The 1146672-nt window shown below is 36.3% G+C and overlaps 6 protein-coding genes and 1 pseudogene across 7 annotated transcripts in view; 3 read left to right on the top strand and 4 right to left on the bottom strand.

Annotated features, from left to right (window-relative positions):
• The window catches only part of LOC150104572 (uncharacterized), a 32536-nt gene extending 30829 nt beyond the window's left edge, over positions 1 to 1707 (top strand). The window contains exon 4 of the mRNA XM_090395582.1: positions 1 to 1707. This exon is cut by the window's left edge and continues 83 nt beyond it. Coding sequence (XP_090251708.1) covers positions 1 to 110 — 110 coding nt within the window. The 3' untranslated portion in view covers positions 111 to 1707.
• Positions 1708 to 8500: 6793 nt separating this feature from the next.
• On the bottom strand, positions 8501 to 27760 carry LOC150104571 (zinc metalloproteinase nas-14-like). The gene is made up of 5 exons (XM_090395983.1): positions 27743 to 27760; positions 18993 to 19068; positions 14310 to 14427; positions 10240 to 10418; positions 8501 to 8754 (listed from the first exon to the last, which is right to left on the bottom strand). The coding sequence occupies exons 3-5, from the start codon at positions 14393 to 14395 to the stop codon at positions 8519 to 8521; spliced, it is 501 nt and encodes a 166-aa protein (XP_090252109.1). The 5' UTR covers positions 14396 to 14427; positions 18993 to 19068; positions 27743 to 27760; the 3' UTR covers positions 8501 to 8518.
• A 27054-nt stretch (positions 27761 to 54814) lies between these two features.
• LOC150104570 (peptidyl-prolyl cis-trans isomerase-like) lies at positions 54815 to 108658 on the bottom strand. The gene is made up of 5 exons (XM_090395203.1): positions 108458 to 108658; positions 86801 to 86831; positions 74887 to 75072; positions 69215 to 69290; positions 54815 to 55056 (listed from the first exon to the last, which is right to left on the bottom strand). The coding sequence occupies exons 1-5, from the start codon at positions 108647 to 108649 to the stop codon at positions 54921 to 54923; spliced, it is 621 nt and encodes a 206-aa protein (XP_090251329.1). The 5' UTR covers positions 108650 to 108658; the 3' UTR covers positions 54815 to 54920.
• Positions 108659 to 172861: 64203 nt separating this feature from the next.
• LOC150104569 (2-oxoglutarate dehydrogenase complex component E1-like) lies at positions 172862 to 739926 on the top strand. The gene is made up of 22 exons (XM_090395786.1): positions 172862 to 173313; positions 245361 to 245612; positions 255506 to 255623; positions 310479 to 310579; positions 321913 to 322067; positions 330685 to 330831; positions 385537 to 385624; positions 438974 to 439082; positions 470073 to 470143; positions 490323 to 490451; positions 508611 to 508790; positions 579491 to 579643; positions 592754 to 592856; positions 626375 to 626645; positions 641626 to 641753; positions 649561 to 649739; positions 690164 to 690235; positions 696736 to 696861; positions 725689 to 725761; positions 730078 to 730241; positions 734620 to 734774; positions 738349 to 739926. The coding sequence occupies exons 1-22, from the start codon at positions 173077 to 173079 to the stop codon at positions 738446 to 738448; spliced, it is 3111 nt and encodes a 1036-aa protein (XP_090251912.1). The 5' UTR covers positions 172862 to 173076; the 3' UTR covers positions 738449 to 739926.
• Positions 739927 to 767320: 27394 nt separating this feature from the next.
• LOC150104568 (nucleoside diphosphate kinase 5-like) lies at positions 767321 to 890132 on the bottom strand. 2 transcript variants are annotated; one of them, XM_090395785.1, is made up of 6 exons: positions 889551 to 889608; positions 866781 to 866946; positions 851364 to 851569; positions 818711 to 818814; positions 796816 to 796934; positions 767321 to 767560 (listed from the first exon to the last, which is right to left on the bottom strand). In XM_090395785.1, the coding sequence occupies exons 2-6, from the start codon at positions 866823 to 866825 to the stop codon at positions 767504 to 767506; spliced, it is 531 nt and encodes a 176-aa protein (XP_090251911.1). In that variant the 5' UTR covers positions 866826 to 866946; positions 889551 to 889608; the 3' UTR covers positions 767321 to 767503. The 2 variants fall into 2 exon arrangements, with proteins under 2 accessions (XP_090251911.1, XP_090251910.1); XM_090395784.1 differs by lacking the exon at positions 866781 to 866946 and having other exon boundaries at positions 889551 to 890132.
• A 25477-nt stretch (positions 890133 to 915609) lies between these two features.
• On the top strand, positions 915610 to 916038 carry LOC150104567 (KRAB domain-containing protein 2 pseudogene; annotated as a pseudogene).
• Positions 916039 to 943908: 27870 nt separating this feature from the next.
• On the bottom strand, positions 943909 to 1140477 carry LOC150104566 (S-adenosylmethionine synthase-like). The gene is made up of 9 exons (XM_090395782.1): positions 1140257 to 1140477; positions 1117315 to 1117392; positions 1055812 to 1055934; positions 1042007 to 1042119; positions 1029262 to 1029405; positions 1009968 to 1010186; positions 987736 to 987918; positions 948467 to 948600; positions 943909 to 945575 (listed from the first exon to the last, which is right to left on the bottom strand). Exons 1-9 carry the CDS (start codon positions 1140429 to 1140431, stop codon positions 945473 to 945475), a joined length of 1272 nt encoding a protein of 423 aa, XP_090251908.1. The 5' UTR covers positions 1140432 to 1140477; the 3' UTR covers positions 943909 to 945472.
• Positions 1140478 to 1146672: the final 6195 nt, after the last annotated feature.

Genomic DNA, 1146672 nt, shown 5'->3' with positions numbered 1-1146672 from the left:
CAGTGCACCCGCAAGATGCAAACCGAAGCCCGGTAGTTGCACTGTTCAAGTTCCCTGCAGGCTGTGCGTGCAGGGTTGATCCCGTAAGAAAGAACAGTATTAAGAAATGAAAGTGAATTGGATATCATGCAAATATGGACAGTTTTGCATCAACTTCTTTTTCCTAATGAGAAATGTTCCAGGTGTGTTTTCGAAATCGCGGAACATCGATTACTGGAAGCATTTTTGTAATAACATTGTCTGTTATTTCATCAGCATCCTGGAGACAAATAGAGAAAGAAAGTGTGTGTGTGTGTGTGTATGTGTGTGTGTGTGTGTGTGTGTGTGTGTGTGTGTGTGTGTGTGTGTGTGTGTGTGTGTGTGTGTGTGTGTGTGTGTGTGTGTGTGTGTGTGGATTTGTTGTTTTATCTGAAAAAAAAAGTGCCTTTGTAAATCGTGCTAAACTAAACTCCTCCAGGACATCAGAAGCAATTCTCATAATTATTTCTTTTTCTCTTCACGTGATGAAAAAAAAAATCATAAAAACGAAATAATAACCTTTGTACTTGTTTATGAGAAGTAGCTGTTTATTCGCTTTGCATGCGAAGCACTTTGATTATCATCCAAAAGTATTTACTTTTATGGAAGAAAAATCCACGACTGGAAATGTTATGGCTACTCGTTCTTATGTTAAATTATTCTTAAGATCTGTTTGAGTCTCTATAGAATACTGATCCTACAGATTTGTTTTAAGAATTAGCAATATTTGAAGCAATTACGATATTTTCAAAGATATTGTGGTATTCTCTTAGAGAAATTTTCTCAGAATAATTTTTAATGAAAATTATCAGACCAGATAATTCTGTAAATATATGAATCTTCATTTGTTTTATTAACAAGGCGCACATACATAAAAAAGAAAATAAATCAGTACTTTCATCGGTAATTCAGATGAATTATCATTGGATTTATGCATCTATTCATTCAAGTCTCATAAGAGCATTGGCACTGCCAAACAGCCTTCTAATTTCTTTATTTAGAGCTGGAAACACTGCCTATTTCCAGAGCGCATGTGAAGAAAAACCTACGCGATTCTACGGAATGAATTTAGTACACATATATGATTGACTAAAGAAGTACTTAGGGCGAAATTTTGGTTTATCAGACCTTTGGCCGTCACTAGTGACGAATTTCTATTGCTTGCATTCTTTACATTCTTAAAGATTAAAAATGACAAATCCCGCATTTGAGCCTTTATGGAATAATGATCCCACAGATTTGTTTTAAGAATTAACGTTATTTGAAAGAAATTAAGATATTTTCAAAACAATTTTTCAACTTCACATGTGCACATTTTATTTATATACATACAACACATCATTTTTATGTAATTTTTTAAGTTAATGTCAGTGGAAATTCTGGTAATAGTCTGAAAATGGTCTGAAAATTCATGCATTGGTTTCTCCCTGTGAACACGTATTTTCTCTAAAATTATTATACAAAACTTTACAACTATGGGATGATGAAAATCATCCCGTAGTTCTACATGGATTTTGCTAGGTTAAGATGAATCCAACAGTGTAGAAAAGAAGAGGCGAGGGGTCAGGAGTGATTCTCTTGGGCTTTGGATAAATAAATACAAAAAGGAGATGGAGGTATAGACCAGTAGAAACGCTAGGCTTGTTATTGCAGGAACAGTATTTTGAATTTTTTTAGAGAATTCAGAGATACCGATCGGCTTCCCCCCCCCCACCACCAAGTCGCCAAGATTGTTTGTTATAAGAATACCCTGCGCGATATTGCTTGTAAAGAAAAAAAAAAAAAAAGAAGAAAAATATTTTTAGCCAGAATCAAAGAAGTAAATGAATTTTATGATGATTTTTAAGCCGAGTAAATATTTCATATTCATCTTAATTTTTTTATTCTATAAAAAAATTAAGAATCCATTTAAAAAGTCTTTAATGAGCACACTGCTCTGAGGAAGGAACAAATCCTTTACAAGTTAGCCGTGCTGCATGATGATGTATACTCTGTATAGTTAATCAAATGGTAATTACTAAATCTTGATAAAAGATGTAAATGTTATTGTGGTGAGTAAGTGATTCTGAATTATTCCTAAGGCAAAGTTTGAAAGAAGCGTTTGTCGTGTGTGTTGAAATCTTGTTGAATATGCCATCAAAATGTTTCTCAATGTAACTGTCAAAATCCTTGTCAACTACTTGTCTACTTTATCTTGTATACAATAAATATCTTTTCTGCACCTAAAATTCGATGCATTTGTGTCCTGATATAATTTAATTTTATTACAAAATTAATTTAATTACAAATAAATAATTTTATATAAAATTTAATAATTTTATATTAAATTATTATTATACTCTATTTATATTAATAAAGATATAATTTAGTTTAAATACAAATAAAATCAAATTGAAAATAATTAAAAACAGGTTCAATCAATCCATCAACCGTCTACTGCACTTAGGAAACCTATTTTTACTGATAATTCTTAATAATGCAGCTTTTGTTTCAGACGGGAGCCTTCAGTGTTTTCATGAAAAAACCTCTCATCACATGACATTCTACAGTATGTAAAGTAACTACCATGAAATTTTTTACTGCTGATACCAACTAATTTAAATAGGCTTCAGCATGTCCATACCTATATAAAATAAATACAGCATGCTAAAAGAACACGTGCAGTCCGAGAATAAATAAATCTTTTTTTTATTGTGCTATTTTGATACACATACTACTCTATATTTCATGTTTTCATCCACGAGATATACAGTACATCCTAAAATCAAAAAATTAATATTCGCTATTACAAATCTAAACTAACAGTGAGCTAATAGTGAATGATGATACTGGAGTTGGCCGCATTGACAAGAAATATCAACAGTTCCATCCGTAACAACAGGAAAATTATTGAACTTCTGGATGGAGAATTCTGTCAACAATGGAAAACTATCAGTGCATGAAGGGCAAATAAAGTGATCCTTTCACCAATACAGTTGATGTGCGACAAGAGCTGAACCTAGTTGCAGCTCTTGTGAAAATAAACCACATGATTACAGCTTACATGGCATTTACACAGGAGATCTTGCCCAATACCCAGTGTCGGGATCTGTATTGGGAACTGTTTTTAGTTGAAAGGTTTCTAGGCAGTGTACAAATTTCTTTAATACGTTAGAAAGAATTGAAGTGCGCTGTAATTCGAAGGTAAAATTTGCACATGATAGTTCAAATATCTAATATCGTCAAGACCTTTCAATTCTAATTATAGTATCTGTGCACATACAATGCAATGCAATATGAAATCCAGGCTTCTGTCATACGATGGTGGCAGGGGTTTTACCCTACACAAAGCAGGGACAAATCCATTCTTTCACCTGCTCACATATATATCCAAACTTTTGCTGCTGACTGTACACCGCAGTCGCCTGCCTGTAAAAGTACCAAAATCTCTGGATAAGACGAGATTTATCTTTTTGGGAAAAAGAGTTTGCCTCCATCTTTCTGAACATGAACATATCACAAATATTTCCTCCTTAGCATCAAAAAACCACGTTTCTCTTACTTTCATGTGTTACTTTTAATTCTGAACAGCTGTTAATATTAACTGTATACAAATCACATATTAAATTCAATCATTGAATTCTGCTCTCATATTTGGAGTGGTGCCCTAAGAGCTCCCTAAATAGAACAATTAGGCTGATTAATGACTCATCACTAACCAATTTACTCCATTTCTCTCTCTCTCTCTCTCTCTCTCTCTCTCTCTCTCTCTCTCTCTCTCTCTCTCTCTCTCTCACACACACACACACTCGACAAATATTCTACAAATATTTCCATAGTCACATCAGAAGTGACATCAGCAGCTTCCCTCGGTGTTCCCGTAAATCTATTAGAACTTGCAGTAGCTATTCAACACTCTTTTGTAGTTCAACCCAAAAACTCGTCGAACAAACTTTTTCTCAACCATTAATTCCTTCTAAATGAGTTTATATATATATATATATATATATATATATATATATATATATATATATATATATATATATATATATATATATATATATATATATATATGGGTCTACTACTCCCATGGTGACTCAGTCCGTATTGAGAGAGTGTATTTATATTTGGGTGAATGAATATATGAAGGTAGAAGACAATCACACACATCCATGCCTACGCGGGATTCGAACCCGCGTAGGCATGAATATATATATATATATATATATATATATATATATATATATATATATATATATATATATATATATATATATATATATATATATATATATATATATATGTTAAAGATACCAAGATATTTTATACTTGGTTTTAATCCTTTTCCCAAGTAAGCAAAACAATGTTTTGCGAGTGTAATATATTCACGTCTGAGCTACTTGTATACAGAGGCAGATGACTTCATATCACTTGCCCTAGTATGTATCGCATAATGCAAAGCACCCCCCCCCCTTTCAGGTGTGTGTATAATGCAATGCATAATAGGAAGGGCCACTACCCAGACCGGTTTCGACCTTTATTGAGGTCTCTTCAGTGGGAGCCAGACCCGGGAGAGATACCAAGGTCCTGCTTGGTTATCTTTATATTTTATACTTTAAATTTTCTACTTGGTTATCTTTAACGTATAATACACCCAAGGTAAAAAACTTTTTACATTTTTCTCTCATCCAGAGATTTATATTAAGAAGGTCAAGTACCTTTTGTCTACTTGTATATGAGCTATATATGACTTCTGCATTACTTCGACCTTGGTATCTCTCCCGGGTCAGGCTCCCACTGAAGAGACCTCGATAAAGGTCGAAACCTCAATAAAAACCTCGAGACCTCAATAAAGGTTTGTGTAGTGGCCCTTCCTATTATGCGTTGCATTATACACGCCTGAAAGGAGTGTGCTTTGCATTATGGGATACAGGGTCGTCGCCAGATTAGATCGCGCCCTGGGGCAAACAATTAAATATCGCCCCTGATGGATTATAAGAAAAAAATATAAGAAAATCTCCAATTGCTATTTTTTTTTATTACAAGAGAAACATTAATGCAAAAATAAAACATTAATGCAAAAATAAAAAATAAATTTACATTAATGTAAATTTATTAATTATAAATTTAATTAATATTATTATTTCTCATAATAATATTAATTAAATGTTTGCTCTACGCGGATATCGCACAAGAAAACTGTTTATAAGCTCTTCTAAATTTAAATTATAAGCTACGTCCGCCTCTATCGATATAGTTGCTAGACCAATCAATCTTTCTTGGGTCATTGCTGTTAGCAAATAAATTTTAATCAGTTTAAGCTTCGAAAAATTTCTTTCCGCACTTGCTATGCTAACAGGAATTGTTAGCATACCGATGGAATCTACAGCAATATGGCTGAACGTGCGCCCTTATTAAGCCGCGCTGTGAGACAGGTTGCCTCTATGCTACACCCTGTCGACGGTACTGATGGGATACTACTTAGGCAAGTGATATGAAGTCATCAGCCACTATATACAAGTAGCTCAGAAGTGAATATATTACACGCGCTTACTTGGGAAAAGGATCAAAACCAAGTATAAAATTTCTTGGTATCTTTAACGTATAATACACCCAAGGTTAAAAATTTTTACATATAAAAAAAAAAATTCCTACATATATATATATATATATATATATAAACCAATACTATCTCTGTTGACTGTAGTTACAGAAAGCAAAATGGCTGTAGCAGTGGGTATAATAGTCAGTCAAATAAATAAATAAATATATTAATTAATGTGAATTACACCCATGAAGTGCTCTAAACGTCTAGTACGTTGGTCTTAGTACCAAAATAAACAATCAAGAGAGTATAAATACAAATTGATACTGCTTATTGTGGACAGAGAATGAAAAACGACTGTAGTTTATAATTATTCAAATAAGTCGACTGCTTTTTTTTAATTGAATACTACCAGTATTATGATTTATAATTATTATTAAAGAACACGTCATGGAGTTCCGGGATCTGCTGCAATTGCTCTACAATACAAACACTACAAGATCCACTGTCTGCCGCATTGCTAAACACTAGGTGTGTGTGTGTGTGTGTGTGTCCTCTGGCCGGTGTTTTCCTGATATGAGGAGAAACACCTTACTATCTCCGTATGCGATCGGCTAAATAGCTTATGCTACAATTTTGAATGAAAGAAAAGAAGAATAGAAAGTCTTAGCATTTCTTCTAGCATTAGATTTTAATTTAGAAGTTGTTAGAGTTCCTTACCAAGGAAGAAAAGCTGTTTTTTTATTTTTTTCTACTTTCTCATGTAAAATAATAAATAAATAAAATAATACATTGCATATTTTAAAATTGAAAATATATTATAAACTGATTTAGGGATATATTTGTAATTTATTATTTGAATCAGGGAGACTTTACTTCTCTTTCTTTCTTCATTTCCTATGGTATTAGATGTCATTACGCTGAATCGATACAGTATTACTCAAAGCTAATTCCGGAGGTGCAAGTCCTTACTGCTCGCAAAACTTAACAATAAACCGTTCTGTCAGCAGATAACTCGCACATCATTTCTATAAAAACGAAAATCGAAATGTAGAAACGCATTCTGTGCGTGTTACACCCAAGGGAAAAATGAATGCTAAGTCATCCAGAAACACGAATAACCAAACGTGCGACTTCAGATCGAAGCAGAACGGGGGGGGGGGGGGAAGAGCTGCGATCGTGTCACTGATATTTCCATATTTTCTCACAAAATTTCCAGTGTTCGTATTCATTTTTATGTATAATAGTATATTCAAAACTTTATCCCTTCTCCATTCAATGCGTACTCTACCATTTGTGAAAGAAACTAATAAATTTATTTTAAAAAAACGAAGAATTTAAAACTAAGAAAACCTCTGTTAAATAGGTTTTCATAGATTTATAGGTGTTCAAAAATTATTTAACTTCTGTAGGTTATTTATTATTTTATTTATTTATTTATTTTATTTTTATTATTATAATTTTTTTTTTTATTATTATTATTATTTTTTTTTTGTGAATTACGATTAGGCATTTGCCGTTCTTTTTATCATTAAAACAAGAAAAATGGTAAACCCAGACGATTGTAATGCTTGAATTACGACGGAGGCAACTTAGCCACGTAAATTCGTGAATAATTCTTCATTTGAAATAGCCAACTGTTATCTGCATAAGTTAGTAAACAGTGAAAATACAGAGATACTAGATGAGTGTTATCGACCGGGGAATACGGTACTTAATTTGGCGATCGTATTCCTCACCCACTGTTGTTGGCAAATATGAAAATCTTGGGAAAGAGATCCTAAAATTTACATAGAATTTTCTAATGATATGTTTCGTTTTCTTTCATACGTGTAAAGTAAATATTTTCTTCATCTTCCAAAATATAATAAAACCGACGTGTAAAACAAAAAAAAAAAAAAAAAAAAAAATCTCATCATGAAGAAAATTTCGTGTTAAGTCATTGTAGTTAACATGTCCGTCAGTGTGAGTTGCAACTCGGCAGTAGTAGAAATTTAGAAACAGAAGGTGATTTTAATTTATTGTCATGAGGCAAAAAGCTGATAAGAAGACAGACCAGTACTTAGGCGTCAAGCACCCTTAGAAAGTTCACTTTTTTGGTTTGCATAGTACCAAAAAAATAATACACTATTATTACAAAAGTCGTGTACACGAGCATATTTATATTTATATATAAACATGTCTTTATTGGCACGCATTAATAACGTGCTTTCTCGCCTTTCTTCGCAGCAACGTACGACGGCTTTGGTACGATGATAGTGTATTTTGAGGTTCTCAATCTTTGGTGGGTCTCATCTATGCGAATAATTATTCTCAATAATGACAGTCAGATAAAACTTCAGTTTTCTTAGGGAAAATAATTTGGTTTAGGGGATAGTTAATTTCCGAATGACCGTTGACATAGATGAAACCCACCAAAGAGTAACACTAACTTTCTTAAAGAGGGAACGTTGAAGAAACACTGTATAACAAATCATTAGTTGCATAATCGCATCATCATCTACACAAGCCGCGAATTATAAAAGCGAAATAAGTTCATTAATTTCAACTGAGAAAGAAGAAACACAATTATTCGTGTACTACATATGTTATTGGTCATTGAAATGAGATAAATTAGTTATATCGTAGTTATATAGGAATTAAAGTAGGACTTAAATTACAGAAAATGTAAAAGCTAACTAGTTCTTAGTCGACATATTTGCGTATCATTCTACAGCTGCCCGTACAGGCTTCTACATGATTAGTTCTGACTGTGGTGTGAGCTGTCTTCACGATCCTGGTGTAGATCGTTACAAAGAAAAGTTTATTCAAAGCACTCATCCAAATTACTGAACAACTAAATGGAAAGATTATTTTTTTGCATCCAACAATAATAAGAGTAATTTAAAAATTTTACGAGTGAATTTATAGTCGCATACCTTGACCATGCCTGATAATCAATTAAAACCATTGTTTAATGAATGCTACATCTTTGTATTAATCTCCATAAAATATTTTCAGCTTCTCCACATCTGTATCTGTAAGCATTCCGGAGGCCTGTCCATAGCCTAGATCCTTTACATCAACGTCTGAATCTTTTGGAATTATTGTTGGTATCGTGGAGTCGATAGCAAATGCCCACGCTTGGTAATGCATCACTGACTGGTAATCGTAAAGCAGACCGAAAGTGTCACTTTCGGATTCGAGGTATTTTACAAAATTAGCTCTCATTGCTGGAAGAAGGAGAAAAGGGCTTTAGTAAGTGACACCATAACGCCATATTACTTATTCTAACTGAACTAAAAATATGAACATATTATTCCTCTCTGATAAAGAAAAATACAATGAAAATTAAATTGCATAATTAGTTACTTTTCTTCTGCAAATACACGAGAAGATTAAAGGGAGTGCATGAAATATTATGCGAAGTATACTGTCGCCATTATTTTTTATCTTTAATAATAAATAATGGTATAATCAGGAAGTTAGAGATTAATCTTTATTAGTTTGTGCTCTCCAGAAAGTGCATTACCTCTAATAATGACATATACGAATTGTTATTATTATTATTATTATTATTATTATTATATAACCATTCTCATGTTTGCAATGTCAAGGCGATCGTGGTTTGTTTGGTTGAAATAATGGTCAAAGCAACCGAGAATATCAGTTCGGTGGATTATGCGTTTTGATTGCATGTATTCGCCATCTCATATGCGTGTTTTGCGAGATTAAATACCCTTTCATTTACGTATGAGGTCGATTGTTTGAGCGCTATTTGTTAATTATTTATTTAATTACTTTGTATATGAATTCCACCTTAGAAAGGACGTGGGCGAACTAAGGTCGAGATAATCCTGAGACACCAATTCACGCCTGCAGTAAACGGGGTAGTAGTTACACAAGAGTCCAGTCGGTGAAGATGAAACCCTTTGGTTGGAAAGACTTAGGTTCGAATCCCGTCTAGGACGAGAACCTTAATCAGGGTTTCTCAACTAAAGGTGAGTTAGCCGGTCTCATTCGAAAGTAGATGGATTTTTTCTCCGGAAAGTAGACGGTTTTTCGTCCTTCAGAACAGGCAAACCAGCCAGTAGAACACGCAATTTAGAGACAAGAATACTTAGATGCACAGGACCTTATATTCGTATTACGGTTAGGAAATCCAAGGATGCTTGGAAGGCCGTGGGCGCTTAAGTGTCTGTTAGAGCCTGATAGGTTTTACGCCAAGCGATAAAATTCATTTTTGACCGAAACAGAATTCTGTAACTGAAATCTGTAACATTCATAACACACACACAAATGACAGTTTTCAAAACTCGCAGAATTATGTAGAAATTAATAAAAATGTACTTTTTTACGACTGTATCATGCGTGTAATAAAGATGAAAATTAATGTGACAATATTTTAACCTTTTAAGAATTTAAGAATATTTAGCCTTAGCACTCTTTCTCGCAAACCCGAGAGAAAGAAATTCAAGGCTCTTCAAATGTCTATTCAAAAAATAAAAAAATAAATACAAAATTATAATTAATTTTTTTTTAAAGAAACTTGTCAATGAATGTTAAAATAAATAAATAAAAATAAATTTTTATTTATTTATTTTGCGTGATCACTTGCATCGAGGTATTTCCTCTATTAATGCTAACGATTGATATTGTGATCATCTCTGCTAATATTAAACCACATCACTCTTCAGTAGAAAGTCAGTTTCACTTACCTTCCTGTATATTGTCATAATTGATGGAGATATACTCGTCGCGATCATGCCTTGAATGCTCGTGCATAAATCCAAGAGTGTGCATTAATTCGTGAAGTACGATTCCTTTGGTCATGCAAACAGGTGACTCGAGTGATAATGTCTGGAGTCCACCTTGTAATCCTATTTCCGACCAGCATCTACGAAAATATATTTCAACTCCTCTTAGTTGTACGAACTGCTGTTGGAAAAATTTTAACGTTTTTTTTTTTTAAGTAAAAGATATCGGCTATCAAAAGAAGTAGACAAATATGCACTTGAGAGAGAGAGAGAGAGAGAGAAGCCAGCTGCAAGATGGAAATACCAGTAAAGCCGGAACAGGCAAATGCCTAATCCTTGATGAGAAGAGGACGAAGTAAACTTTTGTATTTTATAAACTTAATGTTCTGGCTGAGTATCACCCTGCTTGGCTACAGCAGGCTGTAAGTTTCAATCCTGCTTTGGAATGGAAAGTTATTTAGTAAATAATTTTCACCGTTATTGTAATATCGCCATCTTGTTTAGAGGATCTGAAATGGCACAGAAAGTCCATGACAGGTCGGTCCAACTTTACATCCGACCGCGATAATTAATTACTACATTAATATAAATTTTCAGTTTTTCATGAGTGTGACTGTCACGACAACAACAACAAATAATAATTATTATTATGATGATGAAAATAAAGAAATGCCTGTTGACTCTTTAAACTCCAATATACAGTATGTGTCCAGAGAAAACAGCAAGAGGAAATAAAATAGCAGGGATATTCAAAATAAAATTCTGAATTTTCAATAAAGACAGTGAATAGTACTGTATTCTGAATTTTTCTGTACAAACCAGCCAGATGACATTGTAATTATAAACTACAGATGGTAGATAAAAAGAAAAGATTATTATCCTCTTTCTCTCTTCACAGTTCACGAATATTTCATATATGTTGTTTTTCCTAATCCTTTATCTTTTTAATTGAGTTATCATGGAAACCGAAGAATCTCTCAGACTTCCATTGGTCAGTTATATGAAATAAAAAATAAAAAAATAGGAAAAACTTGAAATATTAACTTTCCTAAACTTTCTATCCTGAATACAGTATACGAAAATAATAATAAATCATAGGCAACAAATACTATGATGTAAAAATTATACGGATACCTGAGTGCTTCACAAATCTCAATGCACTTCTGCACCATGTTTGGTGCCGATTGCGAATACCACTCTCCTGAGAATACTTTTACTAAATGATAAACGGACATGAGAATGGGAGCCCTGTTTTGATCAGTTCTTTGCATTCGCCAATCATTTTGTTAACCCATGCTCTTGCGGTAGTTGCATCATATATTAATGCACAATGCGGTCGTTTAAAGAGCATGTCGGTTAGCTAAAAGTAGTATCGGACTGAAGCATCCCATATATTAATGCCATGCTACCACACTTAACTGTTGAAACAATGTTTGATTTGGAGATGGTAACTCTTCCATGGAAACCGAGGTTAAGGAATGAGACACATAATGGTCTGGCACAAAACCTATACAGCTGTTGGGCCTCTTGAACTTCTGAATTGAATAGCCCACTAACTAATATACGACTAGCTTCGTTTATTCCTTTTCGGCGCTGTGTTTCCATATTTGATGACGTCAGCTAAAATTGATCTCGGATGGTATAATTGTGTTGCTCTCACCAGAACTGATTTATGATTAATATGACAGCCGAGATGATGAGACATCTCTAGAAGTTGGTTAACTGTAAAACCAGGCAGCACAGCACAGAACTATTACGTTATCATTCTTTGTTGAACTTTGATGTTCATCCCTTGCCATTTTCATACATCGCCATGCTATGATTTGTCTCTAGTACGAGGTATTCGAGAAAAATAGTTTGTCCACGTACTTTTTGCAATATAAGCGTATTTTTGCTAGAGAATCCAAACTGAGATAACCAACTATATTTCGAACTTTCAGATTTGGTAAAATTTTCAATTCATTCTTCTCATTATAAGGAGATATAAATAAACAAAACTCGTTATCTTCAAATTTTAATTATATACTCAAAAATAGTGCAGGGAAAGTACGAGGGTGGTCTGAAAAGTTCTCGGTCTAACAATGAAAAAACGAATTTATAATTTCAAAATTATTTTTATTTTTCAACATAATCTCTCTTAAGACTAACAAGTATTTTCCAGCGATGCTCCAGCGCCATTATCCCATCCCTGTAGTGGTTCTCAGTAAGATCTGCAAAATACCCCTCTACAGCTACAATCACCTCTTGATTCGAAGAAAAACGCTAACCAGCGAGGAAGAGTTTTAGTTTTGGAAAGAGAATCAGAGGGAGAATCAGAAGTCAGAGGGAGCCAAATTTGTGAACAGGGTGGATGTTCCAACAATTCATAGTGCAGATCCCTTAATTTTTCCATTGCCAAAATACCTCTGTGGGCAGGTGCATTGTCCTGATGAAAGATGATTTTTTCTTCTGCAAACCGGGTTTTTTCTCACGAATTGTTTCGTCTAGTCTGGTGAAAAGATCGGAATAATATTCCCCGTTTATTGTTTTACCCTTTCCAAGATAATTAATAAACAAAATGCCTTTAGCATCCCCAAACCAGGATGCCATGACCTTTCCTGCTAATGGGACCGACTTTGTCTTCTTTGGTGCTGAACAACCGGCTTCTGTCCACTGTTATTTTGACTGCTGTTTGGATTTTGGTGTGCAATGGTGAATCCAAGTCTCATCCATAGTAACAAATCGACGCATAAAATCAGTTTTATTCTTGTTAAAACGCTGCAAGCACTGTTCCGAGATTTTCATGCGAGTGCGTTTTTGATCTGCTGTGAGCAGGCGCAACACCTATCTTGTGCAAAGCTTTTTCATTTGCAATTCTTCATGCAAAATATATCCTACACATTCTTTTGAAATACCTATAGTCTCAGCAATTTCACGACTTTGACTCGCCGATCATCCAATACCATATCGAAAACGAAGGAAAAGAGTGCCCACAAACTTTTATGAAGTTCGAATGAATTTCTTTTGGCGTTAAACCTTCTTTTACAAAGAATTATTTTATAACCGCACAATACTCAATTTTATCCATTTCAAGGGATACAGACAATACTTTTGCTTCAGACGGTTGTATAAATCAAACTACTTGATAGAATGACTTGCAATTTGACATGGATGCTTATGACAGATGTACCAAATTAGAAAAAAATAAAAAATAAAAAATCTTGCCGATAGTGTTGCCATCTATGGTCGAGGCCGAGAACTTTTCAGACCATCCCCTTAAAAAAAAATAATAATAATAACAATAATAATAATAATAAATATAAAATGTATACACGATTCGTTCTCTGGTTAGTGAACTTATGTTGAGTCACTTTAAAATTAAAAATTCTAAGAAGTGAGTTCAACAAAGCATGGAAAAGATATATTTAGCCTATTTGATGCATAATAAATATCCCAGTGTTGCAAATATACGCTATATAACAAGAGCATGGCATTTTATAATCTGCCGAGTTTGCCGACCCTTATAGATAGCGTATCTGCTCGCCAGCTTACAGTCCTGATTGTGAATCCATTTGTGATATGATTGTGAATATCGTTAAGTGATAGATGACTTCATTCCCTGTTGTCCGACCATCATTATTCCGTTTATCGAAGTCATAAATTGGTTTGAAAAAGTCTCATATTAGCTTCGAGAACAGCGTTATCGCATAAAAAAATCACACAACAATTTTAGCATGTTTTATTTATTTAAAAATCACCCATTATATGGTCTAATCAAAAAGCGGCAAAGTATTTTCCTCCCGGGAAGACGGAATTTTCATTCCTCGAAACAGGAAATCCAAACATAGAAGCATGCCGACATAAGACATTGACCTCATAGCCTTAAGATACTCCGGCCATAAATAAAAAGATATTTGTATTATAAAAAAAGAAGCGGAAGAAATGTAGAGGAAATAACTGAATATGGTTCCGTCCTTATGGCTAGCCAAAATAATTACAATCCACTATTTATTTATTATTAAAATATTAAATGAAACGTTAAAAGATTTTACCCTAATTTGTTTTCAATTTCTATATAATCTGATTCTGCGGTTCGTTCAAGAAAACGAATAGATGAATGCGCTTCAAATTCTTCCATGGCGCTCTGGATGACTTCAATGTCGTAGTCACCTGAAAAGGTAAAAAAATAATAATAATTAGTACTGAAGTAGTTAAAATTATTTACTGCACTTCTTTTAAATCCCATCTTAAGAAGCTCGTCATTAATTACCAATAGCAATATTTGCGATAATTCACATTAAGTCTATCAACTATTTATAAATGGATTGAACTGATGCCCCTTAGCAATAAAAATTATCTCAAAAAAAATCCTTTGCTCATTTCGAAGATAAAAGCGAACTGTGAACTTAATAAAATAAATAATTACTAAAATAAAGAGCCAAAAGGCTTCAGTTCGGCGATGTAAAATTATGAAAATCAAGTGGATTTTGGGCGGCGCCTGTCTTCTAAGTGGCCCATACTAAGGGACTGTATGCCGGGAAGTGTATTCCCGTAAGCTCTCTGGTCAATTTACCTAATGAAACTTTCACAATTTCTACATTCGGTTTTGAAATAATGCTGGATCTAATATCCATTTGATTTATATAAATAAATAATTAATTGCTAGCTTTCTTGAACAGTTTTAGGATAGACTGCTGTCTGGAATTGTCTAAGAACTTCACTCTGCCAACCTACTAATGACTAATGAAAAAATATCGTCCTTGAGCGATCCGCTTTGTTTAGAAAGTGGCACCCACACGTTTAGTGAAGTGCATGGAATCTTCGAAGGATTTTTTTTTCAGTAGCGATGATTCAAATAATAATAAAAATAAAATAAAATAAAAACTCAAACAATTACCATGTAATAGAATCTTTTACTCAATCTTTCACTGATTTTCATGTTTTAATATTTGTGTTGCTTAATATTGCAATACCAAAACAATAAAATGATAAACAAATGCAATTCATATGCAAAAATGTTCATATTCAATCATAGCTAGAAGTATATTATTGAGAAGCATGTCTTCTTCATCTACGAATATTAACTTGGCGAATTTCGATGACCACCAATCTTCTGTCTTTACATTATTCTTCACACACTCATTTTTCCAAAGCATAGAGGATATGTGTTTCGAAAAGGCTTTCCACCTGTCGCGCATGGTTACTAAGAACAATAGAAGCAAATGTTTGGATGATGTTACGAAGCTACCATCTGGAAGGATGAAAGGTAGTGGGACACAGAAAACCAATAGCTAAACTTAATGACACTGGGGAAAGACCAGAAGTTACGAGTGCCTTTCCAGCAGGCGAAGGAGGATGAGGAGAAGATGGCAAGAGTTCTACATTTCGTCCTTTTAACTCGAACCAAATTTGAATTTGTTCATGGCTTCCAGTTGTTGCGAGGTGGAATGTAAGCTAATCACTGAGCTGGAGTTTTGACTTTGAGCCTTTGATATGCTGAATATTTTTTCTTGCTGGTGGTTGTATATTCTCAGCGGAATAGGGATTAAGCCCTTTATTCTATTTAAAATTATTTTTGTTATTCGATCAGAGCAGGTGTTTGGGCAGCTCATTAATAAAATCCCAAAATAAGAAAATGTAATGAAATTCACTGAGGATAGCGAATTTGTGATAAATGTAGTCGAACATAAACATTCATTAAGCTTTCCTATTGAAATACCAAGTAAGACAGTAGATAACTTTTAATAAACAAAAGTATTGAATATCATGAAAAATCTGTCCTACTAAAATGATCCTTTATATGACTACAGACAAAAAAAAAAGAGATAAAATATCTTCTGAAAGCATTTCATCAATTGTAACAGTAAACTAGTTGTTTTAGCAATGAATCGCCTATGTTCGAAAGAACAATTACTTTTCGAAATGCGCTAATTCCGAAGACTCATCGCGGGAGGACACCCACTGTACAACTCATCGTCTCCACTACTATACCGAACTTCTAGTACCAAGCATCTACACCAACGCCATCTACCGCCCACAACCACCACCACCACAACTAGTATTTTTTTGTCTGTAAAGTGCGTGTATTCTGAAGGGCCGATTTGTCTGTATGCGGGATGAAAAACCCGAATTTCCAGGAGAAAAACCCTGATGCCTCCTTATGAGATCGGCTAACTCACCTTCAATTGAAAAAGTCAATATAAAGATTTCTCCCGTCACGACGGTAATCGAATTAGTTATATAAATACATATACCGCTTACGCGAGTCTTATATGATGGAAAAAGAGGTTTACTTCTGGAAACGCAGACATTTCCTCCAGAAACCAAACCGGTCAGATAATAATCGTAGTTAATGAACAAAAGTGCATTTAATGGACAAAAGTGTATTATTATATGTCGACATATAATAATAATAATAATATTTTTATTGATTTCTAAAATATGTAAGCATATACAATGGTCATCTTCAGTGACATTCCAACTTATAATTTTTACAAAATTCGGCACTATGTGCTGCATATGTGGTTCATTTTCTACATTGTATTTCAATTAAATTTTTGTGTATAATATTCACAATGAAGATTATACAGAATTTTTTGTATAATGAATAACTAATATGATAATAATAATAATTTTTTTATGTTTTAAACAATGATCTTTATTTTCATTATAACAATTATACGTTCCGTAAGCATTTACTAATAACATATCAATTCACAAATCACCTTCTGTTCTTTTGGCAGTAACTGATGCAGAATACTTTTCTGGTCCTCATGATCTAGTCTTGTGCTGCTAAGCAACTACGGTATGTGTACAAATAAAATGTTTAAAAAGCAAACAGGAATGAGAATGCCATCATCAAACAGAATAAGCCCATGGCTTCGGACAAGGCAAATCCTAAAATGGCATAGGAAAAAAAATTGCTTCAATGAAGTATTACGGGCATAGCCGATGATTAGACTTCCAAATACACTGCCAATACCAACAGCTGATCCTGCGACTCCAACTGTAGCTGCTCCAGCACCAATAAACTTTGTAGCAGAATCAATGTCCCTACAAGCTAAACTGATATGTAGATTACAGGCAACCTATGTAAGGGTGTACTCTTAAGAGGTGATGCTTCTAATAATCTGTTTGTATTTACTCCAGTTCCAATAGTAATTACCTGATCTTTGTGGTTAAGTGCTGAAATGCTACTTAAAGGTCTTACAAAATATCTTACAAAATAATAATAATAATAATAATAATAATTTGACAATGACAAGGTTTATTTTCATACAAAGTATTTACATATATAAACATGTGAAATATTTTCTGTACAGTACAAAATGCAGAGTACTTAATTCTTTATAAATATAGTTATACACTTTTTAAAAGTAATTAAATATTTATCCACCTATTTACATATGGATTGGCTTGAATGTGCATACAATTCACTATATATGCAGTATTCACAATGCAGTAATACAACTCAATTCAATAGTAATAATAATAATGGAATGATTTTATATTAATATATATATTTTTCTGCATTTTGTGTTTTTTTTTCAATATTTTTATACATTCTGCGTTTAATAGATATTTTACTTCTCTACAAAAATTCAGTTACTGAGTACATTATTTTTGGCATTTCTGCTTTCTTCCTCGAAGCTTCTACAGAGCTCATCTGAGGAAGATAAATGGCGGTGGTTTCGTGGTTTTGTTTCAATCCCCGTTGCGAGCCAGGTCTCATCATTTATCTATTTATATGTATGTATGTGCATGAAAACATATATATATAATGTGTGTGTGTGTGTGTGTGGAAAGTCTTTTCACCTTTGGTGTATTATGTGTTAAAGATACCAAGAAATTTTATACTTGGTTTTAATCCTTTTCCTAATAACCAAAAGAAAGTGTAGCGCATGAAATATATTTGCGTCTAAGCTACTTGTATAGAGAGGCCGACTTCGTATCATTGCGTTATACACCCCTTTTAGGGGTGTATAATGCAATGCATAATGGGAAGGGCAACTACCCAGACCGATTTCGGCCTTTATTGAGGTCTCATCAGTTGGAGCCAGACCCGGGAGAGATACCAAGGTTGAAGTAATGCAGAAGTCATATTTCACACGTAAAACTTTGTTTTGCTTACTTGGGAAAAGGATTAAACCCAAGTAAAATTTCTTCGTATCTTTAACATATATAAATACGTTTTTCCAGTTAACATGTAGAGACGAGTACACGCGCCCACGGACTACCACTGGTTGAGCACGGTTTAACTTTTTTTGCAGGAGAGAGGGATTTGGATATGGCGTGTTTGTGTCCTTATAATGGTGTTTGAGCTGTGTGTGTGTGTGTGTGTGTGTGTGTGTGTGTGTGTGTGTTAAACAATAATAATAATCTATCAACCTCAAATATGAAAAGTTGTGAAAGCTATAGCACATCAGTCTCTCTTGATATTTTTTTCTTTAAATGCTTTATTGACTATTTCTGCATTTAACTACTTTTGTTTTCATTCCGTATAAATGTGATTAAGATTCAAAGTTTACTAAGATTGTATAACATCATGATGTGTGACAAAAATTATGCATTGATTAGACCCGATATATATGAAATCGTAGCATACCAAGCTGCATTAATAAGTGGTTTGACTGTGGTGTGTAGACTACAGCTTCATGTTTATTTATTTATAATCAGACAGTCTTAACAGGGAGCTATGAGAGAATGAATAAATGGAGAAGCGTACTCATACTTACTAAAAGTAGGATCTAAAGAATAATAAATTATTCCTTCGGGCCATGGCTCCGATTTATGTGCTGCGAGGGCTCTCTCCTACATGTTGGGAGAAAAGATGTACGAGCATTATATTTGCGATCACAAATAACATAGGAGTTCGTTAAGATATATTTTTTCTCAATAATTCAGTACAAATTATATTTATCATAAGTTCATCAGTAATTCGGACTAAATGCATATAATTTTGGATTTTTTTTTAATAGCATAATCTGAGAGAGAAAGAGAGAGAGAGAGAGATGAAATAATTCGGAATGATAAACACATCCAGTTTCTGAATGGAAGATATTAACTTGGATAATTCCATTTGATACAGAGATTATGCAAGCATATACACAATAACTAAGCACACTCAACAAATGAAATTAGTGAATAATATTAAGCTATTTTAATATAGTCATTAAATTATTATGATCTTAATAAAAGTTGTAGAAATAATATTCACAATACTTTTATTTCCATTATTAATGATTTTACATTTATATGATTATACTTATTAACATGAAGAAACACAAATAAATCTCCGCCTTTCTATTTTCAGAAATAGAGAGAGAGAGAGAGATTATACAGCATTCTTTTAGCACTAACTTTTTTTTTTGGAAATTGAAGGGCAGCTAAGTCACACCTTTCGCCATCGCTGCAGTTGCCTTTTTCAGGTACATTGTTAATTTTAACTAGTATTTATTTATATGTATTCGAGTGTGTTCTAAGGTCGATTTATATTTGCAAACTAAAAAGTATTGCATATTTTTATTATTACTTGGCGTCTCAATGGCGTCCGAGGATTCATCGCGGGAAGCCACTACATAACACTGCACTACACTGTACACACCGCACGATCCACACTCTATTCTGACAAACTCACCGTACTTCCTAGCACTAACACTTTATTACGTGTGTTTTTTGGCTGATTTGCCTGTTTAATTGGAAGAAAATCTGAATTTTCAGAATAAAACCCATAATCTCCATATGAAACCGACTAGTTCATCTTACTTGAAAAAGACCCTATAAAGATATAATTCCAAATGAAATGCATATAATTTTTCTCATTACGAGAATCCTGCTGTGAGATGTAGTCGCTAATTTCAATATTTCAAATCATCCGACAAGAAATGTGCATGCAGTGGGAGTTCAGCTAAATATATGGCATTAATTTTTGACTGTCTGAATGATGTGAGTCACTGTAGATATATTCTCCTATAAAATTGCTTTTCCTTAAAATGGCTGAAGATCCACAGAAAAAGTATTATTGGTTTCCTTTTCAATAATGCATCCTATTCTTTGATTGATGGATAATGTTTACAGAAATACATCATACAGTTAGTGAACAGCAGTATCAAAATTCCAACATATTGAACTAGCATAATTTTCTATAAACAAAACCTCTCTGATGTATTAAACGTTAAAGATAGCAAGCAATTTTATAAACTTGGTTTTAATCCTTTTTCCCAAGTAAGCAAACAAGCAGGTAGGTCAAGTTTGCGCCTGAAGTATTTTCAGGTCTGAGGCAACTCGTCGTAAAGGTAGAGTAAGCTCTGATCATTTTCCTTAGTATCTCTATAATGCAAAGCACATCTCCTTGCGAACATGTTGACGCTATTCATTAAGGGGAGGGTCTATACCCAGACCGGTTTAGACCTTTATTGAGGTCTCATCAGTGGGAGCCAGATCCTGAGATGTCAAGGTTGAAGTAATGCAGAACTTATAAATTTTACTTATACAAGTTGCCACAAGGTGCTTAGACCTTATTAAATAAAAATCTCAGGATGAAAGAAAGATGTAGAAAGTTTTATTTTTTTACCTTGGGTATACTATGCGTTAAAGATACCAAGCAATTTTATAAACTTGGTTTTAATCCTTTTTCTCAGGGTCTGACTCCCACTGATGAGATCTCAATAAAGGTCGAAACCGGTCTGGGTAGTGGCCCTTTCCTCTAATGCATAACATCATACATGTCTTAGGAGATGTGATTTGCATTATGGAGATACTAAGGAAAGTGATCAGAGCTTACTTCACCTTTATCCACGAGTTGCCTCAGTTCTGAAAATACTTCAGGCGCAAACTTGACTTACCTGCTTGTTTGCTTACTTGGGAAAAAGGATTAATACCAAGTTTATAAAATTGCTTGGTGTCTTTAACGTATAGTATACCCAAGGTAAAAAACTTTCTACATCTCTCTGATGTATATTCAGTGATGATATATTCAGTCGCTTCTCTCCCCTTAACGATTTCAATTCAAAAATATTTCGCAAAGTTTATTTGAAGTGTTAAAAATACAGACGCTGGCAATCGGTATCAGAAGGAATTATTCGAATTCCCATTCTTGTGTGACGGACATTTCTCGAATACAGCAAATACCGTAAGAAGAATCCACTTCTACGTGTACCTTTCTAGAAAATCCCCATCCTACGTATGCTTAAACATAAAATTCATTCGTGGTCTCTTCTTTCCAGGTAATTGAATTTATTTATAGAATTCCTTCTTTGCAGCATCTGTCGCAGTACTACCTGCGATATAATAAGAGAACACATGGATCATATCGATTTCTTCGACATGAGACATCCTACAGAGCTGATCCGCGAACAATGTAGATCCGAATGAAGTTGCTTCCTTGCAGTTTTTTTTTTTCTTTCATGATTATTAAAAGAGTATTCGCAGTGTTCCTGCTCTCCTTCATATCGTTCTAATCTTAACAAGAATGATTACGTGTCTTTCAAAAAATACGAAGTTGTTATCCGAAGTGTTATCTGAAGCAGAAACATGTATTTACTTTTTAATTTTTTTTAAATCTGATATTTAACTAGGATCACATTATTAGTGTTGATAATAGTTATAGTAAGCTAGGTTCAGAACTATATAAATACGCAGGAACAAGATTCAAAGGAAGACTCTTATTATTTTTAAATAAAATTTACTCAACTGGTATCCCCCCAATAGAATGGAAAAAAGCAATTGTGATTCCTATCTTTAAGAAAGGTAATAGAGATGACCCTAAAAACTATAGAGGTATCAGTATACTAAATTCATGTTACAAAATATACAGCAGAATCTTAAATAACAAACTAATGAAATATTCCGAAAACTTTATTCTAGAGGTACAAAATGGATTTAGAAAAGGACGATCATGTATAGACCCAGCCTTCTGCCTAAAATGAATAATAGAGAAAAGAAGATAATATAATTTAGAAACACATATTGCATTTATTGACTTTGAAAAAGCATTTGACAAAGTTAAAAGAAACATATTATTTAACATATTAAAAGAAAGACAAATACCAAATAATATCCTAAAACCTGTCACACGTATATATGAAAATAATCAAATACAAATAAGATTAAATCATGAGCTATCATATACAAGAGAAATAAACCAAGGGGTTCGACAGGGATGTCCCCTCTCAGCAACTCTTTTTAATATCTACTTAAATGAAATAATAATAAAATGGAGTAAAAATGTACATCAAGGAATTAAACTTTCACCTACAGTTAACTTAAACACTCTCCTCTTTGCAGACGACCAAATAATAATTACAAATTCTGAAGATAACTTACAGAAAGCTATTTTAAATCTAAATGAGATATCCAAAGATTATGGTATGATAATATCAACGGAAAAATCAAAAACTATGGCCTTTAAAGGACAAGATCCAGCAAGAACTAAAATAGTATTAGATAACAAGATCTTAGAACAGGTGAATTCATTTAACTACCTAGGATGTATGATCACTTATGAAAATGAAAAAGATATAAACATAAAAATTGCAAAATATTTAAAAATAACAGGAGTAATTAACTCTATATTTAAACCAAACCTAGTTCAAAAACAAACCAGGCTAAAAGTATACAATACATTAGCTCTACCGGTCTTAATGTATGGAAGCGAAATCTGGACAATAAAACAAAAAGACAAACAAAGATTAACAACAGCAGAAATGAAGTTTATGAGAAAAACTGCAAAGTATACCCTATTTGATCACAAAAGAAACGAAGATATTATGAAAGAATTAAACCAAGAACCAGTAATTGAAAAAATTAAAAAATATAAACATAGATGGATGGAACACGTTCAAAGAATGAAAACAGAAAGATTACCAAAACAAGCCTTAAAGTACAAGCCATTAGGAAAAAGAAAACCAGGACGTCCTCTTAAACGATTCAACGATGACTTCTAAGGCCGGAACAGGCCATTCTAGGCCTAAATCCTTGATACGTATGATGATGATGATGATGATGATAATAGTTATAATTGTATTTGCATTCGATAAAGAAATGCTTTTATAAATATATCATTTATTACGAATATAGCAGTCCGTATCGGGATTCAGTTTAACTTTATATCACAAACTACATAAGCAGCCAAGTTTCTAAGTGTGTTCATGTTAGATTTAATAGAATTCTAAAGATACATTTTTGTTTTAATTTCAAGACGATCAAGATGAGTTTTTGTAAATACTTTTTGCAAAAAACTCACATTGTTATAACAGTATTCTAACATAATACTCTTAAAATAGCTATACCGCTGATACTAATATTCTCAAATTACAACGAGTGCAAAATAAATGTCTAGGTATGATCCTAAACGCTCCACGATTCGTTAGAAATGTTCAACTCCATCGGGACACAGATGTCCCTTATATTTCCACTTTTCTGCAAACTATAGCAACAAAGTTCTTTTCAAAAGCATCTGCACACCCCAATGAACTGATTCAACCAGCTGCAAATCGATGCAACGGATTTCTTCGAACATGAAAGAGCCTGTGTAGCTCAGAGAGCCTGTGTAGCTCAACAGAGCCTGTGTAGCTCAGAGAGCCTGTGTAGCTCAGTGGATGTGGCGTTTGCACACCACCGCGCTTAGCCGCACGAAGGAAGGCTTGGTTTCGAGTCTAGTCGGCGACTAGAGGAAATTTTTCTAAGCCTTTTTTCGACCGGTTCCCGAGTTAGTCGATCTCTGGCACGGGCAAGCAGGTTTTTCCTCCCGGAAACTCGGGTTTTTCGTCCTGTAAACTCAAGAAAATCGACCGTAGAACCCACATTATTTCAGACATTAAATATATTGTGGTAGGATTAGGGACCACGAGATGGCGGCACATTTGAGCCGTCACTCTTCACTGCGTACCGCTTAATTAGTGATAGCCTTGGGCCATCTGTCTCTGATTGGGTACCAGTGGAGATTGAACTGCCCACTCAGTCTCCAAAAGTTAGATAGGGCTAAATGGCCTCGCCTACTCCCGTATACGGGAATAAAAAAAAAGGCGTTAGCTGATTTTTTTTTTTTTGATGAAAGAACAAAAGCCATCTTAAACTCCAATTCTGATGTTGAATCTCCAAGTCCTCTGAAGGCGAGCAATTGGCTCATTCATTTTTACACTTACTGTTATCAGATAGCAGTGAGTATGAAAAGCATTTTGCTTCACCCTTGAAGTCAGAAAGGCTAATCGTTAATCCTTAGTATCACCTCTGGGTCTGGCTCCCACTCATGTGCTTTTGTGCGGTAGCCAATGAAGTCTTAACTGAGGCTCAGATATTGCTCTTTCCTGGTGTGGCTCTCACGGATGAGTTTTTGCGCAGAAGGGGCAGGGCTTTCCCTGAGCGGCTCTGCTTGGGGATAGGGTTTTGCCTGTCTCTGAGTGGAGCCACCACTGATATTATGGCTCTGCTCGGTGGTGGTGGGGGGGAGCCAACGTTGAGTTAAATGATCACTCAAGTCGCTCATTGTTGGGTGACCTGAGTGATCGCACGAATCTTTGGAGAGGTAACCCCGCACTTAAACAGGGAAACCGTTGATAGCTTCATTCGGGGGGGGCAGAGTTTTTTTCTCTCTTAAGGTTTTTGCCTTGAGGAGCTTAGGAACATTCAGGGATTTGGATCTGTTCGGGTGGCTTGTATTAGGGCTCCCTTGGCAGATGCATTTCCTTGGAATATGAGCGGTTCTGCTTGGTGGTAGGGGAGCCTGTCACTGATCAGAGCCAACGCTGAGTTAAATGATTACTCAGGTCGCTCATTGTTGGGTGATCTGAGGGATCTCACGAGTTTTTGGAGAGGTAACCCCCACACATAAAATGGGAAACCAGTCTGGGTAGTGACCCTTCCCATAATTCATAGCATTATGCATACCCATAAGGATATGTGGTTTGCATTATGGGATACTAAGTTAAGTGATATGAAGTCATTAGCTTCTATATACGTGTTGCCCTGTCCTGATTATATTTCAAGGGCAAACTTTGTTTGCTTGCACTTGGATAAAGGATTACACCAAGTACATTATTTATTGGTATCTTATTCTTAGCGAATCATAAGAAATGACTAGATTCTAATTTTGCTTGAACAATGCCATCTGTAGAGCTGTCTTCGGTTGAAGCATCCTATGCCCCATAATCTCTTCGTTTTAGTTAGATCGTGCCGACATGCTCAGGGTATTTTAAGCATCGAAAGAAATAATACATTCTAGATTGGGTCGAAATTAGATGAAAGATACTACCTGTAGAGGTATTTCTAATGTTGCACCATATCTCTTGATCTGGTGCAACATTAGAAATAATTATATTCCAAATATGATAGATCGGCTTACAGTGTGATGAGATGTGTTTGAAGTTTCGTTTGCGGATAAGAAAAAATTTTAGGCTGTATCGCGTTGAATACTGGCTTCATCCAATGAAGCCAGTATTCATAATATTCAACTTGGAAGAGTTGCAGCAGATCGAATATGAATTTTAGTTCTGATGATTGTTGTAATGAGTGTCTACTCCGCGAAGTTCAGGTAATAGGCAGTGCAGGACATCTGCATAGATAAGCTTCCCTACAAAAATATTATGTATTGCTTTTACTGATGATACTGGTAGTGGATTCCTGCTACGAATATCTCGTTCAAATACATCCTAAAAATGCTGAAAGTGGAGTCTACCACAAAAAGAAGGATGGATAGGGAAATTAAGTCGTTATAATGTATCATTTGAAATGACCAAAATCGCATTTAATATCGCTTGAAAGCACGCACCTGCTCTCAAGCGATATTAGGATTTTCGAAGCATCCCAGAATTCAGTCCCATATTATGGATTGAAACGCTGCTAAGCATCGTGTCGAAGAGCATGTGACAGTAATCAGCTGAAAGGCCTGCAGAAAGATATTCCAGCCTAGAAGGGATTCGAACCTAGGTCAATATATATTTTTTATTCGAACCTAGGGTTCCCCTTCAGTCAGTATATATTTAAAAAAACAAATGTTCACTGTAAAGAAATGTTCTGAGGTATGAAGGATGATTACTTTCTTGTTAAATATTTTAGTAGATTGCTAAATGGTTTGAGGTTATAAGATAAGTGCTAAACTGGTTTCTTTATTAAACCGGGGTGTTATTTTAAAGAAAATATTAGTTCGGTTTTGTAGTTTCCTTGTGGGATCTTTATTCAGTAGTGCACGTCTGCTTGGAAATGTTGTTCTACAAAATGTAGCATTCTCTTTATAGAGTGTTAAGACAACTCTTACGAAATTATTACGTAGACTGTTGAAGAGACTGTTCAAACAGCCAGATTGCCTGTAAGACATTAACCATATTTTATATAAAATCGAATTTAAAAAAGGGCTCCTGCTAATATTTTCATTCACGTGCTTATAAAAAGTGACTTTAGGGTCGATTTGAGCACCTCCTCTATCTAAATGGTCCATAATTTAGCACTAAACCAGTTATATTTAACACTGGTGTAGCTTCCTGAGCAGGTAGGAGCGTAGCCAATTTTCTATTTTTGTTAGGACTATTGCAAAAGTATTCTTTTCTGCTGACGATAATGGGTATTTCAACTTGTTTACTGTGATTTTATGGAAATGTTTTTAGATTTAGTCATTCGCAGTTAATCTTCCTTTTAAAGGAAGTATTATACGTTCATATTAGTTTAGCTTTATTATCAAAGAACTATATCGGCTTATATTATTCAGCAAAGAATTATGTATTACCACATCTGTGTATTCGGTATGCTTTAACCTGTCGGGCAAATGAATATTGTTTTTTTTTTCTTTTTTAAAAAATTTGCAGCCGCTTTCATGCTACACTTTTGTTTAAATTTCATGACACAAATGTAGGATCTCTAGTTTTGGAGTTTTATAAATGTAGGAACTCTATTTTAGTTATGTACTAACTCTAGGATTATTACATAGTCAGTTATGTAAATAAAGTTATTACATAACTAGTTATGTCAAAGTTATTACATAGCTAAAGTAATGTAGCAAAAGTTATAGCATAACATTATCAAGAACCATCAAATTATCAGTGTCTCATAATTAATATTTGAGGTTGGTCGATTGGTAGAGCCTCTGCTACTAATGGCTCAAGCAAAAAGTTAAGCAAGTTTGAGCGCGGTTAGTAGTTGGAAGAGGTTCAATCGTTCGATGCTGTTGGCACGCTCTCCCTCGATGAGTCTTTGGACTCCATGGAGGTGTCAGATAATAATAATAATTTTAAATTACAAATCGACTTCGTGTATATACTATTGATACTCGACCAGTTAACATTAGAGAAAGCTAGAATGGATGTCATACAAAAAATAATTATCACAGAACTATATGACTATTGAGATAAGCCACTGTTTATCTCAATTTGTTTAATAAGGTAAATTAAACTTCGTGGTTCACTTCTGTAACTTCATAATATCACAGGGTTTTTTATTAATATTTTTTTTCAGATTCACTTTTTATTTCCAATTTTATTTTTTTTCGGAAACTTACCGTCAAATTTTTTCTTCCTCGAACCATGATATCTCCTTCCAATAAATCTGATAAAAGAAATGACACGTAATATTACATTTCAGGAATGATAAATTTATGTGAAACACTGGCTAATATTGTTTTTATGTGGCTCCAGTGGCGTATTTAGGTATTTCCCGCCCCTAGGCCAGAAGAAAGTGCTCCCCCCCCCATATTTAATGAACATGTTGATTTACATGCATAACCTATTTATATCGTAAATTCGTAATATATATATAATTACAAAAATGAGAGCCCGGAAATTTCCGCCGCCCCTCAAAATTTGCCGCCCTAGACCCGGGCCTATACGGCCTACACTAAATACGCCACTGTGTGGCTCCCTACCTACCAAAGGTTATTTGTAAAACAGCTCATTTGTACCGTGGGTAAGTATTTTTTTCTATTTTTATCAATATTATATATATATATAATTTTATTTATTATTATTTTCATTTATTTTTTACATAGTCCGGAAACTCTGCTCTAGAACTTTTTCAAGCCACTTCAGACCCCCAATAAGCGGGATGATAAAATTCATCTTCCACATAAAAACAGTCACAAACATCCATGTGGACATGGATGTTTGTGACTCGTTGAATGGAGAGCGGATACGGTAACCACCATCTTCTTTCACGTATGAGCCAATAGTTTAATATACAGAGGCCAAGTATCGTGACGGATTTTAAACCTAACTTTGGTAATGACAGGGCAGGTAATCTTATCTCTGTCGCCTTCAATATCTGTCAGTGGGAGTAAGACACTCACACTCCAGTCCCCGATGTTTGCCTAATAGCTTTTCTTGTAAAGCGATAAAAGCCTCCGAAGTGTGTTTAAGAATTTTAGTTGAAAAGCACTTATAAAGAAGAAGAAACACACTTGTGATATATTGAAAAACAATCACAATGAAGGGATGTACTCGATCAGCCACTATTGATAGGCACTTTGTAGTATTCATGGTATCAGAGTTCCAAGAGATTCCAAGGAAAGCATTCCCTCATATCACAAGGCTACCGCCCTCTGCGTAAGCACAGGTACCTTGACTGGAAGCAACTCGGAGGCCCTTATGGAGGAGAGCAAGTTGGACTGCTGCCATTTGCCTATTAGTTAAATTTCGATTATCTCTTCCACATTTCAAGGTATAAGAACTCAAAGAAGGGAGAAAAGCTACATTGAACAACAAGCATCGATGAGACGAGGGCACCTCCTATTGACCAGGAGACAACTGCTGTACTCAGTATCCTTCAACTCTTGGAACACCTTAACTATAGAATTCCACGACCAGATTACAGTATTGGTAATTTCCTGGATACTGCCAAGAAATCTTGGCAGTATCCAGGGAAATGCAATTCATCTTCCTAATGAAACATCTATTTCCGCCCTTGGAGTCGAATCCACGTCATCTAGTTGGATAGCGGAAGTCATATCCATTGGACCATCCCAGAAATATGTGAAAGAAAGACTTTAGCAGAAGATGTTTAATAAGCAATGTCCCTCCCGTCTAAAAATGTGTAATATGAGCCTTTATAGCTTAGTCGATATCGAAGATATCCTTTGATTGGAGAGATTCGGGTTTCAATCTCCTCTAGGAGACGCTAGTCACTTTTATCAAGACTTGTCAACTGAAAGTGTCTTTGCTGCTCCCATGCAGAGGTGATAGAGTTTATTTATTTATTTAGAAACTCGGGTTTTTTATCCTGTAAAGCAGACAAACGAACTAGAAAAACACACACGCAATTTAAAGACATGGCAGACAATGCAGATAGGATTAACTACACTATTGTAAGCAGTTTTCTAAGAAGCCAAGTTACCTGGCCGTGACAGACCATTCAAGCCTAACGCGAAGGATGGAATGGAATAAGTACAATTCTTTTTTTTATTTATGATCCAAGAACAATGGATTAAGCTTAGAAAAAGATACATTTTGTAGCATTTTTATCTTTAATAAAATAAAGTTAGCTACTGAATTTCCAATTTTGATCAAATTTCAGTCAAATTTTCCATTTCGTGAGTTTCTTGAAGAGTCCTTTTTACACTATTTTTTAAGGGAAACAGTGTGGAAAAGGTTGTTCCAAAAAATAGAGATGAGGGAATGAAAAATAAGAATGAGAATTGGTTCGGTGTGTGTATCCACATACTTCGAAAGAACTAAGAGAAATTGAACAAAAAATAAATTTTTTTTTTGTTTAAATGAAATCTCCATGGAAATGACTAAAAGAATAGAGAAATTATGCACTGCATAGGCTTGTTGCAGTATTTCAACAATCTTTTGCTTTATTTTAATGACTGCAATTCTTACTTCGTATTTTTCTATTATTCTCAAAATCTTGCGAAGAAGTCGTTCTTGAGGCTTTTTCAGCAACACTGAGAGAGAGAGAGAGAGAAGAAGAAGGATGGAATTACATGATTTTCAGTAGATAATCCCATAGCACATCTTTCTCATTATGGATAAAATATATCTTGAATCATTGAGTGATTAACTATGAACACGTAGTTCGAAATACATAAATGAACTGGGATATATACCACACTGAAAGTAAAAATAAATAAAAATAATAAAAAAATAAAATAAGATTCAGGTAATACATTTTTTTCCTTTTTTCTTCTTCTTTTTTTTTTTTTTTTTTGTCATCAGTAGTAATAAATAATGTGGAGAATACCAACGACGTAAAAATAAATGAATAAATCTTCTAACGCTTTTTTTACCCAAAAGGAGTTGGTGGAGCTCCTTCAATGCTAGTTAACGTTTGGAAAGGGGGGGTGGAAGCTAGTCTCCATCCTTAGCCTTCACCGAAAGCTGAACCGGTGGTATCATGATTTTAGAGGCATTGGGATAGGCAACTGCCGCCATCTCGTGATCTTATAGTTCAACACTCGTGCCGTTGTTTGAAACAGTGGAAACTACGACCATACTCTCTGATATTGGGTGTTAGAAAGCTTCTTCAGAGATCGGCTACCTTGGAAACCGACTACTGTACTACAAAGTTACACACACACGGAGAAAGAGAGAGAGGAGTTCTTTTTTTTTTTTTTTTTGTTAAACGATGGTAGTTTATTCAGAATTTCTCAGTAATAGCAAATAGCCATTATTCTTATTCTTTCATTATACAGTAACCTTTCTGTTGGAATATTAGACGAAAAAGATGGATTACCATGGTGTTTATCGTGAGTTAAACTAATTGGCACAAACCAAAAGAATATTTTTTTAGTTTATCTACGGAATAAATATAATGAAAGAAGGTATAACGTATACTAAAATTACCCAGTAATAAAATCTGAGAAATAAAACAAGAGTTCAAAAATAACTGTTCTAAGAAGTTCGAACATGACTTTTATGGCAAAAGTAAATATGAAGATAAATTATAAACCACAGAACTGAATTATGTGAATATGTAAGAATACCCATAATCTGCTGCCTGATCGGCCGAGTAGTCAGCGTATTCCCTCTCCGAATAACAGCTGCGGATTCGAATTCCCGCCATAGGCATGGATAGTTGTGGAAGCTTTTAGGTTGGAGACGGATTTCATCGCGGGTATAAGTACATTGCCCTATTTATACTGAGGCCTGAAGTGGCTTCAAAAAGTTCCATGTTTGGCCTCTAAAGCAGGGTTTCTGGATCTGGTAAAAATAAATTTTAAAAAAATACAAAAAATATGTAAAATCAATAAAAATAGAAAAAACTCCTTGCCACACACACACACACACAGTACGAATGTACTATAAGGTCTATAGAAGCCTTTCGTAGGTGGGAGTCACATAATAATAATAATAATAATAACGAACAAAAATAATTCTGGGTAAGAACAATTTATTAAATTGCATGAGGCGAAAAAAATATAAAAAAAAAACGTTGCCTGAAAACTAGAAAGATGATGAAGATGTAAAAATAGCGTAACAAACAGAAAATATTTTAAGAAAAATTAGCAGCAGAAAAATAGCCGGGATATATAAAATACTGAGTGTTCGAACTATTAAAATAAGAGACATAATATTACATTACAACAAATCAAATTATTAGAAAATGTATTTTCTAAAAAAAATAAATACGATAAATGAAGGGGAAATATTATAGGGCCATTTAAAAAAAAAATGAGTTAAAACCAATCCAAATAATTATAGAAATTAAACTACTACAACCACGCTGAAAATCTAGACAAAATACATTCAAGAAATTAGAAATGAATCTGATATTAAAGGATGAACACTAACATCTTAGATACGGAAGATCGTGTTCTAACGTAATATTTGCAGTGAAACAACTAATAGAAAAATCAGTAGAATACAACACTCCAGTTTTTATTCGTGCAATCGATTTGTACAGGGTTGCGCAAAAACAGCGAACGGGTTTATCATAATAACTTTTTAAATTGTAAGTTTTGAATTTACTTCTCTTCAAAACAGTAATATATAATCCATGGAGAATTTTATGAGCTAGGTATGGAAGACTATGTCCTGTATGTGACGCCATTTTCAGCTTCACAAAGTTGGGCTCTTTTGAGAACATTTTCCATTACGCGTGTCAGAGCATCTGGCGTTAATTCACGTATTTTGGCTCGAATGTTCTCCTTGAGCTTCTCTGTGGTTCTCGGTTTATTCACATACACCTTCTCCTTAAGATGTCCCAAAAGGTAAAAGTCAGGGCCGTTAAATCTGGCAAACGAGTGGGCCAATTGAATGCAGAATTTCTTAAAATTAGACGTTCGCAAAAAACTCCCTTAGAGCTTCTACCATGGCTCCAACAGTGTGTGCAGTGGCCTCATCCTGTTGGAACGACATCTCTGGAGTATCAGTAAGAGCTGGTCTTAAAAAATTGCTGATCAATCGCGATATCGCTCACCGGTTACAGTTATTGCATTGCCATTGTTGTCTTCAAAGAAAAATGGTCCAATAACACGTCGTGATGCAACTGCGCACCAGACCGTACACTTAAGTGCAGAAAAAGTCCACCAAGATACGGATCATCGATTCAGAGGGTGCATTTCGCCATTAAAATGACAGCGATAGGCTCGTTGGGTCTGGATTATTGAACGATGATGTTCAAAATAAAGCTCTATGATCTTGGTTCGTTGCATAATGGTGTAACGTTCCATACTGAATCTCTCAGGTTCTTCGCAAGCTCTGAAAAGAAAAAAATTAGAACACTGAATTTCAAAAAAGTTATGATTTTTTAAACTCCTTCGCTACATTTGCGCCACCCTGTATAAAACAGTTGATATTGCAAAATTGTAAGGTATGTTAAATATAATAGTGAACATAACAATAAAGAGACAGAAAACAAGAGTTATAGATATTTATACAGATAATAAATGCGTAATAAAGATTATAAGAGCCTTTATATAAGAGACTAGTTGACTAGTTTTAACTTATGCCTTATAACTTATGAAACAAGAGCGGAAACAGTAAATTCTAATAATACTCAAAATCTTACCTTAAATTTGATAATTTAAACATTATTTGGAACCAATTTTCCTCATTTCTGTAGAAAAATAAATATTCTTTAATCAATACTTGTATTTGTTTGGGATGGTTTCATTTCTCATTGTTAGAGTGCTGAATATTGGCGCTAAATATAAATAGTGTATATGAATGGTTTCTTTATATGATTAGGGAACTGGATAATTCATGTCTTATTGTCTACCATTGTAGTCAGTCTACTAAAGAAAATATCTTGTTTAATATTTACGTATTTATTACCGTTGTGAGGAATAATTGTAGCCTATAAGCATATAAATATCTAAGAGGTAATATATTTAGTATTGTAAATTGAATGCCCATTTCGCTATCCTTATATTTGTTTCTAGTTAAGATAAGAATTATTTTAACTCGAAACTAGAGGTTTCGGTATAATACGACAGATTCTTTCCCAATTTCGAATCTATTCTGTAGTGTGCCTTGCATCCATGCAGTGCATAATACTTTTAATATATATATAATTTACGAATCTATTCGTAGAGTAAAGCATGCTTAACACAATGTCAAAAAGAATATTCTCACTTCCGATGTTATTGTGATCCACTGGAGATTACGTAAAAAATGGTCTAGTTTTGTTTATTTGTCAATAGAAGATTTATGATAAAGCACTGGAATTATATGGAATTTCTAGAATTGCCACAAGTAGAAATTTTTCGAAAAACTACAAGCTAACTTTTACTTACTTAGGTCAATAGTGGAAGTGATATTCATGGGAAAAGATAAACCAAATGCAATGTGAGCTGCAGAAAAACAGTATAAAGTAACCGCGTACCACATGGTGACAGTTTGAGGCTATTATGCTACTTTACATTAAAAACTTAGGATATCATTAATTCTTATCTGTGTCTTCCATCCGTGAGAATCAGCAGATGTGCTCACATCGTTGTCTTATAAAATCAGCATTAAAATGAACGCTTTCAAACTGATAGGAAAACGTTAACTTAAAAGTGACACCAGTGAAATATAAAAATCTAAAAGCATCTATAATGACGTCCAAAACCATTAAAATTTTTGTAAGTCACTCAAAGTTTTCAAGTAGAACGGCAAGTGCATCCACTCAATAATAGCTGAAGGAGACATTCCACGGTTTTACTTTAAAAAAAAAAAAAATCGCCAAAACTTCCTCGCATACTTGCATAAAATGACAAAAAAAATTTCCGTTTTTATATTCATAAGGTATTTATTTTTGAATCCTGTGTTCAGAATTTCAACAAATGTGGAAACAAAATGTGGGAAAAAAGTGGAAACAAAATGTGGGAAAAAAGTGGAAACAAAATATTTTGACAAAGTACAAAAAAGAATCTAATTATATGATGGGGAACTTTTTGACATTATTTTGATAGTAGTTACTAACTCCTAACTCGGGGTACTTCCCTATACTCAGTCCCTGATAAACATAAAGCCTTTAGGAACAAGAGGTTGGTTGGTTGTTAGAATTACAAAGCAACCAAGACCATTGTGATTATGAAACCAGTGTAATTATGTCCGTTAAGAGAGGTTGTTCTTCTGCTTGGTATGCCCGCTTTCCGAAAGAAATACTGTCATATTCTTATGAGACCGGTTAACTCACTTTATAGCCGTTATAAAAGTTCGTACTTCCAAGACGAGATTCTGACTCAGTACTTTTCAACCAAAGGCTCCTAAGGAACAACGGAGTAATCGTGGTGATCATTTCATTTGTGAATTATATAAAAGAGAGCTATAGAAAGGATATTCTTTTCGTGGTCAAGCAATGCCTACTATATCAGACATAACATACTAGAGTCAAAGCTTCCGCCATATTTGAAGGATCACAGCAACACAGTGAAAAAAAAAAATAATAGAAAAATTAATAACGTATTGGCCAAGCGTCAAGACAGCGATGTTTTCTATGATAATTGTGATCAATTTACAAAACATTATGGATTTCTGATTTGCTTGTTCCTCCTGATTCAATGTCTCAATCACAATAATGGAAGCAGTGGATCGTTTGAACTGGCGTACAAACTGATTCTCTCTTTAGAGATACTTAACCGTTCACTGTACTCTGTAATCAGGGTCGTTGCCAGATTAGATCGCGCCCTTAGGCAAACAATTAAATATCTCCCCTGATGGATTATAAAACAAAAATATAAGAAAATCAGCTAAAAAAAAAATCAGCTAAGGCCTATGTTGTTCCTGTATAGGGAGTAGGCGGGGCCTTTTACCCTATCTAACTTTTGGAGACTGAGTGGGCAGTTCAATCTCCATTGGTAGCCAATCAGAGAGATAGCTGGCCCAAGGCTATCACTGATTCAACGGTACGCAGTGAATAAGAAAATCTCCAATTGCTATTTTGTCTTTATTACAAGAGAAACATTAATTGCAAAACGATTACATAATAAATATTACATAATTCATATTAAACGATATTTTTTCTTGACCAGAGAAGCTATGTGAATTGACTGTTTGGGAAATGTTGATCAAGAATCTGAGAAAAAACTATTTTAATACCAACTAGTTTCGTCAATTTAAACTGTTGGCATCTTCATTGGTACAGGACTGATGATAGGAACTAAAGCTAACAAAACATGTTACAGACAAGACATTAACAGAATTCTAATTATAAATTACAAAACATTGAACGTGTGCAATACAAGTGGGGCGCGTACATGATTTCACTTGTTTAGGAACGTTTTATAGTTGGTACTAAAGTTCATTTCTTGTGTGTTTAGAGATGTAATTAGGGTCTTCCAGATCTCGGATAAGATTAAACCTTGGTTCCTATTAAGATTTTCTACAGAACGGGCGACTGTTGTGGCTTCTTTAAAAATACGAGAGCGGTAATCCTCTTCTATGTATGGAGTACAGCTTTTATCTCGCTCAATGACATGGTTGGTTGTGGAGAAATAGGAAGATAAGCCCGATATATCTTGTCATAACAGCACTTTAACACTTGCTCAAGTCATATGATACAATAGACAAATTCATTTAGTTGCACAGTTTTGTCACTAAAAGTTTCTAACATCCGAAATTGAATTAGCACGATAATTTTAAAGCAGATCTTCAAATCACTGAATTCTGTCAAGCCAAAGAAGAATACTTAACCTCATTTCGGACCAATTTGCCAGCAAGCATGGAAATGATTGCAGACAATCGCATAAATGTGCTTTCGACTATTCTTATATTGTAACACAGACTATTATCACAAGAAATAAACCTATAGCTGTTGCAGAATTTAAAAAAAAAAAAAAATGTCATATTTAAAAGTGATTTGCTGTCCATACAAAGCAAGTCACTGTCATCAGAGGAATACATTCTGTTAGAGATCAATTATTTGGATATCGTTTTCGACAATGGCATTTATTAATTCATATTTTGAACCAAATAATAATGGAATTTGTTACTGCTGCGAGCACTGGCATTTTTTTTTAAATAAGATTTGCGCTTCTTTGAGGCTCTTACAAAGCAAACTAAAAAACCGTCTTTTTTTGCGTAATATAGTAAAGTGAAACATTTCTTCCACACATCATGTGCTTCAAGGAGACTGAAAATACGTCCACATTGATGGAAGTAATAAAGCAAAGACAATCATTGGAATAATTGTGCCCCTCCCCCCTAAAAAGTAGCTGATCGTGCAAGGAAGATTTACCAAAAATTGCTGATTTTTGTGCTTATGGGACATCAAAACAACGACGGAGCATTATGTAAAATATATATACCCATTCTTTCCAAAAACGAGTTTTCACTCGGAAGGCAGAAGAATAAACATTCACCGACTCCAAGAAAGTCATCCTGTCACCACTTCATATTAAACTTAACTTCATGAAAAACTGACTGCAGCATTATGCAAAAAAAATGGATCTGCATTCCAGTACTGCCTGGTTAGCGTGCCCGCTCTCCTGCCAAGAGGCTGCGGTTCGAATCCCTCCATGGATGGTTGTGATTATCCTAGAGACACTAATTCCAGCAGAAGACTTCACTCTCAAAATCCTGTGAGGTACGGGCATACAAGCTGCTTAATGGTCTTTAACAGCTTGCATGTATATCCCCAATGATGACATGGTCATCACTGAGAGTTGAGTAAAGTTAATTATCAACGATATGAGGTTTAGATGGTGACAAAAAAATCATCGCATGATAGGTAGTTGTGTGAATAATAGCCAGTTTGTGCCTCTCATAGTGAGATATTGGACGCATGTGGGGAAATATGATAGGTATACTGAGAATAACGTTTGTGGGCCTCACACGATGAGGCTTTGGACTACTTAGAAATAAGGGTTTAACATTGGTAATAATACTTCACACGCTAACTTTGCCTACGTGGGTAAAGAATTAAAACAATATAATTTCTTGTCTGAGTGATTTAATTTCTGTAACCTTGTTACTTCTTCCAACCGTGGGCGCGAAAAATATTTAATGGCGTCCAGATACAATTTCGCATAATATTATATTTTGTTTGAAAGATAAACTAAACTTTCATTTATGTTATCAGTTTTGTTTGCGATGTGTACATGAACTAGAAAGATTTTTTTTTTTTTAGAATTTCTTGCACATTTGATGCATGGTTTTATTTTTAATTATTGCCAATTTAAAATGAAATAAATTCTGTAATGCTTTTTATTTTCAATGAGAAGGGCATCACTGCTTTAGCATTAACTTTTCTGGAAAACTATAGGCTGCTGGTCAGGCGGGTTAAACGAATTTCTGCAGGTGCTAGTAGAAGGCGACCTTCCACTGGCGTGTCGATTAGATCAAGTTGTACAATTAAAAACTCTAGTTTACGTCTAGGAGAAAAACACCCTAAAGGCATTGCTCGTGTTTTCATCGACGGGATGGAATCGGCTAGAGGGGGGGGGGAGTAAAAAGCTATTTTAGAATTCAGTTCGATTCAAACTACTTTGACTGGAATCAGACCTTTAAGTCTTTCTCCTATAAAATCTTTGTTTCCAGATTCCAAATCGAACTTGACGCCTGCTTAGAAGATGGCTATTGAACAATGTAATTTAAAATTAAATATGTAATCAAAAGTGTCTTAACTTTCTAAAAAATAAACTAAATCAATCCGACATTATTATTTTTTTTTTTGGTACCACTTGGAATTGATTATGTCTGTTCCTTGATTCTTTTTTTAATTATTGATAATCCCCTCATTTTAAATTTAAACATAATGGATCTGCTATGAATGAAGGTTTACACTCGGTTATTTAATAGGGCAGAGGGGAATCCTTACCGGAATATAACATTCACCGAAATGATGACCGCTGCAATGGGAGGAAACGTACTTTTCCCAAAAAACTTCATACTAGATATTTTGTTTTTACTTATGTTGGTAGTTAGCTAGTGGTAACTGAATGTATTTAATTTTAATGAACATAAGCTGTAATATCAGAGAAGTGTTTATTTACTACAAATCATGCAAAGCTGAAAATGAACATGCCGAAATTAGTGACAGCAAATCGCCCAATCTCAAAAGTGAATTACACAAGAAATAATAAAGATAAAAAAGAATAGTGACAGGATTAAATTTTATCATTGGACATTAACTATCTGAATATGGAAGCACTAAAGAGGGGGGAGGGGGGGAATTACAATCTTGGTTTACAACCACCGTATATACGAGGGTGGTCTGAAAAGTTCTCGGCCATAGATGCACCATCGGCAAGATTTTTTTTTTTTTCTAAGTTGGTACATCTGTCATAAGCATCCATGTCAAATTGCAAGTCATTCTATGAAGTACCGTAGTTTGTTTTATACAGATGTCTGAAACAAAAGTGTCCATATCTCTTGAAATTGATAAAATTGAGTATTGTGCGGTCATAAAATTTTGTAAAAGAAGGTTTAATGCCAAAAAAAATTCGTTCGAAGTTCATAAAAGTTTATGGGCACTCTTCTCTTTCGTTTTCGACAATTAAGAAATTGGCTGCCGAGTTTAAACGTGGCCGTACCAGTATTGAAGATGATCCACGTAAAGGACGTCCAAAAAGTGTAACAGCAGAAATCATCGATCAAGTGCACGATATGGTACTGGATGACCGGCGAGTCAAAGTGCATGAAATTGCTGAGACTATAAGGCATTTCAAAAGAACATTGCAAATGAAAAATTTTTGCACAAGATGGGTGCGGCGCTTGCTTACAGCAGATCAAAAACGCACTCGCATGAAAATCTGAGGTACTTGGAGCTTTCTAACAAGAATAAAAATGATTTCGTGCGTCGATTTATTACTATGGATGAGACTTGGATTCACTATTACACGCCAGAATCCAAAATCAGTCAAAACAGTGGACAAGCCAGTTGTTCAGCGCCAAAGAAGACAAATTCGGTTCCATCAGCAGGAAAGGTCATGGCATTGGTGTCTTGGGATGCTAAAGGCATTTTTTTATTAATTATCTTGAAAAGGGCAAAAAAATAACCGGGAAATATTATTCCGATCTTTTAACCAGAGACTAGACAAAAATTCGTAAGAAAAGACCCCGTTTGCCAAAGGAAAAAATTCTTTCATCAGGACAATGCACCTGCCCACAAAGGTGTTTTGGCAATGGGAAAATTAAGGGATCTGCACTGTGAATTGTTGGAACATTCACCCTATTCCCCCAGATTTGGCTCCCTCTGACGTGTGTATCTCTTCCCAAAACTAATACACTTCCTCGATGGTCAGCGTTTTTCTTCGAATCAAGAGGTGATTGCAGCTGTAGAGGGGCATTTTGCAGATTTTACTGAGAACCACTACAAGGACAGGATAATGGCGCTGGAGCAACTCTGGAATAAATGTATTAGTCTTAAGGGAGATTATGTTGAAAAATAAAAATAATTTGAAATTATAAATTCGTCTTTTCATTGTTAGGCCGAGAACTTTTCAGACCACCTTCGTGTGTGTGTGTGTGTGTGTGTGTGTGTATATATATAACACTGCATGGAAAGAAGTCAACGACACCCTAATAAGCAATGTGCATCGTGCCATGTTTGTAGGGGGTATAAATTAAACTAATTACGATGCTTCCAGATCAGTGCAAACGTATCCGCTTGAAATGGCAGAGAGGAGGGAACTGTCGGAGTTTAAAAGAGGCGTTGTGATAAGATGCCATGTTGCACGCCTATCAGTTCGGCAAATTGTTGACAAATTGAGCCATCCCAGGTCAACAGTCAGTTATACCATACTGACATGGAAGCACAGGGAGTCAACAGGAGGTGCTACCCACAGTGGACGACCCGTCACACTCACCGAACGTAACTGTAGTGTGATACAAAGGATAATACGTGAAAACCACCATTCATCGGCCGACGCGTAGAATTCGGAATTCTGCACAAAAACATTCAGAACCTCGCTCACAACATGCGGATCCACTGTAGAACCGTAACATGCAAGCCCCACATTACTCGAACCAACATGCAACGTCGTCTTCAGTGACACAAAACGTGTACAGTGGGACTGGAAGCTGGAAAAGCTGTGTTATGGAGCGACGAATCACGCTATACCGTCCAACGAGCAGATGGCCTGGTATGGGTGCCAGATACCGGTGAACGTCTCTTACAAAATTGCATAACCTCAATTATGAAATTCGGAGATGGCGGTGTAATGGTATTGTGCTGTTTCTCCTGGTTTAGCCTCAGACCTCTGTGGTGCCAAAAACATTGAACTCTGACAGGTATCGAAAATTCTGGATAATGCAATGGTTCCTACTTGGTATTTCTAAGGAACTGACCATTCTCTTTCAGTGAGACAATGCACCATGTCAAAGGCTGCTGTAACAGCGTGGTTTTTGGACACAAACTTCACCACACTTGACTGGCCTCCACATAACCATGATCTCAACTCTACTGAACATCTTCGGGATGAGCTGTTGCATCAGGTGATGTCCAGGACCTCATTACATGCAGTAATAATAATGGTTCAAAACTCCAATTGATCGCTATCGTACTCTTGGAAACCATTGCAGCACAAGGAGATCCTACATCTTAAGGCGGGCACTATGGCTGCTTTTTCTTCACACTATGTTCTGTTGATTTCTTTTCAAAGTGTATATTAGCTCCAAATCAAGAGACTACAGAATCTGAGGTTCATTATCTGAAAGCAGAAAAGTTTTTGAATTTCAGGTTGTGTTCCTTGGAGAAATGGTTTATGAAAACTGTTACAAAGAAATTGAGTATTAGGAATGAAATGGGATCACGAATAGTTAACTGAGTTTGAAGCTGCACATTCAATGGAGTCTGTTGAGGGGAGAAAAGGTTCATTAATCGAATCATGCCGCTTCTGAATAACAAGCATTTTTAGATGGCTTGGTGCATTATCTCAAACAGTTCTATGGGTGGAAAATGTCATATGTCATAAGGTGAAAGAGACGCCTTTTTGTTTTATTTACAGCTGTGATCTGCTTATACCTTCAGTATTTCATCTTTGAGGCCACTGTATTTATGTCTAAATAGTATGCGTTCTGGATGAGTTACAAGATGGAAAATAAAAACCTTGCCACCTGCGTGCAAGTCCAGCTGAGAAAACTCAAATATAGCTTAGAATATCGCGAATGTTTTATAAACTGGTTTTCTAGTCTTAATTTAAGACAGCATGCTATTTAGTTCTTTGCGAGTCAGTCATTTCCAACTTGCGAAATTTCCTCATTTCCAACTTGCGAAATGAAATGTTGACTGTAGCAGTCAACATTTCATTTCGCAAGTTGGAAATGAGGGTTGGGGGTGATATTAAGTACATAAGAATACACACACACAATATGGAATAAACCTATTTCAAAGTTCAAATTTCAGGTGATGTAGAAGTTGCTGTAGAGGGTCATCTACAGCAACTTCTATATCACCTGGAGGCCTACCAGCTAATTAGTGACCAACAATATTGATCCTGCCACTGTTGATTCAAAGCTGTTTTAGCATTCAGCTCTCACCTAAGCCATGAAAAGGTTAGATGAAACTCACGAGGTCGTTCTCGACATTCCTAATGCATTTGATTGGATATGGCAGAGGTCTACTTGGCAACTACCATGGTCTGACTTCAACATCTTCCAAACTGGGTTGCCAGCTTATCATTCACAACAATATCATGGCAAATGGCTTCCTCTCTTCAGATTTCCTCACGAATTTTTTCTCGTACTTCCTTCTGAATATATTCACACACACATTATATATATAAAACCTGCTCTCAGACTTCGTATCATATCCATAGCTATGCTGATAACAGTACACACTGCAACAACGATTCTAGTCCCCAGTCAGAAGTTTTAAGAAGGGTAAAAATGCTTTCCCACCATTCTTCAACAGAGTGAGGATAACCTTATGAACTTCATTTGTGTATATATAGAGACATAAAAAATTACCATATAGCCTATTCTTCTAATGCAATCTATATGGAACAATCCAATATATACATACACACACACACACATAGTCCGTCGGAAATATCTCAAGTAACTTCACTTTATTTTCGTTAACCCTCGGATATCAAAACGCGATCAATTTCTTTCACTCAACTGATCTGCATTTCTGGCTTTTCCTCGTACTCGATAGCATATGGCACACAATGCACAGCCCTAGCTTCCACTGCCAAAACATTCAGTGTGCTTTTCACCTATACAATTACTAACACCCTATATATATAAACCCCCAAATCTGCCAAACATTTTTGTGTGGTGCACAGAAGTACAACTAATATTACTTCTGAATAGAAGCAAGGAATTAGATCGATATATCTTACAATCACTCATGTACTACTCTTAGACGTTCAGGCAAGCCTTAACGTTTCTACAAGCGTTTTCATGATCAATGTTTGGCCAACATCATTCTGCCACTTTCTTTACAAACTAAAAAAATGGGCAGCTAGCTGATTGTCAACATCCCAACCGGTCTTCCTCTAGAACAGTCTGCCTCATCAATTATTCAAAATAAATTTCCTCTTTCCCAACTCTTGTGTTATAAGGTCTAAACAATTTTTTCCCGTCGGTCAGATAAAATAAAAACTAAGGAGAAATACTATAAAAAAGTATCTGAATTGTCAAACATTTAAAGTTGAATTTTCTTCTAATGACGAATTTTTTATACTTATTGTGCTGCCAGTAAGTCTCAAACTCGTTCACTGCCATTTCTCTATATACCAGGGTGGTCTGAAACGTACTCGGCCTAACAAAAAAAAAAAAAAGGGATTTATAATTTAAAAAAAAAATTTTTTTTCAACAATCTCCCTTAAGACTAATACATTTATTCCAGCGATGCTCCAGGGCCATTATCCCGTCCCTGTAGAGAAACACCTCTACAGCTGCAATCACCTCCTGATTCAAAGAAAAACGCTGACCAGCAAGGAAGAGTTTTAGTTGGGAAGAGAGAAGTCAGAGGGAGGCAAATCTAGGGAATAGGGTGGATGTTCCAACAATTTGTAGTGCAGAATGAAATTAACAGGTGATTTAAATTTATATGTATATATTTTTATATATTTTCTGCATAATTCAGATATTAAGATCCAATTTTTAAGGTATTGTTCACTTAAATATTTCCTTACTTTGGAGAACCAATTTCATTTTTTTCTAATCGCTTACTCGACAAAACATTTTTTGTTCTCGAAGAAATTAATTCACGATAATTGTTTTAAATATTTAAAAAAGAAACCGGCTGCAGACATTCCAGATTATATTTTTTGTTCAAAATCATCGAATTCGAATAATACTTCAGAGCCTTTAGGACGCACTTGATCGACTTTGCTTTATAGAGAAAAACATGAAATTCTTAAATCATCTTTTTTTCTTTATATCGCAATCTACTGTTCTTTGCATTTTCACTTTCTTGGTTTTCCTGTATAATTGGTCATTACAAAATTAAATAGTTATGATTTAAATTTATATGTATATATATTTTCTGCATAATTCAGATATTATGCTCCAATTTTTAAAGCAAGCAATATATTTTTGCTTATATTCTATCATTCAAAATATGCACATGAATCAAATGTGAAATTTCATTTCCATATTTTTACAATAGAATTGAACTTTATTTTGCCTTTGATAGTTTAACCCCCACCCCTGCTGCATCACTACATACACCTGAAAACTGCTATGATACATAGGTAGTTTTTAATTCGTTTTTCTCTAGTAACTGTTCCACATAACTAAATTTTTCAATACAGAAACTGGGTGGTGATTATTATAAATCAGGAAATTGTGATATTGGGTAACAGGGAAAATTAATATTTAAAATCACTGTCATCCTACAAATGCAATATCAGAATAAATAAAGAAAGATGGAAAAACCAAACAAGAAATTTCTGCCTGTAAAGTATTCAGATTTTGTTTGAGACTCTTTTTTGGTTTACTCCATGGGAAGGCATTGTAAGGCTGTAATTAACGCTCAAGGTTACCCAACTAAGTATTATCTAACATTATGAGAATTTTTGTGTTTCACTTTTCTTCTTTATAACTGCTGTTCTAATAAAAAATCCTTCATAAAAGTTATTGCATTACATTCTTGATTAAATTATCTTTCCATTGATATATAATTTTATGGTATTACACCAAAAAAAAAGTGGGCCATCAAACCTCAAAAATCAAATTGTGGCAACCTTTTTTCCAAAAGGTTTCCACAATTTTGGCCACTAGAGTATGTGTGTGTTTTGTCTTATTTCCGTTTCTTGTGTGGGAGAAAAACGGTTGTTTAAAACCATTATAACTGATATAAAATGTCACTCTTATATCAGATGTTATAATGGCAAAAATAGTAAGAAAAAACATTTGCACTTTCTTTTCAAAACAAATTGTAAATTCGGTCAAGGAAAAAGAAAATACTACATATTTTTCTTGTTAGCCAATTTTTTTTTTTCTTGTAGTACGAAGAAATCACTGCATATAACATGGGGTATGCAAGAGGGCAAAAATCTGGAAATTGATTACATTATAATGAATAGAGAAATCATGTCAAAAATTATTCACATAAAAGTTCTAATATCAGCAGACATAACTACATTTTGTTCTAGGTTAGATATGTGCCATTGTTGAAGTAGCTAAACCTTTGCTACTATTTTACAAATAAAATGAATGGCATGTTCCCCAATTTACATTTGTAAGTTGTCTTGCAAATGATTTATAAACTAAATTCTCTGAAATATCTGCAGATTGAATGTCTATAACACTTCCCCCCCCCCCAAAAAAAAATCATGTAACGCATATGCTCCTTTTCTTTTAAAATAATATAAATCCTCGTTTTTCAAGATTATTTTATCAAATAATTTATAATTTTTTGATAATAAAAGTGAAACTGATTATGAATTAAATAATTTTGGCATCAGAATGTAAAAGAAATTTCTGTTAGGATATCTGCTAATCAACAATTGAAAAGGAAACACCACCACACTAAAGTGTCGCAAGCTGTAGTCTGCACTACAGCTTGAGACACTTTAGTGTTCTCTCTTCTTTCTCAATAGCAGTGAGAGTAATAAGCCTTTAGCTTTTCCTCCAGCTAAGAGGATATAATCTAGTATTTCTAAGACAGATCATTTCAGAAACACCAACCAGCAGCAGAAGTAGTAATATTTTTTCAAGTAAAACAAACAAAAATAATATTACTGAACTTTCTGTGTGGTTTGTGTGGTATGCATATAAACAATTTTGCATGGTATTTCTAAAATTTCAAATAATTTCAGCAAACAGTAGAACATCTAATTTTAGATTGCAAACAAATATAGAATTAGAAGCTTCATGGTACAATCTTATTGCCATATTTCTTTTGTCAAAATGGTAAAATGAAGCAATAATTTTGAATACAATCTGGAAACGTTTTCAAACCTGTAGAAATTTAGAGTAGTTATGCAATTGAGTTCCAGGAGAAGATTGGGGGGGGGGGGGGATTAGAAAATCTTCAAAATGAGCAAAAAAATTTTGAATCAATCTCTGTATATGATATCCTTGATATTATATTTTCCACATATCTACCAGGATAGGCACTGAATATTATCGTAATGTGCATAATACAAAAAGACTCGCAATCGAAAAAAAACAGTAATGCAATTTAACATTTGTTCATAAACACAAAACAAAAAAGATCATTTCTAAAACTGAAATGTGATGATTTTGCTAGGGAAGAAAGCAAAATGTCATTTCAATAAATATTTAAAAATATATGACATATTTTCAAAGAAAACATTTGAAAATTCTCGAAAAAAAACTTTCTATATTATACATAAAGTGAAAGAACAATCATTGCAACTCTTCCGGTGCACCGATTTGAAAAATAAAATACACCAAATTTACTATCACTAAATAGATTCGTTGCAAAGGCTGAATCGGTGGTGTTGTCATGATCGATTATTTTCACACATGTGAAATTCGTTTCAATTTTTGGTAAGAGACATAATAAATCATTTCAGAGGCAAAAAAAAGTCAAATATCTAAAGACAGTAAAGGAAATTCCACGTAATAGAACAGACGTAACTGTTGGTGAGTGACACAAAGGTCACTCACCAACAGTTATCCACTAATGGCATGATAAAAGGTAGAATGTTGAAGTTTTAATTCATGAAAAAAGCCAGGGAGATCTGGCTATTTCATCACACCTCAGTCGGTTTGGAGGAGGAGGGGGGGGGTTAAGCTGTCTGAACATCTCATCTAGAAAAAACAAAATCCTATCAGTAGACATCATTTCAAATGTTTCTGCAATTAGCTTTCCTTTCTTTTAGATAGAGAATGCCAATATCTGCTATGGGCCTTTTACCTCTTGCACAGATGAGAAAATGTTTGTGTACAGATATTTCTATCAGAAGTTTCTACAGCACCTGTATTTGGTTGCAACCTTGTCAGTGCTTGGAAAATTTTTGGGGAAAAAAAAGGAAGTTTGGCACTCAAAAATCTTGTCCAGGACTGCATGCAGATACCCACTATCCAACAAGTAATAAATGCACTCAGAGGCAGAATGCCAGGGTTACCTTGGATGCTATTTCAATATTGTACCAAACTTGGACCATAGGAAAGGAGACTTGCGCCACTGATCCTTCTAAGGAAGCATATAGTTGGATAATGCTAGCCCATCTTTCCAAAGTAAGGATGAAGTCAACAAGGATTTCCCTTTCACAATACCCATGGTCACACTAGCTAAGCAGCAGAAAACTGCATCCCAGTGGTTATCTAGAAGTTAGGTTAAAAACAATTCAGAAGTAGAGCAGAGGTATAGAAAAGAGGAATGGAAAGATTAGTGCCATTCACTGGGTACTCTCAACTACAAACATAAGTTTACAACATAATTTATCTCCATCTCAATGACAGAAGTAACACCCTCTACATTTGCAGGATGCCTTGCAACAAGATAAATGCATTTTCTGTAATTTAAAAATAAGATCTCTTCTTTGGAAGTCATGCTTAAAGACTAAATTTTGCATATGAAAACAGAAATTTTCTTCCCTTCTCCCAAATTTCTATTTGACAATGTATGGCAGCTGGTATTGATTGAAACCAGTCTGAGAATACATAATTAGTCAACATCTATTTTCCATGCACAGTACTAGTTAGACTAACTTCATGGATCACCTGAATGTTGAGGTGAGATTTATATTAAAAACAGCAAAGATTTACCAACTGAAGGTTTGATGCAGACCCAATGGCTTATAGCCCTTGCATTAACAGAATGCAATTTGTCTGCATAAGTTTGCCATGTGTAGGCAAGGCATTCCCAGTTTATTATGGCTACAAATTTATATTATTGTTATGTAACACCTCAAGGGAGTCCAAAGACTCATAACCAAATGTTTCCAAACTAAGATAATCTCCCCTACTCAAACTTCACAACTTACTCTAAAATCTGGTATTAATTTTCCCTTATAACTGACATGCAAACATTCATCTTTAAAATTATTCGTTTTTACATATACAAATCACATATTCAACCAAAACAGCTATTAGTCCAACTCCCACCAAACATACGTCCTTCCATAGTTACCCTCACCACTACAATATCAAACTTCTTGGGACAAACAGCTCATTATAATGACAGCTGTTACAATGGATTTCCTTTAGCAAAGCACTGTCTATGGTGTTTTGGTCAAGTTAATGGTATCTGCTATACTAAGAATTGCAATAAGTAAACCAAACAGATAAACCTAGTTGTCTACACCAATTTGTCAGAGTACAACATATCCATTTGTACAATTCCAACATTTAACATATTTCAGAGAATGAGAGGACAAAGGATCTTGGTAAACACCAGAATGTTGTAAGTTGCAAAATATAATGTACTTATCCAGTCTAATCTCAGATGAATTAATTAGATATAATATTCATTTCACATGCAGTAACCAATGGGTAGATCTGGTAAAGTATTCTATAGATCAGGCCTGCACAACATACAGCCTGCAATGCTATTTATTTTGGCCTATCTGCTTGATTGAATTATTTAATCATATGGGGGGGTATATGAAATTAAACTATTTTTTCCTAGCGTTGAATTTTTACTAAGACTCTGCATGATTAATGTTGCAATCATGTTTCTTTCAACTCGACAATAAATTGCATTCGGAGTTATTCCCACTGTTGTATTTAATAAATTATTACAATCGCTTCAAGGTTTTGTTAGTGCTAGTGTCGCTGTAGGGGAAATTCAGTTACATCTCCTTGATAACAACTTTATGTCTATGAAAGAGACATATTACACAAAGTTGGCCGTGCCATGACTGGCTTTGGAAGTGTAGTGGTTGGTTGTAGCTGGATTAATACATTACATAATTATAACAAGCATTATTGGGAGTTTTTCATCATTAGTTTTTTGTAATTAATGTTGTCAATCTCGACAAGAGCTTAGGTAAAAAGCATTAAAATAGATTCTGAACATTGAGCATTTAACCCTGAGTGGACAAACAAATACTTTTATATTGTCTAAGGATCCAAGGACAAAATAGCATGCATTGTTTGCCGGGAATCTATCGCTGTGCCAAAAGAGTACAATCTGAGACGTCATTTTGAATCGAAACATCTAAACCTTGGCAAGTTGGATGCACATGAAAAGCAAATGAAAGCAGCAGTTATTAATGAGTCCTTAGCAGTGAGCAACAAGCCTTTAAAAAAGTGACATATGCAAATGAAATTCCACAGAGGTAAGCTTAAAAATATCACAAGAAATAGTTCATGCCAGCAAATCATTTACTGAGGAAGAATTGATGTGTCTGATGATTAGTTTCTGAATTGTGTCCTGATAAGAAAAATAATTTTGAAAATATCAGTTTGTCCCATATGATTGTTCAGTGCAGGGTGGCTGATATTGCTGAGGATCTTCAAGATAACTTGCAAAAATCAGCTAGTGAATTTGTCTATTATTCGCTTGCTGTGGATGAAAGTACTGCACAGCTTTTGATATATGTAAGAGGCATTAATAAGAATTTTGAGGTGACATGAACTTGCTGGTTTGTGTTCAGTGAAAGGAAGAACAGGAAAGGAGATCGCAGAAAATGCAAAGATGTGTGTAACCGAAAAACTATCCTTAAATTTCAAGAATTTAGTAGCAGTTTGCACTGATGATGCCCCATCTATGTGTGGAAAAAATGTTGGTGCTATAACATTTATTGAACAGTATGCAGGTAAACTATTGACAAAAATTTCACTGTCTAATTCATCAGCAGGTGTTATATTTAAAGGTTTTGCAGTTTAATCATGTGATTCAAGTAGTATTTGCTATAGTCAACTATATTCGAGCTCGCGGTTTCAAACACGTTTCAAGCGTTTCTAGAAGAAAATGATGCCAAGTACGGGAGCTACCATACCACGACATTTCGGGTCACTTGAATGATCTTAACTTACAGCTTCAAAGGAAAAATAAGTTTGTTTTTCAGTTAATGTCTCTTATAAAGGCATTCAAAATGAAATTACGTTTGTTTGAAAATCAACTTGTTGGGGGGTATCACATTTCTTAACTTATCGACAGAATATCATTCAATGGTGGGTGGAAAATATAAGAAGCACATGTCACTTCTACGTGAGGAGTTTCAGAAAAGAATGCCATCATTTAATAATAAGTGATTGAGGATCCATTTTCTGTTGAAGCAGGAAATCTACCTGTCAAACTCCAGATGGGCGTTATTGATCTCCAGTGTTCTGAAAACTTTCGGGTCAAGCATAGGGAGAGTACTTTACAAGAGTTTTATTCTGGATAAAGATAAATTTAAGTTTGTTGGATACTGCCTACCAGGTACTTTGTATGTTTGGGAGCACATATACTTGTGAACAAACATTTTCGGTCATCAACTTGAACAAAACCAAACAGCATTCATATTTAAGTGATATCAATTTAGAGACCATATTAAGAATGGCCACTTCAAACATGACACCAAACTTGGATAAAATAGTGGAAACAAAGAAATGCAATGTGTCAAATTGTGACATTCTGAATGTCACATTCAGTAACTGATATTTCACCGAGAACAAGTGATATTCTCAATGAATATTATTAGTAAACTTTGTGTTTATGCTTCAATGGTTTTGAGAAATTTTGCAGCTATATCTGTTTGTAAATAATTTTGATTATAATTTTAATTGTAACTAAAAAATTTAAATATGCATATTAATTAGTATTTACTATTGACCTAACAAATTTACTTAAGTTTAGCTGCAGTGGATTAGTCCAAGATTCTAGGACGAAGTGATCTGGCCCTTGGTCAGGTGGTCCAAGTTGGGTTTGGCCCTCAAAGACAATCAAGTTGTGCAGGCCTGCAATAGATGCCGTTTTTGTAAACTTAGATTCCTAATGTTATGTATCCCCTCCTCCCTTACTGAACACAAAATTATTTAATGGCATAAAAACAGTTGTGTCATTTGCTTGAGCAAAAGTAATTTAGATGCTGTAAGAAAACCTTTTCCCAGATAGGGAAAAATCAATTGAGTGTTTCCAACATGCATGTGTCCATAACTAACCACCTTATCTTGTCAAGACCAGATAAATAGCACATTGAATAATAAGACAAAAAAATCAATTTTTGCAGCATAAAAGTGAAAAGACAAATTTCTGTTCCAGCCCTTTTAAAATAGTTTAAAAGTGATTTGAGGTGCTCCTTAAAGATCAAATCTCCATAAGTGGAGAGAGTCATCTACATAACCTGTGAGGAATGTAGATAGAAAAATAAGGGATTTTGAAACAATGCAAAATCCTAATTTTGGGTGCATTCTGTTTATTAAATATCTAATGATTGCTAGATGAATGAGGATGGAATGACAATTCAGGACATTGTTCTGAACTGGCTTAAACTACAGATAAATATGTACAAGATATACCAAGCAAGCTAGTGTGCCACCAGTTAACCAGGTGGAATATCCTGTTGATTCAGTAGTTAATACCCTATGAAACAAAATGGATAAATATGTCAGGATTTATGCAATTTCAAATTGAAGATAGAACATAGAAAACTTCAGACAAAGACAACTGCAGCTTTTTTTTTTAAAGATAATCCTGAGGCATTACTATAAATGATTTTTTAATTATTTACTCAGTAAGTGTATTCTAAGCCTAAAGCAGCATGCATGCACAACAGCTACAAAATTGCAGATCTTTAATACTTGCATGCCATTAAAAATACATAATGGTTAGCTATCAAACAGTTAACTATGCTGCAAAGTTGATTTGTCACCAAAAAAAAAAAACCTTTGATCTCCAAAGTATTGCAACTAAAAGACATTACTCATGAGGAAATAAAGACTAAAGATCCCTAAAGGCTAAATTTTCCAAAACAAAGAAGTGCATCAAGGAAAAATTGAACCAACACAAAAACAATGCTACTAAAATGATCCTACTTAAGAAACAAAAAAGAAACTGACAGCAACAAATATGCAGTGTTAACAATTATCCATGTTTCAACTTTATTCTTTAGGCTGGAATGCCACAATCCTAGCAGTTTGTTTTGCAGAATGAAAAAAAAAAAAAAAAAAGGCCTAAATTGTTACTCTTTTTCTGAACATTTTTATACTCAAAACTGCTTTCCCATTAGTATTGGCAAATCACTTTAAACCAATTTTAACCTCTTAATTTATTCTTGTCGAATTTTGTGATATGCACACCCCTCATACTTTTTTTTTTAAAATGGATGACGAGATAACATTGCTCTCCAACCAGCAACATTGGTTAAATCTGTGAATGCCTTCAGATGTTAGGATTATCACCTTGTGAGAATACCATCCTATTTACTGGCAGCCTAAAAGTTAGTCTAGCTAACCCATACTACTAATAACCAATGATAAATCTTATAAGATTTACTTTCGTGGATTCACATGAAGTGGAAATAGGATATCCATCACTTATAGAAGATGTGAAAATTTGCAGTAAATATATACTGATGGATTATCCTTTTATTTCTGATCACCTTATATACTACTAAAATGGTATATATTTGTGTCTTAGCAAAATGTCTGGTGAAGTTTTAAAGAGCAATAAAAATTAAAACTATCCAACAATACAGTAAACCCTTGCCGAGCACGGATTTGCACATGTGTCATCTTGATTGTTTCCATTTAATTTGTCCAATGCTAGAATTTCATTCATACGTGGTTAAGGTGCAGAGCGTCGACAGGAAACCCTGAGTAGTGCTGCTTGCTAGCTGAGTGACCAAGGCCAAGCTGCGATCATTTCACTCGTGTTAGCAGAGCTGTAATCATGTATTTATCAGTGTTTATCTTCTCCTTTTGCATTTGTATTTCTTTTAATTTCAAAAATTCAATGGCATCTAAGAGGAAGAATGAAGATGATAAAGCAGCAAAAAGATGCAAAGTTGTGACATTATCTCAGAAAATTGAAATTTTAGATAAGTTGAAAAATGGTACACGTTTCATCGCTTGCAAGAGAACTAGCTATAAATGAATCAAGCATAAGAACATACGGGGGAATGAAGAAAAGATTCGGTCTAGTGTCAAAGCTTCAGGCGATACTTCGGCAAAGGTTGCTCAAGTTTCAAGAAGAATTCTGCAATGGGAAAAGATGGAAAAAACATTAATAGCTTGGATTGACAATCAAGTAAACAAAAAACACTCAGTTGTGGATGGTGTTGCCATTAGAAACAAAGCTTTAGATTTGTTTTCTTTCGTTTTAAATAAAGATGGCCAATCGTCAGAGAAAATCGACTTTCAAGCAAGCAAAGGTTGGCTTGAAAACTTAAGCGTCGTTTTAATTTGCACTATGTAAAGCTTCAGGGAGAAGCTGGCTCTGAAGATAAATAAGCAGCAGAGAAATTCAAACCCCAATTTTTGAAATTCATTGGAGAGAGGGCTTATGTTCTGCAACAAGTTTTCAATGCAGATGAGATGGGCCTATTTTATAAGCAAATGGGACAACAAACCTACATCACAAAGACACAAACGGTTGTTGCCCCAGGTTTTAAAGCTTTTAAGGATACTCACTTTTCTTTTGTGTGGAAATGCATCACTGCTCATTTATCGATCTAAAATGCCTCGTGCATTCCAGGGAAAAAAATTTTGAGCAATTGCCCATTGTGTGGAAATGGAATAGAAAAGCTTGAGTAACAAAAGCCCTCTTTAATAAAAGAGTTGAAAATTCATTTCTTAAAGAAGTCAAACATTACTTAGAACAGCAAAACCTGTGCTTTAAAGTTCTAATTCTTGATAATGCTCCAGGACATGATACTGAAGCCCTCACAACATTGCACCCAAATGTAGAGGTTTTATTCCCCCACCTAACACCACTTCCTTAATCCAATCAATGGATCAAGGGACCATAAAAACATTCAAAGCCTATTATGTCAGACATGACCTCTGCAAATAAAGCATGACACACTAATGGCATTTTGGAAGCGATTCAACATAAGCCACTGCATAGAAATGATTAAACTCACATGGGAACAAGTGAATTCATCAACACTGAATGCTTGCTGGCATTAGCTCTGGCCAGAAGTTGTTAACAATTTCAAAGGATTTCCATCGATTGAAAATGAAGCCAAAGAAATCGTACAAATTGCAAAAGCAATTTGCAGCGAAGGATTTTCAGATATGGAAGGAGAAGTCAAAGAATTAATCGAGAAATGGATGATCTTGTAACACCAGCCAACAGTGAAAGCAGCGATAGTGAAGATAAAGCACCTTTAACTTACAAGAAGTTGAACGAATTGTTAAAAAAGGCACAGGAACTGTCTGATTTTGCAATGGAGATCATCCCAAATGAAGAGGACACTTTATGAAAGGCATTGAAAAATTCTGCCCTCCTTACTGCAAAACTTTAAAGAGTTGTGTCGGTCATTGTCCCAAGCAAAAATCACTAGCTTTTTTTTAAAAAAAATTGTATCATGTACCTACTTAGCAGTAATAAAAATCCATTCAATTAACATTTGTTTCATTTTTCCCTTTTAATTACAACAATATTTAGGTTAGTTTAAATTATACATACTTTCTTAATTTGAACTATACCTAACACATTTTCCCCCCATAGAAAGTTAACTTTGCAGAACGTGATTTTGCCGTGCACACAATGTATTAATGATGTAACCCCCTCTTTCGGCAAGGGTTTACTGTATTACTCAATTATCCTTGCCATACACTTGTATGCAACATTTGCTGCTGTTCATAATCATTAAACTTCAATTGCAAAATGAAAGTGCTCAAATTTAGAGTCCAGACACTAGTAAACTTACTATCTAGTTTTGCTATTTAAAACAATGCATTTCAGACAGTTATCATTTAGTCACTTTATTAATATTTCTGATTCAAAATAAAAACAGCAGTGAAATTTTGTTCAGACAACATAAAGAAACTTCAAGGAATGATAAGAAAGCAAATTTATGACAGCTGTCCAGAGTCAGCAACAGTTATTTTCTTGCTTGTTTTACCACTCTGGCTACCATAGCCTTCAATCTTTTTGATGACATCCATTCCCTCCACTACTTGGCCAAATACTACATGCTTTCCATCCAACCTAAGGGAGAAAAAAATAAAATATTTCAATACTAATGAAGAATACCTTCAGCTATTTCAAAAATTCACACAATGTTGGCTTGTACATGAGATAAGAGCATACTTAGAGGAACCCTCTCCACAGTAGTAATAAATCACTGAAATATGAATACTTCTCTTGAAGTTCATCCTACATTTCAGTACCAAACTGCCCAACAAACAGGTCACTTGGCTTCAGAGAAGCCAAATTAATGTTATGACAAGGCTGTAGTTTGTACCTACAGCCTGTTTAAAAATGAAACTTGTAAGTCTTCTCTAGGTTTTAAGGACAGGAGCTGTTCCTAATATTACTTTGAAGGTAGTTGAATAAAAAGCTTCTGACAAAGAGGGTGCTTCCCTCTGACTAGCTGTGTAAGTCATTCAGTAAGCTAATCTCCAAGCCACATAATTCTGTTCAATAAGTAAGAACATGATCCAGAACAAGGTAAAAAGATATTTAACTACTTCATTAATAGTGTGAGTGTTAGCCGTTCAAGAACAGCAAAGTAGCTTTGTTTTGTGAACAGCCTGTTCTAATCTTCCCGACTATTCAAAGAGAATAGAACCTAATATTTCTGGCTTGCTTTCTTTGGCAAAAACCTGAGCAGCACAGATCATGTTCATTCATTAGCATGAATAACATTAAGGTATTTATGCTTATGAATAGTGAATATCACCCCTCCACTGGTACATAGAAAAAAAAATTCTACTGTAGTAGGAAATACAGCAAAATACTCAACCTATTTCAAGATAATGAACAAAGGAAATTAAGAATCTCACACCTGCTTGTTTCAATCTTTAAACCACACCAAGAATAGAAAACTGCTTTTCAGAATATCTAAGATTAGCAGGTTACTTTATTTTTGGAAATTAACAGCAAATGATTTAACACATTGCTTTCACTAAACCAATCTTGACTTACAAAGTTCTACTCCAACAATCCCATCTTAAGTCGGAAATCACGATACACATTCTGTTCACAAATTCACCCTTGTCTCAGATATGCAGTGCATAAAACATTCAAATCACTGCCAAAGTATTTCAACAGCATCTGAAGCATGAAGTTGTCAAGGTAGCCATTAAATGTCATGGTTTTGGCAAGTCCACCAATGGTCCAAGCCCCATACAACTAAAACACCCCCATATCATTACTGAGCCTCCACCAAATTAGACAGTTGGAATGATGCACTCCCAAACTGTTTGGGACAGTGACTAGTCAGTTTGAAATAGTTTTACTAACTATTCCAACAAACATGCATAAATTCAGTGAGAACACACCATGTCAACAACAAGAAAAGTCACTGAGAAACCTACTGCACTTGACATTATCAGGGAATGAAAATTCATACAACTCGCTTAGAGCAGCATGAGCGAGTAATACGTAACATCTGCATGGAATCTAGAAGACTCAGCTACTGGAGGGTACCAAATAACTTGTGATCTATAACAATCATTATCTGCCTGCCTACAGCATATTTGTTATTGTATGTTTAGTTACATGTACCCTGGACAATGCTATGGCTAACTTCCACATTAAAGTGTTAAAGCAAAAAAACTGGAATGTACTTAGTGTCCTGGAATGTACTTAGTGTCAGAAGCATACGGAACAGGCATTTTATCACTGATAACATGACCATAAAGAAAAACAGATAACTAAGAAAATCTTTTTCTCTATTATTAGTTGTCCAATAGTCACAAGTAAAAACACATTTAAACTTTGAGAATGAAGATAAAATCTAATGCTTCAGGTTTTCATATCCATTATAAATGGTTCAAATTCTGCATATTCCATCAGCAAGTATGAAATAAAGGAATTACTATCTGATGTGCATCTAAATTGGCTGACTACACAGATGAATAGATTACCAGCTGTATACCACATTGGTGGAACTATAATCCAGAAAATTGATGAAGGCAGAGACTTGGGAGTGTTAGTGGATAGGGAGCCAAAGTTTAGGGGACATATAGCAAAAGTGGCTAAAGCAGCTCATCAGATTTCTTGGTTACTGAAGAATACTTTGAAATATCCAGATGCTTACTCAAACTCAAATATGAAATATCAAATATGGGGCACCCTTCACTGCATGCATTTCACTAGTTGTTTTGCACTGCAGTAATTCCCTTCAATTCTGTGTGAAGGTAGCAAGGTTGGTCACTGATGTTGGGCATTGGCCTGTTTATAATTAGTGTTCTAATTCATCACCAGGTGTTCAATGGAGTGAGATAAGTGGCCAGTAAGTTCATCTATCTCAAACTCTTGCAAATGGGAATTGTCTTGATATTGAAAAGGCCCTTCAAAATATTGCCACAGATTGTTTAGCATATTGTTATAGGATTCAGCATTAAGATTCCCCTCATTGAAACTATGGGGAGGGGGTCCAGCCTGAATAATGCTTACTCCAAACTTCAGTTGGCATAGAACCTAGATAGCAAACCTATGACACTCATGCCAGAGGCGGCACCTCCGAGAATTTTGCTGACATGTCAATGATTTACAGGTGATACCTTTTCATACGATTATAAATTATTCAACCTTTTTTTTTAATTGTTACAATACCTACAAGTTAAATTTTGTTTCACAGGAGAGAGCAGCTATGAAGATATGCCAATGATTTGTGCGGAATTAAAAAAAGACCGCACGAGCCAAACACAAAAGGCAACCAATAATTGTCGAGTTGAAATGATAATTCTCTACAACCGAATTCCATGACATCCGAAACTGTCATAACATTCACTATATATATTTCTTAGTTTTAACACGTTCACAATGGGATGTCATTTATCGTTCCAACTGAACTTCTCATTACTGGTGGGCTCACACACAGTTTCAACCTTTGGTTGAATTTTATTTGAAGTTAGCCTTTGTGACCTGTCATAATGACTGAAAATTTCAAATGCAATAAAACAAACATTTTCATGTATTAAAATAAAAAACTTTTATTGTTAAAAGACCAGAAAATAAATGATAAAATATACAAAAAGCCAACAAGTTTCAATAGCCACTGTAACATTTTCAAGGATGAACTGGTGTGAAAACAAATGCATTAAGTTACATGTAAAACACACTTTAGTAACTGTTAGGCCGTTACATTTGATCATGCGTGTTTGATGGCGTGCATGCATTCGAATGCTTCAGTCAGAATCCAGTACATGACCACGTGTCGTGTAGTTTTTTGCATATTGTAGTTCTATTGAACTGAGAGAGATGAGATTTTTCCATGTCTTTAAGAATAATACCTTGATTTCTATTTGAATCATTGCCTGTGCATAGTACCACAGCTGCTTCTTTGAAAGTTCTGTCTGTAGTCATTCTTGATGTAAGGCATAGAACTGTTTTTCCAATCTATAACGTGATTTGATGTTGAGAAATGATGAGCTAAACCAGATGTGATAATTCTATTATAATTGACATCCCCCCACATGTTCCTTCTGTCTTATTCAAAAGGCCACACGCGCATGGAATTTCATATACTCCAGGACATTCGAAGAAAATAGCTAACGTTCCATCTCTGAATGGATACCCTTCTAACATTTTAAACAAATCAAGGGTGTCAGAGTTGGGTTCTTTACTTTTAGAGTGGTAAATGAGGGTGGCCCTAAACATATCCACACAACTATACAACATTCTCACAGTACCTATCATACCTTGCCTTGAACTCATTCACTGTCATAGCACCCACTACAGACTGTGGCAGCTTATTCCACTCATTCTAAAAGTAAAGAACCCAGCTCTAACACCCTTGCTAACCACACTCTTGCCACACTTCCATAGGTGTCCCCTAGTTCTCCAACCACCAGTCCTGATCTCAAAAATATCCTCTGAATTAATCCTACAGAAACCCTTTAGCAATTTGAATGTCTCAATCATATCTCCCCTTTTCCACCTATCAACTAATTTCTGCAACCCACAATTCTTCAACCTATTCTCATAAGGTTCATTCTATAGAACTGCTATCATCTTGGTCACTCATCTCTGGATCCTCTACCTCCTCCCCATCAAGAAGAAACCTAGGTAACCAAATCTGGGCACAGTAGTCGAGATGAGGTCTTATCAAGGCTCAGTACAGAGGTGCAATAACTTGCTTGTCTCTGCTCGTCAAAGTATTTTTTAACAACCAAGTGAGTTGATGAGATGATTTAGCCACTTTTGCAATGTGCCCCCTAAACTTCATCTCCCTATCCACTAACACTCCAAAGACCCTGGCCTCAATCACCTGGAGTACAGTTCCACCAATGTGGTATACTGCTGCTAATCTTTTCACCCCAAAATGCATAACCTTACATTTTGTCACATTAAATTGACATCCATTCTCCTTAGCCAAGTACTCCAATCTATCCAAGTCTTCCTGCAAGATTTTGACATTTTCTGCATTCACTATTGACCTACCCAACTTTGCATCATCAGCGAACAAATTAACCGTTCCTCTTAGATCCTTCCCTATATCATTAATGAACAAATTAAACAGCAGTGATCCAAGAGCAAAACCCCTGCAGCACACCACTAGTCACAGGCAGTCTTTTGGACTCTACTCCTGAATAAACTACTCTCTGATATCTCTCCACCAACCAACCACCTGTCCATCTCGCCAACCCTATATCCATTCCCATATGTTGTAGTACAATGATTAGAATTCCTCCTCTATGCAGTGGAACTATTTTCCCCTCTTTCCACACCTTCGGAACCAAACCAGACCTAAGACTCAGATTAAACAACATGGTCAAGGGCACTGATAATTCTTTAGCAGCTTCACGTAACACCTGTGCCAGTATACCATCCAATCCCACAGATTGTATTCACATTAAAGTTCTGCAATAGACTATTCACGTCCACTTCATTCATCACAATTCCCATATAAGCTAATGGTTCCTTCATGTTTTCAATGTCACCAAAACAGGATGATATACAAGAGTATATCATCCTCATTGCAAGAGGATGATATACTCTTGCAAAGTGCTCACTCAGTAATTCCACTATATTGATCTGATTCATGACCTCCTTACCATCGTCATTCCTTAAAATCATTCTGTCGTGTAGTTTTTTTTTTTTTTGCTTGCAGCATATTGAAAAGAGCTATTTGGGATTCTCTTTAGCTAGTTTTCTTTCATTATCCACATTTGCGTTTTTTTTTTTTTTTTTTTTTTTTAACCCCTCGTTACCCTTCTGGCCTGCACTTTATACCATTCGTGTGCCTGCAGGTCATCTTTCTCTTTAAATTCCCTCTTTTTTTTTTTTTCCAGCTCAGGCTTAATGGTGTTATTCATCCATTTAACCCCTACTTGTTTTACTATTTGGACCCTAGGTATACAATCAGCGATAACCTCCTGTAAATGCTCCTTGACCACTTCCCATGCTGTCAACATCCAGCCCTTGCAGCTTTACATGCCATGGCACTAAACTAAGCAATCTCCTAAGCTTGTCATACTTGCCAGCATGGTAATTCCACATATACCCTATCTTAATTGAAAATTCCACACCTTTAACCACCTCCCAGGTCAAGAGCTTACGATCACACTCACCAATAGGTGACAACATGGTCATATTCATTAGTCAAATTCTCAGATGCTATTACCAGGTCAAGCACTCTCAAACCCCTAGAATTTTCAATTACATGCTGTCTCAGATAGTTATCCCTTAATAATTGAATAAAATCCAGTTCCTTCCTCACGTGTCCTCTCCTCCTTCTAATCAATTACCATTCGCCCCATAATAATTACCCTCCCTCCATTCATTGCTTCTATTTGCTTATGCATACTATCTCCACCATCTATTCTGTCACCTGGTCTATAACAGCATCCAACTGTATATTTTGTTCTGCCAGTCTCAATCTCACACCAAATAGCCTCAAATGAGCTCTTTTCACTATCCTGCAATACAACATCAGTTCTTCTTGGCTGTAGTTCACCAGCTATCATCAATAACACTCTTCATGAAGTGCAGAGGTCCCTTTGTCCCACCCCTATCTTAATGCGTTATTCTAACTATCCCATTCCGATTTCTTGTCCTTAGTACTGGCTCGGGTACATCATATACGTTCTTACACTCAATTGTCTCACTGATGTCTGCATATCCACACCCCCTTGGTAGTTCTAGTTTCCCTGGTTCTGCACATCCATTTTCACTTCATTCAGCAACACTTTTTCCAGTTTCTGCACACCAAATCCATTCAAATGCAGGCCATCCATCTTGTATAAATCCTTTCACCCATCAAACTCATTCCACACCGTCTGCATAACCTGCGCATAAAGTCATTTGCGATTATGGCTTTGCTTGAGTTTATACAGCATAGTTTCTGTGATAGGGGACACGTGATTTAGCAGTTAGCAGTGTTTTTTTTTATTCAAGCTGTCTATAATTGCACTATTTGTTGAGAAATATTATAGGCTGCAAAAGCCCCTATACATTATTCAGGGAAACAATAAACTACTAGTTTTTCTTGCATCTGCAATATAATGGGTGGGAAGCGAGTTACTACCGCCTCGACATGAACATGTTTAAACATTTTCCGTGCGTGAGGTATATGCAAAACTTTGTCTTTTTTTCGCAAAGTAAAACCAGGGGTGCGAGTTATATGCGAGGGCAAGTTATATTCCAGTAAATACGGTAAGTTTCGCTGACAAGTTGACATCCTGCTGCTTCCCCTGCTCAGCCGACTTCTATGGTGAGTTACAATGCTTAAATAATACAATATTTAAATATTGTATTATTAAAATACATTTAATAATACAATAATCAATTTTATTGTATTATTAAATTACAATAAAATTGATTCTAGTCTGATCATCAAACATAATTTTTGGTGATCAGAATGGGATGTCAATGAAAATTAGCAGAAAATTAATTTAATGAGATTGGCCTAAGGAAACTACAATATGCTACACGATTTCATTAGTCCACTAATTGATAACTAATTTAAACACACTTATATAAGTGTGTTTTTGTTAAATTAATTTTCTATTAATTTTCCCCTATTAAAAACTGCCTGGCACATCAGCAACTCTATTTGTGAATTTCTGGTACATGCACATAAAAAGGTTTGCCACCACTGGAATAGAACATTCAGTGTTCTCTTGGTATATGTTAAACCCATTTGTTTGATGATAAAACAGCATTCAAATCCAGGACAAGTTTCCACTGCTATAGAATACAATGGTGGTGAGCTTTACACCACTGATGCTAGGCTTGCATGTGACTTTGCAGCCATGGAAATCCATGTTCTTCTGTCCTGAGAAGATGGTTGTGGTGCTGACAGAGGCATTTCAGAACTTGGAAGTATTTCAACCAAGGATAAGTGATTTTTCCCCCCCAACCACAGGCTTCAGTGCCAGTAGTCCTGCACCATTTTGGAGACTTATTAGTTACATCCAATATGACAAAATCAGAGAAACAAAAACATTGCCTCAAGTCACAATAAGGTAAAAAAATACAAGACAAATGTGTAAATGAATTGACATTACATAAACAACACAAGTGCCAGTTCTGATTTCTTTACTAGTCAAAAAAAATTCTGGTATGTAGCAGTGTGGCCATGGAAACCAATGTTCTTCAGCCTCTGATAGGTGTTATGCTAACACTGCTTGCATAGGCATTTAAGAATTTGGCAAATATTTCAAAAAAAAAAAAAAAAGATTTTTTTTTTTTTTTTTGCACCATGGGCTCCAGTACTCATTGGTCCTGCTCTGCAATCTCATGTGACCTAATAGGTTGAGGTTACAATACGTAGAAATTCAATTTTGTTTTACATGAGAGAGAGCAGCTATGGAGACATGCAAATGATTGGTGCGGTATTAACAAAAGATCATGTGATCCAAAGACAAAGGCAACTGACAATTGAGTTGAAATGCTAACTCTTTTCAACCGAATTCCAACCAACATTACTATATATTTCTTAGTTTTAACACATTCACGACGGGGTTGTCGTTTATCGTTCCGACGGAACTTCTCATTATTGGCAGGCTCAACTCACACAAAGTGTCAACCCTTGGTTAAATTTATTGCTAGTTGTTTGAGCTAGCAGGCAAACTCACATTCAATATTATTATTATTTGACACCTCCAGGGAGTCAAAGGGCTCATCGAAAGAGAGCACATGCTCTACAACTCCGTCTCCACCATTCAATCACCAACTACACCAACGTTATCTATCGCCGACCACCACTGGTATTCCCACAGAGAATCGCAAACATCTATGCCCACGGCAGCATTCGAACCCCTAACCTTTTGGCTGAAGAGCAGATACATTACCCACTCGGCAAACCAGGCTGGAATATGGCATGTTCCATGTTCCAGCCTGGTTTGCCAAACAAAGAGGCTAACTTCAAATAAAATTCTTGGTAGAATTTTATTTGAAGTTAGCCTCTGTCATCTGTCAAATGACATCGAGAATTTCAAATGCAATAAAACAAACACTTATTTCATGTAACTGAAAAATTGGACAATAGTTTTTATTTAGATATTGTGTTTCGGTGAAACATGGTTTTGCTCGAGTCTATAAAGCATAGTTTCTGTGAGAGGGGACATGTGATTCATTAGTTAGAACCGTTTTTATTCCAGCTGTCTCAAATTGCACTATTTGTTGAGAAATATATTACACATACTGCAAAAGCCTCTATGCCTTATTCAGGGATACAATAAAACTACTTGTTTTTCTTGCATCTGCAGTATAATGGCTGTTGGGAAAAAAATGTTACTGCAGAAAGCGAGTTACTATCTTACTATCGCCTCGATGTGAACAAGTTTAAACATTTTTCATGTGTGAGGTATAGGCAAAACTTTTTAATGTCTTTTTTCGTGAAGTAAAATCAGGGGTGAGAGTTATACGCGAGGGCAAGTTATATTAGAGTAAATATGATAAGCATTTCACCGACAAGCTGACATCCTTCTGCTGTTTCCCCTGCTCAGCTGACTTCTATGGCGAATTACATGCATAAATATTTTTCTCACTACCGTTTCTTTTTCTTCAAACCAACATCATTAAAATCAATTTAATAATACAATAATCAATTTTACACTGATTATATATATGACAGAATGATCATTCAATTTTTTTCATAAAACTATATATATATATATATATATATATATATATATATATATATATATATATATATATATATATATATATATAATTATAAATAAAATAAAATATTTATAAAATTATTATTTATAATATTATACATATTATAAATTAATTTTCTATTAATTTTTCCCCTACTAAAACTTGCCCAGCACATCAGCAACTCAATTTGTAAACTTTTGCCAGACACACATAAAAGTTCACCACCACTGCTCTAAGGCATCCACTTGTAGTTGAAATGCCTTAGAGCCAGAAGGGTCTAAGGCATTAGACCCTTCTGGCTCTAATGGTTAAAAGATTTAAATAATGGTTAAAAGTTAATGGTCGAAAGATTAAAAGCATGAACAGGTGGCATCAATGGCAATATCATATTGAAAACAAGGATATTAGGAAAGAACTTGACATTGTCAGCATCCAGGAATGCGTTAGCAGAGCTAATCTCAGGTGGTATGGTCACTCAAACAGAATGGGCGAGGAAAACGAACCAGCGGAAGACCAAGATAAAGGTGGATTGATACAGTACAAAGTGCCTTAGACAATAGAAATATAAGATCTGATAATGTTGGAGTCTTGACAAGTAACAGACTGATTTGGAGGAAAATTGTAGATAGGAAGTTAGTTATGATGTAAATTTTTCATTTAGTATTGTACTATCATATCTATACACCCCTTGAGAGTACATGGCATGAATTTGATCATTATGATAATACAAGCATTAAAATGAGTTAATGAAATATTAATAGAAATGATAGTTTAATTGCATTTGCAATAGTATTGTTCCCAAAATGGCAAAAATTTAGAATTTTACTGGAATATAGAGCTAATCACAAACAACTAAGATGAGAAACCACCAAGATCAAACCATGTTTGTAGTGCTAGCTAGGTGATAGGATTTTGTTCATGAAGCCTAACTGCTACACCTTTGGCAGAAAATCCCATAATTTTGCATAACCACTCATGAACTTTTCTCCTTTGATATATTACATCCAGAAAAGGTCACTGCCAATATTTACATCAGGATAATTAGCTAGCATCAAGCCAGACCACAACTCATTTCTTTAGTGATGGTCATAACTTCTTTCAGGTAATAACAAACAAGAGCATTTACATTAGATGCTCTGAATAAGTATTTCTACAGGTTTACAAGCCTTTATAATAGCTGAACCATTTCACAAAAAGTGAGCAATATCTACATAGAACAGAATATTCCTTTGTCTTGGATAAGGAATGTAGTTTGGTGGTGGTATTTAATGCCAACCCTATATATCCCTTACAATGCATGAACACTTTATTATAGCAGTTCAGCTCTAAAAACAGTTGTTCAGAATAAGAATTTTGTAATCTTCCAGTAGGTCCTACAAGTGCAGTGTGCTCAGGATTCAGGGAAAAAAATAGCCTTTTTCAAACCATTCTATAACTTTTCTCTGTAGTAATGCAGATTTATTTGCATAGTCTCAGGGTAAATTAATGCTTTCCAAGGGCATCTAGTCCCCCCTATTGCAAGCAGCTTACATCAGTGCATAACTGCTGCATGTGAGCCATATGTAACTATCCTTAATCTGAATCCTGTGGACTGTTTATCCTCTGCTGTCAATGTCATTTGCAGCATGCATCACCAGTATAATACAACTGCATCAGCATTATACACATGATCAGGATTAACAGACTCAGTAAATTTGACCGCATGCACCTTCATGGTTTTTAGGCAATTTTTTCACCACTTCATGGATGAAAATTACATTAAACCTTTAATGCCAATCTTAATTATACTTACACATGCCTGGAATACCTTAAGCTATCTAAACAAATTCACCTCACAGTCCACTATCAAAAACTATTCATCACTTGATCCTGCTCTGTACTGTTACCATTTTTCATTAATTTTCTATCACTTGCCTGCTTCTTGGAATCTCTCTCTACAAAGAATTTCAGCATTTTCTTTGCTTCTTCATATCATAAATAGTTGTAAAACTAGTATAGCAAACATTTGTTATACCAGAATAGCACAGTTGAATCACTTCTGCCTTATTTTATATTGATATGAATTGTGCCCTAGTAACACTGAATTAGATCTCACTTAAGATTTTATTTGATCACTTTTAAGTGAGTGATGTTAAAAAAAAAACACTTAAATAAAAGCAATGAGATTAAATATAAGTAAAATAAGCTAAAAATCATTCAAAACCAAGGGATCAACACCACAAATAACTATAAGTGTTAACAACGAAGAGCATTCCACACTTATTTTATTTCGTGTGCGAACTATAGAAAATGTAAGAACATACATATGATTAAATGCATAGGTATTAAAAGCATACATTAAAAGACAAAAATGCCACTTGTATGAAATATTAAACAAAAACATAAAATATCAAATTTCACTCATCCAGTGACTAATATACTTTAAAGCTGTTTCATTACACTGCATTAAATCTTCTCAGGTACATATTATTGTCTATTAAGCAGCATTGCAGAAGATGATCCATGGTTTGTTTCACCACAGGAACAGCTGTCATTGTCTGTGTAGCCCCACCTGGCCATATTCTGCTTTAATCTGTCCATTCTGGAACAAAGTCTATTCAATATCTTCCATCTTTGCCAGTCAAGATGTAAGCCAGAAGGAAGAGATTTGTTTAAGTTCAGAGCCTCTGGAGATTGCTCTTGCCACATTGTTGTCCTTGTAGATTTTATGGAATCAACAAACAGTTCCACTGAGTGAATAAAACTTTTCCTTGAGCTTAGCCTCTTATGTACTGCAAGATGTCCATACAAAGGATGCCGTTCATCATTTAGTTGTTTCCGCTCATATCTACTGTGTAGTCCTCCTGATGTGAGGAGGTGCAATACCAGACAATAAGTATTTTTGTAGGCTTAAAGGAAGCTGGTAATGTGCTGACATGTTTCATGAAGAACCTTATCAATAATTCTGACATGTGATGATCTTTCCCAAACAGGGCTAGCATACTCGGCTGTCGAAAAGCAGAGGTGCACAGTACCCCACCAAGATTATGTTAATCGGCACAGAATATTACGTTTGAGTTTTAGCTGCCATCTTCTCTATGTGTCACTTATAATTTAGGTCCTATCTAGTGTAACACCTAGGTAAGTTGGATTTGGATAATTGACCAGTTTCACACTGTTCCATTCTATATTCAACTCTCTCCTCACTTCCCTATTATTGAGATGGAAAAGACATTTGGGTTTTACTGGGATTTGGTTTCAGTTGGCTTTCCTTACAGTAAACAGCAAGGGTTTCTAGCTCTTTCATGAGCTGCTTCTCAATGTCAAAGGATTTTGCTTGATAAGCTATTGCCCAGTCATCTGCATATAAGAAGTTCTTGACCATGTGTTTATAGATTGGTTATTAGTATATATATTGAAGAGGGGAGATTGCACACTTCCCTGAGGTAGACCATTTTTCTGGATACACCATCTGCTCTTTTTTCATTGAAAATCAAGCAAGAATCTCCTCATGAACAGCAGCAACCCCTAAATAGCTCCACTAACTGATAGCTGTTTGTCATGCTGCAAATTTTGAGTATAAGCTTTCTAAGATTTAGTGTCATATGCTGCTGTCAAATCTATAAATACAGCTCCTGTTGCTAATCCTTCTTTCAAAGCCATCCTCAATAAGCTGTGTTAAGTTTAATACTTGTCCAGTGCATGATCTTCCTGGTCTAAATCCTGCCTGTTCTTTTATCAGCACTTTATTTCTGGACAGTCTGTTCAAGATTAACCTCTCATACAGCTTCAGTGTTATACATAGGAGAGCTATAGCTCTCCTATGTATAACACTGGAGAGCTGTAGCTCTTTGGATCCTCAGCAGGTTTACCTGGTTTCAGGATAGATATTTTCGTTTGCCTCCATATGCTGGGTGTTTTAGTAAATTTCCAACAAAAGTTGAAAAAATCTAACAACCATTCTGTTACCTTTTCTTCCAGATTCCTTAGTATCCCATTTCTGATCATCTATACCGGCAGGTTTTCCTAGTTTTAAGGCTTTTTCTAGTTCTTTAGTAAATGGTGCTTTGAAGATTTTCTGAATCCCTAACTTTTTTAATTTAATCTTTAGATATTTTTCCTTCGGTACTTGGTTTACCATTCAGAGATAGCTGAGTTGCATTTGGTTTGCATTTATGGACAGTCTTCAGTTGCTGCTGTTGTGGGGGGTCACCAAATAATTTTTTGAGTAAGAACCAGGCTTTCGTGCTATGTTGACTTCTTTTTTTAGACAGTGCTGCTATAAGTTCCTCTCCTGCATCAATTGCTTCCGATGAATATGGATCTTTATCACATGTCACAATATCTTTCATATATTTCCAAGTTGTGCTCTGTAAAACCTGGAATATAACATGTTCTACAATACAGCCTCTTGGGATGTGCCTGGTATGTTCTCTAGAGGATTGGACATAAACCTGGTTTGGTGAAATGTTGGTCAGGTTTGTCTAATTCTCGAGAACTGTTCCCAGTTGGCTTTTTTTTTTTTTAAATTAAAACGTCTAGGTGGGATCTCCTTAATTTGGACTGGTGGGAAAACTCGCAGCATTATTGGTCTATGTTGTGAACTTGGGATTGGTGCTAGTACCTGTTTAGTGCACAGATTAGATATTCTATTAGCTAACAAATCCAAGGTCTGAGTTATAACCTCTTTTCCATCTTCCACTGTTTCAGGTTGCAGGAATTGAAGTTCGCTCTCAATTTTGTCAGACTATTAGTGGTATACAAAGGGACCCGGATCTGTTATCTGGTAAAAATTTCAAAAATTACAAGTTCGCGGAGTCTAGACCTCTGGTTCCAGTTGGATGGTTGGTTTAGATGATTAAGCTATGGAAGCAAATGTCTGGATATTCTCTAGCAATTTCATAGGATTTACCATTATTGCCCACATAACCTTTAAACTGCAGTTTCCAACTGCCTGCTCACCCATTTTTGAATCCTTAATCAGGCTTCTAAACCCAGGTTTCTTCCCACTCCAAAAGGGCATCCTTTGATTATGTTAGAAAGGCACTACATTGGAAGAAAATCATGTGAAAACTATTCAATCATAGTTTAAAAAACCATCACTTACCATGTAGTTTTTGTAGTGGTAACAAAGAACTGCGATCCATTTGTGTTGGGTCCTGCATTTGCCATTGAAAGAATACCTATAATAAACATACCATGCAATATCACTTACTAAAAACAATTTAAACATGCAGTTGGTGAATAGACATTGTAATGTTCAGATTTTATATTATCACTATTTTCCAAGTTTTGGAGCTGAAAGACCAGTTTCCATGTAATTTTAGTCCCCCCCCCCCCAATAAAAATTCAGGAAATCATACACACACACATGCAAAAAACATTCATACACTTTTACAGGTATCCAATATTACTGGCTAGACAACAGGCCCTAGTTCATACCTGTTGTCCAATTTAAAGTATGCATGTTATTACACTAACAGGTCACGTCATTTTTAATTATTTAGAGCTTCAGAATTCATAGAAACTCATTTTCTCTAATAACTTAGAAACCTTATTCCTGATGACCAGTACCAGGCTATGGATCAAAGTATACCGAGCACAGCCTTTACCAAATACCAACAGCTAAATAAGGCATATCACTAAAAGTTATTCTTACCTAGTGATATTGGGCATAACTGTAGATTTTCTCACTGAACAGAAGAGTATTAACTGCTGCTTAAAAAAAGACTAGACAACTGCATTTCGTGCACAAGCGAAGTGCTCCAAAAGCTAGCATAAGCAGCTAATTTTAGCTCTTTCTCCCCAAAAAATAAATTCTCTAAAACAGTTAAGAGATAGTAATACTGCTAACTAATTGTTTAAATTCATGTAACTGTAAACTCAAAGTGCATCTGCCAGGTGAAAAATGCTTTTTCTATTGGTACAATGGAGGAAGAACAAGTTTCTATAACTACAGATTGAGCAATGTTTCCATAGAAACTCATTTCTAATGAATACAACAAAAAAAACAATGGAGTAACTTCTATTTTATTCAAAACCTGATCTTCCAACATCTACGGATGTACCTGAAATACACCCTGAATAGTATTATTGGACAGATATTTGTTACATCTTGCTGGCTTTCCCAAGAATCAACTTCATCTTCAACATGCACTGCTTGTTGATCATTTCTCCAATCGTGTAAGATTTTTTTTTTGTCTGGCAATTTCCAATGCAACTTCATATGATGCTTGCACAGCTGCTGAAAACTTCCTGTAGGATCAATGTCTGAGATCAGTTTCTTTAGATTTTAGGAAGTACAAGCAGTAGCTAACCCTTGTTTGATAGCAAGTGGCTGGTTTCATCATGGCATCAACTAATGGTGGTTGACTATCAGCAAACTAAGTTCATACCAGTTTGCAGACTGCCCACTGTGGTCATTTGCAAACATGAGGTATCAGCAAAAATTAAAGTGATCTTCAACACTACATATTTGACCAGTGTTATTCAAACATTGAGACTGATTTGATATTGAATTTTGCACAGTGAATATTTTTCAGTTGTTTTTTTTGTAATAGAATTTTATTCTAATTAGTGAATCTAGGTCCAACATAGCAGAAATTTGAAAAAATATTAAAGGCCTACCATAGAAAGTAATTAAAATATGAAATATTTAATATGTATGAACATGGCAGGCCTATGATATTGTTTTAAGTATCTGGGCCTTAATCACTTCTCTTCATTTATAATAAAAACAACATTACAGTAATAGAATATTGCAGTGTAATTGAAATAAGTGGAATTTCCTATAAAAACAATTGCAGCTAAAAATAACCATGCAATCCCCCACCACCAAAAAATACTGACCCCTTGGGGGTTGCGACCCCAGAGACTAAAGGTTATAAATCAAACCTATAGATTGGTACTGTGCATATATTCCTGCCACACACTGATTCTAAACCCACTTTTTCCTACTGGATAGATGCTAACCACTCAACCAATGAATCTAGGATTATTCAAGATGTACGAAGGATATTGTTATATTTCTGGAATTTCCCCATATTAATTCAGTGGATATAGGAAGTATCCACATTCCTGGTTGTATTCTTGCCATTATTTCTGGAGTAGTGGGTTTTAGTTTACTAAATGTTAGTTGAGCAATATAACAGTTCATATGTTATAACATCCTCCACTATAGAAAATCCCAATCAAAGCCTATTATTCTAAACATTTTGTTAGTCACTTCAGCATCAGAAATCTATCTTCTTTCTAACTTTGGAATATTAAAAAGCTGGACATTCTCTGTTGCAATTCATATATTTAGCCTTTATGCAGAACAGAAACTTATGCTCCTTGATCGTACAACAGTTTGAACATGGTTATTAAGTGGATTAGAAATGGAAATCCTAACAGCATGCTTTTACAGATGTTTTAAGGAAGTTTATATGAAAAAAAAAAGGTAGTCAGAACTAAAGCTGTGCCTATACCTAAAATGTCAATCAAAATATCCCATTTTGATTGACATTTCTACAAGAAATGTCAAAATGTATTTCTTACATTTTTGGGAAATCCCATATCAAAAAGACATTTCCTCTATTGGTCATTCCCTGATTGTAAAGAATGATGACAGTCAGGATGTAGGATATCTGTTATTTCGCAATACTAGATTATCTTTTTTTTTCCAGCAGAAGCCAATTTTGATTAAATAAAAAAAAAGGATAAGCTTTGGTTTTATTATTTTTTCAGGTATGTATAAACATTTCCTAAATGTATAGCAAAAAATACATTTCTTGTAATTAGAAATGTTTAAACAATCTTTGTATACTTAAGGCCTGTCGAAAACCGCAATTGCAATATTTTAAAAAAAGGATTTATCTAATTTAATTTTTAGTTCTGTAACGTAACCTCGAGAAAAGGAAATAATGAGCTTACCAACATTGAAGAAATGCAGTCTTGTTTACAAGAGACTCATTTCAATGCCATGATGCTTACGTCAGGCAGTCACACACACTTGCAAAGATGGCACTTCCAAAGCATAAGTTGAATTAGTGAGTGAGAAAATAGAACAGCTGTAGCACTGATTAGAACAGACTACATTTTAAAAAGTTGGAATGTTTAGTAGAGAAAGAGTTAAAGGATTCTTAAGCCAAAAAGGGAAGCAATTATCCCAAAATTAATGGAATTTAGTTCTTTTTAAGTTGTGGCATAGATAAAAGGAGTTTCTTCCAAAGCAATGAACAGTTCTTTTTGATACAGTATGCACTGTTAAAAGTGCTGTAAAACCAAAGGAGAAGTTTCCACAAGGAAAAAGGGAACTTTAAAATTATCTTCATATTTCAAGAAAATATGAAAAGAACTGATATTATGCAGAATATAAAGTATGTTCTCTTAAGTCATTCACAAAACTTTGTTTTAGAAGAAACAGGTATGGGCTAAGTAAATGTAATTTAATGGCCATTACTGAAAGCAGAAGAAACTGTACTTTCTAAGTTAATTGTTTTAATTTGTGTATTCTCAAATCATGTGATTTTGAAGACGAGGAATTTTGCATGATGCTTATGTTCTTTAATTCTGTTAAGTTTGTGGACCTTTCTTTTGGAGTTATTTATAATGGAAATTTGAATATAGTGCTTGCAAAACAACACTTTACATACTGTTAAAGCAATACCATAAATCTATACTAATAGTAAATGTGTAGATAGATGTTTTTGAATTTTCTTGGTTTATTATTATAGTGGTTTATTTGTACCTTAATTATTGTGTGCAGATTTGGTCTCCCAGGTTCCAAGGGGATAAAGAAGCCATGGAAAGGGTGCAAAGAAGAGTTACAAAGATTATATCTGGATTATGGGATTTAGATTATGGGGGCAGATTGTGAGTATGTGGATTGCAGACTGGGGGGATTTGATAGGTCTATAAACTTTTGAATGGGTGTTATAGGATATCAACTGTTGAAATTTTTCGTTATATGAAAGGTGAGGAGGGAACAAGGGGGAATTCATGGAAGTTAAATTTATTTGCAGTCAAGGAAGGGGGGGGGGGGGTTAAGTTTTTCTACCAGAGAGCAGCGAGCAAGTAGAATAACTTGCCCTTAGGGGTAGTGAGTGCATCTAGTATGAATTAATTTAAGGGAAGGTATGATAGCTAGTTTGGATGATTTATAGCCTCTCTTGATGAGTCCTTGACTCCCTGGAAGTCTCAATATCCCAGATCCAAATCAGATATTAACCACTCAGACAGGTCAACTCTGGTATATAATAACCAGAGACAAGACAGACCATAAGTCATTTTCTCTTTTTGTTAAATGCTATATCAAAAGACTACTGTACTTGGAGTCTCATAAGGGCTCTAAAAAATTTGAGGGAAAAAAAAAAATCACTCAAAGGGTTACACACTGTGTGGTAAAGATTGCTACCTAGTCACCCTTGAAATCTGCCAACCAGCAATCAAATACATATGGAAAATCAAATTACTCCAGACACATCAACAAGCTTTGAGTGCTATCTCCAGACTACAGTGAAAAATTCAACACTGACCCTTCAGACAGATCTGGGAGATTAGTGGTTCTGGCAATATAATGCCATCTAGGATTAGCCCTCTTATGAAAGCAGTGCAACAAATCCCAGGATTATCTAATGTCCATACAGATTACATAAACATTGTAGTAGAACATCTGAATGTTCTAAGAGAAAAGTTAAGACTTAAGAAATAAACAATATAACAAGGAAGAGATCCGTGTGGAACTGTTCCACATGGAAATTAAGTACCAGAAAATTTAAATGTTTACCACATGAGCAGTTGCAAAACCCTAATGGTATAGTACCAAATGTGAACAAGTGATATTTTATTGAATGGCTAGGAAATTTGTACAAAAGGAACATTACATGAAGGTCAATTCCAAAGAGAAAAGGTTAATTAAATGAAAGTAAATGAAAAGTGGTTTGAGGAATTTGTAGCTACACTGTCAATAGGTGTTGATCAGCAGCAGGATACCTGCATTGACATGGGTGAATGATACATTTCAACAATTTAAGTTAATTATAATTATAATGTATATAAAAAAGACAAGAAAATACAAAAGACTGGAGTAAGCTGGTAGAAGATTTATCCTGATTCTCCCTTCTGAATAACAATCAAAAATTTTATAAAGGGTCAGTGTATTACCAAAAAGTAGCCTAAGGCAGATTTATATAGGTTAGCATTTATAGCAAGTTTGTAGAACCAGTTTACTGCAGTGGACTCAAATCAGAAAGTTCTTGTCATGCCCTCAAAAGATACAAGGAAATAGAACAATACTCTAGAAACAAGATAAATGCAGCCATTTTGGGCTACTAATAAGTATAGTAGTAGCAGCAGCAGCAGCAACATTTCAGTAGACAGTGATGGTAATTAAAACACCAATTTCCCATTTTATATTTGTTTATGAGCAACATACCATTATGCCATCACAATCATTTTGGCATATGGCCTGTACTCTTGTTTTAAATAAACTGAACAGTGGGTATGAAATGTTAGAGTAGTTCTTAAATCAAAATGAGATGATTTTCTATGTCATATTTTGGACTGCTATATGCCAGATCAGCTAGAATACTTTGGTACATTGCAAAAATTGGAAATTTGGCATAATGCAAGATATTATGAAGTACTTCAGAAATTTTAGATATTTAAATAGAAAAAGAATTGATGTAAAAACTAGTGATATATCCTATTTCCTTATAGCAAATGGAATATACTAACAATTGCACAAAATTTCAATTTCAAAGCTATAAAAACAATGCAAATTTCTGAAAAACAAACCTGGTCCAGTATGCTTTAGTTGGAAGTTTTCATCTTCAAATTTCATCCCATAAATAGACTTTCCTCCAGTTCCATTATGATTGGTAAAATCTCCACCTTGACACATGAAATTTGGAATTACTCTGTGGAAAATGCTTCCCTTGTAGCCAAAGCCTCTTTCACCTGTACACAATGCTCTGAAGTTTTCTACATTGAAAGAAATTTTGATTTAATGTTTTTTGTAAATGCAACGTTCTGAAAAGTAAAGCATTATTTATGTTCAATAACTTAAAATTCTCTGTATGACACCCTCTCCCACCAAAGAAAAAGGACATCAGGTGAATTTACAGCAGTCTAAATTATCTAGTTTCTTTGGAAGAGTTCCCTTATGGGTGTGGGTTAATTACATTAATAAGTACTGAAATCAGTAAACTAATTTCCATTCTCTTCCCAAGGAAGGAAATATCAGAAGTTACTCGTTTTCTGGAATATACAAAAAAGATGTACTGATGCTTGACTAATACTATTAAAAAATTGTATTAAAGCCACACACGACTACAAAACCATCAAGAATGCTTTTTCTCTTGACAGTTTTTGCAGATTGTAATGTTTAGTTAAAACTAGATGCAGACTATTTAAAAGTTATGACAGGTTTATTTAATAATGACATTCTAGGAGCAGTGATTTATCAAAATAATTAAAATTTGTAGCATAGTGTAGATAATGTTGACAAAATAGTTAAGTTATAAAACAAAAGAAAAAGTTATTTAATACAAATGAAAAACTAGTAATCATGAACCTTAGAATGATTTAATGACAACTACTGTCCAATATATACATGGAAATACATCAGAGCCTGCTAAGCTTGTTGAATTTATCAGGGTATCATGACTAAGTCTTGGCTGAAACCTTCAGTAGCTTTGTAGTAGCATTTGCTGGAGTGAGTTGACCAATTTACATAGTTCAAAACTGTTTAATGATGATTTTTGCAAAGACCATAATCAATTTGTTACCCACATTGCCAAACTAAACCCAAAACTGGATGGCTTGAATTTAAAGATTTTCAATGTCTTCTCTTTTCTGTTCCAGCTTCACTGGTCTATATTTATTCACCTCTTTTAGTAGCTGATATCTTTCTATCCTCAATAGATGCTCTTTCCATTTTTTCCTTTTAGTTTACATTGTAAATCTCTTCTGTTTTTTTTTTTTTTTTTTTTTTTTATATGTTCCAATTTTGTGTACGAGATTTTTCAATATTTCTGCAGCTTATATTTTACTTTCATCTTTATTTTTTTTTAACAATTCATGTTTCTGAACCATACAGAGTGAGTGTGGCAATTTTGTAAAATTTTAGTGAATTTGTCATTTATTCAGTGTTCTTTTAATTGTTCCACAGATTTTAATTTTTTTTCCCCATTTATCTTTTACTTAGCTGCATAATATCTAAAAAGATATTATGCAGCTAAATAATTAAACTATACACACCTGTTTTATTTTATTTTTTCTGACTACTTTTGATCTAATATGATCAAACCTTATTTCCAAGACTTTCATTTGCAAAGTTCTGAATTATCTGAGTTTTGTATGTCAGAAAATAAGTCTACTGTCCAATGGTACACTTTTTCAATGTGCCCATCTTCATCACAAATGTTCAGGGTGGACTGAAGCCTAAAATCTGAGTGCATCCCCTGCTACACTCTTAAATTCCCATCCCATATCTAAGCCCTGGTTCTCCCACAGGTGTATCAAGGCCATACAAAAAATTGTATTCAATAGCATTTGCTTAATTCATTACTGATTTGTAAAGGATTAGATTGCATTGTCTTGTAAAGCAATCTGATCAATTGCATACAGCATTATACTGATAACAGCTCTTCTGGCTAACCAGATAGCTTGTTTTATTTATTGCTTTTCCTATTTTAATAATTGGATCTCTCTCTCTATGTGTGTGTGTGTGTGTGTGTGTATATATATATATATATAGTGAATAGAATTGGAGATAAGCTACATCGCTGTCTGACACCTTGATTAGTTTCAATCTTATTAATTTATTAAGAAACTATTTTTGTATCTATATAAACTACTATGGGGGCTATGTCCCTTGCACTTACAGCGCCAAACCCCCCCCCCCCAGTGTTCTGGACTGGTAGGCCGGTTCTCCTTGAATTTTGAAGACTCTAAAGGGGGTTTCACCCCCTGGTGCCTACGACACCAACCTTGTGGCTGGAAAAACCAGACTTCAATTCTTGTTGCAGTATGGCAGAAGTTCATAAAGACCTTTTAACCAATGGATGAAGAGTTAGCCACTCCCATACTCATAAAAAGAAAACCCTGTCATCTTTGTACCTTAGGTGTCTTCACAAAACAGATATCAAACACACAATGGCATAGTATCTACCAATGTTTGTTATTCCAGCAAGAAGATTATGAATGAACCAAATTTAGTGCCAGACCGTTTTGTCTCCGTGAAATGTTTATGAAATTACATGAGTAGTCCCAATTACCTGACTAACGGAACTGATAGGTGGTCAGAAATGAAAAATGTCAAATGAAAGTTAATTAATACTAGCTTTAGTTTATTGTACAAACTACACAAATTATAACAAATGCATGTTTGTAAATAAAATCTTTTAAGGTTCACTCTCTTTAGTATAGCTAGCTTACAATCACATCAATAAGCACAGTTAAAGCTTATTTTTCCTTTGATAAGATGGTGCACATTATCAGTGAAAGATTGCTTTAATGTCTTTAGCTTTCATGATCTCAAAATGCTTTTCTAATAAAGGCACAAGCTGAAAAACCAGCTTCAGATGCCTACACACTATGCATTCTGATTATTATAAGAATGCCACAACAAGAACTTGCCTTTTAACTTTCCAATAAAAGAGCTGAAGTTAATGGTTACTAATAGTATTACAAATAGTAATTTATATACTAAAATTTGTCAAACTTTTAATACCTACATACCCCTTTTATAATTTTAGCAATGCCACACTCCTTCAGGTAAAGCAATCGATAAGAAATTAACATTACAAACGAGAAAACTTTTTTTAAAATACAAACATTCTTGGTTATAGAAATCCAATATACATATGGTAGAAACAAGAAATTTAAATTTTTAGTAATAAAGTAATGACATTCTGTTTGTTGAAAACAAGTTAACATGGCAAAAGTTAGTTCTATATTTGCTATTATTCTACCATAAATGAAGATGCACACTAAGACAACTTGTGACAAAAATGTATTATTAAATATGGTTTGAACTATTTGAATTTAAACTTTTAAAATGCAGTTGGAATGCAATCATGCTGTCAACCAAATGCAACAGTGTCAATACATGCCAAGACTTATATGAAAACTAAAGCAAGTTTTTAAAACCTTCATATCAGTAAGCACACTTAAAAGCTGATTTTTCCTTTGATGTTTTAAAAAGGCATACCCTGTTCCTCTCCATGTGAATTTATGCACATTCTTATGTTGGAATGTTGTGTTAGTAACAACTTATACCTGAGTGTCTAGAATAAATATGGGTCAGAAAAAAGGATAGAATAAGAGAGAATTAACAAAATAATGCAAAGAAAGAATGCGAACTATTTCAACAATATAGGGCAAAGATCACCCTAAATGCAGTAAGGTCAGAAAAATACCCGAGGGCACTATATCTTAGAAAGCACGCCGACTCATACATTTCCCGAACCAAATAGTCCCGTATGTAAAACGGTCTAGTCACCCGAACGGAGACCAATGAGTGAAGAGTTGGAAAATTTCAAATGCGAAAAGGTGCCGCTCTTGAAAATGGTATATAACCAGTAACACGGAAGGAAATCCCCCCCCCCCGTTTTTCTTGATCCTGATTTTTCTCTCCGTTGTGCTTCGAGAAGTCTTCGCGGCTCAGCTCTCATATTTGAGGGCTGACTTTCGACAGAGTTCAGTATGTCACCGTTGTAGAGTTGGCAAGATAAAATCGCAGGCAGTAGAAGTCCATACTAAGTAAAATTTAGGCAGGAGACTAGCATCCACCCCAATGAGCACGTGTAAACCACAAGGCATTGGTATCGAGAAATCAGGATTTGAAAACAAAGGACGGCAAGAACCGAACACAAAAGAATTAGATAAGTACTCTCACTTATTCTAGCCCTTCTGAGATTAACTTACATTTAAGAGTGTGGAATTTAAGATTGTGTTACAGGAAAGAGTGAAAAGTTTAGATCTGAATATAAATGATTACGTTTTCCTGAGATGAACTTTTGGAACTTTCAACCCGATAAAGATTCTGTATTGATTGTTCTAAGAGAATTCGAAGAGTATGTTAAAGTGCCTTAATGAGAGAAAATGAATTGTAAATTTTATCATCAAATTCCTGCCATGTACCCTCAAGGGGTGTACAGGATATGACAGTACTACATGAAAAAAATTACATCATTAGTAACTTCCTATCTACAATTTTCCTCCAAATCAGTGTTACTTGTCAAGACTCCAACATTATCAGATCTTATATTTCTATCGTCTAAGGCACTTTGTACCATATCAATCCACCTATATCTTGGTCTTCCTCTGGGTCGTTTTCCTGCCAACCTGGCAGAGAACACTTGTTTTGCTAATCTTTCCTTACCCATTCTGTTTAAATGACCATACCACCTGAGATTAGATCTGCTAACGCATTCCTGGATGCTGACAATGTCAAGTTCTTTCCTAATATCCTCATTTTTAATATGATATTGCCATTGATGCCATCTGTTCATGCCTCTAATCTTTCTCAGGAATCTGATATCTGCAGTCTCTAGTCTTTGGTCAAGTGTTTTACTTCTGATCCAGCTCTCAGATCCATAAGTTAAAACTGGTTTGAACACTGTCTTGTATACAGCTAATTTAGTGTTCTGACTAATTTCTCTCTTATTCCATATGAATTTATTCAATTGACTTCCCACCATACCAGCTTTGCTGATTCTGTTGTCTATTTCTATATTTAATTTACCATCTTCACTAAAAATCGTGCCTAAGTAGCTGAAATGTTTTACTTGTTCAACAGGTTCTCCATTCACAACACAATTGACATTTCCAATGATTCTGCCTATTTTCATTGTCTTTTTATTGTTGACCTTCATACCATATCTATTACAACAGCAATTGAATTTAGTCAGAGAATCTTGCAGACTTTTAGCAGATTTATTTAGAAGTATAACATCATCTGCATAAAGCAAAGAGCTGACATTAACATCTCCAATTTTGATATCAGGTTTAATACCACTTTCCTTCATAATGTGATCCATATAGATAACGAATAACAGAAGGGATAATGTACATCCTTGTCTCACACCAGATTTAACATTAAACCATCTTCCTGTACTTCCTTCAATTCTAACTGCTAACTTACAACTCAAATAAAGACTAAGTATTGCTTGATATAATGACCCATTGACACCATATAACTGCAGCGTATTGAATAGCTTCTCTCTTGGCACCTTGTCATATGCCTTTTCCAAATCGACAAAACTTAAATACAGATCTTTGTTATATTCCCATGCTTTCTCAACTATTTGTGGTAAAGTGAAGATCTGATCCTGACAGCCTCTATTTGACCTGAATCCAGCTTGTTCTTCACCAAGCTTTTCTTCCACAATTCTTCTCAACCGTTTCTCAAGTATACTTGCATAGATCTTGCCAGGAACACTCAGTATGGAAATATCTCTGCAATTCTCACATTCAGTTTTATTTCCCTTTTTATATATGGGTACTATGAGAGCTCTATTCCAATCATCGGGAATTCGTCCCTCTGTCATGGCTTTCTGAACTATGCAGTGCAGCCACTGTAAGACTTTTATACCACCATACTTCAGCATTTCTGGTCGAATATCATCTACTCCTGATGCCTTTCCACATTTCAAGCCTTTGATGGCTTTTTCTACTCCAAGTATGGATATGTATTCCTGACTGCATGCCTGTCAGTGTTTTTTTAATCACTATGCTGTCATCACTGCTTGTTTCATTTAGCAGTTTTTCAAAGTAATTACTCCATACTTCAAGGATATCTTTTTCTCTTGTTTTCATATCACCTTTATCATCTCTAACTCCTTTTACAGCACTCTTTCCTCCATTCCTAAGCTTCTTCAACAACCTCCAGAATATTTTGCCACCTTCTTGATATTTATTTTCTATATTCTTACCAAAGTCCTACCATGATTTTTTTTAGCTAGTTTTACACACTGTTTAGCTTTTTAACATTTGTCTCTATATTCTGTAAGAGACAAAGCTGACTTATTTGACAGGAACTTTTGATATGCTTTCTTCTTTTCCTTCACTGCCTCTAGCTTCCTGTGTCCACCAGGGAGTTCTGATTGTTTTATCCTTGCACACAACCTCACCACATGCCTCTCTGGCAGAATCAATGTTTTCTTCAGAGTTTGCCACTGAATCTCCAAGGTTTGATTCCTGTTCTCAAATTCTTTCATTTTCTTTTCAATAATCTTTCTGTATTTTAGTCTACAGTTCACATCTGAGAGCTGCTCAACTTTTATTCGCTTTAAAACTTTCTTACATGTTATTCTTTTCAATATGAAATTCAATTTTATCCTGCTCAAGACTAAATAGTGATCACTATTTAGAATTGAGCAGGTTAGAATTGAAATTGAAATCCATCAATTTCAATTCCTCTGTACACCTCTGGTGTCCTGCACCAGGGAGAAAACATCACTAAGAACAATAACATACTCAATGAGACTTTTCTTATTCTAGCCTCTTATCTCCATGTGAATTTGTACACATTTTTATGTTGGAACATGGTGTTAGTAATAACCAGTCCATGTCCTGAGCTGAAATCCAACAGGTATTTGCCATTATTAGCTTTGCTCTTTTCTCCAAATTTTCCCAAAATATTTTTGTATGTCTCACAATCATTTCCTACCCTGCTGTTTAGATCCCCAACAATGGGCAACTTTTCTCCTTTTTCATTGTGTCAGTTGCTTTCTAAAGCGTCAAAAAATTCCTCCACTTCTACCTTAGTAGAACCTTCTGTGGGACCATAGGCACAAATAAGTCTCATTGTCCAGTTCCCCATTCTCATTTTTGCCCACATTACTCTACTTGAGACTGACTGCCATTCAAAAGATTAGCCTCGTATTTTGTGTTGAATACTATGGCTACTCCTTTTCCTTGATTGTCATTGCCTGAATATAACATTTTGTATTTATTGCTCAGAAAGATCTCACCAGTTTTGGTCTTTTTGTTTCAGTCACCCCTATTATGTCGATCTGGTACTTAGCTAATTCCTCAGCTAGCTCCATTTCTTTGCCATTCAGGCTTCTTACGTTGATAGTACCGATCTTTAACTCTGGTGATGTTGAGTTGGGGTTTGTTTTCAGATTTGTTCCAGTAGCTGATGTTTCGCTGTTAACCCTTGTTCCCTGGCGAAAACAACGGGGGCCTTGTTTAACCGGGCGACGCCCCAGCCGGCATAAAATTTTGTCATGTTGTACCATCATTTTTTATTTTGGTTTAACCAATGAGAATACAATTTGGTCGGCTAAATCCCAAATTGCCAGCCCATCCTCGTTCGTTCAGTATCAAAGTAGATACCCAACAGGGTGCACCACGAGAAGGTGAGGATTGGACATTAGGTCAGAAGCCCTGGTTGGTTCTCCACATTCCTTGAAAGGCTATGTGGAGGTCTCCTCTCAGTTATACAGCTTTGACCCTTAAGCACCGGATACCAAGTTAATGAGGTACTGAGTTTTGCTGATATTTTGAATTTAATGTATAAGATAAATTATAAACTTTAAGTGTAACATGTTCTGAGTCATTGAGATATTGAAACTTTGCTTATATTCTAAACTTGGTGTTAATATTGAATTGTAATCGCAAGTGTATTATGTATTATTGTGTAGTGAAATATTAAGACATAGAATTGCTGATATTTAAGGTAGAACATTGAAATTAATTAATAACAGAGTGAATGAGAGCTAACAAATTTTCTTTAGAATTTGATAATCAATTTAATTTGTGTAGTATCATCAATTGGATTTAATAAATGTCTGATTCTTTAAATTTGTGTAACTGATCATATGGACTGACTCTAAACCTTCATAAAATTCGAACCTGAGTAAGTGTGAGTGTGCAGGAATACCTCAAGTGAAAGTAAGGGCACGACTGCAAACAAGAATAAGATTATGCCAGAGATTCCAAGTTTCTAGAAATTTTATTATATTGCTAGTAACATCTGTGATTCTATAGTTAACCTAAAGCTAGAGTCTATCCCTAACTTTAATGCTCAAGCTGATGCAGCAAAAAATAAATTTGTTTGAGTAAGAAGGATAATGTATAAGATTCAGGGAACAGAATCTTCTGGTGGCCCTAAAGATTAAGTCAAGTAAGAAAATCATAAAAGAAACGCGACATAAGGCTTAGTTTGTTATTACTAATGTGGAACACATAACTACAACGCAAGTCTACTCAACATAGACACGCAACAGAACAATTAAGATAAATAATAAAGCCTCCATCCGCAACAACAGTAATGTTTTCTCCCTGGTGCAGGACACCATAATGTACAAAGGATTTAAAATTGGAAGTGATCACTATTTAGTCTGGAGCAGGATAAAATTGAATTTCATATTGAAAAGAATAACATGTAAGAAAGATTTAAAGAGAATAAAAGTTGAGCAGCTCTCAGATGTTAACTGTAGACTAAAATACACAAAGATTATTGGAAAAAATAAATAAATAAGAGTTTGTGAACAGGAACCAAAACTTGGAGATTCAGTGGCAAGTCTTGAAAAGAAACCCGACTGATTCAGCCAGAGGCATGTGATGATGTCAGCAGGGATAGAAAAATCAGAACTCCATGGTGGACACAGAAAGTTAAACAGGCAGTGAAGGAAAAGAAGAAAGTATATCAAAAGTTCCTGGCAAATAAGTCAGCTGGTGCTCTTAGAGAATACAGAGACAAATGTAAGAAAGCTAAACACTGTGTGTAAAACTAGCTAAACAAAAGTCATGGGAGGACTTTGGCAAGAATATAGAAAATAAATATCAAGAAGGTGGCAAAATATTCTGGAGGTTGTTGAAGCTTAGAAATGGAGGAAAGAGTGCTTAAAAGGAGTTAGAGATGATAAAGGTGACATGAAAATGGGAGAAAAAGATATCTTTGAAGTATGGAGTAATTACTTTGATAAACTGCTAAGCTAAATGAAAGAAGCAGTGATGACAGCACAGTGGTAAAAAACACTGACCAGGCTTGCAGTCAGGAATACATATCCATATTTGAAGTAGAAAAAACCATCAAAGGTTTGAAATGTGGAAAGACAGCAGGAGTAGATGATATTCAACCAGACATGCTGAAGTATGGTGGTATAAAAGTCTTACAGTGGCTGCACTGCATAGTTCAAAAGGGCTGGACAGAGGAACGAATTCCCGATGACTGGAGTAGAGCTTTCATAGTACCCATACACAATCATATACAAAAGGGGAAATAAAACTGAATGTGAGAATTACTGGAGATATTTCCCTACTGAGTGTTCCTGGCAACACTCAGTAGGGAACACTAAATTAGCTGTATAGCAAGATTTATATATGTATACTTGTATAAACGGTTGAGAAGAATTGTAGAAGAAAGGCTTGGTGAAGAACAAGCTGGAGTCAGGCCAAATAGAGGCTGTCAGGATCATATCTTCATTTTACGACAAATAGGTGAGAAATCATGGGAATATAACAAAGATCTGTACTTAAGTTTTGTCGATCTGGAAAAAGGCATATGACAAGGTGCCAAGAGAAGCTATTCAATACACTACAGTTATATGCTGTCAATGGGGCATTATATCAAGTAATACTTAGTCTGTATTTGAGTTGTAAGTGAGCAGTTAGAATTGAAGGAAGTACAGGAAGATGGTTTAATATTAAATCTGGTGTGAGACAAGGATGTACATTATCCCCTCTGTTATTCATTATCTATATGGATCACATTATGAAGGAAAGTGGTAATAAACATGATATCAGAATTGGAGATGTTAATGTTAGCTCTTTGCTTTATGTGAGAGATGTTATACTTCTAAATAAATTTGCTACAAGTTTGCAAGAGTTCCTGACTAAATTGAATAACTGTTGTAATAGATATGGTATGAAGGTCAGCATTAAAAAGACAAAGACAATGAAAATAGATAGACTTGTTGAAAATGTCAATTGTGTTGTGAACGGGAAACCTGTGGAACAAGTAAAACGTTTCAGCTACTTAGGCACAATTTTACTGAAGATGGTAAATATGGAAATGGACAACAGAATCAACAAGAGGTAGGAAGTCAATTGAATATTCATATGGAATAAGAGAGAAATTAGTCAGAACAATAAATTAGCTGTATACAAAGCAGTGTTCAAACCAGTTTTAACTTATGGATCTGAGAGCTGGGTCAGAAGTAAAACACTTGACCAAAGACTAGAGACCACAGATATGAGAGTCCTGAGAAAGATTAGAGACGTGAACAGATGGCATCAATGGCAATATCATATTAAAAACGAGGATATTAGGAAAGAACTTGACACTGTCAGCATCCAGGAATGCGTTAGCAGAGCTAATCTCAAGTGGAATGGTCACTTAAATAGAATGGGCGAGGAAAGATTAGCAAAAATAGTGTTCTCTGCTGGTATAGGTGGATCGATACGGTACAAAGCACCTTAGAAGATAGAAATATAAGATCTGATAATGTTGGAGTCTTGCCAAGTAACACACTGATTTGGAGGAAAATTGTAAATAGGAAGTTAGTAATGATGTAAATTTTTCATGTAGTACTATCATATCCTGTATGCTGAGGGTACATGTCAGGAATCTGATGATGATAAAAAATGATAGTGCACAGGAACATACATTGCCTGTTCCTAACATGTCAGTTTTACATTTCCACTTGAGAAAATTTATTGGTATTTGTGATCTCAAATCATCCAATTTTATATCATAAATACTTAAACACCAATAGATCCAAGGCACCCAATATCAGAAATAAGAAATTAGATGCAAATATTATATAGGATGAGTAATATACAACATACTGAAACACTGAATTGCATCTTAGGCGATACCAATAAGTACATTCCTGCCATCACATATCTGTACTGCCACATATAGTTCAAATTGGCTGGATACCATAGCAATGGCACAAGGAGAAAATGTTACTGTTGGACACCATATCAGTAATAAATTTGAAGAACAAAATGCCATAACTCAAAGTCAATTATAGAACATTACTACCTAATGTAGGGACGAAAGCACTACCTCAGTTAAAAACTAACACCAAGATACTATATAATATTTGAAAAAGCAGGCTGAATAAGCAAGTCTGATAGGGAAATAACCACCAATAGTTCAGTTAAGTGGTAGAACAGTTTCAGTGTTACTGACCTAATGGCATTAAGTCAACTGCTTATTGACATAAGCCAAACATCAACCATTCTAAACATTAAGGAAGACGAGCAACATTAAACATTTAGAACAAATATTTACACTACTCAGATCAGGTGGGAAAATTGTAGGTGCAAGAGAATGCATGAGAAATAATCTTATAGTTGAAGTATACTTAGGGTCATTTCTTCTGGACTGAACCTTTCAATGCTGCTGGAAGGATGAGACATTTCTAGATAATGAATGGTAGCATGTTAAGCTATAGGTCATTCTTTGCAGAACAAGTCCAGATCTCATCCTATAAAACACCTCTAGGAACAAATGGAAACATTAAGTTCAGCAATGGCAATTCGGCTATTTACACTACAAAATAGCCAAATTGTCTAAAAGAGCTGAAAATGATCATGGCTAAATGAGGATCCACATGTTAAATGAGATGTCTGAAATTGCTTTATATTACATTGCAAAGAATTCAAAATACACTCTTGCAGTTATCATTAACTAACTAGGATATCAAAATTTCCAAATGAAAAAAAAAGAAAAAATGTTACTTACCAGCCGTTTTGGGAACAACATCAGAACGAAGCTGTTGAAATAAATAAATTTATATAGTTTCACAACTAGATAGCTCAATATTTACATTTCATTATCAAAATAAAAATATTTTAAATTCTATTACAGCAAGATGGTGCATCTTGCTATGGAAATAAAGCAAACATTTCAAATGTAATACTGTTATACACAAAATGGTAAGAAAACATTAAACAGCCATTCCTCTTCCCATCATTTCAATACCATGAATTATTGTACTTGCAGGCTATAAATAATGTCAGCCCTCCATATATATAGCAATCAGTACTGTTTGGTGTAAATTTTAAAAATAAGTATATCTATATAAAGTTAACTTTCTCTAAAGCTACAAATAATAGCTCTTAAATTTTCTGATGGCAATTCATGGTTTTATTAGTATTTTACAAATAGAAATACAGAAAAATTTGAAAACAGTTATGCTTAACAGAAAAATGATTTTTTTTTTTTTTTTTTTTTTTTTTTTTTTTTTTTAACATAATGTGCAGGTGACAGTTCAATGAAGTTTTCTTGAAAATGTCAGTTGTTGGGGAACATTTCAAGAAGTAATCTTATTAAATGTAATAAAACAGAAAGCATTAAGATGTGCTATAATTAGAATCAAAAAGAGCATTAGACAGCAGCTATTGGTTTTGTATTAAAAATTGTGAAGGAATGATGGTAAGCCAGTTTGGAGCAGAAAAGAGCTGACACCAGACAGGTTGAAGTGACTGAGAAAGAATGTACAGTATTTTAAGGATAGGAGAAAAGTAGCATCTTATAGAAAACAATACCTTTTTTGGAGGCTAGGAAGATATTAATACAGTGTGTTTATGACAGTTAAGTCTGGAGGTAAATGTACATTCACAGAAATCTGATCCTATCAGGTGATGTGTACATTACTGAGAGTAGGCTAGATGACTTAAGATACCTTTTATGAGAAAAGGTAAGACTATTTTGGTAATATTTAAAGTGAACAGGTTATCCTCACTCTACTGAAGTGATGGTATAGAAATCAAAGATGGTTACAGATGATCTTAAAGCTTAGGAAATATTGCCTAATTTGTCAGATTACTTTTTTTTCTACCAACAACAGCAGGGCTGTGGATAAGATTAATGATATACACATTTATATACAAGGGAAAGATGGCAGGCAATAGAAGGAAGCTCTGGGACACTATGCATTGGTGGTGAAGCCTTAAAGATATCCACCATGGTGCAAAGTGACCAGAAAGAAAGATGGCTAACTGATGACAGGCAGGGCTCAATAAATTATGCAAAATCCTATCAAAAAAAACGTGTCAAGCATTTTCAAAAAATGTTTGACACATTTTGATTTACTTTTTACATTTTGATTACACTAATTTACTTTAATATCCCAATTAGTCAATGAGATTTTCATAAATTAAATTAGTGATATTGCATGGTTGGAGAAATTTGTGTGAGAACCCCAAGGAAATAAAAACTAATTTTTTGAGAGATTTAATTTGTGCACTTTTTTTTTTTTTAAAGTTGTTTAGTTTTTTCCCTATTATTTAGTCAATATTTTATCTGGTCTGCAGCTATGCCAGGTGGAAAATCTACCTGCCATGTGGATTTGTCAATCCACATGGCAGGTAGGAGAGGAAACAATATAATTCACCATGTCACAAACTTACTAAATTTATGCCTAGAAGAGTGGAAGAGACCAGAAAATTGGAAAAATGCTACTCTGATACTGTTATTTAAAAAAGGGAACAAAGAAGTAGTAAAGAACTATAGACCAATTAGTATTCGTTCCAATCTGCACAAAATTCTCACAAAAGTAATAACAAACAGGCTAACACCTCTTCTAGACTCTAATCAACCAGTAGAACAAGCAGGATTTCATAAAGGCTTCAACACAGCTGATCATATTCATGCAGTAAAACAAATAGAAAAAGCAGAAAAAACCAATTGCCTCTCTGTTTAGCCTTCATTGATTATGAAAAAATGCTAATGCAATACTCCAGAATCAGGGAGTTCCTGGAGAATATATAGACCTCCTCCAGGCAATATACCTCACTGCAACAGCAACAATCCAACTTCAAACTAGTAGCAATAAAATATCAATTGAAAAAGGTGTCCAACAAGGAGTGACTATCACCCAAAATCTTTACAGCAGTCCTTCAAGAAATATTTATTAATATAAACTGGACAAACCTTGGTATAAAAATTAATAACAAACTTAACACATCTAAGATATGCAGATATAATTTTTGTAAACACTCCAGAAGAGCTTAATATAATGATAGAAGATCTATATCATGAAAGTAGAAAAGTCAGTCTAAAAGATAAACAGAAAAAATTAAAATCATGTTTAATCATTTTAACACCAAAAAACAAAATAGAAAACAATTTCTTGGAAAGAGTCTTCATATACATACTTAGGTCATCCCATTGATCTAAACTGTGGACTCCAAAAGCAAATAAATAGGAGAGTTCAACTTTACTAGAATGCATTCAGAAAATTGAAAAGCTTTTTTCAAAACAATGATGTCCCACTCTGTTTAAAAAGAAAGACATTTAACCAGTGTATACTTTCAGTCATTTCATATGACTGTGAAACCTGGTCGCTAAAAAAATGTGGCAAATAAATTAACTCAAAGCAAAATGGAGAGGTTGATGCTGGGCATCACATTAAAAGATAAGAAGCAAAACACTTGGATAAGAAGCAAGGCTCATCACTGACATCATTCTTCACCATAAGCGACTAAAATGGAAATGAGCCGGACATCTATCCAGAAAAGAAGATGAGCGATAGACCACCATATTAACGAACTGGATTCCTAAAGAAGGGAAACGACGCCGAGGACGTCCTAAAAGAAGGTGGAGTAATGAATTGTCAAATTTTGTTGGGGAAAATTGGTCAACCATTGCCAAGAACAGAGAAAGGTGGAAAGAACTGGAGGACTTCATCCAGCAATGAACAGAAACTGGCTGAAAAGAAGAATACTGCTCCCAGATATTTCCTATTGTAACAGTGTTGTTTTCTATATTTTCACTACTATTATTTCTCTTGTGCCTACTAAGAATATCTCAAATGCAATGGTTGTGATGTGTTTTATGCCAGGAGAGGCCTGATGTTAAGATAATTCGAAGAGAAGAAATTTCATCTTGTCTGGGAATTTGAGTTATCAAAAATAATACTGGGGGGAAAAATTTTTTGTGGGAATTAATCATTGATTAATCATTCCAGGAATGCAGAGGACCCATCTACAACCAGAACAAGTCCAGAAGAAAATCTCAATGAGAGGACTTGAGAAATGCTTAATGTAGTTCCTAATTTTTTTTCCCTACAAGGTCAGGCTAGGTTAAAGGATTAACAATTTAGATTCATTTTACTTTTGTACAGTAGTGTCATGTAGTTTGTATCTTATACATGTATTTTTCCTGATTTCCTAAGAAATCATTCTAACACACGTATTGTATTGTCTCTCCATAAATTCTTCACTATGAATGCTGACCACCGTGCAACTTTAAGAATACAAAAAATAATATGATTAAACCAAAAAGCAACCTCTGATGTATTAGGGGTTGATGTGATATTAGGATCAAGCTAACAAACCCAAATACTATAATACAGGCCAGCATGCAGATTAGAAATTTACTTTCAGATGTAGTCAAGTTGAAAAGTAGACCTGACAAATCATTTATTACATATTTTACCCAAATACATGCATGAAATATCTTTGTCTATGCTCTTGTACATAGAGCAGTTTTATACATAGTAATCCATCTTAATACAGTTGCATCCAAAAATTATAATTAAGCAAATATTTTAATAAAAATAATTATAACTGATCGTTAAAAAATGTTGCATTAGATTTTTAATTGCAATATAAAAAAGAATAAAAATTATTTTTTTTTTATATTGATCCATACACAAGATCAAAAGACCTATAAGAACACCAAGTCTAGGGTGCAGGTGAGAAATCAAGTGACATTTATTTAAGCAGTTACCGATTGAAAACACTTCTTAGTAAAGCAGGTTTGGTATGTTTGCAGTTGTACAGTAAAAGGATGCTGAGTAGCCACTGCGCTTGCATTAACAGATGCAATAAAGTGAAGGGAACTGTTGAAATTAAGAGCTATTGCCAGCTCAGTGAAGTACATATAGAATAGATGGAGTTAAAAATACTGCATCTGTGAGGTAAAGGTTATAATGAATCTATAACAGGGAGATCACCAATGAGCATTGATCAGAGAAAAATATTTTCATTAAATCTTTTTTTTTTTTCTATGCACATTTGCAGAAGTATCAAGTTCTGGTGCACTTGCATACAATGTTAAGATCAGCAATTTTATTCGATGCATTTCTAAAGTGCAAAGAAAATTCTTTTTACCTCATTTGCCTGCAATATTTATCTACATCTATATGCATGCTGTTCATCAAGTTAAGATCACTAAATTCTTCAGAAAGCGATTAAAGTAATTTGAAAACATTTATGTCTTATTTCAAATGTTAGTTTTTATTTTGTTATATGCTTGCTTTGAGAAGGAAACAAAATCATATGCACAATATAGCAGATGACAGCAATGAGCTGACAGAATATAAGTGTTATAAGAGGGTATGAATATACTAGATTTAAGGTGACTAGTGGTATGCCCCACAGATCAGTCCTCGCACCATTGTTCAATCTATAAGTGAATAACATCGAACAAATGCTCGATGATTTCCTGATGCAAGACAAGCCATGGTTGCTACTGATATGCTATACTTGTAGCATGATTTAAATTGAAAAGGCTGTCAAATTCAATAGAATCAAGTAGCCAAATACAGTACTTTCAGATTCGACTGAGGAGTTTAAAGGGTACATAGCAAGATTTACAAATACAAGTCAAAAGATAACTGCAATGCTGGAATGAACTGATGTATACAGATAAATGATTTTGCCTCTACAAAACCTTGAAGCAACTGCCAGGACTGCTGTGCAGATTGTTTCCTGGATTCCAAGTGGATAAAGAAGCCATGGAAAAGGTGACAGGTTACAATATGAGTATTGTAGACAATTAGACAGGAGGAAAAAGGGCTGGAGGCCTATAAATTTCTGAGATGTTATAATCAGATGAAATTTTTATATGGAAGGTAGGGAAAAACAACAACTGTGGAAGATGAAAAGTGCAGCCAAGGAATGAAGTTTGATATAGAAGTGTAATAAGGAGACCAAGTCTATTTAGAACTTGTAACATGCCATAGAATTATTTTGTAAATAAAAACTGATGATTAAACTAAAAAGCATCTGATTTACCAATCAACTAAAAATTCTCACACTTCATGGATGCAAAGACAAGTGCATTTTTCAATTTCCTCAGTGATATGCTTCATACTAAACACCTCCAGAAGATCCGCATAAAAACAATGCAATCAATGAAGATATCTTAATTGTAAAGCAACTGCCAGGACTGCTGTGCAGATTGTTTCCTGGATTCCAAGTGGATAAAGAAGCCATGGAAAAGGTGACAGGTTACAATATGAGTATTGTAGACAATTAGACAGGAGGAAAAAGGGCTGGAGGACTGCTGTGCAGATTGTTTCCTGGATTCCAAGTGGATAAAGAAGGCCATGGAAAAGGTGACAGGTTACAATATGAGTATTGTAGACAATTAGACAGGAGGAAAAAGGGCTGGAGGCCTATAAATTTCTGAGATGTTATAATCAGATGAAATTTTTATATGGAAGGTAGGGAAAAACAACTGTGGAAGATGAAAAGTGCAGCCAAGGAATGAAGTTTGATATAGAAGTGTAATAAGGAGACCAAGTCTATTTAGAACTTGAAACATGCCATAGAATTATTTTGTAAATAAAAACTGATGATTAAACTAAAAAGCATCTGATTTACCAATCAACTAAAAATTCTCACACTTCATGGATGCAAAGACAAGTGCATTTTTCAATTTCCTCAGTGATATGCTTCATACTAAACACCTCCAGAAGATCCGCATAAAAACAATGCAATCAATGAAGATATCTTAATTGTAATTATTTCTGTCAAAAGGCTTCAGCAACAAGTCCACCCTTATTAACTTAAAGCAGGTTAAGTTCAATTAAAAAACATTTCCCAATATTTTTCAGAGTAGCTCAAGTATTCAATACTAAATACATGTATACTCCATTTTAAATGGTAAGAGTGGCAAGCAATGCAAAGAACGTAAAAATTATGTAGGAAAATATCAGAACAAGGAACTGGACAATGACACATTTATGCCACAGAAAAGTTCTAAGGAAGAAACAAAAGAATTTTTCTGAGACTAATGCTGAACTTCATACCAAAACTATTACAACAGTTATTCAATTTAGTCAGGGAATCTTGCAGACTTGTAGTGGATTTATTTAGAGGTATAACTTCATCTACATAAAGTAAAGAGCTGAGATTAACATCTCCAATTTTGATATCAAGTTTAATACCACTTTCCTTCATAAAGTGATCCATATAGATAATGAATAACAGAGGGGATAACGTACATCCTTGTCTCACACCAGATTTAACATTAAACCATCTTCTTGTACTTCCTTCAATTCTAACTGCTGACTTACAACTCAAATAAAGTTGCTTGATATAATGCCCCGTTGACACCATATAACTGTAGCGTATAGAATAGCTTCTCTCTTGGCACCTTGTCATATGCCTTTTCCAGATCGACAAAACTTAAATACAGATCTGTGTTATATCATGTTATATTCAGAGAAGGCAGCTAACAAAAAAGGAAAAGCTGGACCTTGAAAATCTAAAGAGCAGAGTAGGAAATAATTACCAAACAAATTTGTTGGGAAAATTTAGAGAAGAATAAAGCAAATAAATGCCTGCCAGATTTTTGCTCAGTACATGGAATAATTACTAACACCATGTTGCAACATAAAAATGTGCACAAATGAAGCTGCAAGGAATTTTTTTTGGCTGATGCTTTCCACTGATTCAGTAATAAGAGTATAGAGAGGATTTGAAATTGGAAGTGATCATTTAGTATTGAGAAGGATAAAATTGAATTTCATAACAAAAAGGATACAAATTTTGAAACAAAGTTGAGCAACTATTAGGTTACCTGCAGACTAAAATAGACAATTATTCAAGGGGAAAAAAAAAAGATTGAAAACAAAAACTAAACCTTGGAAATTCAGTGGCAAAGATGAAAAAAAGATTGTCAGAGAGACATATGGTGAAGTAACACACAAGTACAGAAAAATTAGAACTTCATAGTGGACTAAGGAAGTTAAAAAAGTAGTCAAAGGAAAAAAAACATTGAAAGCTGCTGGCAAGTAGGCTTGTGCTCTTAAGATAATACAGAAAAATGTAAAAAAGCAAAACTAACCAAATAAAAGTAATGGGATGACTAGGATGGGAAGAACACAGAAAATAAATATCAGGAAGTCAATAAAATATTCTGGAGGCTATTGAAAAGCTTAGAAATGGAGGAAAGAGATGTAAAAGGAATCAGATGATAGGCATTCTAGATATGGAATAATTAATCTGAAAGATTGTTAAATGAAACAAGCAGTGCCAACTGATAGAAAACAATCACCAGGAAATGCAATCAAGAATACATATCCATACTTGAAGTAAAAAAATCAAAAACCAGAAATATGGAAATGCAACTGGAGTAAATATATGCCCAGAAATGCTCAAAAACTGGTTACATAATTCAGGTCTAGTCAGATGGTCGAATTCTGGATGGCTGGAGTAGAGCTCTTACCAATCTATCAAAAGTATGTTAGCACTATGATGCTAACTGGCATATATGAAGTTCCACATTCTTGTAAGATGAAGTTCCACATGCTTGTAAGATCTAAGTAAACATCTCTGAACACCAAGACCACATCTGTCTGATCAAACCACTACAAATCTGGCTTTGCTCAACATGGAGTTGAAAACCCAAACCATGGGATTCAATGAAAAACACCAAGCTGCTACATAGATCCTTATAAACATGGGTCTTTACACAAAGAAAGTGCTGAAGCCTTACGTCACAGACCCAATCGTAACCATAATGACTGTCTCACTATCCCAAAAAAAGTCTAGGAAATTATCCTCAATTGTATAAAATAAATTTCAAATATTTTAATTTAATTTAGAGCCAAATATTTTAATCCTCAAACACTGCTAAGCATAGAGGGATTCCAATATAAGCATGGGCATTAACTGTTCCTTTGAATGTAATTCCTAGCATTGTAATAACTGTACTGATGATGTCTTAAGATAAAATATCTACATATTATTAAAATTTAATTAATGTGGTACATGTGTGAATTTTTATTTATGAATTTCACATTTCATATTCCACAGGTTTCACTATATAACAGAATATAAAAAAGGGAAATAAAACAATGCAAGAATTAGAGGTATTTCCTTACTCAAGGTCACTGGATTTATGCTAGTATACCTGAGCAATGACTAAGAAAAATTGTGGAAGGGAAGATTGAAGAACAAGTTGGATTCAGGCCAAACAGATTGTCAGGATACGATTTATTTTAAGACAGTTCAGAAACTTGGGAATATAAGGATTTGCATTCAAGTTGCATAGATCTGAAAAAGGCATATGCCAAGATGCCAGAAGGAAAACCAGAAGGAAGAACACCTACAATTATATTGGTGTAAATGAGACAGAACAATATAGTATTTCAGTGGTTAGAATTGAAGGAGATACCAGGTAAAAGGTTTGATAATAACTCCAGTCTTGCTGTGCTGTTATAACTTCCACATTACTGCACTACCTGCAAAACTACATGAACTTGGTTCCATTAATAGTGCTGTGCACAGTAATATATACATGTTTATCAGTAGAGTTGTCTAGCTGTACAGGTTAAGTGAGGAAATTATGAGAACTGTGTAGCTATAATAGCACTTCACAAGGCTGGAATGCACCAACCTGTTATTTTCAACAGGCTAAAATCACTCAGGATCAGTAGAATGTTACTGGACTATTAACCATTATAACAATACAGAAGACTTATCTAACAGCCAAAGAACAGGTCGACCACTGTGTTACAATGCAGCAACCCTGTAACAACAGAGAAAGCAATATTGCAAGAGAAGAACATTTCACAGAAAATGTCACCTGTACTAACTGATGACTGGGGCTGAGAGCTTATCGTTCTACTGGACACTTGTGGCAGTATGCAAACAGACATCCTCTTCACAGAAGATTTTCACCATTGAAGAGAAACTGCCAGTGATTGGGTATGCATAGCATGTCACCTAGCACCCAGGATTCAGGTCATCATCCTATAGTGATGGTTTGGGGGAGGGGGGGAGGGATAGCATTTCTATTGGATGTAGTGCATGCCACCAGTATGTGGCCTCTCAGACTTCAGATGTGTGAAGGCAATAGGGAGACATTTCTAACATTGAGTGCTGCTATATGCACATATGGTTTGTATGTGCTATTCGAGTTGTGTTTATGGCTCAACTAAGTATATGGGTCCCATAATGAAAGAAAGTAGTATTAAACCTGATATCAAAATTGATATTAATCTCAGCTCTACTTTATGCAGATGTTATACTTCTAAATCTAATTTAAGTCTGCAAGATTCTGACTAAACTGAATGGCTGCTCTATTAAATTTGGTATGAAAATCAACAATAAAAAGAGACAAAAACAGGCAGAAACATTAAAAACAACTATCCTGAATGGAGAACCTAAAAACAAGTAAAACATTTCAGATATTCAGGAACAATTTTTTTTAGTGAAGATGGCAAATTAAATATTGAAACAGACAAAGAGAATTAGTAACATTCATATGGTTGCAGTCTGAACTAGCTGTATACAAGACAGTCAAACCAATTTTAACTTATGGATTTGAGAGCTGGGATAGCAGTAAAAACACTATCAAAGATTGGAGACCAGACATTCAAGTCCAGAGAAGATGGCAATATCACATTAATAATGTTGGAGTCTGGAAGAAAATTGTTGACCACACATTAGTAATGATTTATCTTTTCATATAGTATCAACATCCTGTGCATCCTCCTTAAGGATATCAAGAATTGGATGTTTTTCAATTTTGAATAACTCCTGGAATCCTCAGACCACATGCTATGGCACTAGTTAACACCTTTACTGTTCAAGATATTCTTGTGGCTAATGAGAAAAATATAAATAACACATTGTAGTGTGCTAAAAGGGAGATTATAATTCAACTAGGAGTTGGATAAAGAAGTACTTTTATTTTCATTGCAGAATGTTTTGACTAAAGCCTTTGTATGAGACAAATGGCATTGCTGCCAATGACTGAAAATGTTTATAATAGCATAAACAATTTGCACTACTACTTTGAAGTTCATTGGTTGTCTTCTTGGAATGAACTGATTGGATTTAAATTTAATGATTAGGTTAATTAGTCATGTGAAGAGACAAGATTTATAATGCTATGGAAGAACTGGCTGTGCTTTTTTTTCCCATCCCATCAGATCCACAACAGTTCAAAAATGCCAACATGATCAACATTTGAGCATGGATGTTTGTGAATGTCCTATTTACCATAGGACATACTGTAAACCTGCATTCTGGTACAGTATGACCTTTGATGTCTTTGCACCATAAAAATCAGAATCTATACGGGCTATAGACTAGCCTTGACGCTGTCCCCAATACATTATCCCATCTTCATCTATCCATTCCTGTATTTTTCTCTTTGACTTCTTTCTCCAAAACCTTGACAACGACTCCTGATATGCTGATCAGTCGGTAATTTGCAACAGCAGTCTTGGAATCTCCTTTATGCATTGGAACTATTTTCCCATCTTTCCACCCCCTCAGGAATGACCCATATATGAAGTTCCACATGCTTGTAAGATCTAAGTAAACATCTCTGAACACCAAGACCACATCTGTCTGATCAAACCACTACAAATCTGGCTTTGCTCAACATGGAGTTGAAAACCCAAACCCGAGACTCAAATTAAACAAAATGGTCAAGGGGCACTGACAATTCTTTAGCCACTTCACGTAAGACCCGAGCTGGTATACCATCCAATCCCTCAGATGTCCTGGACATTTATTTCTATTTTAGCAAATTATTTTATTGCTGGTAACTTCTACATGATTGTATGAATCCATTTTTGTAGTTTCAAACTTCTTAAGCTACACTATCACACGCATGTATCAAACTCCCAAGATACATAAAACTCGAACCACGTTGTATTGCTTCACAGTAGTTTGGTTTTACTAGTTATAATTATATTGCATTTAATTCTCTCCATAACTTTCAAAACATTTTTTGAAATTCCATTTTCAAATCACCAATTACTGTTACTGTATACACATCCTTTGCAGCATACAACTATGGCCTATGAGAACATAAGGACTAAGAATTAGTTTCCCAAATCTTGGAGTTTTGCTGAACACAACCATATTTATTAAGATTGGTCTGGTTTAACAAATGTTTGCCAATTTTGAATAACTCCTCTCAAATGTACATCATCTGCTGCAGCAAATCATAGTAACTTCTTTCCCCAATGATTCTGTGCAAGCTACTCAAAGCATGGTCTGCTAGACCAGATTGTTCAGTTATTCTCTGAACAATCAAGCCTTTACACATGGTAACTGATATTTCCTGTTCTTCTAGACAGATCTCAGTTTGACCATAACAAGATCACATGCAAGAACAAGGAACGTTGTAAAACACCTGAACAGAGAAGAGAGGATCCTTAGAGCAGCCAGCTTCAGATAACATTTGAAAGCAGAACAAGATTTTTTTTAAGAGTTGCGACTTTTTTTTGTCTGAGGTGTGGATACATAGAACAATGAAGTCTGTACAAAGGGATACAAGTAAGAAAAAAAACTAATTTTTAGTCTTAACATTGTAATCACTAGACATGGTCTGACAAATAAGTTCAGCTGAAAGGCAAGCCTAGGTGGAACAGTGGATGCCATCGGGTAGGCATGATTAGAATATCTAAAAAAGGAAAGGCTATTTTCTCAAAATGTTCCATAAAGAAACTGGTCAGAGGGAGAGGCCATGGTTACACCTTGTTTATGAATCCCTTCATAGACAACGAAATTGAAAACAATGTCAGAATCAAAAGCATTTTTCAATAAAGATAGTTTTCTAAAATTACTTCTTTTAGTCCAAGCATATATTATAGACAAAAATCTAATAAAAAGTGGTTTAGTACTGTTTATAATATATGCTTGTATTAAAAGAATGTAATATTGTTATATTCACAAGATCCATTAAAGTGCAAAAATAATGTCAGAAAGGAGGATATTGGTAAATAAAGAGCTGAAAAAGCTCACCACCACCATATTTGAAACTAAATTTTGAATTAGATTTTAATTGAATGAAATTTAATATAAGATGAAGTATGATCAGTAGCATAGCTTCAATAGTGGGGTTTCTGAGCAACAGCAATTTTCTGATTGTAATCACTAGTACTGATGACTACGAAACATTACCATTGTCAGATCTAGTGATTATGCTATTGTCTGTGTAATTTATGGAGAATCTGCAACAGATTTCTTTCAGGCAGCAATGCTTGCATTAGGGATGCTAATGTCAAACCCTTGTCAACATAGCCTCCAACCTCTGCTCCACATAGGTTTCTCAAGTGAAAACTAGCACACCTTTATTTTATTTATATGGTTACAATGCTAAAAAGATTAATAAATTCATTGTTTCTCCCTTCTCACATTCCTAAATAAAACAAATAGCAATGCTATTACTATTCCCTATAACTGGAGCACCTCAAAGAATAGCCACAACTCAAATATATAATCTTTCACTACTTTCAAACCTTATCTGATCACTTAAGAATCCACTCCCCCACTGTTCTAGGTTTTAAGGTTCCTTGTTCTGTGGAGATCTGCCTAGAACAAGAAATATATATGCTGCCATCTGGCTTAGCTGATCTTGCTTCATCGGCTAAGCCAGATGAGACCTTTGCACAGAATCAAATCAAGCAGCAAATACAACTTACTTTAGAATCAGATTTGTTAAACCAGCCTAATCTTAATATGGTTTTGTTTAAATGTAGAAGTTTGATAACTTCATAGCCATAACATATAATTTCTAAACCAGAATAAATGGTAAATCTGCTACTGAACATGTTGGAACGTTGCTAGTTGTTGCTATCACATGTTATATCCTAGGTCCGTGGCAGTTAAATTTTTGATGAAAGCAGACCATACATTTTTCTTGCATTGTGTAGAGATTCTAATCATTTGCAAGGCTTCATTAAAATTTCTTGTAAAATAGTTACGATCAATATTTCGCATTTTTGTTTGTTGCTTTGTTACCAAGTACTTGCTGGCCAGTAGCAGTGTGGAATGCCAGGCCTGATTTATGTTCTTTTTTTGATATCTTTTATATGTTCAGACATGCTGATCTCCCTCCTGTCTTTCTTGTAGATAAGACAATGCTGGTAAGCCATACTTCTAATTGATTTTAAAGAAATTAGAACATAATTATTAATTATAAAAATTTTAATAACTTTAATTATCGAACTCACATACATTACTATATATTTTGGCAATGTTACATTGCCTTCAGGGATCACAAAACAATGATGTGCACATATACACTGTTGCTTTCAGCCTCACTTGCTAAGGCTGAAGGCAGCAAGTCAGTCCTGGAGTCCTAAGGTACTATCACTTAACGAGCTAAATTAGGTTGCCTAGGCCAGTGCTTCCCAAACTTCTGGATGTCAGCGGCCCCTTTGCAAAAATTAAAATCTCACGACCCCCCCCCTAAAAAAAAAATCGTAATAGAGATATATTATTATAATATTTATTGTATTTAGATTCAATACAAAACATACACAGCAAATATTGCAAAAATCAAATGCATATATTACATTTTTTGCCTCTTACCATTTGGTTCTGAAGACGATACGGTCTGTTCTGGTAAAATATGAAATACTGTCCTTTTTTTAGTCTGTTTCTGCTTCTTCTGATTGTTCGCAGGATTTTATCAACCACTTATCCATCTCAGGGTTAAATTTTTTAACGTAGAATAGATCAAATAACATCACCACTTACCAATACTGGCACACCACAGACTGATGACATAAAAAATTAGTGAATATTACCTGAATAAGGGAATCCCCCGGACAAGGAACATTTTTCACTTTTGTGACTTTTCTCCTTTTACGGTAATTAAGCCTAACATGAAACAGACAGCAAAGGCAGTATGTTTATTAAAACGTGTATATGATTGGTGCAGTATTAACAAAAGATCGCACAACCGAAAGATAAAAGTATAGCTGACAATTGAGTTGAAATGCTAACTCTCTTCAACCGAATTCCATATGTGAAACTGCCATAACATTCATTATTAGTAACACGTTCGGTTGAATTTTATTGCTGCCTTGGTAAATCGAACTCACATACAGCTAATTAATAACAATAGTTTTTAGTTAGATACTGTTTTTGCCCATATGGTTTTGTTTCAGTCTATACAGCATAGTTTCTGTATAAGGGGACATGTGATTCATTAATTAGTATGTTTTTATCCCAGTTGTCTCTAATTGCACTATTTGTTGAGAAATATATTACAGACTCCTCATACCTTATTCACTGGCATAATAAAAGTACTTATTTTTATTGCCTCTGCAGTAGTGGCTCTTAGGGAGGAGGTGTTGTTTACCACTGCAAGGAGTTACTATCTCCCCACATGAACTTGTTTAAGCTTTTTTTCATGTGTGAAGTATATGCGAAACTTTTAATGGTAACAGAAAACTAGCTCGAATGACAGTGATAATATAAACCGAGTTTTGATATGTATATAAAGTCAATATCAACAGTCCCCGATTATGAACGCGTTATGAAAGGGACAGAAAGATTCTGAACTTCCCTGGAGAGCATTCGAAGTAAATACAATTAATCACTGCTTTGAAATGAAACATGAATAAGCAATATTTACTTATATTCGTTAAGCGCCGAAATACGCAGGAAGCAAAGTTTGTGAACCAACACCAATGTGTGAATTTTTCCATTAAAATATAAAAAAATAACAAAAAAGAAATAACAAAAGTTAAATATGTTTCTTTTAAAATAAAAAAAAATATACTTAGTCTTAAAACATTTGAAATTTGTTTTCATTATTTCACGGGCCCCCTCAACAAAACGTACGGCCCCCAAGGGGGCTGCGGCCCGCAGTTTGGGAAGTGCTGGCCTAGGCTGTTAGGCTGATGATCTTAGAATGCAAGCTTCCCAAATTTGGGACAGTCTCATGATGGAATCCTGAGAATGGAATTCGGATATCCTGATATTGGCTGTCCTGCCTGTTTGGCCATAGTATGACAGTTTGCAACTGTAAGGAACCTGGTATATTCCAAGTAGGTCTAGAGAAAGTGGCCCATTTTGAGTGGAGCAGATAAGAGATGCCAATTTATATGGTTTGTAACTAGTTGTGAGGTTATATTTCTTAGGATTTTTGTTATTTTTCAGATGTATCCCAGATATATGGAATGATGATCGATTTAAAGTAATCTCTGTAATGAAGAGAGAGGAAGAGGGGGAGTTTGTGGTTAACTAGTCTAATGTTTGTTGGGTTGTAGCCATTAGCTAAGAAAGTGTTAATGATATGGTCAAGTTCAGTAGAAAAGGCGCTGTTACCTGAACCAATCAATTCTGCCGTATCATATAGGGTTTTTATAATCCCATATTGTTGGAAGAGGGGGGGGAGGGGACTGCTGGTGTATGTATCTACCTGTATGTATAGGTTTTCTGTAAACAGTAAGCCAGGGATAAATCAGACTGGTGTGTAATCAGTGTCTAAGAAAGGGAGACTTGTCCTTTTCCAAGGTAAACTGGATCCTGGGGTGTTGATGTGTTCGCCATTTGGTCGCATGCCATGGATACACTCCACAATTTCTAGCAAAAATCTTAAGAAAATATGACCTCACAACTAGTTACAAACAAGAAATTGGCATCTCTTATCCACTCCAAAGATCAGCCCCTTTCTCTAGACCCATCTGGAGTACACCAGGTCCTGAGTAGCTGTATTGGTGGCAGGACAGCCAATATCAGGAAATTGGAACAAGGACTACACTCGGTTCCACCAATACAGCCATTCAGGACTTGATGAGCATGCAGACACCCACCACAGAATATGCTGGAAGGCCACTTTATTACACCACAGCAATTACAAGCAAAAGATTATCCCTTGAATCAGCCTCAACTCTGAAAAAGTTCCAATTATCAACAAATTTGGTTAGCTTACATTTCTGAGACTGTCAGCCACAATAGCCAAGACAACTCAATTTAGCCTGCTTGAGAGGGGGGGGGGAGACCTTTAGGATTCTAGGACTGACTTCAGTTGCTGCCTTTCTTCAGCCTCATTTGCTTAGTGAAGTGGTGCCTGAATGCACAGTTTTGTGGTCCCTGAGGATGGCAATATAACATTGCCAAAATATATAGATAGCTATTAATTAAATTTTATAATTAATAACTTAGTTTACTTTGCTAAGTTATTAATTATTAATAACTTAGCAAAGTAAACTAAGAAGTAAGTTAATTAATAACTCAGTTTACTTCATTTATTAAAAAATCAGAACCTTCCTGTCTGGAGATACATAAATGAAAAGAGCAATCAATCTCAATGACTTATTTAGCTACTTCTGCTATCTTTATTTTTTTAATATAAAGAAGGTACACACTGATTTACTATTCAGAAACAGTATCAAATTAATTTTTCCACTCGAGTGTCTTATAATTTTGTGATGTGCCCCTGACTGTGACAAAATATAGGTTCTAAACTTTTATTTTATTGATCCTCAATGCTGCATTTGACTTATTTAGCTACTTTTGCCATCTTATTTTTTTATGACTTATTTAGCTACTGTAGAAGTAATGGATGCAAGTTTTTGGTGGAGTGAGGATTGAATCTGTATAAGAGGAACAGACTACACCTGAATGCATTTGGTATCAAATAAGTGGTATGAGCCTAGCAGAGTCAGGGAAACTAAATTATAAAGGAAGGAATGGTGTAAATGTGAGCAAGAGCAAAAATGTTATAACTGTGTTAATGATGGGAATGGGCTTTGTCATGGAAATGTTGACGAGGAGAGAACGGTTTTGTTTGTGTTCATGGGTTTGGACCCATCAAACGTGTGCATAGATGTCTACATGTGTAAGGCATTAGAGAAGAATAGAGATCTGCAAGTTGTCAAACTGTGTCAGGCAGACTGCAGACAAGACAATACAAAAGAACAAACAGATTAGCATGTCTGTACACAAATGCTAGGAGTATCACAAACAAATGGATAGTTTCCAACTTCCAACATCTTTCTGTAATCCAGAGTAATTTAATAAGTTGACACCTTTTAGCAACTGGCATATGGAAATATGAGTTCTGCATTGCTTCAACCTTGGTATCACCTCTGGGTCTGGCACCCACTGAAGAGACCTCAATATAGGTCGAAACCGGTCTGGGTAGTGACCCTTCCCATAATGCATAGCATTATAGATGTCTGCAAGATGTGCTTTGCATTATGGGATACTAAGGAAAGTGAGAACTTAGTCCACCTTTGCCATGAGTTGTCCACTAAATAATTTATGGATAGTTTGTTGCTTTAGTCAATATGTTGTGACCTCAGATTGTAGATATTAGTGAGACCAGGCTATCAGAATCAGAACTACCTGCTGGTATCGAGCATCAAGGATACAGCATTTTTAAGAATAGGAGAGGAGGGAACGTGCTGCTAATGATATTGGAAGACTAATCAAGATAGTATCAGAAATGAGTTGAGACTAATGATTATAGTACTATTACTAACAATATGTCATGTGGCAGTGAGTTTAAAGCCATCTGGCATGAGGTGGAACCTAACAAGATCGATTATATAGTGGGGTGTCGTTACAGACCTAGTGGATCGGTTGCTAGTGATGAAGAAATGCATTACCAAACAGAAAAGATGAGCATGAAGAGTAATCATAATGGGAGATTTTAATCATCTAAATATTGATTGGGTAGCAGTAGAATCTCATGAGAAGAACGAAGTTACATTTATTGAGCTGTCGCTGGACAGCTTTCTGAAACAGCATGTGACAAAAGGAACTTGAGGGCAAAGAGCATTAGATTTGATTATAGTGTCAGAGGGCATTTCAGTTAAAGACTTAACTGCTCTGCCTGCAGCTTATTGACAGTAATCATGTGGTACTCACTTGGGAAGCGAGTAAGTTTATGAATGTTCTATTCAAAAATATGGAACTACAAAGATCTACAGAAATTCATGAACTACAAAGCAGAAAATTATGACCAACTGAGGAGTATACAGAGTTTAGTGGAATGGGATATTCTGCTGCATGGAAAAAACATCGACAGTACATGGGAAGCATTTAAACAATACTTAAATGATGCGAGATCAGAATGTGTCCCAAGAGTTTGAAGAATAAAAAGAACAGGAGTTGAATGGATGTGTAATCTTAATAAGCAAGAGATTCATAAGAAAAGGACAATGTGGAAGGAATACAGTGTGCATAAGGATGACATATGTTATGAACATTATAAGCAGCACACTAGAATAATTAATTGTTGTGTGGAAAGCAAAGTTTGGGTATGAATAACTGGCTCTGCATGCTAAAGACAACCCACAAGAATTCTATCGATATGCTGCAAATAAAAGAATAAATGTAAATGAAATAAAAATGAAAGAATAATTCTTCCAAATCCAGATGGCATGAGGGTTACAGATGCATAAGAGGTTATTTCAGTTAATGAATGCCCATTTTGTTACCTTTTCATTAGATGAAGAAATGCAGGTGTATGAGAACAATTGCATTAGAACTGTTGCACAAATTGAATAAGAATTCAGCAATAGGGACTGATGGGATATAAGCATGTGTGGCTAAAAGTGTTCAGCTGAATTGGCTATTCCTTTGACCAGGCTATTTAATACAAGTCTCAGAACAGGGAAGATTCCATAGGAATGTATGCTAATTCTATTGCACAGGGGTGGTGCAAAGACTAATGTATCCAACTATAGACCAATCAGTATCTCAGGAGTGGTGGTGAAGATTATGGAAAAATTGGTTAGGGCCCCACATTCAGAAATGGGTTGACAGTGAATCTACTTTGCAATGAACATCGGTTTACTAAGGGAAGGTCATGTTTTAGCAACTTGCTCACATTCTATAAAAATGTTACCATTGAACTAGACAAGGGGAATGGATACCCGATGATACTTTTGGATTTTGCTAAGGCTTTTGACAGGATACAGCATGGTAAACTTTTGCATAAATTGGAGAAAATGTGTTTGGGTTATAGAATATTAGCATTGGTAAGAGGATGGCTGACTAACAGATATCAAAGTGGTTCATCAAAGTCATTCACTTTGGTGTGATTAGTTATCCAATGTTGTATTATATTGGTGGGATTAGGCTAGAAGAAACTGATGAGGCTAGGAATCTTGGAGTGTTAATAGAGAGGAAGTTTAAATTCAGGAAACCATGTGGCAAAGATCGCAAATACAACAAGATAATTGCAATGCTGATACGAATGTTCACATGTGATAAGGATGTTATTTTGCCTCTTTACAAGTCCTTGATAAAACCTCACTTGGACTATTGGGTCTGGTCTCCATTGTGAGTCTGATATATTGGAGAGAGTACAAAGGAGTATTAAAAATCAGAATTGTGGAATACTGATTATGAAAACAGATTGAGAATTTGTAGACTGCAGAAACTAACAGGAGAAAGAGGAGAGATATGATTGAGACTTACAAACTTATGTTAGGATCATACAGATTTTCAACTAATGGAATTTTTCAATTTATGGTGGATGGGGAAAGGACATCCTTGGAAGCTGATAATAAAGGTGGGGGGGGGGGGGCTAGATTTTTCTTTCAGAGGGTTGTGCATGAGTGGAATGAATTGCCATTGGATGTTATGAGTACAAGCACTGCAAATGAATTCAAGAATAAGTATAATAGCTGGTGTGTGTAGTATATGACCTCCATCGAGGAGCGATTCCCTGAGGGATGGCAATGGCACCCTAGTCAAATATATAGCATATTTATAATGTAAATCCTATTTTTGTGAACTTGCAATGGATGATTAATAAAAGGTAACTTCTGTAAAAAGCAACTGTTAACAAGATTCCTAAGTCTGACTTTAGTATACCAATGCAGATTCAAGTTTACTGAACTGAATACAGAATTAAATTATTCTCTAGGCTTCAGCACCATTTTTACGTCACTAAAAACTCATGTCCTCTGAAGCAGTGTTGTAAGATTCAATACTGAAGTGTATGTTATACACTCCTTTCCACTATCTATTATTAGTATAAACCAATATGCTAATTTTTTCAAAGTTGTGATGTACAAATCGCCATCTTTGAGAACTAGCAGTGCTGATAATTTTGAAGATTAAATCAGAAGTTCGATAATAATCGAGGATTATTATCAAACTTAGTTTCCAATTGCCAGATGATGAAATGTAACTCATTTTCTGATAGAAATTGAGCTGAACATGTTCATGAACAAAAAACTGAACTAGTAGGGCCACTTTTTTTGTGTGGTGGGGGATGAGCTCTGTGATGTTCCCAGTAATTCATCACAGGTAAATAAAATTTTAGATTCTCCTGTGTGTAGCTGTTTCAATTCGATTGATCTGGAATTTTAATCCCTAAAAACACCCAGCACTTTTGTCTGTAGTTGGCATACATAAAAAAACTCATAATTGGAGCACATTATTTGAATAGGTCTTTAAAGAATGATCTGTAATAAACGTTACATTAATATTGATTAATTTCTTTTGTTACTTCCTGTTATGCACTGACCGAACAAAATGGCTTTAATCTCAATAAGAGGAATGAATTTATCAATGTATTCATTTCAGTAAAATTCTACGCAAAGTTACTTTATTTGAAAAACATGTAAATAAATAAAAAAACTCGCTTCGGAATTTTAACAAAAACCGGATTTTACAACATATAATTTGTAAAATTTAGTGCAGCAACTACAACACTGCAATTCGGCTCAAGAAAATCCGCCATTTTCTGGAAAATGTCCTTGGACGACGCTACACCACGCGCTATTGACGTAGTCCTCTATCGAGCAAAGTCATGATCGTTTACGCAGAATGCGATAGCTTACGGCAAAGATCGGCCACACCCTATCAATAGTTTCGACGATCGCAAAATACGAGGTTCTGTAGCAAAATTATACTTAAAATCAGTGAACTGGGTTAACAAATAATTATCGAATTTATTCAATTCAAGTAGCTAGACTATACGAATAACCATAAGTGATAATTTACTCCCCTTATTACAACAGAAACGGTTTGTAATAATAATAACAGCATTTACGAACAAACTAAAAATGCGCCCGACATTGTTTGCTATGAACAGATAATTGATATGCATATTTAAATATGCCTAAGAGCTAAATCTAAACCCCCCCCCTCCCACTTCTCCAAGAGGAAGTTTGAATAGGGCATAGTGATAATTTATCAATTGTTATTTCAAAATCATAAATCCTTGAACCGCCAATGCACTAGTTTACAAAATCAGTGGTATTTACAACTGCATTACGCAGCCATGTACATAATTACCGGAATTGTGCCCCTACGTAAAACACAATAAACCGGTTAACCTCCCATTTCATCATGGCGGCAGAAAGAATTTAGGAAACATGACTAATACACAAATGCATATAATTAAATACCTTTCCTTACAAGTCAATTTATTTACCTCTATAACAATTCGTCCAGCAGGTTGTCCATCGATAGTCATATCGAAGTAACACCTTGGAAGCCGAGACATCTTGGAGAGAAACGACTGCTGCGTACCAAAGACACAAGTCCTCTTCGCAATAGGGCTGACAATAGAATGAAATCTATGGCGGGAAACAACGCTTATTACCACGTGGACCATTGCTAGCATAATGGATACTGAAAATGAATTAACCAACAGATGGAGCAACAAAGTCGCCAATTTTTTCCCTGATAAATAATTCACAGATGTCTTGAAAATAAATACTAATAACATATCACTAAAGCCGCTTTTTTAAAGTATTTTTTAAAAATACCAGATATTTTTTTAATTTTAATATTTCATATTAATATTTAATCTAAATCAAAAGCATTGTTATTTCAATATTGTTTTAATCGCTGCTATGCCTTTCACAAGAACAAATATGTATATGCGTATTAAACGTGTTCACTAGTATAAGATCTCCTAAAACACAAACTGGTCTGTTTGTGTCCATTTTATAAAACAACAATTTTAATCATAACGGATTATAATCGTTGCAATCTGCGCAGAATGCTATTCATGTAACTGCATGTCTTAAAATGTTTTCACATAAAGCCCTATAGATTAGTAATTGTATGTATGTGGGAGTAGTGCCTTTTAATCGGTTAGTTACTTGATATTATCTGGAGTTTTTTCTGTAGATGAATTCTTTTAGGTATTTCCAGCATGGAAGTGTCGAAGTGAAGTCCGATATGACGTTGGTTTTAATAGAATTGCTACCTTGTGTATTGGGATGGAGAGCTTATGAGACTCTTAGTTTCTATAGGTTGGTTCCATGAGTTTGAAATTGGCCGAGTGGTTAGCGTGTTCGCTCCCCAGCCAAAAGGCTACGGATTCGAATTTCGCCATGAGCATGGATGTTTGTGGTTGTCTGTGAAAATACTAGTGGTGGGCAGTAGATGGCGTTGGTGTAGATGATGCGGTTCGCTCTAGTTGAAGAATTGAATGGTGGAGACGCAAATTTGTAGAGTAGATGCCTCCCTCGATGAGTTCATCCTTGGAGCTGTCACATAATAAAAATAATAATTTGCTATTTTTTTTCAGAGATACCATCCTCAGTTAGCTAGCTGGTGACTAGATTATTGTTGTGTTACATGTTTGTGTACGCTGTGATTGCAAGATTATAAATAGATGCTATAGTGGTATGTTGATGCATATTGCAAAATTATATTATTTGATATTATGATGGTTAGCTACCAGAGGAACCTAAACCCCCCCCCCCTCAGTTTCCAAAGGATAGATAAGACTAAAATGGCATCGCCTACTTCCTATAAGGGAATTAAAGGCGTTAGCTGGGTTTTTTTTTTTTTATGCAATGCTTTTAAGAAATGTTTTCTCATAACATCATCATAACACTAATTACGGGTATAGACCATATTGGTCTGTTCCGGTCTCATTATCCATCCAATATTCTTTTTTTGAGATCTACCCTGCCATCTCTTTCCAATTGGCTTATATTTTAGTATTTGTTTTGGATGTCAGGTGGTGGCCATTCGGTTTACATGTTCAATCCATTTTCTTTAACATATAAATAGTCTGTTTTGCCATAAAAAGCATGATGCTTAGTGGCTATGCTGTTGCAGTGCGCATAAGTAAAATAGATAACTTAATATTAGTTCTTATTATAACTTAATAATAGATAACTGTAATATTAGTTCCAGCCATCTGCTGCTAATTGGTTTGATACTATCTTCATTATCAAGACATGATTCTTGCTTAACACGCAAGGATAATATTGATAATCATTCATTGCCATGTACATAAATTAAATTCCAAAGCTGTCGTTACGTGCAATTTTCCAATTGAATTCACTGCAAACCCTGCGAAATTAAAGGCATGAAGAGTAGCTTTCATTTTAAAAAAATGATAGCAGTATGATTTTCTCACAAGATATGATATTATCACAAGATAAGTGAGCTGCTCTCCTATTAAAAAATAAATAAAGATTACATCAGGTGAAGAAGAGTTTTCTATCATGGTAAATGAACAGGCAAATTATGTAATTCCGAAAATAATTATCGATGATGTGTCATAAATAGCACTGTATCATTTAAAAAATAAAAAATAAATAAGTCAGAACACCTTCTAATCTTGGCGATCAAATCTACTGAAAATATTACTGCAAATATTTAATATAATTGCTTTGTTTACATTTTGACTACTAAATGATTCAATAATCTGAAATGCTTACAAGATTCAGTTGTGAACTCTGGCGAAGTTATTGCTAATATGATTATTCATATCCGCAAAAGCTTACCAATTTCTTCAGATAAACGAAAATTCCTTGAAATCTGCAACTCTTCCTAAAATTGTTTTAATACTCACAGAATGTTTAATATTATTTTTTCCCTTTCATTTACTAGCAATAAAATTAAGGAAGTTATCAGAACGCCATTAAAGATTGATTTGCAGGTCAGAATTTAATACTGGGAGTTGATATTCTGAAAGTTTGGTTATTTGTGTAATAATTAATTAATAGGCTCTCCTATTAAGAAAACTATCGATTTCAACTGCAGGCTGGAGGTTGCCTGTCGTCGTTGTATACAAGGACACATAATTGGCAAAGGAACAGAACATTGTGAAACACTTCACCTAAAGCTAAATACGGCTGTGAGACCCATAGATTTTTTTTTCTAAATGTTAAAACTTGTAAACTTCATATTACAGTAGAGAATTTTGTTTGGATAATCATATGTGTAACATAAGATTAACAGCACATCCAGGTTATGATATGCATATAGTTAGAGAAAGTCATGTAATGAATCATTATTATATACATATGAGTACATCGAAATAGAAAAGAGTAACATGCTAATATATACAGAAAAAAAATGATATTAGTTAGGTTTTGGAACAAAATAAAACAAACTACTTAAATAGCATTTACATTGTACACATGAAAAGTTGAAAAGAAATTTGAAGTGAGAGTTCACGAGTATTGGAAGCCATTCAGAAACATAAGGATGTGCCATCGAAAGCAAGAAGTGCTGGGAAAGGAATTCAGTCAGCAAAAAGTTGGGCTGATGTTGGTCGAACGATGGACCACTCCACAACAGGGCCAGAGTCCTTTCGATTGTTTACGCACTTCATTTTGCTAGTAAGACGCCACAACCAGTTGGGTTTCAACTCGCGGGAATTTGTCAGCCATAAGGGCAAGCGACCTAAGGTGGCCGATGTCGCCCAAAGAGTAGCGGTTGTTTATTCGGCCTACCTGGTGCGTGAACGCCCAACCACTTTCGAACATTCCCATGAGCGGAAAATCCTGGAGCACTCCTGAGCTAGCGGAATCTTTAACTGACGCCTTTCAGAGACGTCGTAAACGTTCATATCACATGAGCTTGTGGGCGTACACAGTCGGTGGCAAGTAGGTCGTTTGAGCACCCGACTAGTCTTGAAACACAAACCAATGAATCTTATATGTGCGAGAGTCATTTGTCTTCAATTAGTCCATAGGCTGAATGAAAGTGAAGGTCGATCTCCGCTTCAGTTTTGTTCATATCTTCTGTGGCAACCACGAAGCACCAACGGTCTGTCCTACCCACATTGTCGGTAGGGCGGAAGGTGAGCTTACTCGTTGGGATTTAAAAGATGATGAACTATGTTTCAGCAGAACAAAACAGGACGAAACTCTGGTGAGTATCTGAAGCGGTTTTAACGTGCCATTCGATCATCAGATCCAGGTACAAGGTAGAAAGACTAATTGAACCATCTAGTAGCTGGTTCGCTCCGAAGATTCCATGAGGTAGCTGGCGTTCGAGGGAAATACGTCTCGTCTGATAAATTGAATGATTAGGGACTTTGGGGCGGAAATAACCTCATCCTAGTATCAAAGTTTAAACGACTGGGAAGTCCGGATTGTCGGACTAAATCCAGGATGATGGAATGAGACCAAGTGGACACCTTAAGGACTGAGATGCAGGTTTTCTGTGTACAGCAGTTGAACATATGTCAGTTGGTCATACAGAATTCGTGAAATCCGTTCATTAGCGGAATGGTACAAGCAAAAAGGCTGTTCTCTCCGGTAGACTGAAAGGGAATCAGGGAAATATTCCGAGACACGGAGATCAGCCCCTTTGAGGACGATTGCAGTAACACAACCGAACTCAGAGAAGTCGACAGGACTTCTGGGGACAGCTATATTTTCTTTCTAAAGAATTTGCCCCTTGGGATCGGTTCATCCAGATATATGGATGGTATTCACATAAAGTACTTCTCCTCCTGCAGTGTCCTGAGTGCTCATGTCAACTCTTGAAAATAAGAGAGAATGTCTGATTTCGTAAGAAATCGTACTCATATCTGCAGTAGGTCTCCAAGATGAACAGCCTGTAGTCGACAGAGTAATGTAGGTAATTGAATTTGGCAAGACAGATCCGTAACATTGGGACAAGGATTGGCTCTGAGGATCGGATCGGTCGGGCTGGAGTACGAAGCGAGATAGCATTTCACCGGGACTGGGCGAACGTGTTCAGTGATGGAATGGATGAGCTAGGACCATCGTCCTGGACTTCTCGTGGTGTGCCTCAGCAGTGCAGCATGCTGAATGACGAGTGTGGCGGATGGTTTCTTCCAGCAACAAACAACTCAGAATTATCACAGGCCAAGTGAACATGCCAATCTAATTAAAACAAATCATTATGATTGGCATAGAGAGCAGTTCACTCAATGTGATTTCTGCTGAGTGCTCTAAATGGAAAAGTTCATTTAGAAGGACAGATACACTTGTTTATGTCTGTATATACACTGCTTGGAAAAAGTCAACGTCTACCCCCATGGGCAAGGTGCATCGCTCTAATTATCGATTCACATTTTTGTAGCCTGTATGAATTGGAGGAATATGATGCTCCCAAGTCAGTGCAACTGAGTCTGGGTGAAATGACTGCGAGAAGGAGAACCAATCGATTCAGAATCTAGACTCACACATGAGATTCCATTGTAGGATCACAATATGCAAGTCCCAAATTACCCGAACCAACATGCAGCATCGTCTTCAGTGGTGTAAAGATCGAGTACAATTAGATTTTGAAGCTAGAAAAGCTGTTATGGTGCGATGAATCACGTTACACTTCCTATTGAGCAGATGGACGGGTGTGGAAGTGGTGCATGCCTAGTGACCGTTTCTTACCAGAGTAAGTAACACCAACTATGAAATTCGGAGGTGGCAATGTGATGGTATGGTCCTATGTTTACTGATTTCGCCTCGTATCTTTGTCCGAGGTCTCTTTGGGGTGCCACGAATCGAGAGATATCTGAACATTCTGGACAACTGTCTCATTCATAAAGACAATGCATGCATCATAAGGCTTCTGGAACTACATGATTTGTGGACATAAACGTCACCACACTTGAGTGGCCTCCACAGAGCTCTGATCTCAATCCAATTGAACATCCGTGGATTGAACTGCATCAGGTATGGTCAACAGAAGTTCTCCCCACAACAGTTCAGGACCTTATTATATGTCTACAGGATGAATGGTCCAAAAATCTCATTGATTACTATGGTATGCTTGTGGAAAGTATGTCCCGTTGGAATGCTGCAGTCATCGCAGCAAAAGATGGGTGCCATGGATGTTCCTCATTGAGACTATACTGTCCATTGACTTGTTTCCAAGCAGTGTATATAGCATATTGAGCATTTCTGTGTCGCATGGCATTAGTGTGACTGAAAGTATGAAAGGAAGAAGGAATGAACGACACCCAAGATTCGATAGCTTTTTAATAAATGTTTGACATAATTCTAGTTTGAAAATTATTCTATTTCTTGGCAATTCTGTTCTTTAGTAGCAGTGGAGATGAAAGTATTCCACTTCATTATAGCGCAAATTTCTTTTCTCTCTCTCTGTTTTCTTCTCTTTTTTTTTCTGTACATATTCAACTCGATTGCATTATCGTAGTCATTTTCCAAGTTATTATTATTATTATTATTATTATGATAATGATGATGATGATGATGATGATGATGATGGGGAACCTATGTAGCTCAGTGGATGTGGCGTTTGCACACCATGGTACTTAATCGCACGAAGGAAGATGTCTTGGTTTCGAATCTAGTAGACGAATAGAAGAAATTTTTCTAAGCCTTTTTTCGACCGGTTCCCGAGTTAGTCGATCTCTGACATGGGCAGGCAGGTTTTTTCCGGGAGAAAAAACCCGCCTGCCATAAACTCAAGAAAATTGACCTTAGAAACTACATTATTTCAGACATTAAATACGAGTGTTAGGGAACACGAGATAGCGGCACTTGTTGAGCCGTTTCTCTTCACTGTGTGCCTGCTAATTAGTGATAGCCTTGGGCCAGCTATCTCTGATTGAGTACTAATTCAGTTTGAACTGCCCACTTAGTATCCAAAAGTTAGATAGGGCTAAACAGCCTTGCGTACTTCCTATATACGGGAATAAAAAGGCATTAGCTGATTTTTTTGTGAAATAATTATTAAATAATTTTTATTTAAACTTCATGAAGGTGTCCATATTGTAGGCATACGAACGGGTGCACGATGTTATCGCTGCTCCCATTTTTTATAGTTTTAAAGTGGTTCTAACTCCTGTTTTTAATGTGAAAGTGTTCCCAGGTAACTACTTGTCACGCCGAAGACAGTGATATAAAAGTCACCGAAATCGGCTAAGAAGAAACCAAATTTCGAAGTATTGAGAAGTGAACAGAGAGGACCGAGGTCAACAGTGAGCGAAGAACAAAGGACTTCGCCATCTTTACAATCATGCCACAATTGCTCAATGGAAGAAAGGTGAGTCATGAAGTGTATCAAATGCCTGGAAGATTTATCGTCCGACGGAAATCAAATAATCTGTACGAAATGCAGTAGGATTCTACACTGAAAATGTGCCAGCTTTTCAGAAACAGCCTGGCAACGTAAAACCAATCCAACAAGTGAGGAATGGAAGTGTTTAATCTTCAGGAGGAACAAAGAAACGCACCTAAGGCAGTCACCTACAACGCAGCCGATTATACCGGAGGCAAAATCAGAAAACGAACTGAACAGACAAAAAAATGCAGGTGAGTCCTATAATTTCAACTCTTTATATATACTAATAAAAACAGTCTAGAGATTATAGAAGCCAGCTTATTAGATCTTGTGGAAGAACTCTTTGACAAACAGAAGGAACAAATAACAAAAAAACCTAGGCATATGAAGAATTGGTCAAGCATAATAATTTAGCAGTGATAGAAGTATTGCAAACGGTGAAAGACATTAAAATCAGCATTAACGCACTAAATGACAGGCAACACAATTTGATGAAAGAGACATCCGAACTCCGTCATGAACTTCATTCTCTAAAACTACAATACGAACGTTTAAATCAGCAACAACATAAAGAAGATCTTGTCATAAACCGTCTTCCTGAAATTGCACCTACAGAAAACCTCAGAGATGGAGATTTAAAATTAGGCCATGCAATTGATATCCCTCTACAGCTTAACGACATTCAGACCGTAAATCAGATTCCTAGAAAGAGCAAAAATCAAGCCTTTCCACGACTACACCAGTCATAGTTCGTCTTCCAAGCAAGTCCACAACAGACAATCTCATAAAAGCCAGCAGACAGAAAAAAAAAAGTTGCCAAGGATTTAAGCGCATTGCAAATCAATATACCAATCTTCCTATCCAAATATTTAACACTGTTCCACCAGAATCTGTAGTACGAAGCAAGAAAATAAAAAACAGAAAAAAATTGCCAATTTTTGTGGATCAGAGATGCCAGGATATTCTTGAGGAAGTCACAAACTTTAAATCCGATACAGATTAAAATCTCAAAAGATATAGAAAGGCTGCCACAGTGGAAAAAAAAAGTCTCTTAATTAGTTCAAAAAAGAAGACCACAATAAAAAAAAAGAATGTGAACCATCAAGACTTATGCAATAACACCAGAATATATATCGGCAATTTCACTTTGATCACACCTTTCAGATCATTCATTTGACCTCCCAAAACATCAGCCTGCTTCCAATACAGCAATCAAATCAATAAAAAATAAATAAATAAATAAATAAATAAAAATTGTTATTATTTTACGGGAAAAGCAATACACCAATCTTCCTATATGAGTAATCTGTTGTACCAAGCAGAAAAGCAAAGAAAAAATAATAATATATATATATATAAGATGACAAGATATATTTATAAAGATACTACTAGTTTACTAGTTTCGTTGAATAGATCACCATCCTCAGGTATCACAATCAAAGAAATATATAAAAAATTACAGAGACTTAAAATTGTAATAACAGAACAAGTATAAAAAACAGTAGCGTGTTTGAAAAACAAATGCGAGTATGAGTTCCAAACAAACGTATACTACGCGCTGTCGCGAGTGCTCCAATACTGAACAGAAGCAACGTGTGCGTCAGAGAGAGAGATTGTAACTCAGGCTGTTGTTGATATGAGAGGAATCTAGAGAAATTTCCCTGGATTCGACAATCATCGAGTTCATCGTAGCACACATTGATGTTAGACGTTTGAGTCCAGTTTACAATGTGTTGGCGGCTTTCGTCTGAGTTTGCTGAAAAGAGAACGTGGATAGAGAGAGCGCTAGCTCTAGTCCTGTTATAGGAGATATCTCTACGGTGTTCATCCAAACGTAGAAGGATGGATTTGGCAGTCTTCCCATAGTATGGTTTTCCACAATCACACAAAATCTTCATTCATTACTTAGCAAACATAAACAGAAACATCTTCCTACTCAATTTCCAGGAGTAGGGAGATGTTTCTTCCTACGGCCACTTTCTTTCCCTTTCTGCCAACGGCCCCGCGTACTCCCTATACGGGAACGACATAGGCGTTAGCTCATTTTTTGTTTTTTTGATACATCGATTTTTGTGGATCAGAGACAGCAAAATATTCTTGAGAATGTCACAAACATCAAAGTCGATACAAATAAAAAGCTCGGAAGACATAGATAGGCTGCCATAGTGAAAGAAAAGACTCTGAATTAGTTCAAAAAGAACACCTCAACACAACAAAAATGAATGTGAACCATCAGGTAGATGCAATAACACCAGAATACATCAGTAATTGTACTTTTGATTCATGGAAACACACAAGTACAAACCAGAGAACTCTCCATCCTGCATATTACAATAACCAATGGTTTCGGATGCTTCGGTTTATCTGAGGAATTACACCGGTTTTATTTATATATGGGTCCTAACAGAAGTATCCATATCTAATGACGAAGCCACTGTTTTCCTAATTCCAGGCTTCTAACAATATAGATCATGCCGCCAAACAAAAAGACGGGTGGAATAATAATATCTATCGAACATAAATTAATAGTAAAAGAAACCGTTTATCAGTTGCATGCTGCACCCTTTGCATCAAAATAATTAATACCACCAATAGATAGCTTCCCATAATACTAAATGCTATTTTCAGGCCACCAAACTTAAACGTGATAAAATTCTTTCACGAACTCAATTGCTTCACACCAAGAAATATCCTCAACCGAATACTTGATGATAATCGGCGACATAAACATAAATATTGCAAAAGAAAACCAGAACAGCACTATACAATACTAGACACGCTATCCATGTATAACCTAATACCAACAATAACATCATATACTAGAGAAGAAATATTCGGAAATATTATCACTGCGTCCTGCCTAGATCATATAAACATACGATCACCACCAAACAGTTACACTGCATCAGTCATAAAGTGCAAAGTAGAAGACTATTGCTTCATGGCTCTAAACCTGCTCACTAAGTCAATATCCATGCAATGCTCCACATATGAAAAACAACACAGAACAATAATAGACGAAGAAATAGTCAATCACGAAATAAGAAAATACCCGACAGGGAACACATGGCATCAACAGATATCCTATACAACAACATTAAACCCACACTGGAGGAAATATATAAGAAAGCTGCAAAGAAAGTTGGAATTCATTCAAGAAAAATCGAAAATACTTGGATAACCAAAATTTAATCCTAGAAACACACAGAAAGGACGCTTTATAGAAACAATAAAAAGCGATATTCGAATAACGCAGCTTTAAAAATCGAATATAAGATAACAAGAAATCACCTTACAACACAAATCAGAAATGCAAAAAGAAGCTACAACAGAGTCAAAATAACCTCTGCCACAATACAACATGAAACAAACCTGGCATCTGATCAATCTGATAAATGCTAGATTTTGTTCCCAACACCACCGCCTCCGAAATCATAAAACACAGCTTCATGAAAGACACAAAACCTATCCAACAACTAGCAAATGACTTTAACCAATACTTTGCAGACTCCATCCAAGAACTGCACAGAAATATTCCCCCAATCACAAAACGAGACCCTCCACTTGGACCATAATCAAAACAGACATTATGGTTCCCAACCATAAAAGAAGCAGAACTTCTCTCAGCAATACATCAAATCAAACCAAACAAAGGCACAGGAATTGATAGTATCAGAGCTAAAGATATAAAGCAACATGCAACTAGTTTAAGCCCTATCCTACTAAAATTAATAAATAAAATATTTAAAACAGGACAGATACCAAGTATGTTAAAGACTGCCATAATTACACCCATATACAAACATTGAAAAAGAAATTTAATGAGCAATTCCAGAGCGATAGCAACATTACCAATTATCAATCAAATTATGGAACGGATCGTACTAAAGAAACTCACAGCATATACAGAGAACTTTTATGTTATCCCAAAACACAAAACGATTTTCAGAAAAATAAGGCAAATATAAACAAAATACCATGCTCCACCATAGTAAATTCAAAAAAGAAAGACTATTCTTTGAATCTGCATCTACACTCAGGAATCAACCTAATTTAAATAAATACAGTTGCATTAAACTTCCCAAAATTTGGGAAACTTTAATTATCAGAGATCCCTCTTTATATCCCAGGCCACCTGCAAATGCCTATAGAGGGCGCACCACCTAGATAGGACTTTAGTTTCACTTTGTATTGTATTTGTGTGTGCGTTGTTACAAAAAGTTTTTGTAATCCCGAAGATGTCTCTGTGACGGAAACGAAATATTGAAAGTATTAAAATTAGTTTTAATCCTTTCTCAGTGCTGCTAATATTCCATTAAACCTCTAACATGGTCAACAGTCTGTTAAAGTTGTGGATTGCAAATGCACGATGATGATTCCAGGATATGGAATCTGTGTAAGTAGTGTCTTAGTTTTCCGTGTCCCTTTAGTATCGTGATTAAACCTGGAGAAATGACGTGTTTTTTCAGCCGGAATCTGCTTCTGATGCTTGGAAAGAATTATTTTGTTGTTGATGTGTTTTTTGATGTTTTCCATTCTTCTTCTCATATGTTTAGGCTTTTCTCTTCTGCAAGTGTTTTTATAGCAGATTTCGAGAATTTCTGGTAACTTGTTTCTAGACGTTCGTTTTTAGCTGCTTCTTTAGCCAACTGATCCGCTCTCTCGTTTCCTGCTATTCCAGTATGCGCTTTCACCCAGCAGAACTTGATTTCCCATCCCTCTAAAGTGAGATTTCGCACCAGATTTCTTCTCTGTTCTATCAATGCAATATGGTTGTTCTGGTATTTTATGCCGTCTATGATGCTTCTACTATCACTGTAAACTGTCACTGTCTTTTGCTGAGAAGTGTTGAGTTCTAATTCCTGGAGATATGCGAGTGACTGAAGTATAGCAAGTTGTTCTGCTTGGTTGTTGGAACAGAGAGGATGCAGTCTAGAGCAGCGTTCTTGTATAATGGACTGTCTGTTGTATGCAGTGAAAGAACAACCGACGTTCCTTTCGGTTTTGCTTCCGTCAGTGTATATTTGGAATTCGCCACTTTCAGAGCTTTCCTTCTCCTCAATATTTGTTTTCTTTGCTGGGTGAGGTCACTTACTGTAGTGAAGCGGACGTTCGTAGCAATTTGGATCGATGTTGTAACTTTCGATATATCTTCCGGAAGTGACTTCATATATATGAGATAATTCTTGTATTTTCGGGCAGATTGGTGTTAGAGCTGCTTCGAACGATATTGTCAACTTTGCAATAATGCAAAGCTGTTTCGAAAGATATTGTCCTGTATCCTTTAATTATGCATATAGCTATAAGGCGTTGAACTCTGTTTAGTTTTTGTCGGTTTACCTTTGATTTTAGTGTATGTTTCCAGGCAGGTGCAGCATAAGATATCAGTGGTAGTATAGCACCGGTATATATCGTTTTCAGCGCTCGTTGGCCTATTCCCCACTTAATCCTTGTCGACTTAGCTAGGACGTTTACTAAACCTCTTTTTAATTATTAAACCTAGGTAAGCTTTTTTCGGCAAAATATGAGATGAGCTTATTGAAGGTGAATTTTTTCGTCTATTGTTACTCCTAGGTATTTTAGCTCACTGGCTACCTCGAGAACTTCTCCGTTTAGGAAGACTGTTATAGGTTGTTTTGATTTTTTTAGTGAGATGTGGAGCACTTTAGACTTGGTGCTATTGAAGGTCACTTTCTTCTTGCGTGCCCACTCTGCAATTTTAAAGAGTTCTTTGTTGGCCGTTACTTCAAACTGTAAGCCGTCGCGTCCCCAAATCATTAACATCGCATCATCGGCGATGGCCATGACTTTTGTTTCAGTATTGACAGGAAGTCACTACTGAAACAAAGTCGTACTGGATATTCCAGAAACCTGGCCCACAGCAGGAACCTTGCGAACAGCCTCGTTTGACTTTTTTCGTTGCAGTTGTGGTTTTTGGTGTCATAGTTGCTCTTCTGTCTGAAAAATAATATTTTGTAAGGCAGAGTAAGTTTTTAGGACATTTTAAATCTATTAATTGATTAATTATGGCTGGCCACCAGGCGGCATCAAAGGCTCCTTGTACATCGAGCGAGATCAGTAGTACGTCTTTTTTTTTTTTTTTTTTTGCTGTAGACTGTGTTCTGCAAACTCTTTCACCTCCATAATTGCGTCCACTGCGCTGGACGAAGGTCTGAATGCTTATTGATTGCTGCTTAATAAGTTTCTTTAGTAGACGTAGTACATTATTGGATTTATTAGACGTTTTTCTAGTGCCTTACCAGCAACTTTTATGAGGCTTATTGGTCTGCATTTGTCAGTTTCGTTGGATGTCTGGTTTGATTATAGGTATAAGTTTTGAGTGTTTCCATATTGAAGGAAATCGTCCTCTTTTTAGACATTTGTTGTAAACTGTTGTTATGAATTCGGGGAATTCGCGTATGTCGCTGCTTATCCGTCTTCTCCAGGAGTTTTTCTTGGATCCATTGATCTTAATATTGATTCGATTTCATTAATTGCAAATGAGTCGTCGTCAGGAAAGTCTATATCTGTTTCCATTCTTTGTAAATTTTGTGGATTTCTTCATCTGTTGATTCATCGTCATCGGGAATAAACTTCTCTATCATAATAGCTGCAATTTCTGCTAAGTTTTTAGTGTAGGTACCGTCTGTTTTCTTGATAGTCGATAGTACAGATGTTGTTTTGTTCTTGCTTGCTGCTAATTTATATATGAAATTCCAAGGATTCGATACTGTTGACACTGTACAAAATTTTTTCCATGATTCTGTTTTCGCGTTTGTAATTTTGGACTGATAGCTGTATTTGGTTTTATAGTAGTTCTGTCTTCTGCTCTCTCTTAAATCTTGGTTATTATATGTTCTTTGGTATAGTCGTCTGAGCGCGTTGACACGTTTTCTTAGGACTGTTAGTTCGTCATTCCACCACGGTACTGATTTTATTCCATCGATGTTTAGCTTCTTGGTTGTTCTAAGTGTTTGAGCTGTTTTTTGCTGTACGCATTAAAGTAATGTTCTGAGATTAAGCATGAAAATTCTCTTTTTAATGTTTTTATAAATTTCTCTAGGTTGGTTTTCTTGGTGAAGTATTTGAGTTTAATGCGGTCGTTTTTGTTGTCCATTCCGTTTAAATTTTTGTTACCGATGATGAAACATTATGCGATGGTCAGAACAGCTTTCCTCTTCATCGTATTTCCATTCAGAAACGCGGGTAAAATAGCGTTGTTTGCCATTGTTAGATCGATGAAGCTGCTTCTTCTGCTATTTTCGAATGATGGAGTGTTACAATCGTCGTTTAGTATGTGTAGGGAATTTGATGCTATAAACTCTTCCAAATTTTACCTATATTGTTTGTGTTTTCGTTAAACAATAATACCGAATGGGCGTTGCTATCTGTTCCAAGTATTACGCCGTGGTTGGTGGTAAACTCCGCGATGTTGTTAATTTTTCTAAGTCGTGTTTTATGTCTGTGTAATAGTCGAGATGCATACTCGCAGCAAACGTTTTAATCCCTCTGTACGTAATTTCAATAAGTATCGAGTCCTCGTTGATGTGCTGGGTAATTAATATTGCCTCGACTTCAGGGTTTACCACTTGTATTGCAGCTTTCTTTCTTTCAGATGCTTTGGAAAATATTTTAAAATTAGTTGGAAAGCCGCATATTTTGTTGTTGATATTGTAGAGTTCTTGTATTAATGCCATTCCTATAATTTACTATTTATGAGTTCTGTTAAGTTATTGACAGCCTTGATAGAGCATTGTAGATTTATTTGAAGAAATGCCAGGGAAGTAGTGCTGTTTCTACAAGCTTTATTATTACTTTCCATAATCTACGTTTTGAATTTTTAGCTGTTTGTAATAGTTATATGTCGGGCAGTCTTTGCTTAATGCCAAGTATTTGCAGTCGTTTTTGGCATGCTTGTTGTGATTTTGGCAATTTATGCAAATAATCTCGGACTTATTTCGTAGACACTGGCTGAACTTATGTTCTTTCGAGTAGAATGGACAGGTGCTTTTTCCCCTGCAGGCTCGTGCATGATGGTGAAATTTATTGGAGTTAAAGCATCTCAGAACGCTTACGTAGTCTGAGCAGTGGAAAATTCTCCATAGAATTTTGACACCGGTTTTCAGCAGTTTGGTCCTCGCCGTTGGATCGACTTCTATAATCAAGTTTTTTTTATTTTTTTTTTTTTTATTTGTCATGATAAATTTCTGTGTCATCTTTGTGTCGCCAATGAAGAGTTCTTCGTTCTGCATGCGGATTGAGTCAATTGTGTTGTCCGTATCTATCTCACTGGGAATATCATGTATTATCAGCCTCGGAAGATGTTTCTTACTGGGATTTGCTACTAATGTGTCGTTGCATTCCTTAGATATTTCGTTATGTAGCAAGTCTATATCGGTCTTTTCTTTAGATTCAATTAACACTCCTCGATTATTAATACTTTTCATTTTTGTGATTCCGATTTTTATTTTTCTTGGGTCTATGTTTTCTTTTATAAGATTTTTGGTTTCCTCACTGTTTAGTTGAGCTATCAGTTTGACTATCAATTTATAGCAAGGATTGTTTTCGGATTCGTCTTTGTTTTTAGCGTTGCTTTTAACTACTTGCGGGTATAGCTCAGTAGGTTGAGCTAAGTTAGGCTGTCCCTGGTTGTATGTAGTAGTTTGTTGTTCTATCAATGCTTTAGTTGCATTTTTCATTTTATTAAATACCTTTGTTATTTCGCTCACTGCAGTTAACATGTCCTTTTAAACTCACTTCTTAGATTGCCGCTTACTTTGGCAACGTTACAGCAGATCTAGGGCTTTTTTGAACTCTAATTCGTCCCGTTCCGTCATCTTAATATTACTCATTATTAATATTAATTATTAATATTATTAATAATAAAATATTAATAATATTTCCTATTGAACTGCTAAGATACAAAGTTTAAGATAGTGTACTTCAGTGGTGGCCCATACATAAGCACTGACTGCGACACTGCAGCACCCCGAAGGAAAAACTGAAAAAATTAAAATTTGTTTGTGTTTATTAATAATAACAATGCTTACAACATTATATAAATGCAATACAACATGTTAAAGGCTTATGTTTTGACATTGATTGAATAGTTAATAATTTGAATTGCTTGATTAATGCTTTAGATTACAAAACAAATGCACTGTGATCTAACGCCAATAGTTTGCGCTTGTCATTGCACGTTACGTCATTCCCAACTATAACTGCTCAAACGGCAGTGTATTTTTAGTATACTTATGCACCTTATTTCTGTGAGATATGAAACGTTTATTATTGGTGTGTGTGTGTGTGTGTGTGTGTGTGTGTGTGTGTGTGTGTGTGTGTGTGTGTGTGTGTGTGTGTGTGTGTGTGTGTGTGTGTGTGTGTGTGTGTGTGTGTGTGTGTGTGTGTGTGTGTGTGCGTGCGTGCGTGTGTGTGTGCATGGTGAACTATTTTTTGTAAATCTTATTTTATTTTGTTAAAATAACATAAAATTATTTATTTATAATAGATACAAGGCTGGATTATGACGAGTGTCACTGTTGAAAATATGAAAATAATTATATTTTTCAATTATCATTACACAAAACAAATGCACTGCGATCTAACGCCGATATTCGTTTGCCTTGTCATTGCACGTTATGTCATTGGATACACTGCCGCTTGGGCAGTGTATCTTACGCCTGCACTCGTTATTTCTGTGAGATATGAAAAGTTTTTTATTGGCACGTGTTGTGGTGAACTATTTTTTTTTTTGTAAATTTTATTTTATTTTGTTAAAATAACATATACTTATTTATTATAGATACAAGGCTGAATTATGACGAGTATACTGTTGAAAATATGAAAAGAATTATATTTTTTCAATTATCGTTACACGAAACAAATGCACTGCGATCTAACACCGATATTCGTTTGCACTTGTGATTGCTATTGATACGAAACTTTTATTATTGGTGTTTGTTCGTAGTGAGGATGAAATATTTTTAATAAAGCAATTAATATGCAAATTTATTTATTAATAAATTCGTTACTGATTAGGAAAAAAAAAGTTTTTTTTTTTTTGTATATGCAGCACCCCCACTTAAAATTTTCGCCTGCCGACACTGGTGTATTTACAGTTTTTTCTGCTTGTTCCTAGAAGTGACACTTCCATTGATTTAGGCTTCAGAGAGTTGTTTCTTGTGTCCTTTGTACCTCCCAGTGGCAACAGCAGTTGGGAGGTGGGGGGTGGAGGAGTTAGCCCTTGCTGTAGCAGCTAATCCTATTATGACCGGTTTGAGATAGCTGAGCAATAGATAGTCTAACCACAGCAGTATTCAGAATTCAGTTCAAAAAGATGGAATAAAATTTGTCATACATGCATAGAGCTATGAAACTATAAATTAATCACTGTTAGATAGAGCACTGTACGAGCTATCAGTCGATAACTCGTACAGTGCTCTATCTAACAGTGATTACTGTTAGATAGAGCAAAAAACTAGATAAAAGACTAAAAACTAGAAAGCATAAAAACTAGATACATCCAGTTTTTCTGTTCGATACCGCACAAAATCAAGGTAAAAGCAGGAGCGATTTCAGGCACGTCTGCGCTTGTGCGACTGTGTCTGTGTGTGTGTGTGTGCGTGCGTGTGAATTTCTCAACCTACGGCTGTAGTGGAAATAACCGGTATCATCATCAGATAAGTTTCATGAATAAGCTTCTAGGATGAAAGGTGAGAAATTACATCTCAACCAAGATCAACAAAAAAAATATATATATACCCATATATATTTATCCTTATATTATATATAAGTGCAGTAGTTGCAGCGCATAAATGCTGTAAAAAAAAATAATAATAAAATAAAAAAGCAATATTATTCAACCGCAGAAACAATAAATTATCAACTACAGTAACTATTATTAATACATTGTAAAAAGAAATATCTGTACGAATTTCATTATTACAAAAAAAAAAAAAAACAGAACTAAACCTGTAAACCTGTTGTAAATATGTAATCACAATATATGTAAATAAAAGGATTGAATTTAAAAAACAAAATATTTAATCAATGTATGTATCATATGTAATCAAATGTATGTAATGTAAGTATAACATGTAATTTAAATATGTAATCACAATATGTAATCATAATTTTAATGAAAAAAATATTATTATATGTACGTATGTAATTTAGCTGAGAAATAATAAAATGTTTAAAAAATTTAGACGACGGGGATGGAGGAAACTCTCCGTCTCCGTCTCCTCCTCTCAAGGCCGTATTCATGGGTGTGCGAACTGTGGTGTGGCACAGAGCCCCACAAAGCGCAAAAAATTGAAAAAATAAATTCAATTAATTTTTTAAAAAATTATTATATAAATTAATATTGTAATTATTATATAAAAGAATATTATTATATAGAAAAATTATATAATTTTACAACCAACTATTGTTGTTATAGTAAGCGAAATAAGATCGTACCGTTAGAGCGGTAGTATTTGAAACTACTCTAAGATATATAACAATATCGTACAACATAGTGTTAAATAGGGAAAAGTGCATTTTAAAACAGGTGTTTTTAATAATTTTAAGGAGTTTTTTTATTTTAGTTTATGATTTTATGAACAAGTAAGTATATACACGTACTGTCATGGCAATTATTTTATGTGACATTACTTGCAAAACATCTGAAAAAATATATTTTAGTTATCCGACATCAGAATTTTTCTTCAATAGCAGTTTTCAATCTATATTAGATTTATTTATTTTCTAATATTATCTATTTTAAATATATTTTATTTATCAGGTAAGTAATTTTGTTTTAATTTATTAACTTAATTTATAATTAAATCTAGTCTATTTAATTCTAGAGTATGACTAGTCCTGAGAAAGATTATTTAGGAAGAAAATACCCAAGTGGGCATGAAAAACGAAAGCAAAAACAAGAAAAAGAATTGGCTGAGGAACGTCAAAGAAATTCACTGTTTAAATTGATGAAGTTATATTCATATATTTGTTCAGATATATCAGTTGATAACGGGAGTTCTGAAATAACTACAAACAGTTCTTCGGCTTCAACATTAATTAATAATGAGAGTTCTGAAATACTCAAAGGAAGCGGAAAACATGACGCGTTTGGTCAAACAATGAGCATTGAAGATCCTAAAACTGAGACACCAGAGGAAAGTAAACTATTTACTATTGATGATCCACCAACATGGCCCAAAATTTTGAACAACGCAACACTAACTCAAATTGTACAACGTGGTCCTCCGTTTCCTCCGACTGAAAATGATTTTCCAGAAGATGACAACAAGAGGTGTTTTTCCACAGCTCACTATGTTAGGACAATTGCAAACGGAGAGAAGCAAAACAGAAGATGACTTGTATATTCAAACTCCTCCAACTCTATTTTTTGTTTTTGTTGCAAATTATTTTCTTCTGATGATAATTTTTTATCTAATAATTGCTTTTCTGACTGGCGACATGTAAGTGAAAGATTAAAGTTGCAAGAACGAAATCCAGTGCACATGAAATGCATGTATTCATGGACATAAATGGAATGTAATTTAAAAAGTTACAATACAATTGATCACGCAAATCAAAATGTCATAAAATTTGAAGCAGAACGGTTAAGAAATGTTTTAAGACGAATAGTAGCAGCAATTCTTTATTTATCTGAACATAATTTAGCTTTTAGAGGTAATTTTGATACTTTTGTACACAGCCCATAATGGTAATTTTTTTGGGAATCATAGAATTAATTGCAGAATTTGATCCACTTTTTAAAAATCATTTAATGCGATGTTCGGTGGGAAAAATCATAGGTAATTAATAAAATTCGTATCTATCACACATTGTGCAAATGAATTAATTGTTGATATGGGAACCAAAATTCAACAAAATATTGTAAATCTGATACGACAGGCAAAGTACTATTTAATAATTCTCGATTGTACTCTTGATGTTAGTCATCAGGAGCAAATTCAGTAATTTTTAGATTTTTACATATATTTCAAGCAGATATTGAAATTCGTGAACACTTTTTGACGTTTTTAACAACTAATGACATTACTGGTAAAGGTATACATGAAAATATAAAATCACTTATGAATAAATTAAATCTTAAATTGTCAGATTGTAGAGGGCAAGGGTATGATAACGGAGTGAATATGAAAAGAGTATATAACGGAGTCCGTGTTTACATTTTAAATGAAAACTAACAGGCATTTTATACTCCTTGCCTGTCATAATTTAAATTTGATTTTAGGGGATGTTGCAAAATCATCAATTATAGCAATAAATTTTTTTAATGTTATACAAAAAAATATTCACATAAAATATCCTCAACTTCACGTTGGGACATACTAAAGAAATTTGTTAAACAATTAACTCCAAAACCGTTATGTAATACAAGATGGGAATGTAGAATAGCATCAGTTAGAGCTGTACGTTTTCAAATTCCAGAATTTTTATATGCACTAAAAGAATTATTTAAAACTACATCAGATAATACTATCAAAGTAGAAGTGATTTCAATATATGAACAAATAGACTCATTTGAGTTTATACTAAGCCTTGTAATTTGGTATGATCTTTTTGTGAAAAGTTAATTTAGTAAGTAAAGTATTACAAAATGCAAAAAAAAAACTTTTCCATTTCGAACAGGGCCCCGCAAAATGTAGAAACGGGCCTGCCTCCTCTCCCTCTCCACTGCACCGAATCTCTACTACCAATTATTTACATCAACGCAATCCACCACCAGCAGCACAACTAGTATTTTTTTTTTTTTTGTCTGTAAAATATATGTGTTCTGAAAGGCCGATTTGTATGTATGTAGGATGAAAAACCCGAGTTTCAGGGAGAAAAAGACCCTGCTACCTCCGTATGAGATCGGCTAACTCACCTTCAATCGAAAAAGTCCATATAAAAATTCCTTCCGTCACGACGAGAATCAAACTTAGGCCTGTTCCAATCCAAGGGCGCCATGTACCATCGCTCTTCTAATTGTGCTACGAAGGCACTTCTTTCTAAGGTCATTACTCTCGCTGATAGCGATCACGAGTCTTACCCCCAATTTTATGTTCAGAACTAACTGAATGTCGTAGGGTTGCAAATCTGTGTGATATACTAGTTTATGAATTCATACCATTACCTGAGTTTCTGGGTGAAAAAATTCCCTACCTTCGTATGAGACCAGCTAACTCACATCACTGACGGTAATCGAACCCAACTCTTTCTGACAAAAAGGGCTTCGTCTATATTGATTGAGCTGCAGAGGCTCTGAATTCATGCCATACGGTCAGGGCCGCCGAGAGGGGGGGTGACATGTGAGACTTTTGTCACGGGCCTGGCATCGAACAGGGGGGGCCGACCGTCGGGCCCCGACTTGTCACATAACTGTGTTTATAATGCATGGTTTTAATTTCGTAATAATACAACAATGATAAAGGATAATGGCATATCGAGAATGATACTGTGTGGCTACGCTCTTTAGCTCGCCATGAGTGTCCAGAAGACACTGATTCTCTCGGCGCGGATCGCTGTAGTTATAGCGGTTGATGACGTCCATAGGCGTTCGTGCAAGGTTGTTGCAGTCAGCTGCGCTAGCACTAGCTAGTAATTGCATTCACGGCCTAGCTTTTCTATCAATAGAACATGACCTGGTATTGAAAATTGATTATGACGAGGTGATTAAAGATTTCGCTAACCATAAAGTGAGGAAGCGGATGAGACAGATGAGGCAATAAAAATTTAAAAATTCTCTTTTTATTTAATGTTTGTATTTTGTATGGTATGTAATTTATCGAATTTTGAATTTATTGTATACTTTTTTTAAATAAATGTTTAATGTTTTATATGACATTTTTTATTAAACAAAACTGGTGCACTTTTTTAAGTGGGGCCCAGACCACAGACTTGTCACGGGCCCGAAATTTCTCTCGGTGGCCCTGCATTCGGTGCAATATTTATAGCATTACTTTGCTCTCTCTTGCAGCGATTCTTTCATGCTTGGCTCATATAATCGGACACTTATATATTATGTAATAATATATTATACACTTATATATTATACACTTATATATTATACACTATATATCATACACTTATAGAATCGGACACGTATATATTTAACGCAATCTTACGCATAAATAATTCGGCGCTTTTCTAGTTCAAGAAACACCTACACCAAACATATCATTGACAGTGAATCATTTTATAAACATACCATAGTAATGATGCATTGATATGATTTCAATTTCAGATAGCAGTTCCTCGATGTAATATCATGACTTTCTTATAGTGCTCATTTCAATGTTAGGATTTCTGTGCTCGATAACACTACATTGATCATATAACTGGCACTATTTTGATTTTCGGAAGATTTTTTTGGAAGAGAATGAACAAACGAATCTTCTATGCAGCGATTTTATTATTATTATTTTTTTTTTTAAGGCGTAATTTCGCCTTCCGTTGCTTATTGCTCAACCTTACCGTAACTGACTTTGTTTCCACTAGATAGCAGCAGCAGCAGCTATATCAGACTGGTCGCATGAAGCACACACTACTCATAACAGTGTTGTAAACTAAGCATCTCTGTGGTCGAAAATAGTTCAAAGATCTTTATTTATTTATTTTAATAGACGTTGTGCATTTCAACGACATCTCAGCAAGTTTGTGCTCTGATGACATTTATAAGTATTCTTGCATGAAAAAAATCCAAAGCAAAGAAAGAAATTTTTCAAAAATCATTTGAGGACGTAGCAACAGGGAGTGAGCTACATAAACTGCCTAATGAATTAAAGTTTGTAACATCAGGTTGTACTTTTTAGGAAAAAAAGTTTAAGAGACTGCCTCATGGGACTAAATAATATTGACTTTTATTTTAAATGCTCTTATAGAAAATTACTGTAATTGTTATATATTGTCAATTGTTTTCTGTATGTATTCATGTGCCCTGATAGATACAATCTTTTAATTTTTCTTACTGTCTGTATCGCCTACATTGCATTTTTTAGCAACCTGTATGGCTTTCTAATCTATTTCATTTTCTTTCTTATTCCTAAGTCTTTCCTTTTACTGTCAATCTCTGTATTACAGCTTAGAAAATAACTGTTGGATATATGGTTACAGTAACCAGGGGTTTACACTAACGCGAACAATGTTACTTGAGGTTCAATAATTCCTTTCGACACATTCTTGCTATTCAAAATCACGCCGTGCTACACGATTTGCTTTCAAATGACAATTTACATAACTGTCCTGTCGTTTTCAGAAACCTTCATTCTCGGGAAACAAACGTTCATCATCATCATCATCATCATCATCATGCGTATCAAGGATTTAGGCCTAGCATGGCCTGTTCCAGCCCTTAGAAGTCATCGTTGAATAGTTTAAGAGGACGTCCTGGTTTTTTTTTTAAAAAACTTTTTCTTTTTCTTTTTAATAACTTTTTCTTTTTTAATATACTGAAAGTCGTTCAGCCTCAAAATGTTTTAGAATGCAGCGAGGGACATTACTTCAGGTCCAACGACTCCTTGCGAAGCATTAATGCTATTTAAAATCAACGCCATTGCACACAGTTTGATTTCAAATGCACATTATAGGATCAAATATCGTTTTCAGAAATATAGGATGAAATATTGTTTTCATGAAACCTCACAATTGTGAATTCATCAAAAGTCGTCGAATCTAAAGATTGATAAATTAGTGCGCGCTTTATTTCTTGAGCTCAACGACTATTCCTTGAAAGGATTTTTGGCATTCAAAATCAATGTCATTGCAATTAATTTCGTTTCAAATGAAATAAAAAAATAAAAATAAAAAATCGCCTAATGAATTTTATTCCCCTATAAGGAGTATTAAGACGCATTTTTTTTTTTTTTTTAGCCTTATCTAGCTTTTGAAGAACGAGTGGGCAGTTCAGCCTTACCCGGTAACCGATCAGAGATAGCTAGCCCATGACTATCACTAATTATGAATAGCAACCGATAAAGAAACGGGCAAACAACTGCTGCCCTCTCATGGTCCCTAATCCTAACACTGTTTTACTGTCTAAAATAAAGTGGGTTCTACGAAAACCCGATTTTCAAGGGAGAAAAAAAATCCACTTGTCTGTGCCGGAGATCAACTACCTCGAGAACAGGTCGAAGAAAGGCTTAGGAAATGTTCTTCCAGGTGGTGACTATTTGAACTTAAGTCTATCTTCGGGCGACCTAGCTCAGGGGATGCAAGCGTTACTTCCACTGAGCTACACTGAACTCACGCTTTCGAACGATAGTATGAATATTGTTATATCGTTTTCAGAAATTTAAGAATTTTGGAAAGGTCACAAAGTCTTTAATTTACATAGTCTTTGAGCCTCGAGGTTAAATGAGGTTTACACTAGCGCCAGTGGTAATTACTTGAAGTTCAACGACTGTTCTTTGCGGTGCATATACGCTTCACAATCAGCCCCATTACAAACTATTTGTTTCCAAATGAATGTTGTATGCTGTTATTTCGTATTCAGAATTTTCCATCGCAAGAAATATGGAAATCGTTAATTTACAAAAATCTGTCGTGCCTTAAGAAGCATACAAATAATAGTCAGAATACCGTTATATCGTTTTCGGAAATATTCGATCTTGGGACAGGTTACAATCTTTAATTTACACAAATTAGTTGAGCGTCAACAGAGTTACACTGTCGAGTATGGTATTACTTGATATTCATCTACTATTCTTTGCAATCATTTATGATATATTCAAAATGCATCCCATTGCTTAATATTTGCTTTGGAATCGATGTTGTGAGCTTTTATATAGTAGTCAGAAATTTCCATCTCCAAGAGACGTGAAAATCGAAAATTTACTAAAATTCGTTCAGCCTAAATTCTTGGGGAAAGCGCTATTAATTGGCGTTCAACAAACTATTGCTTGGAATGCACTTCTTCTTCTTCTTCTACGCGTTATTCCCGCTTCCCATGCAGGCTCCGCGTGTTACTTTAGATGCGACTTCTTGTTAGTACTACTCCCAACAGACCCGTCGCCTGGTCTGCCGCTGGGGGGATATATTTTGGATTGTAGAGGCGTATGTTCACGGGATGAAAAACGCCAGATAAACTGGCGAAAAAAACCCTACTGACCGCGATCAAGACCGGCTAACTTGGCTATGCCTGAGGAAGATCCTCAAATTCCTCACGTCTACAACGGGAATCGAACCTGGGACACTCCTTCCCCAAGCATATGGTTGCGAAGCGCAAAGCCACTAGGCTAACCGCGCGGTATTGCTTGGAATGCACTGATGCTATCAAAATCAACCGCATTTCTTACGATTTGCTTTCAAATGATACGTATTGTATTATTCTATCGTTTTCAGGAATTTCTGCCTCGTGAAGCGTCACGAAAGTAATTTGCTGAAATGCGATGAGCCTCGAGTGGGTTAGAAGAACGCTTACATTATTACTTGAAGTTCAACGATCACTACTTGCGATGCATTGATGCTATTCAAAATCAATGCCATGGCAAGCGGTTTGATTCCAAATGCGCGTTAAATGATGAAATATCGTTTTCAGAAATTTTTATCATCAGAAAATCTCACAATATTTAATTTGACAAAAGTCGCCGATCCTCAAGAAGATTAGCGTATCCCTTGGTTTATATCTTGAGGTCCTTTCGATTCATTCTTGCTATTCAATTAACCTCATTGCACACACAATTTGCTTTTAAATGAATGTGGTATGTTGTCGTTCATGCTATTTGTGTATGCACGAACGGTGTTGTTCGTGAATGCATTCGCGATATTCAAAATCAACCGTTATCAAACAACCGTTAATTTACCAAGAGTCGTTTAGCATTAAGCTTTCCATGATTCTGATTACATCTTCGTTCAGTTTATCCAAATCCCTGTTCTGACTGAACGACACCAATAATTCTAACCGCAATAAATATTTCATGCTCCCTCCCACCGAAAATTTAAGAAATCTGCATGAGGATGCAATAGATAAAAACTCTCATGTTCTTAATGCTAAACTAGTATCATACTCTGTAATCATGTGAGATTGATTTTTCCAAGTTATGGGATTCTTTTCTTAATTTTAATACTTAACTAGCGTTACTATGTGAAATCGTATGGTTTGCATTTGATTTTTCCGTCACGGCTTTAAAACCTGTGTTTCGTAGAGTACATATATTTTAGTTACCTAAAGGAAATTGATCGAACTAACTTGGAAAACCTGTCACAAATTAATAATGCTTCACAATGGAATAATTTATGTTAACCTTGTATTGATTATTAAACTACATAATATAAATATGATAGTTCTTTAACAGTTGAGATACTACTATGGAGGAGAAATGGGATATTCAAAAGACTCAACGGTTGTTTCGTGTTGGACCATAAGGCAGCTTCAAATTCTACGGAAATTGGATGATAATGCAAAGTAAATACAGAGTAGTTTTTATGGTATGAGATTCGCATGAGAAATAAAGTCAGTACCCACAAATTGAGCAATAATATAAGTAGCAGATTTTTTTTTTCGTGTGAGCTATCTGGGATATCTAGAGTATTTCTTCCATGATGAGAATAGAACTGTTAATTCATGTAAGTCATAATGGTGATGATTATAACTTTATTATTATTATTATTACAGCAACTTTCACAAACTAAACAAACTCCTAGTTTATTTGATATAGTTTGTGGTAGTAACAGTTTGCTTCAGTATTGCATTGTACTTATGGAGCTCTGGTAAGGAATTTTTTCAATATTTACTGTAATAGTTTCTGTTTAGTAGGCTAGTTTGTTGTAACGAAAATCAAATGTATTAACTAGAGGGTTCCGGCTAATAATACTTGAACTAAAATAAATTATTAAAATAAGGAACAAAGGCTTCAAAGATAAAGACATTAGACGATATCTAAGGTTAGAAAGGGTTTGGGCCATCTTAGGTTTTTCTCTCTGGTTCCAATGAGAACCAAACAGTCCAAAACAGCTATCAGACCAGTTAAACATAATCAATGCACTAATAAAAGGCGAATATACGAGCATAGTTCTTGTTTCGGCAACGTTTTAAAAAAGTGAGATGGTTTATTAACCTTGCCTTTTTACATTTTAGAATTTCAAAACGGTTTTGAAATCCTAAAATGTAAAAATTTCAAAACGGTTACTTACAGAGTATGTAACCGTTTTGAAATCCTAAAATATAGTTTGTTTGTTTGTTTGTTTTTTTTAAAGGGACAAGCAGGATAATTCCCATGCCAAAGGTATATTTGCATAGGCTCTCAGGAAAAGTTGAATGTGACTGAGAAATCTAAATGGATAAATAATATCCTTTTCATACAACCAAAATAATTTATTCTTTAAAAAAAAAAACTAGCAAGCACAGTATTTTCTAATTGTCCGTTCTTATTCTATTCAAGAATGAATGAACGAATGAATAATAATAATGCTCATTATATTATACTATTTCTGTATATAGTGAAATTGACTTGTTGGACAATAGTACCGATAAATCGAGAAAAACTATGAGGTGTGTGGTATATGTTGTGACTTTACAGGACGATTTAAACAGACTATCTAAGTGAGAACGAGCGTTGGCCTTTACTTCACTGTTGCGAAGTGTAAGGTTTTCAACTTGGAAAGCAAGGATGGATGGCATACAGAGTATGTAACTGGTGGGGATAGCGAAGATTTGAAAACTAAGTGATGGCGGATAACATCTTGAAATTTAGGGGTTACATTCTGAGGTCTCCTCAGTGAGTAGCTAGACCCTAAATACCAAGGTTTTTAGGGTCTAGCTACTCACTGAGGAGACCTCAAAAAAGGTTGAAACCGGTCTGGGTAGTGACCCCACGCATAATGTATTGCAGTGTACATCTTTTTGTGAGATGTGCTTTACGTTATGGGAAAATACTAAGAACAGTGATCAGAGCTTTACCCACCTTTACAGTGAGTTGCCCTGGTGTTGTATACCATCTTTAGACTTGAACTATGTTTCAGGCGCAAACTTAATTGTTTGCATACTTGGGATTAGGAGTTAAATAACCAAGCTTATAAAATTACTTGGTAACCGTAATATACAATATCCCCAAGTTAAAAAATGAATTATATATATATACATATATATATATATATATATAAAACACAATACAAATATAAAAAAAATAACATATATATTACACCATGTGGGTTAAAGGTATGTTCTTTCTTCTGGTTATATCAGTTGCTTCATCATCATTTTCGTTCCACGTGTTTATCAGAACTTTTCAGCCTCCCTTATATACCTAGAGAGAGAGAGGGGGGGGGAGAGACGGATATATATATACTGTATGTTTGTGATTGCATTTTGTCTTTCACTCCTCCCCCATATATTCATTCACATACAAATATACGAGGGTGGTCTGAAAACTTCTCGGCCTAGACCATAGATGGCAACACTATCGGCAAGATTTTGTTCTAAGTTGGTACATCTTTCATAAGCGTCCATGTGAAATTGGAAATCATTCGATCAATTAGTTTGTTTTATACAGCTGCCTGAAGCAAAACTGTTGCCTGTATCCCTTGAAATGGATAAAATTGAGTATCGTGCGGTTATACAATTCTTTGTAAAAGAAGGTTTAACACCAAAAGAAATTCATTCGAAGTTCATAAAAGCTTATGGGCACACTTCTCCTTCGTTTTCGACAATTAATGAATTGGGCTGCCGAGTATAAATGTGGGCGTACCAGCCTTGAAGATGATCCATTTTTGAAGGACGTTCAAAAAGTGTAACAACACCAGAAATCATTGATTAAGTGCACGATATGGTATCGGATGACAGGGTCAAAGTTCGTGAAATTGCTGAGACACTAGGCATTTCAAAAGAACGTGTACGATATGTTTTGCATGAAGAATTGCAAATGAAAAACTTCACGCTAGATGGGTGCCAAGCATGCTCACAGCAGATCAAGAACACACTCGCATGACAATCTCTGAATAGTGCTTGGAGCGTTTTAACAAGAATAAAACCGATTTTATGCGTCGATTTGTTACTATGGATAATATTTGGATTCTCCATTACACACCAGAATCCAAACAGCAGTCAAACACAGTGGACAGAAGCCGGTTGTTCAGCGCCAAAGAAGGCAAAGTCGGTTCCATCAGTAGGGAAGGTCATGGCATTGGTGTTTTGGGATGCTAAAGGCAATTTGTTTATTAATTATCTTGAAAAGGGTAAAACAATAACCAGGGAATATTATTCCGATCTTTTAACCAGACTAGACAAAAAAATTCGTCAGGAAAGACCCGGCTTTCAGAAGAAAATAATCATCTTTCATCAGGACAGCGAACCTGCCCACATAGGTGTTCTGGCGATGGGAAAATTAAGGGATTTGCACTATGAATTGTTGGAACATCCACCCTATTCCCCGGATTTGGCTCCCTCTGACTTCTGTCTCTTCCCAGAACTAAAATTCTTTCTCACTGGCCAGCGTTTTTTTTTTTTTTCAATCAAGAGGTGATTGCAGCTGTAGAGGGGTATTTTTCAAATCTTACTGAGAACCATTACAGGCTACAGGCAGCGCTGGCCCGAGCAAATTTGTGAGTGTGGGCAAGATTTTTTTTTTTTTTACCCTTCGGTCGAAATTGTATATATATATATATATATATATATATATATATATATATATGTGTGTGTGTGTGTGTGTGCGTGTGTGTGTGTGTGTGTGTGTGTGTGTGTGTGTGTGTGTGTGTGTGTGTGTGTGTGTGTGTGTGTGTGTGTGTGTGTGTGTGTAATGAGTACATAATTCCAACACAATTTCTAAATACTACATAAATCACGTTAAATATGACAAAACAAATATGAAAAAATCTAAATCAAGAATTAACAGTTTTAATTATTTAAAAAAAGAAACCTTTCTAGCCTTAATTTCGGCAAAAGACTTTACTACTTCTTCTAGATCTAATGTCGGTTATATTAATTTACTACTTCTAGATCTAATGATCTCGGCTATATCACTTTCTAGATAAAGTGGCTAAGCCATCTAATCTCTCTTGGGATATTGTGAACCTCAAATAATTTTTAATGTCTTAATTTAGAAAAACTGCGCTCTGCACTGGCAACTAGTTGGGATTGTTAAATGAATTCGTAGTGATGTGTACACATTAGGAAAAAGACTTATGCAGTTATTTTCACAAATATAATTTAATATTTCTTTGCGAGAATAATTATTTGATATCCTCCGAGACAATATCTTTAATTCATCTAATAAATCTATTGCTGAAATATCGTTTTGATCACCATCAGACAGAACAGTTTCTAAGTCGAAACAAGCTTTATTTACTGTATCATTATCAAATTTTAAGTTACCAGTGTTAAAGAGAAACCCAAAAATTGATTCATATTTATTTAGCTGTTCAAATCTCTCAGTAATTGATGTTATTGCTGAATCAAGAATTAATTTTAAAAAATTAATTTGAAACTGTTGCTCAAAATTAGTAATTGATTCGTCAGGACATTCATTTAACTCATTTAACTCAATATTTAGAGCAAAGGTATGGGCTTGGTGCTTAACTTTCAACAAATTATTTTCGCTTCTGAATGACTCAAGAATTTTTTCGTGACATTTAATGATTTCAAGGCTTCCATAATATTGCAATAGATATTTTGCAATTGTTTGCTAGATGCATTGACTTCAGTTAGAATGTCATACCAAACAAATGTGCGAAATATAAACTTGAAAGAATTAATTGTTTTGCTAACGAACTAGCTTCCAATTTTGTTTTAATGCCTTATTGCCCAATTAAGCTGTCATCTTCTGTGATGAAAATTAAAGCTTCATGTATTTCTTTTACTTGATTTTGTATTGCTTTTACAGCTTCAACGCGACTTTCCCATCTCGTCCTGCATAAAGGTTTTTAAGTAAAATTTTGGATGTGGTTTAGAACTTCCCATCGATGACTTGATGAATAAAAGAAATTATAGATTGACTGAATAATGTCAAAAAATAAAACCGTATCTACATTGCAGCTTGCTGCATCGCTCAATACCAAGCTCAAGGAATACGTACAACACGGAACAAAAAATGCTCTAGGATTTTTGTTCCTTAAATGTGCTTGTACCCCTGCATTTTTCCCCTTCATATTTTGACCCGTTGTCATATCCCTGACCACAGATATTTTGAATATTTAAGTTTTTTTCTTCTATAATTTTAAAATCACTTCAATCATACCACTTCCTGTTGTATCATTAATTTTAATAAAATCTAGAAATCTTTCCTCTATTTGTATAATATCTTGGGTTTCTTCATTTTTTTCTTTTATAGAAACATATCTTACAATTAAGGACATTTGCTCTTGCGGCAAAATATCAGTGGTGCAATCAACAATTATTGAAAAATACTTAGCATTCATTATTTTAGATACATTTTTTTTTTAAATTTCATTACTCAATATATTAATGATTTTGTTTTATATACATTTCCCTAAATAATGAATGTGAATTTCATTGTTTTTTATGCGTTCTACATGTTTTTGTAATACGCTGTCAAATTCGGCGAATAATTCAATCAGTTTCAAACATTTTCCATTATTATTTGTATATAGAGTATCTGAACTTCCTCTGAACACAATGTTTTCTTTTGCAAGAAATTTAATAACCGATATTATACGTTTTTAAACATGCATCCAGTGTTCTTGTTCTTTTTTGAGTAATTTTAGCTGATGGTCAATTGTAGTTTCATTTTTTAAACGCTTTTCCAAATCAATCCATTTTACAAAATTATTAAAATGTTCTTGAGATTTTTCGTGGCGCTGAAGAACTTGGGACATATGTTTCCAATCGTTATTTCCTTCCGAAATTAAGTTCATAGTTCGAATATTAGAAAATAATTTGCAGCAGAAACAAAATACTACATTTTTTGAACTTGAGTAAATTAACCAAGATCTTTTAATGGTTTCTCCGTTACTCTAAATCCTATTATAATGCGATACATGAAAACTTCTATTATGGTCATCGCGTGGAAAAAAAAAGTCTCTTTTGATTCAGCAGGAGGACCTCGTTTTACTAATACAGTGATATCTCGCTAATCCGAACCTCTTTAGTCCGAATACTCCAGTAATCCGAACTGGGGTTTGAAAGAAAAAAGTTTTATTTATTACGTATTATTATATTGTGTACTATTATTTTTATTTAATAATTATTATTTTAACTATTATTATTATTTTATTATTATTACAGTAGAGTATTTTTTTATGTTGTCGATTTTACGGTTATACTGTATGTCTATTTTAGTTTATTGTGTGTTCACGTTTGCCTGGGAAGCCGTCGAACCTGAAGCAATTCAAGCGTCATGGAAAAAACTGTGGCCTTCTAGAATTTACCAAGATAACTACGGTGATACACAAAAAGAGGAAATTCAAAACATGCATAATTTGGTTAAAAATATAAATCCAGATGTTGAAATTTCACAAACAGATGTTACGGAATGGAAAAAGAGTAACACATAAAGAGGCAGTTGACAGTTTTAATATGTGTATAGAATGGGATAAGCAGAATGATATGCCATTCCACAAAATTGTATTGCTAATGCAGCTCCGGGAAGAAGCATTCGAAAAACGTTTAGCTTCCAATAAGCAAAAGAAAATCAGTGACTTTTTTTACAAAGAAATAAAAAACTTTTTCGTGCTATTTTGTGAATTTTTTTTGTGTTGCGTACAAGAAAGTGATATTTTTTACACAAATTAAGTTACGCACTGATAGTTTTTTTTAACTGCAGTTTTATTAAATCAGAATCCTCAGCAATACAGGTACATATAAACTAATTTATATACAAATTTATTTTTTACTAAAATAAATTTGTGTACTGTATTATTTTTTAAGTTTTACATTACAATACAGTAGCTTTTTTTTCTATCAGTTACTGCATTTATTTACAGAATTAAATTGATGTACCATTAGAACTGATTATTTTTGTCTTAAACGCTAGTTATTGTTGTCTCTTGGGCGAAAATTCGCTAATCCGAACGAGCATTTTAATTGTTCGGATTAGCGAGATACCACTGTATATCAATTATTGAATCGGACAAGTTTGTTCATCGTCTGGATCGTCAAAAAACTCTTAATTTAGTGTTGAGATATTTGTATTTGAAGTCGAAGCTATTGGATGTTTCTCAATAGCCTAATTATCACTAAACACAAATTCGAATTTTCAGCCTCATTGTCGGTGAGGGGAATTCCACAGGAACGTCGCTTTCACTGACTCTTGTTTCTGATAATTTTAAAAATTTCCGCAATTGATTTTCTTGCCGAGCTCGAATAACTTCTCATTCTGCTCATCTTTTTCTGTATTGATGACTAGAAAGGGTTTTCATTTTGTTTCTCTGGTCTGCCATTTTTGTCTGTTTCTGAAATCATAAAAAACTTTATTTATTTTTCATAAAGTATGGGCCCAAAAAACAAAGTTAAAAATTTAGAATTGAATCGTCATTTGCCAAGTCTAACCCCTTTACAGAATAATTTTTATCCGATTTTAGTGCATTAAGAAAACAAATAAATTAGCAAAATAAAATTAAAAATTACCTTGTTTAATATTAACGTAAAACTCAATATAGTAGTCAATGGACACCATTTCAAATATATGCAAGAGTTTGTAAAATAACAAGTTAAAAACAAAACGGCTATAGCTACAAAGAAAATGAAATGAATAATTTATTTAAAAAATCATTACTAAGATAAATCACATATTTAACTACAAACTTACCTTCATAAATACGAAGTAACAAAATTCATTCAGCAAGCCAATAATATAATACACATTAATACAGGGAGAGCGAACTGGCATGTTAAAAAACTTTGCGGATATGTGAAAGATTTATAATAATAATAATAATAATAATAATAATAATAATAATAATTATAATTATTATTATTATTATTATTATTATTATTATTATTATTATTATTATTATTATTATTATTATTATTATTATTATTATTATAAAAACCTTCATGGAGTCAAAGACTCATTGTGGGAGGTCTACTATTATACACATAGCTTATCATACCGGGCCTTAAATATATTTACTGTCTCTGCGCTCACCACACTCTCGGGCAATGTATTCCAATCACTCACCACTCTCCATGCAAAAAAACCTGCTCCTGACTCCATTTGTATGAGCAAGGTGAGCACACCTTGCTCACACAAATTCCAAATCTCCTTATATCGCTTGTTGCTTTCTTTACTTGCTCTTCCTTTTCTCTTTACCTTTTGAGAAAAGTAGCTCCCGATAACTTTTTCTCTTTCAAATTACTGATATAAATAACTATAAATTTCCTATTGATAAATTATTCTATTTCTATTAATTATTAATTTTGAGTTAATTTATTATTTTTAAGAGTTTTAAAACAATTAAATTTTATTTTAAAAAATCGATTTAAAACAGTTGCCTTCTACAGATTTTTACTATAAATAATTAATTTGTACAATAATTTGAAAATTTGATAATTAAAGGTTAACTATAATTATTGAGGGCAATGTAAGATGTAAAGTATGCTACCACGAGCGATTTTGGCATTTTAGCAAAATGCGCCTCTGATTAATATGTTTATAATTTATAAACTATTATCTATAAAATTTTATTTGTCTATCAAAAATCAAAAATAAGTATACAATTAAATACAAAGTCAAAAATTGTCCAAAGTCACTTAAACACAGAATACACAATACACTCGATATGTTTCACATTCAAAATCGAAATGACGCTGAAAAAAATGTAAGTGCATATCACGCTGTTTCGTCTATCCAAATTTGAAGCAGAATTTAAGAAAACGAACAGCGTAATATACACCTATGTTTCAGACTAAATATTTGGATAGATCAGTGTTTCTGAAACTTCAGATATCCGTGTACCCCTTCTTTAATTTTCATAATTACCAAGTACCTTATCAAAATAATAATAATAATAATAATAATAATAATAATAATAAATAAAAATATATTTCATTGTAAATGTCTGTTTTATTTGAATTAAGATGTACATTTAAACAAAAAAAAAGATTTATTTTTAATAGAACAAAATTTATAAAGATATTATACATTTTTACTTAATATAAATAATTTATCATCAATGAGAAGAGTGAAATTGTTTATTTCTATATCTGCTATATTGCTCTCTTTTGTTCGTTTTATAAATCCAGTATTTAACGAATGATCCATACTTAAGAATTTGAAAGCTAAAAAAATTACCGTATTTACTAGAAAATAACTAGCACTTTTTCCCAAAATTAAAGCTAAAAAGAAATCGTGGTGCGAGATATATGCGGGGATTTTCGGAAACTAAAGTTTTCAGGGAAAAAAAAAAACTGAAAATGGGTATGACCCATTTTCAGTTTTTTAACAAGAAGCTTCTATTCTCCATCACTTCTTCTGTCCTCGAGAGCAATTCCTTGTGCGCAACGTCAAAATTATCTACCCAAATAGAGACATCTTCTTTCCCATTATATCAAGCAAAAATTACCAGTAATTTAAGACTTGAGATACGTAATGAACAACCCTTGACAAATTACTAATGAGAAGTGAAAGATGTGCGCGATTGTAGGCCAATAGAGAAAAAGCAGCTATTAAGAAGTGCATATGATTGGTGTGGTATTAACAAAAGATCGCGCGACCCAAACAAAAAGCAACTATTGAATGGAAATGCTAATTCTCTTAAACCGATTTCCATAATATCTGAAATATATTCACTATATATTTCTTAGTTTTAACACGTTCGTGTCGGGGTAGTGTCAAGCAAAACCTTATGTTGCATCGGCAACATGTGGTTTTGCTTGGGTCTATATAGCAGTTTCTTTTGGAGGGGAGATATAATTCATTAGTTTCAGTGACATAATAAAAGTAATTGTTTTTCGTGTTTCTGCAATATAGTTGCTGTTGTGGAGGGCATATTGTTTACTGCAGGGAGCGAGGAATTCATTCATAATATAATTTAATATATATATATATATATATATATATATATATATATATATATATATATATATATATATATATATATAGACTATAAAAGTTATGAGATTCACATCGTATGAATGATATTTTATGGGTTGTTTCCTTCGGTATCTAATAAGTAAGTTCTAAAATGTTTAGTTTTAGTATGTATGACTATAATCTTTTATTAATAAAATATAATAAGCACATATTTAACTGTCAATGAGAAATGGCGCCTTTTTTTATTTAGTAAACTAAATGCTGTATTTTTGTAAAATATTGTTGCCGTAATGCGGCTGAACGAGTGCCCTTATTAACACTCAGGAGCTCGCAGCGGTAACTTTGCAGCGTACGACGCGGTATATCTGAGAGATACATTCATTACTAGTATATGCTAAAATGCAAAAAACATAAAGAAAAAACAATGCAAATATAATACATGATGGTAAAAATTAAGTGAATATTGAATCCACATTATTTCATAGCCGAATATAGAAACTACAAGAGTTTCGTGCCGAATATATAGAAACTAAAAGTTTCGGCGGATGCAAGCATAAGTAGTGCCTTATGGTTAACTCGTAGTAAAGGTTGGGCAAGCCCCAGACCACTTTCCTTAGTATTTTCCATAAATGTAAAGCACATCTTCTAGAGCAGTACTTCCCAAACTTATAGATGTAAAGCCCCCCTCCTTTTTGGAAAAATTAAAACATTTCACGGCCCCCATTGAAAAAAAATCGTAATACAGACATATATTATTATAATATTTATTGTATTTATATTCAATACAGTTTTTATATTCAAGATTTTACGTTTGTAAGCTTTTTTTTGTGCTTCCTTTGAAATGAAACTTATATGAATAACCATATATTTACTAATATTCATTAAGCGCCGAAATACGCAGGAAGCAAAATTTGTGAACGAACACCAATGTGTGATTTTTTCCATTAAAATATAAAAAAATAACATAAAAGAAATAATAAATAATAAAAATTAAATGCGTTTCTTTTAAGATTAGAAAAAAAAAAAAAAGAACCACTTAGTCTTAAAACATTTAAAATTTGTTTTCGTTATTTCACGGATCCCTCAACAAAACTTGCTGCCCCCAAGGGGACCGCGGCCCGCAGTTTGGGAAGCGCTGTTCTAGAGGACATGTATCATAAATAAGCCTTTGGCTCTCTTTTCAGTAATACATGATGGTTTATTTATTTTCAGTTACAATCTAGAAATTATTGAAACAAAGAAATATAAAGAATAAAAATTTTTGTTACAAAATAACTCAAACATCGATAATGAAAGAAAATAAAACTAAACAAATGCATTTAACATTAATTAATCAGAATCTTCAATAGTTTGATTTACATAACTGTCATAAGTCATCGCAAACAATATTGCTATGCTGAAAGCATAATACTTTTTACAATACTTGCAAAAATATTTTGAAAAGCGACTCGTTTTGGATGCATAGCACATAAAACATCTTTTTCTTTTTCTGTTTGTCGAGGGAGCCGTATCTGTGTAGTCATTAGAATTTCCTTCAAATTGTGTCTGAAATTGATGAAGTTTCAGGTGTAAAGGCCTATTCACACCTGTAGAGATTTCTGAACGCGTTTTTATTTGTTCTGACACTAACTGCATTACGAGATTTCTAATAGATGTTCTGCGCCGTATATTCACATTGTTGTTCAGCATATGAATAATCTGACCATTTATATTTATATTGATGAGCTATACAGACATCGGAGCTCGCGGTATCTCTCAGACACAATTTACTATCAAATATCACAAACCTTTACAAAAAAAAAAAACGTGTTCAACCAAACTGATAGCAAAAAAAAAAAAAAAAGTGCGGAATATCACTCGTAACATACGCACGCGCAGCTAGTCATGATCTTCAACATATACAATAAAATATCTATGACAATTAGCAAGTATCTGCCGGGACCTCCGCAAGGTCAAATATCACAAATCTTTGCATAACACGTGTTAAACCGAACTGACAGCAACAAAAGTGCAAAATAGCACTGTAATATACTCACGCGCAGCTACTCATGACCTTCAACCTATACAATAGATAGGTTAAAGAATATTCATGTGAACAATTAGCATGTATCTGTCAGATCAGATGCAAACGCCCGAGTGTTAAGCAGAGTCATGAGGCAGGCTGCCTCTGTACTACACCCTGTCGACGGTACTGGTTCCAGGGATTATCAAAATAAAAATAATTATTTGGAGCTTATATAATTAGAACAAAATATAATTATCTTTATAAATATGTATATATAATTTTAATATTTTTTTAAAAATTTTTCTGCCTCCAGTATAATTGTAACATAAACTCTTAAGTTTTCCGCCCTTTTACTTTTCTGCCTGCGGTGTTCGCCCATTTCGCCCCTGCCTCGCGCCGGGCCCGACTACAGGGACGGGTTAATGGCCCTGGAGCATCGCTGGAATAAATGTATTAGTCTTAAGAGAGATTATGTTGAAAAATAAAAATGATTTCGAAATTATGCATTCGTTTTTTCATTGTTAGGCCGAGGACGTTTCACACCGCCCTAGTTGGCCGAGTGGTTAGCGTATCCGCTCTCCAGCCAAAAGGCTGCTGGATCGAATCCCGCGTAGGCAAGGGAAATTTGTGATTGTCTTCCACCTTCAGACATTCATTCACCCAAGTATAGATACATTTCCAATATGGACTGGGTCACCATGGGAGTAGTATACCCGAAAACTTCCTCAGTGGGAGAGGCCTTCACCCTGTAGTGGGTAGAAAAATCGGCTGTTAATCATCATCATATATAACGGAAGCGTTATATATGAATATATATCAGTGGCGAATTCTCCATGCTTGCTGCGCAAGCTCATTAATTTAGAAATTAATTAAATGCTAATAAATGCATGCATTTATAAGCATTCCATTTATTCTTTTATTTTTGTAGACAGAAGACGTCTTAAGCATGCGCGGCAATAATTGAGCTTTGCGTTGGGTATAGAAGGCCGATGCTTGCTCGTCTAGTGCAGAGGCTCGTCAGTAGTGTCCAACGCCAGTGTGCAAAACTTTAGTTGGTACCCGTTTACCCCTCTCCACAATAAAAAATCACTTTATGAAAACGTATCAACGAGTAAAAATGAAATACGAAATATATTAATTATAAGTTTATTGAACAAAAAGCAGAAATTATCAAAAAAATAAAAAATGTATAAAAAACAATAAATATACAAGAAGGGTACAAAAACAACAAAAATAATTTGGAAAAAATAAAGTAAATAAATAATAAGTAAATAATAGCAACTTACAAGAATATAAAATAGGAACATATTAAACATTATTGGGGGAAGAAATAGGTAAATAAATATTTAAACAGAAAGAAAAATCGCTTAGTGAATTGAACTTTTCTAGTTTTCATTAATGAAAATTCTCGAATAATATCATGTATATCAAGTTGATCCAAAATATCTGACTCTATTGATGTAATGGCAAGGTTTGAAAGTCTGTCTTGTACCATTGTGGAGCGTAATATATATATATATATCGTTTTTAAAATTAGAAATAAATGGTTGACAATGTAAAATTTCTTTGCATAAATCGTCTGCGTCAATGTCTGAATGATTCTCATGTGTTAATTTTTGTCGTAAGTTTTTACAACAAGATAATAAATATTGTTTATTTTGCGAAGTATAAAGTAAATCTTTCCTGCAAATATTGTGATATATGATCTATTATGGAGAGAAAAAAAATTACTTTAAATGAAATTTCAGGATCTACTATATTTACACTTTCATGTTCGTAATCAAATTGTGTTGTCTTTTTACGTCGCCTTAGTGGTCTACTACTACAAAATACGGATTCTGCGTCAAATTTTGCTGCAGTTAATTTTGAGCTTTTTACAATTTCTTTGAAAGTTTCATCAGACCTATAATCATTTAAAAATTTATTTAGATCATTCAATGCATCTAAAGCAAGTTGGAGATTCATAGATGAAGACTGCAGTATTTTGCTGACAAAATTCACTTTATTTAAAATATCATACCAAATCTTTGGCGCCTTTACTATCCTGGCGCCTGTGTGCGTCGCACACATTGCACATATGACCGGCGCGCCCTTGCTTGCTCGGTTGTAGGAGTTTCCAAGTCCTCGCTGCAGCACTGTGATTTCACGAGCGCGCATAGCCATATCCGCTCCCTTCACGTCGTATTAAACATAAGGCCATACTCAGTCAAAGTAGCTCTAGCCAGTGAGCTTCAGCCAGCCTTTACAAGTGTGCGTGTTGCTTCGGAAAATTAAGTTACAACCAACTTTTTATGACGATGTTATTGACCAGTTCATAAAGAACAACTGTAGGGTAGCATTTGTATTCAAGTAGCTAAATTGAAAAGACAGAGTATCATTTGTAAAATAAATGTTATATTTGTATGATTAAATGTACATAAATTTCTAAATATATAGTTTTAAATGGTCAGTAATTCATTATTTCGCTAATATATATATATATATATATATATACAGTATATATTAGATTCCGGTTAACTGGGACACATCGATGCTAGAACATTTGAGCCCAATTATGTGCTGTTTCATGTTAATAGTTAAAAAGATATAAAAAGACAATAACATTTCACTGAGCTACAAATAATTTGCTGAAATTAATAATAATAGCGAAATATGTTATATTTTCCTTATCGTCAATATCAACAGAGACACTGAGCTGTTGTCCCTAAAGGCCTTCAAGGTAGTAACATTTAAAATTATCACTATCCACTTCTTAGCTATCTCCTCTGGCGTCTTTTTTGACACTTGACACTACTGACGCACACTCTATGGTTTAATTATAATGGACAACACAGATATAGAGCGTACTCAACGTATTGATCCTTACCTTCACGCTTCCGTTATTAAGATGTTCCCTGTTTTTCCTGGCGTGTCCATTTATCTCACAGTTCATCTTGCTGTTGTATCAAGCGTAGAATCGGAGATCTCGGTACTTCAGTTATCTCTGCCAGACAACGATGGGCCAATGGCCTTTGATTTGGTCTAGTCAGGCAATTTTTAGCGTGAAATATTTTTACGCGGCATCTTGGTAAGGGGAAAAAATTTATTAAATTAAAATAATTTAAAAAAAATATTATCCAGAAACAGAGCATTGAAAAATCTCTTCACTTTTCGGATCTGACGTTGATTCAGCATGAAAGATTACAATTGCATGCAGTTGATGCTATGTCAGAAACCGTTCTCCCTTAGAAGATAATAAATTATATTATTATTATTATTGTTGTTGTTGTTATTATTACTATTATTACCCAAGACCACAAGGAGTCAGAGACTCATCTGGGAGGTCCTTTCATTATACACATAGCTCATCATCCGTGCTTTAAACACACTCAAATTCTCTGCAGACAAGGCATTCCAATCATTCGCAACTCTGCATCAAAAAATCTGCCTCTCATTCCCCTACTCACATACGCTGTATATTCTGAGTCGGTGAGAGGAATGATGAGTCATTCACACGAGTTACCTAAAAAATGTGTGGAACAAAGCTGAGTTTACAAGTCATAGTTTGGCACAGTATGAACTTTGCTTCCTTTTGTGTGTGTGTGTGTGTGTGTGTGTGTGTGTGTGTGTGTGTGTGTGTGTGTGTGTGTGTGTGTGTGTGTGTGTGTGTGTGTGTGTGTGTGTGTGTGTGTGTGTGTGTGTGTGTGTGTGTGTGTGTGTGTGTGTGTGTGTGTGTGTATTACACACACACACACACACACACGCACCTAATAAGCATCATGAAGGCCTTAAAAAAATTAGTAATAAACAAATCATCTTACACCCTTAGTCCGGAAGAAGAGCATATTCTCTCAAAAGGTCTTAATTTTGTTCCTTCGCCAAAATCCATTCCTAGAGAATTGTTTCTTACCAAAATAGTAAAAGCTAGCTCACTGCTTCCTACAATAGACCCAAATTTACTTCGTATGGAGGCAATATTTGCAATTAACAATACAAAACTACCAGTCGACAACATTTCTCCTGGTGAAAGACTAGCCATCAAAAAACTTAAAAGGAATAGAGATGTTATTATCCTCCAAGCAGACAAGTGCAATGCAACGGTCGTACTAAATAAAACAATTTATCGCGAAAAAATCCTGGAGTTACTAGAATCAGATACTTGCTCTGAACTAGACCGAGACCCAACGAGAGAAATACGTAATCGAACAAACAATCTCCTTATGACGACAACAGAACTTGTAAGAAACAGACACGTCTTTCTCTTCGGGCTTTACATCCACTTATTCCAAGATTATACGGCTTACCAAAGGTGCATAAATCAAATTGTCCACTCAGGCCAATAGTTGGTAGTATTGATTCACCAACATGTAAATTATCGAAATATCTAGCATCCTCCTTAAAAGGTCTAGTAGGAAAATCTTCCTCTTACATTAAAAATTCAACGGTCTTCGCTTCTAAAATTAAAGATATAAAACTGAAGAATTCCGATATTATGGCGAGCTTTGATGTTGTGGGTTTTTTCACAAATGTTCCATCCCAAGATGTTCTCAGTATTTAAAAAAAACAAGATATCTAAAAAGATTTTTGCTCTCCTCTCACACTGTATTAATTCGGAGTATTTTAAGTTCGAAGAGAAAATTTACAAACAGAACAAAGGACTAGCTATGGGTAGCCCCCTGTCTCCAATACTGGCCAACATTTTCTTCGAGGAAAAAGCTATCTCTAAAGAAACAATAAAACCTAGAACATGACTCCGCTATGTATATGATATATTCCTTATTTGGGAGCATGGTGTAGAGAATCTCCATATCTTCCTAAATCATTTAAAGAACTTCCACCAAGACATGAAATTTACCATTGAGATTGAAGAAAATGGTTCCCTTTCATTTTTAGACATGAAACTTACTAAGATGTCTGATTCTTTAAAAATCCCAATCTTCAGGAAATCAACACATACTGATAGATACCTACATGCATCCTCACATCACTATCCCGCACAAAAGTTAGGTATCATTTTCACACTGGCTCACCGTGCTCGCTCAATATTGTCCGATGAAGAACTAAAAAATGAACTGACATATCTAGAAAGAACTTTCTTAAATAATGGATACTCTTCCAAAAACATTAAGAGGCAACTATATCAGCGCCCTCGAAACAATACAGAGATCCCTAACAACCCCAAGGGTTATATTTTTTAACCTTGCATTAGCTCGCTCTCCCGGAAACTAGGAAGAAGTTTGAAGAAATTTAATATTAAACGTGTTTTTCAACTCTTCTAAAACTAAGGTCAGTTCTAAGCCACCCAAAACAGGATCATAACTTCAGTTCCCCGGTGTATATAAGGTAATATGTGATTGTGGGAGGCCATACTATGGCCAGACTGAGAAGTCAATCCTCCTACGGCAAGAGGAACATCAGAGAGACATTTCATATAATAGAGTCAGAGCAAGCGTAAAGCAGAGCATTACGAGCCACTTCAGATCTCCAGTAAGCGAGATTGCGATCTGAAGTGGCTCGTAAACGTTCCATGTTTGGCCCTAGAGCAGAGATTCCAGGATATGTAAAAAATAAGAAAAATATGCAGAAATAAACATAAAATCAATAAAAATAGAAAAAAATCCTTAACCTGTTTATGTTACGAGCGTACAAATATAAAAAGGTTTACAAATAAACCTTTCGTGTTAGAAAGCCACATAAAAAACATAAAGTTTCTATAAAAATTAAATTAAGGAGATCAAAATCCCTTATTATTTGACAGCCAGTATGCGAAACTCTGAGATCTAAAACTACGATCTAAGAGTTTCATGCCAAAGAACTATCGGCGAATCCAAGCGTAAGTGAACACCTGGTAGTATAACACCAAGGCAACTCGAAGCAAAAAAAGGTTGAAACCGGTCTGGGTAGTGACCTCTCCTCATAATGTAAGGCAGTATTACAACTCCTAGGAGCTGTGTTTTACATTGTGAGAAAATATCAAGGATAGTGAGGGAGCTTGCTCCACCTTTGCTTCGAGTTGCCTTGGTGTTGTTCACTTACGCTTGGATTCGCCGATAGTTCTTTGGCACGAAACAATTAGATCGTAGTTTTCGATCTCAGAGTTTCGCATACTGGCTGTAAAATAATAAGGGATTTTGATCCCCTTAATTTAATTAACTTCGCCAGAAAAAATAGCCGTTTGGCTTTTTATCTTAATAAAGTTTCTATCTTCAGATTACATTTAAAATAAACGATGGTAAATATATACGAGCTATTTTTAGGCTATTATGTGGGCTATTTTTCTTGACGCATTGTTAACGTATTGCGCGGACACCGTGACTTTGTAATTAATTTCTGGGTTATCATAAAACTGTTCATCAGAAATAAAAGTTCTTTTAGTACCTTTTTTAAGTATCCATTTTGGAAGTACTGATTAAACAGGATTTGAAGTTTCTGTTTTCATTTGATTTCATTATTATTTAGTATGTTTAAAGCTATATTTTTCAAAGTTTGATTATAACTAACTTTTGTTGAGGGCGATAGAATAAGCTTGCTTGTGGGTACCTACCTGTGTGGGTTGCATTACTATAGGCTTCCAGCAATGTCTTTGTTGACAAGGATATCTTGGAACGATAATTTTCCATTCTTTTCTACTTCTAATATGAATTTTATTTTTGGATGTCGATTATGTAGAAAATATACAATATCTTCAAGGTCTTTGTGAGTATGTTTCCAAATAATAAAGATGTCATCAATATATCTCCATCATACATGTGGTTTTAAGGTCGCCTTTGCTATAGCTGATTCTTTAAAGTTTTCCATGTATAACCATGTATAAGTCAGAGGAGATATAGGTGAGCCAATTGCAACATCACCTATTAGATAGTAAAATGTTCTAGTAGACACATAGCAAAAGTGGCTAAAGCAGCTCATCAGATTATTTGGTTACTGAAGAATACTTTGAAGAGCAGAGACAAGCAGGTTATTGTTCCTCTTTGATAAGATCCCATCTTGACTGCTGTGCACAGATCTGGGCGGCAGGGTTTCTTAGTGACGAGGAGGAAGTGAAGAGGATCCAGAGGCGAGTGACGAAGATGGTTGCAGGTCTATGGAAGGAACCTTAAGAGAGCAGTTTGAAGATTTGTGGGTTACAGAAATTTGCTGACAGGCGAAAAAGGGATGATATGATTGAAATATACTGAAGGTTTTTTACAAGATTAATTCAGAGAAAAATTTTCAGAACAGGTCTGGTGGTGGGAGACCTATGGGCCATTCATGGAAACTGAATAAGATTGTAATTAGGAAGGGTGTTAAAACTATGTTTTTTTGCTTGGAGAGTAATGAATGAGTGGAATAAGTTGCCAGTCTGTTGTGGGTGCCATGACTATAAATAAGTTCAAAGCAAAGTATGATATATACTGCACAAATGTTGGATAGTTTGTGACATGATGTTTAGGGCTTAACCCGATGAGGCTAAGGATTCCTTAAAGTTGCCTGTAATAATAATAATAATAATAATAATAATAATAATAATAATAATAATAATAATAATAATAATTTATTTTTAGAAATATCACCCAATACAATTTTATATATATATATATATATATATATATGCATCAATTAGGATCCAAGGATGAAGATCTTAATTCTTTATAAATTATACACTGTGACCAAAAACCGTCTGCAACTGCAACACCATACCTTTTAACTGCATGCAACAAACTTGCCTTCCTAACTCAAATTGCCCAATGTGCACAATTTCCATCTGCAAGAACTGCTATTGTGGAAGATCTCAGTGATGAGGGACATAATCTGATACTCTGGCTCTTGGAGGGCCCCGAGGTTTCCTAGGCTTGTCAGCATGCTTTACAAAATGGAATAAGAGGTTGCTTCAATCAATGCTGGTAGGACATTTGAATTCCTTTGCCTATACTGCATATCTAACTGCTGATGAGAATAATTCTGATGGTTAATTAGAGGAAGCCTTGGTAAACGAGGTTGCTGATGGTGATAGTGTTGGTTATAGCTTCTTCTGTTTTCTACATAGCCACCCCATTCTCCATTCATTCTTTCACCATGTCTAGCATTTTCACTTCGACGTGTGCCCAGCAGCTCTTTGTATCTGCCTTAATGTTTCATTATATTCAACAATCTTGGGAGAATGACCAGTGGGTATCGGTGCTATGTGTCCTTCTGATAGGATTGAATTAGACGATCTATGATAACCTCCAGATCCTCCGATTGCAAAGTAATGATCCCTTTTTAATAACTGTAACTGGTTTGTGAAGCACGTATTTGTTTTTAGTGCTTCTTTTAATGCACTTCTCATTTTTTTTAACTTCCTTTTCCTGTTTCCCTAACGTTTCTTTCAATTCTGAAGGAATTTCTTTCTCATTCTTCGATTCAGTGTTTTGTTCTGGACGAGGTGGAAATACAATTACAGGCTGAAATTGAAGTTCTTTCTTAGTTATTTTTAGTTGTGCTACTTCTTCATGAAGACTTTTAAGAACAATTGTATGGCTTTCTTTAACAAATGCTAGGCTTCTTTCTAACTGCCGAGCTTTCTGAATTGGATCAGCATCCTAACCTAATCCTTTTCTTGAAATCACTGGTGCAGACATGGCGACAGAAGATCTAATTTTGTTGGATGTTGCCATCACAGATGCAGGTAGAGGAAGTCTCTATAGGCGTTCTTGATGGATTGGTTTTAAAGGCGAGTGCTCTGGAATGCTAAAACGACACCACTGGGTAATGTGCGGATGTGGAGGTGCTGATACAGGCCCAAAGGGAAATGCTAATTCCGGTGATGCCAGTATAGGGAGAATGACATACGTGCAAGTCACACGCCATTTGGACGTGTGACTTGCACGTCTGTCTTCTCTTCAGAACCATTCATTATCTCGCATTGTAATAGATCTTGCTCATATCAGACATTAATACACCTTCAAACGCATTAATATCTGAAAGCAGGGAAAAAAAAGTAAAATAATTGTAATTTAAAAAATAAAATAAAAAAAATCAGCTAACGCGTATGTTGTTCCCTTATAGGGAGTAGGCGGGGCCGTTTTGCTAAAATATTTATACATACAATAAACATCTTGTGTGACATTGCACCTTACAATTTTACAGAGTTCAGCACTAAGTGCTGCAATTCCTACATTGGATTTCAGTTAAAATTTTTAATAATACTTTTTTGTCTTTGTATTATGTATTTACCACACATGTTCTTCTAATATTAACAATGAAGATTATACAGAATTTTTTGTATAATTTTTTATTTTATTTTTATTATTATAATTTTTTAAAATTTGAGAAAGAGTGATTATACATACAAATTTCTGCATTTGCTTATAAGGATTACTTGAAGATGAGTGAGGAAAGTTAATCCCACCTACTTCGAAGCTTGGGTTAGCGTTTATGAAGAGAGTGGGATTTAGCCTTCACTATTTGTGTTGTTGCTACTGTTTATGTATGGGATGTAGGCATTGGATGCTAGTGATTTGTGATGTGTGTATATTAGTGTTAATGGTTTCTTAACTTTGTTGGTATATTTTCCAGAGTTCGTTTTTTAATGTTCTGTAGTTGTCTACGTGTTTTAACTTTCTTGGTAGGTTGTTGAATTGCGTGGGTATCTGATGTGATCTCACAAAAGAACCGTATGAGTTGTTGAAGGGTGTGGGGATGTAGAGAGTTGTTGTAGGTCATGTTATACGATATGTGTCTCTGTTGTTTCGATAGGTGATGTTGAAGTAATTCCTTGTTAATGTCATGTAGTGTTTCAGGTTTTTAATGCTCAGAATTATGTGTATCGCCATGTGCTTGTCGGATATTGGTTGTTGGGTGTAAGATGTCCAGATCACTATTGTCACGATTTTCCTCTGTAGTGTTTCTAATTTTGTTAGGTGGCTGTTTGATATATTTGCATAGACAGTTATTCCGTATCTGAGTAGGGATTCGCAGATACCGTGATATAGGAGTTTTTTTATGTTGGGTGGAATAATGTCTTTAACTTGGAAGAGTTTTGCTGCGATGATCCGGAGTTTGGTGTGTAGGTATTCTATATGTTTTGTCCATTTAAGGTGGGAATCTATATAGAGACCGAGGTATTTTGCGTGTGTTACAGGTTTGATTTCGGAACATTAGCAGGTATTTTCGTTGATAATGCAGTGGTATGTGTGACAATGTATCGATAGTGATGCGGGGCGTATGATTCTTGGGTTGTATATTATCAACATCTGTGTTTTGGTGGAAGTATGTTGTGATTTCGTTTAGGTCTTGTTGTGCTTTGCAGAGAGCTGTGTTAATGTCTGCGTGGATTGGTAGTAGTGCAGTGTCATCTGCGTATTGAAATATTTGACTTCTTATGGATATGTTATGAACATCGTTAAAGTGTATGTTGAATAGAGTGGGTGATAATATGGCACCTTGAGGTACACCTTGTTTTACTTCTATAATCCGACTGTGACATGTACCTATTTTCGTTACTTGTGTTCTGTTTGAGAGGTAGTTCTTGAACCATGTATGCAGTGTTCCTCTTATACCTATTGAGTATAGTTTGGTGAGTAGTATGTCATGTTCAAGTGTGTGTCAAATGCTTTGGTTAGGTCCAGCAGTATAAGAACGGCGTACTTGTTTTTGTCGAGAGCTTTGTTTATTGTGTCGGCGATGTCTTTTAATAAAGTAATGTTGCTTTTTGTTTTCTGAAAGCAGTATTTGTTTTGTGAGATGATGTTGTACTTCTGTAAATAGTTCTGTAGTCTGGTGTGTGTTATTTTTTCTAGAATTTTTGAGATGACTGGTAGTGTAGCTATTGGTCTGTAGTTCTGAGTATCTTTTCTTTTGCCGTGTTTGTATATTAGCGTAATTACTGCAGTTTTTAGTTGTGGAATAATGCCTGTGTCGAATATTATGTTCACGAGTTTCAAAAGTATTGGATTTATTTGTTCAAAGTGTGTTATAAGTGTGTCTGTGAGTCTTATTTTACTATTCCTGGAGTGGTCTTTGGTTTTAGTTGTAGGATTGCTTCTTTCAGTTCCTGTTTTGTTATGGGTGGAAAATATATCGTTTGTTGTTGACTTTGTGTCGGTAGTTTTTTGTTGATCGTTGGTAGTTTGTCTTTTTTGAGTTGTGTGATGTTGTTTGTGAAAGCATAATAATAATAATAATAATAATAATAATAATAATAATAATAATAATAATAATAATAATAATTATTATTATTATTATTATTATTATTATTATTATTATTATTATTATTATTATTATTATTATTATTATTATTATTATTATTATTATTATTATTATTATTATTATTTACAAACTGGTAGATCTCTATAGCAGAGAGCTACCAGTAACCTGTGGAGTACCACAGGGAGCTGTACTCTCCCCAACTCTATTCAACATTTACATGCACGATATTAATCAGCTACCACTCAAAGGTAAGATATTCCAATACGCAGACGATACAGCAATAATATCCATTAACAATAATGCAAGCATAGCCCAAACAAATATGCAACATGACATAAATCTGATCATAGACTGGCTCACGAAAAACTCCATACACCTAAACTCAGAAAAGACAAAATTGATGATATTCAAAAATCCACTGACGTGACCAGTTGATAACAAATATATAACCATCCAACATCCACTTTCCAACATAAAAAACACACAGAACAGCAAAGCCTCTACAGTCACTAAGGTTGAGACAATACGATACCTTGGAATTTACTTCGATGCAGATATGAACTGGAATAGTCACATAAACCATCTACACAACAAACTCCGAACAATAAGTGGCAAACTCTACAGGTTAAAAGTCATAGTTCCCATACGCCTAAAAACACTAATATACAAAGCACTATGCCAAAATATACTAAGATACGCTCTAACAACGTATGCTTTCTGTGCACCCTACAAATTAAATAGATTAATGTCGCTACAGTACAAAATGATAAAACTGATATTTTGGGAACAAAGAGAAAATAACGACTTTATATATACTGCAATGTCAGAACACAAAATACTGACAGCAAAACATTTATGTCACTATGCAGCTTTGCTAAAACATTATTTCGATGCCAACTACAAGACAGTCAGAAATACATACCTTATAACAAGACCTCAGACAACTAATTATATTACATATAAATACAATAATCACTACGAAAAGGCCACGCGAAACTTCTCCATCCCAGAAATGACAAACAAATTACCTTTTGAACACAGAAACCTTACAAACTACAATAGCCTGAAAAGAGCTCTAAGGACATACTATGAACAAGAAACACGCACCCAAAATACCATACAAACTTAATGAAACACAATGCATTCGTTCAGGCTTCCAGTTCAGCGACTCATCAATACATTCCAAGTTATTGTGTGTGTGTGTGTGTGTGTGTGTGTGTGTGTGTGTGTGTGTGTGTGTGTGTGTGTGTGTGTGTGTGTGTGTGTGTGTGTGTGTGTGTGTGTGTGTGTGTGTGTGTGTGTGTGTGTGTGTGTGTGTGTGTGTGTGTGTGTGTGTGTGTGTGTGTGTGTGCGTGTGTGCGTGTGTGCGTGTGTGCGTGCGTGCGTGCGTGCGTGCGTGCGTGTGTGGGTGTGCGTGCGCGTGCGTGTGCGCGAATTTCTCAATCATAGATTTTGTAGCTTCCCAACATACACAAAAAAATAATAAAATAAATAAATAATAACCAACTGGTGTCATCCTCAGATAAGTTTACATATAAGCTTCGAGGATGAAACAGAGAAATTAGTTCTCATACAAGATGTATCATATGTAACCAAATGCATGTAATGAACTTATCACATGTAAACCAATGTATGTAATGTAAGTATCATATGTAAACAAATGTAAGTAATGTATCATATGTAATCAAATGTATGTAATAACTGTAACAAAAGTATGCAATATAGAGTGATTATATCCATTGATATTGTATATATAGAGTGCAAAATTGCAAAGAAACATCTGTAATAATCATCATTATGAATATAATAATAATATACGTTGTAAACAGTTATTGTTGTTATTATTATTTAAAAAAACTTTATGTACGAGATAGTATTTGTTATGCATGATTGTGTTCCTATAATGTATGTAATTTATCTGAGAAATAATAAAAATGTTAAAAAAAACTTAAGTATAAAGAGCTAATAAGCTTCATTTCGGCAATGAAAACATTACTTAAATTAAGGGGATATTAAATCCCACATAGTTTCAAAACCGAATAAGAAACTCAAAGATTGGAATCAGAGAGTTTCTTGCCGAATATAGCAAACTATAAAGTATCGGCGAACACTTAGCGTGAACTAATGTAAGTGACCCTAGCACGTAGTACAATACCGGACGACTCGTTGGGGAAAGTTCAGATCGCTATTCTTAGGTATTTTCCATAATGTAAAAACACATTTCTTAGGAAATGTATGCTGTTATTACATTATGGAGGGAGGTCACTACCCAGACCGGTTTCAGCCTTTTTTGAGGCTTCATCAGTGAGTAGCAACGAGTCGTCCTGTATTGTACTACGTACTAGGGTCACTTGCATTAGCTCACGCTAAGTGTTCGCCGATACTTTATAGTTTGCTATATTCGGCAAGAAACTCTCTGATCCCAATCTTTGAGTTTCTTATTCGGATTTAAAACTATGTGGGATTTAATATCCCCTTAATTTAAGTAATGTTAAAAAAATTAAAAATTAAATTAAAATTATTATTATTATTATTATTATTATTATTATTATTATTATTATTATTATTATTATTATTATTATATATTATATTATATAATATTATATTACATAACATTATATAATATAATATTATATAATAATATGATATTTTATTATTATATTATCCCCGAAGGAACACGGTCTTGTCGTGATGGTGGGGCTTGCGTATTTCAGTGATTTTGAGAGCTATTCTGCGGTAGCATAACTACTGTTATATCGTCACTTTTCCTAAAATAATTTACTTTCTTTATGAATTTACCTCTCTATAATGACTACAAGACTCACAAAATTTCCCTGACTCTAATATCTGTATCACTTCTTACATAAAGCAAATTCTATATCTCTAGCCGATTCCTAATTTTACCCACGTGCTTACCATGACTGTTAAAGGTTATTCCTTGTTAAAAGAAACGAATCCTCTCATTTCTTTCTGGGGCAGTCTCCTCTTCAGATATTGACAAATTTATTTTTTATAGCTGCGCCAGCCAATATCTTAGAATAGAGGGGACTCTTATTCAGGGAGACTTTTCCAGACCTTATGTGCACATAGGTGAAAAAATTTAGTACTTAAACTCATAAATTAAACGCTTTACTGTGGCTAAGTAAATTCTGGTTTGCAGTCGTAACCTCTATAACAACATGTTATACCCTTCTTTCAATTCTCCATTGCTATGGTTCAGATTAATGAGTGGTAGTTTAGCTTCATATCACAGGCAAAACTCAGGTATAGAAGAAAAAACATATTTTTGAAATCTAAAGACATATACACTTAGACCAATCTCACTTTCAATTAGTTCAATGACATGCTAAATCAAACTGTATCAAACTGATTAATACTGTAATGCATGAACAATAAATCCTTCTTTTGAGTTAGAGATTAAACACACATAATGTACACATTATACACTTCTAATCAATATTATACCTACTATGTTAGTCTTGCACATTAAACTAGTCACAATCATCTATGATCATTCCAGAAATTTGTCTTATGGACATTAACCGCTGCTAAATAATAACTTAAAGTTCTTAAATACTGTCCATACTCGATTATTACACTAAAATGATTTTTCCCGTTTACTGACTGGGTAATTATACAACAAAATCTGTACTTTACCATTTCTTGGGGAAGGGTCTCCAGGTCCGTCTGAACTGTCCTTCTTTGTTTGAATTACCTCTCGATACTTCCATAAGCCTGCGTCCACTTAGTGGGTCACTATGGTCATCAGATTAAGCTATGCTCTGCACCTGGCGTTGTTCTCGCGTCCATTCGCGATCTGTTTCGGGCCATCCTCGTTTCTACTGCCGGGTCATAGGATACGTCCGCGATATTATTCCGTCATAACTTTCAGCGAAGGAGCGAAGACAGCATATGCCGACATCTCATGCTTTAGTACCGGCAGAAATTCAGACATCGAAGGGAAAGGCGCACCGTCTGATATCGTACTATCGCCAAGAAACACCACCAAGAACTTCCAGTCCACAGGAGAAGTCGAATCATCATTCAGCAAAATAGGCGAAAAAAGTTATGAGAAAAGGGTGCAAACCCTTTTTATTCTCCCTTCACTTCCCTCTTTTTAGTACCCTGTTACTAGCTGCGATAGCGTCCTCTTACTTTCTGCGATCTTTTCCCACCCGCTACTTTCTTTGTCCGCGGGGATTTCGGCACATCGCGAGATCTCTAACAGCATCTTCTGAGAAACGAATGTGCGTCGCTTTCCAAGATTGCCAATGCCTCAGGTCCGCCCGTGACCTTTGGACTATTGTTTACATCTAATTTACCCTAATTTATACACGAAGTTCTTTACTCGGTATTACAATTCTACAAAAAGGAGATAATTCTATTTTTATTTACAGCTAGTACTTTATTTCTTCTGCTCGAGTACAAGTTTTTTCTCTCAGCTGATTTTTCCGACTTGTTAAATCCTGAATGAATTGTTTCCTTTTAAAAGTTCTTAATTCAGGATGTAAAACTACCAGCAGGGCCACGCTTGTCAGACTGGTCTTAACTGTGGAGCCAGACTAAAAGTGTTCCATCTCCCATCTTAATGATGAAAAGAAAGAAGAAATTCATACCGGATCAATCGACGCCCGGGTCCTCAAGGACTGCCTCAGATGTTGGGATCCTATGCATCAGGCAACAAGTGGGCTACAGGACTCAGCTCTCCTTGCTGGGAAATCAGGGCAGGAAGCTGAAAAGCAACTGGAAGAAACCAAACGTAAAAAATTGACTGTAGAAGAAAACAGAGAAGTTATGAAATGTTTTTACAGATAAACACCAGATAAACAGGGTTTTAGAAAGCGTATGGATTTAATTTGGAAACAAAAATTCCCAGAATCTGCAAAAACAGAACAAAGACTTATTTTCCATAATAAAATATTTACTGACCTTGAGCTATAAGAGTTACATAATAAACCAACAATTCCAGTAACAGATCATCAGGAGATAGCTATATCAAACGTTGGAATTCAACCCAGTAAGAAACAAACTAACGACATACCTCAAAATGTTTTGACAGAAGTGCAGTGTAAAATGAAGACATGGATATTGGAACATATGAACTCTATAAATGACCATATAAGACTACCACCATTAAAAGTTTTACATAAATCTAAGCTAAAACAGCACCTCTTGGATGCAAATGCTGTGATTAAAACCATTACAACCAACAGCATAAAGGAAACAAATCAGCTCCTATACACCACAGCATATTTCATTACAGTGAAGGTTGATTGCAAAACTGCAAGAGCAAAAGCTGAGGATGAAACAATCTGCACCATGGAAAATCCGGTTGGAACGAAAAGTCAACATCGAGCTGATCTGAGAAACTTAAAGAGTTTTAAAAAAGGACGGCTGAAAAATAATAACATCAAAAACAAACTGATTAACACATATAATTTGGTCAACAAAACAATTGCTGAAGAGCAATTTTCCAAAGAGCTAAAACAAAAAATTATAGTGACTGCACAGAAAATTAAAAGATATGAAGCAAGAATAAACCAATATACACAAAATATGCAATTTCTACAGAACCAACGTCAATTCTTTCAGTCTCTCCAGTGAAATACAAGTGCAAACAATCATTCGCCAGCAAAAGAAAAAACACTCACTTTTCGGATAATCCTATTGAACATAATAAACTTGCCTCATGGACTTAGGAAATAGAATCAGAAATGAAACAAAAACAAATGCAAAATTTCATTATCGCTAAAGAAATTGTCAGTGTACAAGCTAGAAAATTAAAAAAAATAAAACTGGAATGCATGTGGCAAATTCGAACTACATGGATTTTGGTTAAAGCATCTAACCAGTCTACATGACCGAATGGCAGAACAATTTAATTATTTGTTATAGTCAGGCTCAGTGGAAGACTGGATGATATCTGCGCGCACGTTTCTCTTCATGAAATATAAAGATAAGGGTGCAGACCCAAGTAACTATCGTCCAATAACATGCCTACCAATTATGCTTAAGCTGTGAACTGCAATCACAGCAGATTCCATACACCACTGCTTATCAGATAATCAGATTTATCCGATTGAACAAAAAGGCAATTTTCAAAAATCTAGAGGAACAAAAGACCAAATCGTTATTAATAAAATGATTATAGGAGATTCAAAATGACAAATAACTAACATGGCATGGATAGCATTCGATTCCCTCCCACACTCCTGGATCCTAAAATCACTACTAATATTTGGAATTAGCAAAAAACTTATGTTCGTTTCTGGCTGCTGCTATGAAATCATGGAAAACAACTTTAATAGTCGCTAATTCAAAGATATTAGCATTGTATCACCTTGGAATTTTCCAAGGAGATTCCTTGTCACCGTTGCTCTTCAACATTTCTTTGATATATTTGACTATGATTTTGAAGAAAACAAAACTTGGATATGAAATTCCTAAATATAATCTTAAAATTCCAATCTGTTGTATAAGGATGACTTGAAGTAATATGGAAAATCGGTCCAGCAAATAGACCCTTTACTGAGCACAGTTCGTATTTTCAGTCTGGACATCAAAATGGAATTTGGTTTATATAAATGTGCAATTTTATGAGTATCTATTAAACGAGGAAAATTATATAATGACACTGGCAATTTTAATTTTGATCAAGAGAAATATATAAAAGCAATTTCAGCTGACGAACACTATAAATACCTGGGAATATTAGAAGCCAGTGATATTCTCCACTCGAAAGTTAAATAACAGGCAGCAGCAGAATACACCAAAAGAGTTAGAAATATTCTGAATATAAAACTAAATGGATTTAACACAATTAGAGCAATGAATTCTTGGGCTATGTCAGTGATCCTATACACAGCTAGCATAATAATAATAATTATTATTATTACATAACACCTCCAGGGAGTTTAAAGCCTCAACTAGGGAGGGTAGCTACTCCACAACTCTCCATCTCCACCACTCTACCAACCGCAACTACCATCATCATCTACACCAACGCCATCTACCGCCAACCATCACCATCACTCGTGTTTCCACAGACAAACATCCATGCCCGCGGAGGAATTCGAACCTACAGCCTTTTGGCTGGAGAGCGGATATGCTAACCACTCGGCCAACCAGGCTGGCTAAATATAGATTGGACAAAAGTATACCTGGACAAATTGGACTGTAAATCTAGAAAATTAATGACTATGCTTCATGCATTAATCCAGGAAGTGATGTTGACCGGTTTGTACCTATCAAGGAGAATAGGTGTACAGGGTCTGCTGCAAGTGAGACAGAATGTGGAAGAATAAAAAATTAGCTTAAAAAGTTATATCGACAATAGCTCTGAGCAAATGCTTCAAGCAATGACACAAGAGGACCTTCTAAAAGCAATAGGAAACAAATTCAGTTACAAAAAGGAACAGCCAAATAACCGATATGTGCGCTGCTAAAATAAACCTGTGCATCGCCAATTTCTTATAGATACTGAGGACAAAATTGACGTGAACAAGATGTTGCAATGGCTACAGTATAGATATATTAAAAAAAGAAACAGAAGGATTTATTCTAGCAGCTTAAGAACAGGCATTACAAACTAATGCAATGAAAGCAAAAATTTTTAACATCAGTAATAACAGCAAATACACATTATGCTATCAGAAAGATGTGACTGTAGGACATCTAATCAGCTCAAACTGACTCTAAATACCGCCATGATCAAGTGGCCAAAATAATTCATTGGCACGTATATGTTCGTTTCTGGCTACGTATGCAAAAAATATTGCTCTCCTACTTCTGATAACTGGTTGCACCATAAAATGGAGACAGTACTGCAAAACGAAACAGCAAAAAATCTCTGGGAATTTATAATACAAACTGATCGGCGTTTGGAACGTAATAGACCTGACATCACACTTATTGAACATCTGCAGGTTTTGATTATTGATATTGCAGTACCCTGTGATAACAACATTAACAACAAAGAACTGGAAAAAATTACTAAATATCGAGATCCGGCAATCGAAGTTGGCCGGCTGTGGCTTAAACACATCAAAGTCTTCCAAATAGTTATCGGTGCACTTGGTGCAATTTCAAAAAAGCTATCCAACTATTTACAGAAATTAAACATCAACGAAGTGACCCCATATGATCTACAAAAACAGCATTACTTGGAACAGCCCTTATTTTACGAAGCTACCTGACAGACTATTTTTAGATTCTTGAGTAGAATCTGAATTGTTTTGTATTACCAGTCAAATTTTTGTTTAAATGATATCTTGTTTTGTCTCTGTATCAATTATGTGAATAAATAAAATAATAATTATAATAATTATTATTATTATACAATTCATCATGAAAGTATGGTTTTGAGATGTCAAAATAAGGAAAATCTGTTCTACATTGGTAGAGTCAATGCTTAAGAGAATTAATGTACTATAAATTAGGTAATGATTGAGTTGGATCTTCTTTTTTTTTCTTCTTTTTACTTACTTACTTACTTTCTTGTGAAATTAAAAATTTTCTTTAAAACGTGAGTGTTCAGACTAATTTGTTCACTACTGTACGTAGATCAACTGGGAAAGTTTCGAAATTTGCAACAAAGAACATTTAGGCGATATTGAAATACAAAAGGGGAGATAAAAGCGGACTCGTATCGCCCATCCTCAAAGAACATCACACGGTAAATCAGCAAGCATCCCCCATCCAAATTGTTGAAGGGGTTCTCCGCTCAAAAGGCACAGGATGATTCTTAACATCATTTGGATGTCACTGATTAATATGCGTAACATTCAAGACCTCTCCCATGGCGGCAATCACATACGGTTTGCACAATAATGTAGAAACTGCACCTAAGATGCCTAATAATACTCGTAATTGAATTATTCCAATCTTTAAGCGGATGTTAGGAAATGTTATTTATTTTTATTTATGTTAAGCAACTGCATGAAGATGCTGTTAGCTATGAAGACTGCGAAAAATGTCTAGAAAAAATCCGGTATAAGAAAAAAAAAGTTTTAAGATTGATTAATTTTAGAATGGTGTATAAAAAATTAGCATCATGGCCAGTGTTCCTCAACTTCCAATAATAACAAGCATATATGTACACACACACACACACACACACACACACCAAAATCTTCAGTCAGGTGGTGCGTGGACTTCGATATAAGTTCACTGGATGATAATCAGTGATGTGATCATTTGATTTTTCAATATATATAAACTGTTCTATCATCGAAGGTCAACAACTCATCCAAAAATAGCTTATTATTTTGACGTTAAAGCACCAGCAGCCAACTGATAATCACCGAAGTCTGTTATCGGCTGTGAGAGTATGTGTAGTGGCTCTGCTGAGTTTATTTACCTTATCCAGTCGACGCAAAGACAAATAAACGGTTTTTTCACTTTATTTATTTATTTATTCGTATGGAATTTCCTCCCTTTTTCTCCCCCGTCCCTATTGGGGGCCAGTTGATCCCCCTCATGGGGGATTAAGTATTTATGGCTGTAGATCTGTGTGTGTGTGTGTGTTAATGGGGCCAGTTTGCCTGCTTGCGGGATGAAAAACGCCAGATAAACTCGCGGAAAAAACCCTACTGGGAAGATCCTCAAATTCCTCACGTTTTATTATTATTATTATTATTATTATTCCTGATACCTCCAAGGAGTCCGAAGACTCATCGCGGGAGGACATCTTCAACTATCTCTACACCTTACCTCTACTACGAATCAACGCCATCTACCGCCCACCTCCAACACCACCACAACTAGTAATTTCTGTCTGTAAATTGCGTGTGTTCTGAAGGGCCGATTTGCATGTATGCGGGATGAAAAACGCCAGATAAACTCGCGGAAAAACCCTACTGGGAAGATCCTCAAATTCCTCACGTTTTCTACGGGAATCGAACCTGGGACACTCCCTCCCCACCCATATGGTTGCGAAACGCACAGCCACTAGGCTAACCGCGCGGATGGTTTTTTCACTGATGTGTAGTAATAAGGGTGTGTGTGTGTGGGGGGGGGGAATTGTAGGGCATGTTCCCGTTGCGAAAAAAAAAAGTTAAAGCTCATGTTAAAATGATAAATTTAGAATTCAAGGCCAAGAGCCGTGGTCTTCTGCGATAGCAAAATCTAACTATATCAGATACAAAATTTATTTAATTATATATACAGTATTCCCTCGATTAGCGTTTTCGATTAGTGCGTCAGCCCGGCTGGCCGAGTGGTTAGCGTATCCGCTCTTCTGCCAAAAGGGTGCGGGTTCGAATCCCGGCGTAGTCATGGATGTTTATGATTGTCTGTGGAAATACTAGTAGTGGTGGTCTGCGGTAGATGGCGTTGGTATTGTTGCAATAAGTTGGTGGATTGATTGAGTGGAGACAGTTGTAGAGCAGATGCCTTCCCTCGATGAGTCCTTGGACTCCCTAGGGGAGTGAAATAATAATTTTTTTTCGATTAGTGCGCCTCTAAATTCGATTATGCTCCCATATACATCTTAAAAATAAATGTCACAGATTTTAAAAATTTTCTATCTAAACATTTTTATGGCTAACTATTTAAAAAAATCACTCACCAGAATGAAATAATTTAGTTACCAATTTAAAATATTTTACAAAGTTATTTTTAATGGCATACTACACTACTTCCATGTACACCATATATACTATGTTCTAAATTTTTACTGCCAAAATTTATGTCATCTGCTATAGTACGCCCACAGATTCTAGACCCTTCGACACTTCTGCGCATGTTACAAAAAGAGAATCCATTCCGATAATAAAGTAATCAATCAGTCTTCTGGGATGAGTTGTTTATTATTACACGTCGGAAAATTAACCTCTCTTTTAGGATCATTGTAATTTTTAAAGTGGTAACTATTTCGCTTGTATAACAGTTGGGAAATTTTATCTACAAAGTACGTGATTTCGCGTGTTGGCGACCAATTCGTACGTCCTTCATTTCTTTCTCCCCTTCAATGATAACGTCCAAGAGTTAATTAAATCTCATTCTGAAGAATTGAGTGATTCCGACCTGCTTAATTTAGATGCACAGCGGGAAGGTCCCGAAGAATATCAAGAAAATTTAACTACTGATAGTCAGCAAAAAGATATTTCACAGAAACAATTTGAAAATATTTTTCATACAATTGAAAGTTTTAAAAGCAGCAATGCTTAGAGGCTAACTTTGATGAAGAGAGAGAGAGAAGCAGTAAAATTTGTAGAAGAGTAGAAGAGGCAATAGGGCCATACCGCCAAACTACGTTAGCTCAATTCCTTGTTAAGAAGTAGAATAATATAATTTATATTCTGAATATACTTTATTGTCTTTCAGTTTCATGGTTTTCCTTTAACTAGGCACTGAGATATACCTTAATTCTTTTATTAAAAAACTAAGTTTCAAAAAAGAAATTTGAGGAACGAATTATACATTTTTCCATAGGTTATTATATTCGATTAGTGCGTTTTCGATTAATGCGTCTGTTTTAAAGAACGCATTAGGCGCACTAATCGAGGGATTGCTGTAATAACAATGTATATATATATATATACTGTGCGTAAAATTTTAGCAGGAGTGAAACAAGGACCATAAAAATAAATAAATAAATAAAATACAGATGAGAAAAAAAATTAAACAACAGAAATGACATTTCTCAGAAAAACATGGACCGTAAAATAATAAAATGAACAAAATTTGCAATTTATGAAAATAAAACCAAGACATTATTACAACAAAATAAATATAATCAAAAAATAGATAGAGCGTGTAAACCGAATGGGCAATTGAGGACTACCAAAATTACTATGCGAATAATGTATATTAGGGTTACCAAGCAATTTTATAAACTTGTTTATTTTACTCCTAATCCCAAGTAAGCAAACAGTTAAGTTTGCACCTGAACGTAGTTCAAGTCTAAAGGTGGTGCAACACCAGGGCAACTCATTGTGAAGGTGGGTAAAGATCCGATCACTATTCTTAGTATTTTCCATAATGTAAAGCACATCTCACTAAGAGATGTATACTACAATACATTATGGGTGGGGTCACTACCCAGACCGGTTTCAACCTTTTTTTGAGGTCTCTCAGTAAGTAGCAAGACCCTAAATACCAAGGTTTTAGTAATACAGAGCCTTATCAACTTTACCTATACAAGTTGCTACAAGTTGTTTTTATTTTGAATAAGAATCTCTGGAGGAGATTCATATAATAATAATATATATTATATTATTTATATTATAAAATAACCAAGTTTATAAAATTACTTGGTAACTCTAATATATCTTATTCCCAAAGTAAAAAAAAAAAACTTATTTACATCTATATCTCCTCCAGAGATTCTTATTCAAAATAAAAACACCTTGTAGCAACTTGTATAGGTAAAGTTGATAAGGCCCTGTATTACTAAAACCTTGGTATTTAGGGTCTAGCTACTCACTGAGGAGACCTCAAAAAAGGTTGAAACCGGTCTGGGTAGTGACCCCACCCATAATGTATTGTAGTATATACATCTCTTAGTGAGATGTGCTTTACATTATGGAAAATACTAAGAATAGTGATCAGATCTTTACCCACCTTTACAATGAGTTGCCCTGGTGTCGCACCACCTTTAGACTTGAACTACGTTCAGGTGCAAACTTAACTGTTTGCTTATTTGGGATTAGGAGTAAAATAACCAAGATTATTTATAAAATTACTTGATAACTACCTAATGGCATGAGACCTGAACGGAAAAAGGGAAGAAGAAGAAGAAGAATAGATAATTAGCTAAAAATACCTTTTATTACACTCATTCTCCATAATCTGATTCTACCATTATGAGAGTTGGGGGACACTTTTTAATGGGATAGGTAACTTTTTTGTCCTTATCTCGGAAGATAATTGTTATATTACTGCTTATATAGATTCTTTCTACAAAAACCTGGCATGTTTGACTTGAGCACAATGTAATGACTCCCTTCAGTTTATCGTCATCAATGGCATGTTGTTTATTATTTTATTTAGCGCATGATGATACAATGGCCGTGTGCCCATTTTTACGGGGAGGTACAGGCATCATCTCGATCCTCCTCCATTTTTGTCTGGGCTCGGGACCATATAGCTGACGAATCAGGTCCATGTGGCTTGGTTTTAAGTATTCCTGACTGTAATCCGTGTGAAAACCCCCTACCTCCATATGAGACCGGCTAACTCACCTTTGGTCGAAAGAATCTTTCATAGCAGTGTATTTTCAAGTGACTCTCTCTCACCTAGTGTCTTGAAGCATATTATTAAAACTACATTTGAGCTGTGCTCCCACTCACTCTATCATCTCCAAATGCCAGGCATATTTTACCTGTTGTTTGTTTAACGTTTGTGTACTTTCTACATGGATGCTGAAATAATTGCATTTGAAGTAGCCATTTTTTCGTTAATTTTCATAATTTTTTTTCTAAACATTCTTCACACTTGCAAGGTATGGGATATACCTTGCAAGTGTGAACATTATCGTTTCTTGTCGACTTATCGTTTCTTGTGCTCTCAAGAACATCAAACTATGCCCATTCCTTTTTTATGGGCATAGTCTGATGTTCTTGAAAGCACAAGAATGAAAAGTTGTAAAGCTATGGTGTATCAATACCGTTGGTGGGCTAAGAATTTTTCTTTTAAAAAAAAATTGTGTTTTTTTAATTAATCCGGAAACCCTGCTCTTAAGACCAAATATGCAACATTTTCAACCCACTTCAGGTCTCCAGTAAGCTGGGATGTCGTCTAACACCAGGCGATGAAATTCATCTACAAGACAATCATAACATTCATGACCATGGAGGTATTAGAAACCACAGCCTGTCGGTTGGAAAACGGGATACACTAATCACTCAAAAAACCTCGTAAGCCGACACAAAATTTTTAGAAAATATTGACTTACCGACTTGGTTGGCAGATTTGTTTCCACTGTCTAATAAAAAGGCTATTCGTCCATATCTTGCTATAGCATTGGATGTTTGTCAAATGCTTTAGGTTCATAATTTGCTGTGAAATCTTGCAACTTATTTATTATGCCATCTGCAAGTTATAGTTATTTTTCTATACGTTCTCACAGTTTACCTATCTATCTTTTGTATGCAGTGCCGACTCGAGTATATGTGGCGCCCCTAGGCCAGTTTTATCAATGCACTGTAAGACAAGACAGGCACGAAAAATTATTTATTGTTAAAAGCAGTTTATAGTTATTGTCAAAAAAGTGCCTATAGAGCATTTTGGGGGCATTGCTCGTACCACCAATGCTTTGACTCTTACTATTATTATTTTTTTTACTATATTGGCACCCCAAAGCCATTGTGTCCCTAGGCCGATGCCACTTGTGCCTAAGCCTAGAGCCGAAAGCTAAAAGTTATAATAAATTTAGTTTAATCCTTTATCCAAGTGTTAGCAATTAAAGTTTGCGCCTGAAGTATCTTCAGGACTGAGGCAACTCGTGGTAAAGGTGGACCAAGCTCTCATCGCTCTTTGTCTTAGTATCTCCCATAATGCAAAGCACATCTCCATGTGGACATGTATAATGCTATGCATTATACATGTCCACATGGAGATGGGAAGGGCCACTATCCAGACCGATTTCGACCTTTATTGAGGTCTCGTCAGTGGGAGCCAGACCCAGAGGTGGTGATACCAAGGTGGAAACAATGGAGAAGTCATATTTACCTATACCTTTACTTATTTACCTTCAGTCCTGAAGATACTTGAGGCGCAAACTTTGTTTGCTTACACTGGGATAAAGGATTAAACTAAATTTATTATATTCTAACCAAGTGGGAAAAAACTTCCAGTTAAAATCCAGACCGATTTCGACCTTTATTGAGGTCTCGTCAGTGGGAGCCAGACCCAGAGGTGGTGATACCAAGGTGGAAGCAATGGAGAAGTCATATTTACCTATACCTTTACATATTTACCTTCAGTCCTGAAGATACTTGAAGTGCAAACTTTGTTTGCTTACACTTGGATAAAGGATTATACTAAATTTATTATAGTCTAACCAAGTGGAAAAAAACTTCCAGCTAAAAGTTGTAATCTAGCTTTTAGCCCACCCTGGTACTAAAAGTGCGATAGGTTTCACGGGTTGGATTCACGTACAAATAGTAATTAAATAAATAAACAATAAAATAAATTTGAATTGGAAAGTGTTCGGTGAGGGTGGGGGCCTCCCGTGATGTTCTAATGAGACTTATGGTAATAATAAATAATATTAATGATTCAAACCATATTCAATCGAGAAATGCATACTGATCCGTTATTGATTGTAATTGGAGTCGCAAATTAAATTACTTCTCAGTTCTATATACGTATACTGTTTCGTATCCTTGTTATTTCCGCTACCATACGATATTGCTGCTAACGGAATGACGCGTTGATTATAAAATCTCCGCTAGATGTGACATCACTGTTGCTTGCTATTGGGAGAGTCGAGGGGCTTGGTCTTAATAGCATGTGACGTCAAAAATTTTTCTGTAGCGCACTCTCTCCATTAGAGTAGTAGTGCTCTTTGCTACGACTGTGTTGGTGCATATGAATTATTTGTTTATTCGATTTTGAGACATAAATATAGTGCACTCAATATAAAATTCGGCTAACTTTTCAGAACGTGTTTGTGGAGGTGATATAGTAACTGAACTCATCTTGTTTTTGTACATGTTCTAGCTATATTTTGTTTAAATAATCATTTGCTTAACAAATATAGCTTAAAATACAGACATGCAACGTGTTAGGACGTTTTCCACCCATTTATGGCCCATGTTGCCACATCAGACTTTATTTCAAAGGACAGAATCCGTTAAATTATGGATTGCAAATGCACAATTTAGTGATATTTTATCATTTAGAACGTATATGACACGTGCGGCTCAGGAACCATTTTTAAACGGAAATTCCTCAGTTTATGTGGAAGAAATGTACAGAAACTGGCAGAAGGATCCACAAAGTGTCCATAAGGTATAGTGCGAGCGATATTTAAAATTTTAAAAGCATGTGCATCCCTGTGTATATGTATTACTACATGCAGAAATGTATGTGCTGCAATTTCCGCATTGCTATTAAAAATTGCATACAGCATACACAAGGTGTTCGTCTTCAATACGTCAAATCTTAATAAAATATTAATCACCTGAGACACAAGAACCGTGTTTAACTGATGGTTAAACATTTTTTTTTTTTATCACTATGGATGTAAATAAAGAAAAGCTTTCCCCTTTGCACATATATCACCTATTACAAGAAAAGTATACTACTCGTTCTCCGCCCTCAAGGACACAGTCTTAAGGATAAACAAGGTCTCCTTCACTACCCCAACCTTTAGGTGTAACAATGTATACCTAAAAGTTAGGTTTAGTTGAATAAGTGCTACAGAACAGTGAATTTGGGCTATAATGGACAGATACTCACTTCTGCTTTGGTATTTCACTTTATTGGTCATTCTTAAACTATTCGATTTTCCCCCTGTTGCAGTCATGAGCTGCCAGTGGATTTCCATTGATGGGCTGTATTTCGCCAACAAATTAAAATATTATTTCACCTGTTCATTTCAGCTGAACTTTCTTTTCTTTCACACATTCACCATTCCGTGCAGAATTGCTAATCTACACTCATTTCTATATTATTATTATGTGACACCTCCAGGGAGTCCAAAGACTCATCGAGGGAGGGCATCTACTCTACAACATTCTGTCTCCACCATTCAATCTACCAACTACAGTGAACTGCATCATCAACACCAGCTACTACCCACCACTAGTATTTTCACAGACAATTACAAACACCCATGCCCATGGCGAGATTCAAACCTGCAGCATTTTGGCTGGAGAGCGGATACACTCGCCACTTGGCCAACCAGGCCGACAATTCCGAAGAGAACCTTAAAAAATTACATTCTTGACTCGAACAATTTTTTCCCAGTAAATCTTCTGAAATAAACAGTAGCAGCTTAATGTTGGTATCATTATATTGCAATTTCTTCAGTTCATCAGATGAAAATAGAGTATCTTTATGGACATTGATCCCTCATGCATGTGTGCTTGCAGGCACACACTTATGCACAGAGTTTGTATCTTTTCTTTAAGTAGAAACCAACAACCCGGTTAATAGACTTTCAGTATCTGTTGATGGGATTGAAATTCTTAGTTTTCCAGTTAGGCAGTTACACGTTGAACAGTATTTTTTGTTATTGAACATTTCTTTGAGAGAGAGAAAAAGATTGTTTTTTTTAAAGCAAATAGTAGGTAGTAAGTTACTTTTCTGTTCCGGATAACTTTCTAGTAAGTGATTCACCCCACTAGAACACACTCCTGATAGTATTTGAGAAATTCCTTACATATAGCAGCAGTCTGAATATATCATTTTGTTAATTTTATAGATTTGAATATTGTTGAAATTTTTTGTTTCCTGACATATGTTTTTAAATTTTTTTGGTCATAGATTGTTCCTAGAATAATGAGTTGGTACACCTTATCACCACTTATCAGTTACTACTGAAAAAGTTGTAAGTCATATAGATACTCTCTCACACACATGCACGCACGCGCACACACACACACACACACACACACACACACACACAATTTATGTATTTTTATTTATTTGTTGATTTTTACAGTTTCCATTTATTTTAATTTCTTGTATACATGTTTATAAACCAAAATTACCAAGACGTTTTTATGGTATTCCAGAAAAAATTCCAAATTTTGTTCAAAAAGGATGTCAGTACTCTGAGGCTTCTAGGTAGGTATATTGCATCCAGTCAGCCTTATGGAATAATATTTTTACCAACTTGTTAAACGCTAATCATTATTCATAGAGTTGAAACATTAGTGATGGATTAAAAGAGAACAAACTGAAAAACATACTATGATAGTAATAACTCAAAAAATTGGACTGATATTTTATGGTCACTTGCAAGGCACTAGAAAATAATTTTCTTCTTTTCTTTCAAGCCTCTGCTACTAATGGCTCAGTTAAGTAAGTTTGAGCGTGGTTAGTAGTTGGAAGGAGACCAATCGTTCGATGCTGTTGCACACTCTCCCTCGATGAGTCTTTGGACTCCCTGGAGGTGTCAAATAATAATAATATCATTTGGTGGTACAAGAATTTAATTTAAAAAAATATCAAAAAATGAGTTACATGACATGGCATCCTAATTCTTCAGTGTTCTGGGGGTTGATGCTGAAGAATGTTACAAAAAATTAAAAGATAGCAAGTTATTGTACCTCTGTACCGAGCCTTGATAAGACCTCATCTCGACTACTGTGCCCAGATTTGGTCACCTAGGTTCCTTCTTGATGGGGAGGAGGTGAAGAGGACCCAGAGGCGAGTGACCAAGATGATAGCAGGTCTACGGATTGAACCTTATGAGAACAGGTTGAAGATTTGTGGGTTGCAGAAATTAGTTGATAGGCGGAAAAGGGGGAGATATGATTGAGATATTCAAATTGCTAAAGGGTTTCTATAGGATTAATTCAGAGGATATTTTTGAGATCAGGACTGGTGGTGGGAGAACTAGGGGACACCTATGGAAGCTGGGCAAGAGTGTGGTTAGCAAGGGTGTTAGAGCTGGGTTCTTTACGTTTAGAGTGATAAATGAGCGGAATAAGCTGCCAGAGTCTGTTGTGGGTGCTATGACGGTGAGCGAGTTCAAGGCAAGGTATGATAGATACTGTGAGAATGTCGTATAGTTGTGCGGACATGATGTTTAGGGCCTCCCTCAATGAGTCTAAGGACTACCTGGAGTCGCCCATAATAATAATAACAATACTCAGTTCAGTGGAATGAGATCGGTTGCTGGATGGAAAGAATATCGACAATGCATGGAAAGCATTTAAACAATACTTAAATGATGCGATATCAGAATGTGTCCCTAAAGTTTGAAGAATAAATAGGTTAGGAGTCAAGTGGATGTATGAATCTTATTAAGCAAGAGATTTGTAAGAAAAGGAAGATGTGGAAGGAAGACCTTGTGCATAGGGATGACGTCCGTTATGAATGTTATAAGCAGCATACTAGAATAGTCACAACTGTTGTACAGAAAGCAAAGTCTTAGTATGAAAATAAACTGGCTCTGCATGCTAAAGACAACCCACAAGAATTCTATTGATATGCTGCAAGTAAAAGAAAGGATGAATATGAAAGAATAACCCTTCTAAATCCAGATGGTGTGAGAGTTACTGATGCAGAAGAGGTTCAACTAATGAGTGCCCATTCTGTTAAAAGTTATCAACCTGGTGTATGCATCATTGAGCTCACTGCTACCTCTTCACTGGATGAAGAAACGCAGGTGTGTGAGGATGAGTTATTAGAGCTGTTGCACAAATTAAATAAGAATTCAGCAATAGTGACTGATGTGATATCAACACAGCATGTGCTAAAAGAACGTTCAGCTGAACTGCTATTCCTTTGACCAGGTTGTTTAATATGAGTATCAGAAAAAGGAAGATTCCACAGGAATAAATGTATGCTAATTCTATTTGCACAAGGGTAGTGCAAAGATCGATGTATCTAACTATAGACTAGTTAGTATCTCAGAAGTGGTGGTGAAGATTTTTAAAAAAATTGGTTAGGGCTTGCATTCAGAAATGGATTGACAGTGAATCTCTACTCTGCAATGAACAACATGGGTTTACTAAGGGAAAGTCATGTTTTTGCAGCTTACTCACATTCTGTGACAAAGGGAATGGATACACCATGATACTTTTGGATTTGTGCCATTCAATTGGAAAAGGCCTAAGTTCGAGTCTCGTCATGATGGGAGGAATCTTTATATGGACTTTTTCAATCGAGGGTGAGTTAGCCGATGTCATACGGAGGTAGCAGGTTTTTTTTCCTCCTGGAAACTCAGGTTTTTCATCCCGCATACAGACAAATCAGCCCTTCAGAACACACACACAATTTACAGTAAAAAATACCAGCTGAGAGGTGGAGATGGAGAGTTGTACAATAGGTGTCCTCCCACGATGAGTCTTCGGACTCCTTGGAGGTGTCACGAAAATAATGCAAAGGCTTTTGACAGAATACAGCATGGTAGACTGTTGTATAAATTGGAAAAATGGGTTTGGGTTATAGAATATTAGCATGGATAAGAGTGTAGCTGACTGACATATCAAAAAATGGTATACGGGGGATGTGAGTCTGCAAGATTTTATTATTATTATTATTTCGGGCTACTCCAGGGAGTCCTTAGACTCATCGAGGGAGGCCCTAAACATCATGTCCACACAACTATTCGACATTCTCACAGTATCTATCATACTTTGCCTTGAACTCGCTCACTGTCATAGCACCCACAACAGACTCTGGCAGCTTATTCCACTCATTTACCACTCTAAAAGTAAAGAACCCAGCTTTAACACCCCTGCTAACCACACTCTTGTCCAGCTTCCATAGGTATCCCCTAGTTCTCCCACCGCCAGTCCTGATCTCAAAAATATCCTCTGAATTAATCCTATAGAATCCTTTTAGCAATTTGAATGTCTCAATCATATCTCCCCTTTTCCGCCTATCAACTAGTTTCTGCAACCCACAAATCTTCAACCTGTTCTCATGAGGTTCATTCCATAGACCTGCTATCATCTTAGTCACTCACCTCTGGATCCTCTCCACCTCCTCCCCATCAAGAAGCAACCAAGGTGACCAAATTTGGGCACAGTAGTCGAGATGAGGTCTTATCAGGGCTCGCTACAGAGGTACAATAACTTGCTTGTCTCTGCTCGTCAAGGTATTTTTCAACAACCGAGTGAGTTGATGAGCTGATTTAGCTACTTTTGCAATGTGCCCCCTAAACTTCATCTCTGTATCCACCAACACTCCCAAGTCCCTGTCCTCATCAATCTCTTGGAGTACAGTTCCACCAATGTGGTATACTGCTCCTAATCTTTTCACCCCAAAATGCATAACCTTACATTTTGTCACATTAAATTGACATCCATTCTCCTTAGTCCAGAAATCCAATCTATCCAAGTCATCCTGCAAGACTTTGACATCTTCTGCATTCACTATCGCCCTGCCCAACTTTGCATCATCAGTGAACAAATGAACTGTTCCACTTAGATCCTTCCCTATATCGTTAATGAACAGATTAAACAGTAGTGGTCCAAGAACAGAACCCTGCGGCACACCACTAGTCACAGGCTGTCTTTTGGACTCTACTCCTGAATAAACTACTCTTTGATATCTCTCCATCAACCACCCACCTATCCATCTCACCAACCCTATATCTATTCCCATATGTTGTATTTAAGGTAACAAGTGGGGTACCACAAGAATCAGTGCCTGGTCCATTGTTATTCAATCTGTACATTAATGATATTGGGTTTTTTAATGATATTTTATGATATTTGCTGATGATGCAAAGGTAGGTTGGGTAATCAGGAATGCTTCTGATATGCAGTACTTGCAGAATAAGAAACTCAAAGATTGGAATCAGAGAGTTTCAAGCTGAATATAGTAAACTATAAAACTATCGGCGATTACTAGCATGAACTAATGCAAGTAGTCCTAGTACGTAGTACAATCTCGGACAACTCGTTGCAAAAGGTGGGTAAAGTTCTGATCACTATTCTTGGTATTTTCCATAATGCAAAAACACATTTCCTAGGAAATGTTTGCTGTTATTATATTATGGTGGGAGGTCACTACCCAGACCGGTTTCAGCCTTTTTTGAGGCTTCATCAGTGAGCAGCTAGACCAAATAGATACCAAAGGGTATAACGAAAAGAACTTATATACTCTGCTATACGAGTTGACAAACAGGTGCAACCATTAAGTTACTTAAATATAAAGAGCCAATAGGCTTCATTTCGGCGATATAAACATTATTTAAATTAAGGGGATATTAATCCTATCTTTGAGTTTCTTATTCAGTTTTAAAACAATGTAGGATTAATATCTCCTTAATTTAGATGATGTTTATATCACCGAAATGAAGCCTATTGGCTCTTTATATTTAAGTACCTTGCAGAATGATTTGAATAGGCTGGAATTATGGGGATTGGGAAAATGGTTGTCAGTTCAGTGTCAGTAAATGTAAAGTCATTCACTTCAGCATGATTAGATATCCAATGTTATATTATATAATTTGTATTTTGTTTAATTTGTATATAAATGATATAGGAAATGGCTTAAAGGGAGATATTCAGTTGTTTGCTGATGATGCAAAGTTGGGTAGCGCAATAAAAAATCAAGCTGATGTTGAAAGTTTGCAGGATGATTTAAATAAGGTGGTAAAATGGGCAAAAGATAATGGACATCAGTTCAATGTGGAAAAGTGTAAAGTCATGCATTTTGGGATTAAAAGATTACCAGCTGTGTACTACATTGATGGAAAGGTACTCCAAGAGATTGATGAGGCTAGGGACTTAGGGGTGTTGGTAGATTAGGGAGATGAAGTTCAGAGGACACGTTGCTAAGGTGACCAAGATTGCACATAGGATTACTTGGTTGTTGAGGAACACACTGACATCCACAGATAAAGAGGTTATTATTCCCCTTTATAAAGCGTTGATACTTCCACATTTGGATTACTGTGCTCAGGTCTGGTCACCTGGATTCCTTGGAGATGAGGAGACTATGGAGAGGGTTCAAAGAAGAGTGACCAAGTTGGTGAGTGATGTAAAAAATGCTCCCTACATTGATAGATTGAGAGCTTGTAGATTACAGAGATTAGTTGATAGGCGAAGAAGAGGGGATATGATAGAAACATTTAAATTACTGAAATGTTTCAGCTGTGTGATAGTGATGGAAGAACAAGAGGTCATCCCTGGAAATTAAAGAAGAGTGTGGTTAACAAAGGTGTCAGAACAAGGTTTTTTGCCTGGAGGGTGGTGAATGAGTGGAATTCATTGCCTGACTTAGTTGTGAGCTCTTCGTCTGTTAATGAATTCAAGAAGAGATATGACAGATATTGTTTTGCTAGTTTGGGTCTCCTGCGATGAGTCTACGGACTCCATGGAGATACCTGTAATAATAATATTGGAGGAATTATGCTAGAAGAAACTGACGAGGCTGGTGTCTTGGAGTGCTAGTATAAGAAGTTGAAGTTCAGAGACTGTGTAGGAAAGATTGCAAATATAACTCAAAAGATAATTGCAATTCTGAAATGAATGTTCACATGTAAAGAGAGGGATGTCATTTTGAAGTTCAGAGGCTGTGTAGGAAAGATTGCAAATATAACTCAAAAGATAATTGCAATTCTGAAATGAATGTTCACATGTAAAGATAGGGATGTCATTTTGCCTCCTTACAAGGCCTTGATAAGGCCTCACTTGGACTATTGCATGCAGGTCTGGTCTCTTGGTTTCCTTTGTAATTCTGATATATTGGACAGAGTGCAAATGGGAGTGTTAAAAATTATATCATGATTGTCAAATACTGATTATGAAGACAGATTAAGAAATTGTCGACTGTAGACACTAGCAAACAGGAGAAAGAGGGGTGATATGATTGGTACTTACAAACTTCTGAAAGGGTCATAGAGGTTTGAAATTGATGGAATTTTTCAATTTATGGAGGGTGGGGAAAGGACAAGAGGGCATCCTTGGAAGCTGAGCATGATGGTTGATAAGAATGGCGGTGAGGGCTAGATTTTTCTCTCAGAGGATGGTGCATGATTGGAATGGATTGCTACTTGATGTTGTGAGTGCAAGCAGTGTGAATGAATTCACGAATAAGTATGATAGCTGGTCTGTGTAGCATTTGGCCTCTCTCGATGAGTCCCTGACTCCCTGGAGGTCTCTCTTAATAATAATAATAATAATATAAGAACTTAAAACTACAGAAAAAATGGCAGAGAGAAAACTCCACCATTCACAAAGCATTATCCCTCTCCCACTTGAACCGGAAGCAAATCAGATATTGTTGCTTCCAGTCATAAGAGAAGCAGAACTGTTTTTGTGTGACCCATCAATGTAATCCACACAAAGGTCAAGTTATCAATGACGTCAGACACCCCAAGGTTTTAAATAGTACTCGATCTGTATCTGATCATACTAAATAAGTATAATCTTTGAAACTAGACATATATCCAGCATGTTAAAGACTACAATAATTACACCTATATACAAACTTGGAAGAAGATTTTCATTCAGCACTACAGATCTATAGCTATACATACTGTCAATTATCAACTAAATTACACAGCAGAGCATAGAAAAAACTTGTTAAATATGCAGAAGAGTTTCATATTTTGAATTTGCTACCAAGAATTTGGTAAGCAACAATGGGATGCAGAGTATACACTTAGTGGGGAAACTTTAAAGGAAGTAGAGGAGATGAGAGATCTAGGAGTGATGGTGGACAAGGACCTGAAATTCAGGGGCCACATTGCAAGTTGTGAAGATGTCACATTGGATAATGGCAATGATGTGGAGGTCCCTGACATGCAGAAATAGAGGTTATGATACCATTGTATAAGGCCTTATATGGATTATTGTGCACAGACTTGGTCATTGGGTTTTCATGGTGGTGATATGTTGGAAAGGGTCCAGAAAAGATTCACAAAGGTGGTCACTGGTCTTTGGAATGTGGAGTATGAGGACAGATTGAGAGAATGTAATTTGCAGAGCCTGGTGAAGAGGGGGAAGATATGAGAGACATATAAGCTAGTCAGGGATTGTTATCAGGTTGACACAGAGGAGATTTTTTATAGAATGGGGAGGGGTAGGACAAGAGGCCATTGCTGGAAACTGTATAAGGAGGGTGTGAGGAGCAGATTCTTTGCATGCAGAGTGGTTGGTGAGTGGAATGCATTGCCTGAGTGTGTTGTGAATGTAGTTTCAGTTTAAATTGAATAGTGTGTACCTTCTTCCTCAATGAGTTTCCGACTCCATGGAGGTCAGGTGGTAATAATAACAATATTCTAAAAACAGTATGGTTTCCAGAAGAACAAGGGAAGGTCTCTTCTGAGGATTTTACAGACCTAAATAATGCTGTCTTAGGTAAAAATTGCCATGGTCATCTTTATCAGCTTGTCTAAAGCATTTGATCACACATTATTAGATGCTATTAGAAAAGAAAATATTTTAGAAATCTTAATGAAAACCAGTTGATCATAAGTATATTATTGACATCTGCTTTCTTACATACAGGGGAAACCTCATGAAGAATGATATTTTTTCTAGGATTAAGTCAAATATGAATTATCAGAACTAGATTTTTAATTTAAGAAAAACACTAGAAATCATGTGAAGATAATGAGAATGATTATTTAGATTTTGTAGATTTGAAAAAGGCAATGATAAGGTCCTCTGTCTGTCTTCTCTTCAAACCTACAGTATGATTAAATGAGAGCAGAATTGATATAGTAAAATGAGATATACCCATCCAAGGAGATGCAAGGGGGGGGGAAATAGTTGTAATGGTTTTGAGGTATTACGGTGTGAGATAGCAGGACTGAATGAAATATTTATTTGGCTGTTACAATACACTTGGTAGTATGGGGCAACGAGAAAGAAATGAATTGGTAGATGAGCCTAGTAAATAAAAGGGTGATCATTATAGGTCATTTTAATTATGCTAATGTTAATATTTGTTGTTTCCAGTCATAAGAGAAACAGAACTGTTTTTTGTGAACCATCAATGTAATCCACACAAAGGGTTACACATTAATTTATTTAATGGTATTAATTCACAACACAAGAATAATAAGAAAATAATTAATATTTAACTGATTTGCTGATATTATATTCACTGTTATTATATCCAACAACCTCACAACTATTAATTTGATCTTAAAAGATGATTGTCTCCCAGATTTCTGGTAAATTGATGCAGCCATACTTGTTGAAGTTTGAGAAATGTTTTAAAGATTGACTCCAAAACAGTCTCTTGGACTTATGACTTCTTTGTAGCACTTTTGTTTTCTTTAATTTGATCCTCTGTGAAGGAGTATCCAAGGCATGGTCTGCTAGTCCTGACTTGCTGTAACGATAATGGCAGATGTCAACAGTTCTTCCTGTCTGTCCATGGTAAGCCAATTCACAAGTACAGGGCACTTCATATACTCCTGGATGTGATAAAGGGGAGTTTGTCCTTAGGTGAATGGATAAGAGTTGCTAATTTGATATATGGTTTAAACATGGTGTGGAGATGATATTTAAAACAGTTTTGCTGTTCAAAACTAGAACAGTTTTGCCCTGGTCTTGTGTATTAGGTGATGAAAGGGAATTTCCTGAGAGTGTTTAGTATTTTTTTATTTTTTGGGGATTATAGTCATTGCCTAAAAAAAAGTGTGATTAGAGCTACCTGTTTCAATGATATTTGGAAGAGATAACCCTGGCTGTGACTTATTGTTTTTAGGATACTATATTTTTTTTAGCTGGATGAAGGTGTGCTTGTTTGCGCAAATGACTCACCGTATTAAGTTGAGGTCATAACTTTGCCATTAGACTTAGGCATGTTTTCAAAGTGAGAATAATGGTGTCCATGGAATATATATGACCTGCTTCCAGTTATAACCAGTAATGTTGTTTATTATTTTAACGGTATAATAGAACACAGAAACTAAGTAAATAATTAATTTATTAACTTGATGCTGATATTTCGCTGGTATTATAACCAGCATCTTCAGAGCACAAAAACCACTGTTTGTCACAATACGCTAGACTAAAACAACATGGTGTACTTAAAATTGTAACAGCAACACAAAGACTAGAGTCCTGATTTTGGCGCCCTCTATTTAAAAAAAAAAAAAAAAAAACCGCTATCATATATTACTAGAGTCCTAGAAAAGTGCTAGTTTTTTCTTAATATGACTGTCTCCCAGATCTTCGGCAAGTTAATACAGCCATATTTGTTGAGATTTGGAGTGTGTTTTAGGGCTTCTGTCGCCTCTAAGAACAATCTCTCTGATTTATATGGGTTTCTGTGTAGTACTTTTGTGTTTTTCCAGTTGATCCTGTGTGCAGGGGTATCCAGAGCATGGTCTGCTAGGCCCGACTTCCCATAATGATATTTCCGGACGTGTCGTTTATGTTTGCTGATGCGGATATTCACAGTTCTTCCTGTTTGACCGTAGTAAGCTTGATTGCATGAGCAGGGTACTTGGTGGACTCCTGGATGTGATAAAGGAGGAATGCTGTCCTTGGGTGAGCGGATGAGGGTGGCTAATTTGCTATATGGTCTGAATGTAGTGCGTAGTTTATGTTTATTGAGAATTCTTGAGATCTTTTCGGATGTGCCTTTAATGTAGGGGATGGTGACTGTTTTGTTGTAGTTCTCTGTGGTGGCTGGTGGGAGGGGTTTCTTGGGAGTGTTTAGTATTTTGTTTATTTTTGTGGATTGTAGCCGTTGGCCAAGAAGGTGTGGCGTAAGTGAGTGAGTTCAGCAGTAAGAGCCTTGTCATTTGAACAGATTGCTCTCGCTCTGTGGGTTAGCGTTTTTAATATGCCATATTGTTGAGAAGGATGATGGTGTGATTGTTTGTGTAAGTATCTGCCTGTATGTGTGGGTTTTCTGAAAACTGAAAATGATAAGGAACCATCTGGGAGACGTGTGATGAGTGTATCCAGGAAGGGCAGACAGTTGTTGGCTTCCAGTTCCATAGTAAAGTGGATTTTTGGATGTTGGCTATTTAAATGTGTTAAGAATGTTTTCAATATCTCAGGGCCATGTGGCCAAATAGCAAGCACATCATCAACATAGCGTAGCCAAAGTGTTGGTTTGCGAGTGGCTGTATTGATTGCTTGTTTTTCCAGGTGTTCTATGTAAAAGTTGGCTAGGGGGGGAGAAAGAGGGGAGCCCATGGCTGTCCCATCAATTTGTTTGTATATTTTCCCTTTCCATGTGAAATATCCTGCATGTATTGTGAATTTGAATAGTTCAAATATATCTGGGGGGAAGTGTGACTTCAGTAGATTGAGGGTTTCTATTAGTGGTACATTTGTGAATAGTGAAGTGATGTCAAAGCTTACTATTAAGTCTGAGCTTTTTAGGGTGAGGTGTTGTAAGATGCTTTTTAGGTGTACTGAATTTTTGATAAAGGAGGGAGAATTGTTAGTGAGAGTGGCTAGTAGCTTCGCTAAATGTCTAGCCAGTTTGTATGTGGGACTATTTATACTGTCCACAATTGGGCGTAGGGGTGTGCCTGGTTTGTGAATTTTTGGTGATCCATAGATCCTCGGTGTTTTAACATGGAAGGGTTTGAGTTTGTTAACTGTGTCTTTGGGCCAGGAAGTGACTTTTTTTAATAATTTTTGGGCCTTATTCTTTTGTGTGTTGGTGGGATTGCGATCTATAATTTTGTATGTTGACTGATCTTGTAATAGTGTGTGCATTTTGTTTTCATATTCAGTTGTGTCCATCACCACGGTTGCATTTCCTTTGTCTGCTTTTGTTATGGTAATCTGGCTGTTGTTGTGTAGCTCTTTTATAGCAATGAATTCCTTATGTGGGATATTATTTTTTGGAGGCTTGGACTTGATTAGGATGTTGGCCACATCTAAACATATGTTGTTAGCTATTGTTGGAGGCAGGTCGTAAATTCCTCGTTCGATGGACGCCATTATTTCAGCTTTTGGAACTTGCTTGGGAGTTATGGCAAAGTTGTGCCCTCGACTTAAAGCAGTCGTGGCTTCTTTGCTTAAGGTGAGTGACGATAGATTCACGATGACGAGGTCTTGTTGTACTTGCGGTCTTGGGTAACGGGAATTGGCACAAGCAAATACAACGTCAGTGCATTACGAGAATCACTGCATAATATTCTAAATACGGAACTTTGGCAGATCTTAGAGAACATCACCGACGCAACGGCAAAAAAAGAATTCGACAGAGTCAAAAACCGGCACCAAAAGAAGTTCGAAAATCTACAACAACGGAACACCATACAACGACCGCAATTACAACAAGACCTCGTCGTCGTGAATCTATCGTCACTCACCTTAAGCAAAGAAGCCACGACTGCTTTAAGTCGAGGGCACAACTTTGCCATAACTCCCAAGCAAGTTCCAAAAGCCGAAATAATGGCGTCCATCGAACAAGGAATTTACGACCTGCCTCCAACAATAGCTAACAACATACGTTTAGATGTGGCCAACATCCTAATCAAGTCCAAGCCTCCAAAAAATAATATCCCACATAAGGAATTCATTGCTATAAAAGAGCTACACAACAACAGCCAGATTACCATAACAAAAGCAGACAAAGGAAATGCAACCGTGGTGATGGACACAACTGAATATGAAAACAAAATGCACACACTATTACAAGATCAGTCAACATACAAAATTATAGATCGCAATCCCACCAACACACAAAAGAATAAGGCCTGAAAATTATTAAAAAAAGTCACTTCCTGGCCCAAAGACACAGTTAACAAACTCAAACCCTTCCATGTTAAAACACCGAGGATCTATGGATCACCAAAAATTCACAAACCAGGCACACCCCTACGCCCAATTGTGGACAGTATAAATAGTCCCACATACAAACTGGCTAGACATTTAGCGAAGCTACTAGCCACTCTCACTAACAATTCTCCCTCCTTTATCAAAAATTCAGCACACCTAAAAAGCATCTTACAACACACCCTAAAAAGCTCAGACTTAATAGTAAGCTTTGACATCACTTCACTATTCACAAATGTACCACTAATAGAAACCCTCAATCTACTGAAGTCACACTTCCCCCCAGATATATTTGAACTATTCAAATTCACAATACATGCAGGATATTTCACATGGAAAGGGAAAATATACAAACAAATTGATGGGACAGCCATGGGCCCCTCCCTTTCTCCACCCCTAGCCAACTTTTACATAGAACACCTGGAAAAACAAGCAATCAATACAGCCACTCGCAAACCAACACTTTGGCTACGCTATGTTGATGATGTGCTTGCTATTTGGCCACATGGCCCTGAGACATTGAAAACATTCTTAGCACATTTAAATAGCCAACATCCAAAAATCCACTTTACTATGGAACTGGAAGCCAACAACTGTCTGCCCTTCCTGGATACACTCATCACACGTCTCCCAGATGGTTCCTTATCATTTTCAGTTTTCAGAAAACCCACACATACAGGCAGATACTTACACAAACAATCACACCATCATCCTTCTCAACAATATGGCATATTAAAAACGCTAACCCATAGAGCGAGAGCAATCTGTTCAAATGACAAGGCTCTTACTGCTGAACTCACTCACTTACGCCACACCTTCTTGGCCAACGGCTACAATCCACAAAAAATAAACAAAATACTAAACACTCCCAAGAAACCCCTCCCACCAGCCACCACAGAGAACTACAACAAAACAGTCACCATCCCCTACATTAAAGGCACATCCGAAAAGATCTCAAGAATTCTCAATAAACATAAACTACGCACTACATTCAGACCATATAGCAAATTAGCCACCCTCATCCGCTCACCCAAGGACAGCATTCCTCCTTTATCACATCCAGGAGTCCACCAAGTACCCTGCTCATGCAATCAAGCTTACTACGGTCAAACAGGAAGAACTGTGAATATCCGCATCAGCGAACATAAACGACACGTCCGGAAATATCATTATGGGAAGTCGGGCCTAGCAGACCATGCTCTGGATACCCTTGCACACAGGATCAACTGGAAAAACACAAAAGTACTACACAGAAACCCATATAAATCAGAGAGATTGTTCTTAGAGGCGACAGAAGCCCTAAAACACACTCCAAATCTCAACAAATATGGCTGTATTAACTTGCCGAAGATCTGGGAGACAGTCATATTAAGAAAAAACTAGCACTTTTCTAGGACTCTAGTAATATATGATAGCGTTTTTTTTTTTTTTTTTTTTTTTTTTTTAAATAGAGGGCGCCAAAATCAGGACTCTAGTCTTTGTGTTGCTGTTACAATTTTAAGTACACCATGTTGTTTTAGTCTAGCGTATTGTGACAAACAGTGGTTTTTGTGCTCTGAAGATGCTGGTTATAATACCAGCGAAATATCAGCATCAAGTTAATAAATTAATTATTTACTTAGTTTCTGTGTTCTATTATACCGTTAAAATAATAAACAACATGTTCGACGAACACATAAGTCTGTCCACACGTATAACCAGTAATGTTCATTTGTGGTCCATCTTAACCAAACCTCCCAGAAGCATATGCCAAAAAAAAAAAAAAAAAAGAAAGAAAAAAGAACAAAAAGAAAACAATGCTTTAAAAGATCTATACAGTGATAATATTATAATAACCAAAGCAAAGATAATACAACTGTGATTAAACAGAAATGAAAACAAAATGCATGTTCTTTTAAAGATCAGTCTACACACCATTTCATAGATTATGATTCTATTAACTTACAAAAGAATAAAGTCATAAATTACTGAAGAAAGTGAGTTCCTGGCCTAAAGAAACTGTTAACAAACTGAAGCCTTTTCATGTTAAAAATACCCAGAAAATATGGAGCACTAAAAATTCACAAACCTTACGTCCAATTGTGGATAGTGTGAACAGTCTTACATATAAACTTGCTAAACATTTGGCTAAATTACTAGCCCTCTCACAGGTAATTCTTCCTTTTTTTTGTTAAAAATTCTGTTCACCTAAAAAGTATATTAAAAAACCACAACTTAAAAACTTCAGATATAATGATTTGTTTTGCTATTGCTTCACTATTTATCAAAGTACCATTAACTTGAGGCCATTGATTTGCCAAAGTCAAATTTTCTGCCATATACGTTTGAATTATTCAAATGGGACAGCTGTGGGGTTTTCTTCCCCCTCCTTTATCCAGTTTGTATATAGAACATTAGAAAACCATTGTGTTTAGGCTTAAATGTTGATTCTCTGGCATTGTATTGTTTAAAGGAAATTAAAAACTCAGGTAGATAATAACTAAAAATATTTAATTATTACCTCCTATATTTCACCAAAGTTAAATTGACATCTTCAGGGATTAAACACGTACACACAGGCACACTTCAGTAACAAAGATGGAACAGGAGAGATACAAGAAAACCTAAAGTCTATAATTACACTACTTATTGGCTTTGGGTGGGTGTTCTTTGCTGTTGGGCTCCCTCATGTTTATGGTGTCTCATCAGAGGTAGCCGAGATCTAAAAAAAAGTACAATCTTGTGACCACTTATAAAATGCACAAAAAGCTAGCAATCCTTTTCTGATTCCCCAAAGACCAGCTACAACCTCCGGAATTTACCAGGTATTCTGTACCTGCAGTTGTCTGTATATTGGAGCATCATGATTACATCTGTTTCCACCACCACAGCTACTCATGATTAGTAGGCAGTACTGTGGATGCCTGACACAGGATCCATTGGGGAAAAAAAGCCACCTTTCTTCACCCAAGTAAATTTAAAAACACTAATGCACAGAGCCAGTTCCAATCATAATGCTCTACTAGTGACCTTACCTGCTTCACACTTTTTAGCTAGTGGCTATAATCCTCAAAAATTAGACACAATACTAAATGTTCCCAAGAAATTCCCTTCATTGTCTAATACACAAGATTAATAGCAAAACTATTACCATCCCATATATTCAGGGTACATCTGAGTGCTTCATAAATATCAGCTCCACACTACATTTAAACCATATATATCGACATATATAATTTAAACCAAATTGGCTACTCTCATTTGTTTGCCCTGAGGACAAAGTCTCTCTTTTATCGCATCCAGGAGTGTATGAAGTGACTTAGCTTACTATGGATAGATAGGAAGAACTGTTGACATCCACCTTGGAGAACATAAAAAATATATTTAGCACAATTAAACCAAGTTGGGACTAGCAGACCATGTCTTGGATACCTCTTCACATAGAATCAAATAGAACAAAACAAAACTGCTGCACAGAAGTCATAAGTCCAAGAGATTGTTCTTGAAATCAGCAGCAGCTTTAAAATATTCCCCAAACCTCAGCATGTGTGGCTGTATTAGTTTACCAAAAATCTGAAAGGCAGTCATTTTAAGATCAAGTTAATATTTGTTTTCATTCTCTTTATCCAGCAAGAGATGGTGCAAAATTAGGACTTTGGTTCTTTTTGTTGCTCCTTATAACAGTTAACATTATTTCCTTACAACAGGTAATAGTATGGAAAATTTTTTAAACTGGTCCACTGTTGACTAAATTGTTGCTGTTCATGTACTGTGACGAACATTTTTTGTGTGTGTGCTTTGAAAATGCTGGATATAATATCAGTAAATAAGTTAAATAAATATTAATAAACAGACTAAGAATAATAAAATCTTATGTATGGTTTACATTGAATTATGGATGTGTGACGTGGACATATACAAAATCCATAATAAGGAAATTTTAGCATTTGAGATGTGGTGCTATAGGAAAGCACTGAAGAGTTTTTGGGAGGAAAAGAGTAATGAAGAGGTACTGAAGTCAATGGGAACCAAAAGAGCACTCGTGGAAGACCTTATAAAGATAAAGTGCAAGATGGCTGGACACATATTATGAGGATCAACAGGGAAAACATCTCTGCAAATACTGGGGGGGAAATTAGAGGGAAGATCTCTGATAAACCAAGATTCGATTGGGCGCGGTCAGTAGGGGTTTTTCCGCCAGTTTATCTGGCGTTTTTCATCCCGCAAACAGGCAAACCGGCCCCATGAACATACGCCTCTACAGTCAAAAATATATCCCCACCAGCGGCAGACCAGGCGACGGGTCGGTTGGGAGTAGTACTAACAAGAAGTCGCATCTAAAGTAACACACGGACCCTGCATGGGAAGCGGGAATAATGCATAGTAGAAGAAGAAGATCTCTGATAAACCAAGAACTTCTTGGGTAACCAGCTATTACAAGATCAAAAGGATGGCAGAGGAACAGACACTCTGTTATACCATCCCATCTGGTTGTTATCTTATTAATAAGATGACAACCAGAAACATCCTACAAAGATGTCCAAAATTATTCTTTCCTTATATTCTTCATACATCCATATCTTTAAAACATCAGTAATGCCCTGAAAATTGAATAAAAAGCCAATGACAGTATAAAAAGAGTTGTTCCTAAACAGAAATAGGCGAAATAGCCATAAAAATTAATAAATTAAACAGTATTGGCCCTAGTACAGAGCCTTGAGATGCTCCATTAATTATCTCCATTCTCCGATTCCACTCACCATATATTAATACTCTCCAGTGTCTCTGTCAGCCACCCTTATCTATACTACCAACTTCATATCTGTTCCCATTTGCTCCAACTTAATTTTCCTGTAGTATTCTGTTCAATATCTTTGCACAATTCAGCATTATCATGGTGTATTTCCCTTATCCAATTCAACTGTTATTATTATGAAATGTAAATAAATTAAAGCAGAACCACCTAGCTTTTGCTGAGCCATACTGCTCACCATACAGTGTCATATTGCTATCCATCCATTCCTGAACTCTATCTTGAAGCAACTTTTCTGCTACTTTAGCCCACACTCATTTGTAGATACAGTTGTAGATAGCACCATAGAATAAGTATGCTTCTGCATTTTATTATTTTATTAAATTATAAAATGCAGGAGCATTTTATTATAAAAATTGACAAAACTTGCCAAGCGAGAACAAAGTCATCATCTTCGTAAACAACTAGAAGAAAAATGCCAAAATGGAAAAATCAATTGGATCATAGACTATAAACAAGCTAAATTAGTGCAAAAATCAAGTGATGCCACTAGTAGCCACCATGGAGACCAGTATGAAGGCACTGCATATGAAATGTGCAAGCCCCTTGCAATCAAATATATGTCTCACAGAACTTTGCATATCCACTTCACCAACATCCGTGGCCTCAACTCCAACCTTAATAGTGTCCACTACCATCTTCAGTCTACCAAATTCCACCTACTCTTTTTGGCAGTAACTTAATCCCCCCCCCCCCCAGTACTATTCATATCAACCTTCCAAACTACATTCTCTTTAACTCCTTTTGACAGGGCAGCATCTGTGCATTCATCCACTCTGACATACCTTGCGAGAGAGCACCCAACTAGAATCGCCCAACTTGGATCTTCTTTGGTTGAAAATATCCTTTCCCCACTCAGTCAAATTCATTTGCTATCTCTATTGCTCCCCTAATGCCACCAACCACTGTGAGCTCTTTAATTTCCTCTCCTTAAAAATTGATTTTCTCCAGTACCAGTTTCCCAATTCCCAACAGCAAAATCATTCTCCTAGGAGATTTTAATGTGCACAACACCAACTGGCTTTCCTCCTTCAGTTGCACAGATCTTGCAGACAGAGATGCTGAAACATTTGCCGTCACCAGCAACTTTACACAACTTGTTCACATGCCAACCAGAATCACTCCCTGAACACCCTAGATCTCTTCCTCACCAATGACCCTTCCAAATACACAGTGAATGTAGTCCCCCCCCCAGGTAATTCTGGCCAGTCTAGTGCTCATCTCCTCCCTCATGCAACAACGCTTACACAGCCACTCCCATACAAGAGTAGTTTGACATTATAACAGTGTCATGCGGGACAACCTCCATGACTTCTATGTCTCATTCCAATGGTTGGATTATTGCTTCCAGCCTTCCAATCCAAACATATGCACTGAATTTATCACCAAAGTAATCCTCACTGGCATGGAAACATATATTCTCCACACTACTCTGAACTGCTGTTCCCTAACTAAACCCTGGTTCTCCAAAAGATGTGCAAACTTGTTCACATGCATACAAGGCTGTACAAATGAAAAAGCAAACATAGCATAACTGGCTCACATCAAGAACTTCATTCTCCTTTAGAGCTTATACTCAAGTCCAAAATAAATGCAAAAAAACTATCGATACCAAAAGAGTTTGAAAGAGCAAAAAGCAGGAAACAAGCTGCCTGTCAACAGCAGCCGAGCCTTTTGGTCTCTCACCAAAGCAATTGGTTATAACTTCTGCCTGACACCATTCCCACCCCTATCATACCTAGATGGTGCTAATGAATCTTCACCCACAGAAAAAGCCAGTCTTCTGGCTTCACACTTTGTTTCCAATGCTCGTAGAATTAACAATGGTAAATGCCCCCAACCATTACAAATGCTCAACATACAGTGCCTCCCTATATCTTTTTCCAGAAAGAGATCAGAAAAATGCTGTCCAAATTAGACATAAAAATTCTCCTGGCCCTGATAGCATTCCTCCAATTGTCCTGAAAGCTTGTGCACCAGAACTGACTCTTATCCTATGTCACCTGTATATGTTCTGTTACTCCACTAGTATCTATCCCACTGCCTGGAAATTGGCCTATATTCAACCCATTCCCAAGAAAGGTGGCAAATCACTGCTGTCTAACTACTGCCCTATCTTACTCACCTCAGTTCTGTCCAAAGTAATGGAAAAAAGCATCAATTCTTAACTCTGACATTACTTTGAAGGCACTCGCCTAATAAATGACTTCCAGTACAATCTGTACTGGAAGTCATTTATTAGGCGAGTGCCGATTATCTGTCTTTGCCGATCAAACACAAGATCTACTCACATATATCACCCATCTTCGGACAAATGTCATGGTGAAGTTTGGCGAATCTCAAGTGGTTGCACTTGATATCGCCAAAGCTTTTGATTTGTCTTCACAAAGGTTTACTAAGCAAATTACCATCATTTGGTATGTCTCATGACTTCTGTAGTTGATTGCCAGCTTTCTGTCTGGATGCACACTATGTGTGATAGTAGATGGCTCCTTATCCTTTCACCATCCAACTAATGCTGGGGTTCCACAAGGTTCTGTTCTCTCACCAACCTCCTTCCTTCTGTATATCAATGACCTGTTTCAGTTGACCTCTAACCCAATACACAGTTTTGCAGATGACAGCACATTGCACTCCTCTCTTTCATTTGAAAAAACCATTCTACACAACTCACTTCAACCTACAGAACATCAACCACCACTGCTCTCAATTCCGATCTCCAAGCTATCCTCCAATGAGACTCAGATGACCTTGTCAGTTTCAATGCTAGTAAAACCCAGATGTCTTATTTCTCACAAAAAATAACCATTTTTCCTCCTGTATTATTTTTGATAACACTCAAATTCCCAGACGAGATGAGATTTCTCTTCTTGGAATTACTCTGTCATCAAGCCTCTCCTGGCAGCTTCTAAAAAATGAGGATTTATCTTTCGCTCAAGACATTACTTTACTTCGAACAGTTGTTAACCTTATACAAATCACAAATCCACCTAGCTATTGAATATTGCTCTCACATTTGGAGTGAAGCCCCTAAGCTTTTGCTCCCTCAAAATGTTTGACTTCATACAGAGGAGAGCAATTAAACTTATTAATGACCCATCTCTTACCAACTCACCCCTCTCCCTTTCCCACAGATATTTGGTTTCTGCAATATGTGTATTCTATAAATATTTCCATGGGAAATGTTCATCTGAAATAGCATCAATAATTCTCTCACTTAGTACTAAGCTTGTTGGAACACCTGCAGCTGCTGCTGCTCAACATCACTTCACAATGCACCTTGAAACCCACAGAACAAGTTTTTTTTCCTCCTCCTCCATTCCTGCTATTGCCATATTGTTGAACAGTCTTCCCCCTGATGTGTTTCCCAAGAAATATAATATACAGTCTTTTAAATCAAATATGAACAAGTTCCTCCTTTCCCAAATCACTACCCATATATGGTACTAATGTACTATAGGTTGATCAACCAACCTCTCATGTATGGGCTCAACATAATATGAATTTGTTGTGAATTGCCCAGCATTTCTTCTGCCCACTGTGTAAAATGCATTGACAGTCTAGAGTGCCTTATTGCTATTGTTGAAACTTTCTTCTGCAAAATTAAATCAATAAGAGCCATCCTTGAAAAGATTCATGATTCAAGTGCTTTGATGAAAATGCATCCACCTGAAAACACCAGCAAACTCCATAATCTCATTAAGGCACGAAACTCCGTGCCTTAATGAAAAATCTTTGTGCATTAATTGAAATAACCTTGTTAGTACTTTGCCCCTGGAAAGCCAGCAAATTTCAGAATGAAGTAAACGTATATATTCACTGCCCATTTCATCTCAGAGTACTGAAAATAACCTGTTATTTAACGGATGAGCTTTAATAAAATTAACTAGCTTTATAGCATTGTATGGCACAGTTTTAAATTCTGGTGGCATTCCTTTGGAGGCTAACGCTTCCCTATGTGTTAAACAATGTACCCAATTCATATCCAGAGCTACTTCCTTGACCATAGAAACAATCTCACTATGCCTGCCTGTAAAGGTGCGATCTCCATCCCAACAGAAGCCTATACATTTTTCCCACTGGATCCCTTTGTGTATTATGTAATTATTGAGAGTGTGAAATATTTCTTCTCCACTTGTTCAGGATGGCAAAGTTCTACAAAAAAGAATATCATCATGAATGTTGTTATAATGAGCATATCTTACGTAGCATATTAAGTGCACATCATTTGTAACATCAGTGGTCTCGTCTATTTGTAACGCATAATAAGGGCTTTTCTTAACTCTTTCGATTAATTGAGATTCTACGTCACCTGCCATATCATTAATTTTGCAATGACAGTGTCATTTGAAAGAAGAATCAAATCAACATCTTTTAGTAACTTGTTGCCAAACATAATTTTTACTACATCCTTTATAGCTGGAAGTAGCAAATTTTCCCTGATATGAGGTTTCCCTGTTTTTGCTATACACAAACTTAACACATAGGATGCTTCCAGTTCCTTGCTATTAATGGAACCCATGGCCGAAACTATATCTTTCCCATGATTTAATGTCCCTAAGCACCGCTGAAAAAATTCAATTGGCTTATTTTTCACATCACAATGTTTAGTTTCTAAATGTGTTCAGAATTTTGCAGGTTTCATACACTCGTTCGACAACACTTCATAACACAAAACACATTGAGGTTCCTGTTCACTTTCATCTCCACACCAAGTAAACCAGAATTCCAAATATGAACTGTTATATTTCCTACTGCATTTTTTCTTAGAACTGCTTGTTTCTTCTACTTTAATAATACCAGATTTACTCACCATTACAACATGTTTATCACAATTAGGATTAGCATTACCTGTTTCATTTGCTCTTCTTTTTAAAGTCCTAGTTCTTAGCCACTTTTCCATTATTGAAAACGTTTCCGAAAAATATATAAATACTGGGTTTAACTCACGGCACACTTTGTCCAAGTATCACGTAGCACTTCTGAAGATATACTGAGCCTTGGTTAAAAGGAGGGAAACCTTCAATAATAAAAATCAATAAACAACAAGCAATTGATTGAAATGTGGATAACACATGTTCACTTCAAATCTGACAAAACAGCAAGGGAAGGCAGAAGCAATAAAACTATATTGTTGCTCACCTCACCTCTTTTTTATTATTCATCATTCTGCCACTAAAAAGAATGACGAATAACAAAAGTGGATGAAGTGAACAATAATACAGTTTTATTGCTTCTGCCTTTGAACATTCAATGCTATTTGTTGGTTTTTTTAAGTCTCCATTTGATTTCAATAATTTTTACTTACTTATTCAATTTTAATTTGTTTTGTTTGGATAATTAAAAAATATATATTTATTTAATTAATTTAAGTTTGCCTGTGGACTACCTGTCCCATCATCACAGACCACAGGTTGAGAAACACTGCACTAGATGATTGTGTGAATCTGTCAATAATTGCTTCTGCATTCAATACATCTAACAATTCCTTTTTAATGGATATCAACACGTATGATTCCAAGTTCTCCTCAGAATTTCTTAGTCTTGTCTTTATGATCTTTAGCTTTGAAAATGTCCCCTCACATTGGACGTGAGTAACTGATAGTTTGCAGATGACTTTACAAAGTTCATAAAGGTTATCATATGCCTTGTCATGAAGTCTGTTAAATGCCAGAATTTTTAGTACACATGATTGGCAAGTGCTACAAATTTTACGCATATTGCAACTGGAATCCATATTCTTACCATCAGCAATAGCTTTAATACATCAAAGTTCAGAGCAAAAGAAAACAATTCCAATATTACTTGATCTTTGCTGATTTGTGGAGACAGCTTAATAATACCTTCCAATGCTTCATCTTCAAGGCATCTTTGATGCAATAGTTTTAAACTTTGCTGGGTGCAAGCAGGATAAATCTTAATACAACTTTTTGTGTTGTACAAAGCGTAAATCTAGTGACTGGACGATGCAGTTCATTATTAGGTTAAACACATTTACTCGAAAATCAGCTAGAGAATCTGAGGAATTTCCTTCATCATCTATAAGCTCATCTGCCATTCTTTTCTTCTTCCTCTGCCTCTTACCTGGCAATGCTGTTTCCAAAGAGTCAATTTCCAATGTTTGATTTTCATCCATATTCAACTGTGAAATCTTGTCATTACATTTATATTTTATAATTTATAATTAAAGGAATGCAGAGAACCGACCACGGCTTCTTACCTAATGTCCAATCCTCACCTTCTCGTGGTGCACCCTGTTGGGTATCTACCTGGATACTGAACAAACAAGGATGGGCTGGCAATTTGGGATTTATCCGACCAAATTGTATTCTTATTGACTTAAACCAAAATACAAAATGATGGTACAACATGACAAAATTTCATGCTGGCTGGGGCATCGCCCGGTTAAACAAGGCCCGTTGTTTTCAGCAGGGGACCAGGGCGAACAGCAAAAAGTCAGCTACTGGAACAGATCTGAAAACACATTCCAATTCAACATCACCAGGGTTAAAGATTGGTACTATCAACATAAGAAGCCTGAATAGCAAAGAAATGGAGCTAGCTGAGGAATTAGATAAGTACCAGATCGACATAATAGGGGTGACTGAAACAAAAAAGACAAAAACTGATGAGATCTTTCTGAGCAATAAATACTAAATATTATATTCAGGCAATGACAATAAAGGAAAAGGAGTAGCCATAGTATTCAACACTAAATACGAAGCTAATATTCTTGAATGGCAGGCAGTCTGAATTAGAGTGCTGTGGGCAAATATCAGAATGGGGAACTGGACAATGAGACTTATTTGTGCCTATGGTCCCACAGAAGGTTCTACTAAGATAGAAGTGGAGGAATTTTTTGAGGCTTTAGAGAAAGCAATTGACACAATGAAAAATGAAAAGTTGGTCCTTGTTGAGGATCTAAATAGCAGAGTAGGAAATGATTGTCAGACATGAAAACATATTTTGGGAAAATTTGGAGAAAAGAGTAAAGCTAATAATAATGGCAAATACATGTTGGATTTCTGCTCAGAACATGGACTGGTTATTATTAACACAATGTTCCAACATAAAAATGTGTACAAATTCACATGGAGAGAAGAGGCAAGGAATAAGAACAGTCTCATTGGCTATTTTCCCACTGGTGAAGGACACCAGAGTGTACAGAGGATTTGAAATTGCAAGTGATCACCATTTAGTCTTGAGCAGGATAATAATGCTTTACTGATTGATGATGAATTATCTTCTGTTGAATCAACTTGAATAGAATAATGTTTTGCTTGAGAAACTTCATGACTAATTCCTTCTTTTATCATATTCTCCATAATTTGGATTAACATGTTAATCCAAATTATGGAGAATTTATTCAGGTATGTAAGAAGTCCAGTAGCAGAGTAGGATAAAATAGCAGAGTAGGATAAAATTGAATTTCATATTGAAAAGAAGAACATGTAAGAAAGTTTTAAAGAGAATAAAAGTTGAGCAGTTCTCGGATGTGAACTGTAGACTAAAATACAAATATTATTCAAGAAAAAATGAATGAGTTTGAGAGCAGGAACTAAACCTTGGAGATTCAGTGACAAGCCCTGAAGGAAACCCTTATTGATTCAATCAGAGAGGCATGTGCTGAGATTGTCTGCAAGGATAGAAAAATCAGAACTCCTTGGTGGACACAGGAAGTTAAAGAGGTAGTGAAGGAAAAGAAAAAAGTATAAAAAGTTCCTGGCAAATAAGTCAGCTTGTGCTCTTAGAGAATACAGAGATAAATGTAAGAAAGCTAAACATTGTGTGTAAAACTAGCTAAACAAAAATCAATGGGACTTTGGCGAGAACATAGACAATAAATATCAAGAAGGTGGCAAAATATTCTGGAGGTTGTTGAAGAAGCTTAGAAATAGTTCACAAGGCCTGGACATAGGGACGAATTCCCGATGATTGTAGTAGAGCTCTCATAGTACCCATATGTAAAAAGGGAAATAAAATTGAATGTCAGCATTACAAAGGTATTTCCCTACTGAGTGTTCCTGGCAAGATCTATACAAGTATACTTGAGAAACGGTTGAGAAGAATTGTGGAAGAAAAGCTTGGTGAAGAACAAGCTGGATTCAGGCCAAATAGAGGCTGTCAAAATCAGATTTTCACTTTATGAAAATAGTCGAGAAAGCATGGGAATATAACAAAGATATGTATTTAAGTTTTGTCGATTTGGAAAAGGCATATGACAAGGTGCCAAGAGAGAAGCTGTTCAATACTCTACAGTTATATCAACCAATACTTAGTCTTTATTTGAGTTTAAGTCAGCAGTTAGAATTGAAGGAAATACAGGAAGATGGTTTAATGTTAAATCTGGTGTGAGACAAGGATGTACATTATCCCCTCTGTTATTCATTATCTATATGGATCACATTATGAAGGAAAGTGGTATTAAACATGATATCAAAATTGGAGATATTAATGCCAGCTCTTTGCTTTATGCAGACGATGTTAAACTTCTAAATAAATCCACTACAATTCGCAAGATTCCCTGACTAAATTGAATAACTGTTGTAATAGATATGATATGAAGGTCAGCAATAAAAAGACAAAGACAATGAAAATAGGTAGAATCGTTGAAAATGTCAACTGCATTGTGAACGGAGAACCTGTGGAACAAGTAAAACATTTCAGCTGCTTAGGCACGATTTTTAGTGAAAGTGGTAAATGAAATATGGAAATTGACAACTGAATCAACAAAGCTGGTATGGTAGGAAGTCAATTGAATAAATTCATATGGAATAAGAGAGAAATTAGTCTGAATACTAAATTAGCTGTATACATGACAGTGTTCAAACCAGTTTTAACTTATGGATTTAAGACCTGGGTCAGAAGTAAAACTCTGGACCAAAGACTAAAGACCGCAGATATGAGAGTCCTGAGAAAGATTAGAGGCGTGAACATATGGCATCAATGGCAATATCATATTAAAAACAAGGATATTAGGAAAGAACTTGACATTGTCAGGTCCATTATTGTGGTGTTTGCTCACCACATCTGCTGATGTGGTGTTTGCACACCACGGTGCTTGGCTGCATGTAGGAAGATTTGATTTTGAATCTAGTCGGCGACTAGAAGAAATTTTTCTAAGCCTTTTTTTCGACTGGCTCCTGAGTTAGTCGATCTCTGGCACAGGCAAGCGGTTTTTTTCTCCCGGAAACTCAGGTTTTTTCGTCCCGTAAACTTAAGAAAATCGACCGTAGAACCCACACTATTTCAGACATTAAATGTATTGTGTTAGGGACAACGAGATGGCAGCACTTGCTGAGCCATTTTCTTCACTGCATGTCGTTTAATTAATGATAGCCTTGAGCCAACTATCTCTGATTGGATACCAGTGGAGATTCAACTGCCCACTTAGTCTCCAAAAGTTAGATACGGCTAAACGGCCTCGCCTACTCCCTATACAGAAATAAAAAGGTGATAGCGGGTGAGGAAAGATTAGTAAGACAAGTGTTCTCTGCCAGGTTGGCAGGAAAATGACCCAGAGGAAGACAAAGATATAGGTGGATTGATATGGTACTAAGTGCCTTAGATGATAGAAATATAAGATCCGATAATGTTGGAGTCTTGACAAGTAACAGACTGATTTGGAGGAAAATTGTAGACAGGAAGTTAGTAAGGATGTAAATTTTTCATATAGTTCTGTCATATCCTGTACATCCCTTGAGTGTACATGGCAGGAATTTGATGATGATGGTTTACTTTGTAAATCATTTTGCTGGCCATGTTAGCTTGCATCTCCATCTGTATTATCAGATAAATATTTTTTGGGATCAATTTAAGATGCTGTAATGTTTCAGTCAGTAGATCAAAAAGTCCTTGTCCTGTACCATCGTTACTTGGCACAACTGAAAGTAGTCACTCACAGATACACCTTCAAGCACATATCGAATAATAATGCTTTACTGATTGATGATGAATTATCTTCTGTTGAATCAACTTGAATAGAATAATGTTTTGCTTGAGAAACTTCATGACTAATTCCTTCTTTTATCATATTCTCCATAATTTGGATTAACATGTTAATCCAAATTATGGAGAATTTATTCAGGTATGTAAGAAGTCCACCACAGCCCTTACTTTGAGCCTTTCTCATTGTTATAATCGTTTGATCCTTTGTGTAGACTTGTTTTGTACTGCAGAAATGTGAGCTGCTGTAATGGGATCATATTTTGCCATCAACTGCACTGTAGCTAAAAAAAATTGCCATGATTGAGAACCACATTATCCAGAGTATAGGCCGATTCATTTACTTGACCTCGAAAAGGAACTGCTTGCTTGCCTAACATCTTTGTCTATAATCCTCATGAAAATACTTCTCTGCTTCAACACTTCTTTCTTTTTAATTAGTGAAGATGCAAAAAAATTATCTAAGGTGCCATTATTAACCACACTAATTAATTGCTGAACATTTCTGACGTGTTGTTGTCGATTCGTGTAAGCTAAGTCTGGCTAATACGCCCATAGTCACTAAAGCCACATATAAAGGGTGATGGATTACAAGTGTTGGGGGACTCAAAGGCTAAGCAGTATGAACAGTAAGCACCTGTTTTCTTTTTTATATGTTAGCCATTTTCTTGAGACTGAGTCATTCATAATTTTCCTCTCATACAAATGAGCATCAAATGGCAGATCAAGTGGCTGAAATAGAGATGTTCAGCAGAAAACTATTTCAGATTTGCTCGTGATGGATATTGGAAGATTCCAGCAGTTGATCTTTCATTATCTTGTGTAGGTTCATTTATAGGATGTGCTTCAGAAACCAAGTCATTTATGCCTGAAGGTATATCTGATTCCCTGTAACTAGTTGAAGCTATGTGTTCAGATGTTGCAACTACAGGTAGTAAAGATACTGGAATAATGAAGCCAGAAGTAGTACTGGGCCTGGGTTGGTAAGAAAAGGATGCTATTGTATTTGTTTCTACATTCAAAGTAGTTCTTCCCTGTTCTTGTAACTCGCAAGTCATTGCATCATCACCACCATGTTTCTTGCTTCTCGATTATTTGTTGTGGAACTGTACATTGATGTGGATAGTGGTTGTGATATTATAAAATCTGTAATGGACCTGTGTCGCTTGACTTGATTCCTGCCTTTCTGCTTCTTGTCGCTCTTTGCATTTCAGTGATCCAGATTTATGCTTTTTCTTTTTATTCATGCTAGTAGTGGTAATATTCCTGAAATTAAAACTTAAAAATAATCCACGTTGGGAAAAATGAACATCTGCAATTACATTTACTCCACAAGAACACATCAATGGAAATATGCTTTATAGATGCATCTATTATTAACAACAATTTTAACAGTCACACTAATTTTAACTGTAGAGTAAATAAAGGTATCATTATTTATTGAATTTGCATTATGCATATATATTATTATTTGAGACTGCAGTTTAAATATACAGTGGTACCTCGACTTACAAATTTAATACGTTCATGACCATGGTTCATATCTCGAAACCCAATTTTCCATGATATCTTATGGGAAATTAATTAATCCCTTCCCAGATTCAAACATTTAAAAAAAAAATTAAAAAAAATAAAACTATTCACAACTAAATGAAAAAAATGCAAAGAAATGGAGAATGAGTGAGAAGGAGCATTTTTTCACTATAAATATGCATTTTGTATACCATTACATATTATTTTTTATTTATGAAATCTTTGATTTTACATGATTAGTATGAAAGTTATCTTCCATTAAACTATAAAAAAAAAAATTTCTTGTGGTTGGTTTTGTGGTTCAGGAGTTGTTGATTTGTTGTCATCAGTTGCTTTTTTTTGTCTCTTAGGTGAGGGAGGTTTAAAAACCTATCCAACATTGACTGAATCTGTCATTTCCTTAACTCCCTTCTAAAGTGATTAATGACATTGTCAGAAGATATTGGTGGCTCTAGAAACACCTTGATTTGGATGCCACTTGTTAACCAATTCTTGCAATTTGCCCCAGTGCTGCAAGATTTTTTTACATCACTTGTTGAAATTGCTCCCTTTTTGTTGCTGTCTTCTTCGTCCTCTGAAGACATTTGCTTTCCCTCCTCATCCTTTTATTTTTCCTGCTCTCCTCTTAACTCCTGTAGCTCTTCAGTGGTCAGCTCAACGTTGTGCTCCTTTACCAGCTCCTCTACATCTGCTTCATCAACTTTCAAATGCATGATCTTGCCCAGGGAGACAACTGTATCCACAATGTCAATTTCGCTTTCAGGTCCTTCCAGTGCAATTCCTCGGACACCGTTGGGCCATAACTTTTTCTAGGCTGATTTTAGAGTTCTCACAGAAACATCTTTCCATGCCTGACTAATAAGATGGAGACAATGAAGAATATTGAAGTGATTCCTCCAGAAGGAAGAATTCTGTGTTAATTCTGAGGGTTAATTCTCTGTCGGTGATAACTTCGAAATTTGGAAAAGAGCTTTGGTATAAAGCTTTTTGAAGTTGGAAATAACATATTGATTCATTGGTTGTAGGATTGGTGTGGTATTAAGAGGCAAGAACTTAATTTTGTTGAAATTAAACTGTTCATCCAAATCTTCTTCCAACTGTGGTGGATGTCTGGAGCATTGTCCATTATAAGAAGAACTTTCTCAGTCAGACCCTTTTCTTGTAGATACCATGAGTGGATGACAGAGGAATTGCCTGGTTACCCAAGCTCTGCTGTTACCTCTCCACATAATGCTAAGTTTGTGCCTATTAACTTTCTCTAGACTCTAGGATTTTCAGAGTGGTAAACCAACAGAGGTTTTATTTTCAGGTCACCACTGGCATTGGCACAAAAAAGCAAAGTTAGTCTATCTTTCACTGGCTTGCCTGGCAATGCCATTTTCTCTTTAGTGATGAACGTTTTCTTAGGCATTTTCTTCCAGTTCCATTGCAGTTGAAAACTTGTTCTGGTCTGTAACCTTCTGACTCCATCAGTTTCTGAAATTCTTTCACGAATCTTTCAGCGGCCTCTTTGTCAGCACTAGTACCTTCTCCATGTCTAACAACACTATGGATACCAGTTCTATTCTTGAATTTCTCAAACCATCCTTTGCTAGCTTTAAACTCTTCGCTGGTGTCTTTGTGTCTTTGTAAGTGGATGGCAAGTTTTGTTGAAGATCTTTGTAAATAGTCTGAGCTTGTAAACAGATCATGTTTTGAGATACACTATTTCCTTTCAGTTGCATGTCATTAATCCAGACGAGTAGTAAAGTTTCCATTTCTTCCATAACTTTATTTCTTCGAGATGACACGATAGATACTCCTTTGGCCACATCCAGTTTCTTTTCAAAATCTGCTTTCTTCACAATTGTAGCTATGGTGGATTTGGAAGTCAATACTGCTTGCACAGATCACTTTGCCCTGACTCCTTTTTCAATTTTTCCACAATCTCTTTCTTAATTTCTATTGTGATTTTCTTCTTCTCTTCTTTCTTAGTTTTCTTCTGCCCCATGTTGAAAATAATATGCTGATCAGTGAAATGACGCTTATTTGGTAGATTATTCGGAAAATAAACGTGAAGCTACAATAAAACACGTCACTTATAAATAAAAAGAAATACATACAGTACACATAATAAATACAAACCTAAAAAAGTCTTCACAAAGTGTATTGTTTGTTTACACAAATACCGAAATAGATACACAAAAAAGCAAATATGTGCAGTGTTCGTCGTATTTCAGATATGTACGATGTAGCAACAACAATCATTACGCTAGACAGTTCAGCACGTGCTCAGCTTAATGTGCATAAAAAAGTTAAAAAAAAATATAATGTAAAACAGGCTTTAGTTCATTTGAAAAGAAAAGCATCATGGTTCTTATCTCAAGTCTAGGTTTGTATCTAGAAGTCAAAATGGGGTATGAAAAAAGTTTGTATCTCATATACAAACTTTGATTGAAATATCTAATATTTTTATACTAATTTTATACAATGAAAGAAAATACATAATATTTAAATTAAAGGGCATTGGGTCACAGTATATAAGAAATATTAATTAAATGCATACCTTTTATAAAACACATAAAACATAGCAAGCACAAGGTGAAGAGCTGACGAAGCACACTCAAACTGAGGCCGATGCAACGAAAAATATTTGCTGTCTTTGCAATATATGCAATAGCTCAATACAAAGTTGACTCTGGCTGCACATCACTATCCCAGGCTGGGATTTCCAGCTAAGCTTCATTGTGCAGTCACAATATTAATAAAGATCTGAGCCTATATAACATATGTGTTGGCCTCACATAACCCGAATCAGAGTTATTTATTATATTCTTAAATATAAAGTATCCTCGAAAAATTATTTTATTAAATTTTTTTTTTATTAAAATATAACACAACATAAATTTTAGTTTCATACAATAATAATATCGGAACTTCTATTATATTTTCAAGCTACTAAAAGGTCATTAACATTATTAACATATTGTCTAATGTTTAAGGAGACCCACTTGCCATCGGGCTAGTTGACACCCTAGCCAGTCCTATTCTATCTTTGTTGCTTTCTCTTAATGCCATTAGCTGTTCTTAACTTTTCAACTTCTCTTCTTAAATGTGAATTTTCTCCAGTGCAGCTTTCCTAACAGTGAAAGGTTATCTTCCCTGAAGATTTCATTGTTCACAATATCACCTTGTTTTCCTTCTCTGCCTGCATAAACCAAACAGGTAGAAATGCTAAGATATTCTCCAATCTCCAAACACCCTGAATTCCTTCCTCACTAGTGACTATTTCAAGTACACTGAGAAGGTTGTAAGTTCTTTAGGTAATTCAGAAGACAGCTGGTGCTTATCTGTTCTTCCATTGAGAAATTCACAAAACCATTCCCAACCAAGAGTTGTGTGGCATTATAACAGACAAATGAAATAATATTTGTGACTTCTATAACTCATACCCTTGGTCAGGTTATTGCTTTTGGTTTTCTGACCCAAGCATATGCATTGAATTCTTCACTGACAGTGAAACCTACTTTCCCCATTCCATGGCAAATTCACATCCCACTAACTGAACCTTGGTTCTCTAAACAGTGCCAAAGCTCTACAAATGAAGAAGATGGAGTTCTAAAGAACTCCTTCTAAAGAACATCTTCTTTTACTGTTTACATTTAATCTTGAAACAGCTACAAGAAACCATCAATTCCTCAAAAACTGATTTTGAAACATTCAAAAGTAGGAAACTTACATTATTCTCAAATGGCAATCATGCCTCTTGCCATAAATTAATTATAACCATTACTTCCTTGGCATCCAAAAAAATTGGAGTTTCTTTTTCAATCAAGACATTGCTATATCTCTGAACAGCAGTTAACCTTACAAATCTGCCTGTTCATTGAGTATTGCTCACTTTTGGTGTACTGCCTCTAAAAACTCCATAAAAATACTTGTCTTTACAAAATAGAGGCATTTAGACTGATAAATGTCCTGTTATATGTGTCTTTACATTAGAACAAGCATCAGTAATCCCCCCCCCCAACACACACCAAATCCATTGCGTCCACCATCCAGCACTCGTTCACAGCCCATGCTTGTTTTTGTAAGCCCAACTCCATACTTACAAAACAAGTTTCTCTCCCTCCTCATTCATATCTTATACTGCCATACTCTGGAATAGCTTCCCTCCAATGTGTTTCCCAAAGAATATGATGCATGGGTCTTCAAATCTAATATGAACAAGTTTCTCCTTTCTCAATTTATCCATCTATGGTAGTACCTCTTATGTATGTGACCAACATAAAACAAAATCCTGATATACTAATTGGTCTGTTGTTTTCTGCTTCTGTCCTGAAGTAATGGACTAGTTCCAACAGAGTGGAAAGTGGGCTCTTGCCCACTTTCCACTCCATTGGAATCTCCGTTGGTCAGTGGCATTGTCAGTTCTTATATATTTTCTAATGGTTATTTTTTTAATAAACTGAGCACAATTCAGTGTGTCTACCTCATTTCTCACACCAGCTTCTGTCGTGTTGGCAACTCTAGTATCTCTACCTGAATGATACACCCTTGAAAAGTATTCACTTGGTAGCAGAAAAAATAGTTGACTTACTATCACTTTCCTACCATAAGCATTGATTAAAGTTATCCTGCCATAATGATTGTTCCGCTTACTTGCTAAAAAAAAAAATTCCTTTTGCCTGCTTATTTAATTTTCCCTCATTTCTTGCCCTTGTTTTGTATTATTCATGATTACAATGATCCCCCCACCCCAGTTCCTGCTTTATATTACTGCTCATCTGTTTAACATTGACTCGGTTTATCTCTCTCTTTACTTTGGGTATGCAGTCTAATTCTGCTTCATTCAAACAATTCCTGCTCATTTCCCCATTCATTATTGATATGCCATGGCAATGCTCCAAGCTCTCTCCTTAATTTTTTTCATAACTACTAGCTTTGTAGTTCCACGTGTGCTCTTTCTTAACTAAGAATTCCGCATCTTCAGCAACTTCCCAGAACAGGACTGCATTGTCTTTTCTTTTGCTGATTGGAAGCAGAGCATGTCTTAGTTATGGACTGTGCTATTACTTCTGGTGCTATTACTAGATCCAGCAGTGTCAAATGCTTGTTCTCTCCATCAGAATTGAGCATAATGAATAACCGAGTAGAATGCTATGCAAATCAGCCATAAAAATGCAAAAGCTATGAAAATAGGCTGGAATATGGAAAACATCATCTACATTCCCAATGGAGAATCCATAAATAGGTAAAACATTTCATCTTTTCAGGTATAAATTTCTAAGACAAGATCACCTGAATTAAATATAGAAAGAGTTGAAAAATTTATGGGGAATAAGAGAGAGAGAAATTAGCCAGAACAACACTAAACTGTAAATATACAAGGGTGGTCTGAAAAGTTTTTGTCCTAACAATGAAAAAACGAATTTATATTTTCAAAATTATTTTTATTTTATAACATAATCTCCCTTAAGACTAATACATTTATTCCAGTGCCATTATCCCGTCCCTGTAGTGATTCTCAGTAAGATTTGCAAAATACCCTTCTACAGATGCCTCTTGATTCGAAGGAAAAGCTGACCAGCGAGGAAGAGTTTTAGGAAGAGATAAAAGTCAAAGGGAGCCAAATCTGGGGATAGGGTGGGTGTTCCAACAATTCATAGTGCAGATCCCTTAATTTTTCCCATTGCCAAAACACTTTTGTAGGCAAGTGCATTGTCCAGATGAAAGATGATTTTTTTCTTCTGCAAACCAAGTCTTTTCTCACAAATTTTTTCATTCAGTCTGGTTAAAAGATTGGAATAATATTCCCCAGTTATTGTTTTACCCTTTTCGAGATAATTAATAAACAAAATGCCTTTTAGCATCCCAAAACACTGATGCCATGACCTTTCCTGCTGACGGAACCAACTTTGTCTTTTTTGGCACTGAACAACTGGCTTCTGTCCACTGTTTTGACTGCTGTTTGGATTCTGGTGTGTAATGGTGAATCCAAGTTTCATCCATAGTAACAAAATCAGTTTTATTCTTGTTAAAACATTCCAAGCACTGTTCAGAGATTCTCAAGCTAGTGCGTGTTTGATTTGCTGTGAGCAAGCGCAGCACCCATCTTGCGCAAAGCTTTTTCATATGCATTCTTCATGCAAAACATATCCTACACGTTCTTTTGAAATGCCTATAGTTTCATCAATTCCATGCACTTTGACTCGGCAGTAGAATAGATGAATTGAATGTAGAATAGAATACAATTCATCAATGATTTCTGGTGTTATTGCACTTTTTGGATGTCCATCACGTGGATAATCTTCAATTCTGGTACGGCCACGTTTAAACTCGGCAGCCGATTTCTTAATTGTCGAAAATGAAGGAGAAGAGTGCCCATAAACTTTTATGAACTTTGAATGAATTTCGCTTAGTGTTAAACCTTCTTTTACAAAGAATTTTATAACTGCACAATACTCAATTTTATCCATTTCTAAATATACCGACAACACTTTTGCTTCAGACAGCTGTATATATATATATATATATATATATATATATAAAAACAAATACTTTATAGAATGACTTGCAATTTCACATGGATGCTTATGACAGATGTACCAACTTAGAAAACAAAAAAATCTTGCTGATAGTGTTGCCGTCTATGGTTGAGGCAGAGAACTTTTCAGACCACCTCTGTATACAAGAAACAATTTGAAATTTTATATAATAGATTTGAAGGTTTGAAAATAAGTTAATTGAAGACTTAAAGATCATGCACATATATTGAGAAAAAATAAAAAATGCTAATGATGTCATGAGAAACATGAATACATAAGTGTGAACTGGAATAGTTTGGGACTTCAGAGCATTTTATCACTTTGATATTGGCTATATTGGAACATGACTTAATTCCTACATCAGAGCTGGTTCATTATAGAAAGACTATTAGGAAGATGGTGAAGCAATTTTGTATGTTTTCTTAATCTGAACAGATTTTATGGACTTCATTTATCTTCATTACTGTTAGCAGCAATAGTGATTAATACCTCACCATTGTTTTATTACTATTTATTTATTCATGGCAACAGCTTCATATCAGTTTCCATTTGCTGTAAATTATGTAATAATTTTCCATTGATATTCTATCAAATACCTTTACAAAGTCTAGCAGCATCATTATGGTATAACCATTTCATTTATGTGGTTCCAGTGTCACTTTATTATAAAATGTGAACAAATTACTAAGACACGACCTAACTTTTACAAGCCGTTATGCCCACCATAGAATATTCTGTTCATATTCACCCATTCTTGTTTAGCTTTAACCAACTTTTTCAGTACTCTAACCACACTCCTGGGATACTAATTGATCTGTAATTTGCTACTTCTGTCTTGGAACTGCCTTTATGTAATGCAACTATGCTATGTTCTTTCTATTCCTTTGGAACCTTTCCAGAGCTGAGATATAAACATCTTCATCAGATGCACTGCCATTTCTCTTGCACTTTCTTTTAGCACACAGACTGACATGCCATCCTCTCCCACTGCTGTATTCACATTGATATTTTTCAACATGATGAGCACCTCTGGTTGGTCAACCTTAGTTCTCACATCATAACTGCATAGTCTCCACCTTGATGATACACCTTTGCAGAGTGATTGCTTAGTAGCTCTATTTCTTCAGCTTCTTTCACTTTCTTACCCTCAGCACTGAATAAAGTTATTCTTCCACAATCATTGCTTCTCTTACTTGCTACATTGCCAAATAACTCTTTTGGATTTACTTTGGTCTGCTTATCTAATTTTCTCTCCAAATCTGATTTAGTCTTCCTTATTTATCATACTGTTCACTTGTCTTGACTGCACTTTGTATTGCTTATGAGCATGCTGATATATATTTTTTGTTGTTGTTGTTTTTATTGCCTCTACAATGCTGTCATTTTTTTAGGTGGTTCTTGTTTATATCTCTCTCATCCATTTGGCTCCTACTCGGTTTATCCTCCTGATCCTGGGTAAGCAGTCTGATACTGCCTCTTTCAAAGAATCCCTGATCACTTCCCATGCACTACTGACATTCTTACCTTATAGTTTCTCAAACCATGACACTCTCCAAGTTGTCTTTTAAGTCTGTCATAATTACCAACTTTATAGTTCTACGTAAACTCTTTCTTGAAAGCGATTCGCATGTGTAGCAACCTCCCAGAATAAGACTGTGTAGTCACTTTCCCCAATTGGATGCAGAATGTCTACATTGGTTATTAATACATCTGATGCTATTACCAGATCCAACACTCTCAATCCCATGGTCTCATCCATCACATGCTGTTTCTGGTAGTCATCCCTTAGTAACTGTATAAATTTCCATTTACATTGTGATATGCCCTCATTGTGCAATTCTGTCGATGCGTGGCATCCACATCTTCCTGTGGTCCCCCCCCCTCAAATCGAAAATCCTCCTTAACTTCTCTTTTTGTTGGTTGAAGTTCCTCAGCTATCATTAAGTAATACCTTTCCTCCTATCCTATTTCCTTTAGCCTCTGTAAATATAATATCCCTTACACTCTATCCCTGTAACTATATAATTTTCTGTCAGCCAGGTCTCTAGGCTGATGCTGCTAATTTTTGGCTAAGTTGAGATGACCAGTGACACAAAATCTCCTTTATTTCTAATGCATCTATATGCATTTTGCACCCCATCCCTGGGCTCGTAGTTACTTTTGTGTGATGTCATTACCAATCAATTTATTTCAGCCAGCACTGTCATTTCATTCACATTTTTGCCTCTCTTCATTACCATTTTCTTAGACAGTTCTCTAGTATTCTGTTTGCCACCCTTTGAAATCGTAGAATTTTGACACATTTCTTCCCTCTCGCAACATTTCATGACCTCCTTGCACTTCCACTCATTCCCTTACTCCCATGCTGTCTATCTGCATTTCATTTCACCATCTCCTTTGCTCCTACACATTCTCTCACTCTTTCATTCTCACTTTTTCCATCTTTTTTTCTGAGGCTCACATCTTCCTTCAACTTCTACTCCTCTCTTTGCACTTTCATTTATATTATCCAATTCTTTCTCTAACCTTCTGATATCTCCATCTTCCTTAAGTCAGACTTCAAGTGCTCCACTTCTTTGCTCACCTGTTTCATTTCTCCCTCCAGGTTGTTGGTGTAGTATGCCAAGTGGATAACACACCCTGTTTTCTAATCAGTAGGCAATGGGCTTGAATCCCACTGTGTGACCACAGAGGTTAAAGAGATGACATCATTATATTGGCATCACTTTTACCTCTGTTGCATTCATATTATTGATCAAAGTGTCCCTTGCCAGAGTTTATTAGAAGTTTATTATGGCACAGTTATGCCACTCAAGTCTCCAAGGCCTGAAGTTGCTGGAAACGTTTGGTCTCTAGAGATGGTTCCTACATTATCTAACTCCTTAACCCACTCACAGCACTAATGTGCATTTCATGGGTGTGGGATTTACATAAAGAAAAAAAAATCTACATTCATTTATCACTTTTACCTCTGTTGCATTCACATTCTTGATTAAAGTATCCATTGTGAAATCCCTACTTACCTTTGTATTCTTAGAGTTTATTATGACACAGTTATGCCAACTCAAGTCTCTCAGCTGGTATCGATTCGCATACTCTTTAGACAAACTTCAACTGTAACTCATTTTTTTCTGCTTTAATTTAAAAAAGTTAACCATATCTTCTGACATTTCTTACATTTCACATTGACATATTTGTACTTTACCAATCGCATTTTGAATGAGTGTATGTGCTGAGCATGCTATGAAGTTTTAAACTATGTTCTCTATTTATGTTCCTAGGGAAAAGCATAATTTTTGACTTTAGTCACATTAGTCAATTAGACTCATTAGTCAATTTGTGTATTTCAAAGTTAGCAAAAATCTACATGAATTGCTTTGGTCAGAAGTGCCTTAGAAGCACATTTTGTGCTTCTAAGGCACTTCAATATGACAGTATTAGAGTGATGACAAGTAATAGACTAATTTCGACGAAATTTTTTTGATAGGAGATTAATAATAATGTAAACTTAATCATTTAGTGCTGTCATTATAGCCTGAACACTCCTTGAGGATACATATCAGGAAATTGATTTTGATGACATTAGCAAAAATAGGAATGTATATAAAAAGAACTAGTTGGAAATGTTTCTCCAGTAAGCTTCTGCATCTGTTGTTCATCTCATAGACTGGTACTTCTGTAGTAGAATATGTATATGTATCAACATTAACATTCCAATATTTTCAAAATCAGCACATCATAAGAACAAAAAAAAACATGCCATTATGAAAATGCTGTCATGCAGTACAACTGTAACCTTATATACCTTATTCTGTTGATAAATGCATGAATAGCATTTATCAACAGGCAGCAATCAATTAACTATGCTTTTAGTAATAAATTGACTATAGGAATGATCACAGTATGTATATAGCCAGTTGCAAAGGTGTTTGAGCCATTTTTATTTTATCTGCACAATAACAATAAATCATTGAGCTGTTTTATACTGTTTATCACTGTCAATTTAGATTAGTTACTTACTGTACAGTTAGCCCCATGAAGATATAATGGGTGTGTGTTATTAAAAGAGCATATTATCATTAGTTGTGATGTAATTTTATCACTGGCCTGTATTCTCTTGCTGGCCTGTTTGTATTTGGGATAAAAAACCATTTTCTCAAATGGAAGAAATTTTGCCATCTACATGAGACCAGCTAACTCTCCTTCATTTGAAAGTGGTCTCATAGTACCAGTGCTGTAACTTTTCATGGGCCCCTGTGCAAGATTTTTGCCGCCCCCCCCCCCCTGGAAAAAATAAAAGAAAACAAATACGATAGAAATCGATTGGTTAATTTTTAACTTTAACTAAAAACATTATGGAATCAGCCTCCATGCTGTCAAAATCTAAAATTTGAAAATGAAAATTTAATATTGATTATGTTTTTTATACTCCATTTCAGGCTCCCTTCGTCCTGGATGCTGCGCCCCTGTTGCACCTGCCTAGTTATGGCACTGTATAGTACCATAGTATTTTTAGTTTTTCTACATAAAATTGCACATAAAGTGTTTTATATACAAGTTGCAATATTCTGCATATTTCATAAGGAACCAAACTTTTTTCAATAATGTTTTTAGTTCCTTGAAGAAAAAAGTTGCAAGGTTGTATAATGTAGTAGTGTAAAATTCGATGTAGCTTAAAAATACTAAAGCGCTTTACATTGATTTTTAATAGGTCAAGTCTCATGAGAACTGTAAATAACCTTTTTTGTTTCTATGTATATTTTACTAAATATTAATGTAGTTAACCCTATGGGAAGTGATGTATTTACTATTTTAACGTCAAAAACAAAGGCATTGCTTTGCCATCGGAACTTTGTATATAGTTCTATACGAGAGCACAAGAAAGACATTTACAGTTATGCGTTTGAGAAAGTTGTTTGCGAGCTCTGTGCATAATACCTTTAAAGTTAGTATCTAAGAGTGCTGCTAGGTTCAGACAAATTTCTGCTGACTGGCAAGATAAAAAAAAAAAAAAGGGGAGTGCTTGGAGGAGAACAAAGAATGGGTCGAACTTAAAAGAAGATGAAAGAGTCATGCCGAATTCTCCAGGGTTTACAACCCTCCTTAGTGCAAGGTCCAGAGAATGGGAAAATAAAAGGGGACTGAGACGAGCAAGAGGGGCTTCCAGTCGTCGGCAGAGGAGAGGCAGTCGGAACCAGAGCAGTGGCGGCAGAGAATGAGGAGAGGTAAGGCCCCAGTTACAAAGCAGGAGTGTCCAGGTCCAGTTACTGACAGAGGAGTGCCAAGTGAGCAAAGGCGAAGCGCTGTTACCGAAGAGAGCCAGAGCCAGTCGGTGGCAGTTACAGTCATCGGCGGTTGGCAGTTAGAGACACAAGTTCCCGATGTAGGATCCAGAGGAGAATTTGTCCGTATGCTGAAACTTCTTGCATGGGCTATTCGAGTACCGCAGATTGTAGTCCAAAAGCCCGCCAATATCCTGATGTGATACCGCTGAAGCAAGACACTCCTGAAGGACACCCAAAATTCCAGATGAAAGAAATGCCAGAAAGACTTTAGTGTAAGACACTTGACTGAATGTGCGACACAGCCTCTGTAAGTTCCATCCCTTTTGTAATTTTTCTCTTATAATCTAGGAGATATGTTATATATGGACTGTTAAGAATTAGTTTAATAGTTATAAGAAGTGTCCATAAGAGAGTCAATTGGCATGTTAGAAGTTGAAATCAAATTTGTAAAAATAACTTAGCAGAGAGTTAGCTAACCTCTTAGCGCATAAACTAGAAGTTTAATAAGTTGAATTTGTAAGCAGAGAGTAAATAAGTTTTGCAGTTAAAGAGATTATTTAGTGTTGAAGTAAAAGGGTTCTAATTTATGCTAAAGATTTTTTTTAGAAGGGTAGAGAAAGCACTCTCCCTGTTGTTTGATTCATGTATATTTCATATTAATGTAAATAAATGTGTTTTAATTATTTGTTAAAAGTGTGCTGCCTGATCCTTTATCTTACAATGCACTGTTTCTAAAAATAAATCGGACTTGTGAGCGGGAAACAACTAAGGCATTAAAAGCGCAGTTTTATTACTTAAGAACCACGACTGTTTATGTAAACTTTGTTGAAGGAATTTACGCTAGTGAGAGAGAGAGATCTACCGGACATTTTATTGAGTCTTATGCTGAATATTGATATATTGGATGGCGCAGTCTAACAAATAAATTTTCCAGTGTTCATAGGCATATGACTGGTAAATACGGAAGGTGGATAAACATAATATGCAGTAGAGTAAGTGAGAAAGGTTACGAGAGAAAAAGCGTGCACTGCCAATTAGTATAAAGAATAGAATAAAGATAATTATTCTATTCATTCTATTTATTCTATTCTATTCTAGGCACAGATATTGTTTTAGTAGCATATATGTTCACCAGCACAATTGAGTCAAACTTCAAACTAGGTTAAATAATCATTTCAAGGATTTTTTTTTTTTTAAAATTAGTATTCTTTTTTAATTTTATACAATTGAATTTTTAATTCAGTTGTATAAATTGGCTACAAATGGATTTCAGAAATGTTTTGCTCTTCAGAAATAAATTACTGGAAAAGGGAATAATCATAAACTTAATGTTTATAAATCTTGCTCCTTAATAGTATTGCTCTTCAAAACCAGCAAATCATAAATATGGCTATCTGAAAGTTTTGAATATGTATTTCATGTAAGTTTTTATGTTCATTTATTTAATAATAATACAGTATAACCTACAATAAAGAGCCAAGAGGCTATTTTTTGGCGGCGTAAATTAAGTTAAGGGGATAATAAATCCCTCATTATTTTAAAGCCGGATACGAAACTCTTTCCGATCTCCGAGTTTCGTATCCAGCTTTAAAATAATGAGGGATTTATTATCCCCTTAACTTAACAGTATGACCTCTAAATTATCTATTAGCATTGGGAAATAAAATGCTGCTGAACACCTTAACTGAAATGTAGTCCCCATAACTGTTTGGGAACTCGTTTTTTGCTAAGCCATTCAAAGTTCAGTTCACTGAAAATTTGGTTATTTGAGAGTCAGTTAATTGAGAGGTCAGAGTAGATTTTTGTTTGTACTTACACCATCGTAATCTACGAAGTATAGTAATTAATACCATATGACCTTTGGATCTGAGAATGGATTAGAATAGTTGATTATAGATAGTTAAAGGAAGTGAAAAGATGGCATAAATGGAAGAACTGTATTAAAAATGAAACTATTATGAAAGAAGTTGACATTAATATTTGATAATTGGTGTAAGATGGTGTAATCACTTAAACAGAAATTGAGAGTAAAGAGGTGTTTGTGAGGGGGGAGGGAGAAAGGTAAAGCATACCAAGAGATAGATTGCATTTAGGATTTCTTTAGAAATGTTTTTCTGCCAGAGCTGATCAAAGCACAGCCTGAAAAATAACAGGACAGTTTGAAAGCAATTTTTGATAATAAATGAGTAACAAAATTGAATTGGATTATCTCAGTATCTATTACAAAACTTAATTAATTTTTTGTAATCAGTGTTTTTGTATTCCCAAAGTTAGTGTTTAGTTCTTTGAATCAATGCAAGCAACACAGTCTTCTGGCATGGAGAATCTTAGACATACTGTTAATACTTCACAAATTAAGTCATTAGATTATCCTTTTCCTCATTATGTAATTGAAGCATTATTTACTTAAAAAATTTCTGCCTGTCAAGGTTTTCATAGCCGAACAAAATATTTTGTTTTTCAAGGACAATCTTAGAAGCACTGCTTCTTGAGAATGATATTTATAGTACAAAGCTCCATTCTGCTTACTCTTTTGGACCATTTCCCATTACAGTAGAGCTAAATAAAGAAATGGCTTGGAATTTAAGTGGTGTGTTATGAACCATTTTTTTTGTGTTATTATTCTTAAAAATATTTTAAGAATAGCAACAAGGAAACTGAATGCCATTTTTATTTTAAGGATAATAGTGGTGATATGCATTTAAAATATTTTAATATTTTGGAAGTGTCATAGGATATATTTAAGATCTTTCAGAACTCTTTTTCAGCATATTTAGTAATTGGTTTCTCTCCTGTCCTGTAGTGATACTAATTTCCTGATGATGAATTAACAGTAACTTTCCATTGGTGATGGTGATTCTTATACCTTTCTTTTGCTCACTTTGTGTTCATCTTGCTCATCCTGCAGGAAGACTGGTTTAAAAAAATTTCCTGCTTTCAAAAGAAAATATTATATTTAGATGTTGACATGAGTGGCCAGGAAGATAAAATTTCTGCTTTGACCAACCGACTTGAGTTTGAATCCCATTTAGTATGTCTTTAGGTGATGGATGATTTTCAGCATCCACTGTAAGATTGTTGCCTTGTTTATTATGTGCCTGAAGTGGCTTAAAACTAATGCAATGCTTGATCTCTATTGTAATATTTGTGGATTTCCTTATCCATTGGCCATTGTACTAAATGTGCTATTTAGGTTTACATTCCTTTGGGAGGGATTACCATTTAAAAAAATCACAAAAATGTGATATATTAAATTACTATTATAACAAACCAAAGAATCTACAGATGCATTGTGAGAAGTCTCACTTGTTGAGGAATGCATTTGCATTATGGCCGTAACTTATTCATGCTTTTGTCATTCACCAGTCTAGCAATGTATTTCACTCACCTACCACTCTCCATGTAAAATATCTGCACTTTGCTCTCCTTTTTGTCACACCTTTATCCAAGTTCTAGGAATGGTCTCACTTCTTCCTTCTTATCTTTTACTTTATGTATAACAAACCTGGGCCTGGCTTCCACTGAAGAGACCTCAATAAAGGTCGAAACTAGTCTGGGTAGTGGCCCTTCCCTTAATGCATAACATTAGACATATCCGCAAGGAGATGTGTTTTGCATTATAGGAGATACTGAGATAGGAGTGTTGGTATCTTGCTCCACCTTTGCAACGAGTTGTCCTGGTGTTGTACCACCTTATCCCAGTCCTGAAGATACTTTCAGGAGCAAACTTTGTTTGCTCACACTTGGATAAAGGATTAAACTAATTTTACTATACTTTATGTATAAATTCCTTCTGCATTAATCCTGTAAAATTCCTTCACCAACTTAAACACCTGCCATAATCACCTCTTTTTATCCACTAGGTTCTGGAATTTACATTTCCTCGCTTTTCCCATTAACCAGAGTTGTGATACTGCTGTAGTCAGTTGTTTCCAAAGTTTCCTTATTTAATGGAAATTAGTTGGCTATATTTGCCAACTTTTTATGAGCAATGCCTTATGCAGTGGCACAACCACTTATCAGTTGCAATGTGATAAGGTGATTGTGCAGCCTTCTCAGTATTTTCATCTTGTCCACTGAACTTAGGCCTCTGATACTCTTACATCCTGAATCTTTTTACTTCTTGAAGTACAGTTCCTTCACTGCAGTACACAAACCTGTATCTTATACAGTCCATTAGTGCTGCAGCACTTTGCACTTATTAACATTAAAATTACAATCCCTATCATTTGTACAAGTTAAATCTGTTCAAATTTTTCTTATGGGAGTTGACATCAGCATCACTTAACTCTCCCAACTTTGCATCATCAAAATATTAACAGTAGAACCCAAGAATAGAATCCCAAAACACACCATTAGTTATTTTTCTTTTCTGGGACATTGTCCTTCCATACACAATGTATTGTTGTTCAGATAGCAATTTCCAATCTGTTTAACCACTCAATTATTCATTCTCTATCTTGCTTTGTACACCAACTTGTTATGTGGCAGTTTTATCAAGTAACTTTGCAGAGTCCACGAATATATATGAACTTCTCTTGTCCAACACATTTATGACTTTATAAAATGCCAATAGATTGTTAAAGCAAGACTCACAGATACTCTCCATCATAGAGGATGCTGTGTCCTCTGCTCTATTCCTGGACACTTCGTCTCCTTCATGTTGTTCAGCTGTGTAAAAAAGATTGTTCTTTGTTCTAGTTTCGCCTTGTGATTATGCTAAAGCACCGATGATGGTTTCTGAATTTCTGGCCAAAATGTTTGCAATAACAAAATGATTTTTTATGTATGCTTGTTGCAGACCCCCCCAACCTGGGGACAGGATCCAAAACTTACTGTGATGCTATTATGGCATTTAGCATACAAAGTTTCTGGCACTTGACACATCTCAAAGGATTTGGGATGTCGTCTTACAGGGTAGTTCTAATGCTCAAATTTCCTGTCATAGCTTTACCATCTGTGCCTGATGTGGCAGTTCATAGCATGAAGCCGAAGACACTCAGAACATTAGGATTCATCAATTGTGAAGGAAGAACATCCAGGTTACTCTCAAGGGCAGAAGGATGAAAAAGATTCAAAAGATGGACAGAGTAGAACATTCCATATCAGGAAATAAAAAGGAGTTTTACCATAACATTATCTAGTGTAAAACTCTTGTGCTAAGAATGTAACAAAGTATGCCACTTTGTGTCCACTCTCCAGAAAACACATCAAATAATTCATTTACACGAAAATCCTCTAGTGAAAAAAATAATGGCATGAGTGCCACACAAGGAAGAACTTCCAGACATCTCAATAGAAACAGTGGACACTTTCATATACATATAATGAATGAAATTATTAAAATTCAGTGTGATATACAGAGTACAATGTGATGTCTTGAAATTTTTATTGAGGAAGAAGACATAGTTACTGGACTGTCCACAGTTCTTCAGTGGAAAAATCCTCACTGATGAAAGCAAGACATCACAAAATCAAAACTGGAAGCCAGCTGAATCCACCAAACATAAATACTTTACACATTTCTACAATGGAATTGTTGTGGATTCCACCCAAACATCAGTGACACCAAAGTTCTTCTACAATAGTATAACTAGTAGTTTTGTCCGTAGGAGACCAATTTTTAACCTTATGAGGACACTACATTATGCTATCATTATCATCCAAAAGGATAGGGGTTGATATGCCCACAGAGGAGTTGCTGTCCTTGTGAACAGCCACTGCACATTCCAACAAGGCCTAGTACCAGCCTACAGGCAGTTGCCATCTTCTACTCAGTAGGACCTCATATTACAGTATGCTGATCTTTCACCTGGTTCAGATGATTCCAGAATGACCTTGATGATGTTATCTCTGATCAAACTTTTCTCATTTATCCTTTTGAGAGAACTAAATGTCATTTCACACTGTTATAGGATAATACGTAAACATCAGTGGGAGGATTGTTAAGTGAATACTTGATAACAGTAATCTCTCCTTCTTAAAACACTGATGGTAATATCTTCCAAAAAACATCTCTGGAAGCAACCATTTTCCCCTTAACATCCACTTTTTAGGCTATTATATCACATGGGCTATTACATCATATCATATCCACATGGACTATCACATCATATCATATCGTATGGGCTATCATATTGAAAAATATATCAAGCTTAAGGATATTCTCATCCTCAGCAGAAATTGCTTCTGCAGCAGTTAACTTTTTTTTTTTTAATCTACAGACCAGTGAATTAGATTACAGATTGTATAATGCAAGTATCCATAATTATAATACTCAAAACACTGAATCAATTTCCTCCTTTCCTCAAGTGGTTAGAAAAATGAGTTCTGTTTAATGAATTTCTTGAAAAGTTGGCAGTTGTATTCATTGGATTTGCCTTTTAAAAATTAAATTACCAATCATCCCCCCCCCCAAATAAATAAAATAAATTCTTCTCCACCCTTTTTAATTCTGATTTTATGTAATGAAACTCCTTCCATTCACTCTCTGGAACTCTGCCAGTGCTTAGACTCATGACATACCAATTCAAGATTTTATATGTTAAGCACTTCTAGTTGATCTAGCTCTCCATTTCACATTAGTCACCCCCATTGCATCAGTCATTACACACTTTCATCTGGATCACACTGTTACACAGTGACCACTCATTAATTCAATTATTTCTTCAACTTTTATTATGTTCTACCATCTACATTCATTATTATTATTAGACCTCCAGGGATTCAAGAACTCAAAGTGAAGCCATGCATCATTCACACCAGCTGTCATACCTTATCTTAAATTCATTCACACTAGATGCACTCACTACTCCAACAGGTCAACTGTTTTACTCACTCATGGTACTGCAAGAAAAATTAGCTCTCATTCCTTTCATAACCACACAAAACCTTAACTTCCATGGATGCTTCTATATAAATAAAAATTTTATGAACTGTTATTCTATAATGCCCCTCAAAAGTGTATAGACCTCTATCATATCACACCTCTTTTTTTTTTTCATGTGTACCAGTGTCCACAGCCCAAATGCTCTCAATCTGTCCTCGTAATTTACATACCATAATCTCAATATTATATTTGTAACTCTTCTTTGCACCCTTTCCACAGCTGCTTTATCTCTTCTGAAACCAGGAGGACCAAATCTATGCACAGTAGTCAAGGTGTGGTTTTTTATATATATGAAGGCCTTGTAAAGAGGTAAAAATGACTTCCATATCTTTACATGTCAATATTCATTTCAGCATCACAATTATCCTCTGGGTTGTATTTGCAATTTTTGCTATGTGACCCTTGAACTTCAAATTCCTATCAACCATAACTCCAAGATCGCTATCCTCATCAGTTATTCCAGACATAATCCCACCAATATAATGTGTCATTGGATTTATCATCTTGACATAACTTTACAATTACTAACAATGAATTGATAGCCATTATCATACCCATACTTCTAGCCCATTCAAATCATTTGTAAATACTGTATATCAGTTTTCTCTCTGATTGCCATGCCTATCTCAGCATTATCAGCAAACAACTGAAGATCTCTTAACCACTTAATAACTACTAACTCTATTTCTACATATCAGGGTTGTACTCATCATTGTCATTATCTGATGTGACGTCTTCACAACTTGTGCAATGTGGCCCTTGAATTTCAGGTCCTTGTTTACATCACTTCTAGATTTTTCATCTCCTCTACTTCCTTTAAAGTTTCCCCACCAAGGGTGAAGTAGAAAAATCCATCAAAAGCCTGAAATGTGCAAAGTGGAAGTAGATGATATTTGACCAGAAATGCTCAAGTATGGAGGTATAAAAGTGGCTGCACTGCATAGATTAGAAGTCCTGGACAGAGAGATGAATTCCAGAGCACAGCTCTCATAGTACCCATATAAAAAGGAAAATAAAACTGAATGTGAGAATTACAGAGGTATTTCCCCACTGAGTGTTCCTAGTAAGATTTATGCAAGTATATACTTGAGAAACAGTTGAGAAGGATTATGGAAGGGAAGCTTAGTGAAAAACAAGCTGGATTCAGGCCAAATGGAGGCTGTCAGGATCAGATTTTCACTTTATGACAAATAGTTGAGAAATCGTGGGAATATAACAAAGATCTGTATTTAAGTTTTGTAGATCTGGAAAAGGCATATGACAAGGTGCCAAGAGAAAAGCTATTAAAAATGCTACAGTTTTATGGTGTCAATGGAGATTATATTAAGCAATACTTAGTCTTTATTTGAGTTGTAAGTCAGCGGTTAGAATTGAAAGAAGTACATGATGATGGTTTAATGTTAAATCTTATGTCAGGCAAGAATGTACATTATTGTTATTTATTATCTAATGGAACACATTATGAAGGAAAGTGGTATTAAAACTTGATATCAAAATTGGAGATGTTAATCTCCGCTCTTTACTTTATGCAGATGATGTTATACTTCTAAATAAATCCAGTACAAGTCTGCAAGATTCCCTGACTAAACTGAATAATTTTTTAAATGGATTTGGTATGAAGGTCAGCACTAACAAGACAAAGACAATGAAAATTGGCAGAAGCATTGAAAATATCAACTGCATTGTAAATGGAGAACTTATGAACAAGTAAAACATTTCAGCTACTTAGGCACGATTTTTAGTGAAAATGGCAGTGGTGGCCCATGAAGTTTTAAGTGAGGGTGCTGCCTATACAAAATAATGAAAAAAAAAATTCATTTTTTCCTAATCAGTAACCAATTTATTAATAAATAATAAATCTACAGATTTATTTATTAGCAATTAAATCTGTAGATTTATTTATTAATAAATTGGTTACTGATTAGGAAAAATACAATTTTTTTAAAAATTATTTTGTATAGGCAGAACCCCTACTTAAAACTTCATGGGCCACCACTGGAAGATTATTATTATAATTATATCACACCTCCAGGGAGTCCAAAGACTCATCGAGGAAGTGCATCAACTCTTCGTCTCACTACTCCACCAACCTTCATCATCTGACACCAACGTCATCTATCGCCGACTACCACCACTAGTTCTTTCACAGCAATCACAAACATCCATGCACACGGCAGGATGTGAACCCGCAGCCTTTTGGCTGGAGAGTGGATACACTAACCACTTGGCCAACCAGGCCGGCATGATGGTAAATTAAATACGGAAATAGACAACAGAATCAATAAAGCTGGTATGTTAGGAAGTCAGCTGAACAAATTTATTTATATGGAATAAGAGAGAAATTAGTCAAAACACTAAATTATCTGTATACAAGATTGTGTTCAAACCTATTTTAGCTAATGGATCTGAGAGTTGGGTTAGAAATAAAACACTTGACCAAAGACTAGAGACCACAGATATGAGAGTCCTGAGAAAGATTAGTGGCATAAACAGATGGCATCAATGACAATATCATATTAAAAATGAGGATATTAGGAAAGAACTTAACATTGTTAGCGGGATATGTTAGCAGAGCTATTCTCAGGTGGTATGGTCACTTAAACAGAATGGGAGAGAAAAGATTACAAAACAAGTTTTCTCTGACAGGTTGGCAGGAAAAAAAACCAGAGGAAGACTGAGGTATAGGTAAAAAGTGCCTTAGAAGATAGAAAAATAAAATCTGATAATATTAGAGTCTTGATAGGTAACATATTGATTTGAAGGAAAATTGTAGATGTTTTTCATGTAGTACTATCATATCCTATATACTCCTTGAGGGTACATATCAGGAATTCGATGTTGTTGTCGTTGTATTTTTTTTATCTTGTTTTTTATTGATTACTTGTTTGTTATCAGATGTTTGTTCGCATGAAACAGAATCTGTTGAGTTGGAAGTTTTTTCACTTTGTTAGACTATATATTTAGTTTAATCCTTTATCCAAGTGTAAGCAAACAAAGTTTGCACGTGAAGTATCTTCAGGACTAGGGCATCTCTTGGTAAAGGTGGTATAAGTTCTCATCACTTGCCTTATTATCTCTACTATGCATTAAGGAAAGGGCCACTATCCTGACCGGTTTCGACCTTTATTGGGGTCTCATCAGTGGGAGCCAGATCCAGAGGTATACCAAGGTGGAAGTAATGGATAAGTCATATTTACCTATATGAGTTGCCAAAAGGTGTCGCACCTTATTATTAAATTACTCTGAATTAGAGAAAGATGTTGGAGGGTTTTTCACTTGGTTAGACTATAAATTATATATTTCGTTTAATCCTTTATCCAAGTGTAAGCAAACAAATTTTGCACCTGAGGTATCTTCAGGACTGGGGCAACTCGTGGTAAAGGTGGTATAAGTTCTTGTCACTTGCCTAAATATGACTTCTCCAGCACTTCCACCTTGGTATCACCACCTCTAGGTCTGGCTCCCACTGATGAGACCTCAATAAAGGTCAAAACTGTCTGGGTAGTGGCCCTTCCCTTAATGCATAGCATTATACATGTCCGCATGGAGATGTTCTTTACATTATGGGACATACTAAGGCAAGTGATGAGAACTTATACCACCTTTACCATGAGCTTCCCCAGTTCTGAAAGTACTTCAGGTGTTTGTTTTCTTACACTCGGATAAAGGATTAAACTGAATATATGATTTATAGTCTAACCAAGTGAAAAAACTTCCACCATCTTTAAGACTGAACAAGCACATGTAATAACCACAGTAATAAGTTTTAATAAGTAAATATTTCATCCTAAGTATCTTAGGACATCGTCAGTACAGTTAATTCAAACAATACTAGAAATAACATACAGTTAGGGCGCATGATTACAATAGAATCCCAATATGTGTGCTGTAGCATGTTATAGAATTAAATTAAAATATATCTAGAGGGGAAAAAAAAACAGATTACTTTAAAAAAGATAACATATATAAAAATTATTTTACACAATTTTGTATGACAATTTCCCATACTTTAGAACATCATTACGGTTTAGATTTGGTCTGTAAAATAGGGCTTCAGCACTTTCTTTATATACACGTTCGTGTTTATATAAAGATCTGTGTAGAAGTTTGGTCTTTTTCCAATGGATCCTATGGTTTGGGTTTTCAACTCCATGTTGTGCGAGGCCAGATTTCTGTGGTTTGATAAGACGGATATGGTCTTGATGTTCTGAAATGTGTTTATGAACAGACCTACCTGTCTGTCCATAGTAAGACAATTTACAGGATCATGGAACCTTGTACACACCAGGTGACATAAGAGGTGAGAGTTTGTCTTTAGGAGAAGGTAACAAGTTATAGATCTGGTTGATCGGTTTGTAGGTAGTAGCAAACCCAAACCATAGGATTCATTGGGAAAAGACCAAACTTCTACATAGATCTTTATATAAACATGAACGTTTATATAAAGAAAGTGCTGAAGCCCTACTTCACAGACCAAATTTAAACCGTAATGATGTTCTTGCTATTCCTAAAGTATGGGAAATTGTCATACATTGTGTAAAATGATTTTTATATTTCAGAAGAGTTTTTGGCCATGGTTGGCACTTCCAGACCACAGGTTATTGGTATTAGTGAAACATGGCTGACTGTAGATGATATAGCTAGTGGGATTGAATGTGATGGGTATAGTGTGTTCAGGAATGACAGAGAGAATAAAATGGGGGGAGGAGTATTGTTGATGATAGCTGATGAGCTACAGTCAAGGAGAATAGAAGTTGAATTGCAGGATAGAGAAAAGAGCACATTTGAGGCCATTTGGTGTGAGATTGTGGCTAGCAGAACTAAATATACAATTGGGTGCTGCTATAGACCAGGTGATGGAAAAGATGGTGGTGACAATATGCACAAGCAAATAGAAGAAATTAGTGGAAGGAGGGTGATTATTATGGGAGATTTCAACTATGGTCGCATTGATTGGAGTGAGGAGAGGACACACGGGAGGAAGGAATTGGATTTTATGCGGTTATTAAGGGATAACTATCTGCGACAGCATGTAATGGAAAATACTAGGGGTCAGAGAGTGCTTGACCTAGTAATTACATCTGAGGATTTGGCTGTAACAAATATGACCACATTGCCACCAATCGGTGAGAGTGATCATAGGGTCTTGACTCGGGAGGTGGCTAAAGGTGTAGAATTTTCAATTAAGACAGGGTACATTTGGAATTATCGGGCTGGAAAGTATGACAAGCTTAGGAGTTTGATTGGCTCAGTGCCATGGCATGTACAACTGCAAGGACTAGAAGTTGATAGTGCATGGGAGGTAGTTAAAAAGTGCTTGCATGAAGCAATGGCTGACTGTATACCTAGAGTACGAATAATAAATCAAGTAGGGGTTAAATGGATGAATAACACCATTAAGCTTGAGCTGCAAAAAAAGAAACAACTATGGAGGGAATTTAAGGGGAAAGATGACTGGCAGGCACATGAATGGTATAAAGCGCAGGCCAGAAGGGTGACGAGTGTGGTAAGAAAAGCAAAAAAGGATTACGAAAGAACATTGGCCATGCAGGCTAAAGAGAATCCTAAACAGTTTTTTAGATATGTAGCAAGTAAAAGGAAAAATGTACATGGCAGAATGATTTTAAAGAATGCCGATGGTAGGGAGGTAACTGAATCAGTTGAGATAGCTGAGTTACTGAGTGAGCACTTTGCAAGAATATATCATCCAGGTGGTGACATTGCAGAAACAAATAAACCAGTAGATTATACGGGAATTGTGGTGAATGAAGTGGAGGTGAGTAGTCTATTGCATAACCTCAATGTCAATACATCTGTGGGATTGGATGGTATACCAGCTCGTGTAGTACGAGAAGCAGCTAAAGAATTGTCAGTACCCTTGACCATTTTGTTTAATTTGAGTCTCGGGTCTGGGTTAGTCCCGAGCGGGTGGAAGGAGGGGAAAATAGTTCCACTGCATAAAGGTGGTTCCAAGACTGCTGTTGTAAATTACCGACCGATTAGCATATCAGGAATCATTGTCAAGGTCTTAGAGAAATTAGTCAAGAAAATAATACAGGATTGGATAGATGAAAATGGGATATTGTATGGGGGACAACATGGTTTTGTGAAGGGTAGATCATGCCTCAGTAACTTGCTCACGTTTTATAACACAGTGACGGCTGAACTGGATAGGGGTAATGGGTTTACAGTGATACTACTGGACCTTGCCAAGGCCTTTGACAGGATACCACATGGAACATTAATCAGTAAACTGGAGCAGATGGGGATAGATATAGGATTGGTAAGATGGATAGGAGGGTGGTTGAAGGAGAGATACCAGAGAGTGGTTTATTCAGGAGTGGAGTCAAAAAGACGTCTTGTGACTAGTGGAGTGCCGCAGGGCTCTGTTCTTGGACCACTGCTTTTCAATTTGTTCATCAATGATATTGGAAAGGATTTGAGAGGAAGTGTTCACCTGTTTGCTGATGATGCAAAGTTGGGTAGAGCAATTGTGAGTGCACAGGATGTCAAAATTTTACAGGATGATTTGGACAGTTTGGAGGACTGGGCTAGGAAAAATGGATGTCAGTTTAATGTGGCAAAGTGTAAGGTTATGCACTTTGGGGTGAAAAGAATAGCAGCAGTATATCGCATAGGTGGAACCGTACTCCAGGAGATTGATGAGGCCAGGGATTTGGGAGTGCTGGTGGATAGGGAGTTGAAGTTTATGGGGCACATTGCAAAAGTAACTAAAACAGCTCACCAAATCACTTGGCTTATGAAAAATACTTTAACATGCAGAGAGAAGCAAGTTGTTGTTCCTCTGTATCGAGCCTTGATAAGACCCCATCTGGACTTCTGTGCCCAGTTATGGGCACCAGGGTTTCTTCGTGATGGGGAGGAAGTGGAGAGGGTCCAGAGACGAGTGACCAAGATGATAGCAGGTCTGTGGAATGAACCTTATGAGAATAGGCTGAGGATTTGTGGGTTGCAGAAATTGGACGATAGGCAAAGGAGGGGTGATATGATTGAGACATTCAAATTACTGAAGGGTTTTTATAAGATTGATCCAGAAGATATTTTTGAAAATATGACTGGTGGTGGGAGGACTAGGGGCCATGAATGGAAGCTGGGCAAGAGCGTGGTTGACAAGGGTGTTATAGCTAGGTTTTTTACTTGGAGAGTGGTGAATGAGTGGAATAAGCTTCCAGAGTCTGTTGTGGGTGCTACGACCGTGAATGAGTTCAAGGCAAGATATGATAGATACTGTGCGAATGTTGAATAGTTGTTCCAGACATGATGTTAGGGCCTCCCTCGATGAGTCTGTCGACTCCTTGGAGTTTCCCGGAATATTAATAATAATAATATATGTTATCTTACTTTAATGTAATCTGTTTTTTTTTTTCCCTCCAGATATATTTTAATTTAATTCTATAACACTCTTCTGCACACATATTAGGATTCCATTGTAATCATGCGCTCTAACTGTATGTTATTCCTAGTATTGTTTGAATTAATTGTACTGACGATGTTCTAAGATACATAGAATGAAATATTTACTTATCAAAACTTATTACTGTGGTTATTATGTGCGTTTGTTTAGTCATGAATTCTCCACAGGTTTCATTGTACAATAAATTCCAACATCTTTCTCTAATCCATAGTAATTTAATAGTAAGGTGTGACACCTTTTGGCAACTTGTATAGGTAAATATGACTTCTCCATTACTTCCACCTTGGTATCACCACCTCTGGGTCTGTCTCCCACTGATTAGACCTCAATAAAGATTGAAACCGGTCTGGGTAGTAGCCTTTCTCTTCATGCATAGCATTATACATGTCTGCAAGGAGATGTGCTTTGCATTATAGAAGATACTAAGGCAAATGATGAGAACTTATACCACCTTTACCATGAGTTGCCCCAGTCCTGAAGATACTTCAGGCACCAGCTTTATTTGCTTACACTTGGATAAAGGATTAAACTAAATATATAATTTATAACCTGTTGAGGTCTTTTTATCAGTGCAATCCTATCTAATGATTACCAAGTACATCTGTTGTCGTAGTTTAAGTTGTAAAGGATGGCTTTTCAGAAGTTCAATCAGTATAGGAAAACATTGTCTAAAGGATTGATATACTTATGAATTAAAAAAAAAAAACGTCTTAAGAATGTCTAGAATGCCCTCATTGTTCAGAATAGTTTACTGAAAAAAAAGGCATAATAGTTTTATTAGTACTGGAAGAACGACTGGTTATTTTTGAACTCTTCTGAGAACAAACACGTACATGCTAATTTTGTTAGGTAATCGAACTGCAGATATACCTGTTATTTCGCTTACTCATAATCCAGTGTAGTGAAAAATTCAGAGACTTTTCCTTTATACAGAGATGAAAAGCACCACTTATGGCAGAGAAAAGAATTTTAGCTCATCTAAGAAATTTCATTCCTGTTAAATTTTGGATTGGTGATATGTTGCTAACCTGCTCAACTAGTTAGTCTTGGGAACCTACTGTAAGATTTTTTAATTATTGAAAGACTTTATCTGGACTGTATCATCTTAATGAAGTCTTTGTAGTTGTCATCAGCGAAAGGAAAGAGTTGTTACTCTTTTCTTTCATTGATGGAATTAATAGAATTCAGATAGCATTTGTTTTCTGAAAAATTTGTATTTTTGGAACTTTCAACATGTATTCCGCTTTTCATAAATTAAGGAACAAATAGAAAAATCACAATAACTGGGGGTTGGGGATGGGGAAAACGTGAAAGTTGGGTGGGTACATCGCAGTGTATGCAAATGACCACAGCATAAAAGTGGACATTTTGGAGTGGTTTTCCATTTCATGTCTAGAGTGAGAACAAGACTTTTAATGATAGCAGAATTCTTGGATGTGGCTGTAAGACATTTAACAATGGTGAGCCACTGTAAGACTAGAGGCTGGCAGGGGTAGCCAGATAGTTGCATATGAGTCATTCCATGGTTCACTGACTGTGGAGCCAATTCCAACATTCACAAACACATTCTGAAGCACAACAGCATCCCAAAGCGATGCTGTTGCGACAGGTATAGGTATGCTCTGATTTGGAGACAATCAGGGACAAGTTATCTTCTCTGTAATATCAGTGAACTGGGACATTTGTGATGGTGTGATGGAAGCACTGACCTGTATGCTTTCTTGTAGAATCATGATTACTGCTTCTTATAGAAATGAGGTCCTGGACCCCTTATTTTTGTTTGTATGCTCGTGTGATAGGGGAGACATTTATCCTACAAGACGATAACACTCATCTTATTAAGTGTAGCTTGTGGACCAATATCTTTAAGAAGAGAGTATCATGTATGTACTGGCTTTCTAGGTCTTGATGAACTTAACATATTAAGCAATTCTTGGATGCTTTAGGTAGACATGTTACTGCTGTCAGTCCCCTCCCTCCCCAAAACCTTGAGGGATTTAGGGGAGTTTTGCAGGAATGGTTATTACCAACTGAGCTCCTGGACACTATTATAAAAGTATGAAATATTGTTGTGGGAGATGACACATTCCTTATTGTGAGTCACTTTAGCAATCTCACTTTGACCTGTTATTTTTGACCATTGTATTCATGAACCTGCTTCTTACCGAATTATGCAATATATTTACAGTTTTTATTATTATTATTATTATCATCAAGAACTTATTGACGGAGGCCACATGCACCAGCTACCATACTTATTCTTGAATTCATTCACAATGCTTGCCCACCCAACATCCAGTGGCAATCCATTCCAATCAAGCACCACCCTATGAGAGAAAAATCTAGCCCTTACCCCCATTCTCAACTTCCAAGGATGCCATCTTTTCATTTTCCCACCCTCCATAAAATGAAAAATTCCATAAACTAATATCCTGTATTACCCTTTCAAGAGTTTGTAAGTCTCAATCATATCATCCCTCTTTCTCCTGTTTGCTAGTGACTGCAGTCTACAAATTCTGAATCTGTCTTCATAATCAGTATTCCACAATCCTGATATCATTTTAAACTCCTTTGCACACTCTCTCTGCACTGTATCAGAATCACAACAGACCAGAAAACCAGACTTGTAGACAATTATCCAAGTGAGGTCCTATCATGGCCTTGTTGTTGTTATGTCCTTTGAAGAGTCTTAGATGTTTCCATGTGCTCCTTGAACTGCTTTGGCTATGTCGATGATTTTGTTTGTATAGAGCTGTTGTTCAGGATTAGGATCTATTTCTTGCAAGGCTGCTGTAATTGCTGGACAGGTAAAGATGCGAGTGAGTGTCAGTTCAGTATTGGGGCATTGTTGCAGTTTCTATATGTTCTCGTATCATCTGTATTGATCTTCATTCCTCTATAATGTCCTGTTAGTAGCCTTGCTATCGTGGTGGAGGTCTTTCTGTCAGCATTGATTTTGGGAATTTGATGTTGTATCACTGATTTCGGTGGAATTAGTTTAGCTTTTGCTAGTGCGTTAGCATCAGCAAGAGTTATTATGCGAGTTTCTTGGTTGAGTTCTCTGGCCTCTTTTGCTAATTTATCAGTTGCTTCATTGTAATCAATGCCTACATGAGCAGGAATCTATTGTAAGATGCAACTTTTTCCTGAACACTTGAGTTGATTTAAGAGTTTATGGGTGTCTTGTGTGAACTTGGTATTGCCTTGTAAAGAGGCAAATTGACATCCTTAGTTCATTTCACATGTATGTGAAACGAACTATCACATACATGTGATAGTTCATTTCAGCATTGCAATTATTTTATGAGTTGTATTTGCAATCTTTGCTACATGGCCCCTGTACTTCAACTTCCTATCTACTTGCACTCCAAAGATCCTTAGCTTGATCAGTTTCTTTTAGCATAATCCCATCAGTATAATACGACATTGGATATCTCATGCACTTTGACATGATCAGATATCCAATGTTGTGATTAGATATACAACATTGGATATCTAATCACACACCAATGTGCATGACTTTACATTTACTGATATTGAACTGACATTCATTTCCCATGCCCACAGTTCCAGCCTGTTCAAATCATTCTGCAAGTACTGCATATCAGCAGCATTCCTGATTTACCCTACATATCTTTGCAGCATCAGCAAATAGCTGTATGTCACCTGCCAGATCTTTCCCAATATCATAGATGTATAGATTGAATAACAATGGACCAAGGGCTGATTCTTGTGGTACGACAGTAGTGTACCACAAGAATCAGCCCATATACTACTTTTTGATATCTGAGGAAAATGACTGTCACACTTAGAGTGGCTCTACAGGACTGTATACTCCTGACTTTCTTTATTATTCTGCCCAGGGTCCCCGCTCCCACTATAAGACAGCTATTAGGATTGGGGGGGGGGATAATAAATATAGAATGTTATATTTGAGTAATAATGATAAAGGAAAGCAAGGAGAAGTTGATAGCATTCAACACCACATGAAGGAAATTGGAAGTGAATTTCAAGAAATTCAGCATTGCAAATATGTAGGCAAACATCAAAATAAAGAAATGGAAGATGAAACTTACTTATGCCTATGAGAATTTCTTCGAAAGAAGAAGTGGAGGAATTGTTTTGAGTCAAGATAGCAAGCAGCTGACAAAAAATTGGGAAGGATAGTTCTTATTGAAGATCTAAATGTTTTGGGAAAATTTGGAGAATAGGGCAAGGCTAATAATAATAAGTACCTGCTTGATTTCTGTTCAGGATATGGACTAGTCATTATGAACACAATATTAAAACATAAAAATGTACATGAGTTAAAGTGGAGTGAAGATACAGGAAACAAGAAAGCCAAAGCCTCATTGTTGTTAATAATGATATCTTCATGCTGGTTTAGGATACAAGAGTTACTGAGGATTTGAAATTGAAAGTGATCATCACTTAGTTTTAAGTAGGTTAAAAATGAATATCACATTGAAAATAACATGTAAGAAAGTTTCAGAAAGAATTAAAGTTCAGCAGCTTTTACAGGTAAACTCTAGACTCGGCTATACAAACATTATTCAAAAAAAAAAAAAAAAAATTAAACATTTCGAACACAAGAACCAAAACTTTTGAGTTTTATTGGCAAACTCTTTAGAAACATTGATTGGTTCTGCTAGGAAGGTATGTGGTGAAGTCATTTGAAAGGATAGAAAAATAAGAACACCATGGTGGACATAAGTTAAAGAAGCATTCTTAGAAAATAAGAGAGCATACTGAAAGTTCATAGCAAATAAGTTGTCAGACACTCTAAAAGAACAGAGAAAAATGCAATATCTGAACGATATGTAAAAGTAGCTAAACAAAAGTTATAGAATGACTTTGATAAGAAAACAGAAATTAAATATCAGAAAAGTGGTAAAATGTTTTGCAATCAAAGAAATCAAAGATGATGAAGGTGACAGAAAAATTGAATATAAAGATATTCTAGATGTCTGGAGTAATTAGTTTGAAAGGTTATTGAATAAAACAAACAGAATAACAGAAGTAGAAAATATTCATTAGAAAATCAAACACAATATGCATCAATACTTGAAGTAGAAAAAGTTATGAAAAGCTTGAAATGTGGAAAGACAGCTGTTATGACATGAATGCAGAAAGACAGCTATATCTCTTGATTGAGAAATGCTCCAGTTTGAGATATAAATGTTTTGCAGTAGCTACAGTGTGCATAATTCTGTTTGGCCGAGTGGTTAGTATATCCGCTCTCTATCCAAAAAGCTGCGGGTTCAAATCCCGCCGTGGGCATGGATGTTTGTGATTGTCTGTGAATATACTAGTGGTGGTGGTTGGCAGTAGATGCCGTTGGTGGATTGAGTGGTGGAGACAGAGTTGTAGAGTATGTGCCTTCCCTCGATGAGTTTTTGGACTCCCTAGAGGTGTCGCGTAATAATAATAATAATAATAATTCAGAAGGCCTGGTCAAATTACAGATGATTGGAGTAGAGATCTCATAGTTCTCATTCCATAAAAACAGGAATAAAACAATGTGAGAAGTGAGAATTACTGAGGAATTTCTGTATTAAGTGTTTCAGGTATAACTTGTACAAGCATACTTGAGAAAAGGCTAAGAAAAATTGTGGAAGAGAAACGTGGAGAAGAACAGGCTGAGTTGAGACCAAATAATGATTCCCAAGATCAGATTTCATTTTGTGACAGATGTTGAGAAATCACAGGAGTATAACAAGAATCTGTACTTAATGGAACATTGTACTGAGCAATATATAGTCTATATTTTTGTAAGCCAGCATAGTTTGATGTAAAATCCAGTGAAAGACACACCTTCTCCAACTTAATTTATCAGGTGCATACCATCTCCATCTTAATTTATCATTTGTATGGATCACATTATGAAAGAAAGTGGCATTAAACCTAATACTAGAATTGGAGATATCAAACTTAGGATATAATAAATTTAGTTTAATCCTTTATCCAAGTGTGAGCAAACAAAGTTTGTGCCTGAAAATATCTTCAGGATTGCTTCTGCCTTAGTGTCACCATCTCTGGGTTTGCCCCCCCCCCCCCCACTGATGAGACCTCAATAAAGGTCAAAACCGGTCTGGGTAGGCCCTTTCCTCAATGCATAGCATTATACATGTCCGCAAGGACATGTGCTTTGCATGGTGGGAGATACTGAGACAAGGAGTGATGAGAACTTGGTCCAAGTTGCCAACAGTTGCACCACCTTGCTACAGTCCTGAAGATATTTTTAGGTGCAAACTTTGTTTGCTCACATTTGGATAAAGGATTAAACTAAATTTAGTATAGTCTAACCAAGAGCAAAATAAACTTCCAACATCTTTCTCTAAATCCAGAGTAATTTAATAATAAGGTGGTACACCGGTTGGCAACTCGTATAGGTAAATATGACCTCTCTATTGCTTATGCTTTAGTGTCACCACCTCTGGATCTGCCTCCCACTGACGAGACCTCAATAAAGGTCGAAACCGGTCTGGATAGTGGCTCTTCCCTCAATGCATACCATTATACATGTCCGCAAGGACATGTGCTTTGCATGGTGGGAGATACTGAGACAAGGAGTGATGAGAGCTTGGTCCAAGTTGCCAACAGTTGCACCACCTTGCTACAGTCCTGAAGATATTTTCAGGTGCAAACTTTGTTTGCTCACACTTGGTTAAAGGATTAAACTAAATTTATTATAGTCTAACCAAGTGCAAAATAAACTTCCAACATCAAACTTAGGACTTTACAACTACGTTATAAATAACTATTTTAATTTCCTGATGTTTCGATCTTCATATTAAGATCATCATCTGGAGTATATACAAATATACAAGGACAAGCTGAGTTACATTACACACAATAAGCTAAAGAAACAATGATTTCATCACGGGTTATTCTACTGGCATGACCTGTAGTGAAAAAAAAAAAATTTACAACTTAATTATTTAGAAACTACATCAAAGCTAAATTCTATTTAACATAACATGAGCAAGACATTCTTTTTTATATAGATAGTCTTCTTTCAGTAACGATGATGTCCTATTTTATCATTGCAATTGGTATTTTTGATTTAGGATTATCTACAGTCCTGTTTATAGTTAACTCTTAGAGAGAGAGGTTCTATGGGTAGAATATGTGCCTTCCATATGCTTGGGATTTTTAGACCATCATTATTGTTCAGATTGGGATGGTTAATAAGAATCTCACAGGCTTCCTTAAATTTGCTTTCATACCACGTTTTGGTGTGATGTAAACAACTGGTGCTTTTCCAGTCAATTCTGTGTAGAGTGTTCAGGGTGTGATCAGAAAGGCCATCTTCACCATAGTTATTATATTTAATGTGCCATTTATGTTCCTTTTGTCTGATAGGAATTGTGCATCCTGTTTCTCCTATATATGGTATATTACAGTTGCAATGAATACGATATACTCCGGGGTGGGCCAGGGGAAGGAGTGGGTCTTTGGATGGGTTGAGTAAACTTTTTAATTTTGCAGGAGGTTTAAAGGTGGCTTTTGCGGTTGTATTTTTTTTTTTTTTTTAAACCTTTAAACACCTTTAAACCTCCTGTAAAATTAAAAAGTTTACTCAACTCATTCAAAGACCCACTCCTTCCTGCTGGCCCACCCCAGAGTGTACTGTATTTATTGCAATTGTAATATATATATATATATATAGGAGAAATAGGATGCACAATTCCTATTAGACAAAAGGAACATAAACAGCACATTAAATATAATAACTATGGTGAAGCTGGCCTTTCTGATCATGATCAATAAGATAGTTATTTATAACACGGTTGTAAAGTCCATAATTTCTAAAATGAATGCTGATCACCGTGCAACACTAAAAGAAAGGAATATCAAACTTAGCTTTTTGCAGTATGCAGATGATGTCGTACTTCTAAAAAAAAAAAAAAAAAAAAAAAATCAAACTCAATTCTCCAGGATTCTAACTAAATTGAATGACAACTGTAACAAATTTGGCATGAAAGTCAGCAATAAAAAGACCAAAATTATGAAAATAGGCTGGAACACAGAAAACTTAAGTGACATTCTCAATTATGGATTATGGAGAACCTAGAGGACAAGTAAAATATTTCGGCTATTTAGGCATAGATTTTAGTGAAAATGGAGAATTAAATATGGAAAGAGACATAGAGAATAAGCAAAACTGCAGGGAGCCAATTGACTACATTTTTATGGAATAAGAGGGAAATTAACCAAAACACTCAACTCACAGCATACAAGAAAGTGTTCAAACTAGTTTTAAATTATAGATTTGAGAGTTTGGTTAGAAATTAAGCACTTGATCAAAGACTGGTGACAACAGATATGAAAGTTCTGAGAATAATGAGGGGAAGTGACCAGTTGCAGAATCATATTAAAAACAATTGGGATACTTGTGTATAGAAGCTATGCATAGCATTTTAAGTCAGGCTGATGTAATGCAATACTCATGTCCATAAGGATATGTGTATTGCATTATGGGATACTAAGGCAATTGATGTGAAGTCATTAGCCTCTGTATACAAGTAACTCAATCATGAAGTTACTTCAGGTGCAAATTTTTTGTTTGCTTACACTTGGATAAAGGATAAAGCCAAGAATGTATTTTCGTGGAATCTTTAATTTATAGTATAACCAAATTAAAAAAACTTGCAAACATTATGGTAAAGACATTTTTAATGCTAGTTGAGATACAAAAATCAACTTCAAAAACTTATGAATATGCGACAGAACACATTATGTAGTGCAGAATTTTTTAGTCACAGACTCTATACAGGAATCATCATTAGGTAGTGGAAATGGAGATGCGGTATCCTTAACAAGGTTCAGTCTCTGCAAGATGTAGCAGAAAAGAAAATTCATCAATTTCCTGATATGAATCTTCAAGGGACTATTAGGACAATACTACTGGCTAGTATGATACTACTGTGGTGAATAAGTTTACTTTATTATTAATGTAAACAAATTAGTCTATTGCACTCCAACATTGTCATATCTAATATTTCAATCTTCTAGGACACTTATGATTGAATCAAGCCACTTAGTTCTTTGTGATCTACTGGGTATTTTTCCTTGCCATTTTAGCATCAAACATCTATTTTGCTAACCGTCCCTCTCCCATTCTGTTTAAGTGACCACATTAAATTAGATCTGTATGCACATTTTGGAATGCTAAATAGAGGCATCTTTAATTTATAGTATAATCAAGTTAACAAAAAATTCAAACATCTCTCTCTAATCCAGAGTATTTAGTAGTAAGGTGTGACACCTTTTGACTACTTGTATATGAAAATATGACTTATGCATTACTTCAACCTTGATATCACTTCTGAGTCTGGCTCCCACTGATGAGACCCAGTAAAGATCGAAACTGGTCTAGGTATAGTGGCTCTTCACATAATGCATAGCATTATACGTCTGATCCATAATGATATGTGAATTGCTTATGGGATACTAAGGCAATTGATGTGAAGTCATTAGCTTCTATATACAAGTAGCCCAGTCATGAAGTTACTTCATGTGCAAACTTTGTTTGCTTACACTTGGATAAAGAATGAAACCAAGAATATAATTTATTGGCATCTTTAATTATGTCTACTATAAGTTCCCCTTGTTATGTGCCTGTGCATCTTGAACAAATGCATCTGTGATGTAATGAACAGATGCATTTGTAATGTGACACTTTTTCACCTTGCTGTTGTAAAGATTTATCGATGTTTTGAGAGAGAGAGAGAATATTTCTTCTTCTTTCAGGCATCTCCATTTGTTCTCAGATACCACACTGTATGATTCTTCCAGTCCTCATCCTATAAGCCTCTTTTCTCCATCGCTCTCACAATTGTCTTCCAAGAGGGTTATCGGTTCATAATTCTTGATGGCCATCATTCTCTGGACATGTCCATACCATTTCAAAGCATGTGCCTCTATCCTCTTTGTAACAGGCTGTTCAGCTTTCATCTCTGTTTGAATATGTGCATTCCTCAGATGATCCATATGGATGGATCACATATTTCGTCTGAAGTAATCCATTTCCACAACTTTTAATTGTCTCCTTTGGTTATTAGTGAGTATTCAACATTCACATCTAACTCAGAATCTGTTGTCACCCTCCTCTTTTTAATGATTCCTGTATAGTCTACTTATCATAATTGTTTGCGACCAAAAAAATCTGTACCAGGTACATAATGTGTCCCATCACATATTTATAAATTTTTAAAGTCGATTTTTGCATCTCGACCAGCATTATAAAAATGTCTTTACTGGCTTGGTTTGCTGAAAGGGTTAGCAACCTGCCCTCCACCAGTAGGATTTAATCCAGCTGTGGGCATTGATATTTATAATTATCTTTATGTGGAGATTAATTTCATCACCTAGTGTGAGATCACTGCCCCTCTCATTAGAGACCTTAAGTTTGAAAAAGTTCCATGTTTGGTTTCTAGAGCTGAGTTTCCAGACTGAGTAAAAATAAATAAAAATTAAAAAAAAAAATAGAATGGGGGAGAAAATCCTTAGCCCACTCACAGTACAAATGTACAGGCGGTCCGCGGGTTACGAACGAGGCCTGGCTGCTACAAGGCCATTTATGATGAAAAAAAAAAAAAGAAAAAAGGCTGTGAAAACAACCTAAATAACTTTTTTCAAGAAGCTGACTTAAGTGGTAAGCTTCCCTCCTCCAGAAACCGAATCAAATTCTGATTCTCCAGCACCAGGTCCATTCTCTCTATCACCATCTTCATTATCATCATCGGATTAATGCAAGCCTACCTTAGTGCCTCAGAAATGCTCCTTCCAGTAAGCAAGACATTGACAACCTTTAATATTCTTTTGAAATTTCTCCTGTCTCAACTTTCTGTATGAGTTTGTTTTTATGTTCTGTTTGTTTGAATTAAAAGAAAGAGCACAATAGTTTCTGTAACTTATTATTACAGTACAGTGGTATTATTATTATTGTTATTATTATTACAGTATTACACTGTATTATTATTGCCACAATGAGCCATTATAGTATTGTTATTATTATTATTACTGTATATGTGCTGTTCATCAGGGATCCAAGTTATATTCAAATCCGACTGAAAGACATTCTCATGAACATCTCTTTCATAACCCAGGGGACTGCCTTTACTATAGGTTTATTAATAACCTTTCATGGGTGAGAACCAAAAAAAAAAAAAAACTACTTGATATTGGTTTTTAACAGATTAATTTCAGGCCTCAATGTTTTTATGTATCCAGCAGTTTTGTTATCTGGTATTCTGCATCCTCTCTATCCTGTGCAAGAATCACGTAATCATCAGTAAAAAGAAGAGAACGTATTACTTGTTCTCTTATGGGCACACCCATTCCATGGCATTGCCTGTTCCAATCCTCCAAGGCCATCCAAGTGGATCTTAATGTTGGTGATGTACAACATCCCTGCTTTTGAGCCCCTTGCTAATAATAAATTCCTCTGAAAGTTTCTTTTATCAGTCTATATAGCAAATCTCGATCCCTGGTACATTTTCAGCACCACCTCCACTGTTTCTTCATCTATTCCTGCGTTCTTCAATACGCATTATCTTCCTTGGAACAGTATCATAAACTTTTCCAGATCTACAAAAATTAAATGGAGTTCTTTATTCTTAGCAACCATTTTTTGAGATATTTGTTATAAAGAAAATATGTTATCCATGCCATGCAGGATCTTCCTCCTGTAAAACCAGATTGTTCTTTCAATATAATTGGGATGCCTTAAATTCTATTCTACATTTTGTGATTCGATTAAATATCTTGTTAACTGAACTATAACACTTATTAATCTGTAATTTTTAAGGTCTTTCTTATTGCCCTTCTCTTGGATGGATGATATGACAAGTTAAACTCATAAGGGATATCCTCACTTGTGATCACTTTGTGAATATTATTGTCAGGAATGTAATATTTTTCTACGACCATCCTTGAACATCTCTATTTTCCACCAGGGCCAGCTGCCTTTCCATTCTTTGATGCTTGAATAGCCCATGTCACCTCCTCCTCTAATGTCACTTCAAATGTTCTTTCTCTTGACAGTAGCCTCTCATCTTAATATTCCACCCTGTCCTCATATGATAAACCTTCCTAATATCTCTTAAAATATTGAAGAGAAAGTCCTCCTTAAGATGCATAAGGGGCTCCTACCTATCCCATGAACTGCCAGGACTTGGAAGAGTGACTGTATTCCACTGGGTGTTCAGTTTCACTGCACTTTCTTTCCCACATGTCTTCCTTAGTCTTAACCTCCATTCCTTTCACTTGTCTCTTAAATATTGTTGTATTCCTCTCTCTCCTGAGGGGTTTAACTTGCTTAACCATCTCTTATATGCTGAATTTTTGACGAATCCAGCACACAGTGATATCCCTAAAAAAGCATCTCTGTTTTTAATGGTGACAGCAAGGACAAAAATACCAGATATAAATGGGTATATGGAAGCAAAGAACCATTACAGCCATCCATTTTTTACCCATTGCATACTATATAAGTGCAATTAATCTAAGTTGCAATTTTAAAAAATAACAATTTTCACATATGGTAGATTTTTGTGTAAGGTGTAAGTTATAACCTGTATGCCACAAGTCGCTCAATACCTAAACTTCAGCTGCTCACTCCATCTATATCGCAGCTTGCAACAGCTGTAAAAAAAAAACCATCAACAAGCCCAAATTCGATTTTGAAAGGGTCAAATGCTTTGAACTCTTCTCTGTCCAAATGACTTTGAGCTTTCTGGTCCCTTGTCAAGGACATTGGAAACTTTAGTAACATTTCCTCCCCCATCCAGATACTGCTATAGTCGCATCACCCAAAGACAAGGTCATCTTACTGGCTGTCTTTGGATTATGGTTTATTGGTGCAAGGACAGCAAAGGTCATAACTGGGACATGATAGCAAAGGTTGCAGCAGTATACAAGACTTTTCTTACTAGCATCATTCTTCCAATTCCTGCATAGATGACCAAAGCAAAGACTTCTCCCACATACACTAGAATGACAATTGCCGACTTCACCATCCATAGCCTTCCACCAGAAAGAAATCCAAACAAACTTAATTACCGGAACACAAATTTGCATTTGGTCTTTATGGCATTCTACCTATTGTGTTAAAAACTAACTTATTCTGTATTGCCTCTTGTTGTTTTTTGTGCTGAAGGGTAGATGGGATAGATTGAAGAGGCAGTATAAGTAGGCTTACCATACATCCTGGTTTGACTGGGACTGTCCCAGTTTGAAGGCATGGTCCCAGCCAGTTTGTCATTTTGTCCCTGTTATTTGGTAAAAATTTAAAAGTGCAGAATATACATGCAGTACAAACAGTGCAGCCTCGGAAAATGGCAATTAGGCAACATGAATACCCCACTTTGACTCTGGCCTGTATGTTGCGTCGCAAGTCATTGTTGAGCATGCACAATCTTAGTTGAGTTGAGATTGCGAGTCGGTGTTTCTTTTCCGTGTTGTTTGTGTTTTTTTTTTTTACTTCATTAAATTAATTTAACCCCAAAATGCCACAAAGAAACTGTATGTTTATGGATGAATTAAAAAAGGATTATCTGTTTTTGAAAAAGTTTGTGGTCATATTGACAAAGTGAAATGTGAACAGTGCTCTTCAGAATTTTCTGTGGCTCATGGTGGGCGTTTGGACATAAAAAATCACTTGACATGTGTGAAACATAAGGCTAGTCTAGCAGCGGCAGGAACTTCCTCAAAGATATTGTCATATTTTAAAGGTGCCGATCCAAGTGACAAAGAATTTTTAATAGCTGCTAAAGAAGCTACTTTTGCATTTCATGTTGCTGTTCACAATCTCAGCTTTAAGTCTGCCGATTGTTCATCTAAATTGATGTCAAAGTTTTTTGAAACAAAGTTTAGACTGGGTAGAACAAAATGTGAAGCTATCATTGTTAATGTGGGTTAAGCAAAAAAGCTTTTTAGAATACTGGAAAATAATGGAAGTATTAATATTAATACAATACTACAAGAGTTTACAAAATTTTATAACCGATGTCTTTCTTACATTGAGCTCTGGGAAAACAGTTTTGGTGGAGCATAATCTTTTACTTGGATAAACAACAATGAATTAACTTGGTCGGAAATTGAAGCTTCAGGTGAAAAATTTAATGAAACTCTTGCAAATAATGCAATAAACATGGATGAACTGTTTGATGAAGTGGGGATTGCAAAAGCTTTTTGGTCGGCAAACTATGACATTTTGAAAAATACAAGTTGCAAAGAAAAATGGATACAACTATTCAGTCATTTCAAAAAAAAAAGAACATTTCATTGTCCAATCTTGTCCAAATTATGGAATGCATTTTCAGCCTGCCAGGTACATCTTCAGCTGTTGAAAGGATATTCTCAATAATGAATAACATATGGTCTGAAGAAAGAGGTAGAATGGCTGAATCAACAGTAAAAGCTGTATTGCACTGCAAACTTAATAGTGAACTAAATTGTAGTGAATTTTTTGACGCGATTAAAAATAACAAAGAATTTTTAAAGAAAGTTCACGCTAGTGATAAATATTAATAACTTTTTAATAAGTTATATTCAATTAAGAGTAATTAAAATTACTACAAAATGTTGTTTTTTGTTAACCACTGTTATTTAGCCTTTTGAATCATAAGTACTTAGCATAGAAGGCGTTACTTTCTGTTTTGAGCAAACTCTCAAAAATTTCCCGGTTTGATAAAAAAATTTTATGGTAAGTCTAAGTATAAGATATGTTTTGTTAGTTCTAAGGTGCAAGTTTTTAACACAGCAGAATTTCCAGCTTTCTCACTGCTCACTCATTATGAGTCATGTTGGATGGTTTCCTTTCCTCAGATTTCCCCACCAGTGCAGGAGTACTCCAGGATGCTATACTTTCACTCTCTCTTCCTCCTGTATATAAATGACCTGATCTCTGACATCAAATCCTGTTCATAGGTTTGCACAGATAATAGTATACTCCATTTCTCCTTTTCATTTGAGAAACCTTGTAGTACTCAATTATTAGAACCTTCAAGATCCATGACCAGTGTCCCGAACTTTGTTCTCCTGGTGTATTTTGGGGGTAAGGACAGCCTTTTAGGCTTCAGTGCCACCAAAACATGTTCCTGTGTGATCTCTCACAATAAAGAACTCTGTATGTAATTTTCACTAATATTCAGATATCCAAATGCGTGGATACACTTCCACCTTTCCTGACACAAATACATGTCAGCCATAGTTTCTGCAGCTGACAAAAACTTGGCTGCTCAAGACACTACTTAATACCTTTACTACTTCACAGCTTTACAGGAAATTCACCCAACCATGGAATATTGTTCACATGTCTGGACTGTTGCACCAAAATCTTTTCTTAAGATTGTACGCTATCCAGAAGAGGGCAGCTCCTTTACAGAAACCATTTTGTTTCTCACCAAAAATATTTTCATAATATTTGGTTAATTTAGTCTTTAAGAGACTCGAATATATTTTATATTCGGAGTTTAAAGAGCTAGGGCAAGTCATAAAAGATGGGGTGTCCTAAGTTCAATTCTAGTCACCAACTAGAGGAACTTTTTCCAAGACATTTTTTTGATTGGTTTCCAAGTTACTTGATCTATGGCAAGACAAGCAGCTTTCTCTCTCACAGATCCACTTCAGCCCCTCTCCCATAGACGTTTAGTTTTGGACTTATGCCTTCTACAGATGCTTTCACAGACAGTGCTCTGCTGAACTGGCCAGTATCATTCCTTCACTTTCCTCCAAATCGTAAGAAAAAGAGCTGTTGCTGGTCACCAACACCCATTCACAGGCTAACTTGAAACTCACCAAACCAACTTCTCTGCTTTTTTGGTTCCTTCTATCAACTGCTCACAAAAAAATAAATAAAATAAAAGAAAAAAGTCAATAGAGTCCTCCTTTCTTCTTACCCTCTTGCCTAAACATGGCACCTGGAGTGTTATAGGTCTTATGAACTTTCATGTGTGGGTCAGATATTTAATAAAAAGCTCGAGATAAATTTTTCTAATGAAATGTAAGAATTACTTTGGATTAAAGGGCTCATATGTAACGTCTTTAGTGATAGTGAAAGGAAGGATACTTTATTGAAGCAGTTCTTTTTAGGCTGTACAAAATGTATAGAGGAATGGAGTTGAATGATATTATTATTATTATTTTATACATTTAAGCATTTACGATTTTAAGGAAAGTTAGAATTAAAAATTTTTCCATTTCATTGATAATTTGCATTTTTTTTTTTTTTACATTTCATGTAGTCATGGGACACATTCTTCCGCAGTGCAACATCAGGAGCCGAGCCTGGTCAAGCATATCAAAGTCCTCCCCCTTTAATAACAATTCCTGTATCATACTTCCAGCCCACAGGAGTAGATCTAGCTCCTTCACCTGTAGCTTCAAAACCATGGCCAGTAACTTCTGCAGCAGCTACATTGCCTAGAGAAACTTCTCCTCAGCAGAGAGATATTGAAGACCATTTGTCAGTACAAGCTATTATTAGATCATATCAGGTGATGGCAGTTTTAAGGTTTTTATGAAACTGATTTTAAATATTTTAATACTTCTGTAGGTAAAATATTATTTGTGTTCATTATGGTTAAATTGTGAATATAAATTTCCATAAATTAATGTTTTTGTAGTAACTTACCATTATGAAGTTATTATTATGAAGTTTCAATATATTGTTAATATTTAATATTTATTTATGTTCTTAAATATTTGTAATACATATTCAGTATAATATCAAAAACTGTTTCTTTTTTTTCCCTCCCTAAATTGATGGACTGATCTTAACTGTTTGCTTTCGTTTTAATAGCAGTTCTACTACAGAAACATAATAGAACACTGGTTCTTTAGGTAGGCATTTCTTAGGGAAAAACAAACATTTTTAAATGAATGTTGAATCTGAAAATAATATTTCTTGAAATACTATAAAAGGACAAATCCTCAGATTTAAAAGATATTGTGGGGGAAAAAATCCTTCAGAAATTCCCATTATACTGAACTACCCACACAATCTAGAAATCCACTCACCACAGGCGAGTTATCAGAGACAAGTGGCAAGTAAATTTTCAGCCATTATTTTCTCATTCACTGTCAAGTTATTTGATCAGGGGCAGCAGTTCTATTTCTAACCAGGAGATAGTATCTTTTGTAATTACGAAGGAAGTAACTTATTAAATTAATTTAGCCAGTATCAAAATGACATGTCAGTTATTGCTGATGTTATTAAACAAGAATTAGTTCAGGAAATCAAAGACTCTAGTAGCATTGGACTTCTAGATGCTTTTACAGATATTTTAAATGAGGATGAGCTGGTCCATTGCATGAGATATATAGATAAAAATTAGAAACTGAAAGAGGAGTTATTACTGTAATTTTGCTGCAAACTGCAGGGTACTTTGATATGTTAAAGACTGAAATGAAAGTTATTCTTGCCTCAGTAGCCTATAATGCACATTACACTCTCTTTCAGGCCAGGAAACAAAGTCTGCACATGAAGTATCTTTACAACCTGGCTACTGATGCAAAGCAAATAATAAGCTAATGCCTTATTTTATTCCTCATAGCGAGTAGGTGAGGCCTTTTAACCCTATATAGCTTTTTGAGACTGAGTGGGCAGTTCATTCTCCATCAGTAGCCAATCAGAGATAGCTGGCCCATGACTATCATTAATTATAAGCAGCCACTGATGAAGAGATGGGCAAGCAACTGCTGCTGTCTCTTGGTACCTAACCCTAACATGATATATTACTGTCTGAAAATAACATGGGTTCTACAGTTGATTTTCTTGAGTTTAAGGGAGATGAAAAACCTGATTTTCTTGAGAAAAAGCCCTCTTACCCATGCCAGAGATCAACTAACTCGGGAACTGGTCGACGATAGGCTTAGAAAAAGTTCCTCCAGTCGGTGACCAGACTTGAACTGAAGTCTGTCTTCAAGATGGACTAGGGCAGAGGATGCAAGTGCCACATCCACTGACTGCACAGGCCTCTTGATGTAAAGCAATTGATGTGAATTCAACAGTCTTTGTATGTAATTAGTCTAGTCATGAAGATACATGACATGCAGACTTTGTTTGCTTATGAAAGACTTGTAATCAGTAGTAGGCATCGGAACAGATGCAGCAGGTAACATGCCGGAAAAAATAATGGTCTAATCTAATGTAGATCTTATATCAACATTGCACATGGCTGTTTTAAATTATATTAAAGATGTTTCCTTTAATATAAAATTTGCTGAAATTGAAACAGCAGTAAAAATTATATACCTTTTACCAGAATTCACTAGAAAGACTGAAAGAATTGGGAAATGTTAATAGCCATGTTACAAACAACCAAAAATCTTGAAGTATCGACATCGAGTAAAATGGATGTTTAATATAGTGGGCACTGACTGCATTTGTTAACAACTTACTACTCTGCAGTGGCAATGCACTTGAGGGAAATAGCAATGGAAAAGGGGGTGAATCTGCAAAATCAAAGAAATATTATTAAAGACTTATTAAAGAAAATGAAGACATGGAGAAAATGCATGCAGAGAGCTATTCCAGTATTGAATGGGGAAAAAAAAATTGAATAGATGAAAGAATAACATCTTTAAAAGCCATCTCAAATTTATCTGTCCTTAAGATCTGAAAGATTTAGAGTAAATATTTCAGCAAATATTTTGATGATGATGAAGAAACAGTTTCAATATATTTGAACAAGTGGTGATGAGTTAAAAGTTGTCGGGAAGCATACAAGATCTTTATGAAAGAATAGTGAGTAATAAGAACAGGTTACCAAAATTACTCTCCAAACTGCTTGAAGTGGTATGCCAGCAAATATGTCATAATGTGAACAAGGTTTTAGTCAAATGAATCTAGTAAAAGGGAAGTTGAAATTCATCAATGAATCACTCCACTCTGAATGATTTATTGATGATAAATATAAATGTCCCATCTCCGTAGTACTTTATTCAAGAAAAGACACACTGCAGGCATAAGTCTTCATTTACATAGTGACTTATGCCTGCAGTGTATCTTCTGTATAATTATTTAATTCTTACTATACATTACATAATGTATTACTTTATTTTGTCATCATAACTTTTAGTTTTTTAAAACATCATTATAATAATATTTATATAAAGTAAACTGATACATTTGGGTAAGTGTTTTATTTATTTATTTTTATTTTTTATTTTTTTGTGACTAGTAGATTTAGGTTGGATTTCTGGAGCTCTGTCTGTGTGTGTGTGTGTGTGTGTGTGTGTGTGTGTGTGTGTGTGTGTGTGTGTGTGTGTGTGTGTGTGTGTTTGTAAAACAGCATCTGAAATCTAGATATGGAGCATCCATTCATATATGGTATTGACATCTGTTAAGTGTTAAATTCATAAATCTGCAACTTGTCGCTAGAGCAGAGCTTTCCAAACTGTGTGTCACGACACGTTTATGTGTCGGCTGCAGTGTGAAGGTGTGTCGCACGAACATAAAGCGTTAAACAGAATAATTGCTGAAAATTTCCACAGCAGAATCCATTTCGCAAAGTACCGGTATGACTTTTAGTTAGTGCCTTCAAAATTCTAAATACAAACTATCTTTTAATTATTTTTAACCTTTAAGAATATTTCATAACAATATATTTCGATAAATAATGGAGAATAAATGCAGCCGAATTCATCCCTGTAGTTTTATCACGTAGTAGTCGCTCGGTTTTATTATCGTTCGACCAATAAAAATAAAGCGCACCACTTATTCATACAAATGTTATTATTGATGTTTATTCTAACTGCAACATGAATAAACGAAGAGCTGGTGCTTTTATTTTATGTTTAGTTACTGTTAAAGCTTTACAATAAATTCGCACAGTTTTATTTATCAAATTGGTGTTGAATTACCCATAAAATGGATAAGTTTCTAATTAATAAAAGAAAAGCTGAAGGTGATGTTTGTGATGAACAAAATGTATCGACTATAGAGGAAACTACGCAAGAATCAACTGTTGAACGGTCTGCATTAATACGGAAGAAGTGTAAAGGAAAATTTTCCATGCCTCGTTTATACAATAAAGATTATATGAAATTGGGGTTCACATTTTCTGATAATGAAAACCATCCTTGTTGATTTAGGCAACTTTTGGATTCATGTTTCAAAAATGCATCCAAACATAGGTAAAAAAGTGTTAAAATTAAAAATTCTTTTTCAGTTTTCCACTACATACATGTGTGAAGTATCCTTTTCAACGTTGGCAAACTTGAAGACATTGAAACGTGGAAGCTTAAGATTGCTTGATGACGAAATGTGAGTGTCTTTATCTACTATTCCACCAAATATTGAAAAGCTGTGGTTCATCCCATGAAGCGCATATATCTCATTAAAATTCTAATATAAACAGGAGGAGATTTTTAAATAAACCTTCTAAAAGTTATACAAAATTTAATTGTAAAAGCATATACTTAAACTACATCCGATCTGGCCACTGACCCATGAGAGGCACATCAGACTGAATTACTGTGCCGCGAAATTATGTTTGTCTAAAAAGTGTATCACCAACATGAAAGTTTAGAAAGCACTGCACTAGAGGATGCTTAGCAAAATCACTGCTTTTGCATAACTTATCTGAAAATTTCTCATTGATAGTGATATCTTAATGCTGGTTCAGAACACAGAAATATACAGAGGATTTGAAATAGGAAGTGATTGCCATTTAGGTTTGAGCAGAATAAAATTGAATAGAATTTTGAAAAGAAGAGTGTATAAGAAACTTTTAAAAAATAATCAAACTTCAGTACTTTTCAGAAGTGAACTGTAGAAATATAGAAATATTATTCAAGAAAAAACAAAAGTTTGGAAACTGGAGGGAACCTGGAGGTTCACTGGCAAACTGAAGAAAACTGATTCAGCCTAAGAAGAATATGATGAGTTTGTCTGCAAGGATGAAAAACAGAACTCTTTGGTGAACTCAGGAAGTTAAAGAGGCAATCAAGGAAATCAACTTCTTTTCAGAAGTGAACTGTAGAAATATAGAAATATTATTCAAGAAAAAACAAAAGTTTGGAAACTGGAGGGAACCTGGAGGTTCACTGGCAAACTGAAGAAAACTGATTCAGCCTAAGAAGAATATGATGAGTTTGTCTGCAAGAATGAAAAACAGAATTCTTTGGTGAACTCAGGAAGTTAAAGAGGCAATCAAGGAAATCAACTTCTTTTCAGAAGTGAACTGTAGAAATGCACAAATATTATTCAAGAAAAAAACAAAAATTTGAAAACTAGAACCTGGAGGTTCACTGATAAACTGAAGAAAACTGATGCAGCCTAAGAAGAATATGATGAGTTTGTCTGCAAGGATGAAAAACAAAACTCTTTGAACTCAGGAATTAGAGAGGCAATCAAGGAAAAGAAGGAAGCATATCAAAAGTTCCTGGAAAGCTAGTCAGCTTATGATCCGAGAGAACACAGAAAAAAAGTAAGAAAACAAAGCAGTGTTTAAAAGCAGCTAAACATGGGAAGAATTTTATAAGAACACAGAAAATAAATATCAGGAATTCTATTGAAAAAAAGCTTAGAAATGGAGGAAGTGCACTGAAAAGGAATTTCTGATTCCTTTTTAGTACAGATGATAAAGGTGAAAAAAAATGAAAATAAAAATTCTAGATATCTCAAATAACAATAATAATAATAATTATTATTATTATATAGGTATATCTCCATGGAGGCAGAAGACTCATCGCTGGAGATACATTATTCACACAATACCTATCACCCCTCTCTTTAAACTCATTCACTAGCAAAGGATGCCACTCAGACACCACTCTAAATCACCTCTAGCAACGCATTCCACGATTTACTACTCTCCAAGCAGACAATACAATCTAGTCCTAACAGCCTTGCTAACTAGCCACACACTTATACGATCCATGGATAACCTCTTGTTCTCTCCCTTCCATATACTGAAAATAAGTCTTCAGTGTCAATTCTGTAAAACCTCTTTAGTAACTTCTTTGCTTCCATTATGTCTCCTTTTTTTTGCCTGTTAGCTAGTTTTTGAAGCCCAATACCTTCAATCTATTGTCATAGGGAGCATTTCATAGACCTGCCACAATTTTTGTGACTTGCTTCTGGATCTTCACCACCACCTCTTCATCTTCCTGGAATCTGGGTAACCAGATCTGCATGCAGTAATCCACATGTGGCCTCATTAAAGCCTTATACTGGAGAACAATAACTTTTCTTTTTCTTCCTAGAGTATATCCTCTTACACTTGGCCACATTAGACTGTTAGCCATTTACCTTTGCCCATACTGCTAGTCTATTTAAATCATCTCCTGCAGGATTTCTGCATCAATTTCATTTACTATTGCTCTTCCCAGTTTGGCATCATCAGCAAACAACTGAATATTTCCCATCAGATCTTTTTCTATGGCATTGATATATACAAATTAAACATCCTTCCCTAATCATTTCTCCTTTTATTTGAAAAATAGAAATTTTACTTGCATAATAGAAAAAGACCTGTTCTGGATTTCTTTTGGTCTCATCATCTAGCTTTCTCTCATAATTAGCTTTGGCCCTCTTACCACACGGGTCACCCTTCTTGCCTATACTTTGAACTGCTCATGTACTGCAGCTCCTGCTGAATGATGCTGTTCATCCATATAACTCCTACTTTATTTACCCTTCTGATTCTGGATATCCAGTCTGATATTGCTTTCTTCAGACACCACTTGCCGTGCACCATCAACATCTCTCCTCTGCAAATTCTTATGCCATGGCACTGCTGGAAGCTGACTCCTCAGCTTGACATAATCAACTGCTTTGTAATCCACATGTATATCCCTTCTTTACAGAAAGTTCTGCACTTCTGACAATTTCCCAGATCAAGAATATATTATTACTTTCCTCAAGCATAGGCAACATTGCTAGATGGTTACTGTTAAGTTCTCTGATTTATGACCAGATACAGCACTCCTGAACCTCATGCCCCCCTCCATTACATAAATTATGTCTCACATAATTATCTATCAGCAGCAGTATAAATTTCATTTCCTTGCCTCCCTATGACCATTCCTCCTCCCAATCTATATCTCAATAGTTGAATTATTCTCGTAAAATGCCAAATGAAATAAGGTAGTAACAGCATAGTGGTAGAAAACATTTAAAAGAAACAAAATCAGGAGTGCATATCAGTACTTGTAGAAAACAAAAAAACAACATTAAAATCCTGAAAGGATAAAAATATATAATCTTCTTCAGATTAAGCATCTGAAGAAGATTATATATGACCAGAAATTCTCATATATAGAGACATTCAAGTTTTACAGTGACTACATTGTATAATTCAGATATATACTGGTCAGAGGATTAAATTCCATATGATTGGAGAAAAGAAATTTCTATAGTGAGTATTCCTGGTAAGATTTATGCAAGCATACATGACAAAAGGCAAAGAGCAGTCATGGAATGGAAGCTTGCAGAACAACAAGCTGGTGTCAGACCAAATAGGGGTTGTCAGCATCAGATTTTCACTTTAAGACAAATAGTTCATTAATCATCATGGAAATATAGTAAGGATCTGCATTTGAGTTTAAGATCGGAAAAGACATATGACAAGGTAAAATAACAGTAAAGCTGTTCAAAATTCTACAGTTATACGGTATTGTAATAATGTAGTGGACTGCACTTTTTGTAATAATTAAGACTATGCCATTTTGTTATACTATGTTCTATATTCTGTTTTATGTACTTCCATTACCCTGTTCGTGAATGGTTGACTGTCTTAATTATGAACTGTCACCATGTTCATTTTTTATTGTGCTACCCAACTTTGCATCATCAGCAAACAACTGAAAACCTCCTTTTAAGCCATTTCCTATATCATTTATATACAAATTAAACAACAATGGCCCAAGCACAGAGCCCTCAGGCACACCACTGGTCACCTGCCTCATCATGGACTTGGCTCCTCCATACACCACCTTCTGGTATCTCTCCCTTAGCCATTCTCCTATTCATATCACCAATTTAGTATCTATTCCCATCTGCTCCAATTTGCATAACAGTGTTCCATGGGGTAACTTCCTTAGCAAAATCCAGAAGTACCACTGTGTAGCCAGTTCCTTTGTCCAACTCAGAGGTCATTCTATTATGAAAAGTTAATAGATTGCTAAGGCAGAATCTACCTTTAATAAAACCATGTTGGCCTCTATAGAGTATCATATCCTGATCCACCCATTCTTGAATTTTGCCTTTAACCAACTTTTCCAATACTTTTACCACTACTCCTGAGATGGTGATTGGTGTAATTAACTACTGCAGTTTTAGAGCCACCCTTATGCAAAGGAACCACTTTGCCTAATGCCTAACTTCCACTCCCTAGGGACCATACCAGAGTTCAAACTTAAGTTAAATATCCAAGTAAGAGGGGTTGACAATTACTTTGCACATCCACACAACACCCGAGCTGATATTCCATCTAAACCTGCAGCAGTGTTTGCATTTAAATTTTGCAATATATTAAATACCTCTGATTTCTTAGCTTCAATTCTCACATTAGTTATTGCTACAGGTACAGAGATATTGTCATTTGGGTGATAGTTCATCTTCATTTCTTGCTAGAAAGACTGTTAATTGACACAAAATAACAGAACAGTAGTAGAAAATATTCAAGAGGAATGCAAACTTTTTACCACCTTAATACTTGAGGTAGAAAATGCCATCAAAAACTTAATGTGGAAAGGCAGTGGAGTTGATGATATTTCACCAGAAATGCTCCAATATGGAGGTATAAAAGTTTTGCAGTATCCACTGCATAATTCAAAAGACTTGGTCAGAGGATTGGAGTAGAGTTCTTATAGTTCCTATATAAAAGAGAATAAAACTGAATGCGAGAATTACAGAAGAATTTTTCTACTAAGTGTTCTAGATTAAGATTTATGAAAGATACTTGAAAAGAAGCTGACAAAAATTGTGGAAGAGAAACTTGGAGAACAAGCTGGGTTTAGGTCAAATAGAGGTTGTCGAGATCAGATTTTCGTTTTATGACAGATAGTTGAGAAATCATGGGAATATGTCAAGGAGCTGTACTTATGTTTTATAAATCTGGAAAAGGCTTATGACAAGATGCCCAAAGAAAAGCTTTTCAAAGCACTATAATTATGTGGGGTAAATGGAATGTTATGTAGCGCAATACATAATCTATATTTGAGTTATAAGTCAGCAGTTAGAATTTAAGGAAATATAGGAAGATGGTTTCGTGTAAATTCAGGGGTTAGACAAGGATGTACATTATCTTCCCTCTTATTTATCACCTGTATGGATCGCATTTTAAAAGAATGTGACATTAAACCTGATATTACAGTTGGAGACAATTTTTCTGTGTTTGTTATCATGTATGCTTGCATAAATCTTACCAGCAACATTCATTAGGGAAATTTATTTTCAATTTAAAAAATCGCAATGGCACATGATAAAGAATGAGTTAGGATGCAGATACTTATGCTAATTAATACTCTGGTGCCCTGATTGTGCATCCTGCACCTCTGATTAAACTCCAAAATGTTTTGAAGTTTTTCTCAACCAAATTTGTTCAAAATTTGGTTGCAAAATTTCATTTAAAAAAATACACTATGTGGGATTGGTGAGAGGCGCCTATCAAATAGATACAGGGGAAATTATTGCATAGGATAATGGCCGATACGAGAGCCTTTTGCATTAAACAGACTGGTTTTTATTAAAGCTACCATAGCAGGCTTTTTTTCAGCAAGTTTTTTTTTTCTTTTTAGCTATACAGATTTCCTTGGCAGTTCATAATTGGCATGTATAATTATCCTCTCTCTAAATTTATAAATATAGAATAACTATGGCCATTACTAATCTGTCTGCAGTACTAAACACTTTCTGAGGAAGGTTTCTTCTTCTTTATACCCATTTATCCTTTTTATTGTAATTTTCTGTGAAACATTTTTATGTTTAAAATTTTGAGATCTGTAAAATGTTTATTAGAAATATTCCAAAGAAACAGTTTAAAAAAAAAAAAAAAAAGAATAAAACTTCAGAGAGTTTGTCGTGCTGTAGAACATGGTAACTTATTAGTACAATTTATTTGATACTTATTAACATCACTGTTAATAAATTTATTCTTTCTCCCCAACCTATACCTATGTTCAGGCATTGTAATAGTTCCATAGATTTTTAACAACGTATGTTTGAGATTGTCATAAAAAAAAAACAAAAAAAAAACTGCTAAATAAATTGATTTAGAACTTTAAAAATTATTTAAATTTCAGAAATTTAATTTTTTTCCCTTTATTTATATAAAAAAAAATAACTTTTGTATATTTAGCAATCTCTTATGTTTCTAAAAACTTTATTTTATTTTATTTACAATTTGTTCAGTTTTGTTGCACTTAACAATTCAAATAGGTTCGAGGCCATCTTGTATCCAGATTGGATCCTTTAGGTATTTCAACGACTACCCAAGCCCCATATTCAGAAGGTGGACCGAGATCACCTCAAATAGTATTACGTAGTTATAAACTAGGTAGCATTTTATTCTTTATTTTATTATTTTATTTTATGAGGTTCAGTTTCTTTTTTATTTTAGTAATAAATATTCGCCACCCCATAGTTGCACTGCATCAGGACAGTGTTTATAAACATGTATTCAATTTGTGTGCATGTAAAAATATCAAGATTTAATTTACCTGTTGACTACCATGAAGATTGTTTCAGAAAGGATCATTTCAAAGCATGTTTATATTGGAACCCAACCACAATGCATCTTCATTAAAAATTTTTTTTGATTGTTTTTATATTAATCTCCACCCTGCACAAGAGGTCATAAAACATATAATACAACAGTACCATCTAGATAAGAGGTAAGAGGTCAAGGAGAAAGAAAGAAGCTTTATGGAAGTTTTTTCACATGGCTGTGCTGCTTATTATATATTGGTTTTTATCCTTTATCCAACTGTTAGCAAACAAAGTTTGCGCCTGAAGTACTTTCAAGACTGGGGCAACTCGTGGTAAAAGTGGTATAAGTTCTCATCATTTGCCTTAGTATCTCCCATAATGCAAAGAACATCTGCTTGCAGATATGTATAATGCTATGCATTAAGGGAAGGGCCACTACTCAGACCACTTTCGACCTTAATTGAGGTCTTGTCAGTGGGAGATAACACTTGGATAAAGGATAAAACCCAATATATAACTAAAGAAGGAAGCTATTAAGTTTCTTGAAGAGCTGGGGATTATATCAATTGAAAACAAAAACAGTATGAGGAAGGCCATTCCAAAAAAAAACAGTTGGAATGAAGGGGGGGGGGGGGGATGAGAAATGGGTTTGATATGTTTGGAGTTCAACTGTGTGTGTGGATTGTTTGGATGCTGAGTGGCTTTTTTGTGTTTTTACATGCTTAAAGAGAGTGAAGGAATGGTAGTGGCCAATTTAGAAACAAAGAAATGTAATACGAATAAACAGCAATTCTGAGAAAGTGTCTGCGAAAGAGAAGCAGTTTGTGATGAGAGAGAGAGATATGTCACCTATTAGGCAAATTGCCATCTTCTGTATACAATCTAGAATTCTTAGGGAGATTTTTGAGTGCCACCCCAGGGAGAAGATTATTCTAATTTAAGTTGGACTTGGCATTTGTAAAGTGTTAGGAATTGAGCATTAGTGAAGCAGTGTTTTGTACAAAAAAGAGCAAATTTTTTGGAGGAAACTGGTAATATATTTATGCCACAATAAGCTAGATGAGAAAGTCAGCCCAAACTGATCTTGACTGAGAATTTGAACATTCTCAAAAGTGAAGTAGGATCTTTCTTTCATGGTAAAGAGACAGGAAAGGGTTTTGATATAATTGAAATTTGTGGCACTGTGATCTGGATTTTATGGCATTCTCCAGTAGTTGAAGCAGCAGTCAGTGTAATCACATTGACTTTGATATGATATAAATCTGGATTATGATCTGGATGATCAGCTGCTTAGCTGATCAATATGGCAGCAGTTGTATTTTGACTAAACAAGGTTACCTTGCTTAGTCACAATACAACAAGGATATCTATACAGGTAGCCTTCCATGCCTCATCAGTCTTTAAAAATCTTCCTAGGTAATTTCAGCTGAAGCATATATGAAAAATAATGAACCAAGTAACAAAATAAATTAAATTTGCAAAGAAATTAATATTCTTGCTTAATCCTTTATCAAAGTGTAAGCAAACCAAGTTTGTTCATGAAGTATCTTTATGACTACATGTGTATAGATGACATCAGTTGCCTTTTCTTCAAGTAATAATGTTGTAAATTTTTAAAGTTACTTCTTTAATAATCAGATTGAAACATTTTGGAAATACAATATTTGTAATCTATAAGATTACAAATATTGTATAGAAAATGTTAGTAGAAATAAACTTTTATTAATACAGACCAGTATTTTACAAATAAACATTTATTAAAACCTACCAGTTTCGCCAGCAAACTGTCTGGCTTTTTCAAGGTATTACGGAGATATGAAAGTAAATGCAAATTAAAAGGAACATAAAAAAACGTTGTAAACCAAACTAGTATCTATGGTTACACGTTTCGCGTGACAAAGATGGCTTATTGTTCTTATTCATTATCACGCATGCGTGTTTGTTGTAGACTTGTAATGTGATTACTGGCTAGCTGTAGTTCAGATTGATTGAGAGAGAGGATCAAGTTTTTCCACGAACTGTTGATAATTATACCCTGATTTCTGTTGAGGTTTCCGCCGGTTATTAGTACTATTGTGGTTTCCTTAAATACACGATGCCTGTAGTCGTCATCGAGATATGGCATGGAGCTGTTTTGCCAAGCTATCGTGTGGTTAGACGTGCAGAAATGATGTGCTAAGCCGGAAGAAATGCTTCTGTTGTGGTTTACATCACCAACATGTTCTTTTTGTCTAATTTCTAAACTTCGTGAAGTTTGTCCAATGTAGGCAAGACCACAGGAGCAGGGAATGTAATATACTCCTGGATATTTGTAGAACGGAACTTTATCTTTTGGTGATCCTAAAACTTGTCTGATGTTGGTGGTTGGTTTGAAGACCACTCTGATGTTGTTGGCTCTTAGTATTCTTGCTATTTGATAAGAAATTGACTTGATGAAAGGTATCACTACAGTAGAAACGTGCTGACGGTGGGATTCTTCTTGTCTGGGGTTGTCATTGTATAGATATTTTTGATGATGTTTTGAGGGTATCCATTTTGTGATAATGTGTTGCCTATTAGTGAGAGTTCATTCTGTGTATCCTCCTCTTCTGATATAAACTTTTTGGCTCTATGTTTCAACATGTGGATAATACTCAGTTTGTGTGACATGTGATGGTTTGAAGTATAGTGAAGATATCTTCCAGTATCTGTGGGCTTTCTGTAAATGGATAATTTGACACTGTTAGGTTGTTTTTTTATCAAAATATCTAAAAAATGCAGTTGGTTGTTGTTTTCTACTTCCAGAGTGAATTTTATCTTGTTATGTATTGAGTTGATTTTATCCACAAACGATTTAAGGTTGTCTAAGCTGTCTTGCCATATGATGAATATATCATCCACATATCTCCACCATGTAGATGGTTTCGGAGAGATTGCAGAGAGAATTTCTTTTTCAAGTTTTTCCATGAAAAGGTCTGCACAAGATGGTGATAGTGGGCTTCCCATTGCTAGGCCTTCTTTAGACACTGCCTTCAATCTAATTTCTTCAAAGTTAACAACACCATATACCAACAATTAGAAGGCCTAGCAATGGGAAGCCCACTATCACCATCTTGTGCAGACCTTTTCATGGAAAAACTTGAAAAAGAAATTCTCTCTGCAATCTCTCCGAAACCATCTACATGGTGGAGATATGTGGATGATATATTCATCATATGGCAAGACAGCTTAGACAACCTTAAATCGTTTGTGGATAAAATCAACTCAATACATAACAAGATAAAATTCACTCTGGAGGTAGAAAACAACAACCAACTGCATTTTTTAGATATTTTGATAAAAAAAACAACCTAACAGTGTCAAATTATCCATTTACAGAAAGCCCACAGATACTGGAAGATATCTTCACTATACTTCAAACCATCACAAGTCACACAAACTGATTATTATCCACATGTTGAAACATAGAGCCAAAAAGTTTATATCAGAAGAGGAGGATACACAGAATGAACTCTCACTAATAGCCAACACATTATCACAAAATGGATACCCTCAAAACATCATCAAAAAATATCTATACAATGACAACCCCAGACAAGAAGAATCCCACCGTCAGCACGTTTCTACTGTAGTGATACCTTTCATCAAGTCAATTTCTTATCAAATAGCAAGAATACTAAGAGCCAACAACATCAGAGTGGTCTTCAAACCAACCACCAACATCAGACAAGTTTTAGGATCTCCAAAAGATAAAGTTCCGTTCTACAAATATCCAGGAGTATATTACATTCCCTGCTCCTGTGGTCTTGCCTACATTGGACAAACTTCACGAAGTTTAGAAATTAGACAAAAAGAACATGTTGGTGATGTAAACCACAACAGAAGCATTTCTTCCGGCTTAGCACATCATTTCTGCGCGTCTAACCACACGATAGATTGGCAAAACAGCTCCATGCCATATCTCGATGACGACTACAGGCATCGTGTATTTAAGGAAGCCACAATAGTACTAATAACCGGCGGAAACCTCAACAGAAATCAAGGTATAATTCTCAACAGTTCATGGAAAAACTTGATCCTCTCTCTCAATCAATCTGAACTACAGCTAGCCAGTAATCACATTACAAGTCTACAACAAACACGCATGCGTGATAATGAATAAGAACAATAAGCCATCTTTGTCACGCGAAACATGTAACCATAGATACTAGTTTGGTTTACAACGTTTTTTTATGTTCCTTTTAATTTGCATTTACTTTCATATCTCCGTAATACCTTGAAAAATCCAGACAGTTTGCTGGCGAAACTGGTAGGTTTTAATAAATGTTTATTTGTAAAATACTGGTCTGTATTAATAAAAGTTTATTTCTATCTATAAAAACGACCAAAAATGTATACCTAGAAAATGTTAATATTACTGATTTTCATCAACATGTATGAAAATATGACCAGAACTTTTTTTGACTGCTACTAAAAAGGTTGTAAACTTAAAGAATTATTTAAGTTTACAACTTAAATAATTAAGTAAAATTTATTAATTTTAATAAAAATTAATAACTTTTTATTAATTTTTATTAAAAAATTAATAAAAACATATTTTCTCTTTTTATTAATTTTTATATATTTGTATGTAATCCAGAAGCCCTACTCTAGAAAAAACCAAACAAGGAACTTTTAAAGTTGCTTCTGGTCTCCAATAAGCAGATCATTGAAATTCATCTCCCACTTAAAGACAGTCAAAAACATCCATGATCAAGATTCTTGTGATTGTGTGTTGGCTGGAGAGAGTGTGTGTGTGGGGGGGGGGCTAACCACTTGTTCAACCAAGCTGATTTGGTTAACTGTACAAGCAAGCAAACTGTCAGTTTTGCTTGCTTGTGCTGTACATGTTTAATCTGAGTTGGTTTGTGTTTGGAGATATATAGTGATCAGAAATTTGCTAATTAGCATTAAGTTTAAACTTTTTTTAGATATCAATCCTATACATACACACAGTTGCAAACACTATAGCACTTCAGTACTGTATACAGGCAAAAGGTTAAGGGGAAAGTAGAAAGTAGAAATGTAGCTGTGCAAGAAACATGTATTCATGTTTCTTGCACAGCTGAAGACAAGACAGCATGAAGGTAGCTGTTTCAAAGAAAGAGAATTAGATAAAAATTAGGGACAAGAAGTTGGTTCATTAAGTTTGAAGATGGATATAAGATGGATGTTTAACTGGCAGCTTGTTCATATTCTTAAGTCTTACAAGAAAGTGAAGGAATGATGGTGGTTAGTTCAGTGGTCTAAACTATTGATCATGAAAATATATAAAGAAGTATAAAGCAGATACAGAATATCTGAGAAATAGAGTGAGAGGAGTCATAAATTAACTGTATTTGCTCTTCTGAATAGTATCAAGTATTTTAATGAAGAGCTTTGGTCCACTTTCCAAAATGTCTGTTATTTTCTATGGTTGAGTATATTAGGATTTAGTGTTAAGGAGCCATACAGGTGAGTAATGGATGTGATATGGACGTGATTTGTTTATGCAGGGAAAGGATAGAGCTGCAAGTCATTCCAAGAAGAAAAACATCATCTTGCCTGGAGAACTGAGTATTATCACTGTGTTTTGGTAGCATATGAATTTACAAGATTACCATGCCTTATTGAAGAAGAGCAAGCAGATCAGAGTTTAAGGCAGATTTTCATGTTTGTAATGATAGTGCAATGCAAGATTGAGGATCTTGGATTTGGTCATCTCATCAGAGGATGTAATTATAAACGAGGTATCAAATCATCAACTCGTTGGTGAGAGTGACCATGAGGTGATTACCTGGGTGGTTGCCAGCAGTGCGAGGACCTCTGTGAGAAAAGATTATATGTGGATCTACAAGGGGGTGATTATGAAGAGCTCAGGAGATAGCTTGTGGATGTAGTGTGGAATGTGGAGTTAGCTGGAAAAGAAATCAATGCAGCTTGGGGGATTTTCAAAACTGTTTAGTAGATGCAATGTCTAAATGTATTCCAAGGGTGAGAAGGTTAAATAAGGTAGATGTGAGATGGATGAATAAAGAGATTAAGCATGCGATACAGAGAAAAAGGGCATTGTGGAGGCAGCATAAGAGAAGTGGAAATAACCAATTCCATGAGGTCTACAAAGACAAAGCAAGGAGGGTGACTTGGTTGGTGAGGGTAGCTAAAGAGAGGTATGAACAGCAGTTGGATAATGAAGCCAAAAAGAATCCTAAGGAATTCTTTCGATATGTAGCCAGCAAAAGAAAGAATAATTATGAAAGGATGACATTGATTGGAGAAAATGGTATAAAGACAGCTGATGCAGAATGTGTGGTGGAGATACTTAATGATCAGTTCATAAAGATCTTTCAATCTTGTGAATGTGACGTCATGGAGGGATTGAGAACAGTTGATGATGGGGAGGAGAGACTGACTGTAGGTGAGCAAGAGGTGTATGGTGAGTTGAGTAAACTAGATGTTAATAAGGCTGTGGGACTTGATAATATATCACCACGTATTCTGAAAGAATGTGCCAGGAAGTTGCTACCTGCCTTGACATATTTTTTTAATATGAGTCTTGCACTCGGTCAAGTTCCTAAGGAGTGGAAGGAGGGCAAGATTGTGCCACTTCATAAAGGAGGTGATCGAACTCAAGCATCAAACTATAGGCCTATTTCTGTGTCAGGTGTTGTGGTTAAGTTGTTGGAGAAGCTTGTGAGAACTAGGATCCAGAGTTGGGGTTGATAACAATGGTATTATCTTTGATGGACAGCATGGATTTGCTAAAGGGAGGTCATGTTTTAGTAATCTACTTACTTATTACAATAAAGTGACTGCTTCCTTGGACAGAGGAAAAGTTACACAGTAATATACTTGGATTTCACAAAGGCTTTTGATAGAGTACCTCATGATAGGTTGACAGTCAAACTAGAGCAGATGGGGTTGTTGGATATTAGATTGGTTCTTTGGATTGGAGACTGGCTATCTGATAGGTATCAACAAGTTGTGTATGGAGGAGTGATATCCAGGAAAAGGAAAGTCACTAGTGGAGTGCCTCAGGGGTCTGTTTTAGGCCCATTACTGTTTAACTTGTATATTAATGATATAGGTGAAGATTTGGGTGGAGATATTCAGTTGGTTGCAGATGATGCAAAGTTGGGAAGAACCATGAAGTGTAGTGAAGATGTTGTGGCCTTACAGGAAGACTTCAATAGATTGAGTGATTGGGCACAAAAATGGGGATGCGAGTTCAACGTTGCAAAATGTAAGGTTTTAAAATTTGGAAAACAAAGATGGGATGCAGAATTTATGCTTGGTGAGAATATATTTTTGGAGGTAAAGGAAATAAGAGATCTGGGGGTGATAGTGGATAAGGATCTAAAATTTAGTGGACACATCGTCAAAATTGTGAAGACAACACAAAGGCTTCTGGGAATGATGTGGAGGACACTGACGTGTAGAAGTAGGGAGATTCTTGTTCCGTTGTATAAGGCTTTGATTAGGCCACACATGGACTATTGTCCCCAGATTCAGTCACTGGGTTTTCAGAAGGATGAAGAGATGTTGGAAAGGGTCCAGAGGCGACTGACTAAGATAGTTTCTGACCTCTGGAATGTCGAGAATGATGAAAAATTGAAGAGATGCAATTTGCAGAGTCTGGTGGACAGGAAGTAAAGGTTAGATATGATATAGACCTACAAGTTGGTAAGGGGTTGTTATAGGATCAGTGCTGGAGAAGTTTTACAGAGAATAGTGGGAGATCAGGGGAGAACCAGAGGTCATCCCTGGAAACTATATAAAGAGGGTGTGAGTAGGGGAGTGATAGGCAGGTTTTTTTCGTGCAGAGTTGTGAATGATTGGAATGCCTTGCCTGAGAATGTGGTGTCTGCAAAGAGTTTGAATGTGTTTAAAACACGCTATGATGAGCTGTGTGTGTGTGTGATAAAAGGACCTCCCAGGTGAGTCTTTGACTCCATGAGTTCTTGGGGTGGTAATAATAATAATAAGATTTGTCAAATGAAGAGGAGAATTGGAGTGTACTGTCATCAGCAGAACTATGGATTGTTCTGCTGATGACAGTACACTCCAATGAGAGAGAATTTATATTCATGAATAGATTGGATTACATAGTCATAGAATGGAAAAATCAGATTATCAGAAGCCATATACCAATGTGTATAGTGAATGATCAAAGTGAAAGTTGCTGGTCTAATTGAATTGTAAGAGTAGAAGTCAGACCATAACATGGTAGTTTAGTGTAAAGGTCACTCGGCAAGACCTGATCAAATACCCAGGAAATTTCAAGGCACAAATTTCTCCAACCTTTGCATTTGTCTAGGGAAAGTGTGTGTGTGTGTGTGGGGGGGGGGGATTGCTTACTATTTCATCTTCAACATTTGACATTGCAGTGGTGTTATTTGATTATGCTTTTATTTTCATTTTTAATGTGATAAATTAATTTTAAACATACCCAATTTTTATTTATTCTAAACTTTAAAATGAATAGATATATATGGTAGATGAATCCAGCATTATGGATCTCAAATTTCCAAAAATTAATCTAGCCTCATAATAGATGAATCCAAAATTATGGATCCCAATCTTCCAAATATTAATCTAGCTACATGCATGATTTTTCCATAGCTGTCATCAATACAGAACCTTCATACTTTTGTATGAAGGTTCTGTATTGATCAGCTTGTGAGCTTCATTCTGGACTACCTATCTATAAGATAAGAATGTAGTTTGTTTTTGCTGCTATCATTATAATTTATCTACACTGTAACTGGCTATATCCACACAGTCTTTCATTCTCTAATTAAGATAGAAGCCAAATTATTTGAGAATTATTACCGAATAATTCTCATAATTTCCTTAAGAGCCTGGACCTTTTTTTACCCCTTTCTTTCCAAGTATGCAATTGATGTTAGCTCTCCACGTGGCAACTCTGATCATAACCTTGTCAACATTTCCTTTTCTATAAATTGAACCTTACCACCATATCTCAGCCTGGTGTTCTTTGGCGTAACAGCAGTACCAGTTGGGATGATCTTAGGATTTCTATGTTTTTTCATGGTCTAATTCCATTTTTTCCAAACACCTATACTGTGAAGCCGATTCTTCAATAAGTGTCCTGAAACTATCAAAAATGAATTCATTATATGTTAAATAGCTCAAATCAAAAACCTCCAGCTACTGCAACATCTATGTAAAAATAAAAATTCCAAAGTAGACATTCAGAATGCTAAATGAAAAAAAAAAACTTGCTTTCTGTTCATATGGCAGTCAAACTACTGTCTGTCCCTCACTAAGGCTATTAGATGCAACTTCTGCCTTTGCACCTTTCACATCCAGATGGCACCACACCATCAGTCTTCTACTTCAGTTCTTGTGTTCAAGAGAAATCACCTTCAGCTTGACTGGGTGCATGATCTCTTGGCATCAGTCTTCTCTAACTCTTGTTTAGATGGCCAAGACAAATCTCCTATTCCACAAACTAAATAATATGCCTACTCTGATCTTTGAAGATCAGAGAAGCATACTATGGATACTGTCTGGGTTGAAGCCCAGATAGTATCCTTCCAGTTGTACCAATAGCTTATGCTCCAGAACTAATACCCATCCTGTATCACTATGCAAGTTAAATATACTCATATGGCAGCTACCCAACAGCATGTAGATATGTTAGCCTTCAAACTATTGTCCCTTTACCTTCACCTAAGTACTCTCAATAGTAATGAAAAAATCTTTAAAAATCTTTAACTACCTTGAATTCACCACTTAGTGATTGACAGTATGAATTCTGCCATATCACTTCCCAGCAAACCTAGCCAACCATACCTACTTTACACATGCCAACACAAGCCATGGAAAAGTTTTGAGAAACTCTCATTTGATCATGTTCACTCTTGATATTTCTAAGGTATTTGATTATGTTTAGTATAAAGGCCTTCTTACCAAGCTACCATCTTATAGTCTCCCTTTGTGAGTAGGTTGCTGATTTCCTCTCAGAAAATATGCATTAAGTTTCATGAACCTGAGCAGTCTGGCCCTGTGAAACATGCCATCTCCTCTAAATGCTGGGCCTTTTGGAAAACCAAATTTTGCACAAGAGGAGATTTCTTATTAATGGTTTTATAAAGGATCTGTGAAGTATTACGAATTTGTACTAATTGTAATAGGTCCTATAACTTACATTTAATTTTCTAATCAAAAATAGTACTTCTTCGGTCTGTTATCTTTACTAGTTTTGTTTTTTTAACTCTAGGAATTTTTTTATTATTCTTGTTATTCTGTTCATTTTTATGCTGAACATGCTTGTGAAACACAGGTGAATATTTTATACCACTAAATGATTTTACATAAGTTATTCATATTAGTTTAGCTATATCTATGTCAACTTATGTTCATGTTATGGAACAGATTATCGAATTTAGATGTTCGAAAATTTTGTCCATAGTAAAGAATTATGCAATTTGTTCCATCTAATACTTACTTCCTATCTTGCATCTTGATTTTTCATTTCATAAAAGTGAAAAGTTAGGTAGTATATGGATTGAGTGATCTGTAATAATTTTGAGAAATTGGCAGGTCTCTGGTTAAGGGTTAACAAATGTCATACAAATTATTCTTTCTGAATGCATAATCTGAATCACTGCATTAAATAATTTGTCTGTTACAGATATGTTATAAAGTGGATTGAAAGAAATAAATCAGTATGAAGTGATCTAAAAATCAGGTGTGCAGATGTAATTATCATTTTTGCTGAAAGCAAATATGGTGTTTGCATTTTTTATGCAGTTGTATTCATGTTTAATCAGCATGTACTGATTTACAAGAGTCATAGCACTTCTATAAATGATTCACATTGTTTTTGTTAATATATCTGTTAGCACTGATATATCTGCAAACATTGGGAGATTTTACAGGGATCTACAACTAGTAATTGATGAGATGTCGAAGCAGGATATACTCATCATTGGAGGAGACTGGAATGCAAAGATTGGCAAAAATAACACAGGATGGGAAAATTTAGATATGGAGAAAGAAATGAACGTGGAGAGATGCTTCTGGAATTTGCCACTGATAACAACCTGATGATTTGCAATACCAAATTCCAACAAAAAGATTGTCGTAAATGGATGTGGCGCTCCTTCGATGGCAAACACAGGAATATGATCAATCTGATATTAATAGACCAGAAATGGAGAACCTCAGTTCAACAGTGCAGATCATTCCAAGGAGCTGATATTGATTTGGACCACAGCTTAGTGATTGCGAATATAAGACTAAAACTGAAACAGAAGTACAAAGGAAAGTTCCAAAAAGCTAGAGACATCTCAAAACTAAATGAAGACAGGCTAAGAACAGCATATCAGAACATATTGGAAACTAAGCTTAAACCCCAAGTGAAAAACAAAATATAAATACAAGAGCAGAACGATGACTGCAGTGCTTAAAAAAACAGTAGAGGAAGTAATTCCCGAAAGAGAAAAGATCAACAAGAAATGGATAACTCAAGAAACCCTAAAATTGGTACAAGAGAACTGAAACTTAAAAGAAATAATTCAGAGGCAGCAGATGAGTTATACTGTCAAAAATGTAATGAAGTATGGAAAGCAGCAAGATCTGATAAAACCAAATGGCTGGAGGACCAGTGCAAAGCCATTATTATTGTTATTATTCCTGTTACCTCCAAGGAGTCTGAAGACTCATTGTGGGAGGACACCTACAACTCTCTCAACCACTACGCCGAACCTCTACTATGAATCACCTCCATCAACGCCATCTACCACCCACCTCCACCACCACCAGTATTTTTTGTCTGTAAATTATGTGTGTTCTGAAGGGCCGATTTGTCTGTATGTGGGATGAAAAACCCGAGTTTCCATGAGAAAAAACCCTGCTACCTCCGTATCAGCTAACTCACCTTCGATTGAAATCGTCCAGATAAAGATTCACAGTACTATGGAGAACACAAAACTAGAGAGGTCTACAAACTTATAAGAAATGTCAATAGGAAGTGGCAAACAAGATCAGTAGCAGTCAAGGATGAAAATGGTAAAGTATTGATGGACAAGACAGAAATCATACACAGATGGACAAGATATTGCAGCGAACTATATAAAAATCAACTAAATGATACTGCAACAGAAGTAATCAAAGAACTAAAAGCAATTCTCTCCACCAGCAGAGATCTTTGAAAATTACATCTTGGAAGAGGAGGTGAATAAGGCTATAAAACATCTCAAGAACAACAAGAGTCCTGGAGATGATAACATAATAGGCAAGATGCTAAAATATGGGGGGGGGGAATCAGTTGTAAAAGAAATGCATAAGCTGTGTAATGAAATATGGAGATCAGGGTATGCCCCCTCAAAGAGTGGAAAAAATCAGTCTTGGGTGTTCCTCATAAGAAAGGCAGTGCTTTAGAATGCACCAATTACAGAACTATTGTATTAATGAGTCATCTTGGCAAAGTGCTGATGAACATACTAACAGAATGCCTGAAGGGGCATACGGAGGCACATCTTCCGGATGAGCAAGCCGGATTTCGACAAGATCAAAGTACAGTGCAACAAATACTCGCACTAAGACTAATAGCAGAGAAAGCTCGAAGAAAGAACAAAAAGATATATTGCTGTTTCGTGGACTTCCAAAAAGCATTTGATAATATTGACCAAAATGTAACATGGGCTGTCTTGGAATCCTATGGTGTGGACAATAAATTGATCTGCCTGCTGAAAGATATAAACAGCCAAGCACAAGCAAAAATCAGAATAGCAGGTGAGACTGCAGATTGGTTTGCCACAAGTCAAGGCACAAGACAAGGGGACCTAATATCACCAATCATCTTCATAACACATCTGGGAAGAACACTAGATAAGATTAAAAAAGAAAGTGGAGGCATTTCAATAAATGGGATGAGAATAAACTACCTCTGCTTTGCAGATGACATCATCCTGATTAAAGAAGACGCAGCAAGGCTGGAACAGACATTGCAAACACTATACACAGAAGGAAAAAGATATGGACTAAATGTCAACTTTGAAAAAACTAAAACAATGATATTCAGACAACAGGATTTATTGAATAGAGTTACGATAGACAGATTTCAACTGGAAAATGTGGAACACATATCTTGGATGCCACATGATGTAAGACTTGGATCCCCAAAAATGATATAAAAATTAGAATAGCCAGAGCAACATTTTATTTTAAAACTATTTTAAAAGCCATGGACAAAATATGGAAGAGCCGAGTTATAAAGATACAAACTAAACTGTGCATTGTAGAAACCTGTATATTCAGCAGCATGCTCTATGGATGTGAGGCCTGAGAGAATCTGAAAGAAGGATATTGGCATTTGAGAGGAAGTGCTATAGAAAGATCTTGAGACTAAGCTGAATACAGAAAGTGAACAATGAGGAAATCTTCAGACGAATATACAACCAAAAGAAAACCTGATCCAGAAAATAATCAAAAGGAAACTACATCTATTTGACCATATATGTAGAATGAATGATGAGAGAAAATTAAAAACGTTGCTGTTTGGAATGATTGAAGGAAAGAACAAAAGAGGAAGACCAAACAGAGAATGGGGCGATGACATCGTGAAATGGTGTGCGAACTCTATACACAAACTGAGTCATCTTGCACAAAATAGAATGCAATGGAAGAATCACATCAAGATGGCAGCAGACACCTACTGGCACTGGACCCATGGTTGTTGTTGATGATGATGATCTGTTAGCAAATCCATTATTATGTTCCAGAATGAGTATTTTCTCTTTGATATTTCAGTTAATTGCAGACATTGATAAATTAATTAAGCTAATTACCAAAACAGTTAAAATGAGCAATATCAGCTTTCCAGTAGTTGGTTTAGAGTTAGATTATGAATGAAGAAATTAAATATTAATATTATTGCCTTAATATGAGATGCATATTGAGTTTTAGGTTATTACATATTTCATTGGCAGATTCAAAGTTTGTTGGAAGGGTTTCATTATTTTTACTGTGAATTATTTTTGTGCTGATATGACTTCACATACAATACATGCACATAAACATAAGTTTTTGATTTTTTTTGCATCACTTACTGGTTGTTACAGTAAGTTTATATACTGTGATATGTGCAATTCATTTCCCTCTCGGCATACTAATTTTCATCTCTACTTAATACTGTACTAACACCTTATTCTAACCTCCTGTCTTACCAGATTCGTGGACATTTCTATGCAAAGCTTGATCCTTTAGGGATAAGTGTAGCAAACTATGATCGCTCTCATCTTGAGGGTTATTGGCTAAAACTTCATAAACTGGGTAAGAATAAATTTCAGGCATTCCTAATTATTATATTTATAATTTTCAGCTATTGCTATGCTTCAAGAATTCTTGCTTAATTATTAATAACCTTGCTGATTGACCTAATAATCTTGCAAGTAATGCATGGTGTTTTATTATTTTGGCAGGTAATAATTGACATGAATTTTGATCATGTCAATTATCTGTATCTGCATTCCAAAGTACCCTTTGGAATGCAGATACTGAGACCACATGTAGTAATTAATGTTGTGATGCAGTTGCATGCTTTTAAGAATAGGATTATGTAATCTTAGGCTTGAAGTTTCTTTAAGACCCTTAATCCTGATCTTGTCCCTCTTTATCCACTGTCCTCCTAAGGACAGTGGATAAAGAGGGACAAGATTAGAAAAATGTCAGTGTTCTGTATATCACAAAATTATAAGTATATTTCACTAAAATCCATTAAATGGATTTTTTAGATGGTGGGCTTGATATTTTGAACAGGTGACACTACAGCCATATGTACTATACTGTTTCAAACATTTTCATAATAAATTTTATTAAGCATTCCATATTACATTTCAACATGAAGCTATACAAAATTAAGAGTAACATAACTAACAAGTTTTCTGCTGAATAGCTGGTAGCTACTTCTGGGTTTGCAGTAGATGTCTAATGAGATTACACTGGATGGTCTTTAAAATCACAGACCTACCCAAACTGGATGCTGTTTTCATAACAATGTCACAGGCAAAAGTTTGGCATTATCAGTATTTTTAACAAGAGAGCATTTAACATCCTAGGAGACTAGAATAAAAGAAAGGCAGAACTAGGTTTGTTATTCACTAGTTTATCCTCAATGGTTATCCTGAAAATTCATATGATAAACTTTTATGGACATCCTAAATTCTCAAATATTATGTGCAATAGTGACACTTTCCCTTTCATACTCTAGTTGACTGTCTACTTGTATTGGTGCACTGTTGAAAGAACAACCTACCTGTCCAGAAAATTAATAGCCTTTTGAGGATTTCTAAACGATAGCTCCTTTCCAGAAATAACTAGTAGATGATAAATTTTTTTTCTTCCTATAGATTGCCTTACATTAGTGAAAAAATTAGTGTCTTATTGATGTTGCTTGTAAAAGCAAATGATAAATCAAGCCTAACCTCGTATATCCTTTTCACTAATCATAACAGAGGGGAACGCAGCCACCATGAATTACACAGAAGAGGATTTTTTTATCATGGTTCATTTGAGAATTTACTGAAGTGATCCATTCACATAATTTCCTCAAGAGGAAATTACTGATTAATTTTGCCTGACACATGAAATTAAGGATTAATTTCATGTGAATGGATCTCTGGTTCAGTCTCTAAATGTCAAAATTTTAATTAGGCCAATGATCTCATATTGGGAACTCTCTTACATTTTTGGCCATTTTCTTGCAAAAGATAAACTTTTCATATCGTCTAATTAGTGTGATTTTGCTATTTCTTTCTCCTCGGGAAGTTCTAATTATGGATTTCTTATACACTAGAGAGAAAAGATAATAATTTCTAAAGAAATAATTTCTTTGGAATTCAAGTAGATTTGAACATAAGATATATATATATATTATAGGAAGGTTTCTGTTAGGAGCATGACCAAATAGCCTATCACACGATGTCAAAATTAACAAGTTAAAGATTTTTAAGTAACTTATTTACTGGATTGCGAAATAAAAAAAAAATTACATCTATTATACCAGATCAAGAATTACGTTTTGAAGATTCCCAAAAATAGTTCTCTGCTCCAATCTACAGTAGAGTAGGTAGCCTATATAGGCAAGTATAGTTAGCTATGCATGTCTTTGTTGGCAACTCTCCCTCACATTGAAAACTGTCTGGATTTTAAAAAAATGGTGCACCTTCATTTTTCTCCTTCTGACATTAGTCATGATTTTATATTTATGACCATTTCATTGGCATTTGCTCTAGATTTATCATTAAAGATTTTCCACAAGACTTGAATACAAATTCAAACAATTTAAAATAATTTAAATATTCAGCTAAGCTCTATAAACCAGTTGACAGTACCTTTTGCTGACTACTTCATGCAAAACTCTGAAACAAGTATTGAAATGGGTTTGAACCAAAATAAAATGTTCCTCTCAGAACAATGCAAAACTTTTTTTTCTCCTAATCACATAAATTAATAATCTTAGAATTTTTTTTGTTATCAGGAATTTATCTAACTGGATGAACAGTTCCTCTGAAGATATATTTCCAGGTTAGAGCAAAAAATTTCACTTCCGGAAAATAATGCTCCTTCTGAAAGCACACACACAAATTTATATATATTTATTTATATTAATTTTTATTTATTGACTATTCGATTAACTTAATAATTATGATAGTGAAAAAAATTATGCAGAAGTTGTTTCTTTTTTTTGTTGTTACTATTAACAATGAAAAAGAATATTAATAATCTAAATTTATTGAAATACAAAATGAAAATAAAATAAGAGGTTTTTTATTTATAGATATGATATATATATATATATATATATATATATATATGGATTGCATGCGTATGTATTGTTGAATTTTAAAAAACAAATATATATATTTAAAAATAAAAGTTGTCTGTGTGTGTAATATAATGTTTTTTATTTTTTTTTTTAGATGGAATATAATTTTCTGAGAGTAAACTTTTTTTGCTCTGAACCAGAATGATTTACCTGAGCAAAAAAAATTTTTGCTCCCCTGAATTAAATCCTCAAAGATAGATATCCGAGCAACTAAACATCACTTGTTTCAGTAGGATAGAAATATATTTACAAAAAAAAATTTCGTTCCACTCCTGAATATTTATTTCAACCCCTTCTCTGAACAGCACATTCTAAACACTGTCAGTCCCCATCTTTCCATTTGGATGAGATATCTTCAGCATTTAAATTTTTGCTGTATCTGAATTATAAGTCTTCTTTTCAGAGATTAACTCTGTCATAAATTCAGTTAAGTGGTTGAAAATGATAATCGCTTTCTTTTCCTAATCTTATCATATATGTTACAAAGATGGTGACCTCAATTTTTCTGTGCACAGAAGGAATACTCATATAGGAAGATATACTGATCTATATTATCTGTGTCATAAGTCTCGTAATGCTCATCCAGTAAACAAGCATTTTAAAGTGCTCTACTGCAACATGAATTAAATTTTACTAATTACTCTTTTCTCCCAGACAGTTCAGTAATTTCATTGAGAAAATAATGAAAGACTACTTAAATCATATTGTTCCCTTCAAAAAGAGATCTTCAAGGTTTCTCTCCCATACATCAAGGTATTTCAGAGAGAGAGAGAGAGTGAATTGCCAACTTTTTAGAGTCTGTTAATTTGGTTACTTTCCACTCAGTATACAAGCTACTAGCTTTCTTCTTATGTTTCCTGTTGGATAAATTTGATCTATTATCTCACATGCTGGTATTGACTAAGTTCCTTGTTCATATAATTTGTTATTCTTTTGTGAAGAATGGGAATTTGGCAAATGGGCACTGGATTATATGAGAAAACACCAGGTCTAAATGTGATCTTGTTCAGCATGCATTTTCATCTAGTCAGTCACCTACTCAAAGCTGGGGTATTCACAGGAGCTGACTCTTGTTGAGCAAGTCCTAAAAGGATTGCTGCATATAAAGAATAAGAAATCATGAATCAGTGGGTATTTCACCCATTCTGTGGAAAAGGCCTCTGCATCCCCTACCACTTCTTGCAGTGACTTCACTCCAAAACTTAATATGATTTTGCTTTATAATGCGCACCCATGTGAGGCATCTCTTCATGGTGGAAGTGACTGTTCAGTGATGGTACTTGTTCCTTTCAATTTCATTCTTTTCTTTCTATGCTTTTCCTTCTATATTCTGTGGTCTAAGAGAGTGGTCTGGAAAGTTCTCAGCCTCAATCATAGATATCAACACTATCAGCAAGATTTTTTTTTTTCTAAGTTGGTACATCTGTCATAAGCATCCATGTGAAATTGCAAGTCATTCTATCAAGTAGTTTGTTTATATACAGTTGTCTGAAGCAAAAGTGTTGTCTGTTCCTTGAAATGGATAAAATTGAGTATCATGCGGTTATAAAATAATTTGTAAAAGAAGGTTTAATGGCAAAAGAAATTCATTTGAAGTTCATAAAAGTTTATGGGTTTTCTTCTCCTTTGTTTTCGACAATTAAGAAATGGGCTACGGAGTTAAAATGTGGCCGTACCAGCCTTGAAGATGATCCACATGAAGGATGTTCAAAAACTAGAAATCATTGATCAAGTGCATGATATGGTATTGGATGACTGGCGAGTCAAATTGCGTGAAATTGCTGAGACTATAGGCATTTCTAAAGAACGTGTAGGATAAATTTTGCATGAAGAATGCATATGATAAAGCTTTATGCAAGATGGGTGGCACACTTGCTTACAGCAGATCAAAAATGCACTTGCATGAAAATCTCTGAACAGTGCTTGGAGCATTTTAACAAGAATAAAACTGATTTTGTGCATCAATTTATTACTATGGATGAGACTCAGATTCACCATTACACACCAGAATCCAAACAGCAGTCGAAACAGTGGACAGAAGCCGGTTGTTCGGCGCCAAAGAAGACAAAGTCGGTTCCATCAGTAGGGAAGGCCATGGCATTGGTGTTTTGGGATGCTAAAGGCAATTTGTTTATTAATTATCTTGAAAAGGGTAAAACAATAACCAGGGAATATTATTCCGATCTTTTAACCGGATTACTGGTTTAAAGACCCAGTTTGCAGAAGAAAAAAATTATCTTTCATCAGGACAATGCACCTTCCCACAAAAGTGCTTTCCCACAGAAATGACTATGGGAAGTAATGAAAGTAATAGGTTTTCCTTAATTTTCAATGGAAAAATTAAGGGATCTGCGCTGTGAATTGTTGGCCATCCACCCTATTCCTCAGATTTGGCTCCCTCTGACTTCTCTTTCCAAAACTAAAACTCTTCCTCACTGGTCTATGTTGTTTCTGCTGCAGATATTTTCCAAGATGAGCTTCATAATGTCATATTGCAGTTATCACCCCTTTCCTTTTAATTGGGGATTTAAATGGGCATAACACTCTGGGGGGGGGTGCTTGAACAAGCATTAGGGGAAGAGTTGTTGAGCATATGCTCGATAACAATAATTTTTCATTACTATGGGAGGTAATGAAAGTAATAGGTTTTCCATAATACATTATCAGGTTGATAACTAACTTGTAAAGTGAGCAAGAACATGTGTTGGATTAAGGGATTGGCTTCAGGTTAGCAAAGACGTTAGACAAGGACGCCTTCTTACTTTTCATCTGTTTAGTATCTGTACTGAGGACATCATGTGTGTAGCACTAGATAGGCTGAGGATAGGAATTAAGTTATGTAGCAGATGGTAAGCAATCTGAGATATGCTAATGATCAGCAAGGACATACTGACTTAGACTCAGTCTTAGTGAAACAAAGATTATGGTTCTTGAAGAAAATATAGACAGAGAAGGTTGTGAGAAAGAGGTAGATAAATAACTGAGGAAATCAGCAAATTTTTGAGTGCCTTGGATGCCATTATCCATAATTTGCTATTCAGAAAACAAGATGTTAAGAATAGCTATAACAATAGACTTCTTTGAATTCTGGAAGAATAGATCTATCACTACAAGAACAAAGTTGAGGGTTTCTGGATGCATCTGCTTTTTCAATAGCTGCTTGCTGATGTGAAACCTAGAACCTGAAGGAGTCTGATAGGAAAACAACAGCTGAATCATTACTTGGCCATCACAGGCCATTTGAGTCTGACATATTTAAGGGGAAGTTGAGATGCAGTATATACATTACATCCATTCATAATTGTGAAGTAGCTGTACAGTTCTGAATAATATAGTAGAATGCATAAATTTAAATTATTGAATTTCTTGAATTTTAAGATTATGATGTAGCTTCTGTTATCCATAATTAACTTAACAGACGACATCACAAACTATAGAAAGAATGAATGAAGACAGATGGCCAAATATTGCCTGGAAATATAAACCAAAGGGACACCAATCAAAAGGAAGACCCAGGAGGAGATTAGTCATGTCACAGACAGAAGATGTAGCTTCTGTCTGTGACATGACTAATGCTCATCAGCAGTCACTTTCTTACCAGATGTGGCATGTTTTCCATGACTTCTGCACATGTGATTCTTTTCTGTAGAACATCAGCAGGTAGCATGCCCACAGAATCTTTTTTTTTTTTCTTTTACAAATATCGATAGTAGGAAGGGTGTGGTGATCAAAAAATTAGAACAGCTCAACCAGTTGATTCAGTAATAATACACTGACGTGTCTTTGCACATTGCTTTCATCATAATTCCAAAGCAAGCAACCAATCAGAAATGAATTAGGCACTGTCCTGCTGAGAAAATATGCATTCTTGATTCTTTTCATCATTCTCTAAAATGAGAGAATGCTTTTAAGTATATGGAACTGGTGACATTCCTTTCTATGAAAAATAAGCCATACACTTTCTTGTTACTCATGATCATCATCAATTTTCTGATAGACCCTCAAGGAGTATTCAGGTGACTTATGACAGAACTACATGATTAAGTTTACATTATTATTAATCTCCTATCAACATTTTCCCTCCAAATCAATCCATTACTTGTGAGCACTCTGATATTGTCATATATAACATTCCATGCTTCTAAGGCACTTCTGATTGAATCAATCCATGTAGACTTTTGTTTTCCTCTGGGTCTCTTTCCTGCCATCTTGGCATCAAACATCATCAAATGGGTGAACCTTTCCTCACCCATTCGATTTAAGTGGCCATATCACCTTAGGTTAGCTCTGCTGACACATTCTTGAATGCTATAATGTCAAATTCTTTTCTGATATCTTCATTTTTAATATGATTCTGCCTTTGATGCTAGTTCACTCTCCTCAATTTTCTCAGAACCCCCATATCTGTGGTCTCTAGTCTTTGATCAAGTGCTTTATTTCTAATCCAACTCTCAGATCCATGACTTGTGGTTTGAACTCTTTCTTGTATACTACTAGTCAGGTGGTTTGACTAATTTCTCTCTTATTTCATATAAATTTATTCAGTTAGCACCCCCATCATTCTATCTTTGATTATTCTGCTGTTTATTTCCAAATTAAACTTTCCATCTTCACTAAAAACTGTTTCTAAATAGATGAAATATTTTACTTGTTCTGTGAGTTGTCCATCAAGAATGCAGCTGAAATTTTCTATGTTTCTGCCTATTTTCTTAGTTTTAGTCTTTTTATTGCTAATTTTCATGCCAAAGTTGTTACAGAGATAATTCAATTTAGTTAGAGAATCCTAGAGACTTGTGCTGGATGGGATTTTAGGAATACATCATCTATATAAAGCAAAGGGCTAAGTTTAACATCTCTAATTGTAATATCAGGTTTAATGTCGTGTTCTTTTAAAATGCGATCCATACAGATGATAAATAAGAGGGAAGATAATGTGCATCCTTGTCTTACCCGTGATTTTACATAAAAACCATCTTCCTGTATTCTTAAATTCTGACTGCTGACTGACACCTTTAAATATACATTTTGTATTGCTATGTGTAATAATGTTCCATTTACCTCATATAATTGTAATGCTTTGAAAAAGGTTTCCTCTGGACACCTTGTTTTATGCCTTTTCCAGATTTACAAAACTTGAGTACACATCTTTGTCATATTGTCACAATTTCTCAATTATTTGTCTTAAAGTGAAAATCTGATCTTGACAACCTCTATTTAGCCTGAACCCATCTTGTTCTGCTCCAAGTTTCTCTTCCTCAATCTTTCTCAACTTCTTTTCAAGTATGTTTGCATAAATCTTACCTGGAACACTCAGTAGAGAAATTCCTCTGTAATTCTCACATTCAACTTTATTCCCTTTTTTTTATAGATAGGTACTATGAGAGCTCTATTCCATTCATTGGGAATTCGACCTTCTGACCAGACACTCTGAATATGGACATATGCATTTATAGTCAAATTTCATCTACTCCAGCTGCCTTTCCATATTTCATGTTTTTGACTGCTTTTTCTACCTCAAGTATTGATATGTACTCCTCTTTGCATTCCACTTGAAAATTTTCTAGTATGGTTCTGTCACTGCTTGGTTCGTTTAACAGTCTTTCGAAATAACTACTCCAGACATCTAGGATATCCTTATCTTCAGTTTTCATGTCCCCTGTATCATCTTTGATTTCTTTTACAATACTCTTTCCTTCATTTCTAAGCTTCTTCAGTAGCCTCCAGAACATTTTGCCACCTTTTTATTATAATTATTATTATTAGTGACCTCCAGAGAGTCAAGGACTCATCGAGGGAGGCTATAAATCATCAAAACCAGCTATCATATCCTCCCTTAAATTCATTCACACTAGATGCACTCAATCCCCAAAGGGCAAATTATTCCACTCACTCACTGCTCTCTGGGAGAAAAACCTAGCTCTTAACCCTTTCTTGACTGCAAATAAATTTAACTTCCATAGATTTCCCCCATGTTCTCTCCCCACTTTCCATATAATGAAAAATTTCATCAGTCGATATCCTATAATGGGATAACTGATTTCATCAGCTGATATCCCATTCAAAAGTTTATAGACCTCTATCATATCACCCCTCTTTCTCCTGTTAACTAGAGTCTGCAATCCACATACTTGAAATCTTTCCTTATAATCTAAATCCCATATATAATCTTTGTAACTCTTCTTTGCACCCTTTCCACAGCTTCTTTATCCCTTTGGAACCTGTGAGACCAAATCTGCCCACAATAATCCAGGTGTGGTCTTATCAAAGCCATATAAAGAGGCAAAATGACTTCCTTATCCTTGCATGTCAAGGTTCGCTTCAACATCGCAATTATCCTCTAAGTTGTATTTGCAACTTTTGCTATGTGACCTTTGAACTTTAAATTCCTATCCACCAATATGCCAAGATCCTTTGCCTCTTCAGTTTCTTGTAGCATAACCCTGCTAATATAATATGCCACTGGAACTCTAATCATGCCATAGTGCATAACTTTAACTTACTAACATTAAATTGACAGCTATTTTTGTTTGCCCAAATTTCCAGTCTATTCAAATCATTTTGTAATTGTTGAATATCAGTAGCATCCCTGATTTCTTTGCCTATCTTCACATCATTGGCAAACGATTGCACATCTGATGTTATATCCTTTCTGATGTCATTAATGTACAGATTAAACAATAATGGTCCAAATACTGATTTGGACCATTTTTAAATATTTAAGGTCAAAATGGTGAACCCTGAGGTTCACCATTTTGACATTAAATCTGGCAGATTCACACCCACTGTATTCCACTTTTGAATATCTGTCTGTCAACCATCCCCTGATCCAAGTCAAGAGTTTATATTCCAACCCCATGTTCTCCAGTTTATGCAACAGCCTTTTGTGGGGTATCTTATCAAATACCTTAGAAAAATCCAACATTATCATAGTGTATCCATTCCCTTTATCCAACTCGGCCATAACATTGTTATAAAGTATGAGCAAATTACTAAAACATGACCCTCCTTTAATAAACCCATGCTGTTCCTTGCAGAGTATAACATGTTTGCCTACCCGTTTCTGTATGCAAGTTCTTACCAACTTCTCTAAAATCTTCACTACCACACCAGAGATACTGATAGGTCGGTAGTTAGACACATCAGTTTTTGCACCATCCTGGTAAAATGGAACTATCATACATTCCTTTGGTATCATTCCTGAGCTGAGACTCAAGTTATACAAACATGTGAAAGGCCTACCCAATTCTGCTGAACATTCCTTTAGCAAAGGTTGATATTCCATCTGTCCCTATAGACAAATTCTTATCCAGGTTATGCAAGAGCTCTTCAACCTCATTTTCATGAACCTCTTCCCAAAGTCTTTCCATAACTTTTGTTTAGTTACTTTTACACACACACACATACACAGCTTAGCTCTCTTGCATTTTTCTCTGTATTCTTTTAGGGTGTCTGCCCACTTATTTGCTAGGAACTTTTGGTATGCTTTCTTCTTTAACTTCTTGTGTCCACTATTGTGTTCTTATTTTTCTATCTTGCAGAGAAAGCTTCACCACATATCTCCCTAGCTGAATCAGTCAATGTTGTTTTCAGAGTTTGTCGCTGAGACTCCAAGGTTTGGTTCTTGTTTTCAGTTTGTTTAAATTTTTCTTCAGTAATGTTTTTATAGTTGAGTCTACAATTACCTGTAAAAGCTACTCTAATTATTTTTAAAACTTTCTATATACCATTCTTTTCAATGTGATAACTATTTTTATCCTGCTTAGTCCTAAGTAATGGTCACTTCTGATTTCAAATCCTCTGAGCACACGTGTATCCTGAATCAGCATGATGATATCACTATCAATAATGTTGTAGTTAATAAGTTTTTCCCTATTTCTTGTGTCTTCTCTCTCTCTCTATGTGAACTTGTGCACATCTTTATGTTGAAACATGGTATTTATAATGACTAGTCTGCATCCTAAGCAGAAGTCCAGTAAATACCATTATTATTAGCTTTTGCCCTTTTCTCCAAATTTTCTCAAAATGTTCCTTTATTTCTGGTAAGATTCATTTCCTACTATGCTGTTCTGATCTCCAACAAAGACCACTTTATCCATTTTCTTTATGTCCACTGCCTGTTCTATTGACTTGAAAAATTCCTCCACTTCTTCCTTAGAAGAACCTTCTGTGGGACCATAGGCACAAATAAGTTTGATTGCCCATTTCCCCTAATTTGAAGTTTTCTGAAATTATGTCCAATTATGTCATAATTACACAATTGGTAATACCAATTATGTCCACGTGGTACTTTTCCAATTCTTCTCTAAGTTCGATTTCCTTTCCATTAATACTCCTTATATTTATGGTTCCCTCTTCAGTTCCTCTGATGTTGGGTTTATTCTTCTTTGTCTTCTAGATGTCTAGTTGGAGTTTGTTCCAGTAGCTGACTTTTAATGTTCACTTGGTTCCCTGATGAAAACAGTGCATGGGGGGGGGGGGGGGGGGGCTTGTTTAACCGGTCAATGCCCTATTATGAAAGCTGATATGTACCATCATATGCATTTGTGGTTTAAGCCATTAGAGAGTATTTTGGTTGGCTAAGTTCCAAATTGCCAGCCTATCCTCATTCATTCAGTACCCAGTAGATGCCTACTAACAGGGCACACCATGTGAATGTGTGGATTGGACATTAGGTCAGAATCCCCATTGGCTTTCTGCATTCCTGAAAGACAATATTGAGGTCTCCTCCCAGTTATTTGGCTCTTGACCCTTAAGTGATCCACATGATGTAGAAATAATTCAATTTTGAATGTTTTTGAATGAAAGATGCAGAAAGCATCATGGGTCATTTTTGCACATACATGAGAATTTTAATTTCTTTAAATCTTGACATTTCATTATAATGAGACTTGAAACCTTTATTTCATCATAAGATATTGTCATAAAATATCTGATGGATGCACTTCATTGATTATGCAAACCTTCACAGATGCTAATTGATGGCCTTGCATAGTTAATAAGTTGCATTGTTTTAGATGTAAACTTTTTTTATACATTTCATACATGCACACTAGTTTACAACTTTCAAGTCATTGACTTTGGATGTACTTAATGTTAAATTTTTTCCAAGTTGATTCCCTTTTTCCTCACTTACTAATGGACTACTGCTTTCCATGGTAGGACATTTACAATACCTTGATGCAACAAAATTCTTGTACCATTCATAAACCTATACCATTCATTCTCTACCCAAAAACATGCATACTGAACTTACTCTGCACTGTTAACAATATCCATGTTTCATTCAGATGCAGGAGTGCTCATGTGGTACTGTGACTAAAATATGGTTCAACATTTCACACACATGCATCACAAATCCAGATACAATTACTAAAATATTTAAAAGCTACTATACCATACTTATAGTTTGATATAGTAAGACATTTTCATTTCTGCTGTAATGAATTGGAAAATCATTCACTGTAGTAGAAGTTTGTTATTATAGTGAATTTCTTTTAGCATAGTATTCCACCTGTGGGGATTTGATTGGAATGTTACAGCAGTTTATATTATACTTGACAAGAAATTGTGTTCTTGTTTTAATCCTACACCCAAGTGTAAGCATAAGTGTAAAGTGGCTTCACATGTAGTCTACTTGTATATAGAGGCTGTTGACATCAGTTGCCTTATTTAACCTTTGTATCATCTTTTGTCTGGCTCTCACTGATGAGACCTCAATAAAGGTCAAAACTGGTCTGGGTAGTGACCCTTCCCATAATGTTTTTGTGTTATGGGATACTAAAGCAACTGATATAAAGTTAAAAACCTCTATATATATAAGTAGACTAGTCGTGAAGTTAATTTACACTTGGATTTGGGATTAAAACAAGAATATAATTTTCAGCAGTTTGTTATAGTGGGTGAATTTGCCATAGTGGTGTTAGTATAGTTAGCATTGACTACATCAGCTAATGCCTTTGGATTGATATATTTTAGACTGACTTCTCCTGCAGCTCTATCACATATGTTAGTATTGGTTAATTATTATTATTATTAATTTTTTTTCTTCCTTGTTACAATATGCCAATTGTTTGTAGTTTGCACTAAAAATAATAACACTTGACTGAAAATTATTCTGTTAAAAATATTGCTTTCGGAAATCAGTGTGCTGATTAACTGGCTGCTCAGTCAGATGACATGCTAACCCATTGTTTGACTGAGTGTTTGATTATTGGAAGGTTGATAATTGAGGGATAAAAATCCTGTATGATAGGTGTGTATATATATATATATATATATATATGAATATATTTTGGAATTTTTTCTCCTTTACATTCAAGATAAATAATATTGAAACCTTATTTAAGAGATTGAATTGGGAAACTTTTCCACCTCAGCCAGCCACCTCAGACCTCCAGTAAGCAGGGTAATCTCACTGGATGATATTTATCTGCTACTGAAACACATACAAAAATCCCTATCCATAATATGATTCAAACCACAACCCATTATTGACCTTACAGCAGAATCATAATCTATTTGACCATCCTGACCAGTGTTTGGAGTAATTCTTGTTTTCCCTTACACGTTAGGCTCAATATCCTGTCATGGCCTAATTAATTAATTGAGACCTAATTAATGCTCTGATAAGGTGCTTAATCCTTTTTATATAATGTATTATGTCAGGATGGAAAACCCAAGTTTCCAGGAAGAGAAATCTTGCCACCTCTGTATGAGACCGACTAACTCACCTCAGTTGGAAAGCCTTGATGGGGGGTTTGAACCCTGGTCTTGCAGCCAAAGGCTTCATTGAAACTGACTGGGCTACAGAGTCTCAGCTTGGAGTAATTATTTTGAAAAATTATTAAATGAGGTTGCCAGTGATCGAACCACCATCACATTAATCATTCCTGATTAATGTCATTCTCATTTGTGAAAGAGAAGATCAAAGCAGGATTGTTTTATGATGGTTCGATCACTGGCTACCTCATTTAATAATTTTTCAAAGTAATTACTCCAAGCTGAGACTCTGTAGCCCAGTCAGCTGAGACTCTAGCCCAGTCAGCTGAGACTCTAGCCCAGTCAGCTGAGACTTACATCTTCTCAAGGTGTGAGTGTGAATTTCTTGATCATAAGAATATCGCACATTACATTATGAACTAAATTGTAAATAGCAGACTTGCTATAGTAAGGCTAAAGGGAAAGCCATTAAATATCTCCATAATTTAAGTATTTTCACTGGTACTTATATTAAGTGAATATCATTAAATGAATTTAATCTACAAACAGATAATTTTATTTATTAAATATTCAACAGAAGTTTCCCCATAGTACACAGAAATTGGAACAGATATAAAATGAAATTTCCTTCTTTTTATCAGACCTGACCAGAGTCTGTAAAAGAGTAGGTTGAAACTAATGATTGAAGTATCAGCTTGATAGAATTTGCTTCACAGAATAACCTTACCATAATTAACATCTATTTCCATATAGTCATGAAAGTGGAATTTGATTTCTTTTTCTCTTGAAAGAACTTACCAAAAAGCTTATATAAACCTGTAAAATTGTATATAGAAGGATTTTTATACAAAAATGCCTTATATACCAATTTTACTGGAAAATGAAAATCCATACAAAGTACTTGTGGTTAATCAGCAAATTTGTTATGTTTAGTAATATGGAAGTAAATTTTAGTGAATTGTTAAATAATGTAATCGCCAAAATTTAGTAAAGAACAAAGAAAGTTAAGTATAAATTAAAAAGTACAAAGGAAACTTCCAGACAAAGAAATATTCCAAACAGATTAACTAATGACCTAAGGCAATTACTAGGTGGAAGGTCAAGTATGTACGGGGGTTTCCCACCTTAACGCAATGATGAAAAAGGTGGCGGGTGCAGACCCAGGAAATACCCAAGGGTTTAAAATCGGTAGCAGTTCCAAGGTTGAAAGAAGAGAATAAAAAAGGGATGGATCGAGATTTCAGGCGCGCTCCTTTTCCCACAGGTAGTAAGAAGGCTCTTTCTCATTGGTGGCGTGTAGCACTTTGGCGTGCACTTTTTGGTTTTGTCATCGCCTTTTCAGACATTGTTCCGGCTTATAATAAAATTAGTTTAATCCTTTATCCAAGTGTGAGCAAACAAAGTTTGCGCCTGAAAGTATCTTCAGGACTGGGGTAAGGTGGTACAACACCAAGGCAACTCGTTGCATAGGTGGGGCAAGCTACCAACACTCCTATCTCAGTATCTCCTATAATGCAAAACACATCTCCTTGCGGATATGTCTAACGTTATGCATTAAAGGAAGGGCCACTACCCAGACTAGTTTCGACCTTTATTGAGGTCTCTTCAGTGGAAGCCAGGCCCAAGTGGAGATACCAGGCAGAAGCATTAGCAGGTCATCTCTACCTATAGGAGTTGCCAAATGGTGTGCCACCCTTTTTAATAAATTACTCTGGATTTAGAGAAAGATGTTGAAAGTTTATATTTCACTTGGTTAGAGTATAATAAAATTAGTTTAATCCTTTATCCAAGTGTGAGCAAACAAAGTTTGTGCCTGAAAGTATCTTCAGGACTGGGGTAAGGTGGTATAGGTAGAGATGACCTGCTAATGCTTCTGCCTGGTATCTCCACTTGGGCCTGGCTCCCACTGAAGAGACCTCAATAAAGGTCGAAACTAGTCTGGGTAGTGGCCCTTCCCTTAATGCATAACGTTAGACATATTCGCAAGGAGATGTGTTTTGCATTATAGGAGATACTGAGATAGGCGTGTTGGTAGCTTGCTCCACCTTTGCAACAAGTTGCCTTGGTGTTGTACCACCTTACCCCAGTCCTGAAGATACTTTCAGGTGCAAACTTTGTTTGCTCACACTTGGATAAAGGATTAAACTAATTTTATTATACTCTAGCCAAGTGAAAAATAAACTTTCAACATTGTTCCGGCTCTTGATTCCAGCCCTAGATGCAAGGAATTCCACTGTCTCTTGCTGACTCAAAGTCACAGATCCACGTCCTGCCAACAGACATTCGGAAGTAATAGAAGGCTTGATTATGCAGTAACGACAATCAGTTCTGAGTTTTTTCAGCCGCCAAGTTATCGAAAGGTTTCCGTTGATGAAATATCTTCGATATCGTAATAGGCACCCGGTAGTGAGCTATAACAGAAGGTAAAAGAAGGATCAACAATTGCAGACTATACAACCAAGTAAGGCCTTCTAGAAATTTCTAGAAGTGAAATGTGCAGAAAAGATTGCTATTGTATTGAAAATTTTGTTTAGAGTTAAGATCATTAATAAGGACTCTAGGTCGTGAGTTTAATTTTGCGAAATAACCTGCTGAGTTATGTGTGTTAAGATAGAGTTAGCATATGTGAAGGTTTGAGTTAAAAATATGATGTAGTATGCACAAATCTGTTTAGTGTATGAATAAGTTATAGGAATAATTAGTGCATTAGTCAATTTGTTTAAAGAAGAATTGTGAAGCTAGGTTGATTAATTTGAATCCAAGCTAATATTGGTGAAAAGTATAGAGCCTGAGAGATATTTTGATTTTAGTATTGACCCTTTTGTACTTTCTTTCAATTAGAATGAATAAATTGTTTTGTTTGCCAAATAATTTGCCTGATTCCTGCATACCAATGCACTGCTCATAAAAATTGAACCTATATGATCTAAGGGGATAGTTTGCCACGACTATAGAATAGTTTTATGTTGCTTGATAGTGTGTGGAAAGTTAGAAGTATTTCTGTGTTAAGCAAATTATTTTTTTCTTTAGGAAGGATATTAAAATCTTATCTGAGACTCCTGATGGTGCAGTCGAGATAATAATATAAATTTTCAGAAGTCAATATTGAAGAAATATGCTTGCTGTTATAACAACGGAATTTGGCACTAACCCGAGGCAAAGTTCTCAAGTTATAAAAATTACGAGCACGTGAATAGCATAGATACAACTTTGAGAAAGGGGGAGGGTCAAAAGTTTACAAATAAGGATTAAAAATAAGTAACTAGATCAAGTAACGGATTAAGAGCTTGGAATTACGACTGTTAAGATTGAAATCAAATTTAAGTTAGAGTTAAGTTTTGAATAAGATAAACATAGATTTTAACAAAGGTGCAGCAGACATCAATGATTTAATAGGATATAAAATAATTTAAACGACATAAAGTTTACAAACCCAATGAAAATTAGTGCTGACATGTCATAGCAACATTAAAACTGAATTTAGGAAGTATACCATCAACAACAAACAAGATCAATATTATTTATCAATATCATCGATATTATTTATTTCTGGGATTAAGTTGTAAATTAAATACCTTGTTGAACCATGATGTTGGTAGAAGAAGAAGAATCATCTGAAGTTTCTGATTTATATTGATATTTTAGCTGATAATAAAGCAGAGCTTCAAGAGATTTATCACGCATTTATCATTAGATCAGATTTTTGAACATGTCTACGCTTAATATGCATCCAAATATCTAAAATAATGACAAAAATCTATTCTTATTCAGTGATTCAGTTCACTAAATATTTGGTTTAATATTCTTCTTTCTAGTTCTTTGCAAAAACAACAACATTGATCTTTAAGCTACAGCAGTTCCAGTTGGACAAAAAACTACAATCAGTAAATTACACACTAAGGATTATATCTTAAGCTGTAATGATATAATTACAGCTTAAGATATAATCCTTAGTGTGTGAGAGTGACTACGAGAATGACGTCTTCTTGGTGAGACGGGACCCTGATCTTCTGTTTCCTCCATAACCACCGCTACACCAACAAGGTCCAGGCTGGAAAGCCAATTCAAGGTCTCATCCGTCACTTTGTGAATGTCCTGTAGGCCACCACCGTGAAATTGGCACCTTGTGCAGTCGTATGCAATATGAGTAATCGTCTGAGCCACGGGAGAACAATCACAAAACGGGTGATCTGACAGTCCCCATTTATGTAGAAGGTAGCCACATCTGCCCTAACTAGTTCTGATCCTGTTTATTAATGATCAAATCTTCCTATGAAGATCAAAACCAGGCTGCAGAGTACAGGGATCTTCTACCAGGAAGCTGTTTGTTGGTAGATTGTTGGACCAGCGTTCTCTCCATATGTCAGATATTGATGGCAGAGGAGCTGAAGAGAGTTTGTCCATGGACCAGAGAGGCTTTCTAGATTTGAGATGTAGACTAGGTTTATGAGCGTCTGATGTAGGGGCAGGAGTGGATTGCTCGCTGCTTTATTAAATTCCTTAATCGAGGCTTATCTTCTCCATATGTGTGGTGGAGCAATGTTAGATAGAACAGGCAGCCAGGTGAGAAGCAGCCCTCTCTCCTGTTCCATTAATTGTGCGCATGGTAGAGTTTAGCTGGGTGTCTATAATGCTAGTGTGTGTACTTCTTTCCCAGACAGGGGCACAATATTCTGCTGCAGAGAATGCAAGGGCTAGTGCAGACGACCTTAGGACTTCTGCACCACAACCCAGGTTGTTCCAGCAAGCCTTGAAATGATATTATTTCTGATTTTAATTTTATTGGAGAGGTTGATGATGTGCCTTTTATAGGTTAGGCTTCTGTCCAGGCTCACCCCAAGGTATTTTGGGTGAGGCTTGTGTTCTACCATTTTTCCACAGAAAGAAAGGTTGAGTTGTCGATTCGCCTCTGCATTGTACAGGTGGAATACTGAGGACACTGTTTTCATTGGATTTGGCTTCAAGTACCACTGCTTAAAGTACTCTTCCAGGGTGTTCAGGTCTGTATTCAAGGTTGATTCTAGGTTTGTAAAGGAGGTGGATTGATGTAAGATCGCTAGGTCATCGGCATACATATTATCACTTGATCTGGTATGAGGTAGATCATACATGTAGATGTTAAAAAGTATAGGGGATAACACAGAGCCTTGAGGAAGACTGTTGTGAAGGAATCTGGGCCGCCAATATGGACCCGGATCTTTCTGTTGGAGAGAATAGAATCAAAAAGTTGGAAATTTTTTTACACTTTATAATATTTCCTAGTTTTAGGAGGAGGCCCCTGATCCAGGCAGTTCATAAGCAGATGTTAGGTCAATGACGGTGGCTCCAGATTTAAATTTCTTCTGGAAGCCTGTTTCAATTTGAGTTGTCAGGTCCAGGACCTGGTCACAGCAACTTCTTCCTGGCCTGAAGCCAGCTTATTCAGTCGGGAGTGCTCTTTCGATGAGTGGTGAAATTCTTTTAAGGAGAATTCTTTCAAAGAGGTTAAAGGTGGTGCAAAGCAAGGAGATAGGTCGCAGGTATAACACTATGAGCATGTTAATTATTCTTGAAATCCAAAGAAATAAAAACAGCTACTTAACAAAAACTCTTCTTTAGCAGGGTTTTTTTTCCTGGAAACTTGGGTTTTTCATCAGAACATGTGCAATTTACAGCAAATAATACTGTTGTAGATAGTGGGTGATAGACTGCATTGATGGTAGTAGTGTCATTATGTTATAATTAGAGAATTAAGTGGTAGGGGAAATGCCGAGATGTATATAGTGGTTGGTATATAGAGCAGATTGCTCTCTTATGATATGTCCTTGGAGGTGTCACATTGTAGTAATAATAATAAAATTTTATCGTTCCATTCATCACATGTGGAGTTGCTACTCTCAGTAATTCTCAAAATGACTAGTGCTCTCAATGCTTAATCCTTTAAGTTGGTATTCTGCATACAAATGTCCAAACATTATCAATTTCCTTGTGACTTTAATGTCCCCAACTCCAACTGGAGGAGGTTGCTTAAGTATCAGAGCTGATTAACTGGGAGGAGACCTCCACATAGCTTTTTAAGGAATGTGGAGAACTTGCAAAGGCTTCTGACCTAATGTCTAGTCCCCGTAGCGTGCCTTGTTAGTAGGTATCTATCTGAATACACGAATGAAGATGGGCTGCCAAGTTGGGATTTAGTAGACCAGATTGTATTCTTATTGGCTTAAACATAAAGTAATGATACTACATGATAGAATTTCATGCTGGCTGGGTCATTCCCCAGTTCAACAAGTGCCCCCCCCCCACCTTTTTTTTTTTAGGCAATAAGTCAACTATTCTGTCAAAAGAATGATCCAGTCATAATATTCATTATTATAAATCATGGAAATAACTACTGCATTATGATAAAACTTCAATTTAATAAAAATCAAAATGCATGGGTAAGTGATTATGGAGAAAATATAGCCTGTTGGTATGTTTCTTAAAGAGTGAGAGTTGTACTTATGGGAAAAAAACAGTATGGGAGGCAGGGGGGGGCAGAGGGAGGAGTATTCCAAAGAATTAGAGATGGATGAAATGAAGGAAGCTGATGAGAAGTTAGTTTGGTGTGTTCAGAGCTGGACAGTGTATAGATGTTGGCCAGGCTGCTCTAGTTCTTACATGGTTAGAAGAAAGTGGAGGAATGGTAGCAGCCAATTCAGAGCAGCAATGCTCATGAAAGTACTTATAGAAAAAGCACAATGCTGGCACAGAGCTCCTATGATAAAGTGACTGAAGGGAGTCTGTGGGGAAAGGGTCATCTATTAAGCAGATTGCCCTCCTCAGAATATCATCAAGAATTCTTAAGGAGGTCTTGGATGCACATCACAAAGGTGGGAACAATATTCCATGGTTGGTCAGATCTGAGACTTATGAAGTGTTAGGAGTTGACAGGAAGAGGTTTAATGTTCTGAACGGAAAAGAACTAAAGCTATTTAGAGGTTGAGAAGGCTGTGTGTAATATGTTTGTGCCAGGATAAATTGGATTTGACGGTCAACCCAAGAAGAGAAAGCTGATCTTGAAAAGAAATTGCAATATTATCAAAAGTAAGAGAGAGTGAGATAGGATCTTTCTTGCAGTAATAAGGCATGCTCAAGTTTTTTTTTTTTTTTTTTTTCTTTTGGGCATTGAAATTGACTAAGTTGTCTTCACCCCATTTTGAATATGTTGAAGAGATCAGTGTTTAAGTCATTGGCTATGGAAGATTTTGAGTACTTCTATCATTCTAAGTACTACAGGGTTTCTCAAATGAAGTAGAGTAGGGATGGAAGTGTACTGCCATTAGTGAACTTTGAATAGGATTTGAAATCAGAGAAAGGTTATTGATGTAAAAGAGGAAGAGTGTGGGTGAGAGTACAGAATCCTTTGGTACTATAGAATTGATGGAGAAAATTGTTGAGAGGAAGCCATCCACTATGACACTCAATGAAGGACCAGTGAGGAAGCTGACAGTCCACTCACAGAGTGCAAGAAGGAGGCCATAAGATAGTAGCTTATTCAGGAGGCCTCGATGCTAAACATAATCTAATGCTTTTGAAACATCAAGAGCAATAACATGGGTTTCTACAGATCTTTCTATAGCCTTCATATAGTGCAATTGGAAGAACAGTGGAACATTGCGCCCTTCAATTGGAAAAGACCTGGGTTTGATTCTCGTCATGACAGGGGGAAACCTTATATGGGCTTTTTCAGTTGAAGGTGAGTTTTCCAGTGTCATATGGAGGTAGCACGGTTTTTCATCCTGCATACAGACAAATTGGCTTTCAGAACACATGCAATCTACAGACAAAAAAAATACTGTTGTTGGTGATGATGGGTGGTAGATGGCACTGATGGTAGAAGTGTTGTAGTAGGAGAATTAAGTAGTAGTGAAGAGGGTGAGATGTATTTAGTGTCCTTGAACTCCCTGGGGGTGTCACATAATAATGATAAGAGCCTGTGTCCTAAGGTGGATGAGATTAGCTAGATCAGCTGTGGAATGAAAATGGAAAAATCCATATTGGTGATTTCTAATTAACTGTTGAGTGTCCAGCTAATGAAGCTGGTTGTTGATAATCTTCTCCATCAGTTTTTAAAGAACTGAGGTGTGAGAGCAATGGGTTGGGTTGATAGATTTGCTTCCATGCTGTTGGCCAGATGCTACTATATTATGGTAGTTTATATATATGATACAGGATGGGTATTAATTCTGAGCACAAGTTTTAGAGTTTTACATACAATTGAAGGAATACCATCTGGACCAGAAGCCTTATTAGTTTTGAGATTAATTGAGTATTTTACTGATGTCTATCTCAGTTGCCACAACAGTAGGGCCACAGGATACAAGGTTGAGATTGGTTGAGAGCAGGATGAACTGCAGAGAAGGAGACTTGAATAAGATTGTCAGAATTGCCAACAGGAAAGCAGACATCCACTGTATTTGGAAGGAGAGATGGTTAAGAAAGGTCCAGAGTGTTGGAAGAATGATGAGGATTGTCTGGTATTCTTGTTGGTAGATTAATTATTTGTATTAGGTCATGACCGATGGAAAACAATTCAGCTTCGCTTCCAGCTTGATCTGTGAAGTTGGAGTAGGTGAGTCAGTTTGTGTTTTTAGTGATAAGTAGTCAAAAAAAGGCAGCTTGGTTGTCAGAGTTATGGGAATGGTAAAGGCAGAAAGAGTAAAGAGTGAAAGCTGTAAAGTGAGGTAAGGAAATCTTGTGCCAGAGCAGATTGAAAAGTAGGGATTCCAAGTTGAATAGCCTTTCTCAAGAGATATTAGATTTTACTAAAGCACATGTTACTCCTGTTTTTGCAGAAAGCACCATGCAGTATGTAGTTGGGATAGTTGAGGTGGGCTGTGGTCATGGAGGATGTCATTTGGGGTTCTGTTAGGAATAAGAGATTAGGTTTTGATGATTGTAAGTGGTGGTGTATATCACTGATGTTTATATTGATGCCATGAATGTTGGTGAAATGAATGTGGAAGTTTTTTTTTTTTGAAAGAAGTTTTGGTGTTATTTTGGAGGGAGGCATATTTTTATTGTTTATTCCTGTTATTTTTTATGGAAGATTTTTTTGTATCAATAGTTAAAATGTTAGTATTTCTATGATTGACTTTTATGTATAGAGTTGTTGATTCAGGAAACATAAAGAATAGGGCACATAGCTGTGTTGATGGACGTGTACATGACTTACACAAATAGAGTGCCCAGACTCTAGTTAAGTGTGGTATCAGACAGTATCCCCTGCATACTACTGACCTGGCAGGGTAAATGGCAGCAGGATTATTTACTAGCTGATTGGAAAGCTTCCAAGAGATGTCTTACCATTGGGTTTGGTTCTGTGTTGGTTTTATCATTGGTTTTGGTATCTGGCAGCCAGCCTGCAGAAAACTTTACTGCTGTACACATGAATGGAATTGAAACTGGCACTCTTTTTGAATAATATAATGGTGTGTTGAGCATGCCCAGCAAGGCCATCACCTACATTGCATATGAAAATTAAAAAAAAAGGGGGAGATAGAAACTGGAGGCCCCTACTGTGGGGATGAAGCAAGGCAGTAGCCACTTCTTCAACAATATTGTTGAAAGTTTATTTTTCACTTGGTTAGAGTATAATAAAATTAGTTTAATCCTTTATCCAAGTGTGAGCAAACAAAGTTTGCGCCTGAAAGTATCTTCAGGACTGGGATAAGGTGGTACAACACCAGGGAAACTCGATGCAAAGGTGGAGCAAGCTACCAACACGCCTATCTCAGTATCTCCTATAATGCAAAACACATCTCCTTGTGGATATATCTAATGTTATGCATTAAGGGAAGGGCTGCTATCCAGACTAGTTTCGACCTTTATTGAGGTCGAATGGGAGTTCATGCCTTTCATCACTGGCCTCTTTAGATTTAATAAAAGTTGTGCTGAGAGTCAGCCTGATAGTGAGAGAGGAGGAGAAAGATAGAGTGGATAGTAGTAGATAGTTAAAAGAGGCATCAGTCGATCTACTTGGCCTGACTTAAATGCCCGCACCAAGCAGATCTCCGACATTATCTCCCTCCATCTGTTCTTTTCAGCTCTCCTCGGTCAGTCACCTCTGCCTGAGGAAAGCAGGGAAAAACAAATGAAAGAAGCAACACATGAAAAAGGAAACTGGTGGTAAATAACATTAAAACGTACATATAACAATTTGTAAGACAGACCCAAAGAAATAAGAAACTAGGTGAATTTCGGAATTTCAAACTGAATGATCAGAAGAGCGGGGGAAGAGCCTGGCCTGGGTGATGCAGCCCACAAGGAGCTGCACCGCCTCGATGTAGGCCTTTGCAGCCCAGGTTCTCAGGGTACCCCCTCCTGTGTGGAAAAGACCTTTTCAAAACAAAAATTCTAATTTGAAAGAGAACAAAAAAAAAAGGACCTTTCTTTCCCCCCCCCCCCTTCGGCAGCTGTATGCAACAAGTCGACTGACTTGTCAGCGTGTTAGGCAGGGCTTGAATCCTCCTGCTTTCTATTGTTGTGGGTACTAAGGATGTGATCATATAACTTATCTCCGCGGGAGTAGTTTAGCATTCCTAGGCCTCTATACAATGCTGCTCCCACGTCATCCTTTGCATCAATAAATTCTTCGATTTGTTCTGGAGTGATTTCGTCTATGTCTTCGACAAACATATCATTCCACTCTGCGCTTACCACTTTAGGCCCATTTTTCCCTGTGAGAATAAGTAGGATATCCCCGAATGTTTCTATTCCATTTCGTAAAACCTTCGCATCCTCGGGGAAGTCTTTTAGCAGATGCAGTATCGGTGCATTGGCTTTTGCATAAGGGTACTTTGTGGGTTCTGCTGTTACTTTTCCAGTTTCAACTACACCCGGACTCCCTGGTTTTGGTTTTTTTACATTCCCTTCTTCAGGGCTGCCTGGCCTTTTTTGTGTGGTTTCTTCACTGTGAGTTTCCATTTCTACTGTTTCTTCTGCTGTTGTTTCTTCAACTACCGTGCTAGAAGCTTCTTGCTGGTGGTTCTGTTTAATTTCTATGGTGGCGGTTTGGTCGTTGGCTGGTTCCTCCTGCTTTGAGTCTTTCCTGGCTGCTTCTACAGTTTTGGCTGTAGGTTTCTCTGTTGCTTCAATTTGCGATGTGGCAGTATTATTCTTTGTTGCTGCCCTTTCATGTGCGGTCTTCAGGGTTGGGAAGTCGTTCTGCTCCATGCCACTGATATTGTTTTCTGGTGTTGGAGTGTTGGGTGTGATAGTGCCTCCCACTCTTTCGGCATGGTTTCTGCTTGGGCAGGTGTCCACTTTGTGGTCCTTGTTGCCACATTTTAAGCAGGCCGACTGGCATTTCTCCAATGTATGGCCCGTTGTAAGGCAGTTGCGACATTTCATTTTCGGGCACTGAGCCCCGAGATGAGTGAGGGCACCGCACTTAAAGCATTGTCGCTTTACGCCAGGGTAGCTAACCATTACCCTGGCCGATCCTATTTTGACGAAATTCGGAATTTCTGCCTTCATCATGACAGAAAAAGTGACTTCTCCTGACTTCCATTGAGGGAAGTCAGCGTCCGTGCCAATTTTTATATCCCGCAGGGATCCCCATTTCAAGAAAACTTTAGTGATGATGTCAGTGTCTTCTTCAAGATATTCAATTGGGAAACGATCTATTCTTACACTTTTGGAAAGACTTCCTACCACAAAAGGACGAAAAACTTTTCCCTGGCGCTCGACTCCTTTCAGTAATTTTTCTCTAGTTGCAACGTTAGTGCATACAACTTGAAACCTTCCCCCCCCATAAGGGGTAAAACCAGAAATGTTGTCTTCCCCGACATAGTTAATTATAGTCTTCGCAAACGTCCTCTTCTCAATATTAGCATCAATTTCGAACCCGAGGGGTCTTACCCTCAGTAAAACCAAAGACATTATTACTTAAAGAAAGGAAGGAAGTAGACTTTCCAAGGATAGTCTATTCCTATAAAGTAGCAGAAGGCAATGTATAGGCCTAAAAAACCCACAAAAAGAACAAGGAATCTTACCAAGGCAGGACCCTGTTGGTAGCAGGACTTCAATCGGAGCTCTCTTTTCGGTTCACGTAAACTGTTGCTGGAATCTGCTGGAACAGGTTTGAAGAAGGACTGGAACATGGAGCTTTCTCTCGAGGCCGCTGGAAACAGGTCTCTTCAGTGGGAGCCAGGCCCAAGTGGAGATACCAGGCAGAAGCCTTGTATGATTAGAATTCTTGTGTAGAGGCTTAAGTGCTGTGAGGACATTATGTTGAGGACATAATAACCAGGCAGAAGCATTAGCAGGTCATCTCTACCTATGGGAGTTGCCAAATGGTGTGCCACCCTTTTTTAATAAATTACTCTGGATTTAGAGAAAGATGTTGAAAGTTTATTTTTCACTTGGTTAGAGTATAATAAAATTAGTTTAATCCTTTATCCAAGTGTGAGCAAACAAAGTTTGTGCCTGAAAGTATCTTCAGGACTGGGGTAAGGTGGTACAACACCAGGGCAACTCGTTGCAAAGGTGGAGCAAGCTACTGCTAATGCTTCTGCCTGGTATCTCCACTTGGGCCTGGCTCCCACTGAAGAGACCTCAATAAAGGTCAAAACTAGTCTGGGTAGTGGCCCTTCCCTTAATGCATAACATTAGACATCTCCGCAAGGAGATGTGTTTTGCATTATAGGAGATACTGAGATAGGAATGTTGGTAGCTTTCTCCTCTTTGCAACGAGTTGCCCTGATGTTGTACCACCTTACCCCAGTCCTGAAGATGCTTTCAGGCGCAAACTTTGTTTGCTCACACTTGGATAAAGGATTAAACTAATTTTATTATACTCTAACCAAGTGAAAAATAAACTTTCAACATCTTTCTCTAAATCCAGAGTAATTTATTAAAAAAGGGTGGCACACCATTTGGCAACTCCTATAGGTAGAGATGACCTGCTAATGCTTCTGCCTGGTATCTCCACAAGAAATGAATACCCTTGGAGGGTAATGGATGATAATGCTGTAGCCAATGAAGTTCTAACTGAAGCTTGGCTATTGCTGTTACCCTCCTGCCATGATCAGAGCTTTAATTGCTCAATAACACCTTATCCCTACACTGTCCTCTACAGATAACGGGGAAGATGAAAAGCATTCTTGCTTCGCCCCTTTAAGCCAGTCCTTATAAGGACTATAGTATCTCCACTTGGGCCTGGCTCCCACTGAAGAGACCTCAATAAAGGTCGAAACTAGTCTGGGTAGTGGCCCTTCCCTTAATGCATAACATTAGACATATCCGCAAGGAGATGTGTTTTGCATTATAGGAGATACTGAGATAGGAGTGTTGGTAGCTTGCTCCACCTTTGCAACGAGTTGTCCTGGTGTTGTACCACCTTACCCCAGTCCTGAAGATAATTTCAGGCACAAACTTTGTTTGCTCACACTTAGATAAAGGATTAAACTAATTTTATTATTAGTCTTCAACAATAGTAAGTACCTGAAGCTTGTCATAATCACCTTCCTTGTAGCTGTAGTTCCACATATACCCCTTCTTGACAGAATATTTCTCAAGTTGTATGGGGGTAATATGATGAGATTGTCTGCAAGAATTAAAAAAAAAAAAAAAGAACTTAAACTCTGGTTGACTCAAGAAGTTAGGAGACTTTGAAGGAAAAAAAGAAAGCATATCAAAAGTTACTAGCAAGTCAGTCACTTGTGATCTAAGGGAATACAAATGACAATGTAAAAAAAGGTGAAACACTGTGTAAAGCTAACTAAACAAGATTCCTGGAAAGACTTAGCTAAGAACATAGAAAACAAATCTCACGGAGGTGGCAAAATATTCTTTAGGCTATTGAAAAAGTTTAGAAATGGAGGAAAGAGTATTGAAATAGAAATCAAATGATCCAACATAAAAATGTGCACAAATTCACATGGAGAGAAGAGGCAAGGAATAAGAAAAGTCGTCTCATTGACTATGTTATTGTTGATAGTGATATTTTCTCCCTGGTGCAGGACACTAGAGTTGACAGAGGATTTGAAATTGGAAATGATCACCATTTAGTCTAATGGTGATCATTTCCAATTTCAGCAGGATAAAACTGAATTTCATATTGAAAAGAAGAACATGCAAGAAAGTTTTAAAGTGAATAAAAGTTGAGCAGCTCTCAGATGTAAACTGTAGACTAAAATAGACAAACATTATTCAAGAAAAAATGAAAGAGTTTGAGAACAGGAACCACACCTTGGAGAGTCAGTGGCAAATCCTGAAGAAAACAGTGATTGATCCAGCCAGAGAGAACATGTGGTAAGGTTGTCTGCAAGGATAGAAAAATCAGAACACCATGGTGGACACAGGAAGTTAAAGTGTTAGTGAAAGAAAAGAAGAAAGCATATCAAAAGTTCCTGGCAAATAAGTCAGCTTGTGTGCTTAGAGAACACAGAAACAAATGTAAGAAAGCTAAACATTGTGTAAAACTAGCTAAACAAAAGTCATGGGAGGACTTTGGCAAGAACATAGAGGAAAGAGTGCTGTAAAAGGAGTTAGAGATGATAAAGGTGACATGAAAACTGGAGATAAAGATATTCTTGAAGTATGGAGTAATTACTTCAAAAAATTGCTAAATGAAACAAGCAGTGATGACAGCACAGTGGTAAAAAACACTCAAAAGGCATGCTTTCAGGAATACATATCTCTACTTGAAGTAGAAAAAGCCATCAAAAGCCTGAAATGTGGAAAGGCAGCAGGGGTAGATGATATTCGATCAGAAATACTCAAGTATAGAGGTATAAAAGTCTTACAGTGACCACAGCATAATTTAGAAGGCCTAGACAGAATTCCAGATGAATGGATAGAGCTCTCATAGTACCTGTATATAAAAAGGGAAATAAAACTGAATGTGAGAATTACAGAGGTATTTCCCTACTGAATTCCTGGTAAGTTGTATATGCAAGTATACTTGAGAAACGGTTGAAAAGGATTGTGGAAGAGAAGCTTAGTGAAGAACAAGATGGATTCAGGCCAAATAGAGGCTGTCAGGAGCAGCTTTTCACTTTACGACAAATAGTTGAGAAATCATGGGAATATAACAAAGATCTGTATTTAAGTTTTGTAAATCTGGAAAAAGCATATGACAAGCTGCCAAGAGAGAAGCTATTCAAAACGCTACAGTTAGATGGTGTCAATTGGGCATTTTATCAAGCAATACTTAGTCTTTATTTAAGTTGTAAATCAGCAGTTAGAGTTAAAGGAAGTACAGGAAGATGGTTTAATGTTATATCTGGTGTCAGACAAGGATGGACATTGTCCCCTCTGTTATTCATTATCTATATTTGCGCCTCCGTAGCGCAATTGGAAGAACGACAGTACATTGCGCCCTTCGATTGGAATAGGCCTAAGTTCGATTCTCGTCGCGACGGGAGGAATCTTTATCTGGTCGATTTCAATCGATGGTGAGTTAGCCGATCTCATATGGAGGTAGCAGGGTGTTTTCTCCCGGAAACTCGGGTTTTTCATCCCGCATACATACAAATCGGCCCTTCAGAACACACACAATTTACAGACAAAAATTACTAGTTGTGGTGGTGTTGGAGGTGGGCGGTAGATGGCGTTGATTCGTAGTAGAGGTAAGGTGTAGAGACAATTGAAGATGTCCTCCCACGATGAGTCTTCGGACTCCTTGGAGGTATCAGGAATAATAATAATAATAATAATAATAATATGGATCACATTATGAAGGAAAGTGATATTGAACCTGATATCAAAATTGGAGACGTTAATCTCAACCCTTTGCTTTATGCAAAGTGTCATAGTTGATAGTTGTCACAGATGATAGTTGTCACTTAGTAGTTCAACATTTTCATCTGCCTCTGTCACCTCTCTACCATCTGCACTCATTAAAGTTATCCTCCCATTCTTCTTCCTCCTACTTGCCACATAGTAGAAAAACTCTTTGGTATTTCCTTTTGCCTGCTTGGCTAATTTCTTCTCATAATCTGATTTTGCCTTCTTTATCATGCTGGTCACCTTTTTTTTCTGAGTCTTGTACCATTCATGAGTTAATTGGTCACCTTTCTCCTTATATACTCTCCATAACAATTCCTTTTTTTTTTTTTTTGCAGTTCATGCTTAATGATACCACTCATCCATCTAACTCCTACTTGATTTATCCTCCTGATCTTGAGTATAGTATGATATTGCTCTTTCCACATATCTCTTGACTATCCCCATGCACTGTGTACATCCTTCCCTTGCAGATCTTGATGCAGTGGTACTGCTTCAAGGTACCTCCTAAGATTATCATAATCATCTGCCTTGTAGTTCCATATATAGTACTTCTTAACCAGAATTTCCACATGATTTTCTACCTCCCAAGTCAAGACCACCTGATTACTTTCCTCAATTGGAGGCAGTGAAGCCACCTTAGTTACAGACAGATCTTCTGATCCTATAACCAGATCCAACACTCTCATCCTCTAAGTCCCCCTTCATCACATTTTGCTTAGTAATTATCTCTCAGTAAGTGTATGAATTCCATTTCCTTCCTACCAAGTTAGTTGCTGTGGAAAATATCTTCAAGTTCAGAAAAGGTACGAATGTCACAGATCAAGATGATACTTGTTTTTTTCAATCATAACGGCATAGTCCATTTCAAATTCATTAAACAAGGACAAACAGTGAATAGCAATATACCAACCAAATATAGCATTCTCCTTCATTGTTGTTTTCTAATCAATCATAAAACAGATTGTTCCCCAGTAGTAGAGTGCTTATCATGTTTACTCCATCTCTTTAAATATTTGGACATTACAATTAAAGGATTTAATTGTAATGTCCAGAAATTGTAAATCTATCCTTTAATTACAATTAAAGAAATGGATTTTATTTTTAAGTAATTTTGAATTATACTAAACTGTATAATTCTATCGATAATAAACAATATTTTTTTATTATCGATAGAAACTGCATATAAACAACAGTGGAACTCCGTGACGGACAGTGCTGCATTACGCTAATGGCTCTCATCTCGCTATAACGTGCATATGCTTGTGCACATAGCAATATGACACTGGTAAACACAGTGCTGCTAGTGTCCTTTGCCCTCCAAGTGCTACAAGATGGATTTTTATTATTTTTTATACAAAATATGAGAATTGTATAGGATTGTTGATGATAAAATTAAATATTACAAGAAATATAAATAAATTAATAAATATATTTATATGTTGAGAAAAATTGGGGGTACTGCAGTTCCACAGTGCCTTTGCACGAGCTGCCCCTGCTTAAAATATCAATTGTTTTAACAATTGCTCATTTCAATTTAAAATATCAATTGTTTTAACAATTGCTCATTTCAATTTAAAATATCAATTGTTTTAACAATAATTTAGTTATTTGTAAAAAGAAAATGTCTAAGAAATGGAACAAAAAAAAATTCATTTCAAATTATGTATTTTTACATTAAACTATTGTTTTACAAATGCATAATTAATACTTTTGTATCAATTAATAAGAGAATAACTATTAATGAGGGAACAGAAAAGGACATTGTGTTTAATTAATCTAATTAACTTTTAATTATTCATTTTTATTATATTTGTAGTAAAGTAATTTCCTTCAAAAAACATTAAAAATTTATAACTTACGAAAAAAATAACTTGCAGATATTCAATTACATGCACATTTACAAAAATGCATTATGTTTGTAGTTTGGGCTTACATGTATATTTATTTAGTATAAATAAAATATTATATTTAATAATATATGTCTACTTAAAATAAAATTCTCCCACACTTTCAGCATGGATAAGCTATCATTCTGATTTAATTTGGGGCTAAGTAACAAGGACCTGGATTTCTCATTGAATAAATTCATGCTTAAAATAACTTTTCTGAACAAATATCTTTTATATTTTGGATGAACCTGCCTTTTTGTGAATATGAAAAGTATATTTGTTATGGTGCACCTCAGAAGTCCAGGCTGAATCAGCATGGCATTGACACAGAACACAGAATTCTTGAGAAAGCCATGCACACGTTTATTTTAACAATGAACAAAAGGATGTGGCTCAAGGAGAGCCACATCCTTTTGTATTGTCCTCACTTAACTTAAAAACAGTTTATCCATCTTGAAAGTTTGGGAGATTCTTAAGTGGGTGCAATTATTTTATTATTTTTAATCTTATTTCTTATAAGATTAAAAATAATAAATTTCTGTTAAGTCTCCTAAACTATTATCATTTTTGTTTTCTCTGTATGACACTAAGATGGTTAGCCGATTGTAAAATGTTCTTTGTGTGAATTAGTTTTGCTATAATGGTTATGAAGGTGAATTGTATGATTCAGTCTGAAATATGTTTAATTGTTAAGTATCATTGAATATTTTGGTTACTACTCCTTTCCATGGCTAGATTACAGTTTTTACTATCCTGATCCAAGATATTTATAGTTAAAAATAATCCTGTTCTGTTAAATCCCTATCCACTATATATCATGCTTCCAGTTCAAAAATCAGGGTGTTAAGGTACGCAAAAAATGTCATTATACATGAATGGTTCCATATACATTCCAAATTCATTATACATGAGTGGTTCCATAACTCTCAGTCTACATTTCCTCCATTTCCTACATTTCCTCCAAAATCAGATTGAAAGGGCAAACAGAAAACTTGACTTTTGTATAAATGGCAGTCATGTTCTTGAGTTCCAAGGGCATGAGTGCAGCTTTTGTCATCTATCTTCTTTACTTCTCTCATATTTAGAGGATACCATAGCATTAACTAAAGTTAAATCTGACAACTCCCTGGAATCATTTTTTTTCTCTAACTCCTACACAGATGATCCAGGCAAATCTTCTGTATTAAAGATGCTGCTGTTCTACTCTCTTTCCCTAAAAGAATAACACAGTTTAGGCTGGTGGATATACTATCATGCTGAAAAGGATGTCTTGATGGTTAGATTTATAACTCTTGTTGCATATTTACTGATACTACTTAATGGCACCTCATAATAGATCATCTACCTTGGTTCTTCTCTGAGTTTCCCAGAATGCATCATCTTACTATCATATTGTAAGGAATTAGTATGAGGAACACACACATGCAGTTTGTGAATACACTAGATTTCAACCCAATCAAATGCTTGCTGAATATTCTGGAGAATGCTGTGAGAAATATAAGCATTATATCCTGTTCATGGATTATTACATGCTTGCCTATATGATAGTTATAGATTTGTATGCTATACCAATGTATTCTGGCTTTTTGAAATCTGCTAAAAGTCTACCTTTAAACTATTGATCTGTTGTTCTCATCTCAGTTTTAAATAATGATCATCATTAATTAATTTTAATATCAAGAAATTTTTAGCTTTTGCTTTTTCTGAATGGAACTTCTGTCTGAATCTTAGACAGTTTGGAATGGTATTTGTGTCCCCAGCATAATTTAAGGAAGGCCAGCTGATTATGTTTTCATGACAATTTCAGTTTCGATTTACCTATTTGAGATGCTTTACATGCAATTTCTTTTCCATGCAAAGTTTGATTAAATGTATTTACATGTGTGCAAGCTTAACACTAATTCTAGAACAGATCCCAGCGCTTACATCAAGTTGGCTAAAATTAACACCTGCCATCTCCACTGCATTGGAGCCCCCCATAGCTCAGTTCATTTAGATGAGCCCTTTGGTTGGAAAGACCCAGGTTTGAATTCCTTCTATGACATAAAGAACCTTTATCAGGTGGTCGCAATCAAATGGTGAATTAGCTGATCTCATATGGAGACGGAAGGTTTTTCCTCCCAAAAAATTGGAATATTTGTCCCTCAAAACAGGCAAATGGGCTGTAAGAGTACGCACAATATACAGACATAGGACCCTTCATGAATAAGATTTAACTACCCTATTCCACCAAATATAGTTTCAAACACCTTGTCATGTGGGTCTGCACACAGAAGTGTACAGACCCACGTGACAATTCAAACACATCTTCCACACACAGAAGTGTGCAGAAGATGTTTGCTATTTGGCTTCATGGTCCAGACACATTGGATACATATTTAGTGCATCTTAACAGCCTACATTCTAAAATAAACTTCCATAGAAATAGAAAGTAAGTTATCTCACCTTTCTAGATACACTAGTGACATGACTTCCTAATGGCTCATCATCTTTTTCATTTACAGAAAATTCACTCTTACTGGATGGTATTTACATAAGCAGTCACGCTACTATTTCCCAACAATATGGTCCTCAAAACACTTAGCCATCAAGGCAGTATATCTAGGTTAACACTATATCTAAGATATAATTTTGATAAAATACTGCATGCACCCTCCATTCCTCTTGAAACCAACAGACAGGATAACAGCAAAACTATTCCCATTCTATATATTAAGGATACATGAGAAAAAATTGCCAAAGTTCTCTGTAAATATGATCTCCATGCCACTTTCAAACCTCTCATTCAATTAGCTACCCTTGTCTGCTGTCCTGAAGATCAACTTCTTCTCATCCTCTTGTACTTCTGGAGTGTATAAAGTCCTTGTGCTTATGGTTTAGCTTACTTTGGACAGACTCATAAATCAGTTAATTTCTGCCTTGACGAACACAAAAATTACAACTGCAATCATCTGTATGGCAAGTCAGCATTGGGAGACAATGCTTTGGATACTCCTTCACATAGAATTGATGGAGATAAACATTGATACCACTTAGACGTTGTTATAAGTCTGAAAAAATATATTTAGAATCAGCTGTGAAGCACTCTCCCAACCTCTTTATTATTATTATTATTATTATTATTATTATTACCTAAGACCTCATGGAGTCAAAGACTCATCTGGGAGGTTCTTTTATCACACACACAGCTCATCATACCGTGCTTTGAACACGTTCGAACTCCCTGCAGAAACCACACTCTCAGGCAAGGCATTCCTATCGTTTACAACTCTGCAAAAAAAAAAAACCTGTCTCTCACTCCCCTACTCACACCTTCTTTATACAGTTTCCAGGGATGATCTCTGGTCTCCCCTCCCCGATTTCCCACTATTTTCTGTTGAGCTTTTTGATCCTATAACAACCCCTTACCAACTTGTAGGTCTATATCATATCTCCCCTTTTCCTCCTGTCCACCAGACTCTGCAAATTGCATCTCCTCAATCTTTAATCATTCTCGACATTCCAGAGGTCAGAAACTATCTTAGTCAGTCGCCTTTGGACCCTTTCCAACATCTCTTCATCCTTCTGAAAACCAGGTGACCAAATCTGGGCACAATAGTCCGTGCGTGTGACCTAATCAAAGCCTTATACAACGGAACAAGAATCTCCCTACTTCTACACGTCAGTGTCCTCCGCATCATTCTCCTAATCCTTTGTGTTGTCTTCACAATTTTGGCGATGTGTCCCCTAAATTTTAGATCCTTATCCACTATCACCCCCAGATCTCTTATTTCCTTTACCTCCAAAAATATATTCTCACCAAGCATAAATTCTGCATTCCATATTTGTTTTCTAAATTTTAAAACCTTACATTTTGCAACATTGAACTCACATCCCCATTTCCATGCCCAATCACTCAATTTATTCAAATCTTCCTGCAAGGTCACAACATCTTCACTACTCTTCATGGTTCGTCCCAACTTTGCATCATCTGCAACCAACTGAATATCTCCATCCAAATCTTCACCTATATCATTAACATACAAGTTAAACAGTAATGGACCTAAAACAGACTGCTGAGGCACTCCATTAGTGACTTTCCTTTTCCTCGACATCGCTTCCTCGTACACAACTTGTTGATACCTATTAGACAGCCAATCTCAAATCCAATGCACCAATCTAATATCCAACCCCATCCACTCCAGTTTGACTATTAATTTATCATGAGGTACTTTATCAAAAGCCTTTGCGAAATCCAAATATATCGCTGTATCCTTCTCCTCTGTCCAAGGAAGCAGTCACTTTATTGTAATAAATAAGTAGATTACTAAATATGACCTCCCTTTAGCAAATTCATGCTGTCCATCAAAGATGATACCATTGTTGTCAACCCAACTCTGGATCCTAGTTCTCACAAACTTCTCCAACAACTTAACCAAACATCTGACACACAGATAGGCTTATAGTTTAATGCTTGAATTCGATCACCTCTTTTATGAAGTGGCACAATCTTGCCCACCTTCCACTCCTTAGGAACTTGACCAAGTGCAAGACTCGTATTAAAAAAATATGTCAAGACAGGTGTCAACTCATTGGCACATTACTTCAGAATACGTGGCGATATATTATCAAGTCCCACAGCCTTATTAACATCTAGTTTATTCAACTCCCCATGCACCTCTTGCTCACTTACAGTCTGTCTCTCCTCCCCAGCTGCTCTCAATCTCTCCATGAAGTCACATTCACAAGATTGAAAGACCTGTATGAACTGCTCATTAAGTATCTCCACCACACATTCTGCATCAGCTGTCTTTATACCATTTTCTCCAATCAATGTCATCCTTCCATAATCATTCTTTCTTTTGCTGGCTACATATCGAAAGAACTCCTTAGGATTCTTTTTGGCTTCATTAGCTAACTGCTGTTCATACCTCTCTCTTTAGCTACCCTCACCAACCAAGTCACCCTCCTTGCCTGGTCTTTGTAGACCTTATGGAATTGGGTATTTCCATGAGGTCTACAAATTATTTGCTGCCTCCACAATGCCATCTTTCTCTCTATTGCATGCTTAATCTCTTTATTCATCCATCTCACACCTACTTTATTTAACCTTCTCACCCTCGGAATATATTTAGACATTGCATCTACTAGATAGTTTTTGAAAATCCCCAAGCTGCATTGATCTCTTTTCCAGCTAACTCCTCATTCCATGTTACACCCACAAGCTGTCTCATGAGCTCTTCATAATCACCCCCCCCCCCCTTGTAGTTCCACATATACCCTTTTCTCACAGAGGTCTTCACAATGCTGGCAACCACCCAGCAAATCTCCTCATGGTCACTCTCACCAATTGGTGGATGATTTGACACCTCATTTATAATTACATCCTCTGATGAGATGACCAAATCCAAGACCCTCAATCCTCGCGTGCCCTGCGTTACATGCTGTCTGAGGTAGCTATCCCTCAAAAACTCAAGAAATTCATTATCTTGCCTTCCCATTGCTATCTTATCATTCCAGTCTATATTGCCATAATTAAAATCACCCATAATGACACCCTTTTCTTATTTGCTTGGCTAATTTGGTTTATACATTTCATTATCACCACCACCACCCGCATTTCCTGGTCTATAACAACATCCAGCCATTTGATTCCATTCACCTCTATCTCACACTTTACTACCTCAAAACCACTGGCACTATTTCCTCTTGCATCTCTACTTTGTTTTGACATAACTCTTTCTCTATCATCAATAGCACTCCCCCTTAATCTTTATCTGTATTAATTTGCCAAAGACCTGCAAGGCTAATTTTGAGACCTGACTTCTCCAAATTATTGGTTATTCAGCCCATAGAGGGTGTCAAGTAAGGACATTAGTTTTTTTAGTTATAATTTGAATCTTTTTCTCACAATTATTTCGTTCAGTGCTTGTCACAGTTATAAATGTTTTCTGAAGATGCTGTGTAGAACAACCAGTAAAATATCACTAAGTTTAATAAGTGTATTTTTTCCTCTTTTGGTAATGCTTATACTGTGAAGCACTATTATGGATAATCGACACCTAAGTCTTTCTATACATATAGAACAGTGCACTCAAGAATTATAAGTTAGTTTTTCATAAAGAACATCAGGGTCTCTTTTCAGTCTGTGGTGCATTCCCAGCCGTATGCTGCTAGTTTTACATTCTTGTGTATGGTAGTTAAGATATATGCCTTTGATAGCCTTGACTGACCTGTGATTTTAGTCAGAAATTTTCCTTGACTGCAGGTCGTAAAGAGTCCAGCTATTCCCATCTTGAACCTTTCTTCTCCATTTTCTTCCAACTTTCTTGATCATTGGGTCTTCCCACCTTAGGGCCAGTCTTTCAGGTTTCCTTTTGGTATCTCCTGGATACCAATTTCTTACTCTGACTGTCCTCCACTGTTGTCTCTCATTCTGGCAAGATGTCCTGCCCATCTACTTTTGCTGTTGTAGATTGCTTTTATTATATCTTTGAGTCCAGACTTCTTCCTAATTTCTGTGTTGTCTACATTGTCTATTTTATTTATATTGCACATTCTTCTTTCTATTGCACGTTGAGTTGTTATTAAGCTTTGCTCTTCTTTTAAAATTGTGTTCCATGTTCAGCTCCATACGTTAATGCTGGTAGGATGTGACTATTGAAAAGATGGGCTCTTATTTCTATATGTTTTGGTTGGTAATTGTTGATTTTATTTTGTTGAAGGCCATCCAAGCAGCTCTTTTTCTCCTTGCTATTTCATTTGATATGTCATTATTCATTTTTATGGACTGTCTGAGGTAGATGTAATCTTCAACTTTTTTGGCAGTGTGAGATTCTAGAGTGATTGTATAATCTTCATATTCGTTGTATTCATTTTTCATCCATTTTGATTTGTCCGGCTGTATTTCCAATTCAATTTTTTGGCATTTTTGGCTTATGTCATTAAATATTGATTCTAAGAGTTCGGGGGAGTGAGATAATACCACATCATTGGCAAATAATAGAATATATGACATTTTGCCAGCAATGTTTATTCCACCTTTTTGAATGATGCTGTCCAGAGGAGATGTGAAGGGATTAGGTGATAAGACATAACCCTGACGTACCCCTCTACTTAAGTTAATTTTAATCGGGTGATTGAAAAGAGTGATATTTGGTGTGCCTTCTTTGTAAATATCTTTTATGAGTTGGATATATGCTATTTCTACTCCTTTTTCTGTTACAGCTTGGAATACTGCATTATGTTTAACATGTTAGATGCCTTTTTAAAATCTATAAAAAGAAAAAGAAGTGGAATCTGGTATTCTCTGCATCATTCTGTTAGTTGAGTAATAGTTTGAATGGGTCTGTTGTCGAAAAGCCTCTTTTGAGACCTGTTCTTTGCAGCTGTTTTCCTTGATTGAGGTTTGTATTTTGTTTAGGATGACTCTGGGAATATTTATATGTATGTGATAATAGACAGATGGGTTTGTAATTACTGATGTCTTCTTTATTTTTTTATGCAGAATTATGGTCTTTGATGTTTTCCATTCAGTAGGTGCTTTTCTTAATTGTATATATATTGAGTAAATCTTTCTGCTAGAGCTTTAAAGAGTACTTGTCCACCCATTTTTAATTCATGAGATTTTATACCAATTCCTGGTGATTGGTCAGTTTTCATAGCAAATTTTCATCTGGTACTGGAGCTGTGACTATAGTTTAGATGAGTAAAAGTTCTCATAAAACGATTTTATTATTTTTTTCATTTCACCTCTTTGTATACCTGTTTCCTTGATTGTCTATGAAGGCTGATGGTAGTGCTTACTTTAGACTTATTTCTTTTTCTACTTTTTTTAGGCTACTGCAAAGCCTAGCTGCTTCTGCCAATTTTGTCATTCTATATATCTACCCTATATATATATCAAATGATAAGCCTTTTTATGTCACGTTTTTTGAAACGTTTTGAAACTTGGGCTACCCTGAGTGTCAAGTCTTCAAAATTCGAGTCATCAGAATTCAAGGAGAACTGGCCTACCAGTTCAGAACTCGAGAGGGGGTACGGACTTGACACTCGGGGGGGGTACCCTAGGCACTAAGTATTCGAAATTCTAGTCATCAGAATTCAAGTAGAACCGGCCTACCAGTTTGGAACTTGGGCGGTTGGGCAACATAGGTGCCAGAGGGCAGACACCCCCCCCCCCCCCTTTCGAGTCTTAAATTCGTGTCATCAGAATTCAAGGAGAACCAGCCTACCAGTCCGGAACTCAGGGGGTTGGACGCCAGGGGGAAGAACCCCCCCCCCCTTTCGAGTCTTCAAAATTTGAGTCATCAGAATTCAAGGAGAACTGGCCTACCAGTCCGGAACATGGTATATATATAGTGTGTGTGTATATATATATATATATTAGAATCGTCTTTGATATTCTGCTTCAGTTGTTTATAGATAATTTTATATTCGAAGTGGTCTTTTCCTGTCTTTCAATATTCTTCAATAGTTCTATTGTTCTAGCTGATAGGCATTCCCTGGTTATTATTATTAAATGATTATTAAAATTTGTTAAATCTTTGTTGATGTTGTTGTTTTAATTTCTAGTCAATTTCTTCCAGATTTTGTCTAAAATCTAAATTTATTTGTTTTGAGCATTTTTTATAGTTGGAATGTGCTCATGTGTTCTTCATTTTTTCTATGTATCCACCGCCACCTGAGGGACTTGGTAGGGGTGAAATCCATCCCAAGTTAAGGTATATATAATATAACATATGCACCTATAGCAGTAGAGAAAGTAATTTATGAAACATTTCATTTACTATTCAGTCTCTCTTTAAAGTATTTTATAATATATAGAATGATCTTCAAAATACCTCCAACTACATACAATATACTTCATTTCCTGAACATTATCATTGCTTTCATCAAACGCACAGGCGATATATTTCATTAGTGAACCACTTTCCATGCATAAACCTGTTTCTTACACTGTCCTTACATAACTTCTACTTGTTCCATAACTCCTGCTCTGTGAAAAATTTCTTCCACACAAAGGTAGTACAAAAACCTTCAACTTAATGTCTTAATCATATCACACTCCAATGGACTCTGCAACTGCATTTTCTCATTATGTCTTCATACCCAACATTCCACACACTTTCCATCATATAACTTTCTTATATTTCCAGACATTTTTAGAGATTTTGGCAGAAAAGGGATATTGAAAAAATCTTTGTAGAAAAGGGAATATAAGTATCGTGATGCTTTTCATGACACATTCCATTTCTTACTAATACTTTCAAGTGCCACCTAAATTAATTTTGCTTACATTGCTTTGAAGACGGCACTAAAAGTACCAGTTCTTTATTTTGTTTTTAGTTTATAATTTTAACTTCTTTCTACAAAGAATAAATTTGTGGTATTCGCATAATTTTAAATAATTTTATTCAGGAAAACTTAATAATTCTGCTATTTATTATTTTGCATTTTATTTTTACTTGCATTTATTTGCATTTACATGTGAATGTTTCTTTCATAGAGGAAAAAGATATGGATCGCATGTTTAAGTTACCTGCAACAACATTTATTGGTGCTAATGAAACTGTTCTGCCTTTGAGGGAAATATTAAAAAGGCTAGAGGTACCACTTAAATGATTAATTTGAATTTTATTGCAAATTTTATTGTTTCACTCATTTTATAAATTTATTTTCATGGTTTCCTGCAGCACTCAGAATATCGTGAAACCATTCCTTTTTTTTTTTTTTTTGGAATTGATTATTAATAATAATTGTCTAAACTATTAACCTTCTTACCAGCTAGGACATATATACATGTCCTGCAAAACCTGGATATGATGCATACTATCTGTTTAAAGAACGTGGATAAGAAATGAAAATCGGCTCTCATATCCATTACAAGGTGCAATAATTATTCACAGTGAAGAGAACACTCAACCAGATTACATTGCATTCATAGCCTGCGTTTCAGTAACCTGTAGCAAGAAACAGACGTCCTTGCCTTATACACAGTAACTGGAGTGTCAGTTGTATTCAAGACTGAATACTTACAAATTATTTTAATTTTTTCTACCACTTCTTTTATTGTATAATTATAGTTTCTAAAACTAGGTGAAATAAGACATCCTTTCGCACTTCAATTAAATATTACATCACCTTGGAAACTCAATGTCACTATCAATTTTTGGTGCTGATTGTGTTTAATTGCTTAGTCAACAATACATTTTATTCTCCAATAACTTGATTCAAAATAATTATTTTTGTGAAACAGTTATTTTATAAATTAATGAAAATCCGAACCTTAATAAAATACAGCTCCCATGTGTTTCAAATTAAGTTTTGTTTATTTTTTTTATTCATAATCATAGTTCAAAGACTACTTCATAGATTGCAGGAAGATCTGCACCCTTATGTTTTTACTTTACAGAGAACATTACAGGTATCAGTTCTTTGCACTCCAACTTTCTTGGTTTCTCAGAATTTCTCATTACAAATTGAAATAGACAATTATGAAATAAATTGTTATGTGCATATTTTCTGCTAGTTTATTATGTGTCAATTTTGAAGAAGCGATACTTTGCTATAGTATATCATCCAAAATATATATAAGTGTATATGTTAAAAGTGAAATTTCAGTTCCACATTTTTTACAATAGGATTAAAATTGAATGTTATACTTTTTTTTAGAATTGATTAACTCCAAGATTCCCTGACTAAATTGAATAACTGTTGTAATAGATCTGGTATAAAGGTCAGCAATAACAAGACAAGGACAATGAAAATAGGTTGATATTTTGATATCACAATGCAGTTGATAACGTTAACATTCGTTTACTTGTTCTATTAGGTTTTCCATTCGCAATGCAGTTGATATTTTGAATGCTTCTGCATTCAAAATATCAGCTGCATCGTGAATGGAGAATCTAATAGAACAAGTAAAACATTTCAGCTACTTTGGTGTGATTTTTAGTGAAGATGGTAAATTAAATATGGAAGTAGACAACAGAATCAATAAAGCTGGTATGGCAGGAAGTCAACTGAATAAATTTATATGGAATAAGAGAGAAATTAGTCGAAACACTAAATTAGCTGTATACAAGACAGTGTTCAAACCCATTTTAACTTATGAATCTGAGAGTTGGTTAGAAATAAAACACTTGACTCAAAGACTAGAGACCACAGATATGAGAGTCCTGAGAAAGGTTGAAGGCATGAACAGATGGCATCAGTGGCAATATCATATTAAAAATGAGGGTATTAGGAAAACACTGAACATTCTTAGCATACAGGAATGTATTAGCAGAGCTAATCTCAGGTGATATGGTTACTTAAATGGAAAGGAAAGATTAGCAAAACAAGTGTTCTCTGCCAGGTTGGCAGGAAAATCCCAGAGGAAGACCAAGATATAGATGGATTAATATAGTAAAAAGTGCTTTAGAAGATAGAAATATAAGATTTGATGAGGTTGGAGTCTTGACAGGTAGCAGATTGATTTGGAGGGAAATTGTAGATAGGAATTTAGTAATGATGTAAGTTTTTCATGTGGTACTATCATATCCTCTATCATATCCCCTTGAGGGTACATATCAGTAATATGTTGATGATGATTAAAATTGAATTTCGCCTTTGATGGCCCCCCCCCCCTCCACCACACACACACACAACACTTATCACACATTTTTTTGAAATTTGTCTGTTAAAGACTATTTTAAGTAACTAAGAATGCAGTCTACCGATAGTGAAAGTTTGTCTTTTAAATTTTTATAACAGTGTGGTGTGTCACAGATAAGAAAATTTCAAAGTAGCACTAATAATATTTTTTATTACAAAACAGCAGAATAAAAAAAAAATAATGTGTTATGGTATATTCAGGAAAGACAAAGAAAAAAATTAAGATTCTGTGTGAACAGAAGTGCAGAAAAATTATTTTTTGTTGTTCGGCTTTCTTACTTCCTTTCTAAATAGCAGAAAATAACATTAATATTCATGTCTAAATTTCATGATATACTGATGACTTTTTTAAGTATGGACAATAACAGGTAATCTGTTTGTAAAAATTTAACTCATTGCTATTCCCTGAAGAATTGAATACTGTCACCCAGAAAGAAAACAATTGGAATAATCAAACTGCGAAGAAATAGTATGGATATAGATAAGAGAATAATTATTTCATTTCTCGATGAGTAAAATGAAATGTAACACAGTTCATTCTTCTAAGTCAGGAGGTCATAAAGGTTGCAACTTCGCTACAGATAAGTTAGTCATTTTTATAATTATTTCAATTGTTTACTTGGCAAAAACAGCAAGAAAATAATCATGGTCTTTCTTTTCAACAACAAAAAAAAAAACCCAAAGAACATTGTAAATTCACACGATTAAAAACAAAATATTTTTTATCTCATTATTGTATGTTTTTTTGTTGTAGTACAAAGAAGAAATCACTGCACATTTGAGAATACATTTACTGCTAGTTTAGTTATGTGGGATTTTTGAAGTAGCTAAACTTTTTCTACTATTTACACTAAATCACATTTGTAACAGTTGTCTTGGGAACAGTTTCCAAAATAAATTATCTGAAATATCTGCAGGTTGAATTGGGTGGGTAACTCCCTAAAAAAAAGTCAGACAATTATGTAAGATATATGCACCTTTAAAAAAAAATTATTTAAAATAAAAAAATGTAAATATTATTTAAATTAAGGGGATAGTAAATCCCACATTGTTTTAAAACCGAATAAGAAACTCAAAGATTGGAATCAGAGAGTTTCATGCCGAATATAGTATAATAAACTATAAAAGTATCGGTGACTACTAGCGTCAGCTAATGCAAGTAGTCCAAGTACGTAGTACAAACTCGGGCAACTCGCAGCAAAGGTGGTAAAGTTCTGATCACTATTCTTGGTATTTTCTATAATGTAAAACACATTTCCTAGGAAATGTATGCTGTTATTACATTATGGTGGGAGGTCACTACCTAGACCAGTTTCAGCCTTTATTGAGGCTTCATCAGTGAGTAGCTAGACCAAATTAATACCAAATGGTATAGCAAAAAGAACTTATATACTCTGCTATATGAGTTGTCAAAAAGGTGCACCCATTAAGTTACTTAAATATAAAGAGCCAATAGGCTTCATTTCGGCAATATAAACATTATTTAAATTAAGGGGATATTAAATCCCACATTGTTTTAAAACCGAATAAGAAACTCAAAGATTGGAATCAGAGAGTTTCATGCCGAATATCTTGGGCTGTAATGCTACCAGCCCAAACTGCATGTAAGTCTCGTGTTACTCCCCCCCCCCCCACTATGTTATCCCCACTAGGTAGCGGTTTGGTGCGGTCTGCATTGAATTCAGCTCCAGTATTGAGTATACTAGACATCGTAAAACAAGTGGCGCAGCCGACAGGATGTGAATTGTAATATTAAATTGAAATTTTAGACAGTTCACATTGAGTAGGTTTTGGATTCTGACCGGGCATTTGAAAAGCAAAGGTTAAATTTTGAGTAATTTGAATATTTTCTAGTGTAGTACATTGTAAACTCAGGTATAAGCATATCCACTCCTACTAGTAGTTCAGGAAGGAATGATGCAGAATTCTTTAGGTGTATAAATCCACAACAGGTGTTCCTGCAATTTTCGGGGGAAGAGACAGACGATGTCATAACGTTCTTTTGCTATATTGAGGAGCTAAGAAAGGCTGGAGGATGGACAGACTTTCAGCTATTGGTGCTACTCCACAGTAAGTTGGTAGGGAAGGCCAAAACCTTCCTATACTCCTCCCCTGTTCTAAAAGAGACTGGAATATTCTAAATTTAGGAAAGTCCTAATCTCTCAATTCTCTAAATTGAGAAATTTGGGGCCTAACTTGTGGAAACTCCATAGATGCTCTCAAAAAGACAGAGAAAGTGTGTCCGATTTTCAGAACAGATTATTAACTGTGGCAAGTACCCTGAACGTCTTGAATGAGGAAAGATCCCACTTGGACTGGGCTGTCTTCCAGCATTTCAGACTGGGGGTTAGACAAGAGTTAAGAGAGACAGCTTTCAGCAAAAGAATATTCAATCTGGATGAGTGCTACAATACTTTGAAAGAAAGGGAGCAGATGCTTGGGGACATCCGTACTACATTTACTGCTGGCCTTGTTAACATCGTTGAGGAAGATCACAGCTCAATTAAACAACTAGAACAGGAGAAAGAAAGTAGGGAGAGGAAGGATAAGTCCAAGAATAAAAGGGGAAGTGATGGAAATGGTGTTGAGACAATCAATCGATTAACAGAAACCATTCCTGAATTATCTAATGTCAGCTCTATAATTAAACGAGAAGTAGAACGTCTCCAGCAACCTTTTATGGAAAGACTAGACGAAGTATGAAACAACTGGGAGCAATATCCATGAGATTCCCAGAACCATCCATCAACACGAGCGAAGGAACTACAAAGCTGATTCTTGAAGAGGTTGAGAAGTTACCAAAGCCTCTGCTTGATCGACTGGACTCAGTCATGCAGAAACTGACAGCAGTGACCTTACAGAACATCTCTGAACATCCATCAATTCTAAAAAGGACCAGTGATCAGAATGAAAGAAGAGAACCACCCAGATGTTACAATTGTGACCAGATTGGGCACCTTGCCCACAATTGTTTCAGCAGTAAGAGTTGCTCCAACAAAGGTTACAATGAGGAGCCTAGGTCCCATGTATATGTGAATAGGACTTGGAACAGAGGTCAAAGACGTAAAGGGCAATCATATGGAATGATAGTAGAGGGAGGAGTCTGGGGGAAATATTGTAAGGCTCTGATAGACACTGGTTCTCAGACCTCCATCATTTCAGGGGATTATTTTAGAATATTAGAGCCTTATGTAAAAGGGGAAGTTTCTTATCTCAGGAAGTCTGTGAGAATATCTGGAATTACGGCCTTCACAATTCACCTGACCAAATCAGTATACTTAAAGGTGTACTTACCTAAATTCAATCTGTGTGTTTGGCATGAGTTTTGGGTTCTGCCTAGAAATTCTCCCCCACACATAAAGTTGATTCTAGGGAATGATTTCCTGATAAGATATAACTTCGCATGTAATTACGCAAGGAGGGAGATATGTCTTCTTGGAAGAAGCTGAATCACCAAGGAAGATTGTAAATCACGGTCTTACAGTGAGGACATGGACTCATTCAGCTTTAAGCTTCAGAGATAGAGTAACAAAGAGCAGGCTGATAGATCTCAGATTAACCAAGTATGTAATCAATTGAGCATGGAGTAGGCCTCTTTGTCAAAAGAGACAGGTCATCCAGCTTGCAATAATTCGTTAATTGGAAGGGTATCAGAAATAAATAATGACTCAAACATGAGTTTGGATGAATTTCAATCTACAGTGCTGGGGGTTAATTAGGTTCGCATCAGAAAGAGGATTAGGAGCACCTGCAGTGAAATAAATCATATTCAGAGCATTCTACAAAAAATAAAAAAGCAACCCAGGTAATACAGTTACTTTTATAATCAGAGGAGTTCACAGCATGATGTAAAAAAAAAAAAAAAAACAGAAGGAAGGAATTCTGAAAACATAGTCATGGCTAATGGCAATTTTTAAGACGAAGACACCCCCCCCCCGGAATTGAAAGGGGGAACACAAAGAAAAAAAAATTTTGTAGAAAAATTTTAAAAAGGGAAGGGAAACCTTTGTTAAATTGTGGATGAATACAATTCACTAAGGAATGTTTCATTCATAATTTGACAAGTTAAAACCCTTGAAAAGGATATGCTTGTATTTTAGTATAAGTTGTATATAGCCTGACAAATATTGGATACCCTAATTAGTGTAAAACTTGTGAATATTCCTGTGTAAAATATCTACTAAATTGTATGTTAGACAATGAATTTGTTATATACATATTTTCTGTTAGAATTGATATAAAAGAATTACTGTGTAAATTGCATATAACCAACTGAGATTATAAGGTCAAAGTACGTGGGCAAGACACCGGATTAGTAAGTTGCCTCAAACGGTCACGCGTGCATGTGGCGACCTAAGTTTTTGGGGAAGATACTACGAAAAGGCAAGACCGACAAGTGCAAAGGAATAACGTGTCGGGTGAAAATTTACGGTTAAGGAGTCCCGGTAGGGGTTGATATAAAAGGGCTGGAAAACCCTCCCAAAAAGCCTTCTTCTCTGGAGTCTCTGTTCTCTCTCTCGGTGGCAGAAGCCAGAGGTGCCGGGTCGTGATTAGAGGGATCACAGATTCCCAGCTCTACGATGAACGAATAGTGGATTTTCGAAACAACGGGCAACTCCCGGAAAAGATAGCGGCCAGGTAGTGTGCCCCATGGATGCAGAATCACCTCGCGCTAAGAATATTCTAGGCATAGATGATCGGTATGCAGACTCCATGAGGATTAACCTAAGCTGACAGGAAATTTAGCCTTAACATAGACGGAAGAAAATGTTTGGAAGGAAAGGAATCCAAGAATCGAAAGGACAAGCATGAGTAATCCTTGAGTTCAGTATAGTAAACCTTTAATCAAGTAATGTGAGAGAGGAAGGTAATTGTAACTCAACGATCTTAGACCTTCGTAAAGTTTTGAGACTCCATCTAAAATTAAGACAGAACTGTGATATTTTAATTGTAGTCGGTGAGCAATAAGTGTTATGTATTATAATTGTACTTGTGTTGATTGCTAGCTATGGGGAAAAAAACACTTCAAGCCTTCTTGTATTGCGATTTTTTTTGGCTTGTTCTGGTTGCTATAAAGGTTGCAAATAGGTCCTCCACATTCTTGGAATTGTTAGACATCATTTTTGTTCAGATTTTGATTATGTTTGAGCATTTCACATGCTTCCTTAAACCAGGAATACAAGATCATGAACCATACATTTATAAAAAATGGATACAGTAAAAAAACTATTCACAAAATATATTCACAATATATATAAAAAACTCCACAGAGATACCACTAAAAGCTCACGAATGCTATTGCCATACCTTATGTTAGAGGTATTTCTGAAAAAATAGACAGAACACTAAACAAATATAACATCAAAACCACCTTTAAACCCCTGACAAAATTAAGACACCTACTCGGTTCTTCCAAAGATCCTCTTCCACACCTAGCCCACCCAGGGATTTACAAAATACAATGCACATGTAACCTACCATACATAGGGGAAACAGGGCAAACTATTCCAATTAGGAAGAACGAACACAAACGACACATTAATTACCTCTATTTTGGAAAAACTGGCTTTTCTGACCACGCACTCCAAACACACCACAGAACTGATTGGAAAGGTACCTAGTCCCTACAAAACCTGGTTCAAGCGGAAATTTAAGGAAGCATGTGAAATGCTCAAACATAATCCAAATCTGAACAAAATTGATGGTCTAACCATTCCAAGAATGTGGAGGACCCATTTGCAACCTTTATAGCAACCAGAACAAGTCAAAGAAAAATTGCAATACAAGAAGACTTGACTTAGTGAAGTGTTTTTTTTTTTTTTCCCCTTAATATTCAATAGCAGCTTGAACTGTACAAGTCCAGAAGAAAATCGTAGTATAACAATCTGAACTATACAAATCCAGAAGAATCTTAGTACAGGAGGACTTTAGCAGAGTTTATTGTAGTTTTTTATTTATTTTATTTATTACTTATTTTATTTTATTTATTAATTTTTAATTTTTAATTTTTTAATTTATTTTTTTAAATATATTTTATTATTATTTTTTATTTATTTATTTTACTTTTTTATCACTAGAGGTCAGGCTAAGAAAAAGATCAATTAACAGCATAGATTTAATTTACCTTTATAGAGTGCAAGAGCAAGTAGCTTGGTTTCCTATACACATGTATCTTTCTGATGATGACCCCAATATAGGGGTTGAAACGTCAAGTGTTATTTTATTAATAATAAGTAAAATAATCATTTCAACACATGTGTTTTGTGTCCCTAAATTCATAAATACGAATGTTTAACCATTTAAGGTATGTTTCTTTTATCTTTCTTATTAAAGGTTTTATTTCTGGGTTCCAGGTTCTGAGTCCTTTCCTTTTTTCTTTGCAGTTTTGCCTATGGCTTCATATGCTGCTTGTTTTACTATTTGTTTAATGTTTTGCCATTCATTTTCTATATCTGTATCTTCATTTATTTTCTTTGTGTGATGTGTAAGTCTTCTTTGATATAGTCCTCTGATACTATCTTGCTGTAACAATTCTATCTTGAGTTGTTGCTGTTTTTGTGTTCTTGTATTGTTTCTATTTCTCTAATTTGGGATCTCGATAGTACTGATTAATAAATAGTGGTCTGAGTGAATATTGCATCCTCTGTATACTCTGCAATTTCTTACCATCTTCTTTAGTTTTTCTCCCACTATTATATAGTCAATGATGCTGTTATATCCTCTGACTTCGCATGCATATCTTTATATTTAAAGAAGCTGTTGGTGATTTTCTAAGTATTATAGGCCACAAATTCTCTGATTTCTCTTCCATTATTATTTAGGGTGCTTTCTCTTTGATTACCTAATAAATCTTTAAACGTATCTGACCCTATTCTAGCATTGAAATTGCCTTCAAATGATTAAGTAATCTTGTTTATTTGTGTTCTGAATTATATTTTGGATGTTTTTATAGAATTCTTCTGTTTCATATTTTTACACTCCTATGATTGTAACGAATTTCTTATTTAATTTAAGTCTAGCCGTTAGTATTCTTTCAGAGATTCAGTTATATGATTCAATTTTGTCTTTCCATTCATTACTGATAATAATGGCTATACAGCAGCTGCTCGTTTTTCGTTGGATACTCCATTTTATATTGAACTGTAGTCTTGAAGTGCTGTACAGCCTTTTGATTTTGTCTTTGTTTTTGAAGTTACTGCTATTTCTGTTTTCATTTCTGTTAGGACTTTTTGTATTTCTTCGATCTTAGTCCTTTTTTTCCAATTCCGTTTCATTATCTGATTGGGCTATTTGGTTTTTATTCCCTTGAAATTTGCGAGTATAAGAATTTGTCAGCTGGACTGATTACTAACCATCCACGGTCTAGTCTGGTGATGGGGCTACCATCTTAGGGCCTCCAGACATGCCTGCTTTGGTCTTGGACTGCTTATTGGGTATTTGCAGCTAACCACCATTTCTGATGGCCATTCCTTTATCCACCATCTGGATAGGGGAATGGCCACTTGATCACAGTAGCTCTTCTCCAAGATTATATCATCTGTTTTGCTATTTTCTTCCTAAAAATACTAGTATGAGCCATACTCCAAATTTAATCAAAATCAGTTGAATCATGCAACTTGTAAAGTGTCTGTCGCAAATGGGGGAAGGGGGATGAGGAAAATAATTTTTTAGGAGTGAGGATTAGAGACAGGCCTTTTATGCTGTATTCAAAGTGCACCAGTTGTTTATTAATTGGCCCTAACATTAGAATTTAGCAGGCTGCATTTTATTGAATACCTCTCGCAAATATAGCTTATATTCTTCTTATCATTTTGAAAAATAAATAATAAAATAAATCTCCTGCTTCTCTGATTACATATATATATATATAATAATTTTTAGTAATATCCATATTCTCAGTACAAAAACAAATTTTGGTTCTTGGAATAACTTCATCCCACAGTATGTTCATACTGTATTTGGCATGAACATATTAGTTATCTTACCCTTCTTCTCAAGTTGCCACTTTTTTTTTTTATCTGTCAGCTGCTTATTCTCTAGTAATCCCAATTATGGATTATTGTTCTTATATGTGGGAGAGTTCCTTCAGAACTTCTTAAAAATCCATAATACATTATTCATTGAACTACAATTAGATTGGTTAATGTTCCCCTCACCTTTAATAACTTATTTAATCATCCATATCATATGAGTAATTTGTTTTCTGTTCTATTTCTCTCTTCTACCCATTTTCAACTTTCTTCCTCTTCAGTAGATAGTTCCACAGTCACTGTTCAACTAAATTGCCCCACCCCCCTCCAAATCTGAGTAACAGTTAATCACCATTTATATTCAAACTTCTCATTCATTAGGGTAACTACTCTTCCCCTTAATTCATGCTGGTAGCACTGCTTTATCAAAGTCTCCCTTGTTAGTCACCATCCATTTTCAATCAAACCTCATGCTTTTTCTGTATTGTTCATCTTTGCTATTTTTATAGTATTTTCATAAAACTAATTTGCAGTTGTTTGTGACAGAAGTCAACTTATTTTCACCATCTGATCTTTAATTTGTTTAGCCTGTCAAATTCTTGTGTTGATGGGATAAAAAAAAAAAAAAAAGCTGTGTCCTAACATTTCCAGCTTGTTCATTCATTATTGAAAAGAATATCCTATTAGAATCCTGTTTTTTTAACTCCCAACTGTTTCAGCTTTGCATTATCAGCAGAAAACTGAGCCTGCTGAAGTTTCTTTCTCTATATATACATACTAATACCTAAAAATTTTCAGAATTGATAGTTGATTTTATTGAATGCTGTATACAAATAATTAACCATAAAATTATTAATTTACTTTTGTAAATTTTGATTTACAAAATACTTCATGTTCAAAGTTGCTGAGGAATCAATGGCCATAAATTATTCAAGGATCACAATAAAGTTCATTTTGGTCTAGTTCTAGTTTCAGTAGAATAAATTAAACTAATGACCAAATTTTGGAAATAATAAAACATCAGTTTTTATCAAAATTTATCCCACAACAGTTCTGTTTTATATGTAGATACATGCTTATGCATTCTACAAAATATTACCAATAAGAATATTTATGGCTCTTACATTAATTTTTTTTTTTTTAATTTCAAACAATAATGCAAAATACACTTTGCTTTAATTCCAAGTTAATGGTTATACTTTGACTCTGAGTTAAAATTTCTGCTTTACACGATATAGCTTCAGTAGAAAATTTTACACAGCGTGAAATCACGATTTCAATTTAAATGTGATTTTATCATTTGTATTTTTGCAGAAAGTATACTGTCAACATATTGGAGTGGAATATATGTTTATTAATAGTTTAGAACAGTGTAACTGGATAAGGCAAAAGTTAGAGACTCCTGGCATAATGACACTCAACAAAGACCAAAAAAGACTTCTCCTGGCTCGTCTTGTTCGAAGCACCAAGTATGCTTAATTCTTCATGATTATATTAAAATTTTCATATGTAGTAATGTTTGATTATAGTGAATTCAGTAAAATTATAATAATTATTAGTAGCAGGTACTTAAATGCAGAAATGAGCATTGTTTTCAAACTTTTGTCTGTTTTAGCATTGCAATACCAAAATGCTTATATCTCTAGATGTATATGTTTTCCCATCTAAGCCTGATAATCCTAATACCCAGATAATCTAACCCTTAGCCTACCTATTATACTGATTTATTGATTTTGTCTCTTTGCATTGTAAAAATCAGCAGCTAAATTGCACACAGGTCACAATAAAAGAAGCAAGGTATATTGTATAAAAACATATTTGACCCAAAAAAAGAAAAGCAAATATATTCTTTAATATATTTTTATTTTTATACCAAAATATATACTTTAAGGATATGAATGTGCAATTTTATATTGTATTTCAGAACTTTGCACACTGGATAGCAATATCAGTTGCAGGCTTATCAAAAGATTATCCATGGTTTCTATTTCAATACAAGCAGAAGGCTGAATCCTTTATTGCATAAAAGATTCAGACTTCAACTTACAAGCTCTTAAACTATAAGCTCTTCCTGGAATACTCTACCGTAAAGAGCTTATGGTTATGAAAGAGACAATGGTCAGTTCCATAGGAATGCCACAAAGTAGGAAGCATTGCATCATCCAGAATGTTCAGATATCTCTTGGAGTTCAATGTTTATGGGTAGAGTTAAACAATGAACACACATTAGTTTATAGTTCTATAAACTAGTGTCCTTTTGTCTGCATGAAATATGCCAATGATGATCTGGCATTACAAAATGTAGACATCACAAGGACAGGATGGACGGGAAGATGGACTTACACACGATGATGTTACCATCCTTGTAAGTAACCATTCCATTTTCTAGAAAGTCCTACTTAATGCAAACATAGAGGTGGTTGTTATCTAACTCTCATTTGGATCTCTTATAACAGTGTGCCACATTACCTACCTCCTGCTGCAGATGTCTCTCATGATGACCTTGATGAAATTATATTGCAATTACCATCTCCTCTACTTTTAATGGGGGGATTTAAATGGGCACAATACTCTGTGGGGTAGTGTCTGAATTAACATCAGAGCAAGAGCTGTAGAGCATATGCTCAATAATAATAATAATCTTTCCCTTTTGAACACAAGAATCAGCATCTTCCATATGCCAACTCAAACATTCCTTTGACTTAACTGTTTGCTTACTGTCATCTTCCCACTATTTAATGAGAAACTGAGAACTTATTTTCCCAAATATGATCATTTCCCCTTGACCTATTCTGTTTTGCACGAACAACCATATATTATATCATGGATATTACAATGGAAAATTGAGCAAACTATGAATTCACAGAAATTCTGCAGAATTTTCTTTGAGGTTTCGAATGGCTGCAGGCAGTTGAGCTAGCCATTATGAAAATCATTAAAAACATTAGTTCACAATACAAAAATTGGCTTATAGGACTTTTTTTTTGTTCGCTGAAAGATTAGTTGGATATTGGGTAGATTTCAAGCATGCATCTTCTCAGTTTATGCTGTGCATTACCTTACTGAGTGGAATGCACTTTTTCTCTCCAACCAATAGGTCACAGATATTGAATCCTATTTTGGGCTTGGGTGTTTATGAATATTCATGGTGGTGTTACATGAATTTCATTACCTGGTGTGAGATTACCCACCCAGTTTATTGGAGACTTAAAGTGACTTGAAAAAGTTCTTTGTTTGGTCTTGAAAGCAGGGTTTCTGGTTTATCTCATTCCCATCTCACCTACAATATTAAATTTGCAATATATTTCATAGCTTTGCCAACCTTTTTTTGGATGGAATTCACATAAAAGGGTAGGAAGAATTCAATTCACTGGTGGACTAAGGATTTTTTCTTTTTTAATTTATATATATATATATATATATATATATATATATATATATGACAGAATGATCATTGACTCGGTTAACATACATAGTTTTATGAAAAAAATTGAATGACTAGAACCGAGATTTAATTAAAAAGGTTTTAATATAAACACACTACTAGTTTCGGCCTGTAACAGCCTTCTTCAGGTGACATTATAAAAGAAAAAACACTAAACATTGAGGGTTAAAAGACTATGAACATCATAGACAGTCTTTATACATAATTAGCATTAAAACGTTGTAGTTGTATTTGAAGCTGTTCTTTCATTTGTTGCATTGTTGGGAGAGTGCATGCTTGCTGCATCACGTGAACGCCAGTACATGATTACAGCTGAATGACTATCCGGGAGGTTGTAGCTTAAGTTGTTATTTAGATGAACAGGATTGAAGATGATTTCTCTCGATTCCACAATTTTTCTCTCTATTTCGTCACTGCAACGGAAGATGTTTGTAGATTTTTCCCAGCAGACTTTGTGACTTTGGTTATCATCATTAGGATTAGCCGAGAAGAGGATATGACTTGATAATGCACTTGCTCGCTGTCTCTTGTAAGTAATGTCTCTCATGTGTTCTTCCATACGCATTTCGACAGATTTGTCTGTCTGCCCGAAATAAGGAATATCGCAGTCACATAATATTTTATATACGCCAGGGTATTTGAGTTGATGATGACAAGGTTTTGGGTGGCTAATTAAGGAACGGATCTTTGGAAGTGGAGTGAACAAGGTTCTGATATTGTATTTTTTTAGAACTTTTGCTAATTTATGTGAAACAGTACTTATGTAAGGAATAGATATATTGCTTTTGATTCTATTTGTTTCTTCTGAGTGATGTCTGGGAGGATTAAGAAGGAATTTGTTAATGATTTTCTTGGAATATCCATTAACTTCGAAAGAAGTTTTCAGATGGTTTATTTCTGTAAACAGTTCATTTGGATCATCAAGAAGAGAACGGGCTCTATGTCCCAAGGTGGAAATTATTCCAAGCTTATGAGGAGGGAAATGATGGGATTGACTGTGCAGATATCTGTTGGTATGTGTGGGTTTTCTATATATCGATATTTTTAGTTTACCAGCAGAAGAGCGAGTCAGTTTGACATCAAGAAAAGGCAAGGAATTATCCGTTTCAAGCTCAGCAGTAAACTTAATACTTTGATGTCGGCTATTGAGATGTTCGAGGAAAACCATAAGGGATTCACTTTTCTTCAATTTACTTCAACAAGAAAAAGAACTAAAAAGCATCTAGATCACTCTAAAGTAGTGATTGATGTATCTTCACTAGTCCTTTCAAAAGCAGAAAACAATCTTCTAATGAAAGGCTTCAATTTCACATTCCAAAAGTAGATATCATTGCACAAATTAAAAAAGGAATCCGCAATTTGCCTAGTGATACAGCAGACCTCATCAGCATACAAAATTCTGCATTACTATTAAAATGCAAAATACCACACAAGAACTTATCAAAACCGCAATCTGCAGCACCTAAAAAATTGAGACTTGACAACAACATCGTGATAATTAAAGCAGATAAAGGGAATGCGACAGTCGTCATGAACTCCGAAGGTTACACAAGAAAGATGAACACGCTCTTAGAGGATTCCACCACCTATTTGCCTATTACCAGAGATCCCACATGGCGAGCACATAATAAAACAAAAGATTTAATCAAGAAGATACCTAACTGATCTGAAGAAGTTAAAAGAACTCTATCATCTAAACACCCATTATTCCCAAAAATTTATGGAGCACCAAAAATACATAAAATAGATATCCCGTTAAGGCCGATTGTAGATGGAAGAGATTCCCTGACATCAAATCTGGCGAAATATTTGACAAACATGTTAGCGCCACATATAGGAAAAACATTCATTCATAAAAAACAGTTTACAGTTCATCGAGAAGATCAAGGATGTTAATATAGAACCTTCAGACATTTTAGCAAGCTTAGATATAGTCAGCCTTTTCACTAATGATTGAGAAATGATACAGTGACTCTTCTTGGAAATCTTTTTCCACCAGACCTTGTAGAACTATACAAACACTGCATGAATAATGCATTTTTCACATTCCAGGACAAATTTTGGGAACAAAAGGAAGGACTAGCAATGGGCTCCCCCTCTTCCCAGCTTTAGTCAACCTCTTCATGGAAAACTTTGAAACTAACACTCTAAAAAACTATCAAAAGAAACCTAAGAGATGGCTACGGTATGTGGATGACATTTTTGTCATTTGGTCACGAATGACAGATGAATTAATTGTCTTTAAAGAATATCTTAACAGAATACACCCAAATATAAAATTCACTTTGGAAATAGAGGAACATAAGAAATTACCTTTCTTGAATATCCTCATAGAAAAAAAAATGAAGAAGAAAAAAGTTTAACCTTTTCCATTTACAGAAAATCGACAACTACAGGAAGATTTCTTAATACAGCCTCACACCACCACCCCTCACAAAAAATAGGTATAATAAAAACCTTGAGAGACAGCACATATAAGATATCCAGCACGGAAAAAAAGCAAAATGAGGAATTACACTACTTAACACAGAACTTCACACTTAATGGATTTGAGCCAAAAACAATGAAGAAAATCCTGAACACAGCTCCCACAAGTAATGTAAAAAAACAAGATTTCAAGAACCCTATTTCACTACCATACATCAAAAATGTCACAAATAGATTAGTGACATTGCTCTACAAGTGCAACTTATCAAGATTCCTACATCCACCGAAACCTTCACACCATCCCTTAAAAAAACCAGGGTTCAATCAGATTTATTGTTCTTTGGGGCATTTGTTATGTAGGCCAGACGGGAAGGTCAGGAGAAATCCATATGGCAGAACATAAAAAATATGTAGGAAAAAAAAAAGAGAACACAAATCTGACCTAGCTTTCCATACAACTTCCACTGGCCATAAAGTACTGTGGGAAAAAACGACCATGTCATATGATAAAGAACCAAGAGGCTATTTTTCCAGCAGCATAAATTAAGTTAAGAGGAAAATAAATCCCTCATGATTTCAAAGTATTTTAAAGCCCAATACGAAACTCGGAGATCAAAATCTATCGATATCTAAGAGTTTAATGCCAAAGAACTATCGGCGAGTCCAAGCGTAAGTCAACACCTGGGTAGTACAACACTAGCACTACCCAGGTGTTGACTTACGCTTGGACTCGCCGATAGTTCTTCGGCATTAAACTCTTAGATATCGATAGATTTCGATCTCCTAGTTTTGTATCCGGCTTTAAAATAATGAGAGATTTATTATCTCCTTAACTTGATCATGTCATATATTGATAAAACCTGTTTTGATATTACACCAGGGGGTGCTTAAGGGTCAAAGCTGTATAACTGAGAGGAGACCTCCACATAGCCTTTAAAGGAATGCAGAGAACCAGAGCTTCTGACCCGATGTCCAATCCTCACCTTCTCATGGTGCACCCTGTTGGGTATCTACTTGGATACTGAATGAATGAGGATGGGCTGGCAGTTTGGGATTTAGCCCACCAAATTTTATTCTTATTGGTTAAACCAAATTAAAAAAAAATGATGGTACGACTTGACAAAATTTCATGCCGGCTGGGGCGTCACCCAGTTAAACAAGGTCCCCGTTGTTTTCGCCAGGGAACAGCGAAAAGTCAGCTACTGGAATAAATCTGAAAACAAACCCCAACTCAACATCACAAGAGTTAAAGATCAGTACTATCAACATAAGAAGCCTGAATAGCAAAGAAATGGAGCTAGCTGAGGAATTAGATAAGTACCAGATCGACATAATAAGGGTGACTGAAACAAAAAAGACAAAAACTGGGGATATCTTTCTGAGCAATAAATACAAAATGTTATATTCAGGCAATGACAATCAAAGAAAAGAAGGAGTAGCCATATTATTCAACACAAAATACGAGGCTAATCTTCTTGAATGGCAGTCAGTCTCAAGTAGAGTAATGTGGGCGAACATTAGAATGGGGAACTGGACAATGAGACTTATTTGTGCCTATGGTCCAACAGCAGGTTCTACTAATGTAGAAGTGAAGGAATTTTTTGAGGCTTTAGAAAAAGCAAGTGACACAATGAAAAAGGAAAAATTGGTCCTTGTTGGGGATCTAAATAGCAGAGTAGGAAATGATTGTCAGACATACAAAAATATTTTGGCAAAATTTGGAGAAAAGAGCAAAACTAATAATAATGGCAAATATCTGTTGGATTTCTGCTCAGGACATGGACTGGTTATTACTAACACCATGTTCCAACATAAAAATGTGCACAAATTCACATGGAGAGAAGAGGCAAGGAATAAGAAAAGTCTCATTGACTATGTTATTGTTGATAGTGATGTTTTCTCCCTGGTGCAGGACACCAGAGTGTACAGAGGATTTGAAATTGGAAGTGATCACTATTTAGTCTTGAGCAGGATAAAATTGAATTTCATATTGAAAAGAATAACATGTAAGAAAGTTTTAAAGCAAATAAAAGTTGAGAAGCTCTCAGATGTGAATTGTAGACTAAAATACACAAAGATTATTGAAGAAAAAATGAAAGAGTTTGAGAACAGCAACCATACCTTGGAGATTCAGCGAAAATGATTGATTCAGCCAGAGAGGCATGTGGTGAGGTTGTCTGCAAGGATAAAAAAATCAGAACTCCCTGGTGGACACAGGAAGTTAAAGAGGCAGTGAAGGAAAAGAAGAAGGCATATCAAAAGTTCCTGTCAAATAAGTCAGCTTGTGCTCTTAGAAAATACAGAGACAAATGTAAGAAAGCTAAACACACTGTGTAAAACTAGCTAAACAAAAGTCATGGGAGGGCTTTGGCAAGAATATAGAAAATAAATATCAAGAAGGTGGCAAAATATTCTATAGGTTGTTGAAGAAGCTTAGGAATGGAGGAAAGAGTGCTGTAAAAGGAGTAAGAGATGATAAAGGTGACATGAAAATGGGAGAAAAAGATATCCTTGAAGTATGGAGTAATTACTTTGAACTGCTAAATGAAAGAAGCAGTGATGACAACACAGTGGTAAAAAACACTGACCAGGCATGCAGTCAGGAATACATATCCATATTTGAAGTAGAAAAAGCCATCAAAGGCTTGAAATGTGGAAAGGCAGCAGGAGTAGATGATATTCGACCAGAAATGCTGAAGTATGGTGGTATAAGAGTCATACAGTGTCTGTGCTGCATAGTTCAGAAAGTCTGGACAGAGGGATGAATTCCCGATGATTGGAGTAGAGCTCTCATAGTACCCATATATAAAAAGGGAAATAAAATCATTTTCGCTGAATCTCCAAGGTTTGGTTCCTGTTCTCAAACTCTTTCATTTTTTCTTCAATAATCTTTGTATATTTTAGATTATAGTTCACATCTGAGAGCTGCTCAACTTTTATTCCCTTTAAAACTTTCTTACATATTATTATTTTCAATATGAAATTCAATTTTATTCTGCTCAAGACTAAATGGTGATCACTTCCAATTTCAAATCCTCTGTACACTCTGGTGTCCTGCACCAGTGGGAAAACATCACTATCAACAATAACATAATCAATGAGACTTTTCTTATTCCTTGCCTCTTCTCTCCATGTGAATTTGTGCGCATTTTTATGTTGGAACATGGTGTTAGTAATAACCAGTCCATTTCCTGAGCAGAAATCCAACAGATATTTGCCATTATTATTAGCTTTTATCTTTTCTCCAAATTTTGCCAAAATATTTTTGTATGTCTCACAATCATTTCCTACTCTGCTATTTAGATCCCCAACAAGGACCAACTTTCCATTTTTCATTGTGTCAATGAAAAATGTTTTCTATGAAACCTCAAAAAATTCCTCCACTTCTACCTTAGTAGAACCTTCTGTGGGACCATAGGCACAAATAAGTCTCATTGTCCAATTCCTCATTCTGATATTTGTCCACATCACTCTACTTGAGACTGCCTGCCATTCAAGAAGATTAGCTTCGTATTTAGTGTTGAATACTATGGCTACTCCTTCTTTTCCTTGATTGTCATTGCCTGAATATAACATTTTGTATTTATTGCTCAGAAAGATCTCACTAGTTTTTGTCTTTTTTGTTTCAGTCACCCTTATTATGTCGATCTGGTACTTATCCAATTCATCAGCTAGCTCCATTTTTTTGCCATTCAGGCTTCTTATATTGATAGTACCGATCTTGAACTCAGGTAATGTTGAGTTGGGGTAAGTTTTACGATTTGTTCCAGTAGTTGACTTTTCGCTGTTTGCCCTGGTTCCCTCGCGAAAACAACGGGGGCCTTGTTTAACCGGGCGACGTCCCAGCCGACATGAAATTCTGTCATGTACCATCAATTGAAATTTTGGTTTAAGCCAATAAGAATACAATTCGGTTGGCTAAATCCCAAATTGCCAAACCATCCTCGTCTGTTCGGTATTTAGGTAGATACCTAACGGGGTGCACCATGAGATGGTGAGGATTGGACATTAGGTCAGAAGCCCTGGTCAGTTCTCCACATTCCTTTGAAGGTTTTGTGGAGGTCTCCTCCTCTCAGTTATATAGCTTTGCTCCATAAGCACTCCGTTAGTTAGTGATTTGTATACTTAAGTGTTTTAATAATATGTAAATTAAATTGTTATATTTCAAGTTTAATATTAAAGATATTTTCTAAAATTTCTTTATGTATTTCGAGGTTTGAGGAGTTCCTTGCTAAAAAGTGGTCTTCTGAAAAAAGATTTGGCCTTGAAGGGTGTGAAGTGCTAATTCCAGCAATGAAAACAATCATTGATCGTTCCAGTGAGTTGGGTATTGAGAGCATTGTAATGGGTATGCCTCATAGGTAAGTCAGACTTGTATTCTTGCATTTCATTCAGCTGATTATGGATCATACTATCATATAGTTTGATCCATAATCAGCTGAATTAAATTTAATAATTAATATTATTAATAACCCTTCACTCACTAATACACTTCACTCACTGTCACACAGGTGATTAATTTCTGCTGCTTGCATCTTCTACTTATACTTCTACAGCCACTGTCCATCAGAATTAGCATCCATAATACTCCCACGCTCTGTCAAATCCATTCAAACATGTGCTGCAACACACTCACACAGTGCATCTCCAAACCCACAGGAGTGAATTTCTCCTCCTCTTTGTTCATCCTCTCCACTGCTACCTTCTGGAACAGTCTGCCATCTTATGTTTTATCCAGGGAATACAATTCACAGCACTTCAAGAAAAATGTGAACAAGTTCCTCCTTGCCCATCCAATGTACTAGTGTACTATAGGTTGACTAACCTCTCTTGGAGGGTTTAAAAAAATGCTCATTGTTAATGTGCATTGTCATCACTAGATTGTGTAATTGCAATGGAATTGCTGTTCACTCCCATGTAATTGCAATGGAATTCAATGTTCAATCCCATGATTTACTGAAGCAGTTAAAAGATACATAAATGATGCAGTATCTGAATATGTTCCTAGAGCTAGACATATAAATAGGGTGTGAATGAGATGGATATGCAGCCAGTGTTAAGGAAGAGATCTATGAGAAAATGATAATGTGAAATAAATATCTTGAAAAAGATGAAAGTAATTATGAAATATATAATGAGCAGATTAGAAAAGTTGAGTATTGCAACTCTAGAAAAGTTGAGTTTTGATGTGACCCCATAAGAAAAAGTCTAACGGAGTGAGGTCAGGTGAGCAACGTGGCCATGCAAGAGCACCTCCTTCTCTGCCGATCCACCTGTCTGTGAAAGTGTCATCCAGAAACTTTCGTACCTATGTTGCATAGTGACAGGGTGCCCCCATCCTGTTGGAAAATGCTATTGAGTGCTGTACACATCAAGACATGAAATGAGAAAGACCATATCGACATCAAGTTAACTCGGATCCAAACTAACTACCATAGCTATGAACATATAGATCGACATTCCCAAATCTAACTAACAGGAATATTTAAATTGAGGATTCTGAGTTTCTTTTTCGATATTTCTTAAGCTAAATTTGCGAGCATTGCAATTGCAAGCAGTAAAATGGCTATCAGTAATACAAAGTTCGTCATAATTAAGATATAATGACATTACTCAAGAAAAAAGGAGTTTGAGAATGGGAACCAAACCTTGAAGATTCAGTGGAAAGCCCTGAAGAAAACATTGATTGATTCAGCCAAGATTAATATCTTTAATTCGGGAATAAAAAAAATTCTGAAGCATTGCTAAATAAGATTCACCCTTGACAGTGGGCTCATCGAAAAATAATGGCCCAATAATGCTCCACCTCCTAACCATGCACCACACAGTAAATTTTGGTGAGTAAAGTCAACATGTCAATAACATCTGTGTCATTTTCCATTTGTCCATTTTCCAGTTGACAGAAATCCAACCTGGCATGATAATCCTCTTCTTGTAGCATTTGAACAGTTGTAATTTTGTAAGCATGTTTATGGAGTTGTCTGGTTAGAATTCTGTGTACTGTGATTTTTTTGGTACATTTAACTCAGCAGCAGCAGCACGTCGCACTGATTTTTGGGACTCTTATCAAATGCCCTTTCAACTTCGACCACATTTGCTTCCCTTGATGAATGCCTCCCTGATCTGGGTTTGTCATGAATTGATCCAGTTTCTTGGAATTTTTTCATCCAGTTACTAATTTAATTTCTGTGGGGAGCTTCCTTGTCATAATGGGCAGAGAATTTTCTTCTTACTGCTTTATGGACTTGAGTTCAGCAAGCACACAATTGACTTTTTCTTCAACATCCTTCTTCAATCACACCCATCTAAAAAAAAAAAAAAGAAGAAAAATGTAGTGAAATAATATTCGTGCATCAAAAATTCTAATATTTATACTTTCAAATGATATTTATTGCAACTCGCACTGCATCAAAACTGCACTAAGAATTATGGGACATCCTGTATGTGTGTGTATTCCAGATGATGATCTTAATATAAAGATTGAAATGTCTGGAAATGAAAGTAATTATTCTTAACACAGTAGTAGTTCATTAAACCTCCAACATGATGTCCTCCTAACACTTAAGCCTTAACACATGGATATGAGAAGTGCTTTACCATACATCAGTGGGACTTCCTAACATATACTTCCTGTATTAAAAAATTAAAATGTCACCTGCCTTAAGCTAATGCAAACTTCAGAGACATTATGATCCCAAAAGACAGTACTCCATTCCAAAAATATCATAGTATCTACAAGATTTGCATAGGCTGGAAGAAATTAGTGAACATCTCAGTGACAACAAATTAGGTCTTAGTTATAATACCACATAATACCACATTTTTGTGGCAGATAGTTAAAATCTCAATTTTTAGAAAGTCTACTCATACTGATAGATACCTTCATGCTTCCTCCCATCACTATCCGCCACAAAAATGTGGTATTATTTCCACTTTAGCTCACCGAGCCAAATCATTACTTACAGAAGAAACAGAAATTAAAAATGAACTCCTTTTTCTTAAAAAAACTTTTATTAACAATGGTTTCTCTCCAAAGAAAATTGACAAATTTCTTTCCCCAAGACACTCAACTACTTCTGAAGATCCCTCTTCCCCAAGAGCCTTCATCTCCTTGCCTTACATCAGCTCTCTTTCACCAAAACTGGCCAAGATTCTCAAGAAATTTAACTTCAAAACTTGCTTCACTATGCTTCCAAAACTTCGTTGATTACTTAGCAAACATAAACAGAAACATCTTCCTACTCAGTTTCCAGGAGTGTACAAGATTTTGTGTGATTGTGGAAAGCCATACTATGGGCAGACTGCTAAATCCATCCTTCTACGTTTGGATGAACACCGTAGAGATATCTCCTGTAACAGGACTAGAGCTAGCGCTCTCTCTAGCCAAGTTCTCTTTTCAGCTAACTCAGACGAAGGCCGCCAACACATTGTAAACTGGACTGAAACGTCTAACATCCATGTGTGCTATGATGAACTCGAAAGAAAGATTGTTGAATCCAGGGAAATTTCTCTAGATTCCTCTCATATCAACAACAGCCTGAGTTACAATCTCTCTGACGCACACGTTGCTTCTGTTCAGTACTGGCGCACTCGCGACAGCGTGTAGTATACATTTGTTTGAAACTCATACTCGCATTTGTTTTTCAAACACGCTACTGTCTTTTTTTTATACTTGTTTTGTTATTACAATTTTAAGTCTCTGTAATTTTTTATATACTTCTTTGATTGTGATACCTGAGGATGTTGATCTATTCAACGAAACTAGTAAACTAGTAGTATCTTTTTAAATATATCTTGTCATCTTTTTATCTCTCGGTATTAGTCATTAAAGGTTTTTCATAATATTCCAACCGAGTAAAAATGAATTCTGAAATATATATATATATATATATATATATATATATATATATACAACTGCAATAAACTGCTAAAGTCCTCATATATGAATATTCTTCTGGATAGTTCTGATTGTTATAAAATGATTTCTTTCAGTTGCTGTTGAATGTTCCTGAGAAACTGAGAAGGAGAGACAGCCTCTGGTTGTCTCTCCTTCTCAGTTTACCGCAAACCTACACACACACAGGCCAATACATACACAAAAATTCTTACCACCACCCAACATAAAAACTAGGTGTCATAAGCACCCTTAAACACAGAGCCCTAACTATTTGTTCTAGTGAACAGGCTCTAAACCAGGAATACAAGATCATCAACCAAACATTTATCAAAAATGGATACAGTAAAAAAACTATTTACAAGATCCTCCATAAAGATACTAGTAAGAACAAAAAAGATTTCAAGAATGCTATTGCCATTCCTTATGTTAGAGGCATTTCTGAAAAAATAGACAGAACACTTCGCAAATACAACATTAAAACCACCTTTAAACCCCCAAATAAGTTAAGACACCTACTCAGTTCTTCTAAAGATCCTCTTCCACACCTAGCACACCCAGGGGTATATAAAATACAATGCACATGTAACATACCATACATAGGGGAAACAGGGCAAACTATCCCAATCAGACAAGATGAACACAAACGACACATTAAATACCTGCATTTTGGTAAAACCGGCCTTTCTGACCACACGCTCCAAACATACCACAGAATTGACTGGAAAAATACCAAGTCCCTACACCGCACCAAAACCTGGTTTGAGAGAAAATTTAAAGAGTCACGTGAAATGCTTAAACACAACCCAAATCTCAACAAAAATGATGGCCTAACCATTTCAAGAATGTGGAGGATCCATCTACATCCTGTATAACAACCTAAACTAGCCTTAGAAAAATCCCACTACAAGAAGACAACCTGGTGAAGTGTTTGGAACAAACAGGAACTGAAAGAAATCATTTTATAACAATCAGAACTATCCAGAAGAATATTAATACATGAGGACTTTAGCAGTTTATTACAGTTGTATATATTTATTAATAATATATATATATATATTTTTTTTTTAATAAATTTATTTTATTTTTTTTAATTAATTTTATTTTATTTATTTATTTATTTTATTTTTTATTTTATTTTATTTTTTTATCACTAGAGATCAGGCTAGGAAAAAGGATTTATTAACTACGTAGATTTAGTTTACCAGTATACAGGGCATGAACATGTAGCTTGGTTCCTTATACAGTTGTATTCTTCCGATGATGACCTCGATATAGAGGTCGAAACGTCAAGTTTTATTTTATTAGTAATTAATAAAATAATCTGTTCAACATGTGTGTTTTTGTGTCCCTAAATTTACAAATATGAGTGCTGATCACCGTGTAACCTTAAAAGAAAGTATATATTTAAGATCATTATATGAATTTCTGAATTAATATCTTTAATTATGTTTTTTTTTTTTAAATGTTTACTCTTCTAATACTTAGCGATATGACATCACACGGCGTGTTCTATGTATGAATGATCAATTGTTTGTATTCCACTTTGATTTGTAAAACTATTCCTATGTAGCCACTGAAGATGGTCTGTAATATTCAGACCGAAATATTTGGCAAAATAAACATTATCCTTGTGCTAACGTGCATTTTTCTAAGTACTTTTGTTTCATTCATATTTATTTTAAGCTCAACCTTTTCAGCTATTTTATACCATGCTTCTAGTTTTGCTTATATGTGTATCAGTGTATTTTGATTATACCTATAACTTTTCTCATCATCCAATTAATGACTGTTAAATAGAATTCCAGACATGGAACTCTATTTCACACCCGTCCTTATTGCAAACCATTCTGATGTTTGCTGAGCAATAACCCAACTTTTACTTCCTTTATATATTTCTTTTTATTATTCTCACATATTTGTCAGGAATTCTAAACTCTGATAATTATCCATAACGTTACTCTGTCAATATTTTTAATTGCTGGTGAAAGACATGCTGTTAGATAGCTCCTGAGAGATCTGTTATTTTTGTTAATTTATTAGTGTTTTCTTAGATTTAATTGTGTATTTTTAGTATATTATTGTAGTTTTTTAGTGTAATTATTGTACTACAGCATTTTATAACATAATTGCAGAAATATTATTAGTTTTTACTACTCTTAAAAATGGCGCTGAAAACTTGTCACAAGAAGGTGGTGTCTAACGCTCAAGTTGTTACTACTGAGGAGAGCGTTTGTCCTGATAAACAAAAGCACTGCTGCTGTGATGATGATAATTTATCTGAGGATAAGTTGACATTAAAAATATCTTGATTAAAAGACATTATTAGAAAATCGACCAGAGAATTGGAAAAGGTAAAAAAATGTTTGACTAAACTTACACAGGATATGAAAAAGGATCAGAACAAGAACAGGCAGGAAAGTACTGAACTAAGCAATTATAATATTAATAACAACAAGGTAAGTCAGTTAAAATCTAAGAAAAAAGAGGTGATATGATATGGTGACTCAATCTTAAAATTTGTGCTTGCCGAGAGAGTCACCACTTCCGGGTTCCCTGGGGCAAAAATTAAAAATATGACAAATATAACTGAAAACCAAAAAAAGAAAAGAGATGGTAGTTATGATAGGTAATCATAATTTAAATAGTGACAAATATCATATGAGAGAATATATGAAAGGTCTGTTGGAAGAAGCGAGAAAGAAATGTGAGAGAGTAAAAATTGTAGGATTGCTACCCAGATATGGTAGTACTCAGTTAAAAAGGAGGGCGATGATAGCAAATTGGGTTTGAACACTGTCTTGTATACAGCTAATTTAGTGTTTCGACTAATTTCTCTCTTATCTTATTCTATATAAAGTTATTCATTTGATTTCCTACCATACTGACTTTGTTGATTCTGTTGTTTATTTCCATATTTAATTTACCGTCCTCACTAAAAATTGCACCAAAGTAGCTGAAATGTTTTTCTTGTTCTACAGGTTCTCTACAGTGCAGTTGATATTTTCAATGTTTCTACATATTTTCATTGTCTTTGTCTTGTTATTGCTGATTTTCATACCAGATTTATTACAATAGTTATTCAATTTAGTGAGGGAAGCTTGCAGACTTCCAGACTTCTACTTTTAATAGTAAAACATCTGCATCAAGTAAAGAGCTGAGATTAACATCCCCAATTTTGATGTCAGGTTTAATACCACTTTTTTTCATAATGTGATCCATATAATGAATAACAGAGGGATAATCTGCATCCTTGTCTGACTCCAGATTTTATACCAAATCATCTTCCTGTACATCCTTCAATTGTAACTGCTGACTTACAACTCAAATAAAGATGAATGATTGCTTTATATAATGTCCCTTTGACACCATATAACTGTAGCGTTTTGAATAGCTTTTCTTTTGTCACCTTGTCATATGCCTTTTTGCAGGTCTTCAAAGCTTAAATACAGATTTTTGTTATATTCCCATGATTTTTCTACTATTTGTTGTAAGTGAAAATCTGATCCTGACAGCCTCTATTTGGCCTGAATCCAGCTTGTTCTTCACCATGCTTCTCTTCCACAATCCTTCTCAACCGTTTCTAAAGTATACTTGCATATATCTTACCAGGAACACTCAGTAATGAAATGCCTCTGTAATTCTCACATTCAGTATTATTTCCCTTTTCATAAATGGGTCCTATGAGAGCTCTACTCCAATCATCAGGAATTCATCCCTCTGTCCAGGTCTTCTGAACTGTGCAGTGTAGACACTTGCAAGACTTTTTTACCTACATACTTGAGTATTTCTGGTCAAATATCATCTACTCTTGCAAGACTTTTATACCTCCATACTTGGGCATTTCTTATCGAATATCATCTACTTTTGCTACTTTCTGCATTTCAGGCTTTTGATGACTTTTTCTGTTTCACATATAGATTTATTTATTTATTTATCGTATGGCTTGTACACATGGTTAAAAGACAATAAGATATGATACACATGAGTATAGATAAGATACACATATATGATTAAAAAAAAGTCTACATTCAGGCAAATACAAATACGAACTTTATCACAAGCATCAGACAGATACAAATATGATACAGAAACATATTTTAACATTTAGGTTTTTGATCCAGTTGATTGCCTCTGGGGAATAGGTCAAAGATGTCCTTAAAGTCACCTGGATATTCTGTCAGCTCGTATTCCTGTACTATATGGTAAATGGTTTGGGTCTCGGCTCCACAGGGACAGTGGGGATTTGGTATCTTACGTCACTTTGAAAGTAAGTCTTCACATACACCATGGCCTGTATGAATCCTGTTAGCCATTGTCCATATATTCCTGGGCAGGTCAAATCCAGATGGTTTTTAGAAGATGTTTATGTGATTGCGAACTTCAGGTGATACTGCTTGGGACCACAGTACATCCCACCTACTCACTACTGTCATTCTGGCTAAGAAGGTTACAGGCAGTTTTTATGGCAGGTCTTCTGGATTTTAGTCTATTGGATAAAGCATCTAGAATAAATTCATGTATTAGGTGATTTTGGTTATTTAAAATTCTTTTATATTCATGAAGCAAGGCTTCCTGGCATCGCAGTTCCAGAGGAGCAATATGGCTCCCCACTTTGAGCCATATTGCTCCCCACTATACATTAGGAGTTTACCCTTACAATGGTATACTCCTAATGCAACCTGTTATTAAATGCAGAGTAGAGTTAAGTTGAGTATCTAGTTTATTGACATGGTAACTATTGAGCCAGACAGGAGCACCATACTCTGCTGCACTGTAAATTAGACCCGTTGCAGTGCATCGCAGAGTTGTGGCACTTGAGCCCCATATAGTACCACAAAGCTTCTGAACTTTGTGGTACTATATGGTTATTTCTGGTGCGAACTTTAGCAGTGATATTAATCATGTGCTATTTATATGTCAGAGTTCTATCCAGAGTTATTCCCAGATATTTAGGTGTCGGATTAAACGAAATTAATGTTCCATCAGCATATATATCTGGTTTTTGATTTACAAGACTATTGTTCAGGTGAAAGCAAGAACATTCGGTTTTATCAGAATTTGGTGTTAATCTCCATTTTTTATAGAACTGCCATAAAGCCAACAGATCATTTGTCAATATTTCTTCAGTTCTTTTGATAGATTTGTCGCTGATCGCCAAAGCTAGATCGTCTGCACAAGCAAACTTCCTGCTGGCTGTTTCAGGAATATCTGTGATGTAAAGGCTAAAAAGCAGTGGTGCGAGCACTGAGCCCTGAGGTAATCCATTCTTAAGCACTCTCTGTTTACTGATGCTTCCTCCGGTGACTACCCTGAAATATCAATCACACAGTGAGTTGTTTAGGAGATGACCCAATATTTTACATGGGATGACCTTAAGAAATTTATATATGAGTCCCTCCCTCCAAATAGTATCATTAAGCTGCAGTTAAGTCAATAAAGACTGCAGTAGTCTTCAGGCATCTTTGAAATCCTGCTTCAATGTAGGTTGTTAAGCTGAGAACTTGATCTGTGCAGCTGCAATCTCTTCTGAACCCTGCTTGTTCTGTTGGAACACGTTCCAAAATTTTATCACTGATCCTGTTCAATATTAGTCTCTCCAACAATTTGTAGGTTTCACTTAAAAGGGCTGTGGGGTGATAGTTTTCAGTTGGCTTACCTGGTTTTAAAACAGCAATGATTTTTGTCCTTTTAAATTCTTTAAGAACGCAGCCACTTTCAAGTATATCGTTAAAGAACTTAGCTAGCCATGATCTTGCATAAGGTCCACAGTGTGTCAGGAATTCATTATGAACATTGTCAAATCCAGGAGCTTTCCCCATTTTGATATTTTGAAGTGCCGAGGATATTTCCTCACGGGAAAAAGGCAAAGAGAAAATTGTTGATTCTTTTGAGTTACAGACTTCATAGCCTTTAGTTTGCATTTTACCTCTTTAGTATGTTCTTTATCTATCGGAGCTCTAGAAAGCGAAACAATATGAGAGCTATCTGATTCGGATCGACAAGAGGAGATTTGTTTGGTACAGAGGGGCTTGAACCAAGCTTTTTAAGTAGCGACCAGGCTTTTCTACTAGAGATCCACTTTGCCCTACGAGCAAAGTTGAGACTATGGAGCAGTTCTTCTCCTATCTCAGGATCCTTACTTTCAAGGAATTCCTGATGCAGGGATTCGCTTTCATTGGTCCATCCAGGCTCGTATTCTTTTCGGTAACCTCGAGGAATGTGTATTTTTGTCACCGCTCTAACTACTCCAGTGAACCGTGTATAGTTTTTGTAAGTTGGGGGAATTCTTCTAAGGCGTGCTTCTAGATCCGCAGTGAAGTTTCCCAGTCGACTTTTTGGAAATTCCATCTTGGTCTAGGAAATGATGTTATCACTGGAATTTGGGCTCCTAATTCCATAAAGATGGGACGGTGGAGGCTATTTGGAAAAACCTCAAGAATAAAAACTCTGAAAGTCTGTAGAGGCTGATTTTCACTATCAGTGGAGACAAATGTCAAATCTGGGTTATATTCCTTATTCCAGGCTCTTGATTTAAAGGTGCCCTTTTTCTTTGGCATCAAAAACCAAGTGAAGACAGTGTTGATCTGTCCATTCAGCTAATATTTCCCCGTTTTGATCATTCTGATCATATTTCCAAGAAATATGATGACTGTTGAAGTCCCAAGAGTACACCGTTGGGTGGGAGTATGTCTGTAGAACATCATTTGGCCAAACAGTTGCAGGTGGTTTATATGCATTCAAAATCATAATGTCTGCTATTTTAACAGTGATCTTATGGATTTCGTCATCAGTCGAAGAAGATATCAGCACAGCATTCTCAGTAAAATTTTGGACATAAGTTATGTTGCTGTAGCTACGACTGTAAGTTATCCCGAGAATGTCGTAGCCAGGGATTATTGCTCTAGATTTAACTTGATCTTCAGTTTCGATATGTGATTCTTGAATGAGAAGTAGATCGACGTTTTTTTCTCATAGAAGTTTAGAAAGACATTGACATTTTGATGCACTAATACCCTCAACATTTAACTGGAAGATACGGATATTATGTCCAATATTCCTTATCAGCTGGTTCAAAGAAGAACTGTTGTGAAAGTTTTGAGTTTCCATGTGTAGGTATGATCAGGAGATTGCACAATGGTCTGGCTGCCAGTCACTCTAGCTCTTTACATGACCCAGAGTGCACCATGAGGAGGCAAGCTAGAATTGCACCCCTTCATGTATAGATATGTATTCCTGATTGCATAGCTGTTGAGTATTTTTTACCACTGTGTTGTCACTGCTTGTTTCATTTAGCAATTTTTTGAAGTAATTACTCCACACATCAAGGATATCTTTTTTTTTCTCTCCAGTTTTTATGTCACTTTTATCATCTCTAGTGGTGGTGGTGATCGGTGGTAGATGGTGTTGGTGTAGTTGTGGTCAGTTGGAGGATTGAGTGGTGGAGACAGAGCTGTAGAGTAGGTGCCCTCCCTCAATGAGTCTTTGGACTCACTGGAGGTGTCAAATAATAATAATAATCTCTAATTCCTTTTACATCACTCTTTCCTCCATTTCTGAGCTTTTCAGCAACCTACAGAATATTTTGCCATTTTGCCTGAAATTTATCTTCTATGTTCTTGCCAAAGTCTTCCCATGACTTTTGTTTAGCTAGTTTTACAGTGTTTAGCTTTCACATTTGTATATGTATTCTCTAAGAGCACAAGCTAACTTATTTGCCAGGAGCTTTTGATATGCTTTCTTCTTTTCCTTTATCGCCTTTTTAACTTCCTGTGTCCACCATGGAGTTCTGATTTTTCTATCCTTGCAGACAACTGTACCACATGTCCTCTCTGGCTGAATCAATCAATGTTTTCTTCAAGGCTTTCCACTGAATCTCCAAGGTTTGGTTCCTCTTCTCAAATTCTTTCATTTTTTCTTGAATAATATTTGTGTATTTTAGTCTGCAATTCACATTAGAGAACTGCTCAATTTTTATTCACTTTAAAACTTTCTTACCTGTTTTTCTTTTCAATATGAAATTCACTTTTATCCTGCTCAAGACTAAATGGTTATTACTTCCAATTTCAAATCCTCTGTACACTCTAGTGTCCTGCACCACTGAGAAAATCACTATCAACAACAACATAGTCAATGAGACTTTTCTTATTCCTTGTCTCTTCTCTCCATGTGAATTTATGCATGAATTTTTATGTTGGAACATTGTGTTAGTAATAACCAGTCGATGTTCTGAGCAGAAATCCAACAGGTATTTGGCATTATTATTAGCTTTGCACTTTTCTCCAAATTTTCTCAAAATATTTCTGTATGTCTGACAATCATTTCTTACTCTACTATTTAGATCCCCAACAAGACCAACTTTTCTTTTTTCATTGTGTTATTTGCGTTCTCTAAAGCCTCAAAAAATTCTTCTGCTTCTACCTTGTAGAACCTTCTGTTCGACCATGTGGGACCATATAGTTATAAGAACAGGCTAGGTGGTAATTTATTATGTCTATACACAAATGCCATGAGCATCAGAAACAAAGAGTTGTGTTCGCTGTTTTATTGAATATTGCAATAAAACAGCAATTATGGTCTAAGATTGTTGGCATTAGTGAAACCTGGCTATCAGAAGCAGATATGGTAACTATGATCGAGTGCAATGGGTATCCTTTTTTTAGGAATGATAGGAGAGGAGGAGGATTACTACTAATGATATCATATGACTTAAGTCCAGTTATGGTAAAAATGCAAGAAAACAGTGATGGTAACAATGTCCCATGTAGCGGTGAGTTTGAGTCTATCTGGTGTGAAGTACAGGTTAACAGAATGAAATATATGACAGGGTGTTGCTACAGACCTGGCAACTCAGTTGCAAGGGACAAAGAAATGTATCGGCAATTTAGCCTTATTGGGTACCAAATGAGTGATCATTATGGGTGACTTTAATTTTCCAAACATTGATTAGGTGGAAGAGAAATCTCATGATAAGAAAGAAGAGGAATTTATTGAATTGGTGCAAGACAACTTTCTCAAAGAAGGAACTCATGTTGGATTTGCTCATAGTATCAGAATGGGTCGCTGTCAAGAATATGGCTATTTTTACCACCAATTGGTAACAGTGATCATGCTGTTCTTTCTTGGGAAGTATCTACTTGAAGCTCCAATTAAATCAGGCTACATGCTGAATTACAAAGCTGGAAATTATGATCGACTTAGAAGAATACTATCTTTGGTCCCATGGTATCAGTTACTGAATGGAAAAAAAAAATGACAGCAATGCATGGAAATCTTTAAAAAAGTGCTTAAATGGTATCTGAATGTATCCCTAGTGTTTGAAGAATAAATAGGTTAGGAGTGAAATGGAAATGCAATCTTATTAAGCAATAGATCCACAAGTGTGGAAAGAATATCATGAGAGTAAGAGGAGTTATTAAATATAAGGCTCAGGCCAGACAAGTAGCAAGTATTGTGCAGAAAGCAAAATTGGAGTATGAAAAGAAATTAACCATGCAAGCTAAAGGCAATCCAAAAGAATTTTATCGTTATGCTGCAAGCAAAAGAAAGACTGAATGTGAAAGAATAACTATTGAATGCAGATGGCACTTGAGTGTCAGAAGCTAATGAGATTGTTCAGTTAATGAGTGGTCAACTCTGCTAAGATATATCAACCAGGTGTATGTAACATGGTGCACAGTGCTACTGCTACATCGGATGAAGAGTTAGAGGTTCATGAAAATGACATTGAAGAGCTGTTGCATAACCTGGATAAGAATTTGTCTGTAGGGACAGATGGAATATCAGCCTTTTTGCTGAAGGAATGTTCAGCTGAATTGGCTAGGCCTTTCACATGTTTGTATAACTTGAGTCTCAGTTCAGGAATGGAAGGAATGTATGATAGTTCCATTGTACAAGGGATGATGCAAAAACTACTGACCTATTAGTATCTCTGGTGTGGTAATGAAGATTTTAAAGAAGGAACGAAGAACTCACATACAGAAAAATGGGTAGACAAACATGTGGTATTCTGCAAGGAACAGAATAGGTTTACTAAAGGAAGGTAATGTTTTAGGTTTGCTTGTATTTTATAACAATGTTATGGACGTGTTAGATAAAGGGAATGGATATACTATATATATTATATATATAGGAGGTGAGAGAAGATGCGACTTGGACAATGTTGTATGCAGGTGACATCTTGCTGTGTGCAAATTCTAGAGAAGAAGCGGGAACTAAATTGGAAAGATGGAGAAAAGTACTGAAGAGAGAGGTATGAGACTGAGCAGAAGTAAGACAGAGTATATGTGTTGCACAGTCGGTGGCGGCCAGGAGACAGATCTGGAAGGAAATGTCATCAGGAAGGTGAGGGACTTTAAATACTTAGGTTCAACAGTGGAAGAAGATGTAGGAGCTGAGAAGGAAGTGGGATGCAGGATACAAGCGGGTTGGAGGAACTGAAGGGAGATGGCTGGAATGTTATGCGATAAGAGGGTGCCGATCAATCTGAAAGGCAAAATCTATTGGATAGTAGTGAGGCCAGCTATGATGTATGCTATAGAAACTGTGGCCCTGAGGAAAAATAACATCAGCAGGATGGAAGTAGCAGAAATGAGAATGCTTAGGTGGATGTGTGGTGTGACCAGAAAGGGTTGTCTGAGAAATGACTGTGTGAAAGGAACAGTGAAAGTTACGAACTTAGGAGTGAAGATACAGGAGGCATGGTTGAGATGGTTTGGTCATGTGATGAGGAGGGAGGACGAATATGTGGGAAGAAGAGTCATGCAGATGAATGTGCAAGGAAGGAGGAAGCTTGGGCGGCCAAAGAAGAGATGGAGGGAGCTGGTAGAAGAGGACTTTGAGGATGAAGAACTTGGATGTGGTGACAGCCCAAGATAGGAGGATGTGGAGGAGACTCATCATCAACAGTGACCCCACTTAGTGGAAGAAGCTGCAGAAGAAGAAGAAGAAGATACACTATGATGACATTGGATTTTTCTAAGGCATTTCATAGGATACCACATGAAAGACTGTGCATGATCTGGAGAATATGGGATTGGAATATTAATTCTTGACTTGGATCAGGGGATGGTTGACAGATATCAAAAAACGGTACACAGTGGGTGTGAATCTACCAGATTTAAAATGACCAGTGGCATATCTCAGAGTTCAGTCCTTGGGCCATTATTGTTCAATTTATACATTAATGAATCAGGCAGATTCTATATCAGACGTGCAATTGTTTGTCGTGATACAAAGATAGGCAGGGTAATCAGGGATGCCACTGATATTCAGCACTTACAAAATGATTTGAATAGGCTGGAAATTTGGGCCAACAAAAACAGCTGCAGTTTAATGTTAGTAAGTTTAAAGTTATGTACTTTTGCATGATTAGAGTTCCAGTGGCATATCTTTGCATCACTTTGCATATTATATTAGTGGGGGTTATGCTACAAGAAACTGAAGAGGCAAGGGATCTTGGCATATTGGTGGATATTAATTTGAAGTTGAAAGGTCACATAACAAAATTTGCAACTACAACTCAGAGGAAAATTGCAATGTTAAAGCAAACCTTGACATGTAAGGATAAAGAACTCATTTTGACTCGTTATAAGATTTAATAAGACCACACCTGGATTATTGTGTGCAGATTTGGTCTCCCGGGTTCCAAGTGGATAAAAAAGCTGTGGAAAGGGTGCAAAGAAGAGTTGCAAAGATTATATCCGGATTACGGAATTTATATTATGAGGACAGATTGCGAGTATGTGGATTGCAGACTCTGGGTAACAGAAGAAAGAGGGGATGATATGATAGAGTCTATGAACTTTTGGATGGGTATTATAGGATATATTATATGAAATTTTTTATTTATATGGAAAGTGGGAATAAACATGGGGGGGGAGGCATTCTTGGAAGTTAAATTTATTTTCAGTCAAGAAAGGGAATAAGAGTTAAGTATTTCTCCCAGAGAGCAGTGAGTGAGTAGAATAGTTTGCATCTAGTGGGAATGAATTTAAGGGAAGGTATGACAGCTGGTTTGGGTGATTTATAGCATCCCTCGAGGAGTCTCTGACTCCCTGGAGGTTTTAGATGATAATAATTAAAAAAATATATATAAAATTCAGGTATAATGAGCTTCTAAATTCTATGCTTTGTTGAGTGATGTTCCTCAAGGTGTGTGATGCACACTACTCCTATGTGTTCTAAAACCAACTTGCTTATGCCTTAATATTTTTTCTATTGCAGTTTTAATCCTGTTTATCAATATTTTACGAAGTTTTTTTGCATGTACTGACAATAGACTCATTCCCTTCCAATTTTCATATCTAGTGAAATCTCCTTTCTTTAGAATTTTAGTTATCATTGCTCCTTGGAACCAGCGTATCTTTTCATTTTGCAGCACATTGTTAACGATCACTTGCAATTTATCAGGAGTAATTTTAGTTGTCTGAAGCATTTTTATTGCTGTATTATCATTGATTCATGCCATTTCACTTTTCATCTTTCATGTAATGTATAAATTTTTGCTTATAGGAGGTTCTTCCATTATTGAACTTCTTATCCAGTGAGGTATATTGTTTTTTACATTTAAAATCTCATCAAAACGTTCTTTCCATCTTCTAGGAATCATTATCCTCTTCACTCTTTCTTTTAAGGTTACACGGTGATCAACATTCATGTTTATGAATTTAGGGACACAAAACACACGCGTTGAAAAGATTATTTGACTGATTAATAATAAAATAATAACTTTACATTTCGACCCCTGTATTGAGGTCATCTTCAGAAGGATACATGTGTATAAGAACAAGCTACATGCTGTTGCACTCTATCCAAGTAAATTACATCTACATTGTTAACTAATCTTTTTTCTTAGCCTGCCCTCTAGTGATAAAAATAAATAAATAAATAAAATAAACAACAAATAAAATAAAAACTACAATAAACTCTGCTAAAGTCCTCACGTACTAGGATTCTTCTGGATTTGTACAGTACAGGTTGCTATTAAATGTTCAGGAGGGGAAAAAAAAAAAAACTTCAAGTCTTTTTGTATTGAAATTTATTTTCTTTCGTGGTTGCTATGAAGGTTGTAGATGGGTCCTCCACATTCTTGGAATTGTTAGACCATTTTTATTCAGATTCGGATCATGTTTGAGCATTTCACATGGTTCCTTGAATTTCCGCTCAAACCAGGTTTTGGTGCGGTGTAGGGACTTGGTACCTTTCCAGTCAATTCTGTGGTATGTTTAGAGTGCGTGATCAGAAAGGCCGGTTTTTCCAAAATGGAGGTATTTTATGTGACGTTTGTGTTCATCCTTTCTGATTGGGATGGTTCACCCTGTTTCCTCTATGTATGGTATGTTACATGTACAATCTATTTTGTAAACCCCTGGGTGGGCTAAGTGTGGCAGGGGATCCTTGGAAGAACTGAGTAGGTGTCTTAATTTTGTCGGGGGTTTAAAGGTGATTTTGATGTTGTATTTGTGTAGTGTTCTGTCTGTTTTTTCTGAAATGCCTCTAACATATGGTATAGCAATAGCATTCTTGAAATCTTTTTTGTTATTAGTGGTATCTTTGTGGAGGATCTTGTGAATGGTTTTTATACTATATCCATTTTTTATAAAGGTATATTTGGTCTCATATTCATGGTTAAGTGCTTGTTCATTTGAACAAATGGTTTGAGCTCTGTGTTTAAGGGTGCTTATGACCCCTAGTTTTTGTGTTGGGTGGTGATAAGAAGTTTTGTGTATGTACTGGCCTGTGTGTGTAGGTTTGCAGTAAACTGAGAAGGGGAGACAGCCTTAAGGAAGACATGTGACAAGTGTGTCTAGAAATGGAAGAGAGTTGTTTTTTTCAATTTCAATGGTGAATTGGATGCGTTTGTGTTGTTTGTTTGTTCAGGTGTCTAAGGAATGTATCTAGTGCTTGGCAGCCATGGGGGGCCAAACGGCGAAAATATCTTTGACGTATCTTACCCAAATTTTGGGCTTTGGCACCAAATTTTGGGCTGATTCTAGAGCTCATTGCTCAAAATCTTCCATATAAAAGTTTGATATTTAGGGGGAAGAGTAGTGAGCCCATGGCTGTACCCTGTTTTTGAAGGTAAAAATTGTTTTGCCACACGAAATATCCGGAGCGGAGTACGTGGGAAAAGAGGGCCGTGATGTCGTGTGGTAATATGTTCTGTAAGAGTAGGATAGTATCATTGATTGGGACATTGGTGAAAAGGGAAGTTATGTCAAAGTTGACTAATAGTGCTTGGTCGTTGAGTGCAAAATTTTTAATTTTGTTTATGAATTGTTGTGTATTTTTTATGTAGGAAGGGGAATGACCAACCAATTCCTTGCGTGTGGCCGCTAATTTTTTTGGCTAAGTAGTAATTCGAACTGTCAGTTCTTTCCACAATTGGACGTAATGGCGTGTCTGTTTTGTGTACTTTTGGCAGGCCATAAATTCTGGGCGTGCGGGCATACTGCGGTATTAATTTTTTAATTGTTTCTTCCGGCCACGTGTTAACTGATTTAAGTAGTTCAGTAGTTTTCTTTTTGTTATGTTGCGTGGGGTTGTTATTTACCATTTGGTAGGTGTTGTGGTCCGATACCAAATGGTTAATTTTTTCAATGTAGGTTGTCCGATTTAAAACAACAGTGGCGTTCCCTTTATCTGCTTTTATGATAATAATGTCACGGTTATTTTTTAGGGATTTGAGGGCCAGTTTATTCGCTTTGTTTAGGTTGCCGCTTAATTTTTTGGTTGAATTTAATAAACAGGCAGTTTCCATCTGTATTTTGTCAGCTAAATTGGCAGGGAAGTATCTTAAACCTCTCTCAATATGATATATCTAGTTTATTTATTGACCTCGGAGCAATGGCGTAATTTAAACCTTTCTCCAGTGGCGAGAGTTCACCTTGTGTGAGGTTGTAATCCGATTGGTTGATAACCAGACAGTGGTCCAATGGTGGTTGGTTGCTCCTAACTGCATTTGTGGGTGATTGGCTGCTCCTTCTGTTATGGCGTCTTAATTGTCTTGTGCTTTCCTGTAGTTTTAATGCTTGAAACTTTGTTATTAATTGTTCTTTTTTTGTTTTTGAGTAATAGGTGCTTGGCCGAGTCGTCTGTGATCTAGAATTGGCCTAAAGCCCAAAATTTGGCTCAGATACGTCAACGATATTTTCGCCATTTGGCCCCACGGCCGCTAAGCACTAGATACATTCCTTAGCCACCTGAACTGAACAAACACAAACACCATTGAAATTGAAAAAAACAACTCTCTTCCGTTCCTGGACACACTTGTCACACGTCTTCCTTCAGGCTGTCTCTCCGTCTCAGTTTACCGCAAACCTACACATACAGGCCAGTACATACACAAAAATTCTTACCACCACCCAACACAAAAACTAGGTCAGAGCCCTAACTATTTGTTCTAATGAACAGGGTCTAAACCAGGAATACAAGATCATCAACCGAACATTTATCAAAAATGGATACAGTAAAAAAAAACTATTCACAAGATCCTCCATAAAGATACCAATAAGAACAAAAAAGATTTCAAGAATCCTATTGCCATTCCTTATGTTAGAGGCATTTCTGAAAAAATAGACAGAACTTCGCAAATACAACATTAAAACCACCTTTAAACCCCCAAATAAGTTAAGACACCTACTCAGTTTTTCCAAGGATCCCCTGCCACACTTTGCCCACCCAGGGGTTTACAAAATAGATTGCACATGTAACATACCATACATAGGGGAAACAGGGCAAACCATCCCAATCAGAAAGGATTAACACAAACGTCACATGAAATACCTCCATTTTGGAAAAAACCGGCCTTTCTGACCATGCACTCCAAACATACCACAGAATTGGCTGGAAAGGTACCACATCCCTACACTGCACCAAAACCTGGTTCGAGCGGAAATTCAAGGAAACATGTCAAATGCTCAAACATGATCCGAAGCTGAATAAAAATGGTCTAACAATTCCAAGAATGTGGAGGACCCATCTACAACCTTCATAGCAACCACGAAGGAAAATAAATTTCAATACAAGAAGACTTGGGGAAGTTTTTTTTTTTTTTTTCCCCCTCCTGAACATTCAATAGCAACCTGTACTGTACAAATCCAGAAGATAATCGTAATATAAACTGTATAATTCCAGAAGAATCCTAGTACGTGAGGACTTGAGCAGAGTTTATTGTAGTTTTTATTTTATTTGTTGTTTATTTTATTTATTTATTTTATTTATTTTTTTAAATTTTTTTTTATCACTAGAGAGCAGGCTAAGAAAAAAGATTAATTAACAATATAGATGTAATTTACTTGTATAGAGTGCAACCGCATGTAGCTTGTTCTTATACACATGTATCCTTCTGAAGATGACCTCAATACAGGGGTCGAAATGTAAAGTTATTATTTTATTATTAGTCAGTAAAATAATCTTTTCAACACATGTGTTTTGTGTCCCTAAATTCATAAATATGAATTATCCTCTTCAGTTAGCAGCAAAACATTTTTATCCCTTATAGCATTTACACTTTCTTTTTTTCAGAGCATATTTCCTTGTCACCTCATACAGTTTTCCAATGTGTCCTAATGCTCAGTCTTTTGTAATTTTCTGCCATACTGTCCACATAATTCCTTTTATCTTCTTTTGCAGATCTTTTAAGTTAGTTAGAAGATCTGCTTATCTTTCTCTGTATAATTGCCCAAATGGATTTCTTTAATATTCTATTAATTTTAAGCTTTTCCTCTCTGAGTTTCCAGGTCTTCCTAGAAATTTCACACACTCTTTTGTGTATGAAATTTAAAAATTATAGTCTTATATGTAATTTCTGTTGTCACTGGTTGCATGCTTGTTGTGCAAGGATAGACAACTCAGCATCCAAACTCCTGAACTTTGGGACATGCATCCACAGCCCTGAGTAATATATTAGTGCTGTTGATGAGATATTTTTGCAAAATTAAATCATTAGAAGCCAACCTTGAACTCCTTGATTATCATCGCTGCACTGTAAATGCATCCTTCACTGATAATACCATCAAACTCCATGACTTCATTGCATCAGTGGTTCATGACTCAATCAAGACCAAAAATGAGAGTTTCAAATCTGTCATTCTGAACTTTCACCCAGAAATTGGTGAAGCACTAAAGGATGACATCAAGTTACCTGAAGAACATGATTTCAATCCCCAAAAAAATTGTTAGGCACCACTGCTTTAGACCAATAGGAAATAGGTAGGAAACTTGAATGAACCATGTAGACAACCTTGCAAATCATCTTCATAAAAGATGGAGTTAACTTCCCACACCTTATAAATATGACCTCAGATGATACATTGACAAGCACATCTGATCAAGTAGCAGCAAACAAGTTCAAAAATGCTTCTTCCCAATTGCACATACAGGCATGACTTGACCTTTCTTCCTTATCAGGAACAGAGTCATCAACTATGGCAATAACTAGAAGAAAAACTCCAAAGTGGTGAATCATATAGTTGGATAATTAACTAAAAAAAAGGAACGTTAGTGCAGAAATCAAGTGCTGCTATTGAGCCACTGTGAAAACCAATATATAAGCACTGCCCAGAAAAACCTGCATGACTCATGTAGGCAACAACAAATCCCCATAGAGCCCTCTACTTCACAAAAATACATGGTCCCAGTTCCACCCTCAGTAGTATTCGCTTCTTTCCAGTCTCCAAAACTCCAAAATCTCACCTATTTTTATGAGAGAAAACTAAATTTCAACTACCCCCCCCCCCCAAGCATTACTCATCTCAGCTTTCCCAGTTATATACTTTTTGGCTCCTTTCGAACCAAATGCAGCATCTGTGCATATGTTGGTTCTGAAATACCATGTCAGAAGCATACAATCTAATGCCTGACTTTGAAAATCTTTCTGCTCCACTGAGTCAAATTCATTTGCTGTCAGTCACTTTTCCAGTGCCCCCCCAACCACTCTAAACTCTTTGATTTTATTTTCTTAAACATTGACCTTCTCCAGTCCACTATCCTAATAGGATAGGATATGCATGTGATGTGATGTGATGATATTGGCAGTGGATGGCTCTTTTGTACAATAACAAGAGCGTGTACTCCATTCTCTTTGTTGAATTTACTGTTTTTGGTCTCCCAACCTAAACTTATGCTTTGAATATATCACCGAAGTAATCCTTACTGGCATGGAAACATACAAGGGTGATCTGAAAAGTTCTCAGCCTCAACCATAGATGGCAACACTATCGACAAGATTTTTTTTTTTTCTAAGTTGCTACATCTGTCATAAACATCCATGTAAAATTACAAGTCATTCTATCAAGCAGTTTGTTTTATACAGCTGTCACAAGAAAAAGTGTTGTCTGTATCAATTGAAATGGATAAAATTGAGTATCATGCTGTTATAAAATTCTTTGTAAAAAAAAAAGGTTTAATGCCAAAAGAAATTCATTAAAAGTTCATAAAAGTTTATGCGCACTCTTCTCCTTCATTTTCGAGAATTAAGAAATGGGCTGCCGAGTTTAGATGTGGGACACTACCAGCCTTGAAGATAACCCACGTGAAGGATGTCCAAAAAGTGTTAGACGCTAGAAATCATTGATCAAGTGCACAATATGGTATTGTATGACCGGCGAGTCCAAGTGCATGAAATTACTGAGGCTATAGGTATTTTAAAAGAACGTGTAGGATATATTTTGCATGAAGCATTGCATATGAAAAAGCTTTGTGCAAGATGGGTGCTGCACTTGCTCACAGCAGATCAAAAATGCACTCACCTGAAAATCTCTGAACAGTGCTTGTAGCATTTTAACAAGAATAAAACTGATTTTGTGCATTGATTTATTACTATGGATGAGACTTGGATTCACCATAACACACTAGAATCCAAACAGCAGTCAAAACAGTGGACAGAAGCCAGTTGTTCAGTGCCAAAGAAGACAAAGTCAGTTCCATCAGCAGGAAAGGTCATTGCATCAGTGTTTTGGGATGCTAAAGGCATTTTGTTTATTAATTATCTTGAAAAGGGTAAAACAATAACGTGGGAATATTATTTTGATCTTTTAACCAGACTAGATTAAAAAATTCGTGAGAAAAGACCCAGTTTGCAGAAGAAAAAAATTCATCTTTCATCAGGACAATGCACTTGCCCACAAAAGTGTTTTGGCAATGGGAAAATTAAGCTCTATGAATTGTTGGAACATCCACCCTATTCGATTTGGCCCCCTCTGACTTCTATCTCTTCCCAAAACTAAAACTCTTCCTCGCTGGTCAGCATTTTCTTCGAATCAAGAGGCAGCTGTAGAGGAGTATTTTGCAAATCTTACTAAGAACCACTACAGCGACTGCATAATGGCACTCGATCATTGCTGGAGTAAATGTATTAGTCTTAAGAGAGATTATGTTGTAAAATAAAAATAAATTTGAAATTATAAATTCGTTTTTTCATTGTTAGGCTGAGAACTTTTCAGACCACCCTGATATTGTATATTCCACAGTCCATCATAAACTGCTCCTCCCCCCAATCGAAACTTTAGCTCTCCTGCAGGTGTACCAAAGCTGTACAAATGCAGAATCGAGCATACCACAATCACAATCGGCTTTTTTCAAGAACTTCCTCTTTTACTTCTTATACCAAAGCCTGAAATAGTTGCATGAAAATTATCAACACATCCAAACTGTTTATGAAAGAACCAAAAGCAGGGAACTTGCATTATGTCCAAATGGCAGCCAAGCCTTCTAGTCTCTTGCCAAACTCACTGGCTGTAACTTTTGCCCAACCCTTCTTCCATCCCTTTGCACTCAGATAGTTATGTTGCATTGTCACCCACAGAAAAAACCTATTTCCTACAATGCAGGTGTAGCTGATCTTTGTAAATGTTTTCCAACCCCTTCAAATGATCAATACTTGCTTGCTCTATCCTTTTGCTCGAAAGAGCTCAGAAGAATCTTATTTAAATTAGACTCTCAAAAGTCACCTTGTTCTGATAGCATTGCTCTAATTGCTCTGAAGGTCTGTATTCCATAGCTGACTTCTATCCTATGTCTCTGTTTTTTATACTTATTCCACTATTTTACCTTATTTGGCCTATCTTCATTTTCTTTCCTTATATTGCTCTTATTGCCCTTAGCTAAAATAATGGAGAGAATCATTGATACCCAACTGCTGGGCTACCTTAACACCATTCAACTAATAATTGACTGGGATATTTTGGAATATTTGGAATCCAGTATGGATTCCAACGTTGCTGATTAATGCAGGATCTGTGTACGTGTATCATCCATCTCTGGACTAATACCATAGAAAAGTTTGGTGAATCTCAATTGATTGCACTTGATATCTTCAAGGATTTCGAATGGGTTTTGCTCAAGGCCTATTAAGTAAGTTCTCCCATCATTTGATCTTTCCCTCAATTTCTGTGGTTGGGTTGCTAGCCTTCTGACCGCATTCCTTATCCTCCTTCTCATCCTTACACTTTCAATTTATGAAAGTGTGAAAAAAAATATCCCATTCCCCTTTTCAAGTTATAATAATTCATTTTCACCATACTTAAAACAGTGTTATACTACAATATTAATGTACATTTTACTTTTTCTTTTCTCGTATTAGCTTTTTACCTTTTTCATGCTAACTTTTCATACTTTAATTTATGTTTTCAACTAAATTGCATCTATATATTGCATTTTTAACTTTTTCTAGTATTGTAAAGAAAATTTTATAGATATCGGACAACATAGTTTCCATGATATCCCTATATAGGACTGTCAAAAAACATAGTAATGTACAGTAGTTTACTTTCCATGAGAAATGCACACATTTTCTCTCTTCTCGAAGACTTTTTTCAAGCTGAGTTTTGTTTATCAGCATTTATTTATTTTGTACTGAAATTTTAAAAGTACTGTTTTATTTTAATTTTAACTGAAGTAGGTGCATCTCAAAATATTTTTAAAAGATATTTCTTTTACATTTCACATTTATCTTTTATGCTACTGTTATATTATCCTGTCCTTCTCATCTGTCTAGGATGGGTTGAGTTTGGTGTATTGATACGACCAGTTTGCCTGCTTGCAGGATGAAAAACCCAGGATAAACTGGAGGGGGGGGGGGGGACCCTGCTGTCCACGCCCATGACCGGCTAACGTGGCTATGGCTGAGGAAGATCCTTAAGCTCCTCATGTCGTCGACGGGAATTAAACCTAGGACACTCCTTCCCCAGGCATATGGTTGCGAAGCACATAGCCACTTCTGTACGGACACTGTTAGATTAGTATTAATAATTTTAAATTTCATCTTTTCTGACTTGTTTCTTATTGTCCATCAATTACTGTATATTATGGCACATAATGAACTCCAATAATTCTCTTTTCTTGCTATTTTAATATTCTGCTCTGATTTTCTATCGTTGTTCTCTCTTCAGCTCTCTGTTACTATTATATACCCCCATGGAGTCCACAGACTCATCATGGGAGATTCATTCAACTGACAACATATTTATCATATAGAATCTTAAAATCTATAATACTCCTTGCATTAACAACACATTCTGGTAATGCTTTCCATTCACTGACAATTCTCCAAATAAAAAATCTACTCCTCATATCCCTCTTCACCACACTTCTACATATCTTCTAGGAATGACCTCTGGTTCTTCTCCTCTCACCTTCTACTCTTTTTATAATTCCCCCTGGATTAATCTGATAAAATTTGGCTCTAAAGCAACATGTTCATAATATTTAGTATTGCCCTTAGGTATTTGTTGCATTTCAAATTAGAGAGCTTTCTGTCTTTTAAATTTATTAGTAATTAAAAATCATTCTACTAAGAATTCCATGATTCCTAGTAATTTGAAATTGTAATTGATGATGTATCTTTGCATTTAAAAAAGTAATTATGGTATGAAAATGATTCTCTGTCTCTCACTCTCTCTGTGATGGCATTTCTCCCTCATACACACATACTCATCTCATTCATTCATTCATTAGCTTTTATATAGTACACTGACGGTATCTGGCACATATATTACATCATGAAAATTTGGAAACAACTACCATGTTAGAGTAAAACTTTGGTTTAATATAAACCAAAATAAACACTTGACGTTTCGACCTTCACATTAAGGTCATCATCTGGAGTATACACACAAGCTGCACTGCAATCTACATGGCATGCTAAAGTTACTGACCAACCATTACAACTATTGTCCTGACCTCTGGTGAAAAAAAAAAAACCTTACTATGTCAAAGCTAGAGTCCTATTATTATTATTGTTATCTGTTAGGTTACAAAATTAAATTAAGCTAGAGAGCAACATGTTTGCAAAAAGGAAAAAAATAATAAATAAAAATAAAAGATTACTTATATAGGTCTATATATAAATTACAACCAATTAGCATGGTTAGTGGCCATAAAAGCTGAAAAATTGCATAGAGTCCTAAAGTCAGGGTTTGCTGGAAACTAAGTGAGCTGAATGTGTGCCATTCAAATTTTTGGGATTTTTATGCATTATTATTGTTAAGATTAGGGTGGTTAATCAAAATTTCACCAACTTCTTTAAATTTTCTTTAAATCTTCTTTAAATACAAAAACCTGGTTCATACCAGGTTTTTGTATGATAACGAGCAAGCACTTTTCCAATCAATTTAGTGTAGGGTGTTAAGAGCGTGATTTGAGAGGCCTGCTTCACTAAAATTGCTAAATTTAGATTTAGTTAAATTTAATGTGTCGTTTGTGCTCTTTTTTGCAGATAGGGATTGTACATCCAGTTTCCCCAATATAAGGTAAGTTACAGGTGCAATAGATGCAATAAACTCCAGGATGTGCCAATGGGAGGGTGAGGATCCTTAGAGGAGTTGAATATGTTTTTTAATTTTAAAGGTTGTTTAAAAGTGGCATTAGGATTATAACAGTGTACTTACTTACTTAATCCTCTTCACTCCACCTGGGAGCATAGGTCTTTCACCACCATTTTCCACCGGACTCTGTTTTTTGTTTGCTTTTATTTGGTTCCAGTTTTTATTAATATTTGTTATTTCTTTCAGTATTGTTCTTTTCCATGTTTTTCTTGGCCTTCCTTGTCTTCTTTTACCCTGTGGGTTCCAATCTAGAGCCTGTTTTACTATTATTTTATCTTCTTTCCTCAACACATGCCCCAATCATCTCCATTTCCTTTCACATATCTGTTGCAACATGGGTTTCTGCTTTGTTCTCTGGCATAGTTCTTCGTTTGATATTTGTTTTGGCCAATATATTCCCAGTATCATTCTTAAACACTTGTTTAGGAAGACCTGGACATACATTGTTAACTATCTTTTTGTTTAACATCCACATTTCTGGTCCATACATTAGTTTTGCCTTTACATTTGAGTTAAATATTCTCATTTTAGTTTTTATAGACAAATTCTTGTTTTTCCAAATATTTCTAAGTTGGTTGAAAGTTGGTCTTAGGATAAATAAAAATAAAACAATGTTGATGAAAATAAATGCAAAGCAAAATAAACAAATAACAATAGAAGAAATACCACTTAAAGAAGTAGAACAATTTATATACCTTGGTTCAATAGTATCAATAAAAGGAGGAACGGATGATATAAATAGAAGGAAACAGCTGTTCCTCCTTTTATTGATACTATTGAACCAAGGTATATAAATTGTCTACTTCTTTAAATGGTATTTCTTCTATTGTTATTTGTTTATTTTGCTTTGCATTTATTTTCATCAACATTGTTTTATTTTTATTTATCCTAAGACCAACTATTTTGGCTGTTTCTACAAGTGTTGTTGTTTTTTATTCTATATGTTGGTTATTCTGTGAAAGTAAGCAGATATCATCTGCAAAATCTAGATCGCGGAGTTGGTTTTGAAATAACCATTGTAATCCTGTATTTCCATGAGATACTTTTCTCATCACCCAGTCTATGACAATTAAAAACATAATAGGGGAGAGGATACAACCTTGCCTTACTCGTGTCTTTGTTTTAAATAGTTCTGAGAGGGTATTTCCATGTATTGCTTTAATTTCAAAATCTTCATACATTTTTTAATTATTCTTATTATTTTTTCTGGGAGTCCATAATTTCTAAGTAATTTCCATAGGGAAGATCTGTTTATACTGTCAAAAGCTTGTTCAAAATCGATAAAATTTAAATATAAGCTTGCCTACCATTCCAATGATTGTTCTATGATAATTTGTAAAGCAGCAATGTGGTCAGTGCATGATCTATTGGCTCTGAATCCTGCCTGTTCTGGTCTTAGTTGTTTTTCTATTTCTATTTTGATTCTTTCTAGTATTATCCCTGCTAGTATTTTACTTATAACACTCAGTAATGTTATACCTCTCCAATTTTTGTATTCAGATAGGTTCCCTTTTTTGGGTAATTTAACCAGTATTCCATTCTTTAGGCCACTCTTCTTTCTGCCATATCTCATTTAGTAAGGGATATAATATCTCTGCTATAAGTTTTGGATTTGCTTTTAGTATATCACCCGGTATGTAGTCTGCTACTGGTGCTTCCTGTTTTGATTTGAGTTATTGCTTTTTTAATTTCTATTTTTGTTATTTCATTCAAATTTATATTTAATGATGTATTTTGTTCATTTAATTCTAGGCTCTGGTCACCATCAGTCATTTCTTGAAATTTCTCTGAGAAAAATTCCACCCATCTATTTATCTGTTCTTTTTCATTTAATAATAGTTTTCCTTCTTTTGTAGGAACTATCCATTTGTTTCTTTTTCCACTTAATTTCCTTGTAATATCATACAACTTTCTAGTATCATTTATATATGCAGCATCCTCTGCCTCTTGTGTTAGATTCTCTATGTATTTTCTTTTATCATTTCTTGCACTTGTTTTTATTTCTTTGTTAATTTCGCTATATCTTTCTGCTTACAGATTCTCTTTTATTCTATCTCTCTCTCCTCTATTTTTAATTTGGTGTTTTCTGATATCCATTCGTTGTCTGTGTTAGTTCGAAATCCCAATATCTTTTCTGATGTGCTTATTAGTATGGCTTTAATCTTAGTCCATTTTCCCTTTATGTTATCTCCTCTTTTTTCAAGTTTATCCCATTTATCCTGTAGAGTTGTTATAAATTTATTTCTAATCTCTTTGTTTTTGAGTTTTTCAATTCTAAATCTCTACCTGTTGTGCACTGTTTATTTTTAAATATTTTTACTTTCATGGTAGCTGTTAGGAGAAAGTGATCTGAATATGCCTCGGCTCCTCTTTTAACTCTGACATCCAGGAGTTAAATTCCTTGATATGAGTACATGGTGTCCACACGGTTAGCCTAGTGGTTGTGCGCTTCGCAACCATATGACTGGGGAAGGAGTGTCCCAGGTTCGATTCCTGTCGAAGACGTGAGGAATTTGAGGATCTTCCTCAGCCATAGCCAAGTTCGCCAGTCTTGGGCACGGGCAGTAGGGTTTATCTGGCATTTTTCTCCCTCAAGCAGGCAAACCGGCCCGTGAACACACACACATGGATTACAGCCATAAATACTTAACCCCCATGAGAGGGCTCAACTCTCCCCAATAGGAAAGGGAGGAAACTCCATAGGAATAAATAAAGTACATGGTCTATTTGGTTCTTTGTCTTTCTATCTGGTGCTATCCATGTCCACTTGTTTATTTTTTTATGTTGGAAGAGACTCGCTCCTATTACAAACTGATTGAACATACAAAAGTCTATAAGTAACTCTCCATTTTCATTTATTTCTCCTTCTGTATACTTTCCCATAACAGTTTCTTTATTAGTGTTATCATTTCCAACCTTAGCATTAAAGTCTCCAATTATAAGTTGCATATCTTTTTTATTTGTTGTTTCTATACTTCGCTGTAGCATGTTATAAAAATTATCCTTTTCTTCATGGATGGCATCATTTGTTGGTGCATATATAGCAGTTGTTGTGATGTTCTGCTTCTGGCTTAAAATCTAGCGTTTAGTATTCTTTCGGATATTGGGTTCCACTCCAATAGTGCACCATGAGTTTTCTTTATCATTATTAGTGCAACTCCCTTTGTGTGGTCATTCGTATTTTGATTCCCAGAGTAGATTAAGTAGTGAACAGAGTTTAATTTGATTTTTCCAGTTCCTATCCATCTCGTTTCACTTAATCCCATTATTTCTAGTCTGTATTTTTCTAGAACTCTCAAGACTTGGTATGTCTTCCCAGTTTCGAACATGGTTCTAACATTCCAACATCCCAGTCTGAACTTGTCTTTTGGTAAGGTGTCTGTCACTTTCTTCTGCACCTCTGCTTCCCCAGAAGGGCTTTCACAGAGGTGCCTCGTGTTTGTGGCAGTTCATGTTCTATTTTCTTCATCTGGTATCACATTTTGGAAGGTTTCAGTTTGCATAGCAAAGATTTTTTTCTGAGACTAGGTTGCTAGCCCAGCGCTCAACCCTCCCCATTTATCCGGACTTGGGACCGGCATGTCAAGTTTTCACTAATCATGGCTGGGTTTATAATGGTGTAAGATTCTATTAATTTTTTCTAATAACCTTTAATGTATGGGATATTTATGGTTTTACTGTAATCTATATTATACTATTCAAAATAAAATACTAACATTGCTAGACAGTAGCTAGTGAAACTGGTAGGCAATTTGTATTTTATTCATTAAATCATATGGTCTCTTATTATAAAGTTTTCAGATAACAGTAATAATAATAGAACTCTAGTTTTGATATAGTAATGTTTTTTTGTTTGTTTTTTTTCACCAGAGTTCAGGCCAGTAGTTGTAACGGTTGGTCAGTTACTTTAGCATGCCATGTAGTTTGTAGTGCAGCTTTTTTTTTGTATATATGTGTATACTCCAGATGATGACTGCAATTTGGCTTATATTAAGCTAAAGTTTTACTCTAACATGGTAGTTGTTTCCATAATTTTCATGATTTATTCTGATCACCTTGTAAGCATGAAGAAAAGGAGGCACATGTAAATGGCATTTAAAAATTATAAATGTGCTGTTAACCCTGAACTATAACTACTTTTTAAAGATAAAATCATCATAGAATATTAATTCTTCCAGGACATGGGATACAAAAACTTATGAATGTGCTGTTAACCCTGAACTATAACTACTTTTTAAAGATAAAATCATCATAGAATATTAATTCTTCCAGGACATGGGATACAAAAACTGCTGCAAGGACAAAATATTTGTATTGAGATCACTCTTGCACTTGGTTTATCTTTTATATTTTTCAAACATGAATATGAGTTATTTTGAAATGCCTTGTGCTTGAATGATGGACAATTACGATAACTTAAAATTATTTTAACTGAAATAGATGCATCTCAAAGATCTTAAAAGATATATTCTGCCTCTTTGTTCAGTAAAACATTTCTTCTTGTAAGGCAATACCATAATAATAATAAGTTCTTATCGCATTTATTACTGTAAGTTTTCATTGCCAGCAGAAAATATACAGAATTTTTCTAGTACTTTTAAAGATGCAGAAGAAATATCTTCATTTGCTTTAATTGTATACATATCAGGGATCTAACTGAATGAGTATCATTTGAAGTATTCTTCTATTATACTACACATATTAATGCATTCACATAAAGACAATCAGCTCTCTTTCCCTCTGCCATTACTCTAACGATCTGAGAGAAAACACTGTGCTCTATAGAAATTGTATTTTGTCAGATGCATCACATATTCTAATGGTTCTTTGATTGTAACAAAATCTGTGTGTGTGTGTGTGTGTGTGTGTCTGTCTGTGTCGGGGGGGGGGGGGGCAGTTGTGTCTGTTTTAGGGTATATTAGAAAACAATAATTAAGTGGAATGCTATATTTGTTTAATATATTTGAATTACTAATAAGTGTAAACACACTGCTTGAAAAGCAGTCAACAGACCATAGTGAAAAGATCAGACAGCCATGATTGCAGCAATCCTATGGGGCATACTTTCTACAAGCGTACAATAGAAATCATTGGGAATTTTGGACCATTCTTCCTTTAGGCATGTCATGAGGTCCTGGACTGTTGTAGGGCAGACTTTCCTTGATCTCATCTGACACAACAGTTCATCCCACAGATGTTCAATAGGGCCGAGATCATAGCTTTTAATTTTTCAGGAAATAACAACATATACTATAATATTAATTATATAAAAAAAAACTTGAATACCTTCCTATATTTCAGCAATGTTACATTGCCATCATCAGGGATCACAAAAAACAATAAGTGCATGCAGGCACTAACACTGAGTAAATGAGGCTGAATAAAGGCAATAAAAGTCAAGCCCAGAGTCTTAAATGGTGCCTCCTAGTGGACTAAATTGAGTTATCTTGCTCGTTGGGCTGATGATCTTAAAATGTGTGCGTCAACATTTTGGGCAGTCCCATGCACCCAAATTTGTTGAGATTTGGAAAGTTTTTCAGACTTGAGGAATAGTCTTCATACTTGTATTTACTGTGGTGTAATAGAGTGGCCTACCAGTATATTTTGTGGTGGATGAGCCTCAGTAAGATATGACATGGTCAGCAAGTCCTGACTGGCTGTATTGTGTTCAAATATCCTGATATCCTTGTTTTCAATATCCTGATATTGGCTGTCCTGCCTGTTTGGCCATAGTAGGACAGTTTTCAACTGCATGGGACCTGGTATATTCCTGATGGGTCAAGAGGATATGGTTGGTCTTTGGTGGAGCACATAAGAGATGCTGTAACTTGTAAGGTCATGTTTCCTTAAGATTTCTGTTAATTTTTCGGATATGCCCCAGATATGTGGAATGGTGGTAGATTTTGAGTAATCTGTACGTTGAGGGGAGAAGGAGGTGCTACGTGGTTTTAATATTTTTTAGGGGTTGTAGCCATTGACTAAGAAAGTGTTAAAGATATGGTCAAGTTCAATAGTTAGGACACTGCTATCTGAACTGATTAATTTTTATAATCCCATGACTGCTGGTGAATGTATTTACCTGTATGTTTAGGTTTTCTGTAAATGGAGAATGCCAGGGATCCATCAGGCTTGCATGTGATCAGAGTATCTAGGAATGGGAGACTGTTCGTTTTCCTTTTGCAAGGTAAACTGAATCATGGAATGTTGATTGTTTAGGTGTGTTAAGAAATTGTGTAGTATCCAGGCCATGCAGCCAAATAGAGAACACATCATCCACGTAGTATAGCCAGACAGTGGGTTTAAGAGGGCAGAGTTAAAGGCTTTTTCTTCCAAGGTTTCCATAAAGAAGTTGGCCAAGGACGAAGCAAGTGGAGAACCCATGGTAGCTCCATCTATCTGTTTGTATAATTTTCCTTTCCAAACGAAATAGCCTGAGTTCGTGGTGAATTGAAATAGTGCTGAGATATTGGGAGGAAATACGGTTTGGGGTTGAGATTAGGGCTCTTTGGAAGCCAGTCAAAGTAAGAAACATTGCATTGTCCAGAATGTTCAGATATCTCTCTGAGTTCAGTGCAGCACAAACAGAGGCCAAACCAGGAAAAAACATACCATCACCTCTAAATTTCACAGTTGGGGTTACCCACTCTGATAAGAGACATTCACCAGGGATTCACCACACTCATACACCCATTCATCTGCTCAGAATACGGTGTATCGTGATTCGTTGTTTCATAACACAGCTTTCCAAACTTCCATGTCCTGCTGTGTTCAGGTAGTGTGGAGCTTGCATATTGCAATGGAACCCATATAGTCCTTGGTTCTGAATGTTTTTATGCAAATTCATGTTCTAATTATTGTCCAGAACTCTGTATTCAACATGTCGGCTGATGAATGCCAATTTTTACATGTTATCCTTTGTAGCACCCTATGGTCACGTTGTGTGTGTGTGTGTGTGTGTGTGTGTGTGGTGGGGGTTTTCCACCTTGTGCATCTCTTGCAGTGGACTTCCTGTGCTTCCATCTCAGTAAGATATGACTAATTGTTGACTTGGGATGGCCCAATTTGTCATCTGTTTGACAAATTGGGCCATCCCAAGTTAATCAGTTGCGATAGCATGTCATATCTCTTTCAAAATCCATCAGTTCCCTTCTCACAGCGATTTCACACAGTTGCACTGATTCGTGAGCAACATATTCCTCCAATTAATACCAACTACAAACACATGACTCATTAAATGGAGGATGCACCTTGTGGGAGTGTCTGTTTCCAAGCAGTGTATGTGAACCATTGCTAATAAGCCATCTGCAAATGGGAAATATAAGCAAGAAAAAGAACAGGTGTGAATAGAAATACTTATTAGTAATTAAAATTTGTGATATTATATTTCTCCTATAAGTTGCTGGGGAGAGCAATTTTATTATCTGATCCTATAAATTCTCGATCTGCATACATGTATTTAAAAAAAAAAAATTAGGAGAGGAAAAGAGATTTGCTTGCAAAGTGTAAATAACTAACCAATAATAAACAGCTACTGTATACATTTGGTAGCTCGGTAAATAACTATACGGAGGGGCTAATCCACTGAACTAATAATGTCAAACAGATGATTCATCTAGTTGTGACAGAAATGTGTGGGTTGGTGGAGCAGAAAATCATCTTATAAAATTTGTTATACTTCTTATATGTATTTATTTGTCTGTTTTATTTATATTTCACATGGTTTTCTAAGAAGTTTCTTTTGCTTACTGATGAATGGGATACATAAATAATTTTCAGTCATCATCAGAAATGAAATTATCCACCCTTTTGCAAATACTATAGTTTTTCTGTCAGTGGCTCTTCTGTCTTATGAACAATAGTTATCTGTAGCATATGCTAGTATTTTATTGTAGATCAGACACTTCCAGAGAAGTATTCATTTTTATTCTACAAATAAAATTATACTGAAAAAAGATGCGACTGAAGTGTCTTATAAGCATTTGTGAAAATGCGACTTCCTGATAGGGAAGCAGCATATATGCACTGAAGCTGGTTTCTGCCAGTGGTTTCTGCATGTGCAGACACGGCATGGCAGGAATGTGTTAAAATTATGCATCTAAAATACTTACTTTTCATCAGTGTGATTATAATCAAACAACAATTGAGGATTTTTTTTTTTTTTATCTTATTGGTAAGGAATTAACTTTTCAAAGACAAAACAAGCTGTTACCGTGTACATATCATAACTTTTAATTTAACTTCTAATTATTATTCATATCAAGCACCATATAAATTGTATTGTTTTATACCTGTACGAAGGTGGAACACAACAAATTGTTTCATGAGCTTTGTAGGGAAACCACATCAAGTAGACTTCGTGTGTAGAGGCTTAAGTGCTGTGAGGACATCATGTTGGAGGCTTAATGGATTTTTTATAACAATCAAAAAGAATTAAAATAGAATTGAATACTTCCTATATTTCGTCCTAGTCACTAGGACATCTACAGGGATTACAAAAATAATTAATGTAACATGCATACACAAATCTTACAATACTATGCCCAACCACATGGGTGACACTAAAGTCCTATCTAGGTGGAGCGCCTTCTAAGGGCGGTAGTAGGTGGCCTGGAATGTAAGGTGGGATCTCTGGTGATGAGTGTTTCCCAAATCTTCGGAAGCTTAATGCACCCATATTTATTAAGATTTGGTTGGTTTCTGAGAGCTGCTGCTGCTTCTAAGAAAAGTCTCTCTTTCTTGAACTTGCTGTGGTGGAGCATGGTGGTTTTCTCCCATGATACTCTGTGGGTGGTGTCCAAAACATGGTCAGCCAAGCCTGAATGGCCATAGTTGTGTTTACAGATGTAAGACTTGTGTTCCTCCAGGCAGATGGATGCTGATCTGCCTGTCTGTCCAAAGTACGCCAGCTTACAGGAACAGGGTACTTTGTAAACTCCAGACAGTGAGAGAGGAGGGAGCTGATCTTTTGTAGAATGGATAAGGGTAGCAAGTTTGCGGTAGGGCTTATATGCTGTGTGTGTAGGTTGTACTTTTTTAGTATCTTGGCTATTTTTTCAGATGTGCCACAGATGTAGGGTATGGTGATGGCATTTTTAAAATCTTGTTGACGAGAAGGACGAGGAATGGGGGGAGGAACTGATTTTTTTTTGATACTGTGTTCGCTGTAGCCATTGGAGAGGAAAGTGTTGTGTATGTGGTTAAGCTCAGTAGTAAGGGCGGTTCCACTGGAACAAAGATTGTGGGCTCTCTTAGTAAGAGTTTTGATGATGCCATATTGTTGTGAGAGGTGGTGGTGGGAGAGTTTGTGAATGTATCTGCCTGTGTGTGGGTTTTCTGTATACAGCGAAGGTACGTGTATCATTAGGCAGGTGTGTGACTAAGGTGTCTAGGAAGGGTAAACAGTTGTTCTTTTCCTTTTCCATATTAAACTGGATTCTTGGATGTAGGCTATTAAGATGACTGAGGAAGGAGTCTAACGTGTCCGTGCCATGAGGCCCGGACACGTTAGACTCCTTCCTGTTAACTATAACTCCTTCCTGTTAACCATAACATCGAGCACCGGCACTTCCTTTGGAGCAACAACAAAATTACGGCCGAGGCAAAGGGCGCTGATGGCATCGTCGTTGAGCCTTTTGGAAGAGAGGTTTACTACTGTCTGGAGCGGTTGAATTTGTGGTTGTGGTTTATCTTTAACCAGGTTGCTATATTTCTTGACATGTTTATTTTTTATTTTTTGAAATTCTCTCTGTGCCGAGGTTTCCGAAATGCCAGAGAGAATCAGCCAAAGTTCAGAGTTAAGAATGGTGGAGAGCTCTGAATGTAAGGAGCCAATGGTGGCGTTCGTCACTGAGAGTGTGGCACGAGTAGAGGCGATTTGCTCACGCAGTAATGCCAGGCTGGCACGGTTATATATACGGAGTGCTCTTTTGGAATGGAAATTGATCTTCATTTTAACGCAGTTCGGTATCACTCTTGTGTCCCGACATTTTTTTTAAAAAAGGCCAGCCTATTTAGTTGCCTAGATAGTCGTAGTTTTGATTTAACGTATTGCTTGGATTTGCATGCTAAATCTTCTCCATGAATGATTAGAATTTGTGTGTAGAGGCTTAAGTGCTGTGAGGACATCATGTTGGAGGCTTAATGGATTTTTTCAACACTCAGAAAGAATTAAAATAGAATTTAATACTTCTTATATTTCGTCCTGGTCACTAGGACATCTACGGGGATTACAAAAACAATTAATGTAACATGCACACACACACACAAATCTTACAATACTAAGCCCAACCACGTGGGTGACACTAAAGTCCTATCTAGGTGGAGCACCCTCTAAGAGCAGTAGTAGGTGGCCTAGGTAACTAAAAAGGCCAGCTTATTTAGTTGCCTAGATAGTCGTAGTTTTGACTTAACGTATTGCTTGGATTTGTGTGCTAAATCTTCTCCATGAATGATTAGAATTCATGTGTAGAGGCTTAAGTGCTGTGAGGACATCATGTTGGAGGCTTAATGGATTTTTTACAACACTCAGAAAGAATTAAATTAGAATTTAATACTTCTTATATTTTGTCCTGGTTACTAGGACATCTACGTGGATTACAAAAACAATTAATGTAACATGCACACGCACAAATCTTACAATACTAAGCCCAACCACGTGGGTGACACTAAAGTCCTATCTAGGTGGAGCACCCTCTAAGGGCGGTAGTAGGTGGCCTGGAATGTAAGGTGGGACCTCTGGTGATGAGTGTTTCCCAAATCTTCGGAAGCTTAATGCAACCATATTTATTAAGATTTGGTTGGTTTCTGAGAGCTGCTGCCTTCTAAGAAAAGTCTCTCTTTCTTGAATTTGCTGTGGTGGAGCATGGTGGTTTTCTTCCATGATACTCTGTGGGTGGTGTCCAAAACATGGTCAGCCAAGCCTGAATGGCCATAGTTGTGTTTACAGATGTAAGACTTGTGTTCCTCCAGGCGGATGGATGCTGATCTGCCTGTCTGTCCAAAGTACGCCAGCTTACAGGAACAGGGTACTTTGTAAACTCCAGGCAGCGAGAGAGGAGGGAGCTGATCTTTCATAGAATGGATAAGGATAGCAAGTTTGCGGTAGGGCTTATATGCTGTGTGTAGGTTGTACTTTTTTAGTATCTTGGCTATTTTTTCGGATGTGCCACAGATGTAGGGTATGGTGATGGCATTTTTAAAATGTTGTTGACGAGAAGGACGGGGAATGGGGGGAGGAACTGATTATTTTTTTGATACTGTGATCGCTGTAGCCATTGGAGAGGAAAGTATTGTGTATGTGGTTAAGCTCAGTAGTGAGGGTGGTTCCACTGGAACAAAGATTGTGGGCCCTCTTGATAAGAGTTTTAATAATGCCGTATTGTTGAGAGGGGTGGTGGTGGGAGAGTTTGTGAATGTATCTGCCTGTGTGTGTGGGTTTTTCTGTATACAGTGAAGGCAAGTGTATCATTAGGCAGGCGTGTGACTAAGGCATCTAGGAAGGGTAAACAATTGTTCTTTTCCTTTTCCATAGTAAACTGGATTCTTGGATGTAGGCTATTGAGATGACTGAGGAAGGAGTCTAACATAGAAAGTATTTTTAACTTGGGTATAGTTATGTTAAAGATACCAAGCAATTTTAAATCTGGTTTTACTCCATTTTTTAAACCTGGTTTTACGCTCAAAGTACAACCTACACACAGCATATAAGCCCCACTGCAAACTTGCTACCCTTATCTGTTCTATGAAAGATCAGCTCCCTCCTCTCTCTCTCTGCCTGGAGTCTACAAAGTACCCTGTTCCTGTAAGCTGGCGTACTTTGGACAGACAGGCAGATCAGCATCCATCTGCCTGGAGGAACACAAGTCTTACATCTGTAAACATAACTATGGCCATTCAGGCTTGGCTGACCATGTTTTGGACACCACCCACAGAGTATCATGGAAGAAAACCACCATGCTCCAACACAGCAAATTCAAGAGAGAGAGACTTTTCTTAAAAGCAGCAGCAGCTCTCAGAAACCAACCAAATCTTAATAAATACGGTTGCATTAAGCTTCCGAAGATTTGGGAAACACTCATCACCAGAGATCCCTCCAGAGATTACATTCCAGGCCACCTACTACCACCCTTAGAGGGTGCCCCACCTAGATAGGACTTTAGTGTCAACCACGTGGTTGGGTTTAGTATTGTAAGATTTGTGTGTGCATTACATTAATTGTTTTTGTAATCCCCGTAGATGTTCTAGTAACTAGGACGAAATATAGGAAGTATTAAATTCTATTTTAATTCTTTTTGAGTGTTGTAAAAAATCCATTAAGCCTCCAACATGACACATCAAGTAGAAGGGGTAAGATTTTATTGTTTTCAGCATATATAAGTAATGGATAACTTAAGGAAATTTCTATAATTGGTTGGTATGTTTAAATTTCTAAGCAGTACAAGTAATTATATTTCAACCTGCATTAACCAGATAGGAGAATTTATGTATGATCAGCCTTTTATGAAAAAAAAGAATAGTCATGAATATAAATAGATTTGTAACAGATAAATAAGTATCCAGTTTACATTTATGGTATTATGGGTAGTACATATCATATATAAACTAAAAAGTCAGTTAAAAGGGTGAGGTATTTGTGAATAAAAAGACTACAGTGAGTAAATCTTCTTCTGCTCAGGTGCGGTGCAATGATGTACGAGGGTGGTCTGAAAAGTTCTTGACCTTGACTATAGATGGCAATACTATCAACAAGAGATTTTTTTCCTAAGTTGGTACATCTGTCATAAGCATCCATGTGAAATTGCAAGTCATTCTATCAAATAGTTTGTTTTATACAGCTGTCTGAAGCAAAAGTGTTGTCTGTATCCTTTGAAATGGATAAAATTGAGTTTCATGTGGTTATAAAATTCTAAAAGAAGGTTTAACACAAAAAGAAATTTATTCAAAGTTCGTAAAAGTTTAGGCACTCTTCTTCGTTTTCGACAATTAAGAAATGTATAATAAATTTAGTTTAATCCTTTATCCAAGTGTGAGCAAACAAAGTTTGCGCCTGAAAGTATCTTCAGGACTGAGGTAAGGTGGTACACACCAGGGCAACTCATTGCAAAGGTGGAGCAAGCTACCAATACTCCTGTCTCAGTATCTCCTATAATGCAAAACACATCTCCTTGCAGATATGTCTAATGTTCTGCATTAAGGGAAGGGCCACTACCCAGACTAGTTTCGACCTTTATTGAGGTCTCTTCAGTGGGAGCCAGGCCCAAGCTGAGATACCAGGCAGAAGCATTCGCAGGTCATCTCTACCTATAGGAGTTGCCAAATGGTGTGCCACCCATTTTTAATAAATTACTCTGGATTTAGAGAAAGATGTTGAAAGTTTATTTTTCACTTGGTTAGAGTATAATAAATTTAGTTTAATCCTTTATCCAAGTGTGAGCAAACAAAGTTTGCGCCTGAAAGTATCTTCAGGACTGAGGTAAGGTGGTACACACCAGGGCAACTCATTACAAAGGGTTATACTCTAACCAAGTGAAAAATAAACTTTCAACATCTTTCTCTAAATCCAGAGTAATTTATTAAAAATTGGTGGCACACCATTTGGCAACTCCTATAGGTAGAGATGACCTGCGAATGCTTCTGCCTGGTATCTCAGCTTGGGCCTGGCTCCCACTGAAGAGACCTCAATAAAGGTCAAAACTAGTCTGGGTAGTGGCCCTTCCCTTAATGCAGAACATTAGACATATCCGTAAGGAGATGTGTTTTGCATTATAGGAGATACTGAGACAGGAGTATTGGTAGCTTGCTCCACCTTTGCAATGAGTTGCCCTGGTGTGTACCACCTTACCTCAGTCCTGAAGATACTTTCAGGCGCAAACTTTGTTTGCTCACACTTGGATAAAGGATTAAACTAAATTTATTATACTCTAACCAAGTGAAAAATAAACTTTCAACATCAATTAAGAAATGGGTTGCCAAGTTTAAACGTAGCTGTACCAGCCTAAGATGATCCACGTGAAGGACGTCCAAAATGTGTAACAACAGAAATCATTGATCAAGTCAAAGTGCGTGAAATTGCTGAAATTAGTCTTAAGGGAGATTATGTTGAAAAATAAAAAAAAAAAAAATTTGAAATTATAAATTTGTTTTTTCATTGTCAGGCTGAGAACTGTTCAGACCACCCTCGTAAAACAAAGTAAATGTTTTACTGGTGGTAGGAAATGCAATTTTTAAAATACCTTAAAAATCTATTTTGCAGTAATGAATAAGGAAAATTTTTCTCGTAGACAGGCTTATACGTTGGTTATGCATTATTAAAACACTTAAGGAATTGAACAACGTAGTTAAGAATATAAATTAAATTATACTTTAATAAATATTTCCGATATTTCGGCAACGTCACGTTGCCATCTTCTAAAGGAACTTACAAAAAAAGGCACGTGCACGTAGGCACCACATCTCAGTTACTGTGTTGTAGTGCCTACGTGCACGTGCCTTTTTTTGTAAATTCCTTTAGAAGATGGCAACAACAGAATACACGTTGTTCAATTCTTTAAGTGTTTTAATAAGGAAAATTTTTCTTTAATGACAATGTGTATTTTGTTGTTAAGAAAGAAAAGCCTTTAGTTTTCAGGTTTCAAAAGTTAAGTATTAATTCTGTACATTCATTTTTAGAATTTCATACTCTTCTGTTATACTTTTATTCTCCCATTATTGGTTGAATTTGTTCTTTTTCATGATGCCTTTTTTTGCATATTACTGTGCAGTTTCTGCAAGTTTTTTTCATTCCACTATCATTATACAATTTCTTTTATCCCATTTGTTTACTTAACTCAGCTTCTGCTTCTTTTCTCTAAATTGATCACTCTTCACTAGATCATGTGTTGTCTTGGTTATGATGTTGGATATTTATTAGCCATTGCTGGCAAGGTTAACATATCTGCTCCATGCCACAGGTTACTGGTTCAAATCTCACCATAGGTATGAATGTTTTTAGACTGAGAGATGAATATCATTGCCTGGCAGCAGAACGTTACACTGCTTACTTGGACACCTGAAGTGGCTTGAAAAGGTAAATTTGGTCTCTAGAGTAGAGTTCATGATTATGATCAAAAATAATAATAAAATAAAAAATAAATAAACAAACTTAGCCCACCCACAACAACTACAACACTAATGTGTACAATTGGTTATAAACCTATAGTGGGAGAAGAAAGCCTTTTTTTACAGTATAAGTTCCAAATAGCAGTGTGTAATGTAGAGAATTTTGAAACAAAATCAATAGTTTACAATGATTCTCCACCCCTAATTATCATTGTGGTGGTAAGACATGAAAAGTTTACACATTACTAACTTCCTACTGGCAATTTTCCTCTGAATTAATCTGTTACATGTCAGAGGGGGTCCAATATTTTCAGATCATATATGTTGGTCTTTTAAGGCATCTCTTATCTTATCGGTTGACCAAAATTTTAGTCTCTCTCTCTGGGTCTTTTTCTTGCCATTCTAGCAAAAAACACTTGTTTTTGCTAACATTTTATCTCCTGTACTCTGCTCATACACACACATTCCTAAATGCTAGCAATCTTAAGTGTCCATGTTTTAATGATATTGATACTGATATCATCTTCATTCACTCCCCTAATCTTTCAGAGAACTCTCATATCTGAAGTATCAGGTATTTTATTTATAACGCAGCACTTAGATCCATTAGTTAAAATTGGATTGAACACTGTCTTGTATATAGCTAATTTCATGTTTCAACTACTTTCTCTCTCATTCCGTATAAATTTATTCCTTTGACTTTTGACTTTCTACCATACTAGTTTTGCTGATTCAGTTGTCTGTTTCCATATTTAATTTGCCAATTTCACTAATGTGCCTAAATAGCTGAAATGTTTTACTTGTTACCATAAGTTCTCCATTCAGAAGGCAGTTGATGTTTTCAGTGGTCTGTTTGTGTTTTTATTGCTGATTTTCATACCGGAGTTATTACAGTTTTGTTCTTTCTTTTAAGATTATTACACAGTGGTCAGCATTCATAGTGAAAAATTTATGGAGACACAAACATACATGTTGGAGTAATTACTTCACTTATAATTAGGAAAACATACATATGCAGAGAACACAAACTACATGACACTATGCAAAAGTAAGATAAATCTAAATGCTTTATTAATTATTTACCCTAGCCTAACCTCTAGTGGAGGGGAAAAAAACACCAGAGGTCAGGCTAGGGTAAATGATTAACGAGCATTTAGATTTATCTCACTTTTGTGTAGTGTCATGTAAATTGTGTTCTGTATATTTTCCTGATAATGACCTCAATATAGAGTTTGAAACATCAAGTGTTATTGTCTTAATTATAAGTAAAGTAGAAAGTATTTTACCTTGGGTATAATATATGTTAAGAATACCAAGCAATTTTTAAAACCTGGTTTTACTCCATTTCCCAAGTAAGCAAACAGACAAATAAGTCAAGTTTGCGCCTGCAAGTGATGCAAGTCTAGCTGATCCTACAGGTACTGCAAGACCGTAGTATAACGTGGTATAACGTCACACATTATACCCAAGGTAAAATACTTTCTACATTTATATCTCCTCCAGAGATTTTTATTTAATAAGGTTAAAACACCTTATGGCAACTTGTTCTGGTAAAATACTTACGAGCTCTGTATTACTAAATCTTGGTATTTCTAGCCTAGCTCCCACTGATGAGGCCTCAATAAAGGTCAAAACCAGTCTGGGTAGTGGCCCCTTGCCTTTAATACAAAACATCATACATCCCCTTATTGGAGATGTGTTTTTGGCATTAAGGGAAAATATTAAGATTAGTGATCGGAGCTTGTTCCACGTCTACCACGAGTTTCCCTGGTCTTGCACTACCTGTAGGATCAGCTAGACTTGCAGGTGCAAACTTGACTTATTTGTCTGTTTGCTTACTTGGGAAATGGAGTAAAACCAGGTTTTAAAAATTGCTTGGTATTCTTAACATATATAAGTAAAGTAATTACTCCAACACGGATGTTTGTGTCTCCATAAATTCTTCACTATGAATCTCATATTTTGTAATCAGGTTTAATGCCACTCTTCTTCATAATGCAATGATCTGTATACATCAATAACAGTAAAGATAACGTGCACCCTTCTCTCACATCTGATTTAACATCAAGCCATTTTCCTGTACCTCTTTCATTTGGCTTATGCATTGCTTGATAAAACATGCCATTTATGCCATGTGGTGTTTCAAACAGTTTTTTCCTTGGCACCCCTGCCATGTTCCTTGACAGATCTACAAAACTTAAATATTTAACTTATATTCTCATGATTTCTCAGCTCTTTCATCCTGATGATCTCTATTTAGAATGATTCAGCTTATTTTTCAAGTTTCTCTTCCCAAAATTTGTCTTAGCCTCTTCTCAAGTATGCTTGCATAAATCTTCCAGGAAAACTCAGAACAGAATCGTGTGGAAAGGCTTATGTGTTCGTCACACATGTTGATTGGATTTTCACGGTATAGATGTGAACACAGATTGATAAGAAAATGACTTCGCTGGTATTATATCCAGCATCTCCAGAGCATACAAAGTTTGTTACAGTTGCGAGACAACCGCAATCTAGTGTAACACTGGGACTAGTATGAGTAATTGTAGCATGCAACACAAAGATTAAAGATGTTGAAAGTTTATTTTTCACTTCGTTAGACTATAATAAATTTAGTTTAATCCTTTATCCAAGTGTGAGCAAGCAAAGTTTGTGCCTGAAAGTATCTTCAGGACTGGGGTAAGGTGGTACAACGCCGGGCAACTCGTTGCAAAGGTGGAGTAAGATAACATCACTCCTATCTCAGTATCGCCCATAATGCAAAACACATCTCCTTGCAGATATGTATAATGTTATGCATTAAGGGAAGGGCCACTACCCAGACTAGTTTCAACCTTTATTGAGGTCTCTCCAGTGGGAGCCAGGCCCGAGTGGAGATACCACCTTACCCCAGTCCTGAAGATACTTTGAGGTGCGAACTTTGTTTTCTCACACTTGGATAAAGGATTAAACTGAATTTATTACAAAGATTAAAGTTCTAACTAGGTGCCATCTAAGTTTAAAAAAAAAAACATATTAATTTGGTCTTAGGATGACTGTCTCCCAAATCTTTGGTAGATTTATACAGCCATACTTTTTGAGGTTTGGAGTATGTTTCAGGGCTTCTGTTGATTCCAGGAACAACCTCTCTGACTTGTAAAAACTACTGTGCAGTACTTTTGTTTTCTTACAAATGATCCTGCATGCAGGGGTATCCAAAGCATGGTCTGCCAGACCTGACTTACCATAGCGAAAGTGCCGGATATATTTTTTGTGTTCACCGAGGTAGATGTCCACAGTTCTTCCTGTCTCTCCATAATAGGCTCGATGATATGAACAGGGCACTTCATAGACTCCTGGATGTGATAAAGGAGTGAATCTATCCTTAGGTGAAAGGATGAGAGTTGCAAATTTCACATGTGGTTTAAATACAATGCATAGTTGGTGTTTGTTAAGCACCCAAGATAACTTTTCAGATGTGCCTTTAATGTATGGAATGGTGATAGTTTTCTTGTAGTCTTCTGTGGTAGATAGTGGGGAGGGATTTTTGGGGAGCATTTATTATTTTATCTATCTTATGGGGATTATGGCCATTGGTCAGGAAGGTGTTACGCAGGTAAGAAAGTTCAGCAGTCAGAGCAGTGTCATTGGAACAAATTGCTCTAGCTCTATGGGTTAGTGTTTTTAAGATACCGTATTGTTGAGAAGGGTGATGGTGTGATTGTTTGTGTAAATATCTCCCTGTGTGTGTGGGTTTTCTATAAACCGAGAATGATAAGGAACCTTCTGGAAGATGTGTGATAAGTGTGTTCAGGAAAGGTAGACAATGACTGTCTACATTCCAGGAAATGTAGAGTCATTGTTTAGTCATTGGCTTCTATTTGCATTGTAAAGTGGATTTTCGGGTGTTGACTATTTAGATGCACTAAAAATGTATTTAATGTGTCTGGACCATGTGGCCAAATAGCAAACACATCATCAACATAGCCAGAGACTTAGGTTTGAGAGTGGCTGTGTTAATAGCTAGCTTTTCCAGATGTTCTATGTACACGTTGGCTGGGGGAGGGGAAGGGGGATCCCATAGCTGTCCCATCTAATTGTTTGTATATTTTCCCTTTCTATGTAAAATAACCTGCCTGTACTGTGAATTTAAATAGCTGAAATATATCAGGGGGAATTGTGAATTTAGCGAGTTAAGAGTTTCAGTTAATGGTACATTTGTGAATAATGAGGCGATATCAAAACTCGCCAATAAGTCTGAACTTATTTAAGGTGTGGTTTTCTAAAATACTTTTTAGGTGGGTAGAATTTTTAACAAAAGAGGGAGAATTGTTTGTGCAAGTGGCTAGTAGTTTGGCTAAATGTGGGACTGTTTATACTGTCTACAATAGGGCATAAAGGTGTACCTTGTTTGTGAATTTTTGGGGCTCCATATATCCTGTGTGTTTTAACATAGAGAGGTTTGAGTTTGTTGACTTTCTTTTGGCCAGGAAGTGACTTTGTTCAATAACTTACACACCTTATTCTTTTGTGAGTTGGTGGGATATCGATCTATAATTTGATGTTGACTGGTCTTGGAGAAGTGCATGCATCTTGCTTTCATATTCTGTTGTATCTATCACTTCAGTTGCGTGTCCTTTGTCTGATTTGGTTATGGTAATGTGATTATTATTGCGTAGCTCTTTTAGAGCCGTGATTTCTTTATGTGGGATATTATTTTTGGGAGGCTTAGGATGTTGGGCATGTCTAATCGAATATTATTGGCTATTGCTGGAGGCAGGTTGCATATCCCACATTCAACGGAAGCCATTAATTTGGCTTTTGGAACTTCCTTAGGAGTAACGGCAAAATTGTGTCCCTAACTTAATGCACTCGTGGCTTCTTTTGTTAAGGTTACCGATGATAAGTTCACAACAACGCCATCTTGATGTAATCGTGGCTGCTGCATTATTGGAGGATATTAAATCTCTTCTGGTGCCGATTTTTAACTTTGACAAATTCTTTATTGGCTGTAGAGTCGAGGATGCTATCCAGTATATTCCATAGTTCTGGGTTCAAAATGTTAGATAGCATATCACGTAGTGTACTGATGGAAGAATTTATTTTTGATAGTTTTCGGCAAGTAGTATATAACTGTTCCTGTAATAATGCTGAACTCGCTCTTTTATAAATACGTTGGGCTTTGGCTAAGTGAAACTTGTTCTTGATTTTTATACAGTTTGGTATTCAATTGGTATCTCGGCACCTTTTCAAGAAGGCTAACCTGTTCAGTTGCCATGCTAATTTTACTTTCCACTTACCATATTGTCATGCCTTGCATACGATATCGTCTCCGTGAAGAATACTTAATCGTGTGGAAAGGCTTATGTGTTCATCACACATGTTGATTGGATTTTCACAGTATGTGTGACAACATGTGTGGCGAACACATAAGCCTTTCCACGTGATTAAGTATTCTTCACGGAGACGATATCATATGCAAGGCACGACAATACTGTAAGTGGAAAGTAAAATTGGCGTGGCAACTGAACAGGTTAGCCTTCTTAAAAAGGTGCCCAGATACCAATTTAATACTAAACTGTATAAAAATCAATGGCGAATTCTCCATGCTTGCTGCGCAAGCTCATTAATTGAGAAAGAAGTACTACTTATTTGTTAATAAATGCATGCATTTATAAGCATTCCATTTAGGCTTTTATTTTTGTAGACAGAAGACATCTTAAGCTTGCGCAGCAATAATTTAGCTTTGCATTGTGTATCGAAGCTGATGCTTGCTCGTCTAGTCAAAGCTACCTTGGCTTGCTCGGTTGTAGGAGCTTACAGATCCTCACAGCGGCACTGTGATTTCATGCGTCCACATAGCCATTTCACGCATCTCACTCTGTTGCTTAAACCACAGGCTATACGCAGTCAACGTACCTCTAGCCAGTGAGCTTCAGCAGCCTTTACAAGTGTGCATGTTGCTTGGGAAAATTAAGTTACAACCAACTTTTGATGATGATATTATTGACCAGTTCATAAAGAAGAACCATAGGGTAGAATTTTTTTTTTTTTTTTTGAAACTAGTAAAATTTATTTGTAAGCTTCGTATAATAGTGCAAAATGTTAAACAATCATATGTGTAACTGAAGAGCAACAATTCATCCAGGTTGCAATATGCATAAAGTTACAAAAATTTATGTAATTCATTTTCATTATATACATATATGTACATTCATATAATATACATATTATAATATAATTACATAATAAAATCGCAGGAGAGATGCTAATATGTACAGAGAAAGTTGCATAACAATTAATTAGGAACAAAATAAAGCAGTTAAATAGCATTAAAATTTTTATGATCTTTGAATACAAATATGCTAAAAAGCAATAATTTATACAATTATTTTGAACAGAGATTCCTCATTTCTTATTGTTAAAGGTAGTGTGTTGAATACTTTTGGTGTTAAATAAGTATAATGTTTGTGTATTGCTTCTTTATGTGATTTTGGAACTATATATTTTAGGCCCTTATGTCTACTAAGGAAAGCATCTTGTTTGATATTTACATATTCATTGTTGTTTTTTATGAATAATAGTACCCTATAGATGTATAAATATCTAAGGGATAGTATGTTTAGTATGGTGTATTTATTACATATTGCAGTATCTTTATATTTGTTTCTAGTTAAGATTTTAATTACTTTATGCTGAGTCGAGACTAAAGGTTTCAGCATAGTGCAATAGATTCCTCCCCAACTTAATATTCCATATTGTAGTGCGTTTTGAATCCAGGTAGAATATAATATTTTTAGGATATTTAAATTTAAGAATCTGTTTAGGTAGTAAAGTCTGTTTAACATAATCCTTACTTTATTTACGACATCGGTAATATGCGGTTTCCAGCTTAAACTACTATCAATTTTTAATCCCATATAAGTTATTACACTGACTTTTTCTATTTTCTCGCAGTTGCAATTTGAATTTGTCCTGCAATTCCAGTCATGCAAAATTAATTGTGCAGATGAAGTTCATTTTGCAAGTTAAAATTTGCGTATTTAGTTTTTGAGACATTCAGATTGAGTTTGTTTGACTGGAACCAATTTGTTACTTTCAAAAGATCAGCATTCACGATGGTTTTCATTTGTTCGGCTGTGTCTGTAGAGAAAATCAGTACTGTATCATCTGCAAAAGTATTTATTTTGCTGTTTAGTTTAAGATTGCAGAAGTCATTGATATAAATATTAAATAAAATTGATCCTTGTGGTACATCGCAGTCTACTGTTTTGGAGCTGCTATAGCTGTTGTTTATTTTTACAATTTGTGATCTGGCATTTAAGTAATTTTTGAACCAGTTTAGGGCAGTACCTCGTATTCCTATAACTTCTAATTTTTTTTATTAAAATTTTATGTGATACGAAGTACAAAGCTTTTGTGTATATCTAGAAATAGTATATTGTGTATACAGGGAATCTTCAAAATACATCGGAGATCCGTTCCCTACGGACCGACGTAAAGCGATTTTCGATGCAAGTCAGAATTACCATAGTCTAAGTTACTTACCTAACCTAAAGCACCCCAAAGTCATATGTATATATCAAGAAACAGAACTAGGCCATAGGAAAATGAAATGGAGAACACAATTACTGTATAGCACAGAAAAATGACAAAAAGGAAACTGTAATAAAAAAACAAACATAAAAATGAGAACAATCCCCAAACTGACAAATGTTCACATCCTATCATTTGTTCAAGGATGCGAACTTTATCCTTGATAATAGTCCTGACTGTGGTACGACTTAAGTTCAATGCGCGGCTGATGTTCGTTGGCGTTTCTCCCTTTTTTGGCCTTTTAATATTTCTAATTTCACTTCTAATGTAATGGCTTTCCTTTTCTTCGACACACTGCCATCGAAAATGTCTGCCTTACATTTGGGAGCCATATTGAAGGGTAAAAAGTCACAAAAAAAACACAAACACAAAAGTGAGAGAGCGGATGTAAACAAAGCATGTGGTACCCAAAGAGTGTATGCTAGGACCCAAGCGATGCCACCTCTCCCAAACAAATGCCGTGTAACGGTGTATTCTTCACACCGCGCTCACAAACAAGTTCGCCCGCAATGTTTTAATTTGAAGTTGCGCTGTTTCAAGTCTAAATTTATTTTTTAAATTATTTATGGGATTACCGCCGTAAAGTTGAAACGACGCATGTCGAGGACCCCCCTGTATCTAGAAATTGTGTATATCTCATCATCATCATGCGTATCAAGAATTTAGGCATAGCATGGCCTGTTCTGGCCTTAGAAGGCTAATAAATTTAGTTTAATCCTTTATCCAAGTGTGAGCAAACAAAGTTTGCGCCTGAAAGTATCTTCAGGACTGGGGTAAGGTGGTACAACACCAGGGCACTCCTTGCAAAGGTGGAGCAAGCTACCAACACTCCTTACTCAGTATCTCCCATAATGCAAAACACATCTCCTTGCAGATATGTCTAATGTTATGCATTAGGGGAAGGGCCACAACCCACTGAAGAGACCTCAATAAAGGTCGAAACTAGTCTGGGTTATGGCCCTTCCCCTAATGTCCTGGTGTTGTACCACCTTACCCCAGTCCTGAAGATACTTTCAGGCGCAAACTTTGTTTGCTCACACTTGGATAAAGGATTAAACTAAATTTATTATACTCTAACCAAGTGAAAAATAAACTTTCAAGGCCTTAGAAGTCATTGTTGAATCGTTTAAGAGGACGTCCTGGTTTTCTTTTTCCTAATGGCTTGTACTTTAAGGCTTGCTTTGGTAATTTTTCTGTTTTCATTCTTTGAACGTGTTCCATCCATTTTTGTTTATATTTTTAAATTTTTTCTATTATGGTTCTTGGATTAATTCTTTCATAATTTCTTCATTTCTTTTGTGATCAAATAGGGTATACTTTGCAGTTTTTCTCATAAACTTCATTTCTGCTGTTGTTAATCTTTGATTTTGCTTCCATACATTAAGACTGGTAGGGCTAATGTATTGTATACTTTTAGTCTGGTTTGTTTTTGAACTAGGTTTGGTTTAAATATAGAGTTAATTACACCTGTTATTTTTAAATATTTTGCAATTTTTACGTTTATATCTTTTTCATTGGAAAATGAAAGGGATCATACATCATAGGTAGTGAAATGAATTCATCTGTTCTAAGATCTTGTTATCTATTACTATTTTAGTTCTTGCTGGATCTTGTCCTTTAAAGGCCATATATCTAGAAATAGTATATTGTGTATATCTAGAAATAGTAAATTTGTATTCAAGTAGCTAAATTAAAAAAAATATATAATTTGTAAAATAAATGTTGTATTTGTAAGCTTAAATGTACATAAATTTCTAAATATATAGTTTTAAATGGTCAGTACAGGTAACCCCATATAATGCAGTACTTATACAATGCGGTTTCAATATAACACGATCTACAAATTGTAACTCTTGTTCAACACGGTACTTATACAACGCGGTTTTGACAAAAACACAGTCTGGAAATTGTAGTAACCCTTTATCTTTTCATATATTTTTCACAGCGTAACTTAAAAAACAAATTTTATCTTCGTTAAATTTGTGTCTGCCCATATCGTGTAGGTAGTTATAAATAGCGAATTTATATTAGGGGAAACACCCTTTAGCATGCATGTACGTCAATTGCATACTGTATAAAGTGCTTATTGTTGAAAATTGTCTTCGTTTTCTGCCAGGAAAGCTCATTAAAAATCATAAGTGTGTTATTTCAAGCTGAGCACTTTATTTTTTGGTGAGTTACGTAATTAATATGTAATGCTTTTTTACATAAAAAAAAAAAAAATTATAGTAATGGCCACAAATTGCATTGAAAGGGGAAAAAATGAATATCGAAAAGAAAATTCATCTCGAAGAAAAAAAATTAAAATCATGGATCGGTTGAAAATGGAGAAAAACCAGTTGTTGTAAGGACTCTGAATTTAAATGAATCAACAATTCAAACAATCAAACCCAATGAACATAAAATCCGAGAAAGTGTTTATTGCTGGATCAACGTAAGTGCAAAGCTCGTTGCTTGTGTATGCAATTTTCTAAGAGAAAAATGAAGAAATCTCTAATGATATGGAAAGAAGATGCACTCAAAAGAAAATTCCTTTGGATGGAAATCTTATTAAACAAAAAACTCTCAATGTTTATAAACATTTATAATGCAGACCAGGTGTTCAATGCTGATGAATCTGGGTTATATTGTAAAAAAATGCCAAAACGTATCTATATTTCAAAAAATGAAAGATCAGCTCCTAGATTCAAAGTTTCCAAAGACAGAATTACTCTACCATTTTGTAGTAATGCATCAGGTGATTACATGACAAAACTAATGTTTATTAACCAATCCTCAAATCCTTGTGCTGTGAAAGATTAAAATATGCACATTGTTATTTTGCCTAAAATGTTTATGCATTATGTGTAATGAAGCTTAATTACAATTTGTAATTTTTATAATTTTATACTATGTATTTGTGTCATAGTTTATATGTTTTCTTAACTTACATGGAATTATTGAACAAAGTCACTTCCTGGCCCAAAGAAAAAGTCAACAAACTCAAACCTCTCCATGTTAAAACACCCAGGATGTGTGGTGCTCCAAAAATTCACAAACAAGGTACACCTTTATGCCCTATTTTAGATAGTATAAACAGTCCAGCATATAAACTTGCTAAACATTTAGCCAAACTACTAGCCACTTGCACAAACAATTCTCCCTCTTTTGTTAAAAATTCTACCCACCTAAAAAGTATTTTAGAAAACCACACCTTAAATAAGTTCAGACTTATTGGCGAGTTTTGATATCGCCTCATTATTCACAAATGTACCATTAACTGAAACTCTTAACTCGCTAAATTCACAATTCCCCCTGATATATTTCAGCTATTTAAATTCACAGTACAGGCAGGCTATTTTACATGGAAAGGGAAAATATACAAACAATTAGATGGGACAGCTATGAGATCCCCCCCCCCCCCAGCCAACTTCTACATAGAACGTCTGGAAAATCTAGCTATCAATTGGCCCAGACACATTAAATACATTTTTAGTGCATCTAAATGGCCAACACCCTAAAATCCACTTTACAATGGAACTAGAAGCCAATGACTGTCTACCTAGACACACTTATCACCCATCTTCCAGAAGGTTCCTTGTCATTCTCGGTTTATAGAAAACCCACGCATTTGCGTTCATCGCCTCGGTGAACACAAAAGATGTATCTGGCACTGTCGCTATGGCAAGTTAGGTCTGCCGACCATGCTTTGGATACCCCTGCACACAAGATCATTAGTAAGAAAAGAAAAGTACTGCACAGAAGTTTTTACAAGTTAGAAAGGTTGTTCCTGAAATCAACAGAAGCCCTGAAACATACTCCAAACGTCAACAAATATGGCTGTATAAATCTACCAAAGATTTGGGAGACAGTCATCCTATGACCGTTACCCCAGATTGCGGTTGTCTCACGACTATAAAAAACTTTGTTTGTATGCTCTGAAGATGCTGGATATAATACCAGCGAAATATTAGCGTTTAAGTTAATAAATGGTTATTTTCTTATCAATCTGTGTTCACATCTATACCATGAAAATCCAGTCAACTCAGTACAGAAATTCTGCTTTAACTCACGCATTCAATTTTATTTATTTTTTTTATAGATGGTTACTATAAGCCCTACATCTGGAATTTGGCCACCTGACCTGGCTGTGTGAATTATGCAGTGGCATCTGCTCAACTTCTATTCTTCCATACATTTGAGCATTTCTTCGAATATCATCTATTCCAGCTGCCCTTCTATGTTAAGTAGTGATATGTATTCCTGACTGCATTCCTCTTGAGTGTTTTCTACTAATGTGCTTTCACTGCTTATTTCATTTAGCATTCTTTCAATGTAATTACTCTGCACATAGAGAATATTTTTATCTTCGTTTTTATGTTGCCTTCATCATTTTTGATTCATTTTGCTTTTCCCCATTGCCCTTCCTTTTTTTATAAATAGCTTCTAGAATATTTTGCCACTTTCCTGATATCTCTTTGCTGTGTTCTTACAAAAGTTTTCCTATGAATTCTGTCTAGCTAGTTTTACGCAATGCTTTTCTTAGATTTTTCTCTGTATTCTCTCTCTAAGCACACGCTGAGTTGTTTGCCAAGAACTTAATGCTTTCTTCTTTTCCTTGACCACTTCTTTAACTTCCTGAGTTCATCTTTCAGTTCTGATTTTTCTATATCACATGTCTCTGGCTGAATTAATCATTTTCTTCTCTTCAGGGTTTGATATTGAATATCTAAGGTTTGGATCTTGTTTTCAAATTCTTCATTTTTTTCTTGAATAATATTTGTGTATTGGGGTCTACAATTCATCTTTGAAGGCTGCTCAACTTAGAATGTTTTTAAAATGTTTACACTTTTTTTTTTAATATGGTATTCAGTTTTATCCTGCTCAAAACTAAATGATGATCACTTTCTATTTCAAATCCCCTGTATGTTCTTGTTTTCTGAATTGGCATGGAGATATTGTTATCAACAAAACATTGTCAGTGATGCTGTTATTTCTTATTTCTTCTCTCAGCGTTAATTTGTGCACATATTTATCTTGAAACATGGTGTTAGCAATGATAAGTCCTTGTCCTGAACAGAAATCCTGCAGGAACTTTACTATTATTATTATTATCAGTTTTGCTCTTTTCTACATATTTTACCATAACATTGCTATATGTCTAGTGATGATTTCTTTGTTGTTTAGCACCTAACTCACTGAGCCTGCTACTCTCAGTTGTCTTTTTTCCATCTACTTCAGTTCAATGGAACACCCTACTCCGTGAAATGTTCTCCAAGGGCTACAACTTCCAGCTCTTTCAGAAGACCAACAGATTATTTTGCTCCTGATTTCCTAACACACACACATCAGACATTTATTTGTTGTGTATGCTTGGCATATTTTCAAGTGCAGAAATGATATATATTAACAACAACAACAAAAAAAAAAAAAAAAAAAAAAAAAAAAAATTCCTGAAGCACCATTCTTCCAGTACAGTACATTGTACATGGTCTAATGTTAAAACTATAACTCAACTTATTTATCCAAGCTAAAAATCTATTCAAATTTTCTTGAAGGAAGATTAAGAGGTGAGCTTCATTTTGAGCTATAAAAATTTAAATTGTTGTTAATGTGCTAATGTGTTTTAGTTAACAATATAGTTGTCATTTTCTTTCTTTTGTTATTTTCTTTTCTTTACATCTTCTCCTCTGAAGAGGTCGATTGAATGTTTTAGCCAATGTTTGCCGCAAGCCATTAGAACAAGTGTTCACTCAGTTTAGTGGTTTGGAGCCTGCAGATGAGGTAATTAATATACATGTTTTTATTTAATCTTTAAAGGTATAACTATAAACTACAAATTACGCAATAACCACAGTAATTAATATTAATGAAATGAAAGTACAGATGTTTCGTATTAAATAACAATACATCATCATCAGTGTGTAGAAACAAGCAAATCAAAGAAATGAGAATACATTGTACATACAACGATTGGTTTGCCAATTAAAAACATTTGCCATACTCTAGAAATTAATATATTCATAAATAATATTAAAACAATTTTTGATTTTTACATAAAATGAGAATCTTCCAAACTTTTGGGAGATGATTCAGATTTGACTAAGGTAAAAGGGCCTTGCAACTTTCTTTGAAAAGGCGTAGATTAAACCAAGTATATAATTTCTTGGTATCTTTAATTTATTGTTTTGCCTTTAGATAGAGCAGGGCTTCAAGACTATGTACTAAATAAATAAATAAAGTAATAATAAAAAAAAAATTTTAAAAATCCTTAGTTCACTCACAGTACAAATGTACTAAAGGTTTACATATAAACCTTTCATGGGTGGGATCCACTTAAAAAGTAAACATAGTATTTAGTTAAGTAATCACAGAACTGCTATGGTTACATACTGTATGCATTTTTAAAAAAAAATTAAGGCATGTATATAATTGAAAACAGACCTCAAAGGTGTATCAAAATATAGACAGATCTGCACATTGAAATACACTCAATGGACAAAACATTAGCAGTACTTAATAGCATGTCGGCCCCCCTCTAGCATGAATACAGCCTGTAGTAACTAATAATTGAGGGTTGCTGAAGGTAAATTCCTGCCATGCCTTTTACAGCATTGTCCACAACTACTCCTTAGATGTCAGTTCTGAATACATGGCATCCCAAAGTGATTAGATCGGATTTAAATCGGTGACCTTGGTGGCCACTGGATGGTCCCAAACTCAGATGAGTGTTCCTCAAGCTATGACTGGTGGTGCAGTGTATTGTCTACTAAAACAGACCATCAGCTGCAGGATGCACGAAGGCTATGAAAGTGTGTAGGTGATCAGCCAGCACATTCTGGTAGCGTGCAGCATTTAGGACCTCTCCAGACAACCACCACCTCCTTGAACAGAGCCGACCTGTCGTGTTGGGGCCATGATCTCATGTTGTTGGCACCACACTTTAGGGGACTGTACCCTAGCATATCCAACAGTTCAAAGATGGGTGTCAAAGTTTAAAACTAGGCATCCTGAGACAACAGATGCTGCCAGATCAGGAAGACCTTCCACAGTGATCACACCTGAAAATATTGATGCAGTGCATGCCATGATCGTTGATAGATGAATACCAGCCAGAAACATTACAGACTCTGGAGATATCCAGGGAATGAGTTGGGGTAATTATCCACCAACATCTGTACATGCAGAAGTTCTCTGCAAAGTTGATCCCCAAATGTTTGAATACCAACCAAAAGAGAGAATGTGTGCTGTCGTGTCAAAGTATTTTGGGTCATTTTGAGAAATCCGGTGCAAATTTTTTGGCCTGTGTTCTGATTGTTGATGAAACATGGCTTCATCGCTATGAACCAGAGACCAAAAAAGAGTCACTGGAGTGGAGACAAGGTTTTCCACAGCCAAAGAAGTTCCGAACCCAAACGTCAGCAGGCTAGGTTCTTGCCATTGTCTTTTGGAATATGCAAGTTATGTGGTTCTACCTCAATTCCTTCATGGTGATTATCACAACTTTTCAGCACATCGTCGTATCTGCATGGCATATTATGGCTGTCGATTGCATGCATTCTTCTGGCTAGTTTGATGTTTTGTGAGACAAAAAATATCAGTTTCCAGGAGGGAAAATCCCTACCAGCATATGAGAGGGAATAACTCACTTTCAGTTGAAAAGACCTGATAAAGGTTCGTGTCCTAGACAGGATTCAAACTGAGACTTTCCAATCAACGGGCATTGTTGAAGTTGACTGAACTATGAGAAACATTAAACCAATATTACAAAGCATTTGAAATTATTTTATCTCATAGATATGAAAAAAGGTTAGTTGACTGAAGACTAGAAATTCTTGCTTTAGTCACATATATGACAGATGAAAATTATTGGAGTGAACTGATGGCATCAATAACCAGAGGCGTAGTGAGGCTATGGCCAGTGTGGCCCCAGCCATAGGCGCTTATTTTACATAGGTGCAACAATTTTTAAAGTTTTTTTTTTAGAACGGTGCAGTTTTCTTTCTTGGTCATAGGAGTCAATGGTGCAATTTTCTTTCCTGGCCATAGGTGCCAAAATTCCAAAACTCTGTCAATAACAGAATTTTATTAAAAATGTAAAAAATTACATTATGAAAGGTACGTCATATGATTAGCATTCAACAGTACATGATCAAAGCTAATGCATAATTAAATTAAACAAAATGGGAGAGGAAAAGTTACAAAAGCAGAAGTTTGACAACAGGATAGGAAGAAAAAGACTCAGAACAAAATTTAGATAGACTGATGCAGCTAGCAGTAGTGCTTAAGAAAACTAAAATGTCACTTCTGGGGATAGTAAAGACTTGACAAATAAGAAAAATTGTTAATAGGAAGCTAGAAATGTAAACTTCATTATATTTACATACATATTTACAGACAAAAAAAATACTGTTGTTGGTGATGATGGGCGATAGATGGTGTTGATGGTTAGTAGTGTCGTAGCAGGAGAATTAAGTAGTAGTGGAGAGGATGAGATGTATTTAGCAAAGTAGAGAGCCCTCCAGCGATGAGTCCTTGGACTCCCTTTAGGTGTCAGATAGTAATAATAATAATAATTTTTGAAGTTATATGGAAAATCGGCACAGCAAATAGACACTTTACTGAACACAATTTGTATTTTTGTACGAATATATACAAAAACGATAAAATAAAGGATTTCAAGGCTTACCCAAGATGGATTAATTTTTTGGATTTATGAAGATAAACAATTTAAGTGTGTGCTCCTCCACTAATGTTGGACAAAATTTGCCATGCGACTGGGAAGCAAAAGTAGCTAAGAAAAACTGTTAAATTGTGTTAAAAACAAAATTTTTAATGCAATTGATTCTTTATTCAGATTCAATATTGAGTCTGATGAAGAATTTTTTGGATTTGAATAGTGTAATGTTCAATAAATATTAAGTAATACTTTTACCTTAGTTTTGTTATTACATTTGATTTACCTTTCAAATGTATACTGGACATGTTCATTTCTAACGAATTTAGACTTTTTTATATAGATAACGAGCGCGTTATCTGTCGAAAAACATAATAATAATAATGCTACAATGACAGCTGGTATACGAGATGAGGTTACTTATCAATAAATTATTCAGATTTTTATTCAGTTTTGAGGACTACTTTTTTCAATTCTTATTTCTTTTGTGATATTTTTTCTCCATTTTGAGCATTTTCAACAGCCTGTAGAACTGAAGAATATTATGTCAATGAAATTTTGTGAAACTTGTAAAAAAACTGTTAACAGTAGTATACTAATTTGTATAAAGAAATCCCACGATGTTACATTGCTCATTGTCATTTTTCTTTATTAGACTAGGAATTATCTTTATAATTATATCTTTAAACTGTCCTATCATTTACACTAACTGGCTTGCTAAACAATGTACAATTCTGCATAAGCAGTTTATTTGCACAGATAACTGTTATCGTTTCCTCCCGCAAGCAGGAAAACTGGCCCTGTGAAGACACAAGATACAGCCACAGGATATACTGGGAGGCATAGAGCTAGTCACCTTATCCTCGGGACAGTCAGCTCTGTAACAGGCCTTACTAGCCTGTTACAGAGCTGACTTGAGCTCTTCTCATCTTGGGTAGGCCTTGAAATCCTTTATATTATTATTTTGTGCAATTCTTTTCGATTCCTGCAACACACAGGCAGTAGATATTCTCATACCCTTAGCTCTTTCACTAACAACCCAATCAAACAGTTTTTTCCTATGGTTGGCCACAAGCACCTTGTAAACCTGTTGGAAGTTTATTTTCCACTTGGTTAGACTATAATAAGTTTAGTTTAATCCTTTATCCAAGTGTATGCAAATAAAGTTTGCGCCTGAAGTATCTTCAGGACTGAGGTAACTCGTAGTAAAGGTGAACCAAGCTCTCATCACTCTTTGTCTCAGTATCTTCCATAATGCAGAGCACATCTCCTTGCAGACATATATAATGCTATGCATTAAGGGAAGGGCCACTACCCAGACTAGTTTCGACCTTTATTGAGATCTCGTCAGTGGGAGCCAGACCCAGAAGTGGTGATACTAAGGCCGAAGCAATGGGGAGGTCATTCAGGTGTAAACTTTGTTTGCATACAAAGGATTAAACTTGGATAAAGCATTAAACTAAATTTATTATAGTCTAACCAAGTGGGAAATAAACTTTCAACAGCTTTCTCTAAATCCAGAATAATTTAATAATAAGGTGGTACACTGTTTGGTAACTCGTATAAGTAAATATGACCTCTCCATTACTTCTGCCTTAGTATCACCACTTCTGGGTCTGGCTTTCACTGACAAGACTTCAATAATGATTGAAACCTTCCCTTAATGCATAGCATGTCTGCAAAGAGATGTGCTTGGCATCGTGGGAGATACTGAGACAAAGAGTGATGAGAGCTCGGTCCACCTTCACTACGAGTTGCCTCGGTCCTGAAGATACTTTAGGCGCAAGCTTTGTTTGCATACACTTGTATAAAGGATTAAACTTCTTCTTCTTCTTCTACGCGTTGTTCCCGCTTCCTATGCAGGGTCCGCGTGTTACTTTAGATGCGACTTCTTGTTAGTACTACTCCCAACCGACCCGTCGCATGGTCTGCCGCTGGGGGAGGGAAATATATTGTTGACTGTAGAGGCGTATGTTCACGGGACCAGTTTGCCTGTTTGCGGGATGAAAAACGCCAGATAAACTGGCGGAAAAAACCTTACTAACTGCGCCCAAGACCGGCTAACTTCGCTATGCCTGAGGAAGATCCTCAAATTCCTCACGTCTACAACGGGAATCGAACCTGGGACACTCCTTCCCCAGGCATATGGTTGCGAAGCGCAAAGCCACTAGGTTAACCGCGCGGTCGGATAAAGGATTAAACTAAATTTATTAAAACCTTCTAAACGTCATAGCACATTTCCTCATATGTAAAAATTTCAGGACTGTTTCAGTCTTTCGCCATTCACGAACACTACTTTCTCCAACACTGAACAATCTACCAGCTTCACGATTCCCTTTTTCCTTTGCTACTTCTACCACTTCAAGCTTGAACTGCGCTGTGTAGGATTCTCTCTTTGATGTACTTCTGTCTTCCATTGATAATTCAGATCTAATAACAAAATATAAACAAATAATGATTTACTTTAAAAAATGTATATAAGTATGTCTGAGGAGAGAAAAGAGAAAATTCTAGAACAAGATCAAATACATTGCATATGCAATTATAAGAATAGGCTAAGTCATAATTTATTATGTCTATACACAAATGCCAGAAGTATTAGAAACAAAGGGGTTGAGTTTGTTGCTTTATTGAATACGATGTGGCCTAAGATTGTTGGCATTAGTGAAACCTGGCTATCAGAATCAGATATGGTAAGCGGTGTAAACATAATGCTGTGCCATTGTAATCATATGCTGTTAATTTCTCTTTATTTTAAGTGTCTTTTTTTTTTTTCTATAACTTACTATATGTGTAATGTGCCGTTATTCTAATTTAGCTGCACGTGCTTTCTCTCTGAATCTTTCTTGCTTATATTATTACGTACTATGTTTATCTACTCTTCGCACTACGAGTCTTATGCCTAAGATACTAGAAAATTTATTTAATTTAGACTGCGGCACTAATATCATTTAATTAGCATAAAACTCAATAATACGGCCGGCAGATTTCTCTCTCTCTAACACAAATTCCTTCAATAAAACTTTACACAAACAGTCATGGTCTATTCTTTTACTTAACTTTACGCTTCGGCTATCTCACTTAGTTTCCTGCTCACAAGTCCGATTTTTATTTAGGAACAGTGCAGTTGTAAAAATAAACAATCAGGCAGCACTCCTTTAACAAAAAAATCAAAACACATTTTCTTTACATTACTATGAAATATACATGAATTAAAGAATAGGGAGATTGCTTTCTCTATCCATCTATAAAAATTCTTTACCACAAATTAGAATCTTTTCACTTCAACATTAATTAATCTCTTTAACTCAAAAACCTGTTAACTCTCTTCTTACAAATTCAACTTATTAAACTCCTAGTTTACTTGCAAAGTGATTAGAGTTATTTTTACAAATTTGATATCAATTTCCAACATGCCAATTGACTCTCTTAAGGACACTTCTCATCACTATTAAACAAAAATCTTAAATGGCCTTCTATAACAACTATAAGAGGGAATATACAAAAGTGTAATTTACAAAGGCTCTGTATCGCACATTCAGTCAAAAGTCTTTGACAAAAAGTTCTAAGGCATTTCTTTCATCTCAGATCTTGAGCTTCCTCAGGAATGTCTGGCTTCTGTAATAACTCATTCAAAATATAGCGGCTGTAAACAGTGACCTGTGGTACTCATACAGCTCCGGCAAAATGTTGTTCTCCCACGGCAAAAAGAAAAACTTCCGAGCGAAGCTGCATCAGCTAATTTACGTTGCCTTTTCTCCTCTACTTTGGCTCGCCGAAGATGCCTGGACGACTGCCGTCTCAAATAGCTTGAACTCCTGCCTCTAAGAAACTGTAATTGCTGCCAACTGTCAACCGGAAGCCCTCTCTAGCCTGGAAGCTTTTTTCCGACAACTGCCGGAAGTGTGGAGCTCCGTCTGCAGCCTCTGGAAATCCTCTCTCTGGCCTAGAAGTCGTCTCTTTCTCTCTCTCTCTCTCTCTCTCTCTCTAGCGATGCCTCGAACCGGGAAGCTCCCTATGCTTGGCTCTGTCCCTTTTTATTATGCCTTCTCTAAGACCTCACACGAAGTTTGTAACCCCCAAAGAACTCGGCATGACTCTTTCATCTTCTTTCAAGTTCGGCCCACTTTCTTTTGATTGTAAGTTGCCGGCCATCGGAAAGTTGTTTGAGCCTTTCTGACTGACTTCGGAGGTATTTACGTGCAGAGCTTGTAAGCCTTTCACATACACACAAAATTTCATAAATAATCTTTCTTATGCTGCCATGTAGATCTATTACATACAGCTCCGGTGGCAAAACATTGCCTTGCCATTAACACTCTGAAATATTCTTATTAAAGGAGTATATACAGTTAACTTCCAAAGGGTTATTTACAAAAATATCTAGTACAAAATGTACAGAGACAAACAAGTTATTTTTTACAACATTCTCATGGGACTTGACCTCTATAAAAAAAAAAAATCAATGTAAAGCTCTTTGGTATTTTTAAGCTACATTGAGATTTTACAGTGGGATCGAGTGTAATGAATATACTATTTTTAGGAATGACAGAAGAGATAGGATAGGAGGAGGAGTGCTACTAATGATATCAGATGACTTAAGTCCAGTTAGGGTTGAAATACAAGAAACAATGATGGTAACAATGTCCCATGTAGCAGTGAGTTTGAGTCTATTTGGTGTGAAGTGGAGGTTAACAGAATGAAATATATGGTGGGATGTTGCTACAGACCTGGCAGCTCAGTTGTAGGGAACGAAGCGAATGATCATTATGGGTGGCTTTAATTTTCCAAACATTGATTGGGTACAAGAAAAATCTCATGATCAGAAAGAACAGGAATTTATTGAATTGTTGCGGGATAACTTTCTCAAGCAGCATGTGAAAGAAGGAATTCGAGGTCAAAGAGTGTTGGATTTGCTCATATCATCAGAAGGGATCTCTGTCAAGAATATGGCTATTTTACCACCAATTGGTGACAGTGATCATGCTGTTCTTTCTTGTGAAGTATCTACTTGTATTGAAGCTCCGATTAAAACAGGCTATATGCTGAACTACAAAACTGGAAATTATGATCGACTTAGAAGAATACTATTTTTGGTCCAATGGTATCAGTTATGGAATGGAAAAAATGTCAGCAATGATGGGAATCTTTGAAAAAGTGCTTGAATGAGGCAGTATCTGAATATATCCCTAGTGTTCGAAGAATAAATAGGTTGGGTGTGAAATGGATGTGCAGCCTTATTAAGCTAGAAATTCACAAGATGATGATGATGTGGAAAGAGTATCGTGAGAATAAGAGTGAGAGGAGTTATGAAATATATAAAGCTCAGGCCAGAAAAATAACGAGTATTGTGAGAAAAGCTAAAACAGAGTTTGAAAAGAAATTGGCCATGCAAGCTAAAGGCAATCCAAAAGAATTTTATCGTTATGCCGCAATCAAAAAAAAAGAATGAATGTGGAAGAGTAACTTTATTGAATGCAGATGGTACACGAGTGTCAGAAGCTATGGAGATTATTCAGTTAATGAGTGCTCACTTTGCTGAGATATATCAACCAGAACTGGTAATTAGCTTACGGAATTAACAACGCATAAAAAGGATATTAATTAAAGGCAACTTTAATGAATAACTTCAATATTTTGGCAACATCACGTTGCCATCTTCAGGAACATAAAAATATGGTATGTGCACGCAGGCACTAACAAAAGCAAATGAGGATGAAGAAACTAATATTGTTCCTGAAGTCCTATGATGCCCTCTGTTGGGCTAATTTGGTTGTCTTGGCCGTTGGGCTGAAGTTCTCATAATGTAAGTCTCCCAAATTTGGGGTGGTTTCATGCACCCAAATTTGTTGAGGTTTGGAACATTTTTTAGAGCTGCTGATGATTCCTTGATCATACTTAGACTTGCTGCGGTGTATTATTTTTGTTTTCTTCCAACGAATTCTATAGTGGGTATCTAAGGCATGGTCTGCCAGCCCAGAGTGGCTGTACTGGAGAAACCGGATGTAGTCTTTGTGTTCTGAAATCCTGATATTTTCTGTCCTGCCTGTTTGGCCAAAGTAGGACAATTTGCAGCTGCAAGGGACCTGATATACACCAGATAGGTCTAGGGGAAGTGGTTGGTGTTTGGTAGAGTGGATAAGGGATGCAAACTTTTTATATGGTCTATAACAAGAAGTCAGGTCATATTTTTTGAGGATATTGGTTATTTTCTCAGAGGTGCCCTGGATGTAGGGGATGGTGATAGATTTGGTGTAATCTTTATTGTGGAGGGGTTTTTGGATGTTTTGGGGTTATAGCCTTTGGCTAAGAAAGTGTTGAGAATGTGGTTTAGTTCAGTGGTTAGGGCATCGTCATCTGAGCAGATTAATTTTGCCCTGTTATACAGTGTTTTTATAACCCCGTATTGTTGTGAGGGGTAGTGGTGGGATTGCTGGTGAATGGGTGGGTTTTCTGTAAACAGAGAAAACCAAAGATCCATCAAGCTGGCGAGTGATTAAAGCATCTAGGAAGGGGAGGGTGTTGTTTTCCTCTTTTTCTAAGGTGAACTGGACTCTGGGGTGTTGGTTGTGTAAGTGTGTTAGGAAGGAGTGGGGGTGTATCTGAGCCATGTGGCCAAATAGCGAACACATCATCCACTTATCGAAGCCAAATAGTGAGTTTTTATGGGGCGGAGTTTAAGGCGTTCTCTTCAAAGGAAAATTCTACAAACAGATAGATGGGACATCTATGTGTTCACCACTTTCCCCACCCTTGGCCAATTTTTTATGGAGACCTTTGAAGAGAAAGTCTTTTCTGCCTATTCTGCTCTACCTGTTTAACTTTCAAGTGGAGAATATCACTGGCTTCTAATATTCCTAGGTATTTATAGTATTCATTAACTGAAATTGCTTTTATATATTTCACTTGATTAAAATTGTTAGTGTCATTAATTTTTCTTTGTTTAATAGATAATTTGTCTACACCAAATTCCATTTTGATGTCCTGACTGAAAATACGAATTGTGTTCAGTAAAATGTCTATTTGCTGTGCCGATTTTCCATATAACTTCAAAAATTATTATTTTTACTACCTGACACTTCCAGGGAGGCCAAAGACTCATCACTGGAGGGCTCTATACTTCGCTAAATACATCTTATCCTCTCCACTACTACTTAATTCTCCTGCTATGACACTACTACCATCAACACCAACAACAGTATTTTTTTTGCCTGTAAATATGTATATAAATATAATGACGTTTACATTTCTAGCTTCATATTAACAATTTTTCTTATTTGTCAGGCCTTTACTATCCCCAGAAGTGACAATTTAGTTTTCTTGAGCACCACTGCTAGCTACATCAGTCTACCTAAATTTTGTTCTGAGTCTTTTTCTTCCTATCCTGTTGTCAAACTTCTGTTTTTTGTAACTTTTCCTCTTCCGTTTTGTTTAATTTAATCATGCATTAGCCTTGATCATTAGTGTTGAATGCTAATCATATGACGTACTTTTGATAATGTAATTTTTTATATTTTTAATAAGATTCTGTTATTGATGCCATCAGTTCACTCCAGTTATTTTCATCTATCATATATGTGACTGAAGCAAGAATCTCTAGTCTTCAGTCAACTAACCTTTTTTCATATCTATGAGATAAAATAATTTCAAATGCTTTGTAATATTGGTTTAATGTTTCTCATAGTTCAGTCAACTTCAACAACGCCCGTTGATTGGAAAGTCTCAGTTTGAATCGTGTCTAGGACATGTACCTTTATCAGTTCTTTTTTGAACTGAAAGTGAGTTATTCCCTCTCATATGCTGGTAGCAGGATTTTCCCTCCTGGAAACTGATATTTTTTATATCGCAAAACATCAAACTAGCCAGAAGAATGCATACAATCAACAGCCATAATATGCCATGAAGATACGACGATGTGCTGGAAAGTTGTGATAATCACCATGAAGGAATTGAGGTAGAACCACATAACTTACATGATTCTACTTTACATAACTTACATATTGCAAAAGACAATGGCACGAACCTTCCCTGCTGACATTTGGGTTCGGAACTTCTTTGGCTGTGGAAAACCTTTTTGTCTCCACTCCAGTGACTGTTTTTTGGTCTCTGGTTCATAGTGATAAGCCATTTTCATCAACAATCAGAACAAAGCCCAAAACATTTGCACCGGATTTCTCAAAATGACCCAAAATCCTTTGACATCACAGCACACGTTCTCTCTTTTGGTTGGCATTCAAACATTTGGGGACCAACTTCGCGGAGAACTTCTGCATATCCAGATGTTGATGGATAATTACCCCACTAATTCCCTGGATATCTCCAGAGTCTGCAATGTTTTTGACTGGTATTCATCTATCAAGGATCATTGTATGCACTGCATCAATGTTTTCAGGTATGATCACTGTTTAAGGTCTTCCTGATCTGGTAGCATCTGTTGTCTCAGGATGCCTAGTTTTAAACTTGGACATCCATCTGGGAACTGTTGGATATGCTAGGGCTCAGTCCCCTAAAGTCTTGCACAAAGTTTAGTGCATATCCCATCTTAATTGTGGACTTTTCTTGCAGCGTGAAAAACTTGACGATGGCCTGCACCTCTGTGTCTTTGAATTTTTTCAAAATCTCTGACACGGCTTCTTATATACCCTAAAAGAAATGGAACAAACTATTATAATTTGATTAAACATGGAGGTTAATGTGTTATATGATATGTTTTTTCTTGTGGTTATATCAGTTTAATATCATTTTGGTTTTAGTAATTATTGAAATAAGGAGCCAAAAGGCTTCAGTTTGGTGATGTAAAATTACATAAGTAAAGTGGATATTAGATCCAACATTATTTCAAAGTCGAATGTCGAAACTATGAACATAAGTTAATCAACGAGCTTACGGGAATACATTCCTCAGCATCCCCGAGTCTATCTAAAAGACTTAGGTGCTGCTCAGGTGTCTATATATTCACCTTTTATTAGTCTATTTTTAATAAGGTTTCACTGCCAGACATATTCCCACAAGCTCTCTGGTTAATTTAATATTTTTGTAATTTACCTTTTCCCCATCCTCCCCCTTTCCATTACTCATCATGAAATCATGTGTCAAGAAGTTTATCTCCATGTTTAGTTTTGGATACTACAGCTCGTTCTTATTTTCTGCGATCTCAGTTATCTGTTACCTGACTATAATATCTCATTAATCTTAATATTTAAGTATCCTGCCTGTTGTAATCTTCATCTTGACATCAGTTATATTGACATGGTGTGTCTGTGGTCCCTCTGCCAGCTCTCTTCAGTTCTGTTGAGTTTGAGCTCTTTCATTTGCGCTTACTTTTTTTCGCCTTGTTTTCTGATGAAAACAGCAGGGTCCTGTTTAATTGAGATGTTCTATCAGGCATGACATTTGACTATGTTGTCCTCTCATTTTTGTTTGTGGGTTAAGTTGGTATGAATACAGTTTCATTGTTGCAGTTTCAAACTGCCAGCCTGTCCTTGTTCATTATGTACTGGATACTGAATGAACGAGAAATTTGTACGAGTAAATTTGAACTGATACACATAGTGAACATTGGACATCAGATCAGGAGCCCAATTGTTTTCTTACATTTCTTGCAAGATATGTGGATGTCTTTTCCTAGTTAGAACCTTGATTTTTTAACCCGTATATTTTAGATATCTGAGGTATTTTTACTTCTTTTTTTTTTACTGAAAAAATCATTAAATGAGGCAGTCGGCAATTGAACAGTGGTAGAAATTTGTAATACAAATGCAATTGTAATACTTAGTAATAAAGCTAGTGAAAAACTGTTAGAAATGTAGAAAAGGCAACTTCTGATTGATAATTTATTTAGAAATACTGAATATATGAAAGTATAAACATTTTGTAGTAGCTGGTGTAGATAATGAAGATGGCTTACTGTAAAAGTGAAAATAAAATAGTGTTTTGAAAGAACCATAAAGGAATTTCTCTACTGAATGCCCTTATAAGATTATATAAGTCAAGTGGATATTAGATCCAGCATTATTTCAAAATCAAATGTAGAAACTATGAAAGTTTCTACATTTGGCTTTGAAATGATACTGCATTTAATATCCACTTGACTTATATAATTTTGCATTGCCGAACTGAAGCCTTTTGGCTCTTTGTTTTAGTAATTGCCCTTATAAGATCTATGTGTCGTACTTGAGAAGTAAGGGAAATTATTGATGACCAAGTGAGAGAAGCAAACAAGATATAAGAATATATTTCATCCAGAAATGTCATAACCTCCCCCCCCCCCCAATTTATTAAACATAGTATCAAAATTGGAATAGTAATTAGGTTTTATTTTTATTAATTTTTTTTTATGCTGATGATGATATACTTTTTACAAACATCTGTGGATATGCCAACCAGTCTGGCTGAAACTAGAGTCAATTTAATGTAAGTTTTTTCAGTAAAATAACAAATGGTGAAAAAGAGCAAATTAGATAAGTAAAGAGATAACAGTATATAAACAAGACAGGTGTGGAAAACCTCCATTACTAGGCATATTTTTGGATGTTGAATGAACAAGGATGGGTTAGCAACTTAACTGGAACTGCATTGGCTGTGCAATTGGTTGAAACTGTGAAACTCTGTGGAATTGTGGTTAAAACTGAAAAAATGACTGCTGGAACAGTCTCAACTGAATTGAAGATGGAAGAGAGAGAGAGAGAGTAATGGCAGACTTATCATAGGAATACCATGTTGATATAGTGGGTGTTATCAAGATTAAGAAATGTAAAACAGATGCACAGTCTTTCTAATAAATGTGTAATGAGATGATTAATTTAGGCATTATGGATTAGGTAACTAATATTCAGTACTAAACACAGATAAATTTCTTCAGAGGGATCATTTTTATATATTTAGACTTTCATATAACTGTGCATATTACTTTAATGGTTTAATGATGATTTTCACAACAATAGAACAAATAAAAGAAGAAAAGGGAAAAAAAAAGCAAGAAGTACCAAGGTCTTGAATTTATGTGCTTTCATTTATTCATTTTAAAGTGATTCCCTTCAGATCTCACACCAAATGAAAATACACCAACAAGTTTTAAGGGACTGAATATCTTCAGACAAAACCATAAGTACTCTGAGCAGTCAACAAATAAAAATAAATAAATAAAAATAAAATAAAAAAATAAACATTCCCCAATTATGCTTGCCATGCATAGCAAAGATGGCAGCGATAAAGCCCAGTGATGTCAGAGCACTTTGAGTCTCACTACCACAGAGAATACCAGTGGCTAATCAAATGCTTCACATGAAGTGCTGTATCTGAACTCTGGATGTCAAGGAATCATAAAAGAGCTTTATACATGATTTTTGTTTCTGTTGGACATGCTAACTGTGCAAGTATCAATGAATCAGTGTGCAAACTTGTGGCTAATCTAAACAAGCTATTTTTATATTCTTCTCCATTTAACCATTTCTAAACCTAACAAAGTGCATGACCAGTGGCTGGTCACTCTTGAAATTTTTGCTAGCAAACTTGATTTAATAGAGAGTAAATTCAAAATGACTCTTGACCTGTGCCTAGACAGTGACATACCCACCAACAAACACACCATTAAACTCTGTACCCTTACTGCATCAGCAGTTATAACTTGATCATGGTAGATATGAAAAATATAATGCCCTCATCCTCAACTTCCCAGAAACATATGACAATAAAAGGACAACATTAGGCAAGCTTGCTGAAACATGCAACTCCAAATCCAGAAAACTTGTCAGGTCCTGCCACTTCAGGCTCCATGAGTACATGGAGAGACACACTGAACTTGCCATGTCTGATTAAAGTGACCCGTAATATGCTGATGAGAAAATCTGATTTCATAATGGCTGTGAATAGTGAGTTCAAAGGCTCTTCATCCCTTTCAAAACTCATCTGGATCTTAACTTTGCCCAGAAGGAACAAAGTCACCAACTTAGCAACAGGATGAAAAAAAAAAGCATCAAAATGGTGATGAAGTATGGACTATAGACTATAAAAGAGAAAGAGAGAGAGAGAGAATGCTAATGTGCTATTAGTACTACATGATGGTTATTAGTACTACTAATTGCCATCGTGTAAACGAGAACTCACCCTGCATAGAGAACATGCTTGATCCATGTGGTCAACAGCAAACCTCTCTGGACCTATCAAATCCACTTTGCAAATATATGAGGTGCGACAATTTAATTCCCAGAACAGAGGCATAGTGTCACCAGTGTGGTGATTTGTTTGGAATCACATGCTTTGTATATGGTTTAACTAATGCGTGCATAAACCTCAAGCTGATAGAGTTTGCTGGTTGGCTATTGCAAAAACAATAGAGTCTGCATGTAAACTTTAGTGTAAAAATATGTGATTGAAATTTGGAGCATCATGTCAACATTAAATTTTGTGTGAAAATTGGCAAAATTGCTACTAAAACATTGGAGTTGTTGAAAATGGCATCTGGTGTGGATGCTCTGAAAACATCAAGTGTCTTTGAGTGACATAAGAGATTCAAAGGTGTGCAAGAAGATGTGAACGATGACCCCAGAAGTGGCAACCAAAAACAAAAATGACAGAGGCAAATGTGAACAGAGTGCAAGATTTAGTACAGTCGTATATGCGAAGTTTGTGCCTCGGATCTTGATGGATGAACAGAAGCAGCGGCAACTTCAAGTTGTGGCTGATCTTTCTGCAAATAAGCATGTTTTTGAGAGTAATTACAGGTGAAAGAAACCTAGTGCTTCCAGTACAATCCTGAAACAAAATGCCAGTGCAGTGGAAATTCAGAGTTCACCACATCTGAAAAAAAAGCATGCATGTCCCATTTCGCAATTCAAGACCATGCTGGTGTGTTTCTTTGATCACAAGGGAGATAGTCCACTATAAATTCAATGAACAGGGACAAACGGTCAACGAACAATGCCGTTTAGAGGTGCTGAAAAGATTACAAGATTCTGTTTGGAGAAAAATATCTGAATTGTAGCCTGACAAGTGGATCATCCATCATGACAATGCGCCAAGCCATTGTGCACTCATCATGAAAGAGAGAGATTCTGGCCAAAAAGTCAATTACCGAATTAGGTCATCCTGCTTATTCACCAGACTTAGCTTCTGTGCTTTCTGGCTGTTTCCAAAATTAAAGACTGCACTAAAAGAATGAAGATTTTCTGACATTGCTAATATCAAGCATAATGTGTTAAAGGAACTCAAGAGTATTCCAGAAAAAAAGAGTTCCAGGCCTGTTTCCAAAAATGGACACCATCTAAACAGTGTATAAATGCACAAAGTGATTACTTTGAAGGCGACAGTAGCCACTAATGTATAGTTCCGAATGTAGGTTTTTTGCAGGTGCATTCTGGGAATTACATTGTCGCACCTCATACACAGTTTGTTCCAACCTTAACATTGGTTTCTATCTCCCTTCTGCCTAATCTCATCTACTTTTCCTAACAGTAACTCAAACTGCAACTTCCAACATTTATTCATCATAACTTTCCCAATTACATGTTCTTCAACTCAAAAGGTAGCATCTGTGCATTGTATGTCAAAGAGTATCCAGCTTTACATCTCCTGATTTTGATTTCCTGTGGCTAAAACTCTCTCCTCCCTAATCTGTTGTTAATCTGTTGTTTTCTCTCTGTTACTCTCCTAATATCCAACCATTCTTAAATTTTTGATTTGCTTTCTTTAAACCAGTCAAGCAGGTAGAGATGCATTTGTCATCAACATTGATATCATGCAAATTGTTCACATGACTACTCAAATATTTGATAGTCCCAACCACTCTCCAAACACTCTAGATCTCTTCCTTGCTAATGACCTTCTAATTTTATGAGAACATTATCTGTCCTCTAGGAAATACAGACCATAGCCTAGTGCTGATCTCTTCCCCTCCTGGAACACAGCCACTATCACTCATATGTTATATGGCATTATAAAAATGCAAACTAGGATGAAATTCTGTTAATGTGAGTATAATTCCTGGCCTTCCAGTCCAAACACAAGTACTTAAATGCATCTTTGAAATTTGCATTGGTATGGAAGCGTTTATTCCCATTCCACTCTACATTTTTAGTCCTCTATTTAAATCTTGGTTCTCTAAAAGGATGTGCCATGGCTTGTACAAGTGAAGAACCAAATATACTGTAACTGGTTCTTATCTAGAACTCTATTGATTATGCCAAAGTATGAAACAGCTTCAAGAAAATTATCAACTCATCTAATATGGAGTTTGAAAGAGTGCTAAAAACAGGAAACTTTTATCCTGCTCAAATGGTACTCATGTCTTCTGGTCTCTTGCTAAAACTGTTGATAGTAACTTTTTGTCCAGTATTTCTCTCACTTTGTTACACTCAGATGGTTTGGTTGCATATCACCAAAAAAAAAATTCTTCTACCTGCTTCTCTAATTCATGCATGGATGACCTGCACAAATATCTTCCAACTATACCAAGCACTCAACACACAATATCCACTTGTCCATATTGGATACCAAAAAAAATCCTCTTGTTCTACTGGTGTTTCATTTTATGTAGCTGTTTTTTTATGCTTTCATACCCCACTGGTATCTATCCAGCAACCTGGAAACTAATCTACATACATCCATTTCACAAATCCTTACCTGTCACTACTCAATTTTTTCACCTCAGTTATTCCTAAACTCCTACAAGTCACTACTCAATTTTTTCACCTCAGTTATTCCTAAACTTTCCTATTCCTTTTTTTTTTCACCTCAGTTATTCCTAAAGTAGACAGAAGAGGAGATGGGCACCATCTGTCTTAATTTACTGCCCATTAGACATTCTTAGCGAAGGATTTAACACAGCATACCATGCCAGCTCGGACGTCACCTGGTTCATCATGGTCAGCATTGCAATTTTTTAGTAGCTCCAGAAGTGGCAATGAGAAATTAGCAACTAGCGCTACCACCACCACTACTATCACTGACAAAAATAATGAAAAAACTGGATCCAGATTCAGACTCCGCAACCATGACCGGAACCTGGAATATTAGGACTTTACTACAACCAGGTCAACTCAGACTACTACAGCACAAACTAAAATATATGAATGGACTGTTATGGGACTTTGTGAAATTCGATGGCCCAAAACAGGAGAGCTAACAACAGATGAAGGACATTTGCTTCTTTACTCTGGATGTGATTGGTGGAAAAGAAGGTGTCAGGTTTTTGATACACAAATCATCACGAAATTCTGTCATGGAATCCAATCCTATCAATAGCAGAATTGCTTTAGTCTGCCTAAGAGGAAACCCACTCAATATCACCGTCATACGGGTCTATGCCCCAACCACAGGCCACGAAGACTCCGAAGTAGAATAGTTTTATGGTCAACTTAATGCAACAACCACTGGAGTGAATAGAAAAGACCTTTTGATTGTACATGGCAATTGGGATGCCAAAATTGGAGCAGACATCAGTAAGGATTTTCCCCCATTTGTGGGACCATATGGCTATGGGGAGACAAACGAAAGAGGTTTTGAATTGATCAATTTTGCCTTACAAAATGAGTTCACCATTACTAACACTATTTCCCCATAAACCTTCCACAAGATGGACATGGACTTCCCCTGATGGTATAACACATAACCAAATCGACTTTATCCGTGTAAGCACAAAATTTAAAAACTCCATCAACCTCACAAGAACCAGATCATTTCCTGGAGCCGACATTGGCAGTGACCACAGCATGGTCATCACAACTGTGAATATGAAAATGAGAAATATTACCTACAAAATCAACTCATAAAAGATATAATATAGAAAAATTAAAAGACCCCCAAATAACTACATTATAGAAATACAAATTAAAACATATTTTTGACACAAGCTTCAAAAAATATAATAATATCGAATCTAAAACCAAATGCTTCTCACAAAAGATAACTGAAACAGCTGAAGAAATTCTTGGATACAAAAGGAAAGTCAATAAATCATGGATAACCAAAAATATTTTGGACCTATGCGATGAAAGAAGAAATTTGAAATTGCATATTAATAGCGGTGATAATAGAGAACAGTATAAAAATATTATTAAGATTATTAAAAAAGAAATCAAACATGCTAGAAACTTATGGATACTAGATTGCAAAAATATAGAAGATGACTTAAGTAAAAATAATCCTAAAAGTGCTTTTCAAATTATTAATAAGTTAACCAAACCTTTCACTGCAATTAATTGGAGTATAGAAGATGGAACTCTTATCATGGATAACCAGAAAATAGTTGATAGATGGAAATGCTACACAACCAAGCTTTTTCAAAAGGACCCTGAACTGACTGACGATATTTTGGACGGAATTTTGCCAGGAGGTTCAGAGGAAGGAGATTACCCGATATTAAAAGAAGTCATTGCAGCAGTTAGATCCCCAATAATAGGAAAATCACCAGGAATTGACGATGTTACAATGGAACTGATACATGAAGGAGGTGACATCGTCATACACACCTTGCTAAATTTATTCCAAGATGTATGGAACACGGAGACTTGGCCTTCTAATTGGCAGACTTCTGTCCTTGTTCCTATTCCTAGAAAGGGAAACAGCAATTAATGTAGCAACTATAGAACAATAAGCCTTATTAGCTATCCAAGCAAAATCTTGTTAAAAATATTATTATCAAGAATTGAAAAGAAAATAGAAAGCAGACTATCAGATGAACAAGCAGGTTTCCGGAAGTCCAGAAGTACAATCAACCATATTTTTACAATATACATACTAGGTGAAAAATACATAGAACATAAAATAATCTGTCACAACTTTTTAGACCTTCAAAAAGCTTTTGACTCAATATAGCACTAGGCATTATGGAAAATTTTAGAACATTATGGTATAGACAATAAAATCATCAGGATTATTAAATCTCTCTATTCCTCATCTGATATGAGAATTGAAATTAAAAATTTCAGCAGTAAACCATTCCAAGCAGAATGGGGGATAAGACAGGGATGCATCTTGTCCTCTCTTCTTTTTAATTGTTTTCTGGAATATGTCATAGATGAAGCTCTTCATGAATATGACACTGGATTAGTAGTTGACAGACTAAGAATAAACAATTTGCATTTTGCAGATGATATCGATCTTCTGGCAGAAAGTGAAGAAAAATTACAAGAGATAACCAGTCGCATTTTCAGCACATTAAAAAAATATGAATTATACATAAACCTGCAAAACACAAAAACAATGATAATCTCAAATCAGACATTGAGCTCTTAAAGATACAAATTGACAACAAACAAATTTAGAATGTAAACAAGTTCACTTATCTAGGAAGCACGTTGAGTCAAGATGGTCGCTCAAAAACTGACATTAAATACAGAATTGCTAAGGCAACTGTGGCCCTACAGAAGTTAAAACCATTGTGGAGAGATAACAGAATAGCAGTCACAACCAGACACAGGATAGATATCATGGAAAAGTTTGGCAAATTTCAGTTGGTTGCTCTTGATATCTCCAAAGCTATGACCAGGTCTGGTAAAAGTCTGTTATATAAGCTCCCATCATTTGGTCTGTCCTGTGACTTGCAAATGAAGGGCTCTTCATCCCTTTCAAAACTTATCTGGATCTTAACTTTGCCCAGCAGGAACAAAGTCACCAACTTAGCAACAGGATGAAAAAAACATCAAAATGTGATGAAGTATAGACTATTTAAAAGAGAGAGATGTGGTGATGTGAAAATCAAGTACTACTGATAGCTATCATGTAAACAAGAACTTGCCCTGCATAGAGAATATGCTTGGTCCATGTGATTAACAGCAAACCTCTCTGAACCTATCAAATCCACTTTGCAAACATACACAGTTTATTCCAACCTTAGTAACATTGGTTTCTATCTGAACCATCATCTGAGCTGGCATCAATAATTCCTCCACCCTTTGTGAAATCTGTCAGAACTTGTGCAGCAACTGCTCAGTCCTACTTCATAGTTTAACTCCAAAACCAACAGAACAGATTTGCCTCTTCATCCATTCCTTTTAACTGCCACTATCTAGAACAGTCAAGCATCTTATATGTTTTCCAAGGAATACAATCCACAGCTCTTTAAAGCAAATGTGAACAGGTTCCTTCTTGCCAATTCAATACTAATATACGAGGGTTGTTTAAAAAGTTTGGTAAATTTCCAATAGACGGCAACACAGTTCATTCGTTCATACCAGTGTCAGCATGTATAATCTTTTTCATGACCCCTGGCAAAATTTTACACATGTGCGATGTGTAGTTCTCGTTTAGCAAGCATTTAAAATGACCGTGTTCACATTTTTCATAAAAATGGAAAAAGAATTTCATGCAGTGATAAAACACTTTTATTTGAAGAAGTGGACAGCCATGAAGATCAAAGCCGAATTACATGCAGTTCATGGGGACTGCACCAGCGTTAAAGACTATTTATTTTTGGAAAAAGGAGTTTAAACTTGGTCGTAAGTCCATCAAAGATGAAGCGTGCTCTGGAAGCCTGACTGAAGTCACTACGAAGGAAATGATTGACAAAATCCATTGTATCGTTATGGGAGACCGCCGAGTGAAAGTGCATGAGATTGCTGAGATTGCAGGCATCTCATCTGAATGGGTGTATAATATCCTACAAGAAAAATTGCACATGAAAAAGCTGTATGCATGATAAGTGCCACAATTGTTGATTGTTGATCAAAAATGCATGCGAAAAGATATTTCACTGCAGTGTTTGGCAATGTTTAATCACAGTTCACAGAATTTTTTGCATCGATTCGTGACTGTAGACACAACTTGGATCCACCACTACACACCTGAGTCCAAGCAGCATGAAAACAGTGGACAATGCCTGGTGAAAGAGCACCAAAAAAAGTGAAGACTGTTTTGTCAGCTGGAAAGGTGATGGCCAGTTTTTTGGGATTCCCAAGGAATTATCATGATAGACTATTTGGAAAAGGGTAAGACAATAACAGGAGTCTATTATGCATCATTGTTGGATGACAGTTTAAAAGAAGAACTGAAGAAAAAACGGCCAAGATTGGTGCACAAAAAAAGCACTCTTTCATCAGACAATGCACCGTCCCACATATCAGCTGTTGCAATGGCAAAATTGCACGAATTGAGTTTTGAATTGGTTCCACATCCACCATATTCTCTGGACTTCTCTTTGTGGCCTACTTCTCCTTGTTCCCAAACTTAAAAATTTGGCTCGGTGGGGAAAAAAAATTTCTTAGAACGAGGATGTCATCAAGGCTGGCAATTGCTATTTTGCTCGATTTGACAAATTCTACTTTTTAGATGGGAAAAAATTGGAAACTCGCTGTACCAAATGTGTAGACCTTGATGGAGACTATGTTGATAAATAAAGGTGATTTTTTCCAAAAAAAAAGTGTTTAACTTATTTTTTTTTTTACCAAACATTTCAAACAACCATCGTACTATAGGTTTACCACTCTTGTATATGGGATTATCATTCAAAAACAATAATAAATAACATTCTTACTATGACATTCCTATGATAAAAGCAATAGCAATGTGTAAGCAAGTGAGAGCATGAAATATTCATGCTGTTGTCCTAATGCATTGCATGTATCCAGAGGTTAGTTATGATTAAAAAGAAAAAAAAAAGTAACCCCCCTCTCTTCCTCTCTCATAATCTTTCCGAAACATTAACATTCTTTTTCATTAGTGAAACTTCTGAAAGATTGAAAAATAAATAAACAAACACGTACAAAGTATTAAACCACTTTATAAACCAGCATTCATATTAGCTTCTCTTATCTGTTCTCCTAAAGATAGAATCTGATTATCATCAATACCAGCAGTTTAACCTGCCCATGTAAACTTTACTTTTATGGATGAACTGGCAGAACTATAGCTAAAGGAATACCAAACTACATATATTTGAATTAATAAGGGGGGGAAAAAAGTAGACTATGACAGAGAAATCAGCCAAAATACTAACTTGCAGATTACAAGACAGTGTTCAAACCTGTTTTAAGTTATGGACCTAAGAGTGGTGTTAGAAATAAAGCACTTGATCAAAGACTAGAGACCACAGCCATTAGAGTTCTAAGAAAAATTAAAGGAGTGAAACAGATGGCATCTGTTCGCTCCTCTTGTTACATGGCCATGCTACCTAATGTAAGGTGGTATGTCCATGTAAACAGAATAGGAGAGAGAAAAAGTTAGCACAACAGGTGTTTGGTGCTAAGATGCAGGAAAAAGACCTAGAGATAGACTAAAATCTAGGTTGATTGATTCAGTTAAAAGTTTCCTAGAATACCAAAATAGTAGATTTAACAATATTGAAGTGTTGATAAGTAATAGTAGTTTGGAGAAAGATTGTTGATAGTACTTTGGTAATAATGTGAAAATAATCATGTAGCATGAGATAGGTTCCAAAAGTTTCTGGCCTGACATACAAAATTCGTAACAATTTTAAAATGTTAAAGAGGAATGTAATAAAGGACCATGCACCATCTATGGGGAGCTTAGTGTACCAGTTTCATCTCTCTACCTGAGTCATTCAGTTGGAGGCACTTATTTGACTAACATGTGGCATGCTAAGTGGCTGTACTGTTAAAAATTGAGTACCATGCTGTGATAAAAAGGTTTTCACCAAAGAAGGGTTTTCTCCAAGTGCTATCAAACAGCAATTGGATGGTGTTTATGGGGAAGCTTCTCCTTCATATTCCACCATGAAGGAATGGGCTAAACAGTTTCGCCTAGGAAGAGAAATCATTGAAGATGATTCTTGTGATGGTTGGCCTGTGGAAGTGATGACTGAGGAAAATGTCTCTCTCTTGTTGAGGAGGAACTTCCCAATGACAGATGGCTAAAGCTCAAAAAAATCTCAGCAAGGTTGGGGCTTTCTATAACAACCGTCTTTCACATTATTCATGAGAAGTTTCACATGACAAAGGTCATTGCAAGATGGGTGCCCCGACTTCTCTTTTCAATTCAGGAGCATTGTGTCACCTGTTCCCGCACGTTTTTAGAGCTTTGCCAAAGGAATCAGAGAGAAGTGCTGGAATCAGTTGTCTTTGGGGATGAAACCGTGGTTCTTAATTATGATCCTCTTTCCAAAAGGGAATCCATGGAGTTGTGCAAACCAGGCAGAGCGCTGCTGAAAAAAGCCAAGGTCACTCAGTTCACCAAGAAGATCATGGCAACAATCTTTGGGGATTGCTGGGGAATTCTCTTGATTGACTTCAAGAAAAGGAATACCACTGTGAATGCAGAATATTATGCTTCACTTCTGCACAAACTGCATGATGCCATAAAGGAGAAGAGATTAGGAATGCTGAGTCATGGTATTTGCCTGCTTCACAACAATGCTCCAGTTCATACAGCTATTGTTGCAAAGGCTCCAGTGAAGGACTGTGGCTTCCAGGTGATTGAACATTCACCTTACAGTCCAGATCTAGCACCCACTGACTACTACTACTTCTCAAAACTGAAGAAAGATCTTCAAGGAAGAAAATTTGCAGATGACAATGAGGTGAAAGATGCAGCTTTAGGCCATTTTGCAGACAAAATGTACAGACTGTTTTTTTAAGGACATAGAAATGTTAATTCAAAGATGTGAAGACTGTGTTGAAATAAAGGGAGATTATGTTGAAAAGTGACATAGTTGTTTTCTTTTTATTATCTCTAAAAGTTAGTCAGGCTGGAAACTTATGGAACCACTCGTACTCTTATGATATCCTTTACACTCCTTGAGGGTACATATCAGGAAAATGATGGTGGAAGAAGAAAAGCAGACTGGTAGGCTTTGCATGCCTAACACCCTTCATGACAGAGGAAAAAACCACATATTAAAAGATGTTGCTTAAAAAGTGAGAATATCTACTTTACAGAACACTCCTAATTTGGCTGCAAGAAACTACAAAGAGACGAGAAAGCATTGTACCCTTTCTAAAATAAAAAGCATAATGTAGCAACTTGTAAGGGTGAAAATATTTAAAATATTCAATATTTTCACTGTTACTTTGTGATCACATCATGATTACTTCTTTTACTCACTTTGAAATAAGGCATTAAGCTTTAAAGTAATATTTTTTTAATCGGAGTAAATATTCAGTAGTGATGTTGACAAATTTCAAATGAGAAATTTTTGTGCATATATTTTCACAAAATTGTAATGAGCAAGAAGCAGCAAGGACAATTGATATGAAAGAAAGGAAGGAAGGTTCTTGTTGGTGACCTCAAGACTAGAGTAGGAAATAAATCCCTACTCTGGAGATTTATTTCCTACTCTAGGAAAATGAAATAAAAGGTCTACATATGTATAGATAATTTATAATAGCACTTCATGATATCAACAAACCAAGAGAGAGAAAAATGCATTTATTGAACTTGATAATATTTTGCTGGTTTTCTACTCAGCATCTTCTGAGCACAAATTATAACCATGTAAGAACTAATGTCCTTACATGGTGGCTTCTATGGGTATAACCATAAAGTTAATCTTGATTGAGATGACCAAACCCTTAATCCTCGTGTGCCCTCTGTTACATACTGTCTGAGGTAGTTATCCCTCAAAAACTCAAGAAATTCATTTTCTTTACTTCCAGTTGCTATCTCTTCATTCCAGTCTATATTGCCGTAATTAAAATCACCCATAATGATCACCCTTTTCTTATTTGCATCTCTGCCTTGTATGGACATAACTCTTTCTCTATCATCAATAGCACTCCCCCTCCCTTTTTACCCCTTCTATCCTCATGAAACATATCATACTCTTCCATCTCTATTCCTGTCAGGATGTCGTCCTCATCTAACCATGTCTCACTTATTCCGACAAGCTTTGGATGAACAGACGCAATTAGTGCAACCATTTCATCCGCCTTGTTTCTTATACTTCTAGCATTGGTATACAAACACAACAGCTCATTTCTGGATCTACAGCTAGTTCCACTGATACCACTCACTCGATGTTATCTCTCCATGCAGGACTGGTGCCATTTCCCTTTCTGCTTCTTCATTTTAGAACCCTTTTCAATTCCATCTGTTTTTTCTTGATCCCTGGTCATCCCATTTCTTTCCTGCCTACATATGTTCTCACCTCCTCTTGGAGCATCCACCTTTCTCACACTGTGTACCCATCCACCCTGAGCCTCCCCATTTCCCTGCTCCTCTTGCACACCCATTCTCTCATTTTCTATACTCATACCACTCACTTCCCCATTCATATTCACTTCTTCAATCTCTTCTGTCTTACTCTCCTGCTCTTCCACATCACTTCCCTCTTGATCTGATTTATTCTCTCTCTATTCACTTCTCTGCCTTCCAGCAGCAGTCTCTCCAAGCAACTCACACCATAACCACACCAATGCAGGTCCATTGCTCCCATACAACTCACTTCGTCCCTCAAACTCATTCCACACATTAACAAAATGTACTCTCATCTCCTCACACATTTCAGCCAGAATATCATTCATAATCCTTGCTCTCCGCCTCATTTCACCACAGTCATACCTAGGCAACACACTGACTATCCTTCCCATCACACTATTCTCTTTTATCTTTCCAAGCAGCCTCCTGATATTCATTCTGACATGTTTAAATCATTTGTACCAATTAATACTATTAACTCTTTTGCTCGCTCTCACCTCATATCCAATGCTTCAATCACTCTACTCATTTTACCGCCCGGACAACATACCTTGTGCATTTTATCTTCTAGCAGCACACCTTTAATAATGAAGTTGCCATACAACGCCACTCTCTCACATATATATATATATGAGTATAGTTTTATGAAGAATTAAATGACTAGAACCGAGTCAATGATCATTCTGTCATATATGAGTGTGTGTATATATACACACACACATATATAAAGGGTGTCTCAAAATTCACGCAAGATTTAAATTTAGAGCCATTTGTGCAGTAAAGTGTTGCCAACAAGAAAAAAAAGACAGCACGACAGCTCAGGGTTATTAAAAATGGAGCACTACACGAAAGAACAACGCGTTTTCATTGTTGAGCAATATTTTAAAAATAATGAAGGTTTGGCAGCTACAGTTCGCAATTTTCATACAAAATATGGTCAGAATAGTGATTTAACTTCATCAACTGTGAAAAGATTAATTAAAAAATTAATTAATCTTCAATTAGTGATTGAAGATTAATTAAATAATCTTTTAATTAATTAGTGATCTTATATACTCTGGCCGTCCTTCAACAAGTTGTTCAACAGAAAACATCGAAGCAGTTCGTGAGAGTGTTGCTGAGAGTCCAGGAACATCAATTCGGCACTGTGGTCTTGAATTGGGCATTTCGAGAAACTCTCTACAGTGTATTCTCACGAAAGAGTTGCATCTTTATGCTTACAAAGTTCAATTGGTTCAAGAACTGAAGCCTACCGACCACACACAGCGAAGAGAGTTCGTTGAATGGATTATGGAACAACAACAAGCGGATGCTTATTTTTCGAACAAAATCATCTTCAGCGATGAGGCTCATTTTCATCTTGATGGCTTTGTTAATCGACAAAATTGTCGCATTTGGGGTTCAGAAAATCCACGAGTGATTGTTGAGAAACAAATGCATCCACAACGTGTCACTGTTTGGTGTGGATTTTGGGCTGGAGGCATCATCGTTCCATTCTTCTTCGAAAATGCGGCTGGTAAGGCAATAACAGTTAATGGTGCTTGCTATCGCGACATGATAATCCAGTTTTTTGTGCCTAAATTGCAAGATATGGATGTGGACAACATATGGTTTCAACAAGATGGTGCCACATGCCATACAGCCCGAGAAACAATTCAATTACTGCACGAGTCATTTCCTGGTCGTGTAATTTCCCACTTTGGTGATCAGAATTGGCCGCCCAGATCATGTGACTTAACGCCGTTGGACTTTTTTCTTTGGGGTTTTTTGAAGTCTAAGGTTTATATCAACAAGCCTACGACCACCCACGCCTTGAAGGAGGAAATTGAGCACTGTATCAACGAAATTCAGCCACATTTATGCAAAATAGTCATGGAAAATTTCAACAAAAGAGTGCGTACGTGCCAGCAAAGCCATCGAGGCCATTTACCTGATATGCTATTCCACGCATAACCCTATACTGTATACTTTATGAATCAATAAGAAATTACAATTTTTAATTAAAAACGTGTTTTCTATCAAAATTACTTCTTGCGTGAATTTTGGAACACCCTGTATATATATATATATATAAAAAATATGATGTTAATTATTTACGTGAAAACACACAGAATAAGTAGTACTATTTATTTAGATAAAGCCAAATATTTCAGCCTGAAAATTACTTTATTTAAATAAATAGCATTATTTATTTTTTTTTTTTTTCGTGTAAATAATTAATAGTAACTCGGTGGCACAAGTATCTCTAAAAGAGCAAATGTGATGAGTAAGTAGTCTGTAAGATTTATTTTTTCTCTTGTAATCCATTTCATCCATATTAATAGTTGCATATCCCTTGTCTGCTTTTGTTACAATAATTTGTTTGTTCTTATTTAATTTTTTAAGTGCTGATATTTCTTTAGGTATGATATTATACTTGGGAAGTTTGGGTTTCATCAGAATACTGGCCACATCCAAATGAATGTTATTAGTCACTGTAGATGCTAGATCATAGATACCCTGTTCCATGCAGGTAATTATTTCCAAAACTGGTACTTTTTTTGGAAGCAGTGGCTGTGATGACAGATTTATCACTGTTTTCTTGTCATAGCTGTGGTCGGGAATTACTTTGTTGTTGAAGAGCTACAAATTTTTTCAGACAGCAGTTCTTAACCTTTTCAATTCTTTAGTGACAGCATTTGAAGAGATGGTGTACAGAATAAACCACAGTTCTGAATTAAGGATTCCTGTAATGCAGTGATGATGACATTGATTTCAGCAAACTTATCACAAATCTGTTCTCTAATTTGCTAAGCTAGCCCACTTGTAAATACATTTAGATTTTGCTGAATTGAACTTCTCAGAAAATGCTACTCTGAAAAACTTGACAAGGTTATGAACTGCCATCTGAAACAATTTGAGGAAAAAATCCTCGACATCCAAACATCCAGAACAAAAAATTCCATTGCCATTTTTTTTATCTGAAGCACTTAAAGAAAAATTGCATGCATTCCTAAAAGGTGTAACATACAGCCCGCCTTCAAGTCATACCCAAAATTAGCTACACTTGTCCATTCACTAGAATATCATCTCGATCATATAGATCATCCTGGGATCTACAATATCCCTTTCTCCTGCAAACTTAGACTTCAGAGAAACTGGAAGAACTGCCAATATCTATGAAAGAACCACAGTAACTATGTCCATCATCTGCACTACAGCTGTTCTGGGGTAGTAAACCATGTCATGGACAGAGATCACTCGATCTCTGTGGGGAAATTCATAATCTTGTGCAGAAGCAGATATATATATATATATATTTTATATATGTATCCCATACACGAGAGGTACAAGAACCTATAGCAGGGGTGTTCAACCCGTTGGTCGATCGCGGAACAATTTTTGGTTGATCTCCTGTGTATTCCTCCTTACTTGCAAATTTAATTAAAACGGAAAACATAATATTTTATTTATCATTATTTTGTATTTTTTTTAATTCGCTTTAAGCGTATTGCTATTGTTTATTTATTTTTCGTTAAAATTGTCAAATCAGTAATTCTCTTATAAGTCTGGGTAAATGAATTAATTTGGATCAGTGGAAGTCAAACAGTGAGACGAGTGAATACGATTATAAGCAAAGTGTAAAAACTCGATTGTAGATTAAATATTAAATATTCCAAAGCACATTACATCAATTTTTTACTTAGGTTAAGTTCCATGTGAATATTGTAAAAAAATAAACTTTGTTTGTCTCGGTATAGTTTGTATTAGATGTTTTTGTAAATAACTCTTTTGAAGCTAACTGTATATACTTCTTTAGTAAGAATATGTTAGAGTGTTAAAAACAAAGGTAATGTTTTTTTCACTAAAGCTGTACATGGCGGCATTAGAAAGATTGTTATTGAAACTTGTATGTATGAAAAAGACTTGCAGGTTCTAAGTGTAAACATCTCTGAAGTCAGTTCAGAAAGAGTTCAAACAACTTTCCGATGGCTGGCTCAGCAGAAGTCAATTTTTAGAAAGATTTCTTTTATTATTATTATTATTATTCATGACACCTCCACAGAGTCCAAAGAATCATCATGGGAGGACACCTACAACTGTCTCATCCACTACACCGAACCTCTACTATAAATCATCTCCATCAACGCCATTTACCGCCCACCTCCTCCACCACTACAACTGGTATTCTATGTCTGTAAATTGCATGTGTTCTGAAGGGCCGATTTGTCTGTATGCGGGATGAAAAACCCGAGTTTTTGGGAAAAAAACCCTGCTACCTCTGAATGAGATCGGCTAACTCGCCTTCGATTGAAAATCGTATTAATTAACCATGTAAAATTTTTTCTTGATGAAAAAGGAGATATTTATCCACAATTGAGTGATAAAAGATGGTTGTTACACTTATCATTTTTAGTAGATTTCTGTACGAAATTAAGCAATTTAAATTTAGAGTTACAAGGTAGAGGTAAAAATTTAATTAACATATTAAGTTCAATAAAAACTTTCCAACAATATTTACTTTTATTAAAGAAAAATATAAATGACCGTGAATTTAGACATCTCCCATATTTATTAAAATTTTTGAACAAAATCGAGAAATGCTTCCCTATGATTTAAAAGAATTTATTCGTGAAATAGAATTAGTTGAGGAAGAAATAAATTCAAGATTTAAAGATTTTAATAAAACTGAAATGATTGTATCTTTTATCAATAATCCATTTCAAGAAAACTTGAACATAACAGAAATTTCAAATAAAATTAGTGGGCCGTTTGATATAAACCAAGATGAAGTAGAACTTGAGATAATAAACATTCAGAATAGTTTACATTTAAAATCAATAAACAATGAAGTCATTTGGAAGTATGCACATGAAAACTTCCCAATATTAACTGATATTTCTAGTAGCAAGGCTTATACGTTGGTCATACATAACTGGTAATTAGTTTACAGAATTAACAACACATATAAAGTATATTAATTAAAGGTAACCTTAATGAATAACTTCTATATTTCGGCAACGTTGCCATCTTCAGGAACATAAAGATATGGTATGTGTACGCAGGCACTAACAAAAGCCAATGAGGAAGAAAGCAAGAAACTGATATTGTTCCTAAAGTTTTAATGATGCCCTCTGTCGGGCTAATTTGGTTGTCATGGCAGTTGGGCTGAAGTTCTCATAATGTAAGTCTCCCAAATTTGGGGTAATTTCATGCACCCAAATTTGGGGTAATTTCATGCACCCAAATTTGTTGAGGATAGGAACGTTTTTTAGAGCTGCTGAAGATTCCTTGAATAATCTTTCGTATTTAAACTTGCTGCGGTGTATTATTTTTGTTTTCTTCCAATGAATTTTATAGTGGGTATCTAAGGCATGGTCTGCCAGACCAGAGCAGCTGTACTGGTGAAACCGGATGTAGTCTTGGTGTTCTGAAATCCTGATATTTGTTGTTCTGCCTGTTTGGCCAAAGTAGGACAATTTGCAGCTGCAAGGGACCTGGTATACACCAGGTAGGTCTAGGGGAAGTGGTTGGTCTTTGGTAGAGCGGATAAGGGATGCCAACTTTTTATATGGTCTGTAACAGGAAGTAAGGTCATATTTTTTGAGATATTGGTTATTTTCTCAGAGGTGCCCTAGATGTAGGGGATGGCGATAGATTTGGTGTAATCTTTCTTGTGGAGGGGAAGGGGGGTTGTGGTTTACTGGTTTTAGTATTTTTTTGGATTTTTTTGGGGTTATAGCCATTGGCTATAACCCCAAAAAGTGTTGAGGATGTGGTTTAGTTCAGTAGTTAGAGCCTTTTTATCTGAGCAGATTAATTTTGTCCTGTTATGTAGTGTTTTTATAACCCCATATTGTTGTGATGGGATGTGGTGGGATTGCTGGTGAATGTATCTGCCAGTATGGGTGGGTTTTCTGTAAACAGAGAAAACGAAAGATCCATCAAGCTGGCGAGTGATTAAAGTGTCTAGGAAGGGGAGGGTGTTGTTTTCCTCTTTTTCTAAGGTGAACTGGACTCTGGGGTGTTGGTTGTTTAAGTGTGTTAGGAAGGAGTGGAGTGAGTCTGAGCCATGTGGCCAAATAGCAAACACATCATCCACGTAACGAAGCCAAATAGTGGGTTTTTGTGGGGCGGAGTTTAAGGCTTTCTCTTCAAAGGTCTCCATAAAGAAATAGGCCAAGGGTGGGGAAAGTGGTGAACCCATGGCTGTCCCCTCTATCTGTTTGTAGAACTTTCCTTGCCAAATGAAATAGCCTGAGCTCATTGTGAACTGAAATAGGGCTGAGATATCGGGAGATATTGAGGATGTGGTTTAGTTCAGTAGTTAGAGCCTTTTTATCTGAGCAGATTAATTTTGTCCTGTTATGTAGTGTTTTTATAACCCCATATTGTTATAAACTTGGCTTGGATGAGCTCTAGGGTTTCTTTGAGTGGGACATTAGTGAATAGGAAAGAGACGTCAAAACTGACCATTATGTCAGTGTGTTGGAGTGAGAGGTTTTCTCTACTGGCTTTAAAGTGGGCTGAGTTTTTTATGTGTGATGGTGTGTTGCCAGTATATTGTGCGAGCGTTTTGGCTAAATGTTTGGCTAATTTATATGTGGGGGAATCAATGCCATCCACTATGGGAAGTAATGGCACATTTTGTTTATGTATTTTTGAGAGTCCATATAATCGGGGGGATCTAGAGTTATAAGGTTTTAGTTTGTTAGTGACTTCCACAGGCCAAGAAGCGACTTTCTTAAGGAGTCTGTGGAGAGTTCTAATCTGAGAGCTGGTAGGATTATATTCAATAGGGAGGTATGTAGTATGGTCTAATACTAAAGCATTAAACTTACCTTTGTAGTCCTTTTGATTTAGCACCACAGTGGCGTTTCCCTTATCCGCTTTGGTGATGACTATTTTTTTGTTATTCTTCATTTCTTGTAGGGCTGCATATTCGTCTTTGGATAAGTTGGTTTTAGGAGGTTTGGGTTTAGTGAGAACACTGACTACATCCAGTCTGACGTTGTTGGCGATATGGTTAGGAAGGTTGCGAATTCCACGTTCTATTTGGATCATGATTTCCTCGGCAGGTATTCTTAAGAGCTAGGGCGAAATTATGACCACGTATGCCTGTAACCTCTCTTGTCAACTTATTTTTACGAATCTCTCATAGTTTCTGCATTCAGCTTTGAAATAATGCTAGATCTAATATCTAATTTACTTATATGAGTTTGCAGTTATACTTAAAAGGGATATTTGACCATCCTGCTGCTGCTGCTCTTGTTTAAAACAGGCCCCACACAAGCAGAGGAACAATGTTTGGGTTCACTGAAACCTTGGAAGTATCTGTATAAGGTACACAGAATGTTAACATTGGTCTGCAATGGAAGGGTCATTTATGAACCTATTTGCTCTCCTCTGGACAGCATCAAGAATTTTTAGTGAGGAAGGCTAAGAGGTCCAAGTGTTTCTCAGAGTTATAGAGACTGGTAAATGCAGCTAATGAATGAATGTTACTAAGTGGACCAGGAAACTTTTCGCCAGAGGAGATCAAAAGCAGGGGATTCTAAATTTGGAATTCTCAGGTAATGTCAGATCACAAAAAGGTACAGGTGCCACCCTTGTGGCAAAATGAATTTGGATATTGAAGGTAGACTGTGATTGTGATTGAGTTTCTGTTAAGAGCAGGTGGTCTTGGAAGGTAATAAATGTCATCATCACATTCCTGATATGTACCCTCAAGGGGTGACAGGATATGATGGTACTACATGAAAAACTTACATCATTACTAACTTCCTGTCTACAATTTTCCTCCAAATCAATCTGTTACAATACCTGTCAAGACTCCAACATTATCAGATCTTATATTTCTATCTTCTAAGGCACGTTTTAGGAACTATATATGTATTATATATAGTATAATCCTTTATCCAAGTGTAAGCAAACAAAGTTTGCACCTGAAGTAATTTCAGGACTGAGCAACCCATGGCAAAGGTGGTATGACTTCACATTACTTGCCTTAGTATCCTATGATGCAAAGCACATCTCCTTGTGGGCATGTATAATGCTATGCATTAAGGGAAGGGTCACTACCCAAACTGGTTTCAACCTTTATTGAGGTCTCATCAGTGAGAACCAGACCTAGAGGTGGTGATACCAAGGTGAAAGTAATGCAGTAGTCATATTTCCATATATGAGTTGCCAAAAGGTGTCACACCTTATTATTAGAATTCTCTGCATTAGAGATAGTTGATGGAAGTTGTTTTCCACTTGGTTATGCTAGGAATTATATATTTGGTTTAATCCTTTATCCAAATGTAAGCAAACAAAGTTTGCACCTGAAGTAATTTCAGGACTAGGGCAAAGGTGGTATGATTTCATATCACTTGCCTTAGTATCCCATAATGCAAAGCACATCTCCTTGCAGACATGTATAATGCTGTGCATTAAAGGAAGGGTTCAAAACCCAGACCAGTTTTGAACAAACCACTTCCATCAACTATCTTAATAATAAGGTGTGACACCTTTTGGCAACTCGTATATGGAAATATGACTTCTGCATTACTTCCACCTTGGTATCACCTCCTCTGGGTCTCACTCTCACCGATGAGACCTCAATAAAGGTCAAAACCAGTCTGAGTAGTGACCCTGCCCTTAATGCATAGCATTATACATGTCCGCAAGGAGATGTGCTTTGCGTTATGGGATAATTGGGCATGTGATGTGAAGTCATACCACCTTTGCCATGAGTTGCTCCAGTCCTGAAATTACTTCAGGTGCAAAGTTTGTTTGCTTACACTTAGATAAAGGATTAAACCAAATATATAATTCCTAACATAAATAAAAGAGTGGAAAACAACTTCCATCAAGGTACTTTATGTTATTGGTCTTCCTCAGGATCTTTTTCCTGCCAACCTTGCAGAGAATGCTTGTTTTGCTAATCTTTTCCCATTCTGTTTAAGTGACCATACCACCTAAGATTAGCTCTGCTAACACATTCCTGAATGCTAACAATCTCAAGTTCTTTCGATATATCCTCGTTTTTAATATGACATTGCCATTGATGCCATGCGATCTGTTCACACCTCTAATCTTTCACAGGACTCTCATATCTGTCGTCTCTAGTCTTTGGTCAAGTGTTTTACTTCTAACCCAGCTCTCAGATCTATAAGTTAAAATTGTTTTGAACACTGTCTTGTATACTGCTAATTCAGTGTTTTGACTAATTTCTCTCTTATTCCATATAAATTTATTCAGTTGACTTCCTACCATACCAGCGTTATTGATTCTGTTGTCTATTTCCATATTTAATTTACCATCTTCACTAAAAATCGTGCCTAAGTAGCTGAAATGTTTTACTTGTTCTATAAGTTCTCCATTTGCAATGCAGTTGATATTTTCAATACTTCTTATTCAATTTAGTCAGGGAATCTTGCAGACTTGTACTGGATTTATTTAGAAGAATAACATCATCTGCATAAAGTAAACAGCTGAGATTAACATCTCCAATTTTAATTTCAGGTTTAATACCACTTTCCTTCATAATGAAATCCATATAGATAATAAATAACAGATGGGATAATGTACATCCTAGTCTGACACCAAATTTAACATAAAACTATCTTCCTGTACTTCCTTCAATTCTATCTGCCGACTTACAACTCAAAGACTAAGTATTTCTTGATATAATGTTCCATTGACACCATACAGTTGTAAGGTTTTGAATAGCTTTTCTCTTGGCCCCTTGTCATATGGCTTAATAGTCTCGATTCCTAGATTTTTTTTTTTTTTAGTGAACTGTATTGATTTTGCTACATGAATCACACCTGTCAGTCCTCAAAATACACCCATTATTTACTCTGTTGTATTTTGAGCTTGGCTTTGTCAACTTCCCTTTTCCACTTGCCATGTAGGATTCTTGGGAGAATTCTATAAGGGACTCTGTCCCTGAGATGTATTATCCTTCCCTCTTGATTAATTTATATGTAGTAGCAGCTTAATGTAACAACTTGTGCGTAACACTGAAGTAATAGCTGACTACATTATTCACACTGGTAATATTTTCTAATAATTGAATGATATTCCTTCATATTCATAGAATCTACATCACCTTACATATAGTTTTTAGTAATTAAATAGTCATTTTCATTGGTTTATCATTAGATATTTCATTGTATTGCATCATCTATCATACCCACGAGTTTCTGTATAATGTAATAATTGCTGCTATTGCATCAGAAATTTTTATGCTGTAAATAGACAGAAAGAGCTAGTTTTGCATTTTTGTGCTGAGATTGCTATGACTAGTTACGTACAGTTAACACTTTGCAGAAAAGTGTGATTCAAGTTTTGAATAGAGAAGGCTTTTTCTTTTGTAAAATAGCAAAAGGATGCTCTGTAATCAATCTACTGTGGTACGGCTACTGTCAAAAGTGAAGTAAACCAGATCTGCTGAAAGAAAGAAGAGAGACAAGAAGAAAACCACTGTCTACACCAATGCAAGATTTAATTCTAAAGTGGCTGTGCCTCAAAAATCAGCATGTGTTATCTAGAAAACTGAAATGAAACTTGGAAGAGCAAATAGTAATTGTGGCAAGCTCAATAACTGTTAGAAGAAGACTCATTCGAGGACTGAATGTCAGGCATCCTAAAAAGAAGCCCTTGTTAACCAAAAAAATGAGATTGGTTTGGTTAAATTAATCAATTTAACCCATGGAGACCTCAGAAAAGGTCAAACCCAGTCTGGGTAGTGTCCCATAATGCATAGCATTATACATGTCTGTAAGGATATGTGCTTTGCATTATGGGATACTAAGACAAGTAATGTGAATTCATTAGCCTCTATATACGAGTTGTCCAGTCGTGTAGCTACTTTATGCACAAATTTTGTTTGCTTCCAGTTGAATAAAGGATTAAACCTAGAATATAATTTATTTTATAATCAAGTGGGGAAACTTTCAACATCTTGATTATACTTTTCTCTGACTCCCAAGATTGTTTCATTAACGATTTCAATTAACCTTTCATTAGTGAGAGTTGCATAAAAATAAATCTCACAATTTATGGAATTATATCATCACCAAAAATGTAGATTTAGTTTGCTTAGTTCATTTCTTCACATGAATGTAACATATTAAAAAGAAAAGAGAGAGAGAAATAACATAATCAGTTATTTAGAAAAGCAACAAAAATACTTTGAACTACAAAAAGCAATAGTACATACTTAAAATATTAGTTCAAAATTTTATTACAGCTATATTTAACATAGGACACTAAAGTCATAAAGAGTACCATCCAAGAAAAATTAGAAAAAATGAAATTTTATATGTGGAGTGTGTAAACTAAAATCGATTCTGCATTTCAGAGGATGTATCAACAACTATAAAGTAGTACATATGAAGTAGTATGCCGGCCTGGTTGGCCGAGTGGTTAGCGTATCTGCTCTCCAGCCAAAAGGCTGCAGGTTTGAATCCTGCCATAGCATGGATGTTTGTGATTGTCTGTGAAAATACAAGTGGTGGTGGACAGTAGATGGCATTGGTGTAGCTCAGCACTTCCCAAACTGTGAGCTGTGGTCCTCTTGGGTGCCATTAGTCTTGTCGAGGGGGTCGTGAAATAATGAAACCAAATTTAAAATGTTTTAAGACTATGTGTGCCATGTCAAATGTGTATGCAAGATGCTGAAAATGTAATATTTGCATTTGATTTTTGCAATATTTCCTGTGCATGTTTTGTATTTGAATATAAATACAATAAATATTATAATAATATGTATATTATTTCTGGGAAAACTCCCATGTTATGAAGCAGGCAAAATAGCTGTAATTATAATAATTATAATATGTCTGCATTACGATTTTTTTTTTTTTTTGATCTGGGCCATGAAATATTTTAATTTTTCCAAGGGGGCCTTTACTCCATAAGTTTGGGAAGCACTGGTGTAGATGATGCGGTTGTTGGATGAGGTTGAGTGGTAGAGATGGAGAGTTGTAGCGTAGATGCCCTTCCTCAACGAGTCTTGAATTCCCTGGAGATGTAAAATAATAATAATAATACACATTACAGAATAATATATTAAAATACAATACAAAATAATGATTCAAATTCATGGACTATCTATGTTGTCTGCATCTTAGGTAATATTAAGGAATTTTAGCAAAAACTTTAAAACAGTATTTTACAAGAAAGCTTTCAGGGAATTATGAAAGGAAATCATTGAAAATTATCAGTGAATTGTTTATTCAATGAATTGTGTTTTTAGTGAATTGCTATTTATAAACCCTTTGAATGAAATGTTTTTGATGAATTTTCATGGAACATAAGAAATCATATATAAAGTTCCTGTCTAGTAAGTCATTATGTATTCTTAGAGTATAAAACACTGTATGAAAGGAAAGTTAGGTAAGGGACAAATTGCAGAAAGAATACAGAAGATAAATATCATGAAATTATGACACTGTTTTTGGATGCTATCTTTAGAGGAAAGTGTCTGTGAAATGAAAGTTCCTGGCTAGTAATTTAGTATGTGCTCTTAGAGCAGGGTTTCCCAAATTGTGTTCCGTGGAAAGTGAATAAGTGTTCCGTGATGTCGGTGACCAAGCTGTGTATTTTTAAACATGGAAGTCTTCTTCTTCCTAACATAGAGATTTAGGCCATGTGGCATGTTCCGGTAGCGATGCCATCTCTTTCTTGTTCTTCCGATTCTTCTTTTTCCACTTGTTTTATCTGTATAATATTTTTGGTAGTCTGCTGTTGTCCATTCGATTTAAATGTTCTAGCCATTTTTGTTTATACTCTCTTATGTAGTAATTAATTGGTTTTATTTTCAGGGATTGTAAGATTTCTTCATTTGTTTTGCGGTCCCACTTGGTATATCCAGCTGTTTCCTGAGGAACTTCATTTCTGCTGTTTGAATTCGTTTTTCATCTTTCCTTTTCATGGTCCATGTTTCTCTTCCGTATAGTAGAGTTGGTTTTGACAAGACATTATATAGTCTGATTCTAGTGATTGTAGTTTGTACCAGGGATGGCTTAAATATATTATTTATTATGCCATTTACTTTGACAAAGTTTGATATTTTAGTGTCTATGTCTTTTTCTTCTTCATATGATAGATGGAAGTAAAACATGGAAATAATTCCGGAAAGGGAATACTGCTGTTTATGACCGGTCATAAAAATTGCCTGCAAGCCAATTACAACAATGAGCGGTGTATCCTCTGTTCTCAGAACTCAACGAAATAATGTGTTGCAGATGTCAGTGACCAAGCCAAATATTTTTAAACATGGAAATATTCATGAATTATTGTTAATTTTCGCACATTGAAATCTTTCAATATTCGGGAAAGGGAATACGGCTGTTTATGACCAGTCATAAAAATTGCCTGCAAGCTGATTACAACAATGGACAGCATATCCTCTGTTCTCAAAACTGAATGAAATAACATCTGTGTTGCAAATGTTAGTGACCAATCAGCAAGGAAGTATAAAGAAAATTTTTCCACTGAAATTGAAGATCAAGGTAGTCTGTATCCAGTTCTCAAATCTAGTAATACTGAATACTTTCTTCACAAGGTCGTATTGTAGGGTGAAAGTGCTTGTTTCGAAACCGTAGTGCCATGATTTTTTAAAAGTAATAGGCCTATATATTTAAATTTTAGTATGAATAAGAGACAAGGGACTTTGTTTAATTTTGGTGTTAAGAAATCTCTTATTGAAGGTATTTGTGATGCAACAGATAGTGATACATCCACCTCCGGCCTACACAGCGATTTCCAGGATGTACAAAAGGAGGGGAAACTACCAGCACACAGGAGGAAAAAGTCTGCATTCACTTGTAAGTACTTATAATAATATTATAAATTTTTGGTGATCAGCATGGGATATGTCAATGAAAATCAGCACAAATTAATTTAATGATGTTGGCCTGAGGAAACTACAATATGTTACAAGATTTCATTAGTCTAGTGATTGATAACTGATTTAAATGTAATTTTATATTTGTCAACATGTCACACCATATACATAAGTGTACTAATACTCTTTATGATTATGCCATAATTAATTATTAATACATTACAAAATAACCAAGGTATTCCGTGGAAATTTCAGGATTTGTGAAGTGTTCCATCATAGGAAAAATCTGGGAAATGCTGTCTTAGAGAATGGAAAGAAAAATCATAGGAAAGCTAACTTGTGTGTAGAAGTAAATAGAAGTCATAAGACGAGTTTGAAAAGCATACAAAACATAAATATCATGAAAGAGTAGTTTCAAAATGTTTTTGGATGGAAGAGGAAAGAGTACCAGAAATAGAATCAAAGATCATAAAGATTATGTAAAATCTGAAGATAAGGACATTTCAGTCTGGAGTAATTACTTCTTTTGGAGTGGGAAGGGGTGAAAGCATTTTGCTAGTTAATTTGATGATAAAATAGTGTTTAAAATGTCTGTGAAGAATACATTTTGGTATATATATCAGTGCTTGAGGTAAAAAAGTTATCAGAAACGTAAAGTGCAGATGTGGTAGCCCAGCAAGAGGATTTGAATAAGCTAGATAGATGGGCAAATGATTGGGGGTGTCAGTTTAATGCAGCAAAATGTAAGGTCTTGAGGTATAGGACACATCGATGGGACGCTGCATACTCTGTGGGAGGAGTTTATTTCTGCATATTTCTACAATTTAATAATCTTGTTTAATAATGGAAATTTTCATACTACTTCTTCCATAACTGCAGCTGTGTATGCAGTATCATTATCCTCCTCACCTCCATATGCCTGAGTCACATCACTTTGCCATCTTTGGATGATCCCACTGTAACTTGAGCCAGCCTGGTTGGCCAAGTGGTTAGCATATCCACTCTCCAACTAACAGGCTGCAAGTTCGAATCCCACCATGGACATGGATGTTTGGAACTGTCTTTAGGTTGAATGATGAATTTCAGACCACCCCACTTATTGGAGGCCTGAAGTGTCTTGAAAAAATTTCCATGTTTGATCTCTAGAGCAGGATTTCCAAATTGTGTAGAAGATGAATTTTAAAAAAAAAGTATATATAATTGATAAAATAGAAAAAAAAAATCCTTAGCCAACCTATCGTACAAAATGTACTATAGGTTTGAAAATAACTTTCATGAGTGGGAGCAACGTGTGTGTGTGTGTGTGTGTGTGTGTGTGTGTGTGTGTGTGTGTGTGTGTGTGTGTGTGTGTGTGTGTGTGTGTGTCTATAAAATTAGTTATTGAAATGTGGTAATTTTTCTATCACCTTTTTGCATCAACCTAACCTGAAAATTCACTCAAGTGAATTTTCAGGTTAGGCTGATGCAAAAAGGGCTAGTGGATTTCTGGAGTTTTGATTGCAGTAATTGGCTTTTGAAAACACCCTTCATTTGTGAGCTGTGCTGTAAAATAGTGCCATAGAAAGAAAACTAAAAAAATTAAGTTTTAAAACTAGAAAATAAATATGTAGTTCAAAATATTGAGATTTTAACCAGTGGACTTAGCATTAAGATAAAATCTGAAAAATTTGGTTGTTGAAGGCATCACTAAAACACCCTTAACATGCTTCATGTGCTACCAAATTGATTGGTTTCGGTTGTTTCACCATTAAAATCAAGTTTGCAAGAGTGTGGTTTACGTCCCCTTTTGCAGGAACCAGTTAAACCACCAAGATCTTAAATCACAGTAAGATATATGAAATTTGGTGTTTCTGGTGATTCATGGACAAGAATCGACTAGGCAATGGGACATTTGGGCAAAAGGCAACTACAAGTATCCCCACCAGTACATCTATTATCTGCTGAACTGGTTGTCGGACTTTAAAAGGTTTGATGCAAGAGGAGATTGAGCTGCTGGATCACGGTTTCTTGTGACTTCAGAACTAGTAGAATTAAGATGGCAGTGCAGTAAATGCTAAGTTGCAATAGGAGTGCCTTTTGTCACACTGAGGTTGTGGAAGCATTTGAGCTGTTGTGTGACCAGCTGAATGATGAAAAAGTGAAAATTTCATAAAACTTCAGGATGGTGCAGATTAGAGGAGCATGTTGATGTTTTTTGTTGTTAGACAAAATACAGAATGAACAGCAGCACACTGCTATACTTCATGTTTAAATTGGCCGAAGAGACATAAGGCATGCAAAAAGACTGTAGGTGAGTGTGTCTTTAATGGGATACTTCTTGTAAGTTGGAATACAGTTTTATTTAAAGATTAGGTTTTTCTTTTCCTAAAAACAAATCACAGATATTTAGTTCATTTAAATATATCAGGTAAGAATTATTATTATCATTATTATGGGCTACACAATGGAGTCATTAGGCTCATCAAGGGAGGCTGTAAACACCATGCCAAGCACTGTCCAACATTTGCACAGTATCTATCATACTTTGCTTTGAACACATTCACAGTCATGACACCCACAACAGACTCTGGCAACCTATTCCACTCATCCTGTTCTTGTAAGGTTCATTCCACAGACCTGCTACCATCTTGGTCACTTGCCTCTGGATCCTCTTCACCTCTTCCTCATTACCAAGAAAACTAGGTGATTAGATCTTCATGCAGTAGTCAAGATAGGGTCTTATCAAGGCTTTATAAAGAGGAACAATAACAACCTGCTTGTCTCTGCTCATCAAAGTATTCTTCAGCAACCAAGTGATCCGGTGAGCTGCTTTAGCCACTTTTGCTATGTGCCCTCCAAACTTTAACTCCCTATCCACTAACACTCCCCAATCTCTGGGAGTGTTAGTTTCACCCAAAAATGCATAACCTTACACTTTGCCACATTAGACTGACATCCATTCTCCTTTGCCTAGACTGCCAGTCTATCCAAATTATCTTCTGTATTAATTATTGCTCTACCCAATTTTGCATCATCGGCAAACAACTGAACAGTTCCTATATTATTAATGTACAAATTAAATAGTAGTGGCCCAAGAATAAAGTCCTGTGGCATGCCACTGATCACAAGCCTTCTTCTGGACTCTACTGCTGAATAAACTACTTTTTGATATCTCTCCATCAACTACCCTCTTATTCACTTTACCCACTTTATATTCATCCCCATGTACTGCCGTTTCTTGATTAGAATTCCATGTGGTATCCTGTCAAAGGATTTTGCAAAGTCCAGCAGTATCACTCTAAACCCGTTACATTTGTCCATCTCAGCTGTCACTGTATTACAAAACGTGAGCAAGTTACTGAGGCACGACCTACTCTTCATAATTAAATCATCATAACATTTCAAAGCTTAATTGTTAATTAATTTCTTTATTCACAAATTAATATAATCCATTCACTACATTTCATATATGACTAGGTTTTTCTTAAAACAAATCACAAATATTTAGTTCATTATAAAGATTTCAGTGAATAATTAAACCATTATAACATTTTGAGGCTTAATTGTTAATTCATGTATTTGTGCACCAATTAATATAATCCATTCACTACATTTCATACATGACATCCTTTTTTATTTACAAATTAAACTAACTGTAATAACACTCTTTTAATTAATGTCATATATAATTATTTCATAAGAAATGCTAAACAGAACAGTGGAAAAGCATAGCAGTTGGCACTAGTGTTTGCAATGTGCATTGTGAGTGCATCGCAGTACTGAATTCTGCTTGCCAGTGCAGACTTCACGCTGTTTAAGATTGTTATTACCTTGAATTACTGTTACCTTCATTTTTCCCCTGCTGCTATAACTAACAATTACATCTTAGAATCTACATTCATCCAATAGTGTTTCTGTTTAAATTGGTTTAAAATATGAATATACAAAAATTGCAAACAAAAATTAGTAATGTTCATGAGTTATTATTATTATTATGTTACACCTCCAAGTAGTCCAAAGACTCATTGTGGGAGGGCACTCTACTCCACACCACTACACACATCTCACCATCTCCCCTACTGCTGCACACAACTACCATCAATACTATCTACCATCAATCACCAACAGAATTTTTTGTCTGTAAATTGTTACCTCCATGTGAGATTGGCTAACTCACCTTCAGTTGAAAAAGCCCACATAATGATTCCTCTCGTTGTGATGAGAGTCGAACTCTGGTCTTTTCAATCAAAGGGTGCAATGCACCATCATTCTTCCAATTGTGCTATGGAGGTGCTAATTATTTAATTTTTTTTTTTTTTCAGATATAAAAGTAAATATAAAACTAAACATGAAATCAGAAGGTGACAAAATAACTCTAGATTAGCCTTTATATATTTAGAACTTTAAATACTACATCCATAAAGTTGCAATCAAGTTTTCTATGGCAAATGGATATAAGATATTATTGAACTTTGTTAAGGTATTTTATAGTATACATACCTGTCACTGAATTAAAAACTTTTATTTAATACCGTATTGGACTTTCAGTACCAATCCTCTTCAATTTCCTGTGCATAGTTTGGTGAGATACGAGTCAGAAATAAACTTCATTAAATGCTTTTGTCAGTTGTCGCACACAGCAAGTTCTGTTGGCATACAAGCCTTCTCAGATGACAGCGAAATCCTTCCTGACAGGCTGTCTTAGGACCACAGTCACTCCTCTTAGATATGCAATGTGGGTTATTTTTCCAAAAAAAACACCTGAGATATTTCACGTTTTGAGCAGCCAGACAGGCACCCACAAGCCCTTTGTTGAACTCCAAAAGGTCCTTTGTTTTTCTCATTGTGATCAACACTACTGATGATTACTGACAGCAGCATTCTTAAATAGTGTCTTAGAACACGTGGTGATGCACATGACCAAGTATTTTGCATATACACTGTGTAAGTGATGTTTACATACATTTGCATAAAGGTTTCTGATTCAGTGGCCAGTATGTGTAATCCTGGATTGAGGGATAACTGTATAAATTGAAGTTTGAAGATCAAAAACAAGTTATTGACATGGTAAAGAGGGCAGCTGAGTAACAGGTAAGACATTAGCTGCCTTCACTCAGAAATTGGTCTTAATTGTCTTAAAAGCAGTGAATGTGCAACATTACAATTATTGTTGTAATGTAGCACAGTGAATGTTATCCGAATAAAAATTGCAAATACTGCAGCATCTTAAAACTCAGAAAGTGAAAATATCTTTTGCTGAATACTTGATAAATTGTGTGGTTTGGAACAACGAGCTTTAAACACATTACTTGAGCAAGGGTTATCAAGAAGCATGTGTGTTAATGTTTTTATTATGTCAATCCCATCCATGAGAGATGGTTAATCCACACTACCAGATTTAAATATTAAATCTGGTAGTACTCAATGCCACAGGAACAACAAATATTATAAACCCCTGGTTTTTTCATTGGGTGATATGGGGGTTTCGGAGGATGAAGAGATCTTGGTATTTTTTCAAGTGGCAGGAAAGTCATCTTTATGTTGTACTTGTAGAGTAATTTGGCTAATTTATCTGTTACATTCTTAATATAAGGTAGGGTGACTGCGTTCTAGGAAGTTTTGTTCATTTAAGTGTTTTATAGGTGTTGTATTGAGAATTTTCTTAATTAATTATCTTAGTTGTGTAACCATTCAGTTGTAGGATCTGTGTTAAATATTGCATTTCTTCTGTACTGGGGATGGTATGTGCTTTATCTTTTAAGATTTTTATTAGGCCTATTTTTTGCTTGGGGTAGTGGTGTGAGGTAGCATGAAGAAATCTTCCTGTGTTTGTTGGTTTTCTATAGATGGAGAATGATAACTTGTTTTTTCTTTCATTTATTTCTATAAGGGATGTCTAGGAAAGGAAGTTTTTTATATTCTTCTAGTTACAGACTGAATTTTTTGTTTGGATGTAAGTTATTAAGATAGTCTTTAAATGCAGTCAGTTCTAGTGCTGTTCCTGGCCAAATGATGAAGATATTGTCCACATAGCGGAGCCATATTTTTGGTTTTATGTGCCAGTTTTGTAAAGCATTATTTTCAAAATTTTCCATGTAGAGGTTTGCTAGAGCTAGTGAGAGGGGTGAACCCATTGATAGTCCTTTTTGTTCCCAGAGTTTGTCTTGGTATAGGAAGAACGTGTTTTCTATGCAATGTTTGTAGAGCTGTACAATGTCTGGTAGAAAGAGATTCTCCAGGATGTTTACTGTTTCATTTCTTCGAATCTTTGTGAAAAGGCTGACAACATCTAAACTCGCTAATATGTCTGAGGATCTATGTGTATATCTTTTACTTTCTATATGAAGTCTGTGCTGTTCTTAATGAACAATGTTGTTTTTCCTATATGTGGTAAAATCAAGTTTGTAAGGTGTTTTGCCAGATTTCAGGTTGGAGAGCTCCTTCCGTCCACTATTGGTCTTAGAGGTATATCTTTTTTATGAATTTTAGGAACTTCATATATTCTAGGCACTAGTGGGTGTTTTGATTGTAAATTCCATTTTAGTTCCTCAGACCAGTTTGGTATATTCTTGATCAGTTCATTAGTTTTGTTGTGAGTTAACCAAGTGCTCCGTCTAATGCTGTATAAGTATTGGAATCTTCAAGGAGGCTTTTCATTTTGTTGTTAAAATCTTCTGAGTTCAAAATCACTGTTGTATTGCCTTTGTCTGCTTTTATTATGACTATGTTTTGATCTGATTTGAGTTTATTAAGGGGCTGCGAATTCTGTTTTTTGTAGGTTTTTTGGTGGTAATTTGCAATTTAATAGTAGTGTTGTACTTTGAATGCAGATCAGGTCTGCTATATCTCCTGATACATTTCTTATTCCTTTTTCAATTTGGGCTATGATAGAGATTTTTGGGACTTGTCGAGGCTTCACAGCAAAATTAAAGCCTTTCATAAGAAGATTTGTTTCATCTCTCGTTAGAACTCTTGAGGAAATGTTAATTACTACTTTGGATTGATCCAACTGTTTCCTTTGGTTTTCTCTTTCTTTTAAAAGAGAATAGAATTTTTTAATTAGACTACCTTTTTTCTTTTTGGCCACCATCGTAGCTTTATTGTTTGCCTATATCTGGATAATTTCATTCTTATAACTTTAACAAGAAAAAGTAAACATGTTTTGTTGTAGTAAGTCACTTTCATTCTATATTGATGTCACATAACAAACCAGATGAAACCAGTGCATTAGGTTTTGATAGTTGAAGATATTTGATCTATCTCTTTACGTGTGTAGAGGCTCAAGTGCTGTGAAGACATCATGTTGGAGGCTTAATGGATTTTTTTACAACACTCAAAAAGAATTAAAATAGAATTTAATACTTCCTATATTTCATCCTAGTCACCTAGGACATCTACGGGGATTACAAAAAACAATTAATGTAACATATGCACAAATAACAAACAATACTAAGCCCAACCACGTGGGTGACACTAAAGTCCTATCTAGGTAGAGCGCCCTCTAAGGGCCGTAGTAGTTGGCCTGGAATGTAAGGTGGGAACTCTGGTGATGAGTGTTTTCCAAATCTTAGGAAGCTTAATGCAACCATATTTATTGAGATTTGGTTGGTTTTTGAGAGCTGCTGCTGCTTCTAAGAAAAGTCTCTCTTTCTTGAATTTGCTGTGGTGGAGCATGGTGGTTTTCTTCCATGATACTCTGTGGGTGGTGTCCAAAACATGGTCAGCCAAGCCTGAATGGCCATAGTTGTGTTTGAAGATGTAAGACTTGTGTTCCTCTAGACGGATGGATGCTAGGAAGGTCCCCTTCCTATATAAAAAACTCGACCCACTTTAAAGCCCTCACAGAAAATTTAACCTTGAAGAAGACAGACATATTGGTAAACTTTGATATCTCCTCTTTGTTTACCAATATTCCCTTAATTGACACCTTATCTCTCTTAGAAAACGTTTTTCCCTCTGACATCTTAGATCTCTTTTCCTTTGCCATTAACTCTGGGTATTTCTCTTGGAACAACAAAATCTACAAGCAGATAGAGGGAACTGCCATGGGTTCCCCCCTCTCACCCCCCCCTTGCCAATTTCTATATGGAAGATTTCGAAAAACAAGCCATAGACTCAGCCCCACTCAAACCTTCTATCTGGCTAAGATATGTAGATGATGTGTTCTCTATTTGGCATCATGGCCCAGACACGTTAGACTCCTTCCTCAGTCATCTCAATAGTCTACATCCAAGAATCCAGTTCACTATGGAAAAGGAAAAGAACAATTGTTTACCCTTCCCAGACACCTTAGTCACACGCCTGCCTAATGATACACGTACCTTCACCGTATACATAAAACCCACACACACAGGCAGATACATTCACAAACTCTCCCACCACCACCCCTCTCAACAATATGGCATTATTAAAACTCTTACCAAGAGAGCCCACAATCTTTGTTCCAGTGGAACCGCCCTCACTAATGTTAACCACATACACAGCACTTTCCTCTCCAATGGCTACAGCGATCACAGTATCAAAAAAATAATCAACTCCTCCCCCATTCCCCTTCCTTCTTGTCAACAAGATTTTAAAAATGCCATCACCATACCCTACATCCGTGGCACATCTGAAAAAATAGCCAAGATACTAAAACAGTACAATCTACACACAGCATATAAGCCCCACCATAAACTGGCTACCCTTATCCATTCTACGAAAGATCAGCTCCCTCCTCTCTCTCTCCCTGGAGTTTACAGAGTACCCTGTTCCTGTAAGCTGACGTACTTTGGACAGACAGGCAGATCAGCATACATCCGTCTAGAGGAACACAAGTCTTACATCTTCAAACACAACTATGGCCATTCAGGCTTGGCTGACCATGTTTTGGACACCACCCACAGAGTATCATGGAAGAAAACCACCATTCTCCACCACAGCAAATTCAAGAAAGAGAGACTTTTCTTAGAAGCAGCAGCAGCTCTCAAAAACCAACCAAATCTCAATAAATATGGTTGCATTAAGCTTCCTAAGATTTGGGAAACACTCATCACCAGAGTTCCCACCTCTTACATTCCAGGCCACCTACTACGGCCCTTAGAGGGCGCTCTACCTAGATAGGACTTTAGTGTCACCTACGTGGTTGGGCTTAGTATTGTTTGTTATTTGTGCATATGTTACATTAATTGTTTTTGTAATCCCCGTAGATGTCCTAGTGACTAGGACGAAATATAGGAAGTATTAAATTCTATTTTAATTCTTTTTGAGTGTTGTAAAAAAATCCATTAAGCCTCCAACATGATCTGTCTCTTTAGCCTACAGTTCTTATGAAAAATTAAAATTTTAAATATCCTTTCTATTCCTAGTACTTGTTGAAAGTTTATTTTTCACTTGGTTAGAGTATAATAAATTTAGTTTAATCCTTTATCCAAGTGTGGGCAAACAAAGTTTGCACCTGAAAGTATCTTCAGGACTGGGTTAAGGTGGTACAACACCAGGGCAATCTTTCTCTAAATCCAGAGTAAATTATTAAAAAAGGGTGGCACACCAATTGGCAATTCCTATAGGTAGAGATGACCTGCTAATGCTTCTGCCTGATATCTCCACTTGGGCCTGGCTCCCACTGAAGAGACTTCAATAAAGGTCGAAACTAGTCTGGGTAGTGGCCCTTCCCTTAATGCATAACATTAGACATATCCGCAAGGAGAAGTGTTATTATAGGAGATACTGAGATAGGAGTGTTGGTAACTTGCTCCACCTTTGCAACTAGTTGACCTGGTGTTGTACCACCTTAACCCAGTCCTGAAGATACTTTCAGGTGCAAACTTTGTTTGCCCACACTTGGATAAAGGATTAAACTAAATTTATTATATTCCTAGTACTGTTGCTTTGCACATTGGTTAAACAAAAAAATAGTAGCCCTTCTACCTTGTTTTCATGATTGATTCCACACCTTGTGTGACATTAATCAACAAAACAGCATGTGTATGAAACTATGGTGTCTATGCTTTATTTTGATCTCCATGTGTCATCTGAAAATATTTGTAATATGAATTGTTGACAGATTCCATAATGTTCTGTCTGAAGCATGTTAGATTATTCATAATACATAGTTCTCAGATTTATTACTAGAAATGGAAAATATGTATATACATATATTTTTTAATTTCTAGCTATATATAAATAAATATATATGGAGGCTATTCAATAAGTAATAAGACTGCATTTATATAGAAAACAGATTACCTTTAATCATCATCATTTACATGGTCTTTTTCGAAGTAACTACCATGAGACGCGATGCATTTGTCCCAACGTTGCATCCACTTCTTAAAAACATGTGAAAGTCCGTTTTTTGAGAGTTCTTTCAAAACTGCCCCCCCACAGCTTTTACACATGCTTTATTGCTTTCGAAATGGCGGCCTCTTAATGGCTTCTTGAGCTGAGGAAACAGCCAGAAATCGCACGGTGCAAGATCAGGACTGTATTGAGGGTGTGGTAGGATATCTATGTTGTTCTTCTGCAAAACGTCCACTACACCACCAGCAGTATGTGGCCTTGCATTATCGTGGTGCTATAAGAAGCCATTCTTCAGCAATGGACGCTTCCTTTTGACTTAGTGTACCATTGTCCGTAAAACATCTGCATAGTATGAGCCGTTTACAATATTCCTGGGTTCTACAGCATGTTGATAAACAATGCCTTTGTAGGCAAAAACACATTATGGTCATAACTTTACCAGCCAATTTTAGTTTTTTCTTTCTTGGGGGTAGGCAAAGATGGATGCTTCCATTCACTGCTTTGTTGTTTCATTGTAGGGTCATAGTGATACAACCAAGCTTCATCTGCTGTAATGATGCGTTTTAAGAAGTTGTCACCTTCTTGTTCCAGTCTTTCTTTCCATTCTGTGCACACGTTCGCTCGATGCTGCATTTGCTCCGGAGTCAAGAGTTTGGGAATCCATTGAGCGCAAACATGTTTCAGTCCCAAATGTTCAGCCATGTTTGAGTGAACACTTCCCACAGAAATATTCAGGACAACATGCAGCTGGCATACTGTAATTCTGCGATCCTCCTTGATGATAATCGCTGCTGTGTTGATCATTGTCTCTGTAGTGGATGTTGAAGGTCTTCCCTCACGTTCAAGATCTTCACATTTTGCCTTCCTTCCTTAAAAGTTTTATGCCAGCGAAAAACACTTGCCCTCGACATTGCTTCATCGTGGAAAGCTTCATGTATCATGTTAAAAGTGTCCGATGCCAATTTTTGCAAATGCACACAAAATTGAATCACATAGCGCTGTTCCAAAGACGCTTCCATTTCGACGACTGGTCGCGGGCCGTAGGTGCGGCGAAACAAGCTTGCGTTTAGTCACGTGACACTCTGGCACATCAGTCCGTATACGCCATCTATCAACCTCTTTGTTAATACAGATGGCAACATTTCTTTATTCCACAGAAATTAATATTGTGATGAGTGGTTTCGCCACAGTAAAATTAGTCTTACTACTTATTGAACAGCCTTCATACATGTATTTGTGGTAATAGTTTTATTGCAATATATGAATCAACATATTTGGTGAAGTAAGGAAAGAAATTTTTTTGCTTGCTTATTTTCCAGAAAGATAGCTAAACCTTTCAGACTCCATAATTATATAGACCTATGTTCTGTTTTAAAGATCTTATATACATGCATTTTATTATTTATTACCACCTTTAAATTTTGTCACATATCAAGGATAGAGTTAAAATGGTGTGTGAAAACTGATATTATTTATAGATGATGACTGCTTAGTTGATTTATATAACATAGGACTATTTATATAACATTTTTTGTTATATATATTTTGTTATAACATTATATGTTATATATTTATATAACATATAACATAGGATAGGACTGGTACGAGGTCTGGAGGTACAGGAGGAGAGTGTGTTTCAGATACTGAGTACTCTGGATGTCAGTAAAGCTGTGGGACTGGATGGTATTTCGCCACGAGTTTTGAGAGAATGTGCTAGGGAATTGACAATACCTTTAACGTGGCTTTTCAATGAAAGTCTGGCTTTGGCAAAGGTGCCCAGGGAATGGAAGGAAGGTAAGATAGTGCCATTGCATAAGGGTGGTAACAGACTGGAAGTGTCTAATTATAGGCCAGTCTGTGTGTCATCAGTAGTTGTTAAGATCTTGGAGAAAGTAGTGAGGGACCATGTACAGCATTGGGCAGATGAGGGTAATGTTATCTGTGAGAATCAACATGGATTTGTGAAAGGACACTCTTGTTTTAGCAATATGCTAGCCTTTTATAATAAAGTTACAAGAGCATTAGATGAGGGAAAGGCATATACTGCAATTTTCTTAGACTTGGCGAAGGCATTTGACAGGGTGCCACATGATAAGCTGATATTTAAGTTGCAGCACATGGGTCTGGATGTCAGATTGGTCAACTGGATTCAGGATTGGCTGTCTGATAGGTATCAGAGAGTTGTGTATGGTGGAGCAGTTTCCAGGAGGCAGAGGGTTACAAGTGGGGTCCCACAGGGCTCAGTACTAGGACCTATATTGTTTAACCTTTATATCAATGACATAGCCAGTGGATTGCAGGGGGATATTCAGTTGTTTGCGGATGATGCGAAGCTTGGAAGGATTATTAGTAATAGTGCAGATGTGGTAGCCCTGCAAGAGGATTTAAATAAGCTAGATAGATGGGCAAATGAATGGGGGTGTCAGTTTAATGCAGCAAAATGTAAGGTCTTGAGGTTTGGGAAACATCGATGGGATGCTGCATACTCTATGGGAGGAGTTATACTGGAGGAAGTAGGGGAGACAAGAGATCTGGGGTTGATGATTGATAGAAACCTGAAGTTTAGGGGACATATTGCAAAGGTGGTGAAGGTAACACAGAGGATTGCTGCTATTATGAGAAGGACACTGACCTGCAGAGATAAGAGGGTTATCATTCCGTTGTATAAGTCTCTGATCAGACCACACTTGGACTATTGTTCTCAGATTTGGTCCCCAGGATTTGAAGGGGATAAATTAACTGTGGAAAGGATACAAAGACGGATGACAAAGATGGTTTCAGGACTGTACAAGGATAGTTATGAGGATCAGCTGAGAGAATGTGGACTGCAGAGTTTGGTGGATAGAAGAAGGAGAGGTGATATGATTGAGACTGTTGACACTTTTAAACTGTTGAGAGGTGGTTACAGGGTTGACACTGGGGAGTTCTTTCGCTTGGTTGATCAGCGGGAAGGAGTGATGACAAGAGGCCATCCCTGGAAGTTACGAAAGGAAACTGTGAGCAAGAGGGTAAGGAGTGGTTTCTTTGTGTGGAGGGTGGTTGAGCCGTGGAATGCATTGCCTGATGGAGTGGTGGGAGCGAGAACGGTCAGTGGGTTTAAGGAGTGGTATGATAAACTTTGTGTTTCTCAGGGGGGGACCTCCCCTCGATGAGTCTTGACAGACTTTATATCTTAGAAAGGACCTCCCTCGATGAGTCTTTTGACTCCTTGGAGGCCTGAATAATAATAATAATAATAATAATAATAACATGGTTTTATATTTTAAGCTAATCTTCTTTTCTTGTTTAGGGCTCTGGTGATGTAAAATATCATTTGGGAATGTCGCATGAGCGTTTAAATCGCATGACTAATAAAAACATAAAGTTGGCAGTTGTAGCAAATCCATCCCATTTGGAAGGTAAGTTTCTTTGTCATATAATATACACCCAATTCTAAATGAAAACCATGTAAAAAAGAATACAGCGAATATGAAAAAATAGAAGAATGGTTCCAAATGTGAAAACCCGATATGAACAATAAGTTATTTTCAAACAAAACACACACACACACATACACATATATATATGCATCTCTTAAAGAAAATAGTGTGTCACTAATAAAACAGAAATTCAAAAAGGATCAAATACACCAGTGCATATGGTTATTAGTTAAATTTTAATTCCTGTCACCTTCTGATAGTAGCCGCATTCTTTTATGTGAGACTGGAATTGAATCAATTCCATCACTAGAAACACTTTGCCTGTCCTGTTCATACTCCCTAATTTCCATTAATTCTAAAGGTCAATTTTTTTTTTACCACAAACTGTAATTAATCGTTGAAATCCTGTTTTGATTAGATCTTTGTATAATTCTTCATATCGCACCATACGTGACTTCAGTTCACTTTTAAACTGTTCAGCTCATTCAGTATTTGGATTATGTGTAAGAAAATGACTAAAATTTTACTAGAATTAGAGAAGGGCCATTTGTAGGCCTTTCTCTAATTAATCCTGCAGTGAGTAGAATCTCTTCATCATCATCATCACTTTTTTTTCTTTTTCATTAAGATTCTCAAGGACAGCTTCTATTATTTCGGCATTACTAACAGCCTTGTCAACCATCAATTCTTCAATATCTGCAGACGAAAAATCATCAAATCTTTCTCCGCCAACTGCATTTGCTAATCTGATAATATTAGGATATTCAGTTGTATGCAAAGGTACAGGGTTTTTCTTTTTCACACATTCTGGTAGCTTTCCAACATGCATTTAAAGTTGATGGTTTCAATTCTGGGGTGCTTAAGGGTCAAAGCTGTATAACTGAGAGGAGACCTCCACATAGCCTTTAAAGGAATGCGGAGAACCGACCAGGGCTTCTGACCTAATGTCCAATCCTCACCTTCTCGTGGTGCACCCTGTTGGGTATCTACTTTGATACTGAACGAACGAGGATGGGCTGGCAATTTGGGATTTAGCCGACCAAATTGTATTCTTATTGGTTAAACCAAAATAAAAAATGATGGTACAACATGACAAAATTTCATGCCGGCTGGGGAGTCGCCCGGTTAAACAAGGCCCCCGTTGTTTTCGCCAGGGAACCAGGGCGAACAGCGAAAAGTCAGCTACTGGAACAAATCTGAAAACAAACCCCAACTCAACATCACCAGAGTTAAAGATCGGTACTATCAACGTAAGAAGCCTGAATGGCAAAGAAATGGAGCTAGCTGAGGAATTAGATAAGTACCAGATCGACATAATAGGGGTGACTGAAACAAAAAAGACCAAAACTGGTGAGATCTTTCTGAGCAATAAATACAAAATGTTATATTCAGGCAATAACAATCAAGGAAAAGAAGGAGTAGCCATAGTATTCAACACAAAATACGAGGCTAATCTTCTTGAATGGCAGGCAGGCAGTCTCAAGTAGAGTGATGTGGACAAATATCAGAATGAGTAATTGGACAATGAGACTTATTTGTGCCGATGGTCCCACAGAAGATTCTACTAAGGTAGAAGTGGAGGAAATTTTTGATGCTTTAGAAAAAGCAACTGACACAATGAAAAAGGAAAAGTTGATCCTTGTTTGCGATCTAAATAGCAGAGTAGCAAATGATTGTCAGACATACAAAATTATTTTTGGAATATTTGCAGAAAAGAGCAAAGCTAATAATAATGGCAAATGCCTGTTGGATTTCTGCTTAGGACATGGACTGGTTATTACTAACACCATGTTCCAACATAAAAATGTGCACAAATTCACATGGTGAGAAGAAGCAAGGAATAAGAAAAGTCTCATTGACTCTGTTATTTTTGATAGTGATGTTTTCTCTTTGGTGCAGGACACCAGAGTGTGCAGAGGATTTCAAATTGGAAGTGATCGCTATTTAGTCTTGAGCAGGATGAAACTGAATTTCCAATTGAAAAGAATAACATGTAAGAAAGTATTAAAGTGAATAAAAGTTGAGCAGCTCTCTGACAATGTGAACTGTAGACTAAAATACACAAACCTTATTGAAGAAAAAATGAAAGAGTTTGAGAACAGGAACCAAAACTTGAAGATTCAGTGGCAAACTTTGAAAAAAACCCTGATTGATTCAGCCAGAGAATCATGTGGTGAGGTTGTCTGCAAGGATGGAAAAATCAGAACTCCATGATGGACACAGGAAGTTAAAGAGGAAGTGAAGGAAAAGAAGAAAGCATGTTGAAAGTTCCTGGCAAATAAGTCAGCTTTTGCTGTTAGAGAATACAGAGACAAATGTAAGAAAGCGAAACACTGTAAAACTAGCTAAACAAAAGTCATGGGAGGACTTTGGCAAGAACATAGAAAATAAATATCAAGAAGTTGGTAAGATATTCTGGAGGTTGTTAAAGAAGCTTAGAAATGGAGGAAAGAGTGCTGTAAAAGGAGCTAGATATGATAAAGGTGACATAAAAACGGGAGAAAAAAGATATCCTTGAAGTATGGGATAATTACTTCGAGAAATTGCTATATGAAACAAGCAGTGATACACAGTGGTAAGAAACACTCAACAGGCATACAGTCAGGAATACATATCCATACCTGAAGTAGAAAATGCCATCAAAGGCTTGAAATGTGGAAAGGCAGCAGGATAGATGATATTCGACCAGAAACGCTGAAGTATGGTGGTATAAAAGCCTTACAGTGGCCGCACTGCACAGTTTAGAAAGCCTGGACAGAGGGACTAATTCCCGATGATTGTAGTTGAGCTCTAATAGTACCCATATATAAAAAGTGAAATAAAAATGAATGTGAGAATTACAGAGGTATTTCCCTTCTGAGTGTTCCTGGCAAGATCTATGCAAGTATACTTGAGAAATGGTGGAAGAAAAGCTTGGTGCAGAACAAGCTTGATTCAAGTCAAATAGAGGCTGTCAGGATCAGACCTTCATTTTACGACAAATAGTTGAGAAAGCATGGGAATATAGCAAAGATCTGTATTTAAGTTTTGTTGATCTGGAAAAGGAATATGACAAGGTGCCAAGAGTGAAGCTATTCAATACGCTACAGTTATGGTGCTAATGGGGCATTATATCAAGCAATACTTAGTCTTTATTTGAGTTGTAAGTCAGCAGTTAGAATTGAAGGAAGTACAGGAAGGGACAAGGATGTACATTATCCCCTCTTTATTCATTATCTATATGGATCACATTATGAAGGAAAGTGGTATTAAACATGATATTAGAATTGGAAATGTTAATGTCAGCTCTTTGCTTTATGCCAACGATGTTAAACTTCTAAATAAATCCGCTACAAGTTTTCAAAATTCCCTTACTCAATTGAATAACTGTTGTAATGGATATGGTATGAAGGTCAGCATTACAAAGAAAATGAAAATAGGTAGAATTGTTGAAAATGTGAACTGTGTTGTGAACGGGGAACCGGTGGAGCAAGTAAAACACTTCAACTTCTTAGGCACGATTTTTAATGAATTTAATTTTAATATTAAGTTAAATATGGAAATATACAACAGAATCAACAAAGCTGGTATGGTAGGAATTCAATTGAATAAATTTATATGGAATAAGAGAGAAATTAGTCAGAACACTAAATTAGCTGTATACAAGACAGTGTTGAAACCAGTTTTAACTTATGGATCTGAGAGCTGGGTCAGAAGTAAAACACTTGACCAAAGACTAGAGACGGCAGATATGAGAGTCCCGAGAAAGATTAGAGGCATGAACAGATGGCATCAATGGCAATATCATATTAAAAATGAGGATATTAGGAAAGAACTTGACATTGTCAGCATCCAGGAATGCGTTAGCAGAGCTAGTCTCAGGTGGTATGGTCATTTAAACAGAATGGGCGAGGAAAGATTAGCAAAACAAGTGTTCTCTGCCAGGTTGGCAGCAAAACGACCCAGAGGAAGACCAAGATATAGTTGGATTGATATGGTACAAAGTGCCTTAGACGATAGAAATATGAGATCTGATAATGTCGGAGTCTTGACAAGTAACAAACTGATTTGGAGGAAAATTGTAGATAGGAAATTAGTAATGATGTATATTTTTCATGTAGTACTATCATATCCTGTACACCCCTTGAGGGTATATGTCAGGAATTTGATGATGATGATGATGGTTTCAATTCTGATAACGCCAACTTTGCAAGTTTGTTGCAATCCAAAATAGAAAATTTCTTCCTCACATTAATAACTCTCAGTAAATTATCCTTATCTAGTTTATCCAAAATGTATTGGAATGTTCTTCTTATGTGGTAAGTTTTGAAGGTAGCGATCACACCTTAGTCTAGTGATTGTATTAAAGATGTTGTATTAGGTGGCAGAAACAAAATTCCACATTTGGGTGTTCTAAAACAGGATGGACAGGCACATTGTCTATAATCAATAAAACTTTTAAGTCCAGATTTTTTTCCATCAAATAGTGTTTAACTTCTGGAACAAAACATTGATGGAACCATTCATTAAAAATTTCTTTTGTAACCCAACCTTTTCATTTGCCTTCCAGTGCACCGGTAACATGTTAAAATCCACACACTGCATTGCCTGCGGTCTTTGGGATCGATTAATGAGTAATGGTTTTAATATATGATCTCCTGAAGCATTGCTGCAAAATAATAGAGTGAATCCTTAGCTGCTTTAAAGCCACCAACACTGTTTTGTGATTTCGCTATATAAGTTCTACTTGGCATTTGTCTGCATTCTGTAGTTTAGAGTAATCCCAGATATTTAAAACATCGAGGGATTCTCCTAAGTTTAAGTACATATGTACTGTACTAGGAAACGATGATTATAATGGAAATACCCTTTTTAACAGAACTGAATTCAAACAGAAATTTTAAAAATAAGTGCCATTTGAATCGTGTTAAATCAAACATATAGTGTAATAATAGAATTGCTTTTGTTTTCTAAATTGTGGTATTTCGAAATTGTGTAAAAAAAAAAAAAAAACATACAAAGAGAATTAACTGTATTTCACATTGTATTGAGTTATATCTGACTATCTCACCATTGGACCTTGAGCAAAATATGTGCGAGAGGCATGATCATAGTTACCATCATCTGTTAATAACTATTCAAATGATTGCTAAATACATGTTTTTCTTTTAAATATGATTCATTATTATGAATAACTGCTTTTATATCCAGCTTAAAAACATTTGATATCAAGGCGACATTGAACTACATCTTACCAAATGTATTTGCTGCATGTCATATAAACATTCTTTTAGTGTGACAATAATAAAAATTAATTTTTTTTTTCTATTTTGTGGAGTGCATTACTGTTGGAAGATTATTAGCATAAGAATTTGATCACTTCATTAAATAAATGGATGAATAGAGCTGCATATGGGGGGGGGTTCCTTTTTAAATATCAGGTTAAAAAATACACCACACACACACACACTCCATTTGAAAGGTACCTGCTTAAGGGAATAACTGACATTTCTTCCTCATATATGTTGATTGTGAGATAAGTGTTGAAGAAAGCTGAACATCCTTGATATCCTAGTGTAAAATTTATATAGCTTTATGATATATAATGTGTAAGAATTTATTTTTTGTTGTGTTTACTCCTCTGTGATCTTATATCCTTTCCTTAAATCTTGGTTTATGTTGTATAATTTTTTTTTTTACTTATTTCTTCAATACAATTCTTACAGACTCTACCCTTATTATTACCTCTAACCCTTGGCCGCTATTAGTGTATTTGCCACATGTGCAAAACTCGATAAACAAAGGAAATGCCTCTGACCAGAGCCAGTTTCTTTGTTAAAATACTAGTGTTAGCCCTGTTTCAAATTTTGGAAAATTTATTTGTTTACGCTGCGCCAACAAAATTCTATAGATAAGACAAATTTCTTTATCTAAGAGCAAACACTTAGTATGGCACACGATCCTGTATCCTTTCCTTATCTATTTTATTCATTACTAATAAAGCAAGTTACAATTATCTTCATAGCTAACTTAACCAATGTTTGTTTGAAAGGTAAATAAGATAAATAGAAGTAACATGGATATTCTAGTTCCCTTACAACATGAAATATTATCAATTACTATTAAAATGGGATGTCCTTCTAATTACTTAACACTCCTAGATTATTTTCACACCATTATTTGTTCAAGAACTACCAGACAATGACAAACAAAATTATTTTCACACTGCACTTTTCCAAGTATTCTGACTCAGATTAATCATTCCCTATTCATGGTTCAACTCCTAAAATCCTACAACACTTCATAAATCACAATTCTACTTAGTCCTTTTACCATCTCAATCTGACTTTCTTTGTATACAAAAATTGAGAAGTTCTTACTTTACCGAGGTGTCGGGATCTCGCTGGCTTATACTTGCGATCATCAATTGGAATTATACGGCTCGCGTTTTTTTCATCTGGTCCCTTTTCGGCGAGGTTACCTGGCTGATACGTTCCTTAGGTTCTTTCTTCTGGAAGGTAGATGTGCGAATACGATCACAATTCGTCGCCTACAATGTTCACGAAGCACTGTTGTCGATGTTGGTCCACGAGGTTCTGCATTTCTTTCTCATCCCACACTGACCTTCTGCTATGTCAAGACCTATATGCACGTCGGCATTCTACTTGGCCGCATCGCTGCTCTCATTCATCTCATCCCGACCTCACTGGAACTTTCTTTCTCCAGGAATGACTGGAACAGGCAAAAGCCAAAAACTTATTTTCATGTCGCAAAAAACTATATACCTCCTCGATAACCTTTACACGGCACCTAAATTCCTCTGCACTCTTTCTGACGCTTCTTGTTCTCGTCCATGGGAGACCTCCCCCCCACGCAACGTAGACCTTTGCGTACATGATGGCCTCAGGTCATGATTTAATCTTCTTATCTTGTCTGGGATTTTAGCCTAATGTTCGCATACTAACACATACTTCACCCATTCCAAAATACCTCCCCCCCCCTTTTTTTTTTCACATAAGATATTTGACAATACAATATTCAACAAATTTCAAATCAAGGATGTTATTATCATTTCATTTACATTTGATTTCTTTTTATTAATATACAAGTATTACATCGAGAATTTAGATACTTGTTAAATCTGAATGAAAGGTTATACATTATAAATTCTCTTTCATTCAAGATTTAACAAAGGTTTCCCCTTCCAAAAAAAAAAAAATTTTTTTTTCCTAACAAAAGATTGTTTTATCTTTTTGTCATTCCTGCATACCTTCTGGAGGGGACTTGACCAATCTTTGCCTGGGCCTCAAATTGTATCTAGTTTGAATGAAGTTTCTTGTTTCATCACTAGTCTCGCATCCTTTCCCTTTTTCACCTTCCAAGGGTCGCTTATCACTATGATCTGGGCCAGCATGAATTTTATATCTGTTGTAACTTGTAATCTGTTCATCCAGGGCCGGATGGCCTTCCTTTTCTTGATTGCTTCAATTCTTCTGCTTGTGGGCAGCATACTTCATCCCCATCAGTTTTCTGCGTAAAATTCTTCCTATGATTGTTTGTTCTATGTGAATTCCCCCCTCTTCCCCATACTCTTTCCAGTGAGTCTCCCAAACAGACCAGTTGGTCTGATCTGCTCTTGTACAATCTCAGTCTGTCTGAGTGCACAGTCAAGGTTCTTCCTCGGCTCGTCTTTTCCCTTATTTTAAATTTTACCGGGGATAATTTCTCCAAGATCTCATATGGTTCTGCAGCACTCCTTCCCAGCTTCCCGCCCTTCTTATTGACAGAGTATTGCTCTAGGAGGACTAGATTCCCTGGTTTTAGATCCTTGTATTTTCTTAGTCTATTAACAAATTCTCTAGCTCGCTGAGAACTATTGTTAGATTCGGCAACTATCTCATACTCTATTCTCCATTATTATGTTATTAAATATTCATCGATATCTGGAAATCCAATATTGACTCGGGAGCTTCTAAAATCACTGGGAAACAAGGGTTCAAATCCATAAAGTACTACTATGGGTGCTTCTTTAATTGCAGCATGAAGAGCAGTCCTACATGCAAATAGAGCGTGGGATAGACAATCAGATATCCAATTGGATATCTGACTGTTTGCCAACTTGGAGAGGGTGGTAAACAGTCAGATATCCAATTTCCTGTTTAATCTTTCGCACACATTCCGTTTCCCTGGGGATGATAGGAAGTGGTGAACAACTTTCTTATCTTTAGCAACTTACATAGCTGCAGCATGACTTCAGCTGTAAAGTTAGAGCCTTTGTCTGAGAGGTGAGTTTGGGGCATTCTTTATCTGGAAATGAACAGCTTAAAGAGTTCGCTGCCACGGTTGTTGCTGTTTGATCTTTCATCAACATAGCCTCTGGTTATCTGGAGAACATATCTATTATTACCAATATATATTTGTTTCCTTTCGAGATAGTGGGAAGTGGGCTTATAATGTCCATGGCCAGAGACTGAAAGGGGTACATGGGGACTGGAAAAGGTTGGAGAGGTGTCTTCCCTCCGATGCGTGATTTTTGCTGGCATAAATGATACATAGGAGGACACATAAGACGCAACAGCCTCTCTCATGCCTTTCCAGATATACCTATCTTTCACTCTTTTCCACGTTCTGTTGAATCCCTGATGACCTGCTAAGTCCAAGTCATGAAACATGTAGAGCACCCAAAGAATCATGATTTCAGGAACCAGGATTTTATCCTTTCATCTCCCTGTGACATCTTGTTTTAACAACAGAAGATCATCCTCGTCTATATGCAGGGTATTAAGAAAGGAATATTCCTCTGAGAGTTTCTCACCCTTCAGCACTTTCTGATGCACAGGAACGGGACCCACTGTGGGTCCCATTTCTGTGCCTCTACTATAAGGGATTTTTCCCAGACTTGGAAGATGAGGGGTTTGTTTTTCTTTTGTTCTCTTCTTCTTCCCAGGGATATAATTCACTTCTACGTTGAACTCCTGCAGTTCCAGAGTCCAACGAATTATTCTCTGATTCTTGTCCTTCATGGATGATAGAAATGACAGAGGCTTGTGATCCGACCGTAGGATGATCTGTTGCCCCAGCAACATATATCTAAACTTTCTAAGGGTGTATACAATTGCTAGTGCCTCCTCCTCTATTACTGAGTAATTTAGCTCAGAGGACGAGAGCCTCCTGCTAATGAATGCAATGGGCCTGAAATCCTTCCCATCCCTCTGTTCTAATACTGAGGCAATGATGTCATTGGAAGCATCAGCTGAGAGGTAAAATGTTTCTCCGAGCTTAGGGTAAGTAAGAACTGGTGACCTAGTTAAAGCGAGGTTTAAGGATTGGTAGGCACACTGTTGTTCTTCCCCCCACGTAAACCTCACCCCTTCCTTGTCAGCTTCACGACGGGTTCCATTAACTTCGAGCCTCAGGAATGAATTTCCTGTAGAAATTAACCATTCCTAGGTATCTCCAAATTTGCTTTACAGTTGTGGGGATTCTGGCCTTCAATATTGCAGTCACGTTATCTTGAGCGGGGACTATTCCAGCCTCATTAACAATGTGTCCCAAGTATTCGACCTCCTTCAGGAAGAATTGACACTTAGAGCACTTTAAAGAGAGATGCGCTCTGTTCAACCTATCCAGAACACTTAGCAGAATTTCCCTGTGTTTCTTCAATTCTGATGAGTAAATTAAGAGGTCATCCTGGAAGCATATGACTCCCTTCCCTAATATGTCTGAAAGGATGGAGTTAATCAGGCACTGACAAAGTTGATACTTTTGCCACCTTGTGGTGAAAGCAAAGTATTTTCTGTCTTCCTTCCCAAGGGGGATCTGAAAATAGCCCGAGTTTAGATCCAACTTTGAAAAGTACTTTGCTCCTTCCAGACCTATGAGCAATTCCTCGATCTTACACAAGGGAAAATCAATGGGTCTGGTGATCTTATTCACCTCTCGCAGATCCAGAACAAACCTCAAGCTACCGTTTGGTTTCTGTACTAGAATGAAAGAACTGTTCCATTGGAAGTTAGATTTCTCAATGATACCTGACTTCTCAGTCCTGTAATAACTCCTGTAGCTTATCTATGTGTTTTTTGTTGGGGGGGGGATATTGCTTAACTTACACAGGAAAATCTGACGTGATCTGGACAGCATGCTCTACTCTGTCAGTGCAGGATAAGGAACTAATCTTTTCGGTGAAGACTCTAGGGTAGTGCTGGAACATCAAGGAGAAAAACATCTTGATCTCGGTCTTCTCCTGCTCTGACTCCGTCAAACTGGTGGCATTGTATAACAATTTTTTTATAACAAAGGGATATTGTTCTGTTCGCAAAGTCGCACCTGAACTGGTACTTCTGCAAGAAATCGAGACCCAACATGATCTGATCACTTGTATCTGTGACGTCAGGGAGGACCAGCAGTTCATGTGAGAGAGACTCATGGGGAAACACGGTATGGAAAGCTTCACATTCAATTTCATCATTGTGAGGAGCTCAACCCTGGCAATTCCGTAATCTTAATGGGCCTTTCCAATTCAACGATGCCATCAGGGGAATTGAAGTTTTTGACCAGTGACATCGGAAATATGGATATATGAGTCCCAGTGTCAAGGAGGATGTTACATGAGATCTCTTCAACCAATCACTTTCACAAGTGACAATGGTAGCCATCCTCTTACTTCTACCACCACCACACTCTGCATCTTGCAGGAATCATAGATAGATGATTTGGGTCTGCCAATCGACTCATCATTGAGCACAGCAAGGGCCTTTTCGGTCCTTCGTGAATTTAAACCTTCCTGATTTCACATGCACTGTTGATTTCCTTGTATGGAGGAGTCTATTACCACATAGTGATTAGTACGATTATTTGGCTCACATCCTGTCGCAATCTCTAATTTTGATGATGTGTTTAACCCCACCTCCTTCTTGCACCCCTTACGATCTAGCATCCCCAATTTCTTTTCTATTGTGATGTGATTGTATTCCAGTGGTCTCTGATGCTCTGTGCTTCCTCCAGATTCTGAGTGGTCGGAATTATTCTTACATCCGGAACATAGTGAGACTGGGATACTGAACCTTTCCAGTAACATTTGCCTTAGAGAAGAGGAATGAGATATCTCTCCTAGTATTCTTTCCTTCTCTATAGGCAATCTATAACATCTTTCCAAATTCCTAGCTCATTTCTTGTAACCCACCTTCCTTAGCTCATTACATAATCCCAATCTAAACTACTGGAAGGTTACCCACTCAAGGTGAGATTTCTCCTCCATGGATACGCTCATAGACTGTGTAATCGATAGCAATCTATTAAAGAAACTGTTTACGCTCTCCTCGTCACCTTGTACACACACACACACACACACACACACACACACACACACACACACACACACACACACACACACACACCTGTATAGTTTCCACAAGGTTTGGGTGGGACTTTTCACACAAGAGAACTGAGAAATTAGTACATCCTTAAATTTTGAATACTCCAAAGTTGCCTTCAAAATAGGAGAGGAATATAGGAAGTTTTTTGCCTTTCCTATAAGTTTGCTTCGCAGCAAGATGAAGAGTTGGAAATCAGTCCACCTGTCCATCTTCCTTAACTCTTTGACATAGCCAAAGAAAGCCAAAACGTCATCTGTCTCCTCTCCAGAAAATTGCAGGAACACTTGCTGTGGATTAATAGTCCGGAAGAATTCACTATCGTCCATTCCAGAACTAGATGGTTGAGTCATACTTGTATATTAGCTTACACTACAAAATTCTCTTTCTTCCACAATTTTACAAAATTATACTCTTTAACTGCCTGATCCCAATTTCAAACCTACTCACTTTAATTCACCTCACTGATTGATTTAACGAGTGAATCAAATTCTGTTGGCTCCAGCATTGTAAAATTTATATAGCTTTATGATATATAATGTGTAAGAATTTATATTTTGTTGTGTTTACTCCTCTATGATCTTATATCCTTTCCTTAAATCTTGGTTTATGTTGTATTATTTTTATTTTTTACTTATTCTTTCTTCAACTCTAAAATTTTGTCCTATATAATTCTTACAGACTCTACCCTTGCTTTGATGTGGTACTACCAAGTGGTTGCTTACACTTGAATTTGCCAATAGTTCGTCAGCATGAAATGCGTAGATCGTAGTTTTTCGATCTTAGAGTTTCGCATATTGGCTGAAAAATAATAAGGGATTTTTATCCCCTTAATTTATCAACTTTGCCAGAAAAAAATAGCCATTTGGATTTTCTTCTTAATTATAATATGTTATAATACAGTATAGTGGCACACCTTTCTGGCATTCGTATAGCGAAGGTATGTAAGTTCTTTTCACTCAAAACTTTGATATCATCTAGGTCTAGCTACTCGCTGATGAGACCTCAAAAAGGGTTGAAACCAGTCTGGGTAGTGACTTCTCCTCATAATGTAAAGCAGTATTACATCTCCTAGGAGCTGTGTGTTTTTACATTATGAGAAAATATCAAGAATAGTGAGGGATCTTGCTCCACCTTTGCATCAAGTAGCCTTGGTGTGGTACTACCAAGTGGTCATTTACACTTGGATTCGCCGATAGTTCGTCGGCATGAAACACGTAGATCGTAGTTTTTCGATCTGAGAGTTTCGCATACTGGCTAAAAAACAATAAGGGATTTTTATCCCCTTAATTTAATTTAGACTCCACCCTTATTATTACCTCTAACCCTTGGCCGCTATTAGTGTATTGTCCACATGTGCAAAACCGATAGACAAAGGAAATGCCTCTGGCCTGAGCCAATTTCTTTGTTAAAATACTAGTGTTAACCCCTTAATTTATCAACTTTGCCAGAAAAAAATAGCCATTTGGCTTTTCTTCTTAATTATAATATGCTATAATACAGTATAGTGGCACACCTTTCTGGCATTCTTATAGCGAAGGCATGTTGTTTCAAATTTCGGAAAATTTATTTGTTTATGCTGCGCCACCAAAATTCTATAGATAAGAGAAATTTCTTTATCTAAAAGCAAACACCTAGTATGGTACACGATCCTGTATCCTTCTCTATTTCTAAACACAATAATCTAATAAGTCTTATTTCGCACTGCAGTGGTGACTATCCCCAATATATTTACGCATAGGTTCTCTTTATGAGTGGCGCATTGAGATTAGTGATCAGGCAAGTTATTTGGTTGACAAGAAAAATTTTATTCATTACTAATAAAGCAAGTTACAATTATCTTCATAGACACTAACTTAACTAATGTTGGTATGAAAGGTAAATAAAATAACTCAAAGTAACATGGATATTCTAGTTCCCTTACAACATGAAATGTTATCAATTACTATTAAAATGGGATGTCCTTCTAATTATTTAACACTTCTAGATTATTTTCACACCATTATTTGTTCAAGAACTACCAGACAATGACAAACAAAATTATTTTCCCACTGCACTTTTCCAAGTATTCTGACTCAGATTAATCATTCCCTATTCATGGTTCAACTCCTAAAATCCTACAACACTTCATAAATCACAATTCTACTTAGTCCTTTTACCATCTCAATCTGACTTTCTTTGTATACAAAAATTGAGAAGTTCTTACTTTACCGAGGTGTCGGGATCTCGCTGGCTTATACTTGCGATCATCAATTGGAATTATACGGCTCGCGTTTTTTTCATCTGGTCCCTTTTCGGCGAGGTTACCTGGCTGATACGTTCCTTAGGTTCTTTCTTCTGGAAGGTAGATGTGCGAATACGATCACAATTCGTCGCCTACAATGTTCACGAAGCACTGTTGCCGACGTTGGTCCACGAGGTTCCACATTTCCTTCTCATCTCACGCTGATCTTCTGCTATGCTGAGACCTATATGCACGTTGGCATTTTACTTGGCCTCATCGCTGCTCTCATTCATCTCACCCCGACCTCACTGGAACTTCCTTTCTCCAGGAATGACTGGAACAGGCAAAAGCCAAAAACTTATTTTTGTGTCGCAAAAAACTATATACCCCCTCGATGACCTGCGGCACCTCGATTCGTCTGCACTCTTTCTGACGCTTCTCGTTCTCGTCCACGGGAGACCTCCCCCACGCAATGTAGACCTTTGCGTACGTGATGGTCTCAGGTCATGATTTAATCTTCTTATCTTGTCTGGGATTTTAGCCTAATGTTCGCATACTAACACATACTTCACCCATTTCAAAATAGCTTATCCCCCCCCCCCCCCTTTTTTTTTTCAATATTCAGCAAATATCAAATCAAGGATATTATTATCATTTCATTTACATTTGATTTCTTTTTGTTAACATACAAGTATTACATCGAGAATTTAGATATTTGTTAAATCTGAATGAAAGCTAATACATTATAAATTTATAATACATTATAAATTCTCTTTCATTCAAGATTTAACACTAGCTGAGATCTCTTGTGGTGCAGACAGATGTTCTCTGCTAATATCGTGCACTTATCAGATTGACTTGATTGTGGATCTCTAGTATATGCTTCGTGTACACTTTTATGGCTGGATTCAATCCAGCAACAAGCATTTCGAACATCGCCTATTTCTTGTCTGTGTGAAAGCAAACAAACCTCCTGTGCCATGTTGGCATCAGCACTGTCTTTATTACATATACCCATAAAATAATAATTGCACATGGACAATTATTTTTTGTCCTTGGTTGGTAAATCTATATGACATTTGTTCCTACCATATGTTCCTTTTGGTTTGTAAATAAAATCATTACTACAAGCTCTAGACATCAGGATAGCAGAAATATATCACAGTGTTCTATCACCATAGCACAGCTGCACTCCATCATGCAGATACTTGTGCAGACCTTTGACACATTTCATCCCCACCTGTCTAGTAGTAACTCTTTTAGACACACAGAAAAAGAAACTTTGATTTTGTACATGTATGCTGTTCAAAATTAGTGTTGAGTGGGAGTGTATTGCTGTCTTCACAGACAGCATAATATCTCATCAGATCCTGCAAGAATATACCAACAATTGCTGCATGCATGCATGCAAAGCTGTATGGCTTACATTAACATAACAGATGAGAACATAGGTGTTGATGGTTATTTGTAACTTATTTTTAACAGTATTAACAACGCCAAATGAAGTATTTTATAAAAAGATGTTTTATTAACTTTCTTATATTTTGCTGAATTTTAAATCAGCATCATCAGAGCACAACACAGCATTATACGTGGCAGTGAGTAAGTGAAACAATACAGTTGCACCAGACAGAAGATCTTAATTCCTATTTTGGCACCCTCTAATGTTAAAAAAAAAAAAAAATTACAGTTATGTGGGAGTTGCTCTTAAAATAACCATCTTCCGGATTTTTGGCAAATTAATGCAACCATATTTGTTCAAGTTTGGAGAATTCTTCATAGCTATGGCTGACTCCAAAAAGAATCTTTCGGATCTGTAACGACTTCTAAATAGCACATTAGTTTTCTTCCATCTAATCCTGTGTGAAGGGGCGTTCAAAGCGTGGTGTGCCAGTCCTCTTGCCATAATAATCGTAGCGAATGTATATTTTATGTTCTTCCAGGTGGATGTTAAGAGATTTTCCTGTCTGCCCATAGTAAGCCAAGGCACAGTCACAGGGAATTTCATACACTCCAGGGTGTGCTAGAGAGTGAAGTTTATTTTTTTTTAATTTAAATTGTATTATTAAGTTTTTCAGTATCATGTCAGCAAACTGAATAGTTGATAGCTTGTTGAGATCATTATCTCTAGATACTTTTAAATATTATGTTTTATTTTGGTTAATATTAAGACCTATTTTTTTGGAAGAAGTTTTAAGGTTTATAAAAGTTTCAGTTATATCATCTGCACTTTCTCCTATGACATCAATATCGTATGCATGCCCCATAAATGATGCATAGCATGATACAGTACTTTTAGTTGTTTCTTGAATTAGTTTTTCCAAAGCTCTGTTGAATAATATAGGTGATATCACATCTCCTTGTTTTAAGCCTATGGAGATGTTGAATGTTTCTGACAATGTTGTTTAGTGAGGGCTCTACATTGATTTTCCTGTGCACACATTTTAACCAGTCTGATTAATTTTTCTGGTATTCCAAATTCCTTTAAGATTTGCCATAGACTTTCTCGTTGTATGCTATCATATGCTTTTTGGAAGTCAATGACGAGATTATGACTTTCTTTATTATATTCCTAATTTTTCTCTAGAATTTGTCTCAAGGTAAAAAGGTAATTAATGGTTGATCGACTTCTGAATCCTGCCTGATATTCTCCAAGAATCTCTTCTGCATATGGAATAATTCTTTTTAGAATAATATCAGACAGGATTTTGCAACTAGTATTTAAAAGTGAGATGCCTCTGTAGTTTTCACATTTTCTTTTATTGCCTTTTTTGTGGATGGGGATTATTATTGATTCTTTCCATCTTTTAACAGTTTTTCATTTTTCCATGAGTTTAATTAGTGTGAACAGTTTGTTAGTTAATTCTTTTCCTCTATATTTAATTTGTTCAGATGTTATTTTATCAAAACCTGCAGCTTTATTATTTTTAAGAGTTTTAATGCTTGTTTCTGTTTCACGTTTGCTTGCTTCATTGACTGACTTGTTTGCTTACACTTGAATAAATGATGAAACCATGAAAAGCTCTTGGCATCTTTAATTTATAGTATAACCAAGTGAAAGGACTTTCAATGTTTGTGGTACTCTACTTTTAACTTTCCTGTTCCATGATACTGCTTTCCCATATACAACTCTCTGATATCTAACTGAAAGTCAGTCACCAATGCAATCCACTAAACTGATGTTCATACCCACATGTTGCAAGTTAAAAAAAACCAACTTGTCATGTGTCACCCTGTCAAATGCCTTTTTTTTTTTTAAGTTAAAAGACTTTATGCCTTACTCTCATCCATTACTCTTGTTACTGTATTGTAAAAGGTAACCAGACCGCTAAAACAAGAGATTCCATTACAAATTCACACTGCCCTGCATAAATAACATTGCCTTCATCTTCCCAATTCCGTATATGAGTTCTTACCATTTCTCCAGAACCTTAATAGCCACAGAAGAAATAGCAAAGTGGCCTATAGCTTGATACCTCCATTCTATTACCATTCTTATTCAATGGCACTATCTTAGCCTCCCTTTTCTCCTCCCTTGAAAATTGGTGAAATCCCCCCCTCCCCCTAACACTGATGTCTACCATACTGAGTATTTGGAATACACCCTTTCTATTCACTTCTAATGCTTCACCCCTGTTTATCTTTCTAGGAATAAAGCTCTCTTTATCAAGATGAACCACATTAATAAAGTGATCATTAAATAGCTCGATTGTCATCTTCCTTAGTCACCCAAGTTCTGTCTGCATCTGCAGTCCTTTTTCTTCCTACTGGCTACATAGTGGAAAAATTCATTGGGATTTTCCTTGGAATGCTATGCCAGTCTCCTCTCATATTCCAATTTTCTTTCATTACTGTACTAGCCACCTTCCCAGCCTAAGCCTTATATTCCTCATGCAACTGTTCTCCACTTTATATGTCTTCCATAATCTGTTTCATCTGCAATTCCTGTTTAATATCTCTAGTTGTCAGTTTGATTCCAAATTTGATTCCATTGTAATGCTCTAAGGTTTCTAATCTATAATAGTTGCTTGCCTTATAATTCCATTTAATTCTTTTGAAATCAATATTAAATTTTTATTAAATTTATTAAAATGTATTTAATATTTAATTTTTTTTTTACATTTTAAAATTTGTTTAGTAAATTTATTAAATAAAAAATTAAATTAATATCACATTCTACTAATAATACATGTTGGCATCAATAAATTGATAGCAGTAAAATGTCTTCCACCAGGTTTTCAACTTGCGATATAAATTTTCCCTCATCCATTGTCAGTAACGAATGTATTGTCATTATTTTTTCAGGCGTCTCGATAAAATGGAGTCAACGACTCATCATGGGTGGTACATACTAACCATTATTCGCACAGTATCTATAATATTTCTGGAACTTATTCACTGACAAAGAACTCGCAGCTGCCTCTTGCAACCCATTCTATATATTTACCACCCTCCAAGCAAAAAAAAATTAGTCCTCATATGTTTACTTTGTTTACTATTGCTCTTTCCATTTTTTGGCATTGGGGGACTACTGGATATATTTCCCCTTAGTACTGGTGTACAAATTAAGTAGCAGCAGCCCAAGTATGGAGCCATGCAAGACATCACTGGTCACCCACCTTCTCTTGGATTTAACTATCCCATATTCTACTCTCTGATGTCTGTCCAACAGCCACCCTCCAACTTCATTTTTATTCTTATTAGCTTTAATTTATATAACAGAGTTCTATGTAGTATCCTGTTGATTACCATTGCAAAATCCAGTAGCCATTTCTGTTATCCATCTCATTATCACTTTATTACATAAAGTTGAACAGAATACTAAGACAAGACCTATCCTTCACTCTTCACCCCCCCCCCCATAGTCCCTCATAGAGTATCATATTCCTGTCCACCCATTCCTAAATTCTGCCTTTTACCAACTTTCTAATACCTTAATTACTATTACTCTTGAGACAGTTGTCTATAATTTGTTACTTCTGTCTTGGGGCCTCCTTTATGCAGCAAAACTATTTTACTTTTTTTTCACTCCCTTTGCATCTTTCCAGAAGTTAGGCTCAAATTAAATCATTTGGTCAGAAGAGGTGCCATTTCCATTGCACATTAACTGATGTGCTATTTAATCCTGTAGCTGTGTTCTGCTTATATTAAGTCTTCATTATTAAAAATTATGGAAACAACTACCATGTTATAGTAAAACTTCAGTTTAATATAAACCAAAATAATCACTCGACATTTTAACCTTCACATTAAGGTCATCATCTGGAGTATACACGTAGATATACAAAGAAAAAACAAGCTACATGGTATTCTAAAGTTACATTAATTTGGTCAACTGTTAAAACTACTAGCCTGACCTCTGCTGAAAATAATAAACCTTACATCAAAGCTCTAGAGTCCTGTTATTATTATCTGTTTGTTAACAAATCATTAAGAGATATATTAAGCTAGAGAGCAACATGCTCTCACATAATTACTCATATAAGTACAGCTATAAATTAGAAAAACATTATGAATAATAAGACCAGTAAGAGCTAAAATTATTGCTTGAATCCTAAAGTAAGGGTTGAAGGACTTACGTGGGCTGAATGTGTACATCCAAATTCTTGGGATTTTTATGCCACCATTATTGTTCAGATTAGGATGGTTGATCAAAATTTCACAGGCTTCTTTAAATATGCATTCATACCTTACATGATGCAGGTTTTTGCATCATGTAAGGATCAGGTATTTTTCCAGATCAGTTTGATGTACGATGTTAGGAGCATGATCTGAGAACCTGCTTTATCAAAATTGTTAAATTTAATGTGTCATTTGTGTTCTTTTTTACAGATAGGAATTGTATGCCCAGTTTCACCAATATAAAGTAATTTACAGGTGCAATGGATATGGTGTATACTCCAGGGTGGGCCATTGGGGGGGGGGGGGGGAGGATCCTTAGAGGAGTTGAATATGTTTTTTAATTTTATAGGTTGTTTTAAAAGTAGCATTAAGATTATACTAGTTTAGTATTCTATTTATTTTATCTGATAACTATTTAATGTATGGGATAACTGTGGTTTTACTGTAATCTATATTATGTATTTTTTGATGAAGTTTTATGAAGAACTTTATTGATGGTATTTTTGCTATAGCCATTATTTATAAATGTATTGCGAATAATTTGTAATTCTTGTTCACAAGATTATTCATTAGAGCAAATTGTTATAGGTTTTTGAGGGTGTTAATGACCCCAAGTTTTTGCAAAGGGTGGTGAGAATTAGCATGTATATATTGGCCTGTATGTGTAGGCTTGAGGTAGACAGTGAAGGATAGACTGCCCGAGGGAAGACATGTGACCTTGTATCCAGGAAAAGAAGTGAGTTCTGATTTTCAATTTCAATAGTAAAATGTATGTGCTCATGTTGTTTGTTCAGGTGGCTGAGGGAGATGTCTCAAGTTTGGCTACTGTGTGGCCAAATAATGAAAACATCATCCATGTATCTAAGCCAAACTGTAATTTTTAAAGTAAAGGAAGCTTTTGAGCACATTGCTCAAAAGCTTCCTTATGAAAGTTAGCAATTGGGGGGAGGGGGGGGGGTGATAGTGGTGAGCTCATGGCAGTACCTTCTTTTTATAGGTAAAAATTATTTTGCCACGTGAAATAACCAGAACATAGTGCATGGGCAAAGAGAGAGCCATAATATCGGGTGGCTGAAACCCGATATACTATCTTACAGAAATTTGTTCTGTAAGAGAATTAAGTCACTGATTGGGACATTTGTGAAGAGAGCAGAAACGTCAAAACTGATTAATAAATCATATTTATCGAGCGGCATGTTTTTAATTTTGTTTATGAAGTGTTGTGTGTTCTTTATGTTGCTTGTTTCTTTGTATATATGTATTTACTCCAGATAATGACCTTAATCTGAAGGTTGAAATGTTGAGTAATTATAATAAATTTAGTTTAATTCTTTATCCAAGTATAAGCAAACAAAGTTTGTGCCTGAAGTATCTTCAGGACTGAGGCAACTCATGGTAAAGGTGGACTAAGTTCTCATCACTTGTCTTAGTATCTCCCATAATGCAAAGCACATCTCCTTGTGGACATGTATAATGCTATGTATTAAGGGAAGGGCCACTACCCAGACCAGTTTCAACCTTTATTGAGGTCTCGTCAGTGGGAGCCAGACCCAGAGGTGGTGATACTAAGGTGGAAGTAATAGAGAAGTCATATTTACCTATATGAGTTGCCAAAAAGTGTCTCACCTTATTATTATATCACCTTATATAAATATGACTTCTCTGTTACTTCCACCTTAGTATCACCCCCTCTGGGTTTGACTCCCACTGACGAGACCTCAATAAAGGTCGAAACCGGTCTGGGTAGTGGCCCTTCCCTTAATGCATAGCATTATAATTCTCGTAGAAAGACTTAGACGTTGGTTAAACATGCTTATTAAATAACTTAAGGAATTTACAATGTACAAAGGGTATAAATTAAATTAAACTTTAATCTATATTTCCAATATTTCGGTAACATCACGTTACCATCTTTAAGTCTCCTCAAATTTGGGAGACTTACATCAGAAGACCTTCAGCCCAATGGCCAAGAATACCTACATAGCCCGCTAGGGCACACCATCAGGACTTTTAATAGAAACAATAGCTTCCTGCTTTGTCCTCATTTACTGTGTGTAGTGCCTGCATGCACGTGTCTTTATTTTAAGTTTCTGTGAAGATGGCAATGACATTGCCGAAATATTGGAAATATAGATTAAAGTTTAATTTAATTTATATCCTTTGTACGTTGTAAATTCTTTGAGTTATTTAATAAGCATAGCATTATACATGTCTGCATGGAGATGTGCTTTGCATTATGGGAGATACTAAGACAAGTGATGAGAGTTTAGTCCATCTTTTCCACGAGTTGCTCAGTCCTGAAGATACTTCAGGCACAAACTATGTTTGCTTACACTTGGATAAACGATTAAACTAAATTTATTATAGTCTAACCAAGTGGGAAAAAACTTCCAACATCGAGTGATTATGTTGGTTTATGTTCAACTGAAGATTTACTATAACACAGTAGTTGTTCCCATAATTTTTAATAATGAATGCTAATCACTATGTAACAATGAAGGAAAGGATGCATATATTGTAAGTACCTCCATTTCATCTATGTCTCACATCAGTGTCACAAACAGCACCTTATCATTTCCATGGATGGTATATGGTCTTGTTAATGATCACTTAGTAGCTATTTTTCTTTTGCTGTCACTTCCCTACCATCACCGCTCATTAAGGTTGTCCTTTCATAGTCATTTTTCCTTTTAATTGTGATATAGTGAAAGAACTTTGGGATTTTTTGCTCAGTTAGCTTTCTTTCATAATTTGCTTTTGGCTTCCTTACCTTACTTGTCACCTTTCTTGTCTGTGCTTTGTACTGTTCATGAGCTTGCTAATCACCTTTCTCTTTATATACCTTTCACAACTTTTTAACTTTTGCTTCAACTCACACTAATGATATCACTCATCCAGCTAACTCCTTCCTGATTTATCTTCCTGACTCTGGGTGTACTATGGTTTGATGCTACTTTCTTCAAATACACCTTGACCATCTCCCATTCATTGCTAGCATCTTTCCTCCTCCATATTCTTATATTATACACTGCTCCAACACTTCTCAATTTGTAATAATCAACTGCTTTGTAATTTCGCATGTACCCCTTCTTAATAGAAAATTCTGGATGTCTGGAAATCTCCTATCTGCTGACCACTTGATCACTTTAATTTGAGGAAGTATGGGTTCTCACACCCCAAGTTCCCTCCATTACAGTCTCAGGTAATTCTCTTATTAACTATATAAATTTCAGTCCTTCCATCCCTGTGATCATTCCTTCTTCCAATCTTGTCCTCATAGTTTAACCCCCCCTCCCCTTAATCATTGCTCAAATTAGCACTCATTGTGCTATGTTATGTCTCGTGTTTCTCTCTCTCTCTTTAATATTTTATTATATTTTATTATTATTACTCCTCCTACTCTTTAGTTCCCTATTTTGTATTACCTTTATTTTGCTCCTAAGTCGACTGCGCTATTGTTATGTCTCTTATCTAGCCCTTGTTACATCTTGTACCTTCTTTTTATTCTTTATTTACTACTATTATTATCCTATATTCCTGCATACCAAAAAATTTCGTTTCCAACAAATTTGTTTTAGAATGACTGCGGTAACTGATTCCTGATACTTAATTGATTATCTTGGTAACATTAGTTAACATAGGGACCACGTAGTGAGCAGTCGTGGCTCCCCTCTCTACCTTGTATGAAATGTTTCCCCTCACTCACACAGGTCCGAACGTTCTTTATAAGTGGTAGGTCAGTCTCAAAACAACAGAACTTATAAACTTTGGCTTAAAAGAATACATTTATTATAGCACAAGAAAAGATACACATTCAATTATACATTCTAAATATACTTGAAATAATAACTTCATTACTAAATTACCCGCTCGTTCAGAATTGAAAGTCTGAATCTCCCCCCCCCCCCCTTTTAGATTAGGTGATCCAAAATTTCATTCTCTAAGCTTAAGTATTTGAACTCGATCCATCTTTACAGAATTAATCAATATTCATTCCCTATGTACAATTGTAAGTAAGGTTTACACATGGCATATCAAATTCACACTATTTTAAACTCTAACATGGAAGACAAAGTTCAACTCTCTAAAGTTTCTATGCCCACACTTTAAGTGTAAGTCAGGCTAACATTCAATACTACAGCTATCAGCTTCTTCCTAACAAACTGTTCAAAAGTTATGTTCCCTCTTTGGCACAATTTTAGAATAGCACTAGTCTTCTGACACAATTAGTCCAACACAGTCACTGAGGCACTATGAGCAAACAAATGCATGGGACTCTTCAAATCCTTGTCCCCCCTTTTCTTCTTTACAATTATAAGATAGATAAAAAGGTTGTACTTTACCATCTTGTCTTTACTAATGGGGTTTCCGTGACTTCTCCACGCTTTCATTTCGGATATGGCAAGACTTCTGTATTCACTAGCCACTTGCTTCTATGGCTGCTGCGACTTACTTATTTCTTCTTCAAAGGTTGTCCTTCTGTCTTTACATTGGTGTGGTTTACCAATGCCGGTGACCAGCAACTATCCGGGAGATAGTTACTGGTCACCGGCGACAAGCTTCATCAACCATCCAGGCTTGAATGGGAACACAGGAACAGAAAAAACAAGAGAGCGCGTTTGAATTGTGCACTGCTCCTTATATCTTCCTCGTGAGCACCCTCTCTCATTGTCTACGTCATACACTTAGCTATAGCCAATTGGTCACTTTAACTCTAAGCTTAAGTAAACAGTTTAACATGGTTCTAAAACACAGTTTTCCTTAGCTTATTTTACAAAAATAATTTTAGTCAAGTTGACATGATAATATGTTCAGTACTCCCTCAGCCCTGTTCTTGGGAGTATAAGCATGTCCTTTCCTTAAGTTTCTCATGTTGGGTCTGAGACAAATGGCCTACGGATAGTGGGTTAGTTATTTCCGACATAACAGCTAATTTGCCATTGATTGCCATCCTGATTCTCCTTGTACCCCCATCCTATAGCAACAGCCAACTAGATACTTCATTCCCTGATCTCTGTCTCACACCAGATAACCTCAAGTGCAGGAATGTAGAAAAACAGAAGATAGGGATGCAGAAGACATCCTTTTCTTCCTGCAGACTTCTTGGTTCCATTAAACTTCTAAGTGTTTCCTCAACTGAAGACACTTCTCCAGTATCTATCTTGAAAATAAATAGGTTAAAGCAAGAATATGAAAATGGTTCCAAAAAACATCCTGAAGAATTTTACTACAACAACTCTGAAAAATTTGTTACTCAATGAGGAAATGGTATTGAAAGAGAGGGAGATTTTGTTAATAGATGGAGTAAGAAAATAAAGTAGAGACTTCAAGCAACATTTTTTATTTCATCGATGTGTCTCTCTTTGGTAGGAAACTGTTACAATGGTGATATACACTTGTTTCAATAAATAAAGGAAAATAGAGAAAAATCATGACATCTCAAAAACTGTGATAAATTTTGGTGAAATATGATATGAGATATGACAGAAACAGCCCCAAAAACTGTTAATAAATGGTTTAATTCAGTAACAAATGGATACATGAAGACAATACTCAAAAACAAGAGTTCAAAATGAGATTGTCAGCATACCTCAATATGGAAGTGGTAACCCTTCACAGCACTCACAACAGTGTTTCATACTGTTTATAATGGTGGCATTTAATGATATTTTCTTTATTTTTTGGTCACTTCCTACTGGTTCCAAAACAGACCAAATAGCTTTGTCATGAAGATTTGGAGACACCACAGTAATATCTAGGGCATCTTTTGTACTATAGGAATGAGATAGATAAGTGGGTTCTCCACTGTTGAGGATTATTAGTCCTGTTTCATCTAAGAAATTACTCAGGTTTTCTCCACTTGAGTTTATTTCCTTAGAATCCCATAACAGATATTTGTTATTCATGTCTCCTAAGATAATGGAGTTTTCTTCATTGAGATAGGATAGGCTGGAAAGATTTGGTCCAGGTTTGCTAGGAGGATGATACCAACTGAATATGTTTAATGGCCTTTTACTTGGTTCCAGTATTTGGATTCCTTGTATTTTAGTTCCTTCTGCTACTGTATCTAGTTCAACAACTTTATATGACAAGTTTCGGATTAGTGTCAGAAGTCCTCCTCCAAAAATTGTGAAGTTTTCAAAATGTTCCATGTAAAAGTTTGCTAAGGTGGGGTGCAGTAGGACCCATAGCCATACCATTAATCTGTTTGTAGATTTTTCCTCCCCATGTAAAGTAACCTGCACATATATAGTGAATTTGAATAATTCAAAAATATCAGGGGGAAATTTTGATTTGATCAAATCAAGAGTGTCTATAAATGATACATTGGTAAATAAAGAGGTGACATCAAAACTAACCATTATGTCTGAATTTTTAAGGATATTGTTTTTAACTAGTGATTTGAAATGGACTAAATTTTTTACAAAAGTAGAGGAGTTTTTATTTATTCATACGGGGTTCCCTCTGTTCCTCCACTGTCTCTTAGGACTGGTTGAGCCCTCCTGAAGGAATTAAATATGTATTTTATGACTGTAGATCTATGTGTGTTCACAGGCCTGTTTGCCTGTTCTGAGGGATGAAAACCCGAGTTTCTGGGTGAAAAAACCCTCTACCTCTGTATGAGACCAGCTAAACTCACCTTTAGTCAAAAGAGAATAGATAAAGGTTCCTCATGTCATGGATGGGAATTGAACCCAGGTCTTTCTTGACCAAAGGGCTTCGTCTATACCGAGCTACGGAGACTCTTGGGCAAGTTTATATGCAGGACTATCTATGCTATTGACTGGGTATTAGAGGATATTAGATTTATGCATTTTTGGTAATCCATAAATGCAGGATGGTTTAACATGAACCAGTTTTATTATTATTTTTTTTGCGATTTTTTTTTGGCCAAGAAGTAACTTTTTTCAATAATCTGCAGACTTTTTTCCTTTGAGACACAGTGTCAGAAGTACATTAGAAAAGATAGCAAAAGTACTGATGAAATGTGGCCTTCACACCACATTCAAACCTCATCTTAAATTAGCCACTCTGAGCCTAAGGATAAACTTCACCCTCTTGCACACTCTGGAGTGTATGAAATACCCCGTGACTGTGACTTGGCTTACTATGGGCACACAGGAAGATCTCTTAACATCCACCTGGAAGAACATAAAAAATACATTCACTATCATTATTATGGCAAGAGAACTGGCACACCACGCTTTGAAATGCCCCTTCACACAGGATTAGATGGAAGAAAATTAATGTACTATTTCAAAAGTTGTTAAAGATCCGAAAGATTATTTTTTTGGAGTCAGCCATGGCTATGAAGAATTCTCTAACCTGAACATGTATGGTTGCATTAATTTGCCAAAAATTTGGGAGACTGTTATTTAAGCGCAACTCTCACATAATTGTAATTTTTTTTTTTTTTTTTTACATTAGATGGTGCCAAAATAGGACTTTGGATCTTTTGTCCATTACAATTGTAATGTGTCACTTACTCGCTTTTGCATATATAGTTGTGCTCTGATGTTGTTCCCCAATTTGAAATTCAGCGAAATATAAGCAAGTTAATAAAACATCTTTTTATAAAATAGTTCATTTGGTGTTGTTAATACTTTAAAAATAAGTCATGAATATGCTTTGCAAGAAACAGCATGGGTTTATTAAAGGGAGGGACGTCTAAGCAGTTTTTTTTTATTTTATAATAATGTTACACTTGAGTTAGATAAAGGGAATGGATACACAATGATATTGAACTTTGCTAAGGCATATGATATGACACCACATGAATTGCTTTTACATAAGCAAAAGGAGAATATTTGGTGAACATTGTCAATTTGTAATTCTGCAGAAAGATAAATCATTTTTTTCAAATTTTTGCCAATACATCCTCTGTCCAAAAAGAAACCGAACTTTTGATAGAAAATAAAACACAGGCCAATTATAATTATTGAAATCATTTATTTCAATCAATATAATCTCCCTTAGCTTTGATACAGCATTTGGCATGGTCAATTAATTCATTAAATGAGTTTTTTATATCGGTTTTTGGGATACTGTTGAGGGTTGTACTGCCACTTGAACATTTTCAATGATGTCATATCGCTTCCTTTTCATTGGCAAATGAAGTCGGGGATAGATAAAGAAGTCACAGGGTGCTAAATCAGGTGAATACGGTGAGGGATCCAACACACAAACTTGGTTTTTGCTCAAAAACTGTCTCGCAATGTTCAAACGATGAGATAGTGCATTATCGTGCAAAACTGACCAGCTACCTGCATCACAATATTCATGCCGCACGACGAATTCTCGCTATCAATCGCTTCAAACTTCGAGATAAAATTCACCATTGACCATTTGTTCAGACAGAACGAATGGTCACCATTGACCATTTGTCCAGACAGAACGAATTCTTTGTGGATAATGCCATTGGAATAGTAAAAACAAATCATCATTGTCAACCATGTTCTCCAAGCGACTTTTTTTTTCGGATGCCCCCCCCCTCCCCCTCTTTTGTTGGTCTCCACTCAGCACTCTGTCACTTTGTTTTGGGCCCATACTCAAAACACCACATTTTGTCACCAGTAATGATCGTTTCAAGGAGGTTTGAGTCCTTAAGAGCGGTTTTAATAAGGTCCTTGCAGTGTTCAATTGGATACATTTTTTGGTCGTCGGTCAACTTGTGGCGAACAAATCGCGAATTCAATTTATGAAAGCCCAAACTCTTGGTCAAAATGTTGTACACAGTTGATTTTGGAATCCCCAATTCATCTTCAATCAATCTCATGGACGATTTCGGGTTTTCTTTGATGAAATCACGCACTTTTTGGATGTCAACTTCGCTCAATCCAGTTTTTGGACGGCCTGGCTTTTCGTTGTCCTCAAATGTCTCATGATCGCTTTGAAATCACTTAAACCACCCGTAAACTTGAGTATGGGATAAGCATTCATAACCATATGCTTTTTGAAGCATTCGGTAAAACTTTTAACACAAAAGTCAGTTGCAGCTCTCTGTTTGAGACTCATTTTCCGACCATTCGTCAAAACACACTGTCACTTGGCACTATAATTTGGCTTCTAATGAAACAAATGTCATAAACAGTTGACACAACACTAATGAAGGTTTCCATGTAGAAGAAACTAGTGGCACCACTAGTTTCTTCTGTTTTCGAAAAGTATGGTTTATTTTTGGACAGAGGGTAATACCGAGTTAGTTTATTGTATTTATTTGTTTTATAAGCGTGCAAGATAGACAGAATTATTTAGAATTAAATAAAATGTGTTTCTTTCCTTATATTGTCAGTATGGTACCTATGTGTAGCAGAACAATGGTGGTCAAGACATCTTTTTTTGTTGGGCCACATGTGAGCTATCTAAATCCTTGGAAGTTTCAGGCCTTGCTAGCTAATAACATTTCAACAGAAATTATGGCCTGAAACTACCAAGGATCTGGAATCAGAATACTCATCACAGATGACCCTACATTGACACACTAACCATTAAAATTTAATTGGATAAATACAGTAACTCTTAGGTAGCTAACAGAAATTAAAAGTAACAAGACTTGAAGAAACGAGTAACTGCTGATGTAATTTTTACTAAGGGAATTCTGTTTTATTGTACTGTATTTTATTATTATTATCTGTAATTTTTTATTTATTTTTACCAGAGAGCAGTCTGTGGTCAGCTGTTGACCAAGCATTGTATGTGTGTGTATTCCTGAAGATGACCTATATATAAAGGTCGAAACATCAAATTTTATTTTAATTTTAATTAAAGTAAATTATTAAACATGGTAATGTGTCTCAAATTATTCATAATGATTGGACCATTGTTGTTTAATCTATATATTAATGATATAGGGAAAGACCTGATGGAAGATGCATCAGTTTTGCTGATGATGCAAACAGACAGGACAATCATGGATTCTAGTAATATACAGCAGTTATAGGGTGCTATGAATAGGATGGAAGTATGGGTAAATCATAATGGCTATCAATTCAATGTTAGAGATCGAAAAGTAATGTACTTTGGCTTAATGAGATATCATATTGGATTGGTGGGATTATGCTCAGAGTAACTAATGAGACTAGAGATCTTGGAATTATGGTGGATAGGAATTTGAAGTTCAGAGGTCACATAGCAAAAATTGAAAATACAGCTCAGAGGATAATTGCAATGTTGAAACGAACATTGAAATGTAAGGATAAAGAAGTCATTTTGCCTCTTTACGAAGTCTTGATGTGACCTCATCTGGACTACTGTGTGCCTATTTGGTCTCCTTGGTTTCAAGAGCATGAAGCTGTGGAAAGAATGAAAAGAAGTGTAACAAAGATGATATTGGGATTATAGAATATAGATTAGGATGATAGTTTGAGAGTACATGGACTGCAAATGCTGAAAGACTGGAGAAGAAGGGATAATATAAGTGTGATTTAAATATGTTATAACATTTAGGATATTTGCTTGATGAACTTTTTCATTATATGGATGAGAACTAGATTTTTCTCTCATGGAAATCTGAGTGAGTGGATTTGCTTATCGAAGTAGTGAATGTATCTAGTGTGAATGAGGTTAAAAGAAAGTATGATATCTGATATGTGTATATGGCTTCCCTTAATGATTTTACTGGAGACTGATGATGATATAAAAAATTCACGAAGTGGGAGGGGGATAAATAATGCTATAGATTGTTTGTGCTATAAATCATTTTTTTAATAACCTGAAGCAGTCAAGTAAACAGATCAAATATTTCAAGTCAGTGTAGTTTATAATATACATTAATATTATGCGGGGGAAAAAGCATTTTATTATAGAAAAAATACCAAACTTATATATCTTCACAATTTTTACGAAGAAGGGAAATTTTCTTAAAAATCCATATTGATTTCATTATTACCATGTGGTGGTAGCTGAAAGTTGCTTGAAGGTAGGAAGTAAAACAACTTTTCTTAAAGTTGCGCTAAGGTGGAGGGAGGGAGAGAGAGAGCAAGAGTGACCACATATAACTAACACTTGCACTTAGTAAATCGCATATGATTTGTAATTCCTTCTTTTCAGACCGTAAGAGAGCCATCAGTGATTTATTTATCCTATTGATATTTAATGAGCACACACATGGATGTGTTAAAGTAATATAGTAAATAATACATAATTTGCAATTTATCTGTTATAATTTTTAATTAAAAATTTCTTATTCCATTTAAAGTTTCTGAACATGAAGTATTAAGTGATATCCAAAAGATAGCAAAGCTTATTAGGTGATGAAACTGCCTTACTTACAAACCAATGGCAAAATGAGATTTGAAATTAGGTCTTTTAATTCATCTTAATTTATAGTAAAAGAGTAATTAAAAAAGACATACTTGGTTGTGTATTTTTACAAGGTAGGTTTGGCATGATATTCAGAGCCAAACTTGATTGAGTTGAAAATAAAGCTCAGTACGTGAACTTAAATATTTGTTATATGATCTGAAAATACACAACTGGTATGTCTTTTTAATTTACTCTTAATATAAATTAAAAGTTTATAGAGTGAGATCTAATTTAACCTTTGCTTGGTAAGCAGGGTAGCTCCATCATCCAATAAGCTTTGTTATTTTTTGGATATTGTTTTCAACAAGCAGTAACATGAAACAGTTTCAGGAAATATCTACATGAAATATTACAGTAGCTATATAGTTGTATATTCTCATTCCATTTTGATCATGTCTTATCAGCCATGATCAAAAATATAAGTTTTGTGTACTGTAAAATTTTAAAATGTTTTGCATCCTATATTAGCTGTAGATCCTATAGTGCAAGGGAAAACAAGAGCTGAACAGTTCTATAGAGGCGATACCCAAGGCAAAAAGGTAATTACTAATTCTTATATAGATCTACATGCATAAATGTCTGTAAGGAAAAGAGGTTAAAAAAAGCATCAAACTGAGAAAATTTATCAGCAGTAATTCAAAATAATAGTCTTCTATAAAATATTGAACACCAATGCTTTGCATACAAAATTAATGGGGGAAAAATTGAACATAAATTCTGCTTATCATCATCAACTTTCCCCCAAATTAGTGTTGTACTGTGAGCATGCTAATATTGTCATATCTGACATTTTGATCTTCATCTGGTCTTTTCTTGGCATCAAACCTGTTTTGCTAATTTTCCTCTTCCATTCTGTTTAAGTCATCATACTACCTTAGATTAGCCCTGCTTACACATTCTAATGACAACTGTACCTTCCTAACGTATTCATTGTTAATATGATTTTACCATTGATGCAATCTATTCAGCCCTAATTTTTCTCAGAACACTCATTTGATGTCTCTATCTTTCATTAAGTGCTTTATTTCTAACCCAACTCTGAGATCCAGAACTTAAAACTGGTTTGATGAACACTTTTTTGTATACTACTAGTTTGGTGTTTTGGCTAATTTCTTTCTTATTCAAAATAAATTTATTCAGCTGTCTTCCCTACCATATCAGCTTTGCTTATTCTGTTGTGTATTTCCAAATTTAATTTGCTATCCAAGCTTGTGCCTAAATAGCAGAATTATTTTACTTGTTCTGTGAGTTCTCCATCAGGAATGCAACTGAAGTTTTCTATGTTTCTGCCTATTTGCATAGTTTTGATCTCTTAATTTTAACTGATTTTCATGCAAATTTTTTACAGCTGTAATTTTGTTTAGTTAGAAAATCCTGGAGATTTGAATCTTATATGTTTAGGAGTACAATATCATCTGCGTAAAGCAAAGAGCTAAGTTCAACATCTCTGATTTTAATATCAATGTAACCCCACTTTCTTTTGTAATGCAATCCATATTAATGAATAAGAGTGGGGATATTGAGCATCGTAGTCTTACATCTGATTTTACATCGAATCATCTTCCTCTATTTCCTTCGATTCTGACTACTAACTTACAACTTAAATATGGAATATGTATTGCTGTGTATGATGTTCCATTTATCCTATATGACTGTAGTGTTTGAAAATCTTTTCTCTGGGCACCATGTATTCTTTTCCAGATCTGCAAAACATACAGATCCATGTTATATCCCCATGATTTCTCTTCTACAATTTTTCTCAGCCTCTTTTCGAGAATACTTGCATAAATCTTATGTGGAACTCTTAGTAGAAAATTCCTGAGTAATTCTCGAATTCAGATTCATTCTCTTTTTTATAGAAATTATAACAATTATAGGTGGAAGTTATAACAGCTCTACTCTAATCATATGGAATTCGATCTTCTGAGCAGGCCCTCTAAAGTAGCAGTGTTGTCACTGTAAAACTTTTTTTATATAGATACCTCCATATTTGTGGTTGAATATCATCTACTGCAGCTGTTTTTCCATATTTCAAGTCTTTGACTTTTCTGCAGTTTATTCATGTTTTCTGCATATTAGTTCATGTATTAAGGCAGAAAAGTCATATTTTCTGCTACGTATGTCACCGCTTGTTTCATTTAACAGTCTTTCAAAGTAATTACTCCAGACATCTAGGATATTCTTAGCTTCAGTTTTCATTTCATCTTTATCATCTGCAATTCTTTTACAGTCTTTCCTCCATTTCTAAACTTTTTCATTTGCTTCCAGAATATTTTGCCACCTTCCTGATATTTATCTCCTATATTCGTACCAGTCTTCCCATGAATTTTGTTTAGCTACTTTTATGCATAACTTAGCTTTTTTTACATTTTTCTCTATATTATTTTAGGGTATCTTGCCTAGTTTTAGTATGCTTTCTTTTTTTCTACAACTGCTTCTTTAACTTCTTAAAGTTAAATTACAGTAAATACACCCATGGTGTATTTACTTTTCTATCCTTGTAGATATCTTCACCACTTTGAGGATATAAAATAAGTAATTACCTTTGAAATAAGAAATGATATATGCAGCAGAAGTGGGAGAGGGACAAAAGGCAGGAAGCAGCAAAAGGGATGTATAAGAATGGAAAGAGAGAAGCTGATCCACAGACATGTGGACATGTCATGTAGCATTGCTGTTGTAGTACTCAGTAAGAAGGTATAAACATTGTCTGTCTGTCTGTGTTCACTGGGCATCTACAGATGCCGTATGGTCACTCCGATGCTCGATGATATTCCACACTAGGCCTCGCCATGTAGTCCTGTTGTTTGCCCTTCTGGCAGCCTCAACTCTCTGAAGATCAGTCACTCCACACACGCCATCCATCTATCTCATTGATGGTCTACCCCTGCCTCTTTTTCCAGGAACTTTACCTTCTATTACTGTTCTGAGAAATCCTCCTTCCATCCTTTCTATGTGTCCAAAATATTTTAATTTTCTTCTGTCAATATCCTTAAGGAGCCTTAAAGTTCTACTAATCTTTTCTAACATCCATTCATTTGTACGCCTTTCAGTATATGATATCCTCAACAGCCTTCTGTAACACCACATCTCAAAAGCAGATATCCGTTTCTTATCTGACTTCTTTAGGTTCCAAGTCTCGTATCATAAGTTGCTATTGGAAAAACAACTGCATCCAAAATCCTCAACTTTGGATGCAGTTGTTGGATCTATCCCATGAAGATAGATCCATCCTTCCAGATTTTAGACAGGTCTCTGACTGTTGTTTTAGCCATTCCTAACCTTTTTCTGACATCTTCTGAACAACAATTCTTCACATTAATAATGGATTCCAGGTACTCAAACTTGCTGACTTGTTCAATTCTTTCTCCATTAAGCTACATTTGTTTCTCAAGAGCTTCTCTGTTTGTTTTTCCTTTGAGAACCATGATCTTTGTCTTGCTAGAATTGAGTTGAAGTCCTCTGTTATTACTGATCTTGTTAACTTTGTCAAGAATTAGTCCTAGTTCTTCCATGTCATTCCAAAGGAGTACCGTATCATCAGCGTACCTCAGATTACTGATCAATCTACCTCCTATCGTAATTCCTGTCTGGAGCTCATCCAGTGCTTCACGCATGATGTCCTCTGCATATATACTAAACAAGTGAGGAGAAAGTAAACATCTTTGCCTAACTCCTTTTCCAACTTGAAGCCAGTCAGTCAATCCAACACCTGTTCTTATTGTGGCTTCTTGCTCCTTATACAAGTTGGCTATCAACCTGATAGTGTGTTTTTGTCTGAATTCTTAAATTAAACTTTGAAAGAAGACAAATAAGCTTGAGCTGCCAGCTGAATGCATGGTAAAGAAAAGGTTATGAAATTGCTCTATTTAATGTTAAAAAGGAAGCTGTCTTGGAAATCTTGTTAGTAGGGACATCTCCTGTTAAAAACAATAATATCAATGAATTAATTGGGCTGTATGCTTAGAAGTATTTGGGAAAGTCTAAAAGAGACAAGTGCATGAAATAAATACCATACTCCCAACAAGTTTTCTCTAATATCTCTGTCAACAGAGAAAACAAGGAAGCTAGTGTAATTATACATAGCTTGGTCAAGCCATAAATAGAAGGGAATAGTCTAATCTGTTCAGTCTGTAGGCCATTAAAAATGTCCAAAGAAGAAAGCTAGAAATTTGTCACTAAAAATATCAGATATATTCAAACCAGGTGTGTTATTCTGGTGATTTCATGGCAGGCTAGGGCCTGAAGAAGTTCTGTCTTGTGAAGAATGCTTCAGAACTAATTCTTTTAACTGATGAGCAGAATTAATATGCTGACCTGCTTGATGCTATAGTGTGACAGCTAATTTCCCTGTGCTAGTAAAATTTGTGCTCACATGGGAATTTACTTCCCTGTGAGCAACAGGTCAACACATGGGTGGGTGGGTGTAATTTAATGTCGAAAATATATACTAATTTGTCGAGTAGAATTTAGGTAGCTGGATCTCAGAGAAAAGAACTTCAGAGTTGGACATTAGTAATAGAATAGGCAAAGCTAAATTGGCATTTATGGAAATGAAAAGAATTTTAATAAACAAGAATATTAAAATAGGTGTTAGAATTGGAATAGTTAAAGCAACATTTTGGAGTATTGCAAGTTATGGAAGTAAGTCATGGACACTCAGAAAGAGAGAGATAGAAAGAATTAATGCATTGGAAATGTGGTTTTATAGAAAGATGGAAAAGATTAGCTATACAGAGAGAATATCAAATCAAGAAGTTTTAAGAAGAGTTGTAATGGAAAGAACACTGTTCAAGAATTGTATGCAAAGAAAGAACAGATTTGCAGGACATCTTCTGAGAGGTTCTTCGGGACACCTGACAAGAACTGTATTACTAGGGAAAGTTGAGGGGAAGAGAAGACGTGGAAGACCAACTAGAGAATGGTTCAATGACATCGTGGAATGGACTGGTTTAAGAATGATGGAGTCAACAGACAGAGAGAAATGGAGAAGAGCTGTTCATCTGCTGCAACCCTCTTGCTAGAGGATGCTACTGGACGATGATGAGAATTTAGATATTGCTTTAAGTTTAATACTCTAAAAAAAGATATAAGCTGTTAAATGTAATGAAATGAAAAGTTGGTTAATGCACTTAACCAACTTTATATCTAATCTAATCTAATCTAATGTTGGTTAAGTGCATTAAGTAAAGAAGCTGTTTATCTGCTTATTGAATTAAAATTTACTGTTTGAATTGTTTAAAGATTAATTGAAATTTGGCAGAAGGTTAAGTATTATCTATTGTAAAATTTTTTGATTTGTTTTGTTGTTATTAATTTGTCATATATTACTAAGTTATTTCTGAATTTTACTGTGACATCTCAATGCTTGTTCTTTAGAGAAGGAGTAACCCTCTTTCATGATAATCAGGAGGCAAACTTGCTTCCAAAGTACTCAGCTCAATGTTGCAGAGATGGCCTCATGTGGGGATAGTGGCTTGAGAAAGGAGGGGTGTACACTATATTGCAGAGCCAGGCGGACTATGAAGGAAGTAATAATCGCTATAAGAACACTGGCTATACACTGGTTTTTCTGTATACAAATGTTAGGAATAAAGGGAATGAGTTTGTGGCACATTGATTGATTCAGTCTCTCCAAAGGTTGTTGGTATCAGTGAAACTTGATTAACTGAGGAGGATGTTCTAACAGGAAAAGAAATTGAAAGGTATAGCATATTTTATCAGGATAGGGAAGGTAAATATGGTGGTGGAGTGTTACTTATGATAAGAAATGAATTTGCACTCTCAGGGTGAAGAGTCTCATTGGAAATAACACTAATGGCTTTGAGAGTATATGGTGTGAGGTGATATTTAGTAGAGTGTTGCTACAGACCAGGGTATATAGATGGTAATGAGCAGGAAATGTTTAGGCAAATTAGTTTGGCAAGCACAAAGCAAGCAATCATTATGAGGGACTTCAACCATAGTGATATAAACTAGGCAGAGGAGATAGCATGCAGCAATAAGGAAACTAAATTCTTGGATTTCTTGAGGGACAATTGTCTTAGGCAGCATGTTATGGAGGAAACACGAAGATCGAGAGTTTTGGATTTGGTCATAGCACCAGAGAATCTGATTATGACTGAGATGACATACTTTCCAACCTGCTAGTGAGAGTGATCATGTAGTCCTGACTTGGAGGGGGTGAATAGTAATGGGAAGGGAGAAAGAAGTTATGTGGAATTATGAAGGGTGACTAGCATAAACTTAGAAACCAGCTTGCAGTAGTACAATTAATCCGTGGGAGATAATTAAGAAAAAATTGTTGGCAGCAATGATAGATTGCATACCTCAAGTGAAAAATATAAATCAATTTCAAAAGATATATTTCGGTGATTACACCACATTTTTTTTTTAAATTCAGTTATATAAAACACTGAAATAATAGTTCCTGCCAAGTTTCGTAAATCGTAGGATTTACATCTTCAGGGGGTAAATAGTATAACTTAAAGTTTAAACAAGAGAATTAATAAATACAAATCATAACTGTCTGGCTATTCATAAAACTCAAATAACAGAATGCAAATATATAACGTTATTGACGTTGAACAATACTGGATGAGGTCACGTGTTCTTGTTCTCGTTCATACAGTCCGAGCTCAGATTGAGGTAGATTTTTTATTAGAGCTGACTACACTTGATGGAGAATTAAACCTTGATTTTTATTGCATTGGGTTGGGTTTTTTAGCATATTAGCAGCTTCTTTAAATTTTCTTATATAACTGTTGTTTTCTATGTATGACATCATTGTTTTTTGCCAGAGTACATCGTGTCCAGTGGAAGTGGTATGGAAAGCAAGACACGTTTTTTGTTCTCTTTTGTATTGTACATCTTTTTTTGTGTTCAGCCATGCGTATTTCTCCAGATTTCCTGTCTGTCCTACATAGTAAATCCTGCAAGAGCAATGGATTTTGTAGACTCCTGGTTTTTTAAGAGGATGATGAGGTGGTTTTGGTGGATGTAGGAATCTTGGGATTTTTTCCAAAGGAAGGAAGGCTACTTTTATGTTGTGTTTGATCATTAATTTAGCTAGCTTATCTGTAACATTTTTGATATAAGGAAGCGAGATTGCATTTTTGTAATCCTGTTTTATTGTGTTGTTAGCTGGAGGCATTTTAAGGATTCTCTTGACGGTTTTTGTTTCATATCCGTTCTGTTGGAGGATTTGTGTTAAGTATTTTAGTTCTTCATTACATCTTTCTTGTGTGCTGGAGATATTGTATGCTCTGTCTCGAAGAGTTTTAATTAAGCTTTTTTTTTGTGAAGGATGGTGGTGTGAGGTTGCATTTAGAAATCTTCCAGTGTTTGTCGGCTTCCTATATACTGAGAAGGAGAGTATACTTTCTTCATTAACTTCTAATAGAATATCCAGAAAAGGAAGTTTTTTATTTTTTTCTTGTTCTAAAGTGAATTTTATGATGTTGTGCAAATTGTTGGGATAATCTTTGAAATTGTTAAGTTCATCTGTTGTTCCACTGAATATGATGAAAATATCGTCCACATAGCGTAGCCATATTTTTGGTTTTTTATGGTAATTCTTAAGAGCATTGTTTTCAAATTTTTCCATAAATAGGTTTGCTAATACTGGTGATAATGATTAACCCATGGCCAGTCCTTAGGATTCTTTGTGGACTGCAGTGTTAGTTTCTGTTGATATTCTAATTTTTCTCTCCTTAGAATACTAGTCACTTTCCTAGCCTGCCTATATAATAAACAGAAAGAGAGAGAGAGGGAGGGGGGGGGGGAGAACCTCTCTCACCTTCCATAATCCCTTTTTCTTCTGCAATTCCCTCTTTTCTTTCTTTTGAGATACATATGAGTCAAACTGATTTATTGCAGGCATAGTTTTTTGTGGCTAATTGGTTCAAAAGATATATTTTGGTGATTACACCACATTTTTTTTTTTTTTTTTTTTATTCAGTTGTATAAAACACTGAAATAATAGTTCCCGACAAGTTCCGTAAATTGTAGGATTTACATCTTGGTAAATAGTATAACTTAAAGTTTAAACAAGAGAATTAATAAATACAAATCATAACCGTCTGGCTATTCATAAAACTCAAATAACAGACAAACAAGGCCTCCAAAATTTATCATAATATGGAACTAGCTTTTCTAAGAGAAAGAATTACAGTCACTAGAGCTGAATTAGCATTAATTAGTAATAACACTGCAGTCCACAAAGAATCCTAAGGACTGGCCATGGGTTAATCATTATCACCAGTATTAGCAAACCTATTTATGGAAAAATTTGAAAACAATGCTCTTAAGAATTACCATAAAAAACCAAAAATATGGCTACGCTATGTGGACGATATTTTCATCATATTCAGTGGAACAACAGATGAACTTAACAATTTCAAAGATTATCCCAACAATTTGCACAACATCATAAAATTCACTTTAGAACAAGAAAAAAATAAAAAACTTCCTTTGAGCCAATTTTTCCCTCCCTCTCTCTCTCTCTCTTTCTGTTTATTATATAGGCAGCTCAGGCTAGGAAAGTGACTAGTATTCTAAGGAGAGAAAAATTAGAATATCAACAGAAACTAACACTGCAGTCCACAAACAATCCTAAGGAGGTTTTTCGCTATGTGGCAAGTAGGAGGAAAAATAATAGTGGACATATTATCTTGCAGGATGGAGATCGGAATCTGGTAACCAAAGCAGATGACGTAGTCGAGTTATTTAATGATCACTGTATTAAAGTGCTTCATCCTGGTACTACAGCTTTATTCTTAGAAGCCAATTATATATTTGGTTTAATCCTTTTTCCAAGTGTAAGCAAACAAAGTTTACTCCTAAAGTATTTTCAGGACTGGGGCAACTCGTAGCAAAGGTGGTATAACTTCTCATCACTTGCCTTAGTATCCCATAATGCAAAGCACATCTCCTTGCAGACATGTATAATGCTATGCATTAAGGGAAGGGTCACTACCCAGACCGCAAATTTTGCTTGCACAGACTCGGATAAAGGATTAAACTAAATTTATTATAGTCTGACCAAGTGAAAAATAAACTTTTAACCTCTTTCTGTAAATCCTGAGTAATTTAATAAAAAGGTGGCACACCATTTGGCAGCTCCTATAGGAGGAGATGACCCTGCTAATGCTTCTGCCTTGGTATCTCCACTTGGGCCTGGCTCCCACTGAAGAGACCTCAATAAAGGTCGAAACTAGTCTGGGTAGTGGCCCTTCCCTTAATGCATAACATTATACATATCCGCAAGGAGATGTGTTTTGCATTATGGGAGATACTGAGATAGGAGTATTGGTGGCTTGCTCCACCTTTGCAAGGAGTTGCCCGGTGTTGTACCACTTTACCCCAGTCCTGAAGATACTTTCATGCGCAAACTTTGTTTGCACACACTTGGATAAAGGATTAAACTAAATTTATTATACCCAGACCGGTTTCGACCTTTATTGAGTGGTCTCTTAAGTGGGAACCAGACCCAGAGGTGATACCAAGGTCGAAGTAATGCAGAAGTCGCATTTTCCAATACCAGTTGCCAAAAGATGTCACATGCCACACCTTATTAAATTACTGTGGATTAGAGAAAGGTTGTTAGAAGTTTTTTCACTTGGCTATGCTACCAATTATATATTTGCTTTAATCCTTTATCCAAGTGTAAGCAAACAAAGTTTGCTCCCACTGAAGAGACCTCAATAAAGGTCAAAACCGTCTGGGTAGTGACCCTTAATGCATAGCATTATACACGTCTGCAAGGAGATGTGCTTTGTATTATGGGACACTAAGGCAAGTGATGTGAAGTCATACCACCTTTGCCATGAGTTGCCCCAGTCCTGAAATTACCTCAGGTGCAAACTTTGTTTGCTTATACTTGGATAAAGGATTAAATCAAATATATAATTCCTAGCATAATCAAATGGAAAACAACTTCCATCAGTTGTCTCTAATCCAGAGAATTTTAATAATAAGGTGACACCTTTTGGCAACTCGTATATTGAAATGTGACTTCTGCATTACTTTCACCTTAGTATCACCCCCTCTGGGTAGTGACCCTTCCCTTAATGCATACCATTATATATCTGCAAGGAGATGTGCTTTGCATTATGGGATACTAAGGCAAGTGATGAGAAGTTATAAGACCTTTGCCACGAGTTGCCCCAGTCCTGAAAATACTTCGGGCAAAGCTTTGTTTGCTTACACTTGGATAAAGGATTAAACCAAATATATAATTTGTAGCATAGCTAAGTGAAAAAACTTCCAACAAGCTTATTCTCAGAAGGATAATGAGTGCTGAAGTGTTAGAAATGAATGAAGAGGATGTATTCCAAATACTGAGTATACTGAACGTCAGTAATGCAGGGAAATGACATTAGCTTGTCTGTTTAATGAAAGTCTTGCAATGGGTGAAGTGGGTGAGATAGTATCACTGCATAAGGGTGGCAGCAGAATGGAGGTATCAAACTATAGGCCTGTAGTTATTAAGATTTTGTAGAAATTGGTAAGAGCTCGTATATAGAATTGGGTAGATGAGTGCAATATTATTTATGCAGGCCCGCATAGATTTGTTAAAGGGTGTTCTTGTTTTAGTAATCTGGTAACCTTTTACAATAGAGTCACAAGAACAATGGATAAGGTTAAGGCATATGCTGTTTTTTTTTCCCAAGAGATTTTGACAGGATGCAGCACGACAAGTTGATTTTTGATTGTTATAAGTTTAGATATCAGGTTAGTGGATTGGATTGCTGATTGGCTCTCTGGTAGATTATCAGAGAGTTGTATATGGGGGAGCAGTATCAAGGAGTAAGAAGTTTACTAGTGGAGTTCCACAGAGTTCAGTAACGGGACCATTGCTGTTAGATATTTATATCGATATTGTCACAGGACTATAGGGAGATGTTTAGTTGTTTGTGGATTATGTGAAGCTTGGGAGGGTTATTAGTAATAGTGCTGATGTTTTGGTTCTTCAAGAGGATTTGAATAGGCTGGAAAGGTGGACAAATGAACGATGTCAGTTTAATGCACGTAAATATAAGATTTTAAATTTTGGGATCCACCAATGGGATATTTCACAGTCACTTGGTGGGGTTATACTGGAAGAGGTGGAGGAAGAAAGCAATCTTGGAGTGATTGTGGATATTTGATGTTTCAAGGACATATTGCAGAGGTTGTGAAGACATCTCAGAGAATTGCTGCAATTCTGAGGAGGATATTGACTGCAAGAGATAAGTGTAGTGGTCCTAGTGTGTAAAGCTTTGATCAAACACCTGGATTTCTGCTCAGATCTGGTCACTGAGATTTAAAGGAGATGAAGTAACCTTGGAGAGCTTACAGAGACGGTCAAAAATGATATCAGGAGATCATCGAGAAGATATAGAAGACAAAGGGTGTGTAAGGTAGGGGGGCTTCCCTTTGTCTTCTATCCACCAAACCCTGCAGTCTGCATGGTGGATAGATTATCCACCATGCAGATTTAGCCTTTCTTCCAGATCTTCAAGATTATCTGCAATTAGGACAATATCATCTGCAAATTTCAGATGATGCAGACTGCAGGGTTTGGTGGATAGAAGACAAAGGGAAGCCCCCCCCCCACACACACACACCCTTTGTCTTCTATATCTTCTTTGTATGATCAAGAGATTTAAGCTGTTGAAGGGTTATTGTATTAACACTGAGGAGATTTTTCCTATGTTAGAACAAGGGAAATGAGTCAGGACAAGGGACCGTCTCTGGAAGTTGCAAAAGAGAGTAGTGAGAGGGTGGTAAACTTGCAGACAGTGGATGAATTTAAGATGTGGTAGACTTTTGTTGACCTCCCACAATGAGTCTTTTGACTTCATAGTCACAATGAGTCTTACAAAATACCTTTGAAAAAGTCACAATGAGTTTTTCCAGCTAGAGGAAGTCTTTAGAAGCCTTGATTAGGAAATAAAAGGAATAAACGTAAATGGAAAAGGGCTGCATCATCTGAAGTTTGCAGATGATATTGTCCTAATAGCAAATAATCTTGAAAATCTGGAAGAAAGACTAAATCAGCTAAATGAAGCCTCCAGAGTAATTGGATTAAAAATAAATAGAGAAAAAACAAAAATAATGATGAATAAATACATATACCATAGAACTGTTAAAGTTGAAAACCATGAAATAGAACAAGTTACTTCATATGTATATTTGGGCCAATTGTTATCCTTTGAGGATTGCCAAAGAAAAGAGATTGAATGAAGAATTCACCTTAGACGGATGGCTTATAGGAAAATGAGAGACATATTCTGAAGTCACATCCCTGTGAGTCTAAAAAGGAAAGCTTTCGACCAGTGCATACTTCCTGTCCTAACATACGGAGGAGAAACATGGACCTTCTCTCCAAGCGATGTTAAGAACAATGCAACATCGCTTGGAGAGAAGTATGCTAAAAATAACATTAAGAGATAGGAAGACAAATACCTGGATAAGATCTCAAACAGGTGTCATTGATATTGTAAATACATTAAACAGGCTAAGTGGAGATGGACTGGCCATATTGTCAGATGCAGTGATGGGAGATGGACTAGAAAAACAACAGAGTGGAGACCAATGGATGGAGCAAGACAAAGAGGAAGACCGAGAAGAAGGTGGAGGGATGAACTGGAACAAATTGCAGGAATGAGATGGATGGGAGAGGCAGAAAACCGAGTGGTCTGGAAAATCATTGGGGAGACCTTCGTCCAGAAGTGGATAGAACCAAAAGGTTGAAGAAGAATTTTGTTGACCTTCCACAGTGAGTCTTGTGACTCTATGGAGGTCAGGAAATAATGATATTAAATACTTGTTGTCATTCATTAAAAGCCAAATTGTAATTTTTTTTTTTTTTTTTAAATAAGGAGCAGCGGTCCTCTCAGTTCAGAAGAAACTGTGTGAATCCTGTTTTTCTGCTATGAGAAGAATATTATTATTATTATTATTTTTTTTTGGAAACTAGTTTTATTTTCTCATATGATAATTTCTCATTTAAAAATGACAACAGCAAAATAAAATAATATATATTATTATTATTTGAGGTCCTCCATGGTATCACAAAGTTCATTGTTTTTGACCCATCCTCCTATACAACACAGTTTGTCATACCACTACTTAAACTCATTCACTGTTTGTGCTCTCACTACCCTATCAGATAATGCACTCTACAGTCCAATCAGCCTCCTTACAAAAAAAAAAAAAACACTCTCACCTTCTTGCTCATCATTTCCATTTGTAACATCCAGAGATGGCCAATTGTCCTCAATTGTTTTACCATATGAAAGAACTCCCTAGTGTCAGCCTCATAACTGGTACCTCTCAAATATCTCAATCATATTTCCTCTTCTTATCTCTTCCAAACTTTTCAGTTCATATGCCCCCCCCCCCCCAGTCTAGTCTCATAATTAACATTCTACAGTCCCGATAATTTTGGTTATTTGCTTCTGCACCCTTTCCAAGGTTAATTTATTCACTTCAAATCCTGGTGTCCAAATCTGAGCACAATAATCCAGATGTTTTTTGATCAGGGCTGTCTTACATTCCTTAGGATTTTCCTTGGATCTCAGGACTTATCTCTTCTTATATTGAAGTTTCACCTTTGCCTGAGTCTTATATTCTTCATGCAACTGCACCCCCCCCTACAATTTTTCCATAACTTCTTTTTCATCTACAGTTCCCATTTGATATCATTAGGCATCCACTTGGATGCCGTCCACTAGAGTGAAAAAGAGAAAATTAAATTATGTTTTCGCCTGAGATATACAACCTTGCTATTGCCATTAATAAATGTTTCTTCATTAGAACTAATAAAGAAATACTGTTGGAACCCATGAAGTTGTGATATCATGCCCTTCAAATTCTTCCATCCATGGAACTATCCCAAGCTGATTTCTAAGATTATTATGTACATAACTTTCTTTCTCCTAGATATTTATGCATGTCTATTCATTCCAGAAATCAAGACTACATGGTCACTCTCTCCAACTGGGTGCAGGAATGATATCTCAGTTATGATCAAATCCAAATTTCTTGAACCTTGTGTTCCTTCTGTTATATGTTACCAAAGATATTGGTGTCTCAAGAATTCCAGAAATTCCATTCCCTTACCACCATATGCGGGGTGCTTAAGGGTCAAAGCTGTATAACTGAGAGGAGACCTCCACATAGCCTTTAAAAGAATGCGGAGAACCGACCAGGGCTTCTGACCTAATGTCCAATCCTCACCTTCTCGTGGTGCACCCTGTTGGGTATCTACTTGGATACTGAACGAACGAGGTTGGGCTGGCAATTTGGGATTTAGCTGACCAAATTGTACTCTTATTGGTTAAACCAAAATAAAAAAATGATGGTACAACATGACAAAATTTCATTCCGGCTGGGTCGTCGCCCGGTTAAACAAGGCCCCTGTTGTGTTTGCCAGGGAACCAGGGCGAACAGTGAAAAGTCAGCTACTGGAACAAATCTGAAAACAAACCCCAACTCAACATCACCAGAGTTAAAGATCGGTACCAATAATGTAGAAGCCTGAATGGCAAAGAAATGGAGCTAGCTGAGGAATTAGATAAGTACCAGATCGACATAATAGAGGTGACTGAAACAAAAAAAAGACCAAAACTGGTAAGATCTTTCTGAGCAATAAATACAAAATGTTATATTCAGGCAATAACAATCAAAGAAAAGAAGGAGTAGCCATAGTATTCAACACAAAATATGAGGCTAATCTTCTTGAATGGCAGTCAGTCTCAAGTAGAGTAATGTGGGCAAATATGAGAATGGGGAGCTGGACAATGAGACTTATTTGTGCCTATGGTCCCACAGAAGGTTTTACTAAGGTGGAAGTGGAGGAATTTTTTGAGGCTTTAGAAAAAGCAAGTGACACAATGAAAAAGGAAATGTTGGTCCTTGTTGGGGATCTAAATAGCAGAGTAGGAAATGATTGTCAGACATAGAAAAATATTTTGGGAAAATTTGGAGAAAAGAGCAAAGCTAATGATAATGGCAAATGTCTGTTGGATTTCTGCTCAGGACATGGACTGGTTATTACTAATACCATGTTCCAACATAAAAATGTGCACAAATTCACATGGAGAGAAGAGGCTAGGAATAAGAAAAGTCTCATTGACTATATTATTGTTGATAGTGATGTTTTCTCTCTGGTGCAGGACACCAGAATGTACAGAGGATTTGAAATTGGAAGTGATCACTATTTAGTCTTGAGCAAGATAAAATTGAATTTCATATTCAAAAGAATAACATGTAAGAAAGTTTTAAAGTGAATAAAAGTTGAGCAGCTCTCAGATGTGAACTGTAGACTAAAATACACAAAGATTATTGAAGAAAAAATGAAAGAGTTTGAGAACAGGAATCAAACCTTGGAGATTCAGTGGCAAACTCTGAAGAAAACCTTGATTGATTCTGCCAGAGAGGCATGTGGTGAGGTTGTCTGTAAGGATAAAAAAATCAGAACTCCCTGGTGGACACAGGAAGTTAAAGAGGCAGTGAAGGAAAAGAAGAAAGCATGTTGAAAGTTCCTGTCAAATAAGTCAGCTTGTGCTCTTAGAGAATATAGAGAGAAATGCAAGAATGCTAAACACTGTGTAAAACTAGCTAAACAAAAGTCATGGGAGAACTTTGGCAAGAATATAGAAAATAAATATCAAGAAGGTGGCAAAACATTCTGGAGGTTGTTGAAGAAGCTTAGGAATGGAGGAAAGAGTAAAAGGAGTTAAAGATGATAAAGTTTTTATTTTTTTTTCTTCACCAGAGGTCACTCTAACAATTGTGGTAGTGGTTAGTCAGTGTCTTTAACAAACCAGTATGATTGTAGTATAGCTTGTTTCTTGTGTATGTTTGTAGGCTCCAGAAGATGACCTTGACATAAAGGTCGAAACGTCGAATTGTAAAATTTTAGTAATATTAAACTAAAGTTTTTATTCAAACATGGTAGTTGTCTCCATAATTTCCAAAAATGCATTCGGATCACCGTGCAAGCCTAAAAGAAAAGAAAATGATAAAGGTGACATGAAAACGGGAGAAAAAGATATCCTTGAATTATGGAGTAATTACTTTGAAAAACTGCTAAATGAAACAAGCAGTGATGACAGCACTGTAGTAAAAAACACTGACCAGGCATGCGGTCAGGAATACATATCCATACTTGAAGTAGAAAAAGCCATCAAAGGCTTGATATGTGGAAAGGCAGCAGGAGTAGATAATATTCGACCAGAAATGCTCAAGTATGGTAGTATAAGATTCTTACAGTGGCTGCACTGCATAGTTCAGAAAGCCTGGACAGAGGGACGAATTCCCGATGATTGGAGTAGAGCTCTCATAGTACCCATATATAAAAAGGGAAATAAAACTGCATGTGAGAATTACAGAGATATTTCCCTACTCAGTGTTCCTTGCAAGATCTATGCAAGTATACTTGAGAAACGGTTGAGAAGAATTGTGGAAGAAAAGCTTGGTGAAGAACAAGCTGGATTCAGGCCAAATAGAGGCTGTCAGGATCAGATCTTCACTTTACAACAAATAGTCGAGAAAGCTTGGGAATATAACAAAGATCTGTATTTAAGTTTTGTCGATTTGGAAAAGGCAAATGACAAGGTGTCAAGAGAGAGAAGTTATTCAGTACGCTGCAGTTATGTGGTGTCAATGGGTCATTATATCAAGCAATAATTAGTCTTTATTTGAGTTGCAAGTCAACAGTTCAAATTGAAGGAAGTACAGGAAGATGGTTTAATGTTAAATCTGGTGTGAGACAAGGATGTACATTATCACCTCTGTTATTCATTATCTATATGGATCACACTATGAAGGAAAGTGGTATTAAACATGATATCAGAATTGGAGAGGTTAATGTCAGCTCTCTGCTTGATGTGGACGATGTTATACTTCTAAATAAATCCGCTACAAGTCTGCAAGATTTTTTGACTAAATTGAATAGCTGGTCTAATAGATATGGTATGAAGGTCAGCAATAAAAAGACAAAGAAAATAGGCAGAATCATTGAAAATGTCAACTGTGTTGTGAATGGAGAACCTGCAGAACAAGTAAAACATTTCAGTTATTTAGGCATGATGTTTACTGAAGATGGTAAATTAAATATAGAAATAAACAACAAAATTAGCAAAGCTTTTATGTTGGGAAGTCAATTGAATAAATTCATATGGAATAAGAGAGAAATTAGTCAGAACACTAAGTTAGCTGTATACAAGACAGTGTTGAAACCAGTTTTAACTTATGGACCTGAGAGCTGGGTCAGAAGTAAAACACTTGACCAAAGACTAGAGACCACAGATACGAGAGTCCTGAGAAAGATTATAGGTGTGAACAGATGGCATCAATGGCAATATCATATTAAAAACGAAGATATTATGAAAGAACATTGTCAGCATCCAGGAATGCGTTAGCAGACCTAATCTCAGGTGGTATGGTCACTTAAACAGAATGGGCGAGGAAAGATTAGCAAAACAAGTGTTCTCTGCCAGGTTGGCAGCAAAACGACCCAGAGGAAGACCAAGATATAGGTGGATTGATACAGTACAAAGTGCCTTAGACGATAGAAATATAAGATCTGACAATGTTGGAGTCTTGACAAGTAACAGACTGATTTGGAGGAAAATTGTAGATAGGAAATTAATAATGATGTAAATTTTTTCATATAGTACTATCATATCCTGTACACCCCTTGACGGTACATGGCAGGAATTTGATGATGATGATACCACTATATGCTGTTTCCTCTTTGCAGTTTATATTGCAGCAGGTAAAATTTCCCATAATGATCAGTCGTTTTGCACTGTCCAAGCTCAACTGCCTAAACATCTCCTGCTCTTCACCATCTGTTCCCTAGCTTATGGTAACATTCTCCTACATATCATGTTCTGCCCACTTCTACCTCACACCATATGCACTCAAAACTATTATTACCATTTCCTTCCAAATCATCACTTATCCTAAGCAATAGTCCACCACTGTGTTTTTCTTTTCTATCCTGCCATAATATGCTACACCCTGCAATTTTTTATTCCTGCCAATATATCATTTATCTACCATTCTGATTTCTCATTTCATATTAAATTATTCAACTTGCTTCTCTCCACACTAGCTTTGTTTATTCTATTATGTAATTCCATACTATTTTAGCATATTCACTGAAGACTGTCTTTCCTTCCCCACCATACCCTATAGGCTTTTGAAATAGAATCTGACAAAATAGAGTGGTTAATCCATATTCCTTTCTGTGGGTTCTCCAGTTGAATATAGTTGATGTTTCCCATATTTTTACACTTTATTTTTACACTAACAGCACTTATTCAAAGTGCTGGATTAATTTAGGAGAATAATATCATTTGCATAAAGGAGGAAACATCACAGTTGACTATATCTGATTTAATGGCACTTTCCTTCATAATGTAATCCATATATATTTTTTAATTTATCATTATTTTATCTTATTATTTTTTTTTTATAGCTTTCACCCATGAAAGGTTGTAAACCCATACTACGTTAATACCATGGGTGGACTAAGAATTTTTGTTCAATATTTTATTATGTCATTTTTGTATTTATTAAAATAAATAGCCAACGGCTTAATTTTGGCGATGCAAAATTACATAAATTATGTGGATAATAAATCCAACATCATTTCAAAGCTCAATACAGAAACCATAAAAGTTTTGTGCAGAAACTATAAAATATATCCATCCTGTAAATCCAGAGTAATTTAATAATAATGTGAGACACCTTTTGGCAACTCACATAGGTAAATAGGACTTCTCCATTGCTTCCACCTTAGTATCAACACCTCTGGGTCTGGCTCCCACTGACGAGACCTCAGTAAAGGTTGAAAAACCAGTCTGGGTAGTGGCCTTTCCCTTTATACATAGCATTATACGTCTGTATAATGGAGATGTGCTTTGCATTATGGGAGATACTAAGACAAGGAGTGATGAGAGCTTGGTCCACCTTTACCATTAGTTACTTCAGTCCTGAAGATACTTCATTTGCAAACTTTGTTTACTTACACTTGGATAAAGGATTAAACTAAATTTATTATAGAAACTATAAATGTTTTGTGCAAAAATTAACCAGAGAGCTTGCGGTAATACACTGCCGCCATGTTATGAGTTTCCCTAGAATCTAATTGGAAAAGCACGAACTCTAAAAGCTCCCGTATATTGCCGTTTATTGATCCATTTTGATAGATTTCATTAGTGTTACAGCTGTTTAAAATTCATTGGTTTTCGTCAGAGACACTATTTAAGTAAAGGTCTCTCTAAAAAAAACGAGGTCCCCCCCCCCCCCGGACTACTCCCTACAACTGCCCGAAAAGATCGTCCAACTCAGTTGCTTCCACTCAGTGACGGGCTCACCCCACAACTTAGAAGAACTGTTAATATTCTAGGGACAAGTATCCATCGACAAGTCCCCTCGCAGGCCATGCCGGAATACACTCTCCCTGAGACTCAAAATGCTCTCTCAAGATACCCCCTTCCCGAAATCTAATCCCCTCACCGGGAACCAGATTCGGAAGAAACCTAAGAGAGCAAAAACTCTCAGTACTAGGGAACTTGAAGCGTGGGAGAGGTGTATTTTCTGTAAGCGAACTCTCAGTGCGTAAAGTATTTACTAAAATAAAAAGCCAAAGGCTTATTTTCAATGATGCAAAATTATATAAATTAAGTGGATATTAAATCCACATCATTTCAAAGCCGAATGCAGAAACTATAAATGTTTTATACGAAAATTAACCAGAGAGCTTGCAGGATTACACCACTGCCATACTATGAGTATGGTGGCGGTGAGAAAAGCACGAATGTTAAAAGCGCCCATGCTTTCAAAATTCATATATTGCCTTCTATTGGTCCATTTTGATAGGTTTCACTAGTCTGATGGCAGTTTCATACTCATTGGTTTTTTGTCATTTTAATAAATACTTTATTCACTGACCGAGAGTTCGCTTACGGAAAATACACCTTTCCGACGCTTCAAGTTCCCTAGTATTGAGAGATTTTGCTCTCTTAGGTTTCTGCCTAGTCTCTAACGAAAACCAATGAGTTTGAAACAGCTGTCAGACTAGTGAAACCAATAGTAGGCAATATACGGGCGCTTTTAGCATTCATGCTTTTCCTATTAAGTTTGGTTAGGGCAACTTGCAGTATGGTGGCGGTGTATTTCCGCAAGCTCTATGGTTTTAATATCCACTTAATTTATATATTTTTTTATTTTATTTTTTGCATAATCTGGAAATCTGTTTGAGTGACCAAACATGGAACTTTTTCAGGTTAAGACAATCAGAAACATCCATGCAGGATTTGAACTTGCAGCCTGTTTGTTGGAGAGTGAATGACCATTAAGACCAACAAGTAATATGCACAAATCTATTGGAGGAGAATATAGAAGAAATGCATCAGTCTGGGAAAGAGTGTGACCTTGCAAGTTGAATAAGAATGTGATGTATAGTAAGAGTATAGGGATTCTCGTGAAAAATAGGGACTAACAGGAGAAATGTTTGGATGAGAGATGCTAAGTCCATTGTTGATAAACAATTTGGTAGTTATAATAAAAAATCCCATCATTATGTTCTTTATCTGAATATTTCCATTGATGTAAATCAAGTATCGAAATATTAGATTTCTGGATATTTGATATGTTTGATTTCAAAGACAGTGAAAGTGATTTAATAAATCATACAATTTAAATTTTTGTTAGGTGATGAGTATCTTGCTTCATGGTGATGCTGCATTTTCAGGCCAAGGTATAGTTTATGAAACATTCCATCTGAGTGATCTGCCTGATTATTCGACACATGGAACAATTCATATTGTTGCTAACAATCAGGTTAGTTATCATGAATTCTCTTTAGTTCAATCTGATTTTACTATGTAATATATATATATATCATCATCATAATAAATAACACTATGCTGCAATTAAAAAAAAAAAAAAAACAACTTGGATTACAATAAGAGATGTTATATTGATAGAAATTGCCAATGGGTCATTCCAGATAAACTCACCAGGGATTGAAGCTGCATAATTTTTGATTTTCATGAAAGTGAGTTTGCCACCCTACCCTTTAGATCGAAGAAAATATATTTTTAGAATTTTTCCCAGAATCCTCTTAAATTCTGGTAGCCATTTTTATTTAGTGAATCCATAGGATTTTCTGACTAGTCTTTGATATATGGAATGGATACTAAATTGAGAAAATTCACAATTTTCTCAAACAGTCAAATGGCCACAAACAGCAATCCTGCATCTACCATGATATTTTGTGCTCTGAGGGCTGCATTCATTAAATTCCATAATATGCTTGATATTCAGAATTTCTTAAAGTAATGATGGATGTCATGATTATTGTATCACCTTGCACAGTAATCTACCATTTATCCAACACCTCCAAAACAGTAATACTTCAAAGTTTTAAACCTTAAGTCAGCTGATCTCATGAAATTGCACTTGCTCATGATACCCTTATGCTTCTGTGTAGGCAGCTGAATTTAGTCATGTTTTCATTTTTTCCCTTAACCCTGGATACCACTTGTTATACACAGGTAACCCTCATATAATGCGGATGTTAGGTTCCATAGAAATGCCGCGTTATATAAATCGCATTATGCGAGACTCAGATCACATAGAAAAAGTAGGGTTATGTTCCGGAATCTTTTTTTTTTTGTTTGTATTTAAATTACATAAACAACAATGACATATCCAACAAAAAAAAAAAAAAAATGATTTAATTCAAGTAATTCATGTAAGTTAAGAAAACATAAACTATGAAACAAATACATAGTATAAAATTATAAAAATTACAAATTGTAGTTAAACTTCATTGCACATAATGCATAAATGTTTTACTCAAAATAAAATAAAGCGCATATTTTAATCGTCATCACTGTCTTAAAAAAATAACATTTCGTAGATGTTCTTTATTTCCGAGTGGCCGGACATCTTCATCACTTGAAATTTTCATTGCATACTTTGGCTGGTTTAGTTATCAAGAAGTCAGTAATAAGGCATTGCTTACCACTATGCTGCGGTTTTTTTATTAAGTTCATAATATGGAGCTAAACAAATATCCAATTGTCTCGTGAATTTTCCAGAGTGCTCCATTAAGGGATCATTATCCGTAAAATAACTTCCTAACTTTCTTGCCAAGTGCAATCCTTCTGCTAATTTCTTTAAACTGAATTCTTTAACTGATTCATCAGAATCTTTGGCAGAACTTTATCTGCCATTTGGCTCGAAATCATCTATTAATTGTATTAGTTCCTCCTCATTTAAATCTGTTTCCCCATCAATTAATTCACTAATTTCGTTTTCAACCATGTCGCAAAAGCCCTCATCAACAAAAATGTGTGCGATGTTTATTATACAACTTAGCTCAGCATCCATTGGAGATATGAAATTTTGTTGTGGAATGGCTTCAGACCATATTTTTTCCAGCCAGCATTCACTGTAGAGGGTTGTAATTCCTTAATGGACAGAGAAATAATTTTCACCCAATTCCATATTGAAAATTCTTTCCACGCTTGAGACAGTGTCATGTTTGGATTGGATTCCATTTTTTCCAAAATTAATTGGAATGTTCAACAAATATAATATAACTTAAATGTTGATATTATTCCTTGGTTGAGTGGTTGAATAAGTGAAGTATTAGGCTGCAAAAAAAGTTATTTTAATATTCGGATGACTTAAATTTGTTGGGTGGCCTGGTGCATTATCTAAAATTAATAGAATTTTGAAATCGATATTCTTTTTCTTTGTGTAACCTTCTACATCAGGTACAAAACACTTGAAAAACCAATTTTCAAACTGCTAGCTGTAAATCATGCCTTTTTTGTTGGCCTGCCAATAAACTGGTAAGGTAGACTTATTGAGCCCTTTCATAACACGAGGATTTCAGGATCAGTTAATAAACACTAGTTTTGTCTTGTAATCACCTGATGCATTACTGCAAAACTTTGAAAACTTTGAATCCAGGAGCTGATCTCCTCGTCTTCACTATAAGCACCTTCTTCAATGATTTTTAAAAGTTCTCCTGGGTATATCTGGGCAGCTTCTACTTTTGCTGATGCGGATTCTCACTGGATTTTAAGATTATGCAGAGAAACCCGCATTTTAAAGTTTTCAAAAACCAATCCTTACTGGCACAAAATCCATGCAGAGAGCATTCTTCTGAAGAATCTTGATCAAATTCTTTTAAATGTTTATAAACTTTGAGAGCTTTTTGTTTAATAAGATTTCCATTCAAAGGAATTTTCTTTCGAGTGCAATCTTCTATCCAAATCATTGGAGAATTCTCCATTTTTTCCCCATTAGAATATCATGTACATGAGCAACGTGCTTTGCACTTAACGTTGACCCAGCAATAACACTTTCTCAGATTTCATGTTCATTTTCTTTGATTTTTCAAATTGTTGATTCATTTAAATTCAAAATCCTTGCAACAATTACTGGTTTTTCTCCATTTTTCAACTGATCCAAGATTTAAAATTTTTCTTTGCCAGAAATGAATTTTCTTTTCAATGTTGGTTTTTTCCCCTTTCGTTGCAGTTTTAGTGACCATTACTATAAAAATAAATTTTTTATATTAAAAAAAAAAGCATTACATATTGATTATGTATGTAACTCGACAGAAAATAAAGTGCTCAGCTTGAGATTAACACTTTGATTTTTAATGCGCTTTCCAGGCAGAAAACGAAGACAATTTTCAACAATAAACACTTTATATGGTAAACAATTGATGTACATGCATGCTAAAGGTATTTCCCCTGACATAAATTCGCTACTTATAACTACATGCGCAATACAGGCAGACACAAATTTAACGAAGATAAAATTTGATTTTATCTTCATTAAGATAAAGGTTAGGATGAAAAGATAAAGGGTTACTGCAATTTGTAGACCATGTTATATCGAAATGGCATTGTATAAGAACTGCGTTGATCAAGGGTTACTACAATTTCTAGATTGTGTTATATTGAAACTGCATCGTATAATTACTGTGTTATACAAGGGTTACCTGTATATGTAGAAGTACGCTAGACTGTAGTACAACATAAAATAGATAAAATAACTGTAAGAATAAATATATAAGTAGATATAAATATATATATATATATATAATTACATATAAATATATGTAAGGACAAGAAATAAATAGTATGGCACCTTAAAATTCATCACTTTCTTTGGAATGACATTCTTATCGATATAATCGTGATTTATATATGAAAAGTCTTGTTGCAGTTACTTACATGCAATGATGGTGATGTTTGTTCTTCTTTTGATCAATTTTTATATTGCTCCCACCCATGAAAGGTTATTAGCAAACCTATAGTACATTTTATACCATGGATGGGCTAGAGTTTACCATGTAAAGTGCAGACTATCATTTGCTTTTAGATGGCTAAGAAATATTGTTGTTTATTCTGACTTTCTAATGCAAAAGCGAAGATTCTACAGTCCATATCTGTCATTCATCAGTGAATATAAAGAAATTTCATAGTGCATACTTTGCTTACTGTACGCTAAAAATCTAGCGGGTCTGGATTAGTCCCGAGGGGGTGGAAAGAGGGGGAAATAGTTACACTGCATAAAGGAGGTTCCAAGACTGCTGTTGTAAATTACCAACCGATTAGCATATCAGGAATTGTTGTCAAGGTCTTGGAGAAAATACAAGATTGGATAGATGAAAATGGGATACTGTATAGGGGACAACATGGTTTTGTGAAGGGTAGATCATACCTCATTAACTTGCTCACGTTTTATAACACAGTGATGGCTGAACTGGATAAGGGTAATGGCTTTACAGTGATTCTACTGGACCTTGCTAAGGCCTTTGACAGGATACCACATGGAACCTCTAATCAGTAAACTGCAGCATATGGGGATGGATAAAGAGTTGGTGAGATGGATGGGTGGCTGATGGAGAGATATCAGAGAGTGGTTTATTCAGGAGTAGAGTCCAAAAGATGGCTTGTGACTAGTGGTAAAGTCGTACCTTCAGTTTTGCAAAGGTTGGAATAAGATTATCGTGTCTGCACCTTTTTAAAAAAGAGATTCTAGCTCGTTTTAAAAAGCAGTTTTCCTAGTAAGTTTGTCTTCTGCGCTGTCATTTCCCCATGAAGGAATAAAACTTTTTTAAATAATGAAACCTGTGGTGGGATCATAATTAAAAGAAAGACACGTATTAACCACAGTGAAATATTATTTAATTGTAAATATTTCATCCTAAGTATCTTAGGACATCATCGGTACAGTAGTTTAAAACATTAATAGGAATAACAACAGTTAGGGCGCATGATTACAATAGAATCTCATTAAACGTGCATAATGTGTTACAGAAAAAAAAAAAAAAATTATTATTTAATCCAATTTTGTATGACAATTTCCCATACTTTAGGAATAGTAATAACGTCGTTGCGGTTTAAGTTTGGTCTGTGTAGTAGGCTTCAGAACTTTCTTTGTATAAACTTTCATGTTTATATAAAGATCTATGTAAAAGGTAGTGACCTCCCTCCATAATGTAATAACAGCATACATTTCCTAGGAAATGTGTTTTTACATTATGGAAAATACCTAAGAATAGCGATCAGAACTTTACCACCTTTGCAACGAGCTGCCCGGTATTGTACTACATACTAGGATCACTTGCATTGGCTAACGCTAGTGTCGCCGATGCTTTATGGTTTACTATATTCGGCAAGAAACTCTCTGATTCTGATCTTTGAGTTTCTTATTCGGTTTTAAAACTATGCGGGATTTAATATCCCCTTAATTTAAGTAATCTATGTAAAAGTTTAGACTTTTCCCAAAGGATCCTATGGTTTGGATTTTCAATTCCATGTTGAGAGAAGCCAGATTTCTGCAGTTTAAAAAGATGAATGTGGTCTTAATGTTCCGAGATGAGTTTCTGAACAGACCTACCTACCTACCTGTCTGTCAAAAGTAAAACAATTTGCACGAGCATGGGATTTCATAAACGCCAGGCAACATCAAAGGTTTGTCCTTAGGAGAAGGTGACAGGTTGTAAATTTGGTTGATAGGTTTGTAAGTAGTGGCAAAATTGTATTTCTTCATAATTTTAGAAAGACGTTCGGAGATGCCTTTGACGTACGGTATGGTAATCCTTCTTCCTTATGGACTTCTTCCTGTCTGGCTTGATGTATGGCGAAATGACTGATGATTTTGAGTTGTTTTTGGATTATATCCATTTAGGATGGCTGTATTTTTCATTACTTCTAATTCCTGGTTTAAAGATTCTTCAGAGGAGCAGAATTTCTGTGCTCTGGAAACTAGTGATTTAATAATGCCAGATTTCTGAGATGGATGATGAGCGGAAAAATTGTGAATGAGAGATGAATTTTAGTTCTAATTCCTGAGAATGTAGGCTTGCGAAAGACAGACATGGCGACGGAACCATCTTCTTTTCTTTGGATGTGTAAATCCAAAAAGGAGATACCCTGTGGAGATTCTTTTTCTAACGTAAAGTTGATGCGATGATGAAGAAGGTTAATTTTATCTAGAAACAGTTGTAATTCATGTTCGGGATGATCCCAGACTGCAAATATGTCGTCGACATATCTTAACCAAATTTTTGGTTTGGGTTCAAAAGTGAATATTTTTTCTTCAAGGTGTTTTAGAAACAAGTTTGCTAGGTTTGGTGATAAAGGAGATCCCACTGCTGTTCCTTCTTCTTGCTTGTAAATTTGACCTTTCCAGGTGAAGTAACCTGATGCAATAACAAACTTGAACAATTCAACTATATCAGACAGAAATTTTTGAGTTAGTAATTCTATTGTTTCTTTATGGAGAATGTTGGTAAAGAGGGAGACAATGTTGAAGCTGATTTACAAGTCAGTTTTTGATAGTTGAATGTCTTTAATTTTTGTGTGAAACTCAGCAGAATTTTTGATTGAAGAGACTGAGTGGCCTATGTGATGGCGGAGAAGGTTAGATCAGAATCTTGATAACTTATAAGTTGGACTACTGATACAGTCTACAATGGGTCTAAGTTAAACATTAGTTTTGTGTAGCTTAGGTAAACCATAAATTCTAGGAGGTCTTGTATGTCTTAAGTTTTTTGATTGTTTCTTCATCTAAGAAGGAAGTTTCATTAAGTAGCTTATTTAATTTTCTGAGTTGATATTTTGTAGGATCATAATCCAATTTGGCGTAAGTATTACGATCTCAAAGAAGTAAATTCATTTTTCGGTCATATGAGTTGGTATCTTTGTATCGAGAACCACAGTGGTATTTCCTTTATCAGCTCTGGTAATGATTATGTTTTTATTACATTTTAAGGAAATAATAGCTTTCAATTCTGATGGTGGGATATTTAATTCTGAAGGTTTGCATTATAGATCACTTTAGCTACTTCAAATCGAAGTCTGTTGGCTTCAATACTGGAGAGATGAGTGATGTTTCTTTCTATATTATGTATGAAGTCTAAATATGGGAAACATTTTGGTGAAATCGCAAATTTATGGCCTCTTGCTAGAACATTTATATAATATATATATATATATATATAATACGCCCTAACTGTATGTTATTCCTATTATTGTTTTAAACTACTGTACTGATGATGTCCTAAGATACTTAAGATGAAATATTTACAATTAAATAATTTTCACTGTGGTTAATACGTGTGTTTCTTTTAATTATGATCGCACCACAGGTTTCGTTATTTAAAAAAAAAAACTTATTATTGATTACTATTCTTTCAAATTTTGCATATTAATTTTTATATAAGAATAAGATAAACTAAAATGACACATGATTTGTAATATAAAATAAAAAAAAAAAAAACATGATTTCCCACTAAAACAAAAAAAAGTCGTTATTACCTTTTCAACACTTCTGAATAATATTAGTTGCTGCTATATGGCAATCAACTATAAAAAAATTTCACCAAAAGTTGTTACTTTTTTTTTTGTGAAATTGACCCAGATTTACTTATTATAATGTATTTATTTACATGCAAGCACAAGTACCATGAGGTTTGGAAGACATCATTATTAAGTGCAAAATAAAAGCATTCAGAAAAATATTGGTGTCCTTTTAGGAGTAAAACATTGTCCAATCCAGTGAGTTGCAATTAAATGGCTTTGTAGTGAGTGTACTGGAGAAAATGTTGCTGGATGAAAGTACAGTGTGTGATGATGCTTCCAGGAGATCTGAAGAAAGAGATGAAGGGAAAAATCAAGAGAGTGGTACTGAAGAGACAGAAGTACTTGGCAGTGGAAACAGTAGTAGGTAGTGTGAGAGATGAAGAGAGAACAGGAATGCAAGAGGAACAGAGAAACGTGGGGGAGCTCGGGTGGACAGGGAGACATGGCATACGGAGAGTGGATGTTAAAAGCAGCAGCGAAGGTGTGTATAAAGATGGGGTATACTGCAAAGTGGGTGAGGAAGTTGAGACTGAGTAGATATATGTGGTAAGTGGCGATAAAGGGGGATTGGGTGGGTGTTGTGGGGAAATCACAATCAACACATGGCCAGGACTGCCTTTAGACCTAAAAATGAACTGCTGTGTTTGTTTATAAATGCCAGAAGTATCAGAAATAAAGGGAATGAAATGGTTTCAATGATTGAGTTTATTTGTCCAAAAAATCATTGGAATAAGTGAAATATAGTTGAATGTAAATGATATCGTAACTGGAATAGAAATGGAAGGATTTCACGAGAGGATAGAAAGGGCAAGAAGGGAGGAGTAGTGCTGCTGATGATAGCAGTGGAATTAAGTGCACATAAAGTAGACGTGAAAAGGAATAATAGTGCAATGGTTATGAGGCAGTGTGGTGTAACGTGGAGGTTGAGAGGAAGACATATTTAGTTGGATGTTGTTATAGATCTGGGAATGTGGAGGGTGGTGATGAAGAAATGCATAAACAACTTGGATTAGTGAACAAAGGAAGGTGTAATTATTATGGGTGATTTTAATTATGGCAGTGGTATAGATTGGAATGAAAAGATATCATTTGGGAATAAGGAAAATGAATTTCTCGAGTTCTTGAGTGATGACTATCTCAGTTTACTACCTCCAGTTGATGAAAATGATCATGAAGTAATCACCTGTCTTGTGGCTAGTCATATACAGACTTTTGTGAGGAAAGGATTTATATGGAACTATAAGAGCGGTGATTATGACAAGCTTAGGAAACAGCTTGTAGCTGTAACGTGCAACAAGGAGTTGAGCAGTAAGGAAATAAATTCTGGCAAAGAAACTAACAAAAGCAGACAAAGAAATACATAACAGCATCAATGTGTGAATGTATTCCAAAGTGCTGAATAAGGTAGGTATAAAAATGAATGTGGAGCTTAAGCATGGAATAATAGTAATAATCAGTCCTGTGAAAAGTATAAAGAACAAGCCAGGAGAGTGACTCAGTTAGCAAGGAAAACAAAACTAGATTACGAGTAGAAATTGGCAAATCAGACAAAAAAAATCGTAGATAGTTTTTTAGATATATGGCAAGTAGAAGGAAGAATGATCATGGTAAGTCGAAGTTAATGAATGAAAGAGGGCAGAATGGTAACTGCTGCAGAAGACATTGTTGAGGTATTCAGTGATCAATTTATAATGGTGTTTCATCCTGATCAAGGTGGAATCCTGAGGAACTTAAGTGTAGAGGACACAGGAGGGGATGGCTTAATTGTGAGTGAACACGAAGTATTTGAGGAAATAAATAAGATTAATGTCATTAAGACGATAGGATTTGATGACATATCACCATGGATCTTAAGGGAATGTTCCAGGGAATTGGCAGTAGCATTGGCACCTATTTAATAAGTCTTGCAACAGTACAGATTCCAAGGGAGTGGAAGGAGGGTAAAATTGTTCCACTGCATAAAGGTGGTGATAAGGCTGTAGCTTCAAATTATAGGCCAATCTGTATATCTGGAGTTGTGGTGAAGGAACTGGAGAGATTAGTGAGAAGTAGGATACAGAAATGGGTTGATGACAGCGGTATTCTCTGTGGTTATCAGCATGGGTTTGTTGAGAGATCATGTTTCACTAACTTATGTACTATAACAAGGTGACATATACCTTGGATAGGGGAGATGCAGTGCAATACAATACAATACAATAGATTTTGCAAAGGCTTTTGATAGACTGCAACATGATAAGCTCTTATATAAATTGAAACAGATGGGATTGGATAACAGACTTCTGAGTTGGATCAGTGACTGGCTATTGGGTAGGTATTGGAAAGTTGTATATGGAGGTGTGGTATCCCAAAAGCGAAAGGTCACTAGTGGTGTGCAGCAGTGGGTCAGTTTTAGGGAACATTTTTGTTCAATTTGTATGTTAATGATATTGGGATGAGTATAACTAGTGATATGCGGCTGTTTAAAGATGATGAAAAACCGGGGACAGCAATGCAGAGTCAAGCAGATGTTATGGCCTTACAAGAGGACTTGAATAGATTGCATGAATGGGCAGGTAAGTGGAACTGTCAGTTCAACATTGTCAAGTGTAAGGTTTTGAGATTTGGTAAGCAGCAATGGGATGTAAAGTATTCATTTGGTGGGGAAACTTTAATAAAAGTAGAGAGATGAGCGATCTAGCAGTGATGGTGGGCAAGGACCTGAAATTTAGGGGCCACATTTCACGAGTTGTGAAGACATCACATTGAATAATGGCAATGATGCGGAGAACCCTGACATGCAGAAATAGAGAAATTATGATTCCATTGTAAGGCCTTGATCAGGTCTCATGTGGATTATTGTGCACAGATTTGGTCGCCTGCTTTTCATGGTGACGAGTATATGTTGGAAAGAGTCCAGAGAAGATTCATGAAAGTGGCCTTTGGAATGTGGAATATGAGGAGAGATTAAGAGAATGTAAATTGCATGCCTCATGAATAGGAGAGGAGTGGATATAATTGAGGCATATAAGGATTGTTATCACATCGACGTGGAGGAAATTTTTCATAGAATGAGAGGGGGGGGTGCTAGGAAGAGTCATCACTGTTAACTGTATAAGGAGTGTGTGAGCAGAGGAATGAGGAGAAAATTGCATCCTAGGTCGCATGTATCCGAGAGATACATTCATTACTAGTATGTGCTGAAATGCGATAAAACCTAAAAAAAAAAAACACTACAAACACTAAAAAACATATAATACATGATGGTTTATTTATTTTCAGTTGCAATCTAGAAATTATTGAAAAAAAAGAAACAAATAATAAAAAAAAAAACTAAACCAATACTATACTGACATCGGAGTTCGTGGTATCTCTAAGATACAATTTACTATCAAATATCACACCTCTACATAGCACGTTAAACCAAACTGACTTCAATTTTCTAGAGAATAATGCTTTCAGCGAATTTTTTCTGCATTGATTTTTCCTACAGTGAATTTTCGCTGCAATAAATTTTCCTCTCGATGAATTTTCCCGCAATGAATTTTCAGTGAACCCCTGAAAACATTGATGCAGTGCATGCTATGATCCTTGATGATAGACAAATAGCAGCCAAAAATATTGCAAAGACTCTAGGGATATTCAGGGAATGAGTTGGAGATCATTGTCTACCAACATCTGGACATGCAGAAGCTCTCAGCAAAGTGGGTCCCCAAATGTTTGAATGCCAACCAAAAGAGAACGTGTGCTGTCATCTCAAGGCATTTGGGGTCATTTTGAGAAGTCAGATGCAAATTTTTTGGCTCATATCGTGATGACTGTTGATGAAACATGGCTTCATCATTATGACCCAGAGACCAAACAACAGTCAGTGGAGTGGAGACACAGGTTCTCCACAGCCAAAGTTGTTGTCATTGTCTTGGGATATGGATGTGTAATCCTTACCAAGAACCTCAAAAAAAAAAGTGAAACTGTTACAGGAGCAGTTTATTCTACAGCTCTCAAGGAATTGAAGGAGGAGTACTGAAAAAAAAAAATGTCACAGGAAAGTGAGCAGAGGCATGTTGCTTTTGCAGGACATGCATCTGCTCACAGTGCTCATGAAACCCAACAGACAATACACAACTTGGGCTTCCAGTGTCTGCCTCACCCACCCTTTTCTCCAGACCTGGTTTCATCTGACTATTTCCTATTCCCAAATTTAACGAAACACTTGAAAAGAACAAAATTTACCACAGATGATGAAGTCATGTCTGCAGCTGAGGACTGGCCTGTGCAACAAAGGAAAGACTTTTTTCCTCAGAGGATTGCAAATGATGCAGCAGCTTTGTAACAAGTGTATAGCACTTTGTGGGAATTATGTAGAATGATGTGAGAGTTACGTTCCCAGATATTAATCCGTGGTTCTACCTCAATTCCTTCGTGATGATTATCACAACTTTGCAGCACACTCTCGTAAATCCATTTACTTTGTTAGATTATAAATATATATTAATTCCCTAATTCTTCCATTTAGCAGTTCGTGATATTGATTATACTAAGCAACAAATTAATAATTTATGTTTTGGCTTGAAGTAAAATAGGTAATTAATTTTTTTATGTGCTAAATTCCAATAAAATTTACAGTTGTCCTAAATCATCTCCAGATTTTTAGGAATAAAATTAATTATGTGGTACTAATCTTGTTTCGTATGAATGTCTAACCTACATTCATGTAAATTTAATTAGTTTAAAAAAGTCTTCAAGCTTTCGGCTGACATCAAGGGCTTCTTTGAGCCAAGACTGCTGGAGTTTTCCTTTTCTGAGTATCATTATTTCATACAACAAACTTCCTGATAGAATCATTCACCATGTGCATCCCTCTAAATACCCAAACTAAGAAAGGAATACAAATATGAATGTAGGAAGTAAATCTTTATTCATATGTTGCATTCCATGCTTCTAGGTTGCCTTAAGGAAATTTTCATTAAACCAGGTTTAATAGAGCAGTGGCAAGAGAACTTTATTCAAGCATTATACAGTGATACCTCGACTTACAAACTTAATTCATTCCTGACTGTGGTTCGGATCTTGAAAAGTATGTATTTCGAAACCCAATTTTTCATTATATCTTATGGGAAATCAATTAATCTGTTCCCAGATTCAAAAATTAAAAAAAAAAAATTTAAAAAAAAATCCAAAAAATAAAAAAACTATTCTCAACTAAGCTCAATATACCATTGCATATTAATTTTTATTTATGAAATCTTTGGTTTTACATGATTAGTATGAAAATCATCTTCCATTACATTGTAAAAAAGAAATCAATTTTCTTTTGGCTGGTTTTGTGGTTCAGAAGTTTTTGATTTGTTGTCATCAGTTGCTTCTTTTTGTCTTTTAGGTGAGGGAGGTTTAAAAAACCTATCCCACATTTGACTGAATCTGTTGTTTCCTTAACACCCTTCTAAAGTGATTAATGACATTGTCATTGAAGATATTGGTGGCTCTAGAAACAATACTTTTATTTGAATGCCACTTGTTAAACAATTCTTGCAATTTGCCCCAGTGCTGTAAGATTTTTTTTACATCACTTGTTGGAATGGCTCCCTTTTTGTTGCTGTCTTCTTCGTCCTCTGAAGACATTTGCTTTTCCTCTTCATCCCTTTCTTTTTCCTGCTCTCTTCTTAACTCCTGTAACTCTTCAGTAGTCAGCTCAATGTTGTGCTCCTCTACATCTGCTTCATCAACTTCCAAATGCATGGTCTTGCCCAGGGAGACAGCTGTCAATTTCACTTTCAGGTCCTTCCAGTGTAGTTCCTTGGACACAGTCGGACCATAACTTTTTTTTCAGGCTGATTTTAGAGTTCTCACAGCATCATCTTTCCATGTCTGACTAATAAGATGCAAACAATGAAGAATATTGAAGTGATTCTTCCAGAATTCTCTGAGAGTTAATTCTGTGTCGGTGATAACTTCGAAACATCTTTGGAAAAGAGCTTTGGTATAAAGCTTTTTGAAGTTGGAAATAACATATTGATCCAATGGTTGTAGGAGTGGTGTGGTATTAGGAGGCAAGAACTTAATTTTGATGAAATTAAACTCTTCATCCAAATCTTCCAACTGTGGTGGATGTGCTGGAGCATTGTCCATTATAAGAACTTTCTCAGGCAGACCCTTTTCTTGTAGATACCGTTTCACTGTGTAACCTTCTGACTCCATCAGTTTCTGAAATTCCTTCACGAACCTTTCAATGGCTTCTTTGTCAGCACTAGCACCTTCTCCATGTCTAACAACACTATGGATACTGGTTCTATTCTTGAATTTCTCAAACCATCCTTTGCTAGCTTTAAACTCTTCGCCGATGTCTTTGCTACTGCTAGTGGATGGCAAGTTTTGTGAAAGATCTTTGTAAATAGTTTGAGCTTGTAAACATATCATGTTTTGAGATACTATCTTCTTTCAGTTGCATGTCATTAATCCAGACGAGTAGTAAAGTTTCATTTCTTCCATAACTTTATTTCTTCGAGATGACACGATAGATACTCCTTTTGCCACATCCAGTTTCTTATAAAAATCTGCTTTCTTCACAATTGTAGGTAGCTATGGTGGATTTGGAGAAGTAATACTGTTTGCACAGAGATCACTTTGCCTGTCTCCTTTCTCATATTTTCCCACAATCTCTTTCTTAATTTCTATTAAGATTTTCTTCTTCTCTTCTTTCTTAGTTTTCTTTGGCCCCATGTTGAAAATAATAAGCTGATCAGTGAAATGATGCTTATCTGGTAGATTATTCAGAAAATAAACGTGAAGCTACAATGAAACACGTCACTTATAAAAAGAAATACATACAGTACACATAATAAATATAAACCTAAAAAAATCTTCACGAAATGTATTGTTTTGTTAACACAAATACCGAAATAGATACACAAAAAAGCAAATACTTGCATCGTTCATCATATTTCAGATAAATACGACGTAGTAACAACAATCATTACACTAGAGACTGTTCAGCGCCTGCTCAGCTAAACGTGCATACATATATGCTGATACTGTACTCTGCATTAAGCCTGTTTCTAGTACTGGGGGGAAAAGTATATTGTAAAACAGGCTTTAGTTTATTTGAAAAGAAAAGCATCACGGTTCAAATCTCGAATCTAGGTTCGCATCTCAAAAAGTTCGTATGTCGAGTGGTTCGTAAGTCGAGGTTACACTGTATTAATCTTTATCAAATTGATTGACCTTAACTTTTTTGTTCCATTTTCACATTTTTTTTTTTTTTAAAAACAGCAATATTAATATTCAAGTAACTTGCTTATTAAATGTGTCACTAGCTCTTTGAGGTTACCTCAAATGTTCTTTCCCTATACACATCACTGTTAATGTATTTAAGAAGCAAAGCCATATTCATATAGAATTCCCATCAATAGCATACTACTGGAATAGCAAAATGTTTATCTGTATGTAGAAGCACAAGCTTAAAACTAAAAGTTTTGATGCATCTGATGAAATTGATCTTGTCAGCCTTATCTTGCAACTGCCTGAACACATACATCGTATGAGTGACTGTAATGGTCACAATACTTTGTGGGGTAGTGCCAACACGAATAAACGAGGTCGAATCATTGATGATTTGACCTCATCTATTCATGTTGGCACTACCCCACAGAAGAAACTTTGACAATAATGACCTCTACCTTTTGAATAATAGACTCAATACTTTCTTCCATATACCTACCTGCACATATTCTACAATCGCTTTTAAAATCTGCTTCCCGTTCCGTTCTTTCACTGCTCACGTGGGATGTCGAAGAGAACATATTATGGAAGCGCTCACTTTCCTGATCTTTGCACAGTATCATCACAGAAACCATGTTCCCATGCAGAGATGCCCATGTGGAAAATGGACCAGGATGACTGGACACTTTTCCCCATCTTTGCCTGAGCAAGCTTAAAGTTAATTTTAAGCTTGCTCAGGCTGAATCACATTATGTGAGACATCAATAAAAAACATTCTTCGATCCAGTTTAATTCATCAAGTAATTAAATAAGCAGTGCAAAAATTGTATAGGATAAAATCCAGAAAATGAAAGATAGATGCAGAACATACCATTTATCTACCTTAGACCATAATAGAAGTGTTATTGCTGATCCCAAAGCTATTGCAAGACACCTGGGGAGAAAATTTTGCCAGAATTTCAGCAACAGCTTCATATCCTCCGGAATTTTTTATATTGAAAGAGTAGCAACAGAAACAGCAGCCAAATATTTCTACAAATGTGCTTGAGCCATACAATCACCCATTTGTTAAGGAGGAACTAAAAAAGAATTACTCTCTTGCAGTAGGGCCTGATGACATTCATTATGATAAAGCATCGACCATCATCTTTTATGGATCCTCTTAAATATACAATGGAATACTTGCAGACGAGAGTTTCTAGATTCTTTACATAAGTCAGTTGTTATTGCTATTCCAAAACCAGGAAAGGATTCAAAGCAAGCAAATAATTATCTGCCTACTGCTCTGACCAGCTGTCTTTGTAAGATATTAGAGAACATGGTTAATCTTAGATTTCTCTGGTATTTAGAAAGCAACAATCTTCTCTCCAGTACACAATGTGGCATTCATAAGCATCGTTCAACTTTAGACCATTTGGTCCATTTAGAAACTTGTAAAAGAATCTTGAAACAAGAACATCTGGTTTCAGTTTTCCTTTGACATGGAAAAAGCTTATGACACAGCCTGGAGATATGGCATATTAAAATACCTCCATAACCCAGGTCTCAGAGGACACCTTCCTGTATTTATTAAAACCTTTGTCTGGATGAACTCTCCAGGTCAAAGTTGGAAGTACGCTATCTCGTCCATGTCATCAAGAACAGGGTATTCCCCAAGGCTCTGTCTTAAGCATGACTTTTTGCTATCAAATTTAACTGAGTTAACTCTGAACAGCTTCCCCTCAATATAGACTGTTTGTTGATGACTTCACAATTTACTGTCACTTATGAGGGTAATTGAAAGACAACCTCAGCAAGCAGTTGATCATGTTTCTGTATGGGTTCCATAATTCTCTAGTAATAGGTTCAGGTTTTTGACAGATAAAAGTGCCTGTGTACACTTCTGTAAAAAATGCATTTTTCATCCAGATCCTGAATTAAGGATGTGATAATTGTTATTCCAGTGGTAATAGAAGCCAAGTTCTTTGGACTTATCTTTGACTGAAAACTTACATTCCTTGCAAACATATGTCAACTAAGAGAGAAAAGTGCAAGAGAGCATTGAATCTTCTTCGTACTCCATTTTGTACTGAATAGGGTACAGATCGATCTTCATTGCTTTAACTTTATCATGCACTTATGCATTCAAAGCTGGATTATGGGTCTCAAGTTTGTGGTTCTGCAAGGCAGAATAACCTGCAATTGTTGGAGCTCTTCCATCATTATAAGGGTATATAGATACTACTGGTGCATTTCTCACATCACCTACTCATGGTTAATGAGTAGGGGATGTCGAAACAAATGAACTGGTTCTATCACTTAAATGGAAATAGTTGTCTCTTAATTATGGCCTAAAGGCAAAGTCTCTTCCAGACTATGCTACATGGACTATTATTTTCTCTACATTGGGAAGCTCAATATCACATTATGTCAGACTTCCATATGCTCTTTTGGTATGTGTGTCAGTGTGCAAGTTGTTGACATGAATGTTGACAACCAGCAACCCTCCATGGCAGGTTCGCACTCCATCCTACAGCCTTTCACTTTGTCAACTACAGAAGTTTCATACTCCATCATCTGTCTACCTCCAATTGTTTAATGTGCACAAAACAGCCCACTCTGTTTTATTGCTCATCTATATTGATGGCTCAAGAACTGACATCTGTGTTGGCTATGTTTCCTGACATTACTATCTCCAACCAGATATCATCTGATTGCAGTAATTATGCAACAAGGTTGCATGTCATTCAGATTGCACTTGTGCATATAAAAGAAAATCACTACAGAAAAGTGTGTAATTTATACAGACTCATTGAATTATTTATAGGCTATCTCCTCTTCTATAAATAATCCACATCTGGTGTGTATGAGGTGTTACACCTGTTGTACAAAATGAAAACGTTTAATTTTGATATTCGGTTGTGATGGATTCCCAGCCACATTGGAATTAAGGGGAATGAGACTGCAAATGCAGCTGCTAGATCAGCTCATACTTTCTCCACATACTATTTGAAAGTACTATATACAGACTACAGACAGTTTACAAGATCAAAAGCTAATTGTTCAATGCAGTCATCATTGCAGGAAGCATTGATAAACAAATTGTATGACATCAAGTTTGTAATTAACATTCTAGTCAACATAGAAAGAGAAGAGAGGAAGTTATTCTTGCTGGGATCCACATAATTTAGTCTTCTTATACATTCTTATTTACAAAATAAAGTTAAACAAGGCAGTATCTACATATAAACAAAATTACAGTCAAATGTGTTTGTACAGATTTATTCTTTGTAGAAGGTTAAAAACATCATGCAATCTGTCTGAATCAGATAACATCTGCCCGAGTATATATTGTTTGACCATATAGGTAAAAATTTCATTACTCTCTTGTGTAAAGTGCTGGTGTCTTGTGTAAATACGACTAATAGTAACCTTTGTCCTTGTGTGTTGCTGTAACCTTTGCTGTAATTTTATTTATATATAGATACTGCATTGCTTGGCATGGTTTTTTTATATGCATTTTGTTTACTAAAATGTCTTTGACTATTTATGTACTGTTGTAACATTTGACATTGTGTATTGCTGTAACATTTTGCTGCAGTTTTATTTATATGTAGATACTGCATTGCTTAACTTAATTTTTGTAATCAAATAGTAAATAATATGTATCTTTGCCTATTTATGTTTTGCTGTAACCTTTGCTATGGTGCAGTATGACCTTTGCTGTGCTTGCACCAATAAATCATAAACCAACTAATCAGTTCTCCTTCTGCTTGTCCTCTTTTGTAAAGTCTTTGTGATATATATATTTTTCATCCTATTTAATGATTTCTTAGCATCAGGCAAGATTGTCCATTAAAAAAGGGAAAAAAAACAACAGAATTTTTATTGAATTAAATAATGAATTTGTTTTAATTTTCAGATTGGCTTTACAACTGATCCTCGAGTAGCACGGTCATCACCTTATTGCACGGATGTAGCTCGAGTCGTTAATGCTCCTATTTTTCATGTTAATGCTGATGATCCTGAAGCTGTTGTGCATGTTTGCAATGTTGCAGCCGAATGGAGAGCCAAATTTGGAAAAGATGTAGTCATTGATTTGGTTTGTATGCCTATGTCATTACATGGAAATGTAAATTATTTTCATGAATACTGTTTTATGCCATTTCTTTGAAAATGTGTTTTTTCTTAAATTTCATACTTTATTTTTTTCAGAAAGAGGTACAAGCATATTATTTGATCATTTAGAGATTTATCATTATATCTTTTGAACTTGCTATTCTGCCAATTTAAAATTTTATTTTAGCTCATTATGGTAATCATGATGATGTTATAAAATTTAACCAAAAGTTAGGAAAGTATTTTAGATAATAAAGAGCCTTCAGAGACTTCACAGTATAAATTAATTACCTCATCTTATTATCCACTTTGTAAGATAGTGTTGTAAGTAAACAGTTGTAATTTACTATACTGTAATTTGCTTTTGTGGTAATCACATATTCCATAAAATTTAATCAATCATATAACCTGTGTAGCTACATAAATTGTAGAGCTAACTTGGGCTGTCATATATCCTGCTACTATGTATTCATTTTAATGCCGAATGAAGAGGAAATCGATAGCTGTATGGGACTTAACTGACTGAATTTTATTCTATATTCTCTGAACTGCAGATATATATATATATATATATATATTATGGTACAGCATAGTCAGTTTTCATATTGGTTGGACATTGTCCCCTTAAACAAGACAATTGGAAGAATCATACTGAATAGAATTGAAGGTAGGTATGTTCCATCAACATAACATCAGGGGGAAAGATGGAGTGCTAGCAGATGAATTAGAAATACTATGTCACTAAGATTGGTATCTCTGATACTGAGAAGAACAAATCAAATGAGACTGTTTTAAATAATAAGTATTATTATCATCATCCAAAGACTAATCACATGAGGTCCACACATTAACTGTCATACCTCATCTTGAACACATTCTTATATAGTATTAACTCATTCCACTTATGTGCCACTCTAAGAAAAAAAATCTGATTCTAATGTCCTTTACTAACCACACCCTTACTTAATTTCAGGGACATTCACAGAGGGAGTAAACAAGGGGTCTCCTTGCTCTGTCTCTTATGGGCAGAGTATGATGACACAGTCTTGTCTTGCTCCTCTAGCCAACTGCTAAAAAATTTCATCTGCTTGAATCCTATAAAAACCTTTTCAGTAACTTTAGCATTTCTGTCATATCTCCCCCCCCCCTTTTCTGCCTATCAGCTAACTTCTGCAACTCAACTGTTTGTCTTTGTATGGACATTCCACAGTGCAGTCACCATATCAATCACACACTCTGAATCCTCTCCACTACTTCCTCATCCCAAGAAACCCAGGTGAACAGACAGTAATCCAGATGTGGCCTTACTAAAGCCTTGTAAAGAGGAATAATAAAGTCCTTATGTCTGCTTGTTAATGTGCTCCTCAATAACCAAATAATCCTGTGAGCTATCTTTCCAACTTTTGCAATAGGCCTTCTGAACTTCAATTCGCTTTCCACCAGTAATCCCAAATTGAAAAAATTTGGGGTTAATAATCAATTTCCTTGAGTACAGTTCTGTCATTCTAATATGTAGCTTGTAATATTGTCATCCTAAAATACACACTCTACCAATAATTCTCCGGATACCCCTGTTATTTGAAGTTATGGAGTACTCCAGGTTTGTTAATAACATAAAATTAAAAATAGCTACTTGGAATGTCCGTGAAATCGCAGACAAAATTGACAAGCTAAAACATTGGTATAGCAACAATAACTGAGAAGAAAAAAAAAGAAGGGATCTCATTCTGGAAGATTATGACATGATCTTCTCCGAAGTTCTAGAAGACAAATGGACTTCATCTGGAGTTGCAATTTGGATTAATAAAAAATGGAAAAAAGAAAAATTTGGATTATACTTAGGTATCAGACAGAATAATCAAAGTTAGAATGAAAATTATGAATCAAACATTCAATATTTTCAGAATTTATGCACCAGTAAATGGAAGAGATAGAAGAATTTTATGGAAAACTTCAGGAATACTGAAAGAAATAATAAAAAATGAAGCAACAATCTTGATAGAGATTACAATGCTAGAGTGGGAAGTAACTCAATAACAGGATGCATTGGATCAAAGGGAGAATCAGTAATTAATAACAATGGAATTTTATTAAGAGACTTCTGCATATTTAACAATCTAAAATTCAGCAATACTTTCTCAGGCATAAAAATGTGCATAAGTACACATGGGGAAGCAAGAGGAACTAAATCAATAAAGATTACATTATTATTAACAACAAACTAAATAATAATATCAAGGAGAGAAGAGTTTTTTAGAGGGAGCAAAATTGATATGGTCACATGTTAGTTGAACACATATTTGAATTCATAAAAAGAACCACATACTTCAAAAGAAAAAAAGATAAAGAATCAACATCTAATAGACGGTTTAAAATTCACCTCCTAGAAGGAGAGTGTTAGAAATTTATATAAAAGCAGAATAAGAGAAAATAAAACCAACTACAAACAATATTGAAACTGACTGGAATAATATAAAGGAAACCATACTAAAAGTAGCAGAAGAAAGTTTAGGACAAATCAAGGAAAAACAAAAAATGGCTAAGAACTTTGAAAAGCAATTAATCGAGAGGAAAAAACAGGCTTTTAAATATCTGCAAAGTAAAAACTTTACTGACTAATACAGTATAAGAAACTACGGGCTGAAGTCTGAAAGCTTTCAAGAAGAATATGCAGAAAGATTGGAGTAAATATGTTAAATCATTACAGCAGGATATCACTGGACCACAAAGAACAGGTTTTAAAATTTTCAGGCAACTACAAATGGCAGAAAATAACCAATTAAGAAATAATCTAATTTCCAAAGAAGATTGGATAGAACACTATAAAATATTGTAGAATGAAAAACAAGAAATAGAAAACAGTGACAAAATTGAAGATATCAATATACAGGAAAGTACAGAAGAAATAGTAATGGAAGAATTAGAAAAAGCATTTAAAAAATCAAGAAATAGAAAAATCCCAGGCCTGGATAGAATATGTGTTGAGCTCTTTAAATATGCAGACAATAGCTTAAAAGAAAACCTACTTAAACTCTTGAATAATATTTGGAAATACCAAAGGATCGCAAAAAAATGGGAAACTGGAGTAGTAATAAATATTCACTAAAAAAGTACCCAAGAACAAATGTGGAAATTACATAGGCATTACTCTCCACAGACTCATCGAGGAAGGCCCTAACATCATGTCAAGAACAACTATTCGACATTCACACAGTATCTATCATACCTCACCTTGAACTCATTCACGGTCGTAGTACCCACAACAGACTCTGGCAGCTTATTCCACTCATTCACCACTATCCAAGTAAAAAAACCTAGCTCTAACACTCCTACTAACCACACTCTTGACCAGCTTCCATGTATGGCCCCTAGTCCTCCCACCACCAGTCCTATTCTCAAAAATATCTTCTGGATTAATCTTATAGAAATCCTTCAGTAATTTGAATGTCTCACCCCTTTTCCGCTTATCAACCGATTTTTGCAACCCACAAATCTTCAACCTGTTCTCATAAGGTTCATTCCACAGACCTGCTATCATCTTGGTGACTCGTCTCTGGATCCTCTCCACCTCCTCTCCATCAAGAAGAAACCCTGGCACCCATATCTTGGCACAGTAGTCTAGATGGGTCTTATCAAGGCTCGATACAGAGGAACAATAACTTGTTTGTCTCTGCTTGTTAAAGTATTTTTCAGAAGCCAAGTGATTTGATGAGCTGATTTAGCCACTTTTGCAATGTGCCCCATAAACTTCAATTCCCTATTCACCAACACTCCCAAATCCCTGGCCTCATCAATCTCCTGGAGTACGGTTCCACCAATGTGATATAGTGCTGCTATTCTTTTCACCCCAAAATGCATAACCTTACACTTTGCCACATTAAATTGACATCCTGTGCACTCACAATTGCTCTACCCATATTTGCATCATCAGCAAACAAGTGAACACTTCCTCTCAGATCCTTTCCTATATCATTGATGAACAAATTGAAAAGTAGTGGTCCAAGAACAGAGCCCTGCAGCACACCACTAGTCACAAACCATCTTTTGGACTCAACTCCTGAATAAACCACTCTCTGGTATCTCTCCATCAACCCTCTTATCCATCTCACCAACCCCGTATCCATCCCCATATGCTGCAGTTTACTGATTAGAATTCCATGTGGTATCCTGTCAAAGGCCTTAACAAGGTCCAGTAGAATCACTGTAAACCCATTACCCTTATCCAGTTCAGTGGTCACTGTGTTATAAAACGTGAGCAAGTTACTGAGGCATGATCTACCCTTTACAAAACCATGTTGTCTCCCATACAATATCCCATTTTCATCTATCCAATCCTGTATTATTTTCTTGACTAATTACTCCAAGACCTTGACAACGATTCCTGATATGCTAATCGGTCGAATTTACAACAGCAGTCTTGGAACCTCCTTTATGCAGTGGAACTATTTTCCCCTCTTTCCACCCCCTCGGGACTAACCCAGACACAAGACTCAAATTAAACAAAATGGTCAAGGGTACTGACAATTCTTTAGCAGCCTACTCACCTCCACTTCATTCACCACAATTCCCGTATAATCTGTTGGTTCATTCATTTCTGCAATGTAACCACCTGGATGATATATTCTTGCAAAGTGCTCACTCAGTAATTCTACTATATCAACTGATTCAGTTACCTCCCTACCATCTGCATTCTTTAAAATCATTCTGCCATATACATTTTTTCTTTTACTTGCAACATATCTAAAAAACTGTTTAGGATTCTCTTTTGCCTGCATGGCCAATGTTCTTTCGTAATCTTTTTTGCTTTTCTTACCACACTCGTTACCCTTCTGCCCTGTGCTTTATACTGTTCATGTGCCTGCTGGTCATCTTTCTCCCTAAATTCCCCCCATAGTTGTTTCTTTTTTTTTTTCTACTCAAGCTTAATGGTGTTATTCATCCATTTAATCCCTACTTGATTTATTATTCTCTAGGTATACAGTGAGCCATTGCTTCATGCAAACACTTCTTAACTGCCTCCCATGCACTATCAACTTCTGGCCCTTGCAGTTGTACATACCATTGCACTGAACTAATCAAACTCCTTAGCTTGTCATACTTACCAGCCTGATAATTCCACATGTACTCTGTCTTTATTGTAAATTCCACACCTTTAGCCACCTCCTAACTCAAGACCCTATGATCACTCTCACCAATTGGTGGCAATGTGGTCATATTTGTTACAGCCAATTCCTCAGATGCAATTACTAGGTCAAGCATTATATGTCCCCTAGTATTTTCCATTACATGCTGTCGCAGATAATTATCCCTTAATAACCGCATAAAATCCAATTTCTTCCTCCAGTGTGTCCTCTCCTCACTCCAATCAATGCAACCATAGTTGAAATCTCCCATAATAATTACACTCATTTCTTCTATTTGCTTGTGCATACTATCTCCACCATCTTTTCCATCAACTGGTCTATAGCAGCACCCAATTGTATATTTTGTTCTGCTACCCTCAATCTCACACCAAATGGCCTCAAAGTGCTCTTTTCTCTATCCTGCAGTTCAACTTATATTCTCCTTGGCTGCAGCTCATCAACTATCATCAACAAAACTCCTCCTCCCATTTTATTCTCCCTGTCATTCCTTAACACACTATACCCATCACATTCAATCCCACTAGCTATATCATCTACAGTCAGCCATGTTTCAGTAATGCCAATAATCTGTGGTCTGGAAGTGCCAATCATGGCCAAAAATTTCTTCCTTCTTGTTCCTAATGCTACTAGCATTAGTGTACATGGATTTCAGACCCCCATTAGACCCATCCCTACCTTGATGCCTTATACTAACTCTCCCATTCTGATTTGTTGTCCTTATTTACTCGGGCATATTATACTCATTCATACACTCAACTGCCTCCCTAATTTTGCATATCTACTTCCCCCCCACGCCTTAATAAATCTAATTTCCCTGATTCTGCACATCCCCTTCATTCAACAACACTTTTCAAGTCTCCTTACACCGAATCCATTCAAATGCAAGCCATCCATCCATCTTATATAGATCCTTTTGCCCATTGAACTCACTTCACACGTCCACAAATTCCACACCACTCGTCATACATAACCAACCATAAAATCATTTGCAATTATGGCCCTCCTTTTAAACACTTCACTGTCATATCGCGGCAAAAGACTTATCATCCTAACTCTCTCACTCTTTTCTTTTGCTACCTCAAACAATTCATTCATTTCCTCTTTTTGGATTTGGAAGTGAAACTTGGATTCTAAATCAAAGAAACAGACAAAGACTGGAAGCAGCACAGATGAAGTTTCTAAGACCTCTCCTGGGACGCTCTAGATTTGATAAAAAAGAAAAACACAGAATTAAGAGAACGATTAAATACAAAAAACCTTATACAAGAAATAGAAGAATACCAGTAAAATTGGTTAAACCACGTAGAAAGAATTAATAATAATAGGATTCCTAAACTAGCACTAGAATATAAACCCACAGGAAGAAGAGACCGTGGACGTCCAAGATTAAGATGGAAAGATTAACCTTATCTGCAGAGCAGGAACAGTACATAAAACAGCAAATACCTAAATTTGTTCAGATGGTAACAAAACATTCCAGGTTTATTAATAACATGAAAACCGGTTACAGATTGTAAGAAGCAGTATTTCATTGTAGTAGTTGAATACAGGTGAATGGCAACACAATGTGAACTCAGTGACTTTGAGAGAGGTGTCATTTTGGTCTGTCACATTGGTGGCATGTCCATACTTCCTGCTCAACTTGAGCATCCAAAATCAACGGTTGGTGATGTGATCAACAAATGGAGACATTCTGGCATCACTAGTGCAGGAAAACACCCAGGGAGGTTACCGAAAATGACTGACAGGGTCATGAGGGTGTTAAAACGAGTGGCACATAAAGAAAGCACTGCCAGGATACAAACCGATTTAGGAACAGTTAACTCTCTTGTTGTGTGGTAATGCTAGTGGTGACTATAAAATTAACCATTGTTAGTATTTCTCTCAGAAAATCCCAGTGTTTAATCAAACAATGCAGCAAAAATTAAACTAGATGCAATGTGGAGATCTAACAGTAAGTCTTGGGCAACAAAATAGTTTTCTATAGAGTGGATCCACGAAGTTTGCACCCAGTGTAAAAAACTACCCTGAAAAGAAAAATCTACTTTTGAAAGCAGTTCTTGTGCTGGACAATGCCCCTGCTCACCCCCCCCCCCCCAAGCTTGGAAGATGATTTGGCAAGCAATCCAAACTATAAAAGTCAAATTTCTACCTCCTGATACCACTCCTCTTATCCAACCCATGGATCATCATCATCAAATTCCTGCCATGTACCCTCAAGGGGTGTACAGAATATGATAGTACTACATGAAAAATTTACATCATTACTAACTTCCTATCTACAATTTTCCTCCAAATCAGTCTGTTACTTGTCAAGACTCCAACATTATCAGATCTTATATTTCTATCGTCTAAGGCACTTTGTACCGTATCAATCCACCTATATTTTGGTTTTCCTCTGGGTCATTTTGCTGCCAACCTGGCAGAGAACACTTGTTTTGCTAATCTTTCTTCACCCATTCTGTTTAAGTGACCGTACCACCTGAGATTAGCTCTGCTAACGCATTCCTGGATGTTGACAATGTCAAGTTCTTTCCTAATATCCTCGTTTTTAACGATATTATCATTTATGCCATCTGTTCACACCTATAATCTTTCTCAGGACTCTCATATCTGCGGTCTCTAGTCTTTGGTCAAGTGTTTTACTTCTGACCCAGCTCTCAGATCCATAAGTTAAAACTGGTTTCAACACTGTCTTGTATACAGCTAAATTAGCGTTCCAACTAATTTCTCTCTTATTCTATATGAATTTATTCAATTGACTTCCCACCATACTAGCTTTGCTGATTCTGTTGTCTATTTCTATATTTAATTTACCATCTTCAGTAAAAATTGTGACTAAGTAGCTGAAATGTTTGACTTGTTCCACAGGTTCTCCATTCACAACACAGTTGGCATTTTCAATGATTCTGCCTATTTTCATTGTCTTTGTCTTTTTATTGCTGACCTTCATACCATATCTATTACAACAGCTATTCAATTTAGTCAGAGAATTTTGCAGGCTTGTAGCGGATTTATTTAGAAGTATAACATCATCCGCATAAAGCAAAGAGCTGACATTAACATCTCCAATTTTGATATCATGTTTAATACCACTTTCCTTCATAATGTGATCCATATAGATAATGAATAACAGAGGGGATAATGTACATCCATGTCTCACACCAGATTTAACATTAAACCATCTTCCTGTACTTCCTTCAATTCTAACTGCTGACTTACAACTCAAATAAAGACAAAGTATTGCTTGATATAATGTCCCATTGACACCATATAACTGCAGCGTATTGAATTGCTTCTCTCTTGGCACCTTGTCATATGCCTTTTCCAAATCGACAAAACTTAAATACAGATCTTTGTTATATTCCCATGCTTTCTCGACTATTTGTTGTAAAGTGAAGATCTGATTCTGACAGCTTCTATTTGGCCTGAATCCAGCTTGTTCTTCACCAAGCTTTTCTTCCACAATTCTTCTCAACCGGTTCTCAAGTATACTTGCATAGATCTTGCCAGGAACACTGAGTAGGGAAATGCCTCTGCAATTCTCACATGCAGTTTTATTTCCCTTTTTATATATGGTACTATGAGAGCTCTACTCTAATCATCGGGAATTCGTCCCTCTGTCCAGGCTTTCTGAACTATGCAGTACAGCCACTTTAAGACTCTTATACCACCATATTTTAGCATTTCTAGTCGAATATCGTCTACTCCTGCTGCCCTTTCCACATTTCAAGCCTTTGATGGCTTTTTCTACTTCAAGTATGGATATGTATTCCTGACTGCATGCCTGGTCAGTGTTTTTTACCACTGTGCTGTCATCACTGCTTCTTTCATTTAGCAGTTTTTCAAAGTAATTACTCCATACTTCAAGGATATCTTTTTCTCACGTTTTCATGTCACCTTTATCATCTCTAACTCCTTTTACAGCACACTTTCCCCCATTCCTAAGCTTCTTCTTCAACAACCTCCAGAATACTTTGTCACCTTCTTGATATTTATTTTCTATATTCTTGTCAAAGTCCTCCCATGATTTTATTTAGCTAGTTTTACACAGTGTTTAGCATCTTGTATTTGTCTCTATATTCTCTAAGAGCACAAGCTGACTTATTTGACAGGAACTTTTGATATGCTTTCTTCTTTTCCTTCACTGCCTCTTTAACTTCCTGTGTCCACCAGGGAGTTCTGATGTTTTTATCCTTAAAGACAACCTACCAAATGTCTCTCTGGCTGAATCAATCAATGTTTTCTTCAGAGTTTGCCACTGAATCTCCAAGGTTTGATTCCCGTTCTCAAACTCTTTCATTTTTTCTTCAATAATCTTTGTGTATTTTAGTCTATAGTTCACATCTGAAAGCTGCTCAACTTTTATTCACTTTAATACTTTCTTACGTGTTATTCTTTTCAATATGAAATTCAATTTTATCCTGCTAAATAGTGATCACTTCCAATTTCAAATTCTCTGTACACTTTGGTGTCCTGCACTAGGGAGAAAGCATCACTATCAACAATAACATAGTCAATGAGACTTTTCTTATTCCTTGCCTCTTCTCTCCATGTGAATTTGTGAACATTTTTATGTTGGAACATGGTGTTAGTAATAACCAGTCCATGTCCTGAACAGAAATCCAACAGATATTTGCCATTATTATTATCTTTGCTCTTTTCTCCAAATTTTTCCAAAATATTTTTGTATGTCTCACAATCATTTCCTACTCTGCTATTTAGATCCCCAACAAGGATCAACTTTTCATTTTTCATTGTGTCAGTTGCTTTTTCTAAAGCCTCAAAAAATTCCTCCACTTCTACCTTAGTAGAACTTTCTGTGGGACCATAGGCACAAATAAGTCTCATTGTCCAGTTCCCTATTCTCATATTTGCCCACATTACTCTACTTGAGACTGACTGCCATTCAAGAAGATTAGCCTCGTATTTTGTGTTGAATACTATGGCTACTCCTTCTTTTCCTTGATTGTTATTGCCTGAATATAACATTTTGTATTTATTGCTCAGAAAGATCTCATCAGTTTTGGTCTTTTTTGTTTCAGTCACCTCTATTATGTCGATCTGGTACTTATCTAATTCCTCAGCTAGCTCCATTTCTTTGCCATTCAGGCTTCTTATGTTGATAGTACTGATCTTAACTCTGGTGATGGTGAGTTTAGGTTTGTTTTCAGATTTGTTCCAGTAGCGGACTTTTTGCTGTTCGCCCTGGTTCCCTGGCGAAAACAACGGGTTCCTTGTTTAACTGGGTGACGCCCCAGCCGGAATGAAATTTTGTCATGTTGTACCATCATTTTTTATTTTGGTTTAACCAATAAGAATACAATTTGGTCAGCTAAATCCCAAGTTGCCAGCCCATCCTCGTTCGTTCAATATCCAATTAGATACCCAACAGGGTGCACCACGAGAAGGTGAGGATTGGACATTAGATCAGAAACCCTGGTCGGTTCTCCGCATTCCTTTAAGGGCTATGTGGAGGTCTCCTCTCAGTTATACAGCTTTGACCCAGGTCATTTCCAATTTCAAATAACTTTATACAAAGGCTTTGTTTCAGAAGTGCTTCATAGTGACATCTGACACCTAACTGACCCTCGGGAACTTTTGGAAAAAGCTCTTTAACTTCTTGCATTCTTTGAGGCTTATAAATAAAGCATGGGGTGGGGTCTTTGAAAACTATGAACTGAGCCCGGAAAAAATTGTGGCCTGACGGGCAGGCACAGATTTTGAAGGTTTTCTTGCAGAGCCAGCAGAATCTGTACTAGATAAAATTGTGTGTCCGGGCAGAACCATGGGATTAGAACCGGACAGTGCTGATGTAGAGAGTTGGAAGATCATCAAAGAGAGCTCACAACTGAGGAACTGAAAGATCTGTAAAAGTAGCAGCATGAGGAAGTTGTTAAGGAACTTTTTTTCAGAGGAGGAGGGGGGTCCAGTAAGCAAACCATTTCCACCGCTGAGATTAAAGAACTGTGCTTTCATTGGGAAAAAAATCCAAATCACTGTAGAAAAATGGCATCCTGATCTAAAATGTGCAATGATATTAATTATAATATCATTGCACATTTTAGAAAAATTTTAAGAAAAAGACAAACCCATGCAACTCTAGATAAGTTTGTAATCAAAGCTGAAGAATCACTATCTAGTTCACCCACAAAAAAGACAGAAAAGAGCAGTGACACTTGATATATATCTTCAGTAAAGGTAAGGTTTATGTTATATTCTTATTTTTATTTTATTTTTTTATTTTAATTATGATAAAAGATGAAAAATTTTCATATGGAACAGATTAATTTATTTTACATTAATTACTATGGAAAAACAATTTCACATTAAGAACTTTTCATTATATGAACAGCCTTCTGGAATGAATTAAGTTCATAAAATGAGGTTTGACTGTATATACATATATACATGTTTAGATATGGCTGTATTTAAAAATCGTATCAAAATGCAAATTATCCATGTCTCACTTTAGTATTTCTCAGTGATAATGTAATCTCACCACAAAGCATAAACCCTTTGTGCACCTCGCATAAACGGCACATATGATGCATAGCTATTGTTCATCTGGCCTTTATGCTTACCATATTTAAACTTACTTTAGTTGATAAATTAAAGTATTCAAAGTTATCCAGAGAGGCATGTGGTGAGGTTGTCTGTAAGGATAAAAAAATCAGAACTCCCTGGTGGACACGGGAAGTTAAAGAGGCAGTGAAGGAAAAGAAAAAAGCATATCAAATGTTCCTGTCAAATTAGTCAGCTTGTGCTCTTAGAGAATATAGAGGCAAATGCAAGAATGCTAAACACTGTGTCAGACTAGGTAAACAAAAGTCATTGGAGGACTTTGGCAAGAATATAGAAAATAAATATCAAGAAGGTGGCAAAATATTCTGGAGGTTGTTGGAGAAGCTTAGGAATAGAGGAAAGAGTGCTGTAAAAGGAATTAGAGATGATAAAAGTGACATGAAAACTGGAGAAAAAGATATCCTTGAAGTATGGAGTAATTACTTTGAAAAACTGCTAAATGAAAGAAGCAGTGATGACAGCACAGTGGTAAAAAACACTGACCAGGCATGCAGTCAGGAATACATATCCATACTTGAAGTAGAAAAAGCCATCAAAGGCTTGAAATGTGGAAAGGCATCCGGAGTAGATGATATTTGACCAGAAATGCTGAAGTATGGTGGTATAAGAGTCTTACAGTGGCTGCACTGCATAGTTCAGAAAGCCTGGACAGAGGGACGAATTCCCGATGATTAGAGTAGAGCACTCATAGTACCCATATATAAAAAGGGAAATAAAACTGCATGTGAGAATTACAGAGGTATTTCCCTACTGAGTGTTCCTGGCAAGATCTATGCAAGTATACTTGTGAAATGGTTGAGAAGAATTGTGGACGAAAAGCTTGTTGAAGAACAAGCTGGATTCAGGCCAAATAGAGGCTGTCAGGATCAGAGCTTCACTTTACGACAAATAGTCGAGAAAGCATGGGAATATAACAAAGATCTGTATTTAAGTTTTGTCGACTTGGAAAGGCGTATGATAAGGTGCCAAGAGAGAAGCTATTCAATACGCTACAGTTATATGGTGTCAATGGGGCATTATATCAAGCAATACTTAGTCTTTATTTGAGTTGTAAGTCAGCAGTTAGAATTGAAGGAAGTACAGGAAGATGGTTTAATGTTAAATCTGGTGTGAGACAAGGATGTACATTATCCCCTCTGTTATTCATTATCTATATGGATCACATTATGAAGGAAAGTGGTATTAAACATGATATCAAAATTGGAGATGTTAATGTCAGCTCTTTGCTTTATGTGGATGATGTTATACTTCTAAATAAATCCGTTATACTTCTAAATAAAGCCTGCAAAATTCTCTGACTAAATTGAATAGCTGTTGTAATAGATATGGTATGAAGGTCAGCAATAAAAAGACAAAGACAATGAAAATAGGCAGAATCATTGAAAATGTCAACTGTGTTGTGAATGGAGAACCTGTGGAACAAGTGAAACATTTCAGTTATTTAGGCACGATGTTTACTGAAGATGGTAAATTAAATATATAAATAGACAACAAAATTAGCAAAGCTTTTATGTTGGGAAGTCAATTGAATAAATTCATATGGAATAAGAGAGAAATTAATCAGAACACTAAGTTAGCTGTATACAAGACAGTGTTGAAACCAGTTTTAACTTATGGACCTGAGAGCTGGGTCAGAAGTAAAACACTTGACCAAAGACTAGAGACCACAGATATGAGAGTCCTGAGAAAGATTATAGGTGTGAACATATGGCATCAATGGCAGTATCATATTAAAAACTAAGATATTAGGAAAGAACTTGACATTGTCAGCATCCAGGAATGCGTTAGCACAGCCAATCTCAGGTGGTATGGTCACTTAAACAGAATGGGCGAGGAAAGATTAGCAAAACAAGTGTTCTCTGCCAGGTTGGCAGCAAAACGACCCAGAGGAAGACCAAGATATAGGTGGATTGATACGGTACAAAGTGCCTTAGACGATAGAAATATAAGATCTGATAATGTTGGAGTCTTGACAAGTAACAGACTGATTTGCAGGAAAATTGTAGATAGGAAATTAATAATGATGTAATTTTTTTCATGTAGTACTATCATATCCTGTACACCCCTTGAGGGTACGTAGCAGGAATTTGATGATGATGATGAAGTTATCCTACAATTAATTGCATTGGACTAATTAAGATGAGAGCTGTGCCCTCTCTGAACTTTCATACATCAATAAAAATGCAATCATATGGTCAAATTGATGTGAATTTGTAGCACAGATTGCATAAGCTACATGACAGCAAACCCAACCTAAGTGGAAATACTAGTGGTGGAGACAGAGTTGTAGAGCAGGTGCCCTCCCTCGATGAGTCTTTGGACTCCCTGGAGACATCAATTAATAATAATAAATGTGCATGTGATGCCACTGATATGTGTATACACACACACACTCACAATGGGGCAGGGGGTAGCTGAGTAGTTCTGATAAATACTCAGAACAAAAATGATATTTTCTGATGAGACTCTTTTCGAAGAGGAATGCAAATGATACAGCTGCTTTGTAACAAGTTTATAACAATTCTCGGGGGATATATGGAATAATGTGTAAGTTACATGGTTTTTCCTCAATTCATTCATGGTGATTATTAGAACTTCTCCTCCCCTCCCCCTCTTATATATTAAGCAAAATCCCTAATGTCCAAATGCATTAAGCTTGCCCTTCTAGTCCCTTTTGAAAGCTGGTGGACAAAACCTTTCTACTATGGTACCACCTCTCTCTTTCTCTCTCTCATCGTGATGGAAAAATTCATCCTTTCCTTCATGGTTACATGATTACCATGTAACCATGAAGGAAAGGATGGTAGTATCTTGTAAAGAAAGGAAAACCTCTTGGTATCAGTTTCTCTTCTGAAAACTGATAACAAACTGATCTTGCACAAACCACTCTCAATATGCCTTTTCTGATCTTTCATGAAAAGAATATCAGAAAAATACTTAATAGTACTGGTAAGTCCTATTGCCCAGATAAGTATCCCTCCCGTTGTACTAAGTGCTTATGCTCTAGAACTAACACTCATCCTGCATCAGCTTTAACACATTTGCTCTGGGCAGCACCTGTACCTGCATAAACCACTAGAAGGAACTGACTTTACCATGTGCATTTTCACAAAGCTTATACAGTTGCAACTTTTTGGTAGAATTTTATTTATAAAATTAGCAATTTTGAAATGTCTTAATGATATTGAAAATCTGAGATACAGTTTGAACTGACACACACACGTGTCTTTAGAAAATTTGCTTTACATAAATTGTGAGTTTTCTCTATCAAATGACTGCATTATAAATAGCTGTTACATCTATTTTACAAGTGAAATTTTGAAAGAGAATTTTAGGCAAATGTGTTTGGTCATACTCTGTTTGGAGTTCCCGAGCACGGTCTTTGTTTTCTGGTCATTGGACATTCATTTGCTTACCATACCTGTATGGGGGGTGGGTGGGGAACTCTAATGCTGAATCCTACTCCATCTGAAAACCAACACCTCTTCATCCTGTTTATCAGGGGCCTCAACAATCTTCAACCAGGTACAGAAACCATAGAATCATCAATGAAAAGCAAAGTAAAATACAAAAACATGAGATGCTGCAACAAATACACCACTGTTCCCAATTATATACTCACCCTTCTTCATCCAGAAGGGTTGGCAGGAACTCCAAAAATAAAAATAAAGAAACTGCATTCAGGAGATATTCTTATTGAAGCATCTACACTAGCATAATCAGAATAATTACAGTCCGATTACAGTCATCTCCCACAAAACTTTAAACTTTTCTAGAGCCTGTGACATCTGGGTGGGACTTGATTTTCCATTGAGATATATTCTCCAAACTCTACCATCTCTGCCCAATTTGACAATAAAGAACATTAAAATAAAGACTATAATGGCAAAACACCAAACTGCTCTAACTATGAGGTAGAAGGATGAAAAGGAGATATAAAAGTAAAAAACAGAGCATTGCATCACATACCAGGAAGCGAAGAAGCAGTATACCACCACAATAGCAACAACATATGCTAAACCTTCTTATGCTGACAAGGCAACTCCAGAAGAAAGTTTCAGTTGGGATGTTGATCCTGACTTGCAACTATGACATTCCTGACAGTTAGGATTTGCTCACAATCTCCTTTGAGTGAATGAAAGAGAGAAATCATTATGAACTCATGCTTTGAAGATATGCCAAAAAAGGTCCTACTCCATGAAAATCCTCTTATTAAAAAAAATATTGGAATGTGCACCATAGAGGATCAAAGATATGCCTCCAGATCCTTTATTAGATGGCCCATCAACAGACAGCATGGATACTGAGTGCTCTAGTGAGAATTTGCTGAAGTCTTAGATTTTTTCCAGAAGAAGAAGAAATAATGAATACTGGCTGTTCACAATTCTCCAAAAAGGAAAAAAAAAATCCATTACTAATGAAAACTAAACTACCCATCATAGGAAGCTAGATGATACCAGTAAAAAATAAATAATGGAAACATTCCTACAATGGAATTGTCATGGATTCTGACAAAACATAGACAACATCAACACTCTCTCTCTTGCAGAAATGTAAACCAATATGCTTCTGCCTGCAGGAAACATACTTGAAATCGAGTGATGATCCATTTCTACATAACATTACTATTATTTATAAGGACATGACAGAGGATGGACCTACCCATGGAAGAGTCGCTATATCTTTCCAATAAATCCAGATTAACATCAATGTAGAAGTAGTTGCTATAAGACTCTCTGTCAAAAATAAAAACAAGGATGTTGCCACTATTTCCCTCCTGCTGCAGATTTTTCACAGGATTACCTTGATGATTTTGTATTGTAGTTACCATCACTCTTACTTTTGATGGGGGATTTAAATGGACTTAACACTCTGTAGGGTAGTTCCCGAACAAACATCAGAAAAAGAATTCTTGAGCATATGCTTGACAACAATCTCTCCCTCTTTAAATACAGGAAGCAACACTTTTTTCCATATGCTTATCCTAACATTCACTGCCCCTGACTTAACTATCTGCTCACTCTCTCTTTTCCCACTGCTTAAGTGGGAAACCGATGACAACCTATTTGGAATGATCACTTTCTCATGATATCCATTCTTCATGGGCAACCATGTACTACATCACAAATATCATGATGAAAAATTGAGCATGCTGACTGGTACATCATTACCTCATTAGCAGCTTTTGATTCTGAAATAGTCAGTTCATCTCCTATCAGTAATGCAGTGAAGAATCTAAAGGAGTGTATTATAGCAGCAGCCACAACTGCAATTCCTAAAGCATCTAGTTGGTTCCCACATTCTCCTAAGCCATAGAAGCCCAGAAGAAAGCTTTCAGTATTTTCCACAGATACCCTACAACAACAAACCTAACTGCTTTCATTTGAACTTCAGTCCAAGCTAGACACAGGCATCAGAGCCAAAAGGAATCCTGCATCCAATTTACTTTTTTTATATCAAAATCCATCGACAGCAAAAAAGTGTGGGAAGAAATCTGGAAAATGAAAGGCAGATATACCACCCACTAGCTCTCTTTCCTTGAGCACAATAGTTGCTCAGTTGCTGATCCAAATTGCTGACACACTTAGGGAGACTTTTGCAAAAACATCATCAACATCTTCTTATCCCTGCAAGTTTCTTGTCCAAAAATGCAAAGCAGAAAAGTAGAAAATCCATTTTTTTCTTCGAATGGCAATAAAAGAAGAATACAACAGATCATTTATCAAAGAAGAAATGAAGTCTGCTTTGCTTAAATGTCATCCAACTGCATCTTTGCAACAGAATTTTCTGTGAGAGTATATTTATAGATATGTAGCAAAAGGTAATTATAATTGCCTTTCCTAAGCTAGGAAAGGCAATTATACAAGCAACTTGTTAGAGCAATTTGATAGCAGTTATTTGGGAAGGATCCAAAATTCCCAAATAACTGCTATCAAATTGCTCTAACAAGTTGCTTGTACAAGATTTGGGGAAAAAAAATTGTTAACTCTTGCTTCTATGGTTTCTGGAGAGAAACAAACCATTTTTTCAGAACACAAACTGGCTTCCTAAAATATAATTCTACCACTGATAATTTTGTTCGGCTGGAGCCACCCATTACCTTCCTACAACGCAAGCATCTAGTTTCAGTTTTCTTCAATATGGAAAAAGCATGTGACACTACTTGGAGATTTGGAATACTGAAAGACAGTTTTGGTCTTAGATGGAATCTCCCTCTTTTTATCAAAAACTTACCTTACCGAACTTTTCAAATCTGAGTGGAAACTGTCCTCTCCTGCCCCTATAACCAAGAAGAGGGAGTTCCACAAGTTTCCTTGTTAAGTGTTACACATTTTGCAATCAAGGTCAATTCAATAACAGAACAATTTCCTCCAGTAGTAAGGAACAGTTTATATGTGGATGACTTGACCATCTTGTGTCACAAAAAGACAGCTGTAGCAAGCCTTTGACCGTCTCTCAAAATGGGCACTTTTAAATGATTTCAGATTTTCACAGCAAAAGACTGTGTGTGTGTGTGTGTGTGTGTGTGTGTGTGTGTGTGTGTGTGTGTGTGTGTGTGTGTGTGTTTCCATAAATGTGGTCTTCATCCTGAACCAGAAGCCAAGTTCTTGGGACTGATATTTGACAGTAAACTTAATTTCCTTGCTCAACATGTGTCAGTTATGAGATAAGTGCTGTAAAGCAATGAACATTCTGTTGAAAGTTTTTTCCACTTGGTTATATTATAAATTAAAGATGCCAAGAAATTATATTCTTGGTTTCATCCTTTATCATCCTTATTTCATTATCATCCTTTATCATCCTATTTCATCCTTTCATCCTTAAGTTTGCACGCGTGAAGTTTACTTAATGCACAAACTTTGCTTACGCTTGGATAAAGAATAAAACCAAGAATATAATTTCTTGGCATCTTTAATTTATAATGAATGTTATATACACCCTAGTATTAATCTTTCACCCTCTGGGATGCTGACATGTTCTTTGCTTCATTTGTATGTGGCATTGATAAGATCAGAACTTGACTATTGGTTACAAGGCTATGCTTCTTCCAGGGAGAGTATCCTTTGATGGTTAGACTCTGTACACCATCAAGCCATCAGAATTGCACTGGAGCATTTCACATATCACCTAATCCTAGTCTGTACGTCAAGGCAAATAAACCACCTTTATCTCTCTGACACCAACAGCTGTCTCCAGTACATACATGTTACTAAAATAAAATTCCCTGCCGGAGCAGGGATTTTATTTTAGTAACATGTATGTACCCACATTTATTATTATTTGTGACACCTCTAAGGAGTCTGAAGACTCATCGCGGGAGGACACCCACTGTACAACTCTCCGTCTCCACTACTACCAATCACCTACATCAGTGCCATCTACTGCCCAAGACCACCACCACAGCTAGTATTTTTTGTCTGTAAATTGCATGTGTTCTGAAGGGCCGATTTGTCTGTATGTGAGATGAAAAAACCCTGCTACCTCCGTATGAGATTGGCTAACTCCCCTTCAATTGAAAAAGTTCCATTTCCAACTATCTTTCAGCCACAATGCAAAAATCTCTATAACACTCAACAGACCTCCCATAAAACCCTTTGCTTTGAGGATAAAAACTCTCCTACAAGTTCTAGAAATAGCGATTGACAACTTAGCTCAAACACCACCACACTCACTTCCACTGTGGTAATCATACCTACCGACATGTAGCTTTTCTTCAGCAGGCCACCGAAATTTTCTGCCTCTACTGTCATCTACCACACCTCATAGAACTGAATACTTTGATCTTGTGTCTGTCTGCACAGATGGCTCAAAATCAGAGGACCTAGTGGGATTTTCTGCTGTCGTTTTAGAAAACATGATATCTGCACAAATCCCACTAGAATGTAATACTTTACAGCAGAGCTGTATGCTATAGAGGTTGCATTAAAATACATCAGATTCCACTTCTACCAAAGGTGCATAATATATGCAGACACACAAAGTTCTCCTCAGGCAATAAGAAGTCTAGAGCTACAGCAACATCCGATGATCTCTTCAATTTAGTACTTACTCTTTCAGCTATGAAAGCTGCACTTTGATGTACACTTCTGTTGGATTCTAAGCCATTTTGGAATTAAGAGAAACAAGGCTGCAGATACTGCAGCAAGGTCATCTGTTTTTCTCAAACATCTACCATCTGCCTATACTGGAGGCCAGCAAAGTGGTCGATATCAATCCATGGGGGTCGATGTGGCTATCCACGTTCTCCCCGATGAAGACTTCTAGAACAGAGATGATCAGGGCTAGTGCGCATTTATCGCCCATAGCTACAGAGTGGTGTTCAATGATCTGATAGCTCTGAATTTATTGTGTAATTTTTTTAAAGTTATAGTGCCCATAATGGTGAGGCCCCTGATAGTAAGAAGTGCCGACAGTATTCGCAAGAGTATTTAAAATTTGGATTTATACCTTCATTTACCAATGAAACAATGCCTATGTACCTATTATGTGAAAAGACTTTCAGTGGTGATGCCATGAAGCCTGCAAAGATGAAAGACCATCATGAAAGAGTTCACTCTGATAAGAAAAACAAGGATCTTAATTTTTTAAGGTACTGAAAGAAAAGATTTTTTTTTCAGTATTTTCTTTAAATTTCCTTAAATATTTCTTATCGAGAAGCAGTAATGAAGTAAAAGGGTGAAGGAATTATTATTTTTAAATTGAGAAATTTATTATTTATAACATTTATTTAAAATGGGGGGGGGGTCAGTGAGGGGATCAGGGATTCCATAAAGGGGTCAATGGTCTAAAACGTTTGCCGACCCCTGGCCTATACTATACACACAGATTATCAGACAAAAACTCCTAGCATACTCTGGTTTCAAATAGAGGAAGTTGTTCTTGCTTGCTCATAGGTCATTGTCATCGCACCCCCCTCCTTATTTCTGAAGGGTGATAACATTCCTATGTGTGAGTTTTAGGACTCTGGACTGTTCTTCACTCATATTTTAATTGACTGCCCTCATTTTACCAATGTGCGCAGTCATTATTTTAGCCATTTTTATAATCTGTCTAAGCACTACACACTCATTTTATCAGATTCATCAACTGTCAACCTGGTTTTAAAGTTTATACAGAGTATTAATCTTTACCATCTTATATAAAGTATATGTTTTATAGTGTAAATTATTATAAATATCTTTTTAAAAACTTCAGATTTATGTACATTTTATGAATCTTATTAGCTTTTATATTTTTTCATGTGTTTTAATACTCGTCTTTTACGTTTGTCTTTATTTTTCCCATACCACAATGTTTTTTTCTTGTCTTCATTATTGATTAAATATCATTATTATTATTATTCCTGACACCTATAAGGAGTCTGAAGACTCATCGTGGGAGGACACCTACAACTGTCTCAACCACTACACCTTGTACTTCTTATATTATACTTCTAAGAATTGTTTCATTTGAAATTTTGTTGCTATTTCAACTTTTATATATACTTTTAGACCTATATAAGCTCTTTATTGTTACACATGTTTTTGGTGCAGTATGACCATAGCTGTCCTTGTGCTATTACACCCAAAAACAAACAAATCATTCCAGTTGTCGCTACTTCTTCTTTAGCCTCTTTCCATCCACTGCTGGATATAGGCCTCACCCTTAATTTTCCAGTTATGTGTTTAGCTAATGTCCGCTTATCTTATGTCTTAATCTTCGTAGACATAAGATGAGTGGACATTCATGTTCTTTGGCAATCTTTTCTTTTCATGGTATCCACTCAGTGCTTAATTTTTTCCACCTTTTATCTTGCAGTCTACTAATATGACCACCTCCATTTGCATGTTTCACGATATCTTTTGCTCCAGTCATCTCTCTCTCTAATTCTAGTATTATATTACACTAATTGTTGCTAAATGTAGTACACAGATATTATTATTATTATTATGGGAAGCTCCAAGGAGTCCTTTGACTCATCGAGGGAGGCCCAACATCATGTCAAGAACAACTATTCAACATTCACACAGCATCTATCATACTTCACCTTGAACTCGTTTACAGTCATGGCACCCACAACAGACTCTGGCAGCTTATTCCACTCATTTACCACTCTCCAAGTAAAAAACCTAGCTCTAACACCCTTGCTAACCACACTCTTAACAAGCTTTCATGGATGGCCCCTAGTCCTCACACAACCAGTCCTATTCCCAAAAATATCTTCTGAATTAATCCTATAGAAACCCTTCAGTAATTTGAATGTCTCAATCATATCACCCATTTTTCGCCTATCAACCAATTTCTGCAGCCCACAAATCTTCAACCTGTTCTCATAAGGTTCATTCCATAGACCTGCTATCATCTTGGTCACTCGTCTCTGGATCCTCTCCACCTCCTCCCCTTCGAGAAGAAACCCTGGCCCATATCTGGGCACAGTAATCTAAATGGGATCTTATCAAGGCTCGATACAGAGGAACAATAACCTGTTTGTCTCTGCTTGTTAAAGTAATTTTCAGCAATCGAGGGATTTGATGAGCTGATTTAGCCACTTTTGCAATGTGCCCAATAAACTCCAACTCCCTATCCACCAACACTCCCAAATCCCTACCCTCATCAATCTCCTGGAGTATGGTTTCACCAATGTGATATACTGTTACTAATCTTTTCACCCCAAAATGCATAACCTTACACTTTGCCACATTAAATTGACATCTTTGCATCATCAGCAAACAAGTGAACACTTCCTCTCAGATCCTTTCCTATATCGTTAATAAACAAATTGAAAAGTAATGGTCCAAAAACAGAACCCTGCGGCAGCACACCACTAGTCACTAGGCGTCTTTTGGACTCCACTCCTGAATAAACCACTCTCTGGTATCTCTCCATCAACCACTCACCTATCCATCTCACCAACCCTATATCCATCCCCATCTGCTCCAGTTTACCGATTAGAGTTCCATGTGGTATCTTGTCAAAGGCCTTAGCAAGGTCCAGTAGAATCCCTGTAAACCCATTACCCTTATCCAGTTCAGCCGTCACTGTGTTATAAAACGTGAGCAAGTTACTGAGGCATGATCTACCTTTCACGAAACCATGTTGCCCTCCATACAGTATCCCATTTTCATCTATCCTGTATTCTTCTCTTCACTAGTTTCTCGAACACCTTGACAACAATTTCTGATATGCTGATCGGCTGGTAATTTTCAATAGCAGTCTTGGAACCTCCTTTATGCAGTGGAACTATTTTCACCTCTTTCCATCCCATCGGGACTAACCCAGACCCAAGACTCAAATTAAACAAAATGGCCAAGGGTACTGACAATTCTTTAACCGCCTACTCACCTCCACTTCATTCACCACAATTCCCGTATAATCTGTTGGTTCATTCATTTCTGCAATGTAACCACCTGGATGATATATTCTTGCAAAGTGCTCACTCAGTAATTCTACTATATCAACTGACTCAGTTACCGCCCTACCATCTGCATTCTTTAAAATCATTCTGCCATATACATTTTTTCTTTTACTTGCAACATATCTAAAAAACTGTTTAGGATTCTCTTTAGCCTGCATGGCTAATATTCTTTTATAATCTGCTTTTGCTTTTCTTACCACACTTGTTACCCTTCTGGCCTGGGCTTTATACGTTCATGTGCCTGCAGGTCACCTTTCTCCTTAAATTCCCTCCACAGTTGTTTCTTTTTTAGCACCTCAAGCTTAATGGTGTTATTCCTTCATTTAATCCCTACTTGATTTATTATTCGGACTCTAGGTGTACAGTCAGCCATTGCCTCCTGCAAACACTTCTTAACCGCCTCCCATGCACTATCAACATCCAGCCCATGCAATTTTACATGCCATGGCACTGAACCAATCAAACTCCTAAGCTTGTCATACTTACCAGCCTGATAATTCCACATGTACCCTGTCTTAACTGTAAATTCTACACCTTTAGCCACCTCCCAAGTTAAGACCCTATGATCACTCTCACCAATTGGTGGCAATGTGGTCATTTTCCTTACAGTCAAATCCTCAGATGCAATTACTAGGTAAGCACTCTCTGACCCCTAGTATTTTCCATTACATGCTGTCACAGATAGTTATCCCTTAATAACCGCATAAAATCCAATTCCTACCTCCCATGTATCCTCTGCTCCCTCCAATCAATGCTACCATAGTTGAAATCTCCCATTATAATTACCCTCCTTCCACTCATTTCTTCTATTTGCTTATGCATACTATCTCCACCATCTTTTCCATCAACTGGTCTATAGCAGCACCCAATTGTATATTTTGTTCTGCTACCCTCAATCTCACACCAAATGGCCCCAAAGTGCTCTTTTCTCTATCCTGCAATTCAACTTCTATTCTCCTTGGCTGCAGCTCATCAATTATCATCAACAAAACTCCTCCTCCCATTTTATTCTCCCTGTCATTCCTTAACACACTATACCCATCACATTCAATCCCACTAGCTATATCATCTACAGTCAGCCATGTTTCAGTAATGCCAATAATCTGTGGTCTGGAAGTGCCAATCATGGCCAGAAATTTCTTCCTTCTTGTTCCTAATGCTACTAGCATTAGTGTACATGGATTTCAGACCCCCATTAGCCCCATCCCTACCTTGATGCCTTATACTAACTATCCCATTCTGATTTGTTGTCCGTATTTACTCGGGCATATTATACTCATTCATACACTCAACTGCCTCCCTAATTTTGCATATCTACTCCCCCCTCCCACGCCTTAATAAATCTAGTTTCCCTGATTCTGCACATCCACTTCATTCAGCGACACTTTTTCAAGTCTCCTCTCACCGAATCCATTCAAATGCAAACCATCCATCTTATATAAATCCTTTCGCCCATCGAACTCACTCCACACGTCCACAAATTCCACACCACTTGTCATGCATAGCCCACACATAAAGTCATTTGCAATTATGGCCCTCCTTCTAAACTCTTCACTGTCATACTGCTGCAAAAGACTAATCATCCTAACTCACTCTTTTCTTTTGCTACCTCAAACAATTCATTCAGATCCTCTATCATTTCCATTTTATCTCCTTTCAAATCATTTGTACCTGCCACCACTATCATTTCTTTCACTCTTTGCTTTTGCTCCCTAATAGACTCACTTACTTCCTTAATGGTCACACCAGGTTGGCACGATTTTGTCAAATTCTCTACTATCACACTAACAAATCTCTATACAGCACTCGCTCCTTCATTTTGTTTACGATTACAATCATACTCTTATTTTTCCTATCATACTTTTTTTTATTGGCTGGTACACTCGGTAGACATTTGTGCATACGCTCCAGCTGCCGCTTTGCTCTATGTATCGCTCTATTCAACAGTGCAATCTCACTCATTGCATCTATCTCATCTTTTTTATTATCTGTTAAACCATTTATTTTCTCTGTATTAATACCTTCATTCACACTTTATACATTCACGCCCTCACAGATAGGGATCCCATACTTCCCGTTTGCCCGTGACAGTCCCGGTTTTATTACTTCTGTCCTGGTGTCCCAATATGTTTAGTTTGGGATGCTAAATGTCCTGGATTTTTTAGAATATAAAAATATTAACATTTCTGATAAGAATAAGTACAAGTCGTAATATTTTTGGGTGCTTTTAAAAATGTATGTTTACAAAACAAAAAGCAGAGACATATTTGTTTTGTAGTTCAGCGAATTACCAGAATGTTAGAATTTTGGGAAAACACCACACATTTCATTCAGCCGGAGTAAATGATGTCAGAATGAGGGAAACAGTTGTCCAACTTTATGTTTAACTAATCGCAACCACGGCATCTATTTCATTTATCTGGTCGTCCGTAAATATTTAGCAATCTTTTGTCTCAAGCTTAGTTCACATAGCGTACGATATCCGACTGTCCGAAATGTTTTTCATTGGTCGACATGTTTTTGAATATTAACGTGCCACGATAGTTGATTTTCTTTCGACCATTGAGAAACATTTCGGACCGCCGGATATCGTATGCTATGCGAACTAAGCTTCAAGCGTCGGGCGCTAAATTGTTTTTATATTGCTACAGGGTATGTGATATAACCTAGTTTTGAACTGTTCATTTCGTATTCTTGCATTCTCTATTAATTGTGAATATGGTATTTTTTAAATTAATAAAGTTATACCGTTTGTTACAAAATGCCCAAAAGAAAGTGTAATTTCAATGAAAAATTGAAGGATCTTTTTCCTTTCATTTTCATAACAAAAAGCAGTGAATGTGATGATAGCTCAAGAGTGAAATGTGCCATGCAGAATTTAACATTGGCCACGGAGGTAAGGCAGATATAACTGACCATGTCAATACAAAAAAGCACAAGTCTACTGTGTCTGCAAAATGTTCAAGTCAATCATTGACATCATTTTTTGGGTATCAAAAGTTAGGTAGCCAAGAAATGGAGTTGGTTGCACAAGAGGCTGCATTTGTTTTTCATGCAGTTAAACACAATCACAGTTTCCAATCTATGGATTGTATGTCCTCTATTTTAAAAAAATTCTTGAATAAGAAATTTTCATGTGCACAAACGAAGTGCAAGGCTATTATTGCCAATGTGTTATCACTACATGTAAAAAGTGAAATATTGGAAATCTGAGGAATGTAAAATATTGTTGCATATCCATAGATGTATCTAATCATATTGATCTTAAGATCGTACCTATCAATGTGAGGTATTTCACTGTTGATAAAGGGATTTCAACAGAAATATTAGAATTTTCTAGCCTTCCTGGAGAAACTTCTGATCTAATTTGTGATCACATTTTAAATGCTGCCCAAAAATATAACATTACTGATAAAATAATAGGCATTTCAGCAGATAATACCAACACAAATTTTGGTGGATTAAAAAGGAAAGATAAAATTAATGTTTTTATTAAATTACAAAACAAATTAAACAGAAAATTAATAGGCGTATGTTGTGCAGTTCACATTATACATAATGCTGTACAAACTGCTGCTGATATCTTACCAATAGATATTCAAACAATTTTGTGTAAAGTTTTCCAGCATTTTCACCAATTCACTGTCAGAGTCGAAAGTCTAAAATCTTTTTGTGATTTTGTTGAAACTGAATACAAGACTATTTTAGATCATAGCAAAACATGATGGCTTTCACTGCAGCCATGTTTAATTTGTTTTATTGAAATGTACGATGGGCTTAAATCCTGTTTCTTGTCTCAAGATAAATGTTCAACTATTTTGAATACGTTTTTCAGTGATAAGAAGTCTATCATTTATCTTCTATTTTTAAAAAATCAGATGAAAATGTTTTCTGAGGCAATCCAGTGAATCGAAAGAGAATATGCTATGGCTTGTGAGGTAAAAAAAGAGATAGACATTCTTATTACGAAAATTTTATTGCATGAAAATAAGAAAAATTTACCCAGTAAAGTGAAAATCGAAATGAAAAATCTTTGTGAAAAAGGTTTAATGAATGAATCATCATTTAGAGACAACATCTCCAATTTCTACTTCACTGCAATTCAGTATATTCAAGAATGGACTCAAAATCAGTTTAGTGTATTTACTAAAATGGAATAGGCTTGCTTGAACACACCTGTATCTTGGGAAAATTTAATGGAATGTGTCAAAGAAATTAAGACCATCTTACCAAATTTCAACTTAAATGAAGAGAACTTATTTGATGAGCACAGCCATGTTAAAATGTATGCAACTGAGTATAAAATTAATGAATGGAATAATGTCAGTTGTAAACTTGAGGATAGGTGGGAAGAAATCTTTGATCATTTTAAAAAGGAACAAATTACTTATAGTGAAATAGCTTCAATTAGAAGTTTTTGTTTGACCTTACCAGGATCAAATGCTTCTGTTGAACTAATTTTTTCATTGATGAATTCGTTATGGACAAATGAAAGGAATCGCTTGCAACTGGACACAGTTAAATCTATCATGCTTGTTAAAACCCATTACAGAAACATGTCATGTTCAGAGTTTTTCGATATAGTATCTAAGAATCGACAACTCTTGCACAAAACCCATTCTTCAACCAAATATAATAATGGTTCTGCAAGTAGCAGTAAAATGGGACAGGCAACGACCAGCTGTAATGTACAAAAAGAGGCAGAATAAGGAAGAGAGGAGGTATATATTAAAAATTAATTATAAATTTGTTTTTATTTTTTTAATTTTTAAATTAAATTAATTTATTTCTCATATAATTTCAGATATTATGCAGAAGAGGAGAGAATGGAAATGTTATGAGAGATGGAATGGTATGGGAATGTTAGAAGATGAGAGGATGGAAACAGTAGGAGAGATGGAATGAGAGAGGGATATGGAAGTGCTAGAAGTGGAGAAAATGGAAACAGTAGGAGAGAGGGAATGAGAGAGATGTATGGGAGTGCTAGAAGAGGAGAGAATTGAAACAGTAGGAGAGAGGTATGGGAATGCTAGAAGAGAGAATAGCATTAGAGGAGAGGGAATGAAAGAGACCTATGGGAATGAAAGAAGAGGAGAGAATGGAAACAGTATGAGAGAGGGAATGGTAAGAGGTATAATGTTTGGCGACTCAGTGATCCGTGGTGTTCAAGATAGGATGCGTGAGGAGTGTTTTCCAGGTGGAACAATAGAAAGGGTGGCTATGGCAATTAAGAGAGGTGAAAGGGTGGATGAGATGATAGGAACAAATGACTTGAGTGGTAATGTAAGTCAGGCAGTGAGAGATATGAGATTTTTTGCTTGAGGCTGTATGGAAGGAAGACAGAGAGAGGAAAAATAGTGTGCGTGTTGCCTAGGTATGATAATGATGAGCTGAGCAGAAGAACAGCAATATTGAATGACATAATAGCTAGAATGTGTGACAAGAGGACTGGTATATGTGGATGCTTGGAGTGCGTTTGAGGAAAGAGAGGAATTGTATGCGAGAGACCGCTTACATTTGAATGAGGAAGGACGTAGGCATCTGGAGAGATTGCTATTCTGAACAAGTCAGTGTGTCCCAGGGAGGATGGTAGCAGGGGTGGCCTCTTGTGGGAATGGGTACTTGGGAGAAGAGGGACGACATCAGGTAACACTGAGCCCAGTGGAGTCTAGAGGGGATAATGCTGGATATAGAAACAACGCCATTTATATGCTTTATACTAATGCCAGGAGTATCCGAAATAATGAAGAGGAATTTGGGGCGCAGATAGCATCAGCCTGGCCAAAAATTATTGGGATTATTGAGATGTGGTTGACAGAAGAGTATATAATAACAGGAATAGAAGTCGCTGGTATAGCATTTTTTGGCAGGATAGGAGGGGAAAGCGTGGTGGTGAGGTACGCTTATGATAAGTGACGACTTATGTCCTCTAGGAGTGGAGGCTTTGGAAGGCAGTGAGATAAATGATTTTGAGAGCATATGGTGTGAGGTAGAGGTGGGAAAGACAGGATATTTAGTGGGGTGTTGCTACAGACCCAGGAGACAGAGGATGGGGACCAGGAGATGTTTAGACAGCTGAGTTTGGCAAGTGCAAGAAGAATGATTGTTATGGGAGATTTTAACTACAGTAGTATAAATTGGAGAGAGAGGAAGATGCATGTAGCAATAGGGGAATGGAATTTCTACAATTCTTGAGGGACAAATGTCTTAGGCAACATGTAACAGAGGGAACAAGAGGTTCAAGAGTTTTGGATTTGGTTATAGCCTCAGAAGAGTTGATAATAACTGAGATGACATCTCTCCCACCAGTTGGAGAGAGAGAGTGACCATATGGTTTTGACTTGAAAAATGAATAGACATGCAGGAGTATCATTAGTGCATGGGAAATTGTGAAAGAATATTTGTTAGCAGCAATGGTAAGTTGTATACGAGTGAGGAAGAGGACACAATTTGGAGTAAAGTGGATGACAAACAATATTAAACGGGAATTGAATGCAAAAAAGAGGCTATGGAAGCGATATAAGGAGACAGGTGAAGAGAAGATGCATGAATTATATAAGACACAGGCCAGAAGAGTGACTAGTGTGGTAAGGAAAGCGAAACGAAACTGGAATATGAGAGGAGATTGGCCCTAAGATCCAAAGACAATCCTAGGGAATTTTTTAGCTATGTGGCCAGCAAGAGGAGAAATGACTGTGGAAGATTGATATTGTGGGATAAAAATGGGAATAGAGTGACTGATGCAGAGGATATAGTGGAATTCTTCAATGAACACTTTATAGGAATATTTCATCCTAGAGGAGTCAGTTTTAATGCTAGAGGGATAGGGCAGGTTCGAGGTTTAGAGGTACAGGAGGAGAGTGTGTTTCAGATACTGAGTACTCTGGATGTCAGTAAAGTTTTGGGACTGGATGGTATTTCATCACGAGTTTTGAGAGAATGTGCTAGGGAACTGATAGTGCCTTTAACCTGGCTTTTCAATGAAAATCTGGCTGCGGGAAAGGTGCCCAGGGAATGGAAGGAAGGTAAGATAGTTCCATTGCATAAGGGTGGTAACAGACTGGAAGTGTCTAATTATAGGCCAATTTGTGTGTCATCAGTAGTTGTTAAGATCTTGGAGAAAGTAGTGAGGGACCGCATACAGCATTGGGCAGATGAGGGTAATGTTATCTGTGAGAGTCAACATGGATTTGTGAAGGGGGAGGGCGCTCTTGTTTTAGCAATATGCTAGCCTTTTATAATAAAGTTACAAGAACATTAGATGAGGGAAAGGCATATACTGCAATTTTCTTAGACTTAGTGAAGGCATTTGACAGGGTGCCACATGATAAGATGATATTTAAGTTGCAGCACATGGGTCTGGATGTCTGATTGGTCAACTGGATTCAGGATTGGTTGTCTGATAGTATCAGAGAGTTGTGTATGGTGGAGCAGTTTCAAGGAAGCAGAGGGGTACAAGTGGGGTCCCACAGGACTCAGTACTAGGACCTATATTATTTAATCTTTATATCAATGACATTGCAAGGGGATATTCAGGTGTTTGCAGATGATGCGAAACTGGGAAGGATTATTAGTAATAGTGCAGATGTGGTAGCCCTGCAAGAGGATTTGAATAAGCTAGATAGATGGGCAAATGAATGGCGATGTCAGTTTAATGCAGCAAAATGTAAGGTCTCGAGGTTTGGGAAACATCGATGGGATGCTGCATACTCTGTGGGAGGAGTTATACTGGAGGAAGTAGGGGAGACAAGAGATCTGTGGTTGATGATTGATAGAAACCTGAAATTTAGAGGACATATTGCAAAGGTGGTGAAGGTAACACAGAGGATTGCTGCAATTATGAGAAGGACACGGACCTGCAGAGATAAAAGGATTATCATTCCGTTGTGTAAGTCTCTGATCAGACTACACTTAGACTGTTGTTCTCAGATTTGGTCCCCAGGATTTGAAGGGGATAAATTAACTTTGGAAAGGGTACAGAGACAGATGACAAAGATGGTTTCAGGACTGTACAATTTTGGTTATGAGGATCGGCTGAGGGAATGTGGACTGCAGAGTTTGGTGGATAGAAGAAGGAGAGGTGATATGATTGAGACTTTTAAACTGTTGAGAGGTGGTTACAGGGTTGACACTGGAGAGTTCTTTCGCTTGATTGAACAGCAGGAAGGAGTGATAACAAGAGGCCATCCCTGGAAGTTACGAAAGGAAACTGTGAGCAAGAGGGTGAGGAGTGGCTTCTTTGCATGGAGGGTGGTTGAACCATGGAATGCATTGCCTGATGGAGTGGTGAGAGCGAGAACGGTCACTGAGTTTAAGGAGTGGTATGATAGACTTTGTGTTTCTTAGGGGGGGGGACCTCCCCCTCGATGAGTCTTAACAGACTTCATGTTCATAGGAAGGACCTCCCACGATGAGTCTTTAGACTCCATGGAGGCCTGAATAATAATAATAATAATACGTATTAATATTTGATTTAAGTGTTGTTATTAGAATTCTATTTATTTGACGTATGCATAAAAATTTGTCATCTACATTAATAATTCAAATTCAAATAAATATTTAATTGTTTTATTTTAAAATACATAATGATGTTAATGAATAAAATTTAATTCTCTTAACCCTTAATTCTACAAAATTTATTGTGTCCCGGTTTTTTGTTTTCAAAAAATGGGATCCCTATACATAGACTGTAAATGTCTCTGTACTGTAAAAGACAGCACAGAGTAAAACTACTTGTTTTTCTTTCTTCACATGTTTCATGCTAAGTTCTATATCTATATGTTCACTGGGCATCCACAGATGCTGTATGGTCACTCCGATGCTTGGTGACTTGCCGCACTAAGCCATGCCATGTATTCCTGTTGTTTGCTTTTCTGGAGGCCTCAACTATGAAGATCAGTCACTCCACATACACCATCCATCCATCCATCTCATTGGATGGATGGATGATGTGTATGGAGTGACTAAAAGCCAGCATCTACCTAGCAGCGTTGAAGGAAGATTTCATCCAGTTTGTTCCTATAAAAAGGGCTTAAAAGGCAGCCTCAAACATCTTATTGCCTTCACCGCTGTGTTTCGTGATGGGAAGAGATCAACCACCCTCTTCACTACCTATTAGTTAATTAGTGATTACTAGTATTTATGTTGTGGCGGATCACTCGCTCTTATTTGGTTTATCTATCACTGTCAGAATATCCCAAGGCTCTGTTTTCACCTATACATCTTCTCCCACTAATGTCCATTCCTGTTCGTAACTTTGCTAATGACAGTATGCTTAATTCATCTTTTTTTCATTTACAAAACCTTTTAATCCTCAGATGACCCAAACTTCAAGATTTTCTATTGCCTATGACTTAGAAAACATATCTTGCCATTCTCAAGTGAGAGTTGAAGGTAATGGATAGAAAGACTTATGACAGTTCATGTTACATTTTTTTAATGTAATGGTTTTAATTCACAAGACAATAAGATAATAATATATTTATTTACTTATTTGCTGATATTTTACTGGTTTTAAAACTAGTATTTTCAGAACACAGTTTATCCCAGTGAGTACACAAACAGCAACAATTAGTTAATAGTGGGAACAGATTAAAATTGTAAAGGACAACACAGAGAACTAAAGTATCCTAATTGGCATATCTATTGTTAGATAAAGTGAGAGTTAATATGTATTAATTTCATCTTAAAATGACTGTTTCCCAGATTTTTGGTAAACGGATATAGTCATACTTGTTGAGATTTGTGGTGCAGAATGTGTTAAAGCTGTTTTGCCAATTTCATAAATAATATTTCTAACTTGTAATGACTTATGTGTAGCACTTTTATTTTCTTTCATCTGATCCTGTGTGAAGGTGTGTCCATGGCATAGTCTTCTAGTTCCTACTTCTTCTTGTCATAATGATGGTCTAAATGTATTTTTTTATGTTCTTTGAGGCAGATATCAACAGATCTTCTTGTCTGTCCACAGTAAGCCAATTCACTTCATACCTGAAGGTGGTAAAGCAGAGAATTTGTCCTTAGGTTGAACAGATGAGAATCGTCAGTTTGATAAATGACTTAAATGTGGTGTGATATTTATTGAACATCTTTATGGATATCTTTTCAGATGTGCTTTGAATGTTTAGGACAATAATATTTTTGCTGTGGTCTTGTGTATTAGGGGATTTGAGTGAGCATTTAGTATATTCCCTGTTTTTTGGAGAGTATAGCCATTGCCTAAAAAATGTGGGAAAGGTAGGCGAGTTCAGTGGTAGTAGCAGTATAATTGAAACAAATAGCTCTGACTTTGTGTGTTATAGTTTCTATGATACCATATTGTTGACCTGGTTGATGATAGGATTGTTTGTGCAAATATCTTCCAGTATGCAAGGTTTTCTATGAATAGAAAAAGATCATAAACAATCTGGAATGTGTGACTAGTGTATTTAAGAAGGATGCAGCTATTTCATTCTTTTTTCCTCTGTGAAGTAGAATTTTGGAATGTTTAAATATTTTTGAATATTCGAATGCATTGCAATTGTGTGTAATGTGTCTGGACCATGTGGCCAAATAAACAAACACATCAACATAGCAGAGCCAAACCACTACTTTGAGCATAGTCGTGTTGAGTGCTTGGTTCTCTAATGTTCTACTTGCATATCGGCTAGGGGGTGAGAAATTAAAACGTGGCTGTTTTTTTTATTTGTATATTTTTTCTTTCCATGTAAAATAACCTGCATGTAAAAATTTAAATAATTTAAATATATCAAGGATCTCAATTAATGGTAAATAGTGAGGTAATAAACTAATCATTGTCTGTAGTTTTTAAGAATATGTTTTTTTTTTTAATAACAGAATTCTTTACAAGTGAGAAAGAATTACTTATGGGGGGGGGGGGGCTAGTAATTTAGCCAAGCATTTGGCAAGTTTGTATGTAAGGACTATTTACACTGTTTACAATCGGGCATGTATCTTTGTGGATTTTTGGTACTCCATATATTCTTGGGTGGCTTTACATGAAACTGCTTGAGTTTGCTAATAGCTTCTTCAAGCTAAGAAGTTACTTTTGTCAGTAATTCATGAACTTTATTCTTTTTTGTATCAGTAGGATATTGATCTATGATTTTGTATAGAATGATCTTGAAAAATATTGTGCATTTTGTTATCATCTTCTCTTTGATTCATTATCACAGTAGCATTAAATTTGTTTGCTTTGGTTATAACAATATTCTTGTCATTGTATAGCTCTTAAGGCATTGATTTCTTTTAGTTGAGTATTGCATTTTTAAAGGTTGGATTCAGTTAGAATGTTAGCTTCATCCTAGTGAATGTTATTGGCTATTATTATTTTATGGTGTCTTCATGGAGTCCAGAGACTCATTGTGGGAGACTCGAATTAACCATTATACACGCAAATTCTATCATAACTCTCCTAGAATCCATTCACTGTCAGGGAATTCGCAACCAATTCTGGCATTCCTTTTCACTCATTCACCACTCTCCATGCAAAAATCTGGTCCTCACACCCCTACTAACCACACTCTTACACAACTTCCATGGGTGGCTCCTAGTTCTCTATTTGTCATATATTGAAAAATTTCAGTTGCATCCATTTTATAAAACTCCTTTAATATCTTAAAAGTTTCTATCATTTCCCTTCTTTTCTGCCTATCAACTAAACTTTGTACCCCACAAACCTCCAACCTCTCCTCGCAGGGAGTATACTACTGGCCTGTCACCATCTTGGTCACTCACCTCTGAATCATCTCTACCACTTCCTGATCCCCAGATGATCAAATCTGTGCACAGCAGTCAAGATGCATCCAAATCATAGCCTCATAAAAAGGGATAATAACTTCCTTATCTTTATTAGTATGTTTTATTATTATTATGTAACACATCCAGGGAGGCCAATGACTCATCGAGGGAGGGCACTCTATAACTCTGTCTCCACTGCTCAATCCACCAACTATCATCATCCACCATTACCATCTAACCACCCATTATCATTACTAGTATTTTCACAGACAATCACAAACATCCATGCTAACGGCAGATTTGAACCTGCAGCCTTTTGGCTGGAGATCGGGTACGCTGACCACTCAGCCAACCAGGCCGGCATTTTCAGATTTTTCCTGAAAACTTTAGTTTCCAAAAATCCCCACATATACCTCACACCATGATTTTTTTAGCTTTGATTTTGGGGAAAAAAGTGCAAGTTATGTTTGAATAATGTTTGTGTTATGTTTTTCAGTATCCAACATTGTCCTCTGAACTTCAACTCTGTCCATGATTATCCTCACGTCACTAGCATCTTCAATTTCTTGCAATCCAATACCATCAGTGTAATACACCATATGCAATCTTTTTAACCCGAAGTGCATAACCTTACATTTTACAACATTACCGTATTTACTCAAACATAACTCCCCAAAATCAAAGCTAAAAAATCATGGTGCAAGGTATATGTGGGGATTTTTGGAAAATAAAGTTTTCAACAAAAATCTTAAAATGGTTATGACTTATCAAGAATCTCCTGTTCACTATTACTGCTTCTGGCCTCGAGAACAGTTTCCTTCTGCGCATCATCAAAGTCATCTACTCAAATAGTGTCATCTTCTTTCTCATTACTTGAAGCAAAATTATCAGTAATTTATAAGACTTCAGATACGTAATGAACAATCCTTCACGAATGACTAATAAGAAGTGAAAGCAGAGTACGGAACAGACAGCAATGGTAGACCAATAGAGACAGAGTAGCTATGAGGGAGGACATGCACATGATTGGTGCTGTATTTACAAAAGATCGTTTGGCCCAATGACAAAGGCAACCCAACAGTTAAGTTGAAATGCTAATTCTCTTCATAAATTGCCAGTAATTTATATGACTTGAGATTTCTAATGAACAATTCTTCATGAATGACCAATGAGAAGCGAAAGCAGAGTGCGAAACAGACAGCAATGTAGGCCAGTAGAGACAGAGCAGCTATGAAGTAGTTCATATGATTGGTGCTGTATTGATAAAAGATTGTGCAGCCCAATGACAAAGGCAACCCAACAGTTGTTAAGTTGAAATGCTAATTCTCTTCAACCGAATTCCATATTATCTGAAACTGCCATAACAACATTCCTAATATATTTCTTAGTTTTAACACATTCATGATGAGGTGGTGTTTTGTCCATTTATCATTCCAACAAAACTTCTCATTACCATTTGTGTACCGCTTCCATATCGCATGGGTGGGCTCAACTCGCACAAAGTTTCAACCCTTCGGTCGAATTCTCTTATTATTTTATTATTATTATTATTATATGACACCTCCAGGGAGTCCAAAGACTCATCAGGGGAGATTGTGCCAACAGCATTGAACGATTGATCCCCTTTCAACTACTAACCATGCTCAAACTTGCTTACTTTTTACGTGAGCCATTAGTAGCAGAGGCTCTACCAATCTTCTCCGAAAGTTCATAAACCAGTCATTCCGTTGAGGCCAGTTGTAGATTGTATAGGTTGTCCCACTTACAAAATTTCAAAATTTTTATCAAATTTACTCACTTCTTCAACTAGAAGAACTGATATTTATATAAAAAATACTTTGGATTTCAAAAATAAAATTTCAGATCATCATTTGGATATTTCGGATATCATGATCAGTTTAGATGTTGTTTCTTTATTTACAAATGTTCCTTTATCTGGAAGCATTGAATTACTACAACAGGAATTTCCTTCGGACATTGTAAAACTATTTGATTTTGTAATACGTTCTGGTTATTTTTCCTTTAAAAATAAGTTGTATCAACAAATTGAAGAAACATCAATGGGCAATCCTCTTTCTCCTGCTATCTAAAACTTCTTTATGGAACATTTTGAACAATGTATCTTTGACAACATTTCTCCCAGACCTACTCATTGGTTCAGATATGTCTATGACATTTTTGCTATATGGAATGGCTCTTCTGATGAACCTCAACAGTTTCTCACTAAGTTAAATGCACTTCATCCTAGGATTCAGTTTACCCTGGAAGTAGAATCAAATAAGCAGTTAGCCTTTTTAGATCTTTCAATTCTTCGTCAACCAGATGGTAATCTACATTTCTCAGTCTATATAAAGAATACTCATACAGGCCATTATATCCATGCTGAATCTCATCACCATCCCAGTCAAAAGGCAGGAACTATTAAAACAATGGTTCATCGGGTCCACTCCTTTTGTTCTTCAGACTATCTATTACAGAAAGAACTGCAATATATTACTTCTTTCTTTCCATCTAATGTATATAAGAATTCCTTCATCAAAAGAGCTTTGAGTAGTTTTAATATGTCTTCCTCTTCAAATATAGAAGAAATAACGTGCATTCCTATCCCTTATGGAATCAAGGCATTAGTGAACGTATAGGAAACGTTTTAAAACCACTGAATATTTTTGTTGCCTTTCGACCATTCAGAAAAATCTCCACCTTTCTCACTTCTCCTAAGGACAAGCTTCCACATCTTAATTATCCAGGTGTCTACCAGATTCCTTGCTCTTGTGGATTATCTTATTTCAGACAAACAGGAAGATCTGCCTCTATTCGGCTAGAAGAACACCAGTCTTATATTCAATACCTCGAACCTGAACAGTCTGGACTTGCAGAACATGCCATCATCACTAGACATAGACATAGAGTTCATTGGAAAAAGACAAGAGTCCTTCACAAAAGTCAGTTCCTCATGGAACGGCTTTATAAAGAAACATGTGAAACTTTACTTCACTCGCCTAACTTAAACAGATCCGATGGTTTACATCTATCCCCTTTATGGGAGATAGTACTTTATAAATCAGCTAATCTTTCCTAACTTTTTATTGTATATATAGTTTTTTTTTTTGTTAGGAAATTCTTCATTGACCTTTTTAGTTATCCTACACTAGCTACTTAGGTGGCGCTTTTTGGAATTGTCAGTTATTGTTTAATTTGAGTTTAAAATGTACTGAAGATGCCTGTGACACACACAGGTGAAAATCATGCTATTAAATAATCTTTTTACATGAGTTTTTCCGTTATTAATTTTGTATTTATTTTTAAGAAAGTGCTAATTATGGTCTTAAACTTAACCTCAAAAAGACAAAAGTTATGGTAACATGTGAACTTAATGATTTTGAAGTAAATGGGGAGAAAATGGAAGTAATTAATTATTTTGTGCTCCTAGGATCATTAATTGATAAAGATGGTTATTGTACTGAAGAAGTTAGAAGATTATTACTCAGAAAGAAAGCAATGACAAATTTAATCAAGATCTTTAAAGATATTAGCCTTCCAACAAACATCAGAATCATGAAAGCAATGGTATTCTCTGTGGTACTGTATGGATGTGAAAGTTGGACCCTGAGAAAGAGTGAAAGAAGGAAGATAGATGCATTTGAATTATGGGTTTGGAGATGCTTACTAAGAATACCATGGACTGCAAAGCAAACCAATAAATCAGTGATGGACAGAATAAAGCCAGATTGCTCTCTCGAAGCTATGATCATCAAGCAAAAATTGTCATACTTCGGACATATTATGCGAACAAACGATAGTCTGGAGAAGATAATGATGCTTGATAAAGTTGATTGAAGCAGGAGAAGACCAAGAATTAGATGGATGGATGGAGTTAAAGAAGCAACTGGAGTGCGCTTGGAAATTCTGAGAGTCATGGTCAGGGACAGATCTAAGTAGAGAACGTATGTTCATAGGATCACTGAGAGTCAAAAACGACTCGATGGAACATAACAACAACATCCAGCTGCTTGCGGATGATGCAAAACTGGGGAGAGCAATGCACAGTCAGGCTGATGTTAATGCCTTACAAGAGGACTTGAATAGATTGCATGAATGGGCAGGTAAACGGAACTGTCAGTTCAATGTTGCCAAGTGTAAGGTTTTGATATTTGGTAAGCAACGATGGGATATAGAAGTATACACTTGGCGGGGAAACTTTAACAGAAATAGAGGAGATGAGAGATCTAGGAGTGATGGTGGACAAGGACCTTAAATTCAGGGGCTACATTGCACGAGTTGTGAAGACATCATATCGAATAATGGCAATGATGTGAAGACCCCTGACATGCAGAAATAGAGAGGTTATGATTCCATAGTATAAGGCCTTGATCAGTCCTCGTATGGATTATTGTGCACAGATATTGAATAGGAGGAAGAGGGGAGGGGAAATGATTGAGACATATAAGCATGGGAGAGGGGAGTAGAACAAGAGGCCAGTGCTGGAAACTGTATAAGGAGGGTGTGAGCAAAGGAGTGAGAAACAGATTCTTTGCATGGAGGGTGGTTGGTGAGTGGAATGCATCGCACGAGTGTGTTGTGGATGTGGACACATTGAATCAGTTAAGACATGGTTGGATGAGCATTATATGCAATAGTGAGTCCTTCCCCACGATGAGTCTGACTCCATGGAGGTCAAATGTTGATAATAATAATAATAAAGAAAATGGAAAACGTGGAACTTGTTGTAGATCTGAACAGCAGAGTTGGAAATGAATCCCACCAGGCACATTGAAAAATTTTGGGAAAATTTGGAGAAAATGGCAAAGTTATTAATAATGGTAAGTATTTACTGGACTTATGCTCAGAACACACACTAATCATTACTAATACCATGTTTCAACATAAAAATGTGCAGAAGTACACATTGAGAGATGACACAAAAAAGAAGAAAAGCTTCATGAACTGCATCATTCTTGATTGTGATATCTTCATGATCTTTCAGGATACAAGAGTCTACAGAGTATTTGTAATAGGAAGTGACCATTACTTATTACTGAGCAGGATAGAAATGGTTATCACATTGAAAAGAACATTATGTAAGAAACTTTTAAAAAGAATTAAACTTGAGCAACTTTTCCCAGTAAATTGTAGACTCGACTATACAAACATTGTTGAAGAAAAAATGAAACAAATTGAATACAAGAACCAAACCTTGGTTCTTGTTTTCAAGTACCAAACTTGGAGTTATTAACAAATGCTGAAGAAGACATTGATTCGGCTAGGAAGGTATGTGGTGAAGTTGTCTGTAAGATGGAAAAATAAGAACACAATGGTGGACGCAAGAAATTAAAGAAGCATTCCTAGAAAAGAAGAAAGCATACCAAAAGATCCTAGCAAATAAGTTGGCAGATGCCCTAAAAGAATACATAACAGCTAAACTGTGTGTGTGTGTGTGTAAAGGTAGGTAAACAAAAATCATGGTAAGACTTGGGTAAAAATATAGAAAATAAATATTAGTAAGATGGCAAAATGTTCTGGAGGCAATTGAAGAAGCATAGAAATGAAGGAAAGAGAACTGTAAAAGGAATTGAAGATGATAAAGGTGACATAAAAACTGAAGATAAGGATATCCTAGCTGTCTTGAGTAATTACTTTGAAAAACTGTTAAACGAACTAAGCAGTAACAGAACCATATTAGAAAATTTTCCAGAGGAATACATATCAATAGTTATGGTGTGAGTCGCTTGGAAAGACTGCTGCTGGAAGGTAGAGAAGTGAGTAGAGAGAATGAATCAGATCAAGTGGGAAGTGATGTGAAAGAGCAGGAGAGATTGAAGAGGTGGTTATGAATGGGGAAGTGAGTGGCATGAGTATAGAAAATGAGAGAATGGGTGTGTAAGAGGAACAGGGAGGCTCAGGGTGGACAGGGGTGCACAGTGTGAGAAAGGTGGATGTTCCAAGAGGATGTGAGAGCATGTGTAGACAGGAAAAGAATGGGATGACCTGGGATCAAGAGGAAACATTTGGAACTCGAGGGTTCTAAAATGAATAAGCAGAAATGGAAATGGCCCCAGTCAAGCATGGAGAGATCACATCAAATGAGTGGTATTAGTGGAACTAGCTGTAGATCCAGAATTGAGCTGTTCTGTTTGTATACAAATGCTAGAAGTATAAGAAACAAGGCAGATGAAATGGTTGCACTCATTGCATCTGTTCATTTATTCCAAAGATTGTTGGAATAAGTGAGACATGGTTGGAAGAGGATGACATCCTGACAGGAATAGAGATGGAAGGGTATGATGTGTTTCGTGAGGATAGAAGGGGGTAAAAAAAAAAGGGGGGGGGGTGCTATTGATGATAGAGAAAGAGTTATGTCCATACAAAGTAGAGATGCAAGAGGAAAATAGTACCATTGGTTTTGAGGCAGTATAGTGTGAGATAGAGGTGAATGGAATCAAATACTTGGTTGGATGTTGTTATAGATCAGGTAATGTGAATGATGGTGATAATGAAATGTATGATATTAACGAAGCAAATAAGAAAAGGGTGATCATTATGGGTGACTTTAATTATGGCAATATAGACCGGAATGATAAGATAGCAACTGGAAGTAAAGAAAATGAGTTTCTTGAGTTTTTCAGGGATAACTACCTCAGACAATATGTAACAGAGGGCACCCAAGAATTGAGGATCTTGGATTTGGTCATCTCATCAGAGGATGTAATTATAAATGAGGTGTCAAATCATCCACCAATTGGTGAGAGTGACCATGAAGTGATTTGCTGGGTGGTTGCCAGCAGTGTGAGGACCTCTATGAGAAAAGGGTATATGTGGAACTACAAGGGGGTGATTATGAAGATATCAGGAGACAGCTTATGGGTGTAGCATGGAATGAGGAGTTAGATGGAAAAGAGATCAATGCAGCTTGGGGGATTTTCAAAAACTATCTAGTAGATGCAATGTCTAAATGTATTCCAAGGGTGAGAAGATTAAATAAGGTAGATGTGAGATGGATGAATAAAGAGATTAAGCATGCGAGAAAAGGGGCATTATGGAGGCAGCATAAGAGAAGTGGAAATAACCAATTCCATGAGGTCTACAAAGACCAGGCAAGGAGGGTGACTTGGTTGCTCAGAGTAGCTAAAGAGAGGTATGAACAGCAGTTAGCTAAGGAAGCCAAAAAAGAATCCTAAGGAGCTCTTTTGATATGTAGCCAGCAAAAGAAAGAATGATTATGGAAGGATGACATTGATTGGAGAAAATGGTATAAAGACAGCTGTTGCAGAATGTGTGGTGGAGATACTTAATGAGCAGTTCATAAAGGTCTTTCAACCTTGTGAATGTGACTTCATGGAGAGATTGAGATCAGTTGATGATGGGGAAAAGAGACTAACTGTAAGTGAACAAGAGGTGTATGGGGAGTTGAGCAAACTAGATGTTAATAAGGCTGTGGGACTTGATAATATATCACACGTATTCTGAAGAAATGTGCCGGGGAGTTGATACCTGCCTTGACATATTTTTTAACATGAGTCTTGCATTCGGTCAAGTTCCTAAGGAGTGGAAACAGGACAAGATTGTGCTACTTCATAAAAGAGGTGATCGAACTCAATCATCAAACTATAGGCCTATCTGTGTGTCAGGTGATGTAGTTAAGTTGTTGGAGAAGCTTGTGAGAACTGCCACCCAGAATTGGATTGACAACAATAGTATTATCTTTAATGGACAGCATGGATTTGCTAAAGGAAGTCATGTTTTAATTGTAATAAGTAAATAATAATCTATTTACTTAATACAATAAAGTGACTGCTTCCTTGGACAGAGGAGAAGGATACACGGTAATATACTTGGATTTCGCAAAGGCTTTTGATAGATTTCCTCATGATAAGTTGATAGTCAAACTAGAGCAGATGGGCTTGGATATTAGATTAGGGCATTGGATTGGAGACTGGCTATCTGATAGGTATCAACAAGTTGTGTATGGGGGAGCCATATCCAGGAAAAGGAAAGTCACTTGTGAAGTACCTCAGGGGTCTGTTTTAGGGCCATTAATGTTTAACTTGTATATTAATGATATTGGTGAAGATTTGGATGGAGATATTCAGTCGTTTTGCAGATGATGCAAAGTTGGGATGAACCATGAAGAGTAGAGAAGATGTTGTGGCCTAACAAGAAGACTTGAATAAATTAAGTGATTAGGCATGGAAATGGGGATGTGAGTTCAGTGTTGCAAAATGTAAGGTTTTAAAATTTGGAAAACAAAGATGGGATGCAGAATTTATGCTTGGTGAGGATATATTGTTGGAGGTGGAGGAAATAAGAGATCCAGGGGTGATATTGGATAAGGATCTGAAATTTAAGGGCACATAACCAAAATTGTGATGACAACACATAGGCTTCTGGGAATGATGCAGTGCACATAGAAGTAGGGAGATTCTTGTTCCGTTGTATAAAGCTTTGATTAGGCCACATATGGACTATTGTGCCCATATTTGGTCACCTGGTTTTCAGAAGGATGAAGAGATGTTGGAAAGGTTCCAAAGGCGACTTACTAAGGTAGTTTATAACCTCTGGAATGTTGAGTATGAGGAAAGATTGAGAAGATGTAGTTTGCTGAGTCTGGTGGACAGCAGGAAGAGGGGAGATATGTTAGAGACCTACAAGTTAGTAAGGGGTTATTATAGGATCAATGCTGGAGAAGTTATACAGAAAATAGTGGGAGATCGGGAGAGAACCAGAGGTCATCCCTGGAAACTGTATAAAGAGGGTGTGAGTAGGGGAGTAAGAAGCAGTTTTTTTTCTTGCAGAGTTGTAAATTATTGGAATGCCTTGCCTGAGAGTGTGGTGTCTGCAAGGAGTTTAAGTGTATTTAAGACAGGGTAAACAACTCCATGAGGTTTTGGGGTAATAATAATAATAAATACTTGAGGTAGAAAAAGCCAGCATAAACTTGAAATGTGGAAAGGCAGCTAGAGTAGATGATAGTTGACCAGAAATGCTTAACTATGGGAAGTATAAAAGTTGTACAGTGGCTACAGTGCATGATCAGAAGGTCCAATACCCAGTGATTGGAGTAGAGCTGTCATAGTACCCATTTATAAAAAAAGTGAACAAAGCTGAATGAGAATTACAGAGGAATTTCTCTACTAAGTGTCTAGGTAAGATTTATGCTATCATACATGAAAAGAGGTTAAGAAATATTGTGGAAGAGAAACTTGAAGAACAAGCTGAGTTCAGCTTGTGAAGATCGGATTTTCACTTTCAGACCAATAGATAACAAATCATCTGAATGTAGGATCTTTGCTTAAATTTCGTAGATCTCGAAAGGGCTTATGACAAGGTGCCCAGAGAAAAGCTTTTCAAAATACTTTTCAAAGATACTAAGAAATTATATACTTTGTTTAATTCTTTATCCAACTGTAAGCAAACAAAGTTTGTGCCTGAAGTATTATCAGGACTGGGGCAACTCATGGTAAAGGTGGTAAGGCCTCACATCACTTGCCTTAGTATCCCATAATGCAAAGCACATCTCCTTGCTGACACGTATAATGCTGTGCATTATGGGAAGAGTGTCACTAACCTTCCCATAACGCATAGCATTATACATGTCAGCAAGATGTGCCTATGCATTATGGGAAAAGTTTCACTACCTTTCCCATAATGCATAGCATTATACATGCCAGCAAGGAGATGTGCTTTGTATTATGGGATACTAAGGGAAGTTTGTACCATGAATTGCCCAAGTCCTGATAATACTTCAGGCGGACTGGTTTTGACCTTTATTTAGGTCTCATCAGTGGAAGCCAGACCAAGAAGTGATACTTAGGTTGAAGTAATGCAGAAGTCATATTTTCATATATGAGTTGCTAAAAGGTGTCACACCTTATTATTAAAATACTCTGGTATCTTGTGTCCTTAATTTATACTATAACCAAGTGGAAAAACTTTCAACAACTACCTATTTCTAATCCAGAGTATCCCATGTAATAGAGGGATCAAGAGGTTCAAGAGTTTTGGATTTGGTCGTAGCATCAGAAGAGCTGATAATAAGTGAGATGACATCTCTCCCACCAGTTGGAGAGAGTGACCTTGTGGTTTTGACTTGGAAGATGAATAGACATGTGGGTGTATCAAAGAAAAGGGAACATATGTAAAATTATAAGGCAGGTGATTATAATAGTCTTAGGTATCAACTACGTGCAGTTCCATGGAGGGCAGGATATCATTAGTGCTTGGAAAATTGTGAAGGAATATTTGTTAGCAGCAATAGTAAGCTGTATTCCACAAGTGAAGAAGCAGACACAATTTGGTGTAAAGTGGATGACAGACAGTATCAAACAGGAACTGCAGTTGAAAAGAGATTATGTAAGAGATATAAGGAGAGGGGTGGAGGGCAATACACAAAGAATATAAGATGCAGGCCAGGAGAGTGACCAGTATGGTGAGGACGGCAAAACTGGAATATGAGAAGAGATTGGCACTAAGATCCAAAGAAAATCCTAGGGAATTTTTTAGCTATGTGGCAAGTAGGAGGAGAAATGATTGTGGAAGAATGACATTGCAAGATAAAAATGGGAATAGAGTAACTGATGCAGAGGACATAGTGGAGTTGTTCAATGAGCACTTTATTGAAGTATTTCGTCCTGGATAACAAGGTTTTATACTAGAGGGATAGGGCATGTTCAGGGTTTAGAGGTGCAAGAGAAGAGTGTGTTCCAAATACTTAGCTCTGGATACCAGTAAAGCTGTGGGACTGGATGGTATTTCGCCATGGGTTTTGAGAGAATGTGCTAAAAAACTGACAGCTCTGTTCACCTGGCTCTTCAATAAAAGTCCTGCTGCAGGAAAGGTACCCACGGAATGGAAGGAAGGTAAGATAGTGCTGCAGCACAAGGGCGGTAGATGACTGGAAGTGTCTAATTATAGACCAGTTTGTGTGTCATCAGTAGTTAAGGTCTTGGAGAAATTAGTTTATTGTTATTATTATTATGGGCAACTCCAGGAAGTCGACAGACTCATCGAGGGAGGCCCTAACATCATGTCAAGAACAAATATTCGACATTCACACAGTATCGATCATACTCACCTTGAACTCATTCACAGTCATGGCATCCACAACAGACTCTGGCAGCTTATTCCACTCATTCACCACTCTCCAAGTAAAAAACCTAGCTCTAACACCCGGCTTCTATGTATGGCCCCTAGTCCTCCCACCACCAGTCATATTCTCAAAAATATTTTCTGAATTAATCCTATAGAAACCCTTCAGTAATTTGAATGTCTCAGTCATGTCACCCCTTTTCTGCTTATCAACCAATTTCTGCAACCCACAAATCTTCAATCTGTTCTCATAAGGTTCATTCCACAGATCTACAGATCTGCTATCATCTTGGTCACTCATCTCTGGATCCTCTCCACCTCCTCCCTATCGAGAAGAAACCCTGCTGCTCATATCTACGCACAGTAGTCTAGATGGGGTCTTATCAAGGCTCAATACAGAGGAACAATAACTTTTTTGTCTCTGCTTGTTAAAGTATTTTTCAGTAACCAAGTGATTTGATGAGCTGTTTTAGCCACTTTTGCAATGTGCTCCCTAAACTTCAACTCCCTATGCACCAACAATCCCAATTTCCTGGCCTCATCAATTTCCTGGAGTATGGTTCCACCAATGTGATATACTGCTGCTAATCTTTTCAACCCAAAATGCATAACCTTACACTTTGCCACATTAAATTGACATCCCTTTTCCTTAGCCCAGTCCTCTAAACTATCCAAATCATCTTGCAAAATTTTGAAATCCTGTGCACTCACTATTGCTCTAGCAAACTTTGCATCATCAGCAAACAAGTTAACACTTGCTCTCAGATCCTTTCCTATATTGTTAATAACAAATTGAAAAGTAGTGGTCCAAGAATGGAACCCTGCGGCACACCACTAGTTTATTCAGAGTGGTTTATTCACGACTCTACTTCTGAATAAACCACTCTGTGATATCTCTCCATCAACCCTCTTATCCATCTCACCAACCCCATATCCATCCCCATATGCTGCAGTTTACTGATTAGAATTCCATGTGGTATCCTGTCAAAAGCCTTAGCAAGGTCCAGTAGAATCACTGTAAACCCAATACCCTTATCCAGTTCAGCGGTCACTGTGTTATAAAACGTGAGCAAGTTACTGAGGCATGATCTACCCTTCACAAAACCATGTTGTCCTCTATACATTTATCCCATTTTCATCTATCCAATCCTGTATTTTTCCCTTGACTATTTTCTCCAAGACCTTGGCAACAACAACAACAGCAGCAGTCTTGGAACCTCCTTTATGCAGTGGAATTATTTTCCCCTCTTTCCACATTTGGACTAACCCAGACCTGAGACTCAAATTAAACAAAATGGTCAAGGGCACTGACAATTCTTTAGGCACTGACAATATGCTTCACGTATGACACGAGCTGGTATACCATCCAATCCCACAGAAGTATTGACATTGAGGTCCTGTAATAGACTATTCACCTCCACTTCTTTCACCACAATTTCCATATAATCTATTTGTTCATTCATTCCTGCAATGTCACCACCTGGATAATATACTCTTGCAAAGTGCTTGCTCAGTAATTCAACTATATCAACTGATTTGGTTATCTCCCTACCATCAGCATTCTTTAAAATCATTCTGCCATATACATTTTTTGTTTTACTTGCAACATATCGAAAAAACTGTTTGGGATTCTCTTTAGCCTGCATGGCCAATGTTCTTTCATAATCCGTTTTTGCTTTTTTTACCACACTCGTTACCCTTCTGGCCTGCGCTTTATACCGTTCATGTGCCTGCTGGTAACCTTTCTCCTTAAATTCCCTCCATAGTTGTTTCTTTTTTTGCAGCTCAAGCTTAATGGTGTTATTCATCCATTTAACATACAGCGTTGTGCAGATGAGTGTAATGTTATCTGTGAGAATCAACATGGAGTTGTTAAGGGGCACTCTTGCTTTAGTAATATGATTGCCTTTTATGATAAAGTGACAAGAACAGTCGAAAGGCATATACTGCCATTTTTTTTTTTTTTAATTTTGCAAAGGCGTTTGACAGGGTGCCACATGATAAGCTGATATTTAAGTTGCTGCACATGGGTTTAAATGTTGGGTTAGTCAAATGAATTCAGGATTGGCTGTCTGATAGGTATCAGAGAGTTGTGTATGGTGGGGCAATATCAAGGAAGTAGAAGGTTACAAGTGGGGTTCCACAGTGCTCAGTACTGGGACCTGTATTGTTCAACCTTTATATCGATGACATTGTCAATGGATTGCAAGGGATATTCAGTTGTTTGTGGATGATGCCATTATCAAATTCATCCAGAATTTGACTCTCAGACCAAGCCTTCTGAATTATACAGTTTAGCCACTGCAAAACTTTTTTTCTTCCAATATAGGAAATTTTTTTGAATGTTAACCTCTCCAGTTATTTTCACATTTCAGGTTTTGATGGCTTTTTCTACTTCAAGTATTGATATGTATTCTTGATTGCATTCTTGTTTTCTATCATCATATTGTCACTGCTTGTTTCATTTACCAAATTTTCAAAGTAATTACTCCTGATATCTGGAATATCTTCAGTGTCATGTCACCTTGATCATCTCTGATTCCTTTTATTCTACTCTTTCCTTCATTTCAAATAAAGTTTATTTTAGTAATAAATCTATATAGGATTTATTGGATTATGAAATTGTTTGATCATTAACCTATCCATAATACTTATATCATAACAGTTAAAGGTTTACAACTTTCAGTAATTTTAGGATTCACATAATAAGGATTCCCTACACCAGCTGTTTATCCTTATGGCAAACATTGTAATCCCTGAATTATATGATACCAATCCCTTGAATGGATTAATGTGCCAACTTATTCCTGGAATAGCAGTTACCTGTAAATTCAGTTAAATGTACTCATTGTAAAAATTATGGAAACAACTACCATGTTAGAGAAAAACTGCAACTTAATATAAAGCAAAATATTTTGGTATATGTTAAACTGAAGTTTTTCCTCTAACACGGTAATTGTTTCCATAATTTTTACAATGAATTTGGATCACCATGTAACCATGAAGGAAAGGATTCAGTTAACTGCACTCTAGTTTTCTCTTGTCGTATTACAATCAAATAAAATTCATAAATATGTAGTTGAGAAATCATGTAAAATAATAAGGCATCAGGAAACTGTTCAAAACACCAAATCTGTATGGTGTAAATGCTACATTGTATTATTATTATTATTAAGACCAAGAATTATTAAGATATATAAGTTGTTAAGGGGTTTTATCAGTTTAATGTGGAAGAGATTGTTCATAGAATGGTGTGTGTGTGTGTGTGGGGATACAAGAAGTCATGCTGGACCCTGTATCAGGAGAGCATGATCAAAGGAGTGAAAAGCAGGTATTTTTCAGGGAGAGTAGTGAATGATTGGAATGCATTCCCTAAGAGTATGGTAACTGGAGAGAATGTGACTGCATTTATGGTATGGTATGTGATTAGCGGTTGTGTATGTGTGTGAGATGAGTGACAGGAGGACCACCCATAATGAGTGACTTCATGGAGTCTCATTGTAATAATAATATTAATTGATATGTGACTAGGTAATCTAAAATGGTATGGTTACCTTAAACAGGATGGGAAAATAACCAAGAGGAAGATAAAGAGGCAGTTGGCTCTTATATAGCAAACTTGAAGGGACCTTAGGAATAGTTTATTATAGTTTATTAATATGCTATAATGAAATTCATTATAGCATAGCTTTTATAACTGTGGAGCTTAATCTGAACTTTTCAGTAGTTTGTTGTAGTGAGTGAATTTGTTATATAAGTTTCAGTACAACCATTAGTTTTGCATATTTTATGAGAAACATTTATTTATTTATTCTTGTAAAGTATAAAAAAACTAAAGACACAGTGTGGGCTCCTTTCTGTTCTATGCTTGTCAGGAATCAGAAGACATCATAACACATCTCTGCACAAGCATATTATTTGGTAACACTTTACAAAGGCTATTTCGGGCATTTTAGTGTAGAACGATAGCATGTTAGAATGATTTCTCAACTATCTTTCAAATACTAAATCCTTAAATGTCCTTCCCTCCTGTCTTTAGATGTGTAAGCATGTCAGTTCATTCTAGAAATAGTTCTGTGAAACTGCTGTCATTTAACCATGTCTTCAGTGAATTGACCAACAAATTGATTTCCAACATGACTGAGTAATTAAGAGATAATTTTATGCTATCAAATTTAAAAGACATCTCTGAATCCACTTCTGAAGGCACTCTGCTCCTTGTAGTCCTCCATATGAGACACCTGTCCATGGTGGTGAGAACCTCCCAGTGATGGTGCTAGCCTTTATTTTTCTTGTTTTTCTGTATGTTCCATATTCTTCACTTACTTTTCCAGAGTCATTTTCACTCTCATATCTTCCAAATCACCATCACCGGGATCCAATGCCTTGTCTCGATGTTTGCCATCTATTTTTATATGCATTGACATATTTTGAAATGTTTATGCTGTGTGTGTATCTAGACAAGTGTTCAAAAAAATTTGTAAAGTTTTCACATCAGTCTTTTTTTAATGAGTTTTAATTCGACTGAGGGGGTTACTGATCACCCGCAGTCTAGCTTGATGGTTGGGCTGCCACCTTAAGATCTTCAAGCTTGCCTTGGTTAGTGGTTATTAAAGGAAAACAGAAACACACAAGACTTAGTCTACAAAACAATAACCAAACCTACACTATTATATGAAAGTGAGATATGGACCTTTAGAGAAAGAGATATACAGAGAATACAGGCAGCAAAAATGAAATTCCTTAGAAAAACAGAAAAACTAACCCTATTAGATAAATAAAAAGAAATAGTGAAATAATTAAAAATTCTAAAATTAATTCCAAAGAAATAGGGGACGACTAAGAAGAAGATTGGCCTAGAACCTGGATAGGAAGAAGAAGTTTTCACTTACGAGAGAAGCCAGTCACTGGAGTAATTCACATTGAGAGAATATTTAAGTAAATTCACCTCAGTGCATAAATCATCGTGAAACAAGGAAATGTTATAAGCTCTACTTGTTCCATTATGAAATCATGATTAAGTAACTTTCCTGCACTGTTATATGGAATTTTATCAGCACTTCAAGCAAAATGCTGAAACCAGTAATGACAGTGCACAATGATTGACCGAGCAGAAGTTGCCTTACAGGATGAAAAGATTGTTAATGAATGCTGCCAATGGTTCAGTTGTTTAAAAGGAAGAAAACAGACTACAGCAGGAGAAGAATTAAGGTCATTTTTGTCTTCAATATGTGATTAAACAGAAATTAGAAGAAAGTGTAGAAATGGGATGATTCTGAGGAGAAGTCCTTTTAGAAAGAGATGTTTGAAGTTTGTTGTAGTTATTAATTCATATAGGATTTCTTCATTTAAAACTGTAAGGGTTTTACTGCTTCCACTTCATATAGAAATAGGCTCTGTAAACTTTGAGTGTCATGATGTGATTTTCTTTCTTGACTACTTGTATAAGAAACTATAACACATTTTAGGAATGTTAGTCAAGTGGGTAATATTTATTATCCTACTAGTTTCACCAATTTTTGCTATTGGCATCTTCAGGGATACAATTAGTAAGCGATATGAAGGTAACATACTAGGTTTTAACTGACAGTTCTAATTCATACAAAATTAGTACAGTGCGAGACAATGCGCATGTCTCCGGAACATGATTTATTTGTTACGAGACATAATGTAATTGGTGTGAAAGTTCATTTCTTTGATGTTTAGTGATCTAATTAAAGTTTTCCAAATTTTCGGATTAGACTTTGATTCTTATTTAGGTTTCCTGTTGAACGGGCGACCATAGCAGCCTCCTTGAAGGTTCTGGAATACTAGTTCTCTTCTATATAGGGCATATGACTCTTATCCCACTCAATAAGATGGTTGGTAGAGGCAAAGTGGGAAGAAAGGCCTCAGATATCTTGTCTGTTGTTTCTAACATAGCATATGTGCTCCTTCCATTTCGAAGCTTCTAGAGGTCTGACCAATGTAATTAACACCACAGGAACAAGATATATTATATACTCCAGAGTACTTGTAGAATGGATGAGGGTCTTGCGGTGATCTTAAAAATTTCCGAATAGTATTGACCGGCTTGAATGCTACTCTAATATTATGTGGTTTTAGAAGGATAGCTAATTTTTTGGAAATGCTGCTTACAAATGGAATAGTTATAGTACTAATGTATTGGGTGTCATCACGTTGTCTTTGTGGTATATCCGAAAAGAGAATCTTGTTGCAGAGTCTTTTTGGATAACCATTTAAGGATAGCTCTCTGGATCTTGTAGTTAATTCTTCTTGTAAGTCATCTTGGTCTGCGGTGTACTGTATAGCTCTTTTCTTAAGCATATGGATAATGCTAAGTTTCTAGGATATATGACGGGACAAGTTCAAATGGAGGTAATGTCCAGTATTCGTAAGTTTTCTATACACAGACAGGTTGATACTGTTATTGGTTTGTTTCTTTATTAGGATGTCTAGGAATGGAAGTTTTTCATCTTTTTCAATTTCTAATGTGAATTTGATGGTATAGTGGAAACTATTGATTTGGTTGAGATAATCCATTAGTTCTTCTTTCTTATGATTCCAAATGATAAAGATGTCATTTACATATCTGTACCAAGTTTTAGCTTTTGGGGTAATTTGAGATAAGATTTTATCTTCTAGGTCTTCCATGAATAAGTCAGCACAAGAAGGAGAGAGAGAGGGGGCTATCCATGGCTAAACCAGTAAGTTGTTTGTAGACGGCTTTTTGCCAAACGAAACAGTTCGAAGTTAAACAATGATTGAACAACGTAGTGATGTTTCTTGGGAACAAGTTGTCTAAGATGTTGATGACTTCCACAACTGAAATGTTTGTAAACAGAGATGTGACATCAAGGCTTGCTAGTATGTCTTCTTGAGAGATGGGAATGTTTTTTACTTTTTCAATAAAATGTTGTGAGTTTTTGATATAAGTATCTGAGTTGTGAATGTGTTGTTGTAAAATCTTGGCTAGATATTTAGACAGTTGGTAAGTTGGAGAATAGATTCCATCAACTATTGGACGTAATGGTGTACCTTCTTTATGTATTTTAGGAATGCCATAAAATACATGAAGGTATGTATGTATGTCGTTCCTAAAATACATAAAGAAGGTACACTATCTTTATGTATTTTAGGAACGCCATACAATCTTGAAGTCAATGGGTGCATGGATTTTAGCTTTCTTATTAAGTCCATAGGCCAGTTTGTCATTCCACGTAATAGTTCATTGGTGTCGTTATGTTTTTTTTGCATAGGATCTGTACTGAGAACGTCATAGACAAACATGTCTGATAATAGATTGTTAATTTTCTCTTCATAATCTTTTGTATTCAAGATAACAGTTTTATTGCCTTTGTCAGCTTTAAGTATGACGATGTCTTTATTATTCTTTAATTTGAGTAGTGTTCTTCTTTCCATTTGGTTAGAGTTGGTGTTAGGCAATCTTGACGGAGCAGAGAGGATTATCCTGCTTTTTAATTGTAAGTCATTAGCTATTGGGTGTGGTAGCAATGAGATGGCTTTTTCTAAGTTGCAGATGAACTCTATTTTAGGAATAGCAGTAGGTTTTAAGGCGAAATTGAATCCTTTTTTGAGAATTGAGATCTCAGGTTTTGTTAAAATGTGTTTAGATTGATTCATTATCACTTGGTTATCTGGTAGAGACGGTTTAGAGTTAATGTAATTATCATATAGCAAGTTGAATTTATCAATTTGCATCTTTTTGCTGTAACTGAAGGTTTTGACATAACTGTTGTTAATCATATTATCTAAAAGTTGCCAGGTATCTATATCAAGGTTATTAGAGATGTCTGTGAACAAATCATAGCATTGAGAGTCTATTTGGCCGAGGAAGGCTCTCGTATGGCTAATTCTTTCCTGGAGAAGGGTGAATGAAGTTTTGTGGTAAATAATATTAGCTTTTTTTGTTTTAAAATGTTGCTTGAGACGAAGAAATTTTGGGATAATGTTATTATCTTGACACCTTTTTAAAAATGTCAGATGGTTTAAACACTTAGCCTTTTTGCATTTTAAACCTTCAAGATTGCATACCTTTACACTAAATGAAAGGTCATAAAGGTCTTTCGTTCTTGTGAATGTGACATTTGGAGAGATTGAGAGCAGTCGATGATGGGGGGGGGGGACACTGTAAGTAAGCAAGAGGTGTATGGGGAATTGAGCAAGCTTAATGTTAATAAGACTGTTGAACTTGATAATATATCACCACGTATTCTGAAGAAATGTGCCAGGGAGTTGACATCTGCCTTGACATATTTTTTTTAATACGAGTCTTGCACTGGGTCGAGTTTTAAAGGAGGGCAAGATTCTGCTTCATAAGGGAGGTGATAGAACTCAAGCATCAAATTATAATCCTATCTCTGTGTCAGGTATTGTGGTTAAGTTGTTGGAGAAACTGGTGAGAACTAGGATCCAGAATTGGGTTGACAACAATGGTGTTATCTTTGATGGGTTTGCTAAAGAGAGGTCATGTTTTAGTAATCTGCTTACTTATTACAATAAGGTGACAGCTTCCTTGGAAAGAGGAGAGGGATATACAGTAGTATACTTAGATTTTGCAAAGACTTTTTTGTAGATTACTGCATGATAAGTTGATAGTCAAACTAGAGCAGATGGGGTTGGATGTTAGATTAGTGCATTGGATTGAAGACTGACTATCTGATAGGTATCAGCAAATTGTGTATAGGGGAGCAATATCCTTGAAGAGAAAAGTCACTAGTGATGTGCCTGAAGGGTCTGTTTTGGAGCCATTGCTGTTTAATCTGCATGTTAGGGGAAAGATTTGGATGGAATATTCAGTTGTTTGCAGATGATGCAAAGTTGGGACGAACTATGAAGAGTAGAGGAGATGTGGCCTTACAAGAATACTTGAAAAGATTGAGTGGATTAGCACGGAATTGGAGATGCCAGTTCAATGTTGAAAAATGTAAGGTTTTAAAATTTGCGAAACAAAGATAAGATGTAGAATTTATGCTTGGTGAGGGGTATGTTGTTGGATGTAGAGGAATTAAGAGGTCTTAGGGTGATGGTGGATAAGGATTTAAAATTTAGAGGACATACTGTCAAAATTGTGAGGATAACAACAAATTCTGAAATGATGCCAAGGAGACTAACTTGTAGAAGTAAGGAGATTCTTGTTCCATTGTATAGAGCTTGGATTAGGCCACATATGGACTACTGTGCACAGATTTGGTTACCTGGTTTTCGAAAGGACAAAGAGATGTTGGAAAGGGTCCAGAGGCTCCCTAAGGTAGTTTTTGATCTCTGGAATGTTAAATATGAGTAAAGTTTGTGAAGATGCAATTTACAGAGTTTAGTGGATAGGAGGAAGAGGGGTGATGTGATAGAGACCTACAAGTTGGTAAGGGGTTCTTTTAGGATCAATGTTGGAGAGGTTTTACAGAACAGTGTGGAAGATCAGGGGAGAACCAGAGGTCATCCCTAGGAGCTGTATAAGGAGGGTGTGAGCAAAGGAGTGAGGAGAAAGTTTTTTGCATGCAGAATTGTGAATGATTGGAATGCCTTCCCTGAGAGGGTGCTGTCTGCAGAGAATCAGAGTGCGTTTAGGCACAGTATGATGAGCTGTGTGTGTGTGTATGACAAAAGGACCTCCTAGATGAGTCTCTGGAGATGATAATAATAATAACTCTTACTTCTTATGGTTTCTGGAGAGAAACAACTTTTTTTCAGAATAGAATGTGGCTTCCACAAATATCATTGACCAACAGCTGATCATCTAATCCAACTGGAAGCATCCATTACATATGCCTTCTGAAAACATGAGCACTTAGTATTGTTTTCTTTGATATGGAAAAAGCATACAACACTGTTTGAAGGTTTGGAATATTGAAAGACTTACACAATTTTGGTCTCAGAGGAAACCTACCACATTTTATCAAGAACTTTATCCCGCTAAGCCGTCCATTTCTGAGTAGTTATCACCTTCTTCCAACCAAGAGGATGGAGTTCTTCAGGGTTCGATATTGTGTGTTAAACTTCTTGCAATCAAAGTTAAATCAATAACTGAACAACTTCCAACTGCAAGTAATGCCCTCTACATGGAAGACATTACCATCTTCTGTCGTTCATCCAATATGAGGGTTATAAAACGACAGCTACAGCAAACCATTAATCTTTCCAAATGGGTGCTAACAAATGGGTTCAGATTTTCACCAAAGATTTGCTTGTGTTCATTTTTACTGCAAATGTAGTCTATACCCTGATCCAGAACTTGGAGAAACATTAATCCCATTTCAATAGAATCCAAGTTCTTGGGGCTCATATTTGACAAGAAATTTACTTTTCTTCCTCATGTATGTCAATTCCATGGTAAATGACAGGAAGCAGTTAACACACTTTTCACCTTAGCTTCAACCTCTTGTGTGCTGAGAGAGTTCTTTGGTCTGTTTGTATTGTGCACTTATCAGATCAAAACTTGATTATGGATCCCAAGTCTATGCCTCTGTGAGAAAAAGTACACTATTTCTTCTTCTGCAGCTTATCCCACTTAAGTAGGGTCACTGTTTTTAATGCATCTCCTCCACATCCTCCTGTCTTGGGCTGCAACCACATCCAAGTTCTTCATCCTCAAGTCCTCCTCCACCAGCTCCTTCCATCTCTTCTTTGGCTGTCCACGCTTCCTCCTCCCCTGCACATCCATCTGTATGACCTTTCTTCCCACATACTCGTCATTCCTCCTCATCACATGACCAAACCATCTCAACATTACCTCCTGTATCTTCGCTCCTAAGTTCACAAATTTCACTGTTCCCATTACATAGTCATTTCTCAGATGATCCTTTCTGGTCTCACTGCACATCCACCTAGGCATTCTCATCTCTGCTACCCACATCCTGCTTGTTATTTTTTAAGAATTTCCATAGCATATGTCACAGCTAGTCTCACTACTATCCTTTACATTTTGCCTTTTGGATCGATCAGCACCCTCTTATTGCATAGTACTATAGCCATCTCTCTCTCTCTCCCTCCATCCAGCTTGTATTCTGCATCCCACTTCCTTCTCAGCCTCTCCATCCTCTTTCACTGTTGAACCTAAGTATCTAAAGTCACTAACCTTCCTGATGACATTTTCTTCCAGCTCCAGATCTGTCTCTTGGCTGCCATCCACTTTCCAACACATATACTCTGTCTTACTTCTGCTCAGCCTCATACCTCTCTCTTCCAGTACTTTCCTTCATCTTTCCAGTTTAGATGCCACTTCTTCTCTTGATTTTGCACGCTGCACGATGTCATCCACGTACAACATTGTCCAAGGTGCGTCTTCTCTCGCCTCCTCCGTCACCACTTCCATCACAATATTAAACAGGAACTGACTTAATGGTGACCCTTGATGCAAACCAACTGTCACTTGAAAACTTTCTGTCTCTCCCAGGCAGGTCCGAACTCTTGTCTTCGCATTTCTGTACATCTCCTCCACCAACCTGACATATTTCTCTGCTACCTTCTCCCTCAGACACCTCCAGACTTCTTGCCTTGGCATTCTATCATGCACTTTTTCCAGATCCATAAATGCTCTTTATATTGTGCAATTATCAGATCAAAACTTGATTATGGAATCCCAAGTCTATGCCACTGTGAGAAAAAGTATGCTGTAATGCTTATATGCTGTTCATTATCAAGCAACTGAAGCATTTCAAACTTCACAGATTTATTCATAGTCAAAGCAAATGAGAACCACCTCTGTCTCTTCCACGTCATCAGCTCTCCTTGTTATATGTGACTAAAATAAAATCCATTTTCCAGATTATCCCATCTGGCAAACTATTTTTGTCCACAGTGGAAGAATTTGTACAATATTCATCAGACTGCCATATGTCCCTTTGATTTGCAAACAAAAGCATCCCTGAAAGCTTTCAGTGGTAGGCAATATTGCTCATATGCTACCAAATATACTACTGCTGTGTCAGTCCTGCATACAACCATGCAACTTTTCTTTTCTTTACAGGTTACCCAAACATTCCACCCTTCCTGTGGTCTACCAGCACCTATTTCAAGCTCATAGAACAGAATACTCTGATTTTGTACATAGATGGTTTAGAATCAGAGTTTAGAACTACCACCATTTTCCCAGATAGCATCATATCTACTCAGATTCCTCTAGAATGAAACAACTTTACTGCAGAGTTGCATGCATGGAACATTATGCATATGTTACATAAAATTACAGTGCTGTGATAGGTGCATTATCTATTTAAAATCATGAAGCTCTACAGGCAATGCAAAGTCTTCAACTTCAACAGCATCCAGTGCTATCTTGTGTCCTACAGCTCTTCTCTTGTATGGAGACTAGATCTGGACATGAAGAGAAATGAGCTGTAGATACTGCAGCTAGATCCACTCATTTTTCTGGGAAGATGCTGCCATCTTCCCATCTCCCTATACTGATTGCAGGCAGATGTTAGGATAAAAACTTCAGTAGCAAGCATTATGGAAAAAGGAGACTAGCACCTCACTCTATCATATCAATTCTGAAATCAGATTGTGACACTCTAATCTCTGAAGAGATCATAAAAAGTAAGTTGTAATTATTTGCCTCTGAATTGGTCCTAGTCATAATACGTGCTCTTTCTTATTGAGGATTGATGATGTCTCTATGTGTGAGTTATGTGGTTCAGTTTTATCCATAAGTCATACCCTAATTGACTGCCCTCATTATAACAATGGGCATAGTCATTATTCTAGTCATTTTAATAATCTGTCAGAACCCTATAAGATTTTATGTGATTTGTCAAGTGTACATTTTGTATTTAAATTTCTATAGAGCGTTAATGTTTATAATCATATACAATATATCTAAATTTTGTTTATAGAATGCACATATTGCATATAGAACCTGTTTTTTTTTTTTTTAATACCTGGTTTTTATACTGTTTTTATATACTTTCTTATATCTGATTTTATATACTTCTTTTTATATCTGTTCTTATGTTGTTTCTACACGTGTTTATGCTATGCATTAAATACCAGTTTTCTGCATGTAAGATGCTATTTATTTATGTGTTTTACCTATTACCTTGTGTAGCACCAATATTCCTCCTCTCTTTGGTGATATCGACTTATTATGACTTAAAAGGAACAATTTTTGTTTTGTTATAGCTGAGTGGAGAACTCTGCATTCAAATGTACATGTTTTTAGACAGCCACAAAGAGTGTGAGTTATGTATTTCCATATAATGACATGAAAATTAACAACAAAAAATGTACCTCTTGTGTGACTGGAATTAATGAAAAAAAACTGTTAAACGAATAGAAACCGTTGAGATGAAAACAGTGTCCAAAACTAGAATCTTCTTTTTGATCTTTGCCAGAAATCTTTTTTACCTGATTTTGTGAATTTTTGGAATCCTTTGTTAACTTTTGCAATATGTCCTCTGAACTTAAAATCCCTAACATTGTCAGTTTCCTATAATCCATTACTATCAATATGATATATAATAAAATTAGTTTAATCCTTTATCCAAGTGTGAGCAAACAAAGTTTGCACCTGAAAGTATCTTCAGGTAAGGTGGTACAACACCAGGGCAACTCGTTGCAAAGGTGGAGCAAGCTACCAACACTCCTATCTCAGTATCTCCTATAATGCAAAACACATCTCCTTGCGGAGATGTCTAATGTTATGCATTAAGGGAAGGGCCACTACCCAGACTAGTTTCGACCTTTATTGAGGTCTCTTCAGTGGGAGCCAGGCCCAAGTGGAGATACCAGGCAGAAGCATTAGCAGGTCATCTCTACCTATAGGAGTTGCCAATTGGTGTGCCACCCTTTTTTAATAAATTACTCTGGATTTAGAGAAAGATGTTGAAAGTTTATTTTTCACTTGGTTAGAGTATAATAAAATTAGTTTAATCCTTTATCCAAGTGTGAGCAAACAAAGTTTGCACCTGAAAGTATCTTCAAGACTGGGGTAAGGTGGCACAACACCAGGGCAACTTGTTGCAAAGGTGGAGCAAGATACCAACACTCCTATCTCAGTATCTCCTATAATGCAAAACACATCTCCTTGCGGATATGTCTAATGTTATGCATTAAGGGATGGGCCACTACCCACACTAGTTTCGACCTTTATTGAGGTCTCTTCAGTGGGAGCCAGGCCCAAGTGGAGTTGCCAGGTTACTTGGCAACTCCTATAGGTAGAGATGACCTGCTAATGCTTCTGCCTGGTATCTCCACTTGGGCCTGGCTCCCACTGAAGAGACCTCAATAAAGGTCGAAACTAGTCTGGGTAGTGGCCCTTCCCTTAATGCATAACATTAGACATATCTGCAAGGAGATGTGTTTTGCATTATAGGAGATACTGAGATAGGAGTGTTGGTAGCTTGCTCCACCTTTGCAACGAGTTGTCCTGGTGTTGTACCACCTTACCCCAGTCCTGAAGATACTTTCAGGCGCAAACTTTGTTTGCTCACACTTGGATAAAGGATTAAACTAATTTTATTATACTCTAACCAAGCGAAAGATAAACTTTCAACAATATGATATAAAATATGTAATCTTTCCATGCAGAAGTGCATTACTTACATTTCACAATATTAAATTGAAGATCTGTACCCACACTGCTTTGTTGAAATCATTCTTTGTAGATATCACCTTTATCATCTGTTTTCGTAACCATTTTTGGCAAACAACTGAATTTTCCCCTTAAATCTTTCTGTATATCATTGATATAAAATTTAGGTGCAGTGACCATAATACGGAGCCCTGGAACTCCAGTAGTCACCCTCATTCGCCTTGATGCTAACTTCATCAGAGGCATTGTTTCATACCCATTCCGATTTGCTCCAACTTAAGTAATAGTTTTCTATGTGGTATTCTGTCATATGCCTTTGCAAAGTCCAGCAGTATTATGGTGTAGCCATTTCCCTTATCTAATTCTGCAACACTTAATTATAAACTGCAAGTAAATTACTAAGGCAGGACCTGCTCTTTACAAAACAATGCTCCCCCCATAGAGTATCATATTCCTGTCCACTCATTCCTGAATTTTACCTTTAAACAACTTTCTCAACATTTTAACCACCATTCCTGAGATACTAATTGGTCTGTAATTTGTTACTTCTGTTTTGGAGTGACCTTCATACAGTGATCTGTCTTATACTCTTTCCACTCCCTTGATACTCTGCTAGAGCCAAGAATTAGATCATTCATCTTCGTTAGAGGCATTATCAGTTCTCTTGCACACATTCATAGTGCAGATGCTCTGATATACCATCCAGTGCCATTGCTGAATTCTCATTGATATTTTACAATAGGCTGAGTACCTCCATTTCATCTACATCAATTCTCATATCATCTTCCATCATATGAGTAACTGAAGTCTCCACCTGGATGATACACCCTTGCATAGTGATTGCTTAGTTTCCTAACTTTTTCTGCTTCTGTCACTTTACTACCATTGGCACTGAGTAAAATTATCCTTCCATGATCATTCTTTCTTTTACTTGTTGCATAACAAACAAAAACTTTTGAATTTACTCTGGCCTGCTTAGCTAATTTTCTCTCATAATTTGATTTCATCTTCCTTACCATACTAGTTATCATTCTTGTCTACACTTTGCATTGCTGATCACTTTTTTATTTATATTTCCTCCACTGTGCTTTTTTGCAGATCCTGCTTTTATATTGCTGCTCATCCATTTAATCCCTACCCGATTATCCTCCTGACCCTGGATATACAGTCCAATACTGTTTCTCTCAAACAATTTCTGACCCAGTAAAAACAAATTCAGCTAGCTATGTTCACCTGCGTTAACATAGCTAGCTGCTAGCGAAGAGAGCTGGGCAGAAGATTTGAAGCATCAGTGTTGATAATATAAGCTAAGTTAACTTGGTACTTCATATATCCTGATTAAAACAATTTATAAAACAATTGACCTGAGAATTAGAAAACGTCATACTTTTAAGCAAAATTAGATAGGATAAGAAATATAATCAGAACAAGAACAGACAGAAAAGTACTGAAGTTGGTAAGAATAATAACAAGATGAGCTAGTTAAAATATAAGATAAAATAAATAATATGGTATACCATTTCGATCATGAAATTTTGTTTGCTGACCAACTTGCTACTTCTAGCTTCCTGGCGACTAAAATGAAAAGATATGACAAATGTAATAGAGAAATAGAAAAGAAAGTAAAAGAGATGGTAGTGTTTGTTGGAACTAATGACTTAATTAGCAACAAAAATAACATGAGAGCAGATATGAATGGACTATTGGAAAAAGAAAGTGAGAAACTGAAAATTGTTAATTTATTACCAAGACATTAAAGTAACAAGTTAATCAGGGTTATGACAGCAAATGATTCCATGCACAGGCTTTGCAGAAGAATAGTCATTAATTTTTGGATGTGCGGAGTGTTTGATGGTAGAAAAGGCATATATTTAAATGGATTTGGCATCGCGAGCCCAGAGAAATTTATTGGGGTAAGTCCTAATGCCAGAGTGTCAAGGAAACTAGATCATCATTGGAGAAATAGTGAAAATGTGTGTACAAGTTTAGTTCTGGTATGCAAACATCTTATAATAATATGAATGTCATTGACATTCATATGTAAGTATAACATACAATCCAGGTGGTAACTTCTTTATGTCCATACACAAATGCTAGAGCATTAGGAACAAAGGGGGTTAAATTTGTTGTTCTGGTGTGAATATGCTGTGGCCTATGATTGATTAGTCAACAGAAATCTAAGTTGTAGTATAAAAAGAAATTGGCTGCTCAGGCTAAATGTAACCCAGAAGAATTCATTTTAGACAAATCCTGGACTCTACCACCATGTTATAAATAATTATTTTAATTTCCTGACATTTCGACCATCATATTAAGGTCATCTGGAGTATACACACATGCACACACATATATATTGTGATTGTTCATTTTTGCTTGGTAGGAAATATTATTAATTAGTTTAAATGACTGATACCGAGAGATAAAGAGGTGACATGGTTTATTTAAAAAGATACTACTAGTTTACTAGTTTCGTTGAATGGATCAATTTCTTCAGGTATTACAATCAAAGAAATATACAAAAAATAACAGAGACTTAAAAATTGCATTAACAGTACTAGTACAAAAGACAGTAGTATATTTTGAAAACAGTAATGCGAGCTTGAGTTCCAAATAAAATATCTCTCAGTATCAGTCATTTAAACTAATTAATAATATTTTCTACCGAGTAAAAATGAACAATCACAATATCAATTTGCGTGATGACGAGGAATTAAATTCACTTATCAAAGAATATCAGAAGAATCTCAGAACCATTGGTTTATCCATTAACAGACTTTTTATTTCTCAAAAGATGTAAGTGCAATTCCATTATTCCATGCTTCATTAATTTTAAAGAATCCATAAAGATCGCTAAAACTGAAAGAATTTACCACAAAGCCAAACTGGAACTTTTATCGGAACGCATTTTTGAAACCAAACATTGTCTTGCCGCTTATTTTTCAAAGAAGTCCTATCTTGAAACCCATTTATCTCATTCTCTAGACAGTTCATCTTGGAACTATTTAAAAGAAATTATCACTCTTAAAGCTTCTAAAATCCAGAATTCAAATAAAATTAACCTAATCAGAAAATTTGATTCTCTTAAATATATGCAAGACTGCCAAACTTCTCATTTTGACTCTACCTTTTTGAAAAAAGTTGTTATCAATAATTCTTCCCATTAACTGTCTTTGGCAGAAGAAAGTATACTTGCTAAAGGTCTCAATTTTGTCACTGCTCCTACCTCCATACCTAAAGAACAACTCTTAACGAAGATAGAAAAGTCGGCATCTTTATTACCAAACAAAGAAGCCAACCTCCTTCGTGTGGAAGCCATTTTCACCATACATCATACTAGACACCTCCAGACAACATTTCTTACTCTGAAAGAGCAGCTATTAAGTCCTTAAAAAATAATAATGACATCGTTATTCTACCTGCTGACAAAGGGAATGCGACTGTCATCTTAGACAAGTCTGATTACCATAATAAAATTTTGCAACTTTCAAACAGTGATACTTACTCTGAACTAAATAGTGACCCTACAATTGAATTGTACAATAGTACTAATAATTTACTAAAAACCACCTTGGAGTTACCAAGAAACATCCACCTTTCACTTGGGTCATTTCATCCTTTAATCCCACGATTATATGGTCTCCCCAAGATACACAAGGCAAACACTCAGACCAATCGTTGAAGGCATGCACTCACCTACCTACAACCTTTCTAAATACCTCGCAACTTTTTTAAGAAATCTTTCTGGAATTTCCTCTTCTCATATTAAAAACGCTGCTGATTTTGTATCAAAAATCAAGGACATCAAATTTAAAAAAACAGATTTAATGGCTAGTTTCAATATTGTCTCTTTCTCTTTACAAATGTGTCTCCTCAAGAAGTCCTCAATCTTCTTAAGAACAAATTATCCAAAAAACTCTTTGCTTTACTCCCCCATTGCATAAAAGCAGGATACTTCAAATATGACAATAAGATCTACTTACAAAACTCAGGTCTGGCCATGGGCAGCCCATTCTCTCCGATTCTCGCAGATATATTTCTTAATGATTTTGAAGAAAAAGCTATTAACTCCTTCCCCCCCCTTAAACCAAAATTTTAGTATCGTTATATAGACAATATATTCCTCATCTGGGAAGACGGTGTCAACAACTTCAATTTATTTTTGGACCACCTAAATAAGTTTCATGAAAAAATCTCTTTTACCTTCGAAATGGAATCCGATGGCTGCCTCCCCTTTCTAGATCTGAACCTTACCAGATGTTCTGAAAGTATTAAAATCTCAATTTTTAGAAAACCTACTCATACTGACAGATACCTTCATGATTCTTCCCATCACTATCCTCCGCAAAAATTTGGTATTATATCCACCTTAACACCGGGCCAAATCTTTACTTACAGAAGAAACAAAAATTGAAAACGAACTCCTTTTTCTTAAAAAGATTTTTATCAATAATGGTTTCTCTCCTAATAAGATTAATAAATTTCTTTCTCTCCATCACTCAACTGCTTCTGAAGATCCCTCTTCCCCCAGAGCCTTTATTTCTTTGCCTTACATCAGCTCTCTTTCACCAAAACTAGCTAAAATTCTCAAGAAATTTAACTTCAGCACTTACTTCTCTATGCTCCCAAAACTTCATTCCATACTTAGTAAACCTAAAGAGAAACATCTTCCCACTCAGTTTCCAGGAGTCTACAAGATCTTATGTGATTGTGGAAAGCTATACTACAGCCAAACTGCTAAATCCATCCTTTTACGTATGGAAGAACACCGTAGAGATATTTCCTACAACAGGACTAGAGCCAGCACTCTCTCTAGCCATGTTCTTTTTTCTGTTAACTCAGATAAAGGCTGCCAACACATTGTAGACTGGACACAAACTTCTAATATCCATGTGTGCTATGATGAACTTGAAAGAAAGATTGTAGAATCTAGAGAAATTACCTTAGATTCTTCCCATATCAATAACAGCCTAAGTTTCAATCTCTCTGATGCACACATTGCCTCTGTTCAATACTGATGCACTAGTGACAGCACGTAGTCAACTTTTATTTGGAACTCAAGTTCGCATTACTGTTTTCAAAATGTACTACTTGCTTTTGTACTATTACTTTAATGCAATTTTTAAGTCTCTATTATTTTTTGTATATTTCTTTGATTGTGATACCTGAAGAAGTTGATCCATTCAACAAAACTAGTAAACTACTAGTATCTTTTTAAATAAACCATGTCACCTCTTTATCTCTCAGTATCAGTCATTTAAACTAATTTATATATATATATATATATATATATACACATACACAAATTTTTTTTGTATATACACACACACACACACACACACACACACAGAGAGACAAGCTAAATTACATTTCACACAGTATGCTGAAGAGACAATGATTTGATCAACGGTTATTCTACTGGCATGACCTCTAGTGAAAATAAAATAAAGAAATAAAATTCAATTCTGTGTCAAGTGTTCAGGGCATGATCAAAAATGCCAACTTCACCCTATTTATTATATTTAATGTGTTGTTTATGTTCCTTTGGTCTGATAAGAATTGTGCATTCTGTTTCTCCTATATAGGGTAGATTACAAGTGCAATGAATACAGTATACTCCAGGGTGGGCCAGTGGAGGGAGTGGGTTTTTGGATGAGTTGAGTAAGTTCTTTAATTTTGCAGGAAGTTTAAAGGTGGCTTTGTAATTCTGCATTATTCTGTTTATTTTATCTGATGTCCCTGTAATGTATGGAATGGTTACAGTTTTATTGCAGTCTAGTTTATTTTTGTTTTTAAGTGAGGTCTTGTAGAGAATTTTGTTGATAATATTTTGGCTAACCATTTTTTAGGAAAGTATTGCTGATAACTTTCAATTCATCTTTAAGCACTTGTTCATTGGAGCAAATCTTCAAAGCCCTGTTTTTTAGAGTATTAATGACACCTAGTTTTTGTGTTGGGTGGTGGTAGGAGTTTTTGTGTATATATTTGACAGTATGTGTCAGTGTCTGTTAAACAGTGAAGGAAAGACTGCCAGAAGGAAGACATGATAAGTGTGTCTAGAAATGAAAGTGTGTTCTGCTTTTCAATCTCAGTTGTGAATTGTATGTGTTTGTGTTGTTTATAACATGGTTGTAGAGTCCATAATTTGTCTAAAATGAATGTTGATCACCGTGTAACACTAAAAGAAAGTATTCTGGCAACACAGAACAATTTTATCCTTATGCTGTAAGTCTCGTAGAAAGGCTCAGATGTTGGTTAAACATGCTTATTAAATAATTTAAGGAATTTACAACATACACAGGATATAAATTAAATTAAACTTTAATCTATATTTCCAATATTTCAGTAACGTCGCATTGCCATCTTCACAGGAACTTAAAATAAAGACATGTGCAAGCAGGCACTACACACAGTAAATGAAGACGAAGCAGGAAGCTATTGTTTCTCCTAAAAGTCCTGCTGGTGCCCCCTAGCGGGCTATGTAGGTATTCTTGGCCGTTAGGCTGGTCTTCTGATGTAAGTCTCCCAAAAGTGGGGCAGTCTCATGCAACCAAATTTGTTTAGGTTTGGACTGTTTCTTAGGGCTGAGGCTGATTCCAAAAACCAACCACATGGCTTCACTACGTTGATGATATGTTTGCTATTTGGCCACATTGCTCTGATACACTCCTCTCCTTCCTAACACACTTAAACAACCAACACCCCAGTATCAAGTTCACCCTGGAAAAAGAGAAAAACAACAGCCTCCTGTTCTTAGCTGATGGAACCTTGGTTTTTCTCAGTTTATAGAAAATCCATCCATACAGGCAGATACATTCACCAACAACCCCCCCCCCCCCCCCTCACAACAATATGGAGTTATTAAGACACTACACAACAGGGCTAAACTTATCTGTTCAAATGATAATGCCCTAACCACAGAACTAAACCACATCTTCAACACTTTCTCAGCCAATGGCTACCCCCCCCCCCCCAAAAAAAAATCCAAAAAATATTGAAACCAGTAAACCACAACCTCCCCTTTCACACAAGGATTATTCTAAATCCATCACCATTTCCTACATCCGAAGCACCTCGGAAAAAATTACAAAAATCCTAAAAAAACATGACTTGACCTCATGTTACAGACCATGTAGAAAATTGGCATCCCTTATCCGCTCCACTAAAGACCCACTTCCCATAGACCCACCTGGTGTTTATTTACCAGGTCCTTTGCAGCTGTAAGCTGTCCAGCTTTGGCCAAACAGGCAGGACAGCAAATATCAGAATGTCAGAACACAAGGACTACATCCTGTTTCATCAGTACAGCTGCTCTAGTATTGCAGACCATGTTTTGGATACATGCCACAGAATATGTTGGAAGAAAGCCATGGTAATACACCATAGTAAATTCAAATTTGAAAGGGAATTCGTGGAATCAGCCTCAGCCTTAAGAAACAGTTCAAACCTCAACAAATTTGGTTGCATGAGACTGTCCCAAATTTGGGAGACTTACATCAGAAGACTTCAGCTCAATGGCCAAGAATATCTGCAAAGCCCGCTAGGGAGCACCATCGGGACTTTTAGGAGAAACAATAGCTTCCTGCTTCGTCCTCATTTACTGTGTGTAGTGCCTGCGTGCACATGTCTTTATTGTAAGTTCCTGTGAAGATGGCAACGTGATGTTGACGAAATATTGGAAATATAGATTAAAGTTTAATTTAATTTATATCCTGTGTACGTGTAAATTCCTTAAATTATTTAATAAGTATACTGTAAGTAAAAGAACGTATGTGGAACTTTACTGAATGGTGATAATACCGCTGTGATAGAAGCTGATGAAATTGTGTTGGTACAGTACACAATGCTACCACTATTGGATGAGACAGAGGTGCATGAGAATGAGGTTCAAGAGCTGTTGCATAACCTGTGTAAGAATTCTGGGACAGACTGGATATCATCATATATGCTAATATTATGTTCAGCTGAATTTGTTAAGCACTTGTGATGTTTGTATGACTTAGGTCTTAGCTCACAAAAGATACCAAAGGAATGGAAATAATGTATGATAGTTCTCTTGTACAAAGGTGGTACAAAAACTGATGTTTCTAACTACCAACCTATCAGTATCTTGGGAACGATGGTGAAGACCACTTGTAATTTGCAAGGTTTACTAAAGGGAGGTTATGTTTTAGCAATTTGCTCATATTTTTTAATGTTATGGCTGAGTTTGGGTAAAGGTAATGGATATGCTATGATACTGGTTGAACTTTGCTAAGGCATTTGATACATGCAGTATCCTTTCATGTATCAAATGACTTTGCTAAGGCATTTGATACATGAAAGGATATTGCATAAACTGGAGTAATATGTGAGTGGGATATAGGCTATTGACTTGAATAAGTGGATGGTTGTCATACAGGTATCAGAAAGAGGCATGTAGTAGGTATGAATTGACTGGATTTAAGGTGACCAGTGATGTATTCCAGGAATCAGTCACTGGATCATTGTTGTTCAGTTTCTACATTAATGATATTGGGAAGGATGTGACAGGAGATATTCATTTGTTACGGAATGCAAAGATAGGCAGGGAAATCAGGGATGGTACTGATATCTAGCATTCTTGTAGATAAACTAAATATATGTTGGTTAGACATGCTTCTAATTTTTAAGAAATGACAACGTAAACACATTAGCCCTACCGGTCTTAATGTATGGAAGCGAAATCTGGACAATAAAACAAAAAGACAAACAAAGATTAACAACAGCAGAAATTAAGTTTATGAGAAAAACTGCAAAGTATACCCTATTTGATCACAAAAGAAACGAAGATGTTATGAAAGAAACCAAGAACCAGTAATTGAAAAAAAAAAAAAAAATTAAAAAAAAATTAAAAAATATAAACATAGATGGATGGAACACATTGAAAGAATGAAAACAGAAAGCTTACCAAAACAAGCTTTAAAGTACAAGCCATTAGGAAAAAGAAAACCAGGACGTCCTCTTAAACTATTCAACGATGACTTCTAAGGCTGGAACAGGCCATACTAGGCCTAAATCCTTGATACGTATGATGATGATGATGATGATGAAAACTTTAATTAATAACTACCTATATTTCAGCAATGTTACATTGCCATCTTCATGGATCATAAAACAATGATGTGTATGCAGGTACTCACATTAAGCAAATGAGGTTGAAGAGAAGCATCTAAAGTCAGTCCTAGAGTCCTAAAAGGTGTCCCCTACGGGCTAAATTGGGTTGTCTTGGCTGTTGGATTGATGATCTTAGAATGTATGCTTCCCAAATTTGGGGCAATCTCATGCACCCAAATTTGTTGAGCTTTGGGAAGTTTTTCAGAGCTGACTGGTTCAAGGAATGATCTTTCATACTTGTACTTGCTCTAGCATAATAGAGTGGTATTCTTCTAGCATATTCTGTGGTCAGTGTCCAATGCATGCTCAGCAATTCCTGAGTGTCTGTATTGGTGGAACCAGATGTAGTCCTTGTGTTCGGATTTCCCAATATTGGCTGTCCTGCCTGTTTGGCTGTAGTAGGACAGTTTGCAACTGCAAGGGACCTGGTATACTCCAGGTATTTCTAGGGGAAGTGGCTAGTCTTTGGTGGAGCAGATAAGAGATGCCAATTTCTTATGTGGTTTGTAACTAGTTGAGGTCACATTTTCTTAGGATTTTGTTAGTTTTTCAGATGTACTCTGGATATATATGGAGTGGTTCCACCCCCCCCCCCTTTCATAGCAAAGTAATCTTTGCTATGAAAGGGGGGGGGGACTGGTTTTGATATTTTCTGGGGGTTGTAGCCATTATATGATAGAGGTTTATAAACTTCTAAGTGGATATTATAGGATAATATCTGATGAAATTTTTCGTTATCTCAAAGGTGGAGAGAACATTGGGTGTCTATGAGAGTTAAGTATTTAATCTTACCTCTCATTTTTTTTTATCTTAACAATAGAAAGGGGTAAGAGATATTCAAAACAGTGAATGAGCATGACAGTTTGTCTCTTGAATTGGTGAGTGCATCTGGTGTGAATGACTTTAAGAGAAGGTATGTCAGCTGGTGTGGGTGATGTATGGCATCCCTCGATGAGTCCATTGAGTCCTTGACTATTGAGGTCTCAGATAATAATAATATATAATGGAAGTAACTTTTTTGTGTTTCTCTAAAATTAGTTTATAAATATATATTTTAGGTTGGCTACAGAAGAAATGGTCATAATGAGATTGATGAACCAATGTTTACTCAACCTTTAATGTATACAAAAATTCGAAAGCAAGTTCCTGTTTTGGATCAGTATTCAAAGAGACTTGTGGAAGAAGGAGTAGTTGGGGAAAAAGAAATTGAGGTAGTTTATATAAAGTTGAAATATAAAAAGCATCTTTTGATTTTTGAAATTTTTGTGTTATGTAAAATGCATACATACTTGTAGATAATGCTTATTAAAAATAGGAAAGAAAGAAACAAAGTTATTTCTACTTCTTCAAGTTGCTTCACTGAGCTTTCCTGTTTCCTTCTGAGTGAAAAAGTTTTCTTCCCATAATAAATAATATTTCAATTTGTGTATACCTTATGCTATTCTATTGGCTAAACACACCCCAAAAAAAAAAAAAAAAAGCTTTTTATTTCAGGATCTCCCAAAACTGTTAAGAAATTGCATTCCTTGTGGAAACATGTATGTCAGCAACATTCTGAGAAACTGTTGAGAGCAATATCAATGGGTAGAATACCGATCACAGTAACACCTCATAAAACACTCAATTCTTGCAGGGGAGTGATATCAGAATGGGATCTCCTTAATGTTCCTGATGAAAAGATATGGTCAAAGCTTAAAGATCAAGGAGTGACAGGTGTGAGGTGCATCCTGATATGCTGGAATGGTCATCTGCTTCTGATCAGGAACATCCTTATTTTTGATACACCTAAGCCTCCAACATCTATAAAAGCAGGATATCTAAACTGTCCTGATAGACTGTGAGAAATATGGTCATGGCCAAATAGCCTGTCATGGCTCTACCACCTGCTGCACCCAATGTGGTAGTAAAGAGCTTGATAACAAATCTTGCTCTGCAAAGAAAGTTAAAATGTGTCAACTATCAGGGAGATCACCCAGCTTACTCCAGTGCATGTCAGATTTGGAAAGAAGAAAAAGAAATACAAAAAAAAATTTAAAACAGCATAAAATATATCAGGATGCAAAAAGATAGTTAGCCACCACTACACCTGTTCTGAGATCCTCTTACTCTGAAAAGGTGGCAGCAAAGAAAATGTCAATTGCATCTCAAACTTATTTCTATTCCAATCACATGACCTATAGTCTCACTCCAGAAACAACTCCAAAAGTGGTTCTATTTAATGAGAACCCACTTCAAAAAATGTATGGCAAGGATTATCACTTACAGATAAACTATCAGACATCTCTACAGAAAAATTGGATACTTTGATATCTGCTGAAAGTAAATTAAATTTGCCATCTGACCCTAATGCATCAGATATATTGAATATTTTACCAGAGGAAGATATGAAGACACTGGCTTCTATACTTCCCAAAACCTAACAAAGGCAAGTCTAGTCTTCAACCTCCTGAAAACTGGACAAGTCCACAAAACAAAAACAATAGGAAATTTTGTACAACCGAACTGTCATTTCACACCAGAATATCAAAGATATAATGATTTTACTGCAGAAACACAAAATTTTCTGTTTCTGACTGCAGGAAACATATTTAAGATCCAATGAGGACTATGCCTTAATCCTTGATAATAATGACAGACTCAGTACTTTCTTCCATATGCCTACCCACTCATATTTTGCAATTAATCATACAATCTGCTCTCCTTCCATTTTTCCACTGTGTATGTGGGATGTTGAAGACACCATCTATGCAAATGATCATTTTCCTGATATATGCACAATATCTTCACATGAACCATGTTCTCCTACATGGATGCCCATATGGAAAATGGATCAAGATGACTGGGATCATTTTTTCCCATCTTGCAAATTTTAATGCTGATACAGGCAATCAAACATCTATCATTGAAGCAGTAAAGTATGTAAGAGATTGCATCACGTACATTCAAAGCTGGGTTATGGGTCTCAAGTCAGAGTAACCTGCTGTGGTTGGGTCTTATCCATCATCAGGGTGTACAGATAGCTATAGGTGCCTTTTGCACGTCACCCACTCAAAGTGTTTATGTTGAAGTAAATGAACTGACTCTATCACTTAGACAGAAACAGTTGTCTCTTAAAAATAGTCTCTTCCAGAGCATCCTATGTAGACTAGTCTCTTTTCTCTGCATTGAGAAGCTCAATGTCACACATCAGACTGCCATACATCCTTTTGGTATGTGTGCTAAAGAGACTATACATGCTGCTGATATGAATGTTGAAACATTGTCTGCACCAAACATAACACCATCCCTCTGTCACAGGTTTGCACTCCATCCTATAACCTTTCACTTTGTCAACTACAGAAGTCGCATCCATCATCTGTCTACTTGCAATTGTTTAGTGCACACATAGCATCCCATCCTGATTTCTTGCCCATCCATTCTGATGGTTCAAGAACTACCTGTATTGGTAGTTCTTGAACCATCTGACAATACTATCTCCAGTCAGATTCCACCTGATTGCAGTAATTATACAGCAGAGTTGCACGCCATTCAGCTTGCTCTTGTGCATATCAAAGAAAACCACTACCAAATATTTATACAGATTCATTAAGTTCTTTACAGGCTATTCCTCTCCTGTGTATAGTCCTCATCTAGTGCTGTATGAGGTGCTACCTGTTGTACAAAATGAAGATCCTTAATTTTGATGTTTAGTTGTGCTGGCTTCCCAGTCACATTGGAATTATGGGAAATGAGAGTGCAGCTGCTAGATCAACTCATACTTTCTCCACATACTGTTTGACAGTACCATATACAGACAATTTATATGATCTCAACTAATTGCCCAGTGGCAGTCATCATTACAGGAAACACTGATAAAGAAATGACTTGATATTAAGCCTGATATTAAACTTTGGCAGTCTAGTCAGTGTAGAAACAGAAGAGGGGAAGTTGTTCTTTTGCTAGGATCCACATATTTATTTACTGAGGGCTAATGACCCACCAATATGTGAAAAATGCGACTTGCATCTTACCATTTATCATGTTCTAGTGGAGTGCCAGCACTTCACACAAGAGAGGAATGAAACCTTTACCTATCTAGCTGAGCCACATGTACTCAGGGAAATGTTATCAGACTCAGAAAAATTGCATGATGTCTTTAATTTTTTACAAACAATTAATTTCTACAAACATATTTGATTATAAATTTTATTTATTTATATGTAAATACTGCATTGCTTAACTTAATTTTTGTATATACATATTATTTACTAATTTATCTCTGATTAATATTATCTTGTGTATTGCTGTAACCCTCGTTATGGCACAGTATAACCTTTGCTGTCCTTGCATCAGTAAACCATAAATCAACCAACCCTTCTATGGTGTGTTTACTGTTTATGATTTTGCAATATAAACAATTGTTCTGACTAAATCACTGAAATGTTCCTTCCTGGAATGAATGCGTTCATTCTCCACTCCACCACAAACCCGTGTCTACCTCTATCTTATCTCTGGTTCTGTAATAATAAATGTCACTTTGCAGTTCATGTATGTATGCAGTCCATTTTAAGCAAACATCTTATATTCAGTGGCTCACAAAAACTCTAGCTTCTCACATAGCCTGCACTATAACCAAAATAAGAAAATCAACAAATGCAAAGAGTCAAATGCAATAAGCTTTCCTCCTGTCCATCTGGTAGTCAATGCTTCTGGTTCCTTGCTATTGCTTTTGGGTATAACTTCTGCCCTTCCTTGTTTCATCTCTCTCACATCCTCATGGTACCTGATAACATCAGCCAAAAATGAGGAAGATCTCTTGGCATCAGTCTTTTCTTCAACTCTAGTATAGATTACAAAGGAATAAAATCTCCTTCAGTACCGTGAATTGCTCATAGTATGTCTCCTCTGATCATTTGCCAGAAAGACATCAGAAAAATCATTAGGATTGATATTAATTAATTGTGCTCTAAACTTTGCTCCATAATTGATACCCATCCTATATTGCCTATATAAGCTGGCAACTACTCAACTGCATACTCATCCGATCTACCCAACTGAATGGAACAGGCCTTTATCCAGTCTGAATAAAGAACAGATAAGAATGGATTCTATCATTCTTATTTTCTAGCGGACTCACTAACCTTACTCACCTTTAGACACATATCATGGAAAGATTTGGAGAAACTCATGTAGAGATTCTTGAGATGTCCAAGTGGTTGACCATGTCTATTATCAAGGCCTTCTCAACAAGCTACCATCTTCCTCTCATCATCTTTGCAAGTCATGATGGATGGTTTCTTCATTAGTTTCTTTATTAGTGCTGGATTACGTACTCTGTGGTTCTATACTCTCACCTATGCTCTTCTTCTATGCATCATTGATCTTCTCTCTCTTTAACTTCAAATCTTATTCATAGTTTTTGCTGTTTGACAGTATACTCCATTCCTCTTCTTCATTTAATAAACCTTAGAGTACTCAAACTGTTTAATCTTCAAGATCTTCCATGAACAGTATCTTAATTACTGATCTCACCTTCTCAAGTGGAATGAAGATAATCTAGTGAATTTCAGTGCTTTAAAAACCATTCCTGATTTATTACCAGAAGAAAGATTCTGCTTCACTCCCTCTTACTTTTGATAATGTTCTGATTTCTAGTGAAGAACAATTCTCCCCCCCCCCTTTTTTTTTTCTTGGGTTGACTTTAACCCTCTCATGCATGAATTTTTATATTCATTTATAAAAAAATTATAATAATAATAATACAGTACCATTTAATCTTACAGTATTACCATGAATTCATGAATTTTGCTAAATTTGTGCTCTGTATATGTTAAAAATGACGTCCTCATATGAGGTCCTTATGCATAAGAGGGTTAATATCTAGCTTATCCTGACATATATATATATATTATATATATATATATATATATAATTCTTAATATTAATAAGATCTCTTTCATTCAAAACACTACCTTTCTCCTGTTCATCTCTTGGCACTATAAATTTCAAATCTGACCATCCTTAGAATATTGTTCTTGCATTTGGGATGGTGCACCCATAAATCCATTTTTTTTTTAATTGCATCTAGAGAAGAGGGCAGTCTGGTTAATAGGTGAATTTCTCAGTCTCCCTCCAGCCAATTTCTCATAGGCACTCATAGGTACTTTTGTAGATGTTGCTCTACTGAACTGGCCATTGCAATTTCTCAACTTTGCTCTAATTGTGTATGAACACTGGGTTAATGATTTTGTAAACAAACAAGCCCACACACTACAAACACTGCAAGCACACAACTTCTACTGCAACTCTTACACATAAACACATGCTTATTTATAATTAATTAGCCAAGAAACTTATCTGAGTCAGGAGCCTACTTTACATAAACCTTCCAGCAAAATGTCACCTGGCATAATCTTGGATCTATAACATGTTTGACTGATACCGCTTATTAGAGGTGACTCCTCTATGCTTTCCTTGAGCCATTTCTTTTTCTCCTTACTCATCTCAGAACTCTTCCAATCCAACTGTTTCCCTATATCCTGGATGAGTCTGTGACTCCATGGAGTTTTGGGATAATAATAATAACTTAATCACTAAAATTAAGCTGAAATAATGCTGGATCTAATATCCACTTTGCAAGTTGAGCAGTTATTATATAATAATAACTGCTCAACTTGCCATAAATTTTCCAACCTTGTTGATTGAGTGCTAACATCTTGACTCTCTGACCTATAATATGTTATGGGTTTGAATTCTTGCTGGAGCAGGAATGCCTTTAGGTGATAGATAATCTAACAGATAAGCTTAGGTGTTGATGGTTATTCATGACTTATTTTTCACAGTATTAACAACACCACAAACACTTTTAACAACAAAGATATTTTATTAACGCTTATATTTCGCTGATTTTCAACTCAGCATCATCAGAGCACAACACATGTAAATGCGACAGTGAGTGAGTGAAACAATATAATTGCAAAAGACAAAAGATCTAAAGTCCTATTTTTTTGCGCCCTCTAACAGGGGAAAAAAAAAAAAAAAACAGTAGTTATCCAGGAGTTTTTCTTAGGATAACCGTCTCCCAAATTTTTGGCAAATTAATGCAACCATATTTGTTAAGGTTGGGAGAATTCTTCAAAGCCATTGCTGACTCAAAAAATAATCTTTCAGATCTATAATGACTCCTAAATAGCACATTCGTTTTCTTCCATCTAATCCTGTGTGAAGGAGCGTCCAAAGCATGGTCTGCCAGTCTCCCGACTTGCCATAGTAATAGTAGCGAACGTATTTTTCATGTTCTTCCAGGTGGATGTTCACTGATCTTCCTGTTTGCCCATAATAGGCCAAATCACAGTCACATGGAACTTCATACACTCCTGGGTGTGCTAAAGGGTGAAGTTTATCCTTAGGCGAGCGGATCAGAGTTGCCAGCTTGACATGAGGTTTGAAAGTGGTGCGAAGGCCATGTTTCAACAATACTTTGGCTATCTTTTCCGATGTACCTCTGATATAGGGAATAGAAATGGTCATGTTGTATTCTTGTGTATTAGGGGAGGGCAGAGTAATGGACCTATGTAGTATTTTATCTATTTTGTAGGGATTGTAGCCGTTGGCTAAGAACGTATGGCGCAGGTATTGGAGTTCAGTGGTCAGAGCTGTATCGTTAGAACAAATTGCTCTGGCTCTGTGTGTAAGTGTTTTTAAAAATGCCGTACTGTTGGACTGGATGATGATGTGATTGTTTATCTAGGTATCTTCCTGTGTGGTGTAGGCTTTCTGTAAATAGAAAAAAGATAGTCACCATCTGAAAGGCAGGTGACTAATGTGTCAAGAAATGGTAAACAGTTATTTGATTCTTTTTCTCTACTGTGAAGTGAATTTTGGGGGTGTTGGCTGTTTAGGTAGGTGACAAAAGCATCCAAAGTCCATGGGGCCAGATGGCAAAACACATCATCTACATAGCGTAATTACACTTGTGGCTTGTATGTAGCTGTGGTGAGTACTTTGTTTTCAAAGTGTTCCATGTAAAAATTTGGTTAACGGGGGAGAGAGGGAGGAACCCATAGCAGTACCATTAATCTGTTTGTAGAATTCCCTCCCCCCCATGTAAAGTAACCTGCATTCATGGTAAATTGAAATAATTCAAAAATATCTGGGGGAAATTTAGACTTGATTAAATCAAGTGTGTCTATAAGTGGTACAATAGTAAATAAGGAGGTGACATCGAAACTAACCATTATGTCTGAATCTTTAGGATTAGATTTTTTAACCAGTGTTTTGAAATGGATTGAATTTTTTACAAAAGTAGAGGAGTTGCCAGTAAGGGGGGGCAAGCGACTTGGCTAAATGCTGGGCCAGTTTAAAAGTGGGACTATAGTGATAGTCCCACATATAAACTAAAATAGGACCAAAATATAGGACTTTAGATAAAATAGGCCAAAAAATAGGACTTTAGGTCTTTTGCAATTATATTGTTTCACTCACTCACTGTTGCGTTTACATGTGTGTTGTGCTCTGATGATGCTGAGTTGGAAAACTCAGCGAAATATGAGCGTTAATAAAACATCTTTTGTGGTTAAAAGTGTTTGTGGTGTTGTTAATACCAGTGAAAATAAGTCACTGGGTGATTGATAATCTTCATTTGCCCAAAGTAACAGCAATATCCTTCTAAATAGAAGACTGAAGTGACTTAAAATGTACCATTATCTAAACCTTAACTTCTCATTGTACTGATATATACTGGTAGGTATTCACATAGAAAAGAATGTTTTTGTGGTAATGAAAATGTCTTTTCATTATATTTTCATTAATAACTGCAGTGTACAAGTAGTAGCCAAAATTAAACCATTTAGCTTTGTTGACTATACTATTGTTATTTGTTACATGATAGTATCAGTTGTTGTTATACAATTTCTGCCATTAAATCTGGTTTTCCCTAAGGAATTCAAATTAACTACTAATTTTTACTGGATGATTAGAGAGAAGCAAATGTCCAATAAGAGAAACAGATTAGTAGTTCTGATATTTTAGCTCTTCAATAGGATCTGATTAAGTTTAAAAAGATGAACAATGAAGCTAAATGCAAGGTTCTGAAATTTGGATCTATAGATGAGATGCTTCATACTCACTTTGTACAGTTACACTAGAAGTGGGGAGAGAGAGAGAGAGCAAGGAAGGGATGATTGTAGATAGAAATTTGAGGTTTGGAGGGCATATTGCAAAGAGTGTGAAGACAATTCATAGACTTAGCAATATTTGCACTCCTCTGAGAAAAAAGTCTTTCCCTTGTTGCACAAATCAGCTGCAGATATGACTTCATCATCTGTGGTAAATTTTATTCCCTTTCAAGTGTTTCTTTAAATTTGGGAATAGGAATAGTCAGATGGTGCCAAGTCTGGCAAATAGAGTGGGTGAGGCAGACATTGAAAGAAAGCCCAAGTTGTGTATTGTCTGTTGGGTTTCGTGAGCAGGTGCATTGTCCTGCAAAAGTAATACTCCTCTTCAGTTTCTTGCAGCATTTTTCCTTCCATACCGCCTTCAATTCCTTCAGAGCTGTTGAAATAAACTGCTGCTGTAACAGTTTCCATTTTTTTTACGGTGCTTGGTAAGGATTACACCATCCATATTCCAAAAGACAGTGGCAAAAACCGTGCCTGCTAACATTTGGGTTTGGAACTTCTTTGGCCATGGGACCTTTTTGTCCCCACTCCATTAAGGATTTGGGGATCTACTTTGCTGAGAGCTTCTGCATGTCCAGATGTTGGGGGGGGGGAATAATGAACCCAACCTGTTCCCTGGATAACCCCAGAGTCTTTGCAGTGCTTTTGGCTGGTATTCATCAAGGATCATGATCCTTGCATGCACTGCATTGGTGTTTTCACGTATGATCACTGTGGAAGATCATCCTTTTTTTACTAAATGATTTAAGGAAATTACAACATCAACTGGGATATACTAAAAATAAATTTTAATTATACTTCAATATTTCGGCAGACGTGCACACAGGCACAACAAAACAGTAAGTGAGGAAGAAACAGGAAGCTGTTATTTCTCCTAAAGTCCTGATGGTGCCCCCCCTAGCGGGGCAATGTTGGTATTCTTGGGCAATTGGGCTGAAGGTCTTCTGATCTAGGTTTCCCAAATTTGAGACAGTCTCATGCAGCCAAATTTGTTGAGGTTTGGATTGTTTTTTTCTTAGGGGCTGAAGCTGATTCCATGAAAAGCCTTTCGTATTTGTATTTACTACAGTGTATTATCGTGGCTTTCTTCCACTGTATTCTATGGCAGGTATGCAGCGCATGGTCAGCAAGACCAGAGTGGCTGGTATTGGTGAAACCGGATGTAGTCCTTGTGTTTTGAAATTCTGATATTTGCTATCCTGCCTGTTTGGCCAAAGTAGGACAGCTTACAGCTGCAGGGGACCTGGTATGCACCAGGCAGGTCTGGGGGAGGGGGGGTCTTTAGTAGAGCAGATAAGGGATGCCAATTTTTATATGGTCTGAAACAAGACGTTAAGTCATGCTTTTTTAGAATTTTTGTAATTTTTTTTCTGAGGTGCCTCGGATATAGGGGTATGGGTGATGGGATTTAGAGTAATCCTTGTTGTGATGGGGGGGGGGTTGTGGTTTACTGGTTTCAATATTTTTTGGATTTTTTTTTGGGGGGGGGGGGGGGCAGCCGTTGGCTGAGAAAGTGTTGAGAATGTGGTTTAGTTCTGTGGTTAGGGCATTGTCATTTGAACAGATAAGTTTAGTCCTGTTGTGTAGTGTCTTAATGCCTCCATATTGTTGAGAGAAGGAGTGGTGGGATTGTTGGTAAATGTATCTGCCTGTATGGGTGGGTTTTCTATAGACTGAGAAAACCAAGGTTCCATCAGCTGGCGGATGACTAGTATGTCTAAGAAAGGAAGGAATGATGCTAAGTTAGCTATCCAGGCACTTGAAGAATGACCTTTCAAGCACCTTAAGCCACAAAATTTGGTCTATTTTATACGACATCTCGTGCACTACAGTGGAGAAAGAATTTTAAAAAGTACGAGATCGACACATCAAAAAAATTTGAAAAATTTAAAAAAGAACTCGATCTCGAAACCACAACTTCCTACCGAAACAGTAGTCAACCTTTCATCATTTAGTGTGAAACCTGAAGCACTTGATGCCCTCACACGTGGCCACAACTTCGACATTGCGCCCAGAAGAATACCTGCTGAAAATATTATGATATGAATTGAACGTGGGATATAACAACTTTCAAACCACGTCGCCAACGATATTAGACTGGATGTAGCTTGTGTTCTGACCAAAGCTAAACCACCAAAAGCCAACGTGCCCAATAAAAAAATTAAATCTCTACTAGAATTAAAGAAAAACAAGAAAATAATAATCACCAAAGCTGATAAAGGGAATGCCACAGTATTGCTTAACCAAAAGGATTACACAGGTAAGCTGAAAGCTCTATTGTTAGATTGGGCTACTTACCTCCCTATCGAGTACAATCCCACCAACTTATAAATTAGAAAACTCCACAGGCTCCTTAAGAAGGTCACTTCTTCGCCTGTGAAAATCACTAACAAATTAAAACCATTTAACTCCATACCCCCCCCCCCCCCAGTATTTGTGGACTCCCAAAAATACATAAGGAAAGTGTGCCATTATGTCCCATAATGGATGGCATTGATTCCCCCACATACAAATTAGCTAAACGTTCGGCCAAAGCTCTCTCTCACACTATACTGAACTCAGCCCACTTCAAAGCCAGCATAGAAAACCATACTCTCAAACACACTGACATAATGGTCAGTTTCGATGTCTCCGCCTTATTCACAAATGTCTCACTCAAAGAATCCTCAGAGCTAATCCAAGCTAAATTTCCTCCTGATATCACAGCCCTATTTCAGTTCACAATGAACTCAGGCTATTTTGTTTGGCAAGGAAAATTCTACAAACAAATAGACGGGACAGCCATGGGTTCCCCCACTCTCCCCACCCTTGGCCAACTTTTATATGGAGACTTTTGAAGAGAAAGCCTTAAACTCTGCCCCACAAAAACTAACCATTTGGCTTCGCTATGTTGATAATGTGTTTGCTATTTGGCCACATGGCTCCAATGCACTCCTCTCCTTCCTAACACACTTAAACAACCAACATCTCAGAATCAAATTCACCCTGGAAGAAGAAAAAAACAACTGCCTTCCTTTCTTAGACACACTAGTCACCTGCCAGCCTAGTGGAACCTTGGTTTTCTCAGTCTATAGAAAACCAACCCATACAGGCAGATACATTCACCAACAATCCCACCATCCCTCCTCTCAACAATATGAGTCATTAAGACACTACACAACAGGGCTAAACTTATCTGTTCAAATGACAATGCCTTAACCACAGAACTAAACCACATTCTCACCACTTTCTCAGCCAATGGCTATCCTCCCCCCCCCCCCCCAAAATCCAAAAAATATTGAAACCAGTAAACCACAACCCCCCCTCACAACAGGGATTACTCTAAATCTATCACCATACCCTATATCCGAGGCACCTCGGAAAAAATTATAAAAATCCTAAAAAAAACATGACTTAACTTTTTGTTACAGACCATATAAAAAATTGGCATCCCTTATCCGCTCTACTAAGGACCAACCTCCCCCTCCTAGACCTACCTGGTGCATACCAGGTCCCTTGCAGCTGTAAGCTGTCCTACTTTGGCCAAACAGGCAGGATAGCAAATATCAGAATTTCTGAACACAAGGACTACGTCCAGTTTCACCAATACAGCCACTCTGGACTTGCTGACCATGCACTGGATTTCTGCCATAAGATACATTGGAAGAAAGCCATGATAATACACCATAGTAAATACAAATACGAAAGGCTTTTCATGGAATCAGCTTCAGCCCTAAGAAACAATCGAAACCTCAACATATTTGGCTGCATGAGACTGTCTCAAATTTGGGAAACCTACATCAGAAGACTTTCAGCCCAATCGCCCAAGAATACCAATATTGCCCTCTAGTGGGGGCACCATCAGGACTTTAGGAGAAATAATAGCTTCCTGTTTCTTCCTCACTTACTGTTTTGTTGTGCCTGCATGCATGCGCCTTGTTCTTAAGTGTTTCTTGAAAATGGCAACGTGATGTTGCCGAAATATTGAAGTATATTAAAATTTATTTTAGTATATCCTAGTTGATGTTGTAATTTCCTTAAATTATTTAGTAAAAAATGCATAACCTACGTCTAAGCCTTTCCGCGAGAAGGAAGATCATCCTGGCATCTGTTGTCTCAGGATGCCTAGTTTTAAATTTGGCCACCCAACTGGCAACTGTTGGATATGCTGGGGACTGTTCCCTGAAGTGTCACACAATGTTTGGTGAATCTCAGTTGTGGACTTTCTTGCAGCACGAAAAACAGCACGTACCTCTGTGTCTTCAACACCTTTGACATGTCTTCTTATATATCCTAGAAGAAAAAGAATAAATTATTATAATTTGATAAAATGTGGGGGTTAAAGAGTTTTGAGACATCTTCTTTCTTGTTGTAATGTAATCAAAATTCTGTAATATCATTTTGTTCTAGGTGTTTATCAGACTTTTTCAGCCCCCCCCCCCCCCATACAATGTTCCTAATGAGAATAGACAAAGGCATGCAAAGTTTAGGGGATAAAAGATGAAGGGGGGGAAATGTGATTGGCACATTTAAGATATCAAAAGGTATGTACTGGATTGACACCAGGTAGATTTTTTATATGGCAGAATGAGGGGAAAGAAGAACTAGGATAGGTGGCCATCCTTGGAGGTTGCAAAAGAAAGTAATAAGTAAGAAGGTAGAGGTTTTTGTGTGGACAGTGGTATTAGCATGGAATGCATTGCCTGAGTGATAAATGTGTAGATACTGGACATGTTTAAGAAGTGGTACGATAGAACTTATGTTTGTCTTGGGGTCCACCATAGACAACTTTGATGAGGCTTATGATTTCATGGTGGTCAGGAATACTAATTTGGAAATATCTATTTACAAGGAATTAAACTTACATTTCATTTCATTTCATAAAGGTCCCTTAATACAGGAAAGCCATTTACAGTTGCTCTTCACTTTCAGGAAAAATGGTAATTGGAAGTAAGTGAGTTGATTTCATGTTATAGCAAAATTACAACTGAATATTATCCTGTGTTTTTTATGATTTAAAAAGTTTATATTCCTAAGTTTCAAATGTGCTTATGATGGAGATCATAATTTGAAAACATATGATATAATGGTGCATAAGGTATTGCCTTTTGTGGTTTTATTTATTTTTAATTATATGTATTATAATTTTTACACTTGTTAACATACTGTTATTTATTTGAGTAGGAGGAGAAAGAAAAATATGAAGTGGTATTACAGGAGGCTCATCATAACGCTGAAAAGGAAAGCAAAACTTACAATAAAGATTGGTTAGACTCGCCATGGAGTGGTAAACCTTATGTGATAATTTGTTTATTGTAAAATTTTCTGCTGCTTATATGTTATTTCTTGCTTTATAATATTTGATGTAACTCTTGTCTGACTTAAAAGCAGGTTTGCATTTCTATTAAAAAAAATCTATAAAGAGGTGTGCTTAAGGATCAAAGCTAGCTAGATGACTAGCTAGCTTTGATCATACATAAAAAGGTATGTAGAGGAACTCTACATACCTTTTTATGAAATGAGGAGAACCAATCAGAGTTTCTAACCTAATGTGCAATCCTCACATGTGTGTTGAGGTTTAAGTGCTATGAGGACATCATGTTGGGGGTTTAATGGAATATATACAGCACTAGGAAAGGATTAAAACAAATTTTAATGCTTCCAATATTTCATTGCATACAAATAACTCTTTCAACACACACTCAAATAAAACACAATACTAAGTGAAGCACGTAGGTGATGCTAAAGTACTATCTAGGTGGTGCACCCTCTATGGGCCTTTGTAGGTGGCCTAGGATGTAAATTGGGATCTCTGATAATCAATGTTTCCCAAATTTTGGAAGGTTTCATGTAGTCATATTTATTTAAATTTGGTTGATTTCTGAGCACCACCACAGATTCTAAAAACAGTCTTTCTTTTTTGAATTTACTTTGGTGGAGCATGGTGGTTTTCTTCCAGGAGGTCCTGTGGGTTGTATCCAATGGTCTGCATGGCCCAATTGACCATAATTGTGATTGCAGATGTATGATTTGTGTTCTTCTAAATAGATAGTTCCTGATCTACCTGTCTGTCCAAAGTAAGCCAGCTTGCAGGAAATTACATCATAATCAGGTGACAAAGGAAAGGTGGGAAATATAACAAAGGAAAATCACTGGAAGCAGAACAAAGGAAATTATGGAAAATCATACAGTGAGGACAGAACACGAAGGAACCATACATAAAGCACTCAAAATAACAACATTAAAAAAGTACAAACTCAAACAATAATAAGAATCCATAAAAAAACTTGGAGCATTGAAATTATAATAAAAATTTAGAATTAGCATTTAAATTTTTTAAGGTTACATTAGCTTAAATTAATGTCACTTACTAGAAATTTTCATAATGAACTACTGTAAGCATGTGAATAAAAATGTAGGGTGTTTTTTTTTTTTTTTTTCCTTTTTCAATTAAAATCAAATTAAGTCAGGATCTCAATACAATGAGGTCTTTCAAACACAAAAGCAGCTACTACCCAAACAAATTTAAAGAAATATTGTGCATTGTGAAATATTTCTTTATAATTCTAAGAGAACAATATTAGTTGATGCCAGCACTGGGCCTCTTTCCAATCAAGAAGAGAGATGACATTCACTGCTTCTCTCACCATTCCTCTCCCCCCACATGCTTGATTAATGCAGATTAATGTTCATTATTTCTATTTTCTTCCTTTTTGTAATTAAAATTGACCAAGTTGACTGACTGACTGACTGCTTACGTTTTCAGGTTATTTATGATTTTAATGGTACAAACTGTACATATTTAGTTTATGAAGCTTTCAGGTAAGACATTAATTTAAACTCATATAACATTTCAAAATTAATACTTTCTTTACTTTCATGGAGTCACAAAATTCATTGTGGGAGGTTTAACACTAGTCAATACATCAAACATTTGCATCAGCACATAAACTCATCAACCATTTGCACCTTCACCACCCTCTCAAATAATGCATTCCATGCTCCTGCCATTCTCCACAAATAAAACTTCTTACCATTTTTACTCACTGCTTCCTTTTGCAACTGCCAGGGTTGGTCCCTTGTCCTTATTCCTTCCCATCATTTTATCACCATTATCATCATCATATTCCTGATATGTACCCTTAGTGGGGTGTGCAGGATAATTATGATAGTACTACTTGAAAAAGTTACACCATTACTAACTTCCAATGAACAATTTTCCTCCAAATTAATCTGTTATCTGTCAAGACTCTGAAGTTATCAAACTTATATTTCTGTCTTTTAAGGCACTTTTTACTGTGTCAATCTATCTACATCTTAGTGATCTTTTCCATTCTATTTAAGTGACTATATTCCTCAATGCTAACAATGGCAAGTTCTTTCCTAATATCCACATTTTTAATGTGAAACTGCTATTAATGCATCTGTTCACTACATTGATCTTTTTGAGAACTCTCATATCAGAGGTATCCAGTCTTTGATCAAATGTTTTATTCTAATCCAGCTCTCAGATCCATGAGTTAAAATTGTTTCAACACTTGACATGTATGTAGCTCATTTAATGTTTTGACTAATTTCTTTCTTATTCCATAAAAATTTATTTAGCTGACTTCTTACTATACCAGCTTTACTAATTCTGTTGTCTATTTCCATATGCAATTATCCATCTTCACTAAAAATTGTGCCTAAATAGCTGAAATGTTTTGGTTGTCCTATAGGTTCACCATTCAGGATACAGTTGATGATTTCATTGATTCTGCATGTTTTCATTGTTTTGTCTTTTTTTTTTATTGCAGATTTTAATACCAAATTTATTACAACAGTTACTCAATTTAATCAGGGAATCTTGCAGACTTTTGCTCATTTATTCAAAATATAACATCATCTGCATAAACTAAAGAGCTAAGATTAACAATTTGGATGTCAGATTTAATATCACTTTCCTTCTTAATGTGATTCATATAGATAATGAATAACAGTGTAGATAATGTGCACCCTTCATGCACTCTTGATTTAACATCACGCTATCTTCCTATACCTCCTTCAATTCTAACTGCTGACTTCCTGCTTAAATAGAGGTTATATATTACGTAATATAATTTCCCATTTACACCATATAACTGTAGCATTTTGAAGAGCTTTCTTCTTGGCACCTAGTCATATGCCTTTTCCAGATCAACAAAACTTAAATACAAATCCTTGTTATATTCCCATGATTTCTCAACTATTTGTCTTAAAATGAAAATGCGATCCTGACAACCTCTATTTGGCCTGAATCCAGCTTGCTCTTCACTAAGCTTCCCTTCCTCAATTGTTCTTACTTTTAAGATTAGTAAACATTGGTCAGCATTCATTGTGAAGAAAAAACATACCCGTGACTTTTATTTAGGTAGTTTTACATAGTGCTTCACTTTCTTACATTTATCTCTGTATTCTCTAAGAGCACACAGTTGTTCTTAGTAGTTTTTCAAGCATACAAGAAAACCTCTCTTAACGCAAATTCGAAATGTGCAATAATCAGTTAGCATGATTGAGTGAAATGATACTATTTCCCGCTTTAAGCGAGTGATTAATCATTTAATGCGATTTTTTTACGTGCGAAATTTTTTGTCGCTAATCTGCAGTGAGCGGTGGCACTTGTCAATGTAGTGGGCAGTGGCAGTACTGCGGGCATTGCCCAATGACACTCGGCAGTTGACTCCGAGCTATCATCACAAATGCACATGCAAATTCTGTTCTCTTGCTCAATCACTTTTCCTTCATTTTGCTTTAATTTAGATACCTATAAGGCTTTATTATATTCAACCCCTGATATGGAAAAGAGAAAGACTGATAAAGAAAGCGACAGTAATAAAAAGAAAAGAAAAGTAATATAATGATTGTGCAAGACCTGGGATACAGCGAGTCTACAGTTCAGACCAGTAGGGGTGCTGCCTATACGAAATAAAAAATAAAAAAAATTATTATTTTTTCCTAATTAGTAACCAATTTATTAATAAATAAATCAACAGATTTATTTATTAATAAATTGGTTACTGATTAGGAAAAAATGAATTTTTTATTTTTTATTTTGTGTAGGCAGCACCCCCACTTAAAATTTCACCGGCCGCCACTGGTTCAGACTATGTTAAATAAGACCAAAGAGTACAAAAAACAAGGAAAAGTTGCTACAGCTTCTTTATGCATGCAGATCACCCGAAATAGAAGATATTTAATGATTGAGATGGAATGTTTTCTATCACTCTGAATTCAGGATTGTAACCAAAAAAGAATACTTCTTGATACAAGGAATATTCACGCAAATGCTCTCAATATTTTTACATCATTGAAACAGTCCAAATTTCAAGATGAATGTGAAAGCTTTACTCTGAGTTTAGGATGATTTGACTGTTTTAAAAATCGAGCTGGACTGCGTAACATAAGAATAAATGGGGAAATCTGCTGATGCTGATAAAGATTTTGCATCCAAGTTTCCTGAAGAATTGCAAAGGATAATTCAGGTGGGTGATTATGACCATCAGCAAATATTCAACGTCAACGAAACTGGTCATTTTTGGAAGTGTATGCCAACAGAAACTTTCCTAGCTAAAAGTGAACCATCTCAACCAGGATACAAAGTATCTGAAGATTGTTTTACGCTTTTATTAGGAGGCAATGCAGAAGGTGGCTTTAAACTCAAGCCTGTGTTCGTGTATTGTGTGCAAAATCCAAGATTGAACATTATTGAAGAAATCAGCACAATTGGAAAAGAGCTTGGATTTAGTGAACTGGATAATGAAGGTGTGAGGAAACTTGCTCGATTCCCATTCAGAACAGTTAAGCAAGAATGATCTCCTTCAACTAGAAGAACAGCATGCATATGAAAAAGAAGAAGAAGATAAAGAATGCGAACAAGAAGAGAATGTTATGACTAAGAAGGCTAACTGCAAAAGAACTTGAGCTAGTTTTCAATCACATTGAGCATGCTAAGCAAATTTTTTTTTTTTTATCCTGATATGGAACAAAGCTTCAAAGTCCACCAAAATCTTGATAAAGCAATTACCAGCTATCGCATATTGCATGACATGATGAAAAAGTCGAGCACTGTCCTTAAAGTATACGACTTTAAGCAATTGATTTTTATTAACTTTGATGATTTTATCCTCTAATATAGCTTATAAATGTTTTTTTTTTTTCAAATTTATGCTAATAGATGAATTATAATTATTCCTATTGTTTATTATTGTATTTGCTTAGCATGCATTAATTGATGGATTAATTAATTACATTAAGCAAGGTTTTCCTGTACTTGCATAAATCTTACCAGGAACACTGAGTAGTGAAATTACTCTGTAATTCTCATATTCAGTTTTATTTCCTTTTTTATGGATGGTTACTATGAGAGCTCTGCTTCAATCATCTGCCTTTCCAGATTTCAGGTTTTTGATGACTTTTTCTACTTCAAGTATGGATTCAAGATATATGTATTCCTAACTGCATTCCTGTTGGGGGTTTTCTACCACCATTCTGACACTGTTTCATTTAGCAGTCTTTCAAAATAATTACTCCAGACATTCTAGAATATCTTTATCTTCAGTTTTCATGTCACCTATATCATCACTGATTCCTTTTACAGTACTTTTTCTCCATTTCTAGGCTTTTTTCAATAGCCTCCAGAATATTTTGTCACCTTCCTTATATTTATTTTCTATGTTCTTACCAAAGTCTTCCCATGACTTTTGTTTAGCTAGTTTTACATGGTGCTCTGCTTTCTTCCATTCTTCTGTGTATTCGTATTTATATAATAATAATAATAATAATTCTCTAAGAGCACAAGGTGACTTACCTGCGAGCAAATTTCCATATTCTTTCTTCTTTTCCTCGGTGCCATTGAGTTCTCATTTTACTATTCTTACAGACAACCTCATCATATGTGGTGGAAGTGAATGTACAGAACCAGGGAAACTAGAGTTATTAAGGAGGGAGTGGGGGGTAGATATGCAGATTTTAGGGAGAAGTTGAGTGTGTGAATGTGTGTAATATGCCCAAGCGAGTAGGAAAGACCACAGATCAGAATGGAATAGTTAGTATAAGGCATCAAAATAGGGATGGAACAAATCGGCTTCTTCAGTTCATGTATACAAATACCAGAAGTATTAGGAACAAGAAAGAAAAATTTTTAGCCTTGGCCAAAAATTCTTCCTTCTTGTTCTAAATTCTTCCTTCAAATTGTCAGTACCCTTGACCATTCTGTTTAATCTGAGTCTCGGGTCTGGGTTAGTTGAGGGGGGTGGGGGGTGGAAAGAGGGGAAAATAGTTCCACTGCATAAAGGAGGTTCCAAGACTGCTGTTGTAAATTACCAACAGATTAGCATATCATGTCACTTCCAGACCACAGGTTATTGGCATTACCGAAACATGGCTGACAGAAGATGACACAGCTAGTGGGATTGAATGTGAGTGGTATGGTGTCTTCAGGAGAGACAGGGAGAATAAAATGGGGGAGGTGTGTTAGCGATGATAGCAGATGAGCTACAGCCAAGGAGAATAGAAGTGGAACCGCAGGATAGAGATAAGAGCACGTTTGAGGCTATTTGGTGTAAGATTGAAACTAGCAGAACAAAATATATAGTCGGGTGCTGCTATAGACCAGGTGATGGAATAGATGGTGGAGATAGTATGCATAAGCAAATAGAAGAAATGAGTGGAAGGAGGGTAATTATTATGGGAGATTTCAAACTATGGTAACATTGATTGGAAGGAGGATAGGGAGGAATGAATTGGATTTTATGTGGTTATTAAGGGATAACTATCTGCGACAGCATGTAATGGAAAATACTAGGGGACAGAGAGTGCTTAACCTAGTAATTGCATCTGAGAATTTGGCTGTAACGAATATGACCAGGTTGCCACCAATTGGTAAGAGCGATCATAGGGTCTTGACTTGGGAGGTGGCCAAAGGTGTGGAATTTACAATTAACAGAGGGTACATGTGGAATTATCGGGCTGGTATGTATGACAAGCTTAGGAGATTGATTGGTACAGTGCCATGGCATGCAAAACTGCAAGGGCTAGAAGTTGACATTGCATGGGGGGCGGTTAAGAAGTGTTTGCATGAAGCAATCGCTGACTGTATACCTAGAATCCGAATAATAAATCAAGTAGGAGTTAAATGGATGATTAACACCATTAAGCTTGAGCTGCAAAAAAAAGAAACAACTATGGAGGGAATTTAAGGAGAAAGGTGACTGGCAGACACATGAACAGTATAAATCCGAGGCTAGAAGGATAACAAGTCTAGTAAGAAAAACAAAAAAGGATTACGAAAGAACATTGGCCATGTAGGCTAAAGACAATCCTAAACAGTTTTTTAGATATGTTGCAAGTAGAAGAAAAAATGTATATGGCAGAATGATTTTAAAGAATGCTGATGGTAGGGAGGTAACCGAATCAGTTGATATAGTTGAATTACTGAGCAAGCACTTTGCAAGAGTATATCATCCAGGTGGTGACATTGCAGAAATGAATGAACCAAAAGTTTATATGGGAATTGTGGTGAATGAGGTGGAGGTGAGTAGTCTATTACACAACCTCAATGTCAATACATCTGTGGGATTAAATGGTATACCAGCTCGTGTCGTACGTGAAACGGCTAAAGAATTGTCAGTACCCTTGACCATTCTGTTTAATCTGAGTCTCGGGTCTGGGTTAGTCCCGGGGGGAGGTGGAAAGAGGGGAAAATAGTTCCACTGCATAAAGGAGGTTCCAAGACTGCTGTTATAAATTACTGACCGATTAGCATATCAGAAATCGTTGTCAAGGTCTTGGAGAAACTAGTCAAGAGAAGAATACAGAATTGGATAGATGAAAATGGAATACCGTATGGGGGACAACATGGTTTTGTGAAGAGTAGATCATGCCTCAGTAATTTGCTCACTGTTTTATAACACGGTAACGACTGAACTGGATAAGGGTAATGGGTTTACAGTGATTCTACTGGACCTTTCTAAGTCCTTTGACAGGATGCCACATGGAATTCTAATCAATTAAATGCAGCATATGGGAATGGATAGGAGGGTGGTTGATGGAGAGATACCAGAGAGTGGTTTATTCAGGAGTTGAGTCCAAAAGACAGCTTGCGACTAGTGGTGTGCCGCAAGGTTCTGTTCTTGGACCACTACTTTTCAATTTGTTCATTAACGATATAGGAAAGGATCTGAGAGGAAGTGTTCACTTGTTTGCTGATGATGCAAAGTTTGGTAGAGCAATTGTGAGTGCACAGGATGTCAAAATTTTTCAGGATGATTTGGATAGTTTGGAGGACTGGGCTAAGGAAAATGGATGTCAATTTAATGTGGCAAAGTGTAAGGTTATGCATTTTGGAGTGAAAAGATTAGCAGCAGTATATCACATTGGTGGAACCGTACTCCAGGAAATTGATGAGGCCAGGGATTTGGGAGTGTTGGTGGATAGGGAGTTGAAGTTTAGGGGGCACATTGCAAAAGTGGCTAAAACAGCTCATCAAATCACTTGGTTACTGAAAAATACTTTAACGAGCAGAGACAAACAAGTTATTGTTCCTCTATGTCGAGCCTTGATAAGACCCCATCTGTACTACTGTGCCCAGATATGGGCGCCAGGGTTTCTTCTTGATGGGGAGGTGGTGGAGAGGATCCAGAGACGAGTGACCAAGATGGTGGCAGGTCTGTGGAATGAACCTTATGAGAACAGATTGAAGATTTGTGGGTTGCAAAAATTGGTTGATAGGTGGAAAAGGAGTTATATGATTGAGACATTCAAATTACTGAAGGGTTTCTATAAGATTAATCCAGAAGATATTTTTGAGAATAGGACTGGTGGTGGGAGGACTAGGGGCCATACTTGGAAGCTGGGCAAAAATGTGGTTAACAGGGGTGTTAGAGCTAGGTTCTTTACTTGGAGAGTGGTAAATGAGTGGAATAAGCTGCCAGAGTCTGTTGTGGGTGCTATGACCATGAATGAGTTTAAAGCGAGGTATGATAGATACTGTGTGAAAGACGAATAGTTGTTCTTGACATGATGTTAGGGCCTCCCTCAATGAGTCTGTCGACTCCTTGGAGTTGCCCGTAATAATAATAATATGTCTGGCTGGCTGAATCAGTCAATCAATGTTTTCTTTAGGGTTTGCCATTGAATCTCCAAGATTTAGTTCTTGTTTTCAAACTCTTTCATTTTTTCTTTAAGGATGTTTTGTGTATCCTATAGTTCACTTGTGAAAGCTGCTCAACTTTGTTTTAAAACTTTCTTACACACTTTTATGTTCTATTCAATATGAAATTCAAATTCATTTTACCATATGAAAAATATTCTCATGTCTCAGCAATATCACCTTTGTCTTCTATTATCCACCAAACTCTGAAGTCTGTGTGCTCTCATAGTCAACATTGTACAGTCCTGACATTTTTATCATTATCTCTGTACACTCTCCAAGGTTACTTCATCCCCTTCAAATCCTGTGGACCAGATCTGATTATAGAAATCCAGATGATTGATTTCTATTGAAGAATTTTGATAAAATTTTGAAATAAAAAAAAATGAGGCTAGGTCAAATCAAACATTCAGTTTGTCTGAATGTTTCAAATTATAGAAGTAATGAAGAGAGATTAGCAGCATTGTAAAATTGCAATGAATAAGATTGGAAATGAAAGTGAATTAAAATTTTTGAAATTCAAGAAAAGTTATGTCAGAACGGATGACCACATTTACAGAAAAAGAAAAATGCTACAAAATGTTCATGTAAATGCATGAAAGCAGATGTGGGCTCATCAAAGCTTTTATGCAATTGGACTACCACCCTTTTTTTCCCTCATGATCAAAGCCTCATTAATATTGTAGTAATTCTGCAAGATGTCTTCACAACCTTTGCAGCATGTCTTGTGAACTTCAGATTTCTATCTACAGTCACCCCAAGACACAACTTTCTTTTATATTATTATTCAATATAGAAAAATAATTCAAAGTTCTGCTAGAAAATGCATTTGTTGACTTATTATAAACAAATTATTGTGTTTGTGTGCATTTCAATATTTTACTGAAACACACAGACACAATAATTTGTTTATAATAAGTAGACAAATGCTTTTATTACTTTTTTACTTGTAGGATATTTAAATCATTACAAGAAAACAATCATTAATAATGATAGTATATGATAAAATGTTAATACGAGTCATACAAATATTCTGCACTAGTAAATGGGCAAATGAATAAGGATATGCTAATTGCACTTATCTGATTGTAAGATTTTTGTCGGGGACATATACTTCTGTTAGTAGAACTGTATTACAGGAATTATAAGCAGGCAAAAGGATTTTGGAGCTGGGATGGCAGGTTGCTGAAAATTCAGGTGACACAAAGTGATATAAGTGGTGGTGTTGAAATAGATTTTGCCACGAGTTTTGAGAGAATGTGCTAAAGAGCTGACAGTGCCTTGGACCTGGCTTTTCAATGAAAGTCTGGCTGCGGGAAAGGTGCCGAGGGAATGGAAGGAAGGTAAGATAGTGCCATTGCATAAGGGTTGTAGCAGACTGGAAGTGTCTAATTATAGGCCAGTTTGTGTGTCATCAGTTGTTAAGATCTTGGAGAAATTAGTGAGGGACCGTATACAGCATTGGGCAGATGAGGATAATATTATCAGTGAGAGTCAACATGGATTTGTTAAGGAGGTGCTCTTGTTTTAGTAATATGTTAGCCTTTTATAATAAAGTTACAAGAGCAGTAGATGAGGGAAAGGCATATACTGCCATTTTCTTGGATTTAGCAAAGGCATTCGACAGGGTGCCACACGATAAACTGATATTTAAGTTGTAGCACATGGGTTTGGATGTCAGATTGGTCAACTGGATTCAGGATTGGCTGTCGGATAGGTATCAGAGAGTTGTGTAATGTGGGGCAGTTTCAAGGAAGCAGAGGGTTACAATTGGGGTCCCACAGGACTCAGTACTGGGACCTATATTGTTTAACCTTTATATCAGTGACATTGTCAGTGGATTGCAGGGGGATATTCAGTTGTTTGCGGATGATGCGAAGCTGGTAAGGTTTATTAGTAATAGTACAGATGTGGTAGCCCTGCAACAGGATTTGAATAAGCCAGACAGATGGACAAATGAATGGGGTGTCGGTTGAATGCAGCAAAATGTAAGGTCTTGAGGTTTGGGACACATCGATGGGATGCGCATACTCTATGGGAGGAGTTGTACTGGAGAAAGTAGGGGAGACAAGAGATCTGGGGTTGATGATTGATTGAAACCTGAAATTTAGGGGACATATTGCAAAGGTGTTAAAGGTAAGAGGATTGCTGCAATAATGAGGAGGACACTGACCTGCAGAGATAAAAGGATTATCATTCCGTTGTGTAAGTCTCTGATCAGACCACACTTAGACTATTGTTCTCAGATTTGGTCCCCAGGATTTGAAGGGGATAAATTAACTTTGGAAAGGGTACAAAGGCAGATAACAAAGATGGTTTCAGGACTGTACAATGTTAGTTATGAGGATTGGCTGAGGGAATGTGGAACTGCAGAGTTTGTTGGAGAGGAGGAGCAGAGGTGATATGATTGAGACTTTTAAACTGTTCAGAGGTGGTTACAGGGTTGACACTGGGGAGTTCTTTTGCTTGGTTGAACAGCGGGAAGGAGTGATGATAAAGGACCATCCCTGGAAGTTATGGAAGGAAACTGTAAGCAAGAGAGTGAGGAGTGGTTTCTTTGCATGGAGGGTGGTTGAACCATGGAATGCATTGCCTGATAGAGTGCTGAGAGTGAGAATGGTCAATGAGTTTAAGTAGTGGTATGATAGATTTTGTGTTTCCTAGGAGGGACCTTCCATGGTGATTTTTGATAGACTTTGTATCTCTTAGGAACGACCTCCCACGGTGAGTCTTTTGACTCCATGGAGGCCTGAATAATAAACCAAAAATGAAATAGTAAAACTTCTTTTGATGTTGTTGCATTCATCCAGCGTTTTGGCACAACAAGTTAATGAACTGTATAATTGCTGTAATGAAAAAGTTTCGGAATGAGCAAAACAAGTCCTAATATGGCACCATCTAGGTTAAAGAAAAAAAAAGAAAGGAGACAGTCATCCTAAGACCAAATTAATATTTATTACTTTTATTTTATTTTATTTTATTTTTTTCAAACTTTCTAAGACTATCATTTGGACTACTGTTTCAAAACTTTGAACTTTTTTTTTCTTTTTTTTTTTTTTTTAACCTAGATGGCGTCATATTAGGACTTTAGTCTTGTGTTGTACGCTGCAATTACTTATACTAGCCCCACTATTACACCAGATTGCAGTTGTCTTGCATTTGGAGCAAACTTTGTGTTGTGTGCTCTGAAGATGCTAGATATAATACCAGCGAAATATTAGCTTTTAAGTTAATAAATAGTTATTTTCTTATCCATCTGTGTTCATATGAATACTGTGAAATCTATTACAACATATTTTCACTACAGATTGATGAATTTTGATAAAATTTTAAAATTAAAAAATTAGGCTAGGTCAGTCAAACTTTCAGTTTGACTGACTTAGCCTAATATTGTGATATATAACAATCCTTGCTTCTAAGGCACTTCTGACTTAATCAATCCATCTGCATGGTCTTCCTCTGGGTCTCTTTCCTGCCATCTTGGCATCAGACACCTGTTTTGCTAAATTTTCCTCACCTATTCTATGTGGACATACCACCTTATATCTCCTGGCTGCCTGTTCTATCTAACATTGCTTCACCACACAAACGGAGAAGACAAGCCTCGATTAAGGAATTTAACAAAGCAATGAGCAACCCACTCCTGCCCCTACATCAGACTTTCATAAACCCACCTAGTCTTCACCTCAAATCTAGAAAGCCTCTCTGGTCCATGGACGAACTCTCTTCAGCTGCGCTGCCATCAATATCTGACATATGGAGAGAATACTGGTCTAACAATCTACCAACAAACAGCTTTCTGGTAGAAGATCCTTGTGCTCCGCAGCCTTGTTTTGATCTTCCTAGGAAGATTTCGTCATCAATAAATAGGATCAGAACTAGTCAGGGTAGATGTAGCTACCTTCTACATAAATGGAGGCTGTCAGATCACCCTTATTGTGATTGTTCTCCCATGGCTCAGACAATTACTCATATTGTGTACGACTGCCCAAGGCAGCAATTTCACGGTGGTGGCCTACAGGACATCCACCCACATAGTAATGGGTGAGGCCTTGAATGGGCTTTCCAGCCTGGACCTTGACCTGTAGTTGGTATGGTGGTGATGGTGGTTATGGAGGAAACAGAAGATCACGGTCCGATCTAACCACAAAGATGTTATTCTCGTAGTCACTCTCATAGTCCTTGTCATGGTATCAACAGAACTCCTCCTCGTGTTAGAAGATGATGATGTAATGTGAAATGGGCCTCCTCTAATGGATCAAGTTTTCTCACACAAGACACAACTGCTCTCTCATTAAATCTAGGATACAGCTACATTTATGTTGTGAGAACATGCAGCCTTGTCATACTTGTTACAGCAGGACAATAATTGTTCATGGCTTGATTATGACAAGTTACTTTTACTTTATTTATAAAAAAAAAAAAAAGGAAAGACTTAGAAAGCTGGTTGCACCTTTTATGTAATGAACTTTTATATGTTAAGATTTTCATCATTTGTTGCTGGAAAATATGACTGTACTTTTCACTTACCAGTTTCATGTAGCCATGAGCATAAATAAATAACCTTATATTAGCTTTGCTTACGCATTCTTGAATGCTAACAATGTGTGAGCAGAGCAAATCTAACCTTATCTTCACTTTTAATATGATTCTGCCATTGATGTAATATGTTCACTCCCCTAATTTTTCTCAGAACACTCTATTGTCTTTATTCTTTGATCAAGTTCTTTATTTCTAACTCAACTCTTTGATCCACAACTTAAAACTGGTTTGAACACTGTCTTGTGTACTGCTAGTTTGAAAGTTTAGATATATGGATATTTCTCTCTTATTCCATATAAATTTATTCAGCTGGCTACTCACCATGCACTACAAGGCATGGTGAGTAGCCAACACCTTAAACTTTTAATGAATTAAAATACCATTTATGAAAGGTTAGAAAGAAACATGGATTTGAAAACCAGCAATACGACATCCAAATGCTTTATAATATTGTGTTGTGGAAATTTTATTGTTCAGTCAGACGAATTTTGTGTTCAGAAAGAAGCATTCTAAGAGATATCAAATTTATCACTAGATTATGTAGACCACCCACATTATGCAGTATTCACCAGGGGGAGATAAAATTCTTATATTCTTGCTATGAGAGGTTTTATAAATAGTTCCGTCCTCTTAATTCAATGTGGTCTTATAGTCAATTGCAGGGATGACTGGAGAGCAATCCCAGGCAGAGAAGGCCAACTTAAGGCAGTTAATTCACATGGGGCTAACCACCTGGGTATTAGTCATTTTTGCACTTTAGTTTCAATTGGTCTTTTCGTTGTTCATATGAGATTGGTGAAAAAGGAGAACTTGATAGACTTTGGCTATATGATGATATAAAAAAGCTGAAGCGTTTTCTCTCCCTTTCATGCTATCTATCTATCTGTATTTCTTTCTTTCTCATAATACCATCACTCTTGCACCCCTATACTAACTACTCTAGGGATGTGATGAGCAACCCTTTACTTTTTCACCTCAATAAAGGTCAAAACCGTCTAGGTAGTGACCCTTCCCATAATGCATAGTATTATACATGTCTGCAAGGAGATGTGCTTTGCATTATGGGACACTAAGGCAAGTGATGCGAAGTCATACCAGCTTTACCACAAGTTGCCCCAGTCCTGAAAATACTTCAGACGCAAACCTTGTTTGCTTACAAGATCAGAAGGAAGAGATGAAGAGAAAAATCAGGAGAGTAGTACTGAAGAGACAGAAGTGCTTGGCAGTGGAAACAGTAGTAGTGTGAGAAAGGAAGAGAGAACGGGAATACAAGAGAAAAACGGGTGGAACTTGGGTGGACAGGGAGATATGTCATAGAGAGAGTGAATGTTGAAAGTGTCAGTGAATGTGTGTATGAAGATGGAGTATATTGCAATGTGGGTGGAGAAGTGGAGACTGAGCAGGTATATGTGATAAGCAGTGATAAAGGTGATTTGGCAGGTGTAGTGGGGAAATCACAACCAACATATGGCTATAGGACTGGCTACAGACCTAAAAATGAACTGTTGTGTTTGTTTGCAAATGCCAGAAGTATCAGAAAGAAAGGGGATGAAATGGTTTCCCTGATTAAGTTTATTCGTCCCCAAATCATTGGAGACATGGTTGAATGAAGATGATATCATAACGGGAATAGAAATGGAAGGTACAGTATTTTTCGTGCGGATAGAAAGGGCAGGAAGGGAGGGTGGTGCTGCTGATGATAGCAGGGGAATTCAGTCCACATAAGGTAGACATGAAAGGGGGAAATAGTGACAATGGTTATGAGACAGTGTGGGGTAACATGGAGGTTCAGAGGAAGACATATTTAGTTGGATGTTGCTATAGTCCTGGGAATGTGGATGGTGGTGATGAAGAAATGTATAAACAACTTGGATTAGTGAACAAAGGAAGGGTAATTATTATGGGTGATTTTAATTATGGTGGTATAGATTGGAATGAAGAGATAGCGTTTAGGAATTAGGAAAATGAATTTCTCGAGTTCTTGACAGATAACTATCTCAGGCAGCACGTAAAGAAAGGCATGCGAGGATCAAGAGTTCTAGATCTCATCATTTCATCAGAGGATGTAATTGTTGGGGTTTCACATTTTCCTCCATTTGGTGAAAGTGATCAAGAAGTAGTCACCTGTGTAGTGCTAGTCATATGCAGACTTTTGCAAGGAAAGGATATATATGTGGAATTATAAGGCTTGCGATTATGACAACATTAGGAGACAACTTCGAGCTATAACATGGAACGAGGAGTTGAGCATTAAGGAAATAAATGCTGTTTGGGAACTCACAAAGAAATACCGGGTGTTTCAAAAAGAATGACCTGATTTCAAATAATTATATTTAATAATGACAATGTGGTACAGTTACAAAATAAATTACCAAGTATGAAGTAAGGCCAAAAGTTTCTCTCACCACAGTCGCATTCATTTGTGGTTCGTGGTTGCAGAGATATACAATTTTCAAATTGGGACATTCTTTTTGGTAATGGTAATCAGTCACATGAAGAATATATAAAGAACAAGCCAGGAGAGTGACTCAGTTAATAAGGAAAACAAAAATAGAGTATGAGCAGAAATTGACAAAACTTGCCACATATCTAAAAAAGCCTAGAGACTTTTTTAGATATGTGGCAAGTAGAAAGAAGAATGATCATGAAAAGATGAAATCAAGGGATGAAAGTGGTAGAATGGTAACTGCTGTAGAAGACATTGTTGAGGTATTCAGTGATCAATTTATAAGGGTGTTTCATCCTGATCAGGGTGGAATCATGAGGAACATAAGTGTAGAGGACAGCTTAATTGTGAGTGAGCAGGAGGTATTTGAGGAAATAAATAACCTTGATGTTAATAAGGCAATAGGATTTGATGACATATCACCATGCATCTTGAGGGAATGTTCCAAGGAACTGGCAGTAACATTGGCATGCCTATTTAATAAGAGTTTGCAACAGCATAGATTCCAAGGGAGTGGAAGGAGGGTAAAATTGTTCCACTGCATAAAGGCGGTGATAAGGCTGTAGCTTCAAATTATAGGCCGGTCTGTATATCTGGAGTTGTAGTGAAGGTCCTGGAGAAATTGGTGAGAAGTAGGATACAGAAATGGGATGATAACAGCAGTATTCTCTGTGGTTATCAGCATGGGTTTGTTAAGAGGAGATCATGTTTCACTAACTTATGTACTGTAACAAGGTGACAAATACCTTGGACAAGGGAGATGCATATACAGTGGTGTACTTGGATTTTGCAAAGGTTTTTGATAGACTGCCACATGACAAACTCTTAAATAAATTGAAACAGATGGGACTGGATAACAGACTTCTGTGTTGGATCAGTGACTGGCTGTCACTGATCATATGGGGGTTCAGTATCTCGAAAGAGAAAGGTCACCAGTGGTGTGCCGCAGGGGTCATTTTGGGGCCATTGTTGTTCAATTTGTATGTTAATGATATTGGGTTGGATTTAACTAGTGATATCCAGCTGTTTGCAGATGATGCAAAACTGGGGAGAGCAATGCATAGTCAGGCTGATGTTAATGCCTTACAAGAGGACTTGAATAGATTGCATGAATGGGCAGGTAAGTGGAATGGTCAGTTCGATGTTGCCAAGTGTAAGGTTTGAGATTTGGTAAGCAACGATGGGGATGCAAAGTATAGACTTGGTGGAGAAACTTTAACAGAAGTAGAGGAGATGAGAGATCTAGGAGTGATGGTGGACAAGGACCTGAAATTCAGTGGTCACATTACACAAGTTGTGACGACATCACATTGAATAATGGCAATGATGCGGAGAACCCTGACATGCAGAAATAGAGAAGTTATGATTCCATTGTATAAGGCCATGATCAGGCCTCATATGGATTATTGTGCACAGATTTGGTCGCCGGGTTTTCATGGTGACAAGGATATGTTTGAAAGGGTACAGAGATGATTCAGAAAGGTAGTCGTGGTCTTTGGAATGTGGAGTACGAGGACAGATTGAGAGAATGTAAGTTGCAGAGCCTCGTGAATAGGAGGAAGGGGGGGGGGAGATATGATTGAGACATATAAGCTGGTCAGGGTTGTTATCAGGTAGACATGGAAGAGATTTTTCTTAGAATGGGAGAGGGGAATGGAACAAGAGGCCATTGCTGGAAACTGTATATGGAGGATGTGAGCAAAGGAGTGAGAGGCAGGTTCTTTGCATGGAGGGTGGTTGGTGAGTGGAATGCATTGCGCAAGTGTGTTGCGGATGTGGACACATTGAATCAGTTTAAGACGTTGGATGAGCTTTGTGTGTGATAGTGAGTACCTCCCATGAGGAGTCTCTGACTCCATGGAGGTCAAATGTTAATAATAATAATAATAAAGGATTAAACCATATATATAATTTCTTGATATCTTTAATTTATCTCTTCCACAATCTTTCTCAACCTCCTTTCAAGTATTCTTGCATAAATCTTACCTGGAACACTTAGTAGGGAAATTCCTTTGTAATTCTCACATATCATATAGCTTTATACCCTTTATTATAAATGGGAGCTCTACTCCACTCATCTGGAATTCAACCTTGTGACCAGGCCCTCTAAATTATGCAGTGTAGTCACTGCCAAACTTATAATTCCATACATTCAATATTTTCCTGCTTAGCACTTTAGCTGCATTTCATGATTTTGATGGATTTTTCTACCTTAAGTATTATTATACACTCCTCTTTGTATTCATCTTGAAACTATTCTAGTATGGTTCTATCACTGCATGTTTCGTTTAACAGGCTTTCGCAGTAATTACTCAAAACATCTAGAATATCCTTATCTTCAGTTTTCATGCTACTTTTATCATCTTCGATTCCTTTTACAGTTCTCTTTGTTTCATTTCTAAGTTATTCAATGACCTCCAGATCATTTTGCACCTTCCTGATATTTATTTTCTATATTTTTACCAGTCTTCCCATGACTTTTGTATAGCTACTTTTACACACACACACAGCTTATCTCTCTTAAATTTTTCTCTGTATTCTTTTAGGGCATCTGCCAACTTATTTGTTCGGAACTTTTGGTATTCTTTCTTCTTTTCTAGGAATGCTTCTTTAATTTCTTGCGTCTACCATTGTGTTCTTATTTTTCTATCCTTGCAGACAACTTCACCACATACTTTCCTAGCCGAATCAATGTCTTCTTCGGTGTTTGCCAATGAGACTCCAAAGTTTGATTCTTGTTTTCAATTTGTTTCATTTTTTCTTCAACAATGTTTGTATAGTCGAGTCTACAATTTACTTGTAAAGGTTGCTCAAGTTTAATTCTTTTTAAAAGTTTCTTACATAATGTTCTTTTCAATGTGATATTCAATATTTTCCTGCGTAGCACTTAGTAATGGTTACTTCCAATTTTAAATCCTGTGTACTTTCTTACATCTTGAAACAGCATGAAGATTACACTATCTACAATAATCTAGTCAATGAGGCTTTTCTTATTTCTCATGTCTCTCTCCACGTGAACTTGTGTACATCTTTATGTTGGAACATGGTGTTAGTGATGACTAGTCCATATCCTGAGCAGAAATCCAGCAAATATCATATATGTTGGCATATAAGACGACTCTCAAATACTACAGAAAACCCCTCAAAATCATGAGTCATCTTATACGGCAAATGATTTAAAAAGTATAAAAAGGAAAACTTAATTTCTTGGATGAACATTTAGGTAGTTACAATACATCGTTATATGAGAAAATAGGCAGTGTTTATGAACAAATCAGATTAATTTTTTTGTTACATAAATTTATTTAAAATATTACAATAGATGTAAGTCTTAAAATTCAAATAATAATTATTAACCTCAATTTTCATGTTAATTTTCTTCATCATCTGTTGAAAATCGTTCTTCAGATTCTTTGTTTAAATGATCGTCATATGGATCTCAGTTCGAATCTGGTGAATTGATTTCATTTTCATCATCATCAGTATCCCACAACAGATCATCTTCCATACCATCCATAAAATTAGAGATACCACACGTACCGTATTTTCCGGTGTATGAGACGCACCCAAGAAATTGAATACAAATTTTCTGGAAAAAAACCTAAACTTTAAAGTATGATTTTAAAAAAAATTGATAAAATAATAGGTAATTTTTAATAGTAAACTGACCTTTCAGAAACCTGCAAAACCCATGTCACTGTCATCTGACTTTTCTCTATCATCATTAATTTCTTCTCTTTCTTCTTCCTCTAGTTCTTCATCATCATCTTCATATAAGAAATGATCTTCATCCATCAAGGGCGTTGCTAATTCCACATTTCAAGAAAGATTTAACAAGAAAGATTTTTGTTGAAATGGCAATGCCATTTTGCCGATTTTCTTGCACCCATTTCAAAACTTCGATCTGTGGTTCTGGCCACTTCACAATTTTTCCACATTCTGCGTGATTTTCATTATGCAAATTGTACAAAATCTCCTTCTGACCATGCCAAGTTCTAATCATTTTTTCTGTAGACGGAGGTCCAAAATGTCTTTCAGCTTCCCTATTCCCATGTTCTTCCGCATATTTTACAACCTGCAGTTTGTAACTTGAAGTATTATGAATGTTGCCTGTTTTTTTCCATCAATATCATTTTGTGTTCAGTTTGAAATATCAAACTGAACACAAAATATCTCAACACATCAACTCAATACTGATAAACATCGGTAACTGATTAATCGGATAAGATATTATGAAACTTGAGTAGGGACTCCCCGTTCTTAACCAATAATGTGCTAGAAGACGTGAAGGTCAAGCATCAATTTGATTGCACCATTAACCACCTACAAAGATCTTGGAACATAAAAGGGAGTGCGTATGACTTTGAAAAGAGGAAACAATCTTTACCTTCATTATATAAGATGCACCCCATTTTTAAGATGAATTTTTAAGGTAAAAAAGTGCGTCTTATACACTGGAAAATACGGTAGATATAAAAATAACAGATATAACAACAATACCTAACGTTGCATTAATACAAGAAAGAAGAAATTTGGGGGGGGGGGGGTCGTCTTATACAACCAACATAAGCTTAAAACCTAAAATTTAGGCCCCATCTCCTACGCCGGTCATCCTATTTCCCGAAATATACTACTTACCATTACATTACTATTAGCTCTACCCTTCTCTAAAAATTTTCCCAAATTCTAAAATTCGAAAAATTTTCCCTTTTTTAAAAATTCTAAAAATTTCCCTAAAGAGCAGAGTAGAAAATGAATCTCACCAGGCAGGTGAGATTCACCTGGTGCGATTCATTTTCTACTCTGCTGTTTAGATCTCCAACAAGGACCACTCTTTCAATTTTCTTTATATCAGCCATCTGTTCTAACAACTCGAAAAATTCTTCCACTTTTTCATTAGTAGAACCTTCTGTAGGACCATAGGCACAAATATCATTGTCCATTTCCTCGTTTTGAAGTGTGCCCACATCACTCTACTTGAAACTGCCTTCTAATCAAGAAGTTTATCTTCATGTGTGGTGTTGAATGCTATTGCTACTCCTTCCTTTCCTTGAGCATTATTGCTTGCATATAAGAGCCTATAATCATTATTTAGTAAGATCTCACCTGTAATGCTAATTATGTCCACATGGTATCTTTCCAATTCTGCAAGTTTGATTTCCTTTCCATTAATACTCCTTATACTGATGGTTCTTATCTTCAGCTGACATTGGGTTTATTATTCTTCTTCTTTTAGGTGTTGAGTTGCAGCTTGATCCAGTAGCTGACTTGGCAGTGGTTGCCCGGGTTCCCTGATGAAAGCAGTCGGGGCCTTGTTTAACTGGTCATTGTCCTATCAGCACAAAATCTCATCTTGTGCATTTGTAGTTTAAGCAAATAGAAAATACAATTTCATCAGCTAAGTCCTAAATTGCCAGCCCATCCTCATTTGTTCTGTACCTACTAATGGGGGTGCACTGCATCAAGATGAAGATTGGACATTGGGTCAGAATCCCTAGTCAGTTCTCTGCATTCCTGAAAAGCAGTGTGGAAAATCTCCTCCCAGTTATTTGACTTTGACCATTAAAGTGCTTCATATTTATTTATTAATTAAATTTTTAACTCTGTCAAAATTTCATTCACAACTTTGAGTGGTTTAGAAATGAATACAATAATGTTAAACTGTATTACAGATTCTCCCCCCCCCTCCCGAATATGTACCTTGAGTTTGAAGATCATGCTATAGTTATAAAATCATACTTACTATGAATACATAAATATCTTCAATCAGTATAATATCCAATTATTTTTGATAATAACAAATGTTTAAACATTTTTTAATATTTTTTAATTATTTCATATACTCTTACTATAAAATTACTTTCTGACTGGCTTTTGCCGGCTTGGTTGGCTGAGTGGTTAGCGTATCTGCTCTCCAGCCAAAAGGCTGTGGGTTCGAATCCTACCGTGGGCATGGATATTTGTGATTGTCTATAAAATTGGTGGTGGTGGTCGGCTGTAGATGGTGCTGGTGTACATGATGAAGGTAGTTGTGGTTAGTGGAGAACTGAAGAGCAGGTGCCCTCCCTCGACGAGTCTTTGGACTCCCTGGAGGTGCTATGTAATAATAATATAACTGCAGTGAAAGCACATCATTGAGATAATTAAAAAAAAATGTTGGGCTCTTGCACAGCTCAGTGAAAGAGTCCACCAGGTAGCAATGGCTTGCTTTCAAATACATATATTGGTAAGACTTTGACCTTAGCCAAATATCAATTGAATAAGATTTTTGTTATATTTTTATCTTCTTGAACACATGATGAATTATATATGTATATCCTCTTTATGTACATAGGTTTCTTTATGTTTGTTCGATTTCTAACATTTTGCTCTATATGAATTTTTGTGAATGCTGTGTGATACAAGAAAAAAGGGATTTACTTGTTGTTGCTCTTAGATATCATTGTCTATAATAACAGTGGTTCCCAAACTTTCATTTCACGGTACCCTTTGGTCTATAAAATGAATTAGCGAAACTTGGGAAATTCTTTTTAGACATTAAATAAATTAAAAAGTTAATAATATATCTAAGAGACAAAGATATGGATGAAAAAATTAATTACAGAATCTGTAGAACAATTAAAAGGACAATGAATTAACAGGATAGGATGTGAAAACCGTACTTATATTTTATAAAGTAATGGCCACTCCCACTATTAATATGAACTGTTGAAAAGAAAGATCAAAATAAAATACAGCAGAAATACGATTTTTAAGAACATTTAAAGAATGTACAAAATCAGACCGTATAAAAATGAAGACATTAGAAGAGAACTGGGTATTTATAGTTTAAATGAAAAGATCAAGGAATGTATAGAGGCATTGATTAAACATTTATAGAGAATGGAAATATACCTGCTACTAAAAGAAGCAGATAAATATAGGCCTAAGCTGGAGAAAAAGTGAGAGAGAGAGATTGCTAGGTGAAATTCCTAGTGAAATCACAGCAGGCAAATGGTTAATCTTTGATGAGAAGAAGAAAAAAAATAAAAGGCTTCCTGTCTTTAATATGACCAGCTTCTTCCATCAAAAGAGTGTTTTTTTGATGACATGCACCAAATTCTGTTTCACTTATACAGCAAGTTTTTTTTCTCTTGGTTACAAAGTAAATTATCCCTGACAAATAAGAAATTATATACTTACGTGTGTTGAGGCCTTAAGTGCTGTGAAGAATTCATGTTAGAGGTTTAATGGAATATTAACAACACTGAGAAAGGATTAAAACTAATTTTAATGCTTCCAATATTTCGTCTCTGTCACAGAGACATCTTCAGGGATTACAAAAACTTTTTGTAACAAATACAATACAAAGTGAAACTAAAGTTCTAATAAAGCCCTCCAGATATACAAATGTGCTAGTCTGGCACTATTACGAGAGCAGATTACTGAAACTCGCGCCAGCCTCGCTACGACAAATGCCGCCATTGTCTCATTACAGACAGCTCTCCGCTATACTCAATCCTGAACTTTGGTCTATTCTCCTTAGCATCTCAGAAGCTTCCTCTCAAAAAGAATTCCAGAAAATAAAAAATAAGCACATCAAAAAGTTCAATAACCTTTGCAAATCTAAACTGCTACCTGAAGTTCAACCCCTCCATACAGTAGTCAACTTATCTTCTAAAAGACTTAGCGAAGATGCCGTTAGTGCCCTAACCCTCAGACACAATTTTGCGGTCATGCCTATTGAAGTTCCGGTATTGGATATTATGTACAACATCGAACGCAGAATCTGTCACTTAACTCCAGAAACAGCCAATAACATCAGACTTGACATAGCTAACATTCTCTCCCGTTCTTCACCTCCTAAAGTTAATTTATCTTCCAGTCAACTCTCTGCCCTCAAAAAATTATGGAAAGAAAAAAGTATTGTCATCACCAGAGCTAACAAGGGTAATGCCACGGTTGTTTTCAACGCCTCAGAATATAATAGGAAAATGGATATTATTCTCCGTGATCACACTACCTACATACCACTGGAACACAATCCCACAAAAACTCAAGTTAAAAAATTAAAAAAACCTACTTAAAAAAAGTTTCTTCCTGGCCTCCTGACATTACAAAAAAACTCAAACCATTCTGTTCCCATTCCCCCCAGGATATACGGTTTACCCAAAATCCACAAACCTAATTCTCCCCTAAGATCTATAGTAGATGCCACCAGTGCACCTTGCTACAAATTATCAAAGCAGCTAGCTAACTCTTTGACCTCCCCCCCCCCCCTCTCACTGGTCTTACCACATCTTATGTAAAAAAACTACACCCATTTTAAAAACTTAATTGAAAATCTTACTTTAAATAATACAGATATATTGGTCAGCTTTGACATCATCTCATCGTCATCATCATCAAATTCCTGCCATGTACCCTCAAGGGATGTACAGGATATGATAGTACTACATGAAAAAAATTACATCATTATTAATTTCCTATCTACAATTTTCCTCCAAATCAGTCTGTTACTTGTCAAGACTCCAACATTATCAGATCTTATATTTCTATCATCTAAAGCATTTTGTACTGTATCAATCCACCTATATCTTGGTCTTCCTCTGGGTCGTTTTGCTGCCAACCTGGCAGAGAACACTTGTTTTGCTAATCTTTCCTCACCCATTCTGTTTAAGTGACCATACCACCTAAGATTAGCTCTACTAACGCATTTCTGGATGCTGACAGTGTCAAGTTCTTTCCTAATATCCTCGTTTTTAATATGATATTGCCATTGATGCCATCTGTACATGCCTATAATCTTTCTCAGGACTCTCATATCTGTGGTCTCTAGTCTTTGGTCAAGTGTTTTACTTCTGACCCAGCTCTCAGATCCATAAGTTAAAACTGGTTTGAACACTGTCTTGTACACAGCTAATTTAGTGTTCCGACTGATTTCTCTCTTGTTCCATATGAATTTATTCAATTGACTTCCCACCATACCAGCTTTGCTGATTCTGTTGTCTATTTCTATATTTAATTTACCATCTTCAGTAAACATCGTGCCTAAATAGCTGAAATGTTTTACTTGTTCCACAGGTTCTCCATTCACAACACAGTTGACATTTTCAATGATTCTGCCTATTTTCATTGTCTTTGTCTTTTTATTGCTGACCTTCATACCATATCTATTACAACAGCTATTCAATTTAGTCAGAGAATCTTGCAGACTTGTAGCAGATTTATTTAGAAGTATAACATCATTCGCATAAAGCAAAGAGCTGACATTAACATCTCCAATTTTGATATCATGTTTAATACCACTTTCCTTCATAATGTGATCCATATAGATAATGAATAACAGAGGGGATAATGTACATCCTTGTCTCACACCAGATTTAACATTAAACCATCTTCCTGTACTTCCTTCACTTCTAACTGCTGACTTACAACTCAAATAAAGACTAAGATTGCTTGATATAATCTCCCATTGACACCATATAACTGAAGCGTGTTCAGTAGCTTCTCTCTTCTTGGCACCTTGTCATATGCCTTTTCCAGATCGACAAAACTTAAATACAGATCTTTGTTATATTCCCATGCTTTCTCGACTATTTGTCGTAAAGTGAAGATCTGATCCTGACAGCCTCTATTTGGCCTGAATCCAGCTTGTTCTTCACCAAGCTTTTCTTCCACAATTCTTCTCAACCGTCTCTCAAGTATACTTTTATAGATCTTGCCAGGAACACTCAGTAGGGAAATACCTCTGTAATTCTCACATGCAGTTTTATTTCCCTTTTTATATATGGGTACTATGAGAGCTCTACTCCAATCATCGGGAATTCGTCCCTCTGTCCAAGCTTTCTGAACTATGCAGTGCAGCCACTGTAAGACTCTTATACCACCATACTTAAGCATTTCTGGTCGAATTTCATCTACTCCTGCTGCCTTTCCACATTTCAAGCCTTTGATGGCTTTTTCTACTTCTAGTATGGATATGTATTCCTGACTGCATGCCTGGTCAGTGTTTTTTACCACTGTGCTGTCATCACTGCTTGTTTCATTTAGCAGTATTTCAAAGTAATTACTCCATACTTCAAGGATATCTTTTTCTCCCGTTTTCATTTCACCTTTATCGTCTCTAATTCTTTTTAGAGCACTCTTTCCTCCATTCTTAAGCTTCTTCAACAACCTCCAGAATTTTTTGCCACCTTCTTGATATTTATTTTCTATATTCTTGCCAAAGTCCTCCCATGACTTTTGTTTAGCTAGTTTTACACAATGTTTAGCATTCTTGCATTTGTCTCTATATTCTCTAAGAGCACAAGCTGACTTATTTGACAGGAACTTTCAACATGCTTTCTACTTTTCCTTCACTGCCTCTTTAACTTCCTGTGTCCACCAGGGAGTTCTGATTTTTTTATCCTTACAGACAACCTCACCACATGCCTCTCTGGCAGAATCAATCAAGGTTTTCTTCAGAGTTTGCCACTGAATCTCCAAGGTTTGATTCCTGTTCTCAAACTCTTTCATTTTTTCTTCAATAATCTTTGTGTATTTTAGTCTACAGTTCACATCTGAGAGCTGCTCAACTTTTATTCACTTTAAAACTTTCTTACATGTTATTTTTTTCAATATGAAATTCAATTTTATCCTGCTCAAGACTAAATAGTGATCACTTCCAATTTCAAATCCTCTGTACACTCTGGTGTCCTGCACCACGGAGAAAACATCACTATCAACAGTAACATAGTCAATGAGACTTTTCTTATTTCTTGCCTCTTCTTCTCTCCATGTGAATTTGTGCACATTTTTATGTTGGAACATGGTGTTAGTAATAACCAGTCCATGTCCTGAGCAGAAATCCAACAGATACTTGCCATTATTATTAGCTTTGTTCTTTTCTCCAAATTTTTCCAAAATATTTTTGTATGTCTCACAATCATTTCCTACTCTGCTATTTAGATCCCCAACAAGGATCAACTTTTCATTTTTCATTGTGTCAGTTGCTTTTTCTAAAGCCTCAAAAAATTCCTCCACTTCTAGCTTAGTAGAACCTTCTGTGGGACCATAGGCACAAATAAGTCTCATTGTCCAGTTCCCCATTCTCATATTTGCCCACATTACTCTACTTGAGACTGACTGCCATTCAAGAAGATTAGCCTCGTATTTTGTATTGAATACTATGGCTACTACTTCGTTTCCTTGATTGTCATTGCCTGAATATAACATTTTGTATTTATTGCTCAGAAAGATCTCACCAGTTTTGGTCTTTTTGTTTCAGTCACCCCTATTATATCGATCTGGTACTTATCTAATTCCTCAGCTAGCTCCATTTCTTTACTATTGAGGCTTCTTACGTTGATAGTACCGATTTTTATCTCTGGTGATGTTGAGTTGGGGTTTATTTTCAGATTTGTTCCAGTAGCTGACTTTTTGCTGTTCGCCCTGGTTCCCTGGCGAAAACAATGGAGGCCTTGTTTAACCGGGCGATGCCCCAGCCGGCATGAAAATTTGTCATGTCGTACCATCATTTTTTATTTTGGTTTAACCAATAAGAATACAATTTGGTCGGCTAAATCCCAAATTGCCAGCCCATCCTCGTCCGTTCAGTATCCAAGTAGATACCCAACAGGGTGCACCACAAGAAGGTGAGGATTGGACATTAGGTCAGAAGCCCTGGTCGGTTCTCCGCATTCCTTTAAAGGCTATGTGGAGGTCTCCTCTCAGTTATTCAGCTTTGACCCTTAAGCACCCCTTGACATCATCTCTTTGTTTACAAATATTCCGCTAATTAACACCTTATTCTTAAAAAACGTTTTTCCTTCTGATATCTTAGAGCTCTTTTCCTTTGCCATCAACTCTGGTTATTTCTCTTGGAAGAAAAATCTACAAACAGATAGAGGGAACTGCCATGGGTCCCCCCCTTCTCACCCCCTCTTGCCAATTATTACATGGAAAATTTTGAAAAACGAGCCATTGACTCTTCCCCTCTAAAAGCTTCCATCTGGCTAAGATATGTAGATGATGTGTTCTTTTTTTTTCCCTCATGGACCAGACACATTAGATTCCTTCCTCAGTCACCTCAATAGTCTACATCTAAGAATCCAGTTTATGATGGAAAAGGAAAATAACAATAGTTTACCCTTCCTAGACACCTTAGTAACACGCCTTCCTAATGGTAACCTTTCTTTTTCTGTATATAGAAAACCTACTCATACAGGCAGATACATTCACAAACTCTCCCACCATCACTACCCTTCCCAGCAATATGGCATTATTAAAACTCTGACCAATAGGGCCCACAATCTTTGTTCCAATAAAACTTCCCTTTCAACCCGAACTCAAACACATACACAACACCTTCCTTTCCAATGGCTATAATGACTACAGAATTAAAAAAAATAATCAAGTCCTCCATTCCCCGACCATCTCTTCAGAAGGACTTCAGAAATGCCATCACCGTTCCTTACATCTGTGGTACTTTAGAAAAAATAGCCAGATCATTAAAAAAGTACAACCTCCACCGTAAACTTGCTACCCTTATCCGCTCCACTAAAGACCAACTTCCTCCTCTTTCAGTGCCTGGTATATATAGAGTACCTTGTTCCTGTAAACTTGCCTACTTTGGACAAACAGGCAGGTCAGCATCTAGAAGAACACAGTTCTTACATCTGCAAACATAATTATGGTCAATACGGAGATGAAATATTGGAAGTATTAAAATTAGTTTTGATCCTTTCTCAGTGCTGTTAATATTCCATTAAACCTCTAACATAAATTATATAAAGCATGACATGGGTCTAACTACCACTACCAAGATATCAATAAGGGTTAAAACCAAAACTTTGATCTCGGTGACAATACAGAATGTGCTCAAGATCACATAGTTATGAAAGGATAAAGACAAGAATATGATTTATTGTCAAGTATAATTTAATATGCAGCTTGGGAGTGCAGGGAGAAGCTATATAAAAATGTGAGCACAGATCAAGAATTGGGATGATTTGCATAATTCACACAGCTGCTGTTGCATTTTTATGAATTTTCCTGTGAAGTACTGATTTACAGTTTGATTTTCTGGAACAAATGTTTATTACCTTCTATCACCTATAAATGAAGCAGTGAATATGCTTACTTGACATAGAAACAAACTTGCCTTATTTGGTCCTATTGTGAACTTATTGGAGTCCGCTGTGTTCTGCTTATTGGAGACTGTTGTGACTTGAATCTTTAGAGCAAGTTTTCCAGATTACGTGATGTAGGTCACTTGCAGTAGTTACATGCTTTAAGTTTACAACCTGTGTGTGGGATTGTCAAAAAAAAAAAAAATATATATATATATATATATATATATAATATTGGTTAGTTTCTCATTGTGAAGTTGCTGCTTACTACATCTGTGGGAAGATGTGCAGAACACATCTTGAGAAATGATTCGCATGTGCTGGATTTTGGTTGATACAGAGTACAACACTTCTGCTCCTGTTTCTTTTGCTGAGCACATTTTGCTGAGCCTGAAATAGTATGGCTATGGCTCTGATTATATAGAAAGTTAAAGGAAGAGCTAAACTCTATGCAGTTTACCTTTATTACCTCTGTTTCCTTTGACTCCCCCCATTCCCAATACTAGTTAGCAGTTAAGAGGAAGATATTTTATTGTGGTACTTTGCTCTAGGTGGCAATACAAAATATGTTCAAGATCACATATTTATAAAATGCTTTCAGCAATGTAGAATTAAATATTTATTCTTAAGTTGCAGGAGGGCTTATTAAAGGACATTATGGATTAATGCTGAATTAATATAAATAACATCAAAAATTGCTTTGTGTTTCTGAAGTTTGCATTTGCTAAGAGATTTTAAATAATTGTCAAGTTTCTGTTATATGCCTTACCAGTTTTGTTTCATATCCCTTATGTGCCTCACTAAAATTTAGTGAATGAATATGGCACAAAGAGAAATAAATAAATAAACAGCAGGTTTAATCATTTCAATAATTTGTCCCTTTCACAGAAACATCTTCAGGAATACCATATTAACATGGAAATTTTCCAGAAATAATAACTATACAATATTAAAATTGTAATAACAAACACAAAACAATAAGTCGAAGAAATTAGACTATATCAAAAGCCTAAAGTCCTTTGAGGCAGTTCCCTCTATGGATGCTATTGGCTAGCCTGTTGGGTTGGAGACCTAAGAATTAAAGTTTCCTAAATCTTGGGAAGTTTAACACACACATTTATGAAGATTAGGCTGGTTTTAATAAATATGGTTATGTTAAACTTCCCAAGATTTGGGGAACTTTAATTCTTAGACCTCCTGCCCAACAGCTAAGGCTAGCCAACAGCACCCATAGAGGGCTGTTGAAAGTTTCTCTGAAAGAGACAAATTATTGAAATGATTAAACCTGCTTTTTGAAGATTAGGCTGGTTTTAATAAATATGGTTGTGTTAAACTTCCCAAGATTTGGGGAACTTTAATTCTTAGACCTCCTGCCCAACAGCTAAGGCTAGCCAACAGCACCCATAGAGGGCATCCCCTCACAGGATTACAGGACTTTAGGCTTTAGATAGTCTAATTTCTTCTATTTATTGTTTTATGTGTGTTTACAATTTTAATATTGTATTCCTGAGGATGTCTCTGTGACAGTTAATTTGGAGAGAATAATGATAGGTATAGAAATACTGAGAGTGTGTTGATGTTTCTATATGCTAATGCCAGGAGTATCTAGAATAAAGGAGATGAATTGGTGGTGCTGATTTCAGCCTGTCCAGAAATTTCTGTGGTCAGTGAGACATGCTGATGAAAGATGATATAATAATAACAGGAATAGACATAGCAGAGTATAGCATATTTTTAGCAGGATAGGAAAGGAAAATGGGGTTTTGCAAGCATGTGGTCGAAGTGGATAGGAGAGAATATGTAGTGGGGTGTTTCTCTAAGCTAGGAAGCATAGAGGATAAAGAGCAGGAGATATTTAAGCCATTGAGCTTGGTGAATGTGATAAGAATGATTGTTACGAGAGATGATTTTAACTGTAGCAACATAAATTGGGAAGAGGAATTTGCATGTAATAGTAAGGGAATGGAATTTCTGGAATTCTTGAGGAGCAGATGTCTTAGGCAACATGTAGCAGAAGGAACACAAGATTCAAGGTTTGAGATTTGATTATAGCATCAGAGGATCTGATTTTTACTGAGATTTTATCCCTGTCTCCCCATTGGAAAATTTGACATGTGATTTTGATTTGAAAGATCAATAGACATGCAGGTGATTATAATAATCTTAGAAATTGGCTTGGGACACATCATCAATGCATGGGAACTAGTGAGGAAATGTTCACTAGTTACCATGTTATTAGGCAATGGCAAGTTGTATGCCTAGACTTAATAAAACCACAATTTGGTGTAAAGTGGATGACAAATGTTATCAAATGGGAAATTCGTATAAAAAAAAGTAATGGAAGAGATATAAAGAGAAAGAGGTGGAGAGCAGATGCATAAAGATATAAGACTCAGGCCAAGAGAGTGACTAGTATGGTGAGCAAGGCAAAACTTGAATATGAGAAGAGATTTTTCCCGCAATCCAAAGAAATTCTGAAGGAATTCTTTGCGTTATGCTGTCAGAAGGAGAAATGATTGTGGAAGAATGGTATTGTTAGACAAAAATGTGACTAGAGTGACTGATGCAGAGGACAAAGTGCAGTTGTTTAATGATCACTGTGAGAGTATTTCATCCTGGAGAAGTGGGTTTTAATACTAGAGGGATGAGGAGGGTTTGAGGTTTAGAAGTGCCAAAGGAGAGTGTGTTTTCAAATACTGAGTACTCTGGATGGGAATAAAGCAATGGGACTGGATAGGGTTTTAAGGAAATACACTAAAGAATGACATTTATGCTCTTGTAGCTACTTTCCCATATACCGGAGTATACAGGTTTCCATTATATTCTTGGGCACCTTTCCCATAGCTACTCTCATTAAAAAGTCCTTGAGTTTTCAATGAGAGCAGTTACAGGAAAGGTGCCCAAGAAGTAGAAGGAGGATAAGATAGTGCCATTGCATAAGGGTGGTAGAAGAATGCAGCTGTCAAACTATAGGCCAGTTTGTACTTCCTCAGTAGTAGTTACAATTTTGTAGATTTTATAATAAAAACAATAAAGTAACCAGAGCAAGCTAATGAGAGGAAAGGCATATACTGCCTTTTTTTTACAAAGGCATCTGACAGAGTGTCACATGATAAAGTGATATTTTAGTTACAATATGAATTTAGTTGTCAGGTTATTAAATTGAATTGGAAAATGGCTGTCCGATAGATATCAGAGAGTTGTGCATGAGGGAGTGCTATAAAAGAAGCAGAAGGTTACAAGCCAGGTCCCACAGGGATCAGTACTGGGACCTGTATTGTTTAGCATGTTCATTGCCAATCACGCGATATCGCTTGATGCCAGTTCTCACCAAACGGCCGATCATGCGTTATCGCGTGGACATCGCTAACTAAATAAAAAAATTAAAAAATTTGGCCACCACACGAAATTCCAATTTTCAGCTTGGCAATGAACGATATCGCGTAATGCGAGTTCTCACCAGACGGCCGATCACGCGTTATCGCATGGACGTCGCTAACTAAATAAAAAAATTAAAAAAATTTGGCCACCACACGAAATTCCAATTTTCAGCTTGGCAATGAAAGTGTTAACCTCTATATCAATGACATTGCCAATGGATTGCAAGAGGATATTCTGTTTGTTGCAAATGACCTTAAGTTGGGAATCATCATTAATAATAGTACACATATGATAGCTCTTCACGAGGATTTGAATAATATGGACAGATGTGAAAAATGAATGGGGTATCAGTTTAATTCAGTGAAATGTAAAGTCTTGGAATTTGGGATACATTGATGGGAAGCTGTATACTGTGTTGGAGAAACTGTATGGTTGAAGTGGAGGAAGCAGGGGATGGACTGATTGCTGATATAAGCTTGAAGTTCAGGGGGTATATTGTAGAAGTGGTGAAGGTAGCCCAGAGGATTTCTGCATCTGAGGAGGATGCTAACCAGCAGAAATAAGAGTTGTGATTTCATTGTATAATACCCTGATTAGACCACATCTTGACTATTGTGATCACATTTGGGCCCCCAAGATGTCAAGGGTATAAGTTAACCTTTGAAAGAGATGGATAACAAAAATGATATCAAGACTGAACGAGTTAGTTACAAGGATAGACTGAGGGAATGTGGACTGCAAAGTTTGGTAGATAGAAGGAGAGGTAATATGATCGAGACATTTAAACTGTTGAGAGGTAGTTACAGGGTTAGCAGCACTGGGGAGTTCTTCCTGTGGTAGAACAAGGGGAAGGAGCAATGACAAAGGACCATCCCTGGAAGTTGTTGAAAGGAGGTCATGAGCAAGAGAGCAAGGAGTGGTTTCTTTGCATGAAGGGTGGTAGAACCATGTAAAGAATTGTCTGATAAATGCTGAGAGCATGAATAGTGAAATTTAAGGAGTGGTATGATTGATTGTGTTGTCCAGGATGGGCCTCCCACAATGAGTCTTGTAACTTAGTGGAAGTCTTTAATAATACTATTACAACTAATAATAATAATAATAATAATAAATAGTGCTCACTTGAAATATTAGTTTTTATGTAACAAATTAACTGACTTGATTATATTTTGATATAGGATTTTTTGGTACCAGAAGCCCCATGAAATGTGATCCAACTGGTGTATCTGAAGATATACTTAAACACATTGGAGTAGTTTTTAGTTCACCTCCTCCAGGAAATTTCAAGATTCATCCTGGTATTAAGCGCATTCTGAAATCGCGGCTTGAAATGGTTGAAGCTCGAACTGTGGACTGGGCATTAGCAGAAGCATTAGCATTTGGTTCATTACTGAAAGAAGGAATTCATGTCAGAATGAGCGGGCAAGATGTAGAGAGAGGTACCTTTAGGTATTATTTTTGGATGCTGATAATTTATAAACAGTATACTAGTTAATAACATGCATAATTACTTTTATATACTGAAATTAATTTTAAATCCAGTATGTTTAAGATTTTTTAAGACATAGAACATTGTTATTATAGAGACAGTGCTATAAACAGTTTGTAGTACAGTTTGAAATGGTAAGTCTATCTGTGAATGTTATAACTGCACACGTGCTTTGTTTCATATCAAAATTTGGTATATTTTATAAATAGTTATTTTCTCACTGATGATTCATGTTAGGCCAAACTTGGCATGACTTAAACAGTGCCAAAATGTAATACCAGATTTCAGTGTTACAAAGTAATAATTCCTTTCTAACTGGATAGAATTTAATATTTGGTATATATTAGGGAGACTTTATAAACTTGCTGCGAAGATGTTTCGATGCGTGTTTTACTTATTTCAACTTTAGTTTATTCTTTAGAACTGGTTTTTTTTGCAAAATATTTTGAAATGATATTGATGGAATTTAATGAAATTTGGTATGCTAAAATTTTCCAGTTTACCTCAATTTTGGCACAAATGTGACATTTCTGGTATATCAAAATTAATCAGAATAATGATGAAAAAAAATGGCAGTAGATTAACTCACTCACCTTAAACAAAAATGACTCTAGTCTCAGCTGCAGCTACAATAATCTCACCACACAATTGCTATTTGTGAAATGAATTGATCATCAAATTCCTGACATGTACCCTCAAGGGGTGTACAGGATATGATAGTACTACATGAAAAATTTACATAATTACTAACTTCCTATCTATAATTTTCCTCCAAATCAATCTGATACCTGTTAAAACTCCAACATTGTCAGATGAAATGAATTCACCAAATGGAAATTCCGATATGACTTACTTCCATTGCTTCTTCATGTGCATAGAGACCAAATAAGGAGTGAAGGTGAAAGTAATGTGAAATTGACAAAATAATTTCATTTTTGTTGTGATTGACTGTATATATATAGTTTCCAGAATTTGACTTACCTTTTAATTTTTCAGGAAATGACAATGTGTGCTAGAATATTAATTAAAAACTTTAATTAATACCTTCTTATATTTCAGCAATTTTACATTGCCATCTTCAGGGATTACAAAACCGATATGTGCATGCAGGCACTCTCACTATGCAGATGAGGCTGAAGAAAGGCAACTGAAGTCGGTCCTAGAATCCTAAAGGTGCCCCCAGCTGGCTAAATTGGGTTGTCTTGGCCATTGGGCTGATGATCTTAGAATGTAAGCTTTCTAAATTTGGAGTAGTGTCATGCACCCAAATTTGTTGAGGTTTGGGAAGTTTTTCAGAGCTGATGCTGATTCAAGGAACAATGTTTCGTAGTTGTACTTGCTGCAGTGTAATAAAGTGGCCTTCTTCTAGTGTATTCTGTGGTGGGTGTCCAATGCATAGTCAGCAAGAGCTGAGTGGCTGTGTTGCTGGAACCAGATTAGGTCTTGCCAACCATGTGGTTTGCATTTTAATAAACATGAGGACTTTGGTTGAATGGATTTTGTTATAAATTGGTATTGAGATCTTTATCAATACCAAATTTCTCAAACCATCCTAATTTTTGTTTTGGTTAAATCCAGTGCTTTTTTTCTGGCGGTACGCAATCCATCGATACGCACTACCAGCACCTTTTTTCTTAAGATTTTAAAAATTTGCAATTTATTGACAGCAAAATGTATTATAAATATTCCGGTAGATGGTACCGTGTTCACGAATTGAATTTTCAGTTTTGATTACTCATAGGTTGGTAAGCAACCGGAAACAGGAAGTTGTGTTCACTTCCAATTGCTTCCAATATCAGTTTATGAGTTCTATATTCACTCTGCAACAGGCAAGTGTTCATGTGAGTTTTGAATTAATCTAAGTTAAATCAGTGCAATCATTGTTCAAAATGAGTAAAATAAGTACCGTATTTTTCGATAGATAATGCGTACCCCCTAACATTTTCATCACTCCTTTTGATGTATAGATAACTTGCATGTGCCATCTAGTGGTAGAGTTAGGAAGTACAAAGAGAAACAATTTAAGTGTGCGCTCCTCCACTAGTTTTGGATAAAATTTGCCCTGCAACTGGGAAGCAAAAGTAGCTAAATTTTGTTTGTTTCTGAAAGAAAACTTGTGTGGGGGTTGATGCTTGTCACTTTGGGAATATGGATAGGTTCCCATAAGTTTTTACATGCCTAGTTCTAGGACTGTGAATCTGAAGGGAGAAAAAGAGGTTTCAGTTGCTACAACGGGGCATGAAAGGTCTAACTTTACTATGGTTCTCTTCGTAACTGCAGATGGTTCCAACTGCCATCGATGGTGATTTTCAAAAGAAAAACTGTTCCAAAAGGTTGTGATTCCAAAGATATTATTGTTACGGCTAATGATAAAGGTTGGATAAATTCCGAGGTTATGAAAGTTTGGTTGGAGAATGTGTGGCGAAAGAGAAAAATGGCATTTTTCAACCCAAAATCTTTGTTACTGTTGGAATCGTGTAGGGCACATGCGACAGCAGAAGTTAAAACAATTGTAAGTATTCCAAATTGGCCGTCATTCCATGTGGTTTAACAAAAAACTCCAACCCCTTGATCTTGCAGTAAATAAACCATTCAAAGACAATTTGTAGGTTAAGTGGGAAGACTGGATTATGAATGGCATCCATGAATATAACGAAACAGGGCAGATGAAAATAATGTTATATAAAGATACAGTTACGTGGATTGTAGAAAGTTGGGCTGCTGTAAGTGAAAACTGTGTTAGAAATGGTTTCATTAAAGCACAAGGGAATGCAGTGGTGACCAGTGACAGTGATTATGAAGCTGAAGAAATACTTAAATTGCATTAAAAACTAAATTTTTAACGCAACTGATTCTTTCAATGTTGAGTTTGATGAAGAATTTTTTGGATTCGAATAGTGTAATTCAACAAATATTAAGTAATACTTCTACCTTAGTTTTGTTATTACATTTGATTTATCTCTCATACCTTTCAAATGTATACCATGCATGTTCATCTTTAATGCATTTAGACTTTTTTGTATAGATAACGAGCATTATCTATCAAAAAATACGGTAGTTACTTTATGACAATGAGTAAAAAAAGGAGGGCTGAAGAAGCAGAAATTGTTGAATCTACTTGTGATCCTGTAAAACAGAAAACTAGCGCTGAAAATACACTTGGTGAAGGATCACGAAACCAAGACCGAAGATCCATGTGGTCAAAAGGAAGCAGATTCTGATAATGTTTGGCCTGAATGTTTTACACTTTTGCAGAAAAAATGACTTCTGCGAGAAGTCATTTTTCGAGTGGCTGTGTGTCTAGGCTTACCATACATCCCAGTTTGAAGGTATGGTCCCAACCAGTTTGTCATTTTGTCCCGGTTATTTGGTAAAAATTTAAAAGTGCAGAATATACACGTAGTACAAAAAGTGCAGCCTCGGAAAATGGCGATTAGGCAACATGAATACCCCACTTTGGCTCTGGCCTGTACTCTGCGTCGCAAGTCATTGTTGAGCATGCACAATCTTAGTTGAGTTTAGATTGCGAGTCAGTGTTTCTTTTTGGTATGTTGTTTGTGATTTTTTTTACTTCATTAAATTAATTTAACCCCAAAATGCCAAAAAGAAACTGTGTTTATTGATGAATTAAAAAAGGAGTATCCGTTTTTGAAAAAAAGTTGTCATATTGGACAAAGTGAAATGTGAATAGTGCTCTTCAGAATTTTCTGTGGCTCATGGTGGGCGTTCAGACATAAAAAATCACTTGACATGTGCAAAACATAAGGCTAGTCTAGCAGCAGCAGGAACTTCCTCAAAGATAGTCATATTTTAAAGGTGCTGATCCAAGTGACAAAGAATTTTTAATAGCTGCTAAAGAAGCAACTTTTGCATTTCTTTTGCTATTTACAATCTAAGCTTTAAGTCTGCCGATTGTTCATCTAAATTGATATCAAAGCTTTTTGAAACAAAGTTTAGACTGGGTAGAACAAAATGGGAAGCTGTCATTGTTAATGTGATTGAGCCACTGTTGTTTCAGCAACTTTGAGAAGATTTAAACAAAACAAATTTTGTGATGATATCAATTGATTCTTCCAACAGGAAAGAAATTAAAACTGTGCCATGTGTTGTGCAGTATTTTGCACCAGATTGTGGAATAAAAGTTAAACTTTTAGACTTTCAGTCAGTTCCCAGTGAAACTGCAGAAATACTGACAAACCATTTAATGTCAGTTATGAAAACTCATAATATAACAAAAAAAAAAGTATTGGATTTTGTGTTGATAACAGCAATACCAATTTTGGGGGTGTAAAACGGAGAGGAGAAAACAATATTTACAGTTGATTGAAGAAGAAAGTAGGAAGAAATATTGTGGACATTGGTTGCAGTGCTCCATTCGTTCACAACTGTCTTCAAACTGCAGTTGATGTTCTACCTATTGAAATAGAAGCTTTAGTAGTCAAAATTTATAAATATTTCCACATTTATACGGTTCAAATCACTTAACTAAAAGCGTTCTGTGAATTTGTAGATGTAGAGTATAAAAAGGTTCTTCAACATGGCAACACCTTTTCTTTTGCTACTTCTAGCTATTGACAGAATACTTGAAATCTATGAAGGACTGAAATCATATTTTATTTCACAAGAACACTGTCCGGTGATGATAAAACAGTTCTTTGATAATGATTGTGGTGAAATGTATTTGTGGATTATGCACAGGCAACTCAAATTGTTTAACAAATCTATCTTGATTATGGAAAGTACAAAAGAGAGTGCAACAGATATTGTCATTGAACTTAGAAATTTAAAAACAAATCTTGAAGAAAGGCGTGATAATAAATTTATACCTCAAGAAGCAAAAAAGCTTTTTAGAATACTGGAAAATAAAGGAAGTATTAATACAATACTACAAGAGTTTACAAAATTTTATGACCAATATCTTTCTTACATTGAGCTTTGGGAAAACAGTTTTGGTGGAGCAGAATCTTTTACTTGGATAAACAACAATGAATTAACTTGGTCGAAAATTGAAGCTTCAAGTGAAAAAATTAATGAAACTCTTGCAAATAATGCAATAAACATGGATGAACGTTTGATGAAGTGGTGATTGCAAAAGCTTTTTGGTCGGCAATCTATGACATTTTGAAAAATACAAGTTGCGAAAAAAAATGGATACAACTATTCAGTCATTTCAAAGAAAAGAACATTTCATTGCCCAATCTTGTCCAAATTATAGAATACATTTTCAACCTGCCAGGCACATGTCGAAAGGATATTCTCAATAATGAATAACATATGGTCTGAAGAAAGAGGCAGAATGGCTGAATCAGTAAAAGCTGTATTGCACTGCAAACTTAATAGTGAACTAAATTGTAGTGAATTTTTCGACATGGTTATTTTAAATTTCTTTAAAAATTTTTAATTTTTAAAGAAAGTTCATGCTAGTGATAAATATTAATAACTTTTTAATAATAAGTTATGTTCAGTTAAGAGTAATTAAAAATTATTACTACGAAATGTTGTTTTTTTGTTAACCACTCCGTTATTTAGCCTTTTGAATCATAAGTATTTAGCGTAGAAGGCGTTACTTTCTGTTTTGAGCAAACTCTCAAAAACGTCCCAGTTTGATAAAAAAAAATTTATGGTAAGTCTGTGTATGTCAAGAATAAAATGTTGGGCTGTAAAGTGTGTCGTGATGTCAGAAGTCTTGCCATCGATAAATACATGGGAACAAAAATTTCAGCAGAGTGGGCAAATGGTAAAATCAGTCATTTTGGAGAATCTTGCAAATAACAGTTCATGTCGATAAGATAAAAAATTTACAATCATAAGGAGAGTGCAATGCACAAAGCGTGCCAAAAAATAAAATCTGAAGCAAAAAAACGAAACATTAGAGAAAGCTTTCCTAAATACTTTGTCTCATAATAAAGACGTAACAGGAAAAGTGTTTCAAACCACTTACAAAGTTGCGAGAAGAAATCAATCATTTAACAACTTTGAAGACGGAATAAATTTACAGGAACTTAATGGCCTAGACATGGGATTTATTCTTCATTCCACAAATGCTTGCATTAACATTGTGAGCCATATCGCAAATGAAATGAGAAAAACATTAATAGACAATATAGTGACAATACAATATTCAACTTATTGATGAATCAACAACTGTGAGTAACACAACAACATTGATTGTTACTGTTCATGTAGTTCTTCCTGAACTTTCAGCTCCTGTGAGTCTTAGTGGCTAGTGGCCTTGCGCTCTGCAACCATATGCCTGGGGAAGGAGTGTCCTAGGTTCGATTCCCGTCAATGACGTTAGGAGCTCAAGGATCTTCCTCAGCCATAGTCAAGTTAGCCGGTCTTGGGCGTAGAGTTTTTTCTGCCAGTTTATCTGGGGTTTTTCATCCCGCAAGCAGGTAAAACGGTCCTAGGACACACACGGATTACAGTCAGGAATACTGACCCAGCCATAGGTCTGATTCATCAGTCTATGCCGGTTCTGGAGCCCAGATAAAATTTGGAAGGACTAGATGGTACCGTGAACTCCCGTATAAAGGGGGAACGCTGTATCTTCACACAGAATTTATTTACTATCATCCACGGAGATTCTATCACATGCAAGGCCTGCCAATATGGCAAATTAAAGGTGAAGATATCAAGACAACTAAATTGTTTAACCTTCTTAAAATGCTGCCAGGATAATGAAGTAATCCCAATTTGTGTGAAATTAAAGCACTGTTTCTCTTCACAGAATGCTCTCTGCATTTGTAGCCGCACCAGCTTCGCCCTACTATGCAGACAAATTGCTGCTACTCGCATTGTCTTGGCCAACATCAGCAAGGCTATTCGTGCATTAGAGGAAGAGCTTGCCATTACGCTGAACCACAACATTTGGACAATTCTCTATGACGTCTCATGCACTTCAACAGAGAAAGAATTTAAAGAAATACGATGTTGGCACATCAAAAAAGTTGAAAATCTGAAAAAGAACTCTACCTCCGAACCTCAACTACCACTCAACACAGTAATTAACCTGCCTTCCATTACCCTGAAGCATGCAGCGCACTTGCAATGTGGCCACAATTTTCCCATAGCACCAAAGAAAATACCTTCTGAAGAAATAATGATACAGGTAGAATGTGGAATCTACAACCTTCCCAACCATATTTCCAACAAGATCAGACTGGATGTAGCCAGTGTTCTTACCAAAGCAAAACCACCAAAAACCCTATCCAAAGAGGATAGGGTTTTTGGTGGTTTTCATTTCTTGTGGAGGTTAAAACTCTACAAGAAATGAAGAACAACAGAGAAATAGTAATCACCAAAGCAGATAAAGGAAATGACACTGTGGTTCTCAACCAAACAGACTGTACAGGTAAGCTTACTTCTTTATTGTTGGATCGCTCTACCTACCTCACTATTGAATACGATCCCACCAGCTCCCAGATCAGAACACTCCAAAGTCTCCTTAAGAAGGTTACTTCTTGGCCTCTGGAAGTTACTAACAAACTAAAGCTTCTAACTCTAGGATTAATACGACAGCATCACTGGATGCATGTTGACCCATGTACTACAAGAATGTGCAATAGAATTAGCAGTGCCGGCCTGGTTGGCCGAGTGGTTAGCATATATGCTCTCCAGCCTAAAGGCTGTGGGTTCGAATCCCACCGTGGGCATGGAGGTTGTGATTGTCTGTGAAAGTACTAGTGGTGGTAGTTGGCGGTAAATGGCGTTGGTGTTAGCTGATGAAGGTTGGTGGAGTAGTGAGACGAAGAGTTGTAGAGTAGGTGCTCTCCCTCGATGAGTCTTTGGACTCCCTGGAGGTGTGATGTAATAATAATAATGTTTGTGTCTTAGCTTTGGCAAGATTCCAATAGAATGGAAAGAAGGTGAAATAGTTCCACTACATGAAGGTAGTTCTAATACAAAATTAGCAAATTATAAACCAATTAGAGTCTCATGTGGCAGTTAAAGTACTGGAACAGTTGTTTAAAGGTAAAATGCAGGAATGGTTGGATAGGAATAAGATTTTCTTTTATGAACAGCATGGCCTGGTAAAAGGTAAGTCCTGCCTGAATAATGTATTCATATTTTATTAATGATAGCAGAATTAGATAATGGGTGTCATGATGCTACTTCTGGACTTTGCAAAGGCATTTGACACAGAACCACATGGAAAGCTGTTACATAAAGTGGAGTAAATGGTAATAGATATGAGCTGGTGGCATGGAATGGCGGGCAGAATGTTTGACAGACAGACACTAGAGAGTAGCATATGGTTCAGTGGATTCTAGGAGAATGAGAGAGACTTGTATAGTACCTCAAGGCTCTGTACTAGGACTATTACTCTTTAATTTGCATATTAAGGATAATGATACGGGGTGCTTAAGGGTCAAAGCTGTATAACTGAGTGGAGACCTCCACATAGCCTTTAAAGGAATGCAGAGAACCGACCAGGGCTTCTGACCTAATGTCCAATCCTCACCTTCTCTTGGTGCACCCTGTTGGGTATCTACTTGGATACTGAACGAACGAGGATGGGCTATCAATTTGGGATTTAGCCGACCAAATTGTATTCTTATTGGTTAAACCAAAATAAAAAATGATAGTACGACATGACAAAATTTCATGTCGGCTGAGGCATCGCCCGGTTAAACAAGGCCTCCATTGTTTTCGCCAGGGAACCAGGGCGAACAGCAAAAAGTCAGCTACTGGAACAAATCTGAAAACAAACCCCCAACTCAACATCACCAGAGTTAAAGATCGGTACTATCAACGTAAGAAGCCTGAATGGCAAAGAAATGGAGCTAGCTGAGGAATTAGATAAGTACCAGATCACCATAATAGGGGTGACTGAAAACAAAAAAGACCAAAACTGGTGAGATCTTTCTGAGCAATAAATACAAAATGTTATATTCAGGCAATGACAATCAAGGAAAAGAAGGAGTAGCCATAGTATTCAACACAAAATACGAGGCTAATCTTCTTGAATGGCAGTCAGTCTCAAGTAGAGTAATGTGGGCAAATACGAGAATGGGGAACTGGACAATGAGACTTATTTGTGCCTATGGTCCCACAGAAGGTTCTACTAAGGTAAAAGTGCAGGAATTTTTTGAGGCTTTAGAAAAAGCAACTGACACAATGAAAAATGAACAGTTGGTCCTTGTTGGGGATCTAAATAGCAGAGTAGGAAATGATTGTCAGACATACAATAAATATTTTGGGAAATTTGGAGAAAAGAACAAAGCTAATAATAATGGCAAATATCTGTTGGATTTCTGCTCAGGACATGGACTGGTTATTACTAACACCATATTCCAACATAAAAATGTGCACAAATTCACATGGAGAGAAGAGGCTAGGAATAAGAAAAGTCTCATTGACTATGTTATTGTTGATAGTGATATTTTTTCTCTGGTGCAGGACACCAGAGTGTACAGAGGATTTGAAATAGGAAGTGATCACTATTTAGTCTTGAGCAGGATAAAATTGAATTTCATATTGAAAAGAATAACATGTAAGAAAGTCTTAAAGCGAATAAAAGTTGAGCAGCTCTCATATGTGAGCTGGAGACCAAAATACACAAAGATTATTGAAGAAAAAATGAAAGAGTTTGATAACAGGAATCAAACCTTGGAGATTCAGTGGCAAACTCTGAAGAAAACATTGATTGATTCTTTAAGGATAAAAAAATCAGAACTCCCTGGTGGACACAGGAAGTTAAAGAGGCAGTGAAGGAAAAGAAGAAACCATATCAAAAGTTCTTGTCAAACAAGTCAGCTTGTGCTCTTAGAGAATATAGAGACAAATGCAAGAATGCTAAACAAAAGTCATGGGAGGACTTTGGCAAGAATATAGAAAATAAATATCAAGAAGGTGGCAAAATATTCTGGAGGTTGTTGAAGAAGCTTAGGAATGGAGGAAAGAGTGCTGTAAAAGGAGTTAGAGATCACAAAGGTGACATGAAAATGGGAGAAAAAGATATCCTTGAAGTATGGAGTAATTACTTTGAAAAGCTGCTAAATGAAACAAGCAGTGATGATAGCACAGCGGTAAAAAATACTGACCAGGCAGTCAGTCAGGAATACATATCCATACTTGAAATAGAAAAAGCCATCAAAGGCTTGAAATGTGGAAAGGCAGCAGGAGTAGATGATATTCGACCAGAAATGCTTAAGTATGGTGGTATAAGAGTCTTACAGTGGCTGCACTGCATAGTTCAGAAAGCCTGGACAGAGGGACGAATTCCTGATGATTGGAGTAGAGCTCTCATAGTATCCATATATAAAAAGGGAAATAAAACTGCATGTGAGAATTACAGAGGTATTTCCCTACTGAGTGTTCCTGGCAAGATCTATGCAAGTATACTTGAGAAACGGTTGAGAAGAATTGTGTAAAAAAAGCTTGGTGAAGAACAAGCTGGATTCAGGCCAAATAGAGGCTGTCAGAATCAGATCTTCACTTTACGACAAATAGTAGAGAAAGCATGGGAATATAACAAAGATCTGTATTTAAGTTTTGTCGATTTGGAAAAAGCATATGACAAGGTGCCAAGAGAGAAGCTACTCAACACGCTTCAGTTATATGGTGTCAATGGGGCATTATATCAAGCAATACTTAGTCTTTATTTGAGTTGTAAGTCAGCAGTTAGAATTGAAGGAAGTACAGGAAGATGGTTTAATGTTAAATCTGGTGTGAGACAAGGATGTACATTATCCCCTCTGTTATTCATTATCTATATGGATCACATTATGAAGGAAAGTGGTATTAAACATGGTATCAAAATTGGAGATGTTAATGTCAGCTCTTTGCTTTATGCAGATGATGTTATACTTCTAAATAAATCCGCTACAAGTCTGCAAGATTCTCTGACTAAATTGAATAACTGTTGTAATAGATATGGTATGAAGGTCAGCAATAAAAAGACAAAGACATTGAAAATAGGCAGAATCATTGAAAATGTCAACTGTGTTCTGAATAGAGAACCTGTGGAACAAGTAAAACATTTCAGCTAGTTAGGCACGATTTTTACTGAAGATGGTAAATTAAATATAGAAATAGACAACAGAATCAGCAAAGCTGGTATGGTGGGAAGTCAATTGAATAAATTCACATGGAATAAGAGAGAAATTAGTTGAAACACTAAATTAGCTGTATACAAGACAGTGTTCAAACCAGTTTTAACTTATGGATCTGAGAGCTGGGTCAGAAGTAAAACACTTGACCGAAGACTAGAGACCACAGATATGAGAGTCCTCAGAAAGATTATAGGCATGAATAGATGGCATCAATGGCAATATCATATTAAAAACGAGGATATTAGGAAAGAACTTGCCATTGTCAGCATCCAGGAATGCATTAGCAGAGCTAATCTCAGGTGGTATGGTCACTTAAACAGAATGGGCGAAGCAAGATTAGCAAAATAAGTGTTCTCTTCCAGGTTGGCAGCAAAATGACCCAGAGGAAGACCAAGATATAGTTGGATTGATACGGTACAAAGTGCCTTAGATGATAGAAATATAAGATCTGATAATGTTGGAGTCTTGACAAGTAACAGACTGATTTGGAGGAAAATTGTAGATAGGAAATTAATAATGATGTAATTTTTTTTCATGTAGTACTATCATATCCTGTACACCCCTTGAGGGTGCATGGCAGGAATTTGATTATGATTGATGATGATGAGGAGGATAATGATACAGCAAATGAATTATGGTGGAATGTTCAGTTGTTTGCTGATGATGCAAAACTGGGAAGTCCAACATTTGATAAAGGTTTAAATTACATTGTGAGTGAAGGATGATGGATGTCAATTTAATGTTGCAAAATATAAGGCTATGTTGGGGGTAATGATGGACAGAGAATTGAAGTTCAGAGGGCATATTGAAAAAGTTGGTAAAGTAGCTCATGTTACTTGGTTGTTAAAAAAAAACAAACTAACAAGTAAAGTCATTAAAGTTATTATTCCTCTTTTTTTTTTAATGAGACCAATTCGGCTGCATCATGACTATTCTGCACAGATTTGTCACCTGAGTTTCTTGGGAATAAGGAGGTGGTGCAGAGAATTCATAGACAAGTAAACCAAGCTGATGACAAGTCTATAGAATGCTCCATCTGAGAATAGATTGAAGGTGTGTGTGTGGATTGATAGGCAGAAAAGAGGGACCATGATAGAAACTTATAAGTTACTAAAGTTGACAGAAAATTTTTTTGATATACGAAAAATCAAGAATTGGGCAATGAAAGTGTGTGGACTAAATTTTATGCTCGGAGAGTGGTAAATGAAGAGGGACCATGATAGAAACTTATAAGCTACTAAAACAGTACTATAAGATATGCACAAAAGAAATTTTTAATATATGAAAATTCAGGAATTGGGCAGTGGAAGTGTGCAGACTAATGGAGAGTGGTGAATGAGTGGAATCGATTGCCAGAGGTACTTGTGAGTGTCCTGACAGTGAATGGGTTTAAGGAGGGAGAGAGAGAGAGATGTGATATACATCTTATGTATAAAGGTTACTGTGGGTCTCCCACTATGAGTCACCTGACTCCGGAGAAACCTGCATAATCCTCATAATAATAATGCTTGCATTAATTTTACCTGCATTACTCAGTATGGAAATTCTTCTGTGATTTTCATATTAATTTTTAATGCCCTTTTAATAGATAGGTATTATGAGACCTCTCCTCTAGTCATCTGGAAATCAACTATGTGACCAAGCTATCTGAATTATGCAATATAGCCACTATAAAACTTCTGACCTTCATATTTGAGCATTTCTAGTTAAATATTATCCACTCCGGCTGCTTTTGACATTTCAGATTTTTGATGACTTTTTCTACTTCAAATATTGATATGTACTCTTGAACTGTCTTGACTTTTTTTTATACTATTGGTCTGTCACTTCTTGCCTCATTCTGTAATATTTCAAAGTAGTTACTCCAGACATTTAGAACAACTTTATCATCTCTTCTTCCTTTTACAATACTCTTTCATCCATTTCTGTACATTTTCAATAGCTTTTAGAAAATTTTGCTATCTTCTGATACTTATCTTCTTAAGAAAATTCTTCACATAACTTTTATGGTGGAAACTTGAGTAGAATATGTATGGAAACTAGAGAAAAGAGCTCTGTTGTTATGAAAACATAAATACCTAATGAAATGTAATTACAATTACCTTTTATATCGATACCTAATGAAATGTAGTTACAATTACCTTTTAACTTTAAGAGATTAATTAAGCCTGGTATTTCTAAAACTTATTATTGTTATTCATAATGCAAAACTGCAGCACATGAGAAAATGAATCAAAATTTTTGAAGCAATTCTCACATACTGCAACTTCATTTTTTTTTTTTTTGTTCAATTTCTTACCTTATTTTTTTATTCCTACACAAGGTTGTTTAACCTATATCATATAATGTGGATGGATAGGAAGCTAAAAAGAAAGAAAAAATTTAGTCACATTATATCTGAAGTCCTATATATTATAGTCTTTATGAAATACATAAAATGTGTATATCATAGGTAATAAATGAAACTAAAAAGAAAGTAGATCTGTAAGTTTAGATGTGAACTGTGGATGTTATTGAGCTCACTTTTAACATATTTAGAAGAAATAGAGGAAATTACGTGCTAATTATCATGAGCACTGATCATGAAAATATCTATAGAAATGTAAATAATAAAAATTGGTAATAGTGTATCATTAATCATTGCTCCTCTAAGGGCTCCCTAAAAATCTTTTACTCAATACAAAAAAGTGCAATTCAATTAATTAATGATTTATCTCTCTCTCACTATGCTGTCTTTCATGTAGATGATGTTTCAGTTTCTGTTGTTTACATGTCTATAGATGAAATATCTATACTGTTCTGTATCTGGTACTGTTCATCAGCATTTAATACCCACTCTGTTCAGATCTAATGTGAACAAGTTTCTTGTTAATAAAAAAAAAAAAAGGTTTTAAAAAATCTCACATGGAGGTGGGGGGGGGTAAATAAATAAAATTGCTTATTCATAACACAGGACTTGACTTAATACATAAAAGGGGTGGGATATACTGTGTGTTTATACATATGCCAGGTACTATTTAAAATTTAATAGAATGGCTGAAAAACAATTTACACTTAGTTAACACCTTGACAGTTGTTCCTGTCAAGGTGTTAAGTAGTGATCCTGTTATATCATCTTTAGCACACTGTATGCAGTTCACTCTGAAGCTCTGAAACGTCCTTATATCTTCTTCCTTGGGACTGCAATTTCATCTTAAAGAAAAAAAAAAAGTCACAGGAAACCAGGTTTGGAAGTAAGTGTAAGAATACAGCTATATTTTTCTTGGCTAACAACTTTTTTGTGCATTAGGTACAAGCACATTGTATTGCAGAAATCAATTTGGAATGTATCACTTGTATATTTGGAAGACATCCTTCCTGGTGATATACTTAAGGCCACCTCAGTTATATTGTATGAACTAACCAGTGTGAACTACAAGAAAGAAATCATTATGCACTTAATGTTCAATTGTATATGCATGGCTTGCTTTCATTGCAGTTAGGATTAACTTTTTAACATTTTAAAATTCTCTGTAGTAGTTTTATTGAGTTGAAAACAAAACTTTATGCAACCTCTTTGCTCATTTCAAAAATTCCACAACATAATAAACTGAGCAATTAAATGCGTTTACATGAAAATGCTTAACAAATGAATTCTTAATTAGTTTTTTGAGAATTGTCATTATAGTATTGATTGATGTCATCAGCAGCCAGTCCAGGTAGTGGTGTGTGCACATGTCACTTGCTACTGACATATGCATGCACTTATCAGTAGTAGGTGAATTACTATGAATAATAACTACTTACTTTTTTGTAGATTATACAAGATATATGTTCAGTTTAAATAGGAAATGTAGTAAAATTGCTTGTTTCATTTGTGATTTTTTTTTTTTTCCCACCTTAGTCATCGTCATCATGTTCTGCATCACCAGACAGTAGACAAAACCACATATCGCCCACTTTGTCAGTTGTGGCCTGACCAAGCACCATACACTGTTTGTAATAGCTCATTATCAGAATATGGTGTGCTAGGTAAGAATTAGGTAGTAATAAGGGGAAAATAAAAAATCTGTTTAATAAAAGTTACATTTTGATAAACTTTTTTTAAAATTTAATTTAATTTTTTTTTTCTCCCTAGACAGTCATTGCATATGTGTTATTCTTCCCATGATGCACTCCTATCTAAATTGCAGAAAGGCTAACAAATTATTTATAGCAGCTTACTTAGTGATGTTGCTCTGTTTTTATTTAAAAATTATTTTTTTGTTAATGATTGATTTACATGTTTAGTTATAGAAAAAAAAAACATGCAGTATACAGTTTTTAGGTATGTTTTGCAAAATATTTAAGCACATATTAGATTTCTTGCAAAACAACAAGGTTTTGCATTGTTGGGATGTTTCTTAATCAGGGATATATATATATATATTTAACTCAGAGCCAGCTATAATAACATTTAAACAATAGTAACAGAATGCAACATTAGAATAGTTAAACAATTACATTCACATATCTCTCTCTCTGTAATAGTCTTTTATTCTTTCTCCACTACATCCTCCCTTAAAAAGCTGGAAAGTGTCATTGTAGTGAACTGAGATGGCTTATATTGTTTACAATAGTTACATATCTGGAAAGTCAAAGAGGCTTCTGAGATATATATCTCCACCAAATGCAATAAACTAAGTTTGTTTAAACCAGTTACTTAAATCAATTTTGACCTTCTCTTGCATCAAACATGTGAACTATGCAGAGCTAGGATATGATGAACATTATGCTTTTCATCTTGCTAATACCTCACATGAATGCTATTGCTAGATATATATATATATATATATAACTAATTAACAGTTCAACCTTTTATTCCATTACTGTTGTTTGAATATTGCAGTTCGCTTTGATATTAATCTTAATTTGACATCTTTTTTGATATCTTAATTCGCTAATTTTTTCCTGAAGAAACATTCCATGATGGATGGAAAACATAGTAGAGTTAGTAAACAGTTATTTTTGTTATTGTTTCAGGCTGATTCAGGCACATAATTTTTAACTTATAAGAATATAAGACACAGGCCAGGAGAGTGACTAGTACGGTAAGGAAGGCGAAACTAAAATATGAGATGAGATTGGCCCTAAGATCCAAAAAAATCCTAGGGAATTTTTTAGCTTTGTGGCTGGAGGAGAAATGATTGTGGAAGAATGACATTGTGGGATAAAAATGGGAATAGAGTGACTGATGTAGAGGACATAGTGGAATTGTTCAATGAACACTTTATTGGTGTATTTCATCCTAAAGGAGTAAATTTTAATACTAGAGGGATAGAGCAGGTTTAGAGGTGCAGAAGGAGAACATGTTCCAAATACTGAGTACTCTGGATGTCAGTAAAGTTGTGGGACTGGATGGTATTTCACCATGAATTTTGAGAGAATGTGCTAAAGAACTGATAGCTCCTTTGACTGGCTTTTCAATGAAAGTCTGGCTACAGTAAAGGTGCACAGGGAATAAAAGGAAGGTAAGATAGTGTCATCAGTAGTTGTTATGATCTTGGAGAAATTAGTGAGGGGGACCATATACAGCATTGGGCAGATGAGGGTAATGTTATCTGTGAGAGTCAACATGGATTTGTTAAGGGAGCACTCTTGTTTTTGTAATATGCTAGCCTTTTATAATCAAGTTACAAGAGCAGTAGATGAGGGAAAGGCATATACTGCCATTTTCTTGGATTTAGCGAAGGCATTCAACAGGGTGCCACATGATAAGCTGATATTTAAGTTGCAGATCATGGGTTTGGATGTCAGGTTGGTCAACTGGATTCAGGATTGGCTGTCTGATAAGTATTAGAGAGTTGTGTATGGTGGAAATTTCAATGAGGCAGAAGGTTACAATTGGGGGTCCCACAGGGCTCAGTACTAGAACCTGTATGGTTTAACCTTTATATCAATGACATTGTCAGTAGATTGCAGGGGGATATTCAGTTGTTTGCAGATAATGTGAAACTGCTATTACTAATAAGGTAGTGCTGCAAGAGGATTTGAATATGCTAGACAGATGGACAAATGAATGTGGGTGTTGGTGTAATGCAGCAAAATGTAAGGTCAAGTAGGGGAGATGAGATCTGGGGTTGATGATTAATAGAAACCTGAAATTCAGGGGACATATTGCAAAGATGCTGAAGGTAACACAGAAGTTTGCTGCAATACTGAGAAGGATGCTGACCTGCAGAGATAAGCATTATCATTCCATTGTATAAGACCCTGATCAGACCACACTTAGACTATTGTTCTCACATTTGGTCCCCAGGATTTGAAGGCGATAAATTAACTGTGGAAAGGGTACAGAAGGGGATAACAAAGATGGCTTCAGCTGAGAATCGGCTGAGGGAATGTGGACTGCAGAATTTGGTTGATAGGAGGAAGAGAGGCGATATGATTGAGACTTTTAAACTGTTTAGAGGTGGTTACAGGGTTGACACTGGGGAGTTCTTTTGCTTGGTTGAACAGTGGGTAGGAGTGATGACAAGGGGGCCATCCCTGGAAGTTACGAAAGGAAGCTGTGAGGAGTGGTTTCTTTGCATGGAGGTGGTTGAACCGTGGAATGCATTGCCTGATAGAGTGGTGAAAGCAAGAACGGTCAATGAGTTTAAGGAGTTGTATGATAGACTTTGTGTGTCCTAGGAGAGACCTCCCACGATGAGTCTTGATAGACTTTGTGTTCCCTAGGTAGGACCTCCTATGATGAGTCTTTTGACTACATGGAGGCCTGAATAATAATAATAATAATAATCTGTTTTGATCATCCATCTTTAAGTAAGTTATTCCTTGATCAAATGTATATGAAATTCAGTATTTGGAATTCTTAAAAAATTTTTTAAGCTATTTCAGTTTTTATTTCTGACCATTTTGCATTAACAAAATGTTTAAAATTTTTATATATAGCAATGACTCTGTGTGTGTGGGATGGAATTTAATAAATTTCGATATTTAGGATGAACACTAGAATATGTTAGCTTGGTTAAGCTGTGGCTCTAACAAAATGATTTTTGATTGAATTTGGCAAACCATTTCAAACTAATAATAATAATTGCACAGTGGCTATGTAATATTTAGAGTTTTAATTAAAAATTGCTGAACTGTTTTTCAGTTTTGGTTTTTATTGAACTTTGTAGCATCACAATTAGGTAGAACAAAAATTTTTACATAAAAAAAAAAAAGAAAATATTGAATTCTGAACGGTTTCAAACTGTCTTTCACTCATGTTGCTGTTTAATGGATGAAACACTGTCTAGAGATAATTACTAACTGAATTTATTTAGCTAATAAATTATTATGTCGATATTTCACCAAGGCATCTTCCTGGAAACAGTGAAATACACTAGGCATGTGTGCAGTCACACTGACAGGAAAACAAACATAGGCTTAGTATGAGAGACAAGATCCTATAGTCCTTAGTGGTGATGTCCTCTGTGGGTTTGGTAATGGAATCTTGCTGAAGGTCTTATAATGATGGTCTCTCAGATAATTCAGCTGCCTCATTTTAGTAAAAAAAAAAAAAAAATGAGGCAGATGAATTTTAATTATTTGGCACATGTTGTAATTCTGTGGTGGATTCCAGAAATAGTCTCTTAGATTTATATCTGCATCTGTATAAAAGGGAGGTTTTGTTCCATTAGATCCAGTAATCTGTATCCCTGGCATAGTCTGTTATACCAGAATGGCTGTAGTGCAGGTAATGGAAATAGTTTCTGTGTTCCTCTAGACTGATAAAGTGTAACCGATAAATTTTTTCAATTGTGATAGATGATGGATGTACCATCTGTCACATAATCTTCCCCTCCCAGCAATATGTTGTTATGAAAACCATAGTAAATTGAGCTAGAATTTACTATGGTAAATTCTAGAATTTACTAGAATTGTCGCCATTTGCTTTGGCGACACTAATCCCTCCCAACAAAATCAACAGAACTCTTTTGTCCATCCCCGAAACCTCTCCCCAAGGTCCTAATAAAAAAATTGGTTGCCATTTTCCTTGCATCTGGGACACTTCAGAAAAATTTCACGTTCTAAAAATTGGCATGCTGATATTCAAACCATACCAAAAATTAATTATCTATTCTTATCTGCTCACCAAAAATATCCTCTCCATAATTTGATCATCCTGGGGCCTACTACATCTAGACAACCAGGCAACCTAATAAGATATTAATTTCTTTTCAGTTATAATTTGAATTGTTTCTACAACAGTAGAACTATTTGTTGAGTGCTGTGTGTTTTATAACAGTTGTATTTGTCTTTGAAGATGTTGTTTAGCAATTCAGTGAAATATTAGTCGCTTAATAAATTACTTATTTTGTTTCTCTGGCTCTGTTAATACCCTGAAGGCTACGAATAAGCACCAACACCTAAGTCTCGTATTTTACAGATTCTGCACAATGTTATTGCACATAAAACATATCACTAAGTGGAAAATAAAATCGAAATCACAACTCATTCGGTTTACCTTCCATAAAAGATTCCAGGATACCAATGCCATTGTCAACTGTTTGAAATGTAAACATTTCATTCCACTAAAACTGAATTTATTTCTTCATGAGCAAGAGTGGCAGCACTGTCAATGTGGTATCACATCTTTACAAGAACTATTTGGAATCCTAAATCCAGAACTGTGGTCTATCCTGACAGGGTGAACAGTATGCAGTACATCTCCTACTCATTATATACCCAGAGTGTTGTAGGTTTCAGTGAATGAAGTTATGATTTTGGTCTTAAGCCACTTACAGTAAGCTGTTTTCTTTTGTTGGACCATTCAGTCACACTCTTTGAAAAACAATTTCTTGGGTGTAGGAGGAAATTTTAAACAGCATGGAAAAGGAAGGCCTTCATTCTTACATGTGTAACAAGATCACAACCAATATCAGGATCTGGGGAACATAAACAGTATTCTGACCATGGAAGGAAGGAGTAAAATCTCTGAGATCTTCCCACTTGGCACATAATACCAAAGTACACAAGGTTGTGAATGGCTGAGAGGAGTGCAGTCCACTAGAGATGAAACTTGAATGAGATTGTTATCTGAATTACCAAAGGAGAAGTCACCTTAACAGTATACCTGGAAGGAAAACTGGTGAAGAAATGATCGAGTGTTGCATGGGTGGAGATGATTGTCAGGATTTCTGGTTGGTTGATGAGATTTGCTTTAGGTCATTGCTTACAGCAAATACCTCTTCTCCAATTTGGAATGAGATAAGGAAATGTTAAGTTGTAGGAGGTCAAAAAGAAGAAGATTATGCATTATCTGGCAAGGAATATCAGATTGCACTAGGCATAGTGCAGTCTGATATTCCACCATCCTTGTGTCCAAAGGAATCATACAGGGTGTTTGAACATTTAACATGAGCTATGGCTGGAAGAGATTTGGGGTTTGGTCAAAAAGAGATCAGGTTTGGATGTCTGCTGGTGGTGGTACACATAATTTAAGTTCGTAATATATCACAAATGTTGAGAAAGTGAATGTGGAATTAATTTTTTTTTCTAAGATTTTTTTATAGTTTAATTTTTGGGGGGGGAATTTTGGTTTTCTCATTTGTCTCGCTTGTTTTATTTCTCTGTTTTTCTCTTAGTTTTATTTTCATTATTTAGAAATTAATACATACATTTTTTTATAACTTGTGGATAGAAATGAATAATATTCAGACAAAAATATCTGTTGGCTGAACAACACAAACTTACAGGATACATGTAGCATAAATTCAATTTATAGTATAAAATAGAATCTTCTTCCTGACTACTCTAACAGTGCTATCCATTTTTTCCCTATCTATTACTGATATATGGCCTTTCTTTTAGTTGGGGATATAAGTACCCATTAAAAGCAGAACATAGGTACATACATAAATTATATTTTTTTATTCATAGAATTTTTACATAAAAATATTATGCATGTTATGAGCATCTTTGATATAATTGATTTAAAACATCAAAACAGCATAAGCATAAATGACAAAAAGATTAATAATACAGATGGTATTACTTGAGTCATAGCATCACATTCTAAGCTTTCCATGTAGTACAAATGTGTAGATAACATTTTTACAATTAAGCATTAAGAGAAAAGTAAAAATTTTTATGCAAAATTAATGCCATTTATCTTAGGATAATGTGCTTGTATAAATTAAAATAACAGTTCTGCCTCTTATTTTAGACCAAATTCTTTAGTGCACTAGACTGATTAGTTAATTAAGATTTCATTGCAGAGAATGCTATAGATTCATGGTCATCCATATGGGAAATACGGCTATAAGTGCTCATCCAGTGAGCTTGTTCTCTTTGTTCTACATCACCCTGTTACAACAAGAAATGAAACACATCTGCTTCATTGATGAAGCCATAAACAGTAGAGCTATTACATCTTCAGCTGTTTAAGAAGAGATCAACTATGTAGACATCCTTATGTCTGAGGAATCTCTGACCACATTTCAAACGATGTTTGACCTTCAAGTTACGTTGCATGTCATCCAAAGCTTTGTTCCTTTTTTTTTTAGGGGGGGGGGGGGGGGAGGCATGAAGGATAAAGTTCTTCCACTGGCATTCCCTGGTGTTTATTAGATTCCTTGCACCTGTGGATCATCTCATGTTGGCTTCTGCCAGCTGCAAATTTCAGAAAGTGTTACGACATCAATCAAGCAGCCAGTGGCTTAGTAATATTACATCGGTATCATGATACCATCCACTGGAATAGATCTAGTGGACTTGGTTTATCTCCATTACAGGGAGTAATGTTACATAATTCTTAACTCAGAATTAATGTTTCCTTCTCCTCTCTTCTAATCCTCTAAATCTTTTTTTTTTTTTTTAAATTCCCTAAAAGAAGTAAGTGGAACTCTTCTTAGTTGATTATTCGTGGTATCTGCTCCTCTGCACTTAGTTGTTACCAACAACTCTGCTTAAGGCCAAGCTAAGGCATTCTGCTGAGAATATGACAAACATATTATTGTTATTATTATGTGGCACCTCTAAAGAGTCCTATAACTCATCAAGGGAGGGCACCTACTTTACTACTCCTCATCTCTACCACAGCATCTACACCAACACCATCTACTGCCCAACACCACCACTACTAGTATTTTCACAGACAATCACAAACATCCATGCCCATGGCAGGATTTGAACCCGCAGCCTTTTGGCTGGAGAGTAGATATGCTAACCACTTGGCCAACCAGGTCGGCATCCATCATCTTGGGATCTTTGACTTGACCTCATATTGTTGTCCCAAGTATTGTGTTATGCAGTTGATTATTTCAGGTTGCATGATTAAACCCTCAGTTTCCAGAGGGAAAACTACTTGCATGTGCAAAAAATCAGCTCTGGAACCACAGTGGGGGGGGGGGGTGCTTCTAGTTGACAACTAGAATCAAACCTATACCTGTGACAGTCTTCTGGCATTCTAGTATTATGAGACCAGAGGCATCTTATTAATATTTTTTATATATACACACAGTTTTCTCTCATGGTTGTATCTCATTATCATATCAAAAATCTGGCATCATGAGAACTTCATTCATTAGGCTCATTCTCTATTTTTAATATATATATACCTTTTACTAAACCTTGCTATGACTGTGGTTATAGATGGTGCAGTTCTACTACTGCTGATAATATGATGTCTGCATTATTAATCCTTCTGTAATTCATATTGGGATTATTTTGAAAATGCTCTCAACATGTTCAGTGAATGAATTAAATATTTATGGAAGTAATCTGTATTCTATTTTTAATGAATGTATAAATATTTTGGGAATAAAGAAAAACTAGGTATTATAACTAGGATGTTTGTTTTGTTTTTCAGGATTTGAACTTGGCTTCTCAATGACTAATCCTAATGCCTTGGTGATGTGGGAAGCTCAATTTGGTGACTTCATGAATACTGCACAATGTATTATTGACCAGTTTATTAGTAGTGGACAAGCTAAATGGGTAAGACAGAGTGGCCTTGTAATGCTGTTGCCTCATGGTATGGAAGGCATGGTAAGTAAATCAATGCATTATATTCAATCATCTGAAAGGCAGTATTTGCAATCTGTGTGTTTATATCCTTGGTGGTTCCACCTTCATTATGAACATGAGCTCCAAAGTGTATAAAATTCATAACTACTTCTAGCATAGCCAGTCATTCTTCATTTTTTTTCTCTTTTTTGTTCAGCTAAAGAACTTGTTTAATTCATATTGAAGTTCAATCTTATTCATCTCCTTATAACATTTTCATAATCCAATTAGGAATTATGTTGAAAAGTAGTTTACATTACACGATGTCTCAGATGAGTTTGTCTCTAAACCATTCTAATGTTATTTGCTGTGCAATAACAGAGCTTTTATTTTATTTATACATTTCTTTTAATTATTTTCACATTTATGGGGAATTCCAGAGTTTCTGATAATTAAATCCATAATGTCTCTATCAATGATGTTGTATGCTCTGACAAAAATCTGTGAAATTTAGGTATAACAAAGCTTTGAATTCTAAGCTCTTCAATTATATTCCTTTCGCCTATTAATTCTGTTTACCTGATTTCAACCAAAAAATCTTCAAGTCAGTACTTTAAGTACTGAAAGCAGACTAATTCCTCTCCACTTTTCACATTTAGTAACATTGCTGCCTTTCTTTAGTATTCTTGTCATTATTGCTTCCTTGCATTGTCCAGGCATATTTTTACTTTCATCAGCATCTTATAGATTACTTACAACTTACCAGTGGTAATTTGTTTACTTTTCTTTAGCATTTCTATTGTTATGCTTCTTCCTGTTCGCCCTCTATATTCTTCATATTTTCTATTACATTCATCATGCATTCGCTATTACATTATTAGATTAAATGATACTCGACAGATTACATTCTCGTTTAATCCTATATTTAAGCTTAAACATACAAAGTTTGCTTGTGAGGTATCTTTAAACTAGGCTACTAGTATATAGAGGCCAATGGCTTCATTAGTTGCCTGAGTATCTATGCATTATGGGAAGTAGCACCACTCCAATTTGACTTTATTGAGATTTCATTAGTGTGAGCTAGACCCAGGAAGATGCTGAGTTTGAATCAATGCAGAAGTCATATTTTCTATACACAAGTGGTAAAATAGTTTATCACCATATTTTTAATATACTGTTATTATTATTACATGACACCTCTAGGGAGTCCAAAGACTCATCAAGGGAGGGCACCTACTCTACAACTCTCTGTACCGCCTACTTCTTTATAGAGGTTGATGAATTCACATCAGTTGCCTCAGCATCTGAATAATGCACAGCACAATCCCTTGTTAGTATTGCTTGATGTTATTCAGAAGAGGATGATCAAATTAAATAATGATCCCTGTTTCACAGAATCATCCCAGTCCCTCTGTCACAAATCTTCATTTTCTACCTTATACCCCTTTGGCTATCAAGAAGCATGATGTCATACTGTGTTAGTGATGGGAATGGGCTTTATCATGAAAATGATGAGGAGAGAAAACAATTTAGACTTTATGTTTGTCTGGTTCGGACCCATCAAACGTATGCAAAGATGTCTACATGTATAAAGCACTAGAGAAGAATAGAGATCTGCAAGTTGTCCAACTGTGTTGCTCAAACTGCAGACAAGAGTATACAAAAGAACATGCAGGTAGATTATTATGTCTGTACATGATTGCCAGGAGTATCAGAAACAAATGGGTAAAGTTTGTTGCATTAGTCAGTATGTTGGAACCTCAGATTATAGGCATTAGTGAGAACTGGCTAACAGAATTAGACATACTAACTGATATCAAGTGTCAAGGGTACAGTGTTTTTAGGAAGGATAGAGAGGAGAGGAGGGGGGTGGCGTGCTGCTAATGATATTAGATGACTTGAATCCGGTTAGAATTAAGATCTATGATTGTAGTGCTATCACTAACAGTATTTCATGTGGCAGTAAGTTTGAAGCCATGTGGTGTGGGATGGAGTCTAACAAGATCAATTACATAGTTCAGTTTTGTTACAGACCTGGTGAATCGGTTGCTAGTGATGAAGAAATGCATCACCAAATAGAAAAGATGAGTGCAAAAAGAGTAATCATAATGGGAGACTTTAATTATCCAAATATTATTTGAGTAGCAGTAGAATCTCATGAGAAGAATGAAAATGCATTTATTGAGCTGTTGCGGGACAACTTTCTCAAGCAGCATGTGACAGAAGGGACTCGAGGTCAAAGAGTGTTAGATTTGATTATAGTGTCAGAGGGTGTTTCACTTAAAGACGTAACTATTCTGTTGGTGACCATGATCATGCAGTACTCACTTCCAAAGTGACTAAGTTTATGAATGTTCCATTCAGAAAAGATTACATGCTGAACTACAAAGCAGGAAATTATGACCAACTAAGGAGTATTCTGAGTTCTGTAGAATGGGATTGGTTGCTGGATGGGAAGAATATTGACAGTGCATTTAAACAATACTTAAATGATGCAGTGTCAGAGTGTGTCCTGAGAGTTCGAAAAATAAATAGAGTAGGAGTCAAATGGATGTCTAATCTTATTAAACACGAGATTCGTAAGAAAAAGATGATGTGGAAGGAATACTGTGTGCATAAGGATGTCCGTTATGAAAATTATAAGCAGCAGTCTAGACTACTAACAACTGTTGTACAAAAAGCAAAGTCTGAATATGAAAAGAAACTGGATCGGTGTGCTAAAGACAACCCACAAGAATTCTATTGATTTGCTGCAAGTAAAAGAAAGAATGAATATGAAAGAATAACTCTTCTAAATGCAGATGTCATGATGGTTACAGATGCAGAGGAGGTTGTTCAACTAATGAGTGCCCATTTTGTTAAAAACTATCAACATGGCATATGCAACATCGAGCTTACTGCTGCCTTTTCACTGGATGAAGAAACTCAGGTGTATGAGGACAAGGTATTAGAGCTGTTGCAGAAACAATAAGAATTCGGCAGTAGGGACAATGATGGGATATCAGCACATGTGCTAAAGGAGTGTTCAGCTGAACTGTCTATTCCTTTGACCAGGCTGTTTAATATGAGTTTCAGAACAGGGAAGATTCCGCAGGAATGGAAGGAGTGTATGCTTATTCCATTGCACAAGGGTGTGGTGTGAAGATCGATGTATCCTACGATCAACCAATTAGTATCTCAGGAGTGGTGGTGAAAATTTTGGAAAAAATACGGTTGGGGCTTATTTTCAGAAAAGGGTTGACAGTGAATCTTTACTTTGCAATGAGGAGCATGGGTTTATGAAGAGAAGATCATGTTTTATCAACTTGCTCACATTCTATAATAATGTTACCATTGCACTAAACAAGGGGAATGGATACACCATGATACTGTTGAATTTTAGACTCTTGCATAAATTGGAGAATATGGGTTTGGGTTATAGAATATTAGCATGGAATAAGAGAATGGCTGACTGACAGATATCAAAAAGTAGTATACAGAGGATGTGAGTCTGCAAGATTTAAGGTAACAAGTATCACAAGGATCAGTGCTTGGTCCACTGTTATTCAGTCTGTACATTAATGATATTGGGAAGGATTTGACAAGCGACATACAGCTATTTGCTGCTGCTGATGATGATGATGCAAAGATAAATAAGGTAATTAGAAATGCTTCTGATATGCAGTATTTGCAGAATGATTTGAATAGGCTGGAATTGTGGGTACAGGAAAATGGATGTCAGTAAATGTAAAGTCATTCACTTTGGCGTGATTAGATATCCAATATCTTATTATATTGATGGGATTAGACCAGAAGAAACTGATAAGGCTAGGGATCTTGGAGTGTTAATAGATATTAAGTTTAAGTTCAGGGGCCATGTGGAAATGATTGCAATTATCCTTTGAGTTGTATTTGCAATGCGGAAACGAACGTTCACTTGTAAAGATAAGGATGTCATTTTTCCTCTTTACAAGACTGTGATAAGACCTCACTTGGACTATTTAGCACAGGTCTGGTCACCTGGTTTCCATTGTAATTCTGATATACTGGAGAGAGTGCAAAGGAGAGTGTTAAAAATTATATCAGAATTATGAAGATTATGGAATACTGATTATGAAGACATTGAGAATTTGTAGACTGCAGACACCAGCAAACAGGAGAAAGAGGGGAAAGACAAACGTCTGAAAGGGCAATACAGGATTTCAGTTGATGGAATTCTTCAATTTATGGAGGGTGAGGAGGGGGACAAGAAAGCATCCTTGAAAGCTAAGAATGAATGCTGCTAAGAAGTGGGGGGGGGGGGTGAGGGCTAGATTTTTCTCTCATAGGGTGGTGCATGATTGGAATGGATTGCCATTGGATGTTGTGAGCGCAAGCAGTGTGAATCAATTCAAGAATAAGTATAATAGCTGGTGTGTATAGTATGTGGCCTCTCTCGATGAGTCTCTGACTCCCTGGAGGTCTCTCTCTTAATAATAATAAACATACTTAAATAAAGAACCAATAGGCTTCACTTCGGCGATGTAACATTATTTAAATTAAGGAGATATTAAATCCCACATTATTTCAAAACCGAATAAGAAACTCAAAGATCGGAATCAAAGAGCTTCATGCCGAATATAGTAAATTATAAAAGTTTCGGCAGATTGTAGCGTAAGCTAAAGCACATAGTTCAACACTAGGGCAACTCATAGCAAAGTGTTGCCCTAGTGTTGAACTATGTGCTTTAGCTTACGCTACAATCTGCCAAAACTTTTATAGTTTACTATATACTTTGATTCCGATCTTTGAGTTTCTTATTCGGCTTTGAAATAATGTGGGATTTAATATCTCCTTAATTTAAATAATGTTACATCGCCGAAGTGAAGCCTGTTGGCTCTTTATTTAAATAATTTATGGGTGTGCCTTTTTGACAACTCGTATAGCAAGGTATATAAGTTCTTTTCGCTATAACCTCAGTATTACCTGGTCTACCTACTCACTGATGAGACCTCAATAAAGGTCAAAACCGGTCTGGGTAGTGACCTTCCACCATAATGTATAACATCATACATCTCCTAGGAGATGTGTTTTGCATTATTGGAAATACTAAGAATAGTGATCAGAACTTTACCCACCTTTGCTATGTGTTGAACTATGTGCTTTAGTTGATTCGGCGGATTGTAGAGTAAGCTACAATCCACCGAAACTTTTATAGTTTACTATATTCAGCATGAAACCCTTTGATTCTGATCTTTGAGTTTCTTATTCAGCTTTGAAATAATGGGGGATTTAATATCCCCTTAATTTAAATAATAAACATTTTTTTTTTTTTTATTCTTTGTGGAGATGAAGAGAAGTGCATTTAATTATAAATAACTGCCTTACATATTGTAAGCAGAAGAAGGTGGGTGAGGTGGGGGGGGATTAATACATTTAATTGTATCACTTTCCATTTTTTTTTAATCATAACATTGTATCATTTAATTAGATGACATAAAAGTCATCTAATTTACTAAAACATAAGATGTGGTGTGTATGAATGAAATTCTGATACTCCAGAGTTCTATCTGTATTCCCAAAGTTTAAAACCTTATACTTAGCTACTACATTGAAAACTGATATCCTTGACTAATGGGCCCTGGGGGGGGGCACCTAAGGTTCAAAGCCAAGTAACTGGGGGGGAGACCTCCAGATTGCCTTTCAGGAATGTTTTAGAACTGACTGGAGCTTCTGACCTAATGTCCAATCCTTACTTTCACATGGCGCACCCCATTTGTAGGTATCTACTGAACAAACAAGGATGGACTGGCAATTTGGAACTTAGCCAACCAAATCGACTTAAATACTCTTTACTCTTTGAATGCCATCACTACTCCTTCCTTTCCTTGATCATTATTGCCTGAAAATAACATCCTGAAAATACAACGATGTAATTTCATGCCAGCTGGGGGTATCACTCGGTTAAACAAGGACCCCCCCCCAGCTGTTTTTATCAGGGAACCAGGGCAAACGGTGAAAAGTCTGTTACTGGAACAAGCTCCAACTCAACATCTAGAATTTTTTGGAAAAATTTGGAGAAAAGGACAAAGCTAATAATAATGGTAGGTATTTACTTGACTTCTGCTCAGGAAACAGACTAGTCATTACTAAACACCATGTTTCAACATAAAGATGTGCACAAGTTCACATGGAGAGAAGACACAAGAAATAAGAAAAGCTTCATTGACTATGTCATTGTTAATATTGTCATGCTCATTCATGATACAAAAGTGTACAGAGGAGTTGATATTGGAAGTGACCATTAACTAGTATTAAGCACAATAAAAATGGATATCACATTGAAAAGAACAGTATGTAAGAAAGTTTTAAAAAGAATTAAAGTTGAGCAGTTTTTACATGTAGATTGTAGACTTGATAATACACACATTATTGAAGAAACTATGAAACAAATTGAAAACAAGAACCAAACCTTGGAGTCTCAGTGGCAAACACTGAAGAAGACATTGATTCAGATTCAGCTGTCTGCAAGTTATCTGCAAGGATATATAAAAATAAGACCACCACCATGGTAGACACAAGAAGTTATAGAAGCAGTCCTAGAAAAGATGAAAGCATACCAAAAGTTCCTAGCAAGTGAGTTGGCAGATACCATAAAAGAATATAGATAAAAATGTAGGAAAGCTAAGCTGTGTACAAAAGTAGTTAAACAAAAGTTATGGGAAGACTTTGGTAAGAACATGGAAAATAAGCAGGTAGATGGCAAAATGTTCTAGAAGCTATTGAAGGAGCTTAGAAATGGAGGAAAGGAGAAAAGGGATTAAAGATGATTAAGGTGAGATGAAAACTGAAGATATGAATATCCTAGATGTCTTAAGTAATTACTGTGAAAGACTGCTAAACGAAACAAGCAGTGCAGATCAGTAGTAGAAAATTTTCAGAGGGCCTGGTCAGAAGGTCCAATTCCTGATGATTGGAATAGAGCTCTCATAGTACCCATCTATAAAAAGGAAATAAAACTGAATGCGAGAATTACAGAGGAATTTCTCTACTAAGTGTTCCAGGTAAGATTGTAGAAGAGAAACTTGGAGAAGAAGCTGAGTTCACATCAAATAGAGATTGTCAGGATCAGATTTTCACTTTAAGACAAATAATTGAGCAATCGGGAATATGACAAGGATATGTACTTAATTAAGTTTGTAGATCTGGAAAAGGCATACGACGAAGTTCCCAGAGAAAGTTGTTCAAAACACTACAATTATATGGAATAAATCGACTGTTATACAGAGCAATACATATTCTATATTTAAGATGTAAGCCAGGAGTTAGGAATGAAAAATATACAGAAAGACTGTTTGATATAAAATCAGGGATAAGATAAGGATACACATTATCTTCACTCTTATTCATCATCTATATGGATCACGTTATGATAAAAAGCGGCATCAGACCTGATATTACAATTGGAGATGTCAAACTTTAGCTCTTTGCTTTATGGAGATGATATTCTACTCCTAAAAACATCTAGTGCAAGTCTCCAGGATTCACTAACTGAATAACAGCTGAATAATAATTGAATAACAGCTGTAACAAATTTGGCATGAAAATCAGCAACAAAAAGACCTTCTTCTTCTTATTGTGCTATCTTCTATCGAAGGTCAGCGACCATCTTGGCGAACAAACTGCGCTCTTGTGCTAATCTGAGCAGTTGTGCACTGCTCTTTCCTGTCCACGTCTTGATGTTGTCAAACCATGAATGATATTCTTTTTCTTCCTCTAGTTCCTTTGCCACCAATTCTTCCTATCAAAATAGTTTGTAGAAGTTGGTATTTGCTGTTTCTCATGATGTGGCCAAGATATGATGTTTTTCATTTCTTGATTATTTGTACAAGATGTTTAGCTTTGCCAATGGATTTTAAGACATCTTCATTGGTAATTTTTTCTGTCCATGATATCTTTAGCATTCTTCTGTATAGCCACATCTCAAAGGCTTCGATTTTCTTGATGGTTGTCGCTTTCAATGTCCATGTTTCAACTCCATAGAGCAGAATAGACCACACGTAGCATTTCAGCATTCGGCATCTGACTTCCATGTTTAGGTCTTTATTGCAGAATAATGTTCTCATTTTCATGAAGGACTGCTTCATTAAGCCAGCAACCAAGATATTTATATCTTGACACTTGATCAATATTTTTCCCATTGAGTGTCAGTTTCATTGATGAGGCTGGATGTTTGCTGATGATTATGTATTTTGTCTTGTTGATGTTTATATTTATTCCCATTCTTTGGCTTTCTGTGTATACTCTGTCAATGAGTTTTTGGAGATCCATAATATTATCTGCAATTAGCACGGTGTCATCTGCATATCGAAGGTTGTTAACAATCTTTCCATTTATTGTGATTCCCTCTGAACATTCTTCCAATGCTTTTTTAAAGATTACCTCTGCATATATGTTGAACAGGAGTGGTGAGAGCACACATCCTTGTCTCACTCCTCTTTTGATGTTAATATCACTGGTGGTAATGTTGTCTAATTGAACGGTAACTGACTGATTCCAATACAGATTTGTTATTAGTCTTATGTCTTGTTCGTCTAGCCTTATTTGTTGAAGGACTTCTATTAAGTTAGTGTGTCTGACTTTGTCGAATGCTTTTTCAAAATCTATGAAACACATAAAGACAGATTTCTGTTTTTCTATGCATTTTTGTATCAATATTTGGGTACAGAAAAGGGCCTCTCTAGTACCAAAACCATTCCGAAAGCCAAATTGTATTTCACTTAGAGTTTCTTCACTTTTTCTATAAATACGATTCTGAATTACTTTCAAATATATTTTTAATGTTTGGCTCATTAGACTAATAAGTCGGAAGTCACCACAGGAATTCGCTTTGGGTTTCTTTGGGACAGTGATAAATGTAGATTTGAGCCAATCTGATGGAAATTCATCGCGTTCATATATTTTATTAAATAGTTTTTCAAGAAGTTTGATGTTTTCTGGTTCTATTAATTTTAAAAATTCTGTTTGCACGCCATCTGGTCCACAAAAAGACCAAAACTATGAAAATAGGCAGGAGCATAGAAAACTTTCAACTGCATTCTGAATGGTGATCCTATAGAACAAGTGAAATATTTCAGCTATTTAGGCACAGTTGTTAGTGAAGATGGCAGGTTAAATCTGGAAATAGACAACAGAATTGGTATGGCGGGTAGCCAACTAAGTAAATTTATATTGAATAATAGAGAAATTAGCTAAAACACCTAACTAGCAGTATGCAAGAGAGCGTTCAAACCAATTTTAAGTTATGGATGTGACAGTTGGATTAGGGGAGTGAACCAATGGCAAAATCAGTTTAAAAATGAAGCTATTAGAAAGTAACTTGATATTGTTAGCATTCGAGAATGTGTCAGCAGAGCTAATCTAAGGTGGTATAGCCACTGAAATAGAATGGGTGAATAGAGGTTATCGAAACTGATGTGTGATGCCAAGATGGTAAGAAAGAGACCTAATGGAAGACAAGGTTTAGGTGGATTGATTCAGTCAGAAGTGCCTTAAAAGAATGGAATGTTATATATGACAATATTGGAGTGCTCACACGTAATAGATTGGAGGAAAATTGTCGATTGAAGAACAATTAGCTCCATTCATTCTATACAACAGTGTTGATGTAAAGGTTTGAATTATAGTAGTCCTGTGCTGAACCCTCTTGCATCTGATTCTTTCTCCTCCATAATATTGCCCTCATATGCAGTGCTGTGATAATGCTCGGGCATTTGCCAATCCACGTTGCCAATGTGATGTCTAGACCCAATCGGTACAACTTAACAACTTGTTCTGTGTTCACCCTATTTGAATGCTACGGCAGACAAAAAAATCAAGTAGATTCATTGTCCTATATTAACTACTTATGGTATTTTATTATGAAATGTGATCAGACTAACTGTAAAAGCTGCTTTTTAACAGATTCATTCTGAGCTCCATGAATAATATCACCATTATCTGTCCAATTCTGGTCTATGGTTTAATGCCTCCATTTTACCACATAGAAAATGGCAGTCTTCCCCTCCTTAGGACAATTTGAGCAGCACGACATTCATTAAACAAACAAGTCAGTGGCATTGCCTTAGTTGTGGGGTGAGGCAGTTGTATAGAATAATCTGGTATGAGTGTGGAGAAGAGCAGTTCATGGTCATATAATCAGTAAAACTATAGATGAACACACTTGCTGATTTTTGGACTTTTCCCCAGTGTTAAGTATTTAATATGGAAATGATTAGCAAACTTGCAAATAACAGACATTGGAATATTGAGTTTCAGGCTTTCCAAAGTCATTTGAATTTGATGCTTAGAAAATTATTAAAACTGCAAATAACTGAATTGGAATTATCGGTTTTATATGTTATGTCATAGTTTGCAAAGATAGTCATCTATAATCTGACTCAGTGAATGTACATATGTATTATTCACTTCTAATACCTGAACATTCCCCTTCTCTCCAAAAATAACTTTCTTTTTTTCAGAATGAAACATCTTAATAAAATAAGAACTAAACATTTCTATTTTATCATCTGCATCAGTCACAGTCATCCAATAACTTGCTCCATCCAGCAAGGTTGTTCTTCTACAGTTATATCTCCTTCTGACCACACAATGAAACATCTAGGAATTTTTCTTGGACTTTAGTTTTTGCCTCCTCTAATATTCTAATCAGGAAATCATAAAACAAGTTACTGGTTTTAATTAACTAGGGGCATACTTGAATGCAAATTTAAATGACTTAGGGGAATGCTCTGTTCCACTTTAAGATTGCAGCCTGCTTATTGCAAAGAAGATGTATATTCCTCCACTTTCAAAGATATCAGTGTCACCAAGCAATTACATCCTTTCATTCTATGACGGCCAATGCACATTGCTGAAATACCTGAAACCAAGATCCACCATTTGAGGAAAAATGCATGAATCTTTTGGCAAATGGTACACCAGATGAAGTCATCAAATCTTGGCCTTGAGTGCTTTGCACTGGATTGGGCAAGTTTAAGTCCCTGTCATGCCTGCTTTTTGGTTGTTGTGTACATCACGTGTGACCTTTTCATTGGTTTTCGCACTGAAGATGGATCTCTTTGAAACAGGGATTAGCTGCTTGCTCACCATTGTGACACTCTCTTCCTTGGTCTTGCCAGAATGCAAAGCTCACAGCTTCATGTAAATATTCATCAAAATTTGCTTTGACTAACTCGTCAATGTTTTCCCCATGACAATTTCAAATAAAAAAATCTGGAGTCACAATCTAACACCTGTCTCATCCGACATGTTTGAGTTTGAAATCGTAGCATGACCATGGAGTGATCTGATTTATTAAAACAATCAGCCAGTTTATTTATTTAGTTAGTTTTGTTATTTTTAAAGTAGTACTAATTTTTTTTATGAATTCTGTTTAATTTAAAAAAAACTAAACACCTCATAATTTTATGTCCAAACAATATTTTAATTGCATCCTAAGAAGGGAGTATTTTCTGTTGGTAGAATTGAATGTTTCCTATAGGGAAGTGATTTACTGCAATCCTGAAGTGGAACAGAGTATAGCAACAATAAACCAACCTCTCTATAGCATGATAACTAATGAATAAACTTAATAAAATTTGGAATAACAACAAAATTCCTACAACTCTAAAAATATATTCTCTCAACTCTCGACATTAAAAAAAGAAGCAGAGAGGAAACTGTTAGCTTTTGAAATTAAATGCTTCAGGAAAATGAACAGAACTCATTGGACAGAACATAAGACTAATGCACAAGTGCTGCAAGATTTGAATATCCCTAACCTAACAGTTCTTAACACAGTTAAAAAGCATAAACTCCATTGGCTTGGCCACATTGTGTGAATGTAACTGGACAGAATTTCTTGCCTGGTATTGAAAGTTTTCCCATTTGGTTAATACTATAAATTAAAGATTATTCCAAGAAATTATATTCTTGGTTTAATCCTTTATCTAAGTGTAAGGAAGGAAAGTAACTTTCTTTCCTTACACATGTGAAGTAACTTTCATGCACAAACTTTGTTTGCTTGTACTTCAATAAAGGATTAAACCAAGAATATAATTTCTTGGCATCTTTAATTTATATTTATTCCTTGCCTAGTATTTGAGGGCACTATGGAGGTTACAAGACCCAGGGAAAGACATGGCATAAAATCCTTAGTAGAACTGCATTGGACTTTCAAAGCCGTTGGCATATGAAAGAACTTGCTTTAGACAGCTCCACATGGAAGAGAAGAAGAATATTTTAATTTCTCTTTCATTAACATGCCAGTCACTTTCCTAGCTTGAGCCTTATATTCCTCATACACTTGCCCGCTTCATAGCTTTTCCACTACTACTTTTCATCATCACCTTCCTGATGATAGAATCTAATCATGTACACCCCCATGAGGGTACAGTACTGTAATAGTATGACATAATTAAGTTTTTATGATGATCTCATACACAAGAGGTTGGCCAGCCTATGGTTGACTGATGGGCCGAAGGTTTAAAAGAAAGAAGAAACTTGTTCTCGTTTGATTTGAAGAATGAATGTTCAGAGTTGAAATCCCGGAACAAATTTCTGTAATTTCAATTGGTCAGATTTGTTGAATTTGTTTAAAGTTAGTAGATGTAAAGAAGTAAAGGCTTGAACAGTAGAGAAATCCTAATTCTTGGGTATTAAATGCTGTAGAAGTAATAATTGAAAGATGTTTATGTCAATATAGGTTTGTCATTTCCTTCATGCTTACACAGTGATCAGAATACATCATGAAAACTGTAATGCAGTAGTTGTTTCCATAATTTTCATGAAATATAGGTTTGATCTTAGAGTAATCACAAAAGGGCAATCTCATTTTGTTGAGAAATTTGGGTATTGCCAAAACTAAGATTAAAAGTTTTTTTTTCCTTTTTTTTTTTTAATGGAAATTAAGATTATGTTTTGCTAGCATGTTATCTCAATCTTATTGGAGAATAATGGGGAGATCAAAATTTACAGTATTGGAAGTTATATTCTTGAGGTTGTGGTGTTTGTATAGTTCCGGGTTTGTCAAATGAGTTTGAGTGTAATGTGTTGTCATCAGCAAAACTATGTATTGGAGTGGTCAACTGGAGTGGGTCATTATCCACTCCAGTTGACTGCTAATCCAATTAGAGAATAGCACCTTGTGGAACCCAAACATTATTTACAAAGTTTTTAGATAAGCAATTCTGCTATCACTTATAGTGTGCATTCAGTCAGGAAGCTTATTTGGACTTTTGTACCATATCCAGTCAAAAGCTCTCAGTGATATCAAGAGTAACTTCTTGTAGTTTAGCAAACGTTTCCGTTTATTTAAAGATGGGTAATGGTAAGTAGATGCCTCATGATCAACAGTAGGAGAATCCTTACTCATCATCATTTATTAGTTTAGCCTTTAAGACAGTGTAGGATTTGAGTGTTAATGGTTTTCTGTATTAGTGTCCAGTTTCTTTCATCTCAATTCAGTCTAAAAAAATTGCAGCAGGAGAAGTTAGATAGCAATTGGATAGTAAAGTTTGTCAATCCTCATACAGATGGATTGTACATGATGTTTGTCAAGGCATATGTTTGAGATAGTTTTATTGGGAGCTTAAGGTAGTGTAGGAGTTGAGTGCTAATGGTTCTCTCTATTACTTTAAATTGTGATGAGAAAAATTGGACAGCATTTTGATGCTAAGGTTTTGTCAGCTTTCTTAGGAGTGGGTTGTATATGGACTAATTTCCATGGTGTTAGATAAAGACCAGTGAAATAAGAGAATGTAGAAAAGGTATCAGCTCTAGAACAAAAACCTTCAAAATAACTGGAGAAATGCCATCAAGATCAGGTGAATAATGGAATCTCGACTTTTTGGTATCCAATTTGGACAAGGTTCTTCTAATTTCATTCAGGGGAAAGTCAGAAGGGGCATTGAGTGTGATGATGTTTGGAATGATGGGAGAGACTTTTATCAAAATCAAATATGCAAGAATTTGAGAGGAAAAAGAGGCCAGAGATTGACTTTTTTAGCTGATAATAGTATAGCAGAAGAACCATTGGTGTATTTTTTTATATATAATAACTGCACACATGAAAGGTTACAGGCCCTATAACAACAACCCCATGTGCAGGTAATTTGATTAAGGAGAAAGAAGTAATCTATTGATGTGTTTCTTAAAGCGCTGAAGCTTGCACTCAGTGAGGAAAGTGACTGAAAGAAGTCTGAGAGAGAGAGAGATCACCTATTAAGCACATTGCCCTCCTTTGTATATCATCAAGATTTTTTAAGGAGAGTTTTGGGTGCACTACCCCAAAAGTACAATAGTATTCCAAGATGGTTGGATATATGACATATAAAGTGTTAGGAGTTGAGCAAAAGAGAAGTAATGTTTTGAACAAAAAAGAACAAGTTTTTTAGATGCTGAAGAGGCTATGAATGTATATGTTTATTTCAAGATAAGTTGTATATGATGATATTCAGCTGAAGAAGAGAAAGCTGGTCTTGAAATGATACTGGAATAAAAGGGACTGTGGCAAACCCGGCAAGTATTCCCACTACAAAGGGATACCTTCCTAGTTGAAGGAAATGCCAACTGTCCCTACTAAGTGGTATATCGCCTCTAGCGCAATTGGAAGAACTACGGTACGTTGCGCCCTTTGATTAGAAAATGCCTAAGTTCGATTCTCATCATGACGGGAGGAATCTTTATATGGACTTTTTCAATCGAAGGTGAGTTAGCCGATCTCATATGGAGGTAGAAGGGTTTTTTTCTCCCAGAAACTCGGATTTTTTCATCCCGCATACAGACAAATCGGCCCTTCAGAACACGCGCAATTTACAGACAAGAAATACTAGCTGTGGTTGTGGTAGTTGTGGGTAGTAGATGGCATTGATGTAGGTGATTGGTAATAGAGGTTCCGTGTAGCAGTGGAGATGGAGAGTTGTACGGTAGGTGTCCTCCCACAATGAGCCTTCAGACTCCTTGGAGGTGTCATGAATAATAATAATAATAATAAAAAACCTTCATTGCTCCATGAAATACCACCACCTATATTATTTGGAAGTCTGAAGTGACAAATGCCATATTTGGTCTCTAGAGTAGAGATTCTGATTTCTATAGCCCCCCCCCCCCCATCCATGTAGTGTGAGTGATACTATTCTGTCATACCTAAAGACCCATAACCTCATCCATTTTGAGAGTACATCAGTTAAAATGGTGGTGCTGCAGACCAGCCACCAGTTAGTGCATGGGCTGCAAACTTGGCAGTAATGAATCAGAAGGCTTCCTGGTCAACTGGCACATAATCCTGTTGCCACTGAGACTGTCAAGGCTGCATGAAAGATGCCATGGAGAGTGGTCACTTTCTGAATGTCATGCCCAAGAGTCTCCTCTTACTGCACACTTTCACTGTGTCCTTCCATCTGACCATGATTTAACTTATGAAGAATCTTACAAAAAATGACACTGACACTGCAGCAATAATGAATCTCCTTCATAAACTAATCCCAACGAAAAAAGATGCATCCAGTCACAACCTGAATAAACATCTTACTCTTAACAGAAACCCAGATTGCAGCTACATCCACTATTGTCCACCTCCAGTGCCCAAACTACACTTCACGATTCCTCCTGCATGAAGAGATGAAGGCATGAAGGCCTTCATCTCTCATTCTACTCTCTTCATCTCTCATAATCCTTGTCCGTTCTTCAGACCTTGGTTCAAGGAAAGTGTATCAAAGCAGTTGAAGAAAAAGACTTCAGCATACCATAGGTAGCTCTCATCAAGAACTCCAGCTTCATACTCCACCTATACAAAGCACACAACTAACAAATGCAAAACAGTCATCAGTTAAATCCAAATCATATTTTATTAAGGCTAAAAGCAGAAAACTTTCCTCCTCTCCAAGTGGAATCTGTGCCTTCTGGTCCCTTGCCAAGGCTGTTGGATGCAACTTTTGATCACTTGCACTTCCACCTCTCTCTCTCTCTCTCTCATCCTGATGGTACCACTCTTACTTCACCAAATTCTTGGTTCTGATAGCATATTTCCAATCTTTCTCAAATATTGTGCACTGAATAGAGTTAACACTTGCCTGTATCATTTCTACGATTTATTACTTTTAGCTAGTACTTATCCCAATGTGTTCAAGCCATCTTATATCCAGCCTTTTCCAAAAAAAAATGTGAAGATAAAGTCTACCGTCAAACTATTGACCAATTGCCATCACCTCTGTCCTCTCCAGAATAATGAAGAAACTCATCAATAGTCAACTTCTCCAGGACTTGAAGGCCCATCCATTAATCAGTGACCATCAGTATGGATTATATCATTCAGTCCGTGGCTGAACTCCTAGCTTACATTACCCGCCACTGGATACATGCCATGAAAAGGTTTGGGGAAACTTGTGCTGTCACTCTTAACATTTCCAAAGCTTTTGACCATGTCTAGCATCAAGCCCTGCTAAACAAATTGTATCCTTTGGTCTCCTTGCCACCCTCTATAACTGGGTGGCCATCTTTCTCTCTAGTTATTCTCTGCAAGTCATGGTAGATGGCTCCCACTCTTTGAGCTTTGCCATCAATGCAGAAGCACCTCAAGGCTGTGTCCTGTCACCCTCTTCTTCTCCTCTTGTACATAAATGACCTACTGTCAATCACCACAGCTTTGCAGATGATATTACTCTCCATTCATCCTATTCATTTGACAAACCACATAATACTGGCATTCCAAGCTATAACATCTACTAGAACCTTTAACACTGATCTACATACTATTCTTTAATATGGTGAGGACAGAGGATGGTCTTGTCATATTCACTGTTGCTAAAACACAATCTTGCCTTTTCTCTCTCAAAAGCGACCTCAGCTCACCTATCCTTAACCCCAGTAATACTCTTCAACTGACATTTATCTCCACTCTCTAATGGCATAAACACATCACATCAATAGTTTCCTCAGCTTCCAAAAAACTAGGTATTCTCTATCATTCAAGATGCTATTTTACATCCAACCACCTCTTAACCATATACAAATCTCAAATCTGCCCATGCTTAGAATACTACTCACATGTTAAGAGTGGTGCACTTAAAGCTTCCCTAAAAATCCTTGACACTGTCTGGAGGAGAGCAATTTGGCTCATAGATGATACCTTTCTTACAGATTCACTTTAACCTCTAGCTTACAGACACTGCACTGTGTCTATTACACAGATTTTTTAATACTCATTGATCTACTGAACTGGCAACTATCATTCCCCCCACTTGCTGTTGCACTCGTCAGTATACTAGAGCAGCTGCTTCCCATCCAATCCCTTTAATGCACAATTACAAGCGTGCTGTGCTTCTGCTTTTTCTATTTCATTTCATCCACTTCTGTCCTCTGGAACAGCCTTCCTCATGAAGTGCTTCCAAACAACTACTGTACAACCTTACAATCTACAACTCTTCAATACAAATGCAAAAATAAACTTCTATCTCAGTCCTCACCTGCACTTAACACACACCACTGATGTGTGTATAGGTCTTTTTACCTGTTGTGTATAGTATGGGATCAATATTTAAAAAAAAAAAAAAAAAAAAAAATCTTTTAAGGATGGGCTGAGAATTCTTTGGGAAGGTGAAAAATAGAAATTTTTGGGGGAAAGGAGGATAGAATATGATGGATTATATTCTATCCTTCTTCTTTCCCAAAAAAATTTATATTTTTCACCTTCTTTCCAAAGAATTCTCAGCCCACCCTTAAAACACAGATTTAAATTGGCATACCACTTGCCTCACCCTCAATTCTCCCACATCTGTCTATTTCCACATTTCCAACTCCCTCTCCCTCCCTTTCAGTCATACGTCAGCAGTAATACAAATATATATCGTCATACACCAGATGCTGCTGAATAAGAAGACAACCAGGAACATTCTACAAAGGTATGTCCAAAAGTATTCTTCCCAAATATTCTTCATGTATCTGTCTTTAAAACATCGGTAATGCCCTAAAAATTGAGTAAAAAGCCAATGACATTATGAAAAGGAATACTCCTAAACAAAATTAGGCAAAAATAATAGCCATAAAAGTAATATTTAGTTAGACGAGTAACATGGAAATTTTTCTAGAAATAATACCTAAAAAAACTTTCGAGAGTATTGAGGTTGACAGCAATGGAGCAATGGTGGCTGAATTTTGTCTCCTTTTTTAGGTACAAGCTGTATAAAAACTTGCTTCCATGGCATTGTGTAGATGCCAGATGGATTTGATAGCTTATTTAATAGTTTATAGCTTATATTTTATAGTCAATGCAGGATGGCTGTTAATTCTGGGGGGGGGGGACATAAGTTTCAGCACAACTGGAGGAATACCACCTGGAGAATACCACCAACAATAGAACCTTATTGTTATCGAGATTAATAAGGATTTTTCTAATGCCCTTCTGGCAAAAGATCTGTGGGCATGCAATTTATGGTAGTGATGGAGGAGGTTTGACTTCATCATTTAAACAAGCGTTGCAGAACAGTACTGATAACAAGAGATCTGCTTTATCCTTGGGTTAGCTTATCATGATAAGCTAACCCAAGGATAAGAAATAGCAAAGGTTGTTGGGAAGGGTATTGCCCAACAACCTTAGCAAGGGAACAGAAGGCTCAACTACCAGTTAAGCAGGAGTACACATTTCATTCTGATGAAGTCTGCTTTGGAATCAGTAACTTTTTTACACTTGTAAAAAAGTTATATTAGTGTAAGCTGAAAATGAGAAGCTGGAGTTCTTGATTTGAGCCCTTGAGCATATGCCTTGTTTATATTGTGGACTGCAGAGGCAAATTTTTTAAAGAACTAGATCTTGTACCTATAAAGGTCAGGAATGAAGATTCCCATTCCAATGAGAATTATTCCAGTTGTCAGTTTAGTGCTGATGTTTGGATCAGGAAGCAAAAGTAGTAATCTTACTATGGAAAAGAGATATAAAAATTCCAGAGGTCATCCCAGTTAGGTATGAAGCTGAGATTGGCTGGGAGGAGAATGAAATGTAGAGCAGATGTCAATAAGAATGTGATCAGAGTTGCCAAGAGGAGAGACATCGACAGTATTTGGAGGGGGAGCTAGTTTAGAACAGGTCCAGAGTGTTGAAATAATGATGACCATTGTCTGGTATTGTGGCTGGTAGTTAACTATTTCAGATAGATTATGGTGTGTAACTGGGGTTGGGAGCAGCAGCAACAGCAGCTGACATTTATGGCTGATTGTTTTGGAAAGACACCAGAGAAAATATGACTCATTTGGATAGGATTTTAGTTTCCTGCTTTTAGCTCTCATAAAATCTGTTTTGGATGTGTTGATAGTTTTTTTGCAACTATTTCAGGCTTTGTTATAAGCAGTAAAATAAGTATAAAGATTTGGATGAAAGTCAATTATGGTATGCCTTGTTTGCTTTGGCATAACATTTGGAAAAACCAAGGTTTAAATAAGAGATGAATTTAGAGTTGAATGTGGATAAATGCTTCTGTATCAGTAAGATTACTTCATTGATACATTCAGTTACATGTGTTTATACTGAACGGTGTTAAACAATTCAACCAAGCAAATGACACAGAAGTATCTCCTGCTTGGCATTCTTCTTACAATTCCAGACCAGACATGGATGAAAGAGTGATTGTGTGAGTTGCTTTGTGGGAGAAATCAATAATAACTTGTGGTCTGAAGAGTATTAAGAAATCTGGATTGAAGAAAATCAACATTTAAAGAAAAAAAGCAGTTAAAAAATTCAGAATGTTGGTAATAGGAGATCTAAATTGTATATGCTTTGGCATGGTATATCAGAATCAGCAACATTGTTCGTGCGGAGTGAAAAAGGAGAAATATTTGTTGCTCACACCTTTTACTAATTAAGATCTATTCACTAGTGTATCACAGGTTATTTTTACTAGGTATGGAAAGTTCATTTCAAATCCCATAGCCATGTAAAATACTCGAGTTCATGGTAAAACTGAGTGAGGCTGCCTGCACCAAGAGAAGATAGAGTGAATAGGGAGGCTCTGTGTCAAAACTAACCATATTGTTAGTATCGTTAAGAATCAAGTCTGACAAGCAAGATTTTAAATGCACAAGAATTTTTAACTTGGGAGGAAGTGTATATCCCCTTAACAATATCAGCAGAACACTCTGCCTATCTCTCAATCCCCCCTCCCTGTCCTTTCCAAAAAATCTAGACCACAAAAAAATTCATTGCCATTCCCTACATATCGAGCACGTAAGAAAAAAAAAATCTCTGGTTTTAAAATGGTACAACATACAGATCTCTCAGCCATACAAAAAAAAAAAAAAAAGCTACTCTTATCTGCTTACAAAAAAATCCTCTTCATCATCTAGACTAGGGGTTTTCAACTTGTGGTATACATTGCAAAAATTTTACCACATACCCCTTGGGGGTACGTAGTAAAAGTTTTGGGGGTATCCTATGAGAGCTCAAAAGTTGTTAGATCTAGTAACAAAATCACTAAATTGCCAACATTGATACTGATTAATTTCTGAGAACTGACTGACAAAGTGTGGTGCGCTGCTGTATTATGTCTATACACATTTGTCAATCTTTCCTCCCCTTCCATACCTGAGAACCACACTTTGTCACTCAGTTCTCTGAGCATCTGATCGCCCAGGCAAAACATCCATTCTTAGTGAGTGAACATGCCTTCTTACTGTTCTATGTATTTGTTGTGATTTATTTCATTTGCTGTGCTTAAAGTTATTTTAGTCTTCCTTTCTTTTAGTGTTACACGGTGATCAGCATTCATTTTCGAAATTATGGATTCTACAACCGTGTTAGAATAACTCTTTTTATTATCCTGACATTTTAATCTTCACATCAAGATCATCATCTGGAGCATACATAAATATACAAGACAAGCTGTGTTACATTTCAAACAAAGCTAGAGAAATAACGATTTGATCACATGCTACTCGCTGGCATGACCTCTAGTGGGAAAAAAAAAATTACATCAAGCTAGATTTAATTTATGATTATATGAATAAACATTCTTGCTTACAGATAGTTTTCCTTCCAGTAACAGTGATGTCATGTTTCTATTATTACATTTGTTATTTTTGATTTAAAAAATTATTCATAAATTACAACATGAATAAACATTCTTTCTTACAGATTTTTTTCTTTAACAGTAATGTCCTATTTTTTAGTATTAATGTTATTTTAGATTTAGGATCCTGGATTTTCTATAAGTCCTATTTATAGTTGTTCTTAGAGAGGAAGGATTCATGGGACGAATATATGCCTTCCATATGTATGGGATTTTTAGGCCATCATTATTATTTAGATTGGGGTGGGTGATAATGATCTCATAGGCCTCCTTAAATTTGCATTCATACCATGTTTTGGTATGATGTAAACAACTGGTGCTTTTCCAGTCAATTCTATGTAAAGTGTTCAGGGCATGATCAGAAAAATTAAATATAACAACTATGGTGAAGTCCAGCTTCACCATAGTTATTATATTTAATGTGTTGTTTCTGTTCCTTTTGTCTGATAGGAATCATGTGTCCTGTTTCCCCTATATATGATAGATCACAGGTGCAATGAATACGGTATACTCCAGGGTGGGCCAGTGGAGGGAGTGGGTCTTTGGATGAGTTGAGTAAGCTTTTTAATTTTGCAGGAGGTTTAAAGGTGGCTTTGAGGTTGTATTTCTGTAGTATTCTGTTTATTTTATCTGCTGTCCCTTTAATGTAAGGAATGGTTATAGTTTTATTGTAGTCTGGTTTATCTTTGTTTTTTATTCAAATCTTGTAGAGAATTTTGTGAATCGTATTTTGGCTGTAACCATTTTTTAGAAAAGTATTGCTGATAACTTTAAATTCATCTTTCAGTGCTTGTTCATTGGAGCAGATCTGTAAGACGAATTTAAAATTACCAGCAATACTTTTCTAAAAAATGGTTACAGCCAAAACACTATTAACAAAATTCTCTACAAGACCTCAATAAAAAAAAAAAAATAACTATGGTGAAGCTGGCCTTTCTGATCATGAAAAGCTGTTTACATCACACCAAAACATGGTATGAACATAAATTTAAGGAAGCCTGTGAGATTCTTATCAACCACCCCAATCTGAAAAATAATGATAGCCTAAAAATCCCAAGCATATGGAAGGCACATATTCTACCCACGGAACCTTTCTCCCCAAGAGTTAACTATAAACAGGATTGTAGATAATCCAGACTGCTAAATCTAATATAACAATTGTAATGTTAAAAATAAGACATCATTGTCACTGTAAGAAAACTATCTATAAGAAAGAATGTTTCTCTCATGTTATCTTAAATAGAATTTAGCTTTGATGTATTTTTATTTATTTATTTTATTATTTTTTTTATTTTTCACTAGAGGTCATGCCAGTAGAATAACCAGTGATCAAATCATTGTTTCTTTAGCTTACTGTGTGAAATGTAACTCGGCTTGTCCTTGTATATTTGTACATACTCCAGATGATGATCTTTATATGAATGTCGAAACGTCAGGAAATTAAAATAGTTATTTATAACATGGTTGTAAAGTCCATAATTTCTAAAATGAATGCTGATCACCGTGCAACACTAAAAGAAAGGATTTTGATAATTCATGGAGATTTGACCCACATGCGATGCAGTCAATAAGGTAAGTTGAAGATTCATGTTTCTGGTTTGATCAATCGACTGGCTTTTTTTAAATCGTTGTAGGGACAGCAATATCATTCCGAATTGCATCAAACTAAAGAGAAAATTTACCTCAACAAAGGCGCAACGAATATACCACCACATGGAGAAAGCGTTACTTAGAGAAACAGATCCAGGCTGCAAGAAAAAACTTGGGCGTTACTCAAAACCAGGTACAAAATGTAAAATCTGAACTTTCAAGTTACTTGAATGCAGATATCTGGATTATCCTTGAAAAGATTATGGAGAACATGGGGAACCATATCCTTCAAACTAAGAAAGAAAATCTCATATCTAAATTTCGTATACTAAAAGATCAACAAAACCAACTGACATATTCGAATTTCTTCACAGTGAACGCTAGCAACCAACCAGAAGCAAGAAATAACAGGAGCCACCAATCGCCTGCAGGTAACAGTAACGTAGTTAACCTATCCAACCACACCTTAAACAAAGATGAACTCTCGTTACTCATCAAAGGTCTAAATTTTGCTTTAGCACCCAGATTGATGAACAAACTGGATTTTATTTGTAACATTGAAGAGGGTTATGATTCATCCCCAATAACATAGTAGATAAAATACTTTTAGAAACCGCCAATATTTCAAATATAAATCATAAGAAAATAATAACAAGCAACTTAACGAAACATGAATCATTAAAATAAAATCTGAACATTGTAATAACTAGAACCGATAAAGGAAGTGCCACCGTTATTCTAAACCGAGCTACTTATTTAGGAAAAATGAATCTGCTAGTCTCGGACAATAGTACATACCAACTTGTTCACTACAACTTAACCAATAGAATAAAAAAGAAAACAGAGAAACTACTTAAATCAATTACTACATGACCCAAAGATACGGTCAAAAAATTACTTTCGCACTATGCTTTTTCTCCGAGAATTTATGGTCTACCAAAAAATACACAAACAAAAAGCACCACTCCGACCAATAGTCAAAGGTATAGATAGCCCGAATTATCACCTAGCCAAAAAATTAGCATCAACACTCAAGGAGTTGGTAGGTCATTCCCCCTCCTATATCAGAAACACACAACACTTCATAAACATAATCAAAGACATTATATTAGAAAAAGATGATTTATTAGTCAGTTTTGATGTCTCTGCCCTCTTTACAAATGTCCCAATCAATGACACAATCCTTTTATAGAACAAATTCCCTCCAGATATAACGGCGCTCTTTGTGCATGTATTACGTTCTGGTTATTTTGTATGGTAACCGACAACCTACCTACAAAAAGAAGGCCATGGGCATGCCATTATCCCCCCCCCCCCCATTGCCAACTTTTATATGGAACTGGTAATTAGTTTACGGAATTAACAACACATATAAAGTATATTAAGTAAAGGTGACTATAATGAATAACTTCTATATTTCGGCAACATCACGTTGCCATCTTCAGGAACATAAAGATATGGTATGTGCATGCAGGCACTAACAAAAGCAAATGAGGAAGGAAGCAAGAAACTAATATTGTTCCTAAAGTTCTAATGGTGCCCTCTGGCAGGCTAATTTGGTTGTCTTGGCAGTTGGGCTGAAGTTCTCATAATGTAAGTCTCCCAAATTTGGGGTAGTTTCATGCACCCAAATTTGTTGAGGTTTCACCAGTACAGCCGCTCTGGGCTGGCATACCATGCCTTAGATACCCACCATAGAATTCGTTGGAATAAAACAAAATTAATACACTGCAGCAAGTTTAAATACGAAAGATTGTTCAAGGAATCATCAGCAGCTCTAAAAAACGTTCCTAACTTCAACAAATTTGGGTGCATGAAACTACCCCAAATTTGGGGTATGAAACTACCCCAAATACCTGTTATGTATGACCAACGTATAAGCCTTGCAACTAGAATTTTATATAGAACATTTTGAGCAACATGCTCTAGATTCCTCTCCTTTAAAACCTGAAGTCTGGCTTTAGATATGTTGATGATGTTTTTGCAATCTGCCCCATGGCCACTAGACACTTTCCTTAGCCACCTAAACAAACAACACAAATGCATGCAGTTCACAATTGAGATTGAAAAATAGAACACACTTCCGTTTTTAGATACACGTCTTCTTTCTCGCAGTCTTCCCTTCACTGTTTATCAGAAACTGACACATACTGGTCAGTATATACATATAATCTCCTATCACCACCCAGCACAAAAACTAGGTGTCATTAATACTCTAAAAAACAGGGCTTTGAAGATCGCTCCAATGAACAAGCGCTAAAAGGCGAATTTAAAGTTATCAGCAATACTTTTCTAAAAAATGGTTAGAGCCAAAACACTATTAAAAAATTCTCTACAAGACCTCAATAAAAAACAAAGATAAACCAGACTACAATAAAACTATAACCATTCCTTTCATTAAAGGGACATCAGATAAAATAAACAGAATACTACAGAAATACAACCTCAAAGCCACCTTTAAACCTCCTGCAAAATTAAAAAGCTTACTCAACTCATCCAAAGACCCACTCCCTCCACTGGCCCACCCTGGAGTATACCGTGTTTATTGCACCTGTGATCTACCATATATAGAGGAAACAGGACGCACGATTCCTGTCAGATAAAAGGAACATAAATGACACATTAAATATAATAACTATGGCTACTGGCATTTCTGATCATGCCCTGAACACTTTACATAGAATTGACTGGAAAAGCACCAGTTGTTTACATCACACCAAAACATGATACGAACGCAAATTTAAGGAAGCCTGTGAGATTCTTATCAACCACCCAAGCTAAACAATAATGATGGCCTGAAAATCCCAAGCATATGGAAGGCACATATTCTACCCATGGAACCTTTCTCCCCAAGAGTTAACTATAAACAGGACTGTAGATAATCCAGAATGCTAAATCTAATATAACAATTGTAATGTTAAAAATAAGACATAATTGTCACTAAGAAAACTATCTATAAGAAAGAATGTTTCTCTGATGGTATCTTAAATAGAATTTAGCTTTGATGTATTTTCTAAATAATTAATTAATTTGTAAGTTTATCAGTATTTTTTTTTAATTTATTTATTTTTATTTATTTCACTAGAGGTCATGCCAGTAGAATAACCAGTGATCAAATCATTGTTTCTTTAGTTAACTGTGTGAAATATAGCTCAGCTTGTCCTTGTATATTTGTATATACTCGATATTATGATCTCGAGTATATACAAGGTCGAAACGTCGGGAAATTAAAATAGTTATTTATAACATGGTTGTAAAGTCCATAATTTCTAAAATTAATGCTAATCACCGTGCAACACTAAAAGAAAGGATAAAAAGATAGGTACTGTTTGATATATTACAAAGAATAAATATACCTAATATTTTACTACATGCAATATTGTACATGTACAAAGGTAATGAAATAAAAAGAAAGGAAAAAATGTCTGAAAAATATCAACCAAGGAGTAAGAGAATGCTCTCTGCCTCCAACACTCTTCAGTATTTATATTAATGAAATATTAATACAGTGGACACCTTAAACAATCCAGGTATAGAAATTTCCAGAATCACAAAATGAATATGTTGTTATTTGCAGATGATCAGGTAATAATTAATCATTATAGTATAGAACAGTTTGGAATGAAAATATCCATAGATAAAACTAAGACAGTGGCATTTTGTGGACAATTTCAGTTAGAAGTAAAATAGTTATTAATAATAAAATAATAGATCAGGTAAATACTTTCAATTGTCTTGGATGTGAAATATCATATGAAAGAGAAAAAGACATAAAATTAAAAACTTCAAAATTTTTACAGATTGTAGGCCTGATAAATACAAAACTCAATCCAAATACTGTTCAAAAAGAAACACACTTGAAAGTATACAATACTTTAGCAGTACCCACGTTATTATATGGCAGCAAAATTTATACAATAAACAAACGAGATAAACTAAGAATAAAAACAAGTGAAATGAGATTCATGGGAACTCTGCAAAATACGCATTATTAGACAAAAAAAAAAAAAGGAATGAAGATATTTTAAAAGAACTAAAAATAAAATCAGTAGAAGAAAAACTAAATAATTATAAACAAAATTGGATAGAACATGTAAACCAAATGACCAATACCCAGTATCCTAAACAAATAACAAAATATAAACCAATTGGAAAGAGAAAACCAGGTTGACCTCAAAAGAGAATATTAAATGGATAATGAGACTGGAACAGACCAATATAGTCTACCATAATTAAAATAAAAAGCCAAAAGGCTATCCATTTAATAGTCTACCATATTTACTTGAATATAACTCACACCTCTGATTTTACCTTTATGAAAAAAGAAATTAAAAAGTTTCACATATACCTCGCACATGAAAAAAAAGTTTAGACACGTTCACATCGGGGTGATAACACAGTCCAACACAATTTTTGCTGAATTTTATATCAGACTTGTTTGTTTACTAATTTGGGTGTGCTGATTTCAAATATCAAACCCATTTTTCTCTATCACGTCAGGTTTTTCCTCTATGGCATTTTATTTTTGCTAATTTGTTGTACTAATGGTATCGGGCCTCTCTCTCGCATTCAAAGTGCCAGTACATGCCGTTGCAGTTTTGATAGTTTTAAGGAGGCAGTACTATTTAGAGGATCAAAAAAATCGATTTTTTAATATTTTCTGAAAGTATGTACTTTTAAAAATCTGTTTCTAACTTTTTATCAAGAAATTCGAAAAATTCCCAAAGATATAGCTTATTATTCAAAGCGGTGCGCAGATCGGAATTGGAGCGCTCACCGCTCTCGCTTGTTAGTAAATGAATAAATGCGTAAGAACCTGCAACGGCATGTACTGGCACTTTGAATGCGAGAGAGAGAGAGAGGCCGATAATTAGATACATAACTACTTAACGATATTCATTGAAAATTACAAGAATATTTATAAAAAAAATAGCAATTTTACTTACACATGAGTTTCAGGGAATAAATTTTTGTTTGTAGCAATTTCTGCTGTGTGTTCTGTTTTGGCAATCCCTTTGAATACTCCAACAGTAGTCGGCCATCATGTGAGAATCCCATCTTCCTTGGTACTGATCTTCCATAGTTTTTAAGTCTTGATGAAATCTTTCGCCTTGTTCATCGCTTACAGCACCTAAATTCTCAGAAATCTATCAAGATGACTGTATAGGAAATGTAGCTTTATGCTCATGTTGCAACCTAGGCACTGGAAATTTTCAAGCATTGTTTCCACTAGATCTTTGTAATTGCACGCTTTTTTGTTTCCAAGAAAATTATTCGCAACCATCGTAAATGAAGTCCAGGCCTCTTTCTCAATTTTGTTCATAGAGTTGATGAAATTTGGGTCTCTCATTAAAGTTCTAATTTGTGGTTTAATTTTTTCATAACTAAGTCATGGAAATTTTTCACATATGTATTGGAAACAGTCACCTTGTAAATCTAAAGCTTTAACATACTGCTTCATAATACCTAGTTTGATGTGTAGAGGTAGAAAAATGATTTTTTCTCTGTCGATTAAAGGTTGATTTATAACATTCTGTTCTCCAACATTTAAGGATATTCTAAGAGGCCAATGTTTCTGACTCCAGTGTTGGTTTCTAGCTTGACTATCCCAGAAGCATAGAAAACACGGAAACTTTGTATATCCTCTTTGAAAGCGAAGTAAAAAGTTCACCATTTTAAGATCCACACAGATGATCCAGTTATGGTCTGTATATTTTTATAACTTCAGAACCCTTTTAATGGCCTCATATGTTTCCTTTAAGTGGACTGAATAGTCAATAGGAATTGAGCCATATGCATTCCCATTGTGTAGTAAGACACACTTGAGACTTCTGCTTGAACTGTCAATAAATAAGCGCCGCTCATTTGGATGATATTGTACAACACTCATTTCAGTTAGTAAACCTGACACATTGTTACAGTAAACAAACCCATACTCGTGTTTAAAATATTGTACAAGATTACTTTCCCTGCTACGATAAAAAGTTATCTTCGTATCTTGCTCCAGTAAGTTTTTTTCATTTAATCTTGAAGCTAACAATTCCGATGATTCCTTTGATAGGCCCAAATCTCTTAATAAGTCGTTCATTTCCGCTTGAGTAAAACGTTGCGGTCCAGAACTAGAAATTAAATTTTCATTGTCTAAATCAACATCCGGGTCTTGCTCCTCAAGAACATCATCTGGCATATCCCGATCATGCTCATTCTCAAGTAAAGGAAGTCCTTTATAAATTGGCATGGCTATTTCATTGGAACGAGCAACTGGCCGAATTGCTGAGTCGAGATTTGGATACACAATTTTTTCTTATTCTTCTTCTTATAACTAGAAGTCTGAACTAAACAAAAATAGCAATCATCTACGTGATTTTTCGGTTCATGCCAAATCATTGGAATGTCAAAAGCTAATTTTTGGCATTTTCCCTTGCTCCACTGTTGTAAATTTTCTACACATGACTTACACACTTTATTTGGAGCCCATGAATTGTCCTGATCTGCAAGTTTTACGTCAAAGTATGCAAAGTACACTTTCTTAACGAAATCAGTGATATTTGTCCTTTGACTGGGAACAGTAAAGCTGCCACAAATGTAACAGAAGGAATCTACACTATTGACACATTTTCGAGTAGTAGACATGATGTGTTTTCTTCACTGCCAACTAACATGCAATTAACAAGACAAAAAAAAACCAGAGACTTTATTGAAACGTTATAAGCTCTCATCATACTTTCATGATCTATTAACGCTTGACTGATTTCGATCGTTCTTTGTCCACTATGACGCATATAGCATTCATTTGTTTTAGGCAGTTGTCATCGCCTACTTTTCATCACCTAAATGTATTAGGTCGGTTATCGGCCTCTCTTGCATTCAAAGCGCCAGTACGTGCCGTTGCAGGTTCTTATGCATTTATTCGTTTACTAACAACTGAGAGCGGTGAGCGCACTATTCTGATCTGCGCACCGCTTTGAATTAAGAGGCTATATCTTCAGGAATTTTTTGAATTTCTTGATAAAAAGTTAGGAACAGATTTTTAAAAGTACATACTTTCAGAAAATAATATTAAAAAATCGATTTTTTTGATCCTCTAAATACCACTGCCTCCTTAAAATTATCAAAAACTTACAAATTAGCAAAAAAAAAATGCCATAGAAGAAAAACCTGACGTGATAGAGAAAAATGGGTTTGATATTTGAAAAATGGGTTTGGTCACCTCGGTTCCTTCTTGATGGGGAGGAGGTGGAGAGGATCCAGAGGCGAGTGACTAAGATGATAACAGGTCTATGGAATGAACCATATGAGAACAGAAGATTTGTGGGTTGCAGAAACTAGTTGATAGGCGGAGGAGAGGAGATATGATTGAGACATTCAAATTGCTAAAAGGATTCTATAGGATTAATTCAGAGGATATTTTTGAGATCAGGACTGGTGGTGGGAGAACTAGGGGACACCTATGGAAGCTGGGCAAGAGTGTGGTTAGCAGGGGTGTTAGAGTTGGGTTCTTTACTTTTAGAGTGGTAAATGAGTGGAATGGAATAAGCTGCCAGAGTCTTGTGGGTGCTATGACGGTGAACGAGTTCAAGACAAGGTATGATAGATACTGTGAGAATGTAATCGCATAGTTATGTGGCCATGATGTTTAGGACCTCCCTCGATGAGTCTAAGGACTCCTGGAGTCGCCCGAAATAATAATAATAATAATAATAATAATATTTGAAATCAGCGCACCCAAATCAGTGAAAAACAAGTGTCAGATCATAATCAGCAGAAAAAAAATTTTTTGTTGTTGGCCAGTGTAATTATTCACTCCCCATAGTAAACAACATGCCTTTCCCAACATCCACTATACTGCAGATGCAAGAAAAGCAAGTAGTTTTATTGTATTACTAAATAAGGTACAGAGACATTTGCAGTCTGTCTAATATATTTCTCAAATAGCGCAATTAGAGACAACTAGGATAAAAAACGGCACACTAACTAATGAATTACGTGTTCCCTCCCACAGAAACTATGCTGAATGGACTCAAGTAAAACTATATGTTGCATTGGCAAACACAGTATCTAACTAAAAACTACTGTCTAATTTTTGATGTCATTAAGACATCGCGAAAGTGGCATGCAAACAACCAGCAATAAAATTCAACTAGGCATTGAAACTTTGTGTTATTTAGCCAGGTAATGAGAAGTTCTGTTGGAACGATGAATAGGCAAAACGCCACCTCATCGTGAACGTGTTAAAACTAAGAAATATATAGTGAATGTTGTTATGGTTGTTTCAGATATTATGGAATTCAGCTGCAGAGAATTAGCATTTCAACTCAATAACTGTTGACTTGCCTTTGTCGTTTGGTAGTGTGATCTTTTGTTAATACTGCACCAATCATATGCACATCGTCATAAGTTGCTTATTATTATTAGTCTTTAAACGTAAGTTTAAAGACCAATAATAATAATAATAATAATAACATGTCTGGGTAGATAGTAAATTTGAAAAAGTGTAAACATCTCGTGATTGTTAGAATATATGACTTGCACAAAATTCATAAAGAATAGATTTTGTTCTGCCTCATAGAGGAATGAATCAGTAAGTGACTTGTACGTTATGAAATAACAGGAAATTTATCAGTCATTACATTAAGTAAAAATACACCTCCTAGTTTCACCACCTAAAATGGAACTGGTAGCTTCTTTGGGGTTAACGCATCAAAAACTATAAACGTGCGAACGTTTATAGTTTTTATTTTAACTCTTAAGAAGCCACCAGTTCCATTTTAGGTAGTGAAAAGTTATATTTTTTACTTAATGTAATGACCAATAAATATGTTGTTGTTTCATGAGCATTTTATTATTATTATTTATTATTTGACACGGGAGAGGAAAGATTAGCAAAACAAGTGTTCTCTGCCAGGTTGGCAGGAAAACGACCCAGAAGAAGACCAAGATATAGGTGGATTGATACGGTACAAAGTGCCTTAGATGATAGAAATATAAGATCTGATAATGTTGGAGTCTTAACAAGTAACAGACTGATTTGGAGGAAAATTGTAGATAGGAAGTTAGTAATGATGTAATTTTTTCATGTAGTACTGTCATATCCTGTACACCCCCTTGAGGGTACATGGCAGGAATTTGATGATGATGATGATTATTTGACACCTCTAGGGAGTCCATAGACTCAGACGAGGGAGGGCACCTGCTCTACAACTCTGTCTCCACCAACTCACCACAACTATGCCAATGCCATCTACCACCAACCACCACTGGTGTTTCCACAGACAATCACAAACATCCATGCCCACAGTGGGATTCGAACCCACAGCGTTTTGGCTGGAGAGCGGATATGCTAACCACTTGGCCAACCAGCCAGGCTGGCCGAGTGATTAGCCAAGTGGTTAGCGTTAGATGTAGTGGTCAAGCTCAATCTCTGGATCAGAGATTGAGCTGAATCCCATTCCACAATATCTTTTATGTTGTTACTCATAACAAAAGGTTTGTTGGTTGGTCATCTTAAAATATGTTAGTACATATTTTAAGCTGACCAAACTTCAAGTTCCTTCTTGAGAAAGAAGGAACTTGTTTATTAGATTTGAAAGCCTGTGCATTGTATTCCTTGGGGAAAGGAGTACATTACACAGGCTTTATTCATGCACTTCAGCAGGAATGAAGGAGAAAGAAGAGAAACTCTGTGAGTATGGAGTTGGACTGTGAAGGGGGTGTTGGTTGACAGCTGCATGCATTTCAATGGATTTTGTAGATAGAGAGGGGGCAGGAGAGAAATAATTGAAGCTAGTTCTGATGAATATTTATAATGGAAATATTTATAGAAGATGAATGCAGTAGATAATAAATGTCTGTGTGAGAGCAGTTGCAGTGAGTTGGTAAGAAATGAGTCGTTAAGTCTGATTGTTCCCTTTTTTCATGCCAGGTATTTTTAGGACTGCCCTCAGATGTGTGAGTGGTACTTGATGGATAGGCAGATTTGTGATAATTTTTGGGGATAGTAGCTGTTCAGAGGTAATATAATACTTTGAGTAAAAGCAATCCTAATGTTTTGAATTCTGAGGAAACACTGGTTATAATGTGTTTATGCCAAGAGAGTTTTGATGTCAGGCTAATCCTAAGGAGAGAAATCTCATCTTGGCTATAGATTTGGGTGTTGCCAAAGGCTGGGAGAATGTTTTTTTTTTTTTTTCCTTTCCTTTTTTTGTGGAAAATACGGCAAAACTGTGTTTTGCATGCATTGAAATTAACAGGGTTATCCAAACCCTATCAAAGAATGGTTTTGAAATCAGAATTAAGGGTTGCAGAGGCTGTGATGGTTTGTGACATAGGTGCAAAGCTTGTCAAGTGAGGAGGAGTCTATATATATATATATATATATATAGAAGAAAGAGGGTAGGTGTGTGTATGTGTATATATGAAAGAGGGTAGGTGAAAGGGCAGAACCTTGTGGGACTACTTGCATAGTTAGACAGGGAATGTTCCACCATCACTTGCAACATGCATCCAGTGAGAAAAATGGCAACCCAATTGCAGAAGTCATGGAAAAGACTGAATGATAGCAACTTACTTAATGGGCTCTTGTACCAGACCTGGTTGAAAACATTGGAGATATCAACTGCAACCACTTAGCATTTGACAAACTTTACTGTGGTACTTTTCCAGAGGTGGGTGACATAGGTAAGTAGATCTCTGTTGAATGGCATTGGTATAATCCACACTAGCATTCATTTATTAGTTGAGTATTTCGAGGTAGCATAAGAGTTGGATGTTGATTGATGGTGCTCTACATTACTTTGGAGAAGACTGAGGTGAGAGAGAGACTGGGTGGTAATTTGATGTTAAGAATTTATCACCATACTTGGTCAGCTGGTTTCCAGGATGAAGTGTAGATGTCAGTGGAGTAAGAAAGCATAAAGAAGTGACATAGAAGTCAACCTCTGAGTGCAGATCTTTAAGACAATTGGAGGAATGCCATTAGGGCCAGGGGAGTTTTTGGTATCTTATTTGGAAAGGATTTTCCTGATCACTTTCTGGTGAAAGGTTAGAGGAGACATTGAGTGTTGGATGTTTGGAATGGTTGGGGACATTTACCAAAATAATGTATGCAGCATTTGAGGAAAAAGTATCATGCCAGGAGATTGTCTTTTTCTGTGACGATGCAAATAGACCCATCTGGATGCAGTAGCAGTGTTGGGTAAAAGTTATGGCCAACTGCTTTGGCAAGAGACCAAAAAGTGCAACTGCTATATTGGCAGAGTGAAAGTTTCCTGCTTTTGGCTGAATGGAAATCACTTTTGAATGCATTGATGATTTTCTTGCAGCTGTTTCTGACTTTGGTGTAAGCCAGGGTTTCTCAAACTTTTTCTACGACAGAACACTTCACAAATCCTGAAATTTTCAAGGAACACCTTGGTTATTTTGTAATGTATTAATTAATACTTAATTGGAAATTTAGCTGATTTTTATGAATTAATAATTAATTAAACGTCAATTAAAGTTTGATTTAATTGTTTTAATTGAAGCATCAATAAACCATCATTAGATTAATTTGTGCTGATTTTCATTGACATATCCCATTCTGATCATCAAATATATTTATAATATTATTATAATACTTACGAGTGAATGCAGACTTTTTCTCCTGTCTGCTGGTAGTTTTCTCTTCCTTTCGTACATCCTGGAGATCTTTGTAGGCTTGAGGTGGATCGCTCACTATCTGTTCCGTCACAAACACCTTTAACAAGAGATTTCTTAGTACCAAAATTAAACAAAGTGCCTTCTCTCTTTTTCATATTAGAATTTAAATCTGTATTCCTATTACTTTTTAAAAAATCACGACACTTCGGTTTCAGAACAAGCACTTACACACTGCAATACAAACTTGCGAAGAAAGTATTCAGTAGTAATAGATCTGAGAACTGGATACAGACTACCTTGTTCTTCAATTTCAGTGGAAAAATTTTCTTTATACTTCCTTGCTGATTGGTCACCAACATTTGCAATACAGATGGTATTTCGTTCAGTTTACGCAGCCTTGCAGGCAATTTTTATATCGGCCATAAATAGTGGTGTTTTCTTTCCTGATTGTTGAAAGATTTCGACGTGTGAAAATTAACGATAATTCATGAATATTTCTATGCTTAAAAATATGCCGCTCGGTCACTGACATTTGCTACACAGATGTCATTTCTTTCAGTTTTGAGATCAGAGGATATGCCACCATTGTTATAATTCGCTTGCAGGCAATTTTTATGACCGGTCATAAACAGCGGTATTCCCTTTCAAAAATGTTGAAAGGTTTCGATGTGTGAAAATTAACGATAATTCATGAATACATCCACGTTTAAAATTACACGGCTTGGTCACTGACATTTGCTACACAGATGTTATTAGGCATTCTGGGTCTGAGCTTTTCGACATATTCACGAATATTATTCTCATCAGAATATTTCTACTATAAAATATTTATTCATGAAAAATGCTTAGAAAACTAAAATGACAAATTCCAGACCTTCTTGTGGAACACCTACTCACCTTCCGTGGAGCACTAGTGTTCCATGGAACACAGTTTGAGAAACCCTGGTGTAAGCATTGAAAGAAGGTAAAGTTCTTGATGATTGTCAGTTCAGTATGCTTGGTTCTTCATTTGCACAGCTTTGGCCCATCTTTTGAAGAACCAAGGGCTTATTAGGGGATAGGATTTAGTGAGGAATGGGGAATACATGCTTCCATAGGAAGTTCAAAGATGCATTCATTGCATTTGCTTGGGTTGGAGGGCAGTGATTCAGCTAGGGAAGTGAGATATGCAAATCTTGATGCCATCCCTCTTGGCTTTCTAATAATGCCAGACAACTCTTGGTTAAGAATGGCTGTTTCTCAGTGGGAGAAGAGGTAACCACAAAGTTGTGGTCTGAAATGCCTAAGGGAGATACAGCCTTCATGATATAATTGGAAGGATCATTATTGAAGAGCTCTATAGCATTTGGGGTTTTCTGGCTGGCATGAGAACAATTTGTGATGGCAAATGTCTCAGCATCTATGTCTGCTTGGCATGTTTTGTTGTAGAAGAACACCATTTGGTATTCTGAATGTTAAAATCTCCAAGGAAGACAGCCTCACTGTTAGGAAAGTTGGAAGGACATCAACTTTCAAGGAGACGAGGTTGACAAGTTCATAGTGGTTATTTGCACTGAAAGACTAGTAAAGACAGCATATGAATTTCACATAATGAGGCAAAGAGATTTTAAGCCAAAGCAGGTCGTAATTGGGAGATTTTAAGTTGAATGTTCTCTGGCATAGTATGACAGAGAGAATGTATACAAATCCAAATTTCAGCCTCTCAAGTATTACCCATCTCAACTTTTCACATTATCTCTCTAGTACTTGTATTTTCAAGGTAGCTATTAATAGTTCTCAATTTCCCCACTAGTAGTCCTCTTTTGCAATTGACATTCCATATTTCATTGCCACTTTGCTGTTTTTCTTCCAGTTGTTTATTATTATTATTATTATTATTATTATTATTCAGGCCTCCATGGAGTCAAAAGACTCATCTTGGGAAGCCCTTCCTGAGAACATAAAGTCTGTCAAGATTCATCAAGGGCTTGTGTACACAATTGGGGAGAAATCACTTTGAAGTTGTTCACAGCCATCATTAGTTCTGAATCACTTGCCAGTGTGTGTCATGGGTTACTTTTACCAGTTGCGGAAAGTTCATCCCATTCCTTATTTTGTTCATGGGTCTGAAATGGAGGCATCTGGTGATTTTTACTGTGATCAAACTGGATTTTTTCTTTAGTCTGGTGATGCCATGCTTCAGTTTTTCTTCACTTTTAGCATGGAACTGTAGGACAATGGCATTATTATTTTATGGTCTTGAGTTGCATCAGTATGATGAGGCTATGAAGCAAGCTGGTATCAGTGGCAGGTGATTTTTCATCAAGGTGCTGGTTGTGGATCTGTTCTAGATTGACTTCAGTTTATTTCAATTTGTGGGAGAAAGTTTATGCAGTGAGCATGTGACCAATGGCAACCAGAATTGCATAGATGACCTTTTTTTAATGTCTGTGATATATAGTCTATAGCCACAGTATTTGATAGCATTGTCGGATTTATCATAGCTGGTTGACTGCACTATTAGCTTTGTCTGAAACACTGTCATCATTGGGCTTTGTTCCTCCATCTTTGTTTTTTGCAGAAGTTTCATTTGATGAAATTTATGTGTGAAAAACACTTTCAAAATGATAAGACAAAGTGTATGCATAAAAGTCACCTTATCACAAAACACTTTTTCATTGGGATGTAATGGACCGTTTTGTGTGCAGTAAGGTTACAACAAATCACAAGAAGAAAAAATTCTTCTCCATTTCTATCCTAGGTCAGCAAAGCAAGATATAGAGATGTTGGCATTATTTCTTTGACCTATATAGGGAGGATCTCTCACTACATCACAATGATACTTCAGAGATATGCCATTAGGGCGAATAAAAGTCCATTATGATTTTGTTTTCAAAACTTTCCTACCCTTGGTAGAATCAATGAAGATGGACTTGTGGCATTCTTGTACTTTATTTTGATTAGTCAGTATATGAAATGAAAGAAAAGAACACCATAGTAACACTGCTGTAATAATATATGCTGTTTGTTGCTATTATTTTAAAATGTCTTTTCTCTATACTTTATATGCCGTTATTCTATTTAGCAGTGCCCTAAATAGCGTTTTTTTTCTCTCTCATAATCTTTCTTGCTTACTATGTTTATCCATCTTCCGTATTTATTAGTCGTATGCCTATGAACACTGAAAAATTTATTTGTCAGACTGCGCCATCAGTATATCAAATATTCGGCATAAGACACAATAAAACTTCCGGCAGGTCTAGCTCCACTTTAAAACTGCACTTTAAATGCCTTAGTTGTTTCCCACTGACAAGTCCGATTTATTTAGGAACAGTGCAGTTGTAAAATAAAGGATCAGGCAGCACTCTTTTAACAAATAATTAAAACACATTTATTTACATTAATATGAAATATACATGAATCAAACAACAGGGAGATAGCTTTCTCTACCCATTTAAAAAATCTTGAGCATAAAATTAGAACCCTTTTACTTCAACACTAAATAATCTCTTTAACTCTAAAACTTATTTATTCTCTGCTTACAAATTCAACTTATTACACTTCTAGTTTATTCGCAAAGAGGTTATTTTTACAAATTAGATATCAACTTTTAACATGCTAATTTGACTCTCTTATGGATATTTCTTATTATTGTTAAGCTAATTCTTAACAGTCCATATACAACATATCTCCTAGATTATAAGAGAAAATATACATATACAAAGGGAAGTAACTTACAGAGGCTCTGTTTCGTACATTCAGTCAAGAGTCTTTTACTAAAGTCTTTATGGCTTTTCTTTCATCTTGAGTTTTAGGCTTCCTTCAGGAGTATCTTGATACAGCGGTATCACTTTGGGATATTAGCGGGCTTTTTGACTGCAATCTGCAGTACTCGAATAACACATATACGATATATAAGAGGTTTCAGCATACGAGCAAATTCTCCTCTGGATCCTTACTTCGGGCACTTCTGCTTCTAATTGCCGCCACCTCTACTAATCGCCGATGACTGATCTTGGCTCTCTTTGGTAACAGTGCTTCGCCTTTTTCTCTCTCGGCACCTGGATCTCAACTCTCCTGCTTTAGTAACTGGGGCCTTGCCTCTCCTCGTTCTCTGCCGCCCTTGCTCTGGTTCGGACTCCACTTTTGGTCTGCAGCTTGCTTTCGCCCTGGTTCCGACATCCTCTAGTTTCGACTTCTGAAGACTCTCTCTTGACGACTGGAAGCCCTTCATGCTCATCTCTGTCCCCTTTTATTTTCTGATCTCGGGTCTTTGCACTAAGGCTAATAAACTTGTCTAAAACTAGCAGACCTCTTTGATACTTCTCTTGTCTTTTTGGGCCGTGGAAACTTCTCTAAACCTAGCGGCACTCTTGGATACTAACTTTAAAGGTGTTTGCACTTCTCTCATACACAAAACTAGTAAACAACTTTCCTGCGCTCTTACACATAATTATATACAAAGTTCCGATGGCAAAGCATTGCCTTTGTTTTTGACATTAAAATAGTAAATACATTAACATTTTCCCACCAGGTTAAGTACATTAATATTTAGCAAAATATATGTAGAAACAAACAAGGTTATTTACAGTTCTCATGGGACTTAACCTATGTAAAAAATCCATGTAAAGCGATTTGCTATTTTAAAGCTAAATCAAGATTTTACACTGCCAACAGTAGACAGAAATTTCATATTTTGGATAAGTCCCTTGGGAAGTCAACTTGAACAAAGAGTATGCCTTTCCACAATAATCAAAAATACGAATGCTATTTCTTTATGCTATTCTAGGCCAATTACCTGAATCAGCAGTTTCAATTTATTCTCATTCTAGTCATCCATGGGCCTACTTGAGGAATATGGCCTCACTAATTATATCCAGAATTATTCCCTATAAAAGAGTACGGGTGCACAACATGCACCAGTACTCTCAATAACAGGTTGTAAGATATCATCAAAGCTTTAAAGCTTGTTGGTTTATTAAGAAAGAGATGTTTTTCCTGTAAGTAAGCAGTTGGTAATTTGAGTATTATCAACTACAGTCATAAAAGTATATACAGGGTGTTCGGGATAAATTTGACAGTTTCGTAAGGAAAAAGAAAATCTTTGTATCTATTAAATTTAATGAATTGACAAAAAAACATTACAGGCAGAGTTAATTACAATACTATCAACAAGATTTACTCAAAATAACCACCATTAGCATCGATCACAGCTTCAATTCTGCTTCGGAACCTCGAACAAGCTGATGCTACAGTCTCCCTGGGAAGGGCCGCAAAAACTGTTTTAATTTTATCCATTAACTGGGCTTTTGTATTACTGGAAGTGCGATTGGTGTCTTTTTCAACTGCGCCCCATACAAAATAATCCATGGGGTTAAGGTCTGGGGAGTTTGGAGGCCAAACATTTGGACTGGTGAAGTCGTAGAAATTTTCAGACAACCATTTTTGACTTTTCCCAGAGGTGTGGCAAGGGGCCGAATCCTGCTGCCATACATACGGCCTACCATTGCCTACCCTTGTTATCCAGGGCTTGACTACAGTTAGCAACTCCACGAACAAAGCCCGAATTCCAATGCCAGGGTTCTTCAACACCTGTTCCTGCAGATTTGCGAGGAATTCTGCTGTACGAACGCAATCAGATCGTCTGCTAGGGATCTTTCTTCTTGCTACATCCTCGTAGTCACCATTGCAAGTCTCTAGTTCATGCCTGATTGTTTTTACTGTATTCAGGGAGCATTGGGCAGCAGTCGTAATATCCTTATTTTGATGGCGGGCACGAATCATCATGATACAAGTTATTCTCTTCCATGATTCAGGTGGGTTCCAGCTATCCATCCTTTCTGACATCTTGTATATGAATGAAGAAGGGTCCAAACTTTTAAATGAAGAGAAGTGTGTGTTAATACATGTAACTTACGGAAAAATATAATTAATTATAAATATGTCAAATTTATCCCGAACACCCTGTATATATATGTATATATATATATATATATATATAATTATATATTTGATTTTTATTAATCCTAATTTTCAATATCGTTGTGTTATTAGTTATTTATCCTTAAGGATAAATAACTTAATGCTGTACTCTGTGTATCTTAAAATTTTTAAGAAAAAAATTCTTAAAAGTTTTATTATATAACATTCTTTAAAAGGAATAAATTATTTGCATAATATACTGAATTGCAAATTATGTATTCTCAGGGACCTGAACATTCCAGTGCACGTCCAGAGCGATTTTTGCAGCTGTGCAGTGAAGAACCAGATATTTTTCCTGTAAGTATCCAACTTGTAAATTTGGATGTTATCAGCTATAGTCATAAAATCGTATACCTAATTGTTCATCTAGTTTTGTTCACCTTCATCATCATTTATTTGCTTTCTATGCTTTTCATTTCTATCTTTCATTCTATACTCTCTCTCTCTCTCTGCACTATGTTCTTTGCTTATGTTCATCATACTTTCATTTATATGTTCTTTCTTGAAGTAATTTATCTTGATATATTCTCCTCAACTCCAAGACAGAAGTAGCAAATTACAGACTAATTAGTATCTCTGGAATGGTGCCTAAAGTATTGGAAAAGTTGGTTAAAAGTAAAATTCGGGAATGGGTGGATAGGAAAATATACTCTATAGGGCAGCATGGCTTTTTAAAAGGCAAGTCCTGCCTCAGTAATTTATTCAATTTTATAATAAGGTAACAGCAGAATTGGATAAAGGAAATGGCTACACTGTGATTCTGCTGGAATTGCAAAAGCATTTGACAGAAGACCACATGGAAAATTATTACAAATTTGGAGCAAATGGGAATGGATATGAGGTTGGTGGCATGGATAGGAGATTGAATGATTAGAAGGTGGTGTATGTTGGAGTGGAATCAAGGTAAATGAGAGTAGCTAATGGAGTGCCCCAGGGCTCTGTACTAGGACCACTACTCTTTAGGTTGTTCATTAATGATATAGTGGAAGATTTGAAGAGGATATTCAGTTTACTTATGATGCAAAACTAGGGAGGGCAATAGTTTATAAATATCTGGCAGAATGACTTAAATAAATTGGCAATGTGGACAAAGGACAATGGTCACCAATTTAGTGTAGTAAAATATAGGGTAATGCAACACTGGTATTGAAGGGTTACATACTTCATATCATATTGAGGCAATTGATGTGAAGTCAATGGTCTCTCTCTCTTTCTATACATTTCGATAGTCATGAAGATACTTCATGTGCTAACTTTGTTTGCTTGTTTTGCTTGTATGTGATTGTCTGTGAAAATACTAGTGGCGGTGGTGGGCAGAAGATTGCGTTAGTGTCATTGCAGTTCATTGTAGTTGGTGGATTGAGTGGTGGAGACAGATTTGTAGAGTGTGCCCTCCCTCCATGAATCTTTGGACTCCCTGGAGGTGTCATGTAATAATAATAATAACGTCTTGTCAGGTATAATATACTAAGTTAAAACATACTGAACTTCTATGTTCATATGAAGTACTCTAGCAGGTTTCTAGTACAGTGATGAAGCCTGTCAATTCCATTCCAGACCAGCCTTTTTTCCTATGTTAATTCTTAAATATAGATAAAGCGTACTTTTTTAAAATTTTCCCTTGGATGATCAGACAAATAAGAATTGTATGAGGACTGATAGAAAATTTAAGAAATTCATTCAAGACTATGTAACTGATCTTGAATTCAGAAGTTAAATAAAAGAAAAAAAACACTTGTGTTTGTGATTGACCATGTAAGTAGCAACTCTGCTATTTCAACGGGCTAGATTGAAATCTTGCTGTGACATGTATGTTTGTTGAATATCTTTAGTTCAGATGATTTCATTGCTTATTGAAGGCATAAAGTGGCTTTAAAGAGTGCCATGTTTAGTCTCTAGAGCAGAGTTTCCAGATTATTCAAAAGTGCTAAGTTATATTAATAAATTAATATAAACAAAGATATAAATACATTTCTAAAGGAAATGTTCTGAAATTTCAGAGATAAAATAATTTTCATATACCATAAAGCTAGAGGATCCCAAAGAGAAAATATAAAGAAAACAATAAATACATAGTCAAACTGCCATTTTAGTCATAATTTTCATTCGAATGATTTTATTAGTACTGACCATCATAAACCTGGCAGCTTCTTTTAACTTAAAATAACCTTTACTGAAGACTACATGAAATCCCCTCTTCTTTGTTGTCTCGAAGAATAGGATTGTGAATTATGTCCTGTATCAAATAAGTCACCTCAAGCAATATTTATATTATTTTATATTTTTCTTTTATTATAAAGGATAATAAAATTCTTTATTCAAAAACTGTATGTGTGTATACACACATACACACAAACTTTTTTTAATGCTCATAAAACATAAGTCTACTATAAGGTGAGGCAATAAATCTGTTTTGGATAACATGGTTCTTATACTATAAAAATCTAGAAACATGGTAAAATATGTATTAATTAACTTAAGTATCAGATATTTTGGAAAGAATTGTAAAAATAGGGAGGTATGTTGTAATAAAATGTATTTTATTTACTAGATACTATTATTTACTACGTTTATTACCTATTTTAACTTCAATCCTCGGGCTGCGCTTTGTGTAAAAAATTTATACTACTCACAAAGTTTTGCCTATTCTCATTAATCCTTAACCTTTCTTTCTTTCTTTCTTTCTTTGTTCACTAAGCACTCCTGTCTTAACGTTTTATTTCTCCCTTTCTTTCTTACCCTTGCCCTTTGATCGTACTGCTTGCTTAACTCCCTGTTTATTCAACTATCGCTGGTTAAACAGTATGCAGCACACTTATTCTCTCAGACCCTTCTTCTAGACAAAATTTATTTTTATTAACGGCTGCGCCAGTCCAGGAAAAATTAATATAGTCTAAGAATGAGAATAAAATAAGATAAGAATAAAAATAAAGTCTCAACAAAATTATCTTTAACTGTATAGCAAGTCATGGCTGTTCTAAATCTATTCATGCACACAGGTACGAATTTTTCATAAGGTAGTGCATTAGCAAATGATCAGATCAATTGTTGCTTAAACAAAACATTTTATTTTAACTTGACTTGAAATTACAACACAGTGAAATGGCTAACTCTCTTAACATGTCTAACCTCAGCAAAATTATTACATCATTGAAGTACATGCATTTTTTTATTTACTTAATATTCACACTCAACTTAGCACTATGAAACACACATCCCTTACAATAGGTATAGAACAATTATCTCCTCCAACATAACTTGCTTTCAGGAAATATTATTCCTTGCACCAGCAATTCGTATACACTTGTTCTACTTTGTTACCTTACAAAACTATACCACTTATCTATTGTAACACTTACAATTTCTGCTTACATAAGTTACAAGGAAAATATTAACATTATCATTTTATTACTCACAATTTTTTCTGTAAACAGCGCCAGCTATCCGATGGGACGTATGTTTTTAGTCGCTCCTTGGAAGCCTTCCAGAACACTTTAGAGGAATTGCCGATGAAAACAGCTCATATAACATGTTATTGCTTCTTCTTGCTTAGTCCACTCGGTGATCAGGAACCGAAAACACCTGCAGCAGCAGTATCAAAAGGTCTAGGTCTCCTTTTCTCCCTCCTCTCCGTAACTCGTGGTGGTAGCCATAGACGTCGTGGTCCTTCTCCTCTTTTCCCACCTTTTTCTTCTTTTCAGACCCCTTTTATACTCTCCCTGTTCTTTCATCTTAAACTTTAAATGTCCATAATTATCCAGGGGCGTGATGACATTACTTTGGTTTTCATGCTGAAGGGTGTGCCTTAGGCGATTAATTTGTCCACAAGTTGTTGCGAACTTTTTCGGATATGGTATTTTTATACCTTACTAACAATGTTAATAACATTTATCTTTAATTTCAAGCACAATATTTAAAAATAATTATTTAACATATTTTCCAGTTAATTTACAGTCAGACAAAGGAATCTGACATCAATTTTTTCTATGTTATTTTGACCCAAAAAAAACATAAAATTGAGTTCAATAAATTTATTTAAATTAATTTATCGCATGAATTTTTACAGAACAATGTTATCTGTCTTCACTGCAAAGACTATAAACCAGCTTACACAAAGTAAAAATATAATAAATCAGCTAACTTTTCAAGGTAGTTACGGTATGCTAGGAGATGTCATATATAACAAAGGAATCTGTTATATATCTCATAAAACACTCTGTTGGATTCCATCTGTTCAGATGGAAACTAGCAGAACTTAATGAGTGCTTATGCCTAAATGCGTATTTGAAAAAGTTTTGTCTTTCCAAAGGATGTATGCTCAGTGTGAACACTATTATTATTATCATCATCATCTGAGACCTCCAGGGAGGCTATAAATCACCCAAACCAGCTGTCATACTTCCCTTCAATTCATTCACACTAAATCCACTCATTACTCCTAAAGGCAAACTATTCCACTTACTTACTGCTCTGTGAGAGAAAAACCTAATTACCCAAATAGCAAGATAATCTCTCTTGAATACCTCAATGTTCAAATTCAAACTGACTCTTGGCAGTTTGAATTATATTGTTAGTAATGATCTTACACAAATCATTCATCTACCTACCAGAATACCAGATGATTCTGTTTATCTGATATTCTGATTTGGGTTAGTTAATTACCACTGATGCTTACTCTCCCTAGGCATCCCTGACCATAATATCCGTGTTTCTTTTTCTACAGACTAATTGCTTCTCCTAGAAATTCTCAGCCTTGAATCTTATAGCACTACTACAGTGTTAATTGTAATGACTTTTGGGGTTTCTACACCTCTTTTCCATGATTTCATATTGTTTCTACTCTCCTAATTCAAGCACTTATTCTGATCAAATAGTGGAAATTATTCTTGCTAGAATTAGAAATCCCCAATCCTAATGCAACCCCTGTTTTATTTTTCCCCCTCCATCAAATGTGCTAAGCAGTCCAAGATAAAAATTCAGCATGCATTTAATAGCTAAAAGTCAAATGCTTTAGCTTCTCACTCAACTTGCAATGCAGCTTTAAAAAATAAAAATAAAAACTTTGTGACCAAACAAGAAAAAAAGCTTGCCTTCTTCTCATATAATGACAGGCAAGCTTTCTGGTCTCACACATTCCTGATGGTATATTGGCAAAATGTCAACTAAAGATAAAGCAGCTTTGTTGGCATCAGTCTTTTCCTCTAATTCTTGTTTAGATGATGACATCCTCCTCCCATTGTACTGCAAACTGACCACAGCATTCTGTGTCATCTTTTGCCAAAAAAGAAATCATAAAAATACCCAGTAGTCTGAATACTAAATCTACTTGTCTGGATAGTGTTTTTCCAGTTGTATTGAAAGCTTATGCTCCAGAATTAACATTCATCATTTACAAGCTGTCATACTCAGCTTGCAGATCCAACAGCATGGAAGAAAGCATTTATCCAGGAGATAAGTCAGCCATCTAACTATAACCCTATTACTCTAATTTCAGTACTTTTGAAAACAATAGAAAAGGACATTAATTGCCAACTACTTCACTCCTTGAAGATCCATTGGTTTGTTAATGATCACCAATATGGACAATTATCCACCTTTGGACATGGGCTGTAGGAAAGTCTAGATAAATTCCCATGGTTATGCATGATGTTTCAAAGACATCTGATTGAGTCTGGTATGGCAGTATATTCTTTTCAACTACCATTCTGTGGTCTCCCTCCCACCATTTGTTAGTGGTTTTCTAGTTTCTTCTTAGGTTTCCTATCATCTCATATTTTTCCTACCATTTCATATTTTTCCTCGTATACATCGGTGACCTCTCACTAACATCAGTCCTATTCATACTTTTGTTGATGATAGTATATTCCATTCCTCTTCTTCATTCACAAAACTTTAGAGCACTCAAACGATTCAAACTTCAGGATCTTATATAATCAATGCCTTTAACAATGATCTCCTTGCCAATCTCAAGTGGAGAAGATAATCTGGTGAATTTCAGTGCTACCAAAATACGTTCCTGTCTTATTTCTTGGTAGAAAAATTATGCTTTGCTTGCCCTCATTGTTTTTTTTTAATAGGTATTTCCTTCAAACTAGCTACCACCATTCCTCCACTTTTTTCTAATTGTATGAACATGGGTAGATGCTGGTCAACATTCATGTGCAAATCACTGCATACTTGTTGAACCATAATTTTATTCCTTTCCTTCATTCTGTCTGGTCTAGTCTACATCTTAAGTCTTGGAACCTCTTGTAAATATATAAAATACACACACACAATTTGTTAAAATCTCTAAAGTTATATTTGCATAAATATACAGGTATGGAGCGTTCAAGGAAATTAAAACGTACCTTCCCTTTTTTTCCTTTAAGGACTTTTATGTTAAAATGTGATAGAGTACATGTCTATAATTGATATGGTAATATTTCCTTTAAAATTCATTTCACAATATGACATACATCATATGGGTTCAAAAATTTGACCCATTTTCTGGAGGAAAAGAGGTTCTATAATTGTTACTTATAGTAGATTAATAGCAGTCATAAATTTTATTTGTTATATTCTTTGTGTGTGTTAACTCTTACTATAACAAACGCCGTTTATAAAGTGGAATTGATGACTAACAAAATGCTAGTGGGGGGTGGAATCCTAGCCCAAGCACATTGTATCAGTGTAGTTCACTATAGCAAGAGTTAACTGTAATTCCAGTTTTTTTGCATATCAGATTTTCTACTAAATAAAAATAAATGTATGGATGAAATATATATATTTTTTTAATTTTATGTATTGTTCTCTAGGAAATTGATGAAGATTTCCCTGTTAAGCAGTTACATGAATGCAACATGCAGGTGGTAAACTGTAGTACTCCAGGAAATTATTTTCACGTATTACGCAGGCAAATTGTTCTTCCATTCCGGAAACCAGTATGAATAGTTTCATTGTTGTTATTCATGGCATGTGTAAAATGTTATCATGATAATGAAATCCCTTTTCTCTTATTTGAAGGGCCTTAATAATTTATATCAAAAGACTCAGCAACTAATCTCAACAATGAAATTAGAATGTGTCACTCGTATTTAAATGTATATCACCTTTACTTTAAAACATGTAACATTACATAAAAATAATGTTTTAATGGATGAAATGTGGATCCACGTTATTAATTTGTATTTTTAATATTTCTCTGGTATAACATGGGCACATTTGAAATGTACTATAACTTTTGAATACACTGAGAATCGAATTGAATTGCACATATAAATAATGATGATGTTGCTTAAGAGTTATAGCCAAATAACTGGGGAGTGGGGAGATCTCCACACAGCCTTTAAGGAATGTGAAGAACCAACTGGGGCTTCTGACCTAATGTCCATTCCTCACCATCATGTGGTGTACCCAATTATGTATTTAGTGGGTATTGAATGAATGAGGATGGACTAGAAATTTAGGACTTAGGTGACCAAATTTTATTCTAGTTTGGCTTAAACGAGAAACAAACATGATGGTATAACATGATGAAATTTCATGATGGCTAGGACATTGCCCACTTAAAGAAGACTCCTGTCGTTTTCATCAGTGTACCATGGTGAGCACTGAAAAGTCAGCTACTGGAATAAACATGACATCTGAGGAATTGAAGATAGGCACCATTAACACAAGGTAGTATCAATGGAATGGAAATTGAACAAGCAGAACTAGGGAAGCCTTCTGTGGATATAATTGGTGTTAATAAGAAAAAGATTGAACAGATAAGATCCTGTTAAGCAACAAATATAAGATGTTATATTTGGGTGGTACTGATTGGGGAAAAGGAAGGAGTAATGATAGCATTAAACACCAAACACAAAGTTAAACTTCTTGATTGGCAATTTGAACAAGAAAAACCTTGCAGTATCTTTGGCAAACTCTGAAGAAAATATTGATCGATTCAGCCTAGAGAAAGCTTAGAAAAATCAAATGGTGGACACAAGAGGTTAGAGGTAGATGTAGAAAAGGGAAAAAAAAACTTTAGCAATTGTGAGTAATAAGTCAGTAGATGCTTTGAGAGAGAGAGAGTATGCAGAAAAATGTAAGAGAGTTAGCTGGATGTAAAAGTAGCTAAACAAAAGTCATGGGAAAGAAGACTTTGGAAAGAATTTGAATACAAATATCATGACAATGACAAAATATTCTGGAACATATTGAAGAATCTTTGAAATGTTGGAAAGACTGCTGTGAAAGAAATTAGGGATAATAAAAGTAATATGAAGACTGATGATGAAAGATATTCTGGACATGGGGAGTAATTACTTCCTTGCTAAATGAAACAGGATGCAATAGAATTGTGATAGAAATAAAAAGTGCAACGAAATCAGCAGCACAGCAGCACATATCAGTACTTGAGGTATTAAAGGCTATTAGAATCCTGAAATGTCAACGGGCAGCTGAGAAGATAATATTCAACTACAAATGTTCAAATATGGAGGTATAAAATTTTTCAAGTGGCTACACTGCATAATTCAAAAAACCTGGTCAAAAAGTCATTCAGAATGATTAGAGTAGAGCTCTCATAGTTCGATCTATTATCATAATCTTCCTTATACACTAAAGGCAGGTTGAGACTACCGTGAACGATAACTTTCCAGTCCAGTCTATTGAAAGCCAAGTTATTTAAACTTCTGTAAGAGTTCAGACAACTTATACTCTTGATGTTTACTGTCCATTGTCTTCTAGGTTTTTCCAGTTTCAAGATTTCTTTCCTTCTACTCTTCCATTTTGAAGAATTTTAGGAAATCTGCTACTAAGCATTCTGTACACATGTCCATACCACTGTAGCTGATTTTCTCTGATTCGTGTTACTATTGAAACACTGTAATGATCTCCTGATTAGCTTTCATTTCAGTCCATAATGTTTTATTTATTTACTGCAAATGCTTGTTTTCAAACCCCTCAATCTTCGTTAGTCTGCCTTCTGTTTTGATAACCCAAGTATCTGCACCATAAGCAACTGTGGGGAGCACCATTGAATTATATACTTTGATTTTAAGTTCTTTGGAGAGATGTATATTTTTCCATACATTTGTAAGTTTTGTCATAGCAGACCACCCTAGTTTATTCTGTTTAATAGTTTCTTCACAATTTAGCCTGTTTGATCAATGTACTTAAGTAATTGAATTTTTTTAATCTGTTCTAGTTTATTTCCTTCTTCTAAGTTAAGTTCTTATGGAAAAGAACTTCTGCCCATTGCCGTTGTTTTGGTTTCACTAAAATTTATCTGCATTGCATAATATTTACTGTTTTTATGTAAGTTTTCAATCATGTAATTTTAAGTTCTTGTTTTTTTATCTGTAAATAATACTATATTATCTGTATATTTTATATGATGTAAATTTTGTCCACTCACAGTTATTGCCATGTTTTCTGGAATAGACTCTTTTACCAGCACAGGTTAAAGGAACATGATGAAAGCAGACATCCCTGCATGACACCTCTCTCTCTCTCTTCTGGCATTTCAGAAGTTTCAGCTGCTCCAAATTTTATTGTTGCCATAGTATTTTTGCAGTACTGGAAGATGATTTTGAGTATTTTTTTTTAGTCTTTTATTTATTTTTTTTTTGTTCTAAAATTTCAAGGAATTTATTTCTGCTTATTGAGTTAAATGCTTGCTTAAAGTCTGTGAAAGAGCAGTAAAGTTGTTGTTTTTTTCCCATATTAATTTAGCTAATTGTAAAAGAGATAAATTGCATCAGTTGTAGATCTCCTCTGCTAAATCCCATTTGCTTTTCTAAATGTTGCTCATAAGTTGCTTTCTGTTTTTTATATTTCTGATAAATAATTTGTGTGTGACTTAATAAAGTCATTGGTCTATAATTTATGCATTCCTCTACTGCCTTTTTTGTTTTGTGTGTGTGGGAATTATTCTTCCCAATTTCCAGTCATTAGGAATTTCCCCAAAATTTAAAGACTTGATTGAATAACTGCACTAAAGAATGCTTTACTGTTTCTCCTCCATACTTCCAAACCGCCATCAGAAGTTCATCTCTACGTAGAGCTTTATCTGTTTGCATCTATCTGATTGTAGCATCTATTTCCTTCTTTAATTATTTTTGGGTTCTCCAACTCAACTCAACATCACCAGAGTTCAAGATTCGGTACTATCAACATAAGAAGCCTGAATGGCAAAGAAATGGATCTAGCTGATGAATTGGATAAGTACCAGATTGACATAATAGTGGTGACTGAAACAAAAAAAGACAAAATTGGTGAGATTTTCTGAGCAATAAATACAAAATGTTATATTCAGGCAATGACAATCAGGGAAAAGAAGGTGCAGCTATAGTATTGAACACAAAATATGAGGAGGCTAATCTTCTGGCAAGCAGTATCAAGTAGATTGAAGTGGGCAAATAACAGAATAGAGAACTGAGACTTATTTGTACTTATGGTCCCACAGAAGATTCTACTAAGGTAGAAGTGGAGGATTTTTTTTTGAGGCTTTAGAGAAAGCAACTGACACAATGAAAAAAGGAAAAGTTGGTCCTTGTTGGGGATCTAAATAGCAGAGTAGGAAATAATTGTCAGACATACTAAAATATTTTGGGAAAAAAGAGCCAAGCTAATAATAATAGCAAATACCTATTGGATTTCTGCTTAGGACATGGACTGGTTATTACTAACACAATGTTCCAACATAAAAATGTGCACAAGTTCACATGGAGAGAAGAGGCAAAGAATAAGAAAAGTCTCATTGACTATGTTATTGTTGATAGTGATGTTTTCTCCCTGGTGCAGGACACCAGAGTGTGTAGAGGATTTCAAATTGGAAGTGATCACTATTTAGTCTTGAGCAGGATTAAACTGAATTTCATATTGAAAAGAATAACATGTAAGAAAGTTTTAAAACGAATAAAAGTCGAGCAGCTCTCAGACAATGGGAACTGTAGACTAAAATACACAAACCTTATTGAAGAAAAAGTGAAAGAGTTTGAGATCAGGAACCAAACCTTGGAGATTCAGTGGCAAGCCCTGAAGAAAACACTTGATTGATTCAGCCAGAGAGACATGTGGTGAGGTTGTCTACAAGAATAGAAATATCAGAACTCCATGGTAGACACAGGAAGTTAACAAGGCATTGAAAGAAAAGGAGAAAGCATATCAAAAGTTCCTGTCAAATAAGACAGCTTGTGTTCTTAGAGAATACAGAGACAAATGTAAGAAAGCTAAACACTGTGTAAAACTAGCTAAACAAAAGTCATGGGAAGACTTTGGCAAGAACATAGAAAATAAATATCAAGAAGGTGGCAAGATATTCTGGAGGCTGTTGAAAAAGCTCAGAAATGGAGGAAAGATTGCTGTAAAAAGAATTAGTAATGATAAAGGTGACATGAAAACTGGTGAAAAAGATATCCTTGAAGTATGGAGTAATTACTTCGAAAAATTGCTAAATGAAACAAGCAGTAATGATAGCACAGTGGTAAAAAAACACGAACAGGCATGGAATCAGGAATACATATCCATACTTGAAGTAGAAAAACCCAACAAAAGCTTGAAATGTGAAAAGGCAGCTGGAGTAGATGATATTTGACCAGAAATGCTCAAGTATGGAGGTATAAAAGTCTTATAGTGGCTGCACTGCATCATTCAGAAGGCCTGGAAAGAGGGACAAATTCCAGATGATTGGAGTAGAGCTCTCATAGTACCCATATATAAAAAGGGAAATAAAACTGAATATGAGAATTACAGAGGTATTTCCATACTGAGTGTTCCTGGTAAGATTTATGCAAGTATATACTTGAGAAATGGTTGAGAAGGATTGTGGAAGGGAAACTTGGTGAAGACAAAGCTGATTTAGGCCAAATAGAGGCTGTTAGGATGAGATTTTCACTTTACAACAAATAGTTCAGAAATCATGGGAATATAACAAAGATATGTATTTAAGTTTTGTAGATCTGGAAAGTTCATATGATAAGGTGCCAAGAGAAAAGCAACACCATACAACTGTAGCTATTGAAAATGCTACAGTTGTATGGTGTCAGTGGATCATTATATCAAGCAATACTTCATCTTTGTTTGAGTTGTAAGTCAGCAGTTGGAATTGAAGGAAGTACAGGAAGATGGTTTTATGTTAAATCAGGTCAGACAAGGATGTACATTATCCCCTCTGTTATTCATTATCTATATGGATCACATTATGAAGGAAAATGGTATTAAACCTAATATCAAAATTAGAGATGTTAATCTCAGCTGTTTACTTTATGCAGATGATGTTATACTTCTAAATAAATCCACTACAAGTCTGCAAGATTCCCTGAACTAAATTGAATAACTGTTGTAATAGATTTGATATGAAGGTCAACAATAACAAAAGACAATGAAAATAGGCAGAATCATTGAATATATCAACTGCATTGTGAATAGAGATCCTATAGAACAAGTAAAACATTTCAGCTACGATTTTAGGCATGATTTTTAGTGAAGATGGTAAATTAAATATGGAAATAGGCAACAGAATCAACAAAGCTCTTATGGTAGGAAGTCAAAATAAATTTGTATGGAATAAGAGAGAAATTAGTCAAACACTAAATTAGCTGTATACAAGACAGTGTTCAAATCTGTTTTAACTTATGGATCTGAGAGCTGGGTTAGAAGTAAAACATTTGACCAAAGACCACAGATTAGAGGCATGAAAAGATGGCATCAGTTGGAATATCATAACGAGGATATTAGGAAAGAACTTAACATTGTTAGTATCCAGGAATGAGTTAGCAGAGGTAATCTCAGGTGGTATGGTCACTTAAACAGCGTGGGAAAAGAAAGATTAGCAAAACAAGTGTTCTCTGCCAGGATGGCAGGAAAAAGACCCAGAGAAAGACCAAAATATAGTTGGATTGATATGGTAAAAAGTGCCTTAGAAGATAGAAATATAAGATCTGATAATGTTGGACTCTTGACAGGTAACAGATTGATTTGGAGGAAAATTGTAGATAGGAAGTTAGTAATGATATAAGTTTTTCTGATATGTACCCTCAAGAAGTGTTATGATAGTACACTTCTTGAGGGTACATATCAGGAATTTGATGATGATGATATAATATAATTATATAAAAATATAATTTCTTGGCATCTGTCATTTATTTTAAACCAAGTAGAGATGAAGTGAATGAATAGCAATATAAAGAAGGAGCCGCAAAAAAAAAAAGAAAGCGTTGTGGAACAAATATAAACAACAAGGTGATCAGCATGAGTAATATAAAGCACAAGCAAGAAGGGAAACAAGTATGGTAAGGAAGGCTAAATCAGATTTTGAGAGAACAGTAACTAATCAGGCCAAAGTAAATCCAGAAAGTTTTTTTTTTTCCTCACTAAATAGCAAGTGAAAGAATGAGTATGGAAAGAACTTTACTCAGTGCTGATGGTAAGAAAGTGACAGAAACAGAAGGAATAGTTCAGTTACTAAACGATCACTTTGCAAGGGTATATCGTCCAGGTGGCGACTTTGCAGTTAATCTCATGATAGAGACCGATGTGAGAATTGAGGTAGATGACCAGGAGTTTTTTATTTTATGTTGAGCCCATACACAAGAGTTTGGTTGATCAACCTATAGTACATTAGTACCATATGTGGGTAGTGGGTTGGGAAAGGAGAACTTGTTTACATTTAATTTAAAAGGCTGTATATTGTATTCCTTGAGAAACATATCAGGAAGAAGAATGTTCCACAACACAGCAGTAGCAGGGATGAAATAAACTTGTTCTGTGGTTTTCAAGGTGTACAGTGAAGGGATGTTGAGCAGCAGCTGCACTTGTTCCTATGGGCTTAGTACTATGTAGTGGAATTATTGATGTTGTTTCAGATGAACATCTCTGCCATGAAATATTTCTAGAATACACATATTGCAGAAACCAAATGTCAGTGTGAAAGTGGGAGAAGTGAGTTGGTAAGAGATATCTCATTAATCAGTCTAATTGCTCTCCTCTGAGTCAAGCATTTTTAGGATCTCTTAGGGGCCCCACTCCAAATGTGAGAGCAGTATTGTATAGCTGGCCATATTTGTGATTTGTATAAGGTTAATAGCAGTGAAGTCTTGAGCGAAAGAGAAATCCTAGTTTTTTAGAAGCTGAGGATGTAATGGTTGTGATGTGTTTATGCCAGGAGAGGTGATGTCAAGGTGATTCATCATCATCATCACCATGCTTATCAGGGATTTAGGCCTAGTGTGGCCTGTTCCAGCCTTAGAAGTCATCGTTTTCTTTTTCCTAATGGCTTGTTTTGGTAATCTTTCTATTTTCATTCTTTGAACGTGTTCCATTCATTTATGTTTATATTTTTTCATTTATTCTATTATTGATTCTTGGTTTAATTCTTTCATAATTTCTTCGTTTCCTTTGTGATCAAATAGAGTATACATTGCAGTTTTTCTCATAAACTTAATTTCTGCTGTTATTAATCATTGTCTTTTTGTTTTATTGTCCAGATTTTGCTTCCATACATTAAGACTTGTAGGGCTAATGTATTGTATACTTTAGTCTGGTTTGTTTTTGAACTAGGTTTGGTTTAAATATAGAGTTAATTACACCTGTTATTTTTAAATATTTTGCAATTTTTTCATTTATAACTTTTTCATTTTCATATGTGATCATACATCCTAGGTAGTTAAAAATTCACCTGTTCTATGATCTTGTTATCTATTACCATCTTAGTTCTTGCTGGATCTTGTCCTTTAAAGGCCATAGTTTTTGATTTTTCTGTTGATATTATTATTATTTCCCAAGACCTCATGGAGTCAAAGACTCATCTGGGAGGTCCTTTTATCACACACACACATCTCATCATACCATGTCTTAAACACACTCAAACTCCTTGCAGACACCACACTCTCAGACAAGGCATTCCAATCATTCACAACTCTGCACGAAAAAAACCTGCCTCTCACTCCCCTACTCACACCCTCTTTATACAGTTTCCAGGGATGACCTCTGGTTCTCCCCTCATCTCCCACTATTCCCTGTAGAACTTCTTCAAAAGTGATCTTATAACAACCCCTTACCAACTTGTAGGTCTCTATCATATCTCCCTTCTTCCTTCTCTCCACCAGACTCTGCAAATCACATCTTCTCAATCTTTCCTCATACACAACATTCCAGAGGTCAGAAACTACCTTAGTCAGTCGCCTTTGGACCCTTTCCAACATCTCTTCATCCTTCTGAAAACCTGGTGACCAAATCTGGGCACAATAGTCCATGTGTGGCCTAATCAAAGCCTTATAAAATGGAACAAGAATCTCCCTACTTCTACACGTCAGTGTCCTCTGCATCATTCCCAGAAGTCTTTGTGTTGTTTTCACAATTTTGGTGATGTGTCCCCTACATTTTAGATCCTTATCCACTATCACCCCCAGATCTCATATTTCCTCTACCTCCAACAATATATTCTCACCAAGCATAAATCCTGCATCCCATCTTTGTTTTCCAAATTTTAAAACCTTACATTTTGCAACATTGAACTCACATCCCCATTTTCTTGCCCAATCACTCAATTTATTCAAGTCTTCTTGCAAGGCCACAACATCTTCACTACTCTTTATGGTTCGTCCCAACTTTGCATCATCTGCAAACAACTGAATATCTCCATCCAAATATTCGCCAATATCATTAATATACAAGTTAAATAGTAATGGCCCTAAAACATACCCCTGAGGCACTCCACTAGTGACTTTCCTTTTCCTGGATATGGCTCCCCATACACAACTTGTTGATACCAATCAGATAGCCACTCTCAAATCCAATGCACTAATCTAATATCCAACCCCATCTGCTCTAGTTTGACTGTCAACTTATCATGAGGTACTCTATCAAAAGCCTTTGCAAAATCCAAGTATATATTACTGTGTATCCTTCTCCTCTGTCCAGGGAAGCAGTCACTTTATTGTAATAAGTAAGTAGATTACTAAAACATGACCTCCCTTTAGCAAATCCATGCTGTCCATCAAAGATTATGCCATTGTTGTCAACCCAACTCTGGATCCTAGTTCTCACAAGCTTCTCCAACAACTTAACCACAACACCTGACACAGAGATAGGCCTATAGTTTGATGCTTGAGTTCGATCACCTCCTTTATGAAGAGTCACAATCTTGCCCTCCTTCCACTCTTTAGGCACTTGACCAAGTGCAAGACTCGTATTAAAAAAATATGTCAAGGTAGGTGTCAACTCTGTCACATTCCTTCAGAATACGCGGTGATATATTATCGAGTACCACAGCCTTATTTACATCTAGTTTACTCAACTCCTCAAACACCTCTTGCTCACTTACAGTCAGTCTCTCCTCCCCATCATCAACTGCTCTCAATCTCTCCATGAAGTCACATTCACAAGATTGAAAGATCTTTATGAACTGCTCATTAAGTATCTCCACCACACATTCTGCAACAGCTGTCTTTATACCATTTCCTCCAATCATTCTTTCTTTTGCTGGCTACATATCGAAAGAACTCCTTAGGATTCTTTTTGGCTTCATTAGCTAACTGCTGTTCATACCTCTCTTTAGCTACTCTCACCAACCAAGTCACCCTCCTTGCCTGGTCTTTGTAGACCTCATGAAATCGGTTACTTCCACTTCTTATGCTGCCTCCACAATGCCGTTTTTCTCTGTATCGCATGCTTAATCTCTTTATTCATCCATCTCACACCTACCTTATTTAACCTTCTCACCCTTGGAATACATTTAGACATTGCATCTACTAAATAGTTTTTGAAAATCTCCCAAGCTGCATTGATCTCTTTTCCAGCTAACTCCTCATTCCATGCTACACCCGCAAGCTGTCTCCTGAGCTCTTCATAATCACCCCCGCCCTTGTAGTTCCACATATACCCTTTTTTCACAGGGGTCCTTGCACTGCTGGCAACCACCCAGGTTATCACCTCATGGTCACTTTCACCAATTGGTGGATGATTTGACACCTCATTTATAATTACATCCTCTGATGAGATGACTAAATCTAAGACCCTTAATCCTCGTGTGCCCCCTGTTACATACTGTTACATATTATCATACCATAATCTTTGACTATCTCATTTAGATCTAAAATAACTTTCTGTAAGTTGTCTTCAGAATTTGGAATTATTATTTGGTCATTGGCAAAAAGGAGAGTGTTTAAGTTCACAGTAGGAGAAAGTTTAATACCTTGATGGAAATTTTTATTCCATTTTATTATTATTTCATTTAGGTAAATATTAAAAAGAGTTGCTGAGAGGGGACATCCCTGTCGGACCCTCTTGGTTTATCTCTCTCGTATATGATAGCTCATGATTTAATCTTATTTGTATTTGATTATTTTCATATATACTTATGATAGCTTTTAGGATGTTATTTGGTATTTGTGTTTCTTTTAATATGTTAAATAAAATGCTTCTTTTAACTTTTAACTTTTGCAAGTTGATTCTAAAAAGAGAAATGTCATCTTGTCTGGGAATTTGGGTGTTGTCAAAAGTAATACTCAGAGAAAATGGTTCTGCTTTGTGAGAAATAAGATTGAATTAGGTTTTACTAGCATTGAAATTGATGAGGTTACCTGACCCCATTGAAGAATGGCTTGGACATCAGAATTGAGGGCAGTGGTGTTTGATGTGAGTTTTGTAGAGTAAGGTTTATCAAATGGAAGGGGAGGAGTGCAATGTGTTGTCATCTGCAAAGCTGTGTATTGGGTTGGCGATCAACTGAAGTAGATCATTGAAGAAGGAAGAGGATCGGTTAAATGATGAGAGGATAAGGAACCATTCCATCATCACATGTAGTGTGCATCCAGACAGAAAGCTGGCAAAACGATGGGAGTTTTCTTAGTAAACCTTTTCTTCCTCACCAACGACCCTTCCAAATGCACAGTGAACATAGTGTGCCCCTAGATAATTCTGACCACAATCTAGTGCTCATCTCCTCCCTCCCATGCAACAATGCTTACACAGCCACTCCCATACAAGAGTAGTTTGACATTACAATATAGTGCCCTAATAGTGCCAGATCCAGTCAAAAGCTTTGGAGATATCAAGTGCAATCATTTGAAATTTACTACACTCCTCCATGACATTTGTCCAGAGATGGGTGATATATGGGAGTAGATATCCTGTTGATCAGCCATGACAGAGTCCAAACTGGCAGTTGTTTATTAGGTGAGTGCCTTTAAGGTATTGTAGGAGTTGGGAATTGATGGTTTTTTCCATTACTTTAGACAGAACTGAAGTGAGTAAGATAGGACAGTAGTTAGACAGCAGTGATTTGTCACCCTTCTTGGGAATGGTTGAATATAAGCCAATTTCCAGGCAGTGGGATAGATACCAGTGGAGTAAGAGAGCATATACAGGCATCATTGGATATGAGTAAGTTCTGGTGCAAAAACCTTCAGTACAATTGAAGGAATGCCATTAGGACCAGGAGACTTTTTTTTGTGTCTAATTTGAACAATATTTTTCTGATCTCTTTCTGGCAAAAGGATATAGGGGGCATTGTATGTTGAGCATCTGGAATGGTTGAGGGCATTTACCATTGTCAATTATGTGTGCATTGGAAGCAAAGTATGAAGCCAGGAGATTAGCTTTTTCTGTGGGTGACGATGCCATAGAGCCATCTGGGTATATGGTAGTGGTGAGAATAGTATTGGGCAAAAGTTAGGACCAGTTGCTTTGGCAAGAGACCAAAAGGCTTGGCTGCTGTTTGCACAGGCTGCAAGTTTCCTGCTTTTTGCTCTTTTGAACTCTGTTTTGGAAGCATTGATAGTTTTTCTTTCTTTCTGTTTCGGGCTTGAGTATAAGCACTAAAGGAAGATGGAGTTCTCGATGTGAGCCATGGTATACTTGATTTTTCATTTGTACAGCCTTGGCACATCTTTTGGAGAACCAGGGTTTAGTTAGGGGATGGTAGTTCAGAGCAGTGTGGGGAATGTATGTTTCCATGGTTGCTATTCCTTCTCTGTATACTTCATCTTTTCTTCCTGGAATGAGTCTTTTGACTCCATGGAGTACCTGTATAAATACTAATAATAATTTTGTATTATGATGGATAGCTACATTCTAACATCTGCTTCTTGATTTATCCAGTTTGGTTTTGCTTCTCTACAATTAGATGTAATTTTATCTTTTAATTACTAGTTTTCGTGCAGTTCAAAAGAAAAAATTTCTACTATCTATATGAAAAAATAGTGTTCGTAATCACCAGTTCCATTGTCTTGCAAAATTCAAGGAATCTATCACTTCTTTCATTTTCTTTTATCAGTCCCAAATTTTCCCATTACTCCTTCCATGTCCTCAGAATACTTGCATGTTTTTGCATTTAAGTCCCCCATTACCATCAGCATGTCTTTTCTGTTGATATTACCAATTTCTGTTTGCAGATTTGAGAGAAATTCTTCATATTTATCATCCCCATAAGAGTGATCTGGTGCATAAACTTGTATTATCTTAATGTGTGTATTTTTTTTCTCTTTTGCCTTCAATCTTGGCAATCTTGAAGATAATGGAATAAATTTCTGTTACTGAATTTAAAATATTATATTTTTACTATGATTGCTTTTCCTTCTCTGTGTTCCTTCACACTTTGCTTCCACTATCATTACCAAATCAGTACATATGCTTAGGTTGAAAGGCCAGAAGCAATTGTCCATCCATTGGAATGAGTCATAGAAGTCACGGAGGCTGTCCCACTTGGCATTATTATAATGTCGAACTACTCTTATATGGGAGTGGCTATGCCAGCATTGTTGCATTGGGGGGGGGTGAACAATAGATTGTGGTCGGAATTATCTAGGGGCACACTATGTTCACTGTGTATTTTGAAGGGTCGTTGGTGAGAAAGAGATCTAGTGTGTTTGAGAGTGGTTCGGGTTATCTGGTATTCTGGTTGGCATGGGAACAATTTGTATAAGATCGTTAGTCATGCAAATTTTTCAGCATCTCTGCCTCCAAGATGTACAACTTTAGGAGGAATGCTAGTTGATGTTATGGGCATTAAAATCTCCTATGAGGAGGATTTCACTGTTGGGAAAGTGGGACTGGAGAAAATCAATTTTTAAGGAGAGGAAATTAAAGAGCTCAGAGTTGTTGGTAGCATTAGGGAGTGATAGAGACTGCAAATGAATGTGACCAATATTTTCAACCACAGAAGGTCAGAGTTCAGCAATTCTAGGTTGGGTGCTCTCTGGCAAGGTATATCAGAATGGTGTATGCTCAGATACCACCCTTGGATTGAAAGGAGTTAAAAAGTGAGTAGTTTGGAAGGTTTGAGATGAATAGTTCTGGGGGGGGGGATTTGAGTTTCTGCCAAAAAAGAGTAGGTAGGATGTGGTAGGCAGAAGATGGTAGGGGACACTATTAAGGTTGGAGTTGAGGACGTGGATAATAGTGAAGTGGATATGTAAGGTTCTGTGGGGCATATATTTGACTGCAAGGGCCTTGCACGTTTCCTTTACGTGATGCTATTAGTAGCCGCCATGGAGAATCACTTGATTTTTGCACTAATTTAACCATTTTGGCGTTTTCTTCAAGTTGTTTTCAAAGATGATGTCCTTGTTCCCTCTAGGTGAATTCAGTACATTGAAAAATATCAATCTGAATACTGCAGTTGACCTATTTGGTATGTCAACTCGTGCGCTATGAGAATGTGAAAGTGAACTGGCAGTGCCTTTGACGAATTTGTTTAATTTAACTCTCAGTTCTAACAAGGTTCAAAGAGAGTAAGATAGTTCCATTACATAACGGTAACTCCAAGACAGAAGTAGCAAATTATAGATGATTAGTATCTCTGGAGTGGTGGTTAAATATTGAAAAAGTTGGTTAAAAGTAAAATTCAGGAATGGGTGGATATGATACTCTATGGGGGGGGGTAGCATGGCTTTGTAAAAGGTAGGTCCAGCTGCAGTAATTTATACTCTATGGGGGGGGGTAGCATGGCTTTGTAAAAGGTAGGTCCAGCTGCAGTAATTTATTCACATTTAATAATAAGATGACAGCAGAATGGATAATTGGATAAAGGAAATGGCTACACTATGCTACTGCTGGACTTTTCAAATGCATCTGACAAAATAACACATGGAAAATTATTACTAAAGTTGGAACAAATGGGAATAGATATGAGGTTGGTGGCATAGATGAGAAAGGGGTGCAGGCTGATAGACATCAGAGGGTGGTGTATGGTGAAGTGGAATCAAGGCAAATGAGGGTGACTAATGGAGTGCCCCAGGGTTCTGTATTAGGACCACTACTCTTTAATTTCTACATTAATGATTTAGCGGAAGGTTTGAGTATGGATATTCAGTTGTTTGCCAATGATGCAACACTGGGGAGGGCAGTAGTTGATAAAGTTGATATAGATATCTTGCAGGATGACTTAAATAAATTGGCAGTTTGGGCAAAGGACCGTGGTTGCAAATTTATGTTGTAAAATGTAACACAATGCACTTTGGGATGAAAGCATTACATACTTTGTATCATACTAGTGGTACTAGATTAACAGGAAATTGATGAGGCTAGAGGCCTGGGGATGATGGTGGATAGAGATCTGAAATTCAAATACTGCAAGCATTGCAGACTTGCTCAGAGGATTACTTAGCTGTTGAAGAACATTGACAAGTAAAGATAATGAGGTTATTATCCCTCTTTGGCTACATGTTTGCTACTGTGTGCAGATTTGGTTTCCTGCATTTTTAGTTGACTGGACATGGTGAAGAGGATTCAGAGATGAGTGACTAAGCTCATGACACCTCTGTGGAATGCAATGTTCCCTATGAGAATAGATTGAAAGTATGTGGGTTGCAGATTTTAGCTGACAGATGAAGGATAGGGGGATATGATAGAAAGTTATGTTATTAAAATAATTCTATAAGATTGACACAAAAGAAATTTTTCAATAAATGACAAGTGTGTGTGTGGGGGGGGGGGGGAACAAGAGGCAACACTTGGAAGTTGTTTAAGAGTGTGGCTAGTAAGGGTATGCAGACTAGGTTCATTACTTGGAGTGGTGAAATGAGTGGAATGGATTGAAAATAATGGGATAAATTTCTGTTACTGAATTTAAATGATTATTTTTTTACTATGATTGCTGTTCCTTCTCTGTGTATGTACTTCATATTTTCTTCCTGAGTAAAATGTTCTTGCATTTTGGATGTTAACATGTCTCTTATCTGTCCAATATGTTTATGACATACCTTCTACACTCCACTTAAATTTTGTTAATTCTTCTAACAGTTTCACTATTCCAATTATAAATAATGTTCTAACATTGATTGTTAATATATTTGTGATGTTCTTTGCATACTTTGCACCACACATATTTCTCATCTTCCTTAAGTGGTCTCTGAGGAGATGCATTTGACTTTCCCAAACACAGTAACACTTAATACATCCTGTGACTGTTTTCTTCCATTCGTAGTAGTTATAGGCAAATGGCTCAGCTGACATGCCATTCTTTTGCTGCAAAGTCCATTAAGGATAGGGCCAGAACTTTGGGAGAGAAGGCAGACTCCCACTGCAAGATAAAAGAAAGAGGGGGGGGGGGGAAGAAAAAGGAACAATCACCCCTAGAACTCGAGTACCCTAATAGCATTGGGGGGAGAGAAAGATGAGATTGAAAGAAGAGTAGAGGCAGTCTACAGACATGCAGTAAACAATATCAGAAGTATACTGCATGAAGTAAGACCAAGTCCAGCATTGGATATATTGATTTATAAAAATTAAAATAATGTGAGAATTATAAGAGGAATTTCTCTGTGATGTGTGCCAGGTAAGATTTATGCAAGTATACTTGAGAACAAGCTAAGGAAATTATGGAAGAGAAGCAGAGGAGAACAAGCTGGATTCTGGCCATATGAATATTGGCAGGATCAATTTTCAGTTTACAACAAATAGATGAGAAATCATATGTATATATCACAGGGATCTGTATTTGAGTTTTGTAGATGTGGAAAGGGAGTGCTTAAGGGTCAAAGCAGTATAACTGAGAGCAGCTATACATGGCCTTTAAAGGAATGCAGAGAACCGACCAGGGCTTCTGACCTAATGTCCAATCCTCACCATCTCGTGGTGCACCCTGTGGGGTATCTACCTGGATACTGAACGAATAAAGATGGGCTGGCAATTTGGGATTTAGCCGACCAAATTGCATTCTTATTGGCTCAAACCAAAATATAAAATGATGGTACAACATGACAAAATTCAATGCCGACTGGGGCATCGCCCGGTTAAACAAGGCCCCCCTCCCCCCCATTGTTTTCACCAGGGAACCAGGGTGAACAGCGAAAAGTCAACTACTGGAACAAATCGAAAAAACACCCCAACTCAACATCAGCAGAGTTAAAGATCGGTACTCAACATAAGAAGCCTGAATGGCAAAGAAATGGAGCTAGCTGAGGAATTAGATAAGTACTAGATCGACATAATTAATTATGACTGAAACAAAAAAGACAAAAACTAGTGAGATCTTTCTGAGCAATAAATACAAAATGTTATATTCAGGCAATGACAACCAAGGAAAAGGAGTAGCCATTGTATTCAACACTAAATACGACGCTAATCTTCTTGAATGGCAGTCAGTCTCAAGTACAGTGATGTGGGCAAATATCCAAATGGGGAACTGGACAATGAGACTTATTTCTGCCTATCATCCCACAGAAGGTTCTACTAAGGTAAAAGTGCAGGAATTTTTTGAGGATTTAGAGAAAGCAGCTCACACAATGGGAAACGAAAAGTTGGTCCTTGTTGTGGATCTAAATAGCAGAGTAAGAAATTATTGTCAGACATACAAAAATATATTGGGAAAATTTGGAGAAAAGAGCAAAGCTAATAATAATGGCAAATACCTGTTGGATTTCTGCTGAGGACATGGACTAGTTATTACTAACACCATGTTCCAACATAAAAATATGCACAAATTCACATGGAGAGAAGAAGAGGCAAGAAATAAGAAAAGTCTCATTGACTATGTTACTGTTGATAGTGATGTTTTCTCCGTGGTGCAGGACACCATAGTGTACAGAGGATTTAAAATTGGAAGTGATCACTATTTAGTCTGGAGCAGGATAAAATTGAATTTCATATTGAAAAGAATAACATGTAAGAAAGTTTTAAAACGAATAAAAGTTGAGCAGCTCTCAGACATTGGGAACTGTAGACTAAAATACACAAACCTTATTGAAGAAAAAATGAAAGAGTTTGAGAACAGGAACCAAACCTTGCAGATATAGTGGCAAGCCCTGAAGAAAACACTGATTGATTCAGCCAGAGAGACATGTGGTGAGGTTGTCTGCAATGATAGAAAAATCAGAACTCCATGGTGGACACGAGAAGTTAAAGAGGCAGTGAAGGAAAAGAAGAAAGCATATAAAAAGTTCCTGGCAAATAAGTCAGCTTGTGCTCTTAGAGAATACAGAGACAAATGTAAGAAAGCTAAACACTGTGTAAAACTAGCTAAACAAAAGTCATGGGAGGGCTTTGGCAAGAACATAGAAAATAAATATCAAGAAGGTGGTAAGATATTCTGGAGGTTGTTGAAGAAGCTTAGAAATGGAGGAAAGAGTGCTATAAAAGGAGTTAGAGATGATAAAGGTAACATGAAAACTGGAGAAAAAGATATCATTGAAGTATGGAGTAATTACTTCGAGAAACTGCTAAATGAAACAAGCAGTGATCACAGTGGTAAAAAAACACTCAACAAGGCATACAGTCAGGAATACATATCCATACTTGAAGTAGAAAAAGCCATCAAAGGCTTGAAATGTGGAAAGACAGCAGGAGTGGATGATATTCGACCAGAAGTGCTTGAAGTATGGTGGTATAAGAGTCTTGCAGTGGCTGTACTGTATAGATCTGAAGACCTCGACAGAGGAACGAATTCCCGATGATTGGAGTAGAGCTCTCATTGTACCCATATATAAAAAGGGAAATAAAACTGAATGTGAGAATTACAGAGGTATTTCCCTACTGAGTGTTCCTGGTAAGATATATACGAGTATGCTTGAGAAACGGTTGAGAAGAATTGTGGAAAAAAAGCGTGGTGAAGAACAAGCTTGATTCAGGCCAAATAGAGGCTGTCAGGATCAGATCTTCACTTTACGACAAATAGTACAGAAAGCATGGGAATATAACAAAGATCTGTATTTAAGTTTTGTTGATCTGGAAAAGGCATATGACAAGGTGCCAAGAGAGAAGCTATTCAATATGCTACAGTTATATGGTGTCAATGGGGCATTATATCAAGCATTAATTAGTCTTTATTTGAGTTGCAAGTCAGCAGTTCGAATTGAAGGAATTACAGGAAGATGGTTTAATGTTAAATATGGTGTTAGACAAGGATGTACATTATCTATATGGATCACATTATGAAGGAAAGTGGTATTAGACATGATATCAAAATTGGAGATGTTAATGTCAGCTCTTTGCTTTATGCAGACAATGTTATACTTATCAATAAATCCACTACAAGTTTGCAAGATTCCCTAACTAAATTGAATAACTGTTGGTTATTCAGATAAAGAATGAAAATAGGCAGAATCGTTGAAAATGTCAACTGTGTTGTGAACAGAGAACCAGTGGAACAAGTAAAACATTTGACCTACTTAGGCACAATTTTTAGTGAAGATGGTAAATTAAATATGGAAATAGACAAAGAATCAACAAAGCTGGTATGGTAGGAAGTCAATTGAATAAATTCATATGGAATAAGAGAGAAATTAGTCGGAACACTAAATTAGCTGTATACAAGACAGTGTTCAGACCAGTTTTAACTTATGGATCTGAGAGCTGGATCAGAAGTAAAACACTTGACCAAAGACTAGAGATCGCAGATATGAGAATCCTGAGAAAGATTAGAGGCGTGAACAGATGGCATCAATGGCAATATCATATTAAAAACGAGGATATTAGGAAAGAACTTGACATTGTCAGCATCCAGGAATGCATTAGTAGAGCTAATCTCAGGTGGTATGGTCACTTAAACAGAATGGGAGAGGAAAGATTAGCAAAACAAGTGTTCTTTGCCAGATTGGCAGGAAAATGACCCAGAGGAAGACCAAGATATAAGTGGATTGATATGGTACAAAGTGCCTTAGACGATAGAAATATAAGATCTGATAATGTTGGGGTCTTGTCGAGTAACAGACTGATTTGGAGAAAAATTGTAGATAGGAAGTTAGTAATGATGTAAATTTTTCATGTATTACTGTCATATCCTGTACATTACCCTTGAGGGTACATAGCAGGAATTTGATGATGATGACATTTAACTGACTCCCATTAACTTTTGCTCATACTGACAGCCTATTTAAATAATTCTGCAAGCTGTCCGCATCACCTTGATTAACTATTACTTTACCTAATTTCACATCATCAGCAAACAACTGAATATTTCCTTTCAGGTTATTTCCTATATAATTTTTATATAAATTAAACGGCAATGGTCCGAGCACTGAACCTTGTGGTACACTCCTATCACCTGCTTTTGCATTGATTCTGCCCCTCCATATACCACTTTTTGATATCTGTCCAGTAACCACCCTTTTATCCACTTAACCAGTGTCATATCCATCCCCATTTGTTCTAATTTGCGTAACAGTGTTTAATGTGGCATTCTGCCAGATGCCTTTGCAAAATCATCATGTAACCATTTCCTTCATCCAACTCAGCTGTTACTGTATTATAAAAAGTTAGTGAATTACTAAGGCATGACTGACCCTTCAATAAGCCATGTTGATCCTCATACAGTATCATATTTTTATCTATCCATTCTTGAATTCTCTTTTTGACCAATTTTTCCAGTACTTTTACCACCATGCCTGAGATACTGATTGGTCTATAATTTGCTACTGTAGTCTTAGAACCTCCCTTATGCAAAGGAATAATTTTGCCCTCTTTCCACTCCCTTGGAACTCTACCAGAGCTGAGACTTAAATTAAACAGCGTAGTCAAAAGACATTGCCAGTTCTCTTGCACATTCTTGCAAAACACTAGCTGATATCCTATCTAACCCCACAGCTGTATTTACATTGAGATTCTGCAATATCGTAAGGACCTCCATTTCATCCACCTCTGTTCCAACATTAGTGTCTGTCACATAGGTTTAAGCAGTAACCTCACTAGGAAGATATATGCTTGCAAAGTGGTCACTCAGTAACTCAACTATTTTATCCGCCTCCGTCTCCTCATGACCATCATCACTTATTAAGGTTAATCTTCCATAATCATTCTTCCTCTTACTTGCCACATAACGAAAGAACTCTTTGGGATTTCCTTTGGCCTGCTCAGCTAAATTCTTTTCATAATCTGATTTTGCCTTCCTTGCCATGCTGGTCACCTTTTTCTTTATATACTTTCCACAGCATTTTCTTCTTCTGATGCTCGTGCTTAATGATATGACTCATCCATCTAACTCCTATCCAGTTAATCCTCCTTACCCAAGGTATACAATTTAATACTTCTTCCTCTAGATGACCCTTAACTATATCCCATGCACTACTAACATCCTTACCCTGCAGTGTTTTATGCCATGTTACAGATTTAAGCTTCTTCCTAAGCTTGTCATAACCACCTGCCTTATAGTTCCACAAATAACCCTTCTTGATAGAATATTCCTCATGTTTTAATCTTCCAAGTCAAGACCGCTTGGTCACTTTCACCAACTGGAAGCAGTGTTGTCACCTTGGTTATGGATAGCTCTTCTGATCCTATGACCAGGTTCAATACTTTCCCACCTCTAGTTGCCCTCCATCACATGCTGCCTTAAGTAATTATCTCTCAGCAGGTGTATAAATTCTATTTCCTTTCTGCCATGTGATCTTTCTTCTTTTCATATATCTCCATAGTTGAAGTCCCCCATAATAATCACTTGACCTGTATTCAGTGTACTAATTTGGCAATGCATGTCTTCCAGATCATCTGTAGAATTCCCAGGCCTATAGCAACAACCATTTATATTTTGTCTTACTGGTCTTAATCTCGCACCAGATTGCTTCAAATGAACAGCCACCTCCTGCCTGTCTCCTATTCTTTTTGGTTGCAATTCAACTGCTGTCATCAACAGTACTCCTCTCCCATCCTATCTTCTCTATCCTCCCTGAAAATACTACACCCCTTCACATTCAATCCCTGTAACTACATCATCTGCTGTTAGCCAAGTCTGAATAATGCCTATAACTTTTGGCGAGGTTGCACTAATCAATGCCAAAAACTCATCCATCTTGTTCATGATACTTCTGGCATTAGTATATAAAAACAGCAACATCCCTTTATTCCTTTATCCAAGTGTGAGTAAACAAAGTTTGCACCTGAAAGTATCTTCAGGACTGGGGTAAGGTGGTACAACACCAGGGCACTCCTTGCAAAGGTGGAGCAAGATACCAACACTCCTATCTCAGTATCTCCCATAATGCAAAACACATCTCCTTGCAGATATGTCTAATGTTATGCATTAAGGGAAGGGCCACAACCCAGACTAGTTTCGACCTTTATTGAGGTCTCTTCAGTGGGAGCCAGGCCCAAGTGGAGATACCAGGCAGAAGCATTAGCAGGTCATCTCTGCCTATAGGAGTTGCCAAATGGTGTGCCACCCTTTTTTAATAAATTACTCTGGATTTAGAGAAAGATGCTGAAAGTTTATTTTTCACTTGGTTAGAGTATAATAAATTTAGTTTAATCCTTTATCCAAGTGTGAGCAAACAAAGTTTGCACCTGAAAGTATCTTCAGGACTGGGGTAAGGTGGTACAACACCAGGGCACACAAGGAGTGCCCTGGTGTTGTACCACCTTACCCCAGTCCTGAAGATACTTTCAGGTGCAAACTTTGTTTGCTCACACTTGGATAAAGGATTAAACTAAATTTATTATATATTGTACTCTAACCAAGTGAAAAATAAACTTTCAATTCCTTTATTCCCCCACCCACCTTTACTTTCTGAAAGAAACAGATTAGGCTATGGATCTCGGAGTTCAAAGCCATATAACAAAAACTGCAAATACAACCTGGAGGATAATTGCAATGCTAAAACGAATATTGACATGTAAGAATAAGGAAGTAATTTTTGCTCTTTACAAGGCTTTGATACAACCTCATCTCAAGTCTCATGTGCAGGTCTGATCTCATGGTTTCCAAGGCGATTCAGAAACAATGGAGAGGATGCAGAGGAGATTGGTCAATTCCTTTATTCCCCCACCCACCTTTACTTTCTGAAAGAAACAGATTAGGCTATGGATCTCGGAGTTCAAAGCCATATAACAAAATCTGCAAATACAACCTGGAGGATAATTGCAATGCTAAAACGAATATTGACATGTAAGAATAAGGAAGTAATTTTTGCTCTTTACAAGGCTTTGATACAACCTCATCTCAAGTCTCATGTGCAGGTCTGATCTCATGGTTTCCAAGGCGATTCAGAAACAATGGAGAGGATGCAGAGGAGATTGGTTAAGATGATATTGGGATTGTAGAATGTAGATTATGAAGACAAATTAAGAGTTTGTGAACTGCAAACAGAAGAGAGAGAGAGCAGTCATATAAAGACTTTCAAACTTCTAAATGGGTCACAGCATATTAGTAGATGAAACATTTTTCCTGTTATGGAGGGTGGGGAGAAGACAAGAGGGCATCCATAGAAGTCGAGAATGAATGCAATCAAGAGAAGGGTGAGAGCTAGAGCCTTTGGAGGTGGTGAGTACAGATAGAGTGAATGAATTCAAGGGAAGGTGTGGCAGGTAGTGGGAATAATATGTACCTTTCCCTGACTCCTTGATGGTCTGTTGTAGTAATAATAATAATAAATTTTTATTATTCACTCATTTTCCTTATTTTAACAATATCACCTTATTGTTGGTCTACCAACCAGATGATTAAGTTTTATAAGAAAGTGTTAAGACTGTTGTAATTGAGTCATGTCAGCATCATCATGTCATGTCATGGGCTGAGTCATTCAGCCCACATTCAGCCAAAAGCATATTACAACACAGTGCATATGTCTAATTACACTATATAGTATGTTACTAGGAGGTAAACAATTGCTTGACAATGTTTTCTTTCACTGAATTCAATTCAAAGGTTTGGATTTTATACCTGTATAAAATCCAAATTGGTTGTCTATATAAGACAAACCCTTGTTTCAGATTTTTTTTTTTTTTTTAATTTTAAATAATTGTAATCTGAAAATTTAAAAGTTCATGTTCAGTGTTGCATATTATATCTACTTCTTCCGTTCTCTGATCATGATTGCTCCATATAACATCTTAAAGTTGTTGTTGTTCATCAGTATCTCACCTGTTTAGCCTATTTCATCTTGGTATCATTTATGCTGATATGGTACTTCTCTAATCTTTCTACTAGTTCCACTTCATTTTTATTGACACTTATTACACTGCTGGTACCAATCATCAGTCCTGCCGAGGTTAAGTTTCTTTCGGTGACTGAATGTTTGCTCCTTGTCCTGGTTATGAAAAACAGCAGGAGACTATAACTGTGTGATGCCGCAGTTGGCATGACATTTCATCATCTTGTGTCATATTTGTTTTGGGTTTAATCACATGCAGTACACAGTGTGTTGTCTAAGCTCCAAATTGCTAGTCCTCTTGATTTGTCCAGTATCCAGGTCACTACCTAATAATTCATATATGAAGATTTCCTGAGTTATCTAGCTTTCACCTTGAAGTGATTCCAAGTTGTAAATCAGCACATAAGATTCAAAGATGTACAGGAGGATGATATGATGCAGAATCAAGTGTGAGGTAGGGATGCACACTTTAGTCAGTTGTTATTTATTATTATGAAGAAAAAGAAAGTGGCATTAAACCTGATGGAAATATCAACTGGGCTCTTTACTTTATGCATTTCGTATTATACCCCTAAATCAGTACCCCAGCCTTCAGAACTCTACTAAGTTGAAGAATTGCTGTAGCAAATATGCTATGAAAATCAGCAACATTTAAAAATAAAATAAAATAAAATAGAGAAAAACATGTAAAACCTCAGCTGCATTAGTAAGGAGAACCTTTATAACAATTAAAGGTATTTAGATGCATTTTTTAGTGAAGTGGCAAATTAAATATTGGAATAGATAATAGAATCATTAAAGCTGACTTGGTTTGGGATCTAATAGAATAAGCTTATATGGAATATGAGTAGTATACAGATTGGGTTCTAACTAATTTTAGTTTACACGTCTCAGTATCTTGTTAGAAACAAATCAGTCAGAGACAAAAGATCCCTCACATATGAAATTTCTTAGAAAATTAGGAGAGTGCATAAATTATATCTGCTGGAATCTTAATATTAAAAATGAAAATACTAAAATGGAACATCATTATTAACATTCAAGAATCTGTGAGCAGAGTTTATGTTTAAGTGAAACAGAATTAGTAAGAAATGTTAGTATAACTGGTGTGCTATCCCAAGGTAACAGGAAAACCAGTAAGAGGAAGACCAAGGTACTGATACCGTTAGTAGTGCCTTAGATTACACCATAATGTAAAACTCTATAGTATTGAAAACCTGACAAATAGTAAATTAAAATTGGGTTACTTTGAGTTAATTGGAGAGTGTGGATTTAAATTATTTCTGAGGAGAAAAAAATCAATGCTGTTCAAAATAATAATGATAACTTTTGAATTTTGTGAAATTTACATTTACAGTTTTTGTAAAATTTAACATCAGAATCAGAACTTTACTATTTAGTTTTAATATCAAAATCATAGAAGATTTGATAACTATTGATGGAAAGGGTCTAAATCACATATGGGCAACCTGCAGGCTGGATCCAACCCTCTACTTATTTTGATCCGGCCCTAATCTATTTCAGTGAAGTTTGTCTGATTCATGGTGGGAGAAAACATGGTGTGTTCTACTAACTCACATTAAGCTGATGTCATATGACTTGCGCAAAACACACCATGTTTCTCCCCCCCCCCCCCAAGGTCTCTTTCTCACTTTGACTAGCGGCATGTGTGAACGTGTTACGACGTATCAGTTCGGTACTTGCATTGGTGTTGTGCTTTGTTCAGTGCCTGCATTGATGTAATGTTCTGTTCGGTGCCAGCATTGATGGGACAATGTCAGGGGTTATTGCAAAAAAAAGAAAAGTAAATGCAGAGAATCGTCAATTTCAAGACAACTGGACAGAGGATTATTATTTTATTCTAAATAAAGGTTTGCCTGTATGTTTGCTGTGCAACGAATCCATATCCGTCAACAAAGAATGCAACTTGAAGAGACATTTTACTTCGAGACATGTGGATCACCAAAAAATTGATGGACAACTATGAAAAGATGAAATATAGAAGTTGAAGAAGAACTTGGATACCCAGCAGCAAATGTTCAACAAGCAAAGAATGCAGCACCACAGCATTGTTGAAGCCAGTTTTGTGGTAAGCGAAAAAATCGCTAAGCATATTAGTCATTTGGTGAAGGAGAATTTTTCAAAGAATGTCTGCTGGATGTTGCAAGTATAATATGTCCTGAAAAGAAAAAAGACTTCGAGAATATTCGTTTGTTGAGACGTACTGTTGTCCGATGCATAGAAATTATGGCTGATGATATCCAAAAAAAGTTTAAAAGAGAAGATTGCTAGTTTAGAAGCATTTTCAATTGCTTTGGATGACAGCACCAATACCACCGATACAGCACAACTAGCAATATTTATTCGAGGAGTCGATGCAGATTTCAACATCACAGAAGAATTATTGGTGCTTCGGCTGTTAAAAGGAACAACTACTGGTGAAGATATATATAGAAACAGTCAACACAGTCTTCGAGAGATTTGGGCTTAAATGGAGTTCACTATCTGGCATATGCACTGATAGAGCCCCTGCAGTGGTTGGTGCAAAGAAGGGATTTATTGGAATAGTATATGAAAGAGCAATAAAACTACAGATCCATCCGGAAAATGTAACAAATTTTCACTGCATTATCCACCAACAAAATCTGTTTATAGTTTGTTGCAAAATCGATTAAATTCACAAATGTTATGGAAGTTGTAGTAGCCAGTATTAACTTTATTAAGTCACATGCACTTAATCACCATCAATTTAAAGAGTATTTGGCAGACCTATTTTCGGATTATGAAGATGTGTCTTATTATTGTGAAGTGAGGTGGTTGAGTAAAGGTAAAATGTTAAAATGATTTTTATGATCTGAGACAAGACATTGCAGATTTTATGGACATAAAAGGAAACACAATTAAACAAGTAAAAGATGATGAGTGAGTGTGTGATTTAGCATTCCTTGTAGATGTCACCGGATACCTAAACGAACTGAATCTTAAATTGCAAAAACAAGGATAATTGGTTCATGGACATGTCAAAGCTTTTTGTAATAAACTAAGATTGTTGGAAAGTCAGATAAGAGCTAAAAATTGTTATCGTTTTCCTACTCTAGCAACTCATAAAAATATCCCTTATAATTGTTATGGAGATGAACTGAAGGCACTAATAGAGCAATTTAATACAAGGGTTGCCGACTTCAAAAACAAAGACTCCACATTCGCTATATTTGCTCGTCTGATGGATGCTGATGTAAATAATGTGCCAGAAAACTTAAAGATGGAACTTATTGAGCTTCAGGCACATTTAGTGTTTAAAATCACAAATTAACAACATTGGTTTGACGGATTTGTATAAATTTTATTTGGTGGAAGAAAAATATACAAATTTACGTGTCTTTTCAAGAAAAATCATTTGTCTTTTCGGCAGCACATATGTGTGTGAACAGTTTTTTTCGAGGATGAAATACAATAAATCAAAAATTCAGACAAGAATAATGGACGAAAACCTCGAAAATTCTATGTGATTATCCTTAAGTAATATTAACGTCAATGTTGATAGTCTCGTAGTTGAAGTACAAGGCCAGTCTTCACATTAAATTGTTATGTCATTCATTATATTATAAAAATTTATGTAGATCTTTATACCAAAGCATTATATCATAAATAAATGAAATATGAAGTAGCAACTTGTTTTAATTTATTTTATTTAATAATTTGGCCCCGGCCCTTGACTCGGAGACAGAATGATAATTTGGCCCCCAAACTAGGAAAGGTTGTCCATGCCTGGTCTAAATAAATTTGTCATGCAAATAACTGAACTGAATAATTCATTATTATTATTTTGAATAGACAGTAATGTTATCAGCTGGAAAAATATTAGAAATGCATGTGTTATCATCATGTCAAGTCACAACTATTAGACCTCATGTTGACCAATTCACACAGTATTAAATGGAGAAATCAAGTTATATGTAGAAGCTGTTACAAATCTGAATTGTAATGTTTGGAGTCAGCATTGAAATACTCCCTAATCACAAGCATTGCTATATAAACTAGTATAAAAGCTCAAAATGTGGGAAATGCTTATTTAAAGACCACTTTTAGCCCAACAGTTATAGGTTTTCTATATATCTAGTCTTAATGGAAGCATGCTAGAACATTAGCACTCTTTTTTTCATTACAATTTAAATTCTTTCCAGTATTATTACTGGATTGGAGTGTTTGCATTTTGTGACAAGTACTTTTATGCTGTGAAGATGCTGGTTTAAATCCAGAGAAATATCAGCATCTGAGTAAACTTACATAGTTTACTTTTATCTTGTATGCTATAGTGTGAGTTTATGCTGTTAAAAAAAAAAAAAAAAGGATAAATGATGGGACATGTGTCCTTTTGTTAGAAAAGACATGAGTTTGATTCTTGTTATGATGAAAAGAATCTTTATATGGACTTTTTGACAGAAGTTAATTAGCCGATTTTATATCAGTGTTAACAAGGCACTTTTACTCCGAGCTTCTCAGTTTTTTTAATCCCAGAAGCTGAGGTTTTTAGTTTTCCAAAAAAGGCAAATCAGCCAGAGAACAGATGTAATTAACAGACAAACTATATAGTGGGTGGCAGATGGTGGATTGTAACATCATACAGCACAAATGTGCCCCCCCCCCCCAATGATTAGGCCTCAGAGTTAGCCGGTCTCGTGCAGAAGTGGCAAGGTTTTTCAAGCCTCAAAACAGGCAAACCTGTCAGAAAAATACATGGAATTAGTAGACAGTAATACAGTGTCCTTATATTCTTAGTTACATTGGCCATAATTCAAAACAACCAATCAGCCAAAATCTCGCTACACAAATATACTTTCTGTTCAGAATATGAGAGATCACATGAACATAGCACTTATAATGCCTTGCATAAGACCTTGTTCTAAGGAAATACAGTTTGTACTTAGGAGAATGTGTAGAAAGAAAGAGACTCCTGCATATTGGATGAAATGTTAAATATAATTTTTTAATGCAGAATTCATTTTTTTCAGAGAGCTCTTGTACAAATGGAAGAGACCATTCATTGTATCATTGCATCTCTCTAGAGACCCTGTTCAATTTCACATTAATGAACTCTTGGAACAATAAGTTAAAGGAAAATTCTGCATATATTGTACTAAACCTCAAAAAACTGTGGCTTACCAAGAACCCATAATGTTAATATTTCTTGACTTATGGTAGACAGTATTTCAGTGACAGTAGCAACTTAGAAAACACCATTTGCAAACTCTATTGGATATACTATTTTTTGTGGACAAGTTCTTAGAAGAAAATTTGTTGTTTTCTTTGCATAATATTGGTTTCTGAATGGATGTTAGAAAGCATTAAAGTTAGTAATGCATTCCTTTTGAAGTCTGATTTAAAAAAAAAAAAAAAAAAGAGGGATGTTTTTAGGATATTCTGAAATTTTCATGTATTTATATTAGAGCATTAATTATTTAAATTATTTGCTTTATTTCCCAGTTAGTTATTTTCACTCCTAAATCTCTTCTGCGGCATCCAGAAGCAAAATCAAGTTTTGATGAAATGACTGAAGGTAAGTTTTGTTTATTAATGTGCTGTTTTCTTTAATAAATATGGAAACATAGTATAGAATTTTTAACAAATAAAATTACAGGAATTATTTCGGAAATTGGAGTTATTTTTGTGTCAGATTTCTTTTTTCTTTGTCAGAATATCTTTTTCCCAAGACACATGTGTCAGTTGGTTGATTTATGAATTATTGGCATGAGAATAAACAAAGATAAATTAGTAAATAATGTGCATTTATAAAAATTAATTTAAGCAATGCAGTATCTACATATAAATAAAATTGTAGCAAAGGTTACAACAAGTACAAAAGATCAAGACATGTATGTGTGTATGTATATGTCCAGCTACTGCCATCGAAGATGCTAATGAAATCTTAACAAAATCTCTCTTGAATTGTTCACTAGAAATAGGAGGTGTAAAAAGGCACCAAAGAGAGGGAAAACTAAGAAAAGATGTGAAAAGAGATTTGATATGAGACCAATAAAATGAAATATTCACAAATTTGTAAAACTATATGCAAAAGGATGAAAAATGAAATTAGATCGTATAATACTAGGAAAATTAAAGAAACAATAGAAAAACAATAGTGATATGAAAGTCCTAAGATGAACATTATCAGTTGGATCAAAGGAAATAGCTGCCATAAGAGGAAAAATGGTGAACTTATAAAAAAAAATAGAGATGCAATAATCAAAAGAATTCAGGAATTTGATACTGAACTCTATGAAGACAAGGACCGAGACATCGAAGAATCAACTATCGATAACTCGAGTGAGGAAGAATATGATGCCCCTAAGATCTTACAAGGTGGCATCATGGAAATGGCACTGCGGGAAATGAAGAATGGAAAGGCCCCAGGAGAAGATGGAATTATGGTAGACTTCTTAAAACTGGGAGAAGTCCTGTCATCAAACAGCTGACTAAACTCTTGAATAAATGCCTAAAACAGAGAAAAATTCCAAAAAATTGGAACAATTCACTTCTAATATTAATTTTTAAAAAGAGCAATAAGGAAGAAATTAAAACTACAGATCTATAAGCCTACTCCCACTATATACAAAGTCTTCACAAAAATTATAAATAATAAAATCGAAACTTGAGGGAATGCAATCCTATGAACAAGCTGGATTTAGGAAGTATTACAAAACTTTGGACCATATTCACACATTAAAACAGCTCATTGAAAAATCAATTGAATACAATAAACCCTAATAAACAATAAACTATGAAAAATAATTTGATTCAGTTAAAACATTTGCAACAATAAAAGCTCTCGAAACCCAGGGAACTGAGAAATTGAAATATTGAAACACTGAAACATATTTACAATAATGCAATTTCTGTAATTAAATTATATAAAAACAGTGAAAAGTTTCCAGCAAAAAGGCATCTGGCAAGGCAATACTATATTTCCCATAATATTTACAGCTGCATTAGAAGAAGTCTTTAGAAGCCTTGATTTGGAAACAAAAGGAATAAACATAAATGGAGAAAGGCTGCATCATCTGAAATTTTCAGATGATGAAGTCCTAATAGCAAATAATCTTGAATATCTGGAAGAAAGGCTGAATCAGCTAAATGAAGCCTCCAGAGTAATTGGATTAAAAATAAATAGAGAAAAAACAAAATAATGATGAATAAATACATAAACCAAAGAACTGTCAAAGTTGAAAACCATGAAATAGAACAAGTTACCTCATATGTATATTTGGGCCAGTTGTTATCCTTTGAAGATTGCCAAAGAAAAGAGATTGAATGAAGAATTCACCTTGGATGGATAGCTTATGTAAAATGAGAGACATATTCAGAAGTGACATCCTTATGAGTCTAAAAAGGAAACTTTCGACCAGGCATACTTCCTGTCCTAGCCTAGCATACGGGGGGGGATATGGACTTTAACAGAAGCCCTAAACAAAAAGCTGAGAACAACACAACATTGCATGGAGAGAAGTATGCTAAAAATAACATTAAGAGACAGGAAAACAAATACCTTGGTAAGATCTCAAACAGGTGTCACGAATATTGTAAAATACTTGAAACAGGCTAAGTGGAGATGGGCTGGCCATATTGCCAGATGCAATGATGGGAGATGGAATAGAAAAACAACAGAGTTGAGACCAATGGATGGAGCAAGACAAAGAGGAAGACCAAGAAGAAGGTGGATTGATGAACTGGAACAAATTGCAGGAGTGAGATGGATGGTAGAGGCAGAAAACCAAGTTGTCCGGAAAACCATGGGGGGGCCTTCGTCCAGCAGTGGACAGAACCAAAAGGTTGAAGAAGAAGAATTAAAACAACTATTTTTTTTATAGAAATGCTAAATTGATTGCAATAAATCTATAATGAACAATAACAACAAAAAAAAAAAAAATCTGAAAAATCTTGACTTGGCCTGTTAATATTCTGGAAACATTTTTACTTTTCATCAGAATTACATTAAGCACAACTGTAAAATTTATTTTCCATCAGGGAATCGCTACAGGAATGATATTGCTGGATATTGCAAATGGTTTTGACAGGATACTACATGGAACTCTGTTACACAAGTTTTAGCAAATATGGATGGATGTGAATACACCCATATTTGCTAAAAGTATCGGCTTTAGACAATACCTGATGGACAGATATTGTCTAAATTCAGTGATATATTCAGTGCTAATGATATATTATCTGAATTTGGTGTTTCGCTGATTATGCAAAAATGGGTATTGTAATAGTTAATCAAGGATGCAGAGAACGTTTAGGGTGCTTGCTGACAGTGTGGGCAAAATGTAATGGAAGCCAGTTTAACGTAGTAAGTTGCAAAGATGTGCATTTCGGATGAAAAGATCACAAGCTGTGTACTATATACGTTAGGATTCTCTTAGTATAAGCATATTACAACCATTGCTTCCTTAGTATACAAAAATCTTCAGCACAGGATTCCTCTTTCACGTAAGGCATTACTTTGCCTCTGAACAACTGTTAATCCTGTATAAATCACAAATCCACTTATCCATTGCATAGTGCTCACATCTAGATCGGTGTTCTCAGGAACTTCCTAAAAATACTTGATGTCATACAGAAGATCTTAATCAGACTCATTAATGACTCATCTCTTACTCACTCCAACCACTGTTTTATATATTCATCAGAACTAGCATCAATAATCCCCTCCCCTATTAAAACAAGTGCAGCTGCCACCCAATACCTCTTCACAGTCCCATTCCATACTCACAAAATAACAGGGGCAAATGCTGGTCTTGAAATTCACACATGCTCTTGTTATCATTCAGGGAGTGAGAGGTGTGATTGAAGTCTGATTAGCAGAATAATGAATTACTGACCATTTAAAACTATATATTTAGAAATTTATGTACATTTAATCATACAAATATAACATTTATTTTACAAATGATACTCTATCTTTTCAATTTAGCTTGAATACAAATTCTACCCTATAGTTGTTCTTTATGAACTGATCAATAACATCATCATAAAAACTTGGTTGTAACTTAATTTTCCCAAGCAACACGCACACTTGTAAAGACTGGCTGAAGCTCACTGGCTAGAGCTACTTTGACTGCGTATGGCCTGTGTTTAAGATGACGTGAAGGGAGCGGAAATGGCTATTCGCACATCAAATCACAGTGCTGCAGCGAGGACCTACAAGCTCCTACAGCCAAGGTAGCTTTGACTAGACGAGCAAGCATCGGCCTTTGATACACAATGCAAAGCTCAATTATTGCCGCTTTGCATTGTGTATCAAAAGCTTAAGAGGTCTTCTGTCTACAAAAATAAAAGCCTTAATGGAATGCTTATAAATCCATGCATTTATTAACAAATAAATATTACTTCTTTCTCAATTAATGAGCTTGCGCAGCAAGCATGGAGAATTCACCCCTACCAAAATAAGTTTCTCTTTCTCCTCCATTCCTGCTGCTGTACTCTGGAACAATCTCCTCTCTCATGTGTTTCCCAAGGAATATGATGCATAGGTACCATGAAATGTAATGTGAACAAGTCTCTCCTTTCCCAAATCTCTTCCTATACATGGTATTGACATTGACCAACCAATCTCTTGTGTATGATTCCAATGCTTAAAAAAAAAGTGTCTGTTTTTAGTTTTGCTTGTGTTGCTTTGCTTCTGTATGGTGTTTTGTTTATGAAACATTAAGTGCTCTAGAAAGAATAAAAGGTGAAATTAGCATAGCTATGAAAATTATTCATTGTATACCTCTTATTATAGCAATGTGATTTCTCTCATTATGATTATGACAATAAAGACTTGCTATAAATAATGAGCTTCTTTTTTTTTTTTTTTTTTTTTTTCACTTGCAGGAACAACTTTCCAGAGAATAATCAGTGATAATGGTGATGCTAACAACAATCCAGATGGTGTGAAAAGACTAGTATTTTGCACAGGAAGAGTGTATTATGACTTAATTAAAGCTCGTAAAGCATTAGGATTAACAAAGGAGATTGCAATTGCAAGAATTGAACAGGTATTGTAAATGATTTTAAAATCATTGTTCTACATACTAAATATTCAAAACAGATGTCATATCCATATTCGATAACTTTTTAGCACCTACTAAAAATAGTTTAAGTAGATTAACTTGGGGTAGTAAACATTATTACTAATTAATACGAATTTTAACCGAATAATGTTAGAATTTTATCATTTGATAGTAATACTGATATAGATACCTAAGCATTTAGTTTTTATTGCACACATGAAAAGTTGTAGCCCTACTTTATATTAGTAACATGAGTAGTCTAAGCATTAATTCAGAATCAGCCACTTCAGACATCTAGTAAGTAGGAGTAACCTCACACTGAGCTTTAAAATTCATCTTCCATGTAAGGGACACCAGAAACATCATGCATGCAATGGGATTCAAATCTTAAAATAGAACTACCATCCAGTTGGCTAAAACCAATTATCTAATCTTTAAGGGTACCAATGATATAATTATAAACAGCTAATTACATGATAACCACAGTAATTAACTTTGATGAAAGTACAGATATTGTGTACTGAAAATAACAGTACATCATCAGTGTGTAGAAACAAACAAATAAAAAAAACAAGAATACAAGGTACACACAACAATCGGTTTGCAGATTAAAAATGGTTGCCACGAGCTAATTTTAATAATTTTAATTTTATTTATAATTTTAATTTTATAATTTAATATTAGCAAATAATAAAATAACCATCGTCTAACCATCATAGATCACAAAAACGCAGCATCATTCATATGCTCTGTAATAGAGCCTTTAGGTCTATTTCGAAAGAAGCAGATGTACAGAGACAACTGTCACTAATAGCTAACACTCTATCTCTGAATGGATACCCGTCTAACATTTTAAACAAATTGCTATTTAAAGACGACCTCCAACAACGTGTTACGGTGTCCCAATATGTGTCCACAGCTGTCATTCTGTACATTAATTCAGTATCCACAAAATTGGCGAGAATGTTAAAAGCTCATAACATCAGAGTGGTTTTTAAACCAACTACCATGATCAGACAAATCTTAAGATCACTCAAAGATGAGGTACCTTTCTTCAAATTTCTTGGAGTATATGAAATTCCATGCACGTGTGGCATTTCTTACATTGGACAGACATCTAGAAGTTTTGAAATAAGACAGAAGGAACATGTGGGGGATGTCAGTCACAATAGAATCATCACATCTGGTTTAGCTCATCATTTCTCAACATCAAATCACGTTATAGATTGGAAAAACAGTTCTATGCCTTATATCGAGAATGACTACAGTCACAGAACTTTTAATGAAGCAGCTGTGGTGAATCCTGGGGACCAAATTTGAGAACAATAGTCTAAGTGTGGTCTGATCAGGGTCTTATACAACACAATGATAACTCTTATCTCGGCAGGTCGGCTTCCTTCTCAGTATTGCAGCAATCCTCTGGGTTACCTTCACCCAGGGCCGGTCTGAGAGTATCTGATGCCCCTAGGCAAAGAAAATTTAGGTGCCCCTATACATTGTCTCTTTATATTTTTTCCCCAAACTATGTAGCCAAATCTGGTGTCCCGAAGCTTAGCACCCCTAGGCAATTACCTAGGTTCGCCTAATGATAAAACTGGCCCTGCCTTCACCACCTTTGAAATATGCCCCCTGAATTTCAATTTTCTATCAATTATCACCCCTAGATCTCTTGTCTCCCCTACTTCCTCTAGTACAGCTCCTCCAATCAAGTATGCAGCCTCCCATCGATGTATCCCAAACTTCAGGACTTTACATTTTGCTGCATTAAACTGCCACCCCCATTCATTTGCCCATCTGTCTAGTTTATTCAAATCCTTTTGCAGGGCCGCCACATCTGTACTATTACTAATAACCCTTTCCAGCTTCACATCATCTACAAACAACTGAATATTCCTTTGTAATCCATTGACAATGTCCTTGATATAAAGTTTAAACAATACAGGTCCCAGTACTGAGCCCTGTGGAATCCCACTTGTAACCTTCTGCTTCCTTGATATTGCCCCACCATACATAACTCTCTCATACCTATCAGACAGCCAATCCTGAATCCAGTTGACTAACTCGACATCTAAACCCATGTGCTGTAACTTAAATATCAGCTTATCATGTGGCACCCTGTCAAATACCTTTGCAAAATCCAAACAAAATGGCAGTGTATGCCTTTCCCTCATCAACTGCTCTTGTCACTTAATATAAAAGGCAATCATGTTACTTAAGCAAGAGTGCCCCTTAATCCACGTTGATTCTCACAGATAACATTACCCTCATCTTCCCATCGCTGTATATAGTCCCTTATTAATTTCTCCAAGACCTTAAGAACTACCGATAACACACAAACTGGCCTGTAATTAGACACTTCTAGTCTCCTACCACCCTTATATAAAGGCACCATCTTATCTTCCTTCCCGTAGCCAGAATTTCATTGAAAAGCCTGGTCAAAGGAGCTGTCAGTTCTTGGGCACATTCTCTCAAAACCCATGGTGAAATACCATCCAGTCCCACTGCTTTACTGACATCCAGAGTACTCGGTATTTGGAACAAACTCTCCTCTAGCACCTCGAACCTGCCCTGTCCCCTCTAGTATTAAAACCTGCTTCTCCAGGATGAAATACTCCAATAAAGTGCATCAGTCACTCTATTCCCATTTTTATCCCACAATGTCATTCTTCCACAATCATTTCTTCTCCTACTGGCCACATAGTGAAAAAATTTCCTAGGATTTTCTTTGGATCTTAGTGCTAATCTCTTCTCATATTCCAGTTTTGCCTTCCTCACCATACTAGTCACTCTCCTGGCATCAGTCTTATATTTTTCATGCATCTGCTCTCCATCCCTCTCCTTGTATCTCTTTCATAATCTCTTTTTCACCTGCATTTTCTGGTTGATATTGTTTGTCATCCACTTTACACCAAATTGTGTTCTCTTCTTCACTCAGGGAATACAGCTTACTTCTGCTGCTAACAAATATTTCTTCACCATTTTCCAAGCACTAATGATATCCTGGCCTTCCAATTCCACCCTCCATGGAACTGCCCCAAGTTGATATCTAAGACTATTATAATCACCTGCCTTATAATTCCACATATGTTCCCTTTTCTTTGATACTCCTACATGTCTATTCATCTTTCATGTCAAAACCACATGGTCACTCTCCAGCTGGGGGGGGGGGGATGTCATCTAAGTTATTAGCTCTTCTGGTGCTATGACCAAATCCAAAACTCTTTAACCTCTTGTTCCCTCTATTATAAGTTGCCTGAGACATATGTCCCTCAATTATTCTAGATATTCTCTTCCCTTATTACTACATGCATTTTCCTCTTCCCAGCTTATACTGCTGTAGTTAAAATCTCCCATAACAATCATTCTTCTTGCACTTGCCAACTCAACTGTCTAAACATCTCCTGCTCCCCACCCTCTGTACTCCTCCCACTAAATATCCTGTCTTGCCCACCTCTACCCCACACCATATGCTTTCAATACCATTAGTGTCACTGCCTCCAAAGCCTCGAATCTTAGAGGACTTAAGTCATCACTTATCGTAAGCACCACCTCCTATCCTGCCGAAAAATGCTGTACCCTGCTACTTCTATTCTTATTATTATATGATCTTCCGTCAACCACGTCTCAGTGATCCCAATAATCTTTGGCCAGGCTGTGAAGCTATGAGCACCACCAATTCATCTCCTTTATTCCAGATACTCATGGCATTAGTATAAAGCATAAAAATGTCACTGCTTCTATATTTATCATTATCCCCTCCAGACCCCACTGGACTTAGTGTTGTTGCCCCTCTTCCCCCAAGCACTCATTCTCATAAGAGGCCACCCCTGCTACTAACCACCCTGTGAACTCTAGTTTTTCTGCATTGACACCCGATGCCGTCAGAAAACAGCAATCTCTCCAGATATCTACGTCCTTCCTCATTCAAATGCAAGCTGTCTCTCACATACAATTCCTTTCTGTCCTCAAATGCCCTCCATGCATCCACATATTCCAATCCTCTCTTCTGACACAGTCTTGACTATTATGCTATTCATCATTAATGCTCTTCTGCTAAGCTCCTCATTATCATACCTGTGTATGATTACAAAACAGAGTAGCTAAACGGAAGTCTTCCTGTGACTGTGACTTTTTGTACTGTGTTTGAAGAATAGAAAAAGTCACAGTTGTGATTTTCTGATGTTTGATGACTGTGCTTGAACAGACACACACACAGTACTGATTTATCACAGTTTTTCAACCTTTTTGTGTGGAATTGATAATTGAAAAAAAAAATAATGAAATTTAACACTTGTCTTTACATTTTTTAATCTTATTAAACCAACATGTGTTTTTCTAAGTTTTGTGCAATCAAATTTTGCAGCTTTGCCCATTCCCGTTTGATTTGATCAAAAAAGAAGTGGAAAAATTTTCATCAGCACAGGTGGTATGGAGTCAAGAAGAGCACAAAAATCAAGGTTTCTGGCCTTATATTCAGCCGCGCATGGAGACAATCTTGAATCATTCTGGACATATTTTGTAAGTAGAGGAATATAACTATAATGCATTAATACCATTAATGAAATTAGAAAACTTAGGTACTAAATTAGAAATGTTCTGTAATTTATAATTATATGTAGATTAAACCTTGATAACAATGGTCATAGAAAAATGAAAGTGCTTCTCAGTAATGTCTCAATTAACTGGTCATAAATATTTTCAAACTCAAACTTTTTCTTCACAGGAACACTTTGAGAGGAAAAAGATTGAATTTCATATAGTTTACAATATCGTACAAAAATTACATGAACATAGAGTAGTTCACAACCCCCTCTCCACAAGTGACTGCAGTTATAGATATCATTCTTCGGATAGTCTAATAAGAGTTTAACTCTTATTATTTTGTAAAAAGTTTTTATATCTATTCTATATATATAAAAAGATAAGCCAAAATTTGAAAAACATTTTTATGTCACATTTTTTGTCTCTTTATTGTTTTGAAACATCCAACAATGTGTGCGCTTTCATAAGACAAACACACACACACACACACACACACACACACACACACACAAGGGGGACTCTTCATCTCCCCCCCCCCCAAGTTCCAGGCTGGTAAACTGGTTCTTCAATTCTGATGACTCGAGACATGAGACAACAATGTGTTTGCCTTCATGAGACAAACGCATTGTTGTCTCATGAAGGCAGAGCCCCCCCCCCCCCTAGTGTGTGTGTGTGTGTATATATATTCTTATCATTGATTGTGCTGAGAGTGGTATCAGATTTCTATGGTGAAATTTAAACAACACACAAGTAAGATACTTAAGAATAAAGAGCTAATAAGCTTCATTTCGGCAATGAAAACATTACTTAAATTAAGGGGATATTAAATCCCGCATAGTTTTAAAACCGAATAAGAAACTCAAAGATCGGAATCAGAGAGTTTCTTGCCGAATATAGTAAACTATAAAGTATCGGCGACACTAGCGTTAGCCAATGCAAGTGATCCTAGTACGTAGTACAATACCGGGCAACTCGTTGCAAAGGTGGAGGAAGTTCAGATCGCTATTCTTAGGTATTTTCCATAATGTAAAAACACATTTCCTAGGAAATGTATGCTGTTATTACATTATGGAGGGAGGTCACTATCCAGACCGGTTTCAGCCTTTTTTGAGGCTTCATCCGTGAGTAGCTACTCACTGATTAAGCATGCAATACAGAGGAAAACAGCATTATGGAAGCAGTATAAAAGAAGTGGTAATAATCAATTCCATGAGGATTACAAAGAACAGGCAAGGAGTTATGAGCAGCAGTTAGCTAACGAAGCCAAAAAGAATCCTAGAGAGTTCTTTTGATATGTAGCCAGCAAAAAAAAAAAAAAAAAAAAAGATTATGAAAGGATGACATTGATTGGAGAAAATGGTATAAGAATAACTGCTATGGAGCATATAGTTGAGATACTTAATGAGCAGTTCATAAAGGTCTTTCATTCTTGTGAATGTGACATCATTGAGAGTTTTGAGAGCAGTTGATGAGGAAGAGGAGAGATATATGGGGAATTCAGCAAACTGGGTGTGTTAATAAGGCTGTGAGACTTGATAATATATCACCATGTATTTTGAAGGAATGTGCCAGGGAATTGGCATCTAGACATATTTGTTTAATGATTCTTGCAGTGTGTCGAGTCCAAAGGAGGGCAAGATTGTGCCCCTTCATAAGGGAGATGATAGAACTCAAGCATCGAATTATAGGCCTATCTGTGTGTGTGTCAGATATTGTGGTTAAAGTGGTGGAGAGGCTGGTGAGAACCCAGGGTCCAGAATTGGATTGACAGCAATGATATTATCTTTGATGGACAGCATGGATTTGCTAAAGGGAGATCATGCTTTAGTAATCTACTTACTTATTACGATAAGGTGACAGCTTCATTGGACAGAGACGAGGGATACACAATAGTATACTTTATAATAGTTTTGTGACATGTAGGCCTTGCCCTAGTAACTTACTTTCTGTCATAAAGTAACAGTGAAGTTGGATAAAGGAAATCCTTACTCGGTGATACTGCTGTACTTTGTAAAGGCATGTGACAGGATTCCACATGGAACTCTGTTACATAAATTGGAGCAAATGGGAATGGATCTGAAGCTGGTAATTTGGATTAGAGGGTGGCTGATGGACAGATAAAGTGGTTTATGGAGAAGTTCAGTCCATGAGAAGGCAGATGACTAGTAGTGTACCTCAGGGCTCAGCACTCAGTCCTCTGTTGTTTAATTTGTACATTAATTGTATAGGAAATAATTTGACAGGATATATCCACTTGTTTGCTAATGATGCAAAATTGGGAAGAGCAATAGTCAATGAAGGTAATGTAGATTTAAGTCATCTTGCTTGACTTAAATATGCTGGTGGTATGGGCAAAGGTAAATGGCTGCCAGTTTAACATGGCTAAGTGTAAGGTGATGCTATATGGGAAGGTGAAATCACATGCTGTGTATTATATTAATGAAATTGAACTGCAAGAAGTTGACAAGGCAAAGTACTTGAGGGTTATTGTGGACAGAGAACTGAAGTTCAGAGAGCATATTGCAAAGGTGACCAAAACAGTGCAGCAAATTACATGGGTGTTGATGAACACACTGACAAGCAAGAATAGGGAAGTTATTGTTCCACTTTATAAGACATTAATAAGACCACATCAGGACTGTTGCACACAGATCTGGTCACCTCTATTCCTTAGGGATGAAGAAGTGGTAGAGAGGATCCAGAGGTGAGTGACAAAGATTGTTGCAGGTCTGTGGAATGTTTCCTATGAGGATAGATTGAAGATCCGTGGACTCCAAAAACTAGCTGATAAGCATAAGAAAGGAGATAAGATAGAAACATATAAGTTATTAAAGGGGTTTTATAGGATTGATATCAACAACGTTTTTCCGTACACTGTAGGAAGAAAATAATAAGAAATCATTCCTGGAAACCGGAAATTGTATAAGAGTGTGGTTAACAAGGGACTAGATTTTTTGCTTGGAGAGTGGTGATGTCATGAATGTGTTGCCAGAGGTGGTTGTGAGTGGTTCATCTGTGAATGAGTTTAATGAGAAGTACGATAGGTATTGTGTTAATAATGATTACTGTGTCAGTGTAGGGTCTCCCGTGATGAGTCTTCTGACTTCATGGAAAAACACAGTTAGAACAGCAATGTGTGTGTGTGTGTGTGTGTGTGTGTGTGTGTGTGTGTGTGTGTGTGTGTGTGTGTGTGTGTGTGTGTGTGTGTGTGTGTGTGTGTGTTTATACCAATGTTAACAAATTTTCTCTTCAGCTTTCTGTTCATTCATAGTGTACTAATCCAGTATTAAAATATAGAATGTCCTGTACTGCATTGAAAACATTTTTAAAAAATGTAGTTTATGAATAATTTTATGAAAAATAGCTTTAAACTTTGTATGAGGGAGGCCTGTGTTAACTCTACTACAAATTCAAAATACTCAATACAAATATTTGTTTTAACTGTAGCTTCCTTATTAATTTTTAGTATCATGTGATAAATAATCATATCTCTTTCATGAACTATTTTTATATCTTTTCAATGGTTTCATTATCATACTTCTTTTATTAGTTATGCTGGTCGAGCAGTATCTGCATCTACAGCAACAGGTAGCAAGCATGTTCATAAGAAGGAACAAGAGAAACTTTTAGCAGATGCTTTAACTCTCTGAAGCCATGTTATCATTTTATATGCACAGAATTTAATCCTTTACTATAAATATTTTATTTATTAGAGATATTCGAGGTCTTAATATTTTATATGGATTCCAGGTTTATTAGACTTCCTTAAATTATTTTGTCTGCATTAGCTAAAATGTAGTATAATTTGGTATTTTTGTAAGTTTTAGAACCAACATTTATGGTCTTTAATAACCAATGAATAAAGAAGTAGGGGCATATTAAATTTATTTTAACAGTGTTCAAACTTACATAGTCTACTTATAGTTTTCTATAATGTATGCAAAATATATTGTCTGATAAATGACTGTGAATTAAAATGTAATTACTATGATTATTTTTATCATTATTATTTGTACCTTGGAACTGTAGAATTTATTCTGAGAGGTTATGTAATATATCACTAAGATGAAGAAACTAAATTTGAATGTGTTTGGTGTAATATGCTTCCCTTCCTTCCTCGTGAAAATTAATCACTTATAGAAGAATAAAAACTACTAAATACAGATATAAATTAGCCACACATCCTGTTGATGCTCTACAAGTTTACACCTTTAGTGATGGAGATTCATATAAAAATTTTTAAAAATCCATTAATCATGGGATCTTGATTGAGTTTAAATTCACTTAAAAGCCATGCATATAAAAACATGTACAGTTGATCCTTGAACTGCGCGGATCCACTTATACGCGGATTTTTTTCAATAAATATGCTGGAATATTTTTATTGTGGGGATCGGCACCCCTAACCCCCACTTTATTCAAGAGTCAACTGTATATGTTTTTTTTTATTTTATTATAAAATTCTTCATTTTCAACAATATTAAAAGAATATGATCCTTAAATGCCACTTTGTTGAATTCTGCATTCGCTGATATAAGATAGGAACTTAATTTGTACATTATGTACTTATTTCTTGAAAGGTTAATTACAGTAATTTGTATAACCATATTTTAAACTGTATTATAAAAAATAAAAGCATGCCTTTTGATATTGTTAATGTTTTGATGCTCATATTAAAACATGAAAAAAAAAATATTGGTTTTATATTCTGTAAGAGGCTAAAACTGATGTAATGCATAGTACCTATTAATGGTATTACTAAAAAGCATTTGCTAAGTATTAAAATCTCTATAGTTAAGTATGTTATGAATCTGATTTATGTATATATATATATATATATATTTTAAAAAAAAGGAATCTCAAATGTTTTTGTATATATATATACATATTTCCCCTCACCTCAAACTTCTGATTTGGTTATGTAAAGGCACTCCCAGTTTACTGGGGTTTTTTTAACTTATTTTGCATAACTTATGCTTTTAGCAAAGAAATTGAAATATATGACCCAACTTATTTATTATAATTTATTTGAGCACTGTAATATATCAGACAGTTGTCGAGGCAGTTAGGCACTTGAATAATGTTTAAAATACTTGCAGTGCAATAAAACTATAAAAGTATCAAATGACTTTTGTGTTTAGGTGTTTTTATTTTCTTTCTTCTATGCAGTAGAATATTTTGCAAATGAAATTTACATTTCTTACCGAAATTTTATTATGTTTATCATGGAAAAGTTTTAAAAAATACAGAACGAGAAGATGAAAAATCTATAGCGCACATAAGCAAATAATTTGTCTTAAAATATTTTTCAGTGTTTTATATTTTGTGTGTGTGTGTGTGTGTGTGTGTGTGTGTGTGTGTGTGTGTGTGTGTGTGTGTGTGTGTGTGTGTGTGTGTGTGTGTGTGTGTGTAAAAGTTTCATTTAAAAACATTTATTTTTGAGAGATTTATACTGATATCTCTTTTAACATGTTTGTTGTTGTGTTCCATTGAGTCATTTTTCGACTCCTGGTGATTCTATGAACATACACTCTCCATTCAGATCTATCCTGGCCATATCTTTCAGAATTTCCAGGCACATTCCACTTGCTTCTTTAACTCTATCCACCCATCTAATTCTTGGTCTTCCTCTTCTCCTATTGCCATCAACTTTAGCAAGCATCATCATCATGTCCAAAGTATGACAATTTTTGCTTGATGATCATAGCTTCGAGGGAGTAATCCAGCTTTATTCTGTCTATCTCTGATTTATTGGTTTGTTTTGCAGTCCGTGGTATATTCTTAGTAAGCGTCTCCAAACCCATAATTCAGATGCATCTATCCTCCTTCTTTCACTCTTTCTCAGAGTCCAACTTTCATTTTATAATTTATGGACTTTACAACTATATTATAAATAACGATTTTAATATCGATACAAAATTAATAATGGAAAAAACTCGTGTACAAAGATTATTTAATAGTATAATTTTCGCCTGTGTGTCACAGGCATCTTCAGTACATATTAAGCTCAAATTAAACAATAACTGACAATTCCAAAAAGCACCACCTAAGTAGCTGGTATAAGATAACTAAAAAGGTCAATAAATTTCCTTTAAAAAAAAAAAATCAATACAATAAAAAGTTAGGAAAGATTAGCTGATTTGTAAAGTACTATCTCCCATAAAGGGGATAGACGTACGCTGTCAGATCTGTTTAAGTTAGGAGAATGAAGTAGAGTTTCACATGTTTCTTTATAAAGCCGTCCCGTGAGGAACTGACTTTTGTGAAGGACTCTTGTCTTTCTCCAATGAACTCTATGTCTAGTCTAGGTGGCATGTTCTGCAAGTCCAGACTTTTCAGGTTTAAAGTATTCAATATAAGATTGGTTTTCTTCTAGCTGAATAGAAGCAGATCTTCCAGTTTGTCCGAAATAAGATAATCCACAAGAGCACGGAATCTGGTAGACACCTAGAAGATTAAGATGTGGAAGTTTGTCCTTAGGAGAAGTGAGAAAGGTGGAGATTTTTCTAAATGGTCTAAAGGCAACAAAAATATTCAGTGGTTTTAAAACGTTCACTGATGCCTTGTACGAGGGCTGTTCAATAAGTAATAAGACTAATTTTACTGTCACGAAACCACCCATCACAATATTAATTTCTGTGGAATAAAGAAATGTTGCTGTCTGTATTAACAAAAGAGGTTGATAGATGGCGTATACAGGCTGATGTGCCAGAGTGTCACGTGACTAAACACAAGCTTGTTTCAGCATGCCTACGAGCCACGCCCAGTCGTTGAAATAGAAGTGTCCTTGGAACAGCGTTATGCAATTAAATTTTGTGTGCATTTGCAAAAATCGGCATCGGACACTTTTAACATGATGCGTGAAGCTTTCCACGATGAAGCAATGTCGAGGGCAAGTGTTTTTCGCTGGCATAAAACTTTTAAGGAAGGAAGGCAAATCTATACAGTTCTGATCTTGCACCGTGCAATTTCTGGCTGTTTCCTCAGCTCAAGAAACCACTAAAAGGCCGCCATGTCAAAAGCAACAAAGCATGTGTAAAAGCTACAGAGGCAGTTTTGAAAGAACTCTCAAAAAACGGACTTTCGTATGTGTTTAAGAAGTGGACACAACATTGGGACAAATGCATCACGTCTCACGGTAGTTACTTCGAAAAAGACCATGTAAATGATGATGATTAAAGGTAATCTGTTTTCGGTATAAATATAGTCTTATAACTTATTGAACAGCCTATGTACGTAAAGGATAGGAATGCACGTTATTTCTTCTGTGTTTGAAGAGGAAGACATATTAAAACTATTCAAAGCTCTTTTAATTATTACGAAAGCTAATAAGGGGAAGGCTGTAGTGATTCAAGATAGGAAGGAATATGAGAGAAAAATGTCTCTTTTTACTTTTCAACTTATAGGCCTCTTACATCGGATCCTACAAGGAATCAATTGAAGAGACTTAATTCTCTTATAGATAATGTATCTACATGGAATGAAGATCAAAAGAAAAAACTTAAAGCCTTCTTCGGCCGTCCACCTAGATTGTATGGTCTTCCAAAAGTTCATAAACCAGGCATTCCATTAAGACCAGTCGTAGATTGTATAGGTTGCCCCACTTACAAAATCTCAAAATTTTTCTCAAATTTACCCTCCTCTTCAACTAGAAGAACTGATACTTATATAAAAAATACTTTGGGTTTCAAAAATAAAATTTCAGATCATTTGGACGTTTCTGATATCATGATCAGTTTAGATGTTGTTTCTTTATTTACAAATGTTCCTTTATCTGGAAGCATTGAATTACTACAACAGGAATTTCCTTCAGGCATTGTAAACGTATTTGATTTTGTAATACATTCTGGTTATTTTTCCTTTAAAAATAATTGTATCAACAAATTGAAGGAACAGCAATGGGCAAGCATCTTTCTCCTACTATCTCCAATTTCTTTATGGAACATTTTGAACAACGTATCTTTGACAACATTTCTCCCAGACCTACTCATTGGTTCAGATATATCGATGACATTTTTGCTGTATGGAATGGCTCTTCAGATGAAGTTCAACAATTTCTCACTAAGTTAAATGCACTTCATCCTAGGATCAAGTTTAGCCTAGAAGTAGAATCAAATAAGCAGTTAGCCTTTTTAGATCTTCTAATTCTTTGCCAACCAGATGGTAACCTACATTTCTCAGTTTATAGAAAGAAGACTCATACAGGCCATTATATCCATGTGGAATCTCATCACCATCCCAGTCAAAAGGCAGGAACTATTAAAACACTGGTTCATCGGGCCCACTCCTTTTGTTCTTCAGACGATCTTTTACAGAAAGAACTACAATATATAACTTCTTCCTTTCTCTCTAATGGTTATAAGAATTGCTTCGTTAAAAGAACTTTGAGTAGTTTTAACATGTCTTCCTCTTCAAACACAGAAGAAATAACACGCATTCCTATCCCTTATGTACAAGGCATCAATGAACGTATAGCAAAAGTTTTAAAACCACTGAATATTTTTGTTGCCTTTCGACCATTTATAAAAATCTCCACCTTTCTCACTTCTCCTAAGGAAACTTCAACATCTTAATCTTCCAGGTGTCTACCAGATTCCGTGCTCTTGTGGATTATCTTATTTCGGACAAACGGGAAGATCTGCCTCTATTCAGCTAGAAGAACACCAATCTTATATTGAATACTTTAAACCTGAAAAGTCTGGACTTGCAGAATATGCCATCTTGACTAGACATAGAGTTCAAGGAGAAAGACAAGAGTCCTTCACAAAAGTCAGTTCCTCACGGAACGGCTTTATAAAGAAACGTGAAACTCTACTTCATTCTCCTAACTTAAACAGATCTGACAGCGTACGTCTATCCCCTTTATGGGAGATAGTACTTTACAAATCAGCTAATCTTTCCTAACTTTTTATTGTATCGATTTTTTTTTTTTAAAGGAAATTTATTGACCTTTTTAGTTATCTTATACCAGCTACTTAGGTGGCGCTTTTTGGAATTGTCAGTTATTGTTTAATTTGAGCTTAATATGTACTGAAGATGCCTGTGACACACAGGCGAAAATTATACTATTAAATAATCTTTGTACACGAGTTTTTTCCATTATTAATTTTGTTGTATCGACATGTCTACTCACAGTATACCTCTTTTAAAACTTAACTATTTTAATTTCCCGCTGTTTCGACCTTCATATTAAGATCATCATCTGGAGTATATACAAGGACAAGCTGAGTTATATTTCACACAGTACTAGAGGTCATGCCAGTAGAATAACCGGTGATCAAATCATTGTTTCTTTAGCTTACTGTGTGAAATATAACTCAGCTTGTCCTTATATACTCTAGTTGATGACCTTAATATGAAGGTCGAAATGTCAGGAAATTAAAATAGTTACTTATAACTTGGTTGTAAAATCTATAAATTATAAAATGAATGCTGATCACCATGCAACACTAAAAGAAAGGCTCCAACTTTCACATCCATGCAGTACCACAGTACCATTGATTTCACAATTCTGATTTTTGTTGCAAAGCTAATATCTTTAAAGATCTTGCTTAAATTTGTTATTGCCTTCCTTCCGAGTAATAATAATCTTCTAACTTCTTCAGTACAATACCCATCTTTATCAATTCCAGATCCTAGGAGCACAAAATTATTAACTACTTCCATATTCTCCCCATCTACTTCAAAATCATTAAGTTCACATGTTGCCATAACTTTTGTCTTTTTGAGGTTAAGTTTAAGGTCATATTTAGCACTTTCTTCTTTAACTTTCATAATAAGTTCTTCCAAATCTTCTTTGCATTCTGCTAGCAAGGTAGTATCATCTGCTTACCTCAAATTATTAATATTTCTTCCACCAATTTTAATTCCAACTGAAGACTCCTCCAGTTCTGCCATTCTTAAAATGTGTAGAAAGGCTCATGTTCATCGTACATGTTGTTTAATTTTGACGTTATATATCAGAACACAGAATTATAAGTAAATAATTATTTATCGACTTATTGCTGATATTTTGCTAATGTTATAACCAGCATCTTCAGAGCACAAAAACATAGTTTGTCGCAGTACGCGAAACTACAACAACATGGTGTAACAAAGGGACTAGTTTTAAAAAAATTGTAGCAACAATACAAAGACTAAAGTTCTAATTAGGCACCCTCTATCTGAAAAAAAAAAAAATTGTAGCAACAACACAAAGACTGAAGTCCTAAAAAAAAAGAGAGAAAGCAGGTACTAGTTATATCTTAAGATGACTGTCTCCCAAATCTTAGGCAAATTTATACAGCCATATTTGTTGAGATTCGGAGTATGTTTCAAGGTTTCTGTTGCTTCTAAGAACAATCTCTCTGACTTATAACAGCTTCTGTGCAGTACTTTTGTTTTCTTCCAGTTGATCCTGTGTGCAGGCGTATCCAAAGCATGGTCTGCTAGGCCCGACTTGTCATAGTGACAGTGCCGGATGTATCTTTTATGTTCACTGATGTGGATGTCCACAGTTCTTCCTGTTTGACTGTAGTAAGCTTGATCACAGGAGCAGGGTACCTCATAGACTCCTGGATGTGATAAAGGATGGATTCTGTTCCTTGGTTGAACGGATGAAAGTTGCTAATTTGACACACAGTCTGAATACAGTGCGTAGTTGATGTTTATTGAGAATTCTAGATATCTTTTCCAATGTGCCTTTAATATGGGATGGTGACTGTTTTTTGTTGTAGTTCTCCGTGATGACTAGTGGGAGGGGTTTCTTAGCAGTGCTATACAAGTTAAACAGGCATGGAGATAAAATATATCTCTGTTGTACCCCTTTACCTATTGTGAAATATTCAGTTTCTCCAAGATCTGTTTGGACAGTAGCTTCTTGTTCATAATAAAGATTCCTCAGAAGGATAATGAAATGCTCTGAAACACATTCCACAGTGTCACATGATCTACAGAGTCAAAAGCCTTACTATAGTCAAGGAAATAAAGGTAGACATTCTTTTTATATTTCTGTGCTCTTTCTATTATCCATCTCACATTGACAATCTGATCTCTTGTTCCTCTGGCATTTCTCTCTTCATGAATGGTTCCAGTCTTTTCTGAATGATCTTAAGTAAGACTTTACTTTCATGAGAAATCAGAGCTATAGTTCTGTAATTTTCACACTCCCCTGCATCGCCTTTCTTCAATAAAAGTATAAACTGATTTTTTCCATTCCCTAGGGCCTAAGCCATGTAGTTGTGATCCAAATTCATTGACATAGAGCTGTTAAAATTTTAACTGCCTCTTCTCCCAAGGCCTTTGAGTAGCTCAATAGGTATTCCATCACCTCCTGGTGCTTTCTTACTATAGCTGTTGCAGTGTCCATCTCACTTCACTCTCCAGTGGTACTGGCTCCTGTGTATAATCCTGCTCTTCAAATTTCTCAGTAATTTTGGACGCCTTTCTGTAAAGGGCTTCTGTAACTTTCTTTGATGTCTGCAGCTTCTGTAAGATATCCTTTGTGTTTACTTTTCAAAATTGTCACCTTGGCACTAAATTCCCTGTCAGTTCCCTGATCTTTTTGAAAAGATCTCTTGTTTTCCTTTCCTGTTTTGGTCTTCTGTTTGTTAGCGTTCCTGGTTAAAGTATTTTTCCTTGTCTCTTCTGGCTTGTCATTGAAACCTGCATTCAAATGCCACACTTCCTGCAAATTTCCTGTGGCCTTCATTTTCCTCCTTTCCTGAGTAGTCATCTGACAGCCATTTAAACTTCTTCTTACAAACTGTTGGAATATTCTTCTTTGCTTCTGTTTTTATTATATCTTTAATCTCTTTCCATAGTTCATCTGGTTCTCTTTCGCACAAATTGAGTGTGTTGAATCTGTTCTGCATACTAATATTGTATTCAGCCGGTGTGTTTCCAAGATCATATCTGATTAACATTTGTGATGTTTTCAGTTTCTATAATTTCACAAAGAATTAGCCACTAATAATTAATGATCTGTTCCACAGTCTGCACCCGGAAAAGTCTTGACAGACTGAATTGCACTTCTCCATCATCTTTGTCCAAGTATATAGTCAATTTGGTTTCTGTATTTCTGTATTGTCAATCAGGTGATATCCATGTGTACAATCTCCATTTGTGCTGTTTAAAGGAAGTGAAAGCTGCAGAAAAGTCAACTAATCTCTTCCCTGCAGTAGAAAGTATTTTTAACTTGGGTATAATTATGTTAAAGATACCAATCTTCCCTGCAGTGTTACGAATACCTAAACTAAAATAACCTGTTGTTCCTCGGTTTCTCCCACTTTTGTATTCCAATCTCCAATAAGTAGCCATAAATCTCACTTTGGTGTTGCATCTATCACTTCTTGTAACTTTCCATAAAATTCTTCTGTCTTGTAAGTGGAGGTTTCTGTGGTTTAGAAGTTCACATGCCATATTCTGGTAAATTGGACCACGTGGACCATCATGTGGTCCAATTAACATCAGAGTAGCTTTTCTGCTGCTGGAAAAAAATTTTGATATTTCTACATCCCTGAAACCTCCTCCTTTAAAAAAACCAGGTGTTTACAAAATTTATTGTTCTTGCGGCATCTGCTACGTAGGACAGACAGGAAGATCTGGGGAAATTCGCATGAACGAACACCAAAAGGATGTGCAAATCAGAAGAGAACACAAATCAGGTCTAGCTTGCCATACCACTTCCACCCGCCACAATATACTATGGCAGAAAACAAACATGTCATACATAGAAAAAACTGTCACATAAGGAAATTTAAAGAAGCTGCAAACATGCTTAAAATACCAACACAATGCAATAAAAATCAAGGATTAATTCTCCACCAAGTTTGGTTAGCTTTAATAAAAAATATACCTCAGTCAGACGTTGGACATTATGAACGTGAACAACAGAACGTGGCATCATCCAGCACTGCTTTGAATCTGCATTCTGATTTTTAATTTTATGAATAGTCAGATGGCTACAATTGTATATTATGAACTATTAATCTCTTTTTTGTTGTTTTAACTTTCAGCTACCTTTTACCCCTGAAGATGCAAGTCAAACGACTTACGAAACTTGTCGAGTCTTTTATTAATTCGTGTTTTATATAGCTTATTAAAAAAATGTGGTCCAATTACCGGAATATGCCATGTGTTCTTCTGTCTTCTTCTGGGGCCTCTGTAAGTGGATGCATAAACCTGTCTGATGGTCATATTCATTGGATGTTCACTGACTGAGAGAAATGATTCTGTCACTCACTGGATTATAACCTAATACATACCTAGCCATCTTTTTCCTGAGTAAGAAAGATACTCCATTTTTACGACTTGTGTCATGTCCCGAGTAATACACCATATAGTCCCCTGACTGAAAATAGCCCATTCCTATCCATCTAAGTTCACTTATTCACAATATATCCAGCTTATTGTGCTCCATTTCCATCTTTATTATTTCCAGTTTACCTTGGTTCATACTTCTAACATTCCAAATTCCAATGTTGTGGTTTCTTGTGAAACAGGGAGCCTCCCTTTTCCAGCCAGCAATATCCGTGACCAAGCTTCCTTCTGGGTTGGACATCATAAAAACTAGTTTTACTTGTGGAAGCCCTCTGTTCTTCCCCAGTTGCATGCTTGGATGCCTTCAGGCCGGGGGGTCTTACCATCCAGCACCATATCGACTTTCTCATTTTTGGCATGTTCATAGAATGTTCTTGGAGGTACAGAGGTGGTTTGCCATTGTCTTCCTCTGGAATATTTTTCAACTTTCCAGTCTAGATCCACACTGTTCTGTGAAAACGGTGGCACCTCTGGAATGATGTGACTCTTCGCCACGTAGTACGGTCTTGGTAAAGGAGAGGCTAAGTCTTTGTATTAGACATGTATTGTGCATATCTTTCAGATGCGAATGCTGGTCTTGAAATTTACGCTTGCTCTTGTTATCATTCAGGGAGTTGGAGGTGTGATTGAAGTCTGATTAATCAGAATAATGAATTACTGACTATTTAAAACTATATATTTAGAAATTTATGTACATTTAATCATACAAATACTACATTTATTTTACAAATGATATTCTACCTTTTTCAATTTAGTTACTTGAATACAAATTCTACCCTACGGTTCTTCTTTATGAACTGGTCAATAACATCGTCATAAAAAGTTGGTTGTAACTTAATTTTCCAAGCAACACGCAGACTTGTAAAGGCTGGCTGAAGCTTACTGGCTAGAGCTATGTTGACTGCGTATGGCCTGTGTTTAAGCAATAGAGTGAGAAGACATGAAATGGCTATGCGCGCACATGAAATCACAGTGCTGCTGCGAGGACCTGGAAGCTCCTACAACCGAGCAAGCATCGGCCTTCGATACACGATGCAAAGCTCAATTATCAAGCTTAAGATGTCTTCTGTCTACAAAAATAAAAGCCTGAATGGAATGCTTATAAATGCATGCATTTATTAACAAATAAATATTACTTCTTTCTCAATTAATGAGCTTGCGCAGCAAGCATGGAGAATTTGCCCGTGATATCTTTACCCTGGAATAATTCCCAGTAAGGAAATTATCTTTACCCCCTTTAACATGTTACACACAACAGAAAGCAAAACCTGACATCATGTCATATCTGAGTAACAGTGCCAGTTTACTGAGGAAGTAATAGTACTGCAACCTGATAAACTTTTGGTATCAAGAATTTAGTAGAGACAGCTCTTATTAACAGGCTGTGCTAAACACCTGGTATATAATTTGTAAGAGTAGATATGTTAAATACCATGTTAATTTCCAAAAATTTTATAACATTTAAGCTGTAATTATACATTACAGCTTAAATATTATGCATTAGTGAATTATTTATATTATCTCAGAAAATTAATATTACAATGATAGAACTCGTACTCCTACCTAGAAAAGTTAGTACAAGTTGCACCTTCTGTATTCAATTCAATTTAAACACACTTGTCTTATGCAATCTGATCTTCAGCATATTTTGTGATGTTTCCTTTATGGGTTGATAGCTATTGTCACTTGTGTTTGCACACATGATTAAGAATAGAGAATATCATAAATTAAAGATGCCAAGAAATTATATTCTTAGTTTAATCCTATATTCAAGTATATACAGAGGCTAATGACTTAGTACCCCATAATGCAAAGCACACATCCTTTTAGACGTGTATAATACTATGCATTATGAGAAGAGTCACTACCCAGACCGGTTTCAACCTTTATGAGATATGTTAAAGTGTAGGGATTTATAACATACATGTTATGTATCTCTCCAAAAATTGAGTGATCTTGAAGATCACTCTAAATCACCGGAATCACTCCAGGACAGGAAAACTCAGTTGTGGTTCCCCCTAGTGACAGGCAAAAACCAGCAACTGCGAAGAACCTCTCTACTCACCAGGATGTAAGCTAACATCAGTGAGAACCAGACCCAGAAGAGATATCAAGGTTGAAGTAATGCAGAATTCATATATTTCTCATATACAAGTAATGAAAAAGTATATAACCTTATTATTAAAATACTCTGGATCAGCGGTGGATGTCAAAAGTTTTTTCACTTAGTTATACTATAAATTAAAGATACCAATAAATTATATTCTTCGTTTAATCCTGCATTACTTCAACCTTAGTATTCACAAAATAACTTCTGAGTGTGGGTCCCACTGATCACACCTCAATAAAGGTTGAAACCAGTCTGGGTAGTGACTCTTCTAATAATGCATAGCATTATATACGTTTGAAAGGGATACTAAGGAAATTGATGTGAAGTCATTAGCCTCTGTATACAAGTAGTCCAATCATGAAGATACTTAATGCGCAAACTTTGCTTGCTTACACTTAGGATTAAAGATTAAACCAAGATTATAATTTCTTGGCATCTTTAATTGATAATATAACCAAGTGGAAAAAAACTTTTAACAAATAGAAAATATCCTTCTGTTCAGAAATGGGTGAGATGAGAATGGAGTTTTTCACTTGTTTTTTCAGTATGTTATATTTGTAATTTTTTAGAATCATTCTTCATTTAATTCTTTGACCTCCCCTCCCTCTAGTTTGATATGAATGTCATATCTACCTTTTCAAACTATACTAGAAAAAAGTAAGGACTACTTCAGCATTCTGTGAGTGGATTTTTCGCAAATTATAGTATAACTAGAGTAGTTAATTCTTTAAGCAGTTAAGTTAAAATATGCCAATGTTGTTAACTTAAAGAACAGAATTTCCCACTAATGCTGAAATGTATGACACAATTTACTATAATTTATTATAGTAGTGTAATATATCACGTTTGTCAAGGAGGTTAGACATTTTAATAATATGAAAAATAATTATGCACAGGGCCGTCGCCAGATTAGATTATGCCCTGAGGTGCAATCTAAATTGGATTCCTGATGGATTATCCATCAGGGGTGCCAGATTTAATCCATCGCCCTTGATGGATTATAAGACAAAAATATAAGAAAATCTCCGATTGCTATTTGTTTAAATTAAAAGATAAACATTAATGCAAAACAATTACATTATTGTATTAATTAAATGTTTGCTATTCGGGGATACTGCACAATAAAACGGTTTACAAGCTCTTCTAAATTTAAATTATGAGCATGTCTGCCTCTATCAATATATAATAGTTGCTAGACCAACCAATCTTTCTTGGGTCATTGCTGTTTGCAAATAATTTCTAATGAGTTTAAGCTTGGAAAAACGTCTTTCTGCTAACAAGAATTAACAATATCCTCAGGGCGCGTTACATTGGGATAAATTTCTACAAGATTTTGTTTATATATGATAAAATTTGGTGAAGAACACTTTTCTCTTGTATTAATTTTGAGAGAATTTTTACTTCAAATAAATCTATTGCATCTACATCAGATGTTTTGCCACTGCTCAAAGCAATTTCCAAGTCTATAGTATCAAGATGTTTCATAACTTTATTGAACAACGCGAAAAGTTCTACAATTTTTAGCAAATTTCCATTGTGTTAGGAGTATAAATTGTAGAGGACGATCCCCGAAGAGCAAGATTTTGTGCTGCTAAGCAACAAATTATTGTTAATAAATGTATTAAAACTGCTTTCCAGCATTGTGTTTCATTGTCAAAAATTCTTTGTTGGTCTGCATCAATCGTTTCAAATTTAACCAGATTGTCAATTCCTTCCACTCAGAAAAACAATGAATATGGCATTATGAAATTTCATGCATTTGAAGTTTTCTGTTGATATTTTTCCAATAATCAAAACTGCTTTTTGGCATAAGGCCTTTTTGCTCTGATGAAACAGGATTAAAAATTTTGCAGCAGAAACAGTAAATAGCATCATTTTCCCTGGAATATAGAGGCCATGAATGTTTGACATTTTCAGAATTTTTAAGCATTCATTGATAATTATTCAAAGGATATTTATTTAATTTTACTTGAATAGGACCTTTTTTTAATAAGTTCAATTCTAGTTTTGTCAACAAATTTCTCTGGCCAGTAGTATGGATTAGTGTTTCAATAAAATAATCTTGATTTTTAATTGGATCATCTGTTCGTAATTTCTTTTTGTCGCTATCATCATTTACCTCATAATTTTTGGAATCAACTGTTATGGAATCACTACAAATGGTTGTTACGTCAGTATCAGTGGCTTGGGAGTGGGGGGGGTCATCGTTAGTATTTGTGGATGAGGATGTATAAGTTGCTCCAACAGCTGGTGCTGAAATTTTTATAACTTTTGGTGTTGGTTCTGTTAAAAACTCGTTCTCTTTGGTGTCTGTGAAATGTTAAAATTCCAAATCTCCTTATATCACTTGTGCTTTCTTTACTTCCTTTTCTCTTTTCCTTTTGAGAAAAGCAGCTCCCGATAACTTTTTCTTTCAAATTACTCATCTAAATGACAAATTTCTAATTGATAAATTATTTTTTTCTCTATTAATTATTAATTTTGAGTTATTATTTTTAAGAGTTTTAAAACAACAAAATCTTATTTTTTAAAAAAAAATCAATTTAAAACAGTTGCCTTCTATGGATTTTTACTATAAATAATTTATACAATAATTTGATAATTAAAGGTAAACTATAATTATTGAGGGCGATGTAAAGTATGCTGCCCAATAAGCAATTTTAGCAAAATGTGCCTCTGATTAATATGTTTATAATTTATAAACTATTTATCTTTAAAATTTTGTCGATCAAAAATCCAAAAATAAGTACACAATTAAAATCAAAGTCAAAAATTTTCCAAAGTCACTTAAACACAGAATACACTCAATATGTTTCACATTCAAAATTGAAATGATGTTTCATCTATCCAAATTCGAAGCAGAATTTAAGAAAACGAAGCATAATATACACCTGTGTTTCAGACTAAAGATTTGGATAAACCAGTGTTTCTCCAACTTCGGATATCCATGTACCCCTTCTTAAATTTTCATTATTACCATACCTTATCAAAATACCCTTATTAAAATATAACAACAATAATAAATAAAATTATATTTCATTGTGTCTGCTTTATTTGAATTTAGATGTACATTTAAACAAAAAAAAAAGATTTATTTTTAATAGAACCAAATTTATATACTCTACATTTTTATATAATATAAATAATTTATCAATGAGTGAAATTGCTTATTTCTATATCTGCCATATTGATCTTTTTTGTGCGTTTTATAAATCCAGTTTTTAACCAATGATCCATGCTAAAAAATTTTAAAGCTAAAAAAATTACCGTATTTACTCAAATATAACTTGCATTTTCCCCAAAATTTAAGCAAAAAAATTGAGGTGCGAGATATATGCGAGGATTTTCGGAAATTAAAATTTTCAGAAAAAAACTCAAAATGGGTATGACTTACCAAGAAGCTCCTATTCACCATCACTTCTGGCCTCAAGAGAGTTTCCTTGTGTGCAACGTCAAAGTTATCTACCCAAATAGTGTCATCTTCTTTCCCATTATGTCAAGCAAAAATTATCAGTAATTGACAAGACTTGAGATACGTAACGAACAATCCTTCACAAATGACTAATGAGAAGTGAAAGCTGTGCACAATGATAGGCCAGTAGAGAAAGAGTAGCTATGAAGAAGTGCATATGATTGGTCCGGTATTAATAAAAGATTGCACGACCCAAAGAAAAAGCAAGCAGACAATTGAGTTGAAATGCTAATTCTCTTTAACCGATTTCCATATTATCTAAAATACATTCACTATATATTTCTTAGTTTTAACACATTCATGACAGGGTAGTGTCAAGCAAAACCATATGTTGCCAGTGCAACATAAGGTTTTGCTTGAGTCTATACAGCAGTTTCTGTGGGAGGGAAGATGTTAGTGTCATATTTCTCATTTGTCTCTAATTGCACTATTTGTTGAGAAATATATTACACAGTCTGCAAATGTCTGTGAACCTTATTCAGTGACATCATAAAACTGTTTTTCCTGTTTCTGTAGTATAGTTGCTGTTGTAGAGGGCATATTGTTTACTGCAGGGAGCGAGTTATCGCCCCAACTTGAACATCGTGGTGATAGTAACTCACAGTTTGAGTAGGAGAGTTCATGCATAATATAATTTTTTATATATATATCGCCCCAACTTGAACATCGTGGTGATAGTAACTCACAGTTTGAGTAGGAGAGTTCATGCATAATATAATTTTTTATATATATATATATATAAAATCCAGCCAAAAGGCTGCAGGTTCGAATCCTGCTATGGGCAGAGATGTTTGTGATTGTCTGTGGATAATCCTCGTATAACCAGATGTTAGGTTCCATAGAAAAGACACGTTATATAAATTGCATTATGCGAGACTCAGATCACATAGAAAAAGTAGGGTTAGGTTCCGAAATCGTTTTTTTTTTTTTTTAATTATATAAACAGTGACATATCCAACAAAAATATGTTTTCAAGTAATTCATGTATGTTAAGAAAACAAACTATGAAACAAATACATAGTAAAAAATTATAAATTGTATGTAAATTTCATTACACATAATGCATAAGTGTTTTAGGCAAAATAAAATAAAGTGCATATTTTAATCGTCGTCACTCTCTTCAAAACTAACATTTCGTAGATGTTCTTTATTTACGATTGCCGGACATAGTCATTACTTGATTTCTCTTGAACATCATTTGTATAATTCTCATTGCATATTTCGGCTGGTTTAGTTATCAAGAAGTCAGTAATAAGACCTTGCTTACCATATTATGAACTTAATAAAATATTGCTGCAATATTTTATTAAGTTCATAATATGGAGCTAAACAAATAACCAATTGTCTCGTGAATTTCCCAGAGCGCTCCATTGAGAGATCATTATACACTAACATCTCGACCAGCCTGGCTGGCTGAGTGGCTAGCGTATCCGCTTTCCAGCCAAAAGGCTGCGGATTCGAATCCTGCTATGGGGATAGATGTTTGTGATTGTCTGTGGAAATACCAGTGTCGGCGGTAGATGGCATTGGTGTGGTTAGGGTCAGTTGGTGGATTGAGTGGTGGAGACATAGTTGTAGAGCAGGTGCCTTCCCTGGATGAGTCTTTGAACTCCCTGGAGGTGTCAAATAATAATAATTATTATCCATTAAATAACTTTCTTGCCAAGTTCAATCCTTCTGCTAATTTCTTTGAACTGAATTCTTTAACGGATTTATCGCAATCAGAATCTTTGGCAGAACTTTCCCCGCCATTTGGTTTGACGTCATCTATTAATTGTACCAGTTCCTCCTCATTTAAATCTATTTTCCTCATCAATTCACTAATTTCATTTTCAACCATATCGCAAAAAGTGCTCTAAGTGGCCATTAGTATAAAAATAATTTTTTTACATAAAAAACATTACATATTGTAATGTTTTTTGTGTATTTTATAACCCACTAATAAGTGAGTTCTAAAATGTTTAGTTTTAGTATGTACGACTAATTTTTTTATTAATAAAATACAATAAGCACATATTTAACTATCAGTGGGAAATGGTGCCTTTTTTTTTATTTGGTAAACTAAACGCTATATATATATATATATTTGTAAAATATCTTGTTGTCCATAATACAGCTGAACGAGTGCCCTTATTAAGTAGCACCGTGAGGCAGGCCGCCTCTATGCTACACCCTGTCAACAGTACTGCTTATGCAATTAAGCTACTGCATCACACTTTCAGTTGTGTGGTGTAGCAGCAAAATATGTTTACTTCAAAGGTTAAACTCTCTTAGAAGCTAATATGTTATTCAATTCCTGATATTACCTTCATTATCCTGACCTTTGAATTGACCATACTATTCAGTTAGCTCTGCTCACACATTCTTGAATGCTGATAATATCAAGATCCTTCATAATAGCCTAATTTCTCTAATGTTCCACAGGATTTTCATATCTGTAGTCTCTAGTCTTGAATCAGCTGCTGCTTTTCATCCTAATTTTGAATTCTTCCTATTTGTGCATGAATCCTTCTTCCTCAAATTTATTGGGAAAGGGCAAAGTCTTTCAAGGTCCTGTGCCCAGAAATCATAAAGAAAGCATATCAAACAAAGAATAATAAAGAAAACAGACACCTCTACATGTACTATTTCCTATTTTCCTTTGCATATCAGACTTAATGGCCTGTCACAGCCAAGTAACTTGGCTTCCTTGAAAACCTACTGAAGGCTCCGATACAGCAGTTAATCTCGTGTGTGTGTTCTGGCCAGTTAGCCTGTTTTGATGGATGAAAAATCTAATTATCCATTAGAGAATCCTTTCTTTTAGTGTTGCACAGTAATCAACATTCATTTTCATTTTATTCATTTTTGGCTGTACCATTTTTTTGAAAAGTATTGCTGATAACTTTAAATTCATCTTTCAGTGCATGTTCACTGGAGCAGATCTTCAGAACCCTGTTTTTTAGAGTATTAATGACACCTAGTTTTTCCCACCACCACCCAACACAAAAACTAGGTGTCATTAATACTTTAAAAAAACAGGGCTCTGAAGATCTGCTATGAACATGCACTGAAAGACGAATTTAAAGTTATCGGCAATACTTTTCAAAAAAATGGGTACGGCCAAAATACTATTCACAAAATTCTCTACAAGACTTCAATTAAAAACAAAGACAAACCAGACTACAATAAAACTATAACCATTATTTTATATTATATTAAAATTTTAATATAACATTTTATATTAAAACATATAAAAGCTTACTCAACTCATCGAAAGATCCACTCCCTGGCCCACCCTGGAGTATACCGTATTTATTACACCTGTAACATACCATATATAGGGGAAACAGGATGCACAATTCCTATCAGACAAAAAGAACATAAACGACACATTAAATATAATTATGGTGAAGCTCTCCTTTCTGATCATGCCCTTGAACACCTTACATAGAATTGACTGGAAAAGCACTAGTTGTCTACATCATACCAAAACATGGTATGAACGCAAATTCAAGGAAGCGTGAGATTATTATCAACCACCCCAATCTGAACAATGATGGCCTAAAATTCCCAAACTTATGAAAGGCACATATTCGACCCATGGAACCTTCCTCTCTAAGAGCAACTATAAACAGGACTGTAGAAAATCCTTTTGACAATTTTTATTTTTAGTTTATTTATTGTAATTTAGTAATTACAATTGTTATTTTTAGTAAAAAAATAATTGTAATGCTAAAAATAGGACATCATTGTTACTAAAAGAAAACTATCTATAAGAAAGACTATTTATCCATGTTATCATAAATAGAATTTAGCTTGATATAATTTCTAAATAATTAATTTTTTTTCACTAGAGGTCATGCCAGTAGATTAACTTGTGATCAAATTCATTGTTTCTTTACTCACTGTAATGTAATGTAACTCAGCTTGTGCATTTGTATATACTCCAGATGATGATCTTAATATGAAGATCGAAACATCGGGATATTAAAAGAGTTATTTTTAACTCGGTTGTAAAGTCCATAATTTCTAAAATGAATTCCATTAGAGAAAACTTTACCACTAACTAACTAACTCTCAATTGAAAAGCCTGATAAAGATTCTTTATACCCTTTGGGTGGAAAGAGGTCTTGTCACTAAAAGAACATCATTAAAATTGTCCAAGATGTCTCCATCTTTTCTAATAATACATTCAACAATGAACATCCTATTAAGAATATGTCATCCTTCTTTATCCAGAAAGGTCTGGAAGGATGGATAGGATCCCTGAAATCTGCAGAAATCATCATTCAGCAGCCATCTTAGTAGAAATTGCTTCAAGAAAGATATTGAAATTTTCTCCTGGCAAAATATAGAAAGTGATGATTTAAAAATGTTTAGTTATCTAGTCTACATTGTCAATTCCTGAAATGACATGATGCATGAGAATCAATGTATAAGCCTTAAACACCAGGCCTGTTTTAAATCTTCTGGGAATCTAAAGGTTTGTATATAGTGTGGTCTCTGAGCAACCAATTCATTTAATGATCATATTCACGATCACAGTGGTATTATCCTCATCACCTTTAGTAATTATATTTTTATCTTTTCAAAATTTATAAAGCATAGAGAGTTGGCTGCTAGAGACATTTCCTTTAGACAGCAAAACTCATTTAAGGATGTTAACTATGTTAAACATGAAGTCTGATGTTGGGACTTCACAATGCTCTACAGTAAAGTTGTGGCTGATGCTAAGGACTGCATTTGTTACATTAGGACACTCTGAATAGCAGTGATCTATATTCTCATAGAGATGCAAAGCTAATGCATCCATAGATGAAAGCTAGCTAGCAGTTCAGTTCCCTAGATAAACAAAATATCCATTTACTATGTTATTTTGCTTTGCATGGAATGCAACAAACAAGCTTAGGCTGGTTGAAGTGTTATTAAGATTTAATGAAGTAGAAATAGCACAGTGAAAGAATTAAGCGTTTTTTTTTGTTTAATTCACTTATTAAATGTACACTGCAAAGAAAAAAAAAATTGCCAATACTTTTTTCCTCCCTGAATCAGCATACAGATTTACCGTAATGCTATTGCTATTTACTTATCTAGGATACCTCTAAAAAAAAAAGCGGGGACTTTATAGAAATCTCTGTGGTGCTTTCAAATCCTCAATATAATGTACCATTTACATCATCTAATCAGTGTTTTGATTGGCATCTTTTCATAATCTTCTTCATGTAGCTTCCTCAGCAAGAGGGTGCAGCACCATGTCCTTCCATTTCTCTCTGTTGGTGGCTTTCCTTTTTGTTTCTGCATAGCCATGTGATCCTGTCCATGATCTTATATCTTCAAGCCATGCCCTTCATTTTTTGCCTCTTGATCCTTTTCCCATAATTTTTCCTTCTAAAACTGTTAGTATCCTCTGTCCTGCTGAACCTCTCAGTACATGTCCTGCCATTCTCATCTTTCTCTGGATCATTTCCTGTAATAAAGATCTCTGTGTTCTCATTCTCTGTAGAACATCTGTATTTGTCACATGTTCTGTCCATGAGATTTTCAGAGCTCTCATATAGCATCACATTTCATAGGCCATTATCTGTTGTCTTACTTTCTTCTTGAATATCCAGGTCTCACTTCCATATGTGAAAACTGGCCACACTAATGTTCTTATCATTCTTTTCTTTGTCTTGATACTCACGGAACTTCTGAGCAGATCTTTTTTTTCCCAGAAGGCATCTTTAGCTATGGCTGTTCTTTTTTTTATTTCTTTATCTTGCTTTCCATCTGCAGTAAAGTAGGTGCCTAAATATTTGTATTCTGTTGTATGTTCAATTTTCATATTGCTTATGAATATATCTGGCTCGGATCTGTTTTCTTTTGAGATTTTCATAAATCTGGTCTTTTTTTCCTTTATATCTAATCCAAATTTTTTACCTTCTTCAATTAGTAGCTGCAGTAATTTGATTAATTTATTTTGGTTTTCTGCTATTAGAATGGTATCATCAGCATATCTAAGATTGTTGTATTTTATACTATTGATACTAATTCCTATTTTTTGTTTTTCAATCTTTTTCATCACTGTCTCACTACAGAAATTAAATAGATTTGGTTGAAAGGATACAACCTTGTCTAAGGATACAATATTTTCATATACCTTTTATATATTCTTTCATATGCAAAACTAGAAAGTACATTACTAAAATAAAGAGCCAAAAGGCTTCAGTTCGGCAATGTAAAAGTATATAAGTAAAGTGGATATTAGATCTAGCATTATTTCAAAGTTGAATGTAGAAGCTATGAAAGTTTTGCAAGGTAAGTTGACCAGAGAGCTTACGGGAATACGCTTCCCCGGCATTCACAAGTTGCCCGAGTGTGGACTACTTAGAAGATGTAATCAATGCCCAAGCTTCTATATATTCGACTTTTATTAGTCCATTTTGATAAGGTTTGACTAACCTGACAGCTGTTTCGAACTTGTTGGTTCTCCTCAAAGATCAGGTAGAAACCTTAAGAACCAACCAGTTTGAAACAGCTGACAGGTCAGTGAAACCTTATCAAAATAGACTAATAAAAGGCAAATATATAGATGCTTTGGCAGCGCCTATGTCTTCTAAGTAGTCCACACTAGGACAACTAGTGAATACCAGAGAGTGTATTTCCATAAGCTCTCTGATCAACTTACCTTAAGAACCAGCCAGTTCAAAACAGCTGTCAGGTCAGTGAAACCTTATCAAAATGGACTAATAAAAGGTGAATATATAGACACTTTGGGCAGTGCCTATATCTTCTGAGTAGTCCACACTAGGGCAACTCATGAATACCAGGGAGTGTATTCCCATAAGCTTTCTGGTCAACTTACCTTACGAAACTTTCATAGTTTCTACATTCGGCTTTGAAATAATGCTAGAAAGTACAGTTTCCCCATGATTTCCAAACTATTTGTATCAAAGTAAAAATCTAATCCTGACAATACTATTTAGCCCAAACTCAGTGTATTCTTCCCCAAATTTCCCTTTCACAATTTTTAAACTACTGATATTAAGTATACTTTCATAAATCCTGGAACATCCAGTAAGAAAGTTCCTCTGTAATTCTCATACTGTTTTATTTTTATCGATGGAAACAACGAAACCTCTGCTACAGTAATCTGGAATTTGAAGTTCTGATCAGGCATTCTAAATAATGCAGTGTTGCTCTGTAAAATTTGTATTACATCCATATATATATATATATATATATATATTCATTTTTCTAAATTAACTGACTTAATTCAGTTAAGTCAGTTAATTTAGAAAAATGAACATATCCCAACCCCGAGTTAATAGTACTAATCATATATATATATATATATATGAGCATTTTCTACTCGAGTACCACCTTTCCATATTTCAGGTTTCTGATGTTTTTTTTTGTTTGTATATAACCTTGGGTATTAATGTGTACTCCTGATCACAGTTTGTCAGTTTTCAACCCTTGTTTTGTTACTGCTTATCTTAATGTTTGGCGCAATTATTTCGGAGTAATTATTAATGCTAGATAAAGCAGTCCTTCATAGTAATTCCAGACATCAAGAATATCTGTATTTTTTATGTCCACCCTTTTGATCTCTGATGCATTTTACAATACACTTTTCTCCATTTCTAAGTTGTTTAGCAGCCTCCACAACACTTTGCAGCCTTCATGATATTTATTTGCTATATTCTTCCATGATGTTTTTTAGCCTACTTTCACAAATAGCTTCGTTTTCTTTTTTATACTTGTCTCTGTATTCTATCAGGTTCCAGACTTACTTGTCAATAACTTTCCATAAAATTTCTTCTTTTCTAGGAATGTCTCTCTATCTTTCTGAGTTAAACATAAAGTTCTGATTTTTCTATCCTTGTAAAACCTTCCTAGCTGTATCAGGTTTTTTTTTTTTTTTTCAGATTTTTCCACTGTTTCTAAGGTTTTATTCTATTTTCAAAGTCATCATTTTTTTCCTCTCTTTTTTTTATTCATGCATTTTTTTTTCCTTTTCAGTATAATATTCATGTATGTCCTGCTGAAAACAAAAATGGGAATCACATGCCATCTCAAATATTCTATATACTCTTGTATCTTGACCTAGTGTGAAGATATCACTATCAACAATATCTTAGTCAATACTAATACCTGCTTCCAGAGCATGATAATCTATACTTGGACATCAAAAATTGATAGGTAAAGTACTAGACTGACCAAATCAAGACAGACTCGAAAACCTTCCAAAATAGTTCCATTCTACTAAACTGGATGTCAGAATAATCCAGAAGATTATTCTGACATCCAGATTTTCATTCTCCAGAAGAGAATCAAAACTTCAATAAAGTTTTGATTCTCTTTTGGAGAATGATAAGAACATACACCTGAAATGCTTTTGGAGGGAGTCAAGGACAGAATACAGCCAAGAAACATGTAAAGATGTTTGGGTTAGTTTGTGAGTTTAAGCACAAATTTAAGTCTGGATTGAATGTTATCAAGGAAAGGAATAGTGCAGAAATGGAGGAAATTGAGAGCAAAAACAGATGAAAACAGTATTATGAAGAACTATACAGCAGAGAGGATGAAGAAAATTTGGAAGGGACCCCTGCTTAAGGGAATCTTGAGATGGAACCATCTTTACTTAGGCATGAAGTTAAAAGAACAATTAAGGAGCTTTAATAACAATAAGGTCTCAGTTACAGATGGAATCCTGGCAGAATTATGGGAGACAAGCACAGCCTAGAAACTGGAAGGAGTCAGTATTTGTACCACTACAAAAGAAGGAAAGGGAGAAGACAAATGAACGACTGATTACTTGCTCTTGTGAAAGCCAAATTGTACTAAAGATTACTCTAAATAGGACTGAGGTCGAGGTCAAGGGCTGAAATGAGTGAGAAATTAAATAGGTAAATGCAAGTTATACCAGAGATCAGATCCTTTGCCCAGGCAGATCATGGAGAAGCACAGAGAGAGTTTAGATTTCCTTTTTTAATACAGACTACTCAAAAGCTTTTGTGTTCAGCATGTGAAACTTAGGAAGGGGGGGGGGAATTAATGAAATTAATTGGGTTTCCTCAGCATGTTATTATGTTGATAGTTAACCTGTACAGTGAATAAGAAGCAACATTAGGAATAGGTGTTGTATCTGATTAGCTTCAGGTAGGTAAGAATACTTACTTTTTCCTCACCTGTTCAGTATTGATGCTAAGGACATCATACATATAGTACTCGATGAGCTGAAGACCGGGATTAGAATAGCTGACAGTTAGTTCAGCAGTCTGAGATACACTGATAAATACAATACTTCTCTGTAACAAACAGCAGGGAAGAGTCAGGAGGAATAAGATCCTTGATAGAGATGCTATCAAAGATCTTATTTCTTGATAAGATCCTTGATAGCATCTGAGAAACAAATGTACCTTAATGGAGAAATAACTGAGGTAGTCAGCAAATTTAAGGAAATCAAGCTGAGGATGCCGGATGCAGGTTGATCAGTAGCCACTTAGGAATGTGAAAATTGGAACCTTCAAGAAGGCTATCTGTTACATGCGACTATATTCAGGAAGGCTAACAGAAAAATCTCTCTTGCATGCGACTATATAGGATCTCGTTGTGACTGGACAATTCATCGTGGGAAACTGATCACCAACAATTCATCGCAGATATATGTGAAAAAAAAAAAAGAAATATTTTTAAAAAATTTAAGAAATATTTTACATTTTATTATTTCGATTATATTTAGCTTTCTGAAAATTTTTATTCCGTATAAAGTTGTTAATATTCTTTCTTACTACAGGCTCTGAAGGTGGAATATTAATTGTTATAGAACTGGGATAGGATGGTTAGGAAGAAAGAGCACCATATTTAGAGAAAATAGTTATTTCCAACTAATATTTTTAGTTAACTATTTACATATTCCTATTAACTATTCTATTAATAGTTAGAATAGTTATTAGTGAGCATAAAATATTTATGAATAGTTAAGGAGAAAGGGCACAATATTTAACAATACTTATTCTTCTAAATGTTCACTATTTTTGCTGTTCTGAGCATTTAGACATCCATCCAAGTGTGATATATTTTTTATCTGAACTAATTCAGAAGGTGACATGTTTCAGTTATTGAATACATGTTTATTTTGAAAATGACTCCACTTTTCCTCCATACAAAAGACACGTTGTATGCTACTATCATTTACAGAGCTAGTTTAAGATCATAGGTTCACTTTTGAGTAATTATATTAAAGAAAATTATAATAAAATTACATAAATCCTATCATCATTATGTAAAGCAGCATAAGCTAAATTGCCATCTGCAGGTGCAATACTAGTCTTGACCTTTTCCTCCAATACTAGTATTTTATAACACTAAGAAATTTAAAATTTTATATTTAGTCTTCTTTACTGAAAAAAAAATAAATAAATAAAACACACACACACATATATATAGAATAGATGCTCCCAAAGCAAAATATGTAATTAATTACTTCTCTTGTGAAACGTTCAAAAATAAACTGTAATCAGAAATATCAGAAAAAAACTGACTACATAGCATACCCTCTCCCACCACTGAGCTGTGAATTCAAAACTCACAGCTGTTTGTAATTGTTTTTAGGTAAGAGATGAATTTCATCATCTGATGTGAGATCACAGCACTGCTTATTGGAGGCCTGATGACTTGAGTAGTTCCCATGTTTTGGTCATGGAATTTGAGCAGGATTTCCAAACGAGGTTAAAATGAATAACAATTACAACGGAACTGAAATTAGGAAACTCGCTGATCAATAAATATATTAGTTTCATTGTATAAGACTAAAAATATTATGAAAATCTAAACAAATAATACTTAAATACATAAAAAAACTGTATTTTGTGAAATTTATCTTACACTGCTTTTACTTTTTATATATTGGTATTGATGCAATATCCCGAATAACATTTTCATGGAATATTTTCTGCAATGAATTGTCCATGAACCAGATCTCATATATTGAAAAGCAGACAAATGGATGGATTAGTAGAACTTTGAAATAGTTATGAGCACTGACAGAAGAAAGGTGAAATACTTGGAAGACACAAAAAGAATGGAAGGTGGACTTCTCAAAACAGTAATATAAAGTAATATTCCTTGAAAAATGGGACATGATAGACCTTTAGTGAGATGGAAGGGTAACATGTTTGGACTGAGTGTTCTTTAGATATTTGATTTGAAGCATCAAAGAGAAAAGCTTACATTAAGACCACCTGGAAAGAATTCATGTGGCTTATCACCACACAGATTTAATGTCATAAAAGAGCATTAAGATTCATAATGCTGTTTTTCATGAAATTATCAACTTTTCATCATAGAATACTAATTTTTTCCAACATCTGAAATACAGATGGTATGTCAGACGTGTGGCATAGCTGAGGTTTAGATTTTGCAGATCAAACATAGTATTTTTTTTTTTTTTTTTTTTTTCAAAGTACTTCTGGCCTCTAGTTAGCACAATGGTTGCATTGGGCAATGAGAAATCATCTACCACCTAAAAATGATTCATAAATACCCATACACAGAAGGATTTGAATCCAGGAACTTCTAGGTTAGAGAGCAGAATAAATATTCAATCTGATCAGTGGGCAAAGTGCTTTGCATGTTAATCCATGTGCTTCTAAAAACTAAACATTGTTAAATCGATGCCTTTGAGATTCTGAACCCACATACAATGTTAGTAAGAAAATGTAAGGTACAATTCCTAAAATATAGCAAGCATTTCTCCCTCTACTCTTATCCTGGAACAATTGAACTATTATTTCACAAAAATTTACTTTCACATCACTAAAAATAAATCAAAATCTCATTCTTACAGGTCAATCAAAAAAATAAGAAAAAATTATCACAACCTTACCACATATAAAGTTAAACAAATTTGGCTCAATTTCAATTGTAACTACTGTAATTATCCAGGATGCAATATTGCTTCATTCTGTTTGCTTAAATAAAATGAAGCAGCATTGCATCCTAGGAAAAATCTATGCAAAATGGTGTACTATCTTACTAAAATAACATGTTCAGGATTTCATTAGTATTTTTCTGTCAACTTTTTTCCAATTGATACTGCATTCCATACATTTTGTCTTTCTCTGGATCTTTTCCCTGTTATTTCTACTTTCAGGGCCTGTTTTTTTAATCACTACAATGTACAGATCTCAATTTCAAGGGGATGAGGAAACATTAAAGAGGATACACGAATAAAGAAAACATCAGGACTTTAAACTGACATTTCATAAGAACAGAATGTGCAAACATAACTTACTGTTTGGTAGACAAGAGTAGGAATGATATGACAAATATATACACTGCTTGGAAAATAGTCAACAGACACCACATAGTGTGAAGAACAAACATCCATACCGAACACCTTAATAAGATGTTTCGCTGCAATGACTACAGCAATCCTATGGGGCATACTTTCCACAAGCATATGATAGCAATCAATGGAAATTTTGGACCATTCTTCCTGTAGACATATTATGAGGTCCTGGACTGTTACGGGTTGGACGTCCCATGACCTCATTGACTCTCCAGTTCATCCCACAGATGTTCATTAGAGTTGAGATCAGAGTTCTGTGGAGGTCAGTCAAGTGTGAAGACGTTCTTGTCCACACACTATGCAGTTGCAGCAGCCTGATGACACATTGAGCTCTGAGGTATTTGAACTTTCTGGTCAATGCAGTGCAAATACCTCAGAGTTCAATGGTTGTGGCACCACAAACAGAAGTCAGAGACCAACCAGGACCATACGATCACACCACCAACTCTGAATTTTATAATTGTGGTTATGCACTCTGGTAAGAGATGTTCACTGGGCATCTGCCACACCCACTTCTGTCCGGTAGAGGGAATAGCATGACTCGTCTTTCCATGTCCCACTGTACATGTCCTTTGCACCACTGAAGACGATGCTTCATGTTGGTTTTCGAGTAATGTGGAGTTTGCATATTACAGTCCTACCATGGAAACTCATGTTGTGAGCCTTATTTCTAAATGTTTTTAGGCAGATTCATGTTGCAGTTCATGCTTGGAATTCTGCATTCAAAGTGTTCACTGATGAATAGTGGTTTCACATATTATCCTTTTGCAGCACCCTATGGTCACACTTGGTGCATGTAGTGGGTTGCCCACTGCAGGAAGCACTTGCAGTTGGCCCCCTGTGCTTCCATCTCGGTATGGTATGGTATCACTGATGGTTGACCTGGAATGGCTCAATTTGTCAGCAATTTATCAATGTTGCAAGATGCCTGCAACAACATCCTATCTCGATGTCTCAAACTCTGTCAGCTCCCTTCTCGCAGCCGTTTTATCCCAACACAGTTGCACTGACTTGGGAGCATCATATTCCTCCAATTTATACTGGCTACAAACATGTGACTCATTACATGGCACAATGCACCTTGCCCATTGGGGGTGTCCAGCGACTTCTTTCCAAGTAGTGTAATGCTATTCCCAAGCAGATCCATGGTAAAGAGCAAGGATAGGGACCATCTCCAAAATTGTGCAAAAGAGTGAGAAAGGGTTTTCTACATGAAGACTGGTGAATGTGTGCTGACAGTGATAAGTGTACATGATACCCTTTGCTGGATTTAAAGTGGATCTCATGAGTCCCTTAACAATAATTATTGAAATTTCAAAAAATAAATATGATTCATTTTTATTTCAGTGTTTTAAAAATTTGTAGCACATGACACTGTTTCTAGAAACTATAAACACTTCACTGCTTGTTTGAAAAATTCACCACTTTTATTGTAAAATAAAGTGAAATAAAGCTTTTTAACCAGGATCACTGTGTTTCTGCTACATATAACCAGGGCTATATAATCACTCAAGTAGTGGCTTGTGTGGATTATTTGCCAAAAGCCAGTCAGCCAACCAAACCTGAGAGAAAAAAAAAGAAAAGGAAAAATGTTTTCAAATTTCTTTTGTTCATTATTAAATGGTGTCCAGCATTCAATATAAATATCTTATAAAAACTAGTCCTACTATTGCACTTTTTTTATATAATCTTTGTCAAGTAGCAAATAAAGCTACTTGACAAAGATTATATAAAAAAGTCTTATGAATAATTGTCAAGAAAAAATTTAACATAACAACTAGTCCTACTGTTTTATGAGTACATACTGTTACCTTTTTCCATATGAGAAATCTAGAGATTCTGCCATGATAAAAGTTGAATGGAATGAAACAGCACTAGGAAACAATTAAAAATAGCATTTAATGCTTCCAATATTTCATCTCAGTTACATAGACATCATTAGGGAGTACAGAATGAGACTTGAAACGCACATACACACACAAAGGCAGTACAAAACTAACTGAAACACATGGGCAAAAAACTAAGTCCTAAGATGGGGCACCCTCTATGGACACCTGTCAGCAGTCTAGGATATAAACTGGGATCTCGAAGTATTAGTGTTTCCCATATTTTGGGAAGTTTTATGCAACCCTATTTATTTAAATTAGGCAGGTTTTTAAAAGCAGCAGCAGATTCTAAAAATAATCCTCTTCTAAATTTACTGTGATGGTCTTTTTCCCATTGATTCTGCAAGCTATATCCAAAGAATCATCTGGAAGGCCATGTTGCCCATAGTCATAACTGCAGATGTATTGTTTATGTTCTTCCATTTGGATGACAGCTGATCTTCCTGTCTGTCTATAGGGCCAACTTGCAGGAACAAGGAACTCGATCTACATACACCTGAAACTGAGAGGGAGGGGAATCTGTCTTGAGTGGAGCAGATAAAAGTAGCTGATTTTAAGTGGGGCTTGAAAGTTGTACAAAGATTGTATTTCTTTAATATTCTGGATATATTTTTTGATGCCTCGGACATAGAGGCCAGTTGATAGCATTACCAAACCCTTTCTGAAGAGAAGGTCGTGGATTGGGAGAAGGACTGATTATTTTTTTTATATTGTGGGAAATGTAGCCATTAGAAAAGTGTGGTGTGTATGATTGAGTTGTGTCGCAACAAGAGAGGTCTCACTGGAACAAAAGTTATATGAGTTAGTGTTTTTATAACACCATGTTGTTTGGGGGGGGCAGGTTGTGAATGTATGTGTGAATGGGTTTCCTATATACTGAAAAGGAATGACCAAGGTGTCTAAGAAACTCCAGATTATTATTAGTTTTCTTTTCCATTGTAAATTGGATTCTAGGACGAAGACTATAGGTGTGACAGAAAAGTATCTAATGCATCTTAGTCCATGAGACCAAACAGAAAAGACATCATCTACATATCTTAACCAGATAAATAGATTGAGAGGGGGTTGAGTCAAGAGCTTGTTTTTCAAAATCTTCCATAAAACAAATTGTCAAGGTGAGAGGGGGAGACCCCCCATAGAGGTACCCTCATTTTTTGGTTATAGAATAGCAAAGGAAAGGAGGTTAGAGCAGGGGTTCCCAACCCTATGCCTGTGGGCACCATGGTGCCCGTCGACCAATTTGTGTGTGCCCGCCGCTGTTCAACCGTGTGCCATATAGTTTGAAATAATCATGCAACAATTCATGGCATGCTATAAGATGCATGCATTAATGACACATGACAAGTATTAAACACATACAATGTAAAGTAGATGCGCATTCGAAGCTGTTCATTCCAGTTTAAGAACTGGAATATCATCATATTCTCCTAATTATGAAGCACTGGCCAATGAAATGCAATGCCAAAGATCACACTAACTTACACATATATATATATATATATATTTACATTTTTATATAATGTAAACTTTTAAGTAATAAAACATTTGATTATAATGTAAACTTTGTATGTATTCATTTAACAAAAGAATTCAAAAAATTTGCTTGAAAAAAATAGATGGTGCCCATCACCCTACTGCTATTTTAGAATGTGCTCTAGGAAACAAAAAGGTTGGGAACCCCTGGGTTAGAGGTTGCTTTTTTAAAATAAAAATAAAAAAAGCAATAAGGAGTCGATTGAGACAATGTTAGTGAACAATGAGATGATGTTCAAAACTCACTGGGATATCATTTCTCTGTAATTGAGAAAATACTGGAAGCATTAAATATTATTTTTAATCATTCACTCCATTGAAATTTTATCGTGAGTTTTTCCCAGCACTTAAAAAGCCTTAACACACAGAGACTGAAACCATATTTGTTTCAGTTGAATCACTCATAATTTGCATTTTTCATTAATTTTTATTGGTGTCTTTTTAATGGAGTGATAGTAGATGATGCACCCTTCAACTGAACCTAGGTTCAGTTCTCATAATGACAAATGGTAGATATGAGCTTTTTCAAGTGAAGACAAGTTATCCAGTCTCACACCTAGGTAGCAGGGGATTTTTCTCTCAGAAACTCAGGTTTTAACTCTCACAAACTAGACTAACATGCATAATAAATAACAGACAAAAATACTGTAGTTGTAGACAGTGGATCAAGTAGTGTAGAATTGGCCTCCCACAATGAGTCCTTAGACTTCATCGAGTTGTCACATAATTTATTACACATAAAGCAATAGTCTTTTCATTATTATTATTATTAACATTTTTGACCTCCATGGAGTCAGAGACTCATGGGAGGTACACACTATTGCATACAGTGCTCATCCAACTGTGTCTTAAATTGATTCAATGAATCTACATCCACAACACACTCAGGCAGTGCATTCCACTCACCAACCATCCTCCATGCAAAGAACCTGCTCCTCACTCCTCTGTTCACACCCTCCTTATACAGTTTCCAGCAATGGCCTCTTGTTCTACTCCCCTCTCCTATTCTATGAAAAATCTTATCCATGTCTACCTAATAACTCCTGACCAGCTTATATGTCTCAATCATATTCTGCTCCTATTCATAAGGCTTTGCAACTTACATTCTCTCAATCTGTCCTCATACTCCACATTCCAAACTGACTACTTTTGTGAATCTTCTCTAGACCCTTTCCAACATATCCTCGGCATTATGAAAACCCGGCGACCAAATCTGTGCACAATAATCCATATAAGGCCTGATCAAGGCCTTATACAATGGAATCATAACCTCTCTATTTCTGAATGTCAGGGTCCTCCACATCATTGCCATTATTCGATATGATTTCTTCACAAATTGTGCAATGTGACCCCTGAATTTCAGGTTCTTGTCCGTCATCACTCCTAGATCTTGAGAGGAGAGAATCTCTTCTACTTCCTTTCTTCTTGGTGGAGTTAAAGTTTCTCCAACAAGTGTATACTTTGCATCCCATCATTGCATACCAAATCTTAAAACCTTACACTTGGCAACATTGAAACGACAGTTCCACTTACCTTCCCATTCATGCAATCTATTCAAGTCCTCTTGTAAAGCATTAACATCTGCTTGATGGTTCATTGCCCCCCCCCCCAGTTTTGCATCATTTGTCTTGTTCCAAACAGCTGGATATCACTAGTTAAATCCAACTCAATATCATTAACATACAAATTGAACAACAATGGCCCCAAAACTGACCCCTGTGGCACACCGCTGTTGACCTTTCTCTCTCAGGATACTGCACCCCCCCCCCATATAGAACTTTCTGATACCTATCCGACAGCCAATCACTGATCCAAAACAGAAGTCTGTTATCTAATCCCATCTGTTTCTAATCCCATCTGTTATCTAATCCCATTTATTTAAGAGCTTGTCATGTGGCAGTCTATCAAAAGCTTTTGCAAAATCTAAGTACACCACTGTATATGCATCTCCCATGTCCAAGGTATTTGTCACCTTGTTATAGTACATAAGTTAGTTAGTGAAACATGATCTTCCCTTAACAAACCCATGCTCATAACCATAGAGAATACTGCTGTTATCAACCCCTTTCTGTATCCTGCTTCTCACCAATCTCTCCAGGATCTTCACCACAACTCCAGACACAGACTGGCCTGTAATTTGAAGCTATGTCAGCCTTATCACCACCTTTATGCAGTGAAACAATTTTACCCTCCTTCCACTCCCTTCGAACCTGGACTGTTGTAAGACACTTATTAAACAGGCATGCCAATGCTGTTGCCAATTCCTTGGAACATTCCCTTATGATGTGTGGTGTTATGTCATCAAATCCTATTGCTTTATTGACATCAAGTTTATTTATTTCCTCAAATACCTCCTGCTCACTTACAATTAAGCCATCCTCTCCTATGTCCTCTAAAACTTAAGTTCTTCATGATTCCGCCCTGATCAGGATGAAAACCCTTATAAATTGATCACTGAATACCTCAACAGTCCTCTGCAGCAGTTACCATTCTACCACTTTCATCCCTTAACTTCATCTTACCATGTTCATTCTTCCTTCTACTTGCCACATATCTAAAAAACTCTCTAGGGTTTTTCTTTGCCTGATTTGTCAATTGCTGCTCATAGTCTACTTTTGTTTTCCTTACTGAGTCACTCTCCTGGCTTGTTCTTTATATTCTTCATGTGACTGATTATTACCATTATTCAACTTGCATTTTCTCCAAAGTACTTTCTTTTTCAAGATTTCATGCTTAAGTTCCACATTCACACATTTTACACTTGCCTTATTCAGTCTTTTGGCCTTCAGAATACATTCGTACATTCAGTACCGTCAACAGGGTGTAGCATAGAGGCAGCCTGCCTCACGGCGTGGCTTAATAAGGGTGCTCTTTCAACTATATTGTGGTAGGCGGCATCGCTACGCTAACAATTCCTGTTTAGCATAGCAAGTGGAGAAAGAAGTTCTTCCAAGCTTAAACTGATTAAAAATTATTTGCGAACAGGAATGACCCAAAAAAGATTTGTTGGTCATTAGAGGCGTTGTTGGTCGATAGAGGCGGACATAGCTTATAATTTAAATTTAGAAGAGCTTATAAACAGTTTCACTGTGCGATATCGCCATAGAGCAAACATTTAATTAATATTATTATGTAATCGTTTTGCATTAATGTTTCGCTTGTAATAAAAACAAAATAGCAACTGGAGATTTTCTTATATTTTTGTCTTATAATCTAGGAGGAGTGATATTTAATTGTTTGCCTCAGGGCACAATCTAATCTGGCAACGGCCCTGCGTACATTGATGCTGTTATGTATTTCTTTGTGAGTTCCCATGCAGCATTTATTTCCTTACCGCTCCACTCCTCGTTCCATGTTATAGCTCCAAGCTGTCTCCTAAGCTTGTCATAATTACCAGCCTTATAATTCCACATATATATCCTTTCCTCACAAAATCTGCATATGACTAGCCACAACACAGGTGATTACTTCATGATCACTTTCACCAACTGGAGGAAAATGTGAAACCTTCTAACAATTACATCCTTTGATAAAATTATGAGATCTAGAACTCTTGATCCTCGAGTGCCCTTCTTTACATGCTGCCTGATAGTTATCTCTCAAGAACTCAAGAAATTCATTTTCTTTATTCCCAAATGCTATCTCTTCATTCCAATCTATATCACCATAATAATTACCCTTCTCTTGTTCACTAATCCAAGTTGTTTATACATTTCTTCATCACTACCTTCCACATTCCCAGGCCTATAGCAACATCCAACTAAATACGTCTTCCTCTCAACCTCCATGTTATACCAGACTGCCTCATAACCATTGCTACTATTTCTCCCTTTCAAGTCTACCTTATGTGGACTTAATTCCCCTGCTATCATCAGCAGCAGCACCCCTCCCTCTTCCTGCCCTTTCTATCCTCGCAAAAAATACTGTACCCTTCCATTTCTATTCCCGTTACGATATCATCTTCATTCAACCGTGTTTCACTTATTCCAATGATTTGGGGGCGAATAAACTCAATCACTGAAACCATTTCATCCCCTTTATTTCTGATACCTCTGGCATTTGTAAACAAACAGCAGTTCATTTTTAGGTCTATAGCCAGTCCTATCCAAACCATATGTTGGTTGTGATTTCCCCACTACACCTGCTCAATCACCTTTATCACTACTTGCTACATATATCTGCTCAGTCTCAATTTCTCCACCCACAATATTCTCCACTTCATACACATATTCACTGTCATGTCTCCCTGTCCACCTAAGCTCCCCCCCCACCGTTTCTCTGTTCCTCTTGTATTTCCGTTCTCTCTTCCTCTCTCACACTACTACTGTTTCCACTGCCAAACACTTCTGTCTCTTCAGTACCTCTCTCCTGATTTTTCCCTTCATCTCTTTCTTCTATCTCTGGCATGCATCACACACTGTACCAGCAACACTCACTCCAAAGCCATTTAAATGCAACCCATCAGCCTGTATAATTTCATTCTTCCCTCAAACATCCACAAACTCCACTCCCTTCTCCTCACACAGCTGCACTAGCATACCATTCATGATTTTGGCTCTCTGTCACAACTCATCGTCATCATACCTGGGTAACACACTGACAACTTTCACTCTTCTCACTTTTCATTTGTAAAAGATAGACAAGAACAGAAATATGTTAATTTTTAAATAGAGATGAGTGAAATAGTGCATTCATACAAGAACAGATTTAAGATGTATATGTATGAGATATCACTATCACTGAATGTAAGTGCAGGAAAAAGATTGTGGATGTTATGGGGATGAGTGGTAACACAGCAGATGTGCAAGGTAATGAAAATGCAATTTGTGGCACTGAAAAACAAATTAAAGAAAGATATGAAAGCAAAGTTGGGAAAGATGAGGCAAGAGAATAAACATATGAGATATGAACTGAGAAGAATTACAGATTTGCATGGGAATATGAGGAAGAATGGAGACAAAAGATTTAAAAGAAATATTGAATGATTTGAGAGTGATAATGTACAGAAATTGGTTGATTAAGAGGTGAGTGAAAAAAGTGAACAAGGCCTGTTTTCTGGGAGGCAGAATGAGCAGAGTGGTTGAAGCACTAAGAGGAGTACATGAGCAAAAGAGTTGGTAGTTTACACGAATGATTTGACTGGTAACAAGAAGAATGTAAGGAGGGATGTCATGAGGCTGTTAAGGAGAATGAAAGATAACAATGTGGTAGGTAATGAGTCAGCTTGTTGCCCAGGTATGATAATGAGCTGAAAAAGCGAGGAAGATTATGGATGGCATGCTAGCAGAGTTGTGTGAAAAGAGTTGGGCTACATTTGAATGGATTTGGTGTGAACTGGTTGCACAAACTGTTGCTGCAAGAAAGAACGAATGAAGTTAATATAAGATCTGAGGAAGCAAGATGTGTTGTTCAAGAGCTGGAGAGAGAGAAAGAACAGGGTGGACAGGGGACACTGCATGAAGTGTAGATGATAATGATGATGATGATGGTGTTTCAGGGGTGTGCAAGAAGGATTAAGATAGTCAAGAATGTGTGGGGGGGGGATAATATCAGTGATGATAGACAAGAATGGACAGGGGGAAGTGTAGAGGAGTCATATCGAGAAGTGGGGGTTAGTGGGACTTGTTATAGAAAAAGAAATGGATTGGTGTGTGTATGTTTACAAATGCTCGAAGTATTAGAAATGAGAAATGAAATTGTAGTGTTGATAGAGTTCATTTGCCCAAAAATTGTTGGTATATGTGTGAGACATGGTTGAACGAGGATGACATTCTGACAGGAATAGAGATGGAGGGATATGTAGTCTTTTGCAAAGATAGACAAATCAAAAAAGGAGAGGAGGAGTGTTATTGATGATGGCAAAGAAGTTGGGCCCATCTATGGTGGATTTGGAAGGAGCAAATACTGATAGATTTGAAGTATTATGGTGTGAAGTGGAGGTAGACAAGGTGAAATGTTTATTAGAGTGTTGCTGTAGACCTGTTGATGTGGAGGGCATTGCAAAGGAAATGTTTAGACTAACTAGTCTGGCTAGAAAGTATTTTTAACTTGGGTATAGTTATGTTAAAGATACCAAGCAATTTTAAACCTGGTTTTACTCCATTTTTTCTAAGTAAGCAAACAATTGCTTGGTATCTTTAACATAACTATACCCAAGTTAAAAATACTTTCTACATCTATATCTCCTCCTGAGATTTTTATTTAATAAAGTTATAACACCTTATGATAACTTGTTTTGGTAAAATACTTACAAGCTCTGCATTACTAAATCTTGGTATTTCTAGCCTGGCTCCCACTGATGAGACCTCAATAAAGGTCGAAACCGGTCTGGGTAGTGGCCCCTTGCCTTTAATACAAAACATCATACATCCCCTTCTTGGAGATGTGTTTTGGCATTAAGGGTAAATATTAAGATTAGTGATCAGATCTTGCTCCACCTTTACCACGAGTTGCCTTGGTCTTGCACTACCTGTGGGATCAGCTAGTCTTGCATAAATTGCAGGTGCAAACTTGACATTTTGTCTGTTTGCTTACTTGGAAAAAATGGAGTAAAACCAGGTTTAAAATTGCTTGGTATCTTTAACATAGTCTGGCTAATAAGAAAAGGGTGATTTTGGACGATTTCAATTATGGTTATATAGACGTCTAGTCTATATTACTATGAAGAGACAGCATCAAAAACCAAAGAGAATGAATTTCTTGAGTTTTAAGGAATAACTACCATAAGCAGTACATAACAGAGGCCACATGGATCGATGGTCTTAGATTTGATTATCTCATCAGAAGATATTCATATCCATGTCTCACTTATCCTGCAACTTTTGGGCAAGTAAACGCAATCTTGTTGGTTGTCATTTCTCTACACCTAACCATCCATTCTAAACTGTCTTTATCACAAGCAATGGTTTAATGAGTTGAGTACTATTTCAGAAAATGGATTCAATAACTAAATTATATCTTAGGCATTTTGACAATGAACCTTTCTTCCCTGCTCAGGCTGACTAAGGTAGATTATGATATCATAACAGTTATCCTAAGCAGAGATTCTTATATAAATAAAAAGCATGACCTAATCTCCACCAATGGTTCTTATGCAATAAATTAATATCCAAATGGGAAAAATATATATATTTTTAAATAAACTGTGATATAAGTGGTTTAAAATTAAATTCTACATGATGCCAGATGACCAAGAATATATGGCTTTACCAAGTACATAAAACTATCCCTATGTAGCCAACAGTGGATAATATCAACAGAAATTGATACCCATTTTCTTTCTATTACAAAACAGTTTCTACCTGGCATTACTGTACACATACCCTGCCTGTGATCTGGATATTTTGTTTGGAAAATTAAATTTCTACCTTTGAAGAAAAGATATCTATTTATTCAAAATATTCCTATGTTCCAACACCTCAGGATTCTTCAACAGACTGCAGAGTTCCAATCCCTTACATTTCAGGCATCTCAGAACCTATAGGCAGAATTTTGAAGAAGTATCATCTTATTCCCAAATATTTTCCTATCAATAAAATTTCTCACTTGTTGCCATCTACAAAACCTCTATAATTGGCTGGTGTTTACCAGATACCATGTGAATGCAATTTGTCATATTTTGAACAAACAGGCCATTCTGTGGAAAAAAGAATGAAGGAACATCAATATTATATTGAATACATGAAACCTCATAAGCCTGCTCTAGCACAACAATACCATTGACAATAATCATAATATCCAGTGGGATAAAGCTTGTCTTCTCCACAGATGCAGGTTTAAATAAACGCCTTTTTAAAGAAAGTTGCGAAGCCCTCTTACATCAGCCAAATTTAAATCGAAATGACTGTCTCTCTCTCTCCCAAAAGTTTGGGAAAGACTTATACTTATTTTATGCAACCATCAATGAAATAATTATCTTTAAAGAATTATTTAATAATATTTTAGTAATTAATCTTCTGGCAAGCAGCAACAATTTTATTTGGTGATCCACCGACTGTTCCATTCCTTTAACTGTTTGTTCTACACTGAGGATGGACTGTTACTTTCAGTATGAAATATATGTACCTTTATTTAATTAAAGTTATTACTGTGGTCTATACATGTTCCATTATTAATAGTTGTAATTTGGCCACACAGTCTCCAAACCCTCCCTTAAATGAGTGGAAAGGCTTAGGTGTTGGCAGTACAAGACAGTTTATTTAATAGCATGAATTCATAACACAGAATATAATTATTGTTTAATTTATTTGCTAATATTTTGCTGGTATATCCAGCATCTTCAGTTCAGAGCACAAACACAGTTTTCCATGGTACACACATAATAAAAAAAAAAAAAAAATCTTATATTCTGTGTTGAGAATTACTACCATTTAATAAACTGTCAAATTCTCAGTATTAGATAATTAACAAACAAACAAAAAAAAAGCAACACAACCAATCACATCCAATTCACAACTGAATTGGGAGGGAGGGGCTAATAACTTTCCATAGGCTATCAATCATTCAATTTACCCTAAACCAACATATGCTAAAGGAGTTCAATAGACTGACAATAAAGAAATTTATCAATGCATGGTGAGTAGAGAGAGAGAGAAAGAACTAGGAGTAACCCCTGGAAGTTGTGAAGAATGTGATTAGTAAGGGTGTGCAAAACAGATTTTTTTTCTTGGAGAATGGTGTATGAATGGATTGGATTACTCTAGCAATCCATTTCCATTGTAGTTGTGAGTGCCTTCACAGTGAATGAGTTTAAGGTTAGTGAAGGTCAATCACAGTGAGTCTTCTGACTCAGTGGAAATACCCATATAACAATAATTCTGTTTTACAGAGGTTGTAAAAATTGGCTAAAAAAGTATTGCATTCCAGAGAGGCAAAGTCAGCATCATTTGAACAACATCCGTGGCTCTGTGTATGTGTATCAAAGATACCATACTACTGAGATGGGTGATGGTATGACTGTTTATGGAAGTTACTTCTGATGTGTATGTGGGTTTCCTTTAAATAGAAAAGAATAAGGAGTCATTTGGAAGCTGTGTAATTAGTGTTTCTTGGAAGGGAAGACAGTTGTTTGTTTCTTTTTCTATGATAAATTGTGTGTTTGGATGATAGCTGTTTAAATCACTAAAAATATACACAAAAACACAAGGTAAAAGTATTATTCATTAAATATACTGGCATATATTTCAGCCTGAAATTAACAGACCATCGTCAGTGGCTTAAAAAACAGTTGTTACGAGGTAGAATGCAATCAACTGATTTATTGAAAATAGAACGAGCTGCATGATGTTAAATCGCCAGTTGCATTATGCTTTCACTGAAGAAAAGGTTAATCATAACAGTGTAAAATAAATTGCATACATATATATGTAGAAAGTTTTTTACCTTAGGTTTATTACATGTTAAGGATAACAAGAAATTATATACTTGGTTTTTAATCCTTTTTCCAAGGAAGCAAAGCAATGGTTTGGGTGTGAAATATATTCACGTCTGAACTACTTGTATATATGTATATATATATATATATATATATATATATATATATATATATATAGAAGCCAAAGACTTCTATCACTTGCCTTAGTATGTAACCCATAATGCAAAATTCTTCAGAATTCTTAAAATTGGTGAGCAAATGAGAAGAATGTCTAAAAACGATTATTTGTTGTCTTTCAATTTCCACAGTGAATTTGATATGAGGATATAAAGTATTTATAGTAGCTAAAAGCATTGGTAAGGTATCTATATTGTGAGGCCACACTGCAAAAATGTCGGCTATATATCTAACCCATCATCAGATAATTTAACATCAGTTTATAGAAAACCCACTTTCACTGGACATTACATTCTTCAACTATCTGCACATCATCCTGCTCAAAAGACAGGAATCAAAGTGTTTAATTCAACGAGTTAAGACTAATTGTTCAACTCCCCATCATTTACAGGAAGAACTCGCAACTAACAAACAAAATATGACTTCTCTGAAATGATTACACAACATCTGATTCTTCCTACAAACCTAACCCAAACAACAAGGAATCAATACGTTGAGTTCCAATTCCATATATCTCCGGCATTTCAGAACTGATTTCAAGAATTCTGAAGAAATATGATTTAGTAGCAACTTTTATTTCTATTAATAAACTCTCAATGTATTTCCGCTCTTCTAAACATAAACACTCTCATATGTCTCTTCCAGGTGTACTAAATTGAACGCTCAATAGAAAAAAGAATACAAGAATATCAATCATATATTTTCCACAAAAAATCTAAATCTGGATTGGAGGCAGACCACAACTTGAATCGGAATGACTACCTATCTTTATCAAAAATATGGGATAGTTTGATTTGAAAAACACATCGTTAAAGGATTTTTTTTTTTTTTGTACTATTAAGGCCAAGAATGATATTTTATAAAGACATAAGGTCTTAAGAAATCAACTAGATACTACATCTATCTGATGATCTGTTGAGTGTGATATAAGTTTTATATATATGCAATTTATTTTACACCGTTATGATTAACTTTATCTTCAGTGAAAGCATAATGCAACTGGCAATTTAACATCATGTGGTTCTGTTTTGAATAAATCAATTGTTTGCATTCTACCTTGTAATAACTGTTTTTTAAGCCACTGATGATGGTCTGTTAATTTCAGACTGAAATATATGGCAGTATATTTAATAAATAATACTTTAACCTTGTATTTTCATGTGTATATTGTATAGAATTATGGCACAAGAATGCACTAAAATTATATCTAAAATGTCTAGGTTATGGGGCCAAATAGCAGTTGGTTTGTATGTAGCTATGATGAGTGTTTGGTTTTCTAGAAATTCTATATAGAAACTGCCTGCATGGAAGAAAGAGGGGGAATCCAGTGCAGGCCCACGTAGCTCTTTGTATATTTTTCCTTTCCATAAATGTGGCTTATACCGATGTACAGAACTCTTTCCAGAGAGAGAAGCATGTGTTTGTAAAGGGATTTTTTGATAACCTGCATAAGTAACCTAATTAGATAAGTGTATTGCACAGGAAACCTGTTTATACAGTGATTTCTCTAGATTCTGCAATACTTGATAGAATACTAGAAGATAAACTTCTGCTGAAATTGAAGGGGATGGAGATGAATAATCAGTTGGTAGTTTGGTTACAGCGATGGTTGGCAAATAGGAAACTGATGATAGTGGTAATTCTCGTAGAAAGGCTTATACGTTAATTATACATGATTATTAATTAACTTAAGGAAATCACAACATACACTAGAATATATATTAAATAAACTTTTTTTGATGCTTTAGTAAAAGCAACTCACACAATGAAAAAGGAAAAGTTGGTCCTTGTTGGGGATCTAAATAACAGAGTAGGAAATGATTGTCACACATACAAAAATATTTTGGGAAAATTTGGAGAAAAGAGCAAAGCCAATAATAATGGCAAATACCTCTTGGATTTCTGCTCAGGACATGGACTGGTTATTACTAACACCATGTTCCAACATAAAAATGTGCACAAATTCACATGGAGAGAAGAGGCAAGGAATAAGAAAAGTCTGATTGACTATGTTATTGTTGATAGTGGTGTTTTCTCCCTGGTGTAGGACACCAAAGTGTACAGATGATTTGAAATTGGAAGCAATCACTATTTAGTCTTGAACAGGATAAAATTGAATTTCATATTGAAAAGAATAACATGTAAAAAAAGTTTTAAAGCGAATAAAAGTTGAGCAGCTCTCAAATGCGAACTGTAGACTAAAATACACAAAGATTATTGAAGAAAAAATTAAAGTGTTTGAGAACAGGAATTTGGAACAGAAGTACTGAACCAAAGAAAGATGAATGACAGTAAAAGTGAGAAGAATGATAGCGAAAGTTGGACGCATGTTAGTCCGAAAGTACGGAAACAAAGAAAGATATGTGAGAGTGAAAGTGAGAAGAATGATAGTGAAAGTTGGACGTATGTTGGACCGAAAGTACGGAAACAAAGAAGGATGAATGAGAGGGAAAGTGAGAAGAGGGGGTCGAGAGTTAGAAAGTTAGAAAGATTTAATGATAGAGAGAATGTGTCGCGAGGTTCGGAAGGTGAATTGGATTGGATGAAGCAAGAAATGAAATGGATACGGAATGAAATTAAGAGAATTCAGGTCAAAACTATTAAAATAAATCATGATGGCATGAAAGAGTTAACAAAAGATAAGCAAGTGGCGTTGTATAGCGACTCCATTATTAAAGGTGTGCTAGAGGATAAAATGCACAAGATATGTTTTCCAGGTGGTAAAATGAGTAGAGTGATTGAGGCATTGAATATGAGGCAGGAACGAGCAAAAGAGTTAATTGTATTAATTGGTACAAATGATTCGAGAGAGAACAAAGAGCATGTCAAAATGAATGTCAGGAGACTGCTTGGAAAGATAAAGGAGAATAGTGTGACAGGAAGGGTAGTCAGTGTGTTGCCTAGGTATGATTGTGGTGAAATGAGGTGGAGAGCAAGGATTATGAATGATATTCTGGCTGAAATGTGTGAGGAGATGGGAGTACAGTTTGTTAATGTGTGGAATGAGTTTGAGGGACGAAGTGAGCTGTATGGGAGCGATGGACTACATTTAAGTGGTTATGGTGTGAGTCGCTTGGAGAGACTGCTGCTGGAAAGTGGAGAAGTGAATAGAGAGAATAAATCAGATCGAGAGGGGAGTGATGTGGAAGAGCAGGAGAGTAAGACAGGAGAGATTGAAAGAGTGGAAATGAATGGGGAAGTGAGTGGCATGAGTATAGAAAATGAGAGAATGGGTGTGCAAGAGGAGCATGGAAACGGGGAGGCTCAGGGTGGACAGGGATACACAGCTTGAGAAAGGTGGATGCTCCAAGAGGAGGTGAGAGCATGTGTAGGCAGGAAAGTAATGGGATGATCAGGGATCAAAAGGAAACAGATGGAATTGCAAAGGGTTCTAAAATGAAGAAGCAGAAAGGGAAATGTCCCCAGTCCAGCATGGAGAGATCACATCGAGTGAGTGGTATCAGTGGAACTAGCTGTAGATCCAGAAATGAGTTGTTGTGTATGTATACCAATGCTAGAAGTATAAGAAACAAGGCGGATGAAATGGTTGCACTAATTGCGTCTGTGCACTCAGAGATTGTCGGAATAAGTGAGACATGGTTAGATGAGGATGACATCCTGACAGGAATAGAGATGGAGAGGTATGATGTGTTTCGTGAGGATAGAAGGGGTAAAAAGGGAGGGGGAGTGCTATTGATGATAGAGAAAGAGTTATGTCCATACAAGGTAGAGATGCAAGAGGGAAATGGGGCCAGTGGTTTTGAGGCAGTATGGTGTGAGATAGAGGTGAATAGAATCAAATACTTGGTGGGATGTTGTTATAGACCTGGTAATGTGGATGGTGGTGATAGTGAAATGTATAGTCAAATAAGCCAAGCAAATAAGAAAAGGGTGATCATTATGGGTGATTTTAATTATGGCAATATAGACTGGAATGAAGAGATAGCAACTGGAAGTAAAGAAAATGAGTTTCTTGAGTTTTTGAGGGATAACTACCTCAGACAGTATGTAACAGAGGGCAAAAGAGGATTAAGGGTCTTGGATTTGGTCATCTCATCGGAGGATGTAATTATCAATGAAGTATCAAATCATCCACCAATTGGTGAAAGTGACCATGAGGTGATTACTTGGGTGGTTGCCAGCAGTGCAAGGACCCCTCTGAAAAAAGGGTATATGTGGAACTACAAGGGGGGGGGGGGTGATTATGAGGAGCTCAGGAGACAGCTTGCAGGTGTAGCATGGAATGAGGAGTTAGGTGGAAAAGAGATCAATGCAGCTTGGGGGATTTTCAAAAAATATTTAGTAGATGCAATGTCTAAATGTATACCATGGGTGAGAAGGTTAAATAAGGTAGGTGTGAGATGGATGAATAAAGAGATTAAGCATGCAATACAGAGAAAAAGGGCATTGTGGAGGCAGCATAAGAGAAGTGGAAGTAACCAATTTCATGAGGTCTACAAAGACCAGGCAAGGAGGGTGGCTTGGTTGGTGAGAGTAGCTAAAGAGAGGTATGAACAGCAGTTAGCTAATGAAGCTAAAAAGAATCCTAGGGAGTTCTTACGATATGTAGCCAGCAAAAGAAAGAATGATTATGGAAGGATGACACTGATTGGAGGAAATGGTATAAAGACAGCTGTTGCAGAATGTGTGATGGAGATACTTAATGAGCAGTTCATAAAGATCTTTCAATCTTGTGAATGTGACTTCATGGAGAGATTAAGAGCAGTTGATGATGGGGAGGAGAGACTGACTGTAAGTGAGCAAGAGGTGTTTGGGGAGTTGAGTAAACTAGATGTAAATAAGGCTGTGGGACTTGATAATATATCACTGCGTATTCTGAAGGAATGTGCCAGAGAGTTGACACCTGCCTTGACATATTTTTTTAATACGAGTCTTGCACTTGGTCAAGTCCCTAAAGAGTGGAAGGAGGGCAAGATTGTGCCACTTCATAAAGGAGGTGATCGAACTCAAGCATCAAACTATAGGCCTATCTGTGTCAGGTGTTGTGGTTAAGTTGTTGGAGAAGCTTGTGAGAACTAGGATCCAGAGTTGGGTTGACAACAATGGCATAATCTTTGATGGACAGCATGGATTTGCTAAAGAGAGGTCATATTTTAGTAATCTACTTACTTATTACAATAAAGTGACTGCTTCCCTGGACAGAGGAGAAGGATACACAGTAATATATACTTGGATTTCGCAAAGGCTTTTGATAGAGTACCTCATGATAAGTTGACAGTCAAACTAGAGCAGATGGGGTTGGATATTAGATTAGTGCATTGGATTTGAGAGTGGCTATCTGATTGGTATCAACAAGTTGTGTATGGGGAGCCATATCCAGGAAAAGGAAAGTCACTAGTGGAGTGCCTCAGGGGTATGTTTTAGGGCCATTACTATTTAACTTGTATATTAATGATATTGGCGAATATTTGGATGGAGATATTCAGTTGTTTGCAGATGATGCAAAGTTGGGACGAACCATAAAGAGTAGTGTAGATGTTGTGGCCTTGCAAGAAGACTTGAATAAATTGAGTGATTGGGTAAGCAAATGGGGATGTGAGTTCAATGTTGCAAAATGTAAGGTTTTAAAATTTGGAAAACAAAGATGGGATGCAGAATTTATGCTTGGTGAGAATATATTGTTGGAAGTAGAGGAGATAAGAGATCTGGGGGTGATAGTGGATAAGGATCTAAAATTTAGGGGACACATCGCCAAAATTGTGAAGACACCACAAAGACTTCTGGGAATGATGCGGAGGACACTGACGTGTAGAAGTAGGGAGATTCTTGTTCCATTGTATAAAGCTTTGATTAGGCCACACATTTACTATTGTGCCCAAATTTGGTCACCTGGTTTTCAGAAGGATGAAGAGATGTTGGAAAGGGTCCAAAGACGACTGACTAAGTTAGTTTCTGACTTCTGGAATGTCGAGTATGAGGAAAGATTGAAAATATGTAATTTGCAGAGTTTAGTGGAGAGAAGGAAGAGGGGAGATATGATAGAGACCTACAAGTTGGTAAGGGGCTGTTATAGGATCAATGGTGGAGAAGTTCTACAGAGAATAGTGGGAGATCGGGGGAGAACCAGAGGTCATCCCTGGAAACTGTATAAAGAGGGTGTGAGTAGGGGAGTGAGAGGCAGGTTTTTTTTCGTGCAGAGTTGTGAATGATTGGAATGCCTTGCCTGAGAGTGTGGTGTCTGCAAGGAGTTTGAATGTGTTTAAGACGAGGTATGATGAGATGTGTGTGATATAAAAGGACCTCCTAGATGAGTCTTTGACTCCATGAGGTCTTGTTTAATAATAATAATAATAATCAAACCTTGGAGATTCAGTGGCAAGCCTTGAAGAAAACCCTGATTGATTCAGTCAGAAAGGCATGTGGTGAAGTTGTCTGTAAGGATAGAAAAATCAGAACTCCATGGTGGACACAGGAAGTTAAAGAGGCAGTGAAGGAAAAGAAAAAAGCATATCAAAAGTTCCTGGCAAATAAGTCAGCGTTTGCTATTAGAGAATACAGAGACAAATGTAAAAAAGTGAAACACTGTGTAAAACTAACTAAACAAAAGTCATGGGAGGACTTTGGCAAGAACATAGAAAATAAATATTAAGAAGGTAGTAAGATGGTAAGAAAGGCTGTGGGTTCGAATCCCGCCGTGGGCATGGATGTTTGTGATTATCTGTGAAAGTACTAGTGGTGGTGGTCGGCGGTAGATGGCATTGGTGTTAGATGATGAAGGTTGGTGGAGTAGTGAGACGAAGAGTTGTAGAGTAGATACCCTCCCTCAATGAGTCTTTGGACTCCCTGGAGGTGTGATGTAATAATAACAATAATATTCTGGAGGTTGTTGAAGAAGCTTAGAAATGGAGGAAAGAGTATTCTGTAAAAGGAGTTAGATATGATAAATGTGACATGAAAACAGGAGAAAAAAAATAGATATCCTTGAAGTATGAAGTAATTACTTCGAGAAATTGCTAAATGAAACAAGCAGTGATAGCACAGTGGTAAAACACATTCAACAGGCATACAGTCAGGAATACATATCCATATTTGAAGTAGAAAAAGCCATCAAAAGTTTGAAATGTGGAAAGGTAGCAGGAGTATATGATATTCGAACAGAAATGCTGAAGTATGGTGGTATATAAGTCTTACAGTGGCTGCACTGCATAGATCAGAAAGCCTGGACAGAGGGACGAATTCCCGATGATTGGAGTAGAGCTCTAATAGTACACATATATAAAAAAGGAAAATAAAACTGAATGTGAGAATTACAGAGGTATTTCCCTACTGAGTGTTCCTGGCAAGATCTATGCAAGTATACTTGAGAAACGGTTGAGAAGAATTGTGGAAGAAAAGCTTGGTGAAGAACAAGCTGGATTCAGGCCAAATAGAGGCTGTCAGGATCAGATCTTCACTTTACGACAAATAATACAGAAAGAATGGGAATAAAACAAAGATCTGTATTTAAGTTTTGTTGATCTGGAAAAGGGATATGACAAGGTGCCACGAAAGAAGTTATTCAATACGCTACAGTTATATGGTGTCAATGGGGCATTATATCAAGCAATACTTAGTCTGTATTTGAGTTGTAAGTCGACAGTTAGAATTGAAGGAAGTACAGGAAGATGGTTGAATGTTAGATCTGGTGTGAGACAAGGATGTACATTATGAAGGAAAGTGGTATTAGACATGATATCAGAATTGGAAATGTTAATGTCACCTCTCTGCTTTATGCAGATGATGTTATACTTCTAAATAAATTTGCTACAAGTTTGCAAGATTCCCTGACTAAATTGAATAACTATTGTAATAGATATGGTATGAAGGTGAGCATTAAAAAGACAAAGACAATGAAAATAGGTAGAATTGTTGAAAATGTCAACTGTGTTGTGAATGGGGAACCTATGGAACAAGTAAAATTCAGCTACTTAGGCACGATGTTTACTGAAGATGATAAATGAAATATAGAAATAGGCAACAGAATCAACAAAGCTGGTATGGTAGGAAGTCAATTGAATAAATTCATATGGAATAAGAGAGAAATTAGTCGGAACACTAAATTAGGTGTATACAAGACAGTGTTCAAACCAGTTTTGACTTATGGATCTGAGAGCTGGTCAGAAGTAAAACACTTGACCAAAGACTACAGACCACAGATATGAGAGTCTGAGAAATATTAGAGGCATGAACAGATGGCATCAATGGAAATATCATATTAAAAACTAGGATATTAGGAAAGAACTTGACATTGTCGGCATCTAGGAATGCGTTAGCAGATCTAATCTCAGGTGGTATGGTCACTTAAACAGAATGGGCAAGGAAAGATTAGCAAAACAAGTGTTCTCTGCTAGGTTGGTAGGAAAACGACCCAGAGGAAGACCAAGATATAGGTGGATTGATACGGTACAATGTGCCTTAGATGATAGAAATATAGGATCTCATAATGATAATATTGGAGTCTTGACAAGTGACAGACTGATTTGGAGGAAAATTGTAGATAGGAAGTTAGTAATGATGTAAATTTTTCATGTAGTATTATCATATCCTGTACACCCCTTGAGGGTACATGTCAGGAATTTGATGATGATGATGATGATGGTAATATATATTTTCAGTATTTCGGCAAAGTCACATTGTCATCGTCAAAGGAACTTAAACACATGTGCATGCAGGCACAACACACAGTAAATAAGGAAAGAAGCAAGGAAACTAATGTTTTCCCTAAAAGTTCTGATGGTGCCCCCCCCCCCCCCTAGCAGGCAATGTAGGTATTCTTGGCTGTTGGGCTGAAGGTCTCCTGATGCAAGTCTGCCAAATTTGGGACAGCTTCATGCAACCAAATTTGTTGAGGTTTGGCATGTTTCTTAGGGCTGAGGCTGATTACATGAAAAGCCTTTCAAATTTGAACTTTCCGAGGTGTATTATTGTGGCTTTCTTCCACCATATTCTGTGGCGTGTATCCAGAGCATGATCTACAGGACCAGAGTGGTATACTAGTCAAAATGGATGTAGTCCTTGTGTTCTGAAATTCTGATATTCGCTGTCCTGCCTGTTTGGAGAAAGTAGGACAGCTTACAGCTGCAAGGGACCTGGTATACACCAGGTCGGTCCAGGGGAAGTGGTTAGTCTTTAGTGGAGCAGATAAGGGATGCCAATTTTCTATATGGTCTGTAACAAGAGGTCAAATCATGTTTTTTTTAAGATTTTGGTAATTTTTTCCGAGGTGCCTCGGATGTAGGGAATGGTGATGGATTTGGAGTAATCCTTGTTGTGAAAGGGAGAGGGTTGTGGTTTACTGGTTTCAATATTTTTTGAATTTTTTGGGGTGGTAGCCATTGGCTGAGTAAGTGTTGAGGATGTGATTTAGTTCAGTGGTTAGGGCATTGTCATTAGGACAGATTAGTTTAGCCCTGTTGTATAGTGTCTTAATAACTCCACATTGTGGTGGTGGGGGGGGGGGGGGTTGTTGGTGAATGTATCTACCTGTATGGGTGGGGTTTCTATAAACAGAGAAAACCAAGGTTCCATCAGGTTGGCAGGTGACCAGTGTATCTAGGAAAGGAAGGCTGTTGTTTTCCTCTCTTTCTAGGGTGTTGGTTGTTTAAGTGTGTTAAGAATGAGAGGAGTGTATCAGAGCCATGTGGCCAAATAGCGAATACATCATCAACATAGCGAAGCCATATAGTTGGTTTTTGTGGGGCAGAGTTCAAGGCTTTCTCTTCAAAAGTCTCCATAAAGAAGTTGGCTAAGTGTGGGGAGAGTGGAGAACAAATGGCTGTCCCCTCTATTTGTTTGTAGAATTTTCCTTGCCAAACAAAATAGCCTGAGTTCATTGTGAACTGAAATAGGGCTGTGATATCGGGAGGAAATTCAGCTTGGATTAGCTCTAAGGATTCTTTGAGTGGGACATTTGTGAATAAGGAGGAGACATCAAAACTGACCATTATGTCAGTGTGTTTGAGTGTAAGGTTTTCTATGCTGGCTTTGAAGTGGGCTGAGTTTTTTATGTGTGAAGGTGTGTTGCCAGTATAGTGTGTGAGCACTTTGGCCAAATGTTTAGCTAATTTGTATGTGGGGGAATCAATGCCATCCACTATGGGACGTAATGGCACATTATCTTTATGTATTTTTGGGAGTCCATATAAACAGGGGGGTATAGAGTTAAACGGTTTTAATTTGTTAATAACTTCATATAGACACAGGTAAGCTTAATAGAGCATTAAGCTTACCTGTGTAGTCCGTATGGTCAAGTACTACGGTGGCGTTTCCCTTATCCACTTTGGAAATTACTATTTCTTTGTTTTTCTTCATTTCCTGCAGAGCTTTATATTCACTATTGGATATGTTGGTTTTTGGTGGTCTTGCTTTGGTGAGAACAGAAGCTACATCCAGTCTAATATTGTTAGTGATGTGGTTCAGAAGGTGGCGGATCTCGTTCAATCTGGATCATTATATCCTCGGCCGGTATTTTTCTGGGAGCAATGGCGAAGTTGTGGTCACGTGAAAGAGCGATGAGTGCTGCAGGCTTTAAAGTGACTGAAGAAAGATTGACTATATTAAAGTTTATTTAATCTATATTCTAGTGTACGTTGTGATCTCCTTAAATTAATTAATAATCAGGAAACTGATGAGTTTTGGATGGGAACACAACATCAAAAAAGAAAGGTAATGAGCAGGACACCACAGGTTTCTGGTCTGTGAATGCTGTTTATTTTATATATCAACAATATATAGCTTAACATCTGAAAGGAGATATTCAATTGTTTGATGATGACAAAAACTGGGATAAGCAATGTTTAAGAACTGAAAGGGAAAAGCTTTGCTCCAGGTGGTGAAGGAACTGAAAGATCTAGGGATCTTAGTGGGTTGGGAGCTAAAATGCTGCATAAAGATTATCCAGAAAATTGCTGCCTTAACATGATGAATGCTAACAAGCATAGAGAGTTCATTGTATGAGACACAATCAGACCACATCTGAATTTTTTGTGCAAAGATCTGGTCACCTTATCTTTCTCCAAAAAATTTCTGTGTGACAAGGAAACATGAAACAGTGTACTGAGGCCAATGACTAAAATTTCAGAACTGTGGAATGTTGACTACAAGGACAGAATGAGAGAATGTGCCTTGCAAGCTTTAGCAGACAGCAGGAGAAGATATGGCAGACTTTAAGTTGGTGAGAGGAGCCTATCAGACAGATATCTGAGAAAAAAACAATAGGGTAATAGGTGGTGAAAAAATGAAACGTTACCACAGAAAACTGTATAACGGTAATTGGCCACTAGAGGGCTGCAATATCCATAGTGTTAGTAATGAGCTCCAGAAAGGATAAGTACTATTTTTATAATAATTGGCGATATCGCTTGAATTTTAGTATACTATTGTTTATTTTTGATAAAACTTACTGTGTTTGCATGATTTTTAGGCTTGGGGAATTGTTACTAACTTTATGAATTAAAATCTATTAATCTTGCCTTCTTTGAACAAAACACAATGGCAGTACTCACGAGGTCAACCATGACCAGTGCAACTAAGCAAGCGTCACGAAAATCAAGTGGCATTAACAACATGGATTTTTCAAGAATTATTTGATGTCCTAAGTGTAATTTGTATTGTATGTATGGCAAAATTTGAGAGAAGTGTTTGTGGAGAGACTGAATAGGAGACAAATGAAAGTGGATTTGTAGAAAGTGCGATATTTTGTTCGCACTTCCTACAAATCTATGAGTTAGCAAATGCAAAATAGATTGAAGGAAGCAGAAACGAAAAGAAAGTTAGTGAGACTGAGGGGTTAAAGAATGCAAGAATGTAGAAGCAAAGTGATAAGGGAGTGAAAGAAAGTATAAATGAGGAAAAAGAAGTAAGGTGAAGCAGAACAAACAAGAGGTAATGGGACTATGGGAGTAACAGAGTGAAATTGTCGGAATGGAAGAACAGGAAGAGCAAGATTTGATGAAACAGTTATTCAAAATGAAATGAGGAACATGCAAAGTGATATTAGACATTTAGTGGAAATATATGAAAGCGTGCTGGCCTGGTTGGCCGAGTGCATGTCTACTCTAGGTGACAATGATTCAAGATTAGCAGTGTATGTAGATTCCATTGTTACAGGATTGGTTAATGAGAGAGTTCATAAGGTCTGCAATCCAGGAGGGAGAATGAGCAAGATAATTCGTGCTTTGGACATAGAGGAAATGAGCAAGAGAATTAGTGGTGGTTGTAGAGACAAATGATTTAAGTGGAAATAAGGAGAATGTGAGGACAACTCATCTTTGTATGGTATGACAAAAATGAGTTGAGACAGAGAGACAGAATCATGGATGGCATGCTGGCAGAGCTGTGTGAGGAGAAGGGAGTGCAGTCTGTGAATGTATGGCATGTATTTGAGGGAAGAAGGAATTATACAGATGTGATGGATTGCATTTGAATGGCTTTAGAGTGAGTGAACTGGAGAAACTGTTGCTAGATGGAAGTTCAGTGTGTGATGCAAGCAAAAGACAGAAGTAAGAGATGAAGTGAAAGATCAGGAGAGTTGTAGTGTGAGAGATGGAAAGAAAAAGGGAATGCAACGGGGAGAGCACAGGTCGACATGGCATTGGGAGAGTAGATGTCGGAAGTGGTAGCAAATCTCTGTATGGAGATGATCAGCATAAAAATGGAATAGATTGCAATATGAGTGTGGTAGTTCAGACTGAGCAGACATATTTGGTAAGCAGTGATAAAGATGACTGAGCAAGGGCAGGTGTGAGGAAATCATAACCAACAAGTGGCTTGGGTAGGTTATAGACCTAAAAATGAAGTGTGTTTATTTACAAATGCCAGGAGTATCAGAAATAAGGGAGATAAAATGATTTCACTTAATGAGTTTATTTTCCCCAAAATCATTGGAATAAAATTTTTCCAATAATTTTAATTTTTTTAATTTTAATAATAATTTTTATTTCCAATTTTATTCAAATAAAATTGGAATAAAGGTTTTTTTTTAATGATAGCAGGGGAATCATGTCCAAATAAAGTACACATGAAAGAGGGAAATAGTGGCAATGGTTATGAGGCTGCAGTGCAGTGCAGTGTCAGGTGGAGATATTTAGACAGGAAACGATATTTAGTTGGATGTTGCTGTAGGCCAGGGAATGTGAATTACTGTATGCAGATTTATTCACCTGGTTTCCATGGGGACAAGGATATATCAGAAAAGATCCAGAGACTAAGGTAGTTTCCCATCTGTAGAAAATGTGGAGTATGAAGACAGACTGAGGGAATGCCATTTACAGAGCCTTGTAAATAGAAGGAGGTGAGGAGGATATGATTGAGACTTATAATATGTCTTATATTATAAGACATATTATAAGTCTCAAACATATCCTTATAATATAAGGATTGTCTTATAATATAGGACTTATATTAGTCTTATAATATAATATAATATAATATAATATAATATAATATAATATAATATAATATAATATAATATAATATTCTTATAATATAATATAATATAACATATTATGTTGGTAAGGGGTTATAACTAGATTATGTGGAAGATATTTTTTATAAAATGGAGGGACACAGGTACAGAACAAAGAGGCCAACCAGAAAGGAGGATGTGAGCACTGGGTGAGAAGAAGAAGGTTCTTTGTATGAAGAGTGATTGATGACAAGAATACACTAATTGAATGTGGAATAGTTAAGGCAAGGTGCAATGAGCATGCAACAGTGGGACCTCCTGCAATGAGTCTTTTGACTCCACGGAGCTCTGAAGTTAACAGTGATTAAATGATAAAACTAGTAATTTCATTATAAACATAAATTAAAGATACCACGAAATTATATACTTGGTTTAATCCAGTGTTTCCCAACGTGGGGCATATGCCCCACAGGGGGGCAATTTGAATATTTTGGGGGGCAGTTAGAAAATGACATTGCATTCGTCACCTCATCACCGATATACTCAAAAAACTCACCATTGTCGATGTTGTAACCCTGACTTTCCAAGAAAAAAAGCTGATATCACTAGTACAGCAGTCAACATAAATACAGTATCAAGAACTCTCAGAAAAGCAAAATGATGAGTCTATTAGAAATTTATTTAACATAAAAGGAACAATGGCATGGCTTTCTGATGAGACAGAAACAAAATACCAAAATTCAACTAGTTTTGCAAAAAAAATACTGTTGCCCTTCCTGTCATCATATTTAGTTGAATGTGGCTTTAGTGCTGTAAATGACTTGCTACTAAAAAAAAGAAATCTGGATATCACAAAACATGGGGATTTGAGATTGAAAGTAACTAAATTAGTACCTCAAATAAAAACTCTTTGCAGCAGGCATCAAGCTCAAGGATCGCATTAACTTAGATTTTATTTTATAGAGTTCAGTTCGATTTATGTTTTATAATATACAAAGTGTAATATAAAATTATATTCATTGAAGAAAGTCAAATTAAAAAAGTTTTACCTATGTTCCTTTTTTATTTAAAGTACATATTTATATTATACTTTTTCAGAACTTGGCTGACTATTATGCTAGAGGGGGAATCAAAATCTTTGAGGTGGGGCATGATCCAAGAAATGTTGGGAAACACTGGTTTAATCCTTTATCCAAGTGTAAGCAAACAAGTTTGCACCTGAACTATTTTCAGGACTGGGGCAACTCATATAAAGAAGCAAAGACTTCACATAACTTGCCTTAGTATCCCAAATTGCAAAATACATCTCCTTGCAGACATGTATAATGCTATACATTCTGGGAAAGTCCACTACCCAGACCAGTTTCGACCATTCAGTGGGAACCAGACCCAGAGGTGATACCAATGTTGAATTAGTGCAGAAGTCATATTATGTACGAGTTGCAAGATGGTGTCACATCTTATTATTAAATTACTCTGGATTAGAGATAGTTATTGGAAGTTTTTCCACTTGGTTATACTATAAATTAAAGATACCAAGAAATTATATACTTGGTTTAATCCTTTATCCAAGTGTAAGGAAACAAGTTTGCACCTGAACTATTGTTCTGAAAATAGTTCAGGTGCAAACTTGTTTGCTTACACTTGAATAAAAGATTAAACCAAGTATATAATTTCTTGGTATCATTAATTTAGTCGTATATAAAAATATAACTTCTACGTTACTTCAACATTGGTATCACATGGTTGGTTTGATTCCTTCGAGGAAGGAATCGACCATGAGATACGGTGATTAATACACTTGGAGGGTAATAGATGGCAATGCTGTAGCCAATCAAGTTCTAACTGAGGCTTGGCTATTGCTACCCTCTTGCCATGATCACAGCTTTAATAGCTCAATAACACCTTATCCCTACGCTGTCCTCTACAGATAACGGGGAAGATGAAAAGCATTCTTGCTTCCACTCTTTAAGCCAGTCCTTATAAGGACTATAATTGGTATTGTCTGGCTACCACTGAAGAGAACTCAATAAAGGTCGAAACTGGTCTGAGTAGTGGCCCTTCCCATAATGCATACATGTCTTATACATTATAAGCACATCTCCTTGCAGACATTATACATGTCTGCAAGGAGATGTGCTTTGCATTATGGGATATTAAGGCAAGCAATGTGAAGTCTTAGCTTTTTTACACGAGTTGCCCCAGTCCTGAAAATAGTTCAGGTGCAAACTTGTTTGCTTACATTTGGATAAAGTACAGGGTGGCCATAAAATAACTTTCCCTCTTTGGAGGCATCTGTAGCTAAAATCAATAAACGGAATGAGACCAAATTTTATATCGAGACTTTTGAAGGCAAGGGGGGAGATGATTTCTGGAAAAAAAGATTTAGTACCAAAAGTCTCTGGTAAGGGAAATTTTGGCACTAGCAGAGCCAAAAACAAGCAGATAATTATATTAAAGGCAGATAAAATGGAATAATAACATTTTGACAGTATAAGCGACAGCCGCAGCACTCATTCCAGCTGGATATGTGGTGCGTTACAATGATAATAATTAAACTAAAACAATTTGATTTTTTAATGATACTTGTGACATAATGATTAGAAATATATACATGTTTACACAAGAATAATGTTCAATTTGCCAAATATTTCGGTCTGAATATTACAGACTATCTTCAGTGGCTACATAGGAATAGTTTAAAAAACAAGGTGGAATACGAACAATTAATCATTCACACATAGAACGAGCCGCATGATGTCATATCGCTAAGTATTAGAAGAGTAAACATTTATAAAGTCATAATGAAAGATATTAATTCAGAAATCCATATAATAATCTTAAATAACATTAGACTAATATAGGAAATTTACATTAAAAAAAAAAAAATTAATGTGTTATCCTGATTAAACTTCCCAAATTTTTGATATAGATATATAGTCATTATGATTCAAGTTAGGATGTTGAAGTAAGGCCTCCACACTTTCTTTAAATAAACGTTCAAATTTGTAGCGACATCTGTGTAGGAGGAGAGTCTTGGACCAAAGGATGTTGTGGCTTGTTTCTAATCCATGCCGAGCTAATCCAGATTTCTCGGGTTTGTTGTGTTGAACTGATGCTCTTGAATTCTTTTTTCTATAGAACGTCCAGTTTGTCCAAAGTAGGAAAGATTACAAATGCAAGGAACTTGATACACACCAGGTAGAGACAAGGTTGAGCGTTTATCTTTAAATGAAGGAAAATGGGTGGATAATTTGTTAATAGGTGTATAAGTAGCTGTTAAATCATATTTCTTAAGATTTCTTGAAATTGGTTCTAAAATCCCGGAAATGTTAAGGAATTGGAACTCGACGTACTGAATCTTTGCTGTTCTGTGTTGGATTGTAAGAATCGAAAAGATGTTGTGTACTCTTTTCGGAGAAGCCATTTAGTGATGTTTGATAGTCAAAAGTTCTTGCTGTAATAAATGAGAAGTTGAACAGTTAGTTTTGGCTCGTCGGATTAAACATTTTATGATTCCTGTTTTTTGACAAGGATGATGAGCAGATTCTTTGAGAATATAACGACCTGTGAAAGTTGGTTTTCTGTAAGCCGTTGTTGTAAGAATACCTGAAGGTGAACGGATGAGAAGGACATCTAAAAATTATAACTTGTTTTCTTTTTCAATCTCCATGGTAAACTTTATACAAGGATGTAAGGAATTGATACTGCTTAAAGTTGACACAGCCAAAAGTCATATGGAGTGATGTCCAGGATCGAGGTGGCCATGCCGTCGGAAAGAACTGACTGATCACCCTCTCATTACTGAAATGCTGGCGTAAAAGGAGCTGTACTGAACGTTCAATGTGTAGCCGTGCTCCATCCTGCATAAAAATCATAGCTGCTCTCAGTGCTACAGGCTGACATAGGACCTGTACGCAGGTTATGAAGACTTCTAAATTCCTGAAGGGAAGCTACGGCATTGCACTGTTTAAGGTAAAACAACTTAACAAGTAGGATACATATTGAGCACAATTCGTCAGTCATTCAAATAACTGCCTGAACGTTCCCAATCCCTTTCTAAGTGGAATTGGTGGCGTTACTGTGCAGACGCACAGAAAAATTTGCATAATCCTTTTTACCTGCGTTTACTGCAAATATTTGACTGCTTTCGGCTTCACCAGCGCCAAAATTTCCCCTATCGGCTACTTTTGGTACTAAATCTTTTTTTCGCAGAATTCATCTCCCCATGCCTTCGAAAGTCTCAATATAAAATGTAATCACATTCCGTGTATTAGTTTTAGCCACAGATACCTCCAAAGAGGGAAAGTTAATTTATGGCTACCCTGTATTAAACCAAGTATATAATTTTTTGGTATCTTTAATTTATAGTATAACCAAGTGGAAAAACTTCCAACAGCTATCTCTAATCCAGAGTAATTTAATTATAAACATAATACCTACCACAGGATTTTCAGGCTTATGCTTGCATAGCTGAATTAAACCTTTAAGCAGTGTTGGATTTACTGTTTTAGCTAAATATTCTCTAGCAGCTTCTCCTGTTAAGGCAGATTCAATTACACCTGCAAGAGATGTGAGAAATCCTTAAGTTTACATATATTTATGTAATGTAATGATCATATTGTCATCATCATCAAATTTCTGATATGTAACCTTAAGGAATATACAGGATAATACACAAACACATGTACTAAATGATTAAGTTTGTGTTATTGTTGGCACCTCAATACCTCAATTATTAATTTCACAAATTTTGGATTATAATTTTTTTTACATTATGACTAATGCTGTTAGTCTCAGAAAAATATATTAGCATATATTTTTCTGAGACTAACAGCTCAGAAAAATATATGCTAATTATTTCAGCACATACTCAAACAGTACATTTTAAATTTAGAAGCAGAACATTTTAAATGTGTGCGTGTGTGTGGGGGGGGGCTTATTTTGATCAATACTTTTTTCTGCTTGAGATATTCATTCAATTCTAACAAAAAAAAAAAAAAACTCTTCAGATTTCCTAGGTAAAGCGAAGAAATTATCTCTTCAATCCACTGACATTATGATCACCTTTGACATAGAATCCTTATTTACCAATCTCTTGAAGATTCATTTCATTTGCTATCACAAACATTCCCTCCAGATAGTCAATTTAAAATTTTTCATCCACTACAGCTACTTTATTTGCTAAAACAAACTTTACAAATAAACAAAAGTAACTTTTATCTTGAACACTTAGGAGAAATCTTTTTCTCCTCCATACAGCTCAAACCATCCCATCTTTTCCATCTAGACCCATCAAGAAGATACTTTACCAGCCTTTCTAGCAACAATAAATAAATCTCACCATGGAAACAGAAAAGAATGACGAACTGGCCTTCTTAGATATCTTACCCTCCCATTAAACTTCTGGTGAGCTAATTACCTCTGTTCTGCCACAACTTACCTTCACTAGTCATCATGCCATTCATTTCAAAAAACTGGAATTAGTAAAACTTTACTGGATTGGGCTTATATCATATGCTCTAACCCAGTGATCGCGAGCCTATGACATGCGTGTCAGCACTGACACACTTGAGGGTTTCAGGTGACACACCTTGGATGTTGAAAAATATTGGTATTCTAATGAAAAAACTATTTTCAGTAATTTCAGTTTATTAAATTAATTGTATAATATGAATTCATAGATTGTATATCAATGTCCTATTAAATAAATAGCCTAATATGATATGTAAAAGTCACCATCTATGATTAAGTAGTTAAATTTATGATTCATGTATGCAAGTGCCACATCAACAATGTCAATATTTAAAAAAAGAAGATGTTTGACACACACCTGGGTAAAAAGGTTTGCCATCACTGCTCTAACCCATAGGATTTCAAGCTAAAACTTTTCAACATCCAATGCATTATGAGTTTGAATAGCATCTCCCCTTGGAGAATATAGTATGTTTATAACTCCTACAAGCCTCCTTCCAGCAACTCAGAACATATACAAACAGTTCCAATCCCGTATATTTCAGGCATCTCTGAACTGATTTAAAAAATCTTCAAGAAGTACAACCTAGTTCCTACATTTTTCTATCAACAAACTGTTTTCATGGCTACCTTTTTCTAAAGGTAAACAATCTCCTCTTTTTCTCCCTGACATTTACCAAGTTCCCCACGACTGCCATCTCTCCTACTTCAGAAAATTCAGATGTTCTGTGAAGAAAAGATAAAGAATACTAATCATACATCACTAATAATAAATCTGAAAACTCATCTAGCACAGCAGGAGAGTGAGAGTGATCACAGAATCTTCTGGTTTAGAATGTGCCCACTGATGCCACTTCAAATTCAAACATTTATTTAGAGAGAGTGTGCCGAAACCCTACTAAAATCAGAATGACTGTCTCTCCTTGCCAAAAATCAAAGCCTTATACTTATCAACTATAAACAGTTGTTGTTTTTTTTTCAGCTATAAATCAATTATCATATCTCACCCACATTGCTCATTACAGCTTCATAACATGGCTCAGATTTTTAAAGAATCCACTGTTAACGTTATCTTATACATACTAGCCTGTCATTCTCAGGTTGAAATATTTGGAAACTAAACGTTTTTTTACATTATTTTACTTGTTTTCGATTATATATTCTTGTGTCTATGTGCACACAGCTCTAAGTATTGATTAATTTTCAGTCAAGCAAAGTTACTTAGTTGTGACAGACCACTGAGCCTAACAAGCAAGATGAACAAAGCAAGGGGAAATGAGAGTCATCCGTTAATTATTAAGATTAAATATTAATTAAGATTACCCTTTTCTAGAAAACAGCAGTCATTCTTAGGGAGGTTTATAGTGTGCACTAACCCAGAGGCGATAACCTAGTATTCTAAAGTTGGAAAAATTTAGAATATATATATAATGTTATGACTTAAAGATTTTAAAGGTCAATGAGGCTATGCATGATATGTTTTTGTGCTAAGAAAGGTTAACTATGCAAGTCAGCACAAGAAAAGAGATCTTCAATGGAGATTTGAATATTTTATCAAACTAAAGGTGAGGATATTGATTATCCTCACCCCAATGAAGAATATTATGGCAATCGGTGTTTATGACACTGGTTATGGAAGGTCTTCAGCTTCAGTCATCTGAGAACTGCAAAGTTTGCCTAATGAAGAAGAGGAATGGAGCATACTGAACAAAACTATGGATAGAATTTGAGATTAGTAAGAGATATCATTAATGTATAGGAAGAAAAGCATGGATGAAAGCACAACACTCAAGGACAACTTGGCACTGATAGAATAGAATTGACAGAATGACCAGAAAGGAAATTGCCAAAACAACTGCAAGGTGCAGAAAGCAGACCATAAGATTGTTTTAGCTTAGTAAGGAGCCCCTCCATGCCAAATCTGAGCCCTAGATATGTTGAGATCAACCTCAAATTTCCCCAACAAGTCTTTCCATTGTTGTTAGTATCCAAAGGAAGTAAGATAGGAAATCTGCTCTGGAATGAGTGTCAATGCTAAATGCTAAAGTGCAAATTTTGAACATAGCTGTGCACCAGTGTATATATTGGGGGGGGGGGGGGGTTGGTGTCTAAGCTATTAAGGAATCTTCTGATATGTTTGTGACAAATGATCAGAGAAGATATGAACAAGCTGTTCCTAGTATAGAGGGAGGTGATTTTTTTTAAATTTTTTTAATAATGAAACACTTTTGTACTCTTGTTGGAGAACCAAAGAACTGAGGCTTGAATAGTAATTGGAGATTTTATGTGGCATAGGGTATCAAGCTTAGAGCAAGAATTATTTCAGTTAGAGCAGGTTCTTTGATAAGGAGAGCACAAACAGTAATCAGACTGAAAAGAGGGACAGAAATCATGGAGATCAACCCATTTGGTACCAGTGAAGGCCAGAGGACAAAGGACTGATAATGGCTTAGTAATATAAACCTGTAGAAAAGCAAATATGGACAAGTTATGGTTGGAGTTGTAGAGCTGGCATCTACAGAATATATAGTATGAGAGCTGGTGAAGAAAGAAATGTCTAGTGTGTTAAGAAAATTATGAGGATCAAACGTTATGCTATTTGAAAGTGGACAATTTGTATACAATCATATGTAACAATAAATACTTTAGTATCTCTTCCAGCTTGATCTCTCAAGTAACAGAAAGAGAAAAATTATTAATATTGAAGTCTCCAAGGAAGATCTTTGGAGAATCAGACACTACAAATCAAACTTGAGATAATTAATTAAATAATCAAAGAGGTAAGAGTGATTACTGAAATTACAACAAACCATAAAAGCAAGAAAAAAAGAAAGTGTATTGAGAAAATGTTGACATTTTCTCAATATTGAATGGATTGATTGATTGGAGTAAATCTACATTTACTCCAATTTTAGTAATGTCCTTTGTTGGAGTTTTCACTTGGTTATACTATAAATTAAAGATACAAGAAATTACATACTTGGTTTAATCCTTTATCCAAGTGTAAGCAAACAAAGTTTGCTTACACTTGGATAAAGTTGCATCTGAAGTATTTTACACAAAGTTGCATCTGAAGTATTTTCAGAACTGGGGCAACTCGTATAAGGAAGCTAAGAGGTATAATGACTTCACATCATTTGCCTTAGTATCCCATAATGCAAAGCACATCTCCTTGCAGACATGTATAATGCTATGCATTATGGGACGAGTCATTATGTACACCGGTTTTGACCTTTATTGAGGTGAAAAAGTAAAGGGTTGCTCATCATAGGCCTAGAGTAGTTAGTATAAGGGTGCAAGAGAGCCTGATAGTATTAGGAGAAAAAAAAAAGACAGATAGATAGCATGAAAGAGAGAAAGAAAAGGCCTCAGCTCTTTTATATCATCATATAGCCAAAGGCTATATCAGTTTTCCTTTTTCACCAATCTCATATAGATGAACAACCGAAAAACCAACTGAAACTAAAGCTCAAAGATGACTGATACCCAGGTGGTTAGCCCCATCTGGGTATTGAATTAAGAGGATGGAACTATTTAAAAAAAACCTTACATAGCAAGATAGACAGAATTTTATCTACCCCTGGTGAATATTGCATAATGTGGGTGGCCTACACCATCTAGTGATAAATTTGATATCTCCTAGAATGCTTCTTTCTAAATACAAAAAATGTCTGACTGTACAATAAAATTTCCACAATACAATATTATAAAGCATTTGGATGTCATATTTCTGGTTTTCAAATCGATGTTTTTTTCTAATCTTCCATAAATGGTATTTTAATTCATTAATTATAAAAATCAAAATTCTCTTCCCATTGCTGACAGGTGGTGGGCATTGTAAAAAAAATAACCTGTTCTGTTGTAAATAGTGGCATGCCCAACACATTACATAATCTGTTCCAAATATGCAGAGCAAGAGGGCAGCTGTAGAATGCATGTTCTACTGTTTCCAATTGGTAACAGATATCACAGATTGGATCTCCGATGTTAAAGTACCTCCATTTGATGGCATTGACTGGAAGGAGACCATATGCAATTCTCCAAGCAAGATCCTTCCTATTAGGGTACCCTTGGAACTTCATCAAATTATGAAGCAAAATATTGTTGTCAGTACCCAACTGTGGAACTTCGCAGGGAAAAAGATTAAAGTTTTTTTTATACCAAATTTTACTTTGGTATAAAGTAAAATTTTAATGGAAAGAATGTCAATTCCAGAGTGTTTTAGCAGTCTTATAGTTAAGCACAGAATGTTGTAGCATTCAGGAACAATCTCAGCTTTTGGACCTTTATAATCATTAACTCCAAACAGAGGAAGATGAAAACCCAAGTAGTATCAGAGAAAATCTGCACATGTGTGATTAGTTTGCAATATTTTTATTATTATTATTATTATTATTTGACACCTCCAGGGAGTCCTAAGACTCATCGAGGGAGGGCACCTACTCTACAACTCTCCGTCTCCACCACTCAATCTCATCCGCAAACCATCTCATCTACACCAACGCCATCTACTGTCCCCCATCACCACTATTATTTTCACAGACAATCACAATTTTATGGATTTTTGAAGCTGTATTGCTTACATAGCAGAATTTTTAGACTGGAAGTCCAAATCCTCCATGCTTTGTTGATAGTTGAAGAAATTCCTTTTTAACTTGTTGGTACCAGCTAGACCAAAAAAATTGCACAGGTTTAGTATATAATTGCTTTTCTTCAGCTTCTGTGATGTCTGTAATATTTATTATGTACAACTGAACAGGAAAGATTATGGTTTTAAGTACTATGGCTTTAGAAGAAAAGGAGCGGTCCGATTTTCCAGTCTTCTAACATTTCCAAGGTCTTGTATATAAGTTCTTGGACTGGTACTATTGGGTAAGTGGAGAAGGGAATTCCAAGTATAATGAGGGGCTCTCTTAGGGGTTAGTCCAAAAGGAATGCCTCCAAGATCCCACTTTCCATAAACTTTTAATTTTGTCTTGTTTGCATTAATAATTAATCCACTGCTTTTGCTGAATTTTCCAAAATACCAAAAAATATGTATATGGAATCATTATCCTTCAAAGTTCCAACTACATCATCAGCATATGCTAATATCTTATTTTCCTTTTTAGTTGAAGGAACTGTTATTCCTCGCACAGCATGTGTATTATTGACTTGTTGTAAGAAAGGTTCAAGAACCAATGCAAAGAGTAGTGGACTGAGAGGGCAACCTTGCTTGACTCCTTTTTGAATTTTTACTGGGTCTGACAGGAACCCATTAACTAGGAGGCAGGTGGTTGGATTGGAATAGGCTCCTTTGATAACAGATAGCAGTTTTTTACCTACACTAATTTGCTGGAGGATGTGGGATAGAAAGAGATGCTGAACATTATCGAATGCTTGAGTAAAGTCTACTGATAACACTACCATCGACTGCTTTTTCATGTTAACTAAGCGGATTAGATCACATAGCAGAAATAGATTAAATTCTACTGCTCAACCTGGTACTCCATACACCTGTGTGCTTTTAATTATATATTTCATTCCCACTTTGAGCCTGTTAATGATCAGGCGGAAAAATATCTTGTAGTCAGTATTAGATAGAGAAATAGGTCTCCAGCTGCTGATTAAGCTGTGATCTCTATTAGGTTTAGGAATGAGGACAGTATGGCTTCCTACAAATTCATTTGGTATGTGTTCTGATGAGAGAAAGGAATCAAATAGTGTAACTAGAATGGAAAGAATAAAGTTCTATCCCTAGACCATCAGGCCCTGGGGATTTTCTTGTCTAGCATTCTTTATAGGCTGTGGTAACTTCCGAGGCCATAATGGGGCTGTCAAGCTCATCTTGGATATGAACAGGAAAGCCATTAATGTTCAGAGTTATAATTTCCAACAGTACTGTTGTCTTCAAACATATTTTTGTAGTGTTTCTGAAAGGAGTCAAGGATGTCTTTAGTGGTGGACATGTCTTCTCCATCAACACAGATTTGAGTGATAGTCCTTTTTTTGTGAAATTTTGTAAATTGTTTATTGAAGAATGCAGCTGAAGGGCCATCTGCTAAGTGCTGCTGTATTCTTATCTTAAAATTTCTTTCTTCGACCTTTATTGAGGTATCTTCAGTGGGAGCCAGACCTAGAGGTGATACTAAAGTCGAAGTAATGCAAAAGTCGTATTTTCATATACGAGTTGCCAAAAGGTGTCACACCTTATTATTAAATTACTCTGGAATAAAGAAAGCTGTTGGAAGTTTGTTCACTAAGTTATACTATAAATTAAAGATACTAAGAAATTATATACTTGGAGATTTATTAGGGTCTCTTCCCACTGAAGAGACCTCAGACCTCAATAAAGTTCAAAACCAGTCTGGGTAATGACCCTTCCTATAATGCATAGCATTATACATATCCACAAGTAGATGTGCTTTGCATTATAGGATACTAAGGCAAGTGACGCGAAGTCTTAGCTTCCTTATACGAGTCGCCCCAGTCCTGAAAATACTTCAGCCACAAACTTTGTTTACTTACACTGGATAAAGGATTAAACCAAGTATATACCATATTTTTCCATGTAAACGACGAACCCCCCCCCTACTTTTTCAAATCCAAAATTAAGAAATTAATATTTTAAACATAAAATAGAACACATTGAATATTTTTTTTTTAAATATTCAAAATATATTTAGTAATTAGGTAATATTTTTAAGATACATACTTGTATGTATTAAGATACTTGAATTTTGAAGAATATGACAATCTTTTTTTATTTTCGGACATTTTTATTGGTTAGTGCTCAAAATATTGTTAATGCATTAACTTACCCCGCCAACGAGTTACAGACGTATGAATGCTTTCAGAGTTCTGATTAGTTTATTCAAAATCAGCCATTAATGACATCAATCCACAGAGTTAGCAAAGGTTAGTGATTGGCGGAAGCCTGTTCATGGAAACAAGGTACCGGCAGTTTAACCACGGCAACTGCAGGTCTCTCAACCAGTTAGCCGTGTATAAGATGACCCCCAATTTTTGGTCTAAAAATTTTTGAAAAAAGCATTATCTTATATACAGAAAAATATGGTAATTTCTTGGTAACTTTAATTTTTAGTAACGTCCATATAGTTAGTATCCAGTTAAATTTTTCCAAGTGCAACAATATTCTTGTATAACCATTTCCTATATCTAAATCAACTCATTTCTACTCTGCAGGATGTGTCGTACATCCTGGAAGAGTGATTACTTGGTAATTCACCTGCCTCTTCTTCTATCACTCTTCTTCTAGGCACCTGTGTAGCTCAGTGGATGTGTGGCGTTTGTACATGACAACGCCTGACTGCAAGAAGGAAGACTTAGTTTCGAATCTAGTCAGTGACTAGAGGAAATTTTTGTGGCATTTGCACACCACAGTGCAAATCTTCTTTCGTGTGGCTTTGCCACACGAAAGAAGATTTGGTGTCAAATCTAGTCAGCAAGATTTGACACCAAATCTCGCCGACTAGAAAAGAGGAAATTTTTCTAAGTCTTTAAGAAACGTACATCAGCGGCACAGAGGACTTCTGTACAAAAGTCTAGCTGTGCCTTGGATTTTTCACAGTGGAGGTATGCACCAAAAAATGTAAAAGATCTGTGGACTGTTTGGCTCTAGTCTATCTAGAATGATTAGAAATTGAATCAAATGTTGGGACTGTAGCAGAAGAGCTTCAGCAGGAGTTCGTGAAAATAAAAAGTGACCTTCATCTTCTGCAAGAGGAAATGGAAGTGCTCAGTAAGGAGATTCAGGATATTAAGACTGGGTTAAATGTGTTAAATAGAGAAATTGGGACTATGGAGATTACTTTAGCTGAATTAACTAGAACAGGTTTAAGGAAGGGAAGAGTCTTTGGTGAATGATGAAGTAATGAATAGTATGGAAGTGATTGGGAGTCAACAAAATGAAAGCACAAGAGGTCTAGAAGAAATGAGATGTTGTGAAAGTGAGGGAGTAAGTAAAAGAGTGTTGAAGAAAAGTAATGAAACTGGTAGATTCATGCTGAATAATGTAGAAAATGAGGCTGTGAGTGATGCTTGTTTGGGTTTGAATGAAGTTATGAGTGGTATAACATATGATGATTCAATGATTAAGGGTATGGAGAGCAGTATGCCTGAGGAGTGCTTGTCTGGTGGAACAACAGAGAGAGTGACTTTAGCAATAAAGAGAGGGCATGATGCAGAAAAGATGATAGTTATGGTGGGTACAAATGACCTGAGTGGTAGTATTAATCAGGTCACAAAAGATATAAGAACATTGTTAGATATCGTGAAGAAGAAAAGTGTCCAAGGGAGGATAGTGTGTGTGTGCTGCCTCATTTTGACAATTATGAGTTAAGTAGATGAGCGATAATGAATGATATGATTGCAAGAATGTGCAAAAAAAGCGGTCTGGAATATTGTTGATGTCTGGAGTGTGTTTGAAGGCAAAAGACAGCTGTATGCAAGAAATGAGTTGCATCTGAACATGGAAGGTCATAAGCGTTTGAAGAAGTTACTGTTTTCTGAACAAATTGAAGTAATTGGGCAGGGAAACTAAAAGTGAAACAATTGAGTGTAAGAGGGAGAAACTTATGCAGTGAATGTATATTTGTTGATCTTTTTCTGCAGAATAATTTGAAGAATAGAGTGGATAAAAATCGACATGGAACTACTGAAATTAGTAGAATGTATGAGTATCCAATTAATTAACCTCGATTAACGCAGTAATTAATCTTGATGTTACCATGTATATCAAAATTGCGTTAATCAAATCTAATAATCAATAGTAAAAATTACAATTCGTCCATGATCCAGACTGCATTAATAATTTGTTTTATATGGTACTTTTTTAGGAAAGATAAAAAATGACTGCAAAGGGAATGTTTAATAAATACTTGTATTATTATTATTATTATTATTATTACTTTCGGGCTACTCCAGGGAGTCCTTAGACTCATTGAGGGAGGCCCTAAACATCATGTCCACACAACTATACGACATTCTCACAGTATCTATCATACCTTGCCTTGAACTAGCTCACTGTCATAGCACCCACAACAGACTCTGGCAGCTTATTCCATTCATTTACCACTCTAAAAGTAAAGAACCCAGCTCTAACACCACTGCTAACCACACTCTTGCCCAGCTTCCATAAGTGTCCCCTAGTTCTCCCACCACCAGTCCTGATCTCAAAAATATCCTCTGAATTAATCTTATAGAATCCTTTTAGCAATTTGAATGTCTCAATCATATCTCCCCTTTTCCGCCTATCAACCAGTTTCTGCAACCCACAAATCTTCAACCTGTTCTCATATGGTTCACTCCTTAGACCTGCTATCATCTTAGTCACTCGCCTCTGGATCCCCTCCACCTCCTCCCCATCAAGAAGGAACCAAGGTGACCAAATCTGGGCACAGTAGTCAAGATGAGGTCTTATCAAGGCTCAGTACAGAGGTACAATAACTTGCTTGTCTCTGCTCGTTAAGGTGTTTTTCAACAACCAAGTGAGTTGATGAGCTGATTTAGCTACTTTCGCAATGTGCCCCCTAAACTTCATCTCCCTATCCACCAACACTCCCAAGTCCCTGGCCTCATCAATCTCTTGGAGTACAGTTCCACCTATGTGGTATACTGCTGCTAATCTTTTCACCCCAAAATGCATAACCTTACATTTTGTCACATTAAATTGACATCCATTCTCCTTAGCCCAGAACTCCAATCTATCTAAGTCATCCTGCAAGACTTTGACATCTTCTGCATTCACTATCACCCTCCCAAACTTTGCATCATCAGCAAACAAATGAACTGTTCCACTTAGATCCTTCCCTATATTGTTAATGAACAGATTAAACAGCAGTGGTCCAAGAACAGAACCCTGCGGCACCCCACTAGTCACAGGCCGTCTTTTGGACTCCACTCCTGAATAAACCACTCTTTGATATCTCTCCATCAACCACCCACCTATCCATCTCACCAACCCTATATCCATTCCAGTATGTTGTAGTCTATGGATTAGAATTCCATGTGGTATCCTGTCAAACACCTTTGCCAGGTCCAGCAGTATCACTGTAAACCCATTTCCCTTATCCAGTTCAGCCGTCATCTTGTATACCTGCATTAGTTGCTGCAATTTTTTTTTTTATCAAAAAACGTTATAGAGTCGTTTGAACAGTTTTAATTTTTTCTTATCAGCATAAATTCTACGATAACAAGCATATTGAGCATCTTTAGACCTTGGCAAACAAACATTGTACGATTAACATCTGGATTATTACTTGCTGCTTAAGCGATTCTAAACTGCGAAATATTTCATCCAGTTCTTTGACTGTTATCTCCTTTGGCACCTCATCTTCACATTCCATTTGTTCGTTGTCTTCACATGCACATTGTTGTTCAATTTCAAGAAGATCGTTGTCGCTGAAATCTTTTGAGTCAGAATCCGATAATTTTTTTAACATCTTCTGCATCAAAACCAGTCTTCGCCAATTGCAACGATTTCTTCAACCATGTTGTTCACAGGATTTTGAGAACCACCTAAGTCATTAGAGCATTCTGAAAAAAGGTTTTCCAAACAGCTCTCATGCAGTTAAAAGATGCTTCCTCCCACAAGTCATGAAAGTTTTCAATTGCATGTTTAATGTTAAAATTTTTTGAAAATTCTTGAAGCGTAATAGCATTTTCTTCCCTTGTTGTTTTTACTGCCTTTGAGAATGTCTTTTTATGAAAATAGGCTTTGAAAGTTGCAATGGAGCCCATGTCCATGGGTTGTAGCAATGATGTCATATTTGGTAGAAAAAATAAATTTTTCACATCACACAGATCATTAAGAGAATTTGGATGACCAGGTGCATTATCTAAATGCAAAGTTCTGCTGTATTTTTTAAATATACCAGAACAATTGGAGCCTGTAATATACCCACTCTTAATGCTTAAGGGGAGGAATGACGTCATCTGCTTATGACTTTCTTTCTCTCGGCCAGGAAACACTCCTTGAGGCTTGCATGTTTTTGCATGATAAATTTAAAGGTGCGTTAATTAATCAAAACTCTTGCCGCGTATATCAAGGGATTATCGCAATTAATTTTGCTCCGTTAATCAAATCCCACGTTAAGCAAGGGATACCTGTATATCAGTTCTAAAGCTAGTACAAGAACTACATGGAATCTGCAATTTTTGTATACTAATGCAAGAAACATTCAAAATAAGAGGGAAGAATTTTTGGCATTAGTCAGTGCAATCTCACCAAAAGTTGAAGGCATTAGTGAAACTTGGCTGTCAGCAGAAGATGTAGTTACTGGAATTGAATGTGATGGGTACAGTATTTTCAGAGAGGATAGAGAAGATAGAATGGGGGGAAGAGTACTGTTGATGATAGCTGATGAGTTGCAGCCAAAAAAAGTAGTGTATCAAGAGGATAGACATATGAATGATAGTTCATTTGAGGTAGTCTGGTGTGAAATAGTGACCAACGCAACCAAATATACAATTGTTTGCTGTTATAGGCCAGGGAGTACATGGGGTAATATTGAATTTATGCATCAGCATATTAGTGCAATGAGTGCATTAATTTACACTCATTGCGCTAAAGGGTTAGTGATCATTATGGGGAATTTTAATTATGGTGATATCAACTGGAAGGAGGAAATATCACGTGGCAAGAAGGAAATGGAATTTATACACCTTCTAAGAGATAATTAGTTGAAACAGCACATAATTGAAGGGACTCGTGCTGTGAGAGTGTTGGATCTGGTCATAGGTTCAGAGAACATATGCATAAGTAAGGTGCCCTCATTACCTCCAATTGGTGAGAGCAATAATGTGGTATTGACTTGGGAGGCTGCAAAATTTGTGGATTTCTCTCTTAAGAAGGAATATATACGGAACTACAGATTAGATAATTATAACAAGCTTAGGAGTGAGCTTACAGCCATCCCATGGCAGAACATATTGCAGGGTAAAGATGTTAGCAGTGCGGATATAATCAGCGAGTATCTGAAGAAGGCGATATCAAAATGTATTCTCATGGTCAGGAAGAAAAACAAGGTAGGCAATGGATGAGCAGTAGTATCAGGCGTGATCTGCAAAAAAAGCAAATGTTATGGAGAATTTACAAGATGAGGGGCAATCAGTACATCCATGAGCAGTACAAGGCTGAAGCTAGGAATTTAGCTTCTCTTACTATGCTGGTAAGCATAGTAAGAAAAGCTAAATCAGATTAGGAGAAGAACTTACCCAACAAGATCAAGGGTAATCCCAAAGAGTTATTCCACTATGTGGCAAATAAAAAGAAGAATGACTTTGGAAGGATAACCTTAGTGGGTGCTGATGATACTGAGGTGACCAATTCAGATGTAATAGTAGAGTTACTGAGTGATCACTTTTCAAAAGTCTATCACTCAAATGAGGATATCTCTGTACCTGTAGCAATAACTAATATGACAATTGAAGTTAAGAAATCAGAGGTACTTAGTATATTGCAGAATTTAAATGCAAACACTGCTGTAGGTTTAGATGGAATAACAGTCTGGGTGTTGCATAAAGTGCAAAGGAATTGTCAACACCTCTTACTTGGTTATTTAACTTAAGTTTGAACTCTGATATGGTCCCTAGGGAGTGGAAGGAAGGCAAAGTGGTTCCTTTGTATAAAGGTGGCTCTAAAACTTCGGTAGTTAATTACAGACCAATCACCATCTCGGGAGTGGTGGTAAAAGTATTGGAAAAGTTGGTTAAGGGCAGAATTCAAGAATGGGTGGATCAGAATATGATACTCTATAGGGGCCAACATGGTTTTGTTAAAGGTCAATCCTGCCTTAGCAATTTATTAACTTTTTATAATAGAATGACATCTGAGTTGGACAAGTGAAATAGCTACACAGTGATATTTCTGGATTTTGCTAAGGCTTTTGACAGGATACCCCATGGAATACTGTTGTGCAAATTAGAGCAGATGGGGATGGATACTAAACTGATGATGTATAAGCGAATGGCTCATGCAGAGATACCAAAAAGTAGTGTATGGAGGAGCAAAGTCCAGGATGAGGCAGGCGACCAGTGATGTGCCTCAGGGCTCTGTGCTTGGGCCGTTATTGTTTAATTTGTACATAAATGATATAGGAAATGGCTTGAAGGGAGATATTCAGTTGTTTGCTGATGATGCAAAGTTGGGTAGTGCAATAAAAAATAAAGCTGATGTTGAGAGTTTGCAGGATGATTTAAATCAGTTGGCAAAATGGACAAAAGGTAATGGATGTCAGTTCAATGTGGAGAAGGGTAAAGTTATGCATTTTGGGATTAAAAGATTACCAGCTGTGTACCACATTGATGGAACGGTACTCCAAGAGATTGATGAGGCTAGGGACTTGGGGGGTGTTGGTGGATAGGGAGATGAACATCGGAGGGCACATTGCTAAAGTGTCCAAAATTACACATAGGATTACTTGGCTATTGAAGAACACACTAACATCCAGAGATAAAGAGGTTATTATTCCCCTTTATAAGGCGTTGATATTTCCATATTTGGATTACTGTGCTCAAGTCTGGTCACCTACTTTCCTTGGAGATGAGGAGGTTGTGGAGAGGGTTCAGAGGAGAGTGACTAAATTGGTGAGTGATGTAAAGAATGCTCTCCCTACATTGATAGATAGATAGAGAGCTTGTGGATTACAGAGGATGGTTGATAGGCAGAGAAGAGCGGATATTATTATTATTATTATTCAGGCCTCCATGGAGTAAAAAGACTCATCGTGGGAGGTCCTTCCTAAGAAACACAAAGTCTATCAAGGCTCATCGAGGGAAGGTCCCCTTCTTTTCTTTTAATCACGTTTCTCTTTTCTCCCTTCCACAACATTTTCTTTTTTGCATTTCCAATTTAAGGGGAATCCCCTAGACCTACCTGGTGTATACTAGTTCCCTTGCAGCTGTAAATTTTCCTACTTTGGCCAAACAGGCTGGACAGCAAATATCAGAATCTCAGAACACAAGGATTACATCCGATTTCACCAGTACAGCCACTCTGGGCTTGCAGACCACGCTCTGGATACTCGCCACAGAATAAGGCGGAAGAAAGCCACAGTAATACACCGCAGTAAGTTCAAATATGAAAGACTATTCATCGAATCAGCCTCAGCCCTTAGGAACATGCCAAACCTCAACAAATTTGGATACATGAGACTGCCCCAAATTTGGGAAACATTTATCAGAAGAACTTCAGCCCAAAGGCCAAGGACCACCAATATAGCTTGCAAGGGAGCACCATCAGGACTTTGGGAAAACGGTAGCTTCCTTGCTATTTAGAAATGATATATAATTTTTCATGTAATGCTATCATATTCTATACACCCCCTTGAGGGTATATATCAAGAATTTTATGATGAAGGATATCTTTTTCATCAGTTTTCCTGTGAAAACGTGGAAAAACTAATTCTAATGAAAAACTAATGAAAACTAATGCCTTTTACAGCAATCTTTCCTCCATTTCTGAGCTTTTTCAACAGCCTTCAGAATACCTTGTCACCTTCCTGATATTGATTTCCTATGTTCTTACCAAAGTATTCGCATGACTTTTGTTTAGCTAGTTTTAAACAGAGTTTAGCTTTCTTAAATTTGTCTCTGTATTCTCCAAGAGCACAAGCTGACTTATTTGCCAGGAACTTTTGATAGGCTTTCTTCTTTTCCTTCACTTCATCTTTAACTTCCTGTATCCACCCTGGAGTTCTGATTTTTCTCTGCTTGCAGACAACCTCACCACATGCCTCTCTGGCTGAATCAATCAATGTTTCCTTCAGGGCTTGCCACTGAACCGCTAAGGTTTGTTGGTTCCTGTTCTCAAACTCTTTCATTTTTTCTTGAATACTGTTTGTATATTTTAGTCTACAATCCATATCTGAGAGCTGTTCAACATTTATTCACTTTAAAACTTTCTTACATGTTCTTCTTTTCAATATGAAATTAATTTTAACTTGCTCAAGACTAAATGGTGATCAATTCCGATTTCAAATCTTCTGTTACACTCTAGTGTTCTGCACCAGTGAGAAAACATCACTATCAACAATAACACAGTCAATGAGACTTTTTGTATTCCTTGCCTCTTCTCTCCATGTGAATTTGTGCACATTTTTTATGTTGGAACATTGTGTTGGTAATAGCCAGTCCATGTCCAGAGCAGAAATCCAACTGGTATTTGCCATTATTATTAGATTTGCTATTTTCTCCAAATTTTCCCAAATCTGACAATCATTTCCTACTCTACTATTTAGATCCTCAACAAGGACCAACTTTTCCTTTTTTCATTGTGGCAATTAATTTATCTAAAATCTCAAAAAATTCCACTTCTACCTTAGTAGAACTTTCTGTGGGACCATAGGCACAAATAAGTCTCATTGTCCAGTTCCCCATTTTGATATTTGCCCCTATCACTCTGCTTGAGACTGCCTGCCATTTAAGAAGATTAGCCTTGTATTTAGTGTTGAATACTATGGCTACTCCTTTTCCTTGATTGTCACTGCTTGAATATTGCATTTTGTATTTATTACTCAGAAAGATGTCACCAGTTTTTGTCATTTTTGTTTGTCACCCCTATTATGTTGATCTGGTACTTATTCAATTCCACAGTTAGCTCCATTTCTTTGCCATTCATACTTCTTATATTGACAGTATTGATCTTGAACTCTGGTGATGCTGAGTTTTGATGTGTTTCATGATTTGTTCCAGTAGCTGGCTTTTTTTGCTGTTCACCTTGGTTCCTTGGCGAAAACAACAGGGATTTTGTTTAACTGGACGACGCCCCAGCCGGCATGAAATTGTCTCATGTTGTATCGTCATTTTAGATTGTAGTTTAAGCCAATTAGAATACATTTGGTGGACTAAATTCCAAATTGCCAGTCCATCATCATTCGTTCAGTATCCAGGTGGATACCATACCTATCAGGGTGCACCATAAGAAGGTGAGAATTGGACATTAGGTCAGAAGCTCTAGTCAGTTCTCCACATTCCTTTAAAGGCTATGTGGAGGTCTCCTCTCAGTTATACAGCTTTGACACTTAAGAACTCCATGTTCATATATATATATATATATATTCTGAATTACAGAAGCTATTCATTTTTGTTCCTTTGAACTGTTATAGTGTATTCTCCTGTTAACTCAGTGGTGACTGAGACACAAGCTAATAAGCACATGATATGTGACTCATATCTTATGATTATTGTTTTGAATATACTTAACTGATTTTCTCTTCTGTCTCTAGCAATGTTCATGTAAACATTGTATGAAATAATAACTCGTTTATAATAACATATTGCAATGAGATGATCAAATCCAAGATCCTTGATTCTCACATGCCCTCTGCTACATACTCAAGTAGATGACCCTCAAAAATCAAGAAATTCATTCTCTTTCCTCAACCCAATCTATATTATCATATTTAAAATCACTCTTTTCTTATTTGACTGGCTAATTTGCTTATACATTTCATTGTTGCTGCACTTCACAGTACCAGGTCTATAGTGCAATTAAAAATTTCATTTTATCCACCTATAATACATCTCTACTTCACAACATACTGTCTCAAAACCACTTCCACTGTTTCTCCCCGCTCCCCCGTTCATCTCAACTTTGCATGGGCACAACTCCTTTTCTATCATAATTTCATGAAAAACATCATAAATGTCCATCTCTATTCCTGTCAGGATGTTGCCCTCATTCAATCACAACTAACTTATTCTGACACACAAGACTTATGTAAATGAACTCAATTAATGCAACAATTCTGTTCACTTATTTCTCATACCTTGTACATGCATTTACAAACATAATAGTTTCATTTACTGAAAATAAGAGCCAACAGGCTTCACTTCGGCAAAGTAAAATTATTCAAAATTAAGTGGATACTGAATACCACATTATTTCTTAGCTGAATAAGAAACTCAAAGATAGGAAATCTTATCTATCTAAGAGTTTCATGCCGAATATAGAAAACTATAAAAATAAAGTTCGGTGAGTCCAAGTGTAAGCCAACACCTGGTAGTGCAATGCAATGATCTTCTCTTCTGTTCCTAGCAATGTTCATGTGAACATTGTATGAAATATATTGGATTTTTAATAAATTATATATTTCTATATCATGTTACCTATCTTAGATATATAATAACATTGCTTCTGTTAGACAGTTTTCTTCAACAGCACTACAGTAAAGAAATAAGCTCTGACTAATGAAACCTTAGTATTACATCTAGGTCTACCTACTCACTAATGTGACCTCAAAAAAGGTCGAAACCGGTCTGGGTAGTGACCTTCTCTCTAGGAGCTGTGTGTTACTGATCGGATCTTGCTCCACCTTTACTACGAGTTGCCCTAGCATTGCACTACCAGGTGTTGGCTTACGCTTGGGCTCACCAAACTTTATTTATATAGTTTTCTATATTCGGCATGAAACTCTTAGATAGATTAGATTTCCTATCTTTGAGTTTCTTATTCGGCTAAGAAATAATATGGTATTCAACATCCACTTAATTTTGAATAATAGTTCATTCCTAGGCCTATAAGAAGTCTGACCAATATCACTTCTCAAATGTGACTCCTCAGCACCTTTTCCTGCCATTACTCTCTCTCATTACCCATTCCATAACCTTTTCCAGATACAAGTGCTCTTTCCCCACCACATTTCAAGGCCATCCCATTCCTTTTTCTTCTGCTCGCACATTCTCTTCTGCTTCCAGCATCCACCCTTCTTGCAATGTTTTCCTGTCTTCCCTGGCTACCTCCCACTTTCACTGTCTGTCAGTCTAGTATTCCTGTTTTCTCATTCTCCTCACCTTCCCATTCATAAGAAGCCCTTTGATCTCTCCTACTTTGTGCTGTTTCACATGATTGCTTTCTTCATTAGATCTATTCTTTGTAGTCATTACTTTTCCTTTGAGCAAAAGCCTCTCCAGGTGAGTCACAATAAAACTATTTAAAAGCAGTCCATCACTTATACAGTTCTATTCATCCCTCAAACTTGTCTCCCCCACATTCACAGACAGTGCACGCCTTTCATCTCATGCCAACTGACATACTATTCATGATCTTTGCCCATGCTATTATCTTTTACTCTCCTCACTTCTTGATATCCATTCTCATATTCTTCTTGTTTCCAACTACCACTACTAACACTTTTGCTTGTGTACTCCTCATATCCAAGAAATCGATCACTCTGCTCATCCTACCTGCAGGGAAACAAACACTTCTAATAATCAAATTTCCATACAATGCTGCTCATAAATCATTTATTACCTCTTTCAGATGGCCATCTTCCATTTCATTCTTCTTCAATCCTCTTCCTTCCACTCTGTATATGCTTCATCTCTTGCATCATCTTCACCAACTATGCTTTCAATTCCTGAATCACTTTCTCATTATCTTGCATCAATCACACACTCTCTTTTTTTGCCATCAGTCTTGCACATCATCTTATCACCGATTTTTGCACTCTCTTTTTCACCATCAGACTTACATGCTTTCTTTCCAGGTACACTCTCTTCCTCTCTGCCATTTTGCTTACTACTCCGTGTTCCCTACTCTGATTCAGAGAAGCCTTGTAGGCCATCAGCATATCACATTTCCTGCTTACCCACACTTGTCCCACATTCATAAACAGTGCGCTCCTTTCATCTCATTCTTATAAACATCCCACTTCCTTTATTGAACCACTCCACATAAACATCCTCAACATCTCTTCACCCATATATATTACACTCATGGCACCGTACTACTCTTGAAAAATCAATGCAATTCATGTTATTTGTCTTTTGTGCTGACTAATGTAATAATTTCACTCTCACCATCATTTTGTCTCAATGTTGTAAAAAGAAACTGAAAATTTAAAAAATACACACTCTAAAAAATCAACCAAGCAGTACATACCGATCACAGATATCATTAGACAATAATTAAAAGGCTTTACAACTAGTCTTCTTACACTCACCACTTGAACATTATGGCAAAACCTAAGTTTCATACAAAACTTAATTTACACTTATCTTCTCATACCTACAAAAGACAGATGCCAACATAATCAGCTTCTGATTCTCAAATTATATCAAAGAATATGGTGTCTGGTTTAAAACAATGATTTTCAACATTTATCATCAGCTAAATGTGATTTTAAAGAGGTTTAGGGAGACAAGATTGGAATAGGCCTAAGTTCGATTCTCGTCACGACAAGAGGAATCTTTATCTGGACGATTTCAATCGAAGGTGAGTTAGCCGATCTCATACGGGGGGTATCAGGGTTTTTCTCCCGGAAACTCGGGTTTTTCATCCCACATATAGACAAATTGGCCCTTCAGAACACACACACACAATTTACAGACAAAAAATACTAGTTGTGGTAGTGGTGATGGGCGGTAGATTGCGTTGATGGAGATGATTCGTAGTAGAGGTTCGGTGTAGTGGTTGAGACAGTTGTAGGTGTCCTCCTGCGATGAATCTTCGGACTCCTTGGAGGTATCACGAATAATAATAATAATAATAAAGTACCTTTTCTCCTGACAGAAAAGTAGTGGATGAAAAAGGAAAACTACACTTACTCAAGACTGTTTAAGCAAAATGAATCCAAGATTTCTGATGTAAACTTAGAGATCGCAGCTAGTGGGATTAATGTTTCTGACATGACATTCCGTCAAAGATTGCTGGAAGCAGGGAGGACTGCCCACAGACCAAAAATAGAAACAACTGTTGATGAAGTCTATGCAGAAAAAGAGGCTCCAATGGACAAAAGTGTATAAAAATTGGACTGCTGAAAAGTGGAAAGTCATATTCTCAGATGAGAGCAATTTCTTTGTTCAAGGAGAATGAGTACCCCCATGTCTGCAAATCAGTGGATGAGAAGACTTCTCCTGCCCACCAATAAACTCCTAAACACCCAGCTAAAAAGATATTCTGGGGTTATTTTACACGACATTCCAGGATCACTTGTGCCTGTTGATGGTATGATGAAAAGTGACCAATGCATAAATATATTGGAGAAAATAGTGTTCCCACAGATACAAAAAGACAAAGAACTCATCTTCCAACAGGATCTTACACCATCCCACACTTCTAAAAAAAGTGAGAAAGTTCCTCAAAAACTATAACCCTGAATTGTTTCAGTGGCCATGTAACTCTAACCACAATTAGACTGCGATACAAAGGATAACTTAATATAATCCATTATAAAAGTATAGTTTCAAGATGCAGAAATGTCGGCAGAGTCCATGTCTTAACAAATTATTAAACTTGTTAGGAACAGAGGAGCGCATATAAATTATTAGGTAAAGTTGGAGTTTAATTTTTGTACTTATTTTTTGTGAATTAAAATCAAAATTAAAATTTTTGTCCATGCAGTTAGCCTAGTGGCTGTGTGCTTCGCAACAATATGCCTGGGGAAGGAGTGTCCTAGGTTCAATTCCCATCAGTGACATGAGGAGCTGAAGGATCTTCCTCAGCCATAGCCAAGTTAGCCAGTCTTGGGCGTGGACAGTAGCATTTTTTTTCCCCAGTTTATCCTGGGGTTTTTCATCCCGCAAAGCAGGCAAACCAGCCTTGAGAACTTAACACTATGAACATAGGATACACCAGGGTATAGGGCTGACCATCTCATCCTGTGAACGCTTTGAAGTCCGATGATTAATAAACCCTCGACACCACAAGGTAAAAGAGGATAAAAGGAAAATGAGATGAGAAATGAGATCATCAACTAAAGGTATAAAATTAAATAATGACCATGTCACAAACAGAAAATGTAAGAACATTTACTGCATGGACCACATTGTTCAGCACTGTAGCTTATCAGAAAGTCACAATAGTTTTTTTTTTTTTTTTTTTGGATTGCACACATATTTATCTCATGCAGTATATACTTACTGTCTGGAAAGAAAAAACGTATTTCTCTTTCTGCACTGGAACTGCTATCACTTCCATGAACTGCATTTTCTCTGTCTTCTTCACTTCCATATAGAGCTCTGATGCTGTAATATAATAATAAAGTTAAACTCTTGATTTTCTTCATAACTTTTGAACAAAGCTCAAGAAATTATATTAATGATTTTTTTTTTTTAGAAATACATGTTCTGAAACTATATGTCTTAATGTTGTGAAGCAAATATTTTCATACAACCAGTAAAAATCAATTATCCATCATGCAATGTTCACTTTATCCATGGAACCAGAGTAGTATTTCATGCACTGCTTCTCTGCTCTCTAAACATCTCACACAATTGATAATCCCACTCATAGGCAAGACACACTACTTCATAAGGAATACATCATGCTTCATTGAAAAGACAACAGACTCAGTAATAGAACCATCTCCATCTAATCTGATAAGGCAGTAGGATCACAACCTATTTACCAATGTACAAAAATGCAGACCATAGGATTACTTCAAGATTATTTCGACACAACACTGCGATGTTATTCAAACATTACATCAACAATGCTTTTTTCCAATTTCCAGGCAAATTCTAAGACGTCTTAGATATGTCAATGATATGTGCATCATATGGTCCAGCTCCGCATGCCAACTACAAGATTCTATTTTATCTGAATAACATTCATCCATGAATCGCTGTAGAATTACAAACTAATAGATCTCTACCATTCTTAGACATTCTCTTCGAAGTCTCTGAGAAAAACAAACTCAGTTATTCAGTTTATAGAAAGACAAAATACATGGGGAAGATACCTGCATGCAAAGTCCATCACAAAAACTTGGCAGTGTATGAACCCTCTGAGACAGGGTAATGTGGAAAAGAGAAATCAAGAATTAGAATACCTCAGTTTCCAGCTAAAAAATGACTACGACTTAAAAAGATAGTTGATAAAATTCCTGAGTGCCAAATGTAAAATAAAAACAATACAAAGGAGCAGTACCATTCTTTCACTTCAGTCACAGATAAGGTATCAAGGATAAGAATTAGTCAAGAGCAAAATACAGGGATGGATAGATGGAAATGGTATACTGTATGGGGGGGGGGGGAGAGGCAGCATGGTTTTGTGAAGGTAGTCATGCCTCAGTAACTTGCTCACGTTTTATAATACAGCGACGGCTGAACTTAAGGGTAATGGATTTACAGTGATACTGCTGTACTTTGCTAAGGCCTTTGACACATACCACATGGAATTCTAATCAGTAAACTACAGCACATGGGGATGGATATAGGGCTGGTGAGATGGATAGGAGGGTGGTTGATGAACAGATATCAGAGAATAGTTTATTCAGGAGTAGAGTACAAAAGAAGGCCTGTGACTAGTGGTGTGCCACAGGGTTCTGTTCTTGGACCACTGCTATTTAATTTGTTCATTAATGATATAGGAAAGGATTTGAGAGGAACTGTTCATTTATTTGCCGATGATGCAAAGTTGGGTAGAGCAATAGTTGATTCATTTCATATGGTGATTCAATGGCCGTGAGCCCCTTTTACAGGGAGGTACGGCACCACCTCAATTGCCCCCTATTTTTATCCAGGCCCAGGACCGGCATAGCTGACAATTCATACATATGGCTGGAGGGATTGTCTTAAGTATTCCTGACTGTATCCATGTGTGTTCACGGGGCTGGTTTGCCTGCCTGCAGGATGAAAAACCCCAGATAAACTGGGGGGAAAACTCTGCTGTCCATGCCCAAGACCGGCTAACTTGGCTATGGCTGAGGAAGATCCTTAAGCTTCTCGCGTTGTCGACGGAAATCGAACCTGGGACACTCCTTCCCCAGGCATATGGTTGTGAAGCGCACAGCCACTAGGCTAACCACACAGACAGAGCAATAGTGAATACACATGATGTCAAATTTTGCAGGATGATTTGGATAGATTGGCAGACTGGGCTGAGGAGAATGGATGTCAGTTTAAGGTTAGTAAGGTTATGCATTTTGGGGTGAAAATATTAGCAGCAGTATACCACATTGGTGGAACTGTATTCCAGAAAATTGACGAAGCCAGAGATTTGGGAGTGTTGGTGGATAGGGAGTTGAAGTTTAGGGGGGGGACACATAGCATAAATAAGCTCATCAGATTACTTGGTTACTGAAGAATACTTTGACAAGCAGAGACAAGCAGGTTATTGTTCCTCTTTATCAAGCCTTGATAAGATCCCATCTTGACTACTGTGCCCAGATCTGGACACCAGGGTTTCTTCTTGAAGGGGGGGGGGGGGAGGTAGAGGCAAGTGACCAAGTGATGATAGCTGGTCTATGGAATGAACCTTATAAAAACAAGTTGAAGATCTGTGGGTTACAGAAAGTGGCTAATAGGCAGAAAAGGGGTGATATGATTGAGACATTCAAATTACTGAGGAGTTTTTTTACAAGATTAATTTAGAGGAAATTTTTCAGTACAGGTCTGGTGGTGGGAGAACTAGGGCCATCCATGGAAACTGGGCAAGAGTGTAGTTAGCAAGGGTGTCAATACTAGGCTGTTTACTTGGAGAGGTGAATGAGTGGAATAAGATGCCAGAGTCTGTTGTGGGTGCCATGACTGTGAATGTTCAAAGCAGTGTATGACAGATACTGTGCAAATGCTGAATAGTTCTTGACATGATGTTTAGGGTCTCCCTCGATGAGTCAAAAGGCTGCAGTAAGGACTCCTTGGAGTTCAGGTCTACTTTGACCTTTGAAACCACCCCACTCACTACTCAAGAAACAAGGAGTACAGAAGATCCCTAGCAGTGTTGAATCTGAAATATAGGAAAGGCAGGATGATCAGGAGAGATATGTATGTCATAACACATCAAGAACATGAAGTACAAAAGAAAATTAATCAGGACTAGAAGCACATATAACAGAAACTGAACACTGAGTATTTTGGCAATGTAGCATACATTGACTACAGCATCTACATGAGAGCATTCAAAGAGTTACTCAAAATATTAAAAAACCCACACCAGTGCACCAAGAAACACAAGTCATGATCCTACAACAGATTTGGTCCTCTTTCATTAAAAACTTGGCACATGCAGGCCTCAAACGCTCTCATGACATCACAAACCATCAAGATTTAACATGAAAACATGTATGCTTTCCACTATTAGTCTTTTATTACATATATTATATATTAATATTACTGTTATTTCCTTGTTGCCAAATCCTAAGGACAAACCCTATTTCTGAAGACTGGAAATTCAAATGAATCAGCTTATGACATTTTGTAAAGCTGATGATTTCGAGTAGAAATCGGGTACACATTAAAATTTTTGAATTCCATATGGTAACACTCAACAGGATAAAAGGCAAAAGGCTGCAGTAAGCAAATTGTGTTTGAAGGAAGGTCTTTTTGTGAGCTTCCTTTGAACACAATAAATATATAATAAAGTTGCAAACGTTAATGTCTTGTAACGTCTCAAAGACATCGCTAGATGATTTCACATGGGGATGAATTATTGGAAAGCCTGAAGAATCCCACAGAATTACTGATATTGTCAGACTTTGGAATCTCACAGTGTTGTATCCTGGCTCTGGGTAGCGTTTCAAACCAATGGAATGTGTTCCAGATGTTTGCTAAGGGGTGGCCCTAACTCTACTATGGAGCATGAAGACAGATTTTTGGTTATAACAGCAAAACATAATCAATGCACCATGGAAGATCAGCTTGCAAGTCAGCTCCATTCAAGCAGAGTTATGCAGATATCTCAACAAACTGTGGCAAGATGTTTGGAGGAGTAGACCTATACACCCAAAGACCTGTAGTCTGTGTCTTTTAATCTGTAGTTCATTGCAGAGCATGTTTTCAGTGGTGTTGTATACATAAAAATTGGACAAGATACCAATGGGCTAATGTACACTTTACAGATAAGTCATTTTAGTCTTCCCTCCAATTCTAGACATACATTTGGACAAGATACCAATGGGATAATGTACACTTTACAGATAAGTCATTTTAGTCTTCCCTCCAATTCTAGACATACATTTGATCTGGCTTGAAAGTAGTACTGCTTACCATTGCGAGACTGTTCTTGAAAAGGATAGATACGGTGCTACATATTAAGAAACCTGAGAAGTACTTGACTGCCTTCAAACTTCCATCTATTGCTTTTAATTAAAGAAAACAATCTTGGCAATGAATCACTAAGTAGATAAGAGTAGTTTCCACATTATCAAAAATTAATCTACAGCTATAGAAAAGCTGGGTTTAAATAGGGCAATATGAATTTCTAAAATTCATAGAATTTCATATGTAGAAATATTTTTCACTTGATTATAAATTAAATTAAAAATGCCAAGAAATTATATTCTTGCTTTTCATAAAAGACCTCCAAGAATTTATGGATTGCCTAAAATCCATAAAATTCAGAATTCCTGTGCAACCAATCTTTATTTCTACAACATATAGAATCATCAAATATTTATCAAAATTAATATCTTCATATTACAGGAGTATACAGGGTGATTATAATTAAAGTTCACATTTCAAAAGGCTGTAATTGGGTAACTACTCAGTGGAGTGATTTAATATTTAACATGATGATGTGTGCAGCAATAGAATTTTAATTTGGCAAAAACTAATGTTAGTTCTAAAAGTTGCCACTAGGGCAATAAATGGCACTGCAATACTGTAGTGGGTAATTCAAACTGTCACAAAACACAGGGTACACATGGCATGTTGTCTGGTTACACAACAACAACAACATGTTTGATATGCTGTCTTACATTGTTGCCAACGTGCTGAAATCACAAACTCGTATGCTCAACCATAGATACATAGTTTCACTCAAAATATTGTGGATATGGCATGTAATGCTGATTTTGAGGTCCACTATGCTGGTTATGTATCCACAATAGACAATGTCTTTGAGATGCCCTCCCCCCCCCCCAGCCAAAATTTGCAGGGGTTCAGATCAGTGAGTGCACTGACTAAGTTATACAAAAATGGTGGCTGATAATTCTGTCCTCAGTAAATTGTGTCTGAAGCAACTGCTTGACAGGGGTGGTGATGTGAGGAGGGGCACCATTCTACATAAAACCTGTTGAATCCAGGAACTAATGATGTCGAAGTGTTGGAATCACTTTATTGGTTAAGAGAAATGCATAATGCTGGCCATTAACAATGCAGGTAACAAGACTAGCAAGACCAAGCTCTTCGAAAAAGAAAGGTCCGATAATGAATTCTGCTGTAAAACTGTAATATTTTTTAACTGTCTGCAATATTGTAAATGTATGTTATTTTTAGCCTATACGTAATATCTTTTTATCTTTATTCTTAATTCTTTATAGCTTTACTCTAATGCACTTTTCTATCTCTTATCCTTTTTCATTTACTCTACTGCGTGCTATGTTTATCTACCCTTCGCACTACGATTCTTATGCCTAAGATACTAGAAAATGTATTTAATTTAGACTGCGCCACTAATATCATTTAATTAGCATGAAACTCAATAATACGGCCAGCAGATTTCTCTCTCTCTAACACAAATTCCTTCAATAAAATGTTACACAAACAGTCATGATCTATTCTTTTACTTAACGTTACACTTCAGCTATCTCACATAGTTTCCCGCTCACGAGTCCAATTTATTTAGGAACAGTGAAGTTGTAAAATTAAACAAAAAAATCAAAACACATTTTATTTACAAATTATACATGAATTAAACAATAGGGAGATTGCTTTCTCTATCCATCTATAAAAATTCTTTAGCACAAATTAGAATCTTTTTACTTCAACATTAATTAATCTCTTTAACTCAAAAACCTATTAACTCTCTGCTTACAAATTCAACTTATTAAACTCCTAGTTTACTTGCAAAGAGGTTAGAGTTATTTTTACAATGATAGCAATTTCCAACATGCCAATTGACTCTCTTAAGGACACTTCTTATCACTATTAAACAAAAATCTTAAATGTCTTTCTATAACAACTACAAAAGGGAATACACAAAAGTGTGTAACTTACAAAGGCTCTGTATCACATATTCAGTCAAAAGTCTTTCACTAAAAGTTCTATGGCAATTCTTTCATCTCAGATCTCGAGCTTCCTTCAGGAAATTTGGCTTCAGTAGTATTGTTAATTGCAAGAGATTTTTATATAGAGGATATTATCATAATATTAATCCTACTGGCTGCACCATTGTTCATATATAGGATTGTTTATTTATTTTATTTAATCTCTTTTTCTAACAATTATTTTTTTAATTCTGAGTGTACCTATATATTATATGCACAAGGGTTCACTCCGATTGGTGCAATGACCTCTTTTTTACTATTTCTTTCAGAATCCAATAAATCACTGATTCAAGACCAAAATACAAAATAAATATATTTAATAAAACACAAACAATATATATACGCTTCAAACAACTTTACATAACTATAACTAAGTATAAATTTAATTGGATCCAAGGCCTTTTGATCTGAGTTTGAATCTGGTCTGGGATGCAAAGAATTTTTATAAGGGATTTTCAACTGAATTTAACTGCAAATTAACCATGTGGAGGTGAAAGGGTTTTCATCCCACAAAACAGACATATCAACAAGAGAAAACACATGACTAATAGACATAGACTATATCTGTCACCCTAATTAATTAAGGTTTCTATAAAAGTCAAGCTACTTAGCCATGACAGGCCAATGAGTATATTTCCCATATAAGGGGAAAATGCTGAAAACTTTATTAGCAAGTCAAAGAAACAGCAATGGTAGCTCCTGCCTTAAGTGCTACATGATGCATCTCAAAGCACATTTGTATTCAAAAATAAGTATTCAACTCTATCCTATTACCAAAAGTCTGGGAAATCATCATTTGAGACCTTCAGAAAGATTCCATCATCTCTTATAATCAGTCTATATTTGCCTTCCTGCTGATTTGCTGTGCACATGCTTAGTATATTTCTTTGTGAAGATGCCTTGGTGATAGCAAAAAATTGGTTTAATAATCTAATTAGCTAAATAAATTTAGTTAATTATTATCTTGAAATGTGATTTATCCATTAAACATCAATATAACTTTATTCAACAGATATTTCGATCTGAGACTAACATATGGGTGCTAGTATCCTTGGAAAATGTGGCGGTCGTGTTTAGCTAGTCTAGAAAACGTGTTTTTAAAGTTAAATATAGTGTGGCTTTTTGTCACAAATTGTGCTGCAGTTGTGCATCGGTTAGATACAAGTGTCCTTCAATGGTGTTATTGTTTGGAACTGTCTTGTATATATTGTGTTTTCACTGCCGTTTGTTTCACTATTTCAACATGTAAAGATGGCGTCCAACAAGAAACGTACATCAGCGGTGCGCAGGACTTCTACTTCTACACGAAAAGCTGGCTCAGCGTTAGATTTTTCGCAATGGATGCATTGCGGAAACTGCTACATGTATATGACGAAGAATGTGAAGGATCTGTGGTCTGTCTGGCTAAATGAGAAGAACAAAAATGTCAACGTATGTGAGAAGTGTCGGGATAGGCTGGAGCATTTAGGAATGGAAGCTGACATTGTGACCGTAGCGGAAGAACTTCGGCAGGAGTTTATGAAAATGAAAAATGACCTTCATCTTCTTCATGAGGAAGTGGAAGTGCTCGGTAAGGAGATACTGGAAGTTAAAGCTGAGTTTAATGTGTTAAACAGAGAAATTAGGACTATAGAGTTTACATTAGCTGAAGTAACTAGAACAGGATTACATATGGGTGAGTCTTTGGTGAATGATGCAGTAATAAATAGTATGGGAGTGATTGGGAGTCAACAAAATAAAGTCACAAGTGGCCTAGAAGAAAGGAGATGTCGTGAGAGTGGGGGGGGGGGGGTAAGTAATAGAGCATTGAGTAATGAAGCTGGGAGAGTCATGCTGAATAGCGTAGAGAATGAGTCCATGAGTGTGGACTTGAATGAAGTTAAGAGCGGTAAGATATATGGTGATTCTATGATTAAGGGTATGGAGAGTGGTATGCATGAGGAGTGCTTGGCTGGTGGGACAATAGAAAGAGTGGTTTTAGCAATAAAGAGAGGGCATGAAGCATACAAGATGATAGTAATGGTGGGTACGAATGACCTAAGAGGTAGTATATATCGGGTAGGAAAAGATTTAAGAACATTATTAGATATTGTGAAGAGGAAAAGTGTCCAAGGGAGGATAGTGTGTGTGTGCTGCCTCGTTTTGACAATTACAAGTTAAGTAGACGAGCAATGATAATGAATGATATGATTGCAAAAATGTGCAAAAAAAAGAGGTCTGGAATTTGTTAATGTTTGGAGTGTATTTGAAGGAAAAAAGAGATGGACTGCATCTTAACATGGAAGGACATAAGCGATTGAAGAAGTTATTGTTTTCTGAACAAGTTGAAGTTATTGGCAGGGAAACTAATATTGAAAAGGTTGAGTGTAAGAGAGAGAAACTTTAGCACTGATTGATATATTTATTGATCCTTATATGAAGAATAAATTGCAGAAGAGAGGGGATAAAAATTGGCATGGGACTATGGAAGTTAGTGACTTATATATATCAGTTCTAAAGCCGGTACAAGATCTAGAGGGAATCTGCAATTTTTGTATACAAATGCTAGAAGCATTCGAAATAAGAGAGAAGAATTTTTGGCATTAGTCAGTGCAATCTCACCAAAAGTTATAGGCATTAGTGAAACTTGGCTGTCAGCAGAAGATGTGGTCACTGGAATTGAATGTGATGGGTACAGTATTTTCAGGGAGGATAGAGAAGATAGAACAGGGGGGGGGGGGGAGTACTGTTGATGATAGCTGATGTGTTGCAGCCAAAGAAAGTAGTATATCAAGATGATAGACATGCGAATGAGAGTTCATTTCAGGCAGTCTGGTGCAAAATAGTGACCAATGCAACCAAATATACAGTTGGATGCTGCTATAGGCCAGGAAGTACAGGGGGAGATTTTGAATTCATGCATCAACAAATTAGTGCAATGAGTGAAGGCTTAGTGATTATTATGGGGGATTTTAATTACGGTGATATCAATTGGAAGGAGGAAATATCACGTAGCAAAAAGGAAAATGAGTTCATACATTTTCTATGAGATAATTACTTGAAACAGCACATAACTGAAGGGACATGTGATGTGAGAGTATTGGACCTGATTATTGGTTCAGAGGTTATATGCATAAATAAGGTGACCTCGTTACCTCCAGTTGGTGAAAGCGATCATGTGGTATTGACTTGGGAGGTTGCAACATCTGTGGATTTTTCTGTTAAGAAGGGGTATATATACAGAACTACAGGTTAAGCAATTATAACAAGCTTCAGAGTGAGTTTGCAGCCATCCCACGGCAGAACATATTGCAAGAGAAAGATGTTAGCAGTGCATGGGATAAAATCAGCGTGTATCTGAGGAAAGCAATATCAGATTGCGTCCCCATGGTCAGGAGGTCAAACAAGGCAGGCGTTAAATGGATGAGCAGTAGTATCAAGCTTGATCTGCAAAAAAAAAAAAAGGTTATGGAGAATTTACAAGGAGAAAGGCGACCAGTACACCCATGAGCAGTACAAGGCTCAAGCTAGGAAGGTTACCAGCATAGTAAGAAAAGCTAAATCAGATTATGAGAAGACCTTAGCCAGAGAGAGATCAAGAGTAATCCCAAAGAGTTCTTCAGCTATGTGGCAAGTAAGAGGAGGAATGACTTCGGAAGGATAACTTTAGTGTGTGCTGATGGTATTGAGGTGACAAAATCAGATGTAATAGTCGAGTTACTGAATGATCACTTTTCAAAAGTCTATCACCCAAGTGAGGATATCTCTATATCTGTAGCAATACCTAATGTGAGAATTGAAGCTAAAGAATCAGAGGTATTAAATATATTGCAAAATTTAAATGCAAACACTGCTGTAGGCTTAGATGGAATATCAGCTCGGGTGTTATGTGAATGTGCAAATGAACCCCTCTTACTTGGATATTTATAAGTTTGAACTCTGGTATGGTCCCTGGGGAGTGGACGTTAGGCAAAGTGGTTCCTTTGCATAACGGTGGCTCTAAAACTTCGGTAGTTAATTACAGACCAATCACCATCTCAGGAGTAGTGGTAAAAGTATTGGAAAAGTTGGTTAAAGACAAAATTCAAGAATGGGTTGATCAGGATATGATACTCTATAGAGGCCAACATGGTTTTGTTAAAGGTAGATCCTGCCTTAGCAGGATCTACCTTTAACAACTTTGAAGAACCACTTTGCCTAACGTCCACTCCCCAGGGACCATACCAGAGTTCAAACTTATAAATATCCAAGTAAGAGGGGTTGATCAGGATATGATACTCTATAAGTTTGCAATCTATTAATAGCAATCTATTAACTATTCATAATAGAATAACATCTGAGTTGGACAAAGGAGCAGGCTACACAGTGGTACTTCTGGATTTTGCTAAGGCTTTTGACAGGATACCCCATAGAACACTGTTACGCAAACTGGAGCAGATGAGAATGGATATTAAATTGGTGACATGGATAGGAGAATGGCTCAGGGAGAGATACCATAAGGTGGTGTATGGAGGAGCCGAGTCCAGAATGAGGCAGGTGACCAGTGGTGTGCCGCAGGGCTCTGTGCTTGAACCATTGTTGTTTAATTTGTATATAAATGATACAGGAAATGGCTTAAAGGGATATATTCAGTTGTTTGCTGATGATGCAAAGTTGTGTAGCGCAATAAAAAATCAAGCTGTTGTTGAAAGTTTGCAGGATGATTTAAATAAGCTGGTAAAATGGGCAAAAGATAATGGATGTCAGTTCAATGTGAAAAAGTGTAAAGTCATGCATTTTGGGATTAAAAGATTACCAGCTGTGTACTACATTGATGGAAAGGTACTCCAAGAGATTGATGAGGCTAGGGACTTAGGGGTGTTGGTAGATAGGGAGATGAAGTTCAGAGGACACATTGCTAAGGTGTCCAAGATTGCACATAGGATTACTTGGTTGTTGAGGAACACACTGACATCCAGAGATAAAGAGGTTATTATTCCCCGTTATAAAGCATTGATACTTCCACATTTGGATTACTGTGCTCAGGTCTGGTCACCTGGATTCCTTAGAGATGAGGAGGCTGTGGAGAGGATTCAGAGAAGAGTGACCAAGTTGGTGAGTGATATAAAAAATGCCCCCTACATTGATGGATTGAGAGCTTGTGGATTGCAGAGATTGGTTGATAGGCGAGGAAGAGGGGATATGATAGAAACATTTAAATTACTGAAAGGTTTTTATAGGATTGATGCAGGGGAAATGTTTCAGCTGTGTGATAGTGATGGAAGAACAAGAGGTCATCTCTGGAAATTAAAGAAGAGTGTGGTTAACAGGGGTGTCAGAACAGGGTTTTTTGCCTGGAGGGTGGTGAACGAGTGGAATTCATTGCCTGACTTAGTTGTGAGCTCTTCGTCTGTAAATGAATTCAAGAAGAGATGTGACAGATATTGTTTTGCTAGTTTTGGTCTCCCGCGATGAGTCTACTGACTCCATGGAGATACCCGTAATAATAATAATAATAATAATAATAATAATAATAATAATAATAATATCATCTTCAATATTAAGCCAGTTTGCCCTTCAAAAAAGATAGAACAATAACAGTGAATTTAAAAATAAAAAAAAACTTTATGAGTCACATGATGGCACAATGAGATATAATGAACAACATGTAGGCAAGATGTAGTAAAACGATACACAGATGATAAAAAATAAATAAATAAATACTACTAATGGCTGATAAGAATGACATTCTCCCAGATTTTTGATAAGGAGAGGCAAGCAATCCAATTTAAATTAGGGTATATAGTAAGGTTTTGGCACTCTGCTTGAATAAACATCTGAATTTGAAATGGAAATGATGGAGAAGGCAAATTCATGACCAGAAAATTCTGTTATCAGTGTCAACCTGTACTAAACCAGATTTTTTATTAGTGATATATGATTAGTGTTCTTGTAATCTTTTTTCCCACAGAGCACCTAGTTTGTCCAAAGCAGAAGAGGTGACATTTGCAGAGAACTTGAATTCAATATATGCCTGTATGAAGTTCCTCCTGTACCTCCTAGCAGCCTTCATCTAAGGTTAAATGATCTCCTACTAATATATGAATTCAAAATTGAAGAAGGAATCATGCAGGGCTGCCCACTCTGACACTATTTATTGAAAAAATACATAAAACTATAACTATATATGCAAAACAAGTAATTGTCATGGATAACTTTAAATATCCACACATTGATTGGACAGTGATGAAATACAGTATTAGGAGTTACTTGAGGTCCAAGGGTGTTAGATCTGATTATAGTGTCAGAAGGGATTTTAGTTAAATACTAAAATGTCTCTGACTGGTGACAGTGATCATGCTGTAGTGACTTGGGAAGTGGCTAAATTTATGGATTCTTCATTCAGAAAAGGTTACATGCTGAACGACAAAGCAGAAAAGCAGAAAATCTGACCAACTTAGGAGTATACTAGGATCTGTCCAATGGTATTGTTTACTAGATGGGACAGATATTGGCAATTAATTGAAAGCATTTATAATACAATATCAAAATGGGTACCTAGAGTCTGAAGAATAAATAGGAGTGAAATAGATGTGTAATCTTATTAATTATCATTGCGCAAAAAGATATCAGTTATGAAAATTATAAGGAGCAGGCTAGAAAAGTTAAAACTGTTGTACAGAAAGTTAAGTCTGAGTATGAAAAGAAAAAAAAACTGCTTCTGAAAGTTAAAGATACCCAAAAGAATTCTATCATTATGCTGCAACATAAGCATACCATGACCTATGCAGAAGAGATTTCAAAATTATCAACCTGGTGTCTGCAACATTGAGCTCACTGCTACATCTACACTGGATGAAGAAACTCAGGTGTATGAGAAGGAAGTATTACAACTATTGCACAAACTGAATAAGAATTCAACAATATGGGCTAATGGGATATCAGCATGGATGATAAAAAAATTGTTCAGCTGAACTGGCTGTTCCATTAACCAGGCTATATAATTTAAGACCAGAACAGGATGATTTCACAGGAGCAGAAAGAATGTATCATAATCCCTTTGCACAAGTGATATGTCCAACTATCAACATCTCTGGAGTGGTGGTAGAGAAAATTTTGGAGAATATATATTGGAAGAACGACGGTACATTGTGCCCTTCGATTAGAAAAGGCCTAAGTTCAATTCCCGTCATGACAGGAGGAATCTTTATATGGACATTGTCAATTGAAGGTGAGTTAGCCGATCTCATATGGAGGTAGCAGGGTTTTTTCTCCCAGAAACTCGGGTTTTTTATCCCACATACAGATAAATCAGCCCTTCAGAACACACCCAATTTACAGGCAAAAAATACTAGCTGTGGTGGTGATTGTGGGCAGTAGATGGTGTTGGTGTAGATGATTGGTAGTAGAAGTTCGGTGTGGTGGAGACGGGGAGTTGTACAGTGGACGTCCTCCTGCGATGAGTCTTCGGACTCCTTTGAGGTGTCACGAATAATAATAATAACAATATATATATACTTGCAATGTACAGCATGGGTTTACTAAGGGAAAGTGATGTTTGAGCAACTTGCTGATGTTTTATAATAATGTTGACACAGTTAGGCAAGAAAATGGATACACTATGACACATGTAGACTAAATTTACTGAAACTTTTGAACAGGATACAGCATGAAAGACTGTTGAATAAATTGGAATATAGAATATTACCTGAGATAGCATAAACACAGCTGACTGACAAATATCAAAAAAGTAGTATATGGGGGGGGGGGGAGGTGTGAGTCTGCATGATTTAAGGTGAACAGTGTACCATAGGGATCAGCCATTGGTCCACTGTTATTCAATCCTTACATTAATGAGACTGGGATGGATTTGACAGGTGACATACACCTGTTTTCTGATGATGGAAAGATATGTCACTGGATATAGAAAAGCCGCTCACACAGGCAGATACATTCACAAACTATCACCACCCCCTCTCAACAATATGGCATCATTAAAACTCTAACCAATACAGCCTGTAATCTTTGTTCCAGTGAAATCTCTCTTTCAGCCGAACTCAGCCTATCTTTCTTTTGGAGAATATATATTGGAAGAACGACGGTACATTGTGCCCTTCGATTAGAAAAGGCCTAAGTTCAATTCCCGTCATGACAGGAGGAATCTTTATATGGACACACAACCCCTTCCTTTCCAATGGCTACAGTGATTACAGAATTAAAAAAATAATCAATTCCTCCCCTATTCCTCGGCCATCGTTACAGAAGGATTTCAGAAATGCCATCACCATCTCCTCTACATCTGTGGCACATCAGAAAAAATAGCCAGGTCTTTAAAAAGGCACAGCTTCTACACAGCTAATAAGCCCCGCTCGAAACTTGCTCCCCTTATCTGTTCCACCAAAGATCAGTGCCTGGAGTATATAAAGTATCCTATTCCTGCAAGTTGACTTACTTTGGACAGCGAGGTAGATCAGTGACTTTTTCAACTAGCAGAACTTTTTCTGCTAGTTGACTGGAATCACAGTTCCTATCCTACTTTCTTTCCACATTGCCACACTGAAAAGTTCACTCTTTGAAAACACCATATTCAAAGTTTGCGACTGTTCAAAGTTCACTCTTTGAACAGTCATGGATTATCATATCAGTTCAATACTAAAGTACATCACAAACACAAATTAATGTCACCCTTATTGTATGAAAAAAATCTTGTCATATTAACTTCATTTATACTTACAAACAATTCACCCTCAATCGCTGCTATAAACCAAGAAATCACACTCCTGAAAGATGTATCTTTGACAATATCTACAAACAGTTAATATATTGCACCATTCTCTCTGCCCAAAATCATGTGACTTCTTTCCATAGCAACATATCTGTAACCTATACAGTCTTAAAATTCCCATACATTCATACCATCTACAAAGCCACTAAGAGATATTCTAATTACAGAATTGTCTTCACCACCAGTAATAAACTACAATACAGGGTGATCAAAATTAAAGTATCCCTGTTTAAAGCCTTGTGGAATGCTACCCACTGATCCAAATGCTCCAAAACTTTGCATGAATGCATTGTGCAAAAGTGATATCTTAGAGAGAGAAAAAAAAAAAAAAAAACAGTAGTTAAGAAATTCACCATCAGGGGGTGATGAATGTCATACTAGATATAGATATAGTAATTTTTCTGTGTGTGTGTGTGTGTGTGTGTGTGTGTGTGCAAGAATGAAAAAAGCAACACAAGCATAAAAAATACATTTTTATTCACTTCCATTATGCATTCATTGGCTGAACTGTGCAATGTGCTACACTTCCTGGTATGCCACAAAGTGCATCCTTTGCACAGTATGTTTAAAGACAGAATGCAGCAGCCAGTGACTGATGTTGCACACATGCTGCATTATGCTGTCTCTCAGTACTGGCAAGTTATCAAGATAATCGTGATAAATCCTGTCTTTGAGAAATTCATAGCAGAAGTCACAGGGGATCAAGATCAGATTAATGAGGCAGCCATACAGTGGTGAATGCATAGTTGATCACTCTGGCTTCCATGACATGTTCATGAAGAACCTCCTATATGATCGACTGATGTGTGGAGAGCCTCATCCTGCATGAAAATGCTTAAAATCATCAAAAATCATATTGTAATACATCTTGGCAGTAACTGAGCAGGTCATAGGACCCAACTGAAGAATGAAACAACAATGGTCCAATGATAAATGAAGCTATAACCCCACACCAGGCAGTAACTTTGGATGAATGCAAAGGAATTTGTTGAAATGCATGCAGGTTTTTGTAGCCCATACCTGGCAATTGTGTGTATTCACAGCTCTGTTCAGGTGAAAGTGAACCTCATCTCTCAACTTATCTACAGCAATGCAGTGTCTAATTCCACTCAAGCAAGGAATGTTAAAGCAAAATCTTCTGTAGAATTTTACAGACAGTTGTGTAAGGCACATCCACATGTCTTGATACAGCATGTGCACCAGGAACAATACTGTTATTCATAGCCTACTCCACAACAGCAGTAGCAACTTCATCACTTGTTGTGAACTGACTGTTTTGCCAGGTCTTACTCACTACAATCCCATTTCTTCAAAATGACTAATCATTCATCACAGAGCACACGGGGATAGTGGACCTTGTCGGCATTTGTTCAGGAGATAAAATTCACGGAGTGTAGCAATAGCTTTGCAATTGTTTAGGTATAGAGCTTCATGAGTAAAGCACATCAGTGCAAGGTTAGTGCCATCACTGTGGATGGTATTAACATCCAGAACGAAGGGAAAAATTCCATGTCCATCTTTTTTAAACTATTTACATATCATGCAAATCAGCACCTGCTGAGTTGCGTGATACTATGACTTAAAGAGGATTACTTCAATTTTTATCACCCTGTTTATGCACGCGCGCGCACACACAGTTGGGTGATGCCATGCATCATGGGTTTATAAGAGAGAATGGAAATGGCATGCATCAGAAAATTAGTACAATGAGCATGGTGTAAATAACAATGAGGAACTACAACTATAGGGACACAGTAGATTGGAAAAAGAAACAATTGCATGGAAAGAGAGAGAAGAAAATGAAATTGATATTTATACAGCTGCTAAAAGATTAAATACCTGAGACAACATGGTACAGAGAGGACTTGAAATCTGTCAGTGCTGGGAGTAGTATGATGTCATGAATCTAAAAGAGAAAGATGTCAGCAGTGCACTGGATGTGATAAAGTGATGTTTGAAAAACAGTATCAGACAAATAACAAATATGGTATGAAAGGCAAAAGCAGATTATGAAAGGAAACTTGCTAAGCAGGTTAAATAAAATACCAAAGAATTCTTTCATTGTGTAGCAAGTAAAAGGATGTCAGTGCAGTATCTCTATCTTAATGATAGAGTAGATGAAATAGTTCAGTTTACGGATAAGAACAGAAGTAGATTTAGGTTATTGCAGAACCTTAATATAAACATAGCAATGGGATTAGATGAAGTATATTAGCTTGTGTATTATTAGAATGTGCAAGGGAATTGGAACTCCTCTCATCAAGCTGTTTAATTTGAATCTCAATTCTGGGAAGGTGCCAAGGAAGCGGAAAGAGAACAAAATAGTTCCATGGCATAAAGAAAGCTACAAATTATAGGGCAATCAGTATCTCAGAAGTGGTGGTTACTTATTATTATATATTATTATTATTATTAAGAGAGACCTCTAGGGAGTCAGGGCTCATCGAGGGAGGCCACATACTACATGCACCAGCCATCATACTTATTCTTGAATTCCTTCACATTGCTTGCACTCAGGGTGGTGCGTGATTGCAATGGCAATCACGCCAGCCATTGCAATCACACACCACCCTATGAGAGAAAAATCTAGCCCTCACCCCTTCTTAGTAGCATTCATTCTCAGCTTCCAAGGATGCCCTCTTTTCCTTTCCCCACCCTCCATAAATTGAAAAATTCCATCAACTGAAATCCTATATGATGCTTTCAGAAGTTTGTAAGTCTCAATCATATCAGCCAGGGGCAAATTATCCATGCTTGCTGCGCAAGCTCATTAATTGAGAAAGAAGTTATATTTATTTGTTAATAAATGGATGCATGCATTTATAAGCCATTCCATTTAGGCTTTTATTTTTGTAGACAGAAGACGTCTTAAGCTTGCACAGCAATAATTGAGCTTTGTGTTGTGTATCGAAGGCCGATACTTGCTCGTCTAGTCAAAGCTACCTTGGCTTGCTCGGTTGTAGGAACCTCTAGGTCCTTGCAGCAGCATTGTGATTTCATGCGTGTGCATAGCTATTTCACATCGTCTCACTCTGTTGCTTAAACACAGGCCATACGCAGTGAAGGTAGCTCTAGCCAGTGAGCTTCAGCCAGCCTTTACAAGTGTATGTGTTGCTTGGGAAAATTAAGTTACAACCAACTTTTTATGACGATGTTATTGACCAGTTCATAAAGAAGAATTGTAGGGGAATTTGTATTCAAGTAGCTAAATTGAAAAAGATAGAATATCATTTGTAAAATAAATGTTGTATTTGTATAATTAAATATACATAAATTTCAAAATATATAGTTTTAAATTGTCAGTAACTCATTATTCCGCTAATCAGACTTCAATCATCCCTTTCTCCTGTTTGCTAGTGTCTGCAATCTAAAAATTCTCAATCTGTCTTCATCAACACTACTCCACAATCCTAATATCATTTTTAAACACCTCCTTTGCACACTCTCTCCACTATATCAAAATCACTATAGAAACCAGGAGACCAGACCTGCATATACAATACTCCAAGTGAGGACTTAGCAAGGCCTTGTAAAGAGGCAAAATGAACATCCTTGTCTTTACATGTGAACATTCGTTTCAGCATTGCAGTTATCTTTTGAGTTGTATTTGCAATCTTTGATACATGGCTCCTGAACTTCAACGTTCTATCTATTAACACTCCAAGATCCCCTAACCTCATCAGTTTCTTCTAGCATAATCCCACCAATATAATACGACATTGGATATCTAATCATGCCAAAGTGAACGACTTTACATTTACTGACAATGAACTGACATCCATTTTCCCTTGCCCACAATTCCAGCCTATTCAAATCATTCTGCAAGTACTGCATATCAGCAGCATTCCTAATTACCCTACTTATCTTGGCATCATCAGCAAATAGCCGTATGTCGCTTGTCAAATCCTTCCCAATATCACTAATGTACAGCTTGAATAACAGTGGACCAAGCACTGATCCTTGTGATACATCACTGGTTTTACCTTAAATCTTGTAGACTCACAACCCCTGTGTACTACTTTTTCATATCTGTCAGTCAGTCAGCCATCCTCTTATCCACGCTAATTTTCTATAATCCAAACCCATCTTCTCCAATTTATGCAACAGTCTACCATCAAAAGCCTTAGCAAAATCCAAAAGTATCATGGTGTATTCATTCCCCCTTGTCTAGTTCAATGGCAACATTGTTATAGACTGTAAGCAAGTTGCTAAAACAAGACATATCTTAGTAAACCCATATTGCTCATTGCGAAGTAGAGATTCACTGTCAACCCATTCTAAATGCAAGCTCTAACCATTTTTTCCAAAATCTTCACCACAATATACAATCTTTCCATTACTGTGGAATCTTCCTTGTTCTGAGACTCATATTAAATAGCCTGGTCAAAAGAATAGCCAGCTCAGCTGAACACTCTTTTAGCAGACGTGCTGATACATGCCATCAGTCCCTATTGCAGAATTCTTATTTAGTTTGTGCAACAGCTCTAATTCCTTGTACACCTGAGTTTCTTCATCCAGTGAAGAGGTAGCAGTGAGCTCAATGTTGCGTACACCAGGTTGATAACTTTTAACAAAAGGGACACTCATTAGTTGAACAACTTCTTCTGCATCTGTTACCCTCATGGTATCTGCAATTAGAAGTTATTCTTAACTATTCATTCTTTCTTTAGCTTGCAGCCTATCGCTGGAATTCTTGTGGGTTGTCTTTAGCATGCAGAGCCAATTTCTTTTGATACTCATACTTTGCTTTCTGTACAACAGTTGTGACTATTCTAGGCTGCTGCTTATAATTTTCATAATGGACATCATCCTTATGCACATGGTATTCCGTCAACATCATCCTTTTCTTACGAATCTCTTGCTTAATAAGATTACACATCCATTTGACTCCTACCCTATTTATTCTTTGAACTGTTGGGACATATTCTGATATTGCATCATTTAAGTATTTTTTAAATGCTTTCCATGCACTGTCGATATTCTTACCATCAAGCAACCAATCCCATTCCACTCGGTACACTCCTCAGTTGGTCATAATTTCCTTTTCTAATGGAACATTCATAAACTTAGTCACTTCCCAAGTGAATACAGCATGATCACTGTCACCAACCAGAGGCAGAATAGTTATATCTTTAGCTGAAACACCCTTCGACACTATAATCAAATCTAACACTCTTTAACCTCCTGCCACATGCTGCTTGAGGAAGTTATCTTGCAACAGCTCAATAAATTCAGTTTCATTCTTCTCATGTGATTTCACAGGTACCCAATCAATATTTGGTTGGATAATTAAAGTCCACCATTATGATTACTCTTTTCGTGATCATCTTGTCTATTTGGTGATGCATTTCTTTATCTCTACCAACCAATTCACCAGGTCTGTAACAACACCCTACTCTGTTATTGATCTTTTTAGATTCCACCTTACACCAGATGGCTTCAAGCTCAACTGGCACATGATACTGTTAGTAGTAGCACTACAATCATAGGTCTCAACTCTAACTGGATTCAAGTCATTCGATATCATTAGCAGCAAACCCCCTTCTCATCTATCCTCTCTATCCTTCCTCAAAATACTGTACCCTTTACACTCGATACCAGTTAATATGTCTTCTGATAGCCAGGCCTCACTAATGGCTACAATCTGAGGTCCCAACATATTGACCAAGGCAACAAACTCTACCCCTTTGTTTCTGATACTCCTAGCATTTGTGTACAGACATAATAATCTACCTGTATGTTCTTTTCAAGTCTGCAGTCTGCATGACACAGTTGGACAATGTGCAGATCTCTGTTCTTCTGCCTTATACATGTAGACATATTTGCACACATTTGATGGGTCCGAACTGGATGAACACAAAGTAAAAATAGTTCTCTCCTCGTGAACATTTCCATGATAAAGCCCATTCCTATCATTAACACAGTTACATAACATTGTCACTCTTACACTCACATTCTCACCATTCCTCCCTTTATAATTTAGTTTCCCTGACTCTCTGTGTTAGGTCTTACACCATTATTAGTTTTTCAAGACTCCTGATACCGAACGCATTCAGGTGTAGGCCATCCCTCTTCTACAAATCCAATCTTCCCTCAAACTCCACACATCGAAAAACTCACATCCATTCCTTCTACACAGACTAAGCATCAAATCATTTGCAATCATAGCCCTTCTTAATTCATTTTTATCATATCAAGGTAACATACTGACAATTTTCACTTTCTCACTCTTGCCTCTTTCAAGAGGCGAGAGTGAAGAGTGACCCTTTCATGTCCTCTCTCATACTGAATTTATCGCAAGGCGTTAGTACCTACTACGATTACAATCTCTTTTACTATTCTTTTCCGTTTTTGAATTGTTTCCTTTATATTCTTAATTTTCGCTCTGGGAAAACTTGAAGTTATAACTAGCTCATCAATAGCAAGTTTTATTATAGAGTCACCACACCAAATAACATCCTTTTTACAAACAACATCACTTACCTTATTTCCGTTACTTCCTGCTTAATTTTCTTTTTTCTTTTCTTTTCCTCTATGTTCATTTAAACACTTCTCAATTTTTTGTAATTCCTGCATTGTCTCTCTGATGATCTTTATTTTTGCTTATAATCTGCTTTAATTTTACTATTTTGGAGGTTATTCATTTTCGATAACCTCCTCCTATATATCTTATCATAAGCAGCACCCCACCACCACGCTTTCCCCTCCTATCCTGACGAAAAATGCTATACCCAGCGACTTCTATTCCTGTTTTTATATCCTCTTCTGTCAACCACGTCTCAGTGATCGCAATAATTTTTGGCCAGGCTGATGCTATCTGCGCCACCAATTCCTCTCCCTTATTCCGGATACTCCTGGCATTAGTATACAGCATATAAATGCCATTGTTTCTATACCCAGCCTTATCCCTTCTAGACTCCACTGGGCTCAGTGTTACCTGACATTGTCTCCCTTCTCCCAAGTATCCATTCCCACAAGAGGCCACCCCTGCTATCATCCTCCCTGGGACACACTGACTCATTCAGAACAGCAATCTCTCCAGATGCCTACGCCCTTCCTCATTCAAATGTAAACGGTCTCTCGCATACAACTCCTCTCTTTCCTCAAACGCACTCCAAGCATCCACATATACCAGTCCTCTCTTGTCACACATTCTCGCTATTATGCCATTCAATATCACCGCTCTTCTGCTCAGCTCATCATTATCATACCTAGGCAACACGCACACTATTTTTCCTCTCTCTGTCTTCTTCCGTACAGTCTCAAGCAAAAATCTCATATCTCTCGCTGCCCGACTTACATTACCACTCGAGTCATTCGTTCCTACCATCACAATCATCTCATCCACCCTTTCACCTCTCTTAATTGCCATAGCCACCCTTTCTATTGTTCCTCCTGGCAAACACTCCTCACGCATCCTATCTTGAACACCACGGATCATTGAGTCGCCATACATTATACCTCTTACCATTCCCTCGCTCCTATTGTTTCCATTCTCTCCTCTTCTTTCATTCCCATACCTCTCTCTTCTACTGTTTCCATTCTCTCCTCTTCTAGCACTCCCATACATCTCTCTCATTCCCTCTCTCCTACTGTTTCCATTTTCTCCACTTCTAACACTTCCATATCCCTCTCTCATTCTGTCTCTCCTACTACTGTTTCCATCCGCTCGTCTTCTAGCATTCCCATACCTCTCTCTCATTCCATCTCTCCTACCGTTTCCATTCTCTCCTCTTCTAGCACTTCCATATCTCTCTCTCATTCCGTCTCTCCTACTGTTTCCATCCTCTCGTCTGCTAGCATTCCCATACCTCTCTCTCATTCCCTCTCTTCTACTGTTTCCATTCTCTCCTCTTCTAGCACCCCCATACCTCTCACTCATACTCCTTAAATTCTCTCTCTCTCCTACTCTGATTTGCCTTGCATTTATCTCTTCCATTCTCCTAATCTTATCTTTCATACTTCTGCTCTCATTCACTAGACATTCCACCTCCTCTTTCAACTCATCTATCTCCCTCTGCAGGTCAGTCACTCTTAATCTAAATTCACTCTCCCATACAAAACCATCTCCTAAACTTCCACAGTCACTCACACCTTCCACACTATCAACTATTATTTTCTCATTCGCTCCTATCATACTACTTGTCTTCCTATTCTCCGTTCCTGGAGCAACAAAGTCGGATATCGATATATCTAATGTATTTATTTCCTCCAACTGCCTGCATTTGGCGCACATACGCTCTCCACTCTCTTTAACAAGCCACATATGTAATTCCCGAGAAGCATACATGCCGCAAGTACTGCATGCCACAAAGTCCTTTATGATATTGCTAATAATTGAGTTTTTAAATGGCGGAGGACTTGGCGTTACGCCACTTGCGACTGCTGCTGAATCCACCATCATTCCTTACTGCCGAGTAGCGTAATCTTTAATAATTATTCAATTAATAAATAAGAGGGGAAAAAAGTACAAACATCAGAACATTTAAAGTACTAAATATAATTAAATAAACGAAATATAACTAAATACAGTAACTTAGCTTCGTTTTGTCTTCCACCGTTACGCGTTCGATTCCGACGGTACCAACATATATTGTATCGCGACAGCAACTAACTTCCAAAAAAACAACCACTGAAGTACACTCGTATTCAGAGAAACAATTTAGCACTCAAAAACGTAGAAAAACGGGGGAAAAAGCGGACTATTCACCCACAGTGAATAGTGGTGGTGAAAGGTGGCGCAGATAGCATCAGCTTGGCCAAAAATTATTGGGATTATTGAGACGTGGTTGACAGAAGGGATATAACAACAGGAATAGAAGTTGCTGGATATAGCATTTTTCATCAGGATAGCAGGGGAAAGCGTGGTGGTGAGGTACTGCTTATGATAAGTGATGACCTATGTCCTCTAAGAGTGGAAAATTTGGAAGGAAGTGAGACAAATGATTTTGAGAGCGTACGGTGTGAGGTAGAGGTAGGCAAGACAGGATATTTAGTGGGGTGTTGCTACAGACCCAGGAGCACAGAGGATGGGGACCAGGAGATGTTTAGACAGCTAAGTTTGGCAAGTGCAAGAAGAATGATTGTTATGGGAGATTTTAACTTCAGTAGTATAAATTGGAGAGAGGAAGATGCATGTAGCAATAGGGGAATGGAATTTCTAGAATTCTTGAGGGACAAAAGTCTTAGGCAACATGTAACAAAGGAAACAAGAGGTTCAAAAGTTTTGGATTTGGTTATAGCATCAGAAGAGTTGATAATAACTGAGTTGACGTCTCTCCCACCAGTTGGAGAGAGTGACCATATGGTGTTGACATGGAAAATGAATAGACATGCAGGAGTATCAAAGAGACGGGAACTTATGTGGAATTATAAGGCAGGTGATTATAATAGTCTTAGACGTCAACTTCAGGAAGTTTCATGGAGGGAGGAATTGGACAGCCGGGATATCACCAGTGCGTGGGAAATTGTGAAAGAATATTTGTTATCAGCAATGGTAAGTTGTATACCACGAGTGAAGAAGAGGGCACAATTTGGAGTAAATGGATGACAAACAACATTAAACAGGAACTGCATGCGAAAAAGAGGCTATGGAAGAGATATAAGGAGACAGGTGAAGAGAGGATGGGTGAAGAATATAAGACACAGGCCAGAAGAGTGACTCATGTGGTAAGGAAAGCGAAACTGGAATATGAGAGGAGATTGGCCCTAAGATCCAAAGAAAATCCTAGGGAATTTTTTAGCTATGTGGCCAGTAGGAGGAGAAATGACTGTGGAAGAATGATATTGTGGGATAAAAATGGGAATAGAGTGACTGATGCAGAGGACATAGTGGAATTGTTCAATGAACACTTTATTGGAGTATTTCATCCTAGAGGAGTCAGTTTTAATGCTAGAGGGATAGGACTGGTACGAGGTCTGGAGGTACAGGAGGAGAGTGTGTTTCAGATACTGAGTACTCTGGATGTCAGTAAAGCTGTGGGACTGGATGGTATTTCGCCACGAGTTTTGAGAGAATGTGCTAGCGAATTGACAATTCCTTTAACGTGGCTTTACAATGAAAGTCTGGCTTTGGCAAAGGTGCCCAGGGAATGGAAGGAAGTTAAGATAGTGCCATTGCATAAGGGTGGTAACAGACTGGAAGTGTCTAATTATAGGCCAGTCTGTGTGTCATCAGTAGTTGTTAAGATCTTGGAGAAAGTAGTGAGGGACCGTGTACAGCATTGGGCAGATGAGGGTAATGTTATCTGTGAGAATCAACATAGATTTGTGAAAGGACGCTCTTGTTTTAGCAATATGCTAGCCTTTTATAATAAAGTTACAAGAGCATTAGATGAGGGAAAGGCATATACTGCAATTTTCTTAGACTTGGCGAAGGCATTTGACAGGGTGCCACATGATAAGCTGATATTTAAGTTGCAGCACATGGGTCTGGATGTCAGATTGGTCAACTGGATTCAGGATTGGCTGTCTGATAGGTATCAGAGAGTTGTGTATGGTGGAGCAGTTTCCAGGAGGCAGAGGGTTACAAGTGGGGTCCCACAGGGCTCAGTACTAGGACCTATATTGTTTAACCTTTATATCAATGACATAGCCAGTGGATTGCAGGGGGATATTCAGTTGTTTGCGGATGATGCGAAGCTGGGAAGGATTATTAGTAATAGTGCAGATGTGGTAGCCCTGCGAGAGGATTTAAATAAGCTAGATAGATGGGCAAATGAATGGGGGTGTCAGTTTAATGCAGCAAAATGTAAGGTCTTGAGGTTTGGGAAACATCGATGGGATGCTGCATACTCTATGGGAGGAGTTATACTGGAGGAAGTAGGGGAGACAAGAGATCTGGGGTTGATGATTGATAGAAACCTGAAGTTTAGGGGACATATTGCAAAGGTGGTGAAGGTAACACAGAGGATTGCTGCTATTATGAGAAGGACACTGACCTGCAGAGATAAGAGGGTTATCATTCCGTTGTATAAGTCTCTGATCAGACCACACTTGGACTATTGTTCTCAGATTTGGTCCCCAGGATTTGAAGGGGATAAATTAACTGTGGAAAGGATACAAAGACGGATGACAAAGATGGTTTCAGGACTGTACAATGATAGTTATGAGGATCGGCTGAGAGAATGTGGACTGCAGAGTTTGGCGGATAGAAGAAGGAGAGGTGATATGATTGAGACTTTTAAACTGTTGAGAGGTGGTTACAGGGTTGACACTGGGGAGTTCTTTCGCTTGGTTGATCAGCGGGAAGGAGTGATGACAAGAGGCCATCCCTGGAAGTTACGAAAGGAAACTGTGAGCAAGAGGGTAAGGAGTGGTTTCTTTGTGTGGAGGGTGGTTGAGCCGTGGAATGCATTGCCTGATGGAGTGGTGGGAGCGAGAACGGTCAGTGACTTTAAAGAGTGGTATGATAAACTTTGTGTTTCTCAGGGGGGGACCTCCCCTCAATGAGTCTTGACAGACTTTATGTCTTAGGAAGGACCTCCCTCGATGAGTCTTTTGACTCCTTGGAGGCCTGAATAATAATAATAATAATAATAATAATCTCCAATAACCTCGTTACCGGGGCTAGCCTTCTTGTTCTCAACTGCACTGCTCTTCTCAGCATTACATTTCTTGTGCATTTTTGCTGCCATTCTAAATTTATACTTATCATTGAAATATCATAATAAAAATATGTTATAAAACACTAATTTTCCAAGGAAGAAACACAATAAAACAGACAAAAATCACCAATTTTACACAAGCGCTAAATTCACCAACCGACCACAATGTATCCTAAAACCAATGGTTAAGGTATTGGAGAAGTTGGTAAAAGATAGAATTTAGTACTGGATGAACAGAAATATGATGTTTTGTAAGAGAGCAACACAGTTTGTGAAGAGTAGTTCTTGGATTAGTAATTTGCTTACTTTTTATAATAAAATGACAACTGAATGTGATAAAGGAAATAACTACTTAGTGATACTGAGATTACACATGGGAAGTATGCCATAAATAGTAGAAAAGAGAGATTGATGCACGGCTGGTGATTGGTGATAAGAAGGTGGTTGACCACATATATCAAACAGTGGAGTGTATGAGAGAGTTGAGTACAGGAGAAGTCAGGTGACAAGCGGTGTACTGCAAGGCTCAGTACTTGGTCCTCTACTGTTTAATTTATACATCAATATAGGAAATGATTTAAGGGAAAAGTCAATTGTTTGTTGATAATGCAAAGCTAGAAAGAATGGTAGCCAATAATGATGTAAAGATCCTACAGGATGACTTAATTAGACTGTCAGTCTGGGCAAAAGTAAATGGTTCTCAGTGTGGGGGGGAAGGCCAGGGACTTGGGAAGGGGGATTTTTGTGGACAGGAAGTTGAAGTTTAGAGGACATATACTGCAAAGGTGGCCAAAACAGCACATCATATTACATACCCATTGAAGAACACACTGACAACTGGGATAAAGAGGTTATTAGTCCTCTTTATAAGGCCACATCCAGATTACTGTGCACAAATCTGCTTCCCTGTATTCCATGAAAATGAAAAGGTGGTGGAAAGCATCCATAGGTAAATGATAAAGATTGTAGCAGATCTATGGAATAATACTCCTTATGAGAACAGATTCCATCTGCTTTACAGGATCAAAATGGAGAAAAACATACTAATAGAAAAAGGATAGAAACAATTGTGCAGAATTTTTATAATGATCTCTATGCAACTAAGTGCCAAGCAGAACCTATCATTCCAAAACTAAGCAATATACCAGATGTACTTCCAGAAGAAATAGAACATGCACTTAAGAAAATGAGTAAAGGTAAAGCGTAAGGACTTAATCATGTTAAGGCTGAAGAAATCCAACAAGGTGGACCAATTATTTTCAAACCGTTGGCTGCCAGATTCACGTGATACTTCAAAGAAAGAAAGATTCCAGAAGAATGGAAGACTTCATAAACCATTCTTCTATTCAAAAAAAAAGGAACAAGGAAGACATAAAAAACTATCGTCCAATCTGTCTACTCTCTCACATATATAAAATCATGATCAGAGTAATACTGAACAGAATCCAAAACACTCTCGAAGACAACTCCGGTAGAGAGCAGGCAGGATTCAGAAGAGGCCTCTCCACAATAGATCATATCCAGGTCATTTCACAACTAACAGAAAATTTCAGAGAATACCGAATCCCTCTATGTTTCCTCTTTATTGATTTTAAAAAAGCATTTCATACCATAGAACACAATGCAGTCATCAGTGCCTTACTGGATATAAATGTGGATCCTACTTACATCCACATGATAAAAGAAATTAACAAAAAATCAGACCACACAAATAACCCTATTTGATCAACCTATAAATATAGATATAAAGAGAGGGGTCTGCCAAGGCGATGTGATCTCCCCAAATCCAGGGCCGGCTCCACCGATGGTGTAAGACATTCATTTGCACGGGACGGCAAAGTTGGCATAAACTATGCGAAAAATAAGGGAGAAGGGGCAGCAAAATATGCTACTGCATTGGGCGACTATACTAAAAATAAGGGAGAAGGGTAAGTAAAATATGCCACTGCACGGGGCGGCAAAATTCCTAGGGGCGACCCTGCCCAAATCTATTTATCAGCACTTTAGAATACATTCTGGAAAAAATAGACCTAAACGGAAGAATAAGCATAGATGGTGAAAAACTACAAATCCTTATGTTTGCCGATGATCTAGTACTGATATCCCACAACCCAAAAGACCTAGAAGAAATGGGTGAAAAAGTATACACAAACAGCAGTAAGATAGGCTTAGAAATGAATCTAGAAAAAACAAAATGGATCAAAAACATCTACACAAGTGACAGTCACCTATGTATTGATAACATCCCTATAGAACAAGTTGACTCCTACAATTACTTAGGACAAACAATAAAAATGAATAATGATTTATATGAAGAACTAGCAAAAAGAAAGAAAGCTGCATGGCTATCTGTCAACAGACTAAAAGAAACACTTACTGATCCAAATCTTGACATCTCTGTGAAGGCAAAACTATTTAATAGTGACATACTTCCATCATCATTCACATATGGATCAGAAACATGGAACACAACAAGAAAAGAAGAAGAAACTCTCAGAATAACTCGACGTGCAATAGAACACAGGATTTGTAACATCAGCAAAATGGAACATGTTAGAAATACGGAACTAAGAAAGAGATCAGGCATAAAAGATGTGGTGACTGCAGTATATGAAAGCAAGATGAGATAGGCAGGTCATATAGCCAGACTCAGGGATAACAGATGGACATATAGAATACTCAACTGGCAACCAAGAATAAAAAGAAAAGCAGGAAGACCACCTACAAGATGGGAAGATCCACTAGTGAAATCTATGGGTATAACATAGAAGAGAGTGGCTCAAGATCGAGATCGTTGGAGGCATCTTTGTGACCTGCACTCATGGAGAAATCCTGAGTGAAACAGGTTCATCAAGGTAATGAGAACAGATTCAAGGTCTGTGGGCTTCAAAAACTAGCTGACAGGCAAAAAAAGGAACATGACAGAAGTATAAAATTATTAAATAAGTTATAAAGGAATGATACCAAAGACTTTTATCGGTATATAGCAGGAAGAGGGAAGAACAAATCACCCCTAGCAATTGCATAATAGTATGGATTGTCAAAAGAGTGATTGAGCAAGATTTCTTGCTTGGAGAATGAATGAATGAATGGAATGGGTATTCAGAGGTGGTTGTAAGTATTTCATTAATGAATGAGTTCAAGAAGAGGTATTGTGTAATCAATGGAACGATTCCATTGGTTTACACAATAGAATTGTGTAAACAATGAGGATTTGACTCAATGGAAAAGCATGAAAAATAATAATGATTTAATAATCTTTCTGGATGTTTGGAATTACTCCAAACATCCAGAATATTTTTATCATTAGTTTTCATGTCACCTTTATCTGATTCCTTTCAGGCACTGTTTCCTCCATTTCTAAGCTTTTTCAATAGCGTTCAGAACATTTTGTCACCTTCCTAATATTTATTTCCTATATTCTTATCACAGTCCACCCTCTCTGGCTGAATCAATCACTCAATCAATCAATTTAACCAATAATAATCATAATAATTTTTTTTGAGAGAGAGAGAGAGAGAAAAAAAAATGTCAGTGAGGGCTTTGGCTCTTGTTTTCAAACCTTTTCATTTTTTTCTTCAATAATATTTATATACAGGGTGGCTGTAATTAAAGAGGAGGTGTTAATAGTAGTGAAAAATGTATTGGATGAAATTTGGTGTAACCAAACTTGGTGTATGTATACTCGGGAACATGGGGATTTTATTTACAAAAGATGAAGAAGAGACAAGAGATCTGGAATGATAGAAAACTGAAATTCAGATAATATATTGCGAAGGTGGTGAAGGAAACCCAGAGGAAAACTGAGAAGGACCTGTAGAGATAAAAGAGTTATCGTTCCATTGTATAAGACCCTGATCAGACCACACTTAGACTATTGTTCTCAAATTTGGTCCCCAGGATTTGAAGGGGATAAATTAACTGTGGAAAGGGTACAGATGAGGACAAAACAGATGGTTTCAGGACTGTACAATGTTAGTTATGAGGATTAGCTGAGGGAATGTGGACTGCAGAGTTTGGTAGATAGAAGGAGAGGTGATATGATTGAGACTTTTAAACTGTTGAAAGGTAGTTACAGGGTTAACACTAGGGAGTTCTTCTGCTTGGTGGAACAGCAGGAAGGAGCAATGACAAGGGACCATCCCTGAAAGTTGCAAAATGAAGCTGTGAGCAAGAAGGTGAGGAGTGGTTTCTTTGCATGGAGGGTGGTTGAATCATGGAATGCATTGCCTGATAGAGTGGTAAAAGCAGGAATGATCAATGAGTTCGATGAGTGGTATGATTGACTTTGTGTATCCTGGGAAGGACCTCCCATGATAAGTCTTTTGACTCCATGGAGGCCTGAATAATAATAATAATAATAATAAATAGTACAAAATGGTGCCACCAGGGGATATTTGACACTATAAGCACATGGTTTGGGATTAATTAAACAGTAATGGACACAACTAATCAATTTTTGTGTTTGCTTACAGATGTGGTTCAATATGTTCTCCTTTCAGATGTTCTAGGAACTGCATTCAGCGAATGATGTTTTCCACAACGGAACACAACAGATCTGTATTGATTTGCCTTACATGATGCGTTATTCAGGCTTTCAAGGTTGCTAAATTAAGAATATGTCATTCACACACCACACATTTCAGATGGACTCGCAAGTCACGGGGGTTGAGATCAGGTGAACGAGATGGCCATGTTGTGGGAAATGCACGACTAATCACTGTGTTCTGTGAAATGTTTTCATAAAATTCATTGTACCAAAATCCATTATGAGGTGGTGATCCATCCTGTATGAAGAGTCAAGACATCTTCACCTGCAGTTGTGGAACAACAAAGTTCTGCAGCATCTCTTGATACCTAACAGCAGAGATGGTATAAGTCACTGATCCTGTCGGGCAAAGTTCTTTGAAAAAGTACGTACCAATAATAAACGATGTAGTTAAACCAAACCACACTGACATTCAGAGTGGTGTAAAGGGGTCTGATGAAACACATGATGGTTATTTGAAGCCCAAATGCAGCAACTGTGCAAGTTAAAACTACCATTCAGATAATAATGTGCCTCATCACTCCACAAGACCTTCTACAACCGTGCATCATCCACCTCCAGTCAAGTAAAGAATGTCAGAGCAAACTGCAGTGAAGTTTCCACATCACCATAGAGCAAAGCTTGAGTATGGGAGATCTTGTAGGGGAACACCTCAGTATTTGAAGCAGGATTTTCCACCCAGTTGAGTATGGCATGTCCAGTTGCCTTGATATTGCCCGGGCACTGCTGGACCCTTGTGCATTTATTCAATCATTCCGTGTTCCATGATGGCATTTGTAACTTCATCAATTTGTTGATTAATAATTGTTTGCATCTTCATCCTGGCCTCACTGCTAAAGATCCTCTATTTTCAGATCATAAAATCATTTTTCTAAGATTTGTTATTGGGCCCTTTTCTCCTATCCTTCAAATGCCAGAATTCTTGAAGCGTGACATTAACGTTACTGCATTGTTGAGAGTAAAGCTTGACTAGTAACACACTTTCCAGTAATCAGTAATGTGAGATCCACAGCTCTTCAGTCTTATCAGAATGACACAAATCCATTTCAGTCTTCCTTATATCGACCAACTCATCACTAGAAACAGTGGGATTATGCAAATATCATATGTCCCCTAGTGGAAAAATTTTGTATTATTTTTTATCTTCTGTAAATAAAACATCCATATTCCAAAGTACTTACACCAAGTTTGACTGAATTTTATCCAATATATTTCTGCTACAGGGAACTGAACACCTCCTCTTTAATTATGGCTACCCTGCATTTGAGTTGACATTTCATCTCTGAAGCTACTTAACCATCATTCTTTTTAAAACTTTCTTACACATTTTTTTTTTTTCAATATGAGATTTTATCCTACTCAAAACTAAATAGTGATCACTTCCTAGTTCAAATCTCCTACCTGAACCAACATGAAAATATTGCTATAAACTTCAAGACAATGAGATTTTCTTATTTTTTTGTCTTCTCTCCATGTAAATTTACATACATTCATGTTGGAACATAGAGATAGTTATAACAAAGTCCATGTCCTGAACAGAAATTCTCGGTACTTACCATAATAATTAACTTTGTTCTGTTTTTAATTTTCTCAACATATAGACATGTGTTGAGAAAAGTGTGAAATGATGTATGTTTATATTTCTATATAACCAATAGATATGTTTAAACACTAATTTTAAATTTTACCTGTCAGGAGAGATTTTTTTAGCATCTGATGGTTTGGTAGGTCCAATAATATTTCTCCAATATGCTATAGCATTCTCTCGTACTAAAACCATTACTATAATGGAGCCACTGGACATAAATTCCACTAAGCCTTGGAAGAATGGTTTTCCTTCATGTTCAGAATAAAATTCTGCTGCTTGTTCTTCACTCAGTTGTAATCTTCGCTTCTAAACACAATGAAGAAAGTAAAATCAGAATACCATAGAACAATAAGCAAACAATCCAAAAAAATTTCAGGGAGGTATTCTTATTGGAAGCAGAAGAAAAATTATTATGAAAGAATAACAGTTATTATCATGCTGGTATCGGCATGGAGCAATAAAATTCATTGTAGGTGATCCATTAACTATTATTCACACAATACTTATTATACAGTGGTGTAGAAAAACTAAGGACAAACTACATTTTTACTTGTATATGAAAACATTTTTATGACTACAGTCAAATGTGGACATAAATTTATTGCCAGCATACTAATAAATTATATTATATAAAAAAGGCGTTACAAATTAAATTTCAATACATTTTTGGCAAAAAGTTATAAATTTCTTAAGGATGTAGATAAGGAATTAATGTACAATGCTTACAAAAAAGCTATGCAAAAAGACATTTCAGTATGGAATATGTCCACCCCAAACTGCAATGCAGCTCTCACAATGATCTACCATGCTTGGCACCAAGAGATTCAGAAGTTCTTGAGACAAACTGGCCCACTCCTCCTTCTGAACAGGGATAAGGTCTTATTTGTTTGTATGGAGGGGAATTTCGAGCAACAACATGTTTTCTTATTGTGTTTCAAACGTGTTCTATAGGGATTGAGATCTAGGGACTGTAATGGCCACTCAATTCAATTAATATCCTCAGTCTCGAGATGTATCTCCACTGTTCGTGTATGATGTAGTGTGGCAGTGTCATCCAAAAAAATTAATTCTTTGCTTACAGTACCATGGAACAAGTGAACATGAAGAACTTCATTCCAATATCATTCACCAGTCATAGTACCTTTTTCCAGCACTTGTAGCTCGGTACGTCCATTAAGCATAATACCTCCCAACACTAGCGCATCTGTCCCTTTCAAGAACATTTTCATGAGGGTAAGCAGTACCATTTTCAAGACAGATAAAATGTCATCTAGAATTGAACATCTAGAAATGTCATAAATATCATTCATAAAAATTGGACAAGACACCAATGGGCTAAAATAGATAAACAATGCTCATCTGTAAAGAGTACCTACCTTAGACTATTGGTGTCTTGTCTAATTTTCATGGATATGAAACTGGCTTTTGACAGGATACCCCCATGGAACACTGTTACGCAAATTGGAGCAGATGGGAATGGATAATAAATTGGTGATATGGATAGGAGAATGGCTCAGGGAGAGATACCATAAGGTGGTGTATGGAGGAGCCGAGTCCAGAATGAAGCAGGTGAGCAGTATGTGCTTGGGCCATTGTTGTTTAATTTGTATATAAATGATATAGGAAATTGCTTAAAGGGATATATTCAGTTGTTTTCTAATGCAAAGTTGGGTAGCGCAATAAAAAATTAAGCTGATGTTGAAAGTTTGCAGGATGATTTAAATAAGCTGGTAAAATGGGCAAAAGATAATGGATGTCAGTTCAATGTGAAAAAGTGTAAAGTCTTGCATTTTGGGATTAAAAGATTACCAGCTGTGTACTACATTGATGGAAAGGTACTCCAAGAGATTGATGAGGCTAGGGACTTAGGGGTATTGGTAGATAAGGAGATGAAGTTCAGAGGACACATTGCTAAGGTGTCCAAGATTGCACATAGGATTACTTGGTTGTTGAGGAACACACTGACATCCAGAGATAAAGAGGTTATTATTCCCCTTTATAAAGCATTGATACTTCCACATTTGGATTACTGTGCTCAGGTCTGGTCACCTGGATTCCTTGGAGATGAGGAGGCTGTGGAGAGGGTTCAGAGAAGAGTGACCAAGTTGGTGAGTGATGTAAAACATGCTCCCTACATTGATAGACTGAGAGCTTGTGGATTGCAGAGATTGGTTGATAGGCGAAGCAGAGGAGATATGATAGAAACATTTAAATTACTGAAAGGTTTTTGTAGGGGACATGTTTCAGCTGTGTGATAGTGATGGAAGAACAGAGGTCGTCTCTGAAAATTAAAGAAGAGTGTAGTCAACAAGGGTGTGAGAACAAGGTTTTTTGCCTGGAGGGTGGTGGATGAGTGGAATTCATTGCCTGACCTAGTTGTGAGCCCTTCATCTGTAAATGAATTCAAGAATAGATATGACAGATATTGTTTTGCTAGTTTGGGTCTCACACGATGAGTCTACTGACTCCATGGAGATACCCGTAATAATAATAATAATAATAATAATAATAATGAAAACATGCTCTGCGATGAGATGTAGATAAAGGGATGCAAACAACATGCCTTCAGACATATAGGCCTATTTGTTGCAGATGTCTTAATAACAGTTTGTCACGATATCTCTATCATTGTTTTAAACCAAAGGCAGAAAACCTGCCTTTGGTTTAAGACAATGCTCAGAGACTGGATACAATGCTATGTGAGATTTGAAACTCTCTGGCAGTATCAGTAATTCTGCTGCCTTATTCAAGCTTTCCAATAATCCTTCCCCACACGAAAAAATCTAGATGATGTGTTTTAGATATTACAAGACATCCAAGTTTGCAACTTTATTCCTTCACGAAAAGGGATTCCTTCAAATACAATTCGCTTAGGTAGTGCCTTTTGCCTTTTATCCTGTAAAGTACTACATGATCCCTTTGAAAACAATTTGAAAATTTGAATGTGTACCTGCTTTCTACTCGAAATCATCAATTATTATTATATTATTCCTGATATCTCCAAGGAGTCTGAAGACTCATCGCGGGAGGACACGTACAACTGTCTCAACTACTACACCAAACCTCTACTACAAATCATCTCCATCAACGCCATCTACCGCCCACCTCCACCACAACTATTAATTTTGCCTGCAAATTGTGCGTGCTCTGAAGGGCCGATTTGTCTCTATGCGGGATGAAAAATCCGAGTTTCTGAGAGAATTTTATGAAAATTTCCACAGGCTTATTCTTCAGAATTTATGATAATCTTCAGAAATAGTGTTCGTTCTTAGGTTTTGGATACCAGTGTACCTCTCCTTGCAGTTATTCACTGTCAGTGTAGTCACAACTCCCTCTGCAATCCATTCAGTCATTTGTCACTCTCAATGCACAAAATTTAGTCAGCATATCTAACTACTGTCTTATGCATTTAGGGGGCGACCTCTATTTCTCTCCCTACTCATCATATACTGAAAAAAATTTTTTGTAGTAACCTTATAAATTCCCTGTAGTAATTTTGAAGTTTGAATCAAATCTCCTCTTTTCACCTGTCAGCTAAACAGTATAACAACTATAGATACAAGGGATAGGTACTATATTCTTATTTACCATGATGCATCCAAGGCATACATCAAATAAAATAAAGTATTTTATCATTTAACTAAATTTAACTAAAAGTTAAACACAACTACTAGCATCGATGATGCTAATGAAATCTTAACAAAATCTACCTTGAATTGTGCACTAGAAATTGGAGGTGTAAAAAGGCACCAAAGAGACGAAAAAATAAGACAGGAAACCTTAGATTTAATGAAGAAAAGAAGATATGAAAAGAGATTTGAATGACACCAATAAATAGAATATGCAGAAATTTGTAAAACTATATGTAAAAGGATGAAACATGAAATTAGATCATATAATACTAGGAAAATTAAAGAAACAACAGAAAACAATAATAATATGAAGGTCCCAAGACGAACATTATCAGTTGGAACAAAGGAAATAGCTACTGTAAGAGGAAAAAATGGTGAACTTATAAAATAGAGATGCAATAATCAAAAGAATTCAGGAATTTTATACTGAACTCTATGAAGACAAAGACCGAGACATCCAAGAATCATCGATGGATAACTCGAGTGAGGAAGAACACGATGCACCTGAGATCTTACAAGGTGAAGTGGAAATGAAGAATGGAAAGGCCCCAGGAGAAGTTGGAATTAAGATAGACTTCTTAAAGATGGGAGGAAACCCTGTTATCAAACAGCTAACTAAACTCTTTAATAAATGCCTAAAACAGAGAAAAATTCTAAAAAATTGGAAAAATTCACTTCTAATATTAATTTTTAAAAAGGGCAATAAGGAAGAAATTAAAAACTACAGACCTATAAGCCTACTCCCCACCATATATAAAGTCTTCACAAAAATTATAAATAATAGAATAAAATCTAAACTAGAGGGAATGCAATCCTATGAACAAGCTGGATTTAGAAAGAATTACAATACTTTGGACCATATTCACACATTAAGATAGCTCATTGAAAAATCAATTGAATACAATAAACCGTTATGTCTGGCCTATATAGACTATGAAAAAGCATTCGATTCAGTTAAAACATCTACAACACTAAAAGCACTCGAAACCCAGAAAACTGAGAAACCATATTTACAATAATGCAACTTCTGTAATTAAATTATATAAAAACAGTGAAAAGTTCCCAATACAAAAAGGCATCTCACAAGGCGACACCATATCTCACAATGCATAAAGAGGAAGTCTTTAGAAGCCTTGATTGGGAAACAAAAGGAATAAACATAAATGGAGAAAGGCTGCATCATCTGAAATTTGCAGATGATATTATCCTAATAGCAGATAATCTTGAAGATCTGGAAGAGAGTGATTAAATCAGCTAAATGAAGCCTCCAGAGTAATTTGATTAAAAATAATGATGAATAAATACATAAACCATAGAACTATCAAAGTTGAAACCATGAAATAGAACAAGTCACTTCATATGTATATTTGGGAAAATTGTTATCCTTTTAGGATTGCAGAAAGAAAAGAGATTGAATGAAGAATTCACCTTGATTGATTGATTGATTGATTGATTGATTGATTGATTGATTGATTGATTGATGGATGGATGGATGGATGGATGGATGGATGGATGGATGGATGGATGGATGGATGGATGGATGGATGGATGGATGGATGGATGGATGGATGGATGGATGGATGGATGGATGGATGGATGGATGGATGGATGGATGGATGGATGGATGGATGGATGGATGGATGGATGGATGGATGGATGGATGGATGGATGGATGGATGGATGGATGGATGGATGGATGGATGGATGGATGGATGGATGGATGGATGGATGGATGGATGGATGGATGGATGGATGGATGGATGGATGGATGGATGGATGGATGGATGGATGGATGGATGGATGGATGGATGGATGGATGGATGGATGGATGGATGGATGGATGGATGGATGGATGGATGGATGGATGGATGGATGGATGGATGGATGGATGGATGGATGGATGGATGGATGGATGGATGGATGGATGGATGGATGGATGGATGGATGGATGGATGGATGGATGGATGGATGGATGGATGGATGGATGGATGGATGGATGGATGGATGGATGGATGGATGGATGGATGGATGGATGGATGGATGGATGGATGGATGGATGGATGGATGGATGGATGGATGGATGGATGGATGGATGGATGGATGGATGGATGGATGGATGGATGGATGGATGGATGGATGGATGGATGGATGGATGGCTTATGGGGAAAATGAGAGATATATTCAGAAGTAACATCCCTATGAGTCTAAAAAGGAAAGCTTTTGACCAGTGCATACTTCCTGTCCTAACACATGGAGAAGAAACATGAACTTTAACAGAAGCCCTAAACAAAAAGCTGAGAACAATACAACATCGCATGGAGAGAAGTATGCTAAAAATAACATTAAGAGATAGGAAGACAAATACCTCGATAAGATCTCAAACAGATGTCATGGATATTGTAAAATACTTTAAACAGGCTAAGTGGAGATGGTCTAGAAAAACAACAGAGTGGAGACCAATGGATGGAGCAAGACAAAGAGGAAGACTGAGAAGAAGGTGGAGGGATAAACTGGAACAAATTGCACGAGTGAGTTGGATGGGAGAGGCGGAAAACCGAGTGGTCTGGAAAATCATGGGGGAGACCTTCATCGAGCAGTGGACAGAACAAAAAGGTTGAAGAAAAAGAACTATGCACAGGGCCGGCGGAAGCGGGCATGCGGTGCATGCCCGCTTACTAAAAAATTTAAAATTAAAACAAACAGCCATCAGAACCGTGATGGGAAAGTAAAATTAATGCAATCCACCCTCTTGAATATCAGCTAGGAGAAATTTACGATGCACTTTTTGAAATTTTAAATAATGAAAATTTTAATAAAGAAACTCAGCATGAAGCACAAACCTTATGTGCTAAAATAAAGGACTACAAATTTATTTGCTCTCTTATAACTGGGCATGATTTACTTAATAGAATAAACTCTGTGAGTAAAATGCTTCAAGACAAAAATATGAACATTACACTTGCTTTAGAATCTATCGAAAACTTCAAAATATTCTTACAAGAGTATTGATCTGATACAAATTTTAAAGAAGTTCTAAAAACAGCAAAAGAACTGAGTGAAGAGGTGGATGGAGAACAAGAATTTAAAACTGGGGTACGTAAGTTCGACGACGAATCATGACAAAACGCCACATCACCAGAAGATAAATTTAGAATGAATGTGTTTTACGCACTTCTAGACGTTGCATTGTGTTCATTAATAGAAGTTTTGAACAACTAAAAACATATTATGATAATTTCAATTTCTTGTATAGATTACTACAAATTAATAACGAAGATTTATGAAAAAATTGTGATGATTTAGAGATTCTCTTGAAGGACGGCAACAATAAAGACGTAGTAAATACAAAAGAACTATATGACGAGTTATGTGCTTTCTGGGATATTTTTCGTAAGGATAATTTAAATATTCAAAACCCTTTCGATATTCTTAATTTCATTGTGTCCAATACTTTATCTTTCCTTAACTTTTCAATTGCTTTAAGAGTACTATTAACCTTACCTGTTAGTGTAGCGAGCGGTGAACGTTCCTTTTCCAAGTTGAAATTGATTAAAACCTACTTAGGAACAAGTATGTCACAAAAAAGTTCATTGGTTTGGTGTTAATAGCTATTGAATTAACATATATTTAATTAGATGCTAAGACCACAATTTCTAATTTTGTGAATATAAAATCAAAACCCCTAAAATTTTAATTAAAAAAATTTCAAGTATATTTATGTAATTTAATTTATTTTTTGTTATTCTGTAAAGACGTTATTTTTTGAATACTTATATTAAATGTTCTAATTATTTCTGAATTCTTTTCTTATTTTCTCATCTATCTTGAGTTTCTTTTATTTTCCTAAAAGATAGTTCCACATAAAAATTATTAAAAAATTTTTACAATTTACTAAGAATTTAGTAACTTGTAAAATGCAAGAATTTTTTCAACTTTAGTTCAAATAAATTTTAACTTCAATTAAAATTCATTTTAATTTTGTTAGCAATTCGGGTCGGTGAGAAAGCTAATCCCTGTATCATTATATTTGACAATTAAAGTGAAGTGGCTTTATCAAAATTTGCTTTAACTTTTGAGAATTTTTGAATATTTGGGTTTTTAACGAATATCCTGCCTAGTCAGCACCACCAGTTCATTACATTTAGCAAACCAACAAAAAATTAAATCTAATTTTTTGTTGTAATTAATTCCTAAGAAGGTTAAAAAATGCCATTAGACTATTATCCAGTTTCCCTCAATTGAGTTCTTTCTAAAGTAAAGGAGATAACCATTAATACTTAATTTCTACTACCTTGTGGTCTCTCTAAATAATAAGCAATCGTCAGTATCGATTTGGCCACTATGTCATCAGTCTCTATGTCATCAGTTTTGCTTGTATCTCTATGCACCCATCATATAATCTGTCTTCTACGACTTGCCAGCCTTCTTTCTGGATGTGACATTGAGAAATTTTATCCTCAAAAAACTTTACAACTAATCATAGTGTTTCACAAAGCACAGATCTTTCACCTTCTAGAATCTAGATGAAAGTAGTACAATGCAATAATCTTTCTCGCTTGACAAATCTTTTACAATTCTAAATTCTGACCTTCAAACCATGTTTGTTTCACTTATGGTACTACAATCCAGTAAACATATACATGTATAATACAAAAGTCTAGTAGGTTAGCATGTACTCTTATAGAATATAGTTAAAAATGTAGGAAAAACTATGTTTTGTCTAAAAGTAGCTAAACAAAAGTCTTGAGATGATTTTGAAACGAATATAGAAGCTAAATGTCATGAGACTACTAAAAAGCTAAAGAATAACAGGAGTACCACAAAAGAAACCAAAAATCATAATAAAAGTGATATAAAAGAAGAAGATAAGAATAACTTTGATGTCTGGAGTAATTATTTGAAAAAATTATTAAATTAAGTAATAATGATAGAACATTCGAAAATAAGCAGGTGGAATACATGAGTACTTCAAGTAGAAAAGCCACTGAAAACCAAAAATATGGAAAGAGAAATTATTTCAACTCAAAATGTTATTATATGGTGGTACCATTATGTGTAAAAAAAAAAAAAAAGTACTGCAATGGCTACACTGCATAGTGTAGAAGACTGTCACCAGATCAAATCCCAGATGACTAGAGTAAAGCTTTTATATATATATATATAAACTGCATAGTTCAGAAAGCCTGGACAGAGGGACGAATTTCCGATGATTGGAGTAGAGCTCTCATAGTACCCATATATAAAAAGGGAAATAAAACTGCATGTGAGAATTACAGAGGTATTTCCCTACTGAGTGTTCCTGGCAAGATCTATGCAAGTATACTTCAGAAACGGTTGAGAAGAATTGTGGAAGAAAAGCTTGGTGAAGAACAAGCTGGATTCAGGCCAAATAGAGGCTGTCAGGGTTAGATCTTCACTTTACGACAAATAGTGGAGAAAGCATGGGAATATAACAAAGATCTGTATTTAAGTTTTGTCGATCTGGAAAAGGCATATGACAAAGTGCCAAGAGAGAAGCTATTCAATACGCTTCAGTTATATAGTGTCAATGGGGCATTATATCAAGCAATACTTAGTCTTTATTTGTGTTGTAAGTCAGCAGTTAGAATTGAAGGAAGTACAGGAAGATGGTTTAATGTTAAATCTGGTGTGAGACAAGGATGTACATTAACAGAGAAATTAGAAATATAGAGATTACTTTAGCTGAAGTAACTAGAACAGGATTACATATGGGTGAGTCTTTGGTGAATGATTCAGTAATAAATAGTATGGGAGTGATTGGGAGTCAACATAATAAAACCACAAGTGGCCAAGAAGAAATGAGATGTAGTGAGAGTGGGGGGGTAAGTAATAGAGAGTTGAGTAATGAAGCTGGGAGAGTCATGCTGAATAGTGTAGAGAATGAGTCCATGAGTGTGAACTTGAATGAAGTTAAGAGTGGTAAAATATATGGTGATTCTATGATTAAGGGTATGGAGAGTGGTATGCATGAGGAGTGCTTGGCTGATGGTACAATAGAAAGAGTGGCTTTAGCAATAAAGAGAGGGCATGAAACACACAAGATGATAGTTATGGTGGGTACGAATGACCTGAGAGGTAGTATAAATCGGGTAGGAAAAGATTTAAGAACATTATTAGATACTGTGAAGAGGAAAAGTGTCAATGGGAGAATAGTGTGTGTGCTGCCTCGTTTTGACAATTACGAGTTAAGTAGACGAGCAATGATAATGAATGATATGATTGCAAGAATGTGCAGAAAAAGAGGTCTGGAGTTTGTTGATATTTGGAGTGTGTTTGAAGGAAAAAGGCAGTTGTATGCTAGAGATGGACTGCATCTTAACATGGAAGGACATAAGAGATTGAAGAAGTTATTGTTTTCTGAACAGGTTGAAGTTATTGGGCAGGGAAACTAATATTGAAAAGGTTGAGTGTAAGAGAGAGAAACTTTAGCACTGATTGTGTATTTATTGATCCTTATAGGCAGAATAAATTGCAGAAGAGAGGGAAAAAAAATTGGCATAGGACTACGATAGTTAGTGACTTATATATCAGTTCTAAAGCCGGTACAAGATCTAGAGGGAATCTGCAATTTTTGTATACCAATGCTAGAAGCATTAGAAATAAGAGAGAAGAATTTTTGGCATTAGTCAGTGAAATCTCACCAAAAGTTGTAGGCATTAGTGAAACTTGGCTGTCAGCAGAAGATGTGGTCACTGGAATTGAATGTGATGGGTACAGTATTTTCAGGGAGGATAGAGAAGATAGAACAGGGGGGGGAGTACTGTTGATGATAGCTGATGTGTTGCAGCCAAAGAAAGTAGTATATCATGATGATAGACATGTGAATGAGAGTTCATTTGAGGCAGTCTGGTGCGAAATAGTGACCAACGCAACCAAATATACAGTTGGATGCTGCTATAGGCCAGGGAGTACAGGGGGAGATATTGAATTCATGCATCAGCAACTTAGTGCAATGAGTGAAGGCTTAGTGATTATTATGGGGGATTTTAATTATGGTGATATCAATTGGAAGGAGGAAATATCACGTAGCAAAAAGGAAATGGAGTTCATACATCTTCTACGAGATAATTACTTGAAACAGCACGTAACTGAAGGGACACGTGGTGTGAGAGTGTTGGACCTGGTTATTGGTTCAGAGGTTATATGCATAAGTAAGGTGACCTCGTTACCTCCAGTTGGTGAAAGCGATCATGTGGTATTGACTTGGGAGGTTGCAAAATCTGTGGATTTTTCTATTAAGAAGGGGTATGTACGAAACTACAGGTTAGGCAATTATAACAAGCTTCGGAGTGAGCTTGCAGCCATCCCATGGCAGAACATATTGCAAGGGAAAGATGTTAGCAGTGCTTGGGATAAAATCAGCGGGTATCTGAGGAAAGCAATATCAGATTGTGTCCCCATGGTCAGGAGGTCAAACAAGGCAGGCATTAGATGGATGAGCAGTAGTATCAAGCTTGAACTGCAAAAAAAGAAAATGTTATGGAGAATTTACAAGGAGAAGGGCGATCAGGACACCCATGAGCAGTACAAGGCTCAAGCTAGGAAGGTTACCAGCATAGTAAGAAAAGCTAAATCAGATTATGAGAAGACCTTAGCCAAAGAGATCAAGGGTAATCCCAAAGAGTTCTTCCGCTATGTGGCAAGTAAGAGGAAGAATGACTTCGGAAGGATAACCTTAGTGGGTGCTGATGGTATTGAGGTGACAAAATCAGATGTAATAGTCGAGTTACTGAGTGATCACTTCTCAAAAGTCTATCACCCAAGTGAGGATATCTCTATACCTATAGCAATACCTAATGTGAGAATTGAAGCTAAAGAATCAGAGGTATTAAATATATTGCGAAACTTAAATGCAAACACTGCGGTAGGCTTAGATGGAATATCAGCTTGGGTGTTGCGTGAATGTGCAAATGAATTGTCAACCCCTCTTACCTGGATATTTAATTTAAGTTTGAACTCTGGTATGGTCCCTAGGTAGTGGAAGTTAGGCAAAGTGGTTCCTTTGCATAAGGGTGGCTCTAAAACTGCAGTATTGAATTACAGACCAATCACCATCTCAGGAGTAGTGGTAAAAGTATTGGAAAAGTTGGTTAAAGACAAAATTCAAGAATGGGTGGATCAGGATATGATACTCTATAGAGGCCAACATGGTTTTGTTAAAGGTAGATCCTGCCTTAGCAATCTATTAACTATCCATAATAGAATAACATCAGAGTTGGACAAAGGAACTGGCTACACAGTGGTACTTCTGGATTTTGCTAAGGCTTTTGACAGGATACCCCATAGAACACTGTTATGCAAACTGGAGCAGATGGGAATGGATATTAAATTGGTGATATGGATAGGAGAATGGCTCAGGGAGAGATACCATAAGGTGGTGTATGGAGGAGCCGAGTCCAGAATGAGGCAGGTGACCAGTGGTGTGCCTCAGGGCTCTGTGCTTGGGCCAATGTTGTTTAATTTGTATATAAATGATATAGGAAACGGCTTAAAGGGAGATATTCAGTTGTTTGCTGATGATGCAAAGTTGTGTAGTGCAATAAAAAATCAAGCTGATGTTGAAAGTTTGCAGGAGGATTTAAATAAGCTGGTAAAATGGGCAAAAGAAAATGGATGTCAGTTCAATGTGGAAAAGTGTAAAGTCTTGCATTTTGGGATTAAAAGATTACCAGCTGTGTACTACATAGATGGAAAGGTACTCCAAGAGATTGATGAGGCTAGGGACTTAGGGGTATTGGTAGATAAGGAGATGAAGTTCAGAGGACACATTGCTAAGGTGTCCAAGATTGCACATAGGATTACTTGGTTGTTGAGGAACACACTGACATCCAGAGATAAAGAGGTTATTATTCCCCTTTATAAAGCATGGATACTTCCACATTTGGATTACTGTGCTCAGGTCTGGTCACCTGGATTCCTTGGAGATGAGGAGGCTGTGGAGAGGGTTCAGAGAAGAGTGACCAAGTTGGTGAGTGATATAAAAAATGCTCTCTACATTGATAGATTGAGAGCTTGTGGATTGCAGAGATTGGTTGATAGGTGAAGAAGAGGGGATATGATAGAAACATTCAAATTACTAAAAGGTTTTTATAGGATTGATGCAGGGGAAATGTTTCAGCTGTGTGATAGTGATGGAAGAACAAGAGGTCATCTCTGGAAATTAAAGAAGAGTGTGGTTAACAAAGGTGTCAGAACAAGGTTTTTTGCCTGGAGGGTGGTGAATGAGTGGAATTCATTGCCTGACTTTGTTGTGAGCTCTTCATCTGTAAATGAATTCAAGAAGAGATATGACAGATATTGTTTTGCTAGTTTGGATCTCCCGCGATGAGTCTACTGACTCCATGGAGATACCCGTAATAATAATAATAATAATAATAATAATAATAATAATAATAATAATTATCCCCTCTGTTATTCATTATCTATATGGATCACATTATGAAGGAAAGTGGTATTAAACATGATATCAAAATTGGAGATGTTAATGTCAGCTCTTTGCTTTATGTGGATGATGTTATACTTCTAAATAAATCTGCTACAAGTCTGCAAGATTCTCTGACTAAATTGAATAGCTGTTGTAATAGATATGGTATGAAGGTCAGCAATAAAAAGACAAAGACAATGAAAATAGGCAGAATTATTGAAAATGTCAACTGTGTTGTGAATGGAGAACCTGTGGAACAAGTAAAACATTTCAGCTATTTAGGCACGATTTTTACTGAAGATGGTAAATTAAATATAGAAATAGACAAAAGAATCAGCAAAGCTGGTATGGTGGGAAGTCAATTGAATAAATTCATATGGAATAAGAAAGAAATCAGTCGGAACACTAAATTAGCTGTGTACAAGACAGTGTTCAAACCAGTTTTAACTTATGGATCTGAGAGCGGGGTCAGAAGTAAAACACTTGACCAAACACTAGAGACCACAGATATGAGAGTCCTGAGAAAGGTTATAGGCATGAACAGATGGCATCAATGGCAATATCATATTAAAAACGAGGATATTAGGAAAGAACTTGACATTGTCAGCATCCAGGAATGCGTTAGCAGAGCTAATCTTAGGTGGTATGGTCACTTAAACAGAATGGGCGAGGAAAGATTAGCAAAATAAGTGTTCTCTGCCAGGTTTGGCAGCAAAACGACCCAGAGGAAGACCAAGATATAGGTGGATTGATACGGTACAAAATGCTTTAGACAATAGAAATATAAGATCTGATAATGTTGGAGTCTTGACAAGTAACAGACCGATTTGGAGGAAAATTGTAGATAGGAAATTAATAATGATGTAATTTTTTTCATGTAGTACTATCATATACTGTACACCCCTTGAGGGTACACGGCAGGAATTTGATGATGATGATGATGATGATATATATATATAAAAGGAAATAAAACAATATGAGAATTATAGAATAATTGACCTACCGAGTATTCCAGGAACAATATATTATTATTATTATTATTCAGGCCTCCATGATGGAATCAAAAGACTCATCGTGGGAGGTCATTCCTAAGAACATAAAGTCTGTCAAGACTCATTGAGGGGAGGTCCCCCCCCCCCTAAGAAACACAAAGTCTATCATACAATTCCTTAAACTCATTGACCGTTCTCGCTCTCACCACTCCATCAGGCAATGCATTCCATGGTTCAACCACCCTCCAAGCAAAGAAACCACTCCTCTCCCTCTTGCTCGCAGTTTCCTTTCATAATTTCCAGGGATGGCCTCTTGTCATCACTCCTTCCTGTTCGACCAAGCAAAAGAACTCCCTAGTGTCAACCCTGTAACCACCTATCAACAGTTTAAAAGTCTCAATCATATCACCTCTCATTCTTCTATCGACCAAACTCTGCAGTCCATATTCTCTCAGCCGATCCACATAACTATCATTGTACAGTCCTGAAACCATCTTTGTTATCCACTTTTGTACACTTTCCGCAGTTAATTTATCCCCTTCAAATCCTGGGGACCAAATCTGAGAACAATAGTCCAAGTGTGGTCTGATCAGAGACTTATATAATGGAATGATAACCTTCTTTATCTCTGCAGTTCAGTGCCCTTCTTAATTGCAGCAATCCTCTGTGTTACCTTCACCACCTTTGCAATATGTCCCCTAAACTTCAGGTTTCTATCAATCGCAATCCCCAGATCTCGTCTCCCCCACTTCATCCAGTATAACTCCTCCCATAGAGTATGCAGCATCCCATCGATGTTTCCCAAACCTCAAGACCTTACATTTTGCTGCATTAAACTGACATCCCCATTCACATGCCCATCTATCTAGCTTATTCAAATCCTGTTGCAGGGCTACCACATCTGAACTATTACTAATAATCCTTCCCAACATCGCATCATCCGCAAACAGTTGAATATCCCCTTGCAATCCACTGGCAATGTCATTGATATAAAGGTTAAACAATATAGGTCCTAGTACTGAGCCCTGTGGGACCCCACTTGTAACCCTCAGTTTCCTTGAAACTGCTCCACCATACACAACTCTCTGATATCTATCAGACAGCCAATCCTGAATCCAGTTGACCAATCTGACATCCAGACCCATGTGCTGCAACTTAAATATCAGCTTATCATGTGGCATCCTGTCAAATGCCTTTGCTAAGTCTAAGAAAATTGCAGTATATGCCTTTCCCTCATCTAATGTTCTTGTAACTTTATTATAAAAGGCTAGCATATTGCTAAAACAAGAGCACCCTTTCACAGATAACATTACCCTCATCTGCCCAATGCTGTATACGGTCCCTCACTACTTTCTTCAAGATCTTAACAACTACTGATGACACACAGACTGGCCTATAATTAGACACTTCTAGTCTGTTACCACCCTTATGCAATGGCACTATCTTACCTTCGTTCCATTCCCTGGGCACCTTTGCCGAAGCCAGACTTTCATTGAAAAGCCAGGTTAAAGGCACTGTCAGTTCCCTAGCACATTCTCTCAAAACTCGTGGTGAAATACCATCCAGTCCCAAAGCTTTATTGACATCCAGAGTACTCAGATTTTTACCATGAAACTGAAAGAAATCATACTAATATTATATGGATCTCTATTTAAACTTCTTTTAATCTTAAAAAATAATACTTTTAGTTTGTTTTTTATGTGCATCCCATCCATGAAAGGTTGTAAACCTATATGACCGATTCTCACTCAATGTATGTCACTTTATTATAACAGACTCATTTACTGTCTAAGATAATCTTATTTTCATTTGCTATTGATTATTAATTATTATTATTATTATTATTAATTGCTATTAATTATTACAAGACACCTCTATGGAATCAAACGACTCATGGGAGGACCCTCCATACAACACACCACTACACTACTCATTCCTACATCTTCACTATCCATCATGTACTTGCAAATTATCTACCAGCTTACAAACAGAATATTTTTGTTTATTTGTCTGTAAATTGCATGTGCTCCCTGACCTGACTAATGCTTGTATGCAGGATGAAAAACCCAGGTTTCCAGGAGAAAAACTCTGCTACCTCCAAACTCTTTACCAATCCAAAGCCATGATGTTCTGTTGGTCTTCCAACTGCACTTTCATTAATATTAAAACAAAATTCTCTAGTATTTCTCACAAAAAAAAAAAAAACTGTTACTTTTGATGACACCCAGATCTTCAGACAAGATTAGATTTCTCTTGGATTACTTGAATCTATAGTCTCTCTCTCTCTCTGGACATACACATTTCTCTATAAAATAAAGTTGAAATTATTATTATTATTATCTGACCTACGTGAAATCAAAGCACTCATTGTGGGAAGTCTATACCCTCTCTCGTGCCATCAAACCGTGGTTTGAACACATTCAATTTCTGCACTCACAATATTTTCTGGCAATGCATTCCACTTGTCAATCACTCTCCATACAAAGAGCCTGCATCTCACTACCCTATTCACATTCTCCTTATACAGCTTCCATGAATGGCCTCTAGTTCTACCCCTTGCTGCCTCAATCTCTCCTCATACAGACCTGACACTAACTTAGTAATCCTTCTGTGAACCTTCTCCAATACATCCTCTCCTCCTGAAAACTAGGTGATGACCTAATTTTCAGCGGGATGAGTGTGCACAGATTTCCCCTGAAATCTGTGCACAGTCATATGTAGCCTGATCAAAGCTTTATACAGGGGGCCATAACCATGTTGGAGGCTTTATGGATTTTTTACAACACTCAGAAAGGATTAAAAAAGAATTTAATACTTCCTATATTTCGTCCTAGTCACTAGGACATCTTCGGGGATTACAAAAATAACTAATGTAACATGAACACAAATATCATACAATACTAAGCCCAACCACGTGGGTGACACTAAAGTCCTAGCTACGTGGAGCGCCCTCTAAGGGCGGCTGTAGGTGGCCTGGAATGTAAGGTGGGACCTCTGGTGATGAGTGTTGTAAGAAAAAATCAACCAAATCTTAATGCAACCGTATTTATTAAGATTTGGTTGATTTCTGAGGGCTGCTGCTGCTGCTTCTAAGAATAGTCTCGCTTTCTTGAATTTGCTGTGATGGAGCATGGTGGTTTTCTTCCATGATACCCTGTGGGTAGTGTCCAAGACATGATCAGCCAAGCCTGAATGACCATAGTTGTGTTTACAGATCAGTTTAACGCTGTTAAACTGATCACTGACTTGTGTTCCTCCAGGCAGATGGATGCTGATCTGCCTGTCTGTCCAAAGCACGCCAGCTTACAGGAACAGGGTACTTTGTAAACTCCAGGCAGAGAGAGAGAGAGAGAGCTGATCTTTCATAGAACGGATAAGGGTAGCAAGTTTGCAGTGGGGCTTATATGCTGTGTGTAGGTTGTACTTTGAGTGTAGGTTGTACACTGTGTGTAGGTTGTACATGCTGTGTGTAGGTTGTATATGAGGCCCAGACACGTTACACTCCTTCCTCAGTCATCTCAATAGCCTACATCCAAGAATCCAGTTTACTATGGAAAAGGAAAAGAACAATTGTTTACCCTTCCTAGACACCTTAGTCACATGCCTGCCTAATGATACACTTGCCTTCACTGTATACAGAAAACTCACACACACACACACACAGGCAGATACATTCACAAACTCTCCCACCACCACCCCTCTCAACAATATGGCATTATTAAAACTCTTACCAAGAGAGTCCACAATCTTTGTTCCAGTGGAACTGCCCTCACTACTGAGCTTAACCACATACACAATACTTTCCTCTCCAATGGCTATAGCAATCACAGTATCAAAAAAATAATCAGTTCCTCCCCCATTCTCCATCCTTCTTGTCAACAAGATTTTAAAAATGCCATCACCATACCCTACATCCGTGGTACATCCGAAAAAATAGCCAAAATTCTAAAAAAGTACACCCTACACGCAGCATATAAGCCCCACCGCAAACTTGCTACCCTTATCCGTTCTACGAAAGATCAGCTCCCTCCTCTCTCTCTCTCTCTCTCTCTCTCTCTCTCTCTCTCTCTGCCTGGAGTTTACAAAGTACCCCGTTCCTGTAAGCTGGCATACTTTGGACAGACAGGCAGATCAGCATCCATCTGCCTGGAGGAACACAAGTCTTACATCTGTAAACACAACTATGGTCATTCAGGCTTGGCTGACCATGGCTTGGACACCACCCACAGGGTATCATGGAAGAAATCCGCCATGCTCCATCACAGCAAATTCAAGAAAGAGAGACTATTCTTAGAAGCAGCAGCAGCCCTCAGAAATCAACCAAATCTTAATAAATATGGTTGCATTAAGCTTCTGAAGATTTGGGAAACACTCATCACCAGAGGTCCCACCTTACATTCCAGGCCACCTACAACCGCCCTTAGAGGGCACTCCACCTAGATAGGACTTTAGTGTCACCCACGTGGTTGGGCTTAGTATTGTATGATATTTGTGTTCATGTTACATTAGTTATTTTTGTAATCCCCGTAGATGTCCTAGTGACTAGGACGAAATATAGGAAGCATTAAATTCTTTTTTAATCCTTTCTGAGTGTTGTAAAAAATCCATTAAGCCTCCAACACGATGTCCTCACAGCACTTAAGCCTCTACACAAGGAGCCATAACCACTTTGCCTCTGCATGTCAATGTCCACCTCATTATTGCCATAATCCATCGGGTTTCATGTTGGAGGTTTAATGGAGTATTGATAGCACTAAGAAAGAATTAAAAACTAATTTTAATGCTTCCTATATTTTGTCTCAGTTACTGAGACATCTTATGAAACAAGTGGATAACTCACAAGTCCTATCTGGGTGGTGAGCCCTCTATGAGCATTTCTAGGCAACCTAGGATTTAAACTGATAATTATTATTTTCAAAATTTCATGAAGTTCTTTTATACCTGTATTTGTTTAAATTAGGTTGATTTATGAGTGCTACTGCAGATTCCATAAGCCTTAACACATGAATCCATTGGGTTGTTCTTATAATTTCAACAATGTGACTCCTAAACTTCAAGTCTCTGTCCACTGTCACTCCTAGAGCTCTCATCTCCTCCACTTCCTTCAAAATTTCTCCACTATACTCTACATCCCAACCTTGTCTACCAAATTCAAGACCTTGCACTCTGCAACATTAAACTGATAGCTCCAATCATTTGCCCACTCACATAGTCTATTCAGCTCCTCCTTCAAGGCCACAACATCTGCTCTACTTCTCATAGCCCTTACTAACTTTGCACATCTCCAGTTAAACAGGTCCCAATGCCATTAACATAAAATTAAACAATAATGGTCTGAAAACAGACCTGAAGAAATCCCTATGGCCCTCCACCAGTGACCTTCCTATTTTGGGATATCACCCCTTCTACTGATATCTGTCCGACAGCCAATCATCTATTCAACTTAGTAGTCTGTTATCTAATCCCATCTGTTTCACTTTATCTACAGCTTGTCATGTAGCAGTCTATTAAAGGCCTTTGAAATATCTATGTACATATACGTCCTACTCATTTTCCGTTAGTCCCTCCTCTGCCATACATTCTACACACTAACTTCTCCCGATTGCCTTCATGAGAATGAAATACGCTGTTAAACTGATCACTGAATAATTCAACTATATCATCTGCATTCGTTACCAATCTGCCAGTGTCATCCATTAGCATCATCCTGTGACAAAATGGTAGAACATGAGCCTCACCCGAAATACCTTGGAGTGAACCTGGACAGAAGCCTAACCTATAAAAGGCATATCACCAACCTGTCCAACAAAGTTAAAACAAGAAATATCATCATCTCATGACATGCTGGAACAACCTGGGGTTGTGGTGCTGATGTCTTAAGGTTGTCTGTACTGGCCCTCGCATTCTGTGCAGCAGAATACTGTGCCCCTGTCTGAGAAAGAAGTGCACACACTAACATTATAGACATCCAGCTAAACTCTACCATGTGCACAATTAGTGGGATACTGAGAAGCACCCCTTTCCCCTGGCTGCCTGTCTTATCTAACATTGCTCCACCAAATATACGGAGAAGACAAGCCTCGATTAAAGTATTTAATAAAGTAATGAGCAACCCACTCCTTCCCCTGCACCAGACTCTCATAAATCCACTTAGTATTCACCTAAAATCACGAAACCCTTTCTGGTCCATAGACAAACTCTCTTCAGCTGCCTTACCATCAACACCTGACATGTGGAGAGAACAATGGTCCAACAATCTTCCAACAAATGGTTTCCTGGTTGTGTGTTCCACAGCCTGGTTTTGCCCTTCCTAGGAAGATTTCATCATCGATCAACAGGATCAGAACTAACCAGGGCAGATGTGGCTACCTACTACATAAATGGAGACTATCAGACCACCCTTATTGTGACTGTTCCCCTGTGGCCCAGACAATCACTCATATTGTGAATGATTGCCCAAGGTGCCAATTTCATGGTAGTGGTGGTGGTCTCCAGGACATCCACACAGTGACAGATGATGCCCTGGATTGGCTTTCTGGTCTGGACACTGACCTGCAGCTGCTTTTGCCATAAATAAATAAAGTGTCATCTACTAGCATCATCCTCCCATAGGCATTTTTCCTTCTACTTGCCATGCATCAAAAGTAACTAGGATTTTTCTTAGCTTGACTGGCTAATTTCTTCCACATACTCCACTTTTGCTTCCCTTACCAAATGAGTCACCTTCCTCTTGCCTCCACAGTGCCTTCTCTTCCAGATTTCACACTTAATCTCTTCATTCATTCATTCATTCATTCATTCATTCATTTTACTCCTGCCTTGTTTAGCATTTTCACATCTGGAATACACTCAGTCATTGCTGCTGTTAAATAGCTTTTGATCACTGACCACACAGCATCTATACTTTCCCACTCAACTCCTCTTTCCACGCTATAGTTCTCAGTTGTCTCCTATGCTTTCCATAATCACCAGTCTTGTAGTTCCACATATATCCCTTCTTTAGGGATATATGTGGAACTACATATATCCCTAAAGAAGAGATATATATGTGACTGGCTGCAACCTATGTGATCACTTCATGGTCACTCTCTTCAACTGGGGGAAGATTAGTTCCATTCACAATCACATCCTCTGATGACATTCAAGAAATTCATTCTCCTTATTTCCTGATGATCTCTTCATTCCAATCAATATTGCAGTAGCTGAAATCACCTATAATAATATCACTCTCTGCTTGTCATTAAATCAAGTTGCCTATACATTTACCTGTGGGATAAATGTGTTGCCTATACAGAAATACCGACCAAATATCTCATTCTATCAACCTCCACTTTGCACCATACTGCTTCAAAACCATTGCCATTTTTTCTCCTTGTATCTCAACCTTGCAATTTTTTTTTATGTTGAGCCCATACACAAGAGATTGGTTAATTTACCTATAGCATGTTTATTAGTACCATGTATGGATAGTAGATTGGGAAAGGAGAAACTTACTTATATTGATTTAAAAGCCCATATATTATATTCCTTGGAAAACACATATGAAGAAAGACTGTTCCACAATACTAGTAGGGATGAAGGAGGAAGAAAAGAGACTTGTTCTGTGGGTTTCAAGGTGTACTGTGAAAGGATGTTGGGTGGCATCTGCATGTGTGTGTATGTTCAAATGGACATAGTACTGAGTATGGAAATTATTAATGCTATTTTCAGATGAACACTTGCCATGGAAATATTTATAGAACACTCATATTGCAGAAACCAAATGCTTGTGCAAAAGTAGAAGGAGGGAATTGGTAAGAAATGGAATAGTAATCAATCTAATTGCCCTTCTTTGTATTGAGTCAAGCATTTTGATAGAGCTCTTGCCCCCCCCCCCCCACTCCAAATATGAGAGCAGTATTCAATAGCTGGGTGGATTCTGATTTGTATAAAGCTAACAGCCGTCCAGAGGTAAATTAGCATCTTGAGTGAAAGAGAAATCCTAGTTCTTTAGAAGCTGAGGAGGCAATAGTTGTGATGTGTTTATCTAGGAGAGGCTTGATGTCAGGGTGAGCAATTCCAAGAAGAGAAATCTCATCTTGTCTGGAAATTTGAGTGTTGTCAAAGATAATACTGTGAGAAAATGGTTATTTTTGTGAGAAATAAAAGAAGAACTGGGTTTTTTAGCATTGAAATTGACAAGGTTATCTGAACCCTATTGGAGGATAGCTTGGAGATCAGAATTGAGGGCAGTGGTGGTTGATGTTCTGTAGGTTGAGGTGATTTGTGTAGATCAAATGAAAGGGAGGCGATGCAATGTGCTGTCATCTGCAAAACTGTGTACTGGATTAGAGGTCAACTTAAGTAGGTCACTGATAGCAGAAAGAGGATTGGTGAGAGAACAGAACCTTGTGGAACCCTGGCATTAGTTGAATGGTGAGAGGATAAGGAAAAATCCACCATAATAATGTGCATCCAGACAGAAAGCTGGCAATTCAACTGCAAAAGTCCTGAGACAGACCAAATGATGGTAGTTTGTTTAGTGAGCCTTTGTGTCAGACACAGTCAAAAGCTTGGTGAATCTCACTTGAGATTCACCAAACTTCTCCATGGTATTTGTCCAGAGTTGTTATTATTATTATTACCCCAAGACCTCATGGAGTCAAAGACTCATCTGGGAGGTCCTTTTATCACACACACACACACACACACACACACACACACACACACACACACACACACACACACACACACACATCTCATCATACCATGTCTTAAATACACTCAAACTCCTTGCAGACACTGCATTCTCAGGCAAGGCATTCCAATCATTCACAACTCTGCACGAAAAAAATCTGCCTCTCACTCCCATACTCACACCTTCTTTATACAGTTTCCAAGGATGACCTCTGGTTCTCCCTTGATCTCCCACTATTCTCTGTAGAACTTCTCCACCGTTGATCTTATAACAACCCCTTACCAACTTGTAGGTCTCTATCATATCTCTTGCTCTTCCTCCTCTCCACCAGACTCTGCAAATTACATCTTCTCAATCTTTCCTCATACTCAACATTCCAGAGGTCAGAAACTACCTTAGTCAGTCACCTTTGGACACCCTTTCCAATATCTCTTCATCCTTCTGAAAACCAGGTGACCAAATCTGGGCACAATAGTCCATGTGTGGCCTAATCAAAGCCTTATACAACGGAACAAGAATCTCCCTACTTCTACACGTCAGTGTCCTCCGCATCATTCCCAGAAGCCTTTGTGTTGTCTTCACAATTTTGGAGATGTGTCCCCTAAATTTTAGATCCTTATCCACTATCACCCCCAGATCTCTTATTTCCTCTACCTCCAACAATATATTCTCACCAAGCATAAATTCTGCATCCCATCTTTGTTTTCCAACATTGAACTCACATCCCCATTTCCGTGCCCAATCACTCAATTTATTGGGGAATATATGAGTAGATCTCCTGTTGATCTACTCACATATATCCCCCACTCAGACCTGTCTGATCTCTAGCAAGAAAGAACTCACATCCCTTCCTGTTACCTTCAGTAATACTTAGATATCCACACATAATCAGATTTCTCTCCATGGACTGACCTGCACATTCGATCTATCCAGGCATGATGACATTTAAACTATAGCTTCTGCAGCTGTCAAAACACTGGGTGTACTTTTTCGCACAAGACACTACTTCACACTTTCACAGCTGCTAACTCTATACAAATCTGTAGAAAGTTTTTTACCTTGGGAATATACTACGTTAAAGATACTAAGCAATTTTATAAGCTAGGTTTTAATCCTTTTTCCCAAGTAAGTCAAGTTTGCACCTGAACACAGTTCAAGTCTGAGGCAACTCGTGGTAAAGATGGAGTAAGCTCCGATCACTTTCCTTAGTATTTTCCCCTAATGCAAAGCACATCCCCTTGCAGAGATGTATGATGCTATGCATTAAAGGCAAGGGCCACTACCCAGACCGGTTTCGACCTTTATTGAGGTCTCGTCAATGGCAACCAGACCCAATGAGGTCAAAGCACCTTATGGCAACTTGTTTAGGTAAAATTTATAAGCTCTGCATTACTTCAACCTTGGCATTTTTTTGGGGTCTGGCTCCCACTGACAAGACCTCAACAAAGGATCAAAACCTAGCTTATAAAATTGCTTGGTATCTCTATACAAATCTGCCCACCCATGGAATGTTTCCCCCATATTTGGGGTGGTGTGCCAAAAATCCTCTCTAGGATTGCTCGATTCTATCCAAAAGAGGGCAGTCTGGCTAATAAATGATCCCTCTCTCACATACCGACTTCAATTCCTCTCTCTCTCTCTCACAGATGTTCAGTTTCTGCCTTATGCCTCTTCTACAAATACTTTTGTGGACAGTGCACTACTGAATTGGCACTATTATTCCTCTACAATCCTCCATAATCATTAAAACAAGAGCCACTACCCAACACTCTTTTATAGTCCATCCTAAAACTTACCGAACCAACTTCACTGTCTCCTCTTTCATTCCATCTACTTCTGTCCTTTGGAACAGTCTCCCACACTCTGCCTTTCCCAAAAATTACAACTTTTAGCTGTTCAAGCAAAATGTGAACAGATTCCTCCATTCTTGTATTTATCTTCTATTGGAGGGAGTGACCATGTAGCTTTGACCTGGAAAATGAATAAACATGCAGGAGTATCAAAAAGAAAAGAATGTATGTGTAATTATAAGGCAGGTGATTTATAATAGTCTTAGATATCAACTTAGAACAGTTCCATGGAGGGGGGGGGGGGGAATTAGAAGGGAGAGATATCACTAGTGCTTGAGATTTTGTGAAGGAATATTTATTAGCAGTAATAGCAAACTGTATATCGCGAGTGAAGAGGAAAACACAATTTGGGTGTAAAGTGGATGACAAACAATATCAAACAGGAACTGTAGGTAAAAAAAGAGATTATGGAAGAAATATAAGGAGAACCGTGGAGAGCAGATGCATGAAGAATATAAGACTCAAGCCAGGAGAGTGACTAGTATGGTAAGAAAGACAAAATTGGAATTTGAGAAGAGATTGGCCCTGAGAGCCAAAGAAAATTGTAAGGAATTTTTTCACTATGTGGCCAGTAGGAGGAGAAATGATTGTGGAAGAATGACATTGTTAGATAAAAATGTGAATAAAGTGACTGATGCAAAGGACATAGTGGAGTTGTTCAATGAACACTTTATTGGGGTGTTTCATCCTGGAGAAGTAGGTTTCAATACTAGAGGGATAGAGCAGGTTTGAGGTTTAGAAGTGCAAGAGGAGAGTGTGTTTCAAATACTAAGTACTCCGGATGTCAATAAAGCAGTGGTACTGGATGTAATTTTGCCATGAGTTTTGAGAAAACGTGCTAAAGAACTGACAGCTCAACTGACTAGGCTTGTCACTGAAAATCTTGTCAAGGAAAAGGTACCGAAGGAGGAGTGGATGGAGAGCAAGATAGTGATATTGCATAAGGGTAGTAGTAGACTGGAAGTGTCATATTATAGACCAATTTGTGTTTCATCAGTAGTTGTTAAGATCTTGGAGAAATTAGTATGGGACCATATACATCGTTGACCATATACATGAGCAGATGAAGGTAATGTTATCTGCGAGAGTCAACATGGATTTGGTAAGGGGAACTCTTGCTTTAGTAATATGATTGCCTTTTATAATAAAGTGACAAGAGCAGTTGATGAGGGAAAGGCATATTCTGCCATTTTTTTTTTGAATTTTACAAATGAATTTGACAGAGTACAACATGAAAAACTGATATTTAAGTTGCTGCACATTGGTTTAGATGTCAGGTTAGTGAACTAACCTGAGGGCGGGCTTCAGGATTGGCTATCTGACAGATATCAGAGAGTTATGTATGGGGGAGCAAAATCAAGTGTCGTCATGACATAACACTCAGTCAAAAATGGCTCAAACCCCCATTACTTTCACCCCTAATCTTGTTTTCATCATATTCTATCCTTCTTCTTCCCCCCCCCACAAAAAAAAAAATTTCTATCTTCTTTCTTCCCAAAGAATTCGCAGCCCACCCTTGAAACTCGGGTTTCAAATTCACACACCTTTGTCTTATCCGCAATTCTCCCACATCTTTATATCTCCACCCCACCATCCCACTTCCTTTCAGGAAGTGGGGAAGGGGGCATACTTCGCAATTAATTAAAAAAAAAAAAGTCGAGTACTTAAATACATAGCATAAATATGTCCATGATGAGTGTCACTTGATTGCTCTGTGAAACAAAAGCTAGTGCTACAGATTTTGCAATGTTCAAGATACATCTCATGATGCAAAGGTTCTGTGATGGTAATTATGATTATAATAACTTCATATGTCCTTCATCATATATGTGCCATTTATTCTTGTCCTGTGAATGCAGCATCACATGACTGATATACTCTTTTTGATGTATAACAGTTTTCTGATGTGTTCTACATACTCATGGACATTTTTTTTTAATCTGGGCATGCATGTCTTTTGAAGATCATATTAATTATTGTACATTCATAATTAATATTTTTCACATATTCTTGAAATATTTCAACAACATGATTGTTGGTATGTAATTCCAACAGAGTTACAGAATTCTGTTTGCCTGAGATTCTAACCTAGGATTGTCTTCACCCAACATTTTAGCTGCTTTTATGCAATACTCAGTTCACAATTTTGTTAGTAATGGACTGTTGATATTCCATAATGAGTTTCTGGTGATAATTGCTACTACTTTTCAATACTACATGCTCATTATCTACCATGACTATTTAAAAGCCTGGCCAGAATATCTCTTGCTGTTGTAATTTTATTTTTTATAATGCCATCTCAAACAAGTATAAACATTGACAATATCTAATTACCAATGAAGACAACTGAAAGTCCTCATCATCATCAAATTCCTGATGTCTCTCTCTCTGTGTGTGTGTGTGTGTGTGTGTGTGTGTGTGTGTGTGTGCGTGCGTGCGTGCGTGCGTGCGTGCGTGCGTGCGTGCGTGCGTGCGTGCGTGCGTGTGTGCGCGCGCGCGTGCATGTTCATATTATTTACTGACTGAATTCCGAGAATTAGAAAAACAAATTAATTTAATTTAACACACAACATGTTTCGTCGGAATGCTGACTTCTTCGGGGGTGAGAAAATTAAAAGCAAACATAAAAAACACTGTAAAGAAACATTGTACCACTACAAAAACAGACTATGAACTGGAATTAAGTTTGAGCTGAAGTTATAATCCAGGCTAAAGTTCTATTGTTAGGCATCTGCGAGCATGTGACTTCACGAACGCTCCAGTATCTGATAGCAGAGCTATGGGAGTCTGGCAAACTATAACTACTCACTCCACTATAAGTCATCACTCCACTATCCAGCACAGAAGTTAGGTATCATCTCCACTCTGGCTCATCATGCCAGGTCTGTATTGTCACATGAGGAGGAGCTGAAAAATGAACTACAACATCTCAAAAGAACCTTCACAAATAATGGCTGCTCTTCAAAAACTATCAATAAACAATTATACCACCATCCTAAAAACAATACAGAAACACAGGACAACCTCGAGGGTTATATCTCTTTACCGTACATCAGCTCGCTCTCCCAGAAACTAAGAAGAATTTTGAAAAAATTTAATATAAAAACATGCTTCTCCACTCTCTTCCTAAACTCAGATCAATTTTAAACCAACCAAAACAGGCTCACAACCATCTTCAGTTTCCAGGTGTATATAAAATCATATGTGACTGTAGGAAGCCATATTATGGCCAAACTAAGAAGTCCATTCTCCTGCATCTCGAAGAACATCAGAGAGACATCACTTATAGTAGAACCAGAGCAAGCACCCTCTCAAGCCATGTCCTGTTCTCAGTGAACACAAATAATGAAGGCCGCCAACATGAAATAGACTGGAATACAACATCAAACATTCATATACGCAACGATTAAGTAGAATGCGGCATAGTTGAATCCAAAGAAATTATCCTAGACTCTTCTCACATAAACAGTAACCTTGGTTATAGTTTGCCAGTCTCACATAGTTCTGCAATCAGACACTGGAGCACTCGTGAAGTCACACGCTCGCAGATGCCTAACAATAGAACTTTAGCCCAGACTATAGCTTCAGTTCAAACTTAATTCCAGTTCATAGTCTGTTTTTGTAGTATATCTACATACCAAGTAAATATAGCTGGTAATCATATATATATATATATATACACAGTCATCCCTCGACTTACGTCCTACCGGGTTCCATCCGGTAGAACGTAAGCCAATACATTAAATCAACAGAGTTATAGGAGTTAGGAGTTAACTGTAATAAGTACAGATATATCCCTTGCTTAACACGGATTTGATTATCGCAGTGAAATTAATTGTGGCAATCCCTTCATATACGTGGCAAGAGTTTTGATCAACGCGCCTGTAAATTTACCACGCAAAATCACACTCATGCCACGAGGCTGCTAGCCTCGTGGTCATCCAAATTCTCTTAATGATCTGTGTGAGAATGTGAAAGTTTTATTTTTCCCACCAAATATGACATCATTGCTACAACCCATGGACATGGGCATCATTGCAACTTTCAAAGCCTATTTTCTTGAAAAGAAATTCTCAAAGTCAGTAGTAACAACAATGGGAGAAAATGCGATAATGCTCCACGAATTTTGGAAAAAAATTAACATTAAACACGCAATTGAGAACATTCATGACTCATGGGAGCAAGTGTCTTCTAGTTGCATGAGAGCTGTCTGGAAAAACCTTTTGCCAGAATGCATTAATGACTTTGGTGGGTTTCAGAATCCTGTGAACAATGTGGTTGAAGAAATCATTGCATTTGGTGAAGACTTGATTTTGATGGTGTTGATGCAGAAGATGTTAAAGAATTATTGGATTCAAATTCAAAAGATTTCAGTGACAACGATCTTCTTGAAATTGAACAACGCACATATGAAGACAACGAACAAATGGAATGTGAAGGTGAAGTTCCAAAGGAAATAACAATCGAAGAACTGGATGGAATATTTTGCAGTTTAGAATTGCTTAAGCAGCAAGTAATGGATATGGATCCAGATGTTAATCAAAGAACGTTTGTTTGCCGAAGTCTGGAGAGTCATTTTGCTTGTTATCAGAGAATTTATGCCAATAAGAAAAAAACTAAAACTGTTCAAACGACTCTAAATTTATAACTTCTTTTGATCAAAAAAAATTGCAGTAACTAATGTAGGTACAAGTTTTTATTAAACATTTACTTTGCATTCATTTTTTATCTTTCCTAAAAGAGTATCATATAAAACGAACTATTAATAACAGTAATCGATCAGGGACGAATTGTACTTTTTGCGGTTGATTATTAGATTTGATTAACACGATTTTGATATACACAGTAACATCAAGGGATTAATTACCAGCATTAATCAAGGGATACCTGTATACTGTCATTTTAATTTTTAAACCTTATAAAACTGTAGTGTGCATTACTGCCACTAAAAAACAGGAGAATAATCACCCAAATCTTCCTCCACAATCACATATCTTCATTACCTTCTCTATGTGAAGGATCAGGTGGCTCTGGCTCTTCTGGTGTAATTTTTTTTTTTTTTGATGCACTGTCCAATGTGCTTTACTTATTCCTCTTCTTCTTTTCATCATAAATTTATTTATTGCAAGCAAATGCATCATGTACTTTCGTTTCTACTAATAAGTAGCATTCAACATTCGAGTCCATGTCTTCAGCCATTTTGAGAATGGCTGAAGACATGGACTTGAATTGCTAACTGCAAAAAACATTTCTGCAACACCCTTCACTGTGAATTGTTTAACTACCTCTTCTTGTTTCTCTTTTTCCTCTTCCTTTTCTCATTTTTTTCTTCTACAACGAGTTGTTCCTCCAGTTCGACCAATTCTTTATTGGTCAACTTATTAGGAGCACTTTCTATGAGTTGAAAAATGTCATCATCATCATTCACTTCAAGATTTAAATTGTTTGTTAGGCCCACTATTTCTTCCCAAAATTTACAAAGGTCTTCATTTTTTTCAAAACTTCCAAAATCGTGCACAATTCTTTTTAATGTCTTTTTTCATATGCCATTCATACACTGATAGGTCACTTCATCCCAAATCACAGCAATATTTTTAATAGCATGATAAATATTGAATTCTTTCCAAAATTGTATGAGAGTCTGGTCATTTCCTTCAGTGGCAGAAATGGCTTGTGAAAAAGTTATCTGTAGATAATAAGCCTTAAACACTGCAAGAATTCCCTGATCCATCGGTTGGATCAATGAAGTAGTGTTTGGAGGGAGAAAATTGACCTTGAACTTGCTGAAGATCACAGATACAAGATGGATGACCTGGAGCATTATGTAGAATTAAAATTTTAAATTGTATTTCTTCACACAATAGCTTTCCATTTCACTCGCATAACAGTTGATTAAGGCATCCGGAAACAATTTTTGAGTCATCCACGACTTTTTATTGCTCCAATGATGAACTTGAAGAGTATGCTTCCTAATGTTTTCGAAGGCTTGTGAATTCTCACTGTGCCAAACCACAAATGGTTTCAATTTATATCCAGCCACATTACCCCTCCCTAACAGAATTATAATACGGTCTTTAAGAGCTTTGAAACTAGGGATAGATTTTAGCTTTTTGTGGATGAATGTCCGCTTGGTCATTTTTTTTCCGACTCAAGGAGGTCTCATCCATATTAAATATTTCCTGTGGCAAAGATTTTCCTCCGTAATAATTTTATCCATTTTCTCCAAGCAGCCTTCTCATCGGCACTTGCAGATTCACCATACGTTTTCACATTATGCAGTGCAAAACGCTGCTTATATCTCATGAACCAACCAGAACAAGCATTGAATTTGTATTCGTAATCGGGTCCTGTTTCTCCTTCAACATGTTGGAGGAGAAACATGGCAATTATAGTCATAGTGCTAAGGGGTATGCGCTTTTGGTTCAGGTCCTCTATCCATGATGCAAGTAGCTTTTCCATATCACCGATAGGACCTTTTCATTGCTTAGTCACTATCATAGATTTAATGGAAGCAGATCCTTTCACAGCCTCTATGATTTTATCCTTATTTTTCAAAATGGTCATCACTGTAGAATGAGACCATCTGAAGTCATGTGCAATCACACTGACTGGCTTATGAGCTTCATATTGCAATTTCATTTCAAGATCAATTGCACGCCTCTTCTGCGATTCTTCACTAAGTTTTTTTTGATTGTGTGTGTAGGGGCCATGTTGCACAAAACATCACAAAATATTTAATAATAAATACACAAATAAACCAAAACACAAAAGAAAAGGAAAAGAGGAACTGTTAAAGTTCCATGCCGATTGCTGACTGCCAAGGAAAGTTGCCACCGAATGAGCTGTTGCCACTGCGCATGATGCAAAATAGAAACCTTTTTACTTTATGCTTGTGTCTTGTTAAAAAGTATAGTTGAAAATGTTATTTATTCCTTTATGGGATCAGGGACGTATCTTTGAATAGACATAAGTCGAGGGATGACTGTATATACACACACCAGTGTATATATGTGGACGTAAATTTCTTGCCAACATACTAATAAATTATATTATACAAAAAATGTGTTATAAATTTTGTACAAATTAAATTGCAATATGTTTTTGGTTATTTGGATATTGACTTACTTTACAAAGATCTGACAGAGACAATTGAAACAATACCAAAGCAAGATGGACTAATTATTGAAGGAGATTTGAATGCCAAAGTTGGAATAGATAATGATGGCTGAGAAAAGCATCATGGAAAATATGGTTTTGGAGAAAGACATTATTATTATTATTATTCAGGCCTCCATGGAGTCAAAAGACTCATCGTAGGAGGTCCTTTCTAAGAAATACAAGTCTATCAAGACTCATCGAGGGAGGTCCCTCCTAGGAAACATAAAGTCTATCATACCACTCCTTAAACTCATTGACTGTTCTTGCTCTCACTGCTCTATCAGGCAATACATTCCATGGTTCAACCACCCTCCATGCAAATGAACCACTCCTCACCCTCTTGCTCACAGTGTCCTTTCGTAACTTCCAGTCACCCCTTATCATGACCCCTTCCCACTGTTCAACCAAGCGAAAGACCTCCCCAGTGTCAATAATCACCTCTCAACAGTTTAAAAGGCTCAATCATATCACCTCTCCTTCTTCTATCCACCAGACTCTGCAGTCCATATTCTCTCAGCCGATCCACATAACTATCATTGTACAGCCCTGACACCACCTTTGTTATCTGCCTTTGTACCCTTTCCACAGTTAATTTATCCCCTTCAAATCCTGGGGGATCAGATCTGAGAACAATAGTCTAAGTGTGGTCTAATCAGAGTCTTATACAAAGGAATGATAATCCTTTTATCTCTACAAGTTAGTGTCCTCATTATTGCAGCAATCCTCTGTGTTACCTTCACTACCTTTGCAATATGTCCCCTAAATTCAGGTTTCTATCAATCATCAACCCCAGATCTCTTGTCTCCCCTACTTCCTCCAGTTTAACTCATGGAACAAGGTGAAAAAAATGTTAGAATTTGCTGCAGACCATGAGATGACGATCTGTAACACAAGATTCTAGCAAAAGGAGTGTAGAAAATGGACATGCCGATCAAATAATGGGAAAATCATGACCATGATTACGATTAAAAGAAGATGGATAACATTAGTAGAGCAGTGTTGAAGTTTTCAAGGAGCGGATATAGACTCAGATCAGTTTACTGATTGCAAACATCAAGTTGAAATTAAAAAGAAAATATAAACCCCATTATCAGAAATGAAGAGATACAGCAAGAATAAGTGAAGTAGAAATAGGAAGAAGATATAGAACAGTGTTAGAAGAGAAACTTAAAAGTGTGGACAAAGAAAAAAATTCGAATCTATGAGTGAAAGGAGTAATGAAAGTGAAAGAAGATGCAGTTGAAGAAACAGTACCAGAGGAGGTGTATTAGAAACACCAAAAAACCTAAAAACACCAAAATTAAAGATGAAAAAGGCAAAGTATTGATGAATAAAGATAAAACTGTACAGCAGTGGACAACATATTGTACTGAGTTATATGATGAAAAACTAGATTTAGATAGCATTGAGAAAATGACTTAAGAATTGAAGCAAATATCACCACCATGTAATGAGTAGGGACATTTTAAAAGGAAAGGTAGAAAAAGCAATAGGACGGCTAAAACACATCAAGAGTTCTGGTAATAATAACATCACTAGAGAAATGATTAAATATGGTGGTGAATGTATGGTTACAGAAATACACCAACTATGTAATATGGTATGGAAAGAAGGGAAAATGCCAGAGGAGTGGGTGAAATCAATATTAGTGACATTACACTTGTTGTGACGGTTGGTGGAGAGGTGGAGACGGAGAGTTGTAGAGTAGGTACCCCTTTCTCGATGAGTCTTTGGACTCCCTGGAGGTGTTATGTAATAATAATAATAAAATGAAGGAAGATGCAAAAGGAATATCAGTACATGGGATGAGAATTAACAATCTGAGATTTGCATATAACATTGTTATTACTGAAGAAGATTAAAGAGAAATACAAAAAACAACTTAAACTGTTAAATGAGGAAGGGAAGAGATTTGAACTTGTTATGAACTTGGAAAAAACAAAGACTGGTATTTGGTGAGAAGAACATGAAACAAAAGATACAAGTGGATGGAATTGATATAGAAAATGTAGGACAATTCACATATTTGGGAAGTAAAATGAGGTATGATTTGGATTGTAAAAAATAAATAAAGATCAGGATTGCAAAGGGAAGAACAAATCTGAAGGCCATGGATAACTGGAAAAGTAAAGTAAGCAACCTGCAAACAAAACTAAGAGTACTGGAAACATGCATCTTTAGCAGTGTACTGTATGGATCTGAAACATGGGTAATAAATAAGGAATCAAGAAAAAGAGTTTTGGCATTTGAAAGAACTTGTTACAGGAAGATTCTAGAATAGGATGGGTATAGAAAATCGCAAATGAAGAGCCCTATCGGAAGATACAACCAAAGGAGAATCTAATGCAGAAGATTATAAAATGGAAGTTGCAATTATTTGAACACATCTGCAGAATAAGCAAGGACTGGAAGATAAAGACATTCATGTTTGCAAAGACATTCATGTTCACCAGCAAAGGTTGGTCGATTGGTAGAGCCTCTGCTACTAATGGCTTAAGCAAGTTTGAGCATGGTTAGTAGTTGGACGGGGACAATCGTTTGATGCTGTTGGCACACTCTCCCTCGATGAGTCTTTGGACTCCCTGGAGGTGTCACATAATAATGATAATAATAATAATAAATGTTTGGTATTATGGATGGTGTAAACAGAAGAGGTAGACCATATAGAGTATGAATAGACAACATAAAGGACTGGTGTGAAATAGGTGTATAGAAACTGCAACCCTGTGCACTGGATAAAGAAAGATGGAAGAAGATAGTGAAGGAGGCATTGGACACCAATGGGCAGTGAGCCCATGGTTCATGATGATGATGTTATTGGTAAAAGTTACAAATTTCCTAAGGACACAGCTATGAAATTAATATACAGTGTGACAGAAGACTATGAAGAGAGACATTTCAAGCTCTCACAGCAAGCATAGTACCATGCAAGATCTCCTGAATCACTTGGATTCAGGAGATCTTGAGACAAACTGGCCCACTCCTCATTCAGAGCCTTGTTTGTTTTATGGGGGGGGGGGGGAATTTAGAGTCACAATGCCTATTGTCCTAAACATTTTCTATAGGGTTCAGATCTAGGGAGTGTGCTGGCCACTCAATTTGATTAATATCCTGGGTCTCCAGAAGTATATCCACTGCTCGTGTATGATGTGATATGGCACTGTCATCCATAAAAATCAATTCTTCACCTATAGCACTATGGAACAATCGAGCATGATGTTGAAGAACTTCGTTGCAATATTGTTCACCAGTCACAGTCCCTTTTTCCAGCACTTGTAGCTCAGTGCATTCATTAAGCATAATACCTCCCCACACCATGACCCCAGCACTGCTGAATCTATCCCCTTCAAAAACATTCTTGCAATAGTAGGCAGTACCACTTTCACATCAGATCAAGAGTTGTCTAGAATTGGAGGGAAAGACTAAAATGACTCATCTGTAAAAAGTACATTAGCCCATTGGTGTTGTCCACTTTTTATGAACACAACACCACTGAAAACATGCTCTACAATGAGCTGCACTAGGCCTTTGGGCATATAGGCCTACTTGTCATAGACATCTTGGAATTTTTCTCCCACTTGGTTACACTATAATAAATTTAGTTTAATCCTTAATCCAAGTGTAAGCAAACAAAGTTTGCGCCTGAAGTATCTTCAGCACTGAGGCAACTCGTAGTAAAGGTGGACAAGCTCTCATCCCTCCTTGTCTCAGTATCTTCCATAATGCAAAGCACATCTCCTTGCAGATATGTCGAAACCAGTCTGGGTAAGTGGCCTTCCCTTAATGCATAGCATTATACATGTCCACAAGGAGATGTGCTTTGCATTATTCGGGATTCAAATAATGCAAATTCAAATAATCACAAACATCCATGGGCATGGATGTCTGTGAAAATACTAGTCGTGGTGGTCGCTGGTAGATGGCATTGGTGTAGAGAATGAAGGTAGTTCGTGGAGTGGTGGAGATGGAGAGTTGTAGAGTAGGTGTCCTCCCTCAATGAATCCCTGGACTCCCTGGAGATGTTACATAATAATAAGTTAAATTCTCTTCTTTTCTCAATTAATAGTTTGAAGCTGAATATGGAATCTATGCAGGATCTTCTTTTAATAAAACCGTTTTGTTCATTTATACTTTTTTTTTAATATAGGGTTAATTCTGTTCTTCAGTATTTTGGCATATACCTTATAATCTGTGCTTAATAAACTTATTCCTCTGTTGTCATATTCATTTCCACTATGTTTGGACATGGTTATTACCTAGATTAAATCAAACAGTAAGGGTCAGTGACACTATTCCATCCATTCCTTTGTCTAATCTTCACACAGAAATTTCATAATATCCTCAACAGCTACATTCAGTTAGCTTTATTCTCACAATGATCCCTATCAAATAAGTCACTGCATTACATCCACCTGGTTAGTACACTCTCTCAAACTGATTACTCAGCAGTCCAACTATTTCTTCTGCTTCTGTCATCTTCCTACCATCTTTATTCATTAAAGTTATGCTTCCATAATCATACTTCCTTTTACCCACCAAATAGCAGAAAAAAAAACTCTGAGATTTCTTCAGCATGATTAGTGCAATTCCTCTATCATCTGATTTATTTTGCTTTTCTTACCATGCTGGTCACTCTTCTTTCCTCTGCTTTGTATTGTTCATGAATTTGCTATTTACATTTCTTTTTATATTTCTTCACAACATTATTTTTAAGTACATGTTTAATGATGTTATTTATTCACTTCACTTCCACTTGATTTATTCCTTATCCTGGATATGCAGCCTGATACTGCTTCCCTCAAACATCCCATAGCTATTTCCCATGCAATGCTGACATCTTTCCCTTGAAGTTCCTTACTCCACAGTCTTCTCAGAGAGCTGCGTCCTAAGTTTATCAATCACCAGTTCTGTAGTTCCACACACACTCCTCCTAAAAATACCACATGGTTAGTCACCTTCCAGATCAAGACTACGTGATCATTGTTCCTAATCAGGTACAAATTATGCCTTGGTCTCTCAGCTACATAAATCCCATTTTCTTTCTCTCTAGTGTCCTTTCTTCTAATTCAGATAATCCATTTCTGTAGCCAAAGTCATCTGTGATAATTAATACATGCTGTGCTTACTAAGCAAATTTTCTACCTGATACCAGATGTCTTGAAATATCCTGGCTTCCCCTACCCCACCTTCATGCTGAACTTCTACTCTTGTTTTTGAGAGTTTATTTTTCACTTGGTTAGACTATAATAAGTTTAGTTTAATCCTTTATCCAAGTGTGAGCAAACAAAGTTTGCGCCTGAAAGTATCTTCAGGACTGGGGTAAGGTAGTGCAACACCAGGCAACTTGTTGCAAAGGTGGAGAAAACTCTCTCATCACTCCTATCTCAGTATCTGTTAAGTTGCCTTAATGCATAGCATTACACATATCTGCAAGGAGATGTGCTTTGCATTATGGGAGATACTGAGATAGGAGTGATGAGAGAGCTTTCTCCACCTTTGCAACGAGTTGCCTGGTGTTGCACTACCTTACCCCAGACCTGAAGATACTTTCAGGCACAAACTTTGTTTGCTCACACTTGGATAAAGGATTAAACTAACCTTATTATATTCTACTCTTGTTGGTTGCAAGTTTTCTGCTATTATCAGTCATTCCAACCAAAAGTAGGTAGTGATTTTCATCTCCCAGTTGGAAGGTCTAAAATGGTTTAAATAAGTTCGATATTTGGTATCCATCAGACATGAGTTGATTAAGGGCTAGTTAATCCAGAAAAAATAGTGCAATTTCCAGATTATCTAGCCCTCAGTCCACTCATAATTGTAAACCTATTGTGTATTAGTGGACTATAGGTTTACAACTTTTGTGTGTGAGATTCATATTAACCACCCACATCCTGTTCTGTCCACTCGGTTCTGAAGACACAGGATCGCTTACATTCTGTCTGTAACAATCCTCCAACAATTAGATCTCATTAGTGCATATAAATTTTGGCCAAGATGGGCTAATGGATTCAAAATTCTTCACACTTGTTCCTTATGCTTCAGACTTTATATGTATGAACTGCAATGCCACCTCATAAATTATATTCAGAATTTGACCCTTTTCATTCTAGCATTCATATTCACCTATATCCCCCCCCCCAACAAAAAAATCCCTAGTTACATTGATCCCATTATTCCATGTTGGAAGTTTATTTTGCACTTGGTTAGACTATAATAAATCCCATTATTCCATGTAATTCTGCCAATTCAAAAGTAAATGCCACAAAATCAGTGTTTATTAACATTTATGCATATTGTGCCAGTTTTAAACTTTTTATGGATAACTGCTGTTTTTTTTTTTTTTTTTTTACTATGGATTCCCAGCTAGCTCTACTCAAATAAAGATATTATTTCATTTAGAAATGTTTTTTTTTTTTTTTTAAATCGCGCACACCTCATAAAGGAATACCTCATTGAATATATAAATTCAATTATAGTATATGACATACAAGCAATCAAAGTAAATGAAATACAAAATTAACTGAAATTCTTACTTGTAAGATTGTGAATCCCTTGTTTATGATAATATTTTCAATCTCTTCGGCTTTCTCTATTGCATTAGGTTTTATAATAGCCAGTGTTCGTTCAATGTTCATTGCATACTGCATTAAATGTTGATTGCTACTACTCATGTTTTTTGAATTATATGTATCATTTCACGCTGTTAAAAAAAAAAAAAAAGAAAGAAAAAAGAAAACAGCTTTTTCAGGTAACGACGACATCCCTAGCGCGAGCTCAGTAGTGTAAAGCGCTATACGCGATTCTGAAAATTGTATTCAACAATTATTTTCTACGTACCATAATTATTTCAAACTTGAAACTTATTAAAATTTTCTCTTTGAGCTTTGCTTAACAAACACCTTCCGTTTATGTCTGTTGTCATGGTAACCCCACAAGCTGATCGAGGATGATAAATTATTCTCGACATAAAGTTATGTCGTGGTAATCCCAAGCTGTTCGATTATGATAAATTATTTTCAACAAAAAGTTATGTAATTCTGACATTCGATTTGGGAACTTGATTTGAAGACAAGAAGGATCCCAAGTGATTTTTTTTTTCTTTAGCAGAGAGTACAATTTCCAAAAATATTTATCATGGATCAACGCCGCAGCGTAGGTACGGCGAGCGTGCTCTAGCCCGTATGGTGTCTAGTAGCAGTAGCCCAAGAAATGCAATTCGGAGTCGGAGAGAAACCATGTATATAATCCATCTTTACAATAAACGCCATAGCAGAACGTCAAGCCGTAAACAATCTATGGAAAAGAAAGGATATTATAATTCTTTCTGCAGACAAAAGCAACTAGACTGTCATCCTAGATACTGAAGAATACAATAACAAAATATTGCCACTGCTACAAACAAATACTCATTCAATTCTTGAAAGGGATCCAACTTGCGAACTTCATAATCGTCCTAACAATCTCCTAAGAACTACTACTGAATTTCCTAGAAGTTTAAGATTATCTCTTTGTTCACTTCATCTTTGCCTAAAATACATAAGGAAAACAGTCCACTAAGACCCATCGTAGATAGCATTGATTCTCCCACATACAAGCTTACTTGACATGGCCAAAGTTTTAAAACGTTTAACACGCTCGACTACCTCCTTCCCAAGATTTCCGAACACTTTGTTTCGATTTGTTAAAGACATACATCTTCAAAAACATGCAATTATGGCAAGTTTCGATGTTATTTTCTTTTTGTCAATATGCCTAGAGAATATGTCTTTATTCTTTTAAAATATAAGTTATCAAAAAAAAAAAAAAAAAAACCGTTATGCAACTCTTGACGCCGCACTGCATAAATTCTGGTGACTTTCTTTTTAAAAATGCTATTTACAAACAGAACTATTTCGGCATGATTATAAGCCACCTATTATCTCATATATTATTATATTTATCTTTAGAAAATTTTGAGAAAAAGCAATAAATTATTATTGTTATTATTATTATTATTATGCCGATGGTAGGGAGGTAACCGAATCAGTTGATATAGTAGAATTATTGAGTGAGCCCTTTGCAAGAGTATATCATCCAGGTGGTGACATTGCAGAAATGGAAGAACCAACAGCTTATACGGGAATTGTGGTGAATGAAGGGGAGATGACTAGTCTCTTACAAAACCTCAATGTTGATTCATCTGCAGGATTGGATGGAATACCAGCTCATGTCGTACGAGAAGTGGCTAAAGAATTGTCAGTGCCTATCACCATTTTGTTTAATTTGAGTCTCGAGTCTGGATTAGTCCCAAGGGAGTGGAAAAAGGAAAAAATAGTTCCACTGGATAAAGGAGGTTCCAAGAGAGCTGCTGAACATTACCGGCCGATCAGCATATCAGGAATTATTGTCAAGGTGTTGGAGAAAATAGTCGAGAGGAAAATACAAGATTGGATAGATGAAAATGGGATATTGTATGGGGGACAGCATGGCTTTGTGAAGGGTAGATCATGCCTCAGTAACTTGCTCATGTTCTATAACACGACGGCTGAACTGGATAAGGGGTTTACAGTGATCCTACGGGACTTTGCTAAAGCCTTTGATAGGATACCACATGGAAATCTAATCAGTAAAGTGCAGCATATGAGAATGGATATAGGGTTGGTGAGATATATAGGAGGGTGGTTGACGGAGAGATATCAGAGAGTGGTTTATTCAGGAGTAGAGTCCAAAAGACGGCCTGTGATTAGGCGTGTGCTGCAGGGTTCTGTTCTTGGACCACTACTATTTAATTTGTTTATTAACGATATAGGAAAGGATCTGAGAGGAACTGTGCATCTGTTTGCAGATGATGCAAAGTTAGGTAGACAATAGTGAATACTCAGAATGTCAAAATTTTGCAGGATGATTTGGATAGTTTGGAGGATTGGGCTAAGGAAAATGGATGTCAATTTAATGTGGCAAAATGTAAGGTTTTTGCATTTTGGGGTGAAAAGATTAGCAGCAGTATATCACATTGGTGGAACTGTACTCCAGGAGATTGACGAGGCCAGGGATTTGGGAGTGTTGGTGGGTAAGGAGTTGAAGTTTAGAGGACACATCGCAAAAGTGACAAAATCAGCTCCTCAAATCACTTTAACCAGTAGAGACAAACAGGTTATTCTTCCTCTGTATCGAGCCTTGATAAGACTCCATCTAGAATACTGTGCCCAGATATGAGCGCCAGGATTTCTTCTCGATGTGGAGGAGAGGATCCACAGACGAGTGACCAAGATGAAAGCAGGACTATGGAATATGAACCTTATGAGAACAGGTTGAATATTTGTGGGCTGCAGAAATTGGTTGATAGGCAGAAAAGGGGTGATATGATTGAGACATTCAAATTACTGAAGGGTTTCTATAAGATTAATTCAGAAGATATTTTTGAGAATAGGACTGGAAGTGGGAGGACTAGGGGTCATCCATGGAAGCTTGGTAAGAGTGTGGTCAGCAAGGGTGTTAGAGATATGTTTTTTACTTGGAGAGTGGTAAATGAGTGGAATAAGCTGCCAGAGTCTGTTGTGGGTGCCATGAATGTAAATGAGTTCAATGCAAAGTATGATAGGCCCTGTGCGAATTTTGAATAGTTGTTCTTGACATGATGTTGGGCCTCCCTCGATGAGTCTGACTCCTTGGAGCTACCCATAATAATAATTATTATTATTATTCTCCAAATACAACACCACTATTACCATCAACGTCATCTACCGCCCATCACCACCAACAGTACTTTTTGGTTTGTACATTGCGTGTATCCTCATGGCCAATTTGCCTGTACTTGGAATGAAAACCCGAGTTTTCTGGTGAAGAAACCCTGCTATCTCTGTAGGATATTTGCTAACCAATGTTTTCTTAATTTGAAGCCAAAATCCACAAATATAGTGTATCCATTACCCTTGTCTAACTCAGCGCAACATTATTACAGAATACTATGCATCAGTGAGCAAATTGCGAAAACATGACCTTCCTTTAGTAAACCTTTGCTGTTCGTTGCAAAGTAGAGATTCACTGCCAGCCCATTTCTGAAAGCGAGACCAAGCCAACTTTTCCAAACTCTTCACCACTACTCCAGTAACTGAGGAGTAGTGGTTGGTCGATAGTTGGATACGTAAGTCTTTGCATCACCCTTGTACAATGGGATTACCATACTGTGGAATCTTCCCTGTTCTGAGACACGAATTTTATAGCCTGGTCAAGGGAATAACCAATTCAGCTGAAAACTCCTTTAGCACCTGTGCTGAAGTCCCATCAGTTCCTATTGCAGAATTCTTATTCAGTTTGTGGAAGAGCTTTAGTACTTCCTCCTCACTCATACGAGTTTTCTCATACAACGAATAGGTAACAGTGAGTTAAATGTTGCATATATTATTATTATTATTATTCTGACACCTCCAAGGAATCCGAAGACTCATCGCGGGAGGACACCTACAACTGTCTCAACCACTACACCGAACCTCTACTACGAATCAACGCCATCTATCACCCACCTCCACCACAACTGGTATTCTATGTCTGTAAATTGCGTGTGTTCTGAACGGCCGATTTGCCTGTATGCGAGATGAAAAACCCGAGTTTCCGGGAGAAAAACCCTGCTACCTCCATCCGAGATCGGCTAACTCGCCTTCGATTGAAAATCGTCCAGATAAAGCGGCCTCCCGTCGCGACGAGAATCGAACTTAGGCCTATTCCAATCGAAGGGCGCAATGTACCGTCGTTCTTCCAATTGCGCTACGGTGGCAATTCCAGCATTGGCGCACCTAGGGGAGGGGGGAGGCTGCACGGCCCACAAAAAAAAAAAAAAAAAAAAAAATAATAAAAAAATTTCCAAAAATCTTTTTCCTAATTAATTATTTTTAATATGTTGTGTCTTGTCTTTTATTGCTATACTACTTATGAATTAGAAGTCACATAAGGTGGGAATACCCTATAGCTCTCGGGAATCGCTGCCACTGTGAACACAAGGCGAACGAGATAGTGCTCGGGCAGACCGAGCCCTACTTCGTTTGTTCGAGCCGGGCCTGAGGAGATCACGGGTAACATGTATTGGCGATCACTGCAGATGCTCAGTCATAGGTCGCATGCAATGCGAATGTGTCTATTCTCAAATCTCTACTCAACTCTCCCCCACCCCCAAGATTAAATCTTGAGTGCTCACATTTTCAAAGTCTGATTTGGATTTGGTGATGGTTCTTTTATATCTGTTGTGAACTGCAGTATAGGCGGAATGGGCAGCTGGAGTTTTGGTCTTGAGCCATCCATAGTATGCAGAAAAGATTAAATCCTGAGTGCGCCACTGTATACCAGGTTCATAGCTCTAAGCAAAATGACTGCTAATTAGTTGAACCATCACTTCTGCATCAGCCACCCACATACCATCTGCATTCAATAGGGTTATTCTTTCAAATTCATTCTTTCTTTTATTTGCAACATAACGATATAATTCTTTTGGGTTGTTTCTAACTTGTAGAGCCAGCTTCTTTCAAACTGAGATTTAGCTTTCTGTTCAACATTTGTGACTCTTCTGACCTGCCGCTCTGCTTATAATTATCACAACTGGCATCATCCTCATGCAAACGATGTTTCTTCCATAATAAATTACTCTATTTATTCTTCGAACTCTAGGGACGCATGCTGATATTGCATTACTTAAGCATTTTTTAACACTTCCCATGCACTTGTCTATCCTTTCCATCCAATAACTGATGTCATGGCACAGAACCCAGCATATCACTCAGTCATAATTTCCTGCTTTCTAGATCAGAATGTAAACCATTTCTCAATAGAACATTCATAAACTTAGTCACTTTCCAAGTTAGTACCACATAATCACTGTCATCAACTGGAGGAAGAATAGTTATGTCTCTAACTGAAACCTCATCTGACACTATATCAAATTTAACACTCTTTGACCTTCCACTACATGCTGCTTGAGAAAGTTGTCTCGCAACAGCTCAATAAATTCAGTTTCATTCTGCTCATGCGAATTCACAGCTACCCAATCAATATTCGGATAATTGAAGTCCTCCATTATGATTATTCTTTTTTCACACATCGTATTAATTTGGCGATGCATTTCTTCGTCGCTAGAAACCGATCCACCAGGGCTGCAGCAATACCCCACTATGTATTTAATCTTGTAAGACTCCACCTCACACTAGATGGCTTCAAACTCACTCCCACATGGAAAACTGTTACTAGTATTGTTACAGTTACTGACTCACTGGTAATTATACCCTTCTTCTCAGCTTGCCTCTATCATATCTTGGCAGCAGACTGATTATTTTACTTTTTTTACCCTTGTTATTCGCAATTATCAGAAACTGTTTCATATCGTGTAGCATACCACTGTCATCTGCTAGATTAGCAGTACCCTCAGAAATTATCACCTTTTTTCACTTTCCGTCTGCAACTCTACCGCAACGCTAACCCTCAAAAATTAATAATTGTGAGTAGTTTTATTTCTTATACTAAATATTTAGATTGGTTTAATACAGTAACAGTTATAATATAGACTCTTCTGAACAAAATATTAAGATCGAGTTTATTCATTTGTTCACCAGATTTTGTCATTTCAGTCGCCCCTATTATGTCGATCTGGTACTTATCCAATTCTATAGCTAGCTGCATTTCTTTGCCATCCAGGCTTCTTATGTTTAAAGCACTGATTTTAAACTCTGGTGATGTTGAGTTGGGATGTGTTTTAGGATTTATTCCAGTAGCTTACTTTTCGCTGTTTCTCCTGGTTCTCTGGCGAAAACAACGGTAGACCTTGTTTAACCTAGCGACTCCCCATCCGGTTATGAAATTCTGTTATGTTGTACCATCATTTTATATTGTACTTTAAGTCAATAACAATACAATTTGGTCGGCTAAATCCCAAATTGCCAGCTCATCCTCGTTCGTTCAGTATCCAGGTAGATACGTAACATAGCGCACCACGGCAAGGTGAGGATTGGAAATTAGGTCAGAAGCTCTGGTTGGTTCTCTGCATTCCTTTAAAGACTTTGTGGAAGTCTCCTCTCAGTTATACTGCTTTGAGGGGTACAAGGTTGTATGTAAGCGTAATCCTAATATTTAGATACATTTTAGGTACAAAATCGTGCGTGTTATAAGCGAAAAATATGATACTTTGTGTACCATAGTTACTGAATGAAATATTGAAAGAAACTTAGTTAACTTTAATAAAGAAAATATTTTATTTTTAGAACATTTATGTGAATGTATATAAAAGAGATTAGAGAAAGGCAAATGGGAAGGAAGCAAAAAGAGTCAGAGATTCCATTAGGAGAAGAATGAATGAAGCCGTAAGGATAATCATATAGAAATATTCAATGCTTCAATGTACAGTGGATAGGGCAGGAGAAGTGCTTGCCTGGAGGAATGACAGAGTATGGCAATGAAGAAAGGTTAAAACACATAAGAGATTATATTGATGGTTGGTGCAATTGACCTCATAGGCAGAGTGAATCACGTAGCAACAATTTGAAATTGTAGTTAGACAATGTTCTCAGAAATATGTCAGAGGGAAAACCGAGTGTGTTGCGCAGTATCATAATGGAAAGTGGAGGAGAAGACCAGTGATAATGACTGAGATAATAGCGAGAATGTGTAAAAAGAGAGGTCTCGATTATGTGGATGCTTGAAATACATTTGAGGAATAAGGTTGTATGTAAGAGACAGTTTTCATTTGAAGACGATGCAAACATTTGGAACGTGTTGTATTCTGGGCGAGTGAATGTATCAGGGCAGGTAAACAGAATTGCAAGGTGGAAGGTAACAGGAAAGTCCAAATATGATGATAGTGGCATGAAAAATAAGAGGTTGTATACTATATTGCAGACTTAATTGGAGTCTGTAGAGAGTAACAATCAGGGGATGATATGGCTTGAACCAAACTCAAATCCTTTCGTTACAATTCAAAAGGAACTTGTTTTTTTTTTCTAATCGCACGAATTAATAATCCCGGATTATTAATTCGGATGATAGCGAAAAATTTCACCTTCGGGGGGGGGGGTATTTTTTTTTTCCCTGAGTGTGAAATTTTTTACTCCAAACCGGGATAAATAAATGGTGTGTGCGTGTGCGCGCTTGCACACACACACACATGAGCGCGTTGCAGACGGGGCATTATTTTCTGTGAGTGAACTTTTTTGCTCCGAAATAGAACGATACGATTTATCAGGGCAAAAAAAAAAAATAAAATAAAATTTCGCTCCTCTGGATTAAATCCTCAAAATATACTGTAGATACAGAAAAAATTGTACAGCAATTTTTTCTGTAGGATAGAAATACTCGTATATTTATAAAAAAATCGTTAAATTCCGGTATAATTGTCTAAAAAGGATTCATTCTTCGGATATTTATTTCAATCCCTGGTAACAATAGCTATATGAACACTGACAAGGAACTGGCTTTTCTGCATAGAAATGTTGAAAGCACTAGGAATTAAACGGATCACTCTGAAGAATGTCAAGGAAACTTGATTAACAGAGGAGAATGTTATGACAGGGGTAAAAATTGAAGAGTAGGGAATATTTTAGAAGGATAGGGAAGACAGAGTGGTAGACTATTATTTAGCTAAATAGTAAGCCAAACAGTTTCAAAACTTCATCGTGTGAGGGAAAAGAAGACACAAGCAGATCTTTAGCTGTAGACTAGAAAATGATGAGAAGGAAATGTTTAAGCAAATTACTTTGGCAAGTACAAAGTGAGGGATCATTAAGGGGGACTTTAGCTATAACAATATAAAAAAGGAAAGAGCATGTAGCATACAGTAGTAAGCAAGGGAATATGTGAACTCCTTGAAGGACAACATTTAGGTAGCATGCGGTAAGGGAAAAGGATCAATAGTTTTGGACTTGGTTTAACATTAAAGAACCAGTTGGTGAGAGTGACATGTAGTCCTGACTGGGTGGATGCAGAAGTATCAAGAGCGTAGGCATTTACTGCGAAATTATTATCAACAGATCTCCATGCAGTCAAGACTAATTATAGTAGGTCCCGTTCTCACGTGCACAGCTCATACCTCGATTTAAATGCATTCACTGTCCCTGCACTCAGCACACTCTCGCTCAATGCATTCCAAACACCCACCACTCTCCATGCAAAAAATCTACTCCTCACAACTCGCTCACACTTACCTTATGCAGCTTCCAGGGATGGCCTCTTGTCCCCCCCCCCACCATCTCCAGTTGTTCTATGAAAAATCTCATCCACTTTAATTTGTTAATTATCTCTTACCAATTTATACATCTCGATCATGTCTCCCTTCTATCCACTTTGTAATTCACATTCTCTCAATCTCTCCTCATATTCCACACTGCAGAGAACAACTTAGTTGTCTCTCAACCCTCTCTAGCATCACATAACCCTTTTGAAAATCTAGTGACCAAATCTGTGCACAGTAATCCATATGCTGTCTGATCAAAGCTGTGTAAAATGGAATCAAACCATCCACTGTGTACTCACATTTTTAGCAAAATGTCCACAAAATTCCAAGTCCCTATCTACCATCAGCCTCAGATCTTTTATCTCCTCAAAAATATTCCCGCCAATCCTATACTCTGCATCCCATCTTTGCTTCCCAAATTTTAAAACCTTACACTTCGAAATATTAAACTGATATCCCCAAACACTTACCCATTCAGACAGTCTCTTTAGGACTTCTTACAAAGTTACATCTGCTCATCTCATAAGGCTCCCCAACTCTGCATCATCTGCAACAACTGTATACCAACATTTAATTTCTTTCCAATGATATTTACATACAAATTAAACAATGCCCCAAAACCAGAACCCTGGTGCATGCTACTAATGACCTTCCTCTTCTGCTATATCACTACTTCAATACACAACTGCTGATACTCCAGCACACTAATCTACTATTCAACCCCATCAGTTCCAATTTGACTTCTGCTTTGTCACTTGGAAATCTATCGAAAGCCTTTGCAAAATCTAAATATACTGCTGTGTATGCATCCCCCTTATCCAATGTATTCATCATCATGTTATTATAATAAGCAAGCAGCCTGCTAAAACACAATCTTCCTTTAGCAAACCCATGCTGTCCATTAAAGAGAATTCTGCTGCTGTCAACCCAGTTCTGAATCCTTATCCTCACTAGATTCTACACCTGACTACAACACTAGACAAGCAAATTAGTCTATAATTCAAAACCTTATATGAAGGGTTCGAATACCACCCTTTATGAAGCAGAACAATTTTGCCATCTTTCCACTCCTTTGGAACCTTGGCTAATCTAAGACTCATGTTAAAATATAAGTTGAAGCTGTTGTTAACTCCCAGGAACATTCTCCCAAGACATGCAAGATACCATCAAGTCCCATGACCTTGTTGATATCAAGTATATTTAATTTCTCATATACCTCCTACTCACTCACAATCACTAGTTCCTTTCCCATTCAGACTGCTCTCAAGTTCTGCATTATGTTACAATAACAAGGATGGAATACTTTAATGAATTGCTCATTAAACGCCTCTACTATATCCTCCTCAGTGTTTACATCCTCCCCATAATCATCCCTTCTTCTATATCCTCCTTAGTGTTTATCATCCTCCCATAATCATCCCTTCTTCTAATGGTTACATATAAAAAAAAAACTCCCTAGGATTTCTTTCAGCATTATTTGCTACTGCTGCTCGTCCCCCACTTTTATTATTATTATTATACGAGCACCTTCATGGAGTCCATAGACTCATCATGGGAAACCATCTATCATACATATCCTTGAATCCATTCCACTCATTCACAACTCTCCAAGCAAAAAATCTAGTACATACTAAGAACACCTTTATTAAGCTTCCAGGGATGACCCTTTGTTCTGGTCCCTCTGACCAAGTGCTGAAACACTTCCTTGCATCTATCCTATAAAATTCTTTAAGCAACTTAAATATTTCTATCCCACCCTCTTTTTTCTATCAACAAACTTCTGCAATCCATCTTCATAGAGAATATTCCACAGGCAATTCACCATCTTAGTCACTCACCTCTGAATAAACTCCACCACTTCTCATTATTATTATTATTATTATTATTTCCCAAGACCTCATGGAGTCAAAGACTCATCTGGGATGTCCTTTTATCACACACACATCTCATCATACCGTGTCTTAAACACACTCAAACTCTTTGCAGACACCACACTCTCAGGCAAGGCATTCCAATCATTCACAACTGTGCATGAAAAAAACCTGCCTCTCACTCCCTCTTTATACAGTTTCCAGGGATGACCTCTGGTTCTTCCCTGATCTCCCACTATTCTCTGTAAAATTTCTCCACCATTGATCTTATTACAACCCCTTACTTGTAGGTTTCTATCATATCTCCCCTCTTCCTTCCCTCCACCAGACTCTGCAAATTACATCTTCTCAATCTTTCCTCATACTCAACATTCCAGAGGTCAGAAACTTTGGACCCTTTCCAACATCTCTTCATCCTTCTGAAAACCAGGTGACCAAATCTGGGCACAATAGTCCATGTGTGGCCTAATCAAAGCCTTATACAATGGAACAAGAATCTCCCTACTTCTACACGTCAGTGTCCTCCTCATCATTCCCAGAAGCCTTTGTGTTGTCTTCACAATTTTGGCGATGTGTCCCCTAAATTTTAGATCCTTATCCACTGTCACCCCCAGATCTCTTATTTCCTCTACCTCCAACAATATATTCTCACCAAGCAAAAATTCTGCATCCCATCTTTATTTTCCAAATTTTAAAACCTTACATTTTGCAACATTAAACTCACATCCCCATTTGCTTGCCCAATCACTCAATCTATTCAAGTCTTCTTGCAAGGCCATAACATCTTCACTACTCTTTATGGTTTGTCCCAACTTTGCATCATCTGCAAACAACTGAATATCTCCATCCAAATCTTTGCCAATATCATTAATATACAAGTTAACTAGTAATGGCCCTAAAACAGACCCCTGAGGCACTCCACTAGTGACTTTCCTTTTCCTGGATATCACACCCCCCATACAAAACTTGTTGATACCTAACAGATAGCCAGTCTCCAATTCAATGCACTAATCTAATATCCAACCTCATCTGCTCTAGTTTGACTGTCAACTTATCATGAGGTACTCTATCAAAAGCCTTTGCGAAATCCAAGTATATTACTATGTATCCTTCTCCTCTGTCCAAGGAAGCAGTCACTTTATTGTAATAAGTAAGTAGATTACTAAAACATGACCTCCCTTTAGCAAATCCATGCATCAAAGATTCCCAGGGAACCAGATTTGAGCACAGTAATACAGATGTGGGCAAATCAAGACCTTATAAAGAGGAATCACAACTTCCTTATCTGTACTTGTTAATGTGTTCATCAATAGCCAAGAAATCTTAAGGGCTACATTAGCAACATGTCCTCTAAACTTTAACTCTGTCTACCATTCATTCATTCATCAGTGGCTTTAACAGGCACCTAAGTACACACAGCCTTCTAAGTAACCTTGGATTTCTTAAAGTAAAAGAGGATAAGGCATTTACCTCCATGCAGAGGCGTAGCTAGAGGGGACGGCACTTTGAACCTTTTTAAACTTTTGTAGTTAATTCTAAAATACAGTCTCGAGAACTCATTTGCAAATATCGTAATACTACTGTGAATTTTCCTCACAACTGCTGTAAGTGTTGCTAGTTGTTGTGAGAGGAGTTATTTAAATAAAATTGATGAAGAATTACCTACATTACTATGAAATAGATTTCGCCAATGTCATCGACGATTTTGCTAACAGAAAAGCAAGAAAAATAACATTTTAGAATATTGGAATTAAAGTTTTACTTCAAAAATAAGCATGGCATTTTAATTTATTTCCCTATACATCGTTTTGACTTTTTGTAGTATATTTTGATGTGTATTGAGAGGGGTGGCAAAAGCTCTAGCTACACCACTGCTGCTATACATCTAAGTATTATTGTTTGCGTGTTCAACTGACCGGTTTGCCTGTTCTGAGAGACGAAAAACCCAAGTTTCCGGAAGAAAAATTTATCTGCCTCTGTATGAGACCGGCTAACTCACCTTTATCTGAAAGAGAGCAGATAAAGGTTCCTCACTTCACTGACGGGAACGAACACACGTCTTTCCAACCAAAGGGCTTCGTCTATACTGATTGAGCCACGGAGGATTTACTCTCTGTCTACCATCAACTCCTAATCTCTAGCTTCATCTATTTCCAGGAATACAGTGCCACAATCAATGTGAAACACGGTTTGTAATCTATTTATCTCAAAATGCATAACTTTACATTTCTCCACATTAAACTGACACCCTTAAAGTCTTGCCCACATCGCCTTGATTAACTATTAATCGATCTAATTTCATATCAGCAAACAACTGAATATTTCCTTTCAGGTTATTTCCTATATCATTTATGTACAAATTAAACAGTAGTGGTCCCAGCACTGAACCTTGCAGCACACTACTAGTCACCTGTTTTCACCCGGATTCTTCCCCTCCATATACCACTTTTTGATATCTGTCCAGCAGCCACCCTCTTATCTGTCCCTATTTGTTTTAATTTGTGTAACAGAGTTTCATGTGATATTCTGTAAATACCTTTGCAAAATAAACAAAATCATCGTGTAGCCATTTCCTTTATCCAACTCACCTGTTAGTTTATTATAAAAAAGTTAGTAAATTAATAAGGTATGACCAACCCCTTCACAAAGCATGTTGATCCTCATACAGTATCATATTTTTAACTACCCATTCTTGAATTCTCTTTTTGACCAATTTTTCCAGTACTTTTGCAATGCCTGAGATACTAATTGGTCTATAATTTGTTACTGCAGTCGTGGAACTTCCCTCATGCAAAGAAATTATTTTGCTATTTCACTCCTTTGGAACTGTACTAGAGTTGAGACTTAAAGAGCCTAGTGAAAGGCATTGCCAGTTCCCTTGCACATTCTCGCAAAATCCTAGCTGATATCCTATCTAATTTCATGGCTGTATTTACGAGATTCTGCAATATCCTAAGAACCTCCAATTCATCCACCTCTGTTCTCACGTTATTGTGTCACACAGGTTAAAGCAGTAACCTCACGAGAATGATATATCCTTGCAAAGTGGTTACTCAGTAACTCAACTATTTTGTCCGCTTCGGTCTCTTCGTGTCCATCATCATTCATTAAGGTTAATCTTCCATAGTGATTCTTCCTCTTACTTGCCACATAATGAAAGAACTCATTGGAATTTCTTTTGGCCTGCTCGGTTACTTTCTTCTCATAATCTGATTTTGTCTTCCTTGCCATGCTGGTCATCTTTTTTACATAAGCCTTGTACTGTTCATGTGTTTGCTGGTCACCTTTCTCCTCATATATCCTCCACAGCATTTTTCTTCTTCTGCAGCTTATGCTTAGTGATACTACTCATCCATCTAACTCCTACCCGATTAACCCTACTTACCCTATGTATATAATTTAATATTGCTTCCTCTATATGATCCTTAACTATCTCCAATGCACTACTAATATCCTTACTCTGCAGTGTTTTATGGCATGGTACAGATTTAAGCTTCTTCCTAAGCATGTCATAATCACCTGCCTTGTAGTTCCACAAATACCTCTTCTTGATAGAGTATTCATGTTTTACAATCTCCCAGGTCAAGACCGCATTGTCACTTTCACCAAATCGGGGCAATGTTGTCATCTTGGTTATGGACAGCTTTTCTGATACTATGATCAGGTCCAATACTCTCCCACCCTAGTTCCCTCACTAGCTTCTACATCTTGACTACAACTCCAGACAAGCAGATTAGCTTATAATTCAAAGCCTTATATGAAGGCTTCAAATCCCTCCCTTTATGAAGCAGAATAATTTTGCCATCTTTCCACTCCTTTGGAAACTGGGCTAATCTAAGACTCATGTTGAAGCCCCCCATAATGATCACTCGACCTTTATTTACTGTACTAATTTGGTGATGCATGTCTTCCAGATTATCTGTGGAACTCTGGCCTATGGCAACAACCAACTGTATATTTTGTCTTACTGCACTTAATCTCACACCAGATTGCTTCAAATGAACAGCCACTCTCCTGCCTGTCTCCTATTCTTTTTTGTTGCAATTGATTTCACTATCATCAGCAGCAGTACTCCTCCCCCATCCTATCTTCTGAAAAATTAAATGATTTTCCAAAGGTAAGGATTTTTCTACCCTTTTAAGCAAGTCACCTTCATTGCTTACTCTTTTTTCTCCTCATGTAACTAATTATCTCCACTGATTTTGTGCTGCCTCTACAATGCTTTTTTTCTTCCAGATTGCATGGACTATGCCTCTTCAATTGTCCGTTTTACACCTATCTTATTTTATCTCCTGACCTTTGGAATATACTAAGTCATTGCCTCTGCCAGATACTCTCTGAGTAGAGATCAAACAGCACTGATTTTCATTTCCATGCCGTCCTCATTCCATGACATTGCTGCAAACTGCAGTGGTGTTTATGAGAACTTTTCAGACCCCAGAGTCTGAAAAGTTCTGATAAACACCTAGAACAAAAATAATAGTCAAGCAACTGATATTACCACAAGAAAGAACACAAGAACATAAATCTTAAAACCCTTTAACCCCATGTTTTATCAAATTGTAATAATTTGTTGTTGTTTTTTTTCTATTAAGAAATTATTATTATGTGACACCTCCAGGGAGTCCAAAGACTCATCGAGGAAAATAAAAGATGTGTCAGAAATTTTGAAGAAATTCGAAAACACAGCGGTGCAGGCTGTCAAGTTTTTCGTGCTGCAAGAAAAGTCTGCAACTGAGATTCACCAAACTTTGTGTGAAACTTTAGGGGACTATGCCCCAGTATATCTAAGAGTCCCAAACTGGGCATTCTGAGACAACAGATGTTCTCAGGTCAGGAAGATCTTCCACAGCGATTACACTTGAAAACATCTATGCAGTGCATGCCATGATGATAAATGAATACCCACCAAACATATTGAAAAGACTCTGGGGATATCCAGCAAATGAGTTGGAGTTCATTATCCACCAACATCTAGACATGCACAAGCGCTCAGTGAAGTTAGTCCCTAAATGTTTGAATGCTGAGTAAAAGAGAGAACGAATGCTGTCATCTCAAGGGATTTTGGGTTATTTTGAGAAATCAGGTGCAAATCTTTTGGCTCATATTGTGACTGTTGCTGAAACATGGCTTCATCACTATGACCCAGAGATCAAACAACAGTCAGTGGAGTGAAGAAACAAAGGTTCACAGCCAAAGAAGTTCCGAATCCAAAAGTTAGCAGGGAAGGTTCATGCCATTTTCATGCCAGGTCTTTTGGGATATGGATGGTGTAATCCTTACCAAGTATTTCAAAAAAGGTGAAACTGTTACAGAGCAGTTAATTCAACAGCTCTGAAGGAATTGAAGGTGGTACTGAAGGAAAAGCGGCATGGGAAACAAAGCAGAGACATTTTGCTTTTGCAGGACAATGCACCTGATCACGAAACTCAACAGACAGTACACTGCTTGGACTTTCAGTGTCTGCCTCATCCACCAGACCTGGTCCCATCTGACATTTCCCATTCTGAAATTTAAAGAAACACTAGAAAGGAACAAAATTTACCACAGATGATGAAGTCATATCTGCAGCTGAGAACTGGTTTGTGCAACAAGAGAAAGACTTTTTTCTCAGAGGATTGCAAATGATGCAGCAGCATTGTTACAAGTGTATAACACTTCATTGGGAACATGTAGAATAATATGTAAGCTACACGGTTCTACCCCAATTCCTTCATGGTGATCATCACAACTTTTCAGCAAGCCCTTGTATAATCCTTCTCAGGGGGCAGTAAAATGGATGAAAGAATTTGAAAGAAAAGAGATCAGTAGTGTGTAGGAGGTATAAGAAATTGTTGACAGCAATTGCAGATTTTATACTTTGAGTGAATTAGATTAAGCAATGTGAAGGAAAATCAATGAGGAGAAATCAAACAGGAATTGCTTATGAAAAATAAGTTATGCAAGGCATATAAAGAGAGAGGGGTAAAACAGTTGTATGAAGAATATAAGGCACCGGTTAGGAAGTTGCCTAGTGTAGTAAGGAGAGAAAAATTAAAATATAAGAAGAGAAAAACACTGTAATCCAAGCAGAATCCTAAGGAGTTTTTCTGTATGTGGCTGGTAGGAGGAAAAATGATTGAGGATGGATTATATTAATAATCATCTTTAGGATGCTCCATCTGAGAAAAGTAGGTTTTATTCCTTGGGGCTGAAAATGAGGTGTAAAAGAATAGAAGTTAATGAAAAGGATGTCTTCTGAGGGGGTCTACATGGTAGATCACCATGTGTTTTTAAAGGAGCTAAGGAACTAAAGCCATTAACCTAGCTGTTTAATAAAGTCAGTTGAATAAAGTAAGAATGGGACAAATTCCGAGGAGTGAAAGGAGAATAGCATTTATCCAATAGCATAGTGCGAGTTATTATTATTATTTTGACACCTTCAGGGAGTCCAAAGACTCATCAAGGGACGGCACCTGCTCTACAACTCTGTCTCCACCACTCAATCCACAAACTGACTGCAACTACACCAACACCATCTACCACCACCACTAGTATTTCCAGAGACAATCACAAACATCCATGCCCATGGTGGGATTCGAACCTACAGTATTTTGGTTGGAGAGTAGATACACTAACCACTTGGCCAGCCAGGGTGGCCAAGTTATGCGAGTTATATTCGAGTAAATACGGTCATTTTTTTAGCTTTCAAATTCTTAAGTATGGATCATTGGTTAAATATTGGATTTATAAAACTCACAAAAGACAGCAATATATATAACAAATACAAGTAGCTGTAAGCAACAAGAAAACGTTGATATTGCATCTGGATCAAATGAAATTGATAAGGGTATGCCGTCTGACATCTCTGGAAACCAACTAGAAAGAAGATGAAAAATCTTCGTAAGTATGATATGAATTACTTGAAGTAATTCATATCATACTTATTATGAAGTAATTACTTGAAGAATAGATGGATTTTCATGGATGGGAAATGAAGATGAACCCATTCCAAATTTTGTTCTATTAAAAATTTATTTATTTATATATTTATTTTTTGTTTATATGTTCATATAAACAAAAAATGAATCATATTTTTTGTTTATATGAACATATAAATTCAAATAAAATAGACATTTACAATGAAATATACTTTATTTATTTATTTATTATTCGATGGGGGGGGGTACTTGATAATAATGAAAATTTAATAGAGATGAAAAAAGTTCCAGGAGAAAAAAACGCTCCCCTTTGGTATGAGACTGGCTAACTCATTGTTTGAAAGCACCTGATAAAGATTCCTCACATCACAGACAGGATTATTTAGAGTAATTTAATAATAAGGTGCGACACCTTTTGGCAACTCGTATATGAAAATGTGACTTCTGCATTACTTCAACCTTAGTATCAGCTCTTGGTTTGGCTCCCAGTGAAGAGACCTCAATAAAGGTCGAAACCAGTCTGGGTAGTGACCCTTCCCATAATGCAACATGTCTGCAAGATGTGTTTTGTATTATGGGATACTAAGGCAAGTGATGTGAAGTCTTAGCTTCCTTATACAAGTTGCCCCAGTCCTGAAAATACTTCAGGCGCAAACTTTGTTTGCTTACACTTGGATAAAGGATTAAACCAAGTACAGGGTGTTCGGGATAAATTTGACAGTTTCGTAAGGAAAAAGAAAATCTTCTTTGTATCTATTAAATTTAATGAATTGACAAAAAAACATTACAGGCAGAGTTAATTACAATACTATCAACAAGATTTACTCAAAATAACCACCATTAGCATCGATCACAGCTTCAATTCTGCTTCGGAACCTCGAACAAGCTGATGCTACAGTCTCCCTGGGAAGGGCCGCAAAAACTGTTTTAATTTTATCCATTAACTGGGCTTTTGTATTACTGGAAGTGCGATTGGTGTCTTTTTCAACTGCGCCCCATACAAAATAATCCATGGGGTTAAGGTCTGGGGAGTTTGGAGGCCAAACATTTGGACTGGTGAAGTCGTAGAAATTTTCAGACAACCATTTTTGACTTTTCCCAGAGGTGTGGCAAGGGGCCGAATCCTGCTGCCATACATACGGCCTACCATTGGCTACCCTTGTTATCCAGGGCTTGACTACAGTTAGCAACTCCACGAACAAAGCCCGAATTCCAATGCCAGGGTTCTTCAACACCTGTTCCTGCAGATTTGCGAGGAATTCTGCTGTACGAACGCAATCAGATCGTCTGCTAGGGATCTTTCTTCTTGCTACATCCTCGTAGTCACCATTGCAAGTCTCTAGTTCATGCCTGATTGTTTTTACTGTATTCAGGGAGCATTGGGCAGCAGTCGTAATATCCTTATTTTGATGGCGGGCACGAATCATCATGATACAAGTTATTCTCTTCCATGATTCAGGTGGGTTCCAGCTATCCATCCTTTCTGACATCTTGTATATGAATGAAGAAGGGTCCAAACTTTTAAATGAAGAGAAGTGTGTGTTAATACATGTAACTTACGGAAAAATATAATTAATTATAAATATGTCAAATTTATCCCGAACACCCTGTATATAATTTCTTGATAGCTTTAATTTATAGTATAACCAAGTGAAAAAACTTCCAATAACAGCACAAATGTTTTGGCTTTTCAAGAGGATTTGAAGAAGCGGGAAAGATGAGAAAAGTTAATGTAGATGAATGTAAAAGTTTTGAAATTTGAGATCCATAGATGGAATCCTGCATACTCAGTGAAATGCTTCTAGAAGTGGAGGAATCAAGGGATCTTGGGATGTTTGTAGATAGAAACTTGAAGTTCAGAGAACAGACTACAAAAATTGTGAATACAAGCTAGACAATTATTATCATCACAGGCTACTCCATGGAGTCCTTAGACTCTTCAAGGGAGGCCCTAGACATCATGCCAAGCACTATCCAAAATTTGCACATTATCTATCATATTTTGCTTTGAACTTATTCACATAGTCATGGTACCCATAACACACTCTGGCAACCTATTCCACTCAGTCACCATTCTGCAAGCAAAAAACTTAGTTCTAACACCCTTGCTAACTATACTTTTTCTATTTCCAAGGATTATCCCTAGTTCTCCCATCACCAGAGCTGTTCTGAAAATTTTTCTCTGAATTAATGTTGTAAAAGCTGGCCTGGTTGGCCAAGTAGTTAGTTTATCTACTCTCCAGCAAAAAGGCTGTGGGTTTGAATCCCACCATGGGCATGGATGTTTGTGATTGTCTGTGAAAATACTAGTGGTGGTGGTGGTGGTGGGGGGGGTAGATGGCATTGGTGTAGTTGTGGTTCGTTGATTGAGTGGTAGAGAGAGAGAGTTGTAGAGCAGGTGCTCTCCCTCAATGAGTCTTTATACTCCTTAGAGGTGTCATGTAATAATAATAATAATAATAATAATGATGATGAAACCCTTCAGTAATTTGTATGTCTCAATCATATTACCCCTTTTCCACCTGTCACCAGTTTCTGTAACCCACAAATCTTCAACCTGTTCTCCTAAGGGTCATTCCATAGACCTGTCACTATCTTGGTCACTTACCTTTGGATTCTCTTCACCTCTTCCTCATCACCAAGAAACCCTGGTGCCCAGTAGTCAAGATGGGATCTTATCAACTTGATAAAGACGAACTATAACCTGCTCATCAAAGTATTCTGCAGTAACCAAGTAATCCGGTAGCTGCTTTAGCTATTTTTGCTATGTGCCCTCTAAACTTTAACTCTCTATCCACTAACACTCCCAAATCTCTGACTTCATCAATTTCCTGGAATACAGTTCCATCAATGTGGTATATAGGTGGTAACCTTTTCACCTCAAAATGCATAAACTTACACTTTGCCACATTAAACTGACATCCATTCTCCTTTGCCCAGACTGCCAGTCTATCCAAATCATCCTGCAAAATATTAACATCATCTATATTAACTACTGCTCTCTACCCAACTTTGCATCATCAGCAAAAAACTGAACAGTTCCTCTCAGATCCTTTCCTATATCATTAATGTACAAATTTAATAGTAGTAGTCCAAGAACAGAACCCTGTGGTATGCCACTAGTCACAGGCTTTCTTTTGGACTCTACTCCTGAATAAGCTACTCTCTGAAATCTCTCCATCAGCCACCTTCCTATCCATCCACCAACCCTGTATCCATCCCCATGTGCTGCAGTTTACTGATTAGAATTCCATGTGGTATCCTGTTAAAACATTTACAAAGTCCAGCAGTATCACTGTAAACCCATTACCTTTATCCAACCCAGTTGTCACTGTATTATAAAACTGAGTCAGTTACTGAGGAATGTTGTTCTGCATACAGTCATTTGATATGCTGATCAATCAGCAATTTGCTACATCAGTCTTGGAGACTCCTTAACGCAATGGAACTATTTTCCTTCCTCTTTCCATCCCATTGTACTAACCCAAGTTGAGACTTAGATTAAACAATGTGCTCATGGACACTGACAATTCCCTAGTATATTAAATCACATGAAGTCGCAGGTAATTATTCCTTAGTAACTGCATAAATTCCATTTCCTTCCTCCCATGTGTCCTCTCTTCCTTCCAATCTATGTTCTCATAGTTGAAATCCTCCATAATTATTATCCACCCTCCGTGCATTGAGCCTATTTGCTGGTGCATACTTTCCCCATCATTTTTTTCCATCACCTGGCCTATAGCAACATCCAACTATATGTTTTGTTCTGCTGGCCTCTATCTCACACTAGACAGCCTCAAATGTGCTATTTTCACAGGCCTGCAGTTAAATTTCTACTCTCTTTGGTTGCAGTTCATTAGCTATCATCAATAACATCCCCCCCCCCATTCTTTTCTCTCTATTCTCCCTGAATAGACTGCACATTCTATCCCACTAACTATATCAGCTTCTGTCAGCCATGTCTCACTAATGCAATAGCCTTTGACCAGCATGAACTAACCAATGCCAAAAATTCCTCCAGCTTGTTCCGAATGCTTCTGGCATTAGTGTACATAAGTGAAAAAGTCCCTTAGACCCACCACTATCCTGATGCTTTATACTAACTATCCCATTCTGGTTTGTTACCAGTGGTACTTGGGCATTTTATACACATTCTTACACTCAACTGCCTCATCATTGTCTGCACATCCAATCAACAGCTTCACTTCCTCCCACTCCTAAAAGCTCCAGTTTCCTTATTTTGCACATCACTTCATTCAATAACACTTTTTCCAGACTCTGAACACCAAATCTATTCATATGCAAACCATTCTTCTTGTATTAGTCCTTTTGCCCATCAAACTCACTCCATACATCCAGAAACTTCATGTCACTCCTCCTGCATAACCTACGTATCAAGTCAGTTGCTTTTATGGCCCTCCTTCTCAACTCTACTCTGTCATACTGCAGCAACAGACTCACTATCGTGACTCTCTCTCATTCTTTTCTTTTTCTACTTCCAGTAATTCTTTCACATCCTCTCATGCCACACTTTTCTCCTTTCAAATCATTCATTCATTCCAGCCAAAACGATGAACTCTTTCACTTTACCTTTTGTGTTCTAATAGCTTGAATAACATCCTTAACTTTTGCACCTGGAAAGCATGATTTTGTCAATCTCTCGTCAATCACACCTTTATGATTGAATCACCATACAAGACTTGCTCCTTGATTTTTCCTTCTCTCTTAGTCAAGCCCTCATTTTTCTTATCTCACACTTTTTTCTTTCAGATATCAGCTAACTCACTCGCCAGACGTTTCTGTATTTGTTGTAGCTCCGGCTTCACCCTGTGTATCACTCCGCATAACTGAGCTATCTCTCCCTCATTACAGCTAACTCTGCATTCATTACATCTGTCATATTACTATTCTTTCGATCAATACCTCTACCCTCTCTCTCTCTCTCTCTCAGTTGTGTTTGTGTCACTTTTAATGTCTATATCTGCTCTTATATCACACATATTTTCAGTTCCACTTCATTCTAGCTACCCAACACACACTTTTGACCCTCACTTTCATAGCATTTTCGGCACACTTTCCCACCACTATTGTTTTCAAGCCAAATTCCATTTGCCTTTGGTAATGTGTATACCTTTGCAGATATTGCACTACATGAAGTCCTTTGGTTAAATTCGTAAAACAATGATAACACGGATGCTATTGTTCTGTTTGCATTGTGCTATGTTACGTAACTAACCTTGGAAAAGACTATATTGACTATAAATTAAAACAAAACTTTTAATTAGATCTAATTAACCCCACAACACAGTCTAATTCTAAAACTATTAACTAACATCACTATTTTTTTTAAAAAAATTAAACAACTTAGCTTTCAGAGCTCTCCAAACACAGTCATACAAAGTAATGAAAGTGCAAACAGTGGATGAATTTAAGGAGTGGCACAGTAGACTGTATTGTATAAGGTGGAACCGCTTGCTGTGATTCTTATAACTTCATAATAATAATTAATACAGAAATATCTTTTTTATATACATACACAAGGATAAAAGTCTTGACATTGTAAGAAAAGAAAATGAAACATCTGTCATCAGGATTTTCCAGTATTTCTCAATCAGCATCAGTAATACATTATGAAACCGATTCTTTAACACACACACACATTCTCTTTCAGTATCAAGGCAGTAGAAAAAATGGTTTCAGAGTGACCAACTGGTGAGAGTGACCATGAGGTGATTACCTGGGTGGTTGCCAGCAGTGCGAGGACCTCTGTGAGAAAAGGGTATATGTGAAACTACAAGGGGGGGGGGTGATTATGAGGAGCTCAGGAGACAGCTTGAGGGTGTAGCATGATGGAATGAGGAGTTAGCTGGAAAAGAAATCAATGCAGCTTGGGGGATTTTCAAAAACTGTTTAGTAGATGCAATGTCCAAATGTATTCCAAGGGTGAGAAGGTTAAATAAGGTGGGTGTGAGATGGATGAATAAGGAGATTAAGTATGCGATACAGAGAAAAGGGGCATTGTGGAGGCAGCATAAGAGAAGTGAAAATAACCAATTCCATGAGGTCTACAAAGATCAGGCAAGGAGGGTGACTTGGTTGGTGAGGGTAGATAAAGAGAGGTATGAACAGCAGTTGGCTAATGAAGCCAAAAAGAATCCTAAGGAATTCTTTCGATATGTAGCCAGCAAAAGAAAGAATAAATATGGAAGGATGACATTGATTGGAGAAAATGGTATAAAGACAGCTGATGCAGAATGTGTGGTGGAAATACTTAATGAGCACTTCATAAAGATCTTTCCATCTTGTGAATGTGATTTCATGGAGGGATTGAGAGCAATTGATGATGGGGAGGAGAGACTGACTGTAGGTGAACAAGAGGTGTATGGGGAATTGAGTAAACTAGATGTTAATATGGCTGTGGGACTTGATAATATATCACCACGCATTCTGAAAGAATGTGCCAGGGAGGTGACCCTACCTTGACATATTTTTTTAATATGAGTCTTGCACACGGTCAAGTTCGTAAGGAGTGGAAGGAGGGCAAGATTGTGTCACTTCATAAAGGAGGTGATCGAACTCAAGCATCAAACTATAGGCCTATCTGTGTGTCAGGTGTTGTGGTTAAGTTGTTGCAGAAGCTTGTGAGAACCATGATCCAGAGTTGGGTTGATAACAATGGTATTATCTTTGATGGACAGCATGAATTAGCTAAAGGGAGGTCATGTTTTAGTAATCTACTTACTTATTACAATCAAGTGACTGCTTCCTAGGACAGAGGAAAAGGATACACAGTAATATACTTGGATTTCGCAAAGGCTTTTGATAGAGTACCTCATAGTAGGTTGACAGTCAAACTAGAGCAGATGGGGTTGGATATTAGATTGGTGCAGTGGATTAGAGACTGGCTATCTGTTAGGTATCAACAAGTTGTGTATGGGGGAGCGATATCCAGGAAAAGGAAAGTCACTAGTGGAGTGCCTCAGGGGTTTGTTTTAGGTCCATTGCAGTTTAACTTGTATATTAATGATATAGGTGAAGATTTAGATGGAGATATTCAGTTTTTTGCAGATGATGCAAAGTTGGGACGACCATAAAGAGTAGTGAAGATATCGTGGCCTTGCAAGAGGACTTGAATAGATTGAGTGATTGGGCATGGAAATGGGGATGCGAGTTCAATGTTGCAAAAAGAAAGGTTTTAAAATTTGGAAAACAAAGATGGGATGCAGAATTTATGCTTGGTGAGAATATATTGTTGGAGGTAGAAAAAATAAGAGATCTGTGGGGTGATAGTGGATAAGGATCTAAAATTTAGTGGACATCGCCAAAATTGTGAAAACAACACAAAGGCTTCTGGGAATGATGTGAAGGACATTGACGTGCAGAAGTAGGGAGATTCTTATATGTATAAGGCTTTGATTAGGCCACACATGGACTATTGTGCCCAGATTTGGTCACCGGGTTTTCAGAAGGATGAAGAGATGTGGGAAAGGGTCCAAAGGAAACAGACTAAAGTAGTTTCTGACCTCTGGAATGTCGAGTATGAGGAAAGATTGAGAAGATGTAATTTGCAGTCTGGTGGACAGGAGGGAAAAGGGGAGATATGATAGAGACCTACAAGTTGGTAAGGGGTTGTTATAGGATCAATGCTGGAGAAGTTTTACAGAGAATAGTGGGAGATCAGGGGAGAACCAGAGGTCGTCCCTGGAAACTGTATAAAGAGGGTGTGAGTAGGGGAGTGAGAGGTAGGTTTTTTTCGTGCAGAGTTATGAATGATTGGAATGCCTTGCCTGAGAATGTGGTGTCTGCAAAGGACCTCCCAGATGAGTCTGACTCCATGAGGTCTTGGGGTGGTAATAATAATAATTAAGCATAGTTTCTGGGAAAATTCCCATGTTACTCCTCTTAAACACTATTAATATAATTACGGCTATTATAGTCTGTTTTTGTTTAGGAGTGGCCATGCCTCCGGCCATGTAGCGACCACAAATACCCTAATTTGGCAGATGCAACTTGCAGCCTTGAGATAGCCCTACACTCATTCCCACAAGGTTCCGATGACGGTCAGACGACGTCCGAAACGGTCCACACCCCGTTAACCCGTCCCAGTTTCCACATAAGGATATTCTTCCCCTTCGTTTTCTACCCCTCACACACACACACAAAAAATGCGGTCCTAAACAAAATAATATATATATATATATATGTTACCGCTAAAGCTCGAAAGCCGCTAATGTGCACATTACCTAGCTAATCTGCAGATTAACTGATTTGCTCCGTTAATGTGCAGAATCAAGAGTTTTCCGCATTTTACGTAGGTAATGTGCACATTAATGGCTTCCGTATCGTTAAAGTTCAAAAGTTTGTTTCTCTCATTTCCTTTTCCTGCTCCTTCACCCCCCCCCCCCCTCACTCCACTTTTAGTTTGAGTTCACCAGTGTCTTGTTGTCGCCGGTTGTTTTTATTTCTCATAATTTGCGTCAGCTGCTAGTTCGTAGCATAGCTAATTCTGTTTTCAAATTCGTTTCTGCCTGTTAGTGCATGAATTTGTGTCGTGATTTTTTTAAAGCAGATAAATTTAGCTCCTATTATGCAAGCAAGCACCGAATTGGTGAGTAAAATGAAGAAAAGATTCTTCACAAACCTCTTTAGCGAAGATTCAAAATATAATAGTGTTTTAATGACAAAACAAAAGTATGATTCCATAATTGAAGATGTAAAGCGAATAAAAGTTTCCAAGAAGAAAGAATCATCTCAAGATTATCGAATAATTCAAAGGTATGATGTGTTAACTGTACAAGGCTATGAAGAACTCATTGAGCTGTTGTCAGATGTGCGAGAAAGTGTGAAAAAGTTTGTCCATGCCGAAGAATTGTTTGACATATTGTATTCTACTCATTTGTCAATTGGCCACGGTGGAAGAGACAGAATGATCAAGCAATTAAATACACTTTATAAAAACATAACCCAAGCCCAAATAAAAATGTTTTTGGATTTATGCGAACCTTGTCAACAAAAACAAAAAAGTGCAAAAAAAGGATTGTTGTAAAGCCGATTATTTCATCGCATTTCAATAGCAGATGCCAGGTGGATCTCATCGATTACCAATCTCAACCATATGGAAAGTTTAAGTTTTTTCTCGTATACCAAGACCACTTAACAAAATTTGTTGTATTGAAGCCGCTCACATCAAAATGAGCGGATGACTATAACTTGCTTGATATTTTTCTCCTTTTTGGCGCTCCAAGTATTTTGCATTCTGATAACGGATGCGAATTTTGTAATAAAATCTTAGAACGTGTAACACAGTTGTGGCCAGAAATCAAAATGGTTAATGGCAAACCTAGGCACAGCCAAAGTCAAGGAAGTGTAGAACGAGCGAATCAAGACATTGAAAACATGCTCACTACTTGGATGGCTGATAACCAAACTAAGTGGAGTGAAGGCGTACGATTTGTACAATTCATGAAGAATCGTGCCTATCATTCTGCAATTAAAAGAAGTCCATACGAAGCCATGTTCGGATGTCCTGCAAAAGTGGGATTGTCTTCTTCTATTATACCACAAAGTGTATTACATTCAATAAATACTGAAGAAGAAGAAGACCTTGAAAAATTAGAAGATTCACAAGAAACTGTGATTATGGGATCACAGTCAAATTTTACTCAAGAGGACATTCTGTTATCCCCTGCTTCTACAGAATCACCTAGAGAAATACAAGAATTTATCGATAGTAATCTTAAACTGCCTTCTATACCGTTGATTGAGGATACAGTTATGAAGAATATTGAGTTACCCTGCACCTCCAAGGAATCACCTCTGCATGTTGAAGAAGTCATCACTGAGTTACCCTCAACTTCAGCAGAATCGCCATCACAGTTTCGTACAGAGTCTGTAAAGAGGACTATACAAGAAATGGTCTGTATTGTTTGCTCAAAAGCAGCATCAGGTGCTCACAAGTGTAAATCGTGTGACATGTTTGTTCACGTAATTTGTGGTGAAACAGATCCTAAAGAGGAAGGGTATGGTAAGAATATATTGTGCAACATCTGTAAAAAGAATATGGATCAGAAAATACAGCGTGATGAAGCCAAGAAAGGTTTAGAAAAGCAAGTAAAGAAAATGTTAGCAGTTTCTAATGCAAAGCAACCAAATGTTGATGAAGGTGTCACTGTGAGAATTAAAGTACCGGAAGCAGACAGAGCAAAAACTGATGCCCGCTCAATTTTAGCTGTGGTTCTTAGTAAAACAGAGGATGGCTTTTATAAACTTGGTAGTAAAACGGGTATTTTAAAACAATTGTATGCAAAATCTGAATTCAGTGTTTGCAAAGAGAGATTTTTAATGAAAGAAGATGTCCCTGCTGTAGAAATATCTTTACGTCAAACAGCAATAAAACAATCCCTTGGTACTGGGCAGGGTTTCAGAAAATGTGACTGTAAATCTAAATGTACCACAAATAGGTGTGCTTGTCGCAAAAACCAATTGCTATGTAATTCAAAGTGTCACCAATCTTTAGATTGCACTAATAAGTATAAGTAAACATAATTTTATCATGTTTTGCAAATTCATTTCCTTAATTTACTTAAATTAAGGGGATATTAAATCCCACATAGTTTTAAAACCGAATAAGAAACTCAAAGATTGGAATCAGAGAGTTTCTTGCCGAATATAGTAAACTATAAAGTATCAGCGACACTAGCGTTAGCCAATGCAAGTGATCCTAGTACGTAGTACAATACCAGGCAACTCGTTGCAAAGGTGGAGGAAGTTCAGATCGCTATTCTTAGGTATTTTCCATAATGTAACTTAAGTAAATTATACTTAAGTAACTTAATGGTTGCACCTGTTTGGAAAACTCATTCGCAGAGTACATAAGTTCTTTTCGCTATACACTTTGGTATTAGGTCTAGCTACTCACTGATGAAGCCTCAAAAAAGGCTGAAACCGGTCTGGGTAGTGACCTCCCTCCATAATGTAATAACAGCATACATTTCCTAGAAAAATGTGTTTTTACATTATGGAAAATACCTAAGAATAGCGATCTGAACTTCCTCCACCTTTGCAATGAGTTGCCCGGTATTGTACTATGTACTAGGATCACTTGCATTGGCTAACGCTAGTGTCGCCGATACTTTATAGTTTACTATATTCGGCAAGAAACTCTCTGATTCCAATCTTTGAGTTTCTTATTCGGTTTTAAAACTATGTGGGATTTAATATCCCCTTAATTTAAGTAATGTTTTCATTGCCGAAATGAAGCTTATTAGCACTTTATACTTAAGTTCATTTCCTTAATTGTAATAATATTTTAAACCGTTTGATTCTTTGTATTATAGTTTTTTAATTGATGTTGTTCCAGCAAAGATCTTATTTTCACTTTAACGAGTGCCTAGCAGGTAATGTGCAGATTACCTACTAGGTAATTTGAGAAATGAAACAATTTTTGGCATGTTAACGGATCACCCTAGTTAATCTGCACAATACCTAGATAATCTGTAGAATAACTGATTTCTGCACTTTAGCGGTAACATATATATTATTAATAGTAACCCGGGTTTCCAATCTTATTTCCCGCGTCAAAACGCACCCCCCCCCGTTTATAAACAACCTTTAGCAAGATCTTGGAATTGGAAGGCATCATAGAACCAAAAACAAGGTATGTACAAAATTTTTTCCACCTCTTTTATTCTGCCATATTGTCTTCTATACTCACCCATAATGCCCTAAATATATATATATATATATATACACACCTCTTTTTTGAGTAATGTTAGCCAATGTATTAAAATAAGGGACACTCCTAAACAAAAACAAGCTATAATAGCCATAATATATTAATAATAATAATAATGTTTTGTTTTTCAGTTAATCATATCTCTCTTTTAGGGAGTTTAGAGTCAATAACTTATCTTACCCAAACTCGTTGCAGGAAATTTAGTTCCTTGCACCAAACAGGAAAGTTTCTTGTTGGGAATTACAGTCAAAGTAATTAATGTTCTGAGGTCAGTATTATGTCTGTGAGATCATGTACACTGGCCAATCTGCCTGTTTTGTAGGAGGAAAAATCCCACCACCTCCATATGTATATCACACACAATCAAGTTAAAAAAATCCTTATGAAAGTTTTTCAACTCCACAACAGAGTCCAAGTCTTTCCAACCAAAGGACAATTATCAATACCAAATGAGTTTTGAAACCTCTGAAGAGGAAAGTAGATAAAGTTAGATAATTGAATCCTGTTACTTATTTCCTCCCCCCCCCCCTCAGGGCAGAGGATAGCAACAAGAAGTTTTATTCTGAAGTGAAATAAAGAATACAGACTTTTTAACAGTGGATGTACAGCTAGGAAAATTTCACAATATAATAAATCTAATTAGTTTGTTATATTATCTGTTGACTAGTCCCTTCTTTTCTTTCTCTCCATTTTATCTTGATCCTTTCCCCACTACTATTATATTATTCAAGGATTAGGGATATATCTTGTCTTACTGAACTTTCTTCTTCACTGCAGTGGGAGTTTGCCTTCTCTTCCATGTAACTACCTTACTTAAGTAGCAGAGGTTCACAAAGCTTGATCAGCAAGGAGGGATTAGACTAAAATCTCCTCAAATTAAGGACAATAAGTATAAAAGAAGCAATACAGCACAAGAGCACAATGGGCATATAAAAAAGCACAAAGGTAACTCTCTTAACCATATCACAGACCAGACTAACCCTTTGGGAGTTCTGCTCTTGATAAGAAACACTATAAGCAGACTAAGAGCATAAAATCACATAGTATTAATGACTAAAAATTATGTATGTACACACAACTGTAGGTCTTTATGAAGACAAAGATGATGAAGAGTTATTATTACAAGCAGAAAAAATTAAAATGGAAACCATTCTGGATTGAGTGAAACTCAGTTTAGTTTAATTCAAATTGTATAATTGTATAATTCAAAATTACTTAAAAATAAAATATATTCTTCTTGTTTTGCTTTATGAAAAAATATTGTTTATTATTGATAAAATTATACAGTTTAGTATAATTCAAAATTACCTCATGGGCTCACTTTAGTGAGTACGGCATGGCAAACCCGAGGTACCTGATGCTGGACCATGCCTTACTTCATGTAATATACATCTGTTATATTATCTGTAGAACTAGTCCTCTACCCTTCTTTCTTCTCTTCTTGCTCCTTACCCCCCAATGCTATTAGAGTATTTGAGGGCTAGGGGTGAATCTTTCCTATCTTGCTATGTCATTTCGCCTATTGCAGCCACTGAAGGGGGCAAGCTAGCCCCAACAGGTGCCAGTCCCAAGCCTGGATAAAGGGCGAGGGTAAATACCTGATGCTGGACCATACCTTACTTCATGTAATATACATCTGTTATATTATCTGTAGACTGGTCCTCTACCCTTCTTTCTTCTCTTCTTGCTCCTTACCTCCAATGCTATTAGAGTATTATTCGAGGGCTAGGGGTGAATCTTTCCTATCTTGCTATGCATTGATCAGCAAGGAGGGATTAGACTAAAATCTCCTCAAATGAAGGACAATAAGTATAAAAGAAGCAATATAGCTCAATGGGCATATAAAAAAGCACAAAGGTTCCTATCTTGCTATGCATTGATCAGCAAGGAGGGATTAGACTAAAATCTCCTCAAATGAAGGACAATAAGTATAAAAGAAGCAATATAGCTCAATGGGCATATAAAAAAGCACAAAGGTAACTCTCTTAACAATAAGAGAGCTACCTTATTGTTAACAGAATCTTTCCTATCTTGCTATGTCATTTCACCTATTGCAGCCACCGAAGGGGGCAAGCTAGCCCCAACAGGTGCCGGTCCCAAGCCCGGATAAATGCTGAAGGTTGACGTCAGGAAGGGCACCAGGTCATAAAACTTCACTGCCAGCTCTGGATATGATTAAATGAGTCGAAAAGAAAGTGATACAAGGGCTAGGGCATACCCCCTTAAGCAACGCGCAGCCACATCACCCTACAGCTGCAAGAAATGGACAAGGGCTACGGCATCAAGAGCAGTTACGGTTAAAGAAGCGAGCCCAGCAAGTGGAGAGAATGTTGCAGGTGGGAACGCTGAATGTTGGAAGCATGACTGGAAGGGGAAGAGAGGTGGCAAACATGATGAGGAAGAGGAAGTTGGACATTTTATGCATGCAGGAGACAAGGTGGAAGGGAGAAAAAGCGAAGGAACTAGAAGATGGGTATAAATTGTCCTACTCTGGAGCGAATAAAGAGGGAAGAAATGGTGTCGGAATTGTGGTGTGTAGCAGAATGAAGGGCAGTACTGGAAGTGGGTAGGAGGAATGACAGGATCATGCGAATGAAACTGTGTCTTGGAGAAGAGCAACTAGTCGTCTTATGTGTATATGCCTATATGCCCCACAAGTTGGCTGTACAGCAGAAGAGAAAGATGAATTCTGGAATGTGCTAGATGAAGAAATGAGAGAACTGGAAGAAAACGAGATGATGATTGTCGGAAGAGACTTGAACGGACACATAGGGAGACAGAATAGGGGCTGTGAAAAGGTGCATGGTGGCCATGGAGTGGAAATGATAAACCAGGAAGGAGAGAGGATTTTGGGCTTTGCAGTAATGTTTGATCTGGCAATTGTGAACTCCTTCTTCTGTAAGAGGGAAGAGCATTTGATAACATTTAAAAGTGGCTACAATAGTTCGTAGATTGACTACATTTCGACTAGAAGAAAATATCTTAAGGCAGTAACAAATTGTAAAGTAATCTCAACAGATCAAATGGCACAGCAACACCAGCTGCTGTGTGCAGACTTTGAAATAAAGTCGAAGATAAGAACCTTTGGAAGCCATTGGAGGAAGACAATTAAGTGGTTTCGCTTAAAAGCAGAGAGTGTGAGGAACCGTTTTAGGGAGAAGGTGTTAGAGAGGATTTTGGATGGACTAGAAAGTGTACAAGACTGGTGGAGACATAATTCAAAAGTAATTCTAAGCTGTGCAATTGAGGTGTTTGGTGAAACATCCGGAAAGATTACAGAGCAGGAGGGTTGGTGGTGGAATAATCATGTACAAGAAGCAGTGACAGCTAAGAGGAAGGCAAAGCAGAAGTGGGACGAGTCAAGAGTGGAAGAGGACAGAGAGGAATACAAAGAGAAAAGCGAGAAGCCAAGAGAGTGTTGCACAGGTAAAGGCCATGGCATATCAAGACATTTATGATCGATTAGAAACAAAGGAAGGACAGAGAAAGATTTATCGATTGGCAAAATGTAGAAATAGAAATAAGGCTTCAAAGGACATCGTACATGTGAGGCAGATCAAAGACGCTGAAGGAAGAATATTATGGAGGGATGTGGATATAAGACACAGAAGGAGAATATACTCTTTGAGGGACTTTTGAATGAGGAAAATGTGAGAACTCACAGAGATGGGCAGCCTACTGAGGGGATGGTGCAGAACATCAGTAGAGAGGAAGTGAAGGAGGCCATGAAAAGGATGAAGAATGGAGAATCGGTGAGCCCAGACAGCATTCCAGTGGAGGCATGGAAAGCTCTGGGGGAAGAGGGAACTGACCTGCTGTGGAACCTGTTCATGAAAGTTTGACAACATGAAAATATACCCAAGGAATGGATGTAAAGTACTCTTGTCCCCATCTACAAGGGTAAAGGGGATGCACAAGACTGTAAAAAGTACAGAGGAATAAAGTTGATGTCCCACACAACGAAAATCCTAGAAAGGGTTCTTGATGGAAGACTGAGGAAGGAGGTGGAGATTGCAAAGGAGCAATTTGGCTTCATGCCTGGTCGACTGGCCACAGATGCTATCTTTGGAGTACGACAGATGATGGAAAAGTTTTGAGAGAAGCAACGGGAGCTACATCTGGTATTTATTGATCTGGAGAAAGCGTATGATAAGAGTGTCAAGGCAAGAAGTCTGGAGGTGTCTGAGGGAGAAGGTACTGGAGAAATATGTCAGGTTGGTGCAGGAGATGTACAAAAATGTGAAGACAAGTATTTGAACATGCCTGGCAGTGACAGAAAGCTTTCCAGTGACAGTTGGCTTGCATCAAGGGTCTGCATTAAGTCCGTTCCTGTTTAATATTGTGATGGAAGTGGTGACGGAGGAAGTGAGAGAAGACACGCCTTGGACTATGTTGTATACAGATGACATCGTGCTGTGTGCAGAATCAGGAGAAGAAGTGGCAGCCAAACTGGAAAGTTGGAGGAAAGTAATGGGAGAGAGAGAGGTATGAGACTGAGCAGAAGTAAAACCGAGTATATGTGTTGCAAAGTGGATGGCAGCCAGGAGACAGATCTGGAGCTGGAAGGAAATGTCATCAGGAAGGTCAGTGACTTTAGATACTTAGGTTCAACAATGAAAGAGGATGGTGAGGCTGAGAAGGAAGTGGGATGCAGGATACAAGCAGGATGGAGGAACTGGAGAGAGAGATGGCTGGAGTGCTATGTAATAAGAGGGTGCCGATCAATCTAAAAGGCACAATTTACAGGACAGTAGTGAGACCAACTATGAAGTATGCTTTGGAAACTGTGGCCCTGAGGAAAAATAACATCAGCAGGATGGAGGTAGCGGAGTTTAGAATGCTTAGGTGGATGTGCAGTGTGACCAGAAAGGATCATCTGAGAAATGACTATGTAAGGGGAAACGGTGAAAGTTACGAACTTAGGAGCAAAGATACAGGAGGCAAGGTTGAGATGGTTTGGTCATGTGATGAGGAGGGACGAAGAGTATGTGGGAAGAAAGATCATGTAGATGGATGTGCAAGGGAAGAGGAAACTTGCACAGATGGCCAAAGAAGAGATGGAGGGAGATGGTGGAGGAGGACTTGAGGGTGAAGAACTTGGATATGGCTACAGCCCAAGACAGGAAGTTGTGGAGGAAACTCACCACAAACAGCGACCCAACTTAAGTGGGAAAAGCAGCAGAAGAAGAAGTATAATTCAGAATTATTTTAAAATAAAATCCATTCCTTTAATTACAATTAAAGGAATGGATTTACAATTTCTGGACATTACAATTAAAGGATTTAATTGTAATGTCCAAATATCTAAAGAGACGGAGTAAACACAATAAGCACTATGAATACTCTACTACTGGTGCAAACTGCATATAAACAATAGTGGAACTGAGCGACGGACAGTGCCATATTATGCTAATAGCTCGCATCTCACTATGACGTGAATATGCTTGCATGTGTAGCAATATGACACTGTGGTAAACACAGTGCTGCTAGCATCCTTCGCCCTCCTAAGTGCTACAAGATGGATTTTTATTATTTTTTATACAAAATACAAGAATTGTATAGGATTGTTGATGATAAAATTAAATATTACAAGCAAAAATATAAATAAATTAATAAATATATTTATATATTGAGAAAAATTGGGGGTGCTGCAGTTCTGCAGTGCCTATGCACGAGCCGCCCGAGTGCCAATAAGCTTATTTACATATCCTGCTAACATCATCCAGAGAACGGGAGGAAAAAGTTATGTTCATTATACAAAACGAACCTGTGCAAAAAAAAAAAAAAAAAACTCTCTCTACACTGTCAAAAATATTATTTTCCTGACCCCCAGAGAGTTACAAGACTCATCATGGGAGACTAATACTAGTGAACACAAAGACTATCATACCACTCCTTAAAATCGTCCACACTATGAATGTTCACCACCCTCTCAGGCAATGCATTCCATGGTCCTAACACTCTCCATGCAAAAAACTTACTTATTACTCTTTTACTCACCACCTCCTTTTGCAACTTCCAGGGATGGTCCCTTTCCCTCATTCTACCTTTTTAAAAATCTCCTCAGTGTTAATACAATAATAACCCTTCAAGTTGAATGTCTTGATTATATCTTGATTATATCTCCCCCCGCCCTGCCTTCTATTCCCCAAACTGCAGTCTGCATGCCCTCGGTTTATCCTCATAATGAACGTTGTAGTCCCGACTTCACAGCACCCTCTCCAAGGTTACTTCTGGGAGGTGACTAAATGTGTGGAATTTTCAATTAAGACAGGGTACATGTGGAATTACCGGGCTAGTAAGTGTGACAAGCTTAGGAGATTGCTTGGTTCAGTGCCATGGCATGTAAAACTGCAAGGGCTGGATATTGATAGTGCATGGGAGGTGGTTAAGGAGTGTTTGCAGGAGGCAATGGCTGACTGTATACCTAGAGTCTGAATAGTAAATCAAGTAGGAGTTAAATGGATGAATAACACTATTAAGCTTGAGCTGTGGAGGGAATTTAAGGAGAAAGGTGACCTGCAGGCACATGAAAGGTATAAAGTGCAGGCCAGAAGGGTAACGAGTGGTAAGAAAAGCAAACGCGAATTATGAAAAAAAATTAGCCATGCAGTTAATTAAAGGAGAATGGATGTAAATTTAATGTGGCAAAATGTAAGGTTATGCATTTTGGGGTGAAAAGATTAGCAGCAGTATACCACATTGGTGGAACTGTACTCCAGGAGATTGATGAGGCCAGGGATTTAGGAGTGTTGGTGGATAGGGAGTTGAAGTTTAGGGGGCACATTGCAAAAGTGGCTAAATCAGCACATCAAATCACTTGGTTACTGAAGAATACTTTGATGCAGAGACAAGCAAGTTATTGTTCCTCTGTATCGAGCCTTGATAAGACTCCATCTAGACTATTGTGCCCAGATATGGGTGCCAGGGTTTCTTCTTCTTGAGAGGATCCAGAGACGAGTGACCAAGATGATAGCAGGTCTATGGAATGAACCTTATGAGAACAGGCTGAAGATTTGTGGGTTGCAGAAATGGGCCGATAGGCAGGGATATGATTGAGACATTCAAATTACTTAAGGGTTTCTATAAGATTAATTCAGAAGATATTTTTGAGAACAGAACTGGTGGTGGGAGGACTAGGGTCCATCCATGGATACTGGGCAAGAGTGTGGTTAGCAAGGGTGTTAGAGCTAGGTTTTTTACTTGGAGAGTGGTGAATGAGTGGAATAAGCTGCCAGAGCCTGTTATGGGTGCCATGACTGTGAATGAGTTCAAGGCGAAGTATGATAGATACTGTGTGAATATTGAATAGCTGTTCTTGCCACGATGTTAGGGCCTCCCTCGATGATTCTAAGGACTCCTTGGAGTTGCCCATAATAATAATAATCCCCCTTCAAGTTCTGGTGACCAGATCTCAGCACAAAAATCCAGATGTGGTCCAATCAAAGCTTGACAATAGGACCAGCATATTTATGTCTTATGATCAATGTTCTCATGAACGTTGCCTCAATTCTCTGAGATGTCTTCACTACCTTGGAAAAATGTCCCTGGAATTTTAAATTTCTATCCACAATCACCCTAAGATCCCTTGCTTGCTCATCTTCTTCCAGCATAACTCTAAGTAAGTATCAAGTCCCTTCTGCGGATCCCAAATTTTAAAACTTTACATTTTGTTGCATTAAACTGACATCCCAATGCCTTTGCTCACTTTTTTTTTTTTTTATCTTTGCCAACTCTTTTATATAAAATAAAATAAAAAATGGAGGTTATCAATTCCTTATCTACACTTTCAGTATGGAATAGATTCAGATCCGTTGTATTTATAGGAAGTTTTCCCCAACAGATTAAGACAGTATATTGTTAGGGCTTGAAAAAAGTGCTAACCTGTTCATCTGCAATGAGTAAGAATTAATCAGAACAGTTTCAGTTTAACATCAATTTTATTTACCTAATACAATGCTATGATATTTTATATCAGTTTTTGTAGTTTATTATTTAGACTGTTATCTCCATGGAGGCAAGACTCATCGTGGGAGACCTACACTACCCATCATACATCTCCTTAAACTAATTCACTGTTTAAGTGCTCACAACCACCTCTGGCAATCCATTCCACTCATTCACCACTCTCCAAGTAAAGAACCTAGTTTGCACACCCTTACTAACCACAACTTTAAGACAACTTACAAGTGTGACCCCTCGTTTTCTGTTCTGACTCCTCATGTACTGAAAAAAATTCTTTTGTGTCAATCTTATAGAATTCTTTTAGTAACTTGCAAGTTGCTATCATATCCCCTAAACTCTACAACCCACACACCTTCAATTTTTCCTCATAGAGAGCATTCCATAGACCAGTCACCAGCTTGATCACAAATCACATGCATACGGTATATACAGCATACGATCACTGGTGGGAAAATGCACCCGACCAAGTGGGTGGCATTTTGCGATTGACATCGTGGGTTGGACTGTTTATAGATATCGGGAAGGACCTCACACAACAAGATGTCTTAAATTTTTTGCTGGTCATGGAAGTCGTCAGGAAAATAAAGTGATTGGTATCGGCCGGAATTGAGTGCATGTAGATGGATGGATGGATGGGGGGAGCATTAGTGGCTTTGGGATGTTCTGAATGAAATTTTTGGGTATATGCAGGAAATGGTTTGGACAGGACAAGGGATGTCACCCATGATGGAATCCATGGATGTCAAGTTTGTATTCAGTATATGAATACAAACTTGACATTTTTCCCTCATCTCACAATGCACTTAGTGAATGGAACAGTTTACATGTCAAAGGTCGAATCAGAGAGTGCGTGAAGATAAAAGTTGTACGGACAGATGCATGGGAATAACATATAAAATATAAAAGTTTCTGTGGGTAGATAAATGGGGATTGAAGATAAACATCGTTGTGGGCAGATGAATGAGGGTTTCAGCAGGACGGCACTGACATTCCCCATTCATTTACCCATGGTACCAACGCCGTTAAAAAAAGTTGTGTGGGGTGAGATTAATAAGTGTGTTTACATGAATGGGGATAACATATAAAATATAAAAGTTGCTGTGGGTAGATGAATCGGGATATCAGCGGGACGAAACTGAAATACCCATTCATTTGCCCACAGGAAATCGAAAACCGATACCATTATTTGTTTAATAAAAATTAAAACTTTATTCAATGATGATACACTTTTAATTGTTTACTTCCAACTTAATTATCTTCCCATATGTATTCCAAACATGCTTTTAGATTTATTATGTTATAAAAGGCACAGTTTTTTCCAATCCCCACATACATTTTTTAAAAGAAATTATATAACTTAGTGGTACGTAGAATTCTTTTAGGCATTTTACTGGTCCTTCGACTTAGAAAGGTTGAGAAACACTGTTCTAGGGCATCTGCTAAGTTATTTGTTATGAACTTTCCATATGTTTTCTTCTTTTCCTGAACTGCTGCTTTATGTTTTGTGATAAAGAAGAAAAACACAGCATCATGGCATTCTTATTTTTTATCGTTGCAAACAACTTGACCACATACCTCCCTATCTGAATCAATGTTTTCTTCAGAGTTTGCCAATGAAACTCCAAGGTTTGGTTCTTGTTTTCAAACTGCTTCATTCTTTCTTTAATGATGTCTATATAATGGAGTCTACAGTTTACATGTAAAAGATGCACAGCTTTAATTATTTTTAAAAATCTGAGTAAAGTTATCTTTCCACAGTCATTCTTTTACTTATTTGCTACATAGCAAAAAAAAAAAAAAAAACTTTTTCGATTTACTTTGGCCTGCCTAGCTAATTTTCTCTCAAAATCTGCTATAGCCTTCTTTGACACACCCTTCTTGCTTGTGCTTCATACTGCTCATGGGCATGCTGATCACTTTGTTTATATTCCTTCCACAGTGCTTTATTTTTTGCAGCTCCTGCTTTATATTGAAGCTCATCCATTTGATCCTTACTTGGTTTATCCTCTTGACCCTGGGTATGCAGTCTGATACTGCCTTGCTCAAACAATCCCTGACCACTTCTCATGCACTAATGAGGTTCATTCCATGTAGCTTCTTATGCCATGGCATTGCTCCAAGCTGACAGCTAAGTTTCTCATAATTGCCAGCTTTATAGTTCCACAAACTCTTTCTTGACTGAGAATTCTAAATTTAAGCAACCTCCCAGAACAGGCTGCAAGTCACTTTCCTTGATTATAGGCAGAATTGCTATTATTTTTATAGCAGAGTTGCTATATTTGACTCAATCATTAGAGGTGTGGCAAAAAATAAAGCGCACAAGACATGTTTTACAGGTGGTACAATAAAACGAATATCAGATGCTTCATAGAAGGAAGGAACAGGTATCAGAATTAGTGGTAGGCAGTGGTGGGCACAAATGACTCGAATAGCGAGACAAAGAATGTGGAAAGGGATTTGAAGTTATTGCAGGAAGTGAATGATAATAGTGTCATTAGGAAAATGGTTAGTTTATTGCCTAGATATGACAGCAGTGAGTAGAACTGATACTGAATGACAAGATGGCTGAACTGTGCCTGACAGACAGTGTTTAATTTGTGAATGTATGGAATGAATTTGAATGGAAGTTAGAATGGTTGAAAGCTGATGAAATGCATTTGAATGGGTTTGGTGTTGATCAATTGGAGTGATTGTTGTTTACTAAGAGTATGCAGGGTTCATACAAAATTAATACCACTCAGAGTCAGAGAGAGGTTGAAAATCAGGTTGTGGAAGAATTGGAAGAGAATGGATACAAAGGTGAGGAATTGATTATAGCAGAGCAAAGCAATGCAGTGCAAAATGGTGAGGATGAGAATTAGGAGGATCAGGGAAACAGGGATGGTCAGAATAAAGAAGTGCACTATAGTAGAGAGAGTAACGAGTGAATGTGTAGATGAGATGGCCTCAGAGTGGTGAATTGTTATGCTTGTATACTGATGAACAGAGTATTAGAAGCAAAGGGACTGAGTTTGTAGCATTGATTGAATCAGTATGTCCAAAGATAATTGGCATAGTGAAACTTGGTTGACTGAGGATGATATACGAGGGTGGTTTGACATGTTCTCTGCCTAACAATGAAAAAACGAATTTATAATTTCAAAATTATTTTTATTTTTCAACATAATCTCCCTTAAGACTAATACATTTATTCCAGCGATGTTCCAGCACCATTATCCTGTCCCTGTAGTGGTTCTCAGTAAGATCTGCAAAATATCCCTCTACACTGCAATCACCTCTTGATTCAAAGAAAAACTCTGACCAGCGAGGGAGAGTTTTAGTTTTTGGAAGAGATAAGAGTCAGAGGGAGCCAAATCTGGGGAACAGGGTGGATGTTCCAGCAATTCATAGTACAGATCCCTTAATTTTCCCATTGTCAAAACACATCTGTGGGCAGGTGCATTGTCCTGATGAAGGATGATTTTTTTTTTCTTCTGCAAACCGGGTCTTTCCTCACGAATTTTTTTGTTTAGTCTGGTTAAAAGATCGGAATAATATTCTTTGGTTATTGTTTTACCCTTTTCAAGATAATTAATAAACAAAATGCCTTTAGCTTCCCAAAACACCGATGTCATGACCTTTCCTGCTGATGGAACCGATTTTGTCTTCTCTGGAGCTGAACAACCGGCATTTGTCCACAGTTTTGACTGCTGTTTGGATTCTGGTGTGTAATAGTGAATCCTAGTCTCATCCATAGCAATAAATAGATGCACAAAATCAGTTTTATTCTTGTTAAAACACTCCAAGCACTGTTCAGAGATTTTAATGCAAGTACGTGTTTGATCTGCTGTGAGCAGGCGTGGCACCCATCTTATGCAAAGCTTTTTCATATGCAATTCTTCATGCAATATACATCCTACACGTTATTTTGAAATGCCTATAGTCTTAGCAATTTCATGCACTTTGACTCGTCAGCCATCCAATACCATATCGTGCACTTGATCAACGATTTCTGGTGTTGCTACACTTTTTGGACATCCTTCATGTGGATCATCTTCCAGGCTGGTATGGCCACGTTTAAACTTGGTAGCCCATTTCTTAATTGTCGAAAACAAAGGAGAAGAGTGCCCATAAACTTTTATGAACTTCGAATGAATTTCTTTTGGCATTAAATCTTCTTTCACAAAGAGTTTTATAACTGCATGATACTCAATTTTATCCATTTCAAGGGATACAGACAACACTTTTGCTTCAGACAGCTGTATAAAACAAACTACATGATAGAATGACTTGCAATTTCACATCTATGCTTATGACAGATGTACTAACTTTAGAAAGAAAGAAAAAATCTTGCTGATAGCGTTGCCATCTATGGTCAACGCTGAAAACTTTTAAGACCACCCTCGTACTGTCAGAACTTGAAATGGCAGGATATAGAAGTTTTCAAAAAGAATAGGAAGATGAAGAGAGGAGGAGGAGTATTATTAATGGTAGCAGAGGAATTGTGTCCTTCAAGAGTCAAAATGGAAAATAGTAGTATGTGTGAAGTTTTTGAAGCTGTATGGTGTGAAGCTGAGATCAACAGAATAGTATATTTAATGGGATGCTGTTATAGGCTAGTGAATGTGGAGGGTATTGACTGTGAAATGTTTAGCAAAATTAGTTGGGCAAGTAAAAGGAAGATTTTAATTATAGGAATGTGGAGTGGAAGGAAGAAATAGTGTATAGTAACAAGGAGGGTGAATATATTGAGTTTCTGTGGGATATCTATCTAATGCAGTGTGTGACGGAAGCAACGTGAGATTTATCGGTGTTAGATTTGGTGATATCCTCACAGGATGCGGTTGTGAATGAGGTATCAACACTGTGACCTGTTGGTGAAAGTGATCATGAGGTATTGATTTGGATGGTAGTCAAACAGGAAAAGTTATTATCAAGAAGGTATACATATATGAAACTATAAGGTAGGTGATTATCAGAAGCTCCATACTCTACTAGCATCAATACATTGGGTTGATAAATTGTGTAGAAAAGATGGCAATGCATGGGAAATGATAAGGCAGTACTAACACAAGCAATGCATAACTGCATACTAAGAGTTAAGTGAATAAATAGAGTAGGAGTAAGATGGATGAACAGTGATATCAAGTAAGCAGTGTTACACAAGTTGTTATGGAGGAAGTACAAGACAGTTTGCAGTGAAACTGTAGGCCAGAAAAGTGACAAGCATGGTTAAAAATGAAAAAGTAGAATATAAGAAAAGATTGACTAGTAAGGTCAAATAGTAGTATGAGTAATATATAGTCAAATAGTAGTACATAAAAAGATCAACTAATCCAAGGAAATTTTTTTGCTATGTGACAAGCAAGAGGGAAAATAATTATGGCAGGTTGACACTGGTGGATAGTTACGGTAACAGAATAACCATTGCAAATGATATGGTGGAATTATTTAATGAACACTTCATCAGTGTATATCATAGTGGTGTGGATGATGCTGTGCCACATGTACAAGAATGAGGAGAATTAAAGGTGAAAGAATCAGAGGTGTTTCTCGGGTTAGATGATAATAAGGCTGTGAGAATGGATGGCATATCACCACATATTTTTAAAGAATGTGCAGAAAAGTTAGTCATGCCCCTGAATTGGTTATTTAATGAGGCTTGTAATGGTGAAGGTTCTTAAGGAGTGGAAAGAAGATAAAATAATACCTTTCCATAAGCATGGTTTGTGGACGGAAGTTTCCAATTATAGACTAGTCTATATCTGCAGTTGTGATCAGTGTTGAAAAAAGTGGTTAGAAATAAAACACAAGATTGGGCTGATTGACATAAGATTCTCTATGATGGTCAGCATGGGTTTATGAAGAGCAGGTCTTGTTTTAGCAGCCTGCTTACATTTTAAGTTAAGGTGAGGAATGGGTTGGGAAGATGATTGGAGGACAGGACTCTGTTGAAAACCATTAAGAAAAAGAAATCACCAACCTTGGTCACATACTAAGGCATGAATCCTTACAAAAAGGCACTTGTAAAAGGAATGATAAGAAGAGGAAGACAAAGAACAGATTGGGTGGGGAATATTAAGGACTGAACTTCTTATCCTATGAAGAATGTTAAAGAGAAGCACAAAACCATACATGGTGGAAGCTCATGGTAGTCAACATCCTGGAAGGAGATAACATCTGACAAGGAGGAGTGTGTTGGATAAGGCAGAATATTATACACAGTGATATTCTTGGACTTTGCAAAAGCATTTGATAGATTACCACATGATAAGTTGGTGTACAAGCTGCAGAGAATAAGAATGGATAGTATATTGGTTAGATGGATTGGAGACTACTCTATGAATGATACCAACAAGTTGTGTATGATGGAGCAGTCTCAGAAAAGGAAGGTGATCAGTGGTGTGCCTCAGGGTTCTTTTTTTTGGGGGGCCCCTACTGTTTAGCTTATTTGTTAATGATATTTCATGTGGATTGACTGGGAATCTTCAAATTTTTGCCAATGATGCAAAGTTAAGTAGAATTATCAAGAATAGTACTGATTTTAATTACAAAGATTTGAATAGACTTTTAGCTTGGACAAATGAATGGGGTTGCAGTTTTAATATTAATAAATGCAAGGTGTTAAACTTTGGGATACAGAGATATCAGGCTATGTACTGTATTGGTAGAGCTGTACTTCAGGAAGCAGATGAGATTCAGGATCTTGGAGTGATGGTAGACAGTGGACTGAATCTCCAATGGCACACTGCAAGTGTTGCAAAGATTGCACATCATATCGTTGCTATGATAAAAAGTTTATTGACAAGCAGGGATAAAGAAGTGGTGGTGCCTCTATATAAGGCATTGGTCAGACCACATATGGACTATTGTGCTCAGATTTGATCACCTGGTTTTCATTGTAATGAAAACCAGGAAACACTGCAGAGGATCCAAAGATGAATAACCAAAGTGATATCAGGACTCTGGAGTGTTGGTTATGAAGAGTATTTGAGGGAACGTGGATTACAGAGGTTGGTGGATAGGAGGAAAAGAAGAGATATGATAGTGGAGATAATGTGCAACCTTGTCTCACACCTGATTTAACATTAATCATACTCCTGTACCTCCTTCAATTAAAACTGACTTATAACAGAAGCTCTTTTTTATATAACGAAACCTATGGTGAATTCATCACTAAAAACACACGTACTCGTACTAACCCACAGTAATGACTATTTCATTCATAAATATTTCATCCCAAGTATCATGGGACATCGTCAGTACATCACTGTACTGTCCCGAGATACTTGGGATGAAATATTTACGAATTAAATAGTCATTACTGTGGTTAGTACGTGTGTTTTTAATAACTGAAACTCTACTCCAATTATCTGGAATTTGATTCTCTGACCAGGCCTTCTGAATTATTAAGTGTAGCCACAGTACTTCCATAAGCAAGTTATTGTTCCTCTTTATTGACCATAGATAAGACCCCATCTTGACTACTGTGTGCAGATCAGGGCACCAGAGTTTCTTGATGAGGAGGTGGAGAGCATCCAGAGGCAAGTGACCGAGATGCCAGGTCTATGGAATGAGCCTTACGAGAACAGTTTCAAGATTTGTGGGTGGTTAACAGGCAGAAAAGGGGTGATATGATTGAGACATACAAATTACTGAAGGGTTTTATTCCAAGATTAATTAAGAGGAAATTTTTCAGAACAGGTCTGTTGTCCAGAGTCTGTTGTGGGTTCCATGACTGTGAATGAGTGCAAAACAAAGTATGATAGATAATGCACAAATGTTAGATAGTTCTTGACATGATGTTTAGGACCTCTCTCGATGAGTCTACTTGGAGTTACCCATAATAATATTTGTGCATTTCTGGTAAAATTCTAGCCGCCTTTCCATATTTTAGGTTTTTGATGGCTTTTTTTCCTATCTCAAGCCCCCTTGTCTTTAATGCATAGCATCATACATCTCCAAAAGATGGGCTTTGCATTTAAGGGTAAATATTAAGAATAGTGATCAGAGCTTATTCCACCTTTACCACGAGTTGCCTAGACTTGTACTACTTTATGGGTGACTTAGACTTGTACTACTTCACTGGTCACTTAGACTTGCACTATGTGCAGGTGCAAACTTGACTCAATTGTCTGTTTGCTTACTTGGGAAATGGAGTACAACCAGGTTTAAAATAGCTTAGCATCTTTAACACACACACACACACACACATGCAGTGGTGCCTTGGTTAACGACGGTAATCCATTCCAGGATTACCGTCGTTAACAAGGCGCAATTCCCCATAAGATTTAATTGAAAATCGATTAGTTTGTTCCGGCTCCTCCCCACAACCATAGTGCATATTAAAAATGCAGATAAAACTCATTTAAAATGTCATAAAAATATGGTAAATATCATTTATTTATTATACAGTATATGTATTTGCTACAAAAATTTAACATTAATAAAATGAATTGTTCATGAAAACAGTTTTTAATTATCAATCTTCACCAGAAGGACAATTAGGCTCACTTCGGAGTTTTTTGACAAATGGACCTGTAAAAAACACGTCTGGGGTTGTTTGCTTCTGCCTCTTTTTTAAAATGTTTCTGAAAAACTGCATGGACTTTTCATTAAATAGATCTGCAGTTCTGATAACCTCAAATTTGTTTGGATTCCATTTCATAACAACATTTTGAACTTCCTCCCACTTAGCCAAAACATTTTTGATTCAGCAGTTGTAATTTGTTCTTTCTCTCCATCCTCATCTTCAGATGAAATTTCCATTTCCTTTTCTTCACATTGCTGCTTGAAAAGTTCTTTTAGCTCGTCAGTAGTCAGTTCTCAGTCATGCATCTCCAATAATTCTTCAACATCTTCTTCCTCTACTTCCAAGTTAAGATCATGAGCAGTTGCCACAATATCCTTCACCAAATTGTGTCCTTAATCTGAAGTTTCTTCATTACCAAAGGAAGGACACAGTTTCCTCCATGCTGCTTTGAGATATTTCATTGTTACTTCTTGCCAAGCCTTTACAATTAGCCTAATTGCTATGACAATGTTGAATTCTTCCTTCCAAAATTTTCTTAGGGTTAGTTAGTAGCCTCACACATTTCAAAGCACCTAGTAAAGTGCCCTTGTGTAAAGTTTTTTAAAATTTGCAATTATCAGCTGATCCATAGGTTGAATCAGAGATGTAGTCTTGGGAGGAAGAAAAATCACCTTGATAAAATCTAATTCCTCTGGTAGCTCTTCTTGTATGCCCGTTGGATGGCCAGGTGCATTATCCAAGGTTAAAATGGAGAGGCAGATTGTTTTGCTCAAGATAGGCTTTGACAGTTGATCCAAACACTTCGCGAATCCAGTCTCTAAATTCTATTCTTGTGACCCAGGCTTTGCTGTTAGACTTCCACAAAACACCGAGATTGGATTTTGAGACATTTAACTTTGTGAATGCTCGGGGATTCTCTGAGTGGTAGATTAACATTGGTTTTACCTTGCAGTCTCCACTTGCATTTGCTTCTAAAAGCAATGTTAACCTATCATTCATTGGGTTTATGCACAGGAAGTGTTTTTTTCTTCTTTTGTGATAAATGTCCTGTTGGGCATTTTCTTCCAAAATAACCCAATCTCATCACAATTGAAGACTTGTTGAGGTAGGTATTCTCCTTCTATAATTCTTGTAAAGCTATTGACAAATTTATCTGCTGCAGCTTTGTCAGCACTAGCTGCCTCTCCATGTCTGACCACACTATGAATTCCTGTTCTTTTTTTAAAGTTGTCAAACCAACCTCTGTTACCTTTGAAATCATCATCATCTACCTCAGAACTTGATCCCGAAGTCTTCTTTTTCAATTCCTAATAAATCTGTTTAGCTTTCTGACAAATTGCATTTTGAGATGTAGTATCGCCCGCCATTTCTCTTTCTTTGATCCAAATTAGTAATAGATTTTCCATTTGCTCAAAAAGAAGCCCTCACATTCAACCTTGAAATTCCCTTAGCAACCTTAGCTACCATAAGTTCTTCTTTCTTAGCCAAAATGGTTGATATTGTAGAATGACTGGTTTCATCTATTCGAGCTAGCTGCATAACTTTCACACCTTCATGATGTTTTGCTATTATTTCTTTCTTCTGTTCAATAGAGAAAATTTTTCTGTTTTTTTTTTCCCTCACTAGCTTTCTTTTTTGGGACCCATTTTGTCACACGGTAAAAAAAACTCTATAAAAAAAGATACGCAAAATACGGTATTATTACAAATTGTACAACACTAAGACAAGGGACACAAAGAACATATCATCACCTGAAAATAAAAGTAAAAGTTCAAAAAAAAAAAAAAACTTTTTAAAATAAAAGTTAACAGTTAAATTCGAAACCTGCAATTTTTGACTTAGTGCATTTTGCTTGTAAGGTAATGATATTAGATACAGCACTTACCGTAACATACACTGATTAGCAGCTTACAGATACAATGATTATTATACATATGAGATTTGATTTTGTCTGTTGATGGCAAACAAACAGTGATACGCACCCACCGATTTCTTGTCTATATGAACCAACACATAAAACCAAGGCACCACTGTATATATATATATATTTTTGTCTCTAAACTACTGTGTTCTTGCTGATTTTCCTGTATGAGGGATTAAAAACCTGAGTTCCTGGATAAAAAAAAAAACCTGCTACCCCCACTCATAAAGATTCCTCTTGTCACAACAAGAATGGAATGCAGGTCTTTTCCAATCGAAGGATTGGAAAAGGATAATGGCACAAAAGAAACCTACTTTTTTTTTTTTTATTAAAAGTAATTCAATACGATATAAGAGTTAGAACTGAAACTTACTGAAAATGATCGTGCATAATTACTAAAGAAATAATAAGTGGGCATGTATCACTGATCAAATGTATGAGGTTTTTCTTCGTATCTATATCTGCTTTAATGCTGATTAGTTACATAAGGTAAAAATTAGTCATGACATTAACAAAAGCTTATAAATTATCAGCATCCAGGATTTAACACACAACTATGATATATTAGGTGACCATGGTACTCAGCTTCCCACTCATGAGATCTCATTTATGGTTGCAACCAGTCTAGGTAATGACTCTTTCCTTAATATAAGACAAGCTTAAGATTGTGCTGTGCATTATATGATAGCTACGACACCTTGTAGTAAAGCCAGCTGTTCTCATTCTGCCAGTAGTTAGCCATAAAGATACTTCATGCAAACTTTTGTGTGCGTAATTATGCTATAGAGAAATATTTAAGAACACACATCTCTTCTTAAATAAGGTATACCCAGGAGCAAAGAGAGTGGGGACCAGGAGATGTTTAGACAGTTGAGTTTGGAAGTGCAAGAAGAATGATTGTTATGGGAGATTTTAACTACAACAGTATAAATTGGGGAGAGGAAGATGCATGTAGCAATAAGAATGGAATTTCTAGAATTCTTGATAGACAAATGTCTTAGGCAACATGTAATAGAGGGAACAAGAGGTTCAAGAGTTTTTGATTTGGTTATAGCATCAGAAGAGTTGATAATAACTGAAATGACATCTCTCCCACCAGTTGGAGAGAGTGACCATATGGTTTTGACTTGGAAAATGAATAGACATGCAGGAGTATCAAAGAGACGAGAACATATGCGGAATTATAAGGCAGGTCATTATAATAGTCTAAGGTCAACTTGGTGAAGTTTCATGGAGGGAGGAATTGAAAGGCCAGGATATCATCAGTGCGTGGAAAATTGTGAAAGAATATTTGTTAGCAGCAATAGTAAGTTGTATATGAGTAAAGAAGAGGACACAATTTGGAGTAAAGTGGATGACAAACAATATAAAACAGGAATTGTATGTGAAAAAGAGGCTATGGAAGAGATATAAAGAGACATGTGAAGAGAAGATGCATGAAGAATATAAGACACAGAATATAAGATTGGCTCTAAGATCCAAAGAAAATCCTAGGGAATTTTTTAGCTATGCGGCCAGTAAGAGGAGAAATAACTGTGGAAGAATGATATTGTGGGATAAAAATGGGAATAGAGTGACTGATGCAGAGGACATAGTGGAATTGTTCAATGAATACTTCATTGGAGTCTTTCATCCTGGAGGAGTAAATTTTAATACTAGAGGGATAGGGCAGGTTTGAGGTTTAGAGGTGCAGGAGGAGAGTGTGTTCCAAATACTGAGAACTCTGGATGTCAGTAAAGCGGTGGGACTGGATGGTATTTCACCATGAGCGTTGAGAGAATGTGCTAAAGAATTGATAGCTCCCTTGACCTGGCTTTTCTATGAAAGTCTGAGGAACGGTGCCCAGGGAATGGAAGGAAGGTAAAATAGTGCCATTGCATAAGGGCGGTAGCAGGCTGGGAAGTGTCTAATTATGGGCCAGTTTGTGTGTCATCAGTAGTTAAGATCTTGGAGAAAATAGTGAGGGACCGTATACACTGAACAGATGAGGGTAATGTTATCTATGAGAGTCAACATGGATTTGTGAAGGGGTGCTCTTGTTTTAGCAATATGCTAGCCTTTTATAATAAAGCTACAAGAGCATATTAGATGAGGGAAAGGCATGTACTGCCATTTTCTTAGATTTGGCGAAGGCATTTGACAGGGTGCCACATGATAAGCTGATATTTAAGTTGCAGCACATGGGTCTGAATGTCAGATTGGTCAACTGGATTCAGGATTGGCTGTCTGATAGGTATCAGTGAATTGTGTATGGTGGGCCAGTTTCAAGAAGGCAGAGGGTTACAAGTGGGTCCCATAGGGCTCAGCACTAGGACCTATATTGTTTAACCTTTATATCAGTGACATTGTCAGTGGATTGCAAGGGGGGATTTTCAGTTGTTTGCAGATGATGTGAAGCTGGGAAGGATTAGTAATAGTGCAGATGTGGTAGCTCTGCAAGAGGATTTGAATAAGCTAGATATATGGGCAAATGAATGGGGATGTCTGTTTAATGCAGCAAAATGTAAGGTCTTGAGGTTTGGGAAACATTGATGGGATGCTGCATTCTCTATGGGAGGAGTTATACTGGAGGAAGTAAGGGGAGACAAGAGATCTGGGGTTGATGATTGATTGAAACCTGAAATTTAGGGGACATATTGCAAAGGTGGTGGAGGTAACACAGAGGATTGCTGCAATAATGAGAAGGACACTGTATCGATCCATTGTATAAGACTCTGATCAGACCACACTTAGACTATTGTTCTTGGATTTGGCCCACAGGATTTGAAGGGGATAAATTAACTGTGGAAAGGCTACAGATGAGGACAAAACAGATGGTTTCAGGACTGTACAATGTTAGTTATGAGGATCGGCTGAGGGAATGTGGACTGCAGAGTTTGGTGGATAGAAGGAGGAGAGGTGATATGATTGAGACTTTTAAACTGTTGAAAGGTGGTTATAGGGTTGACCCTGGGGGAGTTCTTTCGCTTGGTTGAAGAGAGGGAAGGAGTGATGACAAGAGGCCATCCCTGGAAGTTACGAAAGGCTGCATTCTCTATGGGAGGAGTTATACTGGAGGAAGTAAGGGGAGACAAGAGATCTGGGGTTGATGATTGATTGAAACCTGAAATTTAGGGGACATATTGCAAAGGTGGTGGAGGTAACACAGAGGATTGCTGCAATAATGAGAAGGACACTGTATCGATCCATTGTATAAGACTCTGATCAGACCACACTTAGACTATTGTTCTTGGATTTGGCCCACAGGATTTGAAGGGGATAAATTAACTGTGGAAAGGCTACAGATGAGGACAAAACAGATGGTTTCAGGACTGTACAATGTTAGTTATGAGGATCGGCTGAGGGAATGTGGACTGCAGAGTTTGGTGGATAGAAGGAGGAGAGGTGATATGATTGAGACTTTTAAACTGTTGAAAGGTGGTTATAGGGTTGACCCTGGGGGAGTTCTTTCGCTTGGTTGAAGAGAGGGAAGGAGTGATGACAAGAGGCCATCCCTGGAAGTTACGAAAGGAAATCGTGAGCAAGAGGTTGAGGAGTAGTTTCTTTGCATGGAGGGTGGTTGAATCATGGAATGCATTGCCTGATGGAGTGGTGAGAGTGAGAATGGTCAATGAGTTTAAGGAGTGGTATGATAGACTTTGTGTTTCTTAGGAAGGACCTCCCACGATGAGTCTCGTGACTCCACGGAGGCCTGGATAATAATAAATAATAATCGTATTTTTTATTATTATCCAGGCCTCCATGGAGTCACAAGACTTATATATATATATATATATATATAAGGCAATGTACAGATGTATTCTGTATTATGGGATACCTGGAATAGCTTGCAATTAAATCAACTATTTCATTATGCAAATAACTTGAAGAGACTTCATTGATCAAACATTTTGTTTGGATGAAAACAAATCGTCATCTATATCTAATTCATATTTGCCTTTATCATTATGAGAAAATGTTTAGTCACCTATCAAAAGGTTATCTGTACTCATTTAAGTAAAGTTAAATGTTAAAACAAAACTCCATTTCAATAGTTTGATTTTATACTGTACTGCATTTAAATGAAGTTATCAACACCAATTTAATTCAATGCTTTACTTAAATTTAACTTGGAATAGTCATGGTTTTTAATTCCACCAATATACAAAAAGTAATGGCTACAATTTCCTTCAAAGCTTTACTCCAAAATTCTTTATATAACACACATTTGCAACGAGAATTAAGAAATCAATAGGTTGATTCTCACATCACCAAAATTTAAAAGTACTAGAAATAGATGTTTCACTACAAATAAAATATTAAAAATAATTCATAGTGCCAATCTTTATAAAGTCAGGTTCTTGTCAAGTCATTCATACATGCAATACAAAATTTAAATTTCCACTTAATGACTTAGCAAGAATGTATTAAAATTAAATCCATAAAAGAATTTCATTCAGAGTAAAAATTCATTAAAAAAAAATCAGAAGCAACTTTGCTAGTTTCTAAACATTTCAGGCTCTTAAATAACAACTTATTACAATATTAAAGGATGAATGACATTAACAACACATAAAATAGACTAAATATAGATTTGAAAAAAAAAAAAAGAAAAAAAAATTAAAATGATCTCTTTACAACAGTACATAACGACAAACCACTACTTCTATAAATTAATTTTAAACGATATTTGCACTTGTTATAACATGCATCTGCATTACTATCCACTGAATGAACAGCATAGTCATCGAGTAGTTTTGTATCATTCTGCACAATCCTCTAATTTCCACAAAAACTGAAATGGCTAAATTGACATGTATTACATTTTTGTAATAGCTTTCACGGTTTGGTATGAACACAGATGATTAAGAAAATAACTATTTATTAACTTAAAAGCTAATATTTTGCTGGTATTATATCCAGCATCTTCAGAGCACACAACACAACACAAAGTTTGTTACAAATGCAAAACAACCACAATCCGGTGTAACAGTGGGGCTAGTAAAAGTAATTGCAGCATGCAACACAAGACTAAAGTCCTAATATGGCACCATCTAGGTTATATAAAAAAAAAAAAAATCAAAGTTTTGAAATAGTAGTCCAAATGATAGTTTTAGAAAGTTTGAAAAAATGAAATAAAATAAAAGTAATAAATATTAATTTGGTCTTAAGACTGTCTCCCATATCTTTGGTAGATTTATACAGCCATACTTATTAAGGTTTGGAGTATGTTTTAAGGCTTCTGTTGATTCCAGGAACAACCTCTCTGACTTGTAGAAGCTTCTGTGCATTACTTTTATTTCTGTCCAATTGATCCTGTGTGCAGGGGTATCCAAAGCATGGTCTGCCAGACCCGACTCACCATAGCGAAAGTGTCGGATATATTTTTTGTGTTCACTGAGGCGGATATCCACAGTTCTTCCTGCCTGTCTGTAATAGGCTTGATGGCAAGAACAGGGCACTTCATAGACTCCTGGATGTGATAAAGGAGTGCATTTGTCCTTAGGTGAATGGATGAGAGTTGCTAATTTTACATAAGGTTTAAATACTGCGTGTAGTTGGGATTTGTTAAGCACCCTAGATATCTTTTCAGACGTGCCTTTAATGTATGGGATGGTGATAGTTTTGTTGTAGTCTTCTGTGGTAGATAAAGGGGATTTCTGGGTGGCATTTAGTATGTTATCTATTTTATGGGGATTAATAACCATTGGTTAAGAAGGTGTGTCGTAGGTGAGAAAGTTCAGCAGTGAGAGCAATGTCATTGGAACAGATTGCTCTAGCTCTATGGGTTCGTGTTTTTAAGATACCAAATTGTTGAGAAGGGTAATGGTGTGATTGTTTGTGTAAGTATCTCCCTGTATGTGTGTGTTTTCTATAAACCGAAAATGATAAGAAACCTTCTGGGAGACGTGTGATCAGTGTGTCCAGGAAGGGTAGGCAGTCATTGGCTTCTAGTTCCATTGTAAAGTGGATTTTAGGGTGCTGGCTATTTAGATGCACTAAAAATGTATTCAATGTGTCTGGGCCACGTGGCCAAATAGCAAACACATCATCAACATAGCGTAGCCAGAGACTAGGTTTGAGAGTGGCTGTGTTGATAGCTAATTTTTCCAGATGTCCTATGTAGAAATTGGCTAAGGGGGAGAAAGGGGAGAACCCATAGCTGTCCCATCTAATTCTTTGTATATTTTCCCTTTTCAAGTAAAATAACCTGCCCCTGTACTGTGAATTTAAATAGCTGAAATATATCTGGGGGAAATTGTGAATTTAGTAATTCACAATTTCAAAACAAATGCACTCCTTTATCACATCCAGGAGTCTATGAAGTGCCCTGTTCTTGCCATCAAGCCTACTACGGACAGACAGGAAGAACTGTGGACATCTGCCTCAGTGAACACAAAAAATATATCCGACAATTTTGCTATGGCAAATCGGATCTGGCAGACCATGCTTTGGATATCCCTGCACACAGGATCAATTGAAAAGAAACAAAAGTAATGCACAGAAGCTTCTACAAGTCAGAGAGGTTGTTCCTGGAATCAACAGAAGCCTTAAAACATACTCCAAACCTTAACATATGTGTTGTATAAATCTACCAAAGATTTGGGAGACAGTCATCTTAAGACCAAATTAATATTTATTACTTTTATTTTTTAACCTAGACGGTGCCATATTAGGACTTTAGTCTTGTGTTGCACGCTGCAATTACTTTTACTAGCCCCACTGTTACACTGGATTGTGGTTGTTTTGCATTTGTAACAAACTTTGTGTTGTGTGCTCTGAAAATGCTGGACATAATACCAGCAAAATATTAGCTTTTAAGTTAATAAATAGTTATTTTCTTAATCATCTGTGTTCATATCAAACCATGAAAGCTATTACAAAAATGTCTGACGAACACATAAGCCTATCCCTGCAACATGTATTACAACTGCTGGTTTAATAAGACGACACTATACCTGCATGTATGGACTTCAAAGTCTATTATATCATGATACACTAATAATCATCCCCATCCAGCCAGAGTGCTGATCTGCATAAACTTGTTTTGTTCACATAAATGAATAAAGTGACTGCTTATATACTTTTATGAAATACACCTAAAATGAAGCTAACGTAGTTAGCTTATGTTTTGTGAGCAGTCTGCAAATTGATCATTACCACATGTTCTAGTGCAATGCTATGAAGTTAAGATAGAAATTAAATGCTCAAATGAGCCTCACTAATCTGACATACCTTTATAAAAGCAGATGGGACTACTGATGGGAATATTATCAGGTTCTGGAAAACAATTTTATGTTAAATCAGAGCAGGTATCAGCAGTCTTTCAGCTTATAACATTCCACCTAAAATATAATTTTTTTTTGTTCTTTAACCCATTGCATTTTACTATTTTGCAGTCTCAGATAACATAGCAAAACGTATTTCTTATTTCAACAGCACAGGTGAATGAAGAATCAAGTTCCTTGAATGGTATTCAAACAGATAAACTGTACATGAAAATCATTTCATTCTTAAGACTTATGAGACATTCTGTTTTTGAAAGCTTAGCTGTTATATCCAAGATGTACATTTAAATGCCAGTGCATATAATGAAACCAAGTTGTAAGGCAAGAATTTACAACCAAATGCAGTTTGTGAGGAACTGAAATGATTATGTAGTTGTTCTTATTTTATCATCAAGTAGTTATTTTTCATGCAAAAATATCTGAATAAAATTTATTGGGGTTTATTTTTGTAATTTCCGTAATTATGCTAACATTATTATACAATATCATACTAATCACTGGATAAAATATTCCTGATCTATAAGTAATGAGAAAGATTAAACAATAGTAATGAAAGCACTATATTGAATCATCAGATAATCAGAACCATAGTTTGCTAGTCCTTGAAAGGGTTAACGTCTGGAGTTAAATGATTTTAGCAAATTAATTTCACAATGTAATTAGATAAATGAGAGATCACAGCATATAAAAATTGATAAAATTATGCATTTGGTTCAATTATACTACTGCAAACATGTAATATTTAAATAATTATCACATGGCTTTAACTACATAATATTCTGGCACTGTCAACCTGAAATTGCCTGAATTATGTTAACAAACATTCCCATTTAACATAAAAAGTGTTTTTTGCAAAAGCTGAAATGTTAGTATATCATAAAAACATAACAAACAACAGATTGAAAAACAATAAAAAAATAAATATTTAGCTACTTGCTGATGCTTCTGTATTACACTTAACATTTTATAAAATTTAATTCTTGTTAATACGCTGTACAGTCAGTTGAATATTCAACCAATATGCTTATAAACCATAAGCAAAGTCTGCAAAAATGCAGACAAATAATTACTCATTATGATTTACATAATTAATTTCCTTGGTATTTCCCAAGGAAACTCTGGGCGTCCAAAATGTCCATAAACACTTGTCTTTTGGTAGATTGGGGTCTTCAAGTTTAATTCTCTGTAAAATAAATATGTGAAGGTTATTGGTAATGCATAAATGTGGCAAAAGTTATTGAAATCTATGATATCATGCACCTGACTCCCTGAATGCTTACGCATATAAATTAACAACTATTTGTAGTTACACATCTGATTTTACCATCAGATGTGTAACTAACTACAAAATAAGACCAGGCTGTAGAAGATATATTTCTAAAATATATCTTCTATATAGCAAGATGAATGACTTGAGACCACTTTGGGTCTTTAGCTAAGTTGAAAAGTAATAAAAGTAGATTGCTCTTATGGTAAAAAAAGAAAGAAAATAGTACAAGTGAATTTGAACATTACTTATTAAAATGATTGTGTACAAATGCTATAGAAGCCAACAGCAATCACATGACTTTAAAAAATAAAAAAAAAAAAAGAAGAAGAAGATAGATTACTACTATTTGCCAGCCTGGTTGGCTGAGCTATTAATGTAGCGCTCTCATCAAAAGGCTGCAGGTTCATATCCTACTGTGGGCATGGATGTTTTCATAATTATCTTTAGATGGTAAATGTATTTCGTTTTCCAGTATGAAACCACCTCCATACATATTGGAAGACTAAAGTGGCTTTAAAAAAAGTTCAATGTTTGGTCACTAAAGCTTGGTTTCCAGACTATGTAAAAAATAAAAAATTCCAAAAAAATAATAAAATCCTTAGCCCACCCAAACCAATAGTACAAGGCACCATGCCTTCTACTATTGGTTTATTTTATAAGTGGGAGATATAAAAAAAAATATGTGCTATACATAATGTATTTTTGTGTAATATACTGTATATACACACTCCAAATCCAGATAAAGAAAACATTTTTACTTTCATTTAATAATTATTTATAACTAACATTTATTGTAGCAGTTAAAATATACCATACATAATTAATTTAAAATTTTGCTAATGATTTATTTGATAATAATAGATTATATGAAAGATTTATTACATTGACAAGAAGTTATAATTACACTGGCTATGCTGGAATTCCAAAACTCACCATGATAGGCCCACACGAAGTATGCCTATCATTAACTCCTTAAACTCTTTCAGCAAGAGAACATTCATGCCTACCTTTGATAATCCATTCCACATATAAGCACATATAAATCTGAGAGGCTATTTCTACAATCTGCCATAGCAGTAAAGCATTCTCCAAATATTAAATTCGGCTTTCTCTCTTTACCAAAAATCTAGAAAACTATCCCATTACGATCTTCAACAAGATTCCATCATCACACTCCTACAGAGTACCAATCAAGTCTGTAGGACCCTCCTTTTACGCTCAGTTTGTGTTTGCTTCTTGTGGTTGTGCCTACATGCACATGCTTAGTGTATTTCTTTGTGCCCATGAAGATACCTTGGTAATAAGATAAAATATTGGCATAATAATTAAATAAATAAAAATGGTTAATTATGATCATTAGACATTTGTTTATTCCTTTAAACATCATATAATCAATTTAGACATCCAAACTAGACAAAGCAAGGTTTGAATTTATTCATATTAAAAAGAGCTGATAAACTTTATTAGGATACAATAATGCTTCTCTGCTTCTTATTAGGCTACAAGAATAAAACAATAAATGAAGGAATGATAATGTCAAGTTTTCAACAAAGACCATTCAGCACTGCATGGTTCAGATCTATTCATCCACTTCAGAAAGTGCTAAAAGAAAAAAAGTTATAGAATAACTTAAATGTAATCCTGGAATAAGTACCAAAAGAGATTATTATTATTACGTTACACCTCCAAGTAGTTCAAAGGCTCATCGAAAGAGGGTACACACTCCAAAACTCTCAGTCTCGACCAGCTACAGCAAACCACAACTACCATCATCATCTACTGTCCACTACCACTTGTATTTTTACAGACAATCACAAACATCCATGCCCATGGTGGGATTCAAACCTGCAGCCATTTGGCTGGAGAGCAGATATGCTAACCACTTAACTAAAGGAAGTGCCTGTAGTATATAAAGTGCCCTGCACCTGCAATAGACAGACAGGAAAATCAGCCAACATGTGCATGGAAGAACACAAAAAAATTCATTGCAGTCATGACTATGGTGAACTGGGCCTTACAGACTATGCTTTAGATATGGCTCATAGAATCATTTGGAAAAATCAGAGTAAATTTAGAAGAGAAAGACTATTTTTGGAATCTGCATCTACTCTACCGTCACCATACCCGACATCCGTGGCACATCTGAAAAAATAGCCAAGATTTTAAAAAAGTACAACCTACACACAGCATTTAAGCCCCACTGCAAACTTGCTACCCTTATCAGCTCTATAAAAGATCAGCTCCCTCCTCTCTCAGTGCCTGGAGTCTATATAGTACCCTGTTCCTGTAAACCGGTGTACTTTGGACAGACAGGCAGATCAGCTACTATCTGCCTAGAGGAACATAAGTCATACATCTGCAAACACGACTATGGTCAGTCAGGCCTGGCAGACCATGTCTTGGATACAACCCACAGGATCTCATGGACAAAAAACCACATGGTGGTTTTAATATGTGGATAAAAAACCACACGATAGTCAATAAGACTTTTCTTATTCCTTGCCTCTTCTCTTCATGTGAATTTGTGTACATTTTTATGTTGGAACATGATGTTAGTAATAACCAATCCAAGTCCTGAGCAGAAATCCAACAGGTATTTGCCATCATTATTAGCTTGGTCTTTTCTCCAAATTTTCCCAAAATATTTTTGTATATCTGACAATCATTTCCTACTCTGCTATTTAGATCCCCAACAAGGACCAACTTTTCCTTTTTCATTGTAGTTAAATATTATATATATATTAGAAATCATAAATATTAATACCTTCTTAGACATTATTATAAATATTATCTGTAATCCTTACTTAATTATTTTGCCTGGACGAAGGTCAAAGTTATCTTTGACTAGCTGATATAATTCTTGGTATGATTTCATAGATGTACCATAGGTAAAAATTGCAATTGATAAGGGATCAACAATTCCAATGGCATAAGAGAGCTGTTGAAAGAAATTTTTAATATAATATTAAAATATGTAATATAATATAACTTCTCAACTATATTAATTTACAAAAGTAATAATCTACCATAAATAATGATTCAATAACTAAGACAAGAGAAGTTTGTAATTATTTAGTTATTAAAATGAGTTTTCACAAAACAATGTTTTTACTGCACAAAACCAATCTATCATGCTGAAAATGATGTATACAACATAACAAAAATACTAACTTGCAAGAGTATCAGATTTTTTTTTTATAGCATAACATAGCACAGCCAACTCTCAATACAGCAAACTGTTAGGGCCTTGACCATAGGAATAGTTTGCAATCTTTTAGCATAGCACTGTACCAATGAGGCTTTGATTTCAACTTTTTATTAGATTGTTATAGTGAGTGAGTGTGCTGTGGTGAGAGCCATCTGTATCTTAACATGTAACTGATAAAGATCACTGCTGGTGGTTCAGCTTTGATTATAACTTTTCATTAGTTTGTTATAATCAAGTTTGCTGTGGGAAGAGCCAACTGTATCTTAGTATGTAACTGATAAAGATCACTGGTGGTTCAGCAACAATTTGATTTATATCTTTAAGCCAAGCACAGTAACAAAAAGATGTGAATTTTGACAATAGTTTGAAACTGTGCTCTGAAAATCGACTAAATATTAATAGGTGTTTATCAACTTTTCTAAATGCAAATTACACAAATGAGATAAAATTTGTTAAGATTAGAATAATTTCTTAAAGGACCATGACAGTTTCTTTAAGAACTCAGTTTAACATTTAGATTTATGAATTAAAGCCATTTTTTCCAGTTGATTCTAAAATGTCTTCATTCCTTTTTTTGTCTAATAATCTGTATATGTATTTTGAGTTCATCTCATGAATCTCATTTCACCTGTTTGTATTCTTTGTTTATTTTGTTTGTTTACTGCCCAAATTTCACTGCCATATATTAATGTGGGTACTACTAAAGTATTGTGTATTTTCAAGCATTTTTCTTTCCTTTTTCTACAATATTTGGATTGAGAGTTATCAGGCTTATAATCTGTAAAAATTTTGAAGTTTTTAATTTTGTCTTTTTTCTCCTTCATATCCAAGATAATGATAAACGTAACATGAAAACTGGAGAAAAAGATATCCTTGATGAATGGAGTAATTACTTCAAAAAATTGCTAAATGAAACAATTAGTGATAGCTGTGGTAAAAAAATAGTCAACAGGCATCCAATCAGGAATACATATCAATACTTGAAATAGAAAAAGCCATCAAAAGCCTGAAATGTGGAAAGGCAGCAGAAGTAGATAATAATATTTGACCAGAAATGCTTAAGTATGGAGGTATAAAAGTCTACAGTGGCTGCACTGCATAGTTTAGAAGGCCTGAACAGAGAGACGAATTCCAGATGATTGGAGTAGAGCTCTCAAAGTACCAATATATATATAAAAAGGGAAATAAAGAATGTGAGAATTACAGACATATTTCCCTACTGAGTGTTCCTGATAAGATTTATGCAAGTATACTTGATAAAAGTTGAGAAGGATTGTGGAATGGAAGCTTAGTGAAAAACAAGCTGGATTCAGCACAAATAGAAGCTGTCAGAGAAATAGTTGAGAAACCATGGGAATATAACAAAGATTTGTACAGGTAACCCTCGTATAACACGGATGTTAGGTTCCATAGAAATGCCGCATTATATAAATCGCGTTATGCGAGACTTAGATCACATAGAAAAGGTAGGGTTAGGTTCCGAAATCGTTTTTTTTTAAATTATATAAACAACAATGACATATCCAACAAAAACAATATTTTTATTTAATTCAGGTAATTCATGTAAGTTAAGAAAACATAAACTATGAGACAAATACGTAGTATAAAATTATAAAAATTACAAATTGTACATAAATGTTTTAGACACAATAAAATAAAGCGCATATTTTAATCGTCATCACTGTTTTCAGAAATAACATTTCATTAATGTTCTTTAAGTGGCCGGAGGTCGTCACCACTTGAAATCTCTTGGACATCATTTGTATAATTCTCATTGCATACTTTGGCTAGTTTAGTCATCAAGAAGTCAGTAATAAGACTCTGCTTTCCACTATGCTGCAATTTTTTTATTAAGTTCATAATATGGCACTAAACAAATATTCAATTGTCTCGTGAATTTTCCCTAACGCTCAATTGAGGGATCATTATCCAAAATAGCTTCCTAACTTTCTTGCCAAGCCAATCATTCTGCTAATTTCTTTAAACTGAATTCTTTAACAGATTCGTCACAATCAGAATCTTTGGCAGAACTTTCCCCGCCATTTGGTTCGACGGCATCTATTAATTGTACCAGTTCCTCCTCATTTAAATCTGTTTCTGCATCAATTAATTCACTAATTTCATTTTCAACCATATCGCAAAAGCCCTCTCCACCAAAAAATGTGTACGACGTTTATTATATGACATAGTTCGGCATCCACTGGAGGTATGAAATTTTGTTCCAGAATGGCTTCAGGCCATTTTTTTTTCAGCAAGCTTTCAGCATAGAGGGTTGTAATTCCTTAATGGACAGAGAAATAATTTTCACACAATTCAATATTGAAAACTCTTTCCACGCTTGAGGCAGCATCATGTTTGGATTTGATTCCATTTTTTCCAAAATTAATTGGAATGTTCGCCAAATATAATATGACTTAAATGTTGATATTATTTCTTGGTCGAGTGGTTGAATAAGCGAAGTAGTATTAGGCAGTAAAAAAGTTATTTTAATATTCGGATGGCATAAATTTGTTGGGTGGCCTGGTGCGTTAACTAAAATTAGTAGAATTTTGAAGTCCATATTCTTTTTCTTTGTGTACCTTTCTACATCGGATACAAAACACTTGAAAAACCAATTTTCAAACATGTTAGCTGTAACCCATGCCTTTATGTTGGCCTGCCAATAAACAGGTAGGGTGGACTTGTGGAGCCCTTTCATCGCACGAGGATTTGCAGATCGGTTAATAAACATTGGTTTTGTCATGTAATCACCTGATGCATTACTACAAAACAGTAGAATAATTCTATCTTTGGAAACTTTGAATCCAGGAGCTGATCTTTCATTTTTCGAAATATAGGTGCGTTTTAGCATTTTTTTCCAATATAACCCAAATTCATCTACATTGAACACCTGGTCTGCACTATAACCACCTTCTTTAATGATTTTTAAAAGTTCTGCTGGGCATTTCTGGGCAGCTTCAACGTCTGCTGATGCTGATTCTCCCTGGATTTTAAGATTATACAAAGAAAACCGCTTTTTAAATTTTTCGAACCAACCCTTACTGGCACAAAATCAAGTTTTTACTGGCACAAAATCCAGTAAGAACTTGATCAAGATTCTGAAGAATCTTGATCAAATTCTTTTAAATGTTTATAAACTTTGAGAGCTTTTCTTCTGAGTTGCTTGATAAGGTATCCATCCAAAGGAATTTTCTTTTGAGTGCAATCTTCTATCCAAATCATTAGAGATGTCTCCATTTTTTCTATTAGAATATCACGAACACGAGCAACACGTTTTGCACTTACCGTTGACCCAGCAATAACACTTTCTCGGATTTTATGTTCATTTTGTTTGATTGTTCAAATTGTTGATTCATTTAAATTCAGAGTCCTTGCAGCAACAACTCATGGTTTTTCTCTAATTTTGAACCGATCCAAGATTTTAATTTTTTCTTTGAGAGAAATGAATTTCCTCTTCAATGTTGGTTTTTTCCCCTTTCGTTTCAGTTATAGTGGCCATTACAATAAAAATAAATTTCTACATAAAACAAGCATTACATATATAACTCACCAGAAAATAAACTGCTCAGCTTGAGAGTAACACACTTATGATTTTTAATGTGCTTTCCTGGCAGAAAACAAAGACAATTTTCAACAATAAACACTTTATACAGTAAACCCTAGATGGCGAACCTATGGCACTCGTGCCACAGGTGGAACATCTGAAAATTTTGCTGGCACGTCAACAATTTACAGGTGATATCCTTTTATATGCTTATAAATTATTCGATTTTTTTTTAATTATTACAATATGTACAAGCTGAATTTTGTTTTACACAAGAGAGCAGCTATAAAGACGTGCATATGATTGGTGCAGTATTACAAAAAATCGCACGACCCAAAGACAAAGGCAACTGCAAGTGTTAAATTGAAATGCTAATTCTCTTCAATTGAATATAACATCTGAAAACTGTCATAACAACATTCACTATTAGTTTTTAACACATTCACAACAGGTTGTCATTTATCGTTCCGACGGAACTTCTCATTACTGACTGGCTCAACTCACACAAACGTTTCAACCCTTGGTTGAATTTTATGGCTTCTTGTTTGCGTTTGAGGTGGCAGGCGAACTCACATTCATTATATAGCATGTTTCAATTCTTGGTAGAATTTTATTTTAAGTTAGCCTTTGTGATCTGTCATAATGACATCAAGAATTTCAAATGCAATAAAACAAACACTTATTTCATAATTGAAAAATTGGACAATAGTTTTTAGTTAGATACTGTGTTTCAGTGCAGCATATGGTTTTGCTCAAGTCTATACAGCATAGAGTCTGTGACAGGGGACATACGATTTAGAACAATTTAAAACAAAATTCGATACTTTTAACTATTTGAGCGATATAGGCAGACACAAATTTAATGAAGGTAAAATTTGATTTTTAAGGCCTGTGGTCAAAAATATATGAAAACAAAAAAAAATAAAGGGTTACTAGAAATTGTAGACTGCGTTATATCAAAACCCGGTTGAACAAGGGATACTACAATTTGTAGACCGCGTTATATCGAAACCGCGTTGTATAAGTACCGTGTAATATATGAGGGTTACCTGTATTTAAGTTTTGTAAATCTGGAAAAGACATATCACAAGATGCTAAGAGAAAAGCTATTCAAAACTCTATAGTTATGTAGTGTTAATGGGGCTTTATTTGAGTTGTAAGTCAGCAGTTAGAATTGAAGGAAGTACAGGAAGGTTGTTTAATGTTAAATCTGGTGTGAGACAATGATGTACATTATCTCCTCTGTTATTCATTATCTATACGCATCACATTATGAAGGAAAGTGGTATTAAACCTGATATCAAAATTGGAGATGTCAATCTCAGTTCTTTGCTTTATGCAGATGATGTTATACTTCTAAATAAATCTGTTACAAATCTGCAAGATTCCCTGACTAAATTGAATAACTGTTAGAATAGATATGGAATGAAGGTCAGCAATAACAAGACAAAGACAATGAAAATTGGCAGAAACACTGAAAATATCAACTGTGTTTTGAATGGGGAACCTGTGGAACAAGTAAAACATTTCAGTTACTTAGGCACAATATTTAGTGAAGATGGTAAATTAAATATGGAAATAGACATCAGAATCAACAAAGCTGGTATGGCTGGAAGTCAACTGAATAAATTAATATGGAATAAAAGAGAAATTAGTCAAAACACTAAATTAGCTGTATACAAGACGGTGTTCAAACCAATTTTAACTTATGGATCTGAGAGCTGGGTTAGAAATAAAACACTTGACCAAAGACTAGAAACAGCAGATATGAGAGAGTCCTGAGAAAGATTAGAGGCGTGAACAGATAGCATCAATGGCAATATCATATTAAAAAGAGGATATTAGGAAAGAACTGGACATTGTTAGCATCCAGGAATGTGTTAGTATAGCTAATCTCAGGTGGTATCACTTAAGTAGAATAGGAGTGGAAAGATTAGCAAAACAAGCATTCTCTGTCAGGTTGTCAGGAAAAAGACCCAGAGGAAGACCAAGATATAAGTGGATTGATACAGTAAAAAGTGCCTTAAAAGACAGAAATATAAGATCTGACAATGTTGGAGTCTTGACAGTTAACAGATTGATTTGGAGGAAAATTGTATATAAGAAGTTAGTAATGATGTTAGTTGTTCATGTAGTACTATCATATCATGTACACCCCTTGAGAGTACATGTCAGGAATTTGATGATTATCTAAGATAACTGAAAGTATTTATCTGTTCTATTTTTGTTTAGGAGTACCCCTTTTTATAATGTCACTGGCTTTTTACTCAGTTTTTATGGCATTATTTATGTACTAGAGACAGATATATGAAGAATAATTAGAACATACCTTTGTAGGATGTTACTGATTGTCTTCTTATTCAGCAGCATTTGGCGTATGGCGTATACATTTATCTGCTGTGAAAGTATGACTGAAAGGAAGGGGGAGTTGGAAATGTGGGGATAGAGAGATCTGGGAGAATTATCGGTGAGTCAAGAGGCATGTGAATCTTAAACCTGGGTTTTTTTTTAAGGGTGAGCAGAGAATTCTTTGGGAGGGAGGGAGGGAGGTGAAAGATAGAAATTTTTGGGGGGAAGGAGAAGGATATCATAGGATAAGATCAGGGGTGGGAGTAACGGAGGAAGGGGAGCCATTTTGACAGTGCATTGTCTTCAGAGCTTGTGGGGAAAGTGGAGGCTGTGTTGTATTCTATTGGTCAGAGTCGTGACCTAATTTTTATGTTTTGGAGCTTCCAATTCTCGGAGATTATGTAGGGGTGGTGGACGTTTATTGAGTTTTTTGTCACATTTCATGGCTATCGTTTCCAATATTCTAAGCATTGTTTCATTTCCCTGTATGTCTGTTATTATGACTTTGTCGATTTGTGGGCATGTTTCTGTTCAAGGGTGGAGACTGCTATTTCTATTTTTCCTGTATTTTGTATTATTTTGTATTCTGTTTTTCTTTTGGTTGTTGCAGGTTTTTTTTTTGTTAAGATGTTCTGGAATTGGTATATTGCAGTCACGGTAGTTTTCTTGTAGTCTTGCTCAAAAAATGCTTGCTAAAGATCTGATTGTAGAACTTGTGTAGGTGACATCAGTCTTGTTGGAAAGGAAATTTGTCAACTACATTGTGGTGTTCTAGTATTTCTTTTTGTGTGCGAGGTTTTGTAGGTTTTAGAAGTGTTGCCAATTTCTGGTTCGTGGCGAACACTAATTTATAGTAAGTGTGTTTGAAAATGTATTTGTAGGCTTTGTATGTGTTGTACATGTATGGCAGTTTGATGATTTTTTGTGTTGGGAAGTTTGTTTTGGTTATTGGATTGTTTTGATGGGTTTTTGCTGTTTTGTTGGTGTAATTTATTAGCTGTGTTGGGTAATTTCGGTTTTTAAAAATCTGTGTTAATTTCTTTATTTCTGTGTTGAGATAATTGTGTGTACTTGAAAACTTGTAAGCATTTATAAATTGTGCTAGGATGACTGATTTTTTTAATAGAGTAAGGATGGTACAAGTTAAAGTGGAGGTAGTTTCTGATATGTGTGGGTTTGTTGAATATTTTTGTGGCTATTTTGTTGTTTGTTCTAATCAATGTCGGGTTCAGGAAATATATGGATTTTTTATGTTCTGTTTCTATAGTGAATTTTAGTCTGTTGCTTAAGTCGTTAAGAGATACTTATAAAGTGGTAATGCATGTTGGTTCTCCAATGCATAGAATATCGTCCATGTATCAGCCATAAAAGGTGATGTCAGGGGAGAGGAGGGCTGAGTAGGTGTGATTCTATATGTGTGATAGGAATATCTGTTCTATTATTTTAATTTAATTTCTAACTGGAGTTTGTTAACAAAATGCCACTGTTTTAGTTTTATTACTATTATTATTATTATTATTAAAAGAGACCTCCAGGAAGACAGGGACTCATCAAGGGAGACCACATACTACACATACCAGCTATCAATACTTGTTTTTGAATTCATTTGCACTACTTCACACACAACATCCAATAGCAATCCATTCCAATCATGCACTACTCTATGAGAGAAAAATCTAGATCTCACCCGTTTTTGGTGGCATTCATTCTCAACTTCTAAGGAAGCCCTCTTGCCCTCTCCCTACCTTCCATAAAATGAAAAATTCATTCAACTGAAATACCGTATAACACTTTCAGAAATTTGTAAGTCTCAATCATATCACCAACATGTTGTTAATGTACAGATTGAATAAGTGGACCAAAGGCTGATCCTTGTGGTACACCACTGGTTATCTTAAATCTTGAAGACTTAAATCCCCTATATGCTGCTTTTTGATATCTATCTGTCAGTCATCCTCTTATCCATAATAATTTTTATAATCCAATCCCATATTATCCAATTTATGCAGTCTTTCATGCTGTATTCTGTCAATAGCCTTAGTAAAATTCAAAAATATCATGGTGTTGTAAAATGTATAGCTGTAATATCTTTTTACTACCCTACTTTGTCCTAGGTTCTCTTTAGCCTTTATTGGTCAGCCATCTTCACTTCCAACTGCTGCCACATATACTATATCTTATACTATATCTTATCTCCCATGCTCTATAGTCTAGCAAATTTATTTGTTTATCGACTGCACCAGCTAGACTATATATTGAGTGTGAGAGTATAAGACTTTAATCCAAAGACAATGCAGATATCTTAATTGTATTCCCCACTTTAATCTATTCTAGCCTTAAATCAGTTGTGGCAACATAAATAAAAAGCATATATATTTCTTTTATGCAGGTTCAAAATTTTTAAGGATAGTGCCTTGAAAAAGTACAGTTCAGTATGTTGTTTAAAAACCACTTAATCAAGCCAAAAGGATATTTACAGCATACACACAAAGTAGTTACAATTTCCTTACTGCTCTAAACTTTAGTTCTGAGCTAGTTTAAGATCTAAACATAACATTATTCTCGTGGAAAGGCTTAGATGTTGGTTATGCATTTTTTACTAAATAATTCAAAGAAATTACAACTTCAACTAGGATATACATTAAAATAAATTTTAATATACTTCGATATTTCGGCAACGTCACATTGCCATTTTCAAGAAACTTAAGAACAAGACACGTGCACGCAGGCACAACAAACAGTAAGTGAGGAAGAAGCAGGAAGCTATTATTTCTCCTAAAGTCCTGATGGTACCCCTTAGCGGGCAATGTTGGTATTGTTGGGAGACTAGGCTGAAGGTCTTCTGATGTAGGTTTCCCATATTCGAGGCAGTTTCATGTAACCAAATTTGTTGAGGTTTGGATTGTTTCTTAGGGCCAAAGCTGATTCCATGAAAAGCCTTTCATATTTGTATTTGCTATGGTGTATTATCGTGACTTTCTTCCACCGTATTCTATGGCAGGTATCCAGTGCATGGTCAGCAAGACCAGAGTGGCTGTATTGGTGAAACCGGATGTAGTCCTTGTGTTCTGAAATTCTGATATTTGCTGTCCTGCCTGTTTGGCCAAAATAGGACAGTTTACAGCTGCAAGGGACTTGGTATACAACAGGTAGGTCTGGGGGGGGGGGGGGGGAGGTTGGTCTTTAGTAGAGCGGATAAGGTATGCCAATTTTTTATATGGTCTGTAACAAGAAGTTACACTGTAGTAAATACAAATATGAAAGACTTTTCATGGAATCAGCTTCAGCCCTAAGAAACAATCCAAACCTACCTCAACAAATTTGGCTGCATGAGACTGCCTCAAATTTGGGAAACCTACATCAGAAGACCTTCAGCCCAATCGCCCAAGAATACCAACATTGCCCGTTAGGGGGCACCATCAGAACTTTAGGAGAAATAATAGCTTCCTGCTTCTTCCTCACTTACTGTTTGTTGTGCCTGCGTGCACGTGTCTTGTTCTTAAGTTTCTTGAAAATGGCAAACTCGATTGAGACATATGCTAGTCGAGCCTAATATTATCATTACTATGCAATGTCTCACAAATATTTTACATACAATCTTTACATACATTCACCTTAGGTACTTTGAGTAATACAACTACTTAAAAGTCCCTTTTAGCAGTCTTTTACATTATCTTAATGATCCATGAGGATCTTCTTATCTTTCTCTATTTCTTTCTTTGATCAAGAAGTCGGCCATCCCTTTCTTTATTAGGTCCTCATTATAGTGACGATATGTAGCTCCTTTCCCTCCTGGCGACTCAACACGATGTTTCTCTCATGGTGGCAATCCTAGTAGATGATGAATGAGGCTTCTCTTTCACTTCCTGACTAAGAATGGTGGTGATCTCGGGTAAGAGAAAACATTGAAAATTCTGGGATCCAATTCCTTTCTGACGAGGTGCCTTAAAAGGCCTAGATTTCCGTTTTTGCACATGCGCACATTTCTCGAAACTGGTTACATGCTCACCTTCGAGCGTGTTGACGTCACTTTTCACTCACTTTTCGAATTCCTTGTCCTTGCCACCTGTTGACCTTTGGATACGATGACGTCATTCTTCACAAGTTTCTGTAACTTTCCACTTATGATAATCCTCTAAATTCTTTACTAATCTTACTGTTAGACTTGCTGACTCACGTGCCATATTATTGTAACAAAGGCTGAACACAATAACTCACAAAAAATATTATTTCAATGAACACATCCTCGCATACATTTTCCTGAATTAAAAACCATGTAAAACCGAACATGGCAAGTTATGAAATTAATTATCATGAGAGATTTTACAGTGTATCCATTTCCCTTGTCTAGCTCAATGGTAACATTATTATAGAACATGAGCAAATTGCTAAAACATGACCTTCCCTTAGTAAACCCATGCTGTTCATTGCAAAGTAGAGATTCTCTGTCAACCCATTTCTGAATGACAGCCCTCACCAACTTTTCCAAAATCTTCACCATCACTGCAGAGATATCAATACGTCAAAACTGGATACATCAGTCTTTGCTCCATCCATGTGCAATGGGATCACCATACATTCTTTCCACTCCTGCAGATTCTTCTCTGTTCTGAGACTCAAATTATGTAGCCTGGTCGAAGGAATAGCCAGTTCAGGCTGAACATTCTTTTACTACCAATGCTGATATCCCATCAGTTCCTACTGCTGAAATAGTTTAAATTATATATTGTGTAACAACTCTAATGCCTCCTCTCCTAACACAACTGAGTTCTATTAAGTTCACTGCTACCAGTGATGAGGTAGCAGTGAACTTAATGTTGCATACACCAGGTCAATAACATTGAACAAAATGGGCACTCAATAGTTGAACAACCTATTCATTCTTTCTTTGGAAAGAATGACTATGAATATATTTTATTCATATCTCTTCTTCTAGCATGCTGCTTATAATTTTCATAATGGACATCATCCTTATGCACATGGTATTCCTTCCTTCCTTATGAATCTCTTGTCTAATGAGTTGACACATCCATTTGACTCTTACTCTATTTATTCTTCGAAATGTTGGGACACATTTTGATATTGCATCATTTAACTATTTTTTAAATGCTTCCCAGTCTATATTCTTCCCATCCAGCCACTGATACCATTGAACCAAACCTAGTATACTCCTTAGTTGGTCATAATTTCCTGCTTTGTAGTTCAGCATGTAACCTTTTCCGAATGGGACATTCATAAACATAGCCACTTTCCAAGTGAGTATACCGCACAGTCGCCAACTGAGGCAGAATAGTCACGTCTAACTGAAATATCCTCTGACACCATAATCAAATCTAAGGCAATAGATTTCATTTCAAACTGTTGTCCTATAATGTTTGAATTATATATATTGCTCTTTGTAAATTGTTCTTCCTTATCTGATAATATTACCTGATTATCTGCACAAAACAGTGTATTTTCTTTATTATTCTGGGAAATTTCTATACCTGGGCTATTTAAGGTGTTCCACTGTATTAATATTTCATTAATATAAATATTTAAGTGTTGGAGACAGAAGGCATCCGTGTATTAATCCTTGGTCTATAGTTTTTCAAACATTTTTTTTTAATTTTATTTTTTAAAATTTATTTTGTTTTATTTATCTTTAAAACAATTAAAAATAAAAATCACTATGAATTATATGATGAATAATCAACACATGATTATAGTAGAGACATAAGAATTACAGAATTTATGCTTAAGTGCTGGTTGAATCTCATTAACAGTTAACACAGAATGAAGAAAGAGTATACAAGAATGAATGAAACAACTGTTTAACAAGCAATACAAAGTAATTACATGGAACTGAGTAGACTCAAACCCTTAAGTTCTAGAAAGAATACCATCACAGTTACCAAAACTATAAGTTTCCCATAATTGTATTAAAGTTAGGTTAATTTTTAAGAGCAGCTATTGATCCTGAAAAGTTTCATATTTATACTTGCTGCAATGAAGAATAGCAAGTGTCCTCAACAACTCATTCCATTAAAATTTAAATGCTTCTACAACTATCTGATTTACATGTGCAGTGAGATTTCTCCCCGACTCCCCCACTTCAAGGATCGTTCTGAAATCCTGAAAAGATTAGCACTCAATAAAGATTATTTATTTATTTATGGGGGTGCTCAAGGGTCAAAGCTATATAACTGAGAGGAGACCTCCACATAGCTTTTAAAGGAATGCAGAGAACCAACCAGGGCTTCTGACCTAATGTCCAATCTTCACCTTCTCGTGGTGCACCCTGTTGGGTATCTACCTGGATACTGAACGACCGAGGATGGGCTGGCAATTTGGAATTTAGCCAACCAAATTGTATTGTTATTGGCTTAAACTAAAATACAAAATGATGGTACAACATGACAAAATTTCATGCCAGCTGGGGCGTCGCCCGGTTAAACAAGGCCCCCGTTGTTTTCGTCAGGGAACCAGAGTGAACAGCGAAAAGTCAGCTACTGGAACAAATCTGAAAGCACCCCCCCCAACTCAGCATCACCAGAGTTAAAGATCGGTACTATCAACATTAGAAGCCTGAATGGCAAAGAAATGGAGCTAGCTATGGAATTAGATAAGTATCAGATCAACATAATAGGGGATGACTGAAACAAAAAAGACAAAAACTGGTGAGATCTTTCTGAGAAATAAATACAAAATGTTATATTCAGGCAATGACAATCAAGAAAAAGAAGGAGTAGCCATAGTATTCAACACAAAATATGAGGCTAATCTTCTTGAATGGCAGGCAGTCTCAAGTAGAGTGATATGGACAAATATGAGAATGGGGAACTAGACAATGAGATTTATTTGTGCCTATGGTCCCACAGAGGATTCTACTAAGGTAGAAGTGGAGGAATTTTTTGATGCTTTAGAAAAAGCAACTAACACAATGAAAAAGGAAAAGTTGGTCCTTGTTGGGGATCTAAAGAGTGTCCCAAAATTCACGCAAGATTTAAATTTAGCGCCATTTGTGCGGTAAAGTGTTGCCAACAAGAAAAAAAAAAAGACAGCGTTACAGCTGACAGTTCAGGAGTTATTAAAAATGGAGCGCTACACGAAAGAACAACGCATTTTCATTGTTGAGCAATATTTTAAAAATAATAAAGTTTTGGCAGCTACAGTTTGCAATTTTCGTACAAAATATGGTCGGAATAGTGATTTAACTTCATCAACTGTGAAAAGATTAATTAAAAAATTCAAGGAAACTGGATCAATTAGTGATCTTATACACTCTGACTGTCCTTCAACAAGTCGTTCAACAGAAAACATTGAAGCAGTTCGTGAGAGTGTTGCTGAGAGTCTAGGAACATCAATTCGGCACCGTGGTCTTAAATTGGGCATTTCGAGAAGCTCTCTACAGCATATTCTCATGAAAGATTTGCATTTTTATGCTTACAAAGTTCAAATGACTCAATAACTGAAGCCTACTGACCACACACAGTAAAGAGAGTTCACTGAATGGATTATGGAACAACAACAAACAGATGCTTATTTGTCAAACAAAATCATCTTCAGCGACGAGGCTCATTTTCATCTTGATGGCTTCGTTAATCAACAAAATTGTCGCATTTCGGGTTCAGAATATCCACGAGTGATTGTTGAGAAACAAATGCATCCACAATGTGTCACTGTTTGGTGCGGATTTTGGGCTGGAGGCATCATCGGTCCATTCTTCTTCGAAAATGCGGCTGGTAAGGCAATAACAGTTAATGGTGCTTGCTATCGCAACACGATAATCCAGTTTTTTGTGCCTAAATTGCAAGATATGGATGTGGACTCATTGACTATGTTATTGTTGATAGTGACGTTTTCTCCCTAGTGCAAGACACCAGAGTGTACAGAGGATTAGAAATTGGAAGTCATCACTATTTAGTCTTGAGCAGGATAAAATTGAATTTCATATTGAAAAGAATAACATGTAAGAAAGTTTTAAAGCGAATAAAAGTTGAACAGCTCTCAGATGAGAACTGTAGACTAAAATACACAAAGATTACTGAAGAAAAAATGAAAGAGTTTGAGAACAGGAATCAAACCTTGGAGATTCAGTGGCAAGCCTTGAAGAAAACCCTGATTGATTCAGCCAGAAAGGCATGTGGTGAAGTTGTCTGCAAGGATAGAAAAATCAGAACTCCATGGTGGACACAGGAAGTTAAAGAGGCAGTGAAGGAAAAGAAGAAAGCATATCAAAAGTTCTTGGCAAATAAGTCAGCTTGTGCTCTAAGAGAATACAGAGACAAATGTAAGAAAGCTAAACACTGTGTAAAACTAGCTAAACAAACGTCATGGGAGGACTTTGGCAAGAATATCAAGAAGCTGGTAAGAAATTCTGGAGGTTGTTGAAGAAGCTTAGAAATGGACATGAAAACAGGAGAAAAAGATATCCTTGAAGTATGGCATAATTACTTCGAAAAATTGCTAAATGAAACAAGCGGTGATAGCACAGTGGTATAAAACACTCAACAGGCATACACCAGATTTAACATTAATAAATGTTAAATCTGGTGTATGATATTCAACCAGAAATGCTGGAGTATGGTGGTATAAAAGTCTTACAGTGGCTGCACTGCATAGTTCAGAAGGCATGGACAGAGGGACGAATCCCCGATGGGAGTAGAGCTCTCATAGTAGCTATATATAAAAAGGGAAATAAAACTGAATGTGAGAATTACAGAGGTATTTCCCTACTGAATGTACCTGGCAAGATTTATGCCAGTATACTTGAGAAAAGATTGAGAAGAATTATGGAAGGAAAGCTTGGTGAAGAACAAGCTGGATTCAGGCCAAATAGAGGCTGTCAGGATCAGATCTTCACTTTATGACAAATAGTTGAGAAAGCATGGGAATATAACAAAGATCTGTATTTAGTTTTGTCGATCTGGAAAAGGCATAAGACAAGGTGCCAAGAGAGAAGCTATTCAACACACTACTACAGTAGTTAGATGGTGTCAATGGGGCATTATATCAAGCAATACTTAGTCTTTATTTGAGCTGCAAGTCAGCAGTTAGAACTGAAGGAAGTACAGGAAGATGGTTTAATGTTAAATCTGGTGTGAGACAATGATGTACATTATCCCCTCTGTTATTCATTATCTATATGGATCACATTATGAAGGAAAGTGGTATTAAACATGATATCAGAATTGGAGATGTTAATGTCTGCTCTTTGCTTTATGTAGACGATGTTATACTTCTAAATAAATCTGCTACAAGTTTGCAAGATTCCGTGACTAAATTGAATAACTGTTTTAATAGATATGATATGAAGGTCAGCAATAAAAAGACAAGGACAATGAAAATAGGTAGAATCATTGAAAATATCAATTATGTTGTGAATGGAGAAAAACGAGGATATTAGGAAAGAACTAGATGCTGTCAGCATCCAGAATGCATTAGCAGAGCTAATAATGATGTAAATTTTTCATGTAGTACTATCACATCCTGTGCACCCCTTGAGGGTATATGTCAGGAATTTGATGATGATGATGATATTTATTTATTTGTTCTTTTGAACGCTCTTCATACTATTAAATATATAATGAATAATCACAAACATATGATTACAATATACAACACATGTAAGAATTAGTGTTTATAGAGGAAATGCCACTATAATCCTTAGTACCAGTGAATGTAGCCAAGAAGAGGAATGTTTCTCATAGTGCTGTTCATATATGACTTGCCTGTAATCATGCCAAATTACCTTGATGGACCCGTGTTTCACTCGGTATTTCTCCATGAGTGCAGGTCACACAGATGCCACCAACGATCTCGATCTTGAGCCCCTCTCTCTCTTCCATGTTATACCCATAGATTTCACTAGTGGATCTTCCCATCTTGTAGGTGGTCTTCCTGGTTTTCTCTTTATTCTTGGTTGCCAGTTGAGTATTCTATATGTCCATCTGTTATCCCTGAGTCTGGCTATGTGACCTGCCCATCTCATCTTGCTTTCATATACTGCAGTCACCACATCTTTTATGCCTGATTTCTTTCTTAGTTCCGTATTTCTAACATGTTCCATTTTGCTGATGTTACAAATCCTGTGTTCTATTGCATGCTGAGTTATTCTGAGAGTTTCTTCTTCTTTTCCATGTTTCTGATCCATATGTGAGTGATGATGGAAGTATGTCACTATTAAATAGTTTTGTCTTCACAGAGATGTCAAGATTTGGATCAGTAAGTGTTTGTTTTAGTCTGTTGAAAGATAGCCATGCAGCTTTCTTTCTTTTTGCTAGTTCTTCGTAAAAATCATTATTCATTTTTATTGTTTGTCCTAAGTAATTGTAGGAATCAACTTGTTCTATACAGATGTTATCAATACATAGGTGACTGTCACTTGTGTAGATGTTTTTGATCCATTTCGTTTTCTCTAGATTCATTTCTAAGCTTATCTTACTGCTGTTTGTGTATACTTTTTCACCCATTTCTTCTAGGTCTTTTGGGTTGTGGGATATCAGTCCTAGATCATCGGCAAACATAAGAATTTGTAGCTTTTCAAATGCTTATTCCTCTATTTAGGTCTATTTTTTACAGAATATATTCTAAAGTGCTGGTAAATAGATTTGGGGAGATCACATCGCCTTGGCAGACCCCTCTCTTTATATCTATATTTATAGGTTGATCAAATAGGGTTATTTGTGTGGTCTGATTTTTGTTAATTTCTTTTATCATGTGGATATAAGTAGGATCCACATTTATTTCCAGTAAGGCACTAATGACTGCATTGTGTTCTATGGTATCTAATGCTTTTTTAAAATCAATAAAGAGGAAATATAATAGTGGGATTCGGTATTCTCTGCATTTTTCTGTTAGTTGTGAAATGACCTGGATATGATCTATTGTGGAGAAGCCTTTTCTGAATTTTGCCTGCTCTCTGCTGGAGTTGTCTTCTACAGTGTTTTGGATTCTGTTCAGTATTACTCTGATCATGATCTTATATATGTGAGAGAGTAGACAGATTGGACAATAGTTTTTTATGTCTTCCGTGTTCCCTTTTTTGAATAGAATATGGTTTGAAATTTTCAATTCCTCTGGAATCTTTCTTTCTTTGAAGTACCATGTGAATCTGGCAGTCAAGGCTATAATTCGTCCACCTTGTTGTATTTCTTCAGCCTTAACATGATCAAGTCCTGAGGCTCTTCTTTGACTCATTTGCTTAATGGCATGTTCTATTTCTTCTGGAAGTACATCTGGTATATTGCTTGGTTTTGGAATGATAGGTTCTGAAACTTGGCACTTAGTTGCATAGAGATCATTATAAAAATTCTGCACAATTTCTTATATCCTTTTTCTATTAGTATGTTTTTCTCCATTTTGATCCTGTAAAGTAGATGGAATTGACTGTTTAAAATTTAAGCCTTTCTCTATATTTTTCAGGCTGATTTTTGCCAAATATCTCATAAAAACATTAAAGAAAAGAGTGCATACTGATGACCTTCTGGTTCCCTGAAGTAACAACAAAAAAATAAAAATAATAATAAAATTTCTTTCGAATCATTCCGGTTTTGTGACCACATTTTTATTAAAAAGGACTGTTTTTTAACACTAAACAAGTACTAAAAAAACAAACCCGACAAGTTTCGATTGTCATCAGACTAACATCTGCAGGGATAAAGATAATTAACAGTTTAAAGCACAAACTATAAGAATTTACAAAAAAACAAGTTCATTTATTGGTATTATGAACATCGAAAAAATTCATTAAAAAACCGAATAATAGATCTTTCTGTTATTCGGTGTTTTCTGAATAAGGAATCTGTTATTCAGTTTTTTAACAAACTTTTTCTTATAATTTGGATAATGAATAACAGAGGGGATAATGAGAATACCTTGTCTGACACCAGATTTGACATTAAACTATCTTCCTGTACTTCCATATAACAATAATGTGGCCTTTCTAGACCTAATACTTTAATGTCTTCCAAATGTGTATTTTACGAAAGAAATATTACCAAAACCATTACACATGCATGCGTGTGCACTTCAACTTTTTCCATTATCCCCTCTCCTACAACAGCCTTAATAAAAACTAATACAGCCATCAACTGCTATTCTAACTAGATATCACTCACTATATGCACACACCCCTACTGAATAACTACATTGCTAATACCAATGGAATTAATGTCTCTCATATGAAAAGGGCAGGTTTTTCCTGTCAGAAGCTTGAGTTTATCATCCTGCAGAACAAAAGTGGGCAGAAGAATACATGCAATTAACAGACATAATACACTGGCCTCGTAACCCTAATTTATTTATTTATTTTTATGTTATCCCCATACACGAGAGGTTGGTTAATCAACCTATAATACATTATTACCAGAATTTTAAGGAAATACATCTCTATTGCTTTCAAATCTTCCCACTTGAAACTGGCTGCTCTTATCTGCTCCTCTAACGACTCCACCACTCTCAGTTTCAGAACTATATATTTCTTGCAAAGTAGTCTCTTAGAAATAGACTTGAAGGTCAACTAGCATTTTATTGGAAGGGCATTAAGAAATAATCTCTCGCCACTACCATGGAGAGTCAGGTCTACCACACCATGACAGACACTAACAGAATCAAGTGAAATAAATGCCTATTGCTTCAGTGCAACAAGTATAAATGTGACTTTCTTTATATGTGACTAAATTTTGGGAAATTAATTTTTAGACATCCTGTTTAGCAACCAAGGAAGAGTGTCCACAGAGGACATTCATCTTAAGGCTTTAGACTAAATCCAGTTAGTTCCATTTTATTTTGTGTGCCTGTTTTCGTATTGTATGCCTGAAAACATTTCTATAGAAAATAAAACAAAATATTGACATCCTTAAACAGTTGTTTAATTGGTTCCTTTATAGTGCCTACAATTTCATTAAACTTAAAATGAATCACTAACACCTAAGTCTTTCAAAACATCTAAAATGAAGGGAAGGATTCTGAGTGTGTGTGAGTGTGTGTGCAGGGGAGGGGGGGGGGCGTTTTCTCTACAGACACTTCTACAGGTTGCTTTTCAGCAATTTTAAACCAAATATGGAAAGCTATTTCTTGTGTTATGGTCCCCGATCATCTTACACAGCAGGACAAACCGAACAGCATGAGATATAAAAGAGAATTGGGTTATTTGGAATTATGGTCAAAGCAACTAAGACTGTGAATCCAGAATACATCAAATGTGTGTGTGTGTGTGCGCGCGCGCGCACGCAAGCGTGTTCTGGATGGTTTGCCTATTTTGCCGATGTTTCTGGGAGAAAAAACTCTGCACCTCTGTAAGAAATCATACAACTTATATTCAGCAGAAAAGCTCTTATAATGATTCTCCACATCCTATAGAAAGGATTCAAACTAGGTCTTTCCAACCAAAGTATGTTGCCAATAAAGTCGCAATAGTTGCCCTATAAAGGAGGGAGAATACAGGAAAATATCAGAGATACTACTACAGATTGCAATGTTCAACTGATTTAAAGTTATTTCTCACCTGTTTTACCAAATTCACTTAAAAATAAGTGGCATCTCAAAAAAAATTTCTTGTGTGCATAAAAAAAGTAAGACAAGTACTGAGATAAGCTAACCACTAACCTACCAAGTATCAAATTATCAAACTGATGATAATTCAAATGCTGTGGATTTAAACCCCACTAAATTGACAAACACTTTAAGAAGAAGCAATGGGACTGAAATTGTTTTAATTGTTGAGAATGCAAATTATCCTATGTAATTTGACAGTAGTAAAATTGTGGTGTTTTTTTTTTTAATATCAAAAAATTAACATATTTTTTTATGTTGCTCTCACCCACCCATGAAAGGTTATTTGCAAACCTACAGTACATTTTGTCCCAAGGGTGGACAAGGGATTTTTCTCTATTTTTATCAATTTCATAAATTTTTGTGTATTTTAAATTTCTGTTTTACATAGTCCAGAAACCCTGATCTAGAGACTAAACATTGTACTTAAAGTCACTTCAGGCCTCCAATAATTAGAATGGTATCTCACACCAGGCGATGAAATTCATCTCTCACCTAAATACAATCACAAACATTCATGCCTACAGAAGGATTCAAACACACTGCCTATTGGATGGAAAGTGGGTACACTAACCACTTAGGAAACCAAGCTAGCATCTACTTTTAAACTGCAGAAACTTCCTGCATCCACAGTATTTGGTTAACATATGGCGTTTTTATGAGATAAATTAGAATTTTTCCACACATGTAAAAGTTTCCCTCCTAATTCCTTCTCCTCTCATTTATAGGGGGGTACTATTATTACGGGCGAATCCAGGGAGCCTTAGACTCATCGAGGGAGGGCCTAAACATCACGTTCACACAACTATACGACATTCTCACGGTATCTATCATACCTTGCCTTGAACTCACTCACCATCATAGCACTCACAACAGACTCTGGCAGCATATTCCACTCATTTACCACTCTAAAAGTAAAGAATCCAGCTCTAACACCCCCTGCTAACCACATTCTTGCCCAGCTTCCATAGGTGTCCCCTAGTTCTCCAACCACCACTCCTGATCTCAAAAATATCCTCTGAATTAATCCTATAGAAACCCTTTAGCAATTTGAATGTCTCAATCATATCTAACCCCTTTTCTGCCTATCAACTAATTTCTGCAACCCACAAATCCTCAACCTGTTCTCATATGGTTCATTCCATAGACCCGCTATCATCTTAGTCACTTGCCTCTGGATCCTCTCCACCTCCTCCCCATCAAAAAGGAACCTAAGTGACCAAATCTGGGCACAGTAGTCAAGATGAGGTCTTATCAAGGCTCGGTACAGAGGTACAATAACTTACTTGTCTCTGCTCGTCAAGGTATTTTTCAACAACCAAGTGAGTTGATGAGCTGATTTAGCTACTTTTGCAATGTGCCCCCTAAACTTCATCTCCCTATCCACCAGCACTCCAAGTCCCTGGCCTCATCGATCTCCTGGAGTACAGTTCCACCAATGTAGTATACTACTGCTAAACTTTTCACACCAAAAATGCATAACCTTACATTGTCATATTAAATTGACATCCATTCTCCTTAGCCCAGAACTCCAATCTATCTAAGTCGTCATGCAAGATTTTGACATCTTCTGCATTCACTATCGCCCTACCCAACTTTGCATCATCAGTGAACAAATGAATTGTTCCTCTTAGATCCTTCCCTATATCGTTAATGAATAAATTAAACAGCAGTGGTCCAAGAACAGAACCCTTCAGCACACCACTAGTCACAGGCCGTCTTTTGGACTCTTCTCCTGAATAAACTACTCTTTGATATCTCTCCATCAACCACCCACCTATCCATCTCACCAACCCTATATCCATTCCCATATGCTGTAGTTTACGGATTAGAATTCCATGTGGTATCCTGTCAAATGCCTTTGCCAGGTCCAGCCTATCACTGTAAACCCTTCACCCTTATCCAGTTCTGCCGTCACCTTGTTATAAAACTTGAGCAAGTTACTGAGGCATGATCTACCCTTCACAAAGCCATGCTGTCCCCCATACAGTATCTCATTTTCATCAATCCATTCCTGTATTTTTCCCTTGAATCAACTATGCTGATCGGTCAGTAATTTGCAATCGTAGTCTTGGATCCTCCTTTATGCAGTGGAACTATTTTCCACTCTTTCAACACCTTCGGGACTAAACTAGACCAGAGACTCAGATTAAACAACGTGGTCAAGGGCACCGAGAATTCTTTAGCCACTTCACACAAGATCTGTGCTGGTATACCATCCAATCACACAGATGTATTCACATTAAGGTTCTGTAATAGACTATTCACTTCCACTTCATTCATCACAATTCCTGTATAAACTAATGGTTCCTTCATTTTTTCAATGTCACCACCTGGATGATATACTTTTGCAAAGTGCTCGCTCAGTAACTTCACTATATGGACTGATTCAGTGACCTCCTTACCATCGTCATTCCTTAAAATCATTTTGCCGTGTACAGTTTTTTCTTGCTTACAGCATATTGAAAGAACTGTTTGGGATTCTCTTTAGCTTGCATAGCTAGTTTCCTTTCATAATCCACATTTGCTTTTTTTTCTCCCCATACTCGTTACCCTTCTGGCCTGCACTTTATACTATTCGTGTGCCTGCAGGTCACCTCTTTCTTTAAATTCCCTTCACAGTTGTTTCTTTTTTTGCAGCTCGAGCTTAATGGTGTTATTCATCCATTTAACCACTACTCGTTTTACTATTCGAACCCTATGTATACAATCAGCCATAACCTCCTGTAAATGCTCCTTGACCACTTCCATTGCTCTATCGACATCCAGCCCTTGCAGTTGTACATGCCATGGCACCGATCCAAGCAATCTCCTAAGCTTGGATCCTAAGCGAAAGTTCATATTCATTACAGTCAAATTCTCAGATGCTATTACCAGGTCAAGCACTCTCACACCCCTAGTATTTTCAATTACATGCTGTCTCAGATAGTTATCCCTTAATAATTGAATAAAATCCATTTCCTTCCTCACATGTGTCCTCTCCTCCTTCCAATCAATGTTACTGTAGTTGAAATCCCCCATAATAATTACCCTCCTTTCACTCATTTCATCAATTTGTTTATGCATACTATCTCCACCATCTATCCCATCACCTGGTCTATAGCAGCACCCAAATGTATATTTTATTCTGCCAGTCTCAATCTCACACCAAATAGCCTCAAATGAGCGCCTTTCACTATCCTGCGATACAACTTCAATTCTCCTTGGCTGCAGTTCATCAGCTATCATCAGTAATACCCCTCCCCCCATTTTATTCTCTCTGTCCCTCCTAAACACACCATAACCTACACATTCTATCCCACTAACTATATCATCTTCCGTCAGCCATGTTTCACTAATGCCAATAACCTGTGGCCAGGAAGAGCCAAATCAAGGCCAAAAATTCTTCCTTCTTGTTCCAAATACTCCTGGCATTAGTATACATGAAATGCAGAGGTCCCTTAGTCCCACACCTATCTTGATGCGTTATTCTAAATATCCCTTTCCCCATTTTTGTCCTTAGTACTGGCTTGGGTACATTATATACATTCTTACACTCAACTGTCTCACTGACGTCTACATATCCACTCACCCCCTCCCCCTCCGTGGTAGTTCTAGTTTCCCTGGTTCTGCACATCCATTTTCACTTCATTCAGTAACACTTTTTCCAGTCTTCGCACAACAAATCCATTCAAATGCAGGCCATCCATCTTGTATAAATCCTTTCGCCTATCAAACTCATTCTACACGTCCACGAATTCCACACCACACCGTCTGCATAACCTGCGCATAATGTCATTTGCGATTATGGCCCTCCTTCTAAACTCCTCTCTTTCATATTGCAGCAATAGACTCGCCATTCTGATGAGCCACAGCCAAGGAGAATAGAAGTGGAACTGCAAGATAGAGAAAAGAGCACATTTGAGGCTATTTGGTGTGAGATTGAAACTAGCAGAACAAAATATACAGTTGGGTGCTGCTATAAGACCAGGTGATGGAATAGATGGAGGAAATGGTATGCATAAGCAAATAGAAGAAATGAGTGGAAGGAGGGTAATTATTATGGGAAATTTCAACTATGGTAATATTGATTGGAAGGAGGAGAGGACACATGAATGAATTGGATATTTTATATGGTTATTAAGGGATAACTATCTATGACAGCATGTAATGGAAAATACTAGGGGTCAGAGAGTGCTTGACCTGGTAATTGCATCTGAGAATTTGGCTGTAACGAATATGACCAAATTGCCATCAATTGGTGAGAGTGATCATAGGGTCTTAACTTGGGAGGTGGCTAAATGTGTGGAATTTACAATTAAGACAGGGTAAATGTGGAATTATCGGGCTGGTAAGTATGACAAGCTTAGGAGATTGATTGTTACAGTGCCATGGCATGTACAACTGCAAGGGCTAGAAGTTGACAGTGCATGGGAGGCGGTTAAGAAGTGTTTGCATGAAGCAATGGCCGACTGTATACCTAGAGTCCGAATAATAAATCAAGTAGGAGTTAAATGGATGAACAACACCATTAAGCTTGAGCTTCAAAAAAAGAAACAACTATGGAGGGAATTTAAGGAGAAAGGTGACCGGCAGACACATGAACAGTATAAAGCCGAGGCCAGAAGGGTAACGAGTGTGGTAAGAAAAGCAAAAATGGATTACGAAGGAACATTGGCCATGTAGGCTAAAGATAATCCTAAACAGTTTTTTCGATATGTTGCAAGTAAAAGAAAAAATGTATATGGCAGAATGATTTTAAAGAATGCCGATGGTAGGGAGGTAACTAAATCAGTTGATATAGTTGAATTACTGAGAGAGCACTTTGCAGGAGTATATCATCCAGGCGGTGACATTGTAGAAATGAATGAACCAATAGATTAAAAGGGAATTGTGGTGAATGAGGTGAACATGAGTAGTCTATGGCAAAACCTCAATGTCAATACATCTGTGGGATTGGATGGTATACCAGCTCGTGTTGTGTGTGAAGCAGCTAAAGAATTGTCAGTACCCTTGACCATTTTATTTAATCCGAGTCTCGGGTCTGGGTTAGTGCCGAGGGGGTGGAAAGAGGGGAAAATAGTTCCACTGCACAAAGGAGGTTCCAAGATTACTGTTGTAAATTACCAACCGATTAGCATATCAGGAATCATTGTCAAGGTCTTGGAGAAACTAGTGAAGACAAGAATACAGGATTGGATAGATGAAAATGGGATACTGTATGGGGGGCAACATGGTTTTGTGAAGGGTAGATCATGCCTCAGTAACTTGCTCACGTTTCATAACACAATGATGCTGAACTGGATAAGGGTAATGGGTTTACAGTGATTCTACTGGACCTTGCCAAGGCCTTTGACAAGATACCACATGGAACTTTAATCAGTAAACTGGAGCAGATGGGGATGGATATAGGGTTGGTGAGATGGATAGGAGGGTGGTTGATGGAGAGATACCAGAGAGTCGTTTATTCAGGAGTGGAGTCCAAAAGACGGCTTGTGACTAGTGGTGTGCTGCAGGGTTCTGTTCTTGGACCAACTACTTTTCAATTTGTTCATTAATGATATAGGAAAGGATCTGAGAGGAAGTGTTCACTTGTTTGCTAATGATGCAAAGTTGGGTAGAGCAATTGTGAGTGCACAGGATGTCAAAATTTTGCAGGATGATTTGGATAGTCTGGAGGACTGGGCGAAGGAAAATGGATGTCAATTTAATGTGGCAAAGTGTAAGGTTATGCATTTTGGGATGAAAAGTTTAGCAGCAGTATACCACATTGGTGGAACTGTACTCCAGGAGATTGATGAGGCCAGTGTTGGATTGTGATAGAGTGGAATTTTATGAACTCCTATCTTATCACAATCTAACATGCTTTTCCAAACAAAAAAAGGAGATAAATACAGTAAATTGCCTCTAAGTGAAAATTAAGTATTATGTATATGTAAATCAAGTGTGTTCTGTTATGAAAAGGTTAAATAAGTATATATTTTGTGCCATTCACGAATGTGGTTAATTCAATATTGAAATTGTAAAACATTAGCAGAACATTATGAAATATGTATAAAAGAATTATAAAATGTAAGCACAAATTCACCAGTTGGGGGGGAGTCAAGTCCAAAAGTTACGGAGTCGTAACGTGAGGGAGTGGCTCGCCCCAAGTAAACAGCGTGACGGCAGCGAACGTGTGATAACGGGGGAGAGATATGGACACCGTGACGTAGTAGCACATGTGAGTTGGCTGGACATCGAAAAGGGCGACAAACGCCGAGAAGGGGGAAATATAAGGGTCATGCAACCCTGAAAGAAGGTTTTTTGTTCCTGGATCTCCTGTGTGTTCCTCTCTCTCGTGGTGGCGTAGGGTGCGAGTGCCCTCGGTATCGGAGGGATTCCGAATAAGGCAGTCGCGGTTCTCGGCGGCCGTAATTCTCCGCGAAAAGAAGCAAGTCCGGCTGTCCACAGAAGGCTAGTTTCCTGTGAACCTATGAAGCACTAAAGAACCAAAAAGGGAAGATAAGTAAACTTTGTTTGTGTTTCACAGAATATGTGCCATGTTAATATGTTATGGAAAAGGAACATTAATGATATAGGATAAGATTGCATTGCTATCAGTTTAGAGGGATATTGAATTTAATCTTACTATCTGTCGTTGTGTTTAAGTTCGCTTTTATATTGAATGAAGTTAAGGATATGTTAGAGTAACGAATTGGCAAAAATATAAAGAGATTGTGAAAGATATGAATGTTATCTTGTGTGGTCTGACAGAGCTATGGAGTTTTAGATCGATTGTGATAATAGTACATGACTAATGCATTAGTGAAGGTTAATATATAATTCTTATTTTAGGAAGCTACTGTATAATATTTTATAAGTGTAATAGTAGTGTTTGAATATTATATGCCTTGTCTGGAACTCCCTTAAGATGGGATTTTAATTTATGTTATTATGTGTATCAACTTTTGAGTATAATAAACCTTGCTTTTGATTCTAACAAAGAGACTTTCTGTGATTTCTGGAATCCGATGCACCGCTTATAAAATATTAATGCGAACCTATGCAGGATATTAAAAGAGTATATTTTGGCCTCATCTGCAGAGTTGATAGGCATCATTAAGTACTGTCCTGAGATTACCTCTTGGTTGTTAATATTAATAATCTAATAGCGCTAAGTGGCACAGCGAAACAAATAAATTTCTTGGCGTTTTACGAGAGGTAAATCTCAGACACTCTGATACTCTGGTACTTCCTCGTTCTCGAGGAAATTCCATTGTCCCTCAGAGGTACCACGTGCTACCCGATAGAGGGTATTACGGAGATATAGCATAAAAGGTTAAAATAGTTGTGATAAGGAAGAAAGCGACACAACACCAGGGATTTGGGAGTGTTGGTGGATAGAGAGTTGAAGTTTAGGGGGCACATTGCAAAAGTGGCTAAATCAGCTCATCAAATCACTTGGTTACTGAAAAATACTTTTACCAACAGAGACAAACAAGTTATCGTTCCTCTATATCGAGCCCTGATAAGACCCCATCTGGACTATTGTGCCCAGATATGGGCACAAGGGTTTCTTCTTGATGGGGAGGAGGTGGAGAGGATCCAGAGACAAGTGACCAAGATGGTGGCAGGTCTGTGGAATGAACCTTATGAGAACAGATTGAAGATTTGTGGGTTGCAAAAATTGGTTGATAGGCGGAAAAGTGGTGATATGATTGAGACATTCAAATTACCGAAGGGTTTCTATAAGATCAATCCAGAAGATATTTTTGAGAATAGGACTGGTGGTGGGAGGACTAGGGGCCATACATAGAAGCTGGGCAAGAAGGTGGTTAACAGGGTTGTTAGAGCTAGGTTTTTTTACTTGGAGAGTGGTAAATGAGTGGAATAAGCTGCCAGAGTCTGTTGTGGGTGCTATGACCGTGAATGAGTTCAAGGCGAGGTATGATAGATACTGTGTGAATGTCGAATAGTTGTTCTTGACATGATGTTAGGGCCTCTCTCAATGAGTCTGTCGTCTCCTAGTTGCCCGAAATAATAATAATAATAATTCTAACTCTGTCACGCTTTTCTTTCGCTACCTTTAACAATACTTTCAAGTCCTAAATGAGAAGGTAATGTATGAGAATGTAATCTCTGGCAGTTCAGCACATGTGCATGAGGACGATTTTTCTTATGGTGATTAATTAGAAGATGCTACCAAAATAAGTAAACTGACAATAAATGTGTGGTGTGAAGTGGAAAATAATAGGATGAAATACATGGAGGGATGTTGCTACAAACCTGTTCAGTTGCTGGAGACAAAGAAATGCACCAAATTATCCTGATAAGTACTAAACAAGTAATTATTATGGGTGACTTAAATTATCAGAATATAGAGTAGCAGAGAAAAGCTCTGATAAGGATGAAGGAGAATATATTGAGTTGTTGCGTGACAACTTTCTCATGCAAAGAAGCAACGAGAACAAAGTGTTATATTTGATCAGAGTGTTAGAAGGTGTGACTGTTTCGAAGACAGATGGACACAGCAATTATGCCGTACTGACCTGGGAAGGAGCCAACTATATGGATGTTGCATAGGTTTTATGTAAATCTGTAAATTATGACAAACTCAGGAGAATACTATCTTTGATTTCACAGTATCAGTTGTTGAATGTGAAGGATGTCAGCAGTGCATGGGAATCTTTAAAAAGATGCTTGAATGATGTGGTATCTGATGTGCCCCTAAAGTTCGAAGAACAAATATAATGGGAGTGAAATATACATGCAATCTCGTTAAACAAGAGAGTCATAAGAAGATGATGGGAATGAATATGATGAATAAGGGTGAGAGGAGTTATGAAATATATAAAGTTCAGGACAGAAAAGTTAAGAGGATGGAAAGCTAAGTTGGAGTGAGTATGAAAAGAAATTGGCTGCACAAGCTAAAGGCAACTCAAAAGAATTTTATCCTTATGCTGCAAATAAAAGAAAGAATTACTAGAAAAATAACTTTACTCAATGCAGATAGTGCCCTAGTATTAAATACAGATGCAGCAATTCAAATAATGAGTGCTCACTTCACCAAGATATACTACTACATTGGACGAAGAGATAGAGATGCAAGAGAAGGGGGATTCTAGAGCTGTTGTATAACCTAGATTCAGCAATTGGGACAGATGGGATATCAGCACATGTGCTCAGGGCTGGTGGAAGCAGGCATGCGGGTGCCTCTACGAAGGGGGCGGCGCAGGCGGGGCACAGTTCATAAGTTCATTTTTAAGAAACAAAATTTTTATCATAAAAACAAAAAATTGTTAAAATGATCAATATTAAAATAAATAAGGCTGGATACACCGAATAAAAATTAAAAAAAAAAAAATTGTATATATACTGCCGCCACTTTGATCAGTAAGCTGTTTACAATTTTGCAGCGAGAGCAGGCTAAATGCTTCATGAAGAATGTTGTGTCTACTGCAGTCTATCTAAAGTGAAACAGTGAACGGTTTTTATATGCAGAAACGAATTTTCATACAAAACATTTGTTGCTAGTTAACCAGTCATATGGTATGCATCTCAGTAGGCTACTGACAGTAGCGCAGTGCGAACTATTATTTCGTCTCTGTGTCGTGTTGTGTAATAATTTCTTGTGGGTATAAAATAGAAATGGAATCAAAAATTAACAAAAAAGTTATCCAGTGCACAAATTCGTAAGCGTCATACTGCGAAAGAAGCAGATGTTAAGAAACAAACTGGGGCTCTTAATAAATTTGTTAAAATATTAAAATATTCTGATGCAGATTGTAACCAACTTGATACATCAGAAATCAGAGTTGAAGAACCGTGCACATCATCCACTTTGCATGAAAGTACTATTGCAACTATTGAACAAGATAACAAGACACATGATTTAAGTGAAAAACAGTTAGGAGAAGATTTAGTTGTAGTTCACCATGAAACTAACACATTATTAGTCTCTGTAAATTTAGAAGATCCAGGTGAATGGGAAAATATTGATGAAAAATTATGAATTGTTTTAATTGAAATGGGGGCCTGTTCAAAAGAAAAATATAATATATCCCAGAGATACATATGATCATAAATTTGGCGACACATGTTATAATAGAAAAATGGAAAACGGGGAGCTCGTGCAAAGAACATGGCTCATTTATTCCGAAACTTTAAATTCTGTTTTTTACTTTTGTTGCAAACTTTTCACACCTACTGAATCAAGTAGTCTTGTAGAAGGTTATAATGATTGGAAAAATGTAAGTACAACTTTGCATAGACATGAGAGACTAGTTTAACTCACATGAAAAATTTCTTAAAATGGCAGGAACTTGATAAAAATTTAAAAAACAAAACTACTATTGATTGCCAGACTCAAAGCATGTATGAAATTAAAAAGAAACATTGAATGAGTGTTTTAGAATGTTTGATTGAAATTATAAAATTCCTTGGCAGCCAAAATTTAGCTTTTCAGGGATCATCTGATAAATTATATGAAAGGAATAATAGCAATTTTTTAAAATTAGTCTAACTGTTTGTGAAGTTTGATCCCGTTATGGAAAATCATGTTGAAAGGGCCCTACAACGAAACAACAGAGTACACTATTTGAGTAAAGACAGTCAAAATGAAATATTGGAAACTAAGTAACGCAATCAGGGATACAATTTTATTATCAATTCGAAAATCTAAATATTATTCCATAATTTTAGACTGCACACTTGATGCAAGTAAAACAGAACAAATGACCATTATTATTCGCTTTGTTTCCTGTGACAATGGAATTGTCACGATCAGGGAAAACTTTTTAGGTTTTGCAGATATATCAGATTCCACAGGATGTGGTTTATGTGCAACAATAATGGAACAACTGGAAAAATGGAATACTCCCATTGAAGACATGTGAGGTCAAGGGTATGACAATGGGACAAATATAAAAGGAAAAAAATATGGGCTCCAAAATTTGCTTTTGAACAAAAATCCTCGAGCTTTTTACATGCCATGTGCTGCTCATACTCTAAATTTAATCATTAACGATGCAGATACAATTAGTTTCTTTGCAATTATTCAAGAAAATATACAATTTCTTTTCATTCTCTTACAAACGTTGGGTAATCCTTTTAAAGTTTATAAAAAATTTAACATTGAAACAGCCATCAGAAATGCGATGGGAAAGTAAAATTAATGCAATCTGCCCTCTTACGATATCAGTTAAGAGAAATTTATGATGCACTTTTTGAAATTTTAAATAATGAAAATTTTAATAAAGTAACTCAGCATGAAGCACAAACATTATGTGCTAAAATAAAGGACTACAAATTTATTTACTCTCTTATAACTTGGCATGATTTACTTAACATGATTTATTTACTTAACTTTTATAATATGATCTGGAAAGAAGGAAAATGCCCAAAAGATTGGACCAAAGCAATAGTTATTCCCATCTACAAAAAAGGACACAAATCTGATTGTAACAATTATAGTGGAATCAGCTTACTTAGTACCTGTTATAAAGAACAGGTAACCCTCGTATAACGTGGTACTTATACAATGCTGTCTACAAATTGTAGTAACCCTTGTTCAATTTGGTACTCATACAACGCAGTTTTGACAAAAACACAGTCTAGAAATTGTAGTAATCCTTTATCTTTTCATATATTTTTCACCGTGCGACTTAAAAATCAAATTTTATCTTCATTAAATTTGTGTCTGCCTGTATCGCGCAGATAGTTATAAGTAGTGAATTTATATTAGGAGAAACACTCTTTAGCACAAACACATATACGTCAGTTGTATACCGTATAAGGTGTTTGTTGTAAAATTGTCTTCGTTTTCTGCCAGGAAAGCATATTAAAAATCATAAATATGTTATCTCAAGCTGAGCACTTTATTTTCTGGTGAGTTACATAATTAATATGTAATACTTTTATATATAAAAAAAAATTTTATAGTAATGGCCATAAATTGCATTGAAAGGGTAAAAATGAATATTGAAAAGAAAATTCATCTCAAAGAAAAAAAATTAAAATCGTGGTTCGGTTGAAAAATGGAGAAAAACCAGTTGTTGTAAGGACTTTGAATTTAAATGAATCAACAATTCAAACAATCAAACACAATGAACATAAAATCCAAGAAAGTGTTTATTGCTGGGTCAATGGGAAGTGCAAAGCTCGTCGTATACGCAATTTTCTAAGAGAAAAATGAAGAAATCTCTAATGATTTGGAAAGAAGATGCATTCAAAAGAAAATTCCTTTGGATGGAAATCTTAAAAAAAAAAAAAAAAAAAAACTCTCAAAGTTTATAAACATTTATAATGCAGACCAGGTGTTCAATGTGGATGAATCCAGGTTATTTAGAAAAAAATGCCAAAAATGCATCTATATTTCGAAAAATGAAAGATCAGCTCCAAGATTCAAAGTTTCCAAAGACAGAATTACTCTACTGTTTTGTAGTAATGCATCAGGTGATGCATTAATCGGTTAATAAACTAATCAGTTATCGTTTGTTATCATTCAGGGAGTGAAAGGTGTGATTGAAATCTGATTATCGGAATAATGACTTACAGATAACCCTCGTATAACGCGGATGTTAGGTTCCATAGAAATGCTGCGTTATATAAATCGCGTTATGCGAGACTCAGATCACATTAAGGATTAGTTTATTAACAGTACATGATTGGTTAATAAACTATTGTTTATTAACTGATCCTCAAATCCTTGTGCTATGAAGGATTAAAATATGCACTTATATTTATTTTGCCTAAAACATTTATGCATTACGTGCAATGAAGCTTAATTACAATTTGCAATTTTTATAATTTTATACTATGTATTTGTATCATAGTTTGACCGCGCGGTTAGCCTAGTGGCTTTGCGCTTCACAACCATATGCCTGGGGAAGGAGTGTCCCAGGTTCGATTCCCGTTGTAGACGTGAGGAATTCAAGGATCTTCCTAAGGCATAGCCAAGTTAGCCTGTCTTGGGCGCGGTCAGTAGGGTTTTTTCCGCTAGTTTATCTGGCGTTTTTCATCCCACAAACAGGCAAACTGGCCCTGTGAACATACGCCTCTACACTCAAAAATATATCTCCCCCAGCGGCAGACCAGGCGACGGGTCGGTTGGGAGTAGTACTAACAAGAAGTCGCATCTAAAGTAACACGCGGACCCTGCATAGGTAGTGGGAATAACGCGTAGAAGAAGATTTGTGTCATAGTTTATATGTTTTCTTAACTTACATGAATTATCTGAATTAAATAAAAACATATTTTTGTTGGATGTCATTGTTGTTCATATAAAAAAAAAAAACGATTTCAGAACATAACCCTACTTTTTGTATGTGATCTGAGTCTCGCATAATGCGATTTATATAACGCGGCATTTCTATGGAACCTAACATCCGCATTATACGAGGGTTACCTATATATGCAAAAATCTTAGCATATCAACTTAAACATATAGTAGACCCAAAATTAATAGAAGAACAAAATGGATTCAGAAAAATTTACATTAAAATTATTAATTGAAAAACACAGAGAAATGAACATAGAAACACGCATAGCTTTTATAGATTACACCAAAGCATTTGATAAAATTATCAGAGAAAAACTATGGGAAATCCTAGAAGAATATGAAATACTAAACCAACTCTTTAGAGCTTTATATAATATATAAGATCAATGGTGGAGAAGTTCTACAGAGAATAGTGGGAGATCAGGGGAGAACCAGAGGTCATCCCTGGAAACTGTATAAAGATGGTGTGAGTAGAGGAGTGAGAGGCAGGTTTTTTCGTGCAGAGTTGTGAATGATTGGAATGCCTTGCCTGAGAGTGTGGTGTCTGCAAGGAGTTTGAGTGTGTTTAAGACACGATATGATGAGATGTGTGTGTGTGATAAAAGGACCTCCCAGATGAGTCTTTGACTCCATGAGGTCTTGTTTAATAATAATAATAATATATATATCAATATAATAAAATATCTGCGAAGTACAATAATTCCACACCAAGCTGGAAACCAATAAATTGAGGAGTACGTCAGGGTTGCTCTCTCTCACCAGTTTTATTTAATACATAGATAAAATTATAAAAGAATGGAAGAGAGAAGCTATTCAATACGCTGCAGTTATATGGTGTCAATGGGGCATTATATCAAGCAATACTTAGTCTTTATTTGAGTTGTGAATCAGCAGTTAGAATTGAAGGAAGTACAGGAAGATGGTTTAATGTTAAATCTGGTGTGAGACAAGGATGTACATTATCCCCTCTGTTATTCATTATCTATATGGATCACATTATGAAGGAATGTGGTATTAAACCTGATATCAAAATTGGAGATGTTAATGTCAGCTCTTTGCTTTATGCGGATGATGTTATACTTCTAAATAAATCCGCTACAAGTCTGCAAGATTCTCTGACTAAATTGAATAGCTCTTGTAATAGATATGGTATGAAGGTCAGCAATAAAAAGACAAAGACAATGAAAATAGGCAGAATCATTGAAAATGTCAACTGTGTTGTGAATGGAGAACCTGTGGAACAAGTAAAACATTTCAGCTATTTAGGCACGATTTTTACTGAAGATGGTAAACTAAATATAGAAATAGACAACAGAATCAGCAAAGCTGGTATCGTGGGAAGTCAATTGAATAAATTCATATGGAATAAGAAAGAAATTAGTCGGAACACTAAATTAGCTGTATACAAGACTGTGTTCAAACCAATTTTAACTTATGGATCTGAGAGCTGGGTCAGAAGTAAAACACTTGACCAAAGACTAGAGACCGCAGATATGAGAGTCCTGAGAAAGATTAGAGGCATGAACAGATGGCATCAATGGCAATATCATATTAAAAATGAGGATATTAGGAAAGAACTTGACATTGTCAGCATCCAGGAATGCGTTAGCAGAGCTAATCTCAGATGGTATGGTCACTTAAATAGAATGGGAGAGGAAAGATTAGCAAAACAAGTGTTCTCTGCCAGGTTGGCAGGAAAACGACCCAGAGGAAGACCAAGATATAGGTGGATTGATACGGTACAAAGTGCCTTAGACGATAGAAATATAAGATCTGATAATGTTGGAGTCTTGACAAGTAACAGACTGATTTGGAGGAAAATTGTAGATAGGAAGTTAGTAATGATGTAATTTTTTCATGTAGTACTGTCATATCCTGTACACCCCTTGAGGGTACATGCCAGGAATTTGATGATGATGATGATGATGAAGAATGGAAGATAACTAAAGAAGGAGTATTCAAGATAAACCGTAACACCAGCTTAGCTACTCTTCTTTTTGTTGATGACCAAATAATCCTTGGAAATAATGAAGATGAACTACAAAAATCATTATGCTGTCTAAATAATCTGATAAAAACAATATGGTATGGAAATATCAACAGACAAAACAAAAGTCATGGCCTTCAAAAGTGCTAATCCAGTAAGAAGCAAAATAATAATAAACAACAAAATAATAGTGCAATTAATTACATTCAAATATTTAGGTTACACAATGTCATATGAAAATGAAGCTGATATAGAACCAAAGATATCAAACTTTTTAAAAGTAACAGGCATTATAAATAAAATTTTTAAACCCAATTATGTATAAAAACACACATGTATAAGAATCTACAATAGAGTAGCTAAACCAACCTTACTTTATGGCAGTGAGATATGGACAATAAAAAAAGCAGATGAAAGAAGAAATGAATCATCCGAAATTAAATTTCTGTGCAGAACTGAAGGAGTCACAATAATGGACAAAATGAGAAGCAGCGAAATCAAAAAAAAAAACTTGGAATTACAACCTCCCTAAATGAAACAGTTATTTGCTATAGAGAAAAATTGAAAGAACATGTACTGAGAATGAATAGAAGCAGAATACCTAAACAAATTCTAAATTACCACCCAAAAGGTACTTGATGCAGAGGAAGACCCTTAAAAAGATGGAATTGAGTCTGGAACAGGCCACTTGGCCTATAAGCCTGGAAAGGAAGAAGAAAGAGAAGAAGAAGATTTATTTAACAGAATAAACCCTGTGAGTAAAAAATGCTTCAAGACAAAAATATGAACATTACACTTGCTTTAGAATCTATCGAAAACTTAAAAATATTCTTACAAGAGTATCGATCTGATACAAATTTTAAAGAAGTTCTAAAAATGGCAAAAAAACTGAGTGAAGAGGTGGATGGAGAACAAGAATTTAAAACTGGTATGGAAGTTTGACGACGAAAGAAGACATGACAATTTGACTACAAGCATCATCATGACGAAATGCCACAATCACCAGAAGATAAATTTAGAGTGAATGTGTTTTATACACTTCTAGACGTTGCAATGTGTTCTATTCGTTAATAGAACGTTTTGAACAACTAAAAACATATTATGATAATTTCAATTTCTTGTATAGATGACTACAAATTAATAACGAAGATTTACGAAAAAATTTTGACAATTTAGAGAATCTCTTGAAGGACGGTGACAATAAAGACGTAAATGCAATAGAACTATATGACAAGTTATGTGCTTTCCGGGATATTTTTGGAAGGATAATTTAATTATTCAAAACCCTTTCGATATTCTTAATATCATTGTGTCTAATACTTTATCTTTCCTTAACTTTTCAATTGCTTTAAGAGTACTATTAACTTACCTGTTAGTGTAGCGAATGGTGAATGTTCCTTTTTCAAGTTGAAATTGATCAAAACCTACTTAAGAACAAGTATGTTCATAAGTAGGTTCAATCTTTAAGTAGGTCACAAAAAAGGCTTGTTATTTTGGCGTTAATAGCTATTGAAAATGATATATGTGCGGAATTAGACATTAAGACCATTATTTATAATTTTGTGAATATAAAATCAAAAACCTTAAAATTTTAATTAAAAAATTTCAAGTATATTTATGTAATTTAATTTATTTTCTGTTATTCTGTAAAGATGTTTTTTTTGAATACTTATATTAAATGTTCTAATTATTTCTGAATTATTTTCTCATCTATCTTGAGTTTCTTTTATTTTCCTAAAAGATAGTTCCACTTATAAAAATTATTAAACATTTTTTTACAAGTTACTAAGAATTTAGTAACTTGTAAACTGCAAGAATTTTTTAAACTTTTCAACTAGTTCAAATAAATTTTAACTTTAATTAAAATTCATTTTAATTTTGTTAGTGATTCAGGTCGGTGAGAAGGCTATAATCCCTGTATCCTTTAATCATTATATTCAATGATTAAAGTGAAGTGGCTGAGAATTTTTTGAATATTCAGGTGTTTAACTATTATCCTGCCTAGTCAACACTCCCGGTTTGTTACATTTAGCGAACCAAAGTGTGGCTGTTCTGTCAAAATTTATTTAAGAAATTTCAAATAATTTAAATTTTTATTATCGTAAAAGAACCACACACGCCCGGATCGTTAAAGGGGTGCTTAGATAGAAATTGCAAGTGGGCGGCAAAGACCCTAGCACCGGTTCTGCATGTGCTGAAAGAGTGTTCAACCAAGCTAGCTAGACTGCTGACATGTTTGTATAATTTGAATCTTAGCTCAGGAAAAATCCATCCATCAGGAATGAAAAGAATGTATGATAATCCCATTGTGCAAAGGTGGTGCAAAGACTGACATGTCTAACTACTGACTTATCAGCATCACTGCAGTAACTGTAAAGACTTTAGAGAAGTTGGTAAGAACTTACATACAGAAATGGGTGGACAAACAAGACATACTTTGTAAAGAACCGGGAACATAAGCATGGGTTTACTAAAGGAAGGTCATATCTGAGCAATTTGCTCATATTTTATAATAATGTTATGGTTGAGTTGGATAAAGGAAATGGATACACCATGATGCTATTGGACTTTACTAAGGCATTTGATAGGATACCACATGAAGAGCTATCAAATGACTTAGCAAACTACAGAATACAGGATAAAAATTTAAACTATCAGTTGGATAAGTGGGTGGCTGACAAACAGATATCAAAAATCATAATATCCAACAGCATATTATATTGGTGGAATTATGCTTATAGTAATTGCCGAAGCTAGAGATATTGGAGTTATGGGGGACAGAAAGTTGAAGTTCAAATGTCACATTACAAAAATTGCAAATACAACTCATAGGAACATTGCAATGTTACAAACATATAAGGACATGGAAGTTATTCTACCTCTTTACAATGCCTTGATATAACTGCACCTGGACTACTGAGCACAGATTTGGTCTCCTGGGTTTCAAAAGATTTATAAAGAAGCCATAAAAAGGATGCAAAGTTACTAAGATGATATCAGGATTCTGGAAAATAGATTACAAGGATAGATCGAGAGGATGTGGAATGCAGACTCTGTGGATAGAAGAAAGAGGGGTAATATGATAGAGGTCTGTGAACTTTTGAAGGGTCATTATAGGATATTGGCTGATAAAATTTTTCATTATATGGAAAGTGGGGAGAGGACAAGAGGGCATCCATGAAAGTTAAGTTTGTGTGTAGTTAAGAAAGGGGTAAGAACTAGATTTTTCTCTCATAGAACTGTGAGTGAGTGGAATAGTTTGCCTGTTGAAATTTTGAGTGCATCTATGTTTAAGAGAAAGTATAACAGCTAGTGTGGATGATATATGGCCTACCTATATGAGTCCTTGACTCCCTGGAGGTCTAATAATAATAATGAATTTAAGAAATACCTCATTAAGCATTATCATTAATTTCTGCAATACACATATTACCCAGAAAAATGTATACCAAAATGTGCAACCACAATTACACTAGCACATCATAACACAGTCTGCCTCCAAGTAGCTGGTATATACCCATGGTTCCACATTTTTCTATATTTTGGTATATGGTGGCTCTAAGTAACAACAAACTGAAAACGTTTGTTGTTAAGCATTATCTTTACTTGTGTGAAGAACCATTTATTACTGCCGAATTCAAATCTTCAACAAACTGATGCTTATTTGTAGGAAATACTGAAGAACCTTACAATTCATGATCCAGTGCCTTACAACATTGCATTGCATTCATTTAAAATGCAAGCATTACTCTTACTTGTATGAAAAGGAGGACAATGCAATTTTAAGAGGAACAGACTGTTTATTACTGCTGACTTCAAACCGTCCACAATCTGAAGCATATTTGTAGGGAATACCAAAGAAACTTAAACTTCATGATTCAGTACCTTACAACACTGCATTCATTTAAAAGACTGATATTTGGTCTAGTAAATACTGAACACCTCCATCCAAGGAAAGTTTGATAATGTTCATTGCATATATGGATGATGTCTCAAGCATGGCAACACTTACCTTATATTTCTATAATTATTTACTGCATATTTATTATAAGCCATACACTTTGAAATACATACTCTTCATTTTTGCACAACTTTTTCTATACAGCATAACCATATGAATTTAACTACACTGCATACACAAGTAAAATCCATTTTACACTAGTAAACCAGTACTCACTATTCAAATATTTCATAAATATGAAAATTTACCTGAACAAGACATCGTTTGCAGAGCCCATTTTTTACAAGAGACTTAGCTACCCAACGTGCAGCATATGCAGCAGATCGATCCACTTTGGTAGGATCTTTCCCAGAAAATGCACCACCACCATGTGCTCCCCATCCACCATATGTATCCACAATAATTTTTCTTCCTGTTAATCCTGCATCTCCCTATTAAGAAAAATTAATTTTATAAATTATTATTACCTTCTCCTCATAAGCAGAGCAGTTTTTTCCATTAAAAAATATCTTAGCATGTGAAAAGATTCAACAGTGACACACACACAGAAAAAAAAATGAATACATGTTATTAGAAAAAAGCTATTGTATACAGTCAATACATGATTACAGGTTAAAAGGTGCACTAACCTGCGAAAACTGACAAGTTATAAACAGGTTTTTACTGACTATAATGTACTAGTGTGTTGTGTAAGTGCTTCATTCCTCTTTTAAAGCATTAGTCAGTTCTGCTATGAAGAGAAATTTTGTCATCCATCTCATTCCACAGATGTTCTATTAGGTTTAGAGTGGAGTTCTATGCTCAATACTCTTATTTTCTTCAGATATGCACGAAGGCTTAAATGATGGTCATTAGTTGCTGATATTTTGTTTGATTTCAAAACATCTTCAGAACACAAAAATATAGTTATTGATTCGAGAGGGCTAGCAAAAAAAAAAAAAAAAAATCATTCATAGATGTCAGATGACTGCCTTCCAAATCTTTAATAAATTAATGCAGCCACATTTATGAAGGTTCAGGAATAATGCTCATTCTAAATATACTCTCTCTCTCGCACTATTTCCAAAACTGGCATCTAGCAACTACTATGCACTAACATGGTCTTCCAGAATGGTCAGGCTGTTCTGACCATTCTAGACCACACACTCAAGGATGTGTTGTTAGTGGATGAAGTTTGCTTTCACTCAGAATGGATAAAGGTTGCTAGCTGGAAGGGTGGTTTACAAGTGGCAGGGAGAGTGTATTTATGAATAACTTGAGTTATCTCTTCAATGTTCTCCAAAAATAAAGGATGAAAATAGTTCTATTTTGATCCTGTGTGTGTCAGGTGAGAGACTGGGAAAGAGCATGCCATACTTCGTTTTACAGGAGTTGAGCCATTGGATAAAAAAAAGGCATGTTAAGATAAATTAGTTCTATTGAAAGAGTTTCATCATTAGAACAAATAACCCTGGCTCTATGTGTAAAGTGTTTTGAAAATAGCATACTGCTGGGCTGGATGATGGAGTGACTGCTTATGCAAGTACCTTTCAGTGTGTTTAGATTATCTATAAACAGAAAAGACAATGGCCTATTTGGAAAAATTTAACTAGTGTGTCCAGGAGGGATAGACAGTTGTTTCTTTTTGTCTATTATGAAATGTATTTTTGGATGATTGCTTTCAGATGCATTAAAAATTCATCTAATGTTTCTTGGCCATGAGGCAAAAAGCACATATTTATGTAGCATAGCCAGACAACTGGTCAGTTTAGCAGCAATGACTAGTTATTTTCTCTATTGTGCTCTATGATAGCAATATTACCCTTATATGCTTAGGTTATAATAATTTTCTTGTTGTATATGTTAAAGCTATTTTCATGCATGGAATATTGCTCTTCATTTTATCTAGTCAATCAGTGTTTCTCGAGTAATTTCTTTAGTAATTGCTTCCTAAAGGAATTTTTAAGTCTGTTTTTTTACCAATTGTTCCCTAATGAAACTTAAAAGAATAACATACTTTACTTACTACTGAACCACCAGGTAGCACTTTGTGGATTGCATTGTAGTAGGGTTACAAATACATGTTTTAATATAATTCATGACATTGTTGATAATTACTGGTAGTAGTATCATGGTGTATAACTATGTGATTGAGTGTGTTTTGTAGATTTATTGATTTTTATAAATTTATTAAGTGTATATTGCATAAATAGTATTATTCATGTCAATGAGAAGACAAACAATGGAGGCCAAAATGTCTGTTCATGGGATTTGACATTGGAATTTTGTGAAATATGTGCTATGTATTCCTTGTCGAGAGAAAATGGATTGTGGTATGAAAGCAAAAGTGGAGAAGGTATGAGTTGTTGAAGTTGGAATTGCTTCATTAGCCAGAAATGGAAGACAAAAGCATGAAAATGAAGTGATTGAAGTTAATGCTGAAAGGCATGAAATCAAGTAATGAAGGAGTTAAAGTTAATGATGGTAAAAGAGTATAAAAGGGGTGGCAGAAATGAAAGATAGGCCAACTGGCTGTAAGATAGTGAGTGAAAGGCAACAAGATATGCAAAGAAAGGGTTACTGATCTGACCGGATAGAAACAGCGAATGGCAGATAAAAAGTAATTCAAGATATGAAAGCAGAGTTGATGAAGATGAGTCAAGAGATGAAGCAACTGCAGACTGAAATAAGGAGGATAACAGATACATATGAAAGAGAGTGAGAAAGACTGAAATAAAAGATGACAATGTGAAAGAGGTAACAAATGATTCAAGCATGACTATGCATGGGGATTCAATTATTAGAGGCGTAGTTAATGAGAAAGTTTGTAAGGTTTGCTTTCCTGGGGGTAGAATGAGCAGAGTGATGGGAGCATTGAATATGAGGAGTAAGCAAGTAAAAGAGTTGGTAGTAGGCTCAAATGATTTGGTTGGTATCAAAGAGAATGTAAGGATGGCTATCAGTAAGTTGTTGAGGAGAGAGTGAAAGATAACAGTGTGGTAGGAAAGGTAGTGTGTTTATAGACATTTATAAATGGTATGCTAGTTGAATTGTGTGAGGAGAAAGATTATTTTGTGAATGTGTGGGATGAATTTGAGTGAGTGGGAGAAACTGTTGCTGCAAGAGATAGTAATGACTGAAGTGAATGGAGAACCTACAGAAGAAAAGTAGATGTGGATGAGCAGGAAAGAAGAAAAAAGAGGAGAGCATGTGAGTGGCATGAATGGAGAGAATGAGTGAGAGGAGGAATACAAGAGAGAGAAATGGGAAAGGTCAGGAATATATGGTGTGATGTGTGAATGTGCGAGTATACAAGAATGAATTCAGATGGCCAAGGATGTGGGGCAACATTTAGGTCTGCAGAGAGGTGTAAGATCAGTGATGATAGAAGTGAATGAATAGGGGGAGGGGAGAAAGTATGGAGGAGTCATATCTAAGAGGTGAGGTTAACAGAATTTGTTACTGAACCAGAAATGGTATGTATGTATGTTTACAAATGCCAGAGCACTGATAGAGTACATTTGCCCCAAAATTGTCAGAATAAGTAAGACATGGTTGGAGAGGGATGATAGTAGCAGAAATGTTATGCCCATCTGAGGATATAAGGAACAAATAGTGGCAGTGGCTTTAAAGCAGTATGGTGTGAGGTGGACAGGATGAAATATTTAGTTGGTTGTTGTTATAAACCTGGTCATGTGGAGGGCAGTGAGAAGGAAATGTATAGGCAAAATGGTTAAAAAAAAAGCAGGATAATTATGGGTGATTTTAACCATGTTAATATAGACTGTAATGAAGAGGAAGCATCCAGGGACAAAGATAACACTTAGGCAGTACATAAAAGGGGGGTAGACTAAGATTGGGGGTTCTTGGATTTGATTATCTCATCAGAGGATGTTATTGTCAAGGAGGTATCAAATCTTCCTCCAGCTGGTGAAAATGATAATGAAGGGATTACTCTGGTAGTAGTCAGCCATATCAGAACTTCTGTGAGAAAGGGATATATATATATATATATATATAATATTCATGCCAGCTTGATTTTCTTCCTCAGCTTTAAGTAAAAGGCTGGTTATATTTCACTAATTCAAGCACTACTAAAGGGTTCCTTGGGTAGTGCTCCACAATACTATTAATTGTGGAAATACCTTCTGAATATGAATGCTGTGCCAAACAAAGCAGACCTTTGCAACTGCTGGTTTTTATTCTATCTAACTCGAGTGCTTCTAGATGTTTTTTCAGTGTTTGGGGGATGGAGCCTAAAGCACCTATTATTATGGGAACAACTTTCGTTTTCTTTTGCCAAATTCGTTCAACTTTGATTTACAACTCCTGATACTTTGTCATTTTTTCAGTTTCTTTTTCAGCAATCCGGCTATCTCCTGGTACTGATATTTCGATAAACTGAATCTCCCCCCCCTTGTTTTCATTATTATATCAGGTGTATTACATTCCAAGCTTTAGTCAGTCTGGATTTTGAAATCCCAGAGTATTTTAGATTTTTCATTCTCAATCACCTTTTGGTCAACTTTATGCTTCCAATAGCCTTTAGATACTTTAAACCCATACTTTTTGCATAAATGCCACTGAATATCTTAGCCACATTATCATGCCTTTTATGGTACTCAGTTTGTGCGATTTTGCCACACCCACTTATAATGTGGTCTACGTTTCTTCCTTCTTTTTGCACAATCTGCATTTACTGTCTTCTTGAATTTTTTGTATTTTTGCCTTCATAAGATTGGTTTTAATGGCCTGTTCTTGTGCTGCAAAAATTACTGACACTGCTTCTTTCTTTAGTGCTCCATTTCTCAACCATTGCCAGGTCAAGTTGCTGTGAGCGCTGTCCTCTAAGCTGTGAAGGTAATTTCCATGCAATGCCTTATTTTTCCATCTTTCGGTTCGCACTTTTACTTGGTTGGTCTTGTATTCCAATTTTGTCTCCATGGGTTTAAATACCTCTTTCTTTACTTCAATTAGAAATTTCTCCATTGTTTTCTGCAGATAATCATTCAGATTTCGTTATTTTTCTTCAACAATTTCCTTTACTTGTAGTACTCCTCTGCCTCCTTTTTTGCATGATAGGTAGAGCCTATCAATGTCACTGCAAGGATTAAAGGGCATGGTGCATTGTCATTAGTTTTCGAGTTTTTTGGTCTAAATTCTCCAATTCTAGCTGGGACCATTCAACAATGCCTGCTGAACAGGTATGGCCCAGGTGTTAATTGCTTTTATCAAATTTCCGGCATTAAGCATTGACTTAAGGAGTTTTCTTAGCTCTAGTTTTTTCTTTGATCTTATTGTGCAGAATTTCTGATGCTTCTAAAATTCCCAAATATTTGTAGCTATCTTCGAATTTTATTGCCTTGAATTTTTCGCCATTGAGCAGCTCGATTTCATTCAGGTCTTCAAACTTTCCTCTTGTTATTCCAACAGTTGCACATTTGTCTAATCCAAAATCCATTGATATATCTTGACTGAATATGTACACAGTATTAAGCATTCTTTGATTTTGCGTACAGCCTTCAGATCGTACATTTATAAGGGTGCGATTGTTTGCACCTTTTTTGAACAGTTTGGTTACTATGAGCAGTTTTATTTAAAATTCTAGTTAAGGGGGATCAATGACAAGGTAAACAATGTACACACAGACACACATACATCACTGTGTGTACAGTACGCTTGTGATTACACATACATACAAAACACACAGTATTTTGACAGTTGACATGGAAAAAGGAAAAGTTGACATATTGGTGTTACTGGAACAAAGACAAAATCGAGCAATTCTTTCTTACAACGTTCTGTGGACCACATGCAGAAATAACTCTCATAGTCAAATTTTTTTGTTCTCATTTTTGTCCACAGCATTTTACTTAAAACTGCTTGCCATTCAAGAGGATCTGATCCTCTTCATGTTTTGTCATTGAATTCTATATTATTCCCTCTTCTAAATCATTAGAGCTCAAACCTAACATCTTTGCTATTCAGAAGAATCTTGCTCGATTTTGTCTTTGTTCCAGTAACACCAATATGTCACTGTGGTACTTCTGTGAGTCTACCAGTTCCACCTTTTTTCAAGGATAAATACTACATTGATGGTGCCTATCTTGAGTTTTGTTCTAGCAAATGACATTTCACCATTTGTCCAGTTGATGATGAAAACAATGAGGTTGTGTACTTGGAAATTCCCCAGCTAGTTATTTTGCATCATCAGTCTTTTAATCTAATACAAAATACAATTTGGTCGGCTAAATCCCCAATACCCATCCATCCTTGTTCATTCAGTGTCCCAGTGAAAACCCACTAACTGTGTAAACCATGAGAAGGTGAGGACTGAACATTATATTCAAAGTCATGGTTGGTTGGATCAATGCATTCCTTAAAAGGCTATGTGGAGGTCTCTTCCCAGTTATCTAGCTTTGACCAAGCGAGTCCTATTTTTTATTTTCTTTATTATCATTTTTTAGTGGTGATTCCATACACAAGAATCGATTCAACTGATAATACACTAGTACAATGGATGATCAAAAAGAGATGAGGAGGTAAGAACAAACTTATTAACATTGGATTTTAAGACCAGTAGATAGCACTCTAAAAAATACATAAGAGATAACTATTCCAAAAGACAGCAGTGGAAGAAACGAAGAAAAATTTCTTCTGTGAGTTTGGAGTTGGACTCCGATAGGTTATTGAATAGCTGCTACATGTATTTTAACAGATTCAGAAGAGGACAGAAGAATCATCAATGCCAATTCTGAATAAAGGTATCCATGAAAACATCTGTAGAAAATGTAAACAGCAGAAAGTGACTCAGTCAAGAATTTTTAGGGGAAGCTCTTAGGCCAAATGTAATAAACAGCATTCAATGGTTAAAGGAACAGGGATTTGCAAAGAGAAAAGCGGTTTGCATCAGATCTACTAGATGTCGCATCCTATCACATTGAATTGAAAATGGAAATAAAATTATAAAAATTTTGTAATCATGGCACCCCTGTGAGGAAGCTGCAGCTCCCAGGGTGGCATGGTGCACACTTGAGGAACCACTGGAAACCTAATTTTGATGCAGAGGAGGCAACATTTGTAATATATTTATACTAAAAAGTTATTATCCTATGAAAATCTCATTTTGTTTAATTGGATATTGTCAAAAAGTCTGAAAAAAAGGGGGAAATAAAACAGGATTGAGTTTTTTTGCATTGAAATTAATGAGCTGATCACAACCTCCTTTTAGGATGGTTTGGAGAACTGTAGAAATGGATATTCTCAAAATTTTGTTAATTTGTGTCATGCATTTGTCAATGAGAAAGAAGAGTGCATTATACTATTATGAAGTATATATTATGAAGGAATGGGCTAAACCAGTGGTTCCCAAAGTGTGCACCATGATGCCCTGGGAAGCTGCAGCATCCTTACAGGGGTGCCATGATTACAAAATTTTCATAATTTTATTTCCATTTTCAATTCGATGTGATAGGAATGCGATATCTAGCAGACCTGGTGAAAACCAGTAACTCACTTAGTTACAAACAGAAAGTTAATAACTGTTTGCAGAAACCTCTACAAAAGGTTACTAGATGACGCTCTACAATAATTAAGTTTCTCGAACTTTCTCAGTACTTTGTGTTCGTATATAAATAGCTGTTGGTTTTGTGCAGTCTTAGTGTTGAATTAGTTTTCTGAGATTATATCAACTGAATATTGTTGTGATTTAGTCAAGTGAAGTTTTTGAAGTATTTCTTCTTGTATGTATTTTTAAAAATGGATCGGTTTTTACTAAACAGTAATAAGCATTGTGAGAGAGAAAATAAAGAGGGCACACCGTCAAATACTGGCAAGAGCATGAAGAAGCATAAATATTGAAAATATGATGAGAGTTATTTGGATTTTGATTTTACGTTGACAGAAGTGAATGGTGAAGGGAGGCTGCAGTGTGTACTGTGTATGACAGTTTTGGCACCAGAGCGCATGCTACCAAGTAAGTTGAAACTCCATTTAGAAACCAATCATCCCAGATTGGTTAGTACATTTTGTAACTACTTTACCAGAAAGTTAAAAGAGTTAAATCAACAAAAAGGTAATTTTTACAAGCAGGCGTCAATACTAAGCAATGCTTTGCTAGCATCTTACAAGGTGGCACATAGAATCGCAAAATATAAGAAGCCTCATACCATCGCAGAAGAACTCATTCGACTGGCTGCCGTAGATATGGTGAGCATTATGATTGGTGAGTCTGCTGGAAAGCTACTTTCAAAAGTGCCTTTTGCCCAATAACACCATCAATCACAGAATACAGCATATAGCAGAGGACCTCGATGATCAATTAACTGAAAAAGTAAAAGGGAAGGAATTTGGGTTGCAGCTGGATGAAGCCACAGATAATAATAAGGATGATCACTTGATTTGCTATGTATGGTTTATAGATGGTAATAACATTGTAGAAGACCTTCTCTTTTGTAAAAGTATCACTGCTGGTGCTAAGGCTCAAGACTTGTTCGAGATCCTTGATACTTTTATATCCGAAAATAATATGAAGTGGACTAAGTGCGTTGGTGTCTGTACTGATGGTGCTCGTTCTATGTCCGGCTGTTATGGAGGATTGCAGGTACTTATTCGAAGCAAAGCACCTGGTGCACTGTGGACCCATTGCATTATTCACAAGGAAGCACTCGCGTCAAAATATCATGAGTCCTACATTGAACCAGGTCTTAGAATATGCAGTGAATGTAGTAAACTTTATAAAAACCTCAGCCGTTGAAGGCAAGGTTTTTCAAAAAACTATGTGAGGATATGAGATCCAAGCACGTCTTTGTTGTACTACAGCACTTCGCGATGGATCTCTCGTGATAATGTTTTGTCTCGTACGTTTGAACTGCGACAAGAAATTAATATTTTTCTTAAAGAGAAAGACCACAAGTATATCGAAAATTTTGTGAATAAAGATTTTTTGGTAAAACCAGAATACTTATGTGATATTTTTGAAAAGATGAATGCTCTGAATCTCTCCCTGCAGGGAGATGCAACATGCACCTTTTAAAGTCGATTGAGAAAATTTCAGCTTTTATAAAAAAACTAAAACTATGGAAAAGAAAAATGAATGAAGACGGAGGCAAAAAATGTTTCCGCTTGTTGCAACAGTTTTTGACCTCTAATGGAGTTGATTTCTCGAGGTATGAAATATATTTTTGAAGAACACTTATCACTGCTTATCACCTGGTTTGAGAAATATTTTCAAAATGATAATATCGATAAATTTCCATGGATTCAAGATCCATTTAATGTCAGTCTGAATTTACTGCTGCAGAAGAAGAGAAGTCTCTTCTTCTGCAGCATTGTGACAATACGTTGAAAACAAAATTTAGCAGCATGGAATTAACTGAATTTTGGATATCAGTAAAAGATGAATATCCCCTTCTGAGTGAAAAAGCTCAGAGAATTTTAATTCCATTTGTGACTTCTTATTTGTGCTAAGCTGGATTTTTGGTGGTCGCTGTGATAAAAACTAAGTAGCATGTGAAAATCAACGTGGAGAAGGAAATGAGATTAGCTGCGTCCAGTTTGATTCCAAGATTTGAGAAAATATGCGGTGATCAACAGGCTCATCCATCCCACTAATGATAATTAATTGAATTTGTTCAATTACTTTTTTTGTGATCTCAAATAAGTGTTTTATTTATTTTTACCTAACCCTTTAATTAAAAAGAATTATTCGCTATTTCGCAAAATGTACTTGTTACAATCTGACATAGGGTGCCTTGGGAAAATCTTATTCAGCAAGGGCACCGAGAATCAAAAAAGTCTGGGAACCACTGGGCTAAACAGCTTCTTTTTTTGGTTGTCTGCCATTCTGGGTTCGACCAAGGTTTTGGATAGAGTAGAAATCGAGATGATGTTTTTGGAATTGATTATGTTGCTGCCTGGACAATCTGTCACATACTTCACTGCTTCATTGATAGGTGTCTCACTGACTGTAACAGCATCAAATTTTGCAAAATGGGAAAAACTATTCCAGTCAGTCTGGTCCATTTTCCATATGGGCTTTGTGTAGAAGAACATAGTTTGATTGAAGGTATTGTGCAAATAATGGGGGGAAACAACCACTCCATTGTCTTTGACATCCCACAAGTAGTGGAAAAATGGGCAGGAGATTGTAAGATGGATTGCAGAATATGAGCAAGTATGCATACTGGAAAAAAGTATTGAATCTATTATTCAAAAGGGAAGGTCATTATTGTCAAGGATTTATTTAATAATACGACCTCATCCATTTGTGTTGGCCAACGAAAATTGACACTACCCCAAAGAATGCCCATTAATGTCACCCATAAGAAGTATGGGGTCACGCAGTTGCAAGATAGGGTTATCAAGATTGATTTTATTTAGTTCAGCACACAGTAAATCCCACAGACAGGCAAATTGCTACTGCTTCCAGAGTAGTATTATGCTAGACATGATGACATCATGAAGCTCTGAAAACACTCTCTGAAAACTTTCAGAGCTCCTGAAAGCTAAGTATAATTTTGAGTGAAAATTGGAATATTGATTTAAATCATAACATAATATTATCTATTTTTGGTAGTATTGTGCGATTCTGGTGTAAATTCCGTTTTATTTAATTTAGTATTTTAACGATACGTTTCATATAATGCACATAGCGGCAATGCGACATAAGATAACGGAGTCTAAAAATATGACGCCTTTGTTCAAAAACTGTAATGTGAGGGAGTTTGTCCAATGTGATGTGTGTGGGATGTATGCACTCCCGAAGGAGGCTGGAGTTTGGATGGAAAGTGATAGTGGTGGGAGAATGTGCAGAAAGTGTAAGCAAAGTGAGGAATTGAAGTATGTGTCAGATCGTGAGATAGTTATGGTTGAAGAAAGCCAGACTGCGAGTGAAAATAGTGGCTTGATAGGGAATTGCGATGTTGTACAAGATGGCAATGAGAGCAGTGATCAAAGAGAGAGTGAAAGCAACTATACAGAGAGAGAGAGAAAATGGTTTAAATGATGAAAAAAATGAGGAATTATTTGTAGGGAGTGAGATCGCTAGATTGCGTGCAGTGATACAAAGTGCGCAGCGGTAGTTAGAGCACCTGCAAAACTCTTTCCAGAGTGCCTCGGCTAATGGAAATAAACAAGTGTTTGAAAGGAAAAATAAGCGTAAGAATGGGAGAGTTTCTGAAATGAAGGAAAGAGTGTTGTATGGTGATTCGTTATTAAGAGGAGTGATAGATGGGAGTTTAACTAAATCGCACTTACCAGGTGCGAAATTTAAGGATGTAAGTGAGAGTATTAGAGCGCAAAAACAAAGGATGAAAGAATTGATAGTTGTAGTTGATACGAATGAATTCAAAGGAGATAAATTTTTTATGAGAGAGGACTTGAAAATATTGTTAAAGGTAGCGAAAGAAAAGAGTGAGAGAGTGAGGATGGTGAGTCAGTTGCCACGGTATGACAGAGAGGAGTTTAGAAGGAGGGCCATAATCGCAAATGACTTTATGCGCAGGTTATGCAGACGGTGTGGTGTGGAATGAGTTTGATGGGTGAAAGGATTTATACAAGATGGATGGCCTACATTTGAATGGATTTGGTGTGCAAAGACTGGAAAAAGTATTGCTGAATGAAGTGAAAATGGATGTGCAGAACCAGGGAAACTAGAACTACCAAGGAGGGGGGGGGGAGTGGATGGCTATGCAGACATCAGTAAGAATGTATATAATGTACCCAAGCCAGTACTAAGGACAAGAAATCGGAATGGGATCGTTAGAATAACGCATCAAGATAGGAGTGGGACAAAGAGACCTCTGCATTTCACATATGCTAATCCAGGAGTATTAGGAACAAGAAGGAAGAATTTTTGGCCTTAACTGGCTCTTCCTGGCCACAGGTTATTGGCATTAGTGAAACATGGCTGACGGAAGATGATATAGTTAGTGGGATAGAATGTGCAGGTTATAGCGTGTTTTGGAGGGACAGAGAAAATAAAATGGGGGGGGGGTGTTATTGATGATAGCTGATGAACTGCAGCCAAGGAGAATTGAAGTTGTATCACAGGATAGTGAAAAGAGCTCATTTGAGGCTATTTGGTGCGAGATTGAGACTGGCAGAACAAAATATACGGTTGGGCTATAGACCAGGTGATGGAATAGATAGTGAAGATAGTATGCATAAACAAATTGATGAAATGAGTGGAAGGAGGGTAATTATTATGGGGGATTTCAACTATGGAAACACTGATTGGAAGGAAGAGAGGACACATGTGAGGAAGGAAATTGATTTTATTCAATTATTCAGGGATAATTAAGGGTTGTAATGAATATGACCATGTTGCCACCTATTGGTGAGAGTGATCATAAGGTCTTGACCTGGGAGGTGGCTAAAGGTGTGGAATTTTTGATTAAGACAGGGTATATGTGGAATTACCGTGCTGACAAGTATGACAAGCTTAGGAGATTGCTTGGATCTGTGCCATGGCATGTACAACTGCAAGGGCTGGACGTCGATAGAGCATGGGAAGTGGCCAAGGAGCATTTACAGGAGGTAATGGCTGATCCTAGGGTTCGAATAGTAAAACAAGTAGGGGTTAAATGGATGAATAACACCATTAAGCTTGAGCTGCAAAAAAAAAAAGAACTGTGAAGGGAATTTAAGGAAAGAGGTGATCTGCAGGCACATGAACGGTATAAGGTGCAGGCCAGAAGATTACTGCAGAGTATAGATGATATTTTGGCAAAATTCATGACAGTTCCACTAAATATTTTCCTGTTATTTTGTCTTTGTAGATTTGCCCAGTTTTCAGGAGGTTCAGGACTTATCTTTGTCAGGTTTATAGTTATCAATTAAATTTTGGAAGTAGAATGGCCAGTCACTCTCTCTCTTCCTCTAGTAAAATATTGAATACATTATCTGATGTGTCAGGATCAGATGGCAAGTTTAATTTGCTTTCAGTGGAATACTGAAGCATTCATTTTTTCAGAGGGACAAATTGGTGATTTATCTTTAAATGATATCTTTGCTATAATTTTTTGACGAGTGGGTTCTCATCAAATGGAACCAATTTGGAGTCTTTTCTGGAGACTGCAGGTCATGTGATAGATTCGCTTAACAGAGAAGCAATCATGATCATAAAGTTTAGGTATGGTGAAATTATCATATGGTGAATAGACATACGTGTTTGAGATGCTGTTGACGTTTTCTTAGATGCTATCTTCTCAGCATAAGAGAATCCCAGAACAGGTGTGGTGGTAGCTAACTTCCATTTTTGCATTCAGATGATATATTTTGTTCTGTTTTAATCTTTTGTATTTCTTTTTCATCTTTCTATTTCTGATATGCATTGGAGTAAGCTGGATGGTCTTTCTGGCGGTGGAAGATTTAGCTTTCTTTGCAGAGCAAGATGTGTTATTATGCTCTTCATTACCACATCAGACACAGGTGGTAGAAACAAGACAGACAGTTTGGGCATGCCCGTATTTCTGACATTTAAAGCATCTTAGTGGATTAGGGATATACAGTTCAACAGGAGAGTTGAGATATCCAGCTTTTGCAGATGTTGGAGGCTTAGGTGTATCAAAAGTAAGGATGATGTTCCTAGTCGAAACCAGGTGACCATTCTTATGTATAAGAATATACCTCACACTGGTCACTCCTTGACCTTTAAGCTCTGAACATATCTCCTCATTACAAACATCAAGGAGATCCATTCTGATAACACTCCTCCAAAAATTGAGCGTTTCATGAGGTGTTACTTCGACTAGTATTCCACTCATCCATTCATGTTGCTCTCAGCAACATTTGACAACTTAGCAGGATCAAGATTAACACAAAAATCACACTACTGATCTACTATGGCATTAATACTATGATAACAAAAGCACTTTGGTAGTTTATCATCTTTGAAAATGGCAAGAAACTGAGGCTAATGCATGGATGTGTGATGGGTGCTGTGCAGTTGAACACAGCCCAGATTAAATACAGAGAATTCTTGCTGAAAGGCTTATACACTGGTTAAACATGATAACTAATAATTAAGGAATTATTAGTTATCATGTATTATTCCTCCCGATATCTCAACCCTATTTCAGTTCACAATGAACTCAGGCTATTTCTTTGGCAGGAAAAATTCTACAAACAGATAGAGGGGACAGCCATGGGTTCACCACTTTCCCCACCCTTGGCCAACTTCTTCATGGAGACTTTTGAAGAGAAAGCCTTAAACTCAGCCCCACAAAAACCTACCATATGGCTTCGCTACATTGATGATGTGTTCGCTATTTGGCCACATGGCTTGGATACACTCCTCTCCTTCTTAACACACTTAAATAACCAACACCCTAGAAAAAGAGAAAAACAATAGCCTCCCCTTCCTAGACACACTAGCCACCCACCAACCTGATGGAACATTGGTTTTCTCAGTTTATAGAAAACCCACCCATACAGGCAGATGCATTCACCAACAATCCCCCCCCCCCACAACAATATGGAGTTATTAAGACAATATTCAACAGGGCAAAACTTATCTGTTCAAATGATCAAGCCCTACCCACTGAACTAAATCACATCCTTAACACTTTCTCAGCCAATGGCTACCCCCCCCCAAAAAAATCCAAAAAATACTTAAACCAGTTATCCACAACCCACCTTCCCCCCTTTCACAAAAAAGATTACTCTAAATCCATCATCCCCTACATCCGAGGCACCTCAGAAAAAATCAACAAAATCCTAAAAAAACATGACTTAACCACCTGTTACAGACCATATAGAAAATTGGCATCCCTTATCAGCTCCACTAAAGACCAACCACTTCCCCTAGATCTACTTGGTGTATACCAGGTCCCTTGCAGCTGTAAATTGTCCTACTTTGGCCAAACAGGCAGGACAACAAATATCAGAATCTCAGAACACAAGGACTACATCCGATTTCACCAGTACAGCCACTCTGGGCTTGCAGACCATGCTCTGGATATCTGCCACAGAATAAGGTGGAAGAAAACCACAGTAATACACCGCAGCAAGTTCAAATATGAAAGGCTATTCATGGAATCAGCCTCAGCCTTTAGGAACATGCCAAACCTCAACAAATTTCGGTGCATAAGACTGCCCCAAATTTGGGAAACATATATCAGAAGAACTTCAGCTCAAAGGCCAATATAGCTCACCAGAGGGCACCATCAGGACTTTAGGAAAACGGTAGCTTCCTTGCTTCGTTTCTCATTTGCTGTTATGTAGCACTTGTGTGCACCTGTTCTTTATTTTAAGTACAAGAAGATGGCAACGTGACTTTGCCAAAATATCAGAAAGTATTTATTAAATTTGTTTTTAATTTATATTTCTAGTGTACACTGTCAATTCCTTAATTATTAGTTATCATAAATACAGAGAAAGACATGTGCAAAAGTTTAGTGTTACTAATTCTCTCCGGTACTTCAGAAAGAACTGAAGTGGATGAAATTGAATGGTAATTTTATTACACATGCAGCCTAAAATTGCATAAAAACTGCCACTAAAAACACTACTCATGTCACAAATTCATATACACTGACACTGCTTGGAAAGAAGTCAATACACCCCCCCCCCTCCCCATGGACAAGCCACATCATGCCATGTAATGAGTCACGTATTTGTAGCTGGTATAGTAAATATGTCATCTATATATCTTAGAAAAAGTCCTCTTCGCATCTATTTTCCCTCAACCATCTTTTTGGGTAAGATATATAGATGACATATTTACTATTTGGCCTCACAGCAAAAACGCTTTACCAACCTTTTTAAACAGTATTAATTCCTTGCATCATCGCATAAAGTTTACTATGGAATTAGAAGAACACAACCAATTATCTTTTTTAGACGGTCTCCTCATCCGATCACCTTCAAATATTCTTACAACTACAGTATACAGGAAACCAACATTCACAGGTCGTTATATTCTTAAAGAATCAGCCCATCATCCATGTCAAAAAACAGGAATTATAAAATGCCTCATCAGAAGAGCCAAAACTAATTGTTCTACTTTTGATTATGTACAGAAAGAACTTTCTACTATCCAACAACACATGAAACTCAATGGCTTTTCTGAAAAAAGTACTCAACATCTTCTCAATTCTTATAATCCTCCACAAAACAACAAAGTTTCAATACGTCGAGTACCTATTCCTTATATCTCCGGTATTTCAGAACCTATCGCAAGAATTTTAAAGAAATATGATTTAACAACTACGTATTCACCTATTAACAAATTGTCTTCTCACTTTCCTTCTCCTAAAGACAAACGCTCAACTTTATCTCTTCGTGAAGTTTATCAAATTCCGTGCAACTGTGATCTCTCTTATTTTGGACAAACCGGACGTTCTCTTGAAAAAAGAATCCAAGAACCATGTGAAGAATCATCCATTTTTCACAACAAACCTGAAAAGTCTGGATTGGCTCAACACAGGATTGAAACTGACCACAGCATCCTTTGGTCAAGGACTCGCCTCTTACATAGATCCCGTTATAGGTTCGAACGTTTGTTCAAGGAAAGCGTGGAGGCCTTGCTCCATTGCCCCAACCTGAATCGCAATGACTGTATATCTATATCAAAAATCTGGGAAAGTCTAATCAAGATTACTCATTAATTAATTTTTTTTTTTTAATAGCAAATTCAATCATGTTTCTACTTCAAAATATTCCGTTTCATACTTAGTGATATAACATCACACGGCGTGTTCTAATTTTAACGATCTATTGTTAGTATTCTAGCTTGTATTTTTTAAACTGTTCTTGTAATACCACTGACGATGGTCTGCTATTTCCAGACCGAAATATTTGGTTAAATAAATAAATATCTTTCTTGTGATTACATCATTCAGGACTGCAATATGCAAGCCCCACATTATTCAAATCAACATTCAGCTTCATCTTCAGGTGAGAAGAAGCATGTACAGTGGAACATAGAATCTTGGAAAGTGGTGTTATGGAGCAACAAATCATGCTACATACTCTACTGAGCAAACGTTCACCAGGTATGGCAGATGCCCAGCAAACATCTCTTGCCAGAGGTGCATAACCCCAACCATGGAATTTGGAGATGGTGGTATGATAGTATGGCCCTGTTTTTTCTGGTCTGACCTCAGACCTCTATTTGTGGTACCATGAACAGTTAACTCCAAAAGGTATCTGAACATTCTGGATAATGCAATGCTTCCTACTTTGTGGTATTTCTAAGGAACTGACCATTCTCTTTCAGAAAGACAATATATGTCATAAGGCTGCTGCTGTAACTGTGTAACTGTGTGGTTTGCACACATGAACATCACTACATTTGTCTGGTATCCACAGAGTCATGAGGTTAAGGCACACTTCCAAAAACAGTCCAGGACCTCGTTATGTGCCTACAGGAAGAATGGTTCAAAATTTCTACTGATTGCTAGTGTACTTTCTGTTTTAATACCTGCTTGAAACCGTAAATCTACTTTATAAATATCTTGTGGACACACGCATGTGCACACACACACATACACAAAGGCCTTGCTTATGCTTCACTTCACTGCAATCCACCCATACAATGATTTTCAATTATGATCAAAGGCCATTCGTACACACGTGTTTAGAGACATGACAGTGTGAGCTGTTTTCATGGATTCAGCTTGTTTATGTCACCGTTCACTGCATTTTTTGTGTTTTTCTGTGAAATACAAAAAGTTTATAATCATTATTTTACTGCTGTTAATAATGGCAGAAAACATCAAAGTAAGGTACTGTTGCTTCTAGTGAAAAGAAGAAATTCATAAACCCATTATATTACATTTTATACTAAGAAGAAAGTTATGAAATTTAGCGATGAGGCATATTTTAAAACCAGTATGCCTGTTGGATAGTATGTAGTCTTTTGTATCTGCAGTATATATCAGTGGCATCACTTCCCATTTAGGTTGGGTGTGCTGTGAGGTGGCAACCCACACTACAAAATTCACATCAATTTGACCATATGATTGCATTTTTATTGATGTATGAAAGTTTTAAGAGTGAATAGCGCATCAACGCTCATCTTAATTGGTACAATGCAATTAAGCATAGGATAACTTTCAATACTTAAATTTATCAAGTAATATAATTTTAAATGTGGAAAGTATAAAGGTCAAATGAACAATAGCTATACTTCACGTGCCATTTATGTGAGAAATACAAAAAAATTTATGCTTCGTGGTGAGATTCACTTGGATTGGTTGACACAATAAACAATCACATCCACTGATTTCTGGGTGCTATTGTCTCAGCACTCACCCTGCCTCGCCTTCTGGATGGTTTAAAACCACCGAACGTTAAGCATTTGACCCACTGCACCATCTGTATGTTTGTTCAAACAGCTCAAAGATGATGCACACCCAGGCTATTAATGCAAATATGATGCAATACTTATGTGCTGAAAAGTGTCCTCTTCATGAAGCATTAATATATCATGTTTAATTTTAGGAATCGCAAAGTCAGGAAACAGTTTAGGGAGTCTTTAACAGGAATAAATGCAAAAATATAATATCGGTATTGTTGATATTCTGTTGATTTGCACCACACACCTAACACACCCAGAATATTCGCCCCTGATATATATATATATATTAAACACACACACACACACACACACACACACACACACTGCAAAAACAAACGCCTATGTACCAAAGAACAATTCTTAACTATTCGTTTGCATGAAATTGATTTTTTTTAAATAAAAAATTAACAAATTGTTCAAGTGTTATGGCTCCTAAATTAAAAGATTATAGCAATTAATGGGCTGGTGATGTGCAATACGTAGTCTCTCATAGCCAAGTCAACCACATTTTCCACAGTACCCATTTCCACAAATGAGGGAGAGCTCTATGAAGTCTAGTTAGTAGATAACTTTCATTGGCTAGTGAAACATCACTACCCTGCTTATTAAAAGAGTGAAGTGGTAATTGCCATTTTTTTGTCTGCAGAGCAATTTGTCCTCTTCAGAAATGCAGTGCAGGAAATGGCTTGTTGGTCTAGCCTAACATACTGTTAATTAACTAGGGCAACAGCACCTCCTCCATTCTAGGATACAGATCTGCAGGCTGTACCCTAAATAGGTACATCAGGTGGCTTTCCAACCAGCTCTACCATCATAATTATAAACTATGCCTCAATAGCTAAAATGGTTGTTATGGCAGTTGATACGCCTGGTTCCTTCTTGTTCCTTGCCATTGGGTGAAACTTCTGTCGATATTTCTGTCACTCTCACATTCATATGGTACTAAAGCATTATCCATCACTCTTCCAATTCCTGCAATGATGATCCCTCCCCAATTTATGCATAATTGTTCACACAATGCTTCCCCCTAGTTTTCTGCCAGAAAGAAATTAGAAGAATTCTTATAATTTGGACACAAACAAGACATCTGATCCTGATGATATCCCACCTATTGAGCTAAAACTTGTTTGGAAATAACACCTATTCTATATAGTCTTTTCAATCTATTATATTCAACTGACATTTCCTTACAGCATGGAAAGAGATCCACAATCAACTCACTCCAAAGAGAGGCAATATAAGCTAACAATTGCTCTCACTTCTGTTCTGTCAAAACTAAACTATGCAGAAGATCATCATCAACAGCCAACTTCTGCACCACCTGGAGGCCTACCAGCTAATTAGTAACCAGCAATGTGGATTCAGCTTCTCTCAAATCCGCATCTGATCTAATATTCACCACCCACTTCTGGACTCAAGCCACAGAAAAATTTGGGGAAACTCATAATGGTCACATAGATCTTGACATTTCTAAAGCATTTAATCAGGGTATGCACAGAGGTTACTAAGCAACCTCCCATCCTATGATCTGCCTTCCACTCTCTTTAAGTGGGTCACCAGCTTTCTCTCTGGTTGCTCAACTATGAGTTATGACAGATAATTTCCTCTCCTCAGATTTCTATACCAATTCAGGCATACTCCAAGACTTCATACTTTCACTTACTCTTTCTTCTGTATATAAATGACCTGCCCACTTACTTCAAATCCTATTCATAGCTTCACTGATAATATGAGGGTGGTCTGAAAAGTTATCGGAACTTTTCCAATAACTTTTCAGTTATCGGAAAAGTTATCGGCATAACAATGAAAAAACTAATTTATAATTTTAAAATTATTTTTATTTTTCAACATAATCTCCCTTAAGACTAATACATTTATTCCAGCAATGCTCGGTTCTCAGTAAGATCTGCAAAATACGCCTCTACAGCTGCAATCATTTCTTGATTCGAAGAAAAACGCTGACCAGCAAGGAAGAGTTTTAGTTTTGGGAAGAGATAGAAGCCAGAGAGAGCCAAATCTGGGGAATATGTGCATGTTCCAACAATTCATAGTGCAGATCCCTTAATTTTCCCATTGCCAAAACACTTTTGTTGGCAGTGCATTGTCCTGATGAAAGATGGTTTTTTTCTTCTGCAAACCGGATCTTTTCTCACGAATTTTTTCATCTAGTCTGGTTAAGAGATCGGAATAATATTCCCTGCTTATTGTTTTACACTTTTCAAGATAATTAATAAACAAAATGCCTTTAGCATCCCAAAACATCGATGCCATGACCTTTCCTGCTGAAGGAACCGACGATTTGTCTTCTTTGGCGCTGAATAACCGACTTCTGTCCACTGTTTTGACTGCTGTTTGGATTCTGGTGTGTAATGTTGAATCCAAGTCTCATCCATAGTAATAAATCGATGCACAAAATTAGTTTTATTCTTGTTAAAACGCTCCAAGCCCTGTTCCGAGATTTTCATGCGAGTGTGTTTTTGATCTACTGTGAGCAAGTGCAGCACCCATCTTGCGCAAAGCTTTTTCATATGCAATTCTTCATGCAAAATATATCCTACACATTCGTTTGAAATGCTTATAGTCTCAACAATTTCATGCACTTTGACTCGCCAGTCATCCAATACTATATCGTGCACCTGATCAATGATTTCTGGTGTTGTTACATGTTTCTAGTTTTTGGATGTCCTTCATGTCAAGGCTGGTACAGCCACATTTAAACTCGGCAGCCCATTTCTTAATTGTCAAAAACAAAGGAGAAAAGTGCCATAAACTTTTATTAACTTTGAATGAATTTCTTTTACCGTTAAACCTTCTTTTACAAAAATTTTAAGACCTCGATACCCAATTTTATCCATTTCAAGGGATATAGACAACAGTTTTGTTTCAGACAGCTATATAAAACAAACTACTTGATAGAATGACTTGCAATTTCACATGGATGCATATGACAGATGTATGAACTTTAGAAAAAAAATTATGCCAATAGTGTTGCCATCTATGATTGAGGCTGAGAACTTTTCGGACCATCCTCATACAACACTTCATTCCTCATTTTCATTTTGACAAGCTTCATAATGCTCAATTATCAGAAATTTCAAGATCTGCCATAACCAATGAAAGATCACAAATTTCATTTCTTTTGCCAATACCCAGATTTCTAAACATGATGAAATTTCCATTTTTGAACTGACCTGCCATAGCTTTTGCAGCTGTAAAAAGACCATATACTTTTACATTCAAGGCATTACTTCTCACCAGTATAGCTAGTAACTCTGCATAAATTCCAAACTTACCCATGCATGGAATATTGCTGAGACATTTAGGGCGATACACCAAAATCCTTTAAGATTGCTTGATGCTGTTCAGAAGAAGCCAATTTAGTTAAATGATGATCTCTCTCCCTCTCACAAATGTTCAGTTTCTGCCTTTAGCCAGTTCTATAGGTACTTTCATGGTGAAGGCTGTACTGACACTATCATTTCCCCACTTCTCTTCAAAATGGTAAGAACAAGAGTAGTTGCCGATGGACATCCATTTACAGTCCAACTGCAAAACTTACTGAAACAACTTCACTTAATCCTCTTTCATTTCATCTACTTTTGATCTTTGGAACAGCCCTTGCTCACTGACCTTCCCAAAGATGACAACTTTCATCTGTTCAAAAAAAATAAAATAAAATAAAATAAAAAAAAAAAAAAAAAAAAAAATTGGATTCCTGCTTTCTTCTTACATGGCACTAATATGCTATAGGTCCTGAGATCTTTCATGAGTCAGTTATGTTTTACAGTTTTGCTAGCACTTTTCATAGTTTGTCTTCTTACTGATGATCTTTATAGCATTCCTCATCCTTTATTTCAAAAAAGATAAGCTTCATCCTCTTGTAGGCACAAGGAACTTTATACACTCCAGGATGTGCAGAAGGATGAAGCTGATCCTTCTAAAGTAAAGGATTAGGATTGATATGGAAGCGTTTAATAAGAGAAGTATACTAAATAGATGATTCAAGACCAAAGAATGGAGCTATCCACAAAATACTTATTTTCCAGTTTTTTGATAGGAGTCTAGAGATGTGTTAATTTGAAATCTTACCATGTCTAGCATTTTTTCCAAAAAAAAAAAAAAAAAAAAAAAAAAACGGGTGGGGAATATTAGATTTTCTTTTGATTACTCAAAGCAAATTAAAATTGTAAAACCAACCATTGGTCCTCCTATTATAAAGTTTCCACAGGGATTAATGTGGTAAACAGTCTGTTCATCTAGATAATGTTTGGGAATTACTTCCTTGATAACCATTTCCATTACTTCTTTTCTGAGCTGAGCCAAAGTTATCTGTTCTGAATGTTGAACAGAGATAACAACTGTATGTACTCTAAGAGGTACAGCTGCACCATGATCAAATATGTACTCTGCAGTAACCTATACAAAATGAATCAAAATCTTTGTAAACATTTGTATGCAATATATGCAATTATATGATATACTGTATGCAATATATATCTGTGATATAATAAAATGATAAATAATAAAATGAAATTCAAAACATGCACAATGCATTCTTTGATAGGGTTGCTTAAAAATTGCAAAAATGTACACATCACTCATGGTATAATGCAGTATAAATTAAATCATCCTACAGGATCTCTTCTACACCACCTTTATTACCTATTACCCTTCCCAGTTTTGTATCATCAGCAAACTGGATCCTCAAATCATATTCTATATCATTAATACACAAATTAAACAGCAGTGGCCATAGTACAGAGTCCTAAGGAACCTGATCATCACCTTCATTCTCCTGAATTCCACTCCACCATATTCTACTCTCTAGTGTCTGCCTGCCAGCCAATCTGCCTATCCATTCCACCAGCTTCATATCCACTTCCATCTACTTCAATCATTCCTGGATTCTACCATTAACCAACTCTTTTGATACCTTAGTCACTTCTGTTTTAGAGCAGCTTTTATATAATGAGACTATCTTGTCCTCTTTACACTTCCTTGGAACCTTGCCAGAGATTAGCCTTACTCATCTTGTTCCAGTTTTTGTGAACATTCTTGTAGACCTCGGCGTAAGGCATGTAGTACCATTCAATCCTACTGCTGTGTTCACAATGATATTTCTCAGTATGTTTCAATATATCTACCTCAATTCTCACATCAGTAACTACAATATCTCTACATGGATAATATACTTTGCAAAGTGGTTACTTAGTAACTTAACTATTTTTTCTCTTTCTGTCATTAACATCAGCACTGATTAAAGTTATCCTACCATAATCATTTAACTAGGACAAGAGGCCAAGTGAGATGGAGAGATTTTGTTCATAAGATCAAGAGTCGAAAATGACTGGATGGCATATAACAACTACACCACCATAATCATTGTTTTCCACTTACTTATCCTCTTCATGCTGCATGGCACATAAGGCTGAGATCCATTTCTTCCAGATGCCTCTGTCTTGAATCACTAGTTCAGTGTCTCTCCACCTCTGACAGCTAGCCTCTGCCAAGTTAATTTAGGCATTCCCTTTTCCTTCTGGAATCCATGTCAGAGCTACTTCTGGAATCTCTTCTGTCATTTTCAGTACGTGTCCAATCCATTTCCATCTGCATTTTTTTTTTTTTTAATTTCATCGGCGATACTTTTTTGTTCAGTCAGCTTACATAAGCCATTTGTTATACGTTGAGGCCAAAATATTTTTAATATTTTACAGACATTTTGTTTGCGAACTGTTTATTTTAGCTTCCTGTCTTATGGTCAGTTTCCATTTCTCTGATCCATATAATAATACAGCCTTAATACTGCTACTGAAGATCTTTATTTTGGTTTTATTATGATATGGAGGATTTCCATGTATTATTTAATTTTCTGAAAACAGTATTAACTTTTTTTTTTTTTTTTTCCAATATTTGCATTATATCCTTGTCAGTTCCACCTTCAGTATCTACATCTCCTCCCAAGTATGTAAAATTCTTAAATTCTTCTACTCCATGGAGTAGAAGAATTTAAGATAAGATAAGATTTAAATCTAAAATTTAGAGGGCATATTGCCAAAATTATGAGAACACAACATATTCTGGAAATGAATCGGAGGACACTGACTTGTAGAAGTAGGACAGTCGTGTTCCATTGTATAAGGCTCTGATTAAGTCACATATGGACTACTATGAACAGATTTGGTCACCTGGATTTCAAAAGGATGAAGAGCTGTTGGAGAGAGTCCAGAGGTGGTTGACTAAAATAGTTTCTGATCTCTGGAATACTGAATAAGAAGAAAGATTGAGACAATGCAATTTGCAGAGTCTAGTAGAAGAGGGGTGATATGATAGAAACATACAAGTTGGTAATGGGTTGTTAAAAGATTAACGTTGAAGATGTTTTTCCTAAAATAATGAGAGATCTGGGGGGGGGTAACAAAAGATAATCTCTAGAAGTTGTATAAGGAGGGTGTAAGCAAGGGAATGAGAAGCAGATTTTTTGCATGGACACTTGTGAATGATTGGAATGCACTGCCTGAGAGCATGGTGTCTGCAGAGAATTTGAACATGTCAGCTGTGTGTATGACAAAAGAGACCTCCTAGATGACTAACTCCACAGGTTCCTAGGATGACAATAATAATAATGATGAAAGTGATTTTAAACAGATTGACAATGTGGGAAAAGGATAATGGTTGCTAGTTTAAACTGGAAAATTGTAAGGTTATTTACCAAGAGATTGATGGGATTGCACTGCTGGAAATGGATGAGGCAAGGAATTTGCTGGGATATGTTAGACAGGACATTGCAAAAGTTCAAAATTAAAAGAAAGAATATCAAAAAGAAAAAGACAAAAAAGTTCAAAGATCATTTGGATGTTTAGAAATGCAGCAATAAAGTTATTATATCCATGCCCCTTTATAAGGTTTTGATACGACAACACCTATGCATGATTTGTTTTTATTTCTTTATAAAACTCCCACACAAGAGGTTGCAGGAAAAAAGTACATCAATGTTATGTATGGGCAAGTGGTAAAAAAACCAAGAAAAAAAAAACAATTTACTGATTGAATGAATCTTTAGAACTTAAGGAATATTATGTGAGGAGGATTGTTTCAAAAGTACAGAGGCAGATAGAATGAAAGAGGACAAGAAGTTAGTTTGGTACCTCTGGAGTTGGACAGTGAATGGATGCTGACCACGAGATGCTCCTCATTATGAACGTGATGAAAAGTGAAGGAATAATGTTCAGCCAGTTTGGTGAAACATCACTTGTAAAAATATACAATTGCACTCTAGAATCAATTGATAAGATCAATTTTCTTAACAGCAGCAGCAGCAAGGATTTTTGGAGATTTTTTGGTACACCACCTCACATCCCATATGCAAGAACAATATTGAAAAGTAGGGCAGCTTTGAGATTAAAGTAATGTCTTGAGTGATAAAGGCCATCTATTTTGAAGGCAGTTCTGGATGCAATGTACTTATGCCAGGAAAGGCTACTAGATGTGCAAGTCAATTCAGGAAAAGATATCTAATCTCTTGTTGAGATCAGGGTATTATGAAATGTAACGGAAGGTGAAGCATGGTGTTTTTTGCAAGATAGAAGATAGTTGAGAAGATCAAAAAGATTTTAGATTCACTTTTCTTAATTTTCAACCACAGCAAACTATGTCTTCTAGATTTGACCACCACATGTTCCTCATTATGAACTTGATGAAAATTGAAGGAACTGTGTTCAGCCAGTTTGGTGAAACATCAATAGATAAAAGGTACAAGACCCTGGATTACATTCTGTGGATTGGTCGGTTGCTGGAAACCAAGCATCTGAATAATGAATTGTGAGTTGCTTTTTTCACCAGAACTGGTGAGAAATATGTAATAAATAAAAAGAGAACAAGCTGGTGATCCACATTATAAATGATAGACAAGACAATCAGGTAAGTAGGCTTTTGTGATGAGTGAGGTTGAATGCATTGAAAATATCTAGTGACCACATAGGTTTCAACAAAACTTTCCATCTTTTATGTTAGTGATAGGCAATAATGACAAGGTGATCTGCAATGGATCATCAGAACCAGAAGACTTGTTGATAACCAAGTTACTCAAAATTCTTCTGATTTCTTTCTGAGGAAAAACTAGGGAAGCATAAATGAGCAGTTCTTAGTAGAGTGTACTATACTTTGCCTTGATAATGAATGCAGGTGTTGGAGAAAAATAATGCCATGAGGTCAGCCTTGTCTTTGAGTGATATTACAACAGTAACATATGGATGGGCAGAAGTTGCATTCACTGACCTTGACAAAAGACAACTGCTATCTGAGGAGGCAAGTTATCTCTATTTAGCTATTTTAATATCTGATTGGATTAATTGATTGTGTTTTTGCAATTACTACATGCTGCTATAACCTGAGTGGGATGCTGGAGCTCTGGTTTTGGAATATGTAATTCAGCTCTTTACTTTATACAGGCATTATAATGTTGTCACCAGTACAAGTCAGGATTCCATAACTAAACTGAATAACTGTTGTAATAAATAAATTTGATAAAAATTAGCAATTAAAATAAGAGAGAGAGAGACTATGAAAACATACAGGAACAATGCAAGCATCAACTGCATCTTGCATGGAGAAACCTATAGAAAAAGTAAAACATTTCGGCTATTTAGGCACCTTTTTTTGGTGAAGATGGCAAATTAAATTAGGAAATGACACCTGCCAATAAACAAGTTACTCAAAATTCTTCTGATGTCTTTCTGAGGAAAGACTAGACCAGTTTTGCTTCCTTCCAGCTGACTTTCTGCCAATACCAGCAAAGCTGGTATTGGCAGGAAGTCAACTGAATAAATTTACATGGAATGAGAGAAAAAAGTCAAACCAGTTTAAACTTCTGGGTCTACAAGTTGGTCAGAAATAAAAACTTGATCAAAGACTGGAGGCCACAGACATGAGTCCTGAGTAACATCATATGAATAGAAGGCATCGATGGCAGAATCATATTAAAAACAGGAATGTTAGGAAGAAACCTGTTAGCATGCAGGAATGTGTGAGCAGAACTAATCTCAGATGATATGGTCAGTTAAAGAGAATAGAGGATAAAAGGTTAGCAAAGCAACTGTTTTTTGCTAAGATAGCAGGAAAAAGACCCAGAGAAACATTAAGATACAGGTGAACTGATACAGTAGGAAAGGCCTTAAGAAGACCAAAATTATTATTATTATTGTTCCGGGCAACTCCAAGGAGTTGACAGACTCATCGAGGGAGGCCCTAACATCATGTCAAGAACAACTATTCGACATTCACACAGTATCTATCATACCTTGCCTTGAACTCATTCACGGTCATAGCACCCACAACAGACTTTGGAAGCTTATTCCACTCATTCACTACTCTCCAAGTAAAAAACCTAGCTCTAACACCCTTGTCAACCATGCTCTTGCCCAGCTTCCATTCATGGCCCCTAGTCCTGCCACCACCAGTCATATTTTCAAAAATATCTTCTGGATCAATCTTATAGAAACCCTTCAGTAATTTGAATGTCTCAATCATATCACCCCTCCTTCACCTATCGACAATTTCTGCAACCCACAAATCTTCAACCTATTCTCATAAGGTTCATTCCACAGACCTGCTATCATCTTGGTCACTCGTCTCTGGATCCTCTCCACTACCTCCCCATCACGAAGAAACCCTGGTGCCCATAACTGGGCACAGTAGTCCAGATGGGGTCTTATCAAGGCTCGATACAGAGGAACAACAACTTGTTTGTCACTGCATGTTAAAGTATTTTTCAGAAGCCAAGTGATTTGGTGAGCTGATTTAGTCACTTTTGCAATGTGCCCCCTAAACTTCAATTCCCTATCCACCAACACTCCCAAATCCCAGGCCTCATCAATCTCCTGGAGTACGGTTCCACCAATGTGATATACTGCTGCTATTCTTTTCACCCCAAAGTGCATAACCTTACACTTTGGCACATTAAATTGACATCCATTTTTCCTAGCCCAGTCCTCCAAATTATCCAAATCATCCTGTAAAATTTTGACATCCTGTGCACTCATAATTGCTCTACCCAACTTTGCGTCATCAGCAAACAAGTGAACACTTCCTCTCAAATCCTTCCCTATATCATTGATGAACAAATTGAAAAGCAGTGGTGCAAGAACAGAGTCCTGTGGCACTCCACTAGTCACAAGCCGTCTTTTAGACTCCACTCCTGAATAAACTACTCTCTGGTATCTCTCCTTCAACCACCCTCCTATCCATCTCACCAACCCTATATCTATTCCCATCTGCTCCAGTTTACTGATTAGGGTTCTATGTGGTATCCTATCAAAAGCCTTGGCAAGGTCCAGTAGTATTACTGTAAACCCATTACCCCTATCCAGTTCAGCCATCACTGTGTTATAAAATGTGAGCAAGTTACTGAGGCATGATCTACCCTTCATAAAACCATGTTGTCCCCCATACAATATCCCATTTTCATCTATCCAATCCTGTATGGGATATTGTATGAGGGGACAACATGGTTTTGTGAAGGGTAGATCATGCCTTCACAAAACACACCAGCTCTTGTTGTACGAGAAGCAGCTAAAGAATTCTCAGTACCCTTGACCAATTAGTTTAATTTGAGTCTCAGGTCTGAGTTAGTCCCAAGGGGGTGGAAAGAGGGGAAAATAGTTCCAATGCATGAAGGTGGTTAGTTAGCAAAAGGTGCTCACTCAGTAACTCAACTATATCAAAATCTGACGGTAACAGATTAATTTGGATGTAAACTATTGATAAGAAGTTAATACATGAAAAGATTACATCATTACTATCATGATACTGAGTCCCCCCCCCCCCCAAGAGGATTCATGTCAGGAATTTTGATTTTTTTTTCTCATAAGCAAGTAAAGCAGAGCAATTATATATAATCAGAGTAGAATAGTGAAGATATTAAGAAAAGAGTTCATTGAAATTATATAACAACTGGAATAGCTTGTTTCACTTAAAATGTTTGATGTGAACAGTAAATGATAAACAATAAGAAGCAACCTAAATCAGCAGATGCATTCAAAATAAGTTATTTTGATTGATTTACCATCCAAACAGACATGGGATGAAATATCATTCATCTTATACTTCATATCCATGTTTTTCAATAATATGCTTCCCACAGGGCTATACTTACACTTTTCCTGAGGCACAGAGCGCAGAAGAATTAGGTGCCAGATAAAAACAATAACATAGTAGGGAGAATATCACAGCAGTGAATATATAGAGCTTGGCAATGCCAACTCAGGGCTTTTTTTCATCTTGTTCGTGTCGTTCCCGGAGAAGGAAGTTCGAGTGCGGCCGAGAAGGACATGTTGATAGGCAGCTATGCAGTCAGACAGAGATCCAGAGCGAGCATAGGCCTTGGCACAGTGGTGAAATCAGCATAGACTGAGATAATATGCGGAACCACGTGGACCGATCCCCGCAGACCAGCTTCGCCTGCATCGAAGGAACGTATCATGAACGTATTCACTAGCCAGTCTTTTCTGAAAGCAGTAAACCGAAGGAGGAAACAATGAGCCATAAGAATATAACAGATGATCAACAGAGAAAGCCAGAGAGAGATCCTAATGTCCCGGTAATGTAAGAACGTTCAATCTTTTGCATATACAGGAATGTTAGATTGTAACAAAGATAGGAACCAATAAGTTATTGGACTTTCGAAGTGTAATAGGGCTTTAGAATCTGATCCACAAGTAGAATGTTTTAGCTCTGTGTATGAGGACTTGTGTAGTGTTGTGATTGAATATGTTGTTTTGTCAGATAGTTCCTGAGACCAAGATTTGGTAAATGATTACCTAAGAATGTTAAGTAGTTGGGGTGCTTAAGGGTCAAAGCTGTATAACTGAGAGGAGACCTCCACATAGCCTTTAAAGGAATGCGGAGAACCGACCAGGGCTTTTGACCTAATGTCCAATCCTCACCTTCTCGTGGTGCACCCTGTTGGGTATCTACTTTGATACTGAACGAACGAGGATGGGCTGGCAATTTGGGATTTAGCCGACCAAATTGTATTCTTATTGGTTAAACCAAAATAAAAAATGATGGTACAACATGACAAAATTTCATGCCGGCTGGGGCGTCGCCCGGTTAAACAAGGCCCCCGTTGTTTTCGCCAGGGAACCAGGGCGAACAGCAAAAAGTCAGATGATGTAATTTTCTCATGTAGTACTGTCATATCCTGTACACCCCTTGAGGGTACATGGCAGGAATTTGATGATGATGATGATGTTAAGTAGTTAGAAGGAATTCATAATTTGTTTAGTAATAGATTTTGCTCCACGTGAGAAAGATTAAGAATATCCAGGTTATACCTGCATGATTGAATTATTTTAGTTAAGTAATTATCAGTAATTGTACCATATTTTTTAAAATAAATCCTTTCTTGTCAGCCCAATAACTTGCCTGATCTATGTTCTCAATGCATCACTCATAAAGTAGAACCTGTGCAAATCAAAATTTTGGGGATAGCCACGACTGCAGTAAAATTAAGACACAAGTTTTAATGAAATTTGGAATAGTAATTGTATGAATATTGAATATTGTGCCATTCCGAGTGTTTTCTCACAGACAACGAAGCTTCTCTAGTCTAAAAATTTTGGATGGTGCAGCGTTAACAAATAAATTTTTTTCAAAATTAGAAACGGGGTTAATACCAGAAATATAACAAAGGAATTGGCTCTAGCCTGAAGCAGTATCTTTGTTAACAGTGCGGTGCACTATCATTCAATATGTTTATAGCAGCCAACAGATAGAGAAATAATAAGATTTGTATGAGTAAGGAATTAATGAGACTTAAGAGTGACAAATGAATAAGTAAGGTAGATAGGTAAAGGGTATATAACAAATAAAGTAACTTCACAAAGGTGCAGCAGACAAAGATTTAATTGGAGATTTAGTAAGATCCGATATAGGTAAATATAAAAAAAATTTAAAATATAACAAAAACACATAATTTAACACTTATTAGAGAAGTTTATTAACTATGTTGTAAGAGATTTCTAGGGTCACCATGGCAATAAACTCATCCCCCATGTCTACAGACTAAATAAAATATAAAATAAACACTATTCTCTGCAAGAGTGAGCAACAGAGTTCCTTTTACAAGCTAAAAAGGCTGTAATGTTTTCTTTAATTAAAAACAGTTTATTTATTTAATTGTTTATTTATTTTATTTTTTGTTTCTTAGATATTCAAAATATGGAGTATTTAAGACCACAAGATTATGTTAATGTTGCAATAACAAAAATGCATATGCTATTATCATAAATTAATCACCATTCCTATTAATTACAAAAATAAACAGAGAATGGTGTCTACATTCAACTTTTTTTCCATTAAAGATTTTCAATAACCTACTTAGCAATTTTTTAAGAGGTTCCCCACTAAGTCAAAAAACTGCCAGTCAGTTAGTTCTTGATCTAAAATCAAGAAAGTCTAATCATTCATCCCCTTTTTTTCCCTGAAAGCATTATGTAATTTATGGTTCAGTACAACTGACAATTAACAGGATCACCTGTAACTTATTGAAATTAACAAATAATTAAGTTTTTCATATTTGCCAATTTCTAATTTTCTAATTGCCAATTTCTAATTTAAAACGTGTTACTAGAACTCCACATTTCCTGTTGTAAAATTTTATGACAGATTTCAAGTAAAATTTCAGGTAAAAAAAAAATTTACTACCCAAAAATAATGCTAATAAGTAATATAAATATTTACTGTGGAGCTGATAACTGCAGCAATGCACAACTGTTTGCATTCAAAATGAACTAAAAGATCTACGAATACTGGCTGCTGAACTAGAAACCTTTATGCAGATAATGTAAACATCGCTTACAATATGCAAAATACTTGGTCATGTGCATTACCATGTGTTTTTTGGGCAACTATTTAAGAATTCTTCTGGTCAGTAATCAATACCCATAGTGTTGATCATAATGGGGAAAAACAAAGAATCTTTCAGAGTTCGATAAAGGATTTATTGTGAGTACCTGTCTGGAGCACAATTTTGAAAGCAGCAAAGCTGATTAGTTTCTTAAAAAGGTGGGATATCCTGGGTGTTTAATCGGTGAAAAAATAACTTGCATTGTTTATCTAAGAGGAGTAACTGTGATCCTAAGACAGTCTGTCAGGAATGAGATTGTCATTGTCTGAGAAGGCTTGTATGGACAAACAGAACTTCCTATGTGCAGCAATTGAAGAGGTTCAATATTGGCAGTGACATGTTGATATGGAAACCATTGATTTCTGCGAAGAACCAGAAAGTTTGTCTACAATGGTGTCAGGAACACAATAACTTCCTGGGCTAAGGAAGATTGGAAAAAAAGTCATATAGTGTGACGAGTCATGGCATACCTTGTTCTGTATCAACAGTATGCAGAGAGCTTGGTGAAAGCCCAATGAAACAATGAACCCAGCTTGTCTTGTAAGCACAACCCAAGGTTCTGGAGGTGGTGTCATGGTATGGGACATGTTCTGCTGGTAAGGAACGAGTCCCCTGATATTGCCAGAGGGTCGGATATCCACCAAGGAATATCTGGATATTGTTGCTGATCAAGTCCATCTTGCAATGCTGACTTTTTAAAAGAGATTTTTAAAACAGATCTGGAAGTAAAGTCCTCTTCTGTCAAATCTGAGCCAGTTATAAAGGACTGTCTGTTGTACACCTGGTATGGTGTAGATGCAATCCAACACCTTGTGGAATTTATGCCACATATGTGCTATAATTCGGGTTAAAGGAAGCCCAACAACATGGTATTAAGTAAAATTTTCCAATTCATTGGCTGGTATGTGTACAATAATGAATGATTAAATAAGTCCCTTGGTTTTAATGATTCTGGTAGTCTATCCTTACCAGAATCATAAACTATACAATAAATAATCTTGCTTCTTGAAAAGGTTGTCATTACCAAATAAATATCGAAGTTCAATATAGTAATTTTGCAATACCACCCAAAATAAATGCCAATGAATTCCAAACAATTTAAAACCAGCACATCAACTTCACCATGAAGAGAGAAAAGGATGGAAAATTGGCCTTCCTAGATACCCTTGTTTCCCATATCCCCTCTGGAGTACTTGCCACCAAAAAACCTATGTTCACCATAAAGCTTAACTTCATGGGCCATGACATACAAGATTCAGCACATCATCCATCTCAAAAAATAGGCATCTTCAAATCTTTGCTCAACAGAGCACATGTCATCTATTCCAATTCCCTGGCTCTCCACCAAGTATTGAGCTTCATCCAATGCATCATACACTACAGAATGGCTTCATCTCAAGGAAGTTTAAATGCAGGACACTTACAAGTCCATCCCCAAGAATCCTAAAACTGTATGGTATGGCTGCTGAGAAGATTCTAAAAAAAAAAAAAAAAAAAAAAAAAAAAAAAAAAAAAAAAAAAGATATTTAGTTCCTACATTTTTCACTGTCAAGAAAATCATCTCTTGGCTATCATTCACCAAAAATAAACAGCCCAGTTTCTCTCTATTTCTCCCCCCCCCCCTCTTGTTGTTTACTATGTTCAGTGCGAGTGCCTCTGCTCATACTTTGGACAATTTTTCGTACATTTTTCACCAGGCCATCCTGGTGAAAAATGACTACAAGAACACCAAACTCTTATATTAACAACAATAAAGCTGAAAAATTTGTCCTTGCTTAGCATGAACTGGACACTGACCACACTATCTTCTGGTCCAATATTAATTTTTACTTTATTTTTATTTATATATATATATATATATCCCACACACAAAAGGAAGAAGAGCCTATAGCAAACAAATGCCATGTGAAGGCAGGGTCAGGAATATAGTAATCTGTTGATATTCTTCGTGTGTTGAAAATTGTAGTTCTTTGGAAATGCTTATTGAGACTGTTCCACAGAATTGAGGTGGAAGGAATGAAAGTTGACTGGGAGTAGCAAGTTCAGTGAGTATGTAGTTTAACTGTAAAAGGATGCCGAGAAGCTGTAGCACAAGTTCCTGTAGATCTGGCAGAAAAATGAGGCATAATGGATGCTAGTTCTGCTGAACAATGGCCATGGAAATATCTGTACAAGAGACACAATGTAGAAACCAATCTTCCATGAAATAGTGGCTGAAGAGAGTCTGTAAGAGAAGTGTCATTTATCAACTGGACTGCCCTTTTCTAAAAAACATGAAGAATTTTTCGGGAGGGAGATCTGAGGTGCACCATCCCCATACATGAGAGCAGTATTCCAATGTTGGTCAGATTTGGGATTTAGGGTAAGTAACTTCAGCAGAGAAGTACTATCTTAACCACGAAAGGATGACAAGTATTTTGGAAGCTGTTGATGCTATAGAAGTGATTTCATTGTGCCAAGAAAGATCTGGAGTAAGAGTCCGTCTGAGAAGAGAGATTTGGTTGAGCTCAGCATTATCAAAAGTAAGTAGTGAAGATTTCAGGGTTTTTTTTTTTTTAAATGGAAAAACAAGCAAAACCGCATTTTGGAAGCAATGAAGTTGACTAGGTAGCTTTCACCCCAATCAAGGATACTGTGGAAATCAGTGTTCAGGGCGCTTATCACAGATGATATTGAAGAATGAGATGTTCGAGCACTGCAAAGTTGTCACATGAGTAGGATGAGTGGGGTATGCTATCATCAGCAAAACATGAATAGGGTTTGCAGTCAATGAAAGCAAGTCATTTATAGAAATCAGGAAGAGGGTGGGTGAAATGACAGACCCTCAGGGACACCAGCATTGACAGGAAAGTCTGAGGAGAGAACACTATCCACCATTACATGTAGAGATTGATCTGAGAGGAGAAAACTGTCAATCCATTAACACAAGGACGAGGGCAGTCCAAATGATAGTAACTTGTTGAGATGCCTTCAATGCCAGATCCTATCAAAAGCCTTGGAAAAGTCAAGAGTAGCTGTACAGGTTTCTCCAAAACTTTTCATGAAAAGACATCCAAGACAAGACATCAGCCTTATCTTTAGGTGATGTTACGATGCTACCATTAGGGTGGAGTAGAGGAGGAAGCACAGATGGACAAAAGTAGCAGCCAATGACTTTGGTGAGGGAAAAGAAGGCATGACTGCCAGTGGCACAAGCCGTGAGTTTTCTAGATTTATCCTTGAATTCACTTTGCCCTTTTAATGGCAGTTTTACCAGTGTTGTAGGCAACTATGCAGTCTGTGAATAAAGCTAGTGTTTTGGTCTCAAGCTACTTGTGTTTGCTTTTCTTGGATGGCCTTGGCATACCTTTTGAAGAACCATGGTTTAGATATGGGTTGAAGAATTTAAACAGAGTGAGGAATGATAGTTTCCATTCCAAAAGGGATTATTTCTGCAACAAGATCACAACACTTCCTAAACCATGCTTACACAACTTCTAGGAGTGAGCCGAAGCTCTCTCTACTCATGATGCACTGAATGCACTTTCATGTCAATGTTACAGAACTCCTTTAGTGAGTGTCTATCATGTCCCTTCTTTTCTGACTAAACTAGACAGATACCTTCACATACAATCTTCAGATACAATCCACATACCTTCAATTTGATCACATGTTATTCTACTGGCGTGACCTCTGGTGAAAAAATTAAAAAAATAAATAAATAAATAAATAAAATAAAAAAAAATATATATATATATATATATTTTTTTAACATCAAGCTAAATTCATTGATCAAATCATTGTTTCTCTAGCTTACAGTTAATGATGTAACTCAGCTTGTCCTGTATATTTATGTACAGGACAAGCTGAGTTGATCTTGATGTGAAGATCGAAACGTCGGGATAATGAAAAAAAGTTTTTTTTTAACAAGGTTGTAAATTCCATAAAATTTTTAAAATGAATGCTGATCACTGTGTAACCCTAAAAGAACGGATTACGATAATTCATGAAGATTCGACCCACAAGTGATGTAATCAATACAGTAAGCTGAAGATCCAAGTTTCAAATTTGATCAATTGACTGGTGTTTTTAAAATGGTGTAGGGACAGCAATATCACTCCTAATTGCATCAAGCTAAAGAGAAAATTCACTTCAACCAAGGCACAAAGAATATACCACCGCATGGAGAAAGCACTACTGAGAGAGCAGATCCAAGCTGCCAGAAAGAACCTAGCCACTACACAAAACCAGCTACTAAAAGAAAAAACACAGCTGTCTAGCTACTTAAAAGTAGATATCAGGATAATCCTAGAAAGGATTACAGACAACACAGCAAACCACATCCAACAAACAAAGAAAGAAAACCTAATTTCCAAATTTCAAAGACTAAAAGAACAACAAAACCAGCTGCCATATTCAAAGTTTGCCACAGTGAACAACAACAACCAACCAGAAGCAAGAAACAACAGGAGTCACCAATCACCCGCAAGTATCAATAACATAGTCAACCTATCTAACCACGCTCTAAACAAAGACGAAATCTCTATACTTAACAAAGGTTTAAATTTTGCTATAGCACCGAAAAATAGACAAACTTGAAGTTATTTGTAATATGGAAAGAGGCCTAAGATTCATACCTAATAATATAGCAGACAAAATACGTATGGAAACTGCGAACATTTTAAACCATAACAAAACAATAACAAGCAACATAATTAAACGCGAATTAACAGCGATAAAATCACTTAAAACAAATCCAAACATAGAAATAACCAGAGCCGATAAAGGAAATGCCACTGTTATTTTAAACCGTACCACTTATATAGAAAAAATGAATCTGCTAGTCTCTGACAATAACACATACAAATTAGTTAACTACAACCCAACTAACAGAACAAAAAACAAAACACAGAAACTACTTAAGTGAATTACCACATGGCCCGAAGATACAGTTAAAAAAACCGTTTCCTCACTACGTGCGCTCCCCAAGAATTTACAGGCTACCGAAAATTCACAAAGAAAACACCCCGCTAAGACCTATCGCTGAAGGAATTGATAGCCCGACATATCACTTAGCCAAAAAATTAGCGGCAACACTCAAGGAGTTGGGTCATTCCCCCTCCTATATCAAAAACAAACAACACTTCATAAACATCATCAAAGACATTACATTAGAAAAAGATGATTTATTAGTCAGTTTTGACGTCTCTGCCCTCTTTACGAATGTCCCAATCAATGACACAATCCTTCTCCTACAAAACAAATTCCCTCCAGATATCACGGCACTTTTTGCGCATGTATTACGGTCGGGTTATTTTGCATGGCAAAACGCCTTCTACTTACAAAAAGAAGGCACAGCCATGGGCTCATCATTATCCCCCCCCCCTATTGCTAACTTTTACATGGAACATTGAGCAACTTGCCCTAGATTCCTCCCCTCTAAAACCCAAAGTCTGGCTTAGATACATTGATGAGGTTTTCGCAATCTGGTCCCATGGCCTCCAGACATTAGACACATTCCTTAGCCACTTAAACAAACAACACAAATGCATACAGTTCACAAATGAAATTGAAAAACACAACACACTTCCGTTTCTAGATACACTTGTCACATGTCTTCCCTCGGGCAATCTTTCCTTCGCTGTTTACCGAAAACCGACACATACGTGACAATATATACACATAAACTCCTACCACCACCCAACACAAAAACTAGGTGTCATCAACATGCTAAAAAACAGAGCTCAGACGATCTGTTCCAGTGAACAGGCACTGAAAGACGAATTTAAAATTATCAGTAATGACTTACAAAAAAAAACGGATACAGTCAAAACACTATTAACAAAATTCTCTACAAAACCACAATAAAAAACAAAGACAAACCAGACTACAGTAAAACTATAACCATTCCCTACATTAAAGGAATATCAGACAAGATAAACAGAGTACTACAAAAGTACACCTCAAAGCCACCTTTAAACCTCCTGCAAAATTAAAAAGCTTACTCAACTCATCCAAAGACCCACTCCCTACAGTAAAACTATAACCATTCCCTACATTAAAGGAATATCAGACAAGATAAACAGAGTACTACAAAAGTACACCTCAAAGCCACCTTTAAACCTCCTGCAAAATTAAAAAGCTTACTCAACTCATCCAAAGACCCACTCCCTCCACTAGCTCACCCTGGAGTATACCGGATTTATTGTACTTGCAACATACCATATATAGGAGAAACAGGACACAATATTCCTATTAGACAAAAAGAACATAAACGACACATTAAATATAATAATTATGGTGAAGCTGGCCTTTCTGATCATGCCCTGAATACCTTACACAGAATTGACTGGAAAACCACCAGCTGTCTACATCACACTAGAACATGGTATGAACAGAAATTCAAGGAAGCCTGTGAGATTATTATCAACCACCCCATTCTGAACAACAATGATAGTCTAAAAATCCCAAACATATGGAAGGTATATATTCGACCTTCCTCATCAAGAACAACTATAAACAGGACTGTAGAAAATCCAGTATTGTAAATCAAAATAGTAACACCAATTATTTCTGAAAGAAAACCATCTAAAAGAATGTTTATTCCTGTCATTGTAAAATAGAATTTAGCTTGATGTTAAAAAAAAAAAAAAAAAAAAAAAAAAAAAAAAAAAAAAAATTATTTTTTCCCACCAGAGGTCATGCCAGTAGAATGACATGTGATCAAATCATTGTTTCTCTAGCTTACAGTTAATGATGCAACTCAGCTTGTCCTGTATATTTATGTATGCTCCAGATGATGATCTTGATGTGAAGATCAAAACGTCGGGATAATAAAAAAAAGTTTTTTTTAACAAGTGTAAATTCCATAAAATTTTTAAAATGAATGCTGATCATCGTGTAACCCTAAAAGAAAAGATCTGTCAGCAGCTTAGTCATTTCTGTATGGGTCCTCTCCACCATCTCACAAGAAATCTAGATGACCAAATCTGTGCACAATGCAGTTGTATCATAGTCTTTATAAAGAGGGAGAATACCCTCCCTCTGTCAACATGTTCTTCAACATCCAAGTAAGCCACTGAGCTATTTTGCCAACATTCTTTTTTCTGTGACTCTCTTCCATGAAAGCTTGTGAACCTATGATACATTAGTACTGTGGATGGGCTGAGAATTTTTTTTTTCTATTTTTATTAATTTTTTAAATTCATTTTTCATCTGGTTTGGAAACTCTGCTTGAGAAACCAAATCTGGAACTTTTTCAAGCCACTTCAGACTCCCAATAAACAGGGTGGTAGTCTCACACCAAACTTTGGGTATTGTAACTTGAAACAATGTAAGAGTCTAGTTTGTCCCTCAAACAACATATATTTAAAGTCCAATTTTTTTTTTACTATCTCAGAAAGATATTAAAAGGCAAAAGAAAGAAGAAATATGCTAAAATATTTTGAATAACTGAAGGTTATTTTGAGTCAGTGAGGAAAAGTGTGTGAGGGAGGGAGGCTGTTCCAAAGGACAGCAGTAAGTGGAATGAAAATGGAAGAAGGAGGTAGTTTGATAAATTTGGAAGTGGATGATAAAGGAACATTGCAGCTGCTCTTATTCCTACAGTTTTGGAAGAAGATTGAGGAATGAAACCGAATAGCAGAACATGAGTGGTGACCATTTAGGTGGGAGATAAATTTCATTGTTCTGGTTTGACACCACCACCCTGCTCATTGGGGACTTGGAAAAGTTCTGTTTGGTCTCTAGAGTTTCTGGGCTATGTAAAAAATAAATAAAAAATAGAAATTTTATATATATCAATAAAAATATTACCCCATATAAATCCTCATTCCACGCATGGTACGAATGTACTATAGGTTTACAAGTAAGCATTTTATTGGTGGGCACCACCCATAAAAAAAAGTACCTGTTGAAGAGGTGTGAGGCAGAAAATGTCTGTGAGAGGAGTAGGAGAGGGGGGGGGTCAATCTGATTGTCCTTTTCTTTACAAGCATCAAGCAGTTCCAATAAAACTTTGGATGCACTACTCCAAATGTCTGATGCTGATGTGAAAACACCAAATGTTTTCACATCAACAGCAGATGTCTGAAATGTGTTTGCCACAAATGGATAGGGACTGTGCAAGCTAGTCTAAGAAGAAGAAAAAAGATCTGATCATATTTTGATATACGAGTTAATATTAATGATGGAAGTGATGCAACATCTTTCTTGCAGGATTGTTTCAGTAGAGCTGATGTTTACAAGGTTATCCTCACCTCACTGATGATTAGCGAGAAAACAAAGTTTAAGGCATCAGTTATTGAAGACTGAAGAGTCAAATAAGGAGGAGAATGGAATGTCATATCATCAGCATAGCTATGGAAACTACTTGAAGTCAGTGAGAGCAGGTCATTTATGTACAGGAAGAAGAGAGGGAATGAAAGTACACAGTCCTGGGATACTCCCGCATTAGTGAGAAATCTGAGAAACCATCTAAACCGACACATGGCGAGTAATCCAGGATCAAGATTCTGTGATTTTGCAACCTTTTGCAAGATCACAGAATTGTAGTTTGTTGGCAGACCTCTGTGTCCTGATCTGATCAAATGCCTCTGAAATGTTGAAAGCAACACAAGTTTCCTCCCAAACCTTTATGTTTTGAGCTCAGAGGCGGGTGGTAAATGCTAGAAGATGCTGTGGATTGAGAGTGGCAGAATCCATACAGGACATCACTAATCTGCTGATGGGCCTTTGAGTGTGTAGAAGATGGCTGATGATGACCTCCATAATTTCTGAGAGAACAGAAGTAAGAACAATTGGACAGTAGTTTGTAGGGCGACTTAACACCTTTCTTTGGAATGGGCTGACTATAGACTTGTTTCCATGCTGTAGGATATATATACCAGTCAAGTAGAAAAGATACTGAAGAGGCAATATGGGATAGGTTTAAATTCCGGAGCACAAGCTTTTAGTACAAGTGGCATACCAACAGAAAACTAGGTGACCCAGAGTAAGGATTTATCGATAGAGTGGGAGTACTTTGACATGGTCATCAATGCAGGAATTGGAATGATGTAAGTAGATCGGTCTTGTCTTTCAGGGGTGTTACAGCAGTAACATTGGGATGTGAGAGTGGTTGAAACATGGGTGATTAGAAGTGACGATAATGACCTTGGCTAGGGATCAGAAGGTGGCCACAACTACATTAAAACAGAAAGCAAGCTTGTGGCATTTGGCATTTTCAAAATGAGATTTAATAATTATTTTTCTGCCGTTCTTGCTAGCTGCAATGTAGTCTGAGTGTGATGCTGAAATTTTAGTCTCAAGCCATTTGTAATATGCTAAATTTCATGGACTGCCTTGGATCATTGTTGGAGAATCAAGGCTTGGATAGTGATTGAGAAATTTGAGTGGAGTGAGGGATGAAGATTCATTCTAGTTGGAATTATTTGATATTTGGTCTGAGCAGGTTCATTAAGTTCTTTGTTTTTTTTTGTTAATTGATGAAAGTTAGGAGCTCTTCTGGCATCTGATAAACAGGGGTCAGATAAACAGCAGGCTACTGTATATATGTGTGCGTGACATACAAACAATGAAGAATGAATTATTTTCACGAATCATGCATACCTGAGTCTTTGAGTCTGGACGTGCCCACCAAAATTTTCCATTTCTTCTTAATTCAGATAGTCTAGAATTTAATTTATGTGCAAGCACCACTGTAAGTGGCATACATTCTTCTGTTTCATCCGTAGCATAGCCAAACATGAGGCCCTGAAAATAACAATAGAAAAAAAAATTATGTGAAAATCAGCAAAATAAACTTTCAAATTTTTCCAATGTTAAAATAACTTCACTGATAAAGATGAGTCAAGCTATTAGACTTTAGTATGATGTATCCTTTTACCTAGACACTCTATTTTATCATGAGTCACACATTATAATACCACTCTTATACTTGGTTTACAGCTACACATATGTGCAAATTCTGATGTACAATATTTGAAAAATATTATTAATAGTAAGAACAATAAATAACATTTAATAGCTGATATTTTGCTGGATTTCAAACCAACATCTTCAGAGTATAAACAACTTGTCACCATACAGGCAATAACAAATATTGTCTTAGTGGTGGAATTGTAACGGATAAAAAGAAATTGTTAATAGTTGTCAAATTGAAGTTGATCTTAAAATACCAACACCCAAGTTTTAGCTAAGTTAATGCATAATTGCTGATGTCAGGAGCATTTCTTTGCTGTAGCTGACTCCAAAAATAGTCCGAATATAATAATTTTCTTTATTCTCTGTGAACTGGTATCCAAAAATTGTCAGTCCTGATTTGCCATAGTTTTTGCAACAAATGTATATTTTAAGTGTTCTCCAAAGCAAATGTTAAGACTGTCTATATGCAGTAAGCTAAGTCAGACACAGGAAACTTCATATACTCCTAGATATGAAAGAAAATGGACTTTGTTGTTTGGAGAACAGATGAGTGCTAGGGGTTGCTAGTTTGAAGTGTAGTATAGAGGTAATGTTTCTTTAGCACTTTAGATATCTTTCAGATGTATCTTAGATATTTTAGACATATGGAGTAGGAATAACTGTATTTTATAACTATAAATTCACACTTATACCACAGTAATTAAATTTTAATAATATGTAGATATTTCATCTTAAGTATCTTAAGACATCATCAGCACGGTTATAAAGAATACTAGGAATTACAATGAAAGGAACATTATAGAATCAAAGATTTTATGATGCCATGGCATCATAAAATCTTTGGTATCCAGAGCACACAAATTTTTTTCCTCTGAAGAATCTTTACAACAAGAATTGGAGATTATTAAAGATACAGCCTTATTAAATGGATACAATCCAAAAACAACTCAAAAAATCATCAGCCACTTCCCCACACACATCAACCCAGATAAATAGGAGCCCGTAGGACTCCTATACCATATATCAAAGGAATTTCGGAACGTCTGTAAAAGATTATGAAGAATTACAAACTCGTGGCTACCTATAAAACAATCAATCAGATCCACAATTTGTTAATTTCTCCAAAAGACAAACTCTCACCTATGATGCTACCTGGCATATACGAAGTTCTGTGTTCTTGTAAGATGTCTTCAGGAAGATCTATAAGTAAAAGCATCTCTGAACATCAAGATCATATCCATCTTATCAAACCGCACAAATCTGGAGTTGAACAAGGATACAAGGGATTAGCAAACTGCCATCTTATGGTCTCCCAGTTTCAAATGGTTGATCAGTGTACAATGATGCACATAATGGCAAATACTATTCTCTCTTCAGATTTCTCTATTGATGCAGGTGTTCCTCGGGGATGTGTTGCATCAGCTAGGAAGAATATGGATGGCATGTGATTAAGCTAGTGTTAGATTATAGTCATGAAGGGGTGAAATAGGTTGACTGAGTAAATTGTGACTACTTGGACAGCAAATGAGTTCAAGGAGAAATGTGATAGGTGTTACTACCATACATGGAAGAAGTACTCAAAAATTCATAGATATGCAAGCATTTGTAATATTAATACACAGGTATCCATAACCTAAGGATGAACACTATTTCTGAAAATTAAGATTACAACCACAAATTCAGACGATCAGCTTGTGGCAATTTGTATAACGGATGATTTCAGTTATACAAATAACTGATAGAAAGCAGGTACACATTCAAATTTTTGAATGAAGTGCAAAAGGGATCACGTGGTAGCACTCAACAGGATAAAAGGCAAAAGGCGGCACTAAGTGAACTGCATTTGAAAGAATAAAGTTGCAAACTTGGATGTCTTGTAATATCCCAAACACATCATCTAGATCAGCGCTTCCCAAACTGTGGGCCACGGCCCCCTTGGGGGCCGTAGGTTTTGTTGAGGGGGCCGTGAAAGAATGAAAACAAATTTAAAATGTTTTAAGACTAAGTAGATTTTTTTTTATTTTAAAAGAAATGTATTTAACTTTTATTATTTACTATTTCTTTTTTACTATTTTTTATATTTTAATGGAAAAATTCACACATTGGTGTTGGTTCACAAACTTTGCTTCCTGCGTATTTCGGCACTTAATGAATATTAGTAAATATTGCTTATTCATATGTTTCATTTCAAAGCAGTGGTTAATTGTATTTACTTCGAATGCTCTCCAGGGAAGCTCCAAATCTTCCTGTCCCTTTCATCACGCGTTCGTAATCAGGGACTGTTGATATTGACTTTATATACATATCAAAACTCGTTTTATATTATCACTGTCATCCGAGCTAGTTTTCTGTTACCAATAAAAGTTTCGCATATACTTCACACGTGGAAAAAAAGCTTCAGCAAGTTCATGTGGGGAGATAGCAACTCGCTTGCAGTGGTAAACAACACGCTTGCAGTGCTAAACAACACGTCCTCCCTAAAGTCATATACTGCAGAGGCAATAAAAACAAGTACTTTTATTATATCAGTGAATAAGGTATGAGGAATCTGTGTAATATATTTCTCAACAAATAGTGCAATTAGAGACAACTGGGATAAAAACACACTAATCAATGAATCACATGTCCCCTCATACAGAAACTATGATGTATAGACTGAAACAAAACCATATGTTGCATGGGCAAACACAGTATCTAACTAAAAACCATTGTTATTAATTAGATGTGTGTGAGTTCGATTTCCCAAGCAGGAATAAAATTCAACCGAACGTGTTAAAATTCGTAAAAGTGTTAAAACTAAGTAATATATATATATATATATATATAAAATGAATGTTATGGCAGTTTCACATATGGAATTCGGTTGAAGTGAGTTAGCATTTCAACTCAATTGTCAGCTATGCTTTTATCTTTCGGTTGCGCGATCTTTTGTTAATACCGCACCAATCATATGTGCGTTTTAATAACCTGCCTTTGCTGTCTGCTTCGCGTTAGGCTTAATTACCGTAAAGGGAGAAAAGTCACAAAAAAGAAAAATATTCCTGGTCCGGAGATTCCCTTATTCAGGTAATATTCACTAATTTCATGTTATCAGTCTGTGGTGTGCCAGTATCGGTAAGTGGTGCTATTATTTGATGTATTCTACGTTAAAAAATTTAACCCTAAGATGGATAAGTGGCTGATAAAAAATAAAAATAAAAATAAATCCCGCAAACAATCAGAAGCAGAAACACTCAAAAAAAAAAGGACAGTATTTCATATTTTACCACAACAGCCCGCATCGTCTTCAGAACCAAACAGTAAGAGGCAAAAAATGTAATATATGCATTTGATTTTTGCAATATTCGCTGTGCATGTTTTGTATTGAATATAAATACAATAAATATTATAATAATATATCTCTCTATTACGATTTTTTTTGAGGGGGCCGTGAAATATTTTAATTTTTGCAAAGGGGGCCCTGACATCCAGAAGTTTGGGAAGCACTGATCTAGATGATTTCATGTGGGGAAGAATTTTTGGAAAGCTTGAAGGCCACAGAATTACTGATATTGCCAGAGTGTTTGGTATCTCACATAGGGTTGCATCCAGGCTCTGAGCAGCATTTCAAACCAATGGAATATGTTCCAAATGTTTGCTAAGAGTTATCCTTGCGCTACCACGGAGCACAAAGACAGATTTTTGGCTATAACAGCAAATGTAAATCGACACACCACGGCAGGTCAGTTTGCAAGTTAGCTCCATTCAACCACAGATAAGCAGATATCTCGATGAACTGTGCTAAGACATCTGCGACAAGTAGTTTGAAGATCTGCATCCTTTTCTCCACAGCTCATCATAGAGTACATTTTCAGTAGTGCTGTATCCATAAAAATTGGACAAGATGCCAATGAACTAATGTATGTTTACAGATGAGTCATTTTAGTCTTTCCTCCGATTTAAGATGACACTTGATCTGGCACGAAAGTGATACCACTAACCATCTTGAGAATGTTCTTGAAACGGATAGATACAACAGTGCTGGGGTCATGGTGTGGTGCAGGTATTATGCTTTAACGACACACCAAGTTACAAGTGCTGGAAAAAGGGACTATGACTAGTAAACGATACTGCAACGAAATTCTTTAATGTTGTGTTCGATTGTCCTGTGGTGCTCTAGGCACCATGGAACACTTATGGATGACAATGCCACACCACATCATACACGAGCAGTGGAGATACGTCTAGAGACCGGGGATATTAATATTGAATGGAGTGGTCAGCACACTTCCCAGATCTCAACCCCCATAGAATACGTTTAGGATGCAATAGGGAGATGCACTGCTGCTTGAAATTCCCTTTCAGAAAACAAACGAGCCTTATTCTTGCTCTGAAAGAGGAGTGGGCCAGTTTACCTCAAGAACTCCTGAATCACTCCTGAACCGTATGTTAATTGGCGAAGTCACCCAAACGGAGACTAATGGGTGAAACGATGAGAAATTTCAAATTCGAAAAGGTGGTGCTCTAGGAGAACGAATAAAACCCACGACACAGAAATAAATGACCCCCGTTTTTTCTTGTTCCTGAGTTTTCTCTCCGTGTGCTCCAAGAGTTCTTCGCGGTTCAGCTCTCATATTTGAGGGCTGACTTACGATAGAGTTCAGTATGACACTGTAGTTGAGTTTCGACAAGATTAATTGCAGGCCGTGATGAGAAGAATCATCTATGTAAAAAAAACCTAAGCAGAAGTATGGCATCCAGCCCAAGCGAGCACGTGCAACCTACGTGGCGTTACTCGAGACAACCAGATTCGAAACAAAGGACGAAGGACGGCAGGAAACCGAAGATAAGAATAGATAAGTACTCTCACTTATTCTAGCCCTTTTTTGAGATTGACTAACATTTAAGAGAGCAAAATTTGAAATTTGTATTAGAAGAAAGAGTGAAAAGTTTAGATCTGTGAAAATTACTATGTTTTCTTGAAGCGAACTTTAGGAACTTTCAACCAGATAGAGATTCTGTTATGCTTATTCTGAGAGATGTTATAAAGTGTGTTAAAGTGCCTTAATATTAAAATGAATTGTAATCTTAAATGCAATGTGTATTGAGTTATTGAAATAATGAATTTTGCTAATACTATAAACTTAATAAGAAGAATGAATCGTAATCATAAATGTAATATGAAGTGAAATATTGAGACATTGAATTGCTGATACTTTGAAGTAGAATACCAAAATTAATTTAAGACTGAGAGAGTGAATGAAAGGAAGTGATTTAATTTTAGATTTGATGATCAATTTAACTTGTATAGCTTCACTAATTGAATTTAATAAATGTTTGATTCTTTAATTATATGTGTTTCTGATCATGTTGACTAACTCTGACCCTTCATAAAAAATCGAACCTGAGTACGCATGAGTGAGAGGGGAATACCCCAATTGAAAGTAAGGGCACGACCGCAAACAAGAGTAAAATTATGCCAGAGAGCCCCTAGGAATTTAATTATATTGCTAGTAATACCTGATATTCTATAATTAACCTAAAGGCAGAGTCTATCTCTAACTTTAAGGCTCAGGCTGGCGCAGTAAAAAAATAAATTTGCTCGAGTGATCAGGATAATATACAGAATTCAGGGAACGGGTAATCTTCTGGTGGCCCTTAAAGGTTAAGCTACGTAAGAAGGAACATAAAAGAAACGAGACGTAAGGCTAAGCTTATTACTAATGTGTATCGCATAACAATGACGCAATCTATTTAACATAAAGACATACACGATAGAATTGAATTTTGCGACTGTAATAATAAACGCTAAACTTGAATAAGTTGTCCCGAGATACCAATGAGAAAGAAACTAGACGCACATTATTTAGAAGAAGGGACGACACGACAATGGTGCAGCCGGTAAGAATTTGATTATATAAGGTTTTAAGTAAGCAAAAGGATAGAATCAAGAAACAGTAAATTATTGTATGATAAGATTAAACTGACTAACTAACAATAGAAAAACTAAAGATTAACAAGTGCCTTCAATTGTTTGAAGCTTAACCTAATGCTTGTCTCAAGGACAGTGCATCAACAGGCGGTGAACAATTAAGGATCTCCCACATGTAGTGAATAAGATTGTTTGTGTGTGTTCTGGGGAAAACAAAAATAATCAACAACTCTGAAGGTCACATTCCCCTTTGCATGGGAATGTTACGGGTTCTCAACCCTTAATCCAGAGACGCAAGAGGAAGTATAAGAAAGGAACCAGGGGTATGCAAGGGTCTCTTTTCATCCAGGTATCCAGAGGCAGCAGATCCAATATGTAGTAGGCTTAGGCAGTATGCAGCCATGCAACGGTAGTATGCCAATATGCAGAGGCAGAAAATGAGGAAGGAAGCAGGTATGCAGAAACACAGAAGGAAATGCAGTCTTCTCTCGTAGTGTCTCGGAATCCAGCATTGCAGGTCCATTGGACGTCTGGAGAGAAGTAGGGAATTGTCTAAGGAGAAGTCGAACCATAATATGCATCATGCCTGGGAATTCTTCAAGATGCGATGGCGCTAAAAGAAAGAAGCCTGCACGAATGTTGAGATCCAAGATGGAAAAGAAGATAGTATCGGTGAGCCATGATCCAAGCCCCGAAAATCTTCCATGACGTGACGGAGCTAAAGAAAAGGAAGTCCGCACGAAAGTGAGGCCCAGGATGGAAAAGAAGTCAGTGGAACCAGATTAGAGATGAAAGAACCAGTTCAGATATATGTGTAAGAGAAGAACTGTGAGTACAACCTTGAAGTGTATATATATATATTCGGCGGGACATATATAAATTAAAATTGTGATAATTTGTCCCGGACTATGAGGTTAAAGAAATACTGGAAGTATTTAGATATGGTAAATTTGTTGTTTGAAGTATATATATTCGGCGGGACATATATAAAAGTTAAATTGTGATAATTTGTCCCAGACTAAGAAACTAAAGAATAGTTGATATAATTTAGATATGAGAAACTTGTTGAGTAAAATATGTGTATATTGTTTGAACAGATTAGTTCTAGGATGAGAACATAGATTCTTATATGATAGTATTGCTGCATGTTCAGTATGTATGTACAATCTACGAGATTATAATTCTTAGCAGCAGAATGAACGAGATTATAGATTGGTATATGATAGTATTGCTGTGTATTTTAATGTGTATATTGCATGAGACTATAATTCTTAGCTTTTAATTTTCTGAAGAGCCAATTCATTTAAGAAACTGTATTAATGTATCCTAATTTAATAAATATGTTTGTTATGGTAAAGAATGTATATTCACTGATCCTTATTCCAATGCACTGTTTCTAAAAAAAAAAAAAAAAATACAAACCTGTGTGCAAAGTCAAATAAGAGTAGCCACGACTGTCGATAAAGCCTGAGATAGATTTAGAGAGATACTGCAGGTGATCTTAATTTTATTTAATGCCTAAAAAGGGGAATCTTGGTGGTGCAGTCAAAACTTTAATAAATTTTCCAAGGTTCCCAAGGTATTAGAAGTTAGGTAACTAGTAGTAATTTAGGTAAAAAGTAAAGTAAGAATAGAGTATAGAGTAGTAAGGCTAGTAAAGTGAATAAAGAGAGTAAAGTAAATAAAGAATAGAGAAAGTTAAAACCAAGATAAAGATATATAGAGAATTTAAAGTAAAAGGAAGATAAAGTAAGAAATATCGTAAGATATACAAAGGGAATAAAAGGACATCATTTTACAATGGCTCTCTGCTTATTTCAATGGATAGGTGCTCTAAGTCAATCTGTTTTCTAATTTCTTGATCATATTGTAATGTAGATGATCTCTTTAGTCTATATTTTCTTGTCCAGGCATCGAAAGTCCTGAGTGAGATGTGATCCTGTTGGTGGCTCCTGATTCTGTTAGTGAATTTAACTGTGGAGAGTTTTCTTCTGTCTTCTAATATGTGAAGCCCATACTCTTGTTGAGCTTTTAAATTATTTGTGGATGAGACTGCACCTATGATAATTTTTGCTACTCTTGATTGTACTCTGTCAAGTTTTTCTTTTGAGCTAGTAGAAGCTGGAGCCCAGACCAATGAGGCATATTCCATAGTGGGTCATATGAGTGCTGTATGTAGTTTTGAGTGTCTTTGGTTTTGCACCTCACTTTGTTCCACAAAGCCTTTTGATGATATTAAGCTTTTTAAGAGCTTTATTAGATAGATTTGTAATATGAGTTGTAAATCTCAGTTCAGTGTCTAGAGTTAGGCCTAAGTATTTTGGAGACTGCGTTTTTCTAGGTTGGTATTATATATTTTGATTTGAGGTTGTAATTGTCTCTGTTTTTTCTATCAGTGGAGAAGATGTTCAGTTTTGTTTTTTCTGGGTTTATCTATAGTTTAAGTTCCTTTGCCCATCTTTCTAAGCCTTTTATTGAATTATTCAGGACTTTTTCAGAGGATTTTGTTGAGAATTACTGCTTGTGTGCCAGATTGCTATATCATCTGAATAGCATGCTATTTCTGTGTCATTTATTATGTGAGGATGGATATTGTTCATATAGATGAGAAATAGGAGTGGGCTTAAAAGAGAATCTTGTGGGACTCCAGCCCAAGTTCAATGCATTTTGGAATAAATTCCATTAACTTTTACTTTCATGAAATCCAAATTAATGCATTCCCCCTTATTCCAGTATCGTATGCAATTTTTAGTAACTTTTGTCTCCAGATGCAATCGTAAGCAGCTGTGAGATCCAAGAATATTGCTGTTGTCTTCTTTGGTGGTTTTTCTTGAAAGCCATCTATGACTGATTGACAAAGATAAAATAATTGATCTTCTGTACTGTGTTGAGACCTGTATGCAGTTTGGTAGAAGTTGATCTTATTATTTTCTAAGAGCCAATTCATAAGTCATATTCATTAGTAGTAGTAATAATAACATATTCATCTCATCTTCTTTATACCCTCTTTTACCTTGCGGTGTCGAGAGTCCATTGATCATCGGACCTCACTCCGTTTACAGGATAAGGTGGTCAGCCCTATGCCCCGGTGTATCCTATAGCCTGTAGTGTTAAGTTCTCAAGCCCAGTTTGCCTGCTTTGCAGGATGAAAAACCCCAGAATAAACTGGGGAAAAAACCCTGCTGTCCACGCCCAAGACTGGCTAACTTGGCTATGGCTGAGGAAGATCCTTCAACTGCTCACATCACCGACGGGAATCGAACCTAGGACACTCCTTCCCCAGGCATATGGTTGCGAAGCGCATAGCTACTAGGCTAACCGCGCAGACTAATAACATATTAGGAATCACAAAAAAAAAGTAAAATATTTCCACTGCTTGGACACAAAAAACTGTGCATAACAGTGAAAACAGTTTATAGTATAATCAACTTGATTCTATTTCAAAGAACCATCTAGTATAGTTCTTTTTAGGTTATGGTAAGCAAGGCCAAACTTGTTAGATTCCAGAAATTTGATGTAATCCTGATGTTGCAGAATTATAATCTCAGTAGATCAGCCCATATGTCCAAAATAACAAAGTCGACATGAACAGGGTACTTGAGACATCAAGCAAGTGAGAGGTAGTAATTTAATTTGGATTGGAGAAAACAAGACAGTTTCCAAACTGGCTTAAAGATGTAGAAAGTATTTTACCTTGGGTATAATAAAATGTTAAAGATGCCAAGCTATTTTTAAACTTGGTTTTACTCCATTTCCCAAGCAAGCAAACAGACAAACAAGTCAAGTTTGCACCTGCAAGTGCTGCAAGTCTAGCTGATCCTGCAAGTAGTGCAAGACCAAGGCAACTCCTGGTAAAAGTAGAATAAGCTCTGATCACTAATCTTAATATTTACCCTTAATGCAAAGCACATCTCCTGGAGGAGATGTATGATGCTTTGTATTAAAGGCAAGGGGGCCACTACCCAGACCGGTTTCGACCTTTATCGAAGTCTCATCAGTGGGAGCCAGGCTAGAAATACCAAGATTTTAGTAATACAGAGCTTATAAGTATTTTAGCAGAACAAGTTACCATAAGGTGTTTAAACCTTATTAAATAAAAATCTCAGGAGGAGATATAAATGTAGGAAGTATTATTAAATATTATTAAATTAAGTATTATTAAATACTTCCTACATTTATATCTCCTCCTGAGATTTTTATTTAATAAGGTTAAAACATCTTATGGTAACTTGTTCTGGTAAAATACTTATAAGCTCTGTATTACTAAAATCTTGGTATTTCTAGCCTGGCTCCCACTGATGAGACCTCAATAAAGGCACAAACTTGACTTGTTTGTCTGTTTGCTTACTTGGGAAATGGAGTAAAACCAGGTTTAAAATAGCTTGGCATCTTTAACATTGGCTTAAAGATGGTGCATTGATTACACTTGAGGAGAACCTATGCTATTTGTTGCAATGCTCCATTAAGGTTTGGTATAAACTCTTTTTATATCAACTGATAGTCTGGTTGAGAGATGATATCTGGCAGTAATTTTCTAGATGACAATTTGGTTATACCCATTATCAGTCAAGGGGAGGGGAGGCATTACACTTAATGTCGGTGTGATTTCATCATCATCATCAAATTCCTGCCATGTATCCTCAAGGGGGGGGGGGGTGTACAGGATTTGATAGTACTACATGAAAAAAAATTACATCATTATTAATTTCCTATCTACAATTTTCCTCCAAATCAGTCTGTTACTTGTCAAGACTCCATCATTATCAGATCTTATATTTCTATCGTCTAAAGCACTTTGTACTGTATCAATCCACCTATATCTTGGTCTTCCTCTGGGTTGTTTTGCTGCCAACCTGGCAGAGAACACTTGTTTTGCTAATCTTTCCTCGCCCATTCTGTTTAAGTGACCATACCACCTAAGATTAGCTCTGCTAATGCATTCCTGGATGCTGACAATGTCAAGTTCTTTCCTAATATCCTCATTTTTAATATGATATTGCCATTGATGCCATCTGTTCATGCCTATAATCTTTCTCAGGACTCTCATTTCTGTGGTCTCTAGTCTTTGGTCAAGTGTTTTACTTCTGACCCAGCTCTCAGATCCATAAGTTAAAACTGGTTTGAACACTGTCTTGTATACAGCTAATTTAGTGTTCCGACTAATTTCTTTCTTATTCCATATGAATTTATTCAATTGACTTCCCACCATACCAGCTTTGCTGATTCTGTTGTCTCTTTCTATATTTAATTTACCATCTTCAGTAAAAATCGTGCCTAAGTATCTGAAATGTTTTACTTGTTCCACAGGTTCTCCATTCACAACACAGTTGACATTTTCAATGATTCTGCCTATTTTCATTGTCTTTTTATTGCTGACCTTCATACCATATCTATTACAACAGCTATTCAATTTAGTCAGAGAATCTTGCAGACTTGTAGCAGATTTATTTAGAAGTATAACATCATCCGCATAAAGCAAAGAGCTGACATTAACATCTCCAATTTTGATATCATGTTTAATACCACTTTCCTTCATAATGTGATCCATATAGATAATGAATAACAGAGGGGATAATGTACATCCTTGTCTCACACCAGATTTAACATTAAACCATCTTCTTGTACTTCCTTCAATTCTAACTGCTGATTTACAACTCAAAGAAAGACTAAGTATTGCTTGATATAATGCCCCATTCACACCATATAACTGCAGCGTATTGAATAGCTTCTGTCTTGGCACGGTGATTTCTATTTTATTTATTTCTTCCAAAAGAAGGGAATTAGGTTAATGGATTAATATTTCACTGCACACAAATCAGAATTTGAGCATGAAGCATTTGTCAGAAAACACTTAAGCACTACTACTACCATTTAGCTCTGAAGAATTAGTTTCTCAATTTTGGACCAGCTTAGTTGGCAGAGTAGATAGTCCATCAGTTATAGAATGGTAAACTATGGGTTTGAATTACACCAAGAGTACTGATGTTTGTGATTGTCTTTAAGTGGAGATGAATTTCGTTGTCCTTCTCACTAGAAGCATGAAAATGGCTTAAAAAAATTCTGCTTGATCTTTAGAACAGGATTTATGGATTATATAAAAAATGCCTACCTGAGCTGTGGTACTAATGTACTGTAGGTTTACAATCTTTAATGGGTGGAGACTGCAGTAGAAAAAAATAAAATGAAATAAGTGCTTCAAAAGAGCATGAATAACAACCAGTATCTAAACCTTTTCTACATACACTAAGTCCCCCTCTCCAGTTTATTTCCTCAGATGGAAACAATTTTATATCCCATTTTTAGAAATAAATTCCTCCATTTATATGTAAAGATTTTACAGTAATATAATGCTACTTTAAGACCCCACCACTGCAGTTCCAAGAAGTTATCCAACCAATTATGTCCTATTAAGATACCCAGATTCTAGATCTGAGATACTCTTTGATCTGAAACTAAGATACTTAGTTCAGATAATATATAAGACATTATCAGCTAAACAACAAAATACTGCTATTTTACCTGATCACCAGCTCCAATATTATCTTCATCTCTATCTACATGTACACCACTAGCAATTTCTGGATTCTGATTTTCAACTGCTACTACAATATTGCAAGTCTTGTAGTCAAAACCTATAAATATTTTTCATATTAATTATAATTTTAAAACAAAAACTTTTGAAATATTATATAGCAGAAATTATGGATGCAGATATTCTGAAACAGAAAGGTAGAGAGCAGCAGAACAGGCTCATTTGTTTGCAGTAGTCTACTGACCGAATAGCTATGATATTTTCACATCTTTTATTTATTATTTTTTTTAAATTTTACTGTGATTTGTAGGGTTAAATAATTAAGTAAAAGATCAAGTGATATGAGTAGTGCACATACTCGTACACATAAGATTGATCAAGATAAAAGTGAATATCATCAAGAAGTATGAAAGTGGTCACAAGGTATTGCAATCCTGTCATGGCACTTTAAACTGGCAATATGATGATCTAAAGATACTGCCAAAACCTTGTTCAACAAATTAAATAAATTATCTTCTTCTCGAGTATTTTGCAATTCAGCAGGTTCTTCTTTTAGTAGCAGAAACTTTCCTTACACTCTCTTCTGTTCTGAGCCTTCTCTTTCAAGGTTGTGTACCTGTCTCCATTCAGCATGTCATCTAGCATTGTTTTCCTTACTCTTCCTCTGGGTCTTTTTCCATCTAATCTATTTTTCCTTCGATGGCATCTCTGATGATTCCATTCCCTCTCAGAATATGTCCAATCCAGTTTCCCTTGCTTCTTTTTATTCTCCTTAACAGACTTATTTCTTCTTCTTCTAAATAAATTAAGTATTGCTAAATTAACAGGTAAATATTTTTCAATTGTTTCGCAATGCCAGTAGCACGAAGACAGCGGTAATGTGTTGCGAGCTGTTTAAAAAAAAAAAAAGATAAATATTAGTAGTAAGAAAAGATATTGTGTTTATTTCATTGCCAATACTGGTTTTTAAGCTGGTGCTATTCAAACTGATGAATTTTTGTGTGTCTGAGTAATATTTTGTTAGGATTTTATGGTCTCAGTATTGTATTCCAACTTATCAATTGTATTCAAAATGGTGGCTGCCAGTTTTAGTAATTTGCTCAGTCCATCAAAATTTAAAGACCGCATTATTTGTAGCATACATAGCCGATAACTTTGTTGCTTGCCTGCATGTAGTATGTATAGTATGTATGCATCCCGTTGTTTAAAAATGTGGCAGGTGCAGGGCAGGAATGTGCATGAAATGTAGGTGGTAGGAGACGTGTATCTCAATCTCAGGATTTAGGGGCAGTGAAGACAGTGCTTCAGAAACGGGTGAAATTCAGTAAGTGGATACAAGCAGTGTGTTGGAGGGCAGGGAGAATAACAGACAAACACATGAATTTAACTATGGGCAGCGTAGCAGAAATAGATGGTTTGTCTGATGGCCATGATTTTGTGTGTGCATGTGTGTATCTAAAACTGAAAGCGAGATGGTGGAGAGAAAAACAGAACTACCGACATCAGAGATGGAAGGAATGAAAACTGAGTTGAGAAGGGTGAAGATATGAGGATGGAGAGTTTGGCAAGTGCGAGAAGAAGTAGGTGCAAGAGAATGGCATCAGAGAACAAGGAGAGAGAAAGGGGAAGAGAGGAAATTGCAGAAAGTCTAGAGAATGTGGAAGCAAGGGATAGAGAGATGAGGTAGAGAGAAAGAGTGGAGGGAAGAGAGAGATTGGAAGCTGTAAGAGTAGAGATGTCAGTGAGAGAAAAATTAATCAATCTGTTTGGAGCATCATGTATGGAGATTGAATGATTCTGGGGTGTGTAGGATAGAGTGAAAGAGGAAATGCTTGCCTTGGTGGACCGATACAGTGGCATTGGTGTTGAAGAGGGATGAAAATGTGCAGGAGATGATAGCAATGGTTGAGACGAATGACCTGATAGGCAGCATAAATCGTGTAGCATGTGATTTAAGGTTGATGCTAGAAATAGTGCAGCAGAAATGTATTTGTGAAAAGACACATTAGTGAGCATGTCGTATCCCATATGATAGTGGAGGAGAAGAGTGGTAATAATGAATGAAATGATATATGGAGAATGCATCCACATCTGTACACTATATTACAGAATTAGGTGGAGTATGAGGGAAGTAATAATGGCTATAAGAAGGCTGGCAATACACTGGTTTTTTCAGTATACAAATGCTAAGAGCATTAGAAATAAAGGGAATGAGTTTGTGGCATTGACTAATTCAATCTCTCCGAAGGTTGTTGGTAGAAAGTTGGTTAATTGAGGAGGATGTCCTAAGAGGGATAGAAATCAGAGGGTTTAGCATATTTTGGCAAGCTAGGGAGGGTAAATGTGGTGATAGAGTGACACTCATAATAAAAGATGAACTATGCCCTCTCGGAGTGCAGAATCACAGTAGAAATAACAATAATGAGTTTGGAAGTGTATGGCACGAGATAGATTTTTATAAGACAAGATATTTAGTAGGATGTTGCTACAGACTTAGGAATGTAACTGGTGATGAGCAGGAAATGTTTAGGCAAATTAGTTTGGCAAGTGCAAAGTGAGTGATCATTATGGGAGACTTCAACCATAGCAATATATACTAAGTAAAGGAGACAGAATGCAGCAATATGGAAACTGAATTCTTGGATTTCCTGTCATGCTGCCCAAGACAACTGTCTTAGGCAGCATGTGGTGGAGAGAACACGAGGATCAAGAGTTTTGGATTTGGCCATTGCATCAGAGAATCTGATTGTGACTGAGATGACATACTTGTTCCCCTTTCATGAGACTGACTATGTAGTCTTGACTTGGATTAATAGGCATATTGAATTATCAAACAGAAAGAATTTATATGGAATTATAAGGCATGCAACTATCACAGACTTAGATACAAGCTTGCAGCAGTACAATGGATGAAACAATTTGAAGGAAAGGGGGGGTCATAAGTGTATGGGAGATACTTAAGAAAAAGTTGTTGACAACAACGGCAGATTGTATACCGCAAGTGAAGAAAATAAAGCGATACAGAGTCAAATGGATGAAAAGAGAAATAAAAGGGGAACTGTAAAATAAAAAGAGATTATGGAAGACATAAAGAGAGGGATGGAGAACAGTTGAATGAGGAATATAGGGCTCAAACTAGGAAAGTGACTAGTACTGTAAGGAGAGAAAAATCAGAATATGAGAAGAGGCTAGCACTACAATAAAGAAGAATTCCGAGTAGTTTTTTCACTACATTGCAAGCAGGAGGAAAAACGAGATGGGATCGACTGACCAAAGCAGATGACATAGTTGAGCTATTTAATGATCACTTTGTTAGAGTGTTTCAACCTGGTGCAGCAGGCTTTGTTGCTAACAAGGATAATGAGTGATGAAGTGAATCAAGAGGATGTATTCCACACTAAATGTCAATCAGGCAGGGGACTAGATAGAAGTTCACAATGTGGTTTAAGGTATTGTGCTATGGAAGTGATGTTTAATGGAAACCTTGCATTCCACACTAAATGTCAATCAGGCAGGGGACTAGATGGAAGTTCACAATGTGCTTTAAGGTATTGTGCTATGGAAGTGATATTTAATGGAAACCTTGCAATGGGATAGGTTCCTGGAACGTGGAAGGAGGGTAAAATAGTACCAGTGCAAAAGGGTGGCAGTAGAATGGAGGCATCAAACTCTAGATCTGGTTGTATTTCTTTTGCGATTATAAAAATTCTGGATATCATTTTTCCAAGGACAAGATCTCACATGATAAGTTGCTTTTTAAGTTGTGAGAACTAGGATCCAGAGTTGGGTTGATAACAATGGTAATATCTTTGATGGACAGCATGGATTTGCTAAAGGGAGGTCATGTTTTAGTAATCTACTTACTTATTACAATAAAGTGACTGCTTTCTTGGACAGAGGAGAAGGATACACAGTAATATACTTGGATTTCGCTAAGGCTTTTGATAGAGTACCTCATGATAGGTTGACAGTCAAACTAGAGCAGATACGGTTGGATATTAGATTGGTGCATTGGATTGGTGACCAGCTATCTGATAGGTATCAACAAGTTGTGTATGGAGGAGCGATATCCAGGAAAAGAAAAGTCACTAGTGGAGTGCCTCAAGGGTCTGTTTTAGGTCTATTACTGTTTAACTTGTATATTAATGATATAGATGAAGATTTAGATGGAGATATTCAGTTGTTTGCAGATGATGCAAAGTTGGGACGAACCATGAAGAGTAGTGAAGATGTTGTGGCCTTACAAGAAGACTTGAATAAATTGAGTGATTGGGCACAGAAATGGAGATACGAGTTCAATGTTGCAAAATGTAGGGTTTTAAAATTTGGAAAACAAAGATGGGATGCAGAATTTATGCTTGGTGAGAATATATTGTTGGAGGTAGAGGAAATAAGAGATCTGGGGGGTGATAGTGGATAAGGATCTAAAATTTAGTGGACATCACCAAAATTGTGAAGACAACACAAAGGCTTCTGGGAATGATGTGGAGGACATTGACGTGCAGAAGTAGGGAGATTCTTGTTCCGTTGTATAAGGCTTTGATTAAACCACATATGGACTATTATACCCAGATTTGGTCACCAGGTTTTCAGAAGGATGAAGAGATGTTGGAAAGGGTCCAAAAGGTGACTGACTAAGGTAGTTTCTGACCTCTGGAATGTTGAGTATGAGGAAAAATTGAGAAGATGTAATTTGCAGAGTCTGGTGGACAGAAGGAAGAGGGAAGATATGATAGAGACCTACAAGTTGGTAAGGGGTTGTTATAGGATCAATGCTAGAGAAGTGTTATAGAGAATAGTGGGATATCAGGGGAGAACCCGAGGTCATCCCCTGGAAACTGTATAAAGAGGGTGTGAGTAGGGGAGTGAGAGGCAGGTTTTTTTCGTGCAGAGTTGTGAATGATTGGAATGCCTTGCCTGAGAATGTGGTGTCTGCAAAGAGTTTGAATGTGTTTAAAACACGGTATGATGAGCTGTGTGTGTGATAAAAGGACCTCCCAGATGAGAATTTGACTCCATGAGGTCTTGGGGTGGTAATAATAATAATAATAATAATAGTTGCAAACATAAGGGTTTGAATATCAGTTTTGGAGTACATTAGTGATTATCTCTCTGGTAGATATCAGAGTTGTAATTGGGGGAGCAGTATTAGGGAGTAGGAAGGTTACAAGTGGAGTTCCACAGGGTTCAGTACTGAAACCATTGCTGTTCAATCTTTATGTCAATGATATTGTCACAGGACTATAGGGAGATGATCAGGAGGGTTATTAGTATTAGTGCTGATGTTTTGGCTCTTCAAGAGAATCTGAATAGGCTGGAAAGGAGGTGGGAAAATAAATGGGGATGCCAGTTTAACGCAACTAAATGTAAAGTTTTAAAATTTGGGATCCACAGATGGGATACTTCCTACTCACTTGGTGGGGGTTGTACTGAAAGAAGTGAAGGACGCAAGGGATTTCGGGGTGAATGTGAATAGAGATTTGAAGTTCTTAGGACTGTGAAGACATATCAGAGAATTGCTGCAATGTTAAAGAGAACATTGGCTGCGAGAGATCAAAGTGGGTATCCCATTGTAAAAATCTTTGATCAGACCACATCTAGATTTCTGTGCTCAGATCTGGTCACTGGGATTTGAAGGGAATGAAGTAACCTTGAAGAGATTGCAGAGACAGATAACAAAAATCATATCAGGACTGTACAATGTTGATTATGAGGACAGACTGAGAACATGCAGACTACAGAGTTTGGTGGATAGAAGACAAAGAGGAGGATATGATCAAGACATTTAAGCTGTCGAAGGGTTATTATCGTATTAACACTGAGGAGATTTTTCATTTGGTAGAATGAAGGGAAAGGAACAAAGACAAGAGGTCATCCCTGGAAGTTGCAGAAGGTGGTGAGTAAAAAGATAAAAAGTTTTTGCATGGAGAATGGCAGGAGCATGGAATGCATTTCCTGAGAGGGTGGTGAACATGCAGACTGTGGATGATTTTCAGGAGTGGTATGATAGACTTTGTGTTAACCTCCTATGATGAGTCCTGTGATTCCATGGAAGTCATATGGAAGTAAAATAACAATATTTCCATTTTTTATAAACACTACTTAAACTGTGTTAATTTGTAATTCCTTTATTTATGCTGTTTACCACATACATGTATTTTAAATATCTTTTTAGCACTTAACATTAAGATTATCACCAGGGCTTGAAAAATACTCACCCACAGCAAGTAGATTTTGCTAGCTGGCAAGCAGCTACTGCAGAGTGAACCAAATTGAATATTTTTTATTTAATAAAAAATTAAATAAATAAAAATATCTTCTCCAACCATGGTCTTAGGCAAGTAAATTTTTCGCATGGCAAGTAGGGTTTGCACAATTTGTCATTCTCTGATTATAATGTAGAAAATTTTACTGCTGGGTTACAAAGGGTATTAGGATTTAAAAATGTAAGCATTTTCAATACGAAACTTTTCAAGTGAAGTATCTTCACTAGCCTACTTTTATAGAGATGCTTTTGACTTCACATCAGTTACTTCCAAATCCAATCATGCATAAACATTACAGAAAAGAAAGAAAGTGTTAGAAGAGAGAAAATGAGGGATGCAGGTGAGCAAGGAAGGAACAGAATGGAAAGAGGTGTGATGTATGGAGACTCGTGATCTGTGGTGTGCAAGATAGAATGCCTGAGGAGTATTTACCTGGAGGAACAACAGAAAGTGTGGCTATAGTAATTAAGCAAAGTGAAAGGGTGGATGAGATGATTGTGATGGTAGGCAAGAATGACTTGAAAGGCTGCATGAATCGGGTGGCAAGAGATCTGAGGTTCATGCTCGAGGTTGTACAGAAGAAGACTCAAAGAGGAAGATAGTGTGTATGTTGATCAGGTAGGATAATGCAGGGCTGAGGAGAAAAGCATCAATAATGAATAGTATGATAGCCAGAATGTGTCAAAAGAGGCGTGAAAGACATGGGTGCTAGGAGGGCATTTAAGGACAAAAAAAAAAGGAATGGTATGTGAAAAACAGCTTGTTTTTGAATGAAAAAGTACATAGGCATCTGGAGAGAATGCTGTTCTCTGAACAAGTCAGTGTGTCAATGCAGGGAAACAAGAATTATCAGGGTGGATGATAGCAGGGGTGGCCTCTTGTGGAAATAGGTGCTTAGATGATGAATCCAGTGGAGCTGGAAGGGATAATGATAAGTATAGAAACAGTTACATTTTTATTCTTTATACTAATAACAGGAGTATCAGGAATAAAGGAGATGAATTGGTGGCACTGATAGCATCAGCCTGTTGAAAGATTATTGGGATCTCTGAGACATAGTTTGACAAAAGATGATATACTAACAGGAATAGAAGTAGCAGGGTACAGCATTTTTAGACATGATTGGAAGGGAAAATGTGGAGTACTGCTTATATAAAAGTGATGACTTATGTCTGCTCAGAGTGGAGAATTTGGAGAAAAATTGCACTAACTGTTTTGAAAGAGGGTGTGAGGCAGGGATGGGCAAGACAGGATATTTAATGGGGTGTTGCTGCAAGCCAGGAAGCATAGAGAGTGAGGAACAGGAGATGTTTAGGCATTTGAGCTTGGCAAGTGCAAGAAGAATGATTGTTATGGGGGATTTTAACTACAGCAGTATAAATTAGGAAGAGGAAACTGAATGTAGTAATAAGGGAATAGAATTTCTAGAATTCATGAGGGAAACATGTCTTAGGTAACATGTAGTAGAAGGGAATACTAATGATATAGAGAACACTGGGTTCAAGAGTTTTGGATTTGGTCATAGCATCAAAAGAGCTCATTATAACTGAGATGGAATCTCTGTCCCAAGTTGGGGAGGTTGACCATGTGGTTTTGACTTGGAAGATGAATAGCATGCAGGAGAATCAAGGAGAAAGAAAAGTATATGGAATTATAAGGCAGGTGATTATAATAGTCTTAGATATTAACTGGGGCAGTTCCATGGAGGGAGGAATTGGAAGGGCAAGATATCATTAGTACTTGAGAAAATACGAAGGATTATTAGCAGCAATAACAAGCTTATACCATCAGTGAAGAAGAGGATACAATTTGGTGTAAAGTGGATGACAAACGATATCAAACAGGAACTGCGGGTTAAAAAGAGGTTATGGAAAAGATATAATAAGAGAGGGTTGAGAGCAGATGCATGAAGAATATGACTCAGGCCAGGAGAGTGACTAATATGGTAAGGAAGGCAAAACTGGAATTTGAGAAGAGATTGGCCCTGAGAGCCAAAGAAAATCCTAAGGAATTTTTTAGCTATGTGGCCAGTAGGAGGAGGAGAAATAATTGTGGAAGAATGACACTGTTGGATAAAAATGGGAATAGAGTGAATCTTGCAAAGCATTTGGTAGAGTTGTTCAATGAACACTTTATTGGGATATTTCATCCTGGAGAAGTAAGTTTTAATACTACAGAGACAGGGCAGGTTCGAGATTTAGAAGTGAAAGAGGAGAGTGTGTTTCAAATACTGAGTACTTTGGATGTCAATAAAGCAGTGGGAGTGGATGGAATTTTGCCAAGGGTTTTGAGAGAATGTGCTAAAGAACTGACAGCTCAGTTGACCTGGTTTTCAATGAAAGTCTGGACAAGGGAAAGGTACCCAAGAAGTGGAAGGAGGATAAGATAGTGCTATTGCATAAGGGTACTAGCAGACTGGAAGTGTCAAAATATAGACCAATTTGTGTTTCATCAGTAGTTGTTAAGATCTCGGAGAAATTAGTGATGGACCATATACAGCAGTGGGCAGATGAGGGTAATGTTATCTGTGAGATAACATGGATTTGCTAAGGGGTACTCTTTCTTTAGTAATGTGATTGCCTTTTATAATAAAGTGACAAAAGCAGTTGATGAGAGACAGTCATATTCTGAAATTTTTTTGGATTTTACAAAGGAATTTGACGGGGTACCACATGATAAACTGATATTTAAGTTGCAGCACATGAGTTTAGATGTCAGGTTAGTGAACTTGATTCAGGAATGGCTGATAGGTATCAGAGAGTTGTGTAAGGAAAGAGCAATATCTAGAAGACAAAAGTTTGCAAGTAGGTTTCCACAGGGCTCAGGTTCTACGACCTGTATTGTTTAATGTTTATATCAATGACATTCAATGAATTGCAAGGGGATATTTAGTTGTTTTCAGGTGATGTGAAGATGGGAAGGGTTATTAGTAATAGTGCAGATAAAAATGGGAAATTCCCTGCAAGAGAATCTGAATAAACTGGAAAGATGGACAAATGAATAGGGGGTATCAGTTAGATGCAGCTAAATGTATTCTTGAAGTTTGGGATCCATCACTGGGAAGCTGCATACTATGTTGGAGGAACTGTACTAGACTAAGTCAGGGAGGCAAGGGATCTAGGGAGAATGATTGATAGAAACCAGAAATTCAGTGATATCCACATATTGCAAAAAGGTGGTGAAGGTAACTCAGAGGTTTGCTGCAATACTGAGAAGGACTCTGACCTGCAGAGATAAAATAGTTATCATTCCATTGTATAAGACCCTGATCAGACCACACTTAGACCATTGTTCTCAGATTTGGTTCCCAGGATTTGAACGGAATAAATTAACTGTGCAAATAGTACAGAGTGGATAACAAAGATGGTTTCAGGATTGTACAATGTTAGTTATGAGAATCGGTTGAGGGAATGTGGACTGCAGAGTTTGGTAGATAGAAAAAGGAGAAGTGATACGATTGAGACTTTTAAACTGTTGAGAGGTGGTTACAGGGTTGACACTGGGGAGTTCTTTCACTTGGTTGAACAGCAGGAAGGAGAGATGACAAGGGGCCATCTCTGGAAGTTATGAAAGGAAGCTGTGAGCAAGAGAGTGAAAAGTAGTTTCTTTGCATGGAGGGTGGTTGAACTGTGGAATACATTGCACTCTCACCACCTGTCAGGTAAACAATGGGTTCAAAGACTGGTATGATAGACTGTGTTTTCTTTTTATCGTGGGTCTCCCATGATAAGTCTTTTGACTCCATGGAAGCTGGAATCATTATCATAATAATAAAATGTCACAACTGGTTTTGATCTTCATTGAAGCTTTAGTATTGTGATGGGTCTAGCAACCAATGAAGATACCAAGATAAAATCAGTGCAGAAATCATATTTTCCATATACAAGTAATAAAATGATATATCACCATAGTATTTTAAACTTTAGAACAGAGCTAACAGCAGAAAATTTTAACACTGAGTCACAAAGTATATTATATTGACAACAAATTATATACAGAAAATGTGTAAATAGAATAAATGTATACATAAGGCATATTCTGGTAATTGGACCACAATTTTTTAATTTTTTTTTTTATTATTAAGCTAAAAGCACAATAAAGAAATAAAACCCTACAAGTTTCGTAAGCCGTTTGACTTACATCTTCAGGGGTAAAAGTAACTGAAAGTTAAAACAACAAAAAAGAGAAATTAATAGTTCATACTATACAGTTGTAGCCGTCTGACTGTTTATAAAATTAAAAAATCAGAATGCAGATTCAAAGCAGTGCTAAGTTTAAACAATGATAGATGATGCTACGTTCTGTGGTTCACGATCATAATTTCCGAGGTCTGACTGAGGTATATTTTTTATCAAAGCTGACCAAACTTGGTGTAGCATTAAGCCTTGGTTTTTATTGCATTGTGTTGGAATTCCAAGCATGTTTGCAGCTTCTTTAAATTTCCTTATGTAACAGTTTTTTCCTATATGAGACATGTTTGTTTTCTGCCAAAGTACATTGTGACCAGTGGAAGTGGTATGGCAAGCTAGACCTGATTTGTGTTCTCTTCTGTTTTGCACATCCTTTTGGTGTTCGTTCATGTGTATTTCCCCAGATCTTCCTGTCTGCCCTACGTAGCAGATGCCGCAAGAACAATAAATTTTATAAACACCTGATTTTTTTAAAGGATGATGTGGAGGTTTCGGAGAATATAGAAATCTTGAAATTTTTTCTAGCGGCAGAAAGGCTACTTTGATGTTATGTTTGTTTAGTAATTTAGCCATCTTGGCTGTAACATTCTTGATATATGGAAGCGTGATGGCGTTTTTGAAATCTTGTTTCTGTGGGATGTGTAGGAGGTGTGTAGATGATTTTTTTGATAGTCTTGGGTTCATAACGATTTTTTTTTTGAGGATCTGTGTTAAATATTCCAATTCTTCATTTCTCTGTTTTTCTGTGCTGGAAATATTATAAGCTCTATCCCTCATGGTTTTTATTAGACCTATTTTTTGCGAAGGGTGGTGGTGGTGTGAGGCTGCATTAAGAAATCTTCCTGTGTTGGTGTGTTTTCTATATACTGAGAAAGAAAGTTTATTATCTTTTTCATTGACTTCTAATAGGATGTCAAGAAAAGGAAGTTTTCTAAGTTCTTCTTGTTCCAAAGTAAATTTTATATTCTTATGTACATTATTCAGGCAATTTTTGAAAGCAATGAGTTCATCTGTTGTTCCTGGCTGCAAAAGAAGCTGCAAACATGCTTAGAATTCCAACACAATGCAATAAAAACCAAGGCTTAATTCTACACCAAGTTTGATCAACTTTAATAAAAAATATACCTCAGTCAGACCTCGGACATTATGATCGTGAACAACAGAATGTAGCATCATCTATCATTGTTTAAATTTAGCACTGCTTTGAATATGCATTCTGATTTTTTAATTTTATAAACAGTCAAGACAGCTACAACTGTATAGTATGAACTATTAATTTCTCTTTTTTGTTATTTTAACTTTCAGTTACTTTTACCCCTGAAGAAGTAAGTCAAACGACTTACAAAACTTGTTGGGTTTTATTTCTTTGTTGTGCTTTTAGCTTAATAAAAAATAAAATTAAATTAAAAAAAAAATGTGGTCCGATTACCAGAATATGCTTTATGAACTTCTAAACCACAGAAACATCCACTTACAAATGTATACATGTTATACGGGTACTTATATACTAAATTTCTAATGGTTATGATCAGCTTTGAGAGGCCATTCTGACTTATGTGAAAGTTTAAACTTGAGGATAATCTTCAGGAATGCAATTCATTAGCTTGAGATTGCCTGTGCATGTATAAAATAAATCCTCCAACACTTTTGATTCCCTTTTGGAGAATAAAAGGAACTAATTTTAATTTATTACTTAACAAAAGGATCTTTAGCCCTAACTAACTTTTTGAAGACAGGTGTCAGCCTGTCTCTATCTTTTACTGATAGAGAACCCAAGCTATCAAATGAATCAAGGATTGTGTGTGTGTGTGTGTGTGTGTGAGAGAGAGAGAGAGAGAGAGAGAGAGAGAGAGAGAGAGAGAGAGAGAGAGAGAGAGAGAGAGAGAGGGCAAGTGACATCATATTGTGGCTCTAAAGAGCCAAACTCAAAATAATATAACAGCTCAATTTTAATGTCAATTTTTTTTGAGATACAGGTATTTAAACCCCAGTTTCCAGGAGAGTAAAACCCTACTTTCCCATGCCAAAGATCAATTAAATTGGGAACTAGAAGAAGAAAGGCTAAATAAAAAAAAAAGGCTGCTGACAGGTGTCCATAGAGGGTGCCCCACCTAGTTAGGGCTTAGTCTTTCGTCCAAGTGTTTGTTCAGTTAGTTTTGTGCTGTGTGTGACAAGTCTCATTTTGTACTCCCTGATGATGGCTCTGTAACTGAAGTGAAATGTTGGAAGCATTAAATACCATTTTTAATCGTTTCACTCAATTTAACTTCTATAATGAGTTTTTCCCAGCCTTAAAACACAAATAGCAGGTCAAATTAGCATGTCTGTAAGATGTGGTGCATATTGATGTTGGTATTAAGCCTAAAAACCTTTTTGTTGTGTTTTGTAGAATTTTTTTTAAACAGGTATACTAAAGTTTAAACAGATATATGCTATCTTTCATTAAGAATGTTGGGAAAATTCTAGAGTAGAGGCATGCAACAGGAATGAACACAGAGAATGCTCAGACTGTAATCTGCATGCAGCCTCAACAGCCCACACTACAAGTTGCTATACTCTGAATCCCTCTAGATACAAGCTGGGGGTAAGCAACAGCAGTAGTATTATTCACCAGGTGATTGGGAAGTCTCCAAGTGAACCCACCTATGAGCACTGTTTACAACTATAACCTCATATGAAAATGCCAGCTTCCCGGTTTGATAAATATGGTGTGGAGAGCATGCTCACCTGCACTGCTTGTAGAAGACAGGAGGGGAAGAATTTAGAGACCTTATTCCAGTGAGGAAACATAGCAACAACCACTCATGCCTCCTTCTAGCATTCTTCACTGGATGATGAGCAATCTTCCAGTTGATTTCTAGTTGGGCTTTTCCTAACTAGAGAACGTATAAGGCAGGAATATTTGTCTTGCCAGAGCACAATTTGTAAAAACAGGCCAAACATATGAAGGCAAGGGTCATACATAGAAGAGGCTATATACATTGTGCATCACCAGCCCATTAATAGTCCTAATACTTACTATTACCTAACTATAGATAAAATTTATGTCAAGCATATTCAGCCTTTGCAGGTTTAGAATCAGTAAGCACATGTCATTACTATGTAAGAAACTATCCATTAGTGAAGTCATCAAACAGCAGCATTTTCCAATTTTACTGATAATGCGGAATACTTGTCATGCTATATGTTTTATGAAAGACTTAGTTTAATAAAATTTACTGGGGGGGGGAAGGGGGCTAATATGCAATATTTACATATTGCTTATTATAGAAAACAAACATGATAATTACTTTACTTTCACATTAAATTCTACAAAAAAAAAAAGGGATGTCTTACCTTTTGATGAATCGTCATATCCAATGTGCTTAATAGTGTTACGAATCACCTTCTGATAATCAACAACAGCTTTTGATGTAATTTCACCACATACTAAGACCATACCAGTCTTAGTTACAGTCTCTGCAACATATGACATTAGCTTAGCATAACAAGACACCTGTTAAGCTATAGTAAGCTATACTGGAGATTCGTTATTACAAACTTGTAATGTGTATATATAAAATTATTTAATAATAATTTTGGCTCAGCTTATCAAAATGCATGGCATTTCTGAAAAGGTACAATAATAATTACAATAAATATTTATCATGGTACTTTTTGTCTAATGTGGCATGCTTGGAAATATGAAAAACAAGTGGAAGAGTTCAGTATATGTACCACTGGCAATTTTGAAGAGCATATTCACTGGTGCTGAAATCAGCATCAGTGAATTTAGAAAAGGAGAGAATGGAAATGGTAGGAGAGATGGAATGAGAGAGAGGTATGGGAATGCTAGAAGACAAGAGGATGGAAACAGTAGTAGGAGAGACAGAATGAGAGAGGGATATGGAAGTGCTAGAAGTGGAGAAAATGGAAACAGTAGGAGAGAGGGAATGAGAGATGTATGGGAGTGCTAGAAGAGAATGGAAACAGTAGAAGAGAGAGGTATGGGAATGAAAGAAGAGGAGAGAATGGAAACAATAGGAGTGAGGGAATGGTAAGAGGTATAATGTATGGCAACTCAATGATCCGTGGTGTTCAAGATAGGATGCGTGAGGAGTGTTTGCCAGGAGGAACAATAGAAAGGGTGGCTATGGCAATTAAGAGAGGTGAAAGGGTGGATGAGATGATTGTGATGGTAGGAATGAATGACTTGAGTGGTAATGTAAGTCAGGCAGCAAGAGATATGAGATTTTTGCTTGAGACTGTACGGAAGAAGACAGAGAGAGGAAAAATAGTGTGTGTGTTGCCTGGGTATGATAATGATGAGCTGAGCAGAAGAGCGGTGATATTGAATGACATAATAGCGAGAATGTGTGACAAGAGAGGACTGGTATATGTGGATGCTTGGAGTGCATTTGAGGAAAGAGAGGAATTGTATGTGAGAGACCGTTTACATTTGAATGAGGAAGGACGTAGGCATCTGGAGAGATTGCTGTTCTGAACGAGACAGTGTGTCCCAGGGAGGATGATAGCAGGGGTGGCCTCTTGTGGGAATGGATACTTGGGAGAAGGGAGACAATGTCAGGTAACACTGAGCCCAGTGGAGTCTAGAAGGGATAATGCTGGGTATAGAAACAATAGCATTTATATGCTTTATACTAATGCCAGGAGTAACCGGAATAAGGGAGAGGAATTGGTGGCGCAGATAGCATCAGCTTGGCCAAAAATTATTGGGATTATTGAGACGTGGTTGACAGAAGGGATATAACAACAGGAATAGAAGTCGCTGGATATAGCATTTTTCATCAGGATAGCAGGGGAAAGCGTGGTGGTGAGGTACTGCTTATGATAAGTGATGACCTATGTCCTCTAAGAGTGGAAAATTTGGAAGGAAGTGAGACAAATGATTTTGAGAGCGTACGGTGTGAGGTAGAGGTAGGCAAGACAGGATATTTAGTGGGGTGTTGCTACAGACCCAGGAGCACAGAGGATGGGAACCAGGAGATGTTTAGACAGCTAAGTTTGGCAAGTGCAAGAAGAATGATTGTTATGGGAGATTTTAACTTCAGTAGTATAAATTGGAGAGAGGAAGATGCATGTAGCAATAGGGGAATGGAATTTCTAGAATTCTTGAGGGACAAAAGTCTTAGGCAACATGTAACAAAGGAAACAAGAGGTTCAAAAGTTTTGGATTTGGTTATAGCATCAGAAGAGTTGATAATAACTGAGTTGACGTCTCTCCCACCAGTTGGAGAGAGTGACCATATGGTGTTGACTTGGAAAATGAATAGACATGCAGGAGTATCACAGAGACAGGAACTTATGTGGAATTATAAGGCAGGTGATTATAATAGTCTTAGACATCAACTTCGGGAAGTTTCATGGAGAGAGGAATTGGAAGGCCGGGATATCACTAGTGGGTGGGAAATTGTGAAAGAATATTTGTTATCAGCAATGGTAAGTTGTATACCACGAGTGAAGAAGAGGACGCAATTTGGAGTAAAGTGGATGACAGACAATATTAAACAGGAATTGCATGCGAAAAAGAGGCTATGGAAGAGATATAAGGAGATAGGTGAAGAGATGCATGAGGAATATAAGACACAGGCCAGAAGAGTGACTAGTGCGGTAAGGAAAGCGAAATTGGAATATGAGAGGAGATTGGCCCTAAGATCCAGAGAAAATCCTAGGGAATTTTTTTTAGCTATGTGGCCAGTAGGAGGAGAAATGACTGTGGAAGAATGATATTGTGGGATAAAAATGGGAATAGAGTGACTGATGCAGAGGACATAGTGGAATTGTTCAATGAACACTTTATTGGAGTATTTCATCCTAGAGGAGTCAGTTTTAATGCTAGAGGGATAGGACTGGTTCGAGGTCTGGAGGTACAGGAGGAGAGTGTGTTTCAGATACTGAGTACTCTGGATGTCAGTAAAGCTGTGGGACTGGATGGTATTTCACCACGAGTTTTGAGAGAATGTGCTAGGGAATTGACAGTGCCTTTAACATGGCTTTTCAATGAAAGTCTGGCTTTGGCAAAGGTGCCCAGGGAATGGAAGGAAGGTAAGATAGTGCCATTGCATAAGGGTGGTAACAGACTGGAAGTGTTTAATTATAGGCCAGTCTGTGTGTCATCAGTAGTTGTTAAGATCTTGGAGAAAGTAGTGAGGGACCGTATACAGCATTGGGCAGATGAGGGTAATGTTATCTGTGAGAATCAACATGGATTTGTGAAAGGACGCTCTTGTTTTAGCAATATGCTAGCCTTTTATAATAAAGTTACAAGAACATTAGATGAGGGGAAAGGCATATACTGCAGTTTCCTTAGACTTGGCGAAGGCATTTGACAGGGTGCTACATGATAAGCTGATAGTTAAGTTGCAGCACATGGGTCTGGATGTCAGATTGGTCAACTGGATTCAGAATTGGCTGTCTAATAGGTATCAGAGAGTTGTGTATGGTGGAGCAGTTTCCAGGAGGCAGAGGGTTATAAGTGGGGTCTTACAGGGCTCAGTACTACGACCTATATTGTTTAACCTTTATATCAATGACATAGCCAGTGGATTGCAGGGGGATATTCAGTTGTTTGCGGATGATGCGAAGCTGGGAAGGATTATCAGTAATAGTGCAGATGTGGTAGCCCTGCAAGAGGATTTAAATAAGCTAGATAGATGGGTAAATGAATGGGGGTGTCAGTTTAATGCAGCAAAATGGAAGGTCTTGAGGTTTGGGAAACATCGATAGGATGCTGCATACTCTATGGGAGGAGTTATACTGGAGGAAGTAGGGGAGACAAGAGATCTGGTGTTGATGATTGATAGAAACCTGAAGTTTAGGGGACATATTGCAAAGGTGGTGAAGGTAACACAGAGGATTGCTGCTATTATGAGAAGGACACTGACTTGCAGAGATAAGAGGGTTATCATTCCGTTGTATAAGTCTCTGATCAGACCACACTTGGACTATTGTTCTCAGATTTGGTCCCCAGGATTTGAAGGAGATAAATTAACTGTGGAAAGGATACAAAGATGGATGACAAAGATGGTCTCAGGACTGTACAAGGATAGTTATGAGGATCGGCTGAGAGAATGTGGACTGCAGAGTTTGGTGGATAGAAGAAGAGGTGATATGATTGAGACTTTTAAACTGTTGAGAGGTGGTTACAGGGTTGACACTGAGGAGCTCTTTCGCTTGGTTGAACAGCAGGAAGGAGTGATGACAAGAGGTCATCCCTGGAAGTTACGAAAGGAAACTGTGAGCAAGAGGGGTAAGCAGTGGTTTCTTTGTGTGGAGGGCGGTTGAGCCGTGGAATGCATTGCCTGATGGAGTGGTGGGAGCGAAAACGGTCAGCGAGTTTAAAGAGTGGTATGATAGACTTTGTGTTTCTCAGGGGGGGGGGGACCTCCCCTTGATGAGTCTTGACAGACTTTATGTTGTCTTAGGAAGGACCTCCCTTGATGAGTCTTTTGACTCCTTGGAGGCCTGAATAATAATAATAATAATAATAATAATAATAGAAAGATCTGATTATAGAGGATGCATATAGGACCCAGGATTCCTTTTGGCTCTGATGATGGATATCTTGCTCTTAGGCACAAGCATGTTTGAAAGCAATCAGGTCTATTCAGTGGTGAGCTATGGAAAATATTAACAAAGGGCTTGCATCGCCAAGCAAAAAAAAAAAAAACGCTGTATTTCACACAAAAACTTTTATTAGTACAACTTGTGTACAAATGCCAATCAAAAAGTATGAAGGAACAATCAACCTGTAAAGGTTATCATTTTTAAACAAATATTTCATGATTTAAACATGAAATATTTGCACACAATCATCTGTGTTAATTTATCTTACATAAGAAAAACATTTTTTAACTATCAAAATATAATAAGAATAAAATCTTTTATAATTGCACATATGCAATAGTCTGCATTTTTTATAAACAAAATAAATTTGTTTTGTTTGAGATAGAAGTTTTTATGACAATTAATCCATAAATAATAAATAATTATTATCTAAACACAAAAATATTGAAATACGTTTTATTTCTCTTTTGTTTTTATATTTCAAGTGATAACAATGGTTTTACCATACGATTGCCTACCAGATGGGAGAAGGATAAAGATAGCACATGTGCTTATTTTATTTTCAAACTTGGATGCATTAGTTATAGAGGAGTTGAAACAATAATTCCAAATAATCTATACACTGCCAAATAGACTAATTTTTGTTAGGTTACCATATGAGTTTGTCGCTTAATATATTTCAAAAAATTGTTTGTTTGGTTTTTTTTTTGAAAAAATAAAAAAGTAAACAAGAAGAACAAGGAGATTGCAAATTTGAGAATAAATTAACAAAGGGCTCGCACGAGCCCCTTATAGCTCACCACTGGGTCTATTGTTGTGAGGTATCTGTGGAAGATACTCCAGGCCTTGTTCTGAGCTTCCTTTATTGCTGTGCAATCAGAATTCCAAAATGGTTTAAGGAAAATTGGAAACAGATCAGCTCCGTTAGAATTGTCTGTTTTTTGATAATTCCCTTGCACATCTTGTGCAAGGGAATTATCAGCTCCTCTGATTAAACTGTTTAATTTAAGGCCTCAGTAGTGAGAAAATGCCAATCAGGTGGAGAGGGCAAAATAGTACCATTGCATAAAGGAGGCTCCAAGACAGAAGTAGCAAATTATATGTCAATCAACATCTCAGGAATGGATAAGGTACTGAAAGAAAGAATCCAGGACTGGGTGGATAGGCATATGATATTCTATAAGGGACAATATGGTTTTGTGAAGGATAGATCTTGTCTTAGTAATTTGCTTACTTTTATAATCAGTATCAATGGAACTGTTTAAGGGAAAGGGCTACTCAGTGATATTGCTAGACTTTGCAAATTTTGCAAATGTTTGCAAAATTGCAAAATGATATTGCAGAAGTATTTGACAAGATTCCACACAGAACTCTATTGCATAAATTGGAGCAAATGAGGACAGATATGAATCTGGTGGGCTGATGGACTGATATCAAAGAGTAGCCTATGGAGGAATAGAGCCCAGGAGAAAGCAAGTGACCAGTGGTGTACCACAGAGCTTAGCACTTGGTCCTCTGTTGTTTAATTTGTATATCAATGACATAAGAAATGATTTGACAGGAAATATTCAGTTGTTTGCTGATGATGTTAAACTGGGAAGAGCAATGATAAATGAAGGTGATGCACAGATCCTGAAGGAAGACTTAGACTAGCAGTATGGGCAAAGATAAATGGGTGCCAGTTTAATGTGGCCAACTGTGGTCTGAGCTGACTAGATACAGACAACATTCAACCTAGAACACTTTATATAATACAAAAGCAATAACTAGCAACCTAATCAAATCCAAATTGGCAGCTGTGAAATTTTTACAAGTAAGCTGGGGTATTGTAATCACTAGAGCTGATAAAGGCAGTACCAGGATTATTTTAAACTTAACAACTTATCAAAAATGAATCAGTTAGTCTCAGACAACAAACAGCACCTATCAACTAGTGAACTGTAACCTAACTAATTGGATTAAAAAGAAAACAGAATAATTACTTAAATCAGTCACATCTTGGCCCACAGATACAGATAAAAAACTACTTCCACACTATGCTCATTCCCTGAGAATTTATGGTTTTCCCAAGATTCAGAATGTACTGCTTCAGCTGATAGTTGAAGGTATCGACAGCCCCAATTATCATCTAACTGAGAAACTAGCGTCAATACTCAAGGAGTTGGTAAGTCATTCCCCATCCTATATTAAAAACACACAGCACTTGTAAACAACTCATGTGTAGAGGCTTAAGTGCTGTGAGGACATCATGTTGGAGACTTAATGGATTTTTAACACCACTCAAAAAAAAGAATTAAATTAGAATTTAATACTTCCTATATTAGTCACTAGGACATCTACGGGGATTACAAAAACAATTAATGTAACATGCATACAAATATCATACAATACCAAGCCCAACCACATGGGTGACACTAAAGGTGCTCCACCTAGATAGGACTTTAGTGTAACCCACGTGGCTGGGCTTAGTATTGTATGATATTTGTGTGCATGTTATATTAATTGTTTTTGTAATCCCCGTAGATGTCCTAGTGACTAGGACGAAATATAGGAAGTATTAAATTCTAATTTAATTCTTTTTGAGTGTTATAAACTTGTAAACAACATTAAATGTATTACACTAGAAAAAAACTGTTATTAGTTAGTTTTGATGTCTCTGCCCTTTTCACAAATGTCCCAATCAATGACAATTCTTCTTTTACAGGACAAATACCACCCAATATCACAGTGCTCTTTGCCCATGTGCTATGTTCTGGCTGTTTTGTGTGGCAAAATACATTTTACCTGCAAAAAAGGCACAGCCATGGGCTCACCATTATCCCTTCCAATTGCTAAATTTTATATGGAAGGTCTTGAGCAGCTAGCTCCAGATTACTTTACTTTAAAACCCAAAGTCTGACTTAGATATGTTGACAATGGTTTTGTTATCTGGCTCCATCGCTGCCAGACATTAGACACTTTCCTCGGTCACCTAAACAAACACAAATGCATGCAATTCACAAATGAAATTGAAATAACATACTTTCATTTCTAGATGCACTTGTTACATCTTCCTTCTGGCAGTCTTTGCTTCATTGTTTACCATAAGCATACATACCGGCCAATACATATACAAACTCTTACCACCACCCAACACAAAAACTAGGTGTAATTAATTAACACACTAAAAAACAGGGCTTTGTAGATTTTCTTCAGTGAACAAGCACTTAAACATGAATTAAAAGTTATCGGCAATACCTTCTGAAAAATGGCTTCATCAAAAATACTATCAACAAAATTCTTCACAAGACTTCACATAAAAACAAAAATAAACTAGATTACAGATAACTGTAGCCATTCCATATATTAAAGGGATATCAGATAAAATAAACAGAATACTACAGAAATACAACCTTAATGCCACCTTTAAACCTCTTGCAAAATTAAAGAACTTATTCAACTAATCCAACGATCTACTTCCACCACTGGCCCACCCCAGAGTATTATACTTTATTCATTGCACCTGTAATTTGTCCTATATAGGATGCGCAATTCCTATAAAAAAAAAAAAACAGAAAGAAAGAAAAGAAACATAAAAGCACATTAAATTTAATAACTCTGGTAAATCTGGCCTTTCTGATCATGACCTGAATACTCTACATAGGACTGACTGGAAAGAGACGCCTTGTTTACATCACACCAAAATGTGGTATGAGTAAATTTAAAGAGGTCTGTGAAATACTTATCAATCACCCTAATTTTAATAAAAATGGTGGTCTAAAAACCCCAAGAATATGGATGGCACATATTCCACCCACACGCAAGTTGTACCAGCCGGGTGCGAACATAAAGGACGTCAGCGAATCTATTCGACTGCAAAAACAGAGGGTGAAAGAGATGATAATCGTGGCAGGAACGAATGATATGAAAGATGACAAAATGGAAATGATAGAGGATGTGAGGGAGTTGTTTGAGGTAGCAAGAGAGAAGAGTGAGAGAGTTAGGACGGTGAATATCTTACCACGGTATGACAGCGAAGTGTTTAGAAGGAGGGCCATAATTGCCAATGACTTTATGCGTGGGTTATGCATGGAGAGTGGTGTGGAATTTGTGGATGTGTGGAATGAGTTCGATGGGCGAAAGGACTTATATAAGATGGATGGGTTACATTTGAATGGAGTTGGTGTACAGAGACTTGAAAGAGTGTTGATGAATGATGTGGAAGTGGATGTACAGACTCAGGGAAACTAGATTTATTAAGAGGGAGAGGGAATATATATGCAGACTTTAGGGGGGCAGTTAAGTGTATGAATGAGTATATTATGCCCGAGCGAGTTACGACGTACAACAAATCAGAATGGAATTGTTAGTATAAGGCATCAAAGTAGGGACGGGACAAATGGGCTTCTGCGATTCATGTACACTAATGCCAGGAGTATTAGGAACAAGAAGGAAGAGTTTTTGGCCATGGTTGGCACTTCCAGGCCACAGGTTGTCGGTATTAGTGAAACATGGCTGACAGAAGATGATAAAGCTAGTGGGATTGAATGCGATGGGTATAGCGTGTTCAGGAGTGACAGGATGAATAAAAAGGGGGGAGGTGTGTTATTGATGATAGCTGATGATCTTCAGCCAAGCAGTATAGAAGTTGAACTGCAGGATGGGGAAAAAAGCACATTTGAGGCTGTTTGGTGTGAGATAGAATCTAGCAGAACAAAATATACAATTGGGTGCTGCTATAGACTGGGTGATGGAGTGGATGGTGGGGATAGTATGCATAAGCAAATAGAAGAAATGAGTGGAAGGAGGGTAATTATTATGGGTGATTTCAATTATGGTAACATTGATTGGAAAGAGGAGAGGGCACATGGGAGGAAGGAATTGGATTTTATGTGGTTATTAAGGGACAACTATCTACGGCAACATGTATTGGAAAATACCAGGGGACAGAGAGTGCTGGATCTAGTAATTGCAACTGAGAATGTGGCTGTAACGAACATGACCATGTTGCCCCCAACTGGTGAGAGTGACCATAAGGTCATGACTTGGGAGGTGGCTAAAGGAGTCGAATTTACAATTAAGACAGGGTACATGTGGAATTACCAGGCTAGTAAGTATGACAAGCTTAGGTGTGTGCTTGGCTCAATGCCATGGCATGTAAAACTGCAAGGGCTGGATATTGATAGTGCATGGGAGGTGGTAAAGAACTGTTTGCAGGAGGCAATGGTTGACTGTATACCAAGAGTCCGAATAATAAATCAAGTAGGAGTTAAATGGATGAATAACACTATTAAGCTTGAGCTGCAAAAAAAGAAACAATTGTGGAGGGAATTTAAGGAGAAGGTTGACCATCAGGCACAGGAACAGTATAAAGCTCAGGCCAGGATGGTAACAAGGGTGGTAAGAAAAGCAAAAGCAGATTACGAAAGGAAATTGGCCACGCAGGCTAAAGAGAATCCCAAACAGTTTTTTCAATATGTTGCAAGTAAAAGGAAAAATGCTCATGGTAGAATGATCTTAAAAAATGCTGAGGGTAGGGAGGTAACCAAATCAGTCGATATTGTGGAATTACTGAGCGAACACTTTGCAAGAGTATATCATCCAGGTGGTGACTTTGCAGGAATGGAAGAACCAACAGCTTATACTGGAATTGTGATGAATGAAGTAGAGGTAACTAGTCTATTACAGAACCTCAATGTCAATACATCTGTGGGATTGGATGGAATACCAGCTCGTGTCGTAAGTGAAGCGGCCAAAGAATTGTCAGTGCCCTTCACCATTTTGTTTAATTTGAACCTCAGGACTGGATCAGTCCCAAGGGGGTGGAAAGAGGGGAAAATAGTTCCACTGCACAAAGGTGGTTCCAAGGCTGCTGTTAAAAATTACCGGCCAATCAGCATAACAGGAATCATTATCAAGGTCTTAGAGAAAATAGTCAAGAGGAAAATACAAGATTGGATAGAAGAAAATGGGATACTGTATCGGGAACAGCATGGTTTTGTGAAGGGTAGGTCATGCCTCAGTAACTTGCTCACGTATTATAACACAGTGACGGCTGAACTGGATAAGGGTAATGGGTTTACAGTGATTCTACTGGACGTTGCTAAGGCCTTTAACAGGATACCACATGGAATTCTAAACAGTAAATTGCAGCATATGGGAATGGACATAGGGTTGGTGAGATGGACAGGAGGGTGGTTGACGGAGAGATATCAGAGAGTGGTTTACTCAGGAGTAGAGTCCACAAGATGGCCTGTGACTAGTGGTGTGCCACAAGGATTTGGTCTTGGACCACTGCTGTTTAATTTGTTCATAAATGATATAGGAAAGGATCTGAGAGGAACCGTTCATTTGTTTGTGGATGATGCAAAGCTGGGTAGGGCAATAGTGAATGCAGATGATGTCAAAATTTTGCAGGATGATTTGGATAGATTGGAGGTCTGGGCTAAGGAGAATGGATGTCAATTTAATGTGGCAAAATGTAAGGTTATGCATTTTGGGGTGAAAAGATTGGCGGCAGTTTACTGCATTGGTGGAACCATGCTCCAGAAAATTGATGAGGCACGAGATTTAGGAGTGCTGGTGGATAAGGAATTGTAATTTAGGGGACACATTGCAAAAGTGGCCAAATCAGCTCATCAAATCACTTGGCTGCTGAAGAATACGTTGACAAGCAGAGACAAGCAGGTTATTGTTCCTCTGTATCGAGCATTGATAAGACCCCATCTCGACTACTTCTATCCAATCTTGTATTTTCCTCATGACTATTTTCTCTAAGACCTTGATAATGATTCCTGTTATGCTGATTGGCCGGTAATTTTCAACAGCAGCCTTGGAACCACCTTTGTGCAGTGGAACTATTTTCCCCTCTTTCCACCCCCTTGGGACTGACCCAGTCCTGAGGCTCAAATTAAACAAAATGGTCAAGGGCACTGACAATTCTTGGCCGCTTCACTTACGACACGAGATGGTATTCCATCCAATCCCACAGATGTATTGATATCGAGGTTCTGTAATAGACTAGTTACCTCTACTTCATTCATCACAATTCCAGTATAAGCTGTTGGTTCTTCCATTCCTGCAAAGTCACCACATGGATGATATACTCTTGCAAAGTGCTCACTCAGTAATTCCACAATATCGACTAATTCAGTTACCTCCAAACCCTCAGCATTTTTTAAGATCATTCTACCATGAGCATTTTTCCTTTTACTTGCAACATACTGAAAAAACTGTTTGGGATTCTCTTTAGCCTGCATGGCCAATTTCCTTTCGTAATCTGCTTTTGCTTTTCTTACCACCCTTGTTACCATCCTGGCCTAAGCTTTATACTGTTCCTATGCCTGATGGTCAACCTTCTCCTTAAATTCCCTCCACAATTGTTTCTTTTTTTGCAGCTCAAGCTTAATAGTGTTATTCATCCATTTAACCCCTACTTGATTTATTATTCGGACTCTTGGTATACAGTCAACCATTGCCTCCTGCAAACAGTTCTTAACCACCTCCCATGCACTATCAGCATCCAGCCCTTGCAGTTTTACATGCCATGGCATTGAGCCAAGCATACCTAAGCTTGTCATACTTACAAGCCCGGTAATTCCACATGTCATCATCATCATCAAATTCCTGCCAAGTACCCTCAAGGGGTGTACAGGATATGATAGTACTACATGAAAAAATTACATCATTACTAACTTCCTATCTACAATTTTCCTCCAAATCAGTCTGTTACTTGTCAAGACTCCAACATTATCAGATCTTATATTTCTATCGTCTAAGGCACTTTGTACCGTATCAATCCACCTATATCTTGGTCTTCCTCTGGGTCGTTTTCCTGCCAACCTGGCAGAGAACACTTGTTTTGCTAATCTTTCCTCGCCCATTCTGTTTAAGTGACCATACCACCTAAGATTAGCTCTGCTAATGCATTCCTGGATGCTGACAATGTCAAGTTCTTTCCTAATATCCTTATTTTTAATATGACGCTGCCATTGACGCCATCTGTTCACACCTCTAATCTTTCTCAGGACTCTCATATCTGCGGTCTCTAGTCTTTGGTCAAGTGGTTTACTTCTGACCCAGCTCTCAGATCCATAAGTTAAAATTGGTTTGAACACAGTCTTGTATACAGCTAATTTAGTGTTCCAACTAATTTCTCTCATATTCCATATGAATTTATTCAATTGACTTCCCACGATACCAGCCTTGCTGATTCTGTTGTCTATTTCTATATTTAGTTTACCATCCTCAGTAAAAATTGTGCCTAAGTAGCTGAAATGTTTTACTTGTTCCACAGGTTTTCCATTCACAACACAGTTGACATTTTCAATGATTCTGCCTATTTTCATTGTCTTTGTCTTTTTATTGCTGACCTTCATACCATATCTATTACAACAGCTATTCAATTTAGTCAGAGAATCTTGCAGACTTGTAGCGGATTTATTTAGAAGTATAACATCTTCTGCATAAAGCAAAGAGCTGACATTAACATCTCCAATTTTGATATCAGGTTTAATACCACATTCCTTCGTAATGTGATCCATATAGATAATGAATAACACAGGGGATAATGTACATCCTTGTCTGACACCAGATTTAACATTAAACCATCTTCCTGTACTTCCTTCAATTCTAAGTGCTGACTCACAACTCAAATAAAGACTAAGTATTGCTTGATATAATGCCCCATTGACACCATATAACTGCAGCGTATTGAATAGCTTCTCTCTTGGCACCTTGTCATATGCCTTTTCCAAATCGACAAAACTTAAATACAGATCTTTGTTAAATTCCCATGCTTTCTCGACTATTTGTCGTAAAGTGAAGATCTGATCCTGACAGCCTCTATTTGGCCTGAATCCAGCTTGTTCTTCACCAAGCTTTTCTTCCACAATTCTTCTCAACCGTTTCTCAAGTATACTTGCATAGACTTGCCAGGAACACTCAGTAGGGAAATACCTCTGTAATTCTCACATTCAGTTTTATTTCCCTTTTTATATATGGGTACTATGAGAGCTCTACTCCAATCATCAGGAATTCGTCCTTCTGTCCAGACTTTCTGAACTATGCAGTGCAGCCACTGTAAGACTCTTATACCACCATACTTCAGCATAATAAAATTAGTTTAATCCTTTATCCAAGTGTGAGCAAACAAAGTTTGCGCCTGAAGTATCTTCAGGACTAGGGTAAGGTGATACCACACCAGGGCAACTCGTTGCAAAGGTGGAGAGAGCTACCAACACTCCTATCTCAGTATCTCCCATAATGCAAAACACATCTCCTTGCGGATATGTCTAATGTTATGCATTAAGGGAAGGCCACTACCCAGACTAGTTTCGACCTTTATTGAGGTCTCTTCAGTGGGAGCCAGGCCCTAGTGGAAATACAAGGCTCACACTTGGATAAAGGATTAAACTAATTTTATTATACTCTAACCAAGTGAAAAAATAAACTTTCAACAACCTTCTCTAAATCCAGAGTAATTTATTAAAAAAGGGTGGCACACCATTTGGCAACTCCTATAGGTAGAGATGACCTGCGAATGCTTCTGCCTTGTATTTCCACTAGGGCCTGGCTCCCACTGAAGAGACCTCAATAAAGGTCGAAACTAGTCTGGGTAGTGGCCTTCCCTTAATGCATAACATTAGACATATCCGCAAGGAGATGTGTTTTGCATTATGGGAAATACTGAGATAGGAGTGTTGGTAGCTCTCTCCACCTTTGCAACGAGTTGCCCTGGTGTGGTATCACCTTACCCTAGTCCTGAAGATACTTCAGGCGCAAACTTTGTTTGCTCACACTTGGATAAAGGATTAAACTAATTTTATTATACTCTAACCAAGTGAAAAAATAAACTTTCAACATACTTCAGCATATCTGGTCGAATATCATCTGCTCCTGCTGCCTTTCCACATGGCTTTTTCTACTTCAAGTATGGATATGTATTCCTGACTGCACGCCTGGTCAGTGTTTTTTTATAACTGTGCTGTCGTCACTGCTTGTTTCATTTAGCAGTTTTTCAAAGTAATTACTCCATACTTCAAGGATATCTTTTTCTCCTGTTTTCATTTCACCTTTATCATCTCTAATTCCTTTTACAGCACTCTTTCCTCCATTCCTAAGCTTCTTCAACAACCTCCAGAATATTTTGCCGCCTTCTTGATATTTATTTTCTATATTCTTGCCAAAGTCCTCCCATGACTTTTGTTTAGCTAGTTTTACACAGTGTTTAGCTTTCTTACATTTGTCTCTGTATTCTGTAAGAGTAAAAGCTGACTTATTTGCCAGGAACTTTTGATACGCTTTCTTCTTTTCCTTCACTGCCTCTTTAACTTCCAGTGTCCACAGGGGAGTTCTGATTTTTTTATCCTTGCACACAACCTCACCACATGCCTCTCTGGCAGAATCAATCAATGTTTCCTTCAGAGTTTGCCACTGAATCTCCACGGTTTGATTCCTGTTCTCAAACTCTTTCATTTTCTTTTCAATAATATTTCTGTATTTTAGTCTACAGTTCACATCTGAGAGCTGCTCAACTTTTATTCGCTTTAAAACTTTCTTACATGTTATTCTTTTCAATATGAAATTCAATTTTATCCTGCTCAAGACTAAATAGTGATCACTTCCAATTTCAAATCCTCTGTACACTCTGGTGTCCTGCACCAGGGAGAAAACATCACTATCAACAATAACATAGTCAATGAGACTTCTTATTCCTAGCCTCTTCTCTCCATGTGAATTTGTGCACATTTTTATGTTGGAACATGGTGTTAGTAATAACCAGTCCATGTCATGAGCAGAAATCCAACAGATATTTGCCATTATTATTAGCTTTGCTCTTTTCTCCAAATTTTCCCAAAATATTTTTGTATGTCTCACAATCATTTCCTACTCTACTATTTAGATCCCCAACAAGGACCAACTTTTCCTTTTTCATTGTATCAGTTGCTTTTTCTAAAGCCTCAAAAAATTCCTCCACTTCTACCTTAGTAGAACCTTCTGTGGGACCATAGGCACAAATAAGTCTCATTGTCCAGTTCCCCATTCTCATATTTGCCCACATTACTCTACTTGAGACTGACTGCCATTCAAGAAGATTAGCCTCGTATTTTGTGTTGAATACTATGGCTACTCCTTCTTTTCCTTGATTGTCATTGCCTGAATATAACATTTTGTATTTATTGCTCAGAAAGATCTCACCAGTTTTTGTCTTTTTTGTTTCAGTCCACATGTACCCTGTCTTAATTGTAAATTCGACTCCTTTAGCCACCTCCCAAGTCATGACCTTATGGTCACTCTCACCAATTGGGGGCAACATGGTCATGTTCATTACAGCCACATTCTCGGTTGCAATTACTAGGTCCAGCACTCTCTGCCCCCTGGTATTTTCCAATACATGTTGCCGTAGATAGTTGTCCCTTAATAACCGCATAAAATCCAATTCCTTTCTCCCATGTGCCCTCTCCTCTTTCCAGTCAATGTTACCATAATTGAAATCACCCATAATAATTACCCTCCTTCCACTCATTTCTTCTATTTGCTTATGCATACTATCCCCACCATCCACTCCATCACCCAGTCTATAGCAGCACCCAATTGTATATTTTGTTCTGCTGGATTCTATCTCACACCAAACAGCCTCAAATGTGCTTTTTTCCCCATCATGCAGTTCAACTTCTATACTCCTTGGCTGAAGATCATCAGCTATCATCAATAACACTCCTCCCCCTTTTTATTCACCCTGTCACTCCTGAACACGCTATACCCATCGAATTCAATCCCACTAGCTTTATCATCTTCTGTCAGCCATGTTTCACTAATACCGACAACCTGTGGCCTGGAAGTGCCAACCATGGCCAAAAACTCTTCCTTCTTGTTCCTAATACTCCTGGCATTAGCGTACATGAATCGCAGAAGCCCATTTGTCCCATCCCTACTTTGATGCCTTATACTAGCTTTCCCATTCAGATTTGTTGTCCGTCGTACTCGCTCGGGCATAATATACTCATTCCTACACTTAACTGCCCCCTAAAGTCTGCATATCTATTCTCTCCCCCCTCTTAATAAATCTAGTTTCCCTGAGTCTGTACATCCACTTCCACATCATTCATCAACACTCTTTCAAGTCTCCGTACACCAACTCCATTCAAATGCAATCCATCCATCTTATATAAGTCCTTTCGTCCATCGAACTCATTCCACACCACTCTCCATGCATAACCCACGCATAAAGTCATTGGCAATTATGGCCCTCCTTCTAAACACTTCACTGTCATACCGCGGTAAGATACTCACCATTCTAACTCTCTCACTCTTCTCTTTTGCTACCTCAAACAACTCCCTCACATCCTCTATCATTTCCATTCTGTCATCTTTCATATCATTCGTTCCTGCCACGATTATCATCTCTTTCACCCTCTGTTTTTGCAGTCGAATAGATTCGCTGACGTCCTTTATGTTCGCACCCGGCTGGTACGACTTCGTTAAACTCTCAATTATTACGCCTCTTAATAGCGAATCCCCATACAGCACTCGCTCCTTCATTTTATTGATGTCTGCGAACATTCTATTATTTGCCGTCACAGACTTCCGCCGGTTATTTGTCGTTACGTTCAACACACATTTTTCCATACGCTCCAGTTGTCTTTTAGCTGTGTATGGCACCATTCAAACGGGCAATTTCGCTACTCTCATTTATCTCACCATTTTCATTATCGATCAAATCATCCATTCTTTCTGTGTTTCTACCTTCATTTACATTTTCGGCGACGCTCTCACACCTATCTGGCACTACCACGCAATTCTCTAGAACACCACCATTTTCTACATTCTGACTACCGTTCACGATATCGCTCTCGACACACGAAACACGCTTGAAGTCCTCATTCTCTTTACACTTTTTACACATATTAATTCCACTATCACCTTCTAACCAGACTCCCACCGCTCTTCGCAAGGCATACATCTCACAGACAGCACATTGCATAAATTCGTTTACATCAACTCTTAAACAAACATGCCGATCTAGCCGCCATTTTTTTCTTTATCAGTGCCATGTGTACGCTATCTTTTCTTAAAAAATAATAATTAAAATAACAGAAAACACGCAAAAATTGCACAGACACACCAAGAAACAAACTAATATAACAACTAATGTTAAATTATGAATTAGGCCATCATTTTTGCTGTATTAAAACTATCTATATATACAGAACATAGCTTTGATATAGTTTTTTTTTCCCCCCCCTCTAGGAGTTTAGCCAGTAGAATAACAGTTGACCAAATCATTGTCACTTTGGCATACTATTTGAAATGTAATATAGCTTGTCTTTGTGTATGTGATTAATATCCATGTTGCTGAGCTCTTCCCATTTTCTCCATTTATGCAGACATACATTCCCCAATTTCTTACCTGCCACATCCCTAACTGCTGGGAAGCAAACATGCTGCAAGTACCACATTATTATTATGTGTGTTTGTGTGTGTTTACTCCACATGATGACCTTGATATGAAGGTCGAAACATCGGGAAATTTAAGTAATTATTCCTAACACGGTTGTAGCTCCATAGTCCTACTGAAATGAATGCTGGTCACCATGTAACATGAAACTAAAAGAAATCCTAGGGAGTTATTTCGATATGGAGCCAGTAGAAGGAAGAACGATTATGGGAGGATGATGCTGGTCAGTGATAATGGGAGAATGATGAACACTGAGAAGGATATAGTAGAGGTGTTTCATGAGCAGTCAATTAAAGTATTCCATCCTTGTGATTGTAACATAATGCAGAACTTTAGAGCGCTGGGAACGTGGGAAGAACCAATGATGGTGAATAAGTAGAAAAATATATGAGGAATTGAGTAAACTTGATTCCAACAAGACTATGGGACTTGATGGTATATCACTGCATGTCTTAGGGAATGTTCCAGGATGTTAACAACAGCTTTAACTTACATTTTTAACATGGAGGATTAGCCCAGGTTCAAAGGAGTGGAAAGATGGCAAAATTGTTCTGCTTCATAAGACTAAGGGTTCAAATTATAGGCCAATCTGCTTGGATGGAGTTATGGTCAAGGTGTTGGAGAAGTTAGTGAGGACAAGGATTCAGAACTGGGTTGACAGCAGTAGAATTTTCTTTAATGAACAGCATTAATTTGCTAAAGGAAGATCATGTTTTAGCAGTCTGCTTGCTTATAACAAGAGGTAATGAACAGACTGGACAAGGGGAATACTTATATAGTAGATTTTGCAAAGGCCTTTGATAGATTACTACATGATAAACTATTAGTTAAATTGGAACAGATGGGCTGGATAATAGATTAGAGCGTTGAATTAGAGATTAGCTGTCTGATAGGTATCAGCAGGTAGTGTTTGGGGGAGTGATATCCCAGAAGAGGAAAGTCACTAGTGGCATTCCCCAGGGGTCTGTTTTGGGGCCACTGTAGTTTAATTTGTATGTAAATGACATTGAAAAGGGCTTAAAAAGGTGATACATACAGTTGTTTGCAGATGATGCAAAGTTGAGGAGAATTATGAGAAGTAGAACAGATATTGTACCTTTGCAAGAGGACCTAAATAGACTGTTTAAATGGGTGAGTGTTTTAAATTTTGGGAAGAAAAGATGGGATGCAGAGTATAGGATTGGTGAGAATATTTTGGAGGACATGGAGGAGATTAAAGATCTGGGAGTGATAGTGGATAGGGACTTGAAATTTCATGTACATTTTGCTGAAGTTGTGAGGATAACACAGTGGATTATGGGAATGATGTGGAGAATACTGATGCAAAGAAGTAAGGATGTTTTGATTTCACTGTCCATTGCTTTGATCACTACCCATACATGGTACTAACCACTATAGGTTAATCAACCAACCAACCTTTCATGTATGGGCTAAACATAGAAAAAAAAGACATAATTCAAGCTTATCTTTCAGCATATTCTTGCTATTATAGCATTCGTTATGGATGGCATAAAAGCAAAGCCAGTTGCGTCATCCAGCATCACCATACCTGGATAATGCACTATCCTCCCTCTCACACTTTTTTGCCATACAACCTGAAGTATTAACTTCAGATCTCTACCATTTGACTCACACTATGTCTCAGGTATGCACCATAACAATCACCTCATGCAACCTTTTACCTCACTAAATTGCTATAGTCATATCATCTATCATTGTTCTAGGAAAAGCACTCTTCTGTCATTTTATTTTGCACTCCACAAATCATTGAATCTCCATACATCCAACCTCTAATTGCTCCATTCTTTCCTTGCACACCTGCAAACCCCTCCCCCATCACTCTCCCTCCTTGTATTCCCACTTACCTGCTTTCCTGTCATTTCTCCATCCATAGCTCTTGCACTGTCATCTTTTTTATCATTCTCTCTCTCTCTCTCGGTTCTCCTATTCTATTTCCTATCATTCCCATGACTCTCTCACTCTGTCGTTTGTTCAGCTTCATATCAGCTAACTAATCACTTCTTTCCCACTTCTGAACTCAATTCTTCTCACACATTCTTCTTCTTTCAGTCTCTCTGTCTCTCCAAGCAACCTACACCATTCACTCATCCATTCATCACCACCCTCAAAATCTACTCAACTCCCTAATATTATCTCCCTTCCACTTGGCATCCATCTTTCACAATCTTCCACAATTTTTTGGAAAATTGCCACACCTGCCACATCTCTAACTCCTGGGAAGCAAACATACTGCAAGCACCACATTATTGATATATAGCACAAAGGACACTGACAAGATATACTAAAAATAATACACTGAATAACCCAAATTCCCCAAAGTCAATATGATCTAATGCAATAAGATTCCCTGTAAATGTAAAGCAAGTACTCTAATAATTTAGATCAAAACTTCTCTTGTTCACTCTCCACCTCATTAACATTTCTTACTGTATCTATGCCTATGCCCACTAGCAAAAACCTATATTCACACATATTAGACTGGCTTGGTAACTTTCAAAACCACAGAGCAAAAAAATAATTTTTTTAATACTTCATGAGCACCAGAAAGTAAGCTATGGACTGTATTTGGCAAGTTCACTATTTGTACTACAAATAGTCTACATTCTTTCATTAGAGCTTATAGAAGCAACAAATGTAAAGGCCTAGCTGAAGATCTTCGAAGAGAAGATAGAAATGGTCATTGGGAAACAAAAAAAAAAGTATTTGATAATACTAACCAACACTAAAGAGGATATTAGTTCAGATAAGACATTTGTGAACCCTCATTTGTGAATCTTTTCCATAAGAAACTCCAAACACAGACTAAGCAAAAACCTGCCATAAGTAAATACTGAAAAAGATTGAGCAGACTCAAAATATTTTTGGACTAATGAACTGACTATATTACAGAAAAATATAAATGTGAAAAATCGAGTCATTATAGGCTGGCAATTACATAATATAAAGACTCTTCCCCCCCCCCAGTCAAGTCATCCCCACCTTCTCATGGTAATGGCCTGTTCCCCTCAAACAGGGCTATGGCAGGGCAAATATTGCCACCTTAAATGCGCATCTTCCCTAGTTGTGAAGAAATGCCAACTAGACCTCTAGATGGTAGATATCTTTCATTGACTGATGAAACACCACCATTCTGCATTTTGGAAGTGTTAAGTGGATTCTGCCATGTCTCATCCTCAGAGTAGGGCTCCTGGTTTCTGTCTCTCCTTTCATCACACGTGCAGTTTGGGTGATGGCCTTGCTGGACAAACTCATTACACCATTATCATTTTCAATTAGGGAGCCATTTTCTGCTCCATTTGAGGATACAGTGAAACAGCTTTCTGCAGGCTGGCCGCCAGATAGTGCACAGGCCCAAACCTGATGGTAACACATCTGCTGGAAGCTTCCCAATCAGCTGGTGAATAATCCTGCTGCCGCTTACCATGCCAAATTGTGCCTGGAGGGAGACTGAATCAATAGTATGCGGATGGGGGGGGGGGGGGGAGAACACTGTCCAAGGCCACACTTGGGCTGGAGTCTAGGCACTCCTTGTGTGCAAGTTATGTTCACAAGTCCCTCATCCTGGCTGCATGCTCCCTTCTCTTTGGTTTCTGAATCAACCACATGAAAGTCAATCATAAAGATACTAACGTTTTAAATGCAGATTTAAAAAATCTCCCATAAAAAATAACAAAAAATTTTAAAAGATTAATATAGCAAAGAAAATTGGAACAAATAATATTTTTATTATTTGTTCCAGTTGCCTTAATCACCCTCCTAACTCTGACAATCTTGCTGCCCTTTTTGACCAACTATAACTAAAAACTGATTTCTTACAAACTAATTACCCAACTTGTGAGATTGTCCTCCTAGGACTTTAATGTCCATAACACAAACTGACTCCCCTACTCCAACATGACAGATCAAGCTTGTAGGGAAGCTGAATCATTTGCCATATGCCCCAATCCACCCAAGATACCAATTTTTTTTTTTCCAATAAGAAACATTTCCATATTCATTTCACAAACATTCAAGACATTAATACAAACATTAATGACATACATCACCACTTACAGACATCAAAATTGCAGACATTACTATGCCAAATCGTGCCTGGAGGGAGACTGAATCAATAGTATGCGGAGAGCACTTTGCACTTTCGGGATACCAACTGAGATTCTGTTAACTAACAGCATCTCAGCTGGTATCCTCCACGACCAAATCCACCTCAACTATCCCAGCTACATCTTATATGATGCATTTCACAAAAAGGGCAGAACATGTGCTTTTGTGAAATCTGATATCTCCTGTCAAAGGCTATCAAACTTAGAATCTTCACTTTTCAATCTGCTCTGGCTCAAGATTTCCTTAATTCAATTTACAACCTTCATTTGTTGCCTTTACCACTCTTTCTTAACTCTGACAATCTTACTGCCCTTTTTGACTAACTAAAAACTGATTTTTTACAAACTAATTACCGAACTTGTGAGATTATCCTCCTAGGAATTTAATGTCCATAACAGAAACTGGCTCCCCTACTCCAACTTGACGGATGTGGGGAAGCTGAATCATTTGCCATCAGTAATGACCTAACACAAATAGTCTATCTACCAACCAGAATACCAGACAATCCTCAACATTTTATCAGCATTCTTAACCTTTTCTTAACCAATTCTCTCACCAAACACACTGTGGATGTCTACTTTCCCCTTGACAACTCTGACCACAATCTTATTCAAGCCTCCTTCTCTACAGTTTGTCCTCCAACGCAGCCAATCTAAACCTCGTACCCTACAGCACCATAACTGTGCCAATTGGGATGATCTCCAAAATTTTTATGCTGCTTTTCTATGGTCAGATTAGTGTTTTCGCTCTCATGATCCTAAAAACTGCACTGAACTAGTAAGCAAAATAATCCTCACTGAGAGCTTTCATTCCCCACTCCAGTACAAATCCCTAACCTGTATCCAAGCCCCGATTCTCAAAAAAATATACCTCATGATAAAAATGCAGCTTATGTTCAATGACTTAAATTAAAAATTCCAGCCTCTCATTCAGCTTACGCAACAGCTTGAAACTTTTAAAGTGAAACGATTCCAAAGCAGACTTTGTAAGAATGAAACGCAATAAACTTGCCTCCGGCTCAACTGGCAGTTAAGCCTTCTAGTCCCTCTCTTGCTAAGGATGTTGGGCTTAACTTCTGCCCTTCCATGTCGCCACTGCTCTTGCATCCTGATAACAATATGGTAACCTCAAGGAAAAGGTGGGCCTCTTGGTATCAAGTTTTTTCCTCCAACACCTGCCTGGACAACCAAAGAAAATCACTTCCCACACTTCCACTAACTGTCCACTACATGCTTCCTCTGGACTTTTGCCAAAAGGACATCAGAAAGACTTCATTAATCTTGATACTAATAAGGCTCCTTGTCTAAAAGGTATTCCTCCAGACGTGACCAAGAATTGACACCCATTCTGTATCGTCTATATAAACTTTCATATTCTACTGGCATCTACTCAACAACATGGAAGCAAGCCCATATCCAGCCTGTATCCAAAAAGGGAGACAAAAGTCAACCATCTAGCTATTGTCGCATTGCTCTCACCTCAGTACTCTTACAAAGGTAATAGAGAAGGTTATCAAAAACCAGCTTCATTATCTGGAGACTGATCAGTTAGTTAGCGATCGCCAACATGGATTCCAATATTCTCATTCTACAGCCAATCTCCTAGCTATTCTCACCTACCTTCGGACTCAGGCCATAAAGCAAATATATTTTCTTAATATAACTATAAAAACAGAGAAAAACTCGCATTCAAACTCACAAAAACACATTTATTGTAGAGTTTTTGCCTAAGTGTCATAGGTCCAGTACAGGATTATAGAACAGTAAACAAACAAAAACAGACAATTCTAAAAAACTCTTCAGGCTCCCTTCAGTCATTTGATCATAGGCGCTCTGTTTCAGAACTGCCTTTTCTGAATTGCTGCTACCATTCCTCCTCTTTCTTCTAACTGTAGAAGAACTAGAGCAGCCACCGGCTAACACCCATATACTGTCCAGCTTCGAACACACCAAACTAACTTCTCATCAGCTTCCTTTATTCCATCCATCTCTATTCTTTGGAACAAACTCCCTCATACTGTTTTTCCCACTGAGTACAACCTCCCACTCTTTAAGAAACATATCAACAGGCTACATTTTTCTCCTTAATCACTTGCCCACACACAGCACTGAAGTGCTGCAAGTCTTTTGACCTTTCATGTGTACAGTAAACATTAAAAAAATTTTTTTTAATAAAATGACAGACAAAAATTCATTATATCTATATATTCTTGGAAAATCTAGCACTAATATGCTAGGGAAAATAATGAAATGAAATTTCGTCCAATTTCCAATGTTGGCATTTACTAGTCCACTGTTCCTATAAAACAAGGCTGAATTAATTCAGAAATCATATTTTCCATATACAAGTAGTAGAAAGATTATTATTATTATTATTATTATTCAGGCCTCCATGGAGTCAAAAGACTCATCGTGGGAGGTCCTTCCTAAGAACATAGAGTCTGTCAAGATTCATCGAGGGGAGGCCCCCTTAAGAAACACAAAGTCTATCATACCACTCCTTAAACTCATTGACTGTTCTCGCTCTCACCATGCCATCAGGCAATGCATTCCACGGTTCAACCACCCTCTTGCTCACAGTTTCCTTTCATAACTTCCAGGGATGGTCCATTATCATCACTCCTTCCTGCTGTTCAACCAAGCGAAAGAACTCCCCAGTGTCAACCCTGTAACCACCTCTGAACAGTTTAAAAGTCTCAATCATATCACCTCTCCTCCTCCTCTCCACCAAACTCTGCAGTCCACATTCCCTCAGCCAATCCTCATAACTAACATTGTACAGTCCTGAAACCATCTTTGTTATCTGCCTTTGTATTCCTTTCCAAAGTTAATTTATCCCCTTCAAATCCTGGGGACCAAATCTGAGAACAATAGTCTAAGTGTGGTCTGATCAGAGACATACAACAGAATGATAACCCTTTTATCTCTGCAGATCAGCGTCCTTCTCATAATTGCAGCAATCCTCTGTGTTACCTTCACCATCTTTGCAATATGTCCCCTAAATTTCAGGTTTCTATCAATCATCAACCCCAGATCTCTTGTCTCCCCTACTTCCTCCAATGTAACTCCTCCCACAGAGAATGCAGCATCCCATCGATGTCTCCCAAACCCCAAGACCCCACACCCCGCTGCACCAAACCGACACCCCCATTCACTTGCCCACCTATCCAGCCCATTCAAATCCTCTTGCAGGGCTACCACATTTGCACTATTACCAATAATCCCTCCCAGTCCCGCATCATCTGCAAACAACTGAACATCCCCCTGCAGTCCATCGATATAAAGGCCAAACAATATAGGTCCCAGCACTGAGTCCCGTGGGACCCCACATACAACCCTCGGCCTCCCCGAAACCGCTCCACCATACATAACTCTCCGATACCCATCAGACAGCCAATTCTGAATCCAGTTGACCAATCCGACATCGACCCATGTGATGCAACTTAAATATCAGCTTATCATGTGGCACCCCTGCCAAATGCCTTCGCTGTCTAAGAAAACCACAGTACATGCCCTCCCCCCTCATCTAATGTTCTTGCACCTCCATTATAAAAGGCTAGCATATCGCCAAAACAAGAGTGCCCTTTCACAAATCCATGTCGACTTTCACAGATAACACTACCCCCATCCGTCCAATGCCGTATAGTCTCCCACCTCTCCAAGATCCCAACAATCACCGATGACAAGACTGGACCACAACTAGACACCTCGAGTCCGCCACCACCCCTATGCAGTGGCACTATCTTACCTTCCTTCCATTCCCTGGGCACCCTTCCTGCAGCCAGACCCCCACTGAAAAGCCAGGTCAAAAGGCACTGTCAGTTCCCCAGCACACCCTCCCAAAACCTGTGGTGAAACACCATCCAGTCCAAAAGCTCTACCAACATCCATAGCACTCAGCATCCGAAACACACTCTCCTCCTGTACATCTAAACCTTGAACCAGCCCTATCCCTCTAGCATTAAGACTGACTCCTCCAGGATGAAATACCCCAACAAAGTGCCTGCCGAACAACTCCACTATGTCCCTCGCATCAGTCACTCCACTCCCATTTCTATCCCACAATATCATTCTTCCACAGTCATTTCTCCTCCCACTGGCCACACAGCCAAACCCCCCCCAGGATTCCCCCCTGGATCTTAGGGCCAATCTCCTCTCATATTCCAGCTTCGCTTTCCCTACCACACTAGTCACTCCCCCAACCAGTGTCCCACATTCCCCATGCATCCCCTCCCCACCATCTCCCCATATCTCTTCCATAGCCTCTTTTTCGCATGCAATTCCTGTTCAATACCACCTGTCACCTACCCCACTCCAAACCATGCTCTCTTCTTGACTCATGGTATACAACCCACCACTACTGCTAACAAATACTCCCTCACAATTTCCCACGCACCAATGATATCCCAGACCTCCAATTCCCCCCTCCACGACCCCCCTCCCCGAAGTTGACGTCTAAGACCACCACAATCACCTGCCCCACAATTCCACACAAGTTCCCATCTCCCCGACACTCCCGCATGCCCATTCACCCTCCAAGTCAAAACCACACGGTTACTCTCTCCAACCAGCAGGAGAGACATCATCTCAGCCATCACCAATTCCTCTGATGCTATAACCAAATCCAAAACTCTTGAACCTTTTGCTTCCTCCGCCACATGTTGCCCAAGACACCTGTCCCCCAAGAATTCTAGAAACTCCATTCCCCTATTGCATCTTCCTCTCTCCAATTTATACTACTGTAGTCAAAATCTCCCACAACAATCACTCCTCCTGCACTTGCCAAACTTAACTGTCTAAACATCTCCCAGTCCCAATCCCCTGTGCTTTCAGATCCGCAGCAACACCCCACCAAATATCCCATCCCGCCCACCTCCATCCCACACCATATGCTCTCAAAAGCATTTGTCTCACTTCCTTCCAAAGCCTCCACTACTAGAGGACATAGGTCATCACCCATCACAAGTAACACCCCACCACCACCACGCCCTCCCATCCTGACAAAAAATGCTGTACCCAGCAACCTCCACTCCTGCCACTATATCCCCCCCCATCAACCACATCCCAGCGATCCCAATAACTTTTGGCCAGGCTGATGCTATCTGCGCCACCAATTCCTCTCCCCTATTCCGGATACTCCTGGCATTAGCATAAAGCATATAAATGCCATTGTTTCTATACCCAGCATTATTCCCTCCAGACTCTACTGAGCCCAGTGCTACCTGATATAGCTTCCCTTCTCCCAAGTATCCATTCCCACAAGAGGCCACCCCTACCATCATCCTCCCTGAGACACACTGACTCATTCAGAAAAGCAATCGCTCCAGATGCCTACATCCTTCCTCATTCAAATGTAAGTGGTTTCCCGCATACAATTCTTCTCTTTCCTCAAATGCACTCCAAGCATCCACACACACCAGTCCTCTCTTGTCACACATTCTCGCTATTATGCCATTGAACATCATCGCTCCCCCCCTGCCCAGCTCATCACCATCACACCCAGGCAATACGCACACTATTTTTCCTCTTTCTGTCCTCTTCCGCAAAGCCGCAAGCAAAAATCCCATATCTCTCACTGCCCGACTTACACCACCACTCAAGTCACCCACCCCCACCATCACCAATCATCCCATCCACCCTATGACCGCCATAGCCACCCTTTCCATTGTTCCTCCCGGCAAACACTCCCCACGCATCCTATCTTGAACACCACGAATCATTGAGTCGCCATACATTATACCTCTTACCATTCCCTCTCTCCTATTGTTTCCATTCTCTCCTTTTCTTTCATTCCCATAGTTCTCTCTCATTCCCTCTCCTCTACTGCTATTCTCTCTTCTAGCATTCCCATAATTCTCTCTCCTACTGTTTCCATTCTCTCCTCTTCTAGCACTTCCATACATCTCTCTCATTCCCTCTCTCCAACTGTTTCCATTTTCTCCACTTCTAGCACTTCCATATCCCTCTCTCATTCCATCTCTCCTACTGTTTCCATCCTCTCGTCTTCTAGCATTCCCATACCTTTCTCTCTCATTCCATCTCTCCTACTGTTTCCATTCTCTCCTCTTCTAGCACCCCCATACCTCTCACTCATTCCATCTCTCCTACTGTTTCCATTCTCTCCTCTTCTAGCACCCCCATACCTCTCACTCATTCCCTCTCTTCTACTGTTTCCTTTCTCTCCTCTTCTAACGCTCCCAAAATTCTCTCTCTCCCCTACTCTGATTCGGCTTGCATTTATCTCTTCCATTCTCCTAATCTTATCTTTCATACTTCTGCTCTCATTCACAAGACATTCCACTTCCTCTTTCAACTCATCTATCTCCCTCTGCAGGTCAGTCACTCTTAATCTAAATTCACTCTTCCAAACAAGCAGATGCATCATCATAGTAAAATGATATGGATCAGAAATTGCACCAAGTGAAAAAACAACTAGGTTAATTATATTTGTTAAGAAATGATATTCTTGTTTAATCCTTTATCCAAATGTTAACAAAGTTTGCACATGAATTATCTTTACAACCAGGCTACTTGTATATAGAGGCTGTTGACTTCACATCATGAGATGCTGAGGCAATTGATGTGAAGTCAACAGTCTCTATATACAAGTAACCTAGTCATGAAGATACTTCATGGCAAACTGCTTACAGTTGGGTAAAGGATTCAACAAGAATACCATTTATTGTCCAATATAGCTCACTTTGCAACCTAGTGATAAAAACTTTCTACAACTATTTCTGATCCAGAGGATTTTAATAACGTGATAACATATTTTTATAATTGTATATGCAAAATATGATTTCTGCATTAGTTCAACCTTACTGTCCTCCTGGTCTAGTTTCCACTGATGTTTTAATAATGTTTGTCTTTGAGCTTGCTTCCTGGAAATACAGTAGGTTTTGGCTTGTCACTGAGTGTCCTGTACTAGAGTGAATCAGGCCAGGAATGATCAATGATGAGTTTAATAATTCCTTTGAGTTACTCAGTGAAATTTAGAGTGGTAAAGGACCTTGTAGATCTCTTGGCTTTTGGAGATGTATCCCTGCACTTTAACAGTGCTGCAATAAAAGGGTCAAAACTAGTCTCAGTAGTGGCCCATCCCATAAGGCTTTGGATTAAGAGATACTGAGGTAACTGAAATTTCATGTCAAACCAGCAGCCTCTGCATACAAGTAGCCTAGCAATGAAGATCCTTTACATAAAACATTCTTTCCTTCATGCTTACAGTGATCAGAATACATCTGTTTCCATAATGCTTGAAGATGTTTACATGAAACATCATTTCTGTACACTTGAGTGAAGGATTAAACACGAATATAATTTCTTGTTAACTGTAACTTATTAATAACTATCCCCTCCACACATACAAACTATTTCTCTCATATTGCACTATCGTTATTGGAGGCTAAGGGAATAACAAACATTAAGAAACCAATTAAAGCAAGCCAAGTGTAAGTTTAAGCATGCATTAGTAGTACAACATAAACAAAAAAAAAACTAATTAAAAACTAAATTTTTCAGAAGACTATTTCCAAACTGCAGGAAATTTACAGATTCTTGTTCAGATCTGGCTGCACAGAAAAGTCTCAGAAGGTGTTTAAACATGTAAATTTAGGAACAATGATGAAGTATCATTCCTTGTCATTAACAGTTGTCAGTATTGAACCAAGGCTATTAATCCACACATTTCATTTTCTTTGTATCAGATGTATATAGTCTATATATATATTCTTTGCATTTTTTTTATTACAATAATAATATTAAAGCAACAAGCCTTAAGACTAAAATTATTTTCTTACCTGGGAACATAAAAATCTCTTCAGTTTTACAGAATTCTGAAAGAGTAGAGATTCATTGCAGATACTTACAACATTCTTTTCCATCTCCAAGAATTCTTTTTTTTTTTTGAAGTGGAAGTAGGTCCTTTTCCAGATCAATGACCTAAGATACAGCAGTGTACGAAGGATATGAAATAGGAAGCAATTGTCCTTTAGTGTTGGGTGGGATGAAAATGGATACCCGATTGAAAAGAAAAATATCAAAGTTAAATAAATTCAGACTAACTGTACACTAAATCACAAATATTACTAAGAAAAACAAGTTGAACAGATCAAGTGACAAAATCTGAAAAAAACAACTGTCCCAGGAAGGGGGGGGGGAAGAACTCTTCAGTGGACATAAGAAAGAAATAGACCACAAAAGATATCACATAGAATGTTCCAAACTAATAAGTCACCATGTGCACTTACAGAGTATATAGAAAAATGAAGAAAAACTGAGTAATGTGTGAAAGTAACTGAATTAAAGCCATAGGAAGATTTTGGAAAGAATACCGAAGATAAATATCATGTAGGTAGCTGTTTTGGGAGGTTACTAGAATTTTCATTCTAGAGAACTTTCTTCCATTACCAACAAAATTTAGTAATGGGTGAAGTTACCAAAAATGGAATTAATAAAAAGAAAAAAAAGAAAAAAAATGATATAAAACTGAAGATAAAAATAACCTAAATGTCTAGTGAAATTATGTTCAGAAATTATTCAGAGATAAAAAAGTGACTGAAAAGTGGTAGAAAACTTAGAAGGAAAGCAGTTAAGAGTACATCCCATGACCATACATAAAGCAACAAGCAACTCTAACCTGAAATGTTTGAAGCAGATGATATCCAATCTAAATTATAATGGAATAAAAGTTGGACAGCAGTCAAATTTCAGGTGATTCCAGTAGCATTCCTGAATGCTGAAATAATGGTGGTATTAAAGTTCTGCAGTGTCTACACTGTAATCCAGAAGGCTTGGTTGCAAGGTTGAATCCCAGATCACTGAAGCAGAGCTGTCTGTGTATCAATCTATAAAATGGGAAATAAAACTGAATGTGAGAATTAGAGAAATTTTCCTACTTAGTAGTTGAGGAAAGATTTATGCAAGCATACTTGAGAAAAGGCTGAGAAAGGAAAACTTGTTAAAGAACCAGTTATATTGGGTGAAATGGGGTTGTGTAGACCAAATTTTTACCATATAATAAATATTAGAAAAATCGTGAGAATAATAAGATTCACAAGAAAAAAGCATATTAGATACCATGAGCAAGCATTCAAAAAAGTAAATCTCTATGGTATACGGAATCTTACACATACCAACAAACATTATGAAAAACATTGCATTATGACAAAATCAGATGTAAGGTAGAATTTTACGCAATCATCAGTATTATTTATAATCTATATGGACATCATTAAGGAACATGATATTCAAACGAGAGATATTAAGTTCAATTTTTACTTTATTCATATATTATCCTCTTAAATCTGCTGCAAGTGAGTCATTATCTAAATTAAATAACTGCTATGTCAAATTAACAATTGACATAGCAGGTATGAAAATTAAAAATTAAAAAAAAAAAAACACTATGAAAAGAGACAAAGAAACAAATTAACTGCATTCACAATATGTAACCTATAGAATATTTCTATTCAGGTACAATTTTAAATAAATTGTGATTGCAAATTACATATAAAAATAAATAACAAAACAAGGCTAAAAGTACTGGAAGCCAGTTGAATAAGTTTATATAGAACTAGAGAGAAATCGGTTGTATACGATATAGTGTTCAAACCAATTATAGCATATGAATCAATGAGCTGGGTTAGAAATAAAATAAGTGATCAAAGACTGGAGACCACAGATAAGAATTTAGAGAACAAAATATTAATAGTAAACTAGCATTAAAAACATTATCTTCCTTTTATGCATCAGGCTCAACAGCCAAGTAACCTGGCTTCATAAAAGCTTAATGCTGGGATGTAGGGAGGGGGGGAGGGTAATTCAAGCTGCATAGTGCACTTGGTCTGTTAACTGCATATATTCCCTGGCTGGCTTTACTGTTTTGAAAGGCAAAAAAAAAAAAAAAAACCTCAATTTTCTAGAAGGATAAAGTCCTGTCATCTAACTTATCTTCAGCTGAAAAGCCTTTAAACAAGGACTTTGTGATGTAGACAGAATTTCAACTCTAGTTTTTATAACCAAAAGGGAACAGTCATACTGACCGATCTTCAAAGGCTCATTAATATTTAAAAAAAAAAAAAAAAGATATTAAAAAAACAGCATTTTAATGTACAAGAAATGTAATCAAAGCTAATTAAAAATGGTATAGTCACTTAAACATCATGTTTAAAGTGTTTAAAGCCCTTATTAAAGCTTTTCAGCTGAAGGAAACTTAGTCTCATACAGAAGTGGAAGAGCTTTTCTCCAAGAAAAATATTTCATCCTGCAATCAGGCAAACCAGCCAGGAAAACACATGCAATGTACAGACAATTTTTTTTTTTTTTTTTTTCCCAAGGGAAAAGGATACTTGGAGAAGATGGTCAAGAGCAAAATACAAGAATGGATAGATGGAAATGGGATACTGTATGGGGGCAGCATGATTTTGTGAAGAGTTAGGTCATACCTCAGTAACTTGCTCATGTTTTATAATACAGTGACAGCTGGAGTTGAATAAAGGTAATGGGTTTACATCGATATTGCTAGACTCTACAAAGGTTTTTGACAGGATACCACATGGAATTCTAATCAGTAAACCGCAACACATGAGGATGGATATAGGGTTGGTGAGATGGATAGGAGGGTGGTTGATGGAGAGATATCAGAGAGTAGCTTTTCGATATTCTTTCACTAATGTATCTTTAACAGAGATCATTAACCACATTTTCCCCACCATAGAACAGATAAGATTCGAAAGGAGTGGAAAGAATGTATGGCGATCCCATTGCACAAGGGTATTGCAAAGACCAATTATCGACCAGTCAGTATCTCAAGAGTAGTGGTGAAGATTTTAGAAAAGTTGGTTAGGGCTCATTCAGAAATGGGTTGACAGAGAATCTCTACTTTGCAATGAACAGCATAAGTTTACTAAGGGAAAGTAGTGTTTTACAATTTGCTCACATTCTATAATAATGCTACCAGTGAGTTAGACTAGGGGAAGGGGGTACACTCTGATACTTTTGGATTTTGCTAAGGCTTTTGACAGAATATAGTATGGAAAACTGTTGCATAAATTGGATAATATGGGATTGGATTATAAAACTATTGGAACGGATAAGAGGATGGCTGACTGACATATCAAAAAGTTGTATATGGGAGTTGGGAATCTGCAAGATTCAAGGTAACTTGTGGTGTGCCTCAAGGATCAGTCCTTGGTTCATTGTTATTCAATCTGTACATTAATGACAATAGGAAGGATATGACATGAGACATACAGCTATTTGCTGATGATCAAAGATAGGTAGGGTAATCAGGAGTGCTGATGATATACAGTACTTGCAGAATGATTTGAATTAACCGGAATAATGGACATGTGAAAATGGCTATCAGTTCAATGTTAATAAATGTAAGGTAATGCACTCTGATGTAATTAGATAGTTATATTGGTGGAATTATGCAAGAAGAAACTGATGAGGCTAGGGATCTTGGAGACAGGAAGATGAAGTTCAACGGTCATATAGCAAAAATTTTAAATATAACTCAGAGAATAATTGCAATGCTGAAATGAATCTCAACATGTAAAGATAAGGAAGTTAATTTGCCTCTATACAAGGTCTTGATAAAACCTCACTTGGACTATTGGGGGCAGGTCTGGTCTCCTGGTTTCCATGGCAATTCTGATACAGCAGAGAGAGTGAAAAGGAGAGTCAAAAATGATATCAGGATTGTGCAATACTGATTATGAAGACAGATTGAGAATTTGTAAGCTGCAGACACTGGCAAATAGGAGAAAGAGGTAATATGACTGAGACTGACAAACTTCTGAAAGTGTTATACAGAATTTTGGCAGATGGAATTTTTCATTTTATGAAGGATGGAGAAAGGATGTGAGGGCATCCTTGGAGGTTGAGAATGAATGCTGTCAAGAAGGGTGCTGAGGGCTAGATTTTTCTCTCATAGAGTGATGCTTGAAAGGAATGGATTGGCGTTGTATGTTGTGTTGTGCAATTAGTGTGAATGAATTCAAGAACAGGTATGACAGCTGGTGGGAATAGTATGGCCTCCCTCAATGAGTTCCTGACTTACTAGAGGTATCTCTTAATAATAATATTAACTGATCTATTCAGATTCACCATATATGCAGCAGGTTATTTCCTACAGAAGGGAAAAATATACAAACAGCTGGATGGGTGTGATGTGGGTGAACCTCTTTTCCTCTCCTTTAAGCTAACTTCTATATGGAACATTTTGAAAACCAAGCACCCAACACAGTTACACTTAAACCAATAGTTTGGCTGTGTTATGTTGATATGTTCTCTGTTTGGTTCCATGGTCCAGACACATAATATACATTTGTGGCACATCTTAACAGCCAACATCCAAAAATAAACTTCATAAAAAAAGAAAGTAACAATTGTCTTCCCCCTTTTAGATACACTAGCGACATGACCTAATGGCTTATTAGGAAATCATGTCACTTTTCCTTCACAGAAAATCCTTCACAATCACACGATGGTACAGCATTCTCAAAACATTTGCTCACTGAGCCAAGGTTATTTGTTCAAATGACACAGCCCTTGAAACTGAGCTCAGAGACCTTCACAATACCTTTTTGGCCAATAGCTGCAGCCCATATAAAATAGATAAAATAATTCATGCATCCCCTATTTTCCTTCCAACACACAAGATCACAGCAAAAGCATGCCCATCCCATATGTTAAGAATACATCAGAAAAAAACAGCCAAAGTTTTCTACAAATATGATCTACATACTACTTTCAAACCTTTCATTCAGCTAACTATCTTCATACATTCTCCTAAAGATCAAATGCAACCTCTTAAACATTTCAAAGTGAATAGAAGTTCCTTGTGCCTGCAGTTTGGCCTACTTTGGATCAGTTAACATCTGCCTTGAAGAACACAAAAATTACATTCACAATCATTTGTATGGCATACCAGGATTGGCAAACCAAGCTCTTGATACTCCTTCACATAGGATCAGATGGAGGAAAACATCCACTACATAAAAGTCATTATAGGTCTGAGAGACTATTTTTAGAACCAGCATCAACTATGAAGAACTCTCCTAACCTCAACAAGTATGACTGCATTAATTTATCAAAGATCTGGGAGACAATCATTTTAAGACCTGACATCCTGACTTCTCTAAATTAACTTTTTGGTTATCCAATTATTGAAGGCACTATATAAGGATGTTAGTTTTATTGTCAGTTAAATTTAAATTGTTTACCTCAATCACTTAGTTTAGTACTGTGTGCCTATCACAGTTATAACTGTGCTCTGATTATGATTATTAGAAAACAAGTGAAATATTAGTGAGTTTAATAAATATATATTTTTTCCTCTCTTGGTGTTGTTCATACTGTAAAACATTATTAGGAATAGTCAGAACACACAAAAAGACTTAAAAGCATATAGAAAAAAGCATATATAACTGTGCTGTGTAACAGCACAGTTATCATGTATCAGGTGTTACATAGCACAGTAACAATGAAACACATGTAATGTCAAAAAAAAAGTATGCACTGTCAGTTTAACAGTTCCATCAGGTGGGTGCAATGAGTGATGAAAGCTGTTAAAAAAAAAAGATAGGTATTAAAAGTAAAGAAAGATATTATTGTGTTTATTTCAAGACAATACTGGTATTTCACTTTGTACTATTCTAATTGATTTTTTTTTTTTTTAATAAAATTGTGTGGCATTTGTTTAGTATTCAGTTAGGATTTTATGCCAGTATTGTCTCCATGTGTAGTGATTATAATTAACATGGTGGCCGCCAGTTTCAGTACCAGCCCTAGTCCTTCCCCATTTAAAGACCAAGTTATTTGTAGTCTTTAAATGTTGAAGAATTTGTAGCTTCCCATGTGATATGTACACATCCCATTGTTTAAAAATGTGGCAGGTGTGAGACAGGAATATGTATGTATGCAAGAAATGCAGGTGGTGGGAGGCACTTGAAGACATAAGAGTCTCAATCTTAGGATTTAGCAGTGGCAAAGATAGTGCTTCAGAAATGGGTGATTTTCAGTTTGTGGATGCCAGTAGTATATTGGAGGATGGAGAGAATGTTGAAATTCCACATATAGATTTAGCATTGGGTACTTTAGCTAATGGAAATGGTTTGTCCGATGACCATAACTGTGTGTGTGTGTGTGTGTGTGTGTGTGTGTGTGTGTGTGTGTGTGTGTGTGTGTGTGTGTGTGTGTGTGTGTGTGTGAGAGAGAAAGGCATTTGAAAGCAGAATGTGTGGAGAGAAAAACAGAGCTGCTGAGAAAGGAGATATAAGGAATGAACACTGAGCTGAGAAGAGTGAATGAAAATCTTGGGAGGATAGAGAGGTTGGCTAGCGTGAGAAGAACGGGAGTAAAAGGGAACAACGTCAGAGAACAAGGGAGAGAGAGGAAGGCAAGAGAATGGGAGAGACAGTGCAAGAGAGGAAATGGCAGAAAGATGAGTGTGGAAGCAAGGGAGAGAGAGAGAGAGAGAGAGAGAGAGAGAGAGAGAGAGAGAGAGAGGAGGGGAAATGGGAGATAGAGAGAGAGAAATTGAAAGCTGTAAGAGTCAAAGACGACAGTGAGAGAAGGACGAATCTATTCAGAGTATCATGTATGGAGATTTGATGATTTGGGGTGGGCAGAGTAGCATCCCAGAGGTGTGCTTGCCGGGTGGAATGATAGAAAGTGTGGCAATGCAGTGAAGAGGAGTGAAAGTGTGGAGGAGATGACAGATGTTTGGGATGAATGACCTCAGAGGTAGCATGAATTGTGTAGCACGTGATATGAGTTTATATTAGACATAGTGCAGCAGAAATGTATCCGAGGAAAGACAGTAAGTGTATTTTGCCCAAGTATGATAATGCAGAGTGGAGGAGAAGAGCAGTGATGAAGAAAGAGATGACAGCAAGAATCTGCAGAAAAGGGGTCTGGAATACATGGATGCATGGAGTACATTTCAGGATAGAAGGGAGCTGTATGCAAGAGATGGATTGCATTTGAATGCAGAAGGGTTCAGGCATTTGGAGAGACTGTTGTTTCCTGGCAAGTGTCAGGACAGGAAATTAGAATTACACATGTGAAATGTTGCAAGGATGACATCATGTGGAGAGAGTGGCTTCAGAAATGAGGGAGTGTACACTATATTACAGAGCCAAGTGGGAGTAATAATGGCTATAAGAAGGATCCAATACATTGGTTTTTGTGCACTCTCAGGTTGGAGAATATCAGTGGAAATAACACTGATATTCTCCAGGCTTTGAGAACATATGGTGTGAGATGTTTATAGAATAAATATTTAGTGGGCTGTAGCTACAGATCAGGGAATACAGATGGTGATGAGCAGGAAATGTTTAAGCAAATTAGTTTGGCAAGTGTAAAGAAAGCAAACATTAATGGGGACTTCAACTATAGTGAGATGTTATATAGCAATGTTATAGCAGCTCTAAATTTTTTAACACCATTCCAATCATGAACTTTATGCATAATATAGATATAGTCCTTCATAACTGTTCATATAATGTAGTTAGTAAAATTAGATTCCAAAACAGCATGTATTTTATTCAAATCAATATTTCCTGAAAGCAATCTACCTACAGTTTCAAGCCTTATCTTTCCTGAAATGTAATAAGAACATAGTTATTACTAAGACCAAGAAATGTCACACAGTTGGAAAATGTTCAAATAAGACCTACAGTGAACTGCATAGGATGTCACCCTTATAAACTCTCAGGATATCAATCTAATCTTCTCTCTGCAATTAGAGGAAATTCTGCTTCTTTAATAAAAAACATTCAATAGATTTTAAAAATAAAGTTTCAGGATTATCCTCACAACCCACAGATCTTTTAGTAAGTTTCATGTGGTCTCACTCTTTACAAACATTCCGCTGACTAATACAACTAAACTACTTCACAATGATTTTCCTCCCGATACTGTAAATTTATTTGACTTTGTCAGGATATTTCAGTTCTCAGAACAAATTATACAAGCAGATAGAAGGACCTGTAATGGAATCTACCATTTCTTCTGATGATGATATGAAAACATCAATATACCTGTACCAGATTGATGGTTTATGTTGAGAATATGTTGTTCAAAATGTTACTTCTATAAAGTAATTAGAAGTAACATTTTGAACAACATATTCTCAAGATAAACCATCAATCTGGTATACAGGTATATTGATGTTTTCACATCATCACCCTTGTTAGAAATATGGTGAAGTCAAATCTCGAGTTGACAGATCTCATCAAATATTATTATTACATGACACCTCCAAGGAGTCCAAAGACTCAAAGGAGGGAACTCCATCATCTACACCAACGGCATCTACTGCTCACCACTACCACTAGTATTTCCACAGACAATCACAAACATTCATTCACATGGTGGGATTCGAACCCACAGTCTTTTGGCTGAAGAGCAGATACGATAACCACTCAGCCAATCAGGCTGACAAAAATGAGAAATTGCAATCACAATGGGTTAGTCGTTTTTGTTTTTTATAATGCAAAGACATCAAGGGTCATACTGTGTCAGGACATAGGTTAAAGCAGTACACATGGCAAACGGTTAGTAGGACAATCACAAATATCCATGTCCCTGGCGAGATTTGAATCCATAGCCTCTTGGCTGAAGAGTGGATATGCTAACCACTCGGCCAACCAGGCCAGCTTTCAAATATTTTCAACAGATCCTTTTCTAAACAAACAACTGTGTATTATCAGACAGTTTATTCCTCTCCTTTAAAACCCTTTCACTAATAGTTATAATACAAAATCCTTTCTTTGTGTTGCACGGTGATCAGCATTCATTTTAGAAATTATGGACTTACAACCGTGTTATAAATAACTTGTAATTTCCCGACGTTTCAATCGTCATATTAAGATCATTATCTGGGGTATATACAAATATACAGGACAAGCTGAGTTACATTACATACAGTAAGCTAGAGAAACAATGACTGATCACAGGTTATTCTATTAATGAGGAGAAAAAAAAATACAAATTAATTATTTTTTTAGAAACTACATCAAGCTAAATTTTATTTACTATAACATGAGCAAACATTCTTTCTTACAGATAGTTTTCTTTCAGTAACAATGATGTCTATTTTTAGGATTACAAATGTTATTTTAAAGTTAGGATCCTGGATTATCTACAGTCCTATATATACTCTTAGAGAGGAAGGTTCCATATGTTCGGGATTTTTAGACCATCATTATTGTTCAGATTGGGGTGGTTGATAATAATCTCACAGGCTTCCTTAAATTTGCATTCATACCATGTTTTGGTATGATGTAAACAACAACTAGTGCTTTTCCAGTCAATTCAATGTAAGGTGTTCAGGGCATGATCAGAAAGGCCAGCCTCACCATAGTTATTATATTTAATATGTCGTTTATGTTCTTTTTGTCTGATAAGAATTGTGCGTCATGTTTCCCTTATATATGGTATGTTACAGGTGCAATAAATCCGGTATACTCCAGTGTGGGCCAGTAGAGGGAGTGGGTCTTTGGATGAGTTGAGTAAGCTTTTTAATTCTGCAGGAGGTTTAAAGGTGGCTTTGAGGTTGCATTTTTGTAGTATTTTGTTTATTTTATCTGATGTCCCTTTAATATAAGGAATCTTTGTTTTTTATTGAAGTCTTGTAGAGAATTTTGTTAATAGTGTTTTGGCTGTAACCATTTTTCAGAAAAATATTGCTGATAACTTTAAATTTGTCTTTCAGTGCATGTTCACTGGAGCAGATCTTCAAAGCCCTGTTTTTCAGAGTATTAATGACACCTAGTTTTTGTGTTGGGTGGTGGTAGGAGTTTATGTATATATGTTGGCCAGTATGTGTCAGTTTCCGGTAAACAGTGAAGGAAAGATTACCAGAAGGAAGACGTGTCTATCTGGTCCCATGGCCGTCAGACACTAGACACCTTCCTTAGCCACCTAAACAAACAACACAAACACATACAGTTCACAATTGAGATTGAAAAACAGAACACACTTCCGTTTCTAGATACACTTGTCACACGTCTTCCTTCTGGCAATCTTTCCTTCACTGTTTACCAGAAACCGACACATACTGACCAATATGTACACAACCTCCTACCACCACCCAACACAAAAACTAGGTGTCATTAATACTCTAAAAAACAGGGTTTTGAAGATCTGCTCCAGTGAACATGCACTGAAAGACGAATTTAAAGTTTTCAGCAATACTTTTCTAAAAAATGGTTACAGCCAAAACACTATTAACAAAATTCGCTACAAGACCTCAATAAAATCAAAGATAAACCAGCAATAAAACTATAACCATTCCTTACATTAAAGGGACATCAGATAAAATAGACAAAATACTACAAAAATACAACCTCAAGGCACCTTTAAACCTCCTGCAAAATTAAAAAGCTTACTCAACTCATCCAAAGACCCACTCCCTCTGCTGGCCCACCCTGGAGTATACCGGATTTATTGCACCTGTAACATACCATATATAGAGGAAACAGGATGCACAATTCCTATCAGACAAAAAGAACATAAACGACACATAAAATATAATAACTATGGTGAGGCTGGCCTTTTTGATCATGCCCTGAACACCTTACATAGAAGTGACTGGAAAAGCACTAGTTGTTTACATCATACCAAAACATGGTATGAATGCAAATTTAAGGAAGCCTGCGAGATTATTATCAACTATCCCAATCTGAAAAATAATGATGGTCTAAAAATCCCAAACATATGGAAGGCGCATATTCAACCTACAGAACCTTCCTCCCTAAGAGTAGCTATAAACAGGACTGTAGAAAATCCAGGATCCTAAATCAAAAATAACAATTGTAATGCTAAAAATAGGACATCATTGTTACTGAAAGAAAACTATAAGAAAGAATGTTTGCTCATGTTATCATAAATAAAATTTAGCTTGATGTAGTTTCTAAATAATTAATTAATTTATAATTTTTTCCCTCACTAGAGGTCATGCCAGCAGATTTAATCTGTGATCAAATCATTGTTTCTCTAGCTTACTGTATGCAATGTAACTCAGCTTGTCCTGTATATTTGTATATACTCCAGATGATAATCTTAATATGAAGATCGAAAAGTCGGGAAATTAAAAGTTATTTATAACACAGTTGTAAAGTCCATAATTTCTAAAATTAGAGTTATAATACAAAAAACTATCAATAAAATAATCAATAATTATGGTCTTCAGCTTAACCCTCCTGAAGAAGAAGGCCTTTAGAAAAAATAGCAGGACTTATTTGACAGATTGACCTACAAGTCTCTTTCAATCCAGTTCATAAACTAAATATCTTTCTTATCTCTCTCTAAAAGACAAACATCCTCTTTCTTATCCTGGAGTTTACAGAATCCCCTGCTCTTATGTTATTATGGGCAGACTGGTCATTCTATACAAAAAGAACATCAAGAATATATTTCACTTAAGGAGTCCAACAAATTCAGTTTAGCAAGCCATATCTTATCTATAAAACATGGATTTCAGTGAAAACAATACCAAAGTATTACATGAAAGCTATTTTCTTCTGGAAAGACTGTGCAAAGAAAACTGAAGCACATTCATAATCCTAACCCGAACAAAAACAAACTGCTTTAAACTTTCTCAATTTTAGGAAGTTATCCTTACTAATACTCGCCATTCATATATTCCATAAATTGTAATTAGCTGTTTAAATTTTAAAATATTTTATAAACTATTTTATGTTTTATTATGATTACATCTATTTTGCCTGCTTCAGTTTAGGAGTACCCCCTCATCACCCCCAACTTACAAGAAGCCCTTTTATCCCTAAAGAAGAACCCGAACATTATTATCAATAAAGCGGACAAAGGGGACACCGTAGTCATCACAAACCAAGCTGATTACCACAACAAGATAACAGCCATCTTAACCGACCCACACACCTACCGAAAAATACAAATTGACCCCACCTCCGACCTCATAAAACAAATCAACGATACCCTACACATCCTAAAAAATGAAAATAAAAATTGACAAAACCACACTGAAAAACACAATCCCCTGCACCACACGCACCCCTTGTATGTTCGGACAAATAAAAACCCACAAAGACGGGTACCCGATGAGACCAATAGTCTCCTACAAAAATACCACCACAGCCCCTTTATCAAAATTCGTAGCGAAACTCCTCAAACCTTTAACCACAACGTCCAACTTCATGATAAAAAACACGGACGACCTTTTCAAAAAAATAAAAAACCTAACCCTATCACAAGAAGACATCCTCACTTCCTTGGATGCGGCCTCTTTATACACTAACGTGGACGTCCCCAGAACTTTAGACATCGTACACACACTACTCACAGAAGACCACACCCTGCACTCTCGTACTAAACTAACGCCCATTGACATTATTAACTTAATAAAACTAGTAATCTCGGCAAACTTCTTCAAGTTCAACAACAACATATACATACAAACCTTCGGACCTCCCCATGGGCCAAAACATCAGTGGAGGGGTACTCCTAAACTGAAGCAGGCAAAATAGCTGTAATCATAATAGTTTATAAAGAGGAGTAACATGGGAGTTTTCCCAGAAATAATATACATATTTTATGTTTATTTATTTCTTGATATCTATTAATGCAGAGACAGTTATTTTCCTGCAGTCAATTGTGCATCCATCTAAACATCATGCACTTTCAATTTAATTTTGTTCTTGTTTTTGTGGATTTCTTCTGTAATATACTGAAAATGGCTATGAAACACAGCCAAAAATTCTACAAATAAACAATTTTTAAGCAAGTGATTTTCATCATTAATAAATATTATAATGTCCCACTTTACTTCTCTATTTTTAATAGAGAAGTAAAGTGGGACATACTTGAGAAGTCAACTTAAAAAAAAAAAAAAAATTGCAGACAAGCTATATAGGAGATGTAAGGATCATATTTTTACTTTAGTATAGTCAAATACCATAGCTATGATAGTGATCTGAAAGCACACCCCAACTCAACATCACCAGAGTTAAAGATCGGTACTATCAACATAAGAAGCCAGAATGGCGCTAGCTGAGGAATTAGATAAGTATCAGATCGACATAATAGGGGTGACTGAAACAAAAAAGACCAAAACTGGCGAGATCTTTCTGAGCAATAAATACAAAATGTTATATTCAGGCAATGACAATCAAGGAAAAGAAGGAGTAGCCATAGTATTCAACACAAAATACGAGGCTAATTTTCTTGAATGGCAGTCAGTCTCAAGTAGAGTGATGTGGGCTAATATCAGAATGGGGAATTGGACAATGAGACTTATTTGTGCCTTATGGTCCCACAGAAGGTTCTACTAAGGTAGAAGTGGAGGAATTTTTTGATGTTTTAGAAAAAAAAGCAACTAACACAATGAAAAAGGAAAAGTTGGTCCTTGTTGGGGATCTAAATAGCAGAGTAGGAAATGATTGTTAGACATACAAGAATATTTTGGGAAAATTTGGAGAAAAGAGCAAAGCTAATAATAATGGCAAATACCTGTTGGATTTCTGCTCAGGAAATGGACTGGTAATTACTAACATCATGTTCCAACATAAAAATGTTGCACAAATTCACATGGAGGGAAGAAGCAAGAAATAAGAAAAGTCTCATTGACTGTGTTATTGTTGATAGCGATGTTTTCTCCCTGGTGCAGGACACCAGAGTGTACAGAGGATTTGAAATCGGAAGTGATCACTATTTAGTCTTGAGCAGGATAAAACTGAATTTCATATTGAAAAGAAGAACATGTAAGAAAGTTTTCAAGCGAATAAAAGTTGAGCAGCTCTCAGATGTGAACTGTAGACTAAAATACACAAAGATTATTGAAGAAAAAATGAAAGAGTTTGAGAACAGGAACCAAACCTTGGAGATTAAGCCTTGAAGAAAACCCTAATTGATTCAGCCAGAGAGGCATGTGGTGAGGTAGTCTGCAAGGATAGAAAAATTAGAACTCCATGGTGGACACAGGAAGTTAATGAGCGTTAACTTCCTGTGTATCAAAAGTTTCCTGGCAAATAAGTCAGCTTCTGCTCTTAGAGAATACAGAGACAAATGTAAGAAAGTGAAACACTGCATAAAAATAGCTAAACAAAAGTCATGTGAGGACTTTGACAAGAACATAGAAAATAAATTATTATATTTACGGCTATTTGCCTGCTTCTGTTTAGGAGTGCCCCAGTTTAAATGCCACTGGCTCTTTTCTCACTGATTCTTAGGGCATTGTAGATGTATATTTATCAATAAATATATGTTGCATAGAGGACAAGAAATTTGCACATACCTTTATCTGGGTGTTGTGGCTCTTCTTCTTCTTTTGCGTTGTCCAAACTACTGTGTGTGTGTGGGGGGGGGGAATTTTGGCAAGTGGGAGAATTGAAATAACAAATGGAAAAAAAACCTGGGTTTTTTTGAATAACACACATATATATTATAAAGGATGGGTGGAGCGTTTGTTTATATATTTATATGAGGTGCGAAAGGGTAAAAGGGGTTGAAAACAGCAACAGATTTTTGGAGGGTGGGGGGTGACATGGGGGGGGGTGTGACAGAGGAAGTGGATGCTGTGTCAGGTCGGATAGGTGCTTCTGTTTTTGAAGTGTTTGTGTTATCGCCTATTGGTTGGGGTTGTGACCTCAATTTTATGTTGTGTAGCTTCCAAACCTCAGAGATTATGTAGGGCCTGTGTACATTGATAGAGTTTGCGTCACACTTTATGGCTATTGTTTCCGATATTCTAAGCATCGTTTCATTGTCTTGTCTGTCTACTATGATGGCCTTGTCGATCTGCGGGTATGTTTTTGTTCAAGGGCGTGGACAGCTATTTCCGTTTTTCCTGTGCTTTGTATTCGATTTTTCTTTTTGATGTTGTGTTTTTTAGTATTTAAATGTTCTGGAATAGGGATGTTACAATCGCAGAAGTGTTCTTGTAGTCTTGCCCATAAAGACTGATGGTGGAACCTGTGTAGGTGATATCACAATCTTTTTGGCAGGAAAATTTATAGACTACGTTGTGGTGTTCAAATATTTCTTTTTGTATCTGAGATTTAGTGGGTTTTAGGAGATTTGCCAATTTTTGGTTTGTGGTGAATACCAGTTTGTAGTCAGTATGTTTGAAGATGTATTTGTAGGCTTTGTATGTGTTTTGGGTGTATGGTAATTTGATAATTTTTTGTGTAGGGATGTTTATTTTGGTACTTGGGTTGTTTTGGCAGTCTTGTTTGCGTAATTTATTAGTTGTGTAGGATAGATGCAATTTTCGAAGAGCTGTCTTAGTTTTCTTATTTCTGCGTTTAGATTACGCTGATGGGTTGAAAATTTGTACTCATTTATGAATTGTGATAAGATGACAGATTTTTAAATGGAATATGGATGATGAGTGGAAATGGAGGTAGTTTCCGATATGTGAGGGTTTGTGGTATACTTTCGTGGCTATTTTGTTGTGTGTTCTGGTTAGTGTCAAGTTTAAGAAACTGATGGATTTGTTCTGTTCGGTTTCTATGGTGAATTTTAGTCTGTTGCTGTAACCGTTTAGGGACGCTTTTAAGGGTAGTGATGTGTGTAGGATTTCCAATGCACAGAATATCGTCCACATATCTCTGCCATAAAATGTGATGCCGGGGGGGGGGGGGGGGGGAGTAGGAGTGATTCTATGTGTGCTAGGAATAATTCTGCTAGTTGTCCCACTGATGTTTTGGCCCATGGGGAGTCCGAAGATTTGAATGTACATGTTGTTGTTGAACTTGAAGTTTGCCGAGATTATTAGTTTTATTAGGTTAATAATGTCATTGGGCGTTAGTTTAGTACGAGAGTATAGGATGTGGTCTTCTGTGAGTAGTGTGTGTACTATGTCTAAAGTTCTGGGGGGGGGGGTATAAAGAAGCTGCATCCAATGAAGCGAGGACGTCATCTTGGGATAGGGTTAGGTTTTTATTTTCATGAAAAGGTTGTCCGAGTTTTTTTTCATGAAGTTAGATGCTGTAATTAATGGTTTGAAAAGTTTCGCTACGAATTTCGACAAAGGAGCTGTAGTGGTGTTTTTGTAGGAGACTATTGGCCTCATCGGGTACCCGTCTTTGTCCAAACATACGAGGGGTGCGTGTGGTGCAGGGATTGTGGTTATGTCTATTTTGCCATCATTTCTTAGGGTGTGTAGGGTACTGTTGATTTCTTTAATGAAGTCGGGGGTGGGGTCAGTTTGGATTTTTTTGGTAGGTGTGTTGGTCGGTTAAGATGGCTGTTATTTTGTTGTGGATAATCGGTTAGGTTTGTAATGACTACTGTATCCCCTTTGTCAGCTTTATTGGTAATAATGTTCGGGTTCCTTTTTAGGGATAATAGGGCTTTTTGCAAGTTGGGGGCGATGTTTGGTTTTATTATCATTTTACTGTTTATGATGTTGTTAAAAATCTGTCTTTTAAAAAATGTTTTAAAATTTTAAAAATGTTTTTAAAAAATCTGTCATCTTATCACAATCCATAAATGCGTACAAATTTTCAACCCATCAGAGTAATCTAAACGCGGAAATAAAAAAACTAACACAGATCTTCAAAAATCGCAACTATCGTACACAACTAATAAATTACGCAAACAAGACTGCCAAAACAACCCGAGTACCAAAATAAACTTCCCTACAGAAAAAATTATCAAATTACCATACACCCCAAAACACATACAAAGCCTACAAATACATCTTCAAACATACTTACTACAAACTTGTATTCACCACAAACCAAAAATTGGCAAATCTCCTAAAACCCACTAAATCTCAGACACAAAAAGAAATATTTGAACACCACAACATAGTCTATAAATTTCACTGCTAAGAAGACTGTGATATCACCTACACAGGTTCCACCATCAGGTCTTTATGGGCAAGACTACAAGAACACTTCCGCGATTGTAACATCCCTATTCCAGAACATTTAAATACTAAAAAACGCAACATCAAAAAGAAAAATCGAATACAAAGCACAGGAAAATCGGAAATAGCTGCCCACGCCCTTGAACAAAAACATACCCCGCAGATCGACAAGGACATCATAGTAGACAGACAAGACAATGAAACGATGCTTAGAATATCGGAAACAATAGCCATAAAGTGTGACACAAACTCTATCAACGTACACAGGCCCTACATAATCTCCGAGATTTGGAAGCTACACAACATAAAATTGAGGTCACAACCCCGACCAATAGGCGATAACACAAACACTTCAAAAACAGAAGCACCTATACGACCTGACATAGCATCCACTTCCTCCATGTGTTCAGATGACGACCACGAATAGTCGAAATGGACCGCAACCCATCAACCCCCCCCCTCCAAAAATCAGTTGCTGTTTTCAACCCCTTTCACCCTTTCCCAATATAAATATATAAAAAAACACTCCGCCCATCCCTTATAATATATATATATGAATATATATATTATTCAAAAAAACCCAGGTTTTTTCCATTTATTATTTCAATTCTCCCACCTGCCAAAATCCCCCCCCCCCACACACACACACAGTAGTTTGGACAACGCGAAAGAAGAAGAGCTACAACACCCAGAAAAAAGGGTATGTGCAAATTTCTTGTCCTCTATGCAACATATATTTATTGATAAATATACATCTACAATGCCCTAAGAATCCGTGAGAAAAGAGCCAATGGCATTTAAACTGGGGCACTCCTAAAGAGAAGCAGGAAAAAAGCCATAAATATAATAGTTTGTTAAGTGGAGTAACATGGGATTTTCCCAGAAATAACATCCATAATATAAAATAAATATTAAGAAGGTGGTAAGATATTCTGGACGTTGGTGAAGAAGCTTAGAAATGGAGGAAAGAGTGCTGTAAAAGGAGATAGAGATGATAAAGGCGACATGAAAACGAGAGAAAAAGATATACTTGAAGTATGGAGTAATTACTTCGAAAAATTGCTAAATGAAACAAGCAGTGATAGCACAGTGGTAAAAAACACTGAACAGGCTTACAGTCAAGAATACATATCCATACTTGAAGAAGAAAAAGCCACCAAAGGCTTGAAATGTGGAAAGGCAGCAGGAATAGATGATATTCGCCCAGAAATGCTGAAGTATGGTGGTATAAAAGTCTTACAGTGGCTGCAGTGCATAGTTCAGAAAGCCTAGACAGAGGGGCAAATTCCCGATGATTGGAGTAGAGCTCTCATGGTACCCATATATAAAAAGGGAAATAAAACTGAATGTGAGAATTATTTCCCTACTGAGTGTTCTGGGCAAGATTTATGCCAGTATACTTAAGAAACAGTTGAGAAGAATTGCAGAAGAAAAGCTTGGTGAAGAACAAGCTGGATTCAGGCCAAATAGAGGCTTTCAGGATCAGATCTTCACTTTATGACAAATAGTTGAGAAAGCATGGGAATATAACAAAGATCAGTATTTAAGTTTTGTCGATCTGGAGAAAGGCATATGACAAGGTGCCAAGTGAGAAGCTATTCAATGCGCTATAGTTATATTTGGTCAATGGGGCATTATATCAAGCAATACTTAGTCTTTATTTGAGTTGTAAGTCAGCAATTAGAATTGAAGGAGGTACAGGAAGATGGTTTAATGTTAAATCTGGTGTGAGACAAGGATGCTCATTATCCCCTCTGTTATTCACTATCTATATGGATCACGTTATGAAGGAAAGTGGTATTAAACATGATATCAGAATTAGAGATGTTAATGTCAGCTCTTTGCTTTATGCAGACGATGTTATACTTCTAAATAAAGCCGCCACAAGTTTGCAAGATTCCCTGACTAAATTGAATAGTTGTTGTAATAGATATGGTATGAAGGTCAGCATTAAAAAGACCAAGGCAATGAAAATAGGTAGAATTGCTGAAAATGTCAACTGTGTTTTGAACGGGGAACCTGTGGAACAAGTAAAACATTTCAGCTACTTAGGCACGATTATTAGTGAAGATGGTAAATTAATATGGAAATAGACAACAGAATCAACAAAGCTGGTGTGGTAGGAAGTCAATTGAATAAATTCATATGGAATAAGAGAGATATTAGTTGAAACACTAAATTAGCTGTATACAAGACAGTATTCAAACCAGTTCTAACTTATGGATCTGAGAGTTGGGTCAGAAGTAAAACACTTGACCAAAGACTAGAGATCACAGATATGAGAGTCCTGAGAAAGATTAGAGGCGTGAACAGATGGCATTAATGGCAATATCATATTAAAAACGACGATATTAGGAAAGAACTTGATATTGTCAGCATCCAGGAATGCGTTAGCAGAGCTAATCACAGGTGGTATGGTCACTTAAACAGAATGGACGAGGAAAGATTAGCAAAACAAGTGCTCTCTGTCAGGTTGGCAAGAAAACGACCCAGAGGAAGACCAAGATATAGGTGGATTGATACGGTACAAATTGCCTTAGACGACAGAAATATAAGATCTGATAATGATGGAGTCTTGACAAGTAACAGACTGATTTGGAGGAAAATTGTAAATAGGAAGTTAGTAATGATGTAAAGTTTTCATGTAGTAACTATCATATCCTGTACACCCCTTGAGAGTACATGTCAGGAATTTGATGATGATAGTGATCTATATTTACAGTCTAAGTCTAGAACGATAAAACTTATCAATTGTAGTTTTTGAAAACACTACAATTGATGTAAGCAATATTTATAATAGTGTGAGTAGTGTATTAGAGGAGATGCTTATACCATGATTTATCTGCATTTTGCTAAGGTATTTGACTGGGTATCGCACTATAAACTACTATCAAAATTAAGAAGGATAGGGATCGCTGACTGATAGAAACAAGCAAATTGTGTATGAAGGTGCAGTGTCTTGGAAAAGGAAAGGGACAAGTGGGATACCACTGGGTTCCATTCTGGGACCACTGTTGTTTATTGTATATATATATATATATATATATATATATATATATATATATATATCAATGATATAATTCACAGTACAAAAAGAGACGTTCGGTTGTTTGCTGATGATGCTAAATTAGGAAGAGCAAAGTCAAGAAGTTCTGGCATGTTGTTGTTACAGGACGATTTGAATAGGTTAGTGCTTTGGCATGAAGAATGGGGATGTCATTTCAATGACAAGTGTAAAGTTATGCAATGTGGCCAATGAAGATGGAATGAGGTTTACCATATTGGAGAAGGCAAGTGATCTTCTGTTCCTGGCAATAGGGAATTGAAGAACAGGGAACACAAGTTGTACGGATTAACCATAAAACTGCTGCTGCTATAATGTGAAGAATACTCACATGTACAGACAAGGAGGTGATAGTTTCACTATAGGCATTAATTAGGCCTTGTTTGGATTTCTGTACACAGATCTGTTCACTGGCTATATTGGTAATAAGAAAACACTAGCGAGAGAGAGAGAGAGTGCAAGAGGCAAATAACTAAGACGGTTTCACAACTCTCGGATATTGAGTATCAGGGAATGTGATCCTCAGAGCCTGGCAAATAGGAAGGGGAGGAGTGATATACAAGTTGGTGGGAGGAGCCTATCAAATAGATACAGGGGAATTATTGCACAGAATAACTGGCGATTTGAGAACGAGAAGTTATCCCTGAAAAGTGTACAATGGTCACATGAATAAGGAACTGAAAAAGGAATTTTTTTGCTTTGCAAGTGATTAATGAGGGGAATGCATAGCCAGAGAAGGTGGTGAGTACACTGATGCTGAATGAATTCAAGGCAGGATATCATAGTTATTGTGGTCTGTGAGAACTTCCTGCAATGAGTCTTCAGAGTCCATGGAGGTTGCAAAATAATACCATATAGTCTGTACTTAAGTGGTAGGTCAAATGTTAGAAATGTAGGAGACATACAGGAAAATGGTCTGATGTAAAATCATGCATAAGATAAGAGTGTATGATATTTCCATTGCTATTCATCATTTCTATGGATCATATTAAGAAGGAAAGCAGTATTAAACTAATATCAAAATCTTAGTTATTCAATTCAAATACTTCATGCAGATGAGGTATGTGTTTATTTAGAAGTCTTTTTTTTGTTGTTGTTGTAAAAACTAAACTGAATAACTGATGTAATTTGGCATGCCAGCCTGGTTGGCTGAGTGGTTAAAATATCTGCTCTCCAATCAAAGACTGTGGTTTCAAATCCTACTGTGGGGATGGATGTTTGTGAATTGTCTTTTTTAAGTGAGAGATGAATTTCATTGCCTGGTGTGAACCCACTGTCCTGCCTATTGGCTGCATGAAAAAGTTCCATGTTGCTCTCTAGAGAAGGGTTTCCAGATAATGTAAAAAATACATACACACACACACACACAAGAGGAGAGAATAGGATCAACGGAAGAGAGGAAATGAGAGAGAGAGAGAGAGAGAGAGAGAGAGGTATGGGAATGATAGAAGAGGAGAACGGAAACAGTAGGAGAGAGAGGGAATGGTAAGAGGTGTAATGTATGGTGACTTGATGATCTGTGGTGTGCAAGATAAGATGCATGAGGAGTGTTTGCCTGGAGGAACAATAGAAAGTGTGGGTATGGCAATTAAGAGGGATGAAAGGGTGGATGAGATGATTGTGATGGTAGGAACAAATGACTTGAGAGGTAATGTAAATTGGGCAGCAAGAGATATGAGATTCTTGCTTGAGGTAGTACGAAAGAAGATGCAGAGAGGAAAGATAGTGTGCGTGTTGCCTGGGTATGATTGTGATGAGCTGAGCAGAAGAGTAGTAATATTGAATAACATAATAGCTAGAATGTGTCAGAAGAGAGGATTGGAATATGTGGATGCTTGGAGAGCGTTTGAGGACAGAGAGGAATTGTATGCGAGAGACCACTTGCATGTGAATGAGGAAGGATGAAAGGCATCTGGAGAGACTGCTGTTCTGAACGAGTCAGTGTGTCAATGCAGGGAGGCTAGAATGCCCAAGGTGGATGGTAGCAGGGGTGGCCTCTTGTAGGAAAGGGGTACTTGGAAGAAGGGGGGGGGGACAACATCACGTAGCACTGAACCCAGTGGAGTCTGGAGGAGATAATGCTGGGTATAGAAATAGTGGAATTTTTATGCTTTATACTAACACCAGGAGTATCCGGAATAAAGGAGAGGAATTAGTGGTGCTGATAGCATCAGTCTGGGCAAAGATTATTGGGATCATTGAGATATGGTTGACAGAAGAGGATATTATAACAGGAATAGAAGTAGCAGGTTACAGCATTTTTCGGCAGGATAGAAAGCAAAAGCATGGTGGTGGAGTACTGCTTATGATAAGTGACGATGTCCTTTAAGAATTTAGAAGGCAGTGACACTAATGATTCTGAAAGCATATGATGTGAGGTAGAGATAGGCAAGAGGGGATATTTAGTGGGATGTTGTTACAAACCAAGGAGCACAGAGGGTGGGGACCAGGAAATGTTTAGACAGTTGAGCTTGGTAAGTGCAAGAAGAATGATTGTTATGGGAGATTTTAACTACAGCAGTATAAATTGGGGAGAGGAAGATACATGTAGCAATAAGGGAATGGAATTTCTAGAATTCTTGAGGGACAAATGTCTTAAGCAACACGTAACAGAGGGAACAAGAAGTTCAAGAGTTTGGGATTTGGTCATAGCATCAGAAGATTTGATAATAACTGAGATGACATCTCTCCCACTAGTTGGAGAGAGTGACCATGTGGTTTTGACTTGGAGGATGAATAGACATGCAGGAGTATCAAAGAGACAGGAACTTATGTGGAATATAAGGCAGGTGATTATAACAGTCTTAGACATCAACTTGGGGAAGTTTCATGGAGGGAGGAATTGGAAGGCCGGGATATCACTAGTGGGTGGGAAATTGTGAAAGAATATTTGTTATCAGCAATGGTAAGTTGTATACCACGAGTGAAGAAGAGGACACAATTTGGTGTAAAGTGGATGACAAACAATATTAAACAGGAGCTGCATGTGAAAACGAGGCTATGGAAGAGATATAAGGAGACAGATGAGGAGCAGATGCATGAAGAATATAAGACACAGGCCAGAGGAGTGACTAGCATGGTAAGTAAGGTGAAACTGGAATACGAGAAGAGATTAACCCTAAGATTCAAAGAAAATCCTAGGGAATTTTTTTCCAGTAGAGGAGAAATGATTGTGGAAGAATGACATTGTGGGATAAAAATGGGAATAGAGTGACTGATACAGAGGACATAGTGGAATTGTTCAATGAACACTTTATTGATGTATTTCATCCTGCAGGAGTAAATTTTAATACTAGAGGGATAGGGCAGGTTCAAGGTTTAGAGGTGCAGGAGGAGAATGTGTTTCAAATACTGGGTACTCTAGATGCCAGTAAAGCTGTGGGACTGGATGGTATTTCACCATGAGTTTTGAGAGAATGTGCTAAGGAACTGATAGCTCCTTTGACACTGGCTTTTCAATGAAAGTCTGGCTATGGGAAAGGTGCTCAGGGAATGGAAGGAAGGTAAGATAGTGCCATTGCATAAGGGTGGTAACAGACTGGAAGTGTTTAATTATAGGCCAGTCTGTGTGTCATCAGTAGTTGTTAAGATCTTGGAGAAAGTAGTGAGGGACCGTATACAGCATTGGGCAGATGAGGGTAATGTTATCTGTGAGAATCAACATGGATTTGTGAAAGGACGCTCTTGTTTTAGCAATATGCTAGCCTTTTATAATAAAGTTACAAGAACATTAGATGAGGGGAAAGGCATATACTGCAGTTTCCTTAGACTTGGCAAAGGCATTTGACAGGGTGCTACATGATAAGCTGATAGTTAAGTTGCAGCACATGGGTCTGGATGTCAGATTGGTCAACTGGATTCAGAATTGGCTGTCCGATAGGTATCAGAGAGTTGTGTATGGTGGGGTAGTTTCAAGGAGACAGAGGGTTGCAAGTGGGGTCCCACAGGACTCAGTACAGGGACCTATATTATTTAACTTTTATATCAATGACATTGTCAATGGATTGCAGGGGGATATTCAGTTGTTTGCAGATGATGTGAAGCTGGGAAGGGTTATTAGTAATAGTTCAGATGTGGTAGCCCTGCAAGATGATTTGAATAAGCTAGAAAGATGGGCAAATGACTGGAGGGGGGGGTGTCGGTTTAATGCAGCAAAATATAAGGTCTTGAGGTTTGGGACACAACGATGGGATGCTGCATACTCTGTTGGAGCAACTATACTGGAGGAAGTAGGGGAGATAAGAGATCTGTGTTTGATGATTGATAGAAACCTGAAATTCAGAGGACATATTGCAAAGGTGGTGAAGGTAACACAGAGGATTGCTGAAATAATGAGAAGGATGCTGACATATAGAGATAAAAAAGTTATCATTCCGTTGTATAAGACATTGATCAGACCACACGTAGATTATTTTTCTCAGATGTGGTCCCCAGGATTTGAAGGGGATAAATTAACTGTGGAAAGGGTACAAAGGCAGATAACAAAGATAGTTTCAGGACTGTACAATGATAGTCATGAGGACTGGCTGAGGGAATGTGGACTGCAGAGTTTGGTGGATAGAAGAAGGAGAGGTGATATGATTGAGACTTTTAAACTGTTGAAAGGTGGTTGCTAGGTTGACACTGGGGATTTGTTTCACTTGGTTGAACAGCGGGAAGTAGTGATGACAAGGGGCCATCCCTGGAAGTTACGGAAGGAAACTGTGAGCATGATGGTGAGGAGTGGTTTTTTTGCATGGAGGGTGGTTGAACCATGGAATGTATTGCCTGATAGAGTGGTGAGAGCGAGAACAGTCAATGAGTTTAAGGAGTGGTATGATAGATTTTGTGTTTCCTAGGAAGGACCTCCCTCGATGAGTCTTGACAGACTTGTATTTCTTAGAAAGGACCTCCCACGATGAGTCTTTTGACTCCATGGAGGCCTGAATAATAATAATAATAGAAAATTAATAGAAAAAAAATTCCTAGCCCACCAACAGTACAAATATACTATAGGTTTACAAATAAATCTTTTCTGGGGGAAGGCATATAAAAAATAATAATAAAATAAACATAACATTTCAGTAATTTGGATCACAATTTTCAGTAAAGACAGCAAATGGAAATTTGAAAACATGATACTATTTGCCTTTATAATATCAAACACACCCAAAACAAACTGCTGAAAAGTCTCAACCACGGTCTACAGGTGTAATACTATGCTAAAAGAAATTCACTATAACCAAGTGTTCCTATGGTCTCTACAAGTCTGCTATAGTGGAAGTCAGCTAAAGAATAAACAAAGCTGGAAAGCTATATGACTAAAATTTAATCAGAATAAGGGAGAAATTTGCAAAACATTACACCAGCAATATATAAGATAGGGTTCAAACTAATTTTAATTTGAAAATTTGGTTAATAAAAAGGAGATGGCTAATCAGACTAGTTGTGTAATGCTGAGAAAATTTGGTAAAAAAATGTGAAACATAGCATCGACAGTAGAAACATTTTAAAAATTAAGATGCTAAGAAAGGAGCTTGACACTGTTAGTATTTGTAATGTGTGAGGATGCCTATTCTAATATGGTATGATTACTTAAACGAGATCTGAGAGAAATGATTCCAGAACAGATGTTTGATGTAAGGATATTAAGAAAAAAAAAAAAAAATACCCAGAGTATGATCACCATCTAATTGGAATTGATGCTGTTATTAATACCTTAGAAGACCAAAATGTTATAAATGACAATACTGGAGACCTGACAAATAACCTTTCATTTGGAAAGGAAACTGTCAACAATGAAACTAGTAGCCATCATTTAAAACAATGATAGCATTCTGTAATACACGTAGGATGTATATCAGGAATTTCATGAGAGTTTATATTTCTTACAAAATTTTGATAAAAACTTCTGTATCACATTAGCAACTGTCATTTTTTCAGCTATAATTATTAAATGATTCTATGACTGATTTTATAGATGGAGAAGTTTGTACTGGAAGATACATTTTATGGCTAGTATGATTTATAAAATTACCTCCCATCATATATTTGCTAACATATTACACTATACAAGAAAGAACAGGAATCAAACTTTGGAGATTCAGTGGCAAACTCTGAAGAAAACAGCGATTGATTCTGCAAGAGAGGCATGTGGTGAGGTTGTCTGTAAGGATAAAAAAATCAGAACTCCCTGGTGGACACAGGAAGTTAAAGAGGCAGTGAAGGAAAAGAAGAAAGCATATCAAAAATTCCTGTCAAATAAGTCAGCTTGTGCTCTTAGAGAATATAGAGACAAATGCAAGAATGCTAAACAATGTGTGAAACTAGCTAAACAAAAGTTATGGGAGGACTTTGGCAAGAATATAGAAAATAAATATCAAGAAGGTGGCAAAATATTCTGGAGGTTGTTGAAGAAGCTTAGTAATGGAGGAAAGAGTGCTGTAAAAGGAGTTAGAGATGATAAAGGTGACATGAAAACGGGAGAAAAAGATATCCTTTAAGTATGGAGTAATTACTTTGAAAAACTGCTAAATGAAACAAGCAGTGATGACAGCACAGTGGCAAAAAACACTGACCAGGCATGCAGTCAGGAATACATATCCATACTTGAAGTAGAAAAAGCCATCAAAGGCTTGAAATGTGGAAAGGCAGCAGGAGTAGATGATATTCGACTAGAAATGCTGAAGTATGGTGGTATAAGAGTCTTAAAGTGGCTGCACTGCATAGTTCAGAAAGCCTGGACAGAAGGATGAATTCCCGATGATTGGAGTAGAGCTCTCATAGTACACATATACAAAAAGGGAAATAAAACTGCATGTGAGAATTACAGAGGTATTTCCCTACTGAGTGTTCCTGGCAAGATCTATGCAAGTATACTTGAGAAGAATTGTGGAAGAAAAGCTTGGTGAAGAACAAGCTGGATTCAGGCCAAATAGAGGCTGTCAGGATCAGATCTTCACTTTACGACAAATAGTCAAGAAAGCATGGGAATATAACAAAGATCTGTATTTAAGTTTTGTCGATTTGGAAAAGGCATATGACAAGGTGCCAAGAGAGAAGCTATTCAATACGCTGCAGTTATATGGTGTCAATGGGGCATTATATCAAGCAATACTTAGTCTTTATTTGAGTTGTAAGTCAGCAGTTAGAATTGAAGGAAGTACAGGAAGGATGGTTTAATGTTAAATCTGGTGTGAGACAAGGATGTACATTATCCCCTCTGTTATTCATTATCTATATGGATCACATTACGAAGGAAAATTTACGAAGGTATTAAACATGATATCAAAATTGGAGATGTTAATGTCAGCTCTTTGCTTTATGCAGACGATGTTATACTTCTAAATAAATCCGCTACAAGTCTGCAAGATTCTCTGACTAAATTGAATAGCTGTTGTAATAGATATGGTATGAAGGTCAGCAATAAAAAGACAAAGACAATGAAAATAGGCAGAATCATTGAAAATGTCAACTGTGTTGTGAATGGAGAACCTGTGGAACAAGTAAAACATTTCAGCTATTTAGGCACGATTTTTACTGAAGTTGGTAAATTAAATATAGAAATAGACAACAGAATCAGCAAAGCTGGTATGGTGGGAAGTCAATTGAATAAATTCATATGGAATATGAGAGAAATTAGTCGGAACACTAAATTAGCTGTATACAAGACAGTGTTCAAACCAGTTTTAACTTATGGATCTAAGAGCTGGGTCAGAAGTAAAACACTTGACCAAAGACTAGAGACCACAGATATGAGAGTCCTGAGAAAGATTATAGGCATGAACAGATGGCATCAATGGTAATATCGTATTAAAAACGAGGATATTAGGTAAGAACTTGACATTGTCAGCATCCAGGAATGCGTTAGCAGATCTAATCTCAGGTGGTATGGTCACTTAAACAGAATGGGCGAGGAAAGATTAGCAAAACAAGTGTTCTCTGCCAGGTTGGCAGCAAAACGACCCAGAGGAAGACCAAGATATAGGTGGATTGATATGGTACAAAGTGCTTTAGACGATAGAAATATAAGATCTGATAATGTTGGAGTCTTGACAAGTAACAGACTGATTTGGAGGAAAATTGTAGATAGGAAATTAATGATGTAATACTATCATATCCTGTACACCCCTTGAGGGTACATGGCAGGAATTTGATGATGATGAAGAAAATAGCAGAGAACACCACTGGATTCAGGGTGAATTCAAGACATATACTACCAAAAAGTCAACCAGTGCTAGCTCACCATTTTCAAAACTCATGACAACCATATCATCTGCTCAATAAACAATCTTTTATAATTACATGCATTTTTGAAAATTATGGAGACAACTACTGTGTTTGAATGAAAACTTTAGTTTAATATAACTAAAATCTACATTCGACGTTCGACCTTTATGTCAAGATCATCTTCTGGAGCATACAACCGTACACAGAAAACAAGCTACACTACAATCGAACTGGTTTGTTAAAGACACTGACCAACTGCTACAACAATTGTTGGCTTGACCTCTGGTAAATAAAAAAAAAATTATACATCAACACTAGAGTCCTATTATTAGTGTTATCTGTTGGTTGTAGAAATACAATGGGCAGAACAACAACAAGTATCTATCTATATACATATGTTAACATCATGTACATTCCAGCCAGTTGGTATGGAATGATTTTTAATACTAGCTGAAGACTGGCTAGAGTCCTGACTTATGCTGGATCTTATATATTAGGTAGGCTGAATGTGTGCCACCAGATCCTTGGAATTTTCATGCCATCTTTGTTGTTGATATTTGGGTGGTTTGTCAGGATTTCAAAGGCTTCTTTAAATTTCCTTTTGTATCAGGTTTTTGTGCAGTGTAAAGAGCAGGTGCTTTTCCAGTTGATTTGGTGTAAGGCGTTGAGTGCATGGTCTGAGAGGCCTGCTTCACCATAATGGTTATATTTAATGTGTTCTTTCTTGCGTATATAGATTGTCCGTCCTGTTTCACCAATGTACGGTAAGTTACAGGTGCAGCGGATGCAATAGACTCCAGGATGTGCTAATGGGAGGAGAGGATCCTTATAGGAGTTGAATATGGTTTTAAGTTTAGTGGGTGGTTTAAAGGTGGCATTGAGGTTATAATGTTGTAGGATTCTGTTGATTTTTTTTCCCGATAACTCCTTAATGTATGGGATGGCAATGGTTTACTGTAATCTAGATTTGTTTTTGTTGTTGTTTTATGGAGTATTTTATTAATAGTATTTTTGTTATAGCCATTATTTCTGAATGTGTCGCTGATGATTTTTAGTTCTTGTTTCAGGGCTTGCTGGTTAGAGCAAATTGTTGTAGCTCCGTTTTTAAGGGTGTTAATAACCCCATATTTTTGTGATGGGTGGTGGTATGAATTAGCATGCATGTATTGGCCAGTGTGTGTCGGTTTTTGGTAGACTGTGAAGGATAGACTGCCTGAAGGAACATGTGTAACTAGTGTGTCTGGAACAAGAGCGAATTTTGGTTTTTGATTTCACTGGTAAATTGTATGTATTTGTGTTGTTTGTTCAGGTGGCTAAGGATGTGTTTAGCGTTTGTCGCCCGTGCGGCCAGATCGTAAACATGTCGTCAACATATCTAAGCCAGACTGTCGGTCTTAGCATGGCGGAATCAAGAGCCCTTTGCTCTTGATTTCGTCGAATCTTGAAACGTCGAATGTAGATTTTAGTTATATTAAACTAAAGTTTTTATTCAAACACGGTAGTTGTCTCCATAATTTTCAAAAATGCATTCGGATCATCGTGTAAAAAAGAAAGGTTTTATAATTACATTTTCTACCTTATTGAAATACTGTATTTTCAAATGTGAAAAGGCAACTCTCTGCCTTTAAAATCCATTGTGTGCATTTGAATGAATCAATCTCTCTCATGTATGAGAGAGACAAGCATACTATACTGGTGTTCAGAATCTATGAATGAACTAGATTTTTACCTGTGTATGAAAAAAATTTTCATGATTACAGCCAAATGTGGACACAAATTTATTGCAGCATACTAATAAATTATATTACACAAAAAATGTGTTATTAATTTCATACAAATTAAATTACAGTATGTTTTTTGGCAAAACTTAAAATTTTCCTAAGGACATAGTTAAGGAATTAATGTATAGTGCATACAGAAAACTATGTGAAGAGATATTCCATACTGAAATATGTTCACCCAGAACTGGGATGCAGCTCTCATGACATCATACCATGCTTAGCACAGTGATTCAGGAATTCTTGAGGTACACTGCCCCACTCTTCAGAGCAAGAGTAAGGCCTTGTTTGTTTTCTGGAGGAGAATTCCAAGCAGAAATGCATCTCCATATTGCATCTCAAATGTGTTCTATGATGACATTTGATCTGGTATGAAAGTGGTACTGCTTACCATTGTGAGAATGTTCTTGAAAGGGATAGATGTGCTGGTGCTGGGGATCATGGAGTTGAGACTTGGGGAGCATGCTGTCCACTCAATTCGATTAATATCCTCGGTCACCAGAAGTATCTCCACTGCGCATGCAGGATGTGGTGTGGCATTGTCATCCATAAGCATTCCATGGTACCTAGAGCACCACAGGACAATCGAACACAACATTGAAGAATTGCATTTACCAGTCACAGTCCCTTTTTCCAGCACTTGTACCTCGGTGTGTCCTTAAAGCATAATACCTCCCCACACCATGACCCCAGCACCAGCGTATCTATCCCTTTCAAGATATGAAAGGTGTTCCAGATCTTTGCTAAGAGGGTGCCCACACTCTACAATTGAGCATGAAGACAGATTTTTGGTTATAACGGCAAACCATAACCGATGCACCTGGCAGGTCAGTTTTGCAAGTTGCCGCCATTCAAGCACAGGTACACAGATATCTTGTACCACTTTCATACCAAATCAAATGTCATCAAGAATCAGAAGAAAGACTAAAATAACTCATCTATGAACAGTACATTAACCCATTGCTGTCTTGTCCAATTTTATGGATATAACACCACTGAAAATGTGCTCTACGATGAGCTGTGGATAAAGGGACACAGACTACAAGACTTCAGGTATATGGGCCTACCTTGTTGCAGACATATTGCCACAGTCTGTTGAGATAGCTTCGTACCTGTGCTTGAATGGAGCCAACTTGCAAAACTGACCTGCCATGCCATGTTGATTACGTTTTGCTGTTATAACCAAAAATCTGTCTTCATGCTCCATTGTAGAGTGAGGGCACCCTCTTAGCAAAGATCTGGAATACATTTCATTGGTTTCAAATGCCCAGAGCCTGGATAGATACGCTGTAAAATTCCAACTCTCTGGTAATATTAGTGATTCTATGACCTTCTTCATGCTTTCCAATAATTCTTCCCCATGCTAAATACCTAGATAATGTGTTTGAGACATTACACGACATCAAAGTTTGTAACTTTGTTCCTTCACAAAAGAGCTTCTTTTTTTCAAACACAATTCGCTTAGTACAGCCTTGTGCTTTTTATCCTTTTGAGTGCTACCACATGACCCCCTTTGCATGCAATTCCAAAATTTGAATGTCCACCTGCTTTCTGCTCGAAATCAGTTATTATATAAATTGCCACAAGCTAATTCATCTGAATTTGGGGTTATAATATTCAGAAATAGTGTTTGTCCTTAAATTTTGGACACCAGTGTATATCATACTATATAAACTAAGATAACATAGATGTCCAGCTTTGGGTAGAGACTAGCAAAAATTTTCTATGTAACAGCTAAATTAGATGTTCACAAAACACTGTATCAATTAAAATCCAATTTAATACAAACAACCTACCACAAGCTACTTTGGCATCTGGATCTTGGGCTAAATGAGAATCTAAAATAGCATCACTGATTTGATCACATATTTTATCTGGGAAAAAAAAAAAGATCAGTTTTTCTTTTGTATTTAATGCAGTTTAATTACATCCAACTAACATTTTAGAAATGATTTTGATCCAACAATGAAAAACTTTATAATGAAGGGATCTGATAATACAAGCATGATGTTAGTTTATGCAAAGAATACACATACAATTTATGGATGCCTAGACTAAGTATCAAACTACCAGAAGCAAGATACACCAAAGTAATTTGATACTTCCCTTGTATGCAAAATCACTGGGTATTTTTGCAAAAATACCTGGTGATTTTCTTTGCAAAATTGCAAAGAAAAATTTTAATGGTGAAATTTTTTTTTTTTTTTAATATCAAATGGGAAGAATATATGATTTTTATGCCATGTCTCACAGGAGAACAGCTAAATCCAGCTTGCTTACACTTAGTAAACTAAGTGTTTAAACTATGTTCTCCCTGTGCAGGTGGAAGATGGACATTTTTTTACAAAATCACAAAAAGCATCCCATGAGACTGAAACAAAAGAAATTCAGAATTAAAAAACATTTTGTGATGTAAATTTTCTTCAAATTTTCTGATAATGCAAAACACATAATATCTACTACTGCTCACAATGAAAAGAATATCTTCATTGGAAACATTAAAATGAATTTGAAAGTAATTTTGTATTCTAGTTGTCCATACAAAAGGTTTGGACATTCTGGAAAGATATTATAGAACAAAAAAAAATTAAGCAGGATATTAAATAAACAGGAGTTCACTGAAATAAAACAAAGGTCACAAAATTTTAATGTTCTTTTGCATTAGTCATTTGTTATTGTTCAGTGATATATTGTTAATGGTGCATTGTGATTTTAATGCAGAGAAGATGCAATCATAGATGAACTGCACTTGTAATGGTTTGAAGAAAGAAAAGTATGCAAGAAGAGGGAATTTAGAGTTACTGAGTAATATCTATCTCAGAAAGTAATCTCTTATTAACTTGTGTAATAGTGTTGCCATGGTTATGTCTGAGGACATGTCCATAAATGAGGTGTCATGATGCCTAAACTAGCAAAAATAAAACTTGCAATTCTGGCATGTGGAACTTTAAAAGGTAACAAATGGAACTACAAATAGATATAAACCAAGGTGATAAACTAAGAATGCAGCTCAAAGCAATGCTTGAGAATAGATTCAGTGGTCAAACAGGATTTGAAAAAGAAAAAAAAAGTAACTTATGTCAAACTGCATCCTTGAAGTTAAAAGGAAAGGATAAATCACATGAGAGTTAAACAGATAAGTCAAATCATGAACTAAGAGCTGGATTATTTTTTTCATTTTTTTTGTGCAGTTGAGAGAACATCAAGAGAAGAGAGACTGCCGTATTAAAGCAACATAAAGTCAAATTATAACAAGTTAGTTGACCATGCCAAAGAACAGCCAAGGAAAGAGTCTTACTATGTGGTAAGTAAAAGCAAGAATATTAATAGAAGAATAACTTTAGTGAATACAAAATGTTAGAAATATAAGAGATGTTTAATAAATTTTCTATTTGTGCTACAACTTCTTTGCCAGAGTAGTATACACATTTCAGGCAGAAACAACATGAGAAACAAAGATATTACAAGAACTGGATACAAATACAGCAGAGGAAGATGCAAGAAAATGAGCAATATCTTTAACTTTCTTGTTTAACCTGAACGTCAAAAGACAGGCAAAATAATTTTCCATTACAACAGAGCGGTACTAGATCATATCTGGCAAGTGATAATCTTTTCAATATCAGAGCCTGAAATGAGATGAGGACATTCTTCTTTAACTTGCTGACCTCTAAGGTTTTTTACTGCACGTACCAACTTCTACCACTATTTTGTGTCCTGAGCTCTTCCAGTATTCTCCTTTCAGGAAGTCTTTTTGGATGTTATTGTTAATTCTGGAATGAACACTTAAATTGTCTTTGAGTATTTCATTCAGGATTTAACTGAAGTGCAAAGAAATCTCCTAAAAAGAATTACTTGTAAACAGATGATAATAGAAATCCTTATATATATAGTAATAATAGTCGATTCATGTAATTTTTCTATGTAAATATTTTGTAAATGGTCCTTAAATGACTGACAAGAATTAAGGTAATGTAGAGGTGACATTGTAACAACAAGGTCAGAGTTTAGAGTAAACTATTGTAATCCGATCATAAACATGACCGCAGCCAGTTACTATATGAACCCAAGGCACGTGCAAGCTGCCCACGTGGAAACGTAATGAGAGGAGAAGGTGCGGTGTGCAAGGAGAATTAGGTGGCGTCTGAAAATCAATGACGTATTAGGGAGAACAGACACGAGCATATAAAAGTCATAGCGACGCAAGTTCGTGGTCTTTTTGCCTGTTTCATTCCTAATTCAGGTTTTGGTGTTTTCTTCCCCCTACGGTTTTCCGTGTGGTGGGTCGTAGCTTTGAGGCGACGGAGTCGAGCAAAAATCGTTCAGCGGTGGTAATATGGTTAAAATAGCAGGCTTGTCCGAGCATAGTCATCCATGCGATGGAACAAACAGTGTATGCCGAAACTTCGTATAGCTCCAGCCATACCCTTCTGCCAGACTGATTCTCGAACATAAGGTACAGAAGTGATCCATAATTGAAATCACCAAGAAGTCAAGGCAAGGAACATCAGCTCGATGAATAGGGTAACAACCTGAAAGAAACCTACAAGAAGACATGATGAGAAGCATCTCCTAATGAATTCGTCTGGTTGGTAACGTAAAGCTTTATTTCTTATTGTATTTGTAATTCTTAGGCCAGAGTGAGCTACAGTATAAAATTTCCTGTGGATCGGACTTGTTAAGATAGATTTTAGGACTTTAGTACCTATTCCTCTAACAAGAACCTTTGTAGTTATGAAGTGTAGAGTTACAAGAATTGTCATTAGTTTAAGGTTAGTTTGAATTTGATGTGTTGTATGTGCATTAACTGAGGAAGAAGTAAGGCATTCATCTACATATTTGTGTTAAGTAATCGGATTAAGGACAGTTTGGATTTGTTAATATCACCTAATGAGAGATACCTATTGTGAACTAGATCTTGTCTGTTAATTTTTGCATAATTAATTTTAGGGACCTTCATTTTGCTTAGTTTTGATTAACATGTATTGTAGTTTAGAATGAATAAATTTCTTTGTTTCTTAACCCAAAATACGTGTATGATCTTCCAAGCCAATGCACCACCTGCCAAAAATATCGAACCTGTATAAGTAAAAATGCGGGAAACGGTTATGACTGCTGTTTAGAAATATTAATAAGGGCTTGTTTAACGTTGATATTTATTGGAATCGTGATAATCTGTAGGTCAAATCCCTGACAAGAAGTTCTTTCTTGTATAGGAATCAAGATGGCGCAGCTAAACAAATCAATTTTCTTGATTCCGAAAAGGACTTGACCCCAGAATTTATAGATCAGGGAGAATTCTCCTGGTTTGAAGACTTTGCACAAGATTCGAGATTGAAGGAGAGGCCACGAAAGATTACAACAAAGGCACAGAGGACAAGAGATATAGTTGAGGGTTAAACAAGACAAGAATTATCTTTGAAAGAGTTTTAAGAAGTAGTTAATACAAGAAATATAGATACATATATGTAAAATAATAACAACATTAAATACGAACAAGATAATATAACAATTATCCTCGCAACATTGCTACAGTATTTATTCCTCTACATGGTGTTTCATTAGATATCACCTTGAACACTTGTTTAGACATTTTCTCCTCATCCATTCTTTCCCCATTTCCAAGCCATCTCAATTTGCAAGCTCTGATTGTATCACAAGTAAAAATCTATAGAGTTCATAAAGTTCTTAATTATGTCTTCCCCATTCACCTTACGGGTCCAAAGACTAAGGATTTTATTTTCAAAGATCTGCAAAGCTTTTACTAAATGTCTATTAAAAGTCTACTATGCTCCAGACTTCAGCTCCATATAAAAGTATACATCAGAATAGATTCGTGTTTTTTTTCTTGTTTTTTTGTGAGTATTTAGTGTCTTTATAACATATATTTTTATTGTAATATTAAATACAGCTGTAAAATTCTGTTAAAAACACATAAGAAACTGAACGCTAGCAAGAACAATGAAGTAGTGAACAAGAAAGTTTCTTCCACTAAAGACAATATTGAAAATAATTTAACCTTCCAAATTGCTAGGCTAAAGCAGATTACTAGACATACAATGAAAGAAATACAGAAAGTTGAGTGGTATTCAAAAACGACACAGGGAAAATAACAAAGAAAATAAAAATCAGGTAAGTTAGAGCATAGTAATGAAAATTGGGTGAGTAAAGTTGCTTGTAAAAAGAAGGACGTTATTTGGTATGGTAACTATTATATAACATGTCATTGGTGAGCAGATTATAATGTCAAGTTTTCCTGGAGGAAAAATTAAAAGTATAGTGCAAGCCCAACAGCCACCATACATCTCGAATGCCCACACTATGCATTACACATATCTTTCTGCCTCAATGATGGCACTTGTGCATTCGTCGGAACCAACATACCATGCCAGAGACTACAAATCATTGAATCCTCATTGTTTAATTTGCTTTGGCTCGATTTTCTCTACCAAATCAACCTGCCCTTTGCACATGCTCCTTCTATCACTCTCGAAACTCCGTCAACCACTCTGACCTTTTCAACTTTCTCTTGCTAAAGCTTGACTTTCTGCAATCTATAGTAAGGTCACAACTCATATTGGCACCTCTTCTCCAGCTTCACCTATCAAGCAGGCAGGGATGCTGAGGTGTTCACAATCAGCAATGACCAATCTCAGATCATCAGAATACTTCCCGCCAGAATACTAGACAACCCCCTCCAATTTGCCAACACACTTGCCTCTTCCTAACAAGCTCCCCTTCCAGGTATACTACAGCTGTTAGTTCTCCTCTTGGAAATTCAGACCACAACTTCAGACTAAATAACAGAAATCATCCTCACAGAAATGAAGACATTCATCCCCTCATTACTTATTTTTAACAGTATTAACGACACTAAACAAACTATTTTTATAAAAAGATGTTTTATTAACTTGCTTTCATCCTCTATTCCACTCCAAATTCTCAACCACCATCCAAACCTTGGTTCTCAAAAAATTGTGCCGATGGTGTAAAAGAAAAAAACTTCTGCTTACCACAACTGGCTCAAGAACAAAACTGCAGCTCACAAGAGTTGCAAAAGAATCATCACCAACTCCAAGTCAGACTTTGAAATGGCCAAATGCTGAAAATTTGCCTCCTGCCCAAATGGCAGTCACTCCTTCTGGTCCCTTGCCAAGGCCACTGCATGCAACTTCTGCCCACCCAAGTTTCCACCACTCTCACATCCAGATGATACTGTAGTCACCTTACCAAAAGACAAGGCCAACTTACCATCACTCTTCTCTGCCATTTCCTGCATTGATGACCTGGGAAAAGTTCCCTCCACTCCACAAAGAACGGCTCTCTTCATGTCTCCCATAGTCTTCTGACAAAAAGAAAAATCTTTAATGTGTTAAAAAAAATTGTGCCCCAGAACTAATACCTATCCTGTATCACCTCTTCAATCTATCCTTTCATCTATCCGACAGCATCAGGTCCACATCCAGACTATCCCAAAGGAAGGTGATAAAAGTCAACCAACGAACTACCATCCAATACGAACTACTGTCCCACTTCTGTTCTCTCAAAAATTATGGAGAAGGTCATCAACAACCAACTCTTGAACGACCAAGAGACATACCAACCAATTGGTGAACAACAGTAAGGATTCTGCCACTTGCGATCTACAGCTGATCTTCTTGCTTTCACCACCCATCTATGGACTCAGGCCATGGAGAAACTCACGTGGTCGCCTTCGACATTTCTAAGGCATTTGATTGGGTTTGGCACAGGAACCTACTTAACAAACTGCCATCCTTTCTCACTGAACACTCACTACATGTCACAGTGAACAGTTTCCTCTCCCCAACCAATGCAGCAGTATCCCAGAGTTCTGTTCTATCATCCACTTTCTTCCTCTTGTACATAAATGACCTGCTCTCACAGACTTACAATCCTATCCATAGTTTTGCTGATGACAGTCCACTTCATTCCTCCTTTTCATTCTACAAACCTGTTAGTGCTCATGTATTAGAATCTTCAAGATCTACCACAACCAAGGATCTGAACACAGATTTCCTAGCTATATCCCAGTGGGGCAAAGGGAAAGATCTTGCATCCCTCTCCCTTACCTTCATTAATACTAAGATATCCAAACACGACGACCTGATTTCTCTTCTTGGAATGACTTGCACCTCCAATATTTCCTGGCACAACCATATTTCAACTATAGTTTCTGCAGCCACCAAAAAACTTGTACTTTTTTGCACAAGACACTACTTCACACCTTCACAGCTGCTAACTATGCAAAACCCAAATCTGCCCAGCCATGGAATATTGCTCCCATATTTGGAGTGGTGTACCAAAATCCTCTCTAAAATTGCTTGATTCTTCCAGAAGAGAGCAATCCAGCTAGTTAACGATCTTTCTCACAAACCCACTTCTGTTCTTTTCTCACAGATGTTCAGTTTCTGCCTTGTGCCTCTTCTACAGATACTTTCATGGACAGTGCTCTGCTGAATTGGCCACTAATCTTCCTCTACTCTCCTCCAAAATCATTAAAACAAGAGCCACTGCTAACCAACACCCTTTTACAGTCCATCTTAAAACTCAATGAACCAACTTCACTACCTCCTCTTTTATTCCATCTACTTCTGTACTTTGGAACAGTCTCCTCCACTCTGCCTTCCCTAAAGATTACAATCCTCAGCTTCAAGAAAAATATGAAAGATTCTCCTTTCTTCTATTCCTCTTATCTACGCACGGTACTAGTGTGCTATAGGTCTTGTGGCCTTTCATGTGTGAATCAGATATAAAAAAAAGTATGGAAATGAAGTATGGAAAGGGCTATGATGGCAAACAATTTGATGAGTAGACTGTGTGAAAGGAATGGATGCAAGTTTTTGGATTTGTAGAGTGAGTTTGAGAGAAGAATGGATTTGTATAAGAGGGATGGCCTACACTTGAATGCATTTGGCATCAGGAATCTTGAAAAATTAATTGATATGCATCCTAACAAAGAGTCAGGAAAGTCAATTATGATGGGAAGAATTGTGAGAACCTGTGTGTAAGATCAACATTATTAGGTAGCTGTGTTAATGATGGGAATGACTATTATTATGGAAATGATTATGAACAGAAAACAATTCTGTGTTTGTCCAGTTCAGTCCTATCAAGCATGTGTAAAGATGTCTGCATAAGTAATGAATTTGATAAGAACAAAAGATCTGCAAGTTGTTGATCTGTGACATGCACCACAGACAAGAGTATACAAAAACACATACAGGTAACATGTCTGTATGCAAAGGCTAAGAGTATCGGAAACAAAGGAATCGAGTTTGCTACCTTGGTTAATATATTGGGACCTCATACTGTAGGCATTAGTGAGACCTGGCTATTATCAGAAGCAGACATGCTAATTGGAATCAAGTGCAAGGGTATAGTATTTTTTTTAGAAAGGAGAGGAGGAGGTGTGCTGCTAATGATATCAGATGACTCAATCCAGTTAGAGCTGAGACCTATGACCACAATACTAGTAACAGTTGTTCATGTAGCAATGAGTTTGAAGCCATCTGGTGTGAGGTAGAACCCACCAAGATTAAATATATAATGGGGGTACTGTTACAGACCTGGTGGATTGGTTGCTAGTGAGGAACAAATGCATCACCAAATAAAGACGATGGGTGCAAAATGATATTATATTGTAAGAGAGGGTTTCGGTTAAGGATGTAACCATTCTGCCTCTGGTTGGTGACAGTGATCATGCAGTACTCACCTGGGAGGTGGATAAATTTATGAGTGTTCCATTCAGAAAAGGTTACAGGTTACATGCAGCACTACAAAGCAGAAAATTATGGTGGCCTGAGGAATATGCTGGGTTCTACCCCATGGTATCAGTTGCTGGATGGGAAGGATATTAGCAGTGTGTGGGAAGTGTTTAAAAAATACTTAAGTATTTTTTAAATACTTGATGCTGCTATATCAGAATGTATTCCTTGAGTTTTTTGAAGAATAAATAGAATAGGGGTGAAATGGATGTGTAATCCAATTAAACAAGAGATTGGTAAGAAAAAGATATGGAAGGAATACCATGTGCATGATGCCAGTCATAATAATTATAAGCAACAGGCCAGAAGATTCAAGTGTTGTATGCAAAGCTAAGTCTGTATGAAAAGAAACTGGCTCTGCAAGTTGAAGACAACCCAAAAGAATTCTATCATTATGCTGCAAGTAAAAGAAAGAATGAATCTGAAAGAACAACTCTACTAAATGTAGATGATATGCAGGTTACTGATGCAGAAGAGATTGGTTAACTAATGAGTAACCATTTTGCTAAATGATATCAACAGTACATGCAGCACTGAACTCCCTGCTACCTCTTCAATTATTATTATTATTACTATTCAGGCCTCCATAGAGTCAAAAGACTCATCGCAGGAGGTCCTTCCTAGGAAACACAAAGTCTATCAAGACTCATCGGAGGTTCCGTCTAGGAAACACAAAGTTTATCATACCACTCCTTAAACATGGCGGCGGCTTTGTCATTCCATGACTTTAACTTAGATTTCAGTCATTTCGTTAAGTATGGGGTGTGTTATCTGTATTCTTTCGATTACATAAATGATTTGTGGATGTTTGGGGTGGATGGAAGGAGGGTGTGTGCGAAGTGTGACCTGAATGAGGAATTGATGAATGCAAATATGATGACAGAAAGTATTAGTAGCGAGAATGTTGTGGGGAAAATGAGTGCACGTTCAAAAGAGAAGGATGGTGTGAAAGAGAGGTGAAAGAATGTTAAAAAATCAGTAAAAAAGAAAACAAATGATTTAAAAACCGTAACGGATATTAATAAGGACGAAAGTCAGGTGAGAGTGGTGGAAGGAAATGAAACTGAGAGAACGAATGAAACTGGAAATGGCGTGATGCAGGAATCGAAAGTGGAAAAAATCGAAAGAATGAACGATAGCGAAAGTCGGATGCGTGTTGGACCAAAAGTATGGAAGCACAGAAGGATGATTGAGAGTGAAAGTGAGAAGAGGATGTTGAGAGTTAGAAAATTAGAAAGAATGAATGATAGAGAGAATGTGATGCAAGATTCGGAAGTTGAATTGGATTGGATGAGGAAAAGGATGAAATGGATGCAGAATGAAATTAAGAAAATTTGGGTAAAAACTATTAAAACTAATCATGATGGCACGAAAGAGTTAACGAAAGATGAGCGAGTGGCATTATATGGCAACTCCATTATTAAAAGGTGTGCTGGATGATAGGATGCACAAGGTATGTTTTCCAGGCTGTAAAATGAGTAGAATGAGGCACTGGATATGAGGAGGGTAGCGATCAAAGGAGTTGATGGTTTTAATCGGCACGAATGATTTGACAGAGGGCAAGAGCAAGTTAGAATGGATATCAGGAGGCTGCTTAGAAGGATAAAAGACATTAGTGTGACAGGAACAGTAGTCAGCATGTTGCCTAGGTATGACTGTGGTGAGATGAGGCAGAGAGCAAGAATTATGAATGATATGCTGGCTGAAATGTGTGAGGAAATGGGAGTACAGTTTGTTAATGTGTGGAATGAGTTTGAAGTAAGAAGTGAACTGTATGGGAGAGATTGACTGCATTTGAGTGGTTATGGTATGAGTCGCTTGGAGAGACTACTGCTGGAAGGTAGAGAAGTGAGTAGAGTGAGAGAGAATGAATCAAATCAAGCGGGAAGTGATGTGGAAGAGCAGGAGAGTAAGACAGAAGAGATTGAACAGGTGTTATGAATGAGGAAGTGAGTGGTATGAATATAGAAAATGAGAGAATGGGTGTGCAAGAGGAGCAGGGAAATGGGGAGGCTCAGTGTGGACAGAGGTACATAGCGTGAGAAAGGTGGATGCTCCAAGAGGAGGTGAGAGCATGTGTAGACAGGAAAGAAATGGGATGACCTGGGATCAAGAGGAAACAGTTGGAATTGAAAAGGGTTTTTAAATGAATAAGCAGAAAGGGAAATGGCCCCAGTCGAGCATGGAGAGATCACATCGAGTGAGTGATATCAGTGGAACTAGCTGTAGATCCAGAAATGAGCTGTTGTGTTTGTATACAAATGCTAGAAGTATGAGAAACAAGGCAGATGAAATGTTTGCATTAATTGTGTCTGTTCACCCAAAGATTGTTGGAATAAGTGAGACATGGTTGGAAGAGGACAACATCCTGACAGGAATAGAGATGGAAGGATATGATGTGTTTCGTGAGGATAGAAGGGGTAAAAAGGGAGGGGGGGAGTGCTATTGATGATAGCGAAAGAGTTATGTCCATACAAAGTAGAGATGAAAGATGGAAATAGTGCCAGTGGTTTAATGAGGCAGTATGGTGTGAGATAGAGGGTGAATGGAATCAAATACTTTGTTGGATGTTGTTATAGACCAGGTAATGTGGATGGTAGCGATAATGAAATGTATAATCATATTAGTCAAGCAAATAAGAAAAGGGTGATCATTATGGGCGATTTTAATTATGGCAATATAGACTGGAATGATGAGATAGCAACTGGAAGTAAAGAAAATGAATTTCTTGCATTTTTGAGGGATAACTACCTCAGACAGTATGTAACAGGGGGCACGCGAGGATTGAGGGTCTTGGATTTGGTCATCTCATCAGAGGATGAAATTATAAATGAGGTGTCAAATCATCCACCAATTGGTGAGAGTGACCATGAGGTGATTACCTGGGTGGTTGCCAGCAGTGTGAGAAGCTCTGTATGGTGGAACTACGAGGGGGTGGGGGGATGATTATGAAGAGCTCAGGAGACAGCTTGCAGGTGTAGCATGGAATGAGGAGTTAGCTGGAAAAGAGATCAATGCAGCTTGGGGAATTTTCAAAAACTATCTAGTAGATGCAATGTCTAAGTATTCCAACGGTGAGAAGGTTAAATAAGCTAGGTGTGAGATGGATGAATAAAGAGATTAAGCATGCAATACAGAAAAAGAGGGCATTGTGGAGGCAGCATAAGAGAAGTGAAATAACCAATTCCATGAGGTCTACAAAGATCAGGCAAGGAGGGTGACTTCGTTGGTGAGGGTAGATAAAGAGAGGTATGAACAGCAGTTAGCTAATGAGGCCAAAAAGAATCCTAAGGAGTTCTTTAGATATGTAGCCAGCAAAAGAAAGAATGATTATGGAAGGATGATATTGATAGGAGAAAATGGTATAAAGACAGCTGTGGCAGAATGTGTGGTAGAAAAACGTAATGAGCAATTCACAAAGGTCTTTCAATCTTGTGAATGCAACTTCATGGAGAGATTGAGAGCAGTAGATGATAGGGAGGAGAGACTGACTGTAAGTGAACACGAGGTGTATGGGAAGTAGATTAAACTAGATGTTAATAAGGCTGTGAGACTTGATAATATATTGCCACGTATTCTGATGCCAGGGAGTTGACACCTGTCTTGACATATTTTTTAATACAAGTTTTGCTCTCGGTCAAGTCCCTAAGGAGTGAAAGGAGGACAAGATTGTGTCACTTCATAAAGGAGGTGATTGAACTCAAGCATCAAACTATAGGCCTATCTGCGTGTCAGGTGTTGTGGTTAAGTCGCTGGAGAAGTTTGGGAGAACTAGAATCAAGACAACAATGGTATTATCTTTGATGGACAGCATGGATTTGCTAAAGGGAGGTCATGTTTTAGTAATCTACTTACTTATTACAATAAAGTGACTGCTTCCTTGGACATAGGACAAGGATGCACAGTAATATACTTAGATTTCACAAAGGCTTTTGATAGAGTACCTCGTGATAAATTGATAGTCAAACTACAGCAGATAGGGTTGGATATTAGATTAGTGCATTGGATTGGAGACTGGCTATCTGATAGGTATCAACAGTGGAGGAAAGTTACTAGTGGAGTGCCTCAGGGGGGTCTGTTTTGCGGTCATTACTGTTTAATGTGCATATTAACGATATAGCTGAAGATTTGGATGGAGATATTCAGTTGTTTGCAGATGATGCAAAGTTGGTAAGAACCATGAAGAGTAGTGAAGATGTTGTGGCCTTACAAGAAGACTTGAATAAATTGAGTGATTGGGCACAGAAATGGAGATGCAAGTTCAATGTTGCAAAATGTAGGGTTTTAAAATTTGGAAAACAAAGATGGGATGCAGAATTTATGCTTGGTGAGAATATATTGTTGGAGGTGGAAGTAATGAGTTCTAGGGGTGATAGTGGATAAGGATCTGAAATTTAGGGGTCACATAGCCAAAATTGTGAAGACAACACAATGGCTTCTGGGAATGATGCAGAGGACATTGACATGTAGAAGTAAGGAGATTCTTGTTCCAATGTATAAGGCTTTGATTACGCCACACATGGACTATTGTGCTCAGAATTGGTCACCTTCAGAAGGATGAAGAGATGTTGGAAAGGGTCCAAAGGCAATTGACTAAGGTAGTTTCTGATTTCTGGAATGTAGAGTATGAGGAAAGATTGAAAAGATGTAATTTGCAGAGTCTGGTGGACAGGAGGAGGAGGGGAGATATGATAGAGGCCTGCAAGTTGGTAAGGGGTTGTTATAGGATCAATGCTGAAGAGGTTCTACAGAAAATAGTGGGAGATCGGGGGGAGAATCATCCCTGGAAACTGTATAAAGAGGACGTGAGTAGGGAGTGAGGGGCAGATTTTTTTCATGCAGAGTTGTGAATGATTGGAATGACATGTCTGAGAGTGTGGTGTCTGCAAGGAGTCTGAATGTGTTCAAGGCACAGTATAATAAGCTGTGTATGTGATAAAAGGACCTCCAAGATGAGTCTTTGACTCCATGAGGTCTTGGGATAATAATAATAAATTCATTGACCATTCTCACTCTTACCACTCTATCAGGCAATAAATTCCATGGTTCAACCACCCTTCATGCAAAGAAACTACTCCTCACCCACTTGCTCACAGTTTCCGTCCGTAACTTCCAGGGATGGCCCCTTGTCATCACTACTTCCCGCTGTTCAACCAAGTGAAACAAATCCCCAGTGTCAACCCTGTAACCACCTTTCAACAGTTTAAAAGTCTCAATCATATCACCTCTCCTTCTTCTATCCACCAAACTCTGCAGTCCACATTCCCTCAGCCAGTCCTCATGACTATCATTGTACAGTCCCGAAACCATCTTTGTTATCCGCCTTTGTACCCTTTCCACAGTTAATTTATCCCCTTTAAATCCTAGGGACCAAATCTGAGAAAAATAATCTACGTGTGGTCTGATCAGGGTCTTATACAATGGAATGATAACTTTTTTATCTCTGTATATGTCAGCATCCTTCTCATTATTTCAGCAATCCTCTGTGTTACCTTCACCACCTTCGCAATATGTCCCCTAAATTTCAGGTTTCTATCAATCATCAATCTCAGATCTCTTATCTCCCCTACTTCTTCCAGTATAGTTCCTCCAACAGAGTATGCAGCATCCCATCGATGTGTCCCAAACCTCAAGACCTTATATTTTGCTGCATTAAACTGCCCCACCCAGTCATTTGCCCATCTTTCTAGCTTATTCAAATGGTCTTGCAGGGCTACCACATCTGAACTATTACTAATAACCCTTCCCAGCTTCACATCATCTGCAAACAACTGAATATCCCCCCTGCAATCCACTGACAATGTCATTGATATAAAGGGTAACCAATACAGGTCCCAGTGATGAGCCCAGTGGGACCCCCACTTGTAACCCTCTGCCTCCTTGAAACTACCCCACCATACACAACTCTCTGATACTATCCAAGTGATTACTTACGCTTGGACTTACCGATAGTTCTTCGGCATGAAATGCTTAGATTTCGATCTCCGAGTATTGTATCCGTCTTAAAAATAATGAGGGATTTATTATCCCTTTAACTTAATTTACGCCACTGCAAAAATAGCCACTTGGCTCTTTATTATGTCTTATATTCTTCATGCATCTACTCTTCACCTGTCTCCTTATATTTCTTCCATAGCTTCTTCACATGCAGTTCCGGTTTAATATTGTTTGTCATCCACTTTACACCAAATTGTGTCTCCTTCTTCACTTGAGGAATACAGTTTACTATTGCTGCTAACAAACATTCCTTCATAATTTCCCAAGCACTAATGATATCCAGGCCTTCCAATTCCTCCCTCCACGAAACTTCCCCAAGTTGATGTCTAAAACTATTATAATCACCTGCGTTATAATTCGCATACGTTCCCTTCTCTTTGATACTCCTGCATGTCTATTCATCTTCCAAGTCAAAACCACATGGTAACTCTCTCCAACTGGTGGGAGAGATGTCAGCTCAGTTATTATCAAATCTTCTGATACTATGACCAAATCCAAAACTCTTGAACCTCTTGTTCCCTCTATTACATGCTGCTTAAGACATTTGTCACTCAAGAATTCTAGAAATTCCATTCCCTTATTGCTACATGCATCTTCCTCTCCCCAGTTTATACTGCTGTAGTTGAAAATCTCCCATAACAATCATTCTTCTTGCACTTGCCAAGCTCAACTGTCTAAACATCTCCTGGTCCCCACCTTCTGTGCTCCTTGGTTTGTAGCAACACCCTGACTAAATATCTTGTCTTTCCCACCTCTACCTCACACCATATGCTCTCAAAATCATTATTGTCACTGCCTTCAAAAGCCTGCACTCTTAGAGGACATAAGTCATCACTTATGATCAGTACACCACCATGCTTTGCCTTCCTATCCTGCCAAAAAATGCTGCACCCTGCTACTTTTCCTGTTATAATATCCTCTTCTGTCAACCACGTCTCTGTGATCCCAATAATCTTTGGCCAGGATAATGCTATCAGTGCCACCAATTCCTCTCCTTTATTCCAGATACTCTTGACATTAGTGTAAATAAACCATAAAAATGCCAATGTTTCTATATCCAACATTATCCCCTCTAGACTCTACTGGGCTCAGAGTTACCTGAATTCGTCCCCGTTCTCCCAAGTACCTGTTCCCACAAGAGTACCCATTGACCCACCGACTCATTCAAAACAGCAATCTCTCCAGATGCCTATATCCTTCCTTCCTTCCTTCTTCAAATGCAAGCGGTCTCCCACATACAATTCCTTTCTGTCCTCAAACGCCCTCGAAGCATCCACATATTCCAATCCTCTCTTCTGACACATTTAGCTATTATGTTATTCAATATTACTGCTGAACTCATCACAATCATACCTAGGCAACACGTACACTAGCTTTCCTCTCTGTGTCTTCTTTCATACAACCTCAAGGAAGAATCACATATCTCTTGCTGCCCAATTTGTATTACCTCTCAAGTCATTTGCTCCTACCATCACAATCATCTCATCCACCCTCTCACCCCTCTTAATTGCCCTAACCACTCTTTCTATCGTTCCTCCAGGCAAACACTCCTCACACATCCTATCTTGCACACCACGGATCATTGGGTCCCCATACATTACACCTCTTACCACACTGTTTCTCGATTGCTCGCATGCATCCCTCACTCTCTCTCTCTCCTCTAACACCTTCTCTCTGTGTTCCCCTACTTACCTGCCTTCCCTCTATCCCTGGTTCTAGTGCTTCCTAGCATTCTTCTCATTTCGTCTCTCCTACTGTTTCCATTCTCTCCTCTTCTATCATTCCCATATCGCTCTCTCATTCCCTCTCTTCCACTTATCCTATTCTCTCCTCTTCTATCATTCCCATATCGCTCTCTCATTCCCTCTCTTCCACTTATCCTATTCTCTCCTTTTCTATCATTCACATAACTCTCTCTCACTCCTACTCTGATTCGCCTTGCATTCGTCTCTTCCATTCGCCTAATCTCATCTTTCACACTTCTCATCTCATTCCCTAGACATTCCACCTGCTCTTTCAGCTCATCTATCTCTCTCTCTGCCATTCATCCTCCCAAACCATCTCCGAAAATTTCACGACAACTGACTCCAAAAACAACCACTGAAGGACACTTGTATTCCAGAAAAACAAAATAGCACAAATCTCGACAGAAGTCAGACTATTCACCGATTAAAAAGCACTTTTTTCAGAAGAGCTCAAAATCGAGAGCAAGAAGAGCTCAACGTATGAAGAAACTCATGTGTACGAGGAGAAAGTATTACAGCTGCTGCAAAAACTGAATAACAATTCTGCAATAGGAAATGATGGGATATATCAGCATGGCTACTAGAAGAGTATTCGGCTGAACTGGCTATTCCTCTGGACAGGTTATATCATTTAAATCTCAGAAATGGAAGATTCTACAGGGGTGGAAATAATGTATGGTAATCCCATTGCACAAAGGTGGTACAAAGACAAATGTATTCACATTTGTCTTTGTACCACCACAAATTTGTCTTTGAAATGGATTTTAGCATCATGTTCAAATTCTATAATAATGTTACCAGTGAGCAAGACAAGGGGAATGGATGCACCATGATACTTTTGGATTTTGCTAAGGCTTTTGACAGAATACAACATGGAAGACTGTTGCATAAATTGGAGAATATGGGATTGAATTCTAAACTATTGCCAACAATAAGAGAATGGTTGAATGATAGATATCAAAAAGTCATATATGGGGGTTGGGAATCTGCAAGATTCAAGGTAACTTGTGGTGTGCCTCAAGGATCAGTCCTTGGTTCACTGTTATTCAATCCGTATATTAATAACAATGGGAAGGATTTGACATGCAACATACAGCTATTTGCTGATGATGCAAAGATAGGTAGGGTAATCAGGAGTCCTGCTGATATGCAGTACTTACAGAATGATTTGAACTGGCTGCAATTGTGGCTATGCGAAAATGTCTATCAGTTCAATGTTAATAAATTGCACTCTGGTGTTGTTAGATATCCAATGTATTATAGTTGTGGGTTACGCTATAAGAAACTGATCAGGCTAGGTATCTTGGAGTGTTAGTAAATAGCAAGTCGAAGTTCAGGGGACATGTAGCAAAGATTGCAAATACAACTCAAAAGATAATTGCAATGCTTGCTGAAATGAACCTTAACATGAAAGATAAGGAAATCATTTTGCCTCTTTACAAGGCCTTGATAAGACCTCACTTGGACTATTTTGTGCAGGTCTGGTCTCCTGTTTTCCATGATGATCCTAATACAGTGGAGAGAGTGAAAAGGAGTATCAAAAAATGAAATCAGAATTTGGAATACTGATCATGAAGACAGATTGAGAATATATAGGCTACAGACACTAACAAAGAGAAGAAAGAGGTGACATGATTGAGACTCACAAACTTCTGAAAGGGTTATGCAGAATTTCAGTACATGGGATTTTTCATTTTATGGAGGGTGAGAAAGGGATGCAAGGGCATCCTTGGAAGTTGAGAATGAATGCTGTCAGGAAAAAGGGTGAGTGCTAGATTTTTCTGTCAGAGTGGTGCTTGATTGGAATGGATTGCTATTGGATGGTGTGTGTGTGTGTGTGTGTGTGAATGAATTCAAGAACAGGTATGATAGCTGGTGCAAATAGTATGATCCCCCCTCAATGAGTTCCTGACTTTCTGGAGGTCTCTTAATAATAATAATAATAATAATAATATTTCTGCTTTAATTTTCATTTCAGAAGATAAATGATGTAGTAAAATAAGAGTTAATCTGGAGTAATCAATATTCCACGATATTTGAAAGAAATGGCATTGCTAAATTTCAGGTTATTCAAATGGTAAATTGGTTGTGTTCCAATTAATTGCAGTTTCTACAGGCTTTTAAATATTCAGTTTTATCCTGGTTGATTTGTAATAGTTTTTTCACAAGTTTGAATGTTGGAAAAAATGTTGAAGCATTTTTTTTTTTTTTTTTCCCAACTAGGCATATATCATCTGCATATCCTAATATTACTACTCTGCTTATTTATCTTTAACAGTTTCTCAAATTTTGCTCATACTCTTTAATTTAAATTAAACAGTATGGGCAAAATTGTTTAATTTAAATTAAACAGTATTAATTTAATTAATAAATTAAATTAATTTATTTATTTTAACTATTTAATTTAAATTAAACAGTATGGGCAAAAGAGCATTTCCTTGCTTCAATCCTTCTTAATAGCAGACGATTCAGATCTAATTCCATTAGCCAATACCATGGCTGCCATCCCTTTGGCTGTCAGTGGTTTAAATTTTGATTAAATTTATTATCTTATGAGGTATTCCAAGAAAAGCATATGTTTGTCTAAAATCTATAAATAGAATAAGGACCAACTAATTATAATCCCATTTTTTTCTCTAGTATAAAAATCTGGTCAACTGTAGACCTATTTCTTTGGAATCTTGCTTGATATTTGCCTGCATAATATTATCTAATAACATAATATTAGATAAAATTTTGTAGCCTGCAGAGCAATATCCCTCTGTAATTTTCATTCATTTTTTTATACACTGGTATGATTAGTGATTCTTTCCATTCTGAAGGTATCTTTTCATTTTATTTATTATTATTATTATTACGTGACACATTCAGGGAGTCCAAGGACTCATCGTGGGTGGGCACACTACTGTACTTTGCTAAATACATCTCATCCTCTCCATTACTACTTAATTCTCCACTACGACAATCAATGCCATCTATCGCCCATCATCACCAACAACAGTATTTTTTGTCTGTAAATTGTGTGTTCTGAAGGCTGATTTGTCTGTATACACCAGATGAAAAACTAAAGTTTCCCAGAGAAAAAATCCTGCTACTATCGTATGAGATCAGAAACTCACTTTCGATTGAAAAAAATTGAAATTGAAAATTGAAAAATTTTTACCATATTAAATTTACCAGTTCATGTATTTCTGTAGTTAATTCACTTCCACCATATTTGATGAGTCCAGCTTACTCCATCAGTACATGGTGCTCCGTTGTCATTGAGTCTTCAACATCAGCTAGTGAAGGTTAAATATTTTTGGGTGATAGGCGTGATAAATTTCACATGCGCACCTTTTTTTTTTTTTTTTTTTTCCTAGTTCCTAAATATAGAATCAGTACACTCAAAGATAATTGACATAAATGAAACTTGGTTGACTAAGGATGATATACTGTCAGAACCTGAAATGGTAGGATATAGAATTTTCTGAAAGATAAGAAGATAAAGAGACGCGGGGCAGTACTGTTAATAGCAGTAGAGGAATTGTGTCCTACAAGAGTTGAAGTAAAAAAATAGTAGTATATGGAAGATTTTGAAACAGTTTGGTGTGAAGTTGAGATCAACAGAATAATACATTTAATAGGATGCTGTTATAGGCCAGGGAATGTGAAGAGTACTGACTGTGAAATGTATATATAAATTAGTTGGGCAAGTAAAATGCAGATGATCCTAATGGGAGATTTTAATTATAGGAATGTGGTTTGGAAAGAAGAGACAGTATATGATAACAAGGAGAGTGAATTTGTTGAGTTTCTGCAAAAACAACCTCTGAGTTTTTGACTCCATGGAGGACTGGATAATAATAATAATAATAATAATAAAAAAAAGCAGCAGGTGATGGGAGGTTCATCTGTGTTAGATTTGGTGATATCGTGGTAGGATATGGTTGTGAATGAGGTATCAAAGCTGCCATCGTTAAGCAATGCATAACTGCATTCCAGGAGTTAAGTTAATAAATAGAGTAGGAGTGAGATGGTGATATCAAGCAAGCAGTGTTACACAAGTTGTTATGGAGGAAGTACAAGACAGTTTGCAGTGAACAGATGCATGAAGAATATAAACTGCAGGCCAGAAAAGTGACAAGCATGATTAAAAATGAAAAAGTAGAATATAAGAAGAGACTGAACAGTAAGGTCAAAGGGAATCTAATCCAAGGGAATTTTTCTGCTATGTGGCAAGCAAGAGGAAAAATATGGTCAAAATAATAGTTAAGGTAGCAGAGTAACTATTGCAAGTGATATAGTGGAATTATTTAATGAACACTTCATCAGTGTATATCATAGTAGTGTGATGATGCTGTGCAATATGTAGAAGGGAAACAAGGATTAGGAGAATTAAAGGTAAAAGAATAAGAGGTGTATCGAGCGTTGCTTGGGATAGATGTTAATAAGGCTCTGGGAATGGATATCATCATGTATTTTTGAAGAATGTACAGAAGAGTTTAGCCATGCCCTTGGCCTGGTTATTTAATTAGTCTTACAGTAGGGAAAGGTTCCTAAGGAGTGGAAAGAAGTCAAAATAATACCTCTCCACAAGCATGGTTTGAGAACAGAAGTTTTCAATTATAGACCAGTCACATATCTGCAGTTGTGATCAAAAAGTGTTGGAAAAATTGCTTAGAAATAAAATACAGGATTGGGTTGATTAACATAAGATTCTCTATCTGGTCAGCATGGGTTTGTGAAAGGTAAGTCCTGTTTAAGCAGTCTGCTTATGTTTTATGATAAGGAGACGAATGCGTTGGATAAGGGAGAATCATATACAATGATATTCTTAGACTTTGCAAAAGCATTTGATAGATTACCACATAAGTTGATGTACAAGCTGAAGGATAGGAATAGATAGTAGACTGGTTAGATGGATCAAATATTTCATGTGGACTGACTGGAGATCTTCAAATGTTTGCCGATGATGCAAAGTTAGATAGAATTATCGGGAGTAGTGCTGATGTTAATTCTCTACAGGAGCTTGGACAAATGAGTGGGGTTGCAGATTGAATATTAATAAATGCAAGGTGTTACACTCTGAGATAACAGAAAGGCTACATACTATATGGGTGGAGCTGTACTTCAGGAAGTAGATAGGATTTTGGATCCTGGAGTGAGGGTGGACAGTGAATCGAAGTTCCGAGGGTACATCGCAAGTGTTGCAAAGACTGCACATTGTGTCGCTGCTATGATAAAAAGTGCATTGACGGATAAGGAGGTGGTGGTGGTGCTTCTATATAAGATTGGTCAGATTACATATGGACTATTGTGCTCAGATATGGTCATCTGGTTTTCATTGTGATGTGAAACACTAGAGAGGGTCCAAAAACAAATTACCAAAGTGATATCAGGACTCTGGAGTATTGGTTATGATTAGCGTTGAAGGGAATGTGAATTACAGAGATTGATGGATAGAAGGAAATATGATAGACCTTTAAATTAATTAATGGATTCTATCAGATTAATACAGAAGGCATTCTGTATTTTTTTAACTTTGCTGCCAGTTCACGTACTTCGTTAAGCCATTTTTTTCACTGTGTTTTACTTCTAGTTCCGAATGAGTTTTTTGCTGTTACTTTTATGCTATCCTTGATAGGATTCCAGTAGGATTAGGCTGGTCTGGTTGGCCAAGATTAGCATAGTTGCTCTCTAATCAACACGTTGCAGGTTCAAATCCCACTGTGGGCATGGATGTTTGGTTTCTAAACAAACCTGTCTTTAGATGGGAGTTGAATTTCAATGACAGGTGTGAGACCACCCCAACCGATTGGATGCCTGAAGTGGCTTGAAAAAGTCCCATGTTTGGTTTCTAGAGTAGGATTTCTGGACTATGCAAAAATAAATAAATTAAAAAAATACAAAATTGATAAAAATGAAAAAGAAATCCTTAGCCCACCATAGTACAAATGTACTATAGGTTTATTAATAACCTTTAATGGGTAGGAACCACATAAGAAGAAAAAAAAAAAAAGGATTATTGTCTTTCAGTTGCTTATTTTTCAATTTTTGTTTGAGGCAGTCAATGACAGAATCATATTATTAATGGGGGAACAGGTGAGCATGTGTGAGAATGTGAACAAAGAATTATGAATGTAGTTTCTCAGGTTTAATTGTTGTCAGTTTAGCACAAAGCATTAAGTTATATATTATACAGATGGGACTGCACTGCTAAGAATTAATTGTTGCATGATTGTTGTAATCCAATCAGTTTTTTCTGTTCCCAACCAATCATCATCTAAGTGCTGTACGAAGATGACGTTAAATAATGATGCAACCAAGCCAAGGATCTGGGAGCGATATTGAACAAAGAGATGAAGCTTGGAGAACCTGTCATAAAAGTGAGTAAAAGAGCAGGATCACTTGATTGTTGAAAGCATACAAATAGTAATAAGCAAGTTAACCCATCTGAATTACATATTGTGTTCACTGGGCTTTTTGGAAATGCTTACTAAGAGGATGGACTGAAGGTCTGGTGGTTTACAAAAATTGAGTGATAGGTGGAAAAGTGGGGATATGATAGAAACATATAAGTTGCTAAAGAAATTCTACAGAATAGATGCTGGGAAAATTTTTCAGTACATGAAAAAATAACAATGGGTTATCCTTGGAATGAGAAATGGGAGAACTGGAGTTTTAGCCCGGTGAGTGTGGTCATTCACTTATTAAGCAGGTATTATGTAAATAATATTTACTCCGAGACTCCCACTAGGAATCTCAACTCCACTAAAATGTGAAGTTAATAATTAACAAACAAACAAACAAACAAACAAACAAAAAAAAAACACTTATCGCAATTAGACATCATATACTACAATAACACAGTAAGAATAAAATATAAACAAAAATATAAATTAGTTGATTTAAAATGTCCAATCAAAAGTTTCCTTTTTCGCTGTAGCACTAGTACATAGTGCCAATGATCAACAATACATACTTGAATGAGAAATACACGGCCGGATTTACGCATAAGCTACACAGCTAAGGACCTCATATTACAAGTCTTCTTCCTAACTACAATTGACTTAAAATTTACTCAGTATTAGGGACCCTCTTAAAAGTTATAGTTTAGGAGCCACAATAATTTCAAATCGGTTCTACATTATGTTGAATGTACACATACAAAAATTAATAAGTGAATGCAAATAATAATAAGAAATCGATTAATATATATATATACAAACCTGGATGTCCTTCCCCTACTGATTCGGATGTAAACAGGAAAACATCTCCGACTCCGTGATGTTCTCTAAGGCCATCACAACGTTGAAAAACATCACTTAAGCCGTTCGTATAACCGTTTGCAACGGGACCATTGCCATATTCAGCAGGCATGTATTGAACGCCAAGTGTTGACATGTTAATAGCTAAATAACCGACCTTCCAAAATACAATATACAGTAGACATTAACAGAACCAATCTGGCGGTCTATTTATTTGTGCCGCGGTTTCATCGCGCATGATTGTTGTAATCCAATCAGTTTTTTCTGATCCCAACCAATCATCTAAATGCTGTACGAAGATGACGTTGAATAATGATGTAACTTGATTATCTCACAATTTTTAAACATCTCGCTTTCTTTGATTTTTTTTCTTTTTTTTTCCTTGCTGGCAATATTACGGGTTATAAAGTTCGGAGCTGTTTTAGGTCAGGAACCGATAAAAATCTTCGAAGCATAAAATGTTGCATACGTGAAGTTTTGCACTAGACTTATTATTGATTATTACATCAATAAGCTATATAGCGATAAGAAGGTAATCTTTGAGAGAAAAATACAATAAATTTAAGGAAAATATTTTTATTATTATTATGTGATACCTCCAGGGAATCCAAAGACTCATCGAGGGAGAGTGTGCCAACAGCATCGAACAATCCCTCCCGTCCAACTACTAACCGCGCTCAAACTTGCTTAACTTTTTTGCGTGAGCCATTAGTAGCATAGGATCTACCAATCGACCAATGTTGTATACAACTCCATTGCATACAATGCATATTGCATGTATTTACATAAATTTAACGCAGAGATAATTTTTATATTTTCAAGTATATAATCCTGACTATTAATTATGTCACTAATGCATTTATAATTTAGTTTTTAACTCAGTGTGGGTTACATCGAATAAAGAATAAATAAAAATAAATCCGCTAGCGCCTTCTATTCCCGAAAGACGTAGGTCTGGCCATTTTAGTTAATTTTTGAAAGTTCCATCATTCAACTAAACATGAATGTAAACTGTTCAAATGGCAGGCGATTTCAAGTTACAAGTCGAGTAATGTGGACAAATTGGAAACTGGAGAAAATGGACAATGTAATTCATTTTCGCACTCCGTAGCGCAATTGGAAGAACGAGAATTTACATGAGCTTTTTCAATTGAAGGTGAGTTAGTCGATCTCATATGGAGGTAGCATTTTTCTCTCTCTCAGAAACTCGGTTTTCTTCATCCCACATACAGAAAAATCAGCTATGAGAACAAGTAATTCACAGACAGAAAATACTGTTGTGGTAGTAGGCAGGAGATAGTGTTGTGTGTTGATGGTAGTAGTGTCGTTGAGATAGTAGTATATGGATGATTAAGCAAGGGAGACGGTGAGTTGTAAATAGTGGATTAGAGTGCCCTCTCGCGATAAGTCCTTGGAAAATGTCTCTAGATATAATAATGTCGTGTAATAATAATAATAATAATTTGTGCCTATGGTCGCACAGAAATTTTTAGTACGGAAGATGGAGAAAGTTTTAGAGTAGTTATAGAGGAACAGCAGAGAAAAGAAAAAGAAAAAAAAAAAGGATTCTTATTGGAGACCTAAATATCAGGCTAGAAATTATTTCCAGATATACAAAAATGATTGGGGGGGGGGGGGGGAATGGAGAAAAGAACACATCTAATAATAATCATAATAATACAATCCTTGATAGATTTCTGTCCAGCACCTGCACCAGTCATTACTAAAACTGAATATATATTCCAAAATAAAACATAGAGATAACACACAATAGAAGCAAACGTCAATTAAATTGATTATGTTACATCTTCAGAATGATTCGGAATGCAAGAGCGCGTATAATGGATTTGAAATAGGAACAGCTACTAGTTAATGTTGAGCAGGATAAGATCAATAGCCCTTAAAGAAAAAAGGGGGGAAGGGAAGAAAATGCTTTCTCGTGAAAATCTCAGTCGAACAATTCATCGATGTAGACTAGAATATGCAAATATTATTGAGCAAAAGATGAATGAGTTTCAAAACTAGAATCAAATCTGAGAAAATTAGTGACAAAAAAAAAAGGAAGAAAGAAAAAAGAAAGACATGGTTTACTCAAGAAATTACAGACAAAATTCTCAATTGAAAGTTTGCAATTGAGAATCATTTGCAATCGATAATCAATTTTCAATTGATTCTCAATTACAAATGAAAAAGAAATCATATCGAAAGTTCCACGTTTGTCAGCATATACTCTAAGAGAATAAGGAGAAAACTAGAAATGCAAGTTATGAGAAAAAGTAGCTGATAGGAAGTCATGGGAAGATTTGAGAGATATGTAGAAGATAAATATCACGATGACGGTAAAATTCTGAAACTTACTGAAAGGACTTTGAAATGGATAGAGAAATTGTAAAAGGAATTAAAGATAAAAAGCTTTGACATAAAATTAAAGGGATGAAACTACTGACACAAAACTAAATGATATTCCGGATGGCTAATATAATTACTTCAGAAAATTAATAAATAAGTTAGTAGTAACAGAAGAACAGTGGTAGAAAATATCTAGAAGGAATGTAGTTATGAGCATAATTCAAACTTTCTGAAAAATCTCACAGGAAACATAAGTTCAGTTTAAGAAATTTTCCTAGGAAAAAGCTATCGGATATATGAAATATGGAAAGGAATCTGGATTAGATATTAGACTAGAAATGCTCAAATGACGAAATACCAAGGTCTTATACGAACTACATTGCATAATTCAAGACTGGGCAGAAGATTAAATTCCTGATGATCAGGGCAGCCGAGAGGGGTGACATCTGAGACTTTTGTCACGGACCCGACTGTCAGGCCCCGACGTGTCACATACCTGTGTTTATAATGCATAGTTTTAATTCTCGTAATAATACAACAATGATAAAGGATAATGGCATATCGAGAATGATACTGTGTTTTGTTTTAGACAGACGGCTACGCCCTTTAGCTCGCCGTGAGTGTCCGGAAGACAATGATTTTCTCGGCGTGTATCGCTGTAGTTATAGTGGAATAAAAATTGATTATAACGAGGTGATTAAAGATTTCGTTAACCATAAAGTGAGGAAGTGGATGAGGCAATAAAAATTTAAAAATTCTCTTTTTATTTAATGTTTGTATTTTGTATGGTATGTAATGTATCGAATTTTGAATTTATTGTGCACTTTTTTTAAATAAATGTTTAATGTTTTATATGACTTTTTTATTAAACAAAAGTGATGCACTTTTTTAAGTAGAGCCCGGACCACGCTCTTGTCACGGGTCCTAAAATTTCTCTCGCGGCCCTGCTGATGATTGGAGTAGAACCATTTATAACAAGAGAAACAGAGATGAATGGGAAAATTACAGAGAAATTTCCCTAGTGAGCATTCCTAGTAAAATTTATGTAAGCATATTTGAAGAGATGCTAAGAAAAAGCATAGAAAAAAAAAACTAAGAATAATAAGGTGATTTCCAAGTAGTCGTTGTCGGGACTATGGATTCAGTTTAAGACAAACATTCCAGAAATCATTGGAATATAGCGCGGGTCTGTATTTGAGTTTTGTAAATATGAATAGCATATCTTAAAGCAGTGATTTTCAAAGTGTGGAACACGCCGCACAGTTTAACTTCAACTTCTTTAAAAATGTCTCTAGAGGGTACTATGACAGGAAGTTCATGCATCTTTGAATTGCTTCCACAATTACGTGATTAACAGCGCTTTTATGTATAGTGATTTGCAGGGCTCGAAAAATTATGCAAAATCCAGTTCGCCAAGAAAAAAATGTACTCGCTCAAGACCCCCCCCCCCCCATTTACACACAAGTCAATAGTAATTCCATAAAGCGATGCGTTGTCCTCTATTGTTGTTTGATCCAGTATTGATTTTTTGGAAAATATAATTTATTTCATTAATTTTGGAAACTGGAATGGCTCTTTGTATTCTTCTGTTTTCTTAAAGTGAAAAAAATGCTCTGGTTAAGTTATTTTTAACTTTAGTTATTTAAGTTATTTTTTTATTAAATACAAATATTTCGCCCGTTTGTAGTTACTGTAACAAGTGTATTTAGAGTCCTGGTAATTAATGATTTCTAAACTAATCCAAGCTATTTATAGCAAAAGTGAAGCAGCTATTTGCGGTTACTTCAGTCAGTAAAGGAGTTTTGACAAATTGACGATGGGCAACTAGCATGGCCTCTGAGAGGAATTTTATCGGGGAGGTACAAAGTTTCTTTTGGACTCCTTACCTCCTCCATTAGTAATTTTCTTTTTATGGCTTCCGCCCCCCACCTTTTTTTGGAGGGAGCTGCTTTCTTATTATTTTAAGAAAAGAGCTAAGCAATCTTTGATTTGCTAATATGTTGCTATCTTCCAGAAAACTCCGCTGAACTGATTGAGACGACAAATGACAGCACAAGCAGATTGGTGGGACTTGAATCATACAAAATCAAAAATCATGACTGATAACTGAAATTCCTATATTGTTGCAGGTAGGAACATTGAGTTTATGTGAACATATATATGTAGAAAGTATTTTACCTTGGGTATAATGCCCAAGGTAAAATACTTTCTACATTTATATCTCCTCCTGAGATTTTTATTTAATAAGGTTAAAACACCTTATGGTAACTTGTTCTGGTAAAATACTTATAAGCTCTGTATTAATAAAATCTTGGTATTTCTAGCCTGGCTCCCACTGATGAGACCTCAATAAAGGTCGAAACCGGTCTGGGTAGTGGCCCCTTGCCTTTAATACAAAGCATCATACATCTCCTCCAGGAGATGTGCTTTGCATTAAGGGTAAATATTAAGATTAGTGATTAGAGCTTATTCTACTTTTACCATGAGTTGCCTTCGTCTTGCACTACGTGCAGAGTCAGCTAGACTTGCAACACTTGCAGGCGCAAACTTGAATTGTTTGTCTGTTTGCTTACTTGGGAAATGGAGTAAAACCAGGTTTAAAAACAATATATATATATATATATATATATATATACCATCAACTCCTACTATACCAGACTTTTAGGAATTCCTCCTAAAATAGGTACGATGTTAGAGGGGGGGTAAGATTCCTCCCCCCCTCTAACATCGTACCTATCGTGCTTTGATGGGAATCTTTCAATAGCTTATTACATCGAGTACATTTGTTATAGCAGCATTTTCTCTAGTGTGAGTCAGCTCTATCTGTTTGGAAAAATAATATCCTTCAACAAGAAACAAGAATAGAAGTGCATTTCCGAATAATCCAAGCATGGAATAAGTACGGAAAATCCGGTCGTAAATGAAGGATGGTTGCCCATCGTCATTAAAAGAGTGTGATGTATTCGCTTATATTCTCCACGACATACAATGTCCAGTCGTGGTCCTTAACACACACATACGATACCATAGAAGTTGATGGTTCATCACTGAACTGGAAGCCTCAGCTAATACATAGTGCCAGTTCAGGCTTCCATGTTCAGGAAATAGTGCTTTATATTAGGTCTGTATGTTATGTAGTGTGCGTCTGCCTACAGTATTTTTCTTTCATGCTGTAACCTAATGGCTCATTTTGTAGTTTGCAAAGTTCCTATTATCAAATGGCTGTTTGTTTAACATATCTGGAATATAAAAGTTCCGGGTGGCTTTTCCGTAATGATTGTTGTATTTATAGAATATCTAGTTATTCTATAGTTAGCATCAAAGTAATGCTTCAGCATAACTGCATAGTGGGATAGGTTTGGGTTGTTAATATTTTATGCGCAGCGATTGCAAATAAAGTTGGCATCATCTGTTTGCTCACAAAATATCAGCTTTATCATTTTATACGTAGTGATATTAATCTATTTATTTTATAATCTGCACAAAATTCATACGTTGTTATAGCATTTCTTAAGTCGTTTTCACATAATATCTTGCAAATAAGTGTTCTATGTATGTGGGAACTAATTATTTTAAGTCTGTATAGCTCGTTTGCTATTTTCGGAGTTTACTTTGTAGCGTTTCATGTGGCTATTTCAGCTCTTATCTGCACCAAGATAAATTCCAAAGTAGCATATTGTTTCAATCTGTGCAATGGTAGTCGCTATATTTATGCACCTGCCTTTATATGCAGGCGGCAGTTGCATTATGTACTTATTGTCAACTGTCTGGATGAAGTGGATTTGGTGGATGGAGTTTAGTAATCCATCTGGTCAGTGGCGCACCCATGGGGAGGAAGGGACCCTCCCCCAAAAGAAAAAAACACTAAAAATTTTTCCAAAAATTTTTTCCTAATTAAAATTATTTTTTTTTATTTATGTTGTGTCATGTCTTCTATTTCTATACTACTTATGAATTAGCGGTCACATAAGGTGGGAGTACCCTATAGCTCTCTGGAATCACGGCCGCTGTAAACGCAAGGCGAACCA

The sequence above is a fragment of the Typopeltis vanoorti genome, chromosome 7 (genome assembly GCF_054136105.1).
Source record: "Typopeltis vanoorti isolate ZY-2024b chromosome 7, IOZ_Tvanoo_1.0, whole genome shotgun sequence".
Classification (NCBI taxonomy): Eukaryota; Metazoa; Arthropoda; class Arachnida; order Uropygi; family Thelyphonidae; genus Typopeltis; species Typopeltis vanoorti.
Note: the sequence above shows the minus strand (reverse complement) of the source record. Positions and strands in the feature narration are given on the sequence as shown.

Coding starts and splice junctions, on each gene's coding strand:
- LOC150104571 (XM_090395983.1), bottom strand. CDS start 14,395: ATGGAAGAATTTGAAGCGCATTCATCTATTCGTTTTCTTGAACGAACC. Junction 10,419..14,309: donor GAAATTGAAAACAAATTAGG/GTAAAATCTTTT, acceptor ATATTTTCGTAG/ATGCTGGTCGGAAATAGGAT. Junction 8,755..10,239: donor TTATGACAATATACAGGAAG/GTAAGTGAAACT, acceptor TCCTTCTTCCAG/CAATGAGAGCTAATTTTGTA.
- LOC150104570 (XM_090395203.1), bottom strand. CDS start 108,649: ATGCTAGCAATGGTCCACGTGGTAATAAGCGTTGTTTCCCGCCATAGA. Junction 86,832..108,457: donor CTGGACGAATTGTTATAGAG/GTAAATAAATTG, acceptor TTATTTCAACAG/CTTCGTTCTGATGTTGTTCC. Junction 69,291..74,886: donor ACTAAAGCATACTGGACCAG/GTTTGTTTTTCA, acceptor TGTTTATTATAG/GTATTCTTTCAATGGCAAAT.
- LOC150104569 (XM_090395786.1), top strand. CDS start 173,077: ATGCAACGTGTTAGGACGTTTTCCACCCATTTATGGCCCATGTTGCCA. Junction 173,314..245,360: donor ATCCACAAAGTGTCCATAAG/GTATAGTGCGAG, acceptor CATTTCATGTAG/TCATGGGACACATTCTTCCG. Junction 470,144..490,322: donor GCGATACCCAAGGCAAAAAG/GTAATTACTAAT, acceptor AATTTTTGTTAG/GTGATGAGTATCTTGCTTCA.
- LOC150104568 (XM_090395784.1), bottom strand. CDS start 889,688: ATGAGTAGTAGCAATCAACATTTAATGCAGTATGCAATGAACATTGAA. Junction 851,570..889,550: donor AGGGATTCACAATCTTACAA/GTAAGAATTTCA, acceptor CATTGTGTTTAG/AAGCGAAGATTACAACTGAG. Junction 796,935..818,710: donor ACGTTTTTTCTTTCCAGACA/GTAAGTATATAC, acceptor CATCTCTTGCAG/GTGTAATTGAATCTGCCTTA.
- LOC150104566 (XM_090395782.1), bottom strand. CDS start 1,140,431: ATGTCAACACTTGGCGTTCAATACATGCCTGCTGAATATGGCAATGGT. Junction 987,919..1,009,967: donor TTATAATAGGAGGACCAATG/GTTGGTTTTACA, acceptor TTTTCTTAATAG/GGAGATGCAGGATTAACAGG. Junction 948,601..987,735: donor GCAAACGATGTCTTGTTCAG/GTAAATTTTCAT, acceptor TTCTTTCAACAG/CTCTCTTATGCCATTGGAAT.